General features: G+C 44.8%; 4 protein-coding genes across 4 annotated transcripts; all 4 read left to right on the top strand.

Annotated features, from left to right (window-relative positions):
* The first annotated feature begins 51,078 nt into the window (after positions 1–51,078).
* On the top strand, positions 51,079–401,228 carry LOC119186595 (cell adhesion molecule Dscam1). Its single transcript, XM_075885810.1, has 32 exons — positions 51,079–51,449; positions 154,655–154,819; positions 174,680–174,844; positions 206,535–206,825; positions 230,234–230,515; positions 232,584–232,664; positions 246,412–246,819; positions 247,648–247,806; positions 248,676–248,963; positions 252,169–252,288; positions 254,053–254,229; positions 255,409–255,556; positions 264,554–264,702; positions 268,117–268,248; positions 269,513–269,680; positions 274,657–274,727; positions 278,038–278,275; positions 280,303–280,401; positions 291,577–291,762; positions 299,186–299,482; positions 300,253–300,432; positions 301,587–301,876; positions 307,147–307,314; positions 307,924–308,044; positions 310,786–310,875; positions 312,198–312,383; positions 320,232–320,525; positions 327,417–327,736; positions 389,009–389,093; positions 391,980–392,145; positions 397,396–397,529; positions 400,024–401,228. Exons 1-32 carry the CDS (start codon positions 51,332–51,334, stop codon positions 400,083–400,085), a joined length of 5,838 nt encoding a protein of 1,945 aa, XP_075741925.1. The 5' UTR covers positions 51,079–51,331; the 3' UTR covers positions 400,086–401,228.
* On the top strand, positions 304,457–308,241 carry LOC142774984 (uncharacterized). Its single transcript, XM_075876160.1, has 3 exons — positions 304,457–305,510; positions 305,642–306,642; positions 306,807–308,241. The coding sequence occupies exons 2-3, from the start codon at positions 306,475–306,477 to the stop codon at positions 307,038–307,040; spliced, it is 402 nt and encodes a 133-aa protein (XP_075732275.1). The 5' UTR covers positions 304,457–305,510; positions 305,642–306,474; the 3' UTR covers positions 307,041–308,241.
* A 152,194-nt stretch (positions 401,229–553,422) lies between the features above and the next one.
* Positions 553,423–1,034,127, top strand: LOC142774977 (cell adhesion molecule Dscam1-like). Its single transcript, XM_075876146.1, has 25 exons — positions 553,423–554,121; positions 735,144–735,524; positions 857,952–858,116; positions 884,265–884,429; positions 915,912–916,202; positions 936,603–936,884; positions 940,054–940,134; positions 950,666–951,073; positions 951,896–952,054; positions 952,922–953,209; positions 956,419–956,538; positions 959,613–959,789; positions 960,971–961,118; positions 969,656–969,804; positions 973,205–973,336; positions 974,485–974,652; positions 978,744–978,814; positions 981,821–982,058; positions 984,076–984,174; positions 1,001,939–1,002,124; positions 1,019,578–1,019,874; positions 1,020,733–1,020,912; positions 1,022,078–1,022,367; positions 1,032,471–1,032,560; positions 1,033,949–1,034,127. The coding sequence occupies exons 1-24, from the start codon at positions 553,938–553,940 to the stop codon at positions 1,032,489–1,032,491; spliced, it is 4,680 nt and encodes a 1,559-aa protein (XP_075732261.1). The 5' UTR covers positions 553,423–553,937; the 3' UTR covers positions 1,032,492–1,032,560; positions 1,033,949–1,034,127.
* A 1,919-nt stretch (positions 1,034,128–1,036,046) lies between these two features.
* Positions 1,036,047–1,139,562, top strand: LOC142774979 (uncharacterized). The gene is made up of 7 exons (XM_075876148.1): positions 1,036,047–1,036,177; positions 1,057,097–1,057,390; positions 1,067,143–1,067,322; positions 1,075,793–1,076,112; positions 1,126,709–1,126,793; positions 1,130,294–1,130,459; positions 1,138,362–1,139,562. Exons 2-7 carry the CDS (start codon positions 1,057,279–1,057,281, stop codon positions 1,138,363–1,138,365), a joined length of 867 nt encoding a protein of 288 aa, XP_075732263.1. The 5' UTR covers positions 1,036,047–1,036,177; positions 1,057,097–1,057,278; the 3' UTR covers positions 1,138,366–1,139,562.
* The last annotated feature ends 13,871 nt before the right edge of the window (positions 1,139,563–1,153,433 follow it).

The following is a 1,153,433-nucleotide window of genomic DNA, read 5'->3' as shown; positions in this document are numbered from 1 at the left end:
GGTGAAACGGTGGTTAAATATGTCATGTCTTGTATCGCCACTCTTGTAAATGTTTATGTCACCGCTTGTCACGCAAACGATTCCGCTTTTATCCCCACTCTAACTGAACTGAGGATTTTTTATTATTTATTTTAGTTCAACCATTTTCAGTTACTCATTCACGCATAAGATGATTATTCTTCGCTCACAACTAACGACGGTGACGCCAATGCTGTAATTCCTGCGAAACGAGCTTTTTAACGCTATCGCGCTAATATTGGCTCATTTCTCCAGTAGAATACTTGACTACCGCCAAAAATATCTGGGTTCGAGTTCGACGGTCACCGCGGTTTTTCAGATGAGAAGCAGGTCTTTGACTCACGTGTGTAACGCCGTTCGTACGTTCGTACGTGCGTTTATCTGTCTATCTGAAGATACAGATTCTGAACCAGCCTTAGCCATTACTTCTTCCGGTTCCATACAAACAATAGAAACAATCTGCTAAACTGATAGTTCTGCGCAGGGAGCGCAGCGCACGTGGCTAATTCGCCTATCACGCTGTCACTTTATATTGGCGGCTCTGCATGCACAAGTGATATTGCGCCAGAGGCGATAAATGGGTGATTTTGGAGCGGCATGCATCGGCTCGCCAGTACTGCAGAGCGAAAAAATTCTTTGAACTGATCCAATAAATTAGATCCACCGTTAAAGCTCATTCAAGTTTATTAATTTACCGTTCAGTAATTCAAGTAATTGAAATATTTTAGCATGGAATGCATAAATAAATCACTGGAAATTTTCTAGAAGGTCGTTACTCTGAAATATTCTTTAAACCGCTGTTCGTACAAGCAAAAGTTCACAGTACCTTGAAAAGGCGTGCGCTCGGGCAAAGCCAAGCTTTGAAACTCTTTCCAAACATCTCTTGTTCCGTGTTTCAGTAGAGCTCAAATGCGGAGGCTGGTTGAATAAAGCTGCTCAGACTAATCTAGGTCCTTCTTATAAAACACGGGATACTAATTGCTAGGAGCGCTTGACTCTCCATAAATAATTAAGAAATAAAACAAAGGCTCATTACTGGGAGGTCAGCCAAAAAAGTCTGGTCGGCTATATTTCAAAGAATACATGAAAAACGGAATAAAAATGACAGGAAGGCACAAGGATTGTAATAGGCTCTGAGTTTCAGATGCCAAAGTCATGATATAATGATGAGGCACGCTACAGTGGAGAGCTTCAGCAATATCAACCGTCTGGTGTTTTTTGCAACGTACAGCGACACCACAGAGCACACAGACCTATAGAATTTCGCCTTCCTTGAAATTTCACCATCGTGGCTGTAATCGAACCTGTGACCCTCGGATCAAGAGCCGTGCACCGTAACCGCTGAAACACCGCAGCGTACCAGGGGAGTAGGGTGAAAGTAAATTAACAGTGAATTCATCGACGCGCGAGGAATTGCGCTGTGCATCGGCTTGTCGAATGGGTTCGCAGGATCACTCAAGCGCCACGCGCAACACCTCCATGAAAAATTGCCGCAACAGCGGCAATGCCTGAAAAGTGTTCCCTTAGTCACGTATATCGTCATCGGTACTTGTGCGAAGAATCAAGAATTATGCACATAAGCGCCCCAAGAATCTTAATCAAACATATTACGGACGAAAAAGAGCATGACGTTAGGGAGTCAAATGAAGTAGCTTGTGATAAATCGCCAAAAGCGTTTCTATCAGTTGCGCAATAGTAATCTCTCTGCAAAAAAAAGAAAAAGAGGTAGCGTTTAGAATGGAATGGGGTATTTCTATGAACCACCCCTTACTTTATATTCCTACCATGCGAAGCTTCGTAAAAATTCTGATTTAGCCAACAGTGGGTGCGAAAAGACCGTATAAGTTCGATCTAAAGTATCTATAGGGTTTAGATGATTTTCAATGGACACTGTGTCCTCGCACGTGGTGGAACACATCACCATGCGTAGTCGCATTATTATTTTGGACACGTTTCTTTTTATCGTTCAAATCTACGGTGCCTGAATATACGGCTCGAGCAGCGTAATAACAGGAGACGCAGACAGCTTCTATTTAGCATTTTATTACCGCATACACCTACGCAAAATTGATATTGTACAGGCTTGGGCTTTTTATAGCTCCGTTATGGGGAGCAGATAGATAGACGATGTACTGCCAAAATTACAAATTCTCGAAAAGAACCTCATTTCTTCATTCGCGCCGTCGTTATGCACCTAGGAAAAATGAACTGAGAGGCGTTCTCAAGGGCCTGTGCGTTTAACTTCGTTCCCGCGTAGCAGTACCAGGTCTTGGTGTCCTGGCGCCCGCATTCTGTAATTGTACCCACTGATTACTTCACGAAGTGCTTGTTTTGCTCGTATTTCCTTTTTCTTCTGTGAGTGAGGAATGTTTTTTCAAGTGAGCATTGTTTGTGACTACTAGTACGTATAGTACTTCATCTCTTGCCTTTGTCTCTGGCGTATACAGCAGGGTTTTATCTGAGAGGCCTTTGTGTATCAATTTTACATTATTGCCTTACCTCTTGGTGCTTTTTCCCACAAAAAACTGTTTGCAGACGACTGCTTTGTTTCCCGTGAAATTTACAGGCTAACCGACGTCGTTACCTTTGCAAGTGGCCATGACTTAATTTGTAACTGGTGCGCGACACGGCCAATGTAAAAAATACCACTGAATGTAACGTTTCGCATGTTTCTCGAAGTTACTCCTTACCTTTGTCTGAGCGTAGACATCACCAATTGGTCAAGCTGGTCTCTCCACATCCGCTCCATTACTAGTAATTCGGATTGCATGCTCGTGTACATACGCCGCAACTTCTCCTACACATCCGTCTCACTAATACTACTATTTTACAAGACATATATTCGTATAAAGGTGGTACAAATATGCTGCGATATGGGATCCAAGTTTAGCTAATCTAATAAATGCTTTCAATTTATTTGAAAAAATATTCCAATCCGTTCATTATTTATTACTAGAGCCGCCACAGATAAGTTATGAGTCCCTCTAATTGCCGTCTCTCGATTCTCGTCGTAAGTCTTTGCACTTTTGTCTATTTCATAAAATCTATCCCATTGCCCCCTCGTTACGTATCTACCAGCATTCATCATTCGAATATTGTTGGTGCGATGTCGTGTCTTACTGAAGCATTTAGAGATTCATTCATCTCTAGAACATCTGCAGACTGAAAACATTTAGGCAGATCTGTGGTGATCATCGCCGATCATCATTGTTTTCTTCTGCTCTGTATAGCATTGTAAAATGAAACCAACCAGCTTGCCCGTTCTCTTGCACGAATTTTTTCGACTTTCGCTAACAATGTATGACTAAAAAATGTCAACTCGTTTTGTGTGTGTGTGCAGAAGCTGTAAATGTCCTTTAATCTGCATTTTTACACCTTCAAATGCAACAGTCGATTCTGTCGACGTTGACGCCGAGTGACAACAAATGACGCCGGAGATCTATGCGCCAACAAACACCGGCAAAGGTAATAAATTTGGGTGCACTGGCACGTCAACGTGCCACGCCGCTATACTACGTTATCAAGAAGTACCACGGGCCTTATCGAGGTACCCGCGAATGCTCACATAGCATTGATTGCCTTAGTTCGCGTTGGTCTGTTCACTTTTAAAGGCGCCATGCCATTGTCACCCAACAATATGTGAATTCACGCGAAAAATAGAGGTAAAGGGTCTGCTGTGTCGAAGCATGTAGCAAATTGGTCTGTTTGAAACATACTTATGTTTCAAACAGATCAATTTTTTTTCGCGCAGTCAGCGCAAACAAAAAGTGTGACAGAAACAATAAACAAACGGCACAAGTGCTATTGTCGAGTGCTTTTTGTTTTTTGTGGTGGCCTTTTTTGCGCTGACCATCACGAGTGTATTATATATATATATATATATATATATATATATATATATATATATATATATATATATATATATATATATATATGTGTGTGTGTGTGTGCGCGAAAATCGGACTGTAAAATTATTTATATATGAAGCAAGTCCTTGAAATCACCGACTATAAAGCACGCACACCAGTAGCAACCCCATTTTTGGCGTGTGTGACATACTTCGTTGCATTGAGTGGAGCCGTGTTCTTTTTTCATCATAATTTCAACCACTGTAATTCAGTCGACTTCAATACTAAGCTGAAAAAAAAACTGAAGCAGCTCAGTTACACGTGCAACTGGCACGGAACTAAATGGTTCGCCAGAATGGAGACGCTCGCAAAGCAAGTATAGCTTGCCATATAACAGCTCGCGAGTGCGACAGTGTTGCCCGACTCTGAAGATGCTCGCTTGTGTATAAAAGTATTCGATTATAAATTAGAGCCCCGCCACGGTGGTCTAGTGGCTAAGGTACTCAGCTGCTGACCCGCAGGTCGCGGGTTCGAATCCCGGCTGCGGCGGATGCATTTCCGATGGAGGTGGCAATGTTGTAGGCCCATGTTCTCAGATTTGGGTGGACGTAAAAGAACCCCAGGTGGTCAAAACTTCCGGAGCCCTCCACTATGGCGTCTCTCATAATCCTATAGTGGTTTTGGGACGTTAAACCCTACATATCAATAAATCAATCAAATCAATCGGTTGATTATAAATTAGATGTCTGACCAAATGCGGCAGAAATTTTCCACCTTGCTTGTGAACGTTCAAGAATTATCCCACGTAATGCAGATTATGATTAAAAATTAACTGTCCTGACCCCTTTCAAGGGCCACTCATCAGGATCTTAAGATGCAAAAAAAGAGCGCAATATTCTTTCCTGGTATTTCTTATCCTTTTTGGTGCACTAATGTGACGTAGACAGTTGGCATACCGTGACGTCTACAGCGTACATGCTCTCGATTGATATACGCGAAATATCACGTGCGATTTGTCTCCTGCACTGCTTTGCCAGGCAGCCGCCTATCCGTTCTTCTTTGTCTCGCGTGAACATCGTGCACAATCAACGCATCAAACTTCAATTCTTGTGTTTACAACTGCGCAAGCGGCGATAACAGCGTTTAGCCGAGAAGCGCGAAATCCTGATAGGCTCTAGCGCTTAGTGCTGATATTGTGCACGTGCATTCAAGAAGTAAGGGGCGAGGAGGATGCATCGTGTGTATGAAGGAGAGGAGAAAATCTCCCTCCCCTCGTCTTTAAACTCGGGGTGGTGAGGGGCCCTTTAGGGCGAAAGCCGCTGATGTCTCAACAAACGAGAAATGTGACTGTTGACGTCGGCGAAAACGCAAGTGATGCAAAAAATTATCAGCACGTGACAAGGTCACTCTACGAAGTTATTATGAAGTCACAAGTCGCTAAAAATTATGACGCCATCATGACGTCGTTATGACGCTACATAACGTGACGACGCATGACATCGTTGCTTGTTCGATGATGGGCTGCAGTCCCGAAGGCACTCAAAAAACACGTGAGGTTCAGAAGGCTTCCAATGCCTTTGATTTCAGTGGCAGTGCAAAACAGCATTGTGAGAAAGTTTTCGAAGGGTGCCGAGGGGATCAATAGAATCAACTGAAAAGAGAAAGTTGGCCGAACCTTTACGTTTCTTAGGTAAATGCATGAAAATTCATGTAGCATTTTCAGGTTAATACGGTGGCGCGCTGTTGTGGCGAGTTTCCATTGAGAATTATTGCCTGTCTTTTCAAAGAAGTGCCTCACGCATCTTTGGCTAACTTCCTGTTCCATTTCAAACAAAAAAAAATGTTTCACCACACCATCGCAAACAGAGCACCGAGCACTTCTCTCTGAGACCTCAGTTTATCGGTATACTCCCCGTTTATGAGTCAATATGCAAATTTATTTCCTCTGCCTGGCATCCTGCATCACAAGAGTATGGAGTCAGCAAGCATAAGTTAGAAGTTTATCGTTCAATATATTTATTTATATATATTTTTTGACGTACATCTTTCAGTTCTGTGTCGCTAGGAAAGCTATGCGCCAAGGTTGGTAAGGCAGGCCCGATCATTTTGTTCTTTCTTCGAACACCCTGATGAATATTTCATACGGCCCCCTACGCACGCTGCTGCAATTCAGCCAGAAACAGAAAATTGTTATCACTTTGCGCTTCGCAAGGTGAATTTATTACCAGAGAAGATTTAGCTGATGACGATATTTTTCTTTGTTGGAAGCGTGGGCAACTGAATACACTGAAGCATCAAAAATATGGTGAACGATCTGTTTTCGCTTTGTCTTGCTAAACCGTTAATGCAAGGAGAGACGAGAAAAGACGGCTATTAATAAAATCGGATAGTGCGCCTCCCACACAACCGTACAGTATGCATTGTTGCCAGGAATTCACACTGATGGAAACCGACAGCGTTAGGAGCGTTCGTGTAGCAACTGTCATGCTTCATTGTGAGTGCCAAGCCGCATTTAGGTACTATCGAGCTGGAGCACGTATGCTTCCAATATTTTACTCCATTTCTCTTTCTGTTGCATAATTTTCAATATAACTTGCTTCATACATTGCGCCTTTTGAAGAGCAGAAAAGTTATCTCTTGCTTTGTCTTTGATTTGAAACTACCAGCAGAGTGCATACAGACCAACGTTACTAGATACTTTTTTCAGTTTGCAAACTGCGGCGCCGCGAGTGTCACCCTTCCCTGTACCGGTCAAAAAGCCGCAAGCGCGCCCCCTCTCGGCGGTGCCGTCTGACAACGGCGGAGTTACTGCAGTTGTGTTCTTATGCCGGGTGCTGCTTTGTTGCTTTCAAGTGTGCTTCGTAGTCATCGCTGTCACTGAGTCCCAGCAAGATTTATTTCGACGTAACTCGCGTAGTGTGTGCTCTGGCTGCAACTTACTACGGTAGCGATCAACGTGGTGCCCGGCGTGGCACCGACGCTGTCAGCGTTGGCGTGATCTGCATGGTGCCGGGTGTTTTTTAATGTCTTCAACTCAGTCATCGCTTTCCCTGTGAGCTACACAGCTCACATGTGACATGTGATGGTTCTTGAATGTGAGAAAACATGCCTCGCTGCTTTGTGACTGGTTGCCGAAGTGGGTACGATTCGACGAAATACGCGGCCGAAAAGAGACATTTTTTTCAAGCCTCCCGCTGAAAATTTATAGAGGAAAAGCTGCTAAAAATCACTTGTGAAACGTCCAGAGAACCTGAAGAGCAGGATGGCTTTGGAAATTTTAACCACCTGGGGTTTCTCTAACGTGCAGCTGAATCGAAGTGCATAGCCCTCTAGCATTTAGACTTAATGCTGTGGCCCACTGTCAATGGTTTTTTTTTTACATAGGCAATCGAATTTTAAAAAACAGGAACGCAAAAGAGCTGTATGAACAGAAGTCCCGCAAGATTCGGGCATCGCGCTCACGTCTCTGCCGTGTGGCATCGCCTTAGCGGCTCAACTGGTGATTTACTTGCACACTCGTAATAACCTTCGCTCACCCTCTCGGGAAATAACTCCCATTACACAAAATTAACTGCGTAAACTCCGTTTAACATTGCGCGAAGGCTCCATTACGATGCGGCGACCGGTCAAATGGCGTCGGAAGCGCCACCTAGAGAGCAGGAAACGAAGGGGGCCGCGTTTCGCCGCCGCATCCCGGCGGAGTTTGCAAACTGAGGTAATCTAGTAACGTTGATACAGACAGCTCGTGGCGCACTCCATGAAGGTAGATCAGTGAGTACGGTGCTGGGCTGCTGAGCCGACGTTCACGGGTTTGGTCCCGGCCACAGCGGTCACTTTTCGGTGGACTGGTAGAGGGTCGTCTACTGTGCGTTTTATGTGCACATTAATCAACACTAGGTGGTCGAAATTTTCGCAGCCCTCTTCTACGACATCTCTCATATTGATATCGTGGTTTTGGGACATACAACCTCATGTAGTATTAGAATTATTCCAGTGACGATGTACATATCCTGGTGTAGCAATAAGAGGAGGTATAACATTGATACTTGCGTGGAGAGCTCATACGAGATTGATTCATAGGGCTGACATATAAAAAAAAATAGGGGATATCAGTAAAACTATTATGTAAGCTCTTCCCATTGGGAATTTTTAACAGCCATGGTGCATCCCCCAAGTATTTTATGAAAAGGGGAATTGTTGCAGTTCTCTTAGCTCAATTGGTACAAAACAGTGGCACTAATACTACACGAAATTAAGATGTGTGTTTTTAAGTATGGCTGTACTTTCTCAGTGTGACTAAATTTATGAAACTGTTTCGCAAATTTCGAATTTTTTTATGTCCGTAAATACTAGGTCCCTTGCTATTGTTCATACATTGATGGCTTGACGTTCGTCAACAATGTGTTTGCTCATCCTGATGCAACTTCGCATCAGCTTCAGCAATGCATTAAAACAAAACTCAAAGAGGTAGAATTTTAAATAAAAACAATACCAGGCCTGTGCGCAACACGCAGCACAGACACAAGGAAAACTGTAAGCGTGGCCTTTCATTGCCTTTTTTTAACAATCTTTAGGCGACTTTTAACACTGTTTACTCTGCAAGTGGTTACTTGCAAGGTAAACACTACATCATGAATCATCATACATTTTGATGATGATTATGATGATGATGATGATGATGATGATCCTCTCACAAATCTGGAACTCACCCACACATGGGTGTTCGGCCAAGAAACGTGCAGCAGGATATTTAAATTAGTGAGTTCTGCATCAAAAAACATTCAATAAAAATTAAGTCTATAAAATCAAATCGTAAATAATGAATGAAAGTGCTGCACGAGCATGTGGTCAGGCAGTCAGAAAGGTTCGGAGCAGAAGATAAGAATAATTATATACTAAAAAGTTAACCTGTATGTTTCCGCTACGTACGCAAACACAGCAGATCAGCCTCCTTGTGACTATACCCTAATGTAATCCATCCGAGGGATAAAAGTACTTGAACAACTATTTCTAACCCTATCTTTTTCAATGGATCGACAAGGTATTGTTTCCTTTGATAAGAATATCAGCGACAGAATAAAAATTATCTATTGTTTCTATTTCCTTGCAAATGAAACATAATGGAGACGCTGTGAGCCCATCTTTATGTGTGTAATAATTTAGATGTGGAATTCAGATGCAGAACTACGCAAAGCTTCAGATGCGAACCTTTGCGTTGTAGAGGGGCATTCACTATGCCATCTTTCATAGAGGTTCCCACTCAGAAACTCTGTGCCACACTGCGACATTCTTCAAAGAAGCGGGGTACCCGCTTCACACTTGCGAGGAATTGGGTGTTATTTTTTATTCTGATGGCTGACGACGATGAACAAATATGCCTGAAGCTTTAGTCATGATTTGGAGTATTCGACGACCCACTCGGTATTGAAATCAGATTGTTTGACGCCCGATTGTTTCTTGACTGTTTCAAAACACTTTATTGCTCATATTAACAAAATTCGTTTCGCGAAATCAAGCTGGCCTCGGGTCAGTTCGAACCATTGTTGCAGGCTCTGGTGTGGCTCAGTGGTAGAACACTAGGCTGACATGCAGGCGACCATGTTTCGAATCTCATCGTGACCTTGGTGTTTTTTATTATAAAAGTTTTTCATTTTCATTTTGCGGGAGAGTGATTATGAACACTGGCAACGGTGGACAGCTACGGCGCACGCGACTCTTGTCGTGATCTTCTAATAGTTTTCATCGCAAAAACAGCTTGTGAAAGAAAACGCAGCATTAGAGTAGTGACAACTGCATGTTTTTCATGCGAAATTTCTTAAGGGCTAAGAATGAACCCTTTAGGTGGCATTTAGAATGATGTACGTCTAAATAAATGGATTTTTAATTAGCTGTAGTGTGACTAAATCTTCAGTCAGAGGTCCACCAGTCGAGGCACTGTAGCCATAAGGTTGCGGTGACAATAAACGTATAAAGAAACATCGCACAGTCACTATAACTGACGCACGTCACATCACTCTCTTCTCCGACTAGTTTCCTAGTGAACACGACGCCATTTTACCAATTTACGTTTCACTGCGTCAACAAATTGCAGCGCTGTTAACACGTTGGCACCACGACGCGTGCCTAACTTCGACGATTATTGCTTACAATGCACAATAAGGTAATATCTCAGCCTCGAAAATTGTTGACTTGGCAGGACGAGGCCCGTGCGTTGTTCAAAATATGATGAGAAGCAAGGCATTAATCTTACCTTCTCCTCAATTTACGCGATGAAGGAAATAAAATTAAAAGAAAATACTCGTGAATTCAAAAGCGCTTACAATGGTGCAGCCCCACAAAACGATGTTTTGCAGGACAATGAGGTTCGTAAGGCGATAACGCCACCCTCCGCCCTTTTACTTTCCCTTTCATATCTCCACTTTATCAAAAGAACCTTGCATGATGTTTCTAGACAATCCCGGCCATTCTTCCTAGCGCTCTTCCTCGGCACTTGTCCTCCTTATAAAAGCGTGTAATGGCCCATACCGACCAACCGTTGCCGGGGCGGCAGGAAATTAAAGACAGGCGGGGCGATGCCCTTTTTAGGGCTACACTCTGTAGTCTACAGGGCTGGACGTTTGGAGTGATAGGAAAAAGGGGGAGAGAAGGCTTACGTAGGGAAAGGCCAGCCCTCCTTTACATTCTACTTAGAGTGAAAAAAAGAGAGAGAGAGAGGCGCCACGAAAGCATCAAGAAAACAAAGCGACAAAATCGAACTAATACTTCAAGTCGAAGGAATAATACGAAAAAAAAGGTAGAGCAGCCGATGCCGCCAAGAAAGCGGTCTGGCACGAGCAGCAAATATAAACGAGTCGTTTCTTAGGGTTTTCGCGTCCCCCAAAGTCACCATCAAAGCCGCGTAATTTGTCAAGGGTCGATCCTAGCCACGGCCACGACGATCTTTCTTTATGGTCCGGGTCGTGGCCTTATATAGGCGTCCAGAGGGTGAGAGTAAAAGAAATGAGAACGAGAAATAAATAGAGAAAGATGGTGTGGCGGTGCAGGCGGGCGAAGCGGGGTCTTGCGTCCAAAATGACTCCGCAGACAGAAGACACCCAAAGCAAAAGACGCGAAGCGTTTCGGCAAACTAAAAAGTGGGTGGAGCAGAGACGACACAGCCAAAACTAATAAAAACAGAGAGAAAAACTCTACTGAAGGTACGCAATGAAGCTTATCGGGTACGGGAAACGTAGTTCTACGACCACTAACGAAGGGGGAGTAAAGAGGTTCGCGAAAAGAGAAGGACGACAAAGAAGAACAGTGCTCGTCTGAGCTGGAAAGGGTCGTGCTTCTTCGGGTTGTTTGTTACGTATGGCTATTTTTCAAGGAGTAGCACCAATTACTGGCAGAAAACTGTGGCCTGTTGTCATACCCGTTCGCAGAGTCACGACGTTTTTGCTAGCTTTACATCATCGACAGTTGCAAAGAAAAATATTTATCCTTCTTTTACTAAGGGTAGTTCCTTTTATTTATTTATTTATTTATTTATTTATTTATTTATTTGTTTATTTATTCCATGATTTCATAGAAGATAATGGCCACGTAGTACATGTTTCTTTTCGAATTGTTAGGAGACTTATGTACGTCAAGCGTGTTTTTAAGCACCCTAAAATTTCGATGTATCGCTTCTGTCTTTTCCTAAAAGACCTAACAAAAAGTTGCTACCAAGCAGGCCTTTGTGGTACCTCAACGCGTGATAATAATGCAGCGGTTCTAAGCAGTTACTGATTTCTCTACCACCTGAATTTTCGACGTCGTCATGCTCTTTCAAGAACTTCCATACAGTGTCACATCCTTTTACTGGTGGTATGTGAACATAGTGCTACTGCGTTGTCAACGAAAGAATGAAATGTTTCTTCCTGTCTACACGAGCACTCATTTCCGAGCACGGTTGAATGTTAGCAACCACTAATTTCGAATGAATGATTTCATAACTGTTCACCTTATTCTGAACCTGACTAAGCATAGTGTCTAACTGACGGATAATGAAGCTCTGGCGCCGTATTTTGAGGTCAATATTACACTTTATTGTTTTTTTTTGTAGTTGCTGCGATTTCTACGTGAATGTTAGGTACATGCCAACTTTTTCTTTTGTTTTTGTCCTCTTGTTGGGCAACATGTACGGCTAAATATCACCATCGACTTGAGGCTGCCGTCTTTTTGAACTCGTGGCAAAGTACGTGCATTCACAAAACTGACAGCCTTCAGCTTGTGCGAGATGGAAGTAATGACGAGGAAATTGTATAATCTCTTCCGGTCGAAGTCACATCATTTTAGCATCGTCGTGCCCACTTATCACTCTACATATAGGTGCACGTTTTTCTCATTGATACCTGCCCGTTAACGATGTTTGCTGAAGGGCGTACGTAATGCACGCAACAAAGTCGACACTGCGCGATAGACGCGATGGGCACGTTGCAAACAACTGATAGCGTTTTGTTTGTGCTTGCCCAGAACAAATTAGATGCACTGAACCACAAAGCCTCTTTACCGAAACACGCTCTGTTTCACCGCTGCACGGCGACGGGCACATAATTGCTGGCTGCGATTTCAAGAGTGCGTTTAAGAAGCACCAAACATGCGAGAGCAATTTAGAATTTCCACTTGTTCGCGATTCTGTGGCCGTGGGGGTTGAGAAGGCACAGTCATCGAAAACAGGCGCCAGCGTATAAACTACGGGAGTTGCCCATTACCAAACTTGTTCACATATTCTGCGCCGTTCGGGGAACGGTGATGGTGGAAGGAAATTGCCAGGGTTTCTGAGGTTGGAAAAATTTCCATGAAAGGCCGGCGTATGCTGTTGGCCTTTAAACGAAAGCACGACTCTTATTGCGTCGTCGATTGATTTGTAGTGAGCCGGTCTATTAAAAAATAAAAAATAACTGGGTCTATCATTTATTGCAAAGCAAAATATCTATTCAAAAGTTAGTTTATTTTACTATATAAAGCTTCATATATTTAGTCTATGAAGAGGGATACCACGTAAAAGTGATTTTTAATGAAGTTTTGTGATAAATGAAAACATAAACAATTCAAAAGAGCTTCTTTTTATTGCATCGTAACAGGTCTTTTCTTACTTTCTCTACGTGTGTTGACTCGCTGCTGCAGTAGCACATCCTCCTCTGTTCATCACCTGTGAAAGTGTTCTGCTTAATGCTCACTCACTGCGTATGACTTGTCTGCGAAATGATGAACTAGTATTAGATTAGCTAAAACAACACACCTTTCATAAACATTTGCGCAAAGCTCATCGTGTAAGATAGCCTCCCCGAGTTTTCTAAAGCATAAAGCACGAAAAGAGCTAGGGATGGGTATTACCATACAATGTTCCACTAGCGCAACGACAGGGATGAATATTCATCAAGTACTTTCTTAGAAAAGGTTCAAGGGGTTGAATCACCTTGAAGATCTTAACTTCAAGGACGTCAAGAAGTCGGAGGCTTTTCTTTTCCACATACTCATGCGTGCTATCTGCCGTGCGTAATAGCCCGAGCTCTCTTTCTTGAGCCCACGCAGAGTTATGAAACCAACAGGCAACAGCTTCATTGTGGTTTCATTACGTTGTTTCTATCATAAAAGAAAGCAGCTTCGATCAATCTTTTTTCTTTTGTTTACACATAGGCAGAAACATAGAAGTCTTAGCCAATCACAAACAAGAGATATTTCACGGTAATAATCGCACCACGTTGCTCGCATCCACGTTGCTGTTTCCGCGTCGCTGTCAAACAGCGTGCACGTCTAAACAAAATAAAAAAAGGCTGAAAAGAAAATCAAAGAGCGAACTCAGAAGAGTGCGGGGGAAGCACGTGCGGACACCCGACTGCAGATGTGGAGACGGCCCGAGTAAGACCGATTGAAACGGGGCTTTAGTCTCGGTCGACGGGTCTTCAATCTTTGCGTCTCGCCTCGCGAAGTCGTATATATACAGAGGGCGCCGTGTCTGACGGAGACCAAACAACTCCGAAGCTTCGAAGACGACGACGCTTTGAGGGATGCTGGCCTCCGAGGAGGAGGTGACGTTCTCTCCCGGTACTGTGGCGAAAGCAGGCAGCCTGTTCGCTGATTTGTTTGCACCAGCGCCGGCTGTCGTTCTGGCCTGGGGTGGGTCCGCGCCACCCGCGCAGTCGACAGACTGGCCGGGCCAGCAAACGCGTGAGAGCGTGAGAGGAGAGGGCCCACTGCAAGAGTTGAGGGGGAAGAGAGGGCACAAGGCGGACTCTCTTGATTGATGATGTGACGGCACGCCACGCAAAATGCCCGAAAGTTTACCTCCCTCGTTGGCCCGGCGCTGAAGCGCCGCGCATTTAGTCAGAGAGGGGGATTCTGATAGATTCTCAACGGCTTTGCCTCAATTCGGACGGATTTTGCAAAAGAACGCTGCCAGGAGCGCTGGCATGAATGCCTGTCGGCAAGGTGGCGGAGGGTTAAGCCAGAGAGAGCCTATAGGTGATTTAGAAGAGTCCTGATGGTGTGCATAGGATTTTTGAGAAAGAGTTAGTAAAGGTATGTAAAGTAACTTCAAACTATTCGTCCTCCGAGGTCACGCTTGAGAATAACAAAGTGTATTCAGCGAAATAATAATGAGAGAAATGTCAGCGTTGATTATAATATGTGTCCGCAGTATAAAAAAAGAGCTACACTCGTATTGCGAAAGTTATGATAAACTGCTGATTCACCTAACTCAAGTTATAAAAACAAAATGCGCACAATGTTTTTGTTTATGCTAGTCTCACAACTGAAACGAGACCTAATAAAAACAGCCCGTGGCTCTCCAATTAAAAATATTTAGTCATCATTTTAGCAATGATAAGTTCCACATATGGGACTTCGTATACGTATGGAAATCATAGACATGCGATACCAACCGGGAAACTTATCTCAAAGCTAAAAAAAAAAATTCTCGTACAAGAACAACTTCATATGTTTTAATACTTCATGCCTAGTCTAAACTACTTTAGTATGCTTCAGGCAGACACTAATTAAAAGCTGCACGCTCATTCTATGACGACATCAGTCGTGCGGCGAATGAAAAAGAGTGAGTGAGCCCAAATAAATGTCCTTCTAGTCTTCCACCCATATCAGTTTCAGTTATGACAGAATGCAAACTTCATTTCCGCCCCAAATTGACGTTGCTCAATGTCAGCAACGCAACCCGCCCAAGTTGAAACAGCAGAGCAAAGCTATGAGCTATCGAACTCGTCTAAAGATGCAGCCACCTTTTCAAACGTCCGATCAATTCGTGTGAGTCTTAGAGCACCGGCTTCATTTTTTTCCTTTTTTTTTCTTTTCTCATATACCTACAACACTAACACCCGAGGCACTTTGCCACGCTGGTACATCGGCAGCTCACAGCTAATCAGGAGAAGGGCCCCCTTTCATCTTCCCTCTCTCTCGCACATTTCGGCCCGAAGCCAGAAACGTCGTTGTAAAAGAAAAAAAAACTGCCAACGTCTACATTTTATGGGGAGCAACTTCGTCGCCTGCACAATGGCCGAAACCAGTTTCGTGACTTTCTCATTCAGCCGAGCCAGCACGCAAAGGCGTGGGCAGGGAATGAGGGTGGGCGAGGGAAATGAGGGAGCTGAAAGGTAGGCAAGTTGAGTTAGAGAGAGGGAGCATGGCATGGAGTTGAAAGAGGTGTACTTTTTCGCTGAGTGCTGTGTTTGCGTGGTAAATGTATTTTTGTCGGCAAGGGTGCATTCGGATGCTTTCTACTCTGTTTTGTCGCCGCTGTGCAGTGCTACTGTTGTGGAGAGCAGTCGGGCAGGGGACGCGGTGCCGGCATGCCTTGTAATTAATTCCGATCGAGGGGAGTATAAACGGCTCTGCCGCCGCTGGGCACCGGTGTGAGAGACTTGCGCCTGGATGGCCCTCAGGGGAATAATTAAGCAGCGCTCTTGCGGCGACTGTTTCCTGTGTCGCAGCTCGAACGCCCCGGCCTCGACGCGCAAAGCCCAGCCAGCCGCATTTTCGGTGAGCTATTGACGACCACCGGTTTGCCCCTTTAACATTCCTCTCTCTCGCCACTACAGCTGCACTCTCCTCCAACAAGCCTGTGCTGCTATCTCTACCTTTTCGAGGGAGGTAACGTCGAAATTCCGCCGTTCGCTTTTTCTGCCTGTCGAATGTGATGTGGCTTGTTTACTAACACAGCGCGTAGCCGGCAACGTTTGCAGGATTGGCAGTGAGTGCGCGCGACAATTTGCATACCAGGTAGAGCTTTGTATGTTTCAGTGACTATTGTCAAAACTGTGTTTGTGTACTTGTTTCTGTACTTTCGAAAAGTTCGAATCCTGCGATACGCCCGACAAAATTGTGTGCTTGGAAATACACAACCACCTGGCTACAAAACTTGAGCAGACAGTGTTCGCATTGTTTACTTGCCGTGAAATAAGGTTGTCATGTAACTTTACAGTCGGTATGAATTGTCGGCATCTCAAGCCGCACATATCGTGGATAGAGTAAGGCATCAATAAAGAACGAGTGTTCTACCTTCCTTTTTTTTATTCTTACTTTTGTGTGATTGTGCTTTTGGTGCTGAAAAAGTTACCATTCGACATTCGCTACCCAGGCCTCACAAACTGTACAGAAAAACTGCAGTTCTTAACTATTTGCGTTCATCATAGCCAGGAATAATCTTGCTGTGTGTCAGTCGTGTGAATGTCTACCACTCATAGTAAGTGCGAACAACACTGCGAGAAATATAACTTCATGGGTTTTATATAGTTATGAAACCCTCTGATTTGCTAAACTAATAGGAGTCAAATAGGTGTCTGTGATCTATTTGAGCTGTTAACGTCTTTTTGTGTGAAAAAGAAAACAAGAAACTTGGTACCACTCTGTACTGAAATGCAACGACGAGGAAAGACACGTAGTATCTAGTCAAGTTACAATACTTGTAGTGCATATGCAAATGAACACATACGAAACGAGCATGGTTAGTGGCTTAGCGAATTTAAAGAAATGGGCAATTCGTATGCTGCTTGCCCATCCTATGTCATATCACTGGTTGTGACGCATTAGACTAGCGAAGAAGAATAGGTGATGCCAAAAAAGGGGAGGGGGATGATAACCACTCGACGCGTATGCTTTAATACTTTAATTAACACTCGTGTGCTTAGCTTGGGCACATGGTAAAGTACATCGGCCGTCTGGGGACGAATCACATTATTTGTGTTATGATCGCTGAAATTTTATGTTACATATTATGTACGTACATTTCAGTGTACTGCGGCGTTTTTGACAGCAGAGATGTTGTGAGAAGTTTATATTTGTCTGTCTAGCAATAACATATATAGCATGCGTTTTATTAGAGTATACCAACTTAATTTCCATACGTTTCATTATTAATATGTAAATAGTGCTGCAGGAACTACATCGTCTATCTCGGACGGCCTCGCTATTGACTACGGACTAATAATTTAACAATATTGATCCGGATGTAATGATTGTATGGCTCTTCCACGGCATAGCTTTCGATGTTATTAAAAGAACCAACCTCTTCCTTCTATCTATTTTGGTTACAGTAAATGTACAAAATAAATAATGTCAAATAATTTATTGTATCCTGTAAAGCATGCTCTGCCTTTACGTGACACAGCTTGCAGCAAAGCCTCAGAAAAAAAAATCACTTTCTGTTTTGCGAGAGTAGATTAAACGTTCAACTGTGCTCTCTAAAGGAGGTAAGAATCGCACCTTTTTCTTTCCGCAATCGATATAGCTTTCAATCAAAATGCTTCCCTTTTTCCTATCTTCATGTACCTCTGTTACATATTACTTCAACGAGATGGTAGGTAAAATGCACCCTGTGAAGCGTGCTCCCTTGCTACATGATGTTATTTGCGGGTAAGCCAGAAGCAACGTCATCTGTAGTGTTACATTTATGCATCCCAAGTTAAATGAAATAGCATTGATCAGTACAGCATTGAATGCTGTAACTTTTCTTTCGTTTTAAAACACACGCATTCCGTAATTTACTGTTTCGCTATATTTTTTTAACATCAAACACAGCAGTATGTTGAGTAATGAAGGAATCCACTATATATGTAAAGAAAGACAGAACTAGTAAGCCACAGGAATACAGTGAGTTCAGCTGCAATATTTACAACATGTGTTTTGCCTGCTATTGACCTCCATTGCAAAAAATTGATTTGCACGATTTGAGCACATGCAGGGTAATATTTTCAATGTATTGGGATGCAGATCAATTTTAATCGAGATTCACTATTTTGGTGCTTCTAATTATGACTTCAATAGTCATAATTAGAATTGATAGTCATAATATACAGACTAATGAGTCCTAATTGCTCCTCCATTCTTCTTGTGCTGTTCTCTAACCCACCATGTGCATGCGTGGCATCTGCAGTGAGCATTGCATGGTAAGTGATTCGTTGCTACTTCAATATCATAGGTCGCATCGCGAGATAACTTGCACAGCGATGTCCTGAAGCACGTTATTATTATAGCGAAGAGTGGCACAGCAATGTCAGGCATTTTTAACAAGTACACTGCAAGTCCTGCAAAATGCAAATGTTGCTGTGTTTCATTGAAAAACAATAAATCCTGTTTGGTTCTTTAGCCCAACGGAACGGCAGAAGTGTTAGACGTCTGTAGAAATGAGCGTTGTGCAAGCGCAAGATGCAAGCACATTGGTGTTCCCACTGAGCAGCTGTGTAACTATTCATGTGCGAAACGGCCCCTGAAGTCTACTGAGTAGTCCACAGTCTTACACGTACGCAATAACGTCTTTTATATACAGTGCCCTGGATACACTTTCGTTTACATAATTGTCATTACTTTCAGCAGAGTAAGTGATCGTTTTAAGTGCGTGAACCCGTTTGCCACATTATCATTGCCAAAATTAAAAAAAAGCGTTTCTTTGCTTCACCACATTCTATCAAGCACGCAGTTTTATTTGTTGTACTCGATAAGCCGGCCACACGCGTGCTCACACGAAGGAAATTGAAACATTAACTTTCCGAGGATACACGTACCACCGTTTCCAAAACCCCCCAAAAATGAAGCTCATCAATCATAGCGGATATGCAGCGGCATTGAAATGCAGTGGCATTGAAACCAATGCGCGCGCACTTCCTGCAGGTCTACGTGGGTGCGTTCCGTTTGTTTGAGCCTCAATCAGAGACTACCACTGATGGCGACGAAGGCGAGATATTCATCGCTTCACAGTGCTGCAAGAAACGACATCGTCGCTAAACAACCACGGGATAAAGTGGTGGAGCGCGAACCAGGTTATGCAGCTCTTGATGGGCCTCAGCAAGTGGCAGGATGCGGAGGCGTTTGAAAATTTTAGGTGATGACGAGCAGAATAAACAGGTATAAAAAGAGAAAAAAGTAAAATTACGAAATAAGCGGTACTGTGGCGGCTAAGATAGGAAATATCTCGAAAAGAAAGCGCAGCACTGATTTATCTTGCGAAACTGTGTTCATTGTCAGTTTCCGTTTATAAATTCTTGCTTCGTTCCTTGTACACTGGCTTGTGCGCGCTCTATTTTCAGGTGCGCCACGCTGATCGCCATCAGTGAAGAGAGAAGTCATCGCTCGAGCGCTTCGCGTAGCCCTGAGAAAAAGACGGCAGGGGAGCTAGCGAGCGAACGGTCATCAAACTTCACTTACCTCGCACTGCCCAGCTAATGTCTCCCTAGACGACGTACGAAAATACGTACGCCAACGAGGACAGGATGTCGCAAAGACGAGAATGGAGAGACAGCCAGAGTAAGGGGAAGACACAGATACAGGAAGAAATCGCGTCGAGAAATTCAAATGTCGAAAACATAAAGGAGTGGAGGAAGCGATAACGCGCGCTTTTCGGCGCTGCTCAGTTGAGCTTCTAAGTACAGGAGCCCCGACGGGGCCCATCTATCGCTCTGGGAGCAGAAAGAAAAGAAGGTGGAAAGAAAGAAAAGCGGAGAAGTGAGCACGCGCACTACCACGGCCGCCGTCACCACCAGATACAGGTTCAGTTAGGTGGCGCATGCAGATGCGCCGTCATTTGCGACGCTATCATTCTCGGATCAGCAGCCTCCGATGTGGCACGCTTTCCTTTCCCTTCTCTCAACAAAACGACCTGCGGCACGTGCTATAGAGTGAATGGCTGGAGATGGCGGAGAGAAAGAGTGCGTGAAGCTAAAGGGGCGAAAAGGGGGGCGGGGAGGAGGGAGCTTTGGCCAGCAGCGCAGTACTGCCGGACGTTCTGGGCACGTCCATCACCGCGCCACATCCGCGGAGACGAAGCGCAGCGCTGGTGGCAGCAGAGACGAGCTGCTCGCTCCCTGTTACGCGTCGTTATCGGAATTCGCAGATGACGTTCTTGATCTGCTTCCGCCACGATAATTAGCCCGTAGAGCCCCTATGGCGACGATGACGACGACGACGACTGAGCTGTGCCCTCTACCCCTCTTCTCTTGCCCCGCAGGCGCTTCACGTGCTGCGGATATATAGGGCTTTTGTGGCAACTACGTGGTTCGTTAGGGGTGAGGGACGGAACAAGCGCGGTGGAGATAGAATGGGGTAAGGAGAATACAGCTGTTGGAGCGGCTCTGACTTGTGTAAGCGGGGGCTGCGCCGTCGCTTGAGTGGAACAGAGCGTGACACTGATCGAGTGCTCAGCTCAAATCATTAGTCTGCTGCGGCCTTTTCGGTAGTGACCTTTATTTGTTTTTGGCTCTCACACTTCGTAGGCTGATGTGGCTTTGCTGTCGCTTGTACAGAACGCAGTGATTATGGAGGTGCACGCTGCTACCTAGAGATACGAACATATGCTTATGTTTATGAAATATGTGCATATCTGCAATTATTCGTCAGTAGGCTTGTAAATTATCATATTTCATTCAATACATTTTCAGTAATTGCATTTTCCGTTCCAGTGTTTCGAAAGAAATAGATGCGAGAAGCGTTCCTTTTGTTTATTTACCTAACTGAAGTTCTTTACTTCAATTTTGTAGGACGTACTTTGGCACCAGCGTGCAACTGCTTTAGTTACAAATAATATTTTCTAGTTGCTTCAGTAACACTTAAACAGCAACAAACACAAAATTGTGCATATTTTTTAAAATGAATATGCATAGGCCCGTATTCACAAACCAACCTCAACCTTACCTCACGTTTTCCTCAACTTCCTGTACTCTGTGCATGCGTTGAAAAAACACAAAAATGGTAACAGGGAGAAAGATGAGGACAAGACTGTTTAATATATACTGGTCCAATTCGTTCACTGTGCGCAATAAAGGTTAAAAGTCACTAAGAAAAACTCGAGGAAAGCATGACGTTGGTTTGTGAACACGGTTCATAGGCAGCTTGAGAAAGCAGAAAGTGAGTGCAAGATCATTGGCACAGTTTTATATAAAGTAAGCAAGAGATGCGAAATTGATTTTTTTTGTGCGGGTCTAGGTCATCAGGCTAAATACATGTATTTGATTCGTACTCTACAAATATTCAGCAGCTGCAAAGGTTCGAGCACACTTTACCGTGCGTTTCGGTCTAGCATGCGCATCATTCACTTTTCGAATGGTACGTAGGCGTTTTAGGTAGGTGTTCGACGTAGGTGGTTTACGTACGTATTCTACATGAGTGTTTTGAGTTTCACGCACCTGTTCGGGTCGTGGTCAAGTCCTTGTCTCATTTGTGCATTTCATTACCTAGAAGCTGCATGAACCAAATTAGCCCAGAAAGTTCTTGTTTCCGTATCATTAGACCTTTATTGTTGAAACTAGTTTAACCTATCAGTGACTTTTGCTCTGTCGAGCAATATTTCTAAGGTCACTAGAAGACTATACCTCAGGACATTGCACTACAGGATGGAGAGAAGGCCCATTACCGAGTACAGCAGGTGTAGGAGGTGGGCGAAAACTCGGCTAGGCAAAGTGGAGCACGTGAAGTACGTGAAAGAAAGGAAGAGAGAAACAGAGAAAAAATAGGAAGAGAGAAATAACAGGAATATAGACATGAAAATACAGAGGAATAATTATGTATGTAGTGATAAATAAAGAGAAAAAAGACATGAAACCACGTGAGAGCAGGGGAGAGCCAGAAATAAAGATGGAACGATTGTTATAAGCAAGAAGAAGAAAGGTCAGTCAGAGAAAGATAGATACACATAATAATAAAATTATAGAAAGAAAAAAAAGAGCCTGGTACGAAGAACACATACAAAACCCAAGAGATTGGGAAAAAAAGCGCTGAAATAACAAGAAACAAGAAAGTAAACGTATTCAGAAGAAAGAAGATACAAGAAAAAGCAGTATACAGAAAGATAGAAAGAAAAAGAATCGGTGAAAACAACCCAGACCCAGTCTTCCCTCTTACAGGCTCGCCACCACCAGTGCGAAGCCGCCTATATTGTTTTCAATATTGCGCCAGTACCTCTACCACATACGCCGCAAAATTTCGTATAACTATGGCACTAAGCCCTGTGGAGAAGACCGACTTCGGCATTTAAAATAATAAATACTTGCGCATTCGTCCGGAAATATTTTCTTTTTTTTGTTTCTTTCATCTTCGTGGTGTTAATATATCGTGTGCGCGTGCGCCAACTCTCAGCACGGGCCAGGAGGACCATCCGCAACTCGACCGGATCGGCAGCGTCATGTTGACACGACCCAGAACCACGCACGGGTGACCTCGCGGAGCGCGAAAACACTGTCTCCTTAACAAAAGCACGGCCAATTTGCCACCATCGCAGTGGCAGCACGGACCTCTCCGTAGCTCGTGCCAGCGAAGCACGAAACACCGCGCGTCTCTCGACGGATATGCGGCCCGAAAACAGGGGCAGGAACAAAGTTCTCACACAAAAGGGGCACGGGCCTTTCACCGTGAGCGCGCTAGAGCGCAAACACGCCGCCACCAGCGTCAGCCTGTATGCTGCGTTGCATGGTTCGCCATTTCGACAAGATGCGCCACACGCACGCGTGTAAACTGTGCACGAACGAGCTAGCTGATACCCCCACTCAAAAAAAAAAAAAAAACGCGCTGTCTGCTGTCTTTTTGCACTGCAGAACGCACGGGGGCTAGCCATATTAAAATAATAAAATAACGGTAAGAAAGAACCATTTCAGAGATGCATGAGCTGAGAAGAAAATCCGTTGCCTAGAGACACGGTCCGGCACCCTTTTGCAGCCAAACAAAATGTAGACTTAGGGCTAAGCGTGCAAAACTTCAGACATACTTTCGAAAAAAGATACAAACACAAACAATAAATTCAGGGCTGTGTAAGAGTGGTTATGGAGCCTGCGAATAGCGCGGGACAGAGAGAAATAAAGTCAAATAATCAGAACAAAGTCGTTCTAGCGAAGTCATTCTCTCGTGAAATACAGTGTTCCGGCGGCACAAGCCTGTGAATGGAAACAGCGTAAGGGGAGAACAGATGTGTTCGTAACGTGAACGCAGAAGAGTTGGTACTGTCGTTGGCTTTGCGCGGTCCGTATGCGTGAGTCCGCGGGGAGCTTTTCTGCCTGCGTACATATCGCGCACATAACAGGAGCGGCGCTGTTGCCGAAACGGCAGTAATAGCAACAGCGCGTCATATGGCTACGGCGACAAACGTCGTCTCGTCCCGTCGTGTTGGTGGTCGCGCGGGCGCTTCTACTTCCTTGCATACTCCAGTCACTCACACGAACACAGACTAACTACAATACAGACAGACTCTCTCACGTCAGTTTGGCGAGTCTTCTCTTTCTCGCACTTTCTCTGACGCTATCTGCTTCGCTCTGACGGCGCTGTCGTTGCTAAAGCGTTAACGACCCGCCACTTTACGGTGCACTGCACCCAGTTGGAAAAGCGCAACTCGGCAGTCGGGAACAGATCCCGAAAAGGTGCAAAAAAAGAATGCAAGAAATAAAGCGTGTGTACCTCACATAGAACAAAAATAGACCGTGAGTACATGCAAAAAAAGAAAGAAACGATACGCAAAAGAATATAAGCAGTAGGTGCAGCTAAGGCTGTGGGTGGTGACACCGGCTTCTGTTTTGTCGTAACATTCGTCGTTTGCGTACCTGGTGCACACGTCCGTGCGGAGACGAGCGCAGCGATAACGGCAACATTCGTGAGGCGGATAGCTACCGCAACTCCCTCCGCGTCTCGGCCATTTTGCGACCTTTCGCGTCTCGCGAAAATATATCGCCGAATTACAATCTCCTAATGCGTGGGAAGAACGCCCCGCCGCCGCAGCAAACGAGCCTGCGACCGAGCCGTACTGACATCTTTGCCTCTCTCGCTTTTCCTTTATTTTTTTCTCTTTCTTGTTGCTTTTCTTTCTCTTCACGAGCGACCCGCGTGTATAGAAAGACATCCGCCGTCGCGTGCATCTGCGTAAGTACACGCCACTCGGATGTTCGGTCGTGCTTAGCTCTGGTGCCATCCGAGAAGAGCAGAGTCACTGCTGGAACGCCTTTCGCGTAAACACTCGGATACGTACGTCCTTCCTCTCCTCGTTTGCGCTGTTTGCTCATTTGGGCTTTTCATCTATGCACTGTTAACAGTAATCAAGCTGTACGCTTGTTATCATCGCTCACTGTTATCATCGCACTTGTTATTATCGCTCACTCTTTCTTTTCGGCGCAGCGCGGCGTAACGTTCGTTCCTATCATTACATTTTTTTATCGCTACCAGAAGACACCCGTTCCGACCATCGTGGTGAACGCGCGCTTTGCAGGTCTCGCACATTGCTTTCCAAGTATTACATTACTCGAATCAACATTTTCTTTGTAAGTTTCGTCTAAGCACAGCTTCGCCTAATTATTTCACTGCCTATTTATGTTTCCCAACTCACGCTGAAACTCTAAATACTTTCCTACTTCCGCACTGCTCGGTCCTATTCCAAGAGCTCTCTGCAGGCGATTCTCTGGTTGGGAAAGAAGCCTTTCGCTCTACACTTTTCTTGCAAACACATTCTTGACTTTTTAGTTTGTTGTCATAATTCTTTTTTACCCATTTCTATTCAGGTACCTACGCCGTTCTCACTCACGAATGGGCGTTTTCGGACTGGCAGACAAATATTCCAGCGCTTACGCCATTCTTCCGAGCTCATGCACTCTGGTAAAGTTAAAGAGAACAGCCGGTGTTTTGGCTGATCTTGTGTGACGTATGGCGAATGCGACTCTCGCTGTTCTGGGCCACGTAGCAATTGAAATAAAGCACGCAAAAAAAGCACGTCGCAAGAGACACGTGTACGCAAGCAAAAAAACAAAAAAAAAACAAAAAATAACAGTGCCCTAGTGTGGCGGAGAACCGCCCAAGCAGCAGAGAGGCTTACTTTTTAGGGAATCCTGCACTGGCAAACCATCGTGTGCAACATTCAGCAGCAGCAGTGGCAGTCGTTATTCGGCCGTACCTACAAAACTTCCGTAGAAACGTGTGGACAGAATAACGTATGAACAAAAACAATACGTGGGAGACCAGAATTCGAAAAGCAAGATAAATAAGAAGGCGTGCCCGTAAGCAGGCCTTTGTTTTCTTCCATTGCCGGGGCTCGCTCATTGCGCTGCGCTTCCTTAATTTATTTTCTTGCCTGGAATATTCTTACAGCGAGTTTATTTGAACGTTCTGTCTGCCTCCTTGTCGACATTACCTACGTAGTGCTCTAGCACAGCGCAAGAAGGTTCGCGTACATTTGTGTTAGTTTCATGTTTTTCTTTCTTCCTTTCTCTTTTTCTCTCTTTCTATCTTCCCTTTTTTCTTTCTTTCTTTCTTTCTCTCTTTCTTTCTTTCTTTCATTTTTTTCTCTCTTTCTCTCTTCCTTTCTTTCTTTTCTTCTCTTCATTCTTTATTTCTTACCTTTTTCACATCAAGCTGACTTTTGTTGTGCCCTTTCTTCTTTGTGGTTTGTCAGATTTTTTTTAACTTTGTCACTACAAATATGCGCTGAATAGTGATACGCATTCTTGATTGATTTGTGGGGTTTAACGTCCCAAAACCACCATATGATTATGAGAGACGCCGTAGTGGAGGACTCCGGAAAATTTGACCACCTGGGGTTCTTTAACGTGCACCCAAATCTGAGTACACGGGCCTACAACATTTCCGCCTCCATCGGAAATGCAGCCGCCGCAGCCGGGATTTGAACCCGCGACCTGCGGGTCAGCAGCCGAGTACCTTAGCCACTAGACCACCATGGCGGGGCGTGATAGGCATTCTACACATTTCATTCGTCATTTACATTTACGTTCATGTACCCAGAATCTATCGTTTTGTTTCTTTTTTTGCCTCTCAACTTTGTGCAATCATTTGGTCATTATTGAATTCTTGTCATAATAGTAGAATATCGCAATCCTCCTTGTGGCAGTCGTCATCCAACTATCTTTCTACGGCTACGCTTGTCTAAGTGGATACATATGCCATGAAACAGCCTACTCAGAAATACTTGAACTTAAACAGCAAAACAGTTTGACGAGGCGACTACAGTGCGGCCAATACGCGCATTGCCGTGGCTTAAAACAGCGCAAGGACAACCACACGAGAAGACAATGTACTATATTGATGCCGGTCAATATAGAGCTCTGGAAATTCTGACTACTTGGGATTCTTTAAAATGCACCCAAAACTGAGCACCCGGGTTCAGGAAATACGATGTAATTATCAGTGACACTGTAGTGGAGGTCCCAGAGTGGTTCGACATCCGGATGTCGTTCAACCTGTACCTATATTATAGTGCATGGGCCTAAAGCATTTTTGCTTCCATCAGAAAGGCTGCCGCCACGACCACGATTCAATCACACGACCTGAGGGTCAGCAGCCGAATACCGTAACTCTAGACCAACGCCGTAGATTTGTGCTTCAGGTTTCAGACGTTCCACGCAGGACCGTTCAAAGCACCCATGTTGCGATTTGCATGTATTCCGGAAGTTATACATTCTACTGATATAACAAGCAAATGCTCATCATGGCGCAGGCATGTATGAACATCTTTATATAGCCATATCTTTTTAGGGCCGATTTCTTGCGGAGCCCAATAGTTTTTGTGTAGTTATAATTTAAACGTGGCAACATGCACACATTGCAGAATTTATTCATCATACCACAATGCTACCAACACGAGACATTACACCAAATAAAAAGGTATATCAATCCTAAAACAGAATAGGATTTAGTATTTTCAAGTAGCTGCATAGGAGGACGTGTGGAATGAGATAATATGAAACAAGGAGGCTTGCGCAACTTCTACAGTTGTGTTTGCATAGTGAGTAAATATAAAAACGCGAATGAGCATGTAAGTACATAACGTCTCATTGATAATGATCAGCCTTTAAGCAGCTACTTGTGATTGAGTGGCTGAATAGAAAACTATAGAAAAACAGCTCTCACCAAAACAGTGTTTCCATGCTTCCTTTCCCGTGCATCAAGCATTTTCTGAAATCCACCTTTTTCGAACAGCTTTTGCCAATTCCGGCTTGGGATAAAGATTGACCAGCCTAAAAGCGCCCATGAAGCTGTAATATGATATTACTGCTTCTCAAACAAAGAAATTCTATAAAAATGATCAACCTAAGAATTAACAACTTAACTACACAGCGATGTAAGCATTACCACTTCGGTGAGTTAGCACGAAGATTTCCTTGTTCGGTGTGCGTTTTGCGGCAATTTGATGGAGGATAGCTATAAGAACGTACTTTCCCGTGTGAATGCATCTTGGTGGTCTGTGAAAACAGGATTTGTCGAATGGAGAGGGCTGGAGGCTTCAAAAACATTATTTTCTGTCCAATGTTTGTATAATGGCTCTACCTGTTAGAAGAGAGAGTAACAATGTAAATAAAGCAGCTTTTTCAATGTGGTGACTCGGATGGGGGTAGAGCCCCATCCTCCCCCTCAGTATAATATTCGGCTCTGTCAGGTTTATTTTTCTTTTTTAATTGGCATTTCCTGCTACATTCTTCTGGTGCGTGCTGAGGCTTTATTTTTCCCTACCTCACAATAGCGTTTGTTCGTTGTATACAATCTTAAAAATATTCTAAATACATGTGTTTTCTATTCTGTGGCGTTTATTCAAAGCGCAACAATGTTTTCCTCATCGGCGGAATAGATTTGTAACCGAAATAAACGCGGAGAAAGTGTCAACGTGAGAAGTTGTGCATTTAAAAAAATTAAACATAATTTAGCTTCGTTAACCTTCTAGTTAACGACTCCAATAAGTTCATGACGCACACAACTGTCTCTATGGTGCGACGCCTCTCACTAGTTGTTTGATAGATAAAAGGAAATAACAAAACTAGGAAAACCGAATTTTCATAAAGCGCATATTTGTATTGTGAGACGGAGATGGAGAAGAGAAAGGAAATAGTACTCCGTATGACGGAAAGGCAGGGGGCTCGTTAGCCAATCCAGGATAACTGGTTTCTGCTCGACATGAGGGAGGAACGCGCGCACACACACACACACACACACACACACACACACACACACACACACACACACACACACACACACACACACACACACACACACACACACACACACACACACACACACACACACACACACACACACACACACACACACACACACACACACACACACACACACACACACACACACACACACACACACACACACACACAAACGCACGCACACACACGCACGCACGCACGCGCGCGCGCGCGCGCGCTCAAGGGCATTTTAGTTACTCGGCGAGGTCGCTTGATCACAACTGATTCTATAAAGGGTAAGGAAGCGATCAAATAGGCCTTGAAACAATACCACATCCGTGAGACATTCCTTATTCTTTATTTCATCTCTAAGTAGTCTGCAAAAGCGTGAAGAGGGCTTCGAGCGACACACAGTCTTCGTGTTCCACGTGAGCGGCATTTAAGGTGTCACACGGATCACTTGCCTCCAAACTCATCCTCATCTGTATCTATTTATTCAACACCTGCTACGGTCGCATTACGACACGGCAGGATTTGTTCGACGGTGTTTCTTAACCTCGAGCTTCGGGTTGACGTGAACACTTGGCAACAAAGGGAGATGGCGTTTGCCGATAAGGCAGTGGAGCAGGGCCTGCTTTCTCGTACGGGTGTTTAGCAGCGCTCTGACATCTCGACTACGATCAGTGCTGAATCTAGATCGCAAGAGCGTTTGTGCGCGTTACACTACTTCTGAAACGCAATAGGTCCTGTCTCCTGTCACCGCTGGAGAGTTCGGCAGTCAGGCACGGTGCTTGGAAATAGTGATACATAAAAAAAGTAGAAGAGCGAGCGCTTGTACGACGCCAAGAGCCACTTCTTTTCCTCAAGAGAGGCCTCTTGTCAGATAAATCGTGCACTGCAGGAAAAACGGCTACACGGCACCTCGTCAAAAATCAGTCTTGCAGTGCTATGTTGCGTCAAGTCAAAGAACATACAAGTAACGAATGAGAATAACATTTTTGCCGTTTGAAATAGCGTTCGCTTACGCAAGCACCGAGTTCACTCAAGGCCATCAGTAGCCGTACAAACTATAACGTATCAATGAGGGCTGCTGGCTTGATGTAGTAACGTTAACGTTCATATGCGTGAGCAGCCCATTAAAATAGAGCTTGTACCCTTGGTATCATGTGGCAGTATTCCTTTATGGGGAGCTTTCTGAAACAATTGGCCTCTTTGTAGTTTAGCCGGGCATGTAACCTAGACGCTCTCTTTTTAACTTGTGCAACAGTGAGTAGTTAAGAAATGACAAACAGATAGGCCTAACAGGCGGAGAACATCACTCTTCGCCGGTGTCGAAAAAGCTAAGGGTCACATCATTAGCGTTCTTGATTACGATCTTCTCATGACCCGAGAAAAAAGCGCCGTTAGTCTCCGTCTCAAGAGGTGTCTGCGATGTTTCGGGAGGACGCCTAGAATTTGCGCAACACGTCTGGTCCTGTTTGCTTTTTAGGGTTCACTGGTGTTGTTTATACACTATTTTCTTCTTGTGAGGAATAAAAGATGACTTGCACTCGTGTGACACTACCAACGCTTCTTTGTTTGCACTTGTGTCTATAGACGCACTTGCGCAGAAGCATTGCGCACTTGAGCAAAATAAAAAATACACACCATTGTGAGCTATCACGTTCATATTTCGCAAACTCAGTTGCCTAGCTACCACAAAGTTACTTTATCAGCCGATGGCGTTGACCTGCACTCTGTTTTGTATTTGCTGCTGTGCTGCCTCGAAAAAAAGATGAAATCACTTTGCTCGAAAGGCTGTGCTGTCACATGACGACGTCGGTGTTTTGGGTTTTCCATAGGCAATATAATTTTGAAAAAAAAATTACAGCTAACCTTCTTTTTTGTTTTTTTACATAACAATATTTTTGTAGCACGTGATGTTATCCGATGTTCTTTCTATGCAGTAATAATTTAATGTTTTGGTTTAGGAGTAGCAATATAGTTGGCATCAGTTAAGCTAAAAAGAACTCGCGTGATTTTTTTTGATATTCACTGATTTTATTAAAACATTTAACTTGTGTTCTCGTCTGTACTATGGTGACATGTGCCAAATTGTACAACCGTAAGCTATTTGCTTTCTAAGAAAACCAAATAAAAATTGTTGCCAATTCGCGAATCATACTTTAAACATGCACCCTGTGTATGTGGCTTAAGCGCCTACTCTCATTCAAACTCCCGCCTTGACCAGCAGACGGAATCGGTACGCACCTTCTTCTATTGGGCTACGACGACGCAAACAAAGTTAGGTTTCGTTAGCTGCATAAAGCGTGTTAGTTTTCATTGCCGTCATCTCTCACACCGCCGTAATCAGAAACGTTACTTGAATTGAACTTGACTTGCCACCACCATTGCTGCATTGCCTTTAAAACACGTTTGTGCAGCTGTACTGCCATAGCACCGCCCAAAGCGGCGCGTTGAAAACTCGTTTGTGCTGCATTGAAGGCGGTGGCAAGTGAAGATCAAATGAAAGAGCATATCTGAAAGGGTGGTAAGCATGCATGAAAGTGAGCAACGAGGAGATCAATTCGGGGCCCGTCAGATGCTTCACGCAGCCACGGGTCGAAATCAGAAGGCGATGTTTCCGCGCTCGGGTAGTAGCTGCAGTCATCGCTTAACTTGTCACTGGTAAGTTCAGACGAGCTGGCACAGCTGGATTCCACGTCGGTTGATATCGCCAACTTACTCTTCCCGCGTCAGAAGAAGCACGTGAGCTGTGTTTGAACCCTGGCCAGCCATGGCTGTGTGTAGCTGATTTTGTGATGTCATCAGATACAGATTTATTGACGTCATCGTACATGATATAAATTGAGGCCCAAGCCTCTCTCTGTTTTGGTTTCTGTTGTAAGTAACCAATACTTCATAAAATTATTGAATAGCGTCTGGGCAGAATAAAGCACCCTAGCTGTTGCCGGACTTTCAATACTATTTGAAAACGACATTATCTTGATATGTTCTAACACGCACTGGAGTTACCCTTTAAGGAAAGGTCAAGCCTAATTGAACACGTTTAAAAAAAAGAAAGAAAGTTATAAACAAAAAGATGTGGCGTAATTTGGTACTTGAGACATACGCAAATGTCAGCGATGCGACATGTAGCGTCTAGTCTAATAGAATGTTTTCACCCGGAAAAACACTGCCAATATCTCCAAAAGAATGTGAAAACTATATGTATGACTTGTGAATGGGAACCAAACCTTTAGCTAAAGCTGTACAGTTTACTTCTACAACAGCTGTTCAGTAGCATCTAAGGCTACTGAAAAGCTGGTTTTTATAGAGACTGTCATGGGATTTGTGGTAAATAAGTAAATAAACGCATAAATAAATAAATTGCTTATCTTTATTTGTGTATAGAGAAATAAAAGGTAAATATTGATGTGGCTAAGAACAATGCCGAAAAATAGAGTGAAATTCACAGTGTGCTTCACTGATGTTTAAACTATTCAATTGAAATTAGTGAAAATGAAATGAAAAAAGACCACGAAGACCTCATTGTGAAGCGAATAAAGAGAACACGACAATGATCAATAAGCTACAATAGCTTTTTCTCTCCGCAAGGCGGTTCAGTCAATCAGGAATCCAGCTGATGTTCCAGACATGCGCTCGTAAAATCTAGGCGTACAAGCTCGTATCTTTTGCGTGAAGGCGTAACATCACGTGAAAAGCCGCAGAAACGCGACGAGGGATATCGAGAAAATGAGGTGCTCAGCGTGTGTATAGAAGGTTAGAGAAAACGTAGGACCTTTTTCTTTCTCGCCCCCTCCCTCGTCTTTATATTCTCGCAACATTCTTCCAAGAGAACGACGCACTCTCCCCGGCATCGTTGCCGACAGCGACGTCGACGGTGGTATAGCCTGAGGAGCGGGAAAGGAAGGATCGCGCCGGGGAACCTATCGCGGATCGACGGCGACAACTCTTTCATCGATCCGCTTCTACTAATCTAGGAGATGGTTCTCCCAGCGTACGGAAGGAAAAAGCGGAACAGAAGAAGGCACCCGGCCCTACAACCACCCACGCCCGGGCAACCGCGGACGGAGCGAGCCTGCCAGAATTCGGGCGTCGGGTTGCCTTTCCCCACTTAGTTTATGCCATGCCACGATGTGATAGAGAAAGAGAGAGAAGAGAAAGGAAAGAGAGACATCGACGCCGCTTCGAAATACAGCGGTGGTTGTGGTGCTGGCGGCGGCACAGCGACGACGGCCTGTTCACCCGTTTCAGTCAGTCGATCATTCCGCTGGGCTAGATAAACACCGCCTGGCACCTCTTACCTCCCACACTATATCCTATTTGCCTGCCCCCCCCCCCCCCCCTCCTCTTCTCACTGAAGCGCTGCATTCCCCAATGCTTCCTTGCTGCGTGCATGATGCGGCCAGCTGGCGGGGCAGCACCGGCTGCGCGTGAGTTACGGCTGAATTCTGGTCAGCTCTTTTGCTTCCCCGACGCTAAATTGATTCCAGTCTCCCCCATATCCCGTGAGCTGTTGATGCTGCTCCTTTGGCCTCCTTTGCCCCTTCTGATGATCTCCTGGGCACCAGGCATCGTGATGCAAACGGCGTCATGCCTGTACGTACGAGATATATACTGTACAAGAATGAAGTGATGGTGTCAGGTTTTTTTTTTTTTGTGGCCCCTGTCAGGTTTTTTTTTGTGGCCCTATCAATCTTCTTTTTATTGTCCCTCTTTCCGCGTTCTGTTCGGGAAAGGAAAAGACGGTATTTTGTAGCGATATCTCTCGGGAAGCTGTGATACGAGCAATAATTATCTGCTCTTGCATGTGTCGGAGTAAACCCGGTGTTCAGAGTTACTACAGTAAAACTCTTTCTCACACTCACATTTATTTTAGCGGCATTGTTTTATACCGTGATCTATCAATTAGTAAATTTGACTGGCAGCACTGCATAGAAATCGCAAGCAACAAGGCAAAGGCTTGTAAATGTGCAGTGAGTGCCTTAAATATGAAGTTCGTCTACGCGTAAGATACTCATTTAAAGCGATATAGTGATCAAATATGCTCAAGCCGTTAAAACGATGTTTTGTCTCACATATTTACGTTACCGTTGGGTGCTCACCATCACACTACCTCAGCGAAAAAAAATCTTTTCGCAACTACGAAAACGTCTTGGTAAAGAAGATGGCCAAATAAAAAATTACTGAGACAAAAAGCATGACTTCTTTTCCTGCTGGTAAAACGGGGTCCAACAAAGATTGCGCGTGAGCAACTGACAATTATTTTTCTTTCTTAATTTTATTCTTTCTTTCTTACCTTCTTGTTTTCTTTCGTTTTCTTCTTTCTCTTTTTTTTCGCCCGCGGGTGAGTAGTAGTTATGGTGCTCGGCTGCTGACTCAAAGGTCGTGTGTTCCGTGCCGGCCGTGGCGGTCAAACTTCAATGAAAGACAAATGAAGGAGTACAATGTACTGTGCATTGTTAGGGCACGGTAAAGAACACCAGATTGTCAAAATTTCTAAACCCCTTTTCTACGGCATCTCTCATAATCATATGATGGTTTTTGGCAGCCAAAACCTGATTTTTATTAATATTACTAGCAATATTTTGCTATCTATCTATTTATCAATCTATCTATCTATCTATCTATCTCATTGCCGATGATGCACGAGGTAATTGGGGTCTTCAATGAAGCGTTCAGCGGCATAGCATTTGTATGGCTGCTGGTAAAAACTATGGTCATGCGTGAAACATTCTTATGCAACAATGACAGGAAAAAATTATGCATGAAAACATGAATGGACTAGTGAACTTGTCAAGGGATTCGATTGCCATATCAGACGGCCGATCACCCACAAATCTACAACCGAGAGAGGATCACTTCTTAGAAAACTGCTGCTACAAATACGCATGAGACCAGCACACCGTTCTAGAAACTCTTTTTGTTCACGCCCATACCAGCACACAAACCAGTACCAGGCATTACATTTCGGGAACTACGCCATTGCTCCACCGTACTTGAATGGGACAGTGTGCCGTCTTCAGAGCACACGAATGAGACAACGGAGGTCACTTTTGCGATGACACCACCGGCAGGGCGCCACCATCAAAAGGTGTGCCCAATGCACGTAAACAATTTTGGCATTGCCAAAGTTTGTGCAGTTTTTGAACAAAATAGTCACATAACCCGATTGAATTGAATAGTACCTGTAAAAGTAAAGCACTTCCAACAAATATGAATGCGTTATTGAGGTAAAAAATGCTGCTTCTGCGTATTAGAGCTCGCACAATTTGTATCTCAGAACAGGGATCCAGATTGTCTGCTTGCTTACTGTTTTGATCGGAACAAGCATAAAAACGCACATCGATATTCATTTGATTCATATGCACCCCGGTATAGCTAACACACTAACCTAAAGTTATGCGACGAAGGAAACCAAGAGTCCCTGTATGATAATGTTATCAGCGGGTAAGTTCCATGACCACCACTTACCTGCATGAGCCAAGAGAGTAAGAAGACGCGTTGTTAAAAACAATAACGCTTAATGACGTAGCGCTATACTTTCTTATACATTTCGCAAATCATTCTTATATATTTATGAACAGCGCCACAACTACAACTACCAATCTCGGAGGCTCTAAATCTCAGCTTCTCAATAGTTACTTCAGAGAGCCCCAACAAGTGATGACACAGTAGTACGGTGTGCTCCGGCAGCGCTTGCCGTCATCGCAAAAAGAGTCATGCTTTCGGCCCCAGACGGCGCACTGCCCCATTCCAGTACACCCTATACATCCGCCGTCCCCCGATTTTCCAACTCACGGAAGCTTCGCATAAACACTTTGAGGGGCGCAGCTCCTTACGCTGTGGCTCAGTTCCTCCTCCGTTGTCGTAGCCACCCCTTCTCACAATGTTCCCTAAATGGCGTTTCGCTTTTGCAGTACGGGATGCAACAGGCTGACATAAGAGACATGCGGATTCATGGGAGACGCGTGCCGAACAGGCGGCGGTGAAACGTGCACAAAGACCGGTGGATTTCGAGCTCAGAACCCGCAAAGATTCGCCCATCTCATCATCCTTCACTCCGCGGATATGCTGTGATTTTTTTCATTTGGTAAGCAATATATATATATATATATATATATATATATATATTGTAGGCATTCATTAAGCACATCTACTATCTTTACACATGTTCATCATCATGAGTGGTCGTCATCTTCATCTACTGTGGGGACTTGGCTTGCCTGAGTTCTGTGCCTTGGGTGTGGTCGCTTCATCGTGCCTTCTGGGCCTAATAAATGTTGCCTTCACCGTTACATCACAAGTGGTGGAGTGTGCTCTACGACCTTCCGTCCTTACCCAGCCCGATCTGCCTCATGGAGCTCCGCTCAGGTCGTCGTTTGTGCCAGGTGTCCGGTAACATGCCTCAAGACGAGCCAACTGGCGCTTCGGCGTCTACCTCCACGGCCCCGGCTACCACGGCCTATCCATCGTGAATTATCACCGCGCACCAGCGTGAGCCACCCACGTTCTCCAGGCTTCGAGGTGAAGATGTTGAGGATTGGTTGGAACAGTTCAATCGAGCGAGTTCCACTAAACACTGGGATGATCCTACCAAGCTTCGTCGTGTTTCTTTCTATCTGACAAGCGTAGCGAAAACATGGTTTTTCAATCATGAAACGAACATTACGGACTGGACACGTTTCAAGCAACAGCTTCGCCAAATTTTCGGCACCCCGGTGGTTCGTTCAGCTCTCGCGAAGAAGACACTGGATGCTCGCAAGCAACAACGCGGTGAGTCTTACACATCGTACATAGAGGATGTGCTTGCTCTCTGTGACTGTTTCAGCACGTCCATGTCTGAATCAGAGAGAGTTCGTCATCTATTGAAAGGGATCGCCACGGTCGCGTTCAATGCCTTGGTCATACAAAACCCGACCACAGTCGCTGACGTTGTTGCCACGTGCCAACGCCTAGAGGAACTTGAGTCCCAACGGTTACCGCCGGACAGCGCTGAAAACACCACCACGACTGATGCCTCATTGCGTGCGCTTGTACGCTTTCCAACGTCGTCCTCATGATCCGCCGCTACGTCGCTCACCGTCCCCAACTGCGACATCTGAGCCAACCACTTCATACCGCTCTACTAGACGCCGCTCACCCTCACCCCTCCGCCGCTCCACGTCTCCATTACGACCTGTCTCGCAATTCACCAACCAACGCCTGGAAAACTAACCTCTGCAGCTTTTGGAGGAAAAGAGGCATCGAACGAAAAGACAGAAATTACTCGAATGCGTCCATATAATACGATATCTGTTATAATAGAAGGTGTGTGCGTGGACGCTTTAATAGACACTGGTGCTTGTTTGTCTGTGATTGATCATTCCTTGTGCTAACGTCTGCGAAAAGTCACCACCCCTTATGATGAACCTACACTGCTCGCTGCTCAAAGGGACTCCAATAGACCTGCCGCTATGGGCACCGCTCGTGTTTTCATAGCTGGTCTTCTTCATTTTGTGCAACTTGGTGTGCTGAGATCGTGTGCCCACCAGCTTATATTAGGCTGGGATTTTCTGTCTACGGCGAACGCTTCCATCTGCTGTCGAGAAAATGTTGTTCACATGATGGAAACTGACTATGGCCTGTATGCGGATGACAAGCCCGTTCGCTTGCTCGCAGCTGAAGATACCAAGCTACCACCTGGTCATCAGCGAATAGTTACCATCACTTCTAATGTGATCGACTCTGGTGACGTGTTTGTCCAACCATCTGCACGCTGTCTCGCAAGAGGTATAGCCGTTGCTTCATTCAGGTCTAGCGCGGTTCCACAATGGCTCCGGACTTCTCTACGCCACAAACCAGACGTCTGAGAAAATTTCCATTCCTAAAGGCACCACAATGGCTTGCGTTACTGAATCCCAACCTGTCTCTGTTGTCCCGTTTATGCCAGCGTGTTTTGACCTTCCTTCTATTGGACGTCCATCAAGTGTTTCTGTTCTTGCTGCGACTATTAGTCCAGAACTGACCTCTTCACAGACAGATGAGTTGCTTGCCTTGCTACAAAAGCATAGGAGATTGTTTGATGCGCATTCCTCATCTATGGGACAGACGTCCATTATTAGGCATCGTATCCAGACTGATGGCACTTCCATCGTACACCGTCGACCATATCGCGTCTCTTCGTCCTAGCGTGAGGTCATTGAACAAAATGTTGCCGATATGCTGCAACAGAACATTATACGTCCCTCCGCGAGTCCTTGGTCATCTCCTGTTGTTTTAGTAAGGAAAAAAGATGGCTCCGTGCGATTTTTCGTGGACTACAGAGCACTTAATAAGAATGTTTTCCTAATGCCGCGCATAGACGATGCGTTGGATTCACTGCAAGGTGCCGAGTACTTCTCAAGCCTAGACCTCCGTTCAGGTTACTGGCAAATACCCATGCACGAGGATGACAAAGAAAAGACAGCGTTTTCAACACCAGATGGGCTGTACGAATTCAACGTCATGCCGTTCGGCCTTTGGAATACTCCAGCAACATTCGAGCGGATGATCGACATCGTTTTACGAGGCTTGAATTGGAAGACTTGCTTGTCCTATTTAGACGATATCGTTATTTTCTCGTCAACCTTCCTTCAGCACTTGCAACGACTGGACAAAGTTCTTACGTGCCTTGCAAACGCATGTCTTCAGCTGAACACCAAGAAGTGCCGTTTTGCGAGCAAGAAGATTAAAGTGTTAGGCCACATCGTAAGCAAGGATGGTATTCATCCCGATCCAGACAAGATTTCCGCTGTCCAACACTTCCCGCGTTCTGAAAAAGCCAAAGATTTGCGCAGCTTCCTTGGCCTAGCTTCTTATTTTCGCCGATTCATTCGAGACTTAGCCGCAATAGCTTCATCATTGCACAAGTTGCTCGGATCAGGCGTCGCCTTTGTGTGGTCTCTTGAATGTTAAGCGGCATTTGCCCAACTTAAGTGTGCACTCACATCGGAATCAGTCCTCTGCCAGTTTGACGAAACCGCGCCTACGCTCCTTCATACAGACCCTAGTGGTCGAGGCATTAGTGGAATTCTCCTACAGCGAGACAAATATTCACGTGAGAAAGTCGTCGCATGCGCGAGCCGTGCACTGACCCCTGCCGAGAAGAATTATACCATCACCGAACAGGAGTGCCTAGCAGTCGTATGGTCGATACAAAAGTTTTGACCTTACCTCCACGGCCGCCACTTTACTGTGGTTACGGACCATCACGCCTTGTGCTGGCTCTCGACAATCAAGAACTTGTCCGGCCGCCTTCGTGGCCGTATTCTTCGCTTACGAGAATACGACTTCACGATTACATACAAGTCGGGAAACAAACATCAAGACGCCGACGCACTTTCGCGTTGCCCGCTCTCTTCGGAGCCACTTAACAAACCCGCCACTGCTGCACTAGAGAAGCTTTCGGCCATCTCTTCCCTACATGTTTCGTCATTAGCTACTGTGGACCCAACTTCTCCAAGCGAGTGTGGTTTGTTCTTATCTCATTAACGTGCTGACCCTTACTGTCGCCACATCATGGACCATATATATATATATATATATATATATATATATATATATATATATATATATATATATATATATATATATATATATATAAGCCACGTACGTGGCTAAAGCGGATGTTAATCAAGCCAACTATCTCTGTCACTCATACAACAGATTCGATGACATCACTCAATGTGCATCGTTTTTCTCTTAGCTGCAACCAGAAATCAACTATGCTTTCTGGCTAATTCTATTGTAACGAAACGTCACTGCGTGTTTACGGCACACCACCTTTAAACGTGCTCAGTTTAAGCGCGCACGATGAATTTCCTCCAGGACGTAGGAATAACCACAGAACTACAGTCAGCACAATGAGCGTGCTGACTGAAGAGGCTATTCTAAGTGAGGGCGAGAATGCCTCTCTTTAAACGTGTGCAGACACGCGAGATGACATTTAGGCAGGCGGGCTTCGGGGCCTGGAAGCTTTTGGTTGCACGCAACACAACGAGACACGCAACAGAACGAGTTCTCCGGCGCGAAACGATTACCCGCGAGTGGTAGCTCCTCTCCGGAGAAACATGCCTCCTAAAGAAGAACCAAAGCCTATTATCATCGCAGCCATTCACTTACTAGACCTCATTCCTTCCTATAGACTTCGAATACTTAATACAACTTATGCCATGCATGAGTGCTGGGAAGCGTGCTTCCTTTCGCTAGCTATTCATTGACAGTTTTTTTTTTTGTAGTAAGAGAACCCAGCTGTTCACTTTCTGCTCAGTCCAATAAATGTCGTGAAGCGAAGATTGTAGGTCTGCATGAGTGATACGCATTAAAGGCTGAACGGCTAATATGCGATGGTGCTTTCCGTACTGTCACAGAAATAAACGTAAGTGCAATAGCATACTGGGAAGTTTTCTGAATTATGTGCCGTGTGGGCTCCATTCTTGCTTTTTGAGTTGTCGTGGATGACAATGCTGCGTGCAGTCCCTGCGGTGTCGAGGAAAACTTCGAGCGTGCTCATTACCATTGTCCTCGAAACAACGCGTACGAGTTATCACTAGCAGTACGATTGGCCCGCCTTGATGATTGGTCACTGTCAAAACAGACAACCTTGGAACGCCAAACTTCCGAAAAACACTCTTTATAGATTCTCGGAACACCAATCCGAGCTTTTGCTTCAAGTAAGTTAGAAGGGCCTGACTATTTTTTTAGTAGTTGTGGAGTAGTAGTGGCTTTCGTCTTCCCGGTATGGTAGGATAATAAACGAAACGTAATTTCCGTTAGTTCTCTTGCATTTCTCTTTTATATCTCTTTCTCTTCCTTTTGCTGATAGCCTGCCCATTAGGTACGTATGCTAACTCTTAAAATACAGGTAACAATTCGAGAACTAGATGAAAAGAAATGTTTTGATCAGTGTTCCTCTTAACATTTGTGAAAAGTTACTGTGATCTTGACAAAATGGCACTGAAGAGCTGTATCTTCATTAATTCTATTAGCATTTTGTGTTGGCCAGTTAGAAGTGTTACGTAGAATTTCAACAACATGCGTGTTATTGCATTTGGTAGTGACGGCTAAAGAAGTTCAATGTTAACGAAGAACAGATGAATAATCAGAAACACTGTGGAGTTCTATCAGATCTCAGATCCTCTTGAGATAAACACGCAGAACCTCAATTCACTTTTTAAACGTGCATCAACTAAAGTATGTGCGGACGTATACGTGTTCTTAGAAGTGAACACTATTTAGATGAAAGTTTTATTTGACAAAAAGCTTCAAGTAGCTCTTGAGCATACTATTGATTCACTCGAAGTGAAGACCATGTGCATATCCTACGACAGTTCTGTCAAAACGTGCGGAGACCATAAGCATTAGCCACGACACACCTGATGGAAAATTTTTCATATCCCTGCAATCTATACGTACAAGTGTTTGAGCGCTTTCACGAAAAAAATGTATGCGCGATAGCTATTTTATTAAGCATCTTCATACACAAGCAAGAATTCATAACTAAATCGCGTGTGATAGAAATTAGTTGAACTACTCTTCCAAAGAAAAGAAAAATCTGCACAGCAATAAGCAGGAGGTGGAGATTGTGTTACAGCGCTTCAGAGCAACTGCTAGTTCTGTGAAGTGCACTACAGTTAACCCATCTTACTCACGAGCTTTACGACCACTTGCACAGTACCAGGGAATCTTCTCACCTAAATATTCAAACTTATCACTGCCGCCACACTCTCAGAGAGAGACGGGCATCGAAGAGCACGGCGCCTTCTTTAGGACGCGCGCACGGTTCTTTCAAATCTGTTAAGAGCACTAGTTTAATTTTGAGCACGCGCCGCTGCACTATCACGCAGCGCTAACGCGTTGTTTGGCGACCCTCTCCCCTCTCTGACACAGTGCGAGGCTTGTTCGTCCGAGACAGGCCGAGCCAAGGGCAGCCACGGAGACGACGTGCTCGCGCGAAGCCTCAGCGTGGGTGGCGGGGTGGCTGGCAAGCTGGGAGGAAGAGATAAATGGGTGGTGGTGGTGGTAGTGATTAGAATGAAGAGGAAAAAGGCACCTAATTTCTGTCTGCCTTCAGGCGACACGGCGCAGTGCCTTATAGGGGTGGGGGGAAGGAGGGATAAAAAGAATAGAAGGAAAGTAGAAGCAGAAGAAGACAGCCAACGAGAGGAAAAAAGAAGGAGATAGGAAAGTGGGGATCTGGTCGAAGCAGTCCAAGGGCGGGGTGCCACAATGCGAGAGCTACACGGCGTCAGGAGACCGCGGAGGGCGAACCAGTCGGCGGGAGCTACGCTGAAGTCGGAGATCGCGAGGGCACAACCGTCCAGCTTGAAATCCTGCGAGCGAATCCCGATAAATGGGGTGTAATTTGTTCCGCTGACCTGCACGGACAGGAAGCACCGAGAAGGGTGGGAGGAAAAAAAGAGGGGATGAGAGCCAATCACAAATCTCGTACCAACACTCAAGGCAGCACTCCTTCTCTCCTTTTATTCTGTCGTTTGCGCAATATTCTCTCCTTCCCTTGCAAGCCCCGCCACCTTCCACTCTTTGCGCCCATTCAACCCTCTTCCTGTTCTTCCATCCTAGGTCTGCATCTTTTCCGCCCGCCTTTTCTGCTATGCGGCGCAGCCTGTCTCCAGAGAAAAGCGACGAGCGCGGAAGCAGGGGGAAGGCTCGCGATGCGCGCTAGTTGGCTATTCACTGCGCTGCCTCGTTACCGCCGACGACGTTCGATTCCTTTTGTCCGTGCTTTTATGAAAATCGCCTCCCGGAACATAATTTTTTTTCTTTCTCGTGTCGGCTTAGAAAACATGCTCTTGTCCCATGTTTCGTATACTCTTGGACACTAATGAGAGGTATGCTAACATGATTTAGGTCTATAAAGTAGTGCGTTTTTCCATTCTCAACTTTGCTACGGGAGTGATTTTTATTTTGCCCAGAACGCGCGTGTTTTACGTTGCAAGCAACGATCTTGAGTTTCTCTCAATGGTCCTTGTGTTGTTTCCCGTGTCTTTTGTTTTGTTCTTGCTTCTCAATAAAGCAAGTAGCTGCGCTGTTGTGTGAGAAAGCAACAGAAGACTCATGTGAAAGAGCCAGAAAGAAAGGATACTACGGAGTGGAGAACAGTTGCGGACAATTTATGGTTATTTCGCTGCAAACATTGGCGAGAAAGGTGGAAACGTGGATTGTTATATACAGCTATTTATCGATATATATGATATCTTGATCTCTAGAAAAAAAAGAAGGCGCTTTGGCATTGCAGGTTGCAAACACACAATACGTTATACCTAACACTGAAAAAGACAAATTCAGCGTGCTTTTGTTTATCCGTCTTGCCCTGGGAAATCATCATCATCATCATCATCATCATCAACAACAACAACAACAAGAACAACATCATCATCAGCCTGACTACGCCCACTGCAGCGCAAAGACCTCTCCCATGATCCACCCATCAACCCGGTCTTGTGCTTTCTGCTGTCACTTTACACCTGCGAACTTTTTTTATTCTCATCGGCAGACCTATTCTGTCTCCCATTCGTGCGTTTGCCTTCTCTGAAAATTCAGTAAATTACCATTCATGACCAACGGTTATCCTACCTACGTGCAACGTGCACGGCCTAAGTCCACTTCTTGATTTCAACGATGACATCTTTTACGCTGGTTTGTTCCCTGACCCACTCTGTTTTATTCTATTCTGTAATGGTTACACCTATCATTTTTCTTTTCATCGCTCGCTCCGTCGTCTTCAACATAAGCTGAACCATCATTGTGAGCCTCCAGGTTTTTGCTCCCTAGGGATGTACCAGCAAGATGCAGCTGTTATATATCTTCTTTTTTAAGGGTTATTGGCAGATCACCATTCATGATTTGAAAAAAAAAATTGCCGAATGTGATCCACCGCATCCTTATTCTTTTAAATGTTGCACTGTGGTTGCTTTCTCTCCTAAAAAGACATATGCCTTTACAACTTCCAGCGTTTCTCCACTTATCACAAAGTTTTGTGCACTTTAATTTTCAGGCCAACTATCCTGCTTTCCGTGTTTAGGTCAGTAATCGTGAGCTGCAATTTGTACCCGGAGTTACTCATCAGTACAATGTCATGAGCGAGTCGCCGGATACTAAGATACTCTCCACTAACTCGTATTCCTAACTATTCTTAATCTGGGGCCTGAAAACTTTTTGTAAACACGTGGTGAATGAAATTGGAGAGATTGTGTCTCCCTGCCTTCTTTATTAGGATTATGTCGCTTTCGAAAGAGAACTAAGGTGGCTCTGGATGTGCTGTAAATGTCTCCTAGTATGTTTATGTATAGGGTCCGTCAAACTTCTTATTCTCTAGAGCCGGCATCACTGCGGATGTCTCGACTGAGTCAAATGCTTTCTCGTAATTTAAGAAAGCTATGTATATGAGTATGTTGTATTCCGTGCATATCTCTATCACCTGATTGATAGCCGAGTAGCCTGTACGAAATCCTACTTGGTCCTTTTGTTGAGGGAATCCTAATATTGCCCTGATTCTGTTAGTTATTATTTTTGTAAATAGTTTGTAGAGAACGAACAGTAAGCGATCGCCTTGTAATTTTTCAAGCCCTTGGCGTCTCCTTTCTTCTGGATTCGATCATCTCGCGTTCTTCTCAGGTTCTGCTACCCTTCTCGTCAAGAGACAGTTTGTATATAAGGTGTTCAGCTTTTCTAACACAATTTCACTGCCATCTTTCAGCAGGTCCGTTGTTACCTTATCCTCACCAGCGGCTTTGCCTCTTTGTGTTCCTTCTCGAGCTCTTCATACTTACACTGTCGTTACTGGTAGGATGTTGAATCCCTCTGGGTTTTTTAGGACATCATCCTGGTTGTTTCGGCTTCTGTACAGCTCTCTATAGAACTCCTCTGCCTCCTGAACTATTCTATTCATATTGGTGATAACATAGCCTTTCATGGCCTTGGGAAGTCGCCATCTCTTAGCAAGGCGGAAAGCACACACCACGGTTTCACATATTTTTCAATTGAAGGCTAAGTCGCAGAAGACCCCTCATAATTGCCAAACCAATCTGCAAATATGCCCGAAATATTGCTCAAAATATAAGCGTGCAGTACATGCTAGCGTAAAAAAAATCGCACTTGGGGTACAATATAGTTCAATACTTTTTATTGTTTCTGCAGGTACGGTAATAACTCGCCTTTAATAATTATACATAAGAAAACTGGTTGACACTTTCTGTAAATAAGTGTGATAACTAGAGCAGCCTTAATATACACAAAAGAGTAAAAAAAAGAAATGAATCATGTTCTCCGGCAATTATGACCTTGCTGTAAGTTTTGTTCCTGTGCTCACACAAGCGTTAGAACTCAAGCTTGCTTTGTGTTCGCCTCGTTCGGTGCCTTCGATTCCCGTTTAGAAAGCTCTGTGTGCAGTCCAGTCACTTGCTGTGTTTTCGCAGAGTCAGGGGGTGTCCTCGACTGATAAAAAGCGGCCCGACAGTTGGCTCGACACAGATCATTAATCACGGCCGCACTACTAGCTTCAGGGACCCTTTTTCAGTTTGAAAGCACAAAAAATACCTTTTTTCTTTTTATTTTATGTGGTACGTTTGCTACCTTCGACCTAGCTGTGGCACGGGCCCTTTGTTTCCGCATCCCGAACTTCACTTCGATCCTTTTTCACTCCAATTTGCTTTAAAACTCCAATGTAGGTCAAGCGACTTGCAGGTGTTTTGTGGCGTCTTTCCTAATTTGGTCATTATAGATTTTTTTCATCCCCATAGAGGAGTAAACGCGTTTTTAAAGTTATTTAGGTTGCTGCGATCAAGGCCTATTTCACCATACATCTTTGTGTTGCTTTTCTTGGGTGTGGGAACGAGTGACTGGAGCTAAGTGTTCCTTATGGCTTCTTTTGGTGGCCGTAAATGCAATGTAAACGCTCTCTTCTCCTCTGCATCTTCATGTTAGTTCTTTCGTTCACAGTGTTTATTGTAGCCTGCTTAGAAGAAAGCCCAACGAGATACATCGCACGAGAACGGTGGCATCGTTGGTATTAGCTCTAAAGTTTTCATTTTATGGCATCCGATGCCCATTCGATGGCGACGTTCCCTGGAGAGGAGAACGGAGTTGCCTCGAACAATGGAAGACACACAGCCTACCACCCGAGTGATGTCATATTTTGCTTATATATTGCCCGCAGATTTTTTTTTGCTTCAAGCGTGAGGCCATTTTACACTTCAGTTCTTTCTTTCATGTGGCTGTCGCAGTTCATGCGACTGAAGTTGAACACTGTTCTTTCATTGGGAAGAAACGACGCATGCAGTTCTTGAAAATTTCTTTCGACTTTCTAGCGACCGAAGAGACGAACCGTATTCCGTAAACTACCATGCAAGTTTGACCAAGGAAGATATAGGCTTCAGTTTTTAACAGAAGGCGATGTCTGCTGAACTCGATATCTACTATTGCACTTCGTCTGCGTAGTTCCTGTACTCCGTGCTCTTATCTTCGCAGCTATGCCTTTTTTTATACAAAATTTTAAAAACTAGCCCCCACGCAAGCTCTTCTGAATGTTGAAGATTGATATAGATGTTTAAGGTCCCGAAATCACCATATGAGTGTGAGAGACGCCATAGTGGAGGGCTCCGCAAATGTAGACCACTTGGGGCTTTTTATGTGCCCCCAAATCTGAGCACACGTGTCTACAGCATTTTTACGCTTATCGAAAATGCAGCCGCCGCAGCCAGAATTCGATATCGCCACGTGCGGGTTAGCCACCTAGCACCTTAGCCATTAGACCATCGTGGTGTATCCTCTACTGAATGTAAGTTCTACAAAATTGACTTACCATTGCACATCTCATGGCGTCCTATTCTTGCTAAACAATTCTGAATCCTGAACGTACAGCCAAATACACACGTTCGACAATGTTCGCTCAAGAACGAGGCATAACAAATGATCCGTTAAAAAACAAATCGGTTATGGCTGTTCCTTAAGAGTACGCAATTGTTCCCTCAATTAAACCAAATGGAGAGTCAATGACCATCTCGTTTCAGCATTTTATCCTTGTTCGAACACTATGACTATTTCAGCCATGTTTCTTACTCTGTTTCACAGAAATACAACTTGAACACGCTATCTTTTTGTTCGCATTTAGCCTCCGTACTCTTGGATCATGGTACCGCTTCTCACAGCTGCACGCGAAACAAGTACATTGAACTGTTGAAGATTTATTGAACCATGCCACCAGGATGAATCTTACAGTACGTACACATCGTTTATATGACAAAGTCATTCCATAAAATATACACAGCAAGACTAAACGAGCAAAAGTATTGCTTCATCTCACTATCCTATAACTTTTCGGAACTTTCATCACCCTACTGCACTCACGCGATACCGTCCCAGCGGGAATAATTTTCGCGCGCAAATGACATCAGGGAGGGTTTTTTTTTCGGAAATTTAATGGAATACTTGGGAATTGGGCGTGCGTTGTAGGTCTGTTTAAACTTTCGCTGACGTATGTCGTTTGATATTAGTGTTTTCAAGCCGCAAGCATAGCGATATATTGCGTTGGTTGCGCTTAAGCTAAAGCAGGTAGATTTTGATGATAACTACCATGAAAACGTAAAGAAGGACTGCCTTTGTACAAAATACATTGCTCGAAAGCGTCAAAGTCATTTTTACATCAGGTTCAGTAAGGTAGCTAAAGCACATAGAAACCATACCTTGTGATATCAGTTCGGTTGAGCTTCGATCCTTCGAGCACACCGAGCCAAATATATCGTTCTACCTTTTTTCGCTATAATTTCAATGTTCCTAGCATAACTCGCAGTTTGGAAATAATTGCGTATCACTGAATGCTCTAACGTATTAGTCTCATTGTTCATATTGCAATGACATCGCTTCGCAAGTTGGATCTCAGTCAGCTCCCTCTTTTCGCATACTTGTATGAGTGGACAGGTAATCACGTTTAAATGAAAATATCAGGTGGTGTGCCTTATCGTCTTTTTGAAGGCAACACGTTTGTGCTCTTTTTGGACAGGTAGCTATTCTGGTTTTTAGTGAGAACAAAATGCACTGCAGCTGCAAAAAAAAGATTGGGTTAGAGTTTGCGATTTAGAACAAGGTTTTAACATGCAAGGTAACACACAAAAAGCATATTTTAAGGCAATGGACATGGTGAAACACATCCATACAGTAGCACTATGATTATATGCTGCATTACAACGTCTTCATTCGATTCATGGAGCATCAATATTCGTAAAACTAGCAGAATACTAGCCTGATCAACGTTTAAAATGTAATATATGCATCGACATCACTGTGCACTGTTTTTGATTCCATGCCGTTATAAATGGGTACTCTAAAGCAGTATCTCTTTTTTACAAAGCTTTCGTTGTACACTTACAAGCAGATGCGGTGCTTCAGGAAATTTTAATTCTATTTGTGCCTAATCAAATAACAGTTAAGTTATGTAGTGCATTTGTCGCCTTTCGTATGGCACCTATGGTGACAAAGATTGTTTAATGTGTTTCAAGTTATTTCTTTGCACTTGCTAAGGATCCTCATCAAAAGCAAGCTTGCAATTCAATAATTTTCTATTTCAGTCCTAAAATAAAGCTTTAAAGTTTGAACCATGCGTGCTGTCACAACGGTATTCCAACGCAGTAACAGTATCATTAAGTTTGGTAAAGGCTACTTTTTCATAAACCTATTTGCTCTACAGGAAGAGCACACTTTGCAGGAACGTCATCACTTCAGTTGTGGGAAAGCAGTGCAAGCAGACGGAAGGAAGGTAGGAAGCAACAAAAAGGAGAAGGCAGGGAGGTTAACCAGAAAGACATCCCGTTAGTTACCCTACACGGGGGGATTAGAGAAGGGGTCAAGAAAACTTAAAAACAGGGAAGAGAGGGAAAAGAAAAAAAGAAAAAGCAAAGTAGCTAATTAACCCAAGCTTCGACCTCACCTCTGTGACACTAAAAGTAATTTAAAGAAGCTGATACGTTGCAGATAATAGCAATATAGAAATAATATTCGCTTATTGACCCTGTGTGTGCCCCTTAAAGTCCTCTTCTCTCGAGACTTAATCATTCAGATAACTACAGCGCCCAATGGGCATTATTGTAGGGGACTTGCCATATGATAGTAGTGTGGCATCAAACTTGCCTAACGTGCAGCCAAAGAACGCTCATTAGACGCAATAGTAGGTTTTTTGAAAGCAACGCAACTGAAATAAAACTGGCAAATTTATCCCAAGCTTTCACTTGACTTCCTCGACTATAATTGTACTGTAACAAGCAGTTTTGATCCTAAAAGTAACCTTTATGTCTCCTAAGGGCCTCTTCTTCGTCAACATGCGTGTTCTACAGGGCAAGCACGCTTTACAGGCTCTTTAGTATGTGCAGGTACGTTCAGATACAAAAATAGCGTAAAAAAAAGGAAAACATCAATCTTTAGCTACTTTTTTAGCTTGAAATACACTGGCCTAAATTGAGCAGTCTCACGTGGCTTACCGCAAGCCATGCTGTGCATGCGCGAGGAACAGTGACGTCACTCGGTGCACCGCTAGCACGCCGGAGCCGCCACCACCGCGGTCATCTCATTCCGAAGGAGTGACGTCTTAGCCACGGCAGGCGCAAGGGCGCCGGCGTGTGCCCAGCTGCGTGTTTCTATTGCGAAGTAGCCGGCCTGTGCCAGACCTCCTTGACAGCGCCTTCTTTTTCGCGCTCATGCGCAGAGGTATCAGTGGAGAGTTGGCCAGTGTAGTATAGCCATGCAGAAGGATAGTGAAATTGCGACCAAGTGGTGCAGAAAAGCGGAGAACCTTAACTCACAGGATCACGAACTTGTTGCTCGATATCAGTGGTTGAGCATAGAAGGAACAAACAGACCAAGGCTAAGTGTGCGGTAGAGGCACCGGAGCAAATACAGGAACGCCGAGCAAAGGAGCGTCGCCAGAAGGTAGCTCACGCTGTGTATAAACTGGCATAGCCGACCTATACCACTAAGTACGCTTCCTGGAATCATGTGGCTTAAAATAAACAGTATTCTAGGCTGTGCAGACTATATAACGTATTTTTATCGTGCTGTCACGAGGTTTATAAAAGACCATATATGGCTGCTTAGGTTATTATTACAGACATCAAAGTGGATGACTGATGGTAATTTCGACAGTATGGTAGGTGTCAGCCGGAACTGGCGCTTTCCAGTATTTCTCCTCCATCGAAATATTTGGTATCTTACGTATAGGAACGGTGACTGCAAAGCTCATCTTCGATCACGCTGTGGCCGTAAAGTCTTTCGGGTCATAAGCTGGGCTTCTCAACCCAGGAGCGCAGGGGTGACAATGAATATTTATAAAGCGTTTGTTATTTTTGCACTGCAGGCAAGCTTTTGCAGTTGCCGCAAATGTACCCAAAAAGAAACTTTATCTTTTTCTCACGTGAGCTAACCTATGTCCAGTAAGATGGACCTGAATACACTGCATGGTGCCCATGTTTTTGCTTTCGCCTCCAACAAACAGAGAGAAAGAGAATGAAAGAGACAAATGACAGAATGACAGAAAGAGTAATTGGAAGAGAAACCCAATGTTTACTACCAACGACTCCTGTGCTCCTGTGGGTGGCATCAACACAGAAGCCCTCCGTCGCTTCGTTGCCATAGAATGTGGAATGCAGCCATTAGCGAAGCCATCTCATATGCCAGATAGAAACGAGGAAGAAGCGTGGGAGTGGCTGCTTAACGAGGAACAGCAGCGGCTATGCACCCACCTGTCAACGCGGCTCCTTTCTCATCCGCGCCTGTCAGTCCTTCGCTGGGTGTGACTAATTCATACGAAGAGACGAGCGTGGCTCGGCTTATCTCACTTGTTAGCCAGGACGTTGCCCCACACTTCAGTTGTGATATTTTGGGCTAAACAGTCATCAGGCTTTTGCTAATCTCTAAGTTCTTTGAGAACCTACTTTAGAAATAAGCGAAATCACCTCCCGCGTATTCTCTTGGAAAGAGCCATAACTGTTGAGTTGAAAGTCATTTATTAGTAGTTTGCAGTTAACCGAGGTGACTACGAAACGTCTGCGACAGAGAAAGCATTGCACAAAAGCGAGAGCGTCGCAAGATAATGGTGGGGTGGTAACGAGTATCTGGGTGGTCTAAATCATTTATCATTCTCCGGCCAAAGCTTTCTTAAAGATTGTATAATAGTGTGGCATCAAAAAATATTATCTTCTCCCGATATAGAAATAAACCGACGCTCTTTAACCCTAAATGTTTCGGTATGTTTTTCATAATATTGCGCTGCTCTGACGTGCTCTATAAAATGAAATTTAGGTTCCTATTGTGGCACTAGGGGTCTATCTGAAAACCAAAAGAAGAGTTAACCTCAAAGGTATGTCTAGTGCTTACCCTCTGATGTCGTATGCCCATCATGCCAGTTATCTTGGCTTGACATCAGCAGTGGTGTTGATATGTTAGCAGTATTTCTTCTTATGCACCGAAGAACGCGCACCTCATGAAATCGTTTTAATTATGCTAATTGAGTACCTTCAAAATGAGTGGCTTCTATATAAAATTTCTATAAAGTGTCCCTGTAATAGAGTTCAGTTCGCAGGTTTTGGCGATAATTCTCAGCTCGCGATATCCTGAACACCCACAGCATTATTTCCCTTCTGTGTAGATTGAAACACATACTTACGCCTGATAAAGCCCCACCAACTCCTCCTAGTTCTCCTTTTAGCAGCACAGTGTGGCAATCCCTCATTTTGTGTTTCCTTCTCCCTCTTTTTGCCCGCAGAGCTGGCACGACCTGTGTTCCTTGTGGAGCCTCCGAACCGGGTGGTGTTCAGCAATGCTACGGGAGCCCAGATACCCTGCTCAGTGTCCGGTTCCCCGAAACCCCTGGTCACGTGGCACACGCATCAAGGTCACGCCGTGGACTCTCAGAGCGGCGTCGTATATAAAGGCAGTGCCTCTTCCGGCAAGGGTGGTGCGGGAGACGTCCCGGTCGCCTCGGCTACTCCGAACGGATTACGCCGCGTGCTGCAGGACGGCACGCTCATGTTCCGGGCATTCGGAGAGAGCGAGTACGCGGCCGACGTTCACCACGCCACGTATCGCTGCTCGGCCACAAACAGCGTTGGCACCATCGTCAGCAGAGATGTCAAAGTTCGAGCAGGTAAACCTTGATTTGCATCTCTAGCACATGAACGCCCTAACACCTGTATGTACAGCTTGTATTGCACATCTGTTTATAGGCTGTTATTGAACAACTGTAAAGACCAAGCGAAATAGGTAGGTCGTTTCTCTACACTGTTGAACAACACACGTGGCCGTCACGATGACGCTCCGTATCAAGTTGAATTAGTCAGCAACGCCTCATGCTCGTCGAATACTTATTGTGTGAGAGGTTGCGCGCACACGCCACCAATGACCTCCCACTCCCCTTCATCCAGGGTTTTAGGCAACCTAACCGGGTATTACCTTGTCACCCAAACTGTACACAGTGAAATTGTTCTGTGTTCCGCGAGTCTTAGCACAGACTTCGAAATTTTCCCCCTACCAAGCGACGATGACATGTAATGGCGTCATAATGTAACGGCATGTTATGTGATGTCAAAGTGACGAAAATGACGGCATCTCAACACATATTGCTAAACTCATGATACCACTGGCGGACGATCACTTTCAGCGTTTCATGAAGCATCTAATTTTTTTTGCCCTAATAGAGCAATCGGCACACCATGTAGTCCCAACATACGCTTACTCCTGCTAAATGGTGATGCGGTCATGAATTATCTCCTTTAGGAGCTCAGCTTTTACGCGCCCGTTTTTTGGTTACAGCGTCGTCCCTCGTGGTGCCCATCGCGGTAACTGAGTGAATGAGCTCAGTAAAACAAAAAATCTCGTGAGCAGCGCACGTGCAACTATGGGACGTCCCTCTTTTACGGAACGTGAATGGAGAACAACATTGGCCATCAAAAAATAACAGCAACAAAAATATATAAACAAAAATAAACTGAAGCATTGTCGGCAACTAGAGTTCGTGTCACCTAAAAAAATAAATTCGAAGGACATACATACAATAGAAAAAAAAACTGATTTGATAAGGTTAACAGCAGCATAGTAGATATTAGGAATAAGACAATAAAATAAAGAGTGCTCTGTATTTTACGTGCTCACATGTTTCTGCAGTTCTATGCCTTAAAAGATCACTCAACTAGAACACGCGTACAACTGCACTCCTATTTAGCATCACAGAGCATCGTATTCAACAGTAATGCTTTTTTCTTAATCACCGCTGATTATCGTATTGTCAGGCCTCCATTTTCTGTGATGAAGTTTGTGGTAAGTACAGAGATTATACAAGAAAAAAGCGCCACTACAACAATTGAGCAAACAAAACAGGAAAAAAACTGATGGTAACTTCGAAGACGAATTATATGCGATGGTCTTTAATTACACACAATCTCAACGCGTCATCATCTCAATTGAGCAAACTTCCTTCCACGCCATCTACGCATCTTTGCAACAATCTGCAACGACATTAGGGCCTTTTGCATCAGTTAACGGCCACACTTATCCCGAGCACTGACGCTGCAAACGACTTTGTCGCATCGATGAGGCAATGTTGTAATCTAGACCAACGAGGTGAGGGGTATGCCTGAGAGAAAGCAAGGGAGAGATTCAAATGTATGTCTAGTGCTTACCCTCTTTTTTGGTCAATGGAAATTATGATAAAAAATGGGAGGCGCGAACAGATAATCAGCAACCTCGTTCTCGTTATCCCTTCCAAGATGCCATATCGCGCGCGACGGCCGCCTTCGAACTTAGTACGACGCTGTGCATTGCTTTGTCTAACGCTGTTTGCGCGATGTTCGAGCATGCCTGCAAGCACGCCGGAAGATGTCCTTCCTGGCTCCGCAGTAGCAAACTGACTACGAGACGAACAATGGTGGTGACAATGGAGCGAGGGGAAGAGAGAGGTATCTACATAATGACACCAGTCCCGCTAATCACCCGAGTTCCGCAGTGCACAGCTCGCACGAGCGCGGCACTTCGGCAGAAAGAAATATCGGTGACCGGTCGGCTCTTGTCATTAAAAAAGCATTAAACAGCAGCCGGTCATTAGGAGCCGGTCGATTAAACTGGAACAACCTGGTGGGGGAATCTCTCATGGCCGATTACTGGGCTCCGAGCCGGTGTGCGATACTGCCTTCGACTCTGCAGCAGCAAGGAAATATTTATGAAGTGAGCGTTGGAAGCACTGCGCACGTGTGCTTTTAAGCCGCTAGGTTCGTCAATGCTCGCTTTTGTTGCTTTTACCGGAAAGACTCGAAACACGCCCACATTTTGTTGATTGATTGATTGATTTGTGGGGTTTAACGTCCCAAAATTACCATTCGATTATGACAGACGCCGTAGTGGAGGGCTCCGGAAATTTTGACCACCTGGGGTTCTTTAACGTGCACCCAAATCTGAGTACACGGGCCTACAACATTTCCGCCTCCAACGCTCACATTTTGTGGCACTGGTTTCGATGAATAATTTAAATAAAGAAAACAAAGCGAAGAAGAGATCAGCACCGTCTTTTGCTGAGTCTCCGCTTCACCTGAAAATAGAATGTACTTGTTTATTTATTGTTCTTGTTGTTAAGCACGTACGGCGACCATTCGCGTGATGTCACCGGTGTGTCGCCGACAACGTAGTTCCTGATACTGTACTTCACACCTGCTGTTAATTCTTGCCGCTTTTACTTCGTGCGCCACCGTCGATGACGACGAATTGTCGTAATTTAATCCGTGTTTCTCAAGTAAGCGTTGCTGTCCAGCCGGGCTTGCTATTTGCGTACGGAATGCTCGAGACGTGGTCTGTTTTTTGTAACGAGTGAGTTGTGTTGCAAGAGAAGTTGATGTACGATAATGTGGGTAGAAAGCGGTTCACTCGCAGCAGATGAGTTTACAGTGGGGACCATAAGTTGTTTTCACTAAAAGAACACTTGGACAAGAAACTTGTATACCAGAAATTTGAACAGTAGCGCTAGCGCAAGGTAACGCACACAAGAAGGACATCGACACACATACACCGTTACGTAGCACTCTGTGTGTGTGTCTCCGTGCTCTTCTTGTGTGCCGTTACCATGCGCTACCATTATTATTCAAATATGCCGTACCAACGAGCCAACTTAGATACTTTCCTCGAGGTTTTCGAGAAGTTCATTGTTGAACAACGAAAAAAAAAAACACTCGAATCTTCTCCGTAAGAACTCAAAGTGAGTAAGTTGTTGATTTGCTAGCTTCAATTATAAAGGGTTACTTACCAATTTGAAGGAAGTTGCTCCCCTTAAAATGGGTGTTTTAGAGTGCAATGCATTATTCTCTTATCGAACGACCAGACCTGCAAAGAAGACATGCCAACAGTGCTGGGAAGACTGCGAAATATTTGTTTACACTCTTAGCATCGCATTTCCTTGTCTCTGAGACAACTTTATAAAAAAAACATTTTTTAGTCGGTAAGTTTGTCTCTTGTAACGCGCTGTCTGAACGCAAAAAAAGAAGAGAAAAAGTCCCAGCTTTGTGGAGAGACGTAGCAATGAATGCGATAGCCACAAATTTGAATGTCACGCAAAGAATGTCAAACAGATAAAAACATGCCCCGTAAAGCTCACGCACGAATGACGCACGAAACGTACTCAGAGGTACAGATTAACGCGAATAGGTGTCTTAATTGTTACTTTGCTGTGTCTCAAAAGCACACCCTAATCGCAAACGAAGACTGTGCAGCGAGTGCAGTGACTTTTGTGCGTGCCATAACTGCAATAAAGTTATCTCTGTGAAAGCCCAAGGCGTACGATTCTCCGCGCTTCGAGATACATAAGAGCGCACGCCAGCGCATCCTGGCAATATGCAATAAGTGTTTAAAGTACGCACTAGGAACATTATTTAGCTATTGCGTTAACTCCTAAATGCGAAGCTTCAGGATCTCATCATTTTAAACAGCTTGCCGTTTCAGCGCTGATTAAGGTGCTCCTTCGTGGCTCAGTGGCTAACACCATGCACTCTCAAGCAGGAGGTGGGACGTTTGATTCCACGCACCAGAGTCTTTGTCTGGACTATTTTTTTTTCGCTATAATGTATACAGGTACGTATGCATATACAGTCAAATACGGTGCTCGCGGACGCCAGTGGAAAAGCCAGCCGGGAGTGTCCATATGTTTGCTATCGCAGTAAAACACGTAGCACTCAACACGAACGCGATACTACGCGAGTATTTTGAGCGTCTTTCATCGTGTTCAGACAGCACGTTGCAAGCGTCAAGTATGTAGAAAAAAATTTGCCCCTACTGAGATGCTTAATCCACAAGATTGCGGACGTAAAACGTTTAGGCATAGAAGAATTTTTAACACCAAAACGACATGCAGTTTCAGTGCTAGTTCAACAGGAGACAAAACCGCCCAATAAGTAGGAATAAGTAGGACAAAAGGGGAAAAGTAGGACACAGGCAGTAGGATAGAGGAGTTCGAAACACAATCAGGTTGCCACTGCCAGCAAAGGTACACCCGAGTAAACACAGGGTGACAGCATATGGCGAAACCTAATAAGAGCGTGGCTGCAGCTGATGATTACAGGCTTTCGCTGTCGACTTTTCCTCGCAGAGCCCGTTACGCTGTCACAGAAGCCGGGAAACATTCACTGAGAAACGAGGCCGGCCGCGAACTTATCAGTGCGAACCCAAAGAGTGCTAGATTGTTCGCGGTGAGGCCAGCAGCGAACGTGAGGGAAGAAGCTAAGCGAGCGCAAGGAGCAAGAACCGCAGAAAAGTGGCAAGAGCTGTCAAGATTTAGGGTGCTTTAGACAAGATTACGTCCCTAACTGGCCGTAGACAGCGCAAACACAGCGGGACCACGAGTGAACGACTCGGACCATCCTACCGAGCAGCTGACGTAAACCGGCAACCACTTCCATTTTGTCGCCAGGCGTGTAAGTCGCGAACACAAAAGACAGTTCCAAAACAAGGCGCCAAAAAAGAAACACGTAACGCAAAGACACCCACGTAAAAGAGAAATCGAAAAGTTTAGCGGATGATACGTAGAGGGGCGGCAACAGTCGCGAACAAAGCGACTCGGATTACCAGGTCCGCCGCCCCCGTGGCGGCACGCTGCACAAAGGAACAGCGGCACCCGCTCTGACACTGTGTCTGCGTCACTGACCAGCGAGCGTCGGGTGAACGTGGCGAAACGCGGGCGTCCGATTTCTTTCTCCTCGTTCTGTCAAGCGACGGCGCATTAACGCTTTGGTACTAGCAAAATGCTAGAACCTTCCAACACCGATGCCACCTTACACAGCGCGCCTACCCTTCCCTCTACCAGTTTCTCTCTCTCTTTTTTCCTCTTCCCGAGAATAGATGCTACATCGAGCAAAGCAGGCGAGAAAGACGGCGACAGCATCAGCAGTGAAGCAGCACCGAGGCGCATCTTTTTGCGCTACGCTGCGATGGTCACTCACTCGCCAGAAAGACGGTGTTGGAGTAGGGGGGTGAGAAAGGGGAAAGGGCAAAGAATGTAGCTATGAGAAGGAGGAGAGTGGACGCTGCCTTCCTTCTTCCTGATGGATGCTGACAGCAGAGGTGCCGCCGCCGCTGCCAACACCGTTAGAAGACCAGGCGCAGGCGTGGACCGCCTCGGGGGAATTGTGCAAGGCGCTACAGTTTGGAGAAAGGGAAGCAGGGAGCAAGACGCTAGCGAGAAACAAAAAGGATCACGCTGCTCGGAAGGAACCGGATAAGGGACGCAAAAATAGTGAAAAGTGAAAAAGGAAGGCAGACTATGCAGAAAAATACAAAAGAAGCTAAAGGAAGCGCACAGACATCTGTTTGGTTCCTTGCTCTCCAGCTTTCTTTTCTCACTCTTAGTTTTAACCTGCATTTTCTATATTGAGCTTAGTTTACGTTTACACAGAGAAAATGCCAAGGAAGCAAACTCTAATGAAACCTCCTTTGTTCTCGCGTACTCGCTACGCCGTTTTCATTATCAAAGGGAAAATGAGAGAGAGAAAGAATTGTTGATGAGATTTCTGACTTTTTTTGGGAGGGATGGTGGAGTTGCCTCTTGCCTTTATATTTCACGTTCTCTTTTTGTAAATCACTTTTTTCATTAATTTTCTCGCAGGGAATCTAGAACATTAAGAGTTGGGTTGCTCGGCCCGTCGGCTCCGGAAATGTGTTTCGTGCTTTTCGCGAGCTCGGTTGAGTGGCTTCTCCCTAATTCCCTGCATCTTCTTTTTTCTTCCAACCTTTAGTGCTGCCCTTACTTTTTCCTCTTACTGCTCTACGAAAGTTCGCTTCTTAAAGTCGGGACGAAGGAGATGAGTCTAAAATTTAATAACGCGTTTTGATCGCACCACCGGTTACAATGGAAAAAAAAAGAAAATAACTTCCGCGATAAGGAATAAATTAAACATGAGTGGAAAACAGACATAACGTTTTCAGCAGTCGTAACTAGCATTTCTTAACCAACATGAACTCTGGCAGAAACGCAGCCATTGGAGCAGTGGTCTGATAACTACAGAACGATGGCTTCCACACAAGTTTATAATTATACATGCACAAGTCAGAAGTACACTTCGATGAAAGCTGCAATGGGCAGAACCATTGTGAGGATCACGCTAGACAAGGGGGCTAATACGACACTTTAGTCTATCCTGGTCTTAGTGACAAGTGGAACTATAATAATAAAGTGTTGATTACCCGCGTTAATAACTGGTGGGGCTGTATTAAATCATCACAATGAAACATGCAGCCGAGCGTTTCGTTTATCTAATACTGACATCTTAATTACTTTCAACTCTTATTCTAATGTAGATATTATATTAAAAAAAGCTCGTGGGGACACTTGTGAGTAGGGAAACAGTCTCCAAACATTCACGAAGTTAAACATAAAAATATTTAAAAAAGTAATCAGACCAGCGTGGCTCTCGGGCTGAATTTGGTAAAATTGTCTCGATTTTCATTTTCCCCGTGAGGTTATTGCAACTTTTATCACTCGCTAAGACAACCTTTGATAGAAACTGATTCATTTACGATGCCTCAAGACACACTGTCGGAGACACACTATGAAGGGAGCGAGGTTGTTAGATACGCTTACAAAGTGAGAAAAAAAACCCACTAAATCCTAGGCGAGTACTGTGCAAGCACGTGCTGAAAGGGTTACAGTCCCGCGTTTGAGGAGCCGGACTTCTATTAGCTCGGCCAGGAAAGCGGAAAAGGCGCACCGACGAAACCAAGAAGCCCGAAGAGCAAGTCAGGAAGAAAAAACCGCCACAGGCCGCCGAAAGAAGGCTCGCCGTTATAAATGGACTGGATTTGATGAGGATTGAGAGCAGAGCCACGCGGGGGATAAAGACGCGCCGCACATTTTATAGCCCGAAGGGCCGCGCTCTGTAGATGGCGAGGAAGTTTATAGTGGGACCGTCCCACCATCTGGAACTCCATTCTGACTTTTTTCGTTGCCGCCGCCTCGCGCACGAGGTATTCATTACTACATTAACGAGGTGCCGGATATTCTCTAGTCGCAACTGGTTTCATCCTTATTTCTGGTTGTTATGTCTCAACTTCCTCTCTTCGTTTTTTTTTCTTTAATGGGAAATTGTGTTACGTTTTTCTGCTTTTCTGGAATATGTCTCTTAGCATAGGTAGTAAGCGCCAAGCCAGTTCATGAGAATAAAATAACTAGAAAAATAAGGCTAAGAATTATCACATTCGCCAAGCATTCTCAAATAATGAATGGTAATATGCCACTAAACCTTCACTGAATTTTTTAAAACCGCTGAATCTTGTCGGTACTTATTTATAAAGCAGAAACTTGGAGTCTTACAGAGAGTGTTCACCTTCAATTGAGGACGACGCAGTGAGAAATCGAAAAGGAAATGGTAGGTGTAACCTTAAGAGACAAGAAGATAGCAGATTGGTCAAGGGAACAAACCATGGTTAAGAATATGATTGTTAAAATCAACATGAATAAAGGGACACGGGGCGGCACGTAGTACCTAAACAGAATAACCGCTGGCCGTTAAGGGTAACTGACCGAATTCCCAGAGAAGGCAAACGCACGAGGGGGAGACAGAAAGTTAGGTGGGCCAATGAGATTAAAATGGTCGCAGGTATAATGTGGCAGCACAAATCACAAGAATGAGTTGATTGGCGAATCATGTGAGAGGTGTATGTCTTGATTCAAGCTTAGTCAAGCTGATAATGAAGATAATAATGATGAGTGGTGCCGTCGTGGTTACGTGGTCTGCGTATGTGTTGGCGTCGTTAAGAAAGGATACTTGTTTGAAATTATAGTCGCGTTATTCTTCAGCTGATCGAATCAACACAAAGGGTTAAAGTCCACGCCAAGCCTGTGAAGTTCGGTTTAAAGCTACTTGAATGGTGGGTGCTGTCTGGCAAAAGCCACTTGAAATCAATACCTGCCTCCACGTGTTCATGAGCACACAATACGATCGATGGTGTTTAGTTTCAAAGGTGGTAAACCTTAGACAGCATGCTGCAGCATTAAGTTTTGAGGTACACAATGATGTTGAAAGTTCGTAAAGTTACAAGCTGTAAACCAAGTGCTTCAGAATTCTGTAAAGCTCGAGTTTTCTCATTGTTGAAAAATGGTGTGTGCAATGCGTTGGAAATATTAAGCCCTTTTTTTACTGGGCTTTCCGAATTCTGAAAGGCGATAAGCAGCTGCATGCAGGCACTCTTACAAGTATTCGCCTGTAAGCAGTTCATGTTTCAGGCTGAACGCGAGGCTTTGAGAAAAACAAAACCATAAAACGTGCCATTGTCCTTTATAGAATAACAAACAAAAGATTGAAGTTTTCTAAGGTAACGTAATTCATAGGAAACAAAACCCTTTTTCTTTGTTCTTTCGGAGTCTGGCTGTAAGCAGGAACTCGCGTATTTCACGAATAACAAAAAAATAATACAGGTAGATGAACGCATTGTCCACGTTTTATGTTTCAGTGTTGCTACATAGACATTGGTGCATTCAGTAACAGAAAAAAAGAAGTGAAGAAAAATACTTTCGCCCCCTTTTTATCATCCGAAATGGAAAAAAGCGGACTCTTCGCATTTTAAGGCATACAGGGGTGATTTTCGGTGGCTTTGTTAGGATTCAACACTACCTGGCTTCCATGGTGGTCAAGCCTCTTGCACAAAAGACTGGAAGTAACCTCACGTAGGGAAATACTAGGGTACGGATGAACTTTTCCTGGCGCGCGCACACACACACACACACACACACACACACACACACACACACTTAGAGAGAGAGAGAGAAGAGAAACGTTCGCGCAGGCAGGCAGGCAGGCAGAATACGCAACATTTACTTAAATTCATGCTCAGAAAGGATTTCCAATGGCAGTCACCACCTGTAGCAACTCTTTCTCATCAATGCTGTTTCGTCATGCTCACTATTATTTATTTAGTGTATATTTGTTCGATACGTCAAGAACCGGAACTATTTACTTCTAACACAGTGACAGCATTCTGTAATAACATTCTGCGTAATATTAAAACGTCTGCAAAGAAACAAAATAAAAAGAACAAGATGTGTGGATATACAAAGTACCTAAAATATTTCAAAATAGAACACCAAGCGCATGTTCTCAAAACAGATTTTAAATTTTTGCTGTAGCATTGCCTTTGAAAAAATACAAATATAACAGCTGCAGACTAAAAGCCAAGACAACTAGGATGATGTTAAAGGAAGAGGGGGCACGCACTCTTTTCCTAACGGGTGGGGCATAATCGAACGCCATCGCTTACATCGGCGACGACTTTCACGAACGCTCCCCACTACGTGACTCTTTTCCCAATTACTGGTAAAACGACAGCGCTTGGAATTGTCACGCCATCTGAATAACGACTCTCCCTCCCCCAACCTTTTTTTCTCTCTTTTTCTTCAAACGCCTCCTCGCTAAACTTTCGATTCCCCGTTCCCCGATCTCGCCTAATTCCCGAAGCACTCTCCCCCTCTCTTCTAAATAAGTTCATTCATTAGCGCCGGGCTTCCAGTCATCCCACTGACGACGACAACGAACATGTTCCGACGAACGAGCTAACACGCACGCACACACCACGGGGAACCACGTTTCGTCCGATTGGTTGCACCCCCCACCTTTCTTTGTCGCCTGCTTTCCTGCGGAGCGCAAGAGTGCGAGGTGAAGCGAGCCCGACGAGACTCGGCTGGATTGTACACCATAGCACGGCAGCGGTGTTCACTGACGCCTCGGTTCCAGGAGTGGCAAGATAGACAGAAGTTGATGCAGTAAAAAGCCTAAAAATAAAAATGAGAGAAACATACTAAAGCTGGGCGAAGAATGGTGGATGCTATAAGAGAGTATGTTTTCAAACCGAATTAACGTGTGAACCGAAAGACCATAGAAATACAGAAATAAAAAAACGTCTACCAGAGGCCCTGGCAGGCGAGCGGACAGGAAGGGTGGGTGTTGGGTCGAAAACGGGCGCTACATTGAAACGCAGAGGCACGCCGTACTCGCAATGGGCCAATTTGTGTGCCCTCTCTGAATCCAATTATGCGCATTTACCACGCCGTGCGCTGAACAGACTGGTGCGGGATTTCTATTTCCTCTTACGTGCTGAAAGAGAGGCCCTCTGTCCAGCGCCACGCAAACGGGCCCCTGGGCTCTACTACGACAGAAGGAATGGTATTACTGGAATGAGAAAATGATAAACAAACGTGCTACTGGAAACAGCTTTTTAAATAAGTAAAGAGGCACTTTCTCGATGTCGTTTCTGTATAAAAGGTCCGTGTACTATTTTCCTCGTCTTACGTAGCTCATGTGCGAGGGTAAATACAAAAAAGAATAAGACAAATTAGCGCTGTTTGTCACCCAAAGGCACGAGAGCATCACCTCACGCCACCATTTTGTGTTAGATGAGATGGCGGGGTTGGGGAACAAAGCAGAAAAAGGAAGCGGTAGAAAGCGCATGAATCAGGTCATCTGAAGTTGTTTGTGCGACATCACTTTTCGTAATAAATGAACTCCTTGCGAAGAAACAACAATGTCACTGAGAAGACAACAGCAATGAAGACAGAAGACGCGAAGAACAAAACGAGAGGTCCGAAATGAGAGAGAGGGAAAGGTTGTCGTGTCGGGGCAGAATTATCGTGCCCCCGAATCTCCCAATGAACGCAATTAGTAGAGCGACCGGCACACCCAATTTCCGAAGCCGTTTGTTTTCCTAGCCGAGCTACACAGTCGCAGTTGAAACTGCTTCTCACTCCGACCGGAAGAAATGGCCTTATTGAATCGTGGGACAGGCAAAAAAAAGAAAGAGAAGCAAAAAGTACTCAAGAAAGCATATGTACACTAGCAAATGAGTTTACTTGGCAAAGCGTGTAGTGATTTTCGTTTACCACTTTTGCTACGTGTAAAAACAAAAATATGTTGGCGCTCAGCAACGTCGGTATCCCATCTAGCGATGCTAGTAAAGATAATAGACTAAAAAGTGACTAACATTTGATAAATATAATCGCATAATATGCTTGTGTCACCAAGAAAACTATACTGTTAGGGCAATAATAATCAAATTCTTATTTATAACCATACTTTGATGAAGTGCTAAGAAATTCCCTATTATCGCTTCAATCGCTTCTGTAGTGGTTTATTGATTGATTGATATGGGGGGTTTAGCGTGTCAAAACCACCATATGAATATGAGAGACGCCGTAGTGTAGGGCTCCGGAAATTTTGACCACCTGGGGTTCTTTAAAGTGCGCCCAAATCTGAGCCCATGGGCCTACAACATTTCCGCCTCCATCGGAAATGCAGCCGCCGCAGCCGGGATTCGATCCCGCGACCTGCGGGTCAGCAGCTAATTCAGTAGTAGTTTAATTGCGCCCCACTTTATTCCTTCATCACCAAACGCATCTTGAGGCGTATGTATAAGTTTGTTCCTTGCAATTACCTTTTCAAAATCGTGCCCCCATCTTCGTTGAATGCGTATTTCATTAAGCCCGTTTGTTTCGTGTGATCCCTAAGTATGGTCTAAGGCCGGAGCTCCCAAGTTTTTCTGCAGCATCGTTTCCCAAGATAGCAATCATCTCGAAGTACAAGAATGCCAACTCGTTTTCTTGTGCCTCTATTGAGACGACATCACTTTCGAAAGGAAAACTCACTAATCGAACATCCACATCTTACTCGACTGAAATATGAAATCTCTCTAAGGAAAGGCTCTCTATAGTTACACCAACCGTACAGCCTGAGTCGGTGCTGAAAATTGACGCAGGCACTGTGCCACTGCTCAGGTATTGGTATGCGGCCTACAGATATGATTTCAAATTCTTCTTTAGTATCTCGCTATATGCTTCATGTTACACTGAACTTTTAACCGCATATCAAGCGTCTGTTACAACTTACTTCAGTTTTGGTAATACTAACGCAAATGCATGTGTTTCAGGAAATACGCTGCTGTCCCTAATATCCCGCCTTAATATTTCTTTTTAGCTTCATAAACTGATTTGTTCCTCAATCGCTAATCAAATAATAAGCGCGTCTTCACCAATTCCAGGCTTCTCGCGTAGGGCGCCACCAAATTACCAGGTATCGCTCGCGCCTGTCGGGTCGTTAGGGAAGAAGATCACGACAAATGTGGGTGAGATGAGAACGTTGGTATCCAGCACCAAATCTGGCTCATAAGACTGAACGTTTACCCCAAATGGCGTTCTCCGTTTACAAATTCGTTGGGCTACCGTAGCGAACTCAGCTGCCAGTTTTCCGCCAGTTTCACGCCACATTAAGAGCGAATCGTTCGGATCTTTGAACAATTACAAAAAAAATAGGTTTAAAAGAAGACGTTCCCCAGACTGTTCTATCCTGTTTGTCATTTGCGGGGTGCCACGCTATGTATCCGGCGTTCAGCGCAGACATCGAGTCAATTGAGGAGCCATAATCATTACGCCGTCAGTCGTTTTCAGTCCTGAAGAGAATGATGAAAAGACGAAGAAGAAAGTGCACGAACTCAGCGTCCCATTTTGTTTCTCGAAATAAACTTCCCTCCGTGTAACTCGCCTCGCAAGAAGCTCAATAATTGTACGAAGCACCACGCTGAAAGAAAGGATTATGCTCGTGCGATAAAGATCGCGCACCGATGCCTAGTAGCGTGCGAAACGGTCATATACACAAGAACGACGGTACTCTCTATTCAACTCCCCTTTCCCCTTCGCATATTCATTCTGCTTTTTTCTTTTTGAAAGCTGGTCCTTTGATAGCGAGTACGGGAGAAAAGAAGATTCGTAATGAATGCGCAATATAGAAGAATATTAAAGCGAGAACGTGGAACTAAGGACATCGGTGGACTTGTTTCACACTCCAAAAAAAAAAAAGAGTTGAGTCGATTGGGAACTCTCAGTGCTGCTTTTCATCTGGCCCTTCATAAAATCAGCAGATGGACTGAGCGCCAGAAGATCAGGGCTTGCGGGGTGGGGGTGTCTCGCTAAACTAGTTTTATTTTCCCGCTCATTTGAAAAACAAAAATTGCCCGGGTAGTGGAGGGAGGATAAAATACATAACCACAATATCGACAAAGAGACAATCCGAATGCGCGTGAACGAGAGAAAGAGGTAGAACGATTTAAAATGAACCAGACTCCGTCGCGACCCGTCTCCTAATGACCCCGCTTTGGAACGCATCAATGGCATGTCCGCTTTGCTTGATGGATTTTTTTGAAACAGCCTTTCTCCGCTGCGGCACTGTCTCCGGTGGAAGGGCGGCATTTCAATTCTCATTCGACGCCACCGCTTAGCGGGGAAAGCGTGACTAAAAAAAAAAAAAAAACTCCGGCGATCGTCGATGCAGCTTATGAAGCTGCTCTGCATGCGGCGACATGGAGGGTTCGCTGCGGGATAACCGAAGATGGCGGTGAGAGAAGCGAAATCGAAGCTGAAGAACAGTATGCACGCGTAAGAATGTGGGGGTTGAATGCTGCTGGAGAATGAAGAAAGAGAAGTGCGCGAGCCATCAAAACCTCGATGCAAAGTTGAAGAATTGCGTGGGGCAAGGAAGACAGACGCCGTTGTAGAGTGCAAGAGGCTTTCTCCCCATTTTTATCGCTCGCGTCGGTCCGTCTGCGTTTGCGTTTATACCCTCCACTGACAATTCATTTTGCTTCCTCCGTTCACTGCAGCCCCCACCCCTTCAATGCCCTTTCATTTTACCCGCTTACTTTTCGTCCTTTCATACCCTTGTGTACTCAACAGCTTTTGCGAAGGTTGAGTCGTTCCTTTCTAGGGTTTGTTTTTCTTGGGCTACTGCTTGCATTGAAAGAAGAAAAAGAAAGCATGTAGGAGCGCTTTGCGCGGAACAAACATATGATCTGAATAGGACGGCCCGTGTTTGGAAACACAAAATGAATTCATGCCTTTTTTCTTGAAATACGCATGGGTCTTTACACAGTGCAAACAGTCTTTTCGTGCTAGACTGCACCACCTCAAACAATAACTATATAAAGCGAGGGTAGCGCTGAAAACTGTTTTTGCATTGTTGTAGCTCGTTTTGAAAGCATGGAGAGATGGCTATATGATACCGATTCAAAACTGTTGTACAAGCAGCGATAGTGCCATTTATGTTGAACGTTTTGGGCATGAAGCTTACATATAAAGAAGAAGAGCGTGCCCATTGCATTTCAGTTTTTAGAAATGGTTGCACTCCAAATGTTTACGTGCAACAGTAAGTGCGCAGCGATGTACGCTATCGGTAGAAATCTCGACTCAATATGTTCACATTAAAACTGATTATTGTCATTTCGCCGCCAAGCGACTATACTATAAGCAAGCCCTCCTTACTAGCCAACTTCAGATTAAATGTTACCGCTCGGCACTCTCAGATGTGCCTAAACGCTCTTGCGCTTTGTCATCTGAAAAAGTCCACCGCGCCAAGGGTCAAACGTGTGGTCATGACCCCATCGTCACAGTGTTATAGCTGCCTAAGTTGCCATCGTAGACGAGGAACGCCTAGATTGGGCAGTAAATCCTGTTTACAACTTGATTTCGGAATCTTCACGTGGTGATCCGCGGAAATCAGCGGCTCACAAGCCTGTTTCATGACGACTGTTTTGGGTCACACAGCGGCCACCATAGCATCTGCCATCTTCATCGCAGTAACACTTGGCTTTTGATGCATGCGTCCATACGGTGATGATTGGCCATGTATAGTCCTGCGGTTAGTTCGACCTTCCTCAATTGCGTCGGGGTCGTCTTCGGCACTTGGGATGGGTTCATGGTTTGGCGGGAGCGTCTGGAGCATGAAAGGACAACAGATCCACCAGATTTCATGGCGTCGTGACGTCGTACAAGGCAACAGTTAATGCGTTCAAGACGGAGTTCTTTATTCGGAGGAGCCTGTGCGCTGCGCACGGAAAGCGGAAGCATTGTCACAGGTCGTTCTTAATCTGAATAATGGCGGAACACGCCGTCGTTTGTACGTAAGTTATAGAACATTTTAGCGTTATTGCTTACGTTCACCGAAGTTCTCGATTAAACTTGACTATTAGCGTCCAGCGCGCAAATAGCGGAATGATCTAAAACTATCGAGAAGCTGCGCAAACAATGCCATGTAGTCTGCGTTGAGAAAGAGATAGAGAATAAATTGAGAGAAAGGCAGGAAGGTCAACAAAAATTGCAGCATCCAGTTCACTACCCTGCACTAAGGGAGCTGATAATTGTCTTTCAGGGGCAAACCACAATACATATAAATAAAAGTGTAGGTGTACGAGACATGATTTTCCCCAATGCTTAAGTCCTACCTCTTCGCGTTTCCCTGAAAGCGGCCTTCAAAATAACTTCATCATTTCAAAGTTTTACTTGACAGAAATGACCTGGAGCGTTTCCAGAGACCAGAAGTACGTTTCCATGCACTTAGTGTCGTGAGTTTGCATCTGTATCTCAAATGTTGCAGTACAATGCATCCAGCCCAATCGACACGTATGTTCACCATGTCGAATAGAACGGAGGAAGACGAAGTGATTAGCTGTGCAACGCAAATGATTTCAAGAATATCTTTTACTATTTCGAAACTACAAACCAATTTTTTTATGTAGCAAGGCACCACTCGTTTCATGGCCGATCACCCATGGTGGGTTGAGCCAGAGTGATGGGGCAATCAATCTATCAATCTTGCTCATATCAGGGCTTTTCGGGAGTTTTTACTCAGTTGTGGAGTTTATTGCCACGTGAATTGCGGTGATGGATGTGTACAAACTCTCTGGGTGATGCCCAATTCTGGCTCGATCGCGACCACTACCTCGAGGAAGTGAGGAAACACATCCATCGAGAGTTATGATACAGAGCTCTACTCCGCATCTTGCCACGAGTCTTCAGATGACTGTTTTCAAACCGTCGTGGGCTGCAAGGCCAAGCGACGGATCTTCAAAGCATTGTCAGCATCAAGTACAGCCACCGTGTAAATGGTGTCTCCGCGATGGCCCCATTCAATAGTGTTCTTGCCACCGAAGGCTACCAACTATCTACGAATTCTGAACAGGCAATCGCTTTCACTCTATCTTGGGAACACTGGGCAGAGTGAGATAAAAGGCGTACTGCTAAATACAAGGAGAAACATCCTGGATGTCGATGTGCTGCACCTTAGTGCACTAAACACGCTGAAACAAGTAACACATCTGAGAAACAATGTAGTTTGGTCCCTCATACCAGCCGATGGTACGACCACAACAGGAGTCATTTACGTTATTGACATGGAAACCCCTAACGCAGACCTTCCAGTGCTTATAAAACCCGCGAGTCAAGACAATGTTATTCTCATCGTTGAACGCATTGGTAACACACGTTCTGTGGAGTAACGTTCATAGGTGACTGTTTCTCCGCCTACGTGAATGCTGGATGCTTTCGTCAACAAGTTCGACCGTTTATTCCTAAACCTGTGCAATGCTTCAACAGCCGGAAGATCGGCCGTGTAAAGGGTGTTTGCAGGAGCTCTGCAGCGTGCCCCCAATGTGCAGAACCTCACTCAAAAGACAACTGTAGCGCAGCCACACTGAAGTGACCTAACTGTCAGGATGCTCACAGGGCTTCTTCCAAAGAATGTCCATGAAGAAACAGTTTTTCAATTTGAAGCATATGATACGAGAATGCTCAGCCCACAAAGAAGCCGCTGTGAAAATCCGGCAAAAACGACGTCGCCGTCAATGGTCTTCACGACGGACAGCGCCAACATCAGGAAGTAAGTCGACGCATTAGGGAAAATCGCTTGCTGCAGTTTCCAGCACAGCAAATGCAGACATTGAAAAAGAGCAAAGGGGCAGATCAGTCTCTACCGAAGAGCGGCCGCCACTTGCGCGTACACGATGCACAGAAGAACCGCGACAGAAGCCGTTTTCATCAGATCAAGCTACAGTGATGGAAGACTTGCGGAACACAGATCAGCAAGTGATACTTCTGCTAAGACCCATATTTACGCCAAAAGCTTGTTACCAAAGAACATGCACTCAGCGTCAGCCAGAAGTGCACTAAAAGTACTGAATACTTTGAGTGCACAACTCGAAGCACTTGATAAATAATGGCTCACCAGCCGATGTATTTCAGGTGAAGAAGTTAGAAAGGCAGCGGTTTTGCAATAGAATGCCCGGAGATCGGGACCATGCATCACCAATTTCCATAGGTTCGTGTACACTTCTAAATTCCCAATCATTGTCATCTGCGAGCCAAACTTGCCGAACAAAGTCAGACTCTCTGATTATGAGTCATTCGTGTCATCTACAACTACGGACAACAGCAAAGATCTAATGTTTATTCGCCGCGACCTCACCGACTTTCATCAGCCGGTTTCACCTCAGGATGACAATCAATTTATAACAGTGAAGAAGGGACTTACCGCCCCGGATGTGGGTGCCTACCTACATCCGTCAAGCAACTTCGACCATACAAGACTAGAAGTTATCATGTCACCTCTCTTCACCAGTGCCTTTTAATCAGATATTTCAATGCTTATTATACAATTTGGGAAAGCTTCAAGACTGATTATAAAGGCAGAAAGTTGGTGTCTTTCACCTCCGACAATGAGCTGTTCTTGTTAAATCCCAGTAGTCGAACGTTTTAGTGTGGTTCAAGTTATAGCAGCTTTCTTGACCAGGGTTTTGTCTTACCAGGCCTCATCAGCCGTGCGGAGCGTGAGTGATTCCCAGACAAAAAACCCATGGAAGTGTGCACATACTACCCTTTGTCAAAATTGTAGGATTGTTTCATGCCAATACATGCGATAGCATTCAAAGAGTTTACTTGTCGAAATTTCAGTATCGCATGGAAGTTATGTGTAAATCCCTTAACATAGAAGAGATAACCAAAACCCCATACACGATACTACGTGTACTGTCACATGCTCTTCTAAAGTAACAGAATTTGACATTGAGGTAGAACGACTTCGTGCATTTTGACGGCGTGCTGAATGAAGATAACGATGCATGGAGGCAATAGAATAGTTACGGATCGCTTGACATCTACAAAAGAATATTCAGCACCGGATAGATAAACTCCAGTCATAACGTTGGTCAGCTTTTTTATGAGTCGCTTGATCCTCGCAAACCTTTATCATAATTGTGGGAGATGGTACGAGATCTACGTACAAAACCCACTCAGTATTCTCCTTCAGGACGTTCGGCCTTTCTCAATAAAGACGAAATATTGACGTGGCAGAAGATTTTTGTGCCAGACTATCTGGGCTAATCGCGGTGCCCAATAGCCTACTACCCTCGACCAGCTGTCCGCAAACTCTGGATTCCCGCATGCATTTGCTTTCTTCTATCGATGAACTCAGAGCAGCACTAGCTTTTTGTGGACGCACGTCGACACCAGAGCCCGGTAGAATTTCTTTTAGTGCCCTGTGTCATCTCACTGAAAGCACTAGACTGCTGCTCCTGGAGTTGTACAAGGAATCCTGGAAAGATATGACACTCCTGACAAGCCGGAAGAGAAGTCCCTGGTTCTACTTCTGATGCTAGGCAAGTCATCATTCGAGCTGTCTTCCTACTGTCTGATCACATTGGCCAGTTTTATAGGCAAAGTTATGGACAAGATAATCGTGGTACACCTGGAGTGGTACTTGGAGTGCTAAAACACTTACACAGATGTCATGGCAGTATTCACTGACAACGTAGCCGACCTCGTCACTTACGTTCAACACGAAAAAGGCCGTAAGCGTCTCTGGGCATCCTTGTCCCTAGACGTCAACGGAGTGTATGACAACGTTACGCATGAAGCAGTCTTCACCGCTCTCGAAGACGTAGGAGTAGATGGTCGGATGTATCACTGTATACATAGCTATCGGTCAATGCGATCCTTCTTTGTTAGCACCAAAGGCTGTCAAACCTCCCCAGATTACAACCACCATGGCGTCCCACAGGGTGGCGTACTCAACCCTGTGCTCTCACCGAGCATCTGCCAAGTACAGTCAGGCTTTTGGGCATCGGCTGTAACACGGCTGCAGTTAAGAACGAGAATTCAAAAAGCTGTCATTGAAACTGCACATTACCTGGGAAATTGAGGCTTGGAAATTCTTTCCGAGAAAGGCGCTCCATAGCTTTTACACGGAAATCTGTGAATAAGTACACCATAAGCATCAATGGTCAAACTGTACTATACCTTCGATCGCACAACTTTTTGGTAGTCATAGTTGAAAACCTATAATGGAGCCATCACGTCTCGTTCACGAAAAAAAACTGTTGTTAGGCATCTGTAACTTACTGAAGTTCTGCGCAGGAAAGTCTTCGGGAATGTCACCCAATTCAATGCTACAGCTGTACAAGGTACTTTTTCTCGGTTTCCTGCGGTGAAGCTTACCGGCGTTGACCAATGCAAGCAAAAAAGCCTCCGTACGTTACCGAGTGTTCAGGCCTAGGTAGTCCGGATTTGCCTAAGCTTATCTCGAAGTGCATAGATGGTGGCTTCTGTGGCAATAGCCGGTGACCACCGTATCGCAACATATATAGACGTTGTGACACTGAGGACACATATATTACATATTGCTCAGACACCCTGCCACCTCCTATCCTCTTTGTCAACAGACAGACCATGTTCGTCCTTTTGCGAACAGTGACCACGTATCGCGAATTTTTCCCAACATGCTTCACATCCGCCGCGAGGCCTTCCACTCCTGCTTGGCGCCTCACTCAAGTTACCATGTGGCTAACAATACCTGGCATACAGAACAAATCAGGTATGTCGTCATCTGTTTTTAAGCAGCTTGCTCTGCTCCGGTTATACCGAGACGTACCAAGGTTGTATACACCTATACATCGACGGTCCGTTTTACAGAACAGTTCAACGGCATTTCTTGTCATACCGACGAAAGCCACATTGTCATACCGACGAAAGCCACACAGTACATATTCAAGACATTTCACCTTACAAGACCGATGGGGGTGGAGCTCACAGCTCTTCCTGTCGCATTAAAATCATTAGTGATCAATGGTCACAAAAGTGGACTGTTTTCAGTGATTACAAGGTAGCACTGCAATGACTTCTATCACCTTTACGCCGAGCCTACACGAACAACTGGTATTCGAAATCGCTGAAGATACTTTTCACTTAACTAAGAAAGGACCTGACATAGCCTTTCAGTGACTTCCAAGTCATTGTGGAATAATTGGCAATGAACGGGTTGACCAAGCTGCCCTTTTTGCCCATACTGAATGCAATCAAATTTCAATTCCACTCTTCAAAACTGCCACTACGGGGAAACTCCTCATGCTTTTTCGCGAACGCACCACGTCTCAATGAAACGGGCCACATTTCAGGCACGAGCAATATATACTCTAGACCCAACGATCAGTCTTCAAATTTCTTCTGGACTTTGCTACTCTGCTGTTCCAGGAGATGCTGCTATGCTGTTCAGGTTATGGTTGGGTGTCGCATTTACCGATGCGTACGCGTTCCCCATAGAAGTAGAGGACATTACTCCCTGTCATTATTGCGGCAGGGACGATACAACCTGTCATGATCAGTGCGAATGGCCGCACTATTGCCCGCAGAGACAATCGCTTTACGATACACTTGACCAACTGGGCAACCAGACTCTATTGGAAGAAAGAATCCTGTGCTACCGACAGGACTTTATGTCGCAAAGGAAGGCTCTGATGGCGCTTCTGCTCTTTTTGCGTTTAACCGGTGTCTCCAAATGCCTATGATCAGAAGTCCCCGCCTGTGTGTGCCTGTGCATTTTTTTCTCATTCAGTTTATCTTTAGCTTCCTCTATCCTGTTTTCAACTTTTATTTCCCCACCACAGTACAGGGTAGGAAACCAGTTCTTAGTTAACCTCCCTGCTTTTTCCTTTTATTTCTTTGTCTCCTTCTCATGTCGAATAAAAACCTTTTGATTCATTCACTTAGTTGTAAAACCAGCTTGCCATGTCAATGTTTCATCGTCGTGTTTTCAGGCCAAGCTTCCTGCCGACTAAAATGGCTGCCTTTCCGAGGACATGAGCCATCGACAGAGTCAAGATTCAAGACACAAGCAACAGTTTGCGCACGACAAAAATCAGAAGGAACGCAACCAACTGTAATTTATGTAAACAGCTTCCTTAGCTTGCTGGGTTCCTAACTTTAAAAAAAAATTACAAAAAAACCAACCAGCTGCTATGTACGTACCGTCGTCTGGATATCATTTTGAACGTCAGGTAAGCTGCTGTTAGTATCAGACTTCAGGGCAATGTTTGTTTATCTGAAGCTAAATCCAGGTCAAAGTTTGAAATGTCACTGTCTAAAAGCAATCATTTCACTATGTATCTGTTGGAACAGTGTACCCTCGAGCAGGAATACGCTCTGATTTTGTCAAGATGTCTGGAGTATAATTTATGTAAACATCTACTCTTTCCGAGTTACGCATGCATTTTAGGTTCGGCACTTGGGCCGAAAAAAGAAGCGGCATTCCGTGTATTTCTAACGAGTTGCCGAGGGGTTGCTTGCCTGCGCAAAGTTGTTCCAGCCCTGGTTTTCTCGGTTTTCTCATTCCAAGCCGGGGTGTGAGGCACCCAGCAGTACGACGTCGCAATCGACAACAATGGGTTTGGTCGCGACAACTTTCTTCGAAGAAGCAGCGGCGTCGCTGCGGTTCTTTTCACGCGTTGGCCCAAGCGTGAGACCCATCACAGCAACAACTTTCTCACACCAGTGACGGGGCACCGTGGTGTCAGAGTTTAAGTATGGTGACTTCGCCCCAGTGATGGTGCAGGGCCCGGGATTGGATAGCATACTTTCGAGTCCTTTCCCTCATCAACCAATTTGGGAAAACAACTATGCACATTCAACCCTTGTGGGCTACTTAATGTGAATTTAATAGAGCGCCACTATGTAACTTGTTCATTGATAGTTATGTGGGGTTTAACGTCCCAAAGTCACCATATGATTATGAGAGACGCCGTAGTGGATGCCTCCGGAGATTTCGACCACCTGGGGTGCTTCTACATGCACCCAAATCTGAGCACACCGGCCTGCAGCATTTCCGCCTCTATCGAAAATGCAGCCACCACAGCCGGGATTCGATCCCGCGATCTGTGGGTCAGCAGCCAAGTACCTTATCCATTAGACCACCGTGGCAGGGCGTCACTATGTAACATAAATCTCTTATTAATCTCTCTCTCTCTCTCTCTCTATTGTAAAAACATACGTCTGTACTCTGTTTTCTCACACAAGCGTCGCTCCTCTTTGTAAGGAACGACGGAGTGGCCAGCTACCAACGCTAAAACCTGCCGGACCCAAGTTGCAACAGCATACACCACTACAGTGCGAGATAAGGCAGTGGTTAGTGTGCCCAGCTCTGAATTGAACGTTTTTGCAAACGCCTGAAGTGAACAGCTAACAGTGACAGCGAAAGTTATGCTTTCTTGCAGTACATGGTTAGGGCGAAGCTGATATGGAAACGCTAAATGTAACGGCTACTGTGCAACGAAAACACACAAACACACACATGCACGCACGCACCTATGCACACTGACAGACCCGCACGCACACACTCACAGACACAAGCACACACATTTCACATGCACGCGCAGGCACACACAAACACGCACAAGCCCACACACACATGCAGAGACACACACAAACATTCAAACAAATACACACACACACACGTACCACTGCACTCGTGTAAACAAGCAATTATGCTCAAGCGACGTAGTAAGAAAGAAAGCAAGGTCTTCCCAGGTTTACGGCCGCGCAAACATTTGCGTCGACAGAATCAAGCGGGCAGCGAAAGCGAGCCTCTGTGCAAACCGAGATATTGAGGTCTCTTTTCATATTCTCATTTTTACGGAAAGAGGAAAACGTGGGGCGTCCTATACAAGGAAGCGAAACAGCATGTGCGTTCAAAAAGCAAAAAAAAGTTAGGGCAAACACAGCGTTAGTAGAGAACACGAGCAAGCAATGCCGCTGTCAGCGAAGTCACGCAAAGTGAAAAAAGCAGTATCGAAAAACAAAACAAAAAAAGAATAAATAAGAAGGCCAAACACGGAAACGCAAGAAACGAGGGATTAGAGGGGGGAGCATAAAGCAAACAAGGGGACGGGAGAGAAACGGCGGGCGTGTTGCGCGGCGAGCCTCGCAAGGAATGGTGCGAGGGTGTGTGCTCGGTAATAACCCCGAGACCTGTGTCGCTGCCGCTGCCGGTGACATGGCGCAATTACGTTCTGGACCGCGCGCGCGCGGCTGGATTTAGCATGTCACTCAGCGTTTTGAGTTGTGGTCGACCGGTGGCCGCGCGGAAAATGGGAACACGTCTCTGCGGCCCATTTATATCCACGGCTATCGCCAGTTATAACGACGGCTACGACGAAGCGCTATCTTTCTTTCTTATCTTCTGTTTTGACTTCGTGCATAGCGCCTGCTTAGAAGGTAGGCCTTGACGAGAGATAACGTGTAAAAAAAAGGAATCCCATTGCATAAACAATGATCAAAATAAAATGACATGTTTCTACACCCGTTACATTTTTATTCCGAAATGTTTGCAGGGTATCACAGGACGCACTGAATGAGTTATTTGCAAACTGTACTTGGCGGATGTCGACTTACTAGATGCTTCAAGCAATAGACTTCTACGCATTTTTTTGTTAGTCGTCTGTATTATACTCAAATGTCTTGAACCTTGGCCCAACACGGTGGATAAGGCGACCCTGTATATTGTTGTGTCGACACAGTGCGTTGTTTTATTGAATGCGGGCAGTTTAGAGCCGCGTAATGATTGCACTTCTATTATGAGCCCGGTACAAATAGTCAGATTGGACCGGCTGCAGCTGTTCGGTGGCGTAGGTCTCACGCTGCCGAGAACGGTATTTAGGTTTGATGCCGGGCACCGCACTACCTTTAAGTTAGACCGTTTGAGCTGGTCCGCAATGCAAACAATAAAAAAATCATCGCAAACCTACAATTAAAGAGACACCCTAAACCCCTAGTAGCCTCAATTTACCCGCAATTTCCCACTTCCAGCCTGGTCTGTTGTAACTCAGAATGTATTTTCTTAATAATAAGGTTGGGAACTGTACTGATCAACAGCGACTGCAAAAGCGATGTAGTCACCGTACTTATCTGCATTGATCTCTCCTCGCATGGTCGTTTCTGTAGCGCTGTTAAATTTAACTGGAAGCAATATTCCAACAATAGACTTTAGCTTTGTCAACTGAAGCACACAGCATTAGCATAACAATGACGAGGTATGTCAAAAAGCTGGGTTCAACCTTCAGCAGTTCGATCACCGTCTGTGTACTCCAAAGATAGCCTTCTCACAATTGAACCATTTATTTAAACGTCACTACCAGCCTTCCCTTTATGACTCTAACCACGCTAAACTGCATCACGCTTTAAACAACTTCAAAATAACTGCCTGCATCATATTTTGTTTCAAGTACAACAGTAATTCTTGCAAGAAGAAAAGAAAGACTGGTGCAATAGGAATCAGAAATATCTCACAACTACTAAACGGAAAAAGTATTATCGCTTTTGTTAACCGATATGTTTCATAACAATATTTTCATGTTTCACTACGTTATGATTGTTAAAACCTTTCTGAAAACAGTTTAGTCCCGTTAGAAATTTTATTGAACTTTCATGTTTTGTGTGAACACTTAAATTGGCGGAATTACTTGTGTTTTTACAAACTCTCTTTGGTGTAGACACATTTTTATGTAGTGCGGACAAATTTTTGTGTGGTGTGGACTCTCAGTATTGAAAAACGTGGACCCATTGCGTAAGCGTTGCGCTACGTACATGTGTATAGCCTTGTGTTTGCTACAAAACATGCGATGTGAACTTTTGTGCAAGTGAAGAGAAGTAGCCGGTGCCACGCATTGGCACCTGTCTTTAGTTATATACAAATATTTAAAAAAAAAGTTGTTTCATTGATTGAATGATATGTGGGGTTTAACGTCCCAAAACCACCATATGATTATGAGAGACGCCGTAGTGGAGGGCTCCGGAAATTTTGACCACCTGGGGTTCTTTAACGAGCACCCAAATCTGAGCACACGGGCCTACAACATTTCCGCCTCCATCGGAAATGCAGCCGCCGCAGCCGGAAGCAGTTGCGTGTGTGCCTTTTGTAGTGGGGTACCTGCTTTCAACCACAGAGCCATTTTGATAATCACATATTATTACGCCGTTGACAACGGGCGCTCGTACCATGCATTATTACTGCAATATTTCATGTTGCATTATGAAGCATGTATTCAGGACGCGTCTGTTTGTGATGCATGAAAGCTACTTTCACTGCATTTTGGAGTAGAGGAACTGTTTCACTGTTTTCCCATGCAGGGGCGTGGTAGTGTGATAGAACAGCCGCTCACCCCGCAATCGACCCGGGTTTGATTCCCCTTTTCATATCAACAACCCTGGTTCAGTCACCACTTTGCTCGGGGTTCTTTATCATTTAAATATTTTATTTCCATCGTTCTCAATTTTTGTCACGCACAAGATGGTGGCTTTTCACTCACAACCAATGACACCGATGCCGACACTGTTGACGACGCCGAAATTTTGGCGAAACGAGCGCTCTAAGCATATCGCGTTAAAACTCAGCCGCTATCGAGGCACCATGGTATTTGAAGCCTTTTCCCCTTTTTGTCTTCGATGGGCCGGTACATCTACAGCACCAGGCTGAGCAGTAGTTCGGCTCCTTGCATTTCAACGAACTACTAGCTAATATCAGCCTTTCTTTCAGAAACCTTAATTTCAACGTTCGCGTTTTGTGTTCTCCCTTAGAGGTCACAATATGTGTTACCTGATAACTACGTAACGAAATCTTTGTTAGAGAAATACCTTTTTTATGAACACCAATTGTGGAAGGTAATGTCAATAAAAAAATCCTGCTACTCAAGTATACAGAAACTTCGACTTTTCAGTTCACAGCAGCCTCACGCAGGTACTACTGACTTTCCGATGAGGCATCAATTAGGAAAGAAATGAACTTTTGCTGAGAAGGGGAAGAAGAGACAGCGGTAGAGGTGACAGAGGAAGTTTAGAACTGCAATTTAACTCTTTCATATTCGTTTTTAGGAAAAGCCTGTTTGTTGCCGGTTAGCGTTCGTAAAGAACAATACTTTTTGTCGTAGGCTTGTTACAGTAAGCTGATTCGGGCTTATATAATTACATATTTCAAGATAAGAAACGCTGTCACTATAGCCAGCGTTTGGACAAGTGAGTCTTCTTGAAGACGCCTGCTCAAAACGCTGACGTCAGCGATAGCTCTAGTTTCAAGAATTTGTCATCTCTTCAAGTCTGCATCCACTTTTGAAGCTCTGCCCTGACTTATTACACCATGAGGTTAGAGTAACAGGGCATACTCACAAGATAAGACGGGAATATACAGAAGCTGGCTTTATCTTAACACGACATTTGTGGTATTTTTGCATACCAAAATAATTTCACATTCCCCGAGAGGCGACACCTAAAATATTTCCCGCCATGGTGCATTGGTAGATATGCTTCCAGACTGCTGACACGAAGGTGACGCCTTCGATCCTGGCCTGCGGCGGTCGCATTTCCGTGGAGGCGAAATAGGAGTTGAGGCCCGTGTGCTGTAAGTGCACGTTAAAGAACGCCAGATAGTCAAGACTTTCGGTGCCTTCCACCACAGCACGTCTCATAATCACATCGTGCTTCTGGAACGTAAAATTCCAGATGTAATTATTATGCTTCAAATAGCCACTTCCGCACACACACAACCTTTTTGCGAAAAGTGCATTCAGAACAGTGCCTTCGCTCGCAAACCAGCGTGACGTGGCAAAATATTATATTTAGGCTATCCTATATAGCGCCTAGCTTTAGAGCAATATTCGGCACCTCTTGGCACGGAGATAGGACCCGGCTAGCATATATATACTTCATGCGCAGCATAGATGGGCAAAGCCAACGTGCATCTCAGCAAAAGACAACGTGGGGCATGCGGAGAAGATTGCGGTTCAGCACCGATGGAGACTGTGCTGGGTGATATAAGAACGCCTGCTGTGTGTATACCCGAGAATGAAGGTTCCCGGAAATTAAGAGAGACACCGCCCCTTCCTTCTGTTCCGAGTGCCGGCCAGCTGCGATCACAGGCGCACGTGTGACGCCTACAAATAATCTCGGTTTCGCGTACGCGTGCGAAGCTTCTTGCGGCTGGAGACGCGAAGGCGCAGATGGCCAGCACAGATGCAGTAGCACTGATGCTACTATATATCATCAGCCGTATATGGCGGTGGCATGCCCGTTCGCAAAGGGGGGCACTGCGAAGGCTACGGCTCTCTGTTTTTCCCTCTCAATATATCTCTCCATCTATATCTTTATCAATCTATATGTAACTATATATGCGTTGATGCCACTGGAGACTTTCCCTCTGATGAAGGAAGGTTCAACGCGCATAAGATCGCACGCTTCGCTTTGACGCTGCCTGACAGTGTTGATAGTAGACACTGTGCATTTCTCGCGCATGTAGGGGAAGTCATTCTTTGGTATCTAATCAGTAAAGTCATGGTATGTATGTATGTATGTATGTATGTATGTATGTATGTATGTATGTATGTATGTATGTATGTATGTATGTATGTATGTATGTATGAACGTCCCGTAAATGTCCTACTCTACACTACACAGTTGCTCACAACGTATGCAGTAGCTAATAAAAGGCAGGTGCGAACAAGAGAATCCTGACGATGAATATGGACACATTCTGGATAAACTGATAGACATATTTGCATCCCTGGGGCGACCACATAGCATGGAAGGCAAAGATTGTTTACGCTGTGCCACGATGGCGACGCAAGCTGGCACTAGAGTTAGTAAGTGACCGTTACGCTACAGGAATGCCCGGATTCACAGTGTGTCTATCACAATGTCGAAATATCTCGCGTTCAGCCAGTATGCATACGCGGCAAGAAAAAAGAAGCAAAAGAAACTGTTTTCACACTACAATTTTATGGTATTTGTCCCGAGGAAGACCAGCTGCCACGCATATATACAGCGGCGCACACCATGCACATCGCGCGTTCAATATTCTTGACAGCCTAGTCCATGGCGCGGGTAGCATAGAAGCCATCGAGGCGCAGCGAATGCAAAAATCAATGGAAACGATGGCGCGAAGAAATGTCTGCTGAAGAACGTGAGTGAGGCCCGGGTTGAAAGCCAATCATTGCTTCGAGAGGCGTGAAGGAAGAAAAAGAGAAGGAAGGAAAGAAGGTGGTCCCTGAAAAGGGAAATCACAGGAAAAGAAAAAGAAAACTTACTGTAAAAAGTAGTTAAGGAAAATTCTAGGCTTCTCAAAGCATGCTCGAACGAAGGCGGCGAAAGAATTTAAGAAGCTAGAAGAGGAGAGCTTTAAAGCGCAGTGAAGAAAGAACAGTTCGTATGCAAATGAACGTGACGGAGTGGTGCACACCATGCTGCATATTGTATTTCTTTCTTTGAGATCCAGTTTCGGTTTTCGTACCTCTTTTGCAGCGCTTCATAGTCGTACTGCTAAAACGGGTTTAATAATTCGGTGCATTGAAACCAGGACAGTGCAAAATGTTGAACAACTTGTCTCTTGAAGTGCACTTCTGCCAGCTCCTCGATCTGAAGAATAATTCATTCAGTAACGCAAAAGTTGCTCGTCCAAGTTAAGCCGAAATTGCGCTTTCTGCGCTTCTAATCTGTTTACATGTCTACAGGTCAAAACTCATGCTTCCCTTTAGCACACAAAGAAAGCAGTAAACCGCAGCAATGGATTGGTTGGCAGCCTGTATTATTTGCGTTTACCGAACTAGTATAGCCGCTGTTGTGTCTTCAACTGAAAATGCAGAAGTCAGCTGCACAGAATTACATAAAACGAAATACGACGCGGCTGTTTGTTGCGCGCAATCGGCGCATATATCGGCGCGTTTACGCATAGCTTCAGTGTATAACGTTCCCGACGTTGCTCGCACAACGACAACCACCGTTTCCGATTCAGGTTTTCCTCCTACCTCACGCACTCTTTCTCAAAGTGTACAAGCACACATGCACGCGCCCGTTTCGGAATGAGCTCACCCTTTTCATGCATCGGCTCTACTTTCGGTAAACCATCGCGCCACACACTTCGTTAACCGCTGACAATAGCCTCTCGTCACAGTCGCAGCTGGCGCGCCTACTTTCAGCGCGTAGATACCGCGCGCGCCAACGGCCGTGCCGATGGCGCGCGGTGTTTCCACTGCGCGTCTCATTTGGCGCATCGGGCGGCTTCGCTGACTGAAGGCGTTTTAAAACATGCCCGAGATTCCCGACGCGCCCGCCTTCGTTTTGTCGTGGACCGATAATGCCGCACCGACAAAGGCGGGAAAGAGGAGGACACGTCTGGTGCAGCCGGCGGTGGTATAGCGGAGGCTGTTCATACAAATGAGCCTCGGTTCCGCTGCAGCAGCCCCCGTGTATATCGCTTCTTTCCGTATTGAAAGGCAAACATGGAACCCAGGGATTTCCTTTCTGTCTTTATGGGCGCCCGTTCCCATCTTCCCACCGAGTTGGGTAAGTCGGTGTACCTTTCGAGGTTAAATATTCGGGATATGATAGTGCCCAGAGCTGAAATCAATATGACTCGGGAATTCATTTGGCCTGCGTTTTTTTTTTCGTAGTTTCAATGCGACTACCGTGCTAATAGAACAGGGGCTAACGTTTGAATACAAGATAAAAGAAGCGAAAAGTTAAACAAACGAGCTGTAAGCGCCAGAAAGAGTTATAAGTTTACGCGGTTCCTAGGTAAGAAGAAAGGAAAAGATTTTTACTTTCGCATTTTTGTTTCTCTAATTCGGTGGTTACACCGGCGTCTTCGAAAGCTGATGAAGTCGGTTGAATAGGTTAGGAGCTTGATGATACACACAGAAGTTCATCAGTGCTGTTTAAATCAAAAATATTAACCCAAAATCTCACATGTGATCATTGTCGGACTCTTATATGCGCTGATAAAAAAATATAGACGAAAAGCAGCGATATTAGTCAACTCTCTACTCTCTTCAAAATTTTCAAATTGTAACTTTAAGAGATAGAGCGAAGTGGTTGAGGGAACAAAACAGGGTTAAGGATATCATAGTTGAAATCAAGAAGAAGACATGGACATGGGCTAGACACGCAGCATGAAGGCAGGATGACCATTGGTCATCACGGCTAACTTCCAAGAGAAGGCAAACGGGTGAGAGGGAGACAGAAAATTAGGTGGGCAGTAAGAATAAGAAGCTTGTTGGTAAATACATGGCAGCAGAAAACAGATGACCAGGTTGATTGGCGGGACATGGGAGAGGCCTTTGCCCTGCAGTGGTCGTAGTCAGGCTGATAGTGGGGATGATGATGATGATGATGATGATGATGATGACGACGACGACGATGATGATGATCATGATGATGAGGCAACAGTCAGTCGATTTGGTTTTAATAAGTAGAAAATAATACCATGCTAGTAAACATAATTTATAAGACCCACAATGAATAACGATACTGTGTGCGATGGGCACTGGCTGCCTGAAATGCTGGCCAACGTCTTTGCCCAGAAAAGTCATCAAGTTTTGCGTAATGTTCATTTTTAGTACCTTCAATCATGAAGTCATTTTTGGACATATCTAAATTACCCCGAAACCATTTCAACGAGAAGCTGCCTTCTCGACTTCGTGACGATGTGTTTCTACCATCTTTGACGAGAGTTCAGAGAAATCCCCATTTCAAAGCTTGTAACGGGCAGAGTGTTCCTTGAAATACGAGCGTGTAACGTATGCTAGGACAGCTAATTTACTGATATGTGGGGTTTAACGTCCGAAAACCACAATATGATTATGAGAGACGCCGTAGTGGAGGGCTCCAGAAATTTCGACCACCTGGAGTTTTTAACGTGCACACAAATCTGAGCACACGGGCCTACAACATTTCCGCCTCCATCGGAAATGCAGCTGCCGCAGCCGGGATTCAATCCCGCGAACTGCAGGTCAGCAGCCGAGTACCTTAGCCACTACACCACCGTGGCGGGGCTACTAGGACAGCTAAAACACGCGCAAGCGTTTGTGCACGCCTTATCTGTCCTTGTATACGTTGCGTGGTTCTATTTTGAACTATCAAGAATCCCCAGGTCACGTATTCAGCCATTTCCCAATCAGTCAAGTGTACAATATGTTGTACAAAGTTGATCACTGATTAGCTGGCAACTGCTTAATATAATCAACAGTACCACGGATGTAAAAAAGCTCGAAACCCGTATATATGAAGATTTACTTTAATTTGCTCGTACAAGTTCACTTTAATGAAAACTGTGATGCTAAAACTGGTTTGTAGGGAAGAACAATCCATTAAAACGTCAGCATTTTTAAAAGAGGCAGCTTACAGTATATGCAAGTATGTTTGAAGACTAAGGCCGGTAGATCAGCCCTAGTTGTTGCGTCAACACAAAGAGTTGTAACCTTGATTTGTTCGGCTAATGTAGCTGAACTCGCAGAAAAGTAGTGTTTTGTATATTGTTGAACTCTTTAGGAACTCTGCGGTTTCCAAGGAATTCATGTGCAGGTTTTTTTTTCACGGCGTGGTCTTGTCCCATCTCAGCTCACTCTCCAAAAAAACAAAAAACGAGCATTAGATAGCGTGTTGAACCATTACTCTTTAGTGCTTGCGGCACCAAGTGGAAAAAAAGCGTTATCTTCTTCAAAATATATATTACGAGGTCTTGCGTAGTTACTACAAAACTTAGTAAAGAGGCATCCTTCGAGCACTCTTAAAACGGTGACTGCAAACGCATGTTTTAGGTAAGTTTAGGTAAGTGCATTGCGCTACGCCCAATTTTAGGTGAGTGCGTTGAGCTTCGCAAATTTGATTTTCTTCAGACCTCTACGACGCTTGAGAGTCGTACCTTTCCTTTAATCAAATGCGGCTGATATCACGGCCCGTGGGAAGCGAGTGTTGTTATGCCTGCGAGTCGACAACGAACGTCCGTGCCTCTGAAAAAGGCAATCTGTGTCAAGGCCAGCCCTCGTCGCCCGCCTGACGCGATCAACATCTCAACGGCGCCTTTCTGGCGTGCACGTGCAGTGAGTCATCTCCGCAAGCGAGCCCGTCGAGTAAACAACTGGTGCCTTCCTGTCTGGCGGGTCTGATTGGGCAGCCTCTCCAGATTTGAGGAGAAAGAAGGACGCGGCCCAGCGGCGACCTCATTGGAGGATTCGGACCTCGCGACCAGCGGCGCTTCGGCTTGGACGTTTGGGTTGGACCTGGGGCATATAAAAGAAGCCCTGCGGCGCGTCGAGAGAGACCCCCATTGACAGAGACCCATTTGAGAGTAGAGCTATGTGTTAGAGAGAAGAGCTCGGCTCTTCGAGTCTTTGTCGGCCCCAGTGCCGAATTTGTAACGCCTCTGTATATATGCTGTACATAAACCTTGTTTAACTCACCATCGTCTCGTCCGCTCGTCTATCAGCTCTGCGCAGAAGTAGTCGCGAGCTGAAAAACCTACGCTACCAAACGGCAGGTGACCTTTCCGGCGGAGTTAGAAGCAGTGGCGCCTTCGGGACCGTGTTGGCGTCGCCGTCTTTTGAAACAGTGGTTGCAGCAGTGAGATTTCGAGGCGCCCTTCGTAAAGTCGTCGGAGGTGCGCGTCGCAACAGTGGTTGGCAGCTGCGGGATCGGCCGGCGTCAGCGACATCGATGCGGTTAGTGCCTGATGTTTTCCCCTCAGTTCACCAGACTACTCTAGCTCAGGTTGTAGTAGTTTAGAGAAGGGCTGTGTGAAGCATTAGAGTGAGCTTTGATCATTTCAAGCAAAGTCGGAAGTGCTTTGAAACCAAAGTTAATGCGGAGGGGGTAAACACGGGAGTGTTTAAAATTGCTTGCGCGTCTTGCTAGTAGGCTTATAGTGGGTACGGCAAGTAGATTCTTAAAAGGGGCAAACAGCAACAGGCTAGTGTGAACGATGGAGAACCTTAAAGTGAAGGAACTCATCGAAATTTGTGAGGAACTCGGCATTACTTTGGGCCGTGCGAAACGAAAGTAAGCGATCCTTGAGATCATGAAGGATGAGGGAGTGTCGGCTGAGGAAGTCGATGAGGCCTGGGTGGACATCAAAGCACGCCGCGAAGAGGCTGAAAGGCGAGAAGCTCGCGAACGTGAAGAAGCTGAAAGGCGAGAAGCTCGCGAACGTGAAGAAGCTGAAAGGCGAGAAGTTCGTGCAGCTGAAAGGCGAGAACGCCGTGAAGAAGCCGAAAGACAGGAGCGCCTCGAGTTGAAACGAATAGAATTGGCAATACTGCAGTGTTCGCAGGCGCCTAGCGTAGCTTCTCCAACAGTTCAGGTCAGCGGTTTTAGAATTCGGGACCAACTGCCACCGTTCGTAGTAGGCGAGGACAGTGCGAAGTATCTCGTCAAGGTTGAACACGTCTGTGAGCGAAATGCTTTAGAGCGGTCTCTCTGGGCGCAGAACCTGTTAGCTCTTCTTCCCGGCGAAGTGTCCGACGCGATAACTTGCTTGTCGAGGGAAGCGTTTGAGAGCTATGACGAGGTTAAGGAAGCGCTCTTGAGACGTTATAAGTTGTCACCCGAGGCTTTCAGGCAAAGGTTCCGGTATGCTAAAAAGGGGAATGAGTCACACGTTGACTTCGCGTTTCGTCCTAAAGCTGATTTAATTGAATGGCTCAAGGGCGAAGGTGTTTATGACGACCGCGATAAAGTGGTGGAATGCGTTGCATTGGAGCAATTCTACCGCTGCATCGAGGAAGATGTCAAACTTTGGCTGCAGGACAAAATTGGTGAAGTACAGCTAAACAAGGCATTAGAGTTAGCTGAGGAGTATTATACTCGCCGAAAGTTGCATAGCAGGGCAGTGCGCGTTGAAAAGGATGAAAGAAAAGAGGGCTTTTCAAAGAAACCTGATCAACGGAAACCCGCTCCGCACCGTAATTTCAAAAAGGACCCGTCTCTTACGAAGGACACTGTAGGGGAAGGGCAAACAGAAGCGGAAAAATCGAGTGAGGTTTCTAAACAACGCACTGATACCACACGGGCGTTTGAATCACGGAAGCCACTAATCTGCTGCAACTGCAAAAAGGAAGGGCACATCGCGATAAACTGTAAGCAAAAGTTTGCTTTTGCAACAATTCGAGAATCGGAAAAGAACATGCGGTTGTTGGAGCCGTATATCCAAGAAATTAGTGTGAATGGGCAAACGTGTCGAGCACTTCGTGACTCAGCGGCAACCATGGATGTTGTCCATCCTTCATTGGTGTCTCCGGATGACTTTACAGGAGAATGCGCATGGATCAGGCAAGTCGCCGAGGAGCAGAGTGCTTGTTTACCAATCGCCACGGTTGTCATTGAAGGCCCGTTCGGTAAGCTTCGCACCGAAGCGGCTGTGTCTGCCGCGCTTCCCGATCGTTTTCCTTATCTTTTCTCTAACAACTCAGAGCAGCTTCTCAAAGAACAGGGTAAATCGTTCTTCCCCAACCCAGCGTAAATGGCCCTCACGCGATCGCAAGCGCGAAAGCTTTCGCAGGAGCTTGATCTGGATCAATGCGGTGAACGCTCAAGTGACCTTGTCGGCGGGTCGACGGAACCTCAGAGAGGAAATTTTCCGCGTGAGTCATGTGAGCAGTCACGCGAGCGGCCCGTCGCTGAAGCGACCGGCGCGGTATGCGTAGGGGGAGACGACGTGGCGCCATTGAGTCAGAGCGAGAGGGTTGCAACGCTATCGCCTGTAGCGGAAAGTTGGAGCGAGCTGTCGAGGGATGATCGAGAGACGCCCATTGAAGAGCAGCGCGAGGACCTCTCGGTTAAAGCGCCAGTGGAAAGCCACATGAAAGCTTCACAAGTGTTGTCGAAGGAGTACTACGACAAATCGGCGAAGAAGCGTGCTTTTGAAGTAGGAAGTCAGGTAATGCTGCTGCAGCCGTCCAAAAGGAACAAGCTTGAGGTTGATTGGGAAGAGCCTGCCAATGTAATATCGAAGCTTCCCGATACGAATTATGAAGTGAAATTAGGAAGGCGGCAGAACAAAATTTACAACTAGATGAAACCCTACGTTCAACATCAAGCGGTCGTAAATCAGCTGTTGAATGCTTCAGAGGAAGAGGAAGCAGAAATTTTTAGTTCTTGTGAGGTAATTGAAGGGGGATGGGAAGTAATCTGGGAGCAGATAAACCTAGAGCCTAGGCTAAGTGAAGTCCGGAAGGAGGGCCTGAGAAGGATTGTTTCCGAGTTTGGAGATGTGTTTTCGGACCGGCCCGGAAACACGAGGGTGATCGAACACGATATCGAGCTAAGCGGTGAGGAGTCAATCCGTAGCAAGCCGTATCGTTGTTCCACTGTGCAACGTCGCAAGTGTGAGCCGCTCTTGGTACCGCATAGGTATCGTCGCCTAAAAGTGGCCGGTTACTGAGGTGGAGCATGATGCATCACATGCACAACTTGACGTTCGTTAAAAAAAAGGAAAGCTAAACGCTAATGCAGACGCATTGAATCGTGCGTTTGGTTAGTACTTTCTCCACCTTTCGGTTTCTCGCTGGCGATTCGGGGCAAAATTTTGACCTCATCACGACCTGAGCTGATCGCTCTCGTCCAGAGTGAGCTTAAGGGGCCAACTTTATGTGGTATTCTAATTCGTTGCGTTGTTGTACGTGTAAAAAAAATTGAGCTCTCATTTTAAGAGTCTTGTGTCACACATGTGCCTCTTGATGTAGAGGGAACGAAATTCCGAAAGACACGTAGCTAGGTCATTGTTGTACTATACTTTGTCTGGTGTTCTGTCGGGTGACCGAGGGCACTTGCTTGTGTCATGTGTTGTCTGTTGTCGATCCGTTCTTGACAAGTTGCAGAACCATCGACAAGTGCTGAAATCAAAGATTGTCAGAAGAGAGACGAGCGAAGCTGGTCGACAAGTTGTGGCGACAAGCCAGTGGAGCTGGGATCCATCCTCAAGAATGGGATGTGTTTCCGGAACGGAGTCTGGAGCTGCATTCTCCCCATGGCCCTGGAGGCGAACCTGAAGGGACCTGGCGAACGCGCGCCCCTGTCATCCGAGCCCCGTGGAAGCAGCTCGTCTTTCCGGCGCATTGTCTGGCGGCGGGGGTGCTGTTATGCCTGCGAGTCGACAGCGAACGTCCGTGCCTCTGAAAAAGGCAATCTGTGTCAAGGCCAGCCCGCGTCGCCCGCCTGACGCGATCAACAACTCAACGGCGCCTTTCTGGCGTGCACGTGCAGAGAGTCATCTCCGCAAGCGAGCCCGTCGAGTAAACAACTGGCGCCTTCCTGTCTAGCGGGTCTGATGCAATGCCTTGCGACGTCACTCGTCCTTGGGTGCAGCCACCTGCAGCGCAGCCTCTCCAGATTTGAGGAGAAAGAAGGACGTGGCCCAGCGGCGACCTCATTGGAGGATTCGGACCTCGCGACCAGCGGCGCTTCGGGTTGGACGTTTGGGTTGGACCCGGGGCATATAAAAGAAGCCCTGCGGCGCGTCGAGAGAGACCCCTATTGACAGAGACCCATTTGAGAGTAGAGCTATGTGTTAGAGAGAAGAGCTCGGCTCTTCGAGTCTTTGTCGGCCCCAGTGCCGAATTTGTAACGCCTCTGTATATATGCTGTACATAAACCTTGTTTAACTCACCGTCGTCTCGTCCGCTCGTCTATCAGCTCTGCGCAGAAGTAGTCGCGAGCTGAAAAACCTACGCTACCAAACGGCAGGTGACCTTTCCGGCGGAGTTCGAAGCAGTGGCGCCTTCGGGACCGTGTTGGCGTCGCCGTCTTTCGAAACAGTGGTTGCAGCAGTGAGATTTCGAGGCGCCCTTCGTAACGTCGTCGGAGGTGCGCGTCGCAACAGTATGCGCCTCGCGTGGTTCACGAACTGTGGCGACACAGCGATAAGCACACACCTTGGAAGTGTTAACGCGATAGCGGAAAAAAGCTCCTACCACGGAAAATTCAGTGCTGGCACCGGAGACGTTGTGGGTCGGTGAAAAAGTCCTTAGACCAAAGAACGATGATGCGAGTCGGAATATAACCAATGAATCGTGCTTGACAGTGAATAATTTTACCTCAATTCCACCAGAGTGAAGAGTGGCAGTTACCTAATGGCTCAGTGCCACGCCAGTACTTGAAAGTGTTTTGGAAAAAGACCCTATAAGTCGTCATAGGCGCAACGCAAATTTTTATTGCATGCAATGTTGGCTAGTTGGTTTTTCAACGACGTATGAACATTACATATCCACACTGATGACTCTGCATGCTATACTTAGGCGCTGGCGGAACCTGGTGGACTACAGAAGAGTCCTGTGGAATACACCGACGACAGTCAGAATGATATACACATGATTTCACCATAGCGTGCGCTTACGATAAAAGTGGCGTGAGCACCGACGTTGCACTGGAGCACAAATTTGACACCAGTGTAGTCAACATGTCATGCAAGCCCATAATAGAGAGAGAGAAAACCGATTTATTCGAAATGCCTAAATAATCATTAGGCTCCCACGCGCAGAACTACTCAAAGCACACAAATACGTTGCCCTTCTTCGTAACGTTTTGCTCAAAGAAAAAAAATAACCGGTAAAGGCTGCTACTTGCTAACCAAATCACATGAAATGCACTCCCATAATGGGCAGATTCTGTCAGCTATCATTTTTTGATTAGTCAAAAACAAATGTCAGTAGGACAATACTGACTGCCTAAAACGATGTATAAGCAATATTGTTACGTAAAATGAGACGGCTCGTGACGATTTGCCAGTGTATTTACACTGATAAAATCGGAGCACAGCACACAAAGCAAGCAAACCAGTCCTCTTCGTCTTGTTCTATCCACAAAATGGTTCACCCTTCATGCGATAGCTACGTAGCATTACCCCCGGTTGTAAAAGCACCGGCTCGATGCACTTTATTCGTATTCTTCAGAAGGAGGGCGGTATGGTTTCGACCTACTGACGTGGACTACGTCACAGGGGGTGTTTGCAGACAGGTTTGTCATGGAGGCTGCAATGACCTCATAGGTACCGTCCGTTACTCGTCGTATGACACGGTAAGGTCCCTTCTACGGAGATAGTAACTTCTCTGACAGTCCAACACGACGAACTGGGCTCCAGAGAATAACTAGAGAACCAGGTGAGAAATCAACGTCGACAATCTTGCTCTCATAAAGAGCCTTCTGGGTTGCTTGTGAAGCCAACAGCCAAGAGCAGGCAATCTGACGTGCGTGGTCGACACGAGCGATGGCATCACGTGCGTATTCGCTCGGCGGAGGTGTAGTAGTCGGTAGTAGAGTGTCTAGTGGTAAGGTCGGTATACGGCCATAGAGCATATAAAAAGGGTATTAACCTGCTGTATTATGACGAGATGAGGTATTGGCGAACGTCACGTCAGATATCGCTAATCCCAGTCATGGTGTTCAGATGAGACACACATCGAGAGCATGTCCGTGAGGGTGCGACTTAGGCGTTCGGTAAGGCCATCTGTTTGAGGTTGGTAGGAAGTGGTCACTTTGTGTTGCGTTGAGGAAGAGCGCAAAAGGTCGTGGGGGACGCGTGACAAAAATGCGCGTCCATGATCGGTGAGCAATTGCCGAGGAGTGCCATGGTGTAGAATTACATCGTGGAGCAAAAAGTCGGCAACGTCAGTAGTAGTGCTGGTGGGGAGCACTGTAGTGATGGCAAACCTGGTCGCATGGTCTATAGCAACGGCGACCCACTTGTTCCCAGAGTTTGATTCAGGGAATGGTCCGAGGAGGTCTACATGAACATGGAAGAAAGGTTTGGTAGCGATGGAGATCGGGTGAAGGAGACCAGCAGGGGGTGTGGCAGGTCGTTTTAGACGTTGGCATTTATCGCAGGAGGCCACGTAGCGTCGAACGGACCGCGCGATACCACGCCAAAAGAAGCGGCACTGGACGCGGTCGTACGTGCGAGATACGCCCAAGGGGCCGGCAGTTGGTTCGTCGTGAAGCTCATACAGGACCGCTGAACGGAGATGGTTAGGCACAACTAGAAGTAGCTCAGGGCCATCTGGCTAGACGCTACGACGGTATAGCGTGCCATTTAGGAGAATGAACACACGGAGTGACACGTCGTTAGGGTCAGATTCCAGACGGGCAATGAGTGACCGCAAGGAAGGATTGCGACGCTGTTCGTCACCATTCTGACGAAACCTAGACATAGACATGACGCTGGGGCCAGGCTCGCCGACCAATTTATCTGGTTGGTCAACAGAATAGCGGGACAAGCAATCGGCGTCCAAATGGAGGCATCCAGACTTGTAGGCAACTGAGTAGGAGTACTCCTGAAGACGCAACGCCCAACGACCAAGTCGTCCAGAAGGGTCCTTCAGTGAAGAAAGCCAACAGAGGGCGTGATGATCTGTGACGACAAGGAACGGATGGCCATACAAGTAAGGACGAAATTTCGAAACCGCCCAGACAAGGGCAAGGCATTCTCATTCTGTTATAGAGTAGTTACGCTCGACTTTGAAAGGAGACGACATGCATATGCAGTTACACGATCAGTGACCCGCTGAGTTTGGGCCAAAACTGCGTCGTGAATATGCACGACGTAGGATTCGGTAGACGTCTGTGCCTGAGTAGCCAACTTATTTCGCGCAATTATCTGTCGTGCAGCGGTGTTCCCAAAAAGGTCACAGATCTTCTCCTTGAAAGCGTCCCAGCTGGTAATGTCGGCTTCGTGCGTCTCGAACCACACCCGCGGAGGTCCATCTAGGTAATAAAGCACGTTGGCAAGCATGCGTGTCAGGTCCCACCTAAAGCTGGCGCTGATTCGTCTATACGCGTTGAGCCACATGTCAACGTCAAGGCCATTCTGTCCGGAAAATACGCCTGGATCACGAGCAGGAGGTAAGACAACATAGGTAGGAGTCACAGAAGAGGCGAGTGGTGAAGACGATGTACCTTGAACCTGTGACATGGTAAGACCCGTGATGATGCGGCCGTTGCGGAGCTTCGTCATGGATACAGGGAAGAACCAGCACGTCCACCACAAATATGTTACGTAAAATTAGATGGGATGTGACTATTTGCCAGTGTATTTACACTGATAAAATCGAAGCGCAGCACACAGAGCGAGCAAACCCGTCCTCTTCGTCGTCTTCTGTCCACAGAATGATTCGCCCTTCATGCGATAGCTACGTAGCAATATATACACTGATGACTCCACAAGCACTGATCCAACTCAGCCAAGCCATACCCTTATTTCTCGACCATTCGTTCGACATCTCTCGCAAGTGTACATTGTTCTATCGGATTGCCTTGATGAAGTATTAATTGAAAGTGCGGCATCTAATATATTACAAATTATATAGGGTACCGAACAAAACTGACAAAGATGTCATTCATCTCTCGAATCTTTGTTTGCCGCGCAGATTGTTTCGCGCGAGTCATATTATAAAAAAAGCACGCACGAATTCCGAATTCTATTCAGTAGACGAGTAAAAAAAATGGGCTCGTGTCTTGTTTCAACAATGTTCTTTTGGAAAAAAAAATAAATACTGATTTCGGTACAGGACACAAGCGTGACATTTCCTTTTTCTCTATTTCTAATTTTTTTAGCACCGATATGTCAACTAGGTTTATTCCATGGTCCAATACAGACAAATGATGAAACATTGCACTGTGCTCTCTGCATTGCCCTCCGAGAAGACGCCCTAATCGAATGAGTGGCTGTCATAGTAATGCAACCTAGGTCGACCTAGTTTCACTCTCCCTGACATCCAACGCCAACGTTTCTTAAGGGTGAGCACGACTTCGGCTGGCGTGAATATTTAGGCAACGAGATCTCGAGATCGTGCTCTCTCCTTGCGCACGAATCATTCACGGTATTTGCTCGTTACGCCGTTCGAAACCATGGCGCCCCACCTCCAAAAACCCTCAGTCATTGTTGACCACAGCCCCACCGACAGTGCTGCACCCCAGTGCTTGCATTAATCACGCTGCCGCAGATCTGTCTGCCATTCGATCACAATGACTCGCCCTCCTTCAATAATACAGTGACGTGCGTTGTCGCCCTCTCCTGCACGTCACTCATCATGTATGTGCTCGTTTTTTTTGCATTTTGTGGTTGCTCATCAGAATCGGTCTCACTTGAGTAATTCATGCTGTGAGGGATGCAAAACAAGAAATTGTGCACAACAATACTAGTTTTGAAAGTTAGCGACAACTTATGGTACTTTTATATTGCACATATAGGATCACATCTTTTGATCTGCGAGGCTGGTTTGTCAAAACAACAACACAATAGTCAGACACCCCTACTCCACGCGACTTTTCTATTCGTGCTGTCAGTTCTTCGTCAGCGTTTGCTGAATCTTCAGGAATCATCCCGCATTGCTCGCCTTCACTTCTTTCTCTTGTGGTTTATGGAGTGTGTCCACAGTCAAGCGGGGATTGTTTGTCTGTTGATATAATATGGCACTAACGATTTGCCTAGGTATTGGCTTGACTTCATATGTACGCCGCAAATGTACGGTTGCACATCTGTCAAGGTTATTACCTTGGCAGATGTGGGACTGTACATATGCGGCGGTGAAAAATGTCGCGTAAGCACCCTTTAGTTTGGTCCAGCAGCCAAAAATTCGTGTTCACTCAAAAGAGACGAAGTCGCAGTCGTGTGCTGGGCTTGCCTACACCTATAGGTGCTGTCACTCACTCTGATATGCCCCCTCAACTAACGTGTAACCTGAAGTGATCACGCCAAATTTACGTTTTGAAGCCTCAGCGTCTCAAGCAAGTGATGAAGTCAATTATAAGTGTTTCAGAAGCGATGCGAGTTATGTCAAAAAGGGCAGCGCGTGAGACCGGGATAACTGCTGATGACGATGATGAAAAACATTTATTATAAAAGAGAGAGGTACGGGGCCAAAGCATGACCCCGCTACATGGTCGGCGTCCTTAGTCCGGGACACCGCATGACGAGGCCCCTACTCGCGCCCGTCTCACCAGAGCCCGTTGAGACTCTAGTGATGAGCAGTTGAGGAGGGCAGTCTTCCATGCCTCTCGGGAAGGGGTAGGGGAAGGGGGTAGGTGGGGATTTTACGGACATGCCCACACCATGTGGAAGATATCACACGTCTCCCCACAGTGTGGGCACCGCCCATCTGTGTTCGCATCGAAAAGTTTTGGGATTGCAGGACAGAGTAGAGTACCTGTCTGCAGGCGCCTTAGAGTTCGCTCTTCCGCCTTACTCAGCCCCTTTGCAGGAGCCGGGTAAAGGCGGTGAGTTTCGCGATAATAGGTGAGAATTTCTTTGAACCGCAGCAGCGGTGTATTGGCCTCCGAGTCATAAGAGCCAAGGTGAGGAGCCCGGTGGATAAGCGCTCGGGCGGCCGCGTCAGCGGCCTCATTACCTCGAAAGCCCTGATGGCCAGGAGCCCATACGATGCGTTTCGGGGCTGGATCAGCAAGAGCCCGTTTTAGAATTTGGCTGGCTAGGGGGGATATATCTCCTACCAAGTAATGAGCACATGCTTGCCGGGAGTCCGTGATGATAACTTTCGAGTTGGGGTCCGCAGCAGCAAGCGCTATCGCGACTTCCTCAGCGCGCTCTGGATTTTGTGCTCGGAACGAGAGCCCATTGACATGCTTTTCCCGGTGAACTTCACAGGCCGTGTAAAATACCGTGGGCGAATGCCCTGCTATATCTACGTAGAATACACCAGGTCGGGAGCCGTGTTGCCTCTCAAGCGTCCGAGCCCGCGCCTGTCTTCTGCTTTCGTGCGTGTGCTTATCCATGTTACTGGGGAGTGGAGAGACCGAGAGCATATGCCGCCACAGTTCCGGAATACGCTCCGCCTCCTCTGCAGTGCAATTGTGCTGTATATGTAAGTGGTTCAGCAGGCGGCGCCCGGGAGCCGTCTGCACGAGCCGCGTATATTGATTCATAAGGTGGGCCTCCCGCAACTCCTGGTAGGAGTTGAGCACACCTAACGCCCTCAGTTTGGCATTGGAAGTGGCCACCGGGAGATTCAGAGCTCGTTTAGTAGCCTTACGAATGATGACTTCTATTTTTTCGTCTTCTTGCTTGTTAGTGCGAAGGTATGGGACGGCGTAGAGGATCCGGCTAGTCACGAAAGCATGGGCGAGCCGAAGCGCGTCCCTGCCCCGCAGACCACCCCGCTTGTTGGAAACGCGGTGGATCATGCGCCCTACTTCTTCGCCTATTCTCTTGAGTTTCGCTATAGTGGAGTCCGGTCTGAGTCTGTGGTGAATGAACAGGCCCAGAATCCGGAGCTCCTCCACCTCTCTGATGGGAACCCCAGACAGGGAGATGTGTATGGCTGACTTATCTCTTGGCTTCGCTCTAACGTGCAGAAGCTCTGATTTGTTTGGAGCACATTGGAGTCCACAATCGTTGGCATACGCCTCGACTATGGATGCGGCCTGCTGAAGGCGTTCCTGCATTTCACCAAGGCTCCCTTCAGTGGTCCAGATTGTAATATAATTGGCATATACTGCGTGTTGTATGCCTTCCACCCTGGCCAATTCTCTTGGAAGGCGCATCATAGCAATGTTGAAAAGGAGCGGTGATAACACTGCTCTCTGTGGGGTACCCCGTGTTCCCATAATATACGGGCCATATTCCTCGTCCTCGATCCGAAGAAGTGCCTGGCGTTTAGAGAGAAAATCTCTGACATATGAAAAGGCCTTAGCCCCGCAATCGGTGGAACTCAAGTTAGCAGGATGCTGCTGTGTTTAACATTGTCGAAAGCCCCCTTCCGATCAAGGGCGAGGATGGCTTTATCATTGTGTTGCATAGTGATGGGCTGTATGACGGCCCTATGGAGCTGGAGAAGGAGGTCCTGTGCAGACATGTGTGGGCGAAACCCAAACATGGTGTCTGCAAAGAAGCCCTTGCCTTCAAGGTATGGGGAAAGGCGATCCCATACCATCGTCTCCATAAGCTTGCCCGCGCACGAAGTCAGTGATATGGGCCTCAGGTTTTCCGCATTCACGGCCTTTTGCCTGCTTTGGGGATAAAAGTCCCAAGTGACGTTTTCCATTCGGAAGGGAGCGCACGGCCGTCCCAGATCTCGTTCATGTATTCCAATAAATGGAGGTAGGCTGTGTCAGGGAGGTTTGCCAACAGCTTTACTGTTATGCGGTCTAGCCCCGGAGCCGTACCCCTGCGCATTTTAGCTAAAGCCGCTTTAAGGTCATGCAACTCAAAACTGGCATCGAGTTGGTGATTAGGCTTACCAAAGTACGTGTACGCCGGCCCAGACGGATCCTCCGTACGACAGAGATACCTATCGCACAGAGCATCCGCAAGCTGTGCCGGAGTGCCTTGGTACCCTTGCAGAGCTCGCCGGAGCTGCTTCTGCACCTCCCCTCTCGTTTGAGAGGGGTCTATGAGACTGCGAAAGAGACGCCATGTCCCCTTCGAGCTCATCTGACGAGCTGCGGCGTCGTAGCGGGCTATCCAATTTGAATATGAGAGTTGGGCAGCATATGCTGCAGCCTGTTCCGTGAGTTGGGCTATGCGGATACGTAATTTGCGATTAGTCTTCTGCTTTTTCCAACGTTTTGTTAAGCTTCGGCGCGCCTCCCACAAGTGTAGAAGGTGAGTGTCAACTGCGGGGATTTCTTCGTTGGTTTGGATGGTAGTAACAAATCTTTTCTGAATGTTGTTTACGTGTTGAGCCCATTCTGCATAGCCTCTAGAAAATAATACGGGAGGGATAGTCTGATTGCGAAATCGGGTCCAATCGGTCAACTTGGCTTGACCGCATTTTTTATGAGCTGACTTTTCCAGGAGTGTGACCCAGAGAAGGATCACTGCCTAGAGAATCGCCCAAGTTCTCCCAGGTAGCATCTTCAGCATTTTTTACGAGAGAGAGGTCCGGACACGTGTCACGGGTTACCGAGTTCCCCACTCGAGTGGGGTACGCCGGATCCGTGAGCAGCGTGAGGCGAAGGGTGGAGATAAGCTCCACCAGCTTACGTCCTCTGGCCTTCTCGTAGTGATAGCCCCAGTGAAGGCTGGGAGCATTGAAGTCTCCCACGATCACTAAGGGGTCGTTGTCTGCCAACTTGATCGCCCGGAGGAAGCTTTCGCTAAACGTTACGCGTGGCTTATGCGGGGGGCTGTATATATTTAGGATGTGTATTGACTAGTCACGACGTCTGAGAGGCAGTACTCTGACCATTGTGTATTCTTGTTCAGTACTTAAGTTTAAATCAACCTGAATCGCGGTATATGCCCTGTTCACCAGGATGCATGACGAGGGCCCCCCCTGGAAAGTGCTATAGCCAGAGAATTTAACGTCCAAACCGGGCTCCTGCAAAGCAAGCAAGGCGGGCATGTTTCCGAGGGATTGCAAGTAGAGCTGGAGGTGCGACCGTTTTTTCCAGGCTCTAAAACCCCTGCAGTTCTATTGTATATTCTCACATTTTTTTAGATATTTACCTTCTTTATTAGATCGGCTAGCCATCTTTTAGTATTTATTTACGGTGAAGAGGACCGGTCCGGACCTGGAGCCGGCCCCGGAAAGCCTTCTTCTGCTGCCTGACGAAAGGCCGGCTTGTGTTTAACCTGCGGGGAGTCGCTCTGAGTGGTGCTTTTAATTTGGGCGATAACCCAGGGCTGCACGGCTTTAAGGACTGAGTTCGAGACCTGCGTCACAATTTCGGGAAGTGCTTGCGTTAAGGCTGCCGCGAACATGTCCTGAAAGGACTCGCGGACGGCCGACATGATTTGAGTGGGGAGGGCTGCCACGCTCGCCTCTAATTGCTCGGTTTTACGCTCTAGGGACTCGATGCAACCGATGTATCCGGTAATGGAAGCTGGTCCAACTACCGTGTCCGCGTCCTGCCGCGAGACGCTAGTGAGGCGGGATGTGACGGAAGAGCCGTCATCCCCGTCCTCTGCCTCGACTTCCTGCACTGGCTCGGATGACCCGGCCTGCTTGGCTTCTAATTCCTGAATTTTGCGCGCAAGAATTTGGTTCTGGCGCCTGAGCTCCCCTATCTGCTGCTGTAGGGTGGTTTCGGTAGGGGAGGGAGAAGGGGAAGGTCCGGAGACTGCCCCACCCCAACAGCTCACCTGTGCTTGGACGGGTGTCAAGGGTGAGAAGTCCTTGACCACGACAGGAGGCTTCGACGGGGTCCCAGACTTTACATTGGTGGAGCGCCCGGTGTTGGTCTTCTTGGGTTCTGTCTTATTCGACTTGGCGGCTGGTGCTTTCTTGGGGCCAGTCTTGGGGGTCGGAGCCTGTTTGTGCCCCCCCCCCTCCGTTGTCCTCGGCTTGGATCCGCGTGGGGATCCCGACTTGACCGGCTGCCGGAACCGTCCAGCAAAACCAGGAGCTCCAGCCTTGTGGCCACCGCCGCAGAGGAGGCAGCTCGGAATGCACTGGTGTTCCGTGGGGCCGTCAGGAGTAGCAGCAGGTACCTGAACGCCGCAGCTTGTGCAGCGGCCGGGCTGTGGGCGCGGGCAAGTATCTGCTCGATGGCCCACTGTGCCACAGAGTGGGCATGCAGGCACTGTCTTCTTGTAGAAGCGAACAGGGAGCCGCTCGCAGTTGTATAACACCGTCCGTGGCACCTTGGTCCCCGCGAAGGTGAACACCGCAACCGGGGTGTCCCCAAGCTTGCGCACAGACACTACATTTGGCTCAGCACTGAGCTTGCTTTTCACAGTTTCGGACGTTTCGTCTTGAGAGACATGCGTGTGTTGAGAGACATGTCTCGTTGAAAGACATGTGTCTGTTGAGAGACATGTTGAGAGACATGTCTCGTCTTGAGAGACAGCTTAATGTCTCGGAGGAGTCTCTCGGCGGCGTCCGCTGATTTGAGCGTGCACACAAGTACATTTTGATCTCAGAGGGGCCACACCGCAAGTCCCACACTTGCGTTGGCTCCGAGGATGCTGTGGACTGCAGCGCCGGCTTGTCCAGGACCAAACGTGGCCTTGAGGTCGAGCGTCTCACGCGGTTTCAGCACCACTATGATGTCGTCTTCTTCGATGCGCGGCGTGTTCTTCGGCCGCCACTGGAGTTGCTTGGCGCGCTGCGAGGTGACGCTCGGCGCGTTCTTGCCCTGTGCTTGCTGAGGGCGAGACGCTGCTTGTTGTTTGGCTGCAGGAGCCCTGGCGTTTCTCGGCGCCACTGCTGCTTTCTTCCTTCCGCGCCAGACGCGGAGCATATCCTTGAGGTACTCTTCCTCGGTTGGTAGAGGTGTCTCGGTTTGAGCGGTATCCATCTGTATGATCTGTAGAGACTCCGGATCGTAGCCGGTGACTTGATTTGGAGTAGCCATTACCGGGGAAACCCCGGGCAGGGCCGGCGCGGCCCTTACTGCGGTTAGGCTTAACTCCGCGGGGGTTTGGCGAAAGCTTCAAGTGACCGAAAAAGGGTCAGAAGACGGCCCACCTTGACAAGACGTGATGTCTACGGTTGCGGCTGACGTTCTTGGAGACGGTGGTAGAAGGCTTGCAGGAGAACAACTTGATGTGACGCAAATAATTGCGATATTTCACAGAGCCAACGTGGTATGCGACCGCTCCCGTCGATCGACGCCAGCGCCCCCCCCCCCCCCCTCCCCGGATAACTGCTGAGAGGAAAGCTGAAAAAGAAGCCCGCAGAGGACGCCGTAAATGTGCAGCCGAAGCGGAGCAACGCAAACAGAAGCAGAAAATGCCGCAACGTGTATTCGAATATGGTTTTTCAACGATGTGGTCTAGGTCAAACCGGCTTAGTGCCTATTCCTGCAGGAACATATCCCGTCTCAAAACGAGTGCGACTTCGTCTGTTACGTGCATGTCCTTCCACGTATAGCCCCATTAAGTTAGCTCCCAGTTTTGCCAAACGTGCACTCACATGATGGAGCAAAGTTAGGGTTCATGGCAAATCTGTGTGTGCGTGTGTGTGCACAGTTGAGTGCTTGTGCATGTGCTTGTGTGTGTGTGTGCCCCAAAGAAAAAAATTACACAATACATTGGCTAGAGTGTTTTTAGCTAACAATTACTAAAACTCGACCAGCGCGGTAACGAAAGCGACACTTGTGACACCTACATCGTTTTTTTTTGTATTTTGCAACATTTAGTGCACTATAGTACGTTTTTTCGCCCTCACGTCGTCACAGAGAATAAATGGAGCTCTACTGAACTGCTTTAGTCTACTGCGATACACCTACAATTGCATGCTTACTGCAGGATGCTCTGCTATTCATAGTGTACATTGGTGCAAAGTCTCTTGTTTGAAACCAACACGGCACCCATACGCCTAACTCACCTTTACGAGAGTGGCAGACCTTGTCAAGCATTGCAAGATTTCTCATGTAGTCTTAAATATACAATCAACATTATTCCATGCATATTAATTCATATATTAGAAACTGTATTCAGAGAAAAAAAAGCATGATCATTGTATATAATATATGTCTGCAACGTCAATAAGCTCACCATTGTTCCATTCGTATTGCGGCATAGCCCCGCCGTGGTGGTCTTGTGGCTAAGGTACTCGGCTGCTGACTCGCAGGTCGTGGGATTAAATCCCGTCTGCGGCGGCTGCATTTTCGATGGAGGCGAAAATGCTGTTGGCCCGTGTGATCAGATTTCGGTGCACGTTAAAGAAAGCCAGGCGGTCAAAAATTTCCTGAGCCCTCTATTGCGGCGTCTCCCATAATCACCATATGGTGGTTTACGACGTTAAACCCCACTTATCAATCATATTTGTAGCATAAGCTGCTCTACTCTTAATCGACAACGGCCCTGTCATTTTTTTTTCTTAACGTCAACCCTGCTATTCTATTGTTTGTCAACTTTCTTGCTGCGAAATATAGTCACAAAGCAAAGACGAAGAAACGTGCATAATAAAGTATCTCATTCTGTGATAATTGAAAATAACAGAAATTGAAAATCAACTCAAGTTCGCTGGGCCCACCATCTCAGCTGGCATAGTCCTAGTATGCACGGTTGTTATAAGACGCAATGAAACATTTCGCTGAGCCCCGCATTGACCCGTATACCTTTGTCCGCCGTCCGTTGATTGGTTTAGAGATAAATGCGCCGTCGCATTAAGCGTGGCTGCCGGAGACAGAGAGCCATTAGGGACGCTACTCGTAGAGTTCGACGCTCTTTACGTGCTCGACAAATGAGATGCTATCAGCCCTCACCGGTGCAACGTTCCTTGATGAGCATGTCTTCCCTAGTATATACTTACAGCTATTCAATTAGGCTATATTCGTGACAGCATATGGGCAATGAAGCCCGTGCTTCAGAAACGCAGAGTATGCCTTTCCTTGGGCCTCCGCGAAATCAAATTAGGGCAGAATTAAAGATAAGTGTGTCCCGAACTGCGGAGGTAAGCGAATAAATACAGCAAGGTATAAACAAGCATTGCACCTTTTTGTATCGCCATTATTCTTCATAAGAGAAGCGTAGTCTGACACTATTGCTTCTCACTTCTTTCGGTGTTTTAATAGCAGTGCCGGTAATGCATCGTGATGAAGAAGCAAGCATTTTCAATGCAGCCGCTGTTCAGCCATGACCAAGGAAGTGGTGCACAAATAATGTAACTGAGTGATCATGCTCCTTGATCTGCGGAGTTATTCTTGGTTAACACTTACCGAGGGCGCCGTACGCTGACCTTAGACACATGCCATCTATGCTACCGCTAGTACAACTATCGAGTCGTTACTTTTGCGATCAATTCAGGCAGAACTAGTATAGAGATAGTCATTTGCTGGGGGCAGTCTCTCGTCTTACGAAACACCAAGATAAAATTGCGAAGCTGCTGAAGAGAAGTAGATCGAAAGGGTAACGTAACGCAGTATAATGAATCAAGCCCAAATAATCTTCTATTCTAGCATTCTTCTTTCTTTTTGTATTGTTGAAAATTTTATCTAGCGACCTGCAGGCTACTTTTGACCAACCGAAAAACCCACCGACCGAGTGATCAACACGGTATCTAACCACACACGCACACACACACACACACACACACACACACACACACACACACACACACATACACACACACACACACACACACACGCACGTGTGTGTGTATGTGCAAACACACATCACACACGTGCGTACGCACGCACACACATAATCACATTCACACACGGACGCATGCACGCACTAACGAACAAACGAGCACATACACAAGTGTCGACAGAGGAGCACTCATGACGAACATAATTATCACTAAGACTAATGTTGCCATATCGGCAATAAATTTTTGGATCTATGAAACATGAGCTCAACACTCTGACCAGCACGACCAAGGCATGTTTCACATCAGATCGGATAGAAATCTTTTGAGAATGTCCCACTTGCAAGCACGCAGGATAATCACCACACTAACTATCGTTACGACGAACTCAATCCAGCGTGGTCACAAAGCACGTCCCTGAAACATTTCATCAAAAACAATGCTGATTGATGTGTAGGGTTTAACGTCCCAAAACCACCATATGATTATGAGAGACGCCATAGTAGAGGGCTTTGGAAATTTCGACCACCTGGTGTTTTTAACGTGCACCCAAATCTGAGCACACAGGCCTACAGCATTTACGCCTCCATCGGAAATACGGCCGCCGCAGCCGGAGTTCGAGCCCGCGACCTGCGAGTCAGCAGCCGAGTACCTTAGCCACTAGACCACCACGGCGGGGCATCAAAAACAATGCTAGAAACACCGACTGTAATGAGAGCCTTTATGATGTCGTTCCTTTTTTATAGTTCCACGTGACACAATTGTTCAATGAAAGAAATTAACCTGACATGCCGGGTCTGCTCATCTCTATTTCGTCTGGTTCGATGCTGGAGAAAAAAGTCGATGGCGCTTTCTACTTAACAGAACACCATGCTGACTTCTAATGATGTTACCACATCCTCTTAGTGTAATTAGTAGAGAAGTACCTAATTTAAGGGTGCACCTTGTTATCTTCCCCTTTGTAGGTGCGCTTCTACAATTTCTTTCACGTAAACCTGGTTAGCAATATTGATATATTCACGTGAAACGTTTAACAAAAGAGAAACGAGCCCTAGCTCAGTTTGTGTCACAGGACAGACGAGGCGACATTGTAATAACAGTGAGGTTTCTTTGCAACAAATCTCTGATTCAGAAATTGGCGACAAGAAGCGCCCTGTTGTCCATTCTAAGGTAATCATTAGTTCGTACAAAAGCAGTGACAGACTCGTACTAATGAGGCTAAATGTTTGTTATGCATTCGAATTGCGAAAGCGCTTAGCGATCCGCTGTAGTCATTGACGACTTATTATACTCCCTCACGCAAACCAACGGCAGTCTGCAGTCGCTAAGAAAAATGCAGTCTTTCTGCTAGGTAATGATGATACTTATTGACGTAAGTTACTTTTGAGAATAAAAACTTACATTACACGCAGTGGCAAGACACGAGGTCATGTTGCAGCTGATAATGTTTTAAAATACTCTTGAAGCTATACACTCCGTGAACTGACGCTCAATGAGCGGTTTCAATTTTCAGATATCATGGCCACATGTGAAATGAAACTTTGATAATCGACTTATCATGTATATGCTGGAAGGCCACAAAACATTATTTACTTGAAATATAGTAATAATTGCGGGGGTTTCGCATTCCAAAGCCATGGTATGATTATGAGGGACGCCTTAGACGAGGTCTCTGAAAACTTTCAACATCTGTTGTTATATAACGTGCACCTAATTCCTCGTTTGCATATTGTTGCTCCTGTGAAAAACTTGAGCTACATATATTTCACTGTCCAGCATTCTTCACACAGCGTGCTTTCCTGATAGGGGAATGCGATGTCCGCTTGTTTAAGAGCGTGACATTGCACGATTTCCTCTTTTTAAAGGATGTGCTTGTGAACGTGATCATGCCCTCCTACTAGTTTAGAGGTGCCCCTTTTTCGTGTTTTTAGTTTTTTGTCCAAGTGTTAGTCATTTGTTTTCGTTAGTTTCTAAATGTTTTCCCTTTTTGCCCTCTTATTATTTTATTTACTATATCCTTTTTGTCCTCCCGAAAAAGCTGGGAGCCAAGACACCTCTGCCTGTGGCAGTTGTCAGCCTGTTGTCTGTTTCCTCGGTGGCCTTCTTGTATGCAACCGAAATAATAATAATAATAATAATAATAATAATAATAATAATAATAATAATAATAATAATAATAATAATAATAATAATAATAATAATAATAATAATAATAATAATAATAATAATAAATTAATTCGGCAGAAAGCACGTTTCTTGGGAATCGACGTTATCCGAAGCAAGCGGAAGAAAGGTGACTATGTTATAATTTTTTTATATTCAGCGGCACGTCATGAAATGGCGCGAAATATATGTACAAATGTTCCATGCACAGTGATATGTTACAGAGTTGTAGATGTATAGCCAGTCATTCGCACTTGCGCTTCAATTCCAACCGAAACATCAGCTGTAGAACCGCCACAAGCGATAAGCTGATATGAAGCACTTGTGTTCGAGAGGATTTTATTTTAAAAAATCAATTCGAGCGCAAACACACCTCAAAATCACACACACATACACACACCCAGGCATCAAACACGCACAACACTCACTTTGAACTGATTTATTCATAGCTCGAAACCCCGCCGTGGTGGTCTAACGGCTAAGGTACTCGGCTGCTAACCCGCGGGTCACGGGATCAAATCCCGGCTGCGGTGGCTGCTTTTCCGATGGAAGTGGAAATGATGTAGGCCAGTGTGCTCAAATTCGCGTGCAAGTTAGAGAACCCCAGGTGGTCGAAATTTCCGGAGCCCTCCACTACGGCGTCTCTCATAATCATATGGTGGTTTTGGGACGTTAAACCCCACATATGAATCAATCAATTATTCATAGCTCGAAGTCTTGAATATATACATGGGGCACATGCACGCGCTAACACCACAGAAGGCCAACACCGTACAATATCAAGACATACAATTTTTTCATCCCAGAGCATGGAACCGATAAACTGGAATTCGCTTCAAAACAATGATAGCGAAGGGGTGCTCACACTGTGATCCTTATTCTTTTCAATGAAAAAGGCCTCTAAAACTTCACGTTAGGTTTTACCGGCGCTTCTGCCTAGAAACTTTGTCTCGGAGATTTATGCGTCCCAAGCACACGAGGTGTGCATACTGGTCATCTCGTCTTTTTTTTTATTTTGGGCGTGTTCGCTTAACCAGTCATTATTACATCAGTCGGTTTGGCCAGTGATCAATTTTCTGCAGGATAAGGGTATGGAGTACATGAGCCCGCGGAACATTTCACAAAGGGCCTCTCAGCCGCGCTTTGTGCTATCACACACACGTTGGCACAGTTTCCAGTTTTTTTCGGGTGCCGGAAACACCATTGGAACGCCATGCCTGACCGCGACTTTCTCGAGGTAATGCGAGAACTTAAGAATATATGGCACAACTTGTGGCCTAACCCTCAAGGCCTGGGTATAGCAGACATCGCTTTCCGTGTTTTACGTTTAAACTTTTGCAGAAGTGATTCAGCAACGGCCGTAGTGACCGATAGAGGGAAGCAAGCAGCCTCTAATCGACTCACTTGATTAAGAAAACTAGGTTTCATGCTGTGTGGGCACGACCTCCTCAGCGCAGACTCCAAGCAAAGAGACGCAACGCCCCTCTTGACAATCTTCACGTGGGCAAAATTGTATGGCAACAGCTCCTTCTTAACACGAGGATGATAAGACCAGCAAGAATGCTTATCGTTCCACGTGCGTGTTTGATGCCAGTGTGTGTGTGTGTGTGTTTGTGCCCGTGTGTGTGCGCGCGCACGTTTCTGTCTGTGTGTGTGTGACTGTGAGTGATAGTGTCATGTGTTGGCGCTCGAATTATTTTTTTAAATGTTGTACAAACTAGCCCAGCAACAAGTTCTTTTACTATTTTACTAGTTCGCCAGAATGCTAGCCTTGGACTCTGCTACATTAATCAAAATCAGCGCATGGCACCTAACTACAAATTACGTTCGCCCAACGTGATGGCTGTGTCATGCGAGCACATATTTACGTTTACGAAATCGGATTGCCAGCACTGCAACTACAATGACCGGACAGGTTCAAACGGGTGATGTTTAGTGCACAATCTGCACACCTTAGATAATAGCCTACCTCATCCCTCCTACACGTAGGCCTCTGCATACGCACAGAAAGGCCACCACGTTTGTAATTTAGTGCACCCTAATTTCATACCTGTCTTTCTGTTTTTCAACGACAAAATTCAGGCAATACGGGAATCATCAAAATGTCGACGAAGCAGCGTGGTGAAATTCACACGTTGATTGCGTTTATATTCAATTTTGTTTCAAGTGAGTACAAAGGCATAGGAAATGTCTAAATACTCAAGAGCTTTTTATTATGTAGCCGCATCTGAAAGCGTTGATGTCCTGAAAATAACAGAAATAAAACAAGGCACATTACATTTGAACAATCTGTAAAGAGAACTTCAAGAAATATGCTGGAAAAATGACAAAAATAAGTTTTGTGAGCTCTATCGTTTCTCCCTGTTTATCCTGTTCGCGTCTACGTAGTGCGCTCACATTTCAAACAATTATGTATCATCAACTCGCCTAATCCACCATATTCAGAAATCTACATTTTAATCAAGGCTGCATGTATTACATGCCCATACCGTAAAAGTAACAATTCAAGAAATACACTTGGAACTGAAAGGATGCACGTGCTTCCCTTGGCTGTAAGCTCGACAGCAGCCGCGTCAGCATTGATGGAACGCATTCACACGTGAAAAAAATGGCGGCGGAAATCACGATTTCTACGCAAAGACGCGCTTACAGCGCTCAAAATGAGCGTGGAAGATTCATTATATTACAGTAGTTGTTTCCTTTTGGCTGAATGAAAAAATAAGATTTCTTTTTATACAGCTCATTAAAATTCCTCATTGTGTGCAAACATGCAATTTCGAATGGGCCCTTATTGCGGGCCATCAAAGCTCGACCATAAAACAATAAGAAATTACGAGTCGACTATGCACTTGAGCACGGAATTGTTCATAGCGTGAGAGAAGGGCCTCTCAGAGCCAAGAAGCCACACCACAAGAGGCCATCGGGCGTGAAGCTTTGATAAATAAGCCTCTCGTGGGAAGCGATTGCGGCTTTGGCCTCGTTCGCGTGCTGAATACTAATTATACAGGCTGGTCCCGGCGACGCTCGTATTTAATTAACTTCGCTACGGACGAGCGCACGCATTCGCTTCCGTGCACGAATGAAGGAGAAAAGGCGTTATTAACCATGTTTAACGTTTTGTTCGAAGCGAAACGCGTTTTAGCTTAAAAAAGCGTTTTTGGCCACGGCTGAGGCGTCACAAAAAAGTATATACGCGAACGCAGATTCATCAAACGTTGCACTTTTTCGCGTGTGTTTGTTACTCTCAGTGAGCATGAATTACACTCTCTGATGATATACACGAGTTCCGCTTTGAGAGACAGTGACGGCGCAGTGTAAATGTCAGTGCGCATTTCGGAGAAGATGCTGTTGGAGCTAGCACCAAAGTATTGTAGCGCAGCAAGCGTTGACGAGGCTCTACGTAATCTTGACAGGAAAAAAAAAAAAGAGGACAGGATACGCTCGAACTCTTTTTTTCTCTTTCTACTCCTTGCCATATTATACTGCACAAGGGTTTTATTACTGCACAAGTCAGCTTTTATTTTCCCTCCTCCTCACCCTCCAATTCTCACCCCATCGTTATACTGTACTATATAAGGCTTTGCTTGACGCCCTACCTCAACCCTCATAACTTCTTTCATCTTTCGTCAAAGATCCTTTTGCGGCCCCTTGCTATTCTATTTTACAAGTGGCCATGCTATACCATGCTGATTATGCTATGCTTTACCTTCTCTCCGTCTGACTCCTGTCATGCTATACCATGCTGATTATGCTATGCTTTACCTTCTCTCTGTCTGACTCCTGTCCTCCTCATCCTCACATCCCCCTTCCTCACCCTCACCTTACTTTGCCGCCCTCTTGCTATACCATACCACGCATGGACATGCATTGCAAAGGTCGCTACTGGATGCTTACCTCTCCCCTTCTAGCCAACCTCACATCCTTTCCCACCCCTTACCATACAATAGTTTATTTGGCTATGTTATACATGATGTTGCCTGCTTGACGTTATACATAGATATGATATATCTAAGCCTCTCTCTCGTCCTCTCTTCTGTATACTCCTCACCATCACTTCCCGTTCCCGCGCAATTACTATACTACATTGTAGATGACGATGACGTACATGGTTATGACATGGTTGTGACACGATATCGAAGCACAGCATGACAACAATGTCCCTTCGTTCCTGCGCTCCTTTTAGCTTTCTTATCGATACTTTTTACACTCACTTACCTTCGTGTCACCTTGCTGTATACATGTCTATGGTATACATGGCACTGCCTGTGTTACCCCCAGGTGACATTATGACATGAGAGCACACGACAACTCGGGGCTCCTAAGGTGCTGAGCACTTAATATGATCATAAGAGAATACTTCAGACATTCCGCATGTTGGACGTATGATTAGTGGAGCTGGCCGGCTAATCAAGAACAGTAATTGGGAAACAAAATTATCTAAATTATGTCCCGGAACTATAGGTGTGTAGCACTTATCTCTGGAGGAGATCACTGGTGTGTACTTAAATACCCTTATAATACTAGTGCGACCAAGACAGAAGGGCTTGGTAAAGTGACAAAAAAAAGAGGTCAATATTGAAAAAAAAGAGGTGCCACTTGTCTCCACAAACAAAGTCGTCTTCTTCAAGGCTGCAACTATTCTCCTTGCAGCCTTGAAAAAGACAACTCCGCTTGTTCAAACGTCGTGTCCACTGACGCCTCCGGCTCAAGAATTTTCATCTGGCATCTATAGCACTACAGTACGCTTGGATTGTAACCATGGGACTCTATTACCGAATCACGATGCACCTTAAAAGTTTAAGGTATGCATAGTATATATTCAGAAAACATTATGTCATTACTAGCGTACAGGGACGGGAGGCGAATGAAGACAGGACCACGCTAGTGTGATGTAGCACTCCGTCTTCATCTTGCATACGCTGTTATCTATCTTACTGCGCTAACCAGTATGTTATGATGAGACATTTATACAGGCGAAACGAAAAACATTTATGTCCCGCCTGCGAACTAGTGCATTTTTTCACCAAGCAGATGCCCCTCCCCGCGTGTACCTCTCCGCTTCGTGTTCTCATCGCTGCTGCGTTACGCTTACAATGCCAACTCGCCTTTTGCTTTTGCCTATTCTTCCACGCTAGTTTGCATCACCTAATTTTCTTGTAACATGTACCAACTAGCCCAACCACATTTTTTTACTAAAACTCGCCTAGTTTTGTGGTGTATCCTTCCTCAACCAACTCATCTCAGTCATCTGTATTAAAAAGTGCATTGGCGACACTCCGGAAGCGTTGTAAATACTTGGAAAAAGCTTAATCGTTTTGTCCTACAAAGGAGACAGTCTTAAAGTCTTTTTATTCAACCTGATGAGACAGCGCCTGCGGCTTAGTCGGAGCACCGTTGGTCATCGGTACTACTGGCCAAGGAGGTAAAGAAAAATAATTTAAAGCTCTCTGTTACTGCTTAAGCGTTTCAATCCAACTGTCTTAATCCAACTGTCTACAGCCATTTTTATTTTGTTTGTCTGGCGATGTGCACCCTAAGCTAGCTCATATCGAAAAAAAAAAACTCCAATGTTGACTCTGTTGGTACTCGTGCCTATGAGGTTGTATGGTTCGTAGCTAGGTGTTAGATAGACAATAAAGAGTGCCAATAATATGCTGCGTTGTCATTTGTCACACTAACGCTAACATTAGGCTATGCTCCGTCGTGGATCGGTCCCTCAAAAGCAGCTCTTGAAAGCTTTTTGCATACCCGGCTACACAAGGACACAGACAAAAGAGGGATAAAGCAAACTGGCAACTGCGACACCCGAATTCAGTGGAACTTTTAGAAGCAGTTGTAATGTTACAGCAATACTACAATGCATCACGGATAAACACCTAAAAGTAGCAGTTATGTAGCAGGAAAACCTCTTCTCTTTGAACAGGTTTGCACTGCAGAAAAAACTTACTTCACAGGCTTGTCAGTGGAGCAGCTCTGAGAAGCGCAATTGAAATGAAACTATAAAATTTATTTCAAGCTTTCACTCCGCATGCACGCTCTTAAGCGTATTTTTACAAGCAGTTAAGTTGTTGCAGATATATTCCAAACCACTAATGATCACTTAAAGTAAAATTTATGCCTTGCAAGGGCCTTTTCTCTTAATATATGCTTGCACTACAGACAAAGCACGCTTTACAGGCTCCTTAGTATGTGCTCATACGTTGAAAACCAGCGCTAGTGGGGAGAGGGAGAAAACATTTATTGAGTAATGAATCTGAGTGAAAATGGAAGAGTCCCTTATTCCAGCAACCCTCTGGCCTGGACCGCCCACCGAGCTCGAGCGACGAGACGCAGTGCAGCTGTAGTGCAAAGTAAACGCCCCAAGGCTACAAGCAGAAGCACAAAATGCGGACTCAAACCTTCACAGTGAAGCGTGGGAAGCTGCGATCTCCAAGCCGGACCTGGTCGACCTGTGCTAGTGGAAGCAAAATAAAAGGCTCTTGTCCAATAAACGAGCCTTAGCAAATGTATCATTGAAGGGTAAAGGGCAACTAGTGAACTCGACTTTCACCTACACCACAGCGTGAGATATTGCCGAGGAAGTAGTCATTGCATAGACACTATAGACCCAAATGGATTGAGAATTCACAGTGATAATAGAGCTTACTCTTGTGAGAGAAATTTCACAAGATTAATCTGTAGACAGGCTCTGTCAATGCACAATGAAAAGGTAATCAAAGCATACAAAACAATTTGTTTTTTACTCTCATAGGAGAAATCGATGGCACTCCAGCGAACTTCAACGAATCTGCCCATAATGCTACATGAGCACTTGTCAACCATGCCACCACAAAGCAAGCAGATGTTGAGGTTAGAGGTTGCAGAAATCACCTATCTTAGAACGAGCTAACGAGCGAATTGTAGGTTGCTATAGTTCTTTCATCTATTCACATGTCTGACATTAACCTGAAAGGACGCCCGGACCTTCGCAGCCACGATTATTTGCTTGCGATACTTCGTGTATGAGAGCAGGACGAGCAAAAAGTGATGAAATAGAAGAGAACCATGCAGATCATACAAGCCCTTGCCATGTCTAGCTCAACTTGCTGGCCTTCTTTGCTTGGGATGACGCTTCCAGCATTCATGATTGGTCGTGCAGGTTATGATCATTAGCATGCCGATGTTTGCGAGGCATAACAGTTTAGTGGAGATGTAAGAGCACATGGGTGATGAATGATGTTATATATAAGCTGACGAGCAGATTTGCGTTATAATGACTGCGTGCGACTTGTGTGAACTGGAAACACATTCGAATGGAAGTAGTGCATGACAATTCTACATGAAGGCAATCAAGATACAAAAAATGGCAGCACGCAGCGCACATTTCAGCAGGAAGGTTACAAGGATCAGAATCACTGTGTCAAGAAGCAACATGTGATACTCAATATCAAGACATGTGGAACAATTCGGCACGCTTGACGCGGCGAGATACGCAAACAAAAAAAAAAGAGAGAGAAAGCAGCGGTACTATTCGGAAGTGCCCCTCGTACGCTCAACGCTGGGGAAGACAATAGTGTGAGTATCGAAACAAAATAAGGGCAAAAGCGGTCGATTCGCGCAGGCGCACAACAGCACAACGTAGTGTAAGGGCTCACGAAAGTGAGCCGTTAGGAAGCTTTAGAATGTCGTACGCTAAGTTAGCAGGCAATGCTGTGTAGACTTAGCGTAGAGTTTTAGGGTTTTAAGGTAGCATCTGTTCCCCGCAAACCCTGACGCACACTCGAGTCGCCACAAAGAGGTTTCGCCGGCCGCACGCAAATGAAGATTTCCTGCGGATGAACTGCAAACACTGCCGGCGTTTAGCGTAACGATGCATGCACAATGAAACACATTTTAATACTTCTTGTTCTGAAAAAAGTACAACGCTTGGTTTCACTGCTTTCTGTACTCACCGTCGGTTGGGAAGAGTTTGTAGTAGTGAGCTTTTGCCGAGTGAGTGACCATTTGGGTCTCTCAGTGAAATGGACAATAATTAATAAGTATAGAATATTCGGGGGCTCCAAGCAACGCTGCGCACGCAAACGTGGTCGGGAAGGAACGTCCCTGAAAGTGAGATTTGATCAGAGAGTCTAGGTGGTAGTATAGCTAGAGGAAATTCACACATAAATCCCGTTATTGGAGTCAATAATCCTCATGAACTTGGTGTATAAACTTGCAGAGTTACTCGGCATTTTGCTCCGTATATTGAACACACAGCTCCTAATACATTTTTAACCCAAAGTCTCTATGGTTCCGACACATCGCTATCCAGGAATGGAATCAATTGCCGAGATCTGTAGCTGACAGACTTCAAAAGATGATAAGTGTGATTGATCGGTGGCCTCCATGACCATTGCAATGTACTTTAGGGGCACATGATTCCCGTAAGTATCGTGGGTCGTGATATACAAATTAACAAAACAATGCAAAGACACATCAACACTTATTCTCCCACTTCGTTATGGCTTATAGCCGAGAAATAAGTTTCCATTAGGAAAAATGAATGCAGACTGCTTCAGGTTAAAACAATTTTTTTTCGATATCGACTTTTCTTACACTGTCATCTCGGAAACGCGAACCTTTGAACACGTCAAACTGCCTCTCAAAAACTCGGCGGGACGTGTGTAACACGATCGATGGTTGAGGCGCTTATAGTCAGAGACTGTAGGAAGGTGGGGGGGGGGGGGGGTCCCTGCTTTCATGCCACTGTCGAGTTGCATTTCACATTTCCCCTACGTTTCTCTTCGTTTGACAGATTCGAATGGCTTTGCGTCTCGGCAACACGAGAATTCGTTTATGTGCATACCGGCGCCGTTTTCCAACTGTGAACGGTGACGGGAGCCTTTCAATCTTGCTTCGTTCTCTGCGCGAGAGAAAGAGAGTCTGCTGACAACGCAGGCGTCCTCAAAAAACTGGCAGCTGAGGGTGAGACAGGCATGAAAGGAGAGCGGGGATAAGGCAAAGCATGTGCCAGAGTTCGCGTGCTTGCGTGTTTGAAAGGGAAGGCCGAGGATTGCGTTTGAGGTGGATTGCGAGCGAAAGCGTGGCGGCGGCACTCGCTTATTCGGCACCTCGGTGGTGGCGGCGGCAGCTCCGCGAGAATGCTGAGCTCGCGGTCTGCTCCGTACAAAGCGCCGCTAAGCAATCTCCGCAACTTACAATTGCTCGCCGAGCTCTTAATTTCGACTCGAGCTGTCAGTCAGGTTCGTGCCGACTCGTTTTCGACGCCATTCGTTTTCGTGGAGCTAGAAGAAATAGGCTCTGCCGCACCTCTTTTTTGGTGATTGTTATTCTTAGTATTTCTCATCAGTGGGGCTTGCGCTGGAAACCCGGGTATGGCTAGATTAACATTCAAATAAAACAAATATTTGAATTGTCAACCGGCTCATGTGTGTTGGAATTTAGCGGCCCTCGGTAGCATTTGAATTGGTTTGGCGTGCCGAAGCACTTACCTTGCATTTTGCGAACATTCAAGAAACTAAAACCCGGTAGACAAAATGGGATCCGTCATGTCTTTGAACGACACGTCTTATCAACAGGTCTTGATTTTTGAGCACGTAATATACCCGAATGTCGGTTTGCTCTAGTCATACTTTTTATCGCCCGTAAACGTTCAACAGTGTAAATGAAATGAGATGAACAATGTATGGTGAACAATATTTTGTTTGGAGGAAGGAATAGAAATAGAGGATTGAAATGCATATATTGGGTGTATCAGCAAAAGAAGTTATAGTGTAGGGTTTATAGGTGGGCTAGTTGGTACAAATTCATAATAGAATAATTGGAAGCGCACACCAACGGGACACAAGAGAAAAGACATACAAGCGTAGACTGAAACTCGGTTTATTCAGAGAAGAAATTACTTACCAGAAAGTTGAGAAAGGGAAACATGATCAGGTGTCGTCCAGAAACGATATTTCACAATCTAACAGTGATATAGACGGTGAACTAGCACAACTATCAATATTCTTTTTATGACATGAAATCTAGAGAGATTGCGGAAGACATTTTTATTAAAACGAATATTGATAGTTGATTTAGTTCATCGTCTATGTCACTGTTACATTGTGAAATGTCTTTTCTGGACGACACCTGATCATTGTGGAACCTTCTCCCCAGTTGTTTTCCTTTCTCAACTTTCTGGTATATAATTTCTTCTCTAAATAAACTGAGTTTCAGTCTGCGCTTGTATGTCACTTCTGTTGTGTCCCGTTGGTTTGCGCTTCCAATTATTCCATTATGAAGTTATAGTGCCTCTGTCATTGCCAGATTTTGTAGAAAAGCGGTCTGTTATTAAGATCGTTTTTTTCTGGATAAAACACTGTTCATGCAAAATGTATTCCGTTTCTAGAGTTTAATGCGATTGGCGCTACGCCTGTAGATAAGGAGAATCTTTAATTATTCATGTAGTAGGAACGCTTGGAAATGGAAACGTTTTATTATCATCGGTGAAATTCAATTCTGCGGAATAAAGAATCCCGCAAATATGTTGATCGCCAAGAGTCCCATCAACTTTTTGCTCGAGGTAAGCGGGCACGCGAGTTTCACATTTCGACGTCGGTGACCGAAACGTTAAATTCGCGTGCTCGCTTACCTGGAGCAACACCTCCGCTACCTGTTTTCTTGCGAAGGCTCCTACCAGTATATCGATTATTTTCACTTTGATGCGGTAGACGAAGTTTATTATAAGGACGACAAAAAATATATCATATAGCCACTTACTTCAATACAGTATAGAGAGAAACACTCAACAAACATGACGCAGTAATTCTTGTCGTTTGCGGTTGAGGAACAGCAACACATCAAGATTCTTAACGTCGGCCCAAAATATGTTGTGGTGTTTCTAGTTATATGCTAGTGAATTTTCTGGTCCAGCTTCCATATTCCATAGACTCTTAGACGCGAAGTGTTTCTGAAGAAACATGTTCGTTCTCAACTTGAAAGCTTTCGTTGCAATTTTACCGCCCTTACAAAACAGTTCATGCTCTGCAGGACTCAGCTTTTACAGCTTTACCAGAACCTTAAACCAGCACTGCGCTTTCCATGCAGCAAATGTTTGCGTGTTTATAAACAAGTAGCTCGAACAGAATTTAATACACTTTCTCATACGCAGTTTATCATGAACTCAAGAGGACCAATTCCATCCGTAAGTCATCTGTATGGAAGCGCCACGATATTAGAGTGCCATAGAGAGAACTATAGGCGAACGGAGTCAGTGTTTCGTACAGGGCTCGTGTGCGCAGTGTCTGTGTATAGAAGTTGAACGGAGACTGTGGAGCAGCGTGCATTTTGCCGCAAATCAAATAGTGGCTTGCATAGAGAAGAAAGTGTACTACGGAGCTGAGCGTTGTCGGAACGAGTGGTAGATGTTCATAAAGCATTTCCTTTGCGATCCCGGTGGCCCCCCGAGAGAATGAAAGCACATGTTCGCAATCTCTTGCACGCCGTGAAACGGCAAGAGATGAAACAGTGTACGGATCAAAGAGCACCACGACAGATCATAAATCGCCGCACAATCAGAGAGGCGCGCGCGCAGCTCTCCATTTTGTGCCCAGGATTTTCGTACGGAAGAATCTTTTCAATCCCGAACTGCTCCTCTTCAAAGAAATAAACAAATACGAAGTATAAAAAAACGGAGCAATGTTGTGCTGAATTGTCATATTTCCGATACCAAGCACCCTTACAGATCACGTCCTCCAGACAGCCATATCACGAAATGATTCAAACGAATGCTAAAAAAAAACGTCTTATACGATGGCCTTTGGCATCGTGGAAGCAAAAAAAAGGCAAGTCTACATAGCGTAAACACGTTTGGTTATCGCGCCACTGAGAACTGGGAATCGTAATGACGACAACGAAGGGGGAGAATCCGGAACGACCAGGGGAACGCAAGGCGGGGCACTAACTGACGGGGCAGGAAGCAAGGCAAGGAAAATGAGGAAGTCTAGGCTTAAGGGCTGTATGATTTATGACAGTTCCCCGGAACGAAAAGCGAGGAGAAAAGTAAAGAAGGCAATGTAAAGAGATATAAATGCGCCGCAAAAGGCTCCCCCGCCCAAGAAAGAAAAAAAAAAGAAAAGCAGCGTACTTGAGCACTTGTTCACGTGCAGCGCTGTAATGCAACGTGCTCGGATATACCGCGGCTGCCGTCTACTGCCGCCCGCATTTTCTTCGCGGAATCGACCCTCACGGCAATTGCGAAGGAGGAGGAATGTTCGGCCAGGATATAAGCAAGCGGGGCATTGCTAAACTTGTGTGGGAAGGAAACGAGCAAAAAACGCCATTGATTCGCAATTTCCGCCGACGATAGCTGATGTACGATGATAGCCTTACGTCCCCTCTACATCTCTCTTTCTATTTTATTTTTTCTTAGTCGGTGGCCTAAACACAGGAGTGCGTCGTATCTGCACCTGAATGCACGGGAAACTAAATTTTCTCATATATTGTTTTCATGTATCCTAAGCTTCCGCTTGTCTGCGTTGTTTCCGTGCCTATGTCTATTGTAGTAGCACGTCTTCTTCTTCAATATCATTCTGATTATATGGAAAACCATAGCGTCTCATGCCTTTTCATGTCTCTTTTAAATAGATGATAGTTAGTTACATTATTCGAGGGGCACATGATGGAGAAGGTGCCCCCTGTCATGTAAACAAGTTCGGATAACTTTTAGTAGGGAATACCAGCCATATAGCTGAGCATACTCAAAACGGGTACTCACGATTAACGCTTGTCCTCAAGCAGGCTTTTTTTTAGTATTTCACATCCCGCGTCGCAATTGTATGTACAGCGTCAATTTTTATGAAAGGGAACACTGGAACGCGTGGCCTACGCACTCGAGCAGCTGCTGGCAGCGCGTTCAAGCGAGAGCAAGAGCAAGCACAGTCTCTTTTCACGTCATTTCATGGCAAGCAAAACAACCATTCGTTGCTGATATGAAACTAGCCGCAAGATTGCAACCCTTCCCCTTCAAGGTGATTACGCAAGAGCCGGTAACCGCCTGGAAGTGCGATTAATATTGGTTTATGCATTTATTATTAGTTTACGATTATATATTATTTTACGCAAAAGCTATCATTCTGATAAACTTATATGCGCCACAGTAATCGGTTGGATCCCGAAACTCAAGACATGTCCACATAAAATGAAGGCACAGCTAGCCCAACAAGTAGCTGTGAAACAACCACGGCTAGCCGAAGACTTCTGTACGCAAAACGGGCGAATACTAGGAAATGAGAAAGGCAATAGCAGCTGCGAGACATCGTTGCATTTCCCAAGACTGTCTGTGAGTTATTTGTGCTTGCGAGACTGACTGTCTGGCGAGACTTTCGGCTGTAATTTAACGTCAACTTCTCTGTGCGTATAATCAATGTAGAAACAACCTATGGTCTACTAGTAACTTAGAAACAAACAGATTAGTCTTCATAATTGTGCAGTTTCGCTAGCTCAACGCCTTGCGTGGCTTAGTTCAAAGTTCACCTGAGTTTTTTTTTTTTTTTGGTGAAAGATTAACGGAGGCCTGATAAAAGTAGTCACAATTCCATAGAAAGCAGGCTCGAGATACCCTCACTGCTTGGGACTTATGAAAGACATGTTACAGAGGTTATTTAAACATTTTAGAAACGTCCATTCAACATGTTAGAGAGCTTTCCGAAACCCGTTCTGGCGAGCGTCAATAGTACTTCTCAGTCAATGGGCCATTGCCGTAAAGAAGCTCGGGTTGAGAAAAAGAGAGGCAAAAAGAGATGAGAGGGAGTTGTTTGCAGACAGACAGAAAGTTTGCCCTCAGCTATAGATTGACCCCGCCTGCTTCTCCGTGCCAGAAGAGGTAGACAGTGAAGAAAAAGAGGAAAGAATGAGGGTGGTAAAGTAACGAGGTGCATATACACAGGCCCGTATTGATGGGGCAACTGTACAGATTTGTTACGTGAATATAGAGGCTTGAAGAAACGCTATACCTGTTCCTAAAGCCAAAGTTGCGTTGTTGGCATCAGGCAAAAGATCTAACACAAGTATTTAAGAAAGTTTGAAGAATACAAACTAATGATCGTAGTACTTTACTGATTGCTAGATACACCTTGCTTGTTCACCGACAAGCTCACATCACTGTACGCTCAGTCTGTACAAATGGTAATGGATAATCAGTGTTCAATATTTGCAAGTCGTGAGTTTTTCCCATACTGATCATTGGTTAAAGTGTGCCAATATTTGCAGTGGAATGTGACACATCAGAAGGGTAATTCCAACGAGTTGTTGTGTTCCCTTCTTGAGTGATGACAGACTACAGCGCTGTAGACAACCTTTCGTTTGTCACTCTCCTTTTTTTTAAAAAAAATAGAGTGTGGTGCACCTGAGAACCGTTATCCATTACTATCAATTTGTCATGATACGAACGAAACAATATTTCGACATGCGCGGAGCACAAGGGTTGTTTAACCTCACTAGAATTTTAGTGTGCTTCTTTTTTATATAATGATATTTGTTAGTCTTTTAGTGCCATTTTTAAGCCGTGTAATAGGTACAACTCTGACTTCTGGTTTATTTTTCCACCTTACTGTCCTCTTCATCCTACTCCGTAAGTAAACATTGAGCCAAGCAAAGTTATTCAGCAAGATGGCTGCACTTCCGTCTCCCTCAAAAGTGACGTCAGAGCTTCTACTATTTTTTCTTTTTCCTGAATGTGTTGACAGACAACATAGTGCACAGCTCATAATTCATCATAACCGCTGACTGCGCTCCCCCGTAACTAAGATTTTCAGATATCAGAAGTCTTCCCCTTACAAGATGGATGATCGCAGTAACACTGTATACTAGTTTCCTGTCGCGCAAATTTTCGCGGGTTAAGGAAGCTTGTCTTCGAAAGTTTCGGGCTCAGCTGGCCCTGACACCTGTTATCAATTGCGCCCGGGAATCTGCAAGTGAGATTCCTTCCACACATGCAGCTGCATGAAATCTTCGTTCATGGGGGAGATTTGTCGCCTTCACGACTGAGCCTTGTTACTGTGCGCATTATTTACATAATACGTAAAGTGGCTAAGCTGCAACTAAATATTCTGTACGACCTTAGCCGCGTGATAACAATCATTTGCGCCAGGCTAGTACAGGTGTGCATGCATTTGTTTACGCCGTTCCCTGAACTGTGAGCGTACCATGAACTGAATAGACCTTCTTCCCGTCGATTGTACTCGGCGAATGTAGTTTGTAACGCTCGATTCTTCACCGTCCGCATCTTTGCGGGTTGAGCCACTGTTGAATTGAGGTTGCGTACTTGATTTTCCGTTATTATTACTGTATTTTTTTGTGCTCAATTACCATCAATAGTCCTGTACAAACAATTTGCAATACTTATGCACTTCACTCGCTATTCAGTCACTGCACATGTTCTCTTTGAAAAGTATTTATTGAAATGTGTGTGTGTGTGTGTGTGTGTGGTGTGGTGTGTGTGGTGTGTGTGGTGTGGTGTGTGTGGTGTGGTGTGTGTGGTGTGTGTGTGTGTGTGTGTGTGTGTGTGTGTGTGTGTATGTGTGTGTGTGTGTGTGTGTGTGTGTGTTTGTGTGTGTGTGTGTGTGTGTGTATGTGTGTGTGTGTGTGTGTGTATGTGTGTGTGTGTGTGTGTGTGTGTGTGTGTGTGTGTGTGTGTGTGTGTGTGTGTGTGTGTGTGTGGTCATCGTTAGGCCCCTGTGAGTTTTGATAACCACTTCTTTAACGTCGGATTGAACGTAACTACCATACACAAGTGTGCCGGCAGTCCACAATTTCACAGAAAGTGATGTTGCCTTCGCACTTGTGACGCAGTGGTAAAGGAAGACGGAGTCGAGTTGGTACGGCCTTTCGTTTCTGTCTCTCTACAGTCCCATTAATTTGTTGTTTGTACGTGCATGTTTCTGTTTATATCTATATCCTATTTTCTCACTTTCTCTCAGTGTCTATTCTTACTTCAGTTTTACCCCTGTACTTCTTTCTGTTTTTTGTTTTTCTTTTCTTCTTCCTATTTTTGGGGAGTGGGGGGGGGGCTTGTAGTATTTATTTATTTTTATATTTCTTCTGGGTGTCTGTTCTTTCTACATCTTGTAGTATTTGTCTGTATTTCTATGTCCTTCAATCTCTTCATGCCCTAATCGCTTTATTTTCTCCATTTCTTCTTTCTATTTTTCTCTTTCATGTTGATTTTCTTATTTTTGTTCTCTTTTTTTCTCGCTTTTCGTAGTTCACTTGTTTCATGGTCTCCACTTCACTGAGCAGTCTTTTTGATTAGATCTCACCTCTGTTGTACTCCCCAGTGGGGCTTTCCTAATTCCTGTGGCACATACCTAGTTGTGTAAAGTCGACATAAAAGTACTTAACACCAACATAGGCTTCTTAGTTTAGAAAAAACGCAAAAGTGTCAAGACCTCTCTGTGATGTTTGCCTGACAGCCTCTTCAGAAATATCAATCAGCCGAAATTACTCGAAAATATTGGTGATTGTATCTCGACTGATTATGGCGTGTCTTAAGACAAAAGTGTTTTATGCCGGAGTCTACTAGGAATACAGTGACGCCTTTCCGTCATGGATATGTCGTCAGAAAATACGCATGATGAGAAGACAAAATAAAGGCAGATGCCACGTACGGTTGGAATCGATGATAAGCAAAACGCGAATGAGGAATGTTGATATTCCACTTAGAAATCAGCATAACGTTACGAGGCAGACGTAAATTATGCCGTACATGACTTGCATGTCATGATTATCTTGTTTGCATGCGTCATTTACCTACACCGTCAATTCACATCACGTGATACCAAATGTGGTATATATGGAGCTAGCAAAGCAGCCGTGCACGCCCTATTAGCGAAGCATGTAGTCATATTTTTACATGACACGTATGCCATGATTATCAAGTTTGAACGTGTCATTTGCCTTTGTCTTCAATTCACGTCCCGTTATACAAAATTTCGTATATGTGAAGCTAGCAAAATGGCTGCCAGTGCATCATGAGCGTGACATGTAGTCATGCTCTTTCGCGACACGCATCTCATAATTATCATAATAGCACCAGTCATATATTTTCGTCATCCAATCAAGTCCCGTAACACCAAATTTGGTATATGTGAAGCTAGCGAAATGACAGCGAGCGCGCCATGAGCGTAGTGTTCAATCATGTCTTACATGACGTGCAAGACATGCATGTTATGACTTCCACGTTATGGTCTGTCACTTATGTTCGCCATGCAGTCATGTCTTACCAAACCAGTTTTGCAATATGTAACGTAAACGAAACCATCACATTGCCCTACCGCGGTGGTCTTGTGGCTAAGGTACTCGGCTAGTGAGCCACAGGTCGCAGGATTGCATCCCGGCTTCGACGGCTGCATTTTCAATGAAGGCGAAAATGCTGTAGGCCCGCGTGCTCAGATTCCGCCCACGTTAAAAAACTCCAGATGGTCGACATTTCTGAAGCCGTCCGCTACGGCGTCTCTCCTAAACATGCAGTGGTTTTGCAACGTTAAACCCAACATATCAATTAATAAATCAAACCACTGCAAGAGCATGTAAAACAATGAAGTGTAAATGATGACATTCATGACATAAATATCACGATTTTCCTCTTATTACTAGAAGCTTAAGCTGGTCGTACCATATGCTTAAACTGGTCGTACCAAATGGTGCCATGTCTGCCACGGTCGAACCAACGACCCCCAGATGAGCGGCCTGCAGACCAGAGTGACTGGACTGGAGTGGGATGTTTCTTATGTAGACGTTGGGAAGTGCAGCTAACGCACCGAATTTAGAGTGTCCTCTGTCTTGATATGATGGAAACAAATTATAGCTGTTATGTTACATTTTGCGATTTCAACAAGGAGCGTTTGCATCTCTTTTATCGTTTGCTTACACGTGCATCGCTCAGACAGTGTACAGCACTGGCAATTGAAACGCTTTATTAGGAGCTTGTGGTTATGTGCACCCGGTATCGCAGCATCCCGCAAAGCTCTAACCCTGGCCGTCAGTTTGGTGGCAGTCAGGGTGAGAGCGTTCTCAATGGTAATCGCATCCAACGACCATTCCATCTGCAATACTTAGTGGCGCCCGCGGAGTGCTGTTTTTCGTGGCTTCAAGACGATTCTCTGCCGGGGGTTGTGGCGTGCCCCTGTAATCCAGCTACTTGGAGGCTTGCACTAGTGGACGGGTTGAGGCTGGGAGTCCTGTCCCATGTTGACTTATGTTGATCGGGTGTCCGCGCTAAGCTGGGCGTCGATATGGTGGCCCCAGGGGAACCCGAGGGCGACCAGGTCGCCTAAGGAGGAGCGAACCGGCCCAGGGCGGAAAAAGACGATTCTCTCACTTCTCTCGCAGCGCGAAGCTAATGAATCTAACAGGCGCCCATGCTTACAGCGTTCCGCCAGCGCCACCAAAAACCACAGACAAAACGAATGTTTGCCGGGTGCATTCGCTATGTGCGACGAACGTTCTCGCGCTCACCTAGACCTCCGAATCCAACTCCAATAACCACGTGCCCTTATTACCAAGCGTCAGTAGCCGATCACTGTACATGAGCTGTATCCAAAACATTAGATTGTTGTCTATTTGTTCAGTTTCCCATAGTTACAACTGCGAAAAACATCACTGGGTTGTTGTGAAAGGAATGAAACATCGGGCAAGTTATGATATGGTACAATAAGTACGCTAAGCAGCGCTGCCTTTCGTAACACCGAGAAATACTTAACGCAAATTAGGCCACCTAGCTTTCTAACTAGTTGGTGGTCCTAAAGATCACCAGTTCAAACTAGAATAATTATTTTCGCAATTTTATACGTACAACCAAAATTATTACAGTTGTTGGTGCTCTTGGCAGGCCATAGATACGAAGAAACATTGCGAAAATCCCACCAGTCGAGTGCGACTGGTGCAACAAAGCAACCAAACACCGACAACCTAACCAAACTTCGTCTTGGTGTAAGGCGATCTCGCTACATATTGCAACTGCAAGAACAGAAAGAAAAAAGAAACCTTCTTCTCCAGCCCCGTCCCCTTCCCAACACGTGCACGCGCCTCGTCTTGTGTAACCGACTCGTGGAGGACTATTTATCTAAAGCTTCCGGGCTGGCATAGGCGAGCTCGATTCCGGTCGATTCGGCGCGATCCCCTCGATTTCTTTTTTCTCCCCAGCCTCGACCAGAGCTTGCTTCTACGCGCATCGAGCATCATTTATCAGAGCTCTTCTTCCTTTGATTTGTTTTTTTTTTCTTTACCCCGCCTCCATGGTTGTTCGTTCTCGGCATCCCTTTCCTCCCACCCAACCCCCAGCGCCAGTTACCTTCGGCGACGATCTAGGAATTCGTTGCAGCAGCAGCAATAGTTTCTTCGCGACTGCCATCTTGATGATCGTCAACCGATCCTTCGCTCTATTACTTCTCGCGCGCCTTCGTGGCAAGCCCTCCTCTCCACGTATCGAATATCTTTTGCTCGTGTTATACAACGCCCGAGCTATCCATTTCCGTTTCATAAGCACAATACATGAATCGCTTCACTCCACACAAAGCTTCGTTTCAGAAGCCGGCTCTTCCGTGGTGGCACGCAGCAATACTGAAGAAGTTACGACACGTTCGACCGTCACCAATCGAACGCTGCCAAGTTCTGCGTTCACCGGAATTCTTAGCTCTGTTTCATGAATTACGGGACAGGTTGCTGCGACTTGTGTAACGCACCATACCACTAACTTTGTCAACCTAAACCCGTTTCTCATTAAAAATCTCTCTTCGCATACCGGCCGGTCAAGTAAATGGAGGCTCGGGCAAATTTTACTCTGTGACCAAGCACTAACACATGCGCGGTTTCTAAGGAGCGAAGCTCCTTATGGCGTGGTTCTGTCACTCCTCCTCCTCCGTATGTATGTATGTATGTATGTATGTATGTATGTATGTATGTATGTATGTATGTATGTATGTATGTATGTATGTATGTATGTATGTATGTATGTATGTATGTATGTATGTATGTATGTATGTAGCCACCGGTGGCACATACCCGCTCTAGAGCGGATATGTGCCACAGGGGATACGAGATGGGAGATGGCGGTACTTCGAGTGCTCACTAGATGGACGCACGGACGGACAGACAGACAGACAGACTAGCAGATGAACGGATGAATGGATGGACGCGTGGACGTACGGACGATCGGACGCACGAAAGGACGGACAGACGGATGAACGGACTCGCGGACGGACGCATGGACAGACGGACGGACGTATGAATTGACGCACGGATGGTCACGCGGACGAACGGAAGCAAGGATGAATGGACGGACGGTAGCACAGATGGGCTGACGGACGCTTCGCTCCAATTGTCATCATTCACTCCATGGATATGCTGTGATAATTTAATGAACTGATGAAAGTACTGTACAATCACAATAACCACGCGATGAATGAAGAAATGGGTGGAAAACATTTTATTGAAAAAATTGTGAGCTTCGCAACCAATACATGATTGCCAAAGCAAGTTCCGCTCATACACTGTTGGTGTCTGTTATTTATCGTTTCATTTCGTTGAAATCACAGATACCACCTCACTGCAAGTATGTTTAGAAGCTAATCTCTGTTCTCATCGCCATTTTCTAGTAATCTTCTAAACAGGCCTTACCGGCATGAATAGATTACCTTAACTCAAAATCTTGTCTCGCATGTCATGCGAATACTCCTCCACTCTTGCATTGCCCCGCCACTGTGGTCTAGTGGCTAAGGTACTCGGCTGCTGACCCGCAGGTCGCGGGATCGAATTCCGGCTGCGGCGGCTGCATTTCCGATGGAGGCGGAAATATTGTAGGCCCGTGTGCTCAGAATTAGGGGGCACGTTAAAGAACCCCAGGTGGTCAAAATTTCTGGAGCCCTCCAGTACGGCGTCTCTCATAATCATATGGTGCTTTTGAGACGTTAAACCCCATATATTAATCAATCAATCAATCAATCAACCACTCTTGCAGGAGAACTCACCATGATCTGATAAAATCATGGTTACAAAAACGGACCACGAAAGCCGTTAGTACCTTAAATTAGCTGCATCAAGCACTCCATGGCATTTATTTTCTGGGGTTTTTTTAAATACAGTCTAGTTAGAAGAAATGCTGGAGAGACGCTTGCTGACTGTTTTATAACCCACCTCAAAATCATGACTTGAGTGAACAGTTGCTCTCAAAGAGTCATATTTCTGTTGTTCAAGTTTTACATTCTTTTCGTTTCTTTTGTAGAGCCCCTCAAGTCTAGTATCGATCAGGCTTCTGTTTTTTTTTTTGCAGCTAGTCTTTCAAATAGTAAACTAGCCATATATCGGCGAACCACACTGGCCTAAGTTAAAGATCGTTTTATCTTAGACGGAGAAGGTGTATTTCGCAGAAGCCTGGGTCCCGTGGTTGTAGTCTCGTTGCCTTGCTTGCTAGCACAGAATCGTTGTGCTACAAAGGGCGTCAATGAATATACACAGACACGCATTTATTTAATAATGAGAAGCACTGAGATTTTTACGTGCCTAATTGACAATACAATTTCCAAGCACTATGCAGTGGGCGACTCCAGGTTCATATCAGCCAGCTTAGGCTGTTTAACATGCACCTACCTCTAAGCACTCGGCAAACACGGGGACTGAGGCCTCGAAGCAAACCCATATCTTAGAGCAAAAAGCTTACATGCTACCTTATACCACGGCAGATGCACTTAATTAATTCCATCAGTTAAAATTTCTTCTGTAAAGATGCTAAAATCTAAGCTCAAGCTGTATAAATATTTTAGCATTGACTAAGGTGACGGGGCCCGTCAACTTAGTACTATCCTTAGAGTGAGGGGGCCCATTAGCGTAGTGCAATCGTGACTACAGCGACGGGGCCCGTCAGCGCAGTAGTCACGATCGTTAAAGTGAGGGGGCTTGCCACCGTAGTGAAATCGTAACAGTGATGGGGCTAATCATAATAGTGATGCAGCTACAGCGGCGGCCCCGTCATCATAAAGCAATGACTACGGTGAGGGGGTCCGTAATTGTAGTGTAATAGTCAAAGTGAGGGGGCCCGTTGCCGTAAACTTGTAGTCATTTTAGACGACACCGTCTAGCTGTTCTGGTGTCGTAGTGGCTTGACTCGCAGTTGGGGAAGCAGTCATGACGCAAATCGTCAGTTCGAATTCCCGTTTTCGAATGTTTTACTTTTTTTCTTTTTTTTTCTTCAAGGTAATTGATTGATAGATATGTGGGGTTTGACATCCCAAAACCACCATATGATTATGAGAGACGCCGTAGTGGAGGGCTCCAGAAATTTTGACCACCTGGGGTTCTTTAACGTGCGCCCAAATCTGAGCACACGGGCCTACAACATTTCCGCCTCCATCTGAAATGCAGCCGCCAAAGCCGCGATTCGAACCCACGACTTGCGGGTCAGCAGCCGAGTACCTCAGCCACTAGACCACCACGGCGGGGCTTTCTTCAAGGTAAAGCTGCAAGAAAGTTATGTCGCTGTCAGCGGCGGTTGTTAGACAGGCCTATCACGCGGATTTCGTGGCGCAGTTTCATTGGTGTCCGACTGCAGTGCGAATCACGCTCGTTTCATTTTTCTTGTCTCAGTATTGTTTAAAGTATTGTGACTCATTTTATTGCGATAGCAATTTATAGACACTCTGGATTTCGCCGCCGGCGTCGGTGTTGACGTGAACGTCAGTGTCTATGTCAGGCACCGTACGTATCTATATATATGAAAACGCAAGAAAAAAAACTAGTGAGCGTAATCGAACATGGAACCCCAGCGTCGTGAATGCGAGGCGTTAACCACTGAGCTACCGAGGGTACCACCATCACCGTCCGAACAGCAAGCTGTTCATTTATACCACTTACCGCTGTTCGTGGACATCTCGGGGGTGGGGGGGGGGGGGCGGCTACGTGTTTTCAGCACTAACAGCAAAATGGCGCAGTGAGCACGCAGCGTGGCTCTCATCTCTCGCGGGGGGCGCTGCGAGCGCTCGATGGTGACGGACGCACTCCACATCGCCTCCGTAGATTTTATGCTATTTCTGCGGACATCCACCTTGGTACCCCTGAAACTTGGATTTATCGTCACCGCCAAGTTCTCCGCTTCGCCTAGACAACACCTTCGTCCAGGTGGGTCCAGTTTTGACAACTTGAGGGACGTCCTTCACTCCCGGCTACAACACCACCTCGCTAAGGTCTCTCAGCCCGGCGATGGCGGCCGCTAACGTGGTTACGAGCTATGATCCTACCTCAAGCCAAATGCTGTCCATGGAGACTTCATCCTCCGAAAACACTATGCCATCAGAAGATGAATACCTCGACGACATGGTGAGACTGTGGCAACGCAAGCAAGCGAAATCGAAGTCTGCGTCTCAACAACAACGAGACGCCACGGCGGGCCACCATTCCCCAGCCTTGCAAGGAACGCCGGCGCGCCATCTCTCCGGTGGTGTGCCTACCTCTGCTCCGTCCTCGCAGCCAGCGAAGCAACGCAAGTGGCGTCCGCGTCAAACTCCTCGCCTCTCTCGCGACGACTACATCGTAGTAGTGAAACCTCGCGTTCCCTGTGAGCTACGCACATTTGCCCAGCCGATCGCGTGGGCGACGCTATCCGCAGCTACCTCGGCGACCGGACTACCACGCAAATTCAAGTGTGGCCAATCTGGGAACAGAACATCTTGGTCTGTAGCACCACCATTTGCCTATGGCACAGCGACTCCTCGGGGACCTCCAGCTGCAAGTGGGGGATCAGCAGCTGCTCGTTCGAGGTCATGCCAAGGCACCAGGGGATACATGCAAGGTCGTCATTAATGTAAACCCTGCTGAAAGCCCGGAGAAGATAAAGTCTGAACTGTATTAGCCTCGAGGTACTATCCTTGCGGTCCGCAAACTCGGAGATTCCGCGGCGGCGGTGGTGACTTTCGAGGGCATGAAGTTACCCCGCTTCCTCTTCTACCACTGCGTAGCGACGTATATCCGCGCCTACAAGAAAACGGTCCCTGTTTGCACCAAGTGCGGTACCATCGGTCATCGACCACCTCAGTGTCCTCACCCCGCTCCAACCCAGTGTGCCAAATGTGGAACCCCCGCACCTGCCGGTCTCAATGCCCACGACTGCCACCCCAAGTGCCTCCTCTGCCACGGCGCCCATGAGACTGGGACCAGTGGCTGCACGGCAAAATTTCGAAAATATCGGAAACGCAAGCAGCCCTCAACATCTCCTCGAGGGACCACCTCATGTTCGTCACAGCCAGACAGCAGCACCAACCTGCATCATTCGGCTCCACCACTCCATGCCGACACTCAAGCATTCCCACCGCTCGAAGCACTAGCGGCGGTACCTCAGGTGAGCAGTTGGGCCGGGAAAGCTGCTTGTAAGCCTCCCTCACCCCCTTCTGTCGATCCTCCTTCTCCCGAACTTGCGGCCCTTCGCCAGCAAGTTGCGGCACTTCAAAAGCAAAATTCTCTTTTAACTAAACAACTCGAACACCTAAATAAGAGACTTCAACCCCAACAACAGTGTACTGCAAGGCCATCCGGTATTGCCTCTTCTGTCCAGGCGGCTACGCCAGCTACGTCCAAGCTTAGTCCTCGCGCTAAGTCCACTCCCATTCAACCGCCGGTTCAAGCAGCCATGTGTACTCCAGCACTCGGAACCGGTGCCACATCTACTCCAGAAGCTCTTGAGGCTCCTGGGGCACCTCAGGTTTTCTTGCCCGCTAACCAAACTCTCCCTAGCGAAGAGCGCACCCCACGCGTAGAGGAACGCCTCACGCGCGTCGAAGCTTCGATTAATCACCTCCTCACCAGCTTCTCGGTCCAACGCATAGTAGTAGAGGTTACCCAGGCTATTCGAGCCTGGGCAGTCACCCAGTTCCAACCCAAGGTATCGCGTTCCCGCTCCTGCTCGGTGGGCAGTGAGGGTACAGCTCCACGGCGTCGTCGTAAGGTGGCTACCACCACCCCGCCGTCGGACAATCCGGCCTCCGTGCCCCTCCCTGCCTCTGAGGATTCCGAGCGGGACATGGAGGACCAAATATAAAACCTAAGACTGTCACGATGGCTACCAATCGTACGTCCCGTTCAAACATTGCGTCTAAATTCGAGATCATACAGTGGAACCTTGGAGGCTTCGGGAACAGACGAAAGCGTTCACATCTTTCCCTTTTCCTCAGCTCACTTGGCTCTCAGCCGGCCGTCTTGGCGCTCCAAGAATCTCGCCCTGCTCCATCCCTTTCTGGATACTGCTCCTATGTAGGCGGCACCACCACATGCCTCCTCGTGCATAAAGCTTACACGGCGATACAGATTGACCTCGATCTGGATCTTCCTTACGACTACTGCATGATATCAGTGCTGTCTCAGTGGAGGGGCCAACCATCAATACATATCTTAAACGTGTACTGTCCCCCTCGCCTTGCGAGGGCTTCGTTTGCGCATCTCTTCCATCGGGCGCTGCGTATAGCGGCCCGACAACCACTGGTGATTGTCGGGGACTTTAATGACCCCAGCCCTAACTGGGGTTACCACTACGAGAAGGCCCGGAGCAAAGAGCTCAAAAAGCTCATTTCCTCGCTGAGCTTGATGCTTCTTACCGATCTGGCATAAGACACACGTTCCGGCAACTCGGTCACGCGAGACACATGCCCCGACCTCTCCCTCACCCGTCACATCCGCGATGCTACATGGGAAAATTTAGGCTAAACCCTAGGCAGCGATCACTCTTTACTCCGCATTTCGTTCACACCGCGGCAGAAAATGCGCCAACACTGGGGCCAAGCCTGTTTCACCGATTGGACTCAGTTCAGAATGCAACCATTCCCCGCCGGCCTCTCCTCGACCGAATATGCAGCGTGGGCATCATACGCTCTTCATATGAAACAAGCGAACACTCGCACCCTTGCAACCTCTAATTTGACTCCTGCAATCAATCCACACCTCCTACATCTTTGGCACGCTCGCCGCGGGCTCATAAAGCGCTGGAAACGCAACAAACTTAATCGGAAACTTCGCGCTCGCATTGAGGCACTCACTGCAGAGGCGGCCGCATACTCCGCACAACTTTCCTATGCTAACTGGGCAGACACCTGTTCGAAGGCTGCAGATTAGATGAGCTCTAAGAGTGCGTGGCGACTCTTTAGAAGCCTTCTCGATCCCTCCACCACCAGGGGAGAACGCAACGCCAGCTCCACCGTGTTCTGCATGCCTTTCAGGGCACTACGGATGAACTCGCGCGAGAACTTCGTGACCGCTACATCTGCCGCACAATTCATCCCGCAGGCCCAGCATATACGTATTCCGGCGCCCCTAACACCGACCTCGACGCCCCATACACGCTTTCTGATTTACCATTTGCACTTACGAAAATGCGACGGGGCACGGCCCCTGGACGCGACGGAATCAAAGTATCGCTCCTGGCAAATCTTCCCGACCAAGCACACCTCTCGCTACTCCACCTTATAAATTCGATATGGGACGGTTCTCCGCTTCCAACGGAATGGACCACACCGGTCGTGACATTCATTCCCAAATCGGCAAAGTCCATTAGTATTGAGGCACTGAGACCCATCTCACTTACGTCTTGCGCAGGCAAACTCATGGAAACCATGGTTCGCGAACGCCTTTCCACCTACTTGGAGGTCAGGAGGACCTTTGCCGACACGATGTTTGGCTTTCGCCCGCATCTGTCGGCGCAGGACGTCCTGCTCCAGTTTCAACACGATATCATAGAGCCGACTACTATGCGCCTTAACGATAAAGCCGTGCTCGCTCTCGATCTCCGCGGGGCGTTCGACAACGTCAAACACAGCACTATACTCACTAGCCTGTCTACCACAAACTGCGGGCAGAAGACTTTCAACTACATTCGCGCTTTTTTATCACATCGCACTGCCTTCATTCGCCCTAATTCTATCGAAACGGCCCGTACTTATTAGGCACGCGGGGTACACCTCAAGGGGCAGTCCTGTCTCCTCTGCTTTTTAACCTGGCGATGATGAACCTCCCCTCTCTTCTAAGCGAGGTCGAGGGAATACAACACGCACTATATGCGGACGATATCACAATCTGGACCAACACCGGCTCCTTAGCGCAAATCGAAGAACGCCTGCAAAAGGCTGCCCTTCTGGTGGACACCTACGCAGGTTCATGCGGCCTGGAGTGCTCTCCAGCTAATTCGGCTCTTCTTTCAGTCTCTCCGCTACCGCCGCCTCAAATTTTTCTTCCGTCCGGGCCCGTTCCGTCAGTGCAAAATATTCGGGTTCTTGGCCTACACCTCACATCGTCCTTGGATCCAAAGGGCACAATAGCAGGCCTCAGACGCAACAGCGAACAGGTGAGCCGCATGATACGGCGAGTTTCTACCAAGCGCGGCGGCCTCCGCGGGTCTCAGTCCCTCCGATTGGCCCACGCATTTGTGACCAGTCGCGTCCTTACCGCCTTGCCTTACCTTCGCCTGCGTCGTCGACACGAGCACCAGCTCGACGTCCTTCTTCGTTCAGTATACAAACGCGCTCTGGACCTACCTATTGCAACTTCCAACAGCCGATTCACGGCTCTGGGGGTACACTACACCTTTGCAGAGATGCGCGAAGCTCATCGCGTTAACCAAATCAATTGACTGTCGCAGACGCCTTTAGGGCGCCGTCTTCTACACAGACTTGACCTTGACCCGATATCTGACCAAGACCCTCTGCAGCCGGTACCAGAGCTCTGGCGTCAAAAGCTATGGGTGGAACCTCTACCCCGTAATATGAACCCCGACTTCCATCCTGGCCGTAGACTAGCACGCGCCGCGGCCCTTCATACGCGACACTCCGATCGTCCTGGTATTTTCTACGTGGACGTCTCGGGTCTCTCCCCCTTGGGTCACTTCACGGCTGCCGTGATTACAGAGGGCAAACACGTAGATGGCCACTCCTTTCGAGCAGACACAGTAATGCACGCTGAAGAGGTTGCCATAGCTTTGGCCGCCTCTCACCCTGCTTCACGCACCATCCTGACGGACTCGCGCTCGGCCTGTTCTCAGTACCTTCAGGGTTCCATTGCCCCGCTGGCGGCTAGTCTACTACAGGCAGCCTCTTGGCGCTTTAACCCTCATCCCATTCGTATAGTCTGGACCCCAGGCCACTCGGGCCTGCCCGGCAACGAGGCGGCAAATGCCGCTGCCCGCGCTTCTCCTGTCCGGGCCGTTGCCCCTCCATGTCCCGAGACGGAATCTGGCAATACCAACCTGACGCGCTTTCGCGAAATTTTGGCTTATTGCCGGCCTTCGCGCTGCCTCTACCCGGACCCCGCACGCGGTTTGGAGAAAGCGGACGAACGCCTGCTACGCCGCCTGCAGACGAACACCTTTATCAGTCCGGCGGTCGCCAGGCACTTTTTGCCGGAAATCAATGGCATCTGCTTGACCTGTCATGTCCTCGCCGACACATATCACATCGTAGCATCGTGCCCAGTTAATCCCGTCCCTTTCTCATCCCCTTTTCCTATCCCAACTAGAGAGGCTTGGGAGGAGCACCTGCTCGGCTGCTCTACCTTGGCTGCACAACGCTCCTTGGTGGAGTGCGCACGGGCAGCTTCCAGCTCCACTGGCGTTCCGGAATGGGGTCTTGCCACTCTAGCACGCCGATGAGCCACGTCGGCACTCTCTAGTAGACTTTTTCTGAAATAATTGTTTTTTACCACCACCATCATCTCTCGCGCGTACATTGGCCCGCTGAGAGGAGGTGAATGGACGATCTCTCAAGCGCTCTTATCTCCCGGCGGGGAGGATTATACGTCTCGGCTGGCGTTCGGCTTGCACTAGAACTATTCTGTTGTAATTACCGGCTGGAATAGTTGCACATACTCTGATTGCAAAAAAAGGCGCGCTTTTCAGACACAGCAAGGTAACAACTGAGACGCTCATTCACGTGCATCTGTACCTGTGAGTACGTTTCCTGCGTTATTTGTGCGTGAGAAACGCGGGGCACGTTTCGATCTACTTGCCATTCTACGAGTGACCTTCCAATTTGTTGCTATCGCGTTCATTGGTTCGCCTTTGCGGCAAAGCTGTGACGTTATCATTTTTCAATGGCAATCGGGTTCATTCATCGGGGATATAACTATCAACTTCTTTTACGTCTACCGTAGCACGAAGACTTTTCTTGATGATTACCGATTGATACTGTGCTGGGCGAACCATTTCCGTTGTATGCGTGCGAATGAACTTTATTATCGCATTGAACAACAACCATCGGCGGGGTTCCTGTTCTCTTGCATCGATACCATAACTCCAACTAATAATTTGCTGCACATAATGGGATGTTCTCAAATCAGTTTCTTCCGCGTATATTTCGTGTCGCTGTGTAAAAGCGACATATGGACTAATTCGAAACGTTGTGCAGGTCAACATAGATTGTCTTCCAGCCCTGGGAGCTGTGCAGTTGGACAGTGTGTTTCAGTAAGTCTCGAAACCCCAAAACATATGACTACAATACATGCAACTCCGACTTCGGGCCTACTTCGCCTGAATTCACACACACAGACTCAATCATGTGATTGAATCGGCTGTACTCCAAAAAAGGGAATATGCACGTCGCTTTCGTCCCATGAGTGGGTGCTATTGCTGTATGCAAACATAGATAGACATTCGAGCTCTCTGCGGGGCTGTAGATACTCGCACGGTAGTGTAATCTCTGTAGTTATCTTCCCATTCCGAGACGACGCTTGTCCTGCGGGAGCGAGATGTGTTCGGTATGGTTCTCAGCTATTAAAATGCGAGCGCGCCAAAATCATGGGCGTGACCGGTCGTCGGGATGCTTGAATTCGCAAGTGCGGGCAGGAGCGGCTACGTGCATGGGTAAACCACAAGGTGTGACCGAGTCGATGAAACAAATACACAAGAATGAACGTGCATCTAGCAGCATCCATGTATCCTACGATGAGGATAGGTAGCCGAAGGGAGCTTAAACGCAGTCCCCTCACGCAGCAGTAAAGCAAAAAAAAACAAATAAAAACTTGTCCAATCCCGTCAGTAAGTGTACAAACAGCAGCACCATGTCGAAGCCCGGCACTATAGGCAGCGTTGTTAAAACAGGCCACCTCATAATTACATTATTACGGCATGCTGTATCAATTGCCTCGATGCGTTAGTGTTTGTGCAAGTGCGCGATTATACTGGTGGCGGTGAATACTCGCTGCACTTGCAATACTGCAGTAGATTTATTGCAGGGGGGGGGGGGGAGGCTCAGACCAGGGCTCTGCGGCAGCTGCCACTCAGCGAGCTGGATCCCTCAGTGAGAACCTCGACTCAGCTTATCGTACAGACTCTCACTGGCAAGCGGCTCCTTCCAACGCTTCACTGTAGGATGCTGCCTTTAAAATAGGCAACATTACTCGAAACAGTATTGAAAGCAGAAAGGAAAGAAAAAAGTTCAATTGGGGAGCGCGACTCGAACTGAAGTCATACACCAACAACGCATCATGTTGCACACCAACAACTTACCCACTGCGTCTCGAAAAATCAGCGTGGTACGGCTAAAACCGGCAGAAATAGCGACGTGATTTTCTAAAACGAAAGCTAATTCACGACTCCTTGAAAACAGTAGCATCAATATTGACACCTTCCAATGAACAAAAAACAGGAACCTAACTGCCTACCTGTGCCACGATCACATCATCAACTGCGCGTTAACCCACTGAGCCACCACAACAGCTAACTGGTAGCGCAACTTCCATAGAAGCCCATGGATCGAGTAGTCGGCGGCTCGGGGTCACCGTCATCATCTATGTGAGGAGAGGACAACAGAACGAAATATAAATAAAATACGTCATAATGAGAAGTGCTAGCGATGTCACGCATTTGCCCTACATGGCGCGAAATATAACATTTTCTTAATTGCTAGCCTGCTACGTGCCTTCATAATTACGCGATTTGATTGTGCCTCAATTACGTCTTGCTAATTGCACGCGAGAAAAAAAGAAACAAAAATAACAATAATTGAGGAAAAAAAGCTGTTTTATTAGCCAAATGACGAACTCAAAATATGCACAAAGAACTTCGCAAAGGCAATTGTGAGACAACTGTTCACGAGCACACTAGCATAATAGTTAAAAAAAACTCACGTTGCCCTGTCATTGAAAACTACTGCATCGAGAAGACAGTTTTGAAAATACAGCTTGGCAGCCGTAGAGTACAGTGTCTTGTCGCTTAGCCTGTCACGTTTACAATCTCCAAAGGCGAGGGCACGCCGGCCATGCGCCAGCAAAACAGTCGACAGTCACAGGAACGGCTATCTACACATTCTGTGAGCTAGTTGAGCTATAAAACGCACATAAAAAATAAATTAACTTCTATACGTACGCACGAAACCACTACGGAAAAATGAGCGATGCCTCGTGGACCTGGTAATGCACCGAACCAAGGAACACGCCGAAACAAGCTCTGATAACATATTGCCTCGATACGCCCCCAAATCCGTTGACTCCTGTTACCAGGCTGCCTGCATGTGCCCACTATTTCTGAAGCTAAACAAAAAAAATGTGCACTCAATCACATAAAAAAACCAAAGTTTATTAATGTAATCTACAAATTTATTGTAACAAATAAAATTAAAAGTATCAAAAATAAACGTTCAATTATTTTTTTGTTTTCGCTATTTGTACTCCCCTCACCTAGTCGAACTTCAATCGTCACGTGGTTGTTGATGTCTGTCGCAATGGGTTTGATACCACTTTTCGTTCCGACTTTCGCGACCTATTTAGATTGACCTTGACAGCTATGCAGTGTCGTCTAAAACAAATACAAATTTACTGGCACCACCCACTAATTTTTACCATTACACTACGGGGACGGGCCCCCTCAGTGTATTCATTGCTTTACGGCGGTAGGGCGCGTCACAATTACGACTCCACTACGGTGACGGGCCCCGTCACCGTAGTCACTGCCAAATTTGTTTGATGTTTTCTTTTTTGCTTTTAGAAAAATATCGCCATTTGTAAACATGACCAAGGACACGTGATTTGCACTTGCCGCGGGATAGATAGCTCGTGCATGAAAACTGCAACTCCAATTTTGCGTCAAGTTACTGATAAATTAGCACGCAAATATCCATAATAAATAAACCAACCTCTTTAATGTAGAGTTAATATTTTCTATAGTAAGCATAATAACCCTAAAGATTTTTCACTAACGTATTCATCTTCTGTTTATATGAATGTCACTTGCGAAATATATGAAATATATTGAATTTAGGCTTACGTATATTTAAGTATTAAAAAATCACATTCATTATGGCTAACACCAATGAGTTCTGTTCAGTCGACAGGAGAAGATGTCGGATCGTAAATCACCCGCAGTGCCACTTTACTGCATGACAATTTGTTTTTTCAAGACAAATGAAACCTCGGCAGTATGGATCGGGTTGCTTTGCGTCAAACTGCTGAACACAAAACTGTGTATTCTGAGATTTCCTCAATTAAAACAGCGGAACTAACGAGTAATTTTACCTTCCATATATCACGAACAAACATAATATATGGCGTTATTTTCCAAAAAGAAAATCAGCAATAGAAAACAACAGAATGGAGTTACTTAACAAAATCTGGAGAAGTTTACTGGCGGCACCCGTACTTTCAAACAATGTGAAAATAAATTATGTAAAATAAACTTCACGAAAATGTGAAAATAAACTTCACGACAGTTAAGCCTATGTAAATCCTGTTTTCCAAACGTGAACATTCGGTCTTATGCAAATGTACCTTCTGCACACATAGGTTATCTATGTTATCTTATTATGTAAGACAGAAAGAGAGATATGTGTTGCGGAAGGGCAGGAAAACTAACGGGAGACTAAATACCTAGTTTGCTACCCTGCACTGGGGAAGGGGCATGGGGAGGCAGAAAGCAAGTAAGGGAGGTACTACACTCATTGCTGCGTGTTTTTACAGTAAGAAAATGTCATTTTTGATGATGCTGTATTTCCGACGCCAAAAATACATGCAGTTGATTTAACTTTGTTAGTAGCCACTCTCACCCACGTAGTACCATAGCCCACCGATATAAGTACAACGTTTAAGAAATAGAATAGAATGGAGAAGGGAGAACTTTCTATAATACAATCTGTATATTGTGGGAATAGAATTATTCTCAATCTTGTAGTTCAAGTAGGAGCCCTTACATGAGAGGAGCTCCAACGTCCCCGATGTATAGGGAGAAAAGGAAGCCAGTAATTTTTCAAGACCTAATGACGTTTGCTGTCGGGCTCGTTGGTGCATATAACTGAACTTGAATCGGTGGCCCAAAATGTTAGACAGGAGCGAAGAAGACATGCAAAGCGTGTAAAAGTGCACAATTTCACTTTTATACGTCTTACGCGTCTTCTTCGCCGCCGTCTAACATTTGCGCCATCAATTCAAGTTCTGATATTTCAAGACACCAAAGTGTGCCTAGAAAGTTCTTCTTTAAGTGAATTACGCGTGAACGTCTGGAAGATAAAGAGATTAGACTGGTGCCTTGTTCATACTACAAACGTCAATATTCAAAATTACTTAGCCCAGAAACGAACACAAGCTCATATGCCCAGGCCACCCATTTTAGCTCGGAATTTCGCTAAGTTTTTGGCCGAACAAAACGGCAGTCGCCCCAGTTAAACTACATTGCACAGCAACTAAGAAAACGTCGTCCTCTTCGACGTGACAGTAGCCTAGACGTCTACAAAATGAAAAGCAGTCGTAACGATTGTTTGAATAGCCTTGTATCCCCTAGCTTTAGACCTGGCTCACTGTTTCTCAAGGTTCTGCTAAACTGATCTCCAGCAGAGCGTGCTCTTCCGATCAGGGCTGCTCCTTGCTACTGGCATATTTCCCAACAACACAATCTCTCAGCTCATTTGTCATCGTAGCAGCGGGTAAAGTGTCCCTGCCTCGAAAGAGTGATGTATTTAGATGTGTAATCTACCGTGCTGCTTCCGTTTGCCGACTCACCTAACCCAAATTAGAAATCAATTTCCTTGGCGTCCTTCCCGATTTGAAAGACGGAAAGAAAATTCTCAGTAGAATAATTATTAAGTGAAGCAAGCCAAAATTCTATCGATTCTTATGAGATGTTACAATGCATTAAAATGTTGATCAAGGCGAAGTACATTATAGAATAACAAAAGTTTCTTTGTACGTGTCATCCATGGGCGGAATATTTCTGGCAGGGCTTGTCGATAGTGGTTTAAACGAAACCTCGTAATTTGCATTTTGCGGGAGGGCTTGTCGATAGACAAGATATTGATGTGCTCTCCACACTTGAAAAATATTTGAAGGACTTACTACATTACTACATCAAGTGCATGCCTAGCCTGCATCGAAGCTGCATCATGGATGTCTTACTAACGACAAACACTCAAGACCTCTAAAATTAGATAGATAGATAGATAGATAGATAGATAGATAGATAGATAGATAGATAGATAGATAGATAGATAGATAGATAGATAGATAGATAGATAGATAGATAGATAGATAGATAGATAGATAGATGAGTACCGGATGCAGCGCTTCTTTCTTGTGATCAGCACAATGATTATTACATGATAACAATATGTAGCAATTCCAACTAAAGCCCAGCAGACATTCTATCAATTGTGATCACATTGATCAGTCACCAGTAACGTTAATTGGCATATAGGGGTCTTCCGTCCCGACAGTCATGATCGAAGGGAATGACGCAACACTTTAGTAATCACCAATGAGAACTACGCACATTGAGGGTCATTTTTCTACGTATTCATGCGATATGCAATTCAAGTTGTAACAGAAATCTTCTTACATTTTTGCATTTTTGTTCCAAGATTAAGACTGATCGATAAGAGCTTGGAAGGTGCTAGCAGACAGAGTCCGCAGTGGCTCTCAGGACGATACTGATCGTAATTAGGATAATATTTGAAAGTGTGACGCGTTTCCCGACGCCCATGAGGGATGGAGAAAATATTAGGTTCTTAAAATGTAGTGACAGTTAATTCTTGAAATCTTTCTTTTTTTTCTTTCCTCGCTTCAATTTTTCGTCCCGTTGGCCCCTTGGATCCACGTTGCAGCAATGCAGTGCTTTGGGTAAAAATGATGTACGACGTCCACATCAGAAACAAACTCGCTCGACACAGTAACAAACACAACAACGAAACAAACGTTGCAAGAAAATTGGATCACAATTTACCGGCTCATAGTTAGAACGCTTAGCTGGAGCACACAAGATACAATGAACAAAAAGTTGCTATTGTAAGTATCAAGTCTAGAAAATGGCACAACGTTGCGAAGAATAGAAAGGTATCAAGTGTACCGGAGCCCGTAATGGCAAGAACCCTTTCAGAAACGAAGATTGAAAGGCGCGTAAAAGAGGGAGATAATAAAAGCGCTTCTTGAAATTGCATCCGGCTGTTTATTCGAAAGAAGAGTAGCACCGCGACCTTTCAAGCAGCAGAATTTTTATTTCCTTAGTTTTCCCTGGTGTATGTGTCATTATTTCGACGTCGCTGCTTTTTTACGTTGGTTCTCTTTATCCTCGCGTTGTATGGGCGTCAACTCTGGCACTTTGTTGTTTTCACCTAGTTCTCACAATAGTTTACCGTTTTCTATCCCGTTCGGCAAACCGTAAGCTCCTACGCTTCTCTTGCCACCCGACCTCCAGCAGGTTGAGGCAAGCTCAGATGTCAAAGCAAATAAGAAAAAGATAAAGTACGTTGGTGACAGCGTTTCCCTACCACTGCATTCATAGAGTTCGCATTGTTACGGCTGCTTTTGCGTGCCTGTCAACACCGAATCAGGGCTCTCCCTTTTATCTTTCTCTCCCTCATTTTTCGAACCATCTTATTTCGGCCTCCTTTAAGTTTCTTAGTTATTTTCGCGTGACCCCGTTGAAACCTGAGTATAGTTTCAGACTCCTACATGATGATGTTGCAAGTACCGATTGCCAAGAGGCGCTCTGCGGCTGTTTCTTTAGATGGTCGAGTTCTAACGGCGAAGATTTCGTCAGTGCTGGGGCGCGATGCGTCACCGGCAGGTGGGTTGTGTAAACAAGCGCTGTTACGGCTTTTCAACGGAATCACAAAGGGGTCCGGCTGAGTCTCATCCACCTAAAGTCGAGCGCTACACTCTCTACCACCTCCTCACTTTCCAACCACCACATCGCCTCCTCCTCCTCCTCTCCGCCAATTCCCTCAGCGCCGATGTCGTCTGGTTGCACAGCCGCCTCCGCCCAATCCTGGATTCTTGCAACTCCATCCTCCTCACAGTTCTGTCAGCGTGGCATGTGTTCCCCGCGTGTCTGCTCCCTCACCTATTCACTCGAATGTACGACTGCAGCGCTTTTGTCCTCCGTGCTTGCCAGGTGTTATTCGTGGCTCGTGTCCCGGAAATTGGAGCCGCATGCGAGGCCTTTGTTGGTGGCACAGATCGCTACGGTGCGTGCGCAGCACAAGAGATTGTGGCATGAACGAGATGTCGCGTCTGGCCCTGTGAGGAAATGGTGATTTGCGTAGAAGCCAACTGTTTTGCGGGCTCCCAAGCACGCGCTCATGTCGACGCGCAAAAGGAAGCTCATGTCTCGCTAATTAGGGTCGTCTTTACTGTTGCAGCGTTATGCTATTTTTACCTCTATCCCGACATTACTTAGTGCTACTACTGCAGAAATACCGCGTTAGGCAATCAAAGGTGGTAACGCCGCAAAAAAAGCACGTTTTCTGTGACGCTACCATTTCACTTTTTAGCCTCTTGCTTTTGGTTCGCGTATTTCCACATGGGTGAAGCTAGACGTATTTTGTTACGCGAATGGTTCGAAAAAAATCGGTGAACATCAGTGTAAGTTATGTGCAAAATTATTATTCCTCCTTATATATGCTGTCAATGCGCTAGTAGAATCTGATGATTTGTAGGTTTCATACATCGTGCCTAGCATGGCCTCCGGAGCTTCTGCAACGCGCTGCTGGAGGTGTTCACAAAGGCCACACGCTATGCCATGTATGAACTGAAGTGAAAACGAATGAATGCCACTAACCAACTCGCTAGCTTATAAATTCCGAGCGCCGAAAATGAGCGCTCATCACCTTCGTTTGACAACCCGATTTTCTATGTTTAATTTTATCCATCGCTATGTGGATGGGCTCTCGCGTCAAATTATTGCTGCCTAATTTTCTCTTTGACGAACTATCCACCGAAGGGATCTACAGACCGGCTCCTGACATACCAGCTGCGAATCGTTCGGTCAAGTTATTCATTTTTTGGGGGGAACTCAGCATGAAATTGTATTTGCCGTGTCGTGGCCTGGGCTGTCAAATCGCGGAGAAAGAAAAAAATAAACCAGGTCTGCCTCCTCATTAATTGTCAGGAATGCCAAAAACAGTCAACTTGGCGTATTTTGAATCAAAGGAGGAGCTTTTGTTACCACTTGCACAAAGCCTATTCTAAAGAACATTGGAAAACGCCTTTTCATGCCTTCCGGCTGTTATTTCACTAGCTCCTTCATAAGAAAGAAAAAGACAAAAAATCATCTTTTAGCATTTCTCCGATATAAAGGCTCAGGAAAAAAGAAAAAAAAACAATATACTTCACATCAAAATTTTATTAAACAGGCTCTTTTTATATATACATAAACGTCCTAAAGTCTTTGGGTACGGGAGGAAAAAAATGATTCGTAATATTGAAGGCACGTGCAAATTCGCTTGCAATTGCTGTTACAAGTTTATTGGTTTATCTTCGCGCTGAGCGCCACTCAAAACAACGTTTCCCGATGGTTCAAGCAGAAAGACTAATAATTGGCAGAACCTTCGCTTTCAAAGCTCTTGCAAGAGCTACGACGACCGCATTTTTTTGTCTCATTATGCAGGTACGCACGCATACATGTAATGAAATTATTAGCTTTGTCGGCAGCGGCTGTCTGGATCTTGTAATTAACCCAGCGTATTCAAGTGGCCTTCCACAAAGAATTTGCGACAGTGGGGTGGTTTTGGCAAGTTAATAAAATTTCAAGCGTCATTTACGCAAAAAAAATATATCGCTAAACGTTATTGTGTATAGCCGGAATGTTTCGTCGTATTCTTCAACGTTTCGCGTTCACGGAATTTGTGAACTTGTAATTAACCTTTTTTTTTCGCTCTCATTCTTCTTTCCTTTTATTAAGGACTAGGATAACAGAATAGTTTTATAAGCTTGATTAAGACTATTTGATGAATAGAATAACACAATACTTCAGAAAAATAATATTGCTATATCCTAAAACTTGTAAATCCTCTTTTCAACTTTGGGCAAGCAATACTTTCATATTAATGACCGTCAAAGTAACTAGTAAAGCAAGCGGTATGAGAAAGAATGAGAGGTAATATAGAAGGCTATAGGTTTTAATTAGATACACGAGGTTGCTTTAGAAAGACGGAGGCACTTATACTGCACAATTTTTACTTCCAGATATTCACAAAAATACTTCCAAGTAGTCCCTTAAAATAAACGTTGGAAGCACTCCACGAAGTGCAAGGGGCCATTGTAGCTGGCGGTCAAAGTCCCAAGCTTCGCTCGTCGGCCTGCTTATGCTCCGGCAAACGTATGTTCCATAAGCATGCTTAAGGACATAAGAACATGTCTTTCTTTAACGGGGTGCTCGTTGGGCTTTTTGGCCCAATACTGACACGCACGACCGTGCCAACGCCGCGCCTGGACTCGAAAGACGTGGGCAAAGACATGCGAAACGTCTATCGCTCCATTGAATAAGACAAAAAGAACGAAAGACGGAAGTTCAGGGTGGTTAGCCAATTCTCCGAGCTTGACTCACCTTTGACCCATCGACAATGTCAATCGATGTCATCACAGGATGACGACATTATCGGACGTCATCACTAGCTATCTCGAAAAAGGCACCCACTTTCTTCTTTTTTTTTCCCCGCGCAAACTTAGCCAGATGCTCCAAAATTAAGCAGGCTTCATTTCTTGTTACGCTTCGTAAAAACTAAGTGTGTTGGGTAGAACTCTAATAATATGCATTCTGTAGGCGCCACGCTTGCAAGAACGTTTCGTCACCAGCGTGACTCAAGGCGACAACATCCGCCACCACAGTGACGCAGTGGTTATGGCGGTCGGATGCCCTGCATTTCTAACCACATCAATGCGCACTCATTGCGCTTGCTACGCGGTTGAATAAACTCATCTCAAATTATGTTTCCATGCTGCCGTTGTCTGATTTCACATATTCAACACAAGCTTCCATGCTTAACATGAACTCGGCAGAGAATCAGAAAAAAAGAAAATAGCTTTTGAAGGCTGTTAGTTTTGAAGACCTTCGTTGTGTATAAAAGATTATTTGATGCCCTTCTGTTCAGGGCACGGGGTCTCGCCTGTGTCCTCTTTAGACTCAAAAAAAGTTTTCATTATCATCATCAACAACCTAATCATCATGCCCTTCTGTCTCTTCTCATCAGCGTAGCATGATGCAAAAAGTAAACAAACGTAGGTCACAAGAAGTTATAAAATATGAATCGGTAGCAGATTAAACAACACGGGGGGTCGACGCGAAGTTAACGACAGCGTAGTTTAAACTTAACTACGCTGCACCATGTGTCACGCTACGTCCTTGGGTCGACCCATCAGATACACCCTCTGTTGGCGGCCGTAAATACTCGTGACATGCTCACGCACATAGAAAGCTTTCGAAGCAAACTAAGCGAAACTTTGTGTCATCATTATCATGTTTTGATGTGTCGTTTGCCTTCATCAACTGTTTCGATCACGTGATTCCAAATTTAGTTTATGCGGAGGTAGCGAAACGGCCGCGAGCACGCTATGAGCGTGGTATGTTGTCATGTTCTTACATGACACGCGCGTCAAGATTATACTGTTCGCACCAGCCATATATTTCGTCATCCAGTGACGTCACGTAACACCAAATTTGTTATATCTGAAACTAGCAACACGGCCACGAGTGCATCATGAGGGGCCTAGTATACTCTAGTGTAGCATTGACACGCGCGCACGCTGGGCCCTAAGCAAAACGCGAGCACTGTATAGTCTGACGCCTGGCGCGACCAGCATCCGTCGTGAGGGCCGGACGGCAACAGGCGCGAAATACGACATGCTGTTTTCGCGCCGATGCGTTACCCAGACAACCCTGCGTTTCGCTTTTTTCGTGACGGAGGGACGGTGGACGCGCCAAAGCGGGCATGCGTCATAGCAACGCAGTGCGGCGGGCGCCTGCGAGTATATGGAAGGACCGGCGCCTGGCGTCGCAACGCCGGTGTGACGCGACGAAATGAACGCCGCCGTGCACGCACATCACGTGTCGTCGAAATGTATGGGCGCCTTGACTTTGGCATGTAGTCATGTTCTCACATGACACGCATCTCATGATTACCATGTTTGCATCAGCCACATACATTCGTCATCCATTCACGTCCCGTAATACCAAACTTCGTATATGCGAAGCTAGCGAAACGGCCGCGAGCGCATCATAAGTGTAGCATGTTGTCATGATGTTACGTGACACGCATATCATTATTTTCATGTTAGGCTACGTCGCTTGTGTTCCCAAAGCAGTCGTGTCATACCATACCAGTTTTGCAACATGTCATGGGACCGAAACCCCCGCAAGAGCAGCAAGACCGTGAAATGTAAATCATTACACCCATGACATACATGCCATTATTTTTATGTTATGACTAGTCAGTTATGCTCGTCATGCAGTCATGCTATGACATACCAAGTTTGGTAATATACCAGTATTGGAATGGCCAGGAGAGCTAAACGTCGTAAGCGGATAGATAGATAGATAGATAGATAGATAGATAGATAGATAGATAGATAGATAGATAGATAGATAGATAGATAGATAGATAGATAGATAGATAGATACGCTCAGTTGCCGAAGTTCACTAAGAAATGCTTCGCACAATAAAAGCGTGGCTGATTCCCCTATAGAGGAATTGTTTTAACATGAAATTAAAACGTGTGCTTACAGAGTTAGTTGAGTGTTTATTGTGCACTGTTTCAGGAACAGCAACAAATTGTCAGGTCAAGTTAGGAACGGCCAGCAGCTCAAAACTTGCAGCGTGCACCTGAAGCAGAAAGCACGCACAAAATTAGCATACACCGGATGAGCACGGACTAACAACAGTCACGGCAAGACACCTAAAACGCGTTGTTCAAGCAGAAAGACGAACGAAACGAGCTCACAAGTGTACAGAGGACAAGCGCGAGCATCTGTCACAATTCTTACTTCTTTTTGTGTGAGTAGTGCATTACTTTCATAAATGAAATCACGCAGCGTGCGAAATGGCCTTCCTCCTCTATCGAATCGCGAGTCTGATAAGCGTGCTCACAGGAGAAACCAAGTTCTGTGGAGGCTATTTGCTACTGATAACGAAAACGTGCCAAAGTTTTGAAGTTCTGAGGACTGCCAAATGGTGTATGGTGTAGGGCTTGCCGTTAGCATCTCCAGACAACGTACGCTCCGAGGCGTACACTTACAAAATTCGAGGGTGTACTGCAAGAGCAGAGGGACTGTGTTACTCACCGCAGAGTTCTTTCACTCCGTGATGGAGTAGCGCACAGTTGGACACGTAACATACTCCTTAGCTGTATGCAGAGTAAAAGAGACTGCGAACTCTCTGCTACTCAAGTGTAGTTCCCACTCTACGCAACTCTCGTACCGATGAGGCGTGAATGGGATCTGGCACCCCGTCCTTGCTGACCTAGCGCTTGCATGTTACCGCCGACGCCGCAACGCTATATAACTGTCTCGTTTCAGTGATCTTCACTGATCTTCAGTTTCAGTGAACTTTCAGTGATAACAAAAGCATGCTTCTGTGATCATGAATGTCTAGTTCCCGAAGTGCCAACACCAACACCTTCGCAGCAAGAAACAGCGGATACATCTAAAGCGTAGCCAAAGGTTAGTTTACGGCACAAACAAATTGCTACTAGAGTAAGGTAAATCTCAGCACATATTGTAAGAAAAATGTTAAAAAAACTTTTTGCACGGAGTTCGAACTCGCCACCTACTTACCACGAGGTAGGTACTCTACCACTACGTCACGTTGTTGTTTTTGTTTTTACTTTATTCCCTGTTCATAAGCGCTTACATCAAACCACAAGCACAATAGAAACAAGCAGTAACAGTCCGACACAAACTAAAATTTCCTTTGTGCTGCCAAGGGCTCTACCCTCGACTACCATTCAGGTGCAATCTCCTGAGTTTTCTGCAGTTCAACAAAATTGTCCATACATTCACGGAAATACATTCACGCAGGCTGTGCATCCTGATCGCAATAAAAACCCGCCATACGGGCCCACCATAAACAGTGAAGGCCACATAGCATAATCAAATAAAATGCATTCCCTCTTCCTCCTGTATTTGCAGAAATCTTATACCATAAAAATTTAAAGGTAATTCAATCCTTAACGTCCTTTGAAGTACATCCAAAAAATATACTCCCTCCCAACAATGTAAGAAAACATGGTTTCCGGTTTTTCACAGATAAGACAATTTGTCCCCAAGGTGAGTAAAAACCACGGTCTGCTTCAAATGTCCTGACAGATAATGTATCTCTGTGAAGCTTAAAAAATTACTTCGCAGTATGAGCAACTTGCATTCCTTCAATCTTCTAAGCATATCTTGCCCATGACCTTCAGTGTACATGGCACAGTGCAGAGGTTCAGGTAAAACAAAAGCACACACATCTTTGTACAACTTTTTTGCGAGTCACTGAAAACAAATATTTATGGTAAAATCTAACAGAAAAAAAACGTACACTTAGAATAACCTCCCTAAGATACCCGCGGACAGCACCAGTCATGTCATTCGTGCTAATCACTTATCCAGATAAAGCCCGCATCAGTCTCATTTGACCCACTGTGTGTAAGAAAGCATCCCTTGTGTAGCAAAAGAAAAAACGATCCTATTTACGACTTGGCGTATGAAAAGATGTGGTAAATCCAGTCCTCCATGTTTTCCTCTTCGAAACAGATTAGTTCGACTGCATCTCTCCCAGTTTGAGGCCCACACGAACACTGCGAAGATGCGATGAAGCTTCTGTATGTTTGCTCTTGAACAATGAAATACTTGCGCCACATACCATAGTTTTGAGGCAAAGAAAAAATCACAGACAGTCGCCCTCGAAAACACTGACAAATGATTACCGTTGCATCTATTGGCTTTCGTCTTGATTTGTTTCGCTTGTTCTTGACAATAGTTCTCATTACGTTATACTCGCTGGGCGTAACCTCCTTGGTTTTAGAAAAGTTTAGCGAGCGTTGGGCCGCAGTGCCATGAATACAGTGAACTAGTGTTACTATGAACTCTAGGTGGTTACAGGTGGGAAGGAGACACGAAGCGAAAGCCGTAAGAAAGTGTGCGTGTGCCACCCCTCGTTTAGTCCTTGGAATGTCCGCTGCATGGCGGTGCATCTATATACGGAATATATGATAAAAATATGCGAGATGGTGGTACTTGGAGTGTTGACTAGATGGACGAACGGACACACAGATGGATGCATGGAAGCATGCACGGATGGCTGCACGGACGAATGGATGCATGGACGGACGCAGAGGTGGATGCGTGGACGAACGCAGGGACGGACACACGGATGGACGTGCGGACGCACGAAGAGACGCACGCACGAACAGACGCACGCACGGACGGGTGGATGGACGCATGGACGTTCACACAGACGGACGCTAGGACGGACGGAAGCAAGAACGAATGGACGGATGGATGCTTCGCCCCACTCTCCATCATTTATTCCGTGGATATGCTGCCATTTTTTCTTTTGCAATCTTTTATAAATTTTTCCATCGTTACTTCCATGATGGAAGCACGTCAGTGGCATAAAAGATTTTCGTTTAAAAAGCGAATAAAACACCGTGAGGTTAATGTGGAAGGCACAGAACACTCAAACAAAAATCTCGGAGAGGCGTCTATTCGGAACAATCTTGGCGCGAATACTACAAGAACACTTGCATGATACCCACCATGCCATAAATCAAAATTGTGTAGTGCGGCCAGCATGCACTACCGTTATTTGTCGTTCTTCTAAAATGCGTGGCGTGCGCTATGTACTTGTGTACACTTTGTTGATGCTGTGGCTGACGACGGTGAAAACTTATGCCTAGACATTTTTTTATAGATTTGGAACTTTTAATAAACTACTTGTTACGAAATTCACATTGTGTGACACCTGATTGTTAATGTATCAAAACGCTGTATAACACACGTTAACGTGATTTCCTACACGCATGAATGCTGCATAGGACCTGCCTGCCTACCTACCTACCTACCTACCTACCTACCTACCTACCTACCTACCTACCTACCTACCTACCTACCTACCTACCTACCTACCTACCGACCGACCGACCTACCTACCTGCCTACCTACCTACCTACCTACCTACCTACCTACCTACCTACCTACCTACCTACCTACCTACCTACCTACCTACCTACCTACCTACCTACCTACATATCTATCTATCTATCTATCTATCTATTTATCTATCTATCTATCTATCTATCTATCTATCTATCTATCTATCTATCTATCTATCTATCTATCTATCTATCTATCTATCTATCTATCTATCTATCTAACTTCCTACGTCTAGGTGCCCCGTGATTGCCTCAAATTACCGCGGACCAAAATAGTCATTGGTGGTAAGAAGGCGTAATGAATATGTCTGACATGTCAATACATGAATAAATTGAAAACTCTGTCCTGTACGTTGTCCAACGCCTTGCTCCAGACACGTGGGGCACGTACGCGTAAACCTTGGGCCTCGGTATGGGCCGCAGGTACGCGGACATGTGTCACAAGTGACCGACTGTTGACATATCCCCAGGAATATTGAGGACAGACATTGGTAATTTAAATGTGTGAGCCTTAAGAAAAACAGACATCGGTAGCATTCACCCGACGTTTGCGAATGACTCTTGAGGTTCCAGCAGTAACCCGCGGATTATGCGTGAAAATAAAATATTTTACCAAAGAGCAAAGTCGATTGATTTATATGTGGTGTTTAACGTCCCAAAACCGCCATATGATTATGAGAGACGCTGTAGTGGAGGGCTCCGGAAATTTCGACCACCTGGGGTTTTTTTAACGTGCACCCAAATCTGAGCACATGGGCCGACAACATTTCCACCTCCATCGGAAATGCGGCCGACAGAGCGAATTTTGGTCTCGAAGCTGTGTTGAAAAAAATTCGGTAGATTCCACGTACCTTGGGAATTGATGTTAAATACATGCAGGAGGAAGGTGAATGTGTTTTATTTCTTTTTATTGAGCGAGACGTTATGAAGTGACACTTAATATCTATAGTTGCTCCAGGACTCGCAACAGACTACAAACCGGTTAGCATTTTTTCACTTTCCGCTTTTGGCAACATGGATGACGAAGAAAGGCATAACGCGTTCCTACGGGATCTTATCAGCCGCCCAAAGTACTGACTCGTTGTGCAGTTCACTTCGTAAGGTTCGTCGTCATAGACGGCATCTTCTATCTCTGAAGCATGTACCCCGTCCGCAGATAGCCCATAAAGACCCTACCATACCTTCCGCACCTTCAATTGTGGTACACGTCACCCCTCCTGAAATCACACCTTTTCCTAAACGCAATGTAGTAAGTGCCGCCGTGGTTGAAGTTGCGGTGTCGCAACAATCACCACCGGAAAGTGAGGGGAGAAGAAAAAGGAGACATGTTGGTGTTCTGGTTGGAAATGGCTGCCATCTTCGCCACTGGACCATTTTTTATTGTGAATAACCTATAAATATATTGACAACAATAAGTACAAATCCGCGCACACACATACGTTAAGTCGCCGCATATGTTTTACATAGCAGTTGCCTACAGTTGCGTAACGGTTCCAAAAGAAACATGAGTATTGGCAGCACCAGAAGCGTGAAGCTGACATGAACCACTGGTGTTTGCGCTGTTGCGCGCTTGGATGGTAGCCCTCAACTCTGCTACACAAATCAACTTTAGCGGATGGCGCCTAACTACAATTTACGTTAACGTGACAAGATGGCTGTATCATAGGTGTACCTATGTAATATATATAATATTGGATAGCCAGTACTGCATAATAAATAGGAAATTGAGGTTACACGAACATTAGGGTCTATATGAACACTCCTGAAAAAGACTACAACTATAGCTTATAGACCAAGTTATACATTTAACAGAAAAGTATACTGTAACAACAATGTGTCGTTGTTCATGCACTCGAATGTCGGTGCATAAAGAAAAAGCGAGACAGAGATGTTAATTTATAGAAAGGCATAGAGGCCACCCTGAGCGATATAATGCTCTAGCCTGCTACTCTACCCCGGGGGGAGAGGAAATGTTTGTGTTATGAAGTTAAACCAGCGAATGATTTCATGTCACGTAGCTCTTAATCATCCAGCAAAATTTTGCCATGTCTGAATAGCACGAGATAACTGCAATAAAAGTAACCACAGAAGCGCAGACCCTGATATCCCATCTGCTGAGAACCCTGAGCACAGAAGCATTCTTCATCGCTAGTGACCCTGCAAAAAAGCAACATGACTATCAATAAAGTGATGTAGAATCTATAATGTATAATCCCTGCCGCTGCATTGTGTACACGTGTCTCCTTGAACGATCCAAGCGAAACCTGTCAATTCAGGCTCATGGCGTGATCACGAACATTCCAGCCACACAGGCAACTGCAGAGCTCCGTGTAACATAAGCACAGTGTCTCCACGTGGTCCGCTTAAGCGGGGCAAGCCCGACCAAATAGAGGGTGCGTGACGTCAACCCCGCAGAGGAGTCTTGGTTGGGCACTTCTTTTGGGACCATCAGGCCTTTCTCTCCTGCCGACCAACCCATCTTCTTCAATATCGTTATAACACGAAGCTTTTCGCCGTTCGATGATTGCGTGTCTGGAGGGTCTCAAGTATATAGCGAAAATGAAAACTAAGGCCCGGCGTGCCTCGTGCTAAATATAGTTTCGCGGTGAACAAAAGTGAAGGTCTTATCGCAAGTGGCAACCAAAGCGGTCACACGTGCCAGCAGTCCGCCGGGGCGTATAACATTGAACGGCCTCGGCAGATACCTCATCAGGCGCATTTCCCGGTGGCTGCAGAGGGTAAGTAAGCCCAGATTCAGGCCAAGCAGAAGATCGCAAAGTCAATAAGTGCTTGCCGAAAGGGAAAGCATGACACACGTCGTCGCGATCGTTGTCGGATCGGTTTCCGATGCGCTCCACTGCGCTGGCGCAGTTCGGTCTGTCCAGTACGGTCGTTGTTGCATCAAGTCTGGGCGTGTGTGCTCAGCCCGATCCATGAGTGTCGCATGCCGCTTCTAATCGGGCATTCATCTTGCTATGAAACTAGACTGAATCGCTATATCGCTGTTCCACGAGCCTTTCTTTTTCTGTCGTTGTCGTTGAAGACGTTTTGAGAAAAGAGGGGAAAATAAAAATAAAAGAAGAGTAGTCCCTCCCTGCACGCCGTAACAACTTCAGTACAACTCCTTCCTACAAAATCCTACTTGGCATTGATGCGCAGCGCTCGTTATTGACAATGCCCTTTGTTTAAAGCTCCATTATTCGCTTTTACTTCTTGAAAGCACATTTTACGAAACTACCTCGCGTGGAGCGATAGAGCACGGCATTCAATCGTGAAAAATGGACAGCCGTATTGTACACTAGGCAGCACGTTTAGACCAGCGCAATTGACAAGGTCTCGTTCGATTGTCAACGACTAACTACCCTCGTTAAAAAAAAGTTCTCGTGGTCCGTTATGAGCTGATGATGATGCTGAACTTACTGATCTCTGCATGTTAAAATTATTTTACGGTTTTTTTTTCTGAGTTACTTCAGCGACAGTGGTGGTTAGGCGAAGATTGTGTACAATACACACGTTAGTGGGACGATATGAAAGCAAACCTACTTTGCAAAACTCCCCGAATCCTTTCAACCATGCTGCTTATTCATGGCCTGTTTTCTTAGACGCCAACATATCGAGAAATCGAACATCTGCGATCTTTACAAATAGTGTGCATCCGCTTAAAGACGTACGTCGGTTTCTCTCTTTAGGAAGTGGGGGGGAGGGGGGGCAAGGGGAGGGATTTTACTGCTGTGCGTCCCCTCCCCACTTATCCTATCACATTCTTACGAAGGCCCTTATGATTGGAATGCGGTAAAAATACAAAACGTCACCCCCACCCACCCCTCTTTCACGGTCTGTGTTCATTCATATGCCTCTACTTTGGCTGCAAGAAGAAATGATGGAATGGTAAAGCTGGACTTTGCATGTGCTTTCTAAAAAGATTAGAGGCGGTTATGAGAGAGGAAGCTCTAGAAAAGATGGCCTTGCGCTGTACACACATCGGGCTGCTGCTGCCGGCCTACGCATCAGTGACGTCGTGGTCGCTCTCGTGGGTCCCTCCGAAAAAGGCCAGACGCTCGAAAGAAACGCCACTTAATCATTGTCAGCTTCCTCATAAGTAACTAACCAATACGGTTACGCTGAAATGTGCTTTAGTATTCCCCTGAACGAAACATGAAAGAATGACAGAAAGCGCAGAACGAAAGGGCCCTTTCAGGTAGCGGGTGGGGGGAGAAGGTTGATCTATGTCACAGTATAGGATAAATTTTGTGCCATTCCCTTCCTCTTAGGTGGCTAGCGGGCACGCCAAACCCCCTTTTTGTGCCCACCTGTGGTCGCACCGAAAGCAAAATGATTCAGACATGTTGCGAAAGGAAACTTTCGGCATGCACAATACATCATCACACGTTGTACCGACTGCTATTTTTTATTGCTATCACTTGTCGTGTATAATTATGGCCAGAAAAAATTCGCAAAAATAATAAATATACAATGGTCTCCATCCACAGCTTGAGCGTGTATGTATGCTTACAGCGTTTATGCAGTACGCTTGTGTATCGCGTTTCTCTCAAGTTGTGTCCATGTGATTTGCCAAGATAACAAGTGGTGTGTCGGTTAAGCTATCAAACTATACAGGCGACAGTCTGGCATCCTTTGGCACCTTGTGAGTCTTATTCCACTGCACAGCACTCAACAATGATTCTTTATCATCATCGGCCACGCGCAGCAACAACATAGTGCACATATTACTTTACAAATGTGGAGCGGACCAATGGCGTATCCGCTGAAAGACTAATAATGACATAATAGATGCCTTAATACTTCAGAAAAGTTATGATTTATGGCATAGCGGAAACCTTGCGGAAATCCAAAGCTTAAAACAGAGTTGTCTTTGCCCTAGCACGAAGCTGTGCTCAGAATTCACAGTAGGGAGTAACGCAATCATTGGTGACTTCTTTTTTAGGAGCTTGGTCGGGAAGCTTCTATTTTTCTCGACTTGTCCGGAGGTGGCTGTCGGCGTGTACACCTCTGTTGCCAGTTTACTCTTTTCCGGTTGCCGCCAACAGTGTCCTCTCTGGCAATTCCAGCAATGCTCAATTGAGGGCATGTCGCCACTCAAGGCGCCGGTTTTCAGTGGCCCGAGCACTCGCCTTCTGGTGACTACGTCGATATCGTTCTCGTCACTACGTAGACACGGCAGCACGTAACAAGTTCTTATGATAAGTGTTACGCTAGGGTACTGATATCAACCGAAGCCCCTCACCTGCCTGCTCTCAATCGTAACTCCCGATAGATCCACGTCTGTATTTTAAGAGAGTTAGGCATTTCACTCATGACAGCGGTCAGTACGACACAAAGGGCAACCAAAGCGGTGCAGATCAATGTGGCAACACTGTGCAGTGCCGGGCGTGGAACGTGCCAACCACACTGCCTTCAAAGTGCACATTCTGCGGCGGCTCGTTAACGAGCATTTCTAGAAAAAAAAAAAGGTCTCGCCGATAAACGCCCCATGCACCTCCGAGCAAGCTCCTCAAACATAATTCTTTTTGCGGATATGGTGGCGATGTTGTAAACATGATATTCTTTCTTGGGGACCTTCGACGCAACAATTTTGGTCTGTCTGTCTGCATGTCTGTCTGCCTGTACATTTGTCTGTTTGTCCACTCCTAATCGCACCGGGTACTTGAAACGGCCAACCCCATCCGCAGCGCCCACCAATGTTGCTCAAGGTTTAGCATTCATACTTGTGCAATCGCCAATTAAAAAGCAATTATTTCGAATGTCTGGGACAGCATAAAAACACATATATATTCTGCACGTGCGCCTTTTACTAGAAAAAACATAGATAGGTAACTTTAAGTACCGTACCACTTATCACGCTGCGCTGACCATTCAACGCTTGCACGAAAAGGGGAGTGTTTCCAACGCTTTGCTAAGACGAGACGGTGGTGGCACCTACTGGTGGCATTGCGTTCTACACCTTATAACCTCTGAGATGGGCACGCACACTTGTCTCAGAGCCACGTGGGTCGTTTTCCAAGAAAACTGCCAGATGGCGCTCATGTCTCGCGTGTGACGTGACTTGATACGCTCGTTCGCCTCCGCTGCACTCTCAAGGCACTCTAACGCAGCGCCTCCAGAATACCATTCACCAATTTTCTTGCACAGAACATCAAATAAATGTTTTGTTCACTCTTTCCACACGCAAGACTATCGTCTTTCGACGACATTTGCTGATTAAAATGCAGATACGGGGCCAATCTTTAATATCGAATGTTTTAGAGCCTCCTATTGTTTTGATTTTGCATGCGTATATGGTAATTATGCGTGAAAATGCAACATTTGTTTGTCGAGTTAACACGCAAAACTTCCTGTTCACCGACGCCTGAAAGATACACCAGGAGTCATCACATGTTTCTTTCTTTCTCTCACTCTTTCTCGCAGTGATCTTAGAGGAGTTCGAGGCGCACGTGCACGATGACTACGTGCCACGGGGCAATACTGCGCTCTTCCGCTGTCACGTTCCCAGCACGCTGCGACAATACCTCAGTGTCTCATCGTGGACCACAGAAGACGGTCTCGTCATCGGAAGGCACGAGACGCAATCGCGTGAGCATTGTTTTATTTCATATGACCTCGCACGTACAAAGCGTTCTTGGCCTAAAGGAGTCATATATTAATCGCACACATTTATAGCCTACCTAAAGGTAATATAAAATGTTATAAATTAGTCAACAAAATATGAACGAAGATAAGCGTTTTGAGATGGTAGCATGTCACACCGTTTCTCAGCGGTGGCCGGGCGTACTGCAGCACTCAGTTTGCCAAAGTATTCCCTGCACCAAAACCAATTACACAAACTTATTTCAAACCACATACGCTAGCGACTTGCTACAACATCAATGAAGGAAGAAGAATTACAATGTTCCCTAAATGATCCCTAATTGGGTCTCGGGATATTTGATTATTTCGCAATACTGGGCCTCACGGAGGGCGTGGTCATAACCCAGGAATGGTTTGGCGTGAACCTATCTCGAAATAGTGTAAAGGCGAAGCTTAAGTGTAAATAAACAAGTTTGGCTCATTCTTCATAATCACTCATAGCCTGAAGTTTTTTGTCAAGCTTGAAATTTGTCATTAAATCGTTAGTTGAACGAAAGCGTAGTCACAAAAGAAACTGTGTAACTGTAAGCAAACTAAACCATTTTACGTAACACATAAGGACGCCACCTCTTTAGATTGTTGAAACGACTATATTTTGTTTTTTTTACTTCGTGAAGTGAAGTAATAAGGTCGAATGCACCAACCCAACCAAATTCATGCATAAGCGTCTACCACAGACTGTTGGTTCAGTTGTTTTTATTTACTTAAATTTTTCTTCTTTGAGGTTTAACGTCCAAAAACTATACGATATAACTGAAAGATGCTTTAGTGAAGGGCTCCGGAAATGGCGACCCTCTGGGGTTTTTTATCGTGCACCAGCATCTAAGCAAAGAGGCCTAAAGCCTTTTCGCCTTCATCGAAAACGTGGTGGCCACGGCTGGGATTTGATTCTATGACCTTCGCGCCAGCAGTCGGGCAGCATAACTCTTCTGCCACCATGGAGGATGATCGTTTAGTTGCTGAACGTACAAAACAACAATAATAGCAGCCCAAATAGGTAGCACCAAAACCCAACCACATGATATTCTATACATGAACTACAAAAGGAACAAGAAAAACGCACCACTCACGAGACTTAATTGTCTGTTGTTTTTTTTTTTTTTGTAAAATCAAAGTGAGCCGTTTTTCATCTATATGGCACCACGATGAATCACTACACTTGCGAGGTTTCATCCTTATCAATAGGAGCTCATACGCAGTGTCGAGATGGCGGTGATTTCATGCGGATCGCGACGACAATAACCTGACAGCGCAGTGGTGTATAGTTGCGCACATTCATATAAAGCAATGCCGGACCCACTGAAACGCGCATGCGTCAAAGCAACGCAGCGCGGCAAGCGCCTGCGAGTATATGGCAGGACCGGTGCCTCACGTGGCAACGCTGTCGTAACGCGTAGAAATGAAAGCCGGCAAGCACGCGAACCACGTCACGTCGAAATATATTGGCGCCTTGACTGTGGCACGTAGTCAAGTTCTCACATGACACGCATCTTATAATTGTCATGTTTGCACCAGTCCCATGCTTTCGTCATTAATTCACGTACTGTAATACCAAATTTAGTAATTGTGACGCTAGCGGAAGAGCCACGAGCGCATCATAAGCGTGGCATGTAGTAATGTTGTTACTTGACCCGCATGTCATAATTTTCATGTTAGGGTCTGTCGCTTGTGTTCGCCATGCAATCATATATCAGTTTTGCAACATGCCATGTGAACGAAACCACCGCAAGAGCTGCAGGACTGTGATATGTAAATTATGACACACGTGTAATTAATTTCATTCTATGACTAGTCAAATATGTTCCTCCTACAGTCATGTTACGCCATACCAAGTTTGGTATCGATACCATTATTCAAACGGCCAGGAGAGCTAAAAGTCATAGGCGGCTAGATAGATAGACACAGTGTGGCATGAACCCGGGTCCGCTGGGTGCCAGCTGAATATTCTGCCGATGAGTTACGCCGGTGCTTGTATCTCATTATCTAACTTGCCTTAGGCACGCATTACCTAGCACCAATAGCTCAGTGGGGCTCGAACCCGAATCCGCTTGGTGCCAGCCCTGTATTCTGCCTCCGAGCTACTCCGTTGCTTGTGACTTCTTGTCAACCTTGCCTTAGGTAGGCTTGATGTCCGGAAAGCAATTGTGGTAATACGACTTATAAAGCGTTTTACAATAGCGAAAGAACAACCAGTCGTCGCACTTTGCGAATAGCGTAACGAGTAGGCCATCCAATGCTCCAAACCATCACAAAAGCTTGTTCTTGTTCCCCTGTTAACTATGACGCATACCCACTTCAGCCAAAACTCCTCATCATCGACAGCCGCTCCATGGACAATTGGCACAAAATTCCTTGGAACTGTTTAGCGGATACCACGCGTCTGAGAAGAATGACGAAAAATAGCATAGCGAATGCCGGCGTACTACCCAAAAGCTTATTAATAATCCGTGGTGGGCACTAAGCAAGTGTGCTTGCAGCACTTACCAAATGAGTAATTTCAAAAGGCTCTGAGAGGCCGCTCTTCTAGCTTTCGATCTGACTGTGCTGTGCCTACCACGCAAACCTGGCGTTTCTTTTTCGCAAACGCCTTGCGCTTTTGCCGTAACGAGTGATAGAGAAACGTTTCGCGAACGCCATCGCGCCATCAAGACCGGAATCTCTTTCTACTCGTGTCTAAAAAGACATAAATCAGTCCTATTACTTTGTGTCTGGTTTGCAGTGACATCTGTGTACCACATCGTGCGTCATTCTTTCTCAAGTGCGTGATTGCCCATAGGTGTAAAACTATGAGGTATGAAACAAAGATTGCGCATGTTGTCTGGTGATTTCGCTTCAATGGAGAAGTTGTGTTTTGTGCTACGTGCAAGGACGTTCGGCGCTATTCATGGGCCCGTGTGCTTTAGGCTATACTACAGCGTTTCTTTGTGTTCTGACTCCTTTGGACAAGATCACAATCGTCGAGACACTTGCTCCAAAATTCGTGTTGCCCTAATCGGTTGAAAGTGCCAGCTCTATGTTCTAACGTTGCTTCAGGCGTTGGCTGCGCTAGCCGCCTACTCATCATAACTGTGTGCGCTCAACACACTCTCACACGCAACACGCGGAACGTCGTGAACTTACATTTCTTTTACAGAACTTGGGTGAACGAAACGACCAAAGCAGTCCTGGATTGCCTGAAGTCATTGGCGTTAACTTAAACAGGCCCTGGGCCTAAAGCTTTGTTTTTTTTTGCAGGTGTTTCTTTTATTTGTGATTCTGTATATACCTGTATAGTTAAGGCAGTCAGACTGTTGTTTCTTTTTATTTTATATTTCTGAAAGAAGCGTTAGATAGATCCCAACGCACCGCGCAGTATGCTAATTGGTACATTTTGAAGAGCCGTTCCTTCTACTTGTTTGCCTGTCACCGCAATGTGCAAGTACGACATAAGAGCAAAATAATTTCGAACCACTTACTTCAAACGTTTTGATAGCATGTGTCTCAGGTGTGGAGATGCAACCGCATGTAGCTGGTTTTTATGTTCAGTACATTTTACCCAAACCAACCGACCAGCCAAGTGACCTTATGAATGAAAAAATAACCAGCCGTGAGCAGGAATCGAACCTACGACCTTCGAATAACGTGTTCGAGCTCTTTGACCGATGTATTTTAAAGCCTCTACTGCAGCGATATTAAGAATATTAGAGCTACTTTATATAGACTGCTGTTGGTTAGTCTTAAATAGCAAACCTTGCTTTGGGACATCTTATCTCTGAATGTGGATCACAGCTATATGGGTAGCTGCACCTTTGTGACGTGATGGAAGAAATGATAAGAAGCAAGTGAAGAGTTTTCATTACAAAACGCAAATGTTTATTCAGGACCAATGTAGTGAGTGATTCTTATCGAAAGACCATTTACGGTATGGATTTCTCTGAGCGCGAGGTATTTTTGGCGGCATAGGAGCCGTATCATATCAACGATTCCCTAGATGGTGCTCGTGGTACGCTACACGGCAAATACTGAAGCACTCTTGTACTTCTTCGATATCACAATGGCCTATAAAAAGTGCACAAGATGCTCCTGTACCGTCGAGATGACCCATTTACAATCACTAATATTTATATAGTACAGACTGAAAGAAAAAAAGAAGAGGTGGGTTAAGCAAACACATGCTTGTTCAGCCACTAGAAACACGATTTGTAACTGGGGATAATAATGCATTCTTGCCACTAGACCGAACTTTTTGTCAATGGTAGGCTCGTTTACGTTACCAATCTGGGTATCTATTACGTCTTCTCATACTGGTTTCCTATCACTGATCGCTTTCGCAAACGGATTAGCGCTGGTCACGGTCGACAAATAGTGTCCGACCGCAAAGGTAAACACAGAAAAATTAAAAAAAAGGTTGTGAACAAGGCTCTCGTGTATAGATCCGAGACGTCTGTTTTGGTCGGTGTTTTTGTTTTTGTTATATTGGCCCTTGTTTGTCCACGACCATACGGGATTACATCGGACTCAACTGGATTCGCGCCTACTTGGAATCAATCATAATTATAGGGGTTTAACATCCCAAAACCACCATATTACTGTGAGAGGCGCAAGAGTGGAGGGCTCCGAAAATTTCAACCACCTGAGGTTCCTTAACTTGCACCTAAATCTAAGCACACGGACCTCAAGTATTCTCGCCCCCATCAAAAATTCAGCCGCCACGGCTGGTATTTGATCCCACGACCTGTGGGTCAGCAGCCAAATGCCTTACCCACTGGTATACCACGGCAGGTTTTAGATATAACTATGGGTACAAAAATCACAGCATATCCACGCACTAGATGATGAGTGGGGTGAAGCATCCATCAGTCCGTCCACGACTCCATACGTTCGTTGGTTCTTGCTTCCGACCATCCATGTGCCCGTCCATGCGTCCGTCCGTGCGTATATCTCTGCGTTCGTCTGTGCGTCCGTCCATGTCCATCCGTCTGTCCATGCATCTGTTCGTCTGCCCGTCTGTCTATCCACCCGTTCGTCCATCCATCCGTCTAGTAAACATTTCGAGTACCACCATCTCACATTTTTTCATTATATATTCATCCTATAGAAGTACCGCCATCCAGCGGGAATTCCTAGGACTAAGCGAGAGGTAGCTACGTACTACTGCTACGACCACCACCATGACCACTACTACAAATACTACTACTACTACTACTACTACTACTACTACTACCACTACTACTACCACTACTACTACTGCTGCTGCTGCTGCTGCTACTACTACTGTTACTACTACTACATACATCGCGGACGCACGAACCACGGAATAAGGAGCTTCGCCCCTAGAATGAAAGCTCCCCCTAGCGTAAGTGTAACATTTTCTTTTGCTTGTTAATCATAAAACTACACGTACGCCATCTGTTTTATAACATCTGAATTGGTTTATTAAACCAACTACCATCACCTAGCAGTGAATCCTGGAACGAAGTGGCTACATACTACATACATCGGGACGACCGAGCCCAGACTTAAGGGGCTTCACCCCTAAAAATCACAGCATATCCTCGGAACGTAGGATGATGGGTTGGGAGAAGCGTTTGTCTGCCCATCTACGCTCCCATCCATCCGTTCGTTCTTGCTTCCGTCCGTCCATGCGCCCGTCTGTATGACCATACGTGCGTCTGTTCGTACGTGCGTCTTTCATCCTTCCATGTATCCGCCCATGTGTCCGTCTGTCCCTGCGTCTATTCGTGCACCCATCCGTCCATGCGTTCATCCGTGCACCTGCCTGTCTGTTCGTTCGTGCATCTGTCCATCCGTCCGTCCATCTAGCGAACACTCCAAGTACTGCCATCTTGCATCTTTTTATCGTATATTCATCATAGAGAAGTACCGCCATCCAGCGGACATTCCAAGGTTTAAACGAGAGCTGGCACGATCGGAATAGAGGAGCGGCGCGCGCGCAAACTCTTATGGCCTGCGCTTTGTTTCTAGTTCTCACCTTTCACCACCGCTAGTTCATGGCGACGCGGCCCAACTCTCGCTAAACCTTTGTGTTTAGAAAAAAAATGCCTCCATATCCACGAAGTGAATGATCATGAGTGGGCGAAGCTCCGGAGGTAAACCTGGTAAACCATTAATCCTCTGTACACTTTGCCCACTCGATTTTATTACATCGCTCCCCCTAGCGTACGTCGCCGCACTGAATCGAACGATTGCCTTCAACCAATGACACGCGCCATATGTGACATCATTCCTATTTTATAAGATCTCGCGTCTTTCATCAACTACAAGTACAGCTTTCTAGTTTATAACATCTTGCATCTTTTCATCATCAGCTACAAGTACCACCATCTAGTAAACACTACAAGCACTAAACGAGAGGTGGCTACATACAGGAGACGGTACCGCCATCTAGTGAACACTGCAAGAACTAAACTAGAGGTGGCTACATACAGGGGACGGTACCGCCATCTAGTGAACACTGCAAGAACTAAACTAGAGGTGGCTACATACAGGCTACAGGGGACGCACAGCCCACGCCCTAAGGAGCTTCGCCCCTAAAACTGGTTTACGAATTAGAGGACTTCGTACTCTACTATGGGAGAGCTGAAAGCTGTTCTTTTGGCCTCACCTGTTGACGCCCATGTTAATCCATAACGAAAGCCGTCCCGTGGGTGGGATCGTTCTTTCGTGGCCCAAATCTCGCTAAACCTTGCTAAAACCAAGGAGGTTACGCCCAGCGAGTTGAAAGTGGCATCCTTTTCTAGTCAGATAGTACTCAAAGCGCGTCCTTCTGTTACTTGTTTTTTTAGTAAGCATCAAATTCAAAGCAAATTCTATTGAAGCTTAAGTCACTGATTTTTGTCTCGGTAGGTTGTTTTCGTCAGAACTCTTTTTTTATTTATGATCAACGCGCGCGTTTCCTTCTCAATTCAAAAGAGTGTGCGCGTGCCACTTCGCTAGTGTGGCCGTTGAGGTGGCTACCTTCTACAACGACGACGATGACTACTACTACTACATACATACATCGCGGACGCACAATCCACGGCTTGAAAAGCTTCGCCCCTAAAACACGGTTAGACTTTTCCTCAAGCTGTTTCTTCTCTAATAATAAGGACATCAGCAATCAGGCATTCAAATCTGTTTCTTTGTGCTTGTTAACACGTTTCCCTTTTGAAAAGTCACGCATTAGCGACTGATTATGATGTGCAGACTTTGCGAGCTTTTCGAACTTTCATTCTAGAATAGCTGAAGCTCACAAGTTAGCCGAATGAGGAGCTAAATATATTTGATTCTTCATGGTTTGACAGTGAGCTTCGAATTATTTCTCATGTGCTTGTCTGCGAGGGATATTTTTCATCACCGATCTAAACGTTATCACGAGCTACCGTATAATCATTGTGAGTCACACACTGCTGTGGCATTTAAGCAAAGAATGCCTTTGTGGCGGAGAGCTCCGACAGTCGGTTATAAGGCTTTCAGATAGGACTGCGCATGCAATGTGCATCCTGTTTCACGATTGTACGAAATCTCGAAGTGTGCGACATCGCGAAGCGCCAAACGGAGCAGTCGCGCGTGGGTACCAGCTCGTGCGTGCGCAGACACTTGAGCTGCGCGGTGGTGAGCCGCGTCGTCATCTACAGCGGCGCGCTACTGCAGTGCTATCTGCACCACGTGCCATGCACTCCGAGATTTCCCCGCAATGTGGAACGGGCTGTACGTCTAGGCGCATCTCCGCAGTGTTTTGCACGTTGGTCTCAGACACACCCAGAGGCTATATATACGAAAATAGAGGAAACGCTGACCATGATGTTTTTGACTATTCTTGAGAATCTGACAGTGACGTGTGCGAGACGCACCGGAACTGACACCTGGCTGGACACTACACGCGCAGAGCATCAACATATTGCGTGCGTGTGCGTGTGTTGGAGGAGGGGGTGGGGCGGAAAAAGAAGGCGAGTTCAGCGTAATGAAAAAAACCGGCAGAGACCAGTGAAATTCCGGACAGTGCGGAAGTTTTTCTCTTTAAGACGGCTGAATTTTGGCGTTGAATAAATCGTTTCTGTTCGTTGGCCACTTCACTCCATATTTTTGTGGACATGATGGGGACAGCTGTCGTGTCCACAACGTTTCTTCCTGTTCTGCGTTCTTACATGTGAGCGCGGCCTCAGTCAGCTTCTCCAGGTTCCTTCTCATCGCTTCTGAAACCGGCGTCGATTTTATAATTGATGCTTTGCTGAGAATCGAAGTGAGAACAAATCGCCACGTCACAAACTCCAGTAATTTCCAATTCTGCAGTGCTTTCTTCACCATTTAATTGTAGACAGTGCGTGCCTGCATGCGGCGTTGGTGGTGACAAACTAATGCTACACATGCGTGCCTAGCATAAGAAATGTCAGCTGAAACTCGAGTCACTGTTTAAAGGGACCACGTGATTAGATAGGGCGAGACCGCACGTGGTGGCAACGTGGCAGTGCTGCCAGCTTTGCGAATTGGTGGCCTTTGCAAACATTTCGAGTCACAATTAGTACTGTGTAATCAGATTTGGGTGCACGTTAAAGAACCCCAGGTGGTCAAAATTTCCGGAGCCCTCCACTACGGCGTCTCTCATAATCATATGGTGGTTTTGGGACGTTAAACCCCACAAATCAATCAATCAATCAACCTGTGTAAAATTGAAGTAACTGCTTCTTTAAAACTTGCAGACTTTTGTTTTGTTTTGTTTTTTGAAGTCTGATAGATCAAGCACCGAATTTTTAACAGCGGTCTGAAATGATGTAGACAGAACGCTTTCCAGCTGGGCATTTCGTTATGGTGCATCTTTAAAAGCAACGGGCTTATCCATCACATTGTTGGCTTTAATGGGTGAGGTGCAATATCGACTGTGATGTGAAATTAGGGCCGCGAAGCAAGCGCCCAAAAATCGTTCTAAATATTTGTGCCGGCAGAATTCACCTTTGCCCTTTTGAGTCTTCATAAAAAGAGTAGTTATGACAAAAAGTTGACCTAAGATAAAGCTGAGACGTGTAATCTCAGCTGTGTAATTCTCAAGTAAGCTTGTAATTAGAATGGAGGCACCACAGCCATACGTAGGCTGGAATTTCTTTCCATGCTTTCAGCATTTTAAATGGAAGAGTAGCATATTTGTGACCACAAATATTTTTTCGGGTATGTTATTTTTTAATTGCAACACTTCTCTTACTTTTTTTGACGTCATAATGTTCGTGCAAGAAGAAACAAGATGTAGAAGCAGCAAGACTACTTTTCTTAAAAGAAAAAAAATGGAAACGTGGGTGGATCGTTACACCAACTCACATAAACCCGAGAACATCTAAGTTATCCCTGCAAAAGAAGAAATGCGCCCTCATTAAAAAGAAGGCTAATTGCAGCACCAGCAAGTGAAATGACCCGAACGAACGGAGGTGAGTCCCCGACTTCGTAGCGAAGCTAGGCACCCCCCACTCAGTTGATTGCGGGACACCGTCACACGAGACAGCAGCGCCACCAGCGTTCCTGAACCTAATCTCTCCTTGCACCGGTGGACAAACGACGTCCAGCCCCATAATCATAAGGAACAGCTGATGAAGTACGGGGGGTGTTTCCAGTGCGACAAACAATGTAACTATGATGGCTGTCATCATCATGTCGTTAGGCGAACTGGCGACCTGCAGCTTGTGTCTTAGTCGTTCGTTAGCGGAGAGCGTACGTTTACGCTGTAATTACACTCGCCAGGCACAGCGACTACGGGTTTCTGTTGTCTTTGGATGCCACTGGAATAGGCTTGCAAACATGAGGCGGAAAAATATAAACGTTCGTAACAATTTTACGTTTGTTTTATAAGCAGCAAATTTAGTGCTTACCTATTTTGAGCTTTTATTTTTATTTGCTGCGATTTTCTAGGGGTTGTCACATTTTCGATTTCATGTCATGCAGAAACGGCAATCGATTCCTACGCCTGGGCAGAAACTCTCGCTTCTCCTAACAATCTCAGATAACTTGCCTAATATTTTATTCGTTTGTACAATGAACGGTTCTGTTTGCTTTCAATTTTTGTTCTCAAATATATAATCACTCTTCGCGATCCTTGTTCTACTAATTCTCTCCTTTTTTTCTAATGTCTCTGGGCTGCTAATACCTTTTTAATGATTCACATCATGAGCCTACGTATGCAATTAGATGCTATTGTCGAACCCACTAATAATACTATTCAAGTGCGACAAAAATTTTATTGCTGTAATCAAAAAGTATTATATAAGGGTTTCACAAAAACGTGAAATTGGAGCATGACAGGCTGTTCTGAGATATATATATAATAAAATCATATGAGATACGCCAGAGAATTCACTGATAAAGATCATAGAGCTAACAATTTTTTTTGGAGAAACCTGACAATTTGGACTCTCCCATCGCACCGCCACAAGTCACGTAGTGCCAATGTATGATTGGTATTGTCTGAAGTTTCAGACACCGAAGCTTTTTCAAGTCTCAACTGTTTACTCAAATGGCAGTGCATATCGAAAAGCGTATTACCAGAAGCCACCGCCATTGCCACAATATCGCAGGCTTTGAAAGATGGGTTTGCCTCACGGCCTTGACGCTATGCAAAATAGCATACTACAAACCGAAGTAGTGCTCGGGGACGTTGGGGTTGGGACCAGGGTTTCAGCAGATTGAGTTCTTTGTTCTCATTTAAAGATGATAGTCTTTCTTGGGGACCTTCGACGGAAAAGTTTTTGTCTGTCTGTCTGTCTGTCTGTCTGTCTGTCTGTCTGTCTGTCTGTCAGCCAGTCCGTCCGTCCGTCCGTCCGTCCACCCGTCCGTCTGTCTGCCTGTCTTTCTGTCTCTCTGTCTGCCTGTCTGTCTGTCTGTCTGGCTGTCTGTCTGTACATTTGTCTGTTTGTCCGCCCTTACCGTTGCCTCAAACGACACCAAACGGCCAACCCCATCTACAGCGCCCACCAATATTGCTCAAGATTGAGCAATTGTCAATTAAAAAGCCATTATTGCGCATATCTGAGGCACCCTAACAACACGTCGATGTTTTGTATGTGCATCTTTTTACTAGTGAAGGCACACACAAGAAATTATAAGGACGTAGTTTTTATCACGCTGCGCTGACAGTGCAACGCAATGCTGAAAATTGTAAGTGCTTCAAACGCTTTGCTAAGACGACACGGTGGTGGCACCTGCTCGTCGCTTAGCGTTCTACACCTTATCACTTCCGAGACAAGCGCGCATCTTTCTCAGCGGGCACGCACACCTTCCTTCGTTTTCGAACTGCCAGAGAGTGCTTGTGTCCAACGTGCCTCGGTGCGCTTGTTCACCTCCGCTACACGCTCGAGGCACTAACGCAGCGCCTCCAGAACACCATTCACCAAATTTCTTCCGCAGAACATCAAATAAACGTTTTGTTCACTCTCTTCAGACGCAAGACTATCGCCTTTCGACGACATATGGAGTGTAACATGCTAATTCGGGGCCATTTTAACACGAAAGGGTTTTATGCCAGGTTCATCACAGCTCAACTGATGTATTTTTGTTACAGATATGGCATTGCAATATATTCTCCTACATATTGCAAAAAAAAAACGAAAAGAAAAGAGTACCACGCAGCGTCAAACCAGCACCCTCTCGGATTCACAGCGAGTGGTGCTAACCGCTATGTCACAGAGCATAAGTGGCCGAAAATGGAAACGGCGAGCCATTTATATACACCATACACCGTTTGGAGGTCCTCACAGCTCCGAAACTTAGCGCGGTTTCATTATCAGAGTAGCGTGGTGGCGCGACAGGCTCGCGTTGGTTGCGCTCTAAATGTCGTGAAAGGGCCGCCACTATGATAAGCGCACGCGCACAACAGAGATTGTGCTCCAGACGTGATTCGGGAGAGGATAAAAATTATTTCGCTCGCTGCCGTGGCCGCGTTTACGAAAGGATCGAGCGCACTGCTGACAAAGGATGAAGCCAGACTTGTGAGAGTTGTTCCCAATTGTCCTCTATATATTAAGCGCTCATTTCGCGTGCCTTTCTTTCTCTCTGCACAGCGCACTTTAGGTGTCGAGCTGTGAAAGTTGTTAGTCCTCGTCCGTTATCTGTAAGCCAATTTTGTCCTTGATGTTCTGAACGCAACTTCGCATTTTTATGCTGTTGCAGAAACAATACACAATAAATGCTCAACTACCTCTGTGAATACACGTTTTATTTTTGTGTTATACTGATTCCTAGATGGGGGATACAGCACTTTTTTTTTCTTCAAAAATTTTTCATTCCGTTACTTCTCGGAAAAGGTAACCAACAACCAAAATTAATTGTTATAACGAACAACGCATTTGCGGACAATGCTGTGCGTGGGTTATTTCAACCATAGAAAACATGCAAATCTTGACGGTGCATCAGGATTGTTATAAACGACATATTGTTAAAACACATATCATTTTAATTGGGTTCTATAACTTTAACTAGACGTCTGGACATCCATTGCATCATTAGGTATAGTATATAATCCTCTGGTCTTCTCGTCCAAAATTAACAAAAACCAAAGATTTCGAATATGGCGAATAAATGTAGGAAAAAAAAGACGCAATTGCAGTATGCAGGTTTTTAAACAAGCCTTGAATGCTCGAAAACGTGACTATAATAGCCTTACGTTAAAATAATAAAAATTCTGGCAATTGCCCAAAGGCTGAGGATGCATTACGTACATGGGGCTTTGTCGGATACCATTGTTGTCCTATTGTAAATAAAAGTGAGAAAGAACTGCAAGTAAAAACATGGCCGTTTTTCTTACGTGTGGGATAAAGTTCTAGAGTATGGCACCTTTACCCTAAAAATAAAAAAAAAACGTGTCTGCAGTTTCTGTTTTTTCATATAAACATAACCGTGTATTTCACTTGGCGTAATACGCAAACTCTCTATAAGTTTAAAAAATTCCATATTCAGCCTGCTTGTTTCTTTTTATAAGTCTCACGTACAAGTTATTAAGCATGTTATTTTTAATGTTGCTCCGGCGCTTAGACAACCAGACATAATCTTGATCACAATGACCATCTGACGTGGTGACGTCACAAGTAATACCGAGCAAGCACTGGTGGAGAGGCCAAATAATATTGCAATTGCCAGTTCCCCCTTACCCGCAGGTCCTCACTACCTATGAGTGCCCTTGAAAATGCGAAAACATTTGCCTATAGATGGTTTCACGAATACACATGAATACCGCCACCCTGGGCTGTTAGGCAAACCTTTTTGATATTTCTGCACATCAGTACGTGAATAATTTAGGTCATAAAATGTCGAATGCTTTAACAGAACTGTTTTTGTGCGTAGGCGTCTACCGTATCAACTGCTCGTTTAGTTGTTATAGATTTTAAAAGTTATGGCTAAATCCTATTAAGGAGGCACCAAGGCCATTCGTATAAGACAGTACATGTACGCTAGGAACGAGCAACCAGAATACGGAAATTCAAACAAGGACCTAAGATACAATTTGATTGCACGTAGGGCGCGCGATGTTTAACTGACTCCAGGCTCACCTCCTGTTGCGCCTGGTCGAGCGCCTCGTCGTGTACGCACGTCTTCCACTGCGCTTCCCAATGATTGAGAACCTTAAAAAAACATACTGCCATATGGTGTTCTGGTGGTGAGATTCATCACACAGTCGGATAAATATGCATTGAGCATGAGCTTGAGCATTTTGTTTTCTTCTTCAAAGTCACAGAATATCGATATTGTCATTCATTGTTGAAAAACGATAAAGCTTTACTCGTACAATGCTAAACAATGTAATAAGAATAAATTTAGTACAATGAATATGAATTGGATACCAGTTGCAAGGGTAGCATCTTCATGGAGGTGAAGTGCCAGAGGCGCGTACACTATGCGAAGTCAATACACGTTAAACAACACCAAATGGTCGAAATTTCCGCAGCACTCCACTAGGGCGTCCTCGTAATCGAGTCGCGGTTATGGGGTGCCAAACCACAACAATTATTATTAAGACAAACGGAGATAGCAGAGTGGGCTAGATAATGAATTGGGGTAACATATTTTAGAAGACATTTAAATAGAATCCACAATTTGCGTAATGCGTAGGACGAGTAACAGGAATAGCTGAGAAAGGCGGAATGGGTACAAAGGGATAGTAAGCGCCACCTAGAACCGCTGGAGGTTGATGGGGTGATAGTTCGTTTAAAAAAATGGCAGCATATCATTGGAGTGAATGATGGAGAGTGGGGCGCATCCGTCCGTCCATTCGTTCTTGCTTCCGTCCGTTCATGCATGCGTCTATTCGTGCGTCCGTACGTCCATCTGTGCGTCCGTCCCTGCGTTCGTCCATGCATCCACTCCTGCATCCGGCTATGCGTCCATCCATCCGTGCAGCCATGCGTGCGTCCGTCCATGCATCTGTCTGTGCGTCTGTTCGTCCACCTGTTCAACACTCCAAGTACCACCATCTCGCATCTTTTCATCATATATTCCTCATATAGAAGCACCACCATCCAGCGGACATTTCATGGACTAAACGAGAGGGGGCACACGTACACTTTCTTACGGCTTGCGCTTCGGGTCTGCTTCCCACCTTTAGCCGCCTCGAGTTCATGGTATATATTAGTTCACTGTATTCATGGCACTGAGGCCCAACGCTCGCTAAACCTTTCTAAAACCAAGAAGGTTACGCCCAGCGAGTATAACGTAGCAACCCTTCCCTATTGCAAAAACCAGCGCCACTTGGTACCAGCGTCCAGCGCCATGCCTGACTATGGGCCCAGTATGGCGCTGGTAACAGCGCCTTTCAGTGCAGGTACTGGGACGCTGGAGCAACAGCGTCCCAGTACTGTGCGCAAAATGGCTTCGCAGGGATGAAACGGGGGTGCCCATTTGCCATAAATAAATAAATAATTATATAAGTAAAATAACGCGCATTCACAATGAAAATAAACAAATAAAAATTGAAAAAATAAATCACCGCTTGACGGGATTTGCACTGGCTACTTTTTCATCACTAACCGAGTACGCTACCCACTATGCTACGCCGGAATGTGCTTGTAGGGTTGTAACACGATTATTTATCCGAAGAACATGCCGTTCAATTTCATGTTCACATGTGGCACAGTCAACACTGACACGACATTCCTTTTAAAATAACAATTGCTATTGATTCGACAGTGACGAACGCTTCCGGGCACCCAATGACGTGCAGATATTAGCAAGAGTGCAAAGTTTTTTTTTGAAGCATCTACATTTTAACTGTGAAAAATCTCAAATTGACGTGAGGAGCAGCCACAGATTGTCAGCTGTTGCTGACGATAGTTTTTTTTTTCCCCTTTGATGGTCATTTCTAGCACTTGCTACTGGTCAACAAGCACAGATGATTTACATGTCTTGTTTGGTGGATATCAACGCACAGGAGTGATTATTGAGTTTTTTTTTTGCGCAACTGACGATGTAGCAGTACACATCGATTCATTTGTGGGGTTTAACGTCCGAAAACCACGCTATGATTATGAGAGACGCCGTAGTGGAGGACTCCGGAAATTTGGACTTCCACGGGTTCTTTAACGTGCACCCAAATCTGAGCACACGGGCCTACAACATTTCCGCCTCCATCGGAAATGCAGCCGCCGCAGCCGGGATTCGATCCCGCGACCTGCGGGTCAGCAGCCGAGTACCTTAGCCACTAGACCACCACGGCGGGGCTAGCAGTACACATCCGGCGTGCCAGAATACATATTTGCAGTCATATCGATACCTGCAACTAAGAAACCGCCGAAGAAATGGCTAATGTAATCCGATGAAAAAGTATGCCAGTATGTTAGTTCACTAACGCGTACCAATTTACCAACTCAAAATTGCGTGTTCTTACGTACGAGTCAGAGAAGTACCGGGTCCTGCGCTCAGAAGGAAGCTTTCGGTGACAGCCTACGTTGCTGAAAGCACGACACATCGATCGTCGCCTCTTCTTGTGCGGGCATCCCACACGCGGATAAATGGTTGATTTCGGCTCAGGGATGTCTATAATGTACTTTACAGTCATTTTTACACTTTAGAATGATGCCTACTTAAAGTAAAAAGCGCCGGCAGCATGTTGGTACACCTACGCGGGCGGCACGATAGGCCTTGCTGGGACGGGGCACTGGGTAAGGCTGCTTTCGAAGCAGCTGAGTTGCGATGCTTGAAGTTTCTGCATTTGAGCTTCGCAATATTTCTAACAGTTACCTAAACTGTACCTGAAGTAAGTGGAAGGTCAATGAATACCGGAAATGCATTCACGGAGTGGCGACGGTGAGTTGCAGCCGTTTCTCTGGCCTCCGCTGGCAGTATACAGTGGGCGTGCCAGTGTACAGATATATGCAGTTATATCAATAGCAACACTTAAAAAAAACCACTCATTGAAATACTAATGCAATCCGCTGAAAACGTATGCCAGGGAGTTAGTTAACGAAGGCGTACCAAATTACCAACTGAAAATTGCGTGTTGTTACATATCAGTCAGAAAAGTACCGGCTAAGCACGGTCGGCAGCTTTCGGAGACAGCCTGCATAGCTTAAAGCACGACGTTCGATCGTCAGCGCCCCTTGTGCGAGCATCTACACAAGACAAAATAGTTAATTTAGGATCATGGAAGTCTAAATTATGCTTTACAGTTATTCTCACACTTTAAAGTTGTATGTACACGAAGCAAGAAGCGCCGGTAACATATATACCAACGCCGCTGGCACGACAAGTTTAATGCTCGCTGGGCCGGGCACTGGGTAAGACCACTCCCGAAGCGTTGAGTTGGTATAGTTGAAGATTCTGTATTTGAGCTACGGAACATTTCTAACTCTTACCTGAAGTAAGTAGAAGAATAAGCATGACCAGACATACATTTATACGGTGTGGCGGAATCGAACGACAGCTTTTTTCTCGCCTCCGCTGGGAAACCTTGCGAAGTGATCGAGAGAGCTCATTTACGTTTCCTTGCCACTTTGCGGCAAAAACAATTTCCTCTTTCTGTTAGGAGTGGTGTGCAGCTCCAGGCTTACAAACACTGCAATTCGGAATCGTTACAGCAATACACGAATGATGCGAATATGGCCGGTTTACGTGGTGGCCTATGAAAAAAAGGTGCATTATAGTTGTTGCGATACGTACGTGCACCGCAAAAATTACGTATGCTCGGTATCTGTTAGGGTAGCATCGTTCCCTGCCGTCGAATCAAGCGTTTTATATTCAACGACACCGAAACAAACCAAGGCACACGCTACTATAACATGCACGCTGCAGCTGCGCTGGTAGAAACAGTGCGTGCTCCAGTATTCACCAGCTCTTGTCAGTGAAAATTCCAGCGCTTCCAGCGCTTTGCAGTGCGCACCAGCATCACATCGGTTGAGCCAGCACCCCTACCAGTGCGACGCAGCCTTTTCCCATTGCGCCCAACGAAGTTCCAGTGATTACAAGCGTGTACCAGTGTCTCCAGTGTGTACCAGTGCCAAAAAACGTACTGGCATAACGCTGTTTTTGCAATAGGGTTTCTTGTCAGATAGTGCTCAATGTACATGCCAATGGCTGCTAAGGGGGAATAAGAGACAGTAGAATTCGGCTTTTAGTTAACGCGCACGCTGCGAATTTTTTATATTTCAACAACGCACAGAAAAAATCTCCCACCGGCACCACCTTGGAGGTGAAAATGTAAGACTGGTTACACACTGCTACTACGACTACGAGGGTGCGAGACGAACGGGTGCAGCTATAAGGAGCTTCGCCCCTGAAATTGCAGGTGTAAAGCATAAGGAGGTTGTGCAACGCAGGGAGAAATAGAGATAGATGAGAGACGCCTCCCTCTTGCAGTACATGTAAAAGCAGCGCGATGTTTATGAAGCCGCAGAGGGTGATTATGATGAAATATTGCCTATGCCCGTGGCCGTAAAAGCCACCTGAATATATTATATCGCACTGCTCGCGTTATTTTCGAACGCATGTTTTACAATGCGCCTTTACTTTTAGTGTTTGGTAAGCGTGTGAATTGCCACATTTATTATGCTTTACAAATAAATTGCGTCAATGGCAGTCACGTCTGCGTCCGTCAATTGTTTGAACTCGGCAGGGCACCCATTTTTAGGAAACCTTGCCGACGTAACATGCTGCAGCGTGAACGCCAGACTTGAGCCGCTGCGTGTGTCCTCGATTTGCAGCGTACAGACTATTCTTTACAACACAATCCTTCCTGCGCCAAGAAAATCGAGGAAACAGGAAAGGCAGGCTTGTTTCTTTGCACGTGCTTTACTTGATGCTGGTTAAAATAAAAACAAAGTTTAGCAGAAAGGCGTGGAAAGAACGCTTTTAAATTCACAATCATGAAATCTAGCGTCTCAGTTTTATGCGAAGTCTTTCCTTTTCTTGCCTGTGTGTGGGATCGTGCCGAGCAATTTCAGCAATCGCAGCCATCGCGCCACGTTTGCGTAGGATTGCGGGACCGAGATGCGAGGTTTTCGCTTCGCTTCCACTAGAGAAGTCACTCGTGCTTATGAAAACGCGAGCGACATGCTCGTTTCTCTTTCTTGTCACTAGCCATCAAGAGGTGTGCTTCACCAACCGACAACAAGCGAAATGGCGTCAGCCATTTGTCTTAAGCATCACTTGAAGAGCCGTTTCATACGCCTCATTTGAGCCCTACAAACTGGTCGCTTGAAGAAAAAAAAAGACAAGCAATATCAACCGAAATCGAAGTGAGCCACATTTTCCTCTGAAGTACGCTTGCGTTCCAAGCTGTGCACAGCTTAGAAGAAAGACCCATATTTTGAAGACACGCTGGGCCTACGAATGTGTGCGTCATGCATGATTTTACCGTATAGTCACATGTCTGGATTGTTGTGTAGAAGCCAAATTTTTCAAATACTGCAAAACGGTGGTGCAATCACCTTTACTGCGAAGGTCTGAATGAAACATTTCCTTCCATTCGTACCATCCGGCCGTGTCTACACAGAAAGCTCCTAGCTCCCCCCGAGGAGCAGTGGTGCATTTTGAAACTCTAAAGTCAAACACCTGGTGACCTTTATAGATTGACGGAATAAAATAATTCATTTAAAAAACGAACCTCTGAGAAAGTATGAAATAATTTAATGAACCATATTAAACCTTTTTTTGACCTATTTTGGAGAGGGAGGTTGGTATTTCAAGCCAAGCCCTGATGCTGTAAAGGCTAGTACGCACTTGGTAATCTCTTAATCTTTTTCATCTATGGCGTGGAACACCAAGACCACAGAGAAGCTTTTGTCTCAATTACTTAATTTTGTATCACAGCTTTGATAGCAATAATGTAGAACTATCGTATCACACACACACACACACACACACACACACACACATATATATATATATATATATATATATATATATATATATATATATATATATATATATATATATATATATATATATATATATATATATATATATATATATATATATATACGATATTGTTCTTGTTGCACGTAAAACTCAAACATACATTTATTGAAAACAACGTTACGCAGTAGTTGCATAAGCGCCATTCGTATCGTGCAAAGTAAAAACGCTGATGCACGCCACAAGTTGAACCAATTCAACTTTTTTGTGATAGATAGTTGATACGGGGGACTGGTAGTAATGCTTTACACTAGATAGCTCTTGCGTACTGATCGTCTGCATTGTAGCTCCTAAATCCCACTATGTAATCAATGCTACTCTCGTATTCTACCCGCTTTTCTTTTCTAAGCCGTTCACGTCCTTTGGAGCATCCTCTAACTTCTGTGCTTGCTGATAGACTACCTCACATTAACTTACGCTTCTGTATCTTTCTCTGCTTCTTTCTATTAGCGACTGAACTCGGCCCCAAGTACCGGGTGACTTCAGACGGCGACCTGTGCGTATTCGGGGTGACTGACGTGTCTGACGCCAGACATCGTTACCGCTGTCACGTCCGACACCGACTGACTGGGGACATCCGGCCCAGCGTCAGCGCCGGCAGCCTTTTTGTCACGGGTGAGCAGCCTATGGCCGCGTCTGTTTCGCTCCTCCTTTTCTTACACCTTCCGAGCGTCTGTGGCGCTGCTCGTTTTTAAGGATCTACCATTTTCAATAACGGGGATGTTAGGGCAGCCCATCCGATACTGTTTTCACTAGAACCTTAGAAAGTATGATACTTTCGTGTACAGTGAGAACGTTAAATGTCTATACAGTCAATATAGATTTTGCGTTTGCCAAGACTGAGTAAATTCAAGTGTTTTTATTTACTGAATGTGTTTAATCATAGGTTCGTGTTTAGTAATCGCTACGGCTAAACCTCTTACATATTATTTTGTATCATTATATTGTCTATATGCATAGAATAATACAATATTCTCACATTAGTGGACGTCCATTTACGAAATTGGATAAAGTATTTGTTCGCATTTTAATTGCCAGCTGGTACTTCAAGTCACACGTTGCTCTCATTTTTGTGAGTGGTTCATGTTTTCGTACCAATCAGCATGGGGCGTGTGTAGACATTTGAATATGCAATTTGAATCTTGTATGAACTAACTGAATCTTTTTTTTCTACTTTCGTATAGCTAGTATTCAATGTTTTAAATAACTCGTTATAACCAATGCCTAAAACGCGACAAAATAATGGTGCAACTTGGTTAGTCGGGTGGCTGAAACTAACGTTAACGTCGGTATGCACTAGGCTGTTCGTTAAAGGCCTTTTGTTAAGGCCATCACCGGTCTCCTGGTTCAAAACAAAGCCCATTTATAGGCGTGCGCGGGATTGCCCTTCAAAGGAGGTGGGGAAGGGTAAAAGGAAGGTTGGTAGCGATGCTCCCTCCCCTATTAAGCCATTGTATGGCGCAGCCCTCATATTGTGTCCCTTCTTCCCTCTCTCCGCTTTTTCTGCCCATTCCCATGTGTGTGCCGGTTCAAGTGCCCTCTTCGAGAGACATTTACTGTGCTCAGAACACCTCCATTCCTATTGCGCAACAGAATCACCTATACCTGCACCCTCTCTGGTCACTAAAGGAACCAGCCACCCCCCACTCACCGTTTTCATGCTTCTGAGCACATGTTCATTAAAACGAGGTTATGTTATTCCCACATATAGAAACAAAATAAAAACATAAACATAAAAACAAAATGTCCCGACTTCGAACCGTGAAACTTTCGATAATTAACTTAGCATGTGCAAATTTGTTCACGCTTACAGTCACCGCTGTGGTGCCACCCCTCTTTCAAATTCAAAAACTCCCATCGTACAGGCAGACAGGTTAGGATGCTGTGGTAAACGGGCTTTTCGGACCAGAGCACGTTTTTTATTGAGTGATGAAATAGGAGAGCACTTATGACCATCACGCTCTACGTTACCGTTGTACTCCGAGGAGAGGGCGCCACACGGCGAGGATGGCACAGCGTCAGCAGGTGGCGGAGGGCGAACCAGTCAGCGAGAACTACGCTGGCGCTGGAGGTCATGGGCGGCACAGCTGTTCAGCTTGAAAATCTACAAGCAGCTCCATATATCGAAACGTCTAGTTTTCCAGAGTGTACGCAGTCTGAGGAATGTAGGTTCTGTGTGCGTTCTTCGTAGTGTGGCTGTAATCTTATGGTTCACGTGATATCCCATTTTATCGTTGTTCTTATACGAAAGGGCATCAAAACTGTCATAGAAATCTTTTAACGTGCTTCCACGCAGTGACCATTACGCTAAGGCCTCCACAGCATCTTGGAGGAGCTCGTCGTAGCACACAAAGTAAATCGATTCGAACGGGTTAGGCGAACTCAAATTGCGCGAGCGACACTTCGAAGATTGTGTTATTCTGAAGCAATGCAACAATGTGATAAGAAAAGGAATAAGAAAAGGCTTTCCTTTTAATTGCATCATAGTTTTGGTACTATGAACCCCTACATTTACTACTAGTGGTTGGCTGGTTTAAAATGCTGATTTTTTTATAATATAATGTCTTCTCATTTGTTTCTCTCTCGGCGTGTTTATGTTTGTGTGTGCGTCCATGTGTGTATATAGAGAGGGATCTTCATTGTATAATGTGACCCTAGTCACCCCGAGTTCAGAAATGAAAAACAAATTACACCCCGCGCGTCCCAGTACTTCGTTCGCGTCGATGTATAGGCCTCGCTTTCACTCGCGGTAGCTGCTATCTAAACTAAGACACCAACTTTCGAGCAACGAGCTTCTTTGGTAACAGTAGCGACTTCTATAGAGGATCAACCCCTCGCTGTCGCTAGAGTCTGAAAAGTATCTCGTCCAAGGGCCTCCGCCTAACACGTTTTCTAAACGCGTTGCATTCATTGCGACGCACGTGGACACACGTAAAAAGCACAAAGTAAGACTGCCCGCACAAAACTTCCATCGCTTCCGCCGAACAAGGCTGACTCGGGGCCAAGCCCACACTCATCTCCCAACCTTTCCCTTGTAACGCGTCGGACACTGCTCAGACCCGTCATTTACAGAGTCATCGAGGCCGCACATCGTGGCGAGATGGTGTCATTCTGCTGCATAGAAGAACAGGAGACGCCGGATGGCAAGGAGGCAGCCGCCAACAGGAACGCGATAAACGGCCTTGGCGTGGACAGAGGGGAAGGAGTTCAGATCTATCTCTCGGGCCCCAGCGGCTGTCCCTTTTTGCAGACTCACGTTGGCAGGTGACGGAGAGAGGACGAGCGGAAGATGAGGTGCGTGCGCTGATGTGGAACGGCAGCAGGAAATGCCCGCAATGCAACAAAAGCACGCGCATGCCGCCGCGCGGGCGCTGCTTCCTAACCTTTCTCACTTTTGCGATTCTACAAGACAGGAAGACACCACTTCTGACGACGCTACGCACAAGAGGCCAAGTCTGGGATGCGTTTGGGAGAGGAAGGAGTGCCCTATGGCACCCGTCTAAGCGGCTGTCACCAGGAAACCAAGGGAGCGGAAAAACTCTTCCGCTCGTTCGGAAATCACTGACTCCTTGGACACCCACGCAAAGAAAACTAGACAGCGTTCAGCCACACTTCGTAGTCAGGTGATGAGAGGGTGCAAAGTAGCGGTGCTGGAATGGCATGGCCTAGTAAAGCGTCGAACGGGAGAAGACAGGAATGGCGCAGCCCTGCTGTGTGGTATGCGTGTCGCTGCTTTCTTGGAACGGGGCCTTTTGCTCGAGTCCTTACGTTTGTGAAATTAAGGCTGCTCTCTTGAATAACAGGGCACAACAGGTCGTCACCTCCGAGCTTGAGAATGAGCGTGACGACGCAAAAATAAGGAGTAAGCAAGACAATGCCTTCACGTTTGTTCCAATTGCCCTCACTCTTCGCCTTGTAGGACTACCCTCGTTATTTCATTATTTTTGTCCGTAAGAACTTGAAACCATCTGCATTTTTTTGTTAAACAGTTTGAACAGTTAGTGTACTCATCAAGTCATCTCTTTGTTTGATCACTTACGGCATTGCACAGTGTCCTCACTGAGTGACAATATAGTATTCAAGCACACAAAATGCGTGGCACGAACAACGAGTTGAACAAGGCATACTATTTCAGACGTGTTGTGTAAGTTCCCCATTTTGTGCCGTCTATATTTAGAGATCAAAAATATATTGTCAATCACACATAAAGGCAACACTCAAAAATCCTTATTTAAAAAGTGCCCACCACCCCACCCTTATAAACAAAAGCATGCAAAATAGACACAGCATTATTGAGTACTTGCGAACTCACCACATCACCCTGCTTCTAGTAAAAAAACAATGAGTTTACACTAGGAGTGAAATGGTTTAAGAACAGTGAAGTTGGTTGATCTTAAGGAATCACCGTGGTCTTCTTCGCTGACGTTAGATCTTCCCTTGGCGTAGACAGAGTACACTTGAACTACAGCCTGTCACAGACCGTGCAAGAATGTTCAAACTCCAACGCCCGAACTTGAGGTACAATGCCATGGCTGTGGCACCCTTAATAAAAGCCTGGAACTTTCATCGCTCGTACTCGACTCGCGTCACGATAGGCAAATTCGGAGCGGCGGCTGCGTGGATTCTCCTTGGGTTGGTGTTTTTTGCCGCGGCTGCGAATGGGTGCATGTGCTGCTATGCGAGGTTAAACGCAGATGGTGTGCAGTTGCGCATTGGTTATTGATAAACCATGGCGCTGAAGATTTTTAAAGACGATCATCATTCTTGGGAACCTTCGACGCCAAAATTTTGATCTGTCTTTCTGTCTGTCTGTCTGTGCATTTGTGTTTAGAAAAAGTGGGTAACGATTAACCCCCGAATGCAGAGATGTTACTTGGCTCGCGACTTCAACTTAACTTGAGCAAGTCGGCGCGAAGCAAGCAGCGGACTTCAAAACGCCCAAGTCAGCCTTCGCGTTTCATAGATGCTCAGGCTGTCTTGCTTGGTCAAGTCAAGAACGAGCTTCAAAGCAGAAACACGCTGCTCGCCTGCTAACGAGGGTAATAATGAAGTTGTTTGCGTAAGGCACGCATTACACCAAAAAAAAGACCATACGTTTTAAAATAACTATAAAAACGAAGGGCCACAAGCATATTCTTGCCATTTTACGGCTAACGAGCGGCACGTGGTGCCTGCCACCACAGCGATGCGCAGTGTTGCTTCTGTAAAGCGTTCGTTGCCCGCTGGTTTTAGTGGCCACCCAAATGCGGTGCGTTTCTCCATGGTTGCTTGTTTGGTGGAGAAACAAGCATCGCGTTGGGTTCTTTCGTCGTTTTTTTTTTCTCAATAGAACGCCATGGCATGTATTTGTGCTGACCTGGCTCACGATGTGACGCGTTTTTCACGGTATTTGCCTCTGTTCGCCTGTGTACATGCCTGTAATGGGCTAGGTCGCAGTTATTATGAGAAAAAAAAAAGAAGTTCTGGGAACAAATGTGATTCGTATCCTTTTGTTGAGCTTGGTAAACAAGAGTAAAAGCGGGGGTCAGGACATTGCCCTCAGCAGAATTCTGTCTCGCGGGGTGCAGCAATGTATCGCTGCATGATGGTGACGCGGATTAAAAAACCCGTGATAGGGGCACCTCTTTTGTGTGTGTGTGTAATTTTACGTAGCGTTGTGCTACAAGCGATGCCTTTCTGAGCGAGAAACAGCGCCCTAGACGGGACGAAAGGATAGACGAGGCACACGGACACAGCACCGAGTCAATTTTTTTTTTTACCGAAAGAGACGGAAAGTGTCGTCGTGTTATAGAAAAACAGAAATAGCCTTTGCTGTTACGGAACACTTCGGCGTTGTCGACACCGGGGCTATTAATACGCACGTGTGCGTAGTCGACACAACCTGTCACGCAAGGGAACTCAGCCACTTCATAACAGTCCACCGGCTGCGGAAAGCGCACCAGCATCGCGTACAGGTGCTTTGCGATGAGTAGCGTAACTTTTCCGACTGCACGGCACACTGTCGACTACGGAATGCGGACGAAATTTCCGGTGACTGGCTGGAATGTGCCAGCGCTGTAAAACCTGAGAGCCATCAGTAGCTGTAACACTGGATGCACGGGCTGTCTTCGGTTGTCCCCACTTTCACGGAGCGGCAACATAACGAGCAGCTGCCCCACGGCGTTCTTCATGAATCTGTACCTAGCGTGGAATTGTTGCTCGTCGTACAACTCCATCGGATTTCCTTGGTCACGTAAAGCGGTTCCAAGAATCTTCGGCAGGCAGTGCGCCTCAAAAAATGCTACGCTTATGGCGAGGCAAGCAAACTCAAAAGCGGCCACCTTTTACGCGACGTCCATTCGAGAGGTGGCCATGTTGGAATAACACGTCAAGTCGCTTTCAAGCAAGCCCCGCAGCTGACTTGAAACTTGTCCTGACTTCGACCGAGCCAAGTCGCCTTCAAGTCATCCGCAAGTTCGAGAACGATTTATGGCGACCGGCAAGACGGTCTTGAGTCAAGAACGAGTCAAGTACGAGTCAAGTAACATCTCTGCATTCGGGGGTTAGAGTCCTAGTTACTCTACTATGGGAGAGCTTGAAGCCGTCCCGTGGCTAGCGCCAACCTTTTCTGTTGAGCGACGCGGAATCTATGTTAGTCCACAGTAATGATTCCTCTAATAGCACCAAAAGATATCTCAAATGGCCAAACCCATCCACAGCGCCCACTAATATTACTCAAGTTTCAGCGTTCATACTTGTGCGTTTGTCAAGTAAAAAGCAATTATTGCGCAAATATGAGGCACCATAACAACACGTTTATGTTTTGTATGTGTGCCTTTACACTAAAGAGAAGGCATACACAAGTAATTCTAAGGACCGCAGCGTTTATCACGCTGCACTGACACTGCAACGCGATGCTAAAAAAAAGGCAGATCACGCGTACAGTGAGAATCGATGATATGCGAAACACAAATGACAAAAGCTTGATCTGTCATTTAAAAATCAGCACAACGTTAGGAGATGCAGGTAAATGATGCCGTACATGACTTCCGTGTCATGATTATCCTGTCTGGATGTGTCATTTACGTCGTCATCTATGTAGCATGTAGTCATGTTTTACATGACAAGCATGTCATGGTTATCATGTTTGGATCTGTCATTTACCTTTGTCGTCCGTTCGCGTCGCGTAATACCGTGTTTGGTATAACTGAAGCTAGCGAAATGGCCGCCAACGCATCATGAGCGTGGCATGTAGTCATGTTGTTACATGACACGCATCTCATGATTATCATGTTTGCACCAGTCACATACTTTCGTCATCCATTCACGCACCGTAATACCAAATTAGGTATATGTGACGCTAGCATAAAGACCGCGAGCGCATCATGAGCGTGGCATGTAATCATGTTGTTACATGACACGCATCTCATGATTACTGTGTTTGCACCAGTCACATACCATCATCACCCATTCCCGTATTGTAATACCGAGTTTGGTACATGTAACGCTAGCGAAACGGCCGCGAGTGCATCATGAGCGTGGCATGTAGTCATGTTGTTGCATGACACGCAAGTCATAATTTTCATGTTAGGGTCTGTCTCTTGTTATCGCCATGCAATAGTTTTCATACCAAACCAGTTTTGCAACATGCCATGTGAACGAATTCACCGCAAGAGCTGCAGGACCATGAAATGAAAATTATGACATTCATGACATACATGCCTTGACTTTCATGTTATGGCTAGTCAAATTTGTTCCTCATACAGTTATGCTATGCCATACCAAGTTTAGTATCGATACCATTATAAAAGCGGCCAGGAGAGCTGAAGTCGTAGGTGGATAGATAGATAGATAGATAGATAGATAGATAGATAGATAGATAGATAGATAGATAGATAGATAGATAGATAGATAGATAGATAGATAGATAGATAGATAGATAGGTAGATAGGTAGATAGATAGATAGATAGATAGATAGAGAGATAGATAGATAGATAGATACGCTCAAACTCGCCGAAGTTCACTAAGAAATGCTTCGCATTTAAAAGGCAAGTGGGTCCAACGCTTTGCTATGACGACACGATGGTGGCACCTGCCTGTCGCTTTGCGTTCTACTCCTTGTCGCCTTCGAGACAGGTGCGCAATTCACTCCGTGGGCACGCTCGCCTTCCTTCGTTTTCGAAGATAACTGCCAGATGGCACTCATGTCTAACATGCCTCGATGCACTCGTTCACCTTCGCTGCACGGATCGAGGCTCTCTAATGCAGCGCTTCCACAATACAATATTCACCAATTTTCTCGCGCTGAAAATTAAATAAACAATTTGTTCACTCTCTCCACACGCAAGACTATCGTCTTTCAACGACATTTGCATTGAAACATGCTGATACGGGGCCATTTTTTTTAGGAGAAGCTCCTAAAGCTGTTGGTCGGTCAATGCATGTCAGTGACTGGTTCGTAACTACCTAGTCGCATGATTAACTCAGCACGTGGTTATAGTATAGCACGTGGTTGCTATACAGCTCCTAAAGCTTTTGTTCGGTCAATGCATGTCAGTGACTGGTTCGTAACGACCTAGTCGCATGACTAACTCCGCACGTGGTTATAGTATGAGTGACAGATGAACAGACTGGCAGGCAGACAGACAGCCGGATGGACAGATGGACACACGGACGAATAGGTTGAGGGACGGACGCACGGACAAACGGACGAATGGAAGCAAGGACAAACAGACAGACAGAAGCACGGACAGACGGATAGACGGATGCAGGGACGGACGAACAGAAGCATGGACGAACAGACGGAATATAATAGGCTGCAAGAATTTTTCAGTAGGTTCATTACGAGCTGAGAAAACCGGCACTTAGAAGCGGTGCGAAACAATTGAGGCGAGGTAAACTCAAGTAGGAACGGAGAAATAAGTGAACTAAGAGTGGAGGGAGCGTTAAAGCAGTGAAGAGGAAACTTCGAATAGGCAAAAAAACATATGTATACACGAAGGAACAGAGGATGCAAGAGCACAACAAATATGGACAAGATAGCTAAAGCAGTGGAGATATTTTACAGAGATCTGTACAGTTAAAGTGACAACCATCACAATAATGTAAGAACTAGCAGCAGTGTAGGTGACATCCCACCTGTCATGAATGAATAAGTCAGGCAAGCCTTGGGGGAATGGCAAGAGGCAAAGCTGCTGGTGAGAATCACATAACATCAGATCTCCTGAAAGAATGAGGGCAGAATGTATTAAGGATAGTTTCCACCCTGTTTATGAAGTGTCTTCTTTCGGGGAGAGTACCAGAATTTCGAAAGGATGCTAACGTCATCATAATGCATGAAAAAAGGACACGACACGGATTTGAAGAATTACAGGCCGATCAGCTTGCTCTCCGTCGTATACAAAGTACTTACAAAACTAATTGATAGCAGCATTAAGACATCATTAGCATTCAATCAACCAATAAATCAAGTGGGATATTAAATAGGCTACCTAACAGTCAACAACATTCACGCTATCAATCAGGTGAAAGAGAAATGCTCACAACACCCCCCCACCACTATTAATGATATGCATATTCTTCATAGATTATGAGAAGGCATTTGATTTAGTAGAGATATCGGCAGTCATGCAGACACAGCGGAATGAGGGCGTTGGTGAAGCACACATAAACATCCTGGAAGAAATCTACAGAAGATCAACTGCCACCATAGTGCTCTATGAAAAAAAGCCACCGAATACCAAGACAAAAGAATACAATCTCCCCAAGACTATTTACCGCATGCTTATAGGAGGTTTTTAGAGGCCTAGAATGGGAAAAGTAAGGCATAAGAGGTAATAGAGAGTACCTTTGTAACCTGTGCTTCACCGATGAAATAGCAATGCTGAGTAACTTAGGGGACGAAATGCTATTCATGATTACTGAACTAGACAAGGAGAGCAGAAAAGTAGGTTTTAAAACAAATCTGCAGAAAACGAAAGCAATGTACAACAACCACGGAAGAGAACGGCGCTTGGATAGCAGTGCATCGGAATTTCTAAAAGAGTACGTCTACTTAACACAGGTAGTGACTGTGGAGCTGAACCACGAGTTTGAAGTGACTAGAAAACTTATAATGAGGTAGAGAACATTCGGCAAGCAATGTCAAATCATGACTGGTATATTGCTACTATCGCTCAAAAGGAAGGTGTATAACAGCTGCATCTTGCCGGTACTTACCTACGAAGCAGAAACCTGGAGGCTCACAAAGAGGGTTCAGCTTAAATTGAGGACAACGCAGTGAGCGATAGAAAGGGAAATGATAGTTGTAACTTTAGGAGACAAGAAAAGAGCAGAGTGGGTCAGGCAACAACTGGGGTTAAGAATATTGTAGTTGAAAGGAGGAAGAAATGGACATGGGCCGGGCACGTAGCGCATAGGCAAAATAACCGCTGGTCACTAAGGGCAGCTAACTGTATTCCAAGGGAAGGCCAGCAGGTGAGAGGGAGGCAGAAAGTTAGGTGGGCAGATGAGATTAAGAAGTTTGCGGGTGTCAAGTGACAGCAGCAAGCACAGGATCGAGATGACTGGTGGAACACGCGAGAAACCTTTGTCTTGCAGTGGGCGTAGTCAGGCTGATGATGATAGTGAACTAAAACATTGTGAGGAGGCAAGCTCGACACCCTTGCCACTTGTCCCACGTAGCCTTAGCAAGCCAAATCTCTTCTCTACCCTCTCTGGCATCCGAGCGATGGGAAACACATCATGCACACGTCAGGGCACGCACGCATTAGAAGCCCAACCCCCAAGAACACGTACAGGGTTGTTTTGCTGACCAGAGTTATTTTGTGGTCTGCTCCCTTATGTACCAATATTCAGGCTTGTCATCTTTACCGAGTACAAAAACAGCGACATTTTACTTGCACAAGACTGGCGTTATCATGAGCTAGTGCCGCTCTAACGTTTACTTGGACGCGGTAGAAAAACAGAAAGTAGAATGAGCGTTCAAATCCGCCAGAACATTACTTTCGTTTCCATGGCTGGTGTCTGGTGGATGCGTTAACCACGGGAACACGAACGCATGCGAATTGGTGGCACATTACTCCCGCATATTGCCGCAATTCACGCGAACCAATTAATAGAGATACACACATTTCTTTTCTGTGTCTGAGTATTTCTGTCAAGCTTTATTTATCTATTTCAAGCAACAAATTTCACACACTATAATGTCAAATCATTTTTGCCCTACCATGAGCTAGTGTAGGCGAGTCGTCTACATAGATGACTGATGTCACAGCACTGCCGTCTACGTAGGGCAATTTCATCGTCTACGTCATTCGCTCACTCTCGGGGCAACGGCGTTCCACTTCAAGAAGGACACGTGGCGTTCAGCTTGAAATTTGACCTATTTCCACGGCGCTTATAGCGTTCCGAATTTCGGCAGACGTGATTTTGAAAGCCCAGTGTATGCATTTCACTGATCATCTGAAAATTATCGAACTTAGCAAAGGGCCATTTAAGAGCTTCGCTCCTAAAAATGTTCTATTGCCTCTGTGCTTGACCTAAAAGCGTTTTGAAAGCATTGTGATCACCGACAACTTGAAGATGCAGAGAGCATAAATTATTGGAAACCGCCATGACCCGGATGGGCCCGGCTATTTTTTGTCCCACCACGGTGGTCTAGTGGCTAAAGTACTCGGCTGCTGACCCGCAGGTAGCGGGTTCGAATCCCGGCTGCGGCGGCTGCATTTCCGATGGAGACGTAAATGTTGTAGGCCCGTGTGCTCAGATTTGGGTGCACGTTAAAGCACCCCAAATTTCCGGAGCCCTTCACTACGGCGTCTCTTATAATCATATGGTGGGTTTGGGATGTTAAACCCCACATATCAATCATCATTATTGGAAACCGCAGCACACAAATACAAGTGCCTGGCACACTTTTGAGGTTCACATGTGTGTAAGACGCCGGCTTTCTCTCGTACGACACCTCCTCCAAAATGCTTTCAACTCATAGCAGGCGTATTTTGATAACATTGGTGACTGTGCAAGCTGTTTTATGAAGTTATACTTGTGTGAAAGATAAAATATTTTTTTATTTAACGTTTTGCACGCGCAGCCCAATATTGAGGAGCGCCAATACGGTATTTAAATACAACAATGTATTCACGAGGAGCAAGTTCATGTACTACAGCCAACATCATTTCATTGCTATTCGAAGCAGGTCTTCGATTTATTCAACTGCGGAAGCTCTCTATGTTGGCAACAAAATAAATATACAGAACGAAGACGTTTATTGCACATTGAAACTTGGAAGACAGAATTCAAGAATTCTTCATTTGACAAAGTACCTGTACTCTGCGAAATGTTACAAGGACCATCAAGGAAATGAGTTGGGAATGTAGAATGATTGACATACTTTTTTCATTTGGGATCAATACTGGAAGCGCGCATACTCTCTAATTAACACAGCAAAGCCTGTATTGCTAAAAATAGCTGGTCGATTGCCCTTAAACCTTGTTAACAGTTTCTTTCTTTCTTCAAACAGCTGGCTGTCGAAAGCGCTTATGGGTGCACCCAAAAGAGTGCGTAATATGATTAAGCGGTGAACGGGAAAGTTCACGAACACTGATCAGGCGCCCTTCTCTTAGCGAAATATTTTTCACCACAACGGTCCTCGATACAACGCTGTACCTCATTCCCTACGCGGCCGAGCTCTTTCCGCGGCACTCTGAAAAGGCGTAACTGGCCGTTCGGACATTTCATAGCTGTGTAAATGAACGCGTGCTAAGTAGAGCTTTTAGCGGTGAAAACTAATATCTGTTCATCTCACCCTTATATACTCCAATTTCTTGTTTGCTTTCTACAAATCCACTAGACATGCACTCAGAAATCGAAGCCTGCTCAATTTTGTTTAAAAAATAAACCACTTCGGCAGAGCTCACGCACCATGGTACGCGAAGAAAACACGGGTACACTGGTACGCAAGTACCAATGGTATTACACTGTGGTATTACAAGTGGTATTACACTGGTACACAAAGAAAACAAAAGAAAGATGACTGTGGTTTAATTTTTTAGTGACCGAAGCGTTATGAAATGACGATAGAGATAATACAAATGTTGTATGCACCGACAATGTTGGACAATCGTATACGTTTTATATAACCAGGAGTTTTCCAGTTACGTAACGATGCCATGAGCAACTTGGGAAAACACTAATCAAGTGGTAAGCTGATACGTAGCTCTTGTGCTTTCGAGCAGGGCTTCTGTCGGGCAGACGTAAAAATAAGCCAGAACTCAAGCAAAAAGTAGCCAAAATAGCCATGGCATTCAATTCCAGCGCCAAATCTTCAGGGAACTAAAGAAAAAAAGTAATAATATTTGCGGAATTGTTAGTATTCCACAGTAAATACCTCGATCTTGAATAGGCTAAAACAGGTTGCAAGAAATACAATATTGTTCCTCCTTGCTTGTTCTCCAAACCAAATCGCAAATGAATAAATAACATTTATATTTTCAGTGCACCTGCATACGGTTTGTCTAGATTGGATAGAATTTTCGTAAAAATAACTTTGGGCCAACAACTCATCAGGACAATTAAACTTTGAAACCATCCTTGTTTTGAATCCGTAGACTGTGATTGGTACAAGGTTACAATAAAGATTCGACAGATCCCACTTACCTGGGAATCGACGTTATGCGAAGCATGTGGAGCGAAGGTGACCATATTACAACTTTTTTAGTGACACGTCATGAAACGACGCTAAATATATGTACAAATGTTGTTCGCACAGATATATGTTGAAGAGTTGCAGATGTTTATATAACCAGTTGTTTGCGCTTGCGAAACAATGCCAGCTGGAACATGCGTGTTAGCAACACCAGAAAGTGATATGAAGCGCTCGTGCTTGTGAAGATGCTGGCCCTGGACACTGCTACATAAATCAACTTCAGCGCATGGCACCTGACCATAATTGACATTAACCCGGCGTGACGCCTGTATCAAAGTAGTACATATGTAATGTATATAAAATTCAGTAGACAGCACTGTAACCACTATTGAGGTTTCAAGAAGAGTAGAAGTGTGTTTTGAATAGGAGCCACTTCTGCTAACTCCAGCGCATTGCAGTGGTAATTTAAGTCTGTTGATCGGTTTTCGCTGCTCCCTTGGAGGGGATGGATGTAGACCACCCCGGGCGCCTGCCGGCACCAGCGGCGTCAGCGGCGGCCGCCTCCAGGAAGCGGGTGGGACAAGCGAGTGACAGCGACAGTGAAGATACTCATGCTTACTATCTCAGCAGTGAGGACTTTTCAGATGACGGTTTCCAACCTGTGCTGAGCCGCAAAGCGAAGAGGAGGAATATGAGGACATCCTCATCCTCAAGTATTCAAACTGTAAGTGAAGCGCCAAAGTCGAATACTTATACCATCCTGTTTCCGCCTTCACTTTCTACCGTCATCATGAAACGCCTTAACAGACAGTCTGTGTCGAGGTCTCTGGAAGCGCTCGTGCCAAATGAGATCATGGACATAAGAGTGAACGCCAGAAAGAATATACTGGCTGTTGACGTTTTGCATGCAAGTGCGTTGGGCGTTCTGCGCCGTTTAATTGACTTGGACGGCGCTCTCATGTTCCCTTTGGATGTGATGTAGTAACCGGCGTGATCTACGACATAGGTGTGGCTATTTCCAATAATGACTTACAATTTCTTGTCAAGTCAACAACTGATACTCCAATTGTTGATGTCACCCGGATAGGCAAGTCTCGCTGTGTAAAGATTGCGTTTAAGAGCACATTCCTCCCTTCTCATGTGAAGGTGCGGTACTTCAGACATGCTGTGCGGCCTTTCATTCCAAAGCCTGTCCAGTGCCGTAAATGTATGAAACTTGGACATGTGAGCAGCGTCTGCGAGAATTCGGTGGTATGCCACCGCTGCGCCGTGCCCCATGCAGTGGATAAGTGCGTCGCTACTGTCAAGAAATGATCTAATTGCAACGAATCCCATGAAGCCACATGGAAGGACTGCCTGCGGATTCGGAAGAAAATTGCCATCTTGAAGGAGATGGTGCGCGATCACTCATCTCATCGAGAAGCCGCAGCTAAAGACAAAAGGCGTCGTTCACGTCGACGTCGGTCTTCAAGAACGCCCGCTACCTCCTCGATGCGTTTGCCACATTCCTCATCAGTACCACCTCCTTTACCTCCCAGACCACATGCTGTGGGAAAGGCTGTAAAGGACAAAGCCAGTGAGCATACCCTAACTGCAACAGAGTGGCCTGCACTTCAAAGGGAAGCAGCATTAAACAAACCGAAGGAGTTTCATAACGGCCAGCCCGCGATCCCGGTTCGAGATCTTTCCAACCAAGACAGGCAAGTGACTGCAATCGTGCAATCATTAATTGCAACGATTCGCACGCTACTGAACAGCATACAATCTCCGTCTGTTAAGAGTGCACTGCAAATACTGGATGCACTGAATCCAGTTCTTGCTAACGTCATATAAGCACAATGGCTCAACAAAATCTTATCTTCCGCACTGAAGTTAAAAGTACGTCGATTTTTCAGTGGAATGCCAGAGCCATCAATTCCCGTATCCTGGACTTTCGCCAATTTGTTCGGGTCAATCAATTCCCTATCCTTGTGGAACCAAACGCATCAACGCCTTATAGATTGTCCGGTTATGAAGCTTTTTGTTCAGCCGCTTGAGAATAACGAAGCAAAGTAATTGTTTACATCCGCACCGACTTGACTTATCTTTCGCACCCAATAAGTTCAAATGACGACAATCAGTACGTGTGTCTTCGTGTAAACAAGAGCGCAGTTTCGTTCACGCTTATTGGTTGATATATATTTTCGTCATCGCGATTTGACTGCGACAGATTAAAAGACATCCTAATGAGGACCTATGGGCCTTTGATCATTACCGGTGACTTCAACTCCCATCATATGCTTTGGGGGTGTACTAGGATGAATGCCAGAGGCCGGAACATTGTTACATTCGCTTGCTACTACGACCTTTCTATCATGAACGATGGTACCCCAACATATCTGCGGGGTCTCACGTATGGCAGTTGCCTTGACCTGACATTGGTGTCACGGATCATCTCTCACAAAGTTAAGTAGTTTTGCGATATTGAGACTCATGTGAGTGATCACATACCCTCCTACGTGAAGATCGATGGTATCATAAAAAATTTCTCTTCCGGTGTTGTAATTGGCACTGACTGTCGATGTTTACATCGCGTGTTGAGGACGCTTGCAAGAAGGCCTTGCCTGCAGCCTGGACAATACCATCGCGGAAGCTATGCAAGCATCTAAATGTAAATTACCATTTTCGTCTAAAATAACACAGGTCGACGTCGAACTGGAAAGATTACGAGCTATACGAAGGCGTGATGAACGACGATACAGACGCACAAGATCAATCTACGACCTGAGGGAAGCAAGACGGCTCCAGAAAAAGATTCAATGACGCATTTACAAGCTGGAGGGCGAACCCTGGAAAGCATTCTCCGAATTCTAGACCCTCATAAATGGCTGTCATATATCTGGAGAACAGTTCGTGGTCTTCGCTCCTCTTCGCAACAACGGCACCCTTTTAAAGCTTTGGCACTCCATCGTGGAAAAACAGAACTTGAGGTGGCCGAAGAATTTTGCACGAGAGTTGCCGGGAATATTATAAACGAGAACATCGACGCCGTGATCGTTCCTGAGACGCGATTACCAGAAATGGACATTCCATTCACCATGGAAGAGCTGTAAGGTGCGTTAGTCGCTTCTAAGCGCACATCATCGCCAGGTCCCGATGGTGTTATTTACAGTGCGTTGGGACACCTTGGACAAAAAGCCAGAAGAGAACTTTTAACATGCTTCAACAGCTCCAAGCTCAGCGGCAGTGTTCCCCGAGAATGGAAAATAAGTCGTAACACTTCTGAATCAGGAAAATCACCATTGGACTTGACAGCGTATCGCCCCATTGCCCTCGCAAGCTGCCTCGGAAAAGTGATGGAAAGAATGGTTCTATTTTGTCTCGAGTCGTACTTGGAACGATACACCACATACCCTTCCTGCAAGGCAGGCTTTCGTCGGGGCCGCTCCTCCATCGACTGTGTCCTTGACTTATCGGCATTTGTTCAGCAAGAAAAAAGTCGCAAGCGTATATCAGTGGCACTCTTTCTTGACGTGAAGGGTGCATATGATAATGTAGCTCACGATGCCATCCCTACTTCTCTCACAGCAACGGGCATTGGTGGACGAATGTTTCAATGAATAAAAAATTCTATAAATGGCAGGGGTTTCTTTGTGCAAACAGGGGAGGGTAAAACTGCTGAACATTATACCTACTGTGGAGTACCTCATTCGATGGGTGCCTGCTCGTTATTCTACCACTAAGCCACACCGGTGCTTCGGAGTATCTCAGGGAGGTGTTTTAAGCCTCACATTGTTCAATGTTGCCCTGATTGGTCGGGTGAAGCTTCTGCCAAAGTCGGTGTGCCTATCCATATACGCCGGTGATATTTGCCTCTGGAGTGCTGCAGTTACTCTCCCTTAGGTGCGTGCACGAATACAGCGGGCAGCAACGCTCACAACAGCCTACCTTCAGAAACAAGGCCTAACTATATCAACTGTGAAGGGCGCGTTGGTTCCGCTACTCGCAAACCAATGCCGCGATACCCTGTTTACATCAATTGGCAGAGTGTCAAATATGCACGGAAGCATCGTTTCCTGGGCGCAATAATCGACAGAAGTGTTTCGTGGAGCCCGCATTGTGCGTACTTGAAGAAGAGACTGCTATCTATTGTGCATATAATGAAATTCATGTGCGGGAAAGCATGAGGAACTTCTGTGGCCTCCATGCTACAGCTGTACAGGACCCTATTTCTGGGTCTATTGCGCTACAGCTAGCCTGTACTGACTAACACCTACAAGTTCAATACTCATTCGTTGGAGAGTTTGCAGGGTCAGGCGCTGCGTATCTGCCTAGGACTGCCCCGATGCGCTTCTACCTATGCCACAATCGTGCTTGCCAAAGACCATCCGGTCAGGACATATAGAGTTGTGGATTGCCTCAGAGCACACATTCGACATGGTAGCCGTGTCCCCGACCACCACTTGGTCCTTCTACCCTCCGGAAGACCACGTGCTATGTTTTCAGACGTCATAACCAAGCGCCTAAACAGCATTCCATCAGAATATACGCCAGCTACGAGAATGGCACGTCCTTTGTGGTGCCTCGACCAGCCGCAAGTACGTCTACAAATTCCGGGTATCAAAAAGAAAAGCAATCACTCCAGAGTAGCATTGAAGCAAGGAACACTGCTATTATCAGATGAGTTGTACTTGGACCGAACGCAGATATACACTGATGGGTTCATCTCGTCCAGCCGCTCATCAGGTGCCGTTGTAATTCCGGCTACAGCAATGGCAATCAAATTTAGGTTGTCTCATATGAATACATCTACGGCATCAGAGCTTGCTGCTATAAGGGCTGCTTTACAATATCTCGTTCAAGAATGTCCAGGAAAATGGGTCATGTTCTGTGATTCAAAGGCAGCGCTTCAGAGTTTGGCCTTCCATGCGTAGGGAGAAATCATGAACAATTGGTACATGAAATAAGACATTGCCATCATGAAGCTCAAGCACAAGGGCCTGATATTATATATCAATGCTGCCTGGACATATCGGTGTTACCGGAAATCAATTAGCCGATGATGCAGCCCGCTCAGCCCATGAAGGAAGCCATGTGGTCCCAATTCCTCTATCAAGGAATGATGCAGCAAGACAACTTTACCTGCTGGCTCGAGATCTTACACGCACGTTCTGGTCGTCTCTCAGCTTCCAAAGGTGGCAATTATATGAACTGTACCCTTCGCTCAAGATACAGCTACCATCACAACTTTCCCGCTCCGATGCGACACTGTTATGCCGACTTTAGTTGGGTGTTGCATTCACAAAGGTGTACTTCTTTCGCATTGGTAGGACAGACATCTCTACATGCGACTACTGTGCAGCTGAAGAGACCATTGAACACGTCCTGTGCAGCTGCGCTTGCGACGACACACAGCGATGCCAGCTCCGGATGGTTTTGAATCAACTTGACTCCAGACCATTTTGCGTGCAGAAGATTCTAGGACCTTGGGCATATGCCTAAATTGCGCAGAAAGCGACTAAAGCACTCCTACTTTACTTAAAGTCAACAAACCTGAGTGACCGCCTGTAGACTGTGTGTGCTCCCCCGAGTGTGCTCGTGATTGTGTGTACCTTCTTATCTCTCTGCAACCTTCTCTCCCCTTCATCTATTCCGCAGTGCAGGGTAGCCAACCGGATGTTCGCCTGGTTAACCTCCCTGCCTTTCCTTGCATGTTTATCTGTCTCTCTAAAGAAGATTAGCATGTATCTGTAAAGACGTTCCAAGACTTGGCGTAGCTGCTTCATTGCCACGCGGAATGATTGGGCTTGATTCAAGCTGGGCCTCTTACATTCTTTCTTTGCATTCGCCGGGTCGACGCTACCGATGTCGGGTGTTTCTTAATGTTCGCGCGTTGAAATTGCCCGTGTGTGTTCTCGTCGTTCCTAGGAAGACACTTAGTGTCAATCACTTGTGGCACATACCTGCATACAAGCGGCACATACCCGCCCATGGGTATGTGCCACTGTCTGGCGGGAAACGTTTGACGACGTACACGACGAGATTGTGACATTATTTATGTCTTTAACAGTGTGTCATGCTAATTTTGGTTCGCGCCAAGTTAAGGGGTTGACCACGACAGCACCCAAACGTAAGCGGCTAGATACATAAATACGCTCGAAGTTGCCGAAGTTCACCAAGAAATGCTTCGCATATAATATCAGTCTGACTGAATGTGCACAGCCTAGCATCATTTTGTTATGAAAATTTCTCTCGCACGTTCTGTTTCAGCATTATAATTTTGCGTCAGCCCTTTGCTATATGGCCACGCATTTCCTTAGATGCGCGCGTCCCTCAATCGTCATCTGAGACAGAGGGATGCTTCTAAGGGTTCCTTAATGCGCACGTGTTCTTGCCGGCGGAACAGGGACATGTGCGCGCATAGGCTAACAAGACAGAAATGTTTGCTAATACTGGTTACCTTTCAGATTTGCTTGCTGTCTTCTCTTCAAATTTTTTTACTAAGAAATAGTGAGTAATTCAAAGGAGCCAGAACATACCCATGGTGGTGACTTCAAATTTCTGCAGCCTGGCAGGATTGAAAAGTTGCCAATTTGGCGCCACGTAGCCACCAACGGCAACCCTGCTTTCGACAATGGTAGCCTTGGCTAGTGTTATAGGTGTTGAGGAAGGAGAGCCGAGACGGTGGCGATGAGCCCATGCTGAGGTCACAGTTTTTATTTGAGACGCAGGCCTATCAGTGTAGTTGCCGCAGCAGTGTCCAGCCAGGTTCCTAAGCAAGGCCGTTCTGAAATTTCTCGTGGCTCGCGCATCACGAGCCACGTGGCTCGCTTCTTTTTCGGCTCGGCCAGCTGGGAAAATCCAGCGTGGTGCTACATAGGCTCCCCCACCTCCTTAGCACATTGCGCGATTGAAAACGTATGTACAAAAGAAAGAGACAGATACATGAACGGCAATCCGTAAGGTGTCCGTTGGAAAGTCTAGGTTGTCAACGTGCAGTGGCCGTCGGTAAGTAGTAGGTCTCCGGTGGGCGACTCTGGGAGAATCGCAGCGGGCGAGGTTTGCGAGGGACGGAGACTGCTTGAAGCTAGGGAGGTCGTCCATATGAGTGGGTAGCGCAAGTCGCATAGCTGCGACGCAGGCGTAACTTTCGGCGATAACTGACGCCACATTGCGTGTAGCGTGGCATCAATACTGCAGGCATGCGGACACAGGCTGACAATTGCTGCACTGTGGCGTTGTATGGGCGAGGCAGCGCTGGAAATGCGGCGTTCATGTTGCTGGCGCTGCGCACGACGTCGTCGGCGCAATGCTGACGGCTCATGTGTGAAGCACTGATACCAGCCTGTCTTCTGCATTTCCCGACGTATCAGAGGGTGCCTTCTCCATGCTTCCGCCTTCGTTTGGTGGATGCCTGCATCCTGTGGTAACTTGGAAGGGCGAGTGGAAAGCTGCCCGTGTGTTTGCCTCTGGGTACGACGACGTCGCCGTGTTTGAGTCACAACTCGGCGACGTGTGAGGTCGTGGCTGGGTGTTGGCGTATTAGGAGCCGGGGCGTTTGCACTTCCGGTGCCTGGCCACAGGCATGCCGGGGTCTCGTCCAGGAGACTGTCATGCAGAGGAAGTGCAGAACCCGCGGTAAGACTGGACTTTGAACCAGTGGTCAATGTATTCTGTTGAGATTCTGGTGACAAGCAGCACGCGGGCAGAGGAGCATGCTCATTGACTGCTTGCGTGTCTGTTGTAGCATGCGCGGGTGCTTCCGAGCCTGGCCGGCACAGTGCGTTGTACGCTGTCGTCACCGTCCTAGTGGGTGGCTCGGCAGTTGTGCCCGAGAAGCCACCAGGCGACTCAGCTGTTTCATCTGTCATTGGCGATTCGCGAGCCTGCGCGGCAGGACAGGATCGTGCTAAGAATCGGACGGTCTCCGAAGTTGTAACCGGCGTCGAATCTGCCAAAGAGAGAGGTGAAAGTTGCCCTGGTAGCAGAACTAACACCTCGGAAACAGGAAGCGGAGACACTGATGTGGTGGGCCTTTTGCTCAGTGGGCCGCGCGAAGCGACAGGGTAATCTCCGTCAATTGTGTAGCCGGTGGTTTTTGGCAGGGCGATAGTCTGGACGAACCATGGTGCGGGAGGCATTGTCGATGCCATACTGTCACTTTTGGGAACTTCGACCTGCGAAGAAAGCTGGATCGCGGTTGGTAGAGAAGTGTCTTGTATTCGGTCCATACCTTGTCGGAGGTGGTGTTCAGCGCCGCAATACCGTAGGACGGTGTTCCGTAGTCCGTCATATGGGCGGGTGCTCCAAGAGAAATAGGTGAGGTATCGCTTGATGTCAGGTAGAAGAACATACTCCAGGGCCTCGAATATGAATTCTTGGAGACAAATTTTGTTGAGCACCGAAACAGCCTCGAACTCTTGAAACCATGACTTGATGTCGGATGTGCGGAGTGGTGGTAGAGGTGGGTGAAGTGCGGCTGCAAGGCTTGAGCTGGCTGGAACATGACCGTGAAGCTCAGTGGCGACGGTGCAGCGCCGGTCGCTTGTCTGTTGGTCCGTGGTCACCACTTGTTGTGGAAAGAGAGGCGAGACGACAGCGATGAGCCCGTGCCGAGGTCACAGCTTTCATTTGGGACATAGGCCTATAATCGGAGTCGCCACTGCAGTGTCCATCCAGGTTCCTAAGCTGTTGTTGTTGTTGTTCACCTACTCATCGTGGCGCGTACCCACTATGAGGGATTGGCCAAGAATCTAGTGGTTTTAGGCCGTTCTCAAATTCCTCGTGGCTCGCGCATCACGAGCCTTGCGGCTCGCTTTTTTTTTTCGGCGCGGCCAGCTGGCCAAATCTAGCGTGGCGCTACATACGTATACCAACTTCAGTAGGTGGCGCTTACAGTTTACGTAATCCGGTGTGACACCTGTATTATAAGGGTAGTGATGTAATGTTTTTAAAATTCAAAATCTGCTTTTATTCTATGAAACGTATTGTGGCAGTGCTGCAGATCAAGCAATCTGATCAGCCAACGTTTGCAGTGCTTTTAATAATAATTAAAGTGTGTACTGTGGAACACACTGTCTGAGGACATGATTTGTTCTTATCACGAAGGGTTATCAAGAAAAGCAAAACAAAACTAGAGATAAAAGAAAAACCAAACGACAGCAACAGTTTTTTGCTGTGGCAAAATACTATAAGACATGAATACAGATCATCAAAAACAATACAACGTGAAACAATTACAATAATAATTCTAAAACAGCGTAAGTTCACTGATGTGAAGAAATAAAATGATATACTTTTGATATACAACATAATTTGTTGGTGAGAAATTTTTAAACAGAGGTTGTGTGCTTGAGCTGACGTTTTGAAGACTAGACCTGTCTTTTTCAAGGCTGCAACAAAAAAGAATCCATTCGTCGAAACATCAGCTCCAGCTCTATCTCCCTTTTACGAATTTTATGAATTTTACGAATTTCTCATTGCAAGCTTTCATCTTCATACGTGTTTTTAAAGATTTGTTTGATCCTCTTAACGCTTTTGTTTTGCGGGATATTCTGAAGCAACTTTTAATTTTTGTAGGCTGCTGTGAATTTGTATTTCAGGGTTCCGACTCAGTGACGAATACCCCATGCAATGCATCTGATTTTCTATGGCATGTAATTCTTTAAAGTCGGTAAACATTAGCAGCTGTGTTCCAGTTTTTCGATTAGCATGAAATAAAACGTAGGTCTTGCTGCTTCACGAACAATCAGCTGCTCCGAAATGACGGAAATTTCTCACTGTCTCAGGGTTTTCGTTATATATTACGAAAGCAGAGTACTTTTAACAGCGCCACCTGATGACGAATTTGACACAAGAGCTCCGGAAGTACCCACATAAAGCAGTTGAAAAGAAAGACAGTTTTTGCGAGTATCTAATACGTAGGTATGAATAATAGGTGTGATAAAGAATCAATCGGAAATAATCATTAAGCATGTATTTACTAGCGTGTCTTGCACGCGAAAATTATGTCCGCGGAAGTGAGGGCTGGAGCCGCATTTGTGTAGGTTTATTTATTATTCCTTTTTTTGGTTATCGTTAGCGACAGTTTGAATCCGGATATATGATAGTGCATGACGAAATCGCGTTCATTTCTACGTGGTTAGCACACAACTTTCTCAAGCGCTTGCGAAACAATCTCTCGACACTACGGGTTTTCAGCTGATTTGGCAAACCACCGTAATGCAATTGTTGATACTTAGAAGCCTGCCTGTGAGACTATAGAATGACGGCTGCAGAGATAAATAGAGTAATAATGTTGCGCTTGCGCCATATTTTATGGACTCCTCTGCGTGAGTCTAGTACAGATAATTTGAGCTGTGGGTCTTTCATGCTCCAAGCAAAGTCCACTGGTCTCACAATAATATGAAACAAAGTCCCTGGTACGCCTCTGTCTCAGACTGACATAGATAAAAGGAGATATTGCAAAGATCTTTTAATTTGTGTTTTTTCTATCTTGTATTTTTGAACGTGAACAATGCTCTATCGTCTTTGTATTTCTTGTAACTCAATAAGGGGCTTCGATGCAACTCTCGTAACAAGAATTTCAGAAATTTTTACTTTTTGCGCTTCTATGAACGAAAATCTAACCAGACATGTTCGCGAGTGAACGCATCTGACGAAACATTCAAAAGGTTAATGCGTCTAACGAGTACGTGTGTATTGTTCCGTGGTGTTGCGGTTATAGTGTGACTTGTAAGGGAACAGTTAAACAAAAAATAGGTTTGAATAACATAAGTATTTTTTCTTGTACCCCTTTCAGTTGATTTCGTTATCTAGGCTAGACTGACTTATGCATGTAGTAACTTAGTTTGTGTACCACTCGGACGGCTGTAGAATTGGACAAATAAAAATAAATTGACATCTCGACAGAAGGGAACAACTGCACTGGAAATAGTGAAAATATTGAGCTGAATATTTGACAACCTTTATGTTACCATAGATGGTCATTCCTCAATTCATCTGCGCTTCTCGCGAATACGTCTTGGGTGTTTCTATAATGAACAACATTATGCCCTGTTGAATTGGTTTTTGAGCGCAATGACGAAAAGAAAGTGCTTCGCTCGCTTTGGCTTGCACTTTTCCAACGCAATAAAAATTTCTAAATAGTTAACCTATTCCTGTACTTAAGCTCAATGAATGTGTGTATAACGTATGTTTGTGTGAAGTGACAACATTTTAAATGTACAGATCTTAAATTTATTTCGTCTCACAAAGAGGATTTACTTTTCTAAGGTATGTTTTTGTGTGCATTGTTATAAAAAAACTTGGGGGCTAGAAATGCTAACGAGGCACTTTTTTTACATTTATTTACACTTCGAAGTTTATGCTCCCGTTTTTAGAACGTCGAAAAAAAACCTTTTTTTGCGTACTCCTTGTTGTTGTTTTCTTCACACAAACAGGAAAGACGTTTGCTCAAATTATAATGAATTTGAAGTTCGCGGTAAGAAACTTTCTTCAAACTACGAGAGCTTCTTCACCTCAATCAACGCGTCTAGACAGTGCTGTCACGCAGTAATATATCTTACAGCTGATGTCCCATTCTTGAAGAGCACACAAATTTGCCTTCAAAAAACATATTTACCAATATTTACACACCTTCGAACAACTTCACACAAAAGGCTTGGTTCGCCTTCGAGAGAACGCCGAGAATTCTGGGTTATCAAGTGGAAGTGATCCGTTCATCTGCATGCTATAATACACGCGACATTAAACGACCACTGCTTGAATAATGATGAAGCTCTGAGTGTTAAGAGGATGGCGTTGGAACATCATAAATATTGCTCAGCGACGTGGTTTTTAAGGGTCTTCAGAGAGCAGTGTGCCACGGTGCATGCGAAACGAGGTAGATAGCGGCAAATTAGCAAGCACTCCACGTCGTAAGAATATTAAGTGCACGTTTTGATGTAAGAAACTCGTGCGCTAAACGAATGAGATATTGTAGAAGCGCAGAAAAGCAAGCTTCTTCCTTAGTGTAGTTTTTTCGCTTAGTATGTTCTTTTGCATGCTGACTGCTTCATGTATACTCCAGTGTATATGAAGGCGCTTATATTATTTTGATTGCCTGGACATATTCTTAGGTACTACATTGCACCTTAGAGTGGCAGGTCAAAAGAAGTAATTGCAGAACTTTGCGCCGTATCAGCACTTCATTTCAAAGCCCGAAGGTTGATGATAACGTGCGATTTTAACTTGATTCTAGAACCAACATTTGATGATGATTTCGCAAGTTATCGAAATCGGATTGCATTACATTTGTTAGCACAATTACTAACTAACAAGAGAACGCGCGAGTTAAAGTGAACTCTTCCAAAAGACGAACATAACGACATAGTTCTCTTCACTTTTCTCAGTTTGCTATAGCTTTCATTCGTTGTTCACTTTTCTTCTTGAGAAACCCTTTTTTTTTTGTTGCGTAGTACTTTTAGCAATGTAGTTGCAGATGTGATTTAATTTTCAATTTCTCCCCAACAAACCAGTTAAAACAAAAATATATCGAACCGATGGATGAGCTGTGTGTAATTATGGGCGTGTTTGCTTGGGTGGTGGCGGCAAAATTTCATAGATGTTGACAATAACGCGAGGGAGGGAGAGAGAAAGAACAACACTATTAGAAATAAATCACAGTCCTGGGTTCTATGCAGGAAGGTCCAAGCTACTGGGGCGCAGGGGCGCACGAGTTTGCAATGAGTACGCACTACGGTGGTGATGACAAAAGACAGTGTGAAGTGCGTGATAACTGGGTAGGCAAAAACGAAGAAAAAACCGAGCATGCTGTCGCAAACGCTAGTGAGGTATTTCAGGTGGTCTCCAAACAAACCGCGTGCAGCTACGTCAGCGCCGAAACTCAAGCAACATTTCAATCATACACCGAAGTCAGCGTGAATTTCGCGTTAGCGTTCTACAAACTGAACGTCGCACTTCCTATAGGCGTATTCGTGAACTTTTGTCCTCTATCGGACAAGTTTTTTGTTTTATCTTCAACGTGAAACTTTCTACCGTCACTGAAAACAAGAGCACACACGCAGAACTATCGTACTGCTCGTTTCGCTTCTAGAAAATATTTCCTAAACAGAGAAGTTACTACTACTTACATCACACCTCTGATGATTTTTCTGCATTAACGAATCATTTGCAACAATGTCTTCACCAACGAGTACACAGTAACATTTTTTTTCCTTCCAATGCCACAAAGGGCCTCTAGTTTTGTGACTGTGAGTCACGTCGTGAGCTCGGTGAAATTGAATTCGAGACATCGTAGCCTCGTTGTGATATAACATCAAGTTCGTGCATGTGCTCATAGTTTGTGCGATTAGACTAAGAGATGAATCATGCCACTCACTTGCTCTGGGCTTGAGCACTTCTATTCGGTAAAAACAAACGTGGTGGGCCGACGCGATCTTCGCCGGGGTGTCTGTCAAGCAAGTTCATTCATATGAGGCCTCATTTCATCTCCTGAACTGCCACAGTGGTGTCAGTAATATATATATATATATATATATATATATATATATATATATATATATATATATATATATATATATATATATATATATATATATATATATATATTCCTGCTCACGGTAAGTCATTTTTCACCCACTTTTTTGTTCTTATTTACATTAAATTCGTTCTAATAACTTTCCCTATACATTCCTTGGTATTATTGTCTGTTACATCTCACTATTATTGTGTCAAAACACGGAAAAACGAGCCCTTAGGTATACACTTCTTTCCCTTATATATAAATAGAAATGGTATATTATATATAGTTTTTCTCAAATAATTTACAACAGAGCTACTTTCTTTCAAGAGCGTGACAGGTGGGCAGCACAATGATTTTTCACACAAAATAAGTAAGCATAACAATAGAATAAGAATATCTTAAATACAATAGAACAATGCAGGAGTAAATAATGATACTATTACTTGACCCATAAAATGGCCCAATATATATATATATATATATATATATATATATATATATATATATATATATATATATATATATATATATATATATATATGAAACTCGTAGGTTCGGTTCTCGCTACGGCAAGTCACTTTTTCACCCACATTTCTGTCTTCCTATTTACATTACATTGGTTCTAATAACTTCCTCTATACATTACTGGGCATTATTGTCTGTTAGATCTTAATAATATTGTGTTTCCGTGTTTTATTATTAATAAAACACGGAAAAACGAGCCCTTAGGTATATACTTCTTTCCCTTATATATATAAGAGAAAAAAGCCCACTAAATATATATATATATATATATTTGTGTTTGTGTTAAACGGAAGTAGGCTGCAACGATTTGATGAGTAGTGTCCTCGCTGCAGCCCGCATCCTAAGCTCTGAACGGCAGGCGCAGCTCCCGGCAGCACAAGCTTATATCAGCGCGCGTAGTGGGCTACGGTGCCATTGGCGCCCATCATCAGGGTTCATACGGCCAAAACAAAGCGGGGTGGCGAAACGGAATGGGCCGAAGTTTACGGGGTGACCCGTGAGGTGTAAATCTTCCAGCCAGTTGTGAAATATGTAAAGCTAATCAACGAAACTCGCATTGTAAGTGCAAGTCACCGCTCGTGAATCTCTGTAATTCTCTTCGGGCTTGTTTGTGAATCGCCACGCCAACAACCAGAAATCGTCTATCTCCACAAAGTCTGTGAATATTTCAGTAAAAAGGGTGAAGTGATCGAAACTGTAGAGTTTTAAGCCCGAAATAATCGCATTTCTCGCTCCCTCCTTCTTGCGTGATTTCAAACGAACCTTTCTATTGCACTCCTCCCCGCTATGATGATGATGGTGAGAATGATGATGATGATGATGATGATTATATTAGGTATCGACATCATCTTTAAATCGGACAAGGGCATTCCCGCTATGATGATGATGAGAACGATAATGATTATAATATGTAAAGACATCATCTTTAAATGGGACAAGGGCAAGTAGCAACGTTGTATGTTTCAGACCGCAATTATGAAGTGCGAACACGGGACGCCGCTCAAGGCAGAAAAGCCTTGAGCGGCGTCCCGTGTTCGCCCAAACAGCTTTCGCCTGGCTCACGCGCCTGACGCCAAGCGACACCCTTTAGCTTATAGGCCAGCCACATTTGCATAGAACCTTCACAAGTGATACATAAAAATCATAACAAAATTAATAATAATGACAAAAATTGAAATATAAAATAGAAGAGTAAAAAGAAAAATGAAAAGAAATATGTAATAGTGCAGGCTAAAAATTGGCCGCGTATCTTCGTGCTTTGCTGCGAAGGGCGTCTCAAGAAGATTGTCTTCTGTGTGGGGGTGCTGTGCGAAATATGGCGCCGTCTGCCAGTAATGTGAAGCAACACTTTTTTTAGAACGCGGAACCACTGGTACGTGCAGCACCGGGTAGTTTCAGGGGAAGCCCCCGATTTTGTGTGTGTGGGACTGTGTGTGTGAAACGTAGGAAACTACGGCCTTTTCGTTCATAGCGTCGCATGGTCAAGCGCAGCGTAATCAGCACTTAAATCTTTAGAACTGGGTATCTATGCACTTTTTTCTGAATAAGTCCCGCCACGGTGGTCTAGTGGCTGAGGTACTCGGCTGCTGATCCGCAGGTTGCGGGATCGAATCCTGGCTGCGGCAGGTGCATTTCCCGTGGAGGCGGGAATGTTGTAGGCCCGTGTGCTACGGTTTGGGTGCACTTTAAAGAACATGCAGCCTAACACTTACGTATTGATGTTGCGCCCAAAGTATGCGTAATGATTGTTTTTCTACAGTGTTCACATGTATGAATTCAGCCACCAGATTAATATGGGTGGGCGTTGAGCAAGACGTCAAAACTTCCGTTCATCGTACATACCAACACAGTCCAAATTTCTGCTTAGCTGCATCTCTTCGCATTTTAGGAACCACTACGGCGTTTGTAACTCCGTTTGGTCAAACGCCCTCGGCAAAGTAAAACAAAAACAAATGAGAACGCACGAGATTTTGACATCCCGTTCTTGAGTGGAGGTACCCTGCGCAGATTGTGTTCTGTGGTCGCATTTGTTACCTTTCTCACGTGGAGCAGGCGCCTTTACGTATCCTGAGGTGATTTCCGTCTGGCCTGCTTTGTCTTCTTTCTTTTGGTTTCTCATGCGGCGTTAGAAGAGCAGCATTCTCAGAGAGGCTTTGCTTTACCCAAGTTCGGTGTCAACACGCTGCCGCCTACTGGCCTTGCGCTTCCTGTTGTACCTCGTACAAGGAGAGGAATCCCCCACGCGAACTCTGGCATATTATTTTATAGGCACTCACCTTCGCTATTTAATGCCTAATGGGCATCATAATCGGTGCCCACAATCAGTAACACTGCCTTCGTTTTATACAACAGCTGTCGCATTTTTTCGTCCTATCAAGTCGACTTGGCCTGGGGTAGATGTGTTGGACAGTCCTATCGTTGACACAACAGCGACTTTGTTGCTCCCGTTAGTTCCTCTGGGATGCCGCACCCGCTCTATTTGCGTGTCTTGTAGCGCGCTGTCGGCATCATTTCTGCCTGGCCACCTCCGTGATTTTCATGTGGTGGCTGGGGCGGGGTGTTCTTCCTACCCTTCATCGCCTCGAAAGGTGGAGAATGGTCCAGTCAGCAATATGCCCGAACTGCTCCCTACTGGAAACAAATAAGCATGTTTTGAGACAATGCGTCGTGGCTCGCGTTTTCTGGAGGGCCGTGCATGCTAGATTTCGCAGCCTCGGAGTAAATCGCTTTGTTTCCTGTGGGCGTTGTTCTCAAGGCTTCTTCGCCTGCCTTCTCATTGTTGCTGGTACCCACTGCCTTTGGCGCAATCGCTGTGAGGCGGTTGCAGCAGGTCGTCGCCTTCACACTCTCTTCTAGATAGATCATAGAGCGTCTGTACAAAGAACTACTATCTGATTTATCGGACGGACTCTTCTTTCTCGGTGAGGAGGAACTCCTTCGACACTCGTTCTACCCTTTTGTGTTTGTTTGCGAGAAACCTGTAAAGCTTGTGTTCGGGCCTGCCTGGTTTTGGTAGGTCAACGTTTGTCTAGTACTCGCACAAATAGCTTGTAAATACTATGTAAATACCTAACATATAGATCATTACGTTTTATTTGTGTATTCTTCCTTTACCGTGTAATGTACATATGTAAACATATCTGTTTGTAACAATCTTTGGTGTGTCTGGGTATGTTTTTTTTTCGTGTACGTTTGTAAACATACCATTTTATCACAAATTTTTGGTGTGTCTGTGGACGTTATGTTCCATTGCGATGTTCTGTTGGATTGTACTTGATGATCACTGTTCGTGAAAAAAAAAATTGTTTTAAACAGCATGCTGTAATCGAGTGCTCAGTGGCGAAAGGCCTCTTGCACATGGTGCAACGACTCTTTGGTTTTCGCACAACTTATATGGAAACGCATCGTGGGCGGTTTGCAAGATTGGTCTTTAGAGTGACCTTGTATCTACTGTGGCGGCGACGCTGTTTAGCTGTAGTACAGCACAAACATCACAAAGGCAGGTGCTTACCCTCACTCTCGAAAATACGAATCATTGTGTGGATTCACCTCTGTGAGCAGTTTTAAACACACGGCGAAGAGGTTTTTCTTCGATGATGGCAGACAAGTTTCTTCAGAGTAAGGAAAGGACACCTGGAGTTTCCAGTTGTTCCGTAAAAGCCAAGCGCCTACGCTTTTACCTAGGCATTCGTTGCATTCTTTGAAATTTCAACAATTCGATCCATTTTATTTCCCTTTTACTTGTAACATTCAGATTCACAGATATAAACTAACGTTTTAGTGGGGATTGGTAACATGCATACACTGTTTTATTTGTTCTTGTTGTTTCGTTTGTTTGTGTACAGAATACGTGTACAATAGAACTACCCTTCTTGAAGTATCGCAAGAAAGTCTATCGTCTCTAAATGAAGAGCATACCTGTTACCGTACGTACGCATGTGCCTCTTTCGAACTACTTGCCTCAATATATCGCTAAATGAGGCACGTGGTTCTCTTTGCATTTTCTTAGGAATACTTGAAGGGGAAATCAAACTTCTGATAAATCACTTCTATTTCCTCTTAATCGATTATACCGATTCTTTCCCGCTATTCCGCCAGCCCCATCCTCATTGACACTGCGGCTTTGATTGACGTACATGTGACCGCAGTAGCAGTAAGCGTGACAAGATATTGAATTTAGCTATAAGCTGTGCTAGTTGGTCTTGATTCGCCTTCAAAAGTGCACCATGTGAACACGAACACGGTGCGGAAAAAAACAAATACGGTAAAAAACGCAACGAGCGACAACTAGCTTTGCGGTCGTTGCGTTGTGTAATGTATTTTTGTTTTACCCATATCCGTGTTGACAAAGCGCACTTTTGAAGTTGAAGATGAATAGATACGTAGCACTGTCAGCATTGGGTCAAGCTTCGTTTTAGCGCAGCAACGAACATGGACAGCAGAAATTAATGTGCGACAACCTACAGTGCTGTGTGTAGTAAGTTTCTTTCTGGCGTCCATGTACCTTGCCGCACCACATGTAGTTAGGCTTATGAAATCACTACAAAACCGTAGTGGTTTCCTGCAGCGTGACTTTAACCGTAATTATAATCCGGTCGATGAAACAATCCTACGATTGCCACCTATGCACGAACTGCGGTGTTTTCAGAGCCCAACGGAAAGCTGGCGCCGCGGATCGTGAAGGGCCAGGCGTCGGTGGAGGCAGCGCTGGGCGAGGACGCTGAAATGCCGTGCCTGGCCCGCGGTCACCCGGCACCCACCACCCGCTGGTTTCGGCGCTCAACACGTGGTACGTTAAGCCCCGTGCGGTCGGGCTCGCTGCGTCTTCCGGGCGCCCTGCTCGTGCGTGCCGTCAAGGAATCGGACCAGGGTCGCTACACATGTCTGGCCAACAACAGCGTTGGCGAAGACCGCACAGACACCGAGCTGCTCGTCAGACGTAAGTCGTTCGTAGCATTTTACTCATATCACAAGCATGAAATTAACGTGCTAGTGACTGCTTTCGTTCCCTGATCTTTCATGCCGGGAATTTCGCGCGTAGTTTACATAGTTCTACAACCCACAGCGTAGACGTGGAGGTGGTGTTTTACGGATGCTACCTGTTGTGTGTACACCGCGATATCTTACAAGTGTCTTGGTTTTCTAGCATGGAAAAAAGCGAGTGAACACCTGTATGCACGTGTAATAAAAGGGTGTGTGCCTCATGATTTTGGTTCTTTTCGTATCTGTTCACTGGCATGCCAGAATAAAGAGCGAGAAAAGAATATTCATTTTTTTTAAATACGACGTTTCCGAATATTTGAAGTAGGCTTGACTTCGTAGAGGAATCTTCCAAATGTTGGCTGATACGCAATCCTTATTACAGTTACATACCTTCAGAGCGCAAAGAGTACTTTCGTTTTACCACGAGTTGAAGGAAAATATTTATTTTCTAAAGTTAGGGATTAGTTGAAAAAAAATCGCGAATTTTGCGCTAAGCCGCGAAAGGGTTGAAACAGTGAAACTGGGTGATTTCGTGCCTTAACAGGGTAATTTAGGTTGTTTTTTCAGTTAAGTCCTGAAACCAATAATTCATGCCTCCCACAGATACAGGTCATTGGCGACGCAGGTCTACCATCGCTTAGCGATCTTATCGCAGGCGCCATTGCCTTTTCTGTTCACTTATATTCTCTCGTAGTATACGTGCCAGAGGTCTTCATCTCGCCGCCGATTCTTCGCAGCCACGAGTCGACTGACTGTTTCGTTCTTCATTGCTTATTGAACGAACTGTGAGTGATGGGACTTGCCCAATTTCTGTGGCACATACCAGTTTGCGATGACAACAGTTGCCTGGATATACTAGCGAGGTACAGTCTGATAAACAGATTTACTGATAAGAGGTGGTTAGTGTACGTGCAACCAGAAGTACACTCTAAAAAATATCGAGTAAAAAGGGTGTCTTTTTGTCTCACAACAATAATCATCATCATGCTTGCGTGCGCTTTCTTTTTTGAAAACTCGGCACTGGCCACTTTCCTATCGAGAATGCAATGTAACCCTGATAATGGGCCTGTCGATCGTGACCGGAATGTACCGGGCGCAGGGCGATAGTGCAAGGATGGAACGCCATATAGAGGACGATTATTGTTGTGGGACAAAAAGACACCCTTTATACTTGCTCTTTTTTTAGAGTGTACCGTAAAAAAAGTCTAGAAGCATGCCTTCGCAAACCACCAAACTTGCTCTTTTTTTTTTAGCGGAATCGATTGATTGATTTGTGGGGTTTAACGTCCCAAAACCACCATATGATTATGAGAGACGCCGTAGTGGAGGGCTCCGGAAATTTCGACCACCTGGGGTTCTTTAACGTGCGCCCAAATCTGGGCACACGGGCCTACAACATTTCCGCCTCCATCGGAAATGCAGCCGCCGCAGCCGTGAATTGAACCCGCGACCTGCGGGTCAGCAGCCGAGTACCTTAGCCACTAGACCACCGCGGCGGGGCTTGAGCGGAATCACAGCGCCATTGCTCTGAAAGTCAATATTAATGTCCTGCGAACAAGCTGCAAGTACTATAAGAAGAAGCAAATAATATATTGCACCACGAAATCGAGTTCACAGTTAGACACAAGGGAGAGACAATGGGATATAGAGAGAGTAAGAATAGAAAAAAGGCAGGGAGGTTAGCCAGCGTTGAGTCCGGTAGACTACATTGCACTGGGGAAGGGGGAGGGTGAAATAGAGGCAGAGAGAAGGACAGAAAGTCACTGATTGAGACGACGAGTAACAGTTTCACGTTTAACATAACACACGACGAATCACACCGGTGTCATCGAGAAAACACCACAGCGATTTCGTTGCCTTTCCGAACCGAGATGGGCAGCCCCGTGGTCACAATACCAGAAAAGAGAGACAATGAACTTTATTCAGGTCTCGAGGGATGACACCCGAAACGGCCTCAAGGGGTGAACTTTTCATACACGTTTCAGCAGGTTTTCTGTGTATTGTACTACGTACGCGAAGAGATGCATGGCGACCGCACATACTCGCAACTAAGCATCAAACGCGAAGCCATTTCGTTCCGCTCCAAATACGCGAAGCCAGAAAGACACGGGCTGTTTAAAGCAAAGATACACCGACAGGACTTCAATTCCGATAAAACAAACACACGCTGAACAACCCATTTTAACATATGTTCCGTTCGGACTGGGATAGAGAAACAATGATGTTACCGTGGTTGGTGCGAAAAATGGGAGGGGGGGGGGCACATGTTACATTACGAAAAATACACATCGTTTATTTCCTTTATTGCTCCTCTGCGGAGAACCAATATAATTTCTTCACGGACGAGTGCCCACTGCTCTCAGCTTCCTTCTAATGTTAACAACAAAGACGGCTTCTGGCGGAAACGCAGATTTCGGGGGCAAAGAAACGAAATACCTTCCAGCTTGCTAATGAGCAACGGTGCTATACCACTTCCCGTCATTTATCTCTGAGGCCACAGGCCACCCTTTGTAATTATTCTCGTGGGAACCATTAATTTGAGAGAGCAGCTCGGTGGAGCGGGCAGGCACGAAAGGAGGGCTTTAAAACTGCGTTCCGCACCAAGTTACGGGAATGTCACTACAGCCGGTCGTTTATTACGGAAGCCATTCGTTGCGCCCCGATAGCCATTCCTATCGACAGTTCCGCATTGCCAAGCTGTTTCCTTCGAACCTAGAAGCCGCGCTATTTTTTTCGTCCTTCTTCACTTCTTGTTTCTCCTTTTGTTCTAGTCGGGTGGAATTGTCGGGAAGCAAGAATTATTGCGATAGCTGAGGTGGCAACACATTCTGTCGCCTTGCCGACTGCCAACAGCCGCCAAACGTTAGCAAAGCAAAAATAGGGCAACAAAACAGTAACCTAACCATATTTCTCGAACACCTACCTCACTGCCTCCTTATCCTCAAGGAAGTCAGATGTTAATAATTTAGCAGTTGTGTGATGACACACATCTTGTCTAGCCAAGTTTTTTTACAAAAATGTTCCCTTTGTGATACTGCACATGTGATCATGGCGATGAAGCTCAAAGCAATGTTTCTTTTTAAATGCGAAGCATTTCTTATGGAACTTCGGCGACTTCGAGCGTATCTATCTATCTATCTATCTATCTATCTATCTATCTATCTATCTATCTATCTATCTATCTATCTATCTATCTATCTATCTATCTATCTATCTATCTATCTATCTATCTATCTATCTATCTATCTATCTATCTATCTATCTATCTATCCGCCTACGACTTTTAGCTCTCCTGGACGTTTCGGTAATGGTATCAATACCAAACTTGGTATGCCCAAACATACCTGTATGAAGAACATATTTCACTTGTCATAACATGAAAATTATGACATGAATATCATGAATGTCATGATTGGCATTTGATAATTCACATAAACAGCGCCAAACACGAGGAACAAGAAAAGAAGGAGAGAGACAGCGGCACTGACTTACAACAAGATTTATTTGCTGGAACCACGCAATATATATTTGAGCAGTCTCTAACAAAAAAAGAGAAAAGACAAATCAAAGAAAACAAAATTCACTTAACAACCGAGTAATCATCATGATAACGCGCCATGAACCTCACGTGTGCCAATGTTCTGAAGAAAATTTCTTTTTGTGATAGAGGAATCGAAGGCCTGCTGACACATACAGTGCCCAGCCTTTTTATTTCTGCAGCCTCATAAATTTCGCGTATCATCTGGTCCCGATGACGCCTAATGATGGTGAAATGCTGAAAGCCGGGAACCCAACCACAGTCTCGGCAATGAATGCCGAGGTGGCCCGATAATGTAGAAGAGGCGTTGTGAGCGTACTCTTTCAGCCGCTCATTTAAACACCTGCCTGCTTGGCCGATGTGCCACTTGCCGCAGGACAGAATACACCGCCCCTTCGATGCACGGAACATACTCCTTCCGATGCTTAATTTTGCAGCCTCGCTCTTCCCTGGAACTAAGATTCACGGCCTTGCACATCCAAGCCAGCTTTCCTGGGGCAGAAAAAACCACGTCAACGTCGCACCTTCTGGTCACTTTTTTGAGGTTGTGGGTGACGCCGTGGATATAGGAAGTAACGACAAAGTTTCGTTTGTCTCATCCCTTATCCTTTGTACGAGTTCGAGCATTACTCTCTGGGCTCATTCTGATTTCTTAGAGTAGACACTCAGCAACGGCGGTCAAAACCCACATCGAAAAACCAGCCTCAGGCGTTTAATTTGCGGATTAAAGCTGGACCGAATCATGTAATGGCAGGACCTTCACAGAGCGTTGTTGCAGCAAGTCTTAGCAATAGCGCGCTTCACCACTTTTTAAAGTGCCGATCGAAAAGGAGGGATTGGCTTGTTTGCGCGCGGCTCATAGGCCCAACACACGTGGGAAGTACTCAATATTAACATCAAATCTAGGAACCTGATGGTTCCCCTTTCCGGAACTTCATGTGTTATAACAAGCGGAGAGAGGCACTTACTGAAAATTTCTAAAATACAAGTCAAAGATGACACGGCCGACGAGGTTCCAGCTTGAAACAACACGGGGAAGTCATCAACAAAGCGGAATACTTTCGTAACAGTTGTGGATTCCAAACAATTCTGAATGGCACGATCAAGGATGGTTAAAAATAAATCACTTAAAATGAGCGCAAGGCATGATCCTACACACACCCTTTGACGTTGCAAGTAAATACGATTTTCCCACTCTGCAAATGTCGATCTTAGGTAATACTCTAGCAGTTACATAAGAACTTCAACAGATATGCCTACTGTATTCTGATAATTCCCAATGCCAAAACTGTCAATGCACCCGCGAATGCAAGCTAGAAGCTCAAGAGAATGAGCTCGAAGACGTACAAAGGATAAGAGCCGTGAGAAACGAAGCTTTGTCGTTACTCCCTATATCCCCGGCGTCACCCATAACCTCAAAAAAGTGGCCAGCAGGTGCGACGTAGACCTGGTTTTTTCTGCCCCAGAAAAGCTGGCTAGGATGTGCAAGCCTGTGAATCCTGGTTCCAGGGGACAGCGAGGCTGCAAAATCAAGCATCGGAAGAAGTACGTTCCATGCATCGAAGGGGTGGTGTACACCCTACCCCTGTCCTGCGGCAGGTGGTACATCGGCCAAACAAGCAGGTGTTTAAATGAGTGACTCAAAGAGCACGCTCACAACGTCTCTTCTACAGTATCAGGCCACCTCGGCATTCATTGGCGAGACTGTGGTTGTGTCCCCGACTTTCAGCATTTGACCGTCATTAGGCGCAATCAGGACCAGATGATACGCGAAATTTATGAGGCTGCAGAAATAAAAAGGCTGGGCAGTGTATGTGTCAGCAGGCTTTCGATTCCTCTATCACAAAAACAAAATAAATTTTCTTCAGAAAGTTGGCACGCGTGAGGTTTATTGCACGTTATCATGATTATTACTCGGTTGTTAGGTAAATTCTGTTTTCTTTTATTTGTCTTTTCTCTTTTTTGTTAAATACTGCTTAGGTATCTATTGCGTGGTTTCAGAAAATAAATCTTGTTGTAAGCCAGTGCCGCTGTCTGTCTCCTTCTCTTCTTGTTCCTCGTTTTGGCGCTGCTTTTTAATGTGAATCATGTCGTACCAACTCGCCCAAGTAACCACGTTAGTTACGTTTCATGGTCCTGAAGCTCTTACCGTGGTTTCGTTCACATGACATGTTGACTAGTATGGTGTGACATGATTGCATGGAGAACACAAGTGACAGACCCTAACACGAAAATCGTGGCATGCGTGTCATGTATTAACGTGACTGCATGCCACGCTTATGATTCGCTGGCGGCCGTTTAGCTCGCATCACTTATACCAAATTTGGTATTACGGGATGTGCTCGCGGCCGTTTCGCTAGCTTCACATGTACCAAACTCGGTATTACGCGACGCGAACTGACGACATAGGTAAATGACACATCCAGACATGATAATCACGACATGCGTGTCATGTTGCAACACGACTACATGCCACACTCATGATGTCATCGCGGCTGTTTCGCTAGCTTCGCATATGTCAAATTTGGTGACGTCAATAGATGACGAAAGTATGTGACACGTGCAAACATGATAATCATGAGATGCGTGTCATGTGAGAACATGACTACATGCCACAGTCAGGGCGCCAATACATTTTGACGTGACACGATGCGCGTGCTCGCTGGCGTTCATTTTGTGGTGACACGCCGGGGTTGCCACGCCAGGTGCCGGCCCTGCCATATAGACAAATTCCACCGGACGTACGTCACGAAAATGCGGTGGCGCTGTCTTGTTAGGCAAAAGACACTCTACCTACCACAGTTTCTGCTGGGTTTGCAGTGGTGCATGTGGTGTTTTCAGTCAAGAAACTAGAAACAAAATGGTATGCCGACGAACTGTGTCGCGGCTGGATGTGATTCGCGTCTCACAACTTAGTTTTGTTTGTTGGCGCACATCGCAGCTCTCAGTGCTTATGGCGGAAGTTATGTGCGGACGTCGCTATAATTTTACCCATATTGTCGACATCGGCCTACCTGTGTTTACAAACATAGAAGGGGTCTATATTCGCAGGCGCGCGATGCGCTGTGTTGCTTTTACGCATGCACGTTTCAGCACGCCCGGCGTCTCTCCGTCACGAAAAGACGGAGACGCAGTGCTGTCTGTGTAACGCATCGGCACAAAATGCTGCATGTCACTTTTCGCGCTAATTGCAGTCGCTTTGCCCAGCGTGCGCGCATGTCAACGCTACATTGGAGTATGTGTTGGGCCCTTCATGATGCGCTCGCGGCTATTTTGCTAGCTCCACATATCCCAAATTTGGTGTTACGTGACGTCTATGGATGACGAAATATATCACTGGTGCAAACATGATAATATTGCACGCGTGTCACGTAAGAACATGACAACATACCACTCTCATAGCATGCTCGTGGCCGTTTGCCTATAGCTCCACATATACTAAATTTGGCATCAGGTACCGTGAACAGATGACGAAGGTAAACGACGCATCCAAACATAATAATCATGACGCGGAAGTCACGTACGGCATCATTTACCTCCACCTCCTAACGTTGTGCTGATTTCAAGTGACATATCAACCTTTCTCATTCGTGCTCCGCATATCAACGATTCCCACTATACGTGGAATCTGCCATTCTGTTAAATACGAAGCATTTCTTAGCCAACGTCCGCGACTTTCAGTCTATCTATCTATCTATCTATCTATCTATCTATCTATCTATCTATCTATCTATCTATCTATCTATCTATCTATCTATCTATCTATCTATCTATCTATCTATCTATCTATTTGGCACCACCTACACCTGAGTGCTCCCGTGATGGCCTCCTTAACTTGAGGTAAACAAAAATTTGTATGGGAGGGTACGATGGTTTGACGAGTATAGCTCGCTTGTCATGACATAGATAATGTCAAAATCCCCGTTACTTACATCGTCAAACCCTTTCCGTCAGACATGTGGCACACACCCGCGGGCCACAGGTACGTGCCACAGGTATGCAGGTATGGGCCACAGGTATTGACAGTATCCAGGAATGACGAAGAAAAAAAAAACATGGGTAATTTCGACGCGTGGGCGATAAGAAAAAGCTGACAACGGCTGCGTTGCAGCGATAAAATGCAAAGAATAATTGTCGGGGCCTCAGCAGGAACTTAACCCCAGCATTCCGCGTGGCTATCAAATATTCTACCACAGAGTCACGCCATCTCGGAACAGCTTTTCAAGTAAACTGCAATGTTTGTGAAACATCAGTGGTAGTTGCAATGCTGGCTATTCAATTTTATAAACATTTGATATGTATACAGCAGTCACACCTGGTTAACGTCACTTGTTGCTGTGCCATCCACTGAAGTTGACTTATGTAGCAGTGTCCAGGGCTACCATCTTCGCGCGCACGGGTGCTTCATACCAGCTAAGTGCTTTTGCTGTTGCTAATATTCATGTTTCTGTTGATATCGTTACGGGGCTGTAAACAACTGGTTAGTATATAAAACTTATGCGGCTCTTTAACCATTCGTACATATCTTTAGCACCACTTCGTACACTGTCACCTTTCATCCCACGCTTTCCATAACATCGATTCCCAAGGTACATGGGACCTGCCAAATTTTGGAAACAGGAAAATGATGGATTTCATTCACGCCAGTTCAACCTCTTGCGCGTGGATGTGCATACAACATCTTAACGTTTTGTAGAACTTCTGCACGAGAGTTCGTCAGAGATGTCGGATAAATTCACGAATGGCGATAATGCGAACGCGGAGTCAAGCACCCCTCGGAAGTAGCAAAATGTTATAGACCCATGTCATGTTTGTAAGCAGTGGGAGGCGCTGTTGACATACTGAGGTGCTTATAGTGACGTCGTTGTGCGCAGTCTCCGGCCCGCCCAAAGCTCACCATCATCCTCTATGATCACTTGAGAGCAAACCAAGCTGCGTCCACTGAGCACAGCGCAGTAGAGAGCCTCTCACGTGCGAGCTTTGAGCCGGGAAAAGCCTGTGCACCTCAGTATGACGGCAGCGCCTACATGTTATTACAAATATGAAATTGGTGTTCAAAATGCATGGCGTCACCACATTACAACAGTGGTCGTTGCTGTGTTTCACTTTGAATGGTGGTTCTCGATGACACCTACAAGGCAGCTACGTTGAAGCACAATCGCGTGTGTGGCTTTATTCACCGATGCGTCCTAGCATCTTACTGGCATGCATTGTGTTGCCGGGATAAGACTGCGTTAAAAACGAAATTGCGGATTATCGGTCAAGAGTAAAAACCCTTACAGATTGTTGCCTTGTGACTGAAGTATACGTAGAGTAAACTTTTTTATGACTCTGCAGTGGTACTGAACGTTAAAAAAAGTCTGGAGTGACGCACCATCGCACACAAGCTCAACAAACGATTAGTATCGATTCGCATGTCGGCCTTTCCATCGCACAAATATCTTTACGCAGCTTTGTTCAACCAGATTGGCCATGCAGTTAAAAAGTGAAATAACCTTTGCTGAACATTCGCCCTTATTCCTTATCCCACTAGGCTAAACTCAGTTAACAAGGTGTATATTTTATCAATGTATTCATGCGAAATCACAAATGGTTCAGTTGAGCAACGCTCCTATAATGATCCAAATTCTGAATGCCGTGCTCTTACATATCATTCGAGTCACAGTGATAACTTCAACGCACATGGTTCGAGGGTTCTCCTTCACGGCCTCCGCTAGGAGCCCCATGGCGGTATTAGTATCAGACCCTGGCATGACCTTCATAAATGCCCTTCGATTAGAAAAGTTCTTCTCACAAAATGCAATGTTTACTCAAAGAGTCCCTGCAACACTTTTTAATACGGTCAGAAAACACTTCCTCTCGGTGAACGATATATACTCCCTACAACATGTGAGCCAAAGTTATATCGGAGCACGCGGTCTCGCATTTGAAAATAATTGCCAAAGTCAGGTAGAACTGACTGTTTTCCTTCGACGAATGAGGCAACAAACGTAAACGAGAGGGCCGTAAATCGAAAGCCCATGACCATTGGCTGATTTGAGCATCGCGAACTTCATAGTTATTCTGTACACCGGGATAGGCTGGGAGATTCCGGCACACATGTTTGCGATCTAGTTGAAAAAAGCCACAGTTTCGAAGAGGAGAAAAAAAATTGCTGATTCACCTATATAAAAATTGTTATATTACGAAGATGAAACGTGTCGTTACGAAGGCAGTTGAGTGATTATTGTGCATTGTTTCAGCAAAACTAACAAATTACAAAGTCACGTTAAAAACTACAAGCAGCTCGAAACCTGCAGCACACACCTCAAGCCGGAAACACGGAAAAAATTAGCATACACTGGATGAGCGTGGACTAACAACCATCACAACTCGATGCTTAAAGGGTGCTGATCAGAGAAAGAAAGACGCACGAAACGAGCGCACAAGTATACGCAGGACAAGCGCAAACAACTGCTACAATTCTTACTGCATTGTGTGTCAGCAGCGAGCTCCTTTCGTTAACGAGGCCCCGGCAGCGTGCGAAGTGACCTTCGTCCTTTCCCGAATTGCAGGTATAAGCGCGCGCGCAGGAGAGACCACGCTCCGTGAAGGCGGTGCTCCGCGGACGCGGCGAACTTCACACCGCGCCCAAAGTGATCCCGTCGCACTATCTCGCTCTGTCAACAAAAATGCACTAAAGTTTCGAAGCTCTGAGGACTCCCAAACGGTGTATGGTCCGTTTGGTTTGCCATTAGCATTCACGAAAACATTCATTTTGTGGCGCAGGGGTCATTGCCACGCACTGAAAGTCGAGAGGTTTTGGGTTCAATACTGAGTGACAAATGCTTGCCTTCTGAATCGTTTTTTCTTTGCCATCTCTTAGTATATATGTTACGACGTCACTTCCGTGACGGAAGTACGTCAGCGGAGCCATGGTTGACCCGGCATAAAACACTTTCGTGTTAAAAAAGAAGAAAAGGGTCGAAGTTATGACGCACACCGATGAACGAGAGAAGCGTCGCGCTTTTGTCATCTACCCTCCCTCTACCCCTCCGACCTGGCGTAGCTTTCAGAAGGCTACCTGAAGGAGAGCGCAAGTGCTTAAAGCGCGGTTAAAATCAGTATTAATCCTTTCATGCATGGTGGATTCTAGAAATTTCTGCGACAGTCAACTTGTCAGGCAACAAGCTCTAATAATGAAGCCTATATGATTACTTGAAAAACCGTGGTGGCGCTCCTTTAAAAACTTGAGGTGAAACTACTACAGATCATGGTTGCGCCACCAGGTAAAAATTGGAACATTAAAGTTGACGATGTAGCCATGTGAATCATTGCTACACATCACGTCAAAAGCAACATATGTGTGTCCCAATCAAGTGTATATGTTCATATTCTGGAATAATGAACACGTAGAAAGGATGAACTTTATAACATAGTAATAGTAACGCATGATAACGCATGGCATACGGAAGGCGTCATTTTTCGCTAACACGTGAAAGCCAAATTTTTTTGCGCGGGGCAAAGTTGGGTGACAGACTGCTGAGCTGGCACGCAGGGGAGCCGGGTTTCAATCCCATTTTGTACTTGGTGTTTTTTATTTACTGAGTTTTTTTGTGCGATAGTGGTTACGGACACTGGCAGCGGCCGACAGCTATGGCTAGCACATGAACTGTGTTGTGATCTCATAACAGCGTTTGGTGTAAAAATGACAACGACAGTGTTGACCAGACGAATGCAAAAAATAATGGCTATGGTCCCAGCAGGAATACAGCCCAAGCAATCTGTGTGGAGATCAAGTATTTTACTGCAAAGCTACGCCAAGTGTCAAAACAACTTTTGAAGAATACCCCATGCAGACGTATCGTTGATGAGACGTCAGATGTGGTTGCGATGCTTCATATTTATTCTATAAACTTTACATATGTACTCCAATGATACAGGTGCCACATAGGATTAGCGTCGATTGTAGTTAAGTGTCATCCACTGAAGTTCGTCTACGCAGCCGTATCCAGGGCTACCACCCTCGCAAACACAAGCTCTATATTTCGGCATACCGCTTATGCGGTTGGTAATACCCATGTGGCTTTTAATATTGTTACGCAAGTGTAATCAACTGGTTATGTGAAGCATATATGATTGTTCAACATGCAAGTCTGTGCTTGTAACATTTGCACACATGTTTTGCGTCATCTTGTAACGTTTTGTTCAAAAACGTTACACTACAGACAGCTTCTCTCCGCATGCTGCGCATGACATTGATTCGCATGGTACGTGAGATCTGCTGAATTTTCAGACAAACAGGGCGCAGAAAACGCATTGGGACATTGCAATCAAAAGTCAATGTGATGCGAACGTTCAGTTTATTGAACTGGTTGCAATGATAACAGAGCGTAACCACTTCAATGAGATGGAAAATTAGATGCAAGTTGAGAGCGACGCATTCCAGCCATGTTCACAACTCAGAAAAATTCTGTGTGCCTTTTTATAACCTCTGCTTTGATTGATTGATATGTGGGATTTAACGTTCCAGAACGACCACATGATTATGAGAGACGCCGTGGTGGAGGGCTCCGGAAATTTCGACCACCTGGTGTTCTTTATTGTGCACCCAAATCTGAGCACACGGGCCTCAGCATTTCCGCCTCCATCGAAAATGCAGCTGCTGCAGCCGGGATTTCATCCCGCGACCTGCGGGTCAGCAGCCGAGTACCTTAGCCACTAGACCACCGTGGCGGGGCATATACCCTGCTTCAGCAGACGCCACACTTAGAGGCAAACATAAAAAAAGCGCTGTCCGGAAGAGCCCAATATCTTTTATTTACCCGGCAGACTTGTTGCGTTTTATAATTTGTTTAGCATTTGATTGCTATCAGGCGGTTGCCGCATATCTGATAGAGCAACCAAGAAATGGCAATTAAATTTCATGACATCAAGTCATCACAAATGTATCTTTTTGTTTATTACACTGAGTTCCTCTTATGTAAGAATGGCACGACATAACACGTATGATTAACCTAGAAAAGTGAATTCTCAATATTTTCACGGTTTCCAAAAAAAAAAAGTTTCATCTCACCGCTTACAAATAGTTTTGTTTTCAACATTTTCAATTTTCTCGGCTCTAGGTTGAATGGAAGATTTAATCCTTCATGTGTGACTTCTCTCTCCGGATAAACCAATCAATTAACTCCATTCCGATTGTCTATTTCTTCGTAGGCTTCCGTGTTAAACCCTTCAAACTTTTTCGCCTATAACTTCGTATTACAGAGGCATGTCGGCTTCTCTTTTATTTTTTCTAAGTACACTTCTCTTTCAGTTTGCAGTGAATGAAGACCAGACGGCTCTTTGAGTACCGCTAATGTAATCTATTCATCTGGCGGAAATTACATGAAGCCTGCGTTTCGTTAACCTTCTAACTTACATGCGGCAGTTTGTTTCAAAAGTATAAAAGCAAGTCCTCAAACCCAAGAGTAAAACAACAACGCAACGCTTTCAATTATTGAAGGAAGACTTGAAAACATGGTTTACCTATCAAACGCCTTCTCAAACTTTTTTTTCCAATATTTCCCCCTTGCCGAGACTTTTTATTTTTGTTCTTTTCTAGTACTCCAAAGATAAGAGAGTGATCTGGAGAATGTGAGAGGCAGAAACTCAAAAGAGATGCCATGATTACGCTTGCGAGCTAATTAAAACCGGAACCCGCAATGTTCCACCCTTAACCGCCTCTTTTCACAAAACCCGCATCTTTTCCAAAAACATCAGCTCTCAAGCGAAGAAGCTCGGCTTCACCTACGTCACCCAGTTCGCCTAATTCGTGCCGGCTGCAGCTTTTCATCGCGTGCAACTCAAAACACTCTCGGAGCTTCTCCACGCTTCAATAGCGCACTTTCACAGCGGCATACGGGTGAAGCTGCGAACATGCTGGAGTGAGAGGGGTCGTGCGTAGTGTCTTTAGACACTTTAATAAGCTGGAACAAAAGAAGAAACGGCGGCTGATGCTCGGGAAAACTCAGTTTCATCACACTCTGTCCGCGTCTTCTCACGCAATCTTGCGCGTGGGTGCGCTTTCGAAGGCCTCGGCGCGTTTAACCGAAACCAACTTGATGCTTTCGGCGACCGCGCCATATAAAAGTGCATGGGAGACCATGCGGGCTGAAATAGAGGCGCTCTGCTGGTGCTGAGTGACGATGAATGATTCAAAGACCAGTCTTTTTAGACAGCCCCGGAAGAGAGAGGCAGAGAGATCAATGGCAAGTAAAGCCAAGGAGGTTAACCCAGCACTATAGTAAGCCTTCCGACCTGCTTGTATTGCTGCCTTACACGATTCATCGATCCTTCTTTCTTCTTCTGAACTTCCTCTTATACGTACACTTGAGTACAGCTCAGATGAAGCCTTAAAGCGGTTCTATAACCTAGAATACCTGAGAAACAACTTCGCCATATTTTTTCCCGCTCACTTTAGCTTAAGGTGAAGTGAAACAGCGTATGACGTGTTGAGTTGACCTCATTTTGAAACAACACATCACCAACAAAAGTAAATCAAGGAAATAAATGAACGAAAGCGTTGCTGACTAAAGTGACGGAAATCGTACATTTTAGCCAAGCATGCAAGTTGGGGTTTCAAAGAAGGATAACAGGAAGACCAGAAGCGCGAGCTCCGCCAATAGGCTTGGAGAAAACACCCGTAAGCTTTTGTTATTGTTAAAGCGGCGCTGTATATATATGAGCAGTTTAAGTGCTCGATATGCGCAGGGGCGGAAGTGCGGAGCTACATAGGAGAAGTGGAAGAGAGGAAGGAGGGGTGAAAGAGAGGGAATAGGGAGTTTTAACGGGGAAAAAGGGTGAGAGACAGATGAGGTGGCGTGGATACGGGGTGAGTTGCGAGGCAGGGAAGGGCAAGTGGTTTAATTTCGCAGGCCCGTAATTACTGCCCTGGACGCAACCTCGCTCGGTAGGCATGGATACCGGGTTCTCGTCGCCGCTGCTTCTGGCCCCAGCTCCGTCCACCCCATTAATGCGGCCAATTTAGTTCGCACAAAGATAAGTGTCATGTACGGTAGGCTACAGTCAGTGGAATGTGCTTGGTGAACCCAATCCTTTTCCGAGCTTTCTATCCAGCAAAACCGCAAGAGGAGAAAAAAATTACATCGCTGGCATGTGCTCCTTTTCCGTTATTCATGCTTCATTTCTACGTCTCTTCATGGAATTCATTATTCAAGTTCTACTTTGGAATGACGAAAAGAGTGCTTCCAAGCGCTCACCTAAAACAACCCACGGGAAGTGACAGTATGTATTCATCGGTGAACGCGGAAATTAGAAAAAACATCTTGAAAGAAGACATATTTGCAAGATGTTTCAGCGCACGAACAAAGGAAAAAGGACAGGGTAGACAGAAAGAGCGTTCTTTCTGTCTACCCTGTCCTTTTTCCTTTGTTCGCGCGCCGAAACATCTTGCAAGTATGACTACGCACCAACTAGCCCAAGCTTCCACTCTTGAAAGAAGAATATGTGCACGATATCAGGAAAGAACGTCGCTTTCGTTGGCATGAAGTGTACCCGGCAGCCTCCAATTGCTACAATGACTGGAGCAAGACTTCCTTCATTGAAACAGCGAGAAATGTCTTTATAGCACTATTTTTCACGCCCTCTTTCTAATAATGTTAATAATTATATTATTAGGCGGGGTTGGAGGACCCGCACCCTTGATAGCATTATTAGGAACGGCGTAGCGAAGGCTCCGAAAGTTTCGACACTAGTTTTCTTTAACGTGCAATTCACATCGCACAGTACATGGACCTCGACTATTTCACCCTCATTGAATGGCGGCCATCATTGCCGAGATCGAACCCATGACTATCGAGTGAGCAGCCCAGCGTCCTAGCCACTGATTCACCATGCATCAGTGTACCCTCTTTCTGCGAACAATTACAAGGATACTGCCTTTCAAGACAAGTCTCTGCCTCCACATACCTCAGATGACTTAGATCACAAGCTAAAATGCATTCTAACGACGTTTTTTTTTTTTTACCAGCGTCAAGTTTTTAACAAATGCTGTACCGCGTCGTTCTTTTCAGCTGTTTTTCTAACGGGAGTAATCGATATGGACAATATCTGAGCCCAGGACCACACCCCAAAACCGTACTTCCGGTTGCTCGTTTAGGAATTTCTCAATCGTTTAGTGATTTCTCTATAGCTCAGTTACTATGGCAGCAGTCACTGCTCGCGGCCCACGCCAACCTATCAAAATTCTTTCAATATTCTTGTAGTCCTCACTGTAAGCTGAAAAAAAAACTTGGAAAACGCTTCAGCTCCGCCTTCAAGACAAAGCCAAAAAGTAGTCGGGCCCCGTGAGCACTACATTGAACCACGTCGCAAGAACAGGAACATTTCTGCTCATAACGTCGGCCGTTTAGAAGTATTTTAGAACGCCTAGTGCAAGTTTACAGTTGTGCAGTGCCCACTACTCTGGAACTCTTCATTTTGCAAATAGACGAAGTACCCATTATGCGTCCGTGAAGCGCCAAACGCGCCGGCACATCTGCACACTTCGTATACAATGGCCGGGCAGCTTTAAAACACCCACTAATTGGACAAATCTCACGTTTTGAAGACTGGCGTGATTCTGCATTCTACCACGCAGCAGACCCCTCCCTTTACATGAAATCCTCCTTGTGGTGTTTTTTTTTTCTCTTTACGAAGCATGTTGAAGCACTGAAAAAGCTCCATGGTAGAACGCCTGCTTGCAACGCAGAATGCTTGGGTACGACACTCAATAAGAACAAAAAACTGTTTTCAATGTTGATTAGCTTGTACGCCAGTTTTTCGCTCTCAACCAACGACGCCAGCACTGACATCAACGCCAACACCAGAATAGCTGCCAAACGAGGCTTTTAACCCTATCACGTTAATGAATACGATGTACCGATTCCCCTGTAGGGAAAATAACAATAAGCCTCAATATCAATATCAAACCTTTTTTCTTTTAATCTTACGCCAGGGACATATATTGAGAACGCTAGCTGAAAAGTTGTACGCAAAACTACGGCTTCCAAAGGCACCAGCAATGAGGCGCCAGCGCAATGTCAGGTAGCACCATCTGAGCCCTCACCAAGCTTCAGTTTAGTAAATTATCGGAACAAAAACTGACATTCTCTTGAGAATATGATTACAATGTCTATAACGTCGCATTGATCTTTTATAGTATCCGGTGAGACACACTCGCTGGTGTCACTACTAACGCGAAATCAGTAAAGAGCTCGTTCCGCAGAAAGTTTGGCATCGGCGGTGGTGTCAGCGCTGTTAGTTGTAAGAAAAAATAATCATCTTGGGAATGACTAAAAGTTACAGATATACTCAAATAAAATATATAATAAAAATTCTGGGTCCGAGTGACGATTGAAACCAGGTCGTTTGCGTGGTTAGCGGGTGTTGTACCACACAGCCGCACGCCTGCTTGTAAATACAGTGGAAATAACTTCCTCTGCTTGGAAATATAATGATTGATATGAGGGGTTTAACGTCCCAAAACCACCATATGATTAAGAGAAACGCCGTAGTGGAGGGCTCCGGAAATTTCGACCACCTGGGGTTCTTTAACGTGCACCCAAATCTGAGCACACGGGCCTACAACATTTCCGCCTCCCTCGGAATAGCAGCTGCCGCAGCCGGGATTCGAACCCGCGACCTGCGGGTCAGCAGCCGAGTACCTTAGCCACTAGACCACCGCGGCGGGGCTCTACTTGGAAATATAGCTGAAGTGACTTTGATGTTTCACAAACAAAGTTGTCCTGTATACATGATTCGCACACAAGATGAAATATTGCCCTAGTAGTACGTGGTACAAGCGTACATTGGCAGCGAGCGTCAGAATATATGAACGAAGCAGAGTAATAATCACAGGCGATTTTAATTTACCAGGTGTTCACTGGAATGCACGAGTTGCTGGGCCGCTTAACAGGCCTCTTGCAGAAAATCTGCTTGACATCATGATCAAGTACGATTTGGTTCAGGTAGTTGACAAGCCCACTCGAGTTCAAGGACAAACCGAGACATTGTTGGACTTACTATTTTTGTCACAGGAAGTGTTTGATTATGAAATAAGTATCGAGGATGGAATCTCGGATCATAAGGTGGTTGCAGCAACTCTTAAACCAAATAAAAAATTAGAAAAAATAACCAGAGTAAAGGTGTACAATTTTCAGGCCGCAGATGATACCTCAATTCTTGATTACTTAGAAATGGCTTTTGACGCTATCCCGCCTACAGATGATGTAAATGACCTCTGGGAATACTTTAAGAAGGTAGTAAACGACTGTTTGTCACGTTTTGTTCCCCAAAGAGAAAAGAGAACTGCAAAAGCTAACCCATGGATTACCAGAAGCATCATTCACCTAAAACGACGACTATGTCGCGCCCGTCAGAAAATACCAAGAAACTCGTCTGTTATTGCTCACATTAGTGCTCAGGTACGAAGAGAAGTCAAGCAATCTAAAAGTAATTTTCTAACTAATATATTGTCTGAATACATATCCAACTCTCCCCAGAAATTTTGGCGGTACCTGACGAGTTCGCAGTCTGAAATAACTGGGCTTTCTATAGACGGGACCTCCTATAGCGAACCGATTCAGATTGCCGAAGCATTCAATCATTACTTCAGTACCGTTTTTTCTCCAAGTATTGATCATTCAAAAAAAGGCTGTACGTTCGATGATACTAGTTCCAATCTTCTTACCGTATCTAAAGAGGGCGTAATGGCTTTACTGCTTGAATTGGATCATAAAAAATCACCTGGTCCGGATATGATTCCCAACGAATTTTTGAGGCGCTACTCTGATTGGGTTTCTAGTTTCTTAGTTAAAATTTTTAATTTATCTTTGTGTACTGCCGCTGTTCCGATTGATTGGTTATTAGCAAGAGTTGTGCCCATTTTTAAAGCTGGTGACCGCCTTAATGTTTGTAATTACCGTCCAATTTCTATCACATGCACGGCATGCAAAGTAATAGAACATATAATTTCAAAATATATATTTCAATATATAGAAAACAATAATCTGTTTTATAATAAGCAACACGGTTTTAGAAAAGGCCTTTCAACCGTCACTCAGCTTTTTGAATCTGTTCATGCTTTCGCTACAGCGATAAACTCAAAAGAACAAGTCGATGTCATAGCAATTGATTTCTCTAAGGCCTTTGATAGAGTAGGTCATCAGAAACTTATTCAAAAAATGTTAATACTTGGTATTGAACCCGCAATTGTAAGATGGGTTGAAGCGTACTTGCGCAATAGGTTGCAGTTTGTTGAAATAAGTGGCGCACGTTCCTCTCTTTTACGCGTATCCTCAGGTGTGCCACAAGGCTCCGTGTTGGGACCTCTACTCTTTTTAATTTATGTGAATGATATGGCAACGGTTGTGCCTCCTTTTGTTGATGTAAGGTTATATGCAGATGATTGTCTCTTGTTTTGTCATGTGAAAAGTGTTTCTGATCAAATGCTCCTCAATGATGCTCTTCGATGTATTGACAACTGGTGTGAAAAATGGGACATGAAAATTAATTTTGATAAAACTGTGTGCATGACAATTTCAAATAAAAAAACCCCCCTTAACTATAAATACACAATAAACAATAGAGAAATTAAGAGTTCTAATGAGCTTAAATACTTAGGTGTTACTATATCCAGCAGTTTAAAGTGGGACAAGCATATTGACAATATTACAGGACTGGCGAAGCGAAAGCTGGGTTTTCTGAGAAGGAAACTCCGTAATGCACCGCCCTCTGTTAAATTGTTGGCGTATAAAACTATTGTTAGACCAACGCTGGAGTACGCAGCTATCATCTGGGATCCGCATACTAAAACTGAAATTAACAAACTTGAACGAGTACAAAGATTGGCCGCGAGTTTTATTTATTCAAATTACATGAGAACACAGTCTGTATCACTTTTGCTTGCTAGGGCTGACCTTCAATCGTTAGCTACACGTAGAAAAATAGCTCGCTTAAAATTTATTTATGACCTGTATCATAAAAACTACAAGCTGGATCCCAGTGTATACCTGCGCCCCCCAGGACGAGTATCGGCTCGTACCAATCACTCATTTTCTGTCCAAGCTTATGTACCGCGGGTGGATGTATTTAAGTTTTCGTTTCTGGTGCGATCTATTGTTGACTGGAATGCGCTTCCTCCCGAGGTACTTACAGGATGTAGATCCTCACAGGATTTTCAACGACGGCTGGACTTGTTTTTTGCCTAACATTGTTTGTGTATTGTTAACCTGTTCACCTCCCACCCCTGCTACAGCCCGCAAGGGCTAGCAGTATTGTAAATAAATAAAATAAAATTATCATCATGAATTCATGGCTTCAAGCTGGTCACCGACTACAAAAGGCACACATGTTACTGCACCAATTTTCCTAAGGCCACGTAGTGGGTGCGTATCAACTTCGAAAAGATTTCATGCACCAAGTGTTTGAAGGACGCTCTATAGGAAGAGGATATCGATATCGTGTTCAACAATTAAAGGTGAAATTTTGGGATCCCTTAATATCTTCCCCGCGTGAAACATGAAAGCTTCACAAAATTTCAAGTGCGCAAGTTTCACGATACCTCTATCTGTACCGGGCTGCGGTTCCCACATTTGTCACGCTATAATAATGCACAAGATATCCTTCAAGAGGACGTGATTTCCTCCGTGGTGATTTCGGTGCGAACGGCTTGTAAAGGCCGGCAGTCAAAAGAGACCACCACCGACTTGCCTTCTCGAAGCAGTAAATCTGAATTAGCAAACGTGTAGTCCGTATTCAATGAAAAGCTTCGTGTCATCGGGATGTGAGGAATACGCCTCCGTTTTTAGCCCCCCCCCCCCCCAATTAAGAAACTCCATTTCTCCAAAATCTCCCGGAGAGCGCACGCAGCCTGCATTTGCACTGTGTACACAGCCACGCTTGGGAGAAGCTCAACGCAATGCGGTATTTACGCGTTTTAAACATTTCAAAGCGTGCGCAAACAAAAAAAAAACAAATAATGTGGCTTGAACGCTCGGCGAGTTCATGAAAGATTGAAAAGGGGCGCTTTCAGAACGATGGGGCGTGGTGCAGTTTTATTCCGCGCGTGCGTCCGCGTGCGAATGGAATCACGCGTTTTTGAATCAAGCACGGATTTGCAGCGCCGCAGCCGGGTGAGTGAAAATGTTGCAAAGTGGGAGATGATGAAGCGACGCCCCGCTCGACCCTTCGAATCTTGCGGTGATTGTTGACGAGGCTATAGGCTCCGTGCGAGAGCTTCGCCCTATAATACACCGGCTCTTTGCTTTATTTTTGTTTTGCCTTCTCGACCTTTCATTGGTTCAGTGCATCACGCTTAATAAGCGGCGCCCAGTGCTGCCACCCGCCTTTCAAAAGCGGACTTCTGCTCTACGCATCACCTCTTCTGACCCCTCCATACTTTGCCTTTCTATAATTTCTGAAACGCTGACGGCTTTTCTCTCCCAGTTCATTATCTAATAGCGCGCAGTTTCAGAGCAAAATCTCGAAATACGAAGTTTCAGCGTTTGAATTAAAGGCGTGGTTAGTACGCGTCAGAGTGAAAGCTCTGCGGGGACATGAAAGCGGGTTCTTTGCGTTGCAGGTATTCGGATTCTCGCTCGAATATTGTGTCAGCTGTCAGCACTTTGTAACTGGCTTTCCGAGCCCAACTGTGTCCATTTGTAGGAAACGTTGTACTTCGTTGCACAAGAGGTTTCTGCACAAGGGACCTATATTGGCGTATTTCGTAGATACATTTTGATACCCCATCCGTACCTTTGTTCGACCATATGACATAATAGTTAACGGTGTTGGGAAAGAACTACTCGAAAATAAATTATTTGTTCAACTTTCAAGCCAAATATCTTTTTGTCAAAATGTAGAGAAATTAAACGTAATTTTGTAAAAGAGCTCAAAATAAAATAAAATAAAGTGGATGAGAGTAAGAATGATGGTAACTATACAAAACGAAAAGGATGAGCGATTGTGCTAGCTTCCCCCCCCCCCCCCTTCGCCCTCCTCTCTACCTCAGGCATCCCCATTTCTTGGTGAGCGCCATCAAATGCTGAATCGTCAACTACTACTGATCTCTGAGGCTATATATTAAGGTGCACCAAATATTTACTGGCTCTCGGAATGACACACGAAAAAAGAATGTAGTGGAAACACCGCACAAGTACTTATTTTTGTGCAAAGTTCAAGTTTCTTTATGGGCTCTACGAACACACAATGTTTGAAATATATCAGTCATTCGCATTTCGCTTGCACTCTCTTGCACACATAGACACTCTGACCATAACACTGAAAAGGGTATGCACCGGGAGATTACATACAACACACAGGCCTATATTCTTGTTTTTCTCGTCTGGAGCTTATCAGAATCAGCAGTGAAATGTGATGTCAACACTTCGGCAGTTTGTAGCCATTTTTACACAATGTACAGTGAAAGACATCTTAAACTATAGCTTAAACTGCTGTAATATTTATACAGTATATTTTACTCTTAGAAAACTTTTTACAGACAAAGCTGTTATGAGATCAAAACTAGTGTAACGCGCCGCGCCGTAGTTGTCCACCGCTGCCACCGCCGCCGCTGTCTGTAACCACTATCGCAGGAATAAAATAATAAACTTAGTACCCAGGACACATTGGGGATCGAACCCAGCTCCGTTGCGTGCCAGCCCGATATTCCACCAATGAGCGACGCTGGTTCTTGGAACGCGTTCACAAACTTGCCTTAGGCAGGCTTGATGTCGGGAAATGAATTGCGTTAATATCAGTAACAAAGCGTTTTAGAACAGCAAAAGAACCAACTGGCCTCAGACATTGTGAACAGCTTAACGAGTCGATTACCCAATGCTCCAACCCACTACGAAAGCTTGTTCTTGATCCCGTAATAACTCTTGCGCATACCAAGTTCAGGCATGTTTTCTCTTCGACGCCAGCCACGGCGTGAAAAATTGGCACAAAAAAACCTTGGAAGTGTCCAGCGGATATCACGCTTTTCAGAAAAATGACAAATGATAGCATAGCGAATGCCAGTCAAATACCCAGAAATAATAATGTCAATGCCGTAGTGAGTATCCAGCAAATGTGTTTGCAGCAGTTACCCAATTAGTGCTTAGAAAAGGCTCTGAAAGGCCGCTCTTCTAGCTTTCACTGTGGCTGTACTGCACCTTCCGTGCAGGCCTAGCGTTTCTTATTTGAGCGACACTGAAGAGAAAAACGACCTTTACTTATTTGTAAACTACAATTCTACAATCTCGACAACGCCACTCTTACTGCATGATGATGCGCGACAAGAAAGTGTGGGTGAAGACGTCATCTTGACATTCCCGCACCAGGCACCGTGACGTCATGAATTTTGACAGTGTCTGTGGGTTCTACGTAGTTTCTAAAAGTACTCTTTCATGGGCTTATTTGTTCATTTTCCTGTCGGTTAAAGTAGTTTCTAATCAGTTAGGTTGTTCCTAATCGGTTAAAATAAAACATGTTATCATCTGCGAGGGTTGCGGACCTAATGTACGCAGTTTCTGAAAATTTTACAGAGCCCTTGTTGCCAAAGTGCGAAAAGTACATTGTGAAGTTTGTGATATTACGTGTGGCCATCCAAGCGCAAAATGAAAAAAAAAATGCAATTTCAGCCTTGGTTTTCTCTTTTATAAAGTTACGATGATTAAACATGCGGCATTAGTGTGTTCAGACTACAGTTTAACCATCTAAACGAAGTCATTGTCTCACTTTGTCGCCCCTTCGACGTTCATGACAAACTTCATTCTATGTTCTTACTGACGATTCCCCCCCCCCCCCTCTCTGTCTCTATGCAGCGAACGCTAGTGTGCTCGTGCTACCAGAGGAGGCCCGTGTTGACATCGGTCGAGCGGTGACGTTCAACTGCTCAGCACGTGGCTTCCGTGGGACGGTCGCCTCCACCTGGTGGGTGCATGACGGCACGCCCCTCAAGACAAGCCCAGCACGCGTGTTGCTGCGTTCGGACGACCAGCGGCTGCACATATCCAATGTGATGCGGGAGGACGCAGGCATTTACCAGTGCTTCGTGCGCTACGGAGACGCCACGGCACAGGCCAGCGCCCAGCTCAGGCTACGTGGTGAGATATTTAGGGGGCGAAGCTCTTTAAGGCGTAGGCTTGTCTACCGTAGATGTCTGCCGTAGCCACCCTTATAAGCGAAGTGTCCTCTAGAGCACGCTCGCATCGCTCGCATCGTTCGAGATGTTTCGACAGACAGACATACAGGCAGACAGATGGATGGACAGACAGACAGACGGACGGATGGACGGAGGATTCACGGTTCACCGATGAAACCCTCCGCAGCCGCGACTTCGCCGAACTCATCATGAGTCACTTCGTGGACATACTTTGAATTTTTTCGAATTTTCATTTCGATCATTCTTATTGATCACAGTTTGAACATACACTATAAGAGAAGATCGTGTAAACTCAACGTTATTAAAAGGCAAAGCTCCTTAAGCCATGGATTTCTCCCTCCTAGCTCATCGTGGTTCGTGGCTGCCTAGTTCGATTTCTCACTCAGCAGGTGTGGATGGGCACACGGACGGACGGACGGACAGACAGACAGACAGACAGACAGACAGACAGACAGACAGACGTATAGGCGCACGGACGGACGTGCGGATGGACAAACGGATGGACAGATGAACGGGCGGACGCACGGACGTGCGGATGGACAAACGGATGGACAGACGAACGGGCAGACGCATGGACAGAAGCAAGGATGAACGCGCGGACGGATGCACGGACGGACGAAAGCAAGGGCGCACGGATGGACGCTTTACCCCACTCATCAGCACTTACTCCGTAGTTATGCTGTGATTTTTTTCTCATTCTTTTCGTCCCACATTATAACTGTCATCTGGGTGTCCTAGAAAACTCACAGCTAGCCCATTTTTTATCAAGAGCTTTGTCAAGTTTTGTCACGCTGATAACGCTGATGCTGTTGGCAATCTGAAGTGCCGGGTGCGGGATGGTAATGCAAAGAATTGCACACAAGATAGATGACGATTGTTGTTGAAGAACGAACACAAACTCATTTTACTCACCCGTTTTTTTTTTTTAAGTGTACGTGAACTTTGAACGTTAGAATTGATCTGTGCTCCCGTATTAATCTGTTTTGTCATCGAAGCAAGTCCACCGACGAGGTAAAAACACCTTGCACCATCGATACATTTGGCATATTGAGGACATCGTCCAGCGTGGTGATATTTTGTACTTGTCGACAACATTTTCATGACATAGATATTTACAATGCATGAAACACTATTTACTTAGTCTCCATTAGTCTTAAAGTAATAAAATAGAAAATTGGGTGCTTTGGTTTGACGAAATTCTTGGTAACATTTCAGGGCGCACACAGTGGACGGGAGAACGGAAGGCTAGGAAGCTTGTTTGTCTCCTAGCCTTCCGTTGTTTTCTGTTCATTGTGTGCGCGCCGAAACGTTTCCATTAGTCTTATTTGTTGCCTCATGAGCGGAACTTGTTAAACAACGTCTGATACTAATGGAAGCACCAATCAACACATGAATGCAAGACAGTAGACGTTAGAGATAAATTTAGACTTTTAGAGGGATGGGGTTGAATTGGTGATAGCACATTTTGTCAAGGAATGGCGCATACAGAAACGAATACAAAATAAGGGGAGGAAATGTGGCAGCTTGGGCTAATTGGTATGGCATGACGATAGTTATAGCGCGAGAACAAAACGACGACACAGAGACAAAAAGGAAACGAAAGACACGAGTGCTCGTGTCTTTCGTGTCCTTGTCTCTGTGTCGTCGTTTTGTTCTCGCGCTATAACTATCGTCAAGGGGAGGAAACACTCAAACGCACTTTTAGTGTCTGTTTACTCCTCAATTTGCCTTTGTTTAGCCTATGCGCTGTTCCTTAACAAGAATAATAAATTTTTACGTTCGTCTTGCTCCTTAGAAAACCATTTTTCTTTTGTAAAGTGCTTTCTTCTTTCTGTCGGTGCTTGCGTGAGATTCCAAATGAGCATGTTGTTCTAATGAACCTTAAAACAGCAATGCCTGTTACCATTCACCCCCGCCCCATTTTTTTTAATGTGCGTCGGTCCTCTATACGAAGCATGCTTTTTATTAAACGATTGCCGTTCGTTTCTGCCTCTTTTTTTTCTAAACAGAAGTCCACTCAAAGCGGAGCGTCCAAAATCGTGTCAGCCGGCGCTGGAACGGCCAGAACAGCTACCTCAAGTCGAGGAAAGGTAATCAGTCTCCTGCTTTACGCCTCGCGAACCCTAAGAACACGTGCATTGCCTGGCGGCCCTGGGATACCTTCATCATCGATTCTTTTTTTTCTTCCTACTGAACCATTTATCCAGCGTGTAAACGTGTCTCTACGAGGAAAGACGATCGAAAGGTTCGTTTCATTGCCTGATGCTCGTTCCTATAGGGCGAATTCTTTTTCCATGCCGTATTAGATGATTCGTCACAACGTACCGTCTTTCCACATCGACCTGTTTACTCTTGTTCAAAAACGGGATTCAGGCGTAAAATTGTAAGGAGGGGTGCAGAAAATGAAATGAGTGCACAACTATGAAAAAAGGAAACAGCGCAATCAAATGGAACACTCAGGAGAGAAAAGGAAAATGAGATAGAAAAAAAATGTTATTTGCGCGTGACTGGGATGAATGCAGAGCCAAAGCAGGGTGGCGCGTTTAAAAAAAAAACAAAAAAACGTGTTCACGTTTTTATCCCGACTGAAGTTGTAACGCGTGTCTGGGGAGTGAGCGCAATTTTTTTTTTTTTCGTTTCCCAAAAGTTGGCGGTGGCACCGAAGAGGGCGCAAGCGGCACTTGTCAGAGATTGTGTGAGGGGGACAGATAAAGAGAGAAGGGGGTTCGAAGAGAGGGAGAGTACGGAGGCATCTTTGGCAGCGGCGAGACGCACAAGCGCCGCCGATTGAAAATCAAGTTTGTTCAACCTCATTACGTGCGCCTCTGAGGAAAGGCTTCGCCGAATTCCCATTGAGAGACGAAGCAATGGGGGCGTCTTCCTACCTCCTCATTTTCCCTTTGGCGTCTCCTCGCATTACCTTTGACATCCCGCCACGGCCCTCTGTCGAACGTGCGAGCCGCTCGCCTGCAGCAGCCGCCATTTTGTCTCGCGTTATTTCCGACCCATCTTCCTAGGCTACACTCTGGGATTCTTATCGCGCTATCTAGGCGTACAATCCCTCCATCTTCCATCTAAATTTTCGTTCATTCCTTCTTTCACCCCCCCCCCCCCCGGTTTTATATCTCGTCTCTCTCCGACTTCCATAACTACTCCTGTTCTCTTTTCTTCCACACTGTCTCACTTTATTAACTGCCATTTTCTTTGTGCTTTCTTTGATCGTTTTATTTGTTACTGGATTCCTTGCTGTTTTATCACTCGTTGTCTTCTTTCCAGTGTACCCGATCTTTGTCAATATTCTCTTTTTTTTTCTCGCTTCGATCTTCAAGTTTACTTTAAAAAGCTTTATTCCAGTTGTCGTTTCTAAAACTCAGCCTTTGTTTCATTATCATACCTGCACGGTTCCTTGTTTATTCTTTGTCGGCTTATTTTATTCGTCCTACGCCGGGATGATTTTCTTTTATGTCAACGTTATTTTCAAGTTGCTAGTTTTTTTTTCACCTGTACCACCACACACTCTTTTTCAGACGTCGCCTGCACTACGTGTGTTGATTATAAGCTTCTGCACTTGGGCGTAAGCTTATCTCAACCTTTGTTGGTTTGCTGTTTTTTTTTTGTCTACTGCTCATTCTCAATCGAGCAGTTCGTTTTCTTCGCTGGACCTTGTTTGATCGATATGTGGGGGTTAACTTCCCAAAACCACCATTGACCACCATATGATTATGAGAGACACCTTATTGGAGGGCTCCGGAAATTTCGACCACCTGGGGTTCTCTAACGTGCGCCAAAATCTAAGCAGACAGGCCCACAGCAATTTCGCCTCCACCGAAGACTTTGTTTCAGGCTACACTTTAACGTCAAGTTGATCGTCGATTACCCTGTCGAACACTCGTATGACTTGTAAATAGTATCAACGGCCTTTTTAAACATCAATTGCGATTTGTAATACATGCTTCTAAGTACGCATGGCAAACGGATTGCTGGAGGCATGCACACGTATCTGGTTATTTTGTAATACATTATTGTCCGCACTGAACAAAACATGCTCATAATTTGTTGTAATTATGATGCGCTGTGCTGATTCTGCAAAAAATGGACAAAAACTTGAAACAATGACTCATCACTTTTTGTTTTTATCTGCAATAACTACACGGAGGTGAGAAAATGTGACCAATAATATGGCCTTTCAGTAAGGCTGCCAAGTGAACTGCGTTTACTGTTGAATTACAAAGGGAGGAATGATTTCTGAATGCACGTGACGTTTTTACTTCTGAGATACACCGAAGCGTCGACGAAACCAATCTTCGGTTTGTGCTTCAGTTATGCGAGTTGGAAACCAACTAGAAGAATGTTAAGGGAAACGGTAGCCCCACCGTCCCTAATACGGGAAAAGCCTTTCGCGCAGTCGTAATTTGGTCGGTTGCTACGCCGCAGATTTGATGACATCATTTACGTTATTGGTCGTGGTAGTGCTCGTAAACAAGTCTGCAGACCACATCATTTACTTTGCAGTAAACAATCAATGTTTCTCGCCCTTTCCGAACGACACCGCGTTATTAGTACCACAAGTCGATTGCCCTAGCGCATTTTCATCTGACTTTCAGCGAGTCCTAATGTTCCCGCCATAAATAATTGATTGTACCGCATTGCGTTTAACGATTCAGTGACATGTGCTGCACGCGATCAAAAGAAACCAGATCGATACACGTGCATAAGCATATGTTTCAAGGAACCAGGCCTGTTGGGCGGAACTATTCTAGAGGCACAGGGGAACCGGTGCTCGACAGTGAAGCATTATACCTTGGATCGAACTAGCGTGACTAGACTGAGTGAAGTCTCCCCAACACGTGAGCATATTTAGGTGGTCGCCTAAGAACGCTGTAGCAGGCGTAGAGAATTCATGTAAGAACACACAGAAAAAATAGCTGTATATGTTATATAGATTCGGATAGTCCTAAACCGATAATGAAGGCAGATTATTTTCATCATGCCTCGGTATTCGTAAGCTGCAAACTTATTTGCCAATTATGATAATCAATACAAGAACGCTATCTCAAATTAACCCTTCACTATTTTAATGCACCCATATTTGGCATATATATGTATATATATGTCTCATTATGCGTTGACACCTACAATAGAAACACCTGAAAATTGGTGTAACAACAACAACAACAACAACAACAACAACAACAACAACAACAACAATAACAACAACAACAACAACAACAACAACAATAACAACAACAACAATAACAATAACAATAACAATAATAATAACAACAACAACAACAATAACAACAATAATAATAATAACAATAACAATAATAATAATAATAATAATAATAATAATTATAATAATAATAATAATAATAATAATAATAATAATAATAATAATAATAATAATAATAATAATAATAATAATAATAATAATAATAATAATAATAATAATAATAATAATAATAATTCAAGGAGTCACGGGGCGGTGTACTTACTGTGAGTGAAGCAACATTATTGGGTCCACAATAGATGCGAGTCAACTTAGCGTCACCTGGCTAGGCCCACTCCGGGACGGTCAGGTTAAACCTGGCCACACTCGCGCGGTCCCTCTCGACGCCTAGGGTTTGAAAGTTGAGGTCCTGAGCCTTAATAAGCTTCTTCATTTCCTCCTAGTGGAAAGGGGGACCGCCTAAGGCACAGCCCCACAGGACATGCTCGAAGTCCGCATAACTATCACACAAAAGGCAATCCGGGCTTGAGAACCATTCGGGGTATATCGTGTGCAGTGCACCAGGTCTCGGTTACACACTGTAATGAATTATTCGTCAGGAGAAGCTTGGATTCCATCCTAATGTAAATTCGTGAAAATCATACCTGTTCTTAAAAAACCAGGTTAATGCTACGTTTTAGACAATATCAAGCCAATCGCACTAACGTTCAGTTTACTCAAGTTAATAGAAACAGTAGTGCATGTTTCCATAATGAAATTGGATTGAATTCAGGCAGGGATGTTTCATATGGCAAGCGCACATTGACCTCGAGAGTCGGATACATTTTGCGTGGCGTCAAGGGAAATACGCAGCTCTAGTTACCTTGGACATCAAAAAAGCATATGATTATGTTGAAAACAGCGCACTAGTCAGTCGTCTGAGAGAAATAGATTTCTCGCGTTATTCAGAAGCGTAGATTACGCAATTTTTAGACAATAGAAAACTCATTGTTCGCAACATGGTGTTTCATCAAGTACTTGTGAAGACAAAAAAGGGGTTCCTCAAGACGCTGTTTTGTACCTGGTTCTGCCAATATTTTGTTACGCTTGATCTCATATAATGAGAATGTTCAGACGTATCTGTCTGCTAATGAAATCGCGTTTTTTTTTTCATTGGCTAATGACGTTCACGCTCTCTATCAAAACCTCCAAATGCGCTTATCTGAACTGGAACTTTGGATTGATGCATTCATCTTTTTTTAAACGAAAACGAGAACAGGTGTGCATTATTAGTGTTGCCTATAAAAGACCCAGTACATATATCTCTCTCATACAGAACTGAAATCATTCCACAAGCTCAAAGCATCAAATATGTAGGAGTGATACATGACAGCTCTGTTTTATGGCGAACAACATTGAATATCTTGAAGAAAAGGGTGTCCGGGCAGTTCGCATGTTATGGAGTATAAGCAAAAAGTGATCAATAATGGACAAAGCCACGTTATTATCACTCTACTGCATGTATTTGAGACTGGTTCTACAACTTGGATGCGTGTTTTATACTCAACGGCACCTGCCCATTAGCTGCGTCCTTTTGCTTTTCTGAATAACTGCGCATGTGCTCTGAGCTACCTCAACCTGTAGTAAATAATGTTTTATATATGGAAGCTCGAATTCCCCCACTGGTCACCAGATACAGAATATTGGCTGTACAAATATATTTCAGGGCATTTCAATTCCTTTTAGGCATAAAGAAACAGTTTTTAGGGCACGACTGGGTTAATTTTTTTTTTCATTGTCATTGGCCTAGATTTCACACCTCAAGTAAAATTACTACAATCTCTTCTTGATCCAGTGTCCACAAAAATTAGGGAGGCTATTCTGCTTTGTAACTCGATAAGTTTGGTTCAAATAAAGTTCGATGACATTTTCTGTAATAGTGCTGCACACCTAACGAGTAATATGTTACGAGCTACTTTACAGGATTACCTACGGAGAATGCAAGCAAATGTCATCCTTGCGGTGGGCGCTTCAAAAAGGGATAAATGTAGTGGCATTGGTACATCGTGCTCTGTACTAGACTGGTCATTTTTTCTTCGAATTGTTGGTTTCACGCTTATCTTCTTTGCAGATTTTTCAGCTGTAGTATTGATCCTTCAAAAAAAATCTCAATAAATTCTGCCGTAGTAATGACAGACTAGTTATCAGTCTGCAGTGCGCTGACGGCATACGGTGATTCGAAAGCATAAAATGAATTCCATTGTCTAGTACCTAACCACTTAACTCAGGAACGACTAGTATGGGTGGCTGTGCATAGAAGCATAACGCTAAATGAAACAGCTGCTGCACTAGCGAAAATGGTGTTAGACGGACCAGGTATCAATATTACAACGATACTTATTGTTGGCCTAGTTGGTACTTGCTTAATGACATGCTTTGGCCGCAAGTAACACAAGCACAAGTGGAAACACCGCTTGTGCTTGTCGTTGAGTGTTCCTTTACTTTTTGTGTGTGTTATTTGCGTCCAAAGTATGTCATTGATCAATATTACCCTTATAACAGCTTTTATAGTAGTGACTTCATTTCGTAGGCAAATTGTGATGCGAGAATCCTCTACACCATCTTTCAGGCACTCTCTGAGTTGCGACGATCTAATCACACCCTGAGAAACTTCCTCATGTCATAACAAAAGTCTGGAAGTTTTAATCACCAAGTTACACTGTCGTATTCCTGCAATAAATTTTTATTTATTATGAGCAGGTTTGGCTCCCTCCCCACGTTCCTATTTTTATGGAGAAGGAAAACTTTAGTACACTTCTCGAGCTCTAGTTGGAAAGTTTTCAAGATTAACAACGATGTGTCTAAAGACACCTAATAGAGCGGTTGACTGGGCTAGTTGGTATGGCATCCTTGGGTTTTAGCAGCGCGAAAAATGCACAAAAGACAAGAAAGGGACGACTAAAATTTTATTGACGGGAAGACCGTTATTATGCAATGGAGCACAAAGAGTGAAAAAAATGACGTATTTTAAGATACAAATTATCAACTAACGCCATGCCTGCTGCGCCTACCCTCGCATCTCAAGAAACATATCTCTTTATCTGAAAGGGCAACTGAAGGCTTGCTTACACATGCGCTGCTTTCAAGCTCCATTTGAGCAGCCTCATAAATTATACGCACGTTTTCCTCTTTAATCTTGCATAGAACTGTTGTTTTTTCAAACAGCGGAGTGCACCCACACGTGCTCACGTGTTGCGCTAAGAAGCCATCTTTTCCGCCACGAACATTATTGGCATGTTCCCGTAAGCGATCGTTAAGGCATCTGGTGGGCCAGACGGGCAGATGCCTTAACGATCGCTTACGGGAACATGCCAATAATGTTCGTGGCGGAAAAGATGGCTTCTTAGCGCAACACGTGAGCACGTGTGGGTGCACTCCGCTGTTTGAAAAAACAACAGTTCTATGCAAGATTAAAGAGGAAAACGTGCGTATAATTTATGAGGCTGCTCAAATGGAGCTTGAAAGCAGCGCATGTGTAAGCAAGCCTTCAGTTGCCCTTTCAGATAAAGAGATATGTTTCTTGAGATGCGAGGGTAGGCGCAGCAGGCATGGCGTTAGTTGATAATTTGTATCTTAAAATACGTCATTTTTTTCACTCTTTGTGCTCCATTGCATATTAACGGTCTTCCCGTCAATAAAATTTTAGTTGGAAGTCAGTGCTTGTCTCGTCCCTTTCTTGTCTTTTGTGCATTTTTCGCGCTGCTAAAACCCAAGGCTAAAGACACCGTTACGAAATTTTTGAATAAATTTGACAACGTCAAGTTTACTATCCATACGTGGACATGTATACCCTTGGGCACAGTAGGCGAGGCCGTGAAAGATTTTTGAACAGTCAATGAGATTTACTCAGTAACATTCATACCAAAGGTTCCCAGATATTCAAAGTATGCTACAGAGAAAATTTTCAATATCAATCATTATTGCCTATTTCAACAGGAACTCCTTTATCTATGTTTTAGGGGCGAAGCTCCTTAGGGCGTGGGCTGTGCGTCCCCTGTAGCCTGTATGTAGCCACCTCTAGTTTAGTTCTTGCAGTGTTCACTAGATGGCGGTACCGTCGCCTGTATGTAGCCACCTCTAGTTTAGTTCTTGCAGTGTTCACTAGATGGCGGTACCGTCTCCTGTATGTAGCCACCTCTCGTTTAGTTCTTGTAGTGTTTACTAGATGGTGGTACTTGTAGCTGATGATGAAAAGATGCAAGATGTTGTAAACTAGAAAGCGGTACTTGTAGTTGATGAAAGACGCGAGATCTTATGAAATAGGAATGATGTCACATATGGCGCGTGTCATTGGTTGAAGGCAATCGTTTGATTTAGTGCGGCGACGTACGCTAGGGGGAGCGTTGTAATAAAATCCGTTCGCTGTTGGCGCGCGCTCGGAGTCGCCGGATGTATAAGGCTGCACAGCGGAGAGAGCGCAAGGCACAGACCATAAAGCCGTCATAATGAAGGGACATCGCAAGCCATCCATCGTCTAAGAACAAATAAAAGTTGATTTGTGTATATACACACACAGCGTTTCTCACGTCTTTACATGATGATCGACTGGGCGAATTACACGAAAGATTCACAGTTTACCGATGGATCCCTCCGTAGCTTCGCCCATTCATCATCATTCACCCCGTGAATATGCCGTAATTTTTTTCAAGAATAATTTACAAAAAAATCAAAATATTTTTGTTGTAATAAACGAGAAATGATTCTTTTCGCTACACTCTAAGAAAAAATGAAATTTACGGGAAGTAGTTCTGCTACACAACAATAATCGTCATCTGATTTGCTCCATTTTCTTTCTTGAAAGCCCGCAGCTGGCCACTTTTCTGTGAGTAATACTATGTCACACTGATAACGCGTGCGCCGTTCGCGACCGCGATCTACCGGAACCACGGTGATAGTGCGAGGAAAGTAATCAAAGTTTATTGTTTATTGCGATTACTTATTAAAGTTTAATGCAACATCATGAAAATACGAGTAACATGGTTATTAAGTATTACAGGAGCAGGTGCCGAAGTAAACACTGTCAAGGTGACCTCCTAGTGGTATTGTATTGATTAAATACAAGTCAGGCAAGTCGCGAGCAAAAAAAAACACGTTGAAAAGAAATAAGTTTGAAAAATATAATAATAAAATATATACAAAATAGAAAAGATTCTGGAAACTAAATTTAAGAACAAGTAATACAACACTAGTACGAAAGGCAGAAGAATGATACATAATAAAACAAATTGGCGCAAATTTCATGTAGACAAAATGAACAGCACGAAAGAGATAAAATAAAAAGCAGTTGCTATAAAAATGTTAAAAAATAGAAGAAAAATAAACAAAAATAATGTGAAAGTAGATGACGATTTACTTTGTGTAGCAGAAACACTCCTCAAATTCTCAATTTCTTTTAGAATTCAGAATTTAAATATGTATATATTCCTTTTTTAAGCTACACTTTCTTAGCCAATACCCAAGAGTGGGTGTGAGCCAAAAAATTACGCATCTACATCTACATCTATAACTTTCAGAGTGATTCAGAGTCATCGTGAGGACATGTGGTGACTTCTAGTGGTGGCAGCAGTGACATTACAGCTCAAGCAAGACAAGTATATAAAATCTACTACTTTCTCTACTTCGCAACCGCTTGTTCACTGCACCCTGTGACTGTGAAAAAATCTACAGTTGCCATGCATTCAAAAGTTTAGGTTCTGGGTTTGAAATTGAGCTGTCTGGTCAATTTATTAGTTCAAGAACATTACCTGAACCATGACCGTTTGGTACGAACTATATATAATCCAGCATTTGGGTGAGAATCCGAGAAGATGACTGAACCGATACTTTGGGTAAATTACATTCAGTGCCTTTTAGGCGTTTGAACCACTTCTTATTTCGCCAGCCTCTCACTGTAACATCACACAGACCGGCTCATTCGACGCTACTCTGGCGTTTCATGGGCTCCTTCATACTTGTGCTGCCCATTTTGCTTTCCAACTTTAATAATCTTATTATATTTAAACAAAATAAAAATAAAAGATACACACGCAAAACGCGAAAGGAAGCAAGCAAGCAAACAAGCAGACTAAAACAAGCAAGTATGCGAACGAAGACTAAAACCGAGTCGAACTCAGCCAAGTCATGCTGTGTTACTTTCACAAACCTTCTCTCAAACTCCCCTTCCTTTACCCTTCCTTACGTTGCCTCACCAACTCCCTTCCAAGTTTCGTTCTACGGGAACCACGCGGCGTGTCTGTTTGTCCGCGCCAAGCCCAACGCTAAGAAAACCGAGGCAAAATCAATCTTCGGTATAACCAGGCCTGCAGCACTGCGAACACACTCACTGTTTTACCCGGCACTGTTTCTCTTTTCCGGCCCACCTTTCGCGAGAACGATGGAGGAAAGGAAGGCGAGACCTGAAAGGGGCACGCAGACTTTACGGCTACGCTTGGCTGGTCCATTAATCACGTCTCCGACGTAGGCCTTTGGCCTCCGCCATGTTCATTTGGCGTTGCGCTGCGCGCTCCGCTTCCTCAAGATGCTCTGCAGAGGAGAGAAAGGACAGCAGGGACAGGCGTGAGCTTAGGGAAGGCATGCACGGTGACTCTCGCCTTGGAAGGAGAGCTTTCGCAACGTTGCGGGAGGTCTTGGTGGGGCGGGGGGGGGGGGATAACAAGGACGAGACCGACTAGTGTAACGGGCAACGCGTGTCTCGAAGCAAGAGCGAAGAGAGACGGTGCCTGTGCAACATCTTCGGATCGGTGCGCTGTTCATTGCGAGAAGCCCGAAAGAGACACACACACGCTCGCCTGCCCTTTCCCGTTCTCCGCGTTCGCAGGCGAGGGAACACCCGCCCATGTCGTGTTGTCGCGACCGTCTGTCTTGAGGCGCAGGAAAAGGAAGAGCCGGAGCACGAGATCTGCCCTCTGTCGGCGCAGAGGGTCGCCGTGGTGGGCGCCTGGATGCGTTTCTTTTGTGGCGCGTTGGACGACTCCCTGTTGGCGTGTGTGCGTGTGTCAGTTTTGCCTACATAGGAGAGTCGGGACCTTTTGGGAGTGGCTGCTACGAGTTGTGTTCTTCAGTGAGCTCCCCTTTACGAACCTGTTGCCACTTGTCCGCGCCTAAACTTCCTCTCCTCTCTTTCTATTTATGTATCTTTATTTACGTTTCATGATTGCTCCTTTTTCTCTCGCGCGGCGTCGTTCCTTTCGGTGCTTGAATTTGTTGAGTCGCGTATTGACGAAGCTATGAGTGAGTATTAAGCTTAATAAAATAACGCGTCTCCCCACTGACTGGCACATTTTTTCTTCTTTCGGTCGCCTTCTGAAGGACGCTGTCTAAATGATCGTGATTTAAAACAGCTCGCTGTAAGGGCATGTCTGTTGTTTTTACGTTTCTTCATTGCGACTACAACTATCAAAAATGCTTCTACATTTAACATAAATTATCGCATACATTTTTAAGACCATTTGTTGTCAGATTAGTAAGGAAGCAATTCTTGCCTGAATTTACAAACGAAAATTTATTTGGCTGTTTTTTTTTTAGAAAACAGTGCTTCATTTCAGAAAACTTTGTTATGCTCTGTGGGTGTGTCATAGACTTTAGCAGCGGATGAATTGTGTCCGGTTCATTAGAATAAGACGTAATATTCGCAAAAGAAGTTCAAGCTAATTTTAATACATATATCAAAATATAAATACTCTAGCTCGAATAAGTGAAAGTCTTATCTGAGTTCACCCAAATTAGAAAATAAATGGTTTTTATCAAATTGTGATTTGTAACACTCGAAATGCTCACAAATAAGACACACTTTTCTGAGCTGCATTGGTAGAGGATTTCATTGATTTCAGCTGCTAAATCTTTTTTGAGCAGTATTGGAATGGTATTACTATTTACTGCAAAAACCATTGAGAGGTCGCACCTGTGGGTGCATCGATATATCTGCAAATTTTATCTATCAATAGGGTTTCAATAAGGTATACTAATTCAGCGATTTTCACCGGCATTTGTCATAATTGCGAGTTCCAAATGTGATTTCTACGTTTTTGAAATAGCCTTCCAATTAGTAAGCAATTAACACAGAAAACGTTTCAGGAAATTTGACAAATTAGGCGTGGTGTTTTGATAATCTCATCTGGTTGCAATGACCAAGACGTCACAGCTTTTATGCGCGCTTGACTACGTGATAGTGGTCGCATATAGCACTTGCATCTCCGTTCTATTCGCACTGCATCATTTTTTACCTTCAACCTAGAATTTATCATGATGAGACAAGCGTAAAAAAAATACACACACTCAGAGAGGACACAGACGAGCGCTTACTAGCAACTGAAATTTTTATTTCGAAGCGAACACTAATAAATACATCACACGCATGAACGTCACTCCCAACTTCCCCTGTCATCATCAAAAACGTGATATTACAAAATATGCACGCGCCCACAACCGTAAACAAACACGTACCAAGAACTAAGAAAAGAAAACGTAAAAAACACAGAAACATAAATAAAAAAACGTAACACAAACAAAAACACTGGGTTTTGTGACGTCCAAAAAAGCAAATTCTGCATCTGTTAGTAGAACTGACGCTTGGCTGACGCAACTGTTCCCTCTTTCCTTATTCAATACGCCTCTATTATCTCTCTTGTCGTCTGCTTGTTGTGCCTGTCAATTATTCGTGTGTCGTAAAATTTCGGTTGGCATGTGCATTCCTTGCAGTGCATCGCTAAGTGTGAATAAGGGGCCCCCTTTAGTGAACTCTCATGTTCACGAAGGCGCACATTTAGGCACCGACCCGTCTGACCAACGTATTCCTTTCCACATGTGAAAGGGGTTCAGTATACAACTTTTTTTTTGCACTCAACGTACCTTTTGCCATGCTTTATGCTGCATTTTTTCGATTCCCCAGTTCCTTTCTTGTTAACTAGCCTTTCCACTGCTGGAAAAATCTTTGATAACTTGTTTTCAGCTGAAAAAACAACCCGCACGTCATACCTTAATGCAACTTTTTTCAATCTATGTGAAACATTGTGCAGATATGGGATCATCACTGTCCGCTCTCTTTCACCCTCAACTTGTCTCCTGTCTTGGCTTGTGCCAATGATTGCATTTTTTACTTCCCGACGATTCTTCTCACAGGCCAAAAGGATACAATCATCTTGGTAAGCGGCTCCCCTCAAGCGCTTGATCTGCGCGGAAACACTCTAATTCAATGAGTGTATGCACGATTTTATGAGGGCAGCTTTGATGCAAGAAGTTGCAATCCCATTCTTTACTATCTTCGAATGTGCCGAATGATAGCTCAGCAATGGTTTTTCCGATCTAGGGTGATACATCCAACACGTGTGAAAAGGAGACAAATTAATTTTTATTTCTAGGTCCAGAAACTGAATGCGTCGTTTCTTTGGCACTTCAAAGGTAAACTGTAAGCCACACCCGTTTTTCCTAAAAGCTTTTAAAACAGTCACTAACGTGCTCATACCCGGATCGTTTTTTACCAAAACAAGGTAGTCATCTACAAATCTAAACAGCTTCAGATCCATACCATCTAGCTCTTTACCTACTACTGTGCCAAGTTTGCTAAAAAAAAAACATTGCATAAGATCGGGGCGACACTGGATCCAATGCAAATCCCATCTTTCTGGACGTACACTTCTTCATTCCACCCCACTAGCGGGGAACTCAGATACATGGCCAAAATCTCCATAAAACCTTCTAATCCACACCACAGGTGTTACAAAAAGCCAAGGCGTCAGCCAAGCGTCAGTTCTACTAACATACGCGTAATTTGCTTTTTTGGACGTCAAATAACCCAGTGTTTTTCTTTGTGATACGTTTTTTTTATTTATGTTTCTTTGTTTCTTACGTTTTCTTTTCTTAGTTCTTGGTATGTGTTTGTTCGCGGTTGTGGGCGTGTGCATATTTTGTAATATCACGTTTTTGATGATGAGAGGGGAAGTTGGGAGTGGCGTTCATGCGTGTGATGTATTTATTAGTGTTCGCTTCGAAATAAAAATTTCAGTTGCTAGTAAGCGCTTCTCTGTGTCCTCTCTGAGTGTGTGTATTTTTTTGCGCTTGTCTCATCATGAACCATTACCAACACGCCCAACTGGCAGTCATCCTAGAATTTATATTCTCTTTCTGAATAATGTAGCCTGCCTTGATTACCCAAAAATATTAACACAAAAAAGTCTTTAGCCGTATAATTTAGTCTATATGGTAAATTTTGATTGGAACGCACTACGCAACTCTTGCGACCGCACTTACGGGTATAAAGTGTCATTCTGAAGTACTGCACAACGTGCCTTTGCTTGTTTCGCAAACACCTTGTAATTGTGATCAACTCCCGCCAGACTGCAATGACTTAAAGCTTATTACAAGGAGGAGTGTCGCTCTCGCTTTCTTTCCTTGGCATTTTGTATGAACGGAAACACCATCTCTTTTTAACCACCCTCTTTGATCTGTAGCTAAAGCATTGCTAGGAACAGAAATCAATTAAGGGATATCATCGTGTCGCTTGTGTTATTCGGTATCACTACAATTCGTAAAGGCGTTTATGAACCAGGAAGTCCCCTATGTTTGCCTTGCAGAGACACCTCCGGAGCTGAAGGCAGTGTTCGCGCGCAAACTTGTCGATCCCGGCGAGCGATTTTCGCTGCGCTGCGTGGCCTCGGGCAACCCTCTTCCGCGTGTCACGTGGGCACTAGACGGCGGCATGGTGGGCGAGAGTCACCGAGTGCACTACGGCGACTTCGTTAGCTCGGCGGGCGACGTCATCAGCTACGTGAACGTGACGTCGTCGACGCGCGACGACGGAGGAATGTACCGGTGCGAGGCGTCCAACGACCTGGGCACCGTGTGGCACGAGGACCGCATCGACGTCCGGGGTCCTCCCCGAGTACGGCCCATGGCCAACCTGACCGTGACGTCAGGCACCACGCTGGTGTACCACTGCCCTTACACGGGACACCCGGCACCGAAAGTCACGTGGAGTCGAGGTCGGCGATGACTCGTTTGAGTGAAAGTTCATTCGCGAAGTTAAATATTAGAGAGTCGTAGTGAGGGGCTAAGTGGTTTGCGTACACACACCCTTGAGCTCTATTGTACACCTAGCCGTGCCAACGGAGATTGCGAAGGTTTACGTACGCTAGCCACTTTGGGTACTCTGAACTGAAGTGTTTTATTTAGGCAGTTTTAGTTGGGCGCGCGTAGAGCTGCTCTGGACGCCCAACTAAAACTGTAAAATAACATCACAAAGTAATATATTCATGCAAATATATGCCAGTAGATTCTGTATCTAAGAGCGGTGTACACAAATACGCATTGTTTTCAAAATAATAATCGTACCTGTTTAACAGAAAGAGCTAAGGAGGACTTAAATTACACAAACAAATAAACAATTATAACCAAAACAAATGTTTCTAAGTGCCTAATCTTGCTGCGTCATTTGAAAAGCTTGCAGAATGAAAAAATGTTCTTTGATAACCACACAGGTTACATACGATGCCATGCGACTACATCTCGATTTTAAAGAGCTTCTTACTTAGGCCCAGTATTCAGCCTAAGCTTTGAAGAATAAGAAAATGTAGTTGAAGACGTTTCAATGATCGTAGAGGGGGGGGGGGGGAGGGAAGCTTAGTTTTGAAGAAACCATTGCACGAGGTTTCCTCAACATGTTAGTCTTCCTGGAGTAGCATTATGTAATATGCAGGTCAGTGTCTAAGCCAAATTGTAGCAAAGTCTTCTTGCTCGGGTAAATTCTTCGGTCGCAACAAATAAACGCTTACTGTTCTCTTTATATGCTGCCATTCTTGTACAATACGCAGGCGGGAGGGATCTGCCACACAACGAGAGGCAGCGTGCCTTTGAAAATGGTACGATTGTCATCACCGATGTCACGCGAGAGTCTGACGAAGGCATTTACACATGTCGTGCCACGACACCTAAGCAGGAAGACAGCAAAGATCTCAACTTGAAGATAATCAGTGAGTATAAGCATTTTCCTCTTTGTTATAGTGATTTGCGGTGGAGGGGAAGCGCACAAAGGATCTGCACACGATATCCGAGCACTTAGTTACAAGGCACCACTATTACACGACCAAACCAGGTTATTTTCGCCGTATGCCTCTCATCTCCACCAATTCACATGCAGCGTGAGCGTGGAAAAGAAATAACAAATGAAGCAAATAATGTTCTAAGTATATTGACTCGCGATTTCATCTCTCGACCTGTGACTTCGTAATGAGGTGCTTGCACTATCCATCTGACAAGCGTGCATTTTCTTAGAAAGATTGGACTTGCGTGTAGTAACAACCATGGTTGTGGGGTGACACCGCTCTCCATTGATTGGTAGACCAAACCGCTGTCGTTACAGACGTACCTAACAATTTGCCTTTAAAATAGAGGCTTCTATCAAAGTAATAGCAAAATTAAAATATAAATAGAACGGTAGAGCTAAATAGATAACAAAATGCTATATTGAAACGAAAAAAGACAGAAAGAAACTCGATGACCATTCATCTCTACAACATTCAAGAGAAAATTCCATTACACTCAATCACTATCATCGCCATACAATTATCATCATCAAAGTTGAGAAAACTGCAAGTAAATTTTATGGGAGTGTAATAAAAGGTCAAAAATAAAATGATGGGGGTAATAGTGGCCACCACCTCATTCGAGTAAGTGGCGGCCACATATCCATGTTCCAATTCAAGCGGCAGAAAGGGAAACATAGAAACGCTGCAGGATGTATACGGCTCCAAGGACGTAAAATATGTAGCTCGCCTTGCATGTTTTCTCTCTGACAGAGAAACGTGGACCTAACACTACTTTTCGATCACCCCCTTTGCAGAAAAAACGGTTCTGAACCCGTTCAGTTTTCCCAAGACGCTTGCCGAAGGAATGCAGGTGGTGATCACGTGTTCGGTCCGCTCCGGCGACACGCCCATCAAGATATGGTGGCTCAAAGACGGCGTGCCCTTCAGCAAGACCCAGCTGAACATACAGGAGGCATCGCTGGGAGACCTTGGTTCGAACCTCGTGTTCAATGACGTGGGCCGTGCGCACAACGGGCGTTACACGTGCGTCGCTGAGAACGACGGCGGAATCACGAACCACACAGCCGAACTTGTCGTATTCGGTGAGTACTGGTGGGCACGTTGTTGAAACAAAAGCCTTGGAGGCTTCATCAAACGCGAAAAGAAAACGTCGGTGTTAACAGGACTGATGCAAAAAAGTAAAGATGACACGAAGACGTCATCGTATGGCATCATCATGACATCATAGGTATACGAAATGTGACACAACATCCTGACGTCATGTGATGAAGCCATAAATTGATATAGTCGTTTGGTCCAAGATGAATCGATCCTGGTAGAAATGCAAACTCACGCAAGGTGCGAAGAGCTTTTGGGGAACGATGAAACGAATTTGGAAGAATGAGAAAAAATATGCTTATTGCATTCGAGTCGCCTGGACGATAAGCATAATCGGGCAAGAGGGGTTTTTTCTTTTTTGTTGTTGTTATTGCCTAGTTTATAACAATTATATATATACAACATAACCAGACATGTCTTAACTGAAAAAGCGTGCACTGTTAGTGATGATGATAATTGCTCTGCGCACTACCCGGCGTTATTATTAGTGTAAAGAGCTCCATCGATAAAATTGTTCAGGACTTCAACGAATGTCACTGAGACCACAAGCTGGACAATATTGAACGTTTATCGACTCTCTAATTGAACAAAGTATGAAGATTACTTTATTTGGAAAGCAAATCTGCTGCATCAAACACAGAAAAAGTTCACGTTCACAAAATTCACCGTGTCAAGCACTGCCGAAACTCTGTACTTGAAATTGCTACTTTTACAGGGACAGCTCGGAGATTATGATTGCGCCGCGGTCGCTACTCCTCGTTCATTTTGATTAGATGTGCTCAGTACGGCTTTCTTTCGTAAGAACAGCTTTCTATTTAGCTTCATGCAAAGCAGTTTTCTTGCTTACTTGTTTCATCTTCAGTGGTGTGTATTTACAAAGTGCTATTACCAGTAATTTTTTAGGAGTCAGTTAAGAGGCTGTCGTTAGATTTGCATTAAAAAACTATGCTTTGCGTAACAACATATTTCACATTCAGTTTTCTTGCCTTTTCAATAGAGGTCTTGCTGTTTTACCATATGAAAATGTAGATATGTAGGATGATATCTTCTTGTCAGAAAATGTGGCCTGGCTTAATTTAATATTCTGCTTTGATAAGCCTTTCGTCGCGCAGCAATAGAAAGGGAGTTTTAAAGTTCAGTAAATAAATATGTGTTAGTGGAGTGCAGGACCACAAAATCCAATGTGTATCACCAAATATATACCTGGTTTTAAAGCCCGAATAACGAAGCGCGTGTCCCTTGCGATCTTATTACTTGAAGTTCTGCGGCAGCGCTTAGTTCTAGCGTAGCACTTTTTTGGGGAATTTGGTTCTAGCAGGTGCTAGCCTGCATGTAACCTGTTGCAATGTGTATGAGGTCACAGCTGAAGGCCATTGCTAGTGATTGGAGGTACGCGACGGACAGCCCAAGAGTAAAGCTCTGGTAAATAGTACTCAAATGATGTTTGTGTTATCCCCGGTTTGAACTAAACCACGAAGTATTTTGTATAAGTATTGTATACGTTTCTTGCATTATATAGCTTCCGCAGGCGATGCAGAAAAACAAGTAACTTGCAGAGACCCAGAAAACGCTGTCCTTCCAAGTCTACAAGTTCAAAGTATGCCACGACAATTCGTTATTTTTAGCTCATCAAACCCAAAAAAAAAAAGAATACATGAAAAGATTGCAAGAGTAGTTTGCAAAAGATTGTGATAAACTGATCAAAATGTTTCGCTTCTGATGAGGTGTTACCCCTATGAGCTCCTGCAAAACACTCCCTTTGGCTTCTGGGCCCTATCAACGTCTTTTACAAACACGTACATACACTGAATCCGACGTAAATTTGGTGTATCTGCGATGCACATAATTAAATGAAATAGGTTCGGTTGGGTAGGCCTATGTATGGTAAAAAAATTATGTTAAGTATTATATACGTTCATGTAGCATGTGTAGTCTAACGAAAAACCGCAATTTCAGCTCTTTGTAACATACTATCAATAACTGTGGCATTTAAACGTCTATACGCGATGGTTTCACACCTATACCAGAGCACTGAAGAAAAGAAATGCCAAAATTAGCTGTATTTACACCACTGCGAAATAGCCTGCTTTACAGCAGTGCTTGCGGCAAGGTGTCAGCTTCGGGATTATCAATACCAACTGCCACGTGTCGCTCTCTCTTCTTCATTTTCGGATAAGATAGAATGAGAATCTGAGGCTTCATTATTTTAAAGCAGAATTTATTTTAATGAACATACCTCTGCAATTGTCCACTACGGTGTATCAGCCGTTACAGTGGTCAGCTGCTAACGCCAATGAAGTTCGCGGGTTTGATACCGGCCATGGCAGTAGCATTTTAGTGAATGCGGAATAGTTGAGGCTGTGTGAGGCGAGTGTAGGTTAAAAAACGCCGATTGGTCTAAATTGCCGGATCTTACGTTGTCCCTCAAAACCATATCGTGGTTTTGGGTTGGAAAGCCCCAGATATCATTAATATATTCACATTCGCTGTTTCTGATTCAATTTTAAATACAATTTTGTCTAATACAATTGCTCCTGACATTTCTAAAGACATTAATGCACGTATGTTCATCATTAAGCGGCTTCTGCTTATCACACGATATCGAATGCTCGTCAGAGGTCGTAATCCAGTCCCAAACTTCATGAAATGTCATCTGTCTGGTAAACGCTGCGGTAAGACATTTTCTATACCACGTAACAATCTTTCTTACATAAATAGAATCCTATACCACTTCTGTCACTTTTTTCCCTGGATACACAGCTCAGCCTTGGAGTCAAACTAAAAGCAAATTTAAAATAGTGTGCGATTGTTATCGCTTAAAACGTTGAAATATATTGTGCCACACTTTTGTGAGATAGTACATATTTCACAGATAGAAATTGTGCCAATGAGGCCCCAAAGTGTGTCTATGTTATCTGGGGAATATTTGGGAAACCTTCAGAATAGATGCACTGCGTACACGACTGTAGCTGTGCCAAGTGTTATTTATCCTGTACTACAGGCACCGGTGATTGTGAGCATGTGCTTTGTGTCATACAGTAGCTATGTTTTCTTTTTATATCTTATTAATCTTTCTTCTACACCCACCAGGGCAAGATAACAATCCAAAGATTTATATCGGTCAATTTCCATGTGTTTACAAACATGCGTCTCTCCGTTGCTCTATGTTTGAAACTGGTACGCTTACAGTACCGCCGAAATGGAAGATTGAACCGAGCGACAAGTCCAGCATCGTCAGGTCGAGGGTTACTTTTGACTGTCAAGCGGAGGGCCATCCACCACCACTCATTCGATGGAAGATAGCCCTCGGTGAGTCATTCCATGTTCCAAGCATCTATGTGCAAAATCACGGGTAATAGCGATGTCATGTCCTTTACCAGATTGGACATACCACAACGCACCGAACAAAAGTTATCTACAAGATATTACAAAGTCTTGAAGAGAGATGGACGTACGAATTCGCGGTATTAAATCCCGGCGGCGGCGGCTGTATTTCTGATGGAGGCGAAAATGTTGTAGGCCCGTGTACAGAGATTTGGGTGCACGTTAAAGAACCCCAGGTGGTCGAAATTTCCGGAGCCCTCCACTACGGCGTCTCTCATAATCATGTGGTGGTTTTGGGGCGTTAAACACCACATATCAATCATTACATGAAAACTATACTTGTGTATTAGTCACGCGGTGTCATCTTTTTTGAAGTTGTATGCATTTTTAACTATGAATACATATTGTGTGAGTTGTTTTGTTTTTCATTCTGCATCTATTTTTAACGCTATAACGTTAAAAAGCTCATTTCGCCAAAATTGCGGCATCGGCTTCGACGTCGGCGTTGGAGTCGGTGTCGTTAGTTTTGAGCGAAAAACCATCAACGTGTCCTTGACGAAAAGTTGAGACAGATGCAAAGAAGACAAAATAGACTAAAATATTTGCTTTTAGTGAGAGTCGAATTCAGTTTGTTTGCGCGGAAAGCGGGTGTTCTATCACATGGACATAGATAGCATGGTTCTAAAAACATAGCTGGTGCAACTCTATTTGCGTCGATATGAATCATAAATGACCTCGTGCTATGGCATACTCAAACAAATGTTTGGATGAGCTGAGCGCAGTCCTATACTGTATTGATTTACTCGGTAATAACGTTTTGCGCAAGCCGACTGGTGCCACGCACATGCGTTTCACAACTGTTCCATTTACAGAGTCAGTCGATGCGGCATGCTCTGCTTATATGCAGTGGTGATGTAAAAAAAAAATACCTGCGCAATATTACAATAAATAGCAGTACGTATAGAAAAAAAAACACATTCACGTCATGCATACGCGACGGTCGATACTGGCTGCGTGGCCATTTATCTGCGCTTAACATGGCGCATTATTATGACAGAACGATGATCTAAATTGGGAGGTATAAAAAAGGGCAAGGAGAGGGAGAGGGATCACTATTCGTAGACAATGCAGGTGTTCTACGAGCGTTGTCACGAACACCCAGAAGCGGCTGGTTTGCACAGGGGCCGCTGTTATGGTCTACTTTGCCAGATGACATTGTCACGAATTGCGTGACTCGGCCGCATCATCCACATACGACCTCACTGTACAATGGAGGCCTTTTATGACAAGAAGAAAAAGAAAAAATATCTAGGCAAATAACCCTCATCTCCTGTCGGTGATTAATAGGCATTCGCTGTGGAACGACATCCACCGCCCTCTCCTTTGTAACATAATAAAATGGGGTGATTGATCCAAAAAAAAAAAACGACATGCGCTTGTGAATCCTGAAAGGCCTAAGATATTTATGTGCTAAAACAATAAGCAACAAGGTAAAACTAGAAATCTCTGTTTGTCTGTGTTAATTTTTTTCGTTCACCAATGAATTTCACTCAATAGAGACTGTATTTACACTACCTTCTTTATTTATTCTTTAGTTGCATAAATTGCGACGTAAGATCCTTTTTGTCGGTGTTTCTAATCAAATCTTTCTCTTTCTCTCTTCTTTCCTCTCTTTTTCCTTCTTACCCTGACCACTATTCCCGTTACTTTCCTGCCCGCTTTCTTTTCCCGTATCTGCGGATGCCACAGGAGACGATGCGGGAAAGGCGTTTAAATCCATAATCAGCAATTATCATATGCAGATGTTCGAAAACGGTTCTCTCATTATCAACGACGTCGAGCCCAAGGACGCCGGTCAATACCTCTGCGAGGCGACTAACGGAATCGGCGTGGGAATCAGCACCGTCGTTCGGCTCTCTGTTCACGGTGGGTGTCTCCGTTCACGGTGGGGCTGCAAACATTCTCGCACCATAACGAATGTGCCCGGAACCATGGTATAAGGCTGACCCATTTTAGTTTTAGCAACGTTTCACTTTTCTTTTCGCGGTGTTTCTTTTCTTTCTTTTATTTTTTTTTGCCCCGAAAGTAATATTGAACCAGGGCATTTCGGCAGCGATTCTCTTCGCAGACTGATTACATTTCCATCTTCACAAATGAAGCGGCCGTTTTGCACGTCACTCTCTTTACCTCGCTGCTGCCCATATCATCTTTTGTTTTCCCTTCTTGTCTGTGTGAAATTGAGTCGAACAAGGGATCCTATAATCACTGACGATAGCTCGCTTGCGTAATAAATGTGAGACGAATCTCTGGCAATATATTACGTGTACTTCTCATTGTCTTTCTTTTTTTTTCCTGTGTGGGTTGGTGGCTCTTCATACTTAAAAAGTGTTTCTTTTTTGTGGGCACGTGTGGCTCTAACCTAAGATGTTTGTTTTCAATACAGATTAGTTACAATGAATGTTAAAAGAATAGAAATCTTTTAAATTATGTAAGAGGTGTGTGCAGCTGTATTCATCGCTAGGACGTTGCGAAGAAACAAGGTTTTAATACCGCCGTAAAGAAGTAAGTTACTCTTATTCATATTGACTTGCACAAGCACCACGTCTGCGAGATATTGTGCTATCTCATTTTCAGGATCTTCGATAATCGCAAGCAGCACCAAAAACTTTCGAACATTTGTATTCGTTTGACACGCATCTGCTGGTTTGCTCGGTCGAGAATAGCGTTCAACAGGTTGCGAAAATAAACAGCATGACTAACTGCATGAAAGACAGAAGTACCACAGGACCAACAGGTCTTCAGTCCCTCTTTCACGCTGGCTAACTTCGCAAATGCCACAAAAACTTGCCCAGACAAAATCTCTGCTAACTGCAAAAGGTTGTTTTGCATCTGAATCCCTTTATTATACGGAGTTGAAAAGTAACTTTCGTTTCGTTCACAACTCTTTATACACAAGTTAACGTGATGTACAAGTAATATGACTAGATTAAAATGAATAAAGAGTCACCCAGCAAAGAAAGTCCAGGTAGAATCTTATACCCATGTGCGGAAATTACAGTGAGGTGCCATAGTTTGCTTTACATCCCCAAAATGTTTGTTCTACAGTGGCCGCGCATTTCAAAGTAAGCTACCAGGCTCTGCGTGTCAACAAGGGCGAGCAAGCTCGACTCGTGTGTGAAGCATACGGAGAAAAACCACTCACGATATCCTGGAAGAAAGACAACATGAACCTCGATCATCGCTACATATCAAGGCAAGTTTATGGCACTCGGGTTTTAAAGCCGATAGTCTTTTTGAAGATACTTAGGCGTAACAACGATGGTCTGTCCGTCTGTCTGTACAATGGTATGTTAGGCCGCCGTAACGATGCCCCAAACGGCACCAACCGATACCCCTGTCGGCCAACGCGATCCGCAGCACCCACCAATACTGCTCAAGTTTCAGCGCTCATACTTGTGCGACTGTCAATTCAAAAGCAGTAATTGTGCATATTTGAGGTACCATAACCATAGAGTTTCCCAAAATTAACTAGAGGGCACTCTGGCGCTGCGATCGTTCAGCGACCATAGAAATGATGGGTAGTACACACATTTGCCTAGTCTTCATTGTTGTGGGCGGCGAATCGTACTTGCGGTTTTGTTTATTACCGGTTACGGTTTTGTTTTGAAAGAAAGAACAAACCCTTTTGAACTTAAGGACTTGATTCGAAATAGTAAGCTTAAAAAATAAGGTTTTGAAGCGCAAACGGTGAACATTTGCTAATTTATGTTTTCGTGAAAAAACTGCTCAAAGCCACACGAAGACGCACGGAGCCAGAAGAAGGCCAGAGGTACGAAAATTAGACAAATGTGTGTACTACCCATCATTCCCATGCTCGCTGAAGTGCCGTGTGTTGCAACTCCCATAGACACTAGCACCAGAGTTCCCTCTAGTTAGTATTGTGGGAAACTCTATGACCATAACAACATGTCAATATTTTTTATGTTTGGCTTTATACTAGAGAAGGTATTCATAAGTAATTCCAAGGACCGTAGCGTTTGTCACGTTGCGCTGACAATGTAGCCTAAAAAGGCAAGTGTTTCCATTGCTTTGCTAAGACGACACGGTGGTGGCACCTGCCGTCACTTTTCATTCTACACCTTATCGCCTCCGAGAGAGGAGCGCACGCCTTCCTTCATTTTCGAAACGTTTTCGAAGGTAACTGCCAGATAGCGCTCGTGTATAACGTTCCTCGATGCACTCGTTCGCCTTCGCTGCACGGATCAAGACCCGCCAACGCAACGCCTCTAAAATACAATTCACCAATTTTCTCGGGCACAACATCAAATACATGTTTTGTTCATTTTTCCAGACAGGTGCCTATGGTTTTTCGACAACATTTACAGTGAAACATGCAGATATGGCACCAATTTTTTTATTTGTTTCCTTTGCACTGTTTAGTACCGCAATATTATCATTGTCTTGTGTAGAAAGCAGGAAAAATGCCGTGCTCTAAAATATGAGCAGAACAGTTCACAACATTCCAAGTATTGCACGTATTGCACAACACATTCATGAGCGAAAAACACAGACTTTAATCGATCCAGAAAAACACATGAGCTTTAATCAACACTGAAAAAGAGGTAGAGTAATACACATTTATAATAAAAAATCATCAAGTTTAGCAGCTGGGCTTACGCCTCCCACGAGAGGGCGTCAAGGGCTTGCCTTGAGGCAGCTTCGTGGGCGTGCTAAGTCGCCCATGTTTGGTCATCGAGGGCGGAGCTGCGCCAAGCCTCACGCAGCCTCGACGATAGGGTCGTGGTGTTAGTGTTTATGTATGTGCCGGGCACTCCCACCGACACTTGGGAGTAGCGTGTACGTCCGAGAATATGAGGCGGAGGCTGGTAGGTGAGGGATACGTGTTGGTTTTCAGTAGACGTAGAGTTGTGGTCAACACCTGCAGAGCTTGGAATAAGGTGGGGGGAAGGCTCAGCGTCCGAGGTAAAATGCCTTAACGATATTATTGTACTTAGACTGTCCCTAGTGTCGAACTCGTCTCCTGTTACTCCGGCGCGGTGGACGCCTCGCACAATGGAGTGGGTGATCTTATTGAGGTATGGGAGTTGTGGGTGGACTGAGCCCGCATGGGCGAGAATCCATGTCAAGGAGATCATGCTGTCTTTAGAGCGTGGTGCCTGGCAAAGGATGCAAAGCACTTGAGGGGAGATGTGGCCTTTGCTGAAGTTAGTAACGGCAGAGCGAGTCATACATGATTGTGTGACAGGTGGGGTTTAGAGTGCCAGGGCAATGACCACTTCATCAGCCGTCTCAGCAGTGGTACTAGAGACACTGGTTGCATGTTGAAGGACTCCATCACGTGTGGGATCATTACAAAACGCAATATTTTTTTTTTCGGAGGGCTTGTTCATATCAGAGAAACAACCAAATGAACTGAACAGACAATTAGTCCCGGGAGTAAGCATGAACTTGCGAGTTCCACTTATCCGACGCACTCACTCCAGTGAGACCTCTCCAACACTCCTATTCGCCCCTATACTTGCATCACCATGCACCACACGCTTCACGCTATGGTACGTGATATCTCACCATTGATACAACAGTTTCTACTGGTATAGTGACTCCATTGATTCTACCAACTGTGTATTATATCAGATGACTGACAATATGCAAAATAAAAATAGTGTATCAGCACTGCCGATAACTTATCTATGGCGAACCCTCTATTTAAACTGCTTTAATCAAGGCGCCGTCATTACCGAGAGTGAAACGAGACTGCGTATTCCCTAGAAAACAGGCGCTGTGTGACACAAATTAACCAATTCAGAAGAATTGTGTTAACTACTTTGCAAAACTGTGGCACCTCATGGGCTCATACGCACAGCCTTAGTAAAGCACAAGAAGCACAAGTATAAAGCAGGAATAAGCACAGCCTCAGTAAATGTCCTAGCGTGGGGCTTTAAGCATATCGATAGAGCATTTTCTTCCTAAAGCGTCTGAATTCGTCATACATATAGTGCACTCCTTAATCAATTGACAACTTCTCAAAACCTCCCCTCTATTTACAGCCTCATTCGTTTAAACTGTATCTAGTTGATCATGTTATTCTCCCATGGCCCCATGAAGCCAGTTGTGACTTTCATACGTCAAACGCAGCCGCGTGGCATGTTTTTCGCGCTTCTGGCACATTAGTCAAAAAAAAGATTTTAATTTTTTTAATGTCATGATACAGTTATCTCCAACCTGCCCTCTGCTCGCACAAAAGGCGCGTACCGCAAAGCGCATCGTCATTCCTGGTGATAGAATGAATGGCCCGACCAAGCTATATCTTCCAACCAAGCTATATGTGATACAAGGTACAAAAAATAATAAACAGGCCAGGCACACCAACTAGATTTTCACCAGTGAAATAGACCTGAAAAAATAGAGCGAAGAGCATCTCTGTGTTCTCATCCTCAAAGCTAAAGCAACTAAATAAAGCTAGTAATGAATAATCAAACAAAATTAAGGTACGCTAAACTGCACACAAGAAGCGGTGGTGGTGGCGGCGAGAGAGGAAGGAAAACCGTGCTGAGAGGCCAGTATTACCAGTTCGAATCGAAACCGCAGGCAATGCGCAGGGCCAGTGCGACCAGTTCGCTCGAAGAGCGCACTGGTATATGGCCCGCAGTTGTACACCGAACACTGCTTCTGGCGGCAGCAGGGGCTGAGACGTGCGCCGAGGGAGCCCTCCAATATTTCGCCGCATGCCGTATCCAGGCAGACCTCGACGCTTGCACGGCGCGCCGCGGGGCGTCTTGGAGTTTAACGATGTGAACGTAAACCCCCGGTGGCCTTCACTCACCATCCTCCGCAGAGGCGCGCGTGGTGCGCTCGGCTGCGTTGAACAGGCCGCAGCGCATAAGGGAGAAATCAAGAGCGAATGCGGCCGGGCTTTTTCCCTCACGCAAGGCTCCTCTTCTTGTTCTTCTTCTACTTCCCCTTCCTTCCCGACGAATCTCCCCATTCACCTCTTCCTTTTTCTTGTCCAGACGAAACTCTCGCACAAAGACCGCGTGCTGCTCAGTTGTGTATAGTACTCCGTAGCTTGTTAGCGACGGCGAGTATTGATTTTCGTTCTTGAATCTCTCGCCTTGCTTCTTCGACCGTACGTGGTGCTTTCGTTGTTGCATCGAGAGAAGAGATAAATAAATAAATAAATATCGGGCCCGTTGGCACGAAAGTTTTGACGATAACGTGAAAGAGTTCCCTGAATGAAAGAAAAAATAGAAATTGTTAGCTCGATGTTGGTAATGGATAAAGTGGTCAATAACTCTGACGAGCACCAACCTCGCTAAGGAAGAAAGTGGAATGCTCTGGAAACAAGCTTGCTAAAAAGGCAGCCTGATAACGTTTTTTTTTCATTATTTTCTTTCGGCGCCGCGGCTGATCGAGTGGTTACAGAACGTCGTCACTGTTGCTATAGCTACCACAGCCTGTTGCGCAGTCAGCCTCGTAGTCAGTGAAAATTATACATTATTTTACGGTGAACAATACAAAGTGCGTTAGGGTAGGAGCCACACCGTTATCGCCATGTTTCTCTGAATGACTGGAAACGTGGCGACGATAATTCGCCTATAGTGACAGCCTTAGTAACAGAAGAAATTTTATGTATTTTACGCGCATCTGGAACACCTGGGTTTGTCGAGATCATTATTTTTTAGGTAACATTAATAAACACTTCTGTTTCTTTTTTTTCATTTCGGGGGCGAATTGTGTTTTTTAATATATTAAAAGATACATTAAAAATAAACTCTAGGTGTACCTATCAGTCGCCGTGGAACATTGGAGTATCACCCCTCACGCACACATCGAAAACATGTGCGCAGCAGGAGCTGCATTTCTTTTTATTTTACTTCAGGGACATAAAGAAAATTTACCTAGAGTATCAGCAAGGTATACTTGAACACGGTGTTAATTAACAAGCCTTAATTAGAGCCATTTTTATAACACAGCCTTGTCTTAGTCCTAATTAGCAAGGGCTTAACTCAAGCGATCCTAGTAGTTAGGATGGCCTTAATATGTAAGGTCTTTTCTTTTTATGCGTTTTTCTGCTGCTTTGTTCCCCTCTCTTGTTTTTTCTTTCTCTCTCTGTCTTGGAAATGTGCATGCATGGAATAGACGCCTAAATTTCGCATCCTCAGTGTCATTTTTGGTGAATTTGCTGAGTACAAGCCTTAATATGCACCAAATTACAAGAAGATACAAAATATGTACTGTAGCTATCCTCATTTCTCGATTGCACATCGTGAAGAGCAAACTGCTTGTAATTAGCCACTAAGTATCATGAAGAAAGGGACCAAGAGAGCACGCTTCAGCCGAGTTATCACATTGCAAGCACTGAACCCAGAGTTGCAGTTTTCTGGTCACCCCGAATGGTGGAACAGGAAAGTTTAACAGCTCCTCTGTTAAAGGTAAACATCATTTTATATATAACTTTTTGAAACTCCAAAGACTTTTTAAGTTAGAAACGCATGAAGGTAAACCCCTATTCATATCATTAAGGGGCCTATAGTGTAACAAAGTCATCCGTCATGTAATGGAAACCTAACTTACAGAATCTAGTCATATCTATGTTTGTTGGGTAAAAGAGTGAGCATGCACGTCTATCCGAAGTCTTAACCCAAACACGCATCAAAACCTGAAATAAAGAAAACTACCGCAGAAATTCAGCAGAAGAAAGTAAAAGAAAAAGCTGCACCTCGGTCGCAGGATATGCTCCGTTCAGGAGATGATACCAGAGCTTGCGGCAGCTAACAACGGTGCAGTCATGCTTCACGCACAACATAGAGCGGGCAAGAGTTTGCGAGTGGGAAGGCGGAGATCGGGGAAGAGGTGGGCCTTAGTCGAAGCGGTGAGGCTTTGTGAGGTCGCCTTCGATGGCTGTCGGAAGAAGGAGCACTCGATAACACCACGTCGTCGGCAAATGTTTTTCCCATGGATGTCGCGCTCGAGCCACTCAAAAGCTGCCGACATAATAACACTGCAGCACACGTACACAAAGCTAAAAGTAAGATCTCTCGCGAACACCAACGTCACTATTGAAACTACGTCAGAGACGAGAGATAGGAAAAGGAAGTGGTGGGAATGCGAGAAGATGAACAGAAACTGCAGAAAGCCGCGTGTAGTACGTTATTCTTTTCAAGCGCAATAGGCCGGCGCTATGAGGAGGCCTCCCTTGAGTACCGACATCAGCGGCTTTGAAGCGACGAGGCTTGCAGGGCAGGCGCGTGTGGAGAGTGCTCAGAGGGGAGAAAAAGGCCAGGCAGCGCAGTGGTGTGCACCGAGCGCCGGGTATCGACCCATTAAGCGGAAAACCGGCCGGCTAATTAAACGTCCGGAGAAAAAAAAAAAGCGATGGCTTCTTTTACGCGGGAAGCACACGCACAGACGCACGTGCTCTGCCTACGAACTCAGTGCGGTGTGCTAGGCTTCGCCGTGCTCTTCCATCAGGGCGAGTCAATACCGGCTCGACTTTTTATCTACCAGTGAGTCCGTGCGTTTGTGCCTGTACGAGTATGTGTGCTTATATGCATTAACAGAAGGAAGCTCCCCTCCGCGTGCTTCATGCACATTAGCGTGTTTTAAGAGGCCTCGCTTTGCGGCTAGGCGTGCGCATCGCTTACCGCACTGCGTAACGGGATACCGCAGCTTTGAGCGGGAAAGTGTTGGTGCGGACGGCGGCTTTGAAGAATCACTTTTCGTTTGCTGTGAAGAAGTTGGAGGGATCGAAATCAATTTCGCCTGCTCCGTGTACGTCAACATCGTTATGATTTCTTCACTCACGACACAAGAAGACTTTTGCAGTTGATAGGCCCACCTCCAACACCCCTAACTTTGCAATCGACTCAGATTCAGGACGAAAAGTTATGTGTTGCTCATCCGACGTAATCACGCGAAGCTGAGCTGGTTGCAACAATTTTACCCCGTAGCTATTGCCGAGCATTCCTGATCGATTACAAGTTGCATTGTAGAACGAATGCGAGGCCCTCAGTTTTTCGATGATGGTTATCAGCCAATCCTGCTCTGCACACCACCTGCTTCGCCAGCGCCACAGCTTCATCTCTGCCCTGCTCCTCTCTGCGTAGCTCTATCCTATCCCCGTTACTATCACTCATTAACCAGACAACCAACTCCGCTTCCCTCTCTCCCACACACCTTTCTCCCCGCTTTACTTTTTCGTTAGAATTCTCTTTCGCTGAAGAGATTGCTGGTGACAAACCACCTACGATGTATTTGAACCTTAAACAGCTCTGCCGTTAAAGAAAATTACTGTAGTGTCAGTATTCGTATGAACATACGAGTAAGTATCGGTCCGCCACCCAAGGATCGCACCAATACCTACTCATATTCAAACCTTTTCAAATTACAGCTCCCTTTGAGAAGTGATTCTATGGGGGCTACACGTGCCACTGGCCCCTGTTTTGTATCCAGTCACCCTCTCTTTCAAAGATCTCGAAAACTCGTAGCCGCAACCCCCTCTCCGCAGTTTTGCACTGCCCATCGCGCGCAACGCACCACCGTAATTAGGGCGCGCTCTCCTCGTGCCCGAGATCCCGGAGCCTCGCTCCGAGAGCTCTGAAGATAATCGTTGCACCGGTCGGTCAGCACCTCCGCCAGCGGGGCAGCTTCAGAATGGCCACCCGCATCCTTCCAAACTCGACATCCAACCACGTCCGCCGCGCCTCGCGACGCGAGAAGCGAGTGCGGTGATGCTGCCTATCTCCGCAACGAGACCGAGTGGCGTCCGGGAGAGGTGGCGGCGGAGGCGAGCGCCGACCGTTAATTACGGAGGCTGAGGGTGTCCACCGCCAGCTCGCCTGGTGCTTACGGGCTATGCTCGGCCGCGTAATAGCGAACGGCTGATTAAGGAGTGTCATTGCAACCATTCTCGTGGCATCCCGTTACAGAGGGACGATTAGGAGTTATTAGCTTTCGCGTACGTCCCCCAAGCGTGGCGCTTGCACTCGCGAATAGAATTAGTATAACCAATTTTTCTCGCCAGTGCAGGAGTCACAAATGTGGTACAGTGTGCTGCTATAATAATGGATGTCAACAACGTACTTTCTTTTTGGAGGCTTATAGTTGCAGCACAAAACATAATTGCTTCCTGATGGGATTTCGCGAAACGGTCTCATCTCTTGAAATCTTGATATCAAGCCCCGAAGCGGTGGTCTAGTGACTAAGGTACTCGGCTGCTGACCCGCAGGTCGCGGGATCGAATCCCGGCAGCGGCGGCTGCATTTCCGATGGAGGCGGAAATGTTGTATGCCCGTGTGCTAAGATTTGGGTGCACGTTAAAGAAGCCCAGGTGGTCGAAATTTCCGGAGTCCTACACTACGGCGTCTCTCATAATCATATGTTGGTTTTGGGACGTTAAACCCCACATATCAATCAATCTTGATATCAAGTTACAATCACTTCAGTCACTTTCACTAAGGAAAGCACTTGCTATTTTTCTAAAAGCGTAGTCGTTAAGCTTAGCTTATGTCCAGTCAAGCAATGCCTCGTGTATGATTCAACGCTGTTTACTTTTGATCTAGTGTAGCTCAAGGGCATTAAAAGTTTCATTTATGGAGAAAACAAATTATGAGCGAAGAAAGCTCGAACTTGATTTACTTGTGAACACCACTGCTAAGCATCGTATAGGTCCTTCACGTAACTGCAACCACATAAAAGTCATTAATTAAGCAAACTGTTGCCATACCTCTACAACGCACTTTACTGTTTAGAAGACTCTGAGCCCATATTCACAAAATTGTCCTACGGTAAACACTTTCGAACGTTAACCTTCCATTCAATCACAATGCACAAATACTAGGTTAGTGAAGCTGGCTTACCACCGGGAAAATGCATAAAAAAAGAGAAGTTTCGTGAAATCGGCGCTTGAAGAATAACGAATAGCTGGACTAGTTGGTTGCCATTGCTAATTTTGGTAAAGCAGCGCTAGACAACGAATACTCAACGAACTCACACATCTGATTTCTTTTTCATTCTTATGACCTCATAGTCTAGGGCTGCCTTAAGATAACAATGAATATAAATGTTGCCCTTTATTATTCTGTGAAATGGACGCGTAGAGTCGGATTGGTATCAATGCTTATGGGATTGACTGTGCAGCAGCATACTATGTGACCTCGTAAGAGAACTTTACTTTGTGTTTGTCGTTATGTCTTTAAAAGAAAACATCGAATTTCACTTGGTCTCACAGTTTCACGCAAGATGACACTCCGACGCCGGATGGTCTGACATCGTCGCTACTCTTCGCTGCAACCGAAAGAAGTGATTCTGGTCTGTACACCTGCCTCACGGCAAATAAGTTTGGAAAAGACGAAACTAACATCAAGTTACTCGTGCAAGGTGAGCATTTTTGTTTTCTTCTGGCTAGCAGAATCTTGGTCGTATGGGGGAAGCGTGGTACGAGGGTTGTGTCCGGTATATATATATATATATATATATATATATATATATATATATATATATATATATATATATATATATATATATATATATATATATATATATATATATATATATATGTGAAAGGAGAGACACACCTCCTCACCAAGCCAATGATTGGTAGGGATGGAAACTCATCCCACTGCGTTGTATCAAGGTTTGGGAGACCCGAGGTGACGCTGTGAGCGAGACGACTCACAGGCCACCTATTCTTGGCCCTGGTTAATCGAAGAGAGTTCTCACGAACATTTCCAATTCCACATTGGTTCCCTCTTACCACCTTCTCATGTATTTTTGTTTAATCAACGCGCTTACATTACTCACTACATCTTGATATTAATGTGTTCACAACTGGAGATGTTTTTAACTTGTTCCCATGCCTCCCCCTGACCCCTCTTAAAGCACAACTTCTTCGTTTCTGGTGCTTTTTCCGGTACACGACAATACAATCGAGACCGAGTTCAGGCGATATCGGTCGTCTCGAGTCTGTGGCGACGCTTGGCGTCAACTGCTTCAAATAAACTTCTTCAGAACACGCCCGAGAGTAATGGATCAAAGGAGCCACACCATTTCGATATTTCAGTCTGCCACTGCAAGATGCCTTGCTTTTACCACGGGACTCAAGGACAAACACATCCAACCAGCCAGCACAAGACAGTAATGTTGCAAAGCGAATCGCAGCGTCTCAAATGCAGCTGTTTAAAGAATAAAACAACGTAACATGTTTCTTGAACATCGATCTTTCTCGGTTTCGTCCGCCCCTGTTACCACTTGTCCCGTATGCCCACGCTATCTCAAGCTACCTGGTATAAAAAGAGTGATAAGAAAAGGAGAACGAAAAAAAAATGTACAGCGTGCATGACGGCAGATAAGAAAATGAAGGACCGAAAATAATAGAACGCGTAGAAATAGAAAGGGGGGTGCGCTCGTTTCGGGTGCGCTCGCAACGGCTCCCCCTGCGCAGGCTGCTATTTTCCGAGAAATTATTTCATGGCCCATTGCTCGCCTTCTCTTTATGCCTGGACCATCGCTCAGTGTGAGCACTGCGTGTGTTTGCTGCTCACTTGCTCGCTAGAAATGCAACGCCACCCTCAGCCTTCACAGAGGGGATTTGGATGGCATCCCTCAAATTTATGTCTCTAGCGTTGCTCCTGTTTGCCCTTTTCGGTCTCCTCGTCTTTCTTTTTTTGTTTCTTTTCTTTTTTCAAACTGTGCTCACGTATTGCGATTATTTGGTCTCAGAGGTTTTTTTTTATTGCACGTTTTGAATATGTTTTGAATGAAGAAAGAGATGTTTGAGATCGTTCTTCATAACTGTCTTGAGATTACTTTAAAAAGAGCCTTGGAAGATTCATCGCAAAGTGGTAAATAGCAGGGACTCCAAAAATGAAATATGGCAAAACTCAGTAAAGAGATTGAAGGGTGGATATTTGAGGCGACCCTTACGAACAAGCACAATAAGGTCAAAAGTAAACAGGCACTGTGAACATTGCGCCCAAGGCTACATCATTTCCTCGTCTTTCTTTTCAGTCTCTTTTCTTTCTCATCATCATCATCTCAATGTCTTTCTTTGTGTTGCTCTCGTTGCCTGCCAGTTGCAACTTTTGTTAGTTTTGCTTCGTACGCTGCTTTCGAGACGGAGTTGTTTTCAGTCCATTAGCTAATCTTTCCCGTGAATTCAATATGAATTTTTTTCCCTCTACCAGAGTTGACACAGCTGTCATTTGTAGCTTTGCTCGATTCTGGCATTCGAAGAAGGAATGGGAGCACGTGCCATACACTTCAGCAAACAAGCAACAAACACTTTTTTTTGTTTACAGTTTGCTCCAAAACTTTCGACTAAAAATGACGACCAACATTAGCCTCTTTGGCATTCGCATTATCTTCGCCAATATCAACCATCATTATCGTTTAGTTTGGCCTATGTTGTTTCCATTGAATAACGAAGACCTTGTTTAATCGAATTCTATTAGCCTATTTCTTTCGCAACGGCATTAAATATGTCTCAAAGCATCATAATTCTATTCCATCAGCAAAGCTGCGGTCATCGTCTAGGCTTCGCCTATGTTACAGAATTATTAGGTTCTAAAGCGCATTTATAAGCCTCGGGAGTTTACCACAACTGTATGAAGCCTAAATAGGATAATATATAGTTATATGTTCATTTTACAGTACATGTGAACATGATTGTCACGGTGCAGAGACGACATGATTGATTTGCGATGGATTTTATCACTATATTTCACTAGATCAACGGTACAGCAAAGTTAAGAGAATGCTGACAAAGCAAGAGAGTTGCAGATAATTTTTTTTACGCAAAAGCGTTAAAGAGGTTCTTTCGCGGAAATTCGGGCATCGTTGTCAGCGTCATTCGTTTTGAGCTCAAAATTATCATCTTGTCCGTAATCGTAAAATCGAGAAAGATGCAAATAAAATAAACAATGAAGGAATTTAAGGTCTGAGAAAGGATCAAAATTTGCGGGGCTAGCAGCTGTTCCACCACACAGGCATGCGTCTGCTAGGGAACGCAGTGAAAATACATTCATTTACTTGAAAATACATTGAAATTAACTAAACTTTCGTGCTCTACGGGTGGCAAACACCGCTAAGGGGCCATATATTTCCGCTTCTCTTCCTTACATTTAGTATGGAGTGCTTAGATGGTGCTTGATCAAGTGCCGGTTCACGCTGTTGATAATTTTTATCACATTAGTAGCAGACCTGCTGAAAAACTGTCAAGCTAAGTTGAGTTTTTTTTCTTTTTGTGAGTAGTACAGGCTGAGGTTGTAGTCTGTCTCAAAACTTTCATCTCCGAGCTGATAATTGTGTTACAGTATCCATCAACCCTCCCAATTCGGCCCGCACTAAAAGGCACACACAAAAAAAGTTAACTTCTCATGGCATAAGAAAATCCGGAAGTAAAATGTTGAGCCTGCCTGTACTAAAGTGAACCTCCCGTGCAGCCACTGCTTGTGTGTGACTTCACTCTGCCGCACCTCCGAAGCATGGCAGGTAAGGTGACCTTCATCATATAATAAGCACTGAGTTTCCTGACGTAACTCGTTCTGGCATTCGCAAGTTCTTTCTGGCCAATGCAATGGATCGCGTCATGTCTTACGGACCATTTGTAAACAGAGTGCACGATTCTGACTCTCTGACATCATGGGCACGACGATGGCCGCGACATTCCTATAGTGTCAGTCCATTGAAAAAAAAGAGCGCTTAACCTTTCCAAGAACACGAGGCACAGTTCCACGTTGCAAGACTTTTTTCGTTAAGCTCGGGTACATGAGTGATATTCTCGTTTCTTTGCAGAGACACCAGATGCACCCGATGACATCAGAGTCGTAGAAGCGACCAGTCGACGAATATCGCTTCGCTGGAACACGCCTTTCAACGGGAACAGTGACATTCTTGGCTATTTCTTGCAGTGGAAAGAAGTTTCTGGTGAGTTTCTGCTTCGTCGCCAAATGTCTATCTTTTCGTGTGCACGCAGAAGTATACATGAAAAAAACGATATATATATATATATATATACATTTCTTGGCATTACTGTCTGTTAGATCTCATTAATATTGTGTCAAAACGCGGAAAAACGAGCCCCTAGGTATACACTTCTTTCCCTTATTATATATATATATATATATATATATATATATATATATATAAACTGAGTATGAGTAGCCTAGGAAAGAGGGGCTATTAAGTAAATATAATGGAAGAGCACTACTCACCGCTGCGAAGCGCATGAAAGAACCATTTGAACGGAGTCATGAACTGTAAAAAAAACCACAAGTGTTGCACAAATCTTCGCAGTATTTCAAACTTGCGGATGTCTTAGCACAGGGGTCACTAACTGGTGGCCCGTGAGGCAGAAACATGCAGCCCCGACCACAACTTTAGGAACCACCCTCTCCCCCACCACCTCAATCCTAAGTAAGCGGTGAATACCCGCACGACTTTCTGCTGCGGCAGATGAAGAACCTAGTGTATGTTTTAGCCATCTGGCTTATAACTTTCAGCCTGAAAGGTCGCATTAAATGTCGCTTCTTTTTTCTTGTACACTACGTTCAAAATGGGCCTTTTGCGGGTCTGACCAGCGCCTCCATTGGAGATAATCGAAAACGAAGTTGAGGGTCCTTATCCTGTGATATTGCTCACCAAGCACTGGCTAGCTATCTCGGGGGCCTGCATCTGCTCCTTTCTTTGGAGGAAACATTTGCATGTTTTTGACATTAGCTGTCGCTTGTTCGGCAGCTGACGTAGTCGTTAATCCACTAAAATTCATTAGGCGTGCTTTGTCGATGCCGGCACGCATGCGCAATATACATACCCAGAAAAGGCCCATGGCAGCTTTGTGACATGCGTGCAGTAAATAAAGGTGGTGTTCATACCAGTTCTGTACATCACTCTTGTCAGTTCAATAATACTTTTTCCCTTTGCCTGTAAAGGCCCCTCTCCCGGAACCCCCTCAAACGCCGTGTGACCTCTGCCGTCCCGGCTTCATGCAACTCGGTCCTTCGGCCCAAAAGGTTTCCGACACCAGCGTTGGCAAATATGGTTCTACGCCTATCTCGGCAAATTACTAAATGGTCCAAAAAAAGAAATATATATAGTGTGTCACTCCAGTTTGGCTCAACCACCTCTGTCTACCATCAGCATGAAACAGCGAAGACATCCCCGACTTATGTGTTATTGCGTTTACTCTCAGGCACATGGCAGAAGGATTCGCGACATGTGGAGGTACCCGGTTCCAACACCTCAGCTGTGTTGGACGACCTGGAGCCTATCACTGCTTACCATCTGCGCGTGCTCTCAGTCAACAAGTTTGGGAGGAGCGAACCAAGCCCCATGATTTCTGTTACCACGGACGAAGAAGGTAGGTCCTATCTTCCCTGAGTATCTAAATTGTTGGAACAAATAATCAAGATATTATGTTGTTTTTTGTGCATTACGCTTGTGCAAGTGAATTATTAGTTAGCGTGGATGTCGTATACCAACGAAGGCTAATGGTAAATGTGCCCCTCAAATTCACATTTTAGGAATGTTTTCGTCCGGTTCACACAAAAGGCAATTGGTTCGCTAAAGAAACACGCGTGAATAGGCGCTGGTGTCATTTTTATATTAAATGATGGGTTGGTAATCATTTATTATATATATATATTTCGTAAGAAAACAGGGACCACTAGATTGTCACGGGTTTGAGTAGTGGACTAAGGCAGCAGACTGTAAGTAAACGGTGTAACTTTTTATTTCGGCTGAACTTGTGTCCAGTCAACGAAAAGTGAAACTACAGCGATACACACTGGCACCGATAACGGCGGACAGAGCATTGGCCAACGATAAAGTGACAAGCGGCGAAGTGCGTCGGCATTTATACATGTGCTGTCGAATATTCCAGACTTATCACTGGTCGTCGCGCAAGCTCTAGAATAACCTCGAGTGTTTTCATGTAACCATGGAATGGGTTCACTAGAAGAGCGTATTGCCTCACGAATTCAAGGCCGCAACATTTTCAAGAATCTGTCCAGTACGAGTAGAGTTAAATTTTGACGCACGCTGCAAACGCATTTTTAGGGGCGAAGCTCTTTATAGCGGCACCCGTTCGTCCCCCGTAGTATGTAACAAGTATAACATTTTGACCTCCAAGGTGGTGCCGGTGAGAGACTTCTTCTGTGCGTTGTTGAACAATAAAAAATAGTGCTCAATGTACATGTCAATGGCTGCTAATGGGGAATGAGAGACAGGAGCATTCGGCTTTTAGTTAACGCTAAGGCTGCGATCACCATTAGCAGCCATTGTCATGTACATTGAGCACTATCTGACGAGAAAGGGTTGCTACGTTATAGTCGCTGGGTGTAACCTCCTTAGCTTTAGAAAGGTTTAGCGAGCGTTCGGACGCAGTGCCATGAATACAGTGAACTAGTATATACCATGAACTCGAGGTGGTTAAAGGTGGGAAGTGGACCCGAAGCGCAAGCCGTAAGAAAGTGTGCGTGTGCCACCTCTCGTTTAGTCCTTGGAATGTCCGCTGGATAGCGGTGCTTCTATATGGGGAATATATGATGAAAAGATGCGAGATGGTGGTACTTGGAGTGTTGAATATATAGACGAACGGACACATAGACAGATGCATGGATGGACGCATGAACGGACGCAGGGGCGGCTGCATGGTCGAACGCAGGGACGGACGCATGAACAGACGCACGCACGGACGGGCTGATGGACGCATGGACGGTCACACTGACGGACGCATGGACGGACGGAAGCAAGAACGAATGGACGGATGAATTCTTCGCCCCACTCTCCATCATTCACTCCGTGGATATGCTGCCATTTTTTTTCTTCTCTCGTCCCCACGAAAGCACTGGAAGCTAAGCACAAAAAGAAGGCAGGGGCAAAGAAAATACGTCACGCGCGCCTCGTGACGTTGAACACTTTTTTCTCCGTTTTTTTTTTAAATACGTGGCTTTTCCGTGTGGTCGCGCATGCACACATGGACAAGTCCCGGCCTCTCCCGGTGATCCCTGAAACGACCGAGCGAGCCATGCTCAAATCAGCCAATGGCTGACAGATGGCATTCTACGAGTGATTCTTGAGCGTTTTTCGTCATATGTCGAGAGAAGAGAAAGTAATCTTGAGCTGATTTTGATAATTTATTGCGTATTCCAGTCCACGTCCTGCGCTCTAATATTTGGCTCGCATGTTCTTGAGAGCCTCGACTACTGATCACAGTATTTTCTAACTATACTCGAAAAGTGTTGCAGGGCCCCTTTAACAGAGCGATCTTTAATAATCACGAGTCTTCTCGAACAATGAGGCGCAGTTTGTGCGAACCATTTCTGGCAGGCTTTGTGGGCGAAAACTGATTGATACAAGCGCGAAAATAAGGAACGCGCCTGGCAATAATATACAGATGTGGGCTCCGATATCACGCGTCATATACAAATTCACTGATATTTTGTGTTATTAACTCAAAACTGAGATATCTGACTATAATTTCAGCCTCTGCGAGTCAAAGGTTGGGTTAACGAGCAGACAAGTACCAAGTGCATGAAAACAAGGCATTTTACCGTTTCTGTGCAGTTGATAAAAACACAATGCTAGGTTGCATAAGAATGCTTTAACAGCTGCCGCAAAGTCGTGACGGCTCCTTTTATGGCGCCTATGTACTGTCCATATTGCTCACTACCATTTACCGAAATATTGATGCGTATCACTGTATGCTTGAATACTAGGAAAAAAAGAGCACTTCCACCATATCTAATTTAAATTTCCAATCTATTCTGCAACAATATGTGGCGAATCGCATTAGGGATGTGAAGTGTGTTAGGAGGAGGGGTGAGTGGTGAATGACGAACGCAGTTTGTCGGCGTGTGTATTGTCACTTCGAGTTCACCACGGCGCTTCATTCTAAGCACGTGTTATAATTAGCGAACACCACTAATTACATCAGCATGCTTAGCGTTAGATTTCACGCAGGGCTGCGATCTGTCAACACGGCCGCAATGATGAGTTACGGACGCGCCATCTAGCTATATAGCTTTCGTGATGCAGTGGCGGCTCTTCAGGTAGTTGAATTAAATACATGCAAGGAAATACAGTGAGGCTTGAGTGGAGGGTAATGATGGTCAGAGTACTTTAGGCTCCATTGTTTCTCTGGTGCCTAATTTAACCACCACATTCTTCCTGATACCAAAGACCAGTGTTTGACGTTGGTTTGGAGTTGGAAAAAAGGGACACCAAAAGGAGCATTGGCTTGGTTAGAATTGATAAGCTCCACTCTGAGAAATCTACTGCCATATGTTTCACTATTATAAGTTCAACAATAGCGGAGAAAATCAAGGTTGAAATTTCAATTTTAAATTTTGAGTCAAAATCTTGATAGCGACGTAGAAAACATGAAAATGTTTTTGTAGTTTTTTCATGGCATTGGCTCGATGAAATTCTGTGAAACCTCGCATACTAAGTCTATGGCACCAACGAATTGCAACGCACTGCATTTTTATTGATTAAAAGCTATAAAGCCCTATAGACACCTTCGAAATTTCTTACGTAACGGTATTTGGTCAGCACCAAATACCGTGACGCCAATGTCACGTCGCCACCCGCATTATTGTTTTCGCGCGTTTTTCCTCTACAGAGTAGTACTTTTGGTGTTGTGGAATTGTACTTAAATACGGAAAAAATCATTTTGCTCTGTAGTGTCCCTTTTAGAGGGCACTGTTCAACGAAGGGGGAAGGGGGGAAGGGTAAAAAGAAGAGAAAAGCAATGTAGGAAAGAGCAAAAAGGAGAAACTACTTTCTCACTGTAAGTATGATACTACCGATTGCCAGTCGTTGGTACCGCAGTTATACATAAAATATAATTCCAAGCCAGCTCATTGCGTACTGGAGGTGGACCCTGTACCTCTTGTCTACTGCTGCGGCTGGTCCCTTCACCTTAATTTTATATACTCTTACATAATTAATCAACAACCCCTTTTCCTTTCCTTCAAAAAGTCTCCAGACAATGCACATATCGACCAGAAAAAGCTGAAGCAAAATCATTCATTTAGTTATTACTTGTCTATTAGTACGCTTCATAAATTATAGCAGCTGTGAAAATGAAGAATGTATGGTTGCTTCAAGTCACTGAAGCATCTCACCCGGACCTCAATGACTTTAAAGGCGTATAAGCCAGTCTACACGTTTACTCATTGCTAAGTAATAACTATGTTGTAATATAAGGCAACCAAAGGCTCTTCTTGCCATGATGTAAAGAGTTTTGCTAGACCTAAATGGCTTTAAGATAATAATAATATAAAACTGTACTGCTAGCTCTGCCGAACCAGAGTGGCGGAGTTTGAGGCGTAACTGCAGCAAGGGAAAGAGCGCCTACACTCTATCTTTTTTTTATTGATTGCCACAATTTCCTTCCCAAAATACACGAACGCACAAAACTTTTCAAAATACTGCTGGACTGCAAATTATGTAGTTTAGTGTCTAATTATTTATATATATTTACCTTCGCTTTCATAGTTGAAAAAGTACCCATAATATACGGCTATGTGGAGGTTCAGCAATCAGCTTTTAATTGATATGTGGGATTTAACGTCCATATAAATAAAACCACCATATGATTATGAAAGACGCTATAGTGGAGGAATAAAAAAATTTGAAACACCTGGGTTTCTTTAAGGTGCACCAACATCTGAGCACACGTGTCTACAGTAATTTCGCCTCTATCGAAAACGCAGGTGTCCCAGCCGGCATTTGATCTCGCGGCATGATGGTCAGCAGTTGAGGTCCTTAGCCACTAGACCTTCGCCGCCGGGCAGCATTGAGCTTTTGTAAGGTCAATTTACCACAAGGATTGAACAGTGTAAATCCAAAGACTTTGATATATTCATTGGCAAGTACTTAACTTTTCACAAGTTCCTGTGACAAGGCACTAGATGTACCTTCATTCCATTCAAAATAATTTATTCGAGTTATACAGTTGTCTTGTTGCAGCCATTTGATGAGCCGTAGTATTATGTTTCGTACTATTATCGAATGTGTAAGAACTAACCGTTATACAATTGTCTTGTTGCAGCCATTTGATGAGCCGTTGTATCATGTTTTGTACTATTATCGAATGTGTAAGAACTAACTATTATACAGTTGTCTTGTTGCAGCCATTTGATGAGCCGTTGTATCATGTTTCGTACTATTATCGAATGTGTAAGAACTAACTACGTCATAGACGTAACAGCATGTATGCTTTGTAAAGCGTTGCGGACAGCCTCAAACTAACGACGTGTTGCCATGTTAAAAATCACATTCCTTGTATTGTCTGATCATTGGTGCATACAAAGAGCAATATTCTTGCAGTGCCTTCAAAACCTCCTGAAGATTTGGTTGTCGTGCCACTAAGTTCACAAGTTCTGAAGGCTTCGTGGAAGGTGAGTATGAAGAAGGAAACAGGACTACATTCGGTAATTAGCGTCTAACGCTATACGTAGCGAAAATAGACGCCCTTTGTCCCAACATGAAAGAAGGTATCGGCTGATTCTAGCAAATTATATATAAATAAATGCCTGTGTCACACTGCGCCCCAAAAAATACAGATGAACCAAGGCAACCCATGAGGAGGATACCAAATTTTGTGATTCTGCAAGGAATTCAGGCTTTCTTTTTCGTGCGTTGTTTTCGATAAACTGCACAATTTACCGAATGAGCTTTGAAATCAATTAATGATTGATATGTGGGGTTGAACGTCCCAAAACCACTATATGATTATGAGAGACGCCGTAGTGGAGGGCTCCGGAAATTTAGACCACTTGGGGTTCTTTAACGTGCACCCAAATCTGAGCACACGGGCCTACAACATTTCCGCCTCCATCGGAAATGCAGCCGCCGCAGCCGGGATTCCAACCCGCGCCCTGCGGGTCAGCAGCCGAGTACCTTAGCCACTAGACCACCGCGGCGGGGCTTGAAATCAATTAAAAAGGCGAAACGGAAATTGAGAATCCATGTGATTGTAGTTAAGGTCTTTGGTGTTACACCTACCTCCCGACAAAATTTAGACGACCCAATTGAAGTTGCTGACTATTGCCTGCAGTAGTTCACGCTGTTTCTTGTGTTGTCCTTAACTGCCCAATTGGATGGTTTAAATAATTATTTTTGAAGCAAGAAAGCTGGGCGAAAAATTCTGACGCGGCAGTTGTAGACGAGTACGCAAAACCTACGGTGACAGTGTTTCGAACTTTCTGTGAAATGTTCATAATTGTTTTTCTACTTACTACATATATTCACGTGAAATACAAAAACAAACCTTGAGACGTGCTTGCTTACGCGCTCATGCGCGCCGTGAATGCAGTGTTATGTAATGTTCCGCGAACAAACGATACGCTTAATTCGGGGCGGTTTATGATAGAAATAAGCAGACACGGCTGTTATATTTTCTGTTGCCGCAAGAAAAACATACGTTTTCGCACAGCCTTCTCGAGGCAGTACTTGTGGTAAAATGTTAAGAAGCACTTCAATACAGCGCATAATCGGAAATGTCATGTAATATATATATATATATATATATATATATATATATATATATATATATATATATATATATATATATATAAATATATATTGCTGGCATCTGCGGTAAGCAGGACAATATACCTGATAAATAAAAAGTAAGGAACAGTCTAACTCGATGTTTAGCATGCTGATGTACAACTTTCTAATTGAATATATTTCACCGGCTTCATTGTTTCAAATTTTCGTTATTATGCATGCTTAGATAGATAATTAGGAAGATCACAAAACCAGTGTGACGAGATTCTGGCAATGATGAGCAGCTACCATTGGGTCATGTTGTGATAGTGCGTCAAAGTATGAAAAGTGATAGACATTAGCTGTCGAATGAAAGTTTCTGTTTTCTTAGTTTTTGTCAGCGCGAATAACTCCTGATTCGGCGACTTCGAGATTCGGCAACTTCGCTGACTTCGAGGGTATCTATCTATCTATCTATCTATCTATCTATCTATCTATCTATCTATCTATCTATCTATCTATCTATCTATCTATCTATCTATCTATCTATCTATCTATCTATCTATCTATCTATCTATCTATCTATCTATCTATCTATCTATCTATCTATCTATCTATCTATCTATCTATCTATCTATCTAATCTATCTATCTATCTATCTATCTATCTATCTTGCTGCCTACACTTGGGTGCTTTAATGATCACCCCGTAACTTGGCGTAAACCAAGACTTGTATATGAGGGTAAGATGGCTGTACGGATGCAACTGGCTGATTATGACATAATGAATGTTACAATTCCCGTCATAAACGTCGTAAAACAGCACCCGCCAGACAGTAACACACACCCACGAGTGGGTATGTGCTACTGTATGTATATATGTGGGTATGTAAATATGTGCCGTAGTTGAATGACACTTGATATATACTCAGGAACGGTGAGAACACACATGGGTAATTTAACGCTTGGTCATTAAGAAAAGGTGTCCATCGGCTGCGTTAACAGAATGAATGCCAAGAAAAAATTTCAGGGGGCCAGTAGAAGTTGCACACCAGCATTCTGCGTGGCAATCAAGTATTCTACTACAAAACCACACCACGTCTCTAAAGTGCTTTTTGAATAGACCCTAATGGTCATGTAACGTCGATCGCGGTTGCAGTACTGGTTATCCAATTTTATAATCGTTACATATGTACTACTATGATACAGCCGTCATGTCAGGTTAACGTCAGTTGCAGCTAGGTGTCACCTGCCGAAGTTGACTTATGTAGCAATGCCCAAAGCTACCATCCTCGTGAGCATCAGCGCTTCATATCAGCTTATCATTTCTGGTGTTGGTAATGTTCATGTTGAGGTTGGCACCGTTACGTGCCTGTAAACAGCTGCTAATGTAAACCATATACAGCTCTAAAACATCTCTGGGTTCATTTCTTAGCGCCATTTCATGACGTTTCGCTCAATAAAAATTTAAAATACATTCGACTTCCATGCGGATGCTTCGCACAACCTTGATTTCTAAGGTACGTGCTGTCTGCCCATTTTTGGGTGGGCAATGCATATCTTCAATGTTCTGACGTGGATAAAGGAAGTCTAGAGGTAGCAGACCACGAAGTCAAAATAAGCCAATTAATATTTATTTTCTTATTATATACAGTTTTGAGACACCGATGTGCCCATACGCTTGGATAGTTTTTGTTCAACGGTACTTTTTGACGATTTCTCATCATAGGAGCTAAAATAGGTCATAAGAGTTAAAATACTGATTTAGCTTTATCATATTTATTATCATTATCATCAGCCAGGATGCGCCTACGGCGGTACAAAGGCGTATCCCACATTCCGCTATAAAACTTGGTCCTGTGGCTGCAGCGCCATTGTTATACCCGCGAGCTTTGTCACATCTGCCCACCCAACTGTCTTTCTGTACTTGAAGTCTCAGTTCACGTGGCTGTTATCTGCACGAATTATTGGTATCTGAAAAGACAAATGAATGAATGTATAAATAAATTATTTTTTTCTGTAATATGATGGACGTGGCAAAAAAGAATCAGACTAAATGTTGTTGTGATTAGCACCAACCTGACATTTACGAGGCGCGCGCGTGCATATACCATTGTGCTCCTTTGTGTAAGCTGACGATCGTATCCTGTGTTCATGGTTGTTGGTGCATAGGTTAGTAACGACAGAACCGTCTTTTTATTTTATTTTTTTTTTTCAGCCGCCCCCAAACTTTTCGGCACACGGACGGATCCGCGGCTATTACGTCGGCTACAAGCCAGTCGGATCGGGCGAGTCATTTGTCTACAAAACAATTGATGTCCTGGATGGCTTCATTCCAGAAATAAGCATCAACAACCTGAAGCGTTCCACTAAGTACAGCGTGATCGTGCAGGCGTTCAACGGCAAAGGCGCCGGGCCCCCATCTGCCGAAATCACTGCTCAAACTTTCGAACATGGTGAACAAAAGGCAGACATCTGCCACTTTGCTTCTGTCTATAAAAAGTTTTTACGTTAAATAATGAAAATTGAATCATTGGCAATAACGCTCTCATTTGGGCTGCTTGGTGTATACTTGGAACACAATGCGCAGCTGGAAGTTTACACCCGGCCTGTGTACATCTGTTGCTCAGTAATGTCTTTAGCGCAGCCATTTATTACGTTCAATAATGGTTTTAATAAGCATGAATCAGACCAATCGTTGTTCGTGAGAGTGGTTAAACGAGCGCTTGCGTGACGGCGCGCGCTATTATCTTTCAGGCAGTCAATTATATTGAGCTGCCTCCGCATGTATGGAGACAGTACATTGAAGTCCCGTTGAAGTTAGCATGCGCTATCGAATAAAATGCAATTAAAAGCACATTCTAAATAATAAATCATAATAATATCTGGAATTTGACGTCCCGAACTACGCTATTATTTCAAGATAAGCAGTGGACACTCAGATCCATGCTCAGAGAATTTTTATAGGAGCCCCTGTAATACTGTCATTCTTGCCTTATGATGACAAATAAAAACCTGAGGTTAACCGTGTCTGCGTTTACAGCGCACTAAATCCTTCTTGACGAAAACTTGCTGTTGCATTTTGGGAGAACTCCTTGATTGATTGATTGATTGATTGATTGATTTGTGGGGTTTATCGTCCCAAAACCACCATGTGATTATGAGAGACGCCGTAGTGGAAGGGCTCCGGAAATTTTGACCACCTGGGGTTCTCTAACGTGCACCCAAATCTGAGTACACTGGCCTACAACATTTCCGCCTCCATCGGAAATGCAGTCGCCACAGCCGGGATTCGAACCCGCGACCTGCGGGTCAGCAGCCCTTAGCCACTAGACCACCGTGGCGGGGCCGGGAGAACTCCTTTAAAGCAGCGTTTGGCTTATTATTATTGCTATGTTGGCACGCCTATTACAGTGGCCAAACGATTAATCGTTAAATGATACAGACATCCTAAAAAGATGACGTTCGTTCACGAAGGCTCATTTTTTTGGGTGTGTGAAAGCATTTTTATAAGGAGAATGCTACAAACGGGGGGTCGTCTTCTTTCCCTTTCTTAACCCTCCGCCGGCACCTTGCGGGGTTTTCACAGAACTTATTTGCAATACGTCTGTCCATGTGCTTCAGGTGGTAGATCAATTCACCCTTGCTGTGTCGATTGCTAGCTTCTTGGTTAGCTCAATTGGTAGAGCGACCACACAAGAAAGGTGTTGGTCGCGGGTTCGAACACGAAGAAGGACGGCCTGTTAGGCAATAAGAAGCTTTTTTTTCTGAGAAATTCTTATGCATTTCCTTGTGGATTCGTGCTACAAAGGGGTGGTTGGCTTCTCTCCATTCTCATAATAAGTTTACGTGCATTTTTGAGACACGTTTGATGCCTTTTTGCTGAATGACTATGTTTATTGTATAAAAGATAAATGTAGTATTAACATCCTGTTTCTTAATTCTTGCTGACAAGTGGCCTGTGACAAACGAAGTTGGACGTTTTTGCACAAAAATAAATTCATTGTTGTGATCGTTTGTTATGATGGTGCACTTAAAGTAGCAAGTACAACGCGCTTGTTTTCAAATGTTAAAAACAACTTGAAATCTTAGTCCCCGTAAACAAATAGATGGCTACCGCCATATTTTTGGTCTATTTGTCTGGTTGAGGAAAACTTGGCAGTTCAATGAAAATTTCCATACTTCGTGCAACCATTCTGCAATTTATTGAAAGAAACAAGAATAGTACTTCTAGTATCATATAATGAAAAGCTGTTTTGAGATACCATTAGTTCATAATGCTTACATCTGCTACAATTATAACACGATATACTTTATTTGTTGCTAGCATGAGGCATAAGCATCCACGTATAGTATTTTATTTTGAGCCACCAATAATTGAACAAGTTTAATGAGTCAGTCCTCCACTGTATTTGCTCCTTAATTTCGCAAACAAACGCTCTTCTTAACTGGCTTTTTTTCTTTTGGATGAATGACGACACAGATCCTCCTCTTCCCCCTGTGATCCACGTAGTGTCTACATCCACAAGTGCTGTGACGGTGTCTTGGGATGTGTCATCGAAAGAAGCAAAACCAATAACAGGTGTGTCTGCGTTTGTTTGTTTTTTTTGCCTCTTGCGTAAACGAGCTGTCATGTAGTTCTCAAACAAAGTTTGAAGAAGCCCATTTTAGGTTACATGGTGAACTATGACAGTAGAACATCGTCAGAGTGAATACAATTTAATTGAACGGTCGAGTAAAGTAACGACAAACGCGTGACTGAACTATGGTCAACACCATCTAATAGGCATTCATGTATGCCGTTTTATATCTTTACTGACATATTGAATACTTTGACAACAGGAAAAGTGACAAAAATACAAAAAGTTCCCAATACATTGGGAATAACAGAAACAGACATGGCATTGTAGAACCAGTTGGCACACTAAAAGAAAATAACTTAATCCAACTAACAGAAAATAAGGTCATGGACCGAATTTGGGACATGTGAGTTTTAACTGTATATAGGGCAGTAACTGTCACATAAATGAAAAGAATTTTGAGTCAATTAAAAAAAACATGTTGCACCTGGACATTGAACCTACAACTTCAGCAGAAAGAGACCTATGCTCTAGAACTAGAGATGTAACGATGGAGAAATTTCCATCCTCTTTAATAAATTTTTATATTTCTCTAGTGCTTTGGGTTGAACTTCTATCCACTTCATTTTCTTTTTTAACACGAAAGTGTTTCATACTGGGGTTCACTACGGCTTCGCAGACCTACTTTCGTCACAAAGTGACTTTGAAAAATATACACTAAAACACTGTAAATAAAAAAATTCGATGAAAAAAAATTGGGGGACCCTCAAGCTTCACCATTAGGCGTTGAACGCAATAGCGAAATCCGGCCCCTAGTAGGCCCTTCCACCGCTAAGTGCATAGTTATTGATATGTTTTGTTACACACACACACACACACACACACACACAACACACACACACACGCACGCACACACACGCACGCACACGAACGCGCGAGCACAAGCGCGACGTATATTACTGCAGTAACTGTGCATTGTGGCCACTTCCCTCTGCAAGAACGGCACTCTGCCGTAGTCGAGACACGTTTTTCACAATCTTTCACAGATGGTACACAGACACACACACACACACGCTCGCGCGTGCGCGAAAAAGTTTTTGGTCTAAAGCTAGAGTCACATAGCCTCCAAGATACAGGCCGCTGGCTTGCCATCTGGGAAGCATGAAGAGTCTCACAATACCTCACAGATGGTATAACATGATCTAGCATTTGCTGTTTGGTTTATCAATGCCTCTGGAAAGTCATGGCATGTTTTCCGCTAGATGGACATAGTCGTTCATATTTAGAGCTGTTTGAAAGTCCCTGTGTGTTTTTAGTGGTGATAACTGCACTATCCCGGCCTTTTTTGACGTATTTTGATGACCTCCCAAATGCACCTACAAATTGCCGAATGGGCTCGTTTTCGTCGTGACATATGTCGAACAAAATGCGCCAAGGAGACTCTTTCCACTACATGGCATTTATGTACTGTTTTTGCTCTATGACAGCTGCAAGTAACGTCGTGTCTTTGTGATAGAACGCCTACTTGCCGCGCGAACGGCCCGGGTTCGATTCTCAATGGGACCAGAAAGTTTTATTCTTTCTTTTATTTGCTTCTCTCTCAATTTTTCGCTCGCAACCAACTGCGCCGACGCCGACGGCCGAACTTTGCAACACTATCTCTATAACGCTATCGCGTTAATATCTGGCGCACAGAATCGAATTAGCAACTTCTCAATTCTCAGCGTGCGGTGTTAGCCACTACATTACAAAACGTACGTTGTCTATTGTGCTAACGGAAAGCCATTTATTTACCCCACACACTGTTTGGCAGTCCACAGAGCTTCGAAACTTCAGTGCGTTTTAGTTATCAGCGGCGAGATGGCACGACGACCTCGTGTTTGACGTGCTCTCAAGGTCGCTGCCCCTATAGTACCACGAAACATCGTCTCTTCTGCGCGCGCGTTTATCAGACACATAATTCGGGAAAGTACGAAGGTCACATTGCATGCTGCCACGGCCGCGTTTGCGAAAGGAGCGCACTGCTGACACACGACGCAGGAAGAATTGTGACAGTTGTTAGTCCGCTCTTGTTCTGTGCGTGCTTTCTCTTTGAGCATTGCGCTGGAAGTTCTTGAGCTGCTTGCCATTACTAACATGACTTTGCAATTTGTTACTGTTTCTGAAACAATCTGTAACAAACGCTCAATTACCTTTGTAAAGAGAAGTTTCACTTTCGTGTGATACTTATTCCTACCCAGGGAGATCAGCCACGTTTCTTTTTTTCATTTAGGTGATAATTGCAGTTGAAATATTCATGTGGGCAACCTTATACGTCCCTTAGATTGACTGTCGACCATATTCATTAAATTTTGTCTAGCATAAAAAGCAGATCTTAACCGATTCCACCTCTTTCATTGATAAAAATGAAATAGGCGTGACAAGAAGCTATGACGTCCTGCCCATGGCGGAGTGACCAGGGACATCACACGCGCAATAATTTTGACATAAAAGTCCTGTACCTATAAGAGAGTGCATTCGTGCGCTTTAAGTTTCTATTAGGGTAGACATGGTAATTTTCTACTGCAGCGCACTTCGATATACGATGGCAATACTTGTTCGTTTGCCTACGATAGATTGTCCCTAATAAATATTTGTCGCCACCTGCCATCAACAGTATCAAATCCTTGGGAACCACAAACCATTTGAACCATTTTTTCTGTTAGTACATTCCAGCGTCGATGAGTGATCAAGGTGTTCATCAACTCATGTGGAAAACTGTGTCGCTTCTCATCAACTCAGCGGCTGTAGGAAGTGTAAACAATTCGAAAATTCACCAAAAGCGCACCGAAACTTAAACAGGCTGAAGTATAAAGGACACATTGTCAAATTTTTGGTGCGTTTAATAAAAAGTTTCAAAAAGAACGTCAATCAAATGGCCCAACTCGACATCCTCTCGAGGTGTATATTGGTTTATTAAACTGGATTGTACAGCCGAGGATGACATAAATGCCTTTAAATTATTGCTTCGCTACGTCATGAAAGTTGGCAAACTTCACTTTGCGAAAGTGTACGTCGCACTTGCAAACTTCACGCGAGATGGGAATGTCGCCAGACTGAAACATGGTTCGGGAAGCTTTGTCTCGAGTCCTCGAGAACACAATCATGCTAGACAGGAAGTAGAAGTGCTTCCTAAAAGCTAGCCGCTTCCTGGCTGACCATCCTCTCTGTTCTATTATGCTAATCATCTTCCACTTCGTGCAAACATGCGCCATTCTTATTCAGTTAGAATTTGCTGTTCGACGTTGTCGCGCATGTCCATAAACAATAATAACATATTTCACACCGCCAACGAGCCACGCCGCGGTGGTCTAGTGGTCAAGGTACTCGGCTGCTGACCCGCAGGTCGCGGGATCGAATCTCGGCTTCGGCGGCTGCATTTTCGATGGAGGCGGACATGTTGTAGGCCCAAGTGCTCAGATTTGGGTACACGTTAAAGAACCTCTGGTGGTAAAAATTTCCGGAGCCCTCCACTACGGCGTCTCTTGTAATCATATGGTGGTTTTGGGACGGTAAACCCCACACATCAATCAATCACCGCCAACGTGATGTCAAAAAGAATACATAAACATCCCTGACTCCCATTCGGTGCATCCAAGTTCTTTGTAGACTTCTTGTTGGTGCTAAGTCTATATCGTACAAAACAATTCGCATTTTTCACAATATTTCAGGACATCGTTTCTTTCGCATGTCCTGAACTTTCTTGAATCAATGCTATTCTGGCATTCCCTTGAACACACAGGTCCACATCGACGCCGAAAAGAACGTGCGGTTGTTCAACAACTCGAATGCTCATACCGAGAGACGACCAGTAAACGTCATTGGTCTATTCGTTTTATTAGTGAAGCCTGAAGGCTGAACAAAAACAGCAATGAAACGTCGTGCATCTGCTCTATGAATAGAAGAAATAAAAAATTCATTTTAGTGCACATGGCAGAGCGATTGCAATCTATACTATACACCTCTTATATCGCATACATATCCAACACATAAATCACCTCACAGAAATATTTACCCCGCCTACCAAGAACGTCAGGGGAGTGATCCATGCTCCACAAACACTGTATGTATGTCGCCTTTTACCAGGATTGCGGCACCAACCAGCTCATTTAACGCACCCTACACCATTGTTCATCTATGCTTACGCTCACTAAAATCAAGTCGAGGCACATCCGCAACACTTCCACTTGAATGCTCTATTGACGTTTGCGTAGAGGCAAACTGTGCAAACACTCGCTTACACAGACTGAGCGGACAGCGGTCCAGATCATTCATTATACATGGATAAGCACTGGTCATTTAGAGGGCCAGTGTTCGGCGAATAAAGAAAATGGCTGTGCCATCTAGGGCCTATATGTGCCTACTGCACTGTTCATGGTTTCCTATGTGCATTATTCATGCTAATTCACAGCTGCACGGCGCTGCCGCAGTCCGCGATGAGAAGTGGGAAATGGACCAGCAAATACAAGGCGCACGTAAAAATGCAGACGCCCACGCCTAGCTTAGGCGTTGATGTTTCCCTTGAGCCATCCGTCTACGAAGCTGTACGTTCTCGGGAACCATAAGGCGCACCGGTTACTGTATGCATATATAGCTCGAATATTATAGGCTGCGCGCCAAGGTAGAAAAGCCATGTATGAAAGATGCGGTCACGCTAGCCCGACTATCTATTGGCATGCGCTTGCGCGCGCCGAGTACATTTTTACAGGAAAGGCAGGTCCGCTGTTAGGGCGCGCCACTCAAGCCAGGTTTCCGTATCGTCAATGAAGCGGGACGCTTATACGATTTGGTAAGGCGGGCTTACACACCATATGCTTGCCTGTAGGTTTCTTCGATGTTTCTGCTGATTCATAAAATATTCAGCTAACGTTGTTGGAAAAGTGGATGCGCTCAAGTAGGAAGCAGTGCACGAGTGAAATCCGCTGCGAGAAAGCTATTCCCAGGGTTGAAGAAGTGTTCGTGCTCTTGTGCGTTTATTTAATGAGCTTGCCAAGCCTCCAAGAAAAATAATAATACAGCTCTCTGTATAGGGACTACAGGCGGGATAGATAGCAAATAACTTTGGGAAACAATTTTATTATGACAATTTTTTTATTTTCGACTTGTCCAGCTTTCCGTTACTGAGTTAGAAAGCGTTGTCCTGCTGAGCTTGCGAGTATTTAAAATTTAGTATTTTTAATTCTTCTGCCAAAGTCGACAACAGATTTGACTTACGCCAGAGAGTTATATCACACGATGTTCTTGCACTGAAACCTATTTAGAAAATAGCTAACCACTCATCCTATGAATATACGTGAACGAAGCTTTGTATAGGCGCAGGGCTTCTCAATCATTCAACGCCATTTTACAAACAACGTCTCTGGTATGTATTCATGTCATATAATTCTTATATGGTTAGCACATATTCTCGCTTGCTTATAAAAAGACGCTAGCAGCACTAGCAGGTTTCGTCTGTTGCGAAACATATGCTGTCTTACTTTCAAGTAATTAGAGGGCGCCAGAGCTACTTTTCGTAAGAATACTAAACAAGATCACAAGGTTATCCCGGGCAGGTGACCATCAATTTTCGCCTTCTCTATCATCGTTTTAATTTCACTGGAAACATTCGGTCGAATAATGTGATAGACAAGAGATACACGTGGCACCGCACGACTTGGTACATCGCAGTAACCACGCCACCGCACCTCTCCTCGTACTCCATTGGCCTTTTCCTTTTCCTAAATCGTAAACGAGGTAGAAAACTCTATGCTAGGCTGGTTACGCTTGCAGAATATTAATTCCCCCTCGACATCGAAAAGAGAACGAATTATGGTGAATCTGTGTGTCATCCCATCACGTCACGTATCACCAAACTTGGTGTGTGTGGAGCTAGCAAGACGGCCGCGAGCGCATCATGAAAGGCCCAATATACTCCAATGTCAAACGCCACCTATAAAAGACGGTGTGTAAATGTGCGAAATTACTACAGCGTTACTTCAAGGCACTCAATATTTTACTGAACAAAAATAATGAAAGGACTGTTGAATTTTTGTGTTATATTAACTCATCATAACTGAGTTGTAATATAATATCTCTATACCCCGAAGTCCTGGATATTTGCTTTAAACATGAATAGAATAAAACATCAGGCTCTGAATAAAATGAAAATTCATTGTTCGTTATGTTCATTTTGGGCGAAGAAAAAGTCTGCGTTTCACGTTGCTTCCAGGAAGCTGCATGTCGCACGGCTCGTCGAACGTGGCAGTGATTTCGGAAAAGAGATCATATGCAACGGTACACTGCAGAATGAAGTTGAATTAACACAACTTTATCATTCACAAGGTTCAATTCATCCGAAGCCTCATATATCTCGCTCATTTTTAGCCTCTCCTTGATGCAAATGACAAAAGGAGTGGTGTACTCAATTGCGTACGTAGCCTTTCAAAGGTTTAGTATCCTTAATGCTAACGACATCAAATGCAAAGTGTCAAGCACGCATTTTTTAAACTAAGAGCACTAGTCTCCCCTGAAGCCCAGGTCACAATCCATCCACGCAAGCAAGAAGATAGACGCGCGTCGTGTTCACTTCTGACCAAACCCGTCTATATAGGCACAGGCTTTTGCCATTCATTCATTCATAAAACTGTATTAGTGTACTGAAGCCCGGTCTTTTCAGATCGAGGCGGGCCTCGTCCACGTCGGTATCGTCAGGCCGAGCCTTGTGCGTCATTGTGAACCTTCTGGACTGCCCATAGCTAATCTTGATAAGACGCGTTTCGCACAAAACTGCTTTGGAATTAACGAAGCGTCCATCAATATTTAGTGAATCAACTGCAATTTTAAATGCGAAGCGTTTCTTGGCGACCTTCGGTGACATTAAGCGTATCTATCTATCTATCTATCTATCTATCTATCTATCTATCTATCTATCTATCTATCTATCTATCTATCTATCTATCTATCTATCTATCTATCTATCTATCTATCTATCTATCTATCTATCTATCTATCTATCTATCTATCTATCTATCTATCTGTCTGTCTGTCTATCTATCTATCTATCTATCTATCTATCTATCTATCTATCTATCTATCTATCTATCTATCTATCCGCCTACGACATTTAGCTCTCCTGGTAATTTCGATAATGGTACCAATACCAAACTTGGTATGTCATAGCATGACTGTATTACGAGCATAACTGACTAGTCATAACATAAAAATAATGATGTGTATGTCATGAGTGTCATGATTTAAATTTCACGGTCTTGCTGCTCTTGCGGTGGTTTCGTTCCCATTACATGTTGCAAAACTGGTATGGCCTGACATGACTGCATGGGGAACACAAGTGACGTAGCCTAACATGAAAATCATGACATGCGTGTCACGTAACATCACGACTACACGCCACACTTATGATGCGCTTGCGGCCGTTTCGCTTGCGTCACATTACCAAATTTGGTATTACAGTACGTGAATGGATGGCGAAGGTATGATACTGGTGCAAAGATGATAAACATGAGATGCGTGGCATGTAACACCATGACTATATACGCCATACTGATACTGCGCTCGCGGCCGTTTCACTGGCTTCACATATGCCAAATTTGGTATTCCGTCATGCCATCGGATCACCAAGGTGCATGATAATCATGAGATGCGTGTCATGTGAGAACGTGACTACATGCCATATAGTCGAGGCACCAATACATTTCGACGTGACGCGGTGCGTGTGCTCGCCGGCGTTCATTTCGTCGTGTCAAGCCGGCGTTGCCACGCCAGGCAACGGTCCTGCCATATACTTGCCGGTGCGCGCCCCACTGCGTTGCTTTGACGCATGCGCGTTTCAGCGCATCCAGCGTCCCTCCTTCACTAAAAATGGAGAGGCAGTGTTGTCTGAGTAACGTATCGGCGCGAAATGCCGAAATGCAGCATGTCGCATTTCGCGCCGGTTGCCATCGGGCTGCGACGATGGACGCTGGTCGCGACTGGCGTCAGACTATAGAGTGCTCGCGTTTTGCTAACGCTGCGTCACTGTGCCCAGCGCGCGCGCGCGTCAACGCTACATTGGAGTATATTGGGCCCTTCATGATGCGCTCGCAGCCGTTTTGCTAGCTCCACGTGTACCAAATTTGGTGTAACGTGACGTCGATGGATGACGAAATATATAACCGGTGCAGTCAAGATAATCCTGACACGCGTGTCGTGTAAAAACCTGACAACATACCACGCTCATAGCATGCTCGTGGCCGTTTCGCTGGCGCCACATATAACAAAATTGTTATTACGAGAGGTGAATAGATAATGAAGGTAAACGACACATCCAAACATGATAATCAAGACGCGAAAGTCATGTGCGGCATCATTTAAATGCACCTCGTAACGTTGTGCTGATTGTTAAGTGACATATCAACATTTCACATTCGTGCTTCGCATATCATCGATTCCCAGAGTACGTGAGATCTGCCATTATTTTTTGTAAGAGCGAATGGATTTCTTTGTCGAATGTTCAACGGCGTGCGCGTACCAGCCGGTGTTATCTCTCCGCTCTCAATTCCTCTCCCATAGCAACAGTTGCGAGTGCGCACTCTTATACCCGCAACCAGGTTTCGCACAAAGCGAATTGCATATCGAGCGGTTCGTTTCTTGTTTTCAACTCAATACTAAGGGCTCAGTCATAATTCTTTATTGTGAATGGCCACGGCATCAATAAAGTGCACTTATATTTACCGACGTGTAGAGGGTGCTTCATTAATCGTAGAATAACGAATAACGACCTATGGAATGCTTCCCTACTTTATAACTTTATTTATTTATTTATTTATTTATTTATTTGTTTGTTTGTATATTTATTTATTTGCAATACTACCAGTCTCTACTGACACTATAGCAGGAGGACACACTGTACAGGTGATATGATTGCTCATCATAGTAACAAACCAGCAATACAGAAATTTAGGGTAACATCAGCTTGACACTTCGTGCAAGAGCAATATATACAAAACATCGCATATTAACAAAATATGATGATTTCTGGTGTAGCGGCTGTCCCACAAATGTCTTGTAGTAATCGACCCAAGAAAGTTCAAAAATGATCTAAAAGTGCCACTCTGTGAGCTTTAGCTGGGACTGTGATGCGCAGACCTGCCAAGTCTTACTACCCCTTCCGCCACACATGAATCGAAGCGCCTTCGTCGGTGTTTGCCGTGGCTCCACGTAGACGATAAGAAGTGAACGGCATTCAAAACAGGCCAGCTTCTTAGATTATGGGAAATAGTCACGTCACGCAGTTTTGATGAGACACAGAGGCTGCATGTAGAAAACGCTCGCAGATTAGAAGAGCACCATGCATTGCACTTGTGGTTGAAAATAAGCAGTCCTTTCAGTGGTAGCGGAACTAGTAAGAAGGTATTGTCCACAAAAATGAGCAACAATAGAAGTAGGCTGCGCTAAGTTTGGTGTTGAAAAGCGAGAATGACCGAACTCTAATTTAGTCTTAGATGTGTAAAAAAAATGAAGACGACAACTTTTTTTTCTTTGCTACAAGCGATTTTTTCTGTGTGTAGCTCGACTTGTAAAGATTCTTGCACGTCTGCGTCCTAAACCTGCAGACTACTTCTGAAAGTTGCCCTGAATAAGCAGGGCATGTGCACCATCTAGAGTTAGCGAGTACACTCAAATGCAACCTGGGAGGATCAATAGGCTGACGCCATAGTTATTGATACAAAGGAGCAGTTACTAAGGCGTTACAAAGAGGGCGCCCACTCCCAAGGGTGGAAGGAGCGCTTTTAATAAAAAAATATAGTGCGAAAAATTACGCTTGAGGCATTTACAATGTTGAAAGAATAGTTGGCTTATGATTGGGGCACTGATAATTATTGGAAATATATTGTTTTGACTTCCAAATTAACAATAATATTCCTGCCTGTCGACTTATAATCTATATTGTAGAGAGTGGTTGTGACTGAGTGGAAGCAATGAGTAGAATTGAAACTGTAGTATCTATTTTCCAGTGAGCACTATGACAGAACTATGAGAGTCCGTTGGCGCAAGCAATATTCAAACACACAAAACGTAGAGATATCTACGGGTCTTCTTTCTAATTATAGGCAGTAAAGCTTTTTTTCTTCATATAGATAAAATATTAGCAATCATTGCGCTAACACATTCGGAAGACATTTTTCTCAAGCAGGAAGCTTTCATGCTATCAAACTTCCTTGATTTTTTGTCCAAACCACCAACACAACTTGCATAAAAATGTGTAGCTTTGTTAAAGTGAAAAATTTTTTCGGAGCTTTGCATTGTACTGTGATGGTAGCTGAAAACTCAGCGCAGAGTTGACCATGTGTACTCGTAATTTTGTTGCTCTTATTTCGTCGATTCGCCGACGTAGTCCAGCAAAAAAAAGAGCTTTATTTTGACTCAGCAACTACGAAAATAACCTTTCGCCATTCAGCAATGGTCTAATATTATTTCAGATGGTAATGTAGTATCCACTGCATATGGTGTTGGGTAGCTTTGGGTAGCTATTTTTTGTACTTTACTGATGCTTTCTTTACCCGCGGAGGTTTTTGAGAGTCATGATATTTGAGCTGATACTCAGCACACTCCAGAAAACTGTGCCGTTTATACATAGGGTGGAAAACTAAGATCTTCCTCTCATCGCGTCGTAGTTATGCTTGAAAATATGACGATAACTGCTATTAAAAACAGATATTATACTCATAAATGACAAGGAAATTTGAATCCAGACAAAACATAAATTCGGGCGAAGATCTAGACTTCAAATGACGAGAAATTGTGGACCAGTAAACGTATAATTGGTGTTTCAACAAGCGGAATGGCCGTAGTCAAGCTGCTCTGGTCAAAACAACATTCCTTGAAGTTGAAAGAATGAGTAGACTGCGAACATTTTTCAATGTTTTGTTATGTGCACCCAATCGGCACATCATGTATATTCTCCGTGTACAATAATAAAAAATGGCTTCCAGTTCTGGTTATTGAGCCATGAAGCTGTCTTAAACAGTCCGAACCGAAACGTTCATGGGCAGATGGTAATAAATTCACAAGATGCATACGGACTGTGTCGCCACATATTTATCGAGGTGACACTTTTCTAATTACTCACATTCTGGTTCTTGTTCTGACTCATAATGTAGGATTCGTGCTGTACTATAAGTCGGAGACGAGTGACTGGAGCGAACTGGGAGTGGACGGAGTGGCCACGTCACACACGTTTCAAGACCTGAACTGCGGCACGCGCTATCATTTCTACGCGGTGGCCTTCAACGACGTGGGTCGCAGTGAACCAAGCTCCAGCGTCAGTGCTACAACGTCTGGGGGAGGTGAGTAATCGTCTTTAAAACAAAAATACAATAATTGCACTTTTTTGATTAAAATTATATATGAACTGTATTCCTGTATACGTGTTGTCCCGAGAGAACACGTCACATGCAACTCATTCAAAGTGGAGGAAAATCATTGTACAGTTAATATATTTTTGAGACAACCATAAAACAATGCTTCAGTCAATGAGGCCAACGATTAGTATTGTTAACTTAAGCTAGAGATGAGAATTTTGTGTTTGAAAAAAAAACTGAGATAGTATGCACTTCACTCGTGCAGGATTCACTATCTCAGTTTTTCAGTTATCACTATGGTAGTTTACCACTAGCCCTAAAGAGGAAGGTGTATAACAGCTGTCTCTTAAGGTGCAGATGTTATACCTATAAAGCAGAAACTAGGGGCTCACAAAGAAGGTTCAATATAAATTGAACGCGACACAGCCAGTGATTTAAAAGAAAATGATTGGTGTAATCTTAAACGACATAAAGAGAGCAGAGTGGGTCAGAGTACAAACGGGCAATAGGGACATCATTACTGAAATCAGAGCATCGAAAAAGTCCATGAAAACTTACTGAAAGGAATCTACAGTGGATCTGCAGCCACCATAATCGTTAATAAAAAAAGTGATAGAAACCCAATAAAAAGAAAGTAAGCCAAACACAATCCCTCCATTGCTATTCACCGCATGTTCACAGGACATTTCATTCACCTTAAATTCAGCAAATCTAGGATTAGGAATTACTTGAGAGTATCTTAGTACCTTGAGATTAGATGTCATTTCTTTTATGAATAACTCAGAGGGCGAATCACAGTTTATGATTACTGAATTGAAGCCGGAAAACTGAAGAGCAGGTTTGAAGGTCAAGAGGTTAATATACACAAAATCAAAGTATTGTTCAACAGATTCAGTAGAGAACGGCGCTTTACGATATGTGGCGACACAATGGAAATTTTAAAGAATTCTGTCTTCTTAGGACAGATAGTAACCGCGGATCCAAACCATGAGCATGAGATAACTAGAAGAATAAGGATGGAATTGAGCACATTCGGGAGCCATTCTCAATTCATGAGTGGTAGTCTACCACAATCCCTCAAGGGGAAGGTATTTAACAGCTGCGTCTTGACGGTACTTATCTATGGAGCAGTAACGTGGAAGCTTGCAAAAAGGGTTTAACTTAAATTGAGGACGATGCTGTCAGCAATGGAAAGGAAACTGATAGGTGAAACCTAAAGAGACGCGGAGAGTGAGTCAGGAAACACTGGGGTGTTTAGCATGTCATATCTCAAGTCTAAAAGAAATAGACATGGGCTGGCACGCGGAACGTAGTCAGCAGAACCACTTGGTGATCGTTATTTATATCTGATATAATTCTAAGAGAAGGCCAATGTGCAAGTTGGAGAAACTTGTGCGGGCAGATGAGAGTAAGAAGCTTGCGGTACAGCGTGGCCGCAGCAAGCGCAGGACAAGGCTGATTGGTGGAACATGGGAGAGGATTTCGCTTGTCGTGGGCGTAGCCAGATGGACGACGATGATGATAATGATGATGATGAAGGGAATGCACTCATGCAGACATGTTCAAAACCTGAAAGCAGTTGGTCTTTCGGGCCGGTCTTTCAGAAAAACTATGCTGCTGCAAATATTTCCAAAGCGCATAAACAGCTTTCAATATTTATTCACACATTCCGCGTAAAATGACCAACATTGTTAAATATTGCCACGCGTGTTTCTCATTTCACTTCTGTATTTGGTTGTCACCTACAAAGACTGAAGGAAATGCTCAGCGCACACCACGCCTTCAGTGATCGAGAAGCTTCAATTTTGTAGTAGATCATTTCATGATTGCGCGCAAGACATGGGCATTATACAGATTCTTCTGTTACTTACGTAGCCGCTAGCAATAACGCTGGAATATTCAACGGCACATGCATAAATGCCGACGCTCATCACCGCTTGTCAGTCGATTGACGATCGATGGCCGCTGCTCTTTACACCGCCATCGGGGTCAATGTGTATATATCACTTGTAAAGTTTTCGTGCAGACAATACGACTGCATCGGTTTATTGAGCCATTCCTCTCTGGCCTCGTCTTCTTTCTCTCTTGATCTCTTCTTTCTGGCGCTTGCGATGTGAATTGCTACACTCTCCCGGCAGGCTGTCATTTCCCCCACGCTGGTAATATGGCACCACATTTCTGATAGACGCTTCCTCTGTTCTTCCACTTGGCCCAGTACAATACAACGTCTTAAGAAGTCCTTGTTGCTTGGCCATTTTAACAACAAGGTATGGACTGGTGAATGCGGCTTTTGAGTCCAATGGTTTTCTAACTAGCATCATGGAACCAGGGCGGATCTCGTACATCATCGTGCTGTGGCGACGATAAAAATGCATTGTTATCGTACTTCTGTGTTTTTGCTGTAGGAGTTCGGTTTTGAGGCGTTCCATCAGTGTGATCCTTCCAACTGAGCTCAGATATTCGTCCACTGGCAACCAACGAACAATACTAAAGGCAGCGAATTGCGGGCTGCACCCGATGCCGGTGGTGTAGCTCCTGTTATGATTATGTATGGCTGCCTTCAAAGCACTCTTCAAGCCTCCCTTGAATTCTGGGTATTACATTTTATACAATTTTGAGTCTATAATCATGCGTTCAGCAAGCGAATTAGCCTCTAGATGATAAGGCGCTGGGTATCGAAGCACGATGTTCCTTTCGCGGGCCAAGTTGCAGAGCTTCTGACTACTGAATGCTGGCCCATTATCGGCAACGATGACCGTGGTGTGTTAAAAAATTTCTCTCTACAACAGTGCTGTCACGCAATTCGCGTCTTTTCTTCCAGCTTTACAGCCGCGAAGCGCGTGCACTCATCCACCGCAACCAGGAAGGCTTCGGTTCTTTAGAAGCCTTCAGCCTTTTTTTTTTGAACTTCAGCGAAATCAAAGTGAACTACATCGAATCGTACAGTTGAATATTCTGGTAATGCCATTCTATTTGCCCGAGCCTTGTATATTGACTTGGAATTTGGCACTCATGGCACATCTTCACATAATGGGCAACATCTGATTTCATATTTTGCCAAGTAAATCTTTGAGTAAGTTTGTGGTATGTCCTCAAAAATCCGTCATTTCCTCTTGAATGGGGACTGCTGTGATATAACTTCAGTCCTTGAGGCACTTTTGTTTCAGGGACATACATCTTTCCATTGCGCAGTTTTATGCCTTGCGTGACCTTTCGTAGTTTCAGCAAGATGATGCTTCCGTCCGGAATTTCTTGTGGCACGTGAAGACGGGACAAGGCATCAGCGCCCTGGTGCTTCTGGCCTGGTCTATGCAATACGTCAAAACTGAATTGTTGGATCTCACTGACACATCGAGCTATTCTTCCCTTTGGCTGTGCAAGTTTCAATAAATAGGTCAACGCCTGGTTGTCAGCAAACAGGTAAAAATGTTTGCCTTCTAGGTAACTTCTAAAGTATCTAAAAGCCATTACGACTGCTAAATCTTCCTTCCCTGTTGTCGTGTAATTCTCCTGCATCGTCGTGAACGTGCTGGAATAGTAGTCGGTGACTTTAAGCTCTCTTCCGTATTGCTCAATTTCATAGCGCTGATACAAGATGGCGCCTGCAGCGTAGTGAAATGCATCTGTATTTACTTCATACGGAAGATCAAAGTCGAGCAGGGCTAGTACAGGGTAAGATGAAATGGCTCGAACAAGTTACAGGCAGCTCTCTTGACATTGGTCGGACCAGACGAATGGAACGCCTTTCTGAAATAATGCAGTCAAACATTTCGTTTTTATATCATAGTCTTTTATAAATGCACGAAAACTGCTGGTGAGTCCAAGAAACACTCTTAAGGAGTGTATGTCATGAGGTTTTGTAAGCTTCTTAATGCGCTGGACGCTCTCCTCTTTAGCGCCTTTGGTACGCCCTTCAAAAACGCTTCTCAGAAACACTACTTTTCAGCAGAAGAACTCGCTCTTTTTTATGTTGATCTAAAGTCTTGCGGTGATGAGTGCTTCGAAGACCTTTTATAGCTGCTCTTCGTAATCTTCTTACGTTTGCGTGCATATGATATTGTCGTACACGAATACGTTACAGAATATTCTGGTGAAGTCCCTAAGTATGTCATTCGTCATCTTTTGGAACGATGATCCAGAGTTCTTCCATAAAAGGGTAGTCTGTTTATTGTAGATGTCGAAAGGGGTGACGAATGCGGTATATTTTTGCATCTCCATTTAAACTTTTGCATAGGTCAATGCGGAAAAACACTGACCTCCTCCGGTTTCTTCAATGATCTCATTAATTTGTGGCATTGGGTATGAAAAACGATCGGTTTGTTCATTAATGAGCTCATAATTTCTACACTGGCGACATGAGCCATCTTCTTTCAAAATAATTGTAATAGGTGAAGAAAGAGACGAGGTTGAAGGCCTGATGATTCCCGCCTCTAACATTGAGTGGAGCTCATTTTTTAACCAGACTTTCTTGTAATGACTGAGATTTTATGTTTTTTTTCTTTACAATGGTGTTGCCTAGAAATAGAAACGGTACCTTAATGGCTCTCGTGGCCTCTGGGTATGCACCAACTCACAAAAGCTCGGGAAACATCAATGCTATATATTCCCTGGCAGCCGGCCTACGGTAAGCCATGTGGGTGATATTTGCTTTAGCGCACTCCCTTCCGATGGTAACTTCGTCATACCAAATTAAGTTATTCTTCATGCGTGTCATATCAGGTCTTCATGTAAGAAAGTCAAAATCGACATCGGGCATTACATGCGCTTTAACTTGCAGTTGATTGCAGTTGATTGGGGAAGCAATAGCTGGTATACTTGAGCATGGTTGCACAACAAAAAAATAGAGGCGTGAAGCGGAGAGAGATTAACCCAGCGAGAACTTTCAGCTAACTATAGGGTACCACTGAAGAACTTTGTGTACAGACACATTATGGATTGGTAATGCATGAGCAATGAACAAAAACGACAACAGTCACAAATAAAATGAAACCGCCACCGGAAAATTTGATATTCTGACATTTAGAGCAAAGGGACAGTAACGAACTTCTTACACACTTTTGCAATTTTTCGAGGCTCAGTGATTTCCAGAATGAGCTGTGTATTGGTGGTGGTGGTGGCTGTGGTGTTGCAATAGACGGAGTTGGCTTTACCTAAATGGCCGCCACTTGGTGTACTTGAGTATCTCCTAAATTGTAATGGTCTATCAACAAATGTCACACGGCACAGGGTCTCGCTGAAAAAAGCCCCGAGAATGCGTTGCACGCTCCTTACCGTGGCTATGGGCCTTTCAGGAAAAAGGAAATCTTCAAATGTCCCGTGCCTGTGACAACCTTTTTGCAAGCCGCTTACCATCGCTGCCCTCTCCCTTTCAAAATGCGGGCACCGCCAAATAAAAAATTCGATGTCACCGATGTCCCCATTAAAGACACAAAACGTTGAAGCGCCTCAATTAGTCTTGGATGACCAAGACGGTGTGTATGCTGAGTCCGATCCCATGGAATGCAATCATGCAAAGGTATTCATAACAAATTCGTGTCTGCTTCTTCCTCTTAAATCTCGGATGTGGCGCTGCGAAATCCCCTTCGTTATTATTAAAGACCCACTTGCCAAGTTGTGCGTTATGTTATGTACAAACATACGAATTTATTATTCGAGTCACTTTGTCCACCGGCAGAACACAGCTCATTATAGAATCCACTGAGCCTGGGGCGATTGTAAAGCTGGGTGATAAGCACGTTAGTGCCCTTCCGTTGGCTCTCGCCCCCGACAAAGAATAGATATTTTTATAAATTGGGTCAATCACGAACATTCTGCAGCGCAGTACCACGTACCGCATCTACGAGCAGGTGAGTATGTGTGAATACCACACCATGCAGTGCTCACGACCTTGCACATTTTACATCAAATTCACAGTATTTTAAATGCGAAGCATTTATTAGCAATCTTCAGTGACTTCGAGCGTATCTATCTATCTATCTATCTATCTATCTATCTATCTATCTATCTATCTATCTATCTATCTATCCGCTTACGCTTGCATGCGCTCGTGGTCACCCCCTTAACTTGACGTGAACCAAAATCATCATGTGAGGGTAAGATGGTTTGACGAATATGACGTGCTGGTCAAGACATGAATAATGTCACAATCCTGTCGCGTACACCGTGAAACACTTCCTGTCAGACCATGGTACATACTAACGGGCGGGTAAGTGCCGCTGGAAAGTGGGTATGTGCCACAGATGATTGACACTTATTATCTTCCCAGGTGCGACGAAAACACACATGTGCAACTTTAACGCGCGAGCGTTAAGCTATACCCGACATCGGTAGCGCCGACCCAACGAAGGCAAAATATGAACGTCAGTGTTAATGAAAACCTGACATTGGCAGCGTTGGCCACCCGACCAATGCAAATAATAAATTTCATGGTCCCTGCAGGAATCAAACCTAAGCATTCTGCGTGGCAGTCACGCATTCTACCACAAAGCTACGCCAGATCTCGGAACTACTCTTCAAATAGACGCTAATCTTCATGAAACAACAATAGTGGTTGCAGTGCTGCCTACCCAATTATATAAACATTACATAAGTACTGCTTTCATACAGCCGTCACGTCAGGTAAATGCTAATTGGGGTGAGGTTCCATGTGCTGAAATTGATTCAAATAGCAGTGTCAAGGGCCAGCATGTTCGCGAGCATCAGCGCTTCATCTCAGCGTCTGGCGTTGCTAAAACTCATTTCCAGCTAACATCGTTGTACAAGTGGAAAACTGGTTGTATAAACATCTGCAACTCTTCAACATATGTCGGTGCGTGAAATATTTTGTATTTAGCGTCATTTTATGGCGTGTCGCTCAGAAAAAAAAATTGCAACATGGTCACCTTTCCTCCGCATGCTTCGCATAACGTTGATTCTCAAGTACGTGGGATCTGCCGAATATTTTTCTATTATTTTATAAAACCAATTTTCCGAGAACTTCAATAGAATCTGTTTCTCTGCATTCTGATCACGGTGTCCTGCACGATGTCTAAATGTCTTTTTTTAAGAACGCCAAGAGGAGAAGAAAATGCGCCTTTTTCCCCTTTGTGAATAACTACAATGAAACTCAGCCAATACATGCACCCATTCTCTTTAACGTATAGATAATTGAACGAGTTGATTATTCATGAAACTTATTACAAATGCGTTACTACCGTCGTTGTCTTCTTTTGTCCTATGTATTCACATACATGCATATTCAGTATCATGTGCTTTACACTTTTTGCTTCCTTTCTATTCTATATATGTCAGTCCTCCGGTTCCTCAGTCTAGGATAGCAAGCCAGTTTTGCTGGTACTGATGTTAACCTTCATCTTGCCATCTTTTTATCTTGCGTCTCCTCATTAATGTACTTCCTCACTTCCCGCAGCTCCCTTGGCACCGGAGAAAAACGAGCTTTTGTCGAGCAACTCCAGCGCCGTGCAGCTGAACCTGCGCTCCTGGAAGGACGGCGGCTGCCCTATCCGCTTCATCACTTTGCAGTACAAGCTGCGGGAAGAGCGCGGTTGGACGGCTGTGCCGGAGACCATCGATGCCGTTGCCTCCGATGCCTACGTGCTCGGAGGCTTGCATCCGGGATCGTGGTACCACCTTCTCGTGTCCGCTTCCAACGACGCCGGCTCAACCGAGGCGCAGTTCGTCTTCGCCACGCTCACAGCTGGTGGAGGTGGGTTCTGATGATTGGAATGTCTGCTTTTACTTTTCGCTTAGAAGGACACATGAGCGAAACCATCTTTGCTTATAGCTTGTGCCACAGTAGCAACAGTGGTAGTTGTAGTAGTAAGAATAGTAGTAGTTTTGGCATAGGGTGGTAGTGGTGCCCATGGAAGGCGTCTGTTAAAAAGCCACAGGCCGATCCTGCCAGTCATGTGATGTAGCATTAACAAATCTGGTATAAACCGACATATTCAAAATATAGGGGCCAATTCATGACATCACAATATCTCGCTAGCTAATCATTAAGTGCACTCGCGCACTTTTGTACGATTGAATTGCGAAACGACGTGGGTTCAGTTTCACGTGAACAGACTTCGCCTAATGGAATATAGGTAGATGTGTGGCAGTCCGCACCACCAGCACTGCCGAGGATGAAGCTGCTTATGAAGAACTCGGCGGTTAACAGAAACGACGAAGACGCAGCGATGGAACTATGATTTATTATATGTAAAGCAGCCCTTGGCTCACGTGCGTAACGCCGTACGTACGTTCATCCGTACGAACACGCCACAACGCGTTCCCCTCGCCGCAGGTGTTGGAGTGATACCAAGTAGGTCACGCGCGCAGATGTCACTACCTCCCTCACCCGCGGCATGCTCACCACAGTGCCCACAGCTGCCCCTTCAATATCGCGTGTCTGCAGGAACTTCTCAGCGTGCACTTCACCGATCACAAGGGTGAATTGTTAACCAGTTTTTCTTGTGTTTTGTCTCCGTGCAGCCACTATACCACCAATGACTCTGCACCCCGAAGAGAGCACGGCGTTTCCTCGGAGTGTGACCCTCGTGGTGCCCATTATCTGTGCCTTCGTCGTTGTGCTGGTCATCGGCGCCGTAGTTTACATGATGTGCAACCGCCGTACCAGAACTCACGACTACAGTGCCACGGCTGAAGTTTCCGGTAAACTCATGAATCAGTTCTAGGTCTGCTCATGAATCACATGACGTTATGTAAGCCAATCATCACACGAATAATTTACCAGTACCGCTGGCCAGTTAGTAATGAGGTTGTTTCATGTCAAACTAGCATAGGTCCTTCGACGGAGCTCAACAGACCGGAAAAAATTGCCATGAGATGAAAGATCAAGTGGACAGTCTCTGTTAGGCCATGCAAGGTTTTGTCGAACCATTTTTTCTAGCTGGTGCCATCTGCAGTTAGCTTCACTCTCTTCTTTTTTATTTTCGTGGCAATTCACAAGATCATAGTTAAGGTGGACTTGTTATAGTTGGCATAACACAAGATAGCGCTTGTTTTGTGTTAATCTTGTCTGGTGTTCGTTTAGTGTGCTATGGTTCCTGAAAAACAATGGAATCCTAACTCACCCAAACGTTCTTCCATAGGAAGCATGGTACAAAACTCTACCAATAATTTCCGGAAGTGCTTACAACTTCCCGAATCATGTGAAAAAGATGAATTGTCTAACGTTTTATAAAAACAAAATCGAGTACCCATGCGTTTGTGTTCAGGAGATCGCAAAGTTATTGCTGAGTCCTAGCAAACATTAGAGAGTCTGTCTTTTTGAAAATGAGGAACCTGTTATGAAAACGATAATGTTTCAAAAAACACCCATCGCATGATGTATCAGCAGTTGACAAATTTTTTTTCAATTTTGATGAAGCGGTAATCAAAATGACCCATAAATTTTGCGATAATACTCCAAGTGCTGGAATCACGTTCTTTTTTATAGCGTTTAAATTCACATACAATTGATGATGCTATGCCAAGCATCAGGCTAACGTGAGATTTCCTCTTAAGAACAACTCTAGCATGAACATATTTTGTGAGTCACCCAGTTTCTCAGCTGCACAGGTTTTTCTTGAGAATATTAGATACAATGGATCTGAGAAACAAAACAGTTGTTTCTTCAAACTGCGATGTTTCACTTCGATGGCACCTGTTCAGGATTTGGTTCGCAGTTTGTTTATTTTTTGCTTCTGGAGAGCAACTTGTTTTTCCTAACACTGCGGAACCAGCAGGTAACGTGCCTTGATTGACTTCGATGGCTTTGCGCCTATTCATACATTTTCCTCTCTTTTTCTACTGCAACTTTGCAGAACGTGCATGTGGAGGTGATATGAAGGGCGACTCTATTTCAATGACGTCCGTCGGCAAGAAGGTCTACGAGGCCCCACGTGGCGACCCCTTCTACTTCCCTTCTCCGTACGCCACCACGCACATATCGGTGTACTCTGGTGATGCGGACTCACCTTTGGGCGGTTGGCACAGAGGTCACCCTAACGCCACCATGGGAGGTGGTGGTGGCGGTGGAGGCGTCGCTAGCGATGGCAGTTCCCTCACCGGTCATCCTGAACACACCTACAATGTGCGGTTCCCGCCCAAACAGGTGATATTCTTTTGCGAACACATTTGACACGAATTTTGGCAGCAAATTCAGTGCTACAAGAAACTAGGACGGATAAAAATAAACTAAGACAAACGTAGAAGAGCTTGACGCAGCGTACATGACAAACCAGAACCTAATAATGACAAACATAAGCGCCGGAAGGAGGCTCTTCGCAGATGCCTTATGTGTTTGTCTAGTCCCTATGACCCCGCAAAACTATCGGTGAACTTTACACAGTCATTTGTCTATTATGTTCTGCGCCGTCCTTGGTGCTGATCTGTGCTGCTCTCCATTGTCATGATTAACCCCTTAGCCCAGTGGTACGTCTCAGACTATCATGGTGTACATTGTGAATATATTATAATTTTCGGTCTCATTTATCTTTTGGTGTGCGTTTTAGTTGCTTTGTTCAACACCGAGTACATTAGGCATTTATTCATTCATTCGTTCGTTTATTCATTAATTAATTAATTCATTCATTTATTCATTCATTCATTCATTCTTTCGTTCATTTAACACTATTAAGGTCCTGAAGCGCGGTCTTTTCAGACCGAGGTGCGCTTCGTCCACGTCGGTACTATCAGGCTGAGCCTTACGGTGGTATTGTGGACCTTTTGGACAGTACGTTGTTGATCTTGATAAGAAAATCGACAGAGATAAACATTTGAACGGATAGCTGGATAAGTTTACTTTCCTTTTGATAGGAGAAGCTTCGCTACATCATTTGTCAGTTAAGCCATTCTTTTCACTGTCGGCCATTTTAACGGGACAGCCCGTCAGCATGTGCCTGATTCGAATAATGCCACCACTCGTGCTAATTTTTATTTAACTTCACACTGAAGGTGAACTTCATTTGGGAAATACGGAGTGGAATAATTTCCCATTCTGTCCCCCATGTAGTAGTATTTTGTGATATCATTGTAATTACCTATTATTATAAAACTGTTTTGTTTTTCGTCCCAAAAACAGGATATGATTATGAGGAACGCCGTTGTAGAGGGGTTCAGAAATTTTGACTATCTGGTGTTCTTTAACGTGCCCTCAGATGGGACAGTACACGGGCATCTACTATTTAGCCTCCCCCGAAATGTGACCGCCACGGCTGGGATCAACCCCGTGACCTTCGCGTGAAATGGCACCAGGTGGTCAAAATTTCCGGATATCTCTACTAAATATATATCATAGTTTTGACGCGTACAATAATCATATTTTGGTTGTGGCGCATAAAACACCACGTATAGTTATTTTCATGAACATAGCGGCTGAATATGCTTGAAGTTACCTTATCAACGAGGATATAGTTTTTACGCTTGTCAACCGGAAAATATTTTCCTTAAATGCTTTATATAATATGTTAGGTATGTCTTTGAGCAAAATTTGCGTTATTTCCCTCTGTAGCCATTGGAGGAGCTCGCTTGGAAATTATGACGTTTTGATATAGTAGCTACCTTGCGAAGCGTTTCTCGGGGTTCAGGCATATGCAGTACATCTGTCTGTACATTGGCTACCTCAAACTCATCGTGTTGTGTTAATTATAAAGATCTGCCCATGCTTAGATTACAGAAGCTCAGCCTAATATGCTGTCAAACAGTTTCTTAAGAAAGAAAATAATAAGTCATCAGAGAAATAGGTTCAACAGTTGTGTACATAGCTGCAAAATAAAATATTTCCTTCTTGGTATAAATATGCAGTCTGTAATGCTCTATTTTTTATTTTTTATACTTTGATGTGACAAGATCAAGGTAGGCACAGTAATAGCAGCAATAAACTTCTATATTAAATAGTTCCCTTATAAACAACTACACGCCACTTTACAACGCTATTTAAAACTTTTAATAAATACTGTATAAGTAGCGAGCCCTCATATAAAAACAAAACAATCAGGCGGAAAAAATATACACTTATGGAATATACTTTTTTTATCTTTGAGAGTAATAAAGGCATAAAAAGGCACTTTATTTCTTAAACATTTCATTGTATTCTGCTTCACGAAGCACGATGGCAAGGTTTATTAACACAGTGTTCACCACCCTGTAGGCCCCACTGTGGTGGTCTAGTGGCTAAGGTACTCGGCTGCTGACCCGCATGTCTCGGGGTTGAATATCGGCTGCGGCGGCTGCGATGGAGGCGAAAATGCTGTAGGCCTGTGTGCTCAGATTTGGGTGCACGTTGAGGAAACCCAGGTGGTAGAAATTTCCGGAGCACTCAATTACGACGTTCCTCATAATCATATGGCGGTTCAGGGACGTGAAACCCTACATATAAATAATAAACTATTCTGTAACAAAAATATACGCTCACCATGTATTTAGGGAAACGCTTTGCTAACTTTTTAGCATAAGAAAGAAGCATGTTGAATCAAGAAACAGCCGAAGCGCCGTCTTCCGTGCGTTGTGCGAAAGTTCTTCTCAGAAAATATTGATTGGTTTCTGGAAGCTGTCAGCAGATGCCGCGACAGGTTGTTGGTCGTGCCGAGAGTATGGTGGCACCGAGATACAGTGCACTAGAGTAGGGCTTTGGGTAGTGTGTCCAGGATCCGCGTGCGCCATGCATAGCAACGAAGCGGCGAATGTAGAAAGTCTCGGATGCAGGCGGCGGCGCTTCAGTCGCGTGGGCTGGCAGTAGCGGCTAGCCGCGGAACGGCGGCAGCGGTGGCATCGGCTTCCTCGGCGCGTAAACAGCTCTCGGTGTGCATGGGTGTCGTTTGGTTTTTTGAGGTTTGAGCAGAAATGGCGAAGCAGAAACAGCAACGCCACTGCTTTGCCCCGGGGTGCCAGACAGGGTACGAGTGGACGAAAGGTCGGCAGCCGTCCCTGTTTTCTGTGCCAAAAGACGAAGAGAAGCGAAAACTGTGGGAGTGCAACTTGCACCGGCAAGACAAGAGCCTGGACGAAACATGTGCCGTGTGTGAGCTTCATTTTGAGCCGTCGTGTATTATCACAGACTATGTGCACGTTGTGAATAGAGAAGAAGTGCAGATCCCGCGTGGGAAACCGGAGCTCGCCCCTGACGCGGTACCCACGGTATTGCCAAACGCTCCGGCGTATTTGTCAAAAAAAGCAACGCAGCCGCGACCGCCTAGGAAAAGGTTGAACAATAACGCCCCTTCCCCAGTCGCCACGAAGAGATCCAGAATTTGCGCCCATGAAGAAGCCGGCAATTTAGATTCAAGTTGTGTCTGCTCGACTGGTGTAATGTCAGAACCTGTGCCCACTGTTTGCGGGGCATCATCCGCTCCCGAAGATCTATTGGCCCTTAATGTGCCCTCCATATATTGGAGTTGCCATCGTATGACTGATCGCACATTTCCTCTCGACTGCAAGCTGAAAATGGGTGGAAATGAAATTACATCAGAGAGAGTAGTTATCTTTTCACACGATGGTGAGGATAACCAGCCCGGCGTCGCCTACACTGCCTACCTCTGGGGTCGAATGGTAGAAAAAGGACACATCGCTGGACCTGGAGAAGCCGAGGGTGTTCTACGAAGCGTTGACTTGTACGCTGCGTTCAAAGGTGGCTTGTCAACAAAAAAGCATGCAGAAGTGTGAACTGACAAGAGGACTGCAGGAGCAAGTGACTACTCACGAAGGCACCTATTTCAGCAAGCGCTGCGTAGGAAAAGGGCCATCAGAAGGTACGATTCATTGTCACTAATTGGTTCTGTGAATTATTGTATAATTGCTTAAGCTTTCAGCATCAAATATGTTAGTCTAGATGAGTGTACACTACGTCAGCAATGTCTCATTTTGTTACTGTGTTTTTCAGGTCAAGCATGCATCTCTTGCAAATACCTCAGAAAGGCCCTTTTGATGAGGCAGTCAAGGCTCAAGAGGTCAGTCAGGAGGCATGTCGTAAGCACTTCTCAGAAGCTCCGTTCAGCCAGGCAAAAGATCAGGAGGCTGTCGTCTCGATCAGCTAACCTCAAGGACGAGCTCCGCAGAATGCAGGAGGTAAGCGCCTCGAAACCAGAAGACGTACTTCATGCTCAGATTGAAACTTTGCCACCAAAACAGCAACAGTGCGTCATGCAATGTTTTTTAGCTGCGAAGTAAAGGAGCTCCAAGGGAAATGTCTACTCCGAAGACTGGATTTTAGAGTGTATTTTCGTGAAGATGTAGAGTGCGAAACTCTATGAGCACCTTCGCAAACACAACATTATTTCCCTTCCAAGTAAAAGTACCTTGAAGCGATACCTCAGACTGTTCAAAAGCGGATTTGGATTTAATGAGAAGGTGCTGAAGAATCTAGAAGAAAAGACAACACACATCAGTAGTTTCAGAAGACGTGGTGGGCTCTTGGTTGATGAAATTAAGCTCTCCGAACATTTGACAGTAACTTCTACTGGACATATCGAAGGGTTTGTCGACATGGGCCCCTTCACGACTGATGGTCAAAACGTGCCCTGTGACCACGGCATGATTGTCATGTTCGTTCCGTTGACAGGAAAATGAAATCAGGTTATTGGCGCCTTTGCAACGAGCTCCAATGTCAAAGGAGAGATGATTGCAAAAGTTTTGATTGAAGCAAAAATACTTGCAGAAGCCAGCGGACCATTTGTTGATTTTGTAACCTGCGATAGAGCAGCGTGAAACAGGAAGATGTGGGACATCCTGGGAATCGGCGTGAAGTCGGGCAAGATCACCAGCAAGCTTCAGCACCCCGTTGATTCTTACCGTTACCTTCACTTCATGTCGGATTTTCCCCATCTGCAGAAATGTGTAAGGAACACACTCCTCAAAGGCCCTCTGAGTACTCCAAATGGCAAGGTATGTGGCATGATTTTGTATTGTAATTGTGTGACACATGAAATTTTTGGGGGGCTTTTTGACAAAAACAACTTGAAGAAACATTTTGCTCTCTAAAGCCATGTTTATTAAGTACAATTGAAGAATGTAAATCCGCGTCTTAATATATAGTGCTTCTATTTCAGGTTTCCATCGAGCCTGTAAAGAAAGCGTACGAAATGGATTGCAACAACGTCACCCTGAAAGCTATGCCTGGCCTTACATCTGTGCACCTAAATCCTAACAACTTTGAAAAGATGAGAGTGAACTACGCCTTTCAGCTTTTTGGTAACCTTGTGATCACTGGCCTCCAGTTTTACAAAGGCAGATTTGAGCCTCCATGGGACAAGATTGACGCAACGTTGTCATTTTTCAAATAAGGATGAAAATTAGAACTTATGTGTCGATTTTATCATTCTTGTTGTTCTTGCTGTTCACATAAAAGAAAAAAATAAACATTGCAGTTATGTACTTATTATCTTTCAGACTCATCAACAGCCTGATCGCTTCCCCGAAAAAGCTCTTCGTCCTGGCTCTAAGGGTGTGCAACTGCTGAAGGACTTTCTAGATTTCTTGTCTAAGTGGGAAACTCATGTGAAAGCAGAAAAGAAATGCATGCACGGTGCAGTGAACGTTGAAAAGGCAAAAGAAGCAGTGGGCTTTTAAGTAAATCAACTGCCGACGGTTTGAAGGTGACAATAGCGAGCACCCTTCACTTATCGGATTACCTTGCAGTGCATGGATACAAGTACATTATGACATCTCGGTTGAGTCAGGACCCCTTGGAAAACTTTTTTGGAATTATCAAGCAATCATTCGGCTCCAACAACCACCCCACACTGACACAATTCTTCATTGTCGTCAACTGTTTTTCTTTCTACAATCCTGCTAAGGTAGTTGGTGCAGGTAATGCCGAGCAAGTGCAAGGTAGTGAGGATTTAAGTTCTCTACTGAGTCCACGTGATGTTGGTGTTCCAGAGACTAGTGTTAGCACGCTTGATAAGTTCATTGAGTCAGGAGACTTGGCTTCAGCTGAACGCCTACTCCACAGGGTTCCTGTTTATCACAAAGCGTGTATCGAACAAAGGAGTGACAGCCGACTCGTACATTATATGGCAGGGTATGTCGCTCGCAAGTTCCTTTACCGTAGCAAATTGCGAGGAGTGCAGAGGTAGTCTTTTGGACAGCTCTGTCAACAACAAAGACGAAGCATGCCAGTTTATGGTAATGTGTGACAAGGGAGGATTGGTGTACCCCTCACAGGCAGTGTTTGAGGCAGTGAAGCAGTTAGAAGATATCTTCACTGTGCATTTCAGTCAAGAGATGCTGTGGAGTGATAGCATTCTTGATGTGATGTCACTAGTGAAGTCGCAGTTTGGAGACTGTATCGGCTGCTCGCAGCATGAAGATGACCTCACAGCTGAACTAATAAAGTTTTATGTTCTGAGAAGACTTCATTTTTATGTGAGAGGACTGAATCGGTCACGAGCAGATCGCAGGAAGAAGAAACTGCACGGCAAGATCAGTCGTTGCTCCTGAGTGTATTGCTTTACCTGTGAAATAAAAAGTTCGCATCGGTTATGAGGGCCTTGCTTTTTTTTTGCGCCATCTCAGCTTGTAGTCGCCCCAACAGCTAACTTTTGTTTGCGGGGTTTAATAGTTAATTGCTTAGCGGTAGCTGGTCGGAGTTTTTTTCCCACAACCGAGAAGAGCCATTCCGGGAAGAGCTATTCTTAACGAAAATCAGTTGAATAGTAATTGCTGCGCCAATTTGCCGCGGTTCGCATAGCCGCTCGAGGTCGGCCGCCGCCAACGCGTACATTCGATGCAGCAGTGGCGCCGCCTCGCGGCGTCGATGCGTAACGCGTCAGCCGACAACCTTTTCTGAGCCCACTACCCAAAAGCCCTCTAGTGCACTGTAACCGAGATGCTTGTTCGACCTTTAGGCGCGGTTTGCTCCTTGGTATAATGAGAGTATATAAACACAATGAATCCAAGCCTGAAAAAAGACTCGAAACACAAAAAAGTTGCCTATAAGCAATAAATAGTAAGCTTGATTGAGCTGGTTGGTGCTGTAGGGTATAAACGGCGAGTAAAGAGCGCGAAAGATGGCACGAATGAAAAGGAAAGAAAACACGGTGCTGGACTTACAGCCAACGTTTATTGCAAAACAAGTGCAATTTATTTTATTTTTACTGAGTACTCCTTGCTTTAGTGATGTCATAAAACCAAGTAGTGTCACGAGGGCCAAGCATCCGCAATTTGCGTATACACATTTGCTAGCGTGCATAAAAAAGACGTGAACACGGTGGTAATTTTTTACGTCATCGTGGTGGGTTAGCGCTAATATTAGCAGGTAATTTCAGAAGGTATGCAGTTCTAAGTTCAAGAGTAAAACCTTCTCTGTAAACTGGCAATTGTGCGTACTGATTCATTTAGCTACTACTCTTTCTATATTTGCAGTTGTCGTGGAAACATTCAAATATTATATCACGATAACGTTGGCGATGCAATATTGTGCAGTTTATAAAGCGTGGGCCACGCTGGTGAAAAACAGCAGCCCATCTATACCTGTAACTTTATTTTCAGATTATGTGGGATCTCCTATGAGTGTAATAATAATAATAATGGTCGATGTTGTTATTAAAGTAAAAGCATTGAACTCATCGTTCTTTTTGCTGTATTTTCGCTTTAGATTAAATACTCAAGTTTTCCGGAGTTCTGTTCTGTGCAACAATGCGTTGGTCCTATGCATTTTTATTATTCACGTAGCATTGATGTATGCTTATGAATTCGACCATTCCAGCGACTATAGGCGGCGGAGTGGCAGGTCGCAATGGCGGAAAAGACGGTGATGTCGCGAGCGTTTAAGTCAGCCGTCGCCGAGCGTGAAGATGCGCTCATTGGCTTATGACTACTGAGAGACCGAACTACGTCGCATTTGCATCACCGTGTGACAGCTTAGGAGCACGGCTACATGGCACCACCTGCGTCACTAGAATGGCCAAATAGGCTTACATGAAGCAAAGTAAATAAAGCCTGTGTTTTCAACAAGAATGCGTGCGATCAATGAAACGAATCTATTTAGTAGTAGGGTGCATGAAACGCGAGAGGAAAGGCAGACAATGAAAACTTGCTCTTTATTTTTTTATTTCTCGAGAAAAAGTTAACACTCAGAGATACTTTAATGCAGCAATCTCTAAAAAATGCCGACTTCAACTCTTTGTCTTGATAGTTACCATCGGGAACAGAATGCAAGCGTCCGTGTTTGATATCCTGCTGAATGTTTTTGGAACTCTTGTTTAGATAAAAGGAAGGCAATTTCGTAACGTTGAAAATAAAAGTATTACTCGGCAACTTATTCTTCTACGCTTGCTATACTATTGGAACTCTCTGTGATGGCATCACGCCAGCCTAGCAAATACCTTCAGCTTTGCTGATGCTTTCTTGGTTACAGCTTTAACTATTGTAACGGAGAACACGTGTCAAGATAAGAGGGAAACAGAGTTGCAGGAAGAGATATAATAGAGCGAAAAGGCCGCATTGGGACGCAACTTATGTTACCTTGCGTGCAGAAAGATTCCATACAGTAAGGATAGTAGCCTCAAAAGACCTTCGCTCTACACTCGCGCCAGAGCTGTTATCGCTTCCGAGCTGGAAGCGCATACCCTTGTCTGACGCTTCTGCTATCAAACTCTCTACATTCGCGCGTTTCTAGTGCGACACAACATCCGAAGCGTTCCTTTCCACTGAACGTTGCTTGGAAACGGTAAGGTTCCTTCACGCTTCCGCCATCTTCTCTTAGCCTTCAGGAAATGAACTGAGAGCGTCGCTTAGCCGAGATGCTTGGATGCTTGGTAAGGAAGATAGGAGTGCTTTGACGCAGCTGATGTTTCGGGAAAGTCTCGGTGTGGGGATCTCTATGATGCATTGTTAAGCGACGCTTGCGTCCCGCTGCCGCTCAGGCTTCACACTTAAAGCGGATGCTTGTTAGAAAGACGAGACAGGGGAAGCTGGGTGCTTAATGACTACTTCTTTATAAAACAAAAAAGGGTACTTTTAGAGCCTGATGTTTTGCGATGTTGTCCTTTCTTTTTTGTCCCTTCGGCATGGTTCCACCCCAAGATCCGCCCAGCCCTCCTTTGATACGCGTTCAATTGACGACGGTGACGTCGGTGCACCTGCTGTGGGAGCCGCCCGACATTCCCGTCACAGGTACGAAAACTGTGAATTTTGCTATTCCTTAGCGTCTTTGTTGTATATGTTCGTCGCAAAACTGGCACTGGTATGTTAGAAGTTTAGATGTATATTGACTCTTTCTTGTCTAGTCTGAATAATTATCATTCAATTTAGATATATATTCATTAGCCATGCAATAATCAGGTGACTCAAGGAATAATGTAAATTTGGGAAGCACAGTGACTTAATCATTGGTTATTGACAAAGGAAAGTATCAGAAGAGAACTAGAAGAAATTTTGTAAAAATAATAATTTAGCCCTCTGGCACAGTTATGGAGAAGCGTCTTTCTTTGTCTTTAGTTTTGTTAGTCAACTACATTTTGCGTTATATCTATGAAACGAAATATAATATAATTGTGAGTTATGAAGACAATTTGACAGAGACTTTTCACCTCAAATTTGCGGAGCAATCATTGACATGGTCACTGGAATTTCGCGGATAAGTTCTTTCCAAACGTTTGTACACTTATGTACGTTGGACCAAACTAATCCCTTAATTCACACGCATACCCTGCTACATATTATTGTATAATAGACAAACATAAGCTACCTATGCATCTGTGTATCATCTGAGCTGCTTCAGAATTGTAAAGTACGACGAATTGTGAAACATTTGTTTTATTAGCATGGTGTAAACATTAGGGAGTGATCAAATTCAGCTAACAATCATGAAGAGTACCTATTCTCATCTAATAGCCCTGCACGTAGTTAAACTTTACATGAAGGGCTTCACAGTCTTTATTTTATATTAGCTGCTTGAGTCATTAAAGCTGATAAGCAAGCCAAATGCCTTCCCATTCAGAGATCTCTCTGAGACGTGCTTATATTATACAAATGTTTGTGTAAAAGTCAGACTAAATATGAACATAAGCAACGATTATAAAAGATGGAAGTTTTATAGAAGAAAAAAACCCAATACTTAAAAAACAGAAAGTCATATTTTATATGTGGAAACACAAAGAGAAGACGTGTTACAGATAGTGACGAAAACGGCTACGCTGTCTTCTGTAAGCTGCTGCTCTTTATTGCATTACATAACTTCCAGCGTATGTAAAACATTGCGCCTTTTAGTGCCTCTCCTAGTGGATTTCAATGTCTAGGATCAATTGTACTGTTGAGAAGCAGACGCTCATTGTCTGCTTTAGCAAGCCATATATCATCGCATACTTTACGCATATATTACCGAGATCACATTCATTATAAGAGCCAGACACTATGTAGATTTCTTCTCAAAGTGAACCTGTTTTTTCGTGCAAGAATATACATGCTTGAAACGATGCTTTTTACTGCATTTGCAGGCTATATACCGCATTACAAAAAAGAACAAAATGACTGGGTCAAGCAACATGTACCGGGAACGCAGCAGAGCATCGTGCTGGAGAACTTACGGTGTGGTACACGCTACCAGCTCTATATGGAGGCATTCAATGACGCCGGAAAAGGGGACCCCACCCAAGTGTTCAGCGTCAAGACTGAGGGCACAGGTATGACGTGCGCTTAAAACTAGCACCATCATTCTAAACAGAAGTAGTCACTGCAGTCATCAGCAATAATAATAATAATAATAATAATAATAATAATAATAATAATAATAATAATAATAATTTAGAAAGAAATGTGGGGAGACCAACTACTTTCGGATAATCGGTTTGATACCCTACACGTGTAAACGGGATGGGGAAGATTAAAAGAAGAAGAGGAAAGGGATAGTGTATGTTGTATCAGCAATGTGTGTTGATAGCCTTATACTTTAGCTCACAGGGAAGCATCAGCATGTAAGTTTCGAACCTTTGCTGGGTGATGTTATAGCGCTACGGCCATCTAGGTTTCGTTGATAGGCAGCTATTTTAAAACGCGCACTTCAGGTGGCAGCAACTGCAAAGTTTTAACGCAATGGCGTTAAAGAGCTTGTTTCGCGAAAATGCTGGTGTCAGCGTCGGTTTCGTTGGTTGAGATAAAAAAAAATGCACGTTCTTCGTGACCAAAAAAACAGAAAAAGGTGAATTAGCTGGATAATAAAAATTCTTGGTTCAAGCGAAAATCAAGCCCAGGCCTTCTGCAAGGCAAGCAGGCGTTTAATCACGGAGTTACGCCTTTCTTTAGAACATCTTTGAAAAATAAAACAGTATACGGGAATGTCATATGTTATGAAGAGTCTCATTAATGTATGCCGTATTGCATGGTAGAAGCGAACAAAGTAGGCAGGCATGAACACATGCTAATTGAACGAGTGGATGTTTTAAAGGCCCACTCTTTGACAAAGGGATGAGACATGTTCAATCATCATCAACAACAAAGTGAGCAGCTGCGTAAGTTCACGCGTTGCGTTACGTACACGTAGTGAACCTTTTGCCAATTTACAAATGGAAAAAGTACACCGTAGTGGGCCCTGCACAACTGTACTTGCAGTGGTCATTCTGAAGCAGTTTAAAACGGTCAAGGTTAAATATGCGAAAATTCACTTCCTTGTGGCGTGGTGGAGCCACGCTCCCAAGACCGAAGTCAGGCTAGCAGTTCAAAAGGGGCTGCGTTTGAGGCCCGATTACGCTGTCACGCTAAGTCCAAGCTCAAGCGCCATCCATAGTTTTCGTCATTCATGCTGGAGCTTCGTACTTTTCTGGGTAGGCTGTCCGTGGAATGGCATATAACAGCTGAATGTCATGGGCGTTTTCACCTACTTCAAAGAAAACGATAACTGATTGAAAAGTATCTTCCACGCGATCAACAGCTGAAATTTATATTTTCATGCATAGCTCCCTGAAATGACACAATTATAAGAATATAGACAATGCTACTTACTGCCAGGTGGTATCTTTTATTCACATAAGCTATTTGAGTAGGATAAGCATGAAATGTGTTGGCTGATAGCACAGTTGCATGAACCTGTAAACATTGACCTATTCTCGCCATATTCGCACGTTGCTCTCATGCTGTTTATGATATGCGATAATGAAGCAACCATCAGTATTGAACTAGCTACACAAATACATGTATTGGCCAGGCAAGTTTATTATTTATTATTTCATTGGGACGTACATTGTTGTTAACAGCCACCTCTGCTCATCAGTTATGTTTCATCGGTAGGTGAGGTACTAACGATGACGCCAATCTGGGGCTGCTGCATGAGAACGAAGAAGTTTTTACGTTCCACCTTAAAGACAACATCACTTTAAAATTTCAACATTTTGAGCCAGCTGCCGGTACACGTGACAACCTCCACTGACCAAAGTCGTCATTATGTTACCTGGGCTGTAGCAGTTCGCAAGAGCATCATCCGGTACTGAACGATAGACACACTAAGTTGAAGTCTCAATTTATTATTATTGCGTAGAACCAGCATGGCTGACAAGAAATGCTTTTCCCAGCTTTTTTTTATTCATTGAAGAAAAAAATTCATAGTTTTTGTAGCATATCTTGGAGAATATCATACTCTATCTAGCTTCCTAAAATAAGACTTTTCCTTCCAATCATTATCATCGTGCAGAAAAGTGTCACGAATTGCCTTGTTTCATAAAATGTATCATCATCCTGCACTACGTGATCACCTCATCCCTGAGTCATCGCACAGACCATCGTCATAAATTCGAACTCGCTCCTTGTAATACTGCAAGCTTTTATCATCAGTTTCTACCACGAACTTCTCGTGATTGAAAAGGCCTTCTCGCGGACGTTGTGACCATTATTCACCATGAGCAGTTCCGTAACTTTGTAGATGTATACTCAGGCTCCTTCTAAACTCATTTAAGGCTCATGTCTTGCTATCCACTTTTATATGCGTTTTCCCCCACATTTGTTTATTGTATTATTTTGATTTTTTTCTCTTTGTTTTTGTCAAAGTGTTGTTGCCACTCCTCCTCTGTAATGTATCTGGCCCTGAGAGGTATATTAAAACAAACATGAAAAAAAACTGTTTTAGGGCAATAACTATAATTCACATAAAGTTAGTAGAGATAAGCACCTGTGTCCAGCGCTATCATATTTTTCAAGCTACTTTTTTTACGGTCATTGCCAAGAAGAACTTTCTCAATTCTCTTTTCTGCTTCTCAAACCTTCTACACAGCTCTCCCCCTTAACCCCGAACCTGACCCTCTCACACACAATGCTAGAGTAATAATTATAGGCTTGTGTATTAAGGAAACACAAACAGGCTTGGCTGCTTTCAAATATTAGAACACTCTCCCAATAACACAGTTTATTTTTTTTTGTCTTCGCCGAAATCTCTTTTTGCTGGATGCTGGTGCCTTCTTGTAACAGAGAACAGCGATAGGTCCCCCGAGCGCCTAACTCCACAACAAAATAAGCCGATCATGTATGGACAATAAACATTTAGACGTATTCATAGTATGAGCGTATAAAAATGTCATGTGGCTACATTCATCGAGCGAACTAGCTCTTTAAAATTGTTGTGACTCTGCAATGCCGCAAAGCTACGGCACGTTTCCTTAGTGAAAATGCACGCCCATGCCTCAAACTTTCATTATTAAAATCTAGTGTCTCGGAATGTTATGGGACTCGGCGCTGCTAACAAAATTCTAGTGCATTAAATTCAGTATGAGCTTTGGCTGTGACTGAAAACAATGGATTTGAAATTCTCTCTGTCTCTGTCTCTCTCTCTTTATATATATATATATATATATATATATTTGACAAAGACTGTGGCTGCAGGCCTTCCTAGGATATTGAATCAGTCTTGGTATGCCGCATTATCTGTAACATCCACGCTCCTGAAGCTTCGCTTGCCAATTAGCTCCGGCAACGGCAAGCCAGTAGTTGGTCACGGAAGCCACGGCTGAAGATACGAGATACGAGAGACGCTTGTTTGGTTCGCGTAACGCATGGCTTTATAGTTATTCCAGATATTGTAATCCACCTGCAGAGCTTTCCGCTTCGCTATACATACTTGAGCCTTCGTCACATAAATAGTGCTGTCACAGTTCGTATCAGGGAGGGCGAGAACCTTTTGACGGAATGTGGGGGGGGGGGGGGGGGGCTCTGCCAAAGAAACTGAAGATGACGTGTAGACTTCTACGTCCACACTTTCGGTGCGCTCACGTGGGGGATAGAAGATTAACTTTTCTTTCGCGTACTCCAAAGTTCATGCTGCAACAACCACGAAAAAAATTACGACATCTTCGACAATAATGTCGCTTCTTGCCGTCAGAGAAGTTTAAATATATTCTAAAACTACCGCAGGTGCTCTTTACTGTTTTGAATTAAGCCCGTGTCAAATTCAGCGTTCTTTGATTTTTTTAAGAATGCCTGGCCCTAGTTTGTAAAGACCAGCCGTATTATAACTAGTGAGAACAAACTATATGCTCGCAAAGCCTCAATTGTTTGGTATAATGAGTGTTCTAACGTGCCTACAAACATACAACCTTTGCTCCATGAACTGAACACCCTTCCCGAGCGCAACGCTTGTTGTTTGTCCCCTTTACATTGTCCTTAATGCTATGGTTAAAGACGCGTTTCTGCGATTACAGTTCGTAGGTTTACTGCTAATGAAATATCGTTATAGACGCCGCGGCGAGGAAGTGGGACAGGCTGATGTGTAGGCGGAACAATGGTTAGGGAACCCCTGCCGTGGCTGTAGCACACCGCAAGGCGGCCTTTCGAGGCGATTTATGGTTCATTACGAAAAAACCAGCCGTCACTGACGCGCCGCCTGCAAAGCATTAGGGGGAGGGCACACGTTACGCAGAACGGCCACGAGTAGGGGCGTGCTGACCCTACTGGCACGTTGTAGTCACGACGCCAGTGAAAAGTAGAACGTTGGAGCTGATAGCGAAACGAAAATCCTCTCCACTGCGTTACGACGAGGGGCGTGGAGGTTGAGGAAAAAGAAAAACAAGCAATAAACGAATGCTGCAGCGAGTGCGCAATGCGACCCTAATCGCCATGCGTGTCTTCTTTCCACGCACTCGGGCGTATTCGCCGTACAGCACCACCCTGTGAGTGATGACCCTGGTGTGGCAAATAATTCCCCGAGGTTAATTATTTGAGTGTGTTAACGAGCTCTCCGGCTTGATCCCCCACAAAATACCAACAAATGTACCGTGCTTTTTTTTTTTTGATGCGCTAAGCAGCTTCGGACGTAGCGAACTCGAAAAGGAGGGAAAAAAAAGAAAGTGGTAGCTTTAGCGTAAGGACTGGTACGGTGCATATACAGAAAAAGGTTGTAGGTATCTGGTGAATCTAGGCAAGAGTGAGAGGAGCTTGATAGAAAAAGAACGAGGGTAAAAGAGGAGGGGACCCGTACCAGAACACAGGTTCATTAATAATAACCCGGCTGAAGAATTAACGAAGTAGGCAACAACTTTGTTTGTTCTGCCGATCAAGACGGGCTCCACCAGTCCGGGCCCCGACGGCTGACGCGGGGCGCCTGCCAGTTATGAGGTCCCAGCGGTGGCCTTCGAGAACGCGCTAACGAAGCAATGAAGCTTTCGACTAAGTGCAGAAATGCGCGAAACAAGGAAAACAAAACCTGCTTCCACAGCGGATATGGCAGCGTCATTGTATACCACCCTAGCACGAGCATCAGTTTCGAGAAGAAAAAAAAGAGCTCAGAAGTCAGAATAATCCTTCGAGCACACGCGCTTTGCTAGATCGTTAACCAGGCTGCCTTCATCTGAGCACGAAAGATGGTGTCGGTTTCAAAGAGGGCAGACCTTTAGGAAGCTTTCATTCCAAGCGCCATCACCAGCCGTTGTTAGAAACAACTAGCATCAAAATAATCTCTGTCATTCTGCATAAATGCGCGTTCAGTTCCGGCGACAGCGTTCTGCACAGCAACAGTGAAATCTATTGCGTAGTAATTGCCCCTTCCGGAGAATATTGTTTCACGAAAGAAACATAACTTCGAGGAATGCTCAGTAAAAACACGCCACTCAACGTAGAAACAGCGAGTAATGATGCATGATTCAGTCAGTTTAAACACGAGCCGATCAAGCAAAGTACCTAGTCATTTGGTGGGAGATTGAGATCGAACGGAAAACAGAGTTTTAACGAACTTTCACTTCCGGCAACAGTCAACGGCTTCCTAATACGCATGATTATGCCATTTGTCTTGTGCTATGATGTGGAATGGTTTCATACGAATCGTTGCAGATTTCTTTAAAAGGAAGTTTAAACAACGCAGAAAAAATTCTGAGCTATGTACCGGGAAAATAATCTTTCTACTCACTTGTTAGTACGAAAGTGCAAAGTCGTGAATATTAGGGATCTTCAAGTACTTGCACCGCAGTATTCACAAACCCCCCTGTCATCGATGAGCTGTTACAGTAACAGCAACTGCCTCAAGACATGTCCTGTGAGGTTCTAACGATGACGCCAATCTGGGGCTGCTGCATGAGAACGAAGAGGTTTTTACTTTCCACCTTAAAGACAACATTACTTTAAAATTTTAACATTTTGAGCCAGCTGCAGGTACACGTGACAACCTCCACTGCAATATTATTTGAGGCTTGAGGGGGGTGGTATTTTTTGCATGAATTGTGCCCGACGAAAAAAAATTGCCATAATATAGAATACGCCACGTCGTGTTCTGTCGAAGAATTCATTTTAGTTAGCTTTGCTTTAATTACACCGTTAAGGCAAGGGCTTTGCTATGTACCAATCATGAAAAAGGGGGTAAGCTTGCAGAAAATACCGTCGTCTTATTTCGGTAATAATAAAAACTAAGCGAATTTCTGTTGCGCCGCTATTCAGGGATCAGCTTTGTCACAGCTCATAACTAACGTAAAAGGAACGCAAATAACTGGAAATGACAGCGTCTTCCCGATGCTAAAGTGAGTTTTAAAGGCCTTGGCATGATATCATAACTAGTAAAATTTTACGTATTTGAGAACTCTCATGGCGTTGCAGCACCCACACGTTCTAAAAGCATGACAATGCAAGCTGTATATAATACATGGTTTCCAAGGGCCAACTACGATTCTGTAGAGGAAAGATTGATTTTGAGGGCCGAAGCTCTTTAGGGTGTGGGTCGTTTCTTCCTCTTTGGTAGTAGTATTATGTAGCCACTTCTAGTATATGAGTTGCTCAATAGATGGCCTTGTGTGTATTTGTCCTTGCAAATAATGTCACTACATGGCGATAGTGGTTTTTGTATACTTGACGAATGGACGGACGGACGCACAGACAGACAGACAGACAGACAGACAGACAGACAGACAGACAGACAGACAGACAGACAGACAGACAGACAGACAGACAGACAGACGTATGGACGGAGACGTACGGACGAACAACAGACAGAGAGACAGACAGATGAATGAACGGACGCTTTGCCCCACTCATCATCATTCACTCGGCGGATATGCTAGGATTTTTTTTCTTTTTTAACTTTACAAAGATCAAGTACTTTCTAAAATGTTGGTATTAAAAGCGTGAGGTGCAAATGAAATAACTAGGAGCACGTCTGAACACGACAAGAAAGGCAACACTGTCTGATTTAGACATACAGTGACACGCATTTAGACATAAATCTTTCATGTATGAGGTAGTAATGGGTCATGAGATCCATGTTCTATACACACACAAAACTCAGTTTAGTCACATGAGACTAATATTCACATAAAACTAAGACACACGAACGCACAGTATGTTTGCACATAACGTGACACGTAAAAACTCACCTACCTTACTATCAAAATCGAAAACATAGTTGTGGGAGTAATTAAGATTTACATAGGTGATTTAGATGTTCGCAGGATAGCATCTTATTCAAGTTCATACCTATAGGTGCCGTCCAACCGGTTGATCCATTTTTAAAAAGACATGCTTTTTCTGCATGCCAGTGGCCCATGTCTGTGCCCACGTTATCTCATCACCATCAATAGTATATAATTTATCTTGCGAATAATAATTCAATTTTAAGCAACTTACTGGTATTGTCCTACGTAATAGAAGCCTGGGGGCTTAGAAAGAGGCTTAAAGTTTGATTGCGGATGACGCAGCAAGCAATGAAACAAAAAATGATACGTGTGATATTAATTGACAAGAAATGAAAAGACTGGGCCAGGGAACAAAACGGGTGTTACGCGGATATTAGTCGAATACAAGAGGAAGAAATGAACATGGGCGGAGCGTGTAGCACGTAGGTAACCTAAGCGCTGGTCATTAAAAGAAACAGACTGTATTTCACGAGAAGGAAAAAGCACGATGAGAAGACATAATGTTTAGTGGGCAGAGAAGATTAAGTGCGCGGGTATAGTGTGGCTACAGCAGGCACTGGACTGGGTTGATTGGCAGAACCACATGAATTGATTTTGTCTTGCAGTGGGTGCTGCCAGGCTCATGATGATGACTAAATGATTCAATTTTTTTTATTGCAGCTCCCGTGGCTCCTGACAAGTCGTCTTTCCTTGTTATCAACTCGACTTTCGTGCTTCTGCACCTGGGCGCGTGGTACAGTGGTGGCTGCCACATCAGTTTTTTCGTGGCCCAGTACAAGCCAAAAGGGGAGTCGGAGTGGACGCTCATATCTAACCACGTGCAGCCACAAACGGAGACTCTGATGGTGCCTCAGCTCCAGCCGGGAACGTGGTACAATCTGCTAATGACTGCGCACAACGATGCTGGATCCACGGATGCCGAGTTTGTATTCGCCACCTACACTGAGAGTGGAGGTAGGAAAACATATCGCTACTATGTTTCCCTTTTCTATAGACGAAAGGCCACATAAAAAATGCTTCTCTTTTTAAGCGTGTTAGTCCGTGGGTCAGCAGGCCTTCCTAATGAAATATCTCGCATTGTGACTGGCTGAAGTATTGTCTCATCAAAAATTTAGCTTAAGACGTTTTTGTGAATAAGGACGGGCCTAGAATTGCTCTCGTTTGCATGGGTTGGCCATCACATGTTGGGGGATACCGGTCAGGTGGATAGCACAACCCTGATAGGCTCCCAGTGTGTTCTTGTTCCATGACTGCCACCATTGTCAGCTTGACATCAGTTAACGTAACAAAACGGCACCTATTTCTTTGGCTTCGCCTTCAGATACCTGGGGTCAAAGTCATGTAGGCGCACTGAAAACGTGAGTGATAACTAAACATAATCTGGTTCATAGACAATTTTCTTTTGGAATACGAAGGAACACCACATTGCTCGGTTAAACGAATCCTAATTTTTTTTTATTTCGAATGCCGTGGAACCAGTTTAACAGCTGACGAAACATCAAATGCACCAGACCAGCTGCTTTTAAGCGTGTGTGTCTGTCGTATGATCAATCATTCAGTTGTAGAATATACAAATGGGTAGCGTCAACAGCCTAAAATGCGGCTTCCAAACAAAAATATTGGACTATTCGTTTTGTTTAAGACGCTGGAAGCAAACAAATTTAAAAATATGCGTAAATATTGTAAAATATTGCATTCCTAACACCACGTTAAAGTGAAAAGGATTGTTTCACAAGCAAGCTCACAAACTTGCTTTAAGCTATGAGGATAGTGTTTGGGCAAGTCCACATAGAGTTTACATAGCCGCTTTAGCTGAAGCTCCTTGTTGAGTGGTAGTAGACATAGATGCACCTTTAGCATAAATTGTTTGCACGATGTCCATGAATCTCGAACAGGTGGTTGCTTGTTCGCCTTACTTACCAACCCTAATATTGTACAGATTTAGGATAGAAAAATCACCTTTTGTGGTTACCTGAAATGTGCCCACAGAATGATGTATTTTAGGCAAAAGCAATCGTCACAAAATACACAAAAAATATATCTAAAAGATGAATGACCACCTTTTGACAACGAAAAAAAAAGTGTCCACTTGCATCATTCAAAGCTACTGAATGTGCTTGGCGAGTCTACAAATAAACAAACCATTTAGTTTGCCTGAGCCAGTTGGCTTTGGGACAATGAAAATCAATTTATGAAATTTGAAAAATTGATAACACCTTATTCAGTCATACAGAAAGTAAAAATTTAGGTGCACACTTCTTTTTTGTAATTCTGTATTTTTCTGGCGAGCAGTAGGCACCAGTTACACTGAATATTTTGAAAATGTATACAGATAAAGTAAATATATTCGATAGTTTAGGCACGTTTCCCGCGGGCTAGACTGAATTTGCAATAAGCTATCTATAATGAGGATCCGAGATAAGCAACGACTGCCGCGACAAGATAAAAATTTTGAGACTCCCCTGCTCCGGATTCCCGAGAAGCACATCTTGAAGCATCCCTGAAAACTTAGCGAAGGAAAAGATGAGTAAAACATGAGCCCTGTAGGCGCGCCTGTCACATCCATAACTGAAGGAGAGTTCACAAAGAAAGAAAATGCAGATGATCGAAGGCATATGATGAAAAATTTCTAACTCGGCAGTATAATGACGCTCTCATTTTTCACTTTGAGAGCACCTCCTATCCGCATAGATATTGTTTTTTCTTGACAGCAAGAGTTTCCTGCGTGTGATGTATTTAACCTAAACAAGTACTTTAAAAGGAAGGAAGAAAGGAGTAGAATGAATTCGCTCCAGACGATACGAGTCTTACTTTCGCCCACTCAGCATTTCAATTCTCTTACTGTTTCTAAAGATTTGATGACTGTTTTAGCAGAAATATCTCGTCGTATTGTATTCTTAAAACACTAAGGTTCCTATGAGAGCGCTTGACTTTTTTTCGCCGTCGCTACTATGAGGCGTACCTCTTCGGACGTTTTATGTTCTAAATTTTTAAAACGGCGGTAATCTTTTTTTCAAAATTATTGCAGTTCTATCACTTCAGTGAACTTGTTGATGTGTGACTATCATCCGTAATTTTTTCACCGCTACGCTGATTTCGGTAGTTAGTCCCTGCGCGAAACTTCAGAACTTGTCTGGTGTTTGTAAGAGGAGTTGCAACTTCTCAACCTCCAGTTATTTGAGGAGCTTCAGTTTTCTTAAACCTGTTTTTAGGAAAGTAAGAATGTTATATTAAAAAACACATAAGTAGCTACAAGCGTATGTTACCTTTTTAATGTAGTAAACCTTTTACACTGACTGCTGCGCTCTCAAGCCCCGCGGCGGTGGTCTAGTGGCTAAAATACTCCGCTGCTAACCCGCAGGTCGCGAGATAGGATCCCGGCTGCGGCGGCTGCATTTCCGATGGAGGTGGAAATGTTGTAGGCCCGTGTGCTCAGATTTGAGTGCACGTTAAAGAATCCCAGTTGCTCGAAATTTCCGGAGCCCTCCACTATGGCGTCTCTCATAATCATATGGTGATTTTGGTGCGTTAAAAACCACATATCAATCAATGCAGCACTCTCAGGGTAAGAGAAGCAAGGGAAAGACAGGGAGTTTTTACCACATACGCACGTCCGGTTTACTACTCCGCAGTGGAAGAGGGTATAAAGGGGCGAAAAGAGAGACCGATTGAGAGAAGAGAGTGGGAATGGAGAGAATAGCAAGCGCGCTTGTGGGAGCCCATGCAGTTTACAGTGGTCGCTCAGATTTGTTGATTTCAGGTACTTCATCTGCACTTTAGTTGCCCTCTAGGCTCTCGAAGCACATGCCCATGATTCTAGAATCGCGCAATGAGTCACTAACTAAAATAAGGCTTCGTTTAGACTAGATCAGCGTGTATAAGTGGAAATAACAATCAAAATAACACGTTTCATTCTCTCCAGCTCAATCTGTCTACAAAGTCGTCAACGAGCATGTCTTGTGCTGTACCTTGTACAGCAGCTTTTTTTTTTTTTTGGCTGCCTGAAAATCTCTTTTCAATTATAGATTTTCCTCGCTGAACACATATACCCTCTCTTGTAATAGTGGCTTTGTTGGAGCAACAATCATGGTTTGTTGCTCCATCCACCATTCACAGGCTAGATATGGCTCTCAGGGTCTCACTGGGTTTACAATGAGAACTGGCATCGTGCCCTATTTTTTTCTTGTTCTTCAGGTACTGTTTCACACTTGGTGTCCATGAACAGTGAGGAGCGCCGTTTTTACCGGCACCTGGGCATAGTGGCGCCGGTTGCCTGCTCCGCGGTTATCGTTCTCATGGTGTCTTTGGTCGTGTGCCTACTGTACAGCCGCACCTGCTGCCGATCTCGCTCCAGGGTCATCTATGAAACGGCAGATGTGTTGGCGGCTCATATTCTTTATTGCGCCTAAAAAAAAAGCGTTCACACAGCGAGAACTCTGTGCATGTAGGCATCACCCGAGATACATAGAACCACGATGAGAATTCTCTAACATATTTTTTCTATTTTAAACTCTAATATTCGTGCATATTTGGGATGAGTATTGAGTGGTCTACATAAAAATCCTGCTTATTTGAAGAGTTAAACATTAATAAATAACAAATGAATAAAGGAAATTACACACACACACACACACACACACACATATATATATATATATATATATATATATATATATATATATATATATATATATATATATATATATATATATATATAATTTTGGCTTCCAGGTTGCCCCGCATACTTTCACTATGTTGAAAATTGCATCAATATGACATAGCGTGCAAGCTTAAGCCTCCTCACCTGATAACAGCCTGTGAGCGTACACTCCGAAGGGCAAGCTGTCTGATAGCTATATCAAATAAGGAAAAGTGATAAATTCTTGATCGAAAGTATTGTTAGCCGCATTTTTATCACATATAGTTTAATGACCTTAATCATGAGTTAAGTAAGTCACAATCAAAACAAAAAAAATGTTCTTGCATAGAAAATTAGAATATAGCAAACAAAAATGATCGGCTCCCGCTTGCGGCGCTCCTCGCACTTTCTATGTAAAAAAGCACACAAAATGAAGAGCCAAGCGAGTCAGTACTGATTGATTACGGCGTAAATCCAGTGAAATAAAAAAAGACGAGGACAGGAAAGCGAGCACCACAAGCACTTCTGGTGTTCGCTTTCTTGCCCTCGTCTTTATTTGCGCTATATTTAGGCCATAATAATAAAGCATGAAATCGGTTGCCCTTTGGGTTCGCTGCCAGACTTCGCCGGAAGTGCGTTATAATGTTCAGTTATTTTCCGTCACATTGATCGAGATAGGAAACATGATGACGGAAGAGTACGTTGCCATATTCGAAGCCGTGGACGAAAACAATAAAAGTGAGCTGCCCGTGTAAGAATCAATACAAGAAAAGACGGTTGCTAGGGAATAAAACGCACGGAGCGAGCTGTTTTGAGAAGTAATCGAGAGTTTTTTTTTTTCCGGCGCATGTCAAACAAGCTTGACGGATGGCTTCGTAGAGAGATGGAGATTGCACCCCCCTATGAAACGCTTTATAATTGCTTTCCACGAATTGCGGAGCCTGGGAAGAGCCTCATATATCCGTTTATTTATACTCGGCTTTGTACGGTTGGAGTGAAAACAAAGATATTTTTTATGACACATTCTGCGTAATTGATTGTGTTGTTAGAAAACAGATTTTTTAAGTGCATCGTATGAAATCACTGTGGTGATAATTTGCAAATAAATAGAATAAAAAAGGTGCCAGAAATACGACTGCGAGAATTCACACGGCATACTTGTCTTCGCACGAGAAAAATTTCGTACTTCATTTGGGTAGTAATTGTTTGGCATGAAAAGAAGCGCAATGCTTTCAATATTTTGCGGCGAAAAAACTATTGCAGAAATAGCGTTCGCGAATTAAAAAATAAGAATTATTAGCGAATAGATCTATTCCTAATGTTTTAATCGTACTTTGCAATCCTACTTGCGCAACTGCACAGAAATTTCAACGTCTGCAATCCCTAAAAAAATAAAAAAAAACTTAAACTGTGCCACATTTGTAGTTTTCGTTCCTTTTTTCTCATCGAATCCGACAAGTAATACTGAAAAGCGGGACATAAAGTGAAAAGATTGCCATATGTGATGAGTGGAAAACAACTGTCCAGGGCTGGTTGTTTGGTTTTCAATGCAAATGACGTACTTTGATTTGTAACTCTATACTTTCTTAATAGAACAGTGCCTCTTATAGTACATAGGATTAGTGTTTGATATTTATGTGCGTCTAAGCAGCATGGCAATATCTGCTCGTGAAGAATCGATTGGCTTCAATGTTTCAAAGCAAGACTATAGTCTTTTTGCTACTGAACAAAATGGGGCTGATATTGTGACTGGAACAAAATATTTCAATGAAACGATAGAGTTTTATGAGGACACAAACACAGGAAGCATGTTGTGTTATCTCATTTTATAAACTTATACCGTTTCAGTGTTGGCGTGCATCGAAAAACTAAGCTGAAAATTTTCAGAACACTTTTTTCATAGCCATTGAAAGAACAGTGACAAAGATTCCGCTTTCAATATACGGGCCAGTGTTGTGTGACTACCGTTGAAGTTACGTTCTTATAATTATACCAAAGGCATTTACATTTGTCGATATATTCAGTGAATTGTATTTGAAAGATACCACTGTGACATGATTCTTAGGAGACTCACTTCGTTCCGTCCGCAGGCCGCGGGATCGAATCCCGGCGGCGGCGGCTGCATTTTCGATGGAGGTGGAAATGTTGTAGAACTGTGTGCTCAGATTCGGGTGCACATTAAAGAACCCCAGGTGGTCAAAATTTCCGGAGCCCTCCACTACGGCGTCTCTCATAATCATATGGTGGTTTTGGGACGTTAAACCTCACATATAAACCAATCACTTCGTTCTGTCTCTTTTTTTTTCTCTTTCTGTTATAGCTATTTGATGGAGGGTGGTAAAACCATTGCGCAAATTTATGATATCAACGAGCTTTTCATTATTGGCATTCATTTTTTCATTAAAATTTGATTTCAGCAGCAAAAGTATGCAGCATTCTGAAGACACAATTTTTGCTGCGAAATTCTCTTATTTTATACCTATATTCTAAACCTGAATTTGTGTTCAAGTGATGCATCAGTGAAATAGGTAGATGTGTTATTATTATGATTATTCACATTATTACGTAACAAAATACCGCCTTTGGACACCAACAGCAGCCAACCACACATAATGGATCAGGTCTAGATCTTGTATGAGCCAAACATGTGCAGAATAAATAAACTTATTGGCGTATACAACAGAAGTGCCAAGAAGGTCAATACAGACCCTCGAAATCAACGATAAATGTGTTGCATCGGCATTTGGAGGGGGGGGGGGGATGATTGTCAAACATCGTTCGGGGTGGTAGCGCTTCTCTGAAGTCCATTGTGTTAGTGGCGCTTGTAGAGGGGTACTCAAATTGGGACATTCATTCTGTGGTGATACGGTGTCTTAGCACAGCACCATAAGTGTAATTACTCATAAGCTGTGCATTGAACTGTTGTCCCACTCTAGACACGTATTTTTGTAGCCTTCCCGCGCTTCGCTTACAATAAAACGGATCATGTGTTCAATATAACCTGAACGGAGGATACCAGAGAGGGGGGTGGCTACCTGGGTAACTAGCAAGGCTAGATTCATCTGCAACTTCTTCATAATTATACTCCTGTAACAGCATCCCTGCATATTAACCTTCGCAGGAAGGAATAGAAGTTGAATTTCTGAACATTTATTAGTAAGTTGGTCTTCCTCTTTCTCAACTCTTTACCCTTACTGAACTTTCAGGGGAGGACGATCGTAGCCGAAACAGCAAAACGGGCAGCCGTGACATGGTGGACATGGTGTTGCTGAGTAAGAAGCTCCACTCGTCGTTCGACGAGACAAACGCCAAAAGCTTCTACCCGTCGCCGCCCCGGCTGACGCAGTGCCAGCAGCAGTCGCAGCAGCAATGCCTGTCAGCGGCACAAAGCGCGGGCCAGTTGGCATCGGTGGGCCAGGAGTTCGACGACGCCAACAGCGACTGCGACAGCGTGCCTTGGAACGGCGGCGGTGAGGGCCAGCACAGGCATCACCACACGTACGACGTGCCTTTTCATGTGCGAAGGGTAAGCACAACAAAAAAACTGAATTCCACTGGTTCTCCACTTTTTCCAATCAGAAATAACGAACTGAAGTAGTTAGGAAACACTGGTATACCACTGTTCTCTCACTAGCAAACTCTCTCATTTGTGATTGGAAAAGACCGATGCCACGTTGCCCCAAAATAAATGTGTTGTCTAATAAAGTCCAAAAGCAATAACTTATAGCTTAATCTAGGTGCTCGGTATTACTGAATTTTATCTTAAATCTCGGAGCAGCTACGCAACATCGGTGCGAAGAAGGAGTAAACAGTCCTGCTGCTCGCTTTTCCTAGCACTTCTAAAACTTCGCACTCGCACACCCTCTCCATTCACCTCCGCTACTTCCTACTTTTTTCCTCCTATTCAGCATCACATATTTGCTCCTCGCCCTCACTTCATTTCCCGCTCATTTCTCTACTATACTGTACATCACTCTGCCATAGCTTTGCTCTCTCACTTTTTGTTTTCCCGACACCTAAACCCATCTTCTTCCCCACCCTTTTCTGTATTATACTAAAAGACTATGCTACATGCCCTCTCTCTCCTCCTTTCTATCTCACTAACACTCACATCTCTTTCCACTTCGTTCGGTACTATACTGTACTAAACTATACTATAGCTTAGAAAAACGTTTAACGATTTTGAGTACTTGATACTCAACTATGGGAGAGCAGTAAGCCGTCGCTTACTGACACTCTAGACAATGCTACGACTACAAATTTCGGTGTCTGTAGCATCATTCGGGAAATACCCAGTACCAGCGAGCTTACTCAAACGCGGAAGGAAGGAAGGAAAATAAGAGGAAAAGAACGTCAGGGAGGTTAACCCGCCTATAGGCAGCCAGTTGCTACCCTGCGCATGGCAAGGGGATGGGGAGATGATGCACACTTAGGCCCTCAGAGGTGCGCCGGTCATATGAGTGCTCGTATCCGCTGCTTTTAAGTAACTGATGCTCTTTCTATCATGGACCTCTCGGTGATCAGCAGTTTCTGATTAGAAAGCCTGATAATTTTTTTTGTTTAAGGTTACTTACTCGTCTCACACTGCCCCATTTCATTCTCGCATTTCAATAGATCATGAAGGCCCGCCTTTGTTGCTGGTAGTAGAAGAAGTGTTCTGCAGCTGAGCGCGCGGGTGTAAATCTGATTGCCAGCATGAAGGAAGCAAGAAGGAGGAAGCATTGAAAACTGCTAAGATAGACGTAAAAAAATGCGTCAGGTTTACACAAGTGAAGCTTCGCTGGCGCACAGGGCTTCTAATGTCTATTTTTCTTTTCACATGGTGTTCGTGTGAACCATGGTGCACGAATCTTACACAGGGTCCTTACTGCGAATGTGTTTCTGAGAAACAGTGTTTCTGAGAAGAAAATTGCACATATTTAGCTCGCTGCTCCGGGTTTCATAATTTTGTCCGAATAGGAAATTATTGAACGCTGAAACCCGTGCGCACTACCCTAAAAATGCAGTCACAACTGATGCAAACGCGCTCAAATACTTCGTTAATTTGACGAAAGGTCTGGTTGAACTTACGAGTTACTTGTTGATTCTGTATAGAACAAGTGCGTTTCACAGTACCAGTAACGCGCTGATATGTTTATCTTTAGTCATGGCAATGGGAAACCTCATATAACAAAAATAAATAAGTCAAATGTGACAGCTTTCACCTGGGTGCAATCTAAAGGCAGCGGCTTGTCTATGAAAGCAAGAGAGACAATTAAACAAAAAATGTAGACTGTTGCGCAATTTGTGCAAGAGTTACTTGAAAATGCGTTGAAATCATATTAATTCATGCTCGCGTGCTTGTAGGATAATAAGTGCTCTACTATGAAGGTCGACGAAGCAGCAAAAAAAGTACAATAATGGACGTGACTGTCAGAAAATCTGTAACTTCTTATTATATGGCTCCCCTGCCCTGAGACTTGAAACAGAAAAACTTGATGATTATGAAGTCTTATCTATGAAATTCCGAAGAATCGAGGACACCTAAGCGTGGTACCATCTCTCGGCTGCACAAACAGCAGCCTGCCATAATTCAATGGGAATTGAGTGAGAAAAATAACACTTATCAAAGATAAGCCAGCTATAAAAAATTATTCCGGTTTTTTATAAGAGAGACCCCCTTTACATTTTGGTGAAATCACAGCAACGCACTACAAAGCGTATGCCTTCCTAAAGCAATTGAACACCACCACATGTGATCCTACTGTTGAAAACTGTGGGAAGCCACGCGGTTTGCAGTGTGACAATGATTTTGCCAGATTGTTCAAATGAGCCTCTACTGTATAAATGCGTCTCTACTGTGGCACATACCCACTTCAGGCATTATTCCTCATCGGCGTCATCCACTGCATGAACAATTGGCAGAAACTTCCTTGCAAAAGCTTAGCGGATACCACGCTTCTCAGAAGAATGATGAAAAATAGCTCAGCGAATGCCGGCCTGCTACCCAAAAATTGTTATTATCAATGCCCTAGTGGGTATAAATCAAGGTTGCTCACAGCAGTTGCCCAATGAGTGTTTATAAAAAGCTCTGAAAGGCCGCTCTTTTGGCTTTCGCTGCGACTGTGCAGCGCCTTCCGTGCAGGCCTGGCGTTTTGTTTTTTTCCTCTCTCAGCATTTGTTTGTAGGAACAGAAGGCCCAGAAAAAATGGCCCCGTATCTGCATGGTACACTGCAAATGTCGTCGAAATAGGATAGTCTTGCGAGTGGAGAGAGTGAATAAAAGGTTTATTTGATGTTCTGCGCAAGATAACCGGTGGATGGTATTCTGCAGGCGCTACGTTAGAGTGCCTCGAGCGTGCAGCTGAGGCGAACGAGCGCATCAAGGCACGTCACACGTGAGACATGAGCGTCATCTGGCAGTTTTTTTTTAAAAATGGCTGCATATCCACGAAGTGAATAATGGAGAGAGGGGCGAAGCATTCGTCCGTCCATTCGTTCTTGCTTCCGTCCGTCCATGCGTCCGTCTGTGTGACCGTCCATGCGTCCATCCGTGCGTGCATCCGTTCCTGTGTTCATCCATGCATCCGCCCCTGCGTTCATTCATGCATCCACTCCTGCGTTCGTTCATGCATCCATCCATGCATATGTCTGTGTGTCTGTTCGTCCATCTATTCAACACTCCAAGTATCACCATATCGCATCTTTTCATCATATATTCCCCATATAGAAGCACCGCCATGCAGCGGACATTCCAGGTACTAAACGAGAGGTGGCACACGCACACTTTCTTACGGCTTGCGCTTTGGGTCTACTTCACACCTTTAACCACCTCGAGTTCGTGGTATATACTAGTTCACTATATTCATGACACTGCGGCTCAACGCTCGCTAAACCTTTCTGAAACTAAGGAGGTTACACCCAGCGAGTATAACGTAGCAACCCTTTCTTGTCAGACAGTGCTCTGTGTACATGCCAATGGCTGCTAATGGGAAATGAGAGACAGGAGCATTCGGCTTTTATTTAAAGCACTCGCCGCGAACTTCTAGGGGCGAAGCTCCTTATGGCGTAGCTTGTGAGTTTCTCGTAGTACGTAACCACCAGTGGCACATACCCGAAATAGCGGTCCTTACGATTTTGACCTCCAAGGTGGTTCCGGTGAGAGATTTCTTCTGTGCGTTGCTGAACAATAAAAGATAGGGCTCAATGCACATGATAATGGCTGCTCAGGGGGAATGAGAGACAGGAGCATTCGGCCTTTAGGTAACGCGCGCTCTGCGATCCCCATTAGCAGCTATTGGCATGTACATTGAGCACGATCTGTCAAGAAAGGGTTGCTACGTTATACTCGCTGGGTGTAACCTCCTTGGTTTTAGAGAGGTTTAGCGAGCGTTGGGCCGCATAGCCATGAATGCAGTGAACTAGTATATACCATGAACTCGAGGTGGTTAAAGGTGGGAAGTAAACCCGAAGCGCAAGCCGTAAGAAAGTGTGCACGTGCCACCTCCCGTTTAGTCCTTGAAATGTCTGCTGGATGGCGGTGCTTCTATATGGAGAATATATGATGAAAAGATGCGAGATGGTGGTACTTGGAGTGCTGAATAAATGGACGAACGGACACACAGACAGATGCATGGATGGACGCATGAACGGACGCAGGCGCGGATGCATGGACGAACGCAGAGACGGACGCACGAACAGACGCACGCACGGACGGGTGGATGGACGCATGGATGGTTACACAGACGTACGCAGGAACGGACGGAAGCAAGAACGAATGGACGGACAAATGCTTCGCCCCACTCTCATGATTCACTCCGTGGATATGCTGCCATTTTTTTATTGTTCAACAAAGCACAGGAGAAATATCCCACCGGCACCACCTTGCTGGCCAAAATGTAACACTGGTTACGCACTACGACTACGACTACGACAACGAGGGACGAACGGGTGCCGCTTTAAGGAGCTTCGCCCCTAAAAGCAAAGCGCGTGGCTCTGAGACGGAGAGTCGGGTGTATGCGCCCGTCTCGGAGGTGATAAGGTGTAGAACACAAGGCGACGGGTAGGTGCCACCACCATCTCCTCTTAGCAAAGCGTTGGAAACACTCGCTTTTTCGTGCAAGCGTTGCATGGTCAGCGCAGCGTGACAAGCGCTACGGTCCTTAAAGTTACTTATGTATGCCTTTTCTGGTAAAAAACGCACATGTAGAATATATACGTGTTGTTATGGCGCCCCAGACATGCAAAATAATTGCTTTTTCATTGACAATTGCACAAGTATGAACACTGAATCTTGAGCAACAATGGTGGGCGCTGCTGGTTGGGTTGGACGTTTCAAGCATCCGAAGCCGTTAGGAGTGGACACACAGACAAATGTAGAGACAGACAGACAGACAGACAGACAGACCAAAATTTCTGCGTCGTAGGTCCCCAAAAAGACTATCGTCATTAAAAAACTTATTTTTCGGAAAACTGATATGATGTCAAAGGCATATACATGATGTTCGAGCTTCTCCGGCTCCTCGTCTTTCGTGGAAGCGAAGTGCACTGCCACAAACCCTAGAATCACTCTGTCTCAGAATTTAAGGCTTTTTAGTTATTAAAATCAAACGATGTGCTAGGTAAGGGTGCTGGAAGTCCTGCTTTTGCTGAAGGCCTGATATATTTTATAATTACGACCACCAATATTACGCTTCATTTTCATATTTTATTATCAGGATATGCCTTGAGCTTCATATATATACATATATATATATATATATATAAATATATATATATATATATATGTGTGTGTGTGTGTGTGTGTGTGTGTGTGTGTGTGTGTGTGTGTGTGTGTGTGTGTGACGCTACGATGACTGGGTGACGTGGCTAGGCTCATACGCCATCTTTATTCTACTGTCACTTCTTCCTTCTCTACCTCTACTAACCGTCACTTGATACGTCACACGATTCCCCCTCCCCCCGAAAGATGGCACCGTTTATAACCTACAAAAAATTGAAGGAGCCAATAAACAGACAATGTCCCATTCGCAGTTTCACGTCCCGACGGAGTTCCACAGTCTCTTTAAATCTTCAAGGCCGATTGAGCAGTCCGATGAATTTTATGACAACTCTGGTGGGCGAGGTTGACTATTGCGTTCTGGCCAACAGAAGCACGCCTTGAACGTAGAAATTACTGATGACACAGCGATTCCTGTCATGAATGATTAAGGGTCGAAGTACTTGTAGCATTTGAGAGTCGGATGTCGTAGGCACGAAGCTCTCCGTCGTAGACGCTGCTTTCTGTGTCGTGGCTGAGACATAACGAGTGCTTGCAGCCTGCATGTGCGAGAACCGAAGCAGATGGTATGATGCCTTTGTTCCTTCATTGTACACGTGGTAGCTGCACGTCTCTTTTGTAGCTTTCTGTGGTCTTCTCTCAGTTTGTTGAATCGTAAACATGGCGTTGAGAACTGGTGCAGGAAACTTTGTCGACGTTGCTTTCTGCGAAGATGGCTTAGGCATCGACTTCGTCTTTGCTTCTTTAATTGATGTTGTCTCTGATGATCTTTCAGCCACAAGTGTACTCGTGAGGAGGTTTCACTTGATCGTTGTTCTTTTCGAGTAGCCATTGCAGTTCTTGGAGTTCGTGGAGTTGCCTTTGTTGAAATTGCTCGTCTTCTTGTGAAAGTTCGTCAGATGGGCCTCTTTCAGGAACATGAGTCTGCTTTTCTTTAGATGGTGATGTGATCAGTAGATTGTCGGTAGTCGACACTGTACTGCCAGACTTGTCCTGCGATGAAAGCAGCGTGACAGGCTGATGAGAACGCTCCCAAGATGGTTGTGAGTCATCCTTGATTGTAAATGCTTCTGTCAGTTGACAATGCGCCGGCGTTGGTGGATTCGAAATTCCTGCAGTGCTTTGACTCACATGTGTGTTGTCACTTGACGATGAGAGCGCAACAGACATGGCTTCAGGTGGTTCTGATGGCGTATGTTTTTCTTTTTGCAGCGTAGTTAGGCTGACAGTGTCTGTCGAACGACCCTGGTCGGGAACGTCAGGGTGGGGGCTGGTATCGCGAGGATTCACCAGCTCGTCACACGTAAATTCCGTCACACGCTCGAAACCATTTGGGCCATGTGTGTGACACGATGCATCAAGGCATTTGGGTGGTTCTGTAAAATCTGAAGTGTTGTGGTTCAGTGAACACGTTGAAAATGCCGATTTCATTGCACTTGGGAAAGGCGGGTTTAGGTTCAGTTTTTTGGTGAAATTTTCTCGATTCCTTTCAGTATACGGACGCTTTACCTTGTCTGTTGCGACGTGCACGTTACCAGTCGGTGTTCGAATGCATGACGTTTTTTCGGAAGAGTATATCTTCTCTGAGATCTCGTTTGAAAAATAGGCTTACTGCGGGAAGACTTCGCGTAACTGTGATGGGTCAGTTGAAAAGCCTTCCGCTGATAAGGTATGAACATGTCTTCATCGTATTCTTTGAAGCGGGTAATCATCTCTTCCCTGATCTTTTGCCATGATTCGTCGTTTTCGAATATGTGTGTCAGGTAAAACTTGAATGCCTCACCGGAGATGTAGTCAGTGAAGTTGATGATCATGTCCCGTTACGACCAGGATGCAGCGGCGGCGTGGACCTCGAATAGGTAGAACCAGTCCTGTACGGGTCCGTCATCCGCTGATCCGGTGTACTTGGGGATGTCGAGCTCAGTCGATGGTTCTGTCATGGTGCCGGTAACTGTATGCGCCTGAGATCACCTCTTCTGTGATCGATATTCAGTTGAGGCGTACTGCAGGTGGCTTCGTGAATGATGTGTCGAGGTTGATGAGTGGTGGCCAGGTCTTCATCCTGTCGACTCGTGTGACGCTACGATGACTGGGTGACGTGGCTTGGCTCATACGCCATCTTTATTTTACTGTCACTTCTTCCTTCTCTACCTCTACTAACCGTCACTTGATACGTCATATATATATATATATATATATATATATATATATATATATATATATATATATATATATATATATATATATATATGTGACGTATCAAGTGACGGTTAGTAGAGGTAGATATATATATATATATATATATATATATATATATATATATATATATATGTATATATATATATATATATTGTTACGAGTAACTTGTTTAATGATCTATTTAAGCGCACAGAACTCGACGAGCAAGATGGCACCAGACCAGCATCAAACGAAAACTCACTTTGTCCTCCTCTTTCATGACGCCGTGTTTAGCGGCTGTTATGTATCATAATCCCCGCCGGTAGAAGCACCGTCCCGGTGCTAAATTTACGCAGATGATGTCGAACGGGGGTAATAGGCCTTTAGCTGAGCCACGTGAACGGTGTCGCTCGGAGCTGACGATGCCTTTGTTGGATCGGTTGGAACTATCTCGTACGTGACGTCTCACTTGGCGAACGATACGGAATGGTCCAGTGTAGGGCGACAACAGTTTTTCAGACAGTCCCACACGTCGAGTAGGTGACCAGAGGAGCAGGAGAGAACCCGAAGAAAAGTGCGCATCCCTATGGTGAGAATTGTAGAGCTGTTGTTGGCGCGCCTGTGAAGCCTGTAGATGGTTACGGGCGACTTGGTGCGCGTGGTCAGCGCGGGCAATGACTTCCCCAGCATATTCAGTGGCCGCAGGTAGTAAAGTGTCTAAGGGTAGAGTTGGGTACCGGCCATATAGTAGATAGAAGGGCGAATAGCCGGCAGTGTTGTGACGAGATGAATTGTAGGCGAACGTCACATACAGCAAATGAATGTCCCAATCATGGTGGTCTGGCGCAACGTATTTGTTAAGCATATCGGTTAGGGTCCTGTTAAGGCGCTCCGTGAGGCCATTTGACTCGGGATAGTAGGAAGTAGTAAATTTGTGCTTGGTATGGCAAGACCTCAGGATTTCATGAATGACAGCTGATAAGAACGTGCGGCCACGGTCGGTGAAAAGTTGACGGGGAGCACCGTGCACTAATATTATGTCGTACAGCAGAAAGTCCGCAACGTCGGTAGCGCAGCTGGTCGGAAGTGCTCGTGTGATTGCGTACCGCGTCGCGTAGTCCGTGGCAACAGCAATTCATTTATTTCCGGCTGTGGAGAGTGGAAAAGGGCCCAACAGGTCGAGACCAACTCGAAAGAAAGGCTCGTTGGGAACGTCGATCGGCTGAAGGTAGCCGCCTGGGAGGGCAGACGGCGTTTTGCGACACTGACAGGGCTCACAAGCGGCGACATAGCGTCGAACAGAGCGGGCAAGTCTAGGCCAAAAAAACCGACGTCGTACCCGATCGTATGTGCGAGAAACGCCCAAATTGCCCGTCATGGGAGCGTCATGAAGTTGATGCAGGACAGCGGAACGCAGGTGTGCTGGGATGACAGGAAGTAAGTCTGCTCTTTTACCAAAAACATTTGTAGGGACGGGTCGCGAGGCATTGACTACAGTTTGTCGATGATGGCTCGTAAATAAGCATCCCGACGTTGCTCTTCGCCAATGTTCAACAGCTGCGACACGGAAAAAACGTCCGTGATAGCGTCAGTATCGGTTTCTTCGTCAACAGGGTAACGGGATAAACAATCCGCATCCTGATGTAATCGCCCTGTTTTGTACATTACAGAGAACGTGTACTCTTGAAGGCGTAGAGCCCAATGAGCGAGACGTCCCGTGGGGTCCTTCAGGGAGGCTTGGCAGCAGAGCGCGTGATGATCTGTGACAACACGGAATGAGCGCCCGTACAGGTATGGACGAAACTTGGCGACTGCCCATACAAGGGCGAGGCACTCGCGTTCCGTGATGGAATAGTTGCGCTCGGCTGGAGATAGCAGTCGACTTGCGTAGGCTATAACACTGTCGTGTCCCTGTTGTTGCTGCAATAGCACAGCTCCTATGCCGTGTCCACTGGCGTCCGTGTGAACCTCAGTTGGGGCTAATGGATCAAAGTGAGCCAAGATTGTTGGCGTTGTAAGCAGTGTCGTAAGTTGCGAAAACGATGACGGTTGGTCATGGCCCCAGATAAACGAGGCGTCTTTCTTCAAGAGGTCTGTGAGGGGGCGTCCAATGGTCGCAAAGTCCTTAACAAAGCGTCTGAGGTATGAGCACAACCCCACAAAACTGCACACATCCTTTGTGGTCCTCGGAACGGGAAAGTTCATGACTGCGCGAATTTTCTCTGGGTCTGGACGCACGCCTTGGGCATCGACAAGGTGACCAAGCACGTAAATTTGACGACGAGTGAAGTGGCACTTGGAGGCGTTAAGCTGGAGTCCGGCTCGACGAAAAACGTCGAGAATAGCTGAGAAACGATCAAGATGCGAGTCGAATGTGGGCAAAAAGACAATAACATCGTCAAGGTAACACAACCAGGTGGACCATTTTAACCCTTGGAGTAATGAGTCCATCATTCTTTCAAATGTGGCTGGTGCATTGCAGAGACCAAAGGGCAACACCTTAAACTGATAAAGACCATCAGGAGTGATGAATGCGGTCTTCCCGCGGTTCATTTCATCGACGGCTATCTGCCAGTGCCCTGACCGAAGGTCAATAATTGAAAAATAAGTGGCACCGTACAGGCAGTCGAGGGCATCGTCGATGCGAGGTAAGGGATAAACGTCTTTTTTGGTAATTTTGTTAAGGCGACGCTAATCGACACAAAAGCGCCATGTTCCATCTTTCCTTTTAACAAGGACGACTGGAGAATCCCAGGGGCTGCATGAAGGCTCGATAATATTTTTCGCAAGCATTTTGCCGACTTCATGTTGTAATATTGCACGCTCCGACGCAGACACACGGTAGGGGCGTCGGTGAATGGGAGTTGCATGGCCAGTGTTTATGCGATAGGTGACAATGGTCGTTTGGCCTAAAGAGTTGCTGGAAAAGTCGAAAATGCTACGATAGCCTTCAAAAACGTGGCAAAGCGCTGCAGCTTGCTCAGACGTGAGGTCCGATGACACCATTCGCTCGATGTCGGCGCCCCAAGAACGTGATGGAGTGGAACCACTGATTGAGCTGCAGCAATCGTCAACTCTGAAGGGCTTGACATGGTCATCTTGGAGAGCGGTAATTTTGGCCAGGGAGATAGCCTGTGGCAGAACTTGGGTGGTGAGTGAAAAGTTGACCAGTGGAAGGAAGGTGCGGTTTCTCGTAATCGTCATAATCATATGCGGCACAGCAACCCCACGCGTAAGTATCACGGCAGGAATCGGGGCCACCACGTAATCACCATCAGGTACCGGCTGCGTGGAGGATAAGTAGACATGTGTGACAGAGTTAAGAGGGAGGCGCGTGAAATCAATGCAGCAGAGGCTGGTTTGCGGTGGGCTGGTCGGGTCGGAAAAGAGGGGTAAATCGAGATAGAGAGAGCCAGCTGAACAGTCTATGAGGGCAGAGTGCGTGGCTAGAAAATCCATACCGAGAATGAGTTCATGAGGGCAACGGCGAAAATAACGACAGTGCTTCTCTTCCCAATAGACACTAGCGCAGAGCACATGCCAAAAATTGCGACAGTTCCTTCATCGGCGACTCGTACAGCTCGGTTGAGGGCGAGCGTGACAACTTTTTTAAGTCGGCGGCGAAGGTTAGCACTCATAAAGAAGACATGCGCGCCATAATGAACACATGCGCATAATGAACACATGCACGTCAATGCACTGACACGAACATTGTCGATAGTAACATCCAAAAGGTTCCAGTTCATTGTTAACGTTAATTGAGAATTTTTTACGATGGTCGTCAACGCAGCTCCACCTCCAGAAGCTGCACGGCCTAGTTTTTCGGTTGGAGGTGCTGCGAATATGTCGGGGAGGCAGCACGGCGTTGTGGGGGTGACCGGGACTGACGACGAGCAGGGGACGGTGACCGGTCATAGCGAGGTCTGTTCAGAGGTGCTGTAGGAGCGGAAAATGTGGTCGGCGTTGATGGAGAAAGTGATGGGGACGACTGGCGAACAGACGTGGCGTGATATTGAGGTGCATATAGGAAGGTGGAGCCCAGCGCCTGCGGCAGTGACGAGCGATATGACCAACGCGTCGACAGTTAAAACATATGGGCCTGTCATGACGAGTACGCCATTCGAATTGCGTTGTATGCGAGGCGCAGAAGGGGTACGATAAGAAGGCTCAGCAGAGTATACGGTAGGAACAGGATGTAGGCCGACATATGATAGCTCTTGACGAACGACCGCTTGTATTAAAGATATCGTGGTCGGGGAAGGCGCAGGCGTCCGTAATGGCGTGGCTACCGGTTGTGCTGCCTCGACCTCTCGACGAATGATGCGTGTAAGGTTTTCACATTGAGGGGCCTGGTGGAAGGCGTCGTCACACGAAGAAGTGGCCGCTGTGTTCGGAAGGCGCACGATGCTTTGGGCTACGCGGCGGGCTTTAGCTTGTTCGAGACGCCGGCATTCTTTAAGGATTGCGTCGATGCTCGAGACGTTGTTAAAAACCAGCAGGTTGAAAGCATCGTCAGCAATGCCTTTCAAGACGTGGTTAAGCTTTTCGTCTTCCGACATGCACTGGTTGGCCTTGGAACAAATGGCCAAGACGTCGAGAATGTAGGAGACGTACGATTTAGTAGAAGACTGGGCCCGTGTGGCAAGAGTCTTCTTCGCAGCGAGCTGACGACCAGATAAATCGCCAAACAGGTCACGTATCTTTTCTTTTAAGAGATCCCAGCTCGTTATGTCGGCTTCGTGGCTTTCAAACCATGTTCGGGGAGTGCCGTCCAGTTAGAAAAGCACGTTGGCGAGCATGAGCGTGGGATCCCAGCGGTGAGTTGCACTGACGCGCTCGCACCGCTTCAGCCAAGTGTCGACATCGATCGTAACATCACCGGAGAAAGTGCCGGGATCCTGGAGGTGCGGGAGTGCGACGTAGGTGGTGGTGGCGTAGACTGATGAGGGTGGCGTAGAGGAAGTACGAGCAGTCGAAGCAGTCGAAAGGTCGCTGATGGTGCGACGACTGCGCGTCTCCATCGAGTTACGTGGGTTGTCCACTTTCACCAATAATGTTACGAGTAACTTGTTTAATGATCTATTTACAGCGTAGAGAACTCGACGAGCAAGATGGCGCCAGACCAGCATCAAACGAAAACTCACTTCCTCCTCTTTCGTGCAGCCGTGTTTAGCGGCTATTATGTATCAATATATATATATATATATATATATATATAAATATATATTATCAAGATTGGGTGTACTGATCAGACTGGCTTCTTCTGTAGGTCTGTTTACTTTTCTCGCATTACTTTCTTATTTCTATTCTCCCAGCTGTACAAGGCTCACAACCCACTCACAAACATCACGCCTAACAACCCGCCCTCAGCGGCGAAACCTTCGTAAAGTTTCCAGCCGCCACCAAACGTGGCGCCATCGTTCGAGATGATCGGCGTCTCTCCATCGTTCCGCCGGTGGTCGGGACATAGAAGATGTGATGCACGACCCATGTTTCCGTTCTTCCTTGCAATCTTTCTGTCTTACATCCGTCGGGCTGTTTACTTTTACTCCCCGTTATACCTCGATCGTGTCGGTTCACCTACTTTACGAAACGTTGCCTTATTTTCTGTTCTTGCGTTGTTTTGCTTTCTGGGGCCATTTCGTCTTCGTCCATCGTTCCGTTCGAAAGTGCATTCATTGTCCCGGTGCTGTATACTTTTTTTTTACTTGGCCCTGGCGTCATAGCTGTATGGTCGTACGTCTTTCTCGCTGTAGCCACGCGGCCTCGTAACCACAGCAGTCACCGTGAACTTCTGTCTCCTGCATCATTATGCCGTTTGTGGATACGGGGGTGGCTCTACCCCCTGGGAGTACTGGACAAAAACGAAAACACAGGATGTACGCACCATCGTGGCAAGAGGTAAGGAGTGAAGAGGAGAGAAAGACTTCAGAAGGAAGTGGAGGGGGAGAGATCAAACAGTAAGGGCGATGGGAGGAAGTGGAGAGAGGAGGGAGGCCACACCAGCACTTATCGACCAGAATAACTGTCCGCGCCATTGTCGTGGGTCCCGGCTTTTCGCTGTCCCCCTGTTCTGCTGGTACTGCCGCTACGACTATGAGTGTCTCGTCCAAGCCCGTTCCGTGCGCGTTATGTTGGCTAGAACGTTGTAAACATCCTGCTTTGGCAAGCAATGGCCTTGCGTTTGGTGGGCGGAGAAAATGGGAAAGAAAGAAAGAAAGAAAGAGAGAAAGAAATGCGACGCAGCACTCAACCGCGTTAAGAACGCACACCCGGCGTGGTCAACGCAGCGCTTCAAAGACGAGGCTATAAGTGCAGCTCACAAAGAAGAGGGAGCAAGAGAGAGAAAAATAATGCAGCTTTGAGATAATCAATACCGGCGCCACGCCTGCTCAACGCTTTTAGCGAGAAAACTTGTGAATTAAATGCGAGCACAACGTTAACCCCAAGCTCATGTACAAGACGAAGAGGGCAGCCCAAAAAATAAAACCACTTCGAAGGAGGAAAAAACAACAGAGTTCACTGGTTTATGTGTATCGTTCCGAGTGGTGCTTATGAACAAACAGTGAACCGTTAAGCGTATGTGTGCGTCTCGAACACGCAGTCCATATTGGTGGCGTTCAGATTTTTTTTGGTTTGGCGGGTCGTTGCAGCGAACTTTGGTCCTGCAAATTTGGTTTGTTTTTTTTCAGCCTGCTATAAGCCCTTGCTTGTGCGCCGAGACGTGAGAAGTCTGTGTATAGCGTACCGCGAAAAGCTTGCGTCCTTCAGTGCCTCGCTTGTCGACGTGCCGTGGTAATTGGAAACCAATGGGGAGCCGCTAAAAGTGTTTTACTATAGCGAACAAAACATCAATATGCATGCGCTGGAGCTAACCGCCCGCTGAGTGATCTTATACGTTCAATTCTCTGCGCCAGTGGGAGGCTGCAATTCGTGTTGAAGTTTGGCAAACTAAAAACAGGGCTCGCGCCGTGTTTACTATTGTGCTATTTTGTTACGTTTAAAGTTGCGAGTGATGTGTTCTTTTAGTGAAAAATGAAACAGAGAGGAACCTTGCTGTTTACATGTTTTTTTTTAGAATGGAAAACAGGTCCACAGAGAAAGAGTAATATGAAACGGTAATGCACGATGAGGACTCTGAATTGTGCCAGGAGTTGTCACATACGTTTACAAATCCTTTCGTTTGTCATAATCAAGTCGGGTATTCTGTCGTGACCAATTCAAGCTTGAAAAAGATGCGCAAATTTCCATTTCTGAATAACTAGAACTGACACACCTTAAAGCTTTTGTCCATCTAAAAATCGTCCGTATACATCAGACCTAAGCGGTAACTTTTAGAGTATGCTAGTCTGCTTCATTGCACACCAGCATATACACTCTAAAAAAATATCGAGTAAAAAAGGTGTCTTTTTGTCCCACAACAATAATCGCCATCAGGCTTGCGTGCGCTTTCTTTCTTGAAAACTCGGCACTGGCCATTTTCCTAGCGAGAATGCAATGTAATCCTGATAATGGGCACGTTGATCGTGACAGGAATGTACCGGGCGCGGGGCGATAGCGCAAGAATAGAACGCAATATAGATGACAATTATTGTTGTGGGACAAAAAGACACCCTTTTTGCTTGCTCTTTTTTTTAGAGTGTGGTAGCAGTGCATGATAGCAGGGTCTGTCCTATCCTCTTTGTGTCTAACTGAGAGTCACTTACAGAGAACAGAAATTTGCGCAGAAAGAGGTTACCACGAGAAATGTGCTGCAACAAGAACGATCCAACACGTCATGATTATCAAATACTGATAATGAATTGTGATACTGTAAGGTAATAGTCGTTACGTTAGTGGTTTCGAGTAATGATTGATAATATTATCCCAACACGAGCATAGCTGCTCGCGGTTAAAAACAGGCTACCCATTACACAGAAAGCAGTCATATGCGAAAGCTTCTTTCACACAAGTGGCTTTCAGATTTATCAATTACATTGTAGGACATTGTAGTAATCCACAATTTATAATTCTCGAGTAACATCAAACAATAAAATATATGCACAAAATGATCAAAGTACCAACTAGAGACAAGATATCGCTATCACATTCAACCCTTCAAAGAGAAGCTTAAGGACCCTTTGTTTTTTTTTCTTTTCCAAATGGTGTTCAGTTTTTCTCATTTATGATTTTTACATCACCTTCTATAAACATATTCACGTGTGGCCCGTACCAATGCCACCTAAAAGATTATCAGGCTTTCTCACTGCCGCCATGAAATCACTCTTTTGGACCAAGCGAGCGCACAAACGGAAGTCTGTGAATACATTGCCACAATCGTTTCCCGTTAAAAGATGAAGCGTTCGCGGCAAGTTTAGCATGCATAACAGCTTTATTCTGCCTTTTAGGTCAAGAAAGCACTGGTTAAAGTAATGTATCGTGTATAAAGCATTCGTAAACTCACCCGTAAGCCATTTTTTCAACGAAAAAGCTAAGATTGACACTATCGAACTTGTGGTAAATCTATAAGAGCAAGTTTTGATGGACCAACAAATCGACAAAATTTATACGGTAAAATTTATTCATTACTTGTATATTTACGCATGCACACACACACTATTTACAGCATGCAGAGAAGCTGTACCTAATTAATTTGCAAAGTTTTCGCAGTTTTACTTGTACTCTTCCCAACATATGTCTTCATAGACACGTAGTTATTGAGGAGAGTGTGTGCTGCATCCACAAGCATGGTATTCAGCCCAATATCAGGGTGATAACTTACACGAGAAAACAAAATCTTTTGTTTCACAAAAATTTCTCGTGACCAACACAAGCGGCGTTTTATTTTGCTCTGGCCCCTCTCGCAGTGGTGCGTAATCGGTCATATAACACTTAAGGCCTGACAAAACTGTTGGAACTGGGTCTATAATAAACCGTGTAGCCCCCCCCCCCCCCCCGTTGGCGCTTCTATCGCACTGCTGGGTCTTAGATCGGTATATTTTTGGTAGTGGTTCCTAGTTATTCTACCTTCAAGTACAGAATACACAAAGGAAAATCAATCAAGAAAGTGTCTACACGCAGCTAATTTCAAAGGAAACGTATTAGACCAAGGTGCTGACCGCAATAATATTGCAATCAAGAAAATACTACGCACAAAACCGATGCACTAAGTAATGCAACAGCATTCCTTCCATTTTTATCAACCAAGTGAACAGAGGTAATACAAGTCCACGGTGCTAATCGCCAGTTGCAAAATGTTTACTGACCCTGAATGAAGACACCTGTTCAAAAAATGTTCTGCTTCGCACGTTTATTATTTGAATGTCAGGGCCTACACGCCAACAAGTCAGAAGCACACATGACACCTCTATTTCAGAGCAATAACGAAACATGGTAATGTTGGGGACGTTTAACAACCTAATAATGTGTAGTACGGACACACATACCTTCGGATGATGAAGAAAACGGATGTGGACATCAGCTTGACGAACGACACGCTCCCATTTCGTTCTTCGGTTGTCTTAGGAAACGAGTACACTCGCAGCATCGGTCGCTTCGCCGTGACAATTCGCTGCGCAGCATCGCCCAACCGTTCAGATTTCCAGCCGTACGGATTGCGAATATTCATTGCACAAAACGCATCACATATCCACGCTGCAGTTCACCGACACGGAAAAGTGTGGTCTTCTCAAGTCACCAACAAGAACACTAGCACGCCACTTAAACTTTTGTCGGGCTTGGCAATCTATGTCTGTCGAGCGACGAGAGCAAGCGTAGGCACGTGTGTGCAGCGAAACACGCTGGTGAAAGCGGAGTGACGTCAGAGCCCATGGCCGACACAGTGATCAGGCTTGAAATTATCTAGGAGGCAATGCCCGTACACGCACATCAGTTCTGGCATGTCAAAGGAGTGTTGGGCATGGGGTATGCTCTCGCATTCATCATACATCAGCATCATGCTGTATAAATCATATGTCAATCATGCCATCATCATCAGCCTGACTACGTTCACTGCAAGACAAAAGCCTCTTTTATGTTCCACTAGTCCACTCGGTCCTTTACCTGTGGCTGCCACTTTTTGCCCGCAAACTTCCCAATCTTATCTGCCCGCCTAACTTTCTGACCCGCTTGCTTTCTCTTGCAATCCATCCTGTAAACCCTAATAAACAGTGCTTATCTTCTTTTCGCGCGAGGTGCCCTGCCCATGACCATTTATTAATTCGATAGCGTGAGAGAGCTCGTGTCGCAGAAATTCCACCGTCGGCATCGGCCCTGTTGGTTATTGTATCGTCACACCGAAAAAGCTGCGTATTCGAAAGAAAAAGACAGAAAAAGTGCTCAAGGTCACGAGGCGCGAGTAATGTAGTTTCTTCGCTCCTGCCATCCCCCCCCCCCCCCCCCCCTGCTTATCTTCCAGCGCTTTCGTAGGGACGAGAAAAGAGAGAATGTAATTGCAGCATGTGACAAACCTTTCTAACACCACTCGCACTGAACGGATTCTTAAAACTTTTGAAGCGTTGAATTCGTGAGGCAATAAGCTCTTCTAGTGAATTGATTCCATGGTTACTTGAAAATGTGTTTCAGGTTTTTTTAACGCATTTTGTTCGACAGGTGTCACGACAAAAACGAGCATATTTGGCGATTTGTAGGCGCATTCGGAAAGCCTAAATATACGTCGAAAAAAGCCGGGATAGTGCAGCACATGGCCACTAAAAACACACAGGAACTTTCAAGCAGCTCTAAATATGGACAACTATGTCCATCTAGCGGAAAACATATGTCTTTTTAGAGGCGCTGACTAAGGAAACGGCAAACGCTAGATAATATGCTGTCATCTGTGAGGCATTGTCAGAGTTTTTAGGACCTTCGAGAAGGCAAGTGCGTGGCGTGTATCTTGGAGGCCAAGCGACTCTTGCTTTAGATAAAAAATCTGTATGTACCATTCGCGCGCGTGTGCTGGTACAATCTCCTGTGTGCGTGTGTGTGTGCGCGTGTGTGTATGTAACAAAACACATTAATAATTATGAACTTAGCGTTGAAGGGCGCATTAGGGGCCAGATTTCGCAATCGCGCACAACTCCTAAAGGCGAAGCTTAAGGGTCCCCCAATTTTTTTCTTGATATTGATTATGATGTCCTTAAGACCCGTTTGTTTCGTGATATAATCTGCTCTCTTCTTGTCCCTTAGGGTTACACCTGTCATTTTTTTCCATTGCTCGCTGCGTTGAACTTTCGACGGAAAAATTTTTGTCTGTCTGTCTGTCTGTCTGTCTGTCTGTACATTTGTGTGTTTGTCTGTTCTAACTATACCTCAAACTGCATTGAACGGCCAACCCTACCCGCAGCGCCCACCAATATTGCTCAAGGTTTAGCGTTCATAGCTGTGCGATTGTCAATTAAAAAAACAAGTATTGCGCATATCTGAGGCGCCATAACAACATGTCTACGTTTTGTATGTTTATCTTTATACTGGAAGAGGACACACACAAAACACTCTAAGGACTGTAGCTTTTAACGCGCTGCGCTGAGAGTACAACACGATGCTCAATAAGGTGTTTCCAACGCTTTGCTACGACGGCACGGTGGTGGCACCTGCCCGTCGCTTTCCATTGTACGCCTTATCACCTTCATGACTGGTGCGCATCTTTCTCCGTGATCGCGCATGCCTTCGTTTTCGAAGATAACTGCCAGATGGCGCTCGTGTTTAACGTGCCCATATGCGCTGGTTCGCCTCCGTTACACGCTCGAGGCACTCTAACGCAGCACCTTCAGAATACCATTACCTGATTTTCTTGCGCAGAACATCAAATAAACGTTTTGTTCACTTTCTCCAGACGCAAGACTATCTTCTTTCGACGACGTATACAGTGTAACAGGTAGAATCAGGCCAATTTTTATGGATTAGGATGTTGTTAACATTCTTCCAAAATTCTGGTACCCTACCCGTCAAGAGGCACTTCGTAAACGGAGTGGCCAGTTTTTATAGCACTATCAGCCATCTATCTCTTAGCAGATCAGACGTTACCTGATCCTCACTGGCTGCTTTGCCTCTTTGCATTTCCTCGAAGGATTTTTTCACTTCTGTCATTCCTGGTGGGATGTCATCTGGGTACTGCTAGTTCTTATATTAAGGTCGTGGTTGTTCTGACTGCTGTAAAGATCTCTGTAAAACTTCTTCGTTACATTAACTATCCTATCGATATCGCTAGTAACTTTGCCTTCCCTGTACCTAAGTACATGCATCCGGTTTTCGCCTATTCCAAGTTTGCTCTTCACTGCTTTGACGCTTCTTCCGTTCTTTGGCACGTATTCAATTCTATTCATGTTATATCTTCTTTCATTAGATACCTTACGCTTACTAATCAACTTCGACAGCTCTGCCAGTTCTATTTTTTTTGTCTTTGAGACTTTCATGCTTTAACGTTGCTAATGAAGTTCTTCGCCATTTGGGAAAACTTGCTAGTGTCTTGTGTACCAAACTTCAAACTGCCACTGGAGACTCATAATAATATTTGTCAGATTATCATTAATTTTGTCAATGCTAAGGCCGGTTTCCTCGATAAAAGCGGAGTATCCGTTATAAAGTGAGACTCTGAATTATTGTAGTTTCTCTTTCAGTACTGGCATATTGGCTTGTTGCGTATCACAATTCGCTGTTCCTTCTTCAAGTTTAGGCTAATTCAAGACCTTACCAGATTATGATCACTGCCTCGTACCTTGTCAAGTACTTCCACATCCTACACAATGCCTGGGTGTCCATTCAGTATGAAGCTTATTGCGCTTTTACTTTCGTCATGTCACCTTATGGTTCACTTGTTTTCCGTAGAAGGTTTTTAGGATCTGCAAATAATGGTGTTTTGCGAATTTTACTTGAAACTGCCCTTTGGCATTTCTATTGCCGACACTATAGTCCACTCCTACCGGGTCTCGAGGCTGCTTCTTCTCTACTGTGGCATTCAAGTCGCCCGCCAGAATAGCGTACTGTGTGTTTATAATTTACTCGTGGTAGATTCCACATCTCTGAATGCAGGAACAGTGCAACCTAGAAGTAGTTACTTTGTAACTACGGAAGCGAAAAAAACAAGGACAGAAAAGAGCGCTGTATATCTACATGCTTCGTATCCACATCTCTGATTAGGGAATGCGTTACCGGCGCTGGTCACTGGTGAGAGCATATCCCAGGCCTCTTTTAATTGGAACTCCATCGTCACGTGGAAATCCCTTTTTAATCCACTGGAGCATTGCATGGCACCGAGATTCGAACCACGGACCTCTTGCACGCGAAGCGGATACTCTAACCAACCATGTACAGCACTATAATCCACCATTCCATTCGGCGAACCCGGGGAGGAGGAAGCAACAAAAAGGGAGAAGGCAGGGAGGTTAACCAGAAAGACATCCGGTTGGCTGCCCTACACTGGGGGATTAGGGAAGGGGACAAGAAAGACGAGAAAGAGGGAAGAGAGGGAAAAGAAAAAAAGGTGGGGGAGAGACTGACAGTAATTTCACTGCAGCGTGTAGAACTCTACCGCATGTCAGAGGCGTTCACACAAGCCTGTCTTTCTCAGGAAACACAGCAGGGCTTTCACTGCCTTGTGGGCTGTTGAGGCATGTGGACGTTGCTGTAATAGTACCTGCACAGAAAGAGGCCGATCATCCAGTCGCCGCATTGTGTTGGCAAGTACTTGTCTATCTGAGGCAAATCGAGGACAATGGCACAGCAGGTGTTCGATATTTTCGTCGGTGCCGCAAACATCGCACGCCGCACTGTCAGTAATTCCGATTAACGTGGTATAAGCTTTCGTGAAAGCAACTCCCAGCCAAAGGCGATAGAGAAGCGAAGCTGCACGTCGATGTAGGCCGGGTGGAGGCCGGAGTTGTAGTGAAGGGTCGAGCTCGTGCAGTCTTGTACGTCGTATGCTTGGTGTGTTCCTCTCAGTCAGTGTGAGACTGCGGGCCAGTTGACGAATCTGCCTCGCCGCATCCGCTCTTGAAAGCGTAATCGGAACGCTGTTCGCTTCTTTATGTGATGTGCGAGCAGCATGATCTGCAGAATCATTGCCGCCTATACCACTATGCCCAGGTAACCACTGAAAGACGATGTCACGGCCTTTTTGTAATAAAAGGTGGGGAAGTTTCACGGTTTGGTAGGTCAACTGGTCGTGGCATCCGCGTCGGAGAACTGATATCAGGCACTGTAACGCTGGTTTTGAGTCAGAAAACACAGCCCATTTACCTGGTCTTTCTTCTGAATTGATGTGTTCCAGTGCATTGCGCAAAGCCTCGAGTTCTGCCGTCGTGGAAGTTGTCACATGTGAAGTCTTAAAACACCGAGTTACCCCTTGTGATGGTATAATCACTGCTCCACCTGAACTAGACAGCGTAGTAGAGTCATCCGTGTAAATGTGCACGTGGTTACTGCAGTTTTGTTTCAGTAGGAATAGACTCAGTTGTTTCAGGGCATGTGTCGGTAAGTCCGATTTTCTCCTCATTCCTGGAATCATTAGGTGAACTCGCGGCCGGCTCAAGCTCCAAGGAGGAAGCAGTGGCTTTGATGCAGGTGCGTATGTCTCAGCAAACGATGAACGATGCTTGTAGACAGTAGTGCCGTATGTCGTGCGGGGCCTTTCAGCAGCTAGGCTCGCCAGGTGGTGAGAAGAGGTCCTGGCATAATGCCTGAGGTGCATGCGCATTGTCTCTGTAATAATATGCGTATTTATTGAGTGATCTTGAGTGATGGCAATGGTTTCAGCCGTTGAAGCACTGCGGGGTAATCCAAGGCATACCTTAAGTGCTTGGGCTTGAATGCTCTGAAATACACGCAGGTTGGTTTGCCGGTGTTAGATATTGCAGGTAAGCTGTACCGTAAGAATCCAATAAACAGCACTCTGTACAGTTGTAGCATGGATGGTATGGGCACTCCCCAATTCTTTCCTGCAAGGAATTTGAACATGTGGCATGTTGCGATCAGCCGCTTCTTCACATAATTCACGTGTGGAGTCCACGACAAGTTTCTATCTATTATGACTCCCAAGATTCTGTGGCTTCTGCTGAACGATATGTATTCTTCATTAATCGATATACTGTAAGCAAACATTGGTTTCCGCGTGAAGGCTACCACTGCACATTTTCCGCAGGACACCTCGAGGCCTTGTTTACGAAGATAGCATGACGTCGTTGTAGCAGCCTTCTGAAGGCAGGCGCGTAGCTGTGGTCTTGTCACACCTGATGTCCAAATGCAGATGTCATCAGCATAGACAGAAAGTTCTACAGTGCTAGGTAGCTGCTCGACTAGACCAATGAGAGTTAGGTTGAAAAGGGTAGGGCCTAGCACTCCTCCCTGAGAAACTCCTCGGCTGCTGTAATAATCAGGTGTTGGGCCATTCACTGTTATCACGTAAAATGATCTCAGCTGTAAGTAGCTGTACACCCACATATGTATCTTGCCACCAAGACCTACTGTTTCCAAAGCACTAAGGATGGCTTCATGGGTGACATTGTCGTAAGCCCCCTTAACGTCTAAAAACAGGGCGGCGCACAGTCTCTTACTGGCTTTCTGGTGTTGAACATATGTCACCAGATCAACAACGTTGTCGATTGACGAATGGCCGTGCCTGAATCTGGTCATGGATACTGAATAGATTTTGTAGTGCTCTAAATACCTCTCCATTCGTGTTAGAATCATTCGTTCCATCGTTTTTCTCACACAACTGGCAAATGCGATAGGACGGTATAAGGCAATATCCAAAGGAGATTTACCAGCTTTTAGAAGTGGAATGAGGCGACTTGACTTCCATGCCTGGGGAACCGTACCAGTTTGCCAGGAGTCATTGTATAGGCGTAAGAGTGCCTTCCGAGCTTCGTCTACAAGATTACAAAGGGCACGATAGGTAATGCCGTCAGGTCCGGGGGCTGAAGAACGTCTGCACAGAGCCAGTGCCGCCTCTAGCTCATCCATAGAAAACTGGCATTCCATACGGGGATCACGTGCGGGCGGTGGGTTGTGAAATGTTCCCGTTCTTGATACTGTGAAATTGGAATCACCGGCAATTATTCTACAGAAAGATTCTGCGAAGTCAATCTCTCTGCATCGAAGGTGAAGTGCCGGAGATGTAAACGAGCGTCGCTGACCCAAGGTTGTGCTAAGACCCCGGACAGTTCGCCATATCAGTCATAGGGGCTTTCGTGGATCCAACGACTCGCAAAAGGATTTCCAACGTCGCCTAGCCAGTTCATCCATGTGCCGCTGCATTTTCTTTTGAATGTGTCTAGCCAGCCTCAAATCATTCATGCACTTTGTCCGTCGGTACCTTCGTTCTGCACGACGGCGTACTGAGTGAAGTTTCTCAAGTTCGATGTTGAAATCGGTGCGCTTGTGACTAGTCAAATGTGTATGCGTGGTATTATGCAGGACATCCTTTATCGAGTCCTCTAGGTTATATGATGAGCCGTCGGTACAGCAGTCTTCCATTAACATTTTGAATTTCAGCCAATCGGTGTACTTGAGGCCTCTTGAGGACTAGGAGCTGGTGGTGAAACCTTCTATACACAGGTAAGTTGGTATATGGTCACTGCCTCGCGTTTCCAGATCCGAAAACCAGTGCACGTTCCTGGTAAGTGAGCGAGAAATCAATGCAAGGTCCAGGCAGCTGCTATAGCCTGATCCGCGTAAATATGTAGGGCTTCCATCGTTACAAACGCAGAGTTCGTACTCCGAGGCTAAGGACACCAATTTTCTTCCTCTTGAGTTGTCCCTGGAGCTTCCCCATAGAAAATGGTGGGCATTGAAGTCGCCAGTGATCACCCATGGCCTTGGAGTCGATGTCAGAATACCGCGTAAGCGCTCGCAGTCAAGGCGGCTTGATGGAGATAAGTAAGCTCCGATAATCGTGAAAGCAACCTTATCCTTATTCACAGTAAGGCACACATACTGATTCCCTTCATCAGGCGAGACTCTGTGGTGAACGTAAGTGAGGTCATGGCGCATGAATACAATAACTTTGCTGCAGTCTCTGTGAGTGGAGGACATAAAGCACTCATATCCTGACAGCTTGATTGAAGCAGTCAGCTAGGTTGGGTTCACAAATAACGATAATGGGGAAGCGGTTCACAAATACAAACTGTCTAAAGTCAGACAAGGGCGACTTCAGTCCTCTGGCGTCCCACTGAAAGACAGATGCATTCTTGACTTCCACTCGAAACGACGGTGCCTCGCTGGCCATGGTTTTACCTCAGAGCTGCAAGCACTGGACTCAGGGTGTCCAGCACATGCAGTGCGGTCTGCGCCGCCGAAGTCTTCATATTGCTCAGTAGGACACGCATGGTACTCATCAGCGATTGCAGCAAGCTTATCACTTGATCTTCATTCATTGCATCACCGGTTTGAGAAGTCGTCGAGGGCGACGGGATTTGATGCAGCTCCGAAGTAGGTTGACTTCGTGGAAGAGATGGCCACTGTTCGGAAGGTGCGTCTCCTGTCCCTTTCTTCTGTTTGGCAGTATCCGTCTTCAGTGAGCTCGGTGTTTGTGGGTCAGCCTCTTTGATAGAGGATGACATCTCTCTATCGATAGAGCCGTTTTTCCGTGATGGTCTTCACCCACGACGCCGTCGTCGGCGTAGTGTAGAGGCAGCTTCCTTGTGCGTCGTATTGTCCCGCACCATACGCCTGAGTACCGCGTGCTCGTTTCGCACCCGCGGGCAATCTTTGGATGAGGCCTGATGAGCGCTGAGGCAGTTTGGACATCGTAGCATGGTGGCACTGCAGGCGTCTTTTGAGTGAGACTCAGTGCACCGCGGACACACAACTTTGTTCTCACAGACGCCTTTTACGTGTCCCATCTTCAAGCACTTGTAGCATTGCAGTGGCTTCGGTATGTGAGGACGCAGCGAGTGGCGAACATGGCCAACTTTGACATACGAGGGAAGGTTGTCTCCCTCGAACACAAGCCTCAAGCAGCGTGAGTTGCCGAGTCTGGTAATGTGCGTGATGCGGGTGCCTTCAGTCGCTGGCTTTATTAGTATTGGCAGGTCATTAGCTGAGATGGAAAGATCCACACCATGAATGACGCCTACAGTGCCATTACAACCTGTAGCGACCATTGGCCGAACTTTCCCGTTACCGATTTCTGTTATGTGCCGAAGGCTTTACAATGCGCTACGGTGCATAACGTCCACAGCAAGGACGTTCTTTCGTGCATTGATCCTCACGTCTTTGATCTCATTCGGCGCGGTTTCCTTGAGAAGCACAGAAAGAACTTACCTGTTCAGGAGTCGCAAGTTAGATGCAGGATCTTCGGGCATAAACAGCATGGTGTGCGGCCACCGCTGTGGTGCAGTCTTAACGGTGGAAACACTTGCCGACGATGCTATCTGTAGCAGTCTTCATTTTGTAGATCTATTCATGACGACCGTGAAGTCATCATCCGATGACTCAAAGCCAAATCGGTTGCCTCACCGGTTGCCTCACTCTCGGTGTCGCTCGACGCGTTGCTACGCTTCCTGGACGACGAAGTTCGGCGCGACGGTTGCACGCCTGTAACATTCTCAGGTGTGTCCTGAAGCATCACCGCAAAGGAGGGAGCGGCAGCTCCCAGGATTTCCAGGAAAACAAATTGAAAATACTGAGACACGGGCACAAGCGTTCTGTGAGAGAATCACTTCGTCATCGTCCTCGGCGAACACAATATGAAAAAGGTTATACATGAGATTCATGTGAGATTGAAGCGTCAATCGGCTTAGGGTAAGGAGCAGTTACCTGTCAGGATAATTGGTGACAATGAATTGATTCAGAACAGTGAAAGATGATGAGCAGCGGGGCTTGTGGCGGCACCCGGGGGACAAACACTATTGGAGTACCACTTTGGAAATTCCACGTGGCCGCACTAGGGCCGCGCGTTCTAGCTTCTATGAAACATCTGTATGTAGCGTGGCAGCGCCACGTAGAACGAAAAAATAATGAATCACAAAGCGGGAAAGGGAATTGTGACTGCAAGAAGACCCAGAAGTGATATAAACCCTAAGTTAATGATTACGTACAGGTCCCCCTATCTCATCGGGAAGTGTGAACATGCGGTTTCAGCGAGAGTCTTGTCTCTGGAGCCTGAACACTTAAATCATGCCTGTGGTTTACCTTCGGTCTCCTTGCGCTGAAACTCTTCTTGCGCTGAGAATCAACCTAAGAAGCAACCTAGCACCAACTTCCTAAAACCTAGCAACAAGCTTGAAACAACCTAGAGACAACTCAGCATCACCTGAATGAAGCCTAGCAACAACCTACAAGCAACCAGATTAGACTTCAAGATCGTCTGGCCTCGCTGTCTCAGTTGTTGCGTGATTTAGTGCTGGCTTTGCGATTCTTTCTTTATTTTTTCGCAAACGAGTTAGTTGCCCCACCCGGTGGTTTAGTGGCTACGCTACTCGGCTGCTGACCCGCAGGTCGCAGGATCAAATCACGGCTGTGGCGGCTTCAAGTTTGTTGGAGACGAAAATGCTGCAGGTCCGTGGGTTCAGACTTGGGTTCACGTTAATGAAACCCAGTAAGTCGAAATTTCTGGAGCTCTCCACTACAGCATCTCTCCTAATCATATGGTGGTTTGGGACGTTAAACCCCAAATATCAATTTATCAATTAACTAAGGAGTTAGTTGTTCCGTTTTGCGTGTAGGTATATCTACCTCTAGAGTTTGTATCATCGTCATAGCGCCATCATTGATATCAAATACTTTGTGGCAGCGCTCTACACATATTATCAGTACGGCTCGTGCAATCTGCACAGTGCTTTTCGAAGCACTATAGCTGGCTAGATAAGTGCAGTCTTAATATATGCATTCATGGGTAAAACAAAGCACACCTTGGGCAATTAAGAAGGTTTTTATGTATTGGTAATTGCTGCACACCACTATAAGCACTATCTATGTGTGAAAGTTTGGCTTCTTGATGTCGTTAAAAACATATCAAAATCTAATAGTAATGCTAGGATAAAAGACAGCGGAATAGCGCCCGTAAATCAAGTATGCAAAAGCTCTGGTTAACGTTGACGTCTTGCTTTTATTGGATTTTTCTCATGTTGTATGTCTTAGCTTTATTTTACACACACGGGTCAATCGTTTCTAACTCTTGATGCCACCCCCCCCCCCCCTCCACAAGAGCGCGTGTTTCCGCAATAGCCCCCTCAAACAGCCGCCTATTGTGCTAGCCATACGTATTGTTATACTATTTTTATGCGTCATCAGTTTAGAATAATTGCCCTTCCAGCTTCGTGCATTTCCGCGCAGATGTAGGTAAAGTCTCCTTAGTTTTCGCACTTCATGTGGTGATCATTCGTTATTGTATGTCGCTGTTTTTCTCAATGAGGAAAACCGCAAGCACAGATTTATTTCAGAATCTGTGTATTGATTGCGGATTTTACAGAAGGCTGTTGCACTGAGGCGAGTGGAGTGAACTTTATAAAATTTTACTTAAAACTTGCGCACTGCAAAAACATGCATCTAGGCCGCACTGGTGGTCGTGGTAAGGCTTAGCCTTTGTCCCACTAGCCGCTCCTACTGGGTTAAACATACTTGGTCTTCAAGTTCATAGCTAGCATAAGCCTCACGCCAACACATCTCAAGAGGGTCCGGGTTTTTGTAATTCAACAACCGCATTGTGTGTGGGCAAATCCATGAGATTTGCTTTATGTCTGCGTATTCATGCTCACATATGATATAGCCAGCGTGCAGAAATCGCCTATAGAGTACATGATCTGAGAGCTATGTGGGCCGGTAAAAGCGTATTTCCACTTATAGGTTGTCGAAATTCAATGTAACTTACTTCAATGCACTTCCCTACCTGCCTAAATTGATAATTGGGGTGTCTGGATAGAAAAGTCAGTCCTTTGCTAAAACATACACAATTTCAAAAAACGCACGCACTCTTACAAGTCTGGCGAAGGAAAATACTTCCCGAATTCCTGATAGCAAAGTCGGCAGTATTGCAGAAGCCACAACTGGATGGCAACAGCTAACGACGGGCCAAGTTAATAAAACTTCGATTTGTATGAATGAAACATCCTTGACTCTCTGGATTGCATCATTCATAAGCGCCCCCACGGTGAGAAAAATAACAACCCCACTGGCACATACACACATGGCTAAAGCGTAGTCACACGCTCAATTTATATTGTCCAAATTCAGAAAAAAGTAACGAAAACTTCAAGTACTTTACATGTCTTATGTAATCTTAAGAAAAATAATTTTTCTTACACCAAGGTAATGATAATAAAGGCGCAACAATGCAATGACTTGATAAAGTAGAGCCCACACAGAAAGGAAGCAATGTATGTACTAATAATTCAAAAGCGGTCAACGTATAGTTGTAGTGTCCCAGAATTTATCTGATTTTCTTGCCCATCTACCGGGTTTTCATGTTTCCCGCTTAAGGCAGTGAACTTCGTATCTTTATTTTTTTTACTTAGGTTGTCAGACTAAAGTGGTCCAACCCTATTAAGTATCTTAATAAGGTCGTCAAACTGCTGGCTTGAAGGCTGTATTAGCATCGCCTAGCGGTAGCTGTAGAACACGAGATTTTTCGGTTAAGAGCACTTGCTGCGCTCATGCGACCTGCATGGTCATCAATTGTACCAAGTCGGCATCTAGGTCTTTCCGCACAAACTGTACAAGAGTTAATGCATTCGGTCGACCTGTAGCACACTACCTCTTTAGACCAACGCCACCGGTGCACCTCGAATAGCATTGCCACTTCAAAAATGTGATAAAGCACTCGCCTTGCTTTCCCGGTGTTGTGATGTTTTCCTACCAATCCGATGGTGACGGGATAGAACTCTGGCATTTATCTTATGCCAATGCTTGCGGTGGAGAGATCTGAATTACGTCACAAGTAGTGTGACTGATTATTCCACGATCACGTTCGTCACGTCAATACACTCCTACGTGCAATGACATTGCACAGTGCACGATCATCTATCATTTTAGCTCCATCGAAATTCGACCAGTGTGGCCGCGATCAATCTCGCGAGAGATAATAATGCACTCGTTCTTTTTTTGTATTTCCAGACACTAGTGAGGGGCCCTTCAAGGACCAATGTCGGGTAAAAACTTTCAAGTTCTTTTATAACGACGTCTATCATAATCATATTACGAATCTGGAACGTAAAACCTCCAAAAATAATGGTTACGGTGTGGACCAGCAGTGAGCTCGAGAAATGGCTATCGAGAAAAATCACAGCCGAGTTTTCTCGTACGGAAAAGGCTTTTGGCGTGACACTTGCTTCAACATCCGCAGCACTCAATGCTTTTAGTGGGGCAGACAGCGAACGCGTGCATATGTTGTTTCCCCGCAGAGAACCGTTCCTATTGGCTGATTGGATGAACGAGCACTCTAGACGACTTCATTCAATACAATTTTTTTTAGAAACGCGCTATTCGGACAAAGGCGCGTGGCGTGGAGAGCAGCGGACAGCACAGACACGCCCATCGTGCATCAGAGGATTGAACAATGCACACTGGTCGAAGCTTTCGGCCGGCGCACCGCTCGTATCCTGATGCACAGCCTGGGAAGTATTATACGGGCGGTCTGGAATGTGGCGCTGTCAGCATGAGTGAGCAGTTTGTTTACGTTACACCTACAGGGTGACTGAAATCTGACCATATAGTTTTTTTTTATTTAGGTTTCACCTTGGGAAATAAGGCTGCTGTGTTGTTCAGGAAGTGCATCACGCAGGCGAAATGAAGGAAGCTAGAATGAGCGTGCAACCTCTGTTTGCGGAGCTATTCCTAGATGGAGGCGGAAATGGTCTAGAACCGTGTGCTCAGATTTGGGTGCACTTTAAAAATCCCAGGTGGTCACAATTTCTGGAGTCCTTCACAACGGCGAATATCATAATCATATGGTGGTTTAGGGACGCTAAATAAACCCCGCGTATCATCGGAGCTATTCCTAGAGTTGTGGAGCACTCATGTGCTGAAAGGACTTCCAACAAGTAAGCAGTATGAACAATTATTGCCTTTGAGGCACGCGAAAATTGGAGGCAAATCGTACTTTTTAAACGCCAGGTGTACACACCGGTTTTTTTATTTCTGCACCCTTCAAACGGTAAAATGAGAAGTTTGTTTCTTCTTTTTTTAGAAGTAGGCTTCTTGCCTGAAGCTTTCACAAGCCGTTTCATTTGAACACGACCGTGAAGTGCGCTAAATACTGCTGCTGCTATCGCTCAGAGAGCAACTCGAACTGGTAAACTAAGGAAGCATCATATAGCCTCATGGTACATTCTTCTTCGACTTTGGAAGCTCCTTATGCGTACTAAACATAAGTAACATTCTTGTATTGTTATCAACAAAAATTGTGAAATGCTTAAATTTTCCAAAGGATTTTTTTAATGGTAAACAAATGGCATATACATACAAAGTGTTCAATTGTAGGACAGAAGTGTTAATTTTTTAATGACATTGTCAGGCTAGGTATCGTGTGAGGACATAGTTCTTAAGCAGTGTTCGAACAAGATTTAAAAAAAAAACCCAAACTAACGAGCCATGCACAGGCGCTTTGTTGTGTGCCCATTCAGAGTACAAAGAGTGTGGAGTAGTGACGGTAGTATTTTTGTCCATATCTCTATTATAGGCTTTTCAAAAAAGCACGCATTTGCACGACCAACGCAGCATAATTATCCACAATTTTCAATGTGACCTTACGTTTCTTCACCGGAATTCAGTGGATGCACTCGAGAACAGTATGGTCTCATAAAAAAATTCTAATGAAGCATCAACGGTGATTATGTAGCCTGCATTGCGTGAGAAGTATGATGCAAACATTAAAACAAACTGTTCCACAAGACCGAACAAGTTGCCCTCCTCAGCTCGTTTCTGTTTGTTTTATGTTATTACAAACTCAAGTCTGTTGTTCAATGTGTTACTGCAGCACATTACCTATAGGTCATGCAGCAATATACAAACTCAGGCTGAATTGACCATGTGGGCTGTTAAAGACACGTGCAACTGTGAATACAGAAATGCTTTTGTATTCAGCCCTCATTTTTATGCAGTGGCTATGGTCACGTTTGAACCCAGAACCCGGGGTCCATCCAACGCGATAACCACTTCCCTACAGCAACAGCTCTCAGTTTTATGAAATCATATCCAAGATCACGTTTTCACGGAGCAATATGTTCGCTGAACACATTTATTTTCTGGTTTTAAACATAACGCCGCACACCTCGAAGTTCATACGGCTAGGTTGCGCTGCATGACCATGTGTGCGGTTTAATTTTCCGAAAACTCTGTATGACACAGTCGCTGTGAGGGAGTTGGATGAGACAGTAACGAAGGCAATCTACGTCGAATGAAGCTCTATAAGAAGTGCGCTCTCAAAACTGCACTTACAGAAATTAAATACACACTTTCTTCGAGAAGAAGAGCCATTAGCGGTTGCCGCGTTAGATATATAATGAAACTACTGCAGTGTGCATAAAGTTAGAGCGGACAAAGCTTACCAAATGGTTCTCTGACTCATTCGCGAACTATTAACTTGTGTTCGGATATGCTGAACGTTTCGGCGCTGTAGCAGCCGTTGCATTATGTTGCTTGCAAGCGAAATGGGAGTAATACTTTTATCCAGAAGATAGACTGCTGGTGGCTTTACATTTCGTAATTAATTTACACTGGGGCTCGTGGGCATAGTTGATGCATATTGTACTTCATTGCACCACGCTGCCTTTGAAAATAGTCAAGTACGTTAGTTGGACAAGATAGATGGAAAGAGACTGACAACTGAGTTACTTTTTCATCAGACAAGAGGAAATGCATGTGTTCGATAAGTCTATAAAATATTTTTTCCTTGCATGTCGGTCGCTTAGAACAGCTAGATTAACGGAAATATTCGGAAAAACTTTGGAGACACCACTGGTATGCCTACAGATGGTCTGATTTGTTCATTAGGAAATACGTGGTAACCATAGGCGACCTACTCGCATTTTCCTTTCCTTTGTTACTCCGCTTCCTCAATGGCAACGTGCCACATTTTGTTTTCTATTTCCTCATGCTCTCAGTATTTTAAAAAACGCTAAATTCTACAAAGAAATGTGGCAAATTACACGAATAAAAAGGAAGGCATCCTACTACTCTATTTTCATTCTTCATGCACATTATTGCGAAAAAACGCAGCACAGTCACAGCGAAAGCTATAAGAGTGGCCTTTCAGAGCCTTTTCTAAACACTCATTGGGTAACTACTGCAAGCACACTTGCTTATTACCCACCAGGGCATTAATAATCAATTCTCTGGGTAGTAGGCCAGCATTCGCTATGCTACTTTTTGTCATTTTTTTTCAGAAGCGTGGTATCAGCTAAACGCTTGCAAAGAATTTTGTGCAAATTTTTCATGCAGTGGCTGACGATGATGAGGAATTACGGCTGAAGTGGGTATGCGCCACAGTTGATATGTGAACAAAAACAAGCATTTATAATAAGTTGGAGCATAGTACGGCCCACTCGTTACGCTATTCGCATTGTGCTCGACCGGTTGTTTTTTCGCTGTTTTAAAACACTGTACAGGTCGTAATAATGCGACTGGTTTTCTGATATCAAGCCTGCCTAAGGTAAGTTTGCCAACAAGTCACAAACACCGGCGTAGCTGAGTGCGAACTGAGCTAGCCATGCTTTTATTTCTTTATTTATTGCCTGTGTACATACAACATTCACGAAAAATGTACATCAACGGGCAAACATGAACAAACGAAAAGAAGTAAAAAACGTTAAAGTTAGCAGGCTTTTTAAATTCCTTCATTTGTAGAAGGCTTCCTACTTGATGAAGTCATTCGGGCACCTCTTGTTGAACCTTTTGTGATTCCACGAATGAACATACAGATTGAAATAAGCATATTCTAACAGGACGTGCATTAAAATCAGCATGGCGCACGCCATTCTAGATTGCCATTCACTGTGCAGGCACAGTAACATAACTATAAATCGAAAGGTAATCCTTCATTTGATACTGGTAGAAATCTGATGCAGCGAACATGAAGAGGCAGATCCTTTTTCAAAGACCTTTGGAGAACATCCTAGAAAAAGACTGCATCCCAGCAGTGATAGAATACTCGGTTGGCACCCAGCAGACCCGGGTTCGTGCCCCACTGTGTCATTGGCGCTGTTTATTTTTTTTCTAATTTTGCGCGATGTGATTACGGACACCGTTGGCGGTGGTGGCAGTGAACAATTGCGCGATACTTTAGTTTTGATCTCGTAACAGATTTCGCTGTAAAAACAACAAAAAACACCAGCAAAACTTACAACAAGAATAAACTTGATGCGAATGTTTTGGTGATTGAAACAAAGTTGCAAAGCACTGTGATTTCTTTGCCATAGTGAGCGATTGCGAGCAACGAACTGTTGGCAACAATATGCAATTTTGCTCGACATTTTTCTGCGTCAGTTTGGTTAGCGTTTTAGTAATCAGCTATTAGCGAAAACACGCTTATTGACCTCGGCAGGCTTCTGTAATGTACCTCACAAAAAGGCGATTTCGTATAACATTACAAACACAAGTTCATTATTTTAGAAGAGCCTCGCTTATCTGGGCAAACAAGTGCTAAAAAACGAGCAATAACTGGTTTCCTCAGTTGCTGGAAGCTCATTTATTCGGATTGTCCAGCCATCGGCGGCTCATTAACCCTCAGCGGCTTTTTGCTTGTATTTAGTGTTTCTGCGAGCTCGAAGTACGCACCTTCATCAGCTTCGAATTCTTTTATTCGCACTTACATAGCCTTAAAAAAGTGCTGCACACTACCTCTAAGATTACTTTCTTCGCTAAAAAGAAAAAAAGAAACGTTACAGGGCACTGAAGTATCGCTTCGAATAACGTGCCCAAAAAGCGGATTGTTTACGCAAAGATTATAAGAGGAAAAGAAAGCAGTAACAGAAAAGCCGCGAGCTTAGTGTGTATCATTAGGCGTGCTTTGTTCTGCATGCATTAAGCAGGTTCTGGGATTCGTTTCGCTCTCGAAGGCTACGGTGCCAGCCAGATTAATAGCATGGAGTCCATAGACGTGCTAAGCTGGGCAGATAGACGTTAAGGCAAATGAGGGGTTTACACTTGTTTCTGTACGACGTGAACTCCAATGAGCTTCGGGGATAGCGTATCGCTCAGGGCTGTATTATTTTTTTCTTTACGTGGTGTAAAGTAGCCGCTTCCTGGTCTGTACAGTAATTTTTTATGTCCTCATTGGATGATGGTGTGCTTTTTTTAACGACTATCAATTCGCTACAACCTTTGTCTCATTTTAATACCCTTGATTGTTTTTTTTTTCGTTGTGTTCACTATTGTCATTTCATAAGATAGGCATGGCGAGATTACGGCATAACATTAGTATTCATGAATTACTGTTTAATGAAGTACTTTCAATGATCACTTGCTGATTTGTTTTTGCTTTTTCATAAGATAATTGAGCTGAAACATACGTATCCTGACGCTGTCAGTTATAAATGTGATTGTTCCGCAAGTGTAAGTGTACCATAGGACTGTATTGGGAACATTATTATGTACAAGTTTTTGGTTTGTATGTGCCTGATAATTTTTATCTTGTAAGCTCAATAGTTATCAATTTAGGGTGCCATGATATATGAAAGCGGATTGGCCCAGGCGCGTGGTTGTGTTACAGACATGTGCCTGAACTAGAGAGAACACACACAAGCGCCAACGTCCTGCTTAGGTATGTTCCTGAATAAACGAACAGCGGAACTTAAAAGCAGTTACAGTGTAACTACAGAAGCGAAAAATAAGGACAGAAAAGAGCACTGACTTTCAACAATCATTTAATAGTGGAGTGGTGTACATATATAGGCGAAAATGGAAGAGAATGGCCATGCCTAGAAGGGTGAAGTTTAGAACCACTGCGAAACAGTCAGCTCAACTATTGTCTCTTGTTGATCGAACAAATACGTGGCTTAAAAATGATCGAGATGCGTAATCTCTTTCCGCAATAGTACAACTGATGAGAAACTTACACATGTACCTTCAAACTTGCTTATGTGATATCCTTCAATTATCTCATGTGTGGCCTGCGAGTGGTGCCTGCCAATTACCTCGCGACGTTTAAAGAGGGGCACGCAGCAGCAGTCTCGGCACAGGATTTCGAGGTGTTCTTGGACTTCCTTTTGCACATAATTATTGTGCTCTCTTAAACGTTTTTATGCACCTTCTGGTGTGTACAATGTGCAGTACTCACGGATTAAATAGGACATTCGTAGTGCGTGGCCGCCGGTGCATGTGCCCCCGCTCATGGGTGCTCGTGGAACCAGGATGTTGCATTGTGGCAAACAGTGAGGGCGAGAATAGCAACGGAGTAGGCTTACTCTTTCCGGTCGCTAAAAAGTTGGCATTTAGTTCACAAAGTGCACACACTGGCAGCGTGAAACTGCAAGGCTCTCGCGCTTTTGCATGCATGCAGCCAGAATAAGTGGACGGTGCGAAGTATTTACATTGTGGCGCGAGCAAACGACGCTCTCGATTGGCACCCTTCGACGATGGGGCACGTGGCCTCGCAAATAAGAAATTGGCTACTGCTAAAATGTCACGCCTGAAATGCGCTCGTAGACATGATAAAAAGCTGCACAACAGCAGATAACGTTTATAAATCTTTTTGTCACGATGGAAGACGAAGAAGTGTGTTTTGAATAGTAGCTACTTCTGCTAACTCCGGCGTATTTCAGTTGTAAGTCTGTTGATCAGTTTTCGCTGCTCCCTTGGAGGGGATGGATGTAGACCACCCCGGGCGCCTGCCGGCACCAGCGGTGTCAGCGGCGGCCGCCTCCAGGAAGCGGATTGGACAAGCAATTGACAGCGACAGTGAAGACACTCATGCTTACTATCTCAGCTGTGAGGACTTTTCAGATGACGGTTTCCAGCCTGTGCTGAGCCGCAAAGCGAAGAGGAGGAACATGAGGACATCCTCATTCTCAACTATTCAAACTGTAAGTGAAGCACCAAAATCGAACACTTATACCATCCTGTTTCTACCTGCACTTCCTACCGTCAGCATGAAACGCCTTAACAGACAGTCTGTGTCGAGGTCTCTGGAAATGCTCGTGCCAAATGAGATCACGGACATAAGAGTGAACGCCAGAAAGAATATACTGGCTGTGGACGTTTCGCGCGCAAGTGCGTTTGGCGTTCTGCGCAGTGTAACTGACTTGGACGGCAACCAGGTGCGCTCTCATGTTCCCTTGGGATGTGATGTAGTAACCGGCGTGATCTACGACATAGATGTGGCTATTTCCAATAATGACTTACAATTTCTTGTCAAGTCAACAACTGATACTCCAATTGTTGATGTCACCCAGCTAGGCAAGTCTCGCTGTGTGAAGTTTGCGTTTAAGAGCACATCACTCCCCTCTCATGTGAAGGTGGGGTACTTCAGACATGCTGTGCGGCCTTTCATTCCAAAGCCTCTCCAGTGCCGTAAATGCATGAAAATTGGACATGTGAGCAGCGTCTGTGAGAATTCGGTGGTATGCCACCGCTGCGCCGAGCCCCATGAAGCGTATAAGTGCGTCGCAACTGTCAAGAAATGCTCTAATTGCAATGGATCCCATGAAGCCACGTCGAAGGACTGCCCGCGGATTCAGAAGGAAATTGCCATTTTGAAGGAGATGGTGCGCGATCATTCATCTCATCGAGAAGCCGCAGCTAAAGTCAGAAGGCGTCGTTCACGTCGACGTCGGTATTCAAGGACGCCCGCTACCTCCTCGACACGTTTGCCAGATCCCTCATCAGTACCACCTCCTTTGCCTCCCAGACCACATGCCGTGAGAAAGGCTGTAAAGGACAAAGCCAGTCAGCATACCCTAACTGCGACAGAGTGGCGTGCACTTCAAAGGGAAGCAGCATCAAGCGAACCGAAGGAGTTTCATGACGGCCAGTCCGCGATCCCGGTTCGAGATCTTTCCAACCAAGACAGGCAAGTGACTGCAATCGTGCAATCATTAATTGCCACGATTCGCACGCTACTGAGCAGCATACAATCTCCGTCTGCTAAGAGTGCACTGCAAATACTGGATGCACTGAATCCAGTTCTTGCCAACTTCGTATAAGCACAATGGCTCAACAAAATCTCATCTTCCGCACTGAAGTTAAAAGTGCGTCGATTTTTCAGTGGAATGCCAGAGGCATGAAGTCCCGTATCTCGGAATTTCACCAAGTTGTCCGGGCCAATCAATTCCCTATACTTGTCATATGTGAAGCAAACGTATCAACGCCTTATAGATTGTCCGGTTATGAAGCTTTTTGTTGAGCCGCTTACGAAGAACGAAGCAAAGTAATTGTTTACATTCGCACAGACTTGACTTATCTTTCGCACCCAATAAGTTCAAATGACGGCAATCAGTACGTGTGTCTTCGTGTAAAGAAGAATGCAGTTTCGTTCACGCTTATTGGTGGATATATATCTCCGTCATCGCGATTTGACTGCGACAGATTAAAATACATCCTAATGAGGACCGATGGGCCTTGGATCATCACCGGTGACTTCAACGCCCATCACATGCTTTGGGGGAGCACTAGAAAGAATGCCAGGGGCCGGAACATTGTTACATTCGCTTCCGATTACGACCTTTCCATCATGAACGATGGTACCCCCACGTATCTGCGGGGTCTCACGTATGGCAGTTGCCTTGACCTGACATTGGTGTCACGGTGCTTCTCTCACAAAGTTAAATGGTTTTGCGATATTGAGACTCATGGGAGTGATCACATACCCACCTACGTGACGATCGATGGTATCATAAATAATTTCTCTTCCGGTGTTGTAATTGGCACTGACTGGTCGATGTTTACATCGCGTGTTAAGGACGCTTGCCAAGAAGGCCTCGCCTGCAGCCTGGAAAATACCATAGCGGAAGCTATGCAAGCGTCCAAATGTTAATTACCATTTTCGTCTAAAATACCACAGTTTGACATCAAACTGGAAAGATTACGAGCTATACGAAGGCGTGCTGAACGATGATACAGACGCACAAGATCAATTTACGATCTGAGGGAAGCAAGGCGGCTCCAGAAAAAGATTCAACGACGCATTTACAAGCTGGAGAGCGAACGCTGGAAAGCATTCTGCGAATCTCTACACCCTCATAAACCGCTGTCATATATCTGGAGAACAGTTCGTGGTCTTCGCTCTTCTCCGCAACAACGGCACCCTTTTAAAGCTTTGGCACTCCATCATGGAAAAACAGAACTCGAGGTGGCTGAAGAATTTTGCACGAGAGTTGCCGGGAATATTATGAACGAGAGCATCGACACCGTGATCGTTCCTGAGACGCGATTACCAGAAATGCACATTCCATTCACCATGGAAGAACTGGAAGGTGCTTTAGTCGCTTCTAAGCGCATGTTATCGCCAGGTCCGGATGGTATTACTGATAGTGCGTTGGGACACCTTGGGCAAAAAGCCAGAAAAGAACTTTTAACATGCTTCAACAACTCCTGGCTCAGCGGCAGTGTTCACCGAGAATGGAAAATAAGTCGATTAATACCACTTTTGAAATCGGGAAAATCACCATTGGACTTGACAGCGTATCGCCCTATTGCCCTCGCAAGCTGCCTCGGAAAAGTGATGGAAAGAATGGTTCTATTTCGTCTCGAGTGGTACTTGGAACGATACACCAAATACCCTTCTTGCATGGCAGGCTTTCGTCGGGGCCGCTCCTCCATTGACTGTGTGTTTGACTTATCGACATTTGTTCAACAAGAAAAAAGTCGCAAGTGCATATCAGTGGCACTCTTTCTTGGCGTGAAGGGTGCATATGATAATGTAGCTCACGATGCCATACTCACTTCTCTCGCAGCAAGTGGCATTGGTGGACGAATGTTTCATTGGATAAAAGATTATATAACAGGCAGGTGTTTCTTTGTGCAAACATATGAGGGTACAACTGCTGAACATTACACCTACTGCTACGTACCTCAGGGAGGTGTTTTAAGCCCCACATTGTTCAATGTGGCCCTCCTTTGTCTGGTGAAGGTTCTGCCAAAGTCGGTATGCCTATTCATATACGCTGATGATATTTACCTCTGGAGTGCTGCAGTTACTCGCCCTCAGGTGCGTGCACGAATACAGCAGGCAGCAACCCTCACAACAGCCTACCTTCAGAAACAAGGCCTAACTATATCAACTGCGAAGTGCGCGTTGATGGCGTTTACACGCAAACCAATGACGCCATACCCTGTTTACATCAATGGGCAGAGTGTGAAATATGCACGGACGCATCGTTTTCTGGGCATAATAATCGACAGAAGTCTTTCGTGGAGCCCACATTGTACGTACTTGAAGAAGAGACTGCTATCTATTGTGCATATAATAAAATTCATGTGCGGGAAAGCATGGGAAACTTCTGTGGCCTCCATGCTACAGCTGTACAGGGCCATATTTCTGGGTCTACTGCGCTACAGCTTGCCGGTACTGACTAAAACTTGCAAATCCAATACTCATTCATTGGAGAGTTTGCAGGGTCAGGCACTGCGTATCTGCCTAGGACTGCCCCGATGCGCTTCTACTTATGCCACAATCATGCTTGCCAAAGACCATCCGGCCAGGACATATAGAGTTGTGGATTGCCTCAGAGCGCACATTCGACATGCTAGCCGTGTCCCCGACCACCACTTGGCCCTTCTACCCTCCGAAAGACCACGTGCTACGTTTTCAGACGTCATAGCCAAGCACCTAAGCAGCATTCCATCAGGATATACGCCAGCTGCGAGAATGGCATGTCATTTGTGGTGCCTCGACCAGCCGCAAGTACGTCTAGAAATTCCGGGAATCAAAAAGAAAAGCAATAACTCCAGAGTAGCATTGAAGCAAGCAACACTGCTATGATAACATGAGTTGTACTTAGACCGAACGCAGATATACACTGATGGGTCCGTCTCGTCCAGCAGCTCATCAGGTGCCGCTGTAATTCCGGCTGCAGTAATGACAATCAAGTTTAAGTTGTCGCATATGACTACATCTACGGCATCAGAGCTTGCTGCTATAAGGGCTGCTTTACAATATCTCGTTCAAGAACGTCCAGGAAAATGGGTCATATTCTGTGATTCGAAGGCAGCGCTTCAGATTTTGCAGTCTGCCATGCGTAGGAGGAGTCATGACCAATTGGTACAAGAAATAAGACATTGCCATCATGAAGCTCTAGCACGAGGGCATGATATTATATATCAATGGCTGCCTTGACATATCGGTATTACCGGAAATCATTTAGCCGATGATGCAGCCCGCTCAGCCCATGAAGGATCCCGTGTTGTCCCGATTCCTCTATCAAGGAATGATGCAGCAAGACAACTTTACCTGCTGGCTCGAGATCTCACATGCACGTTATGGTCGTCTACCAGCTTCCAAAGGTGTCAATTTTATGAACTGGATCCTTCGCTCAAGCTAAAGCTACCGTCACAACTTTCCCGCTCCGATGCGACACTGTTACGCCGCCTTTGGTTGGGTGTTGCATTTACGAAGGTGTACTCCTTTCGCATTGGTATGGCAGACACTCCTACATGCGACTACTGCGGAGCTGAAGAGACCATCGAACACGTCCTGTGCAGCTGCGCTTACTACGACACACAGCGATGCCAGCTCCGGATGGTTTTGAATCAACTTGACCCCGGACCATTTTGTGTGCAGAAGATACTAGGACCTTGGGCATCTGCCTCAGTTGCGCAGAAAGCAACTAAAGCACTGCTAATTTACGTAAAGTCAACAAACCTGAGCGACCGCCTGTAGACTGTGTGTGCTCGCCGAGTGTGCTCATGATTGTGTGTACCTTCTCATCTCTCTGCAACCTCTTTTCTTCCCTTTATCTCTTCCCCAGTGCAGGGTAGCAAACCGGATGTGCGTCTGGTTAACCTCCCTGCCTTTCCTTGCACCTTTATCTCTCTTTCTCTCTCTCTCTTGTCACGATGAAAAAGAAAAGCAGCAACCACGGTCCTGTTTCCGTGCAGCATCGAAACAATGACTTGTTATATTGTTGTTTCGCCTCGAGCAGCGAATAGTGTGGCTATACTGAGTAGCAAGCCTTTGTTGAGCTGTCGGCCACGGAAGAACGAGCGAGCTTCTTGCATTTTTATTCAACAATAAGCCACAGTTTGCCCTAACGACACTAACACACATTATCATTTCTCTGTTGCATCACGGCACATATGCCACTCATTTTCTCTCTTGTTGAGGCAGAAACCTCGAAATAAACTTTCCATGCTTTTGTGCTCATGTTTATCATGTGTACAAACACATGCAAGGCGCAATCTCCTAACTGAATCCTGTAACTTACTTGCACAGCATACCTCGCCTAAGCACGCAGAACGAGAGTGTTTTTAGCTGGCGCGAAAAAAAGTGGTGTGCAACGGCGAGCCAGTTTGGTCGACATGCGAATGTGCGTGAGCCTTGCTGCGCCACCCTGGCAGAGTACACAAGGTTAACTACAGGCCGATAACTTGGCGACCAGAAGGGGTAATATGTGTCCGTAGGTGTTCTCGTTGCTCTATACCTGAATGCAACACATTGGTTCCATGTGCACCCACGAGTAGCGGCGCATGTACCGTCGGCCACAAGCTCCGAGTGTCCTATTTTAATCCGTGAGTACTGTGCATCATACCGCAGGATAGCGGAATAAGATATACGATACCAATAACACAAGGCACGAAGCGCATTCTGTGTTTCACAGAGCATCTTACTCTATTGGCAGCTGGTGGATTCACTAACCTATAAAGCTTTGTTAGCTTTTCTGGGGCGGAAAATTAAAAAATGATACCAGCTCGTTTCCCAATTTTATTCAGCCTATGTGAAACGTTGTGCAGATAAAGGACAACAACACAGTTCTTAGGAACTGACGCAGTTTGAGGCTGAAATCGCCCTCCTTGATTTTTAAATTGCTTCAAAAGCTTTTCCGCAACAGCAGAAATCAGGTCGTTTAAGCCAGCGCTTAAGAGGATCTCAACCTGTGCTACAAAAACGCAGCGGTGGCTTTCCTTTGTGCTGGCTGCACTCCCTCGGTTGGACACAGAGCCCGCATTTGCAAGATTTTGCGTTCAGAATGGTTGCGCCCGGCCCGACTTTGCCGCTACAGCCTCTATACACCGCTACAATGTTCAGAAAAACCCTCTACTGCTAAGAAGTGGCGTGAGTTTTCTGCCTTGGCTGACAGCACGACGGAATTTATGTGGCAACACACACTCCGTATAGCCTACGAGTAGTGCCTTTAAAGAAGCCAGCGTTGCCGAAGAACCGTGTAAACATCATTGGTGAAGTTGAACTTCCTGAGAAAGTGCGTGATGTTCTGGGACTTGAACCAATGTTTGTAGTGGAGGCCCGAAAATTGCCACAGGAGCTGCTCAACCTCGTACAACATGTCGCTCGACGCACCCAGGACAGCGACATGAACAGGTGTGTTTCTGATGGGGTGGACGTTTTAACACGCTGTAAACTACGTAGCAGTTCTGTGCCCACTAGGAATGTAGTCTCTTTCTTGAAAGCCCAGTCTCTAGCTGTTTTACCGTCGGACGAAGAAGGCGCTTTGCTTTTTCGCCTTTCGTTTTGACCAAGGATAAAGCCAACATGGCTATTAACACTGTTTTTAAACCTTGCAAGTCTTCCCTAGCAAAAGCTGAATTGGAAGCAAAAAGGCTTTGCGAATCTCTCAGCCTGGGTAGAGTTGCAAAATTCATTGACAAGTGAAAGAAGCTAAGTCTTGACGTCTTTTTTTTTTACCACTAAGACGCACAAAACTGACTGCCCACTATGGGCAATAGTTTCTGAAAACGGGACTCTGCAAAAACAGGTCGCCTTGTTTTTACAAGAACAGCTTAGCCTACTAACTACTGACGATCCTTTTCTGCTAAAAGACTCTGAGGCGGTCATCAAGTTTTTAAAGACCAATGACAAAGGATTGAAGGCTTTCTCGATAGACGTTAAAGATTTGTGTTATTCGCTTCTACATAACGCATTGCTTCAGTGCCTAGAGGAACGCATTGATTCCTCTGGGTTGATAGACTTCCAGAATGTGTCAGGCATGTCAGTTCATGGTTTTCTGGAATTGCTTTCGTTTTATTTAAAGTCAACGGTTGCGCCTTAGAATGTGCAACATTTCATTCAAAAAAGTGGCATTTGCACAGGTTCTTGTTTGGCATCAGTCTTGAGAGACATCTATCTAGCGCATAAGAATCGCCTCATTCAAAAAGATCTGGACTTGTCTTTCGCAGTGAAAGTCTTAAGGTTTGTCAATGTTTTCATTGTATTTGTTGGTTGTTTGGATGACCTTTTTGAAGTTGTTGTCCTTAGTCTTCTAGGGTTGTTTAGAAAGCACTTGCATTCTCTGGAACTCATCCATCAGCTACCGTCCGACAATTCGATTAGGTTCTTGGACCTAACACTCTGTTTCCAGAGCAATAATTTGTGCTGGCTGTTCTCACCGAGAAGCGGTGAACCCTCTTACCTTTCCACTCAGGTCATTTGAAGCTGGTGGCAAGGGGTATCATCAATGGTTGCTTTGTTAACGCTCTTAGGGGGTCATTAGGGGTTAACGCTCTTAGGGGGTCACTCTATGCAACGCAGTTTCATCGCACAGGTCGAGATCCTTTTGAGCACTGGTTACTCGAACGCCCTGATTTCTGCTGTTGCGGAAAAGCTTTTGAAGCAAATCTAAAATCAAGGAAGGCGATCTCAGCCTTAAAGTGCATCAGATTGCTAAGAACTATGTTGCTGTACCTCTTGCGCACAACGTTTCGCATAGGCTCAAGGAAATCGGAGAACGAGCTGGTATCACTGTTTCATTTTCCACCCCGGAAAAGCTATCAAAGCTTTGTAGGTTATTGATTCATCCAGCTGCAAATCGAGTAAAAGGCTCTGTGAAACGCAGAATGCGCTTCGTGCCTTGTGTTATTGGTGTCGTATATCTTATTCCGCAATCCTGCGCTATGATATAAATAGGACAAACCAGAAGGTGTTTGAATGAGCGTTTAAGAAAGCCGAATAATAATGTGCACAATGCGGTCCAAGGACACCTCGGTATCCACTGCCGAGACTGCGGCTGCGTACCCATCTTTGAGCGTTGCGAGGTAATAGGCAGGCATAATAGGCAGGCAACACTCGCAGGCCACGCGTGAGATAATTGAAGCATATCACATAAGTATGAAGGTACATGTGTAGGTTGGCCATCAGTTGCGCTATTGCAGAAAGAGATTGCGTATCTCGATCATTTTTAAGCCATGTATTTGTTGGATCAACAAGAGACAAGAGTTGAGCTGACTGTTTCGCAGTGGTTCTAAACTTCACATTTTTAGGCATGCCCATTCTCTTCCATTTTCGCTATATATGTACACCACTCCGCTATTAAATGATTGTTGAAAGTCAGTGCTCTTTTCTGTCCTTATTTCTTGGCTTCTGTAGTTACACTGTGACTACGTTTAAGTTGCAGTGTTCTGATATTCAGTTACGTCCTACCAACTTGCCCAAGTTTCCACGCTTCATGGGTACATTCGCTCTTACGAGGCACATTAGAGTGAATGCATGTCAGCGTGCATCGTCCGTCGTCTGCGGCTGCTGCAGTAGTTATGCTCGATCTGCTCGGGCGCAACAGAGAGACCACCTGCTCTTACCAAAAGAAAATGAACGGCACGCGTTGACTACGTGAACGCTCTCTCGTCTGCTAGAGACAACGCAATGCAGAACTGTTTACCGGCCACTTCGTATATAGGCACTGGATCTTGACCTCCAAATAGTGCCGGTGGAAGATTTCTCTTGTGCGTAGTTTAACAAAAATGATTCTCAGCGTCTTCACCTCTCCGCGATTTCGTTGCTCGCGGCTCGGCTCGCGCGGCGGGCAGACTCGGCGTGGCGGATGCACGGACTACTTCCGTCGGTAGGCGCCGCTACTAATGAGTGACAGCCTGCGATAATACATACCTCGTCTCTACAATTCAGAATATAGTCGCAACAATAGAGTATCGCTGCTCTGTGTTAGTCAAATATTTGGAGCCGGAAAAAAGGCAAGAATCGGAAGAGTGAAGCTTGCGATGAGAAAGTCGTGAGCGGGATGATGGTGCTGGAGCTTATGTTTCGACAAATGGACTTTACTTTTGATACAGTCTTGAAAAATACAAGTCCATTTGTCGAAACGTCGGGTGAAAAGGTCGGTTACAGCACCTCCTTGTTTACGAATTTCTCATTCGGGTCACAGTAATTCACGATAAAATTTGCTTTAAGGAAGTGTGTATATACTTTCGAAGAACAATCTTTATCTGCATTTACGTCGCTCGAAAGACACTTTTCTGTCGATACGAACATCGCGTCACGCTTTCTCGGCGCCATCGTAAAACGTCTTAGAGGCTTCGACGCATAAAAAACAGGACTCGCTGTAGTTAAAATAGAGCAACAGTTGCTTTCTTTTCCCGAATACGTTACGTTTCTCTCTCCACCACAGCCGAGCCAAGAACGTCGGTGGTGTGTAGATTGTATTTGAATAAAATAGCGCCTAACCAAACATCGCGCTGACTTGCGCAGAGAGTTGAAAATTTATCGCCATCACGAGTACAAGGCCTAGCAACACAGGAAACCCGAAACCGAATTCGGCGCTTCAAACCTCAAGTTACAAAAGAAGTGAGTGATTTTGTGAAACATACAGAAAAAGAGCACGATGCCTGAATAATTTAGCGCTTGCATCCGCTATGCCTCTACCCAATGGCTTGTTTTTTTCTATTTCATATATATATTTTCGCTTGGCGACGGAGGTGCAGCGCGCTTGGCGGAATTTACGTTTCTCCCTATGTGCCCGTGCAATCACTCTTCTTTGGTTTTATTATACGATTCGTTTTTCGGGGGGAGGGGGGGAGGAGGCCGCGCTTTCTTGTATTGATTCCCCGTGGAGCGCTTTTGCATTAAAGCGCCAATATTTCAGAAGCTACGGCTTTCCTTCGTGCGGCCCAGAAAACGTATACGACCCAGGCACTTTCTGGCGTTTTGGGTGTTATTATTATTCTCACTTAAATTGTCTCGGGACCGCCGAGCAAGTGGAAATGAACGGCGACGTGAGGAATGGCTGACACGTCGGGAGGCCTCATAGCGTTAGACGTGCTCTCCCCCCCCCCCCCTCCCACGCCTCTTTCGTACTGTCTTTGTTCTTGTGAACATCCTCTTATTTCCTTTCGTTAACGCGTTATAATTTTTCTTTTCCTTAAACGTTGAACTCTCCCGGAACTGACTCGAACGAAAAGGAATCTCTAAACCCTCAGTCGTTGAGGCTCAGGGAGCCTTTTCTTTTTTTTTTCTTCTTTTTCATTGCAATATACGACGTAAGCCTTCGCACGAGCACTTCGAAGGTAGCGGACCTAAACCAGGAATCGCTCGTGTATGCAAGATGCCGCGTTTGGAGGAAAGCGTAATTGTGGTCATATTTATTTCCTGATGAGGCCAGATTCCTTACTGATGCACTGACTGAACTTGCTCATTCTTACTTCTGGTTCGTATTTTTTTCCGCTGGGTATTTATTATCGTAATTGCACGCAGTATATAGCACAGCACGCACTGTGACTTTCTTAGAATACTGACAGAAGGTGTCAGAAATTCTGGCACTTACCACTGTTTGCAAGCTGTCCGTTAAGTTTTATTGCATTTTAAGCGTTTTCGCATTGTATTTATCTTAACGTCACGCTTCCTTTTCGATGATTATTTTTTCGTCACTTCAAAGGTAGCGAAGAAACTTAAAAGACAAAGCCACTTCAGTGATTGGATTGGCAAAAACTTTTCCAAATAGCGGAACACTGAGCTCTTTTCTCGTAATATTTGTTTTACACATGGGCAAATCTGTACGGCGCTGAAAATGAGATTGTTCTCTTTTGGAGATATCACGAGCCATGAGGGCCTCTATATAGATTTACGCTAACTATCTTAATCTAAAAATAAAAACAATGCCACTCTGTGTTTACTCAGCCGTATAAAACAGCTCAAAGGAAGCTTCTTATTATAAGAAGTGTAAAGAGAAAAGGGGGAACATAAATTAATTTCCATCTGGTGCATCACAATATCATCCCTGGGAGTGCTTTTGTATCTAAGCCTCATTTACCTGCCTTCGGCGTATCTTACAAACGAAGATGTGTCATTGCGCAATAGCACATATATCCTGAAAATGCTCCTGAGCCAACAATAAAGTTTAGGTTTTGCTCCCTGGTGTAGCTCGGGAAAATTGCATTATCTTAGAACATTTGCGAGAGTGGCCGGTTGGAGGATATACTACCTTCGATGCACGCAACTAACACACAGAACCTGCCGAGTCGCGCTTTGCTTTTGTTTTTCGTTGCTTCTTTCTCTCAACGGCCATCGGGCTTTTGAATTACATACGGCTCCACTCTTCTTGTGTGCTGTGCAGAGACGCGCGTGAAGCTCTTCGTTTTCTCGATGCCCGCATTTCTTCCAAATTCCGCAGACGGGCCCTCCCCGCTTTCCCTGCGGCAAGTGGCTGGGGAGACGAAAAAATTTATCGACCACTTATTTGCAACCATCTCCAATTTCTATCGGCGCGAACGTCCTCGTCGTCGCTTTCCATTTTCCCGACGGATATCGTATTGCCAAGCAAGTTGAGTGCCAGTGTTTTTTTGTCTCCCTTTGTTCTTGGTTTCAAAACCTGTAACGCAGGCTGACGCTTTTATTTCCCTTTTTTGTCGTCCCATCCATGCGGCCTGTCAGCAACGAAAACAGAAAAAGTTTTTCATTCTGTCATACTTACCTGCGAACGCTAACTCCCTGTGCTCCTTTCATGACTTTCATTCTTGTTACTTCTCATTTTGTGGCTTTTTGAACGTCCTCTAAAGTTGCAAGGTTCGTTGAATTTTCTGATTCGACAGCCTCACGCGAGACAATGCAACTTGTCGTGATACAGCGACACTTGTTGTCGAGAGAGAATTGTTTGTTGCGGAGGGCCCCGCGGCGGCGACTTTTGAACATTCTCCCGGATCTCCTTTGCCAGAAAAAATCGTTATTTTGGAAGACGGTCTTGGCGCTTCAGTTTGACTGCCTCGGGATTCCTTGAGGCCATGTTTTAACGTGGTGTTGTTTTGACGCTCAGGTAATCGCTTAGTGAAAAGTACATTGACTGATTCTCTTACAGCTATTTTTATTTATTTGTTCTCTCACCTATTTACATATAGCTAAGTGTACTTTCAAGAGTATTGGTGTCTGAGATGGTAGTGATTTGAAAAATCGCCATGTCTTATTGGGTAACTCGTGCCAGCACACTTGCTTGATACCCACTACGTCATTATTTTTAAAAACTTTGGGTAATAGGCCAGCATTTGCTATGCTATTTTTTGTCATTCTTCTGAGAAGCGTGGTATCCGCTAAACACTTGCAAGGAATTTTATTCCGATTGTTCATGCAGTGGCTGACGACGGTGAGGGATTATGTCTGAAGTCAGTATGTACCACAGTTGATATGTGAATTGCAGCAAGATTTTGTAATGGGTTGAAACATTAGACGACCCACTTGTTACGCTATTCACATTGTGCGACGAGTGCTTGTTCTTGTGCTGTTTCAAAACGATTTACAAATCGTATTAACGCGATTGCTTTTCCGACATCAAGCCTGCCTAAGGCAAGTTTGACAACAACTGGCTACGGTCGACGATATCTGTCTTCCGAGAAGCAACTGCTCAAGTGCCAAGTGTTGTCGAAACTTTTGACTTCGTTCCGGAGTGGCTTCCCGTTCTTGACGCTTGTGTGTGTTTGCCTGACTTCTGATGAAGTATGTTGTGTGTACTTTACTAGTGATAATTTTATTCATTAAAGGAAAAAAAAAACACCGGCGTGGCTCAGTAGTAGAATACTCAGCTTGCACCCAGCCGACCTGGCTTCGAGTCCGACTGTGTCATTGGTAATAAGTTTTTTTTTTCTAATTTCGTGCTATATGGTTACGGGCACCGGCGGCAGCGGCGGCAGACAATTACGACACCGCGTGTGACCAGAGTTTTTATCTCATAACAGCTCTCGCTGTAAAAAAAAAACCTTACGAATATTAGGAAAATTACCAATAATTGCCGTAAATGCGGCATGGTGTAAGTACAGGTTGATTTTTTTTTATATAGTGAATATTTTGCGATAGAAGCTATCTCTTTTTTTGGAACGTTGAACTGCGTGATACAACGGCGCTACAAGAAACCGTTGGTCTAGCTCAGCTGACTAATCTACATAAGCATGGCATAACTGAGCCGAGAACAACATGCGGGCACATAGTAGAAATAACAGTTTAGTCAGTCAAGTCAGTCAGTCAGTCAATGAACGTAATCGAGGTCCTTAGAAGCATGCTCTTTATAAGATGAAGAGTCAGCTGTGGGCCGCACTCATGTGGAAACAGCAAAGGCAAAATCATGCCGCCATGTTGTCATTGTATCAGTGTTGTCACTGTTCATGTGTGCAAGTGTTGAAAATTCTTACAGAAAGTACAGTGCGAACACACGCAACAAACATTCTGTCATTTTCTTTTCTTTTTTGAGTATATAAAAAAAACCTTTGTTCTCTGGCGGTCACTGGTACTTGCTGAGCATTCGCACTGTGCCCAGAAACAAGGTGTTGCTTTTTAATGAAACACTTGTTACTATTTAATAGTGCACTATTCTTTAGTTCATTGTTATCATTGCAGTTTCAGTTAAGTAATTCCTTGCCAAGTAGCCTTCCTGCAACAGAGTCTTCACGCGAGTGATTTCCTCTCTAATTTTTCAGAGGTATGCCAAATAAACTCGTTAGTTTGTTGTGATAACAGAGAATCAAAAGAACGCTGTAATCTTAATGAAATTGTGATTGTGAATGCAGCAATAGCTTATTCAGAAGTATAAATAAACTGCGACCCACACCTGCAAAACAAAATAAAAAAACCTGGATGAATTTTCTACTTAGCCTTTAAGAGTAGAATGCGATAGCCTAACCAGACCCGGTTCACACTAGCTTGTCAATTCCTAGCTTAGTTTATCTACACGGTGGGCCCCTAAGCCATGCCGCAAAGAAGAGTGTGCAAATATATTGACCCTTTCAAACTTTACCCGCAAACAACTGTTGGGAGTGCAGTGGCGAAAAGTCTGTTAAAATGTATTTCTTCTTATAGTGAGTTGACGAGATAACCACTACGCGTGCGTTAGGCAATGCACGCACCTGCATGCCTTACTGGCAATGCAGGTGCATGCCTTACTGGTGTTCTTGTTAATAATGATCATTAACTATCCCTGTGTCCCGTCTGATCAAGGGGGTCCTTATGCCATCCCCTCGTTGTGTGGCACACAAGTTTGGATGCCTGTCAAGATTCTACGCTTCTGCACCGCAATACTGCAAGTTCAATAGCACTCGTTGTAGTACATGCAATTCATTTTTGTGTGTGTGTGTTTTTTCGAGAACGTTTTAAGCACGAGCGTGAATTTTGGGTACAACACTTGCTTTCCACGCAGAAGTCCTTGTTCCACTCCCTCTCGAACCAGATATTTCTTATAATTGGCGTATTTGCACCTATCTGAAATATTTGCTCACAAAACGCGTATATATTTCACTCGCAACCCAAAAACACCAATGATGACACCAGACGTACTGCGGAACGAGCTCTTCAGCGCTGTCATGTTAAAACAACGTAAAACTAGGTGGAAAGACTTGGCCTCATGATTATTTTCGCGCCATGCAGTGGATCGCAAAACAGGTCGTAGCATCTACCGTAACTTCTATCCTAATACTCATATCATGTGGGACACCCACATTATATGATTACGATTTGGTTTGTTTCGAAGCAATACACATAAGAAGAGGCCACGTAGGGTGATGGGTAACTGAGGTTGGAAAAGTGAGAAGAGGGAAAGGTGCGAGTCTGCAGCTGTCTCTACGGTACTTCGCGCTCGCGCAACAGTGCGACTGTTAGGATGTCGTCGCCGTTACGCCACCATTTCCCGCGAAGTTATTTTCCAACGTCTATTCATCAGCAAGAAGCTGGGAATTTCCATGCTTGTCCCACTTATGAGTTGTTATTTATTTACCTATCACTTATTTTCGGACATACGCTATAGAGACGTATCCATCCGCATTAACTTGTGTTTGTATACATAGCCTGAATGATCATGCATAAAACGATTTTTCAAGACAGACAGCCCGTTTTGCATGTCCCCGAAGCTCCACGATTAGCATGTACTTGCGTATGTCGTAGCTTTGTGGGCAATCAGTCAAAACACTTCGTTTTCTCCTTTCGGTCAGCCGCAAAATGTTGCCCTTGGCACTAAACACCTTTTCTCTCTTTCTGTCTTGTATTTTCACCCAGAACTTCAAGAACTTCAGACGTTTTTTCACCCGATCCTCCCATTTCTTTCTGTGACTATCCGTTCCCTTCGCTTCAGACCTTCCTTTTACCTATTTCTCTTTTTCACCCCAAGACATGCCGCTTAAGCAGCTTCATACATCAACATGGAGCCTTATAAAGCAAGTTTATGCTAATTTTTCTGCCGATTCAGAATTCCAAGAAAATGCGCACGAAGCGAAAAAGACGGCTTTTCTTGCGTGGACGCGCCAAAAAGTGGGGAAAAAGTATATTTACTTTTCGCAGCTTATGCATATCACAAACACCACGGCGCTCAATCTTTGGTACTGGTACGGTTTTGCCCGTCTTCACGACATTCCCCGTTTGAATTGCCACCTTTGTTTGTTTGTTTTTCTTCTGTGCACTTAGACGAGCAGTTCTGGTAGAGGATTGGTGGGGTGGGAGGTTTACAGAGAATTCTGAATTATTCGTAGTCATTTATTATGAATAGTATTCAAGGGTACAGATTTCTCCTTAGCAGTACAGAGCCTGCATTGGAGGCCCCAGGCTCATGCTAGCCTTCAGATTTCTTATTTTTATTTAAAGTAAACCTCGTGCACCTAAAAGTTTACGAAGTGGTGGAATACTCAACTTCTCCCCCTTTTTTCCTGATTTGGCTTACAGGAAAAGGCATGCATATGCAAATAGCCCTTCTGGTGCGGTCCTTCAACTTGTTCCAGACGTATTTGAACAAAATTCATTCGTCTGCGTTCTACGAGAGCGCAGAGAAATGCGTTCGTCTCGACAAATTACAATATTTTGGTATAACAAACGTGCGAAAAAGTGATATCAAATCATTTTACTCTCGTGTAAAAGCTACAAATTTACGCTGCACACATTGCAATGTTCGATGTCGTAATACTTTTTGAGTTCTCATTCTTTTACCCTATCGAACGCAAAGTAAACCACAAGTAATGATTGATGGGGTGTGCTTGCGTTTCTATTACTAGAAGGGAAAAATAAGCTATTTTTTTGTAACGTTGGTTCGTGAAGAAATCAGAGCCAAAGCCGTTGATGGACTGTGAATTTTATATTCTTTAGCCTAACGAACGTTCTTCGCGCAAACATAGCAATGAACACGTGTGAACAAATGTGGCTCGAGTACCTGCACGTATAGCTATGCAAAAAACTGAGCGAATGTGTGCAGTTTTGTCCAATGTCTCTAATATATAGCAGTCATTAGAGCATCTATGTGCTTTCGTTCTTTTGTTTTACTTTTAATTAAGGATTATGAGTGCTCTGAGTGCTGTATGTGCTGTGGGAGGTGTTGTAGCAATATTACAAACAACTCGAATAGCTTACACAGTGTGATCTTTTACGCCTGGTGCAAAGGATGAGGTTTTCGTCGCGTACGCATTATTTGCCGCGACAGCTGGCCCTGAAACACGTGTCACTACGCAATTTGCTCACGGCATTACAGTGCCTCCCTTCCCACTTCTTTGAGCATGTTCGTAGCTAACCACAATCTCTACAACTTCCACTATACAAAGCATAGACTGAAGAGTCACCTAATTGATATTCTTTTGGGCTCACACAAGAAAGAGCTGCGGTGCATTTGTGAACGCCTGCAAGCTCAAAGTGAAGCGGGGGGAGCAAGAAAAATAAAATGCGGCGATTGAGAGTGCGCTCTAATATTTGAACAACCGCAGCACCACCCACGCAAAAGTCGCGCCTGCACTTGACAGGCGGCGCGGGCGTTACCTTGTGCTAATTTTTTTTATTAGCGTCTCCTCATTCCTCTGTTTGCTTTGATGAACGTGTTAAGCGTTTCGAATATATCTCATTTGTATGACTTTCTTTCCTACCCCCCCCCCCCCGTAGTGTAAGCCAAACTAACACCTTGCACAATCAGCGCTGTTAGGAATAGCTAAGAAAACAATCTCGAAGGCAATATGCTGCATTCGGTTCACTCAACGACACGTAATTGATAGTGTCAAGCATTTTCCTCCACAAACTCACACATGGTTTTGTATAAAGAATGTTTCAAGAAAGGCATGAGAAAATGCTCGAAAGTATGAGAGATTGAATATTTGCTCGCCACCTTCATAGTTACTTTTCTGCTGTGGCTGAAATCTTAAGATAGCTGGACACACCAATTAGGCCATAATAAATAAAATAAACTATATGGCCTAATACGTATTGATACCAGGTGTTTTGGACAAATGCGACCGTCAGAGCCATTCTCGCGGAGAGTCCATTGCCACTTTGAAATTTGACAGAAGCAGCCGCTCGTTATCTTAGTAGAAGAATAAGTTTGAAAAACCGAAACCGAAACTTCAAAGACCGCAATCGCCATATTGTTCTAAGACATCTAAAATGAGTGATGGTCGTCATATGAAAAATAGTAATCGCCATATCCGCCAACTTATGGTTGTTAGAGTAGCTTGCTCGGAGGTGTATAGGATGTTTTTTGGTGAGACCATTTCCGTAGGGAGGCTTGTTAAGGAGCCGCCACATGATATTCTTACGTAAAAACGTATGCCAGCTGCGTAGCAATATGCATGTCGAAGACAACTTCGTCGGGTACGTTCCTAAGCCAGCGCAGCACAGTGTTGGCTACGTCTATCGGCACGGTAACTACATGCCCTTTCATGCCATAACGGCCGCTGCCGTGAGTCAAATCCCTAACGCTCGTGATTGGCACACGTGCAGCTATCAGGCGTTCTTCAACGGGGTTCCGGGCATGCAGGTGAGGGCGCTTGGGAAGATATCGGTGACCGTGCGAAACACTCATCGTAGGAACTTGTCACGAGCTGCCGCGCTTAGAAAGCGACGAGAACGTAATGGGCGTTGTCGCGAGGAGGCGGGCGCGCGGGCCATCGAAAACCAACGCCTTGGTTGGCAGCGCGCCTTTTAGTGACCATTGCTGGATTCCCTGGAGAGGACGCCATTAACGGCGACCGGAGAAGTGTACAGTGGCAACACTGGTGTAGACTCCGGTGCCCCAGACGAACAAGGCGTGAGCATAACAAGCTTGCCGAGCAAGCTCCTAGAAGAATGAGTAAGTAATAGAGAAAAACCGGACCAACTTTCTTTTATAAAACACATCAACAAATTTACTCACTTCCGCATAGGTGTGGTCTCTAAGGTTACTTTCACCTCCGGAAACTTTTGCCTAGGTGAGACGGGCCACAGTGTTAACCAGAGATAATTGAAACAGGCCGGAAACCATGTAGTGGAGTAATATTACATCGGCTGTAGAAATGTCAGAGGGGAGTTATTACTAGAGTTCTCAGAACACAATAACAAATGAATCTTGAATACCTTGTTCAGAAAACAGGCTAATCATAAGTTAACGTGGCTAAATCCTTTCAGCGAAACTAAAAATAAAATAAACTTTATTCTGTGTGCCAACTCAGGCATTGTACAAGATTTAGAAGTATAAGGCAAGGTCTGATGCAGCAATCGTAGAATGGTAAGAGCTCGTATTCATTTAGATTAAAAACACCATAAACCTATACACAAGAAGACAATTGATAACCCAGTAGTGAGGGGCAAGTACAGAAATTAGGAGTTTTGCTTCAGAATAGATTCAACGCTCTAAACGAGCTAACCGACGTAGCGTTGACACAATGAACGATTATCTTACTAGAATAATCAAAGAGGGTTCAAAAAAAGTCCGAGGTACATTCGCATGACAAGACACTAGCAATCTATCTCAGGAGACAAAAATCTTATTAAAAGATGACAAATCAGGAAAGTGTCAAATGCAATCGACGAAATAGATATAGCGGAGCTTTCCGATTCATTAGGCGCAAGGTAAAAGGGCCAACGTAGGCACTAGTTTGTTGTACATGGTTGACAATCGCGACGCGCGTGTCGATCATGTGCTTTCCGTGTGTCATCCGTGTGTCTTTCTAATCCTTCCATGTGTCTTTTTGCGTGTGTGATTCAGAGTGTCGCGAGTGTAAACCATGCGTAAGGTAGCCGACATCAGAAGGTATAACGTGGAGAGAACCGAGCAGGCTGTAAAAAGCGGCAGACGCCTAAGAGCTGTGGCGGCAAACTTGTGCAAAGGCGAAAATCGGATATATTCATTGAGGAACAAGGAAGGCAATGTCATAACCAATATCTATGAGATAGTTGGGGTGGCGCTGGAGTTCTAGATAAAGCTGCACACAAGCCGAAACAACCAGGTTGATATCGTAAGAAGCAATAATAGACCAGAGGAATATGACATCCTTCCAGTATTTACTGGCGAAGCAAAGCCCTAGAGGGAATGCAAACAGGCAAAGCCGCTGTTGAGGGTAAGGTAACAGCGGGCCCGCTGAAAGATGGCGGAGAAATTGTGTTAGAAAAACTGGGCCCCTACTATACGAAGTGTCTCTTGACGGAAAGGGTACCAGTATCTTGGAGGAACGCCAACATCATTTTAATCCTTAAGAAAGGAGAGTGAAGGATTTGACAAATTATGTGTAGATCAGCTTACTGTTCGTTCTCTACAGACTATTCACGAAATTATTAGCTAATGAAATTAGGGTGACATGAGTGTTTAATCAATCAAAGAACCAAGCAGGATTTCATACAGACTACTCCACAATAGACCATATTCATACTATCAATCATGTAATAGAGAAATACGTGGAATACAACCAACCCCTATAGATATAAGCTTTCATAAATTACGAGAAGGCGTTTGGCTCAGTTGAGACAGCAGTAATGCAGGCACTACGGAATCAGGTGATCGACAAACCATACATAAACATACTGGAAGAAATATACAGTGCATCCACAGCCACCACAGTTCTACATAAAAAAAGGGATAGACTCCCAATAAAGGAGGGTGTAAGGCAGGGAGACACAATCTCAACAATGTTATTCACCCTATGTTTACAGAAGGTATTCAGGGCCCTACGTTGGGAAGAGTTAGGGATAAGAGTTAATGGGGGGTATCTTAGTAACTTGCGATTTACTGATGACATTGCCTTCAATCAAGGGATGAATTACAGCTCATGATTACCGAACTGGACACGGAAAGCAGAACAGTATACGTCTAAAAATGAATATGCACAAAGTTAAAGTAATGTGCAATACTGTCGGTAGAATGAGCACTTAGCGATAGGTGGAGAGACGCTGGAAGTTGTAAGGTAATATGTCTACTTAGGGCAGGTAGTAACCGCAGAGCTGAACCGTGAGATTGAAATGACTAGATGAATAATAATGAAGCGGATCACATTCGGCAAGCATTCTAAATCAATCATGATGATCTGCAACTAACACTCAAGAAGAAGGTATATAACAGCTGCATCTTGCTGGTACTTTGCCACAGAGCTGAAACCTGGAAGCTTACAAAAAAGGTTTAGCTTACATTGAGGACGCAGCGAGCTATGGAAAGGAAAATGATAGGTGTACCGTTAGGAGACAAGAAGAAAGCGGAGTGGGTCAGGGAGCAAATCGGCAATAAATATATCATTGGTGAAAATAATTAGAAAAAATGGACATGGACGGGGCACGTAGCACGTAGGCAGGATAAGCGCTGGTCAATAAGGGTAACTGGCTGGTTTTCCAGAGAAGGCAAACGCACGAAGGGGAGACAGAAAGTTAGGTGGGCCGATGGGATTAAAAAGTTCGCTGGTATAACGTGGCAGCAGAAAGCACAAGGCCGGGTTGATTGGCTGGTCATGGGAAAGCTCTTTGTCCTGCAGTGGGCGTAATCAGGCTGATGACGATGACGATGGTGAATTGAAACATAAGATATCACTAACCGAAAGTGCCCCTCGTAATCTTTCTGTATATTTCCAGGAATATAAGTGAACGCCGAAGTTCGATGAATGCATAATTTTGTCTTGCCACAACACAGAGGAACCGCGTGTAATGTCTGAGCCTTATGGGATATCAATAATAGCGGTAGCGCATGCATGAGTTAACCATGTATTAGCTTGCACGAAGTAAAACATCAAAGTCCTCAAAACTTATCGGGCACGTAGACCCGCCCACATGATAGATTGATATATTAGCCTATTGTACTGGCATGTGCAGGTAATTTTTCTTACCTTCTTTTCTTTTCCGCCGTTGTGCGCCTTTGCAATTGTTAATAATATTAGTGAGGTTTCACGTCCGAAACCACCAGATGATTATTACTGACGGAGTAGTGGAAAGCTCCGGAAGTTTTGACCTTCTGGTGTTCTATAACGTGTCCCTGACATCGCCCAGTACATGGCGCTCTACAATTTTGCGTCTACCAAAATAGAACCACCTTGGCCGGGATCGAACCCGCAACCTTCGGGACAGCAGCCGAGCACCGTATACCCCCCGTTACACTGAGACGGACGCCGTATCAATTGTCCATTGGTGTCTACAGTATCTTGACTTGTCTCTTTGTCCTTGTTTACTCGTCTTATCAATTTTCACATTATATCAACCATCGATCGACTTGGCTTCGCGTGTGTACAGCCTCTGCTTGTGATTATAGCTGGTATGGTACATGTAGATTGACGAATGCAGAACTAACAGTAAATAAATTATGGCCGAAAACAGTGACCTTATTCTGGTCGTCTGTTAGTTGCGCTCATTAACTCTTCGATCTAAGTTTTGCTGATGAAATTGGTCAAATTCTTTACCTTGCAATCAATAAGCTTGTTTGACATCTCAAAACATTGATGGGATTCTAGCAAGAAGGATTCCAACTCTCTCAAAAGACCCTCACCGCCTCTCTACGATAACAAAAAAAATGTTTACTTTCTTTATATCTGCCGTGATTGACGTCTCCGGAAAGCTTAAGAGGTCAGCTGCTACGGATAAAGTAATTATGAAGGCATCAAGAAAGTATTCTCTATTTTTGAGGATTTTCTGTCACATTTCATGAAAAGCCTCTGTCTGCCTGAGTTTGTTAGCTCAACCATTTCCCAGTGAAAAACAAACGAGGGGGCAAGGTGTTGACCAAGTTTCACTAACTACTTGTAGTTACACTGCCAAAATTTTTATCATTCACAATAAGTGATCTGCCTAGAAATAGGCTATAAAACAGAAAGAATAGACTCTTCTAATGTATACGCAAGAACGACCACGCATTTATTACATTTAGACATAATCGTGACAACGATTGCTGTTAAACATGCGGATTGCCAGCCATAGCTGGATTTAGCCAACGCCAACAAATGTTTTGCCTTTATTTAGCCAACACTAATAGATATTAGCCATCATTCAGGTAATGAACGGCAACAATGGTCAGCGCGAATCTTAATGTCTGCATGCCAGGGTGACATGCATATCTGTAAACAAGGATCATTGATCATACCGCATTCGGAAGTTTTTCAATAACGCAACTACATGCTTTAAAAATTTATCAAGGTGAATAATGTTTCATATGAAGAAATATTACATATTTGAAAATATTTCTCACTTCTAAAAGTGCTTTTAGGCACAAGTTGTGACCGAGTCTAGACTGATGGTAATAACACTGAGTGATCTTACATCTGATTTAGATTTTTATAAAACAAGTCTTACACAAAGAAAAAAAATGTATAGAGTGCGCCTGCTGTTTTGTTTTCTTAGTTAGAGTTCTATAGTTCTCGTGTCTTCTCTTTTTTGTAATTTTACTTATGATCATATATGTATCTTCCAACTATTTTTTGTGTCAGGGTGTTTTGCAGTAGTTTTTATGTACGCAGTATATCTTCTAATGTAATTTTCATGTTGCAAGTTGGTGGATATATGTTACGATTGCTTTATCACGTACACTACACAACTTTGTAGACATGCCTTCAAAAAGGTTCACTGGCCCCTTCCCTCCCCGCCCCCTCGTCAAGCTGTCTGTCCATAAACAGCTTTCAGCTAGTAAACCTCTCCAGAAGCTTTTTTTTTTCTGGTTTCGTATTGGGAAGGAAAATGATTCCACTTTATTTGAGTTTGACCTTGAAACAACTGTTGATAAAGCACGTGAGATAAAACATGAAAGTAATAGCTCTAGATTTGTTTTTTCTAACGCTTGATTGATATCTGTGGCAAGTGCAAGGCCCGAACGCAAGGATTAACTTTAGAGAAAACGTTCCTTATATTTGTCGCACACAAACAGTTGGCCTCGTTCACTATTCTCACTCATACTAACGTAATTCGCCTTCCACTTTATTTATATGGCATGGTTGGATGTGTTGCACGTGGAAACGTTCGAAGAATATGCAGCTTCACGTTATATTAGTTGCGTGAACCTCTGTTGTCAAGTACTAACTTAATAACGAATACGTATATATGTCTTTCTTATTCCGTGCAGAATCTCTTGAAAAGTGCATTGTAGCAAGCTGACTATGATTGGGATAGGTGACACTGTTTAACAATGCATAATCTCAGTTTTCCAGATATGCACTTGTATAGGGCAGCTTATCGGTAGGACGTACAAAGCATCCTCCTAAATAATAATAAATGACAGTTTTTCAGAAATATAGATTAAACAAAAAACTTTATTTTTTAACGCCAATAAAGTTACTTTGAGCCTTTGTACTAGTTATACTTGATGATTGGCATACAAAAATGATCAATTTTTTATATAGTCATCATAGGCTTTGTCTGAAGTAATTACGTGCCAAAAGTAAACAATTCACCTCCTCAAAGGAATATTCTTTACCATTATTATTTTTCTTCACATGATTTTTTGGAGATATAAGCGCCCTCATGAATCCACCTAGGGCTGTTTTCATCTCACGAATAACTACGAATTAGAGAAAAAAAAAGAAAACTAATCAAAGGCATCAAAGCCCAAACAAATTTCTTCATGTTATCCACACATTCGCAGCAGCACCTGTTGTTTCAGAGCAATGCAGCGTTCAGTTTGCGGTGGCAGCATTGCAAGTTATGAAGTCTGTTTTTATTATATTGAGCTTTGTAGATGTTCATTTTTTCACGCTTCCTTTGGTACCATCATTTCGTGGTCTAGGGCACGGTAAGACCTGGTATGAGAAGCAATGTTCAATTAGGCATTTTCCTCCAGAATTGCGCCGACGAGACGCTACTATGCTGTGCACATTATGGTTGGGCGTTGCATTTACTAATGCGTACGCGTTGCGCATAGGAATGGCTCACACTGCTGCATGCAACCATTGTGGCAGTGACAAAACAACTTGGCACATTCTGTGTTAATGCCCACAATACTGCTCGCAGAGACAATCACTCTGCAATGCACTAGATGAACTGGACAACCAGACTCTTTCGGAAGAAAGAATTCTGCGCTACCGACAGGACTTTATTTCGCAGAACAAGGCTGTGAAGGCGCTCCTGCGCTTCTTGCGTTCAACCGGCCTGTCCAAACGATACTGTGTTTGGAACTCCCTGAATGTTTGCGCATGTGAATTTTTTCTAATTTATTTTATATCTCTGTATCTCTATCTTCTTGCCGACCCTTTTCCCCACACCCGTACAGGGTAGCAAACCAGTTCTAGGTCAACCTTACTCTTACTTTTATTTATTTCTCTCTCTCTCTCTTGTCTACTTTTTTTCGGCTACGCACACATACTTTATCGTCTCTGCATCATGTATGAATGGTATGTGCATTGTTATTGTCTGTTCACGAAAAGATAAAATTTCTTCCTTTTCACTTCATTTATGCGTTCCATCATGTCCATACGCAGCCTCCCGGAGATGAAGAGACCTACTCTAAAGTGAAGCGTGTAATACCCACGCCTGTGCCTGCTGCCAACCTCTATCAGGTGCCCCGTAAGTGCGTATTCGTTTCGTGACTTCCTTTGGAAACTTGCTTGTTTCTATCATAGGTGTGGGGTGAATTTACGAAATGTTTTTACTAGGTGTTCTTTAACAACTTCCCGCTATCTTCACTAATATTACTCCAGTGTCAGAATTACCTACAGTGTTCTCTTATTAACAGTCCAAGCCCGAAATCACTAGTGGGAATTTAAAATAATTAGGAGGACACACATATTCTTCATCACAGCGCATATTTGATGTGAATAATATCGCAAAATAGAAGTACTGGCATTAACATTTATGTCGCAACAGAACAATCTAAACAAAATGAATTATATGATAGCCTAATTCAAACTTAGCAGTTTAGGCTGCTAAAGGCAGCAGATGAAAATTACTCTTTCGAGTGAGTTTCTAATATGAATCGAACTTAGAGTCTTACATAGACATCGAAATTTTCAGATAAGATTGAATTTTAATTGCGGAAAACTTTTAAGTGTAGGGCCTGACAATGCAGTTCGTGATATTGTGTGCGCAAAAGTCCCACTTGAAAAGCAAAACGAAAGAAACCTGGATCAAAGAAGAATAAATAATCTGCTCAATGTTATCGGTTACGCAAAAATTATCCCAAAACACAAGAGCATACACCTCACGATCGGAATTCACTCTAGTGTTTGTGATATTGCAGTCTATGTCTACCCGCTTGTTATGCTTTTTTTTTCTCTTCGCCTTCTTGTGGTCACCGCTGCAGCTACATCTTCAGGCCGACGCTTGTCGTGACCGTCGTTGAGCAAAAGCAACTTCGAGTATCAGGTGTGTTCGAAGCCTGCGATGCACCTAAAGTTTAGGAAAGCACATCGCCTGCAACTTTAAACATTTAGAGCTAGTCCCATACTGCAAAACAGTGAAGTTCTTATACCTGATTGAGTATCTGATTGATGTAAGTTGATTCTTGTCAGCACTTGTACGGCAAAAGCAATTAGACCTACAGTTAAACGTGGTATGTGAAGGTTAAGCTGCGAAACATAGCTTAACATATCATGGCTTAACACATCCCTACTTTTTGTTTTTACAATGTACATAAAATAGGCGATTATTGTTTAATTATTTCTTTGAATTTATTACGATTCAAAAGATCAGAGAAAACTTTCGAAACCGCCGCCTAATGTGAAATACTTTGGTGACCGTAATGAGAAACAGAGAGATATTTTCAAAAACTTGGCCAACGTTTTTACATTTTCTTCTTTATTGTCCTTCCCTATTCCTAGCAATTCTATTTCAAAAAATTTAGACAGCTTGGAAAACTGCCGGTAGAGAAACTTGGAAGACGTTCATAGAAAAAAAAACTCTACGTGGAAACATGAACATAAGTAAAACTGAGAAGCTATAACGCAAAGAAAATGCTGTTTCTGCAATACTTTTTGCTTTATTGTGTCCATGTTTTTATATCTACTTTTCTGTGTCTCTACATGAGAATAACTAATTTTCTTGTGAAATATCAACACCACATTAAAGATACGCAGTGTTCTTCAGATGCACAAATGTTTTTTTTTTCAGATGCAAACCCCCTTAATTCACCTATTTCACAAGTGTACATAGCGATTCTGTAATGTGCTGTTGAACGCTAAGATTTGGCGTTGAATAAATTATACAATACCCATTATTAGAGATATTATGTATTAAGTGGCCCAAAAAGTTCATTCGTATCAACTAAAGTGGAATTCTTATCAACTGATGACAGTGGCTTGTTCATAAAACCACTGTTTAAACAAAGCACATATCCAATGAAGAAATGAAATGATATGCCAACTAACAATTTTTAGTGCCATGGCAAAAATTTATGCGTTATTTCAAAAATAACTGATAAAGGTTTCGTTGGTTATGAGGATGAATGTCAATATCACTGGCTACGAGCTGGTCCGAATGCTGTTTTGGGGACTTTATAGGTGACTTGGATAACTAACTTATATTATTTTGTTTTGTGCAAAACAAACACATCGTAGGTTGCTTTAATCCGTTGGACTGCGAACTCTGGCCTGCGTACCATATTCTGTACAGGAGAGGCATCATGCGAAGACACGGTAAATGGTCTCAAAACTTGAATACACACAGCACTTGTACGCTTTTCTGCACATTCACGTGCTTGCTGTTGTAAAAAAAAGTTGGTTTGAATATTTTAATACAAAGTGACCATAGCTTACGCCGAGGTCCAGTTTCTTCCATAACCCGCGTGCATGGGTTCTTTCGGGTCTGTGTTTACTTTATTCGCGAGATACCTATTTACCCTAGATTGAACCAATATATTATAAAAGCACCTATACATTATAAAGCACACTAATAATTAAGAAACTTTATATTGCAACAACAGTTGGCGCATATATGAGCCAATTCACGAAACACAATTGTTACTACACAAAAAATCCTTCTGTTTCTTTCTGGGCCCCTTACTTGACAAAAACAGTAAAAGCAGGCACATAAATTGTCTGAGAAAACTCTACGGGCTTCTTCATAGGGGTCATAGTTAAAATGGAAACAGCTGATCACCCCCCCCCCCCTCGCAAAAAAATAATAAAGAAGGATACGCGTGGGCCACTGTTCGGCTATATTCCCTCAGCAATCAGAAATCATGTTACAAAAGTTGCAGTGGTTCTGTGATAGGTACTATTTCTTAAACACACCTTCTTCGGGGGTGTTTTTTTTTCTATAGTGAGCTCCGGTTTCTTACTGTTTGTGATGTTGCGTTACAGTTTCAAGTTTCAGTTAGGTGAAACAACCTCTAATCACTGACGATTGCGTGACGTCACCTTGTCGGTTGACCTTTCCGGGATACTTCACGTTTTTTAATGCGTTGAATTTGTGCTAGTTTGTAAAAGCAGCCTGTTTCTTTTCTCGGGAACGCAGAGGTTTGTGACACGGGGCGGCAAACGCTGGAGCATCGCCGCAATGGTCGGCTGCATCAGCAGCAACTGGTGCGGGAACTTGGCTCGCACCAGCAGTGGGTGCCTTCATCGCAGCTGGTCAGCACTGCGCAGCCCTCCGACTATCGGAAGCCCCGGACGTCCAGTCGGTCAGTGCACCAATTGTTTGTCGCGTGGCGTTATTAAGAGAATTAAAGGGCTCATATGATGCCTCGTGCTTTCAAATGAAGGCGAGAACGTTCTTCTTCTTTTTCTACTTTGTCGATGTATTGTTCTTTCCCTGCTCCCCTCCGAAAGCATGCAGCACATAATGTAGTTTTGCATTGGCTTTAAGATCGGAGCCATCCCTAGCCTTCCGCACCTGGCCTTGTTTCGCATTGCCTTCGTACTAGACACACCTCTTAACAAGTGACGAGTTTATGCGATGACGTCATAGTATCGTCGCAAGTTCTGGGGATCTGCCACGTCGTGGTGGCGTTCTATGTTGACGTCATTCTGTGCTTGGAACTTTTGAACCTCTCGTTTTGCCGCCGATGCCGATGGTCAATTAACGCACATGACGATGCATCTAAGGCTCCCACCTTAACGGATCAGTATTAAATTGGCGATGTACAAGAAATAAAAATTAGGTTTATTAGTTAGTAGATGTAAGGTTTGTAGCCCTTTTGTGTTTATCATTCGTTTAATTTTTATTTATACGCAAGATACTGTGGGCCCAGTGAGGGCTGAAGCAACAGTTGATAATACACACTGTAAAACTGCCACAAACTCTCACAACATAAGCCAGAAATGCTTGCATTGCAGAGACTTAAAAATACACACGCATCGTTTAAGATGATACACAAACGTATTACTGTTGGAACGAACATAGCCACAGACAGCAGTCGAACACATGGAAGATAAAGCTAAGTACGCTGAATTATAATGCAGCCTTCCTTAGAGCATACAACATCAAAAATTCTGTTACATATATAGAACATTAGGGCGAGCCGGAGTTTTTCTTTTTTTTCCGGTAAAGGTCAAAGCTAGACGCACTGCTGGATGATACACCCAGGATAAAATACATATTAAAACACTAAATCCCCGAACTAAAGGGTGTAATCATTTCTGGAACCTAATTAGTAGGAGGATGTTTGGTGGCGCCTTACTTGTGCACTCCCAGAAACAAAGCATGAGATAGCCGTGGTTGCTTGAACCAGGAGCGTTCATACAGACGCCATCTGCCCCTTAATTAGATAAGTGCATCCACTTGTCTCGGAGAATATTAACATCTCACACCGATAGTTCACCTTGTTCTCCTAATAATGAAGATTGCTATGTAATGCAATGAGCGTTTCGCTCATAGTTCCAGATACCAATTACAAGATGTTGGGCTGGGTTTCGAGATAACGAAGAATAGGTTTGCGAGAAAGGTACGACTAAGGACTCAAGGCTCTCCCTGAGGTAGACAATTCTCAAAGAATGCTATACTTTTTTTTAAAACAGTAAAACAATAGGAATGATGGTTGCGTAAGCGAAATATACAACGCACTGGAACATCACTAGAATCAATGGGGCATAAAATGAAAATTGTATTCGGCTATTTTGCAGCACCCTTGCACACGTAAAGAAATTTATAACAGTATGGAAATTCTGGTTACTGATGATAAGAGTGACTACCATTTGTTGGCTAACTGAGAATGACCGGATTCAGAGGAAACTTTTTCCACTGCTGGGTCCATGAACTTCCTCAAGAAATATATACAAGAACGTGCAACATACGCGTAATTATTTGTGCCGATATCACTGGTATGCGTAGGTTCTGAATTAGTAGAGGGAAGGTAATACAGCTGCGTTCTCCCAAAATGAACTCTGTTTCACTCAGTTTCGTAGACACCCTTTTTTTATTTTGAAAAAAAAAAGATTTGTCATATCAGGAGGTATAGCTAGGGGTTGAAATAGATCACGGTGATAGAAAATGGGCTGCGGCCAATCTCATCCTCCCAGCTTTGAAGTCAGTGCGGCGTACTCCAGTTTCTTCAAATCGAGAGGATGTTACATATAGCAGAATAAACAGTGCTAAGAGCAGCGAAAACGCTTATGTTCACAGAGATGGGCGTATTCGGAGAATTTTCATGCGCCGAAAGAAAGGGTGACTAGTGCGCCACTGAGACAAACAAGGCAAACGTGAGGGAATTTTTCAAACCTAGAAGAACTACTCGGTCAACCATTTATTTTTTTATGTTGTTATAGGCGTCGCACATTTGTCTCCAGTCACTCTAAAACGTAAACTGTTGAGTAACATAGTCTATTGAGATTGAACTTCCATAGGATGGAGTGAAAGAAAAGGAGTAAGAGTGAGAAAAGGCAGGAAGGTCAGGCGAAAAAGCAGACACGTGGCGAATCACAGGGGGCTGTCTTGTCGCCACTTTAATTTAACATATTCTAAACCTCTACTCCATCAAATAAACATAATCAGCTATATGTGTATGCAGCCAATATTGCATTCTTTGTGGGTAATAACGATCTGTATTCACTAAATCAGAATCTAAAAAAATCTTATAATAGAAGCGTGGCTTTAAAACATTCAAATGACTTCAGATTCAAGAAAAGCTTGCTTCTTGCGTTCTTCGATAAAAAGGCTATCTATGTCTTACTAAAGTACAGTATTGGGCTCATTACATGCAGATCCTTCAAATATTTAGGCATAATATATATTAATACGTTAAAATGAAGAGATCACTTCGATGCTGCATACTCTAAGGAAATATGTGCCATAGGATGGTTACAGAAGCTCACAAACTCTAACAGGGTACAGAAGAGATACGCTAATAATTATATATAAAATGAACGTGTGGCCTATCATGGAATCCAGGTGTGTATTGTTTTCTGGCAGTGCAGCCTATGAAATGAGACCCCTAGTACTGTTGAAAAGACAAGTGTTGCATATGTGCCTGGGTCTCCCAAAGTTTGTTGCAAACAATGTGTTGTATATGAAGGTGGACCGACCTTCCCTGCCGAATAGGTTTAATATTCTGACTGTACAGCTATTCCTAAACAGTTCACACCAGGGACATTCATTGTAGGTTTTCATTCAATAACCGCAGTTATTCTTCGAAACAAACTGAGCGTAATTACACACGCCACACATTATATTTGCACATGCGATGGTAGAACAGATGAGTGTAAAATTGAGACATATTGCACCTATAGATAATCTAGATTAAATGGTTAGCATTCAATTTGATTATACACTTCGCTAAAAAATGGTGCATAGGTGTTGGAGGGGTCAGTTAGCCAACTACGTAGCTCACTTGGAATAAGCAATATAATGGCGAATAACGAATGTGTGACTAAAGGAAAGGTCGAGGTTGGCATCTTCTCTTCTTCTCTTGGTTGTTCCTTTTCGATTTGACTCCCAAATTTTACCCCTGTATTCTTGACTTTTGGTATAGCTCCAATGACTATTGGTATAGCTCTACGCGAAATTCCCTCAAGGAAATCAGCAGAAGTGATCGTTAGTGATTCTCTATCAGTATGTGCTGCACTTTCTGCGGCAAGAAATTTACAATTAATGAATACGTCTCGTTCTTTAATTCTGAAAACGTACAAATACTGAATTCGCTATGGGTGTCAAATTACCGTAGATTATAATTAAACAAAATGGTGGAATCTTTAGCCGCAGTATCCCTGAGTGGACTCCTCATCCCAGTTTTACCAAATATGGCATACGTGAAAGCATTAATGTTAAAAAATGCTTGCTTGCAATGTGAAAGAGGTAAATTATCACTAGATAAATTCATATATTCCGAGCATCTAAGGCATTGCTTAAATAAAGAGTGGTGTGTATCTCGACAATTAGAAGTTGCACCAGATTACGCTGTGAAGTTCCTCAACTGAATTTTTACCTAAACAAAGCTGGACTCCCGCCTTGAGTCCAGTCTTGTTTGCAACAAATCTTGTGCAACGAAACTGAAACAATTGAACATTTCCTTTTAATATGTCATCGCTATTCTTATCAAGGAAAAATATTCCTGGAAGCCCCATTTCAGAGCAAGGGATTAGTACTAAATGTTACAGAAATTTTATTACTTGGTGGCATTTCACTAAGGTACTGCCACAGGGATGTATGCTCTACTGTGTTTGACTTCATCAAAGCAGCAAAAAGAATACCGTGTTAGTCTATCCCTACTTATTAGGATTATTAGTTTGTAATTCGTCGTTATTTCCGTCAGAGAACACAGATGGTCTTACCGTTTGCTCAGTAAGCATTGTTATTATTCGAAGTTTTATAGCTAAACTAATTTTTCAGATAGATTTTGGTTTTACAGTTCATTACTTTAGGCATCCTGTCACCCAGTTGATGGTTCATGCTCCTTTGTGGGTGAGCACCTTCTCTATTAGATCATTGTCATCATCGATTTACGAAAACTGAGTGGCCTCCCTTTGTGCATGTTGAATAAACAAAAAGCTAAAGATTTGTTAATATTTATTTATTTATTTTTTGTTTATTTATTCACAAAATTGCATTTTGTGATGGCGGTGATTGGTGGTTGGCTATTGCTTCCTGGGAGTTGCTAGGAAGGATAATGGACTTAGTATCATAGGAATTAAAGTTGCCCAGTAGCCCAAAGATTTATGCCAGGTGATTCGCTCAGCAGATATATCAGCTGAGATCTGGTGACGACAAGGTGACCTAGATCGAGAACTAATATGTTTGTTGAATTGTAAATAATAAATGTCAGCATATCGACTGACTTGTAGCGAAACGTGAAGAGAAAAGTGCTTTACTACGATGGATATGAACCGTGAGCGATAGGCATGTGCAGCGTTATCACTTTTCTGAACACAAGAATTTTGTGCTTCGTGAAACGTTACTCGCTTGCCAACAGATAGAAAATACATAAATATTGCACTGCTGCAGCAACGTAGACAAATCCGGCCACGCCTGTTACTAGGCTCATTGTTTTTTGACGCTGGCTTCAATTAGGAAGTTTCCCGAATTTTAGACAACCGGAGAAGTATGTATATAGTGTGATGCACGCTCTTTTAGAAAAGTGCTCACTGCGCTACTAAAGCGATCGCTGAGCTCTGTCATCTTGAAAACGGGCAATAGGTCTCTGCTACGTTTCCGTGCACAGGGAGATCAAACCCACAGTTTAAATGTTTTCTTGATATCACAAACGGTTGCGAGCGAATCACTAAGAATCTCCTGTACGAGCAGAAAACCCTATATAATAAGATGTGACATGACCTCGTCGAGGGCATAAATGTTTCGGTGTTTTTTATTTAACACCTGATCAGCTTATTGCCATACATCTAACTTGTACTAATATCAGCTGATGTTACTTAAATGAGCAACATCAGCGTACTGGACAAAATGTTGCTAATTTAGAATATTCATATCTTTATTTTTTCAGACCGCCTTATAACGAACCTGGCAGCGACACCGAACACTCGCCTCAACGCTGTATAAAAGGAGAAGACGACGACCTTCACGAAGTGTCTGAAGCAGAGTGTGATCGCGAACTTAGCAAACTCTCCTTCGTTAAAGGTACGTGTGAAGTACAGTTGTAACAGTAGAATACATCATTTTGTGGTAAAGTAAATATACTATGATGCAACGGTGAAGGCAACCTTTACTAGGCCCAGAAGACACAATTAAGTGACCTCATCCGAGGCAGACAACCAAAGAAAGCCAAGTTCCCACAGCCGATGAAGATGACAACAACTCATGATGATGAACATTAGTGAAGAAAGTAGATGTGCTTAATGAATGCCTACAATACATTCCTGAAAACATGCATCTGGACCTAACCATGATAAATACCACCCCTTCAAATGAAACGGAAGGGCAGTTATGCTTGACTGACAGTCAGCCATGTTGAACGATTGGATATTTAGGGGCGAAGCTCCTTAAAGTGGCACCCATTCGTCCTTCGTCGTAGTCGTAGTGGACGCACGCACAGACGCACGCACGGACGGGTGGATGAACGCATGGACGGTCACACAGATGAACGCAAGAATGAATGGACGGACGGATGCTTCGCCCCACTCTCCATCATTCACCCCGTGGATATGCTGCCATTTTTTAGTAGCGTATTTGCTACTTTCTATTACAAAGAGCAAACTGTGCACTGTAACGGCTGATGTGTTGGAGAACGTCAAGTACACTAGAAGACTTGGACAGCCCTTTTATTTTTATTTACAAACTGTAATAATTGTACAGAAGAACTGAATATTTCATAGGGGAAGTAATTAGTAAGAAGAAAAAAATCCTAACATTACACACAAACTGTACGAATGTGAACGTGTTGCTTTCCGACTGCTATTTGGACACTAGGTTTTCTTAGATTGATCTAGCTTCTTCAAGCGTCACTTCTGTAATTACCTTTGACGCATAGAATAAAAATCATCTAGTATGTATTTTAGAGGCTTTTCTCCTAAGAAACTCTGCTTTTATAACAATGAATGCAAGTGACTTCATTTACTTGAAATATATTATTTTTATGCAATGTAATTCCCAAAGTAAAATTACGAGAACACATTCCGGTAAAGAAACTGTTGATGTATATTTTAGGAGAAGAACCAGTCATAGCAAAAAAAATAAATTAGCACAACACTTGTACCTAAACAAAATGTCTTAAAGCTGCAATCGTCGTAAAACCAAAACGCAGTTTCGTTATTTAGCATTGCTTCATGTTGACCGTGCATGCATCGGCCGACTGGGCAAGTCATGAAGCCAATGAAAGCATTGCACCTTCTGAGATGACCAGACAATCACGAGTACTAAAAATAACTTAATAATCTGAAACGTATGCAGTGTTTCACTTTGTTATAATATCGGTCTTTGAAATCATTAAATAGTCTCACAATGTTCAGAAAATTAATACATGACCGTGCAACGCAATTACGAAGAGCAACCTGTAAAGCGTGCTCTGTTTCAATGAGGTCATGCTTGTGGCAGAGCCACATACAATGAAAGCCGCGCGTTACTTTTCGTTTTCTTTTTCTGAAACACATCCAGTTTACTTTACTGTCAATAGTCGCGTGAAACACAAGACACGATCACAAAGACCGTTATGTAGGTAAGTGCGAAGTCACGCTGTTTATTCATGAGTAAAAACACTGAAAACGAATAGACATAAATCACGGCATCTATGCCCTAGTGGCACGAACACGAAAGAAACAAAGATGGCGGCATTGTACTCTCTTTTTTCCTCCTCCTCACCCTGAAACCGGTACTTTGCTCGCTCTGTTTTATTGTTCACTGGTTTGTTATAATATGCCTCACATGGACAGGCTCGATATGCTCTCTCCTCCGTTCTGACCCCGTTCACGCATAACCCCTCCTCACTCTCACTTCCCTTCACCACTCCCTTGGTTTACCACACTATGCAGGGGCTATGCTTTGATGTACCCACTACACACTCCCTGTCTGTTCTGTTCACCCTCACATCACTCCTATTCATCCTCATTCCCTTTTCCCTCCCCATTGGTATGACGTACTATGAGTGGCTAAGCTACAATTTACCCTCTTCTCTTCCTTCTATCCTCTCTCCCCATCCCAACGTTAATCTCCTTACCGTCGCACTCTTTTTTCACCCCATAACAATAACATATGAATCCTAGCGATGATATGCTGTACTAGGAGCTGCTTTGCACCTACTCAGTTCTCCCACCATTAGCCATGCTGCGTGGTTATGCCGTGGTTTACCTTGTCATCTCCTAGTTTTCCTTTCTCTCTCCACACCCACCATCAGCCCCTCTTCCTCTCTTCCCACCATAGGTAGCATACCAGCCATGCGCCTGGTTGACTTCCCTGCTTTTCCTTCTTTTCTTCTTCCTCTCTCGCCAAGGTTAAACAACTCTACTGATAAAATGCAACAGCAAGAGTACATGAGCTTAAGAGTACATGATAGTAACAATTACAAGTACGCAGCTAGAAAGACTTTATAATAATTGTGCAGGCTGATAGAAGCATCACTACTACAAAGACTGTGTTGATTGTCAATACAGAAGCCATCCGCAACTTGTTTTCTGTGCAGGTGACGGAGGCCTGCGCGTCCTGATGCCTCCTGTAGGCAGCAGAGAAACACCATATCTGTGATCATCCGTCCGAGAATCCTCTTGGAAGGGTCCCTCGAGCGATAAAGAAAATCCTCTGACTCTGTTGTCATCCACGCAGTGAACATTTTGTGCTAAAAGATGCAAACTTCGTAAAAGAGACATTTCGTTGTTATATTTCATAAGTGTGGTGTCTACTCTCGGAGAAGCGGTGACACGCAAAGGCATCTCCAGTGAACTACCCTCATCAAACCGCAGTTTTGAAACATATCTGTCAATCTCTGTACGTATGTATGTGTGTGGTAGCGCGTGTGTTTACGCATGTACGAAAGAACAACAAAAAACAAACAGCGAACCAACTTTCCAGTAAGCAGAGGATGCCAAGGCCACCACTTGGCCCCAATTTCGAAATGTTCCCCACAGCAAAAATTGCTCATGAGATCTAAGCGTTTGGCCACGAATGTGTTTTTTGTGTCAAACTCGTTCCGAAAAACACATATTACCTGCAAAACGTTAAACTTAAATAAAAATTCTTGTTTATGTGCTAATTCATGCATGTTTGGAGTGTGATTGTGCCTAAATTTATTTTCAGCATTGGCTGCACTTGTTCATAAAATATTACTGTTTCTTCTATTTTCATGCGAGGTCACAAGTCTTCATAGGTTAGAAATGTTGGATTTTGTGGTAGATTGAAATGTGAGAACGTGGCACGAATTAAAAAAATTACGAAAAGTTATGCGGATCACCAGACCAGCGGTGTTGGTGAATTTTTGATAGAATTGTTCTTACAATATCTACCACAATAAAAACACAAACGGAAGTACATAAAGAATTAAAAAGTGAAGTGCTTTATAGATAGAACTTGTTCAAGTAAATTGTTGTGCATTCCGAGCTTGGCCCATTCTCTGTGTTTGCGGTGAAAGGTTCTCTTTGCTGATTTTATGCTCATTTGCGAACGTGAATACCAACATAATACTTAGGAATCTCTATCTTTGTGTTCGCGCGGGGGTGCATGTATGTTTGGCCTCACACTAAATCCATACACTGAGCCTGTTTGTTGTTTCGAGTGTTTCCGCCCCTAGTCAATACAGTGGGTGCCTGTAAATAAAAAAGAGATGTTATATCATACTGTTTGAAATAACAAGGTGCGTGAATAAATAAAGCGAATTACGGTTGTTTTTTATAATATTGACTCTAGCTCATGCCTCATGAGGGAAATTGTTGCCCATTGAGATTCATACACATTCAAATTCTTGATTCTTGCCCCTGTAATTTATGAAATTACTATAAAAATTTCGAGAGACGGTAACTTTAAATGAATGAGGAAGCTAATGAAACGCTATATCTTCAGTAGAACAAACAATTCAGAAACAGTAATAAATGTTTATCCAGTTTCGCAAGGGGAATCCATCGGACTACGAATACGATTGTCCTTTCCTTCACTCCCCTAAAGTTTCTTTCATTTTACCCCAATGACTTCTAGATCATTTCTTTCTTGTTTGTTTAATTGAGCAACATATGATTTTTTTCTAGTTTTAGTTGAATGGTCTTGCCTGCGTGAACCACTTTGGACTCCTTCCTCTGCCTGCTCTTTATTTTCTTGTAACCCACAGTTTAACTTCTGATTTTTCAGAATCTGGAGCTTTGCTTCTCGATGGTATCATTGCGGTACACTGGCTAGATCTGATTTCGGTGCTACATATAACAGAATTTGTATTAAAAAGCTGTTTTCACGTTGAGTTGCTATGTCTAGTTTGAGTACCACCAGCAACTACTGGAAAACAGCACATCATTATGTGACCTTTTTGAATCCTATATTTGAGCCACCCACCTTACGTATGTTTTTTACCTAAGTTTGAACCTATAAAATGAGATAGCCCCTTCTTTTTAGGTCTATTCTTTGAATACCCCACCTCGCGTAAGTTTCTCTGAATGACTCCGTACTCTTTTCTCATTAGGCTCCCTCTTCACCTAGGTCACACAACGTTCTTTAGCATGACCACGCCTATAATCCCAACGGCACAGGATCAACATAAGCAGCTTCGCTGTAAAAATAACCGGTATGCGCGACACATGTTAAACCATCAGAGAGTGCGCTTGAAGAGCAACCTGCTAAGAAACCTTGGTGATTTGTTCGAGGACGTTTGCTGCAAGCACTAGCATGGAAACTAGTACAGAGAGTCATACGTGCATTCTGATGCGAGGGGAACAAGTTTATGAAGATTAAAGTAGGCTACCCAGTATATTCCTTGTGACCCTACGGACCATCTCTTGCTTTAGAGGACATTACAAATCATAAATAGTTGGATTATGGCAAAAGAGGCATGGCAGTCTGCTCTCTGAAACAGGGACTAGTGCTCTTGCGTGGTTGATCACGTGACTCTTCATTCGACCAAAGACAGTCGTTGCTAAAGGCGATCGGTAAACTTGGTTGAGCTTCTTCTAATTTGTAGCACATAGACAGCAACAAAGCTCTCACCTGTTAGTCAATTTACATAATATGACACATCGTGTCAAGAAATTGAACTGAAACAGTGCTTGAATACCTCCGAACTGCACACCTGGCTGCTCATGGATGGATAGTCGATGTGTCTGAACAAAATTATGATGTATCTTGGCTTAGTTATTGGGAACGACTACATGGATTTATTACAATCATCAAAATGTACTAATCAGACGTTAGGACACTCTGCGTGACCCCTGTTATGACACCACGTTAATTCCACGCAGCGTTTGCATCTATGTCTTTAAATGCATAATTCCACGGGAAGAGAACGCACCTCGAAAGCATACTTCGAGAGGTGCCCGCAAGCGCTTGGATAAAATAGTACACTTCAACATGGAATGCATGGGTTTGATCGTGGAAGAATCTCCTTTGTTTTGTTTCATGAGCGATAGCTGCGACGAACACCGGCTGCAGCAAATATATTGCCAACGACATCGGTTGTTGCAGTCTGCCATGCCAACCATCGCTGTGGAACCATTTAGCGAGAATTCCTATTTAAGAATTTTAAACCTACAGTATCACCATTTGGTATTATTGAGTCGCAAGAATTTCTCCCTTTTCTTTCCCGGCATGGCAATGACTATGAGGGTGCAGTGGTATGTATGGTAAGAAAGGCATCGTTACATTACATTCTACAATGTTGTCCAGCATCAGGAATGCTGGATCGCATTGAGAATATAAAATATCAATGTTTCATAACATTTCAATTCCCACGCTACGTACAATATAAAACTTTAGAAACAGAATTCGAAATTCGTCAGCCTGTATTGCTTGCGCTATATCTTTCATTGTCGTATAGGCAATGACAATACTGCACCTCAAATTGTGGTGAACGTGTTACTGGCTTGACATTCAGTAACTGTGTCAAGTTTCTTTTTCATTCTTTTATTTTTATAGCTGTTATAAACGTAAAGCACCGATTGATTTTTTATCACATCTATTCTCGCATATTGCGCCGCGATTATCAGATGTTGTATCTTTAGCCACGTGATAAAACCTAAGAAATAAAAAAATCCGCAGTACCCGTAATTTCTTTTTGTTTTCTGCGCTGCAGTGAAATCGTTTTAGCCCTATATGATTTAGCCCTGATTGTTCTAGCCCTAATTGAGTACAAAAAACGTTAGGGAGCACTAGAATGATTGCGCGCACTGGCGCATGAGCGGGTTGGTCACGTAGTATTCTTTTTGTATTTCGCGGGCATTTGTAATTAGCACCAACACTATAATATCTAGCCCTTATAAAGTTCAAAACTGTCTAATCTAACGTTTTGCAAACCAATCTACAACCTTCTCATTGATATTTTTATCTATTTTTGTTTCTTCAAAAGTTAGGTAATTGAACATATCTAATTAGACAATATTTGAGAACACAAAAAATAGTCTAACTACAGGTAACAGTGAGCAACGTGCATTTGGTCATGTCCTAATTGCGCGTTTCGGCATATTATTAATCTCTGGCTAAAGTTACGTGGGACACCCTGTGTATCAATGCGGGGCGTATACCCGCATACCACGTGCCATGTGATGTGGGTATGCGCCACACATGAATTGGTCTTTATGAACTCAGTAACAGTGAACACAGACACGAATCTTGATTCAAGAGCGTTAAGTAGCTTGTGTATCCAGAAAATTCGCTGCTCTTATCCCTGAGGAAAAAAAAATTGCCAGATCCCACGTACACTGGGGGTCGATTCTATGCGAAGCATAAATGAGAAATGTTGATATGTCACTTTAAATCCACGCAACGTTACGAGGTGGAGGTAGCTATCATGTTTAGATGTGTCGTTTACTTTCGTCTTCTATTCACGTCACGAGATACTAAATTTAGTATATGTGGAGCTGGCTAAACAGCCGTGAGCGCACTTTGAGCGTGGTATGTTGTCATGTTCTTACATGACAAACGTGCTGGATTATCATGTTCGGACCAGTCGTATATTTTGCCATTCATTGACGTCACGCAACACTAAATGTTGTCTATGTGGAGCTAGCAAAACGGCCGCGAGCACGTCATGAAGGGCCCAAGATACTCCAATGTATCGTGGACGCGCGCACGCTGGGCACAGCGACGCTATGTTAGCAAAACGCAAGCGCTCTATATTCTGACGCCATGCGTAACCAGCGTCCGTCGGCGCGGCCCGATGGCAACTGGCGTGAAATGCGACGTGCTGCATTTTGCTCCGACGCCATAGAGTAACATTGGAGAGACGCTCTAGGTGCCGACCAGTGCGGACGCGCGAAGATCGGCTTCTGCTTTCAAAAATGCTTTCGTGTGGTATTCACGAATTTGTCGCCGAGTTTTCAGTCCCATCATGTGCCTAAGTTCTGAAGAAATCAGCAGATAGCACCTTTGTGCTGGTGAGTGGACTTTTAAACCGTTTTCGGACATTTTTACAAGGCAACGCCACCGGGGGATTTAAGGCCAAACCTCATAAGCGCGAAAATGCACGCGACAAGCGACGCGACGTAGATTGGCTTCGCACGGTCAGTCGCTAGCGCAGGCAAACCTCATTCATGCGACGGCTTCGGCGAGCGAATTCTACTGTTGCTGGCATGAGGCCGTCTGCTCGCACCAAGAAAACCGCGTAGCCAGCGGTATGCAATTTAAAAATAAGATAAATTGTTGTGTAATGAAACGGAAAGTGTTTATTATTGCCTTGCAGCACTTTTTTATATGCACATGCGTAATAAACATTGCGTTATTTCTTGTTGCGCAGACGTGACTCGGGCAGGGTCACGTGCACCTACGTAGTCTTTGTCTTTTCCGGTTTTTCGCTATTGGCTGCTTCAGCCCAGCACTTCCGGGCCAGCACTTCCAAATCTGGAGAACCGAGCGATCGCGCAAAAACGAGCACGCGACACGTCGCGCGAACGCCCTTTTTCGTCGCTCATAGCGTCGCTCATCGCTGTCGCGTGCATTTTCGCGCTTATGAGGTTTGGTCCTTAAGCCTAACAACTAAGGAGGCGATTGTCGCCGATGCGCCGACCCGGCGCCAACATGACTCAACGCTCTGTGCGTTCCAGAACCTGTAACTGAGAATGGAATACCAAGTATATGGAGAGGACATCTCTCCAGAGGATTGCACGGAAGAAATGGGTTGGAAGGAAGCCGAAACGAGACGCTCAAGGAATAAGCAAGCCGCGGTTAGCGTTCCTGCTGCCAAGGGTTCGACCAAGGCTGGCGTTGCGGCAGACGCTCGAGCCAGTCGTAGTAGGTGTGATAACAAGCATACAATCGTGCGAGCTGGACGCATGCCGCCACTACCCAATGACTTCAGCAAAATTGTGCTACGACCACGTGGAGTATTAAATATCTCGAGAATTGGCACTGGAGCCGTGGCAGACGCGATAGTACTGGCGGCCGGCATCAAAGAGGAGGAGGCCGTGCAGGACATCATCTGTTCCAACTTGCAGCAGAACATTATGGTGGCAAGCACTCCGGACCAAGACAGAGCTTCAAGATACCTCAAGGTCAAGCAAATTGACATTGGAGGCAAAGTTTTCGAGGTTAGCGCGTACGCCACGGCACCCCACGATACTTGTAAAGGAATGATTCGCGGGATCCCCGTAAGCGATACTCAGGACATTATGACCCGAAAGATTGTGAACGCGAACAACCCGCTCGCGCTGCAGGCCAAGAGAATCACGGACACCGGGACAATCATCATAGCGTTCGAAGAACACAAGGTGCCCAGATTTGGGAGATATGAACCTTCACTTTTGCAGTGCTCCATTCACCGCAAGAGCATCAATATTTGTTACGTCTGTGGAAAGCTGGGACATCGGTCTGACGTCTGTCCGAACCCAGCTGAAACCATCTGCAGAGGCTGCGAGATCAAGAACCCAGATAGCCTGCACCAGTGCAATCCAAGATGCAGGCTGTGTGACGGTCACCATCCCACGGCAGACAAAGAGTGCAAAAACAGGTTCTTAGTGCCATACGTCGTCAGACGCAGACGTTGGGAAAGATCGCGAGCAGCCGCAGAAGCCCGGGACGCATCAATCACATCGAGTCCAGACATCAACGACAAGCAGCTTACTCCAGCCTACGGGACCCAGAGCCTCCAGACTACTCAAGAACAGGAAAGGCGGCCCCACTCCAGGGGGAGGTCGCGTTCCAGAAGAGGTTCTAGACCCAACGCCCGCTCCCGATCACGGGGGCGCTCGAGTTCTCAATGTCACCATCAGGGTCGGGATCAGCCTGGGCGGCACCCGAATGGCCAGCTGCCTGGCGTTCAGTTCGAGATCACAGCTTCACATCCGGTGAGGACGCCTGCAGTTAAATCGATAGGTAGCTGGGCTGAGCGAGTGCGCAACGGCGCGGCAGAGGTGATGACAGGTAAGCTGCCAGAGCATGACAGAATTGCACAGCTAGAGCAAGAAAACGCGAGACTTAAAAAATCGAATGAGAGGATATTAGCTGAGTTAAAGGAAATAAAAATTCTTCTCACTAAGCTAACCAGCGCGCAGTCTTCACAACCAATGCCTTAGCCAGTTGATGTCCCCATGGCTGAAAACGTGGGGGACGCGAGAACCACAAAAAAGAAGGCAGTCATGGCAGAACACGTGGAAGCCAACCAAACGACCATGTCAGATATGAAAGAGGTCTTTGACACGCTCAGCAAAGTAGTAGCCAATCTTAGCGAGCAGATGGGTAGGCTACAGTCAAGCGTGGCGGCCCTGGAAGAGCATATGACTTTGCGCATTACAAAGGTCGAAGCATATCTGGACAACACAGCAAGGCCTCCTCATGCACCAAACTCCCCCCTTCGGCCACCAATACTAGTGGTACGAAACCTGTCGACAGGTGCAGCATCAGGCTCTGGCCGCCCATGTAATAACCACGATGGCAGCGCTACATGAAGCATTTCGTATCTGGCAACGGAACTGTAGAGGTTACCTTAAAAAGAAGGCAGCCCTACAGCAGTATATCAGGAGCAGCCAAGAAAAGCCTCATATTATATTATTACAAGAAATCCTTTCACCGCAAGCAAAGTTGCCTGGATTCCGACCTGTAATAGGGGATACTGAAGAGAGGGGAGTCTGCACCTTCGTATGCAACAAACTAACGCACGTAACCCACGACCTCAAGATAGAAGCAGGCCGGTTGGAACACGTCATGGTAGAGATCGTGCCAGGTACCAGCAACCGTCAGAGCATTTTCATTCTTAATATATACAGCAGTCCAGAGGAACAAAAGCAAGGGTTCAAGACGGTTCTAAAGAAAGCTGTTAATATCGCCGGGGAATGTCCACTCGTCATAGCAGGTGATTTCAACGCCCCTCATCATACATGGGGTTACAAGTACAACACTGGGAAAGGAAATCGACTTTGGCAAAGTGCCAGTGAACTTGATCTCACCCTAATCACAGACCTCAGCCTACCAACAAGACTTGGTACATCTTGCTGCAGGGATTCCACCCCGGACCTTACATTTGTAAGGAAGATCAAGAAGGCCCAGTGGATGAACTTTGCTGTAGACCTAGGGAGTTACCACTGCATTCTTGCCACTACCTTCTCCGTGGAGCGTAAAAAGCAGAGAGAATTCCACTTCACAGACTGGGATAAGCTCAAGAAGATAAGGATAGAAAGGGAACAAGATGGCCACAGACAAGGCTTGGAGCAGTGAGTCAAACAGATTAAAGATGACATCAAATCCGTCTCCTCCACCATTACCACAGATTTTCCGGTTGAAAGAATGGATAGCTGGCTCGCTCATCTTCTTGAGGCAAAGCAAGCACCACTGAACCGTTGGAAGGGTCAGTGTCTGAACCGAAGACTGAGGAAGAAGATAGCTGAGGTAAACAGATCAGTCGAGGAACATTGTCGCGCACTATCCAGGCAGCAATGGGATGAAATCTGCAACTCCGTCGATGGCCAGTTGCGCAATGGCAAGACATGGAATATGTTAAAGCATCTCCTCAACGAAAACACCACCAAAACAAATCAAAAGCATGTTATCGCTCGAATTTTGCATAAAGAGATAGGGCGCACTACAGAACAGCAAGTTGTGCAGCGGCTCGTGCATAAGTACCTCCCAATCGAAAGAGGATTGGCACCACCAAGTAGACAGTACCATGGCAGGCCCAATCCAGGCCTTGAGGGCGACTTTAACATCGAGGAGATCAGAAGAGCCTTGCATGATCTCAACGGAAGGTCGGCCCCTGGCCCGGACGGTATATCAAACAAGGCCCTTTGTAACCTTGATGATGATTCAATTGAAACCCTGAAGAATATGATCAATGCAGCATGGAAAGAAGGCAGGGTGCCAGAGCAGTGGAAGCTGGCCAGGACGATCCTTATTCCTAAGCCAGGGAAGCCCCCTAACTTGGACAACATGAGGCCAATATCCTTGACATCATGTATCGGCAAGGTTGCAGAACATGCCATACTGCACAGGATAAACAAATACTTGGAAGATAACGACATATATACACACAATATGGTTGGATTCAGGGCAGGGCTATCCACACAAGATGCATTGAAGCTTATCAAACACCAGGTCATCGACAACAAAACGAGAGCCGTGAGAGCTATTCTGGGCCTAGATCTAGAAAAAGCGTTTGACAACATCCAACACTCATTCATACTCGAAGCAATTCCCAAGCTTGGTCTGGGCAAAGCCTTCTATGACTACGTATGGTCCTTTCTTACAGATCGGAAAGCCGTGATGAAGATAGCAGATATCGAGACCACAGCAATCGAACTAGAAGCAAGGGGCACGCCGCAAGGGGCAGTGATTTCACCAATGCTGTTGAACATTGCCATGATTGGACTGTCAAAGAAATTATCGAGCATTGGAGGATTGAAGCACAGCATCTACGCAGATGACATTACCATCTGGTGCACAGGTGGAAGCGAGGGGCAGATTGAAAGCGCCCTGCAAGAGGCGATTGACACCGTAGAAGAGTACCTTCGTCCTTCTGGGCTCAAGTGCTCCTCGAGTAAGTCAGAACTTTTACTGTATCGGACGGCACGCCGGGGACCGAAGCCCATGGGATGGAAGCCGTTAAACCAGATATACATCCACCTCCGTACAAATCAAGGGGATTCCATCCAAAGGGTCGACTCCATCAAAGTCCTGGGAATGCTGATAGAGTCTACCGGCGCCAACAGCAAATCTATAGCCAAGTTAACTTGGAAAAAAGACAGTGTGGTGCACCTCATACGCAGAATGGCCAACAAAAAAATGGGATCAAGGAAGACAACCTCATCAGGTTGATGCATGCGTTTGTTCTAAGCCACTTCACGTACGAGGCAGCAATGCACAACTGGTCTAGAGCAGAGTCCGAGACACTGAATGTACTCCTCGGGAAAGTTATCAAGAAGGTCCTGGGCCTACCCATACATACCAACACCGAGCGTCTGCTTGAGCTTGGCATTCACAACACGCTCGAAGAAATACCAGAAGCCCAAGAAAGAGCACAGTTCGCAAGGTTATCTACAACAAGGTCGGGGAGAATGATACTGCAGGAGCTGGGCCAACACCCAATGGCAATCAGACGCAATTACAATGATATCCCCGACAACATCAGGGAGAATATCACGGTGTCTCCCATACCAAGAAACATGCATCCAAAACACATTGTCGGAAGAAGAGTAGCGAGGGCCAGGACTATACTTCGTCAAGTCTCAAACGAGGAACGAGGGGTCGTATTTGTTGACACGGCTTCCTACGCCAATGGGAAAGCGTTTGTGGCAGTGGTGGTCGATGGGGCTGGCCATGTCGTCAACTCAGCGACGGTCAGGACGAAAGACCCAATCATTGCGGAGCAGGTGGCCATCGCCTTAGCACTCAAGATGGATAGCATTGAAGTCGTCTACAGTGATTCCATGGCAGCACTACGGGCGTTCGCCAAAGGGACGGTCTCTGAACAAACGCTGAGAATACTGCAAGGCAAGAACATAACGCATCATCTTTTGAGTTGGTTCCCAGCTCACCTTGGGCAAATCAACGATTTCCCTCCCAATCTCAATGAAGCAGCACACGAGGCGGCGCGAGAACTCTCCAACCGCGCCTTCCCGGGGATACGTTCTACCGGTGAAGGGGATAACCGGGAATTTCTTACAACATATAACGAGCTCACTAAACATTTCTACCTGTCTAGAAGGATTTTCTCTCCACCTCACAAAAATCTAACCCGGCCCCAAGCACTTACAATAAGGCTTTTGCAAACGCGGATGTACCCTACTTTGAAAATGTTACACATTATGTACGCTGACCTATAACCAAGTAATCTTTGTCCACATTGTGGGGAAATAGCTTCATTAGAACACATGCTCTGGCAGTGCACCGAATTCACTCATATATCGAACATCACCTCTGCCAGATGGGAGGCGGCAATCGGCAGCTCATTCTTGGTAGATCAGCTCTGGGCTGTCCACCAAGCCCGCGAGGCGGCTGAGGACCTTGGAATCTCAGTACCCACGTGGGAGCTGCCCGCAACACAGTGGTCTGTGTTTTGGAGGACCAAGTAAAAGTTTATCCAATCCAATCCAATAGAGTAACATTACTCTATGCAGATGCGTTACCAACACAACACTCCGTCTCCATCTTTTCGTGACGGAGGGACACCGGATGCACTGAAACGCGCATGCGTAAGTGCAACGAAGCGTGACGTGCGCCTGCGAGTATATGACAGGACTGGCGCCTAGCGAGGCAACGCCGGCGTCACGTGACGAAATGAATGCCGGTGAGCCCACGCACCGCATCACGTCGAAATGTACTGGCGCTTTGACTGTGGCATGTAGTCATGTTGTTACATGACACGCATCTCCTGAATATTATGTTTGCACCAGTCACACACCCTCGTCATACATTTGCGTCACGTAATACCAAATTTGGCATATGAGAAGCTTGCGAAACGGCCATGAGCGCATCATCAGTGTGGCTTGTAGTCATGTTGTTACATGACACGCATGTCGTGATTATCATCTTTCGATTTGTCATTTACCTATGTCGTTTGTTCGCGTCGCGTAATACCACATTTGGTACACGTGAAGCTAGCGAAACGGCTGTGAGCGCATCATGAGCGTAGCATGTAGTCATGTTGTTACTTGACACGCATCTCATGTTTACCATGTGTGCACCAGTATCATACCTTTGACATCCATTCACGTCCCGTAATGCCAAATTTGGTATAAGTTAAGCTAGCGAAACGGCCGCCAACGCATCATGAGTGTGGCATGTAGTCATGTTGTTACACTACACGCATGTCATGATTTTCATGTTAGGGTCTGTCGCTTGTGTTCGCCATGCAATTATGTCATACCATAAAAGTTTTACAACATGCCATGTGAACGAAACTACCGCAAGAGCTGCAGGACTATGAAATGTAAATCTAGTCACTCATGACATACATGTCATGGTTTTCATATTATGACTCTCCACAATCCAAAAAACGCGTGGGAGGTGAGAGCTTCCACGCGCTGATTGTGCCAACTTGCTGAGAATGCTGAAAACACGATAGTTCTCCCCCCCCCCCCCGAGATGCCCGCCGAAAGAGGTAAGTGAAAATATGAATAGATTGTCGTTTGAACATTGCAGGAGGTATCAATCGGTGGCTCAGTGGCTAACGCTTCGCATTCACGACACCTGGTCTCACGTTCGATTGCGCGCGCTGGAGTCTTTTTTTCTGGATTCTTTCTTCCTTGCGTTTTCATATTACCGCATTCAACCTGCAAAGAAGAGCTCGCGCAGCAAGAAAGGAAGATGAAGTTCTTGCGTGGTCCTCTTTACGAGCGCCTTGCATGTATTTAAAGTGAGCTCTCCTACATCCGACTTCTGCTGTGTCTAAATCGTGACACTCGTGTAGGTGTTGAGTATCGATCCCAGATCCCGGGATCTAGTCCACAAAAACTTCCGCTCGTCGAAACACCCGTTCACCGTGCCAGCCGCCGCCTGTTAGGCTCGAGCCCAGAGTTCGGTCTTTGGCCAGAAAGCATGACCGCGCCCGCAAGCACTAGCCCCACCATGACCAGCCCAAGCACGACACAGGTGACTGTTTTCGCTCCTAAAATTGCTGTGAACTTTCACGGCAACACAGTGAGGACGCAGATGACTGGCTTGAGGGGTTCGAGCGCGCAGCCATCGTTAACGTGTGGAACGCCGCACAGAAGTTGGGGTACGTGTATTTTCCTCTTCAGGACGGGTCTCGCACATGGTTCACAAACCACGAGTAGTCAACGTGGGACGAGTTCCAGCGGAAGTTCCTGGACACCTCCGCAGAACCGAAAGGAGGGAGCATGCACAACGACTCCTCGAATCACGGATTGAAAAGCCAAACAAATCTGTTGCTATGTTTGTTGAGGACATGGCTCGTCTCTTCCATCGACCCAATCCCGATATGCCCGAAAGCAGTAAGATCAGCCACCTCATGCGTGGTGTTAAAGAGCTGCTCTTTGCTGGTCTCGTGCGGAACCCACCTTCAAGCGTCGACAAATTTTCGAAGAAGGCGACCGCCATCGAACGCGCACTACAGCTACGCTACCGCCAGTACGACCGCCCAAACAGCAGCGGACAAATCAGCGCAATCGCCGTGAGCACTGTGACCCCAGCAGAGCGTTCTTTGCGTGACCTGATACGCGAAATTGTGCAAGAAGATTGTGCGCCAAGAGATAAGGCAAGCGCTTATACTTCCCGAGCCGAACACTGACATGGTTAGGCCAACCTATGCAGATATCCTCCGTCGACATCCATCTAACATGCCGCCGCCACAGCAGTACCACCAGCAACAGCCACCGACAGTGGCTCGGTACTATGGGGAAACGCCGACGCCGATGCGACCTCCACTCCGCAAAACCGACATCTGACGTACCCCTAACTACACGCCCTTGTGCTTCCAATGTGTGGAAGCAGGCCACATCATGCGGTATTGTCTTCACCGCGTCACCGGGTACCAAAGATTTCCGTCCACTAGCCCTCGGCGCTATTTCAATGGAAGACCGAACGTTGATACGAGCACTACGATGCTGCGGTATGTTTCTCCTGGGTTCCGGTCACGCTCGCCCTCTCCTGGTCATTTTCCTCAATTTAATAGAGGCAGCTCCACGGACATTGCGAGAGGAATATCTCCCAGTCCACACCGGGGAAAATAAAAGGCTTAGGGGGGGGGGAGGTTGCGAATTGCCGAAGAGTTGAAAATTCCCCATTACCCCCGCACGAAGCGCCGCACAATTCGAATGAATCGACGAAAGACGACATTGTCACCGCCGACATTGCACTTTCAATTCACGGTCACGACGTGACGGCACTGGTCGGCACTGGTGCAGACTTTTCAATAATGAGTGCGAATCTGGCCGACAAACTCAAGAAGGTGAAAATGAAATAGACGGGACCGCAAATTAGAGGAGCTGGAGGCCAGCTGCTGACGCCTACCGGGACGTCTACCGGGATTCGCGCACCGCACGAATCAAGATCGGGGATTCATCATTCATCCCAACCTTCTTTATTCTTTCTGAGTGTTGTAAACAGGCCATCTTCGGTATGGATTTCTTGCGGGAGTATGGTGCCATAACAAATATACCGGACTGTGTACTGACCTTCTAAGCGGACCATGGCGCAGCGCTGCACCGCAAGCCCATGCGCGTCATTGACGACGTGACCATGCCACCTATATCATGCCGCCTCGTCGCTGTGACGTGTAACACGCAGCATACTGGAGAAGGTGTCGCGGAACAAGTGTCTACGCTTTTACTCTCTCGAGGAATCGCCATTGCCAAAAGTCTCGTCAGTGTAGTGTCTTGGCCAACAGAGGTCCTGTTGACGAACTTCAGCAACGAGCGTCGACACATTACAAAGAGTACCACACTTGCATACTTCGAAGAAATTGTAGAATTCCACGAGTGCTTCGCAGTGTAGCAGGCAGAGGCACCAGCCGCTTCAGCACCACCACCTGTCCACGTGAGCACAGATTTATCGCCAGCGCAGAGCAAAGTCTTCTAGATGTTCTCGGCCAGTTCGAGGATTGTTCTTCATCAACCTCGAGGTTAAATCAAACGCCACTGTCAAAGCACCGAATTATAACGAAAGAGACGGCAAGACCAATTCGACAAAACCCATAACACAAGGCACCGAAAGAACGCTAAGCAATCCAAGAACAATTCCCAAAAATGCTCAATAATGACATCATTCAGCCGTCAAAAAGCCCTTGTGCATCACCGGTAGTGCTAGTTAAGAAGATAGACGGCAGCTTATGCTTCTGTGTGGACTACTGCAAGCTGAACCGCGTGACAAAGAAAGACTTATACCCATTACCACGTATTGACGATTCGCTTGACAGGCTGAGGCACGGACGCTTCTTCTCGTCAATGGACCATAAAAGCGGATATTGGCAAATCGAGGTCGATGAGCGAGACAGAGAAAAGACTGCTTTTGTTACGCCTGACGGGCTTTGCGAGTTTAAGTCTTGCCCTTCGAATCGTGATCAGCTCCTGCAACATTTTAGAGACTGATGGATACCGACCTATCAGGCCTTAAGTGGCAGACGCGTCTTGTATACCTCGACGGCGTCATTGTTTTCTCAGCAGCATTCGAGGAACATCTAAGACGGTTGCTATTAGTACTTCAAGCAATACGGTCCGATTGCCTAATGCTGAAACCTGAAAAAATGTCACTTCGGTTTCAAGGAACTACGATTCTTAGGACATGTGGTGAGCAATGAAGGTGTTCGTCGGGACCCTGATAAGATCAATGCCGTCCGAAAATTGTTGGTGCAAACAGATAAGAAGGCCGTGAGACGTTTTCTTAGCTTCTGCGCCTACTAGCGCAGATCTATCGCCAATTTCTCGCACATAGCGTCGCCCTTAACGCGCATAACGAGAGACGATGTTCCATTTTTATGAGGCAAAGAGGAACAAGCAGCATTTGACGATCCATGACAGCGCCTGCAGACATCACCTGTGCTTGCTCACTTTGACGGGGATGGTCATACCATGATCCACACCATTGCCAGCAACGTAGGTTTAGGCGCTGTACTCGTCCAGTGACAAGACTCAGCCGAGCAAGTGATCGCATATGCAAGTACGACGCTTTCCCGCACCGAGTCCCATTATTCCACAACGGAAAAGGAATGTCTTGCTGTAGTATGGGCAGTTATGAAGTTTCGCCCATACCTTTACGGCCGTCCCTTCCACGTAGTCAACGACCACCACTCCCTTTGCTGGCTGACCAACTTGAAGGACCCATCTGGACGGCTAGCGTGCTGGAGTTTACGCCTTCAAGAATTCGACATGACGGTCGTCTATAAGCCGGGATGGCAGCACTACGACGCTGATTGCATATCCAGGTCACCTATAAAGCAAGACAATGTCCCAGAAGAGGATGACATGGCGTTTTTAGGAGTGGTCGACACGGTCACCATTTCGTCTAAGCAGAAAGAAGACAGCGAGTTGCTTCCTCTTATTAATTTTCTTGACGGCAGGTCTTCAAGAGTTCACAAGATATTTGCAAGGAGTCTGCCGTCATTCTGCTTGCGCAGTGGTGTCCTATATAAAAAGAACTTTTCCTCCAGCGGAAGTGCCCACTTACTTGTCGTCCCGACATCCATTCGCGATGAGATCCTGAGCGCTTGCCACGATGAGCCAACCTCCGGTCACCTCGGATACACACGCACATTGGCCAGAATCCAACAGAAGTACTACTGGCCGAAGCTTCCGGGCACTGTAAAGCATTACGTTCGCACGTGCCTCGATTGTCAATGACGAAAATTGCCACCTTTAAAACCAGCTGGATTGTTGCAGCCAGTTGCCCCGCCACGGTGGTCTAGTGGCTAAGGTACTCGGCTGCTGACCCGCAGGTTGCGGGATCAAATCCCGGCTGTGGCGGCTGCATTTCTGATGGAGGCAAAAATGTTGTGGGCCCGTGTACTCAGATTTGGGTGCACGTTAAATAACCCCAGGTGGTCAAAATTTCCGCAGCCCTCCACTACGGCGTCTCTCATAATCAAATGGTGGTTTTGGGACGTTAAACCCCACAAATCAATCATGTTGCAGCCAGTTCAAGTGCCCACTATGCCTTTTGCACAAATTGGAATGGACCTCCTTGGACAATTTCCAACTTCGCATACTGGAAACAAGTGGGCAATTGTCACTACCGACTATCTTACTCGCTACGCAGAAACAAAGGCATTATCGAGCGGAACCGCGGTAGAAGTGGCACGATTTTTTATTGAAAATATCGTTCTGAGGCATAGTTATCCTAGGATTATAATAATGGACAAAGGTACCGCTTTCACGGCCATGCTCCTTAAGTCAGTGCTTGAGCTCAGCGGAACAGCGCTTTGAAAAACTACCTCCTACCACCCACAAACCAATGAATTAACAGAATGCCTCAAGAAGACAATTGCTGATTTTCTGACTATGTACATCAACGTGGATCATAAAAATTTGGACGACGTTCTACCATACGCGACGTTTGCCTATAATACGGCAAAGCAGGAAACTACCCGAAGCACGCCATTTAGTCTTCTTTATCGCCGTGAAGTGACGACAATGCTTGATGCCATGTTGCTCCACGACTGCGACGATACAGACACCGATGCTCAAGCCTTTACCCCACGAGCTGAATAGGCGCGGCATCTTGCACGCGTACGAATCGCCCAGCAGCAGAGTTACGACGCACAACATTATAACCTGCGACACCGATACGTGATTTATCAACCAGGCGAGAAGTGTGGGTCTGGAGCCCTATCCGGTGACGCCGACTTTCTGAAAAGTTACTCAAGAAGTACTTTGGTCCCTACCATGTTGTACGGCGCCTGGGTGACGTGAGCTATGAGGTCATTCCTGACAGTTCCTCGCGAACTCGCCAGCAAACATCGGAAATCGTACACGTTGGGCGAATGAAGCGATATTGCAGTGAGCCAGTTGCATAATACGTCAACTACATACATCGCGTATTTTCTCGCAGAGCGTCGGGATGATGCTCTTCCTGGAGGGAGGCACATGCCGCATTCAACTTGCAGAGAAAAGCTCGCGCCGCAAGAAAGGAAGACGAAGTTCTTGCCTGGTCCTCTTTACGAGCACCTTGCATGTAATTAAAGTGAGGTCTCCTATATCTGACTTCTGCTGTGTCTGCGTCATGACAATATATATAGATACTTATATATATACGGTGCATGACATCGACGTTGACACCGATGCCGGCGGCAAAATCCACCCGAGAGTGTCCATTCAATTGCTACCGCAATAAAAATAAAAACCACTGAAGGAGCTAGAGTCGAACCCAGACACTGAATAATCAGCATGACAAGAAAATGTTCTACCAGGATATGCCTTTTCAGGCTAGGCCTGTTCCTAAAATTGCTGCGGAAACATCTCCTATGTAGATGTCAAGAAGAGTAAAAGTTAATAGTGGTCGACTGCCTGCTTTTACAATAATCCATTAAACTTCACATGTGTAAATGTATGACTTTGCAAGCCTTATAGGGAAGCGCTTGTTAATCTGAGAGGAATACTACGAGAATATTTAGTTAAGATGAGTGCATCACCTCATTAAACCATAGTTCTTGCCCCAATAAAATTTACGTCTCTAATAAGGTAATGCTTCAACTTTACACTGTTGTGTTCCTCGATTTTATGCGCTACAGCTTAGCTGTTATTTGCGGGACCCACAGAACTAGCGTGCGCGTATTCCAGTCGCTTCAAGCCTAAGCACTGGAAAAATGTCTTGTCTTTCCGAGATGCGGAAGGCCAAGGCACATTTCCTGTGTTTGAAAATATGCCTTCCAGATGCGAAATCTACAGCAGCGGCAGTCGTCATTGCTTTTGGTTAACCAATTAACAAAACATCCGCACTGACACTTTCGGAATGCATTTTAGGTAGTTCGCTCGGATTCCATCGAATCACCTCGCCTCACTTGGAACATCTAGGCCCCACTCAACGTTCATTGCAACTTTAGCTCAGCATCGGGCAGTACTTTCGGCGGACTTGACGCATGTAGCATGGCCACCGTTACTATTTTGAGGTGCCTGCACCCACTCAAATCTTTTTTTACAATTCCTGGCACTCAAAAAAGAAGCAGTCATCGCATCCAGCCCAGAAACAGGTCATGCTACTGTTCCTGAACGAGAAGCACAATGGACGTCTTCACATGTACACGGATGGTTTTGTTGCTTCTGTGAGCAAGCAGGGCGGTGGTTATTCTCTCTAATTCCATCACAATCAAAGTCAAGACAGCGTTCGACGACGTGTTAAGTTATCATCGCCCATAGAACGATAGCGGCGGCTTGACTATCGCGACCGTTGACTATACAAACCCAGACATGTGGCCACGCAGCCGTTGTCCACTGCGCGCTGGCATGGAATAAAACCCGTTCAGTATACTACTCCCGCAGTCTTCTTTTGGCGGCGGTTTCCAACCCCGACGAAACATGACAACTTACGTCTCTAATCAAGTAATGCTTCAACTTTACACTGTTTTGTTCTTCAATTTTATGCGCTACAGCTTAACTGTGATTTGTTGGACCTGCAGAACTAGCGTGCGCTTATTTCAGTCGCTTCAAGCCCAAGCACTGGAAAAATGCCTTGTCTTTCCAAGACGTGGAAGGCCAAGGCATATTTCCAGTGCTTGGAAATATGCTTTTCAGATGCGGAATCGACAGCAGCGGCAGTCGTGATTGCTTTTGGCTAGCCAATTAACAAAACATCCACGCTGACACTTTAAGAATGCACTTTAGGCACTTCGCTCGGATTACATCGCATCCCCTCGCCTCACTTAGAATATCTAGGCTCCAATCAACCTTCAATACAACTTTAGCTCAGCATTGAGTAGTGCTTTCGTCGCACTTGACGCACGCAGCATGGCCGCCGTTAGTACTTTAAGGTGTCTGCACCCACTCAATTTTTTTTATAATTCCTGGCACTCAAAAAAGAAAGTCATCGCATCCAGCCTAGAAACAGGCCATGCTACTGTTCCTCAACGAGAAGCACAACGGACGCCTTCACATTTACACGGATGGTTCTGTTGCTTCACTGAGCTAGCAGGGTGGTGGATATTCTAACGAATTTCGTCACAATCAAATTCAAGACAGTGCATTTAACGTCATCGCTCGCTGCAGAACTCACTGACTTAAGTGCAGCACTGGAGTTTACCGAAGGTAGCTTTTCAATGTAATGGGCCTAACGAGCAGTTAGTACCTGAAATGTGGCTTCTTCATCACATGCACAGTTGAGAAACACCACAACATTGCTTATCAGTGGATACCTGGTCATTGTGGTATATACGGCAACAACAGCGCAGATGAGGCTGCTAGATTTGCACATGACGGCACGCAATGCACAGTCATGCCACTCAGAAAAATCGATGCAGCTTCGTCTGCTGGCACGTAACCTCACACTGGCACTGGCGGACTTGACGCAATGCAGAAATGCACTCCTACATTACTTGCATTCCGACCTCAAGCTTCATCTTCCCTCAAGTATATCTAAAGCTGAGGAGGCACTTCTGGGCCGCCTGTGGCTTGGCATTACCTTCACGAACACATACTTCTTTCTTTACTGAATGGCCAGCACCTTTACTTGCAATAACTGCACCTGCGAAGAAACAATCACAAATCTTCTGTGCGAGCGTACTCGTTTCCGTGCGAAAGGAAGGGAACTATCAAAGCCTCAGATAGACTACATGATCCCCTTTGTCAGAACAAAGGATTCTGGGTGATTGGCCAAGTCTATCATTAGCTCAGACGGTTTTGAAGGCTTTATTAGGTTTCTTGTGGACAACTGACCTTAGAGACAAACTTTGGTCTCGTATTCTTTTTAATATAGTTTCTCCTCATTCACTATTCTTTGTCTTCGGACTCTCTCTTTGTATCATTTCGGTCGCTAATCCCGCGATTGGGAAAGTAATCGACGGTCATATTTCAAGGGCTGACGTATCGGCCCTCGAAAAAGAACCACGAAAGCTTAGGCATTCGAGATTAGGTCTCTTTAATGCATCAGCCAATGCCGGTTTCGGTACAATGTTTACAATATTTACGTACACATATGTGGATACATGCACTCTCGCCTAAATTGCACCCGTGGGCTAGTTGGTTGCTCACATTTAAAATAAACAGCAGATTGATTGATATGTGGGGTTTAACAAAAAAATAAACAGCAGCGCATACCAGCTTAAGACACAAGCAGAAAACACGAAATGGACGACACAGTGATTGTTTTGTGGTTTTCGTGTTTCTTATTTGTGTCTTAACTTGGTATGCGCTGCCATCATTTGTAAATATGCAGACTTGGCTAATCAATTAACTATATAACTGAGAACAAAGGAAAATAGGAGCAATCAAATCAATAGCACTACACATGTAATCTCATCAATAACAAAATCTCCTGAAAACGTAAGGTCTTGAAATATCCACCCAAACATGCCAATCCATCAGCTTTCGAAAAGAGTCCCGAACACCTCTCTTCAAATAAACACGCCGACACCAGTGCTGGTGGTTGTTACCTCCGTTGTCAGCTCGTCGCTCTTCTTGCAGCTCTTCACCGACTCTGACTCGCCATCGCCTCTCGTCTGTATCAGGCTGCGGTCGAGTTCGAGAACATTGCACGCAGCTAACATGTGCGTAGCGCAGGGAAAGCCGCGGAACCTACTATATCCTTCTAGAATTTTCTACTGCGCGGACAGATACGCGCCGATGGCAGCCACGTTAGCCTCTCGAATTTTCTCGATGCTTCCCCATGTTCGTTTTCACGGTGCGCTTCCTTTGTGGCCGACCTGAGACTGTTTACACTCTGGACAAACGACCGTTGCTGGCGCCTTGCATTTGCCGTCTGTTTTGACGCACTTGGAGAATGGTTGCAGCGCCCATTTGTGACAATTTCTTTTCTATAATTTTCTACTCCCCTTACCCCCCTCCTCAGCACAAGGTAGCCATCCGGCCCAAGAACCAGTTAACCTCCCTGTCCTTCCACTTATTTGTTTTCTTCCTACTTCTCTAATCTAAAACCATGTTGATGTTAAGTCAGGCTATAAAAACACTTTAGTCGTCAGTGGACTTGATGCTCCTCGTAATAAGTGACCGGTAAAATAGGCAATCGCAGAGAATTGTGGGATACGATGGCTTGCGGTTCGACGCACCACGCCGGTGAGCAGTGGCACGCACGTATTTTTGTTTTGCTTCGTTGAAAAAAGCACCTCGCCGTGCAATGTCAGTGCTTTAAAGTTGCTTTTTTTTTCAACCGTGACTGTGACGATGACAAGCTACGTAGACCATGAACGGTCAGGAAACTTTTTTTATCGCACTAAAATGATCTGCAATGCTTTTAGGCTGCTCGGGGGTACTGTCAGTTTGGCTAGCAGATCAGTCGATACACAAAACAGTTTTTATTGTATGATACCTTATTGCAAATAAAAAGTCACCATTTTAAAGATCTCAGGGGAAGGGGATGGCTGTAGCAGTGTGCAAAGAGTTCATTTCGGGATCGCTGCTTCGGCCGACATCGTCAGTCGATCGGCATAAAGCGCAACACTTACTGAGTGCGTTAAAGTTTTTTCTCTAGCTTTCAGTGCGCTATAAGGTACATTTCTTAGTCGAATCCAGATGCTTATTCGAACTCTGATCTTGGTCAAGCTGCACGGCTAGGCGGCACATAAACAATACAGTCAGACATAGACGGCGCCGAACATTTGAAACCTTGCGCTCGCTTATCGTTCTTCTTCCTTTGGGTGCCGTCCTGGCACACAGTTTGACCAAGATAAACGAAAATGAACGCGTTCAGCGCTTCGCGTACACTTACTCTTGAGTGAAGCTTTCGCGTTTTTTTTGTCATATATATGGGTGCATTGGCCGGCGCTAATGTCGTATGGCAGGTAGATTTCACCAGCTCGTTACCATAATATCTTTGCTAGGCGCGCTAGCGCGACAATTTATTTGTCAATAACATATTCACAGCAAATTCATGCGTAAGCTTTTCTCTAATGTGGAATACACACGTACCTCTTATAAAATGGTTTTCGCACACTCTGGATTCAAAGTTCCGTAATCAAAAGCTACCTACCACTGTGGCTCTCTCCACAGTCGCGGCCCATCTCGTTTTTTCTGTCTTGATTACATGGAAATTGATACGTGCGTTTGCCTTGCACGCTCGAGTTAAAGCACCCAACGGCTGAACAACCGACCATGGTTTATCAGGACAAAGATAAATGGGCGACCGCGCGCGCGAATCCCGAACAATCTAAGGCTTGCGCCGAAGCGGTTTGCCGTCGTCTACTCTTCTCGAACCGCGGAAGCTGGTAGCAGACGGTGCATCCCACAATCCCTCGCTCTTTTACTGGTCACCTATTCCACGATCACAGCACAACTACTCGATTTCGCAAAGACATCGACGCATATATTTGCCTTTAGCTCGAAGCTGAAATTCGGCAGATCCCACGTACCTTAAAATGAATGCTATTCGAAGTATGTAGATCAAAATTGGCTGTTATGCAAATTCTTTTTGAGCGAAACATTACCAAATGGCGCAAAAATAGGTACAAATATTGTACGCACAGCCACGGGCATCGGCAAGGATGTGCAAAAGGGACACCTGTTTTCTCAAACCCCACCAGCACTCGCCCTCACCCAATTGAAGCTACTCCAGTGCTGTCCTCCTCCCCAGCGACGATGCAACACTGGTTTGCACCCCTCAATAGAAAATTCTGCCGACAAACATGTGCACAGACGTACGTGTAACAGTAAGAAACTTTTATATGACCAGTAATTTACAGCTAAGTAACGGTGCAAAATGCAGCATTGGTATCAGCAACACAGAAGCGGTAAGCTGATATGTAACACTTAAGCACACTGGGATGGTAGCCCTGAACACAGATACATAAACCAAATCTGGTAGCTGTCGCTCAGATACAAATGACGTTAAGGCAACGCGACACCTGTTAACATAGGAGCACATATGTATCGTTTATAAAATTCCACAGCCAGCAGTGCGGCCATGATTGACGTTCTACCAACATAACGCCTGCATAAGGTGTTTTTCCAAAAGATTCTTGAAACTTGACGTGCTTTTGTGATAGCATACTTCATTGACAAATAGAAAGCTTGGGTTAGATTCCTACTGGGATTGTCATAATTATTATGTGCATTTCAGATGCGAAGTAGCTCTTTGACGAGCCTGTGTAACGCTGTCCGTCCGTGTTTGCGTGCCAACGCGCCACATCACGCTCTCCTCACTGCAGGTGTTGGGGTGGTGCCAAATAGGTTTTCATGCTCTGAGTAAGCGCATATTCTACTCATAAGGCCGGTGCACACGAAGACACATGAATGCATGTCGTGGTGTGCCTGTAAAGGCAGGTTGCCCAAGTTTCGAGCTTATTGGCTAGCGCGTGGCTAGCACGTTGTTCATGCTGCCCACCTCTTGTGCTGGCAAGTAAAGAAAGTCTTGCTTTTTTAGGGGCAAAGCTCCTCATGGCGAGGCTTGTGAATCCCCGTAGTGCGCAACCTGTGGCACATACCCACATACCAATGTCCCATACCCACCCTCGGGCACTTATCCGGATGTCCACATGCTACGAAAAACGTAGCAAGCCTTCGTTATTACGCTCTTGGTGTTAACAAATCGCTGACAACAGAAATGTTGTACATACTCTCGTTTAGTCCTTAGGTTGTCCGCTGGATGGCGGTACTTGTATATGATGAATATATGATAAAAAGAAGCGAGATGGCGGTACTTGAAGTGTTCACTAGATGGACGGATGGACCATGGACGGACAGATGGACGCATGAACAGGCGCACGTACACATGGAGTGACGCACGGAAAGATGCACGGACGGACGCACGAACGGACGCATGAATGGGTGCACGTACGGACGGATGTACGCACGGACGGAACCACGGATGAATTGACGGATGCTTCGCCCCACTCATCTTCATTCATTCCGTGGATATGCTGTGATTTTTTTGTTTCCTCTTGATGCACAGCCCGTCGGCTCGTGTGACGTAACAAAAGACAACAGCAACTTCAATGCTCTACAAAATAAATCAGAAATGTTCATCTTCAAAAAAGCTTCACTACTTGAAGTTGTAGTAAAGTTGTACAAGTGTAAAGAAAAACTGAAAAACTGCGTCATTTAATGTTTAATGTTGCAGTCACGTTTCAAATTATTCTTTCCCTGGCAACCTTTTCATCAAGCTTTCTGCATGCGCACTCACCCTACAACACTTTAACTCATTCGTTTTCTTTTTGGTTTTTTTTGCAATTCCTCTGTGCTTCGAAGACAAAAAAGGAGAAAAAGTTTTTTTTTATCTTTCTTTTAAATGAAATGATAAATTTCATTTCTCAATCATAAAAATCCTATTCACAGTGGCACTGCGATTTCATTTAGCTTATTCTGAGAACTACTACATTAAGTTTGCACCTTACTTTAAAATCTTCAAGCGCAACACTGCTGTCTGCCCGCATAGCTTTCAGAATCAATGAACATTGCGAAGTAGCTGTCGGAAGAAGTAAATCATTACCGGTTAAAATACAAATATGAAAAGTTTGTCAAAATCCACGCTAGCGAACGGCGGACCGCTTTGCCCTTGAGTATTGTATGCAGTCGTTTTATCATGTAAAGTTCTGCACTCGGTTGAACAACTTTTTTTGTGGTATTCAGCGGTGGACGTTAGCAAGCTATGAACTACTTTGCACAAGGCTGTTTTGAAAAAATCTGTATCATGTCATCTCGACGCGGCGTTCGTTTCCTACAAATAAGGTATGACCGAAATTATAAAGATGAAGTAGTAGGAAAAAAAAAAGAAAAGTTAGAAGTATGAAGTTTCGATCCATATTTACAACAAGGACATTTAGGTTATGTTTGGTTTACACCTTTTATTATTGGTAGTCGTTTCTAACGATAGTAGACAACCGTGTAACAAATTGGTAATCAGCAGACACGCTCCAATTTATTATATATAACCGATACCACTGTGTTAACTCTCTGCCGGACGGAACAGAGTATTTCGAAGTGACATCATCACTTATTGTCCTGTGGTTTTTTATGTTTTGCATTTTTTATTGTTTTCTAACCAGCGTAGAGCTTCTCAAGCTTGTTGGTTAACCTTATTTGCTGATTTTGGCACTCACATATATAGTACTGTTGTTCACTGCTCTTGTTCTCTCCTTTCCCCTTCCTCGTATAGGGTAGTAAACCGGGTTCAACCTAGTTATCCTCCCTGGCTTTACTCTGCTTTTCCTCTCTCTCTCTCTCTCTTCACCTCTTCTAATGCTGGTGTCACCGTGTGTTCGATCCCAGTAGATGCTGTTAGCTGGCTTCTTTAGTTAAGTGAGCGAGCGATGAGTGCACGATATGCCATCATTATAAATAAACGACTAATCTCTGTGTAAACCGGAGTGTATAATGAACTAGTGCGCAATTATAGAAGAAACTTAACAAAAGGTCACCTGATGCTTTTTTTGAGTGAGAGGCATTTACTCGATATTGTTCGTTTTGAGAAGAATATATTGACCCGTGTCTACATGTGGACAAAAACGATGATGGGGGGATTGAGGGGACACCAGATAGTGGGCCTCTGGCTTGACTGGAGAACGAAGAAGAAAATCTTGCGGCTCAGCTGTTGAGAACACACTGCTTTCGCTGCCTCAAGGCGTACTTGTGCTTTGTTCGCGTTGTACTGCGACAATATTATGATTCGTCAAAAGTGATTCATGTCGTCGTGAGTCGTTACGTTTGGCGACCTGATTCTATTTTTTTTTATCAAGCATCCTAACAGAGTTAATAACGGCTCCCTTGTGTTGATTTCAGTTAACGTCATACTCTTCTGTAACTTCCTGACACTATAGCGCTTGAGATAATGAAGGAAAATCATTGTCCTTTACTCACGTTAGAACATTTAAACGCAGATTGTCCGATTTACTACCTCGAATGCATTCATTCGTTCAGTCTTTTTTTTTGTAATTTCTACCGAGGGTACGAAAAATGTATAATGTCGAAAGTAAGCGTAAGCGCTCCTTTTCTTGTTTAAGCATCTTCTCATGCTAGTCTAAAATTTCCATCTATGAACCGATGTGCGCATTTAAACTCGTTTACTCGTCTGTTGCTACCATAATCTACGATTCGTTCCGGAGACGGCGCACGCGCCTTTGGGAATGTCAGCTTCACTTTCACTCGCTCGTCAATCTTACGGCTTCCCCCTACGAATGAATTTTAGAAAAAAAAAGTTTCCCATACATTTCGGGCCAACCAAATCCCCACGAACGAGCACGAGAACGCGGCGAACGCATCATCTGGCCGACACAATGGCCTCTCGAAAGGCTCGTGCAATAAGTTCTCGTGCGACACGAGCTGCTTCGGCCAGTGAACGTGGTTCAAACCGGCGTTTCGAACAAAACCCAGGCAGCGGAGACGACGGTGCGTTTACTAGGAAGACGATAGTCGAGGCATCTTCGCGGAGATAGCACCGACGAAGGCCCAGAAACGAGGCTCGGCTCAGAGCAGGGAAGGGAGGGTGGCGTCGGTGGCGCGTCTGGTCCACTCCTTTCGGCGCCGCATTCATCAAGCGAGTGGCGGGGGGAACCTCTCGAACGCATTCGCCCCAAAACACGGCGGTCCGGCCTGAACAAACAATGCAGCCACTCCTTATTCCCTCCATTCCGGCCGTCGTCCCTTTAGCCGCGTAGTAGAAGGCACGAAATCCTTCTTCCACCGTACCCTCCCCTTATTCGCCGCGGTGTTTTCTCTCACTCAGCTCCCTTTCCTTATATCGAAGATATGTCTTCGAGACCGACCGGGTATGACAGACGTCCTCCACTTCCTAGATCAGCAGTGCATGCGGCCTCCTTCGCCGATGACATCTTTGAGTGGCTCCTAAGATGGCAGAGTTTACGGGTGCGGAGGTGGACCGGCATGGATACATATCGTGGCTCGGCGCGCATAACTTTTGTATGGTGACAGTATAGGGAAAAAAGCGAGATCTTTTGTTTTTAATGTAAATGGTGCATGAACCTAACACTGTGCTACGAAATTTGTGACAGTTGCTAAACGAGCAGTCGGAGAGAGTGGCACTATAATATTTCTCAAATAGGCGTACAAGTGTGCGCCATGAGTTTTACTCACTAAAGCTCATTTTTACAAACGAAATAAGCCCTAAGTGCGATGTGTTCGGTCGAAGATTTTATCTAGGTCTACGACTGACTGGACCACTGTGGACAGTGCTTGTTTAACTACTCGCTTACAAAACACGTGGTCACTCTGACTTGAATACAGACGTAGCTGATATTCATTCGCTAACCAGTTCACGTGCCTTCGGCTTTCCTAAATGTCGGCCGTCCTAAAAACTGTGCAAATAAGCGTCATAGGCTGTTCTGAAAGACAAAGAAAGGAAGTTAAGAAAAAGTTAGCCTATAGTTGCCTTACCAAAACTCTTAAAACAAAAAAGTAATAATATAATAGGAAGATAGGGTAGCGAAGAAAATCGTTCCCTAGATGTATGTCGCTCACGCAAGCCAGCTATTCCCGGCTCACGCTGCAAGGCCAAAGCGAAACATTATGGCACATAGTAGTCAGAAGGTCGGACTCACGTTTTATTGCCAAATGTCTACTATCTAACGCTGTATCACGCCATCAGTGAGAAGGCTTCACATTTATACTGCTGTATTGCAATCCACTGGCCGGAGTGAAACGAGGGCAAAGAAGTTTATTGAAGCCAGTGTTGAGGCGATCGCGTAAAAAAGGGCGTTGACCAATGCAGAGATTCACCAAGTGTAAAAACAGATTGTGTGGCCCTGTGAACAAAGGGTGAGGAATAAGCACCCTGAGTAGGCATGCTAAAGGATTTATGGCTTACCAATTCATGCTGGCGCTTAACATGTAGCATGCGATAGATACTTGCAGCAGTCAGCCGCTGTCCGCCAATCACCACTGCATTTTTTTTGTTTTTTAGTCTTTCTACTTCGCTTTTACTTCATAGGCCACACAGCCCTGCTCTCTTAAGAGCCGCGCAGCATAAACTCAAATAGAGACCTGTTAAAGTCCTTCTGTTTTTCTCAATTTTTCAGGCGACACCTGTATTTGTAGTTTATAAATTTATATACCAATCATGGCGAAAAAATATCAACAAGAAGAAGAAATGAATAAAAACAAACAGATGTGCTACTTTTTTGTTGGGATGCAGACGTCAACATAAGGCGGTCTTGAGTGTAAGTTGCCTGAAGAACTGACATTAGTTCACACCGTTAAAGGTAAACCAGTGATCTCCTACAGTCATAGGATGTGCAGCTTTCCCTCTCTTGTCTATAATGCCTTTCGGACTCAACGTTACAAGACAATATGTAAGCCGATGACTCGGGTTTCCATTTGTAAGCAGAAAACGTCTATGACTTAGGGATAGAAATCTTCTAGGGGGAGAGAAAAACAAAATTTTAGGCCGCCTGCCTCCTCTAATAAAATAATTCAATGCGCAGGTTCGCCTTAATAAATGCAGCACAATGATGTACAAAACAGTTGACATCTATGCTCGTCTAAAAACTGTTTGTGAAGGGAAAAGCGTAACACAAAAAATCACAGCAAATCTACGGAGTGAACGTTGATGAGTGGGGCAAAACATTCGTCCGTCCGTCCGTCCTTCCGTCCGTCCGTCCGTCCGTCTGTCTGTCTATCTGTCTGTCTGTCTGTCTGTCTGTCTGCCTGCCTGTCTGTCTGTCTGTCAGTCCGTCCGTCCGTCTGTCTGTCTGTCTGTCTGTCTGTCTCTGTGTCTGTCTGTCTGTCTGTGATATGCTGTGCTGGCAACGCCGGAGAGACTGACTGCTTTTAGCCGTAAAGAGCTTCATCCTAAAAGCCAGCCTAAGTAACTCATCAACAAAAACTTTTGTTCTCACTATTTGTTTTTGCTAAAGAAACAAAACGTTATTCACGAACCACCAGTCCAGTAATGCGCTTATATCCTCGCACGATCGGTCATTCCCGATAGATCGATAAGATCCCCCTAGCCTTGAACGGAAGTCGGGAATTGCAAAACCCTATTACGGCACGGGTATACTTCCCCCTGAACGAGGTCGAAGTGGGTGGAGGCACCCTCCCGCCGTTTCCTGACCTTCACAGTACGTGGCTATATGGTCGCATTTGCGCCCATTTCGCAGTGGCCTAGTTGGCAAGATCAAATGTTACTTTGTTTGCCTTTTTTTCCCCTGAGACGACGAAGGCGTCAATGGGCATAAAATTCCTCGGGAGCGGCTCGTAAAGACGAAGCGTACGACGGCGTCCGATGGAGATGGTCATATGGCCGGCGTCTCGCGTAATGTTGTCTTCGCAACTCATGGCTAGTTTTGTGTCCCAGTAAGCAAAGGAACATAAGATGATCAGGGGGTGAGCCGTAAGAACAATGCGAGTTCAGTGGCAGAAGAGAAAGAAATATAAAAGAGGCGCTGACAACTGATCGTAAAATGCAAACGACACGCTTGCAGCTACTTCCGGTGTAGCGGCACTGTCAAACTGCTGTGGAGCTCTTCAAGGATATATAAAGGCGTCAGGCAGTTTCACGACTAAGCATAAAAAAAAGCAAGAATAAATGGAACGCAACGGACCGGGCATTGTTTTGCGTACTTCAGTGTTTTGGGTTCATCATGAAGCCCACGCGTGGACGCCCATCCAAGGAATCAGAGGTACTGTACTATGAAAAATTGGCAAAAATTTAGTTCGATCACCTATATTGTCCTTTAAAAAAGTTATATAACATCAGTAAAATGCAGTCTTAAGAATATAGCGAGAAGTAAAGTTTGCCTGCAGCTCGCCGCTCGTGACTTTAGAATTCAGCTGATGCCGCACGTTGCAGGTTGCTGTAACATTGATGACGTCTAGATAGGATCTTGTGCGTAAAACCGCTGGCTTAATTCAGGGCACGTTATATATCCGACTAGCCGCTGCTCCTAGCATAGCAGATGCAGGCAAGATCATGTAAATGGATCTGACGTAGGCGAGGCGGATCCGCTAGAGGCAGTAGTTTTTCCTCAACCTCTCTGCGGGAATAGGCTAGCCTATCTTTTATATTGGCGCCTGGAATATTTACAAGCACCTCTATATAGGGCCACACTTGTTTTTTCGTTTTCCCGTTTTCTTATTTCTGTTTTTCCTCCTTTCGTCGTTGGGCAGATGTTTCCTCTTCAAAGACAGGAAAAGACATCGTCCTGTTACAAGGTGTAGAGAAGGTGGTCCAAGTGTGGATGGCATACGGGAGGGCGAAGAAGGCCAGAGAGAGAAAGAGCAGCGTCATAGAGGCCGTTGAGAGGTGACTTGCGGAAAAAAATACGAAACAGCTGAGCAACTCAATACGGCGCCACCGGCTTCCTTCAGGTGTGCAAACACAGAAACTCTTGGAGGCAAAGGATGCAGTGCTATGCCAGGTTCTTACGGCTGAATAATAGAAGAGTGCCCTCCAGACAGCAAGTAGGAATCAAGGTTGAGAATCTCAGTGTGGCCCCTGCGACAAGGAGCGGTGCCAGCAGCAGCAACGAAAGTGCCAAAAGAAAAAAAAGCAAATAGGGAGAGAGTGTTGCACCAAGTTCCAAAGCCGCAAAGGAAATGTGAGAGCACGGCGGTCTCCTGAAAGACATCGCTCGGGAGGCGAACGCTCGGGGATAAAGGAGTGCCGGAAGAAGGCACGCTTAGACGAAGCAAAAAGGAAGAGAGACAAAAAAGTGGCAAAAAAACTAAAGAATACAGGAAGGAGAAGGAAGACTAAAATGACGCATTCTGCCGGCGTTTAATGGACGTGCGAACATATTGCATTAGCCGAGAATCTCTGAGTGGTGCTGATGAACTCCTTCTCTCTGGCGGCTACGATCCAAGCGAGCGGGCTCGCCTTTTATCGGACGAGTACGAAACGTCGTACAGGGTCGAAAAAAGAGAAGGGGGATTCGCGTCAAAAAGGACCCCAGTGCGTGTTTAACGCTCGTTTTTTCGTTTATCCTTAACGCGGAAAGCTCAAGCCATTCTCTCTCTTACCTTCTAATGCAGCGACGATTCTCGGCTGGGATCTATATTTGGTGGCTTTGATTTGTATCTTGTTTTGCTTTTCTAGTGACCCACTTTTTTCTGCACGCGGAACGACTAAATCATGTGAGTGTGTCAATAAAGACGGGGCGAATAGGTGGCTTCAGTGAGTCGGCAATGGCGCATACATTTTTCTCTCTGCGCGTGGTGGCGAATTCTTCTAAAGCTTGTAGAGTTGACAGAGGTGTCGTCACACGCAGACGATGAGTGAGGGGGTCAACCTGAACTAGCGCGTGTTTGGGTTCCGCGGCCGGCCTGATGACCTCATTCGGTAAACTGCGTGAACGTAGTACTGCGATAATATATAAGTACAAGAAGCCACTGTCCACAGCGTATTAGACATTGTTACTGCGTAGACCACTATTGGATCACTGAAAAACCAATACCTAAATCATCTTTCAACCATACGAAGTTTAATTTAGTGGGTAAAAAATGGAGATTTCTCTCGGATATTACGCAACGTGTTGGTCATGCTACAAAAACTCCTAAACTGCCGTTACAAGCACAAAAATTCTTGTACCACCTTCTTATGATCAGAGTATGAACTTCTGAGTACTCCGACGTTTAGGTAATGGTACCATTTTTTGTCAGGCTATACCGGCTCTAATCGCGTGGAGAAACGCACAGCTGTTCCACTTCAGTTTTTCGTTGGCTTGCTTTTCACAACGCAGATCACTTGGGTTCATTTTTGTTTTAAGTAAATGTTTGCTTAGAACTATCACTTTTTTTAGCTATCGTTTGGTGGACGCCTGAGATTCGCTCTAAACAGGAGAACGCGCTAGAGTAATATGGACGCAGGCGTATAGCCTTCTCAAATGCTAGCCTTGCTTCCATTCACGGTGAATTCATGAACCATGCCGCAAGGAAACGAGTGTCTCTGCACGTAACTATAGCCGTTTCTAACTATCCCGGAATATCTACTGCAAGTAAAGTCACGAAGTGCTCACTACGCGATAATTATTTCTTTCTACGATTGCGCGAAAGGCCCACTACACGTCTTTCAGGCTACACGTGAACCTATGCAGCTGTTCACGTTTTACGCTTTTGCTGGTAAAGATGATTAACCATGTCTGCGTACCTTGTAAAAATGAGACTTTCAAACATCTGCTTTTTGCATAATTCAAGCGCTTTCATAACTACGCTTCTGCCACGCAATAATACAAATGCTACAATTTCTCTCACTAGATGACAATCATGTACTATTTCTTTAGGGTTGAAGCTCCTTAGGGTGTCAGCTTATCCGTCTTTGTCTTTCGTAGCCCCTCTAGAACTCAGAGTGCTCACTAGATGGCGCTGTGGCTCTCGCTCTCACCACTAGCTCGTTGACGCGGCAGTAACTCGAGAGCAAAGAGCGCGAGTTGATCGACAGAGAGCTCAACCGGGACATGGCGCTCATACGAGGCTTATCCAATCACCAGCATTATTATTCCAAGTGATGTTGACCCAAAACGGTGCAATACTGAAACTAACGCCGAAAGAAACTCTTTGCAATGATTCGCCAGCTGGACAAACCGCACGCGTTCCTCACGCTTTCTGCTTCGGAAATACGCAAGACAAATACCTTGAAACTCTGAAACAGCTGGGAGGACTTGCTCGCTGGATGACGTGCCGACCGGTTGGGCCCTCGCGATGTCCGACGTCAGCGTAGTTATGGCCGACTGGGCTCGCCCTACGTCATCTCTTGACGCCGATATCCGACGACAGCATAGCTGCGACTTATTGGACTTCCTCTACGCCATCTCCTGACGCCGTCAAGAGCTCTCACAAGTGGTGTCTCGTCCTCGGACTCCTGTGACCGTGTTTGCATCTTTCCTATCTCTCCTATACCCTCGATATGTCATTGCTCGCTGGCTTACCGCATCTCTCTTTCTCTCTCTCTACACCTTTATTCCTATCCTTTTGATCCCTCCTCACCCGCATTCCTTGTGAGCTACTGCTGAGCTGTCCCACCCTGATGTACACAGTTGCGGGGCTCACTTTTTTCTTCTTTTCCTTCTTATACATAAACACCCCCCCCCCCCCCAACAGCTGCGAGTGAGATTTATGGTTTACTCCCATGTACCTCCTGAGTTTCACCCAATCATGATCATTCACTCCATAGGTATGCTGTGATTTTTTCCCCGGAGCAGATTCGAGCAATGACGTGGGTCTGGGATTGAATACCTGCATTTTATAAAAAAGGCCTGGCTTCGTTTCTAACTCGGGCTGAAGACTTTTACTTTTTTTTACTTTATATGTAACTTTTTCTACTTTTGTCTCACAAATAACGCTGATAATTTGCTCTCAACTAATGACACTGACGCAGGCGCCTACGCCGGAATTTCTGCGAAACAAGCTGTTTACCATTGTACTGTTACAATTGACTGAAATGGTGCTTCGAGTGCTTACTGAAGTTTGTTTCACTGACACTACTCATAAAATTAGAATAGTTATTAGCATGCTTATTAGTGTTATTTCGATGAAAAGCTTTCTTGGCAGTGAGGCAAACTTTTCACAATGCGATTTTTCTATAAAACGACAAGGTATAAAACATAAAGCGAAATCTAGTGAGTTCTCCAACGGTTCATTTAGGCCACACAGCAGTGGTATGTACTTCAGTTCAGTGAATTTCACTCCAACATTGTGTTAATTTTATTTCTCGTTTTTCGCTAACAATTATTGCCTGATTTGTTTTTTTTTCATCTTACAGATGTCGAAAAAAGTGGAGACGTTCAAGATTAGTGATAACAAAAATTAACGTTTAGAGACTGAACGTATCACTAGGAAAATTTAAGTTTTGTAGCGGAGTAAAACTAGACAGTTTTTCTAATGCGCGTCAAGGAGAAAAGCAGGCTAACCAAAACACCAGAAAGCAATTGGAGAAATAGATTGAACTTTGAAAGACCAACTGCTCAGCCGGGTCTCTCGCTTTTTATTTCGGTTATCAATCAGGAAGACCTATTCCGTCCTCACAATAGAGGCGAAACACGTTGGCGATGAATCTGACGGGTAAGCAGAAGAAGGCAATAATATAGAGCAATCTGCGCTGATGCCTAAACAAAAGCGAAGAATGCTACGATGACACATGCTACGAGGACAGCTACGATGATGGAAGCCACGAATAAATAGGCAAACAAAAATCGAAATATTCTGTGACCAGTAAACTTTCTTTTTTGCCACCATATTTATTCTGAAACGAAGCGATGAGCGAGAACGAAAGAGAAGCCTTTAGTCCTGAGACGAAATTGGATTCTCGGCTCCACTCGTGACAATTTCATATCCCCCTGCACGGTGGGCTGCGCGCGGAGAACACACAGCAGATGCAATACATTCCTGGACCCTGCAAAGTGGGGGAAGGAAAGTGCCATTCACGGGCAAATGTGAGCTAACATTTTTTTTTGGAGTGAGGGCAATTGCCTAGCCGTCCGCTCACTTGTTCGCTACGCTATCATCTCAGATGCTAAGAAATATAAAAAAATAAATTCAGATAAAGTACTGCCGGGGGAGGTCAGAAAACCGTCGCCTCACTCTCCCTAAAATGCACGTGCGTTCAGGGAAGCCAAGCTGTTGGAAGTTTACGCTTTTAGTTCCGTTCACCGGGAATTCTGGACAGCGTTTGTCGACGTTGTATATCACGTTGTTGACTGGCTTTGTGAAGCGAGAACCATATAAGGCTGTTCCGTGATTGGATGGCCCCCTGACTGAACTGATCTGTGCAGTTGTGATTGGCTTGTGTAGTAGATCGAGGAGAGCTGCAAGTTCGGTTAGTTGGCGTTAATTCATCCTCAGGACAGCACTTAGTTAACATCACGAAAAAAATGCGGGAAAAGACGATGTTGGCTTGTGTCTTCTATTTTGTCTTCTTGTGTCTCTGTGAACTAAGCGTTCTCCTGAAGATTAAGTTGTATAATAAAGAAGAACATTAAAAAAAGGTGCGGAAAACAGAATGAAAATTAGGTATAGAGGTCAAAAACGATTGTTATATTTAAATACAATCGTATTCTAACTTTTTTCGGGCATCAAAACCACGATATAAATTTGAGATGGACCACAGATGGTGGCTGTGAATCAATATGTACAACTTCCCGTTTTAACGTGTGCCTCACTTCAGTCATTGCGGTGCTCTTGCGTTTCTTCCCCCCCCCCTTTCTGCATCTAAACCTGAAAAATTAGCCCTCATCCTGGAGCACAGAAATGCACTGAATCTTAGCCACTAAGCCACCTCGGAGGTTAGTTTTGGTTAGCTACACATCGCATATATATTGGGAAGGTAGATCAGGAGAAAAATGGTGTAGGAGCCGAAACTACATAAACCAAACACATTAGTTAGCCGTAGCAGACCACAGCTTTCTTAGTTAATAATGCAGGTCGGGAACTTGGAGCACGTTGATATAAGCTTCTGCACGCTAATGCTGGGAGAGAACTGACTTGAAACTATCTATTGTAATTTCTAACGGCCGTCCCTGTTCGCCTAGCAATGTGCGCATCCTTCTGGTAATGGTAGTAATAAGACGAGGGGAGATAACGCCGAATCGCGAAGATGTCTCATAGCAAATCAATGTATTGCATGCACTGCTAGTCGTTTTGGTCAGAAAAGCGCAGGTTGTGCTAAAATACACCCCACATTGTGCAATTGGAACCAATTACGTTGCGGTAACCCAGGCTGTAGAAAACGATGCAAATTGTGGGGTAAACTTTAAGTTTTTTTCCTGACGATAAGACAACAAGCCTGTCTGAGCAATCGAAAACTATCTTTTCTTTGCATATATTCCTCCTCTTAGAAAATAACTGAATGGGACATCACGAAAAAGTTCTAGTTTCATAAGGACTGGAGTGGAATGGACAAATGTATTGAGTGATACTGGCGACGTGATGGGAGGAGACGTGGTTCTGTGACGGCCACCTTGTTACATCTCTACACTGCGCGTTACGAATTTTATCATGCCTGATGGAGTGGTTAGCAGATAAACGGATCCAGGGTCGCGCTTAGAGCCCCGAAGAATGTGTACGAGGTCAGTGATTGCTCCGCATCTGGAGCATTGTTTATTGGAAACGCCTGGGTATTGACGTTTTCTCCCATGGCTTCATTTCGCGTCCCCGCAATCTGTTTTGTGCCGTGGTAACCATACGTCAACGCAAAAAAACCCCACTGCAGACGTATGGACATCAGTTTTGTACAGCCGTTCCACAGTCCAGAAAAAAGGTGCTTCTTTTTCTACTTGAAAAGATCTGTGAAAGAAGGTGCTCCTTCTTCTACTTGAAAAGATCTGTGATCGGCCATGTAGGTCTGTTTAGGCGTGTCCACGGTTGTGTCTAGAATTTGTTTAGCTGCTCCTGTAGCTGTGGTTTTCAAGTACGTTATAAAGCAAGCATTTTGTCACAACTCAGGCATTTTTGCCAGGTCAACCATTGGCGTCACGTAATACCGAGTTTGGTACATGTGAAGCTAGCGAAACGGCCGCGAGTGCATCATGAGCCTGGCAACTATAGACATGTTGTTACATGACACGCATCTCATGTGTATCATGTTTGCACCAGTATCATATCTTCGTCATCCGTTCACGTCCCGTAATAACAAATTTGGTTTAAGTGAAGCTAGTGAAATGGCCGCCAGAGCATCACGAGAGTTGCATGTAGCCATGTTGTTACATGGCACGCATCTCAAGATTATCATATTTGCACCAGTCACATACATTCGTCCTCCGTTCACGTACAGTAATAGCAAATTTGGTATATGTGACGCTAGCAAAACGGCCGTAAGCGCATCCTGAGAGTGGCATGCAGTCATGTTGTTACATGACACGCATGTCATGATTTTCATGTTAGACTCTGTCGCTTGTGTTCGCGATGCAATCATGCCATGTGAACAGAACCACTGCAAGAGCGGCAAGACCATAAAATGTAAATCATGACATTTTATGACATAGATATCATGATTTTCATGTTATGACTAGTCAAATATGCTTTTCATACAGTCATGTTATGCCATACCAAGTTTGGTATTGATACCATTATCGAAACGGCCAGGAGAGCTAAACGTCGTAGGCGGCTAGACAGACAGACAGACAGACAGACAGACAGACAGACAGACAGACAGACAGACAGACAGACAGACAGACAGACAGACAGACAGACAGACAGACAGACAGACAGACAGACAGACAGACAGATAGATAGATAGATAGATAGATAGATAGATAGATAGATAGATAGATAGATAGATAGATAGACAGACAGACAGACAGACAGACAGACAGACAGACAGACAGACAGACAGATAGATAGATAGATAGATAGATAGATAGATAGATAGATAGATAGATAGATAGATAGATAGATAGATAGATAGGTAGATAGATAGATAGATAGATAGATAGATTCAAAATCGCCGAAGTTCACTAAGAAATGCTTCGCATTTAAAAGGCATTGCTGCAAAGATTCCGGCTTACCGCGCAAGGCTACCGTGAGAAATTCCAAAAGGCACGACCAGAGGATGGAGAAACTGGAAGACAGCTAGCTGCAAGACTTTCAAGATACTTTGATCACTGGATTGATATGGCCAATGTACACAGAACGTTCGGCAACCTCCGAGACCACATGATGGCTGAACAGTTTCTTCACTGTTGCCTTCTGAAGCTGTCCGTATTCCTTAAGGAACGTGAATGCAAGTCCCTTCAGGAGCTTGCTGACGCTACTGACCGCTAGCTTGAAGCGCAGAACCTCTCCAATCTGAGAAGAGTACCGGAAGATGTGAAGAAATACAACAAGACTACCTTAGATGCATAAAAAAGACAACCCCCGAGGTGCATGTTGTTCAACCGTATCGGCCACCAAGCTCATGAATGCCACCGTCCAGGAAAGGAAGGGACGAAGTGCAACATATGTGGGAAAAGTAGTCATAAGAGTGAGAACTGCTGGCACGCGAAGGCACAGAAGGGGCAGAGCTCTGCATGCGTTCATGAGGCCACAGCTGACCAGCGTAGTCATCCACCACGTGACAAAGTTGTCCGACGCCAAGAAAGTAGACAAGACGTGAAGTTATGGAAACCTGTTTTTCTGTTAGATGGAATTCAAGTGGTCGAAAGACAAGTCTTGGGTCGATGAGTAAGAGTTCTCAGAGATATAGGCTACAATACAGCAGTTAAACGAAGAGACTTAGTTCCAGACGATTGCTTGACTGGAGCACTAAGCCGAGTGGTGTTAACGGATGAATCCGGTAAAGAGGTTCCAGAGGCGAGAATAAGTATCCATACACCATATTTTAATGAAGAAATCAAAGCATTATGTATGGATAAACTTCTCTATGATGTTGTTTTAGGCAACCTTCCTGGCGTCAGAGAACCCATCGAGCCCGATCTAAATTGGAGATGCGCTGTGGTTGACGGAAGCGACGACATATCGGCAAACTTCTGTGTAGAAGAGATACCGCACAACGTTTCCGCCACAATTAAACCACAAGAAGACAAGATAACTCAATTATGTGTACCAGCCATAAAGATTGGTTATGTAAGTGAAGAGAAGCTCACAGAACAACAGCAAAACGACAAGACGCTGAAGTCACTGTTCGCTAAAGTCGGCAGAAACTTCAAGTCGCAAAAAGGAGACTCGTATTCGTCTTTTGAAAAAAGGTGGACTTTTGTATCGCAAGTATGAACTTGCTACAGGATGGATATTCTACCAGTTCGTCGTGCCAACGTCTTTCAGAAGGTCAATACTAGAAGTTGTGCACGAAGGTCTTATGGCCACACATCAAGGCATACGGCGAACAACACATTACGTCTTGACAGATTTTTACTGGCCAGATCTGCATGAGGCGTCAAAAGATTTGTGAATTCCTGCGATCTGTGCCAGAAGACAACACCAAAAGGTAAAGTTGGTGTTGCGCAATCGGGCCATATGCCTCTCATACGTATACCTTTTGAGCGTGTGGCAGTCGATCTCATCGGTCTGTTAGCACCGATATCGAAACGGGGAACCGATACGTGCTCACACTCATAGACTTTGCCACTCGCTATGCAGATGCAATAGCACTCCCTGCAATTGATGCTGTGCATGCGGCAGAAGCACTAATCGAGATTTTTGCTCGTGTCGGTCTACCGAGAGAGATTGTCGCAGATCAAGGGACGAGCTTTACATCAGAATTAATGAAAGAGGTTGGTCACCTTTCAGCTATCAAGTTTCTGCGGACGACACCGTGCCATGATATGGCGAGTGGACTAGTTGAAAAGTTCAATGGAACCCTAAAGACAATGTTGAAAAGGATGTGCCAGGAGAAACCTCGTTCTTGGGACAGACACCTTGCACCCCTACTATTCGCCTACAGAGAGGTACCGCAAAAGAGTCCGAGCTTTTGCACCTTTCCAGTTGATTTATGGTTGGCACGTCGGAGGTCTACTGAACGTCTTAAGGGAACTATAGACCAATGAAACATCGATTACGAAATTCGCCCCACGTATGCGTACCTCGTCGATCTGAGGAATCGTCTTGAAGATACGCGCAAGCTTGCCCATGAGGAACTGGACAAGGCGCGAGCAAAACAGAAATTTTACTGTGACCAAAAGAGCCGTCCGCGCAAGTTAAATGTGGATAATAAAGTCTTATTCTTGCTGCCTACTGACACAAACAAATTGTTATTGCAATGGAAAGGTACATTTGAAGTCATCGAGCGAAAAATTACGTCGACTATGTATTGAACTTGAGCGGTAAGATCAAGATACTCCACAAAAACATCCCGAATAAATATGACGAACGCGAGCCCATTCTCCCACAGAAGGTTTCAGTGGTCACTGAGATTAATCAAGATTCTGCGAATCGAGAGGAGGAGTCGTTCAGCGACAATGTTTCGCACGAGATTCCATTTCCCAGCCTTGTTCGTACAAAGACAGCCACTGACGTGAAGGTATCGGCGGATCTGAACGTAACAATGCTCCCAAGTTCGTGACCTCTGTCAAGAATACGAAGGAATATTTGCTGACCTGCTAAGAAAAACAGAGCTCGTTCAATGCGCACTACGCTTGAGTTCAGAAAACCCAATACATGTTCCACAGTATCCTGTTACATTAGCTTTACGAGAAAATGTAGAAAAGAAGGTGCAAGAAATGTCAAGATTAGGCATAAATTATAAATAGCAAACGCCTTACCATGCACCTATTGTGATTGTTAAGAAACCAGACAACTCGATACGCTTGTGCATCGACTTTTGAGCGCTCAACAAACTTTTGATTGCCGATAGTGAGCTCATATCAGATATTGATGTAGTGCTTGCACTTGCAGGACAGAGAAAGTTTTTTTTTTCAAAGTTTGACTTTACCAAATGATCCTGGCAGGTGCCAATGTCTGCGGACAGCCGAGAAAAGACAGCATTCTCCAGTATATTCAGCTTGTACCACTTCCTGTACATGCTATTTGGAATCAAAACAGCCCCAGCTGTTTTCCTAGGACTCATGCGAGCCGTCCTTGGTGACCTTCCAAATGTCTATCACTATTTCGATGACGTTGTCATTGCCACAAACACATGGAGTGAACATCTAAGAACTCTGCGACATGTGTTTGAGAAAATCCAAAAGGCATGTCTGACTATCAAGCCCAGTAAGTGTGAAATAGGAGAACGAAGTCTCTGTTTCCGGGGTCTTCGAATTGGAGATGGCAAAGTTGAACCTTTACTCAAGACTCTCGATAAAATTCTAGCCGCCAAGCGACCAGAAACTAAGAAGGCGCTTCAGTCATTTTTTGGGTTATCTGGGTACTTCAGAAAGTTTATACCCAACTAGGACGAAATCACGAAGCCTTTAACGTATCTTACGCGAAAAGGCCTTAACACAAACATCGCCTGGGACCGGATCAAGAACAAGCTTTCACCATATTGAAGAGTAAGATTGGTAATGCTCTCATCCTACAAGCGCCTAAAATGAAAAAAAAAACAATTTGTACTACGCACCGATGCCTCAAACGTTAGTCTAGGTGCTGTACTGCTAAGCAAGGCAATGATACCTTGTTACACCCTGTTACTTACGCTAGCCGCAATCTTTTGCCAAGAGAAACACGGTACTCCACCATTGAAAGGGAGTGTTTGGCACTTGTATGGGCAGTACGGAAATTTCACCTCTATTTGTATGGCATTTCATTTATCATACAATCGGACCATCAACCTTTGCAGTACCTAAACTCCACCAAACATCTAACTAATAGAGTATTACGCTGGAGTTTACTCTTGTAAGAGTACACTTTTACCGTTCACTACATCAAGGAGTGTGATAACGTTGGCGCCGATTATTTAAGCCGTGTATAAAGGTGCCGGACATCTCGTTGTGTAGTACACAGACGTTTTCCACGTATCGTCTTGCGACGTGACATTGTGTGCACATCCAACTGGACATTATCCTTTCGTGAATTCTTTATGTCCACTGACTTTCATACCACACCCCTGTGATATTTGTTCTTCACTTCAACCCATCAGAAAAGTTGTAAACAACTTTCTTCAAACCCGGGGTATTGTGATAATATTGGCAGAAGAGTGAAGACGACAAAGAAAAGCGCACGAGATCGGGTAGCGCGTGACAGCATTCGAAGCGGCGAAGCGGACAAGGACGGATGGTTCTTGGCTGGACGACCGGTCCGGGGAACTAGGAGACGTCCACTAGGCGCTGTACTGTCTTGTGCTCCGGCTGGGTGACTGGCCCAGGGACAAGGTGATTCGCTGCTGTTCCGGCTGCCGTTCCTGACAGCTGGACAACTGGTGAGCGAGGCGTCGACTACGGCTGGGTGACTAGCCGAGGGACCAGGCGAGGTTCCGCTGTTCCGGCTGCCGTCCCGAGTGGTTACGAGTTGCCGTTTGCTGGGCCCACTGGTCCTGCTGCCGTTCCGGGTGGCTGGCACGACCCCGGTGTGCTACTGGGATGAACGCGGTGGTAGAGAGCTGTTGCTCTAGTACGGAGCTTCCAAGCGACCGCTATCGTCCTACTGCTACTGCGGCAGAAGGCCGTGAGATGGCGTGGGCCAACTCACTTGAAGACGTGAACGGGACAGACGGCACGTCACCCCGAGCGATCGAGGTCCGAGCCCGAGCAAAGAATGGCGAGAGACTTTCTAATTTAGTGAGAGATTTCGTATAGAACTGCATGTGACAGACTATGGTCTAGAGATGCTCCATTAATAGTTGCTTTTTCTGTGTAAGTATATTTTGTGTATGTGTGTGTGTGTGTGTGTGTGTGTGTACTCGTGGCTCGATTGGTTCTTGGCTAGCGGTCCTGGGCCCAAACCTGGCACTACGTCACAGATTACATAGATAGATAGGTAGTTAGATAGATAGATAGATAGATAGATAGATAGATAGATAGATAGATAGATAGATACGCTCAAAGTCCTCAAAGTTCGCTAAAACATGCTTCGCATTTAATATAGTCACAGAAAATTAAAAAATCAATAGTGCTCACAAAAGGCTCTACTTCATCTGCGTCACTCACACGAGCCCATTTCACTGTGCTGGCAAAATCACTGCTATTTTTGGAAAAAGAAATTGTCGGCTAACTTTTTTTAAGTTTGGTGGCGAACGGGTCACACTCGTGCCGTAGGCTCTTATTCTCAATTTATTACTATCCTAATGAAATACTCATTATATTTCCTCTGTTGGGTACTTCTAAAATCAATGGTCGGCAGCTTCTCACGCTCCTCTGATTAGTTAGTTTAGATGGGAGTATATAGTTACTGAAGCACGAGAGAACATGCTCGGAAATGCAAGGGAATGTGTACGTAGCATTAGACTACAGTTCATGGCTCACAGAGCCTCGCTTCAAAAGAAACGCTCATAAAACGCGCGCACGTTTCCGTTCATCTATCCGTGTATGAGTGGGGTTGAAAAGAAAGCGCGATGAAAGATTGAAGGAAAATTGAAGAGGACAGCGCAAAATAATATGTGCAGTTTGGAAGATGCACCCCACCACACTTCCTTCCGGCATAACACCAAGGCATTTCTCCCGCAGATATCGCTAAATCTACGCTCGCATGTCCTGTTGGTCGTATTACGCAAAGGAGAAAACATCAAATGGTATCGCATGAAGCACGAATAATAAACTCGGCGCTGCACCGATATCGAGGTCACTCAGCTTCACTGTGCCTCGTTTTTCGTAAATCATTCCCGGCAGGAGGCTTCGGCGCTATCCAGTAAATTTTCACTCGCCCGGAGCCTTGCAGCCGAGCGACGCTAGTTCGTAATCAGGTATACGAAACCCTTCTTTTCGCGACCCCCCTTCCTTCCAATATTTTTTTTTTGTTTTGGCCCCCAATATTCCTGTTTCGATTTTGGCGGCTGTCGAGTATACACAGGCGGGTAATAATAAATTGCCCTTGCGTATTCCAGCGAAGCGATTTCGAGAACTTAAGAGAGAGAGAAGGAGATAAAAATGAGAGAGAGACCACTTTTCGCGAGGTAAACTGAAAAGGCTGATTGACAAAACGTTCCATACATACATGCACGAAGAAAAAAAGAAGAAACAGAACGGGAGTCGTGCGATGAATGACGAGCCGGCGAGTGACTCGTAACTTATGTTCAGGCCGGCACAGCTATTGCACTGTTGATTCTTTTTTTTTTGCTTCTTTTGTGTGAGGGCAACACGATGCCAGCAGTGTCTATGAAAATCGTGTACAGGCTAGGCACGTGGCACCAGTGACTGTAGCGTCCCATAGCGGGAGGTTCTGCGGCACAGGGTAGCTGTGAACTGGCTTCTCTTGCACAAACGTCACACTGCCCTGTATAGCTGTAACTTCCTTGTACGAGTCTGCTTTCTTATGTGTCTCTATTTTACCCTTAGTGTCCTTCCATTTCCTCTACGTCTAAGCCTTTATTTTTGCCCCTCTCTATTTTATACTTCATCGATGCGTGAGAACCATGTGCTTGGATACAAAATATGAAAAAAAGACTGAGAGAGAAGAAGAAAATTCGAAAGTGCTTCGGGTGTCGCCGGAACGTGACGGTGCCGGAATTTGATTTGAATTCTCGGGGCAAGGCGAGCACCGTAGGGAGCCGTGTGGCGGAAAATAGCAGTAATTCTCGCTGAGGAGGGAGAATCGTTTGCCAAGCCGAACAGAGGAGCCGGCTTGCTGAGAAAGCTTTGCGAGCGCCTTCGCACGCTATATGCTGTTGAACTTGCATTTTTCTCATTATCTTCCTATTGCTTGTACATTCTTCATGGGTCTAACTCTATTTATAAGCGTCTTTTGTTGCGTATTTTACTTACTTCGCTGCCATAGCTGTCGCCGCAGTGCGGCGACTAGCGGCACAAGGGTCGTATGCAACAGGAACACGCAGTCAGTGAAAGGTGTCGTATATTTCAAAGGAGAGCAAGAGAAGAGGGAACAGTGACTCGAAATAGGGCGGAAGTGGAGGGGGCATGAAATATAAGACCATGAGGACGAAGGGGTGGAAGGGTCCAAGCAAATGATAAGCAATCGAAGAAAACAGCAAAGAGCGGGAAGCAACTTTCTTTCATTTGTTTCTGGAGTGTCTTGAGATAGGACTTGAATGTCTTCTTACCCTCTCAATTGCGATATGATGAAAAGAAAGCATTGTGTCAATTTTGCAGCCTCCGCTTTTTTTTTGTTCTTCGCGATGCGCTCCTAAAGGGAATCGGAACCTGATTTTGCAATGACACTGAAAAATTGGAAAAGAAAGTTTATAAAACAACTGCTGGCCATGCTAAGAATAAGCGCGCACGTCAGATCCGTTTCACTCGGCCTCTTCGAAGAAGCAGGCACGAAATTTGATTCCCGTTTTGCGTGAATACGTAAAGACGGAACGAACCGCATATGAAAGCAGAAACGTGCGTTGGGTACCAAACGCGTATGCGAAGACAAAATTGACGTATAAGTGAGCCAAAAAGTGACTAGTGTTGTATGAAACACGTACTCAGATGATAGTGAGGAAAGAAGAGTTTCGAATCTAAAATGACATTAGGCAGCTTCATGTCTCTGGCAAGCGTGACGACAAAAGTGAAAATCTTGTAGTCCTATGTGTTCTTCCATCAGTGTGCCTTAAGCAAAGAAGTTTTGGCTCCCCGCTGACGATTGAAGAATCTACAACGAGAGAAAACTTAATTTTTGAAGGTTATGTTGTCCAGAGTGCATTGTCTCTTACGAGCAGCTCTGTATGGCCATTTTTATTTTCCCACCTTCTTTCTTACCTCCACGTTCAGCCACGTGATTCAGCATGCTTCAAGTATTTCACTAAGTCATCTGCATTAAAGTTTAGTAGAGTAAGTAGGCATATAAAACTTGGTTTTGTAGCTTACCCAAGAGAGAAAGAGAATAAAAATTTTTATATTGTTATTCTTTGAGTGTATTCTTCGGAATGGTCTCCTCCTTATTGGAAACTATAGGCTTTCGCCAAGTCGACAGCCCTCCCCACAAGCTGACGCCTATCTTCGAGGGTGAGACTGGTTAAGGCTCACTCGCAAAGCTCAGGTGTGTGGTATGAGTTAGATTCACTAAGGGCTGAGTGTGTACAACGCCGTGCGTACCTTATGGTAAAGCATGCCCTGTGCTCTACAAAAGTCGCACTATGGTGAGGACATGTAGGGAGTAAAGCGGTAATTTCTATATGTGTGGGGAAAGCTGTTCTTTTGCTGTGCTCTTAGGATGCATTCTTGAGCAAGGGTAAGCATTACGCATAGGGGTCAGGACATTCTTCATTACATCCTGCACTGTCACGTTATGTCTTGATATGAGAAAAAAGACAGTGCGGAAGTACCCTGACACCATCTCTTTCTTGTCTCATAACAGCTTACACGAATGCGGCTCATTTCAAAACGTTTTTCAGTCTTAAATGCTCTTCTTCACTGGCTGGTTGGTTTCGGAAATATTATGCGCCACGTAATAATCTGCTGAGCCTTGCTTTGCCAAATCCTAATGCCATCAGTCGCATTTGCATGCAAAGGCTCTAGTATGTTATTTTCCTAATCAGACTTGAGCAAAATTGAAGATAATTTTTAATTAAATTGATAATGTTGAAATATTCGATTTCGTTTACTAGCTGCTAATGCAATGGGTTCGAAAGGGAGCTTTGTTCTCACAGTTAAAAATGAAAGAAACTGAAAGGTAGAGTCAGTGAAAGAACAATAGAAAGGCGACGAGGAAAGTACCGCAGTCTCACTGGGCGGAATTCGCAAAGCAATTGTTTTCGAATAATTCTTCTAAGCTGTACAATAACATCATCTTGGGGTTTTACAACGTCAGCAATGTAGGGGTATGCTCTATAAATCAGCCTGAGTCTGGGGCCACTTTTTTTAATGGGGCTCTATTATGCTGTTGTGTTATTTATTGGGCAAAAATACACTCTGTGACCATAACGAGACGATTTCACTGACAATGCCATTGAGCGCAGTGCTACGACTACAACAAAATTCTATTAAGAAATTCGGCAGATCCCACGTACCTGGGAATCAACTTTATGCGAAACACGCGGAGAGAAGGCGACCGTGTTGTATTTCTTTTGTTTGAGCGACACGTCATAAAATGACGCTAAATATATCTACAAATGTGGCACGCAGAGACGTATGTTGAAGAGTTGCAGATGTTTATATAAACAACTTCCCACTTGCACAACTGGAAATGTGTTTTGGCAACACCAGAAGCTAATATGAAGCGCTGATGCTCGCGAAGATGCTGGTCCTTGGCACTGCAACTTAAATCAATTTTAGCGCATGACACCTTGCCACAATTGACGTTAACCCGACGTGACGGCTGTATGAAAGGAGTACATATGTATTTTTTGTAAAATTAAGTAGGCAGCACTGCAACCACCATTGACGTTTCACGAAGATTAGCGTCTATTTGAAAAGTAGTTCCGAGACCGGGCATAGCTCTGTGGTAGAATGCTTGACTGTCACGCACAATGCTTGTGTTTTATTCCTGCTGGAACCATGAAATTTATTATTTGCATTCGTCGGGTGGCCAAGGCTACTTGTGGCAGCTTTTTCTGACACTGACATTTATTCTGTGCCTTCGTTGGGTCGACGCTACTGATGTCGAGTATTGCTTAACGCTCACGCGTTAAAATTGACCTTATGTGTTCTCGTCGTTCCTGTGCGTGTCAATTACCTGGGGTGATTGACACACCCACAGATGATTGAATAAGTGTCAATCACCTGTGGCACATACTTACTTACCAGTGGCACATACCCGCTCGTGAGTATGTGCCACTGTCTGACGGGAAGTGTTTGACAACGTACGCGTGGGGATTGTGACATCATCCATGTCTTGACCAGCGCATCATATTGGTCAAACCATCTTACCCTCCCATGATAATTTTAGTGCACGCCAAGCGAAGGGGGTGACCACGACAGCACCCAAACGTAAGCGGCTAGATAGATAGATAGATAGATAGATAGATAGATAGATAGATAGATAGATAGATAGATAGATAGATAGATAGATAGACAGACAGACAGACAGATAGATAGATAGATAGATAGATAGATAGATAGATAGATAGATAGATAGATAGATAGATAGATAGATAGATAGATAGATAGATAGATAGATAGATAGATAGATAGATAGATAGATAGGCAGATAGATAGATAGATAGATAGATAGATAGATAGATAGATAGATAGATAGATAGATAGATAGATAGATAGATAGATAGATAGATAGATAGATAGATAGATAGATAGATAGATAGATAGATAGATAGATAGATAGATAGATACGCTCAAAGTCGCCGAAGTTCGCTAAGAAATGCTTGGCATTTAAAACAAATTGTCTGTGGCTTGAATCTTCTAGGTCCTGTTATAGAATGGAAATCTTGTTACACGTGGTGTAGCCATCACCGAAGCTGAACGCGAGGCGTTCTTTCTCGCTTTGAAGCTCGTTGCTGTCGTCTTTCTGCACTGTTTTCCCGATGTTTAGCTCACCGAAGTTCCCATTCATCACTCGTTTCAGCTTGCCATGTTTCGCGCCGGTACATGTGTTTCCGCTTTATCTCATTATCATGCCGAGTGAGACCGGAAGTATTGTCCGACACGCTTTGGCGCCTTTGGCACTGAAACCACGCAACAGAAGTTCGGCACAAGTAGACCACCGTTCTGCGGACCCCTTCTATTGCAAGAACTTCGCACAACAACTCAACTGAACCTCTCACCCGCTGACTTGACGTTGCAGAGAAAGCAGGAAGGTGACCGAGATCAACCTGAAGGGAAGCGGGCTAGCGACTGAGAAGACTATGCGAACGGCGCCCAATGAGGCTATTACACTCTACGCTTGAAGGCGAAGCTCAAATGTCACCATCTCAACAGTCTCGCCCGCTCGCCCGACGCTCGATCGGCAACCCGTCCACCTGCCGGCCAACTCGCTCACTCACTTGTTTGTTTGTCTTGTTACAAAGTGAGCGTGTACAATGACAAGTTAATGCGTTAATCTTATTTTCTCAGGGTCGTTTCAACAACACTGTGCGATTTGTGGCCACTGCTTGAAACACTGTCTTCTCTCCGAACGCAACACGTTTCCACCTTTGCTCGTGCTTTGGGGAAGCGTCCATGTTACGTAAAAATTTATAATTATTGGACTGAAGCAGCACATAATAAATAGAAGGTCATCGCTTCACAGCAAAACCAAAATACCGCTAGCCGGAGCCACATCTGAACACTTAGAGGTCCCAGATTCGTACGGTTAGTTACTTGAACCAACAACGTTGGAGGGGTTTGGAGGAGAATCACTCAGAGAGTCTCCGGCACGGCAAGCTTCCCACTGCGTGTACAGAATACAACTACAGTCGGAGAAGTTCAAGCGTGCAGTGTGAAGCTAGAGAGAGGCATGGTTTGTTTTGTCTTTTTCTCCTGTATCATCCCACTTCGGCGTTCCTGCTCAGCGAGACCTTACGGGGCATTTTATATACGCCACTGGTAGCGCCTTCTTGTATACAATTTGCCTCTGTCTCAACTTTGTTTTACGGCACAACCATGAACCACGGAGAATCCACGGAGAAAACGAAGCCGCTCTTTTACGCCTCTTAGGAGTTTTGTCTACTTTGTGTCGCTTTTTATCCTGCACGTTGGTACTTATATATAAAAATCTATTTTATTTTTAAGGTTTGCATTGACTCTTCCGTGGCGTGGTTCGACTTCGTGATTTATTTGACGCGCTGTGGGTGACGTGAAGCGCTTGCAGAGAAGTTGCATTCAGAAACAACACGGAAGTATTTTCTTTCCGTCGGCTTCCGTGCGGTGCTGCGGTCGTGGTCGGCTTTTTCGATAGGAAGAGACGGCGAGATTTATTTTCGCTAGCCGGGGCAATTTTCCGGCGCGCTTGACCCATTGTCTGAAGAGAGACTATGCGGTCTAGCCTCGTTTGCTGCTTTTTCTTTTTCCCGAGGGTATGTACTTCCACGAAATTATAAAGAGAAAGCTAGACAGGTTAACATTTATAGGCGCTGATCGGCTGTGGCGTGCATGAAACGGGACGGCGCATTCTGTGGAGAAGTATTAGCCCGAAGTTCAGTAAAAAATGAAGAATTCATGCGCTTACTTCGTTCGAGCCACTAAACTTTGTGTGCTGCTTGCTGCGTTGTGTTTCTCAAGCGGATGAGATTAGGAAAGATCCAAACTGAGAGAAAGTTGAGAGTAACCACATTTATTTATCAGAAAAAAAGAAAGCGTCGAAATTCTCAGCTTAACAAATAGACACTAAGCATGATAAGCAAAAGTGCGACCGAATGGAATGCTGGAGATGTACCAGCCAGTGTCCGCGGTGTAGACGGCGTCTTCTTGACCTCTCTGGGGCATCTTGGCTTCACTGGTATAGAAGATAAGTCCAATGGTTTCAAGCCCCACGAGTCACGGAACAAATGCTAACTCAGGTCACCAATAAACAATCACTATCTCCACAGCTTTGTGATTCTTTTATTCCTCATGCTTGTTGTCAAGTATTCAAGTGCTTAAGTTCCAGTTCAGCAAAGGCGCACTATTTCTTGCTTGTGGTTTGAAGGTCCATCCAGATCACTTCTTCTTGAGCGAAGGGGAAATGGTTGATGTTTGCTCCCCAAGTATAGGACACAAAAAGAGCAAGACGGTTATTTTTGACTACCTGTTTGCCTTACTTCGGCGCAGACAACCACAAGAGAAAAAAAAGACTAGCCTTCTTGCCATCTCCACCCTATCATTTATACAACGAAGCCGTATGACGAAATAATTCTATCACTGGCTAGAATTTAAGTTGCTACGAAATTCTCCTAAATACATAAAAATAATAACGATCAAGATTTTTCTGCTTTTCGCGATTCACCTCATCAAGACATATCATTTTTGAGGAACGACTGTATTCAAATAAAAATGGACATTTATGTTTCCTTTTTTCAACACTCTTGCGATACCCAAGATTACCGCCCACAGGGGTCTTCATAAAAAAAGGGAGTGGGAGTAGGGTCCACTTCAGAGCATCCCCACCATCGTCGCATCTTTTGCTTAAATCGCAAATAAACCCAAAATAAAATAGGAGTAGCTATGAGCACGATATTGCACTTGAAGCGATGAGATCTTCCTCACAACGTCTTGCCTTCAGTTTACGGTTTTCTGAGGGCAAAGATGGGAGGTAAGCACTTCTTGGAACGCAACATTAGGTACCACACATTAATCATCATCAAAGACTTGCATTGCCATAATACTGCGTAAACAGTTGCTGGACACGAGGTACTGAATGAAGATACGACGATGACTTGGCAATCCCTTCAATTTATTAGTGCTACCCCACCCTCCTATTCCCTTCCTTGTGCGCCCTACTATGGATAGCTGGACATAACGTAGCCTGGCTAAACGTGCAACTATTATGCAACAACGCCAAAAATAACGGTATAGAGAGGACGAGAATCGCAGCACGCAGCAGGTTGCCCGGTGCAGGGCGAAAATGGCGAGGAGATCGTGGCACTCTGAAGCGGCAACAGCGGCAGCCTTTACTGTTGCGGGGCGGTTTTGTCGGCGAGTATCGCGATGACAATTACCGGGACGTGGCCAGGGTGCACGACCAGCGATAGTTGGGCGCCGTGGCCCACAGACCGTTTCGAACTATTAATTTCGCCCGATCGGCTCCATTCGCGGCACGTCAGCGGGAAAAACGGTGCCGCGTTCTCGGGGATCCTTTCTGTACGCGATCGGCCACTTGACGCCAGCCCCGGACGATTGCCAGAGCCATGACAGTTCTGCGCACGGTGTTACAGTCGATACCGTCTAGCGCGCGTGTGCGTTTGCTCTTGTTTCTGCGACTGTGGAAGGTCCAACCGACATCAACAAGACGCCGCAGTGGTCTTAGTCCAGCTATATCCTACCAGGATGCAGGTGGCAGCATGCTGCTGCTCTTGCATCTTGTTCAGTTTGTCCTCATTGATTGCTCTCAGAGCGCAGCTTAGACTTTACACATGATGCAGTGAATCGGTTCATTGGAGATATTGTTTTAATGGTGGGTACGTCGCCAAAGTGAAATTGTAGGCGCTTGCTGACAAGCTAACGGCTCGTGCCATGAATACTTGGAAATAAGATAGGAACTAAAAATAAGTAACTTGGTATCTGAACATGCAAGAGAAGTGCGCGTTTGTTGTAAAAATCTCCCACTTGCGGAAAGTTTTTTAACTACCACTTCTCACCTCTGTTTTTCTGTTTAGTTTGGCATAACAATATTTCAATTTAGGATAAGTAAATTAGCCTATCCTTTATTTTCTTGAATAGCAATGTTTTTTTACTTATAAAAATGGGCTATTTTTGTAAACGCACAGGTACTTTTGCAATACAGCTTGCCCAAAGAAAGGCGGCGCAGTAACTCACAAAGCAGTGTGAACAAGCGTGTTTGCTTGCGTTATTGTCGGGAAAAAGAAGGCTCTGCTCTTGTGGGGCAAGTACACAGAAAAAAAAACTGGGGAGGATGAAGCTTGTAGGGCCGGGTGTTTCACCTCATCCAACGTGAAAACAGGGGAAGTACAAATCATGAAAGGTTTTGAGAGAGGCTCTTTGATGAGACCCTGTAGTAGTGACAAGCCTGAAGACGATTATGTAGTTAAGAATTTCACTGCTTCACGAACGTCGTCGGAAAGCTATATCAGAATGCCACTTACGCCCAGCTTCTCTTCTTGCCTACATGCCCGTTTTCAGTTTTCTGTGGCATGCTTGCAGGGAACTTAAAGAAGGTATTTTAGCTTTATCGTCGGCTACCTGTTACCTTCTTCGTTTTTAATGGAGAGGTGTTGAGTAGTTATCCTTACTCTATCTTGTTTTGCCTTCTCATTTTTTTATGGGCCATGATTACATGACACACCATGAAGACATTGAACACCGACAAGCCAAGACACTAAGTGCTCCGCACCTAATACACCGAAGTGTTATATATAGTAGCTATAACTATGTTTTAATTTCAACCAAGACAGGCACCACCATAAGTGAGACTGAGCCCGAAGAAAGGGCATGGGTGAACTACGAAGAGGTCTAACAGAAGTAGAGCCCCTAGGTTTTCTGCCTAAAGAAAAAGCAAGAAAGAAGCAGTGTGACGTCACGTGGACATCTTCCCAAGCCACGCCGTTTTGAAGCCATCATTGTCGGCCTAACGCGTGACCTTTAGCGTAAAATTATGCCAGCAACAAGACTTGCTGATACTTCAGAGTACGGCACCCGGCAGCTTTTATTTGAAACACGCTGGATCGACGCAGACCATCCGGCTCACGAGAGTGGTTCAACGTTGGAACCACACCGAGAGCTGTAAAACCTTCCGCAAGCTCTGACGTTTTCATCACGTGTTGGCGTGAGAAAGTGGGCTTCATTTTTTTCACCTGATGCCCCGTCGTTCACTTTCTTCCTTCATGGTTTTGAGTGGCGAATCTGTTCAAGCTATCGGTAACCTAAATGTGCTTCAATATGCAAAACTTCTCAGGCGGATATGCTGTTCAGGCATTGGGCAAGCGCCACAAGTGTTGAGCTCATGCAAGCATCAAACGAAACGTGTTCCATGAAGCTGACCTAACGTCTCAAAAGAAGGCTGTGTTAGAACCACTGTACTTGCAGCGTTCAAGCGGCCTCTCAACGCGGCTTTGATTGGAACATCTTGCTTGTGTGACCGTGTATGTTTGTTTCATTTAGGAGCAAAGCTTCTTAGGGTGTGCGTCATTCCCTCGTAGTAGTAGTATGTTGTAGTAGCTGCCACTTCTAGTTAGTTTTAAGAACTGCTCACTGGATGGCTTTGTGCATATACGTCCTTGGAAATGATATCACTAGTAGGCGTTTGTGGTTTTTGTATAAAAATTCACAGCATATCCTCATTCACTTCTTAGATATGCTGTGAATTGTTTTGTCTATATAATTTAATATTAAAACGTGTATATATATATATATATATATATATAGTCTAGTAGGTCCTCCGTGAGCGGTCACAACGTGGTTTATTTCGACGTTTCGGCCTAGAGTCTGGCCTTCATCAGGAAATATATATATATATATATATATATATATATATATATATATATATATATATATATATATATATATATATATATATGTCTTATTTACAACTGTTATTTCCCCACCCCGCACAGTGTAAAAAACGGCTTAATTCCACCAGATTCACCTCCCTGCATTTTTCTTTTTCGTCTGTTTTTTTTTCTTTCTTTCTGCTCAGTGAAGTGCAGCAGCTGAATCACGTGAAAAAAAGAAATAGACAAAACAGAGGAGACACTAAGACACGTTAGAGAAAATAAAAATGATAGAAAGAGAAAGGAAGCGATAGAAAGATAGAGAGTGAACAATGCACAGAAATAAACAGAATAAAGACGCAAAGTAATAGAAAGACAGAGAAGTACACTAAAGAAGAGAGAATTTAAAAAAAAAGACATGAAATAGAGGTAGAAAAAGAAACAGAGCAAGGCAGTATGTCAAAGAAAAATAAAAGAGCAGAATAATAAAGAGAAGCAAGTAAAAGAAAAATACGAATCAGGGAGAGAGAAAAAAAGGAAGAGAAATTAAGAGAGAATAAAAAAGACGAAGAAAGATACCAAAGGAAAAAAGAGAAAGACAGAAAGACCGCGAAAGAGAAGAGAACAAATGGAAAGAAACAGAAAAGAGATGCAAAAAAGAACATGGAGAAAATGAAGAAAGAAAGACAATACAGAGAGAAGCAAGGAAGGTGACCCAGCACCGCTCTTTCTTGGGGCTTGGCTCCATTAATGTTAAGCCGTCAGTCTTTATATTCTTTTAGATATGCATATAAAGAGGATTTCACATTAAGAGAGATAAAGGATGAGAGAAATCTAGAGAGATTAAGAAGTTTTCGAATGGTTAGCTGTTCACCACTTACGAAGGAGCAAGAATATATTAAAATGTCGTTGATTAGGAGACCAAACTAGAAGTATGCATGAAAACGCACACAAAAAACGAAGCGTTTATCTTCTGTACTACAGGCGAACGTACCCCAAGAAGCTCAATCATAAGCACTTCTGGGGCTTTTCCCACCACAGAATGGGAAGTTCGTGGTACCAGCATTTGTATCGAGTAATTTAAGAAACTTGAGGTTGCCGCAAGCCTTTGACTATTGCACCATGTCAAGTGGCAGAGCGAAGCGCCCATTAATGGAGTGTAACAGTGAAAACCCAATGAGTTAGGTACAAAATTTTGTTTCAAGAAAATAACTTTTTTCAGCCATCTAACGGGCCCTTAACATGAACCCCGTTTACTGCAGGGTAAATTCATTTACTCTTTAAAAGGACTAATTAGAAGTATAAAATAAATTGAATGCTGATGCTTTAGACAAAACAAACATACCGGCGTTTAGTGTGTGGTGAACATTTACTCTGCACACTTCTTAAAGATTTTATGGAGACGCATTTTATTGTGAAGATTCAGTGACTAGCATTCAATGTTCGAACCGAATGAAATGGAAAAAAAGCGCACGCTTTTTCTCACTATAAACGTGGACATGTGTCGCAAAAGCAGGAACTCCAAACATTTAGTAGAACTACAAAGGTGTCACTCAAAATCACCTTAAAGTGTTCTACAATACCTCAATTCAAGCCTATGTTGTCCATGGACTTGCTCGAGAACAACAGACGCTATTGTACCGCATCAGAATTATCTCCGCTGAACACCCATTCATGGGCATTCAAGACTAGTCGATGCGCTTCTCCACTTTATGAGTTTTGCGGCGATGATGAACATTTTATTTTGTGATGCCCACAATTCCACAGGTGAAAAAAAGAGGTGGTCTGTAGCCTGCTAGAAGGTGGTCTGAGGTGCTGAACGCATGACGATGCTTATCTCGAACCACTGGCAATCAGAAAGTGAGTTCAATGATCGATCATTACTGCTTTTCTGCTTGGCACAGAGCTGCTTACTCCTGGTGACATCGGTCTTCTAACCAGAAAGTGCTCAGACGTAAAAATTTCGAACCATCTCCCCGAAAGGTACCCTGATGGGATGCGAAGCAGCAGCAGCACGCACCGCGTTGACCCTGTTAAAATGGGCGTCGATGCGGGTGCTGGAAGAATGGTTTGACGCGAAACTCGGTGTAGAGTTTATTTGAGTAAACGTTTGTTTGAAACGCAAAGACACGGGAGGCGGACAAGGTTTCGTGTAGGTCTCATCCCAGATAAATAAGCCGAAAGGGTGTTTCCACTCGCAAGGGCCGACAGCTGCTGCGGGTAAGGGTTGTTCCATGCGCTAGCCACACAGCCACCACACACGTGCCGGCACACTTGCCGCACCCAAGCGGAGGGAGAAAGAGCGTCACCAATTGGCTTATTTGTCCCCCCCCCCCTTGCGCGAACACTAAGAAGAAAGCCAGCTCAATGGAGGATGTTGCGAGTCCGGGTCCTGCAGGTCTCAGTTTGGTAGCGGGCCTCCGTCCTAGGACCTATCGTCGAACAAGTCAGTTGAGGCACTCGTAAAGACGACAACAATTTATTTACATGGATACTAACTGAGAATTTGAAAACAGGTGATCAAGTGATCAAGTAGAATTCAAGAACTGTACATGAGAACTGTTGAACTGTAGAGCTTGAAATACACGAAAGTCTTCGGCTTATATAGCGCCTCGTTGCCAACCCCGGGCGCATTGTCCGCGGCTTCCGCCAATAGGGCGCTCCATGGTCTAGGTGCTCCACCCACGAAGGAGAGGAAAGACACCACACAATGCATGCGGAGAGGGCAAAGTCTACACGATGCCCAAATATGGTCCCAAACGCACTGCACCGACGTTTTCGCACACGTCACCAAGTTTCGTGCACGTCCGATGATCTTAGCAGACCATGGTTTCCAAGACTCTTCTGGCAGCTGGGTGAGGTTCGAAAAACCGGCTGCCAGTACACGTGTCAAACTTGCCTCACTGTTTGGGTAGGACAATGTAGTGGTGGGCCAGCATATCGTCAAAATATGCCACCCCATTCAGCCGATCCTATGGAGAAAAGAGGGGAAGGAGGAGTAGTCAACTAATCCCTCGTCACCGAGGTTGGCTCCGGCAAGGGCTGCAGCAGATAGTGCATTATCCTTTTCTTCAACCCCACATTCCATTCCTCGCTGTTTGCTAGGAGCAGGGGCTTAGCTGCGAATATCCTTCTCATCGCAAGATGCAGCCACAACCAGTTTGGTTTTAGCTTTCAGCCCAAACTGCAAATATCACGCTGGTTCGAATCTTTCCAGATCTTCGGTGACCTCAAAATGGCCCAGCTGCTTCCTTGTTTACCTGGAAAGCTTTGCATACAGTCGAGCTCACAATGGCCTTTCTTGGCTCGTGGGCCGTCCTTGCACAGACCGGTCCTGAACCCCTTTTCACGTTTTGCTGACAGGAATCCAACCCGTCTTGACAGCACACCCCCCCTTGGAATGCATCGAATTATTTTTGTTCAGTTCACAAAGGCCGAAAAACTTCAATAACGAGGATGGTCGTAACATTCTCCCGCGCGGTGGGGTGAATATCTCGTTGGGCTGAGGTTTGCAGCCACAGTTCGGAGAGATCAGCGCTGACGTCTGGTCTCGTGAAGACTGTCCTTGATGAAGTAGTGACCACCTGCTTCATTTTGGCTCAACAGACATCACATACACATATGAAACACAACCACGCACCTAGTGAGCGCCAGACAATTCAGTCAAACCCCGCCAGGCATATTTACCCTTTTACAACAAATTAAAAGAAGTACACTAGTTATTCTAAATTCCTCTCCTACGTTTGAGTGAAACAGAATAACAGCACTGGAAGCACGCCCAATCTGAAACCTTGAATAGTGGTGTCTTCAATGTACTCACCATGAGTTCAACAAACTCTAAAACGCAACAAAACAACAGCAAAACCTAATCAATGGCCCTCGTCTAGGTCAGGAAAAAAACATATTGCAGAACTCTCGAGAATGTCGCTTACGTCAGGGGCAGCGACTCAAACCATCGCATTTCCATGGAGCACCCCCTTTTTGTAACGTATGTCAAACGTATACTGTTGCAAAACGAGGCTCCAGCGCAGCAGGCGGCCGTTCTTTGAGGCCATGGTCTGCAGCCATGTGAGAGGACAATGGTCTACCTCAACGATGAACTTGCTTCCGGCAATGTAACAGGCCAATTTCTGGACTGCCCATACCAAGCAGGCACATTCCTTCTCGCTAGCGCTATAAACCTGTTCTCGGAGGGTGAGTTTTCGGCTAACGTAGAGGACTGGATGTTTCTCATCACCATCGTTACTTTGGCTAAGTACTGCTCCCATGCCTCTATCACTAGCATCACATTGCACTATGAAAGGTTTTGAATAGTCTGGTGACCTAAGCAAGGATTGGCTCGACAGGGCGGCTTTCAAATCCCGAAAAGCCTTTTCTTTTTCTTCATCCCAGTCGACTATTTGAGGTTCCGTTTTGCGCAAGGCGTCTGTAAGAGCACTGGCAATGTCTGAATACTTAGGAATGTACCTACGATAGTAGCCGGCTATCCCTAGAAATGCCCGAATATCTGTTTTCGTTCGAGGCTGGGGGAAGTCTTGGATGACTGCCACCTTCAATTCTGATGGACGCCGATGACCTCGACCGATTACATGCCCGAGGTAGAGTACCTCTGCTTGCGCCAGCTGGCATTTAGGTGCTTTTAATGTTAATCCCGCTTCACGTAGGCGTGTCAGTACTGCTCCTAAATGCTCCAAGTGCTCAGGCCATGACGAGCAGAATACCGCGACGTCATCCAAGTACGGCCAAGCGAACTCCTCCTGTAATCGCAACACCTTATCCATTAAGTTGGAAAAACAATAGGGTGCATTCTTTAGGCCGAAACTCAACACCCGAGGACGGAATGCCCCCAAAGGTGATTTAAAAGCGGCGTACCGGCTTGCCCTTTCGGTGAGTGGCACCTGGCAGTAACCTCTCACTAGGTCTAGCGTTGAAATAAATTTTGCGCTACTAACCTTCTCGACGCGCTCCTCAATGTGTGGTATAGGGTACGTCTGGTCCTCGGTGATGAGGTTCAACTTACGATAGTCTATGCAAGGACGCGGACCTTTGCCGGCTACTTCCACGAGAATCAAAGGGGAAGTGTACTCACTTTCACGTGGCTCAATCACGCCTAATTCCAGCATCTTCCTAACTTTTGCTTTAAGTATCTCGAGCCACCGGGGCGACACCCGATACGCCTTAGATTTTACCGGTTCCGACGATGTAAGCTCTATGTCATGAGTCAGAACGGATGTCCGGCCTGGCTTACTCACGAACCTGTCCTGAAACTCGGTCAAAAGACCACGCAATTCCTGTTTCTGCTTCATTGCCAGCTGTGACTTTGATACTAAATCATCAACTCTTTTCTCGATCGGGACTTCGTCCGATTCAGGAGCTAACTCAGGAATTTCTGCCAGAACCTCTTCCGGAACATTTAAAGTCATGTTCACGATTGCCTCCCTCTCTTTATACGGCTTGAGTAAGTTGCTATGATACACCTGGTGTACCTTACGACTTCCTGGCAGTTTTATTACATAGTTGGTTTCTGACAACCTTTAAGTGACTTCAGCAGGGCCTACCCATTGCACCTCCAGTTTATTCTTTTGAGAAGGCCTTAATACCATGACCTTGTCACTCACCTTAAATTGTCGCGCTTTAGCAGTTCGGTCGTAATAAAGCTTAGCCTTCTGCTGTGCCAGGGTCATCGCACTTTTGGTTAGTTCTTGGGCTCTGGTTAGGCGATCCAGTAATGCGAGAACATATTCCACCACCATGGGATCGTCACCGTGACCTTCCCAAGACTCTCGTAGTATACGAAGAGGAGATCGCAGTCTGCGGCCGTAAACGAGCTCCGCTGGCGTAAACCCTGTAGTCTCATGCGGTGCCGTTCTTAATGCAAACATCGTTGCAGGTAAGCACATCTCTCAGTCCGTTTTGCGTTCAAAACATAAGGCTCTTAACACTCGCTTCATCACGGAGTGAAGCTTCTCTATCGAGTTCGACTGCGGATGGTAGACTGAACTATGCAATAAATTCACGCCACACCGCTCTAGAAAGGTTGTCGTTAAGTCACTCGTGAAAATGGTGCCCTGGTCTGATTGTATCTCGGCAGGAAAGCCTTCCCCGGCAAACACGGACAGAAGTGCGTTCACTACTTCCACGGAACTTAGCTCTTTTAGCGGGACCGCCTCTGAAAATTTAGTAGCTGGGCAGATTAATGTCAGGATGTGACGGTAGCCTGAAGTTGTCTTGGGCAAAGCACCTATTGTGTCAATTACCAACCGACGAAAAGGCTCCGTGATTACGGGTACCAGCTTCATTGTAAATTTCGCTTTATCTCCCGGCTTACCCACTCGCTGACACACATCGCGAGATTTTACAAACCTCTCTACATCTTTAAAACATCCAGGCCAGTATTATTCCTGTAAAAGACAATTTTTCGTCTTCTTTACGCCTAAGTGACCTGACCATGATCCTCCATGCACCAAACAAAGCAAATCCTGACGATACGCCTGAGGTACAACTACCTGGTCAAACTCTACTCCTCGCCTACCTAGATATTTTCGATAGAGTATGCCGCTCCTTTCTTGGAATCTCACATTTCGTTCGGCGATTCCCTCTTCGGAACTGTCATGGACTCACTTAGGCGTCGGGTCACCCTTTTGTTCGGTTATTAATGAAGCGGGTCTCACCTGCAGCAGCCGACTGAAATTATCCGAAGTTGGCATGACACACAACTCTTTTGTAGTTCCTAGTACCTGGAATGTGTCACCCTCTGTGCTATCCTCTGTACTACCAGGAATCGGCTTGGGAACAACGGTGTTTTCTATTTACTTGGTCAACGAGGCGTCATTGACCCCTTCCAATTCGGGAGGAGGTTTATCGTCGCCTTTAGGCATGGTTGTCTCCGTGACTACGGATTCTGCTGCCTGTTCTCACACAAGTCGATTTGTTACCGTGGTGTCCAACTCGCAACCAGGCCCGTTGTCGATTTGAGGCTTGTTTGCCTCAGTGAATGCTGCTCCCGCAGCCAGTGCACGTGCCTTCGATCTAGTCAGTGCCTGCACTATGCCTTCTCCCAACGTGAGACCTTTCTCCTTCAGAATTTGATCTGACTTATTTGAAAATAAGGATACTGAGGGGGGAGATATGGCGATACCGCGGCTTCCGTTTCCAACATACCAAATGCGCCTTTAAGGACAACTTTAGCTACGGGAAGGCACTGACTGTTTGCTTTTACGACTTGTCTAATCCAGGCACAGTCTCCTGAATACTGTCCGGACTGAACAAAGGACGGATGAACTACGTTCATAGTGGCTGCGGAGTCTCTAAGAACCCGACACTGCTTGCCGTTCACGGTAAGGTCGTACATATAGGGCTCTAATAACTTCATGTTCTCGTCGGCTTCATTTATAGATAAAAAGGCCACCTTTTCTTTCGGGCAATGTATCGCGAAGTGCCCTGTTTCGTGGCAATTGAAACAAGCCGCCGGTTTTTTCGCCTCAAATTTCCTTTTGCTTCCCTCTGTCGACGCCCCATGGTTAGATGTCTTGTTTCCCTCACCCTTTTGTACGAGACTTGTCGGTTGTTTTCTAAACGGCGCCTTATTCGGCCGTAGGAATTTTTCCCTTTTAGGCTCGCTGCTTGCCCCGAGGGCGCGGCGCGTAACGAATTCTTCAGCGAGCTCTGCGGCTTTCGTTAAGGTGTTCACGTCTGGTCTATCCTGCACCCAGAACCTCACATTTTCTGGTAACCTTTGATAGAATTGTTCCAGACCGATACACTCGAGCACATTGTCATGATTCCCATATGCTTTTGCTTCTTTGAGCCACTCCGCTATGTTGGCCTTAACTTGTAAGCAAACTCCGGGTATGAATCATTGTTCTCTTTTACGGCGTTGCGAAATTTTTGTCTGAAACCTTCCGCTGACAACCTGTATTTCTTGAGAAGGCTCGACTTTACCTCACTGTGCTCGTCAGCCTCCTCTTTCGTTCGGCGCGCGATTACTTCTGAGGCCTCCCCTGGAAGTAGGGACAACAATCGTTCAGGCCATGTATCCTGGCTGAAACCTTGCCTTTCACAAGTTCTCTCAAAGTTGACGAGGAACAAACCAATGTCCTCCCCTAGCTTGTACGACATCATTAGGTCTGTCATTTTGAACTTAACACGCTCTGCTGTACCTGATGCCTCACTACCTGCCCTATTGCGACTAATCTGTTCTTCTGTGAGCTTCAGTTCAATCTCGTGCTTTTGTTTGGCTTCTGCCTGGGCTTCTGCCTTTTCCTCTTTTCTCTGGGCTTCTATTTTCTCAATGTCCATGACATAGCCTCAGAGTTCCTATCTCACAATTATCTCACAATTATCTACCTGACGCAAGTTATCTGTTCCCGATGACTAAAATAAACCTGTCACTGTTAACCTTGCCGTCACCAAAAGAGTATAGCTTAAACAAGCTATCTCACAATTTGCCTGACGCCAGTTACACAATGACCAAATAAGCTATGCTCCCTACCAGCTTTCACTCACACATTAGTAAATGCCTGGTAAAGTTTAACAGAGAAAGTCGGCACTCAACCGGCTCGCAGTCATGCCTCCAGCGTCGTGCATCTTAGCAATGCCTTCCGGTTGCCTCTCGCAGTCGATGACCTCGTGTCATCCCAGAAGTGCCGTTCGGCTGCCTCTCAAGTCGATGAGCTCGGAGCATCCGACCGTTGTCGTCGTATCGCCTCTCGAAGTCGATGGGGTCGTAGCCTCTGACTGCTGTCGTCGAGTCCTTGCTACCTGGTTGACGCTATCTCTCCGCTGAATCCAGTGGTTGCGACCTGGGTTGACGCTAGCCCACCACTGCCATCCAGTGGTTGCAGCCTGGGTTGACACTATCCCACCACTGCCACCAGTTGTTGCGACTCCAGGTCCTGCGGGTCTCAGTTTGGTAGCGGGCCCCCGTCCTAGGACCTATCGTCGAACAAGTCAGTTGAGGCGCTCGTAAAGACGACAACAATTTATTTACATGGTTACTAACTGAGAATTTGAAAACAGGTGATCAAGTGATCAAGTAGAAGTCAAGAACTGTACATGAGAACTGTTTAACTGTAGAGCTTGAAATACACGAATGTCTTCGGCTTATATAGCGCCTCGTTGCCAACCCTGGGCACATTGTCCGCGACTTCCGCCAATAGGGCGCTCCATGGTCTAGGTGCTCCACCCACGAAGGAGAGGAAAGACACTACACAATGCATGCGGAGAGGGCACAGTCTACACGATGCCCAAATATGGTCCCAAACGCACTGCACCGACGTTTTCGCACACGTCACCAAGTTTCGTGCACGTCCGATGATCTTAGCAGACCTTGGTTTCCAAGACTCTTCTGGCAGCTGGGTGAGGTTCGAAAAATCGGCTGCCAGTACACGTGTCAAACTTGCCTGACTGTTTGGGTAAGACAATGTAGTGGTGGGCCAGCATATCGTCAAAATATGCCACCCCATTCAGCCAATCGCATGGAGAAAAGGGGGGGGGGGAGGAGGAGTAGTCAACTAATCCCTCGTCGCCGAGGCGGGCTCCGGCAAGGGCTGCAGCAGATAGTGCATTGTCCTTTTCTTCAACCCCACATTCCAATCTTCGTTGTTTGCTAGGAGCAGGGGCTTAGCTGCGAATATCCTTCTCATCGCAAGATGCAGCCACAACCAGTTTCGTTTTAGCTTTCAGCCCAAACTGCAAATATCACGCTGGTTCGAATCTTTCCAGATCTTCGGTAACCTCAAAATGGCCCAGCTGCTTCCTTGTTTACCTGGAAAGCTTTGCATAGAGTCGAGCTCACAATGGCCTTTCTTGGCTCGTGTGCTTTCCTTGCACAGACCGGTCCTGAACCCCTTTTCACGTTTTGCTGACAGGAAACCAACCCGTCTTGACAGCACACCCTCCCTTGGAATGCATCGAAATATTTTCGTTCAGTTCACAAAGGCCGAAAATCTTCAATAACGAGGACGGTCGTAACGTCAACTTCAGTCCTCACATCGTGTCATTAGTCCACCAAAAGACCAAGTGGAGTGAAAAGCGTGTCGTGTGCAAATTCGAAGGACCAACAACAGGACGAACAGCTCACATACTCCCTCAGATAAAGACTTAAAGGTTGAAAAGCTGCTTTTTTACAGCCCTTGCTGTGTGGACGGGTCGGCAGTCTTTCAAAGGCTTGACTCTCGGTCAAGTACACCCCGTTTTTCTGAAACTCACCCTTCTACTTTTTCGGGGTGGTCGCAGCGCGAGGCGGAGGACTGAGAGGTGAAGAATGTGGCAAAAGCGTGTTCAGGGGTTCAGTAAACTGATGGCAAGGCTCCTTAGCCTACTTACAGTTACTATGAAGAAAATGACGCGAAAAACAAATTTGTTGAGAAAGAATACTGCGCTGACTATAATACTTATTTGAAACGTAGTTCAATAAACTTCACAGTATTTGCTAGCAGTGGCAATCATTGTGTATCCATCCGCATTGAACTTCTTCGGAATCACTCACAGTCACTGTAGTCAAGAGTGCGGCTTGTGTTCGTCACTCGTGGTAATTTTTTTGTTTTGCTCTGTTTCTGTGGAAGGCGAGTGCCACATCAAAGGATATCAACGTAGCTGTGAAAAACATACTTCGTCGCATGTGCAGCAATTGTGGGCACGCACGTATTTGTGTTTCTGTGGAACAGCTGTTCAATGTATTCAACACGTAACTTTCCTGCGAAGAAATGTACGCCGTCAACTTCAAGTGTTACCATCATTTCTTGAATAACTGGCTCTGGAAATCACGCGCATCTGTTAATTTTCAAGGTAATTAAATCAGTTTCATCCCCTTTGCACATTACATAATAAGTAGTGCGAAAGCTGAAAAAGCACTGCACGCGGCATGTTTTAGCATACTTTATGAGCTTGCGACTGTGTAATAATTGTGGCTTAGGTAATTAAGTAGCCGTCTTTTAGCTAGTTTATATTTATAAGTATTTTGGTTCTATTTCTCGCAGTTTAAGAGAGGACAGCAGCCGACGGCGAACACCGCAGGTGTGCAGGACGCACTGCTTGGGGAAAATAAATGTTTCTGGCTTTGAACAGGTCTCTGCAATTTTTCGTTGCAACACACATTCGTGTATGTAGTTCTGAGTAAGGCACAACTGACGTGAGCTATCACGTGAGTCCGGAGAAGGTGGCCAGGTGAATTGATAGTGGATTAATTATTAGTACCTCAAAAAACTGTTCAAATCAATTAACAGTTTATCCCGAAGGAGTAACATTGACTCTGTCAGGTTTGATATCTCTGGATGAGCAGTTAGTCCTTATGAGAGCAACAGTTGATCTGTTAGAGATCATTTCTGAAAATCACTGTTAGTCTTTACGGGAGTAACCATTAGTACTCTCAGGAGCCACCCTTAGTCCTCTTGTAAATAATCCTTCAAGGACTAACTGTTTATATTCTTGCAGTTAGTCCACAAAAGGACGAATAGTTGTAGCAAATCAGTTGATACCCAAGAGGACTAACCTCCCTACCGCTATTAGTCCTTTTTTTTTCTTAGAATGTAGCAGGGGTTCCGGCACGTGAGTTGTGGCTGTGGGGGAAGAGCGTGGAACGGCCCTAAGGGAGTGAGTGACGTCAACGCGCAGCTGCGACTTCACGCAGTTGGCACCGCTCCAACGCCAGCGGTGAGGGCGTTCGTATGGATGTATGGGACAGCGTTACACAGGCTAGTCAAAGAGCTGCCTCACATCTAATATTTGTGGTCTATATATACCAGGCTAATCCCGCCTGCTGCAGCAGTACCTCCACATCAAATATACGGGGGCGGGGGAGGGCGGATAAAAACAAACACGAACAGGGTGGCACTTCCATTATTCACTGTTTCATGTTTTTTGTCAAGCAGTTGTGGCCTAAATGGTGATAAAAACAAGCTGTATACATCCCTGATACAGCCAAAAATCATTGTAGCATCTTCTATTGCCATCATGTATATACGAGCTTCATGAAAAGAGCGCTTCACAAAGTTCGCGTTTTTTCTTCCACACTGTACATATGAGATATAGCTTAGAAATTGTGTAAAGTTTGATCTAAAGGCAAATATGCTTATTACTGCATGACACATAATAAGGCATAGGTGATCAGTGAACTAAACTTTATTTCAACCCAAATTCTTTTTGCACCTTTGAAGATGCCACTTGAACTTCGTACGTTTAGGCTGGCTGGCATCGTCTGCTCGTCGAAAACATTGAAACTGGCTGCGCAGCAATCAGTGCCAACCCCCCTTGCTGGCGGGAGCACGCAATCGAAAGAATACCAAAAAAATGCTTCCAAGAGGCGTGTAACGAGTCAACTCACAACACAAAAAGCAAAAACGAATAAAAGACGTACCCTATGTGTGAGAGCCAAAAACTTCAGCAGCGCTCGTCAGAACCTAAAGTAACTCTCTAGAAGGAACAGTTTGAAACCCACAGAGTGTAGGCACACAAACCATCACAAACGTCGAAGCTAACAGGAAAAGATGGCTTGAGTCAGTGGCATGCGGGAAGACAAAAGATGGTCTGGAGTGGAACCCAAGAGGCAATGGAACAAGGAAAAAAACAGTTATAGATGCAATGTAACGGGAATAAACCAGTAGCGACAGTACAGCGGCAACATCAACAACGGCAAAGGACGCATCAGAGGCGCGCGAAAAGCTAGGCAGTCATTGATCGAGGTTTTGTCCCAGGAAGAATCCCTCCTGGCCTCTTCAAAGTTGGAAAAAAATCGAAGAGTAAACTATGAGGCGTGATGATAGAGACGGGAAAGGAATAAATGATGCTCGAAACATGAAGAGAAAAAAATAAGAAAAGAGGAAAGAAGGATATCGCTTCGCCTCTTTCCCCATTGGCTTTCCACTCATCATGGCTGAAAGAAACCCCCCGCAGCTAAGAAGCGAGTTCAGGAAAGAGAAAAAAAAAAGAGCTCACTGGCTAGAAATGACCCCTTCGTAGAGGCAGTGCTCATGGCACTACACCATAAACAGAGTGGGCAAAAATATAGAAAAAGAGCTAACTTCAAGAACGCTAAACTCCAGAAGCATTCCAGTCATTTTTATATTTCCATTTCGAGGCCTTATGGGTAACCAATAGGCCGAACACCGTCCGGCCGCGTAGGGACCCCGGAGCAGAGATGAGAAATTAATAACAGCAATAACATTTCCCGGGGCCACTGTAATAGGGAATTGGGAAACTCGAACGAAAAGGGCAACGTTGGAGAGAGGGAGGTAGTGAGAAGAAATGTAGGATGCCCAACTTTCTTATCGTCTGTACACCTGAGGCGTGTGCTGTGAAGAAAGAGCGGCGGGGAAGTGGCTTTCGATTTTGAGGTGTAGGACGCACAAGCCAAGCGCTTCCGGCTCTAACAGCACCCGCCCCAAACAAGGACCTCAGGCACCGAAGAAGCTAGCGACGGCTGCTTGCTCCCTCCTGTATTTCGCCCACACTGCGTCGTCCCAGTCCCGTGGGGCGGTGGCTACAACAGAGAACACGAAGTGTATTGATTTGTTTCCCTTTGAGAATCCCTGCTCTCAGCTGCACTGGCCCTTTGCGCCCTCGCGTCTGTTGCAATCGCGGGGTGAAAAAGGCTCACTGTGGTCGCTTATTGATAACACCAGCAAGCCGTGTGCAACCACCACTTACCTTAGTATTACTAATTTTCGTTCGCCTCTGCCTGATCATTCTTATGAGTGAGGTACCTTTTTGTACTTAGTTGCGAAGGAAGTTTCGAAGTATCATTCTGGTAGGTCTCTTATTTCCCGCGTCTATTACCCGCCCCTTAAATAACAATTCACGTGACACATTTAGGCAACTGTTAACGTCGGTCAGGGAAAAAAAATGTGATCCTTATTGTTGCTTTTTATGCGGACAAAGTTTTACGCTTTCATTACATACTTCTTTAATACAATATAGTGATATGATCGCTGTATCATGCTAGTGTCTCCTTCGGTTCATTGAACGAGCCTTGTCGGTTGTGGCATGAAAGCTACCCTAACAAGCGACGTTCTTGCGTATGGGAATCAGTGAGTATTTTCGATATCGCTACCACAATGGTGACCTTTTAATGAGGACCCAAAGCTCAAGTTTGTGGAGTGACGACAACTCCACACTGTGGCTCTGGCGGTAAACTTGAGGACATTGGGGATATGCGTGGCAGAAGGTGCAGGCGATTCAGTGTGCTTCACCGGAGCAGGAGCACATGTAGTACGCGTTCTGAAGTCGGTGCGGAGAAATTCGGCCTCGTGCGGTCAGCTTGGCGCGCTGGAACAAGACGCTGGCTGTGCAACGTTGCTTTTCCGCGATGGCAGAAGCGACCAAACGGAAGCATCAGCGAGGTCCAAAGTATTTTTCTCTGCCACGAGTGTGCAGACAGTACTAAGACAAGCAATGCACCCGTAAAACTACTGGTTGCAGGAGAAGTCGTAAGAGAGAGAAAGAAAATAAGCGTGGATCACCGCACTTAAATGTATCAAGTATAAAACAGGTTCTAGCTCTGTCTCACCCTCTGTTTTGATTGCCTGAATTCACTTGAAATCATTTGTTTCGACTACCTGAATTAGTATGTGACATAGGGCGTCCATGCAACGACTGCAGTAATGATAGGTCTCTCTCTCTCTCTCTGTCCTCGCGTTGTGAATGTCCAGTTATGGTTGTATGTTGAAACAACTTTGTGTTTTCATTTCTTGTGCTTGCGAGACGTAGCTGTCCTTGTTAGATGTTCACATTCGCATAAGTCATACCTCGGTTAGCGTCTCGCAGATGGTTGCTTTCAACAGAACTGTGCACATTATCAAAATTTCGCCGCCTGCAACTGACTCATCGGGAAGGCTGCGTCCTCTCGCCGTAACAAACGTCTGTGTGTTTTAGCGAACTTTGGCATTGCCTTGCTGGTTTGTTGTATTTTGTCGCTGAATCAAACTGGCACCTAATATATTCAGAGATGTGCAGTTTTCTTTGACGCCTGCCGTGTGTATGTGGGTAAAGCTCCGTAGAGTGCTTCCAGTGTGCGTTTAAGTGGATATTAATTGCGCGAGCTTGTCGCGAACTCAATATGACATCGTGCCTGAAATTAGGCACCTCTCACGCTGAGCCGCATTCACGCAGCAGGCCTTATAGACCTGTACAAACGATATTCTCATAAAATGGGAGAGCACGCACGATGCGAGAATAAAAAAAGAAAAAAAACCCAGGTTAGCAGTTCAACTTCCTTCGCAGCGGTTAAAGCTAAGCTACATTCGGGGACAACTTTCTGCGGCAATGAAGGGAAAGCTACGTGGGTGGAGCTACTGCTCTTGTACTCCTCCGGGAAGTAGTCCGGTTCGGCTCGCGTTTGGAGTGACGGCCATGTTCAAGTAGTTGCACTGCACACAATTTAACACGTCCGCTTACACAGCCGTTTGTGAGTGAAATTCGACACAAGCTTCTTCGGCGAGTCGTCGCATTAGCTGGAGGGTGACGCGACGTTTTCAGATGTGCAATTACCAGGAAAAAACGCGAAATGACTCTACAGAAAGCAACAAAAAATATTGATATCTCCTCGGTGATTGCAGCGTCTCTTTATAAACAGCATCCAGTAAAAAATAATGTTGTCCTTTTTTGCTATTTTCATGCGGAAAACATGGACGCATTTGTGGCACTATATTCTACAGTGGTGGCACCTGCTCACTTTGGCCCCGTAGCCTTCCTTTCATTGCCACAGAGAGTTGTCCGCGAGTATAGCTACCTCGCCACTATATTCGTGGGTGATGCTCCAGTGGTACGGAAGACATGACCCTAACCTTATTATGCTTTTTAGTGCTATGTCGTGTCATCTTTGTTTCCTTTGCGCACACCGCGAAAGTTTGTTCACGACAGTATGCGTCCGCTACTTCCAGCATGCACATCAAAAGAACAATCAGGTTTTTCATTGCTGACAACGTAGAACATCAACCGTGCGTGTGGCTTGATTTCACACTGCCTATAGACCATTAGGTATATTTAACGTATGACAGAAGAAAGGTTACCTCGACATATTGTACATGGTAATGTCGCGGCCATCGGAAATGCATAGTTGTCGTCTGTTCCGCAGCGTAAATTTGATTCGCAATTTTTCTTGGTTAAGTTCGCTTTTGAAGGTGCCACTCCAGCTTGGAGATTTCTTTAAAACGCTGCGCGGCACTCCAAGTGCAGTGCGAAAGCCCTACACACGCACCGAAGCGAGTGGAAGCGCGGCGGAAATAAGAAAAAAAATGCGCGACGTACACCCGTGATTTCCATTTTTCTGCCAGAGACGGCACTGCCTGTCCAAAATAGAGGCGTCACCAAACCATGTTTTAGGTCTCTGTACAAAGTTTAGCGACTCTCCTTATGAAGTGCCCCGCCGCGGTGGTCTAGTGGCTAAGGTACTCGGCTGCTGACCCGCAGGTCGCGGGTTCAAACCCCGGCTGCGGCGGCTGCATTTCCGATGGAGGCGGAAATGTTGTAGACCCGTGTGCTCAGATTTGGGTGCACGTTAAAGAACCCCAGGTGGTCAAAATTTCCGGAGCCCTCCACTACGGCGACTCTCATAATCAAATGGTGGTTTTGGGACGTTAAACTCCACATATCAATCAATCAATCAATCAATCAATCAATCAATCAATCAATCATCTCCTTATGAAGTGAGACAACACGTGTGCGTACTTCAGAGACTCTGAAGAAGAGTCTCAAAGGCTAGATTAAAAAGCAACATTGTAAAGAGAATGTTATTCTTGATTGATAGGCCTGGCAATTTTCAGAAGAAACCAACAGGCTCTCTAAGATGCACACCGGAGCTCGTATAACCAGGCTACGACAACAAACGGCGTCAGATCGTGTTTATTATATTGGCCCAGTATCAAGAGGAATTAATATAAAGCAACGTAGTTGCGCGATTCGATATATAGAATGACATAATACATTTGTTGTGCAGGAGTATAAGGTCAAGCTCAAACGTGTAAGCTCATACCATAGTATGTGAAAAGATTAAAGATGTATTAATCGTCCACTAAATAAGCACCGTCTTTATCCAAGCTACCATCAAAGTTCAGTTTGTGTATAATAAAATGGATGTTTTAACTTTATAGAAGTGCCCTCGGAAAGTTTTAATACCGGGGTAGCTGTAATGATTGCTATGATCAAGCTTCCCGCAACTATTCTCCAACTGTCAAGGGGTCATGAAAATTAGGTTCCGACGTAATTTTATTTCTCAGGTTCATCAAATAAGTACAAGACAGAGAGTTAAGCGGCATTGAGAATAAGTTTGGCAAGCTTCCACAATTATTAGAACACCGGACTTAGAACATGAAACATTTAGATTTACGTTCTACTCAACACTCAGTCCCCTTGTTAACGAAGCCTTGATGAAAATGACAGGTGGAGGCCAGCCAGTGTAATCGCCCCCTTTAGCTGATGTATCTATATATAAGTTTGTTTGGTTCGTTTGGACACACACACACACGCACACACACACAAAACTACGCAAATGCACAGAGGTATCATAACGCTGACAACTGCCATCAAAAGGAGAAAACACCTGCCTGATCTTTTGGGAAGGGGAAACACAGAGGAAAGGAAGATATAACAAAAAAAAGAGAGAAAACAAATAACACGGACTGGGCCACAAATAGGTGGTCACACGGAATAATATGTACAACTGCAAAGCCAAATCCGTTAAGGTCATGAAAATAAGCAGGGCTCTCTTGGCGGGGTCACTCCGCACAACGCATTCTTCCATCAAGAGGCAACCATCGCGCGACGCGTGCACTTTATTCCAATGATCCCACATTTGACAAGATTTGAAACAGACTCATTGGGGGTGATGTGAAACGAACTTGTTGGGGGGTGATGTATAGTGAAAACGCATGGCGCACAAAAAAAAGCATGGACTAAAAAAGAGGCCGAGACAGCGAACAATTTCATCGTCTTTCTTAGTCCGTGTACTTTATGCACCACACCCTTTTACCAAGCCCATATAGATTTATGAACAGTACCCGCTGTATTGCGAATGCAGGTCCCCTCAAGATTGGGTTTTCAAGTGTCTCGCAGGAGCCACACGACATACCTAATGGACTGCCAGCACATCGTTCACGATACAATGGTTTACTTGGTAATACAGAAATAGATAGTGAGAAAAAGCGTTTTATTCACAGTATGGCAGAGAGGTCGTCCGGAGCAACATCCAGGTATTAGCTTATATAAGATGGCCGTCACAACAAGCAAATTAGTTACCACGAATATGGCAAGATTGCAACATGCTCGTCTGGCTGCTGCTTTAGAAGCTGTCGACGGATCAACACACTGGCGTTGTCAAGCGGGCATGAAATATCTTCGCAGTCACACTCGTAGTATGACAGATGAAATAAACGCGGGCGTAGCAAGACGCCCACGTGCCCTCTGAGAAATGACCTAGCTTGCGTTGTTAAAGTGGCTGCTGCGTGAACAGTGGGGAAACAGCCAGCAATAAAGTCAAAATAGCAAAAGCAGCGATGCCAGAACTGCGCGAACCCTCACAGTCATGGTTTCTCCATAGCGGGAGCCAGCCAGTCAGTCTGCTGTTGGCAGCGAAGAACAAATAAAATGCAAAGAATCGTCATATTATCGAGAGCGTGATTGGAAAGGCTGTTTTTCGCACCCGACAACACGTTGAACAATCAGCATTCTGCGTCACATAATTGCCCGCGAGAAACAATTTGCTCGTCGGGGTTTTTCGTACCACTCCTCTGTATAGCATGAGTAACGTTCGCGCAAAGAGCACCGTCAGTCATAGTTACGTGACCAGCGAAAAACGCCCCGCTAAGCAGGCTCTACATCGCTTTTTATTCCAGATTTTTTTCCCTGGTGCTGCGCCTCTTACGGGTGGTGAAACACGCCAGAAGGGCTGATGCTGATGAAAGAACCGATATCAGCGCGTAACAACCGTTTTGCTGTGCGCGTCACATTTCTCGCATTCGCCGCCGCGGCAAGTGGTAGGCGCAGCCAATAGAACGTGAAACTTACCACTATAAATATCGCACGCTTCATAATTTTCGGCAGTTTGGCTGCTAAGCTCCAGTGAATTCAGTGGCAAGTAATTGAAGAATTAGCTGGAGAACTGCCTGTATATGCTGTATAGCTGACCGAAACTTGTTGCACCAGCTCACTACAGTTACTGTGCTGGTGCATGGACAAATGTTTTTATGACTCATGACAAACTTGCACATTTGGCTTCATGATCATATAAACTTACTTATTGTGAAAATACCTGCGAGCAAAGGGCATGTAATGGTGGTCCTAAAGATACACACTGTTGCTAGACATGTAAAAAACATCTGTTCTATGCGTGAGTGAGCAGCTGTGGCCTTAAAGTTTGCGCTAGAGGAATTGGTCACTCGTTCTTAATTAAGCAGACAGATGCTTTCACTCTAACCATCACTTCCTAAAATAGGGTACACATGAGAAATCTGACAACTGCGCCTGGTATCTCTCGTATAAAGAAAACATTAGAAGCTGGAATATGTAACGAATAAACAAGAACGTATTGATTCTACTCAAACGAATAGATTCCTTTAACAGCTAAAGAGTACAGCGGGAGCCTTCTTTGGTCGCATAAATCTCATCGGATCAATAAAGATGCAAAAAAGAAGATAATAATGAAGAAATACGAAATTGCCATAAGTTGTCTGCGATATCCTTCTAGAGTCGCACGTAGACATGCTAACGAAAAGGACGACATGAAATTTCTCGTCGCCTATATTTTGTGTCTCACATAAGCGCTGTTTGGATTTGGTATATGCACCAACAAACCCGCGTGAACACACTTAACCAACGAAGCAACGAAGCGAAACAGAGTGCGAAAACACACGCCATTGAAGGAGATAGACAAAGCGCCGGTCCTAACGAGCGCTATTGTACACTGGACCAGTTTACGACAACCAAGTTAGACTTTTCATGCAACGCAGGAATCTTACTTTTTCTTACTTGGCAACTATACTGGACTCTGCGCTTCAGCAATACACAGCCTGAATATGTAGCTCCATAGTCGAGGATCAGAATATCTTCAAACCACGAGATCTGATCGCAAAGTCAATAATGAACATCTCTTCAAGAATACTGCTCTAAAAGAAGGCAAAGCAATACGAATCTTGTTCGGGGTATCATGCACCATTACAATGTCCTTAACAATGCTCTTGTGAAAAGAGGGGCAACAGCCCCGGTGACTGTTTCTATCGTTGTGTGCTGCGTGCAAAGATACATCAATAGAAGTGCTAAACGATGCTGGATTTACGGAACAGTCGAGCGAGAGATTATATCAAGGGCAGGAAGCAGGGACTACGAGGCTGTCATGTCGAAGTGGAGAAGAGAACCATGCACTTATCATGGGAAGAACGAGGAGCTTATCGCAAAGCATGTTTGTGAGAACGACATCACGTCCTTACATTACAAAGGGTGATCGACCTAAAGGAACACGACAATCCTCTCAAAGCCTCGTGCGACGGTGAATGGTGAGGTCTATAGTTATAAACAAAGGGCGTACTTCGAGGCCTGCATGGAGATTGATTGCATTTATTTTTTATCGTGTCTTGTAACAATATGGATTCTGTCGTCAAAAACGCATCTAGTGAGCGAAGCACGATCATCCACATAATCAGCAAATTTCGGGAGGGGGCCACAAAACACTTACTCGAATGAAAGCCCCTCTCGAAAGTTCATTTATTATTGTGATATCAATTATATGGACGCTATCGGCTGGATTTCGCCGCCGCTGTAAGCGTCAACGTCCGCATGGACGGGGGCGTCGCCGTCACTTATCGTATGTATATATATATATATATATATATATATATATATATATATATATATATATATATATATATATATATATATATATATATATATATATCGTTTTTCGTGTTTTACACAATAATAATGAGATCTAACAGACAATAATCCGAGGAAGGTATAGAGGAAGTTATTAGGCCAATTGTAATGTAAATGAGAAGAAAGAAAAGTGGGTGAAAAGATCACTTGCCGTGGGCAGGATCCGAACCTGCGACCTTCGAATAACGCGTTCGATGCTCTATCACTGAGCTACCACGACAGCCATCCCCCCAGCCACTTTATTGGGTATCTATGTCATTTTAAACGTGGGAGTGTGAGTCAGCACCACTAGTGGCCTTGGCGGCGAGTGTGGTACACTCTTTATGAGCCTGTTTGGCGTCATGTAGCACGTGAACTTATTACTAACTGGCAGCTGACCAATAGTCTCTTATACATTAACGAGGGTCTCGTACTGGCAGCACTTATTTTATTGTACGGCTTTTTCGGGGGTCAGCCACCAGGTATCTATTAGTTAGTGTGTGTGTTGGATTTTTTGTTTTTTTCTGTTTTTTTTCTTTTGCCACCCCGTGGAGGAGGTGCACGTACATTGAACACGCAATTTATTGCAGTAGAGCTTAGACTTTCTCTTTTTCGTAGGGCAGGGCTCCAGTTTTGTAATTATCGAGTGAGACAAGTCATAGAACAATTGGTGTCGGAAAGACATGGTTAAAAAGACTGTGAAGTGTTCAGGATGTGGGCTTGGTTTTAAAGTGGACCAAAGTGTAAAAGCGGAAGGAGAAGAGGATGACGTGAAGTGTAGGCAATGCGAGGTCAAGGAAAAAATGGAGAAAATGATGGCTACCCAGAGTGACGTGTTGATGAGAATCACCAAGCTCGAGACTGCGTTGAAGACAGAGCAAGAGAAAACGAGGGCTATGGGAGAAAAGCTGAAGTCCACCGAGGAAGCACTAGCCAAGGTAAACAGAGGGGTGGCCTACGGAGAGAACAGTAGGGAACCGGCAATCAGAACTGCGGAGAAGAAAGGGCAAGCAAGTTTGGAAAAAACAGGTTCAGCCGGTTAATTTGTCGCAAGGCCCAGCTTCAGCGAAGTAGTGGTGGGGCTGGGAGGGGACAAAGCAGCCGGCGTCACAGGTGCAAGTAACCCCCAGGTGCAGGACGCTCCAGCTGAAAAATCACAGCATGTGATAATCGCCAGGGACTCGAATTTAAATCGATGCACAGAAGCCATCAAAGAGAGGGTAAGAGGTGACAAGAGGGTTGCAGTAGGGGCGTTCCCAGGACACAAGCTGGAAGCAGTCATGAGGCAAGCGAGCGCAAAACTCAAAACTACAGCTGATAGACAAAACCTCGTGATAATTTCAGGTGGTTTAAACGATGTCTTAAACGAAGATACAGCAGGACTAGCAACTACATTGGCGAAAGGCGTAGATGACATGCGCGCCACTTCTCCTGAGGTACAGGTAGCGATATGCACAATACCGGAGGTACCGGTGCGTGATAGCAACCTGCAAAGAGCGGTTATCAACGCAAACCAAGAGATATGGTGGATGAGTCGAAAGAAAGGCTTTGAGGTGGTGGAAATAAACAGAGAGTCGCATAGGTGGGGTGGTTTTCAACGAGACAGAATTCACTTCGATGGGCGGCTAGGTCATGAGGTGGGTTGGCGACTTGCAGGACGCGCAGTAGATTTTTTGGGGGCAAGCGCGCCTTTTGGGGTGCAGGATAGCTAGTAACGAGGAAAACAACCAGGGAGACTCTTTGACAGGTGGTATGGACAGATAAGATTCCAAAGTGGCACCAGTATCTAGAATAGGTAGAGTCCGGGGCAGAAATAAACGTAGCCACGAGCGCCGAGCCATTTCAAACATAGGGTATATTAACATGCATGGCGGTAGAAACAGGCTGAAGTGGGAAGAGATGGAAGAACAGCTAAGGGAGGAGAGGCCGATGGTATACGGTTTTGTAGAAACACATCTCAGGGACATGGAACAACCTCCTAACAGTGTGCACTACGCGTGGGAATATTGTAATAGAACAGAAGGCAGCAGAAAGGGGGGTGGTATTGGGGCATTCATTCATAAAAGTACAGACTCGCAAAGGGTCAAGCAGGAGTGCAAGGAACATTTATGGCTAAAAGCGAAAGTGGCAGTTCAAATGACACTCCTTGGTTTCATGTACTTGTGGACGGGAGCAAAGGCCAGAGAGGAAAACCAGGCAATGGTAGAGTGTATATCAAAGGACATTCAGGAGTTAGGAGGAGAGTGCGAGATAATTATACTAGGAGATATGAATGCACACATAGAAGATATAGATGGGTATACCGACCCGACAGCCAAAATGATCATGGGTATGTGTGAAAGGCTGGATTTGATCATTTGCAAAAGTACCGAGAAGTGTGAAGGGCAAATAATATGGGAGGTAGGAAGGCTGCAGTCGACGATAGATTACGCACTGATGTCTTATAGGTTGTATGATAAGCTCAGAGGAATGCGCATAGAAGAAGGTGGCTCCAGATGTCTGGGTAGTGATCACAAACGTATCAAGCTAAGTTTTGGAAGAGCAGTAAAACTACAGGAAAACTACAGGAACTACAGAGCAACTACAGAAAAACTTTTATTCGGAAAGGCAAATAGAAATAGGCACTAAACAACTTGAGAAAGTAATCACTGAGAATAATAAAACAGTGTGGACATACACGAATCTAATCAGACTGTTTGAGCTAGAGCTTACTAAGGCACGTGACAAGTCACCCCGGAAAAGAAGACACAAACCCAAAAGTTGGTGGGATGAAGAAGTTAAAAGAGCCATAGCAAAACGTCAGGAAGCCTCTAGGGAACACAGACATGCTAAGCAGCGGGGTGAACCAACAGATGATATTGAAAGAAAATGGGAAATCTTTCTAAGCTGTAGAAGGGATGCATCCCTTCTGATCAATGAAAAGATTAAAAGAAAGGGAGCCCAGTGGCTGGCAGAAGTACATAAAAAGATAGAAAGGCAGCTGCGAAATTTTGGAACCATCTAAACTCCCTAAGAAATGAGACGAGCCTAGAGCAGAGGTTTATAACTACAGTTCAAGGTGTCAGGCTAGAAGGGGACGAAGCTATTGAATATATATGAACAAGGGTGACAGAAAAATTTTAACACAGAACTGCTGTATGCACCACAATAGACAAGGATGAATCAAGTGGCGCAATGACTCCATTTTCACAACAAGAGTGGGGAAGGGCTGAGAAATGGGTTCCTAGTAGTACATCAACAGGCCCAGATAGCATTCCAATTATGCTGATAAAGACATTAGGTCCGAAATCTAAGCAGGCTTTGAGAGAAACAGTGAGCAAAATAATGATTGATGGAGAAGTTGCCGGTGGATGGAAACTTAGCAGAATGAGCATGATCTATAAAAAAAAGGGGGACAAAGCTGACATAAACAACTACCGTCCTATAACAGGGACATCAGTGGTCTACAGGCTGGCGATGCATATTATAAAGGAAAGACTGCAGGCATGGATAGAGAAAAGGGGGTGCTGGGGGAACTGCAGAATGGGTTTCGGAAACACAGGAGGTTGGAAGACAATCTGTTCTCACTGACGCAGTGCATCGAAATAGCACAAAAGGAACACAGGCCCCTGTGGCTAGCATTTTTGGATATCAAGGGAGCGCACAATAGCGTGGTCCAAAAGGAATTATGGGGAATACTGGACACACTAGGCGTGGAAGATGTAGTCACTAATTTTTTAAAGAATATCGATAAAAGTAACAAGGTAGTTACAAAGTGGGAAAAACAGGTATCTAAGCCCACAGAGGTGAAACGGGGGCTTAGGCAGGGGTGTCCTCTGTCACCCTTGTTATTCATGATGTACCTACAATGATTAAAGGCCAAATTAGAGGGAAGTAGACTGGGCTTCAACCTCTCTTTCGTCAAACAAGGAAAAATCATTGAACAGGCACTACCAGCATTGATGCACGCAGAAGATATAGTGCTAATGGCCGACAACAAGGAAGATTTGCAGAGATTGGTGGACATCAGCGGTAATGAGGAAGATAGGTTAGATTTCAGATTCAGTAAGGAAAAATCAGCAGTCATGATTTTTAATGACAATGAAGGTAGTAAGCTTAGAATACAGGAGGTCACACTAGAGATAACAGATAAATACAAATATCTGGGCGTATGGATAAACAATGGGGCCGAGTACCTAAGGGAACACGAAATGTACATGACGGCTTAAGGTAACAGGAACGCAGCGGTAATGAAAAACAGGGCACTGTGGAATTACAATAGGTATGATGTTGTGAGAGGAATATGGAAAGGGGTCATGGTTCCTGGGCTGACGTTCGGCAATGCGGTCTTGTGCATGAGATCAGAAGTTCAAGCAAGATTAGAAATTAAGCAACGTGGAATATGTAGGCTTGCCTTAGGAGCTCACGGGAATACACCAAATCAGGGAGTACAAGGGGATATGGGATGGACATCATTTGAAGGCAGGGAAGCTAGCAGCAAGATAAAATTTGAGAAGCGATTGAGAGAAATGGGGGAGGAGCGTTGGGCTAGGAAGGTATTCAGCTACTTGTACATGAAGAATGTCGATACAAAATGGCGGAAGCGAACCAGAAAATTGACTGGTAAATACTTGGAAAACAGCAGTGGGCCAAACCAAAAAGAATTATCGGTTAAACAGAAGGTGAAGGAAGCTGAGACTCACATGTGGAGAATCGGCATGATTAAGTCCGCACTAGAGATCTATCGAACTTTTAAGCAGGAAGTAGCTAAGGAAAGAATCTACGATAATACTCAGGGTAGTTCTCTACTGTTTTAGGCGAGGACGGGAGTATTGCGAACAAAGACAAATCGAGTGAAATACGAAGGGGTAGACACGGTATGCAGTGCGTGCGGAGAGGATGAAGAAACTGCCGAACACTTCATAATGTTCTGTAAAGGGCTTCACTCTGTAGTTTAGGTTGATGGCGAAGAGTTTTTCAAAGCACTGGGGTTTATGAACAGTGAGGGCAAAATAGACATTAACCGGGTAGAATTAACTAGAAGGAGGTTATCTGATTGGTGGCTAAAGTCAAGGCACGAGTGAAAATTGAACCCTTCGCTGCGAAGTACGAATTCTCAACCTCACTATTTAAGAGAAAAAAATAAATCTACCTTTTGGTTCATTAAGTGTTACGGCTTGGTGGCGCTAGCCACCACCCGATCTAAAGGGTACAGCCATATCCATCCATCCATGGTGCCTCTAGGTTGTATACGGGGGACTATTGGTCAGCTGCCAGTAAGTAATAAGTTCACGTGCTACGTGACGTGCTACGTAAACAGGCTCATAAAGAGTGTACCACACTCGCCGCCATGGCTACTAGTGGCGCTGACTGACACTCCCACTTTGAAATTGACATAGATACCCAATAAAGTGGCTGGGGGGATAGGTGTCGTGGTAGCTTAGTGGTAGAGCATCAAACGCGTTATTCGAAGGTCGCAGGTTCGGATCCTGCCCACGGCAAGTTATCTTTTCACCCACTTTTCTTTCTTCTCATTTACATTAGAATTGGCCTAATAACTTCCCCTATATCTTCCTTGGCATTATTTTCTGTTCAATCTCATTATATATATATAAATATATATATATATATATTATATACATATATATATATATATATATATATATATATATATATATATATATATATATATATATATATATATGTGTGTGTGTGTGTGTGTGTGTGTGTGTGTGTGTGTGTGTGTGTGTGTGTAAATGCAAGGTCAAAAGCGCTAGCAGCGTCGGTACAGAAGCAGCAAGAGCAGGCCGAGTGTACGGGCAGCGTCGCAGCAGCAACCAGGCAGCCTTAGCTCGCGCCTTGCGCCAACGTGTCGATGTCGCTGCAGTAGTGGGCATTCCTCTTCACCACATTTCGTCCTCCGTCGGAAAAGGAGCCATCCTGGCGACTCACGGAGACTATCAGAGTACGAACGGATCGTAATAAGGTTTCAACCGCTGTACGTGAGCGGTTTCACGACCCCGAAAGCGCTGGTCTGTGGAAGGCGTAACGGGTTCGACGATGTAGTTAACAGGTGGAGTCTGTGAGACAACGCGGTAGGGTCCTTTGTATTTTGAAACAAGCTTCAAGGAAAGGCCTGCAGGGACAGAGGGGACCCAAAGCTACACAAGAGTGTCCGGAACAAAGTTAGGCTACGGCTGGTTATCGTCACGTCGAGATTTGTCTCTCCATTGGTCAATGGCTGTAAACGACTGGGCGAGCTTACGGCATTCCTCGGCGCGGCGGGCAGCTTCAGAGATAGGCGTAGACTCGGGGGAACCTGGGTGGTAGGGTAGAATGGTATCTAGTGTGGTGGAAGGGTCTCGGCCATGTAACAGGAAAAATGGTGAAAAGCCCGTAGTTGCCTGTGGAGCAGTGTTGTATGCGTACGTCACAAAAGGCAGAAGGAGTTCCCAATTGGAGTGGTCTGAGGTAAAAGACTTAGATAGCATGTCCTCTAGAGTACGGTTGAATCTTTCCGTCAATCAATTCATCTGCGGATGGTAGGCGGTGGTAGTCCGGTGAATGATACGGCATTCGGCAAGGAGCGCGTTGACGACTTCAGAGAGGAATACACGTCCTCTGTCACTGAGAAGTTCACGTGGTGCGCCGTGACGCAGAATGAAGTTCCGCAGGAGAAAAGATGATACGTCGCGTGCTGTGACAGCAGCCAGAGCGGCTGTTTCCGCGTATCGCGTCAAATAGTCGACAGCGACAACGATCCAACGGTTTCCGGAAGCCGTGGATGGTAGAGGCCCATACAGATCGATTCCAACGCGGCCGAAAGGCGTGGCTGGGCAAGGGATTGGCTAGATCGGGCCAGAGGCGTGATGAGGGAGAGCTTTGCGTCGTTAGCACTGAGGGCATGACTGAATGTATTTGCGCACAAAGGTGTACATGCCTCGCCAATAAAACCGGGAGGAAAGCCGAGCGTATGTTTTGAAGACACCCGCATGTGCGCACTGAGGGTCAGTGTGGAAAGCTGAACATAATGCAGCACGAAGATGGCGAGGTATGACGAATACACACTTTTGGCCGTTGGACATGTCGTTCTTGTGATAAATGAGGCCATCGCGGACCTCAAAGTGAGCCGCTTGACGGCGCAACATTCGAGAAGATGGAGAAGTTGACGGGTCCGAAAGGAATCGCAGAAGAGTGCTGATCCAGTGATCCTCACGTTGCTCAGACGCCATGTCACAGTTTTCTGGGAACGCAATCATTTCGTTCATGGCAGATAGACAGGCAGAGCTTTCGGAGGACACAGGTGAACGTGATAGGGCGTCGGCATCAGTGTGACGTCGACCAGACCTGTAGACAACACGCATGTCGAACTCTTGCAACCGCAAAGCCCGGCGAGCTAAACGGCCGGAGGTGTCTTTCAATGTGGATAACCAGCAAAGGGCATGGTGATCGGTGACTACGTCAAAGGGGTGACCATATAGGTATGGTCTAAATTTAGCTAGAGCCCATATAATTGCCAGACACTCCTTCTCGGTCACAGAATAGCTCTTCTACGATTTGGTGAGCGTACGGCTTGCGTATGCTACTACGTACTCCTCGAATCTCGATTTGCGCTGCGCGAGCACGGCGCCGAGTCCAACACCGCTGGCATCAGTGTGTACCTCAGTCGGAGCAGTCGGGTCAAAGTGAGGCAAGATTGGCGGCGAGGCTAACAGGCGGCGCAACTTTTCGAAAGCATCGTCCCAGGTGGGTGACCAAGCGTAACTTTTCGAGTCACTGCGCCGAAGTTCAGTCAAGGGGGCGGTGATCATCGCGAAATTTCGAATAAAGCGGCGGAAATAGGAGCAGAGGCCAAGAAAGCTGCGCAGATCCTTCAGAGACGCAGGTTTAGGGAACTCAGCAACTGCCCGAAGCTTGGCGGTGTCAGGAAGAATACCGTCTTTAGAGACAACATGGCCGAGGATGGTGAGCTGATTTGCGCCGAAGCGGCATTTCTTCAGGTTGAGCTGAAGGCCAGCGTCAGTTAGGCTCTGCAGTACTTCATCTAGCCAGCGGAGATGCGTTGGAAAATCTGGTGAAAATATAACTAAGTCATCGAAGTAGCACAAGAGCACAAGCATTTTTTCCACTTCAGGCCATGCAAAACATTGTCCATCATCCCCTCGAATGTTGAGGGCGCGTTGCAAAGACCAAAAGGCATGACACAGAATTCGTAAAGGCCATCAGGTGTGACAAAGGCCGTCTTAGGCTGATCTTCAGGTGCCAGAGAGACTTGCCAGTAGCCACTCCGTAGGTCAATAGAAGAGAAGTACTCCGCACCTTGGAAGCAGTCAAGGGCATTGTCGATTCTCGGTAAGGGGTAAACGTCTTTTCGAGTTATCTTGTTAAGACGACGGTAGTCATCACAGAAGCGAATTGACCCATCCTTCTTCTTAATGAGAACGACTGGAGATGCCCAGGGGCTATTTGAAGGCTGGATGACGCCACGCTTCAGCATGTCAGCTACTTGGTAATCGATAACCTGGCGCTCGGCTGTGGACACGTGATAGGGTCGTTGACGCAATGGCACATTGGTACCCGTATTGATGCCGTGACACACAGTGGACGTGCGGCTGAGGAGAGTATGCTGGATGTCAAAGGAAGAACGGAACTTCTCCAGCAGTCGTAGAAGCTGAGCACGTTGCGAAATGGTTAACGTGTCGGCGATGGAGCTGCTGAGTACGTCAGGCCTAGTAGACTGTGGCGAAGAGGCACAAGTCACTCCGGAGACTTCATGTTTGGCGGAAGGACCAGTCGACATGTCGAAAATTGCAGAAGTGTGAAGACTGTAAACCCACCCGACGCAGTCACCCCGAAGTAGTGTTACAGGACATCACAATAAATTCGAGATGAGCAGTCTGCTGACGCCGTCATGAAGTTCTAGAAGGGCATAAGGTAGCGACGAACACTTGCGGCGAAGGTAAAGGGCAGATGGCGTGAAAAGGGCACTCCACTCGTCGAGCGAGTTGCAAGATAGCATGGTAAGGGCGAAAGGGTGCGGCGGTATGATGACGTCTTCAGCAACAAATATTTTGACACCGGTTTCAAGAGCATGATTTAACGCAGCGTCGCCAAACACTTCAAATTCTCCCTCAGCGCGAGAGCAGTCGATGACGGCCTTATTAGCGGAGAGAAAGTCCCAACCCAAAATAACTTCAGGGGAGCAGGAATTCAAAACTAGTAATTCGACGACATAGATGAGGCCATCAATCGCGATGCGAGCAGTACAGGCAGTGGCTGGCGTGACGTGCTCTGCGCTGGCTGTACGCAGTGATATACTTGCTATTGGCGTCATAACTTTTTTGAGCAAGCGGCAGAGTCTGGCCCTGATCACTGAAACTGCAATACCAGTGTCGACAAGAGCAAGTGCAGCGACGCCGTCCACATATACGTCGAGAACATTCGTTGGGGAAGAGAGAGGCCTTGGTCTTTTCGCGGGCGACGCAGTTCCTGCCTCTGGAACTGCGGCAATCAGTTTTCCTGCTCCGGCGATGAAGGAAGACGACGCATCGGGGATGACGAGTGGCGTCGAGGTGATGGCGAGCGACGGTTAACAGGAGGGCGGTGGTCGGCGTACGATGACATCTGGTCAGGGGGCTGAGAGCCTGTGAACGAAGGTGGCACATAAGTGGCAGGATTGAAGCTCTGGGGGTAGCTCTGGTGGTAGATAGGGACGCGTCGAAGGCAGTATCGCGCTATGTGGCCAGGTAGGCCACAGGTAAAGCATATTGTCCGATTGTCGACTGTACGCCATTGTCCACTACTCTGGAGGGACCTTGGCTGAGCGAACCGAGGAGTAGGTCGCGGTGACACGGCTAATGGCAGTGACGTAAAAGTCTGAAGAGGTGGCCGAGCGGCCACTTCAGCATAGTTTAGAGGTGCATTTACCCCGGCACAGGCAACGGGGGTCGGCAAAGGTGAAGTGTCACGGGCAGATGGTAGAGCCACGCAAACTTGCTCCTGGATGGCCTGGCGAAGGTTTGCTGGAAGAGGTGACTGTGGTTGGCTGACTGTAGATAGCAGCGATAGCTGACGAGCGACTTCAGCACGAACAAACTCCTTGATCTGCGATAGCAGGGACTCAAGGTGAAAGGTGGTGGTTAGGCTTGAGAGTGTGTCATCCGCGACGTTAGGGCGTCGCGTGAGAAGACGCTGTCGTCGGAGCTCGTCGAAACTCTGACACAACTCGATGAGCTTAGAGACAGTGACAGGGTTCTTCGAGAGCAGCATTTGAAAGGCGTCGTCGGAAATGCCTGTCGTGATGTGTCGTACCTTGTCAGTTTCCACCATCGTCGGGTCGACACGCCGGCAGAGGTCGAGGATGTCCTCGATGTAGCTAGTGAATGTCTCACCAGTTTGTTGAGACCGGCTTCGTGGACGTTGTTCTGCGCGAAGTTTGCGCACACCAGGGCGTCTAAAAACATCTGCGATGCAGGCTTTCAAGGTCGTTCAAGTGGGGATATCCGCCTCATGATTTCTGTACCATAGCTTGGCAACATCCGTTAAATAAAACATGACGGTAATAAGCTTCGCGGGATCATCTCATTTGTTAGTAGCACTGGCTCGTTCATAAGATTCCAGCCAATCCTCACCGTCTTTCTCATCAGTGCCGCTGAAGATGTCTGGTTCTCGCAAGAGCTGGGCACCGAGACAACCCCTGTGCGGCGAAGCCGGTGGGGGTGTGAAGACACCGTCGTCAGGCATGACGGACGGTAGCTTTCGGCTACGCAGTTCCAGGACTGGGGATACCGCAGCACTCTCCACCAAAATATAATGTAAATGCAAGGTCAAAAGCGGTAACAGCGTCGGTACAGAAGCAGCAAGAGCAGGCCGAGTATACGGGCAGCGTCCCAACAGCAACCAGGCAGCCTTAGCTCGCGCCTCGCGCCAACGGGTCGATGTCGCTGCAGTAGTGGGCATTCCTCTTCACTACAATATATATATATATATATATATATATATATATATATATATATATATATATATATATATATATATATATATATGTATATATAGATGAGATCGAACACACAATAATGCCGAGGAAAGTATGGAGGAAGAAATTAGACCAAATTGTAAAGTAAATATGAAGAAATATGAAGAAAAGTGGGTGAAAAGATAACTTGCCGTGGGCAGGATCCAAACCTGCGACCTTCGAATGACGCGTTCGATGCTCTACCACTGAGCTACCACGACAGCTATCCCCCCAGTCACTTTATAGGGTTTTTCTTTGTGAACTAAACGTGGGAGTGTCAGTCAGCGCCACCAGTAGCCATGGCGGGGAGTGTGGCACACTCTTTTGAGCCTGTTTGGCGTCACGTAGCACGTGAATTTGTTACGAGTGGGCAGCTGACCAATAGTCCCTCGTATACAACCTAAAGGCACTAAGTCTGCCAGTACGAGACCCTCGTTAATGAATAAGGAAAGAAGTGTATAACTAAGGGCTCGTTTTTTCGTGTTTTTACAGAATATTAATGAGATCTAACAGACTATAATGCCAAGGAAAGTATGGAGGAAGATATTAGACCAAATTGTAATGTAAATATGAAGTAGTAGTAGTAGTAGTACAAAACTTTATTATATATATAATCCTAACAGGCTTGAACTCCAGTGCCCCGAGGAATATACGGCGTGTACAGCGAAGTCTGTCCGGTAGGGTGGTGCCCCTATTCCAGGGCCCCACTGGCGCGAGCCATCCGTTCAGCTCTGTGAATCACTCGCAGCTGATTCACTAGGGCAGGGCTAGACAGCAGCGCCTCCCATTCTCCCACGTGCCAGTGGTGTCGTGTTCTTCATCGTGCTCTGCACACTCCCACGTGATGTGCAAGAGTGTTGAGGTGGCTCCACACCACGGGCATATATCTCTGTACGCCATGGGGTAGATCAGGTGAATAGCGTGCAGGTTTATGTGTTTGTTTGTATTCTTCTTAGCGCTGTTGACTCCGTAGCGCTGAGCTTGCTATGAGGACGTGGATACAGCTGCCTATTTTCTCTGTAGTACTTCAAAATCGTTGCGAAACAAGGGTCCAGGGGTGTAGGGTCATCACTTGCATTGGCTTGAGTGGCTCGGTGATTTGTAAAGCCTTGAGCCGCCTCGTCCGCGTGCAGGTTCTCTGTCACGCCCTCGTGCCCCGGTGCCCAAGTCACAGCCTGTACGTAGTTCACTGTGGGGTCCCATGCTGTCCCAACCAATATACGGAGCGCCTGTGCTCCACTTTTGCCCTTTCGATAGTTTCTGCAAGCTATTTGCGAATCTGTAATGATTGTTAATGGAGCGTTTCGCGTTCATCCCTCTTTTATTGCGAGTGCTATGGCAACCTCTTCTGCTTGTGTGGTCGACGCCTGATCTATTGAAGCGCAGGCTGTAATTTTCCCTCCATGGTCGATGGCTACACACACATGTCTCTTTGCATTGGTCTGATAAGGCGCAGCGTCAGTGAATCTGGCCGTGTTCAAAAATCTTGTCTTTTTGTCTATGTAGTCAGCCCTTGCCTTTCTTCTTCCAGCATGCAGAGTAGGATCCATGTTGCTTGGTATTGACAATACGGTATTGACAATACTTACCATTCTGTAAGTTCGCTTGGTACTTCTTTGAACGACAATTACAGTGTAACATGTACATTCCGGCCAATTTTTTAATTGAGAATCGCACAACTATGAATGCTAAACCTTCAGCAATATTGGTGGGCGCTGCGGATGGGGTTGGCCGTTCGGTGCTCTTTGAGGTATCGTTAGGGCGGACAAACAGACAAATGTACAGACAGACAGACAGACAGACAGACAGACAGACAGACCAAAACTTTTCCGTCGAAGGTCCCCAAGAAAGACTATCGTCTTTAAAAAGGCTTTTGTGCGCAAAGTCTATGAGGGAGCAAGCTCGTGCATTGCGCCTAGCCACATTATGTTCAGGGTGCTCATTCCTTAGAAATGGGCTAACTTTAAAGGTGGAGACGTAAGAGAACATGGTGGCATTCTCGCCGGTGTTCAAGGGGGCCAGTACTGTAGAATTTAAGATGTCTTTGTCTGCATATGAAGACGAGAGACGTACTTTTGCACCGTTTTTCGAGCTTCGATTACCTCAGTGAAGGCGTTGTGCACCCCTAGTTCGAGGGGCTTTTCTGAGGTAGTGCTAACGTGAATGAGAAGTATGTATTGAATGATTTTCCTTATCAGCTCATCAATTTCATTTTCTTATGAGCATGACAATTTTAGTGCCGGTTCGAAGTAATTTGTGTGGCTCATAAGGAACGCATGGAACAGCCTCAGTATATGGCTCTCACTGAGGCCGCTTGTGCGATTCGAGGCTCTTGCGATTAATTCGAGCATGTTCTCTTTCTCTGCTTTCACGCAGGCAGCACCCTGATTGTTGTTTCTCTTTGCGTTAGGCATTAGTCCAAGAATCGTGGCAGAGTTGACTGTATATAGGTATTATCTGGCCAAACTTTGCCTTTACATTGATGAAACTTTGATCAAGAGGTGTAGATAATCTCGTGCCTTGCGATTTGGTCTATAAAGCAGTATACCTCCGACTTTGACCAGATTCCCATTTCTTTTTACCAGAGTCCCGTTTCTTTTAGGTTCGTGATGGATTTGAGAATGAAGCAGTGCTTTATGATGTCAAAGGATTTGGCGAGATCTAACGCCATAATACCTCAGACGTCCCTGGTGTTCAAATCGATGATATGCCATTTGATGAGCAGCATAATGTTTTCCGTGGATAGAGAGGGCTTGAAACTTACCATGTTATACGGGAACAGTTCGCGTTCCTCAACTTCGTTACTCTGTCGTAAAGTACGTGCTGAGCAACCATGCCCACGCCAACAGTAAGTGAGATTGGTTTTACGTTCTCGGCTGTTAGCGCTTTGTCTGGTTTCAGTATAAGCGCTATAGAGGTCGTCTTCTGGGTGTCTGAGGCCTGGCCAGTTTCCCACGTATGCTTACACTCTTCCGCAAGCTTCTCGATTATATTCTCATCAAGGTGGCGCTTAAATCCATTGACGATGCCACCTAGCACGGGCGCTGAGCGCCCATCAAGCTTCCGTAGACCCTTTGTGATTTCCTTTTTTGTGATCCGAGCGTCGAGCTGACACCTGACAACCGTTGATGTTAACGCTACGTGACGGCTGTAATGCAGGGGTACATATGTAATGTTTGTGAACTTGGAAGTCACCACTGCAATCACAATTGGCATTCGAAGAAAATTAGAGTGTATTTTAAAAGTATTTCTGAGACCTAGCGTGGCTCAGTGGTAGAATACTTAATTGCAACGCAGAATGCTAGGGTTCGATTCAAGCTGAGATGCTGACACTTATTTTTTGCTTTCATCCGGTAATCACTACCTGCGGCATACCAGTGGCACATACCCACTCCCGGGTCTGTGTCACTGTTTTAAAGAAGAAACAACCTATTACCAAGGACACAGTGTTGCTCGAACCTTAGCCCGCTGTGTGCCAGCCCAGTATTCTACCACTGAGCCACGCCGGTGCTTGAGACTTGTTCGCAAACTTGCCTAGGCAGGATTGATGTCAGGAAAGGAATCGCAGCATTATGAGTAACAAGGTGTTTTAACACAGCAAAGAACAACTAGGGTTACACAATCTGAATAGCGTAACGAGTGGGTCGTCCAATGCTCCAATCCATTAAAAAAACGTTTTCTAGATCACCTATTAACTGTGGTGCATACCCTTTTCAGACATAAATCCTCATCACGGTCAGCCACTACATGAAAAATTGGCACTAAATTCCTTGCACGTGTTTATTCGTAGTGGTTACCCAGCAATTGCAGCCGTTACCCAATGAGGGTTTGGAAAAGGCTTTGAAAAGTCGCTCTTTTAGCTTTCTCTGCCTCTGCGCTGCATCTTCCGCGCAGGCATGCTGTTTTTTTTTTCTGGGGGGGGGGGGGGGGGGGGTGTTTGACGACGCGCGCGAAGGGATTGTGGTTAACGCCTTGCACTCATGACGTGGAGGTCCAACGTTCGATTCCGCGCGCCGGAGTCTTTTTTCTGAGATTTTTTTCTTTCTTGCGTTTCCACACACACACACACACACACACATATATATATATATATATAAATATATTAATATATATATATATATATATATACATATATATATACGTATACATACACGGTCCATGACATCGACGACGGAGGCGGCGAAATCCAGTCGAGATTGCCCATATAATTGCTATCGCAATAAAATTATACCCAATGTGGGAGTATCCCACTGCACGCTTACTTGCGTCTTGCCGGAAACCTATAAAAAATTTTCACCCCCCAACCACAGTCACCTTCCAGCCTCCCCCCCCCCCCCCGCCCAAGCTTCACATAACATCGATTCGCATGAAGCACGGGATCAGCGGGAAATTTTGTTTTTGGGCTCACCTTTATTTCAAATAAACAAAGAGTATATGTGGAATCAAAATTATTGAAGCACGAGGCGAAGTACTAGCGGCCCTAAAAGAAATAAGTGTCTCAGAAAGGACAGGACGGTTGATGCTTGAATAGTTGCAGCCACTTTTTTGTCAGAGGCGCCTCGTCATGCTCGGTGTGTTGGGTTAAGTGACACCATTGGTAAAAGTTGATCTACCTATTCAATCGTCCATGAGCCTGTTTGATCCACTTATTCCTGAATAGAGAATAATGTCAACGGAATACCAGCTGAATACATCAAGGTGCCATGTAAAATGGAAGGTATAAATGGTCTTTTTATGGCTGATTTTACAAGTTCATCTTTTTCAGGAGTGCCATTAGCAGCTAATGTGCCATGGAACTATCTCATGCCATGAGAACTTTTACATCATATTTGCGTAGCAGCATCTTCCTTTGAAAATATGCGTAGTCTATCATCATACTCTCGTGCAATACTATTTAACAGAAAGAACTACGTAACAGTTCATATATTACCACTTTATCAATATTTTGTAGTAAAAATGATGAGCCCTTTTACTGGATTTTTGCCTAACATAATTTCTCTTCTTGACTATGCATTGCTTGCCACCCCCCTCCCCCCTATTTGCAACACCTAATCCCGAATGTTTCGAATAAACTTCATTAACTCTGCGAATACCTCACCCCCAATATACGTGTCGACGTGTATAAAATATGAACAGCATGTTACCTGCTACAACACTCCGACGATGTCTTTCCGAATTAGAGTATGCCATGGAAACAAGGGTCATTAACTATCCGAAAAACGCCTTTTCTCTTGCCTTATCTGAAACAAAGTGTACGTGCCCGCCGTATGAAATGTTAATCAAGTGTAGACGAGCCGAACCAGTTATTATCGGCCCATGGCGATCAATCGTTGTTCGTATACTGTCGCTTAGCGGAAGCCAGGTTGCAGAGGCCGGAATAACCTCATAGACCAAAAAATGAAGTTCACCCCGAACATCATGTATAATTCTACATCGCTGAACCGGTACCAACGTTTGTGCCACGCGTCAATATTATGTACCCGAACAAGTGGCGTTGCAAACAAATATTCTTCTGTTTTATTGATGTGTTTTCGGGCCCTCAGGCCAAACTTGGGCTTGACAACCTTTGTTTGCACGTCGACGTGTACAGCACGCATAGCGTTTCCATTGTAACCAGCTGGTAGCCGCAGGAGTTTGTCAGCGGTTTGCGCTTGAGTATGTTTTTTTCCCTTCGTCGGGATGTTGCCGGTCTCGCAGACAAATCGTAGGAAGAAGCAGCATTTGCTCTTAATTGCGCACCGCCATGGGGGACTCGGGCAGTGCATTGCCCTAGCCACCGTCTTTTCGAGTAAGGTTCGAGAGGAGGTTGCGAAGAGACGCCAGCTGACGGTCCGCGGCAAATGTTGCCCCAGTGTTGCGCTGTTATCGGCCGGACGAAGTCCGAGCACGAGTTGGGAAAGGACAAAGACGGAGAAGAAGAAACAAGAGAGAGGGAGAGAAATCGGAAAAGAATGAGAATTGAGATACGGGTGTGTGGCGATCACGCCGGGTGTAACGGGTGCTAACGGATAAGTAGGCACTGAAGGTATAATTGTGGAACCAACGCCAGGCTGTTCCCTTCCCATAACCCAGGCTCATTTGGACTGCACGGCATATAGAATGAAAGAGGAGGAAAACAAACGACGCGACTTGTGTGGCTGAACGGGAAGAAGGTGGCGGTGACGGTGGCAGTGGTTGTGGCGGCAATGACGACGACGAACACGACGACGACGTGGGCGATCGATGGTGGGCCAGCGTTGCCCCACTTTGTATCAGGACCCGCCGACCGATCCCTTCTTTTGCTGCAGTCGACGTGTCCACTTCATATATATGCAGCCCGCTGTGGCACGCCTCACCGCCAGTGATGAAGTCAGCGCACAAGCACAAGTGACCCTTTCTTCAAAGCTGGCCCACATAGCCGGATTCGTCCCGTCTACGGCATCGTGGACTCTGGGGGTTGAGCCCATGCTGAACGCCGATATGCGACGACGCGGAGTTGGATATACGATCCCGCATATTCATTCTTCTGATTTCCTTTTCGTTGTCTTTATCGACCCTTCTCTCATGGCAGACATCGAGGAAGAAAACTCGAGCCTATAAGAGTCTTATGAGACGGTCGACCTTATCTCGACGTTGTCGTCTCGCGGGGGAATGGCATCCTTGAAAGCGAACATAAAGACCCTGCGCATTACATTTCTATATTTTGCTATTGATATGTTGTTCATATGTCTGTAAAATAATCAGCACTTTGAAATGGTGCAGCAGTAAAAATTGTGGTCCGATGACCGACTCAGAACCTGCAAACGCCATTTGTTTACCGGTGTACGACGTGTGGGCAACTTCAGAAAGTGCTGATTAGCTTCAGATTGATTGACGCGATTAGGCAAGGATTCAGTTTTGACCAGACAGATACACTGTAGGTGTTTGAATTCGATAAATCTGTTGGTTTAATAGGTGTAATAAATAAAATAGCATTGTTAAAACGCAATGCAGCTTTGCTGGTATCCCTTTACAAATTCAGAATATTGAAACATATTTTGGGATACTGTGTCTTTATTTATCACCAACGCGAAGCAGCTGGCGCCCCTTACTGGAGACACTGATTGAAAAGTAAGTGCAAATCCGGTGGTTCTCGGGAGCTCATTCAACTTGCTAAACTATTTAGCAAATCAAAGTAGTGTTAGCAAACTATCACATCGTTTACCTATGTAGAAAGAGCACTGGCCGCAAAAACTTCACTTTAATGTTCTGTTTACTGCCAAAGATTGAGTGCGAGGCATGGTGCAAAAGAAAATACCGTACAGCTGTTATAAAATGTGTGCTTAAAGATCCACCTGCAAGCAATTCTTTTCTTTCGTTTGCTTTTGCTTTTGTTCAACCAGGCTACGAGCATTGCGGCATGTCCTTACGTATAGAAACCTTTATGTGTTCTCCTTGTTGATTACTTAAGTCTTTAATTCGTAACTTCATTCTGGCGAGGCAAGAAGATCTCGCATGTATTTTACCCCTGTCGTGTGAATATAAGCAAACGCGATCGTTTCCCGATATTGAGCAAGTGCTTGCTTCTTTTCTGTTTCTCGCGATGAAACGGTTCAGCGATTGTATATATTCCCCGTGAAAAGTCAGCACACGTATAAAATCATTGCTGCGGAACAAGCTTGCCGTGCAACGGCCTTCACGCGCGGCTGTCATGTTCCCACAGAGGGAATTAATTAGTGCGCCTTGCAAGCAAACATCAATTAAGACCATCAGGAAATGATTTGTTTTCCTAATGCAGTCCTAATTAACGTTCGAGGGCGCGACCTGCAAAACTCGTGTTCTCAACGCCACCGAACCCAACCTAAGGTAAAAAAAAATTAACATGCAGCAGGCTATAAAAACGAAATCACAATTATTACGAGATAATCCAAACAACGGAAAGCTAAATAAGAGAAAAAAAAGCGACGGATGAAATTAACGATCGCGGAGTATGATTGGAGCACTAACGCGGCAAATATACTTAGCGAATCAGGAGAACAGTTAATGAGATAAACTTCATTATGAACAACCGCCCACATTCTTTTGTACTTTTTGCTTGTTTTTGTTTTCCGAATTATACGTTGTTTGTTTCTCTGGACGATTAGGCTTCTAAGATGGGGCAAAACATTATTAGCCCGACATATTCAGCAAGAAATTCTTCCGCTCATCAAGCAACCTATTACTCTCTGGGAGAAAAATAAAAAATAACGTTGAATGAGTAAATAAATACGGAAGGTAAAATGGGTCACGTACAATTACGAGCTTTTTTTCGTCTGGAAAAGATGCTAGCCGAAGAACTAACCCAGAAGATTGTTTTTAAGTTCGAACCGACTAGACGTGTGCAAAACATAATACCCTTCTTCTCCCCGAGCTTTCAGGTATAAGAACTGAAGAATTTGTTTCATTGTTTCTTTTCATACTGCGCCTTCCTTTACACGATGCTTTGGTACCTTATATGTGGGGTTAACGCCCCAAAACCACCATGCGAATATGAGAGACGCCGTAGTAGAGGGCTCCGGAAATTTCGACCACCTGGGGTTCTTTAACGTGCACCCAAATCTGAGCACACGGGCCTACAACATTTCCGTCTCCATCGGAAATGCAGCCGATGCAGCCGGGATATGCTTCGGTACCTAGAAATATTGTAAAATCAACCTAAAAAAGTAAATCCATACAAATGCATCAGTGGTACAAAAAGTGATTATCTCTTTGGCATGATACGAACGTACTTGTAAGTTCGGGAGCTATATATCAAAGCAGCAATCGACTGTGCACCGTTTTCTTTATAACGTTTATTAGGCAATGTGTATTAAGCCGCATAAATTTTGCAGCTTTGCAGGAGGACTCGAATAAAAAAGTTTCAGCATTGTCACAGAAACCTAGAATCGAAGAATTGAATGAAAACTACCACGCAGAAAAGCTGTTGGCTTTTAACACACGCTGTACTGAATAAAATACCGTATGCGTGGCCAATGTGACCCAAAGTAGGTGACATTTCAGCATAAAATGCCTGGACAAGTTTCAATATAGGAATATGATATTCATTACAATGCAATATCCTTTCACAGTGAATTATTCTATACACGGTGCTGTGGTTGATGTGTACCTTGCGAAAAGATGGACTAGACCCAAAGGTATTTTTTCAATGTGGTGCATTTGGAAAGAGAATAGTTCATTACCATACCTTGAAATTCGCAGTTACTCGGCCGATATTCTGGGGTAACACTCCCCACTTACTTACATCTTATAGTAGGGACGTTAGCAAATGAATGTTAATCACTGGCTCAACTCAGTGACTGACTGTTCCTGTAAGCTCCTGATTCTATACCATTGATTAGCCAAACAATGAACAGTGTCATTCAAACAGGGCGACAGTGCAGTTCAAACTGACAGGGCCTTTAACTTCAGTGTCAATTACACTCTCAGCTACAACGACCTAATCACAGAACCATGCATCGCCTCTCAACTGTTTTCATGGAGCATTTTTAATCCCTAACTCCGCGTGTGCTATCGTCAACTTGTTCCTGCGGCCACAACGACGATAATGTGTATCATCTGTTGCTCGACACTCCCAAGCACATCACACATTGACAGAGACTCGAACGGGAACTCTACTTGTTACTCTAAGAGTGAACGCTTACATTAAAAAGAATAATAGGTCTATGGGCGTCAAAATTGAGTCACGAAGCAATACAAGTGCTTCAGCGCTTTTTGTTTTTCTTTTTAAACCCATGGCAATCACGACGAACATTCACCTAACTACATCAAAATATGCAAAATGCTTGATTATGTGTTCTTTCAACTGACAAATTTCAAACTCACCAAGTTCAGGAATGTAAATATTTATGTAATATACTTATGGTTAAATCTTTTTTCAGATAGTTTCTTTTATCAGAACAAACAAGTGGGAAACAGTAGCCATTGCCAAATAAAGGCCTATACGCTTCTGTCAATTCTTTTCTGAAAGTAAGGGCATATACAGTTTTATGATTTGTTTCCTGAAATGAAATCAAATGAAATCAAAATATTTTATTTCAGGGAGATTTCTGTGGAGACATCAACTAAACGCTGTCTTTTGTCTTCAGGTTTATTTAAATAAACCAAAGGGCAGAATTCGAGTACACGGAGGCCTCATGTAATGAAAAGTGCTTAAACAGCAGCAACCAATGTTTTCACAGAGGGTCTTGTCTTCAAGGTAGCAACTGTTGCTGCCTTGAAGACCAAACAACTTGTCAAAACATTAGTTCTAGGGACAACCGCACGTCCAGGGATTGTTTACCCTATAAAGCAATTCGTGAATGTGAATCGGGTTGTGCGTTTTAATTTTGCTCGCAAAGAACGTTTCAATTTAAGATCGCTCTCAAATATTGCGGTAGGAAACTACACACAAGTTTAAAGTAACATTGTCATTTTTTAAGTAAAACTATAAGTATTATACTATACTACAGTGTACTATACTATACTGTAATAAACAAACCCTAGTCACGGATGCCGCATTTTCAATAGATGTTAAAGTGATTGAGGACTATATGCTTAAGTTAGGTGAACGTTGAAGAATTCAGGTGGTCAAATTTCCGGAGGCCTCCACTGTGGTGTCTTTCATATAATATCGTGGTTTTGAGACGTTAAAATGACACAACTATACTTTACTATAATATACTATACGATCCAACAGTCTGAAAGACTATCGTACCTACTAGAAGTACTAATACATACATTACACATCGTTCCGCTAGCTAAAAAGTAAATGCCAGCGTGAGTAAAACAGACAGAAAGGCAGCTGATACTGCTCGGTATACATGTAAGAAGTTTGCACGTAAAGCTTGTTCAAGCGTACATACGGCTTAGACAAGATGAATAACAGAGCACCACACATACACGCACGCACACTCACTGAGCAAATGTGAAGCAAACGCACACACGCCTTCGACAAGAGAGGCGAACGAGTGTCAAATTGACGCAGAACACACGCACGTACGTACAACCATAGTTGGAGAAAAAGTAAGAGAGCGAGGCCCAGCGATCGACAATTGGCCAAAAAGCTGTAGTGATGGTGTCCGGGGGATTAGCGCTGCACAAGGACGCCATTCTTTCGGGAGTTGGCGGAGCGTGGTGGCTCGAGGGAGAAGCGGCGTGCTGCAGGAAACGAAAGCGTGAAGGGGGTAATTGTGTGGCGAAAACGCATCCGAGCATAGAAGAGCGGGAGACTGAGCACTGGAGGACGGGGGCTGCTGCGTGCTCTGGTTGTTGTGTCGGGGCCGTGTCAGTGTTGTACGCAGATAGTGCGCTAAATACGCGGCTCAGAGGCTCAGACCGGCGGGAGGCCTGCGTGGGACGATACGCACTGTTCGCGGCGAGCGTGCTCCCTTTCAATCCGCGCTTCTCGTTTTGACGGTCGGTGTTACTCAGTAAATCACTGTAGGAAGGCTGCTTGGGTCTGGCAGCTTATCAATGGCTTTCTCGAGGCGAGCATTCCATGAACGTTCTTTTCACTGCACCGTATAGAGTACGAAAATTAGCTGTGTTAGAGCGCTGTGCCTTGCGTAACAAATAACATGGCATGAACGTGTTAATTCGTTCCGTCGTCGCATCGTAAAGGGCTGTATTTAACGTTTTAATTCGAAAATATGTCCCTGCCTCCTTTAACTGGCCCACATTCAATGATCTTGATCTTTAACGAGTACGTAACAATCATTCATTCAATAACGTCATATAGGTGAGAGAATGAGTGCAGGAACGTTACCATAGACAGGTTTATGAGATCGTCCAATAAATTTCGCTGGTCAAGTGCCTTTCGTAGGCACCAATCCAACAGCGGACCGTCGTGTACCCTGTTTCAAGTGATTTTTGACTTCAAAACCTTTCTAAAATTGTGATACTGCCTAATAAAAATTGTGAGCGTAACTCTACGTGTGTTTAAACTTGATGAAGCAAACAATTTCAACGACACAGATGTAAGACAATGAAATAGGTTGGAACACGTGAAAGGCGGCTGAAATGACATAAAACTGCGTCGCTACGTCGTCCGACTTCAGGCGTCTGCTCTGGTGTCAAGACAACGCGGTGCGCGTGCTTATTGTTTCCTACTCGTATCCGTACCTTTTATTCGTCTTCTACAGACAAGTTGATACAAATTATTGTTTGGCAGGGCGTGCGGCTCAAACAGAAAAACGCGTTGATGACAGTTTCACCACGCTTCAGTAAAGGCTCGTTTTCACTAGAGCGACATGAGAAAAGACCTTGACGTAGACACGAGGCAGATGCAGACGATCGGCCGACAAATTACCCGCCGACAATGTCACCAGGCCGCCTGGTCACACTATGCCAACAACGACAACGATGCATCGAAAGACAGCATGTTGTCGTAGTGTAACATGATGGCAGACCGAAAACACCAGCCGAACGCATCGGCAGACTCCTCGTTGGCAGGTCGTCGGGAGATCGGCGGTGGAGCGAAAATTGACCCGTGTCGTTGCTTCTAACAATCAAAGGGCACAATTTGGGAGGAGATAAGGTGGCCCTGCACAATACCTAATGGTCATCTTGCGCTAACCACGAAAGTCATTTTTTTCGCTTCGTTGTTGTCCGTCTCCACACCCGTCTCTTGATGCCTTTGAAGATAGCAGGGGCTGAGCCACTTAGTCCATCACAGACAATGGCAACGCAGGGAGGATGGTTTGAAACGTGGAGCAGGTGGGGCCCTCTTCCAATTTTTTTCGTGCAAGTTTAGTGGTGTCGCAGCGTGTGCCTTCAGTGTGACTAGAAAATTAGACGACGGAAGGCTGTGAGCACGACAAAATGTGGACGGAGTCTTCCAGAGATCATCGGTGGATTCTTCGTGTCATTGCAGTGTAAATAGGACGACGACAAGACATAAGGCACTCCCAAAGACAGTCGGTGAACCAAATTCTGTGTCGTGTCACACTGCATGGTATAAACGCACCTGATCTTGTGACATCTAGTATAGAGATCATCGCAGAGAAGATAACAGTATCTCTCATACAAGATTACTTCGTGATTTCAGGAAAAGATACAAACAAATGGTTGTCGCCGTTACCACGTCGGGAGTACGTGGCCTTCGAAGGCTTCGTTTCAAAACAACGAGTTTTAATCACAACGCCGTATAGTTCGCTTTTGCCTGCCTTTATAAGTAAGAGAAAGGTGTGAGATACGAAACCAACTCTTACAGCATTTCCCTCTCTCCCGGCAGCCGTGGCTTTCACGATGACGGCGCCCCGGGGGCCATCGTATTCAGTGCGACAGGCGGCGTCCGGTGAGGGAGCGGCTTTGACGAGGCTAGTCGTCCCTAGGGTGTGTCTGTCGCCGGTGCCCTTTTGTGTCTGTTTCAGAAAAACAATATAATAACGATGCTTTAGATGAAATGAGTTAAAATAAAACGAAAGAAGCGAAGAAGCAAGAAAACAAACGAACCCAGAGAGTATAGAAAAGAAGATGACGCGGCGTAGATCCAGAAATCAGGACAGTGTACTCTTTCAATATGTCAGGCGTCGCGACTCGCTGACCGGTGAGATGAAGCGGCCCTGCCAGCGCCACAGAGGAGGCCGAAATTTGATGTCTTTCTGGGACGCTCGCTTGCCCAGGGCGACGTATGACAATGGAAAATAATTGAAACGAGAGAAGAAAAATAATCTGAAGAAAAAAAAATGAACGTCATTGGTGACGTACAACGAAGAATACGTTGGGAAAATAAACAAATAAGCAAGAAAGCACCTTCGCCAAAAGGAACTGTGCATTTCTGGCATTATGTTTTGCTCGAGGTGTGTGTTTGTCCACCTACGTGGTACGTGAGTGAAGAAGTTGTACGGCCCGCGGCTGTACACGTGTTCAGAAAAAGACAGCGTGTGTGTTGTGTGTTGTTTGAGTTGCTTCGCAGAAATGGCAAAAAAAAATACGGCTTATGTCCAGATCACAATAGTATGATCGCAAAAACTTGTGCCGCTTTGACAAAACGTGCCCTTTTTTCGTGACCCTTTTCGCTTGGTGAGAGCGTTTGCCCGACAGCTCAGAAAATAAAGATGTTCGATTTATCTCCAAACGTTTACTGTGCAACTGTGCGTTGAACTTGTGCACGTTGAACTTGTGACCTTTTGTTGATAATGTTGTCCTTGCTTTATGGTTCTCACACATCACTGGTGTTTTTTTTTTTTTAGTGCGACATGAACTCTTCAGCTGGAATTCTTGAAATACACTCTGGAGCACTGGCTATATATTGAACGCGTTTTCAAGTTGTCCTCTATAGAGGTATTACACAATTGCACTGCAGGTTATGATAAAGGTGATAACAATTGTTTTTGACATGGCCTGATGTGGCTATTCCTTTAGCATGACCGTAGTGTGTATCTATAGCTACGGCAGCACGATGGCTCTCCGTCTTCTACAGTCGCAGTAAGTGCTCAGACTTCCGGTTTCTCTGACACGTACATGGTTGTTCTTTTACACAAATGCAGAATGACACACCACAGGAGGCCGTACTAACAATGTACTAACCGAACTAACCTTTACAAGCTGACAGGGCATATTCAGTAGCTCAGTAGCTCAGTAGCTCGCTCAGTAGCTCAGTAGCTTCTCTCAGTAGCTTATACTCGGTAGCTTCTCTGATGTGTCCAACTCTGTTTCAAAAAAAAAAAAAAGTGTGTAATAAAGCAAAAAAAAAAACGCCAGAGCTACGTGGAAAGCGCCGTACAATCACAACTAAAGCTGAAAGAGTGGCCTTTCAGAGCCTTTTTTAAATAGTCTTTAGTTAGCACCTACAAGAACATTTGAGGCTTAGCCTCAATGTCATAATTCCTCATAATTTTTGTGAAGTATAGGGAGGCATTCACAATGTCATCCTCCGTCATTCTTTGGAAAAGCGTGGTGCCCGCTGGACACTTGCGAGGAATTTTGTGCATTTTTTTTTCATGCAGTGGCTGACGACGATGATGCATTATGCCTCAAGCTTTTGTTATTGGAGTTGTAGCATTCGACGGCCCACTCGTTAGGGTTCGAAATTTGTTTTACTCTTAATGTTTTATGTTTATATAGATTTCTTATTACTTCGCGCAATAGTGGTTACACACACTGGCTGCACCGGTGGCGGAGAAATACGGCGCCAAAAAAACGGCCCTTGTTATTGTGAACTCAAAACAGTTTTCTCTGTAAAAAAGCACAAGATTGCATAATCAATTGGCACCCTTCTTCACTTCTGCAAGATCTCGTACTAGTATTAAGCCACGTGCTTAAAGTGTTGGCAAACGTACAAGGCAAGTTTATATGTTTAGTCAATGCATCCAAGCTTAGTCAGCATAAGTTAATTTTTTTTCCCGCCCGGGACATAGCAAACAGTTTTCCTTGCTTCATTTTAGTAGTTACAAGCGTGTGTGAAGGTGTCACAAAAGGGGGCTGGATAGTTAAACATTCTTTTAGGTGAAACAAGACTTGCTTTCTCCCGAAATCAGTTTGGCACCTAATATGCGCTCTCAAGCTCGACATAGGGCGCTGCCCTTGAGCCTTCAACACATAGATACATGCCAGGAGAGTTTTACGACTGTTTACTTCTCAACATGTAGGCACATCTCACCGGAAAAAAAAATGTAGCAGCCTTCTCTCGACTTTACCGAAGCTTCGATCATTGATATTCGATCTAAAAACACACTATCGCATCTCATACAATATAAGAACCACACACACACCTGTCCACAACCACTTTCCTCAAAGCGAACATTCATAAAAGGCACAAGGAGTAATGACTTAGAATCACTTATGTCAGTAACTGCAGATTCAATGCACTTCTTTGTTTTTTTGTGTGTGATTGTGAAAATGAGTACTATCATGTCTCTGCGTCTTCGCGCAATACAGTGTTATGTGCTAACGACGTCATCTTTCATTTAATACGCCTTTAGTCACAAGTTCGTGCAATAGTGACTCAGATGTAGTGTGGAGCTCGACAGTTTTTTTTCTATTTTTGTTTTGATCACTAACGAAATGAGAATTTCGCGCCCTTGTACAACCTCCCGAGAACCTACCACACTTCTACTGATTACTGTCACTTTTACCGTAAGAAAGACTTGAAGCTTCTCGCTTGCTCTCCAATGCATAAGGAACGGGCGTGAAAAGAAGTATCGGGACGGTGAAACTATATATCACGTTGCTATTCCTACAGTACGGCTGCCTTACGAATTCGCCAGGTCCTTCTCATTTGCATTTCTTTGTTCTTAGTTCTTTTTGCCTACCGCGCGCACAAAACATTCAACTCAGAAATGTCTCAAAAAGAGAAAAGCACAAAGTGCAAATAACGCAACGCTGGCCTACTTCGCTTCAGTGCATTTGCAGACGGGACTCCTGCCTCCGAGGTAGGAGTGCAAGTAGTCCTTGACATAGCCGAGTGCGAACTCAATTTTCTCCCGGAGCAAATCTTCTTCCCGAGCTACCGCCACCACGCTCCAGCATGGCCGCCGTTGCCAGTGCAAGCCTCGGGAAGCTCGCAGCAGCAGGAGCCAGCGAAGGATGATAGCGGCAGCTATTTCTTCTCCCTTAAGAAGAGCTCAGCACACAAGATCAACTGGAGCTTTTGGGTGGCTGAGACGTCCCAGCTTCCTTCTTTCTTTTTCAGCTCCTGCGCGCCTTTCCACTTCTCCTCACAGCTTCTTCTCTTACGGGGCGAGAAAGTGTACAATACTTCGCAAAGAGGGCCCTGCTTCGGAGAACAAAGAAATCTCGCGCACCAGCCGTGCCAAAAAGAAATACAGCTAGAAAGAAAATAAAGTGATGCTGCGAGACAAATAATGAAACCGAGTGAATGAAGCGTGTGTTTTTTTGTTTTTTTTTGTCAGGGCAGAATGAGGTGACGGGAAGCACGCAGGCGCCGGGAATCGCGTCGCGTTTTTCGTACATGGCATGTACTCTTCGTCACCGTCATCGTCGCCTCGTAGCCGTCCGTCTTTCGCTCTGAATATACATCAGCCGTCAGTTCTGCCTACAGGATCGCCCCAGTGGCGCTGATCGGCAAGCGAGCGAGCAGACTGGGTTGCGTTTTTTCGTTGTTATTTTTTTTCGCACACAAGCCCGCGCGCGTCGAGTAGGCGCAGCCCGTCAACGCCGTCCAAAATCATCATGATTGATGATAAGGCGGGAGATCGTATTTGAAGTGGGGGGAAGGGGGTGCTTACGAGCCCGAGTGCGCGTGCTCGCATGGATTCGTCACTCGTCGAGTGTTGTAGAGAAAAGACATGAAAGAGAGTTGTGTAGATGCAGAGAGTGAAAGAACGAGATAGTGCGGCGTGACAGAAACGACGAGAGAAAGAACAGCAAATGATACTTCCTTCTACGCTTTCGGTGCTTTATATTTCGCGACTCCTGGGAGGCTACGGTGCGACGATCGCGGCGAAGAATACGAATGGGTGCCAGAGGGGGGGAGGGGAGGCTTTTAGAGAGAGGGAGTGTGAATTTCGGATATTTCACGTGGTCCGAGAAACTAAGCGACGCGCGTGCTCGCCCACACGCACGTAAGACGACGCCGCACGCCCTTTCTGCGAGACGTGCACGGCCCGCGCTGAGCGCGCATTGTGAATTTCCCACGCCTTGAAACGCAGCCTGTAGTCTATTTCCTCGCCAGAACAGAGAGAGAGGGGCTTCTGCACGAGCACGGTGTTCAAGAGGAACAACCATCACTCACTGAATTCAGACGAGCAGGTATAGCGAGACTGGTTCAGATACAAGAAGAAAGCGATACGCGATGACGGCTTTCCGAAAATCGGCTTCGGGGAGTGATGTAGGATTTGGGAAGAAGCAAAATCTGACAGGGTTCGTGAAAGTTTTGACTTATCTTGGCGAGGCGCAATGCGCAGCTATGGGCGTTTTGCAATGGGCGGAACGATATATCTTAGCGTGTCCATGAAAAAGATATGGAAGTGAAATATCGGCTGCTGGTAACATCGCACGATTGCAAAGAAGTGATGCCCTATATTAAGGGGAAAAATAGAAATAACGGGACTGTTGCTATTCGCCGAGAGAACAAGTAATGCAACGTATACTTTGATGCACCTCGCATCGTGCGGAGGTCAGCAATGGCACAACTCTTCCTGTCACTATGATGATCTTGTACTGTTGTCTGACTCCGGAATTCCAGGAGTTTCGATTGGCAAATCGGGAGCTAGCATGGTTGCTTGCAGTACGAGAATGCTTCAGAGCGTATCTACGCTGTGGGCAACGAAAGAATCCACCTTACGAAAGGGTATACTATGGTAATACAAGAGAGCGCCTCTGGAGCCCATGGCTCCTAAGGTACTCTATCAACTATCACTCTTGAAGACAAACGCTGTAGAGGCTTTTAGATGAATGTTGGTTGAGGCCAACCGGTGATTTGTGATTAGCAAAGGTAACCGCAAAGGCACACAAAAACACAGAATGACGCGGATTCGTTGTGTCTTTTAGTGTCCCCGTGTGCTTTTGCGGTTATCTTTGCTAATCGCGGTCATTTTTGCTAATCTCAATAGTTCATTATGCATATAAAAACAGAAAGAAAAGGAGAAAAAATAAAAATAACAAATTACTAGGGCAGATCCTATGCTCTGCGTTAATCAGTGATGCGCGGATCTTGGCATCAAGTATTCTTCTGTGTACAAACGGACGACGCACACGCAGACACGCACGCGAACGCAAACGCGCACACATGCACACACACACGATACAAACGCACGCGCACATAGACGCACACACATACGCACGCACACACACAAACACACACGCACGCGCGCACACGCATACACGCATGCACAACATATACAAAAAAACACACACGTGCACGCGCGCGAGCGCAATCACATGTTGTTACTCGCTTCCTGCTTTGCATGGCATCGACTTCCATAATGCGTGGCACCTGCCACATTTTTTCTAGGGGGACAGTTTTATCGGCCGTATTCACGTTAAAATATTTCGCAATAAATGTGTTGGTTTAGTAGTTATGACACTCAACTGCTAAACCGAAGGTCGCAGCAACGAATCCCGGATGCGGCAGCTGCAATATTTTGATGGCGGCGAATATTTCGAGGTCTGTGTTATCGAATTTAGGTGAACGTTAATGAACCTGAGCTGGTTGATATTTCCAGAGCGCGCTGGTACGGCGTCCTTCATAATCACGTGGAGGTTTTGGGGCGTTAAACCCAAAATGTTATCATGTGCTTTCCTAGCCGAATACGTTTTGTACTTCTAGGTGACCTATAGTTGTCACCCATAAGTGACCTATACGCTGCTCGGCGACTGACCCGAAGGGCTGGACTGGTCGCCGGCCATGGCAACAGCGACATTAACAACAACAACAAAAAACGGCAAAGAAGGGGCTGTTGTACTTGTACAACTATCATAGCCAAGAATAGAAAGGTAATCGGCAAAAAGGGGGTCTGGATAGTTTTCAGCATCGAACTGTTCTCTTTCTATTTTCGTAAGGACTATCCATGCCCATGACATTATTGAGCGTTTCGTGTAAGAAAAGCTGAGGAAAAACGCTTGCGAAACGAAACCAGTAATCTTGAAATAATATCCTTCTTTGGAATTTCGGTTAAGGACTGTCTTTCAGCTACGTAAGGCAAATCATGGAGCAAACTGTTCGTGCTAACACCGAGCTGGACGTAATGTAACGTGAGAAAGTTGTCGAATATACGCGACATTATGGGGTCCGTATTCTTCAATGAATGAAATAGCAATAGTGTTTCGCTTTTGATGGGCAGATTAAACGGCCAATAACAATATTTTGTCACGTGCATAAGAAGCTTCCTCACTGAACTTTCATTAGGATGCCATTTTTTGTGCACATATGCGTGTCTATTCCTAATGTAGAAATTATAACGTTTTTCGAAATCCCGCTTTTTTGCCTACTCAATGAATATTATATGAGAAATAGTTTCTATTTGTGAAAATTATTCGGTGATCAAAAGAAATTCCTTGAATTGATCTCTCGCCCATGTGCGTACCCAATAATTTATTTCTGCAAGCAAAAAAGACGTCTAATCGTATTTTTCGAACGCATTGAATTTGACTCACCCAATGCTTCTTTCTCAAGGTTAGCAGTTTGATGCGCCTAGTAAAAGCATAAAAAATTATGTGCAATTCAGATTTATGTAGAAAACCCCTGTAAGTGATTTGTACAAAAGGGTGATTTTGCAGCAGTTTTTTTTTTACTTAGTTCAAACCAAATTGAATAAAAATTTGCAAGAGCCAGACTACTAGTAAGAAATTTGATATTTCACAACCCACGTGCTTGCATGAGTGTTTCCGCATTTACGTGAGCAGAATACTATCCACAATCGAAAAATGAACCAACAGTCATATCGAATTGTAGGACGTCGTAAAGTTAGATGCATCCGATAATATTTCTTACGTACGCTTTATCTTCAGCGGCTGTAGAGCTCAGTCATTGGTTGCTTCGGCAAAACATCCTATAAGCAGGAATGGCAAGGCGATTTTCAAAGCGAAATGCCACAAACCATGTCTTCAAGCAGCAGAAATGTATTGGAGCCCAAGGAGTGCAGTCTACATAACAGCCTTGGAATTCGATCCCGAAGCGTGTTAGGAACGAATTCTCAGTGAATGCTCTGGGCACCTTCTTCGAAGAGAGCGAGAAACAAAGCCTTAAGCATAAGAGATGGAGCCTGGTACGCTATAGTGGTATTACGCCTGAAGGAAGGACGGAGCTGGCCAGTCTTCTCTGTTTCTTTTCGGTTGTGCTTTTTTTTTCCTCGCCCCCCTTATTCTCGCTCTACTTATTATTTTTTTCTCCATTTTTCTCTTGATATCCTTTTTATTCTATACTTTTTATACTTTTTTGCCTCCTCTTTTTTCATTTCTCGCGTGCTTCCTCTTAACCAACTTTTACATGTTGTTTTGCAAGCGTCACGTCAAACGACAACAGCATACGAAAGCATACGACTGACCGGCTCCTAAAATGCTCCACACCTAAAATGAAATTTAGATAATGTGGTAGCCACGTCTTTGCTGATATCTTGCTCGCGTCGTCATTAGCGTGCCCTTCCTGTAGAGCGTTGTTGTGCGTGGGCGTTTCATAGCAACTAAATTCTATCTCTGACCAGCATGACTTGTGTGAGAACTTAATCTACATAAAAGAATGGTGTAAAAAGTGGGAAATGGTAATTAATTTTGAGAAAACTGCATATTTATGTCTTAGTAACAAAATCCGAAAACTGGAGTTTACTTATAATGTAGGTGGATACGCTATCAGGCAAGTAGAAGAATTCAAGTACTTGGGCGTAACGATTACATCGAAGCTTAGCTGGACAGCACATATTGATGGTATATGTTCTGCTGCCAGGAGAAAATTAGGCTTTCTAAAATATAAATTGGGTCGTTCTTCTAGTTCACTAAAACTTAGAGCCTATAAAGTCATAGTTCGTCCTTCTCTTGAATATGCCAGCATTGTGTGGGACCCCCACACAGCTGGTAATATACAGAAAATAGAAAAAATACAACGATTAGCTGCTCGATTTATATACAACCGGTATAGATGTCGCGATTCGCCGTCAGCCCTGTTGCAGGATGCAAACCTCCAACTTTTGGCCGATCGAAGGAAAACTGCACGGCTTAACTTTTTCCGCCTTTTATACTTTTCCAGATCAGGATTGCATGCACCAGATTACATAACACAGGACGCAACCAGGTCTTCACGTCATAAACATAGTCGTAGCATTACACCTATATTTGCACGCACTAACATTTACAAGTATTCATTTTTCCCGAGAACTGTCTCTGATTGGAATGCTCTGCCCCATGATTCCCCTATGCTCAACACGCCGAGATGAAACGATACCCTTTTCTTGTTGCTTAAGTCTGCTTCTTTGCCTGTATTTGTCCCTTGTTTTTCACGAATTTTTAATGTACATGAATTTTGTTCTGCAGTGAATGTATACTGCAGCGGAAGTGTATGTATGTAGAAGAATTTTGAACTGTATTGCCCTCTCCTGCATGGACCATACTTGGTCCGCAGTATGTGATAAATAAATAAAAATAAATAAATAAATAAACTGCTTTAATCACGTACAATTTTAGGTATTTACGCAACGCCCACACACTACACTCCCACGCACTATATCCAGTGAAGGCCAGCATATACAACTGCCACGGACACTACTGCAACGGTAATGTGCCAACAGCGTTAAAGGGGTACTGACACAAGAGGTTTGGCTTCCAGTTTTTTGTTGTTTTTTTGCTGCAATGTGTTTCTGTGGGCTTGTTAGTCATAACACGACACATTGTTTTCTGCAGTGCGCCACGGATAACTAATTATAGGTTCGTTATTACCGACCAGTGTCATTTTCGGTTTCAAAAACAACAAGCCACCGGATGCAACTATCTCCACCTTGTAGATGCATCGCTCGGCCATGTCAACACACAGAACATTGACGCACTTCCTCACGGTTCCCATCAAGAAGTTTTTGTCGTACACGATACGGAATCGCAATGTCATCAAACACAAAAATTTCAACTCGTGCGCCATGGCCATGGACTGGCGAGCAACTACCGCGTAATAGTCTGCTGGAGCAAACGCTACGTAACGAAAAATTGTGGCCTTGACGTTGTCATGTCTTGCTGTAGCGTGGTTACTTCAGGGAAGTAGGAGGTCTACAAGGGTACTCTTTGAGGGTGTAAGCCGTAATGAAACCAATCGCTCACTCGAACTTCAAAGTTAATTCAAAGTACCTTTCAATATGTATTCGCTGATCATTTTTCACAGATAAAATACGCATAGTCACAGGAATCGATCCAGCCGGCAAGGCCGAGAAAGTTTCTGTAAGTACACCTTTAACAAGGCTGCACTGAGCTAATGCACAGCTACTTCAACTGTTCATTTTAAAACGGTTCGTGCTGTCGTAACATCCAATAAATAATTTTTGTGTTGAATAAGCGCGCTTTTCTTATATACCCATGTTTAATTGTCGATGCATTGCTCTGCCAAAGAACATCTGTTATTTCTTCTGCAGTTCTCGCAGCTGCAGACCTATTATGACTCTCTAAAGAGTTTCTTATTCACCAAGAAAACGTTTGTGAAAATCAAATTAACGTAATAATAATAATAATAATAATAATAATAATAATAATAATAATAATAATAAATTTTGAACATGCTTGCCGAACTCCAAAATTATATATTTCAACTAATGACTTCATTAGAAATAGAACATAAAAGACGTAACAAAAAAGCCCGAACTACTTAGAAGATAAAGAAAGGTGAAACTTATTATTTCGTCTAAGTCAAAGATGCTTGATTGCAACCAGATTGCTAAAATACATGCTGTGTCTCAATCTCTGCACCTTCATTTATCGGTGTGTACTGGTTAGGTTCTGGAGGCAAGCTTGATTTCGGCTGGGACAACTATTCAGGTACATACAATCAGTAGCGACATGCACGTAGAGTCCTTATAGATATGCCTCTAGTCAGTACATACGCTGGGTTGTCTTCGCCCGGGCAGTAGCGCCATAGCACTGGTTCAGTAACTTGCGCTATTTCAGTCACTCTGTGCTTTACAAATTGACTCCACTTGCTATGGTCTCCACGGATCCAGTTCGGCATGATCACGGAGTCAGTCCACAAAACGCTATGGAAATGCTTGAAATCTCCCCAGGAGCAAATGTATTTTAGCAATCCGGCTCCCACTACCACGGCCGTAAGCTCGAGCTTTGGCAGCCTTAGTGTCTTGATAGGTGCCATTCTTCACTTCACTGCTATCACTGAGATAGCTGAGTTCCCGCTTTCATCGAATGCTCTCTAATAGGCACAAGCTCCATAAGCCTTCAAGCTGGCATCGATGAATATATGCATTTGCGCCTCTTCAACTCATTCATGCAGCCCGTCTCTCACGTAGTGCGGAATTTTTGTGTGGCCCAGCTGTATCACGTCTGCACATCAGGCTGACCACTGCGCCTTGACCTTCTCGGGCGATTGATCATCCCAAAAATGGACTAAAACCCAAAGGCGTTGAAACAACAGCTTCAAAGCAACGTTGAAAGACGATAGAATGTAGGTGGGTCATAAAATGGAGAAGCAACCTTCAGTAGGGCCCGTTTCGTGTGAAGCCGGCCAGAGACTAAGTACTGCACCACAGATTTGGAAGAAAACTTGAAGTAGTTATTTTCTATATTCTATTGTAGTCCCAAGACCACAGCTGCTTCTCGCGATGCTCCTTCTACTAGCTCATCTTGGTTCACCGAGAAATTTGGTGAAGCTCGCCAAAGGGCCGCGAACACAAATTGAGCGTGGTATGTTGTCATGTTTTTACATGACACTCATATCATGAGTATCATGTTTGCACCAGTCATATACCTTTAGCATCGAGTGACGTCACGTCACACCAAGTTTGGTATACATAAAGCTAGCGAAACGACCGCGAGCGCACCATGAGCGTGGCGCGAAGTCATTACTTGTCAAAACATGAAAATCACGACATGAATGGCATGCTTTTCACGTTCGGGTCTGTCACTTGTGTTCGCCATGTAGTCATGTCATAACATACCAGTTTTACACATGTCATGTGCACAAAACCACCGCAACAGCAGCAAAGCCATGAAATATAAATCATGACATTCATGAGACACCTATTATGATAGTCATGTCTTGACAAATCCATTTTGCTCGTCATACAGTTATGTTATGCTATACCAAATTTGGTATCAATACCATTCACGAAACGGCCAAGGGAGGTAAACGTCGTAGGTGGCTAGATAGATAGATAGATAGATAGATAGATAGATAGATAGATAGATAGATAGATAGATAGATAGATAGATAGATAGATAGATAGATAGATAGATAGATAGATAGATAGATAGATAGATAGATAGATTCAATGTGGCCGAAGTTCGCTTAGAAATGCTTCGCATTTAAAACCGGAATGCATCTCGGTCAGTCTCCTGTATTTCGATTTTCAAGAAGGCCTTTTCGATGTAGGAGTTCATGGTGCCAGGAAACCACCATTATTGAAGAAGGACTTGTAGTAATTCTGAATTGAGGTTCACTTCTTTATCCAGGCTATTATTAAGGGATGGTACACTTTGGGTGTGTGACAATGCGTCGAACAATATACGCAGTTTGGTAGTTAACGTCATTCCTCTCTTATGACTTTCCAATGTGGCATATAATATATGGCCCAAATGGCCCAATCTCGATCCAGAAGGGCATCTTTAGGCACCACTTCCGCGTGACCCAACTCCCTATATTGCCGGATTAATGTGTCATATCGCTGCAACATTCATTTTGTCGCTGATAGCCTCCGTGCTAATCTTTGTGGACGTGATAGTGAGATTTTCTGGTTGTTACCTAGAAGCGGTTTTTTATCTTTCTTCCAAGGCAACGCCACGGTGTATCTGTCGTTTCTATTACTAATACTTCCATGGAATCTTGGAACAGACTCGTAGGAGAAGGGTTTCATCGAACGATTGATGCCCAATTGTTTCTAGTTGCCAAAAAGATTTCAAGATGTGCGAGCTTGATTCGTCATCACCAATTGTTTGTACTTTCAGTATGCAGACCATTAGGCTGGAGCTGCAGTCAAGAAAAACTTTTTGGTGACTGGGTTCTTGTAGCGTCCATTCAAACGCTGTATTGATTGCTACCGCTCGTGGAACTTCTGCACTCTTTACGGTTCTTCCTGCCATGATTTCCCAAAGATGGTCAGCACAGATGAACAAGCTGAGGCTATTTTCTGTTTCTGCATCAAACTTCTTTTCGTCCGCAATGACATTGCCTTCAAGACGCAGGTTCTGAAGGAAATGGCTGTCAGCTCTCGGGGAAGCAATGACGTGGCAGATAACTGGGACAACAATTGCGTGCACTGTGCAGGTGTCAGAACTGTGTTGGCTACGCAGAAACTTCTACCACCGGCCGTCTTTCCACAGTACATGGTGATGATCAGCCAAACGTATTCAGCGCAGTTTGTGTTTAAGCCAGCACCCGTAGGTGTAATTTCTTGACGAGATCTGCCATGACGAAAGATTGCTGACTCCCTCCGTCGACAATTCCCTGGAGATACCTTGTGTTGCCGTTTTCGATGACAAAGGCGCGAAACATCTGTAGATATACTTCGCTGTGATTTGTCGAGCCCCCGCTCAGTGAATGCTTGTCACACAGCATAGCTGATTGCGACGACACAATTTCTACTGTGCTGCCGGAGGAGTCAACTAGACGTGAAGGTGTCGTTGTTTGGTTTGATGTGTAGTCTGGTCGCACATACTTGATGCGTGCCTCCCATGGCAACTCGAGCAGGTGAGTTTGACGCGGCTTGAACGTGCCTTATGGCCTCGGGACGTACATCGAAAGCAGCGGTTGTTATTCGTGAGAATTCCTTTCTTCGCATCGATGAGAGAGAATAAACTTTATTGTTAGAGAGAGAATAAACTTTATTGTCGCATCGATGACAAGGTTCGCGTCACAAGCACGGGTGCCATGTTTCTTCGACTAGCAAAAAAAAAAACACTCCAACTGCTCGATACGTTCATTGATTGATTGATTTGTGGGGTTTAACGTCCCAAAACCACTATATGATTATGAGAGACGCCGTAGTGGAGGGCTCCGGAAATTTCGACCACCTGGGGTTCTTTAACGTACACCCAAATCTGAGTACACGGGCCTACAACATTTCCGCCTCCATCGGAAATGCAGCCGCCACAGCCGGGATTCATTCCCGCGACCTGCGGGTCAGCAGCCGAGTACCTTAGCCACTAGACCACCGTGGCGGGGCTGCTCGATACGTTGTATAGCACGAAAGCCATGCTAGTGCTGCCACTTCTAGTCCTCCCTGCACGGTCATTCATTCATCAGTCTTCAAATGTTTGCACTGCTCCCGACTTTCTAGCTCAATACGTGTAAAGGTTATCAACTCCTTTAACTCCGCATCAGATGTATTAGCCGTCGCGACTGGCTCTAAGACATTGGCAGCAAACCCGTTTTCTCTTAATGCCTGGCTGCGCTTTTCACGAGTATAGGAAAAAATGACGTCGTACAGCAGGGCTTTTTATAAAATGTCGATCAGCATTGCCGAATTCTCAAGCGTGGGAACATTTAGCGCAGTTAGACAACGGATATTCAGCTGCACAATATCGTGAATTCGCTTCAGGCCATGGTCGTCGCTTCCCGACGTCACGTGAGGTTGATTGCGAAGCGCTGATAGAGGGTGTTGCTCGATCCCTAAGGTACTCCTCGAGCACATCATTAAGCTTCGAGAGCTTCTTGTTACTAGCTGAGGAACGGTCATAGATACCGGTGAACTTGGGCTTGTCGGTGAAGGTGTCAGTTAGCAGGGACCTTGCTTCCTGCAGGAGCTCGTGTTCTGGGCTCGTCGAGCGGAGCACTTGGTCTTGATGGGATCTATCGGTGCGTTGGGTCCACGCCGATCAGGAAATGTTCGTTGCAGTCCTCACCACCCGTAGCACAACGCGGTCGAGTAGAAGGTCCCCTCGAGTCGTGCGATGAAGGAGACGTGTCCGCACGAAGGGTTTCGGCACCACGATGTAAAGAAAAACTATCGATTGGCGATGAAACCAGGCCGAACGCCGTTTATAGATTCCCACTTTTTTTTTTCGCGCAGTGCTCGCCTGCACGCGTTTATATCTTTTCGTTTCCAACATGCGGTATTAGTGGAAATATTTCAGTTTCCCTTGTTCTTCATTTTTATTGCTCCTCGCCTCGCTTTGGTAGCAGAAAGTACTGAATCGGCGTTAACGCTCGGTTTTTCCGTCTTCTTTTTTGATTACGGTTAGCCGTAGCTTCGGGAAAGCTGTTTTTAGCTGATTGAAATTTCTTCAAAAGTGAGTTCAACTTTGGCCTCTGCATTTTTATCGACCGCTGAAAAGTACAAATCAAATGTTTCCCAATTTCTATTACTTATAAAGGTACACTGAAAACAGTCTGCCGTCAGCCACTAGTTTACACTCATTTGATCCTCTTCTACTTCCTTCACTAGCCTTTACCAGGCCGCCTTCTGCAGACAATTTCGTTTCGTCACTCCATTTTCCCAAACTCCTGTTACCCCCTCTGCGAGTATGGTGTGGAAGCACGTTTGAAAAAGACGCCTTTTCGGCTTTGCGGCGAGGTCCCCGGTAATATACCGTTTTCTGTACACCTTGCTGCTTCGCAATCTTCGTGACGAAATAGCGAACGCAAAGGATACTTCGAATCGAGTTCGTTGCGCATAAAAACCATGCTTCCTGTCTGCACATCAGGAATGTCTGATCGATGACCCTTATTAAAGTTCCTTTTAATTTTTGGATAATATCTTTCTTTCTCTTCTTCACCCATAGCATTTTTCTTGAGAATATTTCGTGTGGACAAAATCGAGTTCATATTTACCGGGCGACAGATTAATTTTCCGAAAACGCAATGGTTTGCATCCATGTCTTGCAGTGTAAGAGTTTTTGCGATGGGATACAACAATTTTCAGATTGCATTTCCATGCACCGTGAAAGTCCGGGTGTGAAGACAGGAAAATCCTCAAGTCCTGAATGCCGATTTTTGCAAGCGAATTAGCTCCACCGTAATATAATGCCGGAAAACATAATTCTATACCTCTTCCTTCTGCCCATGGTTGCCGCTTAAATCTTCATAAAGCTGGTTCATTGTCAGCAACTATTACTCTAACATACTTGAACACCTCACGTTTGAAGAGTGGCCTTAGCAGAAACATACCATGCCCACTCATCGACGGCAACCAAAACTGCTGGTGCCCTCCACACGCCCTCACCTTCGAAAATTTGGTCGGAAATCCGGTACCAGACAAGTGTGCTTCTTTTTGTTAAATACCAATTTACTGTTCCTTCCCATAGCCTTATCAAGCTTACATGCTCCACTACGGTTTACGGGGGCACATGCAGTCTCGACAATGCATACGCTCATTGACGATTTTGTACCGGACGATGAGCTACCTCAAACAAGTAGCGTTCATATTCACTTGTTCAATGCACAATTATCCATATTAGTTGTCCGCAATAGAACACATAAGTGAAGGCGTGGTTGTAGGTGAACAGCAGAAAAGATCTGTCAGCCAAGCATGCCCTGAAAGATATTAAGGCCTTAACAAATACTAGTTTTTTTACCTTTAATCTGTGATGCAGTAACTAACTTGGGCTTTAGTAAATAGGTCCCGAAGCGTCAATACTGGTTCAGACGAATTGATAATAACCACCTCTAAATAAAACGTTTGCATTCGTCTATCCAGAGTAGCCAAATGCCTTTTGGAGTCAAGTTGTGAGTCACTTGGTCTTCTTGGCGTAGTATTTTACAAACTTTCGAACTAATTGACCTTCGATTTCTGAAAACACGCGAAGTTAATGAATGCCACTGGGTTTTGCAAGAGACTTCATTCACTACATTCTTTCTTTCATGGTATTCTTTGCCTTGCCATCGAAGCGTCTGCCAAGAAATACTAGTCCGAAAAGGAACTTACCTTGTTTCGCATTGATTTAAAGTTTTGCATCACTGAGCCTTGCAACACTGCTGAAAGTATTTCATACATAGTCGTCTCTGGTCCCTGAATACATTGCAATATTATCAACAAGCACATTACAGAGCTTTTGTATACTGTTTGCCATTTTCTTAAAAATGCATCTGAATAGAAGTTCACCATAATGAAAGTCTGTAGTAATCGCACCCTCTAAAAAAGGTAAAAATGTCGGTAACTTTTCCGGTTCTTTCTTCAGAAGTAGTTGCTTGTATAATTTACCAAAATCTGTCTATAGAATTGTTCGCAAACGCTGGTTTCATCGATTATCTCATCAGTTCTTGGAATTGAAAAGAGTATAGGTCTGTCTGCTGGTTGATGAGTTTGTAATGGACACATAAGTGAAGTGATCCATCTTCGCTATAGGCACCATCGTAATCAGTGAAGCAAACGACGACGTAGACGGTCTGATCATGCCCGCTTCCAGCATATACTTTCAAGCTCCTGTCTTTTCTAAGTTTTCTTTCCGTGGCTCAATGCATATGATTTCTTTCTTGCTACGTTTTTGTCATGCAGTTCAAAGGGAACTTCAATTACTGCGGTAGCTTTGAAAGAGTTGGCAACAGAAAAAATGCTTCGTATTTTTTACACGACTTCCTTAATGAACGATACGGTTTCGGGCTGCGTTTCTACAATACTGGAGACTTTGTCAGCGTTGTCGGTTCTTAGCATGTCGTTACACAGTATGTTGAATTGGAGGAGTCCAATGCCCGGTCAGAACAAAAGAAAATCAATATAACTGCAAATATCGCAAAACACTTAAGACTTACTGCGTGGTCTCTGAAGCCAACTTCTGCCTCAGTACATTTCTTAAACTGCCTTGCAGTTGTGTCATCGCTGCAAACCCTGATTGGTTTTCCAGGCCGTATATGTCACACTTGGCTACCATCTTTTCAATACTTGGGCTCTCTGAAAGGGCTGTGCTGATCTGCGCTGAATGGTCGGAATCATTAACAACAAGAGCAGCGAAGAGTTGGCCGGAATTTTCAATAATAAAAAGTATCTTGCATGTCCCTGCAAACAATTATACGACAATTCTTCACGCGATGAAAAATCAATAAACAGGGGTTTTCGTCGAGGCGACGTTTCGACAAGCGAAGTTGTCTTCCTGACACTTTTGTTCTAGTTCTGTTCTAGCCTTGAGGAAGACAAGTCCGCTTGTCGAAACGTCGGCACGACACAAACCCCGTTAACCGATTTTTCATCGCAAGCTTCCATCTTCCCCTTTCTGAAGTAAAGTGTGGGATTGGGCTAGTTGGTAATCCATTATTAAACGTCTCAGTGCGACAACTTCCGAGAACTAACACCTTTCTACCGTTTATGGAATGCTTCATGCGGTGCGCCAATCTCATACAACTGACGCAACTCTCTGATATGTGGCCCTATTACTGGCTTACGGCACGACATTTTGTCCAGATGATACTGCCTCGTTCAGCACAGGTGGTGGGTCATTCAACCGGCTAGAATCTGTGGAGTCGGCAGTTGCGCACTTCAAGCTATAAATCAGTTCCTCGGACTTTACAGGTGCCTTTGTTTCCATGTTTTTTCGATATTCTTTCTTTATTTCTTGATTTATAAGTAGAGAGAGGATAGCAAAGGCAAGGCAGGGAGGTTACCCCGGCTGAACATGGTTTGCTTCAACTATAAGAGGTACGATGCGTGATTCTGAAAGGTTCGGATCAGCATCGTAAAGCATCGTACCATAAAAGAAGGCGAGCTCAGCGCAGTGGCTCGGAGTGATATAAGAATGGGTGGAAGTTGAACAAATTCCGAGCAGTGAGAATATAAGAATCGGCAGACGCGAAACAAATTCCCAGAAATGTTGGCCATTTGAGTTCAATAAATTAGTATTGTTAGAACTAGGCTGCTTATTTTTGTAGACATGATAGGAGCCACTGTCCTGTCCACATCATTTCTTCCTGTTCTATGCTCTTACATGCCAGAACGGTTTAAGCGTGCGTCTACGGGAGCCTTCGCGACAATTTCTAGACCAGCGTCAATATAAAAAGCGATGCCTTGCTGATGATCGAAGGGAAGATTAATCACAATGCCGCGAATCTCAGCAATTTTGATTCTCCTGTGTATTTACAGTGAAAGCTGCTATGAGATTTTAACAAGGGTGTCGTAGCTGTTCATCACCGCTGCCGCAATGCCATTAGACATAAGCGAGCGTATGGGGTTCCCCTTCAACGAGGGGAGGGGGGACGGGCGATGGTTCGTCACCGCGCCCCCCCCCCTCTCTACGTGTCAATGTAGGGGGCTAGCTTCGCACTCCCCCCACCCCCCTGTCTGCCAACGCTGCGCATCAGCGGTCTTTGCGTACGCTTTGAATCACGCTCAATACTGCTCATACTAATCAACACTTTGTATATTTATCCGCCCCAGCATTGCGTTACCAGTAAGCGAATCATAACTGGGGGCTGGATAACTGGGGGCTGGATAACTAACTAAACTTTGACGCAGAAAACGCAACATGTGTGGTGTTGATATTATTGCTCACTTAAACAATCACGTGTTTCCTTGTTTTTGTTTGCATGATACAGCATCACGGGCAATGTTATGTGTCATGACATGGACAACATTTTTTTCAATACTCGTGAGGAGGAGGAGGAGGATTCAAAGAGGAAGGACAAGGAGGTTAGCCAGAAATATACTCGTGAGGGTTACCCACCGAGCAAAGGCACAGCACAAGACGTTGTGATCTCGCCTACGCTTTTCAACATAGCCATGATTGGTCTAGCCAAAAAACTGGAAGATATTTCCGACATCCGACACTCCTTCTATGCGGATGACATCACTATACGGACAACCAAGGGTATCTTGGCAGAAAAAGAAGAGCGGCTTCAACTGGCACCTAAAACCATCGAAGATTACACTAAAAAAAGGGGACTTCAGTGCTCAGCAGACAAATCGGAACTCATTCGGTTCTCCAAGAGTAAAAAACAAAGGACAGACCCGAGCCTCCGCCTTGAGGTCAAGCTAGACGGCAATATTATTCCAGAGAAAACGACCGTTCGAATCTTAGGGATGTGGTTGCAGTCCAATCAGCGATGTCTCCACACACTGAATATGCTTAAACGAACCGCTCAACAAATTGTTCGTATGATAGTTCGAATAACGAACAATCGTGCTGGACCGAAAGAACAAGACGTGCTTCGTTTGGTAAAGAGCTTAGTCATCAGCAGACTAACATACTCGCTACCCTACCACAACATGAATAGAGAGGAGAAAAAGTAGACAAAATAATAAGGATGGCGTTAAAGCGGCTCTGCGACTACCACAAAGCACTTCAACTGCAGAGCTATTAGCGCTCGGACTTCATAATGCATTTGATGAGTTGGCTGAGGCACAAGTAACCACCCAGATTAACCGCCTGCTACAGACGCCAACCGGCAGAAAACTTCTTCAGAGGATCGGCCTCGGTGAACAAGTACAGGCACATGGAAGAGCTAAGGAATTGACGTGCTCAGTCAGAGCCTGGTACAAAATATGCCCTCTACCAAAGAACATGGACCCAGTTTTACATGCTGGAAGACGTAAAGCAAGAGCCGCTTACATAGATAAAAAGACAAAATATTTGAATACGGCGAGATTTACTGACGCTGCACCATATCAGGCAAATGCGAAGAACATGGTGGCCATGGTCACAGACCGAAAAGAAAACGTCACAAGTTGTGCCTCCATAGCCCAAGCCTCTATCACAGAAGCGGAGGAGATAGCAATCACGCTGGCAATCAAGGAGGGCAGGGAGCGAAAAGCCCCAATGACAATAATCACAGATTCGAAGGCTGCATATAGAAATTACGATAAAGGCAGAATATGTATGAAGGCCTTCCAAATTCTAACCTAAGCTCATAAAGACTTTCCAATTGAATACACCCAAACCATTATCTGGGCGCCAGGGCACGAGGGCGTCACCGGGAACCAGTTTGCGGATGAAGCGGCTCGAGGCTTCACAAATCACCGAGCCTCCTTGCACACTGCAATAGAGGATCCAACGCCCCTAGACCCCAACTTTAGTACAATTCTTCAGTATTACAGGGACAACAGAAAACTGTATCCAGCATCGCATAAGAAACTCGCAGCAATGGAATCGGTGGCATTACGCAGAATCCAAACGCATACACGAACTTACACAGGCTGCATGTATTCTACCCCACAGCATACAGAGATATATGTCCGTGGTGTGGGGCCACACCAACTCTGTTTCACACCACGTGGTAGTGTACGCATCACAATGACGAACACCACAACATGAACAACACAGAGGAACAATGGGAGGCACTGCTGTCCAGCTCGGCCATTGTTGATCAGCGCTGGCTGGTTTAACGGGTAGAGATGATGGCTAGGGCCAGCGGAGCCCTGGAAGAGGGGCCCGACCTTTTGGAAGGCTCCGCGTTATGCGCAAATAAAGTTTTCTCTCTCTCTCTTTCTCTCTCGTGAGGGTTAAAATCTGCGTTATCTTTTTGTTATCGTTTTTCATATTTGCAACATTTTTTATATATCATGGGTGATTTTGAACCAAGCGACAATATCAGTTATGCTGGACAATTTATTATCTTTTTGGATTATTTATGCGCTATTAAATCAAATATAGTTCATTTGAAAAACAAAGATCGACAAGAAATGGTCACTCTAGCTAGGCATTTTTATTTATCACCTATATTTTTCAGTCTCTACGTGCCTAGTGAAGCCGAACAAATGAGCAAGAAAAAAAAAGAATTCGAGGAAAAGTTACATACGACATCAAAAGGGGATTCGTGGTGGCGCTAAAGACCATTTGCTCCCTGAGACCCTAGGCGGAGAAACAACCTGAATGCCTTATCGAGTCCCCCAAGAAACGTGATGAAAGACGGGGGCATGAACAGCTGCATGAGTGATTGCGTGGCTGGCATTAACGAAGTACAAAGCAGCAAGTACACAAGACAACAAAGATTGAGAACGGCAAGAGAGCATGAACAAAGAAGAAAGAATCCCTGACAGAGATGTAGAAAAAAAAACACGCACATGTTGTACACGCGCGAAAGACGCAAGAGAAGCAGCAAAAAAAAGAAGACAAATAAGCATTAACACAAGCAAAGTTAGACGGGCGGACGCAGAAAGCCGCTTATCTCTGGCAACTTTGATACCCCATAAAACGCGCGAATCTGGAAAGGCGGCGAATGGAGGTGGAGGCGGCGCGGCAAGGGCAGATCTTGGCCATCCGCTCGTAGCAGCTACCGCGTGTACGCGCACCCGCTCTGCCTGTGACTTGGCCGGATAGTACCGTTCTGGTCTTTCTTCTGCCGTCCTCCGGTTATGCGAGAACGCGCGTTACCCGATAGCCAATCTGGAGAGCCGTAAAATGAAAAGGGCAGCGGAAGCAGAAGGAAGACCGAGAGGTGTACGAACCCGACACAGGATGTTCTCCGGGAACAGACGTCAGTGACCTCAAGCGGTTACGCCTCACTGTCTCCGGAATCCCTCCTTCCAACCCCATCTACCACGTTCTTTATGGTTTTTACACCATGCCAAGCCGCGTCGGTGATGCCCGGTGTCGACAGACCTCTAACCTGGTTGTAAGCTGAGGTAGTACGTTATCTCGTCCCAGATGGCGTCTCCAACGTCGGTTCAGTTAACGTTCTTTGGGCACCAGCTCGGCTGGTGCCCAAAGTCTGCGGCAACATTGAAGTAAAAGGGGAACGCAGCTGAGAGGCGTAGGTGAAGGGTGGTGGGTGCACTGCTGGACGTGTTTGCGCGTGTAGTAACAACGTGGCTGTTCTCAATATGATCTCTGTAGTTAACAGCTCATCCAGGCGCAACGCCGCCAACAAGAGCAAAGATTCTTGCCACGTGCTTCGCCGCTTCCGTTAGGACACGAAACAACCTCTCATAGAGTGGCACCGCTTGTTCCATTCTCCAGTTCTTCGAACGAGCGCCTGCGGCTAACAGCCCCGAAAGAAAGCTGGGGTGAAGACGCAGAACGGTAGTTATCCAGCGTAGAACGATGGCTAAATCTGCGTTTGGTCGCTCCTTCAGTTTGCGCTCGTGTTTACTTGTATTGCTTTTTTTTGCCTTGGCATACGATGTCGGATGCAGAGTTGCGATGTTAATGTGAACTGTGTACGTGGTGAATACATTAAATACTAATCATGCTTAGACGCTTGCGCTGCGTGTCGTCAACCTGCATATGTTAATGCCATGATGCGTTAGGAATCGAGGCCTCTGGGCAACAAATAGGATACGAATAGACAGTCACAAAGTTTCATATGATCCATGGAAGGGAAGCGGACCGATAGCAAGTGCCCATGTGGTTCATTTCAACGTTCCCGGTACCGGGGACGACCCTAAATCCTTGGTGACATACACCGAAGCAATGGAGAGGTTCACTACGTCCGCACGTGCCACTACTCCCATGACACTGTCTCCAGTTTGCCAATTCAAGTACTTTCAGCTGCTCAATATAAAAATGCGATGCGCAAGTCACACCATTTTATGCATCTATTTACCCACAGAGCGTTCACCAGCCAACTATCTCGCTACACCGTTCCTCCACAAACATGTATGTGCTGACAACGTTAGCGGATATATCGACGTCCCTACGTAGCATTTTCATCTATCCGACTGACAGAAAAGTACACCCTTCACTGCACCACTTCCAGAGCGAAACTCCTAGGATTATGTATGGCCAAAAGAAAAAAAAAGACTGGCGAGTTCGATTTGAAACACTATTGTGCACTTTCAACAAAACGTCAAACCCCAGCAGGTGACCCGCCAGTGGCAGCTGCGCCTGTTGATTCCTTCTTATTGGCCTCCCCCGCCCGCGTGTTTCCATGGCGTATTATTCCCTGAAACCGCAGCAGCAGGTGCCAGGGTGGAGCGAAGGCTGACAACATGTCTATCGAATAGGCTGTGCGCTTCAGCGCAGCAAGCGCACCAAGCGGTGTTGCGACGGGAAACGAAACGGCAGTGACATGGAGGAAACGTATGGCATTCGTACCTGCTGTAGGGGGGTTACATGCGGAGTCGAAAAGAGAGGGCGCTGCGTAGGAAGGAGAGGCAGATAGGGAGAGAATGCTGGGTGTTGGGGCCGTGGTAAGGCGTATGTGTCTCGGTGCTTTGCGGCAGAGTCGTCTGGCCGCGCCAGCTAGCAGACTGAGTGTATTTGTAGAGCGAACGGATCCGCAAAGAAAACCGCACATCACGTCCACAGGCGGGCGTAGCTGCGTGTGTGGTGTGGGAAATATGATCAGCCTTATAGCAGAAGCAAAAGGCTAGAGCCATCGGACGCAGCTGTTTCCTGGTGACGATGGCGGTGGTGGTGGGGGAACGGGAGCACACACACGAAAAGGCACGCGCACCTAGGCGACGGGAGCTTGCTTTCGCACCGTTTGCTCAGCCCCGTGCGGTGTGCTCAGCGAGCCCAGTGTCTGGAAGCAAGTGGGAGACTTGAGAAAAGGGGAGGTAAAAGAACGAAAGAGAAGAAAAGGATTTGCAAAATCAAAGCTACCTTCGGTGTCTCGTTCTTTCGAATCCATTCTAGCGTTGGTTATCCGTCGTTAGTGAATCAGACAGGTGCACGGATTGGGATAAAAGCACAATCACATTACAACACGCAACGCGACCACAGAAGCAGACAGGTTGAAACGGTGGCTTTTATCTGAGAGGGCATAGCGGGAAGGCGTCGTTAACAGTAAGGAACGGGGAGATTCAGGTGAAAACAAAACGACTCGGAGCTGGCGCAACCAAAGGCTTTGACCCACTGAGCCGTTGGCTGGCATTTAAGGGGGACGACTTCACGTGTTTGTGCTCACGTTGCAGGTCACACCAGCATTCCCCATTATGTCAGATTGAACGCACTATTGATGTCCGGCCTATACGACAAATAGGAAGAAAGCCAGACGATTTTCGCAGAAACTTCGCGACGCTGTTGCTTCTCAGAGGCATAGGTCTCCGAAGGACGAAGCACTTACTTAGACTCACTCTAGAGATATATATTTGTTTGATAGGGCTCACTCAGGCTCAAATCAACCAAAACGTTATTCCACCAGACTCACTCGGACTCACCCACGCCATAATCTCACTCACTCAAACTTACTCAAACTTAGGCTGACGCCTTGAGATGAGTCTGAGCAAGTAAACACCTCCGTTAGCGTGTATATAGCTTTTTCGATTGTTGTGTCACTGTGCTTTAACAGCAATATCTCGCACTGTCAGTGTTCTACAATGGACATATTGACCTCGTTCCGTCGAACACGAGTTAATATATGTTGCAACTCAGCAAGGATGTTTTCATTGACGTACCTAAGTGAAAGGAGTTATTTTTATCAATAAACTTTCTTGCAGATTTCGATGGAACGTAGAGGAAGCTCAGGACACCTACAGTAACTCGTGCCTCTCATCAACAAATATTGGGCTGGCTTATGAATGTTAGCGCGTCTAAGCCGTGTGTCGGTTGACTTACGTACATTCGTGAGCAACATAAGGTTAATAGCAATGATGTAATCAAGTAGTAATCACCATAGGTCTGTGAAAAAATGTGGAGGTCCCTCAGATTTGCTCAAGAAATGTATTTTGCGCTTAGGCCTCACTCAGACTGAGGCTCAATAAAACCTTTTGCAGCCAGACTAACCCTGACTCAGACTCGCGACAATATTACTGACCTGGATTCACTCAGACTCGAACTTACACCACGGTCCTAGTTGATGTGAGTACGAGTGTGTTGACACAGGGTTGGGTTTGCTTACCTGTGCTCAGAAGAGATCATTGGGTAGGTTCTGCGTAACGCAGGGTAATATCAAAGGAAGAATATGGATATACGATGGGCAGTCTATTCTAGTTATCGGTTTACTACATAAAAGAACTGACGAAAAAAAAATAAAGGGGAAAAAACTGCAACTTTAAACAAGTGGCATTCGAACCCCCCTGCTGGCTTTACACGATCGCTGCATTTACTAAGAGAGCCCTCATGACTAGTGTTGTGGGTATCGGTGTTGGATCTACAATCAAAACTATAACTAATGTTACGCTTCAATTGATAGAAGATTGATATGTGGGGTTTAACGTCCCAAAGCCACCATATGATTATGAGAGACGCTGCAGTGGAGGACTGCATCAATTTTGACCACCTGGGGTTATTTAAAATGCACCCAGATCGGAGCACACTAGCCTATAGCATTTTCGCCTCCATAAAAAAAGCAGCAACCGCAGCCAGGATTCAATCCCACGACCTGCAGATCAGCAGCCGAGTACCTTAGCCAGTAGACTACCACGCTTGAAGGAGACCATTTATGAGGTCATGATTGTGAGCTTAGAAGCAGCCAAATAGTTAGAGATCCTCTTGATCCTCTTTTTTCTTTCCAACTCGAAGCGGCAAGAGCATTCATCATAATTGTTGTTGTCTTCGTCCATAATTGCAACACTAACACAAATGGAACTCCTTTGGACCTCACATGTGAACGCGTAAGCAAGCACAGTGCGCTTATATCCCAGTCGCACTATTCACACCTCGCTACACGCCTTTCGATTGTGACCTAGAGTACTATGAAACTTTACTCATCTACATGCAGTCAGAAAAAACTATTTACGTTTACATATGCGCTGTAATCTCTATACAAGTTGCTGTCGCATTGACATCCTGTGAGTGCAAACTAAGCGAATATATGCTGTGGACATTTTACGCTCAGAAACTTGGACCCTACGTGCCCTTCGTTAGTCATCTCTGTGAGGTAAGAATATAATCATCACCGTACTTGTGCGCCAATATCTCACATCACCTGCATTAAAAAGTCAATATAATAAAAATAAAAAAAAATAATCAATCTATTAGGATTAGCTCAATCGCGTATAATTATAAACGGTCAACGTACACTGATGACCGCAAACGATGTGAGCAAATAATGTTCATTTTTATTTTTTCGTAATCTCTTGCAGGCTAACTATTTTGCGATGCTTAGATCGTATCACTTGAATTTTCAAGCTGGAGCAATGAAACCTTGGTCAGGGAGTATTTTAGACTGAAAAAACGTTCATTAATTTGCAAATCACCAAGCACATCTTGCTAAATCGGCTGACTCGACGAATGAATGTTGTTCGAGGTCTCGGCAACGAGAAAGTCCCATTGAGGCCCATTCATGTGCCTCGACCAGCGATGAACAAGCCCGTTGCTCGGAGTTGACTCGTAGCATATATCTCGTATAGGTAACCAAGATTTTCAAGCCCACTCACAGTAACCAAAGCAAAAGCTTTCATTGCGCTACGCTTGAGAAAGAGATATTGATACGATCAAGTAGGCCATGGAGTATTTGCCCACATTACAGTACCTTCAACCGAGGACGTCCGGCGAGAATCACAGAGCCTCGCCGAGGAAACGAGTCAGTATGCAGTACCGGATAGCCCTGTAGTACTCGTTCTACTTGTATATGTACTTCGCGTTTTCTCGATGCGTAGAATGGTCATACATCAGCACGGGCCGCTAATAATGGCAAACTAGGTCGCTGCATGGCAGAAATTGTTTATGCATAGAACTGATGCAACTGAAGCAGCAATCTTTCTTGACTATGCGATGAGAAGGGCGATAACGGATGTCTTGGTGCAGTGTCGTTTTGCTCTCAATGACAAATGAACCGATATGTCGAGACAGATCGCCCAACGAATAGAACTCGAACGATGCATTCGTGTATAGGCTTGCTCGTGTATAGGCTGAGCCACGAGTCTCTGCTCAAACGTGTATACGCGCACAATGTAAATCAGTAGCAACACAACCCTGCTTCGCTAGGGAGACGTGTTCTGGCGTATTTTGTACTCCGAGTTCTGTCTGAATGACAGCAGGTGACGCAAGAACAAACGGGAGCGAAGTCGCAGAAGCACGGTCTGTACGAAAGATTGAATAACGATTTGTACCAGGTTGCGAAACGTACACGTTTCACCACCTATTCATTCAAACTCAACATTACATGACGACACCAAAAACGGAACTATCCTCTAAACAGTCACAAAGCATGAATACTTCACAAAGGATGTTTTCTTGTGTTTTTCTGACCTTGTATTCATACACGTAGTGTAAAAAAATAAAAACCAGACGCAGGCACTAGAGAAAAACACATACTTAGAATGAAGTAGCACCCGTACTGTGTATGTGATACTTACTTGTGTCTGCGTTAGAATTTGTTTGCGCAATGAATATGAATACAAGTCACTAAAACGAACTATCCTACATGATCGGTTTGTTTGTTGTCTTATTTGTTAAAACTTTATTTTTTTACCTGCTGAGTATTTCAAAGATTCCTATCTTCACTTCGTGTCTCGCATACACATTGCGCAGGTTCTATGCTCATCATTCATGGAAGGCTCGACTGCGCTAATACAAACAAAGACACAGAAACATTATAGGACAGCGTGTGCGCACGTGTTGTCATTTACTTTTATTGTGGCTTTGCTCCTAGACGCTAGACTCGATGCAAAACTCCAGATTTTTCTAGGCACTACCTCACTATCAACCCTCCATAAGCTAATGAATAAACTTCATTAAAAGTTAGTCAGACAGTTTCCTTGAGGCGGGGTGAAGGAAGAGTTAATAAACGTTATTGTAACTATGATAAACTTGTTAAGGCGCAAGTCTTAACTATTTTGCATATGCTTCGTTACATTCTTCATCAAACACTGAAAGTGATCGTCGGCTTCGGCGCCTACACGAGTGGTGAGAAAAAGTCATCGTGGCATGACGTTTCTTTCATGCCATGATGTCATCGCATTGTGAAGGAGACCAGTGATTTTTGAAGTCGGTATCACGATACGCGGACGTTCCTTAACGTGACATTATCCCTCGGTTCCAGGCGGGATAATCAAAAAGGCACATGAAACGCAGAAGGCTTGCAGTGCCTGCGATTCCAGGGGCAATATGGAACCACGCCTGGTAGATTAATACAGTAGACTGAGATTAACAAGCTCAGCCGTGCGCAGAATTTTCCTTAAGGACCTGGGGCGGGGTGAAGGCTTCTCGTAGCGCCTCCCTCCCTATTATGTCAATGTACGGGGCTAAATTTGCGCCCACTGTCTGCGTTGCAGTGCCCCCCTTTCTATTATATCAAACTATATATGAAGCTAACTTCACCCTACCTGCCCTCCCCCTCCATCTTCTTCGTGCGCCCTCCTGAGCTAACAACATTGGTCCACCGCTTACAGCTTGGTACAGCATTTACGCGACAAGCCCGCGAGGCGACTGAGGAGCTTGGCATCTCAGTTCCCACGTCGGAGCTGCCCGCAACACAGTGATCTGTGTTTTGAAGGACCAAATAAAAGTTTATGCAATCCAATCCAATCCTGCACAGGATAAAGCGTGCGTCTAGTACAGAGTGCTCCTGTGGCCACCGTGACGTACATGTACCTCACCTGCTTCTGGAGTACCACAAATATGAAGCACAAAGACAAGTATTACGAAGAAGTTTGCAACTTTTAAATAGGAGGCCCTTCACAGTGATCAAAATACTAGGTCCATGGCCAACTGCAGTTCTTCACAGAAAAGAGCACTTGTTGCCTTCAAGACGTTTCTTGAGGAATCAAATATTTTATGGAAAGATTTACCTAACGTATGTGATGTCGTCTTCATGCAAAAGGAAGTATGTAATGCTTATATAGTGTGTTTGATATGCGTCTCAGTATAAACTGACCTTGTATGTGAAAATTGCGTACATATGTATCTAGTGTGGACTGACCTTGTATGTTGAAATAGTTTACATAAGTATTTAGTGTGAACTGACCTTTATATGGAAATTGTGTACATATGTATCTATTAGGCGAATATAAATTGTCATGTGAGAAGAACTGACCTTGTGTGTGGAACATATGAACCTATTAACTGTATGTGAACTGACCTGTGAAGTTTTGTTAGCGTGTACTTTCACATCGTATGTTGCATACACTCGCATTCTGTGCCCTTATTGTTGATCTTACGGCATATCTTGCCTACTAAGAAAGAGGAGTAGCTGGTGATACCACAATGACACCAATCTCGCCTATTTCATCATTTTAATAATGAAAAACAAAAAGATAGCCTTTGCTTTTAAGTCACAAATAATGAATAAAAAAGTGAATAAGAATCTCTCACTCACTCGTATTCGAGTTTGGTTGCCAGTCATGGCGCACGCAATTTCATTTAACCGCATGGTCCAAATTTCCTTGTACATGGAGCTAGGCGCACGTTGTAAAAGTTGGGATGGTCAAAATATATTAATTGCAATTACATTCCTAGAGCTTCCACTTAACATACTATAGAATTTGTGATCAGAGTGCACCGTATTTTCCCATACCATTACTTCTTTTAACAGCGGAGCTGTTTGAGCTTCCCAAAACTTTGCGTGGCGTTGGCGGGTGTGTGCTACCGGAAGCGGGTATGGGCTATGCAGCTCCTGGCATAGCACGGCCATGCATAATACGGTAAAGCAAGCGGGTGGGAATGGAAAGTTAGGTTTAGGAGCAGGTAAAGAAGGAGGGAGAGGCTAAACACGGTATATCCATGTGAAGAACTACAAACAAGAAGCTTTCAAAGAAAAGACAGAATGAGGAGGAATTTAGAGAGTAAAGCATTGCATAGCCCCATGCAGTATATTATAGAATAGTATACCAAAAGTTGGGATAGGGAACTGCGGGAAAGGAGCAATTGGCGGCAAGAATGAGAAAAAGAACGTGGGGAGAGGGCACAACATTGCACAGGTTTTTGATAGTATAGTAAGAAGTGCAAAAATAAGGTGGGGGTGAGAGAGAGGGAAAGGAGAAGCGTAGATACACGAGTTCCGCTGTTTTCTCAGACATCGTGCCAGCAGCGTGTAGCTGCCTCAGTGTTTGAAGTTATAGTCTGTTTTGGGGTATTTCAGAGTAGAAATTTTGGTCTGTATGTTTGTGTGCCTGTATGTCTGTGCGTCTGTCTTCCTGCTGCTTTCACCATATTCAGTATAATGGCTATAAAGTTTAACCCCCTTCCTAGGGAACCAGCCATCTTGTTCTGGTAGTTCTGCGTTCACACATGGTGACATTGTCATTCAGAAAACAAAAACAAATATTACGCATATTTTGGCACATCAGTACAGGGTCATTAGGTAGTGTGTAAGTTTATACCTCAAACGAATAGATACATAATTATAAAGGCTGCAGTGCTTATTACGTGGTGCTCGTAATTTGATGCTATGCCAGAAACAAACAGCTGTTTCTTACGCTCCACTAAAACAACATGGCGCTACAACCTGCCAGTAACTGTGTTTTCTAGAAAAACTTCTTCATGTTACTGATAGTTGGCGTCTATTTCTCACGTAGTGCTTATTTGCCCGTTTTTTTTTTCGCACAGAACGTCAAAGAAACGTTTTGTTCTCTCTCTCAAGGCAGACGAATATCGTCTTTCATCGATCTTTGCCATCGGAACACACAGATACGCCACCATTTTATATAAACATTACCATTATCACTTTAGGCATCGTGTCACCGATATATTGGTAGTAGCCCCCTACCACATGCAGTCATATGTATATGACGTCATGTGCTACCAGTAAAACACATTATAACTGCAACACGGCCGTAAAAGACTCGCATGGAATACTCGTTTTTTTGTTTTTTATCTGTCCTCATCCCAACTTTATTTCGCCAGCCATGCGCAGGGCAGTAAACTAGCTAGCAGTACTAGGTTAACCTCCCTAAATTCTTATATACCCTTTTTGCCTATTTTGATGTTCCACATCTGCAGCGTTCTATATCTGAAATCATGTGGAGTAATCCGTGTGTTGCTCAAACAGTGCATAGCACTTACAAAACCCACTCCACCAGACAGTGATTGCTCGTGTTACACCGTCAACTGATTATACAAGTCGCACCAAGTCCACTTTTCTTAGCCTTCTTCAACAACCCTTGAGTTCAATGTGACGTTTTACAATATGCGTTTACTTTTTTTTACTGTGAGGTAGGACTTCATTGTCAGTATAAAGTAGTTTCATTGCATTGCCTGATTAACAAATGCTAATTAGCATATGAGCGCTTGCCGAATGAGGCATTAAACTGTGACCTAATTGAGAGGGCTTAAAAAAATGGCATTAGCCCTAATATGGTTATTTTTCACACAAATATCAATAGAAACTACAATAATGAGACATGTTTTGACGGAAAATAGAGCCCGAAGAACTAGAAACAAACTGTAGTTAAACTGAAAGGCACGCATGCGTTTCAGCAAGTTCAAGTGAAAACAAATTTTTTAACTACCTTCTTCCATACAAAAACTAACTTGAGTAAACGTCTGGCATATATAATCAACAATCCTAACGCAGTTATGGTCTGCTTGAAAAGCTGCGTAGCTTGAAAGGTCATTCTGAAACAAAAAAGCTCCAAGAATACCCCCTTCTCAAACACATAATACACACCTAACATGAGCTTTTCTGAAAAGACCTCTGATTGAAAATTTCTCATGCTCATGCAAAATTCTTTTGTGAAGCATAAAAGAAGAATATAAACACGAAGACACTTTCGCGTGGACACAAGCAATATCGCGTTCTACTTTGCAGAAACCTCCCACAAATCTTTTGTTCTTTATCGCAATGAGGAAAATAAATGCCCATTTTAATTACGACTTCTGATGAAACAGATGAAACGTGCCACAAAGTGGGCGACGCCTGCTCAATAGAAGGCAGCGTAATCTGAACGCCTGCCGTCATCTCAACTGGACAGTCCAAACAATGCAATCCTTTTTTGATAGTTTAAGCGAAATAAATATCTTAGAAGGACCAAGAAGAGTAATATAACTGGGACACGCATATTCCACAATAAATGCAGCTAGCTTCGAGTTGAAGAGATGAAGAAAAGGCTGTTGAACTTTCTTTATCTCTGCTTTGGATTTTATATATAATTTTATAGAACCGAAATTTGAGAAGAATAATAAGTTATTGGAATCATGTATGAAAGAAAAAAATGACACTAGAAGAGTTTGACGCAATAATATTATAAAAATATTAATAATAATAATTATATTTTAATAATACTAATATTTGGAATTCTGCTTTAATGTCTCAAAAACACCATATGATTATGAGAGGTGCCGTAGTGGAGGGCTCCGGAAATTCAGATCACCTGGGGTTCTTTAACGTGCACCTCAATCTAAGCACACGGGCATCAAGCACTTTCGCTTCCATCGGAACAGCCGCCGCCACGGCCGGGATTCACTCCCGCGGCCTGCGGGTCAGCAGCCGAGTACCTTAGCCAGGAGGCCATCGCGCCGGGTCAAAAGAGGTTTAATGGGTAAGAAATTAAAGGGTAAGAATTCAAGAAGTCAACACTTTCATGATAATTTGCCTCCTTGCCTCCCAGGATGTTCAATTGACTGCTTAATGAGATTGATGAAACAACTTTATTATTGATCAATAGGTCGCGTTATGGTGTCTTAGCCTGAAGCGGGCTACTCCCACGTTTGGACCGAAAGACCTAACCTTTCAGCCGCTTCTCGGGCTCGTCGGCCTGCCCATAATTCTCCCTCTAATGTAAGAATGCGCGAAGCTGCGTCCCATTGTTCTTCAGCATTTTCCTTATCGCTGCGTAACGAGGAGCAATGCCAAAGCATATGAGAGGGATCTATGGTGTCATGGCATTTATCGCATGTTTTACGAAGACAAAAAAAAAACATTTTTCGTTTATTTGAAAAATATGGTCTCAAAATGGCGGAGGAACCCCTCTTACAATAAAAAGACGCATGGCGCGCATAAAGGAAACGTGGTTGCCATGTCGCAATGAAATCGCCTGACGAAACGCCGTGACATTATATTTCTGATGGCGTCTAGTGTCGTACGTGAGACATAATGCCAAAAAAAATTCGGCAAATCCCACGTACCTAGGAATAAACGTTATGCGAAGCATGTGGAGGAAAGATGACCATGTTGTATTTTTTTATTGAGTGACATGTCATTAAATAACGCTCAATTTGTGTACAAATGTTGCACGCACAGACATACGTGAAGAGTTGCTAATGACCCCGCCGCAGCGGTATAGTGGCTAAGGTACTCGGCTGCTAAACCGCAGGTCGCGGGATCGAATCCCGGCTGTGGTGGTCATTTCCGATGGAGGTGGAATTGTTGTAGGCCCGTGTGCTCAGACTTGGGTGCACGTTAAAGAACCACAGGTGGTCGAAATTTCCGGAGCCCTCCACTACGGCGTCTCTCGTAATCATATGGTGGTTTGCGGAAGTTAAACCCCGCACATCTATCAATCAGAGTTGCAGATGTTTACATAACAAGTTGTTTGCACTTGCGAAACGATGCCAACTGTAACATGCGTATTAGCAACGCCAGAAGTTGATATGAAGCACTGATGCTCGCGAGGATGCTGGACCTGGACACTGCTACATTAATAAACTTCAGCGCATGACAACTAACCACCATTCACGTTAACCCGACGTGACGGCTGTATCAACGGAACACATAGGTAATGTTTAAAAAAATTTGGTAGGCAGCACTGCAACCACTATTGACGTTTCACGAAGATAACCGTCTATTTGAAAAGTATGTCCGAGACCTGGCGTAGCTATGTGGTACAATGCTTCATTGGCACGCAAAATGCTTGGGTTCGATTCCAGCTGGGACCCTGACATTTCTTGCATTTGTCAGGTCGACGCTACCGATGTCGGAAATTTCTTAACGCTCGCGCGTCAAGATCTCCCATGTGTGTTCTCGTCGTTCCTGGGTAGATACTAAGTGTCAATCAACTGTGGCACATACCGTCATACCAGCGGCAATTACCAGCCCGGGGGTGTGTGCCACTGTCTGGCAGGAAGCGTTTGATGACATACGTGAGCAGATTGTAGCATTATTCCCGTCTTGACCAGCGCGTCATATTCGTCAATTCATCTTACCCATTCACGCTAATTTTGGTTCACGCCAAGTTGCGGGGGTGACCAGGAGAGCACCCAAAATTAAGCGGATAGATAGATAGATAGATAGATAGATAGGTAGAACGATAGATAGATAGATACGCTCAAAGTCGCCGAAGTTCGCTAAGCAATACTTCTCATATAAAAAATTAAAAAAAACATTTTCCGAAGGGGCCATAGATTTAACATACGAAAATTTATAGCATGTCGTTGAGCCGACATCGCAAAACTGCAAAAAATACACCAAAATACCAAAATCTGTGAACTACGTGCGGATATACCGGAGCGAAATTTAAAAAGGAAGCTTTGACCTTGAATTTCTCGTCTATTAATGAACATAATGTGGTGAAACTAAAGAATTCCTAGAACACATATCAATCCAAACAAAATCATTGTTTCTCATTTTAGGGTCCCTTTAAAGGCCGTTGTCAGGGATCAGTAGTGAAAGGCATGTCCTATTGCAGCACTAATAGCTTGTTATAAAGACACAAATAAAAAGCATAAATAAAACGAGGAGAGGTTATGAAGTGCAAATAAGTGTAAAAACAAACTCCAAAAGACAATATTCCGCTCACAATCAAAGGCGAATATGTGAGAATAAAAACTTGTGTCTAAAGCAACAGAAAATGAAAAAAAGGTCGGTGACGCCTGAGTGATCAGCGCCCAGATCTCCTTTCGATCTCTCTAATTTCGGGGGCCGACGTGCGCAAGATGGGCACGTTGTCTGCCGCGCACACACACAATATCTCTATAGTTGCTGACGCCTCTGATCTCGGCAGTAGGCTGCTGCCTACCAGTACAACCAGCGTGCTAGGCTTTGCCGCTTTATTTTGGAGCGATGCGAGAGGGTGAACTGCGCTAAGGGGTAAGAGGAGGAGAAGGGAGTGGGGAAGGTGACGTTCACGCGTATGTCCAAATTAACGACGCGCACGCACTGTCGATAGAGGATCTTGGCTCGCGCCCAAGATATGTGCGTCGCCGAGCGGAAAATCGCGAGAGCAGCGTCCGCCTTATGCTCCCGCCCCACATTTTCCGTGCTCGCCGTCGTGCTTGCGTAGCAAGCAAGGAAGGACGGGCGCACTCTCCGAGGCAACCGAACAGAAGTGAAGGGGAGCAACACGTTTTGCCGATCAGGCGTGTTGGTCCGCCAGCCGCCTGGCTAGCGTGCGCCTCTCGTCTCCTAACTCTTTCCCGCCACACCTTCGCCTACGCCTCTCCAGCTCATCCTGTTTCCGCTTTCCCATCTTCCTTTTGTCTTTCGTCGTACTGCAACTTACCATCTCTGTCACGCGCCCCTGTATCAACGGCTGTCGCTCTCCCTTGCCAACTCGACACACCCATCTCCTCCCGCTCTTTCACCCCCTTCTCCGTTTCTTGCCACCTTTGTCTAGTACGCTGCTCCCCTGTGCCGATCTTTCTCATATCCTGCGCTCGAGCGACGTTGTCTCTCCTTCTCGATGCTCCCGGTATTCTTTCACGTTCACTCCAGCGACTCTGCTTGCCTTCATTTTGCTCGCTTTTGTCTCTTTTTTTTTTTCATTTGCCCTCGTCTCTTCTTTCTTCTCGCTCGGTTGATCCTCTCCAGGAGAATTAATCAAGGCCCACCATGTTCGCTTCGGAGACGCGAGCGAGCTCACGGCAAAGAGGCAAATGAAGCCGCCCTCCACATCCTATCGCGCTGCTTGCAAACGACAAAGCAATTGACGGTGACGGCCGCTCAACGCGCGCAGCGCCTCATCGAAACCGACAGGAGCGAGCATGACACGCTCACCGCGGACAGCTAGCTCGTTCGGCAAGAGTGCCTCGACTCCGGGGTTTTCTTTTTCTCGTCTGTGTGTTAGGGTCGAGCAAGAGAGCCCAAAACGGAGCACCATTCAGATCTGGTGATTAGGTCGACAAGTGTACAGGCCCCGTTCTTTTTGACTGTTATACTGTGTTTTTTTTTTTTTTGTTCGGATGGTGATGTTATCTTTTTCCTTTACTGCTTGCTTACTGGGCAGCTGTATAGAATGTTTTCAGTGAAAGGGAAGATTAACCATGCTTTCTGAATAGTGGCAGTTTTTGCGTGTTGTTAAGATATAAGAAATAAGTTTTAGGCGCATAACGAGACCACGGCAGAAAAAAGAATACGTTAAAGAATTCATGGTATTTCCACGGAGTGAACGATGAGTGGGCCGAACTGTGGGATGACTTGATGCTATCGTAATTCACCCATAGCAATGCCCACTGACGCAGGTGAATGTCACAAAGTGGTGTACTTATAAGCGCAGTGTTTATTGATTTTTTAATGGTATGTCGTGTTGAGATGTGGATTTCGTTTTGCTTCATTATTACTGCTTTGCGTTGCGTGAAATGTGGGTTCAATAGTTCCCACACATAATCCAGCCTGAGGTTGGCAAAGACAAAGTCTGTGCACACTCCCCTGGTGGTTGTTGGTTGTTTCAAGTCAAAATAAAGGCATCGTAGAGCGTATTAAGACGGTATATACTGTACAAGCTTATCGTTGCCCATGATGTCCACGTTCAAGTCTCTGAGATGTACGAGACCCGTAGGCTCCGAGTCCGCTTGTCATTTTGTCACCATTTCCCGCTTCTTACGTTTCTTTCCATCCATGGCAAAAAAAAGGATGATGCTAATAATAATATTAATAATCATGATAATTATGATGAAGGTTGCCCATATGTATGTTGCACGGTCGTCATCGGGTACCTTGCATCAGGTACCAAGCTAAAATGCTTCTCACCTTTCTCAGCGTCATCGTCGTCGTAATGGCGCATAGTGGGTGCGTTGTATGAGCTGTGTATGGGCTAACCCATAGAATTTTCTAAAATTACTGAGAGGTGACTCTCGCGCTGTCACTGTCCAGTGACCATGGGAATGACGGGTAGTGAATTTCTCTAGTCTTGGTGCTTGCGGGCTTCGATCGCAGTTCTGGGCTCGTATAATGCAGTGTTTCGGTTTGGTTTTTAATAAAAGAGCAAACCATTTTGAACTTTGTGACCTGATTTTCATTGGCGAGCCTAACAAACTAAGGTGGTGAATCGTAATAGGTGAGCTAATGCCGTTTTTTTTGTCACAATGCAGCTTCAAGCCACGCGAAGCAAAAATGGACGTTAAATACAAAGTTAAGGCGAATTCGTGCACTACTCACCATTCCCATGCTCGCTGAAGCACGTTGCGTTCCAGCTTCCATAGACATTAGAGCCAGAGTTCCTTCTAGTGCATTTATAGAATACCTTTTATTGTCTTGAACGTCATCACACACGAACAAGCTTTAGACACTTAGGTGCTTCACCCCTAATCACCCTCTAACCTACTGTGCCTGATAAAGCTGTTACAGAAGACTCACTATCACAATTTGAGTCACACCTTCAAAAGTAACCAGTTTCCTCGTCTAGCTGAGATGTTTCACGGGCCTGTTTTCCCTTTTTTTACTTGTGCTAAACGGATTCTCCGCTCGATTTTAAATTTGCTAGAATAACTTCGCTTGCCTTCTTTTTTTTTCTCGATGTATAACATGTATAAATATATTGTTTGTTCGTTTCCTAATGTTATTTTTCTGTTGATTTCACCTGTCATGTACCCCGCTGCCAAGATCTTGAAGAAAGATTGCAGTATCTATAAATAAATAAAAGAAAGTTAGCACCGGTATGTCTTGCGTGTCTTTCTTTTTTCATTCTTAGTCTCATTCTGCCCTAAAGGTAATTCCTGTAATAATTAATAAATTTACCTTCTATGCCTAAACATATATTTGCGTGTTTATTGTTCGTACGTGCTTATGCACATCTTTTTTTTATTTAATCGTTTCTTGCATTCTTAAATGTAATTTTTATTTGAGATGTGTTGAAGGAAGCGTTGGTGTCTACGTGTCTTTTCGGTTCATCTCTCAATTGCATAAAAGTTTTGATTGCTGATTTTTTGGCAACCACAAAACGATACAAAGCTTACGCGTTAAAGATCATTGATAACCCTAATCTCAGTACTTCGCACTTCGTGCTGCCCACTAAACATATTTAAAAGAAGAAGGAGGAAGAAAGATTAAGCGGAAAGACAGGGAGGTTAGCCAGTCCTTAGACCAGCTGGCTACCCTGTGCTGGGGAAAAGGGTGAGGGGAATGAAAGATGGTAAAAAGAAATGTTGCGAAGAGAGAGAGAAATTACAAAAATATTGCGACATAGCAAAGGCAACATCAAAGAGTATAAGACACTAAAGTCTGTCTCTGAGGCCAGTTGTCCGCAAAAAGCACAGCAAAGCTTTCAAAGCCTTCTGGGCTGAGGATGGGCTCGGCCAATGACCCAGAATCCTTTGTTCCGACAAAGGCTGATCGTCTAGTCTATCCAGAGCTGCAGTGAGTTCTTGTCTTTGCGCGTTGAAATGGGTGCACTCACACAGAAGGTGCGCGATGGTTTCTTCGCAACTGCAGTAAGTGCATGTAGGAGAGCTGGCCATCCCAATGAGATAAGAGTAGGCGTTCGTGAAGGCCACTCCAAACCACAGGCGGCATAGAAGAGTCTCCTCAGCTGGAGATATCCTTGGGGGAAGACGAAGCTGCAGAACGGGATCCAAGTTATGCAGGCGTGCGTTTGTGGAGTCTGTTGAGTTCCACTGTACCAGTGTGAGGTCAGGTGCAAGCGAACGAAGTCTTGTAGCTGCGTCGGTTCTTGAGAACGGGATAGCTGTGTATTGGGTACCATCGTGTGCAGATCTAGCGGCCTCATCTGCGCGGTCATTGCCATATATACCGCAATGACCTGGTATCCACTGGTACACTATGCTGTGCTGTTTTTTGATTGCTTGGTGATGAAGAAGCCTTATTTCAGCTACTAACTGTTCAATAGGTCCATGGCGAAAGGGTGACGTAAGACATTGAAGAGATGCCTTCGAGTCCGAGAAGATAGACTGAATCCCCGAAGGTTCTTTCACTATAAACTCTAGAGCTGCACGAATGTGGCGAGTTCTGCAGCTGTCGACGACGTCAAATGCGATGTCATGAATTTAATTGTGATGTGCCTCGTGGGAATAACCACCGCCCTTGCAGAGCTTACTGAAGACACCGAGCCATCCGTGTAAATGTGAAGGCGTCCGTTGTGCTTCTCTTGCAGGAAGAGTAATGTGGCTTGTTTTAGGGCTAGATGCGACGACGTTTTTTTTATTTTGGATGCCAGGAATTGTGAGAAGGGCTTTTAGTGGGTGTAGGCACCATAATGGTATCGGTGGCTGTGCTGCATGCGTGAAGTGCAATGAAAGCACTGCGCAATGCTGAGCTACAGTTGCGCTGAACGCTGAGTGGGGCCTGGAAGTTCGAAGTGAGGCGAGGTGATGAGATGGAAGCCGAGTGAAATGTCTTATGTGCATTCTCAAAGCGTCTACGCGGATGTATGCGTTGACTGGATAATCACGCGCAATGATCACTGTCGCTGCTGTAGACGCGCATCTCGGAAGACCAAGGCATATTCTCAGTGCTTGGGCTTGGGTCGACTGGAGGACGCGCAAGTTTGTTCTTCGGATCCCGCAAAGCACTGGTAAGCTGTATCGCATATAACCGAGGAACAGAACAGTGTAGTGTTGGAGTATTGCTCGTACTGATGCACCCCACGTTTTTCCAGCATGAAACCTCAGTACGTGGGTGATCATGGTGAGTTTAGTCTTCATGTGGGCGATCTGAGGGCTCCAGGAGAGGTCGCGATCAACTATGACTCCGAGGAATCAGTGGGTCTTCACGTAGTTGATCGTGTGTCCGTTGATTTTAATAACATATGGGCTCATCGCCCTATGCATGAATGCTATAAGCGAGCATTTCTATGATGACAGCTCTAGTCCCGTTCTTCCAGGTACTTTGTTTGCCCCTATTGTAGCCGCTCTCTGAAGCCGGGCACGCAAATGAAGGCGTGTTACGCCTGACGCCCAGACGCAGCTGTTATCTGCATATATTGATAGATGGACATATTTTGGAAGTGCGTCAACCAGTCCGAGTAGCGCTAGATTGAAAAGTGTGGGGCTAAGAACACCGCCTTGAGGCACACCACGACGGTTGCAATGGTGCGTTATTGTGCCATTCTCCGTCTGTACAAAGAAAGTTCTGCCTTTCAGATAGCTGTGGATTCATTGGTATACCCTACCCCCTAATCCAACATTTTCCATGACATCCAGAATGGCTTCATGTGATACGTTATCGTATGCACCTTTCACGTCCAAGAACAACGCCGCAGATAAACGTTTCAGTCTTTTTTAATGCTGAACAGATGAGACCAGGTCTATAACGTTATCAATTGCGGACCGCCCACGCCGAAAGCCCGTCATAGCATGAGGGTATACCTCGTGGTGCTCCAGGTACCGCTCTAGGCGAGTCAAAATCATCCTCTCCGTCACTTTCCCGACACAGCTGGTAAGCGCGATGGGGAGATAAGAGGTCAAGTGCAGAGGAGATTTACCTAGTTTAAGCACAGGGGCGAGTCGGCTGAATTGCCATGAATGATGGATAAATCTGCTGCTCCACAAGTCGTTGTACACGGATAGAAGGGTCCGTCGAGCTGCTTCTCCGAGGTTGCAAAGAGCCATGTACGTGATCCCATCCGGACCAAGCGATGAAGATCGTTTGCATGCCGTCAAGGCCGCTTGTAGTTCCTCTAGAGAGAAAAAGGTGTCCATTCTTGAATCTCTGGAGTGAGTGAGTGAGCAAACTTTATTTAACCAGCGGATTGAGGCGTGGGCCTAAGCCGCGTCAGGGGCGGTGGAGAGTCCCTGTCTCTCAGCCGCCTCCCGTGCTCGCTGGATGGCCCATATTTGATCTGTCCGATCTGAGCTGATCAGCGCGGCTCTTCACCGCACCCTAAGCTGTTCTGGGGAGACTGCATTGGCGTCCTGTATCTGTGTGCATTCCCATAATATATGCTCTAGGGTGGCGCGTCTCAGGCTACGTAGTTTACACGAGTCATCTGGGTATAGTTCGGAGTAGATGCGATTTAGGTGCTTCGGGTTGGGAAATGTTCTAGTTTGAAGTCCCCTCCAGTCAACCTCCTGAGATCTGTCTAATGTGGAGCTAGGAGGTGGAAATCTACGCCTCGATTTTTGGTAGAATTGGATAATGTCGCAGAACCTAAACATTCTGTCCCTCTCCCACCCCTCATCTCCTCCCAGTACCTCATCTGAAGCTCCATTGCTAGTACGGTAAGTGAGACCTCGCGCTACGCGGTGAGCCTCCTCATTGAGGTTGGGAATGAGGGACGCACACGGGGTGTGGGCTGGGAACCGTATAATATACCTTTCTTCGAATTCCTCGGATGATATAAGATTTGCCTTGCGGAGGAGTATGTTGGCTGCCTCGGGAGATATTCTTCCTCGTGCATAGTTACGGATTGCCGACTGCGATTCGCTGATGACATACCTACACTTTGGGGAAATTATGGCCTGTGCAATAGTCACCCCTTCCGCGATTTCTGAATTATCCGAGCGTATGGAGCACGCGTTTACGCATTTGCGGTCGGTGTTTATTACTGCCGCAACGTAGGATTTGTGACTAGGGTACTCCACTGCGTCTATGAACAACGCCTCCTTGTCTCTGCCGTAGGCCTTAAGTAGAGTTCTAGCGCGGCTTTCTCTTCTGCCCTGATTAAATTCGGGGTGCATGTTTTTGGGCAGATTGGGGACCTGGATCTTTTCCCTGATCACCTTTAAAACCGACACTTTACTTCCTTGTTGCCTATGATAATTTATCCCCAACTTGTCAAGGATACACCGTCCTGTGCGCGTGCTGGCTAGTTTCTCCAACTGGGCAATCTGTTGCGCTTCTATAAGCTTCTCTAAAGTGTTATGTAAGCCCAGTTGAAACAGTTTTTCGTTGCTGGTGCTATCTGGAAGGCCCAAAGCTTGTTTGTACGCCTTTCGTATGAGTGCGTTGATTTTGAGTTTTTCGGCTGTATACCAGTTTAGATATGCCGCTACGTATATAATGTGACTTATGGCGAATGAATAAATAAGCCTGATGACGTTAGCCTCGTTCATGCCTTGGTGTTTGTTGGTGACTCTCTTGATTAGCTGTATTGCGTTGGTGACTTTGGTTACTAACCTCTTGACGGTTTCACCGTTTGTACCCTTAGACTCAATGATGAGTCTAAGGACTCTGATTTGTTGCACTATAGGAATAGTCCTGCCGTTTTTGGTGTGAATTTGGATCTCTTCGTAAGCACGGTCCCGGTTGTATCCCTTGGGTGGTCTGCCTTTAAGCGTGGGGCGATAGAGGAGGAGTTCGAATTTATCTGGCGAGCACTCGAGGCCAGTACCTTCAAGATACTCCTCAATAGTGGCGACGGCCTCCTGTAGTCTCTGCTCTATCTCTCCATCACTACCTTCACACGCCCAGATGGTGATATCATCTGCATATATAGAATGATGTATTCCGTATATTGAGTTCAGCCACGCAGGTAATCCTATCATTATGAGATTAAACAGCATTGGCGATATGACCGAACCCTGCGGGGTACCAGCGCTGCCCATAAGCCTTTCCTCTGATCTCAATTCTCCCATTATGAAGGATGCCATTCTGTCTGTTAGAAAGTCCTTTACATAGTAATACGCTCTTGATCCTAAGCTTAATTGGCAGATCTGATGTAAGATAGCCGTATGCGATGCTTTGTCGAAGGCTTTTTTAAGGTCTAATCTTAAGATCGCCCGGGTAGCTCTTGTTTTGTTTAGAATCTGCTGCTTAATTTGCAGCATGGCGTCTTGCGTGGAGAGCCGTGTGCGGAACCTTAACATGAAATCGGGGTAGATTTCGTTCTCCTCAAGATAAGTGTTGATTCTGTCTTAAAAAGCGTGTTCCATCAGCTTCCCAGCACAAGACGTTAGTGATATGGGGCGTAAATTCGATTGGTCGGGGGGGTTCCCGGGCTTGGGGATGAGGATTACTTTAGCTTTTTTTCACTGTTTTGGTAGAGTGCCCTCTGTCCAGCACTCGTTAATATATTGCGTGATGTTCTCTATGGCTTGGTTGTCAAGGTTCCGTAGTGTTCTGTAAGTGATCCCGTCTGGTCCCAGTGCAGATTTGGTGTTTAGCTTCTGTAGCGCAGCCCTGATTTCAGCCACAGTAAACTCCTCATCTAAGAGCTTGTTCGGGCTTCCGGAGTATGGTCCGTGCTCTATGACAGGCATGGCGGGAATGTACGTGTTGCTAGCCTCAGCGATGAAGTCCTCCTCACTGCCGTTATACCGGTGCAACAGTTTACGCAAGGTCTGCTTGTGTGCTGATTTGGTGTTATCTGGGTCTAGCAGGTGTTTGAGCATGCGCCATGTCTGACCAGCATTCATTTGCCATCGAGACTATTACAAACTTGGTCCCATTGCTGTTTGCTTAGCTGCTTACAATGTTCTTCGATCTGTTTGTTGAGCTTGGCTATGCGCTTGCGCAAGGGCCTGCTGTGCCTCTGTCCCCGCCATCTATTCTGCAGTGATTGCTTGGCCTCCCACATGTGTGCGAGACGGCTATCAATCTGCTCTAGGGGTGGACTTGAAGTGGTACTTCTAGTTGCTTCGCTGACGTCGTTATTGACATCATTGATCCCATCTTCTATATTGCTGATAGGGTCTTGTTTTTTCGCGTTTCTGACTTTCCGAAACTTATCCCAGTCAGTCCATCTAGTCTGTCTTTGAATTTTCGCGGCAGCCATGGTTTCTATCCTGATTTCTAATATTCGATGATCACTCCCCAAATCATCGAATGTGTTTTTCCATTAAGCGGTCCCTGCGTTACGAACTAACGTTGAGTCTGGAGTGGTGTCTCTTGCAAGCCCAGTTCCCATACGCGCAGGGGAGTCGAGGTCAGTGATGAGAGTTAAGCCTGTTTCTTGAATATCCTGCCATAGCGTTTTCCCATTGGCTCTTGTGTATCCGCATCCCCAAGCACTGTGTGGAGCGTTAAGGTCTCCATCTATGACGAGTGGATTGGGTCCCGCTATATCTACGGCCTTCTTAAAGAGAAGAAGGAAGCGTTGTCGTATGCGTGTGGGATTGCTGTACAAATTCAGAATAAATATGCTCGGAGATTTTTTACTTGTAGGGGCAAGTTGTACGAGTATATGCTCAATTTCTGTGATGCGGGTGTCGTGGCAGATTGCTCCGAGTCCCTTGCTTACTAGAGTTGTTAGTGTTCTGATATCCCCTGTTGAGGGGCCGATCGCCTGATATCCCGGTAGATTAGCTACACCACGGGTTTCCTGCAAAATTAGGACATCCGGTTTGGTCCTGTCTCTAAGGTGTTGTTGCAGGACTGCTCTCTTCCCCTCATAGCTCCTGCAATTCCACTGCCAAATAATTAAGTCCCTTTTTCTGGGCTTCCTATTTTAAATTGGCTATCGAAGAGGGAGGAGGGTGAAAGGAGGCAGGCCTCATGAAATTAGTTGATATAGCCACTGATGTGGTGCCCTGAGATAAGTGTGAATTGCCTTCAGTGCTCATCGGAAGGTTGGTAGCTGGAAGGCTGGAAGTACCGGAGGTGTCCTAGGGTTGAGATTGGCTACGTTAGCTTCGAGTTTATCTAGTCTATTTATGATCATGGATATTGCAAGCGAGAGGTTGTTGGTTGCCTATGCCTGTTTCTTAACTGCTTTCTGTATTTCGGACAATGTTTGATTAATGTTCGAGGTTTGCGCCGTAGTTTTGTCATTAGACACCTGAGCTTTTCTTTTGAGAGGTCGCGCGGTACTGTCCTCGTCCATTCGGTTATCTGGCATTTCTTTTAGGCACTCTTGGGCCGCGGAACGCATTTGACTAGAAGTTCTATTTGTGCAGTTTTTAAGACTTTGAATTTTCCGAGTAAGTTGTGAAATCAATTCACTAAGCTCAGCGTTTTCTTTTTTCAGCTCCGCTATATCACTAACATTATGCGCAGTCTCCCCCGAAGGCTAAGGGCACGTCCCTTTAGCCACGTCTGACCAGCTCACCGTGAATGCCGGGTTCCCTTGATGGCCATTGCCTCCCTTTGGCTTAGACCGGGATCTGGAACGGGATGTAGTGCGCCTTCTCGGTCCCGGAGACTGGGCGGTGTGGCCGCGGGGCGTTGCGCAGGACCAGGACCTTGATCTGGACCCAGGTGTTGCCCTCGTCTGAAGTTTGGAGCTCCCGCGTTCGGTTGGCTTGGTGGTAGGGGGGTAGTTCTCCTAGAGCGTCTCTTGAAGTTGTCGGAATCACTGGCGTTGTTTTACGATGTAGGGTGTCTTGAACTTGGCCTTGCAGAGTTTGTCAGCCGTGGGATGATCCTTGCCACACAGCTGACATCGTGGCTGACAGTGGTGGTCCTCGCTCGGATCAGGCGTTCCACAACCCGCACATAGCTTGTTGTTTGGCCTCCAACACACCTCTATCCTGTTCCCAAGTCTGTTGCATTGTTTGCAAAAGTCAACTTGTTTCCTGTATAGTGAACAGCATGTGAGCACTCCTCTGTACATAACGTGCGTCGGGACTCTGCTGCCGTCAAAAAGAACTATAACTGTCGTGGTGTTGCCAAGACATCTGGCTGCGATCGGCGTAGGATTTCGGGCTGTAATAATAGCTGCGGTGTTGTCCCGTGGGGTTTTGTTCAAAGGAACTCCTTTGATTACACCTTTGGCAGTGAGTTCCGGGGCCGTCTCGTATGCTCCCACCTCATACAACTTGTCGTTGGCTTTGATGTGCTTGATGTCTTGGTACTCGTCTGCATGGTCTTGGTTTGGAGTGCTAACGACCAAAATGTTCTGAAAATTATTCGGACAAATCGTGTCCGTCTCTCTTTCTTCATAAGGGATCTCGGCCGCTTCATTCACAGCTTTGTCTAGCTCCGTTAAGCTGAACTTGGATAGCTGCAGTCCTCCTCTTGGCCTTATAACTATCTTGAAGTCGCCTGTCGGCAGTCTTGGCATTTTGCTGGCTCTGATTATCCGGGATATCAGATTTGCACCACGCGTTCTAGGCGTGCGGGTAGGGCTAGGGCTACCACGGCGTTCCTGGCTACCTTTCTTCGCACGTTTTCTGTTTCGAACTTCTGTCCACCCATTGCCCGTGTCATCTTCCTGTTGAGTGACGTCTTCGTCTTCCCGTTGGGTGGCGTCTTCATTCTGCTGCGATACCTCCATTATTGATGATTACGGCCTGTATGGCGCGAACGCCGAGGCCTGGATATCGTGAGGCCGCCCCAGACGACGCGGAGCGCCGGTCGTAGGAATAGTAGACGCTGCTTGGTGGGGGCTGGTTTTCGGTCGTAAAATCTCGAAAAATGACCACCCACCTTAGAATATGGTCTCTTCGGATTCTCGGTGACGAGAAGAATCAGATGGTATATAAATCCGAGCGGTGCCTGGCTGTATTCGCTGCGAAATCATTCTATGAGAACGGAGCTGACGTGAAGAGCGTCCATTCACCTCGGTGACCGCAGCGCCTCTCCCTTGAATCTCTGGAAACTGGAGCGTTTTCTAGGTGGCGCGTGGTGCACGCGGACGCCTGACCGGCAACTTTCATGCAGAAATCTTCTGCTACTTCAATTTCGGTGCGGCCTTGGTGGAGAGAAAGACACTTGAAAGGGCAATGTTGATGTGGCGATGTTCGTAGGCCACAAACAATCCTCCATGCCTGCGTCAAAGGCTTGTGTGGATCCAAAGATTCGCACAGATATTTCCAGCGAAAGGACTGAAGTAAAATGATTCGCCGCTGAATTTTTTTCTGTAGGCGCCTTGCCTCCTTCAAGTCGTTAGTGCGCCTATATCTTCTTTCTGCGCGACGACGGATCGCTCTGAGCCGTTCCAATTCCGCTTGATGTTGACAATATTCTGAAGTATGTTGAATATGATAGGTCGCTTCTTGAGTAGCACCTCTAATCATATCTTCGAGGGTGTCAAGAGGAGGCGCTTTATTTTCTTGACACCTCTTTTCCGACAGTGACCTGAACTTTGTCCAGTCGATGCGAGTCAAGTGTCGTAGTTTGGCGATTTTTCCAGGCCCTTGATCTTCAAGTAAGTTGGTATGTGGTCGCTTCCATGAGTTTCATAGTCTGCGAACCACTTGACCTTTCCATTTAGGCTTCGTGACAAAAATGTCAAGTCAAGGCAGCTGCTGTATGTCGTTCCCCGTAGAAACGTTGGGCTTCCGTCGTTTACACAAAGCAGCTGCTGCTCCAGAGCAAAGGAGAATACTTGCCTTCCGCGGCTGTCTGTCTTCTGACTTCCCCATAGTGTTCAACAGTTCCCCATTGCACAACATATTTAATATGTTGAACACTGAGAACCTTGTTGCTTTTTCACTTATCTGTTTCTTCCTTTCTGTCACTTTCTGCATCGAATTCCTTGAGTGGTTGTGCGCGATGACCGCACTAAGGCCGCGTTCACACTGAGCATTCCGGCCACCGAAAGTGCTCCGAATCCGGTTCGGCGGCGGCGAGATCCGCCGAAAGGGCCCTTTCCGCGCCGATCGCTCTCGGACCGATTTTTGCGGCGTCTGCCGCCGAATCGGTCACCGCGGACCAATAGGAGCGCTAGTCAAGGAATTTTGAAAAATGGCGGCCAAGCCCTACTCACTTGTTATGCTGCAGTGCACGTAACTGAATGTTGAAACCAACGGGAGTTTAACCTACTCTGTGCCTACTTCGCCTCCGTATTTCGTGAAAGAGGTGACCGAGCTTGCTGTTGGCGTGACCGAGCTTGTTGCGGTCTTGCAAAGCAAAACGAACCCACCAACGCCGCTGGCATCGGTGGTTTTTCTGCTCTTCGTGCCTTACAAGACAGCCACTTGCCAGCAAAGTAAGCAGTACTGTCTTTTCTTGCTTCTTGCGTACGGGAATCGTAGAAGTATGCACCACTGGATAGCGTAGTAGCGTTTGCGAGCCACGACAACAACCGGGTGACAGCGCATCCATCCCGCGTTCGCCCCGTAGCAGATGGCATATTCGGCGGCGCGGGGAGCGTCCAGTGCGAACGACGCTGTGTTTCGGCGGCAGGGGAATTGCGGTCGCTGTAGAAAGCGGATGTTTCAGTGTGAACTAGGCATTATTGCACCATTGTTGTGCACGAGCATTTGTCGCAACTTGATTGTTCGCAAGACACTTGACTATTACGTGGCGCTTGCATAAGTAATAAAGAATGTAGATTTATGGCACACATGCTTTTTGAAAATGCGTGTTCACGCAGCAAATGCCATCTGACGCACGCAACCGCATGCACAATAGGTGCTATTTTTTGTGGTTCACTTAATAGTTTGCACAAACACAAGAAAAGTGCATTGCTCATACGTTAGTAACACGATTGCATTAGGGAGCTTGTTCTACAGAAATTCTGGCGTTGGCATCGTTGATTGCGAGCGAAAAATCATCATTGTATGCGTGAGAGAAAAATCGAGAATGATGGGAATGAAGTAAATAATAAAAGATCCCGGGTCAGAGTGGGGACCGAAACAGGTTCGTTTGGGTCCGAGTGGAGATCCAACCGGGGTCGTACGATTGCCAAGCGGATGTTCTGTCACACGGCCATGCGACGTTTTTGTTACGCGGCATTTATTACAAATGTAGGTTACGCATATACAAGGCGTGAAAAATACCCAAGGGGTTCTCCGACTAGTGCCCCGTAGTCACAACAAAACAATATAATTTAACACTGTATCTGGAGGGGTATTTGATCAACACACTTCTTGAACTCTTGATACCAGTCTGGTTTAAACGGTCACGCGTCTGCTTGTGAATACAGTGAAAAGCTACTTACACTGAAGTTTTAAGTAGAGGAAGTGCTTTTCACTGTGAGTACAGTAAGAAGACCTTCCTTTGCATTAAAATGCAGTGAAAGTAGCTTTCATGCTTTACAAGAACACGCGTCCTGTGTACATGCTTCACAATGCAATATGAGATATTGCAGCATTAATGACCGGTTCAAGCGTACATTGCCGTCAGGTGTCACAACACGGGATTATCCTATGGACTTCATGGTTTAAATCCAATCGGCCACTACAAAAGGCACACACGCTACTGCCCTCTTAAAGGGGCAGCGGTGGGTAGTGAATGCATAGCAAGTTCGAAGAGACTTCACAAACGGAGTGTTTCAAGTGCGCACTAGGAACAGAATATCGCTATTGCGTTCAACTCTTAGATATAAAGCCTAACGGTCCCCCAATTTTAAAGATCTTTTTCACTATTTTATCTAATCGAGCATCTAAGCTAAGCCAACTAAGCTAACCAACTAATTTACACCGTAGGGGCAGGAAGGAAGGAAAAAGCAACAATATAGAGAAGGCCGGGAGGTTAACCAGAAAGACATCCGGTTGGCTACCCTACACCGGGGGAATTAGGGAAGGGGACAAAAAAGATCAGAGAGAGGGAAGAGAAGGAAAAGAAAAGGAGAGACTGACAGTAATTTCACTGCAGCGTGCAGAACTCAACCGAATGCTAGAGGCACTCACAAAAACACGTCTTTCTCAAGAAACACAAGAAGGCTTTCACTGCCTTGTGGGCTGTCGAGGAATGTCGAGGGCTGTCGAGGGAAAATGACTATAAAAGGGTGCTGGTCAACTTAGCGTAAAAGCAAGATGTCCTTTCTCGGGGTATAGCACCAAACAAAACCTAATTTTAAGAACAGTCACAACAAAGTAAAAAGAAAACAACAATATTGGAAGAATGTTTCCAGTGATGCACTACGCACAAAAAATGGACAGCACGAAATTGTTTAACTGAAAGATATAGTACAGGTTGTACGTTGTATGGTGAACTTTGTTTACGTCCTCAAGATCAACGCCTAATTCAACGCAGGCGGCTCCCATGTTGGAAGAGTAAGGTTTAACCTTATTGCTGTATCGTGGGCCTTCTGAACAGCCTGTGCTTGATCTGAAAGATCTTCACTTCGAAGGACTATTTGCCACTAGTCTCTTTCATCGTCGCAGCATGTGGAGCCCACAGCACACTGCCAGAGCATATGGTCCCGAGCAATGATGCCCTTACACCTATCTAAAGTGAATTGGACCTCTTTATCTGGATATATTGTTTTTAAAGTTTAGATTCGGGTAAGCTGTTGTTTATAATAATCACAAAGACGCCGCTTGAGAGGTATGTGATATTTGCTGCTCCTCTGGAAGTGTTAAATGCTATAAATTTCAGTCAAAGAAATTGTACATTTACAAGTAAAACACTTCAAACAAGGTTTTGTTTCTTTTGTATGTCACAACCCGTAAAACAAATGCCCAGTTACACCAAGAAAGACAACTGATGCCCCCAATGGTTTGTTTTTTTTTCGCTTAATTATCTTTTGTTTTCATTGGTTGTGCCCTAACAAAGAATTGCGACCCTTCAACAATATACTTTTTTCTCTACTGGTGTGTAAGGTCTTGCACCATGCTCTCGTAACAATTACGTCAGACCAAATAGTTCCGCAAGTGATCTTTCTTATGCAATGCTAATGTCAAATATGTACCAACTAAGCTTTCACGGAGTGTTTTAAAACCTACTCAGCAATTCTAATTCGTCCTATTGACTCACATAAATGTCATGGTTGCGAGATTCATATAAAACTGTCGGTGAAACTGAACGACTGTTGGCAGGTGTACAATTCTTAGGGTAGTTAGCATTGCTGCTTGAGCAAAGCTCTCTTCTGGTACAGTTCTGGTGCATTTAAACAGAGTGAACTCCGGATGTGTTCACAATGCCCAATAGAACAATGGCTTTGGAGGTGACCATCAGGTTAGGTTTCGCGTATTTTAAATAATTTTGTGCAGTTAGGCTGTTGAAAAAGTGTGGAACATCCGCGACTGCTGAATATCTGATTAAGCCCGCAGTACATTGGGAGTAAACTTGTTGCTGTTATGCAAGAATGTGCATAAATAAATCTAAACTGGGGCAGCCACATTTTCGACGGGGCGAAAATGCTTGGGGCCCACGTAAATTTGTGTGCACGTTAAAGAATCCCAGGAGGTTGAAATTGTCGCAGCCTGACAGACTACGGCGTCTGTCTTCATATTCTCTTTCGGGACATGAACCCTTGCCATTCATTTATGGGTCTCAAACATTACTTGGTCTATGTCTGGCAACAAATATTAAAAAAAAACACTAGGGACATTTAAAAAAATGGAAGGTTCATATACGTTGTGGAAGTGTTAGTTTAAATATATGCGGAAAATCTAGTTCAGGGATATAAACGTTTTTAAGTAGCTACGTCTTGTTTTAGGATCTTGTGCCCCCCCCCCCCATTGCTTAATTAACCAGCATTCTGTCAATTGTTTCCTGGTTATAAGGTTTTAGGAATGTTTATTTAGTTCTGGGTGCACTAGTTTATTTTACGTGGACATGAGTACAGAACTGTGTTTTATGCTCTCTCAACTGTGTTACACTTTGAATGGGGTGTCGTACTACACGCGTTATTTTGTATTAATTAACGTTTTGTTTGCAAAGCGAGACACTGCATTGGGTGCCGTCCCAAAGGCGTGAACCTCGCCCACTCACCATTTAAGACAATAGCAAAATTAACTAATCTTATTTTCATACAACCGTGTGTCAGTGGTACGAAAGTCTTTTGGACGCTAGTGTCACTTTGACTTTCGTCAAGCACACCAGTAAAATAACTTCGAGAATGTTGTGTGCTTGTATCAAAGAGGGTTTGGAATTTGACAAATTAAAATTTTATCATAAGCTTCGAAATCATAGAGGTCTGCAATGCGTCTCATAGTTTGATAGAGACTCTAGCATGAGAAAAAAATTTCGGAACCCTTTAGCAGAGTGGGGTTAAGGATATCGTAGTTGAAATCAAGAAGAAATGGACATGGACAGGGCACGTAGCACGCACGCACTATAACCAGATACTCGGATAGGCTTCAGCGCGAATTTGATGAAGACAAAGGAGACACACTGAACAGAGATGTGTCTCCTTTGTCTTTGCCGAATTCACGCTTAAGCCTATACGAGTGTGTACGAACATAAAGTTTCTTAATATACACTAGAGGGAACACTGGCGCTAGTGTCTATGGGAGCTGCGACACACGGCACTTCAGCGAGCATGGAAGTGATGGGTAGTACACACATTTGTCGAATATTCGTACTTCTGGCCTGCTTCTGGCTCCGTGTGTGTTCGTGTGGCTTGAAGTTGTTTTCTCACGAAACCAATATTAGCGAATGTTCAGTGGTTGCGCTTCAGAACCTTATTCTTTTAGGCTTACAATTTCGAATCAAGTCACTAAGTTCAAAAGGGTTCGTTATTTTCTTTCAAAACAAAACTGAAACACAGCAATAAACGAAGCCGCAAGTACGATTCGCCGCCCGCAAGTACGAAGACTAGGCAAATGTGTGTACTACCCATCATTCGCAAGGTCGCTGAACGATCGCAGCGCCAGAGTGCCTTCTAGTTAATTTTTGGGAAACTCTATGTGTACCAACTCGCCCAAGTCAAAGTGCTATTAGAACGGTATAACCACTGATCATTAAGGGTAACTGATTGTATTCCAAGATAAGGCGAACGTGTTAAAGACAGAAAATTGGGTAGGCAGATGAGACTAAGAAGTTTGCCGGTATAAGGTGCAGCAGAAAGCACAGGACCGGGTTCATTGCTTGAACTTGGCCCAAGCTTTTGCCCTGCAGTGGATGTAATCATGATGATTCGATGATGATGACAATGATGATGATGAGTCTTGCCGGCAAGAGTACAAAGCAATAGCGTAACCGGGATCCATTCACATAGTCTTCTCAACAGGCAGCCACGATTCACTTCTTGGTAGACACCTCAGCCGTCTCTTAAGGAAAGCCACCTTTCTGCTATCACCTATTTTAAATCATCCCAGAATGCCTATGGAGGTACAGTTGCCAAAGGCCCCTGCACATAAGTATTCCTTTCATCAATTCGCAATGTACCCGCTACAAGTCCGCAAGGCTACACGAAACTTGTACACTTTGTTCATGGTGATGATGATACTAATTTATGCATCAGCCCTTGGTTATATGTAGATCTTCGAACCACCCACATGTTGTACCAGTTATGTTCTCACGCCTGGTGAAATTTTACGCTTTTGTACGCAGTATTGCATATGTTGACAACACCCATCGCCCTGCCTAACATTAGTGCTTTATTTCAGGGCACATTTAAGCGCGGGCATGACACCGTAGTAGAATAACTGCTTGACACGCAGAAGTTTTGGTCTTGAGTCCCACCCGTCATGGTGATAACTTTATCATTTATTTGCATCTGTTTCTATTTTTAATGACGGGTGAGACTGATTTTTCGCTCACAATTAACGACGATGACACCGACACCAGAATGTTTGCAAAGGGAGCTCTTTAACAATATTGCATTAAAGTGCGATTGCCTTTGTTGATACTCTGAAATTGTTACGATGAGCTTAAGGGTTTATTAAATTATCATCGCATAGTTTCGTCTCTCTGTAACTAGACAGTAACAATAAAAAACATTTTGCATAGTTAGTGAAATTCTTTCTTTCAGTCCATTAGGCACGATGTTAGCACTTTTGTTGTGCGCTTGAGAGTTTTTTAACAAGGCGATTCAGACAGTCTTATCATACATCCCATGCCTCGCAACTCACACACATGCACGCACAGCTAGTTAGTTCCTGGAACACTGATCTTGTTTCTACACAAAGGGCGCAGAAGAAAAGCTACAACAGATCACATGTTTGTCATTCCATTTGAGATCGAAGTGCCATCACCATCACCGATTCAAACAACCAAACCTAACCTAAACCAAAGTGGCTCTATACTTCTCTCGAACTCGTAACTCAATCCTTACAAGAGCGGTGGCTTTATCCCCCCGAAAACTCTCAGTCGTCTTCACTGCGTTACACTTACACTGAACCAAAGCGATACTTATTTTTATTGCGTAATAACACTCTTCTTATCCCACTAAGAAAGCTGAGCGGTCGAGGGCTGACTGTGTAAAAAGTACAGCAGGCAACTAAAAAAAGTACTGTTCAGCCTGAAAAAAAGGGGGCCGGCTACCTTCCGCATCAAGTAGCATGCCCAACCTCCGCACACATTTTATTCCTCGCTTTCCTTTGTGTCGATACTCTCGAAGGACCCCGAGATCTTTTATTGCTTCTTCTGCTTCTTTCCTACCTTCCCTATCCCCCTCCTCCATCTGTACCTCTGTTCTCTCCCCCTTCCTTCCCCAAAGCGCCCGCCAGCTGAGACCTGATGCGCATGCGCCTGCCCACGTCCTTAGCCTCGACGCCAGGATCGATCGGAACACGCGGACCCGTTCCGGGGGCGGCACTCCCCAAAACTGAGCTGTGCCAGAAATGTGCAGCTTGTCGCAAGCCAGCCGCGCAAGCTTTCCCCGAAGTTTGTGTTCGCCCGTGCCCCAGTGCTCTCCTTGCGTGCGGCGCAGCGGGAAAGCGTGGTATCGCCGGCGACCAGCGTGCATGCGACGAGTGCCGGAGTTCGAGGCGGCGGCAACACCTCGGGGCACGCAAGCGTGCGGTAAAGCCAAAACACTCAGCTTCGTGTTTTGGCTCTCGTTTGCGCACCACTTTCGTACGCAAGTGTGAAAGTGAGAGGTTTTTCCTTTAAAAAGGCAAGTGACTGCGTCGGAGTGACAGCCCCGTTTGGTGCCACTTGCAAGAATGCATTGATGGTGACGCGGCAGAACGATTGTTTGTTCGCTGCGCGCTGCTTGCCGCACGTGATGGTATTTACCTGCGACACGTTGTCAGCTATGTGCTGGATAAACTGGCGTGACGTGAGCCCTGTTTCGCGTGTTGGTGCATACGGACAATACGAAAATAGAGTGTGGTCGGTGGTGTTGCTGTGAAAAAAAGGAAGTCGCATGCTTCTGACACAGTGTTGTTGGTGAAGTAACCAGTGGTACATTTGGGTGCTATTTGCGCTGATGGCCAAGCACGGGAACAGGAACAATGTCCACTGCCGATTCGCCACTCAAAATGTGGTGGTAGTTCTCAACAGGACAGGTATTTTTCCTAACACATTCAGGATAACAATGCTTCAGCTGATGCTGCTCTACGCCCTGCCACTAGTTCTCCTCTCATCGGTCGTCCTACCATGTTCAGCGAACGGTAAGGTAGCTTTCTGTGATGTACGCAATTACATGATTGACATTCAACAGGTGATAACCTTCGATGGCCAGCTATTGCAAGACAAAGCGATGATGTCTTATAATAAGACGTTGAGACTTCGATAGCCCTTGAAAGCGTGGTTAGGGCATATGACAATTACCTTTCAGGGATGTTGGAAATAAACAGCGTTTTGAATAAGAATACCTCTTTAGCACAGCACGTTATTTCTTCGCTCTAATGAAAAAGATGCAAACAAAAACTAAGAACAAAACTTATTTCAGGTTGTCGCTTTGTCAAGCTTAACAAAGATTCATATGGCATCTTTGCCACCAAATTTCAACAGACGAAACAGCATTGCCTATCTTAATGCTTATACGTTGAATTGAAGCATATCGAACAGCGCATATAAAAAATAACTTCTATTATTTTGGGGATGTTGCAAAATAACCTGCGCTAAACTAAAATTGATGCATTTAGTTCATTGCTATTGATGTGTATTGCCCCAAAGCAAACCTCTGACTACTTTAATTACCATCGCGAAATTAAAAACAGTGGATACGACTGTTGCTCTAACATCTCGTCCGTTATTTTTTCAAGCTAATACGATTCACCATGATTATCAATCAAACGAATTGTTCACTAATGCAACAATTTTGTCACTACTTGTTTCTATGCAGTCATGATCCTAAAGTTCAGCAATAATAGGATGCAGTTGTACCATAGCACACTCGCTTCAGCCAAACGCTCGCTCCTCAAATATTGATACGTTATTAATTCACAGACCGGTTAGCTATGGTAGAAAAAAAGACCCTTCAAGCAAAGGCATCGGCAAACTTACGCATTTTGATGTTGAATAACTTTTTATTTTAAAATAACAACTATTTACGTCATGCACGTAGCTGCAGAATGAATAAATTGTCTGGATCTGATAAACGAAGGAATAATCATTGCTGCCAATTGAGGAGATAACATAGGAAAATTTAAACGTATTATCAGACATATACAACACTACTGGGAAACTCGAATGTTCTGATTTTAAGTTTAATGAAGCGTTGCCCTTTTGTATAGCTACATCACTTTTTTCACACACAAAAAACTCGCCCATTATCTCGCCTTTTTTGTCATAAAAAAGTTCAGTTTTCTTTATGTTTATCTCGACAATATTCTACACGGGTTACCTTTCTCTTATCGATGACTGAACAATATTGTCAAACTTCTTCATAACACAAGGACTGATTGATTGATTTGTGGGGTTTAACGTCCCAAAACCACCATATGATTATGAGAGACGCCGTAGTGGAGGGCTCCGGAAATTTTGACCACCTGGGGTTCTTTAACGTGCACCCAAATCTGAGCACACGGGCCTCGACATTTCCGCCTCCGTAACACAAGGACTAAAGATGAGAGTAGAAGACAACACTATTTCTCAACCACAAATTTTATATCATAAAATTCTCTGTATGAGCAGCGAGAACCAACACGCACTGAATAATTAAAAATGCATTATCAATACACACTACGTGCGATACCCAAACTTTGGTTTCCTGAGTGTACTTGAAAAAAAGGTTCGATACATTCAACACTACTAACTGAAAATTTAATCTGTCCACAAAGCGGAGCATGCAACCAATTGCAACAATCTGCAAGCTTCATGGCGTTCTTTTTTTTGAAATAGACACATCAAAGCACCGCTATTCGCTCTTGAGCTGACATCTACTTTTTAAAGTTTTATTGACGCCCATGCATGTCTGTTTGTTTCTCCACTTCATCCGGTACTCTTTGCACTGTGTCTGACTTTTTTTCCTCTTAAGTACAAACTAACTAGCTCAGTAACAAGTCCTGTTGACTAAGTTTTATTGATTGTGATATAAACAATAAATGAAGCCTCCCTGAGATATAAATGATAGACATATCACGTACCTTGTATCTCCCTTTGCGCCAATTCTCATTGCTTAAAGTCAACGTGGTTTTCTTTAAACCTCTTGTTCAAAGGATGAAAACGCTGGGCGACGAAGCGTTCGCAACCTGAAGTAGATATGTCATAATACCCTCTCGCATAGTTGATAACACGTTTCTTTAACTGAGTGAACGCATTCGCGCCCGAGTTCTGTTGTTGAGAGAGCAAACCTCTCTCAACGACAGACCTCATGCTTTGAAGTTTATTTGCCATTTGTTAAAAGAAGTACTTTTACTTTGTACGTACACGCAGCATGGGAATACTTTTAAACTGTAGCTTCAGAAATTCAGGAGAAAAACGATGCAAAACGTATGAACAAAAACACATATGCAATGGAGCAACGCTTAATACGAACACTCCAGTGAAGACAGTTGATATTATCTTGACGTGCCTGTACTCTGTTCTACATTAGGTTCTCTTGCTGTGCCTCTCCGACTTCACAATTTGCATCTAATTAAAAAGATGTTGCGCAGATTAATGAAGCTTACTCTCTGAAAATGAAATTTTGTGGCCCTAAATTTGGTACACAAGGGGACTTGGAGGACAAACGACGACATGAATATATGCAAATATGTTAATGACTCGGGCCATAAATTCACCCAGTAGTTTTTGATGCGTGCTTTGTTTGCGTAATGCTGAAACGAGAAAGCTGCAACGTTATCATAATAAAGTCATAATGAATTCCTAGCAACGCTGGTGCCCAATAGCATGCATGTGTATCCATGTGTTCACGGGAGCATTTCGGCAATCGTAATATTCTAAGTTATGTCTCATTGAGGCCCGTAAACCACATCGCAAGTGCGCCGTTATCCGGCTCAACTCAATCATTGTTTAGTAAAAGCAGCGCTAAGGGTTCGCTCTCAGTTCGCCGTAAACATGCCTCAAAGGCAGCCTCGCTGGCGCGTCAGTGGCGTGTGTCGGAAGAGTGCTACGTAAAACATCATTTTGCTAATAAACGTTAACAGGTTAGCCGTGTACGCTAAGTCTGTCGGCAACAACTACGGTGACGGTGCCTCATCACTTCCAGCATGGGGTTACAGCGGCAGCCATTTTTTAAGCGTGACACAATGATAAAAAATGTGGCTACAGTGTCGCCGTAATAACTGGGCTTGTCAGCGACCATCGTGACCCATCTGCATACTACTTTGCGAAAGTGCTAGATAATTCTCAATTTTCGTATTTCCCAAGGTTGTTTGCTGTCAGTGCCGTGCTTTTTTATTTCTCTCTTGTTTTTTTCGTGGTTGTATATATTTAAAATACAAGGAGAGACTGAGTAGACGGGAACGCAGATCGGCTTTCCTGTTCTCCGCACCACAAGGCAAGATGGCTTCTTAATAACTACATTCATATAACAAATAGAAATTAATAAAGCACGTTACGTGTCACAGCTAGAAACTTCGACATGCCGCACATTTTTCATGCAAATAAGCTCTGCTGCTTTCCGAAACCACTGTTTGACTTTTTGTTTATATTGGCCTAGAGGTGCCCTTACTTTGCAAGAAATTCATCATCGAACCACAAGCACCCTCCATGTTGCATACATTAAATTTTTATTCTGGTTCACGAGAATAGGTCGATAGAGTCGCTTTTATTTGCTCGTATGCTGCAGGCTCGTGCAGCGGCCATAAAGAAAGACGCATGCTGGGAGCGTAGTGATCGATTATGTTGATAGCAAATGTCCAATATGTAGCCTCGAGATAAACATGTTTTAGGCTTATCTGTGGCACCGTAAACACGACTACGAAAGGTGTGCTTGTGCCGGTCACCACTATTGTTCCATCACAAAGCAAACTTGAATGCGCCCGTGAGTCCAGTGGTACTTCGCTATCTCTTGATAAACTGAATACAGTATAGGCTCTTTTCACAGTTCGCATTGCGCAGAAAAGCTAGCTGTAAATACGTGATAAGCGGTCGTAGTCAGACGTCCAGTAAATTATGCGCCGCATCGGACACAACGTGGTGTTAAAATAAATGGCAAATACAGAACTCAGGTACAAAGTAAAAAAAGAAGTCCCCCTTAAGTTTTTATGGAATAAATCTTCCAGAGAACCTTGCAAGAAATACTGTTTTACTTGCTTCTATTGTCATTTTATTTTGTAATTCCGAGCCTTTTCAAAATGAAAAGACGAGTTGCTATAAGTGAAAATGTCAGAAGTGTAGACGACACTGTTGCTAAAACAAAGCATTGCTTTTTTTCTACTTTTTTCAAATGCCTACATAGATTCCCGCAAACAAGCCGTATAAATTCCTGCGAACCAAGAGGCAAGAAAGGCCTGTATCCGTGTCGCCACGGCCTGTGTTTTATGATGGGCGTAAAATTTTTATGGCACGTGTGATGATAAATAAACACCACTGCAGAGGCCGGCGCAACAGCATTCACGTCATCGTCACCCTCGTAGCGGGGACGACGCTGTTTGGGAAGTTTGAAAAAGCGTTCCGAGAACAGCAAAAAGATGCCCCTCGCAATCTTTCGTCCCGGTCACTTGTTTTTGTTTTTGTCTTATTCTCAGCCTCTCTTTTTTAACCAATATAGAGACGGGTACCGGGATGAGGCGGTGGAGGCGTTGAAGTGCACTGAAGGAATTTCGTGGCATAAACAAACGAGTGAAAGAAAGTACAGAGAAGTTCTGAAACTGTGACTACAAACGAGTAAAAAAAAAAGTTCTTCGCGAACACTGACAAAGTGACTCGGAAAAACGTGTGTCACGACGAGTCGGCGCTGTCACGGATGTAAAGAACAGAGGGGGGAACACCCGGAGGGTTTTTCGGGCGTTCGGGGCGAGGTGGGATAAGGGCTTCGAGGCAGCGATAACCGCGTCAGCACAAACGCAGCTTCGATCTGTTTGTGCTTGCCGAGCGTGCCAAATAAGTAATGAGTCGGAAGCGTTTATAAATTACGTCTCCCTTCAGAGACGTCGGAGGTTGGAAGAGGGAGAAAGGGGAAGGGAGGATTACAGAGCTCTTGCCGTTTTCCCGACGGAAGCATCCGCTTAACCCACGCTTCTGTGCCCCCCTGCGTGCTTCACTTTACATTACGTTCGCGTTAGCCACGCATTCATGATGTTCGTTCACATTGCCGTGTTAACGTGGCATTTATGACTAATTTTTAATTGTGCCTTGCTATAAGCCGCTTTCTTACGAAACGCGAATTTGTCGTACTGGAGAGTCATATTTTTCCCCTGATACCTCTCGGGGAGAAAGAGTGAAAAAGCGGGGCATCAGAAAGATTTAGTTTTTTTTTTCGTACATACCAGCTTATCTTTAATGCCACAAAATTAAGTTTGCAGGCAGTGTTTGGTTTGCTGTGTCAGAGGCCCGAGCTGTGTTCGACGCTCTGTTAATGTGATTTTCAACGGTTTTGTTGTGTTTGTCCGTCCCACATTCGCGTGAATCGGGAAATGATGCCGCGGTCCGTTGCGTGCGCGCGCGAAAATACCCGCCTCTCATCGCAAGCGCGGATAAGAACAATATGGACGCAAATGCGTCATCTGTTCATTTGCACCTGAAAACAAAGCGCTGGCATTAATTATTAGATTTTCGTTGTACGGTTCTCCTATGGTGCCCCCCCCCCCTTCTTCGCCAGCTATAGGATGGCTCGAGCAACCATGATCGTGTCCTACGTGGCACTTTCTCTTGCGTGCTCTTTCTCTCGTTTTTTAATCAGTAAAGCACGTTTATATTCTTCTTTTTTTCTCTCTCTCTAGTTGTTAGTTTATTTTTGTTATTTCATGTTTGCCCTTCAAAGCTTTACTCCCTCTTATGCCACAAAAAGTGAGGGAAAAGTTGCTGATTTATATTTATTTATAAAACAGTGCAGGTCTCAAGGAAGGCACTGAGAAAATGGGGTGCGCAGTATCGTTCTTAAAGTGAGCTTGAAACAACCTTGAATGTAATCAAAGTTGACTTTTCTGTACGTATCTGTTACTTCTGCACATTGAGTAGCAGCGCATAACCTCATCCTCATCCTTGTTTGAAGCACCTTTTATGGTGCACAACAGGACGAAGGCATCTCTCAATTACCTCCAGTTCAGCCTATTTTACGCGAGCTGGTTCCAATTCATTCCTGCGCGCATTTTTTTTTTGTTTACTTCCTTACTTATTTCGAGCCCTTTTTCGTCCTCGGATGCGTTTTTTGTTGCATGGTTGCCATCTAGCTGTTCCGCAGCTCTCGTCGAACTACGGTAATTTGTCCTCTGCTTTATGTGGTCTGCCCAAGTTCACTTTTTCTTCTTGGTGTCACACAGGGTCGGTTACTCCTGTTGTTTTGCTTTGTTTTGTCGCCTAACAGAGATTGGCTCATAACCACAATGAGTCTTGTCTGAACTATCAAATAATAGGGATTCTCCAGCAGACTCTGTTACCTTCCTGTTACAGAGTTTCCAACAATCTTGTGATGAGGAAGCTGTCGCACTGCTATCATTCAACCACCGTCGGAAGTATGGCTACAACACACGAGTTTGCACTATTTCGCGCCTGCTGCTTTGAGCGAACTTACAGCTTTACGCGGTTCTCGCATTTGTTTTGTATAAAATAAGGAATAGCAGTAAACATCGTGAGCCGATTTGAATTGGTGAGCGCGAAAATGCTAAGGTGGTCGATTGGAACTGCTGTACGTTAGTTGAAGTTCGTTTTGCGAAAATGTGGCATCAAGACACACGCACCCAAACGAAGCCGGAAGAACGAAGTTTATCCATGTACTACCACCATTTTCGTGCAAACTGAAGCGTCACGCGTCGCCACTCCCATGGAAACCAGCGGCAGGTTACACGCTGATGTATTAATAGGAAAATGTATGCTTGCTGTGTATTCTTTATTCATGCGAGCCGCAACCTCACTACGATAGCTCCTGCGGCTGGTGATGAGTGTGTAAGAATGAAGAGTACGAACATTGCTCAAAATACTTATATTTTTACACTCTATAGACTGTCATAATCGAGTGTCCTGTCACTCGCAAAAAAACAACAACAAACAGATGTGAATTGTGGTTGTACCATACGACCAATGCCTATTCGTTTGTCCTATGAGACCAATAGTGGGCCGAGGACACAAGGTAAACTGACCGAACCTCACTCATACTGGCTCGCATGCGCATTACCAAGCTTGTCACTCGAGGGAAATCACGCAGCTTTTAGAAAGCGTGCTGAAAAATCTCGCCCAGTGTCTCGATGTGTCGTCATGATAGGGCTTACCTATAGAATACATGACTCCATGAAAATTGCGAAATTATTCGTTGTCTAAAAGGAAGTAATTACTTGTCCTTGTTCTACTGAATAATTCGTCGACACTCACTTGTTTTTTTATTATAATATTCATTATTAGGGATTCTACTATGAATGGAGCATTTTTTACAGAGTATACGCACTTACAAAACAGAAAAGCGTCTTATTTCTGGCATTAGCACGCATGGGCTAAACCGGCCGTTGTACTTTTTTTACGAAGTAAAGAAGCGCAATCCGAATTCGGTCTATTAAGAAATGGTTATCAGAAGAAGGCACAAATTATGTCACGGCTAATCAAGGTCAGTTTTATATATTTTGTATGCGAAACCTGTTCCGAGGTTGTCCTTATGTGCTTGTCTCATTGATTATTCCTCAAAGGAAAGCGCGACAATTCACTTACGAATGCCACACAGCTTCTAACCTAATTACGTCCCTCTGATGAACGAGGCGCTTTTCAGCAGTCCATAGGATCACCGGGAAACCGAGTGTTCCGATATATCGTGCTTGTCACTACTGGGCACACTACTTAGGGATACGTAGCATGACTGTATACATTGGCCACAGGACTCTCTGATTATGCATGAACGTACGTGTAAAAGCTTCATTCGTTCAGTAAAGTCTGTTAGTTCCACTATGCGTGTTAGCTTTGCACAGCCTTGAACGCTTCAGTTAATGCGGTACCATGAGCCGTGATAGTGTTACATCCAGCGAGCCAATGCACAATGATTTCTCAGCGTGACGGGGGGCCAACAATGATTTCAAAAGGCATTCTCAAACGCACGTGTCGTGATACAGCGGACACGCGGTGCCTGAAATCGCGTCGAGAGGATCCCACGAATGAGTGGGCGTTTAATTTCCTCAGTAGTGGATTGTAGTGATACTTTTTTTTTTGTAAATAAAACACCCCGCGGTTTTTTTTTGTATCCCCCAAATCCTAGCGATAAAACTAGAGAGGGCTTTCAAAAGTTTTAATTCCGGACAGGTTTTTTCATTTCGGTAACTCCATCTCCCTGAGCGGCTGTGGATTTCCGCATCGGTGTGTTTTGCAATGCTAATTGTAGAGCAGCATGAATGCCTTGCTATACTTCTGCCTGTGTGAAAGGAACCGTGGAAGCCCGTTTGGTAACCATAGAATATTTAACTTCCGGAGTGCCTTTTAATTGAATGGTCATGTGTATTCAATTAGGAGGGAATCGCGAAATCCTGTAAAAGCTGGAGAAAATTTCTTTGGTTGGCACAGCGTCACTGTGTGACAAAGAGGTAACATCAAATGAATGAGATTGTTAATGTCTGTCGGGTAGAGGTAGCAACGTATAATAATAATTACGGGGTTTTCACTTGAGAAGATAGCTATGGGATTACGTGGCATGCCCTAATTGGTGCACTTCAGCTTGATTTCAACCACCTGGAGCAAGGAGCTTAAGCTATACGCCAATGGGTGTTTAAATTGCATTTCACCCCTACCAAAATGTTGCTCCTACGGCAGCGATTCAAACCCGTGCGCCTAAAACTTAGCAGGGTGAACTTGGGAATAAAGCATATGACTATGTAGAAATTTCCAACATTTACAAGAATGACAGCCGATTAGTGCCTAAGTCAATAGTAAACGCACACTGCTTTAAGGGGAATGGTAAAATTCTAACGATGTTTCACTCTGTTTTATATATTTCTTTTCTTTATTTCACCTGAAGAAGTGACTATCAACCATCGTGGTGGTCTATAGTGGCGGCGGCGCTTGATCCTGACCTGAAACTCACTGGTTTGGATGCAGGCCCTGGTGGCCTCAATCCGACCGAGGCTTAATGCTGAAGACCCGTGTGCTTAGATTTACGTGCAGGTAATAGATAACAGGAGTCCTCCTCTGTAGCATCTCTAACATTCACTATTATTATTATTATTATTATTATTATTATTATTATTATTATTATTATTATTATTATTATTATTATTATTATTATTATTATTATTATTATTATTATTATTATTATTATTATTATTATTATCAGAAATGGTAACACGGGACAAGAATGCTTTAGTGCGATGTTAGACTTTATGTGACGTTTGCCCATAACACCGCTGTTCAAAGAAATACTGGCTACTCGCCTTTCTACGTCGTGTACGGCCGCTCACCGACATTCACCATCAACGTCTCTTTCCTAAATGTTCCAACTGACGCCTCGACAGCCGTATCAGAGCGGTTCATCAAAAGGCTCGAGGAATGTCGGCAACGGGCTCGCCTTAATACAGAAGCCAACCAGCAAGATCGCAAGCAACGCTACGACAGCTCCCATCGCGACGTGTCCTTTAGTATGAGGGATGAGGTATTTGCTTTGGATGCCAATTAGTACTTCAGGATTGTGCGACAATTTAAACCACTACCATATAAACCATTCGGCGAGTATATATGTGGTATTATCACATCTTGACATCTTCAGCGCTTCTGAAATGATTTCTGTTGCACACTTTCGATAGTGCGTGAGCAAAATCATAAGATTACAAGAACCAACCAATACGACATTTGTAAAGTAAAGAAACATGCACCACATGCACAGTTTTCATTTGTGCAGCATGGTCACACCCGGTTTCATGCACTCACGCGTGCTGTTCGATTGATATGTGGAGATTAACGCCCCAAAACCACCATATTATTATGAGAGACGCCGTAGAGGAGGGCTACGGAAATTTTGACCATCTGGGGTTTTTTGACATGCACCCAAATCTGAGCCCATGGGCCTACAGTATTTCTCGCCTCCATTAAAATGTCGCAGCAGTCAGGATTTCATCCCGTGACCTGCGGGTCAGCAGCCGAGTATCTTAGCCACTAGACCACCGCGGTGGGGCGATTCGTTACGTAAGGATGATTCGTTACGTAAGGACGAATCAGGACGATTTGTTACGTAAGGGCAGGGTTGCATTGTCAAGTGTGCGCCAGATCATGAGTTTGAGACATAAGAGTTGGGCATCGAGAACACCTAACAACAAACCAATGGAAAGTTCAGCCTCCACTTACGACGTATATAACCTGCATTTATCGCGCGCCGTGATTCCTTATTTGGGAGGCAGATGAAACACTTGTGCCGCATGTGCGAACGAGCCAAAAAATGCAGGAAGCCCTCTGATCGTGGTCGCTCTTGCTTATATTAGTGCGCGCGCGCGCGGTTGTGTGTGTGTGTGTGTGTGTGTGTGTGTGTGTGGTGTGTGTGTGTGTGTTTTCTGCCGTTGATCAAAGGGTTGTGATGGGCCACGAGAGCTTTGGAGAGAATGAAGAAACTCACGAAAGGGCTTTGCATGGCCTAAATAAGACGTTTCGGCGTGGCTGCAAATTCACCACGTCATTCGGGCCGCAGAAGGCGTGAACACAGATGTGTTGCGCGTCGCATAAACCACCGATGTGGTGCGCGAACAGGAACTGAGTAAGGGAGCCAGAAAAGGAATAACAAAAAAAAAACGCACGTTGCTTCTTCCCGTGAATTGATATTTCAGGCCGAGGTCCTGACAACGTCCGTGCCTTAGAATCGATTGTCCGCCAGCGCGCCCACCGATCGCGTGTAGAACACAACAAATGTCCAGCCATGCACTACTGCGCAAGGACACGACGCCATACTATCGATTTGCCTCGCACGAAGAAAGCACGTCGCGAGAGGGAAACAGTAAAGAAACCAAAACTAGAAAAAAAAGAAGAATGAAAACTGGCATGTCTCAGAAATTTTAAATTCCGGTGCTTATTCCACGGCCAAGAAAACGAAAACCGCTGACGCACTGTAAACACTCTGGACGCGCTCACTTCAGTGGCTATGCAAAGTGCTCCCTCTTCAAGGCAAGAGCACCCGGCTCAATGCGAGCTGACTAAACCGCCTTTTCTGTCGTACACCAAGCGCTGTTTCTTTGGGCTGTGGACGTCGAGGGGACGGCCAACGAAGAGGCCTTCGCGATATGTTTGGAAAACCTGTCCTTTAAATATTGTCGACATCGCCGATTGGACGTGGAGAGCTTATAGCGTTTGATAACTGCATGCACAGGCCTTACGAACAAGTGGGGCGAGAAAAACAACATTGTTAGTTCGTACAGTGGTATTTGTGGTTGGACTAGTGTGCAAGACTTCTACGGCTGGTTACGCCAGTGTTGGTACTATCCTGACGGTTCGTTTCTTAGAAATAAATAAAGAAAGAAAGAAGAAAAGAAAAGAAAACGAAAATAAGAGAAAGAAAGGAAAATAGAAATAGAGAAAGAAAGAAGAAAGAAAAGAAAGAAACAAACAAGGAAATAAATAAAGAAAGAAAAAGAAAGAAATAAAAAAGAAAGAAAGAAATTTTTGAATTTGTATAAATAAACACACAACAATAACGAGAAAATAGGGGTCAAGAAGGCTGTAATCCCCTAGAGGCCCATAGCGTCTGCCTACGCTTTCGGATGGAGGGAAGACAGGAAGAGGAAGAGAGATAGAAAAGTAAAAAAAAAACGACGGAGACTAAGAAAAAAAACTAAAACAACAAAAAACATGACACAATTGTTTCTTTACGAAAATAAGCTGAACTCGATCGTCGCATCGAGAAGCACGCTCTTGGGAAGAAATGAACGTCAGGGCTCGCACGCTCAAAATTTAAGTAGTCTATATACCCATACGCAGCAATTTACCACTATTCAACTAATGCGTGACACTGCCATACGAGATGATAAAGAGTATCAAAGGAGTCGCAAGGCATACAGAAAAGTGGAAAGATGATGATGGTATGTGAGGTTTAACGTTCCAAACCCACGATTTGATTATGAGAGACGCCGTAGAGGAGGGATCCGCAAATTACCACCTGGGGTTTTTAACGTGCACCCAAATGTGAGCACACGAGCGTACAGCATTTTCACCTCCATCTAAAATTCAGCTTCTGCATGCGGGATTCGATCCCACAGCCGAGTACCTTAGCCACTAGACCACCGCGGCGAGGCAGAGAAATGGAAAGAAACGCCGACAGTGCGCCAACTTTATTTTATGCTATTTCGTATTCATTTTAAAGCGGTTGTAGCCTGGATGGTAATACAAAGCCGTTAGTCATCCATGATAAAATCAAGAACCATTCTCGAATAATTTCATTACCACTAAGGTCAGAGCGCTATGCAAATAGCACACCGTACTGTTCGCTTTTGTATCCCTTCCCGCTGCACGTGTTCGCCGGTGGACGTTCCTGACGTCCTTGATGACATAAGCGTTCGCACATAAACGCAGGGCTTACTCGAGCCAAGCTTCAATAACGAACTAGGAGACGCAACGATCCGTGTGAAGGGCGATGGTGTGGGGGCTTAGGAGGTGTCGTTGCCTCAGCAGATGAGCGTTGTCCACCAAACACGAAATTTTTCGGCAGTCGTTCTCGTCATGGGCACCAACTGTAGCGAAGCGATCAGCTTCTTCATTTCGAGTAGTGCCCGCACACCAAGGCATCTCTTGGGCAATGACAGACACAAGACGAGACACAGCTTTTACGGGCAGTTTTGAGATGCTGTGTTTACGTCCAGTGCCTTTCTTTCTTGGAAATGTAATGCAGGCAGTGCGGGAATTCTTGAGGAGGACGACCTTCGAAGTTGGCACGTACTCAAGGGAAACGTGAATTCCTGTGCGTTACGCAGTCACTGATGGGGATAGTTGAGGTATTGTCAACGCTGGTTTAATTTTAGTAAAAGTGCTAGAGAAGCTGTATACGCATCAGTCGTCGTTATTGACATTTGGTGTTGATGACAACACCTGCTCACCCGTTGTACAAACTCTTTGAAATGACGCAGAAGCTGCCAGACACTTCGACTTCCCCCTCTTGGAAGGCCGGTACTTATCTCATTCGGTTTACCCCGAGAAACTTTGATAGTTTTGTTACACTATAAAACCTCCGCTCCGCGTCTCCAAGAACGTTCAAAAGCTGAATCGGTTCATTTTTTTTTTTGGTCTGGTGGCACAGAATTGTAATATCATCTGGCGTTGACTCATCCACAAGATAAAGGTGATTTTGCATTTCCCAACATTTCTTTCACAGCTTCTACTCTGTGCCCCCGCACTTTATTGGGAATAATAAGCAGTGATGGCATGCACACTCAGACACTAGCTCGCTACCATCTGGGGCCATTGCTACGTTTCTTCTTACCGGGTAGTCAAGCTAACTGCATCCCCCAATCAACTGAATTAGCCTCTTTGTATAGAGTCCTTCTGACATTTTACCGACGTTTGGAGGCTCACAACTGGAGTGCTCAGAGCTAGAGGCCTCCGAATCTAAAATGGTGGACACAATGGTCACGCTCCTGTGGCTCTTGCAGACCCAGCGCCGTCAATCTAACATAAACCATCCATGGAAACGAATAGCTGCAGCTGTGTTCCAGGCTATCTCCTTGACTCTCTCTGGCGGCTAGGCTGGGCTTGCTCCCCACTCGAGATCAGTTGTACCCATGGCAGGTGGTATACGCACCTCCACTTGCCCCAAATGCGTCATGGTTGAGACAAATCGACATGCAACGATTGAATGTCTGGTCGTCCACCATTTTTGGCGTGCGGTCCGTGCTGGTTTTTGAAGACAGGGAGTGCGAAAACTTGTGTCCGGCGGCCAGCCTCCACGTGGGCACTTCTAGGTTTTTTGAATAGTCGCCGGGCTGTGCAGCCTTTGGTGAAAGCAATGCGAGGCCGTGAATGGGAAATGCTGCGAACATGCCTTGTGGCCGATTCTGAGGTGAATGAGGCGAGAGATCCTCACGTTCATCTGTGAGAAGTTTTTTGTTTTGTTTTAGGGGAACACGGGTTGTTTTGTTGCAGCATTGGTTGTCCCCTTTAGTAAATATAGACTACAAAAAGAGAAAAACTCATTTTTCGACCAACGTGATGTAATTAGCTCCCGCCGAGTATTTGTTCATGCTTCGTTTGTAATGAAATGTGTCTGATTGCATCTATTTTATCGTTGTACCATTTTATTCATTGTGTTATGACATCCCATTGTGTTCTTTTGTACATGCATGCCACATCTGCCACGTAATTTGGAGTAATGATTTGTTCACTATCATATAGTCATATTTGTCATGGCACGCAGATGTGCCGATGTCTGTGTGCCCCTTATCAATAGATTGTTATGAAATTTTTGTTTTGTACATACTGTAACTAACAAATTTAACAGTATCTCTGCTTTGCCGTGTCACAGGGAGAGCTGCTTACAACACTCACATAGTACAGTACGCCGTACTGTAAATTGTCTACTATTTGTTTTAAACAATTGAGTAAAATAATGGGGTTTAACTTACCAAAAGCACTAAATGTTGATAAGAGATGCCATAGGGGAGGGCTCCGGAAATTTCAACCTTATGAAGTTCATTAACGTGCGCCTAAATCTAATCACATGGGCATGAAGCATTTTTGCCTTCATCGAGAACATGGCCGCCGCAGTTGGGATTTCATCGTGTGACCTGCGGGCCAAAAGCCGAGTGCCTTAGCGACAAGACTACCGTGGCGTGGACGTGATACAATTTGAAAAAGGAAGAACTAAGGCGTAGATGGCAATCAGCAACTGTGCATGCAGTGGGCCTGCTAGAACAGTTTGAAACTGCCAGTATTACGCGCACAAACAATCCTTTTTTTCCGGCAAGGTTGCATTTAACAGACACTGGACGCAAATTCTCTGTCACGTTCTCCTCTTGAATGCGAATATCAAGCAATCTCTAACTTTTTTTGGTCAGCAGAACGTGATGTTATTATAAAAACTTTAACGCTCTACTAATATATGTAAAAAAAGTAACCTATCAGGGATCAGCCTTGAATATCACCAAGATATCGGGGACATTCGCTACGACTCATCTTCCCGCACGCGACTTTCTCGGCATGTCAATTGAAAAAAAATATGCAAAGAAGAAAAAAAACGATAAAAAAAACTTCGACAAATATTCTTGATAAGGTCCCTAGAGGAGCATGGCAGAAAGCGCCTCATTATGTGCATGTGAATATTAGTTCTGCGTGTTATAGTTAACATGTCGTACTTACTGGCTTAACGATGAGCCCTCATTAAGCTTTATGCCTGGACAAGTATGCACTGCATTCCATTTGACGACGTGACAGAGATATCACAGTGCTCATCTGGTATACTCACGTGAATAAGAATGTGTGCGGCGGTTGCGATCACTTTTACAAGAAAACCACCACTGACCGAACACTTCACGTCGTCAGGGAACTACTGGACTACGCGAAAATGATGCCACTAGGCGTTGCCGCTCCTATACGAATCAAAATGACTCACAACTCTTTATGCGACAATTATGGTAACTGGGAGACATTACAGCACATAATCTGTGACTTTACTCGCTATAATGCACAAATAAAAGCATTAGCAGCCACTCCAGCTTGCATATATTTGAGACCACAGGTGGCAGAAACAGTCTGAAAGGTAATCGCGGGTGAATGCGATAAAGGCAGTTCTCGACTTTTGAAGGCAACAAACTTGCACCAGCGGTTATACACTTATAAAGCGTTATGATAACTGTCACGTATGTAACACGGTGTGTGCATGCTCTCTCTTCTCTCTTTTTCTCCATCATTCGAATGTCCTCATCGGTTTCACCGGTGTAGGGTAGCATACCAGTGTTTCTAAACTGGTTAACATTCCTGCCTATCATTTCACACTTCTTCCATCCTTGCTTTGTTTTCAAGAAGACACAACGTCCAACCCAAACGCTTATGCAGCTGCAACACTCCGCATAGGTGCGAGAAAATGATAAGCGCGTTTAAGCGGGCTGCATGTGCACCTTTATTGCAGCCCATCCAAAATTAGGCGCTCACCCAAACGCTTATGCAGCTGCAACACTCCGCATAGGTGCGAGAAAATGATAAGCGCGTTTAAGCGGGCTGCATGTGCACCTTTATTGCAGCCCATCCAAAATTAGGCGCTCACTTAAAATCTCAGAACAGGTGCTTCCAGGGAGAAAAATGCGGTACTACGCAGATCATTTAGGGGCAGCGATGGAAGAAGGTGGCTTTGCAATGCTGAAATCACACATTCGCGAGAATAGAGGAGACTTTAGACGGTCAACACGGCAGCAATGTGGAGTGTTCAAGTAGCGACCCACAATGCACAGATTTTCGAAAGAGAAGTTCAAGAGCAGGAATAAAGCAAGGAAAAGCGTAAATGCGCATTCAATGAAAGCAACAGAAGTTGGTTTGCAAAGAACTCGCCACCATGTTCTAGTTTAGAAAGTCCAGACTTTCTTGCTCGTGGTACCAGCACAGGTCTGGAAAATCTAAAAAGGAGAATAGGGAGGCTGGCTTTCCCAAGGCATTTTCACTTTTATTTTGAATGCTCAACAAAAGAGAACTCCTGTGATCGTTGTCAAGAACGGGCACGAAGCGATGGTGTTTTCCCCCTGCATTTTCTTTTCGTTGCTTAACTGTTTCTGGGGCGAGTTCGGTATGCAAAGAACTCGGGATCCGTGTTTACAGTGCTACAAAAATAAACGCTGAAGCAAACAAGCTAGGCATATTCCTATACCGATGAAGTAGCTGCTGTCGGTTTATGTGTATGAGCTATTTGGTTTGCAAAGTGCTTGTTGCGTGGCAGGCACGATTGAAACTGAACGGAAGTGTCGGCCTATAGCGCCGGTATTTTTACGAACACGCACGTTTTCCGGAGACTAAGTCTGACCAAAGAGTGGGATGGTGACAGTTGTTTAAAAAAGGGAACGCCGCTGCTCATTCATGTCTTGACGCACACAGGGAGCAGCCACGTTCATCACTGGAAACTACTACGCTCATCTATCTATCTATCTATCTATCTATCTATCTATCTATCTATCTATCTATCTATCTATCTATCTATCTATCTATCTATCTATCTATCTATCTATCTATCTATCTATCTATCTATCTGTCTGTCTATCTATCTATCTATCTATCTATCTATCTATCTATCTATCTATCTATCTATCTATCTATCTATCTATCTATCTGGACCCACCATGGTAGTTTAGTGGCTAAGGCACTCGGCGCTGCGGACCCGCAGGTCGTGGGATCAAATCCCGGGGTTGGCGGCTGCATTTTCGATGGAGGCGAAAATGCTGTAGGCCTGTTTGCTCAGATTTGGGTGCACGTTAAAAAACCCCAGGTAGTCGAAATTTCCGGAGGCATCCGCTTCGGCATCTCACATAATTAAAATTAGGTTTAGGGATGTTAAACCCCACATATGAGTATTTATCTATCTGCTATTATCCCTACCTCATGAAATGCTGGGCAGCGGGTGATGCTGCATAATTATATCGGCGAGGAAGCAAACATACAAGTATTTAAAAAAACGTGCTATCACTAGCGCCATTGCGTGGAAAAAGATGGCTTGAACGGAAGCCAGTTCATAGCCAATAATTGCTCTCCGATTTTCACATTACATGCGTTGATGAGGAAACTGAGCAGGCTCCTCATTCTTAGCAGTGTCAGCCCACACACTTGCATCTACCCAATGACGGAGGCTTACTTGGGTAATATTACGTTGAGAAAATATTCCACGACCACTGCGTGCGTTGTTTGCCTTATGTGAAGATTCTTTAAAAATGTGAAATGACGTTGTGTCCAAGCCAAGGTAGCGTTTTTATCGAAACATGTTTTTAAACAATTATTAGAAAGGCCTGCAATTCAAGTGGCCCGGAGTGCTCAAAGTTGGGTGAGTTGGTACCGGTTCATCTTCCAGAGAACTGCGCCGCAGACGGGACACAAAGAAGGAACAAAAAGAGACAGATGAGTGCAGACTCACCACTTATATTATGTAACAGGGTCAAAGTTTCATTGTGTCCAGCCGTTAGAACGTATCACATTCAAAGCTTATCCGTCTACCGCGAAACACGCAACAAAAATTAGAAACAAATTCAGTCGGATGCACGTGGAAGGTCACGAAAGTCAACAGTAGCGCGTAGAACGCATATTTGCATACTCGCTGTCCGACAGACTTACAGAACGTTCACTGACGCACCTTTCTGCCTCGCTCTTTGTACGAAAAGCCTCTATTATTCTTCGACTTATGCGTCTGCTAACCCTGCAAATTACGAATGTTGACATGCGAGAGTCCGTTCTAGGGCTAGCAGATAAATAGGCCGAAGAATAATAGAGGCTTTTCATATTAGTAGAAAGAGGGAAAAGTGCGTGAATGAACCTGTCGGGCAAGGAGTATGCACATCTGCGTTCTACGTGATACTATTAGGTTAATGATAACTAGCAGACAATGATGTCAATGGAAGTATAAAGAATCTTATTAGTAGGTATTGTGATTTAGAGGAATAAAAAGTTGAGGTATAAATATTTTGCCGTTAGCAGAGACTTAGCCTGCGACCTTCGAATAAAGCGTCCGATGTTCTACCAACCGAGCTATGCCGGCGGTCGTCCTCCGTTACCTTTATGGGTTTATACGTGTTCTTTCTTTTTTAACCTTGCAGTGTCGTTCAGCGCTGCTAGTAGCCATGACGCCAAGTGTGAAGCACTGTTTTTCTGCCTCTTGGAGTCACGCATAGTACTATAAGCGTCAAATAAAACCCGACCAGCAGCCAGACTTGTCGACAAAGTAGTGCGCGCCGTCCAGTTATCAACGTTGGCAGGCGCGCGAATACTGTTCGGCAGCTCTGTGCATATACGCGTGCATGTCCGTGGTGATGCCTGGACGGCACGCACTATACCATCGCGAAGACTTGCCGCTGTTCGGGTTTGATTTGACGCTGATAGTATGGGATAATGTTACGAGCTGGTCGCTGAACAATACTCACTCGGCTACCTGAAGGCAGGCGCTTTGACATAACGAGACTTACGCTATGACTGAAGGTAACAAGTGGAAAAAATATAAGGACTCGTTTTTCTCTGTTAGACACAATAATAACAACTAACACACAATGATGCCAAAAAAAGGGTGTTATAAGTACTTATTTTCCTTTTGACTTACGTGGCCTTCGACGTGTACCTGATTTTTGTGGGTTGGTGTGGTGTGGTACACCAACAAGCTTTGACCGTGGCACGTTGGTCTTGTTTTATTTAACGTCGATTGCGTTTTCAATAAATCACTTGCAAGTGTGCACTCGTCTCTCTGTGTTCCTTCTTTGTGTCCCGCTTGTGGTTCAGTTTGTCGAAAGATGGCTCGGAGCACTCGGGTGACCTGGGGTAGTTAGACAATCTGCAGGCTTTCAAATAAGTCTTACCGTCAGCACTTGCACAGCCATTGTAACATGAACGGTAATGTATATAGGCCTCTTTTACTGCTACGAATCTGCTTGGTGGTTGAGGCTTTATAGCAAGTGGCGTTCACAACAACTTCTAGCCTAACATGAATGATTCCATTGACTTGACGCAGAAGTGGAATCTGGGTCAGCCCTAAATAAAAGTGACTTATTAAAGCCACTAAGCACACCCAGGCAAGCACAACCTCGATGAACACAGAGGGCATTGATTCTACTGGACAAAAACACAGAGAGCACTTTGTGTGTTTGTTTGGTTGCCCTTGTCTTATGTGCTTATCGGTATTATCACGACAACGTTAAAGAACTACTTTCAAAGAAGTCTCCGCGTTGGCGTCGTTGGTTGTGAGCAAAAATACATTATCCCATGCGTGACCAAGAAGTTCAGAATGATGTAAATAAATAACACAAACTTCGAGGTCTTTGGGGGTATCGAACCGAGAACGTTTGCGGGACAAGCAGGTGTTCTGCCACACAGCCATCCATCTGCTTAGAAACATAGAAAAAAGAACTTCCTCTGATTGGTATTACAATTGAAATAGCGTTTATGATTTCGTGTCCTGCATACAGGCTGCGCCGCACAACATGTAACATTGCAGTAATATTGCGTCGTGCAAGCATACATTGCCACCAGGAATCAAAACAAGTGATTATCAAAACGATTTCATGGTTTAAAGCCAGCCACCTATAACAAAAACACACCCGTTACTGCGCGTATTCTCTTAGAACTCTTAAAGGCAAAGCTTAAGGGTCCCCGAATTTTCGTCATAGTGGACCCAAAATATATCTGATAGTCTTCAACATCAGACATATGATAGTCTTCAATATCTTCTTCAACATAAGCTATAGTTTGAGGTAGTCCCGACAGATCCGAAACGACTCGGTCATTGAGTATCGCGCCTATCCTGACCATTATAAACTAATATTCTAGCTTCCAGAATTTGACATGATGTCCGAATTGGCGAAATTTGGTTCACATTGTTTACATTTCCCGTCATGATGAAAAAGTCTTTCAGCTGCAAATCAGTGATATTGAAGATGAGCGAAGCTTCATTTATTGTGTCGCGTTTGTATTATAGTAAAACGAATGCAACTGCTAGAAATTTCAGCAATGCATCCTATAGGCCAGCTTCAGGCCCATTTCTCTTTTACTTTCTTGCTTCACGTTCGTGCGCATTGAGAAGAGCGCCAGAGGGAGAGACAGCCGAGGCATCAAAGCGATACAGTCGGGGCTTGCGTGCTCGCACTGCCATCCGCGTCTCACTCGTCACACAGCGATGCAGTCTAGACCGGGCTCGATCGCCAAGTGCTCGCAAGGTTTTATGTGGCGCGCCGTTGATTTCGCATTCCGCTCGCGTCCCACGCTTCCTTTCTCATCCTCCTTCTTCTTCCTTCTCTTCCCGCGCTACTCCCGCGCGTCATTCTCATTTCCTCCCACTACACGCTTCCTATTTTCCTTCCTTTTTCTCTTATTTTGTCCTCCACTATCGACAGCGGTGTACTTTTTGCGTTACTTATTCGAAGAAGCTTCGTCATCTTCATTGTTTAGGAATTGTCTGGCACTTTACTTTCAACTCGCCGCACGCACGCCCGTTCGGGTAGAAGCTGCAGCGTATCCACACTGAAATCCCTAAATAAGAACACAAGAAAGAAATGAAGGAAAAAATTGAGAATATGAAATTTGTATGCTTCCTGGCAACGCTCACAGCAATACGGAAGTGTGACTCAGGTGAGCAGGATGTGATTGCATAGCCATGAGTATTCGAGTCTTTTGGAGGCGAAGAGAATGCAACGACGGTGTTCGGGGGACTTGGGGACTGAGAAAAGTGTTTACGGGGGTCTCATGGTAGTCTCACGGGGTTGCTACTGAAATGAATGCTCCGTGAGTGCGTTGAGCGATGCACGCGTGAGCGTTAAGACGTATATTTCACTCCTACTTTTCCTCTTGCTGTACTCCCTATTCACCCCCATATTTCCTTTCACTCCGGGCCTGTATTCGTGCTAGCTATATGCAGCGACCAGATCAGTCTGGCTATGCGCTGTTACGCCGGCGACGAAAGCGCGCATTCAACGCGGCTGCTGGATCGCTATAGTGAGCTATAGCTCCTCGCAGTGGACAGCTCAATGAAGTTTCCGTGCTGCCATGAGTGAGGGCACGTCCGCACTGGGGATAGGCTCTCGAGGATGCGGAGTGACCTTCAGATGCGCAAGAGCGCAGCATGCTCATGATAGAATTTAAGACAGTTGACGGGATTCGGGGAGAAATGAAAAGTACGAAGAGATGGGGCGAAAAAGAGGAAGCGAATCGTTGCGTCGCGTAGATGTGCGTGTTTCGGAGAGCGCTTCGCAATATTCGCGCACTGTTTTTTCCTGAAACGGCAAATGTGTCCATGTGATTCTCTGTTGTAGTCAAAGAACGGCGAATGTCGTGCCGCATTATCTTCCATTCAAAATGCAAAGGCCAAACACGAAGGCAGTTTCTTGATATTTCGTTCACTTACAAAACTAAATAAGCTAGTCTTGAATGCCGCCGTTGGATGTTGAAGTAAATAAACAATTCCTGGTTCTACGCTTTTCATCTTTTCCTGCTCTATTGCTGACTAAAAGGTCACAGGTTCGATACTGGCATGGGTGATCGTATTTCAACGGAGGTGAAGTGATAGTGGCCCGGCTACTGTGCGGCATCAATGCTTTAATAAAGCACTAGATGGTCACAATTTTGCAGCTCTCCGCTGCGGTGAGTCTGATAATGGTATCGTGCTTTTAGCAATTGAAACCTGTCGCTATTACCATGTTATCTGCACTAAACTGTATATCCACAACCTTACACACTGGCAAAGTTCGAAAACCCGAATAGTGTTTGCATGTTGTTTTCCTCGCTACATAAGGTTTATGCGCTGGTACTCAGTTCTATTTCCGCAGTCTTTTCCGCAGTCATTTGGCTTTTCAGCGTGCCTGCTGGTGGACAGGTTGCCGACAAAGAAGACACACATGTAAACACACACAAAAGCCGCCCGCATCTTCCCACGGGAGAACTCCAGTAAATGCGTCTCAGAGTGGTTGGGTTATCACGTGAATGTTGCGTAAATGGGCATGCTTTGAGAACGCCTATCGTTATTTCTTCCTTATCATTATAACTTATTGAATGAAGGAGAAGCGTTGCTGGTGCTCGGCGGTGCTCGACTACTGGTTCAAGGTTGCTTTCATCGCATCTACTCAAGTCAAGCAAAGCGTCAAAGAAAGCGAAGTAAGGACGTCCTTGACGTAATTACGAATGTGCGATACACTGCCTACATATACAGGGTGGCCAGTGATCGGTTGTGTAGTGCGAGAAGTCGGTTTTTACTAGCAGACGCTGCTTTCGTCGGCCTTGCGAGGCGAGAGAGGGGGTGAGGAAGCGACAGTTGGCACGAGACGTGAGACGCGAATATGCACAGTTGGGGGGTCGACAACGCCGCCGACTTTCAATTTTCGCCTAGGTGCGGCTATAAAATGCTCCGAATTAAAAAAAAGAAATGAAAGGAACTGTTACGTGTCAGACCAAAATAAGTTAGCCACCACGTTTCTCACTTTGCAAATGCGACAACGCTGAAAACTCATTTTAGGCTTGAGCGCCCCGAACTTCTTGTTCAAACACTCGTGTCAGTCCCTTTCGTCGTACACAGTCATTTGCACTCGGTGAACTCACCCACTAACAGTTTCGACCTTATTGGCTACTAACCGAGATTCGTCAGTACAAATTCACATTCCGAAGTCGCACACACAAAAAGTACTGCGGTTGGCAACACAGCGGAAAACTAAATATAACCTGCCATGCGCCAACCCTACGCGCCCAAGTTAGTGTTTGCTCTGGGGACGGCAACTTCCCCGCCCTGCGTGCGTCCGTTGTCCTGTGCTCGGTGCACTCGCTCTTATCTGACCAGCTGCTGCTTCCCGGGCAATTAGTTCCGCTCTTTTATTCCAGTCATACACGCCACGCAGTGCGAGCCGGCTGCTCCCGCGATTGCGCTTCTCGAAGCAAATGCGGACTGGTGATGGTTGCTTGTACTGGTGGAGGGGGACACGAAGCAAACGCGAGAGCCATCGGAGGAGTGAGAGTGGAGAACGAAAGGAGAAGGCGGAATACAAGGGTGCAACAGTCGCGGCGCCTGTCTGCGGACACGGGCTCGATCACGGACGCCCGAAAACAAGGCTCGAAGCAAAAACACGAAAGAAGCAGATGATGCGGACAAGCAAAGAGGGTGGTGTCCCTGCAAGAACAAGCCGGGCGGCAGCGAATCCAAATCTAGCGAAGTAAGGGAAGATGAGGGAGAAAGGGGTTCGGAAGTGTGGCGGGAGGGAAATGAGCTCGATGCCTTCCTCGTGGCGAGTCGCGAATAGGGAAAGGGGATGTGGGGCTAAGCAAAGCCAAGCTCTATGGTTGTTTTGCTTCTTTCGTATTCGATTACGCGCCGTGTCATAACCAGCTTCTCCAGCGCATCCCTTCGAGAGGCCGGGCGCTGGCGGACTGATTTATCAAGGGAGACCCAGAAGCGGCCGGCGCGGCAGATTTTTGCCATGTGCAGGGAGGTGGGGGGGCACCTTAAGTGCCTCTCAGGCAAACATCGGGTATCGAGGGAAGGAGTCGGAGCCTCTAGCTGTACCATACACGCGGACACAGCGTGAACGTGAACATCGGCTAGCTCTCTGGCTGGCCCAATTCGGGATGAGAAAAGGCGAAAGAAATGGGGGCGCACAGAGCTTGGGCAGGAAAGGACGAGCGAATATAGAAGACTATCCCTGGCGAGGAGACACAACAGACAAGGGCAAAGATTCTGTTGCGACGTCTTTATTATTGCAGCGGAAAGAGACAGTATCATTGGGACTGGAGGTCCACCAGTCGCGGCGGCAGCCAATTGCACTCAGTATTCTTTTGGTTTCTCCCTATCTTCTAACGTTTTTTTTTCTTTTTGTCGTTTTGTTTCTCTGGGTCTGCCTTATATCCAAATGTCACGACTTCCTGTCACTGCTTCTGTTCTGTTCTTGGCTTCTCCTTAGCTATGTGGAGTTGCTGCGGCAATTACCCCTGGCACTGCACGGCCCAAAGAGAATGTCTGTTATGCATGTATACGCAGCAGTTTTTTTTTTTTTTTTGCGCGACGACAGTGTCTGCAGAAATTGTTAGCTTGTGCTTGCTGTTTGCTTTCTATAAAGAGTAAACAGCTTGTGTGCGGCACGTTTCCTGTGGTGTTCTCATTCGGGTAAGGATGTACTCTTTGGCTAATAAATATGCTAGAAAGTGTAAGAAAGTGTACAGAAATTAGAGATAACAAGCACATAACGTTTGTCAAAACTTCAAAAATTGCACCTACCCTCTCCCTAATTTTTTCTGCATATAGGAGTAAGAATGTCGTCACACTGTTTCTTCAGTGATAAAATATGCAGTTCGATTTGCGCGAAGGCTTCCCATGAGAGTACGACGATGCTTCTTTTAGAGATTGCATTAGAGAGGTATAAACAACTAACACTCTTCCATGCAGTTTTCTAGATTGAGATACGAAATTGTATTGCCTGTCCTTTGTACGTTTCTAGCGTACCTGATTTGTTCGAAGAAAGGTAAAACTGTTTGTGTAAAAAAAATATTTTCAAAGCCGCCAATAACATTTCAACATAACATTTTCTTGTCAGACGTACATTGACGACGATGACAAAATAGCCTTAATTTACATGAACATGGTAATGAGATGACGTGAAAAGAAATGTACATTTGATGTTTCACACAGACACAGGCACACAGAATCACGGTCTCGATCAGCACAGTTTGTGTGCCTCCGCTTGGTCTTGAATGAAATTGATGCTGCTAGTGTAACATTCATTGACACTAGCAGCATCAATAGCAGCATTCAAGCATTTAGTGACATTACCACGAATATAAATTGTGCCAACAAGTCATACTTGAGGCGCACACAAGTTTACGACGGCTTTTTTGTATTCTTCTTTACATCGCCATGTATGCGTCTGATACGCATAAACTTTTTGTCAATTCATTCTCATTCATCTTACTAAACACCTGCTCGATTAACAAAAAACAACATTTGAAACAACTGTTGACAGTAATTAGCATATGTCGGAGAAACCCGAAAACCACTGCGTCCTGAAACAATGTCTCGTCCTCCATACGCGGACAACAAACTCAGCGATGGCGCTTTCGTGAAAGGAAAATCTTGTTGCGCGTACGCGAATGGAGCGCGGTGGTCTGGAGATGATGTGGCGCTGAGGGCCGCAAAACTCTTCCCGCTGTACTGCTTTCTGCGTATGCTACCCGCCTGGCCACGGTGTGCCGCGTTCTCTCCATCCGGTTTGCCTTGGCTGGTTTCCGCTTTGGTGGCGGTCAGCGTACGCTTCGTTCCACTGGTGCTTCGTTACATCCTTCTCTTTTCTATCTTTTTCCCTGACGCAACTATCTTCACGCTGCTCCTTCTCCTCCGAGCCAATAGATGCCGGAACCTACGCGCGTCGGCGGGAGCCTCTATCGCGTCCCCGTCCCTGTCGGCACCCGGCGCGGCTTGATTAATTCCGTTCGGATTAGGGACCCAAGCAGGCTGGCCCTAATCTAAGTTACTGAGGCGCGAGGCTCAGCAACAATTAATGGAGGCTCCGACCAATCAATTCCGGATCCCCGGTGAAAGAAAGGAAAAGACGGGAGGGATACGACGTGTGGGCCCTCAAGATCTTCTACGGAGGCAAAGCAGGCAAAGTGAAGGGCTGTCGTTTCTCGGTGTGCGCGTGTTTTGCGTGTACTGTTATAAGCCGTATACGGGGTGCCTCTCTCGATAGCCACCGCGTTTTTGCAACTATGCAACGGCGCCGATACTGGCAACCCACGCCTACGCTTTCGAAGGATTTCTTTCCGTATTTTCGCCTTACTTTCACTTTCTTTCTTCTTTTTTATTTGACGCATATCGATTCCTCGTTTCTCTGTTGAAAGCTTATCTGTCGGATTAACGCTCGCGTGTCCACGGTTCGCGAGCGAGCCCTGTAGCAACGATGTAACGAGCTGCGCAAGCTTGGGGGCGGCGTCTCATTATAATCTACGTTGGCGATGAACTCAAAGGACGCAGGCATGAACATGCAGTGTGTAACCTATACTGTTGATTGATGATTGATTGATATGTGGGGTTTATCGTCCCAAAATCACTATATGATTATGAGAGACGCCGTAGTGGAGGGCTCCAGAAATTTAGACCACCTGGGGTTCTTTAACGTGCACCCAAATCTGAGCACACGGGCCTACAACATTTCCGCCTCCATCGGAAATGCAGCCGCTGCAGCCGGGATTCGAACCCGCGCCCTGCGGGTTAGCAGCCGAGTACCTTAGCCACTAGACCACCGTGGCGGGGCAACCTATACTGTTGCGAAAAACGATGTTGTAAGGATATGGGGCGCTCTTATTCGAAGCAATATCTAAGCCACATGTGAACAGTACCTTATCATTGATTGATTTATGGGGTTTAACGTCCCAAAACCACCATATGATTATGAGAGGCGCCGTAGTGGAAGACTCCGGAAATTTTGACCACCTGGGGTTCTTTAACGTGCACCCAAATCTGAGTACACGGGCCTACAACATTTCCGCCTCCACCGGAAACGCAGCCGCCACAGCCGGCATTCAAACCCGCGACCTGCGGGTCAGCAGCCGAGTACCTTAGCCACTAGACCGCCGTGGCGGGGCCACGAAGGCACTTTCTTGATATTTTGTTCACTTACGAAACTAAATAAGCTAGTCTAGAATGCCGTCGTTGGATGTTCAAGCAAAGAAACAATTCTTCGTTTTACGCTTTTTATCTTTTGCTGCTCGACTGCTGCTCGATTGCTGACTCAAAGGTCACAGGTTCGATACTAGCATGGGTGATCGTATTTCAACGGAAATGAAGTGATAGCGGGCCGACTACTGTTCGGCATCAATGCTTCATTAAAGCACCACGTGGTCAAAATTTTTGTAGCCCACCACTGCGGTGAGTCTAATAATGGTATCGTGCTTTTAGCAATTGAAACCTGTCACAATTAGCATGTTATCTGCGCTAACCTGTATGTCCACAACCCTACACGCTGGCAAAGTTCGAAAACCAGAATAGTGTTTGCATGTTGTTTTCCTGGCTACATAAGGTTTATGCGCTGGTACTCAGTTCTTCTATTTCTGCAGTCATTTGGCTTTTCAGGGTGTCTGCAAGTGGACAGGCTGCGACAAAAAAGACACCCAGGCACACACACACACAAAAGCCATCCGCATCTTCTCGCGGGGGAACTCCAGTGAATGCGTCCCAAAGTGGTGGGAGTATCACGCGAATGTTGCGTAATCGGACATGATTTGGGAATGCCTATTGTTATTTCTTCATGATCATTCTAACTTATTGAATATAGGAGAAGGGTTGCTGGTGTTGGGCTGTGCTCGACTACAGGTTCAAGGTTGCTTTCGTCGCATCTACTCGAGTCAAGCAAAGCGTCAAGCGAAAGCCAAGTAAGGACGTCCTTGACGTAATTACGAATGCGCGATCCAGTGCCTACATATACGGGGTGGCCAGTCATCGGTTGTGCAGTGCGAGAAGTTGGTTTTTATTGGCAGACGCTGCCTTAGATGGCCTTACGAGTCGAGAGAGGGGGGTGAGGGAGTGACAGTTGGCACGAGACGTGAGACGCGAATATGCACAGTCGGAGTGTTGGCAACGCCGCCGACTTTTAATTTGTGACTAGTTGCGGCTATAAAATGCTCCACACTGAAAAAAAAAGAAATGAAAGGAACTGTTTCGTGTCAGACCAAAATAAGTTAGCCACCAAGTTTCTCTCTTTGCAAAAGCGACAACGCTGAAAACTCATTTTAGGCTCAAGCGTCCCGAACTTCTAGTTCAAACACTCGTGTCAGACCCGTTCATCGTACAAAGTCATTTGCACTCGGTGAACTCACCCACTGACAGTTTCGACTATATTGGCTACTAATCAAGATCCGTGAGTACAAATTCACATTTCGAAGTGGCACACACAAAAAGTACTGCGGCCGGCAACACAGCGGAAAACTAAATATAACCCGCCATACGCGAATCCTATGCGCCGAAGTTACTGTTTGCTCTGGGGACGGCAACTTCCCCGCCCTGCGTGCGTCCGTTGTCCTGTGCTCGGTTCACTCACTCTTACCTGACCAGCTGCTGCTTCCCGAGCAATTAGTTCCGCTCTTTTATTCCAGTCATACACGCCACGCAGTGCGAGCCGGCTGCTCCCGCGATTGCGCTTCTCGAAGCAAATGCGGACTGGTGATGGTTGCTTGTACTGGTGGAGGGGGACATGAAGCAAACGCGAGAGCCATCGGAGGAGTGAGAGTGGAGAACGAAAGGAGAAAACGGAATACGAGGGTGCAACAGTTGCGGCGCCTGTCCGCGGACACGGGCTCAATCACGGACGCCCGAAAACAAGGCTCGAAGCAAAAACACGAAAGAAGCAGATGATGCGGACAAGCAAAGAGGGTGGTGTCCCTGCAAGAACAAGCCGGGCGGCAGCGAATCTAAATCTAGCGAAGTAAGGGAAGATGAGGGAGAAAGGGGTTCGGAAGTGTGGCGGGAGGGAAATGAGCTCGATGCCTTCCTCGTGGCGAGGCGCGAATGGGGAAAGGGGATGTGGGGCTAAGCAAAGCCAAGCTCTATGGTTGTTTTGCTTCTTTCGTATTCGATTATGCGCCGTGTCATAACCAGCTTCTCCAGCGCATCCCTTCGAGAGGCCGGGCGCTGGCGGACTGATTTATCAAGGGAGGCCCAGAAGCGGCCGGCGCGGCAGATTCTTGCCATGTGCGGGGAGGGGGGGGGGGGCACCTTAAGCGCCTCTCAGGCAAACATCGGGTATCGAGGGAAGGAGTCGGAGCCTCTAGCTGTACCATACACGCGGACATAGCGTGAACGTGAACATCGGCTAGCTCTCTGGCTGGCCCAATTCGGGATGGGAAAAGGTGAAAGACATGGGGCCGCATGGAGCTTGGGCAGGAAAGGACGAGCGAATATAGAAGACTATCCGTGGCGAGGAGACACAACAGACAAGGGCAAAGATTCTGTTGCGACGTCTTTATTATTGCAGCGGAAAGAGACAACATCACTGGGACTGGAGGTCCACCAGTCGCGGCGGCAGGCAATTGCACTCAGTATTTTTTTGGTTTCTCCCTATCTTCTATCGTTTTTTTTTTCTTTTTGTCGTTATGTTTCTCTGGGTCTGCCTTATATCCAAATGTCACGACTTCCTGCCACTGCGTCTGTTCTGTTCTTGGCTTCTCCTTAGCTATGTGGAGTTGCTGCGGCAATTACCCCTGGCACTGCACGGCCCAAAGAGAATGTCTGTTATGCATGTATACACAGCAGTTTTTGTTTTGTCTTTTTTTTTTGCGCGACGAGAGTGTCTGCAGAAATTGTTAGCTTGGGCTTGCTGTTTGCGTTCTATAAAGAGTAAACAGCTTGTGTGCGGCCCATTTCCTGTGGTGTTCTCATTCTGGTAAGGATGTACTCTTTGGCTAATAAATATGCTAGAAAGTGTAAGAAAGTGTACAGAAATTAGAAATAACAAGCACATAACGTTTGTCAGAACTTCAAAAATTGCACCTACCCTCTCCCTAATTTTTCCTGCATATAGGAGTAAGAATGTCGTCACACTGTTTCTTCAGTGATAAAATATGCAGTTCGATTTGCGCGAAGGCTTCCCTTGAGAGTACGACGATGCTTCTTTTAGAGATTGCATTAGAGACGTATAAACAACTAACACTCTTCCATGCAGTTTTCTAGATTGAGATACGAAATTGTATTGCCTGTCCTTTGTACGTTTCTAGCGTACCTGATTTGTTCGAAGAAAGGTAAAACTGTTTGTGTAAAAAATATTTTCAAAGACGTCAATAACATTTCAACATCACATTTTCTTGTTAGACGTACATTGACGACGATGACAAAATAGCCTTAATTTACATGAACATGGTAATGAGATGACGTGAAAAGAAATGTACATTTGATGTTTCACACAGACACAGTCACACAGAAGTACTGTCTAGATCAGCACAGTTTGTGTGCCTCCGCTCGGTCTTGGATGAAATTGATGCTGCTAGTGTAACATTCAATGACACTAGCAGCATCAATAGCAGCATTCAAGCATTCACTGACATTACCACGAATATAAATTGTACCAACAAGTCATACTTGAGGGGCACGCAATTTACGACGGCTTTTTTTGTATTCTTCTTTACATCACCATGTATGCGTCTGATACGCATAAACTCTTTTTCAATTCATTCTCATTCGTCTTACTAAACACCTGCTCGATTAACAAAAAACGACAATTGAAACAACTGTTGACAGTAATTAGCATGTGTCGGAGAAACCCGAAAGCCACTGCGTCCTGAAACAATGTCTCGTCCTCCATACGGGGACAACAAACTCAGCGATGGCGCTTTCGTGAAAGGAAAATCTTGTTGCGCGTACGCGAATGGAGCGCGATGCTCTAGAGATGATGTGGCGCTGAGGGCCGCAAAACTTTCTTCCCGCTGTACTGCTTCCTGCGTGTGCTACCCGTCTGGCCATGGTGCACAGCGTTCTCTCCATCCAGTTTGCCTTGGCTAGTTTACGCTTTGGTGGCGGCCCGCGTACGCTTCGTTCCACTGGTGCTTCGCTACATCCTTCCCTTTCTATCTTTTTCCCTGACGCAACTATCTTCACGCTGCTCCTTCTCCTCCGAGCCAATAGATGCCGGAACCTACGCGCGTCGGCGGGAGCCTCTATCGCGTCCACGTCCCTGTCGGCAACCGGCGCGGCTTGATTAATTCCGTTCGGAATAGGGACCCAAGCAGGCTGGCCCTAATCTAAGTTACTGAGGCGCGAGGCTCGGCAAGAATTAATGGAGGCTCGGACCAATCAATTCCGGATCCTCGGTGAAAGGAAAAGATGGGAGGGATACGACGTGTGGGCCCTCAAGATCTTTTACGGAGGCAAAGCAGGCAAAGTGAAGGGCTGTCGTTTCTCAGTGTGCGCGTGTTTTGCGTGTGCTTTTATAAGCCGTACATGGGGTGCCTCTCTCGATAGCAACTGCGTTTTCGCAACATGCAATGGTGCCGATAGTGGCATCCCACGCCTACGCTTTCGAAAGATTTCTTTCCGTATTTTTGCCTTACTTTCACTTTCTTTCTTCTTTTTAATTTGACGCATATCGATTCCTCATTTCTCTGTTGAAAGCTTATCTGCCGGATTAACGCTCGCGTGTTCACGGTTTCCGAGCGAGCCCTGTAGCAACGATGTAACGAGCTGCGCAAGCTTGGGGGCGGCGTCTCATTAAAATCTACGTTGGCGATGAACTCAAAGGACGCAGGCGTGAACATGCAGTGTGTAACCTATACCGTTGCGAAAAACGATGTTGTAACGATATGGGGCGCTCTTATTCAAAGCAATATCTAAGCCACATGTGAACAGTACCTTATCATACAACTACCATAAAAGGCGAAGAGCTTATTGCCGGTAGTTAGTGGGATTTTTTATATGCTCTACTACATATCTTGCTACACTGTTATGAAGACCTACCGATTGCGTTGCCGTTTAATACTTTTGTGCACATGATATGAAGAATAGATAGAAGGAAAGCAAACTTTTATCTGGTTACAGCTTCTAGAACGAGACCAAATGAACTTTTCAATGGTCAGATTTAGTTGCCGGTCTTCATCAGCCATACGGACACAGCATACCAGCCACTCGCAATTGAAGGCTATCCCCGACAGCTGCTGCGAATGCGCAGCTAATTCTGTCTATCGCAACTAAATCTGTCTAATACCGGTTCAACACGCAGGTGGAAAGGATGAATGAGAGAAAAACTGAGACCACGAACAGAAAAATGGTGATTGTACGTAAACATGTGAAGTGTGGCAAGTTGTACGCGTGCAATGACTCTTACTGCTTCACCTTATTGCTTGCGTTTCCCTTTCTTTACGCAAATTTAACCTCCATATACGGCTATCTAATAAACAACGCTTTCTGAGATTTATCATGTTTATTTCGTGAAAATTGTGCTTGATGACTCAAACGATATTTCCCCTTCAATGCATAATGAATTATTCGACGCAGGAAGAATAAATCCTTATTTGGTTTGAAGTTTGGAAGTGAAATTCCTTTGTATTTCTGCAACACCAAAGTTACTCTGTTTGGTCAACATCCACGCAAATTGGGATGGTGCGAGCGAAACTCCGTCATAGCAGCCATAGCGGCAGACGCTTCAAAAGAAATGAAGTGTAGCTGCACTCCCGCTTCCCAGAAATACCATAGGGAGGAGATACTAGGAGTCCATCGAGTCTACGCAAAAAAAAAAAAAAAAACTTGCACCATGCTTGTCCCTAATCCATTTTCACTCTGGTGCTCGTCACGCAAGCTTCATCGCCCCTACCCTCTACTTTCACACACACAAAAAAAGTCTCATTTGCGCATATGTACTCACGTGTGTTTGCTGTTTGCTATTGCGAAGTTCATTTCATCGTTCGCTCGGCGGCTCTTTTTTTTTTTCTTTTCTGGCGCTAATATGAGCTTATCACGCCTCGTGCCTCTCTTTGGGGGTCGCTTATCCGCCAAGAGCGAGGAAGCATCCGAGCGAAACCCGCATCTCCCACATCGGCCGTTCGAACAAAGCAGTCACGCCCGAACGCGCATTTGCGGGACCCAGGCCAGAAGTGCAGGGAGGGCTATTTCAACCCGGGGCACAACACAAAAGCGCGCACCTCCTAAATAACCTTGAGCGGAGGGAGAGGGGACCTGACGCACAAATAGAGGGAGAGAAGGCTGTAGAGATTGATACACATGGGATCACGAATGTTAAGATAAAATCTGCAGAGCAAAAAAACGAAGGATACAGTAAACGTAGAAGAAAAAAATAAGCAGCAGCTACTCGCGGAAGTGCCGGTGGTTGTGAGCAGCGTGCTTTTTACACGCAGCGTTTACCACGGAGCGAAAATTCCTGACCCGTGTTTGTGTGTCGGCTTTGAGCAGCAAGGAGCATATCGCCTTCGCAGACTTTTTCATGCGGCAGTGAACATTGTATGCTCTTCGTGCTCGTTGTTCACTTTTACGTCACGGTATTTCGTTGTTGTTTTTTCCCATTTTCTCTTTCTATCCGCTCATCCAACTGTTCTCGGCTGGAAGAAACACTTTTTCCTTCACTTTGGAATCTCGCGAAAACTCTGTCATGACCCGTCTCTGAGCTTAACGCTCGTGGAAAATAACCTGCTCAGAAAAAAGAAAGAGCGAGCCAGAGAGGTAGATAGATGGTAGCAGCTTCTAACTCCTAGAACAGAAACGGAAGCCGTATAGAAGGCACGCGTACCATGGCTTATGTTCTTCCTGATAGTTTTTCAACGGGCGAAGTTGTCTCAACAAGAAACATTAAAAAGAAAAGAAAAAAGAAGGGGAAACCGAGGTGTTGCTCTGGTGGACCATGAAACCTTGTGTAAAAATTTTAACCGTGATGCAGGACAGCTTCTTCGCACGCCTGTTCGATAAATGTTCGCTTTTTTTTTCGCATCATGACACCACAAAATCGTGGCGCAAACATAGCTTTGAGGCGGCAAAGGCGCGGACGACTGGGCTCCTATTTTACCGCGCAGCGTAATTCGTTCAGAAGCTGTCAGTGGCAGTTTCTCTCCAATCTCTAGACTGACAGGAGCGTAAGCACACCCTTTCAACCTCTCCCGATCTTTTCTTTCGGCATGGATGGCTTGCTGTCTTCCCTTCATATCAGCTCCCACTAAACGCCTCCCTACTCCCCCCTCCCTCAACAAACTCCCTCGCTTTTATTTGTCTCTCCCGCATGCTTCTCAGTGCACGCTGGAAAGGCAAGGAATTGGAACACAAACGCATAATACGAAATTACAGCAGAGAAAAATGCTCGCGGGAACACACATAGCGTCAGCAACACGATACAAGGGATTGCGGCACTTCTATGTTGGTGCTGTCAGGAAGGAAACCTTAATGAGAGTTCGATACGACAAACTTCTCTCTCGGTGGTGTGCGGGTATTTGGACACAGTACGAAGAGGCGAGCATACGAAGCGATGAAATCATCCGAGCAAAGACATGTTTTGATTCGAGGGTACTGTGCAGCTCGGGGTGCATGCGAAAATGACTGAAACGGCATAGCAATCAAGTGAGAATAGGAAATTATAACAAACAGACTATAAGAACTAAAAGCTGAAAAGATGATGCTGGGAGTATTCAGAAACATGAACAAAAAAATGACAGATCCAACGTAGACGCAAACTGGTGGCCTGTGCCCGGTTGAGCTTTGGGTGATGGGGGAAAGGCTCGGCATCTGAGCTAAAAGTTCCTAACCAGATCATTCTAGGTTGTTAGACACTCACCTGCCCGCTTTCACCTCATATTCCCGGACGTGTACACAGCCTCCCACTGCAGGTGCTGCGGAGGTCACCCGGCTACGCTTCCGCACATGTTGTAGGATTGCCCGGCACAGTACAAACACACTAACGCCACGACCATTTCGTCGAAGCTCCATGAGGCTCTGCAGAGCCCCGCTCTTTACGACCAAACCTGGGCGACCCAGCACGCCCGTGAGGCAGCGTCAAGACAAGCCCTTGACGTCCCCTCATGGGAGGCTTAAGCCCGGACACCTGAACCTGCCGGTTTCTTAAAATAAAGTTTATTCCTCCTCCTACTCCTACGTACAGTGGCAATCGATGATATGCGAAGCATGAACTGGGAAGGTTGATAGGTCACATTAAAATAAGCACAACGTTACGAGGCGGACGGAAATTATGCCGCACATGACTTCCATGCCCTGATTATCTTGTTTGGACGTGTCATTTACCTTCTTCGTCAGTGATGTCACGCGACACTAAATTTGGTATATGTTGAGCTAGCGAAATGGTCGCGAGCACGCTATAAGCGTGCAGTGATGTTTTACATGACACGCATATCCTGATTATCATGCTTGAACGAGTCATTTACCTGCGTTGATTTGATTTATATGTAGAGTTTAACATCCCAGAACCAACATATGATTATGAGAGACGCCGTGGTGGAGGGCTCCAGAAATTTTGACCACCTGGAGTTCTTTACGTGCGCCGAAATTTGAGCACACAGGCCTACAACATTTCCGCCTCCATCGAAAATGCAGCCGCCACAGCCGGGATTTGATCCAGCGACCTGCGGGTCACCAGCCGAGTACCTTAGCCACTAGACCACCGCGGTGGCGCCATTTACTTTCGCCGTCCATTAACGTGACGTAATACTAAATTTGGTATATGTGAAGCAAGCGAAACGGCCGCGAGCGCATCATGAGCGTGGTATGTGGTCATATTTCTACATAACACGCATGTCATGATTATGATTTCTGGACATGTCATTTACGTTCGCCATCCCTTCGCGTCGCGTAATACCGAATTCAGTACATGTGAAGCTGGCGAAACGGCCATAAGCACTTCATCAGCTTTGCCTGTAGTCATGTTATTACATGACATGCACCTCATGATTATCATGTTTGTACATGTAATTTACCTTCGTCGTCTGTTCACGTCACGTAATACCGAAATTGGTATATGTGAAGCTCGCGAAACGGTCACGAACACACAATGAGTGTGGCTTGTAGTCACTACTTACATACCATGCATATAAAGGTTTCCACATTAGGGTCTGTGACTTGTGTTCGCCATGCAGTGTTGACATATAATACCAATTTTGCAACATGTGATGTCAACGAAACCACCGCATGAGCAGCAAAATCATGCAATGTAGATCATTAGCTTCATGGCATACATGTCATGATTTTATGCTCGTCATACAGTCATGGTATACCGTACCAATTTTGGTATCGATACTATTATCGAAACATTCAGGAGAGTGAAAAGTCGTAGGCGGACAGATTAGATAGATAGATAGATAGATAGATAAAAAGATAGATAGATAGATAGATAGATAGATAGATAGATAAATAGATAGATAGATAGATAGATAGATAGATAGATATATAGATAGATAGATAGATAGATAGATAGATAGATAGATAGATAGATAGATAGATAGATAGATAGATAGGAAGTCAACGAAGTTCGTTGAAAAATACTTCGCATTCAAAAAGCAAAGTACGAATGAGCATCGGTAGATGGGATACTGGAGATCCGTACAGTTTCTAGTTGGTGTTTAGGTTACGTTCCTATTTTTTCACATTGTTAAAACTCGGTGCTCCGTCATAGTGTATGTACTATGTCGGTACAAGACGTGAAATTTTCCGTCGTCAGAGCAAAACGCGGTGAAAAACGATGCGCAAGGCGCGCGGACAAGGCAAACATACATATGCCACGCATGTTCTCATTGACAGATAAATCTGCGGAGGGGCCCAGTGCGACAGACGTGTTTGCGAACCGCTGGGGAGCCCTGTTTCATTGCGGGGTCGGGAAGAGCAAGCATAGGGACGCGTCGGGTGCTTCGAAGAAACGCACATACAGGCAACATGAAAGCAAAACCTTGAAGGAGAAAAATATAGCCCTCACCAAAAGGATCCCGAAAGGAAGAACGTTATTGAACACTATGTCGAACCTTCAACAGGGTGTGCATACGTTTTTGTTGTACATGTATCCTATTTACATTGAAAAAGCTACGCGCACATTGGTTTTGCAAACATTGAAGTACAAATTCTTCTTGCATGGCTTTCTCGACACAACGCAGCCACCAAGGCTTATGCTGTGGTTTCTTACCGAGTGCACCGTTGAGTTCAAAGTCGCAGGTTTGATTGTGGCCACAGCTTTCACGCTCTGATGATGGCAAAATGCGATAAAACTTACGTTCTGTGCACGTTGATATGGTTAATGTAGAGGTCAAGTTCGTTTCGGAACAGCAAATTCCACAATATGGCAGCATCTCGGCTACACAAAGGCGACACCGTAGCTGCAGTATATAGCTACAGGCTGATCATTGCCACCTTTTCAGCTATAGAGTAGAATGAAGTATGCATAAAAAGCACGAGAAGAATTCAGTATGTCTCGTATTAAAATCTGCGGTACTTGCTGTGACAGGAGTGATTAATATGCTTGGTACGCCGCTTGGAAAACTATCTTTTTTATTTATTTATTTATTCATTTATTGGTGGTTGGTTTAACAGTATAGGCGTTCCACCACAGCGTACGAAGAAGCTATCATGAGAGACGCGACACTCCTCAACTAGCGGGCAGACAGGCAAACAACTTTATTTTGATTCAGAGGTGACGTTTGTTCCCTTTATAGGGTGACTCCGTATATAAATGGCTGTCAGCAACAAAAGTATGCTGTCTTCATAAGAATGTTCATTGGCCACAAGCTTGGCCTCGAAAGAGGGTTGTCTTTGCGATTCTAATGCATCTCTTCCAAGTTTGGAAACCACGTCCCGACGCAGGGTGCACTAAAAATCAAAGGGGTCGTGAAACGCTCGCTCTAAAACGACAGTGCGAAACCACCGGCGTCCAAACGCACTAACTGCGTGACGTCAGCATAAGTAATGCTTTGCCTATCGAGGAACGCGAAACTCTTTGGTACCTGCGAGTGCATGCAATCGGGACACCCATCACCGACTTTGCCATACGAAATCAGCGCAATCTTGATTTCTGCGGCTGACCTCGACTGCTGTCTAAGAATCTTGACATTGCATTCCAATTGTGTCCAGGACCTTCTGACATCATCAATAACGATCGCGCTGATGATGCCACCTTTGCAGCCCCCCAAAACGCCCAAGCAGCCCCAATATTCTTGCCAAAAAGAAGACTCTGCAGGAACCTTCAATCTTTCGCTGACACAATGTTGCAAACTTCATTCAGTGATCGCAGTCTTTGTAAATCTCGCTTGCAAAAACATGATACATTTAGGCAGCTGCAAGTTTCATCGCACCTCTCTCGCCAGAATGCAGCTTTACTGTACCGGCGGTGGTTAGGATGGGCCTCTACGAAAGCTTTCTGCACAGAAATAGCAACTTCCAGCTGTGACTCATGCAACATATAAAACACAAGGTAATATTTACTGCGTTTTTGTGATCGCTTTGTGAGTGAACGCAACGTTTTAATGCGAAGCGTTTCTTAGCGAACTTTAGCGACTTTGAGCTTATCTATCTATCTATCTATCTATCTATCTATCTATCTATCTATCTATCTATCTATCTATCTATCTATCTATCTATCTATCTATCTATCTATCTATCTATCCGCCTACGGCTTTTAGCTCTCCTGGCCGTTTGGATAATGGCATCAATACCAAACTTGGTATGGCATAACAAAACTCTATGACGAGCATATCTGATTAGTCATAATATGAAAACCAGGACATGTATGACATGCATGTCATGATATACATTCCGTGGTCTTGCTACTCTTGCGGTGGTTTCCTTCCCATGACATCTTGCAAAACTGGTATGGTATGACCAGACAGCATGGCAAACACAAGCAACAGACCCTAACATGAAAATTATGATGTGCGTGTCATGTAACAACTTGACTACATACCACGCTCACGATACGCTCACGGCCATTTCGCTAGCGTCACGTGCAAAATTTGGTATTATGGTAGTGAATGCATGACGAACTTATCTGACTGGTGCAAACATGATGATCACGAGATGCATGTCATGCAACAACATGACTACATTCCACGCTAATGAGGTGCTCGTGGCCGTTTCGCTAGCTTCACTCATACGATGATTGGTATTACGGGACGGGAATGGCTGACGGAGGTATGATGTTAGTGGAATTATGATAAACATGAGATGCGTGTCATGTAACAACATGACTACATGCTTCGCTAATGATGCGCTCGCGGCGGTTTCGCTAGCTTCACAAGTACCAAACTTGGTGTTACGTGACGCTAACAGACGACATAGGCTAATGACACATCCAAACATGATAATCGCGACATGCGTGTCATGTAACAACATACCACGCTCATGATGCGCTCACAGCCGTTTCGCTAACTTCAATTGTGCCACATTTGGTATTATGTGACGTCAATGGATGTTGAAGCTATGTGACTGATGCAAACATAATAATAATGAGATGCCTGTCATGTGAGAATATAACTACGTGCCACAGTCAAGGCGCCGATACATTTCGACGTGACGCGGTGTGCGTGCTCGCCGGCGTTCATATTGTCGCGTCACGCTGGCGTTGCCACGCCAGGCGCCGATCCTGCCATATACCCGCAGCGCGCGCCGCACTGGGTTGCTTTCACGCGTCCGCGTTTCAGGGCGTCCAGCGTCCCTCCATCACGAAAAGAGGCAGACGCAGTGCTGTCTGGGTAACGCATGAGCGCGAGATGTAGCATGTCACATTTCACGCTGGTTGCCATCGGACCACGCAGATGGACGCTGGTTGCACCTGGCGTAAGACGATAGAGTTCTCGATTTTGAGAACGTATAGCATCGCTATGTCCAGCGTGCACGCGCGTCAACATTGGAACATATTGGATCCTTCAGGATGCACTCGTGGCCAATTCGCTAGCAGTCCATATACCAAATTCGTTGAAACGTGACGTCAATGTTTGACAAAGGTATATGACTGGTGCAAACATGGTAACCATGACACGCATGTCATGCAAGAGCATGACAGCATACCACGCTTACAGCGTGCTCGTGACCGTTTCGCTATATTCACATAAACCAAATTTGGCAACACGTGACGTGAGAAGATGACAAAGGCAAACGCCACATCCAAACATAATAATCATGACACGGAAGTCGTGTAAGGCATAACTTTCCTCCACGTCATAACGTTGTGGTGATTTTAAAGTGACATATCAACTTTCCTCATTCGTGCTTCACATATTATCGATTCCTACTTTACGTAAAATCTGCCAGTTTTTCCCTCTGTGCTGAAAAAAACGATACCGCAACGGATCTATTTGATTGATTGATTGATTGATTGATTGATTGATTTGTGATGTTTAACGTCACAAAACCACGATATGATTATGAGAGACGCTGCAGTGGAGGGCTCCGGAAATTTCGACCACCTGAGGTTCTTTAACGTTCACCCAAATCTAAGCACTACGCTTAGAACATTTACGCCTCCATCGAAAATACAGCCGGTGCAGCCGGGATTTGATCCCGCAACCTGTGCGTCAGCAGCCGAACACATAAGCCACTAGACCACCTCGGCGGGGCAATGGATCATTTTGATAAGATTCCTTGATCCTGGCGCTGCCCGTCGTAGTCTTGCAAAAAAAATGTAGGCATAGTTTTTGGTCCAAAAAGCAACCAGGTTAAGCAATTGCTTATAGGCATGCAAAAGACAGGTGAGCATCTGCCCTGGCAGTACGTTAATCTCTCCTCTTTCTTCCTTCTGATCCCTTCACCCCTTCCCCCCAGTGTATGGTAGCAAACCAGACGCGCGCCTAGCTCACCTCCCTGCCATTCATTTCTGTTAACCCTCCTTTAGCCATAACTGTCCACAAAGAAAAAAAAATATCAGTTCCCACGTACAATGGGAATCAATGATATGCGAAGCACGAATAATGAAATGTTGAGATGTCACTTTAAAATCAGCACAACGTTATGAGGTGGAGGTAAATGATGCCGTACATGGCTTCTATGTCATGATTATCATGTTCGGACATTTCATGTATACCTTCATCATCTATTAACGTCACCTGATACCAACCTTGGTTATAAGGAGCTAGAAAACGGCTACGAGCGTGCTATGAGCGTAGCGTGTAGTCATGTTTTACATGAAATCTATATCATAATTATCATATTTAGACGTACCATTTACCGTCATTGTACATTCACGCCACGTAATACCAAATTCGGTATATGTGGAACTAGTGAAACGGCCGCGAGAACACTATGAGCGTAGCATGTAGTCGTGTTTTACATGAAACGCATATGATTATCAGGTTTGGACGTGTCATTTACCTTCGAAACCTAATAACTTCTCGTGATACCGAATTTGGTACATGTGGAGCTAGCGCAACGGCGGCGAGCACGTCATTAAGAGCCTAATATACTCGGACACAACGTTGACGCACGCGCAGGCTGGGCACAGCGACGCCACGCCAGCATAACTCAAGCACTCTATAGTGTGACGCCAGGCGCGACTAGCGTCCGTCGGCGCGGCCTAGTGGCAACCGGCACGAAATGGGACATGCTGAATTTCGCGCCGATGACGTTATTCATGGACAGCACCGCGTCTGCCTCTCGTAGTGACAGAGAAACGCCGTGTGCGCTCAAACGCGCATGCGTCAAAGCAACGCATCGTGGCGCGCGCCTGCGAGTATATGACATAGAGATGCACAATAAACGTTAGTTCGCCGATCCACTTATCTCTAAGAGGGGGATATCGGCGCCTGGCTTGTCATCGCCGGCGTGACGCGATAAAACGAACGCTGGCGCGCAGGCACACCGGCTCACGTCGAAGCGCCTTGAGTGTGGCGTGTATTATTGTTCTTACATGACACGCATCTCATGATTATCATGTTTGCACCAGTCACATACCTTCGTCATCCATTCACCTGCCGTAATACCAAATTTTGGCATATTTGAAGGTAGCAAAACGGCCGCGAGCGCATCATGAGTGTGAGAAGTAATCATGTTGTTACATGAAACGCATGTCATGATCATCATGTTTACCCGTGTTATTTACCTATATCGTCTGTTCGCGTCACGTAATAACAAATTTGTTACATGTGAAGCTAGCGAAACGGCCGCGAGCGCATCTTGAGCGTAGCATGTAGTCATGTTTATACATGACACGCATCTCATGATTATCATGTTTGCACCAGACACATATCTTCGTCAGTCATTCACGTCCCGGAGTACCGATTTCGGTATATGCAAAGCTAGTGAAACGGCCGCGAGCACATCATGAGTGTGGCATGCAGTCATGTTGTTACATGACACGCATGTCATGATTTTGATGTTAGGGTCGGTCACTTGCGTTCGCAATGCAGTCATGTCATGCCATACCACTTTTGCAACATACCACGTGAATGAAACCACCGCAAGAGCAGCAAGGCCATGACATGTAAATTATGACATTTATGACATACCTATCATAAATTTCATGTTATAATTAGTCATTTATGCTCGTCTTGACTAGTCATTTATGCTCGACCACACTCATAATATCAATCAGGTAGTAGAGAAATGCTCAGAATATAACCCACCACTATACATAGCCTTCATAGATTGCGAGAAGGCGTTTAATTCAGTAGAAGTATCAGTCATCATGCAGACGCTGCGGAATCAGGGCTCCAATGAAGTATATATAAAAATCCTGGAAGAAATCTACAGGGGATCAGCTGGTACCATATTGCTTCATAAAGAAAGCAACAGAATACTAATCAAGAAAGGTGTAAGGCAGTGGGACACAATCTCCCCAATTCTATCTACCGCGTGATCAGGGGCCTAGAATGGCAACAGTTAGGGGTAAGAGTTAATTTAGAGTACCTTAGTAACCTGCGCTTCGCCGATGACATTGCAATGCTAGCTCAGGAGACGAATTGCCACTCATGATCACGGAGTTAGACAAGGAGAGCAGAAAGGCGGGTCTTAAAATTAATCTCCAGAAAACGAAAGTAATGTACAACAACCTCGGAAGAGAGCAGCGCTTTGAGATAGGTAATAGCGCACTACAAGTTGCAAAAACACTGTCTATTTAGGGCAGGTAATAACCGCGGAGCCAAACCATGAGACTGAGTCAACTAGAAGAAAGAATAAGAATGGGGTGGAGCACATTTGGCAAGCACTCTCAAATCATGACAGGTAGTATTGCCACTATCCCTCAAGAGAAATGTATATAACAGCTGCATCTTGCCGGTACTAAGCTATGGAGCAGAAACCTGGAGACTTACAAAGGGGGTTCAGCCTAAATTGAGGACGGCGCAGCGAGCAATGAATAAAAAAATGGTAGGTGTAACATTAAGAGACAAGTAGAGAGCAGGGTGGATTACGGAACAAACGGGGGTAAAGGATATCATAGTTGAAAGCAAGAAGAGGAAATGGACATGGGCCGGGCATGTAGCGCGTAGACAGGATAACCGCTGGTCATTAAGGGTAACAAACTGGATTCCCAGAGAAGGCAAGCGTGTTAGGGGGAGATAGAAGGTCAGGTAGGCAGATGAGATTAAGAAGTTTGCGGGTATAAATTGGTAGCAGCAAGCACAGGACCGAGTTTACTGGCGGAACATGGAAGAGGCCTGTAGCCTGCAGTGGAAGTAGTCAGGCTGATGATGATGATGATGATGATGATGATGATGATGATGACCATTATCGAAACGCTCAGGAGAGCGAAACGTCGTCGGCGGCTAGATAGATAGATAGATAGATAGATAGATAGATAGATAGATAGATAGATAGATAGATAGATAGATAGATAGATAGATAGATAGATAGATAGATAGATAGATAGATAAATAGATAGATAGACAGACAGTTACGCTTAAGGTCACCCAATTTCGCCAAAAGATGCTTCGCATTCAAAATCTCAGCCCATTCATAAGCCCCGCATGTCAAAACATGATACCTGCTCACAAATCACCAAAAGCACTTACGAAAAAACCCCTTTCATAATTTCATCGTGTTGATATCAGTGTCCATATGTTTTTTACAACAGTGGATCAGGATAACCACTTTGCTTCCACAATCATGAAATTGGGGTGTAAAAAGGAAACTGCATCTGAAAGTTTTTAACGTCACTGAGGCTGTCAACGCACTCTTGTAAAACAAACATTTCAAATTCCTTTTTTTTTATCAGCATGTGGAAAGAACGTTAAGCATAAAAATGAAAATTCTCAATGTATAAAAGTCGACATGTACAGGTGTGTTTGGTATAGGTACTGGATTGTGGAGAACGTTATTATTATCGTTTCTAACAAAAGAGACCGGTAACGAATGACGGGCACGCCTCAAGAAGTTCCCTAAACAAACAAACAGAGAAGAGGTAAATGTTTAATAGAAGCAGCGTGCTATAGAAATAAAGGGTAAAAACGTAGGAGCACACTTCTCGCACGATTTAGAACAAAGGAAATATTACCAGGGCAAAAGGAAGGATCAAAGGGAAAAATATTGGGAACTGGAACAGGAGGGAGAAGACGTCGCCCTGAAAATGCTAGAGCTCTTAAATTCAAGAGCGAAAGTTCCAAAAACATCGAAAAAAACATGCGAGTGAGATGAAAATTTTAGCAAGAACATACAGCATAGCTCGAAAGGCGTGTGGGATTACACAAATTCTAGAAAAAGGTAAGGGCGGGGTGGATGGCAAGAGAGAGAAGAAGGTGCAGTAGATTTATGGATGCTGTCTGCGACACAGAATACCAGGGCGACTAATCTCAGCGCCTTCGGTTGAAAGAATAGAGAGAACAAAAGGAACAACAATGAAAACAGAAGAAACCCCCCACTTTCCTCTTCAAAACACCAGGAGAGGTGGAAAGAAGAACCAGGAATAGGAAGTGATGGTTTTCCAAGAAGCGGAGTCACAAGAAAGTAAGACGTACGAGAGCCCGAGATGTGAGCGCATGGAAGGAGAGGGACATTGTTTTTTTTTTTTTGAGTTTCATCTTTTCTCTCTATGCTTTCACGGTGAAGCGGCGTTGATAAATTACACGCTAAAAAGTCGTCTCGCAAGAGTAGTGAAGAAAATTCCTCCGCCGTTGCGGTTAACAGCGGAGATCGTTTGTTAACATTTATTTATTACGCGTCTCCATTACGTGCTCTTCCGGCTCGGCCAATCACTGTCTCACCTAATGGAGCATATAGAGGACGTGCAAGGTGTCGGCTCCGCTCTGCACGCCCTGGCTTTTGACAGCGTGGGCGTATATTGTGTCTCGAGATGGAGATCTTCGCCACATGGAATGAGGTCGACGGCTCGCACGGGCGCATCTGCGTCGCTGTCGGGGGTCACACCCCGAAATTTATCGAATGCGCTTATCATCTTGACGTCTATGCAGAAATGGCCTTGATTTTTCTTCCACGTCGCGTATCGTGCCGTTTTACGCAGAGCTCTAACTGGCAATATTGACAATTGCGCGAAACTTCCCTTTTCCGTGGTCGTTCACGCCTAGTCATCAATTGCGCTTCCCGGGAGATTTGGTACTTCTTGAACGCGCGCATTGTCGTATTATGATTTCTTGGTGGAACGTTCAGCGAGTGACATTCTTGTTATTCTTCCAGTAACTTCCGGTTGAGCACTTCCGGTTCTAGAGTATTCAAAAAAAAATTTTCGTAAACAATGAAAGTTCAAGTTCGTATTTATATAACATACTCAGGATATTAGAGAATGCGTTAATTTGGTATAAGAACCAATTACTAATAATAGTACTTCGGGCTTACTATTGCAAAACCACCTATGTTTATAAGGGCCTCGAAAATTTTTCGCCACCTGGAAATCATTGACGTGCAAGAACATCAGACAGTGCGTAGGCTTGCGTTTCGCCTTTATTGAAACACGACCGTCATGAACGGGATCGAATCCGTGACCTTCGGAGGAGTAGTCGAGCACCGCAACCACTACACCGTCGGGGCGAACGTGTAAGGGCTAATTAAACTGTAGGGATTGTGAATTACCATTAATAATTGAATTTAATAAAATAGCCAATGGTATAATTTTTGGCAGCTGGATACCAACAATTGTTTGTACCTTACACTGGGGCCACGAAGTACAATTTTAACCCAAAGAATACAGCAAGGCATTTTGACGCCGATGTGCAAATTTCACTACCACGCAGGTATGTCAAGGATTAGGGTGACCTCCACTTTTTTCTTACAACATTGATGCTCATTCTAGAAATGTGTTTCCAGATGCATTTCATACGTTTTAAACTTGTGTTGTGTTACAGCGGTTTACTGTAAGGTGTCGATTGAAGACCGTCGCTTGAAAACCCGGTTGATCGCGCGGCACAGTGACAAAAGTAAGAACGTTGCCTCTTCCTCTATCGTATGCGTGTGACTTGTATTTGCGTGTTAGACATCAAATTATCACAATTCATTCAAGACTGAAAACGACGCTATCATTTTCACATTTTTAATGACAGTAGACGACCATGCTAGTGATTAATGAAAACCACAAGAAAAACAGTACGGGAACACGGACAGCGTTCTGTGCGTCTCCTTTCTGTCTGTCCTGTGGTTTTTCGCGCTCTTTTTTAATCATGTTGAAGCAGCAAGCCCAGATTTTCGCACCCTCTATATTGAAAGGAGTTGCTGCTGAGTCACGGGGCTATATAGTCATTTTTTTGGCGCAACACTTCTTAAAAAGTTAGATATTCTACTACTATACTTAGCCCCGGAATGTTGTATAAGTGTGTTAAGTCTATTTACGCCACATTACCACGCGAATAAACATTAGGCTCTCGAAACATACACCCACTCAAAGCTATTCCCACAATAAGCCTTCATTACAGCACAGGTCCTCGATTTCAAAGTGTTTTACATCAAGCTTCAAGCCCGTTTGGACGTATGCGACGGTAATTTTTTGCATTGTTTTCGTTTTTCTACGTTATCAAAACTTTTGTGGTGTCAAGGCCATGATTACAAGACATACTTCCATTTCAAGAAGCGATGTCTTGATTGTGAAAATGATATTTGTTTTATTCATTAGTTACAAAGTATAGGATGACTGATATTTTTTCATTGAGATTGAATTAGATAAATTAACTTCAGTGAGCTTACGAGCGTATGATAACAGCGTCAGTCTAAAAAAGGCTTAAAGAAACGTTACGCCACCGCTAAGTTTTCGGCAACACGAATGCTTCACGGTGTCCTCGAGAGATTGCCGCGGTCAGATATCGATTCGTTCTGCCTTCTCGTAAAACTACAAAGCACATGCGAACGAACTGGCCTTCTGAGATCATCCTATATTACAATATACGAACCCTGTAGGCCCAACATATCTTTGTTAATAGTGGTGGTCGTACATTGATATAGAGAGCATGTTTTATACTTCTTTTATGCCGAATAACAGCTCTGGGCAATATTGATGGAACGCTCACTTTCCGCTCCATATACCGCGCATGAATCAGATTCCGCTCGAGCGTTTGTGACAAAGCACGCTCATTCTATTGAGTGACGACGAGATTGAGGAAGCCAGTTCGCATTGTCCCCGCAGTGCGTCTTTCGCGAATCTCTTCGAGAAATGCCCGAATACCAAAGCGTACTTGCGTTTCCTTCTTGTCGCTGCTAAGAGGAGACTCGAGTTACGAAAAGCCAAATAAAATATCATTGTGCTCTCGTCAAACAAAGATCTCTGGAAGCACGTAGAGTTATCCCCTCTTTTGTTTTTCCTTCGAGAATTGAAGAAGAGAAAGGAACAGCATCAGCAGTTGTACAGTGGCTGCAGGTGTGTCTCGATGCTCACTCCTTATATTCTGTATACTTCGAAGTACGTATTAAAGACGGCGCTACCGCGGCCTCGTCTCGTTTCCTGTATCGGAAAGAGAGCAGCTAATTAGGGATCCTGCTACTTCAATGAGGCGTGCCCTACTTTGTATTGTGTTGCGCGTGTGCACACTCTTAACATCTCTCGAGTGCGCACTCTTTCCTATTATCTCTCCATTCTCTCTCACTGCGCAAATACCTGACGTGCTTCGAAAAAAAAAACAAAACTGCACAACACCAAATGCAGACAGAAGCAGTACAATAATGGTGCGACAGAAAGTAAAGAAAGTGGCTTTTCTTTCTTTCAGAGAACGATGAACATTTTTCTTCGTGGTAAGAAATATAAGAAGAAAGCCGTCCGAGGGAGTGCCGCGTTGTGCGGTGCCTAGCAAAATACGAACAGCGAAGCCACGGGTATACTCGAGAAGCTTGAAACAAGAACTTTGGAAGTAAGTGCACTTATTGTATACGCAGGAGAAAAAAAGAAGCCGTTATAAGGCATTAAAGAAGATGAGAATATAGCAAAGCTAAGAACGATAATTTGTGCTTTAGAGATACAGCTCGTGCTCAGATGGCAGGTTTCAAAAAATAATAGAGGGAGATAGAAAGAGGGCAATTTGCGGCTACGGAAACGAGCAACATTGTGACGCCACGAGAGGAAGTATGCCGCCGTTGATACGAGCCTGGTCGGGAACAGGGAAGTGGGGAGGAGAGCGTGTTTGGAAGGGCGGTTAAGAGAGATGGGTGGGCTTCGTCTAATGAGCAACTCAGGTGTGTGTACCTCATTAATCTACTTCGTGGTACGTGGAGAAAGCTGGGTGTAGAGAGATGAAAAAAATAAAAAAAATCCCTGAATCGCGTTTTTCTCTTGCCTCTGTCTCCCCCTCTCTCTAAATGCAGGTCGGATAACGAGTTTGGCACAGGAGTGAGTCGCAATCTTTCTAACATTTTTCTTTCGGTTGGTCGGCCTCCGTACGGTTTTACTTTCTCTCTCAGCCTACCCTAACCAAGCCAAGCGCATTTGTTATTCCTCCCCTTTTCTAGCTAAGATTTGCGCGCGACCAGATTTGTTTGCGAGCCGTCTTTATCAATGCTTTATTTTTTCCTTTACCTTCATCAGGGGGAGTCGGGTTTCCTCCACAATAAAGCCTAAGGATTGTCAGGAGACTAGATTAAAAAACTATACATACACCAAGGAACTGCGCTCGTTGCTCAGTTGGAAAGAGGATTTTCCGTCGCTAACGATGCTGCTTCCAATCTTCTAAGCGCGCATCTTAGATTGAGGCTGTTGTTGCTCCCCCTTAAATCGCGCTATCATTAGCCCCGGCGAAATCAGAACTGGCGCTGATTCAATATTAAGCTAGAGATGCGCGCGCGGACTGAGTTTTTGAGCTGAAAGCACGAGCGGCGCTCGGCTTAGTTCGGCAAGCGAGTGCGGAAAAAAACGTCTGGCGCGAAGCTAGGAGCATGACTTCAATTCGCCCTGCGAATAATGCCGACTCGCTTGAGCCCGAACAACCGAATCAGAATTTAAAACCACAGGCAAAAGCGGTGGTACGAGTTCCTGTCAAGGGGATTGACTCGCTTGATTAGTTGAGCCCCACAAGTGACTCTATGTGATTACTAGAGCGAGTATGCATGCGGGGCCTTAATTATTTACCTTATTTCTTTCCCCAACAGCCGCTTCACACATAACTAGGTTAAGTTGAAAAAAACCTACAATGAAGAGGAGCAAGAATATTAGCCTAATGAAGTGTACTATCTGCGTCAAATGAAGCATCAACAGCTGCAAGCCTTTGTGATGGCATATAAGCACCGTTCAGTTATTACCATGGACAGGCAAGCATATATGCGCAGGGCTGCTAAACAGGACGCGTGAGCCTGTCAATCGTAGTAACTGGACGCACTCTGCCATCGCCAAAGTTTGCCGCTGTTCTGATTTCATTTGACGCTGATAGTACACGTAACTTTTACAAGATGTGATAATTATTACTGTTTCAGACCTAAAATCAAAACTTACTTTAGATGTGAGGTTTGCCTGAAAGACTGTGAGTTATTTCCATCAAAGAGTGGCTGAAAACGCTACTGAAATATTTCACAGCGAACTGTTATGAGATGAGAACGCGGGTCATATGGGGTGCCCTAGCTGCCACCTCCACCGCTGGCGTCCGTAACCAGTATCGCAAGAAACAAAGACACCAATCACACGATGGGATTTGAAACCAGGTTCACTGCTCGCCAGCCCAGTATTCTACCGCTGAGAAACTTCTTCGATGATTGGAACAAGTTTTCAAACTGGCCTCAGGCAGGCTTTATGTCGGGAAAGGAATCGCGGTAATATGAGCAATAAAACAATTTAGGACATCAAAGGAACAACCAGGCACAACGCGAATTGCGTTATGAGAGGGTCGTCCAACGCTGCAACACATCACAAAAACTTGTTCTTGATCACCTACTAACTGTGTCGCAAAATTCCTTGCGAGTGTTTAGCGGATACCACGCTTCTCTGAAGAATGACAAAGTATAGCCTAGGGAATGCCAGCCTACTACACAACAATTGTGATTATTTATGACGTAATGGGCACCCAGCATGTGTGCTTGTAGCAGTTACCCAAAGAGTGTTGAAAAAAAAAAGATTTCAAAGGCTTTTTCAGCTTTCGCTGTGACTGTGCTCCGCCTTCTGCGCCAGACTGGCGGTTTTTTTCTTATAATGAACCAAGCATCCGTTGGCATTGTGCAATACTTTGTTTCAAATAATCTCCACCCGATAATAATAATTAAAAGCACGGGTACGCCAACGACGACAACAACGAAAATATTCTGACCCGTACTTTTTTCGTCGTTCACACCCCAAAGCACCCCATGCCCAATCGCACCATTTCTTCTCTTCAATTCCAGTTAAGAGGAAAATAGAACATATAGAAAAGAAAACAGATTCTGTTTCTTGTTAGAGCCCTGATAAATTTTTGGGAGTCTGCTTGAAAATTCGTAGAAGCTTCCATGCATTATTAAGAAAAACAAAACATACAAATTAAGAAGAAAAAAAACAAAAGAAATTCTTGGGGAAACTGTTCAGCGAGGCAAGAACAGCGATTTACGGCCGCTGTTAGGGCATTTGCTCTTCGGTTCAGCAATAACGCTCTGAGTCTGGCTGCAGGGCGGGCATTCCAGTGGGCATAATGCGTTGCTACGGTGCGCTCGGCCTAGCGGACAGCAGCGTTTCAAGATGCCTTCCCTAACAAAAGCATTGGAAACACCCACGTATTCTACTGTTTTTTTCGTTACACATTCTCGCGGCGTTTCAATAGCAGAGAAAATAAAACAAAAGCAAGCCGTCTTCGTTAATTGTTGTTTAACTACAGTTTTTGAAGTTTCCTAGCACACGTAAGAAAACAGAGCTTTTTTGCAGAAGCTGCACAAGTGACAAATTCGCTTTTCATGAGGTTACCTTAAGTTTTTTATTCTACTTCTACTCATGCTGAAACTTGCCGAACCGGGCGATGAGCCCTTTCGGGCAAGAATGTCATTTTTTGGCGTAGACGAAGAAGGGTGCAAGAGAGGGCCCATAGTTTCGGTATCCAGGAATGTCAGCGGTATTTTTGTGGTGACTCGCTTGTCAGCAAGAAAAGAAGCCCTAATACTGAAAACAAAAATATTTCGTCAGGAATAGCCTCGTGTTCAACAATTAGGCTAGTTAAACAATCTTTCTTTTATCGTTCCCTCTTTGTTACTTTCAGCGCTTTTCTTTCGCAACTTGTCATTACTTGCTACCTAAAAAGCTGAATGTTAAAACAAGCTATGGTGTGCTCATGCTGACACTCTTGTATTCAATATTCTGATAAGCGTTTAGAAACGTAAACAAAAAGTTGTTTGCCATTGGTTTCTTGAACGTGCGGTCAAACTTTTTCTGCAAACGGGCGGCTATATTTGTTTCTTCCTTCGTTCCATAAGTGAAAGCTATAGCGCAAGCATCTGCTCCCGCGAATAAGTTATTACAGTTGACGTGTGCTAACATCGATATAAACAAAAACATTCAATCGTTATGATTACTATAATTATAAAAATATTCCCGAAAAAACAATGCACACTAAATTCGAGCCAGCCTAAAATTATGTGACTAAACTCTCCTCTTTTATAGAGGTGCCGCTTTGGAAATTTTTGATCTATATTTACTCAAAAAACGCAGCGACGTGACGGGTTCCTTCGTGAAAGCAGACGCCGCTGAACCATGGTATTCAATACAGCTATAAAAAGAAAACGAAAAGCGCCTCCAAACGAGAAAGAGCTCTCGTGAAGGAAATGCACCGTGAATGAAGCCCTGCGAGATTTATGCAAAAGCAAGTAACTATACGACACAACCCCTAGGATATCTCTCGGCAGAGACTTACGATCGCAAATAAGCCTGGTGGCTGTGAAACGATGAACATCTACGCGAAGCGATCAACGCACGGTGTTGGAAGCGAAGTAGTCCTTATTTAAGTTAGGAACGAGAGTGGGCAGGATTAATAAGCAGTGATCTTGGGTCCCGTATTCATTATGGCGAACTCAGATGAATTTTGATTTTTTAAGGCTTGCTTTCTAATTAGGAGACTGCTTTAATCACGACCAGAAAACCGAAGCCAAGATCAAAGGAATACATTGAACGAGTGTTGCCGCGTTAGACATTGCCATCATAGGAAGAAAAAGAGCCATTGTGAGTAAAGCGAATGATAAGGATATTCATAAGCAGCCCGCAGCGCTCAAACGGTTTTCGGGAAAAGAACTGTGCGCCCCGGCAGTTAGGCTATGAATATTTAGGCCCGGTTTTCTATCCCCCATTCCACAAATAAGATTTATCTTCAGCAAGAGATGACGAAGTGCTCCAACTCAACCTTTTAGACTACGTACATGCTCGAATTCAAACTGTCAGATAAATGAGAGATCTTTCAATGTTATTTTTTTGTAATTATTGAAGAAAGTATACATGTCATATTATCTTTGCCGACGTGTTTCGTTTGCTATACATCTCGCCAGTGCATATAAGAAAAAATAGTTTCTGGCATAAATTTTTTAAAGTAATCATCTACTTGGTGTGTTAACTAGGTAGTGTGTTATAATTTGTTTTAATTATTTTTGATACTTATTTGTTAATATTGTTTCCTGAAGGAACTGCAACAGATCTGCTCAGAAAAACAGTGTCTTAAAGCGAGGAAGATGATGGGTGAACGAAGACTTTCTTTTTGCATTTGTTAATGAATTCGCGGTGTTTGACAATACTTTAAACTATTATTATTTTTTAGTGGATTTGGGGAATGTATCGGTAGTTCGCTTTGCAATCTCTCTCAATTAATGCTCTCGTCGATCTCAAAATGTCGCATACCATTGCGGAGTGTGGGTTGGTGAGGCGAACGGGGACGGTGTCCGTAATTAACGTATGAATATTCCACCACAGTGAAAGGTGGGGAAGGGCGTAGCACGGACACTCAGTCATTTGCGTCCGTAGAGCGCCTACCACTCCGTTTAGTAAACCACCGATCAGTTCAGCTTTCAAGGTAAGCGTTAAGAGTTTGCCCGGCGCAAGTATATAGAGCCTTGTAAGAGAGATTCGCAAACGAGGTGTGCAACATGTGCACCACTTTTCACCGCGCCCTATTGACTTCTTGCTTGGTTAGGCAGTTTGCACGCGTCGTTTGCAGCAAGTTCAGTAAGGGCGTTGCCGCCATCAGATGTATGGATGCAGCGCGGGCGAAGCCTATAGGTGGAGGAGCATTCGCTCGCTGGGTAAGGTGGTGACGCCCTCTCTCGCATGGCGCCGAAACCAGTGACAGAATTTCGAAACGTCTTTTGTACACCTTACTTCACTACTACATTTACTTTGTTAATGTTCTCAACTATATTATGTTATACCTTTTTAGTTAATTGCAACTTGGTTTTGATAATTGACAGCCTACTCTTAAGCGTGTGATGAGCGCTTGATTATGATCGTGACCACGCCCCATGAGATGGATGGATAGCCGACAAGCTGGGTTCCTAAAATTTCCCACACTTAAAAACGTATTCGACATCTACTCTCAAGGTATACCTACGTGACACATCAGAGAGCACACAAATCCCCGACCGCAAATGTAGAGCTTTATAGCTAAGACACGAGCTTCGCTCGCTGGATTTCGTGATGACCGGTTGGGCTCCCGTGATCTCTGACGACAGCGCAGCTCTGGCCGACTGAGCTCGCCCTATCACAGTAAATTTTTTACACCCTTAAGGGTGTAAACTGGCTTGTCGCCAGAGCAACACCCTATGGGTGCTTTCAGATACACCCTACTGAAAGGGTGTTAGTTGAACACCTTACACGAAGGGTGTTCAGCAAAATGTTAGGGTGTTCAACACCCTTCTAAGAGGGTGTTGAAAGGGTGTGCGCCTTTGAATATAACGCATTACTCGAAGGTCGCAGGTTCGGTTCCTGTCCATGGCAAGTTATCTTTTCACCCACATTTCTTTCTTCACATTTACATTACAATTCGGACTTATAACTTCTCCTATACTTTCCTTGGCAATATTGTCTGTTTTATTCTCATTATATATATATATATATATATATATATATATATGTGTGTGTGTGTGTGTGTGTGTGTGTTTGTGTATAAGCAAGCTTACTGAAATGCAATGATATTCCTCAAAGCTTTCTTTGTAAAGCCGACTAACTATAGAAATTTAGACTGCCTTTTATAGTTATACAATTAAATACAAATATTTAGTGTTAAATAGCATAAACATCTCGGGTATATCAATTGGTGGCTCAGTGAGTCGATACAGCAAGGGTGCTTGGTATGCATACGTTTGTGTAGACACACAAACACATTATATTGAAAACATTATTACCCGTAACTTTGCACACGTCTCATGCAGGATGCAGACATATACATATTTCAGCAACTTAATTTGCAGTTTCACTTGGTATCGTGAAACCATGCGAGTTCAGCCTCACCTAGTTCATTTCAAACTTTCTGATTATACAAAAATAACAGAGCTGCTTTGGTAGACATCGTTTCCACTTAATAATAAATATCTTTTCCCACTTCCTAAAAGTAGACATATATTAGCGTAAGATAAATGTCAAGCACATGTTCCACAAAACAGGTTTTCTCTCAACTGAAAGCAAACACCTTTATTATATTTCATACATACTGCAATTAGAGCAGTTTGCCGCCAATATTCGAACAGGTAAGGTCAGTGGCTGAAGAAAGATGATTAACAGATCAGCCCTCACCCTATGAATCTTCACCACATAGTAAAATTTCAAGTTTTATTTTTCAGCATCTTTCTAGGTAATAGAGACAGCATCCACTTCTCAAAAACACACTCTTCATAACAAAATCAAAATGAGAGCCGACAGGTGGAAATGCCTCAGATAGGCTGACCAAAGTTTCGATAGGAGAACCTATCTTCGTCAAAGGTGCCTAGCCTTCTCATCCTTGGCATATTAGTTTCAAGGCGGTTAGTAAAGACGTCATCTCCTGGTGGTGGCATGTGTCCCTGTTGGCAATCGTAGCCTGAAAAAAAAACTATAAAGCAGAGGAGTGCAGTCATTGCTTCATTTCAAGTTGGGTGGTAGTGATTCAGAATGTTCTCAGAGGGTGGAGAAAAAAAAGAAAAAAAGGAAACACTCAAAGTAGAAGCGGTGTGCTGCCAATGGGTAGCCGCTACAGACACGAAAAAAGCGAAGAGCTTGAAAGTTCCAAGCCAGCAGACGGTCCCCGCGTTTGGCCATCACGAAGGGTTGCTGACGATATTGGCCTATGCTGTTCTCGAACATCTATGAATGGGACTCATAAGAAAGAGGTTACAAAAAGGCGCAAGAGAGAAGCAGGCGGCTACTTTTATATGCCAAGATTTCAAAGGTAAGCGACACCAGATGTGTTTGGAAGACCACGTGTATGTTGGGGAAGGTCATTGGTTAAAATATGCTTTCACTATTCCCATATGTGTCCCGCTCAACGGAATTGCCTCAAGAATTTGGCGGCATGTTGGCAGAGAAATCGGCAAGTTCGGAATGCAAAGGGAATAAGCAACTACGAGAGAAACACAAAAGAAAAGAAAAAATGAAGAAAAAGGCGGATTGGTGGTATACATATATATAGGCGACACGCTAGCGTTAACAAACGAGGAAAGGAAAAAGAGACGCAGAGAAATTTGTGGCTTGGCAATGACTTAATGGTGCACGGTAGGAGTGTTTTTTGAAGCGACAAACGAGGAAAGAAAGCTGTGGTTGAAAGGTTCTGGAAAATAAAAACTTCGTAGTTGTGTGTATATAGACACATGTATATCTACAATTAAAGTATTAAAAATTTAGAGTGAATATTATTATTACAATAAGTAGGTTAGGAGTGATTCCATGTAATACCAGTTGTCTATTTGAAGGTTGAACGTTTCTAGTCCCTAAATATGGCCACAATTATGCAATGGCTTTCAGCGATTCCAAATTATCACGTGCAACATTGATTCCTGATGGGTGTAGGGACATAAATTTGTGTATAAATTATGATTTCATGTATTTATTCTCTCGTGGTGACCAGAAATTATTTTGTAGAACATAATGCTTTGCTTTTTAGAAAGTGTGGTCCTGTTGGTAGAAGTGACCGGCTACTACTTTCGGTAAATTGTGCTTTGTGTCTGCATGGTGGCCGTTCAGTCTTACGTGAATTGGCGGCCCACTTTCGCCTATATATTGTTTTCTACAGCTGGCACACTCAGAAAAGTATATTAGGTTGTTTAGAAGTGCAGGTGAAGCTCTATGTGACCTTGTGAATGTAGTCAGATGCTGTGCTTTTTATGTTGGTAGCTGGCTGTATATATTTGCAGGGTGAGCACCTGGGCTGGCCACAGGGATCAGACGTCCTAGTCTAAGTTTGCGTGAACAAGCATGTCTTTAAGTTAGCGTTGCAAATGCCACGTGCCACGCATTGCTAGTTCCCGCAAAACTTAAAGCAAACACTAGGACGTCTGGTCTCTGTGGCCAGCCCAGGTGCTCCACCTGTAAAAATATATAGCTGGCTAACAACTTAAAAAGCACAGAGTTTGACTACATTCACAAGGTCCCATCAATCTTCATCTGCACTTCGAACAACCTAATATACTGTCTTAAGTGTGCCACCTGCAGACAATATATAGGCAAAACTGGGCAGCCAATTCACGTAAGACTGAACGGCCACTGTGCAGACACAGAACACAATTTACCAAAAGCAGTAGCCAGTCACTTCAACCAACAGGGCCACAATTTCGACCAAGCAAAGCTTTATGTTCTACAAATTTCTGCTCACCATGAGAGAGGAAATACATGGAATGATATTTGATACACAAATGTAAGCCCCTACACCGATCACGAATCAATGTAGCACGTCGCCATTCGGAATCGCTGAAAGCCATAGCATAATTACGACAGCATTTAGAAATGACAAAGGTTCAACCTTCAAATAGACATAACCGGTATTACATGGAATCGCTCCTAGACTACAAGTTGTACTATTGATGTTCTCTCGAAATTTTTTAAATTATGAATATAGATATACTTGTGTCTATATACACACAACTACGAAGTTTTTATTTGCCAGAACCTTTCAACCACAGCTTTCTTTCTTCTTTTGTCGCTTCAAAAAACACTACTACCGTGCACTATTAAGTCATTGCCAAGCCACAAATTTCTCTGCGTCTCTTTTTTCCTTTCCTTGTCTGTTAACGCTAGCGTGTCATCTACCTCCAACCCGCCTTTTTTAATTTTTTCCTTTCTTTCTGCGTTTCTCTCGTTGATGCTTATTTTCTTTGCATTATGAATTTCTCGATTTCTCTGCCAACATGCCGCCAAATTCTTGAGGCAATTCTGTTGAGCGAGCCACTTACGGGGGTAGTGAAAGCATATTTTAACCAATGACTTTCCCAATTAAACACATTCTCTTCCGAACACATCTGGTGTCGCTTACCTTTGAAATCTTAGCATTTAAAGGTAGCCGCCTGCTTCTCTCTCGCGTCTTTTCGTAACCGCTTTCTTACGAGTCCCATTCATAGATGTTCGATAACAGCATAGGCCTTTATCGTCGGCAACCCTTTGTGATGGCCAAACGCGGAGACTGTCTGCTGGCTTCGAACTTTCAAGCTCTTTGCTTTTTTCGCGTCTGTAGCGGCAGCACACCGCTCCTACTTTGCGTGTTTCCTCTTTTTTCCTTCCATTTTTTTCTCTACCCTCCGAGAACATTGTGAATTGCTACCAGTCAACTTGAAATGAAGTGAGGACTGCACTTGTTTGCTTTCTAGTTTTTTTTTCTTTTCCGGCGGCAATTGCCGACAAAGACACGCACCACCACCAGCAGATGACGTCTCTACTAACCCCCTTAAAGCTAACATGCCAAGGAAAGAAGAAAAGGCACTTTTGACGAACATAACTCCTGCTATCGAAACATCAGCCAGCCTATCTGAGGAACTTCCACTGTTCACCCAGACTATCCCACCCTTCACAACAGTTTTTTTTGATCCTAAAGCAGTTTTCAAGGCATTCGAAACACTATGGGCTGTTTATATAGGCTCTGCACACACAATTTGGCCATCTGATGTACAATATGCAAAGTATATCAGAGTGACTTGTTGGGCTTTACACTCTTACAGAGTATAAAAGAAGGAAAATTCGTAACTTCATATCTAACTCAGAATACATGCAACAATCATTACCTCTTGCAAAAATTTAGGAATGTAATAAGCACCAGCACACACTTCGCAGAGCTGCTCAGAAATGCATCTTGATAAAATAGTTAAATATTGCAGTAAATTATGAATGCAAAAACACAACACCAGTGCACTAGTAGAGATGCCTGGTTGGCACCAAACTGCTGTACTTAAGATGCATCATGGAAGCAAGACCACAGCCCACAACTAATATACGCTTCAAGTAACCCTTTACTGCTAAACTGAAGGCCAAAAAATCAAACCATGGCTGTGGTGGCTGCAATTTTGATTAAGGAGGAAATGCATGACAACTGTCTGCTTAGACGTGGATGCATTTAAAGAACCCCAGGTGGTCAAAATATCTGAAACCCTCTACTCCAGTGTCCCTGATAATTATATCGTGGTTTTAACACGTTCATCTCGGTAAATATTATTCTCATTACACTTGACATGAAATAAAGCAAGCAGATATAAATATGTAGTTGAAAAATTCACCATTCAACCCCCCGATCCAAGGACTCACGTTACAATATTCTAGTATGCCTTTTATCAGTTATCATTAACAATGTTAAACATGAGTATGTATCACTGTAAAATATCCGACATGGTTTGGTATTGGCAAAGTTAGGTACGATGAAGTATGACAGTGGGAAAACACTTGATTGTACTTATGAATTGAACTTCCCAAAGGCAATGAAATAACTACAGTGACAAAAATATATTAAAATAGAATATTCGGTGAAGGTTACATTGAAGATAAAATCATTATTGTGCTACTTTTTATCACAACACAAAAAGTGTTTTTAAATGGCCAATTGCACATAAGGCATAAATTAACATGAAATGCAAGTCTGGCGAGCAACACACAGTAGACCTTGGAAAAAACAAAATATCCAATAAAGAGCTCAGTAAGCAGCACTGACACATTCTTAAATGCACTGCCTAGTTACAATGAATTTTAGCCTTAAGAACAGAAAAACACCTTGGCAGATTGTGTCCAGGGGGACACAAAGTAATAAAATAATGCTGTCATCTGGCCTATCAATCAAAAATATTGAAATTTTAGTAACGCAAATAAGCAGGTATGTTTGCATTAAAAGGTTGGAGGCAGTCGTGTTTGTACACAGTCCCACTTGGAAAATTTTTTGATTATGTTTATGCTTCTAGATATCCCGCTTGAAAGTTTAATTTTGCGTTTCATGATTACGCATGCAAGGAAGTGAGGTTCAGCAAAATATCACCCCATAGCGGAACGAGCAGTCGGTTCTTGCTATCACTAATGTTTGCCCATGCCTTCCACCGACGGTCAGAATAAATGCATGAAATCAGAGTCTGTGCTAGTGCTCACTGTCCTGCGCACATAATAATGCAAGCCGCAACTAAATTTCCAGCAGGATATCTGAGCACAGGCATGCTAGAATTCTTACAAGTGACAATATGTAGAAATGTGACTTGCTCAAATAATTAACACATACATAATCTCCTGCTGTGGTCACTATTAGGTTGATTAATAAAACTTAATGGCACCACTGAGAGTGATAATTATTGTCTCACATTGCATCATCCTGGATACATAGCTATCAGCAGAGGTGGCTTTACATACATAACTTACAGCGCTGACTTCTCTTTTAAGGAAAAACAAAAGGGTTAACTTTGAACACCCTGAACCTTTGTGCTCCTTGAATACAGTTACCAGGTGGCTCTCTGCAGCTCGCTTTTCAGAAGAAACAGAAGCCATGTGCCACTGATGTGCACCAGCAGCCAAATTTTCCACGAGCCAGCCTTGATGATGGGCTAGTCCAGACGTCTCCCACACTCTCTTCCTACGACGAGCATGTACAGACTGCGAGAGAAACAAAAAAAAAACAATTTACTCATGTGTCTGTTAGCGAAGCAGAATTTGGAACTCAATTTAGAATGATCTGGAACGTTGTGTTTTAAAAGAGTAGGATGTACGAAAACCAGACATGCTACAACAAAAACAACCTCAATGTTTTTGGCGAACATAGCTGCAACCTTAAATAGAATATGCATTTTTCACATAACAGATGTGTCACAAAGTATACTTGAATAGCGCTCTGGCATAGTGCGTATACATGCCAATTCATTAATAGGGCAGCGCGTACATGACGGTATGCGCTTTGATCAAGTATCCATTGGAGGTAACACATAAAGTTATATTAGCAATTTTAGTTTGAACACAACTAATGTAACTTTCTTTCGGCTGCCTACATTAGGACGATTATGCCGATAACATAGAAATTTGGTTTCACTAAATTACTATTGTCAACTGCTAAATTATGGCTGTTAATTCAATGATTCCAGGTGGCTAAAAAGGCAATGCGCCTCACTCATCCCTAACATACCCCTCATTACAGGCTGTCTAATAAATAATGGAAAAAAATGTGGAAATGCTAATACAACGCACCTATTTTGAGCTAAATACCATCCCAATAAAGCATGCAAGCTTCTGCAACGATCTCTAGTAACAAGAATACTGGAAGGCATTGGTCACGATTTAGCAATACACAATAAACATTTGACAAGACTGATTTCTGAAGTTGTGTAATTGCGTCAATGCCAACAGCTTGGAAACATGCAGTCTATATTCATGATTGTCAGATGAACATACTGTCCAATTTCCCATTTTCACAGCAACACGTGCATGCCTTATGTATGCATACTATGATGTATATTATTATTGCAAGTTTTGAGCGTTAAATGATATATTCGTTTCTCCAAACACCACAGATCCCTTCTATAACTGTAGCGCATGCCTATAGAATTTAGTGAAGCTTGTCATCTGATGTGAAGACAAAACAACATGCTGACCGTAATTGAAAGCATGACCTTTTGGCCCCCACACAAAAGCCCTATTCACAAGTGACAAAGACTGTGCTTTTATTCGTGGTCAGTGTGTGGTTTTTCAATGTTTTCATGTGTATTTCTGACCAGATCGGCATAAGCTTGTAATCTGTTATTAAATGCCATTGGAGGTGATTGTCTAAACTGTTCTTACTGTTCGTACAAGTAAAATTGCTTAGCAAAGTTTGAACACAAAGTTTGGGCGAGGCACATACAATATTTAATAAACCACCACAAAATAATGAAATCTAAGCATAGCGAAAGCAAGCTGAATAAAATAAAATGTGCTCTACCGCATGAACTACTGATGGAATTTGGGCTCTTACAGTTAGGCTACAGTTATTTGGTCCCAATAAGCCATGAAAATTTTGTTCGGAAATACAGTTCAAGTTTAACGAACGGCTCAAAATTCATGGGTTCCGAACGCATCAGACAACCTATGTTGCGAATGTATAACGTAAGCTAAGATTTGACTAAACGGGCTGCATAAACACCTAAGCGTACATACGTGCAAGCCTTGCGAGCCGTACCTCAGACGAGGCAGCATGCTGCACGCGAACTCGAATAACATGGTAGCTCAAAGATGCGTGCCGGAGTGGATGCATACACCGGCATACGTTCGGCTACCCGCAGCAATTTCTGATAGCAGTTTAAAAAAAGGGCGTACAACATATGAAACGTTTCAAACTGCTTTGGACGTACAAAATATGAAACGTACAGCATATGAACCCGTTGACTCCTGTAGCACACAATATGAACAGGCATGCAAAAAAAAAAAAATCCTCAAGTTAAGAGATCCAAACATACGCGCCCTAGGCGTAATCAACGCTTACAGCTAACAAACGCCGTCTTCGCCCAACAATTATTTAAGCAAAATATTGGTCCATCGTGAGCAGACCACTGCCAAGAGCACTGCCGACAGAGGCGAGCGCCGTCACAACTCGCACAAATCCGCCGCCGAATTCCCACTGCGCACGCACGCGCCATGTGCTTCACACACCGAAGCATGCTTGAATCGAAAGAAAAAGCTCGCCCACGCTTGACTTTCTACAAAAACGCCTTTATCCTGATGAAATTACACACACAAACAGGTTCGTTACGTTAAAAAACTTCACTTATCGCCCACATGTAACGAAAAACATAGCATGGCGTCGTTATCACGCTCTCGGTGTTGACAAAGCGCCAACTGCAGGAATGTGGTACGTACCTGGCGAGTGTTCCAAAATGCGACGCCACACGTCCTCGCTTGAGTAGAGTTCATCTTCGTAATAGGCAGCACCAGCAGAACACAAAACATGAACGCAGCGCGCAAGCACACCTAAAAAAAAACGAGAAAAAACGATGCAGAACCGACAAGCTGCAGCGCCCGACCAGCGAGCAAGCACGCCAAAACAAGTTCGGGGTTACAGCTCCGCAGACGTACAATGGCGCAATAAAGTGCTTTAGTAATGCGGTTAAGTATAAAGAGTAAACGTAAATATTGATACGTGTATGAAACTGTCACCGCGACACAGCTGAATTGGCACCCAAATGAAGAAGACGACAACGTGGTTGTAGTGGGTTGGACTATCGAGCTTCTCTTGTTGGCCTGCATGACTGTACGCTCTTTAAGCCGTTAGCAAGACCAGCTCTCGGTGAATAAATCTTCCCCGTAACATCTTTTGGTGGAGGTGCGGGTTCTTCACACAACCCGGCTCTGGAACTCCGCAGTGGACGCCAGCTTTCTCCAGCCGCGATGCCCGAAACTGGCACTCAGGCCTCGCCATCCGCGCCGGCCCCATCACACGTGATTCCCCCCCATCTTCTCGACCCTGGCACGTTTTCCGAGACGGACAGCACGGACGTCGAAGAATGGCTCGCATTATTCGAGCGCGTCAGCAAGCACTACAGGTGGGACGAAACGCTTATGCTGGCAAATATTCTGTTCTACCTAAGGGGTACGGCACGCGCCTGGTATGAGACGCATGAAGAGGAATTAACCAGCTGGGACACATGCAAGCAAAAGCTTCGCGATTTGTTCGGTCGGTCAGTTGCTCGTCAGATGTCAGCCAGGCAGGACCTCGCGTCGCGTGTTCAATCATCGACGGAGTCGTACGTCACGTACATCCAAGACGTACTGGCACTGTGCCGGAAGACGGACAAAAACATGTCCGAGGCGGACAAGATCAGCAACGTGTTGAAAGGCATTGCTGATCATGCTTTCAACATACTAATGTGCAAGAACTGCACCACTGTCGACTCCATCATATCCGAATGCCGACGATTTGAACAAGCAAAAAGCAGGCGAATCACCCACCACATCGCGAGACTACCAAACACTGCTGCGACTTCGTCCTGCGAGGATTCTGCAGCGCCCCGTTCACTTGCGCCTCCTGCCAATATCGCAAGGATTGTTCGCCAGGAGCTGGAAGCCATGGCACCCGCTTCCTATCACCCGCCCCCTGCGCAAGACCACTGGGCAACAGTCTCGCTCATTCAAGCCGTCGTACGCCAGGAGTTTGCTAACCTGGGCGTCCAGGTTCCCCAGCCGCAGCCCATGAGCACTCCTGTCCACAACGCTGACCACCACTCTGCCCCACTTGTCGCTGCGGCAGCTTCGACTCCTCGGTTTCCACCACGCTACCGAAATCCATCTGAGTGGCGTACGCACGATGATCGACCCATCTGTTTTTCTTGCTCTCGAGTTGGGCACATCTGCCGCCATTGTCACAACAGGGGATATTTCCAGCCAAGCTTTCGTAATGTCGACCGCCGTCAGGACCGTGGACACTATTCGCAACCCGGTTTTTCGGATGACCATATTCAGGACTCTTCCGTTCGCCGTTCATCTTCACGCTCCGAACCGTCCTACGCTGACGTCGTCGCCCAAAGAAACTGGTCAAGCCGCTCGCCGTCCCCTCAGGGTCGGCCGTCACGCTCCCCTCAACGCCGCCGCTCTCCGTCACCGGCTTATTCTGGTCATTCCCCGGGAAACTGACGAGTGCAGCTCCTGGAGGTGGCGCTGCGTTGACGACTCGGAACAAAAACCCTCAACCGGCTACAATTTCAAGACGCAATTTACTTCGGGTGTTCGTTGATGGCCACGCCGTTACTGCTCTAATTGACACTGGTGCCCAAGTACCTGTTATGAGTTCTACACTTCGATCTCGCCTGAAAAAAGTTCTCACACCAGCTATGTTCTCTACTGTTCGAGTTGCTAACGGAAGTCGAACATCGGTACTTGGTATGTGCACTGCCCGCGTTACTGTTGCTGGCCACCACACTTCCGTTCTCTTCGCAGTCCTCGATGCTTGCCCACACGACGTCAGCCTTGGAATTGACTTCTTAACCACCCACTCCGCCCTCATCGATTGTTCTACCGGTATCTTACGGCTCGAATTGCCTTTGCGCTCCGATTTCAATCCTCGAAGTCGCACTCGGCTACGATCCGTGGAGTCTCTACGGCTACCGCCCCAGGCTGCTATGTACGTTCCTCTGTCGCCCTTCCCGTCCGTTCCTGATGGAGACTATCTGGTAGCTCCCCTCATTGATTTGACCCTTACGCACCACATCGCACTACCACATACTATAGTGATTGTTGCTAACAACACGGTGCTACTTACAGTTCTGAACTTCTCTACGTTGACCCAAGTTCTTCCCCAAGGCATCACTTTAGCTGATCTTTCGACCCTTGATGAATGTTCGACTTGTTCTTTTACACCTGACACTAAGACCATGGCGAAACCTGTCATCACATCGCAAAATAAGGCGTTCGTCGACAAAATGATATCCAGCGACCTCTTACCTTCCCAAATGGCGGCGCTCCGGGGTGTTCTGTTTTCTTACCTGGATATCTTTGACGTCGACGACCGTCCCCTGGGCCACACAAGTGCCGTAACCCACCGCATCGACACCGGCGACGCCAGTCCACTCCACAAACGCCCTTACCGCGTGTCACATGCTGAGCGCCAAGTTATACAGACGGAGGTCGAGAAAATGTTGAGTAAAGACGTCATTGAGCCTTCATGGAGTCCTTGGGCCTCCCCTGTGGTCTTAGTTAAAAAGAAGGACAACACCTGGCGCTTTTGCGTCGACTATCGCCACCTGAATCGGATCACCAAGAAGGACGTTTATCCTTTACCCCGAATCGATGATGCGCTCGACTGCCTCCACGGCGCCAACTATTTCTCGACCATTGACCTTCGATCCGGATACTGGCAAATTTCGGTCGACGACCGCGACCGCGAGAAGACAGCATTCATCACACCCGACGGCCTTTACCAATTCAAGGTCATGCCTTTTGGGTTGTGCAATGCCCGGCTACGTTTGAACGTATGATGGACTCTCTTCTTCGCGGTTTCAAATGGTCGACCTGCCTTTGCTATCTGGATGATGTAATAGTTTTCTCGCCCTCCTTCGAAAGCCACCTGTCTCGTCTCTCGGCAATTCTTGACGTTTTTCGTTGCGCTGGTCTCCAACTGAATTCGTCGAAATGTTCATTTGGACGTCGGCAGATTAAACTACTCGGCCACCTTGTTGACGCCACTGGTGTTCAACCCGACCCTGACAAAGTCCGTGCAGTCCGAGAATTCCCGGTTCCGCGTTCCACACAAGAAGTTCGAAGTTTTATTAGGCTCTGCTCATACTTCCGCCACTTTGTCTTCAACTTCGCGGATATTGCTAGGCCCCTCACGGATCTCCTCAAAAAGAATGTGGCCTTCTCTTGGGGAAGGGACCAAGAACATTCCTTCGCGTCGCTAATTACCGCCCTCACCTCACCACCTGTGTTGGCTCATTTTGATCCAACGGCTCGAACAGAGCTTCGCACCGATGCAAGCGGCCATGGCATTGGTGCTATACTCGCTCAGATACAGAATGGCACCAACCGTGTGATAGCCTACGCTAGGCGCCTTTTGTCGCAAGCGGAACAAAATTATTCTATAACTGAGCGGGAATGCTTAGCCCTCTTTTGGGCTATCGCGAAATTCCGTCCGTACTTATACGGACGTCCGTTCGCAGTCATCACGGACCATCATGCTCTTCTGGCTGTCGACGCTTAAGGACCCTACAGGAAGACTCGGCCGATGGGCTCTTCGATTACAGGAGTACACGTTCTCGGTTGTTTACAAATCTGGAAAGCTGCACAGCGACGCTGACTGCTTTTCCCGGCACCCCGTTGATCCACCTAGCTCCACTGATTTGGAATCCGATGCCTGCGTTTTAGCTATCACTGACTTTTTGAACGTGGCTGACGAACAGCGCCGAGATCCATCGTTGCTCACCATCATTGACCGCCTGCAATCGCGTTATGCTGACCCATCTCTTAGCAGATACCTGCTTCAAGACAACATTTTGTACCGCCGCAACTTACACCCCGACGGCGCGGAACTTTTACTCGTCGTACCGCATCACCTGCGAAGGGATGTTCTGCGACAATTCCACGACGCTCCAACTTCTGGACATCTAGGAGTCTCCAGAACTTACGACCGCATTCGACGACGAGTATTCTGGAAGAGTCTGTACCGCTCTGCTCGCCGTTACGTCACATCTTGTGACCTCTGCCAGCGCCGAAAGAAGCCTACGACTCCCCCTGCCGGTCTTCTTCAACCTATTGAAGTTCCAGCCGAGCCATTTTATCGAGTGGGGTTGGACTTGCTAGGTCCCTTTCCTACTTCTACAACTGGAAATAAATGGATTGCAGTGGCCACTGACTATGCCACTCGGTATGCAATCACTCGAGCGCTACCAACCAGCTGCGCAACCGACGTTGCCGACTTCCTGCTGTACGACATTATTCTCCAGCATGGCGCTCCGACTCACCTGCTCACAGACCGTGGTCGCTACTTTCTATCTCGTGTGGTTGATGACCTACTCCGATCTTGTGCTACCCATCACAAGTTCACCACATCTTACCACCCTCAGAATAACGGCCTTACGGAGCGCCTAAACCGCACATTGACGGACATGCTTTCCATGTACGTATCTACCGACCACACTGATTGGGACATAGCTCTTCCGTTCGTAACCTTCGCCTATAACTCGTCACGTCATGAAACAGCGGGCTACTCCCCTTTTTATCTACTCTTCGGACGTCATCCCTTACTGCCCTTCGACACACTGCTTTCATCAGACCACCCATCCTCCACTTCGTACGCTCAGGATGCGATCACCCGGGCCCTCACGGCACGCGCGGTAGCGCGCGCTCGGTTATCGTCGTCGCAGACAGCACAGAAGTCCCTTTACGACCATCGGCATAGAGATGCCGTTTTCTCTGCGGGATCTCTTGTTCTCTTGTGGCTCCCATCTCGACGTGTTGGCCTCTGCGAGAAACTACTATCGTGATACGCTGGGCCCTACCGAGTCATTCGTCCGGTCACACCTGTGACCTACGAGATTTCCGCTACCACAAACTCATCAGCTGCTGCACCCAGAACGGAAGTAGTCCACGTTTCTCGTCTCAAGCCCTACAACGCCGACTCGCTCATTTAACAGGCACCGAGACGGTGCTTTATGGGCCGGGGTGATGATACGTGTATGAAACTGTCACCCCGACACAGCTGAATTGGCACCCAAATGAAGAAGACGACAACGTGGTTGTAGTGGGTTGGACTCTCGAGCTTCTCCCGTTGGCCTGCATGACTGTGCGCTCTTTAAGCCGTTAGCAAGACCAGCTCTCGGTGAATAAATCTTCCCCGTAACAATATATATAACATACAAACGAAGTGGGCAAATTAAGTTTATCTTTACGAAAAAACGAAAGTAGAAATTAACACGTGACTTTGGCGCGCGAAGTTTGAAACGCTTGAAGGTACAATGTATTTTCAACAAATGAAGAACAGCGGTAATAATCACCTAAAACACTCATGTTCTTGAATTCTAAATGTACTATTGTTGACGCACACATTTACACACAAAATGTTATTGCAATGATTGATTGTTTCGCTTTTGTTTTTAACCGACATCGTGGTGGGGTAGAACATAGCCGACGCGCTTGTAGATTCGCGTGCAGGGTGAATCCTTTCAACACGCTCCACCACAATTCTTTCGGTGTGCGCGGTAGGCCACCACCCGCTAGATTAACTCTCGGTAGTGGTCGGCAGGCCAGTTCCTGTCCCCACTCCTCATCCGTGGGGCAGGCGGCAAAGCGAAACCACTGCAGGGAGATGTTCAGGAAGAATTTTTCGAGCCAGAGAGTTGGGCTCTCGGGAGGCTTAAAGAAAAAAAGAGGGGAAGGGGGAGCTTTTTACAAGTGTACGGAAGCTGTCCTTACTTCCTCGCAGTCTTCCTCGTCATCTTTCTTCTTCGTACTATTCTTGAGTCGACCCTGCGCTCGGTGTGGCACAGCTCTTCGCGAAACGTGCGCAGCCCGGGTCACGTCTCGCTGCGCCGGCCGAGCGAGAAACTGCCCGACTCTGTGTCGACGCGGGGCAGGCTCGGTGTTTTCGCTTCGAGAAGGCGAGGATTTGCCGCCGCGAATCGTGTTCAATTGGGGCCGTATTGAACAAGGCGGAAAAACGTGTTGCTGACGTGTCTTCGGGGTGCTGCTGAAGAGAAAATAAACATCTCTGAAGGAGCGTCGCTATATCTTTTGGAGTTGTTCGTTCTCATGTCAAGTTTTTGACAGTTCATTTTGCTTGAATGGTGCGGAATACGCTGCTGTGGCGCATACCGGTCTTTCGTTACGTACTTAATTGTTCCAACTGTGGGTAGATACAGCGGCATTAACTCTTACGCTATACACAGACGTGCTCACGCCTCCCTTTTTTAGACATTAGATAGGGTCTCCAATGCGAAACATGATCAAAAAGATTTAAAATGAACTTTATGACGTAGATATGCAATCAACTATACTTTAGTATAAAGTTTGAAAGCGACTTGAGTGCTCATAAGGAAAAGATATAATAAACAATTGTACTATGTAGGCATTGTTTGTGTACACCCACTTGTTAACTGACAAACCATTGAGCATAATATAAAATGCAATATTTAAATCTGAGCATTCAGCACACAGAAAACACCAAGCTACGTCTTCGTTACAATGTGAGAGCTTGGCTAGAAGAAGCTTCGCTTCATAAGGCAACTTATCACAGTAACATAGTGTCGGAAGTTCCCGTCGTCTTGTGGCTCCCGCCAAAGCCACGACAGTTTAGACGGGGCCCATCACTTTAATCTTGGGGCAGTCCTTACGCTGATAATGTAGCGTAGTAAAGCAGGCTAGAGCCATATTTATGTGCGCCATATCAACACTGACAGTAAAGCTTTGTTTTCTCGTTTTCATCGTTCCACAGTTAACTTAGAAGCACTCCATAGTGAAGCCGGATGAAAGCTAGAGATAGGATGGCAAAGAGAGAGAGAGAGAGAGAGAGAGATCGACGTAATGCGCCGAGATGAAGCATTTTTAAATACCGTCGATACTTCTCGAGACAAGGCTCCAGGGCGAGACCCCCCGTGCATAATGGCAATATGCAGTGTGCCCCGGGCATACTTTCCCATCTCGTTCCAAGCACTACGATGCAAAGATGAAGCTGGCTAGCTGCAAAAGCGAAGTGTAAAAAAAAAGGAAACAGCTTGGAGAGCAAGGAGGATCAAGATAGGAGACATGGACGTCTCGGAGGCGTAGCGAGGCCTGGAACGACCGGCCGAAATGAGCCTATTATGCAAAGCCCGAAAGAAGCCTGCTCGGAGACTGCGTTGCACCCGAACACTTGGCAATAAATAGTGAAAAAATACTGAATATGGAAAGAACGGGGGACAAGACGAAAAAGAGTAGCGAGATAATAGTGGGTGCGTAAGGAACTTAAGAGCCTCGGATTCAAAAGAAGCAGAATTGGGCGGTTATTTGTGGGGCATTTCGTTCACTTTGCCTTTACTTTCTTTGTGTCGTAGTGAACTATAGTCACAGTATATGCCGCGGAAAATGCGATACGAAACGAGATAAGTGCAATTGTTAAAAGAAAAAGCACACGAGAAGATTTTGACGAAACAATAGGTGGGTGCACTGGATCACAAAAAAAAGCGAACTGATAAGGGCTAGCATGAGCAGTTCGTTTAAACGCAAAAAAATTCTTAGCGAACTTCGGCGGCTTTGAGCGTGTCCGTCCGTCCGTCCATCCATCCATCCATCCATCCATCCATCCATCCATCAATCCGTCCGTCCGTCCGTCCATCCGTCCGTCCGTCCGTCCGTCCATCCATCCATCCATCCATCCATCCATCCATCCATCCATCCATCCATCCATCCATCCGCCTAAGACTTTTAGCTCCCCTGGTCGTTTCGATAAAGATATCGATACCAAAATTGTTAATTAATAACATGACTGTATGACGAGCATAAGTGACTAATCATAACATGAAAAGCATGACATGTATGTCATGAATGTCATTATTTACATTTCATAGTCTCGCTGCTTTTGCGGTGCGTTCTTTCACGTGACTTATTGCAAAATTGATATTGTGTGACATGACTGCACGGCAAACGTATGTCACAGACCCTAACGCGGAAATCATGAGATGCCTATCAAGTAAGTCATGACTACACGCCATGCTAATAGTGCGCTCAGGGTCGTTTCGCTAGCTTCACATGTGCCAAACTTGGTGTTACATAACGTCCATGAATGACGAAGGTATATGGCTGTGCAAACATGATATTCAAGATATGCGTGTCATGTAAGAACATGACAAGATACCACGCTCATGATGTGCTAGCGGCCATTTCGCTACATTCACATATAGCAAATTTGGTATAACGTCACATGAATAGACGGCGGAGATAAATGACTCGTCCAAACACAATAATCATGAGAAGGAAGTCATGTAGGGCATAATTTACGTACGCCTCGTAACGTTGTGCTGATTTTAAGGTGACATATGACTCTCCTCATTCAGGCTTCGCAGATAATCTATTTACCCTGTACGAGAGTGAGAATCAATTGTCAATTTTGACAATTTTTTATGAAGAAGTAAAAGTGGGGAAGACGCCACTTGGGCGAATCAGCATCTTTTACACTTTGTGATATGCCTTTGTGATATGCTTTGTGATATGCCACATATAACAGGCTGTATTGTTTTAAAGAGCTTGGTAATAAAGCGTAGAAGGTGTACCCTTGAATTGGGGAAGGTAGTTTTAGAAAATATATAAAAAAATTCGAATACTTTGAAACGACTGTCTTTTGTAGCTTTGACATACATTAGGAGAGCGGAAGGTCGTTACTATGTGTTTAGAAAAAAAAAGGCAGATCCCACGTACAGTGGAAATCGAAGATATGCGAAGCACGAATAATGAAACGCTGATATGTCACTTTAAAATCAGCAGAACGTTACGAGGTGGAGGTAAATGATGCCGTACATGACTTCCGTGTCATGATTATCATGTTAGGATGTGTTGTTTACCTTCGTCATCTATTCACGTCACGTGATACCAAATTTAGTATATGTGGAGCTAGAAAAACAGCCGCGAGCATGCTATGAGCGTGGTATGTTGTCATGTTCTTAAATGACACGCGTGTCAGCATTATCATGCTTGCTCCAGTCATATATTTCATCATCCGTTTATGTCACGTAATACGAAATTTGGTATGGTATATGTGGAGCTAGCGAAACAGCCGTAAGCACGCTATGACCGTGGTATGTTGTCATGTTCTTACATGACACGCGTGTCAGGATTATCATGTTTGCACCAGTCATATATTTCGACATCCATTGACGTCACGTTATACCAAATTTCGTATATGTGGAGCTAGCGAAACGGCCGCCAGCGCTTCATGAAGGGCCCAATATACTCCAATGTAGCGTTGAAGCGCGCTCGCACGCTGGGCACAGTGACGCTACGTTAGCAAAACGCGAGCACTCTATAGTCTGACGCCAGGCGCGAACAGGTTCTGTTGGCGCGGCCCGACGACAACAGGCGCAAAATGCGACATGCTGCATTTCGCACCGATGCGTTACCCAGACAACACTGCGTCTCCCTCTTTTCGCGAAGGAGGGACGCCGGACGCGCTGAAACGCGCATGAGTCAAAGGAACGCAGCGCGGCGGGCGCCTGTGAGTATATGGCAGGACCGGCGCCTGGCGAGGCAACGTGGGCATTACTCGACGAAATGAACGCCGGCGAGCACGCGCACCGCGTCACGTCGAAATGTATTCGCGCCTTCACTGTGGCATGTAGTCATGTTCTCACATGACACGCATCTCATGATTATCATGTTTGCACCAGTCACATACCTTCGTCATACATGCACGTCGCGTAACACAAAATTTGGTATAAGTGAAGCTAGCGAAATGGCTGCCAGCGCATCATGAGCGTGGCATGTAGTCACGTTGTTACATGACACGCATCTCATGATTATCATGTTTGCACCTGTCACACACCTTCGTCATCCATTCACGTACTGTAATACCAAATTTTGTATATGTCAGGCTAGCGAAACGGCCGCGAGTGCATCATAAACGTGGTATGTAGTGATGTTACATGTCATGTTCTATTTTCATGTTAGGGTCTGTCGCTTGTGTTCGCCATGCAATCATGCCGTACCGTACCACTTTTGCAACATGCCATGTGAACGAAACCACCACTGCATGACCATGAAATGTAAATTATGACGTTCATGACATACATGTCACGATTTTCGCATTATGACTAGTCAAATATATTCTTCATCCAGTCATGTTATGCCATACGAAGTTTGGTATAGAAAACATTATCGAAACGGCCAGGAGAGCTAAAAGTCGATAAAGATAGATAGATAGATAGATAGATAGATAGATAGATAGATAGATAGATAGATAGATAGATAGATAGATAGATAGATAGATAGATAGATAGATAGATAGATAGAGAGATAGATAGATAGATAGATAGATAGATAGATAGATAGATAGATAGATAGATAGATAAATAAATAGATAGATAGATAGATAGATAAGCTCAATGTCGCCGAAGTTCGCTAAGGAATGCGTCGCATTTAAAAAGTTCAACAATTTCGAGTACTTCGTACTCAAGTATGAAAGGGCAGTGAGCCGTCCCGATTCTCAGAAATGGTTTCGTGCATGCAACCAGAGATAAAAAATGGTTAAAAATGTATTTCTTTTCAATGCGCCTACCATGAGTTTGGCAGTACACAGTACACATTTGTCGGTTCTGCTTTAGGCGCAGCTGTAAGGCAGTTTTTTTTTGTGAGATCCTGGAATTTCATATTTTCTAGCTGTTCCTGACATTTATTGTCATTGTGGAACTCGGCATTTATTGCGAACCTATGTGGAGAAGCCTGCATGAGCTATATACTGAAACAAAACGTGAATGTAAAATTACAAGCACTACAAAAGCGTTTACGACGTTCTGTAACGACAAAAAAAAAATAACGAAATCTACAAATACTCAAAATTAGTTGATTCGTAAATACGTGTTTGACCGCGTTTAGTTTTTTCCGAGAACGTGGGTCAATTTCGAAGCGCGAGGCAAAAATAGAAAGAAAAAAACACCCCGTGCTGAATGTCTAGATGTGTTCATCTCTATGTATAGAGCACCAGTGTGATGATTGATTGCCGAGTTTGCTGTGTGAATACGGTTTGAAAGCATATTTATCGAAAGCTTGTAGTAATAATTACATAAAAAGACGCAAGACTGAAAGATTGGCACAAATATCACGGGAAATTAAGATATTCTCTTTAGTTATTTCACCCCACTACAGCCTGTGAACACTATTGCATGATTTTGAAGAACGGGACACAGTGGCTGCCGGGACAAAAGCAAGATAAAGTACGAAAATGTTTTTGACAGCGATATAAAAAGAGCGTGCTTTGAAATTCGCACTGGGTCCACTAAAAAATGTAAGTATTGCGGGGATGAAGGCGTGTAACCTTATATATTCTTGAATCTATTGACAGTTTATGTTTCTTTCGAGATTCTATCTTTTCTGAACTTCTACTTCAATTATATAGATTGGTAGAAAAGCGTGCTTAAACTACAGAAAAACGAAAAAAATACATCTGGAAGCACTATTGTGCCAACCACAGAGGTCACACCTGCGACAAGTGGTAGATGAGTAACCACTACAAGAATGTCTTCGTATTTCAGTAGAAAGCCAACAGTCTTCGAAGAAACCGTGCTCACGTTTGTAAACTGCTTGTACAGTTCAACTTCCCAATACTTTGCATTCAAGATGCTGGAATGAATGACGACTTCCGTTCTTTCAAGTACATGATATACAAGTTATCTCGTCGAGGTGGGGTAAGCAGTCCACTTGTGTGTCAGAAAGAACGTACTATCTTATAAAGTTCAGTTAAGAGATTCTCACTTTCTGGAAATCGTCCAATGTAAGGTATAGTTTGGTAATGTGCATGTAACAGAGAATAATAATTATCTACAACCCTCAAGCCAGATTTTTTTCAAAATGTCTAGTTATAATGTTATTATTTGTGGAGACTTCAGTGCACATCACGTTTTCTGGGAGAGTGATCGCTCTGACGCACATGGTAGCGTTTCGCAGAGCGCTATATACAAGTGCAATGTGACCGTTTTCAATGACGCATCACCAACATTCAATCGCGGGTATTCAAGCTGTATGGATATAACAATACGTTCCCAAGATCTAGTGAATGATGTAGGATGCTCAACGGTTCTGGAAACGCGTGAACGTGATCGTTTTCTACTCCTTGTAAATCACTCTATTATGTGGAGTGATAACAATAGGTGCTACAGCAGACTGACAAATCGGAAAACTTTTTTGGTTTCGCCTAAGCAGTACGCTTAGTTCACATACAAGTGTTGACAAATTCATGGAATTTTCGCAGGATAATGTGAACGTATTCACAAGGCAGATTCCGAATCGAAAAGACTATGCTGCGTTTCACGGGGAATACAAACGTCTCAAAGCCATTTGTCAGTGGTCTGAAAGAACGTGCCGACAGTGGTACCTTAGAAGCGTAAAAAAGCGCCAAAAATTCACAGCATAATGCGCAGACGCATAGAGAGTTTAGGAAAATGACTCCGTTGAAGATTCTGCGGCACACTTTCGCCTCACACACCTGTTCTGCGAATATGGTTCATAATTCGAGCATTTATTGACTATGTTACACAAACTTTCCCAGTTCGTGCCCCCGCTTCAGCTATGGACACGCGGGAGATGATAGTGGCAGATGAATTTTGTGAACTAATCTGCAGACCCGGCTCTACATTAGATTGTGCAACGTTTAGAGATTCTGTTGTGACATCAAATCAGAAAATTGAAGCCTGTTATTGGGCGCAACATTCTGAAGTAGACAACACTTCACAATGATTGAGCTGCAATATGCAATTGCTTCATGACGTTAAAAGTCCGCTGCAGGGCCTGATGGCATTACTTACAATATGCTCAGAAACCTTGTGCCAAGAGGCACAAAAGCTCTTTCAGGCAACTATAACAACTTATGGGCAGAATAACTTGTACCACCTTGGAAAGCCATTTGAGTTATTCCAATTCTAAAGCCTGGAAAGACGCCATTATGCCTTGTTTCGATTCGTCTGGTCATCGCCACTGTCACCCATATTTCGAGCACCCCAGTGCCCTCGCATAGTTGAGTACTAAGTACTCGAAATCGTTAAACATTTTTTTCCAAACACACCAAGGCACCTGTGGTAACGTGACAGTTGCTGTATTTTTGGACATAAAGAGGGAATTTGATGACGTCAGTCATGTACAGTTTCTAGTAAGTATGTTAGAACTCAGTATGTTCGGCAGTTCTTTGTGCTGGACTTCTAAATTTTTATCAGGTCGCCATATATTTATCCAGGCGGCTGATGGAAAAATTGCAGAACTTGATGGTAGGCACGGAGTGCCACAGGGAAGTGTGCTTAGCTCTTTTCTACTTATACGTCAGAGCTACGATTTTCACTATAATTATGTGTGAATTTGGACATCTAAAAATAATGTTCAAGTAATTCTGATGGCCTTACAACAGGAAATAAATACCATCCACACCTTTTTAATAGAAAAAGGGATGGCCCTATTACGTGCAAAGACAGCAGTGTTCCCTTCAACTGTAAAATGCAAAGAAATTCAACCTTATCCTCGAAGGGCAAGCTTTACAGATTGTGTCACATCATCGATTTCTAGGAATAATACTTGATAGACAGCTATTCTGCACATCACACATAAACAAATCCCGAAGGCGATGTTAATACAAAAGTGAATGTAGTTCGCCGGATTGCTCGCACTTCATGGAGCAGATCAGTATCGTCACTACTCACTGTTCATAATAATCTAATAAGACGAAGAATTGCACACTCTGCAGCAATTGTCCACAGCATTTCACCCACTTGAGATCAGAGACATCAGAGCTTTTAGCTAGGGGATTAGACATATGTTTAAGAGTTCTGCGAGTGACTTCTAGTTCTCTTGTAAAAACAGAGGCTCGCCAATATTCGTTTGCAGCCATGAGCAGTATAGAAACATGCTGACATTTTTTCACCTTCAGACCCAACACAAAAATCACCCATTAACTCTGGAGATATTACAGTGAAATGGATGCTTCCCTCATAGAGAAATTAAGGAAACTGCCAGAACGTAGCCAAGCTCATACTTCTATAACCCCCATGGCTGCTCACGTTACCGAATATCAGTGTCAGTGGATGAAATTATGAGAGAAAAAAAAGGCATGTTAATTCGAGCCGCCTAACAACTGGCGCTTTATGAGATATGTATGTGATATCCGGGTTACATGCATGTATATAAAGATGAATGCAGTGTACCAACATCTTCAACTTCAGCAATTATTGTACCACACCTGAATGTACGATATTCATTTAGGTTATCTCTCGTGACAAAGTCTACAACAGCTGAACTGTTCAATATATTCTAAGTAGTTTAAAATTTATCAATTCTGTAAAAGATGCTCAAAAATGGGTAATTTTCAGTAATTCACAAGCGAGACTAACAACACTCCAATGCACAAAAGTGAAAGCAATAAATGATAGCCCGATTTACGAAGCAGCTCACAAAGGCGAAGCATAAGCACCATCAAATAATGTTTCAGTAGATACCACGACATTGCAGCATACCTGGCAACACAGTGGCTGATGAAGCAGCACGGCAAGTACATCACAAAGCTTCTTTGTTTTTTATTCCCATATCAAAACTTGATTACCCTGAATTTTAAAGACAAAGTCTCCGAATTTGTAAAAAATACGTGCTTTGAACAAAGCTCCAAAATCTCTGCTTTAAATCACACAGATCCACTAATTCAATTTGAAACTCCATTATTCCTATAGATTGAAATGCGGAAACCCTTATTCATCAATTAAAATTAGGCACTGCCAACACGAAGAATTTTTTACACTGAATTGGTCATGCTCAAACTTCAGAAAGTAATTGTAGATTTGTAGATGGAGACTTATATCACCAATCCTCATAAAATTTTCACAACATGAAACACCAAGACATCCTCTTAGAACATCTTTAATGACTTGAGACTGCAGACCCTTCAGTTAAAGCAAGCGTTTGGGCGCGTGGCCAACAGGAGGTTCACAGATGTGCGCGGTAAAAGCATTGAGAGGTTTTTTGGAAGAAAGTGGCATCCTTGGTCAATATTAGTGCAATTCAGATTTATTTTGAAAGTGCGTACTTATGGGGCTGTTGACGGTTGCGTTAAGAATTATGTGACTGTTATGTTAACAATTATGCGACTGCTCGACTGTACGCAGTGGGTTATCTGGCTTTTGTTAACATCACCGTATATAAACGTAAATGGTATTGTTGAACACGTTATTTCAAAATTTCATGTCATAGGTAATATACTAAATTGTATATTGTATTTACTGTAGACTTTCTACACTTGGAGACTTGGACCTCGCGTGAACTTTGTCATTAGACGCTTTTAAGTGCTCCTGTCCGGTGCCCCTGTCGGTGTGCCAACATCAACTTACATCACATCATTAAAAAGAAGAAGATGAACAAAACGAAACGGTGACAATTCATACATTAATCGATGCTCCCTCACGTCATGTTTACTATGAATAGAAGTTTGCATGTTCAAAAAATATGAAATATGACTAAGAACAAGTATACGCAACGCACCAGGATGGGCATAAAAGGTAAACCAGCAGATTCTGATCACACATATACGATGCATGCTTAATAAAGAAAGAAGTTGTAAGCAACATCTGCAACCCTTCGAAACAATATAAGCCTCATTACACTTCTCCCGATAATATTTTATTGCGCTTTATCTCTTCTGTTATTGAAACAGCTCGTATGACGGGAGCACAACACGAAAAATGCCACGGAATACATACAAATGATATGTTTCATCGCAAACAAGAATCAATGTACAAACAAAAGCAGCTCAATGAGGGCACCTTCCTCCCTTTTACCGCCACAACTGAGTGCAAACTTTTAGAAAAATGATGATATTACACTATGTCAGCTTGATGGATGAAACAATGTCAAGAAGTGTTCTTTTTTATGAAGAATGTCTCGACGATCTCGCGTGCGTTCCTGGCCACGTTTTCGAGGAAGACATTTTTTTTTCTTTTGCGGCTTACAACCGCAAAGCCGTAATCACAACTCGAAGACCCAAGTGTTATTCTCTTTCATATCGCTCAATGCTGACGGAACGTTTTGTTCAGGTATGCGCCGCTATTCTAGCAACTTGGTTTCGTCCATCACAATCTAACGATTGTGAAATCACCTTTTTTGAATGACTTCGCACATAACCGTGACAGATGTTATTGTTGCTTAATTATTTCTTCCGGTTTGTGGTAAAACCTGCTGACTGTTAGTTCAGCGTGTTGTCCTCTGGTAGTGCTTGCCATGTGCGTTCGTATTTCGTGCAGTTTTAGACACGAGCCTTAACCGACTCACTCATCCTTACCTCCTTTTTTTTTTTAGTAGACCCAGCGTACGGCTACTTTTTTTTAAGAACGTTGTTCCCCCTCTACTTTTCTATTTCGTTCAATATTTGCAATACAGCAGACCTAGACATTACAATAAACAATCTCTCAATGCCGCTACTGTTTGACGGGGGTAACAAAATGACACTGCAATCGTACACAACGCGGTCGTCGGGGCAGATGAAAGTCGAACTTCAATCATATTGCGCCCAGACGCGTCCCTCTGGCGCAGTGGGTCAGAGAAATTGGTCGACGAAAACCGCGGCGAGGCTCTGGAATATCTCGTATCAAGAGCAGTGAGAGCAAAAGACGAAAAAAAAAACTGCAAATTCAAATTGGTTGCCGGAGGCGTTACGGACGGTGTGGAAGCGTTCCATAATAGAAATATGGGAGGAAGCAATTTCCCGACAAAACGACAAGCAGGCAGCTACTACGGATGGCCGTCACAGAAGCAGTAGCATGAACCGCTAGCGACCGTAAGGAAATGGCCGGATGGCAATTTAATTTGAAGCGTCGGCACACGCACGTACGTACGTACAAAAGCGAAATGGTCGGCGAGCAACAAGCGCAATAAGGAGGATAAAAACACCTCCTGTTTGTACTCGTTTTTTTTTCCCACTTTCGCTGAAAGCCCGAAGCGAAACGTAAGCGGTGAAAGTGAGCGCTCAAAACAATAGACGGGGAATTACGAAGAGAAAAGAGGGGCGGGGGGGGGGGGGGCAGAGTTTTCGCGGCGAGTCTGGAACAAAAAAAAAATCTAGCAATAATGGCGGTGCTATATAGGAGCAACAAGACGAAACAGACGCTCCGTGCTTTCAAGCCCGGATAAATTATGGACAGTAGTGCAACAGAAGCACACTACCATTCGTTACCAAGAGCTAAGGAAAACAATAATAGCGAAGAAAAACAACAAAAAAGCAAGAGCTAAGAAAAACAATATAAAACGAGAAAGAAAGCAACCGCGGGAAGAGCCGGGCTTACAAAGGAAGCGTGTGAGACGCCGGAACAATGGTTGAAACCTGAATAAAACATATCTTGCCTCTGATTCCGCTTGTTTTCTTTTCCCTCCTGTTTAGGGCTCCCACAACGGTAGGCGCGGTTTTTGCCTAGGGAAAGGAAAAGGGCTTTGTGTGTAGCCCCACAAAGAAATCGCGGCCTCCTTCGCCCCGGCAGACGATCTTTGGGAAAAGCAAGCTACACAGCCTGGAAGAAGTTTTGAGAGTTGTACGTGGGAAACGCTGTTGGGAAGGAGGGGGGGGGGCGAGAAATTTGCAGCGAAATACTAAGACCATCGTTGGTATACGACCGCTTCAAGGTATCACCAGGGGAGTTGTGCGGAGGGAGATAATTAAGGGGGAGAGAAATGCGAGGCTCTCCTTAAAATACTTCAGCCTAACCCCCCCCCCCCCCCCCCCGCTTCCTTTGGCGCTTTCATGATTCCACTTCCGCTAGTGAGGATTTCAGAGGTAAAGCCTTCAAAATGAAGCAGCGAACTTGTTTGCGCTGGACGGCTCGCGGCAGTTTTATTGCCGGCTGAGCCGTAATATTAATAGGCTTTGCTGCTAACGCCGTTGTATGTTGTGCATCCCGTGTTTAGTTTGCGGAGCTAGCTGTATCAACGGTACGCCGGAAGCGTCGTAAGTAAGGTTATACGTTCGTTTTGCTGTGAGAATAAAAACAAAGCTATATACTGGAAGCCAACGTTGTTACTTTCTCACAAGGTTGGTTTGGGACGGCTATATTTACACGAGCCAACTTCTGGATAGAAAAGTAATAGCTGAGTTTACGTTTAGTAAGATGCCGATCGATCTCTGCATTGCCGTATTTAGCGATAAGGCCACGGTGTTCGACATTTCTCCAAGCCAGTCAGTCTAGTGAAAGATTTGAATAAAATTCACAAAGAAAAAGAATAGGTGAATCCCACTTAGCGTGGGAATCACATGATATCTGAAGCATGAGTGACGAAAGTTGATATTTCACTTTATCAGCACACCGTTACGAGGCGGAGGTAAATTATGCCGTACATGGCTTCCATGTCATGATTATCATGTTTGGACACGTCATTTACCCACATCATCTATTCGTGTCACCTGATACCGAGGCTGTGTTCCAATTCTTAGACAGCATGTAGACAGTCTACGCAGCCTGCTTAGAAGACAGCAGCGAGCCCATGCTGCCCGAAAATTGGAATACGTCTGCACGACTTTTACGTGACGATGCGCCACCTTGCGTTGAGAAGAAAAAGATAAATTACACAAACGTGACAGTTGTAGTTTCTAGCTTAATCCGTGTTGAAATGAAAAATAAATAAACGTTACTCACATTTAGCGTCTGGGGAAGCGTCTGCTTGTGTGCATACGACCATTCCGGCGAGATATATCTGAGCGATTTACTGAGCCGCCATCTTGTTTAGACAGCAAGGTAGCCTGCATCGTATGTCTACGATGCGGTCTTCTCGAAGCTGTCTATTTTGCCGGCTACGTGAAAATTGGAATCGGACTTAAGATGGCCGCCATCCATTTACCTGTCTATTTAGCCGTCTACTGTGAGTATTGGTGAGTACACCAATATTGGGGAGTACACCAATTCGGTGAGTACACCCCGAATTTCGTATATATGGAGCTAGCGAAACGGCCGTGAGCGTGCTATGAGTGTAGAATGTAGTAAAGTTTTGCATGACAAGCATGCCATGAATATCATGTTTAGATGTGTCATTTACCTTCGTCGTCCGTTCGCGTCATCAATACCAAATCTGGTATATGTGGAGCTAGCAATACGACCGCAAGCGCATCATGAGCGTGGCATGTATACATGTTGTTACAAGACGCACATCTCATGATAATCATGTTTGCACCAGTCACATACCTTCGTCGGCCATTCACGTCTCATAATACCCAATTTCGCATACGTGAAGCTAGCGAAACGGCGGTGAGCGCATCATGAAGGGCCCAGTATAATCCAACGTAACGTTGACGCGCGCACACTGGGCGCAGCGACGCTACGCTAACAAAACGCGATCACTCTATTATCACGCGAGGCGCGACCGGTGCGACCAGCGTATGTCGGCGTGGCCCGGCGGCAACCGGCGCAAATGCGGCATGCCATGACAAGCTGCATTTCGCGCGGACGATGGAAGACAGCACCACGTCTGCCTATCTCCGTTATGGAGGGAGGCCGGGTGCGCTCAAACGCGCATGCGTCAAAGCGACGCAGTGAGGCAGATCGACGTCTGGCGTTGCATCGCCGGCGTTACGCGGCGAAACGAACGCCACGCGCACGCGCGCCGGGTCACGTCGAAGTGTATCGGAGCCTTGACGGCGGCATTTAGTCATGTTCTCAAATGACACGCTACTAATTATTATCATTCTTGCGCGAGTCACATACCTTCGTCATCCATTCACGGGACGTAATACCAAATTCGGCATATGTGAAGCTGGCGAAATGGCCACGACCACATCTTGAGTGTGGCACGTAGTCATGTTGTTGCGTGACACGCATGTTATGATTTTCATGTTAGGGTCGGTCGCTTGTGTTCGCCGTGAAGTTTTGCTCACCATATAACTTTTGCGACATGTCAGGTGCACGAATCTAACGCAAGAGCAGCAAAACTATGTAATGTAAATGATGATAATCATGACATACATGTCATAATTTTCTTGTGATGACTAGTCACATATTCTCGTCATACAGTGATGTTGTGCAATATCAATTTTGGTGTCCATACCATTATCGATACGGCCAGGAGAGCTAAAAGTCGTAGGCCACTAGACAGACAGACAGACAGACAGACAGACAGACAGACAGACAGACAGACAGACAGACAGACAGACAGACAGACAGACAGACAGACAGACAGACAGACAGACAGACAGTGAAATAAGAGAGATAGCCTCTTGAATCACGTGCAGAAAAAGTGTGAGCTTTTCTAAAAGTTTTGGACAGGACGTCTATCCTATGAAGTGCGTATTAGATGCATGAGTTGATTTTTATTTCATTAGATCTGAATTTTAGAATAATAGAAGTCGTGATGGTAAGGAGGCGAAAACATGAAATTCAATTCGAGTGTGGAAACTTGCATTGTAATGTATAAAAATGCAGGGTTTGAACCTAAAGTGACAAAAAAAAAGAAATCTACTGGTTGAAAAGACCTTGTAGAGAGCCAGAGCACCGAAACCATATGCTTTCCTTTTCGTCGTTTTCTTTTTCCCCACAATATTGCTGAGGCCAACCCACTATCATAAATCTCCGGGCGGCTAAACTCCGGCGTGCCCACGCGTAATCCTATTGATCGACGCACCGCAAGTGCGACACGCAATTTCGGCGCATTAGCATCGCAAACTATCGCATTTCGTTGGGCGCGCGCGCGCTATAGCTCGCTCGCAGCGTGTTTTCTCGTTCGGCAAAGCGTCGTCGCGGTTCATGTGCAGAAAGACGAGGAGGAGGAGGAAGAGGACGAAGTCGAGAACGCGGCTGCTGCCAAAAACCGCGACCAAGCGACCCTACCCCAGTGAGACGGCCGGGAACGCTTGGGAAGCGGAGGCTACAGCGGGAACGACGGCAGCGTCGCTCCACTCTCGCCGCCAAATGAAAACTAATGCAACCGTCGCAGCGGCGATGTTTGTCTAGATCAGCGAGTTTCGTCACCTACTCTCCTCCATTTTCTCTTCCTTTCTTTAGGTTCTGTTGCATCTACCACACTGTGGAACTTTCCGCACCGCCACCTCTTTCACCTCCCTACATCCCTTCCCTCTTTTCGTACTTCCGGTTTCTCTTCCTCCCCTCCGCTCCACTTCCCTACACACTTGAGTTGCGCCTCCCCTTCTACGCCTCTTCGCTTACACCGCACTCATCCCAACGTGAAATACAGATCGTTTTTTTCTCCCCTTTTCCTTGTTAACAGAAGCGCACCCTCCCTCAATCTTTTCTGTGTCCCTAAACGACACCTCTTCTATGCATATCGTTTCCCATTTTAGGTCTCACTTCCTTGTTTCCCAACTACATGGGTCCCATGCAGGGTACGCAGCAATCGACGCTGTCTTTTCTCGCGAAATACATGCGTGGTTCGGCGCTCAGACAGCGCGGATGCGCGATATTTTCTGTGCGGTTTGTTTTGTTGTATGATGCCACCATGTCTGGTTTTGTTTACACAGAGGCTCGGTAAACATGCTACAAGCGCAAACAAGCCACACTGGGTCGGGAAACCGGATTTTCGGGAGTTAATCAGTCTTCCTCTGTAATAGCCGAAATGAAAGTGTTTTCCTTTTCTCCCATTCTCCTGTATGCGTACGCACACTATAAGTACACCTTTATGAACGTACAGTGTGCGATTTCTTGTCGCCTCACATGTACAACTTCTGTGTCACAACACTTCCAACCTTGGCGAGCTGTTTTACATCGCGGATCAGCTTTGCGCATCGTGATTTTCCATTTATGGTTCCAGCGTATTGTACTCGCGGAAAAACAATTCTAGTGTTATCTGAGAAAACACAATTTTCAGCGAGCGAGCATCACGCCGCTAAATGTCACAAATTAGAACCTTGCGTGTTTGAAGTGTCATGTTATTTGATGATATATCGGGTTTTGATACTCTCAACTGACGGAATGGATGATTTTCGTACACTTTATTTCACGAAATATACGTCTTATTTTCTACACTACAGTAAAAAAAAACACTTCATGTTCAGTGTTCATATCTTGGAGTAACATGTTGAATTCACCTTGATGTAAGTTACAACTTGCACAAAACAAGCGAGTCGTAATAGTAGGTTTTATATAAACCTCCTGAATTTTAAGGAACCCGTTTAAGGAACCCTGTTACCTCGGTGTTATGTTCTTCAGAACATCCGTGAACTCCTAATGGAGTCGCTAACCATAATTCTTGAAAGAAAGATTCTCCCCCCCCCCCCTCCGACTCTGGTGGGTTTATAATCTTGTCACTTTACACTGCGTCAATCGTCGATTCTAAACATCGTCATTCGGATTTGTTTCGGTGGCACCACTAAGAGAGCAAAAAAGAAACAAAAACAGAAAAAACACGAAATAAATAAGTGAGTCGAGTTCGTCTCTTCTCATAATGTTGAAAAGTTCCTGCGCTTCAACTAAAGGCCATCGCAGGCACGTAAATGAACAATTTGGTGAAGAACGGAACACATCGAGTCTTTGACTGAGAACTCGTCGCTGAAAGCGGAACGACGCCGTTTGCGACAAACGCCTTATCGTGTACGCTATACAGCAATTCTTTTCGCGATCCATTCACAGCAGCATGGTCCCGCCGCTTGGGGCGCGTCGAAAAACATCATCAATACTGCACGCGGCAATTCGGTTTGTCTAGCCATCTAACGGCCGCGACAAGAAAACAGGGAGCCGCGAGAACGTTAAAGGCGCTGGCATGGCGTCGCAGGAGAAAACTTTCGCCGAGTCATAAATATTTAGGCATCTTCCCAAGTCGAGAGTCTGCTTCGTTCCCGGGAAGAACAGAAGAGGGCGAGACATTTATTATGCAGATAAACAACTTCATTTGGGGCATATACTGAAAGCGATTGCCCTAACTCGTGACTTTGTGCACCGTGTTTAATTTCTTTTCTTCCACTTTCTGCTTTCATTAACGGTATTTCTGTTGTGTAGAGTTCCAAACTACTTACTTTGGTTTGTTCAACATAATGGATAAAGGTAATTAAGGATGATCCGGGTGGCCTTATTTTTGTAGGTTATCGTGATAAGAAATAAAAGATGATGTGGCAACGTAAAGGGTGATATTTTGTTGTGTTTAGAAACTTTCGGGGTGAAGTTTCAAAACAAAGATACTGTTACGAGGCAGCCCGTATAGTGGGAGAGTTTCCGAAATGCTCTTGATTACCTGAATTTTGTCAGCCTGCAGCTAAGCCAAAGTATGAGACGTGTACTTTTTCTTCCTTTTTTTATATTTTGCCTCCATCAATGAAGTCATCGTAGCCCAGAATCTAGACCGGCCACGTCCTTGCTCTTAGCAGTGCAGGAGATTGGCCGTAGAGTGATTGAACACTGATTTTTAGAGTGATGAACACTGATTTTTGTATTGACTAGCACATCAAGACGCTTGTTGTCATACTTAAATAAAATGCGTTTATACAAAGATTAGCAGAAATGAACACCGACACGTACGTTGCAGCAGTTTGAGAGAGAGCCGGCTCTTCTTTTCATCATAAACGCCTAAAGAAGTCTAAAAAAATGGCAGCAGATCCACGGAGTGAATGATGGAGTGGGGCGAAGCATTCGTCCGTCCATTCGTTCTTGCCTCCGTCCATCCATGCGTCCATCTGTGTGACCGTTCGTGCGTCCATCCGCCCATCCGTGCGTGCGTCTGTTCGTGCGTCCGTCTCTGAGTTCGTCCATGCATCCGCCCCTGCGTCAGTTCATGCGTCCATCCATGCATGTGTCTGTGTGTGCGTTCGTCCATCTATTCAACACTCCAAGTACCACCATCTCCCATCTTTTCATCATATATTGCCCATATAGAAGCACCGCCATCCAGCGGACATTCCAAGGACTAAACGAGAGGTGGCACACGCATACTTTCTTACGGCTTACGCTTCGTGTCTACTTCCCACCTTTAACCACCTCGAGTTCATGGTATATACTAGTTCACTGTATTCATGGCACTGCAGCCCAACGCTTGATAACCCTTTCTAAAACCAAGGAGGCTACGCCCAGCGAATATAACGTAGCAATCTTTTCCTGTCAGATAGTGTTCAATGTACATGCCAATGGCTGCTATTGGGGATGAAAGACAGGAGCATTTGGCTTTTAGTTAACGCGCACGCCGCGAACTTTTTATTGTTCAACAAAGCACAGGAGAAATCTCCCACCGGCACCAACTTGCAGGTCAAAAAGTAACACTGGTTACACACTACGACTACGACTACGAGGGATGAACGGGTGGCGCTTTAAGGAGCTTCGCCCCTAAAAATGCAATGACAAAAGTGGGAGTAAGGTTTAGAATGAAACGGGTGAGGGTAAAAGTGGAATGTGTGCAAGACGCACGTGCTCTGCAGAATGAGATTGTGGTAAAAGAAGAACAGAGATTCGCGAACAAAAGCCAGTTCCCAAGTCGTCGTCGGGGAGACCCGTTTCCGGCGGCTGATGCGAGTGCTGATGTACGGTGAGCTGATGTGCAGCGTAATGTTTGGTGCTGAAAATCACCGCTCTTTTCGTCTCTTCAGAAAAATGATTGTCAGCACAGAAAAAAAATATGAAGCTACACGCAGTGCTAACAACTACACATATCAATAGGATGGAAAGGTGGGCTAGTTGGTAATTCATGATGGTTCAGCGAACTGGGAGCGCGAGGGTATGAGGAATCGGTTTGGTGTGCGCGTTGTTTTCTCTGCACCCACTAAATTGGGCCGTATATGCGCCATGGTGTATAGGAGGGCGCAGGTTGTGTCAAAAAGCAGAAGATGTTCGCAGAAACATGCAAAACAATTTGTTAAGTGTTGCATAGGAGTGGTGTATAGCATACCGCTAACGTGCGGTTGCATGTACATCAGCCAGACCGGGTGATGTTTGAATATACGCCTCAGGGAGCATATGAGTTCCTTAAAAGGTAGTCCTTTTTCCGTGTTAGCTTCACATTGCCATTGCTGCAAGTGTCAACCGTTGTTTGAAAAAACAAGTGTACTGTTCCGGCATCCACTTCAAACCACGCGTGAAATTTCCGAAGCGTATCATATTTCTAGAAATAAGAATCAATGTATCAGCCATCCGTCATTATCACTACTTGACTGTGAGTTTAACTATATTGATAATTCGTAGACAAGTGCTTCGAATGAACGCCACGCTTGCTGCTCACACTGCCATCCTATTTTCCTATTTTCCTTGTTGACATGCGCAACCTTGTGTACTTATATGTCCTTCCAACGTCAGAATAAACCAGTTGTTAGTGGAGCGCTCGTGCTGTGTGCCTCCTCTTTGCTTCGTCTCTGTGTTTACCACCGCGCTCCCAGTTCGTTGAACCATCATTAACTACACACATATCGCTGACGCGACATTCAATTTCAGCAACGTCCCATAAGTATAGTAGGATATCAGAAATCAGAACACCTCTAAATGAATTTGTTTTCGGTTATCCCTCGAAAATCACACTAGTTAAATGAAAAGCTGCGTAAGTGTTTTAAAAAAGTGGGCTAGCCAATCAAAAAAAAAGCACGTGTAAGTACATATAGCAATATCAGCACCTTGCAATTGCTATTGTAAAAATTCCAAAGCGTGCAATGGAGATCATTTCCACCTTATTTGAAGAAAATTGGCAAACAGGTTCTCATTCATAATCTGACAACGCGTCGATAAAATTGCGGCGGTCCCTTAAAAAGTATGAACAAAAAGAACAATTTCCAGGTATCATTGCGCTTATCTTCAATTGGAGCTACACCTCTAAACAATAAAAAAACAAATAAAATGTGTTCACCAAATTCATTCATCAGGAACATGCCTACACCAAATGCCACCAAACGGCCTTGGGGGACTACATTTATGAACTTCGCATGCATCGTAATACAACAGTTATCACACTCTGCTTTTCAATGGGTTAATTTTGGGTTTTGAAAGACCATACGACTCGGCACAAACGATCACGGAAATCCGCAGCAGGTCTTCACGTCACTTTACGTGCCCAGGCTAGCAGCGCGCTTGCTGAGTGAGCTGGTTGTTCTGCAGAGAAATGCGACTAAATGATGCACGAGTTCTTTTCTCCAACATATTTCTTTGTTTTCAGTTTGTCGCGCCGCATATTCGCATGAGAACTTTGTAAAATTGGTCGATATGTCAAGGCCCTGCAAGCGTGTTGTGCCTACCGTGCCCTTAAGATGCACAGTGGTTTCTCCTTTTCTCTCTTTCTTTTGCCGTGTTTCGATTTTACTTTTCTTGTGATAAAACCTAGAACTGTTTTCCTGGTTAAAAATCCAAGCAGGAGACTCTAAAGTGATTTACGCGGGGGGATTCACGAACAAGCCGTGCAAACACAGGAAGAAAGCAAATTACACACATGAAAAAACATCCACGCACACAAAATGCAAGCATAAGCTGTATGAAAAATGAAGAAGAGGGCGTGGGGTATATGTATTACTCTTTTCGGAGAGTCCTTACTTCTCACCTTTATGACTCTATTTAATGGGAGACGTTTGCTCTCTTTTGGGTCATACGACAGTCCGATGAATGATGTCTAAAAAGTGTTCGCTCGCATCTTTCAAGAGGAGTCAGACAGGTGGCAAATCAGGAGTCATAAGAATGAATCCAGCGACTATTAGTTTCTCCTAAAGCGTACACTAACGACACACACACACACACACACACACACACACACACACACACACACCCTCACCAACCCGTGGCCTCCGCGGGTTCGCAAAGTGCCCGTTCTGTCTCGCCTCGCAGAATAATACGGCGACGATGCCAAGGGCTGGTTTGGTGCGGAATGGCCAGTGTAGGAGGCGGAGAGAAGAGAGAGAGTGATGAAAATCACCAGCGGGCCCTGTCTTGGCTCATAGAAGATCGATATTAATAACACCTCCCATCCTAACCACTCTGGCCAGCGCTCATCTTGCGGAACGTGAGGGGTGGCTGGGGAGGGGGGGAGGCGAGCAGGGGACTTTGGTAGACGAGACCGAGGGCCGAGCCAGGCTCGTTAGCGGCCGGCCTGTCCACCAGGCGTTTTGTCGTCGCAACCGCGGCGCGTAGCTATCTTATGGCCAAAGTGCCCTCGATCCATTGGCGGCAACAACGTCCACTACAACATTGCCTGTTGGTTTCCCAAGGCTGCTGCATCGTGAAAGAAGCACGCAGTAAGGCTGAAGCTTCGATGGCCTGTCAATACTATCAGTAGAATTACGGACCATACTGTATACACTATTAATGAGTTTCATGAAAGATGGGGCACTGTTCGATGGTTGCGCCTTCAAACTCTACCAATGTAAAGGGAATTTTTTTTTCATTTCATTTTCTTTGAATTCATGTCCATATTGCACTTCATTTTGAAAATCTCAAAATAATCTTTCGTACGTTTTTCTTGGTTTAAATTACAGCTAATTTCATCAATTATTTTTAATGGTTTTCGTTATTTTCCACCAGTTTTCTCGCCAGATGCTAGATATTCAAGGAAAGCAACGCTAATAACAGGATTCAGTGAGCAGTTTAGTGCCATGGGGATATAAATGGTTAGAAAGAAGACTCTCATGCAATCGAAAAGGGCATAAATAAATCTACGAAAGAAAGTCGTACCAATATCGTAACCATAAGTAACAGTTTCTTCTCCTCACTTGGCTGTCTTGAAGTGATAACGAACTTAACGATTCATGAACAGGTTACTAGCGTTCGATAATAAAAATAAATATTTGAATTTGTTGCATGGGCCCTACAGAAGTTAATCAATTTGTTAATCCACATGTGGTAGCATAAACGCAGTATTTAGACGTCGTTCTCTAGTAGCTTCTTGAAGAAAAAAATATGAGTAGATGTTGAGTTAAGCTGAAAATTAGAAAGAAAAAAAGAAGGAAAGAAAGAAAGAAAGAAAGAAAAAAAGACGAAGTGAAAAGATGGCAGATTTATTAGGGTACTTCACCGTTCTCATACCAACTTCTTACAAAGTGGAAATGAGGTATTTAAAAATAAAAAAAGACGAAGAGAGCCTACGGTGAAGCTACATAGTTATCATGGTAGTGCCAATTGAAGCCCGGAGAAAAGGTAGGCGTCTTCATCTGTCATTGATTGCTGGAGCGCCCATGACAACTTCAACGAAAATTTTTCCTTCACAAGGAAATGTCGATACCTGTCAATACAGCACGTGTACCCTGAAATTTCATAATCGATAAGAAAATACTGAACGCTTTCACAAGAAAAGAACGCTCACTTAGAATGAGAACCCATACGTTGTATTTTCCCCGTGCTCTTTGGACAAGACCATGACACGTGTAATAAATGTTTCCTGAAACAGACGTTATATTTTTCTAGGTGTGCGCTGCGCCAGCGCTTAGAGATGGACAGACTTTAGTGTACGTCACCGTAATTGTATATTGACTTGGAGAAATATAAATTCCAATAGGGATGCCTTTTTTTGTTAGTTTTTTTTTCTCTTCTTTATAACTATCGTACTTCTCGCAAAGCTTGGCTGATGTACTTTCCGAACGTGCGCGTTTGTCAGATTAATGTGCTGGCCTGTTTTTTTAAGCAATGCTTTATCGCGAAGGGTAGTGTTGCAAGCGAATCACATTTTGTGTACATTATTCTGCATGCATCGTTTTCTCAGATGACTCATTCGCATACAGTAGAACAGTGAGATAATTATTTTTAGAATTGAGAAGGATGGACGTTTTCAAATCAAAGAGACTTGAAAGTGTTGCTACTCTGGAATCGGCGTCACTGATGCATGTCTTGATCATATCGACAGCTTCATTATATGTGATAAAAGATTAACTGTGGCTGATTTTTTCATATTTCTCATTATATATAAAAATGTCGATAGTTGTCAATTGTTCTTTCCGATGAAGTCGCGCTTTGAGTGTGTTTTCATGTTAAAAATTTCAACCACTGTTTTTTTTTTCAGTGGAATTGTTGCGAGAAGAATGAACGTTTTTTCCGAGTAGTGTTTTTTTTATAGATAGAAGGGGGAGGAAGCGTGCAAGGATAGTTCGAATGGCGCATTGTCTTTATTAACAACAGCGCTAGTTGAATGCAAACTGCGAATGATAAAAAATAAAATAAAATTAATGAAAAAAACTGTGTTTACAACTAGCAGGCCAGGGCATGGAACACCGATTCGAGAAAAAAAAGAATTTACTGGAGCATGTTCTTACTTTCGAATTACGGTCGATGGTTTTAGTTGGAAGTGAACTTAATTTCCACGGCCACACTCGCTAACTTTCAATTAAGTGCCAAGAAATGTTCCCTCGAGAGCTTTGCTCATTAAGATTACGAATCTTGAAAGGACGTGACTCCTCAGCTTATTTTGGGGATGTCTCTCTAGCCAGTTTTAGTTAGCCGTACTATCTAGGCTCTGTTTATAGCCTTTATAACAAGCCAGTGTCAAAGATGCCGGCAGCCTTTTTGTTGTACTTCATCTTCCTCTGAGTTAACAGAAAGAATTATTAAAAAAATAAAGAGAATCACAAGGCATTATACCAGTTGCTAAAAGTTTATCTTCATTGCCTTCTTAATGAACGTTCTGTGCTAAATAAATTTAGTTGAATCGGGAGGCATTATACCAGGTGCTAAAAATTTATCTTGATGGCCTTCTTGATGTTCGAAAGTGAGAGTTACGTGAAAAACAAAACCTTTTGAAGTGAGCTATGTTTTTAGGGGCACACAAAGCGACCAAATAGTTAGCGCTGGCAGCGTCCCAATATACTAAAATTGATTGACTAATATTTTGGTGACTGCATCAAGTGGGCATTGTTGTATAGAAAACTTGTAGGCAGTCGCTTTCTGATACAATTATCTTGAAAGAATTCTAGCATGTTTGTGCTCTGAGTAATGCCACTGCGAAGTTTATTACATTTTACAAGGTTGAGCGTGAGAGGTGGTGAGAATGAGTACAATGTACTTTCCTGCCCAATTTGGCGAGTAGCCATTGCTTGCTCTTGCTATCTGGTAGCAAAAGGTAACTCTTTCAATGACGGCCTATATCTTTGACCCATTGCCCGAATAACTATTTTGTTACTAGGAAAAAACGGTTAGTCTTCATATGTCACGGGAAGATAGTTTTTGTTAGTTTGAAAAGTACTCTATTACGCACTGCAGCATACGATATTTCACTCACTGAAAGGCTCTTTCCAGGAAAAAAGTATACGTTTTAGAAGACCGAAAATATTTTGCACCGAATAAAAATGTGAAAACTGCTTAATTTTTTTGTTGGCAACCGGCAAATAGTGCAATAAAAACAATATGCAGGTACAAATATTTAAAACGAAGAAAATTGAGAATATATTTTTGAAGATAAGTCACCCAGGAACAGAATAAAATATTAAATCTTGTACAAAATGTTTCTATTCACCTTGACAAAGATAATCGGAACCAAAGTACTGCTTTATTGTTCGCGCCACGCAGGGAAGCAATGCTCAGTTTTTTTTATGAGATACAATTGAACTCGTGCGCTTTTCTCAGTAATTGCTTTATCTTTTGCGATAAGAGCCTGCAGTTGTTACAATATAAATACATGCCTTTCATGTGAGTAATTCCTAGCAGGTGTATCAGGTGTCCATAAAACTTCGCCATTTCATCTAGCTTCACCTCCTTCCGTGAGCCACCTCACTCCGCATAGGTTGACAATTGAATATAGGCATTAAAACATGTTTATTTGCATTTTGCACATCGTAATAAAGAAGAACACTGTTGCGTGTAGCTTTAACATGCGCCTCATTGTTGCGTAGCAAGGACTACGATGTGGTACGGTGGACTTCTTGTCGTGAGGAGAAGCTCTGCAGCCGGCGCCAGAACACCCCGCCACAGCAACGTTTGGACCTCACACGTAACTAGAGTAGCAATAAGACTGTGCACAAAGGTCAGCAGCTACAGACTTGTGGTGCCGGAGACAACTTGACGCCGTAAATAGATCAAACCCATGGACGGCTGCACATGTCGCACGCTGACGCAAAACATCTCTGCCTTGAAACTGAAGATCAGGTGCTGTCATGCACGGACTCTCAGCTCGTCCTCACTCAATTCAGATGTGGTTGCAAGACAGTGACGAGCGGTGAGCGCTTTTTTTTTTTGCAGCACAGGTGCGTACTCATGCTTTCGTGAAGACGACGCCATAGGAGCGAGTGGTGACACTCGGTGAGGCCTTGTGTCTAATGTAACGACACAAACTAAACCAAAGCTGCTGGAAAACCGGCGGAGAAGGCCACCATCACAATTTTACATGAGGTGGACCTTCGGAAATAATTTTTGTTGAATAATCTTCCCTGGATCCTAGGAACAACTCTCTATTAAACAGCTGGCATATATTTCTGGCATTTTTTTATAGTACAACACTGTCAGAATGTGAAGCTGACACCTTATAATTGATATTCAACCAGCAAAGGTTCCTTTGATTACTAAATTTTGATGTACTGTAGCATAACTACAAGTGGCATACAATACTGTCAAGTACACCGAAAAATGTATATTCTCTACAACGCACGAACATTGGTTCGCGCAATGGTCTGTTAAAAATCACTGTGTTTCCAGAATGGGCCAATTGAAATGAATTATGAAAATTACGTGTATGGACTAACAACTAGAAATTGCTGTTAGACGAGATAGAAATTGAAGATGACAAAATCAATAAAAATGCGTTAATCTGCGGTGACCGATTTTTAAAGGCTTGGTAAATAAAGAGTTAAATATCGCAACCAAATGTCACGGCACAACGGGGTATAGTTTCGTGCCAGTGTTCACTATCTTGCATGCTCAGTCATAAAACGCATAGTGAAATCTTCTAGCGACATATCTCGGAGCATAAACATGCTAGAACTGTTTCAAGTGGAACTGTGTTAAAAAGCTGCTCACTGAGGCTCACTCTGACGTAGATCGAGCCTTAAGCCCAAGTTCGAGTGAGTTCGAGTGAGATATATGAGCACTAGTGTGTCCGGACGATAAACATTTTTGCCAGCCTGAGCCTGAATGAGCCACAACGGCGAGAAGAGTTAGTACGAGCTAACAACAAATATTTCGTCAACCTATGCGGCTACGCTTACCTTGGCTTTGTTGTCGGATGACTTGATTCGGTCTAAAAAAACTAACCTCTCGAAGAAAAATATCCTCTTTTTTTGTACATTGCTAGTCACGTGAATTTTTTTTTACAAAGTATGGCAAGCATACATGCATGGAATATCTACTTAGGTAGTGAACCTGGTAAAGCCGAGATTGAATTGGGCAGATTAGGTTGCGCTGCATCATGCTGCACGCAACTATATATAGCGACTCTCGATTGTGAATGTAGAAGCCGTCCGGTACGAGGGCGCCTCATTCGCACCGTCCCTAACATCCTCGGCCCGAGCTCGTTTTTCCTAGCGCCTATGCTACTCTCTCCGAATTGCAGGGCCTAAGAGCTTGAGTGCTTCGCGCGGCTGCTGTCGCCACGCGCTAAGGACCACACGGCCCGACTACTGCCGGCTGTGTTGTCGGAAAAAAAAAAGAAGACGACGACACAGGCTGGCCATTTCGAGGATTGCGGAGAGCTCTTGAAAGATGAAGAAGATGTGTGCGGGATAGTATCAGTGGCCCCTCGTGGCCGATGGACGTGTCTCCGCATATGCTTTCAGGGATTGCTTCGCTCCGTGTTTCTTCAAGAATTGGGTTCTACAATGTTAGGCGCGTAATGGGTTGTTCTTTCAAATAGTTCCGCACCAAAACAACGCGTAGCAAGGTAGCAATTTGAGAAAACGGTTAATTGTGCTCAAGTAATGTAACTTGCAGCCCCGAGATACCTCAACGCAGTGCGATATAATTTTCTCTTTTTACTTTATACGCATAATTACGTGAATCAGCAACTAGTTTATATATTTACTTATTTCTCCATATAGGACACTTTAAACATTTATCTCTAGTATGAATGTAGAAGAAAACTCATGGTGATTATGGAACAAAGCAAAAAAAGTCATCTGTCTCTATGATGCTCAATTCATTTGAATTCCCGCATATAACTTGTAAGTGCACTAAGATTACCGGCTGACATATGGCATCACAAAATGTTGCATCAAAGCCAAAGCCTTTGACTCTTCATTAAAAGTGAAAATTGATCGTCATTGGCACATACCTCAGATATGCGAAAAAAAAACATCATGTTATTGAATCAACCCATGATTCCATCATTACGCGACCGGAAAAATTTGTGACATCCTAATATGTCACGATAGCATCACGTGATGGGACGTAACATGATCACGTCGTCAAAGGACGTCGTTGCTCGTTCAAAGGTGGGTTGATCACGGAGACCATTGAGAATCATGTAATGCGTATATGAGGCTTTCTGTTCTTTCGATCTGAGAGGCAGTGCAATACCATGTTGAGTGGGAAAAGCTGTCTTGTGGGATCTTTGAGGCGTTTTGAAAGAAATGTGCCCAATACTTTACAAGTTCAACTACACAACTTTGTATCACGGTACAAGGAATATAAATTCTCATTTATTTACCATGTCAAATATATTGTACGTCCGAATGTATATTTTCTTGTCATTATTTAAAGTGAGATACCTTAGATCTCTATGTTTTTTTTAATACACGAAACTATAAGCCAAGGTGAGAGGTGCTTGAGAACAATTAGTTAAACAAACTTTCTCGCTTTGAGGACAACCACCATACGGCGTTTCACGTTCTTTACATGAGTATTCATTTCAAGATATACCCTATTTGTTGAGGAATAAAAGAATAACTACCAACGTTTATCTTCCTTGTTCATCGCATTCATTCCACGTTTTGTAGCTGTAAATAATATGACCACTTTCATTTGCCATATTATGAGAAATAAGGTAGCTCCAGCATCATGTTTCTTGTCTACTGCAACGTCAATATAATGAGTTAACACCGCCAGAAAAACTGTAGGTGACCAAGAAAAATAAAAAGAAATATTGGTATCGATCTAGCTCAAAATTATGTCAAGTGTCATTTTTTCTCCAAAGCCAGTGCTATATTACGAATGGTCTCTAAAACAATAAAAATGCATGCATCTAAAAGAAATCACCAAAAAATGACGTAGAATGACAAGGAAGCGTAAAAGAGGCCGTCGAGGTATCCAGAAAAAAGGTTTATACGGGTGAATTTTTTTATAACCAACTACTCTTCTTGGAGTTCTTTCCCCGTTCTTCGAGCGCGAGGAGAAAAGCGGATTACCGCAGGCGCGCTTCCGAAGCAGAAGATCCGCCATCTCGAAACTACCTCTGAAGCGACACTTTATCGGATAGAATCGCAGCGCAAGAGTGGTCCTCTTCTCCGGTCGTCGAAGTTGGGGCGTCCCCGCTAGAAGCGCTTACTTCCTGTCTACCCCTCTCCCCACCCCCCTTTTATGACTTTTCTTTTCTCTTCAACTAAAGATCTCGTTGCTGATAAAAGTAGTGGCAGACAACGTGCTTTAGAGCGTGCCTTGGAGCCGAAGCCCGGTGCAGCCGCACTGGTACGCCTCAGTCGTTTCTTCGAAGAGATATATAGAGAGCAGCCAAAAGTAGTAGAGAGATCCCGAAAGAGCTATTTCTGAAGTGCTCGCCCCACGGTCTTGCCTACTGGAGCGAAAGGGAGGCTAAGCGACGCAGCCCAGCTATCATTTCGTTCGATGCAGTTAGCTCTGCTTGGTATACCGTTTCTGACTCTATTATTTATTTTGTGTCGGGAAACAGTTTTTGTAATGTACGGCGTTCTTCTATTACTTATATAGGAGCAAGGTGGGTGGTGGAAGCAGGCTTTCTTTTCGCAGGTACTACGAGTAGCCTTGTTTGCTATCTAGATCTTTTGCGACTTCAATCAATACGTGAGAGGTATTTGAAAGTAAGTATGTTGCCGGCAAAAATGCTGAGAAATGTATTTTTGGGGTGGAGAATAAGAAGTTCGTTGAAGCTTCTTTTTTTACCGGGTCATTACTCGTATAGCTAGGAAATAATATAAAATAATGTGGAACTGGAAAAAGGCAACACGTGCCATCAGGACGCCAATGGCATTGACATCTATTTCAAGAACAAGTTCCTACTGAGTGCCACACTACGCACGAGAATTTCCGCGAGGAAGTGTACTCGTAGGAACTGGTCGTTAGAAGATGCGAAATAGTCGTTAGAGTCAAAGGATTCGGAGGATGGTGTGCTCAGCTAGGAATGTATATGCATTCACAGCGACGCAATAGAAGAGGGATACAGAAAGCCACTTCAGCACGTTCGTAAATACGGTATGAAAACATGGGCTGTGTTTAAAGTAAACAACGTTCCTTTGCAGTACTAATCTCGCATTTATCAATGAATCTACTATATGGGCTGGTGAATAAAAAAAGAGTTAATGGCCCGCGTAGCTCGCTGTGGCAATAGTGGCATAGGCTACGTACCTAAAGCTTTGAAGTAGTTAGTTACATTATACAAAGAAAGGAAAAAATATGGCTCAACCTTACACTTTTTTATTTTTCCAAGAATTTGATACATTTCAAAAATAACATTGGGCTTCAAATTCCATTCACCTAGTCTTGAGGTTTGGGTTTATTAAAGAAACTTACATACAAACGCTAATAAAAAGGCATAGTGGTAGAAAACAAAACATTCGGTACAAATATATTGAAGAACTTACCGGTACTAATGGGAATGATTATATGCTCTAATAAAGAATGTAAAGAAAGTTTCAGTGCCGCTGATGTAAGACGATCCCGTAATGTTATCAAGTGAAGGATACATTAATGAATGATTAATTCAAGGAATAAATTATTTCTGTGTTATATGATGAATATGAAATTATTTCTTTATATGACGTCAATAGTTAGTTGCCCTTAATGACCAGCGGTTATCCTGTCTACGCGCTACATACCCGGCACATGTCCATTTCCTCTTCTTGATTTCAAATATGATATCCTTAACCCCCGTAAGTTCCCTAATCCACTCTGCCCTCTTCTTGTCTCCTAAGCTAACACCTACCATTTTTCTTTCCATTGCTCGCTGCGTCGTCCTAAATTTAAGCTGGACCCTCTTTGTAAGTCTCCAGGTTTCTGCTGCGTAGCTAAGTACCGACAAGATACAGCTGTTATATACCTTCCTCTTGAGGGATAGTGGCAATCTACCTGTCATAATTTGAGAGTGCTTGCCCAATGGGCGCCACCCCATTCTTATTCTTCTAGTTACTTCAATCTCGTGGTTCGGCTCCGCGAACTTCGCGAACTTCACAACTTGAAGTGCACTATTACCTATTTCAAAGCACTGCTCTTTTTCGAGGTTGTTGTACATTACTTTCATTTTCTGCAGATTAATTTTAAGACTCACCTTTCTGCTCTCCTTGTCTAACTCCGTAATCATGAGTTGCAATTCGTCCCCTGAGTTAGTTAGCAATGCAATGTCATCGGCGAAGCGCAGGTTACTAAGGAACTCTCCATTAACTATTATCCCTAACTGTTCCCATTTTAGGCTTCTGAAAACCTCCTGTAAGCACGCGGTAAATAGCATTGGGGAGATTGCGTCCCCCTGCCTTACACACTTCTTGATTGGTATTCTGTTGCTTTCTTTATGAAGCACTATGGTAGCAGTTGATTTCCTGTAGATTTCTTCCAGGATGTTTATATATACTTCATCGACGCCCTGATTCCGCAGTGTCTGCATGACGGCTGATATTTCTACTGAATAAAACGCCTTCTCGTAATCTATGTACAGTGGTTGGTTGTATTCTGAGCATTTTTTTATTACCTGATTGATAGTATGAATGTGGTCGGTTGTTGAGTAGCCTGTTCGAAATCCTGCTTGTTCCTTTGGTTGACTGAATTCTAATTTTTTCTTTACTCTGTTAGCAATTACCTTTATAAATAGCTTGTATACTAGAGGGAGCAAGCTGATCGGCCTGTAATTCTTCAAGTGGATTCCCACGAACTGGATTCCCAGAGGAGGCAAGCGGGTTAGGGGGAGACAGAAGGTTAGGTGGGCAGATGAGATTAAGAAGTTTGCCGGTATGAATTGGCGCAGCAAGTACAGGACTGGGTTAACTGGCGAAACATGGGAGAGACCTTTGTCCTGCAGTGGACGTAGTCAGGCTGATGATGGTGATGATGATGATGATGATGATGATGATGACGTCAATAGATGGGGAAAGTATATGACTGGTGCAAACATGATAATCCTGACAAGAGCGTCATATAAGAACATGACAACATGCCACGCTCATAGCGTGCTCGCGCTGCTTTCCTAGCTCCACACATACTAAATGTGGTATCACGTGACGCGAATAGACGACGAAGGTAAACGACACATCCAAACAATAACTTTGACACGGAACTCTTGTACGGCATCATTTACCTCCACCTCGTAACGTTGTGCTGATTTTAAAGTGATATATCAACATAATCTCCTTCCCTCTTCGCATTTCATCGATTCCCACCGTACGTAGATTTGCCCAATTTTTCTTTGCCTTCTCCCTCCTCCCTCTTTCTCGTCCCATTCTTTAATCTCCCAGTGTAGGGCAGCCAACCGGATGTCTTTCTGACAAACCTTCCTTCCTTCCTTCCTTCCTTCCTTCCTTCCTTCCTTCCTTCCTTCCTTCCTTCCTTCCTTCCTTCCTTCCTTCCTTCCTTCCTTCCTTCCTTCCTTCCTTCCTTCCTTCCTTCCTTCCTTCCTTCCTTCCTTCCTTCCTTCCTTCCTTCCTTCCTTCCTTCCTTCCTTCCTTCCTTCCTTCCTTCCTTCCTTCCTTCCTTCCTTCCTTCCTTCCTTCCTTCCTTCCTTCCTTCCTTCCTTCCTTCCTTCCTTCCTTCCTTCCTTCCTTCCTTCCTTCCTTCCTTCCTTCCTTCCTTCCTTCCTTCCTTCCTTCCTTCCTTCCTTCCTTCCTTCCTTCCTTCCTTCCTTCCTTCCTTCCTTCCTTCCTTCCTTCCTTCCTTCCTTCCTTCCTTCCTTCCTTCCTTCCTTCCTTCCTTCCTTCCTTCCTTCCTTCCTTCCTTCCTTCCTTCCTTCCTTCCTTCCTTCCTTCCTTCCTTCCTTCCTTCCTTCCTTCCTTCCTTCCTTCCTTCCTTCCTTCCTTCCTTCCTTCCTTCCTTCCTTCCTTCCTTCCTTCCTTCCTTCCTTCCTTCCTTCCTTCCTTCCTTCCTTGCTTTCTTTCTTCCTTCCTTCCTTCCTTCCTTCCTTCCTTGCTTTCTTCCTTCCTTCCTTCCTTCATTTTCTAAAGAAGTGTCGCCTCTCTCGCTCTCTCTCCGTGCAAGGAGAGACCAACAATTTTTCCTTATATACTTCAACAGTAAAGCAAAACATTAAATTTAATGTGGCATATAGAAAGCGTGCTCTTAGTTAAAGGAACTGTATAATGTACAGGATATATATTCAAGGGCAAGACTATGTGTGTAGTTTTAAATTATTGCCTTTACGCGTTACAACCTGGCTGCTCCTTCATTACCCTTTAAATAAAGATCCTTGTTAAACTTGGATCTTTCAATATAATGGCAAAGCCGCAGCTCAAATATACAAGAACATAAAAGAAGATGCATGTAGAAAAAAATCACTGGTGAACTAATATTACAGTTTGAATTCCTATCAGCCACTTGCTCCACATTCGTAAAGACAATCGAGTCATCCTAATTTTTCTTGGCTTTTGAGCTCATCATTAGTAAGGCTGTCTCAATTGGTGATACAGGGCGAAGAAATATGGCGTCATAATTTTTACTTTGTATTGGCAAGTGTTTATTACATTAACGTGAGTTGTGATGACGAATATTTAACTAAACGCTTATTGATATGTTTCACTTACAACTGCACACACGTAGGCGCTTCCACTGTGGCTCGGATTTTCCGCAACCATATATATGCAAGGTAGCAAAGAAAAGCGTGTAACAGGTAATCAGGGGCGCGAAAAGGATGTCACTCGGTGATCTGTTATGAACGCGATCCCCTATACGTGTGCGTCTGGCGTACGACACCTGTGAAGAGGTTTGAGATAAAACCTAACCGGCGCTGACGCATATTGGATGCATCTGAATATAGCGGCTCCAGACGGAATACGAGCAGTGGCGACGGCGGCGAAGCGCTGACGACAAGAGCGCCAGCCTACGTTTACCATATATATATACACACACACACGCATGCACAGCTCACCCGCGAAAGAGACCGGCGGTGTTCTTATCGCCCTCCGGCTCATGCGCACAAACGCATGCACGCGCTTCGTATACCCCAATGCTACGGCAAAATAGATCGCCACCAAGTGCACTCACTAACCTACTCATAAAGTGGGCCGAGCTTCGTTGTGCATCCGGGAAAGGGGAAGCCGGCCGGCATCGCATATCGGCCGTGACGCGCCCGCCAGCGCGCTCTCATAACGTGCGGCCCCGAAGAAGGCGCACTGCTTCAAGCTCCATCCATTTTCGCATGCACACCTCCTGATAAGCCTGCTCATTCAAAACGGCCGGCATCACTCCTTCCAACTCGCGGGCCGGCCTCTTTTCCTCTCGCGCCTCCCTACGTCTAGGACGCGCGGGCCGTGTATGCGGGAGCCGGTATAGAGCCGCTACTTCCCTACTTAGCACCAGCCGCTTCCTGTTTCAGGGCGGATGCAGGGACGCCCACGCGCAAGCTCTGACGCCCGTGCTGGTTTGTTTAGTAGTGTGCGGGGCCGTGCAGTCAGTCGGCACGTGGGGTTTAGGCATGGATGCCACAGTTGGATAGGACGGGTGAGGGAGTGAATTAGATGAGCTCGTTCCGTTCACTCGAATGCGTAAGCAGCCGTAGATGCCTTGCCTAATGGGGACATGCCCTCATACTTCGCCACTGGCTGCCTCTGAGATTGGATCGTGGATTACGTCGAAAAGGAGCTGGGCCTGGTGTGTTTGCGTTCGAAGTTCTTTAAGGGGTTTTTCTGTAGAACGAGTAACGCTGACTAGACAAAGTGGAGGAGATGGATATGGAGCGGCATTAGATAATCACACCTGGCAGTGTGGAACACCCGTGGCTTTTAAGGAGCAATCGGGTTTCACATCTCTATGCGCTCGAAGAGGACATAATCAGGGTAGTGACATCCCACATTTGATCGGCGTATAGAAGGGTATTATGTGATAAAAAGTAGGCCCACTGCAGCATGAGGCCCGTGGAATCAAGCGAGGTGGCGAAATGATTACGAAAGAGATATTCGTCAACACCGCGTCTGAAGCACGTGGCAACAAAGAAATTTATACAGATTTCTAGAAATAAAAAAAGCTATCAATTAAAAAAATGTCCTAGTTCGGGGATCACACTTTGCGGTGAAGCTTTACCGATCGAGCAAAATAGGATGCTATCAATTGCCAGTACAAGGGAGAATAATCAACTAATAATAAACTATACTTGGGGTTTCATGTCCCAAAATTATGATAAGATTATGAGACACACAGAGGGCTCCGCAAATTTTAACCATCTGGTGTTCCTTAACGTGCGCTGAGATCGTACAATAAATGAGTCTCGAGCGTTCGGCGTCCACCTAAGTGTGACCCCCGCATCTGGGATCCAAAACGCGACGTTCGGTAAGCAGCCGAACACCGCAACCACTGACCCGCTGGGGCGGACTAATCAATCAACAATTCGAAGGACAGGGGCACAGAATATCGCTATGAGGTCTGTAGAATACAATGTAGTTGCAGAATTAAGGGTTCCGAAAGCGATAATTGAGAAGCACCTATTTGTAGCACTAATCCGCTGCTAAATTAATGGCACTGAATTGGTAGAACAACTTCCCCGGCAAGGATTTGAACATGATTTCGGTTCCTGCGTTAGGACGAATTGGTCAACTAAAAGCATTCTGTCCTGAGAAATGCGAATACAGTTCCCTGTGGCTTTGTGCTACAAAAGTTTGGTCGCCAATTATTTTTGTTTCAACTGTAAACCCATGCGTGCGCAAAGTTCGGTGTTTGTAGTTTTATTGTTCGGTGGCACACTTTGGAATCGGAGAAGTTTCGTTCACTGCTCCTTGCTGAAAATAAAAGAAGTAGCGGGCGTCAAAAAACGATGCCAACCAGTTCAACATGTACTGTCAATAATAAAAAAAGATCTGAAAGTAAGACTACTCACTATTTTGATGTGTCACGTTATGGAATAAAACAGGAATGCAATAAATAATGCTCTAATTTTTTTCCACAGAGTTGCTTCGCAAGTTACGAAAGTAAGTTTTCTTTCCGCGTTCTACCAGCCTCGTTATCGACCTGGCAATTCAGGGTTCCAAACCGTAGGGTAATAATTCTTTTATTTTCGACATTCTTTCACCAGCGTTGGGTAGTAGGGCGCTGACTTGGGGTTTTTCAACATTTCGTTCGTCATTGATCAGTGCGAAATTTTGAAAATACACACGACGTATTCGAAGGTTACATTTATCGAGAGATCCAAAATAGAATGCCTTTATTTCCAGTGTCAGCAGCACGAGAGACGAAAGATGATACACCACCTATTTATATGCTAGGTTTTTTCAATGTTTTTTTTTTATCTGTCGTCTCCCATCTGTGTGTTGCTCGGAGGGGCTTTAAAATTTTACCACCGCGGTCGGCTTCCATTATTAGGGCGAGAGCTTTCGATGCCTCAGCGCAAGTGTTGCAAAAAATAACCACGATAAAATGGTACCGTCTCATGACGTCGTTGTCACATAACATAACGGCCGAATTTCTGATGTATTCATGAAGTCATTGTTACATCCCAATGTGAAGTCAAACGATTACGTATTCGGTACTATTCGTCTCGCAACGATAAAAAGGCCGATCTCTGAGGCCTTCCATACGTCTGAACGTCGACCAGGGTGCGTTATATGTACGTTATCATTGTTACACGGTGCTTTTTCTAGGTGCAAAGTGAAACGTAGCGTGACGTAGCTAAAACGCACGGTAAGCGTGTTCGTCCTAATTAGAGTAGGTACAGGGCCGATAACGGTTTTGTTTTCTGCATAGTTTATTTTGAATATTATTTTTAAAGACTATTTAGAGTTTCCGCAGTCTAGATCACTGCTTGTTGTTGAAACTTTTTAAATAGCCTCTTTAAAATATTATTATCTGCTCTGTTCACGCCACTTGTGAGTCCGGGGTTGCCTGCTTTGCACGGGCGAGTTCAATTTGGTACGTAGAAATCTTACAGTTCAATACGTAGGTCTCTAAATAAAGCCCTGTGAAAATGAATTCCAACAGGCATTTATTGATGATCGGTTACATACATTACGAATGTAACCAGACGAAAATTATGCAAACATGTGAAGCATTCTGATAATATCTGCGGGAGCATAGTCAAAAACTGTTTTGGTTCAGATTTTTTTTTTTCTTCCTTGGGCATGATACCTCCTGAGTGCAGCCTTGGGGTCTCTTATTTTTTCAAGAACAAGATTGCTTCCGTAATCAGGATGGTTCGTAAATATCAGGTCAGGAATATCGTAGCCTAGTTTGGGTCTATTTATCGATTGCAGCAAGTTAAAAATGTGCCCAGTATGCAGAAAGTGAAACTATTCTTGGCGATTACTGTTGCCCAAAACAGAAGATAGCAACCCGTCAATGAACGGAAAATTTAGCTCGTCGATAAGCTTGTTCAATGGTGTCAAGAAAAAGATTCGCAAACTCGCACTGGCTATCAGGAGGTCGGTATCACGAATAAAAACACATTGTACATGGCTGTGACGCATAACGAAACAAATCCTTTCAAGCGAAGAGTAAATAGGTATGAAAGACGATGGGTATATCATTTTCATAATGTTTATACTACCACTACCCCGCGACACTCTTCTTTTTTGCGAAAAACAGCAAATAGTTTGGCAACGATAGGTTACCAGGAATTATTCATTGATTGGTATGTAAGGTTTAACGTCCCAAAACCACCATATGATTATGAGAGACGCCATAGTAGAGGGCTCCAGGAACATCGACCTCATGTGGTTTTTTAACGTGCACCCAAATCTGAGCACACGGGCCTACAACATTTCCGCCTCCGTCGGAAATGCAGCCGCCGCAGCCGGGATTCGATCCCGTTACCTGCCGGTCAGGAGCCGAGTACCTTAGCCACTAGACCACCACGGCGGGGCAGGTTACCAGGAATATGGTCCGCGAGCCACGTTTTAGTACCGATATTGATATCACAATGGCACGTTTGTATCAGCATTTTTATGACGTAAACTTTCTTGAGTGTATAGGCTTCTCAAGTTAGCAAGCAACCATAACTCTGTAGGGTCAATTGGTTTTTCGTGAACCACTGCGGCTAGTAATGTTTTTACGAAGATCGGTGTTTTCTTCTTTTTTTTGACACCATGACGGCAGAACTATAAGACAAGACAAGAAGTCGCCCCGATAGCATTTTGCAGTGCTAAAACAGAGTGCACAATATTCGTTTCTTTCTTTCCTATTTCGTTTGGGAAAATCTTGAAGCGTTTTGCGTGCTAGCTGTATCTCAAGTGAAAAGTCTTTCCCAGCCATAAGTTGACGCTAGACTCTTCACCTTCAGAACAATACAGAGCAATACAGAGTTAATTGTATGAGCACGTTAACTGTCTCCGAGAGTCAGGCTAAGGCGTGCGGAGGAGAATTTCTTAGCGTTTCTCTCAGTCTTTTGAGAGCTCCTATTAATTTATGCGGAAAGGCCCTTGACAAGCCAGTTTATTCTGCTCATTCTCTCCTTCATGAATTCCACACGATTACAGAGTTCTTCATACGCTCTGGCTAAGTTACTCAAGACTTCACACTCAAATTCGATTTCAGCCGTGCCACCTAACAAGCTCTCGATAACTGTTAACCGAGTTTCAATGCCAGGTATGTCTTGTTGATTTTTTTATAGTTTCATGATTTCATTTTGAGATTCATAGCCAGGGAAAGAACATGATGAATCTTGAGGCAAGAGTTAGTCTCCACATCTTCTGCACAAGGCGAGGACAAAGCAAAATATAGCGATAGTAACATGCAAGTTCCGAGGGAAAAAGGGCAAACAAATTTTTCTTCCCAGTTGAAGTAACAATTATGATCTCTGTTTAGCTGACTTCAGGGGAGGAAAGAGCCAATTAGCCTGCGATGATTCGTCAACTCGTATGAGGGCAAAACGCACAATGACCAATGGAAACAACTGATCAGAGCAGAAAAAAAGAAAACCGAAAATGGCAGGCTAGAGAGTTCGAATGCTCACCCAGAACAAATAAAAACAAAACTGATCAATTATTCACCCAGAGTGGACGCTGGCCACGAAATCCCGAGTCGCCGTCACTTGGTGCTCCATTTAGAATGCTGCAGTGGCACTCCTGTAGTTGCAACATCAAAGAACAATCCCACCTTTTCCGTGGATCCTAGCAGGTGGAGAGAGCTTCATAGCAGCCACGTAGAGTAAGACGCAATTAACGAAATTGGACACGTAGACCTAAAGCCACGGAGTTACACAGCTTCATGTCGACAGTTAAAGGTGGATACATCAAGCCTTGTTTTGAAAAAAAAACGCAACAAGTAGTTTCTGTAACTAACCTGCGTGAAAAGGCGAGGTAAGCTCATGTCGGCAGCCATGCCAAGCCTCAGCAGCAGTTCGTCAAAGTTATGTTTTAGTAGAGCCTCCGCCCCCGCTGTATCAGTTAACGAAGGTGGTTGCCAGGCCAGATGCTTTAAAGAATTAAACGTTGGCACTTTTCTGCCGTTTACCAGACGAAAGGACGTCACCATGGGATCACATGCATCTGTCTGTAACATAGAATATGAAGACGATAGCAGGCCTCCGATCACATTGAAGAAACCAGTCAGCGTAACTAGCAGGGTTCCGATAAGAACCTGCGCTAAAAGGCGAAGTAAGCTCGTGTCGGCAACGATGTCACACTCCGGCAGCAGCCCGTGGAAGCTATCAACTGTAGTACCTTTTCTAGAACGCTATAGACGCTTGTCCGCAGCTAATTTTCTAAGCAAAACTAGATGGTGCCACTGCACCGAAGCACCATGTCCTGCTTCTAGGCGGCGACGCCGTGATGTGGTGTGTGGCGGACGCTGGCCTGCAGCCTATGGCGAAAAACGGGCGGTGCAGACTATGCGGGCGCAGTTGAGCGTAGCAAGAAAATATGTCTTGTTATATAAGTGGCTCTTCATTATAAAGAAAAGAGGAAAGAGCAGACGCTTCTTTCCGTCTCCCGTGTCGGGGACAGGGCTATGCACCTACTCGTTAGCGGTTACCAGTTAGCCGAGCCCGGTGCGCTCCCGAAAGACGATGTGAGAGTATGTGAAACATCGGCGCTCACCGCACTGTCTGCCATGTCAATACCTAACCCTAGAACCGCTGCGCCCGCTTTGCTGGCCTTCAACATGGGAGCGGCAGTGGTGAATCAGCTGACCGTCGGCGACGATGTAATGGAGAAGGCGATTCTATCACGTGTCCAAACGTGGCAGTGCCTGTTCGTCGCTGCGAAAAACCATCTATACGTTTATTTGCATGTGTGGCTGCATAAGTGGCTTTCCCAGGTTCGCAGTGCGGACCTGAATCCGTCTATATTGTTTGACATTGGATGGCTCGATATCGTCGGGCATGAATTGGCTGAGAAGACTGCAGCATGACGTCGCAGTGACGGCAACGTTATCACGCTGCGTGTTCTTGAGCATCTCAGGTGATAAAGAAGTACAGACAGCAGTAGGTTGACGCGATATAAGATGTGCGATAACATGTTCGACGTGCTTAGTTGTCTAGGATTCTTTCGTCGGCCTCTGTGCTTGGCTGATGCTTTGTGAGATTGATTGATTGATTGATTTGGGGGGTTTAACGTCCCGAAACCACTATATGATTATGAGAGACGCCGTAGTGGAGGGCTCCGGAAATTTCGACCACCTGGGGTTCTTTAACGTGCACCCAAATCTGAGCACATGGGCCTACAACATTTCGACCTCCATCGGAAATGCAGCCACCGCAGCCGGGATTCGATCCCGCAACCTGCGGGTCAGAAGCCAAGTACCTTAGCCACTAGACCACCGTGGCGGGGCTGCTTTGTGAGATTGCCATCATTTTTTAGGAGTATTGCGACTGAGCCTCAAGCTAACTTATTGTGCTGTTTGATGTAGAAAGCTTTTTCGTGCTATTCACTACGCGCATAACTTTCGTATATTGCTCCACTATAAAAACAGATATTTTAAATTCTACACAGCCCGCTTGCGAGAAAATTGTTTCTTTGTGCGAGAACGGAATCACCGCTAGCGTCCTTAGGTTATATTCTGGCTAGTACACGTAGTTAAAATTCAATGCATGTGGGGAAAATTGTCGGTACAGTGGAGATTTGCTTAACATCGTTATTTCTGGCGTTCGCAGGTTGCTTAAAACTCTTGTTACGAGCGCCGTCAGAAAGCTTTGGCATCGACAAAAATGTTTGTTAGCTTAGGCTACTATGTAATATCCTCAATAAACACTATTGCCTCAGTAGTGCATCATTACACCGAAAATTGCTTTGTTTCATAAGGTCAATTCGCTCGTAAGTGCTTCTCACGAAAACAAAATGTAAATTGCACAGGAGAAAATTTGTGTGAAAGAGGGAGTGAAAACGTAGCCAACATTTTTTTTCCAGGTCATGCCGTCCAGAGTGAAGTGCTACGACAAACGCACTGTATGTAAAGCTGCGCGTTTTAGGCTGTCTGTCTGTTCTGCGGGGTTTTTCATGATGTCGCATACTTATTTAATTCTTCTGTGAAATTTACATTTATGATATGGTAGCTGTGTTGCACTGAAGCATCTCTTCGTGCGGCAGATGAGGTCGTTGTTTATGAAAACTGATGATGGGCCGACATCTGAGCATTACATACACCGTGGTGTTCTCCAAGGTGGTGTATTGAGCCCCACACGATTCAGTCTTGTAATTATCGGCCTCGTGAAAACTAAACCAGACTCTGTGCAGATATCTATCTATGCAGACAATATTGGTGTATGGACATCTTGTGTAACACGTCCGCAGATACGTGTGAAACTTCAGAAAGCTGCGAACTATATTTCGGCGTCCCTTAGAGAGCAAAGCCTCGAGATTTCTCCAGACAAATCGGCGCTGGTTGCGTTCCCATCACCATCAATGGACAAATTGGCTGCTACACCCGCACACACAGGTTCTTAAAAATAACCTTTGATCAAAATCTCTGCTGGAATCCCCATGTGGCCGCTCCAAAAAAGCGCCTAGCAGCCATCTCCCAACTTTTCAACTTCCTCGGAGAAAAAAAGTGGGCCACGTCAGTACACGCAATGTTGCACCTATACAGGACGTTGTTCCTGGGGTAACTGCGGTACAGCTTGCTTGTTTTGACGAACACCTGCAACTGTAGCATACGTACAACCGAAAACGCCCAGGTTCAGGCACTCAGAGTTTTTCTTGGATTACCACGCTGCACATTCACTGCGCAGACCATCGCAATCGCCAAAGATCATCCGGCCTCAGTGCACATTACTCTAGAGCTGCTTCGAGCGCATATTAGACACCTTGCTCGCGCCCCTCCCCACCACCTCGCTTCGCTTCCAGAGACCGACCGAGTGCCTCCTTCTGTAAGAGAGTATTGAGTTACCGTGAATACCTTCCAGCAGGCCACACACCTCCGGAACGTATCCTGACAGCTCCTTGGTGTTTAAACCATGCAAACCACGCTTTACAGTGCCAGGAATTCGAAAAAAACGCGGATCTCTCGTCACCAGCTTTGAAGAAGCTGACTCTACATATGCTGCAGGAAGGTTACAAACACCACGTTAAACTTTATACGGATGGTTCAACAAATGTTAGGGGATCTGCAGAAGCTCTGATCTTGCCAGCAAAAGCCGAAATTATCCAATTTCAAACGTCTCACAAAAGAACATCGACAGCCGCAGAGCTCGCAGCACTCCGCTGTGCACTCCGCAGGATTAATCAAGAAGCACCTCTAAAATGGTGCATTTTTGCCGATTCAAAACCAGCTCTGTATTTGTATTCGAACTGCGCTACGTTGTGGACCCCAAGACCAATTGGTGCTTGAAAGAAGACAATTGTATCAGCGAGTACTACAGAAAAGACATGATGTAACCTTTCCATGGTTACAAGGTCACTACGGAATCATCGATAATGAGCATGCCGACGCTGCAGCAAAGAACGCTCACGAAAATGGCATGATGGATCCCCTTCCACTGTCAAAAAGCGACGCAGAAGCAAAGAATATTACCCTCGCGCACGATGTCACCAGGTCTCTGTGGAACACGCCCGGATTCGTAAACACCCGTCTTCACCGTCTGGACCCATACCTACGACTTTCCATTCCATTTGGGTTATCCAGATCTGAGACAACCTTTCTCGGTTGCATGTGGCTTGGGGTGTCTTTTACGAGCGCCTTTGCTTGCCGCATCGGATGGACAGACAGGGCTGCGTGTGATCATTGCGGCGCTGACGAAACAATCGAACATATTTTGTGTCAGTGCCCTCAGTACAATCGTCAGACACTGTTCCTGTCAGCAGTGTTAGCACGACTCGACGACCAGCCGCTTTCCTAAAAGTTATTTTGGAATACCGGAAAGATCGAGCTTCACGCCAAAGAGCAACGAAGGCCCTCGTGAATTTTCAGCGATTAACCCGCCTCGTCGAACGTTTGTGACGTTTTAGTCAGTTTGTATGTTTTCGCTTCCGTCCCGCTCTCTTTCTTTCATTCTCTTTTTCTTACTTTTCTATCTCCCATTTCCCCTTCCCCAGTGCAGGGTAGCGAACTAGGCACTTGCTTTCTGGTTAACCTCCCTGCCTTTCTTCATACCATCTCTCTCTCTCTCTCTCTTCGTGCGGGCTTTCATCAAATGATGAGAAAGAAAGTGCTGATTAAGAATATGATTTGTACAAAGCACTTTTCGTCTCTTTCTACGGTTCTCACGTTTTAAATGAAATGCTTGCACAAACCCACAGTGGCATCGTGCGCTTGCCGCTCTGGTGGTACAACTCCTACGAAGCTAATCAATGCATGCAAACGGTGCGTTAAAAAAAAATGAAGTATGGCTTCTGAAACGCGCACATGCACAGAAGTGATCTCGGAAGCCATGTAATTTTTGTGGTCACTAGAAAATGGCTTTCTAGATCACCTTTTTATGTGGTCCCCTTGTCTGAGGCCGCAAAGATTCCCATGCCCGTTTGGTGCGCTGGTGTTGTGAGTCTTCAGCCGCAGGTGTCTGTGAGTGTGTCTTCTCTTTCCTCTTTTCTGTTACTCCATGGCAGCGCAGAGAAACCCGATATAGTCGGTATTCAGGCAGAAGCCGCCAGACAATGTGACGATTCAGTGTGCCTGTTGGCCGCAGATTCCCAAAATCGAAGATTTAATGGACTTGTATGGATGGCTTAGCTGAAAGAGCATGATGTTTTCCTGTTAGTGTAGTAGTTCTAATGCTGGTGATCCTTTGTTCTGATCTTATCGTTGTGCGCAACACGACTCTAAAAATTATGATATAACGGGTAATTTTTAATAAAAAATGAAAGCAAAAAGCAAAGAAAATGGTCCTATCAACAAGAAAAGTAAGGATTAATATAATAAAACATACCGACAAATCACCCCAGCAGTGAGTAGAAGACATTATTAAGTTTAGTCATAGGTTTTATTATTACTATTATATTTGGTATCGCTCACTCGTGCAAAATATAAGCATGCCACTTTAATGAGAATAGCGAACGTCACGTTTGAGTATATAGTAACTCAATGCGCGGAATGAATAGCGTTAAACGAACAATACATTTTACCTGGTTATTGTTCACATTCATCTTATTTTCAAAAAAAGTGGAGTATGGCTTGCCAGAACACAAGAAAGGTTGAAAGACAGAAGAAGAAAAGAAGAAATAGAAAAAGAAAGATTGAAAGACAGAAAGGAAATAAGGGAAGAAAGAAGCATAACGACCAGAATTCTTCAGCTTGTGATACATAGACAAAGCAAGTCGGAACAATTACTTTAAAAGTGGCACACAAAAAATAAAATAAATAAAACGCAGAGAAGCCATACCAGAGTCTACAAAGCGTCGTTCACACTGATGTCAAACTTTTTTCTTATGTTTGTTTTTAACCCGATGCTCAGTTCTCCTCTTAATTTTTTTTTTCATTGCAAAAGTGGGCCAAAAAAGTGAAGAGAGGGCCTCACGACTTTCTCAGAATACTGCCTCAGTCATAGCACCTCTTACTTTTATTTATTCCTTTTATCCTTAGCCGCATTTCCTAGACTTCATATCCGTGTCCTCTAAAGTCTCGATTGTTGCTCTACTATAAAATACTGCAGCCACCACACGTACGACATCAGCCTTCTCTCGACATCATCCCCCTTCCACCTAGCTCCCCCCCCCCCCAAATAAAAAACAGAAAAAATTCTTAACAGGAGCCTCCCATCGTAGCCCAGTAGAGTGAACTTCATGAAATATCAACCAAGTACAAAACTGCACAGTAATAATATATTTCAATTGAGCTGTGAAGTTTGCGTCGATCATAAGTCGTTTCCATTGTCCTACCTTGTTGTCGACGTTTTTTCTACTCTGTCTACTCACCTCGCTTTCTTCTTTTATGAGCGGCCTCAGCTAACGCTGTAAAATAGCTGCAATTGTAGTCGAGCTTCTATGTTGTTGTTTTTTCTCGCTTCCATCTTTACTCATCAAAATAGCCTCGCGATCGCTTCTTGTTCTCTCCTAATTTGCTCTTTGATATCTCCGAATTTTCTCCCTAGATGTTTGTTGCTATCTCTTTCGCTTTTAGCGCGAACCACTGTCCCTTCTTTTTTTCCGCCAACGGCAATCTGCTCACAAAAAATAAACAAATAGAAAAAAATTCTCAGCTCTGGAAGCATTATTGTTTGATTCTGGCTGCCGCTTTTTTCAGGCACTTTCCTTAACCTAGTCGCCTTCCGGGCAAGTTGTTCTGTTGTACGTCAATTCGAAAAAAAATCGCTCACGTTTATATGATATTTTTTTTTTACCAACTAATCCATTCGTTTGATTGCCGTTTGCTTGCGTGTAAGTTCTTCCCAAAATTTGTTACCACTTCCACCCGTCAGCCCTCTTTTTCTCAGCTATCACACATATTGCAATCCAAGGTGTTTTCTAGCTATCTTGTCCTACGATCCTATCCTGCGCTTTCTCAAGGACAAAACAAAAATACAAGCCATGACGGTGCGAAGCTTTTTTCCATTTCATTGGATTCACAATGAAATTGATTTAGCGCGGGACAGCTAAGTCACTGGTGCCTGTACTGAAGTGTATTGCCCTATACCATCAAGTTCAGGACTTAAAAAAGAAAGAAAAAAGACGGTAGTCTTTGCGTGATGCTTCTTTTAATCTTCTCCACGAGTCATTGTTGTCGAAAGTAGGACCCTCTGGGAAACGAAGATTTTTTTTATCTTTGAGTGCTGATGTAAATTTTTTCGCTATTTCAGCTCATGCGATAGAACTCGAAAGGCTTATTGCTGGTTCTCGACTTTGGCTGGGACAAGCTTTGCCGTTTGGTGGACAGACTCGACTCGCCCGTCGTGATTACTGTCGTTGGTTTTTTCTTTTTTTTTTTCGCGGAGCGAGAGTGACACGTACAATGAACAATAGTACCACTCGAAACGTTGAACGGTAAAATAAATAAAAGACAAACGCAACTAAAACGGCTTCGTTCGAAAATAACTTCACCGGCGGGGTCACGCAGAAACTTTAATTTGAGAGCTGCCTGACAGTTGGTAGCAATGGCGTGTCCGACAGGAACACGCAATACCAGAGTGCTTAAAAGTTGGCATGCCTTGTACTTTCTGTCTTCTTCTTTTACATCAACGCGACATTTCACGCATGCTCCGAGCTTCTTGTTTAACGCTAAGCCGACGACTATGCCTTGTACACAGTATAGCTACGTCAACCCACACGTAACCAAACGTACGCTCACTCATTACGGATCTCCTCACGTTCAGCCCCTTAATAAAGAGTAAAAGATTAAGAACAGTAATACAGTATAACTGAACAACTCATCATAAGCTGCTTACTGAGTAAGGGCGAAATGCACCTACTGCGTTGAAACAGAAACAGATACTGTATCGTAATGCATTAAAAGACAAGCTAGCTCACAATATACGGTGGACATAACTTCAGAGAAGCAGTACGAATATTTTCTTGTTTCTCTCGATGTTAATTGTTTTCATGCGTAAGTGAATTCTCAACTAAAACGATAGTGTACTATTTATTATATGCTAACTCTTTTCTAGGTATTTGTAATGGCAAAACACTGCGTCATTTGCAGAAATTTTCCGACTATAGGTGAATAAAATTAGCAGTTGTATCTGTACGTCCATACGAGTATCTGGTGTCCATTTGTGTTCCGATTTTACACGGTCTCTTCACACGAGACACTTTACTAAGTAAGCTAACCAGCAGAGTGACTTGTTCGGCTAGTTGGCTCATTCTTACGGTAGCTCGTCCGTCTCTTGTGTTTCCTTCGCGCTAAAACCTACCGTGAGCTGAACACGCTTTTGGCTGTCTGCGCCGAAACCTCTGTCTAGCTCCTATCCCATGTCAAACTACTCGCCTGTCTGACACTATCAGACCCAAGCTCGTATACGCATGCACAGTTTTGGTTCGTCATCAATGTAACAGTGCTAAAACAGTGAAAACTGTGCGATACCGTGGAGCAAGATTAACCCTTTCTGACTACTCATACCTTCAAAGCGTAACCGAACTTAAAACGCGTTAATCTTGCTAGGCTTTTCATCACGCTGCCCCATAACTCGTCCAATAATAATAATAATAATAATAATAATAATAATAATAATAATAATAATAATAATAATAATAATAATAATAATAATAATAATAATAATAATAATAATGTTTTTAACCTGCCAAAACAACAATATGAATATGAGAGACGCCGTAGTGTAGGGCTTCAGAAAGTTTTACCATCTGGTGTTCTTTAACGCGCACTACCATCGCATGCGACACGGGCCGCTACCACTTCTCCTCCATCTAAATGGAGGCGAAATTGTAGAGGTACCGCTGCAGGGATTGAACCCGCCACCTCCGGGTTAGCAGCTGAGCATCTTAACCACTGCTTCGCCATGGCGGACACCCTATTCTGTCAAAACAGCACAAGACCAGAATGACATCCCATTTGACGTTCTGCATCACTTCAATATCATCAACCTGAAGCCAGCGATCAAGCATCCACATTAGGGCGCATTTTACCAGCCCATTCTGTGCTCGTAATCTTTTGACTCGTGCAGGAGGTATTGTAGATAATTGAGTAAATACTTGATGACAAAACACAGATGCACAAAATAAATCTATCATTCAAGCATAACAGGGACCTTACTGCCAAACGCTGGCGATACATCCCTTGAAGTATAAAGCCTTTACAGAAGTACAGCCGATGCTTTATGGCGTTCAAAAGCGACGGCTTGCCTTCGATACGTGCTATTTCAATGCCTATATACTTGATAGTTAATCACGTGTGAATCACCTAGCACCCGTACAAGTAGACGTGGTAATTCGGTGGTGTCCAGAGAAAATTCATGACTGAATAGTTTCTGTTTAAGATTTTCCTGTTTCCAACTTTAGGACAAAGTTTAGCATTTACCATTACAGACTATATAACTACACAATAACTACTGTGCAGTTATTTTCACAATTTAACGTGTTGGTTTTGGGCATACACCTATTCATGTGTCGATTTGCTGCCCCACAGTATCTCGTTGCATATTCGAGGCAACTAGCTTTCAAACACTTTCAATAGAAACATAATAAAAGTATGAGGTTGCTCTTGAATATTCACGCAGTTATGCATCAGTGCAATTCCATTTATTACTGAAAAAATATTTAAAGCTGCCTAAATATGCAGCATTTCAAATAAATAAAATAATGAAGTCTTAATGAATGACCGCCACTTAAGAAAGTGCTACACAGTGTTACGCAAAATTATTCCTTCGTTTTCAAAATTTAAAATTGTGCAATCTTACAGTTTCTTTTTGGCTGAGCAGTATGCAAAATGCTGTGTGAATTGTAGCAGGTAGCAACACATACTCAGCTCGCAGAATAATTTAGGTGTACTTACCAATCGTAACAACTCGTTTGAAGATATTGCATTTTTAAGTTAATTTCAATAGCATGGAACTGTCGGTGTTTCGAGGAACAGTGATTCGGTACACAGCGTGCATGATGCTTTCGAACACGATCGGTTCTGAATTTGAAGAAGCTTTAACAAAGGGTTCTTACAAAAATTCCGGCATTCGCAGCTTCAGTAAATCCCCATGAATCAGCACTCCGCTCAAGTTCCATGTAAGCGAATATAATCCTATCGTCTAAGCATCTATTTCAACGTGCTTCAAAATACCCCTACTGGTTCGGAGCAAACTTAAGTGCGACTGAATCGTCGCCTACACGCGGGGCAGTGTTTACAGTGTACTCGAATTCCCCAAACCACACTTGCACACGCGGAAGGTCCGGATTTGATAGCGAGCCTATTGTCTCCGACGCACTAACATCCCAGTACGAATGACTGATCGCTGTATAGTCACCGTTTGCGCAGCGAAGCACCCGAACTGCTCCTTCTTACCCGGAGGATCTCTGATTCAAGCGCAATCTCACGGCTGCAAACAGTGTTCATGAACAGATGTCTGTGTAAACTAGACCACATGGGATAGGACGACCGTATAAAGGAAGCGTTGCACTCGCGGGAAAATAACTGTCAAGTGTGGAAGCAGTGAAAGAGAGCAAGCGATGCAGGTAGGGAGGCAGTACGGAGGTCAACCTGGAAAGAAGCACTACACAAACACGCCCTGCATGAGGGAGAAGAACGCGGGTATCGCTTGCGAGCGCAGCGGATCAAGAGCCTGGCGTACTTTGGAGACACGCATGTCCTCTCTCCCGCCCGCAGCCCACCACGTACTCTTTCTTCGCCGATGATACGGTGCGTGTACCATTCCCCGGGGCCAAAGTACGCCCTTCGCAAACACCTACCCCGGGACGACGATCTCCCAAAGAAACACCAGGTTGGAAGTAGAGGGCCGCACGGAGACCTGTTCCCGGCGGCGTCTTGTTTGAAGAGAGCGGCCGTAGAATAGAGTAAGCGCTGTACGCGCCCAGCCCCGATCCGAATCTCGGTCGCATCGGCAGCTCGTGATGCCAGGCTCAGAGATGATCGGCTGCTTGCCGGGCATGGGACCTGCTGAGTGAGGTGGGCGTCACGAACATCTCAGACACGGAGTATACATTTTCTCGCCCGCTCTTTCTCGCTCTTTATGAATCTCTCCGTTGTGGTTATTTCAAGAAACGTACACGAGTTATCAGCTAAAGGAACGCGCGGCAACCATTAACGCAATATTTCTCTTACACCAGTGGCTGCCAATATAGCGGAAGTGCGGCGAACTAAAATGACACCTAATGAGGACGTGAGCTTGGCTAATGCAAAGACTGTGGGCTAAAAAAACCTCCGGGCTCTAGTGCACTGGACAACGCTTCAGCTAAGTTAAACCAATAAGAGAACAAGGAAAAAATTAATAAAAATAAAAAAGCAGTTGTGTTATGTGCGAGAAATTACGTTTGAAGAGAGATGCAATACATCTACTTATCTATTTGATTATTAGAATTGTTTTATCCTATTGCATTTCTTGTAATAATGGTGTGGAGTTTTACCACTAATAGGATTACATTATTACGTGATGTTGTGCAATCGTGTATTGTTAGTTGCTTGAGTTTATCCGTGTGTTGCATTGTGACACAAATATGACAATTTTTTTCATTGCTCCATTTAATATACTTGTTTTGAGATAACGTGTTCAAATTTCCCTGCTGATAATATCTTGATGTGCAGCAGTTTTCATAGGATGGGACAAAACCTTTTGTGAGTTCATGTCTAGCTAAGAATCTTTTGAAAAGCACGGAAAAAAATTCCCGAGACTCTATGTATAATAATGTTCATGGTCGAAAGATGTCCAGTATACTGGACACTAGGATTCCTTTGTTATACTTATGGGTATACACATTATGCTATTTTTCTTGTCGGCTCAAAAGGCAGTCAAAGCACTCTTGCGCTTTTCGAGGACTACAGGCCTATGTGAACACATTTAAATTTTTGTAGTGATACTGCTACACACGTTTCAGTTCATACACTGACAGTTTTTTGTCTTTTCTCTTCTTCTCTCTATCTTATCTTTATGCTCCCCTTTTCTATTCTCCCAGCGTAGGTTAACAAACCGGGCATGTGCTTGGAAAACCTCACTGCCTTCTGTTTTGCTATTTTCCTTCCTTCCTTCCTTCCTTCCTTCCTTCCTTCCTTTTTTCCTTCCTTCCTTCCTTCCTTGATGATTTGATTGATTGATATGTGGGATTTAACGTCCCAAAACCACTATATGATTATGAGAGACGCCGTAGTGGAGGGCTCCGGAAATTTAGACCACCTGGGGTTCTTTAACGTGCACCCAAATCTGAGCACACGGGCCTACAACATTTCCGCCTCCATCGGAAATGCAGCCGCCGCAGCCGGGATTCGAACCCGCGCCCTGCGGGTCAGCAGCCGAGTACCTTAGCCACTAGACCACCGCGGCGGGGCTTCCTTCCTTCCTTCCTTCCTTCCTTCCTTCCTTCCTTCCTTCCTTCCTTCCTTCCTTCCTTCCTTCCTTCCTTCCTTCCTTCCTTCCTTCCTTCGTTCTTTCCTTCCTTCCTTGAAAAAGTTGCTTTTGGTTCTGTCAGAAGGTTAATCGTCCAACAAAACACATAAATTGTTTGTCTTGATCCGAGAAAAAAATCTTATGGCTACCAGTCGCACATAGCGTCATGAAGGTAAACAACCTAGCAGGGAGCGCGCTTAGCGTCCACAAGCCAACTTTCTCTTACGCCGCTCCTTCTTCGTGCTCCGGGATGCTTGTGTTTCATTTTTCAGGGCTGGGCTTCAAGTCTGTCACTTGACGCTCACTCCTAGTTTTCTTTTTTTTTCTGCATGTTTGCCATAATGTGATCAAATTGCATCCTGGTGTCCAGTGTACGGGGCATAAAAGATTTCCGCATTGTGAGCGAACTACTGTTTACAAAGCTGCCTTTCCGCATTATTGTATCAAGAGAACATCAGGCAGGTCGCGTGATCTAAATAATTTGTTTTGCGCGAAGAAAGTTCCTAAGATATTTTTGTATATTTAACAACACAAGGCGCAATCTTTTTATTGTAAACGACATCCATATTTTAAAGTGCCCCAATCACAGAGTGAGGCTGAGGAAGAAAAAATATTCAAAACAATGTTGCTCGCCTCTTACAGGAGCTGCAGAATAGTTCCAGCTCTGATTATGGCTCCACTTTCTTTTCTGTACCACCCTCTGTAGCATGTACTGTACACTGGTCGCTGGGACAGAAAGGGATATAAAATAGGTTGATTAGGATATCGGTTTTCATGCGACAAGCAAAAATCGGTCCCAAGAAAATGAAACAAATGTCTTCTCCTTTTCAGTATCAGTGATAAAAAATGATCGATTCTCGTCTATGCCGACAGACCATGCGCGATTACGTAACAAGCATGAAAATTCTGTCTGTGTACAATAAACATACAATGTTCATGTTACGCGTGTGCAGTGCAAAATTTTCACCAGATATTTAGGCTTTGCTTCATTGAGCATGGCATTTAGCAGCTGCAATTGTCGTGTTTCTATACTTTTTCCACAATTTTATCGATTTAAATCTAATGTGAACGTTTGTGGTAAAGGTCTTACAGATGACAGCCACGTACACTAGCTTTGCTTGAAAGCCTGCTTTTAAGGAAGACTAGTCTATCCCTTTCTAAAATGGGAAAAAACTTGCGGTATAAACGTTTTCATTCTAACACTAATTGTGAGGCCGACGAATTGCACGCCGCAAACAGAAATAAACGTAAAAGTGTGTGCATTGAGGAACCACTCGTAGTCTCGTCAACGTTTCGACGTCGATGTCTTAATAGCACTACTCTAACTTCCATGTTTGAGTAGTTTATTGATGAACCGAAGCTGTTGCTTTTTTTTCTCAGGGAGACAGAAAAGAGTGCTCTTGCTTTGAATGTCAAAAAAATGATATCAAACACGAAGGTCATTGACAAAAAAAAAAACAAGACGGTGCTATGAATCTTCGGGGTTTGACGTGGCATAACCAAAGTAATATTGAGCAACAGGAAGAGCTTCCAGTCGACGAAGTGGTTGCATAAAAGATTACGTGCTCCCCTTTACTACGCACTGTTGATGTGCCACGACGATGGGTAGCATTGATAAAATGAATAGCGGGCGGGAAACTAGAAATAGTAGAACTCCCGAGTGTACGTTACGTGACATTGAAAGATACCCAAGTACGATGGCATGCACCGCATAGCAACTAAACCTGCCAGAGCGTAGAACGAAAACATTAAGGCAAGGTTATTGCATATAAAGGGCGGCGAATTTTATCACTGCCATTCTGCATCAATGCATTCCCTTTTATTCTAGGTAAGTTGCATTCACACGAGGGACTGAATTGCACAGCCACTCTTGGCTCGGCTTGGTCCCGCTCAAAGCAAGCCTCGCGCAAAGTTGATGCTGATGGGCTGCTAAACACAGGCACTTACGCATGAAAACATTTTGCCTGAGAGATGACCTTAACATACCATTCCTACGAGTCCCCATGTTCGGTGGTTTAAGGTGTCACTTACAAGTGGTGTTATCGGGGCAACACTGTTTAAGCTGCTCGTCTTTCTCGCTGATCACGAGTCATCTGTCAAATGTGTATATGTTTATCATAGCGTAGATTTTAAAACAGAAATTGATAAACATCCGTGAACACTCCTGTCGCTATTTAGGAGAACACTGTACTGTCCTCCACGCATATGTGTGGTCATATACTGTTTTTCAAAGGCTGTCTAATCTACTTTTCGACAGTAAAGAAGTTGCAGGGCCAAATATATTTTTCTGCGCCGCAAATGCAAATTCTGTGCATAATGTAGTGGTTCCCGGCCCAGCTCAGACTTTTCATGCTGGAAAAAATTATTACGCTGCATTGATTTCATATTCAAATAATCTTTAAGTACTTACGATGGCTCAGTACACGCGCATCATGTTCTGAAATTCAACGCAACCAGAAAAAACCGGCCCATAGATTCCTAGCTGATTGGTGCTCTTAACGACACTTACTTTTTATACGGCGTCCACTCTTTCGGAATCTGCGATAGGGGCATGAGAAGGTATCTAATAAAAACAGCGTACCGAGTCCTTCACTTTACAAGACCATCGATAAAATCATTTATTTCTGACTGAAATAATTTGAAAAAAAGTCACATGATGAGTGGTGAGTGCCTATTTTAGAGTGTGCCAGTTTGATGTGTGCCAGTTTGTTGCGACTGGACCCCTGTCCAGTTGCAACAGCAGCACTTAACCCGTTGATGTTTAGTCACATATCACTAACCAAGTGGTGGCGTCTGATGAATTTTAAAGCAAAATGTTGAGGTACAATCTGCGCAATCTCCTGCACGAAGACACAACAGAGGAGACACAGACAAACGCTTTTATTTGTTGTCTATCAGTTTTTTTTTTCATCAAAAGCAGCCTTCTCATTTAATAGAACGCCAATTTCGCAGCTAGATATAATAAAACGTACATAATCTACAGACTAGTAACATGTGCCGAGTGTCTAATTGTGCAATGCTCAAATAGGAATACACACAAGTGAAAGAACTTGCGCATATGTCATCTATTTCCTCTGTGTGTGGTCCTATTTGGGCATCGTCATTATAAAAATTATATGCAGAGTTTTTAGTGTTGAAAAATAAATATGATTTTGAATTCGAACATATTAGGAGCACATCATGTTTTTCTCTTCCTTGGTTCTGAGACTACATATAGGTTGCAAAGTAATTAAAAAAATATAAGCTATCCAGGTTGGTATGCATTTGTAAATAGCAGGCGGAGCTCTTGCAAAGCGAGTTCCTGACTTACAAGTAAGCAAGATGCTCTGGTGCAAGATACACGTGCTCTTGTTCCAGGGTGTGTCGCTCTTTCCCCACTGTCCTTACTAGGGCGGAAGAAGTTGGGCTTATGAGGCTTTGGAAGGGGTGGCCTTTACACCGGCTGTTACATCATCATGAAAGATACGTGTCCGTATTGTACCACTACAGGGAGGCAAGCGGATGCATACCACGATTTATATAATATATATGTGGGGTTTAATGTCCCCAAACTACCATAAGATTATGAGAGACGCCGTAGTGGCGGGCTCCGGCAATTTCGACCACCTGAGGTTTTTTAACGTACACCCAAGTCTGAGCACACGGGCCTACAGCATTTTCGCCTCCATCGAAAAAGCAGCCGCGGCATCCCGGATTCGATCACGTGACCTGCGGGTCAACAGACGAGTACCTTAACCAACAGAATCGAAAGTTGGGCTAGTTGGATATGCATGGTATAACTATCAGTTAAAGCGCACGAATAAACAGAAAGGGCTTGTCCTCTCTTCCTTTCTGTTTATTCGTGCGCTCTAACTGATAGTTATACCTTTGATTTTGTGGGGTTTAACGTCCCAAAACCACCTTTTGATTATGAGAGACGCCGTAGTGGAGGGCTCCGGAAATTTTGACCACCTGGGGTTCTTTAACGTGCACCCAAATCTGAGTACACGGGCCTACAACATTTCCACCTCCATCGGAAATGCAGCCGCCGCAGCCGGGAATCGAACCCGCGACCTGCGGGTCAGCAGACGAGTACCTTAGCCACTAGACCACCGCGGCGGGGCGATAGTTATACCTTAACCACTAGGCTATGGCGGCGGGGCCAGATGCATACCACCTTATATGGACATGTCAAGGGCTACAGCCGGAACGCTCCCTTCACCGCCTTCAAGCCGGCCTTTGCTAAAGCGACATAACCAGTTAGAACCGCTAAATAGGTGACAACACATTAGACAAGACACTACTTCACTTCATACGCAACACCAGCCTAACGGCGCACATTTAAGAAACATACTAGCAAAAATATTATGCCTTGGCAAGTCTATGTCACAATAAAAATTGGCTGATCCCACGTACAGTGAGAATCGATGATATGCGAAGCACGAATGAGAAAGGTTGATATGTCACTTTAAAATCACCCCAGCGTTACGAAGTGGAAATAAATGATGCCGTACACGACTTCCGTGTCATGATTATCATGTTTGGACGTGTCGTTTACATTCGTCATCTATTCACGTCACGTGATGCCAAATTTAGTATATGTAGAGCTAGCGCAGCGGCCACGAGCACGATATGAGCGTGGTATGTTGTCATGGTCTTGAATGACACGCGTCTCATGATTATCATGTTTTCACCCATCATATACCTTCGTCATCCATTCACGTTACGTAACACCAAATTTGGTATATGTGGAGCTAGCGAAACGGCCTCGAGTGCATTATGATGGGCTAAATATACTCCAACGTAACGTTGACAGTGACGCTACGTTAGCAAAACGCGAGGACTCTATAGTCTGAGGCCAAGCGCGAGCGGCGCGACCGGCGCGACCAGCGTCCGTCGGCGCAATCTGATGGAAACCGGCGCGAAATGCGACATGCTGCATTTGGCGCCAATTCGTTACCCAGACAGCACTGCGCCTGCCTCTTGTGGAGACGGAGGGATGCGGGATGCTCTGCAACACGCATGCGTCAAAGCAACGCAGTGCGTGCCTGCGATCATATGGCAGGACCAGCGCCTGGCGTGGCAACGCCGGCGTGACGCGACGAAGCCGGGTCACGTCGAAGTGTATTGGCGCCTTGATTGTGGCATGTAATCATGTTCTCACATGACACGAATTGCACCAGTGACATACTTTAGTCATCTATTGGCGCCACGTAATACGAAATTTGGCATATGTGGAGCTAGCGAAACCGCCACAAGCGCATGATTAGTGTGGCATGTAGTTATGTTGTTACATGACACGCGTCTCATGATTATCATGTTTGCACCCTTCATATACCTTCGTCATCCATTCCCGTCACGTAACACCGAATTCGGTATATGTGACGCTAGCGAAACGGCCGCGACTGCATCATGAGCGTGGCTTGTAGTCATGTTGTTACATCACACAGATGTCATGACTTTCAGGTTAGGGTCTGTCGCTTGTGTTCGCCATGCAATCATGTCATACGATACCAGTGTTACAACATGTCATGTGAATGAAACCACCGCAAGAGCTGCAGGACCGTTAAATATAAATCATGACATTCATGGCATACATGCATTGATTTTCATGTTATGACTGGTCAAATATATTCTTCATACAGTCATGTTATGCCATACTAAGATTGGTATCGATACCATTATCGAACCACGGCCAGGAGAACTAAAAGTCGTAGGCGGCTAGATAGATAGATAGATAGATAGATAGATAGATAGATAGATAGATAGATAGATAGATAGATAGATAGATAGATAGATAGATAGATTGATAGATAGATAGATAGATAGATAGATAGATAGATAGATAGATATGCTCAAGGTCGCCGAAGTTCGCTAAGTTATGCTTCTCATTTAAAAAGCCTGTCCAAGCACTCCGTACGGATAGTTAGCCGGTCAATATGGAACGTTTGACCCCGGTGATCGTCACTGCGTCAGTACTGACGGTTTATTCAAGTTTTCTCAAATAATGGTTATTGTATACCCGAAAGCTCTAATTGGTTTTTGCCACCTGTGTGTTCTCTTCATCATTCTTAGTGGCACAGAGGAGTAGTAGGACTTCCTGAAACTCCTTATTATATACTCGCAAGAAATTCTTGCGTGTATGTGACGGAATAGTTGTGCTTCACCCAGCCATACGCCGCTTCACTGAAAAAGAAATGAGAGGAGAAACAAAAGCTCGACGATTGCTTGCCTCATATTTTCATATGTTTTCTAAAAATGAAGCTTTACGAGCATACCCGAGTTCGGGCTCGTTCTATTAAATTGCTTGAACAAGATAGCTGAAAGAGTGACAAGACGTGTCAACCAACATAATGATCAATAGCGTCCATCTTAAATATTTGAACATCACACGAACACGTCGTTCTATTTGCAGCAACGTCGTTATTCATCGGGGATTGCCGCGTGTCCTCGATACAAAATTATCATCGCCATCAATCGGCGCACGCCCGATCACCACCTCAAAACTTTTTACAAGAAAGGCCGAAAAGCATGGAGCCTATCAGTATTTGCCGGTGATGTCTTTTCCTAATATTTAGTAGACCAGTGTGGGGAATGGGGATATTTACCGAATCCGTGTGGCACACACGCGTCATTGAAGTTTTAGAGCAAAGTGTTTATGCTGCAATTTTACTGGGTCATGAACAGAAAATTGAGTCAGCGTGGGAGTGAACCTATTCACTTTAAAGACGGCTGTGTTTGTATACTTGGGCAGTCAACTCACAATTCTGTTTAATTTTGGAACCCATGTACCAGTGCATTCTCTACTATAATTGCTTGTTGGTGTGTTTCTTCGGCTTTGTGACCAGGGTGGCACAACCTATTTATAGTCAGGCGATTTCTCAGCTTTTGGTCGTGTCCCCCAAGGCAGTTAGTAACAATTTAGCCTAGAAAAAACTAAATCAAACGAAATCAACTCAAAGAGACGCCATCACGAGTAGCACCTCAGCAAGCAATCTGGGAGCACTGGAAGGCAGCTCTACTATGCACATACGCGTTATTTCATGAGACCTGCATAGCGTTCGGCGTTACAGTTCCGTCATAGTCATGCTCGTGTCACATTTTACGCACCGTACATGAATTCGCTAAGGAAATGTCAGTGCTCTAAAATCCCACAAGATCATGGCTGTCCTCTTTCACATCAAATATACCAGAAAAAGTTTCATCATCCAGTCGTCATATCTTTGACAAGGCAGAGTTACCGCGACGCCATGGTTTGAGATGCTTCCTTTGAGACATTTTGTTCAACTGGTATGAATAAGGTGGGCGAACTAGAAGATAATAATTAAACAAAATTAGTTGGAATACGGAAAGCCTTGCGAACGCTAGCAATACTTAAAGCACTCACTGACCGAACTCTCCTCTTAGCGATGACAGGCTATTAGCACGTGGCTAAATATAACAAACGGAATACAGTTGCTCAAGAAAGTTTTGAAAACACGCTCGTGAGTACGTGTTGTTAGGTGGTTCGTCAGAAGAATCAGCTGCAACAATTAAAAAAGCAACATTGCTGTTACAAATAATGAAACAATGGCCTACATATACGGTTAAATACTAAAGCGTTGCGACCAAGTACGAGCGGGGATTAAAACAGGGAGGAGGAGGGGGGGGAATTATGAAAGACATAACAGGCCCTCCGGGTTTTCCTATATTTGGCAGCAGCGCCTTGAGAGACGCGCCAGTGCTCGAATAAATCCGCTCCAATCCCGCTCCCAGGGGAGCTTTGACGCCTCGCTGGGCTTGGCGTGGCCTCCGTAATCGCGCGCAAATTTATATCTCCGGCTTTCCGCCACTGCAGGCTCTGTTGCCTCTCGACGAAGGATGACTGCCATGGGAGCACGAAAGAAAGTGTCTGCGTCGTATTATTTTTCTATATTTTACTAACTTGACAGTGAGTATCGGAATCACCCATACTGTGGGCGTTGTAAAGGACGTTCAAAGGTGTATTGCCAGAAGCGATCATAAACCAGAGGTGCCCAAAACTGAAGTGATGAAAAAGCGGCAAAAGTGAAAGTGCCAACGTCGTAAATTTACAGCTCGAAAAACTGAAATTTAGAATAGTGGGGGTCGCGTGGTGAAATGGTCGCTAAACATGTCGTGTCTTGTATCGCCACTCTTGTAAATGTGTGTGTCACCGCTTGTCCCGCAAACGATTCCGGTTTTATCTCCACTCTAACTGAACTGAGGATTTTTCATTATTTATTTTCGTTCAATCATTTTCAGTTCCTCATTCACGCATAAGATGATTATTCTTCGCTCACAACTAACGACGGTCACGCCAATGCTGTAATTCCTGCGAAACGAGCTTTTTAACGCTATCGCGCTAACATTGGCCCATTTCTCCAGTAGAATACTTGACTACCGCCCAAAATATCTGGGTTCGAGGTCGACGGTCACCGCGGTTTTTCAGATGAGAAACAGCTCTTTGACTCACGTGTGTAACGCCGTACGTATGTTCGTACGTGCGTTTATCTGTCTATCTGAAGACACAGATTCTGAACCAGCCTTAGCCATTACTTCTTCGTCGAATCCTCCTTCTTCCGGTTTCATGCAGACAATAGAAACAATCTGCTAAACTGATGGTTCTGCGCAGGAACCGCAGCGCACGTGGCTAGTTCGCCTATCACGCTGTCGCTTTATATTGGCGGCTCTACATGCACAAGTGATATTGCGCCACAGGCGATGAATGGGTGATTTTGGAGCGGCATGGATCGGCTCGCCAGTACTGCAGAGCGAAAAAATTCTTTGAACTGATCCAAGAAATTAGATCCACCGTTTAGGTTCATTCAAGTTTATTAATTTACCGTTCAATAATTCAATAATTGAAACTTTTTAGCATAGAATGCATAAAGAAATAGCTAGAAATTTTCTAGAAGGTCGTTACTCTGAAATATTTGTTAAACCGCTGTTCGTAGAAGCAAGAGTACACAGTACCTTGAAAAGGCGTGCGCTCAGGCAAAGCCAAGCTTTGAAACTCTTTCCAAACATCTCTTTTTTTGTGTTTCAGTAGAGCTCGAATGCGGAGGCTGGTTGAATAAGGCTGCTCAGACTAATCTAGGTCCTTCTAATAAAACACGGGATATTAATTGCCAGAAGCGCTTGACTCTTTATATATAAGTAAGAAAAAAATAAAGGCTCATTACTGGGAGGTCAACCAAAAAAGCGTCTGGTCGGCTATATTTCAATGAATACATGAAAAACGAAATAAAAATGACAGGAAGGCACAAAGATTGTAATAGGCTCTGAGTTTCAGATGCCAAAGTCATGATATAATGATGAGGCACGCTACAGTGATGAGGCACGCTACGCTACGAAATTTCACCATCGTGGCTGTGATCGAACCTGTGACCTTCGGATCAAGAGCCGTGCACCGTAACCACTGAAACACCGCGGCGAACAAGGGGAGTAGGGTGAAAGGAAATGAACAGTGAATTCACTGACGCGCGAGGAATTGCACTATGCATCCGCTAGTTGAATGGGCTCGCAGGATCACTCACAAGCGCCACGCGCAACGCCTCTATGAAAAATTGCCGCAACAGCGGCAATGCCAGAAAAGTGTTCCCTCAGTCACGTATATCGTCATCGGTACTTGTGCGAGGAATCAAGGATTATGCACATAAGCACCCCAAGAATCTTAATCAAATCTATTACGGATGAAAAAGAATATGACATTGGGGAGTGAAATGACATACATCTTGTGATAAATCGCCAAAAGCGCTTCTGTCAGTTGCGCGATAGTAATCTCTCAGTGAAAAAAAAAAAGAAGAAGAGGTAGCGTTCAGAATGGAATGGGGTATTTCTATGAACCACCCCTTACTTTATATTCCTACCATGCGAAGCTTCGTAAAAATTCTGATTTAGCTGACAGTGGCTGCGAAAAGACCATATAAATTCGATCTAAAGTATCCATAGGGTTTAGATGATTTTCAATGTACACTGTGTCCTCCTACGTTGTGGAACACTTCACCATGCGTAGTCGCATTATTATTTTGGACACGTTTCTTTTTATCGTTCAAATCTACGGTGCCTGAATATACGGCTTGAGCAGCGTAATAACAGGAGACGCAGACAGCTTATATTTAGCATTTTATTACCGCATACACCTACGCAAAATTGATATTGTACAGGCTTGGGCTTTTTATAGCCCCGTTATGGGGAGCAGATAGATAGATGATGTAGTGCCAAAATTACAAATTCTCGAAAAGAACCTCCTTTCTTCATTCGCGCCATCGTTATGCACCTAGGAAAAATGAACTGAGAGGCGTTCTCAAGGGCCTGTGCGTTTAACTTCGTTCCAGTGTAGCAGTACCAGGTCTTAGTGTGCTGGCGCCCGCATTCTGTTTTGCGCCCACTGATTACTTCACGCAGTGCTTGCTTTGCTGTATTTGCTTTTTCTTCTGCGTGAGAGGAATGTTTTCGCAAGTGAGCATTGTTTGTGACTACTAGTACGTATAATACTTAATCTCTTGCCATTGTCTCTGGCGGATACCGCAGGGTTTTATCTGAGAGGCCTTTGTGTATTTATTTTACATTATTGCCTGACCTCTTTGTGCTTTTTCGAACACAAAACTCTTTGCAGACGACTGCTTCGTTTCCCGCGAAATTTACAGGCTAACTGACGTCGTTACCTTTGAAAGTGGCCATGACTTAACTTGTAACTGGTGCGCGACACGGCAAATGTAAAAAATACCTCCGAATGTAACGTTTCGCATGTTTTTCGAAGTTACTCCTTACCTTTGTCTGAGCGTAGACATCACCTATTGTTCAAGCTGGTCTCTCCACATCCGCTCCATTACTAGTAATTCGGATTGCATGCTCGTGTACATACGCCGCAACTTCTCCTCCACATCCGTCTCACTAATACTACTATTTTACAAGACATATATTCGTATAAAGGTATTACAAATATGCTGCGATATGGGATCCAAGTTTAGCTAATCTAATAAATGCTTTCAATTTATTTGAAAAGATATTCCAATCGCTTCATTATTTATTACTAGAGCCGCCACACATAAGTTATAAGTCCCTCTAATTGCCGCCTCTTGATTCTCGTCGTAAGTCTTTGCACTTTTGTCTATTTCATAAAATCTATCCCATTGCCCCTCTTTACGTATCTACCAGCATTCATCATTCGAATATTGTTGGCGTGATGTCGTGTTTTACTGAAGCAATTAGAGATTCATTCGTCTCAAAATTATCTGCAGACTGAAAACATTTAGGCAGATCTGTGATGATCATCGCCGATCATCATTGTTTATGTCTGCTCTGTATAGCATTGTAAAATAAAACCAACCAGCTTGCCCGTTCTCTTGCACGAATTTTTTCGACTTTCGCTAACAATGTATGACGAAAAAAATGTCAACTCGTTTTTTGTGTGTGTGCAGAAGCTGTATATGTCATTTATTCTGCATTTTTACACCTTCAATTGCAACAGTCGATTCTGTCGACGTTGACGCCGAGTGACAACAAATGACGCCAAGGATCTATGCGCCAACAAACACCGGCAAAGGTAATAAATTTGGGTCCACTGGCACGCCCACGTGCCACGCCGCTATACTACGCCATCAAGAAGTACCACGGGCCTCATTGAGGTACCCGCGAATGCTCGCATAGCATTGATTGCCTTAATTCGCGTTTGTCAGTTAACTTTTAAAGGCGCCATGCCATTGTCATCCAACAATATGTGATTTCACGCGAAAAATAGAAGTAAAGGGTCTGCTGTGCCGAAGCATGGTGTTTTCGAAGCAATTGGTGTTTTCAAAACATACTTATGTTTCAAACAGACAAATTTTTTTGCGCAGTTAGCGCAAAAAATATGACAAAAACAATAAGCACACGACACAAGTGCTATTGTCGAGTTCTTTTTGTTTTGCGTGTCCTTTTTTCGCGCTGATCATCACGAATGTATATATATATATATATATATATATATATATATATATATATATATACATGAAGTCAAGGGGACAAAGAACGTCGCATGAAGGGCTTCATACGGGAGACATGGACGACCTCTGTAGTTCGATAACGGCGATCTGCTGGGGCTACAAGAGGCGTCACGCGATAATTCACTGGTGAAGTCTCTTCAAGAACTGTGTACGGCCCGATAAACCGATGCTGAAATTTGTCGCACAAACCAGGTGTGCGAACAGGCGTTAAAAGCAGCACTTCGTCTCCAGGTTGGAAGGATACATCACGATGTGATTCATCATAAACTAGCTTTCTGTCTTCCTGGCGGGCTTCAGTGTTTATACGAGCTCGTTGGCGGCACTGTGCGAGTCGTGAAACGTATTCCTCTGAAGAGGATGGAGACGAATTCGCTTGGCAGGTAAAGAAGGAGACGTCCAGGAAAGAAGTATGGGAGCGTCCATAAACTAGGTAAAATGGCGAGTAGCCGGTTGTTCGCTGAATGGCCGTATTGTAGGCGAAAGTGACGAATGGTAGAACAACGTCCCAGTTTTTGTGGTCTGGTTGAATATAGGCGGCGATCATGTCGGCAAGAGTGCGGTCTAATCGCTCAGTGAGGCCGTTAGTCTGGGGATGATAACTAGAGGCAGTCTTCTGAGTTGTGCCGGAGGCGTGAAGAAGTTCGTTCACTAGTTGTGAAAGGAAGGCCCTTCCACGGTCACTGAGCAGCACACGTGGAGCACCATGACGCAGTGCAATGGCTCGGAGGATGAAATCGGCAATTTCAGAAGCTGAACCAGTAGTAACGAATGCCGTCTCGGCGTAGCGCGTCAAATGGTCAACGGCTGTTACTATCCATCGGTTTCCAGCAGCACTGACTGGAAGGGGGCCATAAAGATCGATGCCTACAACTTCGAATGGTGTGGCTGGGCACGGAAGAGGCTGTAGTGTACTGGCTGGAGCAGATGTGGGTAGTTTTCTAGATTGACTCGTAGTGCAGGACCCAACGTACCGAGCTACACTAGTGGTAATACCTGGCCAATAAAACCGACTTCGAAGGCGATCGTAGGTTTTGTGGTAACCAAGGTGACCTGCCGTCGGATGGTCATGAAGTGCTCTGAGGACTTCGGATCGAAGCGATCAGGGTAGAACGGGAACCCAGCGCTGACCGTCAGGATGGTAAATTTTGCGGTACAGCACCGAGTTGTCCAGCTTAAATTGCGAGAGTTGGCGATGGAGCCTTGCATTAGGTGGACGGGAACTGCCAGTGAGGTAGCCTATAATACGTCCACAGTATGGGTCAGCCAACTGTCGAGAAGGAAAATCGTGGTGGTCGTCCAAAGGCAGCTGGTCCATAGAGGCGAGAGAGGAAACCGCCGTAGACGTGGACTCCGAGGGCATGTTGTGCAAATTGATTGCGGAAACCCCGAGTGGAGTCGCTGGTAGTGGGCAGCAAGAAAAAGCGTTGGCGTCACTATGCTTACTGGCACACTTGTATACGATCTCAAAATCATATTCTTGGAGGCGTAGAATCCAGCGTCCGAGGCGTCCCGACAAGTTCTTGAGTGTTGAAAGCCAACATAAAGCGTGGTGGTCGGTCACAATGGTGAAATGGCGGCCATGCAGATATGGACGAAATTTCTGTACTGACCAAACGATGGCGAGGCACTCCTGCTCGGTGATCGTGTAGTTCCTCTCGGCTGCGGAGAGGACGCGGCTGGCGTATGCAACGACTCGCTCTCGCGAAGAATTGTCGCGCTGCAGGAGCACGGCTCCGAAACCGCGGCCGCTAGCGTCTGTGTGCACGAAGGTGGGTGCATCATTGTGAAAATGAGAAAGTACAGGGTCGGTCGTGAGGACACTCTTACACCTGTCGAAAGCCGATTCACATACCTGAGACCACTGAAAGGGCATACCGGAAGGAAGTAGCTTATGAAGTGGTGCGGCTATGGAGGCAAAGTTTAGTATGAATCGCCGAAAGTAAGAGGCGAGACCAAGGACTCTTCGCAAACCTTTCGGTTTGTCAGGGCTGATTGATTGATTTGTGGGGTTTAACGTCCCAAAACCACCATATGATTATGAGAGACGCTGTAGTGGAGGGCTCCGGAAATTTCGACCACCTGGGGTTCTTTAACGTGCACCCAAATCCGAGTACACGGGCCTACAACATTTCCGCCTCCAACGGAAATGCAGCCGCCGCAGCCGGGATTCGAACCCGTGACCTGCGGGTCAGCAGCCGAGTACCTTAGCCACTAGACCACCACGGTTTGTCAGGGCGAGGGAAGCGAAGCACTGCAGCAGTTTTATCATGCTCTGGACGAATTCCATCTTTGCTCACAACATGACCGAGTACCTTGATAGATCTGCTGGCGAAATGGCACTTTTTGGTGTTAATTTGAAGACCATCGCCCGCAAGACAAGTCAGGACCTCGTCCAAGCGTTGCAGATGTTGAAGAAACGTCGATGAAAAGACAACAATGTCATCGAGGTAACATAGGCAAGTCTTCCATAACAGACCACGCAGCACGCTGTCAATCATGCGCTCAAAAGTTGCGGGCGCATTGCATAGACCGAACGGCATAACATTGAATTAGTATAGGCCATCCGGGGTTGCAAACGCAGTTTTTTCTTTATCATCTTCGTGCATGGGGATTTGCCAATAGCCGGAACGCAAGTCGAGGCTCGAAAAGTATTCAGCACCCTGTAAGGAATCTAGGGCGTCGTCGATGCGTGGCATGGGGTATACGTCCTTCCTAGTGATCTTATTGAGTGCTCGGTAATCGACACAAAATCGTACGGAACCGTCTTTTTTACGCACCAGAACGATGGGCGACGACCAAGGACTGGTTGAGGGTCGGATTATCTACCTTTGGAGCATATCGTCTACATTTTCTTCAATGTTTTTCCGTTCGGCTAGAGAGACGCGGTACGGACGGCGGTGCACAATGTATGTTCCGTCGGTCTGAATACGATGTGCTGTAGCGGTTGTCTGGCCCAGGGTGGATGAAAGAACGTCAAAGGAGTTTGCATGCTTTTCCAACAAATCAAGCAGCTGCTGCTTCTGTGAGTCTGTTAAGTCTTTGTTGATGGCTGCTGTAAAGGCCGAGGAAGCAGCATGATCTGCAGGATGGCCTTTAGAGGAGACAGGGGTAAGAGGCACAACGCACACAGGCTTCAGATCGGCAACGCAGGCGACAGTAGTGCCCCGTGGCAGTAAAATTTTATCTTGTGTGGTGTGCTATGGAGGACAGTTGGACAGTGCTATAGTGAGCAGCAAGGACAGTTGATCTATTGTTGAAGCGAGTCACACCTCATGCGAGAGCTATGCCTTTATTAAGGCAACGCGGTGACGGAGTGACCAAAATGTCACCAGAGTCGACGTCATTGGACAAAACTATTACTAATTGATGTTCGTTTGGTGGTAACTCGATGTGTACAGCAGCGATGAGTTGAAGTGGCCTGTAGGTTTCGTCGTTGAGCAAGTGGTTCGTGTCAGTAAGAAGGACGACTTGTTGTGCACAACAAATAGCCGCAGAAGCAGAGGAAAGAAAGTCCCAGCCTAAAATGAGTTCGTGGGAACACGGGGATAGCACAGCCAATTCTATATGATGAAGAATTTCGTCGATTAGTACACGGGCAGTACAGAGAGCGGAAGGGCGAATCATTGCTCCCTGGGCTGTAACCAGTGTCGGTTCATCATATGGCGTCGTGACTTTTCGAAGACGGGCACACAAAGAAGTACGAATAACAGAAAACGCAGCCCCAGTGTCCACCAAAGCATCAACGTCCACTCTCTCAACTGTGACCACAATCATATTGTAGGGGCGCGCTGGAGGAATTGGAGTCCTGTGTTGGAATGCAGTTTGTCCTCCAAAAACTGCATCGCTTAGTTTTCCGGACGCCGATCAGAAGTAAGGGAAGCAGATTGAAGAGGAGAAGAGGGGCGACGGTAGGGCGACGGTGAACGGCGTCGGGTTGATCGGTGACTACTGCGCAGTTCACCTGATGCTGGCGGAGATGGAGACCGACGCGGCGGTGACGAATAACGGCGGCCCTGGCACAAAGCTCCTGCGGTATAGTCCCGTTCGCGTATGTCATACCCTCGGCGCTCGTCTTGCTGGCGCTTGCGACAAAAGCGTGAAATGTGACTACGATAGCCGCAATAATAGCACGTAGGCCGAGTCGATCAATAAGGAGGGTAGTAGCTTGCCCTAACTGCACCGGGAGAGAGAGCAGTCAGAGGGACAGATGACGGCTCAGGCGGTGGTGATGAAAAGCTTGTGGGAGGTGCGGAAGCAACCGATGCGTACGTTCGTGGCGGGGACGTTGAGCTGACGGTGCCTGGTGGCGCGGCGGCGGTGTGCGGGAACGATGGGAGAGTACGAGAGACAGTGGGCTGCAGGTTCGCCATGTGGGTCATGGACGTGAGCTCTTCTCTGATGATATCCCGCAATGACGTTGAAGAAGACTGAATGGGACACACTGAAGGTAGTGTGAATCCCATTGATTCTAATTCTTCGCGTATAATCGCCCTTATCGTGTCTCGCAGGTTTGGATCAGTCGTAACACGGGCCACATCACTGTCTGGTTGTAGGCGCATAGACTCAAGTTCTTCGAGGCGCTGACAGGTTGTCGCAATGTCAGCAACGGTAGCCGGATTCCGGATTGCAAGGGCATTGAATGCGACATGTGTAATTCCCTTAAGAAGCTGGTGCACTTTGTCTGATTCTGTCATTGGTGCGTCAACCCGGCGGCAAAGTGAAAGAACACCCTCGATGTAGGATGTATACGACTCCCCGATGTGCTGTTTCTGAGTCGCGAGAGCTTTTTTTGCGAGAGACGAACGAACAGCCGGTGTGCCGAAGACATGGCGAAGCTGACCTTTGAAGGCTGACCAGTCGGGGATGTCGATGAAGTGGTTGAGGAACCACGTCTTCGCGACACCCGTGAGGTAGAATGACACGTGAGGGAGTTTGTAGGTGTTATCCCACCGGTTAGCAGCACCGACACATTCGAAATCGTCCAGCCATTCCTCCACATCTTCCCCGCGCATACCAGCGAAGGGATGGGGCTCACGCTGGAGGCTGTTGATGACGTGACAACGCGCGGCATGTGGTGGTGGAGTGGGAACGGCTGCAGCACCGGCCTCATCTTGGTGCGACATATTTCCGGACACCTGGCCCAAGCGGCGACCTGAACGTAGCACCAGGGGGTAGAGTGGTCGAGAAGTTGACGGGGGATCTAACAGCACCTCCACCATATATGAAGTCTTGGTTTGGAAGACCTTTATTAGGACCGAGGAACCGGCAGCCGGCAGCTACGGTGAATGAGCCAAGATGATGATGCTTCGCGGCAATGATGAGGATGCATGAGCCACACATAATAATGATGATAATGTACCGGTGAAGAGGATGCGTATACTAAAAGCCCACACCATATTATATATATATATATATAAATATATATATACATATGCAAAAAATAGACTATAAAATTTTTATACTTGAAACAAGTCCTTAAAATCACCGGCTATAAAGCAAGCACACCAGCAGCGATCCCAATTTTGGCGTGTGTGGCGTCATTCATTGCATTGAGCGGAGCCATTGTTTTTTACCATAATTTCAACCACTGTAATTCATTCAACTTCTATACTAAGCTGAAAAAAACTGAAGCAGCTCAGTTACACGAGCAACAGGCACAGAACAAAATGGTTAGCCAGTATGAGAACGCTCGCAAAGCAAGTATAGCTTCCCATATAACAGCTCGCGAGTGCAACAGTGTTGCCCGACTTTGAAGACGCTCGCTTGTGTACAAAATTATTCGATTATAAATTAGATGTCTGACCAAACGCGCCGTAAATTTTCCAGCTTGCTTGTAAACGTTCAAGAATTATCCCACATAACGCAGATTATGATAAAAAATTAACTGTTCTGACCCCTTTAATGGGCCACTCATCAGGATCTTAAAATAAAAAAGAGCACAATATTCTTTCCTGATATTTCTCGTCCTTTTTAACGCACTAGTGTGACGTACACAGCAGGTATACCGTGACGTATACAGCGTACATGCTCTCGATTCGTTGATATACGCGAAATATCAATCGCGATTTGTCTCCTGCACTGCTTTGCCATGCAGCCACCCATCCGTTCTTCTTCGTTTCGCGTGAACATCGTGCATAATCAACCAATCAAACTTTGTTTATTGTGTTTACAACTGCGCAAGTGGCGATAACAGCGTGCAGCCGAGAAGCGCGAAATCCTGATGGGCTCTAGCGCTTAGTGCTGTTTTTGTTATGTGCATTCAAGACTTGAGAGACGAGGAGGATGCATCGTGTGTATGAAGGAGAGGAGAAAATCTTCCTCCCCTCGTGAGAATGTGACTGTCGGCGTCGGCGTAAACGCAAGTGATGCAAAAAAAAAATTATCAGCACCTGACAAGGTCACCCTATGAGGTCAACATAAAGTCACAAGTCGCTAAGAATTATGACGCCACCATGACGTCACTATGACGCTACATAACGAGATGGTCCAGGACATTGTTGCCTGTTCAATGGCGTGCTACAGCTCCGAAGGCACTCCTTCGGCACACGTGAGGTTCATAAAGCTTCCAATGCCTTCGATTTCGGAGGCAGTGCTAGAGATCATTGAAAGAAAGTTTTGAAGGGTGCCGAGGAGATCAATAGAATTTACTGAAAACATAAAGTTGGTTTTACGTTTACGTTCCTCAGGTAAATGTATGAAAAACCGTGTAACATTTTCAGACTAATAGGGTGGCGCGTTGCTGTGGCGGGTTGTAATTAAGCATTATTGCCTGTCTTTTGAAGGAAGTGCCTCAAGCTACTTTGGCTAACATGCTGTCCCATTTAAAAGAAAAAAAATGTTTGCCCACACCATCGCAAAGACAGCACCGAGCACTACTCTCTGAGGCCTAGGTTTATGGTTATACTCACCGTTTATGAGTCAATATGCAAATTTATTTCTTCTGCCTGGCATCCTGCATCACAAGAGTATGGCAGTCAGCAAGCATAAGTTAGAAGTTCATCATTTATTATATGTATTTATATATATTTTTTGACGTACAGCTTTCAGTTCTGTTTCGCTAGGAAAGCGATGCGCCAAGGTCGGTAAGGAGGGCACGATTATTTTGTTATTTCTTCGAACACCCTGATGAATATTTCATACGGCCCCCTACGCACGCTGCTGCAATTGAGCCAGAAACAGAAAATTGTTATCGCTTTGCGCTCCGCAAGGTGAATTCATTACCAGAAAAGATTCAGCTGATGGCGACATTTTTCTTGGTTGGAAGCGTGGGCAACTGAATACACTGAAGCATCAAAAAGATCGCGAACGATCTGTTTTCGCTTTGTCTTTCTAACCCGTTAATGCAAAACGAGACGAGAAAAGACGGCTATTATTAAAATTGGATAGTGCGCCTCCTACACAACCATACAGTATGCATTGTTGCCAGGGAGTTCACACTGATGGAAACCGACAGCGTTAGGAGCGTTCGTGTAGCAACTGGCATGCTTCATTGTGAGTGCCAAGCCGCATTTAGGTACTATCGAGCTGGTGCACGTATGCTTCCAATATTTTACTCCATTTCTCTTTCTGTTGCATAATTTTCAATATAACTTGCTTCATATATTGCGCCTTTTGAAGAGCAGAAAAGTTATCTCTTGCTTTGTTTTTGATTTGAAGCTACCAGCAGAGTGCATACAGACAGCTCGTGGCGCAGTCCATGAAGGTGGATCAGTGAGTACGGTGCTGGGCTGCTGAGGCGACGTTCACGGATTCGGTCCCGGCTACAACGGTCACTTTTCGGTGGACCGGTAGAGGACCGTCTACTGTGCGTTGTCAGTGCACATTAATCAACACTAGGTGGTCGAAATTTTCGCAGCCCTCTTCTACGACATCTCTCATATTGATATCGTGGTTTTGGGACATACAACCTCATGTAGTATTAGAATTATTTCAGTGACGATGTACATATCCTAGTGTAGTAATAAGAGGAGGTACAACATTGCTCCTTGCGTAAAGAGCTCATGCGCGAATAATTTATAGGGCTGACATAAAAGAAATCTGTGATATAAGTTAAACAATTATGTAAGCTCTTCCCCTTGGGAATTTGTAACAGCCATGGTGCATCCCCCAAGTATTTTATGGAAAGGGGAATTGTTGCAGTTCTCTTAGCTCAATCGGTACAAAACAGTGGCATGATTACTACACGAAATTAAAATGTGTGTTTTTAAGTATGGCTGTACTTTCTCAGTGTGACTAAATTTATGAAACTGTTTCGCAAATTTCGAATTTTTTTATGTCCCTAAATATTAGGTCCCTTGCTATCGTTCATACATTGATGGCTTGACGTTCGTCAACAATGTGTTTGCTCATCCTGATGCAACTTCGCATCAGCTTCAGCAATGCATTAAAACAAAACTCAAAGAGGTAGAATTTTAAATAAAAACAATACCAGGCCTGTGCGCAACACGCAGCACAGACACAAGGAAAACTGTAAGCGTGGCCTTTCATTGCCTTTTTTTAACAATCTTTAGGCGACTTTTAACACTGTTTACTCTGCAAGTGGTTACTTGCAAGGTAAACACTACATCATGAATCATCATACATTTTGATGATGATTATGATGATGATGATGATGATGATGATCCTCTCACAAATCTGGAACTCACCCACACATGGGTGTTCGGCCAAGAAACGTGCAGCAGGATATTTAAATTAGTGAGTTCTGCATCAAAAAACATTCAATAGAAATTAAGTCTATAAAATCAAATCTTAAATAATGAATGAAAGTGCTGCACGAGCATGTGGTCAGGCAGTCAGAAAGGTTCGGAGCAGAAGATAAGAATAATTATACACTAAAAAGTTAACCTGTATGTTTCCGTTACGTACGCAAACACAGCAGAACAGCCTCCTTGTGACTATACCCTAATGTAATCCATCCGAGGGATAAAAGTACTTGAACAACTATTTCTAACCCTATCTTTTTCAATGAATCGACAAGGTATTGTTTCCTTTGATAAGAATATCAGCGACAGAATAAAAATTATGTATTGTTTCTATTTCCTTGCAAAAGAAACATAATGGAGACGCTGTGAGCCCAACTTTATGTGTGTAATAATTTAGATGTGGAATTCAGATGCAGAACTACGCAAAGCTTCAGATGCGAACCTTTGCGTAGTAGAGGGGCATTCACTATGCCATCTTTCATAGAGGTTCCGACTCAGAAACTCTGTGCCACACTGCGACATTCTTCAAAGAAGTGGGGTACCCGCTTCACACTTGCGAGGAATTGGGTGTTATTTTTTATTCCGATGGCTGACGACGATGAACAAATATGCCTGAAGCTTTAGTCATGATTTGGAGTATTCGACGACCCACTCGGTATTGAAATCAGATTGTTTGACGCCCGATTGTTTCTTGACTGTTTCAAAACACTTTATTGCTCATATTAACACAATTCGTTTCGCGAAATCAAGCTGGCCTCGGGTCAGTTCGAACCATTGTTGCAGGCTCTGGTGTGGCTCAGTGGTAGAACACTAGGCTGACATGCAGGCGACCATGTTTCGAATCTCATCGTGACCTTGGTGTTTTTTATTATAAAAGTTTTTCATTTTCATTTTGTGGGAGAGTGATTATGAACACTGGCAACGGTGGACAGCTACGGCGCACGCGACTCTTGTCGTGATCTTCTAATAGTTTTCATCGCAAAAACAGCTTGTGAAAGAAAACGCAGCATTAGAGTAGTGACAACTGCATGTTTTTCATGCGAAATTTCTTAAGGGCTAAGAATGAACCCTTTAGGTGGCATTTAGAATGATGTACGTCTAAATAAATGGATTTTTAATTAGCTGTAGTGTGACTAAATCTTCAGTCAGAGGTCCACCAGTCGAGGCACTGTAGCCATAAGGTTGCGGTGACAATAAACGTATAAAGAAACATCGCACAGTCACTATAACTGACGCACGTCACATCCCTCTCTTCTCCGACTAGTTTCCTAGTGAACACGACGCCATTTTACCAATTTACGTTTCACTGCGTCAACAAATTGCAGCGCTGTTAACACGTTGGCACCACGACGCGTGCCTAACTTCGACGATTATTGCTTACAATGCACAATAAGGTAATATCTCAGCCTCGAAAAATGTTGACTTGGCAGTACGAGGCCCGTGCGTTGTTCAAAATATGATGACAAGCAAGGCGTTAATCTTACCATCTCCTCAATCTAGCGATGAAATAAATAAAATTAAAAGAAAATACTCGCGAAGTCAAAAGCACTTACAATGGTGTAGCCCCAGAAAACGATGTTTCGCAGGACAATGAGGTTCGTAAGGCGATAACGCCACCCTGCGCCCTTTTACCTTCCCTTTCATCTCTCCACTTTGTCAAAAGAACCTTGCATGATGTTTCTAGAAAATCCCGGCCATTCTTCCTAGCGTTCTTCCTCGGCACTTGTCCTCCTTATAAAAGCGTGTAATGGCCCATACCGACCAACCGTTGCCTGGGCGGCAGCAAATTAAAAACAGGCCGGGCGATGCCCTTTTTAGGGCTACACTCTGTAGTCTACAGGGCTGGACGTGTGGAGTGATAGGAAAGAGGGGGAGAGAAGGCTTACGTAGGGAAAGGCCCACCCTCCTTTACATTGCACTTAGAGTGAAAGAGAGAGAGAGAGAGGCGCCACGATAGCATCGAGAAAACAAAGCGACAAAATCGAACTAATACTTCAAGTCGAAGGAATAATACGAAAAAAAGGCAGAAGAGCCGATGCCGCCATGAAAGCGGTCTGGCACGAGCAGCAAATATAAACGAGTCGTTTCTTAGGGTCTTCGCGTCCCCCAAAGTCACCATCAAAGCCGCGTAATTTGTCAAGGGTCGATCCTAGCCACGGCCACGACGATCTTTCTTTATGGTCCGGGTCGTGGCCTTATATAGGCGTCCAGAGGGTGAGAGTAAAAGAAATGAGAACGAGAAATAAATAGAGAAAGATGGTGTGGCGGTGCAGGCGGGCGAAGCGGGGTCTTGCGTCCAAAATGACTCCGCAGACAGAAGACACCCAAAGCAAAAGACGCGAAGCGTTTGGGCAAACTAAAAAGTGGGTGGAGCAGAGACGACACAGCCAAAACTAAGAAAAAGAGAGAAAAACTCTACTGAAGGTACGCAATGAAGCTTATCGGGTACGGGAAACGTAGTTCTACGACCACTAACGAAGGGGGAGTAAAGAGGTTCACGAGAAGAGAAAGACGACAAAGAAGAACAGTGCTCGTCTGAGCTGGAAAGGGTCGTGCTTCTTCGGGTTGTTTGTTACGTATGGGTATTTTTGCAAGGAGTAGCACCAATTACTGGCAGAAAACTGTGGCCTGTTGTCATACCCGTTCGCAGAGTCACGACGTTTTTGCTAGCTTTACATCATCGACAGTTGGAAAGAAAAATATTTATCCTTCTTTTACTAAGGGTAGTTCCTTTTATTTATTTATTTATTTATTTATTTGTTTATTTATTCCATGATTTCATAGAAGATAATGGCCACGTAGTACAGGTTTCTTTTTTAATTGTTAGGTGAGTTATGTACGTCAAGCGTGTTTTTAAGCACCCTAAAATTTCGATGTATCGCTTCTGTCTTTTCCTAAAAGACCTAACAAAAAGTTGCTACCAAGCAGGCCTTTGTGGTACCTCAACGCGTGATAATATTGCAGCGGTTCTAAGCAGTTACCGATTTCTCTACCACCTGAATTTTCGACGTCGTCATGCTCTTTCAAGAACTTCCATACAGTGTCACATCCTTTTACTGGTGGTATGTGAACATAGTGCTACTGCGTTGTCAACGAAAGAATGAAATGTTTCTTCCTGTCTACACGAGCTCTCATTTCCGAGCACGGTTGAATGTTAGCAACCACTAATTTCGAATGAATGATTTCATAACTGTTCACCTTATTCTGAACCTGACTAAGCATAGTGTCTAACCGACGGATAATGAAGCTCTGGCGCCGTATTTTGAGGTCAATATTACACTTTATTGTTTTTTTTTGTAGTTGCTGCGATTTCTACGTGAATGTTAGGTACATGCCAACTTTTTCTTTTGTTTTTGTCCTCTTGTTGGGCAACATGTACGGCTAAATATCACCATCGACTTGAGGCTGCCGTCTTTTTGAACTCGTGGCAAAGTACGTGCATTCACAAAACTGACAGCCTTCAGCTTGTGCGAGATGGAAGTAATGACGAGGAAATTGTATAATCTCTTCCGGACGCAGTCACATCATTTTAGCATCGTCGTGCCCACTTATCACTCTACATATAGGTGCACGTTTTTCTCATTGATACCTGCCCGTTAACGATGTTTGCTGAAGGGCGTACGTAATGCACGCAACAAAGTCGACACTGCGCGATAGACGTGATGGGCACGTTGCAAACAACTGATAGCGTTTTGTTTGTGCTTGCCCAGAACAAATTAGATGCACTGAACCACAAAGCCTCTTTATCGAAACACGCTCTGTTTCACCGCTGCACGGCGACGGGCACATAATTGCTGGCTTCGATCACAAGAGTGCGTTTAATAGGCACCAAACATGTGAGAGCAATTTAGAATTTCCACTTGTTCGCGATTCTGTTGCCGCAGGGGTCGAGAAGGCACAGTCATCGAAAACAGCCGCCAGCGTATAAACTACGGGAGTTGCCCATTACCAAAGTTGTTCGCATATTCTGCGCCGTTCGGGGAACGGTGATGGTGGAAGGAAATTGCCAGGGTTTCTGAGGTTGGGAAAATTTCCATGAAAGGCCGGCGTATGCTGTTGGCCTTTAAACGAAAGCACGACTCTTATTGCGTCGTCGATTGATTTGTAGTGAGCCGGTCTATTAAAAAATAAAAAATAACTGGGTCTAGCATTTATTGCAAAGCAAAATATCTATTCAAAAGTCAGTTTATTTTACTATATAAAGCTTCATATATTTAGTCTATGAAGAGGGATGCCACGTAAAAGTGATTTTTAATGAAGTTTTGTGATAAATGAAAACATAAACAATTCAAGAGAGCTTCTTTTTATTGCATCGTAACAGGTCTTTTCTTACTTTCTCTACGTGTGTTGACTCGCTGCTGCAATAGCACATCCTCCTCTGTTCATCACCTGTGAAAGTGTTCTGCTTCATGCTCACTCACTGCGTATGACTTGTCTGCGAAATGATGAACTAGTATTGGATTAACTAAAACAACACACCTTTCATAAACATTTGCGCAAAGCTCATCGTGTAAGATAGCCTCCCCGAGTTTTCTAAAGCATAAAGCACGAAAAGAGCTAGGGATGGGTATTACCATACAATGTTCCACTAGCGCAACGACAGGGATGAATATTCATCAAGTACTTTCTTAGAAAAGGTTCAAGGGGTTGAATAACCTTGAAGATCTTAATTTCAAGGACGTCATGAAGTCGGAGGCTTTTCTTTTCCACATACTCATGCGTGCTATCTGTGGTGCGTAATAGCCCAAGCTCTCTTTCTTGAGCCCACGAAGAGTTATGAAACCAACAGGCAACAGCTTCATTGTGGTTTCATTACGTTGTTTCTATCATAAAATAAAGCAGCTTCGATCAATCTCCTTTCTTTTGTTTACACATAGGCAGAAACATAGAAGTCGTAGCCAATCACAAACAAGAGATATTGCACAGTAATAATCGCACCACGTCGCTCGCATCCACAATGCTGTTTCCACGTCGCTGTAAACAGTGTGCACGTCTAAACAAAATCAAAAAAAGGCTGAAAAGAAAATCAAAGAGCGAACTCAGAAGAGTGCGGGGAAGCACGTGGGGACACCCGACTGCAGATGTGGAGCCGGCCCGAGTAAGACCGATTGAAACGGGGCTTTAGTCTCGGTCGACGGGTCTTCAATCTTTGCGTCTCGCCTCGCGACGTCGTATATATACAGAGGGCGCCGTGTCTGACGGAGACCAAACAACTCCGAAGCTTCGACGACGACGACGACGACGCTTTGAGGGATGCTGGCCTCCGAGGAGGAGGTGAAGTTCTCTCCCGGCGCTGTGACGAAAGCAGGCAGCGTGTTCGCTGATTTGTTTGCACCAGCGCCGGCTGTCGTTCCAGCCTGGGGTGGGTCCGCGCCACCCGCGCCGTCGACAGACTGCCCAGGCCAGCAAACGCGTGAGAGCATGAGAGGAGAGGGCCCACTGCACGAGTTGAAGGGGAAGAGAGGGCATGAGGCGGACTCGCTTGATTGATGATGTGATGGCACGCCACGCAAAATGCCCGAAAGTTTACCTCCCTCGTTGGCCCTGCGCTGAAGCGCCACGCATTTAGTCAGAGAGGGGGATTCTGATAGATTCTCAACGGCTTTGCCTCAATTCGGACGGATTTTGCGAAAGAACGCCGCCGGGAGCGCTGGCATGAACGCCTGTCGGCAGGGTGGCGGAGCTTAAAGCCAGAGAGAGCCTATAGGTGCTTTAGAAGCGTCATGATGGTGTGCGACGGATGTTTGAGAAAGAGTTAATAAAAGTATGAAAAGTAACTTCACGCAATTCGTCCTTCGGGATCACGCTTGGGAACAACGAAGCGTATTGAGCGAATAATAGTTAGGAAATTGTCAGCATTTATTATAATATGTGTATAAAAAACGAGCTTCACTCGTACTGTGAAAGTTATGCTAAACTGCTGATTCACCGAACTGGCGTTATAAAAAACAAAATGTGCACCATTTTTTTTATTTATGCTGGTCTCACAATAAAATGAGACCTAGTGAAAACAGCCTGTGGCTGTCCCATTTAAAATATTTAGTCACCGTTTTAGGAATGATAAGTTCCATATATGGAATTTCGTAAAAGTATGGAAATCATACACATACATTATCAACCAGAAAACTTATCTATAAAGCAAAGAAAATCATTCTACAAGAACAACTTCATACGTTTTAATATTTCATACCTAGTGCAAACTAGTTCAGTATGCTTCAGGCAGACGGTAATTAAAAATTGCACACTCGTTCTATGACGACATCAGCCATGCGGCGACTGAAAGAGCGAGCGCGGCCAAATATATACCCTTCTAGTCTGCCGCCCATATCAGTTTCCGTTATGACAGAATGCAAACTTCATTCCCCCCCCCCCCAAATTGACGTTGCTCAATGTCAGCAACACAAACCGCCCAAGTTGCAACAGCAGAGCAAAGATGAGCTATCGAACGCGTCGGCAGATGCAGCCAGCTTTTCAAACGTCCGATCTATTTGTGCGAGTCTTAGAGCACTGGCTCCATTTTTTTTTCTTTTTCCTCTTTTCTCATATACATACAACACTGACATCCGAGGCACTTTGCCACGCTGGTACATCGGCAGCTCATAGCTAATCAGGCGGAGTACCTCCTTTCATCTTCCCCCTCCCTCGCACATTTCAGCCCGGAGCAAGAAACGTCGTTGTAAAAGAAAAAAAAAACTTCCAATGTCTACATTTTATGGGGAGCAACTTCATGGCCTGCACAATGGCCGAAACCAGTTTCGTGACTTTCTCATTCAGCCGAGCCAGCACGAAAAGGCATGGGCAGGGAATGAGGGTGGGCGAGGGAAGTGAGGGAGCTGAAAGGTAGGCAAGATGAGTTAGACAGAGGGAGCGTGGCATGGAGTTGGAAGAGGTGTACTTTTCCGCTGTGTGCTGTGTTTGCGTGGTGTACGTATTTTTGCCAGCAAGGGTGCATTCGGATGCTCTCTACTCTATTTTGTCGCCGCTGTGCAGTGCTATTGTTGTGGAGAGCAGTCGGGCAGGGGACGTGGTGCCGGCTTGCCTTGTAATTAATTCCGATCGAGGGGAGTATAAACGGCTCGGCCGCCGCTGGGCACCGGTGTGAGAGACTTGCGCCTGGATGGCCCTCGGGGGAATAATTAAGCAGCGCTCTTGCGGCGACTGTTTCCTGTGTCGCAGCTCGAACGCCCCGGCCTCGACACGCAAAGCCCCGCCAGCCGCATTTTCGGTGAGCTATTGACGACTGCCGGTTTGCCCCTTTAACATTCCTCTCTTTCTCCACTACAGCTGCACTCTCCTCCAACAAGCCTGTGCTGCTATCTCTACCTTTTCGGGGGAGGTAACGTCGAAATTCCGCCGCTCGCCTTTTCCGCCTGTCGAATGTGATGTGGCTTGTTTACTAACACAGCGCGTAGCCGGCAACGTTTGCAGGATGGGCAGTGAGTTCGCGCGCCACAATTTGCATACAAGGTAGAGCTTTGTATGTTTCAGTGACTATTGTCAAAACTGTGTCTCTGTACTTGTTTCTGTACTTTCGAAAAGTTCCAATCCTGCGATACGCCCGACGAAATTGTGTGTTTGGAAATACAACACCACCTGGCTACAAAACTTCAGCAGACAGTGTTCGCATTGTTTATTTTCCGTGAAAGTGAGGTTGTCATGTAAATTCACAGTCGGTATGAATCGTCGGCATCTCAAGCCGCACATATCGTGGCTAGAGTAAGGCATCAATAAAGAACGAGTGTTCTACCCTCCTTTTTTTTATTCTTACTTTTGTGTGATTGTGCTTTTGGTGCTGAAAAAGCTACCATTCGACATTCGCTACCCAGCCCTCACAAACTGTGCAGAAAAACTGCAGTTCTTAACTATTTGCGTTCATCATAGCCAGGAATAATCTTGCTGTGTGTCCGTCGTGTGAATGTCTACCACTCATAGTCAGTGCGAACGACACTGCGAGAAATCTAACTTCATGGGTTTTCATATATATATGACACCCTCTGATTTGCTGAACTAATAGGAGTCAAGTAGGTGTCTGTGATCTATTTGAGATGTTTATGTCTTTTTGTGTGAAAAAGAACACGAGAAACTTGGTACCACTCTGTACTGAAATGCAACGACGAGACACGTAGTATCTAGTCAAGCTACAGTACTTGTAGCGCATATGCAAATGAACACATACAAAATGAGCGTGGTTAGCGGCTTAGCGAATTTAAAGAAATGGGCAATTTGTATGTTGCTTGCCCTTCCTATGTCATATCCCTGGGTGTGACGCATCAGACTAGCGAAGAGGAATAGGTGATGCCAAAAAGGGGGAGGGGGATGATAACCACTCGACACGTATGCTTGAATACTTTAATTAACACTCGTGTGCTTAGTTTGGGCACATGATAAAGTACATCGGCCGCCTGGGGACGAATCACACTATTTGTGTTATGATCGCTGAAATTTTATGTTACATAATATGTACGTACATTTCAGTGTACTGCGGCGTTTTTGACAGCAGAGCTGTTGTGTGAAGTTGATATTTGTCTGTCTAGCAATAACATATATAGCATGCGTTTTATTAGAGTATACCAACTTAATTTTCATACGTTTCATTATAAATATGTAAATCGTGCTGCAGGAACTACATCGTCTATCCTGGACGGCCTCGCTATTGACTACGGAAAAATAATTTAACAATATTGATCCGGATGTAATGATTGTATGGCTCTTCCACGGCATAGCTTTCGATGTTATTAAGAGAACCAACTTCTTCATTCTATCTATTTTGGTTACAGTAAATGTACAAAATAAACTATGTCAAATATTTTATTGTATCCTGTAAAGCATGCTCTGCTTCTACGTGACACAGCTTGCAGCAAAGCCTCAGAAAAAAAAATCACTTTTTGTTTTGCGAGAGTAGATTAAATGTTCAACTGTGCTCTCTAAAGGAGGTAAGAATCGCACCTTTTTCTTTCCGCGATTGATATAGCTTTCAATCAAAGTGCTTCCCTTTTTCCTACCTTCATGTACCTCTGTTAAACATTACTTCAACGAGATGATAGTTAAAACACACCCTGTGAAGCGTGCTCCCTTGCTACATGATCTTATTTGCGGGTAAGCCTGAAGCAACATCATCTGTAGTGTTACATTTATGCATCCTAAGTTAAATGAAATAGCATTGATCAGTACAGCATTGAATGCTGTAACTTGTCATTCGTTTTAAAAGACACGCATTCCGTAATTTACTGTTACGCTATATTTTCTGAACATCAGACACAGCAGTATGTTGCGTACAGAAGGAATCCACTATAAATGTAAAGAAAGACAGAACTAGTAAGCCACAGGAATACAGTGAGTTCAGCTGCAATATTTACAACATGTGTTTTGCCTGCTATTGACCTTCATTGCAAAAAAATGATTCGCATGATTCAAGCACATGCAGGGTAATATTTACAATGTATTGGGAAACAGATCAATTTTAATTGGGATTCACTATTTTGGTGCTTCGAATTTTGACTTCAATAGTCATAATTAGAATTGATAGTCATAATATACAGACCAATGAGTCCTAATTGCTCTTCTATCCTTCTTGTGCTGTTCTCTAACCCAACATGTGCATGCGTGGCATCTGCAGTGAGCATTACATGGTAAGTGATTCGTTGCTACTTCGATATCATAGGTCGCATTGCGAGATAACTTGCACAGCGATGTCCTGAAGCACGTTATTATTGTAGCGAAGAGTGGCACAGCAATGTCAGGCATTTTTAACAAGTACACTGCAAGTCCTCCAAAATGCAAATGTTGCTGTGTTTCATTAAAAAACAACAAATCCTGTTTGGTTCTTTAGCCCATTCCGCCCAATAGAACGGCAGAAGTGTTAGACGTCTGTAGAAATGAGCGTTGTGCAAGCACATGATGCAAGCACATTGGTGTTCCCACTAAGCAGCTGTGTAACTATTCATGTGCGAAACGGCCCCTGAAGTCTACTGAGTAGTCCATAGTCTTACACGTACGCAATAACGTCTTTGATACACAGTGCCCTGGATACACTTTCGTTTAAATCATTGTCATTACTTTCAGCAGAGTAAGTGATCGTTTTAAGTGCGTGATCCCGTTTGCCACCTTATCATTGGCAAAATTTAAAAAAAAGCGTTTCTTTGCTTCACCACATCCAATCAAGCACGCAGTTTTATTCGTTGTACTCGATAAGCCGGCCACACGTGTGCTCATACGGAGTAAATTGAAACAATAACTTTCCGAGGATACACGTACCACCGTTTCCGAAACCCTCCAAAAATGAAGCTCATCAATTATCGCGGATATGCAGCGGCATTGAAATGCAGTGGCATTGAAACCAATGCGCGCGCACTTCCTGCACGTCTACGTGAGCGCGTTCCGCTTGTTTGAACCTCAATCAGAGACTACCACTGATGGCGACGAAGGCGAGATATTCATCGCTTCACAATGCTGCAAGAAACGACATCGTCGCTAAACAACCACGGGATAAAGTGGTGGAACGCGAACCAGGTTATGCAGCTCTTGATGGGCATCAGCAAGTGGAAGGATGCGGAGGCGTTTAAAAATTTGAGGTGATGACAAGCAAAATAAACAGGTATAAAAAGAAAAAAAAGTAAAATTACGAAATAAGTGGTACTGTGGCGGCTAAGATAGGAAATATCTCGAATAGAAAGCGCAGCACTGATTTATCTTGCGAAAATGTGTTCATTGTCAGCTTCCGTTTGTAAATTCTTGCTTCGTTCTTTGTGCGCTGTCTCGTGCGCGCTCTATTTTCAGGTGGGCCACGCTGATCGCCATCAGTAAAGAGAGAAATCATCGCACGAGCGCTTCGCATAGCCCTGAGAAAAAGACGGCAGGGGAGCTAGCGAGCGAACGGTCATCAAACTTCACTTACCTCGCACTTCCCAGCTAATGTCTCCCTAGACGACGTACGAAAATATGTACGCCAACGAGGACATGATGTCGCAAAGACGAGAATGGAGAGACAGCCAGAGCAAGGGGAAGACATAGATACAGGAAGAAATCGCGTCGAGAAATTTAAATGTCGAAAACATAAAGGAGGGGAAAAAGCGATAACGCGCGCTTTTCGGCGCTGCTCAGTTGAACTTCTAAGTACAGGAGCCCCGGTGGGGCCCATCTATCGCTCTGGGAGCAGAAAGAAAAGAAGGTGGAGAGAAAGAAGGGCGGAGAAGTGAGCACGCGCACTACCACGGCCACCGTCACAACCAGATACAGGTTCAGTTAGGTGGCGCATGCAGATGCGCTGCCATTTGCGACGCTATCATTCTCGGATCAGCAGCCTCCGATGTGGCACGCTTTGCTTTTCCTTCTCTCAACAAAACAACCTGTGGCACGTGCTATCGAGTGAATGGCTGGAGATAGCGGAGAGAAAGAGTGCGTGAACCTAAAGGGGTGAAAATGGGGGCGGGGAGGACGGAGCTTCGGCCAGCAGCGCAGTACTGCCGGACGTTCTGGGCGCGTCCATCACCACGCCACATCCGCGAAGGACGAAGTGCAGCGCTGGTGGGAGCAGAGACGAGCTGCTCGCTCCCTGTTACGCGTCGTTATCGGAATTCGCAGATGACGTTCTTGATCTGCTTCCGCCACAATAATTAGCGCGAGGAGCCCCCATGGAGACGATGACGACGAAGACGACTGATTTGTGCCCTCTACCCTCCTTCTCTTGTCCCGCAGGCGTTTCACGTGCCGCGGATATATAGGGCTTTTGTGGCAACAACGTGGTTCGTTAGGGGTGAGGAACGGAACAAGAGCGGTGGGGATGGGATGGGATGAGTAGGGTACAGCTGTTGGAGCGGCTCTGACTTGTGTGAGCGCTGTAGACGGGGGTGCGCCGTCGCTTGAGTGGAACAGAGCGTGACACTGATCGAGTGCTTGGCTCAAATCATTAGTCTGCTGCGGCCTTTTCGGCAGTGACCTTTATTTGTTCTTGGCTCTCGTACTTTGTAGGCAGATACGGCGTTCCTGTCGCTCGTACAGAACGCAGCGATTATGGAGGTGCTGCTACCTAAAGATACGAACATATGCCTATGTTTATGAAATATGTGCATATTTGCAATCATTCGTCAGTAGGCATGTAAATTATCGTATTTCATTAATCGCATAGATAATAAAGCTTTTCCTTTCCAGTGTATCGGAAGAAATAGATGCAAGAGGCGTTCTCTTTGTTTATTTACCTAACTGAATTTTCGACTTCAATTTTGTAGGATCTGCTTCAGCAGCTGCATGCAACTGCTTTAGTTACAAATAAAACTTTCCAGTTGCGTCAGTAACACTCCAACAGCAACGAACACAAATTTGTGCATATTTCTTAAAATGAATATACGTAAGCCCGTATTCACAAGGCAACCTCAGCCTTACCTCACGTTTTCCTCAATTCCTGTACTCTTGACATGCGTTATAAAGGCACAAAAATGGTAACAGGGCGAAAGATGAGGAAAATACTGTTTAATGTATACTGGTCCAATTTGTTTATTGTGCGCAATAAAGGTTAAAAATCAATAAGGAAAACTTGAGGAAAGTATGAGATTGGTTTGTGAACACAGTTCATAGGCAGCTTGAGAAAGCAGAAAGTGAGTGCAAAATCTACTGGCACAATTTTATATAGAGTAAGCAAGAGATGCGAAATTGATTTTTTTGTGGGTCTAGGTCATCGGGCGAAATACATGTACTTGATTCGTACTCAACAAATACTCAGCAGCTGCAAATGTTCGAACACACTTTACCTTGCGTTTCGGTACCATGCGCACACTCTAAAAAAAGAGCGAGTAAAAATGGTCTCTTTTCGCCCCACAACAATAATCGTTATCTATATTGCGTTCCATCCTTGCGCTATCGCCCCGTTCCCGGTACATTCCTGTCACAATCTACATGCCCATTGTCAAGGTTACACTGCATTCTCGATAGGAAAGTGGCCAGCGCCGAGTTTTCAAGAAAAGAAGCGCGCGCAAACCTGATGACGATTATGGTTGTAGGACAAAAAGACACCCTTTTTACTCGATATTTTTTTAGAGTGCATCATGCCCTTTTCGAATGGTGCGTAGGTGTTTTAGGTAGGTGTTCGACGTAGGTGGTTTACGTACGTAGTGTACATGAGTGTTTTGAGTTTCACGCACCTGTTCGGGTTGCGGTCATGTCCTTGCCTCATTTGTGGATTTCATTACCTAGAAGCTGCATGAACCAAATTAGCCCAGAAAGTTCTTGTTTCCGTATCATTAGACCTTTATTGTTGAAACTGGTTTAACCTATCAGTGACTTTTGCTCTGTCGAGCAATATTTCTAAGGTGCACTAGAAGACTATACCTCAGGACTATGCACTACACGACGGAGAAAAGGCCCACTACCGAGTACAGCAGGTGTAGGAGGTGGACGAAAACTCGGCTAGGCAAAGTGTAGCACGTGAAGTACGTGAAAAAGAGGAAGAGAGAAACAGAGAAAAAATAGGAAGAGAGAAATAACAGGAATATAGACATGAAAATACAGAGGAATAATTATGTGTGTAGTGATAAATAAAAAGAAATAAGACATGAAACCACGTGAGGGCAGGGGAAGAGCCAGAAATAAAGATGGAACGATTATTATAAGCAAGAAGAAGAAAGGTCAGTCAGAGAAAGATAGATAGACAGAATAATAAAATTATAGGAAGGAAAAAAAAGAGCGTGGTACGAAGAACACACACAAAAACCAAGAGATGGAGAAAAAAGCGCTGAAGTAACCAGAAACAAGGAAGGAAACGTATGCAGAAGAAAGAAGATACAAGGAAAAGCGGTATACAGAAAGATAGAAAGGAAAAATTCCGCCATATCCACGAAGTGAATGATGATGAGTGGGCGAAGCTCCGGAGGTAAACCTGGTAAACCATGAATCCTCTGTACATTTTGCCCACTCGATTTTGTTACATCGCTCCCCCTAGCGTACGTCGCCGCACTAAATCGAACGATTGCCTTCAACCAATGACACGCGCCATATGTGACATCATTCCTATTTTATAAGATCTTGCGTCTTTCATCAACTACAAGTACCGCTTTCTAGTTTATAACATCTTGCATCTTTTCATCATCAGCTACAAGTACCACCATCTAGTAAACACTACAAGAACTAAACGAGAGGTGGCTACATACAGGAGACGGTACCGCCATCTAGTGAACACTGCAAGAACTAAACTAGAGGTGGCTACATACAGGGGACGGTACCGCCATCTAGTGAACACTGCAAGAACTAAACTAGAAGTGGCTACATACAGGCTACAGGGGACGCACAGCCCACGCCCTAAGGAGCTTCGCCCCTAAAAGAAACGGCGAAAACAACCCAGACCCAGTCTTCCCTCATACAGGCCCGCCACCACCAGTGCGAAGTCGCTGATATTGTTTTCGATATTTCGCCAGTAGCTCTACCACATACGCCGCGAAATTTCGAATAACTATGGCACTAAGCCCTGCGGAGAAGACCGACTTCGGCATTTAAAATAATAAATACTTACGCATTCGTCCGGAAATATTTTCTTTTTTTGTTTCTTCCATCTTCGAGGTGTTAATATATGGGGTGCGCGTGCGCCGACTTTCGGCACGGGCCAGGCGGAGCATCCGCAACTCGACCGGATCGGCGGCGTCATATTGACACGACCCAGAACCACGCACGGGTGACCTCGCGGAGCGCGAAGACACTGTCTCCATAACAAAAGCAGGGCCAATTTGCCACCATCGCAGTGGCAGCACGGACCTCCCCGTAGCTCGTGCCAGCGAAGCACGCAACACCGCGCGTCTCTCGACGGATATGTGGCCCGAAAACAGGGGCAGGAACAAAGTTCTCACACAAAAGGGGCACGGGCCTTTCACCGTGAGCGCGCTGGAGCGCAAACACGCCGGCACCAGCGTCAGCCTGTATGCTGCGTCGCATGGTTCGCCATTTCGACGAGATGCGCCAGACAGACGTGCGTACACTGTGCAAAAAACGAGGTAGCTGATCTCCCCCCCCCCCCCCCCCCCAAAAAAAAAAAACACGCTGTCCGCTGTCTCTATGCAGGGCAGAACGCACGGGGCTCGAACAAATTAAAATAACGGGAAGAAAGAACAATTTCAGAAATGCGTGAGCTGAGAAGAAAGTCCGTTGCCTAGAGACGTGGTACGGCAACCTTTTGCAGCCAAAAAAAAAAATGATGACTTAGGGCTAAGCGTGCAAAACTTCAGACATACTTTTGAAAAAAAGATAGAAAGAAAAACAATAAATTCAGGACTGTGTAAGAGTGGTTATAGAGCATGTGAATAGGGCAGAACAGAGGGAAATAAAATCAAATAATCAGAACAAAGTCGTTCTAGCGAAGTCATTCCCTCGTGAATTACAGTGGTCCGGCGGCACAAGCCTGTGAATGGAAACAACCTAAGGGCAGAACAGATGTGTTCGTAACGTGAACGCAGAAGAGTTGGTACTGTCGTTGGCTTTGCGCGGTCCGTATGCGTGAGTCCGCGGGGAGCTTTTCTGCCTGCGTACATATCGCACACCTAACAGGAGCGGCGCTGTTGCCGAAACGGCAGTAATAGCAACAGGGCGCCATAGGGCTACGGCGACAAACGTCGTCTCGTCCCCTCGCGTTGGTGGTCGCGCGGGCGCTTCTACTTCCTTGCATACTCCAGTCACTCACACGAACACAGCCTAACTAGAATACAGACAGACTCTCTCACGCGAGTTGGGTAAGTCTTCTCTTTCTCGCACTTTCTCTGACGCTATCTGCTTCGCTCTGACGGCGCTGTCGTTTCTAAAGCGTTAACGACCCGCCACTTTACGGTGCACTGCGCCCAGTTGGAAAAGCGCATCTCGGCAGTCGCTAACAGATCCCGAGAAGGTGCAAAAAAATAATGCAAGAAAGAAGGCGTGAGCACCTCACATGGAACAAGAATAGGCGGTATATACATGCAAAAGAAAAAAAGAAAGAAACGATACGCAAAAGAATATAAGCAGTAGGCGCAGCTAAGGCTGTGGGTGGCAACACCGGCTTCCGTTTTGTCGTAGCATTCGCCGTTCGCGTACCTGGTGCACACGTGTGTGCGAAGACGCACGCAGCGCTAACGGCAACATTCGTGAGGCCGGTAGCTACCGCAACTTCCTCCCCGTCTCCGCCATTTTGCCACCTCGCGCGTCTCGCGAAAATATATCGCCGAATTACAATCTCCTAATGCGTGGGAAGAACCCCCCGCCACCGCAGCAAACGAGCCTGTGACAGAGCCGTACTTACATCTCTTCCTCTCTCACTTTTCTTTTATTTTTTTTCTCTTTCTTGATGCTTTTCTTTCTCTTCAAGAGCGACCAGCGCGGATAGAAAGACACCCACCCTCGCGTACATCTGCGTACACACCACACGCCACTCAGATTTTCGGTGTATCGTTTGGTCGCACTTAGCTCTCGTGCCATCCGAGAAGAGCAGAGTAACTGCTGGAACGCCCTTCGAATAAACACTTGGATACGTACGTCCTCCCTCTCTTCGTTTATGCCATTTGCTCAATGGGCTTTTCATCTATGCACTGTTAACAGTGATCAAGCTGTACGCTTGTTATCATCACTCACCGCTATCATCGCTCTTGTTATTATCGCTCGTTCTTCCTTTTAGGCGCAGCGCGACGTCACGTTCGTTCCTATCATTTCATTTTTTTTATATCGCTACCAGAAAACACCCGTTCGCACTATTGTGGCAAACGCGCGCTTTGCAAGTCTCACACATTGCTTTCCATGTATTATATTACTTGAAATGACATTATCTTTGTAAGTTTCGTCAAAGCGCAGTTTCTCCTCATTATTTCACGGCCTATTTATTTTTCCTAACTCACGCTGAAACTCTATATATTTTTCTACTTCCGCCCTGCTCGGTCCCATTCCAAAAGCCCTCTGTAGGCCATTCCCGGGTTGGGAAAGAAGCCTTTCGCTCTACACTTTTCTTGCAAACACATTCTTGACTTTTTAGTTTGCTGTCATAATTCTTTTTTACCCATTTCTATTCAGGTACCTACGCCATTCTCACTCACGAATGGGCGTTTTCGGACTGGCAGACAAATATTACAGCGCTTACGCCATTCTTCCGAGCTCATGCACTCTGGTAAAGTTAAAGAGAACAGCCGGTGTTTTGGCTGATCTTGTGTGACGTATGGCGAATGCGGTGCTTGCTGTTCTGGGCCACGTTGGAATTGAAATAAAGCACGCAAAAAAAGCACGTTGCGAGAGACACGTGTACGCAAGCAAAAAAACAAAAAAAAAACAAAATAAACAGTGCCATAGTGCGGCGGAGAACCGTCCAAGCAGCAGAGAGGCTTACTTTTTAGGGAATCCTGCACTGGCAAACCATCGTGAGCAACATTCAGCAGCAGCAATGGCAGTCGTTATTCGCACGTACCTACAAAACTTCCGTACAAACGCGTGGACAGAATGACGTATGAACAAAAACAATACGTGGGAGACCAGAACTCGAAAAGCAAGATAAATAAAAAGGCGTGCCCGTAAGCAGGCTTTTGTTTTCGTTCATTGCCGGGGCTCGCTCATTGCGCTGCGCTTCCTTAATTTATTTTCTTGCCTGGAATATTCTTACAGCGAGTTTATTTGAACGTTCTGTCTGCCTCCTTGTCGACATTACCTACGTAGTGCTCTAGCACAGCGCAAGAAGGTTCGCGTACATTTGTGTTAGTTTCATGTTTTTCTTTCTTCCTTTCTCTTTTTCTCTCTTTCTATTTTCCCTTTTTTCTTCCTTTCTTTCTCTCTTTCTTTCTTTCTTTCTTCCATTTTTTTCTTTCTTTCTCTCTTCCTTTCTTTCTTTTCTTCTCTTCATTCTTTATTTCTTACCTTCTTCACATCAAGCTGACTTTTGTTGTGCCCTTTCTTCTTTGTGGTTTGTCAGATTTTTTTTTAACTTTGTCACTACAAATATGCGCTGAATAGTGATACGCATTCTACACATTTCATTCGTCATTTACATTTACGTTCATGTACCCAGAATCTATCGTTTTGTTTCTTTTTGCCTCTCAACTTTGTGCAATCATTTGGTCATTATTGAATTCTTGTCATAATAGTAGAATATCGCAATCCTCCTTGTGGCAGTCGTCATCCTACTATCTTTCTACGGCTACGCTTGTCTAAGTGGATACATATGCCATGAAACAGCCTACTCAGAAATACTTGAACTTAAACAGCAAAACAATTTGACGAGGCGACTACAGTGCGGCCAATACGCGCATTGCAGTGGCTTAAAACAGCGCAAAGACAACCACACGAGAAGACAATGTACTATATTGATGCCGGTCGATATAGAGCTCCGGAAATTCTGACTACTTGGGATTCTTTAAAATGCACCCAAAACTGAGCACACGGGTTCAGGAAATGCGATGTAATTATCAGTGACACTGTAGTGGAGGTCTCAGAGTGGTTCGACATCCTGATGTCGTTCAACCTGTACCTATATTATAGTGCATGGACCTAAAGCATTTTTGCTTCCATCAGAAAGGCTGCCGCCACGACCGCGATTCAATCACACGACCTGAGGGTCAGCAGCCGAATACCGTAACTCTAGACCAACGCCGTGAATTTGTGCTTCAGGTTTCAGACATTCCACGCAGGACCGTTCAAAGCACCCATGTTGCGATTTGCCTGTATTTCGGAAGTTATACATTCTACTGATATAACAAGCAAGTGCTCATCATGGCGCAGGCATGACATCTTTATATAGCCATATCTTTTTAGGGCCGATTTCTTGCGGAGCCCAATAGTTTTTGTCTAGTTATAATTTAAACGTGGCAACATGAACCCACTGCAGAATTTATTCATCATACCACAATGCTACCAACACAAGACATTACACCAAATAAAAAGGTATATCAATCCTAAAACATAATAGGATTTAGTATTCTCAAGTAGCTGCATAGGAGGACGTGTGGAATGAGATAATATGAAACAAGGAGGCTTGCGCAACTTCTACAGTTGTGTTTGCATAGTGAGTAAATATAAAAACGCGAATGAGCATGTAAGTACATAACGTTTCATTGATAATGATCAGCCTTTAAGCAGCTACTTGTGATTGAGTGGCTGAATAGAAAACTATAGAAAAACAGCTCTCACCAAAACAGTGTTTCCATGCTTCCTTTTCCGTGCATCAAGCATTTTCTGAAATCCACCTTTTTCGAACAGCTTTTGCCAATTCCTGCTTGGGCTAAAGATTGGGCAGCCTAAAAGCGCCCATGAAGCTGTAATATAATATTACTGCTTCTCAAACAAAGAAATTCTATAAAAATGATCTACCTAAGAATTAACAACTTAACTACACAGCGATGTAAGCATTACCACTTCGGTGAGTTAGCACGAAGATTTCCTTGTTCGGTGTGCGTTTTGCGGCAATTTGATGGAGGTTAGCTATAAGAACGTACTTTCCCGTGTGTATGCATCTTGGTGGTCTGTGCAAACAGGATTTGTCGAATGGAGAGGGCTGGAGGCTTCAAAAACATTCTTTTCTGTCCAATTTTTGTATAATGGCTCTACCTGTTAGCAGAAAGAGTAACAATGTAAATAAAGCAGCTTTTTCAATGTGGTGGCTCGGATGGGGGTAGAGCCCCATCCTCCCCCTCAGTATAATATTCGCCTCTGTCAGGTTTATTTTTCTTTTTTAATTGGCATTTCCTGCTACATTCTTCTGGTGCGTGCTGAGGCTTTATTTTTTCCTACCTCACAATAGCGTTTGTTCGTTGTATACGATCTTAAAAATATTCTAAATACATGTGTTTGCCATTCTGTGGCGTTTATTCAAAGCGCAACAATGTTTTCCTCATCGGCGGAATAGATTTGTAACCTAAATAAACGCGGAGAAAGTGTCAACGTGAGAAGTTGTGCATTTAAAAAAATTAAACGTTATTTAGCTTCGTTAACCTTCTGGTTAACTACTCCAATAAGTTCATGACGCACACAACTGTCTCTATGGTGCGACGCCTCTCACTAGTTGTTTGATAGATAAAAGGAAAAGCAAAACTAGGAAAACCGAATTTCCATAAAGCGCATATTTGTATTGTGAGACGGAGATGGAGAAGAGAAAGGAAATAGTACTCCGTACGACGGAAAGGCAGGGGGCTCGTTAGCCAATCCAGGATAACTGGTTCGCTAGGTTAGGCGATAGACATAGAGGTCAACTAAATGATAAATAGTCAGTTTTCTGCTCGACATGGGGGAGGAACGCACGCACACACACACACACACACACGCACGCACGCGCGCGCTCAAGGGCATTTTAGTTACTCGGCGAGGTCGCTTGATCACAACTGATTCTATAAAGGGTAAGGAAGCGATCAAATAAGCCTTGAAACAATACCACATCCTTGAGACATTCCTTATTCTTTACTTCATCTCTAAGTAGTCTGCAAAAGCGCGAAGAGGGCTTCGAGTGACACACAGTCTTCGTGTTCCACGTGAGCGGCATTTAAGGTGTCACACGGATCACTTGCCCCCAAACTCAGCCTCATCTGTATCTCTTTATTCAACACTTGCTACGGTCGCATTACGACATGGCAGGATTTGTTCGACGGTGTTTCTTAACCTCGAGCGTCGGGTTGACGTGAACACTTGGCAACGAAGGGAAATGGCGTTTGCCGATAAGGCAGTGGAGCAGGGCGTGCTTTCGTGAACGGGTGTTTAGCAACGCTCTGACGTCTCGACTACGATCAGTGCTGAATCTAGATCGCAAGAGCGTTTGTGCGCGTTACACTACTTCCGAAACGCAATAGCTCCTGTCTCCTGTCACCGCTGGAGAGTTCGGCAGTCAATCACGGTGCTTGGAAACACCTAGTGATACATAAAAAAAGTAGAAGAGCGAGCGTTTGTACGACGCCAACAGCCACTTTTCTTCCTTAAGAGAGGCCTCTTGTCAGATGAATCGTAAGCTGCAGGAAAAAACGGCTACACGGCACCTCGTCAAAAATGAGTCTTGCAGTGCTATGTTGCGTCAGGTCAAAGAACATACAAGTAACGAATGAGAATAACATTTTTGCCGTTTGAAATAGCGTTCGCTTACGCAAGCACCGAGTTCACTCAAGGCCGTCAGTAGCCGTACAACCTATAACATATCAATGAGGGCTGCTGGCTTGATGTAGTAACGTTAACGTTCATATGCGTGAGCAGCCCATTAAAATAGAGCTTGTAGCCTTGGTATCATGTGGCAGTATTCCTTTATGGGGAGCTTTCTGAAACAATTGGCCTCTTTGTAGTTTAGCCGGGCATGTAACCTAGACGCTCTCTTTTTAACTTGTGCAACAGTGAGTAGTTAAGAAATGACAAACAGATAGGCCTAACAGGCGGAGAACATCACTCTTCGCCGATGTCGAAAAAGCTAAGGGTCACATCATTAGCGTTCTTGATTACGATCTTCTCATGACCCGAGAAAAAAGCGCCGTTAGTCTCTGTCTCAAGAGGTGCCTGCGATGTTTCGGGAGGACGCCTAGAATTTGCGCAACACGTCTGGTCCGGTTTGCTTTTTAGGGTTCACTGGTGTTGTTTATACACTATTTTCTTTTTGTGAGGAATAAAAGATGACTTGCACTCGTGTGACACTACCAACGCTTCTTTGCTTGCACTTGTGTCTATAGACGCACTTGCGCACAAGCATTGCGCACTTGAGCAAAATAAAAAATACACAACATTGTGAGCTATCACGTTCATATCTCGCAACCTCAGTTGCCTAGCTACCACAAAGTTACTTTATCAGCCGATGGCGTTGACCTGTACTCTGTTTTGTATTTGCTGCTGTGCTGCCTCGAAAAAAAGATGAAATCACTTTGCTCGAAAGGCTGTGCTGTCACATGACGACGTCGGTGTTTTGGGTTTTCTATAGGCAAAATAATTTTGAAAAAAAAATTTACAACTAACCTTCTTTTTTGTTTTTGTACATAACAATATTTTTGTAGCACATGATGTTATCTGATGTTCTTTCTATGCAGTAATAATTGAATGTTTTGGTTTAGGAGTAGCAATATAGTTGGCATCAGTTAAGCTAAAAAGAACTCGCGTGATTTTTTTGATATTCACTGATTTTATTAAAACATTTAACTTGTGTTCTTGTCTGTACTGTGGTGACATGTGTCAAATTGTACAACCGTAAGCTATTTGCTTTCTAAGAAAATCAAATAAAAAATTGTTGCCAATTCGCGAATCATACTTTTAAACATGCACCCTGTGTATGTGGCTTAAGCGCCTACTCTCATTCAAACTCCCGCCTTGACCAGCAGACGGAATCGGCACGCACCTTCTTCTATTAGGCTACGACGACGCAAACAAAGTTAGGTTTTGTTAGCTGCATGAAGCGTGTTAGTTTTCATTGCCGTCATGTCTCACACCCCCGTAATCAGAAACCTTTCTTGAATTGAACTTGACTTGCCACCATCATCGCTGCATTGCCTTTAAAACACGTTTGTGCATCTGTACTGCCATAGCACCGCCCAAAGCGGCGCGTTGAAAATTCGTTTGTGCTGCATTGAAGGTGGTGGCAAGTGAAGATCAAATGAAAGAGCATATCTGAAATGGGGGTAAGCATGCACAGAATTGAGCAACGAGGAGATCAATTTGGGGCCCGTCAGATGCTTCACGCAGCGGCGTGTCGAAATCAGAAGGCGATGTTTCCGCGCTCAGGTAGTAGCTGCAGTCATCGCTTAACTTGTCACTGGTAAGTTCAGACGAGCTGGCACAGCTGGATTCCACGTCGGTCGACATTGCCAACTTGCTTTTCCCGCGTCAGAAGAAGCACGTGAGCCACGTTTGCACCCTGGCCAGCCATGGCTCTGTGTAGCCGATTTTTGACGTCATCAGATACAGATTTATTGACGTCATCGTACCTCATATAAATTGAGGCTCAAGCCTCTCTCTGTTTCGGTTTCTGTTGTGAGTAATCAATGCTCAATTAAATTATTGAATAGCGTCTGGGCAAAATAAACCACCCTCGCTGTTGCCGGACTTTTGATAGTATTGAAAACGGCATTATCTCGATATGTTCTAACAGGCACTGGAGTTCCCCTCAAAGGAAAGGTCAAACCTAATTGAAAGCGTTTAAAAAAAGGAAGAAAGTTATAAACCAAAAGGAGGGGCGTAATTAGGTACTTGAGACGTACGCAAATGTCAGTGATGCGTTATGTAGCGTCTAGTCTAATAGAATGCTGTCATCCGGAAAAATACTGCCAATATCTCCAAAAGAATGCAAAGACTAAATGTATGACTTGTGAATGGGAAACAAACCTTTAGCTAAAGCTCTTCAGTTTACTTCTACAACAGCTGTTCAGTAGCATCTAAGGCTACTGAACAGCTGGTTTCTCTAGAGACTGTGGTGTGATTTGTGGGAAATAAATAAATAAACGCATAAATAAATAAATTGCTTATTTTTATTGGCGTATAGAAAAATACAACCTAAATGTGGGAAAGGGCAATGCCAAGAAATAGAGTGCAATTCACACTGTGTTTCACAGATGTCTAAACTATCCAATTGAAATTAGTGAAAATGAAATGAAAAAAAGACCATGAAGACCTCATTGCGAAGCGAATAAAGAGAGCACGACAATGATCAATAAGCTACAATAGCTTTTTCTCTCCGCAAGGCGGTTCAGTCAATCAGGAATCCAGCTGATGTTCCAGACATGCGCTCGTAAAATCTAGGCGTACAAGCTCGTATCTTTTGCGTGAAGGCGTAACATCACGCGAAAAGCGGCAGAAACGCGACGGGGGATATCGAGAAAATGAGGTGCTCAGCCTGTGTATAGAAGGTTAGAGGAAACGTAGGAGCTTTTTCTTTCTCGCCCCCTCCTTCTTCTTTATATTCTCGCAACATTCTTCCAAGAGAACGACGCACTCTCCCCGGCATCGTTGCCGACAGCGACGTCGGCGGTGGTATAGCCTGAGGAGCGGGAAAGGAAGGATCGCGCCGGGGAACCTATCGCCGATCGACGGCGACAACTCTTTCATCGATCAGCTTCTACTAATCTAGGAGATGGTTCTCCCAGCGTACGGAAGGAAAAAGCGGAACAGAAGAAGGCGCCCGGCCCTACAACCACCCACGCCCGGGCAACCGCGGACGGAGCGAGCCTGCCAGAATTCGGGCGTCGGGTTGCCCTTCCCCACTTAGTTTATAGCATGCCACGATGTGATAGAGAAAGGGAGAGAAGAGAAAGGAAAGAGAGACATCGACGCCGCTTCGAAATACAGCGGTGGTTGTGGAGCTGGCGGCGGCACAGCGACGATGGCCTGTTCGCCCGTCTCAGTCAGTCGATCACTCCGCTGGGCTAGATAAACACCGCCTGGCACCTCATCCCTCCCACCCTCCCATACTATATCCTATTTGCCTGACCCCCTCCTCTTCTCACTGAAGCGCTGCATTCCCCAATGCCTCCTTGCTGCGTGCATGATGCGGCCAGCTGGCGGGGCAGCACCGGCTGCGCGCGAGTTACGGCTGCATTCTGGTCGGCTCTTTTGCTTCCTCGACGCTAAATTGATTCCAGTCTCCCCCATATTCTTGTGAGCTGTTGATGCTGCTCCTTTGGCCTCCTTTGCCCCTTCTGATGATCTCCTGGGCGCCAGGCATCGTGATGCAAACGGCGTCGTGCCTGTACGTATGAGATATATACTGTACAAGAATGCAGTGATGCTGTCAGAGGCTTTTTTTCTTGTTGCCTTATCGATTTTTTTTCCTCTTTTCACGTTCTGTTCGTGAAAGGCAAAGACGGTATTTTGTAGCGATATCTCTCGGGGAGCTGTGACACGAGCATTAATTATCTGCTGTTGCATGTGTCCAAGTATACCCAGTGCTTAGAGTTATTTTAGTAAAACTCGTTATCGGACTCACATTTATTTTAGCGGCTTTGTTTTATGACCTGGTCTATCGATTAGTAAGTTTGACTGATAGCACTGCGTAGTAATCGCAAGCAACACGGCAAAGGCTTGAACAATATGTGGTGAGCGGCTTATATATGAAGTTCGTCTACTCATTTAAAGCGATATAGTGGTCAAATATGCTAAAGCCGTTGAAACGATATTTTGTCTCAGGTATTTACATTACAGTTGGGTGCTCACCATCACACTACCTCGGCGAAAGAATTCTTTTCGCAACTACGAAAACGTCTTGGTAAAAAAAGCTTCCCATATAAAAAATATTGACACAAAAACATGACCTCTTTTCCTACCGGTAAAACGGGGTCAAGCAAATATTGCGCGTGTGCACCTGTTCGATAATTTTTCTTTATATATTTTTTTCTTTTTTCCTACTTTTCCCTTTTTTTCTTTTTTTTCTTTTCGGTCGTTCCTTTTCTCTTTCTTCCTTTTTGTCTGCCACGGGCGTGTAGTGGTTATAGCGTTCGGCTGCTGACTCGAAGGTCGTGTGTTCGATCCCGGCCTTGGTGGCCAAACTTCAATCAAAGAAAAATGAAGGAGTTCAATGTACTGTGCATTGTCAGGGCACGTTAAAGAACACCAAATGACCCAAAACGCCGAACCCCTTTTCTACGGCAACTCTCATAATCGTATGTTGGTTTTGGAACGCCAAACCCTGGAGTTTCTTGTTATTACTAGTAACAATTTTCTATCTATCTATCTATCTATCTATCGATCTATCTATCTATCTATCTATCTATCTATCTATCTATCTATCTATCTATCTATCTATCTATCTATCTATCTATCTATCTATCTATCTATCTATCTATCTATCTATCTATCTATCTATCTATCTATCTATCTATCTATCTATCTATCTATCTATCTATCTATCTATCTATCTATCTATCTATCTATCTATCTAACTAATTGCCCGAGGATGAACGGGGTAATTGGGTTTTCACTGAAGCGTACAGCAACATAGCGTTTGTCAGGCTGCTTGTTAAAACTATGGTCATGCGTCAAACATCAAAATGCAACAATGACAGGAAAAAATGATGCATGAAAACATGAATCGGCTTGTGAACTTGTCAAGACATCCGATTGCCAAATCAGACTGCTTCGCGGAAAAATGTACAACCGAGAGAGTATTGGTTATTAGAAAACTGCTCCTACAAATACGCATGACACCGGCACACCCTTCCATAGACTGTTTTTGTTCACGCCCATACCAGCACACTGACCAGTGCCAGGCACGGCATTTCGGGAACTACGCCATTTCTCCATCGTACTTGAATGGGACAGTGCGCCGTCTTCAGAGCAAACCAACGGGACAACGGAAGTCACTTTTGCGATGACGCCACCAGCAGGACGCCACTATCAAAAGGTGTGCCCAACGCACGTATATAAATTTGGCATTGCCAATCTTTGTGCAGTTTTAAATGCGAAACATTTCTTAGTGAACTTCAGCGACTTTGAGCGAATCTATCTGTCTATCTATGTATCAAAAAAACTTGGTATGGTATGACATGACTGCATGACGAGCATATTTGACTAGTCATAATATGAAAATCATTACATGTATGTCATTAATGCCATGATTTACATTTCATGGTCTTGCTGCTCTCGCGGCGGTTTCGTTCATATGACATGTTGCGAAACTAGTATGGTATGACATAATTTCATGGCAGACACAAGCGACAGACCCTAACATGAAAATCAAGATACGCGTGTCATGTACGAAATGACTACATGCCACGCTCATGGTGCACTCGCGGCCATTTCGCAAGCGTAACATATACAAACTTTGGCTTTACGGTATGTGAATGACGAAGGTATGTGACTGGTGCAAACATAATAATCATATGATGCGTGTCATGTAACAACATGACTACATGCCACGCTCATGATGTGCTGGCGGCCGTTTCGCTAGCTTCAGTTATTTCAAATATGGTATACGGGACGTGAATAAATGACGAAGGTATCAGACTGGTGCAAACATGATAAACATGTGCTGCATGTCATGTAATAACATCACTGCATGCTGCGCTATCGGCCGTTTCGCTAGCTTCACATGTACGAAATTCGGTATTACGTGACGCGGACGCACAACATAGGTAGATGACACATCCAAACATGATGATGATGACATGTGTGTCATGTAAAAACATGACCACATGCGACACTCATGATACGCTCGCGGTCGTTTTGGTAGCTTCACATATGCCAAATTTGGTGTTACGTGACGTCAGTGTATGACGAAGGCCTGTGACTCGTGCAGACATGATAACCGTGAGATGCGTGTCATGTGAGAACATTACCACATGTCACAGTCAAGGCGCCAATGCACTTCGACGTGACACGGCATGCGTGCGCGCCGGCGTTCGTTTCGTCGCATCACGCCAGTGAGGCCACGCCAGGCTCCGGTCCTGCCAGATACTTGCAGGCGCGCGCAGCGCTGCGTTGCTTTGACGAATGCGTGTTTTAGAGCGTCCAGCATCCCACCGTCACGAAAAGAGGAAGATGCAGTGCCGTCTGGATAACGCATCGGTGCGAAATGCAGGATGTCGCATTTCGTGCCGGTTGCCATCGGGCAGCGCCGATGGATGGTGGTCGCGCCGATCGCGCCTGGCGTATTCCATAGAGTTCTCGCGTTTTAAGTGTTAATACACTTTATAAGCGACCACAAATCATCCACCGCCGTCGGCGGCGTCCGCAGTCTTCTCTCTATATTTAAAAAAAAGAGGAGTTGGCGGGCCGCAGCGCGACGCTCTACCGAATAAGCCACGGACGCGACGCTGATATCGGTGTCGCTCCTCCGCTCTCCTCGCTCGCTGCAGCTGCGCGCACCCCTCTCTCTCGCGCGCCCGCCTTCTCTCTCAGTCTCCCGTTGAGAGCGAGTCGTGCGATGGATGTCCCGGAGGCAACGCTACCATCTGGATATAAGGCGCGTTACTGACACCGATATATATATATATATATATATATATATATAGAGAGAGAGAGAGAGAGAGAGAGAGAAGACTGCGGACGCCGCCGACGGCGGTGGATGGTTTGGGGTCGCTTATAAAGTGTATTCACACTTATTATATATATATATATATATATATATATATATATATATATATATATATATATATATATATATACTGTTTTTTTTTTCTAACGTATAGCGTAGCTGTGCCCAGCGAGCGTTCGCGTCAGCGTAACGTTGGAGTATAATGGGCCCTTCATGATGCACTCGCGGCCGGTTAGCTAGCTCCACAAATTCGGTGTTATTGACGAATAACGAAGGTATATGACTGATGCAAACATGATAATCATGACACGCGTGTCATGCAAGAACATGAAAACATACCACGTTCAATTTGCGCTCGTGGCCATTTCGCTAGCTTCACATATACTAAATTTGGCATCTCGTGACGTGAATATATGACGAAAGTAAAAGACACATTCAAACATCATAATTATGATATGGAAGTCATGTACGACATAATTTACCTCCACCTCGTAACGTTGTGGTGATTTTAAAGTGACATATCAACATTTCTCATTACTGCTTCACATATCATCGATTCATACTGTACGTGGGATCTGCCAAAATTTTTTCAATAAAATAGTCACACAATCCGGTTGAAATGAATAGTATCTGTAAGATTAAGGCACTTCCAACACATATGGATGCATTATTGAGGTGAAAAATGCTGCTTCTAAGTATTAGAGCTCGCACAATTTGTATTGCAGAACAGAGATCCAGATTGTCTGCTTGCTTACTGCATTTGTCGGAACAAGCATGAGAAAGCACATCACAATTCATTTGATTCATATACACCCCTGTCTAGTCAACACACTAACCTATAGTCAAGCGACGAACGAAACCAGAAGTCCCTGAATGATAACGTTTTGAGCGGGTAGGTTCCACGACCACCGCTTACCTGCATAAGCCAAGAAAGAACGAAGGCGCGTTGTTAAAAATTACAATGCTCAATGACATACTGCTATACTTTTTTATACGTTTTGCAATTAATTTATTTACTATTTATGATCACGGCCACAACTACAACTAGCAATCTCGGAGGCTCTAAATCTCAGCTTCTCATAAGTTACTTCAGAGAGCGCCAACAGGTGATGACAAAATAGTACAGTGTGCTCCGGCAGCACTTGCCGTTATCGCATAAAGAGCCATGCTTTCGACCCCTGATGGCGCTTCGCTTTTACAGTACGGGAAGCAACAGGCTGACATAACAGACATACGGATGCGTGGGAATTGCGTGCCGTATATATATATATATATATATATATATATATATATATATATATATATATATATATATATATATAAATTGCTAAGCCGCGATCGTGGCTAAAGCTGAGAATAATCAAGCCAACTATCTCTGTCACTCATACAACACATTTGATGACATCACTCAATGTGCATCAATTTTCTCTTAGTTGCAACCAGAAATCAACTATTCTTTCTGGCTAATTCTATTGTAACACAACTTCACTGCTTGATTACGGCACACCACCTTCGAACGTGCTCAGTTTAAGCGTGCATGATGAAATTCTTCCACGACGTAGCAATAACCACTGAACTACGGCCAGCACTATGAGCGTGCTGACTGAAGAGGCTATTCTAAGTCAGGGCGAGAATGCCTCTTTTTAAACATGTGCAGACACGCAAGATAACATTTAGGCAGGCGGGCTTCGAGGCCTGGAAGCTTTTGGTTGCACGCTACGCAACGAGACACGCAACAGAACGAGTTCTCCGGCACGAAACGCTTACCCCCGAGTGGTAGCTCCTCTCCCGAGAAACATGCCTCCTAAAGTAGAACCAAAGCCTATTATAATCGCAGCCATTCACTTACTAGACCTCATTCCTTCCTATAGACTTCGAATACTTAATACAGCTTATGCCATGCATGACTGCTGGGAAGCGTGCTTCCTTTCGCTAGCTATTCATTGACAGTTTTTTTTTGTAGTAGATGAACACAGCGGTTCATTGTAAGCGCAGTGCAATAAATGACGTGAAGCGAAGATTGTAGGTTTGCATGAGTGTTACGCATTAAAAGCTGAACGGCTAATATGCGATGCTGCTTTCCGTACTGTCACAGAAATAAACGTAAGCGCAATAGCATGCTGGGACCTTTTCTGAATTATGTGCCGTGTGGGCTCCATTCTTGCTTTTCGAGTTGTGGTGGATGACAATGCTTCGTGCAGTCCCCGCGGTGTCGAGAAAAACATCGAGCGTGCTCATCACCGCTGTCGTCGAAACAACGCGTAAGAGCTATCACTAGCAGTACGATTTGCCCGTTTTGATGATTGGTCACTGTCGAAACAGACAACCTTAGAACGCCAAACTTCTGAAAATCACTCTTTATAGATTCTTGAAACACGAATTCGAACTTTTGCTTCAAATAAGTTAGAAAGGCTTTACTACTTTTTTTGAGTAGTTGTGGAGCAGTAGTGGCTTTCGTCTTCCCGGTATGGTAGGATAATAAACGAAACGTAATTTCCGTTAGTTCTCTTGCATTTCTCTTTTATATCTATTTGTCTTCCTTTTGTTGATAGCCTGCCCATTATGTATGGATGCTAACTTTTAAAATTCAGGTACCTATTTTGAGAACTAGATGAAAAGAAATGTTTTAATCAGTGTTCCTCTTAACATTTGTGAAAAGTTACTGTGATCAGGATAAAATGGCACTCAAGAGCGGTATCTTCATTAATTCTATTAGCATGATGTGTTGGCCAGTTAGAAGTGTTACGTGATATTTCAACAACATGCGTGTTATTGCATTTGATTGTGACGGCAAAAGAAGTTCAATCTTAACGAAGAACAGATGAATAATCAGAAACACTGTGGAGTTCTATCAGATCTCAGATCCGCTTGAGATAAACACGCAGAACCTCAATTCACTTTTTAAACGTGCATCAACTGAAGTTTGTGCGGACGTATACGTGTTATTTGAAGTGAACACTATTTAGATGAAAGTTTTATTTGACAAAAAGCTTCAAGTAGCCCTTGAGCATACTATTGATTCACTCGAAGTGAAGACCACGTGCATATCCTACGACAGTTCTGTCAAAACGTACGGAGACCATAAGAATTAGCCACGACACACCTGATGAAAAATTTTTCACATCCCTACAATCTATACAGACAAGTGTGTAAGCTCCTTCACAAGAAAAAAATGTATGCGCGATAGCCACTTTATTAAGCATCTTCGTAAACATGCAAGACTTCATAACTAAATTGTGTGTGATTGAATTTGGTTGAACTACTCTTCCAAAGAAACGAAGAACCTGCACAGCAATGAGCAGGAGGTGGAGATTGTGTTACAGCGCTTCAGAGCAACTGCTAGTTCAGAGAAGTGCACTACAGTTAACCCATCTTACCCAGGAGCTTTACGACCACATGCACAGTGCCAGGGATTCTTCTCTCCTAAATAGTCAAGTTTATCACTGCCACCGCACTCTCAGAGAGAGATGGGCATCGAAGAGCACGGCGCCTTCTTTAGGATGCGCGCACGGTTCTTTGAAATCTGTTAGGAGCACTAGTTTAATTTTGAGCACGCGCCGCTGCACTATCTCGCAGCGCTAACGCGTTGTTTGGCGACCCTCTCCCCTCTCTGACACAGTGCGAGGCTTGTTCGTCCGAGACAGGCCGAGCCAAGGGCCGCCACGGAGAGGACCTGCTCGCGCGAAGCCTCAGCGTGGGTGGCGGGCTGGCTGGCCAGCTGGGAGGAAGAGATAAATGGGGTGTAATTTGTCCCGCTGACCTGCACGGACAGGAAGCACCGAGAAGGGTGGAAGGGAAAAAGAGGGGATGAGAGCCTATCACAAATCTCGTACCGACACTCAAGGCAGCACTCCTCCCCCCCCCCCCATTTTATTCCGTCGTTCGCGCAATATTCTCTCCATCCCTTGCAAGCCCAGCCACCTTCCACTCTTTGCGCCCATTCAACCCTCTTCCTGTTCTTCCATCCTAGGTCTGCATCTTTTCCGCTCGCCTTTTCTACTATGAGGCGCAGCCTGTCTCCGGAGAAAAGCGACGAGTGTGGAAGCAGGGGGAAGGCTCGCAATGTGCGCTAGTCTGCTATTCACTGCGCTGCCTCGTTACCGCCGACGACGTTCGATTCCTTTTGTCCGTGCTTTTATGAAAATCGCCTCCCGGAACGTAGATTTTTTTCTTTCTCGGATCGGCTTAGAAAACATGCTTTTTCCCATGTTTCGTATACTTTTGGACACTAATAAGAGGTTTGCTAACATGATTTAGGTCTATAAATAGTGCGTTCTTTCCATTCTCAACTTTGCTACATGAGCGAATTTGTTTCCCCAGAACGGGCATGTTTTACGTTGCAAGCAACAACCTTGAGTTTCCCTCGAGAGTCCTTGTGTTGTTCTGCGTTTCTTTGCTTTTGTTCTTGCTTCTCAATAAAGCAAGTAGCTGCGCTGTTGTGTGAGAAAGTAACAGAAGATTTATGGGAAAGAGCCAGAAAAAAAAGGATACCACGGAATGGAGAACAGTTGCGGACAAGTTATGGTTATTTCGCTGCGACAGTTGGCGAGAAAGGTGGAAATATGAACTGTTATATACAGCTATTTGTCGATATATATGATATCTTGATCCCTAGAAAAAAAAAGAAAGCACTTTGGCATTGCAGGCTGCAAATACACAATACGTTACACCTAACACTGAAAAAGACAAATTCAGCATGCTTTTGTTTATCCCTATTGCCTTGGGAAATCATCATCATCAACAACAAAAACATCATCATCAACCTGACTACGCCCACTGCAGCGCAAAGGCCTCTCCCATGATCCGCCCATCAACCCGGTCTTGTGCTTTCTGCTGTCCCGTTACACCTGCGAACTTTTTTATTCTCATCGGCCCACCTATTCTGTCTCCCCTTCGTGCGTTTGCCTTCTCTGAAAATTCAGTAAATTACCATTCATGACCAACGGTTATCCTACCTACGTGCAACGTGCGCGGCCTAAGTCCACTTCTTCTTGATTTCAACGATGACATCTTTTACCCTGGTTTGTTCCCTGACCAACTCTGTTTTATTCTTTTCTGTAATGGTTACACCTATCATTATGCTTTTCATCGCTGGCTGCGTCGTCTTCAACATAAGCTGAACCCTCGATGTGAGCCTCCAGGTCTTTGCTCCCAAGGCAAGTACCGGCAAGATGCAGCGGCTATATACCTTCTTCTTGAGGGTTAGTGGCAGATTGCCATTCATGATTTGAGAAAATTCTCGAATGTGATCCACCGCATCCTTATTCGTTTAATTGTCTTACTCTCATTGTTCGGGTCCGCGGTTGCTATCTTTCCTAAGTAGAAATATTCCTTTACAACTTCCAGCGTTTCTCCACTTATCACAAAGTTTTGTGCACTTTAATTTTCATGCCAACTATCCTGCTTTCCGTGTATAGATCAGTAATTATGAGCTGCAGTTTGTACCCTGAGTTACTCACCAGTACAATGTCATGAGCGAATTGAAGGTTACTAAGATACTCTCCACTAACTCGTATTCCGAAGAATTCCCAATCTGGGGCCTGAAAACCTCCTGTAAACACGTGGTAAATAGCATTGGAGAGATCGTGTCTCCCTGCCTTCTATGTTAGTATTATGTTGCTTTTTAAGGAGAACTATGGTGGCTCTGGATCCGCTGTAAATTTCTCCTACTACGTTTATGTATAGGGTTCGCAACCCCCCTTATTCAGTAGAGCCGGCATCACTGTGGATGTCTTAACTGAGTTAAACGCTTTCTCGTAATTTAAGAAAGCTTTGTATATGAGTATGTTGTATTCCGTGAATATATCTCTCACCTGATTGATAGCCGAGTAGCCTGTACGAAATCCTACTTGGTCCTTTTGTTGAGGGAATCCTAATATTGCCTTTATTCTGTTAGTTAATATTTTTGTAAATAGTTTGTAGAGAACGGACAGTAAGCTGATCGGCTTGTAATTTTTCAAGTCCTTGGCGTGTCCTTCCTTCTGGATTAGATCATCTTGCGTTCTTCTCAGGTTCTGGTACCCTTCTCGTCAAGAGACAGTTTGTATGTAAGGTGTCCAGCTTTTCTAACACAATTTCACCACCATCTTTCAGCAGGTCCGTTGTTACCTTATCCTCACCAGCGGCTTTGCCTCTTTGCATTCCTTTTCGAGCTTTTCTTACTTAAACTGCCGTTACTAGAAGGATCTCTAATCCCTCTTGGTTTTTTACGACATCATCCTGGTTGTTTCGGCTTCTGTACAGCTCTCTATAGAACTCCTCCGCCACCTGAACTATCCCATTCATATTGGTGATAACATAGCCGTTCATGGCCTTGGGAAGTCACCATCTCTTAGCAGGGCGGAAAGGACACACCGCGGTTTCACATATTTTCCAATTGAAGGCTAAGTCACAGAAGACCCCTCATAATTGCCAAACCAATCTGCAATTATGCCTGAAATATTGCTCAAAATATAAGCTTGCAGTACACGCAAGCTTAAAGAAAAGGAGTCACCTTACGCGAATACGCACTTGGGGTAGAATATAGTTCAATACTTTTTATTGTTTCTGCAATTATGGTAATAACTCAGCTTTAATCATTATAAATAAGAAAACTGGTTGACACTTTCTGTAAATAAATGTGATAACTAGAGCAGCCTCAATATACACAAAAAAGTATTAAAAAGAAATGAACCATGTTCTCCGTCAAATATGACCTTGCTGTAAGTTTTGTTGCTGTGCTCACACAAGCGTTAAAACTGAACCTTGCTTTGTGTTCGCCTCGTTCGGTGCCTTCGATTCCCGTTTAGAAACGCTCTGTGCGCAGTCAAGTCACTTGCTGTGTTTTCGCAGAGTCAGGGGTTGTCCTCGACTGATAAAAAGCGGCCCGACAGTTGGCTCGACACAGATCATTAATCACGCCCGCACTACTAGCTTCAAGGATCCTTTTTCAGTTCGAAAGCACAAAACAATGCCTTTTTCTTTTTATTTTATGTGGTACGTTTGCTACCTTCGACCTAGCTGTGGCACGGGCCCTTTGTTTCCGCATCCCGAACTTCACTTCGATCCTTTTTCACTCCAATTTGCTTTAAAACACCAATGTAGGTTAAGCGACTTGCAGGTGTTTTGTTGCGTCTTTCCTAATTTGGTCATTATAGATTTTGTTTATCCCCATAGAGGAGTAAACGCCTTTTTAAAGTTAATTATGTTGCTACGATCAAGGCCTATTTCACCATACATCTTTGTGTTGCTTTTCCTGAGTGTGGGAACGAGTGACTGGAGCTAGGTGTTCTTTATGGCTTCTTTTGGTGGCCGTAAATGCAATGGAAACGCTCTCTTCTCCTCTGCATCTTCATGTTAGTTCTTTAGTTGACAGCGTTTATTGTAGCCTGCTTAGAAGAAAGCCCAACGAGATATATCGCACGAGAATGGTGGCACCGTTGGTGTTAGCTCTAAAGTTTTCATTTTACGGCATCCAATGCCCATTTTACGGCGACGTTCCCTGGAGAGGAGGACTGAGTTGCCTCGAACAATGGAAGACACACAGCCTACCACCCGAGTGATGTCATATTTTGCTTATATATTGCCCGCAGATTTTTCTTGCTTCAAGCGTGATGCCATTTTACACTTCAGTTCTTTCTTTCATGTGGCTGTCGCAGTTCATGCGACTGAAGTTTAACACTGCTCTTTCATTGAGAAGAAACGACGCATGCAGTTCTTGAAAATTTTTTTCGACTTTCTAGCGACCGAAGAGACGAACCGTGTTCCGTAAACTACCATGCGAGTTTGACCAAGGGAGATATAGGCTAAAGTTTTTAACAGAAGGCGATGTCTGCTGAACTCGATATCTACTATTGCACTTCGTCTGTGTAGTTCCTGTACCTCGTGCTCTTATCTTGGCAGCTATGCCTTTTTTTCTACAAAATTTTCCAACTAGCCCCCACGCAAGCTCTTCTGAATGTTGAAGATTGATATAGATGTTTAAGGTCCCAAAATCACCATACGAGTGTGAAAGACTCCATAGTGGAGGGCTCCGCAAATTTAGACCACTTGGGGCTCTTATGTGCCCCCAAATCTAAGCACACGTGTCTACAGCATTTTTACGCCTATTGAAAATGCAGCCGCCGCAGCCAGGATTCGATATCACCACCTGCGGGTTAGCCGCCGAGCACCTTAGCCACTAGACCATCGTGGTGGATCCTCTACTGAATGTAATTTCCACAAAATTGACTTAACATTGCACATGTCATGGCGTCCTATTCTTTCTAAACAATTCCGAATCCTGAACATACAGCCAGATACACACGTTCGACAATGTTCGCTCAAGAACGAGGCATAACAAATGCTCCGTTAATAAATAAATCGGCTATGGCTGTTCCTTAAGAGTACGCAAATGTTCCTTCAATTAGACTGAATGGAGAGTCAATGACCATCTCGTTTCAGCATTTTATCCTTGTTCGAACACTATGACTATTTTAACCATGTTTTTTACTCTGTTTCACAGAAATACAACTTGAACACGCTATCTTTTTGTTCGCAATTAGCCTCCGTACTCTGGGATCATGGTACCGCTTCTCACAGCTGCACGCGAAACAAGTACATTGAACTATTGGAGATTTATTGAACCATGCCACCAGGATGAATGTTACAGTACGTACACATCGTTTATATGACAAAGTCATGCTATAAAATATACACAGCAAGACGAAACGAGCAAAAGTATTGCTTCATCTCACTATCCTATAACTTTTCGGAACTTTCATCACCCTACTGCACTCTCGCGATACCGTCCTCGCGGGAATAATTTTCGCGCGCAAATGACATCAGGGAGGTTTTTTTTCGGAAATTTATTAGAATACTTGGGAATTGGGCGTACGTTGTAGGTCTGTTTAAACTTTCGCTGACGTATGTCGTTTGATATTAGTGTTTTCAAGCCGCAAGCATAGCGATATATTGCGTTGGTTGCGCTTAAGCTAAAGAAGGTAGATTTGGATGATAACAACCATGAAAACGTAAAGGACTGCCTTTGTACAAAATACATTGCTCGAAAGCATCAAAGTCATTTTTACATCAGGTTCAGTAAGGTAGCTTAAGCACATAGAAACCATACCTTGTGATATTAGTTCGGTTGAGCTTCGATCCTTCGAGCACACCGAGCCAAATATATCGTTCTACCTTTTTTTGCTATAATTTCAATGTTCCTAGCATAACTCGCAGTTTGGAAATAATTGCGTATCATTGAATGCCCTAACGTATTAGTCTCATTGTTCATATTGCAATGACATCGCTTCGCAAGTTGGATCTCAGTCAGCTCCCTCTTTTCGCATACTTGTATGAGTGGACAGGTAATCACGTTTAAATGAAAATATCAGGTGGTGTGCCTTATCGTCTTTTTGAAGGCAACACGTTTGTGCTCTTTTTGGACAGGTAGCTATTCTGGTTTTTAGTGAGAACAAAATGCACCGCAGCTTCAAAAAAAAAAGACTGAGTTAGAGTTTGTGATTTAGAACAAGGTTTTAACATGCAAGGTAACACACAAAAAGCATATTTTAAGGCAATGGACATGGTGAAACACATCCATACAGTAGCACTAAGAATATATGCTGCATTACAACGTCTTCATTCGATTTATGGAGCATCAATATTCGTAAAACTAGCAGAATACTAGCCTGTTCAACGTTTAAAATGTAATATATGCATCGGCATCACTGTGCACTGTAATTGATTCCATGCCGTTATAAATGGGTACTCTCAAGCAGTATCTCTTTTTTACAAAGCTTTCGTTGTACACTTGCAAGCAGATGCGGTGCTTCACGAAATTTTAATTCTATTTGTGCTTAATCCAATAACAGTTAAGTTATGTAGTGCATTTGTCACCTTTCGTATAGCACCTATGGTGACAAAGATTGTTTAATGTGTTTCGAGTTATTTCTTTGCACTTGCTAAGGATCCTCATCAAAAGCAAGCTTGCAATTCAATGATTTTCTATTTCAGTCCTAAAATAAAGCTTTAAAGTTTGAACCATGCGTGCTGTCACAACGGTATTCCAACGCAGTAACAGTATCATTAAGTTTGGTAAAGTCTACTTTTTCTTAAACCTATTTGCTCTACAGGAAGAGCACACTTTGCAGGTACGTCATCACTTCAGTTGTGGGAAAGCAGTGCAAGCAGACGGAAGGAAGGAAGGAAGCAACAAAAAGAAGAAGGCAGGGAGGTTAACCAGAAAGACATCCCGTTGGTTACCCTACACGGGGGGATTAGAGAAGGGGTCAAGAAAACTTAGAAACAGGGAAGAGAGGGAAAAGAAAAAAAAAGAAAAAGCAAAGTAGCTAATTAACCCAAGCTTCGACCTCACCTCTGTGACTCTAAAAGTAATTTAAAGAAGCTGATACGTTGCAGATAATAGCAATATAGAAATAATATTCGCTTATTGGCCCTGTGTGTGCCCCCTAAAGTCCTCTTCTCTCGAGACTTAATCATTCAGATAACTACAACGCACAACGGGCATTATTGTAGGGGACTTGCCATACGATAGTAGTGTGGCATCAAACTTGCCTAACGTGCAGCCAAAGCACGCTCATTAGACGCAATAGTAGGTTTTTTTGAAAGCAACGCAACTGAAATAAAACTTGCAAATTTATCCCAAGCTTTCACTTGACTTCCTCGACTATAATTGTACTGTAACAAGCAGTTTTGATCCTAAAAGTAACCTTTATGTCTCCTAAGGGCCTCTTCTTCGTCAACATGCGCGTTCTACAGGCAAAGCACGCTTTACAGGCTCTTTAGTATGTGCAGGTACGTTCAGATACAAAAATAGCGTAAAAAAAAGGAAAACATCAATCTTTAGCTACTTTTTTAGCTTGAAATACACTGGCCTAAATTGAGCAGTCTCACGTGGCTTACCGCAAGCCATGCTGTGCATGCGCGAGGAACAGCGACGTCACTCGGCGCACCGCTAGCACGCCGGAGCCGCCACCACCGCAGTCTGCTCATTCCGGAGGAGTGACGTCATAGCCACGGCAGGCGCAAGGGCGCCGGCGTGTGCCCAGCTGCGTGTTTCTATTGCGAAGTAGCCGGCCTGTGCCAGACCTCCTTGACAGCGCCTTCTTTTTCGCGCTCATGCGCAGAGGTATCAGTGGAGAGTTGGCCAGTGTGGTATAGCCATGCAGAAGGATAGTGAAATAGCGGCCCAGTGGTGCAGAAAAGCGGAGAACCTTAACTCACAGGATCACGAACTTGTTTCTCGACATCAGTGGTTGAGCATAGGAGGAACAAACAGACGAAGGCTAAGCGTGCGGTAGAGGCACCGGAGCAAATACAGGAACGCCGAGCAAAGGAGCGTCGCCAGAAGGTAGCTCACGCTGTGTATAAACTGGCATAGCCGACCTATACCACTAAGTACGCTTTTTGGAACCATGTGGCGTAAAATAAACAGTATTCTATACTGTTATATAACGTATTTTTATCGTGCTGTCAAGATGTTTATAAAAGTTGACCATATATGGCTGCTTAGGCTATTATTACAGACATCAAAATGGATGACTGATGGTAATTTTGACCGTATGGTAAGTGTCAGCTGAAATTGGCGCTTTCCAGTATTTCTCCTCCATAAAAATATTTGGTATCTTATGTATAGGAACGGTAACTGCAGAGCTCATCTTCGATCCCGCTGTCGCCGTAAAGTCTTTCGGGTCATAAGCTGGGCTTCTCAACCCAGGAGCGCAGGGGTGACAATGAATATTTATAAAGCGCTTGTTATTTTTGCACTGCAGGCAAGCTTTTTCAGTTGCCGCAAATGTCCCCAAAAAGAAACTTTATCTTTTTCTCACGTGAACTAACCTATGTCCCGTAAGATGGACCTGAATACACTGCATGGTGCCCATGTTTTTGCTTTCGCCTCCAACAAAGAGAGAGAGAGAGAGAGAATGAAAGAGACAAATGACAGAATGACAGAAAGAGTAATTGGAAGAGAAACCTAATGTTTACTACCAACGACTCCTGTACTCCTGTGGGTGGCATCAACACAGAAACCTCCATCGTTTCGTTGCCATAGAATATGGAATGCAGCCATTAGCGAAGCCATCTCATATGCCAGATAGAAACGAGGAAAAAGCGTGGGAGTGGCTGCTTAACGAGGAACAGCAGCGGCTATGCACCCACCTGTCAACGTGGCTCATTTCTCATCCGCGCCTGTCAGTCCTTCTCTGGGCGTGACTAATTCATACGAATAGACGAGTGCGGCTCGGCTTATCTCACTTGTTAGCCAGGACGTTGCCCTACACTTCAGTTGTGATATTCTGGGCTAAACAGTCATCAGGCTTTTGCTAATCTCTAAGCGCTTTGAAAACCTACCTTAGAAATAAGCAAAATCACTTCCCGCGTATTCTCTTGGAAAGAGCCATAATTGTTGAGTTTAAAGTCATTTAATAGTAGTTTGCAGTTAACCGAGGTGACTACGAAACGTCTGCGACAGAGAAAGCATTGCTCAAAAGCGAAAGCATTGCAAGATATTGGTGGGGCGGTAACGAGTATCTGCATGGTCTAAATCATTTATCATTCTCCGGCCAAAGCTTTCTTAAAGATTGTATAGTAGTGTTATTATCTTCTCCCGATATAGATATAGAAATCATTATCTTCTCCCGATATAGAAATAAACCGACGCTCTTTAACCCTAAATTTTGTGGTATGTTTTTCTTAATATTGCGCTGCTCTGACGTGCTCTATAAAATGAAATTTAAGTTCCTATTGTGCCACTAGGAGTCTATCTGAATATCAAAAGAAAAGTTAACCTAACAATACCCTGATGTCGTATACCCGTCATGCCAGTTATCTTGGCATGACATCAGCAGTGGTGTTGATATGTTAGCAGTTTTTCTTCTTATGCACCGAAGAACGCGCACCTCATGAAGTCGTTTTAATTATGCTAATTGAATACCTTCAATATGAGTGGCTTCTATATAAAATTTCTATAAAGTGTCCCTGTAATAGAGTTCAGTTCGCAGGTTTTGGCGACAATTCTCATCTCGAGATATCCTGAACACCCACAGCATTATTTTCTCTTCTGTGTAGACTGAAACACATACTTACGCCTGACAAAGTCCCACCAACTTCTCCTAGTTCTCCTTTTAGCAGCACAGCGTGGCCATCCCTCATTTTGTGTTTCCTTCTCCCTCTTTCTGCCCGCAGAGCTCGCACGACCTGTGTTCCTTGTGGAGCCTCCAAACCGGGTGGTGTTCAGCAATGCTACGGGAGCCCAGATTCCCTGCTCAGTGTCCGGTTCCCCTAAACCCCTGGTCACGTGGCACACGCACCAAGGTCATGCCGTGGACTCTCAGAGTGGCGTCGTATCTAAAGGAAGTGCCTCTTCCGGAAAGGGTGGTGCGGGAGACGTCCCGGTCGCCTCGGCTACTCCGAACGGATTACGCCGCGTGCTGCAGGACGGCACGCTCATGTTCCGGGCGTTCGGAGAGAGCGAGTACGCAGCCGACGTTCACCACGCCACGTATCGCTGCTCGGCCACAAACAGCATCGGCACCATCGTCAGCAGAGATGTCAAAGTTCGAGCAGGTAAACCTTGATTTGGATCTCTAGCACATGAGCGCCTAAACACCTGTATGTAAAGATTGTATTGCACATCTGTTCATAGGTTGTTATTGAACAACTGTTAAGACCTAACGCAATAGGTAGGCCGTTTCCCTACACTGTTGAACAACACACGTGGCCGTCACGATTACGCTCCGTATCAAGTTGAATTAGTCAGCAATGCCCCATGCTCGTCAAATACTTTATGTGTGAGAGATTGCGCGCACACGCCTCTAATGACCTCCCACTGCCCTTCTCCAAGGTTTTAGGCAACCAAACCGGGTTTTACCTTGTCACCCAAATTGTAGACAGTGAAATTGTTCTGTGTCCTTTGATTCTTTGCATAGACTTAGAAATTTTCCCCCGACCAAGCGATGATGACATGAAATGACGTCACAATGTAACGACATGTTATGTGATGTCAAAATGACGTAAGTGACGGCATCTCAACACATTATATCGCTAAGATCATGATGCCACTGGCTGATAATCACTTTTATTGTTTCATGAAGCATCAATTTTTTTCACCTAATAGAGCAATCGGCACATCGTGTAGTCCCAACGTCCGCCTACTCCTGCTAAATGGTGGTGCGGTCATGAATTATCTGCTTTTAGAGCTCAGCTCTTAAACACGCGCTTTTGGTTACAGCGTTGTCCCTCGTGGTGCCCATCGCCGTAACCGAGTGAATGAGCGCGGTAAAAAAAAATCTCGTGAGCAGCGCACGTGAAACCATGCAACGTCCCTCTTTTAAGGAACTTGAATAGAGAACAGCATTGACCATCAAAAAATAACAGCAACAAAAATATTTAAAGCATTGTCGGCAACTACAGTTTGTGCCACCGAACAAAAAAAAAATAAAATCGAAAACCTTGCATACAATAGAAAAAAAATCTGATTTGATAAACAGCAGTATAGTAGATAATAAAAATAAGACAGTAAAATAAAGGGTGATCTGTATTTTACGTGCTGACATGTTTCTTCAGTTCTATGTCTTGAAGGATCGCCTACTTGAACACGTGTACAACTGCACTACCATTTAGCATCACAGAGCATCGTAATCAACAGTAAAGCTTTTTTTCTTAATCACCAATGATTATCGTATTGTCAGGCCTCTCTTTTCTGCGCTGAAGTTTGTGGTAAGTCCAGAGCTTATACAAGAAAAAACGCGCCACTACAACATTTGAGCAAACAAAAAAGACAGAAAAACAACTGATGGTAACTGTGAAGACGAAAATTATGCGATGATCTTTAATCACACTCGTCACAACGCGTCATCATCTCAGTTGAGCAAACTTCCTTCTACGCCATCTACGCGTCTTTGCAACAATATGCAACGACATTAAGGCCTTTTGCATCAGTTAACGGCCACACTTATCCCGAGCACTGATGCTGCAAACGACTTTGTCGCATCGATGAGGCAATGTTGTAATCAAGTCCTACGAGAGGAGGGGTATTCCTAGGAGAAAGCAAGGGAGAGATTCAAAGGTATGTCTAGTGCTTACCCTCTTTTTCGGTAAATGGAAATTATGATAAAAAATTGGGAGGCGCGAACAGATAATCAGCAACCTCGTTCTCGTTATCCCTTCCAAGATGCCATATCGCGCGCGACGGCCACCTTCGAACTTAGTACGACGCTGTGCATTGCTTTGTCTAACGCTGTTTGCGCGATGTTCGAGCATGCCTGCAAGCACGCCGGAAGATGTCCTTCCTGGCTCCGCAGTAGCAAACTGACTACGAGACGAACAATGGTGGTGACAATGAAGCGAGGGGGAGAGAGAGGTATCTACATAATGACACCAGTCCCGCTAATCACCCGAGTTCCGCAGTGCGCAGCTCACACGAGCGCGGCACTTCGGCAGAAAGAAATATCGGTGACCGGTCGGCTCTTGTCATTAAGAAAGCATTAAACAGCAGCCGGTCATTAGGAGCCGGTCGATTAAACTGGAACAACCGGGTAGGGGAATCTCTCATGGCCGATTAGTGGGCTCCGAGCCGGTGTGCGATACTGCCTTCGACTCTGCAGTAGCAAGGAAATATTTATGAAGCGAGCGTAGGAAGCACTGCGCACGTACGCTTTTAAGCCGCTAGCTTCGTCAATGCTCGGTTTTAATTCTTTTACCGGATGTACTCGAAACACGCCAACATTTTGTGGCACTGGTCTCGATCAATAATATAAATAAAGAAAACAAAGTGAAGAAGAGATCAGCACCGTCTTTTGCTGAGTCTCTGCTTCACCTGAAAATAGAATGTGATTGTTTATTTAATGTTCTTCTTGTTAAGCACGTACGGCGATCGCTCGCGTGATGTCGCCGGTGTGTCGCCGACAACGTAGGTCCTGATTAAGTACGTGACACCTGCTGTTAATTGTTGCCGCTCTTACTTCGTGCGCCGCCGACGATGACGACGACTTGCCGTAATTTATTCCCTGGTTGCTCGAGTAAGCGTTGCTGTCCAGCCGGGCTTGCTATTTGCTTACGGAATGCTCGAGACGTGGTCTGTTTTTCATAACGACCCGGTTGTGTTGCAAGTGAAGTTGAGATACGATAATGCGGGCAGAAAAACGGTTCACTTGCTGCAGATGACTTTACCGTGGTGATCATAAGTTGTTTCCGCAAAAAGAACACGCGGGCGATAACTTGCATACCAGAGATTTGAATAGCAATGCTAGCGCAAGGTAGCGGTACAAAAGAAGGACGCGGATACACACACACCGCTACGTAGCACTGTATGTGTGTCTGCGTGTTCTTCTTGTGTCCCGTTACCATGCGCTACCATTGTTATTCAAATATACCGTACCAACGAGCAAACTTATTTCATTTTTTTCATTTATTTCGCGCTTAAAGGCCCGAAGGCATTACATAAGGGGGGACAAGTAACAAGATGTCCTGGTCGCCTCGGCTACTCCGAACGGATTACGCCGCGTGCTGCAGGACGGCACGCTTATGTTACGACATGCAGTTTCAGTGCTAGATCAACTGAAGACAAAACCGCCGAAAAAGTAGGATTAAGTAGGAAAAAAAGAAAAATTAGAACACAGGTAGTAGGATAAAGGAGCTCGAAACACAATCAGGTCGCCCCTGCCAGCAAGTGTGCACCCAAGTACACACAGGGTGATAGTTTATTCGAGGTTTACGAGTGGTAATTGTTGAAAAAAAATTACTCGAATCTTCTGCGTAAGAACTCGAATGGTGTAAGTTGTTGATTTGCTGGCTTCAATTAGAAAGGACTACTTACCAAGTTCAAGGAGATGCTCGCATTAGAATGGGCGTTCTTGAGTGCAATGCATTATTCTCCTAGCGAACAATCAGACCTGCCAAGAAGACATGCCAACAGTGCTGGGAACACTCCGAAATATTTGTTTACACTCTTAGCATCGCATTTTTGTTTTGTCTGTGAGACAGCTTCATAAGGAAAACATTTCTAGTCGGTAAGTTTGATACTTGTGACGCACTGTCTTAACGCAAAAAAAGAAGAGAAAAAAGTCACAGCTTTGCCACAAAGGCATAGCAATGAATGTGATAGCCACAAATTTGAATGTAACGCGAAGAATGGCAAGCAGATCGAAACATGCCCCGCGTAGCTCACGCACGAATGACGCACGAAAAGTACTCACAGGTAGACAGTAACGCGAATAAGTGTTTTAGTTGTTACTTTGCTGTGTCTCAAAAGCACACCCTGATCGCAAAAAGAGATTGCGCAGCGAGTGCAGTGAAGTTTTTGCATCCCGTAACTGCAATAAAACACTTTCGGTGAAAGCCCAAGGCGTACAATTCTTCGCGCTTTGAGATACGTACGAGCGCGCGCCAGCGCATCCTGGCAATATGCAATGTGTTTGAAGCACGCACTAGGAGCATCATGTCGCTATTGCATTGACTCCTAAAGGCGAAGCTTTCGGATCTCATAATTTTAAACAGCTTGCCGTTTCAGCAGTGATTAAGGTGCTCCTTCGTGGCTCAGTGGCTAACACCATGCACTCTCAAGCAGGAGGTGGGACGTTTGATTCCACGCGCCAGAGTCTTTGTCTGAATTTTTTTTCTTTCACTTTAATATATACAGATACGTATGCATATACGGTTAAAGACGGTGCTCGCGGACGCCGGTGGAAAAGCCAGCCGGGAGTGCCCATATATTTGCTATCGCAGTAAAACACGTAGCACTCAACACGAACGCGCTACTACGCGAGAATTTTGAGCGTCTTTAATCGTGTTAAGACAGCGTGTTGCAAGCGTCAAGTATGTACAAAAAATTTGCCCCTACTGAGATGCTTAATCCGCAAGATTGCGGATGTAAGAATTCTAAGCATAGAGAAATTCGTAATGCCGGAACGACATGCAGTTTCAGTGCTAGATCAACTGAAGACAAAACCGCCGAAAAAGTAGGATTAAGTAGGAAAAAAGGAAAAATTAGAACACAGGTAGTAGGATAAAGGAGCTCGAAACACAATCAGGTCGCCCCTGCCAGCAAGTGTGCACCCGAGTACGCACAGGGCGACAGCCCATGGCAAAACCTAATAAGAGCGTGGCTGCAGCTGATGATTACAGGCTTTCGCTGTCGACTTTCCCTCGCAGAGCCCGTTACGCTGTCACAGAGGCCGGGAGACATTTGCTGAGAAACGAGGCCGGCCACGAAGTTATCAGTATGAACCCAAAGAGTGTTAGATTGTTCGCGGTGAGGCCAGCAGCGAATGTGAGGGAAGAAGCTAAGCGAGCGCAAGGAGCAAAAACCACAGAAAAGTGGCAAGAGCTGTCAAGATTTAGGGTGCTTTAGACATGATTACGTCCCTAACGGGCCGTAGACAGCGCAAACACAACGGGACCACGAGTGAACAACTCGGACCATCTTATCGAGCAGCTGACGTAAACCGGCAACCGCGTCCATTTTGTCGCCAGGCGTGTAAGTCGCGAACACAAAAGACAGTTCCAAAACAAGGCGCCAAAAAAGTAACACGTAACGCAAAGACACCCACGTAAAAGAGAAATCGAAAAGTTTAGCGGATGAAACGTAGATGGGCGACAACAGTCGCGAACAAAGCGACTCGGATTACCAGGTACGTCGCCCCCGTGGCGGCACGCTGCACAAAGGAACAGTGGCACCCGCTCTGACACTGTGTCTGCGTCACTGACCAGCGTGCGTCGGGTGAACGTGGCGAAACGCGGGCGTCCGATTTCTTTCTCCTCGTTCTGTCAAGCGACGGCGCACTAACGCTTTGGTACTAGCAAAATGCTGGAACCTTCCAACACCGATGCCACCTTAGACAGCGCGCCTACCCTTCCCTCTACCAGTCTCTCTCTCTCTTTTTTCCTCTTCCCGAGAATAGATGCTAGATCGAGCAAAGCCGGGGAGAAAGACGACGACAGCATCAGCAGTGCAGCAGCACCGAGGCGCACCTTTTTGCGCTACGCTGCGATGGTCACTCACTCGCCAGAAAGACGGTGTTGGAGTAGGGGGGTGAGAAAGGGGAAAGGGCAAAGAATGTAGCATTGAGAAGGAGGAGAGCGGATGCTCCCTTCCTTCCTCCTGATGGATGCTGACAGCAGAGGTGCCACCGCCGCTGGCAACACCGTTAGGAAGACCAGGCGCGGGCGCGGACCGCCTCGGGGGAATTGTGCAAGGCGCTACAGTTTGGAGAAAGGGAAGCAGGGAGCAAGACGCCAGCGAGAAACAAAAAGGATCACGCTGCTCGGATGGAACCGGATAAGGGACGCAAAATAGTGAAAAGTGAAAAAGGAAGGCAGACTATGCAGAAAAATACAAAAGAAGCTAAAGGAAGCACACAGACATCTGTTTGGTTCCTTGCTCTCCAGCTTTCTTTTCTAACTCTTAGTTTTAACCTGCATTTTCTATATTGAGCTTAGTTTGCGTTTACACAAAGAAAATCCCAAGGAAGCAAACTCTAATGAAACCTCCTTTGTTCTCGCGTACTCGCTACGCCGTTTTCATTAACAAAGGGAAAATAAGAGAGAGAAAGAAATGTTGATGAGATTTCTGACTTTTTTTGGGAGGGAGGGTGGAGTTACCTCTTGCCTTTATATTTCACGTTCTCTTCTTGTAAATCACTCTTTTTCATTAATTTCCTCGCAGGGAATCTAGAACATTGAGAGTTGGGTTGCTCGGCCCGTCGGCTCCGGAAATGTGTTTCGTGCTTTTCGCGAGCTCGGTTGAGTGGCTTCTCCCTAATTCCCTTCATCTTCTTTTTTCTTCTAACCTTTAGTACTGCCCTTACTTTTTCCTCTTACTGCTCTACGAAAGTTCGCTCCTTAAAGTCGGGACGAAGGAGATGAGTCTAAAATTTAATAACGCGTTTTGATCGCTCCACCGGCTACGATGGAAAAAAAGAAAATAACTTCCGCGATAAGGAATAAATTAAACATGAGTGGAAAACAGACGTAACCTTTTCAGCGGTCGTAACTAGCATTGCTTAACCAACATGAACGCTGGCAGAAACGCAGCCATCGGAGCAGTGGTCGGGTAACTACAGAACGATGGCTTCCACACAAGTATATAATTATACATGCACAAGTCAGAACTACACTTCTATGGAAGCTGCAATGGGCAGAACCATTGTGAAGATCGCGCTAAATAAGGGGGCTAATGCGACAATTTAGTCTGTCCTGGTCTTAGTGACAAGTGGAACTATAAAAATAAAGTGTTGATTACCCGCGTTAATAACTGGTGGTGCTGTATTAAACCATCACAATGAAACATGCCATGGGCAGCCGAGCGTTTCGTTCATCCAATACTAACATCTTAATTCCTTTCAACTCTTATTCTAATGCAGTTAGTTAAAGGCTCGCGGGGACACTTGTGCGTAGGGAAACAGTCTCTAAAACATTCACAAAGTAAAACATAAAAGTATTTTAAAAAGTAATCAGACCAGCGTGGCTCTCGGGCTGAAATTCGTTCGCGGGTGTCCTCCATAAAATTGTATCGGTTTTCATTTTCCCCGTGAGGTTATTGCCAGTTTTATCACTCGCTAAGACACCTTTTGATAGAAGCCGATTCATCTACGATGCCTCGAGACTCACTGTCGGAGACACACTATGAAGGGAGCGAGGTTGTTAGATACGCTTACAAAGTGAGGAAAAAAAAATTAGTAAATCCTAGGTGAGTACTGTGCAAGCACGTGCTGAAAGGGTTACACTCCCGCGTTTGAGGAGCCGGACTTCTATTAGCTCGGCCAGGAAAGCGGAAAAGGCGCGCCGACGAAGCCGACAAGACCGAAGAGCAAGTCGGCAAGAAAAAAACCGCCACAGGCCGCCGAAAGAAGGCTCGCCGTTATAAATGGACTGGATTTGATGAGGATTGAGAGCAGAGCCACGTGGGGGATAAAGGCGCGCCGCACATTTTATAGCCCGAAGGGCCGCACTCTGTAGATGGCGAGGGAGTGTATAGTGGGACCGTCCCACCATCTGGAACTTCATTCTGACTTTTTTCGTTGCCGCCGCCTCGCGCACGAGGTATTCATTACTACCTTAACGAGGTGCCGGATATTCTCTAGTCGCAACTGGTTTCATCTTTATTTCTGGTTTTTATGTCTCAGCTTCCTCTCTTCATTTTTTTTTCTTTTATGAGAAATTGTGTTACGTTTTTCTGCTTTTCTAGGATATGTCTCTTAGCATAGCTAGTAAGTGCCAAGCGGGTTCATGAGAATAAAATAACTAGAAGAATAAGGCTAAGAAGTATCACATTCGCCAAGCATTCTCAAATAATGAATGGTAGTATGCCACTAAACCTCCACTGGAATTTTTATAACCGCTGAATCTTGTCGGTACTTTCTTATGAATCAGAAACTTGGAGTCTTACAAAGAGTGTTCAGCTTAAATTGAGGACGACGCAGCGAGAAATCGAAAAATGATGGGTGTAACCTTAAGAGACAAGAAGATAGCAGATTGGGCAAAGGAACAAACCATGGTTAAGAATATGATTGTTAAAATCAACATGAATAAAGGGACACGGGGCGGCACGTAGCGCCTTAACAGGGTAACCGCTGGCCGTTAAGAGTAACTGACTGAATTCACAGAGAAAACAAACGCACGAGGGGGAGACAGAAAGTTAGGTGGACCGATGAGATTAAAATGGTCGCAGGTATAATGTGGCAGCACAAATCACAAGATTGAGTTTATTGGCGAATAATGGGAGAGGTGTATGTCTTGATTCGAGCTTAGTCAGGCTGATAATGAAGATGATAATGATGAGTGGTGCCGTCGTGGTTACGTGGTCTGCGTATGTGTTGGCGTCGTTAAGAAAGGATACTTATTAGAAAGTATAGTCGCGTTATTCTTCAGCTGATCGAATCAACACAAAGGGTCGAAGTCCACACCAAGCCTGTGAAGTTTGGTTTAAGGCTACTTGAACGGCGGGTGCTCTCTGACAAAAGCCAATCAAAATCAATACCTGCCTCCACGTGTTCATGAGCATACAATACAATCGATGGTGTTTAGTTTTAAAGCTCGTAAACCTTAGACAGCGTGCTGCAGCATTAAGTTTTGAGTTACAAAATGATGTTGACAGTTCGTAAAGATACAAGCTGTTAACCAAGTGCTTCAGAATTCTGTAAAGCTGGAGTTTTCCCATTGTTGCAAAACGGTGTGTGCAATGCGCCTGAAATATTAAGCCCTTTTTTTTACTGGGCTTTCTGAATTCTAAAAGGCGATAAGCAGCGGCATGCAGGCACTGTTACAAGTATTCGCCTGTAAGCAGCTCATGTTTCAGGGTGAACACGAGGCTTTGAAAAAAAAAATAAAAAAATAAAACGCGTCATTGCCCTTTGTGGAATAACGAACAAAAGATCGGAGTGTTCTAAGGTAACGTAGTTCATAGGAAACAAAACTCTTTTTCTTTGTTCTTTCGGAGTCTGGTTGTAAGCAGGAACACGCGTATTTCACGAATAACAACAAAAAATAATAGAGGTAGATGAACACATTGTTAACGTTTTGTGTTTCAGTGTTGCTACATAGTCGTTGGTGCATTCGGTTAACAAAAAAAAAAGAAGTGGAGAAAAATACTTTCGCCCCTTTTCGAACATTCGAAATGGAAAAAGGCGGACGCTTCACATTTTAAGGCATACAGGGGTGATTATTGGTGGCTTTGTTATGATTCAACAGTACTTGGCTTCCATGGTGGTCAAGCCTCTTGCACAAAAGACTGGAAGTAACCTCACATAGGGAACTACTAGGGTACGGGTGAACTTTTTCTGGCAAACACACACACACAAACAAACAAACAAACAAACAAACACACACACACACACACACACACACACACACGCAGAAACGTTCGCGCAGGCAGGCAGGCAGGCAGGCAGGCAGAATACGCAAGATTTACATAAATTCATGCTCAGAAAGGATTTCCAATGGCAGTCACCGCCTGTAGCAACTTTTTCTAATCAGTGCAGTTTCATCGTGCTCACTATTTATTATTTATTTAGTGTATATTTGTTCGATACGTCAAGAACCTTCACTATTTACCTCTAACACAGTGACAATATTCTGTAATAACATTCTGCGTAATAGTAAAACATCTGCAAACAAAAAAAACAAAAAGAACAAAATGCGTAGGTATACAAAGGGCCTAAAATATTTCAAAATAGAAAACGTAACGCATGTTCTCAGAACAGTTTTTATATTTTTGCTGTAGCATTGCCTTTGGAAAAATACAAATATAACAGCTGCAGACTAAAAGCCAAGACAACTAGGATGATGTTAAAGGAGGAGGGGGCACGCACTCTTTTCCCAACGGGTGGGGCATAATCGAACGCCATCGCTTACATCGGCGACGACTTTCACGAACGCTCGCCACTACGTGACTCTTTTCCCAATTACTGGGAAAACGACAGCGCTTGGAATTGTCACGCCATCTAAATAACGACTCTCCCTCCCCCAACCTTTTTTCTCTCTTTTTCTTCAAACACCTCCTCGCTAAACTTTCGGTTCCCCGTTCCCCGATATCGCCTAATTCCCGAAGCACTCTCCCCCTCTCTTCTAAATAAGTTCTTCCATTAGCGCCGGGCTTCCAGTCGTCCCACTGACGACGACAGCGAACATGTTCCGACGAACGAGCTAACACGCACACACACACCACGGGGAATCACGTTTGCTCCGATTGGTCGCACCCCCCCCCCCCCCCCTCCTTTCTTCGTCGCCTGCTTTCCAGCAGAGCGCAAGAGTGCGAGGTGAAGCAAGCCCGACCAGACTCGGCTGGTTTGTACACCACGGCACGGCAGCGGTGTTCACTGACGCCTCGGTTCCAGGAGTGGCAAGATAGACAGAAGTTGATGCAGTAAAAAGCCTAAAAAGAAAAAAGAAAAAAACATACTAAAGCTGGGTGAAGGAAGGCGGATGCTATAAGAGAATATGTTTTGAAACCGAATTAACGTGTGAACCGAAAGACCATAGAAATACAGAAATAAAAAACGTCTACCAGAGGCCCTGGCAGGCGAGCGGACAGGAAGGGTGGGTGTTGGGTCGAAAACGGGCGCTACATTGAAACGCAGAGGCACGCCGTACTCGCAATGGGCCAATTTGTGTGCCCTCTCTGAATCCAATTATGCGCATTTACCGCGCCGTACGCTGAACAGACTGGTGCGGGATATCCATTTCCTCTTACGTGCTGAAAGAGAGGCCCTCTGTCCAGCACCACGCAAACGGGCCCCTCAGAGGGCTCTATTACGACAGAAGGAATGGTATTACTGGAATGAGAAAATGATAAACAAACGTGCTACTGGAAACAGCGTCTTAAATAAGTAAAGAGGCACTTTCTCGATGTCGTTTCTGTATAAAAGGTCCATGTACTATTGTCCGCGTCTTACGTAGCTCATGTGCAAGGGTAAATAAAAAAGAGAATAAGACAAATTAGTGCTGTTTGTCACCCAAAGGCACCAGAGCATCACCTCACGCCACCATTTTGTGTTAGATAAGATGGCGGGGTTGGGGAACAAAGCAGAAAAAGGAAGCAGTAGAAAGCGCATGAATCAGGTCATCTGAAGTTGTTTGTGCGACATCGCTTTTCGTAATAAATGAACCCCTTGCGAAGAAACAACAATGTCACTGAGAAGACAACAGCAATGAAGACAGAAGACGCGAAGAACAAAACGAGAGGTCCGAAATGAGAGAGAGAGAGAGAGAGAGAGAGAGAGGTTGTCGTGTCGGGGCAGAACGAGGGTGCCCCCGAATCTCCCAATGAACGCAATTAGTAGAGCGACCGGTACACCCAATTTCCGAAGCCGTTTGTTTTCCTAGCCGAGCTACACAGTCGCAGTTGAAGCTGCTTCTCACTCCGACCGGAAGAAATGGCCTTATTGAATCGTGGGACAGCCAAAGAAAAAGAAGAAAGAGAATCAAAAAGTATTCAAGAAAGCATATGTACACTAGCAAATGAGTTTACTGGGCAAAGCGTGTAGTGATTTTCGTTCACCACTTTTGCTACGTGTAAAGACAAAATTAGGTTGGCGCTCAGCAACGTCGGTATCCCATCTAGCGATGCTAGTAAAGATCATAGACTAAAAAGTGACTAACATTTGATAAATATAATCGCATAATATGCTTGTCTCACCAAGAAAACTATACTGTTAGGGCAATAATAATCAAATTCTTATTTATAACCATACTTTGATAAAGTGCTAAGAAATGCCCTATTATCGCTTCATTCGCTTCTGTAGTGGTTCATTGACTGATTGATATGTGGGGTTTAACGTGTCAAAACCACCATATGATTATGAGAGACGCCGTAGTGGAGGGCTCTGGAAATTTTGACCACCTGGGGTTCTTTAACGTGCGCCCAAATCTGAGCACATGGGCCTACAACATTTCCGCCTCCATCGGTAATGCAGCCGCCGCAGCCGGGATTCGATCCCGCGACCTGCGGGTCAGCAGCTAATTCAGTAGTAGTTTAATTGCGCCCCACTTTATTTCTTCATCACCAAACGCACCTTGAGGCGTATGTATAAGTTTGTTCCTTGCAATTACCTTTTCAAAATCGTGCGCCCATCTTCGTTGAATGCGTATTTCATTAAGCCCGCTTGTTTCGTGTGATCCCTAAGTATGGTCTAGTGCCGGAGCTCCCAAGTTTTTCTGCAGCATCGTTTCCCAAGATAGCAATCATCTCGAAGTGCAAGAATGCCAACTCGTTTTCTTGTGCCTCTATTAAGACGACATCACTTTCGAAAGGAAAACTCACTAATCGAAATCCACATCTTTCTCGACTGAAATATGAAATCTCTCTAAGGAAAGGCTCTCTATAGCTACACCAACCGTACAGCCTGAGTCGGCGCTGAAAATTGACGCAGGGACTGTGCCACTCCTCAGGTATTGGTATGCGGCCTACAGATATGATTTCAAATTCTTCTTTAGTATCTCGCTATTTGCTTCATGTTACACTGAACTTTTAACCGCATATCAAGCGTCTGTTACAACTTACTTCAGTTTTGGTAATACTAATGCAAATCCATGTGCTTCAGGAAATACGCTGCTGTCCCTAATATCCCGCCTTAATATTTCTTTTTAGCTTCATAAACTGGTTTGTCCTTCAATCGCTAATCAAATAATAAGCGCGTCTTCACCAATCCCAGGCTTCTCGCGTAGCGCGCAACCAAATTACCAGGTATCGCTCGCGCCTGTCGGGTCGTTCGGGAAGAAGATCACGACAAATGTCGTTGAGATGAGAACGTTGGTATCCAGCACCGAATCTGGCTCATAAGACTGAACGTTTACCCCAAATGGCGTTCTCCGTTTACAAATTCGTTGGGCTACCGTAGCGAACTCAGCTGCCAGTTTTCCGTCAGTTTCACGCCACATTAAGAGCGAATCATTCGGATCTTTGAACAATTACAAAAAAAGAGAGGTTTAAAAGAAGACGTTCCCCAGACTGTTCTATCCTGTTTGTCATTTGCGGGGTGCCACGCTATGTATCGTGGCATTCAGTGCAGACATCGAGTCGATTGAGGAGCCATAATCATTACGCCGTCAGTCGTTTTCAGCCCGGAAGAGAATGATAAAAAGACGAAGAGGAAAGTGCACGAACTCAACGTCCCATTTTCTTCCTCAAAATAAACCTCCCTCGTGTAACTCGCCTCGCAAGAAGCTCAATAATTGTACGAAGCACCACGCTGAAAGAAAGGAATATGCTCGTGCGATAAAGATCGCGCACCGATGCCTAGTAGCGTGCGAAACGGTCGTATACACAAGAACGACGGTACTCTCTATTCAACTCCCCTTTCCCCTTCGCACATTCATTCTGCTTTTTTTTTGAAAGCTGTTCCTTTGATAGCGAGTAAGAGAGAAAAGAAGATTCATAAAGAATGCGCATTATAGAAGAATATTGGAGCGAGAACACGGAACTAAGGACATCGGTGGACTTGTTTCACAATCCAAAAAAAAAATAGTTTAGTCGATTGGGAACGCTCAGTGCTGCTTTTCATCTGGCCTTTCATAAAAGCAGCAGATGGACTGAGCGCCAGAAGATCGGGGCTTGCGGTGTGGGGGTGTCTCGCTAAACTAGCTTTATTTTCCCGCTAATTTGGAAAACAAAAATTGCCCGGGTAGTAGAGGGAGGATAAAATACATAACCACAATATTGACAAAGACACAATCCGAATGCACGTGAACGAGAGAAAGAGGTAGAACGATTTAAAATGAACCAGACTCCGTTGCGACCCGTCTCCTAATGACCCCGCTTTGGAACGCATCAATGGCATGTCCCCTTTGCTTGATGGATTTTCTTAAAACAGCCTTTCTCCGCTGCGGCGCTGTCTCCGGTGGAAGGGCGGCATTTCAATTCTCATTCGCCGCCACCGCTTAGCGGGGAAAGCGTGACAAAAAAAAAAAAAAAACTCCGGCGATCGTCGATGCAGCTTATGAAGCTGCTCTGCATGCGGCGACATGGAGGGTTCGCTGCGGGATAACCGAAGATGGCGGTGAGAGAAGCGAAATCGTAGCTGAAGAACAGTATGCACGCGTAAGAGTGGGGGGGGGGGGCGGTTGAATGCAGCTGGAGAACGAACAAAGAGAAGTGCACGAGCAATCAAAACCTCGATGCAAAGTTGAAGAATCGCGCGGGGCAAGGAAGACGCCGTTGCAGAGTGCAAAAGGCTTTTTTCCCATTTTTATCGCTCGCGTCGGTCCGTCTGCGTTTGCGTTTATGCCCTCCACTCACGATTCATTTTGCTGCCTCCGTTCACTGCAGCCCCCACCCCTTCAATGCCCTTCCATTTTACCCACTTACTTTGCGTCCTTTCATACCCTTGTGTACTCAACAGCTTTTGCGAAGGTTGTGTCGTTCCTATCTAGGGTTTGTTTTTTTCGGGCTACTGCTTGCATTGAAAGAAGAAAAAAAAAGAATGTAGGAGCGCTTTGTGCGGAACAAACATATGATCTGAATAGGACGGCCCGTGTTTGGAAACACAAAATGAATTGATGCCTCTTTTCTTGTAATACGCGCGGGTCTTTACAGAGTGCAAACAGTCTTTTCGTGCTAGACTGCACCACCTCAAACAATAACTATATGGAGCGAGGGTAGCGCTGAAAGCTGTTTTTGGATGGTTGTAGCCCGTGTAGAAAGCATGTAGAGATGGCTATATGATACCAATTGAAAACTGTTGTACAAGCAGCGATAGAGCCATTTCTGTTGGAAGTTTTGGGCATGAAGCTTACATATAAAGAAGAAGAGCGTGCCAATTGCGTTTCAGTTTTTACAAAAGGTTGCACTCCAAATTTTTACGTGCAACACTAAGTGCGCAGCGATGTACGCTTTCGGTAGAAAGCTCCACTAAATATGTTCACATTAAAACTGATTATTGTCATCTCGCCGCCAAGCGACTATACTATAAGCAAGCCCTCCTTACTAGCTGACTTCAGATTAAATGTTACCGTTCGGCACTCTCAGATGTGCCTAAACGCTCTTGCGTTTTGTCATCTGAAAAAGTCCACCGCGCCAAGGATCAAACGTGTGGCCATGACCCCATCGTCACAGTGTTACAGTTGCCTAAGTTGTAATCGTAGACGAGGAACGTCCAGATTGGGCAGTAAATCCTGTGTACAACTTGATTTCGGAATCTTCATGTGGTGATCCGCGGAAATCGGCGGCTCACAAGCCTGTTTCATGACGACTGTTTTGGGTCACACAGCGGCCACCCTAGCACCTGCCATCTTCATCGCAATAACACTTGTCTTTTGATGCATGCGTCCATACGGTGATTATTGGCCATGTATAGCCCTGTGGCTAGTTAGACCTTTCTCAATTGCGTCGGGGTCGTCTTCGGCACTTGGGATGGGTTCACGGTTTGACGGGAGCGTCAGGAGCATGAAAGGACAGCAGATCCACCAGATTTCATGGCGTCGTGACGTCGTAAAAGGCAACAGTTAATGCGTTCAAGGCGGAGTTCTTTATTCGGAGGAGCCCGTGCGCTGCGCACGGAAAGTGGAAGCATTGTCACTGGTCGTTCTTATTCTGAATAATGGTGGAACACGTCGTCGTTTGTACGTAAATCATAGAACATTCTAGCGTTATTGCTTACGCTCACCCAAGTTCTCGATTAAACTTGACTATTAGCGTCCAGCGCGCAAATAGCGGAATGATCTAAAGCTATGGAGAAGCTCTGCAAACAATGTCATGTAGTCTGCGCTGAGAAAGAGATAGAGAATAAATTGAGAGAAAGGCGGGAAGGTCAACAAAAATTGTAGCATCCAGTTCACTACCCTGCACTAAGGGCGCTGATAATTGTTTTTCAGGGGCAAACCACAATACATATAATTAAAAGTATAGGTGTGCGAGACATTATTTTCCCCAATGCTTAAGTCCTACCTCTTCGCGTTTCTCTGAAAGCGGCCTTCAAAATAACTTCATCATTTCAAAGTTTTACTTGACAGAAATGACCTGGAGCGTTTCCAGAGACCAGAAGTACGTCTCCATGAACTTCGTCGTGAGTTTGCATCTGTATCTCAAATGTTGCAGTACCATGCATTCAGCCCAATCGACACGTATGTTTACTATGCCGAATAGAACTGAGGAATACGAAGTGATTAGCTGTGGAACGCAAATGATTTCAAGAATATCTATTAATATTTTGAAACTACGAACCAATTTTTTATGTAGCAAGGCACCACTCGTTTAATGGCTGATCACCCGTGGTGGGTTGAGAAAGAGTAATGGGGCAATCAATCTATCAATCTTGCTCATATCAAGGCTTTTCTGAAGTTTTCACTCAGTTGTGGAGTTTATTGCCACGTGCATTGCGGTGATGGATGGGTACAAACTCTCTGGATGATGCCCAATTCTGGCTCGATCGCGACCACTACCTTGAGGAAGTAAGGAAACACATCCATCGAGAAATATGATACAGAGCTCTACTCTGCATCTTGCCACGAGTCTTCAGATGACTGTTTTCAAACCGTCGTGGGCTGCAAGGCCAAGCGACGGATCTTCAACGCATTGTCAGTGTCAAGTACAGCCACCGTGTAAATGGTGCCTCCGCGATGGCCCCATTTTTTACTGTTCTTGCCACCGAAGGCTACCAACTGTCTACGAATTCTGAACAGGCAAGCGCTTTCACTCTATCTTGAGAACACTGGGCACAGTGAGATAAAAGACGTACGGCTAAATACAAGGAGAATTATCCTGGATGTCGATGTGCTACACCTTAGTGCACTGAACACGCTGAAACAAGTGACACAACTGAGAAACAATGGAGTTTGGTTCCTCATACTAGCCGATGGTACGACCAGAACAGGAGTCATTTACGTTATTGACACGGAAACCCCTAACGCGGACATTCCAGTGCTTATAAAACCTGCGATTCAAGGCAATGTTATTCTCATCGTTGAACGCATTGGTAACACACGTTCTGCGGAGTAACGTACATAAATGACTGTTTCTCCGCCTACGTGAATGCTGGATGCTTTCGTCAACAAGTTAGACCGTTTATTCCCAAACCTCTGCAATGCTTCAACAGCCAGAAGATCGGCCATGTAAAGGATGTTTGCAGGAGCTCTGCAGTGTGCCCCCAATGTGCAGAACCGCACTCGAAAGACAACTGTAGCGCAACCACACTGAAGTGACCTAAATGTCAGGATGCTCACAGGGCTTCTTCCAAAGAATGTCCATGAAAAAAGTTTTTCAATTTGAAGCATATGAAACGAGAATGATCAGCCGACAAAGAAGCCGCTGTGAAAATCCGGCAAAGACGACGCCGCCGTCAACGGTCTTTACGACGGACAGCGCCAACTTCAGGAAGTAAGTCGACGCATTAGGGAAAATCGCCTGCTGCAGTTTCCAGCACGGCAAATGCAGACATTGAAAAAGAGGAAAGGGGCAGATCAGTCTCTACCGAAGAGCGGCCGCCACTTACGTGTACACGATGCACAGAAGAACCGCAAAAGAAGCCGTTTTTATCATATCAAGCTACAGTGATGGAATACTTGCGGAACACAGATCAGCAAGTGATACTTCTGCTAGGACCCATAATTAACGCCAAAAGCTGGTTACTAAGGAACATGCACACAGCATCAGCTAGAAGTGCACTGAAAGTGCTGATTACTCTGAGTGCATAACTTGAAGTACTTGATAAATAATGGCTCACCAGCCGGTGTCTTTCAGGGAAGAAGTTAGAAAGGCAGCGGTTTTGCAATAGAATGCCCGGAGATTGGGACCATGCATCGCCGATTTCTATTGGTTCGTGTACACTAATAAGTTCCCAATCATTGTCATCTGCAAGCCAAACTTGCCGAACGAAGTCAGACTCTCTGATTATGAGTCATTCGTGTCGTCTACAACTACGGACAACAGCAAAGATCTAATGTTTATTCGCCGCGACCTCACCGACATTCATCAGCCGGTGTCACCTCACGACGACAATCAATATATAACAGTGAAGAAGAGACTTACCGCCCCGGATGTGGGTGCCTACCTGCATCCGTCAAGCCACTTCGACCATACAAGACTAGAATGTATCATGTCAACAACTCTTCCCCCGTGCATTATAATCAGATATTTCAACGCTTATTATACAATCTGGGAAAGCTTCAAGACTAATTATAAAGGCAGAAAGTTGGTGTATTTCGCCTCCGACAATGAACTGTTCTTGTTAAATCACAGTAGTCCAATGTTTTAGTGTGGTTCAAGCTATAGCAGCTTTCTTGACCAGGGCTTTGTCTTACGAGGCCTCGTGAGCCGTGCTGACTGTGAGTGGTTCCCAGACACAAAAACCCATGGAAGTGATCACATACCACCTTTTGTCAAAATTGTAGGATTGTTTCATGTCAAGATGTGTGATAGCGTTCAAAGAGTTTACTCGTCGAAATTTCAGTATCGCATGGAAGTTATGTGTAAATCCCTTAACATAGAAGAAATAACCAAAACCCAATACACGATATTACGTGTACTGTCACATGCTCTTCTAAAGTAACGGAATTTGACATTGAGGTAGAACGGCTTCGAGCATTTCGACGGCGTGCTGAATGAAGATAACGATGCACGGAGGCAATAGATAAGTTACGGATTGCTCGACATCTACAAAAGAAGATTCAGCACCGGATAGATAAACTCGAGTCACAACGTTGGTCAGCTTTTTTATGAGTCGCTTGATTCTCGCAAACCTTTATCATAATTGTGGAAGATGGTACAAGGTCTACGTACAAAACCCACTCAGTGTTCTCCTTCAGGACTTTCGGCCTTTCCCAAGAAAGACGAAACATTGACGTGGCAGAAGACTTTTGTGACAGATTATCTGGGCTAATCACGTTGCCCAATAGCCTACTGCCTTCGACCAGCTGTCAGCAAACTCTGGATTCCCGCATACATTTGCTTTCTTCTATTGATGAACTCAGAGCAGCACTAGCTTTTTGTGGACGCACGTCGACACCAGAGCCCGGTAGAATTTCTTTTAGAGCCCTGTGTCATCTGGGTGAAAGCACTAGAATGCTGCTCCTGGAGTTGTACAAGGAATCCTGGAAAGATATGACACTCCTGACAAGCCGGAAGAGAAGTCCCTAGTTCTACTTCTGATGCTAGGAGAGTCATCATTCGAGCTGTCTTCGTACTGTCTGATCGCATTGGCCAGTTTTATAGGCAACGTTATGGACAAGATAATCGTGGTACGCCTGGAGTGGTACTTGGAGTGCGAAAACACTTACACAGATGTCATGGCAGGATTTCGGCATGATCGATCATTCACTGACAACGTAGCCGACCTCGTCACTTACGTTCAACACGAAAAAGGCCGTAAGCGTCTCTGTGCTTCTTTGTCCCTAGACGTCAAAGGGGTGTATGACAACCTTACGCATGAAGCAGTCTTCACCGCTCTCGAAGACGTAGGAGTAGGTGGTAAGATGTATCACTATATACATAGCTATCGGTCAATGCGATTCTTCTTTGTTAGCACCAAAGGCGGTCAAACCTCTCCAGATTACGACCACCACCGCGTCCCCCAGTTTGGCGTACTCAACCCTGTGCTGTTTAATCAACCCTGTGCTCTCACTGATTGTCTGCCAAGTACAGTCAGGCTTTTGGGCATCGGCTGTAACACGGCTGCAGTTAAGAACGAGAATTCAAAAAAAGCTTCCATTGAAACTGCACGTTACCTGGGAAATTCAGGCTTCGGTCGCACGCAACAGCAAGACGCGCCTGAGCCCAACATGAACACCATGAAACCAGCATGGCCTCCTCGACCGCAAGCACCTAAACGCCAGGACCACGTAATGACGTACGCGCAAGCTGCAAGAGGACAACGAAAGCTAGGGAAAAGTGCGGGGACATCAACAAGCCAGCAGCAAGCTCGACAAGAGTCTCAGGAGGGACCTCAAAAGAAAAGTAACCACGTGGTTAACATCCGAGAAAGCACTAGCACATCGCATCCAGTAAGTGTAACGCAACCAGAAAACTCCTCTATGTCGATAGCTCATATTGTCATACCAATGTTATTATCGGCTTTAAAATCCATACTAGCCGCGATCCCACAGGCTAACAACCTTCCTGAGGTCAAAGCCATCTTGTCGATGGAACAGGTAGTGTTACAATTAGCCACAACAGTCACTGCGCAGGCAAAACATGAATAATTGTTATCAAAATGTCGTGATCTTCCAATGGAATGCGAATAGTATTCGCCCTAAGTGTGCAGACTTCCGAAAATTTGTGGCTCGGAGCTCCTTTCCAGTGTTATGTATTACAGAGGCCGGGGTAGACATCACTTTTCGGTTATCGAACTACGTTGTGTATATGTCCTCTAGATCTACAGGACCGAGCAGAGCGATGATATGTGTGAGAAAAGATCTGCCATCAGTACAGTTGAATGCTACATCATCGAATTATCCAGAATATGTAGCATGTGAGGTTAGATTTGGTCGAGTAATTACAACAGTAGTCAGCGTTTATCTCCAGCCTTCCACAAATATCTCGCTTTCTGCATTGACAGCACTTTTCCGGGCGTACACGAAAGCTGTGATATATTGCGGAGATTTCAATGCTCACAATGTCATGTGGGGAAGTGCGTACTGCGATCGTCGCGGAAAGGACCTACAAAAATCAATTCAGGATAGTTCATTATGCTTGTTAAATGACGGTTCAGTGACGTTCCCACGAGGTTTCAATTACTCGAGTTGCCTAGACCTCACGCTCTGCTCACATGATATTGCATCTGGGGCGTCATGGCGAACAGACATTGAAACAAGGGGTAGTGACCATTTACCTATCCTAATACAGCATCTAAAACTACGCTTTACTAAATATAGGCCCTCAGCAAAGATAACTGACTGGCAAGCATTTCGTTATCACATATCACATCAAGCTGATACTGTTACTGACACTGACAGCTTAGTCTCACTCATAGAAAACAAATTAAATCAGTGTTCCAAGTTCATTAAAATTCCTGAAGGTTACGTTGGAGTAGACGCTGAATACGGAAGACTTAGGGCCATTCGCCGCAGAGCTGAAAGAAAATGCAGACGCACGGGTCTGGTTGAAGATTACCGCGACTGTCAAAGAACGCATGACCGCATGAGACGACAACTGGATAGACTAGGCAAAAAGCGCTGGCGGGATTTCTGCACTTCGCTAACGCCATTTACACCCGAGTCAAAATTATGGAATGTTCTACGCTCTTTAATTGGGACAGTAACACATCAACAACCATTTAGAGCTTAGCTTTAGTGAAGAATGTACCGGAAACAACCGTTGCGGACGAATTTTGTCAGCATATTACACGACCTAGTGCAGCCGGGCACACGCCTGAATACATTAAGTCTGTTGGGGATATAAAGCATTCATTACTTTTTCTCTCAATAGACATCATGATGACCTAAATCATCCGTTTTCACTGCAAGAAATAAATAATGTTCTTGCAGTGTGCTGACAGAGGACAGCAGCTGGTCCTGATGGGATAACATATGCAGCATTAAAAAACCTGGGTCCTGTGGCCACTTATACTTTGTTGAAGATATTTAATGATGCATGGACAACAGAGTGCCTTCCACCCTCCTGAAAAATTGCAAGAGTGGTCCCAATTCTCAAACCCGGAAAAACGCCTTTATCCATTGATTCTTTCCGTCCTGTCAGCCTGACTAGCTGTCTTTGTAAACTTATGGAAAAGATGATAGACGCTAGACTTCAGTGGGGGGTGGAATGTACGAACGTGCTTCCATAAAATATGGCAGGCTTTCGTAAACCCCGCTGCACCATGGATGCCATTATAGACATTGTAACTTATGTAGATCATGAGAGGAGCTGTGGAAGAATCGTCGTTGCAGTAATTTTAAATATAAAGCGAGCATTTGACACAACCAGCCACGTTCATGTACTACATGGTTTAATTTAGTTGGGAATAGTAGGCAGGACACTAAGATGGATTGCAGAATTCTTAAGAGACAGGAAAATCTTCATTGACACGGCTGACGGTAAAAGTAAAGAGCATGAAGTTAGTCAAAGAGTCCCACAGGGTAGCGTACTAAGCCCATTTTTATTTAATTGCGTTATGGCTGAAATATCCCATATCTTACCTACTAGTTTCAAATATTCCATATATGCAGACGATCTGTGCATTTGGGCATCAGACACGAGCATTCAAGCAGTTCAGCAAAAACTTCAACGCTAAATGTAACAGCTACAGTGCAAGGACAACACGCACACGCACGCACGCACACACTCACAGACACAAGTACACACGTCAAATGCACGCGCAGGCACACACACACGCAGACACACACACACACACACTACTGCACACGTGTATACAAGCAATTACGCTCACGCTACGCAGTAAGAAAGTAAGGTCTTCCCAGATTTACCACCTCGCAAACATTTGCGTCGACAGAATCAAGAGCGCAGCGAAAGAGAACCTCTGAGCAAACCGAGATATTGAGGTCTCTTTTCATATCTTCTTATTTACGGAAAGAGTAAAATGTGGGGCGTCCTATACAAGGAAGCGAAACAGCGTGTGCGTTCAAAAAGCAAAAACAAAAAAATTAAGGCAACCGCAGCGTGAGTAGAGAAAACCAGCAAGCAACGCCGCTGTCAGAGAAGTCACACAAAATGAGAAAAGCAGTAAAGAAAAACAAAACTAAGCAAAAGAATCAATAAGAAGGCCGAACACGGAAACGAAAGAAACGAGGGATTAGAGGGGGGAGCATAACGCAAACAAGGGGACGGGAGAGAAATGCCGTGCGTGTTGCGCGGCGAGCCTCGCAAGGAATGGCGCGAGGGTGTGTGCTCGGTAATAACCCCGAGACCTGTGTCGCTGCCGATGCCGGTGACATGGCGCAATTACGTTCTAGAGCGCACCCGCGCGGCTGGATTTAGCATGTCACTCAGCGTTTTGAGTTGTGGTCGACCGGTGGCCGCGCGGCAAATGGGAACACGTCTCTGCGGCCCATTTATATCCACGGCTATCGCCACTTGTAACGACGGCTACGACGAAGCGCTATCTTTCTTCATTATCTTCTGTTTTGACTTCGTGCATAGCGCCTGCTTAGAAGGTAGGCCTCGACGAGAGTGAACGTATAAAAAAAATTAGGAACCCCGTTGCAGAAACGATGATCAAAATGAAATGACATGTTTCTACACCCGTTACATTTTTATTCCGAAATGTTTGCAGGGTATCACAGGACGCACTGAATGAGTTATTCGCAAACTGTACTTGGCGGATGTCGACTTAGTGGATGCTTCAAGCAATAGACTTCTACGCACTTTTACGTTAGTCGTCTATATCATACTCAAATGTCTTGAAACTTGGCCCAGCTCAGTAGATAAGGTGACCCTGTATATTGTTGTGTTGACACAGTGCGTTCTTTTATGGAATGTGGGCAGTTTAGAGCCGCGTAATGATTGTACTTCTATTATGAGCCTGGTACAAATAGTCAGCTTAAACCGGCTGCAGCTGTTCGGTGGCTTAGGTCTCACACTGCCGAGAACGGTATTTAGGTTTGATGCCAGCCACCGCACTATCTTTAAGTTAGACCGTTTGTGCTGGGTCGCAATGCAAAAAATAAAAAAATCATCGCAAACCATTATTTAGGGAGACATCATAAACCCTGGTAGCCTAAATTAACCCGCCATCTCCCACTTTCAGCCTGGTCTGTTGTAACTCAGAATGTATTTTCCTAATACTAAGGTTGGGAACTGTATTGATCAACAGTGACTGCAAAAGCGATGTGTGGACCGTACTTATCTGCATTGATCTCTCCTCGCATGGTCGTTTCTGTAGCGCTGTTATTTTAACTCGAAGCAATATTCCAACATAAAACTTTGACTTTGTCACCTGAAGCACTTAACATTACCATAACAATGACGAAGTATGTCAAAAAGCTGGGTTCAACCTTCAGCAGTTCGGTCACCGTCTGTGTACTCCAAAGGTACCCTTCTCACAGTTGAACCATTTAATTTAAATGTGACTACCAGCCTTCCCTTTATGAACCTAACCATGCTAAACTGCATCACGCTTTAAACAACTTCAAAATAACTACCTGCATTATATTTTCTTTCAAACTACAACAGTAATTCTTGCAAGAAGAAATGAAAGAATGGTGCAATAGGAATCAGAAATATCTCACAACTACTAAACGGAAAAAAGTATTATCGCTTTTGTTAATCGATATGTTTCATAACAATATTTTCATGTTTCACTACGTTATGATTGTTAAAACCTTTCTGAAAACAGTTTAGTCCCGTTAGAAATTTTATTGAACTTTCATGTTTTGTGTGAACACTTAAATTGGCGTAATTACTTGTGTTTTTACAAACTCCCTTTGGTGTAGACACATTTCTATGTAGTGCGGACAAATTTATGTGTGGTGTGGACTCTCAGTATTGAAAAACGTGGACCCATTGCGTAAGCGTTGCGCTACGTACATATGTATAGCCTTGTGTTTGCTACAAAATATGTGATGTGAACTTTTGTGCAAGTAAAGAGAAGTAGCCGGTGCCACGCATTGGCACCTGTCTTTAGTTATATACAAATATTTAAAAAAAAAAGTTGTTTCATTGATTGACTGATATGTGGGGTTTAACGTCCCAAACCGACCATATGATTATGAGAGACGCCGTAGTGGAGGACTCCGGAAATTTCGACCACCTGGGGTTCTTCAACGTGCACCCAAATCTGAGCACACGGGCCTACAACATTCCCGCCTCCATCGGAAATGCAACCGCCGCAGCCGGGATAGTTGTTTCATTGGCGTGCTGGGTCATATACTGCAGTTAGGTAACATTTGCTGTGTAATAATGCGGTGCCGGTGGCTTCACGTTTTCATACTATGTTCAAGCTCAACGACATGAAGCGTAATCTATCTGTATTTGGAAGTCACTACGCAATTTATATATATATATATATATATATATATATATATATATATATATATGGTCTTACGTGCCCGCCATCTGAAACACTTTTAGCTGCAGGTACACGACGTGTGGTGAGAGCTGTGACGTAGCTACATCTGTACGGAATCATGAACACCTTTTACTGACCAGTGTAGTTTGCATTGTGGTCTACTTGATGTGAATTTAAAAACAGAGCGCCACTATGTAACTTGTTGATTGATTGATATGTGGGGTTTAACGTCCTAAAACTACCATATGATTCTGAGAGACACCGTAGTGGAGGCCTTCAAAAATTTGGACCACCTGGGGTACTTTGCCCTGCACCCAAATCTGAGCACACGGGCTTACAGCATTTTCGCCTCCATCGAAAATGCAGCCGCCGCAGCGGGGATTCAATCGCGCGACCTGTGGGCCTGCAGCGAATTACGTTAGCCACTACACCACCGCGGCGGGGCCACAACACTTGTGGCAATAGAATCACTGAAGTAAAGCTTCACAAAGCTAAACATATACTTGAGCTACTGTAAATTAAGCTTCATTTCATTGTTCGCCGTCAAAACAACGAGTTTTTTAAAAAACGAGGTGATTGTAATAATAATAATAATAATAATAATATAGGTTAATAATATTCTGCACGTTAATGAAGTTCAAGTTGACAACACCCTCCCATTGCTTACTATATGTCTTTCATAGCCCCAAGATCATCTGAACACATTGATTTGAATGAAACAAGTGTTTTCGATCCCTTCAATTTTTTACATATTGCATTTTCTAAAGCAAATACGGAGTAAAACGGGCTGACAGCTTGCGATCCATATGAGCTCCGATAAACTAGGTACGCGTTCATTTTTTATAGAGTTGTGTGACAGAATACACGTCAATTTCATTGAAAAAAAACAGAAAAATTACAAGTTCGAAGTCAATTTGTTACATTTTGAATGGGCAACGTTGCGCGTCAGTCGCAAAACTGCGGGTAGTAAACGCATAAGCAAAGAGGGGGCGTAACCTTCATGCATGTGTAAACAATCGCACAAGGGCGGGCGGACGAAACAAACAAGCCACCCAGGATGGCGCATTTGCAGCAGCACACTGCAGTGAGCGTGCTGTTTCAGGCACGCCCGCGCCCGGGTCGCAACCAAAATAAGGGCCCGCGTGAATCGAAAAGCTCAGGGCCTACGCTTACCATGGAACGTCGAGAACGCTCTCAAGATGTACGAACTGCAAGCTTGTAATTACGGGCGTATACGGTCTTACTCTTTTCCATTCCTTCACTCTATATTATAGCGACATCGCGAGAAGAAACAAGACAAAAACAAGTCCGAAGAAACAAACTTACAAATTCTACACTCGTACTAACAAGATATAGGTTGGGCCTTCTTTACGCTCGAGTTCCAGTCTTCGACAGTATCTAACGGAAATCCTCTCAAGCATACCGACGTTTTGCTGTTTTTTTTTAACTGCGCTCCCGTCTTTAGTTTGAATTCGATGTGAAGTCTTCTTGTCCCTTACTTCTTTCCAAGAGAGAAGATGGCCGGGTGGATAGAGGCAAAAAGAGAAAGGGATGAACGGTGAATGGCGCGGTGAGGCCAGCCCTTGCATTGGAGTCACTAGCTTTTATTACATAGAGATTCTCCTCCGCGTTCTTGCTCTATGCTGTATACGCCTCGCTGGCTCGTGGACAGGCCTCGACTCGAGTTTGGAGGCCGTCTGCCTTAATCCAATAAAACGTGCCGGAGAGTGAAGCAATAAACAAAATGGCGAAGAGTGAAAGACGATACAGCGATGGCAGTGGCGGTGGGAAGGGAATGTAAAGGCAAGGGGGGGGGGGTGGAGGTCGTAGAAATACTTGGAACAGCCAAAAGGGAGGGAACGAGAGGGAGGGTGGAGTGCTGATCACGTGTCTTGCTTCACTCTTTATTTTAAAGCCAGGAGCTTCGATGCTTTTTTCCTCCCATCTAGGGTTAACTTCGCGCCTTCCACATTTCTTGCAGCCTTTCTTACGTTCCTTTCATTTTGTTTTACTGAATACCACCCCACAGCCTAGCCCCTTCTGTCTCATCCATATTGAATCTCGATTTTCTGATGAGCTCATGGAACCCGTCTAACTCCTCTCCCCTCCCCCCCCCCCCCCCTTCTCTGCGCACGTCTAAGCCATTGCCTTCCGTCGTCAGTGTTTCATTGTACGCCTGCTCCCGTGCTAATGTAGCACATGTCATTTTACTTCTTTCCCTTGTGTTGAAGCGGAGTTCTTTACTTTTTGCTCAGGTTCGCATGCTTTCAGGGACAAGCTAATTTAGACGTATACGACCCAAGTTTTGCTTCGAGAGCCCTATCTTGAGTAAGTTCTCATGCTTTCGTGTTTGCAATCAGGCTACGCAGCTGAAGTTCCATTTGTTCCTTTTTAGTGTCGACATCAAAGACCGGAGTACCACGTTCAATACGCAAGAGTGTATTAAAGACGGTCACTAATTTAGGCATTACTTATCGCTGCTTGTAAAGTACTTGTACGAAAAAGTCTTGCAGCGCCGCTGTGTAATGTCGCACATATTCATAAGCGATGGACGTAAATTTTAAAATACGTCCATCTTTAAAATGCGAGATACTTTTATCAGTTTTTCACGTTCTAATTAAGTCATGGCCGTTTAAAGCACCGTTGATTTTATTTAACAGATAGCATTAGTAGCTATATATTGCGGATGCTCCGGGTATAGCTCAATAGCACTGTATAAAATTAAACAATTTACATAAATTTTTTAAACACCATGAAAATGCAACGTTTGCGCGGAACGCACAGCGCAGTCACAGCGAAACCTGAAAGAGTGGCCTTTCAGAGCCTTTTTGGGTAACTGCTACAAGCACACTGCAGGGTACCCACTACGCCATAAATATTCACAAGTTTTGTGTAGTAGGCCAGCATTCACTATGCTATATCCTTCGTCACTCATTGGAGAAGCGTGGCATCCACTACACACTTGTTTGGAATGTTGTGCTTTTTTTTTCGCAGTGCCTGATGGCGATGAAGATTTATGCCTGATGTAGGTAAGCGCCACAATTAAAAGATGATCAAAAACAAGTTTTCTAATGGGTTGAAGGATTGGACAACCCTGTCGTGACGCAATTTAGATCAGGTGGCGCCTGGCTGTTCCTTTGATGTTCTAAAACGCTTTATCATTAATATTAACGCCATTCCTTTCCCGACATCAAGCCTGCCAAAGGGCAATTTAGAAACGAGTTCCTGAGAATACTGGGCTGGCACGCAGCAGACCCCGGTTCGAATCCAATTGTGTCATTAGTGTTTTTCATTTACTAAGTTTTTTTTTACTTTCGATACTCGTTACGGACACCGGTGGCATCTGCTAGGCAACTTCGGCACCGCGCGCGATCGTCTTTTGATTTCAAACAGCTTTCGCTGTAAAACATCCTATGTCATATATAAAGAGCTGATAGATCGAGTTTCCCGTGATTTTATCCAGCTTCTATAACAAGTTTTTTGTTGTCACAATGTCCTAAATGCAGAACGTTTGCTTAAGGATCACACCTGTATATGCACACACAATATTTTTGTCTAGAGTCCACACCAGACACCCCGAGTAAGACACCAGGAAATGAAAAAGGCTGGCATTTTCTGTTTCCGGCATTTTTTACCTATCTGCAGTAGCGTTGTGCAGCAATTTGAATGTTCGTGCAAGACGCGCCGAGTGTAACTCAATGGGGCGGTCGCAAAATATGAGCGTTCTTATGAGAGAGATGGCAACCTTCAATGAAATCCCCGGAGATTTTAGCCTCGTTTCTAGCCTGACGGAGTACTCCGGCCGTCGGGTGGTGAATACAATATGTACAGTGGTAAAAAAAACACAAAACTAATACCTACGATCTCAGACACACATAATCCACTAATAGGTCATTCATAACATTAAGGTTAGCCGAGTTGACCTAAAAAAAAGAGCAACAAAGGTTTTGTGTTGTGCATCGCGAAACCACCGTGTTATTACGGGCCGAGAAAGCGTAGCAGACTCAAGTCGCATTGCAAATGCAGTTCGGCACTTTTTTTAGAAAACTCCACCACACCCAACTGTAGTTTAGTACGATCACATCAAAGGTATTATTTATTTTTAATCAAGATTGGGTTCTTTCTCCAACTCAGTTATTCAAAAATAATTTTCAACGTTCTGTTGTGCCCTTATTAAACTGAAAATACATTTTTGCAAAGAGCGTGGTGGGGTTGATGTCAAAAAACAGCTTGTTATTTTTATAAAAGCTTAGGGGATATTACGACGTTATATTATGGCATCTGTGGAGCGGTATTTTGAGCGAAAAAGTGACACACACACAAAAAAGAGCGGTCCAGCACTCAGGTAATTTAATTAACCGTATTTCTCATTCCGTTGCTCTTAGGCGATCTTTTTTCTCGGCTCAGTTTCATTTTGAACATTCCTAATGACCCAGAGACTAAACAGTATATGAACGCGCTTAGTGGAACTCAATGGGGCCGTCGTGAACGTACACTTATGAAGACCACGTCGTTATTCAGCTTGTCCCATGTTCTCGTAAAAGCGTGCAGGAACGAGAGAGCTGTGACGCTGGTAACAATTAAAGAAGGCAATCGGCGCTTTTAAAGTACGAAAACTTTGTGCAAATCTCTGTGCAACTTTGATGTGACTTGCGAAAAAAAACCCATCGCCAGAACATGTACAGAGTCCTGTTTGCCACTTGTGCATAAATATATCGCCCTTGAGGTCTTCACACCTGCATACATTGCCTTACGCTCTTTTTGAATGTTTATGCCATTGGTCTGTTATACACGGATAACCACTGCTTTGCGCAAACCATACGCGAACTGGCAAACTTTCAGATAATTTAGAATCTTTTAAAAGATTTCGGTAGGCTTTCTTGTAGCGCACGTAAAAGACCGCACACAAATATACAAGCACACATAAACATGCAAGGAACACACAAACTTGCGGACCTCTAAGTGTGCCTATTCATTTTCTGTTCCTTCTTTTACGTTCGCTATACGTGGAAACTTACCGAAGATGTGCCCCAAGAAGCCCGCATCACCTGCCTCGTTAACTTTATTTCTGATAGACTGCAGCGCGGAAACGTGAACAGCTGAGCTTATTTAGTTTCGAGCGCAGCCACCAACAATACAGCTAAAATATTCGATACCGCACTTATAGATGCCGACGCGCCTTATCAAATTACTCGATGGCCAACGACTTCTTTTGCGGCTGTCAGGGTACAGCGTGTATCGCTTGTATTTTGATATTCATTTTCCGAGCTCAAGTTCGCGTGAGTGAAAAGTTTCGCATATCCCAGCCTTGCTGCACTCTTCTTCACCGTCACAGCCCCGTGAAAATATACAGTTATTTTTGCTGTCCTTTCCATTTCTCTTTCTCGTTTTCTCTTTCAGAACTCTCTATCCCTTTCGCTTGTGTAAAGTAGTATAACGTTTTTTTTCCTGTAAAGTTATTAGCTTTTCTATCTTTCTTCGTGCTTCTGTTCGAAATTCTAGGCTTATAAGCACGCGCTGATGAGCAGCTGCAATGCTTCCTCCTTTTGAAAATTAAAAAAAGAACACTTTTCGAGTTCACTTTCAACATGACAAAAATAGTTTATTATTTTCTTGTCCAACAAACATAGAGCACACATAACTTTTGCATACAGCAATTCAAACAATATGGTTGAGGTGTTTCTTTTTGCTCATTATAGCAGTACAACTGCGTATGAACGTGTCGCTACCTTTGTGGCAGTTATGCATCCGAAGACGATAAAGATTACGCCATAATTCAATAAAAATTTTCGACACCTATGTGAACAGTCTCTGATCCATCATTGCAACAGGGATTGAGTCGTTGTATTACTTTGCGATATGAAAATTATGTAAGCGCTGTAATTGCTTGTTCGACGTAGCGTATCTATATTATATTGCCCTTAAGTTCATGCTGACCGACTCAGCATTCCTGTTATCACATATGCCACTGCATTTAGACATAATTGGGCGACCCTATTGAAACGTCATTTTGAACTGCAGCTACGTAAGAATTTAAGAGTGTTTTGTGTGCAAAGATAGCAGAAAAGGAATTACTGCCCATATGCAACAGCGAGTGACAGTATGGTAAGGCAAACTCGTGCCTTAACGACCCAAGAATAAATAACACGCTCTAATAGAACGTCATCGCTGATAATTGGTCCAGGAGGTATAGAAAATCAAAGCAGTGATTTATACAAAAATAAATTCTGGTTTTCGCAAATATTTTGAATATATTGGCTGCGTCAGTTAGCGTGTACAAATTCAGTGTTATTTTCATGTTTGTCTCTTCCCTTACATCATATTCCTCGTCCACTACGTGTATATTGCTTCTTTATTTACCTTTCTTATCTTTTTTTCTGTCTAACCACTTTGACCTGAACCCGGGGAGTATTCACGTTTGTGATTTCTCCGCCACTGGCCAGCCCCGTTGGCAAGTATAATGTGTAGTGCCAAAATAAATTCAGGTACCTATTACTTTTGAGCTGTTGGAGTGGGAAAGCTTTTCTGATCGATGCGAAAATGGTCGAGGCCCGTGTCCTCAGATTTAGATTCCTGTTAAAGAAACCCAGGTTTCCGGTTGCTAGAGCCCTCCACTATGGCATTAGTGATAATAATACTCTATCAATGCATTCCTGAATGCAGCCGGTATTGTACTATTTCCCGTTAATCAAAGAAAGCATGAATACAAACTTCGCTTATAGCTCTCAACTAACAATAACAGCGAAGAATGGTTGATGATTGCTGACAGTTCCCAGTGCTTTGCGCTGCATATAACCCGGCATCACTCAGCTGTCGAGCTATGAGTTAAAAAAAAGAAAACAAACGAGACTGTCAGAAAGTCATGATCCAGAGTCCGAAACGGAAGTATAGGTGCAGCAGAAGCGAAACAAACATGATAGGTGGGGGCAAAGATTCTGGCGGTAAATGAAAAAAACGTGTGAGCCGGGTCTGGGCACACGATTGACGTGCCTCATTGTCAACTTGGCGCTGGCCCAGCTGCGGCAGCGGGGAAACCAAAAGCCACCCGACCCTTCTCGGCTGAAAGAGGCCGCGCTTGCGTCTCTCCCGCGGGACGAAGATGCTCAAACGCGGGATTCTTCTGAGAGGCTGCGGAAGCTTCCCTTCTTCCTTCCGTCCTTCCGAGCTCCTCGCGTGCCGACAGACGTGTGCAATCGTGCCATAGCTAAGCACTGGCTGGTATATGCTTCATCCGCCACAGTTATAGCCCAGGGAGGCAATGTATATATTTGGAGCACTTGCTTAAGAGAACGGAAAGAAACATTGTGATCACTGGGCTGACCGATAGGGGAAGCCTTTGCAGATGCATTGGGGAAATTTCATGCCAGATTTAGGTGCTTTTTTTTCTCTTATTTATCCTGGAAAGTAGAACGTCACGAAAGGGTAAAAAGTGTAAAACTAGTGTTTCGCTTGCTAATAATATATAAGACAATACTACCACGTGCGCTACAAATTTTTCTATTTTTATGTTACCGATTGGTTCCATTGTAAATGCCTTGTGTAAACACTGCCTTGCTTGTGCCGCGCCGGAATATCGAACACTCTCTTTTGCTTTACATCGTGTTCATAGGCTTTAGCGCACAACATGAACAGTATAATTGATTTAGAACCAAGCAACCACCAACTATAGGGCTGCGATATTCAAATAAAGCCATGAAAGGTGGGAAGTAATGACTTGATTGATATGTGGGCTTTAACGTCTCAAAACCACCATATGATTATGAGAGACGCCGTAGTAGAGGGCTCCGGAAATTTCGACCACCTGTGGTTATTTAACGTGCACCCAAATCTGAGCACATGGGCCTACCTACAGCATTTTCGCCTCCATCGGAAATGCAGCTGCAGCAGCCGGCATTCGATTCCGCGACCTGCGGGTCAGCAGCCGAGTACCTTAGCCACCAGACCACCTCGGCGGGGCAAAGGTGGGAAGTAGGCACGAAGCGCAGGCCGTAAGAAAGTGTGCGAGTGCCACCTCTCGTTTAGTCCTTGGAATGTCCGCTAGGCGGCCATGCTTCTATATGCTGAATATATGGTGAAAAGATGAGAGATGGCAGTACTTGGAGTGTTCATTAGATGGACGGACGGATGGACGAACGAACAGACTTACAAATGCACGGATGGACGGATGGACGGATGGAAGAATGAACGTACGAACGGTTACGCAGATGGATGCACGGAAGGACGGAAGCGAGAACGGACGGACGGATGAACGCTTCGCCCCACTCATCATCATGCACTGCGTGGATATGCTGCGATTTTTTTTTTAATAGGCAAGAAAGCGCAACACTGAAACTGAAACCCAACCGGGTAGTACAGTCTTCGCGTGGCGTAGAAGTTGGCAAAACTGAAAATTATAACAGGGTGGCGACTTGAGCTAGTTGGTACTGCATTCTAAAAGGAAAATTGTTTTTTTGTGGCCAGAACAATAAAACAAAAAGAAAACTCAGAACGCAAACTTACAACGTATTTAACAAGTGAGGAGGGCGAGAAGATGACGCCGAGAAAAAGGGAATGACACGGCGCATGATGTGCAAAATGCCTCATTCACGTCTTGAAATCACACTTAAACCAAAAAGATACAGGTATCCATTGTTCAGCGAGTTAAGAGAACCGGCACGTACGCACTCATTTCCTCTCTTACGACTCAAAAACGCTTCATATACTTCAGGTGCCTCTTTTCTTTATACCTTATCATTGCTTGGCAATCAAAAACATGAGGGTATGCCCAGGCTTGGAACAGCGACTGTTATATCTGTCTTCTTTTCTGAAACGTGCCCCGCCGTGGTGGTCTAGTGACTAAGGTACTCGGCTGTTGACCCGCAGGTCGCGGGATCAAATCTCGGCTGCGGCGGCTGCATTTGCGATGGAGGCGGAAATGTTGTAGGCCCGTGAGCTGAGACTTGGGTGCATGTTAAAGAATCCCAGGTGACCTAAAGTTCCGGAGCCCTCCACTACGGCGTCTCTCATATCATATGGTGGTTTTGGGACGTTAAACCCCACATATAAATCCATCTTTTCTGAAACGTCCTGCGCACAAAGAAATGATTGTCGAAAACTGTGCACGGGATACCGGTCTTGCCAGTACGTATCATGATTGCTGCGAAGAGCAGGCGCTCAGGGAAAAGTAAGACTGTCACAAAAGCCTTACCGTGTCTGTGACAGGTGGAGCTAAACGCGTAATCTCCTCAGCGCTGTCCCAAAAGGACAGCTCTGATTCAGACGCATAGTGGGGCCAACGATAAATATCCTCTAACATGAAGCAGCACTTATCTGCTTTGCTACTTGCTTGCCCGGTGTCGCATTCAGCCGCCAGATAAACCGCCTGTACAGGCAAGGCAAGTTTGTGGGGCCGCGATCGGGTAAATTGCTATCGCTGGGAAGTATGTGGGCTAACTTGAGATTCATAATATATCTACGGAAAGAGTGCATAATTTTTTTGGTAAGAGCGACGTTTAAATTCACGCTGGCGTGGCAGAAAGAATTTAATATAAAGCAATTACGAGCCACCTTTCGCATGAAACTCTAGGCCTGGTCTTGGTGCACCCTGTATATGTTATAAAAAGTGCTTCCGTAAGGTAGGGTGCACGCTTGAGACATTTCTGTGATGTTTGCGCTTGACCACTCTTAAACTGTTAAGTATTACCGCACATTCCGTGTGATAAACCAGTGCTGCTAGCTAAAACGCTGTAATATTGAGACTAAAGGTAATCGTCACCTCCGAGTGTTTCGTAGTTGTTCAATAACTATACGAAAATCGTGTGCAACTAAAACGCAACATCACTTGCCACCCATCGTACGCAGGCCCACAACTAACTGAATTTCGCACGCCGAACCAACGAAGCATTGGCCAAACAACATATCTAATTTTTGCCTTGTGGGCAGCTGTCGATGTGTTGGCAGTAGTGGCACTTCAGTTTCTTCACTTCCGTCACACTGCCGTAAATTACATCACGCGCAAGAATTTACCAATAATTGTAGGAAAGTATTTGGCAGATTTGGGGCAATCTATAAAATATACTTTCGAAAGTTTTGCGTGCCTCTCCAGCCTATAATTTGGCGTAAATTACGGAAACGTAAAAATAAACGTAAATGCCAAGCGAATTTCATTAGGTTACATTTACTTCAAAAAGCCACCGGTGTTAGTCTTTACCACTCCAACTGCATCCTTCCTCACGGCCCTGAACATGTAACAATAAAAGGCTATTTGAAAATGAGGAGTACAGAAAGATGTAGTAAACTCATTTAGGTCATCCAACATACCTTGGTTTTAAAGAGCATGTTTCGAAAAAGAAAAGAAAGCGTTTGAATGTCATGACACAAGGGCTTGTTTTTTTAACGAAAGCGCTGATTCTTTAGAAAAGGCGGTGCTTTCGGTACCAATCATTTCTGTTTTCCCACTTACAACATCCATTACAATTGCATGATTCGGCAAGCTATTTTCCTAAAAATGCTTATCAGACTCTGTCTTGACAGCTTCTATAAGAACCTAATATTTTCCTGGAACCGTGAGTCATCACGCTCGAAAATAATGGAAGTGGCCTTAACCAAACTTAGCTGCCGGGTTGCCTCCTTCAACTTTTACCTGCGTAGATCAAGTCTGGCGCTGTCTCCGCTGTGTCTCTTCTGTAAGGAGGAACAAACAATTAGTCATTACCTTCTATACTCTCGCTGGTACACGTCATTGAGGAGAAGATTGATACCACCACCTCTTCGAAACTTGGGTCTGGAAACATCCGAATCAGTTGTTCTATCATTTGGCGCCTCTACTCTGGGCAACACTCAGAGGGGTGTTTACTACGCCATAAAGTAATTTATCAGTAAGACTAAAAGAATGTTGAGCTAAGTTCTTCACCCTTTAAACATATAAACATTTATATCCAGTAATTAAATTTGTTGTGTTACCTAATCCTAGCTTAAACGAGAATTAATGCGAAGAAACACAAAAAAATCACCTTGCACTCGGCCAATCCCATGCATTGAGTAAGAGCTAGGAGAAGAGGAGAAGAAAAAAAAGCTTTTTGCTCATACTTGTAGCTCATACCCTCCAGTGGGTATGAGCTACAAGTGAATGGCAACAAGAATAAGAACAATTAACCAAGAAGTAAGCGGCATATTACCCGCCGCTGAATTTAGAGCGATGCGGGGCTTGTCTACTGAGAGGTAAGTCGTGGAATTTAATCTAGGCTATGTAGGCCGCATTTCAATTGAGGCAGAATGCTGTAGGCCTGCAGTCTTAGATGCAGGTGCGCATTCAGAAACCTCAGGTTGTCAAATTTTCCGCAGCACTCCATTACGGTGTCTCTAAACATCATAGCATGGTTTTGCGACGTAAACACCTACCATCAATATTATTATTTAAGTGACATACCGATAAGTCCGCAAGGTCACATACTTTTGTAAAAATTGCCAATTTGCTCTCAAGATCCTATTTAATGCCAGCGTGGCACTGACGACAATCCTCAGGTGTACATTACGATATTCCGATTGTGGGTGTCTGTATGCATTTTTATTGGCATGACATGAGCACATGCTGCACACAAATAAACCACCGTTTATTCCTCAACCTTCAGAGTTCCGGCACATGGAACATATATTGACCCAAATTTTCGAGCATGAGAAATGCGCAGCCCAAACAATATACATCTTGAAGTTAACCATGACCCAACGATATCTAAGTAATACAAAGAACAATACTCAAAGTTATATACGTAATTTGTTGCATCCACAAAAGGGGGCGGGAAAAAATAATACTATAGGCCTAATCGTTCACATAATGCCACGACACAATATTGTCACAGAAAAACAAGTAGCTGTTGCTTTTCAGACTTCCGTGCACTACCCTGAGCTCAGCGACAGCAAATTACTGATGTTCCTTAGGTTTTATTACTTTACGTATGCTGTTACTTAATATACATAAACCAGTATAAACGCGTCAAAATGTCATTGTTTACTTATACTGTAATCTCCGCTCTTCTTTTCTATCTGTTTCCTTTCTATTATCCTCCTTTCGCCCATCCCAAGTGTAGCGTAGCCAACTGAGCCGAGCTTGGATAACCTCCCTGCCTTTCCTCTCTATTTATCTCTCTCTTTGCGCTAGTGATTTCGCAAGCAGCGCTGGATCCATTCTGCTCAAGCTACGCTCAAGATAGCTTGCATCCACGAGGTTAGGTTAGCTTAGCTATTTCGCCTCCTCTATGATTCCTGAGCCTCTCGTGCTCGGTACGCTATCGCGAAGTGCCCATGCGTTTGCTTTCGTGCTGCCCACTTCTCAAGAGTCGCTTTTCCTCAATAGGCTAGGTACAGATCATCTTGTTCTTCTTGAAACGACCCTTAAATATTGTTGATTTCAGAAAGGCGTTGCATCAACTTGATGGCTCGTTTAATAAATAGGAACTCATGAAAAAAATCATCACAAGAAACAATTTCTAGCACGCTTTGTCTTCTTTTTTTATTGGTACGTTTATGCAATTAGCCGGATCCAGGTCGTTCAATTACATTTTCAACGTGAATGGTTGCACCGGGACTTTTGCATTGCTTATCTGGCTATTCCCTTCTCCATCGCTTTTTTTATTGCTTCAATCACTCGTTTCCTACTATGTGACCCATTCCACATGAGGCATATTGAGTCACACCTAGTAATGTGAAGAACATCCTCATGCACCAACATGGCCTACATTTTTTGCGTATCGAATCATGGTATAGACAGTAGCTTTACGATTAAATATGAAATCGCACTCATGATCGCTTACTTCCTAATGCTGAATCAATTTAGTTGGCTTAAAGGAATTCAGGTGTTGCTAGTGACGTCTAACGTGAGCAGCACGGATCGTTTATTCTTACCGGAGTGTTTGTATAGGGCTGGACTACCAGTAACATGTTGTATATAAGATGATGCGCCAGTAACAATACCAAAAAGAAGTATTTACGGCTAACCTATTCACTGCAGAAAAGCTGGCGATGTGTATTTGCCACTAGGAGGTCTCCGTATCAAGCAACATGACAACATGTACAGTTAGCGGAATAAAGCTAGCCCGTACTAATGAATCATGGTTGGTACATGGATTGATTGATTTATTGATCGATCTATATACACACACAGGCAAAGGTGACATGGTGAAGATTGTTTATTTCATTATGGCCACATGCGAAGGCCTACACTCCACCATTTCATATTTTACCACAGAATGAGGGAATGAAAAAGGTTTACTCTCGCAAAGGAATTTTCGCGCCGAAAGTTCAGCCCTAATAGTCTAGTGCCCCTGCGGCACTTCCCATTTTCCGAGTTCTGTCAATCAGCTTGAGCTGTTCTTCGGGCTTCGATCAATGCTTTGGTATCTACCACTACCTTTAAGTTTTGGCAGACCCAGTGGTAGCCGAGGCATATACGGTTCATGATGAGTTAATACGTGCATACAAACGGCTTTCTTAATGAAGTTTGGCATCGACGATGTGAGTACAGTGAATCAACAAATACTTTACCCGCAGTAAGGCACATATTGTGAACGAGTATGTCAACGAAAAGAAAAAGCGAGAAAAATCTCACTGACTTCGTACTCAGAAGTATCCCTCAGAGCAAATCCACTTTTCTTGCTTCCAACGAGAGGCGTGCACGCAGCTGGTGGCAATATGACTAGCCCAGTCCAAGGCCCGCGTCAAGTTAGCCGTCTGAACGCGCTGTGTCCATTTTCGCGGGATATGAAATTCGCTCCCGTCCACGCGGATATTTGTGTTTTCCCTCGACGACAACGACGTCCCATATGACGCGTCGCATCTCTGTCATATCGGCAAGCACAGATCCGGCCGCAGAGCTTCTCGTGTTGCTTCCGAGATCGAATGCGCCACGGTTCGCCGCCTCACTCACACTGAGCAAATGTTTTCCCTCGAGCAGCGTCGGGTTTCGCTGGACGCAATCGGAGTTCTCAATTTCATTTTGCCGTTCGCGCGCATCTATTTGACGTTGGGAAGCAGGCAGCCAGCACGTAGAATATCAAAAACGAAAACACGGTATTATAACGAGAGTTATTCGCGTTTAGCATCCGTGACTGTATGCTGAAGGATTTTGCCTGCTTAAGGTTTTCGACTGTGAGCGTTAAATCAATACACGAGGCATGCTTCAACGAGACAGCGTTTTTCTCTGCTGATGATACAAGTGCCGTTATTTTATACAGGGTGTCCCACTTATCAAACAGCCCGATTTAAAAAAAAGAGGATCTTCGTTACGTGAAGCAAAGCTAGTGGATACTGTTCCCAGTGTACTGTAGAGACCGCTATTAGTTTTTATGGGGTTAAGCTCCTCTTAGGTTAACCTTGTCCTGCGTCACGTGTAACCAGCAGTGTCAGACAAACAGACAAACAGATGGACCAACAGACAGACAGACGGACGGACGGATGAACAGACGGATGCACGGATTGTGGGACGGACAAAAACATGGACTGACGGATGAACGGATGAACAGATAGGCGGACGAATGAACGCGCGCACAGATGAAAGGATGGACGCGCGGATGGACAGACAGACAGACGAACAGACAGGAAGACAGACGCTTCGCCCCACTCATTATTCTTCACTCCGAGGATATAAGATGACTTTGTTTACACTATTGACAATTATAAATTAGTCACAATCATATTTGTTACTCGAAAAGTACTGCCCCGCCGCGGTGTTGGCTAGGCTACTCGGCTGCTGACCTGCAGGTCACGGGATGAAATCCCGGCTGTGGTGGCTGCATTTCCGATGGAGGCAGAAATGTTGTAGGCCCGTGTGCTCAGATATGGGTGCACGTTAAAGAACCCCAGGTGGTCAAAATTTCCGGAGGCCTCCACTACGGCGTCTTCCATATTCACATAGTGGTTTTGGGAAGTTAAACCCTATATACCAATCAACTCGAAAAGTACTCGCTCCGTTTACATAATGTCATGGAGGCAGATGTACGCATGTTGAAACGACATTTGTCTGTGCTACTTTTAACAGCATACTAAATGCGTTCTCATATTTTTGTTAATAAAAAGCCCGAGAAATATCAAAAATAACACCTGACTAAACGGCTGCACGCATAAGAAAGAAGCACCCTCAAACAAACTCACTTTGAGATTGGCTGTAGCAGTGAAGGAAATGTAGAAAGAAAAAAATCCTGGTCACTATATCTGACACTCCCCGTCCGAAGAAACGCGCCGCCCTGATCTCACCAGAAGGTTTTAATTGCTCAAAACAGTGATCTGGCCGTGTTATCAATAATAACAGTTGACCTTGAGAAATGAATGAAGATAGGAGTGCACAATCTAGCGGAAGGAATCACTGCAAAACTGCGACACGTGTTGTTGGCACCTGACCTGAACCCTTGCCAACGTGATAAACACTGTCTCTGGAAACGGAAAGGTGGCAGAGTGGTTGCTTTTGGTAAGATTCTTTGAGGCTACTGCTTTCATGTGTGGGTGTGAGCGCAGTGATTTTTCACATTTCGCGGGTTTGCTTTATTCACAGAAAAAAATGAGCGCGCAAATATTTCGTTGTTGGAAGTAGCACAGGCAGATGCAACATGCGCACATCTCCCTCACTGACATTTTGATAATTAGACGAGCACTGCTTTAGTTACAAATATCATTAGAGCAAATGGGCTAATGGTCATTACAAAAATTGGCAGCACATCCAGGGGGTAAATGATGGAGAGTGGGGCGAAACGTCTGTCCGTTCATTCGTTCTTGCTTTCATCAGTCCATGCGTCTGTCTGTGTGGCCATCCATGCGTCCATCTGCCCGTCCGTGCGTGCGTCTGTCCATGCTTCCGCACGTCCATCCGTGCGTCCATCCTTGCGTTCGTCCATGCGTCTGCTCCTGCGTCCGTCCATGTGTTCATCCGTCTGTGCAGACATCCGTGCTTTCGTCAATGCATCTGCTGTGTGTCCATTCGTCCATCTAGTCAACACTCCAAATACCACCATCTCGCATCTTTTCATCATATATTCTGTACATAGAAGCACCGCTATCCAGCAGACATTCCATGGACTAAACGAGAGGTGGCACAGCACACTTTCTTACGGCTTGTGCTTCGTATCTACTTCCCGCCTTTAACCACCTCGAGTTCATGGTATGTACTAGTTCACTGTATTCGTGGCACTGCGACACAACGCTCGCTAAACATTTCTAAAACTAAGGAGGTTACGCCCAGCTAGTATAACGTAGCAGCCATTTCTTGTCAGATAGGGCTCATTGTACATGCCGATGGCTGCTAATGGAGAATAAGAGACAGGAGAATTCGGCTTTTAGTTAACGTACACGCTGCGAATTTTTTATTGTTCAAGAACGCACAGGAGAAATCTCCCACTGGCACCACCTTGCAGGTCAAAGCGTAAGAAATGTTACGTACTACAACGAGGGACGAACAGGTGGCGCTTTTAGGAGCTTCGCCCCTAAAATATGAGTAGCAGCTACTTAAGTTTACTGGGAACATTTCGCTTTAGGTTTGCTTCGCGACACACTGTTCCTTTTTTTTTCGTGCTGCGTGATAACCGGGACGCCTAGTAAAGTGGACAGTGATGTCTTATTTGTTAGTAACCAATATCACTGTTTGAGCGCAGGGAGATAAGATTTCTCGAGAGTAGGCCGTGAGGGTGAGGGTGATGTAGACGTTACAGTGCGAACGAAAAGCGGTCAATGTAAAGAAGTGGTACCGCCACAAGGCACTTGAGTCCAGTTTTCAGATCACTTTTGATAATTTATTTATGAGCAATAATCGCGGTGTCTTACTGTATTAGACTCTCGCGTGATAAATGCTGTTGTGTACGGGGGCTCATCAGTTTCTTTCTTGATTATTTTTCTGCCCGATTCTACCTCCCGTTCAGTACAGCCTCTCTTCATTTTACCTTCTTTCTCTCTTCTCTTCAACTTTCTTAGAAAAATTAATTTGAAAAGGCGGCTGTTACAGCGACGTCTCGTACCACGCAAGCGTTGTGGACAAGTAATGAACTGCATGTCTCTGTGTGCTATGTTATGTGTTGTCCTTCTCTCTCTCTCTCTCTCTCTCTCTCTCTCTCTCTCTCTCTCTCTCTCTCTCTCTCTCCACTCTTTCTTCTACCACTTTCAGTCTCCCTGTTCCCCTACCCCGTACAAGGTAACGAACTGGCTTTTCTATTCTGGTTAACCTCCCTGCCTTTTCTTTACCATATCTCCCCCCCCTCTCTCTCTTTGTTTAGCTGACTCGTTCACTACAGAAACTAAAAAAAATGTTTGGGGACCCTGAATCTTCGTCTTTAGTAGTTGAACGTGACAGCGACACCGTGTTCCTAGTGCCTATTTGGAACACTTAGTGCATGAAACCTTTTTGAACTCGCTACGCACCCACTACAAGACCTGCACTTTGTCCACATGCACTAATGCATGTGGCCAAAAGGCACACATGCAGTAGCATGTGTGCCTTTTGTAGTACGGTACCGGCTCTCAACCACGGAGCCATTTTGATAATCACATATTCCTACGCCCGCTGGCAATGGACGCTTGTACCACGCATTATCACTGCAATATTCCATGTTACATTATGCAGCATGTATTCAGGACGCGTGTATTTCAAAACATGAAAGTTACTTTCATTGCAATTTCGAGCAGAGAAAGTTCTTTTCTCTGTTTACAAATGCAGAGGCGGGGCCGTGTGGTAGAACATCCGGTTGCCACACAAACGACCCGGGTTTGATTCCCCTTTCCACTTAAACAACCCTTGTTCAGTCACCACTCTGCTCCAGGATTCTTTATCATTTAAATATTTTATTTGCATCGTTCTCAATTTTTTGGTCACGCATAGGATGATGGCTTTTTACTCACAACCAACGACACCGATGCTGACACTGTTCCCAACGCCGAAATTTCAACGAAACGAGCTCTTTAACGATATTGCGTAAAAACTCAGCCGCTATTGAGGCACCATGGTATTTGAAGCCTTTTCCCCTTTCTGTCTTCGATGGGTCGGTACATCTACGGCACCGCGCTGAGGAGTAGTTCGGCTTCTTGCATTTCAACGAACTACTAGAGGTAACGTCAGCAGCACGGTTAAATATCAGCCTTTCTCTCAAAAAGCTTATTTGCCACGTTCGCGTTTTGTGTTCTACCTAAGAGGTTACAATATGTGTTACCTGATAAATACGCAACGAAATGTTTGTTAGAAAGCAGACCTCTTTTATAAGCTCCAATCATCATATGTAATGTCAATAAAAAGATCCTGCCATTCAAGTATACATGAACTTCGACTTTTCAGTTCACAGCAGCCTCACACAGATACTACTGACTATCGGATGAGGCACCAATTAGGAAGGAAGTGAACTTTTGCAGAGAAGCGAAAGAAGGGGAAGCAGAAGAGGTTAGAGAGGAAATTTAGAACTGTTATTTACCTCTTTGATATTCCTTTTTTGTAGAAAACCCTGATTTTCGCCTGTTAGCGTTTGTAAAGAACAATACTTTTTGTCATAGGATTGTTCCAGTTAGCTGATTCGGGCTTATATAATTACATGTTTCACGATAAGAAACGCTGTCACTATAGTCAGCGTTTGGACAAGTGGCCTTGTCTCCTTGCAGACCCCAGCTCGGAACGCTGACGTCGGCGATAGTTCCAGTTTCAATAATTTGTCATCTCTTCAAGTCTACATCTACTTTTGAAGCTCTGCCCTGACTTATTATACCATGAGGTTAGAAAAACAGGGCATATGTACAAGATAAGACGGGAATATACACAAGCTGGTTTCATCGTAACACGAAATTTATGGTAGTTTTTGATAATCAAACTAATTTCACATTCCCCGAGAAGCGATACCTCAAATATTTCTCGCATGATGCATCAGTGGATACGCTTCCCGACTGCTGACACGAAGGTGACGCCTTCGATTCTGGCCTGCGGCGGTCGCATTTCCGTGGAGGCGAAACAGTTGAGGCCCATGTGCTGTTAGTGCACGTTAAAGAATGCCAGATAGTCAAGACTTCCGGTGCCTTCCACTACAGCACGTCTCATAATCACATCGTGCTTCTGGGACGTAAAATTCCAGATGTAATTATTATGCTTCAAATATAGTCACTTCCGCGCACACACAACCTTTTTACGAAGGGCACCTTCAGGACGGCGCCTTCACTCGCAAACTAGCTTGACGTGGGAAAATATATTTATTCTATCCTATACAGCGCCCAGCTTTGCAGCAATATTCGGCACATCTTGGCACGGAGATTGGACCCGGCTAGCATATACTTCATGCGCAGCTTAGGTGGGCAAAGGCAACGTGCATCTCAGCCAAAGACAACGTGGGGCATGCGGGGCATAACGGAGTTCGGCACCGATGGAGACTGTGCTGGGTGCTATAAGAACGCCTGCTCTGTGTATACCCGAGAATGATGGTTCCCGGAAATTAAGAGAGACACCGTCCCTTCCTTCTCTTCCGACTGCCGGCCAGTGGCGATCACAGGCGCACGTGTGACGCATACAAATAATCTCGGTTTCGCGTACGCGTGCGAAGCTTCTTACGGCTGGAGACGCGAAGGCCCAGATGGCCAGCACAGATGCAGTAGTAGCGCTGATGCTACTATATATCATCAGCCGTATATGGCGGTGGCGTGCCCGTTCGCAAAGTGGGGCACCGCGAAGGCTACGGCTCTCTGTTTTTCCCTCTCAATATCTCTCCATCTATATCTTTGTCAATCTATATGTAAGTATATATGTGTTGATGCCACCGGAGACTTTCCCTCTGATGAAGGAAGGTTCAATGCGCATAAGATCGCAAGCTTCGCTTTGACGCTTCCTGACAATGTTGATAGTAGACACTGTGCATTTCTTGCGCATGGAGGGGAAGTCATTCTTTGGTATCTAATGAGTAAAGTCATGGTACGTACGTATGTATGTATGTATGTATGTATGTATGTATGTATGTATGTATGTATGTATGTATGTATGTATGTATGTATGTATGTATGTATGTATGTATGTATGTATGTATGTATGTATGTATGTATGTATGTATGTATGAACATCCCGTAAATGTCCTGCTCTACACTACACAGTCGCTCACAACGTATGCAGTAGCTAATAAAAGGCAGGTGCGAACAAGAGAATCCTGACGATGAATCTGGATACATTCTGGATAAACTGATAGACATATTTGCGTCCCTGGGGTGACCACATAGCAGGGAAGACAAAGATTGTTTACGCCGTGCCACAATGCCGATGCAAGCTGGCACTAGAGTTAGTAAGTGACCGTTACGCTACAGAAATGTCCGGATTCACAGTGTGTCTATCACAATGTCGAAATATCTCGCATTCAGCCAGTATGCATATGCGGCAAGAAAAAAGATACGCAAAAAAACTGTTTTCACACTACAATTTTATGGTATTTGTCCCGAGGAAGACCAGCTGCCACGCATATATACTGCGGCGCACACCATGCACATCGCGCGTTCAATATTCTTGAACGCCTAGTCCATGGCGCGGGTAGCATAGAAGCCATCGAGGCGCGGCGAATGCAAAAATCAATGGAAACGATGGTGCGAAGAAATGTCTGCTGAAGAACGTGAGTGAGGCCCGGGTTGAAAGCCAATCATTGCTTCGAGAGGCGTGAAGGAAGAAAAAGAGAAGGAAGGAAAGAAGGGGGCCCCTGAAGAGGGAAATCAAAGCAAAAGAAAAAGAAAACTTACAGTATAAAGTTGTTAGGGAAAATTCTGGGCTTCTCAAAGCATGCTCGAACGAAGGTGGCGAAAGAATTTAAAAAGCTAGAAGACGAGAGCTTTAAAGCGCAGCGAAGAAAGAACAGTTTGTATGCAAATGAACGTGACGGAGTAGTGCACACCATGCTTTATTTTGTATTCCTTTCTTTGAGATGCAGTTTCGGGTTTCGTACCTCTTTTGCAGCGCTTCATGATCGAGCTGTTCAAACGGGTTTAATAATTCGGTGCATTGAAACCAGGAGGGCGCAAAATGTTGAACAACTTGTCTCTTGAAGAGCACTTCTGCCACCTCCTCGATCTGAAGAATAATTTATCCAGTAACGCAAAAGTTGGTTGTCCAAGTTAAGGCAAAATTGCGCTTTCTGCGCTTTTAATCTGTTTACATGTCTACAGGTCCAAACTCATGCTTCCCTTTAGAACAGAAAGAAAGCAGTAAACCGCAGCTATGGGTTGGTTGGCTGGCTGTATTATTTGCGTTTACCGAACAAGTACAGCCGCTGTTGCGTCTTCAACTGAAAAGGCAGAAGTCAGCTGCACAGAATTACATAAAACGAAATACGACGCGGCTGTTTGTTGTGCGCAATCGGTGCATATATTGGCGCGTTTACGCATAGCTTCAGTGTATAACGTTCACGACGTTGCTCGCGCAACGACAACCACCGTTTCCGATTCAGGTTTTCCTTCTACCTCACGCGCTCTTTCTCAAAGTGTACAGGCACACATGCACGCGCCTGTTTCGGAATGAGCTCACCCTTTTCATGCATCGGCTCTACTTTCGGTAAACCATCGCCCCACACACTTCGTTAACCGCTGACGTTAACGGCTCTCGTCACAGTCGCAGCTGGCGCGCTTCCTTTCAGCGCGTAGATGCCGCGCGCGCCAACGGCCGTGTCCATGGCGCACGGTGTTTCCGTTGCGCGTCTCATTTGGCGCAACGAGCGGTTTCGCTGACTGAAGGTGTTTTAAAACATGCCCGAAATTCCCGATGCGCACGCCTTCGTTTTGTCGTGGACCGATAATACCGCACCGACGAAAGCGGGAAAGAGGAGGCCACGTCTGGTGCAGCTGGCGGTGGTATAGCGGAGGCTGTTCATGCAAATGAGCCTCGGTTCCGCTGCAGCAGCCCCCGTGTCTATCACTTCTTTCCGTATTGAAAGGAAAACGTGGAACCCCGGGATTTCCTTTCTGTCTTTATGGGCGCCCGTTCTCATCTTCCCACCGAGTTGGGTAAGTCGGTGTACCTTTCGAGGTTAAATATTCGGGATATGATAGTGCCCGGAGCTAAAATCAATACGACTCGGGAATTCATTTGGCCTCAATTTTTTTTCTCGTAGTTTCAATGCTACTACAGTGCGACTAGAACAGGTGCTCACGTTTGAATACAAGTTAAAAGAAGCGAAAAGTTCAAGAAATGAGCTGTAAGCGCCGAAAAGAGTTACAAGTTTACGCGGATCCTAGGTAAGAAGAAATTAAAAGATTTTTGCGTTCGCATTTTTGTTTCTCTAATTTGGTGGTTATGCCAGCGTCTTCGAAAGCTGATGAAGTCGGTTGAAAAGGTTAGGAGCTTGTTGATACACACAGAAGTTCTTCAGTGCTGTAGAAATCAAAATATTGACCCAAAATCTCAGATGTGATCATAGTGAGACTCTTATATAGGCAGATAAAAATATAGACGAAAAGCAGAGATATTAGTCATCTCGACTCTCTTCAAATTTTTCAAACTGTAACTTCAAGAGTTAGCGGGAAGTGGTTGAGGGAACAAACCGGGGTTAAAGATATCATAGTTGAAATCAAGAAGAAGAAATGGACATGGGCTGTACACATAGCACGAAGGCAGGATGACCGGTGGTCATCCCGGCTAAGAGAAGGCAAACCGGCGAGAGGGAGACAGAAAATTCGATGGGCAGTAAGAATAAGAAGTTTGCAGGTAAAATGCATGGCAGTAGAAAACAGATGATCGGGTTGATTGACAGAACATGGGAGAGGCCTTCGCCCTGCAGTGGTCGTAGTCAGGCTGATAGGGCTGATAGTGTGGTTGATGATAATGATGATTGGGCAACAGTCAGTCGATTTGGTTTTGATAAGTAGAGAAAAATACCATACTGGTAAACATAATGTATAAGACGCACAATGAATAACGATATTGTGTGCAATGGGCAGTGGCTGCCTGAGGTGCTGGCCAAAGTCGTTGCCCGAACAAGTCATAAAGTTAGGCGTAATGGTCATTTTTAGTAGCTTCAACCACGAAGTCATTTTTGGACATGTCTAAATTACCCCGAAACTATTTCAAGGTGAAGCTGCTTTACTTCTCGACTACGTGACGATCTGTTTCTGCCATTTGGCAAGAGTTCAGAGAAATCCCCAGTTCAAAGCTTGTGACGTGCAGAGTGTTCCTTGAAATACGGGCGTGTAACGTAGACTTTCACAGCTAAAAAACGCGCAAGTGTTTGTGCATGCCTATCTGTCGTTGTACGCGTTACGTGTTTATATTTTAAGCTATCATTAATCACCAGGTCACTTATTAAGCCATTTCCCAACCAGCCAAGTGTACAGTATGTTGTACAAAGTTGATCACAAATAAGCTGGCAACTGCTTAATATAATCAACAGTACCACGGATGTAAAAAGCTCAGAACCCCTATATATGAAGATTTACCTTAATTCACTCGTACATATTTACTTTAATGAAAACTGTAATGCTAGAACTGGTTTTTAGGGAAGAACAATCCGTTAAAGAGTCAGCTTTTTAAAGGAGGCAGCTTACAGAATATGCAAGTATGTTTCAAGACTAAAGCCGGTAGATCAGCCCTAGTTGTTGTGTCAGCACAAAGAGTCGGAACCTTGATTTGTTCGGCTAATGTAACTGAACTCGCAGGAAAGTAGTGTTTCGTATATTGTTCAACTCTTTAGGAACTCTGCGGTTTCCATGGAATTCGTGTGCAAGTTTTCTTTCACGGCGTGGTCTTGTCCCATCTCAGTTCACTCTCCAAAAAACAAAAAAACGAGCATTAGATAGCGTTTTGAACCATTACTCTTTAGTGCTTGTGGCACCAAGTAGAAAAAAAAAGCGTTATCTTCTTCAAAATATATATTTCGAGGCCCTGCGTAGTTACTACAAAACTTAATAGAGAGGCATCCTTCGAGCACTCTTAAAACGGTGACTGAAAACGCATGTTTTATGTAAGTTTAGGTAAGTGCTTTGAGCTACGCCCAATTTTAGATAAGTGCATTGAGCTTCGCAATTTTGATTTTCTTCAGAACTCTACGACTCCTGAGAGTCGTCTCTTTCCTTTAATCAAATGCGGCTGATATCATGGCCCGTGGGAAGCGAGTATGCGCCCCACGTGGTTCACGGTATGTGGTGACACAGCGATAAGCACACACCTTGGAAATGTTAACGCGATAGATAGATAGATAGATAGACAGATAGACAGATAGATAGATAGATAGATAGATAGATAGATAGATAGATAGATAGATAGATAGATAGATAGATAGATAGATAGATAGATAGATAGATAGATAGATAGATAGATAGATAGATATGTGGGGTTTAACGTCCCAAAACCACCATTTGATTATGAGAGACACCGTAGCGGAGGGCTCCGGAAATTTCGATCACCTGGGGTTATTTAACGTGCACCCAAATCTGAGTACACAGGCCTACAACATTCCCGCCTCCGTCGGAAATGCAGCCGCCGCAGCCGGGATTTGAACCCGCGACCTGCGGGTGAGCAGCCGAGTACTTTAGCCACTAGACCACCGCGGCGGGGCAATGTGAACGCGATAGCAGAAAAAAGCTCCTACCACGGAAAATTCAGCGCCGGCACCGGAGACGTTGTGGGCGGGTGAAAAAAGTCCTTAGACCAAATAACGATGATGCGAGTCAGAATATAAGCAATGAATCCTGCATGACAGCGAGTAATTCTACCTCAGTACCACAAGGTCGAAGAGTAGCAGTTACCTAATGGCTCAGTGCCACGCCAATACTTGAAAGTGTTTTGGAAAAAGATCCTATAAGTCATCGTAGGCACAACGCAAATTGTGGTTGCATGCAATGTTGGCTAGTTCGTTTCGCAACGACGTATGAACATTACATATACACACTGGTGACTCCGCATGATATACTCAGCCGCTGGCGTAACCTGGTGGAATACAGAAGAGTCCTGTGGATTACACCGACGACAGTCAGAATGATATAGACATCATTTCACCATAGCGTGCGCTTACGATAAAAGTGACGTGAGCACCGGCGTTCCACCGGAGCACGAATTTGACACCAGTGTAGTCAACATGTCATGCAAGCCCATGATAGAGAGAGAGAAAACCGCTTTATTCGAAACGCCTAAACAATCATTAGGCTCCCATGCGCAGAACTACTGAAAGCACACAAATACGTTGCCCTTCTTCGTAACGTTTTGCTCAAAGAAAAAAAAATAACCGGTAAAGGCTGCTACTTGCTAACCAAATCACCTGAAATGCACTCCCATAATGGGCAGATTCTGTCAGTTATCATTTTTTGACTAGTCAAAAACAAATGTTAGTAGGACAACACTGGCTGCCTAAAACGATGTATAAACAATATTGTTTCGTAAATTAGGACTGGTCGTGATTATTTGCCAGTGTATTTACACTGATAAAATCGGAGCGCAGCACACAAAGCGAGCAAACCAGTGCTCTTCGTCATGTTCTGTCCACAAAATGGTTCACCCTTCATGCGATAGCTACGTAGCATTACCCCCCGGTTGTAAAAGCACCGGCTTGATGCACTTTATTCGTGTTCTTCAGAAGGAGAGCAGTATGGTTTCAACCTACTGACGTGAACTACGTCACTGGGGGTGTTTGCAGACAGGTTTGTCCCGGAGACTGCAATGACCTCATAGGTAACGTCCGTTACCCGTCGTATGACACGGTAAGGTCCCTTCTACGGAGATAGTAACTTCTCTGACAGTCCAACACGACGAACTGGGCTCCAGAGAATAACTAGAAAACCAGGTGAGAAATCAACGTCGACAATCTTGCTGTCGTAAAGAGCCTTCTGGGCTGCTTGTGAAGCCAACAGCCAAGAGCAGGCAATCTGACGTGCGTGGTCGGCACGAGCGATGGCATCACGTGCGTATTCGCTCGGTGGAGGTGTAGCAGTCGGTAGTGGGGTGTCTAGTAGTAAGGTCGGATTACGGCCATAGAGCATATAAAAAGGTGACTAACCTGCTGTATTATGACGAGATGAGTTTTTGGCGAATGTCACGTCAGAGAGCGCTATATCCCAGTCATGGTGGTTAGATGAGACACACATCGAGAGCATGTCCGTGAGGGGCGATTTAGGCCTTTGGTAAGGCCATTTGTTCGAGGATGGTGAGAAGTGGTCAGTTTGTGTGGCGTTGAGGAAGAGCGCAAAAGGTCGTGGGGGACGCGTGACAAAAATGCGCGTCCACGATCGGTGAGCAATTGTCGAGGAGTGCCATGGTGTGGAATTACATCGTAGAGCAAAAAGTCGGCAACGTCAGTAGCAGTGCTGGTGGGGAGTGCTGTAGTGATGGCAAACCTGGTCACATGGGCTATAGCAACGGCGACCCACTTGTTCCCAGAGTTTCATTCAGGGAATGGTCCGAGGAGGTCTACATCAACAGGGAAGAAAGGTTCGATAGGGATGGAGATCGGGTGAAGGAGATCAGCAGAGGGTGTGGCAGATCGTTTTCGATGTTGGCATTTATCGCAGGAGGCCGCGTAGCGTCGAACGGACCGCGCTAGACCACGCCAAAAGAAGCGTCGAACGGACCGCGCTAGACCACGCCAAAAGAAGCGGCGCCGGACGTGGTCGTACGTGCGAGATACGTTCAAGTGGCCGGCAGTTGGTTCGTCGTGAAGCTCATGCAGGACCGCTGAACGGAGATGGTTAGGCACAACTAGAAGTAGCTCAGGGACATCTGGCTGGACGCTACGACGGTATAGCATGCCATTTAGCAGAACGAAGACACGGAGTGACACGTCGTTAGGGTCAGATTCCAGACGGGCAATGAGTGACCACAAGGAAGGATCGCGACGCTGTTCATCATCATTCTGACATAGACATGACGCTGGGCCAAGGCCAACTGACCGATTCATCTGGTTGGTCAACAGGGTACTGGGACAAACAATCGGCGTCCAGATGGAGGTGTCCAGACTTCTAGGCAACTGAGAAGGAGTACTCATGAAGACCCAACGACCAAGACGTCCATTGATTTGATTGATTTGTAGTGTTTAACATCCCAAAACCACCATATGATTATGAGAGACACCGTAGTGGAGGGCTCCGGAAATTTCGACCACCTGGGGTTCTTTAACTTGCACAATATGTGAGCACATGGGCCTACATTTCCGTCTCCATCGGAAATGCAGCCGCCGCAGCCGGGATTCAATCCCGCGATCTGCGGGTCAGCAGCCGAGTATCTTAGCCACTAGACCACCGCGGCGGGGCGACCATGTCGTCCATAAGGGTCCTTCAGTGAAGAAAGCCAACAGAGGGCGTGATGATCTGTGACGACAAGGAACGGATACAAGTAAGGACGAAATTTCGAAACCGCTCAGACAAGGGCAAGGCATTCTCGTTCTGTTATAGAGTAGTTGCGGTCGACTTTGAAAGGAGACGACTTGCATATGCATTTACACGATTAGTGCCCCGCTAAGTTTGGGCCAAAACTGCGTAGTGAATATACGCGACGTAGGATTCAGTAGACATCTGTGCGCGAGTAGCCAACTTATTTCGTGCAGTTATCTGTCATGCAGCGGTGTTCTCAAAAAGGTCACAGATCTTCTTGAAAGTGTCCCAGCTGGTAATGTCGGCTTCGTGCGTCTCGAACCACACCCGCGGAGGGCCATCAAGCTAAAAAGCACGTTGGCAAGCATGAGTGTCAGATCCCACCTAAAGCTGGCGCTGATCTGTCCATGCACGTTGAGCCACATGTCAACGTCAAGGTCATCCTGTCCGGAAAATACGCCAGGATCACGAGCAAGAGGTAGGACAACGTAGGTAGGAGTCACATAAGAGGTGGGTGGTGAAGACGATGTACCTTGAACCTGTGACATGGTAAGACCCGTGATGATGCGGCCGTTGCGGAGCTTCGTGATGGGTACAGCGAAGGACCAGCAGGTCCACCACAAATATGTTATGTAAAATGAGACGGGACGTGACTATTTGCCAGTGTACTTACACTGATAAAATCGGAGCGCAGCACACAGAGTGAGCAAACCAGTCCTCTTCGTCGTCTTCTGTCCACAGAATGGTTCACCCTTCATGCGATAGCTACGCAGCAATATATACACTGATGACTCCACAAGCACTGGTCCGTCTCGGCCAAGCCATACCCTTATTTCTCGACAATTCGTTCGACATCTCTCGCTAGTGTAAATTGTTCTATCGGACTGCCTTGATGAAGTATTAAATGAATGTGCTGCATCTAATATATTACTATATATGTAGGGTACCGAACAAAACTCAGAAAGATGTCACTAATATCTCGAATCTTCGTTTGCCGTGCTCATTGTTTTGGGTGAATCATATTGTTAAAAAAGCACGCACGAAATCCAAATTGGATTCAATAGACAAGTAAAAAAAATAGGCTCATGTCTTGTTGCAACAATGTTCTTTTGGAAAGAAAATAAGTACTGATTTCGGTACAGGACACAAGCGTGACATTTCCTTTTACTTTGTTTCTAATTTTTTTCTTTAGCACCGACATGTCAACTAGTTTTATTCCATGGTGCAATACAGACGAATGATGAAACATCGCACTGTGCTCTTATCATTGCCCTCTGAGACGACACCCTGATCGAATGAGCGGCTGTCATAGTAATACAACCTAGCTCGATCTAGTTTCACTCTCGCTGACATCCAACGCCAACGTTTCTTCAGGGTGAGCACGACTTCGGCTGGCGTGAATATTTAGGCAACGAGATCTCGAGATCGTGCTCTGTCCTTGCGCACAAATCATTCAGGGTATTTGCTCGTTACGCTATTGGAAACCATGGCACCCCACCTCCGAAAACCCTCAGTCATTGTTGACTACAGCCCCACCGGGAGTGCTGCACCCCAGTGCTTGCATTAACCACGCTGCCGCAGATCTGCCTCCCATTCGATCATAATGACTCGCCCTCCTTCAATAATACAGTGACGGGCGTTGTCGCCCTCTCCTGCACGTCAGTCATCATGTATGTGCTCGTGTTTTTTTTTTGCATTTTGTGGTTGCTCATCAGAATCAGTCTCACTTCAGTAATTCACGCTGTGAGGGATGCAACACAAAAAATGGTGCACAAAAATACTAGTTTTGGCAGTTAGCGACAACATATGATACTTTTATATTGCACATAATCGATCACATCTTTTGATCTGCGAAGCTTGTTTGTCAAAACAACAACAACAACACAATAGTCAGACACCCCTACTCCACGCGACTTTTCTATTCGTGCTGTCAGTTCTTCGTCAGCGTTTGCTGAATCTTCAGGAATCATCCTGCATTGCTCGCCTTCACCTCTTTCTCTTATGGTTTATTGAGTGTGTCCACAGTCAAGCGGGGATTGTTTGTCTGTTTATATATTATGGCACTAACCATTTGCCTAGGTATTGGCTTGACCTTATATGTACGCCGCATATGTATGGTCCCACATCTGCCAAGGTTATTACCTTGGCAGATGTGGGACCGTACATATGCGGCTGTGAAAAATGTCGTGTGAGCACCCTTTAGTTTGGTCCAGCAGCCAAACATTCGTGTTCATTCTAAAGAGGCGAAGATGCAGTCATGTGTTGGGCTTGCCTAAACCCATAGGTGCTGTCACTCACTCTGATATGCCCCCTCAACTAACGTTTAACCTGAAGTCATCACACCAAATTTACGTTTTGAAGCCTGAGCGTCTCAAGCAAGTAATGAAGTCAATTGTAAGTGTTTCAGAAGTGATGCGAGTTATGTCAAAAAGGGCTGCGCTTGGGACCGGGGATAACTGCTAAGAGGCAAGCTGAAAAACAAGAAGCCCACAAAGGACGCCGTAAACGTGCAGCCGAAGCGGAGCAACGCAAACAGAAGCAAAAAACGCCGCAACGTGTATTCGAATATCGTTTGCTAACGATGTGGTGTAGGTCAAACCGGCTTCGTGCCTATTTCTGCAGGAACATATCCCGTCACAAAACGAGTGCGACTTCGTCTGTTACGTGCACGCCCTTGCACCTATAGCCCCATTAAGTTAGCTGGCAGTTTTGCCAAGCGTGCACTCACATGATGGAGAAAAGTTAGGGTTCATGGCAAATGTGTGTGTGCGTGTGTGTGCACGTTTGGGTGCATGTGCTTGTGCTTGTGTGTTCCCCAAAGAAAAAAATACACAATACATTGGCGAGAGTGTTTTTAGCTAACAATTACTAAAACTCGACTAGCGCGGTAACGCAAGCGACACTTGTGACACCTACAGCGTTTTTTTTTGTTTTTTGCAACATTTAGTGCACTATAGTACGTTTTTTTCGCACTCACGTCGTCACTGAGTATAAATGGAGCTCTACTGAACTGCTTTAGTCTACCGCCATACAACTACAATTGCATGCTTATTGCAGGATGCTCTGCTATTCATACTGTACATTGGTGCAAAGTCTCTAGTTTGAAACCAACACGGCATCCATACGCCTAACTCACCTTTACGAGAGTGGCAGACCTTGTCAAGCATTGCAAGATTCCTCGTGTAGTCTCAAATATACAGTAAACGTTATTCCATGCATAATAATTCATATATTAGAAAATTGTATTCAGTGAAAAAAGCAAGATCATCGTATATAACATATGTCTGCAACGTCAATAAGCTCACCATTGTCCCATTCGTATTGCAGCATAGCCCCGCCGCGGTGGTCTAGTGGCTAAGTTACTCGGCTGCTGACCCGCAGGTCGTGGGATTAAATCCCGGCTGCGGTGGCTGCATTTTCGATGGAGGCGAAAATGCTGTTGGCCCGTGTGATCAGATTTCGGTGCACGTTAAAGAAACCCAGGTGGTCAAAATTTTCCAGAGCCCTCTATTGCGGCGTCTCTCATAATCATAATATGGTGGTTTACGACGTTAAACCCCACTTATCAATCATAATTTTAGCATAAGCTGCTCTACTCTTAATCGACAACGGCCCTGTCAATTTTTTTCTTAACGTCAACCCTGCTATTCTCTTGTTTGTAAACTTTCTTCCTGCAAAATATAGTAACGAAGCAAAGACGAAGAAACGTGCATAATAAAGCATCTCATTCTGTGATAATTTAAAATAGGAGAAATTGAAAATTAACTCAAGTTCGCTGGGCCCACCATCTTAGCTGGCATAGTCCTAGTATGCCCGGTTGTTATAAGACGCAATGAAACATTTCGCTGAGCCCTGCATTGACCCGTATACCTTTGTTCGCCGTCCGTTGATTGGTTTAGAGATAAATGCACCGTCGCATTAAGCGTGGCTGCCGGAGACAGAGAGCCATTAGGAACGCTACTCGTAGAGTTCGACGCGCTATACGTGCTCGACAAATGAGATGCTATCAGCCCTCACCGGTGCAACGTTCCCTGATGAGCATGTCTTCCCTAGTATATACTTACAGCTATTCAATTAGGCTATATTCGTGACAGCATATGGGCAATGAAGCCCGTGCTTCAGAAACGCAGAGTATGCCTTTCCTTGGGCCTCCGCGAAATCAAATTAGGGCAGAATTAAAGATAAGTGTTGCCCGAACTGCGGAGGTAGGCGAATAAATACAGCAAGGTAGAAACAAGCATTGCACCTTTTCGTATCGCCATTAATCTTCATAAGAGAAACGTAGTCTGACACTATTGCTTTTCACTTCTTTCGGTGTTTTAATAGCAGTGCCGGTAATGCATCGTGATGAAGAAGCAAGCATTTTCAATGCAGCCGCTGTTCAGCCATGACCAAGGAAGTGGTGCACGAATAATGTAACTGAGTGATCATGCTCCTTGATCTGCGGAGTTATTCTTGGTTAACACTTACTGAGGGCACCGTACGCTGACCTTAGACACATGCCGTCTATGCTACCGCTAGTACAACTATCGAGTCGTTACTTTTGCGATCAATTCAGGCAGAACTAGTATATAGATAGTCATTTGCTGGGGGCAGCCTCTCGTCTTACGAAACACCAAGATAAAATTGCGAAGCTGCTGAAGAGAAGTAGATCGAAAGGGTAACGTAACGCAGTATAATGAATCGAGCCCAAATATTCTGCTATTCTAGCATTCTTCTTTCTTTTTGTATTGTTGAAAATTTTATCTAGCGACCTGCAGGCCACTTTTGACCAACCAAAAAAACCACCGACCGAGTGATCAACACGATATCTAACCACACATGACTTCACACACACACACACACACACACACACACACGCACGTGTGTGTGTATGTGCAAACACACATCACACACGTGAGTACGCACGCAGACGCATAATCACATTCACACACGGACGCATGCACGCACTAACGAAAAAACGAGCACATACACAAGTGTCGACAGAGGAGCACTCATGACGAACATAATTATCACTAAGACGAATGTTGCCATATCGGCATTAAATTTCTGGATCTATGAAACATGAGTTCAACACTCTGACCAGCACGACAAAGGCATGTTTCACATCAGATCGGATAGAAATCTTTTGAGAATGTCCAACTTGCAAGCACGCAGGATAATCATCACACTAACTATCGTTACGCCGAACTCAATCCAGCGTGGTCACAAAGCATGCCCCTGAAACATTTCATCAAAAACAATGCTGATTGATGTGTAGGGTTTAAGGTCCCAAAACCACCATATGATTATGAGAGACGCCGTAGTAGAGACTCCGAAAATTTCGACCAGCTGGTGTTTTTTAACGTGCACCCAAATCTGAGCACACAGGCCTACAGCATTTCCACCTCCATCGTAAATGCGGCCGCCGCGGCCGCTGTTCGAGCCCGCGACCTGCGGGTCAGCAGCCGAGTACCTTAGCCACTAGACCACCACGGCAGGGCATCAAAAACAATGCTAGAAACACCGACTGTAATGAGAGCCTTTAGGATGTCGTTCCTTTTTTTATAGTTCTACGTGACACCATTGTTCAATGAAAGAAATTAACCTGACATGCCAGGTCTGCTCACCTCTATTTCGTCTGGTTCGATGCTGGAGAAAAAAGTCGATGGCTCTTTCTACTTAACAGAACACCATGCTGACTTCTAATGATGTTACCACATCCTCTTAGTGTAATTAGTAGATAAGTACCTAATTTAGGGGGCACCTTGTTATCTTCCTCTTTGTAGGTGGGCTCTACAATTTCTTTCACGTAAACCTGGTTAGCAATATTGATATATTCACGTGAAACATTTAACAAAAGAGAAAAGAGCCCTAGCTCAGTTTGTGTCACAGGACAGACGAGGCGACATTGTAATAACAGCGAGGTTTCTTTGCAACAAATGTCTGATTCAGAAATTGGCGACAAGAAGCGCCCTGTTGTCCATTCTAAGGTAATTATTAGTTCGTACAAAAGCAGTGACAGACTCGTACTAATGAGGCTAAATGTTTGTTAAGCATTCGAATTGCGAAAGCGCTTAGCGATCCGCTGTAGCCATTGACGACTTGTTATACTCCCTCACCCAAACCAACGGCGGTCTGCAGTAGCTAAGAAAAATCCATTCTTTCTGCTTGGTAATGATGATACTTAGTGACGTAAGTTACTTTTGAGAATAAAAACTTACATTACACGCAGTGGCTAGACATGAGGTCATGTTGCAGCTGATAATGTTTTAAAATACTCTTGAAGCTATACACTCCGTGAACTGACGCTCAATGAGCGTTTTTAATTTTCAGATATCATGGCCACATGTGAAATGAAACATTGATTATCAGCTTATCATGTATATGCTAGAAGGCCACAAAACATTATTTACTTGAATTATAGTAATAATTGCGGGGCTTTCGCATTCCAAATCCATGGTATGATTATGAGGGACGTCTTAGACGAGGTCTCTGAAAACTTTCAACATCTGTTGTTATATAACGTGCACCTAATTCCTCGTTTGCATATTGTTGCTCCTGTGAAAAACTTGAGCTACATATATTTCACTGTCCAGCATTCTTCGCACAGCGTGCTTTCCTGATTGGGGAATGTGATGTCCGCTTGTTTAAGAGCGTGACATTGCACGATTTCCTCTTTTTTAGAGGATGTGCTTGTGAACGTGACCATGCCCATCTACCAGTTTAAAGGTGCCCCTTTTGCGTGGTTTTAGTTTTTTGTCCAGGTGTTAGTCATTTGTGTTCGTTACTTTCCAAATGTTTCCCCTTTTTGCCCTCGTATTATTTTCTCTACTATATCCTTTTTCTCCTCCCGAAAAAGCTGGGAGCCAAGACACCTCTGCCTGTGGCAGTTGTCAGCCTGTTGTCTGTTTCCTCGGTGGCCTTGTATGCAACAGAAATAATAATATAATAATAATAATAATAATAATAATAATAATAATAATAATAATAATAATAATAATAATAATAATAATAATAATAATAATAATAATAATAATAATAATAATAATAATAATAATAATAATAATAATAATAATAATAATAATAATAATAATAATTGTATAATAATATTTAATAATAATAACAAATTAATTGGGCAGAAAGCACGTTTCTTGGGAATCGATGTTATGCGAAGCAAGCGGAAGAAAGGTGACTATGTTATAATTTTTTTTATATTCAGCGGCACGTCATGAAATGGCGCGAAATATGTGTACAAATGTTCCACGCACAGTGATATGTTACATAGTTGTAGATGTATAGCCAGTCATTCGCACTTGCGCTTTAATTCCAACCGAAACATGAGCTGTAAAACCGCCACCAGTGATAAGCTGATATTAAGCACTTGTGTTCGAGAGGATTTCAAAAAATCAATTCGAGCGCAAACACACTTCAAAATCACACACACATACACACACCCAGGCATGAAACACGCACAACGCTCACTTTCAACTGATTTATTCATAGCTCGAAACCCCACCATGGTGGTCTAGTGGCAAAGGTACTCGGCTGCTAACCCGCGGGTCGCGGGATCAAATCCCGGCTGCGGCGGCTGCTTTTCCGATGGAGGTGGAAAGGATGTAGGCCAGTGTGCTCAGATTTGCGTGCACGTTAAAGAACCCCAGGTGGTTCAAATTTCCGGAGCCCTCCACTACGGCATCTCTCATAATCATATGGTGGTTTTGGGACGTTAAACCCCACATATGAATCAATCAATTATTCATAGCTCGAAGTCTTGAATATATACATGGGGACATGCGCGCGCTAGCACCACAAAAGGCCAACACCATACAATATCAAGACATACAATTTTTTCATCTCAGAGCATGGAACCGATAAACTGGAATTCGCTTCAAAACAATGATAGCGAAGGGGTGCTTACACTGTGATCCTTATTCTTTTCAATGAAAAAGGCCTCTAAAACTTCACGTTAGGCTTTACCAGCGCTTCTGTCTAGAAACTTTGTCTCGGAGATTTATGCGTCCCAAGCACACGAGATGGCATGCGTTACCAGGTGTGCATACTGGTCATCTCGTCTTTTTTTTATTTTGGGCGTGTTCGCTTAACCAGTCAATATTACATCAGTCGGTTCGGCCAGTGATTAATTTTCTGCAGGATAAGGGTATGGCGTACATGAGCCGGCGGAACATTTCACAAAGAGCCTCTCAGCCGCGCTTTGTGCTATCACACACACGTTGGCACAGTTTATCGATTTTTTCGGGTGCCGAAAACACCATTGGAATGCCATGCCTGACCGCGACTTTCTTGAGGTAATGCGAGAACTTAAGACTATATGGCACAACTGGTGGCCTAACCCTCAAGGCCTGGGTATAGCAGACATCGCTTACCGTGTTTCACGTTTAAACGTTTGCAGATGTGATTCAGCAACGGCCGTAATGACCGATAGAGGGAAGAAAGCAGCCTCTAATCGACTCACTTGATTAAGGAAACTAGGTTTCACGCTGTGTGGGCACGACCTCCTCAGCGCAGACTACAAGCAAAGAGACGCAACGCCCCTCTTGACAATCTTCACGTGGGCAAAATTGTATGGCAACAGCTCCTTCTTCACACGAGGATGATAAGACCAGCAAGAATGCTAATCGTTCCACGTGCAGGTTTGATGCCAGTGTGTGTGTGTGTGTATGTTTGTGTGTGTGTGTGTGTGTGTGTGTGTGTGTGTGTATGTTTGTGCCTGTGTGTGTGTGCGCGCACGTTTCTGTCTGTGTGTGTGTGTGATTGTGCGTCATGGTGTCATGTGTTGGCGCTCGAATTATTTTTTTAAAATGTTGTACAAACTAGCCCAACAGCAAGTTCTTCTACTATATAGTTCGCGAGAATGCTAGCCTAGGACTCTGCTACATAAATCAAAATCAGCGCATGACACCTAACTACAAATTACGTTCGCCCAACGTGATGGCTGTGTCATGCGAGCACATATTTAACGTTTATGAAATTACATTGCCAACACTGCAACTACAATTACCGGACAGGTTCAAACGGGTGATGTTTAGTGCACAATCTGCACACCTTAGATGATAGCCCACCTCATCCCTCCTGCACGTAGGCCTCTGCATACCCACAGAAAGGCCACCACGTTTGTAATTTAGTGCACCCTAATTCCATACCTGTCTTTCTGTTTTTCAGTTTTTCAACGACAAACTTCTGACAATATGGGAATCATCAAATTGTCTACGAAGCAGTGCGGTGATATTCATACGTTGATTGCGTTTATAATCAATTTCGTTTCAAATGAGTACAAAGGCGTAGGAAATGTCGAAATACTCAAGAGCTTTTTATTATGTAGCCACATCTTAAAGCGTTGAAGACCTGAAAATAACAGAAATAAAACAAAGCACATTACGTTTAAACAACCTGTAAAGAGAACTCCAAAAAATACGCTGGAAAAATGACAAAAATAAATTTTGTGGGCTCTATTGTTTTTCTCTGTTTATCCTGTTCGCATCTACGTGGTGCGCACACATTTCAAACAATTATGTATCACCAACTCGCCCAATCCACCATATTGATAAATCTACATTTGAATCCAGGCTGCATGTATTACATGCCCATACCGTAAAAGTAACAATTCAAGAAATACACTTGGAATTGAAAAGATGCACGTGCTTCCTTTGCCTGTAAGCTCGATAGCAGCCGCGTAAGCAGTGATGCAACGCATTCAGACGTGAAAGAAACGGTGGTAGAAATCACAAATTTTCTACGCAAAGACGCGCTTACAGCGCTCAAAACTAGCGTGGAAGATTCATTATATTACAGTAGTTGTTTCCTTTTGGCTGAATGAAAAAATAAGAATTCTTTTTATACACCTCATTAAAATTCCTCATTGTGTGCAAACATGCAATTTCGAATGGGCCCTTATTGTGGGCCATCAAAGCTCGGCCATAACACAATAAGAAAAGATCAGTCGACTATGCACTTGAGCACGGAATTGTTCATAGCGAGAGACAAGGGCCTCTCAGACCCAAGAAGCCACACCACGAGAGGCCATCGGGCGTGAAGCTTTGATAAATAAGCCTCTCGTGGCAAGCGATTGCGGCTTTGGCCTCGTTCGCGTGCCGAATACTGATTATACAGGCTGGTCCCGGCGACGCTCGTATTTAATTAACTTCGCTACGGACGAGCGCACGCATTCGCTTCCGTGCACGACTGAAGGAGAAAAGACGTTATTACTCATGTTTAACGTTTTGTTCGAAGCGAAACGCGTTTTAGCTTGAAAAAGCGTTTTTGGCCACGGCTGAGGCGTCACGCGAAAGTATATATGTGAAGGCACAATCATCAAACGTTGCATTTTTTTGAGTGTGTGTGTGTGTGTTACTCTAAGTGAGCATAAATTACACTCACTGATGATATACACGAGTTCCGCTTTGAGAGACAGCGACGGCGCAGTGTAAATGTCAGCGCGCATTTCGGAGAGAGAGAGAGAGATAAAGAGAGAAGAAAAACAGGGAGGTTAACCAAGCTTGGTTCGGTTGGCTACCCAACTCTTGGGGTGGGGGGAAAGGAAGAATAATAAAAAGGAAAGAGATAGAAAGAAGAGGTCGTAAGAAAGAGAAGGATGAATAGTCAGCTCGAGACCACACAGCATGGTCTCACACTGTTCTTTCACAGGTGGTCGTAAAGTCTGGTTGTCCTTAAGAAGTACAAGAGGCCATTTCGCAGAAGATGCTGTTGGAGCTAGCGCCAAAGTATTGCAGCACCGCAAGCATTGACGAGGCTTCACGTAATCTTGACCGAAAAAAAAAAGAGGACAGGATCCGCTCGAACTCTCAGTTGCCGTTCTACTCCTTGCCATAATATACTACACTAGGCTATGATGTGCTGTAGTCAGCTTTTAATTTCCTTCCTCCTCACCCTCCTATTCCCACCTCATCGTTATATTGTACTATATAAGGTTTTGCTAGACGCCCTACCTCAACCCTCATCATTTTTTCCTTTCGGTCAAAGATCCTTTTCTAGTCTCTTGCTATTCTACTTTACCCGTGGCCATGCTGCTTATGCTATGATTTACCTTCTCCCCGTCTGGCTTCTATCCTCCTCATCCTCACATCACCCTTCCTCACCCTCGCCTATACTTTGCCGTCTTCTTGCTATACCATACCACGCATGGACATGCATTACAAAGGTCGTTACTAGATGCTTACCTCTCCCCTTCTCGCCACCCTCACATCTTTTCCCTCCCCTTACCATACTATATTTTACTTGGCTATGCTATACATGGTGTTGCCTGCTTGACGTTATGCATAGCTGTGATATATCTCAGCCTCTCTCTCGTCATCTCTTCTGCATACTCCTCACCATCACTTCCTGTTTCCGTGCAATCACTATACTACATTGTAGATGACTATGACGTACATGGTTCTGACTGCGTGGCACCGAGTGATGACACGATATCAAAGCACAGCATGACAACAATGCCCCTTCCTTCCTGCCCTAATTTTCGCTTTCACATCAATACTCTTTACCTTCACTTATCTTCGGGCTACCTTGCTGTATATATGGCTATTGTATACTTGGCATTGCCTGTGTCACCCCAGGAGACAATATAACATGAGAGCACATAACTCGTGGCCCCTAAAGTGCTGAGCACTTAATTTGATCATAAGAGAATACTTCAGGCAATCCAGATGTTGGACGTATGATTAGCGAAGCCGGCCGGCTAATAAAAACAGTAATTAGAAAACAAAATTTTCTAAATTCTGTCCCGGAACTAGAGGCGTCTAGCACTAATCTCTAGAGGAAAGCACTGGTGTGTAGTGAAATGCCTTCAAAATACTACCGCGACCAGGACAGAAGGGCTTGGTTAGATGACAAATAAAAAAGGTCAATATTCATGAAAACTAGGTGCCACTTGAGCCGATGTCTTCACAAACAGAGTCGTCTTCTTCAAAACTGACTATTTTCCTCGCAGCCTTGAAAAAGACAATTCCGCCTGTCGAAATGTCATGTCCACTGACGCCTCCGGCTCAAGAATTTTCGTCTGGCTACTATAGCACTAGAGTACGCTTCGATTGTAACCATATGCCACTGTTAGCGAATCACGATGCACCCTAAAGGTTGAAGGTAGGGATAGTAGGTTTCGAGAAAACAATATGTGATTACTAGCGTACAGCGACGGGAGGCGAATAAACACAAAGCCACGCTAGCGTGATATAGCACTTTGTCTTGATCTTGCATGCGCTATTATCTGTCTTACTACGCTAACCAGTATGCCGTGATCACACATTTAATCAGTCAGAATGAAAAACATTTATGTCACGTCTGCAAACCAGTGCATTTTTTTACCAAGCAGACGCCCCTCTCCACTTGCACCTCTCTGTTTCGGGTTTTCATCACTTCTGCGTCGCTCTTACAATGTCAACTAGCCTTTTACTTTTGCCTTTTCTTCCACGCTAGTTTGCATCGCCAAATTTTCTTGTAACAAGCACTAACTAGCCTAAACACAACTTTTTTACTAAATCTCGCCCAGTTTTGCGCTGTATTCTTCTTCAACCAACTCATCTGGGTCATCTGCACTAAAAGATGCATTGGCAACACTCCGGAATTGTTATAAATACCTGCAAAACGCTTAGTCGGGTTGGCCTACACAAGAGACAGTCTTAATGTCGTTTTATTCAGCCTGATGAGACAGCGCCTGCGGCTTAGCCGGAACACCTTTGGTCATCGGTACTACTAGGCAAGGAGGTTAAGAAAAATTAATTTAAAGGTCTTTGCTACTGGTTGAGCGTTTCAATTCAACTGTCGTAATCTTACTGTCTACAGCCAGTCTTAGTTTGTTTATCTGGCGATGTGCAGCTTCAACTGGCTTACATAAAAAAAACTTCATTGCTGACTGTGTTTGTGCTCGCGGCTGTGAGCTTGCATGGTTCGTAATTTGGTGTTAGATAGACCATAAAGATTGGCGATGGTATGCTGCGTTGTCAACTGTCACTCTAACGCTAACATTAAGCTAGGATCCGCCGTGAATCGGTCTCTCGCAAGCAGCTCTAGGAAGCTTTTTACATACCCGGATGCACTAGAACACAGACAAAAGAGGGATAGAGCAAGCTAGCGACTGCGACACCCGAAAACGATATCGTCTTCTGATAGCACGTCCGAGACTCTATCAAGGCTTCAGCTTACACTTTCCTAATTTCTTTACAGGCAGAGGCCGCTTTACAGGTACGTCATCACTTCAGTGGTCAAAAAGTAGTGCAAGCGGAAGGAAAGTCGTATTTTACCAAGCAGACTGCATTTCTGTGTTTATAACCGTAATTTTGAAAGCAACTGATACATCAGCGAATGATTCTAATAGAGAACTCTGCATTGCTAATGGAACCATGCGTGTCACAAAAGCACCTTTTTTCTCAAAACTTACCCATACTGCAGGCAAAACAGGCTCTATGGGCACTTGAGTAGGTGTGTCCGAAAGCAACGCAATTTAAATACCACTGGCGAATTTGTCTTGATCTTTGACTTCAGTTCTTCGAATTTAGCCGTACCTTTAGAATCAGTTGTAATTTTCAACAATACATCACGGATAACCACCTAAAAGTAGCATTTATGGAGCAGGAAACCCGGTTTTCTTTGAACCGGTTTGCACTGCAGGCAAAACATGCTTCACAGGCATGTCAGTGTAACAGTCCTGAGAAGCGCAATCGAAATGAAACTGGAAACTTTATTCCAAGCTTTCACTCCACATTCACGCTCTTAATCGTACTTTTATAAGTAGTTACGTTGTTGCAGTTATATTCCAAACCACTAATAATCACTTAAAGTGAAATTTATGTCTTGCAAGGGCCTTTTCTCTTTATACATGCTTGCCCTACAGACGAAGCACGCTTTACAGGCTCCTTAGTGTGTGCTCATCCGTTTAAAACCAGCGCTAGTGGGGAGAGAGAGAAAACATTTATTGAGTAATGAACATGAGTGAAAATGGGAGAGTCCCTTTTTCCAGCGACCCTCTGGCCTGGACCGCCCAGCGAGCTCGAGCGACGAGTTGCAGTGCAGCTGTAGTGCAAAGTAAGCACCCCAAGGCTACAAGCAGCAGCACAAAATGCGGACTCAAACCTTCTCAGTGAAGCGTGGGAGGCTGCGATCTCCCAGCCAGACCTGGTCGACCTGCGCTAGCGGAAGTAAAATAAAAGGCTATTGTCCAATAAACGTGCCTTCACAACTGTATTTAGGAAGGGTAAAGGGCAACTAGTGAACTCGACTTTCACCTACACCACAGCGTGAGAAATTGCCGAGCAAGTAGCCATTCCATAGGCACTTTTAGGCTCAAATGGGTTGAGAATCCACAGTGATAAAGAGCAGCCGTCCAATAATTTTCTAAAAGAGTAATCTCTAAACAGGCTCTGTCAACATTCAAAGAAAAGGTAATCAAGGCATACACAATAATTCGTTTTTTTTTCTTTTACTCTCATAGAACAAATCAACGGCGCTCCAGCGAACCCCAATGAATCTGCCCACAACGCTACATGAGGACTTGTCAACCATGCTACCACAAAGCAAGAAGATGTTGAGGTTTGAGGCTGCATATATTACCTCCTATTTCAGGACGAGCGAACCAAGCTCTCTACCTCAGGCACAGGTTAAGCCTTTGACGTCACCTGGCCAGGCCCACTTGGGAACATCGGCATTCCCTCATCCTACCAAATCCAGCAAATTCCATGATAACATAAATTACACTCGTATGATCTGGCGTCACCCCGTGTTACGCAGTGAGGAAGATAACACTGAAGAACGGCGGGACGCCACCCTACCCAGTACAACATTCGAGGGACCAGTCTGGGCAGTCCAAGGGGCTTGCGATGCGGCCCAATGGTTTCGTCTTTTGGTCCCAACGTGGGAATTTCCTTCTTCGGAATTGAGCACAAGCGCGACCTAGTGTAGGTTGTTATAGTTCTTTTATCTATTCATGTCTGACATTAATCTGAAAGAACACCCGGGTTTCGCAGCCACGATGATTTGTTTGCGATCTATCGTGTATGAGAGCAGGACGAACAAACAGTGACGAAATAGAAAAGAACCATTTATACCATACAAACCTTTGCCATGTTTAGCTCAACTTGCTGGCCTTCTCCGCTCGGGATGACGCTTCCAGCATTTATTATTGGTCGTGCAGGCTATAATCATTAGCATGCCGATGTTTTCAAGGCATAACAGTTTAGTGGAGACGTAAGAGCACATGGGTAAAGAATGATGATATATATAGGCCGACGAGCAGATTTACGTTGTGATGACTGCGTGCGACTTGTGTGCACTGGAAACACATTCGAATGGAAGTAGCGCATGAAATTTTTCTATGGAGACAATCAAGATACGAAAAAAAATGGTAACACGCAGCGCACGTTTTAGCAGGAAGGTTACAAGAATCAGAATCACTGGGGGAAGAAGCAACATGTGATACTCAATATTATGACACGTCGAATAATACGGCATGCTTGATGCGGCGAGATAAGCAAACAAAATAAAAAAAAGAAAGCAGCGGCACTATCTGGAAGTGCCCCTCGTACACTCAACTCTGGGGAAGACAATAATGTGAGTACCGAAATGAAATAAGAGCAAAAGCGGTCAATACACGCAGGCACACAACAGCACCGCGTAGTCCAAGGGCTCATGCAAGTGAGCCGTTCGGAAGCTTTAGAATGCTGTGCGTTAAGTTAGCAGGCATTGCGTGTGTAGACATAGCATAAAGTTTTAGAGTATTAAGGTACCGTTTGTCCCCCGCAAACGCTCACGCACGCTCGAGTCGCCACAAAGATGTTTTGCCGGCCGCAAAACTGCTAACGCAACCGGCAAGTTTAGCGTTATGATGCATGCGCAATGGCACCCATTTTAATACTTCTTGTTCTGAAGAAAGCACGAGGCTTCGTTTCACTGCTTTTTGCAATGATCGTTGGTTGGGAGTATTTTGTAGTAGTGTGCTTTTGCCGAGAGGTTGACCAATTGGGCCTCGCAGTGAAAAGGACAATAATTTTATGCATAGAATATTCGGTTGCTCCAAGCGACGGTCCGCACGCAAACGTGGTCAAGAAGAAACGTCCCTGAAAGTGAGATTTGATCAAAGAGTCTAGATGGTAGTATAGCTACGGAGAAATCACGCTTAAACTATGTTATGCAAATCAATAATCCCTATGAACTCGGTGTATGAATTTGCATAGTTACTCGTCATTTTGCTGCGCATCTATTAACACGCAACTCCGATTATATTTTGAAGCCGAAGTTCCTATGGTTCCGAAACATTGATATCTAGGAATGGAATCCATTGCCGAGATCTATAGCAGGAGAAAAAATGCTGACAAATTTTCATAAATGTTTGATTGATTCGTTGATATGTGGGGTTTAACGTCCCAAAGCCACCATATGATTGCGAAAGATGTCGCAGTTGGGGGCTTCGGAAATTCCGACCAACTGGGGTTCTTTAACGTGAACCCAAATCTTAGCACCCGGGCCTACAAAATTTCCGCCTCCATCGCAAATGCAGCTGCCGCAGCTGGGATTCGATCCCACGACCAGCGGGTCATCAGCCGAGCACCTTAGCCAGTAGACCACCACGGCGGGGCGATTTTCAGAAATGCTTAAACAGTTTTTTATTGTCACACACAATTCACTGAGAAGATCAACTGCATTCTTACAGATTTTGAGCCATTTTAACTTTATCAAATGGTATTGCAGTCCATAACAGAAATAATCGTACGTTTTAGTGCGTATACGTTCAAATCACTGTATTGCTTTCTTTATAAACTTCTACTTTCTCCATGTCTTAATACATTTGTAGATAAATTGTGTATGAACTTTGTTCTGCAAGTGCTTTCTGTGAACGGATATTTTTTATTGACTTTTTCAGCATTTATGAATATATTTTACGTATGTGGTTTACAAGATTTTTTACTAAGTTTTTTCTCTCGCATATTTTTGACTGACCACATATGCACGTCCAATACAAAAATGATTAAACACCAATGTTTTGCTTGTTCTTCACGTGAAATGTTTTGTATTCACTGTAAAAAGCTATAATCGCCTGTTTCAGAAGAACCAGAGAGACCGCAGAACCGATACGTCTTCGGTTTATTGTTGACAAAACAGGAAAATAAAAAAAATATGCAGAGCGTGCCCCTGGCTACTTCTTCTTCCTCGCCTCCGAGCTCCATCTTCAATCTGTTTTCTACATGTTCCCGCCGGCCAGGTTCAATCAAAGCAACCTTCGAGCGAATACAACAGTTGAATCGGCCTCTTGACTAATTTTCCTTAAGGTGTACGAAGTAAGCATGTTCTCACTGGTCCATCCTTGCCTGGGAAAATCTTTTCGACCTTGCAGAGTTTCCACTGTGTTCTTTTTCGCGCTTCTCCAAGCAGAAGTACATCTCCTTCTTGTACATTTGTGTGACGCTCTGTTTTTCTGCTGGCGCACGTAAGCTCCCTCAGTTACTCCTTTTTCCACCTGGTCCACCATGTTATCATTGCCCGTTTTTTTGCACTCCAGTAATTCAGCAAACTGTATTCTCCGAGCCTGTTTTCTTCCTGCTTGTTCATTGCTTGCCTGCCTCCTATGATGCCCGCCGGTGTGATGGGTTGTGGCTCGTTAGGATCGTCATACACATAAGTAAGAAGCTGGTTGTTAAGTGCTTTTTCTGCTTCAACAACCACAGTACGTAGTTCTTCTTCATCCAAAAGTCGAGCACCTATAGTTTTTGCCATGGATGCCTTAAAGCTTCTGATCAGTCTTTCATAAACTCCTCCCCACCATGGAGCTAACTCTACAATAAACTTCCATTTTATTTTCAGGTTACTGGTATACTGTTGAACCCTTTCATCTTTCATCTTTAATATCTTGTTCATCTCCTTCTCAGATTTCTTGAATGCTCTTGCATTATCACTGTACATATTTGTACACAATCCTCTTCTAGCTACGAATCTTCGGAATGCTTGTATAAACGCTTCTGATGACATCCTCTTGACCAACTCCAGTTGTATGGCTCTTGTTATTGCACACGTAAATATCACAATGTAAAACTTTGTAACTTTTTTGCCTTTCTCCTCTCGAGCATTTAGCGGTCCAGCAAAGTCTATACCAACTGTGTCGAATGGCCTCGTCTGTATTATCCTGTCAGCTGGTAGTGGTGGAATTTCTTGTGCCATTGGTCTAGAATTGAATCTCCTACATGCGATGCATTTCTTTATCACATATATCACCATCTGTCGGGCACGCTCAATCCAAAACTTCGTTCTTAGATGTGTCAGTGTTGCCGCAACGCCACCATGCTTGTTACTTGATGCGCGTTCAGAACTAGGAGTTCTGAAAAGTGACTTTCTCTTGGTAAAATAATAGGATGCTTCTCATCAAAGCTCAAATCACTCCACTGAAGCCTCCCTTTTACTCTAAGGACACCTTGATCATCTTCGAAGATGTTCGTGCCGTACAGATTCATGTTGTCATATTTTCGTGTCACTGCATTTTGTAGCGTTTTCTGCTCCTGCTTTATCAGCACAAACTCTGCCTTGTCCTATTCTTCTCCTGTCAGCGAACCTGTTTTCCTTTCTTTTCGTCGGTTTCCTATATAAAGCATTACCCACGCGGTAACTCATAATGCTTTCTTGTGTGATCTAAATCTGCTCACATCAAATATATTTTCTTCATCTCTGGTGGTAGTTAAGCTTGCCACGGTCTTTTCTTCGTCTTTGTTGTCGTCACTGTCCGATTTTTTCGAGATGTAATAATCAGGCCTGTGTTTTTCATTCTTGATTCACGTGCGGCCTTTCCACCATAATTCACTGTCAAGCAAACGTTTCATCTTCATCCCCCTTGTCATCAAATCCGCAGGATGTTCATCACATTTAACATAACCTCATTGACTCTCATTGGACTTGCTCTTAATTTCTGCTGCGCGGTTGCGAACAAACAGATCTTTCGTCTTGTTGGACTTTATCATGCATAACACAATTTGAGAGTCAGTCCAGAATTTCACACTTCTTAGTTTCCTGATGAAATTCTCAGTTATATCACTGGCCAATCTGACTGATATTGTGGCTGCCAACAACTCCAATCTTGCTAGTTTGATCTTTTTGATTGGAGCGACTCTACCTTTTGCAATGATTAAACTGGTTTCATTGTGCCTTCATTTCTTCCATCGGAGTATTCTGTTACAATGTATGCTGCTGCTCCATATGTCATTGGACTTGCATCGGAGAACACGTGCAGAGTCGATGCTTTCACTACAGCTTGTCTGCTGTCATAGCATCTGTTAACGGTGAAGTCATCTAAGTGCTGAAGATCCTCCGACCAGTCCTTCCAAGCTGATCTATGCTGGCTTGGTGACGGGTCATCCCATTTCAGTTTATCCATCCAAATTTTTTGCAGCAATATTTTTGTTCTAACTGAATATCGTGTCAAAAAACCTCAAAGGTCATATAGCTTTGCCGTGGCCTGCAAAACCTGTCTTTTTGAGAGTCGTCTCATGTCCTTGTCATTTCGCCATGTAGTGTCGGGAAAGCTCAACACGTCGTCTACGAAATTCCATTTCAGTCCCAAAATCTTGATGTGTCCCTCTTTTCTTATCCCTCGATCCAGATCCCCCCCTTCTTCATCAAAGAGTTTTCTTAGCTCGGCGTCATTTGAAATACATTTTCTTAAATACATTCCCGCATTGCGAAAAATATCTCGTGCTTCTTTGTGTATTGCCACGTTCCATTTCCTAAGTTTTTGTTATCGTCCCAAAACACCACACGATTCTCAGCGCAAACCACGCCTGCAGTTTTCGGGAAGGTTCCAGACTGTAGTAGATCATTTTGATAAGATCACGCCCACTGTGCGAACGGTACAGATTGTTCTGGAACCTACGCCACCGCCAGTGATAACGCTGAACATTCGACGGCAAGAGTATAAAATGCCGACGCGCTTCGCCGCTTGTCAGTTGTTGATCGAAGGCCGACGCTCCGTTGGCCGCTATCAGTCCGAGACTGCTATCTGTGCGAGACTACTGCTGTAATTGGACTTTCCGTTTACCGGGCACAGGTTCGCCCAAATAAACAGTTAAATCCGAACACGAAGTCTCCTGTCTTCGGCCACGTCACGACCCCGTGACATCTGGTGGAGGTGCTGCTTCGTTCATGTACCGGATGCCCCCGTCAAGCCGTGAACCCAGCCCACGTCGCGGAGAAGACACCGACGCCAACCAAGAGCAGCGAACAAGCCGCCGACAGCAAGGGCTACCACCGGAGTACGGGCTTCTACAAGACAAGGCGCGGAAGACCAAGGCCATGACAGCGACTGCAGCGACAATGACAACCGCAGCCTCCCAGCCCACGATGGTCATGCATCAACCCAGGGAAAAACCAATTTTCCATGGGTCATCGTTCGAAGACCCGGAGTCCTGGCTAGAAATATACGACCGTGTGGCCGCCCTCAACCACTGGGACCATTACGAAAAGCTGCGTCGTGTGTTCTTCTATTTGGAAGACACCGCAAGGACCTGGCTCAAAAATTGAGAGTCCACGCTCCGAACGTGGGATGTTTTCTGCGGCGCATTCCTGCAAACGTTCGCGAGCGTCGCTCGCAAAGAGAGGGCTGCTGCTCTACTAGAGACCCGGGTTCAGCTACCAAATGAAAATGTCGCCATTTTCACAGAAGAAATGACCCGACTATTCCGTCACGCTGACCCAGACATGCCTGAGGAGACGAAAGTTCGTTTCCTCATGCGAGGGGTCAAACAGGAGCTCTTCGCGGGACTAATGAGAAATCCACCGAACACCGTCCAAAAATTTGTATCCGAGGCGACCACCATCGAAAAAACCCTTGACATGCGCACCAGACAGTATAATCGTCGCCTGACTCCAGAATGCGCTGCTGCTCAAACCAGTGACTCCGAAAACCTGCGTGAAACGATCCGAGCGATCGTGCGGGAAGAGCTGCGCAAACCGTTGCGTTCGGCGCACCCTCAAGTGGATTCGATCGCTGACATTGTGCGAGAAGTTCGGCAATCACTTCGAATTCCCCAAACACCGCTGCCCGAGCCAGAAACTATGAGCTACGCCGCTGCAGTGCGCCACAACGCCCCTCCCCGTCCACGCCAAAACGACGCCCCGTCGCACTTCCGTCGCCAAACACCACCGCCGCCACCACCCCCACCGATGACCTACCGTTCACCAGCGGGCCAGCGCAGTGCGCCGAGGAAAACCGACGTTTTGCGCACCCCTGACCACCGCCCACTATGCTACCACTGCGGCGAGGCCGGGAACACTTACCGCCGTTGCCAGTACCGACAGATGGGACTGCGTGGCTTCGCCGTCGATGCACCATGTCCGCAGCCAGGGGAACGGCCACGTGACATCGCCGACTACCTGACAGGAACTCAATGGACACCCCGAAGTCCTTCCCGTTCGCCGTCGCCCAGCTGCCGCATGCCACCGCACCCCCGGCAGTACTCCGGCCCAACGCGGGGCCAGTCTCCTAGCCCGTATCCGGGAAACTAAGGGCAGCAACCGGTGGAGGTGCGGTTGCTGTGCGACGAACTACCGAAGATCCTCCGACGACGACGACGCCGCGACGGAGCTTTCCGAACACAATGCCAACCAGGCAAAGCCCTGATGGCAAAAGCTCACTTACCGAAGGTGACCTGACGACGAAACACGGAAGCAGCGGAACAAGCCGACGCAGCCGTGACCCGACGCCCCGCCCTAACTGTAATGCGAGACGGCGAACTAGCGACATCGACGTTCTTATCGACGGCCACAGTGTGACCACTCTCGTCGATACTGGAGCCGACTATTCTGTCATCAGTGGGTCGTTCGCCGCGAAGCTAAAGAAAGTTAGGACAGCTTGGAAAGGCCCTGAAATCCGCACAGCCGGAGGTCATCTCGTAACGCCAGCAGGAATCTGCACAGCGAGAGTCACCATTAACGGCCGTATTTATCCTACAGACTTCGTAGTCCTACAGCGTTGCTCGAGAGATGTCATCCTTGGCATGGACTTCTTATGCCTCCATGGTGCTGTCATCAACCTAAAAAGAAAGTCGATAACGTTATCCACAGAAGAAGAATTACCGCCACGCACGCCGTCAGGACACCATGCCTTGAATGTGCTGGAAGAACAAGTCACCATTCCGCCTCGCTCAAGCGTCATTATTTCAGTCGGCGCTCCTAAATTACCTGACTTGGAAGGCGTCATTGAAGGCAGTCAGCATCTGTTGGTCACCCGAAATATTTGCGTCGCAAGAGGAATTGCAGAGCTGCGGGGAGGCAAAGCAATGGTTATGCTCACAAATTTCAGCAATGAGTACAAACATGTGAACAAAGGAACAACGGTCGCATACATCGAAGAAATTGTCGAAGCCACCAGTGCTTTCGCCCTCGCCGATTCTGCGGAACCTGCTCAGAGGAACCAAGCCCCTCCCATAGCTTTCGACGTCAATCCCAGACTTCCGAACGATAAGCAAGAACAGCTCAAGGCCCTGCTCCTGTAATACGAAGATTGCTTTTCGTCGTCATCGAAAATTCGGCAGACCCCAATCACGAAACATCGCATCAAAACCGAAGAAAATGCCAGACCACTCCATCAGAGTCCGTACAGGGTTTCGACACGAGAACGTGAGGCCATGAAGAGACAAGTTGATGAAATGCTGCGGGGTGACATTATCCAGCCGTCCAAGAGTCCATGGGCATCCCCCGTGGTGTTAGTGAAGAAAAAGGATGGGACCCTACGTTTCTGCGTCGATTATCACCGCCTGAACAAAATCACAAGGACGTGTATCCTCTCCCACGAATAGACGACGCACTTGATCGGCTCCATAACGCCAAGTACTTTTCGTCAATGGACCTCAAGACTGGCTATTGGCAAATTGAAGTCGACGAAAAAGACCGAGAGAAGACGGCGTTTATAACACCGTACGGCCTCTTCGAGTTTACGGTGATGCCCTTCGGCCTTTGCTCAGCACCTGCAACTTTTCAACGCGTTATGGATACAGTACTGGCAGGATTGAAGTGGCAGACTTGCCTTGTGTACTTGGACGACGTCGTCGTGTTTTCCTCGAGTTTCGACGAGCATCTTCGGCGCCTTGAAGCTGTACTTCAAGCCATCAAGACTTCCGGACTCACACTGAAGCCAGAAAAGTGCAAATTTGCGTATGAGGAGCTCTTGTTTCTGGGGCACGTTATCAGCAAGTCTGGAATTCGTCCCGATCCACGGAAAACAGCCACCATCGCCGACTTCCCGCCACCCACTGACAAGAAAGCCGTGCGCCGATTTCTGGGCCTGTGTGCCTATTATAGGCGGTTCGTGAAAAACTTCGCCCGCATCGCCAATCCTCTCACTAACCTTACCAAGGCCGACGTGGAGTTTAAGTGGGAAACGCCGCAGGAACACGCTTTCCAGGAGCTGAAACATCGCCTCCAGACGCCTCCGTTACTTGCCCATTTCGACGAATTCGCCGAGACAGAAATACATACTGACGCAAGCAGCGTAGGTCTTGGCGCGGTTCTTGTGCAGAGGGCTGACGGACTTGAAAGGGTTATTAGTTACGCCAGCCGATCGCTCTCCAAAGCAGAAGCAAATTATTCCACAACAGAAAAGGAGTGCCTCGCCATCATCTGGGCTACGTCGAAATTTCGCCCCTAACTCTACGGCAGGCCCTTCAAAGCTGTGAGCGACCACCACGCATTGTGTTGGCTAGCCACGTTGAAGGACCCTTCAGGTCGCCTCGCACGGTGGAGCCTGAGACTTCAAGAATATGACATTACTGTCATTTACAAGTCCGGCAAAAAACACTCTGACGCTAACTGTCTCTCTCGTGCGCCTGTCGACCAACCGCTACCCGACGACCCGGATGACGACTTTTTCTTAGGAACGATAACTACCGACGACTTCACTGAACGACAGAGGGCCGACCCGGAACTTAAGGCCCTAATAGAATACCTCGAAGGCAGGACCGCCGAAGTTCCGAAGGTATTCAAGCGCGCACTTGCGTCGTTCTTTCTACGAAACGGTCTTCTACAAAAGAAAAACTTTTCACCACTTCGAGCTAAGTACCTCCTTGTGGTGCCTTCAGCTCTGCGACCAGAACTCCTGCAGGTCCTGCATGACGATCCGACGGCAGGGCACCTCGGTGTGTCTCGCACGCTCGCGAGGATACAAGAGAGGTACAACTGGCCACGCCTTACCACCGACGTCACTCGTTATGTGAGAACATGCCGGGACTATCAGCGACGCAAGACACCGCCGAAAAGGCCAGCGGGACTTCTGCAGCCAATTGATCCACCTTGCCGACCTTTCCAGCAGATTGGTATGGACCTACTGGGGCCGTTCCCGACGTCGGCTTTCGGAAACAAGTGGATCGTGGTAGCTACCGACTACCTCACCCGCTACGCCGAGTCAAAAGCCCTGCCAAAAGGCAGTGCATTTGAGGTAGCTAAGTTCTTCGTCGAAAATATCGTCCTACGTCACGGCGCCCCGGAGGTCCTTATCACCGACAGAGGAACGGCATTCACTGCCGACTTAACTCAAGCGATCTTGGCATACAGCCAAACAAACCACCGCCGGACGACAGCGTACCACCCACAGACCAATGGCCTCACCGAGCGGCTTAACAAGACGATCGCCGACATGCTGTCAATGTACGTCGATGTCGAACACAAGACGTGGGACACCATTCTTCCGTATGTGACTTTCGCATACAACACGGCGGTGCAGGAGACGACGCAGATATCTCCATACAAATTGGTCTACGGAAGGAGCCTGGCAACGATGCTCGATGCCATGTTACCCAACGTCACCGACGAAAAAAACGTCGATGTGAGCGAGTACCTTCAACGCGCCGAAGAAGCCCGATAACTTGCGCGTCTCCGTATCAAGAATCAACAGACGACCGACAGCCACCGTTACAACCTTCGACGACGCTTCGTGGAATACCAGCCCGGTGAACGTGTTTGGGTGTGGACGCCGATACGCCGACGTGGACTAAGTGAAAAGCTTCTGCGACGGTACATCGGATCGTACAGGGTGGTTCGACGTCTCGGCCCACTTGATTATGAGGTTGTCCCCGACGGCATCACGAACTCTCAACGACGCCGATCGCGACCTGAAGTCGTCCATGTCGCACGCCTCAAGCCGTTTCATGCGCGTTAACAAACTGAACCAGTGTTTTTTTTATTATTGTTGTATCGTAATTTATTCATTGTACTTTCTTGCATTATTATTGTACTTTCATCTTAAGTTAAAGCATCGGGACGATGCCTTTTTTTCAAAAGGGGGCAATGCCACGTTCCATTTCCTAAGTTTTAGGGGCGAAGCTCCTTATGGCGTGGCTTGGGCGTCCCTCGTATGTAACCACCAGTGGCACATACCCGAAATAGGTATAACACTTGACCTCCAAGATGGTGCCAGTGAGAGATTTCTTCTGTGCGTTGTTTAACACTAAAAAATAGTGCTCAATGTACATGCCAATGGCTTCTAATGGGGAATGAGAGACATGAGCATTCGGCTTTTAGTCAACGCGCACGCTGCGATCCCCATTAGCAGCCATTGGCATGTACATTGAGCACTATCGGACAAGAAAGGGATGCTACATTATACTCGCTGGGTGTAACCTCCTTAGCTTTAGAAAGGTTTAGCGAGCGTTGAGCCGCAGTGCCATGAATACAATGAACTTGTATATACCATGAATGAACTCAAGGTGGTTAAAAATGAGAAGTAGATACGAAGCGCAAGCCGTAAGAAAGTAAAAGCCGGATTCTCCTGTCTTTCATTTCTCATTAGCAGCCATTGGCATGTAAATTGAGCCCTATCTGACAGGGAAAGGTTGCTACGTTATACTCGCTGGGCGTAACCTCCTTAGTTTTCGAAAGGTTTAGCGAGCGTTTGGTCGCAGTGTTATGAATACAGTGAACTAGAATATACCATGAACTCGAGGTGGTTAAAGGTGGGAAGTGGACCCAAAGCGCAGGCCGTAAGAAAGTGTGCGTGTGCCGCCTCTCGTTTAGTCCTTGGAATGTCCGCTGGGTGGCAGTGCTTCTACATGGGGAATATATGATAAAAAAGATGCGAGATGGTGGGACTTTGAGTGTTGAATAGATGAACGAACGGACACACAAACAGATGCATGGATGGACGCATGAACGGACGCAGGGGCGGATGCATGAAAGAACGCAGGGACGGGCGCACAAACAGACGCATGGACGGTCACACAGACGGACGCATGGACGGACGAATGCTTCGCCTCACTCTCCATCATTCACTCCGTGGATATGCTGCCATTTTTTGTTATCGTCCCAAAACACCACACGATTCTCAGCGCAAACCGCGCCTGCAGTTTTCGGGAAGGTTCCAGACTGTAGTAGATCATTTCGATAAGATCACGCCCACTGTGCGAACGGTACAGATTGTTCTGGAACCTACGCCACCGCCAGTGATAACGCTAGAGCATTCGACGGCAAGAGTATAAAATGCCGACGCGCTTCGCCGCTTGTCAGTTGTTGATCGAAGGCCGACGCTCCGTCCGCCGCTATCAGTCCGAGACTGCTATCTGTGCGAGACTGCTGCTGTAATTGGACTTTCCGTTTACCGGGCACAGGTTCACCCAAATAAACAGTTAAATCCCAACACGAAGTCTCCTGTCTTCGGCCACGTCACGACCCCGTGACAATATCTTTGTCGGCTCCTAGTAAAACGTCATTGACGTAGATTTCTTTCCGGAGTTGCGCCACAACTGCAGGATATTTTTTTTCAAATTTATCCAAATGTCGATGAATCGTGGCCGCTAGAAGGAAGCTACTTGGTGTAGTTCCGAAAGTAACACTCGTCATCCTCCACGTTTTTATCTTCGGGGTTGGCATATCTTCACTGGATATTCTTTCCCACCACATAAATCGGAGTGCATCTCGGTCATTTTCATGTATCTTGATCTGCAAGAATGCTTTTTCCACGTCCGCTGACATAGCGATCTTGTGATGTCGAAAGTTCATCAGCAAGCTTGTGATGTCGGGGTTTAGGTTTGGCCCCTTTTCCAAGTTGTCATTAAAGAATTCACATGGATTCTGGCTTGACGATGCGTCAAAGACGATCCGTATTTTTGTCGTTGTTCTGTCCTTCTTAATTTCTTCTTGATGCGGCATGTAGTATACAAATTTGTTCTGTATATCGGATCCAGCATCTTCTTCGACGTTTTCTGCAATTTCTTGCTCGAAGTACTCTCGAATAGCTTTGTCATTGGCTAGGAGTTCATCTTTATCCTTGCATAATTTTTTGTCACCTGGATAAGCCTCTTCTATGCAATGGTGTTGTTGTCGTCCAATGTCACGTTTTCCTTCCATGGTAGCCGCACTTGGTATCTTCCTGCCTTGAACTCCATTGTTTGTCGGACGTACTCTAGCACATTTCATCGCTCAGCTTTGTTGCTGGTTTCTCCTTGATGCCCATGTTTTCCAAGTCCCAGAATCTCTGCAGTTTGTCCACAGTCGTGTCCGACTTGGCACTGACTTTGAGTACCATAACCGTCGATGATTTCATCGGCACACAATGAAGTCCTACAGGACCTTGGACCGTCCATTCCAATATTGTTTCTATTGCCATTATTTTGGGATGAATCTCGCAAATGCGACCAGTGACTACAGTCCAGTAATAATCTGCTCCAATTTATATAGAAGTTTCTATATTTTTTATTTCTTTGTCCGTCTTCACGTTGTCATCAGCCAAACGAATTCCTATCGATCTTGCTCTTTCGTGTATTGTCAACGGTGGCGATGGTAGGACGTCACAGGATATAACTTCTATCTCCAGTGCCTCAATCGTGACTGGCTCCGAGATGGGATCCTTTCTCACGCTGACCTCGACGACTTTCATGTCTAGTTCCATCTCTCTTCCTCAAAATGATCCTACAGTAATCCTTTCGGACCTTTTTACCTTTCACGCTAGTATTCTTGACAATCTTTTGAAGATGAATGTCCTCTGACTCCCGTTGTCCAGCAGAATCCGTGCGTAGCACCCGCTGTCTTCTCCCTCCATCCACGAAAAGGCTGTCTGCAGTAGTATGCACTTGTGTTCTACAGACTGCTGTGCGTGCATGTTGCAGGACTTGCTGGTGTCTAACCGGTCAGGTTGCGCGCTTTTACGCACTTGCTCAATATCATTACCGCCTTGCTGCTGTGTTGACTTTCCTGCAGGCGTACGTGGTCGACACATGGATGTCGCGTGCCTTCGCTTGCATGTTTTGCAGCGTCCGTTAGCACGGCATATCTTCACCATGTGGTGAGGTCTGGTGCATCTGAAGCACCTTCGTTCCCGTTGCAAGGATTCTTTCTTCTGTTACATACTAATGTTTTTTTCTGCAATCTTCCGTGTAGTGTCCAGTCATCTCACAGAAGATGCAGTTCTTAATGGAGGTGCTTTGAAGCGTAGATGTTCTAGTCCGCCTCATACTGTGCGGTGACTGGGTCACTTCATATTTTTCCTCTCGAGTTTCTCCTCTGCTGCGTATATATACGCTTAAAAACTCCATAATTTCTTTCAAACTGCTCGTGCTGTCTCTTGACGCTGAGTCCGATTCCGTAGTGGCTGGTCTGTTGTCACCTTTCCTTAACTCTTTCATCTTCATCTCAATTCTCATATCCACCGGTAGCGCAGATTTTACAACAGAAGCTATCACTGTGGCGTAACTATCCATTTCCACTCCTAACGACTGCAGTGCTCGTGTGTTCACTTGCAACTTTTGGAAGAGTTTCTTCAACCCATCTACATCTTTAGGGCTCTTCACTGCTTCCAAGTTTGCAAGTTCTTTTATGTAGGTCTCTCTCAAATTATCTTCTCGTCCGAAGGTTTCTATCAGAAGAGCGACTGCATGCTCGTAATTCTTATCAGAAGACTGCAAACCTTCTATGAGAAACGCTGCCTCTCCGCTGAGAGACGCCAGAAGGTAATTAAATTTTTTATTCTTCGGCATGTTAACTCTCTTATGCACCGATGTCTCGAACTAATGCAAAAACCTTGGCCATGCTGTTTTTTTTCATCAAACTTGATCATTTAAAGGCGTGGCAACTTAACAAGCTCTTGTGTCTGCGAGATTTGGTTAGTACCTTGCACTGAGCTCGCCTGTTTTCTGACTATTCTCATAGTCAGTTGCATCGCTTGTTCTAACTCGCGTAATTGCTTCTCTATTTTTGTCGTTACAGTGACGATCTTCATCTCATAATGCAAAACTCTTTCAAATTCTGCCTCCGCGTCGTCTTCTTCAATGAACGGTTCAATCTGTTCGTTAACTTGTCTTAGCGTCTGTGACACGCTCTTCACCTGGTTCAGAAGCGTCACAAGTTGCGCTCGATTGGCGTCTTCTTCTATCTTCTTATCGATTTCGCTCGTAGGCGTTGTCACTTTTGCTCGTTGCGCCTTCCGCTTCTTCGATAGGACCTATTTATTCATGCTTAAAACGTGTTGAAAGAGCTCTTGCCTGCTTATGTGCGTCTCCAACCGTCGTCGCTCGTGGTCCTTTTCTCGACGGTTCGTCCTTGAGCCAGACGCCACTGCTTCGTTCTTCAACCCGTTGTTGCGAATGGGGTTGAAGTCTGTGCGTCTGTCTTCAGATGACTCCTGGTCGCGGCACCATGTTTCAGAAGGACCAAAGAGACCGCAGAACCGATACGTCTTCGGTTTATTGTTGACAGAACAGGAAAATAAAAAAAAATATGCAGAGCGTACCCCTGGCTACTTCTTCTTCCTCGCCTCCGAGCTCCATCTTCAATCTGTTTTCTACATCCCCCCTTCCTTCCTATGTAATGTCTTAGGACCTTTATAGGGTAAATAAAACGAAAAAATGATAGGGAAGTAAGTCTTCAAAAGAAAACATGTGCGATAGATCGGTGAGCTCTCCATGGCCATTGCATTGTAACTTAGGGGCACATGATTCCAGTAAGTATTGTGGGTCACAATATACGCATCAACAAAACAATGCAATGACACATCAACACTTATTCTCACACTTCGTTATGGCTTATAGCCGAGAAAACACTTTCTATCAGGAAAAATGAATACAGAATGATTCAGGTTAAAACAATTTTTTTTCGATATCGACTTTTCTTACTCTGTCATCTCGCAAACGCGAACCTTTGAACGCGTCAAACTGCCTCTCAAAAACTCGGTGGGACGTGTGTAACACGATCGATGGTTGAAGCGCTTATATTCGGAGACTGTAGGAAGGAGGGCCCCTGCTTTCATGCCACTGTCGAGTTGCATTTCACATTTCCTCTACGTTTCTCTTCGTTTGACAGATTCGAATGGCTATGCGTCTCGGCAACACGAGAATTCGTTTATGTGCATACCGGCGCTGTTTTCCAACTGTGAACGGTGGCGGGAGCCTTTCAATCTTGCTTCGTTCTCTGCGCGAGAGAAAGAGAGTCTGCTGACAACGCAGGCGTCCTCAAAAAACTGGCAGCTGAGGGTGAGACAGGCGTGAAAGGAGAGCGGGGATAGGGCAAAGCATGTGCCATAGTTTGCGTGCTTGCGTGTTTGAGAGGAAATACCGAGGATTGCGTTTGAGGTAGATTGCAAGCGAAAGCGTGGCGGCGGCACTCGCTTATTCGGCACCTCGCTGGTGGCGGCGGCAGCTCCGCGAGAATGCTGAGCTCGCGGTCTGCTCCATACAAAGCGCCGCTAAGCAATCTCCGCAACTTACAATTGCTCGCCGAGCTCTTAATTTCAACTCGAGCTGTCAGTCAGGTTCGTGCCGACTCGTTTTCAACGCCATTCGTTTTCGTGGCGCTAGAAGAAATAGGCTCTCCCGCATCTCTTTTTCGGTGATTCTTATTCTTAGTATTTCTCATCTGTGGGGCTTGCGCTGGAAACCCGGGCTTGGCTAGAATAACATTGAAATAAAATAAATATTTGAATTGTCGACTGGCTTCTGTGTTGGAATTTAGCGGCACTCGGTATCATTTGAATTGGTTTGGCATGCCGAAGCACTTACCATGCATTTTGCGAACATTCGGGAAACTGAAACCCGCTAGTCAAATGAGATCTGCCATGTGTTTGAACAACACGCCTTATTAACAGGTCTTGATTTTTGAGCACGTAATATACCCGAATATGGGTTTGCTCTAGTCACATTTTTTATTGCCCGTAAACGTTTAACAGTGTAAATGAAATGATATGAAGAATGTATGGTAAACAATATTTTGTTTGGTGGAAGGAATAGGAAGAGAGGATTGAAATGCACATATTGGGTGTATCAGCAAAAGAAGTTATAGTGTAGGGTTAACAGGCGGGATAGTTGGTACAAATTTATAATGGAATAATTGGAAGCGCAAACCAACGGGGCACAAGAGAAGAGACATACAAGCGCAGACTGAAACTCAGTTTATTCAGAGAAGAAGTTATATACCAGAAATATGAGAAAGGGTACATAATCAGGTGTCGTCCAGAAACAATATTTCACAATCTAACAGTGATATAGACGGTGAACCAACACAACTATCAATATTCTTTTTATGACATGAAAACTAGAGAGATTGCGGAAGCCTTTATTTATTAAAAAGAATATTGACAGTTGTGTTAGTTCCCCGTCTATATCACTGTTAGATCGTGAAATCTCGTTTCTGGACGACACTTGATCATGGTGGAACCTTCTCTCCAGTTTTTTCCCTTTCTCGTCTTTCTGGTGTATAATTTATTCTCTGAATAAACGGAGTTTCAGTCTGCGCTTGTATGTCTCTTCACTTGTGTCCCGTTGGTTTGCGCTTTCAATAATTTCATTAGGTAGTTATAGTGTCTCTGTCATGGCCAGATTTCGTAGAAAAGCGGTCTGTTATTAGGATCGTTTTGTTCTGGATCAAACACTGTTCATGCAAAATTGATTCCGTTTCTAGAGTTCAATGCAATTGGTGCTTTGTCTGTAGATAAGGAGCCTGTTTAAGAATTCATGTAAGAGGAACGCTTGGAAATGGAACAGTTTTATTATCATCGGTGAGAGTCAATTCTGCGGAATAAAGAATCCCGCAAATATGTTGATCGTCAAGAGTCCCACCAACTTTTTGTTCGAAGTAAGCGGGCACGCGAGTTTCCAATTTCGGTGTCGCTGACCGAAACGTTAAATTCGCAAGCTCGCTTACGTAAAGCAACACCTCCGCAACCTGTTTTCTTGCGAAGGCTCCTACCAGTACATCGATTACCTTCACTTTGATGCAGTAGACGAAGTTTACTATAAGAACGACAAAAATGTTATAAAGCAACTGACTTCAATACAGAATAGAGAGAAACACTAAAAAAAATGACGCAGAAATTCTTGTCGTTTGCGGTTGAAGGAACAGCTACACATCAAGATTATTAACGTTGGTCCAAAATATGTTGTGGTGTTGCTAATTATATGCTAGCGAATCTTCTAGTCCCGCTTCCATATTCCATAGACTCTTGGACGCGAAGTGTTTCTGAAGAAACACGTTCGTTCTAAACTTGAAAGCTTTAGTTGCAATTTTACCCCACTTACCGAACAGTCCATGCTCTGATGGGCTCAGCTTTTACAACTTTACCAGAATCTTAAACCAGTAGGGCGCTTTCTATGCAGCGAATGTTTGCGTGTTTGTCACCAAGTAGCTCGAACAGAATTTAATACACCTTCTTATACGCATTTTCTCATAAACTCAAAAGGACCAATTCCATCCGTAAGTCACCTGCATGGAAGAACCGAAATATTAGAGTGTCATAGAGAGAACTATATGCAAACGGAGTCAGCATTTTGTACAGGGCTCGTGTGCGCGGTGTCTGTGTATAGAAGTTGAACGGAGACTGTGAAGCAGCGCGCATTTTGCCGCAAATCAAATAGTGGCTCGTATAAAGAAGAATGTATACTGCGGAGCTGAGCGTTGTCGGAATGAGTGGTAGATGTTCATAAAGCATTTCCTTTGCGATCTCGGTGGCCCCCCGAGAGAATGAAAGCATATGTTCGCAATCTCTGGCGCGTCGTGAAACGGCAAGAGATGAAACAGTGTACGGATCAAAGAGCACCACGACAGATCATAAATCGCCGTACAATCAGAGAGCCGCGCGCGCAGCTCTCTATTTTGTGCGCAGGATTTCCGTACGGAAAAATCTTTTCAATCTCGAACTGCTCCTCTTCAAAGAAATAAACGAATACGAAATATGAAAAAAAAAACGAAGCAATGTTGTGCTGAATCGCCATATCTCCGATACCAAGCACCCTTACAGATCACGTCCTCCAGACAGCCATATCAAGAAATGATTCAAACGAATGGTAAAGAAAACGTCTTATACGATGGCCTTTGGCATCGTGGAAGCAAGAAAAAAAGGCAAGTCTACATAGCGTAAACACGTTTGGTTATCGCGCCACTGAGAACTGGGAATCGTAATGACGAAAACGAAGGGGGAGAATCCGGAACGACCAGGGGAACGCAAGGCGGGACACTAACTGACGGGGCAGGAAGCAAGCCAAGGTGAATGAGGGAGTCTAGGCTTAAGGGCTGTATGATTTATGACAGTTCCCCGGAACGGAAAGCGAGGAGAAAAGTAAAGAAGGCAATGTAAATAGATAAAAACGCGCCGCAAAAGGCTCCCCCGCCCAAGAAAGAAAAAAAAAAAGAAAAGCAGCGTACTTGAGCACTTGTTCACGTGCAGCGCTGTAATGCAACGTGCTCGGATATACCGCGGCTGCCGTCTACTGCCGCCCGCATTTTCTTCGCGGAATCGACCCTCACGGCAATTGCGAAGGAGGAGGAACGTTCGGCCAGGATATAAGCAAGCGGGGCATTGCTAAACTTGTGTGGGAAGGAAACGAGCAAAAAACGCCATTGATTCGCAATTTCCGCCGACGATAGCTGATGTACGATGATAGCCTTACGTCCCCTCTCCCACTCTCTTTCTATTTTATTTTTTCTTAGTCGGTGTCCTAAACACAGGAGTGCGTCGTATCTGCACCTGAATGCACGGGAAACTAAATTTTCTCATATATTGTTTTCATGTATCCTATAAGCTTCCGCTTGTCTGAGTTGTTTCCGTGCCTATGTCTATTGTAGTAGCACGTCTTCTTCTTCAATATCATTCTGATTATATGGAAAATTATAGCGTCTCATGCCTTTTCATGTCTCTTTTAAATAGATGATAGTTAGTTACATTATTCGAGGGGCACATGATGGAGAAGGTGCCCCCTGTCATGTAAACAAGTTCGGATAACTTTTATTAGGGAATACCAGCCATATAGCTGAGCATACTCAAAACGGGTACTCACGATTAACGCTTGTCCTCAAGCAGGCTTTTTTTTTCAGTATTCCACATCCCGCGTCGCAGTAGTATGTACAGTGTCAATTTTTATGAAAGGGAACACTGGAACGCGTGGCCTACGCACTCGAGCGTCTGCTGGCAGCGCGTTCAAGCGAGAGCAAGAGCAAGCACAGTCTCTTTTCACGTCATTTAATGGCAAGCAAAACAACCATTCGTTGCTGATATGAAACTAGCCGCAAGATTGCAACCCTTCCCCTTCAAGGTGATTACGCAAGAGCCGGCAATCGCCTTGAAGTGCGATGATTATTGGTTTACGCATTTATTATTAGTTTACAATTATATAGTAGTTTACGCAAAAGCTATCATCCTGATAAACTGATATGCGCCACAGTAATCGGTTGTATCCCGAAACTCACGACATGTCCACGTAGAATGAAGGCACAGCTAGCCCAACAAGTGGCTACGAAACGACCACGGCTAGCCGAAGACTTCTGTGCGTACAACGGGCGAATACTAGGGAACGAGAAAGGCAATAGCAGCTGCGAGACATCCTTGCATTTCCCAAGACTGTCTGTAAGTTATTTCTGCTTGCGAGACTGTCTGTCTGGCGAGACTTTCGGCTATAATTTAACGTCGGCTTCTGTGTGCGGATGATGAACGTAGAAACAACCTATGGTCTACAAGTAACTTGGAAACAACCAGATTAGTCTTCATAATTGTGCAGTTTATCTAGTTCAACGCCTTGCGTGGCTTAGTTCAAACTTCACCTGAGTTTTTTCTTTTTTTTTTGCGAGAGATTAACGGAGGCCTGACAAAAGCGGTCATAATTTATTTCATAGAAAGCGGGCTCGAGACACCCTTACTGCTTGGGACTTAAGAAAGACATGTTACAGAGGTTAGTTAAACATTTTAGAAAGGTCAATTCAAGATGATAGAAAGCTTTCCGAAACCCCGTTCTGGCGAGCGTCAACAGTACTTCTCAGTCAATGGGCCATTACCGTAAAGAAGCTCGGGTCACGAAAAATAGAGGCGAAAAGAGATGAGAGGGAGTTGTTTGCAAACAGACAGAAAGATTGTTCTCGGCTATAGATTGACCCCGCCTGCTACTTCGTGCCAGGAGAGGTAGACAGGGAAGAAAAAGAGGAAAGAATGAGAATGATAAAGTAACGAGATGCGTATACAGAGGCCCGTCTTGATGAAGCAACTGTACAAACTTGTACGCGGATATAGAGGCTTGAAGAAACGCTATACCCATTCCTATAGCCACAGTTGCATTGTTGGCATCAGGCCAAAGTTCTAACACTAGTAATTAAGAAAGCTTGAAAAACACAAACTAATGATTGTAGTATTTACTCATTGTTACATATACCTTGCTTGTTCACCGACAAGCTCCCATCACTGTACGCTCAATCTGTACAATTGGTAATTGATAATCAGGGTTCAATTTTGCAAGTCGTGAGTTTTTCCCATACAGATCATTGTTAAAGTGTGCCAATATTTGCAGTGGAGTGTGATACAAAAGAAGGGTGATTTCAACGAGTTGTGTTCCCATCATGAGTGATGACAGACCAAAGCACTGTAGACTGCCTTTCGTTTGTCGCTCTCCTTTTTTTTCGAGATAGAGTGTGATGCACCTGAGAACCGTTATCCATTACTACCAATTTGTCATGATACGAACGAAGCAATATTTCAACATGCATGGAGCACAAGGGTTGTTTACCCTCACTAGGATTTCAGTGTGCTTCTTTTTTATATAATTATATTTGTTAGTCTTTTAGTGTCCTTTTTAAGCCGTGTAATAAGTACAACTCTGACTTCTGGTTTATTTTTCTACCTTCCCGTCCTCTTCATCCTTCTCCGTAAGTAAACATTGAGCCAAGCAAAGTTATTCAGCAAGATGGCTGCGCTTTCGTCTCCCTCAAAAGTGACGTCACAGCTTCTACTATTTTTTCTTTTTCCTGAATGTGTTGACAGACAACATAGTGCACAGCTCATAATTCATCATTACCGCTGACTTCGCTCCCCCGTAACTAAGATTTTCAGATATCAGAAGTCTTCCCCCTACAAGATGGATGATCGCAGTAACACTGTATAAAAGTTTCCTACTGCGCAAATTTTCGCGGGTCAAGGAAGTTTGTCTTCGAAAGTTTCGGGCTCAGCTGGCCCTGACACCTGTCATCAATTGCGCCTGAGAATCTGCAAGTGAGATTCCTTCAACACATGCAGCTGCATGAAATCTTCGTTTACGGGGAGATTTGTCGCCTTCACAACTGAGCCTTGGTACTGTGCACATTATTTACATAATACGTAAAGTGGCTAAACTGCAAATAAATATTCTGAACGACATTAGCCGCGTGATGACGATCATTTGCGCTAGCCTAGCACAGGTGCGCATGCATTTGTTTACACCGTTCCGTGAACTGTGCGACGTCTCTTGAGTGTATATACATACATATATCTATGTGTGTGTGCGTGTGTGTGTGTGTGCGCGTGTGTGTGTGTGTGTGTGTTCTGTTCTGTTCTGTTCTGTTTTAACTGCTTTGCTGTGGAGAGGTTGAGATGCCTATTGCCTCGGCTACTTCATATCACAAAGTTCGGCAGCAAAAAATAAAATAATAATACAGAACGGTACCAAAAATAACAATACAGAAAAGAAAAAAGTAGAAAAAAAACATAATAGCACACTGAAACCAGTTCAAATATCATGCCAATACACAGTTTTCTTCACACAGTTCACACAGTCATAAACAACTTACACGCACACCTTACCACTCTAATGTCAGTATATACATGACCACACTTTATATAATACCCATCCCTGGCTGTCAGTCATAGGCGCTTGTCCAGTCCTGTCTCTACTAAAAAGTCTGTCAGGAAGATTATTGCCTTTTTCTGGAGATGCATCTCAGGCCATGGTCCAAGTAGTTTTATTATTGTGAGGGGCCGTCTGTCCAAACTTGCTAATTTGTTCTTTAATTTTTCTCTTTCATTCGCGTATTTAACGCACTCCTAAAGAATATGGCGAACATTTTCTTCTGCATGACCACAATGGCATTCCGGTGAGTTGGATCGATGTATCTTGTGCAGGAAGCTGTTTGTGTATGCTACTTCCAATCTAAGTCGGTGGATCAATGTCTCTAGGTGTCGTGGGAGGTCTGTCGCTATGGAAAATTTTCTGTGTGGATCAACTTCATAAAGTACCGTTTCCTTTGATTTAGGGCTCTCAACCACTTCTCCATCAAACAATGGTTAGCTCCTTGCGATATAAAATGCCGAATATCCGCCCCAGACATAGGGATTGCGCAATCCCATCCTTTCTTCAATGCTTTCTTCGCGAGACTATCAGCATCTTCATTTCCCTTTATTCCAATGTGGCTGGGTATCCATTGTAATACGACGTTGTGATTCTGCGATGAGGCATATTCCACAGTTTCTGCGATATATTGTGTTATTTCACCATTTTTGTAAGGTGATCTCACATTTCTGATTAGCTGAAGAGCAGGTTTGCTATCAGTGCATATCACCCATTTTCGTGGCTCAGGATTCTCGCAGATAAGCTTAACTGCTTCAAAGATAGCCACCAATTCTGCTGTTGTCGATGAAGATTTGTGCGATAATTTGTATATCTTCTTTTTCTGAATTTCGGGTATAAAGACCGCACAGGATGACGCTTCTTCTGTGCATGATCCGTCTGTATATATCTTCGTTTTTTCATTATGCATTACATGAAGCTGATGTGTGTGTGTGTTTGTGTGTGTGTGTGTGTGTGTGCGTGCGTGCGTGTGCGTGTGCGTGTGCGTGCGCGTGCGTGTGTGTGGTCATCACTAGTCAGTCTTGCTTATTATGCCCCTGTGAGTTTTGATAACCACTTCTTTAACGTCGGATTGAACGTAACTACCATACACAAGTGGGCTGGCAGGCCAGTGTAAAACGATTTCAGATTTTCACAATTTCACAGAAAGTGATGTTGCCTTCGCACTTGTGACGCAGTGCTAAAGGAAGACGGAGTTGAGTTGGTACGGTCTTTCGTTTCTGTCTCTCTACAATACTAATAATTAGTTGTTTGTACGTGCATTTTTCTGTTTATATCTATATCCTATTTTCTCATTTTTTCACAGTGTCTATTCTTTCTTCAGTTTTTCTCCCTCTACTTCTTTTTGTTTTTGTTTCTCTTTTCTTCTTCCTATTTTCGGGGGGGTGGGGGGAGTTTCTGGTATCTATTTTATTATCTCTTCTGGGTGTCTGTTCTTTCTTTATCTTGTAGGCTTTGTCTGTCTTTCTATGTCCTTCAATCTCTTTATGCCCTAATCGCTTTATTTTCTCCATTTCTTCTTTCTATTTTTCTCTTTCATGTTTCTTTTCTTATTTTTTGTTCTCCTTTTTTCTCGCTTTTCGTAGTTCACATGTTTCATGGTCTCCACTTCACTGAGCAGTCTTTTTGATTAGATCTCACCTCTGTTTTACTCCCTAGTGGGGCTTTCCTAATTCCTGTGGCACATACCTAGTTGTGTTACGTCGACATAAAAGTACTTAAGACCAACCTAGACTTCTTAGTTTAGAAAAAACGCAAAAGTGTCAAGGCCTCTCTGTGATGTTTGCCTGACAGCCTCTTCAGAAATATCAATCAGGCGAAATTACTCGAAAATAGTGGTCATTGTATCTCGACTGATTATTGCGTGTCTTAAGACGAAAGTGTTTTATGCCGGTGTTCACTAGGAATACAGTGACGTCTTTCCGTCACGGATATGTTGTCAGAAATACGCATAATGAGAACACAAAATAAAGGCAGATCCCACGTACAGTTGCAATCGATGATAAGCAAAACGCAAATGAGGAATGTTGATATGCCACTTAGAAATTAGCATAAAGTTACGAGGTGGACGTAAATTATGCCGTACATGACTTGCATGTCATGATTATCATGTTTGCATGCGTCATTTACCTACACCGTCAATTCACATCACGTGATACCGAATGTGGTATATATGGAGCTAGCAAAGCGGCCGTGCACGCCCTATTAGCGAAGCATGTAGTCATACTTTTACATGACACGTATGCCTTGATTATCATGTTTGAACGTGTCACTTGCCTTTGTCTTCAATTCACGTCCCGTAATACCAAATTTCGTATATGTGAAGCTAGCAAAATGGCTGCCAGCGCATCATGAGCGTGACATGTAGTCATGCTCTTTCGTGACACGCGTCTCATGATTATCATAATAGCACAAGTCATATACTTTCGTCATCCAATCACGTCCCGTAACACCAAATTTGGTATATGTGAAGCTAGCGAAACGACTGCGAGTGCGCCATGAGCGTAGTGTGCAGTCATGTCTTACGTGACGTGCAAGACATGCATGTAATGACTTCCACGTTAGGGTCTGTCACTTATGTTCGCCATGCAGTCATGTCTTACCATACCAGTTTTGCAATATGTACCGTGAACGAAACCTTCACATTGTCCGGCCGCGGTGGTCTAGTGGCTAAGGTACTCGGCTGGTGAACCCCAGGTCGCGGGATTGCATCCCGGCTGCAGCGGCTGCATTTTTGATGGAGGCGAAAATGCTGTAGGCCAGTAAGCTTAGATTCGGCTCACGTTAAAAAACTCCAGATGGTCGACATTTCTGAAGCCGTCCACTACGGCGTGTCTCCTAATCATATGGTGGTTTTGCGACGTTAAGCGCGACAAATCAATAAATAAAACCACCGCAAGAGGATGCAAAACAATGAAATGTAAATCATGACATTTATGACATAAATATTACGATTTTCATGTTATTACTAGTAGCTTAAGTTGGTCGTACCATATGCTTAGGCTGGTCGTACCAAATGATACCATGGCTGCCGCAATCGAACCAACAATCCCCAGATGAGCGGCCTGCATACCAGAGGGACTGGACTAGGGTGGAGTGTTTCTTATGTAAACGTTGCGAAGAGCAGCTTCCGCACCAACTTTAGAGTGTCCTCTGTCTTCATATGATGGGAACTAATTATAGCTGTTATGTTAAATTTTGCGATTTCAACAAGGAGCTTTTGCATTTCTTTTATCGCTAGCTTACACGTGCATCGCTCAGACAGTGTACAGCACTCGCAATTGAAACACTTTATGGGAGCTCGTGGTTATCAGCACCCGGTATCGCGGCACCCTGTCAAGCTCTCACCCTGGCCGTCAGTTTGGTGGCGGTCAGGGCGAGAGTGTTCTCAACGGTAATCGCATCCAACGACCATTCCATCTGCGGTGCATAGTGGCGCCCGCGGAGTGCTGTTTTTCACGGCTTCAAGACAATTCTCTCACTTTTCTCGAAGCTCTAAGCTAATGGATCTGGCAGGCGCCCATGCCTACAGCGTTCCGCCAGCGCCACCAAAAACCACAGACAAAACGAATGTTTGCCGGATGCATTCACCATGTACGACGAACGTTCTCGCGCTCACCTAGACCTCCGAATTCAACTACAATAGCCACGTGCTCTCATTACCACGCTTCAATAGCCGATCACTGTACATGAGCTGTATCCAAAATATTTGATTGTTGTCTGTTTGTGCAGCTTCCCACAGTTAGAACTGCGAAAAACTTCACTCAGTTGTTGTGAAAGGAATGAATTATCGGGCAAGTTATGATATGGTACAATAAGTACGCTAAGCAGCACTGCCTTTCGTAACACCGAAGAATACTTAGCGCAAATAAGACCACCTAACTTTCGAACTAGTTTGTGATCCTAAAGATCACCAGCTCTAACTAGAATAATTATTTTCGCAGTTTTATACGTACAACCAGAATTATTACGGTTGTTGGTGCTCTTAGAAGGCCATACCACGAAGAAACATTGCAGAAGTCCCACCAGTCAAGGGTGACTGGTGAAACAAAGCGACCGAACGCCGACAACCTAACCAAACTTAGTCTCGGCGTAAGGCGATCTCACTACGTATGCAACTGCAAGAACAGAAACAAAAAAAGAAACCTTCTCCTCCAGCCACGTCCCCTTCCCAACACGTGCGCCTGCCTCGTCTCCTTTAACCAACTCGTGGAGGACTATCTATCTAAAGCGTCCGGGCTAGCATAGGCGAGCTCGATTCCGGTCGATTCGCCGCGATCCCCTCGATTTCTTTTTTCTCCCCAGCCTCGACCAGAGCTTGCTTCTACGCACATCGAGCATCATTTATCAGAGCTCTTCTTCCTTTGACTTGTTCTTTTCTTTACCCGCCTCCATGGTTGTTCGTTCTCGGCATCCCTTTCCTCCCACCCAACTCCCAGCGTCAATTACCTCCGGCGACGATCCAGGAATTCGTTGCAGCAGCAGCAATAGTTTCTTTGCGACTGCCATCTTGATGATCGTCAACCGATCCTTCGCTCTATTACTTCTCGCGCGCCTTCGTGGCGAGCCATCCTCCCCACGTATCGAATATCTTTTGCTCGTGTTATACAACGCCAAAGCTATCCATTTCCGTTTTATAAGCACAATACAGGAATCGAATCACTCCACACAAAGCTTCGTTTTAACAGCCGGCTCTTCTATGGTGGCACGCAGCGATACTGAAGAAGTTACGAAACGTTTCGACCATCACCAATCATCACTGGAATCCTTATTTCTGTTTCTTGAATTACGGGACGCGCTATTGCGACTTGTGTAACGCACCGTACCACTAACGTTGTCAACCTAAACCCGTTTTTCATAAAAAATCTCTGTTCGCCTGCCGGCCGGTCGAGTAAATGGCGGCGCGGGCAAATTTTACTCTATGACTAACCACTAACACATGCGCGGTTTCTAAGGAGTGAAGCTCCCTATGGCGTGGTTCTGTCACTCCTCCTCGTCCTCCGTATGTATGTATGTATGTATGTATGTATGTATGTATGTATGTATGTATGTATGTATGTATGTATGTATGTATGTATGTATGTATGTATGTATGTATGTATGTATGTATGTATGTATGTATGTATGTATGTATGTATGTATGTATGTATGTATGTACCCACCAGTGGCACATACCCGCTCTGGAGCGGATATGTGCCACAGGGGATACGAGATGAGAGATGGCAGTACTTCGACTGTTCACTAGATGGACACTCGGACGGACACACAGACAGACTAGCAGATGAACGGACGGATGGATGGACACGTGGGCGTACAGACGATTGGACGCACGAAAGGATGGACAGACGGATGAACGGACTCGCGGACGACGCGTGGACAGAAGGACGGACGCATAAATTGACGCAGGGATGGTCGCGCGGACGAACGGAAGCAAGGATGAACGGATGGACGGAAGCACGAATGGGCTGACGGACGCTTCGCTCCAATTGTCATCATTCACTCCTTGGATATGCTGTGATTTTTTAATGAACTGATGAAAGTACTGTACAATCACAATAACCACGCGATGAATGAAGAAGTGGGTGGAAAAAAATTTTAATGAAAAAATTGTGAGCTTTGAAACCAATACATGATTGCCAAAGCAAGTTCCGCTCATACACTGTCGGTGTCTTTGTTTTTATCGCTTCATTCCATCGAAATCACAGATACCACCTCACTGCAAGTATGTTTAGAAGCTAGTCTCTGTTCTCATCGCCATTTTCTAGTAATGTTCTAAAGAGGCCTTACCGGCATGAATAGATAACCTTAATTCAAAATCTTGTTTCGCATCTTATGCGAATACTCCTCCACTCTTGCAGTGCCCTGCCGCTGTAGTCTAGTGGCTAAGGTACTCGGCTGCTGACCCGCAGGTCGCGGGATCGAAGTCCGGCTGCGGCGGCTGCTTTTCCGATAGAGGCGGAAATTTTGTAGGCTCAAGTCCTCAGAATTAGGGGGCACTTTAAAGAACCCCAGGTGGTCAAAATTTCCGGAGCCCTCCAGTACGGCGTCTCTCATAATCATATGGTGGTTTTGAGACGTTAAACCCCACATATTATTCAATCAATCAATCAATCACTCTTGCAAGAAAATTTACCATGATCTGATAAAATCATGGTTACAAAAACGGACCATGAAAGCCGTTAGTACCATAAATTAGCTGCATCAAGCACTCCGTGGCGTCTATTTTCTGGGGTTTGCTTAAATACAGTCTAGTTAGAAGAAATGCTGGAGAGTCGCTTGCTGACTCTGTTTTACAACCCACCTCAAAATCGTCACTTGAGTGAACAGTTGCCCTCAAAGAGTCATATTTCTGTTATTCAAGTTTTACAATCTTTTCGTTTCTTTTGTAGAGCCCCTCAAGTCTAGTATCGATCAGGCTTCTGTTTTTTTTTTTTTTGCAGCTAGACTTTCAAATAGTAAACTCGTAATGTACCTGTGAACCACACTGGCCTAAGTTAAAGATCGTTTTATCTTAGACGGAGAAGGTGTATTTCGCAGTAGCCTGGGTCCCGTGGTTGTAGTCTCGTTGCCTTGCTTGCTAGCACAGAATCGTTGTGCTACAAAGGGCGTCATTGAATATACACAGACAGAGCATTTATTTAATAATGAGAAGCGCTGAGATTTTTACGTGCCTAATTGACAATAAAATTTCCGAGCACTATGCAGTGGGCGACTCCAGGTTCATATCAGCCAGCTTAGGTTGTTTAACATGCACCTAACTCTAAATACACGGCAAACGTGGCGACTGAGGTCTCGTAACGAACCCGCATCTTAGAGCTGGAGCTTACATGCTACCCTATACCACGGCAGATACATTTAAATAATTCCGTCAGTTAAACTTCCTTTCGTTAACATACTGACATCTAAGCTGAAGCTGCATAAATTTTTTGGCAGTGACTATGGTGACGGGGCCCGTCAACTGAGTACTATCTTTAGAGTGAGGGGGCCCGTCAGCGTAGTGCAATCGTGACTACAGTGACGGGGCCAGTCAACACAGTATTATTGTTAAAGTGAGGGGGCCTGTCACCGCAGTGAAATCGTAACAGTGATGGGGCCCATCATAATAGTGATGCAGCTACTGCGGCGGCCCCGTCATCGTAAAGTAATGACTATGGTGAGGGGGCCCGTAACCGTAGTGTAATAGTAAAAGGGAGGGGGCCCGTTGCCGTTAATCTGTAGCCATTTTAGACGCCACCGTTTAGCTGTTCTGGTGTCGTAGTGGCTTGACGCGCAGTTGGGGAAGCAGTCATGACGCAAATCGTCCGTTCAAAATTCCGTTTTCGAATGTTTTACTTTTTCTTTTTTTCTTCAAGGTAATGCTGCAGGAAAATCATGTCATTGTCTACGGCGGTTCTTAGACAGGCCTATCACGCGGATTTCGTGGCGCAGTTTCGTTGGTGTCCGACTTCAGTGGGAATAGTGCTCGTTTTTATTTTCCTCTCTCAATATTGTTTCAAGTATTGTTACTAGTTTTATTGCGATTGCACTTATATGGACACTCTGGACTTCGCCGCTGGCGTCGGCCTTGACGTGGGCGTCGGTGTCGATGTCATGCACCGTATCTGTATATGTATCTATGTATATGAAAATGCAAGAAAGAAAAAAAACTCTGGCGTGTGTAATCAAACGTAGGACCTCAGTGTCGTGAATGCGAGGCGTTAATCACTGAGCTACCGAGGGGTACCACCTTCAACGTTCAAACGGCAAGCTATTTATTTCTACCACTTACTGTTGTTGGCGGGCATCCCGGGGGGGGGGGAGACTATCGTGTTTTCAGCATTAACAGCAAGATGGCGCAGTGAGCACGTGGCGCGGCTCTCATCTCTCGCGCGTACTTTGGACCGTGGAGAGGAGGTGATTGGAAGATCTCTCACGCGCTTTTATCTCCCGGTGGCGAGGATTATACATGTTGGCTGGCGTTCGGCTTGCACTGGAACGATTCTGTTGTAGTTACGGGGTGCAATAGTTGCACAGACTCCATTTGCGAAAAGGGCGCACTTTTTAGACACAGCAAAGTAACAACTGAGACGCTTATTGGCGTGCATCTGTACCCGTGAGTACGTTTCGTGCGTCATTTGTGCGTGAGAAACGCGGGGCACCTTTCCATCTGCTTGCGATTCGGCGCGTGACCTTCCAATTTATTGCTATCGCGTTCATTGCTTCGCCTCTGTGGCAAAGCTGTGACTTTATTATTTTTCAATGGTAATCGGGTTCATTCATCGGGGATATAACTATCAAATTCTTTTACGTCTACCGTAGAATTAAGACCTTTCTCGATGATTCCCGACTGATACTGCGCTGGGCGAACGAATTCCGTTCTATGCGTGTGAACTAACTTTATTATCGCGTTGAACAACAACCATCGGCGGGGTTTTCGTTTCTTTTCATCGATACCACAGCTTCAAATAATAATTTGCTGCACATAGTGTGATGTTCTCAAATCAGTCTTTTCCGCGTATATTTCGTGTCGTTGTGTAGAGGTGACATATGGGCTGATGCCAAACGTTGTGCAGGTCAACATAGAATGTGTTCTAACCCTGGGAGCTGTGTAGTTGGACAGTATGTTTCAGTAAGTCTCAAAACCACAATACATATGACTACAATACACGCAGCTCCGCCATAGAGCCTAGTTCGCTTGAAATGGGACACACAGACTCATTCATGTGAGCAAATCGGCTGCACTTCAAAAAAAGGGGATATGCACATCGCTTTCGTCCCATGAGTGTGTGCTATCGCTATATGCAACCATAGATAGACATTCGAGATTTCTACGGGGCTGTAGATACTCGCACGGTGGTGTACTCTCTGTAGCTATACTCCCGTTCCGAGACGACGCTTGTCCTGCGGGAGCGAAATGCGTTCGGTATCGTTCTCGGCGATTAAAATGCGAGCGCGCCAAAGTCATGGGCGTGACCAGTCGTCTGGGTGCTTGAATTCGCTAGTGCGGGCTGCAGCGGCTGCGTACATGGGTAAACCACAATGTGTGACCGAGTCGATGAAACGAATACGCAATAATGGACATGCATCTAGTAGCATCCATGTATACTATGATAAGGGTAGGTAGCCGAAGGGAGCTTAAACACAGTCACCTCGTGCAGCAGTAAAGCAAAAAAAAACAAAAAAGCTTGTCCAATCACTTCAGTAAGTGCACAAACAGCAGCCCTATGTCGAGGCCCGCCACTATAGGCAGCGTTGTTAAAACAGGCCACCTCATAATTGCATTATTACGGCGTGCTGTATCAATTGCCTCTATGCGTTAGTGTCTGCACACGTGCGCGATTAATGGCGGTGAATTTTTCCTACACTTGCGGTACTGCAGTAGATTTATTGGGGGGGGGGGGGGGGGGGCTCAGACCAGGGCTCTGCGGCAGCGGCCACTTAGCGAGCTGCATCCCTCAGTGAGAACCTCGACTCAGCTGATTGTACAGGCTCTCACTGGCCAGCGCCTCCTCTCAGCGCGGCTCCTCCTACTGTAGGATGCTGCCTTTAAAATAGGCAACATTACTCGAAACAGTATTGAAAGCAGAAAGGAAAGAGAAAAGTTCAGTTGGGGAGCGCGACTCGAACTGATGTCGTATATATACACCAACAACGCATCAAGTTGCACACCAACAACTTACCCACTGCGCCTAGAAAAATCAACGTGGTAGGGCTAACAACCGAAAGAAACAGCGACGTGACTTTCTAAAAAAAAGGCTAATTTACGACTCCTTGAAAGCAGTAGCATCAATATTGACGCCTTCCTATAAAAAAAACGGGATTCGAAGTGCCTACCTGCGCCACGATCGCATCATTAACTGCGCGTCAGCCCACTGAGCCACCACAACAGCTTACTGATAGCGTAAATTCCACAGAAGCCCATCGATCCAGTAGTCGGCGGCTGATTGTCACTGTCGCCATCTACGTGAGGAGAGGACAACAGAACAAAAAAATAAAATACGCCAGAACGAAAGGCGCTAGCGATGTCGCGCATTTGCCCTACATGGCGCAAAACTAAACATTTTTTTAATTGCTGGCCTGCTACGTGCCTTTAGTAATACGCGATTTCATTGTGCCTCAATTGCGTGTTGCTAATTGCGTGCGAGAGAGAAAAGAACCAAAAATGACAAAGATTGGCGAAGAAAAGCTGTTTAATTAGCCAAATGACGTACTTGCAATATGCTCAAGGAACTTCGCAGAGGCAATAGTGAGACAACTGTTCACGAGCACAATAGCACAATAGCTAAAAAAACTCACGTTGCCCTATCATGAAAACTACTGCAGCGAGACAGCAGTTTTGAAAATATAGCTTTGGCAGCCGTACAGGACAGCGTCTTGTCGCTTAGCCTGCCACGTTTACAGCCACCAAAGGCGAGGGCACGCTGGCCGTGCGCCAGCGAAAGCAGTCGACAGTCACAGGAGCGGCTATCTACACATTCTGTGAGCTAGTTCAACTCTGAAATGCACATAAAAAACAAATAAACTTCTATAGGTACGCACGGAACCACTACGGAAAAGTGAGCGGTGCCTCTTGGACCTGGTAATGCATCGAATCAAGGAACACACCGAAACAAGCTCTGATAACATATTGCCTCGATACGCTCCAAATCCGTTGGACCATGTTATCAGGCTGCCTGCATGTGCCCACTGTTTTTTAAGCTAAACAAAAAATGGGCGCTCAATCACATACCAAAAACCAAAGCTTATTAAAGTAATCTACAATTTTATTGTAACAAATAAAATTAAAAGTATTGAAAATAAACGTTCAATTATGTTTTTTTTGTATTCTCTATTCGTACTTCCCTCACCTAGTCGCACTTCAATCGTCACGTGGTTGTTGATGTCTGTCGCAATGGGTTCGATACCACTTTTCGTTCCGACTTTCGCGACCTGTTTAGATTGACCTTGACAGCTATGCGGTGGCGTCTTAAACAACTACAAATTTACTGGCACCCCCTACTCATTTTTACCATTACACTACGGTGACGGGCCCCCCTCAGTGTAATTATTGCTTTACGGTGGCGGGGCCCGTCACCGTTACGATTCCACTACGGTGACGGGCCCCGTCACTTTATCGATAGTACTGCGCTGACGGGCCCCATCACCGTAGTCACTGCCAAATTTGTTTGATGTTTTTTTTTGCTTTTTGAAAAATATCGCCATTACTAAACATAGCCAAAGACACGTGATTTACACTTGCCGCGGGATAGATAGCTCGTGCATGAAAACTGCAACTCCAATTTTGCGTCAAGTTACTGATAAGTTAGCACGAAAATATCCATAATTAAATAAACCAACCTCTTTATTGTAGAGTAAATATTTTCTATAATAAGCATAATAACCCTAAAGATTTTTCACTAACGTATTCACCTTCTGTTTTTATTAATGCCACTTGCGAAATATATGAAATATATTGAATTCAAGCTTACGTATATTTAAGTATAAAAAAGATCACATTCGTTATGGCTGACACTAATGAGTTCTGTGCAGTCGACAGAAGAAGATGTCGGATCGTAAATAACCCGCAGTGTCATTTTACTGCACGGCAATTTCTTTTTTCAAGACAAATGGACCCTCGGCAGTATAGATCGGGTTGCTTTGCATCAAAATGCTGAGCACAAAACTGTGGATTCTGAGAATTCCTCAATTAAAACAGCGGAACTAACGAGTAATTTTACCTTCCATATATCAGGAACAAACATAATATATGGCGTTATTTTCCAAAAGAAAATCAGCAATAGGAAACAACAGAATGGAGCTACTCAACAAAATCTGGAGAAGTTTACTGGCGGCACCCGTAATTTCAAACAATGTGAAAATAAATGATGTGAAATAAACTTCACGATATTGTGAAAATAAACTTCACGACAGTTAAGCCTATGCAAATTGTGTTTTCCTAACGTGAACATTCGGTCTGATGCAAATGTACCTTCTGTACACATAGGTTATCAATGTTATCATGTTATGTAAGACAGAAAGAGAGATATGTGTTGCGGAAAGGCAGGAAAACTAACGGGACACTAATTACCTAGTTTGCTATCCTGCACTGGGGAAGGGGCATGGGGAGGCAGAAAGCAAGGAAGGGATGTACTACACTCATTGCTGTGTGTTTTTACAGTAAGAAAATGTCATTTTTAATGATGCTGTATTTCCGACGCTAAAGATACATGCAGTTGGTTTAACTTTGTTATTAGTAGCCACTCTCACCCACGTAGTATCATAGCCCACCGATATAAGTAAAACGTTAAAGAAATAGAATAGAATGGAGAAGTGAGAACTGTATATAATACAATCTGTATATTGTGGGAATAGAATTATTCTCAATTTTGTAGTTCAAGTAGGAGCCCTTATATGAGAGGAGCTCCAACCTCTGCGATGTAGAGGGAGAAAAGGAAGTCAGCAATATTTCAAGACCTAATGACGTTTGCTGTCGGGCTCGTTGGTGCATATAACTGAACTTGAATCGGTGGCCCAAAATGTTAGACAGGAGCGAAGAAGACACGTAAAGCCTGTAAAAAAAAAGCACAATTGCACTTTTATACGTCTTACGCGTCTTCTTCGCTGCCGTCTAACATTTGCGCCATCAATTCAAGTTCAGATATTTTAAGACACCAAAGTGTGCCTACAAAGTTCTTCTTTAAGTGAATTACGCACGAACGTCTGGGAGATAAAGAGATTAGACCCGTGCACAGTTGATACTACAAACGTCAATATTCAAAATTACTTAGCCCAGAAACGAACACAAGCTCATATGCCCAGGCCACCCATTTTAGCTCGGAATTTCGCTAAGTTTTTGGCCGAACAAAACGGCAGTCGCCCAAGTTGAACTACATTGCACAGCAACTAAGAAAACGTCGCCCTCTTTGACGTGACAGTAGTTTTTCAAAGCCTAGACGTCTACAAAATGAAAAGCAGTCGTAACGATTGTTCGAATCGCCTTGTATCCCCTAGCTTTAGACCTGACTCAGTGTTTCTCAAGGTTCTGCTAAACTGATCTCCAGCAGAGCGTGCTCTTCCGATCGGGGCTGCTCCTTGCTACTGGCATATTTCCCAACAACACGAACTCTCAGCTCATTTATCATCGTAGCAGCGGGTAAAGTGTCCCTGCCTCGAAAGAGTGATGTATTTAGATGTGTAATCTACCGTGCTGCTTCCGTTTGCCGACTCACCTAACCCAAATTAGAAATCAATTTCGTTGGCGTCCTTCCCGTCCCGATTTAAAAGAAAGAAATGAAAAATCTTAGTAGAATGATTAATTTTTGAAGCATGCCAAAATTTTATCGATTCTTATGACATGTTACAATGCATTAAAAAGTTGATCAAGGCGAAGTACATTATCGATTAACAAAAGTTTCTTTGTACGTGTCATCGATGGGCTGAATATTTTTGGCAGGGCTTGTCGATAGTGGTTTAAACGAAACCTCGCAATTTGATTTTGCAGGAGGGCTTGTCGATAGACGAGATGTTGATGTGCTCTCCACATTTGAAAGATATTTGATGGACTTACTATATTACTACATGAAGTGCATGCCTAGCCTACATCGAAGCTTCATCATGGATGTCTTACTAACGACAAACACTCATGACCTATAAAATTAGATAGATATATAGATAGATAGATTAGATAGATAGATAGATAGATACATAGATAGATAGATAGATAGATAGATAGATAGATAGATAGATAGATAGATAGATAGATAGATAGATAGATAGATAGATAGATAGATAGATAGATAGATAGATAGATAGATTAGTACCGGATGCAGCGCTTCTTTCTTGTGATCAGCACAATGATTATTACATGATAACAATCTGCAGCAATTCCTATTAAAGCCCAGCAGACATTCTATCAATAGTTATCACATTGATGAGTCATCAGTAACGTTGATTGTCATATAGTGGTATTCCGTCCCGACAGTCATGATCGAAGGGAATGACGCAACACTTTAGTTATTTCTGCGTATTCATGTGATATGCAAGTCAAGTTGTAACAGCAATTTTCTTACAGTTTTGCAGTTTTGTTCCAAGATTCAGACTGATCGAAAAGAGCTCGGAAGGTGCTAGCAGACAAAGACTCTGCAGTGGCTCTCAGGACGATAATGAACGTAATTATGATAGTATTTGAAAGTGTGACACGTTTCACCACGCCCATGAAGGATGGAGAAAATATTTAGGTACTTAAATTGTAGTGACAGTAATATGAATTCTTGAAATTTTTCATTTTTTTCTTTCCTCGCTTCAATTTTTCGTCCTGTTGGCCCCTTCCACATTGCAGCAATGCAGTGGTTAGAGTCAAAATAATGTACGACGTCCACATCAGAAACAAACTCGCACGACACAGTAACAACAACAACAACGAAACAAACGTAGCAAGAAAATATGATCGCAATTTACCGGCTCATAATTGGAACGCTTAGCTGGAGCACACAAGATACAATGAACTAAAAGTTGCTATTGTAAGCATCAAGTATAGAAAATGGCATAATATTGCGAAGAACAGAAAGGCATCAAGAGCACTGGAGCCCGTAATAGCGAGAACCCTTTCAGAAACGAAGATTGAAAGGTGCGTAAAAGAAGAAGATAATTAAAACGCTCCTTGAAATTGCATCCGGCTGTTTATTCGAAAGAAGAGTAGCATCGCGACCTTTCAAGCGGCAGAATTTTTATTTCCTTAGTTTTCCCTGGGGTGTGTGTCATTATCTCGACGTCGCTGCTTTTTTACGTCGGTTGTTCCCTTTATCCTCGGGTTGTATGGGCGTCAACTCTCGCACTTCGTTGTTTTTACCTAGTTCTCACAATAGTTTACCGTTTTCTATCCTGTTCGGCAAACTGTAAGCTCCTACGCTTTTCTTGCCACCCGACCTCGAGCTGATTGAGGCACGCTCAGATGTCAAAGCAGATAAGAGAAAGACAATGTACGTTGGTGACAGCGTTTCCTACCACTGCATTCATGGAGTTTGCATTGTTACGGCTGCTTTTGCGTGTCTGTCAACACCGAATTAGGACTCTCCCTTTTATCTCTCTCTCCCTCATTTTTCGCACCATCTTATTTCGGCCTCCTTTAAGTTTCTTCGTTATTTTCGCGTGACCCCGTTGAAACCTGAGTATAGTTTCAGACTCCTACATGACGGTGTTGCAAGTACCGATTGCCAAGAGGCCCTCTGCCGCTGTTCCTTTAGTTGGTCGAGTTCTAACGGCGAAGATTTCGTCAGTGCCGGGGCGAGATGCGTCACCGGCAGGTGGATTGTGTTAACGAGCGCTGTTACGGCTTTTTAACGGAATCACAAAAGCCTCCGGCTGAGTCTGAGCCCCCTAAAGTCGAGCGCTACACTCTCTACCACCCCCTCACTTTCCAACCACCACATCGCCTCCCCCTCCTCCTCTCCGCCAATTCCCTTAGCTCAGCGCCGATGTCGTCTGGTTGCACAGCCGCCTCCGTCCAATCCTGGGTGCCTGCAACTCCATCCTCCTCACAGTTCTGTCAGCGTGGCATGTGTTCCCCGCGTGTCTGCTCCCTCACCTATTCGCTCGAATGTACGACTGCAGCGCTTTTGTCCTCCGTGCTTGCCAGGTGTTATTCGTGGCTCGTGTCCCGGAAATTGGAGCCGCATGCGAGGCCTTTGTTGGTGGCACAGATCGCTACGGTGCGTGCGCAGCACAAGAGATTGGGGCATGAACGAGATGTCGCGGCTGGCCCTGTCAGGAAATGGTGATTTGCGTAGAAGCCAACTGTTTTGCGGGCTCCCAAGCACGCGCTCATGTCGACGCACAAAAGGAAGCTCATGTCTCGCTAATTAGGGTCGTCTTTACTGTTGCAGCGTTATGCTATTTTTACCTCTATCCCGACATTACTTAGTGCTACTATTGCAGAAATAACGCGTTAGGCAATCAAAGGTGGTAACGCCACAAAAGAACACGTTTTCTGTGACGCTATCATTTCACTTTTTAGCCTCTTGCTTTTGGTTCGCGTATTTCCACATGGGTGAAGCTAGACGTATTTTGTTACGCGAATGGTTCGAAAAAAATTGGTGAACATCCGTTTAAGTTATGTTCAAAATTATTATTCCTCCTTATAAATGCTGTCAATGCGCTAGTAGAATCTGATGATTTGTAGGTTTCATACATCGTGCCTAGCATGGCCTCCGGAGCTTCTGCAACGCGCTTCTGGAGGTGATCACAAAGGCCACACGCTATGACATGTATGAACTGAAGTGAAAACGAATAAATGCCACTAACCAACTCGCTAGCTTATAAATGCCGTGCGCCGAAAATGAGCGCTCATCACCATCGTTTGACAACCCGATTTTCCATGTTTAATTATATCCATCGCTATGTGGATGGGCTCTCGCGTCAAAATAATGCTGCCTAATTTTCTCTTTGACGAACTATCCACCGAAGGGTCCTACAGACCGGCTCCTGACATAGCAGCTGCGAATCGTTCGGTCAAGTTATTCATTTTTTGGGGGGAACTCAGCATGAAATCGTATTTGCCGTGTCGTGGCCTGGGCTCTCAAATCGCGGAATGGAATGGAATGAAAAAACTTTATTTCAGTCCTGCAGGACGCGCTTAGCGCGTAGCGGGCGTCTCCCACGTAGGGACCGACAGGGAGTACCTGGCGGCCGCTTCGTGGGCCTGCTGGACGACTCATTGCTGGTCGGCGAGAAGTGAGCTCCTGAGGGACCTCTCCCACTTGCTTGAGGTAGAGTCGGGAGGAGTTGTTCTACACTCCCAGAGCATGTGTGCGAGTGTCGCTGTGTGTCTACATGATGGGCATGTGTCGCTGGGGTATGCATCGGGATAATAAACGTGAAGCGTGGCAAGGTTTGGGTACGTGTGTGTCTGTAATAGGCGTAGGGATATTGCCTGCGGTCGGTTAAGTTTCGGATGTGGGGGTGGAAAAATGCGGCGTTCCAGGTAAAAGTGCTTTGCAATTTCATTGTACGTAATTGGTGCATCTCGATTGGTATCTAACCCAGCAAGATGAGGTTGCCCTGTGGCAGTGCGGTCGGTAAGTGCGTGCGCTGCATCATGGGCGATCTCGTTGAGGTTGGATAGGGTACCCGGCACCTGGCCGAGATGGGCGGGGAACCAGATGACAGTGTGGTGCTTCAGGGCACTCGGGTCCGCATTGCGCAGGATATGTAACGCCTGGTCGGAGATGACTCCGCGTTCGAAGGCTTTGATGGCCGGCCTGGAGTCGCTGTAGATGAATTCCCGTTTGCTGTCGAGCATCGCTGTAGCTATAGCTACTTGCTCCGCTACCTCGGGGTTTCGGGTGAGGATTGTGGCTGAGTTAAGAGTCTGCTGCGCGGATGATACCGCGACCGCGGTGAAGGCTTGGTTGTTGCGATAGGCAGCGGCGTCCACGAACGAGACGTTGTCCGCTTCCATGTCTATGCGCTTGAGAATGGCGGTCGCCCGCGCAAGGCGCCTGCCTCTGTTGTATTCGGGGTGTACATTTCGTGGTATGGGAGCGATCATGATAAGGTCGCGGATTTCACGGGGAATTAGAGTCAACTCTGGGGGGTCCCTGGCCCTCGAGGAGAAGAAGCCGCGCTCGCGCAGAATATGGCGGCCCGCCTTGGTGGTAGTGAGTCGGGTCAATTGCACGCGTTCCTGAGCTTCGGCGATCTCTTCTAGCGTGTTATGTACGCCAAGCTCGAGGAGTTTGTACGTTGGAGTGGTGATAGGGAGGCCAAGGGCTCGTTTGACCACCTTGCGAATAAGCGCATTGAGTTGATCGCGCTCAGCACGTAGCCACTTGTGTATAGCGGCAACGTAGGTAAAATGGCACAAAAAAAACGCGTGTACGAGACGCAGCAGGTTGTCTTCTTTGAGGCCATGGTGCCTGTTGGCTACTCTACGTACGAGTCGTATCGCATTCTCAGTCTTAGTCCTGAGCTTGTGTACTGTTTGGGTGTTGGTTCCGCGGGACTCGATGATCATGCCGAGGACCTTGATGGTGTCTACCCTGGGTACAGTACGACCATCTCTGGTGTGGAGGGTGATAATGCGTTCCGCCGGAGGTTTCCACCCTTTGGGCTTGGCACCCGGGCGTTTGGGCAAATATATCAACAGCTCCGACTTCGCAGGTGAGCACCTGAGACCGGTGTGGTCGAGGTAAGACTCGGTGGTGTCGATAGCCTCTTGCAGGGCGGACTCAATGAAGCCATCCGACCCTGCGGAGCACCATATGGTTACATCATCCGCATAGATAGTGTGATTTAGCCCGTCTATTTCTGAAAGTCGTTCGTAAAGCCCGATTATCACGAGGTTGAAGAGCGTGGGTGAGAGGACAGATCCCTGAGGAGTGCCCCGCTGTCCGAGCTCCACTTCTTCCGACACTAGGTCTCCTACGCGGAGGACGGCTCTGCGTCGAGTGAGAAAAGAGCGGATAAAGTAGTAAAATCGATGACCTAGGCCGAGGGCTGCGATCGCTTCCAAGATTGGCGAGTGCGTTATTGTATCGAAGGCCTTTTCTAAATCGAGACCGAGTATTGCACGAGTTTCCCGAGTGTTTCCGCCATCTAGAATTTGATGCTTTAGGAGTAACGTGGCGTCTTGAGTGGATAACCCTGGTCGGAAGCCAATCATGTGGTGCGGGATGCAGTCGTTATCTTCGAGGTATCGGCCAACCCTGTTGAGGACGACGTGCTCAGCTACTTTCCCCACGCACGATGTGAGAGATATGGGGCGTAAGTTATCTAGGCTCGGCGCCTTTCCCGGTTTGGGTATGAGAACCGTGTGAGCTAGTTTCCAAGCATCGGGTATCTCACCCTTTTTCCATATCTCGTTGATAGTGTCAGTGAGGTAAGTGACGGAGGAATCGTCCAGGTTGCGTAGGAGCTTGTTGGTGATGCCATCGGGGCCAGGGGCTGAGCGGCCATTGAGCTCATGGAGAGCTCGGCGCACATCTTCAATAGAGAAGTCGGCGTCTAAGTTAGTGTTGTCGCTGCCAGAGTAATCAGGGTGAGGGGTCACAGGGCCCGTGGGAAGCGGGAGATATTTTTCCACGAGGTTCTTGACAACATCTTCCGGTGACACTGTCCGTTTAGCCTGATGAAGTATCTTCACGATCGAATGACGCTGATTTGTGCGGGTGTTGGTTTCATTGAGGAGGTGTTTGAGTAAGTTCCATGTTTTGCCATTTCGAACCTGACCATCAATCGAATTACAAATTTCGTCCCACTCAAATCGCGGAGAAAGAAAAAAAATAAACCAGCTCTGCCTCCTCATTAATTGTCAGGAATGCCAAAAACAGTCGACTTGGCGTATTTCGAATCATAGGAGGCGCTTTTGTTACCATTTGCACGAAGTCTATTCTAAAGAACGTGGAACGCACCTTTTCAAGCCTTCCGGCTGTTATTTCACTAGCTCCTTCATAAGAAAGAAAAAGACAAAAAAATCATCTTTCAGCATTTCTCCGATATAAAGGCACAGGAAAAAAAAACAATAGACTTCACATCACAATTTTATTAAACAGGCTCTTATTATATATACATAAACGTCCTAAAGTCTTTGGGTACGGGAGGAAAAAAATGATTCGTAATATTGAAGGCACGTGCAAATTCGCTTGCAATTGCTGTTACAAGTTTATTGGTTTATCTTCGCGCTGAGCGCCACTCAAAACAACGTTTCCCGATGGTTCAAGCAGAAAGACTAATATTGGCAGAACCTTCGCTTTCAAAGCTCTTCTTGCAAGAGCTACGACGACCGCATTTTTTTTGTCTCATTATGCAGGTACGCACGCATACATGTAATGAAATTATTAGCTTTGTCGGCAGTGGCTGTCTGGATCTTGTAATTAACCCAGCGTATTCAAGTGGCCTTCCACAAAGAATTTGCGACAGTGGGGCGGTTTTGGCAAGTTAATAAAATTTCAAGCGTCATTTACGCAAAAAAATATATCGCTAAACGTTATTGTGTATAGCCGGAATGTTTCGTCGTATTCTTCAACGTTCCGCGTTCACAGAATTTGTGAACTTGTAATTAACCTTGTTTTTCGCTCTCATTCTTCTTTCCTTTTATTAAGGACTTGGATAACCGAATAGTTTTATAAGCTTGATTAAGACTATTTGATGAATAGAATAACACAATACTTCAGAAAAATGTTTTTGCTATATCCTAAAACTTGTCAATCCTCTTTTGAACTTTGGGCAAGCAATACTTTCATATTAATGACCGTCAAAGTAACCAGTAAAGCAAGCGGTATGAGGAAGAATGAGTGGTAATATAGAAGGCTATGGGTTTTAATTAGATACACGAGATTGCTTTAGAAAGACGGAGGCACTTATACTGCACAATTTTTACTTCCAGATATTCACAAAAATACTTCCAAGTAGTCCCTTAAAATAAACGTTGGAAGCACTCCACGAAGTGCAAGGGGCCATCGTAGCTGGCGGTCGAAGTCCCAAGCTTCGCTCGTCGGCCTGCTTATGCTCCGGCAAACGTATGTTCCATAAGCATGCTTAAGGACATAAGAACATGTCTTTCTTTAACGGGGTGCTCGTTGGGAGCGCCGCGCCTGGACTCGAAAGACGTGGGCAAAGACGTGCGAAACGTGCATCGCTCCATTGAATAAGACAAAAAGAACGAAAGACGGAAGTTCAGGGTGGTTAGCCAATTCTCCGGGCTTGACTCACCTTTGACCTATTGACAATGTCAATTGATGTCATCACAGGATGACGATATTATCGGACGTCATCACTAGCTAGCTCGAAAAAGGCACCCACTTTCTTCTTTTTTTTCCCGCGCAAACTTAGCCAGATGCACCAAAATTAAGCAGGCTTCATTTCTAGTTACGCTTCGTAAAAACTATGTGTGTTGGGTAGAACTCTAATAATATGCATTCTGTAGACGCCACGCTTGCGAGAACGTTTCGTCACCAGCGTGACTCAAGGCGACAACATCCGCCACCACAGTGACGCAGTGATTATGGCGGTCGGATGCCCTTCATTTCTAACCACATCGATGCGCACTCATTGCGCTTGCTACGCGGTTGAATAAACTCATCTCAAATTATGTTTCCATGGTGCCGTTGTCTGATCTCACATATTCAATACAAGCTTCCATGCTTAACATGAACTCGGCAGAGAATCAGAAAAAAAGAAAATAGCTTTTGAAGACTGTTAGTGTTAAGACGCACTCGCGCCTTTTTGGGAGTACCCAGGAGCCACTTGTACGAGTCGCATTTGTTACCGACATTCGGCGTTTCAAGCCGTTCGGTGAGTAAGACTTAACAACCTAAAACATTGGGTTGTAACGTCAGAGTAGTGAACTCCAGAAATTATATCCCCCTGAGGTTTTTTAACGTGCACCCAAGTGTAAGTACACCGGTTTCAAGCTTTTTTGCCTCCATTGAAAATACAGCTGCCACATCCAGGATTTAATTCCACAACCTTAGTGTCAGCAGTCGAGCACCATATAAATAAGCACTAGAACCCCATGGTAGGTGGCGAGTGAAACTCAACCGAACCAAATTTGTAAAAGACTACTAATGAACGACGCAAATTTTCTGAGTGAACACCAGCATTTTCACATGTGCTGTTCAAAACACCCAGAAGTTTCTTACACCAATGCGAGCCTCCATGTAATTCCAGGTTTCTTCTAAAAAAGCGCTTTTTTACGCTGAAGGAGAACTGTTCATTGGCTACTTCACATGGTTATGGCGTACGTTAAATTGTCATAAGGTGTGCACCTTTGTTGTGTATAAAAGATTATTTGATGCCCTTCTGTTCAGGGCACGGGGTCTCGCCTGTGTCTTCTTTAGACTCAAAAAAAGTTTTCAGTATCATCATCATCAACCTAATCATCATGACCTTCTGTGTCTTCTCATCAGCGTAGCGTGATGCAAAAAGTAAACAAACGTAGGTCACAAGAAGTTATAAAATATGAATCGGTAGCAGATTAAACAACACGGGGGGTCGACGCGAAGTTAACGACAGCGTAGTTTAAATTTAACTACGCTGCACCATGTGTCACGCTACGTCCTTGGGTCGACCCATCAGATACATCCTCTGTTGGCGGCCGTAAATACTCGTGACATGCTAACGCACATAAAAGCTTTCGAAGCAAACTAAGCGAAACTTTGTGTCATCATTATCATGTTTCGATGTGTTGTTTGCCTTCATCATCTGTTTCGATCACGTGATTCCAAATTTAGTTTATGCGGAGGTAGCGAAACGGCCGCGAGCACGCTATGAGCGTGGTATGTTGCCATGTTCTTACATGACACGCGCGTCAGGATTATACTGTTTGCACCGGCCATATATTTCGTCATCCAGTGACGTCACGTAACACCAAATTTGTTATATCTGAAACTAGCAACACGGCCACGAGCGCATCATGAGGGGCCTAGTATACTCTAGTGTAGCGTTGACACGCGCGCGCGCTGGGCGCTAAGCAAAACGCGAGCACTGTATAGTCTGACGCCAGGCGCGACCAGCATCCGTCGTGAGGGCCGGACGGCAACAGGCGCGAAATATGACATGCTGCTTTTCGCGCCGATGCGTTACCCAGACAACCCTGCGTTTCGCTTTTTTCGTGACGGAGGGACGCTGGACGCGCCAAAGCGTGCATGCGTCATAGAAACGCAGTGCGGCGGGCGCCTGCGAGTATATGGAAGGACCGGCGCCTGGCGTCGCAACGCCGGTGTGACGCGACGAAATGAACGCCGCCGTGCACGCACATCACGTGTCGTCGAAATGTATGGGCGCCTTGACTTTGGCATGTAGTCATGTTCTCACATGACACGCATCTCATGATTACCATGTTTGCATCAGCCACATACTTTCGTCATCCATTCACGTCCCGTAATACCAAACTTCGTATATGCGAAGCTAGCGAAACGGCCGCGAGCGCATCATAAGTGTAGCATGTTGTCATGATGTTACGTGACACGCATATCATTATTTTCATGTTAGGCTACGTCGCTTGTGTTCCCAAAGCAGTCGTGTCATACCATACCAGTTTTACAACATGTCATAAGACCGAAACCCCCGCAAGAGCAGCAAGACCGTGAAATGTAAATCATTACACCCATGACATACATGCCATTATTTTTATGTTATGACTAGTCAGTTATGCTCGTCATGCAGTCATGCTATGACATACCAAGTTTGGTAATATACCAGTATTGGAATGGCCAGGAGAGCTAAACGTCGTAAGCGGATAGATAGATAGATAGATAGATAGATAGATAGATAGATAGATAGATAGATAGATAGATAGATAGATAGATAGATAGATAGATAGATAGATAGATAGATAGATAGATAGATAGATAGATAGATACGCTCAGTTGCCGAGGTTCGCTAAGAAATGCTTCGCACAATAAAATCGTGGCTGATTCCCCTATATAGGAATTGTTTTAACATGAAATTAAAACGTGTACTTACAGAGTTAGTTGAGTGTTTATTGTGCATTGTTTCAGGAACAGCAACAAATTGTCAGGTCAAGTTAGGAACGGCCAGCAGCTCAAAACTTGCAGCGTGCACCTGAAGCAGAAAGCACGCACAAAATTAGCATACACCGGATGAGCACGGACTAACAACAGTCACGGCAAGACACCTAAAACGCGTTGTTCAAGCAGAAAGACGAACGAAACGAGCTCACAAGTATACAGAGGACAAGCGCGAATAACTGTCACAATTCTTACTTCTTTTTGTGTGAGCAGTGCACTACTTTCATAAACGCAATCGCGCAGCGTGCGAAATGTCCTTCCTCCTCTACCGAATTGCGAGTCTGATAAGCGTGCTCACAGGAGAGACCAAGTTCTGTGGAGGCTATTTGCTACTGATAACGAAAACGTGCCAAAGTTTTGAAGTTCTGATGACTGCCAAATGGTGTATGGTGTAGGGCTTGCCGTTAGCATCTCCAGACAACGTACGCTCTGAGGCGTACACTCACAAAATTCGAGGGTGTACTGCAAGAGCAGAGGGACTGTGTTACTCGCCCCCAGAGTTCTTTCACTCCGTGATGGAGTAGCGCACAGTTGGACACGTAACATACTCCTTAGCTGTATGCAGAGTAAAAGAGACTGCGAACTCTCTGCTACTTAAGTGTAGTTCCCACTCTACGCAACTCTCGTGCCGATGAGGCGTGAATGGGATCTGGCACCCCGTCCTTGCTGACCTAGCGCTTGCATGTTACCACCGACGCCGCAACGCTATATAACTGTCTCGTTTCAGTGATCTTCACTGATCTTCAGTTTCAGTGAACTTTCAGTGATAACAAAAGCATGCTTCTGTGATCATGAATGTCTAGTTCCCGAAGCGCCAACACCAAGACCTTCGCAGCAAGAAACAGCGGATACATCTAAAGCGTAGCCAAAAGTTAGTTTACGGCACAAACAAATTGCTACTAGAGTAAGGTAAATCTCAGCACATATTGTAAGAAAAATGTTAAAAAAACTTTTTGCACGGAGTTCGAACTCGCCACCTACTTACCACGAGGTAGGTACTCTACCACTACGTCACGTTGTTGTTTTTGTTTTTGCTTTATTCCCTGTTCATAAGCGCGTACATCAAACCACAAGCACAACAGAAACAAGCAGTAACAGTCCGACACGAACTAAAATTTCCTTTGTGCTGCCAAGGGCTCTACCCTCGACAACCACTCAGGTGCAATCTCCTGAGTTTTCTGCAGTTCAACAAAATTGGCCATACATTCACGGAAATACATTCACGCAGGCTGTGCATCCTGATCGCAATAAAAACCCGCCATACGGGCCCACCATAAACAGTGAAGGCCACATAGCATAATCAAATCAAAATGCATTCCCTCTTCCTCCACTATTGGCAGAAATCTTATACCATAAAAATTCAAAGGTAATTCATTCCTTAACGTCCTTTGAAGTACATCCAAAAAATATACTCCCTCCCAACAATGTAAGAAAACATGGTTTCCGGTTTTTCACAGATAAGACAATTTGTCCCCAAGGTGAGTAAAAACCACGGTCTGCTTCAAATGTCCTGACAGATAATGTATCTCTGTGAAGCTTAAAAAATGACTTCGCGGTATGAGCAACTTGCATTCCTTCAATCATCTAAGCATATCTTGCCCATGACCTTCAGTGTACATGGCACAGTGCAGAGGTTCAGGTAAAACAAAAGCACACAAATCTTTGGACAACTTTTTTGCGAGTCACTGAAAACAAATATTTATGGTAAAATCTAACAGAAAAAAAACGTACACTTAGAATAACCTCCTTAAGATACCCGCGGACAGCACCAGTCATGTCATTCGTGCTAACCACTTATCCAGGTAAAGCCCGCATCAGTCTCATTTGACCCACTGTATGTAAGAAAGCATCCCTTGTGTAGCAAAAGAAAAAACGATCCTATTTACGACTTGGCGTATGAAAAGATGTGGTAAATCCAGTCCTCCGTGTTTCCCTCTTCGAAACAGATTAGTTCGACTGCATCTCTCCCAGTTTGAGGCCCACACGAACACTGCGAAGATGCGATGGAGCTTCTGTATGTTTGCTCTTGAACAATGCAATACTTGCGCCACATACCATAGTTTTGAGGCAAAGAAAAAATCACAGACAGTCACCCTCGAAAACACTGACAAATGATTACCGTTGCATCTATTGGCTTTCGTCTTGATTTGTTTCGCTTGTTCTTGACAATAGTTCTCATTACGTTATACTCGCTGGGTGTAACCTCCTTGGTTTTAGAAAAGTTTAGCGAGCGTTGGGCCACAGTGCCATGAATACAGTGAACTAGTGTTACCATGAACTCTAGGTGGTTACAGGTGGGAAGGAGACACGAAGCGAAAGCCGTAAGAAAGTGTGCGTGTGTCACCCCTCGTTTAGTCCTTGGAATGTCCGCTGCATGGCGGTGCATCTATATACGGAATATATGATAAAAATATGCGAGATGGTGGTACTTGGAGTGTTGACTAGATGGACGAACGGACACACAGATGGATGCATGGAAGGATGCACGGATGGCTGCACGGACGAATGGATGCATGGACGGAGGCAGAGGTGGATGCGTGGACGAATGCAGGGACGGACACACGGGTGGTCGTGCGGACGCACGAAGAGACGCACGCACGAACAGACGCACGCACGGACGGGCGGATGGACTCATGGACGTTCACACAGACGGACGCTAGGACGGACGGAAGCAAGGACGAATAGACGGATGGATGCTTCGCCCCACTCTCCATCATTTATTCCGTGGATATGCTGCCATTTTTTCTTTTGCAATCTTTTATAAATTTTTCCACCGTTACTTCCATGACGGAAGCACGTCAGTGGCATAAAACATTTTCGTTTAAAAAGCGAATAAAACACCGTGAGGTTAATGTGGAAGGCACAGAACACTCAAAGAAAAAGCTCGGAGAGCCGTCTATTCGGAACAATCTTGGCGCGAATACTACAAGAACACTTGCATGATACCCACCATGCCATAAATCAAAATTGTGTAGTGCGGCCAGCATGCACTACCGTTATTTGTCGTTCTTCTAAAATGCGTGGCGTGCGCTACGTACTTGTGTACACTTTGTTGTCTGTGGCTGACGACGGTGAAAAGTTACGCCTAGACATTTTTTATAGATTTGGAACATTTAATAAACTACTTGTTACGAAATTCACATTGTGTGACACCTGATTGTTAATGTATCAAAACGCTGTATAACACACGTTAACGTGATTTCTTACACGCATGAATGCTGCATAGGACCTGCCTTCCTACCTACCTACCTACCTACCTACCTGCCTACCTACCTACCTACCTACCTACCTACCTACCTACCTGCCTACCTGCCTACCTACCTACCTACCTACCTACCTACCTACCTACCTACCTACCTACCTACCTACCTACCTACCTACATATCTATCTATCTATCTATCTTTCTATCTATCTATCTATCTATCTATCTATCTATCTATCTATCTATCTATCTATCTTCCTACGTCTAGGTGCCCCGTGATCGCCTCAAATTACCGTGGACCAAAATAGTCATTGGTGGTAAGAAGGCGTAATGAATATGTCTGACATGTCAATACATGAATAAATTGAAAACTCTGTCCTGTACGTTGTCCAACGCCTTGCTCCAGACACGTGGGGCACGTACGCGTAAACCTTGGGCCTCGGTATGGGCCGCAGGTACGCGGACATGTGTCACAAGTGACTGACTGTTGACATATCCCCACGAATATTGAGGACAGACATTGGTAATTTAAATGTGTGAGCCTTAAGAAAAACAGACATCGGTAGCATTCACCCGACGTTTGCGAATGACTCTTGAGGTTCCAGCAGTAACCCGCGGATTATGCGTGGAAATAAAATATTTTACCAAAGAGCAAAGTCGATTGATTTATATGGGGTGTTTAACGTCCTAAAACCGCCATATGATTATGAGAGACGCCGTAGTGGAGGGCTCCGGAAATTTCGACCACCTGGGGTTTTTTTAACGTGCACCCAAATCTGAGCACATGGGCCGACAACATTTCCACCTCCATCGAAAATGCAGCCGACAGAGCGAATTCTGGTCTCGAAACTGTGTTGAAAAAAATTCGGTAGATTCCACGTACCTTGGGAATTGATGTTAAAAGCATGCAGGAGGAAGGTGAATGTGTTTTATTTCTTTTTATTGGGCGAGACGTTATGAAGTGACACTTAATATCTATAGTTGCTCCAGGACTCGCAACAGACTACAAACCCGTTAGTATTTTCTCACTTTCCGCTTTTGGCAACATGGATGATGAACAAAGGCATAACGCGTTCCTACGGGATCTTATCAGCCGCCCAAAATACTGACTCGTTGTGCAGTTCACTTCGTATGTTCGTCGTCATAGACGGCATCTTATATCTCTGAAGCATGTACCCCGTCCGCAGATAGCCCATAAAGACCCTACCATACCTTCCGCACCTTCAATTGTGGTACACGTCACCCCTCCTGAAATCACACCTTTTCCTAAACGCAATGTAGTAAGTGCCGCCGTGGTTGAAGTTGCGGTGTCGCAACAATCACCACCGGAAAGTGAGGGGAGAAGAAAAAGGAGACATGTTGGTGTTCTGGTTGGCAATGGCTGCCATCTTCGCCACTGGACCATTTTTTATTGTGAATAACCTATAAATATATTGACAACAATAAGTACAAATCCGCGCACACACATACGTTAAGTCGCCGCATATGTTTTATATAGCAGTTGCCTACAGTTGCGTAACGATTCCAAAAGAAACATGCGTATTGGCAGCACCAGAAGCGTGAAGCTGACATGAACCACTGGTGTTTGCGCTGTTGCGCGCTTGGATGGTAGCCCTCAACTCTGCTACACAAATCAACTTTAGCGGATGGCGCCTAACTACAATTTACGTTAACGTGACAACATGGCTGTATCATAGGTGTACATATGTAATATATATAATATTGGATAGCCAGTACTGCATAATAAATAGGCAATTGAGGTTACACGAACATTAGGGTCTATATGAACACTCCTGAAAAAGACTACAACTATAGCATATAGACCAAGTTATACATTTAACAGAAAAGTATACTGTAACAACAATGTGTCGTTGTTCATGCACTCGAATGTCGGTGCATAAAGAGAAAGAGAGACAGAGATGTTTATTTATAGAAAGGCATAGAGGCCACCCTGAGCGATAGAATGCTCTTGTCTGCTACTCTATCCCGGGGGGAGAGGAAATGTTTGTGTTAGGAAGTTCAACCAGCCAATGATTTCATGTCACGTAGCTCTTAATCATCCAGAAAAATTTTGCCATGTCTGAATAGCACGAGAAAACTGCAATAAAAGTAACCACAGAAGCGCAGACCCTGATATCCCATCTGCTGAGAACCCTGAGCACAGAAGCATTCTTCATCGCTAGTGACCCTGCGAAAAAGCAACATGACTATCAATAAAGTGACGTAGAACCTATAATGTATAATCCCAGCCGCTGCATTGTGTACACGTGTCTCCTTGAACGATCCAAGCGAAACCTGTCAATTCAGGCTCATGGCGTGATCACGAACATTCCAGCCACACAGGCAACTAACTGCAGGGCTCCATGTAACATAAGCACAGTGTCTCCACGTGGTCCGCTTAAGCGGGGCAAGCCCGAGCAAATAGAGGGTGCGTGACGTCAACCCCGCAGAGGAGTCTTGGTTGGGCACTTCTTTTGGGACCATCAGGCCTTTCTCTCCTGCCGACCAACCCCATCTTCTTCAATATCGTTATAACAAGAAGCTTTTCGCCGTTCGATGATTGCGTGTCTAGAGGGTCTCAAGTAGATAGCGAAAATGAAAACTAAGGCCTGGCGTGCCCCGTGCTAAAAATAGTTTCGCGGTGAACAAAAGTGAAGGTCTTATCGCAAGTGGCAACAAAAGCGGTCACACGTGCCAGCAGTCCGCCGGGGCGTATAACATTGAACGGCCTCGGCAGATACCTCATCAGGCGCGTTTCCCGGTGGCTGCAGAGGTAAGTAAGCCCAGATTCAGGCCAAGCAGAAGATCGCAAAGTCAATAAGTGCTTGCCGAAAGGGGAAGCATGACACACGTCGTCGCGATCGTTGTCCGATCGGTTTCCGATGCGCTCCACTGCGCTGGCGCAGTTCGGTCTGTCCAGTACGGTCGTTGCTGCATCAAGTCGGGGCGTGTGTGCTCAGCCCGATCCATGAGTTTCGCATGCCGCTTCTAATCGGGCATTCATCTTGCTATGAAACTAGACTGGATCGCTATATCGCTGTTCCACGAGCCTTTCTTTTTCTGTCGTTGTCGTTGAAGACGTTTTGAGAAAAGAGGGGAAAATAAAAATAAAAGAAGAGTAGTCCCTCCCTGCACGCCGTAACAACTTCAGTAAAACTCCTTCCTACAAAATCCTACTTTGCATTGATGCGCAGCGCTCGTTATTGACAATGCCCTTTGTTTAAAGCTCCATTATTCGCTTTTACTTTTTGAAAGCACACTTTACGAAACTACCTCGCGTGGAGCGAAAGAGCACGGCATTCAATCGTGAAAAATGGACAGCCGTATTGTACACTAGGCAGCACGTTTAGACCAGCACAATTGACAAGGTCTCGCTTGATTGTCAACGACTAACTACCCTCATTAAAAAAAAGTTCTCGTGGTCCGATATGAGCTGATGCTGATGCTGAACTTACTGATCTCTGCATGTTAAAATTATTTTACGGTTTTTTTTCTGAGTTACTTCAGCGACAGTGGTGGTTAGGCGAAGATCGTGGACAATACACACGTTAGTGGGACGATATGAAAGCAAACCTACTTTGCGAAGCTCCCCGAATCCTTTCAACCACGCTGCTCATTCATGGCCTGTTTTATTAGACGCCAACATATCGAGAAATCGAACGTCTGCGATCTTTACAAATAGTGTGCATTTACTTAAAGACGTACGTCGGTTTCTCTCTTTATGAAGCGGGGGGAGAGGGGGGCACGGGGAGGAATTTCACTGCTGTGCGTCCCCCTCCCCACTTATCCCATCACATTTTTACGAAGGCCCTTATGATTGGAATGCGGTACAAATACAAAACGTCACCCCCCCCTTACCCCTCTTTCGCGGTCTGTGTTCATTCATATGCCTCTACTTTGGCTGCTAGAAGAAAAGATGGAACAGTAAAGCTGGACTTCGCATGTGCTTTCTAAAAAGATTAGAGGTAGTTATTGGAGAGGAAGCTCTAGAAAAGGAGGCCTTGCGCTGTACAGACATCGTGCTGCTGCTGCCGGCCTAGGCATCAGTGACGTCGTGGTCGCTCTCGTGGGTCCCTCCGAAAAAGGCTGGACGCTCGAAATAAACGCCACTTAATTATTGTAAGCTTGCTCATATGTAACTCACCAATACGGTTACGCTGAAATGTGCTTTAGTATCCCCACAATGTGACCTAAAGGAAACATGAAAGAGTGACAGAAAGCGCACAACGAAAGGGCCCTTTCAGGGAGCGGGTGGGGGGAGAAGGTTGATCTATGTCACAGTATAGGATAAATTTTGTGCCATTTCCTTCCTCTTAGGTGGCTAGCGGGCACGCCAAACCCCCTTTTTGTGCCCACCTGTGGTCGCACCGAAAGCAAAATGATTCAGGCATGTTGCGAAAGGAAACTTTCGGCATGCAAAATGCATCATCACACATTGTACCGACTGCTATTTTTATTGCTATCACTTGTCGAGTATAATTATGGCCAGAAAAAATTCACAAAAATAATAAATATACAATGGTCTCCATCCACAGCTTGAACTTGTATGTATGCTTTCAGGGTTTATGCAGTAGGCCTGTGTATCGCGTTTCTCTCAAGTTGACAATCCTCCTTTTTTTCTCTCTCTCTCTCTTTCTCTTCTCTTTCCTCTCTCTGTCATCTTTATGCCCCCTTCCTATTCCCCCAGCGTAGGGTAGCAAACCGGGCATGTGCCTGGTTAACCTCCCTGCCTTCCCTCTTGTTGTTTACCCCCCACTCTCAAGTTGTGTCCATGTGCTTTGTCAAGATAACAAGTGGTGTGTCGGTTAAGCTATCGAACTAGACATCTGACAGTCCGGCAGCCTTTGGCACCATATGAGTCTTAGCCCACTGCACAGCACTCAACAATAATTGTTCATCATCATCGGCTACGCGCAGCAACAACAAAGTGCACATATTACATTACAAATGTGCAGCGGACCCCTGGCGTATCCGCTGAAAGACTAATAATGACATAGTGGATGCCTTCCTACTTCAGAAAAGTTATGATTTATGACATAGCGGAAACCTTGCGGAAATCCGAAGCTTCAAACAGAGTTGGCTTTGCCCTGGCACGAAGCTGTGCTCAGAATTCACGGCAGAGAGTAACGTAATCATTGGTGGCTTTTTTTTTTAGGAGCTTGGTCGGGAAGTTTCTATTGCTCTCGACTTGTCCGGAGGCGGCTGTCGGCGTGTACACCTCTGTTGCCAGTTTACTCTTCTCCGGTCGCCGCCAACAGTGTCCTCTCTGGCGATTACAACAATGCTGAATTGATGGCATGCCGCCACTCATGGCGTTGGTTTTCGATGGCCCCAGCGCTCGCCTCCTGGCGATACGTTAATATCGTTCTCGTCGCTCCGTAGACACCGCAGCACGTGACAAGTTCTTATGATAAGTGTTACGCTGGGGTACCGATATCTGCCCGAGCCCCCCACCTGCCTGCTCTTAACCCTAACTCCTGATAGATCCACGTCTGTCATTTATGAGAGTTAGGCATTTCACTCATGACAGCGGTCAGTACGACACAAAGAGGAAGGTGGTTAAGGTGCAGATCAATGTGGCCGACACTGTGCAGTGCCGGGCGCGAAACGTACCAACCACACTGAAGTACACATTCTGTGCCGACAAGTTAGCGAGCTTTCCTAGAAAAAAAGGTCTCGCGAATAAACGCCCCATGCACCTCCGAGCAAGCTCCTCAAACATCATTCACTTTGCGGATATGGCGGTGATGTTGTAAAGACTATAGTCTTTCTTGGAGACCTTCGACGCAAAAATTTTGGTCTGTCTGTCTGTCTGTCTGTCTGTCTGTCTGTCTGTCTGTCTGTCTGTCTGTCTCTACACTTGTCTGTTTGTCCATTCTTAACGGCACCGGGTACTTGAAACGACCGACCCCATCCGCAGCGAACACCAATGTTGCTCGATGTTTAGCATTCATACTTGTGCAATTGTCAATTAAAAAGCAAATATTTCGCATGTCTGAGACACCATAACAACACGTATATATTCTGAATGTTCGCCTTTTCCTAGAAAAGGCATAAATAAGTAACTTTAAGGATATTAGCACTTATCATGCTGCGCTGACCATGCACTGCTCGCACGAAAAGGCAGTGTTTCCAACGCTTTGCTAAACGAGACGGTGGTGGCACCTACCCATCGCATTGCGTTCTACACCTTATAAACTCTGAGACGGGCGCGCACACTTGTCTCAGAGCCAAGCGTTTCGTTTTCCAAGAAAACTGCCAGATGGCGCTCATGTCTCACGTGTGACGTGAATTGATGGGCTCGTTCATCTCCGCTGCGCGCTCGAGGCACTTTAACGCAGCTCCTCCAGAATACCATTCACCGATTTTCTTGCGCAGAACATCAAACAAATGTTTTGTTCACTCTCTCCACACGCAAGACCATCGTCTTTCGACGACAATTGCAGATTAACATGCAGATACGGCGCCAATGTTTAATTTCGAATATCTTATAGAGCCTCCTATTGTTTTGATTTTGCATGCGTATGTGGTAATTACGCGTGAAAATGCAACATTGTCGAGTTCACGCAAAACTTCCTGTTCACCGACGCCTGAAAGATACACCAGGAGTCATCACACGTTTCTTTCTTTCTCTCACTCTTTCTCGCAGTGATTCTAGAGGAGTTCGAGGCGCACGTGCACGATGACTACGTGCCGCGGGGCAATACTGCGCTCTTCCGCTGTCACGTTCCCAGCACGCTGCGACAATACCTCAGTGTCTCATCGTGGACCACAGAAGACGGTCTCGTCATCGGAAGGCACGAGACGCAATCGCGTGAGCATTGTTTTATTTCATATGACCTTGCACGTAGAAAGCGTTCTTGGCCTGAAGGAGTCGTATATTAATCGCACACATTTATAGCCTACCTAAAGGTAATATAAAATGTTATAAATTAGTCAACAAAATATGAACGAAGATAAGCGTTTTGAGATGGTAGCATGTCACACCGTTTCTCAGCGGTGGCCGGGCGTACTGCAGCACTGAGTTTGCCAAAGTATTCTTTGCACAAAAACTAATTACACAAACATACTTCAAACCACATACGCTAGAACTTGCTAGAACATCCATGAAGAAAGTAGAATTGCAATGTTCCCTAAGTCGTCCCTAATTGGGTCTCGGGATATGTGATTATTTCGCAATACTGGGCCTCACGGAGGGCGTGGCCATAACCCAGGAATGGCTTAGCGTGAACCTATCTCGAAATAGTGTCAACGCGAAGCCTAAATGTCAATAAACAAGTTTTGCTCATTGTTCATAACGATTAATAGCCTGAAGATTTTCAAGCTTGAAATTTGTCATAAAATTGTTAGTTGAACGAAAGCGTGGTCACAAAAGAAAAATGTGTAACTGTAAGCAAACTAAACCATTTTACGTAACACATAAGGACGCCACCTCTTTAGATTGTTGAAACGACTATTTTTTGTTTTTATTTTACATCGTGAAGTGAAGTAATAAGGTTGAATGCACCAACCCAATCAAATTCATGCATAAGCGTCTACCACACATTGTTGGTTCAGTTGTTTTTATTTACTCAAATTTTTCTTCATTGAGGTTTAACGTCCGAAAACTATACGATATAACTGAAAGATGCTTTAGTGAAGGGCTCCGGAAATGGCGACCTTCTGGGGTTTTTTATCGTGCACCAGCATCTAAGCAAAGAGGCCTAAAGCCTTTTCGCCTTCATCGAAAACGTGGTGGCCACGGCTGGGATTTGATTCTATGACCTTCGCGCCAGCAGTCGGGCAGCATAACTCTTCTGCCACTATGGAGGATGATCGTTTAGTTTCTGACGGTACAAAACAACAATGATAGCAGCCCAAATAGGTGGCACCGAAACCCAACCACATTGTATTCTATACATGAACTACAAAAGGAACAAGAAAAACGCACCACTCACGAGACTTAATTGTCTGTTGTTGTTTTTTTTTTTTTGTAAAATCAAAGTGAGCCGTTTTCCATCTATATGGCACCACGATGAATCACTACACTTGCGAGGTTTCATCCTTATCGATAGGAGCTCATACGCAGTGTCGAGATGACGTGATTTCATGCGGATCGCGACGACAATAACCTGACAGCGCAGTGGTGTATAGTTGCGCACATTCTTATAAAGCAATGCCGGACCCGCTGAAACGCGCATGCGTCAAAGCAACGCAGCGCGGCAAGCGCCTGCGAGTATATGGCAGGACCGGTGCCTCACGTGGCAACGCTGTCGTGACGCGACGAAATGAAAGCCGGCAAGCACGCGCACCACGTCACGTCTAAATATATTGGGCCTTGACTGTGGCACGTAGTCATGTTCTCACATGACACGCATTTTATAATTGTCATGTTTGCACCAGTCCCAAGCTTTCGTCATTAATTCACGTACTGTAATACCAAATTTGGTAATTGTGACGCTAGCGAAAGAGCCCCGAGCGCATCATAAGCGTGGCTTGTAGTCATGTTGTTACTTGACCTGCATGTCATAATTTTCATGTTAGGGTCTGTCACTTGTGTTCGCCATGCAATCATGTCATACTATACCAGTTTTGCAACATGCCATGTGAACGAAACCACCGCAAGAGCTGCAGGACTGTGATATGTAAATTATGACATAAATGTACTGGTATAGCGCATTACGGGGAAGAAGAAACGGCCGAGCAGACCGACACAAAAGGACAGAGCGCTGTCGGTCTGCTCGGCTTCAGGCGGTGGCTACGTGAGCTGCCTACTCACCGTAACTGTGAGCGCTCAACAATGCTCTGCACTTTCACAGGCAACACGCGGAACGTCGTGAACTTGCATTTTTTTTACAGAACTTGAGTGAACGAAACGGCTAAATCAGAGTCCCAGATCGCCCGAAGTCATTTACGTTAACTTCAACAAGCGCAGAGCCTAAAACATTGTTTTTTGTAGGTGTTTGTTAACTTGTGATACTATATTGCCACGTTCCATTTCCCAAGTTTTGTTATCGTTCCAAAACACTACACAATTCTCAGCGCAAACCGCGCCTGCAGTTTTCGAGAAGCTTCCGGACTGTAGTAGATCATTTCGATAAGATCACGCCTACTCTGCGAACTGTACAGAATATTCTGGAACCTACGCCACCGCCAGCGATATCGCTAGAACATTCGACGGCAAGAGTATAAATGCCGACGCGCTTCGCCGCTTGTCAGTAGTTGATCGACGGCCGACGCTCCGTTCACTGCTTTCTGTGCAAGACTGCTACTGCAATCGAACTTTCCGTTTACCGGGCACAGGTTCGCCCAAATAAACAGTTAAATCCCAACATAAAGTCTCCTGTCTTCGGCCACGTCAGGACCCTGTGACAATACATACCTTTATAGTTAAGGCAGTCAGACTGTTTTTTTTTTATTTTATAGTTCCGAAAGAAGCGTTACATAGATCGCAATGCACCGCGCAGTATGCTAATTGGTACATTTTCCAGAGCCGTTCCTCCTACTTGGTTGCCTGTCACCGCAATGTGCTAGTACGACATACGAGCAAAATAATTTCGAACCACTTACGTCAAACGTTTTGATAGCATGTGTCTCAGGTGTGGGGATCCAACCGCATGTAGCTGGTTTTTATGTTCAGTACTTTTTACCAGAGCAACGGACCAGCCTAGTGACCTTATTAGCTCTTTTACCGATGTATTTTAAAGCCTCTACTGCAGCGATATTAACAACATTATGACTACTTTATATAGACTGCTGTTGGTTAGTCTTAAATAGCAAACCTTGCTTTGGGACAGCTTATCTCTGAATGTGTATCAGAGCTATATGGGTAGCTGCACCTTCGTGACGTGATGGAAGAAATGATAAAAAGCAAGGGAAGAGTTTTCATTACAAACCGCAAATGTTTATTCAGGACCAATGTTGTGAGTGATTTTTATCGAAAGACCATTTACGGTATGAATTTATCTGAGCGCGAACTATATTTTTGCGGCCTAGGAGCCTTATCATATCAACAATTCCCTGGATGGTGCTCGTGGTACGCTACACGGCAAATACTGAAGCACTCTTGTACTTCTCCGATATCACGATGGCCTATAAAAAGTGCACGAGATGCTCCTGTACCGTCGAGACGACCCATTTACAGTGACTAATATTTATATAGTACAGACTGAAAGAAAAAAATAAGAGGTGGGTTAAGCAAACACATGCTTGTTGAGCCACTAGAAACAGGATTCGCCACTGGGGATAATAAAACTTTCTTGCCACTATAGACTGAACTCTTTGTCAGCGGTAGGCTCATTTCCGTTAAGAATCTGGGTATCTATTACGTCTTCCCATACTGGTTTTCTATCAGTGATCGCTCTCACAAACGGAACAGCGCAGGTCGCGGCTGACAAATAGTGTCCGACTGCCTAGGTAAATACAAAAATAAAAAAAGAATTGTGAACAAGGCTCCCGTGTATAGATCCGAGACGTCTGTTTTGGTCGGTGTTTTTGTTTTGTTATATTGACCCATGTTTGTCCCCGACCATACGGGATTCCAGCGGACTCGACTGTATTCGCGCCTACTTAGAGTTATTATTAATTGTAAAGGTTTACCATCCCAAAACTACCACATCACTGTGAGTGGCGCAATCGTGGAGGGCTCCGAAAATTTCAACCACCTGGGTTCTTTAACTTGCACCTAAATATTAGCACACGGAGCTCAAGCATTCTCGCCTCCATCAAAATTCAGCCACCACGGCCGGTATTTGATCCCACGACCTGTCGGTCAGCAGCCAAATGCTTTAGCCACTGGTATACCATTGCTGGTTTTACATATAACTAAGGGTACAAAAAATCACAGCACATCCACGGACTGGGTGATGAAGCATCCATCAGTTCGTCCACGCTTCCATACGTTCATTGGTTCTTGCTTTCATCCATCCATGCGTTCATCCATGCGTCTATCTCTGCGTTCGTCTGTGCGTCCATCCGTATTTGGGTCCATCCGTCTGTCCGTGCATCTACTCGTCTGTCTATACACCCGTCCGTCCATCCGTCCGTCTAGTAAACACTTCAAGTACCGCCATCTCGCAATTTTTGATTATATATTCATCATATAGAAGTACCACCATCCAGCAGGGATTCCTAGGACTATACGAGAGGTAGCTACCTACTACTACTACGACCACTACCACGACCACCACCACCACCACCACTACTACTACTACTACTACTACTACTACTACTACTACTACTACTACTACTACTACTACTACTACTACATACATACATACACACATACATACATCGCGGACGCACGAACCACGGCATAAGGAGCTTCACCCCTAGAATGAAAGCTCTCCCTATCGTACGTATAACATTTTCTTTTGCTTGTTAATCATAAAACTACACGTACGCCATCTGTTTTATAACATCTGAATTGGTTTAATAAACCAACTACCATCACCTAGCGGTGAATCACGGAAGGAAGTTGCTACATACTACATACATCGGGACAATTGAGCAGAGACCTAAGGGGCTTCACCCCTAAAAAAATCACAGCATATCCTACGAACGTATGATGATGAGTGGGGAGAAGCGTTTGTCAGCCCATCCACGCTTCCATCCGTCCGTTCGCTCTTGCTTCCGTCCGTCCATGCACCCGTCTGTGCGACCATACGTGCGTCTGTCCGTCCGTGCGTCTTCCATCCTTCTATGTATCCGCCCATGCGTCCGTCCATCCTTGAGTCGATCCGCGCACCTGCCTGTCTGTTCACCTTCCTGTCTGTTCGTCCGTGCATCTGTCCATTCGTCAGTCCATCTAGTGAACACTCCAATTACCACCATCTCGCATCTTTTTGTCGTTTATTCATCATATAGAAGTACCACCATCCAGCGGACATTCCGAAGTTTAAACGAGAGCTGGCACGATCGGAATAGAGGAGCGGCACACGCGCACAGTCTTACGGCCTGCGCTTCGTTTCTAGTTCCCACCTTTCACCACCGATAGTTCATGGCGACGCGGCCCAATTCTCGCTAAACCTGTGTGTTTAAAAAAACTGGTTTACTATTTAGAGGACTTCGTACTCTACTATGGCAAAGCTGAAAGCCGTTCTTTAGGCCTCACCTGTTGACGCCCATGTTAATTTACAGCGAAAGCCGTCCAGAGGGGGGATCATTCTTTCGTGGCCCAAATCTCGCTAAACCTTCCTAAAACTAAGGAGGTTACGCCCAGCGAGTTGAAAGTGGCATCCTTTTCTAGTAAGATAGTACTCAAAGTGCGCCCTTTTGTTACTAGTTTTTTAGTAAGCATCAAATTCAAAGCAAATTTTATTGAAGATTAAATCACTGATACTTGTCTCTGTAGGTTATTTTCGTCAGAACTCTTTTTTATTTATGATCAACGCGCGCGGCTTTCCTCCTCAATTCAAAAGAGTGTGCGCGTGCCACTCCGTTATTGTGGCCGTGGAGGGAGACCTTCTACAACGACGATGGTGACTACTGCTACTACATACATACATCGCGGATGCACAATCCACGGCTTAAAAAGCTTCGCCCCTAAAACACGGTTAGACTTTTCCTCAAGCTGTTTTTTCTCTAATATTAACGACATCAGCAATCAGGCTTTCAAATTTGTTCCTTTGAACTTGTTAGCACGTTTCCCTTTTGAAAAGTCACGCATTGGCGACTGCTTATGATGTGCAGACTTTGAGAGCTTGTCGAACTTTCATTTTCGAATAGCTGAAGCTCACAAGTAGGCCGAATGAGGAGCTAAATATATTTGATTCTTCATAGTTTAACGAGAAGACGAAGAAGTGTGTTTTGAATAGGAGCTACTTCTGCTAACTCCGGCGTATTTCAGTGGTAATTTAAGTCTGTTGATCGGTTTTCGCTGCTCCCTTGAGGGGATGGATGTAGACCACCCCGGGCGCCTGCCGGCACTAACGGCGTCAGCGGCGGCCGCCTCCAAGAAGCGGATGGGACAAGCGAGTGACAGCGACGGTGAAGATACTCATGCTTACTATCTCAGCAGTGATGACTTTTCAGATGACGGTTTCCAACCTGTGCTGAGCCGCAAAGCGAAGAGGAGGAACATGAGGACATCCTCATCCTCAACTAATCAAACTGTAAGTGAAGCGCCAAAATCGAACACTTATACCATCCTGTTTCTGCCTGCACTTCCTACCGTCAGCATGAAACGCCTTAACCGACGGTCTGTGTCGAGGTCTCTAGAAACGCTCATGCCAAATGAGATCACGGACGTAAGAGTGAACGCCACAAAGAATATACTGGCTGTTGACGTTTTGCACGCAAGTGCGTTGGGCGTTCTGCGCAGTGTAACTGACTTCGACGGCAACCAGGTGCGCTCTCATGTTCCCTTGGGATGTGATGTAGTAACCGGCGTGATCTACGACATAGATGTGGCTATTTCCAATAATGACTTACAATTTCTTGTCAAGTCAACAACTGATACTCCAATTGTTGATGTCACCCGGCTAGGCAAGTCTCGCTGTGTGAAGATTGCGTTTAAGAGCACATCACTCCCCTCTCACGTGAAGGTGGGGAATTCAGACATGCTGTGCGGCCTTTCATTCCAAAGCCTCTCCAGTGCCGTAAATGCATGAAACTTGGACATGTGAGCAGCGTCTGCGAGAATTCTGTGGTATGCCACCGCTGCGCCGAGCCCCATGAAGCGGATAAGTGCGTCGCAACTGTCAAGAAATGCTCTAATTGCAATGGATCTCATGAAGCCACATCGAAGGACTGCCCACGGATTCAGAAGGAAATTGCCATCTTGAAGGAGATGCTGCGCGATCACTCATCTCATCGAGAAGCCGCAGCTCAAGTCAGAAGGCGTCGTTCACGTCGACGTCGGTCTTCAAGGACGCCCGCTACCTCCTCCACACGTTTGCCAGATCCCTCATCAGTACCACCTCTTTTACCTCCCAGACCACATGCCGTGGGAAAGGCTGTAAAGGACAAAGCCAGTCAGCATACCCTAACTGCAACCGAGTGGCCTGCACTTCAAAGGGAAGCAGCATCAAGCGAACCGAAGGAGTTTCATGACGGCCAGTCCACGATCCCGGTTCGAGATCTTTCCAACCAAGACAGGCAAGTGACTGTAATCGTGCAATCATTAATTGCTACGATTCGCACGCTACTGATCAGCATACAATCTCCGTCTGCTAAGAGTGCACTGCAAATACTGGATGCACTGAATCCAGTTCTTTCTAACGTCGTATAAGCACAATGACTCAACAAAATCTCATCTTCCGCACTGAAGTTAAAAGAGCGTCGATTTTTCAGTGGAATGCCAGAGGCATGAAGTCCCGTATCTCGGACTTTCGTCAATTTGTTCGGGCCAATCAATTCTCTATACTTGTCATATGTGAACCAAACGTATCAAATCCTTATAGATTGTCCGGTTATGAAGCTTTTTCTTCAGCCGCTTGCGAAGAACGAAGCAAAGTAATTGTTTACATTCGCACAGACTTGACTTATCTTTCGCACCCAATAAGTTCAAATGACGACAATCAGTACGTGTGTTTTCGTGTAAAGAAGAATGCAGTTTCGTTCACGCTTATTGGTGGATATATATCTCCGTCATCGCGATATGACTGTGACAGATTAAAAGACATCCTAATGAGGACCCATGTGCCTCGGATCATCACCGGCGACTTCAACGCCCATCACATGCTTTGGGGGAGCACTAGAATGAATGCCAAGGGCCTGAACATTGTTACATTCGCTGCCGATTACGATCTTTCCATCATGAATGATGGTACCCCAACACATCTGCGGGGTCTCACGTATGGCAGTTGCCTTGACCTGACATTGGTGCCACGGTGCTTCTCTCACAAAGTGAAATAGTTTTACGATATTGAGACTCATGGGAGTGATCACATACCTACCTACGTGACGATCGATGATATCATAAAAAATTTCTCTTCCGGTGTTGTAATTGGCACTGACTGGTCGATGTTTACATCGCGTGTTGAGGACGCTTGCCAAGAAGGCCTCGCCTGCAGCCTGGAAAATACCGTAGCGGAAGCTATGCAAGCGTCCAAATGTAAATTACCATTTTCGTCTAAAATATGACAGTTTGACATCAAACTGGAAAGATTACGAGCTATACGAAGGCGTGCTGAACGACGATACAGACGCACAAGATCAATTTACGATCTGAGGGAAGCAAGATGGCTCCAGAAAAAGATTCAACGACGCATTTACAAACTAGAGATCGAACGCTGGAAAGCCTTCTGCGAATCTCTAGACCCTCATAAACCGCTGTCATATATCTGGAGAACAGTTCGTGGTCTTCGCTCCTCTCCGAAACAACGGCACCCTTTTAAAGCTTTGGCACTCCATCATGGAAAAACAGAACTCGAGGTGGCTGAAGAATTTTGCACAAGAGTTGCCGGGAATATTATGAACGAGAGCATAGACGCCGTGATCCTTCCTGAGACGCGATTACCGGAAATGGACATTCCATTCACTATGGAAGAACTGGAAGGTGTGTTAGTCGCTTCTAAATGCATGTCATCGCCAGGTCCTGATGGTATTACTTATAGTGCGTTGGGACATCTTGGACAAAAGCCAGAAAAGAACTTTTAACAAGCTTCAACAACTGCTGGCTCAGCAGCAGTGTTCCCCGAGAATGGAAAATAATTCGATTTATACCACTTTTGAAATCGGGAAAATCACCATTGGACTTGACAGCGTATCGCCCTATTGCCCTCGCAAGCTGCCTCGGAAAAGTGATGGAAAGAATGGTTCTATTTCGTCTCGAGTGGTACTTGGAACGATACACCAAATACCCTTCTTGCATGGCAGGCTTTCGTCGGGTCCGCTCCTCCATCGACTGTGTCCTTGACTTATCGACATTTGTTCAGCAAGAAAAAAGTCGCAAGCGCATATCAGTGGCACTCTTTCTTGACGTGAAGGGTGCATATGATAATGTAGCTCACGATGCCATCCTCACTTCTCTCGCAGCAATGGGCATTGGTGGATGAATGTTTCAATGGATAAAAGATTATATAACTGGCAGGGGTTTCTTTGTACAAACATATGAGGGTACAACTGCTGAACATTACACCAACTGCGGAGTACCTCAGGGAGGTGTTTTAAGCCCCACATTGTTCAATCTTGCCCTCATTGGTCTGGTGAAGGTTCTGCCAAAGTCGGTGTGCCTATCCATATACGCCGATGATATTTGCCTCTGGAGTGCTGCAGTTACTCGCCCTCAGGTGCGTGCACGAATACAGCGTGCAGCAACCCTCACAACAGCCTACCTTCAGAAACAAGGCCTAACTATATCAACTGTGAAGTGCGTGTTGATGGCGTTTACACGCAAGCCAATGACGCCATACCCTGTTTACATCAATAGGCAGAGTGTCAAATATGCATGGACGCATCGTTTTCTGGGCATAATAATCGACAGAAGTCTTTCGTGGAGCCCGCATTGTGCGTACTTGAAGAAGAGACTGCTATCTATTGTGCATATAATGAAATTCCTGTGCGGGAAAGCATGGGGAACTTCTTTGGCCTCCATGCTACAGCTGTACAGGGCCCTATTTTTGGGTCTATTGCGCTACAGCTTGCCGGTACTGACTAACACTTGCAAATCCAATACTCATTCATTGGAGAGTTTGCAGGGTCAGGCACTGCGTATCTGTCTAGGACTGCCACGATGCGCTTCTACTTATGCCACAATCATGCTTGCCAAAGACCATCTGGTCAGGACATATAGAGTTGTGGATTGCCTCAGAGCGCACATTAGACATGCTAGCCGTGTCGCCGACCACCACTTGGCCCTGCTATCCTCCGGAAGACCACGTGCTACGTTTTCAGACGTCATAGCCAAGCACCTAAACAGCATTCCATCAGGATATACGCCAACTGCAAAAATGGCATGTCCTTTGTGGTGCCTCGACCAGCCGCAAGTACGTCTAGAAATTCCGGGAATCAAAAAGAAAAGCAATCACTCCTGAGTAGCATTGAAGGAAGCAACACTACTATTATTACATGAGTTGTACTTAGACCGAAGGCAGATATACAGTGATGGGTCCGTCTCGTCTAGCAGCTCATCAGGTGCCGCTGTTATTCCGGCTGCAGCAATGACAATCAAGTTTAAGTTGTCGCATATGACTACATCTACGGCATCAGAACTTGCTGCTATAAGGGCTGCTTTACAATATCTCGTTCAAGAACGTCCAGGCAAATGAGTCAGATTCTGTGATTCGAAGGCAGTGCTTCAGAGTTTGCAGTCTGCCTTGCGTAGGAGGAGTCATCAACATTTGGTACAAGAAATAAGACATTGCCATCCTGAAGCTCTAGCACGAGGGCATGATATTATATATCAATAACCTACACGCGCAGAGCCTGGACATATCGGTATTACCGGAAATCAATTAGCCGATGATGCAGCCCGCTCAGCCCACGAAGGAACCCGTGTAGTTCCAATTCCTCTATCAAGGAATGATGCAGCAGGACAACTTTACGTGCTGGCTCGAGATCTCACATGCACGTTCTGGTCGTCTACCAGCTTCCAAAGGTGTCAATTTTATTAATTGGATCCTTCGCTCAAGCTAAATCTACCATCACAACTTTCCCGCTCCGATGCGACACTGTTATGCCGCCTTTGGTTGGGTGTTGCATTTACAAAGGTGTACTCCTTTCGCATTGGTATGGCAGACACTCCTACATGCGACTACTGCGGAGCTGAAGAGACCATCGAACACGTCCTGTGCAGCTGCGCTTGCTACGACACCCAGCGATGCCAGCTCCGGATGGTTTTGAATCAACTTGACCCCGGACCATTTTGTGTGCAGAAGATACTAGGACCTTGGGCATCTCCCTCAGTTACGCAGAAAGCGACTAAAGCACTGCTACATTACTTAAAGTCAACAAACCTGAGCGACCGCCTGTAGACTGTGCGTGATCCCCGAGTGTGCTCGTGATTGTGTGTACCTTGTCATCTCTCTGCAACCTCTTTTCTCCCCTTCATCCCTTCCCCAGTGCAGGGTAGCAAACCGGATGTGCGTCTGGTTAACCTCCCTGCCTTTCTTTGCATCTTTATCTCTCTCTGTCTCTCATGGTTTGACAGTGAGCTTCAAATTATTTCTCATGTGCTTGTCTGCAAGGGATAATTTTCATCACCGATCTCAACGTTATCACGAGCTACCGTAAAATCATTGTGGGTCACACACTGCGGTGGCATTTCAGCAAAGAATGACTTTGGGGCGGAGAGCTCCGACAGTCGGTTATAAGGCTTTCCAGATAGGACTGCGCATGCAATGTGCATCCTGTTTCACATTTGGACGAAATCTCGAAGTGTGCTACATCGCGATGCGCCAAACGCAGCAGTCGCGCATTAGTACCAGCTCGTGCGTGCGCAGACACTTGAGCTGCGTGGTGTTGAGCCGCGTTGTCATCTACAGCGGCGCGCTACTGCAGTGCTATCCGCACCACGTGCCATGCACTCCGAGATTTCCCCGCAATGTGGAATGGGCTGTACGTCTAGGCGCATCTCCGCAGCGTTTTGCACGTTGGTCTCACACATACCCAGAAACTATATATACCAAAATAGAGGAAACGCAGACCATGACGTTTTTTAGTATTCTTGAGAATCTGACAGTGACGTGTGCGAGACGCACCAGAACTGACACCTGGCTGGACACTACACGCGCAGAGCATCACCATATTGTGTGCGTGTGCGTGTGTTGAAGGAGGGGGTGGGGCGGAAAAAGAAGGCGAGTTCAGCGTAATGAGAAAACCGGCAGAGACGAGTGAAATTCCGGACAGTGCGGAAGTTTTTCTCTTTAATACGGCTGAACTTGGGAGTTGAATAAATCATTTCTATTCGTTAGCCACTTCACTCTATATTTTTGTGGACAGGATAGGGACGGCTGTCGTGTCCACAGCGTTTCTTCCTGTTCTGTGTTCTTACATGTGAGCGCGGCCTCAGTCAGCTTCTCCGGGTTCCTTCTCATCGCTTCTGAAACCGGCGTCGATTTTATGATTGATGCTTTGCTGAGAATCGAAGTGAGAACGAATCGCCACGTCACAAATTCCAGTAATTTCCAATTCTGCAGTGCTTCCTTCGCCATTTAATTGTAGACTGTGCCTGCGTGCGGCATTGGTGGTGACAAACTAATGCTACACGTGCGTGCCTAGCAGAAGAAATGTCAGCTGAAACTCGAGTCACTGTTTAATGGGACCACGTTATTAGATAGGGCGAGACCGCACGTGGTGGCAGCGTGGAAGGGCTGCCAGCTCTGCGAATTGGTGGCCTTTGCAAACATTTCGTGTCACAATTAGTACTGTGTAATCAGATTCGGGTGCACGTTAAAGAACCCCAGGTGGCGGAAATTTCTGGAACCCTTCACTACGGCATCTCTCATAATCATATGGTGGTTTTGGGACGTTAAACACCACATATAAATCATCAAATCACAATTAGTACTGGTCCTACTAATGAACTTTATATATAATAACTCGACCCACCTTTGCATTAGCAGTAGCGAACAGTTAATAGGTGGTCGATAACTGCACGTCGACGCAAAGAATGCAACCAGTGTAAAATTGAAGTAACTGCTTCTTTAAAACTTGCAGATTTTTGTTTTGTTTTGTTTTTTGAAGTCTGATAGATCAAGCACCGACTTTTTAACAGCGGCCTGAATTGATGTAGACAGAACTCTTTCCAGCTGGGCATTTCGTTATGGTGCATCCTTAAAAGCAACGGGCTTATCTATCACATTGTTGGCTTTAATGGATGAGGTGCAATATCGACTGTGATGTGAAATTAGGGCTGCGAAGCAAGCGCACAAAAATAGTTCTAAATATTTGTGCCGGCAGAATTCACCTTTGCCCGTCTTCATAAAAAGATTAATTATGACAAAAAGTTGACCTAAGATAAAGCTGAGACGTGTAATCTCAGCTGTGTAATCTTCAAGTAAGCTTGTAATTAGAATAGAAGCACCACAGCCTTACGTAGGCTGGAATTTCTTTCCTTGCTTTCAGCATTTTAAATAGAAGAGTAAAATATTTGTGACCAAAAATATTTTTTGGGTATGTTATTTTTTAATTGCAACACTTCTCTTACTTTTTTAGATGTCATAATGTTCGTGCAAGAAGAAAGAAGATGTAGAAGCAGCAAGACTACTTTTCTTAAAAGAAAAAAAAAAGAAACGTGGGTAGATCGTTACACCACCTCACATAGACCCGAGAACATCTAAGCTGTCCCTGCGAAAGGAGGAATGCGCCCTCATTAAAAAGAAGGCTAATTGCAGCACCAGCAAGTGAAACGACCCGAACGAACAGAGGTGTGTCCCCGACTTCGTAGCGAAACTAGGCACCCCCTCACTCAGTTGATTGCGGGACACCGTCACACGAGACAGCAGCGCCACCAGCGTTCCTGAACCTAATCTCTCCTTGCACCGGTGGACAAACGACGTCCAGCCCCATAATCATAAGGAACAGGTGATGAAGGACGGGGGGTGTTTCCAGTGTGACAAACAATGTAACTATGATGGCTGTCATCATCATGTCGTTAGGCGAACTGGCGACCTGCAGCTTGTGTCTTAGTCGTTCGTTAGCGGAGAGCGTACGTTTACGCCGTAATTACACTCGCCAGGCACAGCGACTACGGGTTTCTGTTGTCTTTGGATGCCACTGGAATAGGCTTGCAAACCTGAGGCGGAAAAATATAAACGTTCGTAACAATTTTACGTTTGTTTTATAAGCAGCAAATTTGGTGCTTTCCTATTCTGAGTTTTCTTTTTATTTGCTGTGATTTTCTAGGGGTTGTCATATTTTCGATTTCATGTCATGCAGAAACGGCAATCGATTCCTACGTCTGGGCGAAAACTCTCGCTTCTCCTAACAATCTCAGATAACGTGCCTAATATTTTATTCGTTTGTACAATAAACGGTTCTGTTTGCTTTCAATTTTGGTTCTCAAATATATAATCACTCTTCGCGATCTTTGTTCTACTGATTCTCTCCTTTTTTTCTATTGTCTTTCGGCTGCTAATACCTTTTTAATGGTTCACATCATGAGCCTACGTCTGCAATTAGATGCTATTGTCGAACCCACTAATAATAATATTCAAGTGCGACAAAAATTCTATTGCTGTAACCAAAAAGTATTATATAAGGGTTTCACAAAAACGTGAAATTGGAGTATGACAGGCTGTTCTGAGAAACATATATAATAAAATCATATGAAATACGCCACAGAATTCACTGATAAAGATGATAGAGCTACCAATTTTTTGGAGAGGCCTGACAATTTGGACTCTCCCATCACACCGCCACAAGTCACATAGTGCCAGTGTATGATTGGTATTGTCTGAAGTTTCAGACACCGAAGCTTTTTTTCAGACACCGAAACTGTTTACTCAAATGGCAGTGCATATCGAAAAGCGTATTACCAGAAGCCACCGCCATAGCCACAATATCGCAGGCTTTAAAAGATGGTTTTGCCTCACGGCCTTGACGCTATGCAAAATAGCATACTACAAACCGGAGTAGTGCTCGGGGACGTTGGGGTTGGGACCAGGGTTTCAGCAGATTGAGTTCTTTGTTCTCTTTTAAAGATGATAGTCTTTCTTGGGGACCTTCGACGGAAAAATTTTGGTCTGTCTGTCTGTCTGTCTGTCTGTCTGTCTGTCTGTCTGTCTGTCTGTCTGTCTGTCTGTCTGTACATTTGTCTGTTTGCATGCCCTTACCGTTGCCTCAAACGACACCAAACGGCCAACCCCATCTACAGCGCTCACCAATATTGCTCAGGATTGAGCAATTGTCAATTAAAAAGCCATTATTGCGCATATCTGAGGCACCATAACAACACGTCGATGTTTTTTATGTGCATCTTTTTACTAGAGAAGGCACACACAAGGAATTATAAGGACGTAGTTTTTATCACGCTGCGCTGACAGTGCAACGTGATGCTGAAAATTGTAAGTGTTTCCAACGCTTTCCTAAGACGACACGGTGGTGGCACCTGCCCAACGCTTAGCGTTCTACACCTTATCACCTCCGAGACAAGCGCGCATCTTTCTCAGCGGGCACGCACACCTTCCTTCGTTTTCGAACTGCTAGAGGGCGCTTGCGTCCAACGCCCTCGGTGCGCTTGTTCACCTCCACTACACGCTTGGGGCACTAACGCAGCGCCTCCAGAACACCATTCACCAATTTTCTTGCGCAGAACATCAAATAAACGTTTTGTTCACTCTCTTCAGACGCAAGACTATCGCCTTTCGACGACATATGGAGTGTAACACGCTGATTCGGGGCCATTTTAACATGAAAGAGTTTTATGCCAAGTTCACCACGGCTCAACTGATGTATTTTTGTTACAGATATGGCATTGCAATATATTCTCCTACATATTGCAAAGAAAAAAAAACGAAAAGGAAAGAGTACCACGCAGCGTCAAACCAGCACCCTCTCGGATTCACAGCGAGCGGTGCTAACCGCTATGTCACAGAGCGTAAGTTGCCGAAAATGGAAACGGCGAGCCATTTATATACACCATACACCGTTTGGAGGTCCTCACAGCTCCGAAACTGAGCGCGGTTTCATTATCAGAGTATCGTGGTGGCGCGACAGGCTCGCGTTGGTTGCGCTCTAAATGTCGTGAAAGGGCCACCACTATGAAGCATAATCTCAGTTGTGCGCGTGCGCTTATCAGACGTAATTCGGGAGAGGATAAAGATCATCTCGCTCGCTGTCATGGCCGCGTTTACGAAAGGATCGAGTGCACTGCTGACAAAGGATGATGCCAGACTTGTGAGAGTTGTTCACGATTGTCCTGTATATATTAAGCGCTCATTTCGCGTGCCTTTCTTTCTGTCTGAACAGCGCACTTCAGGTGTCGAGCTGTGAAAGTCGTTAGTCCTCGTCCGTTATGTGTGCGCCAATTTTGTTCTTGCTGTTCTTAACGCAACTTCGCAATGTTATGCTGTTGATAAAACAATACACAATAAGTGCTCAACTACCTCTGTGAATGCACGTTTCATTTTTGTGTTATACTGATTCCTAGATGAGGGATACAGCAAGTTTTTTTTCTTCAAAAATTTTTCATTCCGTTACTTCTCGGAAAAAATAACCAACAACCAAAATTGATTGTTATAACGAACAATGCATTTGTGGACAATGATGTGCGTGGGTTATTCAACCATAGAAAACATGCAAATCTTGATGGTGCATCAGGATTGTTATAAACGATATATTGTTAAAACAGATATAATTATAAATGGGTTCTACAACTTTAACTAGACGTCTGGACATCCATTGGATTATTAGGTATAGTATATAATCCTATGGTCTTCTTGTCCAAAATTAACAAAAAACAAAGATTTCGAATATGGCGAATAAATGTAGGAAAATAAAAACGCAATTGCAGTATACAGGTTTTTAAACAAGCCATGAATCCTCGAAGACGTGACTATAAAAGCCTTACGTTATAATAAAAATTCTGGCAATTTCCCGAAGGCTGGAGGATGCATTACGTACATGGGGCTTTGTCGGATACCATTATTGTCCTATTGCAAATAAAAGTGAGAAAGAACTGCAAATAAAAACACGGCCGTTTTTCTTACGTGTGAGATAAAGTTCTAGAGTATGGCACCTTTACCCTAAATATAAAAAAAACATGTCTGCAGTTTCTGTTTTTTGACATAAACATAACCGTGTATTTCGTTTGGCGTAACACGCAAACTCTCTTCAAGTTTAAAAAATTCCATATTCAGCCTCCTTGTTTCTCTTTATAAGTCTCACGTACATGTTATTAAGCATGTTATTTTTAAAGTTGCCCCGGCGCTTAGACAACCAGACATAATCTTGATCACAGTGACCATCTGACGCGGTGACGTCACAAGTAATACCGAGCAAGCACTGGTGGAGAGGCCAAATAATAATGCAATTGCCAGTTCCCCCTTACCTGCAGGTCCTCACTACCAATAAGTGCCCTTGGAAGTGTGAAAACATTTACCTATAGATGATATCGCGAATACACATGAACACCGCCACCCTGGGCTGTTAAACAAACTTTTTTGATACTTCTGCACATCAGTACGTGAATAATTTAGGCATATAATATGAAATGCTTCAACAGAACTGTTTTTGCGCGTAGGCGTCTACCGTATCAACTGCTCGTTTAGTTGTTAAAGATTCTAAAGGTTATGGCTAATTCCTATTAAGGTGGCACCAAGGCCAATCGTTTAAGACAGTACAGGTACGCTAAGAAAGAGAAACAAGAATACGGAAATTCAAAGAAGGACCTAAGATACATTTTTTTTTTTTTGCACGTAAGGCGTGCAATGTTTAACTGACTCCAGGCTCACCTCCTGCTGCGCCTAGTCGAGCACCTCGTCGTGTTCACACGTCTTCCACTGCGCTTCCCAATGATTGAGAACCTTAAAAAAAACATACTGCCATATGGTGTTCTGGTGGTGAGATTCATCACACAGTCGGATAAATGTGCATTGAGCATGAGCTTGAGCATTTTCTTTTTTTTTAAGTCACAAATTACCGATATTGTCATTCATTGCTGAAAAACAATAAAGCTTTATCGTACAATGCTAAACAAAGTAATAAGCGTAAATTTAGGACAATGAATATGAATTGGATACCAGCCGCAAGGGTAGCATCTCTATAGAGCTGAAGTGCCAGAGGCGCGTACACTATGCGAGGTCAATACACGTTAAACAACACCAAACGGTCGAAATTTCCGCAGCCCTCCACTAGGGCGTCCCTCGAAATCGTATCGCGGTTATGGCGTGCCAAACCACAACAATTATTATTAAGACAAACGGAGATAGCAGAGTTGGCTAGGGAATGAATTGGGGTAACATAATTTAGAAGACATTAAATAGAATCCACAATTCGCGTAATGCGTAGGAAAAATAACCGGAATAGCTGAGAAAGGCGGAACGGGTACCAAGGGATAGTAAGCGCCACCTAGAACCGCTGGAGGTTGATGGGGTGATAGTTCGTTTAAAAAAATGGCAGCATATCAACGGAGTGAATGATGGAGAGTGGGGCGCATCAGTCCGTCCATTCGTTCTTGCTTCCGTCCGTTCATGCGTGCGTCTGTGTGGCCGTCCGTGCGTCCATCCGCCCGTCCGTGCGTGCGTCTGTTCGTGCGTCCGCACGTCCATATGTGCGTCCGTCCCTGCGTTCGTCCATGCATCCGCTCCTGCATCCGGCCGTGCGTCCATCCATCCGTGCAGCCATCCGTGCGTCCGTCCATGCATCTGTCTGTGTGGCCGTTCGTCCACCTATTCAACACTCCAAGTACCACCATCTCGCATCTTTTCATCATATATTCCTCATATAGAAGCACCACCATCCAACAGACATTTCAAGGACTAAACGAGAGGAGGCACACGTACACTTTCTTACGGCTTGCGCTTCGGGTCTGCTTCCCACCTTTAACCACCTCGAGTTCATGGTATATACTAGTTCACTGTATTCTTGGCACTGAGGCCCAACGCTCGCTAAACCTTTATAAAACCAAGGAGGTTACGCCCAGCGAGCATAACGTAGCAACCCTTCCCTATTGCAAAAACCAGCGCCACTGGGTACCAGCGTCCAGCGCCATGCCTGACTATGGGCCCAGTATGGCGCTGGTACCAGCGCCTTTCAGTGCAGGTACTGGGACGCTGGAGCGGCAGCTTCCCAGTACTGTGCGCAAAATGGCTTCCCAGGGATAAAACGGGGGTGCCCATTTGCCATAAATAAATAAATAATTATATAAATAAAATAACGCGCATTCGCAATGAAAGTAAACAAATAAAAATTGAAAAAAATAAATCACCGCTTGACGGGATTTGCACTCGCTACTTTCTCATCACTAACCGAGTACGCTACCCACTATGCTACGCCAGAATGTGCTTGTAGGGTTGTAAAACGATTATTTATCCGAAGAACATGCCGTTCAACTTCATGTTCACATGTGGCACAGTCAACACTGACACGACATTCCTTTTCAAATAACAATTGCTATTGATTCGACAGTGACGAGCGCTTCCGGGCACCCAATAACGTGCAGATATTAGCAAGAGTGCAAAGTTTTTTTGTTTTTTTTTGAAGCATCTACATTTTAACTCTGAAAAATCTCAAATTGACTGGAGGAGCAGCCACAGATTGTCAGCTTTTGCTGTCGATAGTTTTTTTTTCTTGATAGTCGTTTTTTAGCACTTGCTACTGGTCAACAAGTACAGATGAGTTACATGTCTTGTTTGGTAGATATCGACGCACACGAGTGAATATTGAGTTTTTTTTTTCGCGCAAGCGACAATGTAGCAGTACACATCCGGCGTGCCAGAATACATATTTGCAGTTATATCGATACCTGCAACTAAGAAACCGCCGAAGAAATGACTAATGTAATCCAATGGAAAAGTATGCCAGTATGTTAGTTCACTAACGCGTACCAAATTACCAACTCAAAATTGCGCGTTGTTTGTTTGTTTTGTTTGTTTATTAATACTGTCAACCCCAGCTGGGGTTTTTACAGGAGTGGAAAACAAATGAAAGAAATGGTCATGAAATACGTTACAAAATAGAGACATACAGCGAACACAGGTATTTACACTAAAAGACAAAGTTAAACACAGGCATGTGCACTTGCATTCTGCGCATAGAAAACAACAATTAACAAAGCGAGAGGCAATATACATTGACATCGTGAATTATGACGCATCTATTTCGGAGAAAATAAGCGATTCTAAAGCTGCAGAAAACGCCGTGATAGAGGAAGACATCGCGACTTTGTTTGGTAGTTCATTCCATTCTTTAATTGCCCTCGGAAAGAAGCTGTATTTAAATGCGTCGTTTCGGGTGGCTGGTGGCTGTATATATAAATTGTGCCTGTGTCTAGAGCGCGGATCTGGAGAAATTTCAAAGAAATCTAATGAGTTGATTTTAACCTGACTACGAATAATGAGGAATAGGAATTTCAAACGGTCATACTTAGTTCTAAGTTCTAAGGCTTGTAGGTTTGCACGGTTGCAAAGATCGGAAGCAGAGTGCATACGTTGATATTTATTGAATATAAACCTGGCAGCCATTCTTTGAACTTTCTCCAGTTTATGTAGGTTAGTGGTGGTATGAGGGTCCCATACTATTTTACAATATTCAATTATTGGGCGTACTAGCATTTTGTACGCAAGACTTTTTACTTCGGGTGTTGCGTCATGTAACCTGCGCCTCAGACCCCATAGAGTTTTGTTTGCCTTTCTACAGGTGACGTCTACGTGAGTATTCCACCTCAAATCTGGAGTGAATATTAGCCCTAAATATTTATATTCTGTTACCCTTTTTAGATAGTGGGAACCAATATTGTAATTATATTTGAGAGGTACCTTTTTTCTTGTTATGCTCATGCAAACTGATTTTACGGGGTTTAGAACCATCTGCCATTCATTACACCATAGTAAAATTTTGTTTAAGTTGTTGTTCAGGTCTACCTGGTCTCTCAGGGATGTGATCTTGTTATATATAACGCAGTCATCTGCAAACAATCTCACGGGAACAGACAAATCTGAGGGCAGGTCATTTATAAAAATAAGAAATAAAAGAGGCCCCAGAACACTGCCTTGAGGCACACCGGATATAACGGGTCTGGACTTCGATTTAATTTTATTTATTTCTACGTACTGTGTACGAGAATGGAGGTAAGAAATGAACCACTGAGTAATATTTGAGTTTCTGAATATTTCATTTACTTTTAGTAAGAGTTTGGGATGCGAGACCTTATCGAAGGCTTTGGCGAAATCTAAGAATATTAGGTCAATCTGTTCCCGTCGATTAATTGCCTGCGCAAAATCGTGAACTGTAACAACAAGCTGCGTTACTGTAGATAATCCCCTTCGAAAGCCGTGTTGCACAGGTGATAATAAATTGTGAGTGTCTAAATAATTAGAGAGATGCTTACACAGTATATGCTCAAGCAGTTTGGAGCAGGTACTCGTAAGAGAGATAGGCCTGTAGTTACCCACTTCTGAAGTGTTCCCACTTTTGTGAACTGGTATTATTTTAGCTTCTTTCCAGGCTACAGGAAATGAGGCTTGATTAATTGAAGTTTGAAAGATTATAGTAAGATACTTTGCGACCCATTGAGCATATCTATATAGAAACTCGTTCGGAATGCCGTCTGGACCAGCGGATTTCTTAATGTCAATGTGTAGAAGAAGGTTTAATACTCCTTCTTCGTTGATTAACGGGTCGGATACCGGAGGGCGATTGGAAGCGTCAGAAAGGGACGGAAGGGTACCATCATCTTCGGTGAAAACAGAAGAAAAAAAAGAATTGAAATTTTCCGCGCGTTCAAGGGCAATTTTTTCATCGACCGGTGTATTCTGTTGCTCGGACGGGTTTACATACCTCCAGAATTTGCTAGGTGCTTCGTACAGAAATTTTTTCAATGTTACATTAAAAAATCTTTCCTTAGATTCCTTGACAAGACGATTTAGATCAAGCCTCATGTTATGAAGTGCAGTCTTGTTCTGGGCACTTGGATCACGAGAACAAGCTTTTCTCTTCCTTTTAATCCTCCGTTTGACATGAATTATATCTCTCGTGATCCAAGGGTTATTTCTTTTACACTTTTTAAAACTTTTAGGAATAAACCGCCTAATGCATTCCATTGTTATATTATGAAAATATTCCCACAAGCAGTTAGAGCTACCATTTGATTCATAAATAGCAGTGAAGTTACAAAACGACCTTTCAAGAAAATCCAAAACACTAACATCATCGGCAGCTTGAAAGTTCGGATAAGTGATGCCCGATTTCTGCTGTGAGGTGCACGACGACATGCTCATGGACAGTATAATCATCTTGTGGTCTGATAAACCCTCTTCAACAAGGCAATCATTCACATATGAAGTCAAAGCGTTGGATAATAAAATTAAATCAAGTACAGAGGACCGTGTTGCACATACTCTAGTGAACTCATTTACAACCTGATGTAAATTGAAAGAGAATATTAAGTCGAGAAATAAGTCACAAGAAGCATCATGTGAGTCGACGGCCACATGCGAATGCCAATCAATAGCCGGAAGATTGAAATCACCTAGTAAGATGATTACGTACGAGTCAGAGAAGTACCGGGTCCTGCGCTCAGAAGGAAGCTTTTGGTGACAGCCTACGTTACTGAAAGCACGACACATCGATCACCGCCGCTCCTTGTGCGGGCACCGCGCACGCGGATAAACGATCGATTTCGGCTCAGGGATGTCTAAAATGTACTTTACAGTCATTCTTACACTTCAGAATTGTGCATACTTAAAGTAAAAAGCGCCGGCAGCAGATACACCGACGCGGGCAGTACGATATATGCCTCGCTGGGACGGGGCACTGGGTAAGGCTGCTTTCGAAGCAGCTGAGTTGCGAAGCTTGAAGTTTCTGCATTTGAGCTTCGCAGCATTTCTAACAGTTCCCTATCTGTACCTGAAGTAAGTGGAAGGTCCATGAATGCCACAAATGCATTTACGGAGTGGCGACGGCATGTGACAGCCGTTTTTCTGGGCTCCGCTGGCAGTATACAGTGGGCGTGCCAGTGTACAGATATATGCAGTTATATCAATAGCAACACTTAAAAAAAACCACTCATTGAAATACCAATGCAATCCGCTGAAAACGTATGCCAGGGAGTCAGTTCACGAAGGCGTACCAAATTACCAACTGAAAATTGCGTGTTGTTACATATCAGTCAGAAAAGTACCGGCTAAGCGCGGCCGGCAGCTTTCGGCGACAGCCTGCGTAGCTGAAAGCGCGACGTTCGATAAGTCAGCGCTCCTTGTGCGAACATCGACACAAGACAAAATAGTTGATTTAGGTTCATGGAAGTCTAAATTATGCTTTACAGTTATTCTCACACTTTAAAGTTGTACGTACACGAAGCAAGAAGCGCCGGTAACATATATACCAACGCCGCTGGCACGACAGGTTTGATTCTCGCTGGGCCGGGCACTGGGTAACACCGCTCTCGAAGCGTTGGGTTGGTATAGTTGAAGATTCTGCAATTGAGCTTCGGAACATTTCTAACTCTTACCTGAAGTAAATAGAAGGATAAGCATGACCAGACATAGATTTATGCGGTGTGGCGGAATCGACCGACAGCTTTTTTTTCTCGCCTCCGCTGGGAAACCTTGCGAAGTGATTGAGAGAGCTCATTTACGTTTCCTTGCCACTTTGCGGCAAAAACAATTTCCTGTTTCTGTTAGGAGTGGCGTGCAGCTCCAGGCTTACAAACACCGCAATTTCGAATCGTTACAGCAATACACGAATGATGCGAATATGGCCGGTTTACGCGGGGGCATATGCCAAAAAGGTGCATTATATTTGTAGCGATGCGTACGTGCACCGCAAAAATTACGTATGCTCGGTATATGTTAGTGTAGCATCGCTCCCTGCCGTCGAATCAAGCGTTTTATATCCAATGACACCGAAACAAACCAAGGCACACGCTACAATAACATGCATGCTGCAGCTGCGCTGGTAGAAACAGTGCGTGCTCCAGTATTCACCAGCGCTAGCCAGTGAAAATTCCAGCGCTTCCAGCGCTTCGCAGTGGGCTCAAGCATCATAGCGGTTGAGCCAGCGCCCCTACCAGTGCGACACAGCTTTTTCTCAGTGCGCCCAGCGAAGTGCCAGTGATTCCAAGCATGTGCCAGTGTCTCCAGTGTGTACCAGTGCCAAAAAACGTACTGGCATCACGCTGTTTTTGCAATAGGGTTTCTTGTCAGATAGTGCTCAACGTACATGCCAATGACTGCTAAGGGAGAATGAGAGACAGTAGATTTTGACTTTTAGTTAACGCGCACGCTGCGAATTTTTTATTGTTCAACAACGGACAGAAAAAATCTCCCACCGGCACCACCTTGGAGGTCAAAATGTAAGACTGGTTACACACTACTACTACGACTACGAGGGATGAACGGGTGCGGATATAAGAAGCTTCGCCCCTGAAATTGCAGGTGTAAAACATAATGAGGTTGTGCAACGCAGGGTGAAATAGAGATAGCTGCGAGACGCCTCCCTCTTGCAGTACATGTAAAAACAGCGCGATGTTTATGAAGGCGCAGAGGGTGATTATGATGAAATATTGCCTGCGCCCATGGCCGTAAAACCCACCTGAATGTATTGTATCACACTGCTCGCATTATCTTCGAACGCATGTTTTACAATGCGCCTTTACTTTTAGTGTTTGGTAAGCGTGTGAATTGCCACATTTATTATGCTTTACAAATAAATTGCGTCAATGGCAGTCACGTCTGCGTCCGTCAATTGTTTGAACTCGGCAGGGCACCCATTTTTAGGAAACGTTGCCGACGTAACATGCTGCAGCGTGAACGCCAGACTTGAGCCGCAGCGTGTGTCCTCGATTTGCAGCGTACCGACTATTCTTTACAACACAATCCTTCCTGCACCAAAAAATCGAGGAAACAGGAAAGACAGGCTTGTTTCTTTGCACGTGCTTTGCTTGATGCTGGTTAAAATAAAAAAAAGTTTAGCAGAAAGGGGTGGAAAGAACACTTTTGGATTCACAATCATGAAATCCAGCGTCTCAGTTTTATGCGAAGTCTTTCCTTTTCTGGCATGTGTGTGGGACCGTGCCGAGCAATTTCAGCAATCGCAGCCATCGCGCCACGTTTGCGTATGAGTGCGGGACCGAGATGCGAAGTTTTCGCTTCGCTTCCACTAGAGAAGTCACTCGTGCTTATGAAAACGCGAGCGACATGCTCGTTTCTCTTTCTTGTCACTAGCCATCAAGAGGTGTGCTTCACCAACCGACAACAAGCGAAATGGCGTCAGCCATTTGTCTTAAGCATCACTTGAAGAGCCGTTTCATACGCCTCATTTAAGCCCTACAAACTGGTTGCTTGAAGGAAAAAAAAGACAAACGATATCAACCGAAATCGAAGTGAGCCACATTTTTCTCTGAAGTACGCTTGCGTTCCCAGCTGTGTACAGCTTAGAAGAAGGACCCATATTTTGAAGACACGCTGGGCCTATGATTGTGTGCGTCATGCATGAATTTACCGTATAGTCACATGTCTGGATTGTTGTGTAGAAGCCAAAGTTTTCAAATACTGCAAAACGGTGGTGCAATCACCTTTACTGCGAAGGTCTGAATGAAACATTTCCTTCCATTCGTACCATCCGGCCGTGTCTTTAGAAAACTCCTAGCTCCACCTGAGGAGCAGGGGTGAATTTTGAAACTATAAAGTCAAACACATGGTGACCTTTATAGATTGACGGAATAAAATAATTCATTTAAAAAACGAACCTCTGAGAAAGTATGAAATAATTGAATGAAACATAATAAACCTTTTCTTGACCTATTTTGGAGAGGTAGGTTGGTATTTCAAGCCAAGCTCTGATGCTGTGAAGGCTAGTAGGCACTTGGTAATCTCTTAACTTAATCTTTTCCACCTATGGCGTGGAACACCAAGACCACAGAGAAGCTTTTGTCTCAATTACTTAATTTTATATCACAGCTTTGATAGCAATAATGTAGAACTATCGTATCATATATATATATATATATATATATATATATATATATATATATATATATATATATATATATATATATATATATATATATATATATATATATATATATATATATGCGATATTGTTCTTGTTGCACGTAAAACTCAAACATACATAAGCGCCATCCGTGTCGTGCAAAGTAAAAACGCTGATGCACGCCACCAGTTGAACCAATTCATCTTTTTTGTGATAGTTGATACGGGGGACTGGTAGTAATGCTTTACATTAGATAGCTCTTGCGTACTGATCATCCGCTATGTAGCTCCTAAATCCCACTATGTAACCAATGCTACTCTCGTATTCTACCTGATTTTTTTTCTAAGCCGTTTACGTCCTTTAGAGCATCCTCTAACTTCTGTGCTTGCTGATAGACTACGTCACCTCAACTTATGCTTTTGTATCTTTCTCTGCTTCTTTCTATTAGCGACTGAACTCGGCCCCAAGTACCGGGTGACTTCAGACGGCGACCTGTGCGTATTCGGGGTGACTGACGTGTCTGACGCCAGACATCGTTACCGCTGTCACGTCCGACACCGACTGACGGGGGACATCCGGCCCAGCGTCAGCGCCGGCAGCCTTTTTGTCACGGGTGAGCAGCCTGTGGCCGCGTCTGTTTCGCTCCTCTTTTTCTTACACCTTCCGAGAGTCTGTGGCGCTGCTCGTTTTTAAGGATCTACCATTTTCAATAACGGGGATGTTAGGGCAGCCCATCCGATACTGTTTTCACTAGAACCTTAGAAAGTATGAGACTTTCGTGTACAGCGAGAACCTTAAATGTGTATACGGTCAATATAGATTTTGCGTCTGTAAAGACTGAGTAAATGCAAGGGCTTTTTATTTACCGATTGTGTTTAATCATAGGTTCGTGTTTAGTTATCGCTACGGCTAAACCTCTTACATATTATTTTGCATCATTCTATTGCCTATATGCATAGAATAATACGATATTGTTACAATAATGGACGTCCATTTACGAAATTGGATAAAGTATTTGTTCGCATTTTTAATTGCCAGCTGGTACTTCAAGTCACACGTTGCTCTTATTTTTGTGAGTGGTTCATGTTTTCGTACCAATCGGCATGGGGCATGTGTAGACATTTGAATATGGAATTTGAATCTTGTACGAACTAATTGAATAATTTTTTCTACTTTCGTATAGCTAGTATTCAATGTTTTAAATAACTCGTTCTAACCAATGTCTAAAACGCGACAAAATTAATGGTGCAACTTGGTTAGTCGGGTGGCTGAAACTAACGTTAACGTCGGTATACACTAGGCTGTTCGTTAAAGGCCTTTAGCTAAGGCCATCACCGGTCTCCTGGTTCAAAATAAAGCCCATTGATAGGCGTGCGCGGAATCGCCCTTCAAAGGAGGTGGGGAAGGGTAAAAGGAAGGTTGGTAGCGGCGCTCCCTCCCCTATTAAGCGAATGTATGGCGCAGCCCTTCTATTGTGTCCTTCCTTCCCTCTCTCCGCTTTTTCTGCCCATTCCCATGTGCGTGCCGGTTCAAGTGCCCTCTTCGAGAGACATTTACTGTGCTCAGAACACCTCCCTTCCTATTGCGCAACAGAATCACCTATACCTGCACCCTCTCTGGTCACTAAAGGAACCAGCCACCCCCCACTCACCGTTTTCATGCTTCTGAGCACATGTTCATTAAAACGAGGTGATTTATTCCCACATATAGAAACAAAATAAAAACATAAACATTAAAACAAAATGTCCCGACTTTGACCCGCGAAACTCTCGATAATTAACTTAGCATGTGCAAATTTGTTCACGCTTACAGTCACCGCTGTGGTGCCACCCCTCTTTCAAATTCAAGAACTCCCATCGTACAGGCAGACAGGTTAGGATGCTGTGGTAAACGGGATTTTTGGACCAGAGCACGTTTTTTATTGAGTGATGAAATAGGAGAGCACTTATGACGATCACGCTCTACGTTACCGTTGTACTCCGAGGACAGGGCGCCACACGGCGAGGGGGCACAGCGTCAGCAGGTAGCGGAGGGCGAACCAGTCAGCGAGAGCTACGCTGGCATTGGAGGTCACGGGCGGCACAGCTGTTCAGCTTGAAATTCTACAAGCAGCTCCATATATGGAAACGTCTAGTTTGCCAGAGTGTACGCACTCTGCGGAATGTAGGTTCTGTGTGCGTTCTTCGTAGTTTGGCTGTAATCTTATGATTCACGTGACATCCTATTTTATCGCTGTTCTTATACGAAAGGCCATCAACACTGTCATAGGAATCTCTGAACGTGCTTCCACGCAGTGACCATTACGCTAAGGCCTCCACAACACCTTGGAGGAGCTCGTCGTAGCACACAAAGTAAATCGATTCGAACGGGTTAGACGAACTCAAATTGCGCGAGCGACACTTCGAAGATTGTGTTATTCTGAAGCAAAGCAATAATGTGATTAAGAAAAGGAATTTTCCAGCAACAATTGAACAGTACATCTGAGTAGCTCGCATTCCCCGAAATATGCATCCTACCTATGATCTCGAAAAAAAGAAAAGTCAGAATAAAGCAGCTCCGACAAAATTACAGTCGCAATCCGTACTCAAGATACACTGATGCAGCGAAATATCCAGGAATCCCAGACCATGCTGTCAGCGTAGTCGACAGTGGTGGCAAAGAGAGAAGGACAGCTAGCATCTTAACTACAGAAATCGACAGGGAAGAAGAAAGAGCGATAGCGCTAGCAGACTAAACCTGTACTGGCAAAGCAGCAATACTAACCGATTCAAGCAGTTAGCCAAAATTTTCAGAAATAGAGAATTTGCAAGCAAGCCTTAAAATTTCTCGCCACTGCAGCGAAGCTGAATCTACCTGTCACGTACAACGTTTGGACTCCAGGCCACGAGTCCCTGATGGGGAATGAGGCAGCCAATGCTTTCGCCCGAGCTTATGTTCACCGGGCGATCCCACAGGACGCACTGAGAAGGAAAGAAGATTTACCTAAAAAAGTACAATAATATACTGCAGCACTACAGGCTAAACAGAAGAATTTATCCTCCAGCTCACTCCAGCCTGACTCGGAAAGAGGCAGTAACCCTCAGGAAGCTCCAAATTAACACCTACGTTCACGGTACGCTGCTTCACCACCTCTCAACAACCAAGCATTCATTCACCTGCAAGCACTGTGATGTTCCGGAAACCCTATTCCACATGGTATGGGGATGCAGGTAAAGCCGTGGAGCCACTACACTAACTGAAGAGCAGTGGGAGGCCAAGTTATCACACCCAGGCCTGAAGAATCATTGCAGCATGATTCAACGGGCGCGGGAGAGGGCAAATGTCCGCAGCTACCGGAAATAAGAAAGCTGCCTACCTTGGGCAAACAATGCGTTTGTTTAAATTAAACTTTATTCTCTCGCTCTGTATGCCCAATTCAAGATGAAGAACCACGTTTTGAGCTCTCAAAAATGCGCATATCTGTCTTATTTTCATGGGACACACAATTTGACTACAAGTGGAAAGGCGATTAATTTCTCTCAGCATGCCAAGCAGATGTTTTGTCAAAATGTGTGCAGGAGGGCGCTTCTATTATGGGGCCTAATTATATACCCTAATGGCAGGCAGATTTACATTTCTTATGAAGGCGAATATACTTGACGCCCTTGTTACTCAGATTTGTTTAGAGAAATTTATTCTCACAGACAGTGAACATCAAATACAATCCAACAGAACATTGCGACAGAACACAACATCCACAGACACACCAAAAGTTGTTACAAAAAGATATGTGTACATATGTAAACGGAACACAACATACACAACTTACCCAACTTCACAGGAATTGTTACAAAAACAATGTCTAAATATGCACAATACATGGTAAACGAAGAACACACAAATGAAATGTAGAGATCTATATGTCAGATATTTACATAGATTTACGAGCCCGTCGGTCGAATTTTCTGGAGCACTTCGCGGCGGCTTTCCTTATAATTGCATCATAGTTTTGGTACTATGAACCCCTACAATTACTACTAGTGGTTGGCTGGTTTATAATGCTGATTTTTTTGTAATATAATGTCTTCTCATTTGTTTCTCTCTCGGCGTGTTTATGTTTGTGTGTGCATCCATGCGTGTATATAGAGAGAGATCTTCATTGTATAATGTGACCCTAGTCACCCCGAGTTCAGAAATTAAAAACAAATTACACCCCGCGCGTCCCAGTACTTCGTTCGTGTCGATGTATAGGCCTCGCTTTCACTCGTGGTAGCTGCTATCTAAACTAAGACACCAACTTTCGAGCAACGAGCTTCTTTGGTAACAGTAGCGACTTCTATAGAGGATCAACCCCTCGCTGTCGCTAGAGTCTGAAAAGTATCTCGTCCAAGGGCCTCCGCCTAATCCGTTTTCTAAGCACGTTGCATTCATTGCGACGCACTACGACACACGTAAAAAGCACAAAGTAAGACTGCCCGCACGAAACTTCCATCGCTTCCGCCGAACAAGGCTGACTCGGGGCCAAGCCCACACTTATCTCCCAACCTTTTCCTTGTAACGCGTCGGATACTGCTCAGACCCGTCATTTACAGAGTCAACGAGGCCGCACGTCGTGGCGAGATGGTGTCATTCTGCAACATAGAAGAACAGGAGACGCCGGATGGCAAGGAGGCAGCCGCCAACAGAAACGCGATAAACGGCCTTGGCGTGGACAGAGGGGAAGGAGTTCAGATCTATCTCTCGGGCCCCGGCGGCTGTCCCATTTTGCAGACTCACGTTGGCAGGTGACGGAGAGAGGACGAGCGGAAGATGAGGTGCGTGCGCTGATGTGGAACGGCAGCAGTAAATGCCCGCAATGCAACAAAAGCACGCGCGTGCCGCCGCGCGGGCGCTGCCTCCTAACCTTTCTCACTTTTGCGATTCTACAAGACAGGAAGGCCCCACTTCTGAAGACGCTACGCGCAAGAGGGCAAGTCTGGGATGCGTTTGGGAGAGGAAGGAGTGCACTATGGCACCCGTCTAAGCGGCTGTCACCAGGAAACCAAGGGAGCGGAAAAACTCTTCCGTTCGTTCGGAATCACTGACTCCTTGGACACCCACGCAAAGAAAACTAGACAGCGTTCAGCCACACTTCGTAGTCAGGAGATGAGAGGGTGCAAAGTGGCTGTGCTGGAAAAGCATGGCCTAGTAAAGCGTCGAACGAGAGAAGACAGGAATGGCGCAGCTCTGCTGTGTGGTATGCGTGTCACTGCTTACCTGGAACGGGGCCTTTTGCTCGAGGCCTTACGTTTGTGAAATTAAAGCTGCTCTCTTGAATAACAGGGCACAACAGGTCGTCACCTCCGAGCTTGAGAATGAGCGTGACGACGCAAAAATAAGGAGTAAGCAAGACGATGCTTTCACGTTTGTTCCAATTGCCTTCACTCTTCGCCTTGTAGGACTACTTTCGTTATTTCATTATTTCTGTCCGTAAGAACTTGAAACCATCTGCATTCTTTTTGTTAAATAGTTTGAACAGTTAGTGTACTCATCAAGTCATCCCTTTGTTTGATCACTTATGGCATTGCACAGTGTCCTAACTAAGTGACAATATAGTATTCAAGCACACAAAATGCGTGGCACGAACAACGAGTTGCACAAGGCATACTATTTCAGACGTGTTGTGTAAGCTCCCCATTTCGTGCCGTCTATATTTCAAGGTCAAATATATTGTCAATCACACATAAAGGCCACACTCAAAAATCCTTATTTAAAAAGTGCCCACCACCCCACACTTATAAACAAAAGCATGCAAAATAGACACAGCATTATTGAGTACATTCGAACTCACCACATCACCCTGCTTCTAGTAAAAAACAACGAGTTTACACTAGGAGTGAAATGGTTTAAGAACAGTGAAGTTGGTCGATCTTAAGGAATCAACGTGGTCTTTTTCGCTGACGCTAGATCTTCCCTTGGCGTAGACAGAGTACACTCGAACTACAGCCTGTGACAGACCGTGCAAGAATGTTCAAACTCCAACGCCCGAACTTGAGGTACAATGCCATGGCTGTGGCACCCCTAATAAAAGCCTGGAACTTTCATCGCTCGTACTCGACTCGCGTCACGATAGGCAAACTCGGAGCAGCGGCTGCGTGGATTCTCCTTGGGTTGGTGTTTTTCTGGCATGGCTGCGAATGGGCGCATGTGCTGCTACGCGAGGTTAAACGCAGGTGGTGTGCAGCTGCGCATTGGTTATTGATAAACCATGGCGCTGAAGATTTTTAAAGACGATCATCTTTCTTGGGAACCTTCGACGCCAAAATTTCGGTCTGTCTTTCTGTCTGTTTGTCTGTGCATTTGTGTTTAGAAAAAGTGGGTAACGATTTAGAGTCCTAGTTACTCTACTATGGGAGAGCTTGAAGCCGTCCCGTGGCTAGCGCCAACCTTTTCTGTTGAGCGACGCGGAATCTATGTTAGTGCACAGTAATGATCCCTCTAATAGCACCAAAAGATATCTCAAATGGCCAACCCCATCCGCAGCGCCCACTAATATTGCTCAAGTTTCAGCGTTCATACTTGTGCGTTTGTCAAGTAAAAAGCAATTATTGCGCATATATGAGGCACCATAACAACACGTTTATGTTTTGTATGTGTGTCTTTACACTAAAGAGAAGGCATACACAAGTAATTCTAAGGGCCGCAGCGTTTATCACGCTGCACTGACACTGCAACGCGATGCTAAAAAAAAGGCAGATCACGCGTACAGTGAGAATCGATGATATGCGAAACACAAATGACAAAAGCTTGATCTGTCATTTAAAAATCAGCACAACGTTACGAGATGCAGGTAAATGATGCCGTACATGACTTCCGTGTCATGATTATCCTGTCTAGATGTGTCATTTACGTCGTCATCTATGTAGCATGTAGTCATGTTTCACATGACAAGCATGTCATCGTTATCATGTTTGGATGTGTCATTTACCTTTGTCGTCCGTTCGCGTCGCGTAATACCGTGTTTGGTATAACTGAAGCTAGCGAAATGGCCGCCAACGCATCATGAGCGTGGCATGTAGTCATGTTGTTACATGACACGCATCTAATGATTATCATGTTTGCACCAGTCACATACTTTGATCATTCATTCACGCACCGTAATACTAAATTAGGTATATGTGACGCTAGCATAAAGAGCGCGAGCGCATCATGAGCGTGGCATGTAATCATGTTGTTACATGACACGCATCTCATGATTACCCTGTTTGCACCAGTCACATACCATCATCATTCATTCCCGTATTGTAATACCGAGTTTGGTACATGTAACGCTAGCGAAACGGCCGCGAGTGCATCATGAGCGTGGCATGTAGTCATGTTGTTACATGACACACAAGTCATAATTTTCATGTTAGGGTCTGTCGCTTGTTATCGCCATGCAATCGTTTTCATACCGAACCAGTTTTTCAACATGCCATGTGAACGAATCCACCGCAAGAGCTGCAGGACCATGAAATGAAAATTATGACATTCATGACATACATGCCTTGACTTTCATGTTATGGCTAGTCGAATTTGTTGCTCATACAGTTATGTTATGCCATACCAAGTTTAGTATCGATACCATTATAGAAGCGGCCAGTAGAGCTGAAGTCGTAGGCGGATAGATAGATAGATAGATAGATAGATAGATAGATAGATAGATAGATAGATAGATAGATAGATAGATAGATAGATAGATAGATAGATAGATAGATAGATAGATAGATAGATAGATAGATAGATAGATAGATAGATAGATAGATAGATAGATAGATAGATAGATAGATAGATACGCTCAAACTCGCCGAAGTTCACTAAGAAATGCTTCGCATTTAAAAGGCAAGTGGTTCCAACGCTTTGCTATGACGACACGATGGTGGCACCTGCCTGTCGCTTTGCGTTCTACTTCTTGTCGCCTTCGAGACAGGTGCGCAATTCACTCCGTGGGCACACACGCCTTCCTTCGTTTTCGAAGATAACTGCCAGATGGCACTCGTGTCTAACATGCCTCGATGCGCTCGTTCACCTTCGCTGCACGGATCGAGGCTCTCCAATGCAGCGCTTCCACAATACAATTCACCAATTATCTCGCGCTGAACATCAAATAAACAATTTGTTCACTCTCTCCACACGCAAGACCATCGTCTATCAACGACATTTGCATTGAAACATGCTGATACGGGGTCATTTTTTTTTAGGAGAAGCTCCTAAAGCTGTTGGTCGGTCAATGCATGTCAGTGACTGGTTCGTAACTACCTAGTCGCATGACTAACTCAGCACGTGGTTATAGTATGAGTGACAGACGAACAGACTGGCAGGCAGACAGACAGCCGGATGGGCAGATGGACACACGGACGAATAGGTTGAGGGACGGACGCACGGACAAACGGACGAATGAAAGCAAGGACAAACAGACAGACGGAAGCACGGACAGACGGATAGACGGATGCAGAGATGGACGAACAGAAGCATGGACGACCAGACGGAATATAACAGGCTGCAAGAATTTTTCAGTAGGTTCATTACGAGCTGAGAAAACCGGCACTTAGAAGCGGTGCGAAACAATTGAGGCGAGGTAAACTCAAGTAGGAACGGTAAAATAAGCGAACTAAGAGTGGAGGGAGCGTTAAAGCAGTGAAGAGGAAACTTCTAATAGGCAAAAAAACATATGTATACACGAAGGTACAAAGGATGCAAGAGCACAACAAATATGGACAAGATAGTTAAAGCAGTGGAGATATTTTACAGAGATCTGTACAGGTAAAGTGACAACCATCACAATAATGTAAGAACTAGCAGCAGTGTAGGTGACATCCCACCTGTCATGACTGAATAAGTCAGGCAAGCCTTGGAGGAATAGAAAGAGGCAAAGCTGCTGGTGAGAATCACGTAACATCAGATCTCCTGAAAGAATGTGGGCAGAATGTTTTAAGGATAGTTTCCACCCTGTTTATGAAGTGTCTTCTTTCGGGGAGAGTACCAGAATTTTGAAAGGATGCTAACGTCATCATAATCCATGAAAAAAGGACATGACACGGATTTGAAGAATTACAGGCCGATCAGCTTGCTCTCCGTCGTATACAAAGTACTTACAAAACTAATCGCTAGCAGCATTAAGACATCATTAGCATTCAATCAACCAATAAATCAAGTGGGATTTCAAATAGGCTACCTAACAGTCAACAACATTCACACTATCAATCATTTGAAAGAGAAATGCTCACAACACCCCCCACCGCTATGAATGATATACATATTCTTCATAGATTATGAGAAGACATTTGATTTAGTAGAGATATCGGCAGTCATGAAGACACAGCGGAATGAGGGCGTTGGCGAAGCACACATAAACATTCTGGAAGAAATCTACGGAGGATCAACTGCCACCATAGTGCTCTATAAAAACAAAGCCACCGAATACCAAGACAAAAGAATACAATCTCCCCAAGACTATTTACCGCATGCTTATAGGAGGTTTTCAGAGGCCTAGAATGGGAAAAGTAAGGCATAAGAGGTAATAGAGAGTACCTTTGTAACCTGTGCTTCACCGATGAAATAGCAATGCTGAGTAACTTAGGGGACGAAATGCTATTCATGATTACTGAACTAGACAAGGAGAGCAGAAAAGTAGGTTTTAAAACAAATCTGCAGAAAACGAAAGCAATGTACAACAACCACGGAAGAGAACGGCGCTTGGATAGCAGTGCATCGGAATTTCTAAAAGAGTACGTCTACTTAACACAGGTAGTGACTGTGGAGCTGAACCACGAATTTGAAGTGACTAGAAAAATTATAATGAGGTAGAGAACATTCGGCAAGCATTCTCAAATCATGACTGGTATATTGCTACTATCGCTCAAGAGGAAGGTGCATAACAGCTGCATCTTGCCGGTACTTACCTACGAAGCAGAAACCTAGAGGCTCACAAAGAGGGTTCAGCTTAAATTGAGGACAACGCAGTGAGCGATAGAAAGGGAAATGATAGTTGTAACTTTAGGAGACAAGAAAAGAGCAGAGTGGGTCAGGCAACAAACTGGGGTTCAGAATATTGTAGTTGAAAGGAGGAAGAAATGGACATGGGCCGGGCACGTAGCGCATAGGCAAAATAACCGCTGGTCACTAAGGGCAGCTAACTGTATTCCAAGGGAAGGCCAGCAGGTGAGAGGGAGGCAGAAAGTTAGGTGGGCAGATGAGATTAAGAAGTTTGCGGGTGTCAAGTGACAGCAGCAAGCACAGGATCGAGATGACTGGTGGAACACGCGAGAAACCTTTGTCTTGCAGTGGGCGTAGTCAGGCTGATGATGATAGTGAACTAAAACATTGTGAGGAGGCAAGCTCGACACCCTTGCCACTTGTCCCACGTAGCCTTAGCAAGCCAAATCTCTTCTCTACCCTCTCTGGCATCCGAGCGATGGGAAACACATCATGCACACGTCAGGGCACGCACGCATTAGAAGCCCAACCCCCAAGAACACGTACAGGGTTGTTTTGCTGACCAGAGTTATTTGTGGTCTGCTGCCTTATGTACCCATATTCAGGCTTGTCATCTTTAACGAGTACAAAAACAGTGACATTTTACTTGCACAAGACTGGCGTTATCATGAGCTAGTGCCGCTCTAACGTTTACTTGGACGCGGTAGAAAAACAATGAGTAGAATGAGCGTTCAAATCCGCCAGAACATTACTTTCGTTTCCATGGCTGGTGTCTGGTGGATGCGTTAACCACGGGAACACGAACGCATGCGAATTGGTGGCACATTACTCCCGTATATTGCCGCAATTCATGCGAACCAATTAATAGAGATACACACATTTCTTTTCTGTGTCTGAGTATTTCTGTCAAGCTTTATTTATCTATTTCAAGCAACAAATTTCACACACTATAATGTCAAATCATTTTTGCCCTACCATGAGCTACTGTAGGCGAGTCGTCTACATAGATGACCGATGTCACAGCACTGCCGTCTACGTAGGGCAATTTCATCGTCTACGTCATTCGCTCACTCTCGGGGCAACAGCGTTCCACTTCAAGAAGAAGGACACGTGGCATTCAACTTGAAATTTGACCTATTTCCACGGCGCTTATAGCGTTCCGAATTTTGGCAGATGTGATTTTGAACGCCCAGTGTATGCATTTCACTGATCATCTGAAAATTATCAAACTTATCAAAGGGCCATTTAAGAGCTTCACTCCTAAAAATGTTCTATTGCCTCTGTGCTTGACCTAAAAGCGTTTTGAAAGCATTGTGATCACCAACAACTTGAAGATGCAGAGAGCATAAATTATTGGAAACCGCCATGACCCGGATGGGCCCGGCTATTTTTTGTCCCACCGCGGTGGTCTAGTGGCTAAAGTACTCGGCTGCTGACCCGCAGGTCGCGGGTTCGAATCCCGGCTGCGGCGGCTGCATTTCCGATGGAGACGGAAATGTTGTAGGCCCGTGTGCTCAGAAATGGGCGCACGTTAAAGCACCCCAAATTTGCAGAGCCCTCCACTACGGCGTCTCTCATAATCATATGGTGGTTTTGGGACGTTAAAGCCCACATATCAATCATCATTATTGGAAACCGCAGCACACAAATACAAGTGCCTGGCACACTTTGAGGTCCCAATGTCTGTAAGACGCCAGCTTTCTCTCGTACGACACCTCCTCCAAAATCCTTTCAACTCATAGCAGGCTTCTTTTGAAAACATTGGTGACTGTGTAAGCTGTTTTATGAAGTTATACTTGTGTGAAAGATAAAATATTTTTTATTTATTGTTTTGTACGCGCAGCCCAATATTGAGGAACGCCACTACTGTATTTATATACAACAATGTATTCACGAGGAGCAAGTTCATGTACTACAGCCAACATCATTTCATTGCTATTCGAAGCAGGTCTTCGATTTATTCAACTTCGGAAGCTTTCTATGTTGGCAACAAAATAAATATACAGAACGAAGACGTTTATTGCATATTGAAACTTGGAAGACAGAATTCAAGAATTCTTCATTCGACAAAGTACCTGTACTCTGCAAAACGTTACAAAGACCATCAAGGAAATGAGTTGGGAATGTACAATGATTGACATACTTTTTTCATTTGGGATCAATACTAGAAGCGCGCATACTCTCTAATAAACACAGCAGCGCCTGTATCGCTAAAAATAGCTGGTCGATTGCGCTTAAACCTTGTTAACAGTTTCTTTCTTTCTTCAAACAGCTGGCTATCGAAAGCGCTTATGGGTACACCCAAAGGAGTGCGTAATATGATTAGGCGGTGAACGGGAAAGTCCACGAACACTGATCAGGCGCCCTTCTCTTAGCGAAATAATTTTCACCACAACGGTCCTCGATACAACGCTGTACCTCACTCCCTACGCGGCCGAGCTCTTTCCGCGGCACTCTGAAAAGGCGTAAATGGCCGTTCGAACATTTCATAGCTGTGTAAATGAACGCGTGCTAAGTGGAGCTTATAGCGGTGAAAACTAATCTCTGTTCATCTCACCCTTATATACTCCAATTTCTTGTTTGCTTTCTACAAATCCACTAGACATGCACTCTGAAATCGAAGCCCTGCTCAATTTCGTTTAAAAAATAAACCACTTCGGCAGAACTCACGCACCATGGTACGCGAAAAAAACACTGGTACACTGGTACGCAAGTACCAGTGGTATTACACTGTGGTATTACAAGTGGTATTACACTGGTACGCAAAGAAAACAAAAGAAAGATGACTGTGGTTTAGTTTTTTAGTGACCGAAGCGTTATGAAATGACGCTAGAGATATTACAAATGTTGTATGCACCTACAATGTTGGACAATCGTATACGTTTTATATAACCAGGAGTTTTCCAGTTACGTAACGATGCCATGAGCAACTTGGGAAAACACTAATCAAGTGGTAAGCTGATACGTAGCTCTTGTGCTTTCGAGCAGGGCTTCTGTCGGGCAGACGTAAAAATAAGCCAGAACTCAAGCAAAAAGTAGCCAAAGTAGCCATGGCATTCAATTCCAGCGCCAAATCTTCAGAGAACTAAAGAAAAAAAGTAATAATATTTGCGGAATTGTTAGTATTCCACAGTAAATACCTTGATCTTGCATAGGCTAAAACAGGTTGCAAGAAATACAATATTGTTCCTCCTTGCTTGTTCTCCAAACCAAATTGCAAATGAATAAATAACATTTATATTTTCAGTGCACCTACATACGGTTTGTCTAGATTGGATATAATTTTCGTAAAAATAACTTTGGGCCAACAACTCATAAGGACAATTAAACTTTGAAACCATCCTTGTTTTGAATCCGTAGACTGTGATTGGTACAAGGTTACAATAAAGATTCGACAGATCCCACTTACCTGGGAATCGACGTTATGCGAAGCATGTGGAGCGAAGGTGACCATATTACAACTTTTTTAGCGACACGTCATGAAATGACGCTAAATATATGTACAAATGTTGTTCGCACAGATATATGTTGAAGAGTTGCAGATGTTTATATAACCAGTTGTTTGCACTTGCGAAACGATGCCAGCTGGAACATGCGTGTTAGCAACACTAGAAAGTGATATGAAGCGCTCGTGCTTGTGAAGATGCTGGCCCTGGACACTGCTACATAAATCAACTTCAGCGCATGGCACCTAACTATAATTGACATTAACCCGGCGTGACGCCTGTATCAAAGTAGTACATATGTAATGTATATAAAATTAAGTAGGCAGCACTGTAACCACTATTGAGGTTTCAAGAAGAGTAGAAGTGTGTTTTGAATAGGAGCCACTTCTGCTAACTCCAGCGCATTGCAGTGGTAATTTAAGTCTGTTGATCGGTTTTCGCTGCTCCCTTGGAGGGGATGGATGTAGACCACCCCGGGCGCCTGCCGGCACCAGCGGCGTCAGCGGCGGCCGCCTCCAGGAAGCGGATGGGACAAGCGAGTGACAGCGACAGTGAAGATACTCATGCTTACTATCTCAGCAGTGAGGACTTTTCAGATGACGGTTTCCAACCTGTGCTGAGCGCAAAGCGAAGAGGAGGAATATGAGGACATCCTCATCCTCAAGTATTCAAACTGTAAGTGAAGCGCCAAAGTCGAATACTTATACCATCCTGTTTCCCCCTTCACTTTCTACTGTCATCATGAAACGCCTTAACAGACAGTCTGTGTCGAGGTCTCTGGAAGCGCTCGTGCCAAATGAGATCATGGACATAAGAGTGAACGCCAGAAAGAATATACTGGCTGTTGACATTTTGCACGCAAGTGCGTTGGGCGTCCTGCGCCATTTAATTGACTTGGACGGCAATCGGGTGCGCTCTCATGTTCCCTTTGGATGTGATGTAGTAACCGGCGTGATCTACGACATAGGTGTGGCTATTTCAGATAATGACTTACAATTTCTTGTCAAGTCAACAACTGATTCTCCAATTGTTGATGTCACCCGGATAGGCAAGTCTCGCTGTGTGAAGATTGCGTTTAAGAGCACATTCCTCCCTTCTCATGTGAAGGTGGGGTACTTCAGACATGCTGTGCGGCCTTTCATTCCAAAGCCTCTCCAGTGCCGTAAATGTATGAAACTTGGACATGTGAGCAGCGTCTGCAAGAATTCGGTGGTATGCCACCGCTGCGCCGTGCCCCATGCAGCGGATAAGGGCGTCGCTCCTGTCAAGAAATGCTCTAATTGTAATGAATCCCATGAAGCCACATGGAAGGACTGCCTGCGGATTCGGAAGGAAATTGCCATCTTGAAGGAGATGGTGCGCGATCACTCATCTCATCGAGAAGCCGCAGCTAAAGTCAGAAGGCGTCGTTCACGTCGACGTTGGTCTTCAAGAACGCCCGCTACCTCCTCGATGCGTTTGCCACATTCCTCATCAGTACCACCTCCTTTACCTCCCAGACCACATGCTGTGGGAAAGGCTGTAAAGTACAAAGCCAGTGAGCATACCATAACTGCAACAGAGTGGCCTGCACTTTAAAGGGAAGCAGCATTAAGCGAACCGAAGGAGTTTCATGACGGCCAGCCCGCGATCCCGGTTCGAGATCTTTCCAACCAAGACAGGCAAGTGACTGCAATCGTGCAATCATTAATTGCCACGATTCGCACGCTACTGAACAGCATACAATCTCCGTCTGCTAAGAGTGCACTGCAAATACTGGATGCACTGAATCCAGTTCTTGCTAACGTCATATAAGCACAATGGCTCAACAAAATCTTATCTTCCGCACTGAAGTTAAAAGTGCGTCGATTTTTCAGTGGAATGCCAAAGCCATCAATTCCCGTATCCCGGACTTTCGCCAATTTGTTCGGGTCAATCAATTCCCTATCCTTGTAGAACCAAACGCATCAACGCCTTATAGATTGTCCGGTTATGAAGCTTTTTGTTCAGCCGCTTGCGAAGAACGAAGCAAAGTAATTGTTTACATCCGCACCGACTTGACTTATCTTTCGCACCCAATAAGTTCAAATGACGACAATCAGTACGTGTGTCTTCGTGTAAACAAGGGTGCAGTTTCGTTCACGCTGATTGGTTGATATATATCTCCGTCATCGCGATTTCTCTGCGACAGATTAAAAGACATCCTAATGAGCACCGATGGGCCTTGGATCATCACCGGTGACTTCAACTCCCATCACATGCTTTGGGGGTGCACTAGGATGAATGTCAGAGGCCAGAACATTGTTACATTCGCTTCCTACTACGACCTTTCCATCATGAACGATGGTACCCCAACATATCTGCGGGGTCTCACGTATGGCAGTTGCCTTGACCTGACATTGGTGTCACGGTGCTTCTCTCACAAAGTTAAGTAGTTTTGCGATATTGAGACTCATGCGAGTGATCACATACCGTCCTACGTGAAGATCGATGGTATCATAAAAAATTTCTCTTCCGGTGTTGTAATTGGCACTGACTGGTCGATGTTTACATTGCGTGTTGAGGAGCCTTGCCAAGAAGGCCTTGCCTGCAGCCTGGACAATACCATCACGGAAGCTATGCAAGCATCTAAATGTAAATTACCATTTTCGCCTAAAATAACACAGGTCGACATCGAACTGGAAAGATTACGAGCTATACGAAGGCGTGCTGAACGACGATACAGACGCACAAGATGAATCTACGACCTGAGGAAAGCAAGACGGCTCCAAAAAAAGATTCAATGACGCATTTACATGCTGGAGGGCGAACGCTGGAAAGCATTTTGCGAATCTCTAGACCCTCATAAACGGCTGTCATATATCTGGAGAACAGTTCGTGGTCTTCGCTCCTCTTCGCAACAACGGCACCCTTTTAAAGCTTTGGCACTCCATCGTGAAAAAACAGAACTCGAGGTGGCTGAAGACTTTTGCACGAGAGTTGCCGGGAATATTATAAACGAGAGCATCGACGCCGTGATCGTTCCTGAGACGCGATTACCAGAAATGGACATTCCATTCACCATGGAAGAGCTGTAAGGTGCGTTAGTCGCTTCTAAGCGCATGTCATCGCCAGGTCCCGATGGTACTACTTACAGTGCGTTGGGACACCTTGGACAAAAAGCCAGAAGAGAACTTTTAACATGTTTCAACAACTCCAAGCTCAGCGGCAGTGTTCCCCGAGAATGGAAAATAAGTCGATTAATAACACTTCTGAATCAGGAAAATCACCATTGGACTTGACAGCGTATCGCCCTATTGCCCTCGCAAGCTGCCTCGGAAAAGTGATGGAAAGAATGGATCTATTTTGTCTCGAGTGGTACTTGAAACGATACACCACATACCCTTCCTGCAAGGCAGGCTTTCGTCGGGGCCGCTCCTTCATCGACTGTGTCCTTGACTTATCGGCATTTGTTCAGCAAGAAAAAAGTCGCAAACGTATATCAGTGGCACTCTTTCTTGACGTGAAAGGTGCATATGATAATGTAGCTCACGATTCCATCCTCACTTCTCTCACAGCAATGGGCATTGGTGGGCGAATGTTTCAATGGATAAAAAATTATATGAATGGCAGGGGTTTCTTTGTGCAAACAGGTGAGGGTAAAACTGCTGAACATTTCACCTATTGCGGAGTACTTCATTCGATGGGTGCCTGCCCGTTATTCTACCACTGAGCCACACCGGTGCTTCGGAGTACCTCAGGGAGGTGTTTTAAGCCCCACATTGTTCAATGTTGCCCTGATTGGTCTGGTGAAGGTTCTGCCAAAGTTGGTGTGCCTATTCATATACGCCGAGGATATTTGCCTCTGGAGTGCTGCAGTTACTATCCCATAGGTGCGCGCACGAATACAGCGGGCAGCAACGCTCACAACAGCCTACCTTCAGAAACAAGGCCGAACTATATCAACTCTGAAGTGCGCCTTGGTGGCGCTACTCTCAAACCAATGACGCCATACCCTGTTTACATCAATAGGCAGAGTGTCAAATATGCATGGACGCATCGTTTTCTGGGCATAATAATCGACAGAAGTCTTTCGTGGAGCCCGCATTGTGCGTACTTGAAGAAGAGACTGCTATCTATTGTGCATATAATGAAATTCATGTGCGGGAAAGCATGAGGAACTTCTGTGGCCTCCATGCTACAGCTGTACAGGGCCCTATTTCTGGGTCTATTGTGCTACAGCTTGCCTGTACTGACTCACACTTTCAAGTTCAATACTCATTCGTTGGAGAGTTTGCAGGGTCAGGCGCTGCCTATCTGCCTAGGACTGCCCCGATGCGCTTCTACTTATGCCACAATCGTGCTTGCCAAAGACCATCCGGTCAGGACATATTGAGTTGTGGATTGCCTCAGAGCGCACATTCGACATGCTAGCCGTGTCCCCGACCACCACTTGGCCCTTCTACCTTCCGGAAGACCACGTGCTACGTTTTCAGACGTCATAGCCAAGCACCTAAACAGCATTCCATCAGGATATACGCCAGCTGCGAGAACGGCATGCCCTTTGTGGTGCCTCGACCAGCCGCAAGTACGTCTAGAAATTCCGGGAATCAAAAAGAAAAGCTGTCACTCTAGAGTAGCATTGAAGCAAGCAACACTGCTATTATCACATGAGTTGTACTTGGACCGAACGCAGATATACACTGATGGGTCCGTCTCATCCAGCAGCTCATCAGGTGCCGCTGTATTTCCGGCTGCAGCAATGGCAATCAAATTTCAGTTGACGCTCGTTCAAGAGCGTCCAGTAAAATGGGTCATATTCTGTGATTCGAAGGCAGCGCTTCAGAGTTTGCAGTCTGCCATGCGTAGGAGGAATCATGAACAATTGGTACATGAAATAAGACATTGCCATCCTGAAGCTCTAGCACGAGGACATGATAATATATATAAATGGCTGCCTGGACATATCGGTATTACCGGAAATCAATTAGCCGATGATGCAGCCCGCTCAGCCCATGAAGGAAGCCGTGTGGTCCCGATTTCTCTATCAAAGAATGATGCAGCAAGACAACTTTACCTGCTGGCTCGAGATCTTACACGCACGTTCTGGTCGTCTCCGAGCTTCCAAAGGTGTCAATTATATGAACTGGATCCTTCACTCAAGATACAGCTACCATCACAACTTTCCCGCTCCGATGCGACACTGTTATGCTGCCTTTGGTTGGGTGTTGCATTCACAAAGGAGTACTCCTTTCGCATTGGTATGGCAGACACCTCTACATGCGACTACTGCGCAGCTGAAGAGACCATTGAACACGTCCTGTGCAGCTGCGCTCGCCACGACACCCAGCGATGCCAGCTCCGGATGGTTTTGAATCAACTTGCCTCCAGACCATTTTGCGTGCAGAAGATTCTAGGACCTTGGGCATCTGCCTCAATTGCGCAGAAAGCGACTAAAGCACTCCTACTTTACTTCAAGTCAACAAACCTGAGTGACCGCCTGTAGACTGTGTGTGCTCCCCCGAGTGTGCTCGTGATTGTGTGTACTTTCTTATCTCTCTCCAACCTCCTTTCTCCCCTTCATCTATTCCGCAGTGCAGGGTAGCAAACCGGATGTGCGTTTGGTTTAGCTCCCTGCCTTTCCTTGCATGTTTATCTCTCTTTCTCAAGAAGATTAGCATCTATTTGACAAGTAGTTCCAAGATTTGGCGTAGCTCTCGGGTAAAATGCTTCATTGTGACGCAGAATGCTTGGGCTTGATTCAAGCTGGGCCCCTTACATTCTTTCTTTGCATTCGCCGGGTCGACGTTACCGGTGTCGGGTGTTTCTTAATGTTCGCGCGTTAAAATTGCCCTGTGTGTTCTCGTCGTTCCTAGGAAGACACTTAGTGTCGATCACTTGTGGCACATACCCGCATACAAGCGGCACATACCCGCCCATGGGTATGTGCCACTGTCTGGCGGGAAATGTTTGATGACGTACACGACGAGATGGTGACATTATTTATATCTTTACCAGTGTGTCATGCTAATTTTGGTTCACGCCAAGTTAAGGGGTTGACCACGAGAGCACCCAAACGTAAGCGGCTAGATACATAAATATGCTCAAAGTTGCCAAAGTTCGCCAAGAAATGCTTCGCATGTAATATCAGTCTGACCGAATGCGCACAGCCTAGCATCATTTTGTTGTGGAAATTGCTCTCGCACGTTCTGTTTCAGCATTATAATTTTGCGTTAGCTCTTTGCTATATGGCCACGCATTTCCTAAGATGCGCGCGTCCCTCAATCGTCGTCTGAGACGGAGGGATGCTTCTAAGGGTTCCTCAATGCGCACATGTTCTTGCCGGCGGAACAGGGACATGTGCGCGCATAGGCTAACAAGACAGGAATGTTTGCAAATACTGGTTACCCTTCAGATTTGCTTGTTGTCTTCTCTTCAAATTTTTTTACTATGAAATGGTGAGTAATTCAAAGGAGCCAGAACATATCCAAGGTGGTGACTTCAAATTTCTGCAGCCTGGCAGGATTGAAAAGTAGTCCATTTGGCGCCAAGTAGCCGCCAACGGCAACCCTGCTTTCGACAATGGTAGGCTTGGCTAGTGTTCTACGTGTTGAGGAAGGAGAGCCGAGACCGTGGCGACGAGCCCATGCCGAGGTCACAGTTTTTATTTGAGACGCAGGCCAATCAGTGGAGTTGCCGCTGCACTGTCCAGCCAGGTTCCTAAGCTAGGCCGGCCGTTCTGAAATTTCTCGTGGCTCGCGCGTCACGAGCCACGTGGCTCGCTTCTTTTTCCACTCGGCCAGCTGGCCAAATCCAGCGTGGCGATACATAGGCTCCCCCGCCCCCTTAGCACATTGAGCGATTGAAAACGTATGTACAAAAGAAAGAGACAGATACATGAACGGCAATCCGTAAGGTGTCCGTTGGAAAGTTCAGGTTGTCAACGTGCAGTGGCCGTCGGTAAGTAGTAGGTCTCCGGTGGGCGACTCTGGGAGAATCGCAGCGGGCGAGGTTTGCGAGGGACGGAGACTGCTGGAAGCTAGGGAGGTCATCCATATGGGTGGGTCAGTTATCGCCGAAAGTTACGCCTGCGTCGCATAGCTGCGACGCAGGCGTAACTTTCGGCGATAACTGACGCCACATTGCGCGTTGCGTGGCATCAATACTGCAGGCATGCGGACACAGGCTGACAATTGCTGCACTGTGGCGTTGTATGGGCGAGGCAGCGCTGGAAATGCGGCGTTCATGTTGCTGGCGCTGCGCACGACGTCGTCGGCGCAATGCTGACTGCTCATGTGTGAAGCACTGATACCAGCCTGTCTTCTGCATTTCACGACGTATCAGAGGGTGCCTTCTTCATTCTTCCGCCTTCGTTTGGTGGATGCCTGCATCCTGGGGTAACTTGGAAGGGCGAGTGGAAAGCTGCCCGTGTGTTTGCCTCTGGGTACGACGACGTCGCCGTGTTTGAGTCACAACTCGGCGACGTGTGAGGTCGTGGCTGGGTGTTGGCGTATTAGGAGCCGGGGCGTTTGCATTTCCGGTGCCTGACCACTGCCATGTCTGGGTCTCGTCTAGAAGACTCATGCAGAGGAAGTGCAGACCCCGCGGTAAGACTGGACTTGGAACCAGTGGTCAATGTATTCTGTTGAGATTCTGGCGGCAAGCAGCACGCGGGCAGAGGAGCATGCTCATTGACTGCTTGCGTGTCTGTTGTAGCATGCGCGGGTGCTTCCGAGCCTGGCCGGCACGGTGCGTTGTACGCTGTCGTCACCGTCCTAGTGGGTGGCTCGGTAGTTGTGCCCGAGAAGCCACCAGGCGGCTCAGCTGGCTCATCTGTCATTGGCGATTCGCGAGCCTGCGCGGCAGGACAGGATCGTGCTAAGAATCAGACGGTGTCCGAAGTTGTAACCGGCGTCGAATCTGCCAATGACAGAGGTGAAAGTTGCCCTGGTAGCACAACAAACACCTCGGAAACAGGAAGCGGAGACACTGATGTGGCGGGCCTTTCGCTCAGTGGGCCGCTCGAAGCGACAAGGTGATCTCCGTCACTTGTGTAGCCGGTGGTTTTTGGCAGGGCGATAGTCTGGACGAACCATGGTGCGGGAGGCATTGTCGACGCCATACTGTCACTTTTGGGAACTTCGAACTGCGAAGAAAGCTGGGTCGCGGTTGGTAGAGAAGTGTCTTGTATTCGGTCCATACCTTGCCGGGAAGGTGTTCAGCGCCGCAAAATCGTAGGACGGTGTTCCGTAGTCCGTCATATTGCCGGGTGCTCCAAGAGAAATAGGTGAGGTATCGCTTGATGTCAGGCAGACGAACATACTCCAGGGCCTCGAATATGAATTCTTGGAGACAAATTCTGTTGAGCACCGAGGCAGCCTCGATCTCTTGGAACAATGACTCGATGTCGGATGCGCGGAATGGTGGTAGAGGTGGGTGAAGTGCGGCTGCAAGGCTTGAGCTGGCTGGAACATGGCCGTGAAGCTCAGTGGCGACGGTGCAGCGCCAGTCGCTTGTCTGTTGGTCCGTGGTCACCACTTGTTGTGAAACAAGAGGCGAGACGGCGGCGATGAGCCCGTGCCGCGGTCACAGCTTTCATTTGGGACACAGGCCTATAAGCGAAGTCGCCACTGCAGTATCCATCCAGGCTACTAAGCTGTTGTTGTTGTTGTTCACCTATTGATCGTGGCGCATACCCACTATGAGGGATTGGCCAAAAATCAAGTGGTTTTAGGCCGTTCTCAAATTCCTCATGGCTCGCGCATCACGAGCCACGCGGCTCGCTTTTTTTCGGCACAGTCAGCTGGCCAAATCTAGCGTGGCGCTACATACGTATACCAACTTCAGTAGGTGGCGCTTACAGTTTACGTTATCCGATGTCAAACCTGTATTATAAGAGTATTGACGTAATGTTTTTAAAATTTAAAATCTGCTTTTATTCTATGAAACGTATTGTGGCAGTGCTGCAGATCAAGCAATCTGATCAGCCAACGTTTGCAAAGTGCTTTGAATAATAATTAAAGTGTGCACTGTGGAACACACTGTCTGAGGACATGATTTGTTCTTATCACGAAGGATTATCAAGAAAAGCAAAACAAAACAAGAGGGAAAAGCAAAGCCGTACGACAGCAACAGTTTTTTGCTGTGGCGAAATACTATAAGACATAAATACAGATCAGCAAAAACAATGCAACGTAAAACAATTACAATAATCATTCTAAAACAGCGTAAGTCCACTGATGTGAAGAAATAAAGTGATATACTTTTGATATACAACATAACTTGTTGGTGAAAAATTTTTAAACAGAGGTTGTGTGCTTGAGCTGACGTTTTGAAGAATAGACTTGTCTTTTTCAAGGCTGCAACAAAAAAGAATTCATTCGTCGAAACATCAGCTCCAGCTCTATCTCCCTTTCCAGTTTACGAATTTCTCATTGCAAACTTCTATCCTCATGCGTTTTTTTAAAGATTTGTTTGATACTCTTATCGCTTTTGTTTTGCGAGATATTCTGAAGAAACTTTTAATTTCTGTAGGCTGCTGTGCATTTGTATTTCAGGGTTCCGACTCAGTGACGAACACCCCATGCAATGCATCTGATTTTCTACGGCACGTAATTCTTTAAAGTCAGTAAACATTAGCAGCTGCGTTCCAGTTTTTCGATTAGCATGAAATAAAACGTAGGTTTTGCTGCTTCACGAACAATCAGCTGCTCCGAAATGACGGAAATTTCTCACTGTCTCAGGGTTTTCGTTATATATTACGAAAGCAGAGTACTTTTAACAGTGCCACCTGATGACGAATTTGACACAAGAGCTCCGGAAGTACCCACGTAATGCAGTTGAAAAGACAGTTTTTGCGAGTATCTAATACGTAGGTATGATTAATAGGTGTGATAAAGAATCAATTGGAAATAATCATTAAGCATGTATTTACTAGCGTGTCTTGCACGCGAAAATTATGTCCGCGGAAGTGCGGGCTGGAGCCGCATTTGTGTAGGTTTATTTGTTCTTCCTTTTTTTGGTTATCGTTAGCGACAGTTTGAATCCGGATATATGATAGTGCATGACGAAATCGCGTTCATTTCTACGTAGTTAGCACACAACTTTCTCAAGCGCTTGCGAAACAATCTCTCGACACTACGGGTTTTCAGCTGATTTGGCAAACCACCGTAATGCAATTGTTGATACTTAGAAGCCTGCCTGTGAGACTATAGAATGACGGATGCAGAGATAAATAGAGTAACAGTGTTGCGCTTGCGCCATATTTTATGGACTCCTCTGCGCGAGTCTAGTACAGATAATTTGAGCTGCGGGTCTTTCATGCTCCAAGCAAAGCCCACTGGTCTGTTCATAATATAAAACAAAGTCCCTGGTACGCCTCTGTCTCAGACTAACATAGGTCAAAGGAGATATTGCAAAGATCTTTTAATTTGTGTTTTTTCTATCTTGTATTTTTGAACGTGAACAATGCTCCATCGTCTTTGTATTTCTTGTAACTCAATAAGGCGCTTCGATGCAACTCTCGTAACAAGAATTTCAGAAATTTTTACTTTTTGCGCTTTTATGAACGAAAATCTAACCAGACATGTTCGCGAGTGAACGCATCTGACGAAGCATTCAAAAGGTTATTAACGTCTAACGAGTACGTTTGTATTGTTCCGTGGTGTGTGGTTAGAGTGTAACTTGTAAGGGAACAGTTAAACAAAAAATAGGTTTGTTTAACATAAGTATTTCTTCATGTACCCCTTTTAGTTAATTTCGTTATCTAGGCTAGACTGGCTTATGCATGTAGTAACTTAGTTTGTGTACAACTCGGACGGCTGTAGAAATGGACAAATAAAAATAAATTGACATCTCGACAGAAGGGAGCAACTGCACTGGAAATAGTGAAAATATTGAGCTGAATTTTTGACAACCATATTTTGTGTTTTTGTGTTACCATAGATGGTCATTCCTCAATTCATTTGCGCTTCTCGCGAATACGTCTTGGGTGTTTCTATAATGAACAACATTCTGCCCTGTTGAATTGGTTTTTGAGCGCAATGAAGAAAAGAAAGTGCTTCGCTCGCTTTGGCTTGCACTTTTCCAACGCAAAAAAAATTTCGAAATAGTTAACCCATTCCTGTACTTAAGCTCAATGAATGTGTGTGTAACGTATGTTTGTGTGAAGTGACAACATTTTAAAAGTGCAGATCAAAAATTTATTTGGTCTCACAAAGAAGATTTACTTTTCTAAGGTATGTTTTTGTGTGCATTGTTATTAAAAAACTTGGGGGCTAGAAATGCAAACGAGGCACATTTTTTACATTTATTTACACTTCGAAGTTTATGCTCCCGTTTTTAGAACGTAGAATAAATACCGTTTTTCGCGTACTCCTTGTTGTTGTTTTTTTCACACGAACAGGAAGGACGTTTGCTCAAATTATAATGAATTTGAAGTTCGTGGTAATAAACTTTGTTCAAACTACGAGACCTTCTTCACCTCAATCAACGCGTCTAGACAGTGCTGTCGCGCAGTAATATATCTTACAGCTGATGTCCCATTCTTGAAGAGCACACAAAATTGCCTTCAAAGAACATATTTAACGATATTTACACACCTTCGAACAACTTCACACAAAAGGCTTGGTTCGCCTTCGAGAGAACGCCGGGGATTCTGGGTTATTAAGTGGAAGTGATCCGTTCATCTGCATGCCATAATACACGCGACATTAAACGACCACTGCTTGAATAATGATGAAGCTCTGAGTGTTAAGAAGGCGGCGTTGGAACATCATAAATACTGCTCTGCAACGTAGTTTTCAAAGGTCTTCAGAGAGCAGTGTGCCACGCTGCATGCGAAACGAGGTAGATAGCGACAAATTAGCAAGCACTGCACGTCCTAAGGATATTAAGTGCCCGTTTTGATGTAAGAAACTCGTGCGCTAAACGAATGAGATATTGTAGAAGCGCAGAAAAGCAAGCTTCTTCCTTAGTGTAGTTTTTTCGCTTAGTATGTTTTTTTGCATGCTGACTGCTTCATGTATACTCCAGTGTATATGAAGGCGCTTATATTATTTTGATTGCCTGGACATATTCTTAGGTACTACATTGCACCTTACAGTGGCAGGTCAAAAGAAGTAATTGCACAACTTTGCGCCGCATCAGCACTTCATTTCAAAGCCCGAAGGTTGATGATAACCTGCGATTTTAACTTGATTCTAGAACCAACATTTGATGACGATTTCTCAAATTATCGAAATCGGGTTGTATTGCATTTGTTAGCACAATTACTAACTAACAAGAGAACGCGCTAGTTAATGTGAACTCTTTCAAAAGACGAACATAACGACATAGTTCTCTTGACATTTCTCAGTTTGCTGTAGCTTTTTCTTCGTTGTTCACTTTTCTTCTTGAGAAACCCTTTTTTTTTGCGGAGTACTTTTAGCAGTGTAGTTGCAGATGTGATTTTATTTTCAATTTCTCCCCAACAAACCAGCTAAAACAAAAATATATCGAACCGATGGACGAGATGTGTGTAAGTATGCGCGTGTTTGCTTGGGTGGTGGCGGCAAATTTTCATAGATGTTGACAATAACACGAGAGAGGGAGAGAGAAAGAACAACACTATTAGAAATAAATCGCAGTCCTGGGTTCTATGCAGGAAGGTCCAAGCTACTGGGGCGCAGGGGCGCACGAGTTTGCACTGAGTACGCACTATGGTGGTGATAACAAAAGACAGTGTGAAGTGCGTGATAACTGGGTAGGTGAAAACGAAGAAAAAACCGAACATGCTGTCGCAAACCCAAGTGAGGTATTTCAGGTGGTCTCCAAACAAACCGCGTGCAGCTACGTCAGCGCCGAAACTCAATCAACATTTCAATCATACACCGACGTCAGCGTAAATGTCGCGTTATCGTTCTACGAACTGAACGTCGAACTTCCCATAAGCGTATTCGTGAACGCTTGTCCTCTATCGGACAAGTTTTTTTGTTTCATCTTCAACGTGAAACTTTCTACCGCCACTGAAAACAAGAGCACACACGAAGAACTATCGTACTGCTCGTTTCGCCTCTATAAAATATTTCGTAAACAGAGAAGTTACTGCTACTTACATCACACCTGTGATGATTTTCTGCATTAACGAATCATTTGCAACAATGACTTCACCAACAAGTACACAGTAACATTTTTTTTCCTACCAATGCCACAAGAGGCCTCTAGTTTTGTGACTGTGAGTCACGTCGTGAGCGCGGTGAAATTGAATTCGAGACATCGTAGCCTCGTTTTTATATAACATCATGTTCGTGCATGTGCTCATAGTTTGTGCGATTAGACCAAGAGATGAGTCATGGCACTCACTTGCTCTGGGCTTGAGCACTTCTATTCGGTAAAAACAAACGTGGTGGGCCGACGCGATCTTCGCCGGGGTGTCTGTCAAGCAAGTTCATTCATATGAGGCCTCATTTCGTCTCCTGAACTGCCACAGTGGTGTCAGTAATATATATATATATATATATATATATATATATATATATATATATATATATATATATATATATATATATATATATATATATATACATATTCCTGCTCACGGTAAGTCATTTTTCACCCACTTTTTTGTTCTTATTTACATTAAATTCGTTCTAATAACTTTCCCTATACATTCCTTGGTATTATTGTCTGTTACATCTCACTATTATTGTGTCAAAACACGGAAAAACGAGCCCTTAGGTATACACTTCTTTCCCTTATATATAAATAGAAATGGTATATTATATATAGTTTGTCTCAAATAATTTACAACAGAGCTACTTTCTTTCAAGAGCGTGACAGGTGGGCAGCACAATGATTTTTCACACAAAATAAGTAAGCATAACAATAGAACAAGAATATCTTAAATACAATAGAACAATGTAGGAGTAAATAATGATACTATTACTTGACCCATAAAATGGCCCAATATATATATATATATACATATATATATATATATATATATGAAACTCGTAGGTTCGGTTCTCGCTACGGCAAGTCACTTTTTCACCCACATTTCTGTCTTCCTATTTACATTACATTGGTTCTAATAACTTCCCCTATACATTACTGGGCATTATTGTCTGTTAGACCTTAATAATATTGTGTTTCCGTGTTTTATAATTGATAAAACACGGAAAAACGAGCCCTTAGGTATATACTTCTTTTTCTTATATATATAAGGGAAAGAAGCCTACTATATTTATTAATAGTAGCCTACTATATATATATATATAAATATATATATATATATATATATATATATATATATATATATGTGTGTGTGTGTGTGTGTGTGTGTGTGTGTGTGTGTGTGTGTGTGTGTGTGTGTGTGTGTCAAACGATCACAGCTCGCTATGGCACCGACTTGCCTGTTACGCAGTAGGCTGCAACGATTTGATGAGTAGTGTCCTCGCTGCAGCCCGCATTCTAAGCTCTGGACGGCAGGCGCAGCTCCCGGCAGCACAAGCTTATATCAGCGCGCGTAGAGGGCTACGGTGCCATAGGCGCCCATCATCAATGTTCATACGGCCAAAACAAAGCGGGGTGGCGAAACGGAATGGGCCGAAGTTTACGGGGTGACCCGTGAGGTGTAAATCTTCCAGCCAGTTGTGAAATATGTAAAGCTAATCAACGAAACTCGCATTGTAAGTGCAAGTCACCGCTCGTGAATCTCTGTAATTCTCTTTGGGCTTGTTTGTGAATCGCCACGCCAACAACCAGAAATCGTCTATCTCCACAAAGTCTGTGAATATTTCAGTAAAAAGGGTGAAGTGATCGAAACTGTAGAGTTTTAAGCCCGAAATAATCGCATTTCTCGCTCCCTCCTTCTTGCGTGATTTCAAACGAACCTTTCTATTGCACTCCTCCCCGCTATGATGATGATGGTGAGAATGATGATGATGATGATGATGATGATTATATTAGGTATCGACATCATCTTTAAATCGGACAAGGGCATTCCCGCTATGATGATGATGAGAACGATAATGATTATAATATGTAAAGACATCATCTTTAAATGGGACAAGGGCAAGTAGCAACGTTGTATGTTTCAGACCGCAATTATGAAGTGCGAACACGGGACGCCGCTCAAGGCAGAAAAGCCTTGAGCGGCGTCCCGTGTTCGCCCAAACAGCTTTCGCCTGGCTCACGCGCCTGACGCCAAGCGACACCCTTTAGCTTATAGGCCAGCCACATTTGCATAGAACCTTCACAAGTGATACACAAAAATCATAACAAAATTAATAATAATGACAAAAATTGAAATATAAGATAGAAGAGTAAAAACAAAAATGAAAAGAAATATGTAATGGTGCAGGCTAAAAATTGGCCGCGTATCTTCGTGCTTTGCTGCGAAGGGCGTCTCAAGAAGATTGTCTTCTGTGTGGGGGTGCTGTGCGAAATATGGCGCCGTCTGCCAGTAATGTGAAGCAACACTTTTTTTAGAACGCGGAACCACTGGTACGTGCAGCACCGGGTAGTTTCAGGGGAAGCCCCCGATTTTGTGTGTGTGTGTGTGACTGTGTGTGTGAAACGTAGGAAACTCCGGCCTTTTCGTTCATAGCGTCGCATGGTCAAGCGCAGCGTAATCAGCACTTAAATCTTTAGAACTGGGTATCTATGCACTTTTTTCTGAATAAGTCCCGCCACGGTGGTCTAGTGGCGGAGGTACTCGGCTGCTGATCCGCAGGTTGCGGGATCGAATCCTGGCTGCGGCAGGTGCATTTCCCATGGAGGCGGGAATGTTCTAGGCCCGTGTGCTACGGTTTGGGTGCACTTTAAAGAACATGCAGCCTAACACTTACGTATTGATGTTGCGCCCAAAGTATGCGTAATGATTGTTTTTCTACAGTGTTCACATGTATGAATTCAGCCACCAGATTAATATGGGTGGGCGTTGAGCAAGACGTCAAAACTTCCGTTCATCGTACATACCAACACAGTCCAAATTTCTGCTTAGCTGCATCTCTTCGCATTTTAGGAACCACTACGGCGTTTGTAACTCCGTTTAGTCAAACGCCCTCGGCAAAGTAAAACAAAAACAAATGAGAACGCACGAGATTTTGACATCCCGTTCTTGAGTGGAGGTACCCTGCGCAGATTGTGTTCTGTGGTCGCATTTGTTACCTTTCTCACGTGGAGCAGGCGCCTTTACGTATCCTGAGGTGATTTCCGTCTGGCCTGCTTTGTCTTCTTTCTTTTGGTTTCTCATGCGGCGTTAGAAGAGCAGCATTCTCAGAGAGGCTTTGCTTTACCCAAGTTCGGTGTCAACACGCTGCCGCCTACTGGCCTTGCGCTTCCTGTTGTACCTCGTACAAGGAGAGGAATCCCCCACGCGAACTCTGGCATATTATTTTATAGGCACTCACCTTCGCTATTTAATGCCTAATGGGCATCATAATCGGTGCCCACAATCAGTAACACTGCCTTCGTTTTATGCAACAGCTGTCGCATTTTTTCGTCCTATCAAGTCGACTTGGCCTGGGGTAGATGTGTTGGACAGTCCTATCGTTGACACAACAGCGACTTTGTTGCTCCCGTTAGTTCCTCTGGGATGCCGCACCCGCTTTATTTGCGTGTCTTGTAGCGCGCTGTCGGCATCATTTCTGCCTGGCCACCTCCGTGATTTTCATGTGGTGGCTGGGGCGGGGTGTTCTTCCTACCCTTCATCGCCTCGAAAGGTGGAGAATGGTCCAGTCAGCAATATGCCCGAACTGCTCCCTACTGGAAACAAATAAGCATGTTTTGAGACAATGCGTCGTGGCTCGCGTTTTCTGGAGGGCCGTGCATGCTAGATTTCGCAGCCTCGGAGTAAATCGCTTTGTTTCCTGTGGGCGTTGTTCTCAAGGCTTCTTCGCCTGCCTTCTCATTGTTGCTGGTACCCACTGCCTTTGGCGCAATCGCTGTGAGGCGGTTGCAGCAGGTCGTCGCCTTCACACTCTCTTCTAGATAGATCATAGAGCGTCTGTACAAAGAACTACTATCTGATTTATCGGACGAACTCTTCTTTCTCGGTGAGGAGGAACTTTCGACACTCGTTCTACCCTTTTGTGTTTGTTTGCGAGAAACCTGTAAAGCTTGTGTTCGGGCCTGCCTGGTTTTGGTAGGTCAACGTTTGTCTAGTACTCGCACAAATAGCTTGTAAATACTATGTAAATACCTAACATATAGATCATTACGTTTTATTTGTGTATTCTTCCTTTACCGTGTAATGTACATATGTAAACATATCTGTTTGTAACAATCTTTGGTGTGTCTGGGTATGTTTTTTTTCGTGTACGTTTGTAAACATACCTTTTTATCACAAATTTTTGGTGTGTCTGTGGACGTTATGTTCCATTGCGATGTTCTGTTGGATTGTACTTGATGATCACTGTTCGTGAAAAAAAATTGTTTTAAACAGCATGCTGTAATCGAGTGCTCAGTGGCGAAAGGCCTCTTGCACATGGTGCAACGACTCTTTGGTTTTCGCACAACTTATATGGAAACGCATCGTGGGCGGTTTGCAAGATTGGTCTTTAGAGTGACCTTGTATCTACTGTGGCGGCGACGCTGTTTAGCTGTAGTACAGCACAAACATCACAAAGGCAGGTGCTTACCCTCACTCTCGAAAATACGAATCATTGTGTGGATTCACCTCTGTGAGCAGTTTTAAACACACGGCGAAGAGGTTTTTCTTCGATGATGGCAGACAAGTTTCTTCAGAGTAAGGAAAGGACACCTGGAGTTTCCAGTTGTTCCGTAAAAGCCAAGCGCCTACGCTTTTACCTAGGCATTCGTTGCATTCTTTGAAATTTCAACAATTCGATCCATTTTATTTCCCTTTTACTTGTAACATTCAGATACGCAGATATAAACTAACGTTTTAGTGGGGATTGGTAACATGCATACACTGTTTTATTTGTTCTTGTTGTTTCGTTTGTTTGTGCACAGAATACGTGTACAATAGAATTACCCTTCTTGAAGTATCGCAAGAAAGTCTATCGTCTCTAAATGAAGAGCATACCTGTTACCGTACGTACGCATGTGCCTCTTTCGAACTACTTGCCTCAATATATCGCTAAATGAGGCACGTGGTTCTCTTTGCATTTTCTTAGGAATACTTGAAAGGGAAATCAAACTTCTGATAAATCACTTCTTTTTCCTCTTAATCGATTATACCGATTCTTTCCCGCTATTCCGCCAGCCCCATCCTCATTGACACTGCGGCTTTGATTGACGTACATGTGACCGCAGTACCAGTAAGCGTGACAAGATATTGAATTTAGCTATAAGCTGTGCTAGTTGGTCTTGATTCGCCTTCAAAAGTGCACCATGTGAACACGAACACGGTGCGGAAAAAAACAAATACGGTAAAAAACGCAACGAGCGACAACTAGCTTTGCGGTCGTTGCGTTGTGTAATGTATTTTTGTTTTACCCATATCCGTGTTGACAAAGCGCACTTTTGAAGTTGAAGATGAATAGATACGTAGCACTGTCAGCATTGGGTCAAGCTTCGTTTTAGCGCAGCAACGAACATGGACAGCAGAAATTAATGTGCGACAACCTACAGTGCTGTGTGTAGTAAGTTTCTTTCTGGCGTCCATGTACCTTGCCGCACCACATGTAGTTAGGCTTATGAAATCACTACAAAACCGTAGTGGTTTCCTGCAGCGTGACTTTAACCGTAATTATAATCCGGTCGATGAAACAATCCTACGATTGCCACCTATGCACGAACTGCGGTGTTTTCAGAGCCCAACGGAAAGCTGGCGCCGCGGATCGTGAAGGGCCAGGCGTCGGTGGAGGCAGCGCTGGGCGAGGACGCCGAAATGCCGTGCCTGGCCCGCGGTCACCCGGCACCCACCACCCGCTGGTTTCGGCGCTCAACACGTGGTACGTTAAGCCCCGTGCGGTCGGGCTCGCTGCATCTTCCGGGCGCCCTGCTCGTGCGTGCCGTCAAGGAATCGGACCAGGGTCGCTACACATGTCTGGCCAACAACAGCGTTGGCGAAGACCGCACAGACACCGAGCTGCTCGTCAGACGTAAGTCGTTCGTAGCATTTCGCTGATTTCACACGCATTAAATCAACGTGCTAGTGACTGCTTTCGTTCCCTGATCTTTCATGCCGGGAATTTCGCGCGTAGTTTACATAGTTCTACAACCCACAGCGTAGACGTGGAGGTGGTGTTTTACGGATGCTACCTGTTGTGTGTACACCGCGATATCTTACAAGTGTCTTGGTTTTCTAGCATGGAAAAAAGCGAGCGAACACCTCTATGCACGTGTAATAAAAGGGTGTGTGCCTCATGATTTTGGTTCTTTTCGTATCTGTTCACTGGCATGCCAGAATAAAGAGCGAGAAAAGAATATTCATTTTTTTTAAATACGACGTTTCCGAATATTTGAAGTAGGCTTGACTTCGTAGAGGAATCTTCCAAATGTTGGCTGATACGCAATCCTTATTACAGTTACATACCTTCAGAGCACAAAGAGTACTTTCGTTTTACCACGAGTTGAAGGAAAATATTTATTTTCTAAAGTTAGGGATTAGTTGAAAAAAAATCGCGAATTTTGCGCTAAGCCGCGAAAGGGTTGAAACAGTGAAACTGGGTGATTTCGTGCCTTAACAGGGTAATTTAGGTTGTTTTTTCAGTTAAGTCCTGAAACCAATAATTCATGCCTCCCACAGATACAGGTCATTGGTGACGCAGGTCTACCATCGCTTAGCGATCTTATCGCAGGCGCCATTGCCTTTTCTGTTCACTCATATTCTCTCGTAGTATACGTGCCAGAGGTCTTCATCTCGCCGCCGATTCTTCGCAGCCACGAGTCGACTGACTGTTTCGTTCTTCATTGTTTATTGAACGAACTGTGAGTGATGGGACTTGCCCAATTTCTGTGGCACATACCAGTTTGCGATGACAACAGTTGCCTGGATATACTAGCGAGGTACAGCCTGATAAACAGATTTACTGATAAGAGGTGGTTAGTGTACGTGCAACCAGAAGTACACTCTAAAAAATATCGAGTAAAAAGGGTGTCTTTTTGTCTCACAACAATAATCATCATCATGCTTGCGTGCGCTTTCTTTTTTGAAAACTCGGCACTGGCCACTTTCCTATCGAGAATGCAATGTAACCCTGATAATGGGCCTGTCGATCGTGACCGGAATGTACCGGGCGCAGGGCGATAGTGCAAGGATGGAACGCCATATAGAGGACGATTATTGTTGTGAAACAAAAAGACACCCTTTATACTTGCTCTTTTTTTAGAGTGTACCGTAAAAAAAGTCTAGAAGCATGCCTTCGCAAACCACCAAACTTGCTCTTTTTTTTTAGCGGAATCGATTGATTGATTTGTGGGGTTTAACGTCCCAAAACCACCATATGATTATGAGAGACGCCGTAGTGGAGGGCTCCGGAAATTTCGACCACCTGGGGTTCTTTAACGTGCGCCCAAATCTGGGCACACGGGCCTACAACATTTCCGCCTCCATCGGAAATGCAGCCGCCGCAGCCGTGAATTGAACCCGCGACCTGCGGGTCAGCAGCCGAGTACCTTAGCCACTAGACCACCGCGGCGGGGCTTGAGCGGAATCACAGCGCCAATGCTCTGAAAGTCAATATTAATGTCCTGCGAACAAGCTGCAAGTACTATAAGAAGAAGCAAATAATATATTGCACCACGAAATCGAGTTCACAGTTAGACACAAGGGAGAGACAATGGGATATAGAGAGAGTAAGAATAGAAAAAAGGCAGGGAGGTTAGCCAGCGTTGAGTCCGGTAGACTACATTGCACTGGGGAAGGGGGAGGGTGAAATAGAGGCAGAGAGAAGGACAGAAAGTCACTGATTGAGACGACGAGTAACAGTTTCACGTTTAACATAACACACGACGAATCACACCGGTGTCATCGAGAAAACACCACAGCGATTTCGTTGCCTTTCCGAACCGAGATGGGCAGCCCCGTGGTCACAATACCAGAAAAGAGAGACAATGAACTTTATTCAGGTCTCGAGGGATGACACCCGAAACAGCCTCAAGGGGTGAACTTTTCATACACGTTTCAGCAGGTTTTCTGTGTATTGTACTACGTACGCGAAGAGATGCATGGCGACCGCACATACTCGCAACTAAGCATCAAACGCGAAGCCATTTCGTTCCGCTCCAAATACGCGAAGCCAGAAAGACACGGGCTGTTTAAAGCAAACATACACCGACAGGACTTCAATTCCGATAAAACAAACACACGCTGAACAACCCATTTTAACATATGTTCGGTTCGGACTGGGATAGAGAAACAATGATGTTACCGTGGTTGGTGCGAAAAATGGGAGGGGGGGGGGGCACATGTTACATTACGAAAAATACACATCGTTTATTTCCTTTATTGCTCCTCTGCGGAGAACCAATATAATTTCTTCACGGACGAGTGCCCACTGCTCTCAGCTTCCTTCTAATGTTAACAACAAAGACGGCTTTTGGCGGAAACGCAGATTTCGGGGGCAAAGAAACGAAATACCTTCCAGCTTGCTAATGAGCAACGGTGCTATACCACTTCCCGTCATTTATCTCTGAGGCCACAGGCCACCCTTTGTAATTATTCTCGTGGGAACCATTAATTTGAGAGAGCAGCTCGGTGGAGCGGGCAGGCACGAAAGGAGGGCTTTAAAACTGCGTTCCGCACCAAGTTACGGGAATGTCACCACAGCCGGTCGTTTATTACGGAAGCCATTCGTTGCGCCCCGATAGCCATTCCTATCGACAGTTCCGCATTGCCAAGCTGTTTCCTTCGAACCTAGAAGCCGCGCTATTTTTTTGTCCTTCTTCACTTTTTGTTTCTCCTTTTGTTCTAGTCGGGTGGAATTGTCGGCAAGCAAGAATTATTGCGATAGCTCAGGTGGCAACACATTCTGTCGCCTTGCCGACTGCCAACAGCCGCCAAACGTTAGCAAAGCAAAAATAGGGCAACAAAACAGTAACCTAACCATATTTCTCGAACACCTACCTCACTGCCTCCTTATCCTCAAGGAAGTCAGATGTTAATAATTTAGCAGTTGTGTGATGACACACATCATGTCTAGCCAAGTTTTTTTACAAAAATGTTCCCTTTGTGATACTGCACATGTGATCATGGCGATGAAGCTCAAAGCAATGTTTCTTTTTAAATGCGAAGCATTTCTTATAGAACTTCGGCGACTTCGAGCGTATCTATCTATCTATCTATCTATCTATCTATCTATCTATCTATCTATCTATCTATCTATCTATCTATCTATCTATCTATCTATCTATCTATCTATCTATCTATCTATCTATCTATCTATCTATCTATCCGCCTACGACTTTTAGCTCTCCTGGACGTTTCGATAATGGTATCAATACCAAACTTGGTATGCCCAAACATACCTGTATGAAGAACATATTTCACTTGTCATAACATGAAAATTATGACATGAATATCATGAATGTCATGATTGGCATTTGATAATTCACATAAACAGCGCCAAACACGAGGAACAAGAAAAGAAGGAGAGAGACAGCGGCACTGACTTACAACAAGATTTATTTGCTGGAACCACGCAATATATATTTGAGCAGTCTCTAACAAAAAAAGAGAAAAGACAAATCAAAGAAAACAAAATTCACTTAACAACCGAGTAATCATCATGATAACGCGCCATGAACCTCACGTGTGCCAATGTTCTGAAGAAAATTTCTTTTTGTGATAGAGGAATCGAAGGCCTCCTGACACATACAGTGCCCAGCCTTTTTATTTCTGCAGCCTCATAAATTTCGCGTATCATGTTATCCCGATGACGCCTAACGACAGTGAAATGCTGAAAGTCGGGGACACAACCACAGTCTCGGCAATGAAGGCCGAGGTGGCCCGATAATGTAGAAGAGGCGTTGTGAGCGTACTCTTTCAGCCGCTCATTTAAACACCTGCCTGCTTGGCCGATGTGCCACTTGCCGCAGGACAGAATACACCGCCCCTTCGATGCACGGAACATACTCCTTCCGATGCTTAATTTTGCAGCCTCGCTCTTCCCTGGAACTAAGATTCATGGCCTTGCACATCCAAGCCAGCTTTCCTGGGGCAGAAAAAACCACGTCAACGTCGCACCTTCTGGTCACTTTTTTGAGGTTGTGGGTGACGCCGTGGATATAGGAAGTAACGACAAAGTTTCGTTTGTCTCATCCCTTATCCTTTGTACGAGTTCGAGCATTACTCTCTGGGCTCATTCTGATTTCTTAGAGTAGACACTCAGCAACGGCGGTCAAAACCCACATCGAAAAACCAGCCTCAGGCGTTTAATTTGCGGATTAAAGCTGGACCGAATCATGTAATGGCAGGACCTTCACAGAGCGTTGGTGCAGCAAGTCTTAGCAATAGCGCGCTTCACCACTTTTTAAAGTGCCGATCGAAAAGGAGGGATTGGCTTGTTTGCGCGCGGCTCATAGGCCCAACACACGTGGGAAGTACTCAATATTAACATCAAATCTAGGAACCTGATGGTTCCCCTTTCCGGAACTTCATGTGTTATAACAAGCGGAGAGAGGCACTTACTGAAAATTTCTAAAATACAAGTCAAAGATGACACGGCCGACGAGGTTCCAGCTTGAAACAACACGGGGAAGTCGTCAACAAAGCGGAATACTTTCTTAACATTTGTGGATTCCAAACAATTCTGAATGGCACGATCAAGGATGGTTAAAAATAAATCACTTAAAATGAGCGCAAGGCATGATCCTACACACACCCTTTGACGTTGCAAGTAAATACGATCTTCCCACTCTGCAAATGTCGATCTTAGGTAATACTCTAGCAGTTACATAAGAACTTCAACAGATATGCCTACTGTATTCTGATAATTCCCAATGCCAAAACTGTCAATGCACCCGCGAATGCAAGCTAGAAGCTCAAGAGAATGAGCTCGAAGACGTACAAAGGATAAGAGCCGTGAGAAACGAAGCTTTGTCGTTACTCCCTATATCCCCGGCGTCACCCATAACCTCAAAAAAGTGGCCAGCAGGTGCGACGTAGACCTGGTTTTTTCTGCCCCAGAAAAGCTGGCTAGGATGTGCAAGCCTGTGAATCCTGGTTCCAGGGGACAGCGAGGCTGCAAAATCAAGCATCGGAAGAAGTACGTTCCATGCATCGAAGGGGTGGTGTACACCTTACCCCTGTCCTGCGGCAGGTGGTACATCGGCCAAACAAGCAGTTGTTTAAATGAGTGACTCAAAGAGCACGCTCACAACGTCTCTTCTACAGTATCAGGCCACCTCGGCATTCATTGGCGAGACTGTGGTTGTGTCCCCGACTTTCAGCATTTGACCGTCATTAGGCGCAATCAGGACCAGATGATACGCGAAATTTATGAGGCTGCAGAAATAAAAAGGCTGGGCAGTGTATGTGTCAGCAGGCTTTCGATTCCTCTATCACAAAAACAAAATAAATTTTCTTCAGAAAGTTGGCACGCGTGAGGTTTATGGCACGTTATCATGATTATTACTCGGTTGTTAGGTAAATTCTGTTTTCTTTTATTTGTCTTTTCTCTTTTTTGTTAAATACTGCTTAGGTATCTATTGCGTGGTTTCAGAAAATAAATCTTGTTGTAAGCCAGTGCCGCTGTCTGTCTCCTTCTCTTCTTGTTCCTCGTTTTGGCGCTGCTTTTTAATGTGAATCATGTCGTACCAACTCGCCCAAGTAACCACGTTAGTTACGTTTCATGGTCCTGAAGCTCTTACCGTGGTTTCGTTCACATGACATGTTGACTAGTATGGTGTGACATGATTGCATGGAGAACACAAGTGACAGACCCTAACACGAAAATCGTGGTATGCGTGTCATGTATTAACGTGACTGCATGCCACGCTTATGATTCGCTGGCGGCCGTTTAGCTCGCATCACTTATACCAAATTTGGTATTACGGGATGTGCTCGCGGCCGTTTCGCTAGCTTCACATTTACCAAACTCGGTATTACGCGACGCGAACTGACGACATAGGTAAATGACACATCCAGACATGATAATCACGACATGCGTGTCATGTTACAACACGACTACATGCCACACTCATGATGTCATCGCGGCTGTTTCGCTAGCTTCGCATATGTCAAATTTGGTGACGTCAATAGATGACGAAAGTATGTGACACGTGCAAACATGATAATCATGAGATGCGTGTCATGTGAGAACATGACTACATGCCACAGTCAGGGCGCCAATACATTTTGACGTGACACGATGCGCGTGCTCGCTGGCGTTCATTTTGTGGTGACACGCCGGGGTTGCCACGCCAGGTGCCGGCCCTGCCATATAGACAAATTCCACCGGACGTACGTCACGAAAATGCGGTGGCGCTGTCTTGTTAGGCAAAAGACACTCTACCTACCACAGTTTCTGCTGGGTTTGCAGTGGTGCATGTGGTGTTTTCAGTCAAGAAACTAGAAACAAAATGGTATACCGACGAACTGTGTCGCGGCTGGATGTGATTCGCGTCTCACAACTTAGTTTAGTTTGTTGGCGCACATCGCAGCTCTCAGTGCTTATGGCGGAAGTTATGTGCGGACGTCGCTATAATTTTACCCATATTGTCGACATCGGCCTACCTGTGTTTACAAACATAGAAGGGGTCTATATTCGCAGGCGCGCGATGCGCTGTGTTGCTTTTACACATGCACGTTTCAGCACGCCCGGCGTCTCTCCGTCACGAAAAGACGGAGACGCAGTGCTGTCTGTGTAACGCATCGGCACAAAATGCTGCATGTCACTTTTCGCGCTAATTGCAGTCGCTTTGCCCAGCGTGCGCGCATGTCAACGCTACATTGGAGTATGTGTTGGGCCCTTCATGATGCGCTCGCGGCTATTTTGCTAGCTCCACGTGTACCAAATTTGGTGTTATAAGACGTCAATAGATGACGAAATATATGAATGGTGCAAACATGATAATATTGCACGCGTGTCACGTAAGAACATGACAACATACCACTCTCATAGCATGCTCGTGGCCGTTTGCCTATAGCTCCACATATACTAAATTTGGCATCAGGTACCGTGAACAGATGACGAAGGTAAACGACGCATCCAAACATAATAATCATGACGCGGAAGTCACGTACGGCATCATTTACCTCCACCTCCTAACGTTGTGCTGATTTCAAGTGACATATCAACCTTTCTCATTCGTGCTCCGCATATCAACGATTCCCACTATACGTGGAATCTGCCATTCTGTTAAATACGAAGCATTTCTTAGCCAACGTCCGCGACTTTCAGTCTATCTATCTATCTATCTATCTATCTATCTATCTATCTATCTATCTATCTATCTATCTATCTATCTATCTATCTATCTATCTATCTATCTATCTATCTATCTATCTATCTATCTATCTATCTATCCATCTATCTATCTATCTATCTATCTATCTATCTATCTATTTGGCACCACCTACACCTGAGTGCTCCCGTGATGGCCTCCTTAACTTGAGGTAAACAAAAATTTGTATGGGAGGGTACGATGGTTTGACGAGTATAGCTCGCTTGTCATGACATAGATAATGTCAAAATCCCCGTTACTTACATCGTCAAACCCTTTCCGTCAGACATGTGGCACACACCCGCGGGCCACAGGTACGTGCCACAGGTATGCAGGTATGGGCCACAGGTATTGACAGTATCCAGGAATGACGAAGAAAAAGAAACATGGGTAATTTCGACGCGTGGGTGATAAGAAAAAGCTGACAACGGCTGCGTTGCAGCGATAAAATGCAAAGAATAATTGTCGGGGCCTCAGCAGGAACTTAACCCCAGCATTCCGCGTGGCTATCAAATATTCTACCACAGAGTCACGCCATCTCGGAACAGCTTTTCAAGTAAACTGCAATGTTTGTGAAACATCAGTGGTAGTTGCAATGCTGGCTATTCAATTTTATAAACATTTGATATGTATACAGCAGTCACACCTGGTTAACGTCACTTGTAGTTGTGCCATCCACTGAAGTTGACTTATGTAGCAGTGTCCAGGGCTACCATCTTCGCGCGCACGGGTGCTTCATACCAGCTAAGTGCTTTTGCTGTTGCTAATATTCATGTTTCTGTTGATATCGTTACGGGGCTGTAAACAACTGGTTAGTATATAAAACTTATGCGGCTCTTTAACCATTCGTACATATCTTTAGCACCACTTCGTACACTGTCACCTTTCATCTCACGCTTTCCATAACATCGATTCCCAAGGTACATGGGACCTGCCAAATTTTGGAAACAGGAAAATGATGGATTTCATTCACGCCAGTTCAACCTCTTGCGCGTGGATGTGCATACAACATCTTAACGTTTTGTAGAACTTCTGCACGAGAGTTCGTCAGAGATGTCGGATAAATTCACGAATGGCGATAATGCGAACGCGGAGTCAAGCACCCCTCGGAAGTAGCAAAATGTTATAGACCCATGTCATGTTTGTAAGCAGTGGGAGGCGCTGTTGACATACTGAGGTGCTTATAGTGACGTCGTTGTGCGCAGTCTCCGGCCCGCCCAAAGCTCACCATCATCCTCTATGATCACTTGAGAGCAAACCAAGCTGCGTCCACTGAGCACAGCGCAGTTGAGAGCCTCTCACGTGCGAGCTTTGAGCAGGGAAAAGCCTGTGCACCTCAGTATGACGGCAGCGCCTACATGTTATTACAAATATGAAATTGGTGTTCAAAATGCATGGCGTCACCACATTACAACAGTGGTCGTTGCTGTGTTTCACTTTGAATGGTGGTTCTCGATGACACCTACAAGGCAGCTACGTTGAAGCACAATCGCGTGTGTGGCTTTATTCACCAATGCGTCCTAGCATCTTACTGGCATGCATTGTGTTGCCGGGATAAGACTGCGTTAAAAACGAAATTGCGGATTATCGGTCAAGAGTAAAAACCCTTACAGATTGTTGCCTTGTGACTGAAGTATACGTAGAGTAAACTTTTTTATGACTCTGCAGTGGTACTGAACGTTAAAAAAAGTCTGGAGTGACGCACCATCGCACACAAGCTCAACAAACGATTAGTATCGATTCGCATGTCGGCCTTTCCATCGCACAAATATCTTTACGCAGCTTTGTTCAACCAGATTGGCCATGCAGTTAAAAAGTGAAATAACCTTTGCTGAACATTCGCCCTTATTCCTTACCCCACTAGGCTAAACTCAGTTCACAAGGTGTACGTTTTATCAATGTATTCATGCGAAACCACAAATGGTTCATTTGAGCAATGCTCCTATAATGATCCAAATTCTGAATGCCGCGCTCTTACATATCATTCGAGTCACAGTGATAACTTCAACGCACATGGTTCGAGGGTTCTCCTTCACGGCCTCCGCTACGAGCCCCACGGCGGCATTAGTATCAGACCCTGGCATGACCTTCATAAATGCCCTTCGATTAGAAAAGTTCTTCTCACAAAATGCAATGTTTACTCAAAGAGTCCCTGCAACACTTTTTAATACGGTCAGAAAACACTTTTTCTCGGTGAACGATACTCCCTACAACATCAACATGTGAGTCAAAGTTAAATCGGAGCACGCGGTATCGCATTTGAAAATAATTGCCAAAGTCAGGTAGAACTGACTGTTTTCCTTCGACGAATGAGGCAACAAACGTAAACGAGAGGGCCGTAAATCGAGAGGGCCGTAAATCGTTTATTGTTTTATTGTGCATTGTTTCAGCAAAACCAACAAATTACAAAGCCACGTAAAGAACTACAAGCAGCTCGAAACCTGCAGCACACACCTCAATCCGGAAACACGGACAAAATTAGCATACACTGGATGAGCGTGGACTAACAACCATCACAACTCGATGCTTAAAGGGTGCTGTTCAGAGAAAGAAAGACGCACGAAACGAGCGCACAAGTATACGCAGGACTAGCGCAAACAACTGCTACAATTCTTACTGCATCATGTGTCAGAAGCAAGCTCCTTTCGTTAACGCGGCCGCGGCAGCGTGCGAAGTGACCTTCGTCCTTTCCCGAATTGCAGGTATTATAAGCGCGCGCGCAGGAGAGACCACGCTCCGTGAAGGCGGTGCTCCGTGGACGCGGCAAACTTCACACCACGCCCAACGCGATCCCGTCGCACTATCTCGCTCTGTCAACAAAAATGCACTAAACTTTCGAAGCTCTGAGGACTCCCAAACGGTGTATGGTTCGTTTGGTTTGCCATTAGCATTCGCGACAACATTCACTTTGTGGCGCAGGGGTCATTGCCACGCACTGAGAGTCGAGAGGTTTTGGGTTCAATACTGAGGGACAAATGCTTGCCTTCTGAATCTTTTTTCTTTGCCATCTCTTAGTATATATGTTACGACGTCACTTCCGTGACGGAATTACGTCAGCGGAGCCATGGTTGACCCGGCATAAAACACTTTCGTGTTGAAAAAGAAGAGATGGGTCGAAGTTAAGATGCACACCGATGAACGAGAGAAGCGTCGTGCTTTTGTCATCTACCCTCCCTCTACCCCTCCGACCTGGCGTAGCTTTCAGAAGGCTACCTGAAGGAGAGCGCAAGTGCTTAAAGCGCGGTTTAAATCAGTATAACTCCTTTCATGCATGGTTAATTCTAGAAATTTCTTTGACAGTCAACTTGTCAGGCAACAAGCTCTAATAACGAAGCCTATATGATTACTTGAAAAACCGTGGTGGCGCTCCTTTAAAATTTTGAGGTGAAACTACTACAGAACATGGTTGCGCCACCAGGTAAAAATTGGAACATTAAAGTTGACGATGTAGCAATGTGAATCATTGCTACACTTCACGTCAAAAGCAAGATATGTGTGTCCCAATCAAGTGTATATGTTCATATTTCGGAATAATGAACGCGTAGAAAGGATGAACTTTATAACATAGTAATAGTAACGCATGATAACGCATGGCATACGGAAGGCGTCGTTTTTTGCTAACACGTGAAAGCCAAATTTTTTTGCGCGGGGCAAAGTTGAGTGACAGAATGCTGAGCTGGCACGCAGGGGAGCTTGGTTTCAATCCCATTTTGTACTTGGTGTTTTTTATTTACTGAGTTTTTTGTGCGATAGTGGTTACGGACACTGGCAGCGGCGGACAGCTATGGCTAGCACATGAACTGTGTTGTGATCTCATAACAGCGTTTGGTGTAAAAATGACAACGACAGTGTTGACCAGACGAATGCAAAGAATAATGGCTATGGTCCCAGCAGGAATCCAACCCAAGCAATCTGTGTGGAGAGCAAGTATTTTATTGCAAAGCTACGCCAAGTGTCAGAACAACTTTTGAAAAATACCCCATGCAGACGTATCGTTGATGAAACGTCAAATGTGGTTGCGATGCTGCATATTTATTCTATAAACTTTACATATGTACTCCAATGATACAGGTGCCTCATAGGATTAGCGTTAATTGTAGTTAAGTGTAATCCACTGAAGTTCGTCTACGCAGCCGTATCTAGGGCTACCATTCTCGCAAACACAAGCTCAATATTTCGGCATACCGCTTATGCGGTTGGTAATACCCACGTGGCTCTTGATATTGCTACGCAAGTGTTATCAACTGGTTATGTGAAGCATACGTAACTTTTCAACATGCAAGTCTGTGCTTGTAACATTTGCACACATGTTTTGCGTCATTTCGTAACGTTTTGTTCAAAAAAGTTACACTAAAGACAGCTTCTCTCCGCATGCTTCGCATGACATTGATTCGCATCGTACGTGGGATCTGCTGAATTTTCAGACAAACAGGGCGCAGAAAACGCATTGGGATATTGCAAGCAAAAGTCAATGCGATGCGAAAGTTCAGTTTATTGAAGTGGTTGCAATGATATCGTAGCGTAACCACTTCAATGAGATGGAAAATTAGATGCAAGTTGAGAGCGACGCATTCCAGCCATGTTCACAACTCAGAAAAATTCTGCGTGCCTTTTTATAACCTCTGCTTTGATTGATTGATATGTGGGATTTAACGTTCCAGAACGACCATATGATTATAAGAGACGCCGTGGTGGAAGACTCCGGAAAAATCGACCATCTGTTGTTCTTTATTGTGCACCCAAATCTGAGCACACGGGCCTCAGCATTTCCGCCTTCATCGAAAATGCAGCTGCTGCAGCCGGGATTTGATCCCGTGACCTGCGGGTCAGCAGCCGAGTACCTTAGCCACTAGACTACCGTGGCGGGGCATATACCCTGCTTTAGCAGACGCCACACTTAGAGGCAAACATTAAAAAAGCGCTGTCCGGAAGGGCCCAATATCTTTTATTTACCCGGAAGACTTGTTGCGTTTTATAATTTGTTTAGCATTTGATTGCTATCAGGCGGTTGCCACATATCTGATAGAGCAACAAAGAAACGGCAATTAAATTGCATGACATCAAGTCATCACAAATGTATCTTTTTGTTTATTAAACTGAGTTCTTCTTATGTAAGAATTGCACGACATAACACATGATTAACCTAGAAAAGTGAATTCTCAATATTTTCACGGTTTCCAAAAAAAAAAAGTTTCATCTCGCCGCTTACAAATAGTTTTGTAATTGAACACTTTCAATTTTATGGGCTCTAGGTTGAATTGAAGATTTAATCCTTCATGTGTGACTTCTCTCTCCGGATAAACCAATCAATTAACTCCATTCCGATTGTCTATTTCTTCGTAGGCTTCCGTGTTAAACCCTTCAAACTTTTTCGCCTATAACTTCGTATTACAGAGGCATGTCGGCTTCTCTCTTATTTTTTCTAAGTACACTTCTCTTTCAGTTTGCAGTGAATAAAGACCAGACGGCTCTTTGAGTACCGCTAACGTGATCTATTCATCTAGCGGAAATTACATGAAGCCTGCGTTTCGTTAACCTTCTAACTTACATGCGGCAGTTTGATTCAAAAGTATAAAACCAAGTCCTCAAACCCAAGAGTAAAACGACAACGCAACGTTTTCAATTATTGAAGGAAGACTTCAAAACACGCTTTACCTATCGAACGCCTTCTCAAACTTTTTTTTTCAATATTTCCCCCTTACAGAGACTTTTTATTTTTGTTCTTTTCTAGTACTCCAAAGATAAGAGAGTGATCTGGAGAATGTGAGAGGCAGAAACTCAAAAGAGATGCCATGATTACGCTCGCGAGCTAATTAAAACCGGAACCCGCATCGTTCCACCCTTAACCGCCTTTTTTCACAAAACCCGCACTTTTTCCAAAAACATCAGCTCTCCCAAGCGAAGAAGCTCGGCTTCACCTACGTCACCCAGTTCACCTAATTCGTGCCGGCTGCAGCTTTTCATCGCGTGCAACTCAAAACACTCTCGGAGCATCTCCACGCTTCAATAGCGCACTTTAACAGCGGCATACGGGTGAAGCTGCGAACATGCTGGAGTGAGAGGGGTCGTGCGTAGTGTCTTTAGACACTTTAATAAGCTGGAACAAAAGAAGAAACGGTGGCTTGCGCTCGGGAAAACTCGGTTTCATTACACTCTGTCGGCGTCTTCTCACGAAATATTGCGCGTGGGTGCGCTTTCGAAGGCCTGAGCGCGTTTAACGGAAACCAACTCGACGCTTTCGGTGACCGCGCCATATAAAAGTGCATGGGAGACCATGCTGGCTGAAATAGATGCACTCCGCTGGTGTTCAGTGACGATGAATGATTCAAAGACCCGTCTTTTTAGACAGCCCCGGAAGAGAGAGGCAGAGGGATCAACGGCAAGTAAAGCCAAGTAGGTTAACCCGGCACTAGTAACCCTCGCGACCTGCTTGTATCGCTGCCTTACTCGATTCATCCATCCCTCTTCCTTCTTCTGAACTTTCTCTTATACGTACACTTGAGTACAGCTCAGATGAGGTCTTAAAGCGGTTCCATAACCTAGAATACCTGAGAAACAACTTGACCATATTTTTTCCCGCTCACTTTAGCTTAAAGTGAAGTGAAACAGCGTATGACGTGTTGAGTTGACCTCATTTTGAAACAACACATCACCAACAAAAGTAAAACAAGAAAATAATGAACGAAAGCGTTGCTGACTAAAGTGACGGAAACCGTACATTTTAGCCAAGCAGATTGGGGTTTCAAAGAAGGATAACAGGAAAACCAGAAGCGTGAGCTCCGCCAATATATGCTTCGAGAAAACACCCGTAAGCCTTTGTTATTGGTAAAGCGGCGCTGTGAATATTTAAGTGGTTTAAGTGCTTGATATGCGCAGGGGCGGAAGTTCGGAGCTACGTAGAAGAAGTGGAAGAGAGGAAGGAGGGATGGGAAAGAGGGAATAGGATGTTTGAACGGAGAAATAGGGTGAGAGACAGATGAGGTGGCGTGGATACGGGGTGAGTTGCGAGGCCGAGAAGGGCCAGCGGTTTAATTTCGCAGGCCCGTAATTACTGCCCTGGACGCAACCTCACTCGGCAGGCTTGGATACCGGGTTCTCGTCGCCGCTGCTTCAGGCCCCGGCACCGTCCAACCCCATTAATGCGGCCAATTTAGTTCGCAGAAAGATAAGTGTCACGTACGGTAGGCTACAGTCAGTGGAATGTGCTTGGTGAACCCAATCTTTTTCCGAGCTTTCTATCCAGCAAAACCGCAAGAGGAGAAAAATTTACATCGCTGGCATGTGCTCCTTTTCCGTTATTCATGCTTCATTTCTACGTCCATTCACGGAATTCATTATTCAAGTTCTACTTTCGAATGACAAAAAGAGTGCTTCCAAGTGCTCATCCAAAACAACCCAAGGGAAGTAACAGTATGTATACATCGGTGAACGCGGCAATTAGAAAAACATCTTGAAAGAAGATTATGTGCACGATATCAGGAAAGAACGTCGCTTTCAGTGAAAAGAAGTGTATCCGGCCACCTCGAATCACTACAATGACTGGAGCAAGACTGCCGTCATTGAAACGGCGAGAAATATTTTTATAGCACTATTTTTTGCGCCCCCTTTCTAATATTATTAGTAATTATGATAACATGCAGTGTTTGAGGAGCCACACCTATGATAGGATTATTAGGAACGGCGTAGCCAAGGCTCCGGAAATTTCGACAATCTAGTTTTCTTTAACGTGCATTGACAAAGTACAGTACATGGACCTCGACCATTTCACCCTCATTGAAACGCGGCCATCATTGCCGGGATCGAACCCACGACCATCGAGTCAGCAGCCCAGCGTCCTAGCCACTGATTCACCATGCAGCAGTGTACCCTCTTTCTGCGAACAATTACAAAGACACTGCCTTTCAAGACAAGCCTCCGCCTGCGCATATCTCAGATTACTTAGATCACAAGCTAAAATGCATTGTAACTTAACGTTTTTATCAGCGTTAAGCTATTAACAACAGCGTTAACGCGTCGTTCTTTGCAGCTGATTTTCTAACGGGAGTAATCGATATTGACAATATCTGACACCAGCACCACACGCCAAAACCATACTTCTGGTGGCTAGTTTAGAGATTTCTCGATCGTTTAGTGATTTCTCTAAGGCTCAGTTACTATGGCAGCAATCGCGGCTTGCGGCCCACGCCAACCTATCAAAATTCTTTCAATATTCTTGTAGTCCTCACTGTAAGCTGAACAAAAACTTGGAAGACGCTTGAGCTCCGCCTTCAAGACCTCAACACCAATAGTAATCGGGCCCCGTGAGCACTACATTGAACCACGCCATAAGAACGGGAATGTGTCTGCTCGTAACGTTGGCAGTTTAGAAGTGTTTTAGAACGCCTAGTGCAAGTATACAGTTGTGCAGTGCCCACTACACTAGAGCCCTTCATTTTGCAAATAGACGAAGTACCCATTAGGCGTCCGTGAAGCGCCACACGCGCCGACACATTTGCACACTTTGTAATGGCCGGGAAGCTTTAAAACACCCACTAATTGGACAAATCGCACGTTTTGAAGATTGGCGTGATTCTGCATTCTGCCACGCAATCTTACAGGCGTTAAGCAGGCACCTCCCTTTACGTGAAATCCTTCTTGTGGTGTTTTTTTTTTCTTTACGAAGCATGTTGAAGCACTAAAAAAGCTCCATGATAGAACGCCTGCTTGTCACGCAGAATGCTTGGGTACGATACTCAATCAGAACAACAAACTGTTTTGAATGTTTATTAGCTTGTACGCCAGTTTTTCGCTCTCAACCAACGATGCCACCACTGACATCAACGCCAACACCAGAATAGCTGCCAAATGAGGCGTTTAACGCTATCACGTTAATGAATACAATGCACCGATTCCCCTGTACAGGAGAATAACAATAAGCCTCAATATCAATATCAAACCTTTTTCTTTTAATCTTACACCTGGGACATATATTGAGAACGCTAGCTGACAAGTTGTGTGCAAAACTACAGCTTCCAAAGGCACCAGCAATGAGGCGCCAGCGCAATGTCAGGTAGCACCATCTGAGCACTCGCCAAGCTTCAGTGCATGAAATTCTCGGAACAAAAACTGGCATTCTCTTGAGAATATGATTACAATGTTTATAGCGTCATATTGATCCTCTATAGTAACTGGCGAGACACTATTAACGTATCTGTCACTTTTATCTGTCACTACTAACGTGAAATCATTAAAGAGCTCGTTCCGCAGAAATTTAGACATCGGCGGTGGTGTCGGCGTTGTTGGTTGTGAGCAAAAATAATCATCTTGGGAATGACTGAAAAATACAGAACGATTCAAATGAAATAAATAACAAAACATTCTGGGTCCGAGTAGCGATTGAAACCGGGTGGTTTGCGTGGTTGGCGGATGTTGTACCACACAGCCGCGCGTCTGCTTGTAAGTACAGTGGAAAAAGGTTCATCTGCTTGGAAATATAGTTAAAGTAACTTTGATGCTTCACAAACACAAGCGTCCTGAATACATGATTCACATACAAGATGAAATATTGCAGTAGTAGTGCCTGGTACAAGCGTACATTGACATCGGGCGTCAGAATATATAATTATCATCATGAATTCATGGCTTCAAGGTGGTCACCGACTACAAAAGGCACACATGTTACTGCACCAATTTTCCTAAGGCCACGTAGTGGGTGCATATCAACTTCGAAAAGATTTCATGCACCAAGTGTTTGAAGGACGCTCTATAGGAAGAGGATATCGATATCGTGTTCAACACTTAGAGGTGAAATTTTGGGATCCCTTAATTTCTTCCCCGCGTGAAACATGAAAGCTTCACAAAATTTCAAGTGCGCAAGTTCCACAATACCTCTATCTGTACCGGGCTGCGGTTCCCACATTTGTCACGCATTAATGCACAAGATATCTTTCAAGAGGACGTGATTTTCTCCGTGGTGATTTCGGCGCAAACGGCTTGTTAAGGCCGGCAGCCAAAAGAGACCGCCACCGACTTGCCTTCTCGAAGCAGTAAATCAGAATTAGCAAACGTATAGTCCGTATTCAATGAAAAGCTTCGTGTCATCGGGATGTGAGGAGTACGCCTCCGTTTTTTTAATCCCCCCCCCCTCCCAATTAAGAAACTCCATTTCTCCGAAATCTTCCGGAGAGCGCACGCGGCCTGCATTTGCACTGTGTACACAGCCACGCTTGGGCGAAGCTCAACGCAATGCGGTATTCACGCGTTTTAAACATTTCAAAGCGTACGCAAACAAAAAAAAAACAAAAATAATGTGGCTTGAACGCTCGGCGAGTTCATGAAAGATTGAAAAGGGGCGCTTTCAGAACGATGGGGCGTGGTGCACTTTTATTCCGCGCGCGCGTCCGCGTGCGAGAGGCGAATAGGGTCACGCGTGGTTGAATCAAGCACGGATTTGCAGCGCCGCAGCCAGGTGAGTGAAAATGTTGCAAAGTGGGAGACGATGAAGCGACGCCCCGCTCGACCCTTTGAATCTTGCGGTGATTGTTGACGAGGCTATAGGCTGCCTGCGAGAGCTTCGCCCTATATTACACCGGCTCTTTGCTTTATTTTTATTTTTTGCCTTCTCGTCCTTTCAATGCTTCAGTGCATCACGCTTAATAAGCGGCACCCCGTGCTGCCACCCGCCATTCAAAAGCGAACTTCTGCTCTACGCATCACCTCTTCTGACCCCTCCATACTTTGCCTTTCTATAATATATTAAACGCCGACGGCTCTTCTCTCCCAGTTCATTATCTAATAGCGCGAAGTTTCAGAGGAAAATCTCGAAATACGAAGTTTCAGCGTTTGCATTAAAGGCGTGGTTAGTACACGTCAGAGTGAAAGCTCTGCGGGGACATGAAAGCGGGTTCTTTGCGTTGCAGGTGTTCGGATTCTCGTTCAAATGGTATGTCAGCCGTCAGCACTTTGTAACTGCCTTTCCGAGCCCAAATGTGTCCAGTTGTTGTAAACTTTGCACTTCTTTGCACAAGGGTTCTTTGTACAAGAGACCTATAGTGGCGTATTTCGTACATAAAGTTTGATACCCCAGTCGTACTTTTGTTGGACAATATGAAATAATAGCACACGGTGTTGAGAAAAAACTACTTGAAAATAAATTCATTAATATATTGTTCAACATTCAAGCCAAATGTCTTTTTGTCTAAATGCAGAGAAATTTATTGCAATCCTGTAAAAGAGCTCAAAATAAAATAAAATAAATTGAACGAGAGTAAGATTGATGGCCACTGTGAAAAAAAAAAAAGGATGACCGATAGTGCTAGCCTCTTCACCCCTCCCTCTCCTCTACCTAAGGCATCCCCACTTATTGTTGAGCGTCATCAAATGCTGAATCATCCACTAGTACTTATCTCTGAGGCTATAAATAGGGTGCACTAAATATTTACTGGCTCTCGGAAGGACACACACACAAAAAAGTGGAATGTAGTTGAAACACCGCGTAAGTACTTACGTTAAAGATTCTTGATGATTATGGGCTCTACAAACACACAATGTTTGAAATATATCAGTCATTCACATTTCGCTTCCACCCTCTTGCACACATAGACACTCAGAACATAACACTGAAAAGGGTATGCACCCGGACGAATACATACAACAGACAGGCCTATGTTCTTGTTTTCTTGTCTGGAGCTTCTCAGAATCAGCAGTGAAATGTGATGTCAACACTTCGGCAGTTTGTAGCCATATTTCAACAAAACACAGTGAAAGACATCTTAAACCATGCATTAAACTTCTGTAATATTCATACAGTATACTTTACTCTTAGAAGAATTTTTATAGCGAAAGCTTTTATAAGATCAAAACTCGGGTAACACGCAGCGCCGTAGTTGTCCACCGCCGCCGCCGCCGCCGGTGTCTGTAACCACTATCGCAGCAATAACATAACAAACTTAGTACCCAGGACACATTGGGGTTCAAACCCAGCTCCTTTGCGTGCCAGCCCAATATTCCACCAATGAGCGAAGCTGGTTCTTGGGACGTGTTCACACACTTGGCTTAGGCAGGCTTGATGTTGGGAAAGAAATTGCGTTAATATGAGTAATAAATGTTTCAGAACAGCAAAAGAACCAAATGGCCTCACACAATGTGAACAGCTTAACGAGTCGATTGCCCAATACTCCAACCCACTACGAAAGCTTGTTCTTGACCCGTAATAACTGTTGTGCATACCAACTTCAGGCATGTTTCCTCTTCGTCGTCAGCCATGGCGTGAACAATTGACACAAAAAAAACCTTGGAAGTGTCTAGCGGATATCACGCTTCTCAGAAAAATGACAAATGATAGCATAGCGAGTGCCAGCCAAATACCCAGAAATTAATAGTGTCAATGCCGCAGTGAGTATCCAGAAAATGTGTTTGCAGCAGTTACCCAATTAGTGCTTAGAAAAGGCTCTGAAAGGCCGCTGTTCTAGCCTTCGCTGTGACTATGCTGCACCATCCGCGCAGGCCTAGCGTTTCTTATTTGAGCAACACTGAAGAGAAAAACGATCTTTACTTATTTGCAAACTACAATTCTACAATCTCGACAACGTCACCCTTACTGCGTGATGATGCGCGACAAGAAAGTGTGGGTGAAGACGTCATCACCGCACCAGGCACCGTGACGTCATGAATTTTGACAGTGTCGGTGGGTTCTACGTAGTTCCTAAAAGTACTCTTTGATGGGCTTATTGGTTCATTTTCCTGTCGGTTAAAGTAGTTTCTAATCAGTTAGGTAGTTCCTAATCGGTTAAAATAAAACAGGTTATCATCTGCGAGGGTTACGGACCTAATGTACCCAGTTTCTGAAAATTTTACAGAGCCCTTGTTGGCAAAGTGCGAAAAGTACATTGTGAAGTTTGTGATATTACGTGTCGCCATCCCAGCGCAAAATGGAAAAATGCAATTTCAGCCTTGGTTTTCTCTTATTTAAAGTTACGATGGTGAAACATGCGGCATTGGTGTGTTCAGGCTACAGTTTATCTATCTAAACGAAGTCATTGTCTCACTTTGTCGCCCCTTTGACGTCCATGACAAACTTCATTCTATGTTCTTACTGACGATTCTCCCCCCCGCCCCCTTTCTCTCTTTTTATGCAGCGAACGCTAGTGTGCTCGTGCTGCCAGAGGAGGCCCGTGTTGACATCGGTCGAGCGGTGACGTTCAACTGCTCAGCGCGTGGCTTCCCTGGGACGGTCGCCTCCACCTGGTGGGTGCATGACGGCACGCCCCTCAAGACAAGCCCAACACGCGTGTCGCTGCGTTCGGACGACCAGCGGCTGCACATAGCCAATGTGATGCGGGAGGACGCAGGCATTTACCAGTGCTTCGTGCGCTACGGAGACGCCACGGCACAGGCCAGCGCCCAGCTCAGGCTACGCGGTGAGATTTTTAGGGGCAAAGCTCCTTAAGACGTAGGCTTGTATGCTGTAGATCTCTGTCGTAGCCACCCCTATAAGCGAAGTGTCCTCTAGATTGTTGAGACTCACACCGCGCTGGAATTAAACACACAAATAAAAGACACACTGAAGCACAGGTAGGACACACACGAGCGCGAACTAACAACTGTTTATTCGATGGAAATGTGACACACACATATATAGGTTAGTTCGCGCTCGTGTGTGTCCTACCTGTGCTTCAGTGTGTCTTTTATTTGTGTGTTTAATTCCAGCGCGGTGTGAGTCTCAACAATGTTCAACCAACTAGCCCCCACTCTTGCCCTTCTAACTGTCCTCTAGAGCACGCTCGTATCGCTCGCATCGTTCGAGATGTTTCGACAGACAGACATACAGGCAGACAGATGGATGGACAGACAGACCAACGGTCGGACGAAGGATTCACGGTTCACCGATGAAACCCTCCGCAGCCGCGGCTTCGCCGAACTCATCAGGATCCACTTCGTGGATATGCTTTGAATAATTTCGAACTTTCATTTAAATCATTCTAATTGATCACAGTTTGAACATACACTATAAGACCAGATCGTGTAAATACAACGTTTTTAAAAGGCAAAGCTCCTCAAGCCGTGGATTTTTCTGTCCTATAACTCGCCGTAGTTCGTGGACGCCTAGTTAGATTTCTCACTCAGCAGGTGTGGATGGGCGGGCGGACGGATGGACGGACAGACGAACGGACGGACGAACGGACGGACGGACGGACGAACGGACGAACGAACGGACGGACGTGCTAACGGACGAACGGATAGACAGGCGAACAAGCAGACGCACCGACAGAAGCAAGGATGGATGCATGTAGGGACGGACGAAAGCAAGGACGCACGGATGGACGCTTTGCCCCACTCATCAGAACTCACTCCGTAGTTATGCTGTGATTTTTTTTCGTTGTTTTTTTGTCCCACATTATAACTGTCATCAGGGTGCCCAAAAAACTAACTGCTAGCCCATTTTTTTTATAACAGCTTTGTCAAGTTTTGCCACGCTGATAACGCTGATACCGTTGGCAATCTAAAGTGCCAGGTGCGGGATGTTAATGCAAAGTATTGCGCACAAGATAGATGACGATTGTTGTTGCAGAACAAAAACAAACTAATTTTACTCACCCTTTTAAATGCGAAGCATTTCTTAGCGAACTTTGGCGACTTTGAGCGTATCTATTTATCTACCTACCTATCAATCTATCTAGCCGCTTACGCTTAGGTGCTCTCGTGGTCACCCTATTTACTTGCATGAACCAAAATTAGCATGAGAGGGTAAGATAGTTTGACGAATATGAAGCGCTTGTCAAGACATGAATATTGTCACAATCCCGTCGCGTACATCGTCGAACACTTCCCGCCAGACAGTGGCACATACCCACGGGCGGGTATGTGCCGCTGTTTGTGCCGCTGGTATGCGGGTATGTGCCACAGGTTATAAACGCTTAGTATCTACCCAGTAACGACGAGAACACACATAGGCAATTTAAAAGCGGGAGTGTTAAGGAATACCCCACGTTGGTAGCGTCGACCCGACGAGTCCCAGTTGGAATCGAACCCGAGAATTCTGGGTGCCAATGAAACATTTGACCACAGAGCTACGCCAGGGCTCGGAACTACTTTTCAAATGCAAGCTAATCGTCGTGAAACGTTAATAGTGGTTGTAGTGCTGCCTACCCGCTTTTATAAACATTATATATGTACTATTTTGATACAGCCATCACGCCGGGTTAACGTCAATTGTGGTTAGGTGCCATGGGCTGAATTTTATTTATGAAGCAGTGTGCAGGGCCAGCATGCTAGCGAGCATCACCGCTTCATATCAGCCTCTGGTGTTGCTAATGCGCATGTTCCAGTTGACGTAGTAGTGCAAGTGCAAACGACTGGTTATATGTAGGCCCGTATGCTCAGATTTGGGTGCACGTTAAAGAACACCAGGTGGTCGAAATTTCCGGAGCCTTCCACTACGGCGTCTCTCATAATCATATGGTCGTTTTGGGACGTCAAACCCGACACATAAATCAAACAACTGGTTATAATAACATCTGCAACTCTTCATCATATATCTGGGCGTGCAACATTTGTACATATATTTAGTGTAATTTCAGGATGTGTCGCTCTATAAAAAAATTGCAACATGGTCACCTTTCCTCCGCATGCTTCGCATAACGTGGATTCCCAAGTACGCGGGATCAGCCGATTTTTTTCAAGTGTACGTGAACTTCGAGCGCTAGAATTGCTTTGTGCTCCCGTATTATTCTGTTCTGCCTTCGAATAAAGTGCACCGACGTGGCTAAACACCTTGCACCATCGATACATTTGGCATATTGAGGACATCGTCCAGCGTGGTGATATTTTGTACTTGTCGAAAACATTTTCATGACATGATATTTACAATGCATGAAACACTATTTACCTGGTCTCCATTAGTCCTAAGGTAATAAAATCGAAAATTGGGCGAGTTGGTTTGACGACATTCTTGGTAACATTTCGGCGCGCACACGATGGACGGGAGAACGGAAGGCTAGGAAGCTTGTTTGTCTCCTAGCCGCCCGTTGTCTCGTTAATTGTGTGCACGCCGAAACGTTTCCATTAGTCTTATTTGTTGCCTCTTGAGCGGAACTTGTTAAACAACGTGTGATGCTAATGGAAGCACCAATCAACTCATGAATCCAAGACAGCAGACGTTAGAGATAAATTTAGACCTTTAGAGGCATGGGGTTGTGTTGGTGATAGCACAATTTGTCAAGGAATGGCGCGGACAGAAATGAATACAAAATAAGGAGAGGAAACACTCAAACACACTCGTCTTGTCTGTTTACTCCTCATTTTGTTTTTGTTTAGCCTATGCGCTGTTCCTTAACAAGAATAATAAATTTTTACTTTAATCTTGCTTCTTAGCGAATCATTTTTCTTTTGTAAACTGCTTTCTTTTTTCTGTCGGTGTCTGCGTGACATTCCTAATGCGCATGTTATTCTGATGAACCTTAAAACAGCAATGCCTCTTATCATTCACCCCCGCCCCATTTTTTTAATGTGCGTTGGTCCTGTATAACGAAGCATGCTTTTTATTAAACGATTGCCGTTCGTTTCTGCCTTTTTTTTTTTTCTAAACAGAAGTCCACTCAAAGCGGAGCGTCCAAAATCGTGTCAGCCGGCGCTGGAACGGCCAGAACAGCTACCTCAAGTCGAGGAAAGGTAATCAGTCTCCTACTTTACGCCTCGCGAACCCCAAGAACTCGTGCATTGCCTGGCGGCCCTGGTATACGTTCATCATCGATTTTATTTTCTTCTTCCTACTGCACCATTTATCCAGCGTGTAAACGTGCCTCTACGAGGAAAGACGATCGAAAGGTTCGTTTCATTGCCTGATACTCGTCCCTATAGGGTGAATTCTTTTTCCATGCCGTATTAGATCATTCGTCACAACGTACCGTCTTTCCACATCGACCTGTTTACTCTTGTTCAAAAACGGGATTCAGGCGTAAAATTGTAAGGATGGGTGCAGAAAATGAAATGAGCGCACAACTATGAAAAAAGCACAAAGAGCAATCAAATGGAACACTCAGGAGAGAAAAGGAGAATGAGATAGAAAAAAAATGTTATTTGCGCGTGACTGGGATGAATGCAGAGCCAAATCTGGGTAGCGCGTTTAAAAAAAAAACAAAAAAAAACGTGTTCACGTTTTTATCCCGACTGAAGTTGTAACGCGTGTCTGGGGAGTGAGCGCACTTTTTTTTTCGTTTCCCAAAAATCGGCGGTAGCACCGAAGAGGGCACAAACGGCGCTTGTCAGAGATTGAGTGAGGGGGACAGTTAAAGAGAGAAGGGAGTTCGAAGAGAAGGAGAGTACGGAGGCATCTTTGGCAGCGGCAAGACGCACAAGCGCCGCCGATTGAAAATCAAGTTTGTTCAACCTCATTACGTGCGCCTCTGAGGAAAGGCTTCGCCGAATTCCCATTGAGAGACCAAGCAATGGGGGCGTCTCCCTACCTTCTCATTTTCCCTTTGGCGTCTCCTCGCATTACCTTTGAGATGCCGCCACGGCCCTTTGTCGAACGTGCGAGCCGCTCGCCTGCAGCAGCCGCCATTTTGTTTCGGCGTTATTTCTGACCCACCTTCCTAGGCTACACTCTGGGATTCTTATCGCCCTATCTAGGCGTACAATCCCTCCATCTTCCATCTAAATTTTCATTAATTCCTTCTTTCACCTCCCCCCCCCCCTTTTTATATCTCGTCTCTCTCCGACTTCCATAACTACCCCTGTTCTCTTTTCTTCCACACTGTCTCACTTTTTTAACTGCCATTTTCTTTGTGCTTTCTTTCATCGTTTTATTTGTTACTGGATTCCTTGCTGTTTTATCACTCGTTGTCTTCTTTTCAGTGTACCCAATCTTTGTCAATATTCTTTTTTATTTTTCTCGCTTCCATCTTGAAGTTTGCTTTAAAAAGCTCTATTCCAGTTGTCGTTTTTAAAACTCAGCCTTTGCTTCATCATCATACCTGCCTGGTTCCTTGCCTATTCTTTGTCGGCTTATTTTATTCGTCCTACGCCGGGATGATTTTCTTTTATGTCTACGTTATTTTCAAGTTGCTAGTTTTCTTTTCACCTGTACCACCACACACTCTTTTTCAGACGTTGCCTGTACTACGTGTGTTCATTATAAGCTTCTGCACTTGGGCGTAAGCTTATCCCAACCTTTGTTGGTTTGTTTTTTTTTTGTTTACTGCTCATTCTCAATCGAGCAGTTCGTTTTCTTCCCTGGACCTTGTTTGATCGATATGTGGGGGTTAACGTCTCAAAACCACCATTAACCACCGTATGATTATGAGAGACACCTTATTGGAGGGCTCCGGAAATTTCGACCACCTGGGGTTCTTTAACGTGCGCCCAAATCTGAGCAGACGGGTTCACAGTAATTTCGCCTCCACCGAGGACTTTGTTTCAGACTACACTTTAATGTCAGGTTGATCGTCGATTACCCTGTCGAACACTCATGTATGACTTGTAAATAGTATCAACGGCCTCTTTCAACATCAGTTACGATTTGTAATACATGCTTCTGAGTACGCATGGCAAATAGATTGCTGGAGGCATGCACACGTATCTGGTAATTTTGTAATACATTATTGTCCGTGCTGAACAAAACATGCTCATAATTTGTTGTAATTATGATGCACTGTGCTCATTCTGCAAAAAAAAATGAACAAAAACTAGAAACAATGACACATCACTTTTTTTGTTTTTAGCTGCAATAACTACATGCTGATGAGAAAATGTGACCAAAAATATGGCCTTTCAGTAAGGCTGCCAAGTGAACTACGCTTACTGTTGAATTACAAAGGGAGGAATGATTTCTGAATGCACGTGACGTTTTTACTTCTGAGATATACCGAAGCGTCGACGAAACCAATCTTCGGTTTGTGCTTCAGTTATCCGAGTTGGAAACCAAATAGAAGAATGTTAAGGGAAACGGTAGCCCCACCGTCCCTAATACGAGAAAGGCCTTTCGCGCAGTCGTAATTTGGTCGGTTGCTACGCCGCAGATTTGATGACATCATTTACGTTATTGGTCGTGGTAGTGCTCGTAAACATGTCTGCAGACCACATCATTTACTTTGCAGTAAACAATCAATGTTTCTCGCCCTTTCCGAATGACGCCGCGTTATTAGTACCACAAGTCGATTGCCCTAAGGCAATTTCATCTGACTTTCAGCGAGTCCTAATGTTCCCGCCATAAATAATTGATTGTACCGCATTGCGTTTAACGATTCAGTGACATGTGCTGCACGCGATTAAAAGAAACCAGATCGATACACGTGCATATGCATATGTTTCAAGGAACCAGGCATGTTGGGCGGAACTATTCTAGAGGCACAGGGGAACTGGTGCTCGACAGTGAAGCATTATACCTTGGATCGAAGTAGCGTGACTAGACTGAGTGAAGTCTCCCCAACACGTGAGCACATTTAGGTGGTCGCCTAAGAACGCTGCAGCAGGCGTAGAGAATTCATGTAAGAACAGAAAAAATAGCTGAATAGCTGTATACGTTTTATAGATTCGGATAGTCCTAAACCGATAATGAAGGCAGATTATTTTCATCATGCCTCGCTATTCGTAAGCTGCAAACTTATTTGCCAATCATGATAATCAATACAAGAACGGTATCTCAAATTAACCCTTTATTATTTTAATGCACCCATATTTGGCATATATATGTATATATAAGTCTCATTATGCGTTGACACCTACAATAGAAACACCTGAAAGTTGGTGTAACAACAACAACAACAATAATAATAATAATATTAATAATAATAATAATAATAATAATAATAATAACTCAAGGAGTCACGGGACGGTGTACTTACTGTGAGTGAAGCAACTTTATTGGGTCCACAATAGACGCGAGTCAACTTAGCGTCACCTGGCTAGGCCCACTCCGGGGCGGTCAGGTTAAACCTGACCACACTCACGCGGTCCCTCTGGACGCCTAGGGTTTGAGAGGTGAGGTCCTGAGCCTTAATAGGCTTCTTCATTTCCTCCTAGTAGAAAGGGGGACCGTCTAAGGCACAGCCCCACAGGACATGCTCGAAGTCCGCATAACTATCACACAAAAGGCAATCCGGGCTTTGAGAACCATTCGGGGTATATTGTGTGCAGCGCCCCAGGTCTCGGTAACACACTGTAATGAATTACTTGTCAGGAGAAGCTTGGATTCCATCTTAGTATAAATTCGTGAAAATCATACCTGTTCTTAAAAAACCAGGTGAATGCTACGTTTTAGACAATATCAGGCCAATCGCACTAACGTCCAGTTTACTCAAGTTAATAGAAACAGTAGTGCATGTTTCCATAATGAAATTGGATTGAATTCAGGCAGGGATGTTTCATATGGCAAGCGCACATTGACCTCAAGAGTCGGATACATTTTGCGTGGCGTCAAGGGAAATACGCAGCTCTAGTTACCCTGGACATCAAAAAAGCATATGATTATGTTGAAAACAGCGCACTAGTCAGTCGTCTGAGAAAAATTAATTTCTCGCGTTATTTAGAAGCGTAGATTACGCAATTTTTAGACAATAGAAAACTTATTGTTCGCAACATGGTGTTTCATCAAGTACTTGTGAACACAAAAAGGGGGTTCTTCAAGACGCTGTTTTGTACCTGGTTCTGCCAATATTTTGTTACTCTTGATCTCATATAATGAGAATGTCCAGACGTATCTGTCTGCTAATGAAATCGCGTTTTTTTTTTCATTGGCTAATGACGTTCACGCTTTCTCTCAAAACCTCCAAATGCACTTATCTGAAATGAAACTTTGGATTGATGCATTCATCTTTCTCTAAACGAAAACGAGAACAGGTGTGCTATATTAGTATTGCCTATAAAAGACCCAGTACATATATCTCTCTCATACAGAACTGAAATCATTCCACAAGTTCAAAGCATCAAATATGTAGGAGTGATACATGACAGCTCTGTTTTATGGCGAACCACATTGAATATCTTGAAGAAAAGGGTGTCCGGGCAGTTCGCATATTATGGAGTATAAGCAAAAAGTGATCAATAATGAACAAAGCCACGTTATTATCACTCTACTGCATGTATTTGAGACTGGTTCTACAACTTGGATGCGTGTTTTATACTCAACGGCACCTGCCCATTAGCTGCGTCCTTTTGCTTTTCTGAATAACTGCGCATGTGCTCTGAGATACCTCAACCTGTAGTAAATAATGTTTTATATATGGAAGCTAGAATTCCCCCACTGGTTACCAGATACAGAATATTGGCTGTACAAATATCATTCAGGGCATTTCAATTCTTTTAGGCATAAAGAAACAGTTTTTATGGCACGACTGGGTTAATTTTTTTTTCATTGTCATTGGCCTAAATTTCACACCTCAAGTAAAATTATTACAACCTCTGCTTGATCCAGTGTCCACAAAAATTAGGGAGGCTATTCTGCTTTGTAACTCGATAAGTTTGGTTCAAGTAAACTTCAATGACATTTTCTGTAATAGTGCTGAACACCTAACGAGTAATATGTTACGAGCTACTTTACAGGATTACCTACGGAGAATGCAAGCAAATGTCATCCTTGCGGTTGCGCTTCATAGAGGGATAAAAATAGTGGCATTGGTACATCGTGCTCTGTACTAGACTGGTCATTTTTTCTTCGAATTGTTGGTTTCGCGCTTATCTTCTTTGCAGATTTTTCAGCTGTAGTATTGGTCCTTCAAAAAAATAACATGAATAAATTCTACCGTAGTAATGACAGACTAGTTATCGGTCTGCAGTGCGCTGGCGGCTTACGGTGACTCGAAAGCATTGAATGAATTCCATTGTGTAGTACCTAACCACTTAACTCAGGAATGACTAGTAAGGGTGGCTGTGCATAGAGGCATAACGCTGAATGAAACAGCTGCTGCAATAGCGAAAATGGTGTTAGACGGACCAGGTATCGATATTATAACGATACTTATTGTTGGCCTAGTTGGTACTTGTTTAATGACATGCTTTGGCCGCAAGTAACACAAGCCCAAGTGGAAACACCGCTTGTGCTTGTCGTTGAGTGTTCCTTTACTTTTTGTGTGTGTTATCTGCGTCCAAAGTATGTCATTGATCAATATTACCCTTATAACAGCTTTTATAGTAGTGACTTCATTTCGTAGGCAAATGGTGATGCGAGAATCCTCTACACTATCTTTCAGGCACTCTCTGAGTTGCGACGATCTAATCACACCCTGAGAAACTTCCTCATGTCATAACAAAAGTCTGGAAGTTTTAATCACCAAGTTACACTGTTGTATTTCTCCATTAAATTTTTATTTATTATGAGCAGGTTTGGCTCCCTCCCCACGTTCCTATTTTTGAGGAGAAGGAAAACTTTAGTACACTTCCCGAGCTCTAGTTGGAAAATGTTCAAGATTAACAACGATGTGTCTAAAGACACCGTTACGAAATTTCGGAATAAATTTGACAATGTCAAGTTTACTATCCCTACGTGGACATGTATACCCTTGGGCACAGTAGGCGAGGCCGTGAAAGATTTTTGAACAGTCGATGAGATTTACTCAGTAACATTCATACCAAAGGTTCCCAGATACTCAAAGTATGCTACAGAGAAAATTTTCAATATCAATCATCATTGCCTATTTCAACAGGAACTCCTTTACCTGTGTTTTTCAAGAATAATTTACAAAAAAAAATGAAAATATTTTTGTTGTAATAAACGAGAAATCATTCTTTTCGCTACACTCTAGGAAAAAATGAAATTTATGGGAAGTAGCTCTGCTACACAACAATAATCGTCATCTGATTTGCTCCATTTTCTTTCTTGAAAACCCGGTGCTGGCCACTTTTCTGTGAGTAATACTATGCCACACTGATAACGCTTGCGCCGTTCGCGACCGCGATCTACCGGAACCACGGTGATAGTGCGAGGAAAGTAATCGAAGTTTATTGTTTATTGCGATTACTTATTAAAGTTTATTGCAACATCATGAAAATACGAGTAACATGGTTAATAAGTATTACAGGAGCAGGTCCCGAAGTAAACACTGTCAAGGTGACCTCCTAGTGGTATTGTATTGATTGAATACAAGTCAGGCAAGTCGCGAGCAAAAAAAAACACGTCGAAAAGAAATAAATTTGAAAATTATAATAATAAAATATATAAAAAATAGAAAAGATCCTGGAACCTCAATTTAGGAACAAGTAATACAACACTTGTACGGAAGGCAGAAGAATGATACATAATAAAACAAATTGGCGCAAATTCTATGTAGAAAAAATGCACAGCACGAAAGAGATAAAATAAAGTGCAGTTGCTATAAAAATGGTAAAAAATAGAAGAAAAATAAACAAAAAATGAATGTGAAAGTAGATGACGATTTACTTTGTGTAGCAGAAACACTCCCCAAATTCTCATTTTTTTATAATGCAGAATTTATATATGTATATATTCCTTTTTTAAGCTACCCTTTCTTAGCCAATACCCAAGAGTGGGTGTGAGCCAAAAAATTACGCATCTACATCTACATCTACAACATTCAGTGTGATTCAGAGTCATCGTGAGGACATGTGGTGACTTCTAGTGGTGGCAGCAGTGACATTACAGCTCAAGCAAGACAGGTATATAAAATCTAGTACTTTCTCTACTTCGCCACCGCTTGTTAACTGCACTCTGTGACTGTGAAAAAATCTACAGTTGCCATGCATTCAAAAGTTTAGGTTTCGGGTTTGAAATTGAGCTGTCTGGCCAATTTATTAGTTCAAGAACATTACCTGAAACATGACCGTTTGGTACGAACTATATATAATCCAGCGTTTGGGTGAGAATCCGAGAAGATGAATGAACCGATACTTTGGGTAAATTACATTCAGTGCCTTTTAGGCGTTTGAACCTCTTCTTATTTCGCCAGCCTCTCACTGTAACATCACCCAGACCGGCTCATTCGACGCTACTCTGGCGTTTCATGGGCTCCTTCAGACTGGTGCCGCCCGTTTTGCTTTCCAACTTTAATACTCTTATTAGTTTTAAACAAAATAAAAATAAAAGATACACACGCAAAACGCGAAAGGAAGCTAGCAAGCAAACAAGCAGACCAAAACAAGCAAGTATGCGAACGAAGACTAAAACCGAGTCGAACTCAGACAAGTCATGCTTTGTTACTTTCACAAACCTTCTCTCAAACTCCCCTTCCTTTACCCTTCCTTACGTTCCCTTACGAACTCCCTTCCAAGTTTCGTTCTACGGGAACCACGCGGCGTGTCTGTTTGTCCGCGCCAAGCCCAACGCTAAGGAAACCGAGGCAATATCAATCTTCGGGATAACTGGGCCTGCAGCACTGCGAACACACTCACTGCTTTCCCCGGCACTGTTTCTCTTCTCCGGCCACCCCTTTGCGAGAACGATGGAGGAAAGGAAGGCGAGACCTGAAAGGGGCACGCAGACTTTACGGCTATGCTTGGCTGGCCCATTAATCACGTCTCCGACGTAGGCCTTTGGCCTCCGCCGTGTTAATTTGGCGTCGCGCTGCGCGCTCCGCTTCCTCAAGATGCTCTGCAGAGGAGAGAAAGGACAGCAGGGACAGGCGTGAGCTTGGGGGAAGGCATGCACGGTGACTCTCGCCTTAGAAGGAGAGCTTTCGCAACGTTGCGGGTGGTCGTGGTGAGGCGGGGGGGGGGGGGGGGGATAACAAGAACGAGACCGACTAGTGTAACGGGCAACGCGTGTCTCGAAGCAAGAGCGAAGAGAGACGGTGCCTGTGCAACATCTTCGGATCGGTGCGCTGGTCATTGCGAGAAGCTCGAAAGAGACACACACACGTTCGCCTGCCCTTTCCCGTTCTCCGCGTTCGCAGGCGAGAGAGCACCCGCCCATGTCGTGCTGTCGCGACCGTCTGTCTTGAGGCGCAGGAAAAGGAAGAGCCGGAGCACGAGATCTGCCCTCTGTCGGCGCAGAGGGTCGCCGTGGCGGGCGCCTGGATGCGTTTCTTTTGTGGCGCGTTGGACGACTCCCTGTTGGCGTGTGTGCGTGTGTCAGTTTTGCCTACATAGGAGAGTCGGGACCTTTTGGGAGTGGCTGCTACGAGTTGTGTTCTTCAGTGAGCTCCCCTTTACGAACCTGTTGCCACTTGTCCGCGCCAAAACCTTCTCTCCTCTCTTTCTATTTATGTATCTTTATTTACGTTGAATGACGGCTCCTTTTTCTCTCGCGCAGCTTCGTTCCTTTCGATGCTTGGAGTTGTTGTGTCCCGTATTGACGAAGCTATGGGTGAGTTTTAAGCTTAATAAAATAACACGTCTCCCCACTGTCTGGCACATTTTTTTTCTTTCAGTCGCCTTCTGAAGGAGGCAGTCTAAATGATCGTGCTTTAAAACAGCTCACTATAAGGGCATGTATGTTGTTTTTATGTTTCTTCATTGCGATTACAACTATCAAAAATGCTTCTAAATTTAGCATACTTAGTCGCATACATTCTTAAGACCATTTGTATTCTGATTAGTAAGGAAGCAATTCTTGCCTAAATTTACAAACGAAAATTTATTTGGATGTTTTTTTTAGAAAACGCTGCTTCATTTCCGAAAACTTTGTTATGGTGGTGGTGGTAGTGGTGGTGGTGGTGTTGCAGCAGGTGGGGTTAGCCTGGCCTGCATGGCCGGCAATTGTTCCGCCTGAGCATCTACTGAATTTGGAAAATGTCACCACGTGTCAGACAGCCCAGTGTCTCGCAGGAAGACCAACAAAATCCATTGCACGTTCCTCCTAGTTGCCACGGGTCCTTCAGGAAAGATGGCGTCATCAACTGTCCGGTGCCTATGACAGCCTTTTTGCAAGGTGCGGATCATCGCTGCTCTTTGCACATCAAACTGTGGGCAAAACCAAATGAAATGTTCAATATCCCCGATGTCACCGCAGAAGGCACAGAATGGGGAAGTGTATCTCCCAGTCTTGAATGACCAGGCCGGGGTGTACGCGGAGCCGGTTCTTATGCGGTACAACAGCGTCGCTTGTTCACGAGAAAGTCCATGAATTACACATGCTTGGTGTGGAAACTTGTAGATCGCCTTGAAATGTTATGCTCTGCAGGTGTGTCATAGACTTTAGCAGCGGATGAATTGTGTCCGGTTCATTAGAATAAGACGTAATATTCGCAAAACAAGTTCACGTAAGTATTAATAAATATATCAAAATATAAACAATCTAGCTCGAATAATTGAAAGCCTTATTTGAGTTCCCATAAAGTAGATTATCAATGGTTGTTATCAAATTGTGATTTGTAACACTCGAAATGTACGCAAATGAGACACACTTTTCTGGGCTGCATTGATTGAGGATTCCATTGGTTGTAGCTGCTAAATTTTTTGGGGGGGTATTGGAATGGTATTACTATTTACTGCAAAAACCATTGAGTGGTCGCACCTGTGGGTGAATTGATATATGTGCAAATTTTGTCGATCAAGAGGGTTTCAATAGGGTATACTAACTCAGCGATATTCACCGTCATTTGGCATAATTGCGAGTTCCAAATGTGATTTCTACGTTCTTGAAATAGCCTTCCAATTAGTAAGCAATTAACACAGAAAACTTTTCAGGAAATTTCACAAATCAGGCGTGGTGTTTTGATAATCTCATCTGGTTGCAATGACCAAGACGTCACAGCTTTTATGCGCGCTTGACTACGTGATAGTGGTCGCATATAGCACTTGCATCTCCGTTCTGTTCGCACTGCATCATTTTTTACCTTCAACCTAGAATTTATATTCTCTTTCTGAATAATGTAGTCTGTCTTGATTACTCAAAAATAATAACACAAAAAAGTCTTTAGCCATGTAATTTAGTTTAAATGGTACATTTTGATTGGAACGCACTACGCAACTCTTCCGACTGCACTTGCGGGTGTAAAATGTCATTCTGAAGTACTGCACAGCGTGCCTTTGCTTGTTTCGCAAACACCTTGTATTTGTGATTACCCCCCACCAGACTGCAATAACTGAAAGCTTATTACGAGGAGGAGTGTTGCTTTCGCTTTCTTCCTTGGCATTTTGTATGAACGGAAACACCATCCCTTTTCAACCACCCTCTTTGTCCTGTAGCTAAAGCTTTGCTACCAACAGAAATCAATTAAGAGGCAGCATCGTGTCGCTTGTGTTATTTGGTATCACTACAATTTGTGAAGGCATTCATTAACCCGGAAGTCCCCTATGTTTGCCTTTACAGAGATACCTCCGGAGCTGAAGGCGGTGTTCGCGCGCAAGCTTGTGGATCCCGGCGAGCGATTCTCGCTGCGCTGCGTGGCCTCGGGCAACCCTCTTCCGCGTGTCACGTGGGCACTGGACGGCGGCATGGTGGGCGAGAGTCACCGAGTGCACTACGGCGACTTCGTTAGCTCGGCGGGCGACGTCATCAGCTACGTGAACGTGACGTCGTCGACGCGCGACGACGGAGGCATGTACCGGTGCGAGGCGTCCAACGACCTGGGCACCGTGTGGCACGAAGACCGCATCGACGTCCGCGGTCCTCCCCGAGTACGGCCCATGGCCAACCTGACCGTGACGTCAGGCACCACGCTGGTGTACCACTGCCCTTACACGGGACACCCGGCACCGAAAGTCACGTGGAGTAGAGGTCGGTGACGACTCGTTTGAGTGAAAGTTCATTCGCGAAGTTAAATATTAGAGAGTCGTAGTGAGGCGCTAAGTGGTTTGCGTACACACACCCTTGAGTTCTATTGTACACCTAGCCGTGCCAACGGAGAATCCAAAGGGATGCGATGGTTTACGTACGCTAGCCAGTTTGGGTACTCTGAACTGAAGCGTTCTATTTAGGCAGTTTTAGTTGGGCGCGCGTAGAGCTGCTCTGGACGCCCAACAAAAATTGTCAAATAACATCACAAAGTGCTATATTCACGCAAATATATGCCACTGGATTCTGTATCTAAGAGCGGTGTACACAAACAGGCATTGTTTTCAAAACATTACTCGCACCTGTTCAGCAGAAAGAGTTGAGGAAAAGTTGAAGTACATAGACAAAAGCAATTATAACCAAGACAAACATTTCTATACGCCTAATCTTGCTGCGTCATTTGCAAAGCTTGCAGGATAAAAAATGTTTAATAACCACACAAGTTACATACGATGCTGAGCAACTATATCTCGATTTTAGAGAGCTCCTTAGGCCCAATAATTCACCCTAAGCTTTCAAAAATAAGGAAATGTAGTTCAAGACGTTTCAATGATCGCAGAGGGAAAAAAAAAACTTAGGTTTGCAGAAACCGTTGCACGTGGTTTCCTCAACATGTACGTCTTCCTGGAGTAGCATCCTGTAATATGCAGGTCAGTGTCTAAGCCAAATTGTAGCAAAGTCTCCTTGCTCGGGTAAATTCTTCGGTCGCAACAAATAAACGCTGACTGTTTTCTTTATCTGCTGCCATTCTTGTACAATACGCAGGCGGGAGGGATCTGCCACACAATGAGAGGCAGCGTGCCTTTGAAAATGGTACAATTGTCATCACCGATGTCACGCGAGAGTCTGACGAAGGCATTTACACATGCCGTGCCACGACACCTAAGCAGGAAGACAGCAAAGATCTCAACTTGAAGATAATCAGTGAGTATAGGCATTTTCGTCTTTGTTATAATGATTTGCGGTGGAGGGGAAGCGCACACAGGATCTGCACGAAATATCCGAGCACTTAGTTACAAGGCACCACTATTAAATGAACAAATCAGGTTGTTTTCACCATATGCCCCTCATCCCCACCAATTCACATGCAGCGTGAGCGCGGAAAAGAAATAACAAATGAAGCAAATATTATTCCAAGTACATTGACTCGCGATTTCATCTCCCGAGCTGTGGCTTTGTAATGCGGGGCTTTCACTGTCCATCTGACATGCGTGCATTTACTTAGAAAGATTGAACTAGCGTGTAGTAACAACCATGGTTGTGGGGTGACACTGCTCTCCATTGATTGGTAGATCAAATCACTGTCGTTACAGACGTACCTAACAATTTGCCTTTTAAATAGAGGCTTCTATAAAAGTAATAGCAAAAGAGAAATATAAATAGAACGGTAGAGCTAAATAGATAATAAAATGCAATATTGAAACGAAAAAAGACGGAAACAAACTCGATAACCATTCATCTCTACAACATTCAAGAGAGAATCCCATTAAACTCAATCACTATCATCGCCATACAATTATCATCATCAAAGTTGAGAAAATTGCAAGTAAATTTTATGGGAGTGTAATAAAAGGTCAGAAATAAAATGATGGGGGTAATAGTGGCCACCACCTCATTCGAGTAAGTGGCGGCCACATATCTATGTTCTGATTCAAGCGGCAGAAAGGAAAACGTAGAAACGCTGCAGGATGTACGGCTCCAAGGACGTAAAATATGTAGTTCGCCTTGCGTGTTTTCCCTCTGACAGAGAAACGTGGACCTAACACTACTTTTCGATAACCCCCTTTGCAGAAAAAACGGTTCTGAACCCGTTCAGCTTTCCCAAGACGCTTGCCGAAGGAATGCAGGTGGTGATCACGTGTTCGGTCCGCTCCGGCGACACGCCCATCAAGATATGGTGGCTCAAAGATGGCGTGCCTTTCAGCAAGACCCAGCTGAACATACAGGAAGCATCGCTGGGAGACCTCGGTTCGAACCTCGTGTTCAATGACGTGGGCCGTGCGCACAACGGCCGTTACACGTGCGTCGCTGAGAACGACGGCGGAATTACGAACCACACGGCCGAGCTTGTCGTGTTCGGTGAGTACTGGTGGGCGCGTTGTTGAAACTAAAGCCTTAGAGGCTTCATCAAACGCGAAAAGGGATGGTCGGTGTTAACAGGAATGATGCAAAAAAGTAAAGATGACACGATGTCGTCATCGTATGGCATCATCATGACATCATAGGTATCCGAAATGTGGCACAACATCGTGACGTCATGTGATGAAGCCGTAAAATGATATAGTCGTTTGGTCGAAGACGAATCGATCCTGGTAGAAATGCAAAAGCACGCAAGGTGCAAAGAGTTTTTGGCGAACGATAAAACGAATTTGGAAGGATGTGGAAAAAGATGCTTCACGCATTCGAGTCGCCTGGACGATATGCATAATCGGGCAAGAGGGGTTTTTCTTTTTTTGTTGTTATTGCCTAGTTTATAACAATTGTATATATACAATATAACCAGACATTTTTTAACTGAAGAAGCGTGCACTGTTAGTGATGATGATAATTGCTCTGCGCACTACCCGGCGTTAGTATTAGTGTAAAGAGCTCTGTCAATAAAATTGTTCAGGACTTCAACGAATCTCACTGAGACCACAAGCTGGACAATATTGAACGTTGCTCGACTCTCTAATTGAACAAAATATGAAGATTACTTTATTTGGAAAGCAAATCTGCTGCATCAAACACATAAAAAGTTCACGTTCACAAAATTCACCCTGTCAAGCACTGCCGAAATTCTGTACTTGAAATTGTTACTTTTACAAGGACAGCTCGGAAATTATGATTGCGCCACGGTCGCTACTCCTTGTTCATTTTGATTAGATGTGCTCAGTACGTGGTTCTTTCGTAAGAGCAGCTTTACATTTAGCTTAATGCAAAGCAGTTTCCTTGCTTATTTGTTTCATCTTCAGTGGTGTGTATTTAAAAAGTGCTATTACCAGTAATTTTTCAGGAGTCAGTTAAGAGGCTGTCGTCAGATTTGCATTACAAAACTATGCTTTGCGTAACAACATATTTCACATTCAGTTTTCTTGCCTTTTCAATAAAGGTCTTGCTGTTTTACCATAGGAAAAAAAAGTAGATATGTAGGATGATATCTTGTTGTCTGAAAATGTGGCCCTGGCTTAATTTAATACTCTGCTTTGATAAGCCTTTCGTCGCGCAGCCATAAAAAGGGAGTTTGGAAGTTCAGTAATTAAATATGTGTTAGTGGAGTGCAGGACCACAAAATCCAATATGTATAATCAAATATATACCTGGTTTTAAACCCCGAATAACGAAGCACGTGTCCCTTGCGATCTTAATACTTGAAGTTCTGCGCCGGTGCTTAGTTCCAGTGGAGCACTTTTTTGGGAAATTTAGTTCTAGCAGTGCTAGCCTTCATGTAACCTGTTGCAATATGTATGAGGTCACAGCTGAAGGCCGTTGCTGGTCATTGGAGTTACGTGACGGACAGCCCAAAAGTAAAGCTCTGGTTAATAATACTCAAATGATGTTTGTGTTATCTCCGGTTTGAACTAAACCACGAAGTTTTTTGTGTAAGTATTGTATACGTTTCTTGCATTATATAGCTTCCGCAGGCGATGCAGAAAAACAAGTAACTTGCAGAGACCCAGACAACGCTGTCCTTCAAAGACTACAAGTTCGAAGTATGCCACGACAATTCGTTATTTTAGCTCATCAAACACAAAAAAAGATTACATGAAAAGATTGCGAGAGTAGTTCTAAAACACATTAGCAAAAGATAGTGATAAACTGATCAAAATGTTTCGCTTCTGATGCGGTGTTACCCCTATGAGCTCCTGCAAAACACTCCCTTTGTTTTCTGGGCCTTATCAACTTCTTTTACAAACACGTACGTACACCAAATCCGACATAAATTTGGTGTATCTGCGATACACATAAGTAAATGAAATAGGTTCGGTTGGGTGCGCTTATGTATGGTAAAAATATTATGTTAAGTAATATATGCGTTCATGTAGCATGTGTAGTCTAACAAAAAACCGCACTTTAAGCACTTTCCAACATACTATCAATAACTGTGGCATTTAAACGTCAATATGCGATGGTTTCACACCTATACCTGAGCACTGAAGAAAAGAAATGCCAAAATTAGCTATATTTATACCTCTGCGAAATAGTCTGTTTTACAGCAGTGCTTGCGGCAAGGTGTCAGCTTCGGGATTATCAATACCAGCTGTCACGCGTCGCTCTCTCTTCATTTTCTGATAAGATAGAATGAGAATCTGAGGCTTCTTTTTTTAAAGCAGAATTTATTTTAATGAACATACCTCTGCAGTTGTCCGCTACGGTGTATCAACCGTTACAGTGTTCAGCTGCTGACGCCAATGAAGTTCGCGAGTTTGATACCAGCCATGGCAGTAGCATTCTAGTGAATATGGAAGAATGGTTGAGGCTGTGTGATGTGAGTGTAGATTAAAAAACGCCGATTGGTCTAAATTGCCGGATCTTACGTTGTCCCTCAAAACCATATCGTGGTTTTGGGTTGGAAAGCCCCAGATATCATTACTATATTCACATTCGCTGTTTCTGATTCAATTTTAAATACAATTTTAGCTAATACAATTACTCCTGGCATTTCTAAAGACATTAATGCACGTGTGTTCATCATTAAGCGGCTTCTGCTTATCACATGATATCGAATGCTTGCCAGAGGTCGTAATCCAGTCTCAAACTTCATGAAATGTCATCTGTCTGGTAAACGCTGCGGTAAGACATTTTCTGCACAGCGTAACAATCTTTTTTACATAAATAGAATCCTATGCCACTTCTGTCACTTTTTTCCCTGGGTACACAGCTCAGCCTTGGAGTCAAACTAAAAGCAAATTTAAAATAGTGTGCGATTGTTATCGCTTAAAACATAGAAATATATTGTGCCACACTTTTGTGAGATAGTACATATTTCACAGATAGAAATTGTGCCAATGAGGCCCCAAAGTGTGTCTGTTATCTGGGGAATATCTGGGAAACCTTCAGAATAGATGCACTGCGTACACGACTGTAGCTGTGCCAAGTGTTGTTTATCCTGTACTACAGGCACCGGTGAAAGTGAGCATGTGCTTTGTGTCTTACGGTAGCTATGTTTTCTTTTTATATCTTATTAATCTTTCTTCTACACCCACCAGGGCAAGATAACAATCCAAAGATTTATATCGGTCAATCTGCATGTGTTTACAAACATGCGTCTCTCCGTTGCTCTATGTTTGAAACTGCTACGCTTACAGTACCGCCGAAATGGAAGATTGAACCGAGCGACAAGTCCAGCATCGTCAGGTCGAGGGTTACTTTTGACTGTCAAGCGGAGGGCCATCCACCACCACTCATTCGATGGAAGATAGCCCTCGGTGAGTCATTCCATGTTCCAAGCATCTATGTGCAAAATCACGGGTAATAGCGATGTCATGTCCTTTACCAGATTGGACATACCACAACGCACCGAACAAAAGTTATCTACAAGATATTACAAAGTCTTGAAGAGAGATGGACGTACGAATTCGCGGTATTAAATCCCGGCGGCGGCGGCTGCATTTCTGATGGAGGCGAAAATGTTGTAGGCCCGTGTACAGAGATTTGGGTGCACGTTAAAGAACCCCAGGTGGTCGAAATTTCCGGAGCCCTCCACTACGGCGTCTCTCATAATCATGAGGTGGTTTTGGGGCGTTAAACACCACATATCAATCATTACATGAAAACTATACTTGTGTATTAGTCACGCGATGTCATCTTTTTTGAAGTTGTATGCAATTTTAACTATGAATACATCTTGTGTGACTTGTTTTGTTTTTCATTCTGCATCTATTTTTAACGCTATAGCGTTAAAAAGCTCATTTCGCCAAAACTGCGGCATCGACTTCGACGTCGGCGTTGGAGTCGGTGTCGTTAGTTTTGAGCGAAAAACCATCAACGTGTCCTTGACGAAAAATTGAGACAGATGCAAAGCAGACAAAAATAGACTAAAATATTTGCTTTTAGTGAGAGTCAAATTCAGTTTGTTTGCGCGAAAAGCGGGTGTTCAATCACATTCTCACACTTTTGCTTGGGACCACGTCACAAAAAGAAAGAGAACGATTGGGATGTATGAACAGCGCAAAAAAAAAAAAACAAAGACCTATATGGGCCTTGTCTATATTTTTTGCGCGGTTTCTGCATCCCAAGCATGAACCGCCAACTAGCCCAACTTTGGCTATCATTGAAACAGTATGAATGCCATGTTGGAGGAAGAGCTTCCTTAACGCAATAAATACGGCGTAGCAAACATGTACAAATGTTCCTTGTGTCAAGATATACGTGAGTTCCACAACCAGCAGGTGTTACAAAGACCTACACATTACAAAACACTCGGACATACTTATGCATCACCAGAAGGTGAGGCATCAACGTAGTGAACAGCTACATAGGTTCGTATGGTGCCTGACGGATGCGTAGTGGGTCGCTCGCTGATTCGCGAAAGGAATAATTATGGCGTATCGGGCAATTCACAACTGTACTTGCAGTAAGCATTCTCGCATAGTTTAAAACGGCCACTCTAACACGCACAGTCATTCGTCGCTTTGTGGCATGGTTGAAGCATGCACCCAGAATCGACGCCAGCCTAGAAATTCGAAATGCAATGCACCCCCCCCCCCCCAAACCCACCCCCGGGTCCAATGCGTTATCGGTTTCTACAGTTGAAGGCGAAGATCAAACGTCTTCTAACTTTTTTGTATGGGAAATATGTGCGAATCTATGCGAAAACTGGTAGTGGAAAGTTTGCAACTAAAAAAAATAGGCTTCTGTAACGCAGTGCAATTATATATATATATATATATATATATATATATATATATATATATATATATATATATATATATATATATATATATATATATATATATATATATGTGTGTGTGTGTGCGTGTGTGTGTGTGTGTGTGTGTGTGTTAAACAATAGCAACAACGTCTCAACTAGCGGAGACCTATATATCAGTAAATTAATAGCTTTCAATTGGCGTTTATGCTTCGTAAGTACGTTTCAAGGGACGAGCTTGCTGCTACTGCCCCGCCGAGGTAGCCCAGTAGTTATGGCACTCGACTGCTTGCCCGAAGGTGGTGCGATTGAATCCCGGCTGCGGCGGTTGCATTTTCGATGCTGCCGAAAAAGTTTGAAGCCCGTATACTTAAATTTAGGGGCACGTTAAAGAGCCCCAGACGGTAGAAATTTGCGGAACCCTCTCTTACGGCGTCTCTCATAATCATATCGCCGTTTTTCGATCTTAAAACATCGATATCGTTATAAGCCTGCTGCTACGAAAGGCGCATAATAAGTATTTTGGCGCTATTGAACACTGATACAGGAACATAGATAGCATGGTTCTAAAAACATAGCTGGCGCAACTCTATTTGCGTCGATATGAATCATAAATGACCTCGTGCTGTGGCACACTAAGACAAATGTTTGGATGAGCGGAGCGCAGTCCTATACTGTATTGATTTACTCGGTAATAACGTTTTGCGCAAGCCGACTGGTGCCACGCAAATGCGTTTCACAACTGTTCCATTTACAGAGCCAGTCGATGCGGCATGCTCTGCTTATATGCAGGGGTGATGTAAAAAAAAAAACCTCCGCAATATTACAATAAATAGCAGTACATATAGAAAAAAAAACACATTCACGTCATGCATACGCAATTGTCGATACTGGCTGGGTGGCCATTTATCTCCGCTTAACATGGCGCATCATTATGACAGAACGATGATCTAAATTGGGAGGTATAAAAAAGGGCAAGGAGAGGGAGAGGGATCACTATTCGTAGACAATGCAGGTGTTCTACGAGCGTTGTCACGAACACCCAGAAGCGGCTGGTTTGCACAGGGGCCGCTGTTATGGTCTAGTTTGCCAGATGACATCGTCACGAATTGCGTGACTCGGCCGCATCATCCACATACGACCTCGTTGTACAACGGAGGCCTTTTATGACAAGAAGAAAAAGGAAAAAGATCTAGGCAAATAACCCTCATCTCCTGTCGGCAATCAATAGGCATCCGCTGTGGAACGACATCCACCACCCTCTCCTTTGTAACATAATAAAATGGGGTGAATGATCGAAAAAAAAAAAACGACATGCACTTGGGAATCTTCAAAGGCCTAAGATATTCACGTGCTAAAACAATAAGCAACAAGGTAAAACTAAACATCTCTGTTTGTCTGTGTTAATTTTTTCGTTCACCAATGAATTACACTCAATAGAGACTGTATTTACACTACCTTCTTTATTGATATTTAGTTGCGTAAATCGCGACATAAGATCCTTTTTGTCGGTGTTTCTAATCAAATCTTTCTCTTTCTCTCTTCTTTCCTCTCTTTTTTCCTTCTTACCCTGACCACCATTCCCGTTACTTTCCTGCCCGCTTTCATTTCCCGTATCTGCGGATGCCACAGGAGACGATGCGGGAAAGGCGTTTAAATCCATAATCAGCAATTATCATATGCAGATGTTCGAAAACGGTTCTCTCATTATCAACGACGTCGAGCCCAAGGACGCTGGTCAATACCTCTGCGAGGCGACTAACGGAATCGGCGTGGGAATCAGCACCGTCGTTCGGCTCTCTGTTCACGGTGGGTGTCTCCGTTCACGGTGGGGCTGCAAACGTTCTCGCACCACCATAACGAATGTGCCCGGAACCATGGTATTAGGCTGACCCACTTTAGCTTTAGCAACGTTTAACTTTTCTTTTCGCGGTGTTTCTTTTCTTTGTTTTATTTTTTCGCCTCGAAAATAATTTTGAACCGGGGCATTTCGGCAGCGACTCTCTTCGCAGACTGATTACATTTCCATCTTCGCAAATGAAGCGGCTGTTTTGCACGTTACTCTCTTTACCTCGCTGCTGCCCATATCATCTTTTGTTTTCTATTCTTGACTCTCTGAAATTGAGTCGAACAAGGGATCCTATAATCACTGACGATAGCTCGCTTCCGTAATAAATGTGAGACGAATCTCTGGCAAAATATTACGTGTACTTCTCATTGTCTTTTTTTTTCTTTCCTGTGTGGGTTGGTGGCTCTTCATACTTAAAAAGTGTTTCTTTTTTGTGGGCATGTGTGACTCTCACCTAAGATGTTTGTTTTCAATAGAGATTAGTTACAATGAATGTTAAAAGAATAGAAATCTCTCTGAATTATGTAAGAGGTGTGCGCAGCTGTGTTCATCGCTAGGACGTTGTGAAGAAACAAGGTTTTAATACCGCCGTAAAGAAGTGAGTTACTCTTATTCATAACGACTTGCACAAGCACCACGTCTGCGAGATATTGCGCTATCTCATTTTCAGGATCTTCGATAATCGAAAGCAGCACCAAAAACTTTCGAACATTTGTATTCGTTTGACACGCATCTGCTGGTTTACTTGGTCGAGAATAGCGTTCAACAGGTTGCGAAAATAAACAGCATGACTAACTGCACGAAAGACAGAAGTACCACAGGACCAACAGGTCTTCAGTCTCTCTTTCACGCTGGCTAACGTCGCAAATGCCACACAAACTTGCCCGGACAAAATCCCTCCTAACTGCAAAAGGTTGTTTTGCATCTGAATCACTTATATATACGGATTTGAAAATTGATTTCCGCTTCGTTCACAACTCTTTATACACAAGTTAACGTGATGTACAAGTAATATGGCTAGATTAACATGAATAAAGAGTCACCCAGCAAAAATAGTCCAGGTAGAATCTTACACCCATGTGTGGAAATTACAGTGAGGTGCCATAGATTGCTTTACATCCCCATAATTTTTGTTCTACAGTGGCCGCGCATTTCAAAGTAAGCTACCAGGCTCTGCGTGTCAACAAGGGCGAGCAAGCTCGACTCGTGTGTGAAGCATTCGGAGAAAAACCACTCACGATATCCTGGAAGAAAGACAACATGATCCTCGACCATCGCTACATATCAAGGCAAGTTTATCGCACTCGGTTTTTAAAGACGATAGTCTTTTGGGGGTACTTAGACGGAAAAACGTTGGTCTTTTTATCTCTCTGTATATTTGTCTGTTAGGCCGCCATAACGATGCCCCGAATGGAACCAACCGCTACCTCTATCGGCCAACGCAATCCGCAGTACTCACCAATACTGCTCAAGTTTCAGCGTTCATACTTGTGCGACTGTCAATTCAAAAACCGTAATTGCGCATATTTTAGGTACCATAACAGCATGTCAATATTTTCTATACGTGGCTTTATATTAGAAAAGGCATACATAAGTGATTCCAAGGACCACAGATTTTATCACGTTGCGCTGACTATGTAGCCTAAAAAGGCAAGTGTTTCCATCGCTTTGCTAAGACAACCCGGTGGTGGCACCTGCCGTCGCTTTGCATTCTACACCTTATCGCTTCCGAGAAGGGAGCGCACGCCTTGCTTCGTTTTCGAAGCGTTTTCGAAGGTAACTGCCAGATAGCGCTCGTGTCTAACGTGCCTCGATGCACTCGTTCGCCTTCGCTGCACGAATAAAGACCCGCCAACGCAACGCCTCCAAAATACATTTCACCAATTTTCTCGGCCACAACATCAAATAAACGTTTTGTTCATTTTTCCAGACAGAAAATGACTATGGTCTTTCGACAACATTTACAGTGAAACATGCACATGCGGCACCGAATTTTTTTTTGTTTTCCTTGCACTGTTTGTATCGCAATATTACTATTGTCTTGTGTAGAAAGCAGGAAAAATGTCGTGTTCTAAAATATAAGCAAAACAGTTCATAACATTCTAAGTATTGCACGTATTGCACAACACTTTCATGAGCGAGAAACACAGACTTTAATCGATCCAGAAAAACACATGAGCTTCAATCAACCCAAAAAAGGAGGTGGAAAAATTAACTTTTATAATAAAAAATCAGCAAGTTTAGCAGCTGGGCTTGGGCCTCCCACGAGAGGGCGTCAAGGGCTTGCCTCGACGCAGCTTCGTGGGCGTGCTAGGTCGCCCATGTTTGGTCATCGAGGGCGGAGCTCCGCCAAGCCTCACGCAGCCTCGACGCTAGGGTCGTGGTGTTAGTGTGTATGTATGCGGCGGGCACTCCCACAGCATATGCGGAAGTGTATCCGAGTGAGTGTCCCAGCACCGACACTTGGGAGTAGCGTGTACGTCCGAGAATATGAGGCGGAGGCTGGACGGTGAGGGACACGTGTTGGTTTTCAGTAGACGTAGAGTGGTGGTCAACACCTGCAGAGCTTGGAATAAGGTGGGGGGGGGGGGGGGAGGCTCATCGTCCGAGGTAAAATGCCTTAACGATATTATTGTACTTAGACTGTCCCTAGTGTCGAACTCATCTCCTGTTACTCCGGTGCGGTGGACGCCTCGCACAATGGAGTGGGTGACCTTATTGAGGTATGGAGTTGTGGGTGGACTGAGCCCGCATGGGCGAGAATCCATGTCAAGGAGATCATGCTGTCTTTAGAGCGTGGTGCCTGGCAAAGGATGCAAAGCACTTGAGGGGAGATGCGGCCTTTGCTGAAGTTAGTAACGGCAGAGCGAGTTATACATAATTGTGTGACAGGTGGGGTTTAGAGTGCCAGGGTAATGACCACTTCTTCAGCCGTCTCAGCAGTGGTAGTAGAGACACTGGTTGCATGTTGAAGGACGCCATCATGTGTGGGATCCTTAGAAAACGCAATATTTTTTTTCCGAGGGGCTTGTTCATATGAGACAAATAACCAAATGAACTGAACAGACAATTAGTCCCGGGAGTAAGCATGAACTTGCGAGTTCCACTTATCCGACGCACTCACTCCAGTGAGACCTCTCCAACACTCCTATTTGTCCATATACTTGCATCACCATGCACCACACGCTTCACGCTATGGTACGTGATATCTCACCATTGACACAACAGTTTCTACTGGTATAGTGACTCCAGTGATTCTACCAACTGTGTATTATATCAGATGACCGGCAATATGCAAAATAAAAATAATGTATCGGCACTGCCGATACCTTATCGATGGCGAACCTTCTATTTGAACTGCTTTCATCAAGGCGCCATCATTATCGAGAGTAGAACGAGACTACGTATTCCGTAGAGAACAGGCGCTATGTGACACAAACGAACAAATTCAGAAGAATAGTGTTAACTACTTTGCAAAACTGTGACACCTCATGGGCTCATACGCACAGGGTTAGTAAAGCACAATAAGCAGGAATAAGCACAGCCTCAGTAAATGTCCTAGCGTGGGGCTTTAAGCATGTCGATAGAGCATTTTCTTCCTAAAGCGTCTCAATTCGTCATACATATAGTGCACTCTTTACTCAATTGACAACTTCTCAAAATCTCCCCTCTAACCACAGCCTCATTCGTTTAAACTGTATCTAGTGATCATGTTATTCTCCGGTGGCCCCAAGAAGCCAGTTGTGACATTCATACGTCAAACACAGCCGCGTGGCACAATTTTCGCGCTTCTGGCACATCAGTCAAAAAAGATTTTAATTTTTTTAATGCCATGATACAGTTATCTCCAACCTGCCCTCTGCTCGTACAAAAGGCGCGTACCGGAAAGCGCATCGTCATTCCTGGTGGTGGAATGAATGGCCCAACCAAGCTATATCTTGACAAGGTACAAAAAATAATAAACTGGCCAGGCACACCAACTAGATTTTCACCAGTCAAATAGACCTGAAAAAATAGAACGAAGAGCGTCTCTGTGTTCCCATCCTCAAAGCTAAAGCAACTAAATAAAGCTAGTAATTGATAATCCAACAAAAACAAGGTAAGTTAAACTGCACACCTCTCGTTGATCGAAGAAGCGGGGGTGGTGGCTGGGAGAGAGGAAGGAAAACCGTGCTGAGAGGCCAGTATTACCAGTTCGAATTGAAACCGCAGGCAGTGCGCAGGACCCGCGCGACCAGTTCGCTCGAAGAGCGCACTGGTATATGGCCCGCAGTTGTACGCCGAGCACTGCTTCTGGCGGCAGCAGGGGCTGAGGCGTGCGCCGAGCGAGCCCTCCAATATTTCGCCGCATGTCGGATCCAGGCAGACCTCGGCGCTTGCACGGCGCGCCGCAGGGGGTCTTGGAGTTTAACGATGTGAACATAAATCCCCGGTGGCCTTCACTCACCATCCTCCGCAGAGGCGCGCGTGGTGCGTTCGGTTGCGTTGAACAGGCCGCAGCGCATAAGGGAGAAATCAAGAGCGACTGCGGCTGGGGCTTTTTCCCGCACGCAAGGCTCCTCTTCTTGTTCTTCTTCTACTTCCCCTTCCTTCCCGACGAATCTTCCCATTCACCTCTTCCTTTTTCTTGTCCAGACGAAACTCTCGCACAAGGACTGTGTGCTGCTCAGTTGGGTATAGTACTCGAGTATTGATTTTCGCTCTTGAATCTCTCGCCTTGCTTCTTCGACCGTACGTGGTGCTTTTGTTGTTGCATCGAGAGAAGAGATAAATAAATAAATAAATAAATAACGGGCCCGTTGGCACGAACGTTTTTACGATAACGTGAAAGAGTTCCCTGAATGAATGCAAAAATAGAAATTGTTAGCTCAATGTTGGTAATAGATAAAGTGGTCAACAACTCTGACGAGCACCAACCTCGCTAAGGAAGAAAGTGGAATGCTCTGGAAACAAGCTTGCTAAAAAGGCAGCCTGAGAACTTTTTTTTTCATTATTTTCTTTCGGCGCCGCGGCTGATCGAGTGGTTACAGAACGTCGTCACTGTTGCTATAGCTACCACAGCCTGTTGCGCAGTCAGCCTCGTAGCCAGTGAAAATTATACATTATTTTACGGTGAACAATACAGAGTGCGTTAGGGTTGGAGCCACACCGTTATCGCCATGTTTCTCTGAATGACTGGAAACGTGGAGACGATAATTCGCCTATAGTAACAGAAGAAATTTTATGTATTTTACGCGCATCTGGAACACCTGGGTTTTTCGAGATCATTATTTTTTAGGTAACATTAATAAACATTTCTGTTTCTTTTTTTCATTTTGGGTCGGATTGTGTTTTTTAATATATTAAAGGATACATTAAAAATTAACTCTAGGTGTACCTATCAGTCACCGTGGAACATTGGAGTATCACCCCTCACGCACACATCGAAAACATGTCCACAGCAGGAACTGCATTTCTTTTTCTTTTACTTCAGGGACATAAAGAAAATTTACCTAGAGTATCAGCAAAGTATAATTGAACACGGTATTAATTAACAAGCCTTAATTAGAACAATTTTTATAACAAAGCCTTGTCTTAGTCCTAATTAGCAAGGGCTTAACTCAAGCGATCCTGGTAGTTAGGATGGCCTTAATATGTAAGGTCTTCTCTTTTTATGCGTTTTTCTGCTGCTTTCTTCCCCTCTCTTGTTGTTTTTTCTTTCTCTCTCTGTCTTGGAAATGTGCATGCATTGAATAGAAGCCTAAATTTCACACCCTCCGTGTCATTTTTGGTGAATTTGCTGAGTACAAGCCTTAATATGCACCAAATTACAAGAAGATACAAAATATGTACTGTAGCTATCCTCATTTCTCGATTGCACATCGTGGAGAGCAAACTGCCTGTAATTAGCCACTAGGTATCATGAAGAAAGGGACCAAGAGAGCACACTTCAGCCGAGTTATCACATTGCAAGCACTAGGCGCAGAGCTGCAGTTTTCTGGTCCCCCCAAATGGTGGAACAGGAAAGTTTAACAGCTCCTCTGTTAAAGGTAAACAACATTTTATATATAACTTTTTGAAACTCTATAGACCTTTTGCGTTAGAAACGCATGAAGGTAAACCCCTATTCATATCATTAAGGGGCCTATAGTGTAACAAATTTATCAGTCATATAATGGAAACCTAACTCACGGAATCCAGTCATAACTATGTTTGTTGGGGAAAAGTGTGAGCATGCACGTCTATCCAAAGTCTTTACCCAAACACACATCAAAACCTGAAATAAAGAAAACTACCGCAGAAATTCAGCGGAAGAAGAATGTAAAAGAAAAAGCTGCACCTCGGTCGCAGGATATGCTCCGTTCAGGAGATGATACCAGAGCTTGCGGCAGCTAACAACGGTGCAGTCATGCTTCACGCACAACATAGAGCGGGCAAGAGTTTGCGAGTGGGAAGGCGGAGATCGGGGAAGAGGTGGGCCTTAGTCGAAGCGGTGAGGCTTTGTGAGGTCGCTTCCGATGGCTGTTGGAAGAAGGAGCGCTCAATAACACCGCGTCGCCGGCAAATGTTTTTCCCATGGATATCGCGCTAGAGCCACTCAAAAGCTGCCGACATAATAACACTGCAGCACACGTACACAAAACTAAAAATAAGATCTTTTGCGAACCCAAACGTCACTATTCAAACTACGCCAGAGACGAGAGATAGGAAAAGGAAGTGGTGGGAATGCGAGAAGATGAACAGAAACTGCAGAAAGCCGCGTGTAGTACGTTATTCTTTTCAAGCGCAATAGGCCGGCGCTATGAGGAGGCCTCCCTTGAGTACCGACATCAGCGGCTTTGAAGCGACGAGGCTTGCAGGGCAGGCGCGTGTGGAGAGTGCTCAGAGGGGAGAAGGAGGCCAGGCAGCGCAGTGGTGTGCACCGAGCGCCGGGTATCGACCCATTAAGCGGAAAACCGGCCGGCTAATTAAACGCCCGGAAAAAAAAGCGATGGCTTCTTTTACGCGGGAAGCACACACACAGACGCACGCGCTCTGCCTACGAACTCAGTGCGGTGTGCTAGGCTTCGCCGTGCTCTCCCATCAGGGCGAGTCAATACCGGCTCGACTTTTTATCTACCAGTGAGTCCGTGCGTGTGTGCGTGTACGAGCTAGTGTACTTATATGCGTTAACACAAGGAAGCTCGCCTCCGCGTGCTTCATGCGCATTAGCGTGTTTTAAGAGGCCTCGCTTTGCGGCTAGGCGTGCGCATCACTTACCGCACTGCGTAACGGGATACCGCAGCTTTGAGTGGGAAAGTGTTGGTGCGGACGGCGGCTTTGAAGAATCACTTTTCGTTTGCTGTGAAGAAGTTGGAGGGATTGAAATCAATTTCGTCTTCTCCGTGTACGTCAACGTCGTTATGATTTCTTCACTCATGACACAAGAAGACTTTTGTAGTTGATAGGCCCACCTCCAACACCCCTAACTTTGCAATGGACTCAGATTGAGGACGAAAAGTTATGTGCTGTTCAACCGACGTAATCACGCGAAGCTGAGCTGGTCGCAACAGTTTTACCCCGTAGCTATTGCCGAGCATTCCTAATCGATTACAAGCTGCATTGTAGAACTAATGCGAGGCCCTCAGTTTTTCGATGATGGTTATCAGCCGATCCTGCTCTCCACACCACCTGCTTCGCCAGCGCCATAGCTTCATCTCTGTCCTGCCCCTCTCTCCGTAGCTTTATCCTATCCCCGTTACTACCAGTCATTAACCAGACAAGCAACTCCGCTTCCCTTTCTCCCACATACCTTCATCCCCGCTTTACTCTTTCGTTACACTTCCCTCTCGCTGAGGAGAGCGCTGGTGACGAATCGCCTACGGTGTATAAGGACCCTAAACAGCGCTACCGTTAAAAAAATTACCGTATTGTCGGTATTCGTATGGACATACGAGTAAGTATCGGTCCGCCTCCCAAGGATCGCACCAATACCTACTCATATTCAAACCTTTTCAAATTACAGCTCCCTTTGAAAAGTGATTCTATGGGGGCTACACGTGCCGCTGGCCCCTGTTTTGTATCCAGTCACCCTCTCTTTCAAAGGCCTCGCAAACTCACAGCCGCAACCAGCTCTCCGCAGTTTTGCACTGCCCATCGCGCGCAACGCGCCGCCGTAATTAGGGCGCGCTCTCCTCGTGCCCGAGATCCCGGAGCCTCGCTCCGAGAGCTCTGAAGATAATCGTTGCACCGGCCGGTCAGCACCTCCGCCAGCGGAGCAGCTTCAGAACGGCCACCCGCATCCTTCCAAGCTCGACACCCAACCACGTCCGCCGCGCCTCACGACGCGAGCAGCGAGCGCGGCGATGCTGCCCATCTCCGCAACGAGACCGAGTGGCGTCCGGGAGAGGTGGCGGTGGAGGCGAGCGCCGACCGTTAATTACGGACGCTGAGGGTGTCCACCGCCAGCTCGCCTGGCGCTTACGGGCTATGCTCGGCCGCGTAATAGCGAACGGCTGATTAAGGAGTGTCATTGCAACCATTCTCGTGGCCTCCCGTTACAGAGGGACGATTAGGAGTGATTAGCTTTCGCGTGCGTCCCCCAAGCGTGGCGCTTGCACTCGCGAATAAAATTAGTATAACCAATTTTTCTCGCCAGTGCAGGATTCACAAATGTGGTACAGTGTGCCGCTTTAATAATGGATGTCAACAGCGTTCTTTCTTTTTGGAGGCTTTAGTTGCAGCACAAAACATAATTGCTTCCTGATGGGATTTCGCGAAACGGTCTCATCTCTTGTAATCTTGATATCAAGCCCCGACGCGGTGGTCTAGTGACTAAGGTACTCGGCTGCTGACCCGCAGGTCGCAGGATCGAATCCCGGCTGCGGCGGCTGCATTTCCGATGTAGGCGGAAATGTTGTAGGCCCGTGTGCTCAGATTTGGGTGCACATTAAAGAACCCCAGGTGGTCGAAATTTCCGGAGTCCTACACTACGGCGTCTCTCATAATCATATGGTGGTTTTGGGACGTTAAACCCCACATAGCAATCAATCTTGATATCAAGTTACAATAACTTCAGTCACTTTCACTAAGGAAAGCAATTGCTATTTCTCTAAAGCGTAGTCGTTTAGCATAGCTTATGACCAGTCAAGCAATGCCTCGTGCGTATGATTCAACGCCGTTTACTTTTGATCGAGTATAGCTCAAGGACATTTGAAGTTTTATTTATGAAGAAAACAAATTATGAGCGAAGAAAGCTCGAACTCGCTTTACTTGTGAACACCACTGCTAAGCATCGTATAGGTCGTTCACGTAACTGCAACCACATAAAACTTATTAATTAGGCAAACTGTTGCGGTACCTCTACGACGCACTTTACTGTTTAGAAGACTCTGAGCCCATATTCAGAAAATTGTCCTACGGTAAACATTTTCGATCGTTAACCTTCCATTCAATCACGATGCACAAATACAATGTTAGTGAAGCTGGCTTACCATCGGGAAAATGCACCCCAAAAAAAAGAAGTTTCGTGAAATCGGCGCCTGAAGAATAACGAACAACTGGACTAGTTGGTTGGCATTGCTAATTGTGGTAAAACAGCGCCAGACAACGAATACTAAACAAACTAACACATCTCATTCTTTTTTTCATTCTTATGACCTCATAGTCTAGGGCTGCCTTAAGATAACAATGAATATAAGTCTTACCCTTTATTATTCTGTAAAATTGAGGCGTAGAGTCGGATTGGTATCAATGCTTATCAGATTGACTGTGCAGCAGCATACTATGTGATCTCGTAAGAAAACTTTACTTTGTGTTTGTCGCTATGTCTTTAAAAGAAAACATCGAATTTCGCTTGGTCTCACAGTTTCACGCAAGATGACACTCCGACGCTGGATGGTCTGACATCGTCGCTACTCTTCGCTGCAACCGAAAGAAGTGATTCTGGTTTGTACACCTGCCTCACGGCAAATAAGTTTGGAAAAGACGAAACTAACATCAAGTTACTCGTGCAAGGTGAGCATTTTTGTTTTCTTCTGGCTAGCAGAATCTTGGTCGTTTGGGGGAAGCGTGTTACGAGGGTTGTGTCCGGTATATATATATATATATATATATATATATATATATATATATATATATATATATATATATATATATATATATATTTGAAAGGAGACACACCTAGCCAATGATTGGTAGGGATGGAAACTCATCCCACTGCGTTGTATCAAGGTTTGGGAGACCCGAGGTGACGCTGTGAGCGAGACGACTCACAGGCCACCTATTCTTGGCCGTGGTTAATAGAAGAGAGTTCCCACGAACATTTGCAATTCCACATTGGTTCCCTCTTACCACCTTCTCATGTATTTTGTTTAATCAACGTGCTTACATTACTCATTACATCTTGATAATAATGGGTTCACAACTGGAGATGTTTTTAACTTGTTCCCATGCCTCCTCCTGACCCCTCTTAAAGCACAACTTCTTCGTTTCTGGTGCTTTCTCCGGTACACGACAATACAATCGAAACCGAGTTCAAGCGATATCAGTCATCTTGAGTTTGTGCCGACGCTTGGCGTCAACTGTATCAAATAAACTTCTTAAACACGCCCGAGAGTAATGGATCAAAGGAGCCACGCCATTTCTATATTTCAGTCTGCCACTGCAAGATGCCTTCCTTTTACGCGGCACTCAAGGACAAACATACCCAACCAGACAGCACAATACAGTAATGTTGCAAAAGCGAATCGCTGCGTCTCAAATGCAGCTGTTCAAAAAATAAAACAACGTAACATGTCTCTTGAACATCGATCTTTCTCGGTTTCGTCCGACCCTGTTACCACTTGTCCCGTATGCCCACGCTATCTCAAGCTACGTGGTATAAAAAGAGCGATAAGAAAAGAAGAACTAAAAAAAGATGTACAGCGTGCGCAACGGCAGATAAAAAAATGAAGGACCGAAACTAAATAGAACACGTAGAAAGAGAATAGGGGGTGCGCTCGTTTCGGGTGCGCTCGCAGCGGCCCCCCTGCGCAGGCTGCTATTTTCCGAGAAATTATTTCATGGCCCATTGCGCACCTTCTCTTTATGCCTGGACCATCGCTCAGTGTGAGCACTGCGTGTGTTTGCTGCTCACTTGCTCGCTAGAAATTCAACGCCACCGCCAGCCTTCACAGAGGGGATTTGGATGGCGTCCCGCAAATTTATGTCTCTAGCGTTGCTCCTGTTTCCCCTTTTCTGTCTCCCCATCTTTCTTTTTGTCGTTTCTTTTTTTTTTTCAAACTGTGCTCACGTATTGCGATTATTTGGTCTCAGAGTTCTTTTTTTATAGCACGTTTTCAATTTGTTTTAAATGAAGAAAGAGATGTTTGAGATAGTTCTTCGTAACTGTCTTGTGATTACTCTAAAAAGAGCCTTGGTAGATTCATCACAAAGTGGTAACAAGCAGGGACTCCAAAAATGAAATAAGGCAAAACGCAGTAAAGAGATTGAAGGGTGGATATTTGAGGCGACCCTTACGAGCAAGCACAATCAGGTCCAAAGTAAACAAGCACTGTGAACATTGCGCCCACGGCTACATCATTCCCTCGTCTTTCTTTTCAGTCTCTTTTTTTTCTCATCATCATCATCATCATCATCATCATCATCATCATCATCATCTCAATGTCTTTCTTTGTGTTGCTGTCGTTGCCTGTCATTTGCAACTTTTGTTAGTTTTGCTTCGTACGCTGCTTTCGAGACGGAGTTGTTTTCAGTCCATTAGCTAATTTTTCCCGTGAATTCAATATGAATTTTTTTCTCCTCTACCATAGTTGACACAGCTGTCATTTGTAGCTTTGCCCGACTCTGGCATCCGAAGAAGAAATGGGAGCACATGCCGTACACTTCAGCAAACAAGCAACAAACACTTTTTTTGTTTACAGTTTGCTCCAAAACTTCAGACTAAAAATAAAGGCAAACATTAGTCTCTTTGGCATTCGCATTATCTTCACCAATATCAACTATCATTATCGTTTAGTTTGGCCTATGTTCTTTCCATTGAATAACGAAGACCTTGCTTATTCAAATTCTAATAGCCTATCTCCTGCGCAACAGCATTACATGTGTCTCAAAGCATCATAATTCCATTCTATCAACAAAGCTGCGGTCATCGTCTAAGCTTCGTTTACGTTACAGAATTATTAAGTTCTAAAGCGCATTTGTAAGCCTGGGTAGTTTACCACAAATCGATGAAGCTTAAATAGGATAATATATCGTTAAATGTTGATTTTACAGTACATGTGCACATGATTGTCACGGTGCAGAGACAACATAATTGATTTGCGATGGCTTTTATTACTACATTTTACTAGACCAACGGTACAGCAAAGTTAAGAGAATGCTGACAAAGCAAGAGAGTTGCAGATAGTTTTTTTACGCGAAAGCGTTAAAGAGGTTCTTTCGCAGAAATTCCGGCATCAGTGTCAGCATCATTCGTTTTGAGCTCAAAATTATCATCTTGTCCGTAATCGTAAAATTGAGAAACATGCAAATAAAATAAACAATGAATAAATTTAAGGTGTGAGCAAGGATCAAAATTCGTGGGGCTAGCAGCTGTTCCAGGTCTGCTAGGGAACGCAGTGAAAATACATTCATTCACTTGGAAATACATTGAAATCAACTAAACTTTCGTGCTCTACGTGTTGCAAACACCGCTAAGGGGCCATATATTTCCGCTTCTCTTCCTTACAATTAGTACGTAGTGATTAGATGGTGCTTGATCATGTGCCGGTTCATGCTATTGATAATTTTTATCTAAAGCACACTGTAAATCACATTAGTAGCAGACCTGCTGAAAAAAATGTCAAGCTAAGTTGATTTTTTCTTTTTGTGAGTAATACAGGCTGAGGTTGTAGTCTGTCTCGAAAATTTCATCTCCAAACGTATAATTGTGTTGCAGTATCCATCAACACTCCCAATTCGGCACGCACTCAAAAGGCACGCACAAAAAAAGTTAACTTCTCATGGCATAAGAAAATCCGGAAGTAAAATGTTGAGCCTGCCTGTACTAAAGTGAACCTCCCGTGTAGCCACTGCTTGTGTGCGACTTCACCCTGCCGCACCTCCGAAGCATGGCAGGTAATGTGACCTTCATCACATAATAAGCACTGAGTATTTTAACGTAACTCGTTGTATTCGCAAGTTCTTTCTGGCCAACGCAATGTATCGCGTCGCGTCTTACGAACCACTTGTAAACAGAGCGCAGGACTCTGACTCTCTGACATCATGGGGACGACGATGGCCGGGACATTCCTATGTGTCATTCCGTTGAAAAAAAAAGCGCTTAACCTTTCCACGAACACGAGGCACAGCTTCACGTTGCAAGACTTTTTTCGTTAAGCTTGGGTACATTAGTGAGATTCTCGTTTCTTTGCAGAGACGCCAGATGCACCCGATGACATCAGAGTCATAGAAGCGACCAGTCGACGTATATCGCTTCGCTGGAACACGCCTTTCAACGGGAACAGTGACATTCTTGGCTATTTCGTGCAGTGGAAAGAAGTTTCTGGTGAGTTGCTGCTTCGTCGCCAAATGTCTGTTTTTTCGTGTGCAGGCAAAAGTATACATGAAAAAACGTTGTGTATATATATATATCTATATATATATGTATGTATATATATATATATATGTGAAAAGGGGCTACCTACTGTTATGTAAATATAATAGAAGAGCATTACTCACCGCTCTGCTGCGAAGCGCATGAAAGATTCATTTGAACGGAGTTATTCACTGTAACAAAAAAAAAACACAAGTGTTGCACAAATCTTCGCAGTATTTCAAACTTGCGGGTGTCTTAGCCCAGGGGTCAGTAACATGTGCTCCGTGAGGCAGAAATATGCAGCCCTGACCGCAACCTTAGGAACCGCCTCCTCCCCCACCACCTAAATCCTAAGTAAGCGGTAAATATTTGCACGACATTCTGCGGCGGCAGATGAACAACCTAGTGTACGTATTTTCCATCTGGCTTATAACTTTCAGCCTTAAAAGTCGCAATAAATGTCTCTTTTTTTCTTGTAACCTACGTTCAAAATGGGCCTTTTGCGGGTCTGACCAGCACCTCCAGCGGAGATAACCAATTTGAGGGTTCTTAACCTGTGAAATTGCCCGCCAAACACTGGCTAGCTATCTCGGGGGCCTGCATGTGCTCCTTTATTTGGGGGAAACATTTGCAAGTTTGTGACACTAGCTGTCACTTGTTCCGCTCCCGTCATCGTCGTTCATCAACTAAAATTCATTAGGCGTGCTTTGTTGATGCCGGCGCGCATGCGCGATATACATACCCAGAAAAGCCCCATTACAGCTTTGTGACATGCGTGCAGTAAATAAAGGTGGTGTTCATACCAATTGCTTACTTCACTCTTGTCCGTTCAACAATATTTTTCCCTTTTCCTGTATTGACCCTTCTCCCCAAATCCCTCAAATGCCCTACGACCTCCGCCGCCCAGGCTTCATGCAACTCGGCCCTTCGGCTCAAAAGGTTTCCGACACCAGCGTTGGCTAATGTGGCTCTACTCCTATCTCGACAAATTTCTGAAACGTCCAAAAAAAGAAATAAATATAATGTGTCACTCTAATTTGGCTCAACCACCTCTGTCTGCCATAAACATGAAACAGGGAAGACATCCCCGACTTATGTGTTATTGCGTTTACTCTCAGGCTCATGGCAGAAGGATTCCCGACATGTGGAGGTACCCAGTTCCAACACATCAGCTGTGTTGGACGACCTGGAGCCTATCACTGCTTACCATCTGCGCGTGCTCTCAGTCAACAAGTTTGGAAGGAGCGAACCAAGCCCCATGATTTCTGTTACTACAGATGAAGAAGGTAGGACCCATCTTCCTTGAGTATCTACATTGTTGTAACAAATAACCAAAACATGTTCTCTTTTGGTGCATTACGTTTGTGCAAGTGAATTATTAGTTAGTGTGGATGTCGTATACCAACGAAGACTGATGGTAAATATGCCCCTCAAATTCACATTTTAGGAATGTTTTCGTCCCGTTCACAAAAAAGGCCGTTGGTTCATTAAAGAAACAAACGCGAATACACGCTGGGGTCAATTTTTATATTATAGCTTGGGTCAGTAATCATTTAGTTTATATGGATATATTCTGTAAGGAAAAGGGGACCATGCACCATATTGTCACGGGTTTGAGACATGGACGAAGGCAGCAGACTGTAGGCCGACGATGTAACTGCTTATTTGGGCTGAACTTGTAGCCGGTCAACGAAAAACGAGACTACAGCGATACACACTGGCACCAACAACGGCGAACATAAGTGTTGGCCAACGATAAAGTGACAAGCGGCGAAGTGCATCGGCATTTATACATGTGCCAACGAATATTCCAGACTGATCACTGCTCGTCGCGCAAGTTCTAGAATAATCTCGAGTGTTTTGAAGTGACCATGAAATGGGTTCACTAGAAGAGTTTATTGCCTCACGAATTCGACGGCGAAACATTTTCAAGAATTCGTTCAGTACGAGCAGAGTTAAAAAAATTCGTCGCACGCTGCAAACACATTTTTTTTTATCTTGTCCCCACTAAAGCATCGGAAGCTAAGCAGAGAAAGATGGCTGGGGCAAAGAAAATACGTCACGTGTGCCTCGTCACGTTGAACACTGTTTTTCCTCATTTTTTTAATACGTGGCTTATCTGTATTATCGCGCGTGCACACGTGGACAAGTCCCGGCCTCTCCCGGCGATCCCTGTAACAACCGAGCGATCCATGGTCAAATCAGCCAATGGCTTACAGATGGCTTTCTACGAATTATCTTTGAGCGTTTTCCGTCATATGTCGAGAGAAAGTATTTTTGAGCTGATTTTGATAATTTATTGCGTATTCCAGGCGTCATATGTCGAGAGAAAGTATTTTTGAGCTGATTTTGATAATTTATTGCGTATTCCAGGCCGCGTGCTGCGCTTTATTATTCGGCTCGCGTGTTCTTGGCAGGCTCGACTACCGATCAGCAGTATTTTCTGAATATAGTCAAAAAGTGTAGCAGAGCCCCTTTAACAGAACGGTCCATAATAATCGCGAGTATTCTTGAACAATGAGGCGCAGTGTATGCGGACCATTTCTGGCAGGCTTTGTGGGCGAAAACTGATTGATACAAGCGCGAAAATAAGCTGCCAATAATATACAGATGTGTGCTGCGATATCACGCATTATATACGAAATTCACTGATATTTCATATTGTCAACTGAAAAATGAGATATCTGACTATATTGTCAGCCTATGCGAGTCAAAGGTAGGGTTAACCAGCAGACAAGTTCCAGGTGCGTGAAAACATGGCACTTTGCCGTTTCTGTGCAGTTGATAAAAATGCAATGCTAGGTTGCATAACAATGCTTTAACGGCTTCCGCAAAGTCGTGATGCCTCCTTTTAGGGCGCCTATGTACTGTCCATATTGCTCACTACTATTCACCGAAGTATTGATGCATATCAATATGCTTGAATATTAAGAAAAAAAGAGCGCTTTCACCGGATTTAATTTCAATTTGCGATCTATGCTACAACAATTATGTGGCCCATTGCATTAGGAATGTGAAGTGTGTTAGGAGGAGGGGTAGCGGTGGATAACCAACGCAGTTTGCCGGCGTTTGTATTGTCACTTCGAGTTCACCACGTCGCCTGATTCTAAGCAAGTGTTATAATTAGCGAACACCTCTAATTAGATCAGCATGCTTAGCGTTAGACTTCACGCAGGTCTGCGGTCTGCCATTACAACCGCAACGATGAGTTACGGATGCGCCATCTAGCTATATAACTTTCGTGATGCAGTGGCGGCTCTTCAGGTAGTTGAATTGATTATATGCTAGGAGATACAGTGAGGCTTGAGTGGAGGTTTATGATGGTCAGAGTACTTTAGGCTCCGTTATTCCTCCGGTGCCTCATTTAACTACCACATTCTTTCTGATATCAAAGACAGGCGTTCGAAGTTAGTTTGGAGTTAAAAAAAAGGGACGCAAAAAGGAGCACTGGCTTGGTTTGAATTGACAAACTCCACTCTGAGAAATCTAGTGCCATATGATTCACTATTATAGGTTCAAAAATAGCGCAGATAATCAAGGTTGAAAACTTTATTTTTGATTTTGCGTCAAAATTTTGGATAATGACGTAGAAAACATTAAAATGTATTTGTAGTTTTTTCATGACATTGGCTCAATGAAATTCTGTGAAACCTCGCATAGTAAGTCTATGGCACCAACACATTGCAACGCACTGCTTTTTTATCGATTGAAAGCTATAAGACCCTATAGACACCTTCAAAATTTCTTACGTAACGGTATTGGTCAGCACCAAGTACCGCAAAGCCAATATCACATCGCCACCCACATTATTTTTTTCGCGCGTTTTTTCTCTACAGAGTGGTACTTTTGCGGTTGTGGAATTGTACCTAAATACGGAAAAAATTATTTTGCTCTGTAGTGTCCCTTTTAGAGGGCACTGTGCAGCTTTGTGCGGGGGAAAGGGGAAGGATGGTAAAATCAAGGGAAAAGCAATGTAGGAAAGAGCAAAAAAGGAGAAACTACTTTCTCATTGTAAGCATGATAGTACCAATTGCCAGTCGTTGGTACCACAGTTATACATAAAATATGATTCCAAACCAGCACATTGCACCAGCACATTGCGTACTGGAGGTGGACCCTGTACCTTTTGTCTACTGCTGCGGCTGGTCTCTTCACCTCGTTTATATATACTCTTACATAATTCATGAGCAACCCCTTTTTCCTTCCTTCAAAAAGTATCCAGATAACACACATTTCGACCAGAAAGAAACTGAAGCTAAATCATCCATTTAGTAATTACCTGTCTATTACGGTACGCTTCATAAATTATAGCAGCTGTGAAAATGAAGAACGTATGGTTGCTTGAAGTCAAAGAAGCATATCACTCGGACCTCAATGACTTTAAAGGCATATAATCCAGTACACATGTTTACTTATTGCTAAGTAATAACTATGTTGTAATATAAGGCAACGGAATGCTTTTTTTGCCATGATGTTTTCAGTTTTGCTATACCTAAATGGCTTTAGGATAATAATGATATAAAACTGACTGCTAGCGCTGGCGAACCAGAGTGGCGGAGTTTGAGGCGTAACTGCAGGAAGTGAAAGAGCACCTACACTCTATTTTCTTTATTGAATGCCACAATTTCCTTCCCAAAATACATGAACGCACAAGAGTTTTCAAAACACTGCTGTACTGCATATTATGTAGTTTAGTGTCTAATTATTTATTTATATTTACCTTTGCTTTCATAGTTGAAGAAAGTATCTATATTATACGGCTATGTGGAGGTGGAGCAATCAGCTTTTAATTGATATGTGGAATTTAACGTCCATATCAATAAAACACCATATGATTATGAAAGACGCTATAGTGGAGGACTAAAAAAAAATTAAACCACCTGGGGTTCCTTAAGGTGCACCAACATCTGAGCACACGGGTCTACAGTAATTTCGCCTCCATCGAAAACGCAGGTGCCCCAGCCGGCATTCGATTTCGCGGCATGAGGGCCGTCGCCGCGGGGCAGCATTGAGCTTTTGTAAGGTCAATTTACCGCAAGTATTGAACAGTGTAAATCCAAAGACTGCGATATATCCATTGCCAAGTACTTAACTTTTCGTAAGTTCCTGCGACAAGGCACTCGATGTACCTTCATTCCATTCAAAATAATTTATTCGAGTTATACAGTTGTCTTGTTGCAGCCATTTGGTGAGCCATTGTATCATGTTTCGTACTATTATAGAATGTGTAAGAACTAACCACGTCATCGAAGTAACAGCATGTATGCTTTGTGAAGCGTTGTGGATAGCCTGAAACTAGAAACGTGTTGGCATGTTAAAAATCACATTCCATGTATTGTTTGATCATTGGTGCATACAAAGAGCAAAATTCTTGCAGTGCCTTCAAAACCTCCTGAAGATTTGGTTGTCGTGCCACTAAGTTCACAAGTTCTGAAGGCTTCGTGGAAGGTGAGTATGAAGAAGTAAACAGGACTACATACTGTAATTAGCGCCTACGCTTTACGCAGCAAAAATAGACGCCCTTTGTCTCAACGTGAAAGAAAGCATCGGCCGATTCTAGCAAATTATATATAAATAAATGCCTTTGTCACACTGCACCCCGAAAATGCAGATGGACCAAGGCAATCCATGAGGAGGATACCAAATTTTGTGATTCTGCCAGAAATTCAGGCTTTCCTTTTCGTGCGTTGTTTACGATAAACTGCACAATTTACCGAATGAGCGTTGGAGTCAATTAAAAAGGCGAAACGAAAATTGAGAATTCATGTGATTGTAGTTAAGGTCTTTGATGTTACAGCTACCTCCCGACAAAATTTAGACCCAATTGAAGTTTCTGACTATTGCCTACAATAGTTCACGCTGTTTCTTGTGTTGTCCTTAACTGCCCAATTGGATGTTTTAAATGATTATTTTTGAAGCAAGAAAGCTAGGCGAAAAATTCTGACGAGGGAGTTGTAGACGAGTACGCAAAACCTACGGTGACAGTGTTTCGAACTTTCTGTGAAATATTCATTATTGTTTTTCTACTTACTACATATACTCACGCGAAATAAAAAAAAAATACCTGGAAGCGTGCTTGCTTACGCGCCCATGCGCGCCGTGAATGCAGTGTTCCGTAACGTTCCGCGAACAAACGATACGCTTAATTCGGGGTGGTTTATGATAGCAATAAGCAGACACGGCTGTTATAATTTCTGTTGCCGCAAGAAAAACATACGTTTTCGCACAGCCTTCTCGAGGCAGTACTTGTCGTAAAAAACATTTTCAATACAGCGCATAATCAGGTATGTATATATATATATAAATATATATATATATATATATATATATATATATATATATATATATATATATATATATATATATATATGTATATATATATATATATATATATATATATATATATATATATATATATATATATATATATATATATATATATTGCTGGCATCTCCGGAAAACAGGGGGACAGCATAGCTGATAAATAAAAGTAAAGAACAGTCTAACTCGACGTTTAGCATGCTGATGTACAACTTTCTAATTGAATATATTTTACCAGTTTCATTGTTTCAAATTTTTGTTATTATGCATGCCTAATTAGATAATTAGGAAGATCACAAAACCAGTGTGACGAGATCCTGGCAATGATGAGCAGCTACCATTTGGTCCTCTTGTGATAGTGCGTCAAAGTATGAAAAGTAATAGGATAGACTTAGCTGTCGAACGAAAGTTTCTGTTTTCTTCGAGATTCGGCAACTTCGGTGACTTCGAGCGTATCTATCTATCTATCTATCTATCTATCTATCTATCTATCTATCTATCTATCTATCTATCTATCTATCTATCTATCTATCTATCTATCTATCTATCTATCTATCTATCTATCTATCTATCTATCTATCTATCTATCTAGCCGCCTACGCTTGGGTGCTCTAATGATTACCCCTTAACTTGGCGTGAAGCAAGACTTGTATATGAGGGTAAGATGACTGTACGGATGCGACTGGCTGATTATGGTATGATCAATGTTATAATTACCGTCATAAACGTCGTAAAACAGCACCCGCCAGACAGTAACACACACACACACCCACGGGTGGGTATGCGCTACTGTACGTGTATAGGAGGATATGTGAATATGTGCCGTAGTTGAATGACACTTGATATATACCCGGGAACCGTGAGAACACACATGAGTAATTTAACGCTTGGTCGTTAATAAAAGGTGCACATCAGCTGCGTTAACCAATTGAATGCGAAGGAAAAATTTGAGGGGGCCAGTAAGAATTGCAAACCAGCATTCTGCGTGGCAATCAAGTATTCTACCACAAAGCCACGCCACGTCTCAGAACTACTTTTCGAATAGACCCTAATGTTCGTGAAACGTCAATTGTGTTTTCAGTACTGGCTATCAAATTTTATAATCGTTACATATGTATTACTATGATACAGCCGTCATGTCGGTTAACGTCAGTTGCAGCTAGGTGTCATCTGCTAAAGTTGATTTACGTAGCAATGCCCAAAGCTACCATCCTCGTGAGCATCAGTGCTTCATATCAGCTTATCATTTCTGGGGTTCGTAATGCCCATGTTGAGGTTGGCATTGTTACGTACCTGTAAACAGCTGCTAATGTAAACCATATACAGCTCTAAAACATCTTTGGGTTCATTTAGTTAGCGCCACTTCATGACGTTTCGCTCAATTAAAGTTTAATATACATTCCACTTCCATGCGGATGCTTCGCACAACCTTGATTTCTAAGGTACGTGCTGTCTGCCCATTTTCGGTTGGGCAATGCATATTTTTTAATGTTCTGACCTGGGTAAAGGAAGTCTAGATGTAGCAGACCACGAAGTCAAAATAGACCAGTTAATATTTATTTTCTTATTATATAGAGTTTTGAGACACCGATGTTCCCATACGCTTGGATAGTTTTTGTTCAACGGTACGTTTTGACAATTTCTCATCATAGGAGTTAAAATAGGTTATAAGAGTTCAAATACTGATTTAGCTTTATCATATTTATTATCATTATCATCATCCAGGATGCGCCTACATCGGTAAAAAGGCGTCTCCCACATTCCGCTATAAAACTTGGCCCTGTGGCTGCGGCACCATTGTTATACCTGTGAGCTTCGTCTCATCTGCCCACCCAACTTTCTTTCTGTACTTGAAGTCTCAGTTCACGTGGCTGTTATCTGCACGTAATGAGTGGTATCTGAAAAGACAAATGAATGAGTGTATAAATAAATTATTTTTTTCTGTCATATGATGGACATGGCAAAAAGAATCAGACTAAATGTTGTTGTGATTAGCACCAACCTGACTTTTACGAGGCGCGCGCGTGCATATACCATTGAGCTTCTTTGTGTAAGTTGACGATTGTATCCTGTGTTCATGGTTATTTGTGCATAGGTTAGTAATAACAGAACCGTCTTTTTATTTTTTTTCAGCCGCCCCCAAACTTTTCGGCACACGGACGGATCCGCGGCTATTATGTCGGCTACAAGCCAGTCGGATCGGGCGAGTCATTCGTCTACAAAACAATTGATGTCCTGGATGGCTTCATTCCAGAAATAAGCATCAACAACCTGAAGCGTTCCACCAAGTACAGCGTCATCGTGCAGGCGTTCAACGGCAAAGGCGCCGGGCCTCCATCTGCCGAAATCACTGCTCAAACTTTCGAACATGGTGAACAAAAGGCAGACATCTGCCACTTTGCTTCTGTCTATAAAAAGTTTTTACGTTAAATTAATGAAAATTGAATCATTGGCAATAACGCTCTCATTTGGGCTACTTGGTGTATACTTGGAACACAATGCGCAGCTGGAAGTTTACACCCGGCCTGTGTACAACATCTGTTGCTCAGTAATGTCTTTAGCGCAGCCATTTATTACGTTCAATAATGATTTCAATAAGCATGAATCAGACCAATCGTTGTTCGTGAGAGTGGTTAAACGAGCGCTTGCGCGACGGCGCGCGCTATTATCTTTCAGGCAGTCAATTATATTGAGCTGCCTCCGCAAGTATGGAGACAGTACATTGAAGTACCGTTGAAGTTAGCCTGCGCTGTCGAATAAAATGCGATTAAAAGCACATTCTAAATAATAAATCATAATATTATCTAGAATTTGACGTCCCGAACCACGCTATTATTTCAAGATAAGCAGTGGACACTCAGATTCATGCTCAGAGAATTTTTATAGGAGCCCCTGTAATACTGTCATTCTTGCCTTATGATGACAAATAAAAACCTGACGTTAACCGTGTCTGCGTTTACAGCACACTGAATCATTCTTGACGAAAACTTGCTGTTGCATTTCGGGATAACTCCTTGATTTATTGATTGATTTGTGGGGTTTAACATCCCAAAACCACAATATGATTATGAGAGACGCCGTAGTGGAGGGCTCCGGAAATTTTGACCACCTGGGGTTCTTTAACGTTCACCCAAATCTGAGTACACGGGCCTGCGACATTTCCACCTCCATCGGAAATGCAGTCGCCACAGCCGGGATTTGAACCCGCGACCTGCGGGTCAGCAGCCCTTAGTCACTAGACCACCAAGGCGGGGCCGGGAGAACTCCTTTAAAGCAGCGTTTGGCTTATTATTATTGCTATGTTGGCATGCCTACCACAGTGGCCAAACGATCAAGCGTTAAATGGTACAGACATCCTGAAAAGATAACGTTCGTTCACGAAGGCTCATTTTTTTGGGTGTGTGGAAGCATTTTTATAAGGAGAATGCTACAAACGGGGGGTCGTCTTCTTTCCCTTTCTTAACCCTCGGCCGGCACCTTGCGGGTTTTCGCAGAACCTATTTGCAATACGTCTATCCATGTGCTTCGGGTGGTAGATCAATTCATCCTTGCTGTGTCGATTGTTAGCTTCTTGCTTAGCTCAATTGGTAGAGCGACCACACCAGAAAGGTGATGGTCGCGGGTTCGAACATGAAGAAGGACGGCCTGTTAGGCAATTAAGAAGCATTTTTTCTGAGAAATTTCTATGCATTTCCTTGTGGATTCGTGCTACAAAGGGGTGGTTGGCTTCTCTCCATTCTCATAATAAGTTTACGTGCACTTTTGAGACACGTTTGATGCCTTTTTGCTGAATGAGTGAGTTAATTCTATAAAAGATAAATGTAGTATTAACATTCTGTTTCTTAATTCTTGCTGACAACTGACCTGCGACAAACGAAGTTGGACGTTTTTGCACAAAAATAAATTCATTATTGTGATCGTTTTGTTATGATGGTGCACTTAAAGTAGCAAGTACAATGCGCTTTTTTCAAATGTTAAAAGCAACTCGAAATCTTAGTCCCCGTAAACAAATAGATGGCTACCGCCATATTTTTGCTCTATTTGTCTGGTTGAGGAAAACTTGGCAGTTCAATGAAAATTTCTATACTTCGTGCAACCATTCTGCAATTTATTGAAAGAAACAAAAATAATACTTCTAGTATCATATAATGAAAAGCTGTTTTGAGATACCATTAGTGCATAATGCTTACATCTGCTACAATCATAACACGATATACTTTATTTGTTGCTAGCACGAGGCATATGTATCCACATATAGTATTTTGTTTTGCGCCATCGATAATTGAACAAGTTTAATGAGTCAGTCCTCCACTGTATTTGCTCCTTAATTTTGCAAACAAACGCTCTTCTTAACTGGCTTTTTTTCTTTTGGATGAATGACGACACAGATCCTCCTCTTCCTCCTGTGATCCACGTTGTGTCTACATCCACAAGTGCTGTGACGGTGTCTTGGGATGGGTCATCGAAAGAAGCGAAACCAATAACAGGTGTGTCTGCGTTTTTTTTTTTGCCTCTTGCGTAAACGAGCTTTCATGTAGTTCTCAAACAAAGTTCGAAGAAGCCCATCTTAGGTTACATAGTGAACTATGACAGCAGAACATCGTCAGAGTGAATACAATTATACTGAACGGTCGAGTAAAGTAACGACAAACGCGTGACTGAACTATGGTCAATACCATCTAATAGGCATCCATGTATGCCGTTTTATATCTTTAATGACATATTGAATACTTTGATAACAGGAAAAGTGACAAAAATACAAAAAGTTCCCAATACATTGAGAATAACAGAAACAGATACGTCATTGTAGAACATGTTGGCATACTAAAAGAATATAACTTAATCCAACTAACAGAAAATAAGGTCATGGACCGAATTGGGGACATGTGAGTTTTAACTGTATATAGGGCAGTAACTGTCACATAAATGAAAAGAAGTTTGAGTCAATTAAAAAAACACGTTGCACCTGAACATTGAACCTATAACTTCAGCAGAAAGAGACCTATGCTCTAAAACTAGAGATGTAACGATGGAGAAATTTCCATCCCCTTTAATAAATTTCTATATTTCTGTAATGCTTGGGGTTGAATTTCTATCCACTTCATTTTCTTTTTTAACACGAAAGTGTTTGATACCGGGGTTCACTACGGCTTCGCTGACATACTTTCGTCACAAAAGTGACGTTGAAAAATATACACTAAAACATTGTAAATAGAAAAATTCGATGGAAAAAATTTGGGGGGCCCTCAAGCTTCACCTTTAGGCTTTGAACGCAATAGCGAAATTTGGCCCCTAGTGCGCCCTTCCACCGCTAAGTGCATAGTTATTGATATGTTTTGTTAAACACACACACACACACACACACACACACACACACACACACACACACACACACACACACACACACACACACACCCACACACCCACACACACACACACACACACACACACACACACACACACACACACACACACACACACACACACACACACACACACACACACACACACACACACACACACACGAACGCGCGAGCACAAGCGCGACGTATCCCTATTAATGCAGTGACTGTGCATTGTGGCCACTTCCCTATCAGAAAAAAACGAATGGTGGGCATGGTGGAAACCACCACCCACCATTATAGTGGATTAATGTAGTGGGTGAATGGTGGGAAACGACCACCATGGCGCATGGTGGGTATGGTAGGTGCTGCAGTGCCGGCAACACTTGAGCGCAAAATAACGTCAGAATCACCGTGACGAGCTGCCACAAAAAATAAAAAAGAATTCTATAAAAACGGTATAAAAAACACCCGTCCCGTAAAAAAAAAACAAGGCGCCACGGAGGATCGAACGTGCAACTTGCGGTATCCCATTCGAAGACGCTAACCACTGCGCCACACCAACATAACGTTAATTGCGTGTTAAATACTTAGTTGCGATACAAACTTAAGGTTCGACTTGGTTATGTTTGTCGTGTACACTACATAGACAAGATCTACACCTGCTACTAAATATTGCACATTTATTAAACACAAGCAACTGCGGCCTGTAACGATTGCCACTATGTTAATGACACTAGTGCTATTTTTTGCGATTCAAAACTTCAAGAAAAAAAACCAAGTGGACTGGGGAGCAGCGACAGTTTACCGGTGGGGTCTGCCAAGTTTAATATCCGTTTCGCGCTCGTTCTAAAGGGCGACATCTGTTCACGCTTTATGACGCTTCTAGGCTCATTCCATAGATTCGCCCGCCTAATTTATTTGATTGAGTATTGGGATGCTTTTCGCGCAATGTAGAGGACGGTCGCGCCAGCGCAATGCTGTAGCTCTTTCGCTAAAGCAACAACTACATAACGGCTTGGCCAAAACGAATGCAGTGTGCCGGAAACATTACGCTATCATATTGGTTCACCAAGCACACGAATTGCCACGTCTGAGTTCTCGTACAAAAGCTAGAGAAGTGCCGGCGAGTGTGACCGGCGGCTGTCGGTGAGAAGACACTTAATTACGTTCTCTGGGAGTGCTTTAATTGCGTCGCATCGATGTTTGTTGCTTCTTGAGCGGACACCTTACACAATGAAAAATGCTTCATTTAGGTTAATTGATGCCATATGGCTGCGCTGTATTGTCATACTTAATCGTCGTAATCATGTATTCTGAAACCCTGAAGCACGGATAACACAATTGTACGGGCTCAGTCAGTAGGCCTAACCTTCGGTGGAAATCATGGTGGTAGAACATGTAGTGTACAGATCCCAGCTTTGTACACTATATAAATTGCACGCCAGTATAAGCCCACCCATCATCTGCTTACTGCTTCCCAGCATTATAGCGATGGTGGGCAGAGCTTCTCAGCTTGGTACACCATGTGGCCCACCATAACAAGCAGCACCCATCATCTGCTTAGTGCTTCCCAGCATTATCGCAATGGTGGGAAGAGTTTCTCAACTTGGTACACCATGTAGCCCACCATAATAAGCACCACCCACCATATGCTTAGGGCTTCCCAGCATTATCGCAATGGTGGGCAGAGTGTCCCATTATTGTCCACTATCTAGCCTCTGCTTTCCACCGTCATTTCCACTTTACCCATCATCTGTACACCATACCACCCAGTATGTCCCAGCATAACCACCATATTTTCCACTACGTCCCACCATAGCCATCATAATTTCCACCATGCCCACTATTATTTCCACCATGCTCACTATTATTTCCACTACTCCCACCATGTTTTCCAGTATCCACCATGGCAATTTTTCCGATAGGGTTCCCTCTGCAAGAACGGCACTCTGCCGTAGTCGAGACACGTTTTTCACAATCTCTCACAGATGGTACACAGACACACACACACACACGCTCGCGCGTGCGCGAAAAAAAAATTTTGGTCTAAAGCAAGAGTCACATGGCCTCCAAGATACAGGCCGCTGGCTTGCCATCTGGGAGGCATGAAAAGTCTCACAATAACTCACAGATGGTAGAACATGATCTAGCGTTTGCTGTTTGCTTTATCAATGCCTCTGGAAAGGCATGACAAGTTTTCCACTAGATGGACATAATCGTCCATTTTTAGAGCTGTTTGAAAGTCCCTGTGTGTTTTTAGTGGTGATAGCTGCACTATGCCGGCCTTTTTTGACGTATTTTGATGGCCTCCCAAATGCACCTACGAATTGCCAAATGGGCTCGTTTTCGTCGTGACACATGTCGAACAAAATGCGCCAAGGAGACTCCTTCCACTACATGGCATTTATGTACTGTTTTTTTCTCTATGACAGCTGCAAGTAACGTCGTGTCTTTGTGGTAGAACGCCTGCTTGCCGCGTGAACGGCCCGGGTTCGATCCTCAATGGGACCAAAAAGTTTTATTCTTTCTTTTATTTGCTTCTCTCTCAATTTTTCGCTCACAACCAACTGCGCCGACGCCGACGGCCGAACTTGGCAACATTATCTCTTTAACGCTATCGCGTTAATATCTGGCGCACGGAATCGAATCAGCAACTTCTCAATTTTCAGCGTGCGGTGTTAGCCACTACATTACAAAACGTACGTTGTCTATTGTGCTAACGGCAAGCCATTTATTTACACCACACACTGTTTGGCCGTCCACAGAGCTTCGAAACTTCAGTGCGTTTTAGTTATCAGCGGCGAGATGGCACGACGGCCTCGTGTGTGACGTGCTCTCAAGGCCGCTGCCCCTATAGTACCACGGAGCATTGTCTCTTTTGTGCGCGCGTTTATCAGACTCGTAATTCGGGAAAGTACGAAGGTCGCATCGCACGCTGCCACGGCCGCGTTTGCGAAAGGAGCGCGCTGCTGACACACGATGCAGGAAGAATTGTGACAGTTGTTAGTCCGCGCTTGTTCTGTGCGTGCTTTCTCTTTGAGCATTGCGCTAGAAGTTCTTGAGCTGCTTGCCATTACTAACATGACTTTGCAATTTGCTACTGTTTCTGAAACATTCTGTAACAAACGCTCAATTACCTTTGTAAAGAAAAGTTTCACTTTCGTGTGATACTGATTCCTACCCAGGGAGATCAGCCACGTTCTTTTTATTTAGGTGATAACCGCAGTTGAAATATCCATGTGGGCAACCCTATACGTCCCTTAGATTGACTGTCGACCATATTCATTAAATTTTGTCTAGCATAAAAAGCAGATCTTAACCAATTCCACCTCTTTCATTGATAAAAATGAAATAGGCGCGACAAGAAGCTATGACGTCCTGCCCATGGCGGAGTGACCAGTGACATCACACGCGCAATATTTTTGACATACAAGTCCTGTACCTGTATGAGAGTGCATTCGTGCGCTTACAGTTTTTATTAGGGTAGACGTGGTAATTTTCTATTGCGGCACACTTCGATATACGATGGCAATACTTGTTCGTTTGCCTACGATAGATTGTCCCTAATAAATATTTGTCGCCACCTGCCATCAACAGTATCAAATCCTTGGGAACAACAAATAATTTGAGCCATTTTTTCTGTTAGTATATTCCAGCGTAGATGAGTGATCAAAGTGTTCATCAACTCATGTGAAAAACTGTGTCGCTTCTCATCAGCTCAGCGGCTGTAGGAAGTGTATAACAATTCAAAAATTCACCAAAAGCGCACCGAAACTTAAACAGGCTGAAGTAGAAAGAACACCATGTCAAATTTTAGGTGCATTTAACAAAATGTTTCAAAAAGAACGTCAATAAAATGGCCCAACTCGACATCCTCTCGAGGTCAATATTGATTTATTAAACTGAATTGCACAGCCGAGGATGACATAAATACCTTTAAATTATTTTTTCGCTCCGTCATGAAAGTCAGCAAACTTCACTTTGCGAAAGTGTACGTCGTACTCGCAAACTTCACGCGAGATGGGAATGTTGCCAGACTGAAACAAGGTTCGGGAAGCTTTGTCTCGAGCCCTCGAGAACACAATCATGCTAGACAGGAAGTAGAAGTGCTTCCTAAAAGCTAGCCGCTTCCTGGCTGACCATCCTCTCTGTTCAATTATGCTAACCATCTTCCACTTCGTGCAAAGTTACGCCATTCTTATTCAGTTAGCATTTGCTGTTCGACTAGGTGGCGCATGTCCATAAACAATAATAACAATTTTCACACCGCCAACGAGCCCTGCCGCGGTGGTCTAGTGGCTAAGGTACTCGGCTGCTGACCCGCAGGTCACGGGATCGAATCCCGTCTGCGGCGGCTGCATTTCCGATAGAGGCGGAAATGTTGTAGGACCGTGCGCTCAGATTTCGGTGCACGTTAAAGAGTCCCAGGTGGTCCAAATTTCCGGAGCCCTCCACTACGGCGTCTCTCATAATCATATGGTGATTTTGGGACGTTAAGCCCCATACATCAATCAATCAATCACCGCCAACGTGATGTCAAAAAGAATACATAAATATCCCTGACTCCCATTCGGTGTATCCGAGTCCTTTGTAGACTTCTTGTTGGTGCTAAGTCTATTTTTTATAGAGCAATTCACATTTTTTACAATATTTCAGGACATTGTTTCCTTTGCATGTCAAGAACTTTCTTGAATCAATACTATTCTGGCATTCCCTTGAACACACAGGTCAACATCGACGCCGAAAAGAACGTGCGGTTATTCAACAACTCAAATGCCCATACCGAGAGACGACCAGTAAACGTCATTGGTCTATACGTTTTATCAGTGAAGCCTGAAGGCTAGAACAACAGCAATGAAACGTCGTGCATCTGCTCTACAGATAAAAGAAATGAAAAATTCATTTCAGTGCAGATGGCAGAGCAATTATAATCTATATTATAAACTTTACATATCGCCTGCATATCTAACAGATAAATCACCTCACACAAATACTTACCCCGCCTACCAAGAATGCCAGGGGAGTGATCCATGCTCCACAAACACTGTATGTATGTCGTCTTTTATCAGGATTGCGGCACCAACGAGCTCAGTTAACGCACCCTTCATCATTTTTCATCTATGCTTGCGCTGACTAAAATCAAGTCAAGGCACATCCGTAACACTTCCACTTGAATGCTCTATTGACGTTTGCGCATAGGCAAACTGTGCAAACTGTCGCTTACACAGACTGAGCGGACAGCGGCCCAGATCATTCATTATACATGGATAAGCACTGGTGCTTTAGAGGGCCAGTGTTCGGCGAATAAAGAAAATGGCTGTGCCATCTAGGGCCTATATGTGCCTACTGCACTGTTCATGGTTTTCTTTTCGCATTATTCATGCTAATGCACAGCTGCACGGCGCTGCCGCAGTCCGCGATGAGAAGTGGGAAATGGACCAGCAAATACAAGGCGCACGTAAAAACGCAGACGCCCACGCCCAGCTTTGGCGTTGATGTTTCCCTTGAGCCATCCGTCTACGAAGCTGTGCGTTCTCGGGAACCATAAGGCGCACCGGTTACTGTATGCATATATAGCTCGAATATTATAGGCTACGCGCCAAGGTAGAAAAGCCATGTATGAAAGATGCGGTTCCCGCACGCTATCCCTACTATCTATTGGCATGCGCTTGCGCGCGCCGAGTTCATTTTTACAGGAAAGGCAGGTCCGCTGTTAGGGCGCGCCACTCAAGCCAGGTTCACGTATCGTCAATGAAGCGGGACGCTTATACTATTTGGTAAGGCGGGCTTACACACCATATACTTGCCTGTAGGTTTCTTCGCTATTTCTGCTTATTCACAAAATATTCAGCTAACGTTGTTGGAAAAGTGGATGCGCTCAAGTAGGAAGCAGTTCACGAGTGAAATCCGCTGCGAGAAAGCTATTCCCGTGGTTGAAAAAGTGTTTGTGCTCTTGTGTGTTTTTTTAGTGAGCTTGCCAAGCCTCCAAGAAAAATAATAATACAGCTCTCTGTATAAGGACTACAGGCGTGATAAATAGAAAATAACTTTGGGAAACAATTTCATTATGACAAACTTCTTAGTTTCGACTTGTCCAGCTTTCCGTTACTAAGTTAGAAAGCGTTGTCCTGCTGAGCTTGCGAGTTTTTAAAAATTAGTATTTTTAATTCTTTTGCCAAAGTCGACAACAGATTTGACTTACGCCAGAGAGTTATATCACACGATGGCCTTGCACTGAAACCTATTTAGAAAATATCTAACCACTCATCCTTTGGATATACGTGAACGAAGCTTTGTATAGGCGCAGGGTTTCTCATTCATTCAACGTCATTTTACAAACAGCGTGTCTGGTATGTGTTCGTGTCATATCACTCGTATATGGTTACCTCATATTCTTGATTGCTTATAAAAAGACGCTGGCAGCACTAGCAAGCTTCGTCTGTTGCGAAACATATGCTGTCTTACTTTCAAGTAATTAGAGGGCGCCAGAGCTAGTTTTCGTAAGAATACTAAACAAGATCGCAAGGTTAGCCCGGGCAGGTGACCGTCAATTTTCGCCTTCTGTATCATTGTTTTAATTTCACTGGAAACATTCGGTCGAGTAACGTGATAGACAAGAGATACACGCGACACCGCACGGCTTGGTACATCGCAGTAACTACGCCACCGCACCTCCCCTCGTACTCCATTGGCCCTTTCCTTTTCCTGAATCGTAAACGAGGTAGAAAACACTATGCTACGCTGGTTACGCATGCAGAATATTAATTCCCCCTCGACATCGAAAAGAGAACGAATTATGATGAAACTGTGTGGAGCAGCGAGACTTCTTTTGGGTAGAAGCATATCAGTTTATTTTTGAGGTGCAAGACTGTCAAACACATGGAAAAGAAATCACAGTGCTGAATAGACAATATCAGAGAGCATGATTGACATCTAGCGATCCAAAGTCCTGGAAGTTAAACAAAACAAGATCGGCTCCTGTAGAAGGGGTTTTTTTTTTTTCCTTTTGGTGGGTCATGAGCTCTCTTGCTGGCCATGTGTGTTTTTTTTTCTGGTGTCTTTATCGGGATGTTCTTTTGAAGAAAGCTTCATTTTCACAGCTTCAAAAATATTTTCGCTCTTTTTTAATGGGGAAAGGAAGAGCGAAAAAAATGGCAGCATATCCACGGAGTGAATGATGCAGAGTCGGGCGAAACATTCGTCCGTCCATGCGTCCGTCTGTGTGACCATCCATGCGTATGTTCGTGCGCCCGTCCCTGCGTTCGTTCATGTATCTGTATCCGCCCCTGCGTCCGTTCATGCGTCCATCCATGCATCTGTCTGTGTGTCCGTTCGTCCATCTATTCAACACTCCAAGTCCCACCATCTCGCATCTTTAAGGGGCGAAGCTCTTATAGCGGCACCCGTTCTTACCGCGTAGTATGTAACCAGTCATACGCTTTGACCTGCAAACATTTTGACCTCCAAGGTAGTGCCGGTGAGAGATTCCTTCTGTGCGTTGTTGAACAACAAAAAATAGTGCTCTATGTACATGCCAATAGCTGATAATGGGGTATGAGAGCGTATAAGCTTGGTGGACATGAATACAATGAACTAGTATATACCATGAATGAACTCCAGGTAGTTAAAGGTGGGAAGTAGGTACGAAGTGCAAGCCGTAAGAAAGTAAAAGCCGAATTCTCCTGTCTCTCATTTCCCATGCAGTCATTGGCATGTACATTGAGCTCTATCTGCCAGGAAAAGTTTGCTACGTTGTATTCGCTGGGCGTAACCTCCTTGGTTTTAGAAAGGTTTAGCGAGTGTTGGGCCGCAGTGCCATGAATACAGTGAACTAGTATATACCATGAACTCGAGGTGGTTAAAGGTGGGAAGTAGACCTGAAGCGCAAGCTGTTAGAAAGCGTGCGTGTGCCACCTCTCGTTTAGTCCTTGGAATGTCCGCTGGATGGCAGCGTTTCTATATGGGGAATATATGATGAAAAGATGCTAGATGGTGGTACTTAGAGTGTTGAATAGATGGACGAACGGACACACAGACAGATGGATAAATGGACGCATGAACGAACGCAGGGGCGGATGCATGGATGAACACAGGAACGGATGCACGCACGGACGGGCGAATGGACGCATGGACGGTCGCACAGACGGAAGGAAGCAAGAACGAATGGACGGACGAATGCTTCGCCCCACTCTCCATCATTCACTCCGTGGATATGCAGCCAATTTTTTATCATATTTTCCCCCTATAGAAGCACCGCCATTCAGTGGACATTCTAAGGACTAAACGAGAGGTGGCACACGCACACTTTCTTACGGCTTGCACTTCGGATCTACTTCCCACCTTGAACCACCTTGAGTTCATGGTATATACTAGTTCACTGTATTCATGGCACTGCGACCCAATGCTCGCTAAACCTTTCTAAAACCAAGGAGGTTACGCCCAGCGAGCATAACGTAGCAACCTTTTCCTGTCAGATAGTGCACAATGTACATGCCAGTGGCTGCTAATGTGAAATGAGAGACAGGAGGATTCAGCTTTTATTTCTTACGGCTTGCGCTTCGTATCTGCTTCCCCCCTTTAACCACCTCGAATTAGTTCATGGTATATACTAGTTTATTGTATTCATGGCCCTGCGGCTCAACGCTCGCTAAACCTTTCTAAAACTAAGGAGGTTGCACCCAGCGAGTATAATGTAGCAACCCTTTCTTGACTGATAGTGCTCAATGTACATGCCAATGGCTGCTAATGGGGATCGCAGCGTGCGCGTTGACTAAAAGCCGAATGCTCTTGTCTCTCATTCCCCATTAGCAGCCATTGGCATGTACATTGAACACTATTTTTTATTGTTAAACAACGCACAGAAGAAATCTCTCACCGGCACCACCTTGTAGGTCAAATGTTATACCTATTTCGGGTATGTGCCACTGGTGGTTACCTGCTACGAGGGACGCACAAGCCACGCCATAAGGAGCTTCGCTCCTAAAACTTCAAAGATATTTCACTTGAAAACTCCAGACGCGCTCCATTCCTTCATTTTAGTACAAAATTTCATTGCGGCACCACAGCTCTTTGATCTTTCTCATGAAATTCGAGCATGATGAGACGCTATCACGCTGCTTGCGCTGTACGCTGCGAAAATGATGGAAAGCATGAGAGGCAGAGCCGAGAAGAATGGTGACATGATTCGATGTGCGCTGGTCTCCTCACGCTCAGGTTGAGGGATCCGCTTTGTCTTCAATATTGCGCTTGAGCTCGCAGCGAGCTTGCTTGTTTTGGAGCGTGTATGCTTCGTCTTCATTAGACTTTTTTTCTGCGGGCACTCGGCTCCTCATATTCCTAGGATGGACCTGCCAACAACTTGATTTATTTAGAGAATGTGCATTTGTAGAATCAGAAAAGACATATTTGTTTAAAGTAATGCTGCACACGTCTAAACACCTACACTTTTGCTTTAGGAGAGACCAATGGGTGAGTTAAAGTGTATCAGAGCCAAAGGAAAAAAAAAATTGAGGCACCCTCGCGTAGCAACGCCACGCCAGAAAGACGCGCGGAGCTTGTGACCGTTTTTGCTTTACTTTGTTTATATTTTTGAATCTTCCTACCTCTTTGTTTTTCTCTCATCTGTCGGCTTTGATCTGTGTTTATTCTGTTTGTTTCGATTTCCTTCTGGCGTTCGCTATTTCTTTCTTTTTCTCGCTCTTTCTCTCGTCCTTCCTCTTAGATTCGTTTTCTTATCTTTCGATTTTTACTTCCTTTTTCTTTCAAACTACTCTCTCACTCTATATTTTTCTGTCTGTGTGTACCTCCCTCTCTTTATCTCTTTCACATTGTACCATTCCTTTCTTTTTACGCTATGCTTTACACTCTACCCTCCTCCTTTGCCCCTTCCGCACCTTCGTTTTTTTTTCTTTTACAACTTTTGTTTATTATACTATACTATAGGGCGTGATATCCTCTGCTACAGTGCCTGAACGGACAAGTGGATAAGACACTCGCCTTCGGAACGCGGGTTCGAATTCCACCTCACTAAGAAACTTGTTCTCGCCATAGATTTATTCCTCCTTTTTCGTTTATCTTTCTTTCTCTCCGGGTGTCTCTGTATTCGTTGTCTCGCCCATATTATGATCGCACATCGAGAAAATTGGCACACGTGTTTCGGGAGTGGAGAAAATTATTGGCCTAATTACTCAGCAAAAGTAAGAGGGGCACATAGCTGATAACCGCTTCGGTTAGCTGCTTCTGGCACACGGCGCAAGCATATGCCACTGTGAAAGCCTGATCAATTCAGATTTAGAGGGCAGTCCCTCAAAAACTAACAGTATTCACAGCCGCTGACACACTGACGTTGCGTACTTGGGTTGTTTCTCTATCACATTTCACTTACTGTTCCCTCCCTCATTCCTTTCTCCCACTCCTTTCTTCAGTGTAGAATAGCATAGTGGTTGTTCTAAAGCGAATAACATCCATGCCTTCCATCCCTCTTCTGTTGTATTCCTTCTACATATTGAGATTTCTCGTTCAGACCTGGAAATAAGCGCTTCAACGAAAGTCACACAAAAATTTCGGCAGCTTACACACCCTGAGGTCTGTGCAAGTATCAATTTACCGGTTGGAGTTAAAAAAAAAGGCAGATCCCACGTACAGTGGGAATCGATGATATGCAAAGCACGAATGAGGAAGGTTCATAGGTCACTTTAAAATCAGCACAACGTTACAAGATGGAGGTAATTAATGCCGTACATGACTGCCATGTCATGATTATAATGATTCGATGTGTCATTTACCTTCGTCATCTATTCACGGCACGTGATACCAAATTTAGTATATGTGGAGCTAGCGAAACGGCCGCGAGCACGCTATGAGCGTGGTATGTTGTCATGTCCTTACATGACACGCGTCTCATGATTACCATGTTTGCACCAGTCATGTTTTGTCATCCCATCACGCCACGTAACATCAAACTTGGTATATGTGGAGCTAGCAAGACGGCCCCGAGCACATCATGAAAGGCCCGATATACTCCAATGTAGCGTTCAAACGCCACCTATGAAAGATGGTGTGTAAGGCCGCGTTCACACTCAGCATTCCGGCCGCCGAAAGTGCTCCGAATCCGGTTCGGCGGCGGCGAGATCCGCCGAAAGGGCCCTCTCCGCGCCGATCACTCTCGAACCGATTTTTGCGGCGTCTGCCGCCGAATCGGTCACTGTGGACTAATAAGAGCGCTAGTCGAGGAATTTTGAAAAATGGCGGCCAAGCCCTACTTACTTGTTATGCCGCAGTGCACGTAACGGAATGTTGAAACCAATGGGAGTTTAACCTATTCTGTGCCTACTTCGCCTCCGTATTTCGTGAAAGAGGTGACCGAGCTTGCTGTTGGCGTGACCGAGCTTGTTGCGGTCTTGCAGAGCAAAACAAACCCACCAACGCCGCTGGCGTCGGTGGTTTTTCTGCTCTTCGTGCATTACAAGACAGCCACTTGCCATCAAAGTAAGCAGTACTGTCTTTTCTTGCTTCCTGCGTACGAGAATCATCGAAGTATACGCCACCGGATAGCGTAGTGGCGTTTGCGAGCCGCGACAACAACCGGGTGACAGCGCATCCATCAAGCGTTCGCCCCGTAGTAGATGGCATATTCAGCGGCGCGAGGCGCGTCCTGTGCGAACGAGGCTGCGTTTCGGCGGCAGGGGAATTTCGGTCGCTGTAGAAAGCGGATGTTTCAGTGTCAACTAGGCATTAATGTGCAGAATCACTACAGTGTTACTTCAAGGCACTCAATATTTTATTGAACAAAAATAATGAGAGGACTGTTAAATTTTTGTGTTATATTGACTCATCATAATTGAGTTGTAATATATAATCTGTATACCCCGAAGTCCTTCATATTTGCTTTAAACATGAATAGAATAAAGCCTCAGGCTCTGAATAAAATGAAAATTCATTGTTCGTTATGTTCATTTTGGGCGAAAAAAAATTCAGCGTTTCACGTTGCTTGCAGGAAGCTGCACGTCGCACGGCTCATCCAACGTGGCAGTGCTTTGTGAAAAGGTATCATATGCAACGGTACACTGCAGAATGAAGTTAAATTAACACAAGTTCATCATGCAGAAGGTTTAATTCATCCAAAGCTCTATATATTTCGCTCATTCTTAGCCTCTCCTTGATGCAAATGGCAAAAAGGAGCGGTGTACTCAATTGCGTACGTACCCTTTCAAAGGTTAAGTATCCTTAATGCTAACGACATCAAATGCAAAGTATCAAGCACGCATTTTTTAAACTAAGAGCACTAGTCTGCCCTGAAGCCCCGGTCACAATCCATCCATGCATGCAAGAGGATAGACACGCGCGTCGCGTTTACTTCTGACCGAAGCCGTCTGTATAGGCACAGGCTTTTGCCATTCATTCATTCATAAAACTTTATTAGTGTCCTGAAGCCCGGTCTTTTCAGAACGAGGCGGGCCTCGTCCACGTCGGTATTGTCAGGCCGAGCCTTGTGCGTCATCGGGAACCTTCTGGACTGCCCGTAGCTAATCTTGATAAGACGCGCTTTGCACAAGACTGCTTTGGAATTAACGAAGCGTCCATCAATATTTAGTGAATCTACTGCATTTTTAAATGCGAAGCATTTCTTGGCGAACTTCGGTGACTTTAAGCGTATCTATCTATCTATCTATCTATCTATCTATCTATCTATCTATCTATCTATCTATCTATCTATCTATCTATCTAATCTATCTATCTATCTATCTATCTATCTATCTATCTAGCCGCCTACGACATTTAGCTCTCCTGGCCATTTCGATAATGGTACCGATACCAAACTTGGTATGTCATAGCATGACTGTATGACGAACATAACTGACTAGTCATAACATAAAAATAATGATATGTATGTCATGGGTGTCATGATTTACATGTCACGGTCTTGCTGCTCTTGCGGTGGTTTCGTTCATATGACATGTTGCAAAGCTTGTATGGTATGACATGACTGCATGGGGAGCACAAGTGACGGAGCCTAACAAGGAAATCATCACATGCGTGTCACGTAAAATCACGACTACACGCCACACGCCACACTTATGATGCGCTTGCGGCTGTTTCGCTAGCTTCACTTAAACCAAATTCGGTATTACGGAACGTGAATGGATGACGAAGGTATGATACTGGTGCAAAGATGATAAACATGAGATGCGTGGCATGTAACACCATGACTATATACGCCACAATGATAATGCACTCGCGGCCGTTTCACTAGCTTCACATATGCCAAATTTGGTACTTCGTCATGCTAATAGATCACCAAGGTGCATAATAATCATGAGATGCGTGTCATGTGAGAACGTGACTACATGCCATACAGTCGAGGCACCAATACATTTCGACGTGACGCGGTGCGTCTGCTCGCCGGCGTTCATTTCGTCGTGTCATGCCGGCGTTGCCACGCCAGGCAATGGTCCTGCCATATACTTGCCGGTGCGCGCCCCGCTGCGTTGCTTTGACGCATGCGCGTTTCAGCGCATCCGGCGTCCCTCGGTCACGAAAACATGAAGAGGCAGTGTTGTGTGAGTAATGTATCGGCGTGAAATGCCGAAATGCAGCATGTCGCATTTCACGCCGGTTGCCATCGGGCCGCGACGATGGACGCTGGTCGCGCCTGGCGTCAGACTATAGAGTGCTCGCGTTTTGCTAACGCGGCGTCACTGTGCCCAGCACGCACGCACGTCAACGCTACATTGGAGTATATTGGGCCCTTCATGATGCGCTCGGAGCCGTTTTGCTAGCTCCACGTGTAAAGAATTCGGTGTAACGTGACGTCAATGGATGACGAAATATAAAACTGGTGCAGTCAAGATAATCCTGACACGCGTGTCGTTTAAAAACGTGACAACATACCACGCTCATAGCGTGCTCGTGGCCGTTTCGCTGGCTGCACATGTAACAAAATTGGTATTACGTGAGGTGAATAGATAATGAAGGTAAACGACACATCCAAACATAATAATCAAGGCACGAAAGTCAGGTATGGCATCATTTACCTGCACCTCGTAACGTTGTGCAGATTTCAAAGTGGCATATCAACATTTCACATTCGTGCATCGCATATCATCGATTCCAATTGTACGTGAGATCTGCCATTGTTTTTTGTAAGAGCGAATGGATTTCTTTGTCGAATGTTCAACGGCGTGCGCGTACCAGCAGGTGTTATCTCTCCGCTCTCAATTTCTCTCCCATAGCAACAGTTGCGAGTGCTCCCTCTTATACCCGCAACCAGGTTTCACACAACGCGAATTGCATATAGAGTGGTTCGTTTCTTGTTTTCAACTCATTACTAATGGCTCAGTCATAATTTTTTATTGTGAATGGCCACGGCATCAATAAGGTGCAAATATATTTACCGACATGTAGCGGGTACCTCATTATTCGTAGAATAACGAATGATTATCTATAGAATGCTTCCCTACTTCATAACTTTATTTGTTTATTTATTTATTTATTTATTTATTTATTTATTTATTTATTTGCAATACTACCAGTCTCTACTGACACTTTAGCAGGAGGACACACTGTACAGGTGATATGATTGCTCATCATAGTAACAAACCAGCAATACACACAAATTTAGGGTAACATCAGCTTGACACTTCGTGCAAGAGCAATATATACAAAACGTAGTATATTAAGAAAATATGAAGATTTCTGGTGTAGCAGCTGTCCCACAAATATCTTGTAGTAATCGACCTAAGAAAGTTAAAAAATGATCTAGAAGTGCCACTTTGTGAGCTTTAGCTGGGACTGTCCATTTTTTACTACCCCTTCCGCCACACATGAATCGAAGCGCCTTCGTCTGTGTTTGCGGTGGCTCCACGTAGACGATAAGAAGTGAACGGCTTTCAAAACGGCACAGCCTCTAAAATTACGACCACCCGAAATTACCATGAGTTAAACATGTCTACCTTTGCACATCGTACGATGGCGTTTAAATATAGTTTTTTTGTTCATTCTATTGAATTGTGGAATTCTTTGCCTGGTTACGTTCGATCTTTATCACGGGATGAATATTTATTGTATATTACTAACCATTGACGTACAGCGCACTTGTTATGCTATTCTATGTATGTATTTGCTTACTCCTGCGATAGCCCTGTGGGGCTGCAGCATGTTGAAATAAATAAATAAATATGAAATGTTCACGTCATGCAGTTTTGATGAGACACAGAGGCTGCATGTAGAAAACGCTCGCAGATTGGAAGAGCACCATGCATTGCACTTGTGGTTGAAAATAAGCAGTCCTTTCCGTGGTAGCGGAACTAGTAAGAACGTATTGTCCAAAAAAATGACCAACAATAGAAGTAGGCTACGCTAAGTTCGGCGTTGAAAAGTGAGAATGACCGAACCCTAATTTAGTCTTAGATGTGTAAAAAAAATGAAGACGTCAACTTTTTCTTTCTTTGCTACACGCGCTTTTTTCTGTGTGTAGCTCGACTTGTAAAGATTTTCTTGCACGTCTGCGCCCGCTCCAGAGGGTGGAAGGATCGCTTTTAGTCAGAAAATAATGTGCGAAAAATTACAATTGAGGCATTTACAATGTTGAAAGAATGGTGGGCTTATGATTGGGGTTCTGATAATCATTGGAAATATATTGTTTTGACTTCCAAATTAACAATAATATTCATGCCTGTCGACTTATAATCTATATTGTAGAGAATGGTTATGATTGAGTGGAAGCAATGACTAGAATTGAGACTGTAGGATCTATTTTTTAGTGAGCACTATGACAGAACTATGAGAGGCCGATGGCTTAAGCGAGATCCCAACACACAAAACGTAGAGATATCCACGGGTCTTCTTTCTAATTATAGGCAGTAAAGCTTTTTTTTCTTCATTTTGATAAAATATTAGCGATCATTGCTCTAACACATTCGGAAGACATTTTTATCAAGCAGGAAGCTTCCATGCTATCAAACTTTCTTGATTTTTTGTCCAAACCACCAACACAACTTGCATAAAAATGTCTAGCTTCGTTAAAGTGAAGCTTTTTTTCGGAGCTTTGCATTGTACTGTGACGGTAGCTGAAAACTCAGCGCAGAGTTGACCATGTGTACTCGTAATTTTGTCGCTTTTATTCCGTCGATTCGCCAACGTAGTCCAGCAAAAAAAGAGCTTTATTTTGAATCAGCAACTGCGAAAATAACCTTTCACCATTCAGCAATGGTCTAATATTATTTCAGATGGTAATGTATTATCCCCTGCATATGGTGTTCGGTAGCTTTGGGTAGTTAATTTTTGTACTTTACTGGTGCTTTCTTTACCCGCGGAGGTTTTCGAGAACCATGATATTTGAGCTGATACTCAGCACACTCCAGAAAACTGTGCCGTCTATACATAGGGTGGAAAACCAAGATCCTTCCCTCGTCGGGTCGTAATTATGCTTGAGAATATGACGATGACTGCTATTAAAAATAGATATTATACTCATAAATGACAAAGAAATTTGAATCCAGACTAAACATAAATTCGGGGGGAAATCTAGACTTCAAATGACGAGAAATTGTCAACCAATAAATGTATAACCGATGTTTCAACAAGCGGAATGGCTGTCGTCAAGCTACTCTGGCCAAAACGACATTCCTTGAAGTTGAAAAAATGAGTAGACTGCGAACGTTTTTGATGTTTTGTTATTTGCACCCCATCGGCACATCATGTATATTCTCCGTGTACAATAATGAAAAATGGCTTCCAGTTATGTTTATTGAGCCATGAATCTGTCTTAAACAGTTCGAACCAAAATGTTCATGCGCAGATGATAGTAAATTCACAAGATGCATATGGACTATTTCGCCACATATTAATCGACGTGACACTTTTCTAATTACTCACACTCTGGTTTTTGTTCTTTCCCATCTTGTAGGATTCGTGCTGTACTGGAAGTCGGAGACGGGTGACTGGAGCGAACTGGGAGTGGACGGAGTGGCTACGTCACACACGTTTCAAGACCTGAACTGCGGCACGCGCTATCATTTCTACGCGGTGGCCTTTAACGACGTGGGACGCAGTGAACCAAGCTTCAGCGTCAGTGCTACAACATCTGGGGGAGGTGAGTAGTCGTCTTTAAAAACAAACAATGATTGCACCTTTATTGATTAAAATTATATATGAATTGTAATCCTGTATACGTGTTGTCCCAAAATAACACGTCTCATACAACTCATTCAAAGTGGGGGAAAACCATTGTACAGTTTAAATATTTTTGAGACAACCAGAAAACAACGCTTCAGTCAAGGAGGCCAAAGATTAGTTTGTTAACCAAAGCTAGAGATGAGAATTTGGTGTCTGAAAAAAAAACAGAGTATTCACTTCACTCATACAGAATTCACTATCTCAGTTTTTCAGTTATCGCTATGGTAGTTCACCGTTAGCCCTAAAGAAGAAGGTGTACGACAGCTGCATCTTAAGGTACTTACCTATGAAGCAGAAATCTGGGGGCTCACAAAATAGGTTCAATATAAATTGAAGGCGACACAGCCAGTGATTTAAAAGAAAAAGATTGGTGTAATCTTAAAAGACATCAAGAGACCAGAGTGGGTGAGTGTACAAACGGGCAATAGGGACATCATAACTGAAATCAGAGCATCCACGAAGTCTATGAAAACTTACTGAAAGGAATCTACAGTGGATCTGCAGCCGCCATAATCCTTAATGAAAGAAGGTGATAGAATCCCATTAAAAAGAGAGTAAGCCAAACACAATCTCTCCAATGCTACTCACCGCATGTTTACAGGACATTTCATTCACCCTAAATTCAGCAAATCTAGGATAACGAATTACTTGAGAGTATCTTAGTACTTTGAGATTAGATGACATTGCTTTTATGAATAAATCAGAGGGTGAATCATAGTTCATGATTACTGAACTGAAGCCGGAAAACTGAAGAGTAGGTTTGAAGTTCAAGAGATTAATATACAGGAAACTAAAGTATTGTTCAACAGATTCAGTAGAGAACGGCGCTTTGCGATATGTGGGGACACAATGAAAATTTTAAAGAATACTGTCTTCTTAGGACAGATAGTAACCACGGATCCAAACCATGAGCGAGAAATAACTAGAAGAATAGAGATGGAAATGAGCACATTCGGTAGCCATTATCAATTCATGAGTGGTAGTCTACCACTATCCCTAAAGGGGAAGGTATTTAACAGCTGCGTCTTGCCGGTACTTATCTACGGAGCAGTAACGTGGAAGCTTAGAAAAAGGGTTTAACTTAAATTGAGGACGATGCAGTGAGCAATGCAAAGGAAACTGATAGGTGAAACCTAAAGAGACGCGGAGAGTGAGTCAGGAAACACTGAGGTGTTTAGCATGTCATATTTCAAGTCAAAAAGAAATAGACATGGGCTGGCACGTGGAACGTAGTCAGCAGAGCCACTTGGTGATCGTTATTTATATCTGATTTAATTCTGAGAGAAGGCAAATGTGCGAGGTGCAGAAACTTGTGCGGGCAGATGAGATTAAGAAGCTTGCGGTACAGCGTGCCGGCAGCAAGCGCAGGACAAGGCTGATTGGTGGAACATGGGAGAGGATTTTGCTTGTCACGGGCGTAGCCAGGTGGACGATGATGATGATAATGATGATCATGAAGAGGATGCACTCATGCAGACATGTTCAAAACCTGAAAGCAGTTGGTCTTTCGGGCTGGTCTTTCAGAAATACTATGCTACTGCAAATATTTCCAAAGCGCATAATCAGCTTTCAATATTTCTTCACATATTCCGCGTAAAATTACTAACATTGTTAAATATTGCCACGCGTGTTTCTCATTTCACTTCTGTATTTGGTTGCCACATACAAAGACTGTAGGAAATGCTCAGCGCACACCGCGCCTGCAGTGATCGAGAAGCGTAAATTTTGTAGTAGATCATTTCATGATTGCGCGCAAGACACGAGCATTATACAGATTCTTCTGTTACTCTCGTAGCCGTTAGCAATAACGCTGGAATATTCAACGGCACATGCATAAATGCCAACGCTCATCACCGCTTGTCACTCGATTGACGATCGATGACCGATGCTCTTTACACCGCCATCGGGGTCAATGTGTATATATCACTCGTAAAGTTTTCGTGCAGACAATACGACTGCATCGGTTGATTGAGCCATTCCTCTCTGGCCTCGTCTTCTTTCTCTACTGATCTCTTCTTGCTGCGCTAACGATGTGGATTGCCACACTCTCCCGGCCGGCTGTCATTCCCCCCACGCTCGTAATATGGCACCACATTTCCGATAGACGCTTCCTCTGTTCTTCCACTTGGCCCAGAGAATACAACGTCTTAAGAAGTCCTTGTTGCTTGGCCGTTTAAAGAACAAGGTATGGACTGGTGAATGCGGCTTTTGAGTCCAATCGTTTTCTAACTAGTATCATGGAACCAGGGTGGATCTCTGACATCATCTTGCTGTGGCGACGATCAAAATGCATTTTTATCGTACTTCTGTGTTTTTGCTGTTGGAGTTGGGTTTTGAGGCATTCCATCAGTGTGATCCTTCCAACTAAGCTCAGATCTTCGTTCACTGGCAATCAAGGAACACTACCAAACGCAGCGAATTGCGGGCTGCACCCGATGCCAGCGGTGTAGCTCGTGTTATGATGATGTATGGCTGCTTCGAAAGCACTCTTCAAGCCTCCCTTGAATTCCGGGTATCACTTTTTATACATTTTTAAGTCTCTAATCATGCGTTCAGAAAAAGAATCAGCCTCTGGATGATAAGGGGCTGGGTATCGAAGCACGATGTTCCTTTCGCGGGCCCAGTTGCATAGCTTCTGACTACTCAACGCTGGCCCATTGTCGGCAACGATGACCGTGGTGTGTTAGAAAATTTCTCTCTACAACAGTGCTATCACACAATCCGCGTCTTTTCTTCCAGCTTTGCAGCCGCGAAGCACGTGCACTCATTCACCACAACCAGGAAGGCTTGGGTTCTTTAGACGCCTTCACCCTTTTTTTTAACTTCAGCGAAATCAAAGTGAACTACATCGAATGGTACAGTCGAATATTCTGGTAATACCATTCTATTTGCCCAGGCCTTGTATTTCGACTTGGAATTCGGCACTCATGACACATCTTCACATAATGGGCAACATCCGCTTTCATTTTTTCCTGAGTAAATCTCTGAGTAAGTTTGTGGTATGTCCTTCAAAATCCGTCATTCCCTCTTGAATAGGGACTGCTGTGATATAACTTCAGCCCTTGAGGCACTTTTGTTTCAGGGACATACATCTTTTCATTGCGCTGTTTTATGTCTTGCGTATCCTTCTATAGTTTCAGCAAGATGTTGCTTCCGTCCGGAATTTCTTGTGGCACGTGAAGACGGGACAAGGCATCAGCGTCCTGCTGCGTCTGGCCTGGTCTATGCAATACGTCAAAACTGAAGTGCTGGATCTCACTGACACAACGAGCTATTCTTCCCTTTGGCTGTGCAAATATCAATAAATAGGTCAACGCCTGGTTATCAGCAAACAGGTAAAAATGTCTACTTTCTAGGTAACTTCTGAAGTATCTAAAAGCCATTACGACCACTAAAGCTTCCTTCTCTGTTGTCGTGTAATTGTCCTGCGTCGCCGTGAACGTGCTGGAATAGTAGTCAGTGACCTTGAGCGCCCTTCCGGATTGCTGATATTTATAGCGCTGATACAAGATGGCGCCTGCAGAGTAGTGAAATGCATCTGTATATAATTCAAACGAAATATCAAAGTCGAGGAGGGCTAGTACAGGGTAAGATGAAATGGCTCGGACAAGTTCCAGGTAGCTCTCTTGACATTCGTCAGACACGACGAATGCAACGCATTTCTGAATTAATGCTGTCAAACCTTTCGTTTTTATATGATAGTCCTTTATAAGTGCACGAAAACTGCTGGTGAGTCTAAGAAACACTCTTAAGGAGCGTATGTCATGAGGTTTTGTAAGTTTCTTAATGCGCTGGACGCTCTCCTCTTTAGCGCCTTTGGTTCGCCCATCAAAAACTCTTCCCAGAAATACTACTTTTCTGCAGAAGAACTCGCTCTTTTTTATGTTGATCTAACGTCTAGCGGTGCTAAGTGCTTCGAAGACCTTTTATAGCTGCTCTTCGTAATCTTCTTACGTTTGCGTGTATATAATATTGTCGTACTCGTATACGTTACAGAATATTCTGGTGAAGTCCCTAAGTATGACATTCGTCATCTTTTGGAACCATGATCCAGAGTTCTTACATCCTAAGGGTAGTATGTTTTATTCGTAGATGTCGAAAGGGGTGACAAGTGCAGTCTATTTTTTGCATGTCCTTTTATCTTTTGCATAGGTCAATGCGGAAAAACACTGACATCCTCCGGTTTATTCAATGATCTCATCAATTTGTGGCATTGGGTATGAAAAAAGATCTGTCTGTTTATTAATGAGCTCATAATCTGTACACTGGCGACATGAACCATCTTCTTTCAGAATAATTGTAATAGGTGAAGGAAAAGATGAAGTTGAAGGCCTGATGATTCCCGCCTCTAACATTGATTGGAGCTCATTTTTTAACCAGACTTTCTTATAATGACTGAGATTGTATAGTTTTTTCTTTACAATGGTGTTGCCTAGGAATAGAAACAGTACCTTAATGGCTCTCGTGGCATCTGGGTATGCACCAACTCACAAAATCTTGGGAAACATCAATTGTACATATTCCCTGGTGGCCGGCCTACGGTAAGCCTTGAGGGCGATATTTGCTTTAGCGCACTCCCTTCCGATGGTAACTTCGTCATACCAAATTATGTTAATCTTCATGCGTGTCATATCAGGTTTTGATGTAAGAAAGTCGAAATTGACATCGGGCATTAAATGCGCTTCAACTCTAATCTTCTCGTCTTCATACTCGAGACATACTTCCACCCATCTGGGATACTCTCGACAAGAACCATCATAGCTGCACACACGAATGGTTTTCCCAAGTACAATCACTCTAGCGTTTACTAGGTTCTCATTAATTGAACCAACAGAGGCACCAGTGTCAAGCAAAACTAACAATTTGCGACTATTCACTAGCATGTTGACACCCAGAATTCCTGTCTTCTTCAGAAAGACTGTTTCTTCGACAGTGTAAGTTTCTTCAGCTGTGGGGTGTTCTTTCCATAGCAATTATCTCTGCCGACTTTAGCCTCTTCATCAGGTGTCTTGTATTCAGGTGCTGTGACATATTCCAGTGCTGAGAGTAGCTAGTCCATAGAGGCGAATGATCTCACTGACATCTGTCTTTGATAGCACTTTGTCATGCCACGTATCACCAGAGCGATTAGAGAGGAGTCCGCCAATGATGGGTCAGCAGTAGGAAGTAAGCGCCACTTTTCGAGAACGTATTTCTTGATATTTGTGCATCTATGTCTGTAAGCAATGGCATTATCCCAAAGCTCTATATGGTTCGTCTTCAAAGCACTTGCAAAGTTTTTCCTCCATGCGGCCCAAGAAATGTTTCCATTTGAAATTATTTGTAATTCAAACCACTTCTGCGCGTTCCCGCGGAAGAAAGGCTTCATATTACGTACGTGGTCTTCATCGCTCCTCCACTGGTTTCTGGTGCATGCAAATTCATAGAAATTGAGCCACGCATCAGCGCTCGAATTACCGTCAGACATGTCCGGTCGAACAGGAAATTCTTTGTCTTTTACATTGGCAACTGACACAAGAAGTTCGAAAAACTGCTACTGTTGTGCCATATATAGCTTCTGTACTTCAAGTATAGCGTGAAGGGCGCCTTCACTGCTAGTATCAGCGAGGCTTCTTGGTGTTCGAAAAGTACTTGTCGGGAGAGCTGTTACCAAATGAGACGCCAAATTGTCAAGAGTCATGTTCACAGACACGCTACCTTGAGCGACGATGTGATACACAGCAGCTCGGGCGATATGGACGATCGTCTCCAGAAGGCTCGGAGTTGTAGTGGCTACCTGCATCTCCAATCTCTGGCCCTCTGCTTGGAAGCCCACGATGAGGGGTGGCTCTTGACGACGAGTGAAGTCGCACTTGATCTTCATTTGCAGGCTCCTGACCTAGACTGCGCCAATGTAAAGTTTTCGTGCAGACAATACAACTGCATCGATTTATTGAGCCATTTCAGTCTGGCCTCGTCTTCTTTCTCTCTTGATCTCTTCTTGCTGGCGCTGGCCATGGGGATCGCTGCATCACTGTAATATGACTTTCCATTTACCAACCGGAAGTTCGGCCAAATAAACAGTTTCATCTCAGACATACAGTCTCCTGCCTTCGTCAACGTCACGATAACGTGACAATATACCGTTAAAGTCAGCCTTGGCCTATTGCAGCATTCTTTGAAAAACTTCCTAAGTGTTTCGCCACACCAATTTAGGAACAATCTCAGAACAAGATTTGTCGCCATAATCAATGTGTCCTGAACTAAGTGGCATGCTTAATATTTCCTGAAATGATTCGAAGTATATCAAGTCTTGGCAGAGGCTTTAAACCAAGACGTATATTGCGCACGTCTTGGCGCACGTCTAAAATAAGGCAACAGAAAGTCCTCGAAGACCCTAGTAGGCAGCTTAATGTTCAGCGCTGCGGTAACAACATGCGCTGAGGAAACATAACGCGATATCTGCGAGAAAACTTATGTTTAAGTGGCTTTACCCCTTCTATGATACGAGGTGCCAAGTGTGAATAAATTAAAGTGGCAGTGCTTTCACACCTCATTCTTAAAGACCTACAATACAACATTATATTACCGTGTCCAATACTTTTATTACATTAAGACAGGCTTAAATGGACCCCGGAGAACAAACCAATTTTTCGCGTATTTGAAAAATACAATTTCACAATCTCGAAAACACCACCCTTACAACGACACGACGCTTAGTGACTGAGAAAACGCGTGAAAAGAAAAGGAGGGTGGCAGCGCCTATTTGAGATTTTTGCCCGAAACTTCGTGACGTCAGAAGCTTCGAAGACGTCTGCTCAGCCCTATATAGCTTCCAATCAATAAAAATGAGAACAATGTAATTCTGTGTGTGCCACAGGCTTAGAATATCAAGGTACAATAATTTTTTTTGAGCTAACGGCACGAAAATACCTAAAATACATTTTAAACTTTCTTATATCACACATTTACACTTTGGTGTAAAATTAAAATACGAAACTTCTACCGTCATTTTTCCAGCTAATAATGAATCCATGATATAAAAACATCTGTTACTAGTGTTCTCAGAGTGCAGCTTGTCAATCTAAACCTAGTCATTTTATCTCTTTCGTGTGCCTTCGAAGTTAATACTCAAGAATGGCGAATAAAGAAATGTACAATCAAGTTGTCTCGACTAAATCTCGCCATTAAAGCGTTCAGTCAAAGCTGCGTGGAAGCATTGGGATCACTTGTAATTTTCACCAGAACGGAACAGCTGGCTTCATTCAGATTGGTGTCAAAAAATATTAAAACAAAAACAAAAAGTATAAAAAATCACAGCATATCCATAGAGTGAATGATGATTAGTGGGGCGAAGCATTCTTCAGTTCGTCCGTCCATTCGTTCTTGCTTCCGTTCGTCCATGTGTCTGTCCGTGCGTCCGTTCACGTGTGTCTATTGGTGTGATCGTGTCAGTGCGTCTGTTTGTCCGTCCGTACGTCTGTTCCTGCGACCGTCCCTCTGTCTGTCCGTCCATGCATCCGTCTGCCCCTCTGTCTGTCTGTCTGTCTGTCTGTCCGTCCGTCCGTCCGTCCGTCCGTGCGTCCATCAGTCCGTCCATCCATCTGATGTATGTCCGTCTGTCCGTCTATATATTGAACGCTTCAAGTACCGCCATCTCACTTTTTTCATCATTTGTTTTCATATACAAGTACCGCCATCCAGCGGGCATTCTAAGGACAGGTATTTTGGGTATGTGCCACCGGTGGTTAGAAACGATAACGGGAGACGAATGGGTGACGCCATAAGGAGAATCGCCCCTAAAACAGCAGACTAAGGCCACAGAGATGTCGTTCGTACCATTTTCTCGCATTAAATATTGCTTAAGTGGCGGTAGCAACTTCGAAGCACTTGCTCAAACGTCAATGATGTCTCAACAGCTCACAATTGCGCCACCCGTAAATATGGCACATCTGCTCAAAAGCAGGCCGAAATGTACTTTGAAATTTCACTAGCGGTCCAATAATGACTTACAATTTCTTGTCAAGTCAACAACTGAGACTCCTATTGTTGATGTCACCCGGCTAGGCAAGTCTCGCTGTGTGAAGATTGCGTTTAAGAGCACATCACTCCCCTCTCATGTGAAGGTGGGGTACTTCAGACATGCTGTGCGGCCTTTCATTCCAAAGCCTCTCCAGTGCCGTAAATGCATGAAACTTGGACATGTGAGCAGCGTCTGTGAGAATTCGGTGGTATGTCACCGCTGCGCCGAGCCCCATGAAGCGGATAAGTGCGTCGCAACTGTCAAGAAATGCTCTAACTGCAATGGATCCCAGGAAGCCATATCGAAGGACTACCCGCGGATTCAGAAGGAAATTGCCATTTTGAAGGAGATGGTGCGCGATTACTCATCTCATCGAGAAGCCGCAGCTAAAATCAGAAGGCGTCGTTCACGTTGACGTCGGTCTTGAAGGACGCCCGCTACCTCCTTTACGCGTTTGCCAGATCCCACATCAGTACCACCCCTTTGCCTCCCAGACCACATGCCGTGGGAAAGGCTGTAAAGGACAAAGCCAGTCAGCATACCCTAACTGCGACAGCGTGGCCTGCACTTCAAAGGGAAGCAGCGTCAAGCGAACCGAAGGAGTTTTATGACGGCCAGTCCGCGATCCCGGTTCGAGATCTTTCCAACCAAGACAGGCAAGTGACTGCAATCGTGCAATCATTAATTGCCACGATTCGCACGCTACTGTGTAGCGTACAATCTCCGTCTGCTAAGAGTGCACTGCAAATACTGGATGCACTGAATCCAGTTCTTGATAACTTCGTTAAGCGAAATGGCTCAACGAAACCTCATCTTCCGCACTGAAGTTAAAAGTGCGTCGATTTTTCAGTGGAATGCCAGAGGCATGAAGTCCCGTATCCCAGACTTTCGCCAAATTGTCCGGGCCAATCAATTCCCTATACTTGTCATATGTGAACCAAACGTATCAACGTCTCATAGATTGTCCGGTTGTGAAGCTTTTTGTTCAGCCGCTTGCGAAGAACGAATCAAAGTAATTGTTTACATTCGCACAGGCTTGACTTATTTTTCGCACCCATTAAGTTCTAAGGACGACAATCAGTACGTGTGTCTTCGTGTAAAGAAGAATGCAGTTTCGTTCATGCTTATTGGTGGATATATATCTCCGTCATCGCGATTTGACTGCGACAGATTGAAAGACATCCTAATGAGGACCGATGGGCCTTGGATCATCACCGGTGACTTCAACGCCCATCACATGCTTTGGGGGAGCACTAGAATGAATGCCAGGGGCCGGAACATTGTTACATTTGCTTCCAATTACGACCTTTCCATTATGAACGATGGTACCCCCACGTATCTGCGGGGTCTCACGTATGGCAGTTGCCTTGACCTGACATTGGTGTCACGGTGCTTCTCTCACAAAGTTAAATGGTTTTGCGATATTGAGACTCATGGGAGTGATCACATACCCACCTACGTGACGATCGATGGTATCATAAAAAATTTCTCTTCCGGTGTTGTAATTGGCACTGACTGGTCGATGTTTACATCGCGTGTTGAGGACGCTTGCCAAGAAGGCCTCGCCTGCAGCCTGGAAAATACCATAGCGGAAGCTATGCAAGCATTCAAATGTAAATTACCATTTTCGTCTAAAATAACACAGTTTGAAAACGAACTGGAAAGATTACGATCTATACTAAGGCGTGCTGAACGACGATACAGACGCACAAGATCAATTTACGATCTGAGGGAGGCAAAGTGGCTCCAGAAAAAAATTCAACGACGCATTTACAAGCTGTAGAGCGAACGCTGGAAATCATTCTGCGAATCTCTAGACCCTCATAAACCGCTGTCATATATCTGGAGAACAGTTCGTGGTCTTCGCTCCTCTCCGCAACAACGGCACCCTTTTAAAGCTTTGGCACTCCATCATGGAAAAACAGAACTCGAGGTGGCTGAAGAATTTTGCACGAGAGTTGCCTGTGAATATGATGAACGAGAGCATCGACGCCGTGATCGTTCCTGAGACGCGATTACCAGAAATGGACATTCCATTCACCATGGAAGAACTGGAAGGTGCTTTAGTCGCTTCTAAGCGCTTGTCATCGCCAGGTCCTCATGGTAATAATTATAGTGCGTTGGGACACCTTGGACAAAAAGCCAGAAAAGAACTTTCAACATGCTTCAACAACTCCTGGTTCAGCGGCAGTGTTCCCCGAGAATAGAAAAAAATTGCCCGCAGCTTCCCTTGGGGTAACACTGAGGAGGATGCGGAGCATATAATTGGTTAACGGGGTGTTAAAGTGCGACTTACTTGGGTCGATGGCTAAATTGATTAACGTGGTTGTGAAATGGGGTGTTAAATTGCGATTTACTTAGGTCGATGGCTAAATTGGTTAACGTGGTTGTAGGAGGGGGTGTTAAATGAGTGAACACGTACACACGTATGCGAAAGGGCGGCGCTGGTCGAAGGGACGTCGATCATTGTGTTTGTGGATTCGTTGGCATTCATTTCACCGCGACCTTGGACGTCGACGCGCCGTACAAACCAACCGACGAGCGGCAACTGAGCGAGCGAGCGCCGACCTTGAGTATATATACAGCGCGACGGCGCATGCACTGTCAGCTGTGGAATGTTCGAGAAGGGAAGAAGCGCAACGGCACATGCGCGCGCGTCAGCTGCCGATATTCTCGAAGCGCGACGGCGCATGCGCGCGCGTCAGCTGCCGATGTTCTCGAAGCGTGACGGCGCATGCGCGCTACATTATACAGCTAGCGAATGTTCGTGAAGAGGAGAAGCGCACGCGGTGTGTAGAGGAGGAAGGGTGCACAGATGGTGGAGGAGTGAAGCGCGCGCGGTGTGTAGAGGAGGAAGGGATGCACAGATGGTGGAAGAAGGAGGAGGAAGCTTGCGGACGGCGCCGCACTACAAGCCTCGAGTATTAGATGCTCCGCATCTAATAAGTCGATTAATACCACTTTTGAAATCGGGAAAATCACCATTGGACTTGACAGCGTATCGCGCTATTGCCCTCGCAAGCTGCCTCGGAAAAGTTATGGAAAGAATGGTTCTATTTCGTCTCGAGGGGTACTTGGAACGATACACCAAATACCCTTCTTGCATGGCAGGCTTTCGTCGGGGCCGCTCCTCCATCGACTGTGTGCTTGACTTATAGACATTTGTTCACCAAGAAAAAAGTCGCAAGCGCATATCAGTGGCACTCTTTCTTGACGTGAAGGGTGCATATGATAATGTAGCTCACGATGCCATCCTCACTTCTCTCGCAGCAATGGGCATTGGTGGACGAATGTTTCATTGGATAAAAGATAATATAACTGGCAGGTGTTTCTTTGTGCAAACATATGAGGGTACAACTGCTGAACATTACACCTACTGCGGAGTACCTCAGGGAGGTGTTTTAAGCCCCACATTGTTCAATGTGGCCCTCATTGGTCTGGTGAAGGTTCTGCCAAAGTCGGTGTGCCTATCCATATACACCGATGATATTTGCTTCTGGAGTGCTGCAGTTACTCGCCCTCAGGTGCGTGCACGAATACAGCGGGCAGCAACCCTCACAACAGCCTACCTTCAGAACCAAGGCCTAACTAAATCAACTGTGAAGTGCGCGTTGATGGCGTTTACGTGCAAACCAATGACGCCATACCCTGTTCACATCAATGGACAGAGTGTCAACTAAGCACGGACGCATCGTTCCCTAGGCATAATAATCGACAGAAGTCTTTCGTGGAGCGCACATTGTGCGTACTTGAAGAAGAGACTGCTATCTGTTGTGCATATAATAAAATTCACGTGCGGGAAAGCATGGGGAACTTCTGTGGCCTCTATGCTACAGCTGTACAGGGCCCTATTTCTGGGTCTATTGCGCTACAGCTTGCCGGTGCTGACTAACACTTGCAAATCCAATACTCATTCATTGGAGAGTTTGCAGGGTCAGGCACTGCGTATCTGCCTAGGACTGCCCCGATGCGTTTCTATTTATGCCACAATTATGCTTGCCAAAGACCATCCGGTCAGGAAATATAGAGTCGTGGATTGCCTCAGAGCGCCCATTCGTTATGCTAGCCGGGTCCCCGACCACCACTTGGCCCTTCTACCCTCCAGAAGACCACATTGTACGTTTTCAGACGTCATAGCCAAGCACCTAAACAGAATTCCATCGGGATATACGCCAGCTGCGAGAATGGCATGTCCTTTGTGGTGCCTCGACCAGCCGCAAGTACGTCTAGAAATTCCGGGAGTCAAAAAGAAAAGCAATCACTCCAGAGTAGCATTGAAGCAAGCAACATTGCAATTATTACATGAGTTGTACTTAGACCGAACGCAGATATACACTGATGGGTCCGTCTCGTCCAGCAGCTCATCAGGTGCCGCTGTAATTCCGGCTGCAGCAATGACAATCAAGTTTAAGTTGTCGCATGTGAATACATCTGCGGCAACAGAGCTTGCTGCTATAAGGGCTGCTTTACAATATCTCGTTCAAGAACGTCCAAGAGAATGGGTCATATTGTGTGATTCGAAGGCAGCGCTTCAGAGTTTGCAGTCTGCCATGCGTAGGAGGAGTCATGACCAATTGGTACAAGAAATAAGACATTGCCATCATGAAGCTCTAACACGAGGGCATGATATTATATATCAATGGCTGCCTGGACATATCGGTATTACTGGAAATCAATTAGCCGATGATGCAGCCCGCTCAGCCCATGAAGGAACCCGTGTAGTCCCGATTCCTCCATCAAGGAATGATGCAGCAAGACAATTTTACCTGCTGGCTCGAGATCTCACACGCACGTTTTGGTCGTCTACCAGCTTCCAAAGGTGTCAATTTTATGAACTGGATCCTTCGCTCAAGCTAAAGCTACCATCACAACTTTCCCGCTCCGATGCGACACTGTTATGCCGCCTTTGGTTGGTTGTTGCATTTACAAAGGTGTACTCTTTTCGCATTGGTATGGCAGACACTCCTACCTGGTACTACTGCGGAGCTGAAGAGACCATCGAACACGTCCTGTGCAGCTGCGCTTGCTACGACACACAGCGATGCCAGCTCCGGATGGTTTTGAATCAACTTGACCCCGGACCATTTTGTTTGCAGAAGATACTAGGACCTTGGGCATCTGCCTCAGTTGCGCAGAAAGCAACTAAAGCACTGCTAATTTACCTAAAGTCAACAAACCTGAGCGACCGCCTGTAGACTGTGTGTGCTCCTCGAGTGTGCTCGTGATTGTGTGTACCTTCTCATCTCTTTACAACCTCTTTTCTCCCCTTTATCCCTTCCCCAGTGCAGGGTAGCAAACCGGATGAGTGTCTGGTTAACCTCCCTGCCTTTCCTTGCATCTTTATCTCTCTCTCTCACTAGCGGTCATTCGAACGGGCGGGAGCTGATTGCCTTGAGTGCACACAAAATAGCGGTGGAAGGTTGCTACATTCTACGTGCGATGTTGATTAGCTTTACCTTTAATTCAACCTCTCGTGCTTTATTTCTGCTTCTTAAGGCTGCGAAACGAGATTATGGAAGCAGTTCTGGATGCTCCTAGGTCTCAGTTAACGCAATCAAGTTTTTTTCTTCTCTTTTACGAGGTGCACCTGATTTGACAATTTCGAAACTCCGTTCCACATTTGGGTAACGCTATCTGCTTGGAAGTTTCACGCCATGATGAGAATTCGTTAAGCTGACTCCTCGATGGTATACGCACAGAGTTTTGAGGCCATATTTTAAATAGACTGTGTTTTTTACGTCTCTGTAGGGATCACTGCAATTAAGGGCAACTCTTAGGATTCATTCAAGATGTATCAGCTTTCGAAGCCCGTAGAGGCCGTATTGCAATGCAGCTGCAGGTGCAAACGGCCAATTTTCAATTTATGTTTGCTTATACATTTAGTTTGTAAGACTATTGATGCGGCAATGACTTCTTGCGCACCTGGCGGTCATATAGGAGACCCAGCTTTGACGATGATGCATGAACGGCAGTGCGAAAACTCACACATTTTTAATGTCGTTGTTCAAAGCAACCTATGTGATCTCAGCATGATATTTTTCACTGTTGCTGCTACCTAAAGGCACAATTATGGGCAAGTACAACAACAACAACAACAACAACAACAACAACAACAACAACAACAACAACAACGACAACAACAAACAGCTGTCTCCATTCTGTCTCCTATATTAAAAGCCTTCAGTACCTTTGTAACATTCGTTTCACTGTTAACAAAAGGAGTGATTGCAACGCACAGGAAAACAGAGGTATGACATGACGAAAAATAATGCATTAAAAATAATAAAACTTTCCTTCACAATTTGGGAAGCCAGGGCACAAGCTTACAGCATCTACAGGCATGACTGTCAAAGCCCAATCATTTCAACAGTCTGTGTTGTCCAGCTGTTTATACTAATTGTGTATGTTTGGAGGGATCTATTGCGTTTTGTGTTCAGAAAACATTATTTTTCTATATGCATGGTCATGAGGACAAACAAAGCACAGTGAACAAAGTATTAGCAACGTCAACATCATAAGTGGCAAAAAACAAGAGAAAAACTTTTCATGGTAAGTATTGCAGTTGATTCGGGGAAGCAATAGTTGGTATACTTGAGCATGGTTGCCCAACAAAAAAAATGGAGGCGTGAAGCAGAGTGAGATTAACCCAGCCAGAACTTTCAGCTAAATATAGGGTACCACTGAAGCAGTTTGTGTACAGACACATGGATCGTTAATGCGTGAGCAATGAACAAAAAAGACAACAGTCACAAAGTAAACAAAACCACCACCAGAAAAAAAGGATTTTCCAAACCACCACCGGATTTTTGACATAGAGAGCAAAGGGACACTAAGGCACTTCTTACACACTTTTGCAATCTCTTGAGGCTCAGTGATTTCCAGAATGAGCTGCGTATTGGTGGTGGTGGTGGCGGCTGTGTTGCTGCAACAGACGGAGTTAGCTTTACCTAAATGGCCGCCACTTGGTCTACTTGAGCATCTCCTAAATTATAATGGTCTATCAACAAACGTCACACAACACAGGGTCTCGCTGAAAAAAGCACCGAGAATGCATTGCACGCTCCTTACTGTTGCCATGGGCCTTTCAGGTAAAGGAAATCTTTAACTGTCCCGTGCCTGTGGCAACCTTTTTGCAAGCCGCTTACCGTCGCTGCCCTCTTCCTTTCAAAATGCGGGCACCGCCAGATAGAAGGTTCGATGTTACTAATGTCCCCATGAAAGACACAAAACGTTGAAGCGCCTCAATTAGTCTTGGATCACCAAAATGGTGTGTATGCTGAGTCCGATCCCATGGAATACAATCATGCAAAGGTATTCATAAAAATTTGTGTCTGCTTCTTCCTCTTTAATCTCGTATTTGGCGCTCCGCAATCCCATTCGTTATTATTGAACACCCACTTGCCAAGTTGTGCGTTATGTTATGTACAAACATACGAATTTATTATTCGAGTCACTTTGTCCACCGGCAGAACACAGCTCATTATAGAAACCACTGAGCGTGGGGCGACTGTAAAGCTGGGTGATAAGCACGTTAGTGCCCTTCCGTTGGCTTTCGCCCCCGACAAAGAATGGATATTTTTATCAATTGGGTCAATTACGAGCATTCAGCAGCGCAGTACCACATACCGCATCTACGAGCAGGTGAGTATGTGTGAATAACACACCATGCAGTGCTCACGACCTCGCACATTGTACATCAATTTCACAGAATTTTAAATTAGAAGCATTTCTTAGCAGGCTTCGGTTACTTCGAGCATCTATCTATCTATCTATCTATCTATCTATCTATCTATCTATCTATCTATCTATCTATCTATCTATCTATCTATCTATCTATCTATCTATCTATCTATCTATCTATCTATCTATCTATTTATCTATCTATCTATCTATCTATCTATCTGTCTGTCTGTCTGTCTGTCTGTCTGTCTGTCTGTCTGTCTGTCTGTCTGTCTGTCTGTCTGTCTATCTGGCTGCTTACGTTTCGATGCGCTCGTGGTCACCCCCTTAACTTGGCGTGAACCAAAATCAGCATGAGAGGGTAAGATGGTTTGACAAATATGACACGCTGGTCAAGACATGAATAATGTCACAATCCTGTCGCGTACACCGTTAAACACTTCCCGTCAGACCATGGCACATACTAACGGGCGGGTATATGCCGCTGGTAAGCGGGTATGTGCCACAGGTGATCTACACTTATTATCTACCCAGGTGTGACGAAAACACACATGTGCAATTTTAACGCGTGAGCGTTAAGCAATACCCGACATCGGTAGCACCGACCCAACGAAGGCATAGAATGATTGTCAGTGATGAAAAAAACCTGACATAGGCAGCGTTGCCAACCGACGAATGCAAATAATAAATTTCATGGTCCCTGCAAGAATCAAACCCGAACATTCTGCGTGGCAGTCACGCATTCTACCACAGAGCTACGCCAGGTCTCAGAACTACTCTTCAAATAGACTCTGATATTCATAAAACGTCAATAGTGGTTGCAGTGCTGCCTACCCAATTTTTTAAACATTACATAAATACCCCTTTCATACAGCCGTCACGTCAGGTAAACGCCAAATGGGGTGAGGTTTCATGTGCTGAAAGTGATTCAAATAGCAGTGTCAAGGGCCAGCATGTTCGCGAGCATCAGAGCTTCATCTCAGCTTCTGGTGTTGCTAAAACACATTTCCAGCTGACATCAATGTGCAAGTGGAAAACTGATTGTATAAACATCTGCAACTCTTCAACATATGTCTGTGCGTGAAATATTTTATATTTAGCGTCATTTTATGGCATGTCGCTCAGAAAAAAAAATTGCGACATGGTCACCTTTCCCCCGCATGCTTCGCATATTTTTGATTCCCAAGTACGTGGAATCTGCCAAATATTTTTCTATTATTTTATAAAACCACTGTTCAGAGAAATTCAATCGAAGCTATTTCTTTGCATCCTGGTCACGGTGCTTTGCATGATATCTACATGTCTTATTTTTTTTTAAGAACGCCAAGAGGAGACGAAAATGCGCCTTTTTTGTCCTTTCGGATTAACTACAATGAAACTCGGCCAATACATGCACCCATTCTCTTTAACGTATAGATAATTGAACGAGTTGATTATTCATGAAACTTATTACAAATGCGTAACTACGCTGTCCATCTAGGTCTTCTTGTTCCCTACGTATTCACATACATGCATATTCAGTATCATGTGCTTTACACTTTTTGCTTCCTTTCTATTCTGTATCTGTCAGTCCTCCGGTTCCTCAGTCTAGGATAGCGAGCCAGTTTTGCTGGTACTGATGTTAACCTTCATCTTGCCATCTTTTTATCTTGCGTCTCCTCATTAATGTACTTCTTCACTTCCCGAAGCTCCCTTGGCGCCGGAGAAAAACGAGCTTTTGTCGAGCAACTCCAGCGCCGTGCAGCTGAACCTGCGCTCCTGGAAGGACGGCGGCTGCCCTATCCGCTTCATCACTTTGCAGTACAAGCTGCGTGAAGAGCGCGGTTGGACGGCTGTCCCGGAGACCATCGATGCCGTTGCCTTCGATGCCTACGTGCTCGGAGGCTTGCATCCGGGATCATGGTACCACCTTCTCGTGTCCGCTTCCAACGACGCCGGCTCCACCGAGGCGCAGTTCGTCTTCGCCACGCTCACAGCTGGTAGAGGTTGGTTCTGATATTTAGGAGTGTCTGCTTTTACTTTTCGCTCAGCAGGACACATGAATTCTCAGAGCTAAACTATCTTTGCATATAGCTTGTGCCACAGCAGCAACAGTGGTAGTTGTAGTAGTAAGAATAGTTGTAGTTTTGGCATGGGGTGGTGGTGGTGCTCGTAATAGGCGTCCGTTAAAAAGCCACAGGCCGAGCCTGCCAGTTACGTGATCTAGCGTTAATCAATCAGGTATAAACCAACATATTCCAAATATAGGGGCTAATTCATGACATCACAAGATCTCGCTAGCTAATCATTATATGCACTCGCGCACGTTTGTACGATTGGATCGCGAAACGACGCGGGTTGCAGTTTCACACGAACAGACTTCGCCTAATTCAATATGGGTAGATGTGGGGCAGTCCGCGCCACCAGCACTGCCGAGGAGGAAGCTGCTTATGAAAGAACTCGGCGGTTAACAGAAACGACGAAGACGCAGCGCTGTACGCTTAACACCCAAGGTACCACGCGATTAACCTGAAACAGCTTGGCTGCCCGACCAAATTTACGTAAATGATGGAACGATGATTTACTATATGTAAAGCAGCCCTTCGACTCTCGTGCGTAACGCCGTACGTACGTTAATCCGTACGAACGTGCCGCAACGCGTTCCCCTCGCCGCAGGTGTTGAAGAGATACCAAGTAGGTCACGCGCGCAGATGTCACTACCTCCCTCGACCACGGCATGCTCACCATCGTGCCCACAGCTGCCTCTTCGATGTCGCGTGTCTGCAGGAACTTCTCAGCGTGCACTTCACCGATCACAAGGGTGAAGTGTTAACCAGTTCTTCTTTCGTTTTGTCTCCGTGCAGCCACTATACCACCAATGACTCTGCACCCCGAAGAGAGCATGGCGTTTCCTCGTAGTGTGACCCTCGTGGTGCCCATTATATGTGCCTTCGTCGTTGTGCTGGTCATCGGCGCCGTAGTTTACATGATGTGCAACCGCCGTACCAGAACTCACGACTACAGTGCCACGGCTCAAGTTTCCGGTAAACTCTTGAATCAGTTCTAGGTCTGCTCATGAATCACATGACGTTATGTAAGCCAATCATCACACGGATAATTTACCAGTGCCGCTGGCCAGTTAGTAATGAGGTTTTTTCATGTCAAACTAGCATAAGTCCTTCGACGGAGCTCAACAGGTTTGAAAAAATTGCCATCAGACGAAGGATCAGGTGGACAGTCTCTGTTAGGCCACGGAAGGTTTTGTCACACCATTTTTGCTAGCTGCTGCCGTCTGCAGTTAGTTTCACTCCCTTCTTGTTATTTTCTTGGCAATTCACAAGATCATATATATATTTAAGGTGGGCATGTTAAAGTTGGCATAACACAAGGTAGCGCTTGTTTTGTGTTAATCTTGTCTCGTGTTCGTTTAGTGCGCTATGGTTCCTGAAAAACAATAGAATCCTAACTCACCCAAACGTTCTTCCATAGTAAGCATTGTACAAAAATCTACCAATTATTTCCGGAAGTGCTTACAACTTCCCGGATCATGTGAAAAAGATGAATCGTCCTACGTTTCATAAAAACAAAATCGAGTACCCATGCGTTTGTGTTCAGGAGATCACAAAGTTAATGCCGAGTCCCAGCACACATTAGAGAGTCTGTCTTTTTGAAAATGAGAAACCTGTTATGAAAATGATAATGTTTCAAAAAACACCATCACATGATGTATCGGCAGTTGACCATTTTTTTCAATTTTGATGAAGCGGTAATCAAAATTACTCATAAATGTTGCGCTAATACTTTAGGTGCTGGAATCACGTTCTTCTTTATAGCGTTTACATTCACATACAGTAGATGATGCTATGCCAAACATCAGGCTAACGTGAGATTTCCTCCTCAGAACAACACTAGCATGAACATATTTTGTAAGTCACCCAGTTTCTCAGCTGCACAGTTTTTTCTTGCGAATATTAAATACAATGGATATTGCGAATATTAAAAACAAAACAGTTGTTTCTTCAAACTGCGATGTTTCACTTCGATGGCACCTGTTCATGATTTGGTTCGCAATTTGTTTATTTTTTACTTCTGGAGAGCAACTTGTTTTTCCTAACACTGCGGAACCAGCAGGTAACGTGCCTTGATTGACTTCGATGACTTTGCGCCTATTCTTACATTTTCCTCTCTTTTTCTACTGCAAATTTGCAGAACGTGCATGTGGAGGTGATACGAAGGGCGACTCTATTTCAATGACGTCCGTCGGCAAGAAGGTCTACGAGGCCCCACGTGGCGACCCCCTCTACTTCCCTTCTCCGTACGCCACCACGCACATATCGGTGTACTCTGGTGATGCAGACTCACCTTTGGGCGGTGTGCACAGAGGTCACCTTAACGCCACCATGGGAGGTGGTGGTGGTGGTGGAGGCGTCGCTGGCGATGGCAGTTTCCTCACCGGTCGTCCTGAACACACCTACAATGAGCCGTTCCCGCCCAAACAGGTGTGATTCTTTTGCGAACACATTTGACACGACTTTTGGCAGCAAATTCAGTGCTACAAAAAACTAGGACGGATAAAAATTGACTAGGACAAACGTAGAAGAGCTTGACGCAGCGTACATGACAAACCAGAACCTAATAATGACAAACATAAGCGCTGGAAGGAGGCTCTTCGCAGATGCCTGATGTGTTTGTCTAGTCCCTATGCCCCCGCAAAACTATCGGTGAACTTTACACAGTGATTCGTCTATTATGTTTTGCGCCATCCTTGGTGCTGATCTGTGCTGCTCTCCATTGTCATGATTAACCCCTTAGCCCAGCGGTTCGTCTCAGACTATCATGGTGTACCTGGTGAATATATTATAATTTTCGGTCTCATTCATCTTTTGGTGTGCGTTTTAGTTGCTTTGTTCAACACCGAGTACTTTAGGCATTCATTCATTCATTCATTCATTCATTCATTCATCCATTCGTTCATTCAACACTATTAAGGTCCTGAAGCCCGGTTTTTTCAGACCGAGGTGCGCTTCGTCCACGTCGGTACCATCAGGCTGAGCCTTACGGTGGTATTGTGGACCTTTTGGACAGTACGTTGTTTATCTTGATAAGAAAACCCACAGAGATTAACATTTGAACGAATAGCTGGATAAGTTTGCCTTCCTTTTGATAAGAGAAGCTTCACTCCATCATTTGTCAGTTAAGCCATTCTTTTCAGTGTCGACCATATTAACGGGACAGCCCGTCAGCATGTGCCTGATTCGAATAAAACCGTCACTCGTGCTAATTTTTATTTAACTTCACACTGAAGGTGAACTTCATTTGGCAAATACGGAGTGGAATAATTTCCGGCTTGCTGTAAACGTAGTGTGATTGCTTGAGTCCTGTTCAACGTTACATGAAGCAGTGAAAATTGTCTGTGCCTCATGTAGTGGTATTTTGTGACATCATTGTAATTATCTATAAATATGAAACTATTGTGTTTTTCGTCCCAAAAACAGGATATGATTATGAGAAACTCCGTTGTAGAGGGGTTCAGAAATTTTGACTATCTGGTGTTTTTTAACGTGCACTCAGATGGGACAGTACACGGGCATCTACTATTTCGCCTCCCCCGAAATGTGACCGCCACGGCTGGGATAAACCCCGTGACCTTCGCGTTAAATGGCACCAGGTGGTCGAAATTCCCGGATATCTCTACTAAATATATATCATAGTTTTGACGCGTACAATAATCGTAATTTGGTTGTGGCGCGTAAAACACCACGTATAATTATTTTCATGAATATAGCGGCAGAATATGCTTGAAGTTACCTTATCAGCGAGGATATAGTTTTTATGCTTTTCGAATGGAATATATTTTCCTTAAATGCTTTATATAATATGTTAGGTATGTTTTTGAGCAAAACTTGTGTTATTTCCCTCTGTAGCCATTGGAGGAACTCGCTTGCAAATTATGACGTTTTGATATAGTAGCTACCTTGCGAAGCGTTTCTCTGGGTTTAGGCATATGCAGTACATCTGTCTGTACATTGGCTGCCTCAAACTCATCGTGTTGCGTTAATTATAAAGATCTGCCCATGCTTAGATTGTAGAAGCTTAGCCTAATATGCTGCCAAGCAGCTTCTTAAGAAAAAAATAATAAGTCATCAGAGAAATAGGTTCAACAGTTGTGTACATAGCTGCAAAATTAAAGATTTCTTCTTGGTATAAATATGCAGTCTGTATTGCTCTATTTTTTATTTTTTATTCTTTGATGTGACAAGATCAAGGTAGGCACAGTAATAGCAGCAATAAACTTCTATATTAAATAGTTTCCTTATAAACAACTACACGCCACTTTACAACTCTATTTAACACTTTTAATAAATACTGTATAAGTAGCGAGCCCTCATATAAAAACAAAACAATCAGGCGGAAAAATTATACACTTATGGAATATACTTTTTTGATCTGTGAGAGTAATAAAGGCATAAAAAGGCACTTTATTTCTTAAACATTTCATTGTATTCTGCTTCACGAATCACGATGGCAAGGTTTATTAACACAGTGTTCACCACCCTGTAGGCCCAACTGTGGTGGTCTAGTGGCTAAGGTACTCGGCTGGTGACCCGCATGACTCGGGGTTGAATCTCAGTTGCGGTGGCTGCGATGGAGGCGAAAATGCTGTAGGCCTGTGTGCTCAGATTTGGGTGCACGTTGAAGAAACCCAGGTGGTAGAAATTTCCGGAGCACTCAACTACGACGTTCCTCATAATCATATGGTGGTTCAGGGACGTGAAACCCTACATATAAATAATAAACTATTCTGTAACAAAAAATATACGCTTACCATGTATTTAGGGAAACGCTTTTCTAACTTTCTAGCAGAAGAAAGAAGCATGTTGAATCAAGAAACAGCCGATGCGCCGTCTTCCATACGTTGTGCGAAAGTTCTTCTCGGAAAATATTGATTGGTTTCTGGAAGCTGTCAGCAGATGCCGCGACGGGTTGTTGGTCGTGCCGAGAGTATGGTGGCAGCGAGATACAGTGCACTAGAGGGGGGCTTTGGGTAGTGTGTCCAGGATCCGCGTGCGCCATGCATAGCAACGAAGCGGCGAATGTAGAAAGTCTCGGATGCAGGCGGCGGCGCTGCAGTCGCGTGGGCTGGCAGTAGCGGCTAGCCGCGGAACGGTGGCAGCGGTGGCATCGGCTTCCTCGGCGCGTAAACAGCTCTCGGTGTGCATGGGTATCGTTTGGTTTTTTGAAGTTTGAGCAGAAATGGCGAAGCGGAAACGGCAACGCCACTGCTTTGCCCCGGGGTGCCAGACAGGGTACAAGTGGACGAAAAGTCGGCAGCCGTTCCTGTTTTCTGTGCCAAAAGACGAAGAGAAGCGAAAACTGTGGGAGTGCAACTTGCACCGGCAAGACAAGAGCCTGGACGAAACATGTGCCGTGTGTGAGCTTCATTTTGAGCCGTCGTGTATTATCACAGACTATGTGCACGTTGTGAATGGAGAAGAAGTGCGGATCCCGCGTGGGAAACCGGAGCTCGCCCCTGACGCGGTACCCACGGTATTGCCAAACGCTCCGGCGTATTTGTCAAAAAAAGCAACGCAGCCGCGACTGCCTAGGAAAAGGTTGAGCAATGATGCCCCTTCCCCAGTCGCCACGAAGAGATCCAGAATTTGCGCCCATGAAGAAGCCGGCAATTTGGATTCAAGTAATGTCTGCTCGACTGGTGTAATGTCAAAACTTGTGCTTACTGTTTGCGGGGCATCATCCGCTCCCGAATATCTACTGGCCCTTAATGTGCCCTCCATATATTGGAGTTGCCATCGTGTGGCTGATCGCACATTTCCTCTCGACTGCAAGCTGAAAATGGATGGAAATGAAATTGCATCAGAGAGAGTAGTTATCTTTTCACACGACGGTGAGGATAACCAGCCCGGCGTCGCCTACACTGCCTACCTCTGGGGTCGAATGGTAGAAAATGGACACATCGCTGGACCTGGAGAGGCCGAGGATGTTCTACGAAACGTTGACTCGTACGCTGCGTGCAAAGGTGGCTTGTCAAGAAAAAAGCATGCAAAAGTGTGACCTGACAAGAGGACTGCAGGAGCAAGTGACTACTCACAAAGGCACCTATTTCAGCAAGTGCTGCGTAAGAAAAGGGCCATGAGATGGTACGATTCATTGTCGCTAATTCGTTCTGTGAACTATTGTATAATTGCTTATGCTTTCAGCATCAAATATGTTAGTCTAGATGAGTGTACACTACGTCAGCAATGTCTCAATTTGTTACTGTGTTTTTCAGGTCAAGCATGCATCTCTTGCAAATACTTCAGAAAGGCCCTTTTGACGATGCAGTCAAGGCTCAAGAGGTCTGTCAGGAGGCATGTCGTAAGCACTTGTCAGAAGCTCCGTTCAGCCAGGCAAAAGATCAGGAGGCTGTCGTCTCGATCAGCTAACCTCAAGGACGAGCTCCGTAGAATGCAGGAGGTAAACGCCTCGAAACCAGAAGACGTACTTCATGCTCAGATTGAAACTTTGCCACCAAAACAGCAACAGTGCGTCATGCAATGTTTTTCAGCTGCGAAGAAAAGGAGCTCCAAGGAAAATGTCTACTCCAAAGACTGGATTTTAGAGTGTATTCTCATGAAGATGAAGAGTGCGAAACTCTATGAGCACCTTCGCAAACACCACAATATTTCCCTTCCAAGGAAAAGTACCTTGAAGCGATACCTCAGACTGTTCAAAAGCGAATTTGGATTTAATGAGAAGGCGCTGAAGAATCTAAAAGAAAAGACAACACACATCAGTAGTTTCAGAAAACGTAGTGGGCTCTTGGTTGATAAAATTAAGCTCTCCAAACATTTGACAGTAACTTCTACTGGACATATTGAAGGGTTTGTCGACATGGGCCCCTTCAGGACTGATGGTCAAAACGTGCCCTGTGACCACGGCATGATTGTCATGTTCGTTCCGTTGACAGGAAAATGGAATCAGGTTATTGGCGCTTTTGCAACGAGCTCCAATGTCAAAGGAGAGATGCTTGCAAAAATTTTGATTGAAGCAACAATACTTGCAGAAGCCAGCGGTCTATTTGTTGATTTTGCAACGTGCGATGGAGCCGCGTGGAACAGGAAAATGTGGGGCATCCTGGGAATTAGCGTGAAGTCGGGCAAGATCACCAGCAAGCTTCAGCACCCCGTTGATTCTTCCCGTTACCTCCATTTCATGTCCGAATTTCCCCATCTGCTGAAATGTGTAAGGAACAGACTCCTCAAAGGTCCTCTGAGTACTCCAAATGGCAAGGTATGTGGCATGATTTTGTATTGTAATTGTGTGACACGTACATGAAATTTTTGGGGGCTTTTTGACAAAAAACAACTTGAAGAAACATTTTGCTCTCTAAAGCCATGTTTATTAGGTACAACTGAAGAATGTAAATCCGCGTCTTGATATACAGTGCTTCTATTTCAGGTTTCCATCGAGCCTGTAAAGAAATTGTACGAAATGGATTGCAACAACGTCACCCTGAAAGCTATGCCTGGCATTACATCTGTGCACCTAAATCCTAACAACTTTGAAAAGATGAGAGTGAACTACGCCTTTCAGCTTTTTGGTAACCTTGTGATCACTGGTCTCCAGTTTTACAAAGGAAGATTCGAGCCTCCATGGGACAAGTTTGACGCAACGTTGTCATTTTTCAGGTAAGGATGAAAATAAGAACTTATGTGTTGATTTTATCATTCTTGTTGTTCTTGCTGTTCACATAAATAAAAAAATAAACATTGCAGTTATGTACTTATTATCTTTCAGACTCATCAACAGACTGATCACAACTATGACTTCACGCTTCCCTGAAGAAGCTCTTCGTCCTGGCTCCAAGGGTGTGCAACTGCTGAAGGACTTTCTAGCATTTCTTGTCTCAGTGGGAAACTCATCTAAAAGCAGAAAAGAAATGCATGCACGGTGCAGTGAACGTTGAAAAGGCAAAAGAAGCAGTGGATTTTTAAGTAAATCAACAGCCGATGGTTTGAAGGTGACAATAGCGAGCACCCTTCACTTATTGGATTACCTTGCAATGCATGGATACAAGTACATTATGACAACTCGGTTGAGTCAGGACCCCTTGGACGACTTTTTTGGAATTATCAGGCAATCATTCGGCTCCAACAACCACCCCACACTGACACAATTCTTCATTGTCGTCAACTGTTTTTCTTTTTACAATTTTGCTAAGGTTGTTGGTGCCGGTAATGCTGAGCAAGTGCAAGGTAGTGACGATTTAAGTTCTCTACTGAGTGCACGTGATGTTGGTGTTCCAGAGAATAGTGTTAGCACGCTTGATAAGTTCATTGAGTCAGGAGACTTGGCTTCAGCTTAACGCCTACTACACGGGGTTCCTGTTGATCACAAAGCGTGTATTGAACAAAGGAGTGACAGCCGACTCGTACATTATATGGCAGGGTTTCACAGGTCCCGTTAATTAGGGAGGCGATCGCCGGACTAACTCCAAGGGCCGAAGTATCGGCCCCCCGAACCGCACCACGAAACCGTGGACAATTTAGAAGTAGTCCTTTTTGGCGCGCCAGGGGACGCCGGCTGTGGCCCAAAGAACAACTCCGAGCCGAGAGTTGATAAACAAAACAAAAATTATATTCTCAAAAATGGCAGATCAAAACAATACACAAGTATGCACACTCCACAATAGCTGAGTACAATATGTCACCAATCAAACAACTTTCTACACAGTACAATCAGCCACACTCGAAACAACGGACACAGACAACAATACGCACTACAATGCAGTCGCATGCATTGAACAACCAAGACACTTGAAGACTAAAGAGTTAGAAAACTTATTCAGTCCAAAGTTTTTGGAACAAAAGTCTGAATGATACTCTTCCGAGAATCACTCACTCCGCTGCCCCCGAAGTTTCTCTTCCAGGAAACCTCGCCGAAGTTTCTCTTCCAGGAAACCTCGTGTCTTCAATTGGCCACTCTCCAAGCTTCAAACTTCTTCGCCGGAAACACGTCGGCTTCACACACGCAGCTGTTGCCACGCGTCTTCGCTCGATAACGGTAAACACACACTCTTGCCTGTAGCTCGAGTCGTCACCCCTCAGGTGGAAATCATCTTCTTCTCCTGCTTTGTCTCTACGGACAAAACCTTCGCCGACTACACGGTGGAATCTCTACGCGCTCTGGCACTAACTTCCGTCTTCTTCTGAGCTCTCATCTCGGCTGCTCGATTAAATACCTTCCGCGCGGGATTCCAGAAAGTTCTCATCATTTCGTCGGCGCGATGCGCAGCGAAGGCTGGGGGAAAGGTCGAGACGATACGAGGGCCGTCCGCGACGGATGACTCAACCCGGCATCACCACGCCCCTTTCCATCTAGAAATTTCGAGGCCTTGCTCGGCCACCGATGTGGGGTGAGGAGGTTCATCGGCAAATCTACGCTTCCGAGGGGAGAGGGTCGCCGCCCAGGGAGTCTTTAGATGCTTGCTTTCTTTTTTTTTATCGTTGAACTTGCGGCGTCTCTTCCGCGCTTTATCGCGAGAATTCGGCGGCGCGCACCCTTTGAGCGCTCGTTTTGTGACACAGGGTATGTCGCTCGCAAGTTCCTTTACCGTAGCAATTGCGAGGAGTGCAGAGGTAGTCTTTTGGACAGCTCTGTCAACAACAAAGACGAAGCATGCCAGTTTATTGTAATGTGTGACAAGTGAGGATTGGTGTACCTCTCACAGGCAGTGTTTGAGGCAGTGAAGCAGTTAGAAGATATGTTCACTGTGCATTTCAGTCAAGAGAAGGTGTGCAGTGATAGCATTCTTGATGTGATGTCACTAGTGAAGTCGCAGTTTGGAGACAGTATCGGCTGCTCGCAGCATGAAGATGACCTCACAGCTGAACTAATCATGTTTTATGTTCTGACAAGACTTCATTTTTATGCGAGAGGACTGAATCAGTCACGAGCAGATCGCAGGTAGAAGAAACTGCATGGGAAGATCAGTCGTTGCTCATGAGTGTATTGCTTTACCTGTGAAATAAAAAGTTCGCATCGGTTTCGAGGACCTTGCTTTTTTTGCGCCATCTCAGCTTGTAGTCGCCCCAACAGCTAACTTTTGTTTGCAGGGTTTAATAGTTAATTGCATAGCAGTAGCTGGTCGGAGTTTTTTTCCCACAACCGCGAAGAGCCATTCCGGGAAGAGCCATTCCGGGAAGAGCCATTCTTAACGAAAATCAGTTGAATAGTAATTGCTGCGCAAATTTGCCGCGGTTCGCATAGCCGCCCGAGGTCGGCCGCCGCCAACGCGTACATCCGATGCAGCCGTGGCGCCGCCTCGCGGCGTCAACGCGTAACGCGTCAGCCGACAACCTTTCCTGAGCACACTACCCAAAAGCCCTCTAGTGCACTGTAACCGATATGTTTGTTCGACCTTTAGGCGTGGTTCGCTCCATGGTATAACGAGACCATATAAACACAATGATTCCAAGCCTGAAAAAAGACTCGAAACACAAAAAAGTTGCCTATGAGCAATAAATAGTAAGCTTGATTGAGCTGGTTGGTGCTGTAGGGTATAGACGACGAGTAAAGAGCGCGAAAGATGGCACGAATGAAAAGGAAAGAAAACACGGTGCTGGACTTACAGCCAACGTTTATTGCAAAACAAGTGCAATTTATTTTATTTTTACTGGGTACTCCTTTCTTTAGTGATGTCATAAAACCGAGTAGTGTCGCGAGGGCCAAGCATCCGCAATTTGCGTATACACATTTGGTGGCGTGCCTAAGAAAGACGGGAACACGATGGTAATTTTTTACGTCATCGTGGTGGGTTACCGCTAATATTAGCAGGTAATTTCAGAAGGTATGCAGTTCTAGGTTCAAGAGTAAAACCTTCTCTGTAAACTGGCAATTGTGCGTACTGATTCATTTAGTTACTGCTCTTTCTATAGTTGCAGTTGTCTTGGAAACATTCAAATATTATATAACGATAACGTTGGCGATGCAATATTGTGCAGTTTATAAAGCGTGGGCCACGCTGGTGAAAAACAGCAGCCCATCTATATCTAACTTTAATTGCAGATTATGTGGGATCTCCTATGACTGTAATATTATTAATATAGGTCGATGTTGTTAATAAAGTAAAAGCACTGAACTCACCGTTTTTTTTGCTCTATTTTCGCTTTAGACTAAATACTCAAGTTTTTCGGAGTTCTGTTCTGTACAACAATGCGTTGGTCCTATGCATTTTTATTATTCACGTAGCATTGATGTGTGCTTATGAATTCGACCATTCCAGCGACTATAGGCGGTGGAGCGGAAGGTCGCAATGGCGGAAAATACGGTGATTTCGCGACTATCTAAGTCAGCCGTCGCCGAGCGTGAAGATGCGTTCATTGGCTTATGACTACTGAGAGACCGAACAACGTCGCATTTGCATCACCGTGTGACAGCTTAGAAGCACGGCTACATGGCACCACCTGCGTCGCTAGAATGGCCAAATAGGCTTACATGAAGCAAAGTAAATAAAGCCTGTGTTTTCAACAAGAATGCGTGCGATCAATGAAACGAATCAATTAAGTAGTAGGGTGCGGGAAACGCGGGAGGAAAGGCAGAAAATGAAAACTTGCGCTTTATTTTTTCATTTCTCGAGAGAAATTAACACTCAGAGATATTGTAATGCAGAAATCTCTAAAAAATGCCGACTTCAACTCTTTGTCTTGATAGTTACCATCGGGAACAGAATGCAAGCGTCCGTGTTTGATATCCTGCTGAATGTCTTTGGAACTCTTGTTTAGATAAAAGGAAGGCAATTTCGTAACGTTGAAAATAAAAGTATTACTCGGCAACTTATTCTTCTATGCTTGCTATACTATTGGAACGCTCTGTGACGGCATCACGCCAGCCTAGCAAATACCTTCAGTTTTGCTGATGCTTTCTTGGTTACAGCTTTAACTAACGTAACGGAGAACACGTGTCAAGATAAGGGGGAAACAGAGTTGCAGGAAGAGATATAATAGAGCGAAAAGGCCGCATTGGGACGCAACTTATGTTACCTTGCGTGCAGAAAGATTCCATACAGTAACGATAGTAGCCTCGAAAGACCTTCGCTGTACACTCGCGCCAGAGCTGTTATCGCTTCCGAGCAGGAAGCGTATACCTTTGTCTGACGCTTCTGCTATCGAACTCTCTACATTCACGCGTTCCTAACGCGACACAACATCCAAAGCGTTCCTTTCCACTGAACGTTGCTTGGAAACGGTAAGGTTCCTTCACGCTTCCGCCATCTTCTCTTAGCCTTCAGGAAATGAACTGAGAGCGTCGCTTAGCCATGATGTTTAGATGCTTGGTAAGGAAGATAGGAGTGCTTTGACGCAACTGATGTTTCGGGAAAGTCTTGGTGTGGGGATCTCTATGATGCATTGTTAAGCGACGCTTGCTTCCCGCAGCCACTAAGATTGCACACTTAAAGCGGACGCTTGTTAGAAAGACGAGACAGGGGAAGCTGGGTGCTTAATGACTACTTCTTTGTAAAATAAAATATATACTTTTAGAGGTTGATGTTTCGGGATGCTGTCCTTTCTTTTTGGTCCCTTCGGCATGGTTCCACCCCAAGATCCGCCCAGCCCTCCTTTGATACGGGTTCAATCGACGACAGCGACGTCGGTGCACCTGCTGTGGGAGCCACCCGACATTCGCGTCACAGGTACGACAACTGTGAATTTTGCTATTCCTTAGCGTCTTTGTTGTATATGTTCGTCACAAAACTGGTAGTTGCATGTTAGAAGTTTACAAGTATATTGACCCTTTCTTGTCTAGTCTGAATAATTACCATTCATTTTAGATATCTATTCATTAGCCATGTAATAATCAGATGACTCAAGGCATAATGTACATTTGGGAAGTACAGTGACCTAATCATTGTCAATTGGCAAAGTATAGTATCAGAAGAAAACTAGAAGAAGTTCTGTAAAAATAAGAACTTAACCCTCTGGCAGAGTTACGAGGAAACGTGTTTCTTTCTCTTTAGTTTTGTTAGTGAAGTACATTTTGTATTATACCTTCCTGTGAGAGGTGCCCTTGCAGACATTAATTTCAATAATATTTTATGTATCATCTAAAAAATGAAGTAAAAAATAGTTGTGAGTTATGGAGACATTTTAGCATGGGCTTTTCATCCCGAATCTGCGGAGCAATCATAAACATGGTCACTGGCATTTCGATGATAAGTTCTTCCCAAACGTTTCTACACTTATATACGTTCAATCAAACTAATCCCTTAATTCACACGCATACCCTTCTACATATTCATGTATAAGAGACCAACATAAGCACCCTATGCATCTGTGTATCATCAGAGCTACTTAAGAATTGCGAAGTACGATGCATGATCAAATATTTGTTTTATTGGCGTGGTGTAAGCATTAGGGAGTGATCAAAATTGGGCGACATTCATGCAGAGTATCCATTCATATTCATTAGTCCTGCACGTAGTTAAAGTTTATACGAGGGGCTCTAATGTCCTTATCTTTCATTAGCTGCTTGTGTAATTAGAGCTGATCAGCAAGCCAAATGCCTTTCACATTGAGAGATATTTCAGATACATGCCTATATAAATCAAACGATTGTGTGAAAGTCAGACGAGATATGCGCATTAGCAACGATTATGAAAGATGGAAGTTTCATACAATAAAAAACATAATACTTAAAAAAATGAAAAGTCATATTTTATATGCGGAAGCACAAAGACAAGACGTGTTACAGATAGTGAAGAAAACGGCTACGCTGTCTTCTGTAAGCTGCTGCCCTTTATTACACCACATAACTTCCGGCGAATGTAATACATAGTGCCTTTATTTTGCCTCTTCCAGAGCATTCCAACGTTCAACGTCTAGTATGCATCGTACTGTCGAGAAGCAGACGCTCCTTTGTCTGCTTTACCAAGCCATACACCAACAAATACTTTACGAATATAATACCGAGATCACATTTATTATAAGAGCCAGAATTTTTCTAGATTTTTCCTCAAAGTGAACCTGTTCTTTCGCGCGAAAATGTACATGCTGAAAACGATGCTTGTTACTGAATTTCCAGGCTATATACTGCATTACAAACAAGAACAAAATGACTGGCTCAAGCAACATGTACCGGGAACGCAGCAGAGCATCGTGCTAGAGAACTTACGATGTGGAACACGATACCAGCTCTATATGGAGGCATTCAATGACGCTGGAAAAGGGGACCCGACCCAAGTGCTAAGCGTCAAGACTGAGGGCACAGGTATGACGTGCACGTAAAACTGGCACCATCATTTTCACAGAAGTAGTCGCTGCAGTTATCAGCAATAATAATAATAATATTATTATTATTAATATTAATAATAATAATATGATTATTATTATTAATATTATTTATGATAATAATAATAAAGGTGAAGAGGACAGCTAGATTCGGATAATCGGTTTGCGACCTTACTCGTGTGAACGGGATGGAGAAGATTGAAAGAAGGAGATGAAAGAGAGTGTATGTTGTATCAGCAGTGTATGTTGACAGCTTTATGCTTTAGCTCACAGTGAAGCATCTGCATGTGAGGTTCCAACCTTTGCTTGGTGATGTTATAGCGATACGGCCATCGAGGTTTCGTTGATAGGTAGCTATTTTAAAACACGCGCTTCAGGTGGCAGCTACTGCAAAATTTTAACGTGATAGCGTTAAAGAGTTTGTTTATCAAAATTCTGGTGTCAGCGTCGGTGTCGTCGATTGCGATTAAAAATTCTGCGTTCTTTGTGTCCAAAAAATTGAATAAACTGAATAATAAAAATTTTTTGTTCACACGAAAATCAAACCCAGGCCTTCTGCGAAGCAAAACGAAGTTTCATCACGGAGTTACGTCTTTCTTCAAAATATTTTCGAAGAATAAAACAGTGTACGAATGTCATATATTAGGAAGAGCCTCATAATGTATGCCGTTTTGCATGGTAGAAGCGTACAAAGGAGGCAGGCATGAACACATGCTAATTGAACAAGTAGACGTTTTAAAGGCCCCCTCTGCTCAGACATGTTCAATCATCATCAACCGGAAAAACATCAACAGAGTGGGCAGCTGCGTAGGTTCAAGCGTTGTCTTACGTACACGTAGTGGACCTATTGCCAGTTTACGAATTGAACAAGTACGCCGTAGTGGACACTGCACAACAGTATTTGCAGCGGTCATTCTGAAACAGTTTGAAATGGCCAAGGTTAAATACGCGAAAATTCACTTCCTTGCGGCGTGGTTGAGCCACGCTCCCAAGACCGAAGCCAGGCTAGCAGTTCAAAAGGCGCTGCGTTTGAGGCCCGATTACGCTGTCACGCTAAGTCCAAGCTGAAGCGCCATCCATAGTTTTCATCATACATGTTGGAGGTTCGTACATTTCTCGGTATAGGCTCTCCATGGAACGGCATAGAACAGCTCAATGTCACGAGTGTTTTCGCCTTGTTATGCCTGCGAGTCCACAGGGAACGTCCGTGCCTCGGAAAAAGGAAATCTGTGTCAAGGCCCCCACGCGAGCCCGCCTGACGCGATCAACAACTCAACGGCGTCATCACGAGTCGGCGCCTTTCTGGCATGCACGTGCAGTGAGTCACCTCAGCAAGCAAGCCCGTCGAGTAAACAACCGGCGTCTTCCTGTCTGGCGGCTGACGCAATGCCTAGCGACGTCACTCGTCCTTGGGTGCAGCCACCTGCAGCGCAGCCTCTCCAGATTCAATGAGAAAGAATGACGCGGCCCAGCGGCGACCCCATTGGAGGAGTCTGACCTCATGACCAGCGGCGCTTCTGGTTGGACATTTGGGTTTTACCCGGTGCAAATAAAAGAAGCCCTGCGGCGCGTCGAGAGCAGTCCTATGTGAGAGCAGACATGTGTGTCGCAGTTGAGGTGTGTGAGCTATGTGATAGAGAGTTGAGCTGTGTGTCAGAGAAGAGAGCTATGTGATAGAGAGTTGAGAGCTATGTGTTAGCAGCAGTCCTATTTCAGAGCAGACCTATGTGTTAGAGAGGAGAGCTCGGCTCTTCGAGTCTCTGTCGGCCCCAGTGCCGAATTTGTAACGCCTCTGTATATATGCTGTACATAAACCTTGTTTAACTCACCGTCGTCTCGTCCGCTCGTCTATCACCTCTACGCAGAAGCAGTCGCGAGCTGAGAAACCTACGCTACCAAACGGCTGGTGACCTTCCCTGCGGAGTTCGAAGCAATGGCGCCTTCGGGACCGTGTTGGCATCGCCGTCTTACGCAACAGTGGTTGGCAGCTGCGGGATCGGCCGGCGTCAGCGACATCGATGCGGTGAGTGCCTGATGTTTTCCCCTCAGTTCACCAGACTACTCTAGCTCAGGTTGTAGTAATTTAGAGAAGGGCTGTGTGAAGCATTGAAGTGAGCTTTGATTGTTTCAAGCCAAGTCGAAGCGCTTGGAAACCAAAGTTAATGCGGAGGGGGTAAACACGGGTGTGTGAAAAATTGCTTGCGCGTCTTGCTAGTTGACTTATAGTGGGTACGGCAAGTAAATTGTTAACAGGGGCAAACAGCAAGAGGCTAGTGTGAACGATGGAGAACCTTAAAGTGAAAGAACTCATCGAAATTTGTGAGGAACTCGGCATTACTTTGGGCCGTGCGAAACGAAAGCAAGCGATCCTTGAGATCATGAAGGATGAGGGAGTGTCGGCTGAGGAAGTCGATGAGGCCTGGCTGGAAATCAAAGCACGCCGCGAGAAGCTCGCGAACGTGAAGAAGCTGAAAGGCGCGAACGTCTCGAGCGCGAGGAGGCCGAGAGACAGGAGCGCCTCGAGTTGAAACGACTAGAATTGGCAATCCTACAGTGTTCGCAGGCGCATAGCGTAGCTTCTCCGACGATTCAGGTCAGCGGGTATAGAATTCGGGACCAATTGCCACCGTTCGTAGTAGGCGAGGACATGGCAAAGTATCTCGTCAAGTTTGAACACGTCTGTGAGCGAAACGCTTTGGAGCGGTCTCTTTGGGCGCAGAACCTGTTAGCTCTTCTTCCCGGCGAAGTGTCCGACGCGATAACTTGCTTGTCGAGGGAAGCGTTTGAGAGCTATGACGAGGTTAAGGAAGTGCTCTTGAGACGTTATAAGTTGTCACCCGAGGCTTTCAGGCAAAGGTTCTGGTATGCTAAAAAGGGGAATGAGTCACACGTTGACTTCGCGTTTCGTCTTAAAGCCGATTTAATTGAATGGCTCAAGGGCGAAGGTGTTTATGACGACCGCGATAAAGTGGTAGAATGCATTGCATTGGACCAATTCTACCGCTGTATCGAGGAGGATGTCAAACTTTGGTTGCAGGACAAACTTGGTGAAGTACAGTTAAATAAGGCAGCAGAGTTAGCTGAGGAGTATTATACTCGCAGAAAGTTGCATAGCAGGGCAGTGCGCGTTGAAAAGGGTGAAAGGAAATGGGGCTTTTCAAAGAAACTTGTTCAATGGAAGGCGCGAATCTGCTACAACTGCAAAAAGGAAGGGCACATCGCGATAAACTGTAAGCAAAAGTTTGCGACTATTCGAGAATCGGAAATGAAACGGAAGCCGCTTCTCTGCTACAACTGCAAAAAGGAAGGGCACATCGCGATAAACTGTAAGCAAAAGTTTGCTTTTGCGACAATCCGAGAATCAGAAAAGAACATGCGGTTGTTGGAGCCGTATATCCAAGAAATTAGTGTGAATGGGAAAACGTGTCGAGCACTTCGTGACTCAGCGGCAACCATGAACGTTGTCCATCCTTCATTGGTGTCTCCGGATGACTTTACAGGAGAATGCGCGTGGATCAGGCAAGTCGCCGAGGAGCAGAGTGTTTGCTTACCAATCGCCACGGTTGTCATTGAAGGCCCGTTCGGTAAACTTCGCACCGAAGCGGCTGTGTCTGTCGCGCTAAAAGATCGTTTCCTTATCTTTTCTCCAACAACTCACAGCAGCTTCTCAAAGAGCAGGGTAAATCGTTCTTCCCCAACTTAGCGTACATTGCCCTCACGCGATCGCAAGCATGGAAGCTTTCGCAGGAGCTTGATCTTGTTAAATGCGGTGAACTCTCAGGTGACCTTGTCGGCGGGTCGACGGAACCTCAGAGAGGAAATTTTCCGCGTGAGTCATGTGAGCAGTCACTCGAGCGGCCCGTCACCGAAGCGACCGGCGCGGCTTCCGTAGCAGGGGGAGACGACATGGCGCCATTGAGTCAGAGCGAGAGGGCGGCAACGCTCTCGCCTGTAGCGCAAAGTAGGAATGAGCTGTCGAGGGTTGATCAAGAAACGCTCATTCGAGAGCAGCGTGAGTACCTCTCGATTAAAGTGCTAGTGGAAAGCCACAAAAACGCGGCACAAGTGCTGTCGAAGGAACACTACGAGAAATCGGTGAAGAAGCGCGCTTTTGAAGTAGGAAGTCAGGTATTGCTGCTGCGGCCGTCCAAAAAGAACAAGCTTGAGGTTCATCGGGAAGGGCCCGCAAAAGTAGTATCGAAGCTTTCTGATACCGATTATGAAGTGAAATTAGGAAGGCAGCTGAACAAAATTTGCCACAGTAACTTGATGAAACCATACGTGCAACGTCAAGCGGTCGTCAATCAGCTGTTGAATGCTTCAGAGGAAAAGGGAGCAGAAATTTCGAGTTCTAGTGATGTAATCGAAAGGGGGTCGGAGGTAATCTTGGAGAAGTTGAACCTATAGAGCCTAGGTTAAGTGAAGTTCAGAAGGAGGACCTGAAAAGGATATTTTCCGAGTTTGTAGACGTGTTTTCGGACCGTCCCGGAAACACGACGGTGATCGAACACGATATCGAGCTAACTTGTAAGGAGCCAATCCGTATCAAGCCGTATCGTTGTTCCCTTGTGCAACGTCGCAAGTATGAGCAGCCCTTAGTACCGCGCATAGGTATCGTCGCCTAAAAGTGGCCGGTTACTGAGATGGAGCGTGATACTCCGACAGCGCAACTTTGACGTTCGCTAAAAAAAAGGGAAAGCTTAACGCTAATGCAGGTGCATTGAGCAGTGCGTTCTAGCTGGTACTCTCCTAACCTTTCGGTTTCTCGCTGGCGATTCGGGGCAGAATTTTGACCTCATCACGACCTGAGCTGAGCGCTCTCGTCCAGAGTGAGCTCAAGGAGCCACCTTTATGTTCTATTCTAATTTGTTAAGTTATTGTACGTGAAAAAAAAATTGAGTTCTCATTTTAAGAGTCTTGTGTCCCACATGTGCCTCTTGATGTAGAGGGAAAGAAATTATTAGAGGGAAAGAGTTTATTATTTATTATTTATTTGGGACGGACATTGTTGCCACCAGCCACCTCTGCTCATCAGTTAAGTTTCATCGGTAGCACTAACCAAAGTCGTCATTATGTTACCTGGGCTGTAGCAGCTCGCAAGAGCATCATCTGGTACTGAACAATAGGCACACTAAGTTGAAGTCTCAATATTTTTTTAATGGGAGGCATTTCTTAGTGAACTTCGGCGACTTTGAGCATATCTATCGATCTATCTAGCCGCTCACGTGCTCTCGTGGTCATCCCCTTAACTTGGCGTCAACCAAAATTAGCACGGGTGGGTAAAATGGTTTGAAGAATATCACGCGCTGGTCAAGACATAAATAATGTCACAATCCTGTCGCGTACGTCGTCAAAAACTTCGCGCCAGACAGTAGCACATACCCACGGGCGGGTGTGTGCTGCTGGTATGCGGGTACGTGCCACAGATGATTGACACTTAGCATCTACCTAGGAACGAGAACACACATGGGCAATTTTAACGCGCGAGCGTTAAGAAATTACCGACGTCGATAACGTCACCCCAACAAACGCAAAGTATAAATTTCAGGGTCCAAGCTGGAATCGAACCCAATCATTCTGCGTGTCAGTGAAGCATTTTACCACAGAGCTACGCCAGGTCTCGGAGCTACATTTCAAACAGACGCTAATCTTCCTGAAACGTCAACAGTGGTTGCAGTGCTGCCTACCCAATTTTGTGTACATCACATATGTGTTCCTTTGATACAGCCGTCTAGTCGGGTTAACGTCAATGGTGCTTAGTTGCCATGCGCTGAAGCTGATTTATGTAGCAGTGTCCAGGCCCAGCATCCTCGCGAGCATCAGCGCTTCTTATCAGCTTCTGTTGTTGCTAATACGCATGTTCCAGTAGGCATCGTTGGAAAGTGCACAGAACTGGTTATATAAACATCTGCAACTCTTTATCATATGTCTGTGCGTATTATATTTGTACATATATTTAGAGTCATTACATGACGGGTCGCTCAATAAAAAACTTGCAACATGGCCACCTTCCCTCCGCATGCTTCGCATAACGTCGATTCCCAGGTACGTGGGATCTGTGGAATTTTAATTGCTTAGGACTAGCATGGCTAACAGGAAATGCTTTTCCCAACTTTTTTTCGATTCTTTGAAGAAATCAAATTCATACTTGTTATATAATATCTCAGAAAGTATCATACTCTATCTAGATTCCCTGAAAAAAGACCTGTCCCTGCAATCATTATCATCGCGCATAAAATTGTCACAAATTGCCTGTTTTCATAAAATGTATCATCACCCTGCCCTACCCGATCACCTTAACCCTGAGCCATCACACGGACCATCATCATAAATTCAAACTCGCTTCATGTAATAGTGCAAACTTTTATCATTCATTTCTACCATGAACTTCTCGTGATCGAAAAGGCCTTTTCGTGGACTTTGTGAACATTATTCATCATGAGCAGTTCCGTAACTTTGTAGTAAACATCCTATACTCAGGCCCCTTCTAAACTCATTTTAGGCTCATGTCTTGCTACCTTGTTTTATGCGCGTTTTCTTTCCACTTTTTTGTTTATTGTACTATTTTGCTTCTTTTTATTTAGTTTTTTTGTCGAAGTGCTGTTGCCACTTCTCCTCTTTAATGTCTCTGGCACTGAGAGGTTTAATAAAACAAAAATAAAAAATGTTCTAGGGCAATCACTATAATCCACATAAAATGAATAGAGATAAGAACCTGTGCCTGGCGCTATCTTATCTTTCGAGCTACTTTTTGTAGCGTTAGCTATACTGGCCTCGCTGAGCCAATTTTGCCTGCCACTGGTCTGCGCATGCGCAATGATACTCCGCTGCCGCCGCGCGCGACTCGCCGCCGGTGTGCGCGCAATTCGATGCGCTGCGCAGACGATCAGTGGTGACACTCACGCACCGGAGCTGGCACCTCCCTCGCACTCGGCCGCGGCTGCGCGTGAATCGCCGCCGCCGGTGTGCGCTTACCAGAGGAGTGCCGTCATAGCCTTGGTAGACATATGGACGCCGACACGCGCGCCATCCCTGTGCAGTCGCCATCTGACACTGCGCTGGAGCCGCTTGATAGCGCCTCTGACTGGCATTTGCCACTGTGAGAGGGCATTTGCTGCTCAACGGTACAGTAGAACGGAGAAGCTTAGCTCATCGGATCCCGAAGTAGTTGCCCGGCAAAATAAATATACATGTGCCACATAATACTGTCACGGGGTCATGACGTGGCCGAAGACAGGAGACTTCGTGTTGGAATTTAACTGTTTATTTGGGCGAAGCTGTGCCCGGTAAAAGGAAAGTCCAATTACAGCAGCAGTCTCGCACAGATAGCAGTCTCGGACTGATAGCGGCGAACGGAGCGTCGGCCTTCGATCAACAACTGACAAGCGGCGAAGCGCGTCGGCATTTATACTCTTGCCGTCGAATGTTCTAGCGTTATCGCTGGCGGTGGCGTAGGTTCCAGAACAATCTGTACCGTTCGAACAGTGGGCGTGATCTTATCGAAATGATCTACTACAGTCCGGAACCTTCTGGAAAACTGCAGGCGCGGTTTGCGCTGAGAATCGTGTGGTGTTTTGGGACGATAACGAAAACCTGGGAAATTAAACGTGGCATTGCCCCCCTCTGAAAAAAAGGCATCGTCCCGATGCTTTAACTAAAGATGAAGGTACAATAATATTGCAAAAAAAGTACAATTAATAAATTACGATGGAACAATAATACAAAAAACACTGTTTCAGTTTGTTAACGCGCAGGCCGCGCCGCGGTGGTCTAGTGGCTAAGGTACTCGGCTGCTGACCCGCAGGACGCGGGTTCGATTCCCGGCTGTGGCGGCTGCATTTCCGATGGAGGCGGAAATGTTGTAGGCCCGCGTACTCAGATTTGGGTGCAGGTTAAAGAACCCCAGGTGGTCAAAATTTCCGGAGTCCTCCACTACGGCGTCTCTCATAATCAAATGGTGGTTTTGGGACGTTAAACCCCACAAATCAATCAACCAATTGTTAACGCGCATGAAACGGCTTGAGGCGCGCGACATGCACGACTTCAGGTCGCGATCGGCGTCGTTGAGAGTTCGTGATTCCGTCGGGGACAACCTCGTAATCAAGTGGGCCGAGACGTCGAACTACCCTGTACGGTCCGAAGTAGCGTCGCAGAAGCTTTTCACTTAGTCCACGTCGGCGTATCGGCGTCCACACCCAAACACGTTCACCAGGCTGGTATTCCACGAAGCGTCGTCGAAGGTTGTAACGGTGGCTGTCTGTCGTCTGTTGATTCTTGATACGGAGACGCGCAAGTTGTTGGGCTTCTTCGGCACGTTGAAGGTACTCGCTCACATCGAGGCTTTCTTCGTCGGTGACGTTGGGTAACATGGCATCGAGCGTTGTTTCCGGGCTCCTTCCGTAGACCAATTTGTATGGAGATATCTGCGTCGTCTCCTGCACCGCCGTGTTGTATGCGAAGGTCACATACGGAAGAATGGCGTCCCACGTCTTGTGTTCGACATCGACGTACATTGACAGCATGTCGGCGATCGTCTTGTTAAGCCGCTCGGTGAGACCGTTGGTCTGTGGGTGGTACGCTGTCGTCCGGCGGTGGTTTGTTTGGCTGTATGCCAAGATCGCTTGAGTTAAGTCGGCAGTGAATGCCGTTCCTCTGTCGGTGATAAGGACCTCCGGGGCGCCGTGACGTAGGACGATATTTTCGACGAAGAACTTAGCTACTTCGGATGCACTGCCTTTTGGCAGGGCTTTTGTCTCGGCGTAGCGGGTGAGATAGTCGGTAGCTACCACGATCCACTTGTTTCCGAAAGCCGACGTCGGGAACGGCCCCAGTAGGTCCATACCAATCTGCTGGAAAGGTCGGCAAGGTGGATCAATTGGCTGCAGAAGTCCCGCTGGCCTTGTCGGCGGTGTCTTGCGTCGCTGACACTCCCGACATGTCCTCACATAACGAGTGACGTCGGGGGTAAGACGTGGCCAGTAGTACCTTTCTTGTATCCTCGTGAGCGTGCGAGAAACACCGAGGTGCCCTGCCGTCGGAGCGTCGTGCAGGGCCTGCAGGAGTTCTGGTCGCAGAGCTGAAGGCACCACAAGGAGGTACTTAGCTCGAAGCGGTGAAAAGTTTTTCTTTTGTAGAAGACCGTTTCGTAGAAAGAAGAACGCAAGTGCGCGCTTGAATACCTTCGGGACTTCGGCGTTCCTGCCTTCGAGGTATTCTATTAGGGCCTTAAGTTCCGGGTCGGCCCGCTGTCGTTCAGCGAAGTCGTCGGTAGTTATCGTTCCCAAGAAGTAGTCGTCATCCGGGTCGTCGGGTAGCGGTTGGTCGACAGGCGCACGAGAGAGACAGTCGGCGTCGGAGTGTTTTTTGCCGGACTTGTAAATGACAGTAATGTCATATTCTTGAAGTCTCAGGCTCCATCGTGCGAGGCGACCAGAAGGGTCCTTCAAGGTGGCTAGCCAACACAAGGCGTGGTGGTCGCTCACAACTTTGAAGGGCCTGCCGTAGAGGTAGGGGCGAAATTTCGACGTAGCCCAGATGATGGCGAGGCACTCCTTTTCTGTTGTGAAATAATTTGCTTCTGCTTTGGATAGCGATCGGCTGGCGTAACTAATAACCCTTTCAAGTCCGTCAGTCCTCTGCACAAGAACGGCGCCGAGACCTACGCTGCTTGCGTCAGTATGTATTTCTGTCTCGGCGAATTCGTCGAAATGGGCAAGTAACGGAGGCGTCTGGAGGAGATGTTTAAGCTCCTGGAAAGCGTGTTACTGTGGCGTTTCCCACTTGAACTCCACGTCGGCCTTGGTAAGGTTAGTAAGAGGATCGGCGATGCGGGCGAAGTTTTTCACGAATCGCTTATAATAGGCGCACAGGCCCAGAAATCGGCGCACGGCTTTCTTGTCAGTGGGTGGCGGGAAGTCGGCGATGGCGGCTGTTTTCCGTGGATCGGGACGAACTCCAGACTTGCTGATAACGTGCCCCAGAAACAAGAGCTCCTCATACGCAAATCTGCACTTTTCTGGCTTCAGTGTGAGGGCGGAAGTCTTGATGGCTTGAAGTACAGCTTCAAGGCGCCGAAGATGCTCGTCGAAACTCGAGGAAAACACGACGACGTCGTCCAAGTACACAAGGCAAGTCTGCCACTTCAATCCTGCCAGTACTGTATCCATAACGCGTTGAAAAGTTGCAGGCGCTGAACAAAGGCCGAAGGGCATCACCTTAAACTCGAAGAGGCCGTCCGGTGTTATAAACGCCGTCTTCTCTCGGTCTCTTTTGTCGACTTCGATTTACCAATAGCCAGTCTTGAGGTCCATTGACGAAAAGTACTTGGCGTTATGGAGCCGATCAAGTGCGTCGTCTATTCGTGGGAGTGGATACACGTCTTTTCTTGTGATTTTGTTCAGGCGGCGATAATCGACGCAGAAACGTAGGGTCCCATCCTTTTTCTTCACCAACACCACGGGGGATGCCCATGGACTCTTGGACGGCTGGATAATGTCATCCCGCAGCATTTCATCAACCTTTCTTTTCATGGCCTCACGTTCTCGCGTCGAAACCCTGTACGGACTCTGACGGAGTGGTCTGGCATTTTCTTCGGTTATTATGCGATATTTCGTGATTGGTGTCTGCTGAATTTTTGATGACGACGAAAAGCAATCTTCGTATTGCAGAAGCAGGGCCTTGAGCTGTTCGTGCTTATCGTTCGGAAGTCTGGGATTGACGTCGAAAGCTATGGAAGGGGCTTCGTTCCTCTGAGCACGTTCCGCAGAATTGGCGAGGGCGAATGATCTGGTGGCTTCGACAATTTCTTTGATGTATGCGACCGTTGTTCCTTTGTTCACATGTTTGTACTCATTGCTGAAATTCGTGAGCATAACCGTTGCTTTTCCTCCCCGCAGCTCTGCAATTCCTCTTGCGACGCAAATATTTCGGGTGACCAACAGATGCTGACTGCCTTCAAGGACGCCTTCCAAGTCAGGTGATTTAGGAGCGCCGACTGAAATAATGACGCTTGAGCGAGGAGGAATGGTGACTTGTTCTTTCAGCACATTCAAGGCATGGTGTCCTGACTGCGTGCGCGGTGGTAGTGCTCCTTCTGTGGATAACGTTATCGACTTCGTTTTTAGGTTGATGACAGCACCATGGAGGCATAAGAAGTCCATGCCAAGGATGACATCTCTCGAGCAACGCTGTAGGACTACGAAGTCTGTAGGATGAATACGGCCGGTAATGGTGACTCTCGCTGTGCAGATTCCTGCAGGCGTTACGAGATGGCCTCCGGCTGTGCGGATTTCAGGGCCTTTCCAAGCTGTCCTAACTTTCTTTAACTTCGCGGCGAACGACCCACTGATGACAGAGTAGTCGGCTCCAGTATCGACGAGAGCGGTCACACTGTGGCCGTCGATAAGAACGTCGAGGTCGCTAGTTCGCCGTCTCGCATTACAGTTAGGGCGTGGCGTCGGGTCACGGCTGCGTCGGCTTGTTCCGCTGCTTCCATGTTGCGTCGTCAGACTACCTTCGGTAAGTGAGTTTTCACCGTCAGGGCTTTGCCTGGTTGGCGTTGTGTTCGGAAAGCTCCGTCGCGGCGTCGTCGTCATCGGAGGATCTTCGGTAGTTCGTCGCACAGCAACCGCACCTCCACCGGTTGCTGCCCTCAGTTTCCCGGATACGGGCTAGGAGACCGGCCCCGCGTTGGGCCAGAGTACTGCCGGTGGTGCGGTGACGTGTGGCGGCTGGGCGACGGCGAACGCGAAGGGCTTCGTGGTGTCCACCGAGTTACTGTCAGGTAGTCGGCGATGTCACGTGGTCGTTCTCCTGGCTGTGGACGCGGTGCATTGACGGCGAAGCCACGCAGTCCCATCTGTCGGTACTGGCAACGGCGGTAAGTGTGTCCGGCCTCGCCGCAGTGGTAGCAGAGCGGGCGATGGTCAGGGGTGCGCCAGACGTCAGTCTTTCTTGGTGCACTGCGCTGGGCCGCTGGCGAACGGTATGACGTTGGTGGGGGTGGTGGCGGCGGTGGCGTCTGTCGACGGAAGTGCGATGGGGCGGCGTTTTGGCGTAGACGGGAAGGAGCGTTGTGGCGCAGTGCAGCGGCGTAGCTCATAGCTTCCGGCTCGGGCAGCGGTACGTGGGGAATTTGAAGCGATTGCCGAACTTCTCGCACAATGTCGGCGATTGAATCCACTTGAGGCTGCGCCGAAGGCAACAGCTTGCGCAGCTCTTCCCGCACGATCGCTCGGATTGTTTCACGCAGGTCTCCGGAGTTACTGGCTTGAGCAGCAGCGCAGTCTGCAGTCAGGCGACGATTATACTGTCTGGTGTGCATGTCCAGGGTCTTTTCGATAGTGGTCGCTTCGGCTGCAAATTCTTGGACGGTTTTCGGTGGGTTTCTCATCAGTCCCGCGAAGAGCTCCTGTTTGACCCCTCGCATGAGGAAACGGACTTTTTTCTCCTCAGGCATGTCTGGGTCAGCGTGACAGAATAGTCGGGTCATTTCTTTTGTGAAAATGGCGACATTTTCATTTGGTAGCTGAACCCGGGTCTCTAATAAAGCAGCGGCCCTCTCTTTGCGAGCGACGCTCGCGAACGTTTGTAGGAATGCGCCGCAGAAAATATCACACGTTCGGAGCGTGGACTCCCAATTTTCGAGCCAGGTCCTTGCGGTGTCTTACAAATAGAAGAACACACGACGCAGCTTTTCGTCATGGTCCCAATGGTTGAGGGCGGCCACACGGTCGTATGTTTCTAGCCAGGACTCAGGGTCTTCGAACGATGTCCCATGGAAAATTGGTGGTTCCCTGGGTTAATGCATGACCATCGTGGGCTGGGATGCTGCGGTTGTCATTGTCGCTGCAGTCGCGGTCATGGCCTTGGTCTTCCGCGCCTTGTCTTCTAGAAGCCCGTACTCCGGTGGTAGCCCTTGCTGTCGGCGGCTTGTTCGCTGCTCCTGGTTTTCGTCGGTGTCTTCTCCGCGACGTGGGCTGGGTTCACGGCTTGACGGGGGCGTCCGGTACATGAACGAAGCAGCCCCTCCACCAGATGTCACGGGGTCGTGACGTGGCCGAAGACAGGAGACTTCGTGTTGGAATTTAACTGTTTATTTGGGCGAACCTGTGCCCGGTAAAAGGAAAGTCCAATTACAGCAGCAGTCTCGCACAGATAGCAGTCTCGGACTGATAGCGGCGAACGGAGCGTCGGCCTTCGATCAACAACTGACAAGCGGCGAAGCGCGTCGGCATTTATACTCTTGCCGTCGAATGTTCTAGCGTTATCGCTGGCGGTGGCGTAGGTTCCAGAACAATCTGTACCGTTCGCACAGTGGGCGTGATCTTATCGAAATGATCTACTACAGTCCGGAACCTTCTGGAAAACTGCAGGCGCGGTTTGCGCTGATAATCGTGTGGTGTTTTGGGACGATAACGAAAACCTGGGAAATGGAACGTGGCAATACGTTTACCGTGTGCGTGTCATTGGAACAGCTGTAAGCATGATATCTGGAAAGCTAAGAATAATCAGCTGAACTTTTGCTAACGCTACGTATATCCTGGCATAGCTGAGCTAAGCCACTGCCAGTTTTTTATGGTCATTGCCAAGGAGATTTTTCTCAATTCTATTTTCTGCCTCTCAAATTTTCTACACAGCTCTCCCTTCTTAATCCCGAACCCGACACTCTCCCACACAATGCTAGAGTAATAATTATAGGCTTGTGTAATAAAGAATTACAAACAGGCTTGGCCGCTTTCTAAGATTAGAACATTCTCCCAATAACACAGTTTATTTTTTTCTCTTCGCCGAAATCTCTTTTTGCTGGCTGGTGGTGCCTTAATTCTTGTAGCAGAAAGCAGCGATAGGTCCCCCGAACGTTTAACTCCACAACAAAATGACTCGATCATGTATGATCAGTAGACATTTAGATGTATTCATGATATTAGCGTATAAAAACTTCATGCGGCTACCTCCATCGAGCGAACTAGCTCTTTAAAATAGTTGTGACTCTGCAATGCCGCATAGCTACGGCACGTTTCCTTAGTGAAAATGCACGCCCATGCTTCAAACTTCCATTGCTGAAATCTAGTGTTTTGAGAAGTTATGGGACTCTGCGCTGCTAACAAAAATCTAGTGCATTAAATTCAGTATGACCTGTGTCTGTGATGGAAAACAATGGATGCTGTCTTCACTGAATAGCAATGAATCTCCCGGTATATCATCACCTGAGTCATACTTGCTTTTCGCACATTTCAAGCCGGTACTGTTGAGATACTCTCACAGAACTTGAATTATAGACCATCTTTCAGCTCCGTAAAGCCGCGACTTCATATAAAGCACCTGCATGCCACTACGAGTTTAGGTTTCTTCGGTCATAGCAATTTACTCTATTTGCGTTTGAAGATACGACAATGCAAAAGAGCAGAGAGCAATATGACTACAAGGCGAAATTGATCTGACGTTGACACGCTTTAACCTGGTAGCAATGGAGCCCGTCCATGTATTTCATAGCGCTAAATAAATGCCTTGACCCGACGACTTCAGTATACCACGTGATTTGGTACGATAAAACTATAGTTTCACTTGTCATGTCACTGATACCAAGAATGATGTCACAGCGTTAGCTTAATATCCTAAGAAGGCCTGCAGCCACAACCTCTGTCTAATAGCACCTCTCAATAAAGTCAAGAGTATATATATATATATATATATATATATATATATATATTCATCCGCGCTGCTGAAGCTTGCATGGCTTGCTGAATCAGCTCCGGCAACGGCAAGCCAGGAGTTGGTCACGGAAGCCATGGCTGAAGAAGGTACGGGAGACGTTTGTTTTGTTCGTGTAGCGCACGCCTATTTATAGTTATTCCAGATATTTTAATCCAGTTGCAGGGCTTTCAGCATCACAATACATACTTGAGCCTTCGTCCCATCATCATCAGCCTGACTACGTCCACTGCAGGACAAAGGCCTCTCCCATGTTCCGCCAGTTAACCCGGTCCTGTGCTTGCTGTTGCCAATTCATACCCGCAAACTTCTTAATCTCATCTGCCCACCTAACCTTCTGTCTCCCTCTGACCCGCTTCTCTTCTCTGGGAATCCAGTCAGTTACCCTTAATGACCAGCGGTTATCCTGTCTACGCGCTACATGCCCTGCCCATGTCCATTTCTTCTTCTTGATTTCAGCTATGATATCCTTAACCCCCGTTTGTTCCCTAATCCTCTCTGGTCTCTTCTTGTCTCTTAAGGCTACACCTACCATTTTTCTTTCCATTGCTCGCTGCGTCGTCCTCAATTTAAGCTGAACCCTCTTTGTAAGTCTCCAGGTTTCTGCTCCGTAGCTAAGTACCGGCAAGATACAGCTGTTATATACCTTCCTCTTGAGGGATAGTGGCAATCTACCTGTCATAATTTGAGAGTGCTTGCCGAATGTGCTCCACCCCATTCTTATTCTTCTAGTTACTTCGATCTCGTGGTTCAGCTCTGCGGTTATTACCTGCCCTAAGTAGACATAGTCTTTTACAACTTCAAGTGCACTATTACCTATCTCGAAGCGCTGCTCCTTGCCGAGGTTGTTGTACATTACTTTCGTTTTCTGCAGATTAATTTTAAGACCCACTTTTCTGCTCTCCTTGTCTAACTCCGTAATCATGAGTTGCAATTCGTCCCCCGAGTTACTCAGCAATGCAATGTCATCGGCGAAGCGCAGGTTACTAAGGTATTCTCCATTGACTTTTATCCCTAACTGTTCCCATTCTAGGCTTCTGAAAACCTCTTGTAAGCACGCGGTAAATAGCATTGGGGAGATTGCGTCCCCCTGCCTTACACCCTTCTTGATTGGTATTCTGTTGCTTTCTTTATGAAGAACTATGGTAGCAGTTGATTCCCTGTAGATTTTTCCAGGATGTTTATATATACTTCATCGACGCCCTGATTCCGCAGTGTCTGCATGACGGCTGATATTTCTACTGACTTAAACGACTTCTCGTAATCTATGTACAGTGGTTGGTTATATTCTGAGCATTTTTCTATTACCTGATTGATAGTATGAATGTGGTCGAGTGTTGAGTAGCCTGTTCGAAATCCTGCTTGTTCCTTTGGTTGATTGAATTCTAATGTTTTCTTTACTCTGTTAGCAATTACCTTTGTAAATAGCTTGTATACTAAAGAGAGCAAGCTGATCGGCCTGTAATTCTTCAAGTCCTTGTCATCTCCTTTCTTATGTATTAAGATGATGTTAGCGTTCTTCCAAGACTCTGGTACTCTTCCCGTCAGGAGACACCTCGTAAACAGGGTGGCTAGTTTTTCTAACACAATCTGTCTTCTATCTTTCAATAGATCTGATGTTACCTGATCCTCACCAGCAGCTTTGCCCCTTTGCATGCTCTCCAAAGCTTTTCTGACTTCTTCTACCATTACTGGTGGGGTGTCATCTGGGTTACTGCTAGTTCTTATAGTATTAAGGTCGTGGTTGTCTCGGCTACTGTAGAGATCTCTGTAAAATTCCTCCGCTATTTTAACTATCCTATCCATATTGGTAGTTATTTTGCCTTCTTTGTCCCTTAGTGCATACATCCGACTTTTGCCTATCCCAAGTTTCCTCTTCAATGCTTTGACACTTCCTCCGTTTTTCAGAGCGTGTTCAATTCTCTCCATGTTATACCTTCTTACATCGCATACCTTACGTCTATTAATCAACTTCCAAAGCTCTGCCAGTTCTATTTTGTCTGTTGTACTTGACACTTTCATGATTTGACGCTTCTTAATTAGGTTCTTCGTTTCCTGGGAAAGCTTGCCAGTGTCCTGTCTAACTACCCTGCCTCCAACTTCCACTGCACACTCCGTAATGTTACTCGTCAGATTATCATTCATTGTATCTACGCTAAGGTTGGTTTCCTCACTAAGAGCCGAGTACCTGTTCTGCAGCGACAATATGAATTCCTGTACTTTCCCTCTCAGTGCTCGCTGATTGATTGGCTTCTTGCGTATCAGTTTCTGTACCTCCCACATGCTTACGTCAAATAACTCACGGCCCTCAGTCCCCAGCAGCTGCGAAGCAACTGACCACGGTGGCGGTCAGATCTGCAACGCAGCAGAGGGTGCTAAGAATTTCTGGGTCCGGACAGGCCGCCATTGGAACCTGAACTTGGCAACGTTTAACGCTAGAACCTTATCTAGTGAGGGAAGTCTAGCTGTACTATTCGAGGAGCGAGAGGGTGGGCTCAGTGAGGTTAGGAGGACAGATGAGGCCTATACGGTGCTACAGAATGGGCACGTTCTTTGCTACAGCGGCTTGGCAGACAGAAGAGAACTGGGAGTGGGGTTCCTAATTCACAGAAACATAGCTGGGAACATAGAGGAATATTATAGCATTAATGAAAGGGTGGTAGGTATTGTAATTAAACTGAATAAAAGATACAAGATGAAGGTAGTACAGGTTTACGCGCCTACATCCAGCCATGATGACGCTTCAGTTGAAAGCTTCTATGAAGACGTGGAATCGGCAATGAGTAAGGTAAAAACACAATATACTATAGTGATGGGCGACTTTAATGCAAAGGTAGGGAAGAAGCAGGCTGGAGACCAGGCAGTAGGAGATTATGGCATCGGCACTAGAAACGCCAGAGGAGAGCTACTAGTAGAATTCGCAGAACGCAATAATTTACGGATTTTGAATACCTTCTACCGAAAACGAGAAAACCGCAAGTGGACATGGAGGAGCCCTAATGGCGAAAATAAGAACGAAATAGACTTTATAATGAGTGCACACCCTGGAATCATGCAGGATGTGGAAGTGATTGGCAAGGTACGATGCAGTGACCATTGAATGGTACGGTCTCGAATTCGCCTAGACTTGAAGAAGGAACGACAGAAACTTCGTCCCATAACCAACGCTGTCTCGCAGTTCGTATCAGCGAGAGCGGGAAACTTTTGACTGAATGTGGAGGGGCTCTGCCGAAGAAACCGAAGGTGTCGTGCAGGCTTCTGCACCCACACTTTAGGCGCGCTCACGTGGGGGTCACAGGATCATCTTTTCTTTCGCGTATTCCAAAGTTCATGCTGCAACAAGCACGAAAGAAATTACGACATCGTCGACAATAATGTCGCTTCTTGTCAACAGAGAAGTATAAATAAATTCTGAAACTAGTGCAGGTACTCTTTATTGTTTTGCATTACGTACGTGTCAAATTCAGCGTTGCATTATTATTTTTTTGCAATAATGCCTGATCCTAGTTTGTAAAAACCAGCCTTCTTTAACTGGTGAGAACCAGCTACATGCTCGCAAAGCCTCCATCGTTTGGTATGATGAGTGTTCACAAGCTTCTTATGTTTCTTCCTTATTCGAATTCTAAGTGAAATTGTCTGCTGAGATTTTTGCATGGCCCAATGTTTCTTCGTATCTTTAATTACTTAACGTGCCTGCAAACATAACCTTTGCTCCATAAACTGAACACCCTTCCCGAGCGCAACGTTTGTTGTTTCCTTTAGATTGTCCCTAATGCCATGGTTAAAGCCATGTTTCAGTGATCACAGTTCGCAGGTTTACTGCTAATGAAATATTGTTATAGACGCCGCGGCGAGGAAGCGGGACAGGCTGATGTGTAGGCGTGACAATGGTTAGGGAACCCGTGCCGCGGCTGTAGCACACCGCGAAGCGGCCTTTCGAGGCGATTTATGGTTCATTACGAAAAAACCAGCCGTCACTGACGCGCCGCCTGCGAAGCATTAGGGAGAGGGGACACGTTACGCAGAACGGCCACGAGTAGGGACGTGCTGACCCTACTGGCGCGTTCGAGCCACGAGGCCAGTGAAAAGCAGAACGTTGTAGCTGATAGCGAAACGAAAATCCTCTCCACTGCGTTACGACGAGGCGCGTGGAGGTTGAGGGCAAAGTAAAACAAGCAATAAACGAATGCTGCAGCGAGTGCGCAATGCGACCCTAATCGCCATGCGTGTCTTTTTTCCGCGCACTCGGGCGTATTCGCCGTACAGCACCACCCTGTGAGTGATGACCCTGGTGCGGCGAATAATTCCCCGAGGTTAATTATTTGAGTGTGTTAACGAGCTCTCCGGCTTGATCCCTCCCAAAATACCAACAAATGCCCTGTGTCTTTTTTTTTTTTTTGATGCGCTAAGCAGCTTCGGACGTAGCGAAATCGAAAAGAAGGGAAAAAAAAAGAAAGCGGTAGCTTTAGCGTAATGACTGGTACGGTGCATGTATAGAAAAATGTTGTAGGTATCTGGTGAATCTAGGTAAGAGTGGGAGGAGGTTGATCGAAAAGGAATGAGAGTAAAAGCGGAAGGGACCCATACCAGAACACAGGTTCATTAATAATGACCGGGCTGAAGAATTAACGAAGTAGGCAACAACTTTGTTTGTTCTGCCGATCAAGACGGGCTCCACCAGTCCGGGCCTCAACGGCTGACGCGGGGCGCCTGCCGGTTATGAGGTCCCAGCGGTGGCCTTCGAGAACGCGCTAACGAAGCAATGAAGCTCTCGACGAAGGGCAGAAAAGCGCGAAACAAGAAAAACAAAACCTGCTTCCACAGCGGATATGGCAGCGTCACTGTATACCGCTCTAGCACGAGCGTCAGTTCAAGGAGGAGAAAAAAAAGATAGCTCAGAAGTAATAATAATCCTTCGAGCACACGCACTTTGCTAGATCATTAACCAGGCTGCCTTCATCTGAGCACGAAAGATGGTTTCGTTTTCATAGAGGGCAGACCTGTAGGAAGCTTGCATTCCAAGCGCCATCACCAGCCATTGTTAGAAACAACTAGAATCAAAATAATCTCGGTCATTCTGCATAAATGCGCGTTCAGTGCCGGCGAGAGCGTTCTGCGTAGCAACTGTGAAATCGATTGCGTAGTAGTCACCCCTTCAGGAGAATATTGTTTCACGAAAGAAACATAACTTCGAGGAATGCTCAGTAAAAACACGCCACTCAACGTAAAAACAGCGAGTATTGATGCATGATTCAGTCAGTTTAAACACGAGTCGATCAAGCAAAGTACCTAGTCATTTGGTGGGAGATTGAGATCGAACGGAAAACAGAGTTTTAACGAACTTTCACTTCCGGCAACAGTCAACGGCTTCCTAATACGCATTATTATGCCATTTGTCTTGTGCTATGATGTGGAACGGTTTCATACGAGTTGTTGCAGATTTCTTGAAAAGGAAGTTTAAGCAACACAGAAAACATTCTGAGCTATGTACCGGGAAAATAATCTTTCTACTCACTGTTAGTACGAAAGTGCAAAGTCGTGAATATTAGGGATCTTCAAGCACTTGCACCGCAGTATTCACAAAACCCCCTGTAATCGATGAGCTGTTACAGTAACAGCAACTGCCTCAAGACATGTCCTGTGAGGTTCTAACGATGACGCCAATCTGGGGCTGCTGCATGAGAACGAAGAAGTTCTTACGTTCCACCTTAAAGCCAACATTACTTTAATTTCAACATTTTGAGCCAGCTGCAGGTACACGTGACAACCTCCACTGCCATATTATTTGAGGCTTGAGGGGGGTGGTATTTTTTGCATGAATTGTGCCCAACAAAAAAAGAAATCGACATAATATAGAATACGCCACGTTATGTTATGTCGAAGAATTCATTTTAGTTTGCTCTGCTCTAATTACACTGTTAAGGCAAGTGCTTTGCTTGGTACCAATCATTAAAAAAGGGGTAAGCTTACAGGTAGATTGCCACTATCCCTCAAGAGGAAGGTATACAACAGCTGTATCTTGCCGGTACTTAGCAACGGAGCAGAAATTTGGAGACTTACAGAGAGGGTTCAGCTGAAATTGAGGACGACGCAGCGAGCAATGGAAAGAAACATGGTAGGTGTAACCTTAAGAGACAAGAAGAGAGCAGAGAGGATTAGGGGACAAACGGGGGTTAAGGATATCATAGTTGAAATAAAGAAGAGGAAAAGGACATGGGCCGGGCATGTAGCGCGTAGACAGGATAACCGCTGGTCATTAAGGGTAACAAACTGGATTCCCACAGAAGGGAAGCGGGTTAGGGGAAGACAGAAGGTTAGGTGGGCAGATGAGATTAAGAAGCTTGCGGGTATAAATTGGCAGCAGCAAGCACAGGACCGGGTTAACTGGCGGAACATGGGAGATGCCTTTGTCCTGCAGTGGACGTAGTCAGGCTGATGATGATGATGATGATGATGATGATGATGAAGCTTACAGAAAATGTCGTCATCTTAGTTCGGTAATAATAAAAAAACTAAGGGCGCCTGTGAAACTTTACGTTTCAAACTTCTTACTTCTTGAGCCGTTGGAAGCGAATTTCTGTTGCGCCGTTATTCAGGGATCAGCTTTATCACAGCTCACAATTAACGTGAAAGGAACGCAACTAACTGGAAATTACAGTGTATTCCCGTTGCTAAAGTGAGTTTTAAAGAACGTGGCATGATGTCATAACCAGTAAAATTTCACGTATTTGCGAACTCGCATGACGTTTCAGCACCCACCCGTTCAAAAAGCATGGCAATGCAAGCTGTATATAATACATGGTTTCCAAGAACCAACTACGATTCTGTAAAGGAAAGATTGATATTGAGTGCCGAAGCTCCTTCGGGTGTGGGCCGTTTCTTCCTCTGTAGTAGCAGCAGTAGTATTATGTAGCCACGTCTAATTTATGAACTGCTCAGTAGATGGCCTTGTGTGTATTTTTTCTTGCGAATAATGTCATTAGATGGCGTTAGTGGTTTTCATATACTTGACGAATGGATGGACGCACAGACAGACAGACAGACAGACAGACAGACAGACAGACAGACAGACAGACAGACAGACAGACAGACGGACGGACGGACGGACGGACGGACGGATGGACGGAGACGTATGAACGAGCAACACAGAGAAACAGACATATGAATGGACGGATGCATTGCCCCACTCATCGTCATTCACTCCGTGGATATGGTAGGATTTTGTTTTCTTTTTTAACTTTACAGAGATCAAGCACTTTCTAAATGTTAGTATGAAAAGCGTGAAGTACAAGTGAAATAACTAGGAGCACGTCAGAACACAAGAAGCAAGGCAACACTGGCTGATTTAGACGTACAGTGACATACATTTAGACATACAGCTTCCATTCTTGAGGTAGTAATGGATCATGAGATCCATGTTCTATACACACACAAAACTCAGTTCAGTCACATTAGACTAATATTCACATAAAATTCAGGCACATGAACGCACAGTATGTTAGCACATAACGTGACACGTAAAAACTCACAGACCTTACTATTAAAATCGAAAACATAGTTATGGGAGTGATTAACATTCACATAGGTGATTTACACGTTCACAGGATAGCATCTTATTCAAGTTCTTACCTATAGGTGCAGATCAACTGGTCGATCCATTTTTAAAAAGACATGCTTTTCCGCATGCCAGTGGTCCATGTCTGTGCCCACGTTATCCCATTACCTACTAGTGAGCTTAGTATATCATTTATCTTGTGAATATTAATTCAATTTTGTTCAAATTACTGGTATTGAAATACGGAACAGAAGCCTGGGGCTTAGAAAGAGGCTAAAATTTGATTGCGGATGACACAGCAAGCAATGAAAGAAAAATGATAGGTGTAAACTCAATTGGCAAGAAATGAAAAGAGCGGGTCGGGGAACAAAACGGGTGCTACGCGGATATTAGTCGAATACAAGAGGAAGAAATGAACATGGGCGGGGCGTGGAGCACGTAGATAACCTAACCGCTGGTCATTAAAGTAACAGACTGTATTTCAAGAGAAGTAAAAGGCATGATGAGAAGACATAATGTTTAGTGGGCAGATAAGATTAAGTGCGCGGGTATAGTGTGACTACAGCAGGCACTGGACTGGGTTGATTGGCAGAACCACATGAATTGATTTTCTCTTGCAGTGGGTGCTGCCAGGCTTATGACGATGGTGAAATGATTCAGTTTTTTTAATCGCAGCTCCCGTGGCTCCTGACAAGTCGTCTTTCCTTGTTATCAACTCGACTTTCGTGCTTCTGCACCTGGGCGGGTGGTACAGTGGTGGCTGCCACATCAGTTTCTTTGTGGCCCAGTACAAGCCAAAAGGGGAGTCGGAGGGGACGCTCATATCTAACCACGTGCAGCCACAAACGGAGACTCTGATGGTGCCTCAGCTCCAGCCGGGAACGTGGTACAATTTGCTAATGTCTGCGCACCACGATGCTGGATCCACGGATGCCAAGTTTGTATTCGCCACCTACACTGAGAGTGGAGGTAAGAAAACATATCGCTACTATGTTTCCCTTTTCTATAGACGAAAGGCCGCATAAAAAATGCTTCTCTTTTTAAGGGTGTTAGCCCGTGAGTCAGCAGGCTTCCCTAATGAAATATCTCGCATTGTAATTGGCTGAAATATTCTCCGATCAAAAATTTAGCTTAAGGCGTTTTTGTGAACAAGGACGGGCCTAGAATTGCTCTCGCTTGCATGGGTTGACCATCTCATGTAGGGGTATACCGGTCAAGTGGATAGCACAACCCTGATAGGCTCCCGGTGTGTTCTTGTTCCATGACTGCCACCATTGTCAGCTCGACATCAGTTAACGTAACAAAACGGCACCTATTTCCTTGGCTTCACCGTAAGATACCTGGGGTCAAAGTCATCTAGGCGCACTGAAAACGTGAGTGATAACTAAACATAATCTGGCTCATAGACAATTTCCTTTTGGAATAGGAAGGAACACCACATTGCTCGGTTAAACAAATCCTTTTTTTTTTATTTCGAATGCCGTGGAACTAGTTTAACAGCTCACGAAACATCAAATGCACCAGACCAGCTGCATTTAAGCGTGTGAGTCTACCGTATGATCAACCATTCAGTTGTAGAATATACAAAATGGTAGCGTCAACAGCCTAAAATGCGGCTTCCAAACAAAAGTATTAGACTATTCATTTTGTTTAAGACGCTGGAGGCAAACAAATTTAAAAATATGCGTAAATATTGTAAAATATTGCATTCCTAACACCACGTTAAAGTGAAAAGGATCGTTTCACAGCAAGCTCACAAACTTGCTTTAAGCTTAAAGGATGGTGTCTGGGCAAGTCCACATAGAATTTACATAGCCGCTTTAGCTGAAGCTCCTTGTTCAGTGGTAGTAGACATAGATGCACCTTTAGCATAAATTGTTTGCAAGTTGTCCATGAATCTCGAGCAGGTGGTTGCTTGTTGGCCTTACTTACCAACCCTAACTTTTTTACAGTTTTAGGATAGAAAAATCACCTTTTGTGGTTACCTGAAATGTGCCCATGGAATGATATATTTTCGGTGAAAGCATTCGCCACAAAATACACGAAAAATATATCTGAAAGATGGACGACCACCTTTTGACAATGAAAAAAAAAGTGTCCACTTGCATCATTCAAAGCTACTGAATGTGCTAGGCGAGTCTACAAATAAACGAAACACTTAGTTTGCCTGACCCAGTTGGCTTTAAGACAATAAAAATCAATTTATGAAATTTGAAAAATTGATAACACCTTAATTAGTCATACAGAAAGTAAAAATGTAGGTGCACACTTCCTTTTTTTGTAATTTTGTGTTTTTCTGGCGAGCAGTAGGCACCAGTTACACTGAATATTTTGAAAATGTATACAGATAAAGTAAATATATTCGATAGTTTAGGCACGTTCCCGCGGGCTAGACTGAATTTGCAATATGCTGTCTATAATAAGGATCCGAGATAAGCAACGACTGCCGCGAAAAGATGAAAATTTTGAGACTCCCCTACTCCGGATTCCCGAGAAGCACATCTGGAAGCATCCCTGAAAACTTAGCGAAGGAAAATATGAGTAAAACATAAGGCCTGTAGGCGCGCCTGTCACATCTATAACTGAAGCAGAGTTCACAAAGAAAGAAAATCCAGATGATCGAAGGCATATGATCAAAAATTTCTAACTCAGCAGTATAATGACGCTCTCGTTTTTCACTTTGAGAGCACCTCCTATCCGCATAAATATTGTTTTTTTCTGGATCGGGAGAGTTTCCTGCGTGTGATGTATTTAACCTAAACAAGTACTTTAAAAGGAAGGAAGAAAGGAGTAGAATGAATTCGCTCCAGACGATACGAGTGTTACTTTCGCTCACTCAGCATTTCAATGCCCTTCCTGTTTCTAAAGATTCGATGAATATTTTAGCAGAAATATCTCGTCGTATTGTATTCTTAAAACACTAAGGTCCTTATGAGAGCTTTTAACTTTTTTTCGCAGTCGCTACTATGAGGCGTACCTCTTCGGACCTTTTATGTCCTAAACTTTTAAAACGGCGGTAATTTTTTTTCGAAATTATTGCAGTTCTATCACTTCAGTGAACTGTTTGATGTGTGACTATCATCCGTAATTTTTTCACCGCTACGCTGATTTCGGTAGTTAGTCCCTGCGCGAAACTTCAGAACTTGTCTGGTGTTTGTAAGAGGAGTTGCAACTTCTCAACCATCACATATTTGAGGTGCCGCACTTTTCCTAAAGCTGTTTTTAGGAAAGTTAGTATGTTATATTAAAAAAACCACATAAGTAACTACCAACATATGCTACCTTTTGAATGTAGTAAACATTTTACACTGATTGCTGCACTCTCAGGCCCCGCAGCGGTGGTTTAGTGGCTGAAGTACTCGGCTGTTGACCCGCCGGTCGCGGGATCGAAGCCTGGCTGCGGCGGCTGCATTTACGATGGAGGCGGGAATGTTGTAGGCCTGTGTGCTCATGTGGGTGCACGTTAAAGAATCCCAGCTGGTCGAAATTTCCGGATCCCTCCATTACAGCGTTTCTCATATTCATAAGGTGGTTTCGAGGCGTTAAGCCCCACATATCAATCAATGCAACACTCTCAGGGTAACAGAAGCAAGGACGCAGGGAGTTTTTACCACATACGCACGCCTGGTTTGCTACTCTGCAGTGGAAGATGGTTTGAAGGGGTGAAAAGAGAGACCGATTGAGAGAAGAGAGTGGGAATGGAGAGAATTGCAAGCGCACTTGGGGGAGCCCATGCAGTTCACAGTGGTCGCTCAGATTTGTTGATTTCAGGTACTTCAGCTGCACTTTAGATGCCCTCTGGGCTTTCGAAGCATATGCCCATGGTTCTAGAATCGCGCGATGAGTCACTGACTAAAATAAGGCTTCGTTTAGGCTAGATCAGCTTGTATAAGTGGAGTTGGCAATAAAAATGAGACGTTTCATTCTCTCCAGCTCAATGTGTCTACTGTTGTGCCACAGACATGTTCCTCGTTCGGGAGCACGTCTGACGAGATCAAGCCCTGTTCTGACGAATTGTCTCCCCCTTCCCAGCGCCGCCTTCCGTGCAGAAGAACCGTGCAGTTCCGGGGATAACGTCGCTTCCTCCGCCGAACCACTTTGCAGTTCCGGGTAGGGCTGCTTCCCTCAGCCGAGCCACTGTGCCGTTCCGAGGAACTGGTCTCGCAGAAGAGTCCCAAAACGCTATTTAAGGCCGTGCCGGCCCCATGTTAGAGAGATTTTGCCCCAGCCGACGTTGTCGTGCTGGCCGGCTCTGTACAAACGAAGACCTGCTACAGTAAACGCTACTTTTGTTGCTGTTTTCAAAACGAATTGCCTCCCTGTTTCGCCTGCGGGCTAAGGTTTCAGCGAAGTCCGCTCGACGGCTCGCCGCTCTTCGCCACCGCTACCACCGCGACAGAGCAAAATTCATAACAGCGGTTGGCAGCTACGGGATACGATATCCTACGTTTGGCAAGTCTGATCGGATCTCTGAGCACGAGGACGACCACCGTGATAGCATTCGGCTACGCTGGGATACGATATCCTACGTTTAGCACGCCGGATCAGACCCCTGGAAGCTCGAGCACGACCGACCTGATATCAGCGTTTGGATACGCTGGTATACGCTACCCTGTTCTCATCGTTCGGCAAGCTGGGACAAGCAACCCCGGATCTCAACATTGGCAAGTTGGACCGGATCCCTGAAGGCCTGATACTGTTCGATGGCAGCCACGAGTTGGACCATCATCGGCTACTTTGGTTGGGTGAGTGCCCAACGTTTACTGTTAATTTCGCCAGACCTCTCTAGCACAGGCAGATGTTAGGAGAGTGTTTTGTTTTATGTTGTTTTGGTGGTTATAATTTAATATTCGCCTACTTTAAACCACGAGATCCGTTTTGGAGTACGGTGAATATCAGTAGTAGAGCATCACGAGGGACGAGATCGCGATGGAGCAGTACCTGGTGCAGGACCTCCTTGAAATTTGTGGAGCCATGGGGATTTCCGCCGGGTCCGCTAAAACAAGGGAAGCGATTCTCGAGGTGATGCGGGCAGAGAATGTGACGGCCGAGGAAGCTGACGAGTTTTGGGAGCTCATTTGTGAGCAAAAGCAGAAGGCCGAGAAAAGCCGCGAAGAGCTCGAAGCTCAAATGCATGAACAATGAAAGGCCGAGAAGAGCAGAAAAAGGAGAGAGCATGCTCTTAGAATGAAAGAGCTTGATCATAAAATTCAAGCCCTTAAGTGGGAGCGAGCGAAACAGCAGCTCCACAACTTTCAGACAGGCGAAAACATCGCGCATTTTCTGGAGGATTTTGAAGTTGTCTGCTGTAATGTTGGTGTTAGCCCCGACCTTTTGGTGGAGAAGCTCGCCACGTTGTTGCCGCGCAAGATCGCGCATCTATTGAATTGTTTGCCCTCCGAGGAAGCAGGAGATTTTAGCCACGCTACATATGCTTTGAATAAATATTTTTTCATCTCAAGTCCTGCTGGAAGTCAGAGCGATAGTAACAGCGCTGAAGCAGGGGGTTAGGCGCTAAAGGTAGACGCCCGCCGAAAAGAGCGAGAGGACGAGGTGCGTCGTAAAGCGCTGGAGGACGACGCGCGCAGTAAAGCGATGGAGGCCCGTCGCGCAGCGCTTCAAGATGAGGAAAGTCGCGAGGCATCTGACGTTGAGGCCCGTCACAAGGTGCAAGACACCGAAGTGCGTCAGAGAGATCTGGGCACTAAAGAGCCTCACGAAGAGTTAGGGGCCGAGGCCCATCGCATAGCTAAGGACGCCGAGGTACATCAGAAAGCCCTGGAGGTGGAGCCGCCTCGCAGCGCAAATGATCAAGATGAATCGCGTACAAAAGAGCTTGACAACGAGTCGCGTCGCAGGGCGCTAGAGGTTGACGCCTGCCGACAAAAGCTTGAGCAGGATGCGCGACATAAAGCGCTACAGAATAAAGCTCGTGAAAGAGAGCATGAGGCCGACTTCGAAGGCCAGAAAACAAAGCTATCGACGACAGCGATAGACACACACCGATCGAAAGCTCTGTAAGCGCGCTTGTTAGCTTCAAAGTCATCGGGACTCCCGTTCTGTCACAGACAGAGACAGCTAGCAACGGGCCAGAGCGAACGCTAGCTAACAAACCGGGAGCTTCGACTCCACACAAAGAAGGCAGCACACTTATGGGTAAGTGTGTCGAGACTGCCAGTATTGTAGGCCCGTTTACATTGACCCGACGAGGGCGCGTTGAGTCGAAATAAACAGGTTTTCTGGACTCGCCCTCCCCATGTATAAGCGGACGCGTCGGGGCGGAGAGTCGTCGCGGCGAGTCCCGTCGACCCGGAGACAGGGGGTAGGTTCACCGAACTCGCCGCGCTCAGAAAGGGCATGTATAACCGGTCGCGCTGAGTTGAGGGCTCGTGACCTCTCCCGCCCGTCGCGGTCTCCGCTTCCCCTGTCACCATCTCTCCGGCGTTGCTCTTTCTCTGTCGGCCGGTACGCGCGCGCTAGGCACGATGACATCCTCGCGGGCTCCACGCACCATGTGGACAGATGATGAAATAACGACGTTGCTAGCTTTAGTCAACGAGAAAAAACTGAGTGATTTGCTCGATAGCAAGCGGCAAAAAAATCAGGACATATTCATGGAACTGGAAAGATGTTTGAAGGAGTAGGGCCTGACGTGGACGTGGGAGCAAATAAAGACCTGTTGGAAGAATTTGAAGAAACGCTTACGTAAGCCAATAGAAAGTTTACTCAAAAATGTATATTGCATTCCAATTGAAATTACAAGCCCTCAGTTTAAAAATTCATCGTGTACGGATCTCACTGTCCAGTCCAAAAGCCACAGAAATCAGATTAGCCAAACAGGATGAGCGTATGAGGCCAAAGGAACACGGTGCACTTAATTGTGGTGGAACTGTACACTTTGTTCCAACAACTGATGAGGGTCTTTAGTCATTTTCATTTAAAAACTGCTTATTGCTTTCAATTTAAAATTTTCAACGAGGTTCAGGGCGCCGCTTAATTCGTATTACGACAAGCCACAACAAGCGACAAGCGACAAGACACCAACACAACCATAAAGTACAGCTGGTGCAAACTGAGAAAAAATACTAACACAGCCATCGCAGTGGTGGAGCGACAACAGCGTAAACAACCGCAGCCCACAGCGGCGAGAGGCGAGAGCGCAGGCTTGGAGGAGCGGAAACCGGTACCGGAAGACGGGCTTTCAGCTCGCCTCGACGCAAAGCGTCGCTGCGATCACCGCTCACCTCAACTCGTCCGTGCGAGTTCATATAAACTCGGGCGCGTCGAGGTAAGCTGAACCCGCAACTCAACTCAGCCCGCCCCCGTCGCGTCCATGTACACGGGCCTTGTGAGAAGTTCGAACAGAAAGAGGCGTCGGCAAAAGCGCAGCGCGGAGGAGACGAGAGGCGCCAAACATGTTAAAGCAGCTGTTAAGTGCTGTGACGTCTTCATTCGATACGCCAGGTTCAGGGCTAGGCGTAGGATCGCGAAAGGGCCCTGCAGGAAATGTTTGAAGCTCAGACCATCACTGAGATGGAGATTAGGCGGGAAGCACGTCAACAAAGACCGAAATTCAAGGAAATTGGAATGCCGAATTCACCGCCTGGTCTCATCCTTTTTTCTGCCTTGTAGATGCAAGCACGTGGAGAAGCATCGCGTACGCGTGAGCCGTAACAAAGGCTGTCATTCCCCACCGTGGCGAGAGGGTCACTGGTCGAACTGGAGGGGTAAACGACGCACTGCAGATGCCCTTTTCTTCGAGTTAAGTGGCTGTACAAAAGTCGATGCTACTAAAGGCCCGTGTACATGGACGCGACGGGGGCGGGCTGAGTTGAGTGGCGGGTTCAGCTTACCTCGACGCGCCCGAGTTTATATGAACTCGCACGGACGAGTTGAGGTGAGCGGTGATCGCAGCGACGCTTTGCGTCGAGGCGAGCTGAAAGCCCGTCTTCCGGTACCGGTTTCCGCTCCTCCAAGCCTGCGCTCTCGCCTCTCGCCGCTGTGGGCTGCGGTTGTTTACGCTGTTGTCGCTCCACCACTGCGATGGCTGTCTTGGTATTTTTTCTCAGTTTGCACCAGCTGTACTTTATGGTTGTGTTGGTGTCTTGTCGCTTGTTGTGGCTTGTCGTAATACGAATTAAGCGGCGCCCTGAACCTCGTTGAAAATTTTAAATTGAAAGCAATAAGCAGTTTTTAAATGAAAATGACTAAAGACCCTCATCAGTTGTTGGAACAAAGTGTACAGTTCCACCACAATTAAGTGCACCGTGTTCCTTTGGCCTCATACGCTCATCCTGTTTGGCTAATCTGATTTCTGTGGCTTTTGGACTGGACAGTGAGATCCGCACACGATGAATTTTTAAACTGAGGGCTTGTAATTTCAATTGGAATGCAATATACATTTTTGAGTAAACTTTCTATCGGCTTACGTAAGCGTTTCTTCAAATTCTTCCAACAGGTCCTTATTTGCTCCCACGTCCACGTCAGGCCCTACTCCTTCAAACATCTTTCCAGTTCCATGAATATGTCCTTATTTTTTTGCCGCTTGCTATCGAGCAAATCACTCAGTTTTTTCTCGTTGACTAAAGCTAGCAACGTCGTTATTTCATCATCTGTCCACATGGTGCGTGGAGCCTGCGAGGATGTCATCGTGCCTAGCACGCGCGTACCGGCCGACAGAGAAAGAGCAACGCCGGAGTGATGGTGACAGGGGAAGCGGAGACCGCGACGGGCGGGAGAGGTCACGAGCCCTCAACTCAGCGCGACCGGTTATACATGCCCTTTCTGAACGCGGCGAGTTCGGTGAACCTACCCCCTGTCTCTGGGTCGACGGGACTCACCGCGACGACTCTCCGCCCCGACGCGTCCGCTTATGCATGGGGAGGGCGAGTCCAGAAAACCTGTTTATTTCGACTCAACGCGCCCTCGTCGGGTCAATGTAAACGGGCCTTAAGATCGGCGAACAAGTTGGTTCGTCGTCCTTTTGTCCAGACCGCAATCCTCGAAAGTTGTGGAGTGCGCGACTCCCCAGAGTTCGCCTGAGAGTGCCGCCTTGCTAATACGAAGAGTGTATTTTTTGTATTTAAATTTTGAGAATAACCTTTTCTAATTTTGTCGCCCTCCTATGAGCTATGAGTACATCTGAATTTTTGTAAGTTTTCCTTTCCTTTCAATTGTAGAAGCAGGCATTAATATGTTTGTTTGATTAATTTTGTTTTCCTAATATTTCAAACGTAACAGTTAATGTGTTTTATTTTAATAGATAAGGCTAAGTAAAAGCCCCTGTTTAAAATACCCTTTGTGTTTGACATTACATGTTATTGTGCCCGTCAGTGTAGGTCAACTTTGCCCTTTGTTTTGTTTAACGCGCGCAAGTTTGATTTTCATTGTTATTCGCTTACTTTTTCAAGCACGTTTTATCTGGTTGTGATGATCATTGGCTGCGCGCATTGAAGTGAGAGCTTGAGGAGGACGAACTTTGTCAAGTTTGACAATCTTATGCTTGCAGGCGACGCAAATGTGCGTGATTCGGGAGTTCTTGGTGTTCTAAATTGTAGATTCGGGGCCAAATTGAGTTAACCTCGGCAGCTTCGCTCGTCCCTAATCTGCCCGGGTCACAATCGAGAATCGGTCACGAAAAAAAAATTCTGTTTGGTTTAGCAGTGTCATGCACTGTAAAGGAGTGTCCACATTATGTATTGCTCCTCAGATACATTGCTCGTGATGCAATTTTTTTTAGCTCAGTTAAATCTCGAGGAAATATTTTCGTTTCTGCTGGTCTGGCGATTTGATCAGCATTTGGAGGGTGCTTGCTTTGGCCAGAGTGGTTTGGCTTTGTGTTCGAGTCCGTCGTTCCAGTGAACCTCTGCAGGCCTATGGAAGTCTCAACGGGCGGAGACAGCGGAACGGCTACCGACGGTCAACCAGCATCCCTCCTTCCGAGCCGCGCTGACGGCTCAAAACTCCGGATGCATTGTCTGGTGGCGGGGGTGCTGTTGTGCCACAGACATGTTCCTCGTTCGAGAGCACGTCTGACGAGTTCGAGCCCTGTTCCGACGAATTGTCTCCCCCCTCCCAGCGCCGCCTTCTGTGCAGAAGAACCGTGCAGTTCCGGGGATAACGTCGCTTCCTCCGCCGAACCACTTTGCAGTTCCGGGTAGGGCTGCGTCTCCTCAGCCGAGCCACTGTGCCGTTCCGGGGAACTGGTCTCGCAGAAGAGTCCCAAAACGCTATTTAAGGCCGTGCCGGCCCCATGTTAGAGAGATTTTGCCCCAGCCGACGTTGTCGTGCTGGCCGGCTCTGTACAAACGACAACCTGCTACAGTAAACGCTACTTCTGTTGCTGTTTTCAAAACGGATTGCCTCCCTGTTTTGCCTGCGGGCTAAAGTTTCAGCGAAGTCCGCTCGACGGCTCGCCGCTCTTCGCCACCGCTACCATCGCGACAGAGCAAAATTCATAACTCTACCAAGTCGTCAACGAGCATGTCTTGTGCTGTACCTTGTACGACAGCTTTTTTTTTTCGGCAGCCCAAAAATCTCTTTTCAATTATAGATATCCCTGGCTGACCACATATACCCTCTCTTGAAAATGTGGCTTTGTTGGAGCAACAATCATGGTTTGTTGCTCCATCCACCATTCACAGGCTATATATGACCCTCAGGGTCTCACTGGGTATACAATGAGAACTGGCATCGTGCCCTATTTTTTTCTTGTTCTTCAGGTACTGTTCCACCCTTGGTGTCCATGAACAGTGAGGAGCGCCGTTTTTACCGGCACCTGGGCATAGTGGTGCCGGTTGTCTGCTCCGCGGTTATCGTTCTCATGGTGTCTTTGGGCGTGTGCCTACTGTACAGCCGCACCTGCTGCCGATCTCGCTCCAGGGTCATCTACGAAACGGCAGGTGTGTTGGCGGCTTATACTCTCTATTGCGCCTAAAAAAAATCGTTCACTCAGCGAGAACTCTTGGCATGTGGGCATCACCCGAGATACACAGAACTACGATGAGAATTCTCTAACATATTTTTTTATTTTAATCTCTAATATTCGTGCATATTTGGGATGAGTATTGAGTGGTCTACATAAAAATCCTGCATATTTGATGTGTTAAAACTTTATTAAATAAGAAAATAAATAAGTGAAATTAAACATATATATATATATATATATATATATATATATATATATATATATATATATATATATATATATATATATATTTATTGTAACAGACTAGAAAAAGGAAGAGAAGAGAAGCAGAGGAAGACGAAGAGTCTTGGCACAATCGCAGTGTGCTGCCGCAAACGTCGTTAACCTCCTGTAAATAAAACCATCTTATCACAGCTCGCTGTTACAGTTGTGGTGGACGTGCTAGGTAATCGACACCCGAAGACGGAAGGTGAACCGCAAGTTCTTCGACGGAGCCGTCGCATTGCTGAACTTCCACCGAATCCATCTGGTCTGGACATGTCCCACAACGCAAATGAACATCGACCCCTCTCGACTTCTGCCCCAACCAGTTCGGCTCCACAACTGAGAGATGCTCGTCCCTTTGCCGGCAGACCAGATGAAGACGTCGAAGCTTGGCTCATTCATTACAAACGGGTGAGCGCCGCTAACAGATGGGATGCCGCTTCTCAGCTTTTGTACGTCGCGTTCTTTCTGACGGATACTGCATTAATGTGGTACGAGAATCGGCAGGAAACGCTAACGACGTGGGACTTATTTGTTTCTGAAATCAAAGAGCGTTTCGGTGACCCAACAGCGATAAAGAAAAGAGCAGAACAGACGCTAATGCAACGCGATCAAGTGCCAGGTGAAACTTGCACGACCTACATTGAGGAAGTCATAAAGCTATGTAGGACCATTGACTCCGGAATGTCTGAGGAAGACAAAGTCGGGCACATTCTAAAAGGAATCGCCGAGGATGTTTACAGTTTCCTCATCGCGAAAGACACCTTGACATATGTCGCCGATGTCATTCGTCATTGCCGCAATTTCGAGCAACTAAAGACGAGGCGCATCACGCCAAAGTTCGGCAGGCTACCCAATGTGACGACCATCGCGAGCATAGACAGCAACCAGGCGCTTGATCTTACAACAACAATCCGGCAGATAGTACGTGAAGAACTCGGCCTGTACGCGCAAGTGGCAAACCGCCCAAGCACTCATCCCCCCTATCAGCCGCCAAAGTTCGAGCGAAACGTTGCTTCATTCTCCTCGCACCGAGTGGCGGAGGGCTTTGAGGATTCTGATGCCACACCTCAGTATCAGCCTCGTCTATACGATAGAGGCCCTGCCTATGACGCACGATCACGACGAGCACAGCCACATTCTTATACTCAGGGCTCTCAGCTGGACTACGCCCCGCTGCGGCAAGGACAGTGCCAACCCTACGACCAACCCTACTACGAATACAATGAAATCCAGAGAGTGGCAGAAACCCGTTCTTCGCGCGATAACGAACTTCCTCGCCGACAGCAGCGGCCCAGGATTCGTACCATTGAATATAGTATAAACCGCGACCCTCCCGTGTGCTACAACTGTGGTTTCAGTGGGCATATTGCTCGGTATTGCCGCCAACAACGCCGCCAATCACGAAGGACACCAGCCATGTCTTCGCCACCAAGACCCGGTGCTTCATATGACCTGCGGACAACCAACTTGTTTTCAAGGGACCGTTTTTCGCGCGAGACCAGACGCAGTGATTTGCCAGCATCCGAGCGGAGTTTGACACCACCATCCAACCGTTCTCGTCGCTCGCCGTCTCCTCTGCGTCGTTCTTCTCCGCCGCCGGGAAACTAGCATCCGCGGCCAATGGAGGTGAGGTCGCCGGACGGTCTTTTCAAGATATACCTGTGCCTATTGTTATGATCAAAAACAAAGTGAATGTGTTGATTGATGGAATACCGACGATGGCGTTAGTTGACACTGGGGCCACTGTGTCTGTGATGAGCCTCGCCTTCAGAAACCGCTTAGGTCGCAAAGTTATGTTTTCATGGGACGCTACAATCACCTTTCGTGGTGTAGGCGGCGAGTGGCTTAATCCTCTTGGTGTATGTGCTGTCAGTGTTTTATTGGCTGGAAAAGTATTTGTATCGGAATTTCTGCTTCTATCTCGTTGTTCGCACGATGTCATTCTTGGTATCGATTTCCTGGAGCAATGCGGTGCTTCCGTTGACTGTGGTAGTGGGGAAATATCACTAAACAATTTGTTTATACCGTCGCTTTCCGAAGAAGACTACCGTGGCGAAGACAGGAACACACTTAGTGTGATTGATTAAGTGATAGCACCATCTTGGTGCTTGACACCCGTTCGAGTCTCTTCCACAGCGGTTGATGATGCTTGTGTTGACCTCGTAGTGGGACCTCTACGCAAGAACTGTTTTAACAAGGACATACTTGTGCCTTGTTCTGTGGTGTGCATGACAAAAGGAGTAGCAACATTGTGGGCGCTGAACTGTTCTGCCACTCCGGTTGTGCTTCCTCGCGGAATGAAGATAGCTCTCTTTGATGAAGCCTCATGCAACTCGATAGCAGCAATAGCTACGGACCTCCCCACCTCTTCCTCTACTTGTGATATTCGCCATAATGAAGATCTAATGCTCACTATGATCAGCAAGACTCTCAGTACGACGGAACGGCAAGCGCTGGTGCAGGTCCTTTCGCGGCATGTTGCTGCTTTCGACTTCAAACATAGAGATGCACCCCTTCAGTTACCCTCGTCTCGCGCTCGTCACAGAATAGACACTGGCTCTGCACAACCCATCCGCCAAAAGCCCTACCGAGTGTCATCCTCTGAGCGCAAAGTTATCGCCGAACAAGTAAAGGACATGCTGAACAAAGGGGTCGTGCAAGTGTCGTCCAGCCCGTGGGCAGGCCCGGTAATTCTCGTCAGGAAAAAGGATGGTTCCTGGAGATTCTGTGTAGATTACAGGCGTCTAAACAATGTGACGAAGAAAGATGTATATCCCTTACCACGGATTGATGGCGTCATAGATTGCTTACATGCCGCTTCCTATTTTTCAACGCTTGATTTGCGGTCAGGTTATTGGCAAATACCTATGGAACCCGGCGACAAAGAAAAGACTGCTTTCATAACTCCGGATGGCTTATTTGAATTTAATGTCATGCCTTTTGGCCTTTGTAATGCACCAGCCACCTTTGAAAGATTTATGGACACAGTATTACGTGGTCTAAAATGGGAAATATGCATTTGCTACCTTGACGATGTTGTGATCTTTGGCCGTACGTTTGAGGAACATAACAACCGTCTCAGTCTTGTTCTCGACTGCATCGAAAAAGCCGGGCTGGTTCTGAATTCTAAAAAAATGTCGCTTTGGCGAACGTCAAGCTCTCGTGCTGGGGCACTTGGTCGACAAGGATGGCGCCAGACCTGATCCTCGCAAGATAGAAGCAGTGAGCTCTTTTAAATCACCGCAGTCCGCACGAGACCTTCGCTCATTTGTCGGCCTATGCTCATATTTTTGTCGTTTTGTTCCACGATTCGCGGAGATCGTGTATCCGCTGACAAACGTCTTGTGACAGGATGCAACCTTCAACTGGGCGCCAGTGTGTGACGCCGCATTCTCACAACTTAAGTTTGTACTAACTTCAGCACCACTGTTGCGTCACTTCGATCCATCTTGCCCGACTGAGGTCCACACGGACGCTAGTGGTATCGGTGTAGGCGCGGTGCTTGTACAACGTCACAATGGTGCAGAGTCGTGGCATATGCCAGCCGTTGCCTGAGCAAATCAGAACGCAATTACACAGTTACGGAACAGGAATGTCTGGCAGCTGTTTTCGCTGTACAGAAGTTTCGTTGTTATCTTTACGGGAGGCCATTTAAGATAATTACCGATCACCAATCGTTATGCTGGCTGGTCGGTTTGCGTGACCCATCTGGCCGCCTCGCACGTTGGGCGCTGCGACTTCAGGAATACGACTTTAAGGTGTCGTACAAGAGTGGCCGTCGTCACGCTGACGCAGACTGCCTCTCCCGGATTCCTCTTGCGACTACTGACTGCGATGCTGAGAATTTTGACGACTGCCTTGCTGCTGTTACAAGCACGTTCCCCAACGCGGCTGATTTCCAGAGAGAACAACGCAACGATCTCAACTTGGATCCTCTTTTTGCCGCCGCACGTGCCTCCCAACACAGCGGTCGCATTACTGTCCGAGACAAGTTGCTCTATAAAACTAACTACACCAGACCTGGAGCACATTTTCTTCTAGTTGTCCCCGAGAGCCTTCGCTCCGATGTTCTACGTGCCATGCATGACGATGCGACGTCCGGTCACTTCGGCTTTATTAGAACGCTGAACCGCACGCAGGAACGCTTTTACTGGCCCAAGATGTACGAAACGACGAAGCGTTACGTCGCTAGCTGCGAGACGTGCCAACGTCACAAGCGCCCGGCCACCGCTACACCAGGTCCCCTTCAGCCGTTAACACTACCCAGCACCTCCACCACAACTGTAACAGCGAGCTGTGATAAGATGGTTTTATTTACAGGAGGTGAACGATGGTCGTTTGCGGCAGCACACTGCGATCGTGCCAAGACTCTTCGTCTTCCTTGGCTTCTCTTCTCTACCTTTTTCTAGTCCGTTACATTCGCTTTTTTCGCTGTTACAATATATATATATATATATATATATATATATATATATATATATATATATATATATATATCATCATCATCAGCCTGACTACGTCCACTGCAGGACAAAGGCCTCTCCCATGTTTCGCCAGTTCACCCGGTCCTGTGCTCGCTGCTGCCAATTTATACCCGCAAACTTCTTAATCTCATCTGCCCACCTAACCTTCTGTCTCCCCCTAACCCGCTTCCCTTCTCTGGGAATCCAGTCAGTTACCCTTAATGACCAGCGGTTATCCTGTCTACGCGCTACATGCCCTGCCCATGTCCATTTCTTCTTCTTGATTTCAGCTATGATATCCTTAACCCCCGTTTGTTCCCTAATCCACTCTGCTCTCTTCTTGTCTCTTAAGGTTACACCTACCATTTTTCTTTCCATTGCTCGCTGGGTCGTCCTCAATTTAAGCTGAACCCTCTTTGTAAGTCTCCAGGTTTCTGCTCCGTAGCTAGGTACCGGCAAGATACAGCTGTTATACACCTTCCTCTTGAGGGTTAGTGGCAATCACTCGCAAATTATGACAGGTAGATTTATATATATATATATATATATATATATATATATATATATATATATATATATATATATATATAATTGTGGCTTCTAGGTTGCACCGCATACTTTCACTATGATGAAAATTGCATCAATATGACATAGCGTGCAAGCGTAAGCCTCCTCACCTGATAACAGCCTGTGAGCGTACACTCCGAAGGGCAAGCTGTCTGATAGCTATATCAAATAAGGAAAAGTGATAAATTCTTGATCGAAAGTATTGTTAGCCGCATTTTTATCACATATAGTTTAATGACCTTAATCATGAGTTAAGTAAGTCACAATCAAAAGAAAAAATGTTCTGGCATAGAAAATTAGAATATAGCATACAAAAATGATCGGCTCCCGCTTGCTGCGCTCCTCGCATTTTCTATCTAAAAAAGCACACAAAATGGAAAGGCAAGCGAGTCAGTACTGATTGATTACGGCGTAAATCCAGTGAAATAAAAAAGACGAGGACAGGAAAGCGAGCACCATAAGCACTTGTGGTGTTCGCTTTCTTGCCCTCGTCTTTATTTGCGCTATATTTAGGCCATAATAATAAAGCATGAAATCGGTTGCCCTTTGGGTTCGCTGCCAGACTTCGCCGGAAGTGCGTTATAATGTTCAGTTATTTTCCGTCACATTGATCGAGATAGGAAACATGATGACGGAAGAGTACGTTGCCATATTCGAAGCCGTGGACGAAACCAACAAAAGTGAGCGGCCCGTGTAAGAATCAATACAAAAAAAGATGGTTGCTAGGGAATAAAACGCACGGAGCGAGTTGTTTTGAGAAGTAATCGAGAGTTTTTTTTTTCCGGCGCATGTCAAACAAGCTTGACGGATGGCTTCGTAGAGAGATGGAGATTGCGCCCCCCTATGAAACGCTTTATAATTGCTTTCCACGAATTGCGGAGCCTGGGAAGAGCCTCATATATCCGTTTATTTATACTTGGCTTTGTACGGGTGGAGTGAAAACAAAGATATATTTATTATACATTCTGCGTAATAGATTGCGTTGCTAGAAAACAGATTTTGTAAGTGCGTCGTATGAAATTATTGTGGTGGTAATTTGCAAATAAATAGAATAAAAAAGGTGCCAAAAATACGACTGCGAGAATTCACGCGGCAGACTTGTCTTCGCACGAGAAAAATTTCGTACTTTATTTGGGTAGTAATTGTTTGGCATGAAAAGAAGCGTAATGCTTTCAATAATTTGTGGCGAAAAAACTCTATTCCAGAAATAGCGTTCGCGAATTAAAAAATAAGAATTATTAGCGAATAGATCTATTCATAATGTTTTAATCGTACTTTGCAATCCTACTTGCGCAACTGCGCAGAAATTTCAACGTCTGCAATCAATAAAAAAATAAAAAAACTTAAACTGTGCCACATTTGTAATTTTAGTTCCTTTTTTTCCCATCGAAACCTACAAGTAATACTGAAAAGCGGGACATAAAGTGAAAAGATTGCCATATGTGATGAGTGGAAAACAACTGTCCAGTGCTGGTTATTTGGTTTTCAATGCAAATGACATACTTTGATTTGTAACTCTATACTTTCTTAATAGAACAGTGCCTCTTATAGTACATGGGATTAGTGTTGGATATTTATGTGCGTCTAAGCGGCATGGCAATATCTGCTCGGGAAGAATCGATTGGCTTCAATGTTTCAAAGCAACTGAACAAAATGGGGCTACTGAACAAAATGGGGCTGATATTGTGACTGAAATAAAATATTTCAAAGAAACGACTGAGTTTTATGAGGACACAAACAAAGGAGCATGTTGTGTTATCTCATTTTATAAAGTTATACTGTTTCAGTGTTGGCGTGCATCAAAAACCTAAGGTGAAAATTTTCAGAACACTTTTTTCACAGCCATTGAAAGAACAGTGACAAAAGATTCCGCTTTCAATATTCTGGCCAGTGCTGCGTGATTACCGTTGAAGTTACGTTCTTGTAATTACGCTAAAGGAATTTACATTTGTCGATATATTCAGTGAATTGTACTTGAAAGATAAAACTGTGACATGATTATCAGTAGACTCACTTCGTTCCGTCCGCAGGCCGCGGGATCGAATCCCAGCAGCGGCGGCTGCATTTCCGATGGAGGCGGAAATGTTGTAGAACCGTGTGCTCGGATTTGCATGCACGTTAAAGAACCCCAGGTGGTCAAAATTTTTGGAGCCCTCCACTACGGCGTCTCTCATAATCATATGGTGGTTTTGGGACGTTAAACCTCACACATCAATCAATTACTTCGTTCTGTCTCTTTTTTTCTCTTTCTGTTATAGCTATTCGATGGAGGGTGGTAAAACCATTGCGCAAATTTATGATATCAACAAGCTTTTCATTAATTGGCATTCATTTTTTCAATAAATTTGATTTCAGCAGCAAAAGTATGCAGCATTCTGAGGACACAATTTTTGTAGCGAAATTCTCTTACTTTATACCTATATTCTAAACCTGAATTTGTGTTCAACTGATGCATCAGTGAAATGAGTAGATGTACTATTATTATGATTATTTACATTATTACGTAACAAAATACCGCCTTTGGACACCAACAGCAGCCAACCACACATTACGGATCAGGTCTAGATCTTGTATTAGCCAAACATCTGCACAATAAATAAACTCATTGGCGTATATGACAGCAGCTCCAAGAAAGCCAATACAGCCCCTCGAAATCAACGATAAATGTGTTGAATCGGCATTTGGAGGGGGGGGGGGGGGGATGATTGTCAAACATCGTTCGGGGTGGTAGCGCTTCTCTGAAGTTCATTGTGTTAGTGGCGCTTGTAGAGGGATACTCAAATTGGGACATTCATTCTGTGGTGATGCGGTGTCTTAGCACAGCACCATAAGTGTAATTACTCATAAGCTGTGCATTGAACTGTTGTGCTGCTCTAGACACGTATTTTTGTAGCCTTCCCGCGCTTCGCTTACAATAAAACGGATCATGTCTTCAATATAACCTGAACGGAGGATACCAGAGAGGGGGATAGCTACCTCGGTAACTAGCAAGGCTAGATTCATCTGCAACTTCTTCATAATTATACTCCTGTAACAGCATCCCTGCATATTAACCTTCACAGGAAGGAATAGAGGTGGAATTTCTGAACACTTATCAGTAAGTTGGTCTTCCTCTTTCTCTACTCTTAACCCTTACTGAACTTCCAGGGGAGGACGATCGTAGCCAAAACAGCAAAACGGGCAGCCGTGACATGGTGGACATGGTGTTGCTGAGTAAGAAGCTCCACTCGTCGTTCGACGAGACAAACGCCAAAAGCTTCTACCCGTCTCCGCCCCGGCTGACGCAGCGCCAGCAGCAGTCGCAGCAGCAATGCCTGTCAGCGGCACAAAGCGCGGGCCAGCTGGCATCGGTGGGCCAGGAGTTCGACGACGCCAACAGCGACTGCGACAGCGTGCCTTCGAACGGCGGCGGTGAGGGCCAGCACAGACATCACCACACGTACGACGTGCCTTTTCATGTGCGAAGGGTAAGCACAACGAAAAAACTGAATTTCACTGGTTCTCCACTTTTTCCAATCAGAAATAATGAACTGAAAGAGTGAGAAAACAGTGGTATACCACTGTTCTCTCACTACCCAACTCTCTCATTTGTGATTGGAAAACGCCGATGCCAGGTTGCCCCAAAATAAATGTGTTGTCTAATGAAGTCCAAAGGCAATAACCTAATGCTTAATCTAGGTGCTCGGTATCACTGAATTTTATCTTAAAACTCGCAGCAGCTACGCAACATCGGTGCGAAGAAGGAGTAAACAGCCCTGCTGCTCGCGTTTCCTAGCACGTCTAAAACTTCGCACTCGCACACCCTCTCCACTCGCCTCCGCTACTTCTTCCTACTTTTTTCCTCCTATTCAGCATCACATATTTGCTGCTCATCCTCACTTCATTTCCCACTCATTTCTCTACTATACCGTACATCACTCTGCCATAGCTTTGCTCTCTCACTTTTTGTTTTCCCGACACCTAAACCCACCTTCTTCCCCACCCTTTCTGTATTATACTAAAAGACTATGCTACATCCCCTCTCTGTCCTCCTTTCTATCTCACCAACACTCACATTTCTTTCCACTCTTTTCGGTACTATACTGTACTAAACTATACTATACTATACTATGTATGCATGGTTATGCAGTGTGCTTAGAAAAACGTTTAACGATTTTGAGTACTTGATACTCAACTATGGGAGAGCAGTAAGCCGTTCCTAACTGACACTCTAGACAATGCTATGACTACAAATTTCGGTGTCTGTAGCATCATTCGGGAAATACCCAGTACCAGCGAGCTTACTCCAACGCGGAAGGAAGGAAGGAAAATAAGAGGAAAAGAACGTCAGGGAGGTTAACCCGCCTATAGGCAGCCAGTTGCTACCATGCGCATGGGAACGGGATGGGGGAGATGATGCACAATTAGGCCCTCAGAGGTGCGCCGGTCATATGAGTGCTCGTATCCGCTGCTTTTAAGTAACTGATGCTCTTTCTATCATGGACCTCTCGGTGATCAGCAGTTTCTGATTCGAAAGCCTGATATTTGTTTTTTGTTTAAGGTTACTTACTCGTCTCACACTGCCCCATTTCATTCTCGCATTTCAATAGATCATGAAGGGCCACCTTTGTTGCTGGTAGTAGCAGGAGTGTTCTGCAGCTGAGCGCGTAGGTGTAAATCTGATTGCCAGCATGAAGGAAGCAAGAAGGAGGAAGCTTTGAAAACTGCTAAGATAGACCTAAAAAAATGCGTCAGGTTTGCACAAGTGAAGCTTCGCTGGCGCACAGGGCTTCTAATGTTTCTATTTTTCTTTTCACATGGTGTTCGTGTGAACCATGGTGCACAAATCTTACACAGGGTCCTTACTGCGATTGTGTTTCCGAGAAATAGTGTTTCTGAGAAGAAAATTGCACATATTTGGCTCGCTGCTCCGGGTTTCATATTTTTGTCCAAATAGGAAATTATTGAACGCTGAAACCCGTGCACACTACCCTAAAAATGCAGTCACAACTGATGCAAACGCGCTCAAATACTCTGTTTATTTGACGAAAGGTCTGGTTGAACTTGCGAGTTACTTGTTGATTCTATATAGAACAAGTGCGTTTCACAGTACCAGTGACGCGCTGATATGTTTATCTTTAGGCATGGCAATGGGAAACGTCATATAACAAAAATAAATAAGTTAAATGTGACAGCTTTCACATGGGTGCAATCTAAAGACAGCGGCTTGTCTATGAAAGTAAGAGAGAAAATCAAACAAGAAAATGTAGACTGTTGCGCAATTTGTGCAAGAGTTACCTAAAAATGCGTTGAAATCATATTAATTCATGCTCGTGTGCTTGTAGGATAATAAGTGCGCTACAATGAAGGTCGACTAAGCCGCAAAAAAAAGCACAATAATGGACGTGACTGTCGGAAAATCTGTAACTTCTTATAATATGGCTCCCCTGCCCTGAAACTTTAAACAGAGAAACTTGATGATTATGAAGTCTTATCTATGAAATTCCGAAGAATCGAGGACACCTAAACGTGGTACCATCTCTTGGCTGCACAAACAGCAGCCTGCCATAATTCAATGGGAATTGAGTGAGAAAAATCACACTTATCAAAGATAAGCCAGCTATAAAAAATTATTCCCGGTTTTATATGAGAGACCCCCTGTTACATTTTGGTGAAATCACAACAACGCACTACAAAGCGTATGCCTTCCTAAAACAATTGAACACCACAACATGTGATCCTACTGTTGAAAACTGTGGGAAGCCACGCGGTTTGCAGTGTGACACTGATTTTGCCAGATTGTTCAAATGAGCTTCTATTGTATAAATGCGTCTCTACTGTGGCACATACCCACTTCAGGCATTATTCCTCATCGGCGTCAGCCACTGCATGAACAATTGGCTGAAACTTCTTTGCAAAAGCTTAGTGGATACCACGCTTCTCAGAAGAATGACGAAAAATAGCACAGCAAATGCCGGCCTACTACCGAAAAATTGTTATTATCAACGCGCTAGTGGGTATAAATCAAGGTTGCTCACAGTAGTTACCCAATGAGTGTTTATAAAAAGCTCTGAAAGGCCGCTCTTTTGGCTTTCGCTGCGACTGTGCAGCGCCTTCCGCGCAGGCCTGGCGTTTTTTTTCTTCCTCTCTCAGCATTTGTTTGTAGGAACAGAAGGCCCAGCAAAAAATGGGTGGCCCCGTATCAGCATGGTACACTGCAAATGTCGTCGAAATAGGATAGTCTTGCGTGTGGAGAGAGTGAATAAAAGGTTTATTCGATGTTCTGCGCAAGATAATCGGTGAATGGTATTCTGCAGGCGCTGCGTTAGAGTGCCTCGAGCGTGCAGCTGAGGCGAACGAGCGCATCAAGGCACGTCACACGTGAGACATGAGCGTAATCTGGCAGTTTTCTTTTAAAAATGGCAGCATATCCACGGAGTGAATAATGGAGAGAGGGGCGAAGCATCCGTCCGTCCATTCGTTCTTGCTTCCGTCCGTCCATGCATCCGTCTGTGTGACAGTCCATGCGTCCATCCGCCCGTCCGTGCGTGCGTCTGTTCGTGCATCCGTCCCTGCGTTCGTTCATGCATTCACCCCTGCGTCCGTTCATGCATCCATCCATGCATATGTCTGTGTGTCTGTTCGTCCATCTATTCAACACTCCAAGTATCACCATCTCGCATCTTTTCATCATATATTCCCAATATAGAAGCACCGCCATCCAGCGGACATTCCAGGGACTAAACGAGAGGTGGCACACGCACACTTTCTTACGGCTTGCACTTCGGGTCTACTTCACACCTTTAACCACCTCGATTTCGTGGTATACACTAGTTCACTGTATTCATGGCACTGCGGCTCAACGCTCGCTAAACCTTTCTAAAACTAAGGAGGTTACACCCAGCGAGTATAACGTAGCAACCCTTTCTTGTCAGATAGTGCTCAGTGTACATGCCAATGGCTGCTAATGGGGAATGAGAGACAGGAGCACTCGGCTTTTAGATAACGCACTCGCCGCGAACTTTTAGGGGCGAAGCTCCTTAAGGCGTGGCTTGTGCGTCCCTCGTAACACGTAACCACCGGTGGCACATACCCGATATAGCGGTCCGTACGATTTTGACCTCCAAGGTGGTTCTCGTGAGAGATTTCTTCTGGGCAATGTTGAACAATAAAAGATAGTGCTCAATGCACATGTTAATGGCTGCTAAGGGGGAATGAGAGACAGGAGCATTCGGCCTTTAGGTAACGCGCACGCTGTGATCCCCATTAGCAGCTATTGGCATGTACATTGAGCGCGATCTGACAAGAAAGGGTTGCTACGTTATACTCGCTGGGTGTAACCTCCTTAGTTTTAGAAAGGTTTAGTGAGCGTTGGGCCGCATAGACATGAATACAGTGAACTAGTATATACCATGAACTCGAGGTGGTTAAAGGTGGGAAGTAAACCCGAAGCGCAAGCCGTAAGAAAGTGTGCATGTGCCACATTCCGTTTAGTCCTTGAAATATCCGCTGGGATCCGGTGCTTCTATATGGAGAATATATAATGAAAAGATTCGAGATGGTGGTACTTGGAGTGCTGAATAGATGGACGAACGGACACACAGACAGATGCATGGATGGACGCATGAACGGACGCAGGCGCGGATGCATGGACGAACGCAGGGATGGACGCACAAACAGACGCACGCACGGACGGATGGATGGACGCATGGACGGTTACACAGACGTACGCAGGAAAGGACGGAAGCAAGAACGAATGGACGGACGAATGCTTCGCCCCACTCCCCATCTTTCACTGCGTGGATATGCTGCCAATTTTTTATTGTTCAACAAAGCACAGGAGAAATATCCCACCGGCACCACCTTGCAGGCCAAAATGTAACACTGGTTACGCACTGCGACTACGACTACGACAACGACGGACGAACGGGCGCCGCTTTAAGGAGCTTCGCCCCTAAAAGCAAAGCACGTGGCTCTGAGACGAAGAGTCGGGTGTATGTGCCCGTCTCGGAGGTGATAAGGTGTAGAACACAAGGCGACGGGTAGGTGCCACCACCATCTCCTCTTAGCAAAGCGTTGGAAACACTCGCTTTTTCGTGCAAGCGTTGCATGGTCAGCGCAGCGTAACAAGCGCTACGGTCCTTAAAGTTACCTATGTATGCCTTTTCTAGTAAAAAACGCACATGTAGAATATATACGTGTTGTTATGGCGCCCCAGACATGCACAATAATTGCTTTTTCATTGACAATTGCACAAGTATGAACACTGAATCTTGAGCAACAATGGTGGGCGCTGCTGGTTGTGTTGGACGTTTCAAGCATCCGAAGCCGTTAAGAGTGGACACACAGACAAATGTACAGACAGACAGACAGACAGGCAGACAGACAGGCAGACAGACAGACCAAAATTTTTGCGTCGTAGGTCCCCAGAAAGGACAATCGTCATTAAAAAACTTATTTTTCGGAAGACTGAATTGATGTCAAAGGCATATACATGATGTTCGAGCTTTTCCGGCTTCTCGTCTTTCGCTGAAGCGAAGCGCACTGCCACAAACCCTAGAATCACTCTGTCTCAGAATTTAAGGCTTTTTAGTTATTAAAATCAAACGATGTGCTAGGTAAGGGTGCTGGAAGTCCTGCTTTTGCTGAAGGTCTGATATATTTTATAATTATGACCACCAATATTACCCCTCATTCTCATATTATATTATGAAGATATGCCTTGAGCTTCATATATATATATATATATATATATATATATATATATTCGTTTAATGATCTATTTACAGCGCACAGAACTCGACGAGCAAGATGGCGCCAGATTAGCATCAAACGAAAACTCACTTTGTCCTCCTCTTTCATGATGCCGTGTTTAGCGGCTGTTATGTATCATAACCCCCCCCCCCCCCGGTAGAAGCACCGTCCCGGTGCTAAATTTACGCAGATGATCTCGAACGGGGGTAATAGGGCTTTAGCCGAGCCACGTGAATGGTGTCACTCGGAGCTGACGATGACTTTGTAGGATCGGTTGGAACAATCTCGTACGTGACGTCTCACTTGGCGAACGATACGGAATGGTCCAGTGTAGGGCGACAACAGTTTTCCAGACAGTCCCACACGCCGAGTAGGTGACCAGAGGAGCAGGAGAGAACCCGAAGAAAAGTGCACGTCCCTATGGCGAAAATTGTAGAGCTGTTGCTGGCGCGCCTGTGAAGGCTGTAGACAGTTACGGGCGACTTGGCGTGCATGGTCAGCGCGGGCAATGGCTTCCCCAGCATATTCAGTGGCCCCAGGTAGTAAAGTTTCTAAAGGTAGAGTTGGGTACCGGCCATATAGTAGATAGAAGGGCGAATAGCCGGCAGTGTTGTGACGAGATGAATTGTAGGTGAACGTCACATACAGCAAATGGATGTCCCAATCATGGTAGTCTGGCGCAACGTATTTGGCAAGCATATCGGTTAGGGTCCTGTTAAGGCGCTTCGTGAGGCCATTTGACTAGGGATAGTACGAAGTAGTAAATTTGGGCTTGGTATGGCAAGACCTCAGGATTTCATGAATGACAGCTGATAAGAACGTGCGGCCATGGTCGGTGAGAAGTTGACGGGGAGCACCGTGCACTAATATTATGTCGTACAGCAGAAAGTCCGCAACGTCGGTAGCGCAGCTGGTCGGGAGTGCTCGTGTGATAGCGTACCGCGTCGCGTAGTCCGTGACAACAGCGATTCATTTATTTCCGGCTGTGGAGAGTGAAAAATGGCCCAACAGCTCGAGACCAACTTGAAAGAAAGGCTCGTTGGGAACGTCGATCGGCTGAAGGTAGCCGGCTGGGAGGGCAGACGGCGTTTTGCGACGCTGACAGGGCTCACAAGCAGCGACATAGCGTCGAACACAGCGGGCAAGTCCAGGCCAAAAAAAAAAAACCGACGTCGTACCCGATAGTATGTGCGAGAAACGCCCAAATGGCCCGTCATGGGAGCGTCATGAAGTTGATGCAGGACAGTGGAACGCAGGTGTGCTGGGATGACAGGAAGTAAGTCTGCTCTTTCACCAAAAACATTTGTAGGGACGGGTCGCGAGACATTGACTCCAGTTTGCCAATGATGGCTCGTAAAGAAGCATCCCGACGTTGCTCTTCGCCAATGTTCAACAGCTGCGACACGGAAAAAACGTCCGTGATAGCTTCAGTATCGGTTTCTTCGTCAACAGGGTAACGGGATAAACAATCCGCATCTTGATGTAATCGCCCTGTTTTGTACATTACAGAGAACGCGTACTCTTGAAGGCGTAGAGCTCAATGAGCGAGACGTCCCGTGGGGTCCTTCAGGAAGGCTTGCCAGCAGAGCGCGTGATGATCCGTGACAACACGGAATGAGCGCCCGTAAAGGTATGGACGAACCTTGGTGACTGCCCATACAAGGGCGAGGCACTCGCGCTCCGTGATGGAATAGTTGCGCTCGGCTGGAGATAGCAGTCGACTTGCGTAGGCTATAACACGGTCGTGTCCCCGTTGTTGCTGCAATAGCACAGCTCCTATGCTGTGTCTACTGGCGTCCGTGTGAACCTCGGTTAGGGCTAATGGATCAAAGTGAGCCAAGATTGATGGCGTTGTAAGCAATGTCGTAAGTTGCGAAAACGGTGACGCTTGGTCATGGCCCCAGATAAACGAGGCGTCTTTCTTCAAGAGGTCTGTGAGGGGGCGTCCAATGGTCGCAAAGTCCTTGACAAAGCGTCTGAAATATGAGCACAACCCCACAAAACTGCACTTATCCTTTGTGGTCCTCGGAACGGGAAAATTCGTGACTGCGCGAATTTTCGCTGGGTCTGGACGCACGCCTTGGGCATTGACAAGGTGACCAAGCACGGAAATTTGACGACGAGTGAAGTGGCACTTGGAGGCGTTAAGCTGGAGTCCGGCTCGAAGAAAAACGTCCAGAATAGCTGAGAAACGATCAAGATGTGAGTCGAATGTGGGCGAAAAGACAATAACATCGTCAAGGTAACACAAGCAGGTGGACCATTTTAACCCTTGGAACAATGAGTCCATCATTCTTTCAAATGTGGCTGGTGCATTGCAGAGACCAAAGGGCATCACCTTAAACTGATAAAGACCATCAGGAGTGATGAATGTGGTCTTCTCGCGGTCCATCTCGTCGACGGCTATCTGCCAGTGCCCTGGCCGAAGGTCAAAGTTGAAAAATAAGTGGCACCGTACAGGCGGTTGAGGGCGTCGTCGATGCGAGGTCTTTTTTGGTAATTTTGTTAAGGCGACGGTAATCGACACAAAAGCGCCATGTTCCATCGTTATTTTTAACAAGGACGACTGGAGAAGTTCATGGGCTGCATGAAGGCTCGATAATACTTTTCGCAAGCATTTGGCCGACTTCATGTTGTAATATTTCACGCTCCGACGCAGACACACGGTAGGGGCGTCGGTGAATGGGAGTTGCATGGCCAGTGTTTATGCGACGGGTGACAATGGTCGTTTGGCCTAAAGAGTTGCTGGCAAAGTCGAAAATGCTACGATAGCCCTCAAGAACGTGGCAAAGCGCTGCAGCTTGCTCAGACGTGAGGTCTGATGACACCATTCGCTCGATGTCGGCGCCTCAAGAACGTGATGGAGTGGAACCACTGACTGAGCTGCAGCAATCGCCAACTCTGAAGGGCTCGACATGGTCATCTTGGAGAGCGGTAATTTTGTCCAGGGAGATACCCTGTGGCAGAACTTGGGTGGTGAGTGAAAAGTTGACCAGTGGAAGGAAGGTGCAGTTTCCCGTAATCGTCAGAATCATATGCGGCACAGCAACCCCACGCGTAAGCATAACGGCAGGAATCGGGGCCTCCACGTAATCACCATCAGGTACAGGCGGCGTGGAGGATAAGTCGACATGTGTGACAGAGTTAGGAGAGAGGCTCGTGAAATCAATGCAGCAGAGGCTGGTTTGCGGTTGGCTGGTCGGGTCGGAAAAGAGGGGTAAATCGAGATGGAGAGAGCCAGCTGAACAGTCTATGAGGGCAGAGTGCGTGGCTAGAAAATCCATACCGAGAATGAGTTGATGAGGGCAACGGCGAAAATAACGACAGTGCTTCTCTCCCCAATAGACACTAGCGCAGAGCACATGCCGAAAATTGCGGCAGTTCCTCCATCGGCGACTTGTACAGCTCAGTTGAGGGCGGGCGTGACAACTTTTTTAAGTCGGCGGCGAAGGTTAGCACTCATAATGGACACATGCGCGCCAGTATCTATCAATGCACTGACACGAACATTGTCGATAGTAACGTCCAAAAGGTTCCGATTCGTTGTTAACGTTAAACGAGGATTTTTTACGAAGGTCGTCAACACAGCTCCATCCCCAGAAGCTACACGGCCTAGTTTTCCGGTCGGAGGTGCTGCGAATAGGTCGGGGAGGCAGCACGGCGTTGTGGTGGTGACCGGGACTGACGACGAGCAGGGGACGGTGACCGGTCGTAGCGAGGTCTGTTCAGAGGTGCTGTGGGAGCGGAAAATGTGGTCGGCGTTGATGGAGAAAGTGATGGGAAAGACTGGCGAACAGAAGTGACGTGATACTGAGGTGCATAATGGGACGGTGGAGCCCAGCGCCTGCGGCAGTGACGAGCGATATGATCAACGTGTCGACAGTTAAAACTAATGAGCTTGTCATCAAGAGTACGTCATTCGAACGAATGGCGTTGTATGCGAGGCGCAGAAGGGGTACGATAAGAAGACTCAGCAGAGTACACGGTAGGAACAGGATATAGGCTGACATTTGATAGCTCTTGACCAATGACCGCTTGTATTAAAGAGATCGTGGTCGGGGAAGGCGCTGGCGTCCGTAATGGCGTGGCTACTGGTTGTGCTGCCTCGACCTCTCGACAAATGATGCGTGTAAGGTTGTCGCATTGAGGGGCCTGGTGGAAGGCGTCGTCACACGAAGAAGTGGCCGCTGTTTTCGGAAGGCGCACGATGCTTTGGGCTACGCGGCGGGCTTTAGCTTGTTCGAGACGTCGGCATTCTTTAAAGATTGTGTCGATGCTCGAGACGTTGTTAAAAACCTGCAGGTTGAAAGCATCGTCAGCAATGCCTTTCAAGACGTGGTTAACCTTTTCGTCTTCTGACATGCACTGGTTGGCCTTGGAACAAAGGGCCAAGACGTCAAGAATGTAGAAGACGTACGATTCAGTAGAAGACTGGGCCCGTGTGGCAAGAGTCTTCTTCGGAGCGAGCTGACTACCAGATAAATTGCCAAACAGGTCACGTATCTTTTCTTTGAAGAGATCCCAGCTCGTTATGTCGGCTTCGTGGCTTTCAAACCATGTTCGGGGAGTGCCGTCCAGGTAGAAAAGCACGTTGGCGAGCATGAGCGTGGGATCCCAGCGGTGAGTAGCACTGACGCGCTCGTACCGGTTCAGCCAAGTGTCAAGATCAATCGTAACATCACCGGAAAAAGTGCCAGGATCCTGGAGGTGCGGGAGTGTGAGGTAGGTGGTGGCTTGGACTGATGAGGGCGGCGTAGAGGAAGTACGAGCAGTCGAAGCAGTCGAAAGGTCGCCGATGGTGCGACGACTGCGCGTCTCCAACGAGGTACGTGGGTCGTCCACCTCAACCAATGATGTTACGAGTAACTTGTTTAATGATCTATTTACAGCGCACAGAACTCGACGAGCAAGATGGCGCCAGACCAGCGTCAAACGAACACTCTTTTCGTCCTCCTCTTTCATGCAGCCGTGTTTAGCGGCTGTTATGTATTGATATATATATATATATATATATATATATATATATATATATATATATATATATATAGATATATATATATATATATATATATATATATATATATATATATATATATTCTCAAGATTGGGTGAACTCATCAGACTGGCTTCTTCCGTAGGTCTGTTTACTTTTCTCGCATTACTTTCTTATTTCTATTCTCCCAGCTGTACAAAGGCTCACAACCCACTCACAAACATCACACCAAACAAACCGCCCTCAGCGGCGAAACCTTCGTAAAGTTTCCAGCCGCCACCAAACGTGGCGCCATCGTTCGAGATGATCGGCGTCTCTCCATCGTTCCGCCGGTGGTCGGGACATAGAAGATGTGATGGACGACCCATGTTTCCGTTCTTCCTTGCAATCTTTCTGTCTTACATCTGTCGGGTTGTTTACTTTTACTCCCCGTTATACCTCGATCGTGTCGGTTCACCTACTTTACGAAACGTCGCCTTGTTTTCTGTTCTTGCGGTGTTTTGCTTTCTGGGGCCATTTAGTCTTCGTCCATCGTTCCATTCGAAAGCGGATCCATTGTCTGGTGCTGTATATTTTTTTTGCTTGGGCCTATCGTCATAGCTGTATGGTCATACGTCTTTCTCGCTGTAGCCACGCGGCCTCGTAACCACAGCGGTCACCGTGAACTTCTGTCTCCTGCATCATTATGCCGTTTGTGGATACGGGGGTGGCTCTACCCCCTGGGAGTACTGGACAAAAACGAAAACACAGGATGTACGCACCATCGTGGCAAGAGGTAAGGAGTGAAGAGGAGAGAAAGACTTCAGAAGGAAGAGGAGGGGGAGAGATCAAACAGTAAGGGCGATGGGAGGAAGTGGAGAGAGAGGTAGGAAGGCCACACCAGCACGTATCGACCAGAATAACGGTCCGCGCCATTGTCGTGGGTCCCGGCTTTTCGCTGTCCGCCCGTTCTGCTGGTACTGCCGCTACGACTATGAGTGTCTCGTCCATGCCCGCTCCGTGCGCGTTATCTTGGCTAGAACGTTGTAAACATACTGCTTTGGCAAGCATTGGCCTTGCATTTGGTTGGCGGAGAAAATGGGAAAGAAAGAAAGAAAGAAAGAAAGAAAGAAAGAAAGAAATGCGACGCAGCACTGAACCGCGTTAAGAACGCACAGCCGGCATGGTCAACGCGGCGCTTCAAAGACGAGGCTATAAGTGCAGCTTACAAAGAAGAGGGAGCAAGAGAGAGAAAAATAATGCAGCTTTGAGACAATCAATATCGGCGCCACGCCTGCTCAACGCTTTTAGCGAGAGAACTTGCGAATTAAATGCGAGCACAACGTTAACCCCAAGCTCATGTATAAGACGAAGAGGGCAGCAAAAAAAATTGAAACCTCTTCGGAGGAGGAAAGAAAACAGAGTTCACTGGTTTATGTGTATCGTTCCGAGTGGTGCTTATGAACAAACGGTGAACCGTTAAGCGTATGTGTGCGTCTCGAACACGCAGTCCATATTGGTGGCGTTCCGATTTTTTTGGTTTGGCAAGTCGTTGCAGCGAACTTTCGTGCTGCAAATTTCGTTTGTTTTTTTTTTCAGCCTGCTATAAGCCCTTGCTTGTGCGCCGAGACGTGAGAAGTCTGTGTATTGCATACCGCGAAAAGCTTGCGTGCGTCAATGCCTCGCTTGTCGACGTGCCATGGTAATTGGAAACCAATAGGGAGCCGCTAAAAGCATTTTACGATAGCGAACAAAACATCAATATTCATGCGCTGGAGCAAACCACCCACTGAGTGAGCCTATACGTTCAATTTTCTGCGCCAGTGGGAGGCTGCGATTCGTGTTGAAGTTTGGCAAACTAGAAACAGGGCTCGCGCCCTGTTTACTATTGTGCTATTTTGTTACGTTTAAAGTTGCGAGTGATGTGTTCTTTTAGTGAAAAATGAAACAGAGAGGAACCTTGCTGTTTACATGTTTTTTTTTTAGAATGGAAAACAGGTCCACAGACAAAGAGTAATATGAAACGGTAATGCACGATGAGGACTCTGAATTGTGCCAGGAGTTGTCACATACGTTTACAAATCCTTTCGTTTGTCATAATCAAGTCGGGTATTCTGTCGTGACCAATTCAAGCTTGAAAAAGATGCGCAAATTTCCATTTCTGAATAACTAGAACTGACACGCCTTCAAGCTTTTGTCCATCTAAAAATCGTCCGTATACATCAGACCTAAGCGGTAACTTTTAGAGTATGCTAGTCTGCTTCATTGCAGAGCAGCATATACACTCTAAAAAATATCGAGTAAAAAAGGTGTCTTTTTGTCCCACAACAATAATCGTCATCAGGCTCGCGTGCGCTTCCTTTCTTGAAAACTCGGCGCTGGCCACTTTCCTATCGAGAATGCAATGTAACCCTGATAATGAGCATGTTGATCGTGACCGGAATGTACCGGGCGCGGGGCGATGGCGCAAGGATGGAACGCAATATGGATGACGATTACTGTTGTGGGAAAAAAAAGACACCCTTTTTACTTGCTCTTTTTTTTTAGAGTGCATGTTAGCAGGGTCTGTCCTATCCTCTTTGTGTCTAACTGAGAGTCACTTACAGAGAACAGAAATTTGCGCAGAAAGAGGTTACCACGAGTGATGTGCTGCAACAAGAACGATCCAACACGTAATGATTATCAAATACTGATAATGAAGTGTGATACTGTAAGGTAATAGTCGTTACGTTAGTGGTTTTGAGTCCTGATTGATAATATTATCCCCACACGCGCATAGCTGCTCGCGGTTTAAAGCAGGCTACCCATTACACAGAAAGCAGCCATATGCGAAAGCTTCTTTCACACAAGTGGCTTTCAGATTCATCAATTACATTGTAGGACATTGTAGTAATCCACAATTTATAATTCTCGAGTAACATCAAACAATAAAACGTATGCACAAAATGTTCGAAGTGCCAACTAGAGACAAGATATCGCTATCACATTCAACCCTTGAAAGAGAAGCTTAAGAACCCACTGTTTTTTTTTTCGTTTCCACATGGTGTTTCATATTTCATTTATGCTTTTTGATTGATTGATATGTGGGGTTTAACGTCCCAAAACCACTATATGATTATGAGAGACGCCATAGTGGAGGGCTCCGGAAATTTAGACCACCTGGGGTTCTTTAACGTGCACCCAAATCTGAGTACACGGGCCTACAACATTTCTGCCTCCATTTATGCTTTTTACATCACCTTCTATAAACACATTTACGTGTGGCCCATACCAATGCCACCTATAAGATTATCAGGCTTTCTCACTGCCGCGATGAAATCAGTCTTTTGGACCAAGCGAGCACACATACGGAAGTCTGTGAATACATTGCCACAATCGTTTCCCGTTAAAAGACGAAGCGTTCTCGGCAAGTTCTGCATGCTTAACAGTTTTATTCTGCCTTTTGGGTCAAAGAAGCACTGGTTAAAGTAATGTATTGTGCTTTAAAGCATTTGAGAACTCACCCGTGAGTCATTTTTTCAACTAAAAGGCCAAAGATTGACACTATCGAACATGTGGTCAATCTATAAGAGCAAATTTTGATGGACCAACAAATCGACAAAATTTATACGGTAAAATTTATTCACAATTCATGTATTTAGACATGCACGCACACACACACTATCTCCAGCATATAAAAAAAGTGTGCCTAACTCATTTGCAAAGTTTTTGCAGTTTTATTTGTACTTTTTTCAACATCTGTCTTTATAGACACGTAGTTATTGAGGAGAGTGTGTGCTGCTTCCACAAGCATGGTATACAGCATAATATCAGGGTGATGAATATTACACCAGAAAAGAAAATCTTTTGTTTCACAAAAATTTCTTGAGACCGACACAAGCGGCGTTGTCTCTTGCTCTGACCCCTCTCGCAGTGGTGCGTAGTCGGTCATATAACTTAAGGCCTGGGAAAACTATTGGTACTGGGTCTATAATTAACCGTCTAGCCCCCGTTGGCGCTTCTATCACACTGCCGGGTCTTGGATCGGTATATTTTTGGTAGTGGTTCCTAGTTATTCTAGCTTCAAGTAGAGATTACACACCTGAAAATCAGTTAAGAAAGCGCTTCACCGTACGTGTCTACACGCAGCTAAATTTAAAGGAAACGTATTAGACTAAGGTGCTGACAGCAATATTATCGCAATAACGTGACATGAACACCGGCAAGAAAATACGATGCACAAAATCGGTGTACTAAGTAATGCAACAGTATTCCTTCAATTTTTATCAACCAATTGAACAGAGGTAATACAAGTCCATGGCGCTACTCGCCAGTTGCAAATTGTTTACTGACTCTGAAGGAAGACGCCTGTACAAAAAATGTTCTGCTGCGCCCGTTTAATAATTTAATGTCAGGGCCTATACGCCTAAGTCAGAAGCACACATGACACCTTTATTTTGGACCAAGAACGGAACTTGGTGGGGATGGGGCCGTTGGAACGACCTAATAATAAGTTGTATGGACACACATACCTTCGGATTACGAAGAAAACGGATGTGGACATCAGCTCGACGAACGACACGCTCCCATTTCGTTCTTCAGTTGTTTTAGGAAACGAGAACACTCGCAGCATCGGTCGCTTCGCCGTGACAATTCACTACGCAGCATCGCCCAACCGTTCAGATTTCCAGCCGTACGGATTGCGATTATTCAGTGCACAAAACGCATCCTATATCCACGCTGCAGTTCACCGACACAGGAAAATTTGGTCTTCTCAAGTCGCCTACAAGAATACTAGCACGCCACGTAAACTTTCGTCGGGCTTGGCAATCCATGTCTGTCGAGCGACGGGATCAAGCGTAGGCCCGAATGTGCAGCGAAACACGCTGGTGAAAACGAAGTGACGTCAGAGCCCGTGGCCGACACAGTGATCAGGCCTGAAAATAGGAGGCAATGGCCGTACACGCTCGTCAGTTCTGGCATGTCAAAAGAGTGTTGGGCATGAGGTATGCTCTCGCATTCATCATACATCATCATCATGCTGTATAAATCATATGTCAATCATGCCACCACCACCACCATCATCATCATCATCATCATAATCATCATCAACCTGACTACGCCCACTGCAGGACAAAAGCCTCTTTTATGTTCCACCAGTCCACTCGGTCCTTGTGCCTGCGGCTGCCACTTTCTGCCCGCAAACTTCCCAATCTTATCTGTCCACCTAACTTTCTGACCCGCTTGATTTCTCTTGGAATCCATTCTGTGAACCCTAATAAACAGTGGTTATCTTCTTTTCGCGCTAGGTGCCCTGCCCATGACCATTCATTAACGCGATAGCGTGAGAGAGCTCGTGTCGCAGAAATTCCGCCATCGGCGTCGGCCCCGTTGGTTATTGTATTGTCACGCCGAAAAAGCGGCGCATTCGAAGGAAAAAGAAGGAAAAAGTGCTCAAAGGCACGGGGCGCGAGTGATGTAGTTTCTTTGCTCCTGTCATCCCCCCTCCTTGCCTATCTTCCAGCGCTTTCGTAGGAACGAGAGAAGAGAGAATGCAATTGCAGCGTGTGACAAACCTTTGTAACTGCACTCGCGCTGAACGGATTCTTAAACCTTTTGCGGCGTTGAATTCGTGAGGCAAAAAGCTTGTCTAGTGAATCGATTCCATGATTACTTGAAAAAGTGTTTTGGGTCTTTTTTAACGCATTTTGTTCGACAGGTCTCACGACAAAAATGAGCCTATTCGGCGATTTGTAGGCGCATTATGAAGGGCTCAAACTACATCTAAAAAGCCGGGATAGTGCAGCACGTGGCTGCTAAAAACACACAGGAACTATCAAACAGCTCTAAAGATGGACAACTATGTTCATCAAGCGGAAAACATATCATGCCTTTCCAGATGCGTTGACCAAGCAAACAGCAAACGCTAGATAATGTGCTGTCATCTGCGAGGCATTGTCAGAGTCTTTATGGCCTCCGAGAAGGCAAGCACGTGGCGTGTATGTTGAAGGCCATGCGACTCTTGCTTTAGATCAAAAACCTGTATGTACCATTCGCGGGCGTGTGCTGGTACAATTTCCTGTGTTCGTGTGTGTGCGTGCGTGTGTGTGTAACAAAACACATTAATAATTATGCACTTAGCGTTGAAGGGCGCACTAGGGGCCGGATTTTGTTATCGCGCACAACTCTTAAAGGCGAAGCTTAAGGGTCCCCCAATTTTTTCTTGATATTGATTGTGGTGTCCTTAAGACCCGTTTGTTTAGTCATATAATCTGCTCTCTTCTTGTCTCTTAGGGTTACACCTGTCATTTTTTTTCATTGCTTGTTGCGTTGTCCTCAACTCCAATAGAAACCTCTTTGTAATTCTCCAGGCTTCTGCTCCACAGGTAAGTACCGTTAAGATGAATCAGTTAAGCTGCAGAATTCTGGATGATCGTGTACAGTGTATTTTGTATGACGAATGCTTGTTGTTGTGTCTATGCTTTTGCTGTCAAAGTGGCACAACCTAGTCAGGCGTTTTTTCAGCCTTTAGTCGTGTCCCCAAGCCTAAGTGTAACAATTTTTTCTTTTAACAAAATGAAATGAAATATACACTCTTTTTGAAGGATTATTGCAATGTACCATTCATGATTCTAAAATGCTTGCACAATATGCTCCCCCCCGTTCTTATTCTTCTAGTTAATTCAATCGCGTGGTTCAGCTGCACAGTTACTACCTGCCTTAAGTAGACGTACTCGTTTACAATTTCAAGTGCACTGCTACCTATCTCGAAGCGCTGTTTTCTTCCGAGGTTGTGGTACATTATCTCCGTTTTCTGCAGATTCATTTTAAGAACTACTTTCCTGCTCTTCTTGTCTAATTCAGTAATTGTGAATTGCTATTCGTTTCCTTACTTACTCTATAATAGAATCTCATCGGCAATGCGCAGTTTACTCAGGTACTCTCTACCAATTCGTATCCCAACCTCTTCTCAATCTAGGTCTCTGAAAACCTCCGGTAAGCATGCGGTAAACATCATTAGGGAGATGGTACCTACTTGTCTCACATCCTTCTTTAGTGATACTCTGTTGCTTTTATATGAAGCTCTATGGTGGCTTTTTTATGGAGCTCTATAGAAGCATATATAAACACCCCCCAAGATATTTATATATGCTTCGTCGAAGCCCTGACACTGTCGTGTCTGGATGACTGTTGAAATGTTTATCAAATCAAATGCCTTTTCGTGAGCTATAAAGGCTATATTGGTTGAGTGTATTCTGAGCAATTCTCTGTTACCTGATTGATAGTATATATGTGGTCGATTGCTGAAAAGCCTGTACGAAATCCTGCTTGATCCTTTCGTTGACTGAATTCTAATGTCTTAAATCTGTTAACAGTTACCTTTGTAAATATCTTTTATATGAAGGCGAGCAAGCTGATTGGCCTGTAATTATTCAAGTCCTTGTCGTTCTCTTTTTTATAGATTAAGTTGTTGTTAGCATTCTTCGAAAATTCTGTACCTACCCGTCAGGAGGGACTTCGTAAACGGGGTGGCCAGTTTTTCTAACACGATCAGCCATCTATCTCTCGGCAGATCAGACGTTACCTGATCCTCACCGGCTGCTTTGCCTCTTTGCATTTCCTCCAAGGATTTTCTCACTTCTGTCATTACTGGTGGGATGTCATCTGAGTACTGCTAGTTCTTATATTAAGGTCGGGGTTGCCCTGGCTGCTGTAAAGATCCCTGTAAAACTTCTTCGTTACATTAACTATCCTATCCATATCGCTTGTAACTTTGCCTTCCCCGTCCCTAAGTACATGCATCTGATTTTTGCCTATTCCAAGTTTGCTCTTCACTGCTTTGACGCCTCTTCCGTTCTTTGGTGCGTATTCAATTCTATTCATGTTATACCTTGTTTCATTAGATACCTCGCGCCTACTAATCAACTTGAACCGCTCTGCCAGTTCTATTTTTTGTTCTCTTTGAGGCTTTCATGCTTTAACGTTCCTAATGAATCTCTTCACCACCTGGGACAACTTGCTAGAGTCTTCTCTAACTACCGTACTTCCAACTTCCACTGCAGACTCTATAATGATATCCGTCAGATTATCATTCATTCTGTCAATGCTAAGGCTGGTTTCCTAAATAAAAGCTGAGTATTCGTTATAAAGTGAGGCTCTGAATTTTTGTAGTTTCTCTCTAAGTACTGGCTCATTGATTGGCTTGTTGCGTATCACATTCCGCTGTTCCTTCTTCAAGTCTAGGCAAATTCGATACCTTACCATATTATGATCACAGCCTCGTACCTTGCCAAGCACTTCCACATCCTACACGATGCCTGGGTGTCCATTCAATATGAAGCTTATTGCGTTCTTACTTACGCCATGTCCCCTTATGGTTCACTTGTTTTCCGTAGAAGGTTTTTGTGATCCGCAAATAATTGGGTTTTGCGAATTTTACTTATAACTGCCCTTTGGCATTTCTATTTCCGATGCTATAATCGACTCCTACCTGATCTCCAGGCTGCTTCTTCCCTACTGTGGCATTGAAGTCGCCCGCCAGGATAGCGTACTGTGTGTTTATAATTTACACATGGTAGATGCCACGTCTCTGGTGAGGGAATGCGTTATTGGCGCTGGTCATTGGTGAGAGCACATCCCAAGCCTCTTTTAATTGGAGCTCCATCATCATGTGGAAATTCCTTTTTAATCCATTGGAGCATTGTGTGGCACCGAGACTCGAACCACGGACCTCTTGCACGTGAGGTGGATACTCTAACCAACCATGTACACACTATAATCCACCATTCCATTAGGTGACCACAATTTGAAAGAGGTTATACATAAGATTCATGTGAGATTGGAGCGTCAGTTGGCTTAGGGTAAGGAACAGTTACCTGTCAGGATAATTGGTGACAATGAATTGATTCAGAACAGTGAAAGATGATGAGCAGCGGGGCTTGTGGTGGCACCCGGGGGACAAATCCTATTGGAGTACCACATTCTAAATTCCACGTGGCCGCACTAGGGCCGCGCATTCCAGCTTCTATGAAACATCTGTATGTAGCGTGGCAGCGCCACGTACAATGAGAAAATAATGAATAACAAAGCGGGAAAGAGAATTGTGACTGCAAGAAGACCCAGAAGTGATATAAACCCTAAGTTAACGATTACGTACACGTGCCCCTATCTCGTTGGGAAGTGCGAACGTGCAGTTTCAGCGAGAGTCTTGTCTCTGGAGCCTGAATAGTTAAATCATGCCTGTGGTTTACCTTCAATCTCCTTGCGCTGAAACTCTTCTTGCGCTGAGAATCAACCTAATAAGCAACCTAGCACCAACTTCCTAAAGCCTAGCAACAAGCTTGAAACAACCTAGAGACAACTCAGCATCACCTAAATGAAGCCTAGCAAAAACCTACAAGCAACCAGATTAGACTTCAATATCTTCTGGCCTCGCTGTCTCAATGTTTTCGTGACTTAGTGCTGGCTTTGCGATTCTTTCTTTATTTTTTCGCAAACGAGTTAGTCGCCCGTTCCGGTGGTTTAGTGGCTAAGCTACTCGGCTGCTGACCCGCAGGTCGCAGGTTCAAATCGCGACTACGGCGGCTGCATGTTTGTTGGAGGCGAAAATTTTGCAGGTCCGTGTGTTCAGATTTGGGTTCACGTTAATGAAACCCAGTAAGTAGAAATTTTTGGAGCTCTCCACTACGGCAACTCTCATAATCATATGGTGGTTTGGGACGTTAAACCCCAAATATCAATTTATCAATTAACTAAGGAGTTAGTTGTTCCGTTTTGTATGTAGGTATATCTACCTCTCGAGTTTGTATCATCATGATAGCGCAATCATTGATATCAAATACTTTGTGACAGCGCTCTACACATATTATCAGTACGGCTCGTGCAATCTGCACAGTGCTTTTTGAAGCACTATGGTTGACTGGATAAAGCAGTATTAATAGAGGCATCCATGGGTAAAACAAGGCACACATTGGGCAATTAAGGAAATTTTTATGTATTGGTAATTACTGCTCACCACTATAAGCCCTATCTATATGTGAAAGCTCGGCTTCTTGATGTCGTTAAAAAAAACATATGAAAATCTAATAGTAATGCTACGATAAAAGACAGGGAAATAACACCCGTAAATCAAGTATGCAAAAGCTCTGGTTAACGTAGACGTCTTGCTTTTATTGGATTTTTCTCATGTTGTATGTATTAGCTTCATTTTACACACGTGTCGATCATTTCTAACTGTTCATGCCGCCTCCCCCCCCCCCCCCTTCACAAGCGCGCGTGTTTCCGCAACAGCCTCCTCACAAGGCCGCTTATTGTGCTGGCCAGACGTATTGTTATACTATTTTTATGCGTCATCAGTTTAGAATATTTGCACTTCCAGCTCTGTGTATTTACGCAATGATTTATGTAAAATCTCCTTATCAGTTCTCGCACTTCATGTGATGATCAGTCGTTATTGTATCTTGATGTTTTTCTCAATAAGAAAAACCGCAAGCACAGATTTATTTCACAATCTGTGTATTGATTGCGGATTTTACAGAAGGCTGTCGCACTGAGGCGAGTGTAGTGAACTTCACAAAATTTTACTTAAAACACGCACACTGGTGGCCTGATCTAGGCCGCCCTGGTGGTCGTGGTAAGGTTTAGCTTTTCTCCCACTATCCGCTCCTGCTGGGTGAAACATACTTGGTCTTCAAGTTCATAGCTAGCAAGAGCCTCGCGCCAACACATCTCAAGAGGGTCCGGGTTTTCGTGATTGAACAACTGCGTTGTGTGTCGGCATTTCCATAGGATTTGCTCTATGTCTGCGTATTCATGCTCACAAAGAATATAGCCAGCGTGCAGAAATCGCCTATAGAGTACATGATTCGACAGTTATGTGGTCCGGTAAAGGCGTATTTTCACGTATAGGTTGTCGAAATTCACTGTAACTCATTTTAATGCGCTTCCTTTCCTGCCTAAATCGATTACCGTGTCTCTGGATAAAAAAGTCAGTCCTTTGCTAAAACTAACACAATTTCAAAAAACGCACACACTCTAATGTGTCTGGCGAAGGAAAATACTTTCCGAATTCCTGATAGCAAAGTTGTCAGTATCGCAGAATCCACAACTGGATGGCATCAGCTAACAACGGGCCAAGTTAATAAAACTGTTCAATTTGTATGAATAAAACATCTTTGACTCTCTGGACTGCATCATTTCTAAGCGCCCCCACTGTGACAATGATAAGAGCCCCATTAGCACATACACACATGGCTAAAGCGTAGTCACACGCTCGATTTATATTGCCCGAATTCCGAAAGCATTCACGAAAACTTCAAATATTTTACATGCCGTATATAATTTTAAGAAAAAAATATTTTTCTTACACCACAGTAATGATGATAAAGGTGCAACAACGCAATGACTTGATAATGTAGAGCCCACACTGAAAGGGAGCAATATATGTACTAGTAATTCAAAAGCGGTCAACGTCTAGTTGTAGTGGCCAAGAATTTCTCTGATTTTCGTGCCCAACTGCCAGGGTTTTATGTTTCCCGCTTAATGCCGTGAACTTTGTATCTTTAATTTTTTTACTAAAGTTGTCAAACCAAAGTGGTCGAATTCCATTAAGGTTCTTAATAAGGTCGTCAAACTGCTGGCTTGAAGGCTGTATTAGCCTCGCCTAGTGGTAGCTGTAGAACACGAGATAGATTTTTCGGTTACGAGCACTTGCTGCGCTCATGCGACCCGCATGGTCATCAATTGTACCAAGTCGGCATGTAGGCCTTTCCGCACAAACTGTGCAAGAGTTAATGTCTTGAGACGACCTGCGGCACACTTCCTTTTTAGGTCAACGCCACCGGTGCACCTCCAATAGCATTGCCGCTTCAAAAATGTGATAAAGCACTCGCCTTGCTTTCCCGGTGTTTTGATGTTTTCCTACCGATCCGATGGTCACGGGATAGAACTCTGGCATTTATCTTATACCAATGCTGGTGGTGGAGAGATACGAATTACGTCACATGTAGTGTGACTGATTGTTCCGCGATCACGTTCGTCACGTCAATACACTCCTACGTGCAATGATATTGCACAGTGCACGGTCATCTATCACTTTAACTCCATCGAAATTCGACCACTGTGGCCGCGATGAAACTCGCGAGAGATAATGCACTCGTTCTTTTTTTGTATTTCCAGACACTAGTGAGGGGCCCTTTAAAGACCAACGGCGGGTAAAAATTTTCAATTTCTTTCATAACGACGTCTATCAAAATCATATTACGATTCTGGAACGTAAAACCTCCAAAAATTATGGTTACGGTGTGGACCAGCAGTGAGCTCGAGAAATGGCTATCGAGAAAAATCACAGCCGAGTTTTGTCGTACGGAAAGGCTTTTGGCGTGACACTTGCTTCAAAATCCGGAGCGCTCGATGCTTTTAGAGGGGCAGACAGCGAACGCGTGCATATGTTGTTTCCCCGCAGAGAACCGTTCCTATTGGCTGATTGGATGAACGAGCACTCTGGACGACTTCATTCAATACGATTTTTTTAGAAACGCGCTATTCGGACAAAGGCGCGTGGCGTGGAGAGCAGCGGACAGCACAGACCCGCCCATCGTGCATCAGAGGATTGAACAACGCACACTGGCGACCGGTCGAAGCTTTCGGCCGGCGCACCGCTCGTATCATGATGTACCGGCTGGGAAGTATATACGGGCTGTCTGGAAAGTGGCGCTGGCTTCTTTCAGCATGAGTGAGCAGTTTGTTTATGTTACACCTACAGGGTGACTGAAATCCGACCATATAGTTTTTTCATCTAGGTTTCACCTTGGGAAACAAGGCTGCTGTGTTGTTCAGGAAGTGCATCACGCAGGCGAAATGAAGGAAGCTGGAATGAGCGTGCAACCTCTGTTTGCGGAGCTATTCCTAGATGGAGGCGGGAATGCTCTAGAACCGTGTGCTCAGATTTGGGTGCACTTTAAAAATCCCAGGTGGTCAAAATTTCTGAAGTCCTTCACAACTGCGAATATCATAATCATATGGTGGTTTAGGGACGTTAAATAAACCCCGCGTATCATCTGAGCTATTCCTAGAGTTGTGAAGCACTCACGTGCTAGAAGGACTTCAAACAAGTAAGCAGTATGAAAGATTATTGCCATTGAGGCAAGCAAAAATTGGAGGCAAATCGTACTTTTTAAACGCCAGGTGTACACACCAGGTTTTTTTATTTCGGCACCCTTCAAACGGTAAAATGAGAAGTTTGTTTCTTCTTTTTTTAGAAGTAGGCTTCTTTCCTGAAGCTTTAACAAGCCGTTTCATTTGAACACGACCGTGAACTGCGCTAAATACTGCTGCTGCTATCGCTTAGAGAGCAACTCGAACTGGTAAACTAAGGAAGCATCATAAGGCCTCATGGTACATTCTTCTTCGACTTTGGAAGCTCCTTATGCGTACTAAACGTAACATTCTTGTATTGTTATCAACAAAAATTGTGAAATGCTGAAATTCTCCAAAGCATCTTTAAAATGGTAAACAAATGGCACACACATACAAAGTGTTCAATTGTAGGACAGAAGTGTTTAATATTTAATGACATTGTCAGGCTAGGTATCGTGTGGGGACATAGTTTTTAAGCTGTGTTCGAACAAGACTTAAAAAAAAAACCCAAACTAACGAGCCATGCACAGGCGCTTTGTTGTGTGCCCATTCAGAGTACAAAGAGTGTGGAGTAGTGACGGTAGTCTTTTTCTCCATGTCTCTATTATAAGCTCGTCAAAAAAGCACGCATTCGCACGACCAACGCAGCATAATTATCCACAATTTTCAATGTGACGTTACGTTCTTTCAACGGAATTCAGTGGATGCACTCGAGAACAATATAGTCTCATGAAAAAATTCTAATGAAGCATCAACGGTGATTATGTAGCGTGCATTGCGTGAGAAGTGTGAAGGAAACGTTAAAACAAACTATTCCACAAGACCGATCAAGTTGCCCTCCGCAGCTCGTTCCTGTTTGTTTATGTTATTACAAATTAAAGTATGCTGCTCAATGTGTCAGTGCAGCACAGTAACTGTAGATAATGGAGCAATGTACAAATTCAGGCTAAATAGGCCATGCGGGCTGTTAAACACACGTGCAACTGTGAATACACATATGCTTTTGCATTCAGCCCTCATTTTGATGCAGTGGCTTTGGCCACGTTTGAACACAGAGCCCCGGGTTCATCCAACGTGTAAACCACTTACCTATAGCAGCAGCTCTGAGGTTAATGAAATCATAACCAAAAGCATGTTTTCACGGAGGAATATGTTCGCTGAACACATTTTTTTTCTAATTTTAGACATAACGCCGTACACCTAGCTCGAAGTTCATATGGCTAGGTCGTGCTGCATGACCACGTGCGCGGTTTAATTTTCCGAAAACTCTGTATGACACAGTCGCTGTGAGGGAGTTGGATGAGACAGTAACCAAGGCAATTTACGTCGAATGAAGCTTTATAAGAAGTGTGCTCTCAAAACTGCATTTACAGAAATTAAATACACACTTTGTTTGAGAAGAAGAGCCATTAGTGGTTGCCGCGTTGGATATATAAAGGAACTACTGCAGTGTGCATGAAATTAGAGCAGACAAAGCTTACCAAATGGTTCTCTCACTCATTCGCTATTAACTTGTGTTCGGATATGCTGAACGTTTCGGCGCTGTACCAGCCGTTGCATTATGTCGCTTGCAAAGAGAAATGCGAGTAATACTTTTATCCAGAAGATAGACTGCTGATGGCTTTAAATTTCGGAATTAATTTACACTGGGGCTCATGGGCATCGTTGATGCATTTCGTACTTCATTGCTACACGCGGCCTTTGAAAATTGTCAAGTACGTCAGTTGGACAGGACAGTTTGAAAAGGGATGACAACTGAGATACTTTTTCATCAGACAAGAGGAAATCTATGTGTTCGATAAGTCTAGAAAATATTTTTCCTCGCATGTCGTTCGCTTGGAACAGTTAGAATAACGTAAATATTTGGAAAAAATGTGGAGACACTACTTGTTGGCCGACACAAGGTCTGTTTTGTTCATTCTGAAATACGTGGTAACCGTAGACGACCTGCTCGCATTTTCCTTTCCTTTATTACTCCGCTTCCTCAATGGCAACGTGCCAAATTTTGTTTTCCATTTCCTCATGCTCTCAGTATATTAAAAGGCGCTCAATTCTACAAAGAAATGCGGCAAATTACACGAATAAAAAGAAAGCCATCCTACTACTCTATTTTCAATCTTCATGCACATTATTGCGAAAAAACGCAGCACCATCACAGCGAAAGCTAGAAGAGTGGCCTTTCAGAGCCTTTTCTAAGCACTCATTGGGTAACTACTGCAAGTACACTTGCTTAATACCCACTAGGGCATTAATTATAAATTTTTTGCGTAGTAGGCCGGCATTCGCTATGCTACTTTTTGTCATTTTTTCTCAGAAGCGTGGTATCCGCTAAACGCTTGCAAGGAATTTTGTGCAAATTTTTCATGCAGTGGCTGACGATGATGAGGAATTACGGCTGAAGTGGGTATGCGCCACAGTAGTTAGGAGAACAATAACAAGCATTTATAATGAGTTTGAACATGGTACGGCCCACTGGTTACGCTATGCACATTGTTCGACGACCGGTTGTTTTTTCGCTGTTTTAAAACACTGTACAGGTCGTAATAACGCAACTAGCTTTCCGACATCAAGCTTGCCTAAGGCAAGTTTGCCAACAAGTCACAAACACCGGCGTAGCTCAGTGCCAACTGAGCTAGCCATGCTTTTTTTATATATTTATTGGCTGTGTACATACAACATTCACAAAAAATGTACATCAACGGGCAAACATGAACAAAAGAAGAGGTAAGAAACGTCAAAGTTAACAGGCTTTTTAAATTCCTTCATTTGTAGAAGGCTTCCTACTTGATGAAGTCATTCGGGAACCTCTTGTTGAACCTTTTGTGATTCCACGAATGAACAGACAGAGTGAAATAAGTATTACCGAACCGTACGTGCATTAACATCAGCATGGCGCACTGCCATTCTAGATTGCCATATACTGTGCAGGCACAGTAACATAACTATAGGTCGAAAAGTATTCCTTCTTCATTTGATACTGGTAGAAATCTGATGCAGTGAACATCAAGAGGCAGATTATTTTTCAAAGACCTTTGGAGAGCATCCCAGAAAAAGACTGCATGCCAGCAGTGATAGAATACTGGGTTGGCACCCAGCAGACTCGGGTTCGTGCCCAACTGCGTCATTGGTGCTGTTTTTTTTTTCTAATTTCGCGCGATGTGATTACGGACACCGTTGGCGGTGGTGGCGGCGGACAACTGCGTGAGACCTCAGTTGCGATATTGTAACAGCTTTCGCTGTAAAAACAACAAAAAAAACGCCAGCAAAACTTACAAAAAGAATAAACCTGATGCGAATGCTTTGGTGATTGAAACAAAGTTGCAAAGTACTGTGATTTCTTTGCCATAGTGAGCGGGGGCGAGCAACGAACTGTTGGCAACAACATGGAATTTTGCTAGAGATTTTTCTGCGTCAGTTTGGTTAGCGTTTTAGTAATCAGCTATTAGCGAAAACACGCTTATTGACCTTGGCAGGCTTCTGTAATGTACCTCCCAAAAAGGCGATTTCGTATAACATTGCAAACACAAGTTCATTATTTTAGAAGAGCGTTGCTTATCTGGGCAAACAAGTGCTAAAAAAACGAGCAATAACTGGTTTCTTCAGTTGCTGGAAGCTCATTTATTCGGATTGTCCAGCTATCAACGGCTCATTTAATCCTCAGTGGCTTTTTGCTTGTATTTAGTGTTTCTAAGAGCTCGAAGTACGCACCTTCATCAGCTTCTGATTCTTTTATTCGCACTTACATAGCCTTAAAAAAGTGCTGCACACTACCTCTAAGATTACTTTCTTCGCTAAAAAGAAAAAAAAAGAAACGTTACAGGGCACTGAAGTATCGCTTCGAAATAACGTGCCCAAAAAGCGAATTGTTTACGCAAAGATTAAAAGAGGAAAAGAAAGCAGTAACAGAAAAGCCGCGAGCTTAGAGTGTATCATTAGGCGTGCTTTGTTCTGCATGCATTAAGCAGGTTCTGGGATTCGTTTCGCTCTCGAAGGCTACGGTGCCAGCCAGATTAATAGCATAGAGTCCATGGACGCGCTAAGCTGGGCAGATAGATGTTAAGGCAAATGAGGGGCTTACACTTGTCTCTGTACGACGTGAACTCCAATGAGCTTCGGGGATAGCGTATCGCTCAGGGCTGTATTATTTTTTTCTTTACGTGGTGTAAAGTAGCCGCTTCCTGGTCTGCACAGTATTTTTTTTAATCTCCTCATTGGATGATGGTGTGCTTTTTTCAACGACTATAATTTGCTACAACCTTTGTCTCATTTTAATACCCTTGATTGTTTTTTTTCGTTGTGTTCACTATTGTTATTTCATAAGATAGGCACGGCGAGATTACGGCATAACATTAGTATTCATGAATTACTGTTTAATGAAGTGCTTTCAATGATCACTTGCTAATTTTTTTTGCTTTTTCAAAAGATAATTGAGCTGAAACATACGTATCCTGACGCTGTCAGTTATAAATGTGATTGTTCCGCAAGTGTAAGTGTACCATAGGACTGTATTGGGAAATTATGTACAAGTTTTTGGTTTGTATGTACCTGATAATTTTTATCTTGTTAGCTCAATAGTTATCACTTTAGGGTGCCATGATATATGAAAGCGGATTGGCCCAGGCGTGTGGTTGTGTTACAGACATGTGCCTGAACTAGAGAGAACACACACAAACGCCAACTTCCTGTTTAGGTATGTTCCTGATTATACGAACAGCGCAACTTAAAAGCAGTTACAGTGTAACTACAGAAGCCAAGAAATAAGGACAGAAAAGAGCACTGACTTTCAACAATCATTTAATAGTGGAGTGGTGTACATATATAGGCGAAAATGGAAGAGAATGGGCATGCCTAGAAGGGTGAAGTTTAGAACCACTGCGAAACAGTCAGCTCAACTCTTGTCTCTTGTTCATCGAACAAATACATGGCTTAAAAATGATCGAGATGCTCAATCTCTTTCCACAATAGTGCAACTGATGGGAAACTTACACATGTACCTTCAAACTTGCTTATGTGATATCCTTCAATTATCTCATGTGTGGCCTGCGAGTGGTGCCTGCCTATTACCTCGCGACGCTTAAAGAGGGGCACGCAGCCGCAGTCTCGGCACAGGATTTCGAGGTGTTCTTGGACTTCATTGTGCACAAAATTATTGTGCTCTCTTAAACGGTTTTATGCACCTTCTGGTGTGTACAATGTGCCGTACTCACGGATTAAATAGGACACTCGTAGTGCGTGGCCGCCGGTGCATGTGCCCCCGCTCATGGGTGCTCGTGGAACCAGGATGTTGCATTGTGGCAAGCAGTGAGGGCGAGAATAGCAACGGAGTAGGCTCACTCCTTCCAGTCGCTAAAAAGTTGGCATTTAGTTCACAAAGTGCATACACTGGCAGCGTGAAACTGCAAGGCTCTCGCGCTTTTGCATGCATGCAGCTCGAATAAGTGGACGGTGCGAAGAAGTTACATTGTGGCGCAAGCAGACGACGCTCTCGATCGGCACCCTTCGACGATGGGGCACGTGGCCTCGCAAATAAGAAATTGGCTACTGCTAAAATGTCGTGCCTGAAATGCGCTCGTAGACATGATAAAAAGCTGCACAACAGCAGATAACGTTTGCAAATCTTTTTGTCACGATGAAAACGAAAAGCAGCAACCACGGTCCTGTTTCCGTGCAGCATCGAAACAATGACTTGTTATTTTTTTGTTTCGCCTCGAGCAGCGAATAGTGCGGCTATACTGAGTAGCAAGCATTTGTTGAGCTGTCGGCCACGGAAGAACGAGCGAGCTCCTTGCATTTTTTATTCAACAATAGGCCACAGTTTACCCTAACGACACTAACACACGATGTTATTTCTATGTTGCATCAAGGCACACATGGCACTCATTTTCTTTCTTGTTGAGGCAGAAACCTCGAAATAAACTTTCCATGCTTTTGTGCTCATGATTATCATGTCTACAAACATATGCAAGGCGCAATCTCCTAACTGAATTCTGTGTCTTACTTGCACAGCATACCTCGCCTAAGCACGCAGAACGAGAGGGTTTTTAGCTGGCGCGGCAAGAAAAGTGGTGCGCAGCGGCGAGCCAGTTTGTTCGACATGCGAATGTGCGTGAGCCTTGCTGCGCCACCCTGGCAGAGTACACAAGGTTAACTACAGGCCGATAACTTGGCGACCAGAAGGGGTAATATGTGTCCGTAGGTGTTCTCGTTGCTCTATACCTGAATGCAACACATTGGTTCCATGTGCACCCACGAGTAGCGGCGCATGTACCGTCGGCCACAAGCTCCGAGTGTCCTATTTTAATCCGTGAGTACTGTGCATCATACCGCAGGATGGCGGAATAAGATATACGATACCAATAACACAAGGCACGAAGCGCATTCTGTGTTTCACAGAGCATCTTACTCTATTTGCAGCTGGTGGATTCACTAACCTACAAAGCTTTGTTAGCTTTTCCGGGGCGGAAAATTAAACAATGATACCAGCTTGTTTCCCAATTTTCTTCAGCCTATGCGAAACGTTGTGCAGATAAAGGACAACAACACAGTTCTTAGGAACTGACGCATTTTGAGGCTGAAATCGCCCTCCTTGATTTTTAAATTGCTTCAAAAGCTTTTCCGCAACAGCAAAAATCAGGTCGTTTAAGCCAGCGCTTAAGAGGATCTCAATCTGTGCTACAAAAACGCAGCGGTGGCTTTCCTTTGTGCTGGCTGCACTCCCTCTGTTGGACACAGAGCCCGCATTTGCAAGATTTTGCGTTCAGAATGGTTGCGCGCGGCCTGACTTTGCCGCTACAGCCTCTATATACAGCTACAATGTTAAGAAAAACCCTCTACTGCTAAAAAGTGGCGTGAGTTTTCTGCCTTGGCTGACAGCACGACGGAATTTATGTGGCAACACACACTCCGTAGCCTACGAGTTGTCCCTTTAAAGAAGCCAGCGTTGCCGATGAACCGTTTAAACATCATTGGTGAAGTTGAACTTCCTGAGAAAGTGCGTGATGTTCTGGGACTTGGACCAATGTTTGTAGTGGAGGCCCAAAAATTGCCACAGGAGCTGCTCAACCTCGTACAAAAAGTCGCTCGACGCACCCAGGACAGCGACATGAACAGGTGTGTTTCTGATGGGGTGGACGTTTTAACACGCTGTAAACAGCGTAGCAGTTCTGTGCCCACTAGGAATGTAGTCTCTATCTTGAAAGCCCAGTCTCTAGCTGTTTTACCGTCGGACGAAGAAGGTGGCTTTGCTTTTTCACCTTCCGTTTTGATCAAGAACAAAGCCAACATGGCTATTAACACTGTTTTTAAACCTAGCGACTCTTCCCTAGCAAAAGCTGAAGCAAAAAGGCTTTGCAAATCTCTCAGCCTAGGTAGAGTTGCAAAATTCATTGACAAGTGAAAGAAGCTAAGTCTCAACATCTTTTTTTTTTTTTACCGCTAAGACGCACAAAACTGACTGCCTGGTACGGGTAATAGTTTCTGAAAACGGGACTCTGCAAAAACAGGTCGCCTTGTTTTTACAAGAACAGCTTAGCTTACTAACTATTGACGATCCTTTTCTGCTAAAAGACTCTGAGGCGGTCGTCAAGTTTTTAAAGACCAATGACAAAGGATTGAAGGCTTTCTCGATAGACGTTAAAGATTTGTGTTATTCGCTTCCACATAACGCATTGCTTCAGTGCCTAGAGGAACGCATTAATTCCTGTGGGTTGATAGACTTCCAGAATGTGTCAGGCATGTCGGTCCGTGGTTTTCTGGAATTGCTTTCGTTTTATTTAAAGTCAACGGTTGCGCCTTAGAATGTGCAACATTTCATTAAAAAAGTGGCATTTGCACAGGTTCTTGTTTGGCATCAGTCTTGAGAGACATCTTTCTAGCGCATAAGAATCGCCTCATTCAAAAAGATCTGGACTTGTCTTTCGCAGTGAAAGTCTTAAGGTTTGTCAATGTTTTCATTGTATTTGTTGGTTGTTTGGATGACGTTTTTGCAGTTGTTGTGCTTAGTCTTCTAGGGTTGTTTAGAAAGCACTTGTATCCTCTGGAACTCACCCATGAGCTACCGTTCGACAATTCGATTAGGTTCTTGGACCTAACACTTTGTTTCCGGAGCAATAATTTGTGCTGGCTGTTCTCACCGAGAAGCGGTGAACCCTCTTACCTTTCCACTCAGGTCATTTGAAGCTGGTGGTAAGGGGTATCATCAATGATTGCTTTGTTAACGCTCTTAGGGGGTCATTAGGGGCTAACGCTCTTAGGGGGTCACTCTATGCAACGCAGTTTCGTCGCACAGGTCGAGATCCTTTTGAGCACTGGTTACTCGAACGCCCTGATTTCTGCTGTTGCGGAAACGCTTTTGAAGGAAATCGAAAATCAAGGAGGGCGATCTCAGCCTCAAAGTGCATCAGATTGCTAAGAACTCTGTTGCTGTACCTTTTGCGCACAACGTTTCGCATAGGCTCAAGGAAATCGGGAAACGAGCTGGTATCACTGTTTCATTTTCCACCCCGGAAAAGCTATCAAAGCTTTGTAGGTTAGTGAGTCATCCAGCTGCAAATCGAGTAAAATCACAGAATGTGCTTCGTGCCTTGTGTTATTGGTGTCGTATATCTTATTCCGCTATCCTGCGCTATGATATACATAGGACAAACCGGAAGGTGCTTGAATGAGCGTTTAAGAAAGCAGGATAATCATGTGCACAATGCGGTCCAAAGACACCTCGGTATCCACTGCCGAGACTGTGGCTGCGTACCCCTCTTTGAGCGTTGCGAGGTAATAGGCAGGCAACACTCGCAGGCCACGCGTGAGATAATTGAAGCATATCACATAAACAAGTTTGGAGGTACATGTGTAGGTTGGCCATTAGTTGCGCTATTGCAAAAAGAGATTGCGTATCTCGATCATTTTTAAGCCATGTATTTGTTCGATCAACAAGAGACAAGAGTTGAGCTGACTGTTTCGCAGTGCTTCTAAACTTCACACTTCTAGGCATGCCCATTCTCTTCCATTTTCGCCTATATATGTACACCACTCCGCTATTAAATAATTGTTGAAAGTCAGTGCTGTTTTCTGTCCTTATTTCTTGGCTTCTGTAGTTACACTGTAACTACGTTTAAGTTGCGGTGTTCTGATAATCAGTTACGTCCTACCAACTTGCCCAAGTTTCCACGCTTCATGGGTACATTCGCTCTTACGAGGCACATTAGAGTGAAAGCATGTCAGCGTGCATCGTCCGTCGTCTGCGGCTGCTGCAGTAGTTATGCTCGATCTGCTCGGGCGCAATAGAGGGACCACTTGCTCTTGCCAAAAGAAAATGAATGGCACGCGTTGACTACGTGAACGCTCTCTCGTCTGCGAGACACAACGCAATGCAGAACTGTTTACCGGCCACTTCGCATATAGGCACTGGATCTTGACCTCGAAATAGTGCCGGTGGGAGATTTCTCTTGTGCGTAGTTTAACAAAAAAGATTCTCAGCGTCTTCGCCTCTCCGCGATTTCGTTGCTCGCGCCTCGGCTCGCGCGGCGGGCAGACTCGGCGTGGCGGATGCACGGACTATGTATACTTCGGTCGGTAGGCACTGCTACTAATGAGCGACAGCCTGCGATATTACATACCTCGTCTCTACAATTCAGAATACAGTCGCAACAATAGGGTATCGCTGCTCTGTGTTAGTCGAATATTTGGAGCCAGAAGAAAGGCAAGATTTGGAAGAGTGAAGCTTGCGATGAAAAAGTCGTAAGTGGGATGACGGTGCTGGAGCAGATGTTTCGACAAATGGACTTGACTTTTGATACAGCCTTCAAAAATACAAGTCCATTTGTCGAAACGTCGGGTGGAAACGTCGGTTACAGCATTTCCTTGTTTACGAATTTCTCATTCGGGTCACAGTAATTCACGATAAAATTTGCTATAAGGAAGTGTGTATATACTTTCAAAGAACAATGTTTTATCTTCATTTACGTCGCTCGAAACACATTTTTCTGTCGATACGAGCATCGCGTCACGTTTTCTCGGCGCCGTCGTAAAATGTCTCATAGACTTCGACGCATAAAAAACAAGACTCGATGTAGTTAAAATAGAGCAACAGTTGCTTTCTTTTCCCGAATACGTTACGTTTTTCTCTCCACCACAGCCAAGCCGAGAACGTCGGTGGTGTGTAGATTGTATTTGAATAAAATAGCGCCTAACCACACATCACGCTGACTTGCGCAGAGAGTTGAAAATTTATTGCCATCACGAGTACAAGGCCTAGCAACACAGGAAATCCGAAACCGAATTCGGTGCTTCAAACCTCAAGTTACAAAAGAAGTGAGTGATTTTGCGAAACATACAAAAAGAGAGCACGATGCCTGAATAATTTAGCGCTTGCATCGGCTATGCCTCTACCCAATGGCTTGTTTTTCTCTATTTAATATATATATATATTTTCGCTTGGCGACGGAGGTGCAGCGCGCTTGGCGGAATTTACGTTTCTCCCTATGTGCCCGGGCAATCACTCTTCTTTGGTTTTATTATACGATTCGTTTTTTTTCGAGAAGGAGGGAGGGGTGGAGGAGGCCACGCTTTCTTGTATTGATTCCCCATGGAGCGCTTTTGCATTAAACCGCCAATATTTCAGAAGCTACGGCTTTCCTTCGTGCGGCCCAGAAAACGTATATGACCCAGGCACTTTCCGACGTTTCGGGTGTTATTATTATTATTCTTACTTAAATTGTCTCGGGACCGCCGAGCAAGTGGAAATGAACGGCGACGCGAGGAATAGCTGACACGTCGGGAGGCCTCATAGCGTTAGACGTGCTCTCTTACCCCCCCCCCCCCTCGCCTCCTTCGTACTTTGTTCTTGTGAACATTCTCTTATTCCCTTTCGGTAAGGCGTTATTATTTTTTTTTCCTTAAAGCGTTGATCTCTCCCGGAACTGACTCGAGGGAAAGGAATCCCTAAACCCTCAGTCGTTGAGGCTCAGGACGCCTTTTCTTTTTCTTCTTCTTTTTCATTGCAATATACGACGTAAGCCTTCGCACGAGCGTTTCGAAGGGAGCGGACGTAAACCAGGAATCGCTCGTGTGTGCACGATGCCGCGTTTGGAGAAAAGCGTAATTGCGGTCATATTTATTTCCTGATGAGGCTGGATTTCTTACTGAGGCGTTGATTGAACATGCTCGTTCTTACTCCTGTGTCGTATTTTTTCCTTGGGTATTTATTATCCTTATTGCACGCAGTATATAGCACATCATGCACTGCGACTTTCTTAGAATACTGACAGAAGGTGTCATGAATTCTGGCACTTACCACTGTTTGCAAGCTGTCCGTTAAGTTTTATTGCATTGTAAGCGTTTTCGCATTGTATTAATCTTAACGTCTCGCTTCCTTTTCGAATTATTATTTCTTCACTTCGAAGGTAGCCAAGAAACTTAAAAGACCAAGCCACTTCACTGATTTGATTGGCAAAAACTTTTCCAAATAGTGGAACATTGAGCTCTTTTCTCGCAATATCGGTTTTACACATCGGCAAATCTGTACGGCGCTGAAAATGAGAATGCTCTCTTTCGGAGACATCACGAGCCATGAGGGCCTCTATATAGCTTTACGCTAACTATTTTCATCTAAAAATGAAAACAATGCCACTCTGTGTTTACTCAACCGTATAAAACAGCTCAAACGTAGCTTCTTATTATGAAAAGTGCAAAGAGAAAAAGGGGAATATAAATTGATACCCATCTGGTACATCACAATATAAGCCCTAGGAGTGCTTTTGTACCTAAGCCTCATTTACCTGCCTTCGGCGTATCTTACAAACGAAGATGTGTCATTGCACAATTGCACATATATCCTGAAAATGCTCCTGAACCAACAATAAAGTTTAGGTTTTGCTCCTTGGTGTAGCTCGTGAAAATTGCATTATCTTAGAACATTTGCGATAGTGGCCGGTTGGAGGATGTACTACCTTCGATGCACGCAACTAACACACAGAACCTGCCGAAGCGCGCTTTGCTTTTGTTTTTTGTTGCTTCTTTCTCTCAATGGCCATCGGGCTTTTGAATTCCATACGTCTCCACTCTTCTTGTGTGCTGTGCAGTGACGCGCGTGAAGCTCTTCGTTTTCTCGATGCCCGCGTTTCTTCGAAATTTCGCCGACGGGCCCTCCCCGCTCTCCCTGCGGCAAGTGGCTGGGGAGACGAAAGAATTTATCGACCACTTATTTGCAACCATCTCCAATTTCTATCGGCGCGAACGTCTTCGTCGCCGCTTTCCATTTTCCCGACGGGTATCGTATTGCGAAGCAACTTGAGTGCCAGTGTTTTTTTTTTCTCCCTTTGTTCTTGATTTCAAACGATGCAACCCAGACTGACGCCTTTATCTTTCTTTTTTTGTCGTCCCATCCATGCAGCCTGTCAGCGCCGAAAACAGACAAAGCTTTTCATTCTGTCATACTTACCTGCGAACGCTAACTCCCTGTGCTCCTTTCATGACTTTCATTCTTGTTACTTCTCATTTTGTGGCTTTTTGAACGTCCTTTAAAGTTGCAAGGTTCGTTGACTTTTTTGATTCGACAGCCTCACGCGAGACAATGCAACTTGTCGTGATACAGCGACACTTGTTGTCAAGAGAGAATTGTTTCTTTCGGAGGGCCCCGCGGCGGCGACTTTTGAACATTCTTCCGGATCTCTTTTGCTAGAAAGAATCGTTATTTTGGAAGACGGTCTTGGCGCTTCAGTTTGACTGCCTCGGGATTCCTTGAGGCCATGTTTTAACGTGGTGTTGTTTTGGCGCTCAGGTAATCGCATAGTGAAAAGTACATTGACTGATTCTCTTACAGCTATTTTTATTTATTTGTTCTCTCACCTATTTACATATAGCTAAGCGTACTTTCAGGAGTATTGGTGTCTGAGATGGTAGTGATTTGAAAAATCGCCATGCCGTATTGGGTAACTCGTGCCAGCACACTTGCTTGATACCCACTACGTCATTATTTTTAAAAACTTTGGGTAATAGGCAAGCATTTTCTATGCTATTTTTTGTCATTCTTCTGAGAAGCGTGGTATCCGCTAAACACTTGCAAGGGAATTCCGATTGTTCATGCAGTGGCTGATGACGATGAGGAATTATGTCAGAAGTTGGTATGTGCCACAGTTGATGTGTGAATTGCAGCAAGATTTTGTAATGGGTTGAAACATTAGACGACCCACTTGTTACGCTATTCGCATTGTGCGACGAATGCTTGTTCTTCTGCTGTTTCGAAACGATTTGCAAATCGTATTAACGCGATTGCTTTTCCGACATCAAGCCTGCCAAAGAAAGTTTGCCAACAAGTGGCTACGGTTGACGATATCTGTCTTCCGAGAAGCAACTGCTCAAGTGCCAAGTGTTGTCGAAACTTTTGACTTTGTTCCGGAGTGGCTTCCCGTTCTTGACGCTTGTGTGTGTTTGCCTGACTTCTGATGAAATATGTTGTGTGTACTTTACTAGTGATAATTTTATTCATTAAAGAGAAAAAAAAACACCGGCGTGGCTCAGTGATAGAATACTCAGCTTGCACCCAGCCGACCTGGCTTCGAGCCCGACTGTGTCATTGGTAATAAGTTTTTTTTTCTAATTTCGTGCTATGTGGTTACGGGCGCCGGCGGCAGCGGCGGCGGACAATTACGGCACCGCGTGTGACCAGAGTTTTTATCTCATAACAGCTCTCGCTGTAAAAAAAAACCTAACGAATATTAGGAAAGTTACCAATAATTGCCGTAAATGCGGCAAGGTTTAAATACAAGTTGATTTTTTTTTCTATAGTGAATATTTTGCGATAGAAGCTATCTCTTTTTTTGGAACGTTGAACTGCGTGATACAACGGCACTACAATAAACCATTGGTCTAGCTCAGCTGACTAATCTACATAAGCGTGGCATAACTGAGCCGAGAACAACATGCGGGCACATAGTAGAAATAACAGTTTAGTCAGTCAAGTCAGTCAGTCAATGAACGTAAATCGAGATCCTCAGAAGCCTGCTTTTTATAAGATGAAGAGTCAGCTGTGGGCGCACTCATGTGGGAACAGCAAAGGCAAAATCATGCCACCATGTTGTCATTGTATCAGTGTTGTCACTGTTCATGTGAGTAAGTGTTGAAAATTCTTACAGAAAGTACAGTGCGAAGGCACGCAACAAACATTCTGTCATTTCCTTTTCTTTTTTGAGTATATAAAAAAACCTTTGTGCTCTGGCGGTCACTGGTACTTGCTGAGCATTCGCACTGTGCCCAGAGACAAGGTGTTGCTTTTTAATGAAGCAGTTGTTACTATTTGATAGTGGTAGATTCCTTAGTTCATCGTTATTGTTGCAGTTTTAGTTAAGTAGTTCCTTGCCAAGTAGCCTTCCTGCAACAGAGTCTTGACGCGAGTGCTTTCTTCTCTAATTTTTGAAAGGTATGACAAATAAGCTCGTTAATTTGTTGTGATAACAGAGAATAAAAAGAACGCTGTAATCCTAATGAAATCGTGATTGTGAATGCAGCAATAGCTTATTCAGAAGCATAAATAAACTGCGACCCACACCTGCAAAACAAAAGAAAAAAAACCTGGATGAATTTTTAACTTAGCCTTTGAGAGTAGAATGCGATAGCCTAACCAGACCAGGTCACACTACCTTGTCGATGCCTAGCCTAGTTTCTCTACTCGGTGAACACCTAAGCCAAGCCGCAAAGAAGAGTGCGCAAATATATTGACCCTTTCAAACTTTACCCGCAAACGACTGTTGGGAGTGCAGTGGCGAAAAGTCTGTTAAAATTTATTTTATCTTATAGTGAGTTGACGAGATAACCACTACGCGTGCGTTAGGCAATGCACGCACCTGCGCAGGTGCATGCCTTACCGGTGTTCTTGTTAATAATGATCATTAACTATCCCTGTGTCCCGTCTGATCAAGGGGGTCCTTATGCCATCCCCTCATTGTGTGGCACACAAGTTTGGATGCCTGCCGAGATTCTACGCTTCTGCCACGCAACACTGCAAGTTCAATAGCACTCGTTGTAGTACATGCAATTCATTTGTGTGTGTGTGTGTGTGTTTTTTCGAGAACGTTTTAAGCACGAGCGTGGATTTTGGGTACAACACTTGCTTTCCACGCAGAAGTCCTTGTTCCACTCCCGCTCAAACCAGATATTTCTTATAATTGGCGTATTTGCACCTATCTGAAATTTACGCTCGCCGACAACGCATATATATTTCACTCGCAACCCAAAAACACCAATGATGGCACCAGACGTACTGCGGAACGAGCGCTTTAGCGCTGTCATGTTAAAACAACGTAAAACTAGGTGGAAAGAATTCACCTCGCAATTATTTTCGCGCCATGCAGTGGATCGCAAAACAGGTCGTAGCATCTACCGTAACTTCTATCCTAATACTCATATAATGTGGGACACCCACATTATATGATTACGATTTGGTTTGTTTCGAAGCAATACACATAAGAAGAGGCCACGTAGGGTGATGGGTAACTGAGGTTGGAAAAGTGAGAAGAGGGAAAGGTGCGAGTCTGCAGCTGTCTATACGGTACTTCGCGCTCGCGCAACAGTGCGACTGTTAGGATGTCGTCGCCGTTACGCCACCATTTCCCGTAAAGTTATTTTCCAACGTCTATTCATCAGCAAGAAGCTGGGCATTTCCACGCTTGTCCCACTTATGAGTTGTTATTTATTTACTTATCACTTATTTTCGGACATACGCTATAGAGACGTATCCATCCGCGTTAACTTGTGTTTGTATACATAGCCTGAATGATCATGCATAAAACGATTTTTCAAAACAGACAGCCCGTTTTGCATGTCCCCGAAGCTCCACGATTAGCATGTACTTGCGTATGTCGTAGCTTTGTGGGCAATCAGTCAAAACACTTCGTTTCCTCCTTTCGGTCTGCCGCAAAATGTTGCCCTTGGCACTAAACACCTTTTCTCTCTTTCTGTCTTGTATTCTCACCCAGAACTTCAAGAACTTCAGACGTTTTTTCACCCGATCCTCCCATTTCTTTCTGTGACTATCCGTTCCCTTCGCTTCAGACCTTCCTTTTACCTATTTCTCTTTTTCACCCCAAGACATGCCGCTTAAGCAGCTTCATACATCAACATGGAGCCTTATAAAGGAAGTTTATGCTAATTTCTCTGCCGATTCAGAATTCCAAGAAAATGCGCACGAAGCGAAAAAAAAAACAGCTTTTCTTGCATGGACGCGCCAAAAAGTGGGGAAAAAGTATATATACTTTTCACAGCTTATGCATATCACAAACGCCACGGCGCTCAATCTTTGGTATTGGTACGGTTTTGCCGGTCTTCACGACATTCCCCGTTTGAATTGCCACCTTTGTTCGTTTGTTTTTATTCTGTGCACTTAGACGAGCAGTTCTGGTAGAGGATTGGTGGGGCGGGAGGTTTACAGTGAATTCTGAATTATTCGTAGTCATTTATTATGAATAATATTCAAGGGTACAGATTTCTTCTTAGCTGTACGGAGCCTGCATTGAAGGCCCCAGGCTTATGCTAGCCTTCAGATTTCTTATTATTATTTAAAGTAAACCTCGTGCACCTAAAAATTTCGAAGTGGTGAAATAGTCAACTTCTCCCCCTTTTTTTCTTGATTAGGCTTACAGGAAGAGGCATGCATAAACAGATAGCCCTCCTTCTGGTGCGGCTCGTCAACTTGGCCCAGGTGGATTTGAACAAAATGCATTCGTCTGCGTACTACGAGAGCAGAGAAATGCGTTCACCTCCACAAAATGCGATGTTTTGGAATAACGAACGTGCAAAAAGTGATATCAAATCATTTTACTCTGGTGTGAAACCTACTAATTTACGCTGCACACATTGCGGTGCTCTATGTCGTGGTACCATTTGAGTTCTCGTTATTTTACCCTATCAAACACAAACTAAACCACAAGTAACGTTTGATGGGGCAAACTTGCGTTTCTGTTGCTAGAGGGGAAAAAGAAGCTATTTTATTGTAACGTTGGTTCGTGAAGAAATGAGAGCCAAAGCCAATTGTGGACAGTGCATTTTATATTCTTTAGCCTAATGAACGTTCCTAGCGCAAACATAGCAACGAACACGTGTGAATAAATGTGGCTCGAGTACCTGCACGTATGGCTATGCAAGGAATTGAGCGAATGTGTGCTGTTTTGTCCAATGTGTCTAATGTATAGCAGCCATTAGATTATTCATGTGCTTTCGTTCGTTTGTTTTACTTTTAATTAAGGATTATGAGCGCTCTGAGTGCTGTATGTGCTGTGGGAGGTGCTGTAGCAATAATACCAACAACTTGGATAGCTTACACAGTGTGATCTTTTACGCCTGGTGCAAAGGATGAAGTTTTCATCGCGTACGCATTATCTGCCACGACAGCTGGCCCTGAAACACGTGTCACTACGCAATTTGCTCACGGCATCACAGTGCCTCCCTTCCCACTTCTTTGAGCGTGCTCCTAGCTAACCACATTGTCTACAACTTCCGCCATACAAAGCATAGATTGAAGAGTCACCTAATTGATATTCTTTTGGGCTTACACAAGAAAGAGCTGCAGTGCATTTGTGAACGCCTGCAAGCTCAAAATGAAGCGTGGGGAGCAAGAAAACTAAAATGCGGCGCTTGAGAGTGCGCTCCAATATTAGAACAACCGCAGCACTACCCACGCTAAAGTCGCGCCTGCACTTGACAGGCGGCGCGGGTGTTACTTTGTGCTAATTTTTTTTATTAGCAGCTCCTCATTCCTTTGTTTTCTTTGATGAACGTGTTAAGCGTTTCGAATATATCTTATTTGTATGGCTTTCTTTCCTACCCCCACGTAGTGTAAGCCAAACGAACACCTTGCACAATCAGCACTGTTAGGAATAGCTAAGAAAACAATCTCGAAGGCAATATGCTGCATTCGGTTCGCTTAACTTCACTTCACTTCACTTCACTTTATTTCCTTAAAGACCCCACAGGGGGGTGTTACATAAGGGGTGGGTTGTACAACAAAGATACAAAAGCCACAGGTTAACATTGCAGATGCATTGACACACTTTGAATAAAACGTGATGGACAGGTGATTGAAACAACATCGTGGGGAAGGTCATTCCATTCTTTGGCGGCGCGGCAGAGAAATGATGCAGAAAATGTTGAGGTGCCAGATCGGGGTCGGAAGACTTGAAGTGGATGGCCAGTGCGGGGAGAAATGCGTGCGGCGGGAGCGATGTAAGGTGGTTGGTGGAGTGAGCTGTGATACAACTTGTGGTACAGTGACAATGTAGCAATTCTGCGGCGAAGTGAAAGACTTAATAGACCGGATTCATTTTTAAGGGATGAAACACTGACATCGTAAGAATAAGAAGAATGAATGAAGCGAGCGGCACGATTTTGAACTGCTTCGATGGCGTTGATCAGATAAACTTGGTGAGGGCTCCAGATGGGTGATGCGTATTCAAGTTTGGACCGGATTAGCGACTGATAGGCCAGAAGACGAACGTGATACGGTGAGTGACGTAGGTGACGTTTTAGGAATCCTAACGATCGGTTGGCTGATGAAATCATGTTAGTGATATGCGTTCGCCAGGAAAGATCAGGGGTTAGTGTTACACCAAGATACTTGTAGGATACGGCTGTTTCGACTGGCATGTTAGCAATTTCATAGGAAAATTGGAATGGGTTTTTGCGGCGGTGGAAGGAAACTAATTTGCATTTGTTAGGATTAAGGGTCATAAGCCAATGGTCACACCAGTTTAATACTTCATTAAGGTCATTCTGTAGTGCTGCTTGATCAAAAGTGTTGGTTATTTTGCGGTAGATGACACAATCATCTGCAAACATACGAAGGTTGCAGGATAAATTGTTAGGTAAGTCGTTAATGTAGATTAGGAACAAAAGCGGGCCAAGGACAGATCCCTGTGGCACTCCAGACCTAACAGGAAGAGAGTTAGATTTGACGTTGTTAACGACAACAAACTGAGAGCGGTTAGTCAGAAATTGAGCAATCCAGTTAAGAAGTTCAGCTGGTAGATTTATTTGAGAAAGTTTTTTTAGTAGGCGCTGGTGTGGAACTTTGTCGAAAGCTTTAGTGAAGTCAAGAAAATGGCATCAGTTTGGAGGTTACCATCGAGGTTAGCATGCAGGTCGTGAAGGAAAAGGGCTAGTTGGGTTTCGCATGAGCGGCCTTTTCGAAATCCGTGTTGCGAGGAATGAAAGAAATTGTTAGAATCAAGAAAATGCATGATATGAGTGTATATGACATGTTCCATGAGTTTGCAACATACACTGGTTAATGATATGGGGCGATAATTTAACGGGCAGTCTCTTTTACCTGTCTTGTGAACCGGAATGACCTTCCCACACTTCCAGTCGAGAGGCAGAATACCTGAGGAAAGTGACTGGGAAAACAGCAAAAACAAAAACTCGGCTGATATGTGCTTTGTGTTCTTTAACAGCTTGGATGTAATTTCGTCGGTACCCGCCGAGGATGACAGTTTCATTTTTTCTATTAAAGACAGGATACCATTGAAAGCTATGTTAAAGGGTGGCATTTCAGGCAGATTAACAGAGACTAATTCTGTTTCAACGGGGTCAGATTCATTCGTAAACACAGACGAAAAGGCGGCATTGAATATATTGGCACATTCAGAACAACTTAATTCTTGACCAGTATCATTAGTAAGGGTAACGACACATAATTCATAGCTGCAAGCATTTTCCTCCACAAACTCATACATGGTTTTGTATAAAGAAGGTTTCAAGAAAAGCATGAGAGAATGCTCGAAAGTATGAGAGATGGAATATTTGCTCGCCACCTTCATAGTTACTTTTCTGCTGTGGCTGAAATCTTAAAATAGCTGGACACATCAATTAGGCTATAATAATTAAAATAAAATATATGGCCTAATATGTATTGATACCAGGTGTTTTAGACAAATGCGACCGTCAGAGCCATTCTCGCGGAGAGTCCATTGGCACTTTGAAATTTGACAGAAGCAGCCGCTCGTTATCTTAGTAGAAGAATAAGTTTGAAAAACCGAAACCGAAACTTCAAAGACCGCAATCGCCATATTTTTCTAAGACATCCAAAATGAGTGAGGGTCGTCATATGAAAAATAGTAATCGCCATATCCGCAAATTGATGGACGTTAGAGTAGCTAGCTCAAAGGTGCCTGGAGCGTTTCTTGGCGAGACTATTTCTGCAGGAAGGCTTGTTAACGAGCCACCACATGATATGCATGTCAAAAGCAGCGTTGTCGGGCACGTTCCGAGGCCGGCGCTGCACAGTGTTGGCTGCGTCTATCGGCACGTTAACTACATGCCCTTTCATGCCATAACGGCCGCTGCCGTGAGTCAAATGCCTAACGCTCATGAATGGCACACGTGGAGCTATCAGGCTTTCTTCACCAGAGTTCCGGGCAGGCAGGTGAGGGTGCTTAAGAGGATATCAGTGCCCGTGCGTAACACTCATCGTAGGAACTTGTCACGAGCTGCAGTGCCTAGAAAGCGACGAGAACGTAATGGACGTTGTTGCGAGGAGGCGACCACGCGGGCCATCAAAAACCGACGCCTTGGGTGGCAGCGCGCCTTCTAGTGAGCATTGTTGGAATCCCCGGAGAGGACGCCGTTAACAGTGACCGGAGAAGTGTGCACTGGCAACACTGGTGTACACGCTGGCGCCGATGCCGGGCAAGGCGTGAGCATAATAAGCTTGCTGAGCAAGCACCTAAAAGAATGAGTAAGTAATAGACAAAAACCGGGCCACCTTCTTTTCATAAAACACATCAACAAATTTACTGACTGCCATACACGTGTGGCAAATAAGGTTACTTTCACCACCGGAAACTTTTGCCTAGGCCAGACTTGCCACAGTGTTAACCAGAGATAATTAGAACAGGCCGGAGACCATGTAATGGAGGAATATGGCATCGGCTGTAGAAATGTTACAGGAGAGTTATTACTAGAGTTCACAGAATGCAATCACATACGGATCTTGAATACCTTCTTCAGAAAACGGGCTAATTGTAAGTGAGCGTGGCGAAACTAAAAATAAAATAAACTTTATTCTGTGTGCCCACCCAGGCATTGTACAAGATTTAGAAGTATTAGGCAAAGTCTGATGCAGTGATCGTAGAACGGTAAGAGCTCGTATTCATTTAGAATAAAAAAAAACATCATAAACTTATACAGAAGAAGCGCATTATTATCCCAGTGATGAGAGGCAAGTACAGAGATTAGGAGTTTGGCTTCAGAATAGATTCAAGGCTCTAAACGAGCTAACCGACGGAGCGTTGACACAATGAACGATAATCTTACTAGAATATTCAAAGAGCGTTCTATAGAAGTCGGAGGTACATTCGCATAACAAGACACCGGCAAACTATCTCAGGAGACAAAAGTCCTATTAAGAGATGACAAATCACGAAAGCGTCAAATGGAATCGACGAAATAAGATAGCGGAGCTTTCATATTTATTAGGCGTAAGGTAAAAGGGCCAGCATAGGCGCTAGTTTGTTGTACACGGTTGGCAATCGCGAGGCCCATGTGATCATGTGCTTTCCGTGTGCCTTTCATGTGTCTTTCTAAGCCTTCCATGTGCCTTTTTTCGTGTGTGATTCAGAGTGTCGCGAGGGTAAACCATGCGTAAGGTAGCCGACATCAACAGGTATAATGTGTAGAGAACCGAGCAGGCCGTAACAAGCGGCAGAAGCCTAAGAGCTGTGATGGCAGACTTGTGCAAAGGCAAAAATCGGATGTGTGCATTGAGGAACAAGGAAGGCAATGTCATAACCAATATTTATGAGAGAGTTGGAGTGGCGCTGGAGTTCTACATAAAGCTTCACAGAAGCCGAAACAACCAGGTTGATATCGTAAAAAGCAATAATAGATCAGAGGAATTTGACATACTTTCAGTATTGACCGGGGAAAGAAAGCCCTAGAAGGAATGCAAACAGGCAAAGCCGCTGATGAGGATAAGGTAACAGCGGGCCCGCTGAAAGATGCTGGAGATATTGTGTTAGAAAAACTGGGCACCTTGTATACGAAGTGTCCCTTGACATGAATGGTACCAGAATCTTGGACGAACGCCAACATCATTTTAATCCTTAAGAAACGAGACTGAAAGACTTGACAACTTATATATAGATCAGCTTACTGTCCGTTCTCTACAGACTATTTACGAAAATATTAGCTAATAGAATCAGGGCGACATAGGAGTTTAGTCAACCAAAGGACCAAGTAGGATTTCATACAGGCTACACCACAATTGATCATATTCATACTATCAATCAGGTAATAGAGAAATGCGCAGAATACAACCAACCCCTATACACATAAGCTTTTATAAATTACGAGAAGGCGTTTGAATCAGTTGAGACAGCAGTAATGCAGGCACTACGGAATCAGGGGATCGACAAACCATACATAAACGTACTGGAGGAAATCTACAGTGCCTCCACAGCCACCATAGTTCTACATAAAGAAAGCGACAGACTCCCAATAAAGAAGGGTGTAAGGCAGGGAAACACAATCTCAACAATGTTATTCACCGCAGGTTTACAGAAGGTTTTCAGGGCCCTAGGTTGGGAAGAGTTAGGTGTAAGAGTTAATTAAGGGTATATTAGTAACCTGCGATTTACTGATGACAGTGCCTTCAATCAAGGGATGAATTACGGCTCATGATTACCGAGTTTAACACGGAAAGCAGAAAAATATACGTTTGAAAATGACTATGCACAAAAATAAACGAATGTGCAGCACTTTCGGTAGAATAAGCACTTAGCGATAGGTGGAGAGACACTAGAAGTTTTAAGGTAATATGTCTACTTAAAGCAGGCAGTAACCGCGGAGCTGAACCATGAGATTGAAATAACTGGATCAATAATAATGAAGTGGATCACATTCGGCAAGCATACTAAATCAATCATGGTAATCTGCAACTAAAACTCAAGAGCAAGGTATACACCCACAAAGCTGAAACCCGGAAGCTTACAAAGAAGGTTTAGCTTATAATGAGGATGCAGCAAACTATGGAAAGGAAAATTATAGGTGTACCCTTAGGAGACAAGAAGAAAGCAGATTGGATTAGGGAACAAACGGGGGTTAAGGATATCATAGCTGAAATCAAGAAGAGGAAATGGACATGGGCCGGGCCCGTAGGCAGGATAGGCGCTGGTAATTACTGTATTTCCAGAGAAGGCAAACGCACGAAGGGGAGACAGAAAGCTAGGTGGGCCGATGGGACTAAAAAGTTCGCTGGTATAACGTGGCAGAAGAAAGCGCCAAGCCGGGTTGATTGGCTGGTCATGGGAAAGCTCCTTGTCCTGCAGTGGACGTGGTCAGGCTGATGATGATGACGATGATGAAGTGAAACATAATATATGACTAACCGAAAGTGCACCTCGTAATATTTCTGTATATTTCCAGGAGTATAATTGAACGCCGAAGTTAGATGAATGCATAATTTTGTCCCACCACAACACAGAGAAACCACGTGTAATGTCTGAGCCTTATGGGATATCAATATTAGTGGTAGCACATCCAGGAATGAACCCTTTAATAACTTGCAAGAAGAAAAACATCAAACGCCTCAAAAGTTATCGGACACGTAGACCCACCCACGTGATAGATTGATATATTAGCCTACTGTACTGGCATCTGCAGGTAAGTTTTCTTACCTTCTTTTCTTTTCGGCCGTTGTGCGCCTTTGCAATTGTTAATAATATTAGTGAGGTTTTACGTCCAAAACCACCACATGATTCTTTCTGATGGAATAGTGGACGACTGCGGAAGTTTTGACCTTCCGGTGTTCTACGACGTGCACTGACATCGCACAGTACATGGCTCTCTACAATTTTGCGTCTATCAAAATACGACCACCTCAATCGGGATCGAACCCGCAACCTTTATAACAGCAGCCGAGCACCGTATATCCCACGTTACGCCGATACGGACTCCTTATCAATTGTTCATTGGTGTCTACAGTATCTTGAATTGTTTTTTGCTCCTTGTTCAACTCGTCTTATCAATTTTTACATTATATCAACCATCGATTGACTTGGCTTCGCGTGTGTACAGCCTCTGCTTGTGATTATAGCTGGTATAATACCTGTATAAGGACGAATGCAGGAGAACTGACAGTAAATAAATTATGGCTGAAAACAGTGACCTTATTCCGGTCGTCTGTTGCGCTCATTAACGCTTCAATCTAAGTTTTGCTGATGCAATTGGTCAAATTCTTTACCTTGCAAATAATAAGCTTGTTTGTCATCTCAAAACGGTGATGGGATTCTTGCAAGAAGGATTCCAACCCTCTCAAATGACCTGACCGCCTCTCTACGATAACAAAAAAATGTTTATTTTCTTTATATCTGCCGTGATCGACGTCTCCGGAAAGCTTAAGAGGTCAGCTGCTACGGATAAAGTAATTATGAAGGCATCAAGAAAGTATTCTCTATTTTTGAGGATTTTCAGTCACATTTCTTGAAAAGCCTCTGTATGCCTGAGTTTGTTAGCTCAATCATTTTTTGCGAAAAACAAAACAGGGACAAGGTGTTGACCAAGTTTCACTAACTACTTGTTAAACTGCCAAAATTTTTATCATTCGCAATAAATGATCCGCCTAGAAATAGGCTATAAAACAGAAAGAATAGATTCTTCTAATGTATACGCAAGAACGACCGCGCCTTTATCACATTTAGACATAACCGTGACTACAATTGCTGTTAAACAAGCGTATTGCCAGCCATAGCTGGATTTAGCCAACGCCAACAAATGTTTTGCCTTTATTTAGCCAACTCTAATACATATTAGCCATCATTCAGGTAATGAACGGCAACAATGGTCAGCGCGAATCTTTATGTCTGCATGCCAGGGTGACATGCATATATGTAAACAAGGATCAATGAACATACAGCATTCGGAAGTTTTTCAATAACGCAACTACATGCTTTAAAAATTTATCAAGGTGAATAATGTTTATATGAAGAAATATTACATATTTGAAAATATTTCTCACTTTAAAAGTGCTTTTAAGTACAAGTTGTCACTGAGTCTAGACTGATGTTAATAACACTGAGTGATCTTACATCTGATTTAGATTTTTATAAAACAAGTTTTACACAAAGAAAAAAATGTATAGAGTGCGCCTGCTGTTTCGTTTTCTTAGAGTTCTATCGTTGTAGTGTCTTCCCTTTTTTGTAATTTTACTTATGATCATAGAAGTATCTTCCAACTATTTTTGATGTCAGGGTGTTTCGCAGTAGTTTTTATGTACGCAGTATATCTTCCAATGTAATTTTTGTGTTGCAAGTTGGTAGATATATGTTAGGATTGCTTTATCACGTACACTACACAACTTTGTAGACATGCCTTCAAAAGGGTTCACTGTCCCCCTCCCTCTCCACCCCCTCGTCAAGCTGTCTGTCCATAAAGAGCTTTCAGCTAGTAAGCCTCTCCAGAAAATTTTATGTTCTTTCTGGTTTCTTTTTGGGAAGGAAAATGATTCCACATTATTTGAGTTTGACCTTGAAATAACTTTTGATAAAGCATGTGAGATAAAAACATGAAAGTAATAGCTATAGATTTGTTTTTTTTAACGCTTGATTGATATCTGTGGCAAGTGCAAGGCTCGAATGCAAGAAATCACTTTAGAGAAAAACGTTCTTTATATTTGTCGTACACAAACAGTTGGCCTCGTTCGCTATTCTTACTCATACTAACGTAATATGCGCAATAAATATCCAGATTCGCCTTTCACTTTATTCATATGGCATGGTTAGATGTGTTGCACGTGGAAACGTTCGAAGATATTGCAGCTTCACGTTATAATATTGGTTGCGTGAACCTCTTTTGTCAAGTACTAACTTAATAACGAATACGTATATATGTCTTTGTTATTCCGTGTAGAATCTCTTGAAAAACGCATTGTAGCAACCTGGCCGTGATTGGGATAGGTGACACCGTTTAACAATGCATAATCTCAGTTTTCCAGATATGCACTGGTCTAGGGCAGCTTATCGGTAGGAGGTACAAAGCATCCTCCTAAATAATAATAAATGACAGCTTTTCAGAAATTTAGATTAAACAAAAAACTTTATTTTTTAACGCCAATAAAGTTACGTTGAGCCTTTGTACTAGTTATACTTGATTGGCCAACTAAAATGATCAAATTTTTTATATAGTCATCAATGGCTTTGTCTGAAATAATTAATTGGCAAAAGTAAAAAATTCACCTCCTCAAAAGAATATTCGTTACCATTATTTTTTTTCTTCACATGATTTTTTGGAGATATAAGCCCCCTCATGAATCCACCTAGGGCTGTTTCAATCTCACGAATGACTACGAATTAGAGAAAAAGAGAGAAAACTAATCAAAGGCGTCAAAGCACAAACAAATTTCTTCATGTTATCTACACATTCGCAGCAGCATCTGTTGTTTCAGAGCAATGCAGCGTTCAGTTTGCGGTGGCCGCATTGCAAGTTATGAAGGCTGTTTTTATTATATTGAGCTTTGTAGATGTTCGTTCTTTCACGCTTCCTTTGGTACCATCATTTCGTAGTCTAGGGCACGGTAAGACCTGGTATGAGAAGCAATGTTCAATTAAGCATTTTGCTCCAGAATTGCGCCGACGAGACGCTACTATGCTGTGCACATTATGTCTGGGCGTCGCATTTACCAATGCGTACGCGTTCCGCATAGGAATGGCTGACACTGCTGCATGCAACCATTGTGGCATTGACATAACAACTTGGCAAATTCTGTGTTAATGCCCACAGTACTGTTCGCAGAGACAGTCACTCTGCAAAGCACTAGATGAACTGGACAACCAGACTTTTTCGGAAGAAAGACTTCTGCGCTACCGACAGAACTTTATTTCGCAGAACAAGGCTGTGAAGGCGCTCCTGCGCTTCTTGCGTTCAACCGGCCTGTCCAAACGATACTGTGTTTGGAACTCCCTGAATGTTTGCACATGTGAACTTTTTTCTAATTTATTTTATACCTCTCTATCTCTATCTTCTTGCCGACCCTTTTCCCCCCACCCGTACAGGGTAGCAAACCAGTTCTAGGTCAACCTCCCTGTCTCTTACTTTTATATATTTCTCTATCTCTCTCTCTCTTGTCTACTTTTTTTCGGCTACGCACACATACTTTATCGTCTATGCATCACGTATGAATGGTATGTGCATTGTTATTGTCTGTTCACAAAAAGATAAAATTTCTGCCTTTTCACTTCATTTATGCGGTCCATCATGTCCATACGCAGCCTCCCGGAGATGAAGAGACCTACTCTAAAGTTAAGCGTGTAGTACCCACGCCTGTGCCTGCTGTCAACCTCTATCAGGTGCCCCGTAAGTGCGTATTCGTTTCGTGACTTCCTTTGGAAACGTGCTTGTTTCTATCATAGGTGTGGGGTGAATTCACGAAATGTTTTTACTAGGTGTTCTTTAACAACTTCCTGGTATCTTCACTAATGTTACTCCAGTGTCAGAATTGCCTACAGGGTTCTCTTATGAACAGTCCCAGCCCAAAATCACTAGTGGGAATATAAAATAATCAGGAGGACACACATATTCTTCATCACAGCGCACATTTGATGTGAATAATATCGCGAAATAGAAGTACTGGCATTAACATTTATGTCGCAACAGAACACTCCTAACAAAATGAATTATATGATAGCCTTATTCAAACTTAGCAGTTTAGGCTGCCAAAGGCAGCGGGTGTTAATCACTGCTTATTCGAGTGAGTTTCTAATATGAATCGAACTTAGATTCTTACATAGACATCAAAAATTTCAGATAAGATTGAATTTTAATTGCGAAAAACTTTTACGCGTAGGGCATCACAATGCAGTTCGTGATATTGTGTGTGCAAAAGTCACACTTGAAAAGCAAAACAAAAGAAACCTGTAACAAAGAAGAATAAATAATCTGCTCAATGTTATCTGCTACGAAGAAATTACCCCAAAACACATGAGCATACACCTCACGATCGGAATTCACTATAGTGTTTGTGGTGTTGCAGTCTATGTCTACCCGCTTGCTATGCTTTTTTTTCTCTTCGCCTTCTTGTGGTCACCGCTGCAGCTACATCTTCAGGCCGACGCTCCTCGTGACCGTCGTTGAGCAAAAGCAACTTCGAGTATCAGGTGTGTTCGAAGCCTGCGATGCACCTAAAGTTTAGGAAAGCACATCGCCTGCAACTTTAAAGCATTTAGAGCTAGTCCTCTACTGCAACAGAGTGAAGTTCTCATACCCGATTGAGTATCTGATTGATGTAAGTTGATTCTTGTCAGCACTTATACGGCAAAAGCAATTAGACCTACAGTTATACTTGGTATGTGAAGGTTAAGCTGCGAAACTTAGCTTAACGCACCATGGCTTAACATTACCCCACTTTTTGTTTTTACATTGTACATAAAATAGGCATTATTGTTTAATTATTTCTTTGAAGTTATTACGATTCAAAAGATCAGAGAAAACTTTCAAAACCACCGCCTAATGTGAAATACTTTGGTGACCGTTATGAGAAACAGAGATATTTTTAAAAACTTGGCCAACGTTTCTACATTTTCTTCTTTATTGTCCTTCCCTATTCCTAGCAATTCTATTTCAAAAAATTTAGACAGCTTAGAAAACTGCCGGTAGAGAAACTTGGAAGACGTTCATAGAAAAGAAAAACTCGACGTGGAAACACGAACATAACTAAAACTGAGAAGCTATAACGCAAAGAAAATGCTGTTTCTGCAGTACTTTTTGCTTTATTGTGTCCATGTTTTTATATCTACCTTTATGTGTCTCTACATGAGAATAACTCATTTTCTTGTGAAATATCAACACCAGATTAAAGATGCGCAGTGTTCTTCAGATGCACAAATGTTTTTCTTTTTCAGATGCAAACCCCCTTAATTCACCTTTTTCACAAGTGTACATAGCGATTCTGTAATGTGCTGTTGAACGCTATGAGTTGGAGTTGAATAAATTATACAATACCCATTATTAGTGATATTATGTATTAAGTGGTCCAAAAAGTTTATTCGTATCAACTAAAGCAGAATTTTTATCAACTGATGACAATGGTTTGTTCATAAAACCACTGTTTAAACAAAGCACATATCAAATGAAGGAATTAAATGATATGCCAACTAAAAATTCTTAGTGCCATGGCTAAAATTTATGCGTTATTTCAAAAATAATTGATAAAGGTTTCGTTGGTTATGAGGATGGATGCCAATATCACTGACTATGAGCTGGTCCGAATGTTGTTTTAGGGACTTTATAGGTGACTTGAATAACTAACTTATAATATTTTGTTTTGTGCAAAACAAACACATTGTAGGTTGCTTTATTGCGTTGGACTGTGAACTCTGGCCTGCGTACCATATTCTGTACAGGAGAGGCATCATGCGAAGACATGGTAAACGGCCTCAAAATTTGAATACACACAGCACTTGTACGCTTTTCTGCACATTCACGTGCTTGCTGTTGTAAAAAAATAGCTGGTTCTTTCCTGCCTACTTTTTAAGGATATAAAATGACTATTGAGCTATAAAGATACAGCAATAGTCAGTTACACCTTTATGGCACAGCGAGACTAAAAAAAAATTAAGGTATACCTTAATTTTCTCTAGCCTCGCTGTGCAGTTGAGACAGTTCATAGGTATACATAATGGGCGTATGCTATATTAGAGATACTAGTGATTGGTTCTTTTATATATCGATAGGTTCTATTGGTTAACACAGAATACACATAAAAAGTTTCTGTTGATCTATTTTTTAGACCATGAATAATGAGTTTACTAGACTAGCGATAAAGGCTACCAAAAATAAAAAAACGCCTTATATTCTGCCAGTTATTGGATGTATAAATTCCAGGGTTATTCGAAGTTACTTTTTGAGCATGCACCAGGTGCTCACAGAGAGTTAGGAACCTTTGCTTCGTGGGCGACCTGTTGGTTGTTTCTGTAATGCGCAGTCTATTTTACACGTCACCAGTGATTTGACTTCGTCAGCGAATAAGACAGTACTTCACGCTTCCAGCTGGTTGTACCTCAAACCACCGGGCTTTGTAATCCTGTCCGCTTGTACTGCTCAAACATTTTTAAAAAATTTGTTTTAATATTTTAATACAAAGTGACCATAGCTTACGTCGAGGTGCAGTTTCTTCTATAACCCGCGTGCATGGGTTCTTTCAGGCCTGCGTTTACATTACTCGCGAGATCCCTATTTAGCCTAGATTGACCCCATATATTATAAAAGCACCTATACATCTTATAAAGCACACTACTAATTAAGAAACTTTATATTGCAACAACAGTTGGCGCATATATGAGCCAATTCACGAAACACAATTGTTACTACACGAAAAATCCTTCTGTTTCATTCTGGGCCCCTTACTTGACAAAAACAGGAAAAGCAGGCACATAAATCATCTGAGAAAACTCTACGGGCTTCTTCATTGGGGTCATAGTCAAAAAAGAAACAGCTGATCACCCCCCCCCCCCCGCAAAAAATAATAAAGAAGGATACGCGTGGGACACTGTTCGGCTATATTCCCTCAGCAATGAGAAAATATGTTTCAAAAGCCACAGTGGTTCTTTGATAGGTACTATTTCTTAAACACACCTTCTTCGCGGGTGTTTTTGTTTTCTATAGTGAGCTCCGGTTTCTTGCTGTTTGTGATGTTGCGTTACAGTTTCAAGTTTCAGTTAGATGAAACAACCTGTAATCACTGACGATTGCGTGACGTCACCTTGTCGGTTGACCTTTCCGGGATGTTTCACGTTTTTTAATGCGTTGAATTTGTGCTAGTTTGTAAAAGCAGCCTGTTTCTTTTCTCGGGAACACAGAGGTTTGTGACACGGGGCGGCAAACGCTGGAGCGTTGCCGCAACGGTCGGCTGCAGCAGCAGCAACTGGTGCGGGAACTTGGCTCGCACCAGCAGTGGGTGCCTTCATCGCAGCTGGTCAGCACTGTGCAGCCCTCCGACTATCGGAAACCCCGGACGTCAAGTCGGTCAGTGCACCTATTGTTTGTCCCGTGGCGTTATTAAGACAATTAAAGGGCTCATATGATGCCTCGTGCTTTCAAATGAAGGCGAGAGCATTCTTCTTCTCTTTCTACTTTGTCGATGTAATGTTCTTTCCCTGCTCCCCTCCGAAAGCTTGCAGCACATAATGTAGTTTTGCATTGGCTTTAAGATCGAAGCCATCTCTAGCCTTCCGCACCTGGCCTTGTTTCGCATTGCCTTCGTACTAGACACACCTCTTAACAAGTGACGATTTTATGCCATTACGTCATAGTAGCGTCGCAAGTTCTGGGGATCTGCCACGTCGTGGTGACGTTCTATGTTGACGTCATTCTGTGCTTAGAACTTTTGAACCTCTCCTTTTCCCGCCGATGCCGATGGTCAATTAACGCACATGATGATGCATCTAAGGCTCCCACCCTAAAGGATCAGTATTAAATTGGCGATATACAAAAAATAAATATTGGGTTAATTAGTTAGTAGATATAAGGTTCGTTGCCCTTTTGTGTTTATCATTCGTTTATTTTTTAATTATACACAAGATACTGTGGACCCAGTGAGGGCTGAAGCAACAGTTGATAATACACACTCTAATACTGCCACAAACTCTCACAACATAAGCCAGAAATGCTTCCATAGCAGAGACTTAAAAAATACACACGCATCTTTTAAAATGATACACAAACGTAATACTGTTGGAACAAACATAGCCACAGACAGCAGTCGAACACATGGAAGATAAAGCTAAGTACGCTGAATTATAATGCAGCCTTCCTTAGAGCATACAACATCAAAAATTTTGTTACAAATATAGAACAATAAAGCGAGCCGGAGTTTTTCTTTTTCTTCCGGTAAAAGTCCGAGCTAGACGCACTGCCGGATGATACACCCAGGATAAAATACATATTAACACACTAAATCCCCGAACTAAAGGGTGTAATCATTTCTGGAACCTAATTAGTAGGAGGATGTTTGGTGGCGCCTTACTTGTGCACTCCCGGAAACGAAGCATCAAATAGCCGTGGTTGCTTGAACCAGGAGCGTTCGTACAGACGCCATCTGCCCCTTAATTAGATAAGTGCACCCACTTGTCTCGGAGAATATTAACAGCTCACACCGATAGTTCACTTTGTTCTCCTAATAATGAAGATTGCTATGTAATGCAATGAGTGTTTCGCTCATAGTTCCAGATACCAATTAAAGATCTTGGGCTGGGTTTCGAGATAACAAAGAATAGGTTTGCGAGAAAGGTACAACCAAGGAGTCAAGGCTCTCGCTGAGGTAGACGATTCTCAAAGAATGCTATACTTTTTTTTTGCAAACAGTGAAACAATAGCAATGATGGTTGCGTAAGCAAAATATACAACGCACTGAAACATCACTAAAATCAATGGGGCATAAAATGAAAATTGTATTCGGTCATTTTGCAGCACCCTTGCACACGTAAAGAAATATATAACATTATGAAAATTCCGGTTACTGATAATAAGAGTGACTACCATTTGTTGGCTAACTGAGAATGGCCGGATTCAGAGGAAACTTTTTTCCACTGCTGGGTCCATCAACTTGCTCAAGAAATATATACAAGAACGTGAAACATACGCGTGATTATTTGTGCCGATATCACTGGTATGCGTAGGTTATGAATTAGTAGAGGGAAGGTAATAAAGCTGCGTTCTCCCAAAATGAATTCTGTTTCGCTCAGTTTCGTAGACACCCTTTTTCATTTAAAAAAAAGAGATTTGTCATATCAGGAGTTATAACTAGGGGTTGAAAAAGATCACGGTGATAGAACATGGGTGGCGGCCAATCTCATCCTCCCAGCTTTGAAGACAGTGCAGCGTACTCCAGTTTCTTCAAATCGAAAGGATATTACATATAGCAGAATAAACAGTGCTAAGAGCAGCGAAAACGTTTATGTTCACAGGGATGGGCGTATTCGGAGACTTTTCATGCGCCGGAAGAAAGGGCGACTAGTGCGCCACTGAGACAAACAAGGCAAACGTGAGGAAATTTTTCAAACCTAGAAGAACTACTCAGCCAACCATTTTTTTTTTTATGTTGTTATAGGCGTCGCACATTTGTCTCCAGTCACTATAAAACGTAAACTATCGAGTAACATAGTCTATTGAGATTGAAGCTCCATAGAATTGAGTGAAAGAAAAGGAGTAAGAGTGAGAAAAGGCAGGAAGGTCAGGCGAAAAAGCATAAACGTGGCGGATCACAGAGGGCTGTCTTGTCGCCACTTTAATTTAACATATTCTAAAGCTCTACTCCATCAAATAAACATAATCAGCTATATGTGTATGTCGCCAATATTGCATTCTTTGCGAGTAATAAAGATCTGTATTCACTAAACCAGAATCTAAAAAATTCTTATAATAGAAGCGTGGCTTTAAAACATTCAAATGACTTCGGATTCAAGAAAAGCTTGCTTCTTGCATTTTTCGATAAAAAGGTTATTTATGTCTTACTAAATTTCAGTATTGGGCTCATTACATGTAGATCCTTCAAATATTTAGGCATAATATATATCAATACGTTAAAGTGAAGAGATCACATCGATGCTGCATACTCTAAGAAAATGCGTGCCATAGGATGGTTACAGAAGCTCACAAACTCTAATAGGGTAGAGAAGAGATACGCTAATAGTTATATATAAAATGTACGTGTGGCCTATCATGGAATCCGGGTGTGTATTGTTTTCTGGCAGTGCAGCCTATGAAATGAGACCCCTAGTACTGTTGAAAAGACAAGTTTTGCATATGTGCCTGGGTCTCCCAAAGTTTGTTGCAAACAATGTGTTGTATATGAAGGTGGACCGACCTTCCCTGCCGATCAGGTTTAATATTGTGACTGTACAGCTATTCCTAAACAGTTCACACCAGAGACACTCATTGTACGTTTTCATTCAATAACCGCAGTTATTCTTCGAAACAAACTGAGCGTGATTACACACGCCACACATTATATTTGCACGTGCGATGGTAGAACAGATGAGTGCAAAATCGAGACATATTGCACCTACAGATAATCTAGAATGAATGGTTAGCATTCAAATTGATTATACACTTCGCTAAAAAAATGGTGCATTGGTGTTGGAGGGGTCAGTTAGCCAACTAAGTAGCTCACTTAGAATAAGCAATATAATGGCGAATAACGAATGTGTGACTAAAGGAAAGGTTGAGGTTGGCATCTTCTCTTCTTCTCTTGGTTGTTCCTTTTTGATTTGACTCACAAATTTTACCCCTGTATTCTTGACTATTGGTATAGCTCCAATGACTATTGGTATAGCTCTACGCGAAATTCCCTCAAGGAAATCAGCAGAAGCGATCGTTAGTGATTCTCTATCAGTATGTGCTGCACTTTCTGCGGCAAGAAATTTACAATTAATGAATACGTCTCGTCGTTTGATTCTGAAAACGTACAAATACTGAATTCGCTATGGGTGTCAAATTACCATAGATTATAATTAAACATAAGGGTGGAATCTTTAGCCGCAGTATCCCTGAGTTGACATCTCCTCCGAGTTTTACCAAATATGGCATACGTGAAAGTATTAAAGTTAAAAAATGCTTGCTTGCAATGTGAAAGAGGTAAATTATCACTAAATAAATTCATATATTCCGAGCATCTAAGGCATTGCTGAAATAAAGAGTGGTGTGTATCTCGACAATTAGAAGTTGCACCAGTTTACGCTGTGAAGTTCCTCAACTGAATTTTTACCTAAACAAGGCTGGACTCTCGCCTTGAGTCCAGCCTTGTTTGCAACGAATCTTGTGCAACAAAACTGAAACAATTGAACATTTCCTTTTATTATGTCATCGCCATTCTTATAAAAGAAAAAGATTCCTGGAAGCCCCATTCCAGAGCTTGGGAATAGTACTAAATGTTACAGAAATTTTATTACTTGGCGGCATTTCCCTAAAGTACTGCCACAGGGATGTATGCTCTACTGTGTTTGACTTCATCAAAGCAGCAAAAAGAATACCGTGTTAGTCTATCCCTACTTATAAGGATTCTTAGTTTGTAATTTGTCGTTATTTCCGTCAGAGAACACAGATGGTCTGACCGTTTGCTCAGTAAGCATTGTTATTATTCGAAGTTTTATAGCTAAACTATGTTTTCAGATAGATTTTGGTATTAGAGTTCATTACTTTAGGCATACCGTCACCCAGTTCATGGCTCATGCTCCTTTGTGGGTGAGCACCCTCTCTATTAGATCATTATCATCATTGATTTACGAAAACTGAGTGGCCTCGCTTTGTGCATGTTGAATAAACAAAAAGCTAAGGATTTATTATTATTTATTTATTTATTTTTTGTTTATTTATTCCCAAAATTGCATTTTATGATGGCGGTGATTGGTGGTTGGCTATTTCTTCCTGGGAGTTGCTAGGAAGGATAATGGACTTAGTATCATAGGAATTAAAGTTGCCCAGTAGCCCAAAGATTTACGCCAGGTGATTCGCTCAGCAGATATCAGCTGAGATCTGGTGACGGCAAGGTGACCTAGATCGAGAACTAATATGTTTGTTTAATTGTAAATAATAAATGTCAGCATATCGACTGACTTGTAACGAAACGTGAAGAGAAAAGTGCTTTACTACGATGGATATGAACCGTGAGCGATATGCATGTGCAGCGTTATCACTTTTCTGAACACAAGAATTTTGTGCTTCGTGAAACGTTACTCGCTTGCCAACAGATAGAAAATAGATAAATATTGCACTGCTGCAGCAATGTAGGCAAATCCGGCCACGCCTGCTACTAGGCCCATTGTTTTCTTACGCTGGCTTCAATTATGAAGTTTCCTAAATTTTAGACAACCGGAGAACTATGTATATAGTGTGATGCACGCTCTTTTATAGAAGTTCTCACTGCGCTACTAAAGCGATCGCTGAGCTCTGTCATCTTGAAAACGGGCAATAGGTCTCTGTTACGTTTCTGTGCACAGGGAGATCAAACCCACAGTTTAAATGTTTTCTACATATCACAAACGGTTGCGAGCGAATCACTAAGAATCTCCTGTACGAGCAGAAAATCCTCAAGTAATAAGATGTGACATGACCTCGTCAAGGGCATAAATGTTTCGGTGTTTTTTATTTAACACCTGTGATCAGCTTATTGCCATACATCTAACTTGTACTAACATCAGCTGATGTTACTTAAATGAGCAACATCAGCGTACTGGACAAAATGTTACTAATTTAGACTATTCATATCTTTATTTTTTGAGACCGCCTTATAACGGACCTGGCAGTGACACCGAACACTCGCCTCAACGCTGTATAAAAGGAGAAGACGGCGACCTTCACGAAGTGTCTGAAGCAGAGTGTGATCGCGAACTTAGCAAACTCTCCTTCCTTAAAGGTACGTGTGAAGTGCAGTTGTAACAGTAGAAGACATCATTTTGTGGTAAAGTAAATATACTGTGATGCAACGGTGAAGGCAACCTTTACTAGGCCCAGTAGACACATTTAAGCGACCACATCCGAGGCAGACAACCAAGGCAAGCCAAGTTCTCACAGCTGATGAAGATGACGACCACTCATGATGATAAACATTAGTGAAGAAAGCAGATGTGCTTAATGAATGCATACAAAACATTCCTGAAAACATGCATCTGGACCTAACCATGATAAATACCACCCCTTCAAATGAAACGGAAAGGCAGTTATGCTTGACTGACAGTCAGCCATGTTGAACAATTGGATATTTAGGGGCGAAGCTCCTTAAAGTGGCACCTATTCGTCCTTCGTCGTAGTCGTAGTGGACACACGAACAGACGCACGCACGGACGGGCGGATGAACGCATGGACGGTCACACAGATGGACGCATCGACGGATGGAAGCAAGAATGAATGGACGGACGGATGCTTCGCCCCACTCTCCATCATTCACCCCGTGGATATGCTGCCATTTTTAGTAGCGTATTTGCTACTTTCTATTACAAAGAGGAAATTGTGCACTATAACGGCTGATGTGTTGGAGAACGTCAAATACGCTAGAAGACTTGGACAGTCTTTTTATTTTTATTTACAAACTGTAATAATTGTACAGAAGAACTGAAATATCTCATAGCGGAAGTAATTATTAAGAAGAAAAAAATCCTAACAATACACACAGACAAACTGTACGAATGTGAACGTGTTGCTTTCCGACTGCTACTTGGACACTAGGTTTTCTTAGATTGATCTAGCTTCCTCAAGCGTCAGTTCTGTGAATATTTTTGACGCATAGAATAAAAAATCATCTATTATGTATTTTAAAGGCTTTTCTCCTAAGAAACTCTTCTTTTATAACAATGAATGCAAAGACTTCATTTACTTGAAATATATTATTTTTGTGCAATGTAATTTTCATAGTAAAATTACGAGAACACATTCCGGTAAAGAAACTGTTGATGTATATTTTAAGAGAAGAACCAGTCATAGCAAAAAAAGAATAAATTAGCACAACACTTGTACCTAAACAAAATGTCTTAAAGCTGCAATTGTCGTAAAACCAAAACGCAGTTTCGTTATTTAGCATTGCTTCATGTTGACCGTGCATGTGTCGGCCGACTGGGCAAGTCATGAAGCCAATGAAAGCATTGCACCTTCTGAGATGACCAGACAATCACGAGTACTAAAAAAATAACTTAGTCATCTGACACGTATGCAGTGTTTCACTTTGTTATAATATCGTCTTTGAAATCATTAAATAGTCTCACAATGTTCAGAGAATTAATACATGACCGTGCAACGCAATTACGAAGAGCAACCTGTAAAGCGTGCTCTGTTTCAATAAGGTCATGCTTGTGGCAGAGCCACATACTATGAAAGCCGCGCGTTACTTTTTGTTTTCTTTTTCTGAAACACATCCACTTTACTTTACTGTCAATAGTCGCGCGAAACACAAGACACGATTACAAAGACCGTTATGTAGGTAAGCGCGAAGTCACGCTGTTCATTCATGAGTAAAAACACTGAAAACGAATAGACATAAATCACGGCATCTATGCCCTAGTGGCACGAACACGAAAGAAACAAAGATGGCGGCTTTGTACTCTCTTTTTTCCTCCTCCTCACCCTGAAACCGGTACTTCGCTCGCTCTGTTTCATTGCTCACTTATTTGTTATAATATGCCTCACATGGACAGGCTCGATACGCTCTCTCCTCCTTTCTCACCCCACTCACGCATAATCCCTCCTCACTCTCACTTCCCTTCACCACTCCTTTGGTTTACCACACTATGCAGGGCTATGCTTTGATGTACCCACTACACACTCCCTGTCTGTTTTCTTCACCCTCACATTACTCCTATTCATCCTCTTTCCCCTTTCCCCCCCCATTGGTATGACGTACTATGAGTGGCTAAGCTACAATTTACTCTCTTCTCTTCCTTTTATCCTCTCTCCCCATCCTAACGTTAATCTCCTTACCGTCGCACTCTTTTTCCACCCCATAACAATAACATACAAGTCCTAGCGATGATATGCTATACTAGGAGCTGCTTTGCACCTACTTAGTTTTCCCACCATTAGTTATGCTGCGTGGTTATGCCGTGGTTTACCTTGTCATCGTCTAGTTTTTCTTTCTCTCTCCACACCCACCATCAGCCCCTCTTCCTCCATTCCTACCATAGGTAGCATACCAGCCATGCGCATGGTTGACTTCCCTGCGTTTCCTTCTTTTCTTCTTCCTTTCTCGCCAAGGTTAGACAGCTCTACTGATAAAATGCAACAGCAAGAGTACATGAGCTTAGGAGTACATGATAGTAACAATTACAAGTACGCAGCTAGATGGACATTGTAATAATTGTGCAGGCTGATAGAAGCATCAATACTACAAAGACTGTGTTGATTGTCAATACAGAAGTCATCCGCAACTTGTTTTCTGTGCAGGTGACAGAGGCCTGCGCGTCCTGATGCCTCCTGTAGGCAGCAGAGAAACACCATATCTGTGATCATCCGTCCGAGAATCCTTTTGGAAGGGTCCCTCGAGCGATAAAGAAAATCCTCCTACTCCGTTGTCATCCACGCAGTGAACATTTTGTGTTAAGATGCGAACTTCGTAAAAGAGACATTTCGTTGTTATATTTCATAAGTGTGGTGTCTACTCTCGGAGAAGCGGTGACACGCAAAGGCATCTCCAGCGAACTACCCTCATCAAACCGCAGTTTTGAAACATGTCTGTCAATCTCTGTACTTATGTATGTGTGTGGTAGCGCGTGTGTTTACGCATGCACGAAACAACAACAAAAAAAACAGCGAACCAACTTTCCAGCAAGCAGAGGATGCCAAGGCGACCACTTGGCCCCAATTTCGAAATGTTCCACACAGCAAAAATTGCTCATGAGATTTAAGCGTTTGGCCACGAATGCGTTTTTTGTGTCAAAATCGTTCCGAAAAACACATATTACCTGCAAAACGTTAAACTTAAATAAAAATTCTTGTTTATGTGCTAATTCGTGCATGTTTGGAGTGTGATTGTGCCGAAAATTATTTTCAGCATTGGCTGCACTTGTCCATAAAATATTACTGTTTCTTCTATTTTCATACGAGGTCACAAGTCCTCATAGGCTAGAAATGTTGGATTTTGTGTTAGATTGAAATGTGAGAACGTGGCACGAATTAAAATAATTACTAAAAGTTATGCGGATCACCAGAGCAGCGGCGTTGGTGAATTTTCGATAGAATTGTTCTTACAATATCTACCTCAATAAAAGCACAAACGGAAGTACATAAAGAATTAAAAAGTGAAGTGCTTTATAGATAGAACTTGTTCAAGTAAATTGTTGTGCATTCCGAGCTTGGCCCATTCTCTGTGTTTGCGGTGAAAAGCTCTCTTTGCTGATTTTATGCTCATTTGCGTACGTGAATACCAACATAATACTTAGGAATCTCTATCTTTGTGTTCGCGCGGGGGTGCATGTATGTTTGGCCTCATACTAAATCCATACACTGAACCTGTTTGTTGTTTCGAGCGTTTCCGCCCCTAGTCAATACAGTGAGTGCCTGTAAATATAAAAGAGATGTTATATCATACTGTTTGAAATAACAAGGTGCGTGAATAAATAAAGCGAATTACGGTTGTTATTTATAATATTGATTCTAGCTCATGCCTCATGAGGGAAATTATTGCCCATCGAGATTCATACACATTCAAATTCTTGATTCTTGCCCCTGTAATTTATGAAATTACTATAAAAATTTCGAGAGACGGTATCTTTCAATGAATGAGGAAGCTAATGAAACGCTATATCTTCAGTAGAACAAACAATTCAGAAACAGTAATAAATATTTATCCAGTTTCGCAAGGGGAACTCATCGGACTACGAATACGATTGTCCTTTCCTTCACTTCCCTAAAGTTTCTTTCATTTTACCCCAGTGACTTCTAAATCATTTCTTTCTTGTTTGTCTAATTGAGCAACATACGATTTTTTTCCAGTTTCAGTTGAATGGTCTTGCCTGCGTGAACCACTTTGGACTCCTCCCTCTGCCTGCTCTTGAATTTCCTGTAACCTACAGTTTAACTTCTGATTTTTCAGAATCTGGAGCTTTGCTTCTCGATGGTATCATTGCGGTACACTGGCTAGACCTAATTTTGGTGCTACATATAAGATAATTTGTATTAAAAAGCTGTGTTCACGTTGAGTTGCTAGGTCTAGTTTTAATACCACCAGAAACTACTGCCAAACAGCGCATCATTATGTGGCCTTTCTGAATCCTATATTTGAGCCACCCACCTTACGTATGCTTTTTACCTATGTTTGTACCTATAAAATAAGATAGCCCCTTCTTTTTAAGTCTACTCTTTGAATACCCCACCTCGCGTAAGTTTCTCTCAATGACTCCGTATTCTTTTCTCATTAGGCTCCCTCTTCACCTAGGTCACACAACGTTCTTTAGCATGACCACACCTATAATCCCAACGGCACAGGATTAACATAAGCAGCTTCGCTGTAAAAATAACAGGTATGCGCGACACATGTTAGACCATCAGAGAGTGAGCTTGAAGAGCAGCCTGCTAAGAAACCTTGGTGATTTGTTCGAGGACGTTTGCTGCAAGAACTAGCATGGAAACTAGTACAGAGAGTCATACGTGCATTCTGATGCGAGGGGAAGAAGTTTATGAAGATTAAAGTAGGCTACTCAGTATATTCCTTGTGACCCTACGGACCATCTGTTGTTTTGAGGACATTACAAATCATAAATAGTTGGATTATGGCAAAAGAGGCATGGCAGTCTGCTCTCTGAAACAGGGACTAGTGCTCGTGCATGGTTGATCACGTGACTCTTCATTCGACCAAAGACAGTTGTTGCTAAAGGCGTTCGCTAAACTTGGTTGAGCTTCTTCTAAGTTGTAGCGCATGGACAGCAACAAAGCTCTTGCCTGTTGGTCAATTTAGATAATATGACACATTGTGCCATGAAATTGAACTGAAACAGAGCTTGAATACCTGCGAACTGCACACCTGGCTCCTCATGGATGGATAGTCGATGTGTCTGATCAAAATGATGATGTACCTTTGCTTAGTTATTGGGAACGACTACATGGATTTATTACAATCATCAAAATGTACTAATCAAACATTAGGACATTCTGCGTGACACCTGTTATGACACCACGTTAATTCCACGCAGCGTTTGCATCTATGTCTTTAAATTCATAATTCCATTGGAAGAGAACGCACCTCGAAAGCATACTTCGAGAGGTGCCCGCAAGCGCTTGGGTAAAATAGTACACTTCAACATGGAATGCATGGGTTTTATTGAGGAAGAAACTCCTTTGTTTTGTTGCATGAGCGCTAGCTGCGACGAACACCGGCTGCAGCAATTATATTGCCAATGACATCCGTTGTTGCAGTCTGCCATGCCAACCATCGCTGTGGAACGATATAGTGAGAATTCCTATATAAGAATTTTGAACCTACAGTATCACCATTTGGTATTATTGAGTCGCAAGAATTTCTCCCTTTTCTTTCCCGGCATGGCAACGACTATGAGGGTGCAGTGGTATGTATGGTAAGAAAGACATCGTTATATTACATTCTACAATGTTCCCCAGCATCAAGAATGCTGGATTGCATTTGATAATATAAAATATCAATGTTTAATAACATTTCCAATCCCACGCTACGTAAAATATAAAACTTTAGAAACAGAATTCGAAATTCGTTAGCCTGTATTGCTTGCGCTAGATCTTTCATTGTCGTTTAGGCAATGACAATGCTGCACCTCAAATTGGGGTGAACGTGTTACTGGCTTGACATTCAGTAACGGTGTCAAGTTTCTTTTTCATTCTTTTATTTTTATAGCTGTTATAAATGTAAAGCACCGATTGATTTTTGATTACATCCATTCTCGCATATTGCGCCACGATTATCTGAAGCTGTATTTATAGCCATGTGATAAAACCTAAGAAATAAAAAATCCGCAGTACCCGTAATTTTTTTCTGCCCTGCAGTGAAATAGTTTTAGCCCTAAATAATTTTGCCCTGATTGTTCTAGCCCTAATTGAGTATGTGAAACGTTACGGACCACTAGAATGATTGCGCGCACTGGCGCATGAGCGGGTTTGTCACGTGGTATTCCTTTTTGTAATTCGTGGGCATTTGTAATTAGCAAAACACACTAATACCTAGCACATACAAATATCAAAACTGTCTAATCTAACGTTTTGCAAACCAATCTACAACAATCTCATTGAAATTTTTATCTAATTTTTTTCTTGAAATGTTAGGTAATTAAACATATCTAATTGAACAATATTTGAGAACACAAAAAATAGTCTAACTACAGGCAGTTGCGTGTTTCGGTATATTATTAATCTCTGGCTAAAGTTACGTGGGACACCCTGTATATCAATGTGGGGCGTATACCCGCATACCACGTGCCATGTGATATGGGTATGCGCCACACATGAATTGGTCTTTATGAACTCAGTGACAGTGAACACAGACTCGAATCCTATTTCGAGAGTGTTAAGTAGCTCGTTTTTCAAGAAAATTTGCTGCTCTTATTCCTGAGGAAAAAAATTGCCAGTTCCCACGTACGCTCGGAGTCGATGCTATGCGAAGCATAAATGAGAAATGTTGATATGTCACTTTAATTCAGCGCAACGTTACGAGGTGGAGGTAAATATCATGTTTAGATGTGTCGTTTACTTTTATCTTCTATTACCGTCTCGAGATACTAAATTTAGTATATGTGGAGCTAGCGAAACAGCCGCGAGCGCACTATGAGCGTGGTATGTTGTCATGTTCTTACATGACACACGTGGTGAATTATCATGTTCGCACCAGTCGTGTATTTTTTCATTCATTCACGCCACGCAACACTAAATTTGGTATATGTGCAGCTAGCGGAACGGCCGCGAGCACGTCATGAATGGCCCAAGATACTCCAATGTAGCGCGGAAGCGCACATGCTGGGCACATCGACGCTATGTTAGCAAAACGCAAGCGCTGTATATTCTGACGCCAGGCGTAACCAGCGTCCATCGGCACGGCCTGACGGCAACTGGCGCGAAATGCGACGTGCTGCATTTTGCCCCGATGCTATAGAGTAACACTACTCTATGCCGATGCGTTATCAACACAACACTCCGTCTCCCTCTTTTCGTGACGGAGGGACACCGGTTGCACAGAAACGCGCAGGCTTCAACGCAACGCAGCGTGACGTGCGCCTGCGAGTATATGACACGACTGGCGCCTAGCGAGGCAACGCCAGTGTCACGTGACGAAATGAACGCCAGCGAGCACACGCACCCCGTGATGTCGAGATGTATTGACGCCTTGACTGTGGCATGTAGTCTAGTTCTCACATGGCACGCATCTCATGATTATTATGTTCACACTAGTCACGTACCTTCGTCATACATTTGCGTCACGTAATACCAAATTTGGCATATGAGAAGCTTGCGAAACGGCCGTGAGTGCATCATCAGTGTGGCTTGTAGTCATGTTGTTACATGACACGCATGTCGTGATTATCATGTTTCGATATGTCATTTACCTATGTCGTTCGTTCACGTCACGTAATACCGTGTTTGGTACATGTGAAGCTAGCGAAACGGCCGCGAGCGCATCATGAGCGTAGCATGTAGTCATGTTGTTACATGACACGCATCTCATGTTTATCATGTGTGCACCAGTATCATACCTTTGTCATCCATTCAAGTCCCGTAATACCAAATTTGGTATAAGTGAAGCTAGCGAAACGGCCGCCAGCGCATCATGAGCGTGGCATGTAGTCATGTTGTTACATTACACGCATGTCAAGATTTTCATGTTAGGGTCTGCCGCTTGTATTCGCCATGCAATTATGTCATACCATACCAGTTTTACAACATGCCATGTGAACAAAACTACCGCAAGATCTGCTGGACTATGAAATGTAAATCATGACACTCATGACACACATGTCATGGTTTTCATATTATGACTCTCCATGGGCCAAAGAACGCGTGAGAGGGGAGAGCTGCCACGCGCTCATTGTGCCAATTTGCTGAGAATGCTGAAAACACGATAGTTCTCCCCCCCCCCCTCGAGATGCGCGCCGAAAGAGGTAAGTGAAAAATATGAATAGCTTGCTGTTTGAACATTGCAGAAGGTATCAATCGGTTGTTCAGTGGCTAACGCCTCGCATTCACGACACATAGTGTCACGTTCGATTGCGCGCGCTGGAGTCTTTTCTTCTGGATTCTTTTCTTCCTTGCGTTTTCATATTACCGCATTTAACCTGCAGAGAAGAGCTCACGCAGCAAGAAAGGAAGATGAAGTTCTTGCCTGGTCCTCTTTACGAGCGCCTTGCATATAATATCGTGAGCTCTCCTACATTCGACTTCTGCTGTGTCTACATCGTGACACTGGTGGAGGTGCTGGGTATCAATCCCAGATACCGGGATCTAGTCCACAAAGACTTCCGCTCGTCGAAACACCCGTTCACCGCGCTAGTCACCGCTTGTTAGGCCTGAGCCCCGAGTTCGGCCTTTGGCCGGAAAACATGACCGCGCCCGCAAGCACTAACCCTGCCATGACCAGCCCAAGCACGACACAGGTGACCGTTTTCGCCCCTAAAAATCCTGTGGACTTCCACGGCAACACATATGAGAACGCAGATGACTGGATTGAGGAGTTCGAGCGCACAGCCAACGTTAACGGGTGGAACGCCGCACAGAAGTTGGAGTACGTGTATTTCCCTCTTCAGGACGGGGCTCGCATATGGTTCACAAATCGCATGTAGGCAACGTGGCACGAGTTTCAGCGGAAGTTCCTGGACACCTCCGCAAACACCGAAAGGAGGGATCATGCACAACGATTCCTCGAATCACGAATTCAAAAGCCAAATGAATCTGTTGCTATGTTTGTTGAGGACATGGCTCGTCTCTTCCATCGAGCCAATCCCGATATGTCCGAAAGCAGTAAGATCAGCCACCTCATGCGCGGTGTTAAAGAGCTGCTCTTTGCTGGTCTCGTGCGGAACCCACCTTCAAGTGTCGACAAATTTTGGAAGAAGGCGACCGCCATCGAATGCGCGCTACAGCTACGCTACTGCCAGTACGCCCGCCCAAACAACAGCGGACAAATCAGCGCAACCGCCGTGACTCCAATGACCCCAGACGAGCGTTCTTTGCGTGACCTGATATGCGAAATTCTGCAAGAAGAGGTGAAGAAGCTCACCGCCACACCTAATGACTGCGCGATTGCGTCGGTCACACAAGTGCGCCAAAAGTTAAGGCAAGCGCTTTAAATTCCCGAGCCGAACACTGACACGGTTAGGCCAACCTATGCAGATATTCTTCGTCAGCAGCCATCTAACATGCCGCCACCACAGCAGTACCACGAGCAACAGCCACCGACAGTGCCTTGGTACTATAGGGAAACGTCGACGCCGATGCGACCTCTACTCCGCAAAACCGACATCTGGCGTACCCCTGACTACAAGCCCGTGTGCTTCCACTGTGGGGAAGCAGGCCACATCGCGTGGTATTGTCCTCACTGCGTCGCCGGGTACCAAGGATTTCCGTTCACTACCCCTCGGCGCTATTTCGACGGAAGACGTAACGGTGATACGAGCACGACGATCCCGCGGGACGTTTCTCCTAAGTTGCGGTCACGCTCACCCTCTCCTGGTCATTTTCCCCAATCAAATAGAGGCAGCTCCATGGACATGGCAAGAGGAATACCTCCCAGTCCACACCGGGAAAACTAAAAGCCTTAGGGCGGGGGGGGGGGGGGGGGAGGTTGCGAATCGCCGAAGAGTTGAAAATCCCCCATTACCGCCACACGAAACGCCGCACGTTTCGAATGAATCGACGGAAGACGACATTGTCACCGCCAACATTGCACTTTCAGTTGACGGTCATGACGTGACGGCACTGGTCGACACTGGTGCAGACTTTTCAATAATGAGTGCGAATCTGGCCGACAAACTCAAGAAGTTGAAAATAGAATGAACGGGACCACAAATTAGAGGAGCTGGAGGCTAGCTGCTGACGCCTACCGGGATGCCTACCAGGACGTCTACCGGGATTCGTGCACAGTTCGAATCAAGATCGGGGATTCATCATTCGTCCCAATCTTCGTTATTTTTTCTGAGTGTTGTAACAGGCCATCTTGGGTATGAATTTCTCGCGGGAGTACGGTGCCATCACAAATATACCGGACGGTGTACTGACCATCTCAGCGGACCATGGCGCAGCGCTGCAGCGCAAGCCCATGCGCGTCATTGACGACGTGACCAAGCCACCTTTATCAGGCCGCCTCCTCGCTGTCGCGTGTAACACGCAGCATACTGGAGAAGGTGTCGCGGAACAAGTGTCTACGCTTTTACTCTCTCAAGAAATTGCCATTGCCAGAAGTGTCGTCAGTGTAGTGTCTGGGCAAGCAGAGGTCCTGTTGACGAACTTCAGCACCGAGCGTCGACACATTAAAGAGGGTACCACAGTTGCATACTGCGAAGAAATTACAGAGTTACACGAGTGCTTCGCAGTGCAACAGGCAGAGGCACCAGCTGCTTCAGCACCACCACCTGTTCACGTGAACACAGATTTATCGCCAGCGCAGAGGCAGAGTTTTCTAGATGTTCTCGACTAGTTTGAGGATTGTTTTTCATTGACCTCGAGGGTAAATCAAACGCCACTTACAAAGTACCAAATTATAACGCAAGAGACGGCAAGACCAATCCGACAAAACTCATACCACGTGGCACCAAAAGAAAGCGAAGCAATCCAAGAACAGTTCCAGAAAATGCTCAATGATGACATCATTCAGCCTTCAAAAAGCCCTTGGGCATCACTGGTTGTGCTAATTAAGAAGAAAGACGGCAGCTTACGCTTCTGTGTGGACTACTGCAAGCTGAATTGCGTGACAAAAAAAGACGTATGCCCATTACCACGTATTGACGATTCGCTTGACAGGCTGAGGCATGGACGCTTCTTCTCGTCGATGGACTTGAAAAGCAGATATTGGTAAATCGAAGTCGACGAGCGAGACAGAGAAAAGACTGCTTTTGTTGCGCCTGACGGGCTTTGCGAGTTTGAAGTCTTGCCCTTCGTATTGTGCTTAGATCCAGCAACATTTAAGAGACTGATGGATACCGTCCTATCAGACCTTAAGGGGCAGACGTGCCTGGTATACCTCGACGACGTCATTGTTTTCTCAGCAACATTCGAAGAACATCTACGATGGTTGCTATTATCGGCGGGCACAATCGGCCGGCGGACCCATTGCTTATCAAGCAATACGGTCCGCCGGCCTAATGCTGAAACCTGGAAAATGTCATTTTCGTTTCAAGGAACTCCGATTCTTAGGACATGTGGTGAGCAATGAAGGTTTTGGTCCGGACCCTGACAAGATCAATACCGTCCGAAAATTTCCGGTGCAAACAGATAATAAGGCCATGAGACATTTTCTTAGCCTCCCCGCCTACTACCGAAGATTTATCGCCAATTTTTCGCACATAGCGTCGCCCTTAACGCGCATAACGAGAGACGATGTTCCATTTTTATGGGGCGAAGAGGAACAAGCAGCTTTTGGCGATCTACGACAGTGCCTGCAGACATCACCTGTTTGACGAGGACGCTCAAACCATGATTCACACCGATGCCAGCAACGTGGGTTTAGGCGCTGTACTCGTCCAGCGGCAAGACTCAGCTGAGCAAGTGATCGCATATGCAAGTAGGACGCTTTCTCGCGCCGAGTCCCATTATTCCACAACCGAAAAGGAATGTCTTTCTGTAGTATGGGCAGTTATGAAGTTTCGCCCATACCTCTACAGCCGTCCTTTCCGCGTAGTCAGCGACCACCATTCCCTTTGCTGGCTGACCAAAATGAAGGACCCATCAGGACGGCTAGCGCACTAGAGCTTACGCCTTCAAGAATTCGACATTACGGTCGCCTATAAGTCGGGACGGCAGCACTCCGATGTTGATTGCTTATCCAGGTCGCCTATAAAGCAAGACGATGTCCCAGAAGAGGATGACATGGCGTTTTTAGGAGTGGTCGATGCGGTCACCATTTCTTCTAAGCAGAAAGAAGACAGCGAGTTGCTTCCTCTTATTAAATTTCTTGACAGCAGGTCTACAAGAGTTCCCAAAATATTTGGAAAGAGTCTGCCGTCATTCTGCTTGCGCAGTGGTGTCCTATATAAAAAGAACTTTCCTCCAGCGGAAGTGCCCACTTAATTGTCGTCCCGACATCCATTCGCGATGAGATCCTGAGAGCTTTCCACGATCAGCCAACCTCCGGTCACCTCTGATACACACGCACATTGGCCAGAATCCAACAGAAGTACTACTAGCCTAAGCTTCCGGGCACTGCAAAGCATTACGTTCGCACGTGCCTCGATTGTCAATGACGAAAATCGCCACCTATAAAACCAGCTGGATTGTTGCAGCCAGTTGCCCCGCCATGGTGGTCTAGTGGCTAAGGTACTCGGCTGCTGACCCGCAGGTTGCGGGATCAAATCCCGGCTGTGGCGGCTGCATTTCCGATGGAGGCGAAAATGTTGTAGGCCCGTGTACTCAGAATTAGGTGCACGTTAAAGAACCCCAGGTGGTCAAAATTTCCGGAGCCCTCCGCTACGGCGTCTCTCATAATCAAATGGTGGTTTTGGGACGTTAAACCCCACAAATCAATCATGTTGCAGCCAGTTCAAGTGCCCACTATGTCTTTTGCACAAATTGGAATGGACCTCCTTGGACCATTTCCAACTTCGCATACTGGAAACAAGTGGGAAATTGTCACTACCGACTATCTTACTCGCTACGCAGAAACAAAGGCATTATCGAGCGGAACCGCGGTGGAAGTGGCCCGATTTTTCATTGAAAATATCGTTTTGAGGCATAGTTCTCCTAGGATTATAGTAATGGACAAAGGTACCGCGTTCACGGCCATGCTCCTTAAGTCAGTGCGTGAGCTCAGTGGAACAGCGCTTTGGAAAACTACCTTTTACCACCCACAAACTAATGGATTAACAGAATGCCTCAACAAGACAATTGCCGATTTTCTGAGTATGTACATCGACGTCGATCATAAAAATTGGGACGACGTTCTACCATACGCGACGTTTGCCTATAATACGGCACAGCAAGAAACTACCCGAAGCATGCCATTTAGTCTTCTTTGTGGCCGTGAAGTGACGACAATGCTTGATGCCATGTTGCTCCACGACTGCGACGATACAGACACTGATGCTTAAACCTTTACCCCACGAGCTGAATAGGCGCGGCATTTTGCACGCGTACGAATTGCCCACCAGCAGAGTTATGACGCACAACATTATACCCTGCGACACCGATACGTGACTTATCAACCAGGCGAGAACTGTGGGTCTAGAGCCCTATCCGCTGACGCGGACTTTCTGAAAAGTTACTCAAGAATTACTTTGGTCCCTACCATGTTGTACGGGGCCTGGGTGACGTGAGTTATGAGGTCATCCCTGACAGTTCCTCGCGAACTCGCCAGCAAACATCGGAAATCGTACACGTTGTGCGAATGAAGCCATATTGCAGTGAGCCAGTTGCATATTACGTCAACTACATACATCACGTATTTTCTCGCAGAGCGTCGGGATGATGCTCTTCCTGGAGGGAGGCACATGCCGCATTCAACTTGCAGAGAAGAGCTCGTGCCGCAAGAAAGGAAGAAGAAGTTCTTGCCTTCTCTTTACGAGCACTTTGCATCCTCTTTACGAGCACCTTGCATCTAATTAAAGTGAGCTCTCCTATATCTGACATCTGCTGTGCCTGCGTCATGACAGTATATACAGATACGTATACATATACGGTGCATGACATCGACGTCGACATCGATGCTGGCGGCAAAATCCATCCGAGAGTGTCCATTTAATTGCTGCCGCAATAAAAATAAAAACCACCGCAGGAGCTAGAGTCGAACCCAGACACTGAATAATCAGCATGACAAGAAAATTTTCTACCAGGATATGCCTTTTCAAGCTAGGCCTGTTCCTAATATTGCTGCGGAAACATCTTCTATGTAGATGTCAAGAAGAGTAAAAGTTAATAGTGGTCGACTGCCTGCTTTTACAATAATCCACTAAACTTCACATGTGTAAATGTATGACTTTCCAAGCCTTATAGGGAAGCGCTTGTTAATCTGAGAGGAATACGACGAGAATATTTAGTTAAGATGAGTGCATCACCTCATTAAACCATAGTTCTTGCCCCAATAAAACTTACGTCTCTAATTAAGTAATGCTTCAACTTTACACTGTTTTGTTCCTCGATTTTATGCGCTACAGCTGACCTATTTTTGGGGGACCCGCAGAACTAGCGTGCGCGTATTCCAGTCGCTTTAAGCCTAAGCAGTGGAAAAATGCCTTTTTTTCCAAGATGCGGAAGGCCAAGGCACATTTCCTGTGTTTGAAAATACGCCTTCCATATGCTAAATCTACAAGAGAGGCAGTCGTCATTGCTTTTGGTTAACCAATTAACAAAACATCCACACTGACACTTTCAGAATGCCCTTTAGGTAGTTCGCTTGGATTCCATCGAATCACCTCGCCTCATTTAGAACATCTAGGCCCCACTCAACGTTCATTGCAACTTTAGCTCAGCATCGGGCAGTACTTTCGGCGCACTTGACGCATGTAGCATGGCCACCGTTACTATTTTGAGGTGCCTGCACCCACTCAAATCTATATTTACAATTCCTGGCACTCTAAAAAGAAACAGTCATCGCATCCAGCCTAGAAACAGGCCAAGCTACTGTTCCTGAATGAGAAGCACAATGAACGCCTTCACATTTACATGGATGGTTCTGTTGCTTCAGTGAGCAAGCAGGGCGGTGGTCATTCTCACGAATTGCGTCACAATCAAATTCAAGACAGTGTTCGACGACTTGTTACGTTATCATCGCCCATAGAACGGTAGCAGCGGCTCGACTATTGCGAACGTTGACTATATAAACCCAGACATGTGGCCGCGCAGCCGTTGTCCACTACGCACTGGCATGGAATAAACCACGTTCAGTATACTACTCCCGTAGTCTTCTTTCGGCGGCGGTTTACAACCCCGACGAAACACGACAACTTGCGTCTCTAATCAAGTAATGCTTCAACTTTACACTGTTTTGCTCTTCAATTTTATGCGCTACAGCTTAACTGTGATTTGTGGGACGTGCAGAACTAGCGTGTGCGTATTCCAGTCGCTTCAAGCCCAAGCGCTGGAAAAATGCCTTGTCTTTCCAAGACGTGGAAGGCCAAGGCACATTTCCAGTGCTTGGAAATACGCCTTCCAGATGCGGAATCTACAGCAGTGGCAGTCGTCATTGCTTCTGGTTAACCAATTAACAAAACATCCGCGCTGACACTTTCAGAATGCACTTTAGGCATTTCGCTCGGATTACATCGCACCACCTCGCCTCATTCAGAACATCTAGGCCCCACTCAATCTTCAATGCAACTTTAGCTCAGCATTGGGTAGTGCTTTCGACGCACTTGACGCATGCAGCACGGCCGCCATTACTATTTTAAGGTGTCTGCACCCACCTAATTTTTTTTATATTTCCTGGCACTCAAAAAAGAAAGTAATCGCATCCAGCCAAGAAACAGGCCATGCTATTGTTCCTGAACGAGAAGCACAATGGACGCCTTCACATATACACGGATGGTTCTGTTGCTTCACTGAGCTAGAAGGGCGGTGGATATTCTAACAAATTTTGTCACATTAAAATTCAAGACAGTGCATTATTGTCATCGCCCGCTGCAGAATTCACCGACTTAAGTGCAGCACTGAAGTTTACCGAAGGTAGCTTTTTAATGTAATGGGCCTAATGAGCAGTTAGTACCTGAAATATGGCTTCTTCTTCACATGTACAGTTGCGAAACAACACAGCATTGCTTATCAGTGAGACACCAGGTCATGGTGGTATATACGGCAACAACAGCGCAGATGAGGCTGCTACATTTCCACATGACGGTACGCAACACATAGTCATGCCACTCAGACAATGATTGATAGATATGTGGGGTTTAACGTCCCAAAACAACTATATGATTATGAGAGACGCCGTAGTGGAGGGCTCCGGAAATTTAGACCACCTGGGGTTCTTTAACGTGCACCCAAATCTGAGCACACGGGCCTACAACATTTCCGCCTCCATCGGAAATGCAGCCGACGCTGCCGGGATTCCAACCCGCGCCCTGCGGGTCAGCAGCCGAGTACCTTAGCCACTAGACCACCACGGCGGGGCGCCACTCAGACAAATCGATGCAGCTTCGTCTGCTGGCACGTAACCTCACTCTGGCACTGGAGAACTTGACGCAATGCAAAAACGCACTCTTATATTACTTGGATTCCGACCGCAAGCTTCGCCTTCCCTCAAGTATATCGAAAGCTGAGGAGGCACTTTTTGGCCGCCTGTGGCTTGGCATTACCTCCACGAACACATACCCCTTCTTTACGGAATGGCCAGCACCTTTACGTGCAATAACTGCAGCTGCGAAGAAACTATCACAAATCTTCTGTGTGAGCGTACTCGTTTCAGTGCGCTGGGAAAGGAACTACCATAGCCTCAGATAGACTAGATGATCCCCTTTGTCAGAACAAAGGATTCTGGGTGATCGGCCAAGTCTATCATGAGCTCAGACGGTTTTGAAGGCTTCATTAGGTTTCTTGTGGACAACTGGCCTTAGAGACAGACTTTGGTGTCGTATTCTTTTTAATATTGTTTTTACTCATTGACTATTCTTTGTCTTCTCTCTCTTTCTCTCTCTTTGTATCATTTCGGCTGCTAATCCCGCAATTGGGAAAGTAATCGATGGCCATATTTCAAGGGCTGACGTATCGGCCCTCGAAAAAGCACCACGAAAGCTTAGGCAATTGAGATTAGGTCTCTTTAGTGCATCAGCCAACGCAGGTTGTGGTACAATGTTTACAATGTTTACGTACACATATGTGGATACATGCACTCTTGCCTAAATTGTACCTGAGGGCTAGTTGGTTCCTCATATTTAAAACAAACAGCAGCGCATACCGGGTTAAGACACAAGCAGGAAACACGAAATGAACGACACATCGATTGTTTTGTGGTTTTCGTGTTTCTTCTTTGTGTCTTAACATGGTATGCGCTGCCATCATTCGTAAATATGCAGACTCGCCTAATTAACTAACTATATAACTGAGAACATAGTCAGAAAAATAGGAGCAATCAAATCCATAGCACTACACGTGTAATCTCATCAATAATAAAATCTTTAGAAAACGTAAGGTCTTGAAATATCCACCCAACATGCCAATCTATCAGTTTTCGAAAAAAGTCCCGAACACCTCTCTTCAAATAAACACGCCGACACCAGTGCTGGTGGTTGTTCCCTTCGTTGTCGGCTCGTCGCTCTTCTTGCAGCTCTTCACCGACTATGACTCGCTATTGCCTCTCGTCTGTATGAGGCTGCGGTCGAGTTCGAGAACATTGCACACATCTCACATGTGCGTAACGCAGCGAAA

This window comes from Rhipicephalus microplus, chromosome 2, assembly GCF_043290135.1.
Source record: "Rhipicephalus microplus isolate Deutch F79 chromosome 2, USDA_Rmic, whole genome shotgun sequence".
NCBI lineage: Eukaryota > Metazoa > Arthropoda > Arachnida > Ixodida > Ixodidae > Rhipicephalus > Rhipicephalus microplus.
Note: the sequence above shows the minus strand (reverse complement) of the source record. Positions and strands in the feature narration are given on the sequence as shown.

Excerpts from the sequence above, each read along its gene's own strand:
- LOC119186595 (XM_075885810.1), top strand. The coding sequence starts at position 51,332 with ATGTTCCGGGCATTCGGAGAGAGCGAGTACGCGGCCGACGTTCACCAC. Across the intron at positions 206,826-230,233 it reads CACCGAGCTGCTCGTCAGAC|CGAACGCTAGTGTGCTCGTG; the intron begins GTAAGTCGTTCG and ends GTCTCTATGCAG. Across the intron at positions 308,045-310,785 it reads GAAGTCGCAGTTTGGAGACT|ATCCGCCCAGCCCTCCTTTG; the intron begins GTATCGGCTGCT and ends TTCCACCCCAAG.
- LOC142774984 (XM_075876160.1), top strand. The coding sequence starts at position 306,475 with ATGTGGGACATCCTGGGAATCGGCGTGAAGTCGGGCAAGATCACCAGC. Across the intron at positions 306,643-306,806 it reads TGAGTACTCCAAATGGCAAG|GTTTCCATCGAGCCTGTAAA; the intron begins GTATGTGGCATG and ends CTTCTATTTCAG.
- LOC142774977 (XM_075876146.1), top strand. The coding sequence starts at position 553,938 with ATGGCCAAGCACGGGAACAGGAACAATGTCCACTGCCGATTCGCCACT. Across the intron at positions 858,117-884,264 it reads AAGGCACGAGACGCAATCGC|CGACTGAACTCGGCCCCAAG; the intron begins GTGAGCATTGTT and ends TCTTTCTATTAG. Across the intron at positions 1,019,875-1,020,732 it reads CACGCTCACAGCTGGTAGAG|CCACTATACCACCAATGACT; the intron begins GTTGGTTCTGAT and ends GTCTCCGTGCAG.
- LOC142774979 (XM_075876148.1), top strand. The coding sequence starts at position 1,057,279 with ATGGTGCCTCAGCTCCAGCCGGGAACGTGGTACAATTTGCTAATGTCT. Across the intron at positions 1,076,113-1,126,708 it reads TGCCTTTTCATGTGCGAAGG|CCTCCCGGAGATGAAGAGAC; the intron begins GTAAGCACAACG and ends GTCCATACGCAG. Across the intron at positions 1,126,794-1,130,293 it reads CAACCTCTATCAGGTGCCCC|AGGTTTGTGACACGGGGCGG; the intron begins GTAAGTGCGTAT and ends TCGGGAACACAG.